The 864,829-nt window shown below is 44.1% G+C and overlaps 2 protein-coding genes, 1 long non-coding RNA gene and 1 pseudogene across 15 annotated transcripts; 2 read left to right on the forward strand and 2 right to left on the reverse strand.

Moving 5' to 3' along the window:
* Positions 1–59,630: 59,630 nt before the first annotated feature.
* LOC128401929 (uncharacterized) lies at positions 59,631–87,010 on the forward strand (annotated as a pseudogene).
* Positions 87,011–287,211: 200,201 nt separating this feature from the next.
* On the reverse strand, positions 287,212–794,672 carry THSD4 (thrombospondin type 1 domain containing 4). Of its 5 annotated transcripts, none has more exons than XM_053364384.1 (18): positions 794,591–794,672; positions 723,075–723,169; positions 717,291–717,360; positions 684,294–684,733; positions 656,229–656,676; positions 609,241–609,340; positions 525,496–525,632; positions 375,267–375,471; positions 317,983–318,158; positions 316,901–316,997; positions 315,837–316,079; positions 309,735–309,864; positions 308,468–308,672; positions 305,323–305,496; positions 299,714–299,887; positions 292,519–292,698; positions 290,240–290,384; positions 287,212–288,000 (listed from the first exon to the last, which is right to left on the reverse strand). In XM_053364384.1, the coding sequence occupies exons 2-18, from the start codon at positions 723,101–723,103 to the stop codon at positions 287,858–287,860; spliced, it is 3,096 nt and encodes a 1,031-aa protein (XP_053220359.1). In that variant the 5' UTR covers positions 723,104–723,169; positions 794,591–794,672; the 3' UTR covers positions 287,212–287,857. The 5 variants fall into 5 exon arrangements, with proteins under 5 accessions (XP_053220359.1, XP_053220360.1, XP_053220358.1 ...); XM_053364385.1 differs by lacking the exon at positions 794,591–794,672 and adding an exon at positions 738,902–738,920; XM_053364383.1 differs by lacking the exon at positions 794,591–794,672 and adding an exon at positions 737,121–737,467.
* LOC128401405 (uncharacterized) lies at positions 362,058–389,859 on the forward strand. The gene is made up of 3 exons (XR_008327468.1): positions 362,058–362,352; positions 379,777–379,858; positions 388,694–389,859. It is a non-coding gene; the product is annotated as an uncharacterized LOC128401405 (long non-coding RNA).
* On the reverse strand, positions 782,558–862,012 carry LRRC49 (leucine rich repeat containing 49). Of its 9 annotated transcripts, none has more exons than XM_053364391.1 (17): positions 861,839–862,011; positions 856,959–857,021; positions 852,581–852,668; positions 851,524–851,664; positions 849,652–849,742; positions 848,578–848,781; positions 842,657–842,723; positions 840,178–840,321; positions 837,593–837,654; positions 832,820–832,967; positions 815,177–815,260; positions 814,040–814,194; positions 803,344–803,581; positions 800,964–801,149; positions 797,904–798,013; positions 794,591–794,744; positions 782,558–783,648 (listed from the first exon to the last, which is right to left on the reverse strand). In XM_053364391.1, exons 1-17 carry the CDS (start codon positions 861,896–861,898, stop codon positions 783,442–783,444), a joined length of 2,202 nt encoding a protein of 733 aa, XP_053220366.1. In that variant the 5' UTR covers positions 861,899–862,011; the 3' UTR covers positions 782,558–783,441. The 9 variants fall into 9 exon arrangements, with proteins under 9 accessions (XP_053220366.1, XP_053220365.1, XP_053220364.1 ...); XM_053364390.1 differs by having other exon boundaries at positions 849,652–849,706; positions 851,524–851,718; XM_053364389.1 differs by having other exon boundaries at positions 851,524–851,718.
* Positions 862,013–864,829: the final 2,817 nt, after the last annotated feature.

Below are 864,829 nucleotides of genomic sequence, written 5' to 3' on the forward strand. Positions count from 1 at the left end.
TTCAGATGATGATGATGATTTTACTGATTACAGTGGTACTGAGAGTGACAGTGATAGCTCAAAGAGCTCAGTTGACACAGTCATTGAGAGGAAATCTCACACAATGGCTAGACCTTCACAGGTGAAGGATGAACCACTGTTTACTATTGGAACTGGTTCTCCAAAAAGTCCTGAGACTGAACCAGTGAGCAGAGAGGATCAGCACCTCATACGCAGGTCCGAGAGAGTTACAAAGGGTGTACCACCCAAGAGGTATTCAAAAGAGTTTGCTAACTCAGCAGTAGCATGTGTTACTATTGTTGACAACTCAAGACAGGTTGAAGCTGTGTCTAAGTCAGAGACAAAGACACAACAGGGAGTTTCTAAATGTAACACTACATTCCCTAGCCAAGGTAATGCAGATGCACTCATTCCTTGGAAGTCAGACAACCAGAGAGGTACACTGGGGAAACCAGTGGCGGGTAGTTCCAAGGGTGGAACTGAAACAACAGGGGAGTGTTATATGTATAACAACTGTTTGTTTTCTTCTCTGGATCAAGCTATGTTCGCAGCGCACATTGATTCATATGGGGGAGTATGTTACAATATGGATACAATGCTGCTGCAAAGTGCTAGCTTGAAAACAAAACATGATGCGAATGTTGGGACTGTCCGTGGGAAACAGAGGGACAGTCATTTCACAGTGCGAAGCACCAGAATTAGCTCAGAGTGTAATATGAGCTGTACAGGAAGTACAGGAAGTGTTTGTCACTAGACTGCTGGAGCTTGAAGAGAGCAGTCATGTTTTTTGTAATGCTGCAAAGACAGAAATAAAGGCATGTAAATACGTTTCTGTCTATCTTTCCCCTGCCGGGGGGGGCAGGAAAGAGGGTGTGTGTTCTTCCCATGTTTGAGAAGAATCGCCTATCGAGACCTAGCCTGGATCTTGCTGGGGAATGCAGCCAGGGAGGTCAACAGGGAATCAAGCCGGGTGCCTGGGAGAGTTGCCAGTTTCTCCTGATAAAGGCTTGATTTCTGACATCCCACACGTCCTGAAGGTGCTGCTGTGCAATGCCAGGTCAATGATCCATAAAACCACTGTGATCCATGACTTGATTGTGGATGGAGGATTTGACCTGGCATGTGTAACAGAGACTTGGTTGGATGAAGCAGATGGGCCTGTCCTTGCCGCTGCTTGTCCACCGGGTTTCTCTTACGCACAGCAACCCAGGCCTTGTGGGCGGGGAGGGGGGGTTGCAGTGATTTTTAGGAAGTCATTAGTCTGCACCAGGAGTCCTATTGGCAAAACCCAGTTTTCTGAGTGCATGTTCTGGAAGTTGGGCAATAGAGGCAGTACAGGATTCCTTTTGGTGTACTGACCTCCCCGCTGCACCAAGGATTCCCTGCCCAAGCTGCTTCAGGTTGTGGCGGATGTTCTCCTGGAGACACCTAGTTTGGTTGTCCTAGGGGATTTTAACATCCATGCCGACACAACCTTACAAGGGGCTGCTTGGGACTTCGTGGAAAGCATGGCCTCCATGGGGCTGTCCCTGAATAAGTCTGGCCCAACCCATAGCCACGGACATGCCTTGGACCTGGTGTTTACCTCTATGGATGTTGGTGATCTGACACTAAGTAAAAGCGAAACGAAAGAAGTGCCATGGTCAGATCACTTCCTGGTGCAACTGGACTTCTCTGTGACCCTTCCCCTCTGCAGGGAGGTGGGACCGATTCAGATGGTCCGCCCCCACAACTTAATGGATCCAAATGGATTCCAGAGAGTGGTAGGGGATGTTTTATCCCATGTTGATGGCCTTTCAGCTGATTCCCTGGTGGCCCGCTGGAATGTGGAGTTAACCAGGGCTATTGACTGTTTGGCTCCGAAGTGCCCTCTCTGATTGCATGGAGCCCGGACAGCCCCGTGTTTTTCCATGGATCTGAGGGCAATGAAACAATCATTGAGACGGCTAGAGCGCCGGTGGCGGATAACCCATTCTGAATCTGACCGGACACGGGTTAGAGCTCAATGTCGAGCCTACCATGTGGCGATAGCGACGGCGAAGAAGACTTTCTTCACCGCCTCTATTGCATCTGTGGAAAACAGCAGCAGGAGACTCTTTCAGGTTCGCAATTTAGCGGAACCACCTGCTCCATCAGGGCCCAATATAGGCCACATGATCTCCTGCAATGATTTTGCAAAGTTTTTTGCAGATAAAGTCGCTCAGATTCAAGAAGAGGTAGACTCCACCGTGGGAGCAGGGCCGGGGCGGGAGAGTGCTAGAGTCCTGTCTAGTCAAGTTGTGTGGGATCAATTCCAATCTGTTACCCCCGAGGATGTGGACAGGCTGCTTGGACGAGTGAAACCAACCACCTGTCTCCTTGATCCTTGCCCATCCTGGCTTATAAAAGCTAGCCAGGAAGGACTGGGTGATGGGCTTCGTGGGGTGGTGAATGCTTCCCTCCGTGAGGGAGCCTTCCCAGACCTGCTGAAAGAGGCGGTTATTAAACCGCTTCTTAAAAAACCAACTTTAGATGCGGCCACGATGGCCAACTATCGCCCAGTCTCAAATCTTCCATTCTTGGGCAAGGTGATTGAGCTGAACAACTCCAGGCACGCCTGGAAGAAGCGGACCATTTGGATCCCTTCCAGTTGGGATTCAGGCCTCATCATGGGACTGAAACTGCCTTGGTCGCACTGATTGATGATCTCCGGTGGGCTAGGGACAAAGGTGAGAGCTGTTTCCTAGTTCTGCTGGATCTCTCAGCAGCGTTTGATACCATCGACCATAACATCCTTCTGGACCGTCTTGAGGGGCTGGGAGCTGGGGGCACTGTCATACAGTGGTTCCGCTCCTTTCTCCTGGGCTGTGTTCAGAAAGTGGTGGTGGGGGATGAGTGTTCAGACCCTATGGCTCTCAATTGTGGGGTGTCTCAGGGTTCCGTGCTCTCCCCCGTGCTTTTCAACATCTATATGCAGCCGCTGGGAGAGATCATCAGAGGGTTTGGGCTGGGTGTTCATCAGTATGCGGATGATACCCAGCTCTACCCCTCTTTTCAAATCAGAACCAGTGAAGGCGGTGAAGGTCCTGTGTGAGTGTCTGGAGGCGGTTGGAGGTTGGATGGCGGCTAACAGATTGAGGTTGAATCCTGACAAGACAGAAGTACTGTTCTTGGGGGACAGGAGGTGGGCAGGTGTGGAGGATTCCCTGGTCCTGAATGGGGCATCCTGAAGGACCAGGTGCGCAGCCTGGGAGTCATTTTGGACTCGCAGCTGTCCATGGAGGCACAGGTCAAATCTGTGTCCAGGGCAGCTGTTTACCAGCTCCATCTGGTACGCAGGCTGAGACCCTATCTGCCTGTGGACTGCCTCGCCAGAGTGGTGCATGCTCTGGTTATCTCCCGCTTGAACTACTGCAATGCGCTCTACGTGGGGCTACCTTTGAAGGTGACCCGGAAACTACAACTAATCCAGAATGCGGCAGCTAGACTGGTGACTGGGAGTGGCCGCCGGGACCACATAACACCGGTCTTGAAAGACCTACATTGGCTCCCAGTACGTTTCCGAGCACAATTCAAAGTATTGGTGCTGACCTTTAAAGCCCTAAACAGCCTTGGTCCTGTATACCTGAAGGAGCATCTCCACCCCCATCGTTCTACCCGGACACTGAGGTCCAGCTCCAAGGGCCTTCTGGCGGTTCCCTCACTGCGAGAAGCAAAGCTACAGGGAACCAGGCAGAGGGCCTTCTCGGTAGTGGCGCCCTCCCTATGGAATGCCCTCCCACCAGATGTCAAAGAGAACAACAACTACCAGACTTTTAGAAGACATCTGAAGGCAGCCCTGTTCAGGGAAGCTTTTAATGTTTGATGTATTAGAGTATTTTAATATTTTTTTTGGAAGCTGCCCAGCGTGGCTGGGGAAGCCCAGCTAGATGGGCGGGGTACAAATAATAAATTATTATTATTATTATTATTATTATTATTATTAGAATGTATAAGAAATAGAATAAAGGGGGAACAGTTGCAGGGAGAAAGTCAGGTAGGCCAAAGCCTAGAATGAGCTCAGGCTTGCAAGAGTGGTTAAAATAATTTTAAAAGGGGACTTCTGGTTGGCTGCAGGAGCCATTACGGACGTAGATTTAGCCTCTCTGGGAAAATCCAAGTTTAACAGGAGATTGGAGCTTCACAAAGGCGCTGTGAGCTCCGGAAAAACCCCCAAAAGGGAGTTTTGGGTGCTGGGGACCCAGCGGCACCCCTGGCTTATCTCTCCCAGGGCTAAAGATCCTGTAAAAAGGATCGGATGCCCAGGGGGATAGAGGCACGGGTGCATAGAGGGACTAATCGCTACTCCTGTTAAGCGAAGCCTCGAGTTCCGTTGGCAAAAGGCAGCTGATTTCCCAATATAAAAGGACAATCCAAAGCAAGCAGGAATAAATTTGGAATTATTTGGTGACAATCAGATTTGAAGACAGAGGAGATGTAAAAAGGGAGTCTGTCTCTCTGCTAGCGTGAGAATGGCGCAGTAAGCTTTCTACTACAAAAACGAAAATACGTGAGTTTTCCGCTGCAAACGGACAATAACTGATTTATTTACGAACACTCTCTAACCCGCTGGGGAGGGAAGGAAATAGCTGGTGAAAGAACTTTATGGACACAATATTTGCAGCAGAATAATAATCTTAAAATTGAATTGAGAAGTGGTTTGAGTGTGTTGTGAAAGGGGGAACACCGCCGGCTCAGCCGAAAGTAACTATTTAACTTTGATACGTCGCAACCTTGAAACGGAGGAAGAAAGATCAGAAAAACAGTATCTAGTCTCTCCAGTCCTGGCGATATTTCTGGGAGGGATTTTAAAGATCTCTCTAACTTGTAGAAGCTCAAGGAGACCCGGAAAACCTGGCGGCCTCCAGAGAATTTTGATGTGTCATTCCTTTGGCGACTCTGTGGATTTTATTTTTTATTTTGCCTTTTTTATTCTTTTGGGGGGCTTGAGATCTCTGTAGCTGTACGGTGGATTAGGTCGGGGAAGAGATCGAAGACTTTCGTGATTTGGATTAGGCTGAATTGGCAGCTGAAGAGAGAGCATCGCTCCACCCAGAAGGAGTTGACGCCATTATCCTTTGTTCTCCTCTTGCGTGGTCTCTCTGTGGATGCTTTATGGATAAAACCAAGTGGCCAAAAATATAATCACAACGGTTTGTTTTGTGACTGTATTGTACTGACCTGTGAAGCACCTAGTGGCAACTTATAACATTACAAGGAATACTAAAAGTGGAAATAAATAGATGCCACCAGATGGCCAGATAAGGAACTGCAGGGGGGAGGGAGAAAATCAGATAAATAAAATGAGTACGCAAGGGGAAAAGGGACTGGTAGCCACCCCAGCAGATAGAAGAAATTTGAAACAGGAGGAACTTAAATTAGATATTGCAGAGATCCTAGCAGAAATTGGAAAGATATAAAAGATATAAAAGATACAAAAAAATTAGATAACAAATTTGACAAAATGGAGGGAAAAAATGATAGATCGGTGGCAGAACTAGGAGGCCAATTAGGAGAGGCCAGGATAAAAACACAAGCCCTAGAAGAGACTGTAAAAAAAACACAGAAAGACGTTAGAGAAAATAAAAAAGAGGGGGGGAATAAAATAAGAGATTGCAGATCTAGCTAAAATGCATGAAGAAACCATGGATGCTCTTGCCTTTATGGAAATGAAACAGAAGGAATTAAATCTCCGCTTTAGAGGAGTAATAGAGCAGGAAAGAGAGAATATAGAGGAAAGATTGATAAAGAAAATTGCAAATTGGTTAGAATTAGAGGAAGACCAAGAAGGAAAAACAATAGATAAGGCTTTCAGGATTAAATACAAGACAGAAAGAGGTAAAAAATTGCCTGGTGACTGCCTTGTATTTTTGAATTTGAGAGAAATGAAAGACTTTATTTTAAGAACAAATCGAGAAAATAGGTTATGCATAGATGAAAAATTCATTATAACTTACAAGGAAACACCAAAAAGATTTCTGAAACGCTGAGAAGATTACAGAGACATTACCTTAACTTTAAGAAGAAATGAAATATGGTATAAGTGGGAATTCCCAGAGTGGATATCCTTTTTTTTACAAAGATAAGAAATTCAAAATCAAATCCCCCCAAGAGATGGGAAAATTTATGAAAAGGTACAGAAAAGAACTGGGGAAGAAAGAAGACGATATAAGACTGGAAGAAGAAGAAGAGGAGAAAGAAATTTAAATTATAACAACTTTGTATTTAATTTTCAACAACAATGGGGTTGAAAATAATATCATGGAATGTAAATGTTTTAAACAATAAAATTAAACGCAATAAAATTGAACACGTATTATCAAAACAGAATCTTGACGTAATTTGTATACAAGAAACACATGTGAAAAAACACAATAGAATTCTTAAAAATAAAAGACTGGGTAAAGAATATATATCAGCAGATGAAAGTAAGAAAAGGGAGGTAGTGTTCTATATAAAGGAAAAATATGAATAACGCCAAATATTTAAAGATGATAAAGGAAGAATTATTGCAGGTGAAATGACAATACAGGGTGAAAAATTGATTATGGTGGGTATCTACGCCCCAAATGATAATAAAGCGAACTTTTATAAAGAGTTAGAGGAAAAACTGTTTGACTATATGGACCAAAATTAGTATTAATGGGAGACCTCAATGGGGTGGTCTCCCTAGAAATGGATAGAACAGAAAAGAAAAGGGTAACAAATCAAGGGAAGCTGCCTAAAACATCTTTCAATTTAGTAGAAAATAATGATTTGATAGACATCTGGAGATTAAAGCATCCATTAGAAAAACAATTCAGTCACTTTTCTGAACCAAACCAGAGTGCTGGAAAAATAGACTACATTTGGACTTCTAGAGAATTGGCAACAAGAACAACAAAAATAGAAATCCTCCCCAAAACCATTTTGGATCATAACGCAATAAAAATGGAAATGAAAGGAAAAGACGAAACTACATTCAGGTGGAGGATGAATGATGGATTACTGGATAATCAAGTAATACTGGAAAAGGCACAAAAAACATTGAAAGACTATTTTGAGTTTAATATGAACAAAGGAGTGGACATCAATACTGTATGGGACGCATCAAAGGCATCAAATAAGAGGATTTTGGATACAGCAGAATGCAATTCAAAAAAGATCAAGAGAGAGCAAAAAGGAAGAGATATTGAAACAAATAATAAGTAATGAAAATAAATTGGCAAACAACCCTAAATATAATTATGCTAAAACTAATATAAAAATGTTACAAACACAATTTTCGATATTAATAAATCAAGAAATAGAATGGAAAATTAAATTTTTTAATCAAAGAAATTTTGAATCTGCGAATAAGGCAGGAAAACTGCTAGCCTGGCAATTAAGGAAGAGACAAAAACAGAATACGATAATGAAATTGATGCTTGAAGGGAAAACAGTTAAAAATCCAGATGAAATTAAGAAGAATTTTCAAAGATATTATAAACAATTATTCAGCAAAGGAAAGGAAGATGAAGGTAAAATAGAAGAATATTTAAAAGGTAAAGGTAAAGGTACCCCTGCCCGTACGGGCCAGTCTTGCCAGACTCTAGGCTTGTGCGCTCATCTCACTCTATAGGCCGGGAGCCAGCGCTGTCCGCAGACACTTCCGGGTCACGTGGCCAGCGTGACAAGCTGCACCTGGCGAGCCAGCGCAGCACACGGAACGCTGTTTACCTTCCTGCTGGTAAGCGGTCCCTATTTATCTACTTGCACCCGGAGGTGCTTTCGAACTGCTAGGTTGGCAGGCACTGGGACCGAACGACGGGAGTGTACCCCTCCACGGGGATTCGAACTGCCGACCATGCGATCGGCAAGTCCTAGGCGTTGAGGTTTTACCCACAGTGCCACCCGCGTCCCAGAAGAATATTTAGAACAGAATAAATTGAAGGAAACATCAAATGAGGAGAGAAATCAACTCAATACCAAGATAACAATAGAAGAAGTAAAAATGGCAATAAAACAAGCAGTAATTAGTAAAGCACCAGGCCCTGACGGATTGACAGCCAAATATTATAAGAAATTGTTTATCCATTAATTATGAAAAATCTAAAATTTTAGTTTTCGAAAGAAGTTTCTCCTGGTCTAAATGGGTGCTGGATGGCCATAACCTTGAACAAATAAAATACTTCAGTTATCTAGGGCTCACATTCCATCCTACAGGATCTTGGAAGCACCACTGACAAACCTCCCTTCAAAAGGCGGAGATCACAAAGCTAGCCATACCCAGATTCTTTTTCACAAAGGGCGGCAAATATGTTCCAGCAGCCTTAAGGGTTTTCAAGACAAAACCGGTTTCCCAACTCCTGTACGCTGCAAATGTCTGGCATAATGGGGACCTGCCAAAGCTAGATGGCTTTCAGGCAAAATTTCTACAATCTCTGCTGCAGGTACCCAACTGTGTCCCCAACTCCATACTTCTGTTAGAAGCTGGTGAATGCCCAATTTCAACTAAAGCATGGTGGGCTGCCCTAAAACATTGGCTCAGGATTTTAGTGTTTGATCTGGGGAAGGGTTTGTACCAACACCTGACCAATGAGGAATTTGTCAGCAAATGGCAGACAACCATGGCTAAAAAAGTCACCTCTATTGGTCTGTCACCCCCCCAACTGTATTACCTGGGTTATGAAGGCGCCTTAAAGATGTTAAAGCAAAGATTATGGGATAATGCACACAGTGACTTGCGATCTCGATCACATGCAGTCTGTAGTCTGCTGGCAGTAGGAGTACAATATGGGCATGTCTTTAAGTTAACATCTTACATTAAAAACCTGACAGTACCAAATTATCGAAGGCTTTTCACCAAAGCCAGACTAAACGTCTTTCCTTCTGCAGTGTTGGATGGCAGGTTGAGAGGAGTTCCCTACCAGGACAGACTTTGCTCGTGTGCTCAAGACATCGATTCCATAAAACATATTTTGTTGCACTGTGCAAAATATGAGCAAGCCAGGGCTGAACTGATATTACCCTTGCTGGTACCTTTCCCGGGAAAATCAGAGGCTCACTATGTCAGGTTCCTATTGGAAGACCGGACAAATGCTAGAACATTAGCAGTGGCCAAGTTTTTATCGGTGGTTGCAAGAACCAATATTCCTTATATTCTGAACGAAATGCTTGTTTAACCTGGAGGTAGGCTGTATGAATTGTGTATTGCCTTGTAACGATTTGTTGGGTCTCTGGATGGTAATAAAGGTTGATTGATAAAAAATGCTTGGAACAACTGTCTGCACCTTTGGTGGAAGTGATGAATAATATTCTAGAAGGAAATAAAATTCCAGAGACCTGGAGAGAAGCCCACATCACCCTGCTCCCTAAACCTGACATAGACCTGACTCAAGTTAAAAATTACAGACCAATCTCTCTCCTAAATAATGACTATAAATTATTTGCTAGTATTCTAGCTAATCGGTATAAACAAATATTAGGAGAGAGAATTGGGAAAAACCAAACTGGCTTTGTGACTGGTCGACAACTGAAAGATAATATTAGAAACATTATTGGTATAATTGAATTTTTGGATGCCAGAAGGGATAAACAAGCGGTGTTAATGTTCTTGGATGCCGAGAAGGCATTTGATAATGTGTCTTGGTATTTCATGAAAATAAATTTAGAAATTATGAACATGGGAACGAAATTTATAAATGTAATTAAATCTATTTACTCAGAACAATATGCCAGACTAATAATCAATAATACACTTACGGAAATAATTGAAATATCAAAAGGAATAAGACAGGGATGCCCGTTATCAATGTTATTATTTATAACAACATTAGAAATTCTGTTGAAAAAAATAGATGAAACAAAAGAAATAAAGGGCATTGGAATTGGCTATAGAAAGTACAAGTATAAAGCTTTTGCAGACGATGTAATGTTGACGCTGGAACAACCAACAAGCAGTGCAGTTGAAGCAGTGAAAAAAATAGAAGAATATGGTCATCTAGCAGGATTCAAACTTAATAAGAGCAAAACAAAATTATCAGCAAAAAATATGGACAATAAGAAAATAGAAGAGGCATAAATGAAAACAGAATTAATGACTGCAAAAAAGTAAAATATCTGGGCATATGGCTCACAACAAAAAACATCACCCTTTACAAAGACAACTATGAAAAGGTATGGAATGAGATAAAACAAGATCTTGAAATTTGGACTAGAATGAAATTATTGTTGATGGGCAGAATCGCAACTATTAAAATTAACGTGGTCCCAAAATTGTTATTTTTATTCCAGACCATCCCCATTATATGTGGAACAAAGCAATGTGATATTTGGCAAAAACGAATCTCTAAATTTATCTGGCTGGGGAAGAAGCCTAGGATTAAATACAAAATTTTGACAGATGTAAAAGAGAGAGGTGGCTTCTGCCAGCCAGATTAAAAAAATTATTGCGAGGCATCTTGCTTTAGTTGGTTGCGTGAATGGATGACATTGGATAATGAAGAAGTGTGCATCTGAAGAAGTGTGCATGCACACGAAAGCTCATACCAAGAACTAACTTAGTTGGTCTTTAAGGTGCTACTGGAAGGAAAAAAAAATTTTTTTGTATTGGATAATGAGGAGGCATTAGATTTAGAAGGATTCGATAACAGGTTTGGATGGCACGCTTATATGTGGTATGAAAAGGTAAAAGTGCAGAGAGGGTTTCTGCACCATATCATCAGAAAATATTTGTATAAGGTATGGAACGCAAAACCCCGTGGTGGATTTTACCACTGGAGGCATTTGCAGTAAAAAAGAAGAATATGGGGAAGGAATGGGTGACATATAGAGATTAATTGGTGGAAGTCGATGGTAAATTAAAATTAAAATCATTTGAGGAGTTGAGAGGGAAACTAACTGACTGGTTACAGTACCACCAATTGCAATATGTCTTTAGGAAAGATTATAAAAATAATGGATTTGGTAACACTAAATCAAAAATTGAGACAGAACTGTTGTGTAGTAAAAAGAAAATGGGGACTTCCGGGATGCCCCGGCCACGGGAAGGAGTGTGAGGCTGCCCTCCGGGGGGGTCTTGAACAACACGGAGGTCTAGAGGGGTCACGAAGGCTCCGTGAACCTCGAAACCTCAGGAGGATTATTCTGGGGGACAGAGTACCCAGCGACGCTGCTTGTGCTCGCCTGTGTTGTCGGCGTTTAACAGGGTTGGAGCTGCAGCATGAAGGGGAAGCAACAGACTCCGTGTTGTGAAGCCTCAGGCTCCGCGTGAAAAGCGGTGAACCTCCGACAACAGCCAAAAAAGCTGGGAAATAGCTAAAGCAACCAAGCTGATAACAGACAGAAAGTTTAATTAAAGAACCCAGCTGAAAAAGAACTGCGTGGGGTGAAGGAGAAGGAGTCCACTACCGGCGGTAAGAGTAAAATGGAGTATAGCGGAAGACTGCGAGAGAGAGAAAGTAAGAAAGTTGCCGCTAAGTGGGTGTAGAGGAGAGACCTCAGATACAAAGTACGAAGTACAAGGAGTCTGAGGCAAAGTAACATTGAAAGGAATTTTTCTGTTCTACCTGGTCGGAGAGTGTTGTGCCAGCGACCGGCTTGAGATATATCGGCGGGTTTTCTACACCCAATTCTATGCCTGGTGTATTTGAACGGGGACTGATCTAATCAGTACTTAAACAACAACTTCTATCCTTCTCATTTTTCACGTTTGAACAAAGGGGAGAGACTGGTATATACTTAGGTCAGTCAAACGATTGAAAATCAGACGGACAATAGGAGGAGGGGAGACGTGGAGAGGCAGCGCTCTTCCGGTGAGGTTTGGGAGAAAAAGTGAATGGCTTGGAGAAAGTAAAAACGAAAAAGTAAAAATACAGTGGGTTTTCGTACCGCCATTTTCTTCCCTGCCTCCTCCCGTTTTAAAGAGATATACTCTAACATTTAAGTAGGAGAAGATGGAGGCTGTGCTTTAGACTGAACCACTATTATAGCGGAAAGAGACTGGGAACCTTCGGAAAGAAAGGAAAATCAATAAGATAGTTTGCCAGGATTCTCCGCTATCTATGGAAGCCTTCTTCATTGTGGAGCGTCTCCCCATTCGGCCCCGCCTTGCTCTCCTGGGTTCGCTCTCGGACGAAGACTCACCTCATATTTCTTCCAGAGTTCCAGAGAATTACTACGTGACTTTATCTATCTGCCCCTGTAACTTTGGCGGTTACTTTCTCCCGGCCTCTCCATCCATTCTTTACTTCTCCCCAACTCTCTCTATTTCCCGTCCCCAGTGGATATATCTGTATGGTTTATTTTTTGAGACTGGTTTTTCTTATTTGCATCTTGGTGTTTTTTTTTTTTTTGGTTTTTCTTTTCTATTGGTTTTTTTTTCTTTGGCTTTTCTATGTGTTTTCTCTTTATTCTTTTTTGTTGCTTTTTTGGTTGCCTCTTTGTGTATTTCTGCGCATTTGGTTCCCCCCTAATCGTGTGATTATTAATATTGCACGAGATCAGCTGCTTGGCTCCGTGTGCAGGGAGACTTCCTGTTGAGGAGTCTTACCGAAGAGAAAAGAAATAAGACTTGGAAGGTTAATAAGGCACCACCGTGTGGGAACAAAGGAAACTGCATAGGAAGAAACCAACGGGAGGAACAGAGGAATCCAGCAGTTTATTACAGTGACTATCGGGGGGGGGGAGAGTCTTTAATAACTAGCTAATATAAGTTGACATACAAAAAGAAAAAAGGGGTGGTGAAATTTTGGAACAGGAAGGTGACAAGCTGAAATTGCAGAGTTATGAGAAACTCAAAGGGAAGGTGCGAGACTGGTTACATTATTTTCAAATAAGAGAGGTTTATAATCAAGATAAAAAAATTGGTTTCCAGGTGGAAAAATCAAAGCTGGAAACAGAATTGTTGGAACCCAATGCTAAGATATTGTCAAGAATGTATAATTTGCTGTTGAAATGGAGTACTGAGGAAGAAACGGTAAAATCTGCTATGATTAAATGGGCACAAGATATTGGTCATAATATTTTGTTTGCCGACTGGGAGCAGTTGTGGACCACTGGGATTAAATTTACGGCATGTAATGCCTTAAGAGAGAATATTATGAAAATGATGTATAGGTGGTACATGACCCCAGTCAAGCTCGCAAAAATATACCATTTGCCCGATAATAAATGTTGGAAATGTAAGGAGATCGAAGGTACATTCTTTCACCTTTGGTGGACGTGCCCGAGGATTAAGGCTTTCTGGGAGATGATTTATAATGAAATGAAAAAGGTATTTAAGTATACTTTCGTGAAGAAACCAGAGGCCTTTCTCCTGGGCATAGTTGGCCAATTGGTGCCAAAGAAGGATAGAACTTTTTTTATGTACGCTACAGCAGCAGCAAGAATACTCATTGCAAAGTATTGGAAGACACAAGAATTACCCACCTTGGAAGAATGGCAGATGCAAGTAATCGACTATATGGAAATGGCTGAGATGACTGGCAGAATCCGAGACCAGGGAGAAGAGTTGGTGGAAGAAGATTGGAGGAAATTTAAAATTTATTTACAGAAGTATTGTAAAATGTATGAATGCTGATGACATTGAATTAAAATGAAGGGGTTCTAGTAATAAGAGATAAAAATTTGAAACTTGGGAGGTAAAATATATAAGGATAAAGTAGTAGGATACGAATTTGCTGAACTAATTGTTAAAAAGGGATATAAAAAAGGGAGGCGTGAGGAAGTCAGGAAAATAAGTTAATTGAAGATGAATAATTAGAAAAGAGTGATGTGTGTTTTTCTTATTCTATTTTTTGTGTGTTGATTGTTCTTTTTTCCCCTCTTGTTAAATGTTTGTATTTTATGTATTGTGAAAGTTTGTATTGTTGTGTTTTATATTTTTTCTGTGTTTTTATTGTTCTATTTTTCTATTGTTAAACTTAATAAAATATTATTTAAAAAAAAAGGAAAAAGGAAAAAAGGGGTGGGAACGCCAGCAGAAAGGAGGCCATCTAGACAAGAAGATGGGAAGGAGGGGAAAGAAATCAAGGACTATGATAGTTTGATGGCTGAAATAAGGAAAGAATTTAAACATAATGAACAATATATTGAGAGAAAGCTATTGGAAGTGCAGGATACATTAGATAAGAGATTGGAGGGGGTGGTGGGAGAACTGACAGGAAAAGTTAAAGATTTATCGGTAAGAGCCAAAGTACTTGAGGATTCTATGAAAAGGGTGCAAAAGGATACGAAAGACAGTAAGAAGGATTTGGACAGGATTAAAATAGAAGTTAAGGAGATAGGTAAGGTACAGGAAGAATTGTTGGACAGCATGGCTATGACTCAGATGAGACAGAACCAATCAAACCTGAAATTTAGAGGGATCCCAGAGGATTAAAATGAGAATATAAGATCTAAAATGGTTAAAGAGTTGGCAATTTGGTTATATAGGAAGGAAGAAGAGATAAGTTGTTGTTGTTGTTGTTGTTGTTGTTGTTTAGTCGTTTAGTCGTGTCCGACTCTTCGTGACCCCATGGACCAGAGAACGCCAGGCACCTCTGTCCTCCACTGCCTCCCGCAGTTTGGTCAAACTCATGCTGGTAACCTCAAAAACACTATCCAACCATCTTGTCCTCTGTCACCCCCTTCTCCTTGTGCCCTCCATCTTTCCCAACATCAGGGTCTTCTCCAGGGAGTCTCCTCTTCTCATGAGGTGGCCAAAGTACTGGAGCCTCAGCTTCACAATCTGTCCTTCCAGTGAGCACTCAGGGCTGATTTCCTTCAGAATGGAGAGGTTTGATCTTCTTGCAGTCCATGGGACTCTCAAGAGTCTCCTCCAGCACCATAATTCAAAAGCATCAATTCTTCGGCGATCAGCCTTCTTTATGGTCCAGCTCTCACTTCCATACATCACTACTGGGAAAACCATAGCTTTAACTATACGAACCTTTGTTGGCAAGGTGATGTCTCTACTTCTCAAGATGCTGTCTAGGCCTGTCATTGCCCTTCTCCCAAGAAGCAGGCGTCTTTTAATTTCGTGACTGCTGTCACCATCTGCAGTGATCATGGAGCCCAAGAAAGTAAAATCTCTCACTGCCTCCATTTCTTCCCCTTCTATTTGCCAGGAGGTGATGGGACCAGTGGCCATGATCTTCATTTTTTTTATGTTGAGCTTCAGACCATATTTTGCGCTCTCCTCTTTCACCCTCATTAAAAGGTTCTTTAATTCCTCCTCACTTTCTAGCAAATATTTTTCGGATAAAAACAAAATCGGCTAAAGCTAAGGGGGAAAAATTGGCAGGAGATGTAATAGTCATGTTTAATTCGTTGGATATGAGGAATGAAGTACTGAAACAGAACTACAGCAAAATGTTATGTATTGAAGGAAACCCAATCATTATATTTAAAGAGATCCCTTCGAGATTTCTTCGAAGGAGGGGTGTGTATAAAAAATTAACCAACCAATTGAAGAAAAAGGGGATCCTATATAGATGGGAATTTCTGGAAGGAATTTCATTTTACTTTAAGGATAAAAGATTTAAACTCTCCAGCCCTTCAGAACTTGAAAAATTTGCAAGAAGATACGAGAAGGAACTTGGAAGGATGGCAGGGTGGGGAGAGGCGGGGGAGCGGCTGGGGGAGGGAGGTGGGGGTGGGGGGAGTGAAGAGGAAGAGAGGAAGAGAGAGAGACAAATTTAACAGAAGAGAGGGAAGGGGAAGAGAAAGAAGACAAAGAACAGTAGTCCTAACCTAGATTTGATAACTTACTAATTGTATATAATCGATGGCTTTAAAAATACTGTCTTGGAACGTTAACGGGCTTAACAATAAAAATAAAAGGAACCAGATTACACATATATAGTAATATATAATGAGGCAAAAGAAACAATTGAAGAATATTTCAAGTGGAACTTAGACAAAGAGACAGCTATAGAAACGGTTTGGGATGCAGGAAAAGCCGTTATGAGGAGCTTCCAAATCCAGAAAAAAGAACCTTGACCTAATCTGCTTACAAGAGACTCATGTAACAAGAAAACATAAGAGAATTCTGAGTAATAAGAAACTAGGGTTGGATTTTGTGGCATCGGATAAGGTTAAGAAAAGAGGTGTGGTACTATACATAAAGAAAAAATTCGACCCAAAATTACTGTATAAAGACGAACAAGGGAGAATGATAGTAGTACAGATCGTATTTCAAGGAGTAAAAATAATTGTCACCGGAATATACACACCTAACGATAAAAAATCGGCTTTCTTCTCCGAATTAGGTAATAAGTTATTAGAGTGGATCGATCAAAAAATGATATTGATGGGCGATTTTAATGGAGTGGTGTCACCAAACTTGGATAGATCAACAAAAAAGCAAGAGACAAAGGAAGGCAAGTTACCTCGAACATTTTTTGATTTGGTCGATAATATGGGACTAATTGACGCTTGGAGATTTAAAAACCCCACTATAAAACAATATACCTTTTTCTCAAATCCAAATAAGAGTTGGGGGAGAAACGATAATATTTGGATCTCGAAGGAGTTGATACAGAGTTTAACTAAATCTGAAATCCTCCCACAAACTATATCTGATCATAATCCGGTATTTATAGAGATAAAGGGTAAAGATGTTAGAGCATTTAGATGGAGAATGAATGAATGCATATTTAACAATCAAAAGATAGTAAGTGAGGCAAAAGAAACAATTGAAGAATATTTCAAGTGGATCTTAGACAAAGAGACAGCTATAGAAACGGTTTGGGATGCAGGAAAAGCCGTTATGAGGGGCTTCCTAATCCAGAAAAATAGCCATTTAAGAAAAGAAAAAGAGAAAAAGAAAGAGGAGATTCTAACACAGCTTATGGAGAACGAAAGACAGTTAGCTATTAAACCAGGTGAGGAGACAATACAGCAAAACTTAAAGATATTACAAGCCTAATTTTCTATGATAGTTAATCAGGAGATTGAGTGGAAAATCAAAATGATGAAGCAAAAGAACTTTGATTCAGCCAATAAAATAGGAAAATACTTGGCGTGGCAAATAAGAGAAAGGAAAAAACAAAATACGATCTGCAAGATAAGGGATGGAGAAAGGATAGTGGAAGAGCCAAAAGAGATAAAAAGGATATTTCAGAAGTACTATAAGGATTTATATAAAAGAGGAAAGGAAACAGACTACGAAATAGATCGCTACCTGGAAGAATATCATTTACAACAGATTGCCATTGAAGAAATAGAGTTATTAGACCAGATGATTACAGAAGATGAGATAAGGAAGGCAATAAAAAAGATGAAAATTGGGAAAGCGCCGGGGCCGGATGGCTTACCGGCCAAATATTATAAAACATTAAGTGATCAATTATGTCCAATTCTATGTGAAGTGATGAATAATACTTTAAAAGAGGGAAGGATTCCGAACACCTGGAAGGAAGCCTATATTACATTAATCCCTAAAAAAGATGTAGACGCCTTAGAGGTGAAGAACTATAGGCCGATTTCGTTATTAAATAACGACTATAAACTATTTGCGGATATAGAATCATAGAATCATAGAATCATAGAGTTGGAAGAGACCACAAGGGCCATCGAGTCCAACCCCCTGCCAAGCAGGAAACACAATCAGAGCACTCCTGACATATGGTTGTCAAGCCTTTGCTTAAAGACCTCCAAAGAAGGAGACTCCACCACACTCCTTGGCAGCAAATTCCACTGTCGAACAGCTCTTACTGTCAGGAAGTTCTTCCTAATGTTTAGGTGGAATCTTCTTTCTTGTAGTTTGGAACCATTGCTCCGTGTCCGCTTCTCTGGAGCAGCAGAAAACAACCTTTCTCCCTCCTCTACGTGACATCCTTTTATATATTTGAACATGGCTATCATATCACCCCTTAACCTCCTCTTCTCCAGGCTAAACATGCCCAGCTCCCTTAGCCGTTCCTCATAAGGCATCATTTCCAGGCCTTTGACCATTTTGGTTGCCCTCCTCTGGACACGTTCCAGTTTGTCAGTGTCCTTCTTGAACTGTGGTGCCCAGAACTGGACACAGTACTCCAGGTGAGGTCTGACCAGAGCAGAATACAGTGGCACTATTACTTCCCTTGATCTAGATGCTATACTCCTATTGATGCAGCCCAGAATTGCATTGGCTTTTTTAGCTGCCATGTCACACTGTTGGCTCATGTCAAGTTTGTGGTCAACCAAGACTCCTAGATCCTTTTCACATGTACTGCTCTCAAGCCAGGTGTCACCCATCTTGTATTTGTGCCTCTCACTTTTTTTGCCCAAGTGCAATACTTTACATTTCTCCCTGTTAAAATTCATCTTGTTTGTTTTGGCCCAGTTCTCTAATCTGTCAAGGTCGTTTTGAAGTGTGATCCTGTCCTCTGGGGTGTTAGCCACCCCTCCCAGTTTGGTGTCATCTGCAAATTTGATCAGGATGCCCTTGAGTCCATCATCCAAGTCGTTGATAAAGATGTTGAATAAGACCGGGCCCAAGACAGAACCCTGTGGCACCCCACTAGTCACTCTTCTCCAGGATGAAGAGGAACCATTGATGAGCACCCTTTGGGTTCGGTCAGTCAGCCAGTTACAAATCCACTGAGTGGTAGCATAGTCAAGACCACATTTTACCAGCTTCTTTACAAGAATATCATGGGGCACCTTGTCAAATGCCTTGCTGAAATCAAGGTAGGCTACATCCACTGCGTTCCCTTCATCTACCAGGCTTGTAATTCTGTCAAAAAACGAGATCAGGTTAGTCTGACATGACCTATTTTTCAGAAATCCATGCTGACTATTGGTGATCACAGCATTCCTTTCTAGGTGCTCACAGACTGTTTGCTTAATGATCTGCTCCAGAATCTTCCCTGGTATTGATGTCAGACTGACTGGGCGGTAATTATTTGGGTCCTCTCTTTTCCCCTTTTTGAAAATAGGGACAACATTTGCCCTCCTCCAGTCTGCCGGGACTTCGCCTGTTCTCCAGGAATTCTCAAAGATGACTGCCAGTGGTTCTGAAATCACATCTGCCAGTTCTTTTAATACTCTTGGATGCAGTTCATCTGGCCCTGGAGACTTGAATACATCTAGACTAGCCAGGTATTCTTGTACTATCTCCTTAGTTATTCTGGGCTGTGTTTCCTCTGCTGAATCCTTTGCTCCAAATTCTTCAGGTCGGGCATTGTTTTCTTTATCGGAGAAGACTGAGGCAAAGAAGGCATTGAAGAGTTCAGCCCTTTCTGTGTCCCCTGTTTGCATTTCACCATCTTCTCCTCTGAGTGACCCCACTGTTTCTTTGTTCTTCCTTTTGCTACGAACATACCCATAAAAGCCTTTTTTGTTGCTTTTAACCTCTCTAGGAAGCCTGAGTTCATTCTGTGCTTTAGCTTTTCTGACTTTGTGTCTACACGTGCTGGCTATTTGTTTGAATTCCTCTTTGGTGGTTTCCCCCCTTTTCCATTTTTTGTACACATCCTTTTTAAACTTAACTCAGTTAAAAGTTCTTTAGATAGCCACCCTGGCTTCTTTAGGCACCTTCCATGTTTCCGTCTCATTGGTATTGCCTGAAGTTGTGCTTTTACTATCTCCCTCTTAACAAACTCCCAGCCATCATGAACTCCCTTTCCTTTTAGTATTACTGTCCATGGGATCTCACCCAGCACTTCCCTAAGTTTTATGAAGTCGGCTTTCTTAAAAGTCAAGAAATTGAGTCCTAGTATGCTTGGCTGCTCCTTTCCGCTGTATAGTAAACTTCAGAAGAGCATGATCACTCGTGCCTAATGATCCTTCCACTTCTACCCCACTAACCAGGTCATCAACATTGGTTAGGACCAGATCTAAAATGGCTGTTCCTCTTGTTGCTTCTCCCACTTTCTGGACAATGAAGTTGTCTGCAAGGCCAGTGAGGAATCTGTTTGACCTTATGCTCTTGGCTGAGTTTGACATCCAACAAATATCCGAGTAATTGAAGTCCCCCATTACTACTATCTCCCTTCCTTTTGCATGCTTGGCCATCTGTCCCAGGAAGGCATCATCTATGTCCTCCGTTTGGCTTGGGGATCTATCGTAAACTCCCACAATGAGGTCACTGTTATTCTTCTCTCCCTTAATTTTGACCCAAATGCTCTCACTTTGGCTTTGAGGTTCTAACATTGGCTTTTGAGGATCTTGGATCTCTTCACAGGTATACACATCCCTGACATATAACGCCACTCCTCCTCCTTTCTTGTCTGGTCTGTTTCTCTGAAATAGATTGTATCCCTCCATTATTACATTCCAATCGTGGGACTTATCCCACCAGGTTTCAGTGATGCCTATTATGTCATATTTAGTTTGCTGTACCAAGAGCTCAAGCTCATCTTGTTTATTTCCCATGCTTTGCGCATTAGTGTACAGACATTGAAGTCCATTAATCATTTCCCCGTGTCTCTTATTTAAGGATTTTTTCCTCCCACCACTAGGTCTGCGTGCTGTTTGCTCCATTCGGTCTATGACATTTGGATGGTCATCTTCATCAATTGATAGACTCCTACCTTCAGGAGCACTGTCTCCCTCCCCCACATTAGTCAGTTTAAAGCCCTCCTGATGAGGTTTTTGAGATTTTTGGCAAAAACATTCCTCCCAACCATTGTGAGGTGCAGCCCATCGCTTGCCAGAAGTCCATCTTCAAGAAACTGCATTCCGTGATCTAAGAATCCAAACCGTTCCTGTTTACACCATTTGTGAAGCCAGTTGTTCACTTCCACTATTTTCCCCTCTCTCCCTGGGCCACGTCGTTCAACTGGGAGGACAGATGAGATGACAATTTGTGCATTTAATTGCTTCAATTTCCTGCCCAGAGCCTCGTAGTCTCTTTTGATCTTCTGGAGGCTATTGCTTGCAGTGTCATTGGTTCCCACATGAACCAAGAGGAAGGGGTATTTGTCAGTGGGTTTTATGATTCCTTGCAGTCGTTCAGTTACATCTTGGATCTTAGCCCCGGGGAGACAGCACACTTCCCGAGACATCTTGTCAGGCCCATAGATCACTGCTTCTGTTCCTCTCAGTAGGGAATCCCCTATCACCACTACTCGCCTCCTCTTAGGTCTGGTCGGGGTTCTTCCGTGAGCTGTCCATTCCAAGGTCGCCTGCACATTCCCTGAAGACTGCCTTTGCTGCTCGTCTTCATATACCTGATCGACTGTAATGAGGGAGAGATCCTCAAATGGAGTCTGCTCTTCGTCTTCCATGCTAGGGGAAAGGACCTCAAAGCGATTGCGTATTTCTAAACAATCAGAGCGAACCCTGGGCCTCCTACTTCTTTGAGTCACGTTTCTCCATATATCTGGCTCCTGTGTTGGTGAACTAGCCTTCTCAGGGGAGTCCCCTGTCTCCTCCTTGGTGGAGACGGTGTGCTTTGTTGCTACCAAGAAGAGCTCCAGCTCTCTAATTCTTTGGAGCGTAGCTACACGTTCCTCCAGTTGCTGGACTTTGTCTTTTAAGAGGGCAATCAACATGCAATTGCTGCAGGTAAAGCTGCCTGCAACCTTTGGCAAGATGGCAAACATTGCGCAGGAACCACAGGCGACTGCAGCTGTTCCCTCACCCTCCATCTTGAGAACGTGTCGTTGGGGGTGACTACAGCGGTCCTCCATCATAAAAGCGTGAAGACAGGACAAATAAATCCCCCCCAAAAAACCTAGGTCTCCCCCAACAAACGTTTGAGACTAGCTCCCCTAAATCTAAAAGATGGATCAAACTGCCATATAATGGCAGAAAGATTAAAAAGAGTATTAAACAACAGAATTCATAAAGATCAAATGGGCTTCCTACCAGGGAGACAAGTAAAGGATAATGTAAGAAATGTGATAGATATCATTGAATACTTGGAAACTAGGATAGATAAACAGGCGGCCTTGATATTTATCGATGCCGAGAAGGCATTCGATAATGTCTCTTGGTGCTTTCTGATGGAAAACTTGAAAAGGATGGGGATGGGAGAAAGATTTAGAAAAGGTATAGAGGCTATTTACCATGAGCAAAAGGCAAAACTTGTAATTAACAATACCACATCAGAATTTTTTGATATATCTAAAGGGACCAGACAAGGTTGTCCCTTGTCTCCTCTATTATTTATTTCAGTATTGGAAGTACTTACTAAGAGGCTGAGGGAAACAGCAGAGGTTAATGGAGTTAAGGTAGGAACTAAGGAACATAAAATTAAAGCTTTTGCAGATGACATTGTACTAACATTAGAAAATCCAAAGCATAGTTTAAAAGAAGCCCTACAAAAATTTGAAGAGTTTGGTGCTGTGTCAGGCCTTAAGGTTAATAAGAATAAGACTAAAATGCTGACCAAAAACGTAACTAAAGGAGATATTGCAGATTTAGAACAAAAGACGGGAATTATGACAGCAAAGAAGGTGAAGTACCTCGGAGTGTGGATTACGGCCAAAAATATTAACTTATATAAGGATAACTATGAGGTCACCTGGAAGAACATTAAGAAAGACTTAGAAATTTGGGAGAGAATGAGATTATCTTTTCTGGGGAGGATAGCGGTTATTAAAATGAATGTTCTGCCTAGAATGTTATTTTTATTTCAAACCATCCCGGTACTTAAAGGTCTAAAGCAGTGTAAAGAATGGCAAAGAGCCTTGGCGAGATACATCTGGCAGGGAAAAAGACCACAAATAAAAATGAAAAAATTGGTAGATAGAAAAGAAAGAGGGGGTTTCTCCCTACCGGACTTAAGCTTATACTATGAGGCGGCGTGTCTATTGTGGTTGAAAGATTGGATAAGGCTAGAAAATAGAGACATCTTGGATTTGGAAGGCTTCGATAACAGGTACGGGTGGCACTCGTACCTGTGGTATGAAAAGGTGAAAATACATAGAGGCTTTCTAAATCATATTTTTAGAGGACCAATATTCCAAGTATGGGAAAGAAATAAAAATTTATTGGAAAGGAAGACACCCTGGTGGATTTCACCAATAGAGGTGTTAACGGTAAAAAAAAACTAATATGGAAGGGAAGAATGCCACTTATGAAGAACTTACAAGGAAAACAGATTAAAAACTTATTTACTGGGTGGTTGCAATACCACCAGGTAAATGATTTGTTAAAAGAAGATAAAAAGAAATTAGGATTTGAAGATAAAAAAATCTAAATTCAATGTGGAAGTTGTTGAAGGTAAGAATAAAATACTGTCTAGAATATATGATATTTTATTGGAGTGGTACACAAAAGACGAGGAGGTGAAGGAGGCCATGACTAAATGGGCAATAGACATTGGTTATAACATTGATTTCGAGAGGTGGCTGGAATTATGGAATATCAACATGAAGTTCACGACATGTACGGCATTAAGGGAAAACATGTGGAAAATGATATATAGGTGGTACCACACGCCAGTGAAACTGGCTAAAATCTATAGGTTAAAGAATAAAAGATGTTGGAAATGTGGAGAGGTAGATGGTGATTTCTACCATATGTGGTGGTTATGCAGCAAAGTGAAAGGCTTTTGGGAATCGATCTACAACAAACTTTAAAAAAAATTTAAATACACTTTCCCCAAAAAACCCGAAGCTTTTCTGCTAGGAATGATGGGTAGAGAAATTAAAAAAGAAGATAAGGTACTATTCCTATATGCCACAACAGCCGCAAGAATCATGTTAGCACAAAATTGGAAAACGGAGGCTATACCTAATATAAGTGACTGGCAGGTTAAATTGACAAACTATGCCGAGCTCGCTAGAATAACAGGAAGAATAAGAGACCAAGATGAACAGAAATTTCACGACAATTGGGTTAAATACTGGATGTATATTGGAACCAAATTTTGAAAGACACTGGTGGGACTGGAATAACTCTAACAGTAAAGGGCTACTAAGTAAAAGAGATAAAATACGTGACTATAGAGTCTATTTGATACTTACCAAAGGAGTGGAAGGAAGTCCAAGGCTTGGCAGAGCCTAAAATAACTGTACTTATAATTTATGGAGTGGATATATTATGTGTAACCTATGTATTGGATTTTGTATATGTCTATATGTATAATATCAATAAAAATTTATCATGGTAAAAAGAAAATGGTGTCAAAAATGTACAAAGTATTGTTAGAGTGGAATACAAAAGATGAGGAGGTAAAGATCATGATGATAAGATGGGCACAGGATTTTAGGCACAACATTGATTTTGAGAGATGGGAATTAATATGGAATAAAACAATTATATTTACTGCATGTGTGGCTCTTCAGGAGAACTTAATGAAGATGATGTATCGTTGGTACATTACTCCGAGTAAGCTTGCCAAAATGTATAGCTGTCAGGATAAGTCATGTTGAAAATGCAGGGTGAAGGAAGGAAACTTCCTACATATGTGGTGGACCTGCACCAAAGTTAAGGCTTTTTGGGAGACAGTGCTACTGAAGGTAGGAGTCTATCAATTGATGAAGATGATCATCCAAATGTCATAAGCCAAATGGAGCAAACAGCACGCAGACCTAGTGGTGGGAGGAAAAAATCCTTAAATAAGAGACACGGGGGAATGATTAATGGACTTCAATGTCTGTACACTAATGCGCAAAGCATGGGAAATAAACAAGATGAGCTTGAGCTCTTGGTGCAGCAAACTAAATATGACATAATAGGCATCACTGAAACCTGGTGGGATAAGTCCCACGATTGGAATGTAATAATGGAGGGATACAATCTATTTCAGAGAAACAGACCAGACAAGAAAGGAGGAGGAGTGGCGTTATATGTCAGGGATGTGTATACCTGTGAAGAGATCCAAGATTTAGAACCTCAAAGCCAAAGTGAGAGCATTTGGGTCAAAATTAAGGGAGAGAAGAATAACAGTGACCTCATTGTGGGAGTTTACTATAGATCCCCAAGCCAAACAGAGGACATAGATGATGCCTTCCTGGAACAGATGGCCAAGCATGCAAAAGGAAGGGAGATAGTAGTAATGGGGGACTTCAATTACTCGGATATTTGTTGGATGTCAAACTCAGCCAAGAGCATAAGGTCAAACAGATTCCTCACTGGCCTTGCAGACAACTTCATTGTCCAGAAAGTGGGAGAAGCAACAAGAGGAACAGCCATTTTAGATCTGGTCCTAACCAATGTTGATGACCTGGTTAGTGGGGTAGAAGTGGAAGGATCATTAGGCACGAGTGATCATGCTCTTCTGAAGTTTACTATACAGCGGAAAGGAGCAGCCAAGCATACTAGGACTCAATTTCTTGACTTTTAAGAAAGCCGACTTCATAAAACTTAGGGAAGTGCTGGGTGAGATCCCATGGACAGTAATACTAAAAGGAAAGGGAGTTCATGATGGCTGGGAGTTTGTTAAGAGGGAGATAGTAAAAGCACAACTTCAGGCAATACCAATGAGATGGAAACATGGAAGATGCCTAAAGAAGCCAGGGTGGCTATCTAAAGAACTTTTAACTGAGTTAAGATTAAAAAAGGATGTGTACAAAAAATGGAAAAGGGGGGAAACCACCAAAGAGGAATTCAAACAAATAGCCAGCACGCGTAGACACAAAGTCAGAAAAGCTAAAGCACAGGCTTGCTAGAGAGGTTAAAAGCAACAAAAAAGGCTTCTATGGGTATGTTCGTAGCAAAAGGAAGAACAAGGAAACAGTGGGGTCACTCAGAGGAGAAGATAGTGAAATGCAAACAGGGGACACAGAAAGGACTGAACTCCTCAATGCCTTCTTTGCCTCAGTCTTCTCCGATAAAGAAAACAATGCCCGACCTGAAGAATTTGGAGCAAATGATTCAGCAGAGGAAACACAGCCCAGAATAACTAAGGAGATAGTACAAGAATACCGGTACTTGGCTAGTTTAGATGTATTCAAGTCTCCAGGGCCAGATGAACTGCATCCAAGAGTATTAAAAGAACTGGCAGATGTGATTTCAGAACCACTGGCAGTCATCTTTGAGAATTCCTGGAGAACAGGCGAAGTCCCGGCAGACTGGAGGAGGGCAAATGTTGTCCCTATTTTCAAAAAGGGGAAAAGAGAGGACCCAAATAATTACCACCCAGTCAGTCTGACATCAATACCAGGGAAGATTCTGGAGCAGACCATTAAGCAAACAGTCTGTGAGCACCTAGAAAGGAATGCTGTGATCACCAATAGTCAGCATGGATTTCTGAAAAATAAGTCATGTCAGACGAACCTGATCTCGTTTTTTGACAGAATTACAAGCCTGGTAGATGAAGGGAATGCAGTGGCTGTAGCCTACCTTGATTTCAGCAAGGCATTTGACAAGGTGCCCCATGATATTCTTGTAAAGAAGCTGGTAAAATGCGGTCTTGACTATGCTACCACTCAGTGGATTTGTAACTGGCTGACTGACCGAACCCAAAGGGTGCTCATCAATGGTTCCTCTTCATCCTGGAGAAGAGTGACTAGTGGGGTGCCACAGGGTTCTGTCTTGGGCCCGGTCTTATTCAACATCTTTATCAACGACTTGGATGATGGACTCAAGGGCATCCTGATCAAATTTGCAGATGACACCAAACTGGGAGGGGTGGCTAACACCCCAGAGGACAGGATCACATTTCAAAACGACCTTGACAGATTAGAGAAATGGGCCAAAACAAACAAGATGAATTTTAACAGGGAGAAATGTAAAGTGTTGCACTTGGGCAAAAAAAATGAGAGGCACAAATACAAGATGGGTGACACCTGGCTTGAGAGCAGTACATGTGAAAAGGATCTAGGAGTCTTGGTTGACCACAAACTTGACATGAGCCAACAGTGTGACGCGGCAGCTAAAAAAGCCAATGCAATTCTGGGCTGCATCAATAGGAGTATAGCATCTAGATCAAGGGAAGTAATAGTGCCACTGTATTCTGCTCTGGTCAGACCTCACCTGGAGTACTGTGTCCAGTTCTGGGCACCACAGTTCAAGAAGGACACTGACAAACTGGAACGTGTCCAGAGGAGGGCAACCAAAATGGTCAAAGGCCTGGAAATGATGCCTTATGAGGAACGGCTAAGGGAGCTGGGCATGTTTAGCCTGGAGAAGAGGAGGTTAAGGGGTGATATGATAGCCATGTTCAAATATATAAAAGGATGTCACATAGAGGAGGGAGAAAGGTTGTTTTCTGCTGCTCCAGAGAAGCGGACACGGAGCAATGGTTCCAAACTACAAGAAAGAAGATTCCACCTAAACATTAGGAAGAACTTCCTGACAGTAAGAGCTGTTCGACAGTGGAATTTGCTGCCAAGGAGTGTGGTGGAGTCTCCTTCTTTGGAGGTCTTTAAGCAGAGGCTTGACAACCATATGTCAGGAGTGCTCTGATGGTGTTTCCTGCTTGGCAGGGGGTTGGAATCGATGGCCCTTGTGGTCTCTTCCAACTCTATGATTCTATGATTATTTACAATGAATTAAGAAAGATACTAAAATATAATTTCAGTAAAAAAACCAGAGGCATTCTTACTGGGGCTAATTAGTGAAGAAATTCAATAAAAATATGTACATTTATTAATGTACACCACAACAGCAGCAACAATCCTCCTGTCCCAAAGATGGAAACAGCAAAAACTCCCCACACTTGAGGACTGGCAGGTAAAGATGGTAGAATTTGTGGAGTTGGCGAAGTTGACGGAAAAATCAGGAATCGACCCGATGAAAGATTTCAAAAGGACTGGAGCAAATTTATTTATTATTTGAAAGAAAACTGTACTTACTTGAAAACGTTTGTAGCTTTAACATGAAATGCTTAGTAATGTGAAATCAAGATGCTAATTTACAAATGAGAGAGTGTTTTTTTAAAAATGCTGATATAAGGTAAAGAAGTGATTATGGGAATGCGGTAGATACGTTAATGTTATAGGGAAGTCAGAAAGAGGGAGGGAAGGAGGTCAATGCTCCTTCTGAGCAAATAATATAAGTTGTGAATATGTGTATTGAATTGAAATGAAATATGGAAAACTCAATAAAAAATTATGATAAAATAAAATAATTTTAAAAGCTTTCTTCAGCTATGTTTGAAGCAAGAGGAAGAACATGGAGAAGACAGAAGAATGCTGTTGGGTAACAGAGTGAAGGTGGAACTGCTCAACACCTACTTTGCCTCTGTCTTCACCCAAAAGGAATGTGAGGAATGGGAAGTCTTAGATTATGGCAAAAAACCCAAGAATTATGGGTAAACACAAACTTCTAACAGATAAAAAACATAGAAGTGGACTGGCGCTACCTGACCTAAATTTATATTACAATGCTGTCTGTCTAAATTGGCTAAAAGAGTGGATTGTATTAAAAGATGGTGATTTGTTAGATCTAGAAGGGCTTATCATTATGGCTGGCATGCGTATTTAGCTTATGAAAAAGGGAAAGTACACAGGGGATTTATGAATCATGTCATAAGGAAATAATTATATAAAACATGGACAAAATATAAGGATCTCCTAGAACCGAAAACACCATGGTGGGCATCACCTCTAGAAACAATTACAATAAAAAAGAAAAATATGGAATTAGAAGCCACATATTAAAAATATGGAATTAGAAGCCACATATTAAGATCTGATTAAAGAAAAAGACAATTGGTAATTAAAGATCATGAGGAAATTAAACAACACCTTACGGGTTGGATCCAATACCATCAATTGCATGAAGTCTTCAGGGCAGATAAGAAAAATGGTTTCTCAAACGAACCTTCATTATTAGAAAAAGTGTTATTACAAAACCAAGGTAATATCAAAAATGTATTATACATTATTGGAGTGGGAGGTCAAAGACGAACAGGTCAAGGAGGTAATGATCAAGTGGGCTTTAGATATTAGGAAAACCATTAACTTAACAGCATGGGAAGAACTATGGAGAAAGAACTGGAAATTTACAGTATTGAGGGGAAACATAATCAATATGTTTTATACATGGTACTTAAGGTAAAGGTAAAGGGACCCCTGACCATTAGGTCCAGTCGTGGCTGACTCTGGGGTTGCGGTGCTCATCTTGCTTTATTGGCCAAGGGAGCCAGCGTACAGCTTCCGGGTCATGTGGCCAGCATGACCAAGCCGCTTCTGGCGAACCAGAGCAGCGCACGGAAACACCGTTTACCTTCCCGCCAGAGCGGGACCTATTTATCTACTTGCACTTCGTGCTTTCAAACTGCTAGGTTGGCAGGAGCAGGGATTTAGATGGTACTTAATACCTACCAAAATAGCTAAAATGCATAAGACAAAAACAAAACTGTGCTGGAGGTGTGGTAAAACGGAGGGGACACTTATACATGTTTGGTGGACCTGTGAAAAAATCAAAAGCTTCTGGAACATAGTGTATGACGAGCTTAAAAAAATGTTTAAGTATAACTTTATGAAAAATACAGAAGCTTTTCTACTAGGGATAACCGTAGGGATATCGCGGAGTGGGGAGTGGGGTCCGGAGGGAGCACACTTCCCCACCAGCAGGCAGCCACGTCTGCCTGCACGTGTGACCTTGGGTTCAGGGAAACGCCTCCCCCAGACAAGCCACAACTGTCTGTACATCGTTCCACCCATGTCTGACCTTTTGCGGTCTCAGAAGTCAGCAGTGTCCTGTCTGTAACCCTTTTCCATGAGACTTTTGTCTCCTACGTCATACACTGTGCAAGGGGAAAATGACGCTGTGGAACAGATGCCAAAATAGCTTTGTACCACCCCACAATCTCGAGACGGAAGATGTGTAAAGGTCACAGCCCAAAAATGTATTTGCCTAGCTTGCATGTTTGTCTCAATAAAAGGAGGCTCCACAGGAATGGTGGTAGCTTGCTCGCTCGCTCGCTTCAGACCACCTGTGCGCAGCTCACATAATGATCAACACTTGTCTCGTGCCTTCACTTCAGATAACGAATACAGGTATCACAAGAGAAGATCAGAAAATATTTCTCTATGCCACAGGAGCAGCAAGGATCCTAATTGCTAAAAACTGGAAAAAAGAAAATGTGCCAACAAAAAAGGAATGGCAAGACAAACTGTTAGAGTATATTGAACTGGCTAGATTAACAGAGGCAATTAGAGATCACACTAGACAAGAGTTTCAAAAAGCATGGGGGAAATGCAGAGAATACTTCACAAAACAGTGCCCTAAAATACATACCTGGACTTGTTTCGATTAATGCCTGCAGGAGACTTTGTGGATATTTAAGTTATAATTAGAAATTTTTAAATAATTATTCATAAAGGAAACAGTTTATAAGAAGTAAATAAGGAGGCCAGATACAGGACAAAGGAAGTCTTTTATTTGGTTGTTTGTATTGTTGTATGTTATGTTCACCGTATGTTATGTTCACGTTTAATGTGTATTGGGGGTGGGGGGTCTGTGCTATGTTGTAAATAAAATTCCAATAAAAATTAAAAAATAAAAGAAAGAAAGAAAAGAAAAGTGTTGCCCAACTTGGTGATAGCAGAATAAATGATGTGAGGATTATAGACAGAGCCTCTGTCTATAAGCTTTGAGAATTCTTGGAAAACAAGGGAGGTTCCTGCAAGCTGGAGACAGGCAAATGTCCCCCTCTTCAAAAAGTGAAGGTGGGGAAGAAGATCCAGGTAATTACCAACCAGTCAGCTTGGCCTCAGTACCAGGAAATGTCCTAGAACAGATAGCTGAACAGTCACTTTGTAAGCATTTAGAAAAGGATGCTGTGATTACTAAGACCCAGCATTGTTGTTGTTGCTGTTTAGTAGTTTAGTCGTGTCTGACTCTTCGTGAGCCCCTGGACCAGAGCACGCCAGGCACTCCTGTCTTCCATTGCCTCCCACAATTTGGTCAGACTCATGCTGGTAGCTTCGAGAACACTGTCCAACCATCTTGTCCTCTGTCGTCCCTTCTCCTTGTGCCCTCCATCTTTCCCAACATCAGGGTCTTTTCCAGGGAGTCTTCTCTTCTCATGAGGTGGCCAAAGTCTTGGAGCCTCAGCTTCAGGATCTGTCCTTCCAGTGAGCACTCAGGGTTGATTTCCTTCAGAATGGAGAGGTTTGATCTTCTTGCAGTCCATGGGACTCTCAAGAGTCTCCTCCAGCACCAGAATTCAAAGACCCAGCATGGGTTTCCCAAAAACAAGTACAGTTGTACCTCCATTCTGGAAGTCAGTTCAACTTCTGAAACATTCAGAGCAGCTTCCAATTGGTTTCCAATTGTGCAGGCATGCCGCAAACAATATCGGAAGGTGCGCTGGATGTTCGGCTTCCAAATTTTTTTTCAAAAACTGGAACACTCACTTCTGGTTTTCGATCGTCCGGGAGCTGGAACATTTGACTCCCAAGGCATTTGGGAGCTGAAGTATGACTGTAATGCAAAATGAATCTAATTTCCTTTTTTGATACAAGTGTCCTGAAAAGATAAATTGATACATGTAGTTCTTTCCTGACCTCCTTGAAAATGGGTGGGGTGATTAAGCTGATGGTCAAACCTGAAACTGAGAATATTATCCTGAGCATACATGCCAAATTATACCCCAATATCCTAGTGCTCAAGGGAGACACCTTGTTCTAAATCAGGGATGGGGAACCTGTGGCTCTTCAGATGTTGCCAGACTCCAACCCCCATCAGTCCCATCCAGTGTGACCAGTGGTCGGCATGATGAGAGCTGTAGTTCAGCAACATCTGGAGAACCACTGATTGCCCAAACCATTTTCTAAGCAAATAAAGAGAGAAAAGAGAATGTCAAAACATCAAGCTAAATGAACATGTTCGTGAATAATTTCTTCACCATTTTTACATTCACTTCATGTTGCTTCTTCAGTGCTGCTTAATGTAGTCATTAAAACCTGCTTCAGGTAATTTTCAGCAAGTTCCTAGAGGGAAATAAAGACAATAAGGAAAATACAATAATTCAGTGTAATGTTTTCCTGCATTTTGGAAAGGTTTCTTCTCTGCAGCTTCCAGTTTCTCTTCCAGCTCAGAATAAATTTATTATACATTCAGAATTCTTTAAACTGAGCAATAGACATTTTGTGTGGTGGGTTGAATGTTGACTTTAGTACACTCTTAAATTTGTAATTGCACCCTTTCCCCAACTTTCAGGCTCAAGAATGAGTACCAGTTGTGAAAAGAAGGCAAACATTACTGAATAAGCAGCCATTAAAGTCAACAGTACAAAACTTAACATGATGTAATTAGAAAGGAGCAATCACCCAGCACTTCCATATAAAGTTACAGCAAAGTGATTTGGAATGGAGTCCAATGTTTATTAGCATACTATCATATAAAATGATCCAATTGTCACACTCTTACTATATAAGGGCAACCAAAATGGTCAAAGGGATGGAGAGACTCTCCTATGAGGAAAGGTTGCAGTGCTCGGGACTTCTTAGAGAAAAGAGGGAACATGATATAAATGTATAACACTCTCGGCCGAGTTTTCATTCTACTGCTATGATTTCTGGTATTTAAACTGACTTGGTCAGACCACACTAGGAATACTCTGTCCAATTTTGGGCACCATAATTTAAGAAGGATGTTGACAAGCTGGAACATTTGCAGAGTAAGGTAACCAAGTTGATCAAGGGTCTGGAAACCAAGCCTTATGAGGAACGGTTGAGGGAGCTGGGTATGTTTAGCCTGGAAAAGAGGAGATTGGGAGGAGATATGATAGCCATCTTCAAATATCTCAAGGGCTGTCACATGGAAGATGGAGCATGCTTGTTTTCACTTGCTCTGGAGGATAAGATTCGAACCAATGGCTTCAAGTTACAAGAAAGGAGATTCCGATTAAACCTCAGGAAGAACTTTCTGATAGTAAGAGCTGTTTGGCAATGGAATGGTCTCCTTCAGGAGGTTGTGGACTCTCCTTCCTTGGAGGTTTTAAAGCAGAAGTTGGATGGCCATCTGTCAGGGATGCTTTAGCTGAGATTCCTGCATTGCTGGGGTTGGACTAGATGACCCTGGGGTCCCTTCCAACTCTACATTTCTGTGATGATTCTATGACTGCTTTGATGCTCTCTCTCCTTGATATTGTTTTAGGGAGCGATCCTAATCTCCTAGGAAGGGCAGCTAGGAGACAGTTGGATGCTGCAAACCTTCCTCTTTGTGGTTGAAAAGGGAGGTTCACATTCAGAGGGAGAGGTCTAGTTCTGAAGCCTTACTCATGAAGTGGTGCTGAGACAATGATCAGAACCTCGGGGAGAGGTCAAGGTTCAATGCCATGGATAGTAGTCCTGCAGCTGAGATCCCACCATCCCTACTGTCTCAGCAAGGAGATAACTGGCTAAGTTTTATAACAGGGCTACATAGTCATTGACTGGAGGCCCCACTGCTTGAGTGCCACTATTTCTGAACACTTAAAGGGCTGGTGCCTTCTTCTGTAATTTTTTTAAAAAAGAATTTTATTAGTATTTTCCACACAACAACAACACAAAAGATATCAAAAGATAACAATATACAACACACAAAGAACAACATTCGAAAACTAAAAAAGACAAAAACAAAAAACAAAACAAAACAAACAAATCTATATCTTACAAATTAATATTACAAACACTAAAACAACAACAACAAGACATTGACTTCCACCAATCCCACAGCACCTCCTTTATCTCTCATTCTGTCTTCCTGTTTTCCTGTTTTCTTTATCCTCTCTATCCTAACATCTAGATATAAATCCTTCTTTCATGTCCTTTCACTTCACAAGGTTATTCCAGACTCAGCCAGATTTCTGCCCTCGAACCTTGGCTTTTGAGGTATTCATTTAGGCACTCCCATTCTTTCTTTACTTCACTTTTTGGTTTTTGTCTTATTATATCTGTCAATTTGGCTAATTCTAAGTATTCTGAGAGCTTACATAGCCACTCTCCCCTAGTGGGTAACTGATTCCCTTTCCAGTAGTTAGCCACTAGGATTCTTGCTGCAGACGTTGCGTATAAGAAAAAATTAGTTTTGTCTTTTGGAATATCGTCATTTAAAATTCCTAAAAGGAATGCCTCTGGCCTTTTACTATATGATATTCTTAATATTTTCTTAATTTCATCGTGGATCATGCTCCAGAATTCTTCTGTAATTATTGGCTCCTGCAAAGTAGTGGGGGTACCAGTTCTAGAGTCTCTCCTCGGGGCTCTTTTGATCCCATAAAAAGTCAGTGGACCAGCTGTCAGAGTGTGGAAGCAATGTTGTCTCTTAAGGCACTGGTTACCACAAACTCACATGGGATGAACCAGGATGTGCAACTAACTTCTCATTGGAGCTTAGTTTCCAGAGAACTCTGCCTCCAAGGAGTCTGGGTCCAAACTTGTTGTGAGGTTTGTTCTTATAATATTTCCACAGCTTGATATATAGAAGACAATTATCATTAACCACAGTCTAGAAACCAAATTGGGGTGGGGGTGGGGGGCGTACTTTCCTACAAAGTCTATCACAGCTGCTTTGGCAAAACCTCCCTCCAACAGTTCAGATCATAAATCTTGTTGAAAGCTGGAAATCCTGACAGGTGCAAAGGAGAATTTGAGAGTCACAGAACAATTATCTTTTGACATCTGAGGCCTCCTCACAAACACTTGACCACACTAAATGTGGATGTACTGCTCTGACACAGAGCTATGATAATTGCATTTGTAGCAGACCTCTCCTCCAGGGGGCATTTTGATGGGCTACGTGTGTTGTCAGGGTAGAATACCCTCCTTGATAACATGTTAGGCTGCTTGAAAATGTTTGCTTAATTATATAAGAATTTTGCCAATGCTTATGTGGAAAGACAGGCAAATCTGCCAATTTCAGTTTCTCTCAGATTCTTATCCCTGTCACACACCCCATCTTAAATTTCATTCTCAACATTTCTGCATCAGTTGTGATTCCCCCTCCCCCCCTTTTTAAATATCAAAATTTTGGTACAAATTATATTTTCCCTAATGGAATACATGTTTGTATGTTACTTCCAATGTACACATGTTTGTTTTTTATACTTCCTCCTTATTGTATGCATTTTGCAAATAGTTAATCCAAAAGCTGCTATTCCCGCAACTGGTATACTCCTTTCTTCCCTGCCGCTGATTTATGGCCAATTGTCCTTATCTCAAACACATTCCTTTGTGGATAACAGAGGTTAGGGAGGACTTTGCTCCATATTTTCAAAGCGTAGTGTTCCCCTCCCCTCTCAGTTCCTTTCTCTCACACACGTAGTTCCAGTTTTGTTAAATTCCACATCATATTCCAATTTCTTCCTTTCTCATTTGTATTGATATTTCTTTTGAAAAAACTTGTATTCCAGGGAGGGTTGTTGTATCATAAATGCAGAGAAAATCTTTGATATAAGCAAACCGTAGGCTCCCCTCCTCCCATTGTCTCTTTCACCGAATGAAATCCTCTCTCAATCCAAACCTTTTAAATCCTTGTGGCTGGGTTCATTTTTGCAGTTTCTTATCTCACCATCTCTAGCACACACCTGTAGTTTACTCCAATTAAAAAAAAAACAATTATCAAAATAACCTGTGCTTCCATGAACGGGATTGAGGGGTCGCAGCAGCCAGAGTGTTCCATGCACCCAGTGCCTTTGCCTGCCCTCACATTCCATGGGGAAGCAAGTGCCAGGCAAACTACAGGTGAGAGCCGAGGATAATTTTCTGATTATCTCTGTCTGTCTGTCTCCGTGGTGTTGGGAGAGGCGTCCATCCCCTGGTGCAGAGGAAACAGGAAGCTTATAAGTCCTGAAAAGAGTGAGGACTAAGCAATACTACCAAACTTTCTCCAAAAATTATGGAAATATTTAGGGCATGTTTAGAACATGTTCAGAGCTTGTAGGGCAGCGGCTGAAGAAGGAACAAAAAGGGTTTTCTTTATTTATGTTGTATCATAAATGCAGAGAAAATCTTTGATATAAGCAAACCGTAGGCTCCCCTCCTCCCATTGTCTCTTTCACCGAATGAAATCCTCTCTCAATCCAAACCTTTTAAATCCTTGTGGCTGGGTTCATTTTTGCAGTTTCTTATCTCACCATCTCTAGCACACACCTGTAGTTTACTCCAATTAAAAAAAAAACAATTATCAAAATAACCTGTGCTTCCATGAACGGGATTGAGGGGTCGCAGCAGCCAGAGTGTTCCATGCACCCAGTGCCTTTGCCTGCCCTCACATTCCATGGGGAAGCAAGTGCCAGGCAAACTACAGGTGAGAGCTGAGGATAATTTTCTGATTATCTCTGTCTGTCTGTCTCCGTGGTGTTGGGAGAGGCGTCCATCCCCTGGTGCAGAGGAAACAGGAAGCTTATAAGTCCTGAAAAGAGTGAGGACTAAGCAATACTACCAAACTTTCTCCAAAAATTATGGAAATATTTAGGGCATGTTTAGAGCATGTTCAGAGCTTGTAGGGCAGCGGCTGAAGAAGGAACAAAAAGGGTTTTCTTGTGTGAGTTTCTTGTGGCTGATTAGCTGCTTTCTCTGTGCAAAGGTCAGAGGGGGCAGGGCTTCTGTTGAGGTAGGGGATTAGCTGTGGGAGGAGCTTGTCAGAGCTTGTAGGGCAGCGGCTGAAGAAGGAACAAAAAGAGTTTTCTTGTGTGAGTTTCTTGTGGCTGATTAGCTGCTTTCTCTGTGCAAAGGTCAGAGGGGGCAGGGCTTCTGTTGAGGTAGGGGATTAGCTGTGGGAGGAGCTTGTCAGAGCTTGTAGGGCAGCGGCTGAAGAAGGAACAAAAAGAGTTTTCTTGTGTGAGTTTCTTGTGGCTGATTAGCTGCTTTCTCTGTGCAAAGGTCAGAGGGGGCAGGGCTTCTGTTGAGGTAGGGGATTAGCTGTGGGAGGAGCTTGTCAGAGCTTGTAGGGCAGCGGCTGAAGAAGGAACAAAAAGGGTTTTCTTGTGTGAGTTTCTTGTGGCTGATTAGCTGCTTTCTCTGTGCAAAGGTCAGAGGGGGCAGGGCTTCTGTTGAGGTAGGGGATTAGCTGTGGGAGGAGCTTGTCAGAGCTTGTAGGGCAGCGGCTGAAGAAGGAACAAAAAGGGTTTTCTTGTGTGAGTTTCTTGTGGCTGATTAGCTGCTTTCTCTGTGCAAAGGTCAGAGGGGGCAGGGCTTCTGTTGAGGTAGGGGATTAGCTGTGGGAGGAGCTTGTCAGAGCTTGTAGGGCAGCGGCTGAAGAAGGAACAAAAAGAGTTTTCTTGTGTGAGTTTCTTGTGGCTGATTAGCTGCTTTCTCTGTGCAAAGGTCAGAGGGGGCAGGGCTTCTGTTGAGGTAGGGGATTAGCTGTGGGAGGAGCTTGTCAGAGCTTGTAGGGCAGCGGCTGAAGAAGGAACAAAAAGGGTTTTCTTGTGTGAGTTTCTTGTGGCTGATTAGCTGCTTTCTCTGTGCAAAGGTCAGAGGGGGCAGGGCTTCTGTTGAGGTAGGGGATTAGCTGTGGGAGGAGCTTGTCAGAGCTTGTAGGGCAGCGGCTGAAGAAGGAACAAAAAGGGTTTTCTTGTGTGAGTTTCTTGTGGCTGATTAGCTGCTTTCTCTGTGCAAAGGTCAGAGGGGGCAGGGCTTCTGTTGAGGTAGGGGATTAGCTGTGGGAGGAGCTTGTCAGAGCTTGTAGGGCAGCGGCTGAAGAAGGAACAAAAAGGGTTTTCTTGTGTGAGTTTCTTGTGGCTGATTAGCTGCTTTCTCTGTGCAAAGGTCAGAGGGGGCAGGGCTTCTGTTGAGGTAGGGGATTAGCTGTGGGAGGAGCTTGTCAGAGCTTGTAGGGCAGCGGCTGAAGAAGGAACAAAAAGAGTTTTCTTGTGTGAGTTTCTTGTGGCTGATTAGCTGCTTTCTCTGTGCAAAGGTCAGAGGGGGCAGGGCTTCTGTTGAGGTAGGGGATTAGCTGTGGGAGGAGCTTGTCAGAGCTTGTAGGGCAGCGGCTGAAGAAGGAACAAAAAGGGTTTTCTTGTGTGAGTTTCTTGTGGCTGATTAGCTGCTTTCTCTGTGCAAAGGTCAGAGGGGGCAGGGCTTCTGTTGAGGTAGGGGATTAGCTGTGGGAGGAGCTTGTCAGAGCTTGTAGGGCAGCGGCTGAAGAAGGAACAAAAAGGGTTTTCTTGTGTGAGTTTCTTGTGGCTGATTAGCTGCTTTCTCTGTGCAAAGGTCAGAGGGGGCAGGGCTTCTGTTGAGGTAGGGGATTAGCTGTGGGAGGAGCTTGTCAGAGCTTGTAGGGCAGCGGCTGAAGAAGGAACAAAAAGGGTTTTCTTGTGTGAGTTTCTTGTGGCTGATTAGCTGCTTTCTCTGTGCAAAGGTCAGAGGGGGCAGGGCTTCTGTTGAGGTAGGGGATTAGCTGTGGGAGGAGCTTGTCAGAGCTTGTAGGGCAGCGGCTGAAGAAGGAACAAAAAGAGTTTTCTTGTGTGAGTTTCTTGTGGCTGATTAGCTGCTTTCTCTGTGCAAAGGTCAGAGGGGGCAGGGCTTCTGTTGAGGTAGGGGATTAGCTGTGGGAGGAGCTTGTCAGAGCTTGTAGGGCAGCGGCTGAAGAAGGAACAAAAAGGGTTTTCTTGTGTGAGTTTCTTGTGGCTGATTAGCTGCTTTCTCTGTGCAAAGGTCAGAGGGGGCAGGGCTTCTGTTGAGGTAGGGGATTAGCTGTGGGAGGAGCTTGTCAGAGCTTGTAGGGCAGCGGCTGAAGAAGGAACAAAAAGAGTTTTCTTGTGTGAGTTTCTTGTGGCTGATTAGCTGCTTTCTCTGTGCAAAGGTCAGAGGGGGCAGGGCTTCTGTTGAGGTAGGGGATTAGCTGTGGGAGGAGCTTGTCAGAGCTTGTAGGGCAGCGGCTGAAGAAGGAACAAAAAGAGTTTTCTTGTGTGAGTTTCTTGTGGCTGATTAGCTGCTTTCTCTGTGCAAAGGTCAGAGGGGGCAGGGCTTCTGTTGAGGTAGGGGATTAGCTGTGGGAGGAGCTTGTCAGAGCTTGTAGGGCAGCGGCTGAAGAAGGAACAAAAAGAGTTTTCTTGTGTGAGTTTCTTGTGGCTGATTAGCTGCTTTCTCTGTGCAAAGGTCAGAGGGGGCAGGGCTTCTGTTGAGGTAGGGGATTAGCTGTGGGAGGAGCTTGTCAGAGCTTGTAGGGCAGCGGCTGAAGAAGGAACAAAAAGGGTTTTCTTGTGTGAGTTTCTTGTGGCTGATTAGCTGCTTTCTCTGTGCAAAGGTCAGAGGGGGCAGGGCTTCTGTTGAGGTAGGGGATTAGCTGTGGGAGGAGCTTGTCAGAGCTTGTAGGGCAGCGGCTGAAGAAGGAACAAAAAGGGTTTTCTTGTGTGAGTTTCTTGTGGCTGATTAGCTGCTTTCTCTGTGCAAAGGTCAGAGGGGGCAGGGCTTCTGTTGAGGTAGGGGATTAGCTGTGGGAGGAGCTTGTCAGAGCTTGTAGGGCAGCGGCTGAAGAAGGAACAAAAAGAGTTTTCTTGTGTGAGTTTCTTGTGGCTGATTAGCTGCTTTCTCTGTGCAAAGGTCAGAGGGGGCAGGGCTTCTGTTGAGGTAGGGGATTAGCTGTGGGAGGAGCTTGTCAGAGCTTGTAGGGCAGCGGCTGAAGAAGGAACAAAAAGAGTTTTCTTGTGTGAGTTTCTTGTGGCTGATTAGCTGCTTTCTCTGTGCAAAGGTCAGAGGGGGCAGGGCTTCTGTTGAGGTAGGGGATTAGCTGTGGGAGGAGCTTGTCAGAGCTTGTAGGGCAGCGGCTGAAGAAGGAACAAAAAGGGTTTTCTTGTGTGAGTTTCTTGTGGCTGATTAGCTGCTTTCTCTGTGCAAAGGTCAGAGGGGGCAGGGCTTCTGTTGAGGTAGGGGATTAGCTGTGGGAGGAGCTTGTCAGAGCTTGTAGGGCAGCGGCTGAAGAAGGAACAAAAAGAGTTTTCTTGTGTGAGTTTCTTGTGGCTGATTAGCTGCTTTCTCTGTGCAAAGGTCAGAGGGGGCAGGGCTTCTGTTGAGGTAGGGGATTAGCTGTGGGAGGAGCTTGTCAGAGCTTGTAGGGCAGCGGCTGAAGAAGGAACAAAAAGGGTTTTCTTGTGTGAGTTTCTTGTGGCTGATTAGCTGCTTTCTCTGTGCAAAGGTCAGAGGGGGCAGGGCTTCTGTTGAGGTAGGGGATTAGCTGTGGGAGGAGCTTGTCAGAGCTTGTAGGGCAGCGGCTGAAGAAGGAACAAAAAGAGTTTTCTTGTGTGAGTTTCTTGTGGCTGATTAGCTGCTTTCTCTGTGCAAAGGTCAGAGGGGGCAGGGCTTCTGTTGAGGTAGGGGATTAGCTGTGGGAGGAGCTTGTCAGAGCTTGTAGGGCAGCGGCTGAAGAAGGAACAAAAAGGGTTTTCTTGTGTGAGTTTCTTGTGGCTGATTAGCTGCTTTCTCTGTGCAAAGGTCAGAGGGGGCAGGGCTTCTGTTGAGGTAGGGGATTAGCTGTGGGAGGAGCTTGTCAGAGCTTGTAGGGCAGCGGCTGAAGAAGGAACAAAAAGAGTTTTCTTGTGTGAGTTTCTTGTGGCTGATTAGCTGCTTTCTCTGTGCAAAGGTCAGAGGGGGCAGGGCTTCTGTTGAGGTAGGGGATTAGCTGTGGGAGGAGCTTGTCAGAGCTTGTAGGGCAGCGGCTGAAGAAGGAACAAAAAGAGTTTTCTTGTGTGAGTTTCTTGTGGCTGATTAGCTGCTTTCTCTGTGCAAAGGTCAGAGGGGGCAGGGCTTCTGTTGAGGTAGGGGATTAGCTGTGGGAGGAGCTTGTCAGAGCTTGTAGGGCAGCGGCTGAAGAAGGAACAAAAAGAGTTTTCTTGTGTGAGTTTCTTGTGGCTGATTAGCTGCTTTCTCTGTGCAAAGGTCAGAGGGGGCAGGGCTTCTGTTGAGGTAGGGGATTAGCTGTGGGAGGAGCTTGTCAGAGCTTGTAGGGCAGCGGCTGAAGAAGGAACAAAAAGGGTTTTCTTGTGTGAGTTTCTTGTGGCTGATTAGCTGCTTTCTCTGTGCAAAGGTCAGAGGGGGCAGGGCTTCTGTTGAGGTAGGGGATTAGCTGTGGGAGGAGCTTGTCAGAGCTTGTAGGGCAGCGGCTGAAGAAGGAACAAAAAGGGTTTTCTTGTGTGAGTTTCTTGTGGCTGATTAGCTGCTTTCTCTGTGCAAAGGTCAGAGGGGGCAGGGCTTCTGTTGAGGTAGGGGATTAGCTGTGGGAGGAGCTTGTCAGAGCTTGTAGGGCAGCGGCTGAAGAAGGAACAAAAAGAGTTTTCTTGTGTGAGTTTCTTGTGGCTGATTAGCTGCTTTCTCTGTGCAAAGGTCAGAGGGGGCAGGGCTTCTGTTGAGGTAGGGGATTAGCTGTGGGAGGAGCTTGTCAGAGCTTGTAGGGCAGCGGCTGAAGAAGGAACAAAAAGAGTTTTCTTGTGTGAGTTTCTTGTGGCTGATTAGCTGCTTTCTCTGTGCAAAGGTCAGAGGGGGCAGGGCTTCTGTTGAGGTAGGGGATTAGCTGTGGGAGGAGCTTGTCAGAGCTTGTAGGGCAGCGGCTGAAGAAGGAACAAAAAGGGTTTTCTTGTGTGAGTTTCTTGTGGCTGATTAGCTGCTTTCTCTGTGCAAAGGTCAGAGGGGGCAGGGCTTCTGTTGAGGTAGGGGATTAGCTGTGGGAGGAGCTTGTCAGAGCTTGTAGGGCAGCGGCTGAAGAAGGAACAAAAAGAGTTTTCTTGTGTGAGTTTCTTGTGGCTGATTAGCTGCTTTCTCTGTGCAAAGGTCAGAGGGGGCAGGGCTTCTGTTGAGGTAGGGGATTAGCTGTGGGAGGAGCTTGTCAGAGCTTGTAGGGCAGCGGCTGAAGAAGGAACAAAAAGGGTTTTCTTGTGTGAGTTTCTTGTGGCTGATTAGCTGCTTTCTCTGTGCAAAGGTCAGAGGGGGCAGGGCTTCTGTTGAGGTAGGGGATTAGCTGTGGGAGGAGCTTGTCAGAGCTTGTAGGGCAGCGGCTGAAGAAGGAACAAAAAGGGTTTTCTTGTGTGAGTTTCTTGTGGCTGATTAGCTGCTTTCTCTGTGCAAAGGTCAGAGGGGGCAGGGCTTCTGTTGAGGTAGGGGATTAGCTGTGGGAGGAGCTTGTCAGAGCTTGTAGGGCAGCGGCTGAAGAAGGAACAAAAAGGGTTTTCTTGTGTGAGTTTCTTGTGGCTGATTAGCTGCTTTCTCTGTGCAAAGGTCAGAGGGGGCAGGGCTTCTGTTGAGGTAGGGGATTAGCTGTGGGAGGAGCTTGTCAGAGCTTGTAGGGCAGCGGCTGAAGAAGGAACAAAAAGAGTTTTCTTGTGTGAGTTTCTTGTGGCTGATTAGCTGCTTTCTCTGTGCAAAGGTCAGAGGGGGCAGGGTTTCTGTTGAGGTAGGTGATTAGCTGTGGGAGGAGCTTATCAGAGCTTGCAGGGCAGCAGCTGAAGAAGGAACAAAAAGGGTTTTCTTGTGTGTGTGTTTCTTGTGGCTGATTAGCTGCAGTTTGATCCATCTTTTAGATTTAGGGGAGCTAGTCTCAAACGTTTGTTGGGGGAGATATAGGTTTATTTGGGGGGATTTATTTGTCCTGTCTTCACGCTTTTTATGATGGAGGACCGCTGTAGTCACCCCCAACGACACCTTCTCAAGATGGAGGGTGAGGGAACAGCTGCAGTCGCCTGTGGTTCCTGCGCAATGTTTGCCATCTTGCCAAAGGTTGCAGGCAGCTTTACCTGCAGCAATTGCATGTTGATTGCCCTCTTAAAAGACAAAGTCCAGCAACTGGAGGAACGTGTAGCTACGCTCCAAAGAATTAGAGAGCTGGAGCTCTTCTTGGAAGCAACAGAGCACACCGTCTCCACCAAGGAGGAGACAGGGGACTCCCCTGAGAAGGAGGCTAGTTCACCAACACAGGAGCCAGATATATGGAGAAACGTGACTCAAAGAAGTAGGAGGCCCAGGGTTCGCTCTGATTGTTTAGAAATACGCAATCGCTTTGAGGTCCTTTCCCCTAGCATGGAAGACGAAGAGCAGACTCCATTTGAGGATCTCTCCCTCATTACAGTCGATCAGGTATATGAAGACGAGCAGCAAAGGCAGTCTTCAGGGAATGTGCAGGCGACCTTGGAACGGACAGCTCACGGAAGAACCCCGACCAGACCTAAGAGGAGGCGTGTAGTGGTGATAGGGGATTCCCTACTGAGGGGAACAGAAGCAGTGATCTGTGGGCCTGACAAGATGTCTCGGGAAGTGTGCTGTCTCCCCGGGGCTAAGATCCAAGATGTAACTGAACGACTGCAAGGAATCATAAAACCCACTGACAAATACCCCTTCCTCTTGGTTCATGTGGGAACCAATGACACTGCAAGCAATAGCCTCCAGAAGATCAAAAGAGATTACGAGGCTCTGGGCAGGAAATTGAAGCAATTAAATGCACAAATTGTCATCTCATCTGTCCTCCCAGTTGAACGACGTGGCCCAGGGAGAGAGGGAAAAATAGTGGAAGTGAACAACTGGCTTCGCAAATGGTGTAAACAGGAACGGTTTGGATTCTTAGATCACGGAATGCAGTTTCTTGAAGATGGACTTCTGGCAAGCGATGGGCTGCACCTCACAACGGTTGGTAGGAATGTTTTTGCAAAAAATCTCAGAAACCTCATCAGGAGGGCTTTAAACTGACTAATGTGGGGGAGGGAGACAGTGCTCCTGAAGGTAGGAGTCTATCAATTGATGAAGATGATCATCCAAATGTCATAGACCGAATGGAGCAAACAGCACGCAAACCTAGTGGTGGGAGGAAAAAATCCTTAAATAAGAGACACGGGGGAATGATTAATGGACTTCAATGTCTGTACACTAATGCGCAAAGTATGGGAAATAAACAAGATGAGCTTGAGCTCTTGGTACAGCAAACTAAATATGACATAATAGGCATCACTGAAACCTGGTGGGATAAGTCCCACGATTGGAATGTAATAATGGAGGGATACAATCTATTTCAGAGAAACAGACCAGACAAGAAAGGAGGAGGAGTGGCGTTATATGTCAGGGATGTGTATACCTGTGAAGAGATCCAAGATTTAGAACCTCAAAGCCAAAGTGAGAGCATTTGGGTCAAAATTAAGGGAGAGAAGAATAACAGTGACCTCATTGTGGGAGTTTACTATAGATCCCCAAGCCAAACGGAGGACATAGATGATGCCTTCCTGGAACAGATGGCCAAGCATGCAAAAGGAAGGGAGATAGTAGTAATGGGGGACTTCAATTACCCGGATATTTGTTGGATGTCAAACTCAGCCAAGAGCATAAGGTCAAACAGATTCCTCACTGGCCTTGCAGACAACTTCATTGTCCAGAAAGTGGGAGAAGCTACAAGAGGAACAGCCATTTTAGATCTGGTCCTAACCAATGTTGATGACCTGGTTAGTGGGGTAGAAGTGGAAGGATCATTAGGCGCGAGTGATCATGCTCTTCTGAAGTTTACTATACAGCGGAAAGGAGCAGCCAAGCATACTAGGACTCAATTTCTCGACTTTAAGAAAGCCGACTTCATAAAACTTAGGGAAGTGCTGGGTGAGATCCCATGGACAGTAATACTAAAAGGAAAGGGAGTTCATGATGGCTGGGAGTTTGTTAAGAGGGAGATAGTAAAAGCACAACTTCAGGCAATACCAATGAGACGGAAACATGGAAGGTGCCTAAAGAAGCCAGGGTGGCTATCTAAAGAACTTTTAACTGAGTTAAGATTAAAAAAGGATGTGTACAAAAAATGGAAAAGGGGGGAAACCACCAAAGAGGAATTCAAACAAATAGCCAGCACGTGTAGACACAAAGTCAGAAAAGCTAAAGCACAGAATGAACTCAGGCTTGCTAGAGAGGTTAAAAGCAACAAAAAAGGCTTTTATGGGTATGTTCGTAGCAAAAGGAAGAACAAAGAAACAGTGGGGTCACTCAGAGGAGAAGATGGTGAAATGCAAACAGGGGACACAGAAAGGGCTGAACTCCTCAATGCCTTCTTTGCCTCAGTCTTCTCCGATAAAGAAAACAATGCCCGACCTGAAGAATTTGGAGCAAAGGATTCAGCAGAGGAAACACAGCCCAGAATAACTAAGGAGATAGTACAAGAATACTTGGCTAGTCTAGATGTATTCAAGTCTCCAGGGCCAGATGAACTGCATCCAAGAGTATTAAAAGAACTGGCAGATGTGATTTCAGAACCACTGGCAGTCATCTTTGAGAATTCCTGGAGAACAGGCGAAGTCCCGGCAGACTGGAGGAGGGCAAATGTTGTCCCTATTTTCAAAAAGGGGAAAAGAGAGGACCCAAATAATTACCGCCCAGTCAGTCTGACATCAATACCAGGGAAGATTCTGGAGCAGATCATTAAGCAAACAGTCTGTGAGCACCTGGAAAGGAATGCTGTGATCACCAATAGTCAGCATGGATTTCTGAAAAATAAGTCATGTCAGACTAACCTGATCTCGTTTTTTGACAGAATTACAAGCCTGGTAGATGAAGGGAACGCAGTGGATGTAGCCTACCTTGATTTCAGCAAGGCATTTGACAAGGTGCCCCATGATATTCTTGTAAAGAAGCTGGTAAAATGCGGTCTTGACTATGCTACCACTCAGTGGATTTGTAACTGGCTGACTGACCGAACCCAAAGGGTGCTCATCAATGGTTCCTCTTCATCCTGGAGAAGAGTGACTAGTGGGGTGCCACAGGGTTCTGTCTTGGGCCCGGTCTTATTCAACATCTTTATCAACGACTTGGATGATGGACTCAAGGGCATCCTGATCAAATTTGCAGATGACACCAAACTGGGAGGGGTGGCTAACACCCCAGAGGACAGGAACACACTTCAAAACGACCTTGACAGATTAGAGAACTGGGCCAAAACAAACAAGATGAATTTTAACAGGGAGAAATGTAAAGTGTTGCACTTGGGCAAAAAAAATGAGAGGCACAAATACAAGATGGGTGACACCTGGCTTGAGAGCAGTACATGTGAAAAGGATCTAGGAGTCTTGGTTGACCACAAACTTGACATGAGCCAACAGTGTGACGCGGCAGCTAAAAAAGCCAATGCAATTCTGGGCTGCATCAATAGGAGTATAGCATCTAGATCAAGGGAAGTAATAGTGCCACTGTATTCTGCTCTGGTCAGACCTCACCTGGAGTACTGTGTCCAGTTCTGGGCACCACAGTTCAAGAAGGACATTGACAAACTGGAACGTGTCCAGAGGAGGGCAACCAAAATGGTCAAAGGCCTGGAAACGATGCCTTATGAGGAACGGCTAAGGGAGCTGGGCATGTTTAGCCTGGAGAAGAGGAGGTTAAGGGGTGATATGATAGCCATGTTCAAATATATAAAAGGATGTCACATAGAGGAGGGAGAAAGGTTGTTTTCTGCTGCTCCAGAGAAGCGGACACGGAGCAATGGATCCAAACTACAAGAAAGAAGATTCCACCTAAACATTAGGAAGAACTTCCTGACAGTAAGAGCTGTTCGACAGTGGAATTTGCTGCCAAGGAGTGTGGTGGAGTCTCCTTCTTTGGAGGTCTTTAAGCAGAGGCTTGACAACCATATGTCAGGAGTGCTCTGATGGTGTTTCCTGCTTGGCAGGGGGTTGGACTCGATGGCCCTTGTGGTCTCTTCCAACTCTATGATTCTATGATTCTATGATTCTATGATTCTAGAAAAAAAATGAACTCATTATGAGTTGTGGTAAGGGGAAAGCTCAACCTGTCACTAGTTCCCACTCACCCATCAGTTGCATTCAGTGGACAACAAAGAAGCATGAAATGCACTGTCAGATTGTATTGGTCCATCTAGCCCAGTATTGTCCACATTGACTGGCAACAGCTCTCCAAGATTTCAGACCCTTGCCTGGAGTTGCTGGGGACTGAACATGTGACTTCCTGGATGTAAAGCAGGTGCTTTCAGCACCTGAGATGTGTGTTGTCAGGACCCACACTATTCCTGGGTATATAATATGCTTTCACTGTTTTAATTCTCAATTCTATATGGTTGTAACCCTCCGTGTGAACTTCTCCTTCACCTTGCAAACTGCATTAAGCCACGTTGAAATATGTGGAGGTGAGGGCACTTGCCTCTATATAGCATAAAATAATATCCCAGTGAGTATAAAACTAATGGCTAAAGTTTTACAGATGACATTTTATCCTATTGCTAAAGCAGTGCTCATATACTCTGTGGAACTGCTGAATGAGTTACACTGACGACATCTTGGGGAAAGAGTTTTGCACCCTCTCTTTCTGACAGCAGTGCTTCATTGCTAGAATCCACGGTTGTTTTACATAGTCATCAGGATGTCTTAGAGGGTATTAAGGTCAGATTAAAGTGTTATATAGCATATTGAGCTAAAATTCAAGTGTTGAATAATAGTCCTGAAATTGCTACATATATATTTTTCACTTTGAGTTTATATTTTAATAGCGGAAGCCAGAATACTTTGACATCAACAGGATTAGGAAAATGGCTGAACAGAAAAGCTGGATGGGTTTGAAGAAGTGAGGCGCTCAGCACTTTTCTTAATCCTGCACAAAGCCATTTTGACAGATAGAAAAACAAGAATATTAAGTGGGCAGGGGTGTCTCTAACTATTAAGAAGCTATTTTATTATTATATTAAAAGATTATAAATCAGGCCTCTGGGGGAAAAGATTATGGTTGCAGTTCTAAAGAAACTTCCTTGTGCCATCAGCTGATGAGCAGGAGGGCAGCATTTGATTCTCCTTTGCCTTCAGCCAATGAAGTTTAACACCCCCCATCACCTGTCAAGGAGGCATTAAATCCCACTCAGTTTGTGCTCCTTTTTCCAGAGAGGGAACAGGTATGTGCAAGCCAAATAAAGGCTTTTGTCTTGTGCTTCCCAAAGCTGAGGGCAAGAGGAGAGAGAAGTGCTTTTCCCTACGATTGGCGCATCCCCAGGCTAGCAATGTCTCTTCTGCTGCACTTCACAAGTGCTCACCAGCTTGCAGGCTGCTGGGTGCGTGGGAACCTTGCACAAGGGCTTTTGACTGGTCAGCAGGACAGCTCCCCTGTCAATCATGCAATGTCATGTGAGGGACAATGCCAGCCAGATTTGCATCACCAAAGGCTGATCCTGCAGAACCACCAAGTTTCCCCATCCCTGATCTCAGCAACAATCAGGAAGCGGCTTAACAACTGGAGAACACATGCTGTGAGGGGGGAGAAACTCATCTGGCCACCAGGCAATGGCTTTCCCCTCCTGCCTTCCCCAGATCCCAGCCCCAGGAGCCTTTCCCAGACTATGACTTTGAGAAGAGTAGAAGCAGCTGGGAAGAGAGAGCTAAGCCTTATAAATCTGTTTCCTCCTATGTAAGTGAATGTTCCCTTAAAGTTCTGCACAGACAGCATCATAACCTGTATCCGACAATATCACCATCAACACAGGATTGCTTGTAGGGCTGTGGTCTCTGAGGAACATACCTCCATCTTTAGTAAAGATGCCCTCAGGCTTCATTCTTCTGGTTGCAAGTATACTGAGAACTACCTAAAAAAATTAAATCACTTGTTCACCCCCCCCCCGTCATTACAGAATACTCATGGTTATGATGTTTGCCAATTCCATAATTAGATGGAGGTCAAAGAAACAAGGATTTGTTGTGACCTCATCCTGTGAGGCAGAATATGGGAGCCTGTCGCTAGCATGCAATGAAATCATGTGGTTTATACAGATACTAAAAGAACTAGATTGTAAAGTAGATTTGCCTATTCAAGTATATGAAGATAGTCAATCGTGCATTGCATTAGCGGGCTCGGAAATAATGAAATCCGCATCAAAACATATTGCTATTCGCCATGTAAATGTTAGAGATTGTGTACAGAATGGGGTAATCAAACTGGAGTATTGTCAATCACAAGGTAATATTGCTGATTTGTTTACCAAGCCTTTGCCAACAACATGTCATAATGAATTGATGACAAAACTGGGTTTATGTTTATAGTGTATGTATGTTTTGTTTTCTGTTGGGGCTTTTTGCATTTAAGAAACAGAAGGGGTGTCACAGCTAAAAATTGGCCGCTGTTTCTTTAATGCTAAAAGAACTAAGTCAGCATGAGCCAGTGGCCTACAATGACTCATGCAACCTTTCACCAAATTGTACCTGTATATATAGAGTGGTCAATGTAAGTGTTGGGTGTGGGTTGGTTGGATGGTAGAAAGCTGGTTGCGTTTGGTGTGTGTAAAAGCTGTCGGTTGTGGTTGGAGAAGAAGACTTTTTAAGGATAAAATAAGCAATACTCTGCAAGAATACTCTTTCTCAAAGACTCTTTTGTGCCAACTAAGGTCTGAGGACTAGGCAAAGGACCAAAAAGGAGGTCAGAACCTTTTCTTTTTCAAATACTGACAGCATTGTGGGTTTCCACATACCATCACCACTTGGGTGGTGAGGACAACTGTCAAGAGGCAAGCATGGAAGATGCCCAAAATGGGCCTCATCCCCACAAAGCATGTTAGGAAGAAAATGAAATGATTCAGCTCAGCCCTGCTTTCAATTCTTGGCAAGCCTCTCTGCATGACTATTCCGTTGTCAAATATGACCATATCCCAGAGGCGTTTTGCTTGCCATAAATTCTACATTAAACCAAATACCACTATCCCCTAGCGTAGTCCTTGCTTTCATGTAGAAAAGGTCAGGCCAGCTAGCAGACAGTATATTAACCAAAGCAATAAGTATTGTCATTTATTTTTAGACTAAAGTTGCAACTAACTAACCTGGGGCACTTTAGTTCCTAGAAAAGAGGTTTCTTTATTCTTTCTTCATTGCATTAAGTGTGGATTGAAGCTGGGAAGCAGAGCTCTAAGCCCGAATAACTATCCATTGGTAAGGTTTCGGTTGCACTTTGAAGAGAGCAGCTAATTTGGCACTGTGCTGATGAATTCTCTCTTTTGACCATTTGCCATCAGGTGATGAGAAAATAAATCGCATTTTGAAATTGGAAAGGGAAGACAAAATTTCAGTGAAATTTTCATAGGTGGGTGCACTTACCTTACATTCACCAGTGGTCTGCACTATGTAATCTCCATGTCTTCCCGTGCTTGAATAAAAGTCCAGGGGAAGACGTTGGGTTGTTGCTGTGCAGACAAATCTATCCTCCAGTGTTAGAGGACAGAACTGCATGTGCCCCATGGCCTGGCCTGGCCTCTCGACTGGCTCATGCCATCTCATGCTACCGGGGGGGGGGGCTGCTGTCCTGTTGCCACCACTGAAGTAAGAGCCAGGTAGTTTCTGCACATGCAGCTGGGCTGACTGGCTGGATAGAATCCTGTCTTGTTCTTCACCTTCAGGCACCAAAATGTCCTAGGTCAGCCTTGACTAGAATGCAGGATATTCTAATTAAATTGAATTAATTCCTGGCGAATGGGAAAAGTTGAGAGAATAAGTCAACTCTTTAGAAACATAAAATGCACAGGTGCCAGGAAATGAGAGTTTAGGCTAGAACTCCATGAAAGCTCTTGAATTGGATTTCTTTTAGCACACAGGACTGTTTTTTTGCTTCATCACGCCACAGCTTTCCATACTATGAGATTGACCTTTTCTATGCCTGATTGCACCATTGAGCCAAACCCATCCATTAGTTTCCTGAATTACTTCTAGATGCCTAAGCAAAAGTGTAACTATTTCATACATCCTATTTATCTTGCCCCAATTTTGTGCTTTTTAACAATCACTCCAAAAAGTCACATTTATTTCACATTTACCTTTTAAAAAATCTAGGAAAAGGCTACCTAGGAATAAAAAGGGATGCTTAAAATTCACAAAGGCCACATGAGGAGAACTGTTATAGAACACATTCTCAGATCTTAAGGGTGGTTGAGCAAAGATTCCCCCCAAATTTGCTGCCCCAATTGCAGGTGGCACATTGGGGGGGGGGTTCATTCTCAGCTATTTTGTATGATGTGTATTAATTTCTTAATGGCTTCATGGGATTTCTCCCTTTTTAAAAAAAGTTTAACCGGGGCGGCCGCATCCTGTTTCACCGCATGAGGCGAGACAGCAAGTGCTGCTTTGCCCTTTTTTCGTTGCTGCTCCTGCCACCATTGCCTGCTCTGCCACCACCACACCTGCTGCCCCATCTGCCCCTGGCAGCACTGGTGCCACCAGCACTGGTGCCAGTTTTGGGCAAGATCACACTAATTTTGGGTGAGATCTCAATCAAGATCTTGTGGTAGGACTAGGACTGACTTCACATGCCCAGTTCCTGCAGCCTCACACACAAAGAGGTGGCAGCAGTCATTTGATGAGAACTCTCTCTTAGAAATTCGGTGTTAGGGTGAAAGATGGGATGAACCACTGCTTCGTATTATTATTATTACTATTATTATTATTATTATTATTAAATTTGTATACTACCCTATACCCGTAGGTCTCAGGGCAATTCACAACACAAAGTTACAATATACAAAACACAAAATATATAATAAAAAGAATCGAAATATAATAGAAAGAATCAACAATACTAATGTATACACACTACTAAACAATACACTCCCCAACAAAGGCCCCTAATCCATATTCCAGCCTATAAATACAAGAATCCAAATTAACATATAACATTTAACAACAATTTAAAACAACCCCACCCTCCAAATAAGACAGCACTCACCCAAGTTAAAACTCCATCCCCATTAAAACAATTAAAAGCAGCCACCCCCACGTGACAACTTGGAAGTTGGAGCTCTCAGACTAGGGGTTGCTGAAAAAGTTTGAAACAGGGATGCAGAAAAGGGAGGCATGGGGAAGTCGTTGAAATTGGGTTTAAGAAAGAAAAAGGTTATGAAATTATACATGTTTATATGTTTGTTTGTCTTTGTATTGTAAGTTGTAATGTGTTATAATTTATGTTGGAAAATCAATAAAAAATTTTTTTTTTAAAAAAAATGGAATTTGGAGCTTTCACAATTCCACCTCCCCGTCTCTCTGCCTCATTCACCTGCCACCAGCAGAGCAGCCACACAGGTCCCATTGGGAAGGGAAGGAAATGCAGCTTTTTTGTATTTTCAAGGATGCTTTTGGATTCTAAGCTTCCATGGTGGCCTCTTATAGGAGGAGGGAGGAAAAAGAGGAAGTCAGAAGAGAAGTAGTGGATGTTCCTGGGTTTTGGTGGAAAACACATTCTTGTTTTCCCACCACATGCTCTGGAAGTTGAATCAACCTCTGGAAGGTCTGGCCACTACTTGGCTGGTGCCAAGAGGGTGGTTGTTCATCTGATACGATGAAGGAGATGCAGGACAGGAAGTGGGGCATGTTAGAATTCCTGCTCCATGATTGGTCATGGGATTTTTGTCTATCACATGACGGTGTGTGTTTTGACTCCACAAAGTGGGAAGTGACGGAGACAGGATGTTTGTGTTTCTGTGTTCCGTGAAGTGGGACTGTTTTTTCTCTTTGCTGTCTGATGCTAGAGAGATGGAGCCATGTTGCAGTGCTCCGCGTGTGTTTATATGTAAATAAAGTAGATTAGCCAAAATGCTGAGTTGCTGAGGTCTGTTATGCAAACTTCAAAGACTCTGCAGATCCCTAAGTATGCCGATGTCTGTTGGCATAGGTCGCTGTGATGTTCAGGCTGAAGAAAGCTTTTGAAGCTCCCGAACGAACGATGAGGAGGGAGAGAACATGCCGGTCGGGCATGTGTCTCTGCCAGGGTCCTACTCAAGAGTAGGACGAGCTCCTGACAGGGCAGACCCCCATAGGCCTGTTGATCTGATGCTGATGCTGCTTTGATAAGCCTCACCGCCCCCAAACCCCACTGCATATGTAACCCCACCATATTTCATGAAATGGGGGTTACTAAATTTCAGGGGATGAAGTCTTTAAAATGACTGGGCACAGCTCTTTGCTGATATTCAAAACCAGAGATGGATCCCCAAAGCATTCATGCAAATCAAAATGCACAGAGTTAGCACAAGCCTAATACGACTTGACTAAGCTAATAAATTATAGCTCCCTTTCCTTTGCCTATTGCTTTCCATAATGAGAATATATCATGGTAATCACCCGGCCTTGCGGAGGGGTCAGTCACATTTGTCCCCCTGCCAGCTAATTAACTCCTTGCTGCTGTAAGCATCACTTGAGCAATGAATCTGACAGATGATGGAGGGTTCTTGTTACCAATGATGACAGCAATTTTGCTTTGCTGATTTAAAGCTTCATATGGCTATTGACAGGCATGTGTGTGTGTGGCTGGAGATCTATGAGTAATGAGGTTAAGCCAAAAAAGAAGTGGCACATATAATGAACTGCTGAGGGTGGCTTTGCATATACCAACTAGCGCTGTGCCAGTGATTTAGGCTTAGGGCTTTTGGGGGGTCATTTGCAGTGAGGTGCTGCTGGAGGGTGGAATGAGAGCAGAGGGCAAAAATAAATTGCAGTTGAAAATTGGGAAAGGGGGAGGACAGACCTTTTGGGACTTGAGTAACAAGCTCAGTTGGCAGAGCATGAGGCTCTTCATCTCAGGATCGTGGGGTCAAGCCCCGAGTTGGGCAAAAGATTCCTGCCCTGCAGGGGGTTGGACTAGATGACCATTGTGGTCCCTTCCAACTCTACAATTCTATGATTATAAGGAGCTGATCTCCTATATTTCAACAGTGGCCCAAAACACAATTACCAAATAGTGGAAAACATTTGATCTCAATAATTTGGACTGTTGACATTCCGAGACGTGCCAAACCTCCCTTCCTGAAAATATCACATGGAAGCTAAAGGTGTCCAGGGGCCAAAATTCTCAAGGCCACTTTTCTGCCATTGGGGCTGATTTTATTTTATGTACAAACACAGCAGTGCAGGAACATCAGGTCCTACAGTGTCTGGACTGAGTACTGTTCAAGGTTATTATTATTTTTAAATCTTCTTTTTTCAAATAAAAAAGATTGCAATTCTTTTGATTTTGACCACAGACCCCTTCAGAATTCTAGACAACATATCCTTCTCCTCTTGGTCTGTTGTACTATGGACTGAGTAAATCACAAAGTTGGCTCCTACATTCCTTTATTGGCAATTGTGCCAATTTACTCTTTTTAAAAATGCTCATTTTTCTTTCATTTCTTTCCCCCCTGTTATTATTATTATTTCCCTGTTGTTATTAAAATTCAGTTAAAAATATTTTGGGGAAAGGAAACTATGTGAAATCTGGGGGGCTTTGTGCTTACTTTAATAATGGTATGAAGTAGCTGAGGGAATGGTGGTGATATTTTACAGCCCCTCCAGCAGTGTTTGTTTCCTGCCACTGATATCATGAGGTTCTCCCAGGAATTTGGGCAGTTGGTGAGACTGCCTGTGAGTGCCTACTTTCCTTCCTTCCTTCTTTCCTTCCTTCCTTCCTTCCTTCCTTCCTTCCTTCCTTCCTTCCTTCCCCTGCAGTCTTTTATCACAGTGTTCCATCACACAGCTTCTGGCACATGCAGTAGCCTTGTCTGATACAATTTGAGGTGGGCAGAAGCAACACTCTGGTGAATGGCAGGCCACATGATATTTATTTAATAAATAATCAAATCCATTTTTAAAAAGGAACAATAACAGTCTATTAAAAATGCACAGCAACAAACTGCTGAATGACAATTACTAATAGCAGCAGCAGCAACCAGGTCTCTCCTCTTCCAAGTGTCCTCCAAAAAGGTGTGTGTGCCTGGAGCTATAAAGAGAGGAGGCTGACACAACCTCAGTCGGGAGAGAATTCCACATACAAGGAGTCATCGTGGAATGAGCCCTTTCTCTGGCTCTCTCACATATGTAGCAACCACCATGAGGTCTTCAACCACTGATCTTTGAGCATTTGCAGGCTGGCATGGGCAGCATCAGATTTAGGGCGATGTGGGTGGTTCCTTCACACAGAGCACTGAGCTGAGGGGGTGCAAAATTGAGAAGCTCCATACCTGAGAAGATCCCTTTGGGGGCACCAGATTTTGGTCTCACTCAACGTGTTATATTCCCAAAGACTATCCAAGCCTGCTCCTGGATGTGGGAGCAGTCATTAACAGTCATCCCCTCCCTAGTTTCTGAGTGTGGGGAAGTGAGAGAGAAATTGTCTAGGTGGGAATGTGAAAATGTTTGGGACAAACCATGAAAGGAAATAGGTGAAGGCAGGAACTGGTATCTGAATGATGCAGCAAGACTTTGTAAAGTTTTGGCCCCTAGCAGGGAGATGGTGTCTCAGGCACCAGACAGCAAAATGTCTTGGTTCGGCAATGGCTCCTTGAGAAGAAAATCCCACAGCTGTGGAGCCCTTGCTGAGACATGTTAATGTTTGCTTGCTTGCCCCTCTTCAAGTTCCTCGGACATTTTATTCAAGCAGGTACCAAATAGGTGGAACTGGATAGCTTCTGGGAAGGAGCAAGTAATAAAGCAAAGTTAAATTTCCGTATAACACATGAGGTTATAATGCTAATGGCTGCAGGTTCATGCACTGCAATTCACTAACACAAATGAGATTAGGGCATTTGCAAATTCTGTTGACTCATCCAAAATGGCAAGTTATTAGATTAGCAAAAACCTCACTCAGCCGCTGGGTACACAAACCTTCCTTCGGTCATTCTGAAAGACTGATACAGAATGTATCTATCCTTTTATTCCAGCATAATGAAATTACTGGCTTTCTGAAAAAGTAACCAGGCTCGCTGTGGTGCACTGAGGCATTTGAGTTCAATGCAGTTTGATGCTGTGATCTTCAGCTGAGCCAGTGAGGAGGTCATAAATGTGGTCAGGGTGGTAGGGGGAGTAAGAGCAGGGAGCAGAGAGCAGAGAGAGAAGACTAAGCAGGGCTTTTCCATGAAGAGAAATGTAACCCCAAATGAAATATGATGTGTATTTGAAGGTTCCTCTTTCAGATAAAACTTCCGGGTGTCAGGAGGCTCCAGCTCTGTGAGCAGGCTACCCCAGTGGGGTGAGACACATGAACAGTAGTTTGGAGCATCCTCCTGTGCAGAAAAGGGCTGGGCTCTTAGACAAGCTTGTGAGGTGGTCCATCTAGTCCAGTACTGTCTCACTGACTGGCAGTGGCTTTCCAGGGTTTGAGCCAGAGGTCTCTCCCAGTCCTATCTAGAGATACCACGGACTGAACCTGGGACTTTTTGCATGCAGAGCAGATAATAATAATAATAATAATTATTATTATTATTATTTATACACCGCCCTCCCCAGCCAAGGCTGGGCTCAGGGCGGCTAACAAGCAATAATAAAAACAAGTTGAATGAATACAACTTAAAAACAAAATTAAAATACAAAATTAAAATATTGAAACATTAAAATATTTAAATGTAGCCTCATCGCAGGAAGAGAAAGGAAAAGAAATAAGAAGGGGGGGGGGAATCAAATTGGCTCCAAGCCAAAGGCCAGGAGAAACAACTCTGTCTTACAGGCCTTGCGGAAAGAAATCAGATCCTGCAGGGCCCTGGTCTCATGAGGCAGAGCGTTCCACCAAGCCGGAGCCAGAGTTGAAAAGGCCCTGGCTCTGGTTGAAGCTAATCTAACTTCCTTAGGGCCCGGGACCACCAGGGTGTTGCTATTTATGGACCTTGAGGCTCTCCGTGGGGCATACCGGGAGAGGCGGTCCCGTAGGTACGAGGGTTCTAGGCCATGAAGGGCTTTAAAGGTCAAAACCAGCACCTTAAATCTGACCCTGTACTCCACCGGGAGCCAGTGCAGCTGGAAAAGCACTGGGTGAATATGCTCCTATGGCAGGGACCCCGTGAGGAGCCTCGCTGCAGCATTCTGCACCTGCTGGGGTTTCTGGGACAGCTTCAAGGGCAGCCCCGCGTAGAGCGAATTGCAGTAGTCAAGCCTGGAGGTGACCATCGCATGGATCACTGTGGCCAGGTCGGGGTGGGAAAGGTAAATGACCAACTGCTTGATGCGGCGAAGGTGGAAAAATGTTGCCTTGGCTGTTACTGTAACCTGTGCCTCCGTGGAAAGGGAGGCGTCAAGGATTACACCCAAACTCTTAACGGAAGGCAATGGCACTAATTGGGCCCCCGCAAGAGAAGGGAGTTGGTCCCTCATCCCCATGCCATCCCGACCCAGCCATAGGACCTCTGTCTTCGAAGGATTTAGTTTCAATAGGCTCCCACAAAACCATCCAGCCACAGCTTCCAAGCATCTGGTCAGTGTGTTCGGGGCTGAGTTGGTGTGGCCATCCATCAGCAGATAGAGCTGAGTGTCATCAGCATATTGGTGACAGCCCAGCCCAAAGCTCCGGATAATCTGGGCAAGGGGGCGCATAAAGATGTTAAAAAGCATCGGGGAGAGGATCGCATCCTGCGGCACTCCACACACAAAGGAGTGGCGCAACGACATCTCCCTCCCTAGCGCCACCCTCTGTCCCCGACCAGAGATAAAAGAGCACAGCCATTTACAGGCTATGCCCTGTATTCCCAGGTCGGCGAGGTGGTGGTCCAGAAGATCATGATCGACCATGTCAAAGGCTGCTAAAAAATCTAAAAGAATCAGCATTCCTGACCCGCCTTGATCCAGTTGTCTACGGAGATCATCTGTTAGGGCAACCAGAGCCGTCTCGGTCCTGAAACCAGGACGGAAACCGGACCGAAATGGATCTAAAGCTGATGTTTCCTCCAGAAACCTACCAGATGCTCTGCCCCTGAACTTGACACATACCTATGGCTCATAGGGAAGGGAAAGTCACCTCCTGAGATATGTTGGACCCAGGTTGTATAAGGCTTTAAAGGTTTAAAGCCAAAAGGTTTCTATTTGACCCTTTAACTGGAGATGGACCCTGAGAACTATGGCAGATCAGATGTGTGCTGTTCCACTGACCTTTGCCCCCCGCCCCCTGCACACACAAGGTCTTGATGAGGGAGGTTCAAGTGATAGATGACAACTTGTCCAAGGACATCCAATGAGCTTCATTGTGGGGGTGGGTCAACATCCTAATTCCGTGGTAGTAGTAGCCTAAATGGTGCCTTCTGATGTTTTAGGTGACAACTCCTGCCATCCATTACCAGAGGCTGCTCTGCCAGGGGTGATAGGTGCTGTGGTCCAAAACATCTGGAAGGCATCACATTGGCTACCCCAGCTTTAACCATTATACCACAGGAGACAAAGGACTTGTCCTTATCTTACTTTGTATACAACTGATAGGCAAAATTGTGATGGTTTGGTTATGCATGCAGTAGGTGGAGCTGCTTAAATACCCAGTGAGGGGGAACAAGTTTTTTGAGAAATCTGTGCATCCAAAGTAAAGCACAGTATCAACAAATTTTGAGGGTTCAAGAGTGTTGAGTCCTCCAGATGTCAGCAATTTGACGCACTATTGCAAAGTACTTCACCTTTGCTCAGACATCTTCACATTGTAATGAGGCAATATACTAAAATGTCATATTTGCATTACATTGGCATACAACAATTGAAAGCATGCTGCTTAAAAATGCCAACCTTTTATCTACCCAGCATGGCACAATCTCAAGTGACAGCAAGTTAAAGCTTCAAAGAAGAGTGAGAAGCAGCCTAACAATGAAGATCTGAGTGCATTGTGATTTCAAAGGACGCATCATCCATGCAAAATGGAGTGGTTGCTGGTATTCAAGGTTTAGGTGATATTCCAAGTGCATCTCCTTCTCTCTATGTCTCTCTTTCCTCTATATATACATCAGAGATTGTTAAGCAGCTTATTGTGTAGGACTAATAAATACTGTAAGGGAAGCGGGTGGCACTGTGGGTTAAACCACAGAGCCTAGGACTTGCCGATCAGAAGGTTGGCGGTTTGAATCCCCGCGACGGGGTGAGCTCCCATTGCTCGGTCCCTGCTCCTGCCAAGCTAGCAGTTCGAAAGCACAAAGTGCAAGTAGATAAATAGGTACCGCTCCAGCGGGAAGGTAAATAGCATTTCCGTGTGCTGCTCTGGTTTGCCAGAAGTGGCTTAGTCATGCTGGCCACATGACCCGGAAGCTGTACGCTGGCTCCCTCGGCCAATAAGGTGAGCTGAGCGCCGTAACCCCAGAGTCGGTCATGACTGGACCTAATGGTCAGGGGTCCCCTTACCTTAAGAAATACTGTCCACAGGGGAAAAGCAGCTGTTGTGTCTAAGCAGGTCTGCTGATATTTATATCTTGTTATGTACTGAGCTGAATCGTAGAACAATAGGACTCCGAGTATATTTCACTGGTGACGAGGATATGATCCCGCTGAGCTAACCGCCACGCACAGCACCGCAGCACCACCGATTGCATCACACCGTGCATCCAGGCTTCAGCTCCGGGACACAAGAAACTCAGAATGGCAATTGACAGCAGCTTCTCGCCGTTCAACCCAGCATCTGGAGACTGGGAAGCGTACGCCTCCCGTTTCACCTTCCTCCTAGAAGCCAAAGGGGTCACCGACGAAGAAGATGCCAAGAAGAGGGCGATATTCTTCAGCGTCTGTGGAGAGGAGACATTTGAAATCACCCGGGCTCTCCTTGTGCCTGAAGGCGTCGCTACCATTTCTTACAAAACAATAATGGAACAGCTGAAGGAGCACTTCTCGCTGCAGCCTTCTGTGGTAGCTTGCCAAAATGCCTTCTACGCAAAGTGGCAAGCCCCCGGGGAAATCATAACTGGGTTTGTGACCTCCCTCCGCCAAGCCGCCCAGTTCTGCAACTTCTCAGAGTTAGAGAATATGCTTTGTGACAGCCAGATCGCTCTGGAGGAGGCCCTTGCAACTGAAGCAGCCGAGAGGTCGGCGCATGAGGCACGGCCGAGCCTGCTGTCCCAAGCTAGGGTCCACTACGAAGACCTCACCGATGAGTCAGAATCCGACAGGGAGGAGGTGCACTGAGTGCAGCGGTACACTTGAGGAAAGCACACACCACAGCTGCCTCAACCAGAAGAAGGGAACTGCGCAAGCTGCGGGGAGAGCCACAAGAGGAGGACCTGCTGTTTCCGCAATGCAGAGTGCAGGCAGTGCAGAAAATCGGGACACATTGCCTGGGTGTGTCGGGCTTGGCCCACTCGACGCCAGGCATCAGATGACCGACCCAAGAGCCCCAGGGCCAAATGCACCAAGGCAACTTGGCGGAGATCACGGACTGCCAGGTATACCAGTTGCCCCATTCCAACACAGAGAAAATTTACGTAGAGGTACAGATAGGGGGGGCCCTGTGCCGCATGGAGCTTGACACGGGTTCAACTCTATCCATAATCTCAGCACGGACCTTAAGGAAACTGTGCCCTAGTGGGGGTCCCAAACTCAGGCCGGCCCCATTCACCCCCCGGGACGTCCAGAAACGTAAAGTCCCCACAACGGGGGTGGGGACCTTCAGGGCGAGATATCAAGGGTGGAAGCGGCAATTGGACTTGCTTATAGGATTGGCATGGTTTGGACCACTGGGGCTAGCCGTCACTGGGGTGAACAGCACTAGCTTACAAGTGGACGTGGATGCCATATGCAAAGAGTTTCTGGGGGTTTTCGCCCTGAAACTCCACTTAGACGAGGAATTGGACTGGCTCATGGAGCAAGGAGTGCTGGATCTGGTGCCTAATGCCCCCTGGGAAACCCCAATCGTCACACCCGTCAAGCCTAATGGTTCGGTCTGCATTTGCACAGACTACAAATGTACCATAAACAAGGCCCTCACGGCCCACGCATACCCAGTGCCAGTGGTCAGCCATGTCCTCGCTACCCTGGCTGGGTAAAAAAAAATTGGCAAGCTGGACGTGGCCCAAGCCTATCAGCAGTTGCCGGTGGACAAGGCCACAGCAAAGGCACAGACAATTGTGATGCACAGAGGAGTGTTCAGGGTAAAGCAGCTGCAATTCGGCATCAGCATGGCACCAGGCATATTCCAGAATCTAATCTCTGCTTAAAGGGATTCCTGGCGTCACCCCCTTCTTCGATGATGTGTTGATTACTAGGCCCATGCCAGAGGAGTTCAAGGACCGCCTCCGCACCATCCTGCACCGTTTCCAGATGGCGGGTCTCAAGGTGAAGTGGGAAAAGTGTCTACTAGGAGTGCCTCAGGTGGACTTTCTGGGATTTATAGTAGATGCAGAAGGGGTCCACCCAACTGTGGACAAGGTACAGGCCATTTGTGGTGCCCCAGCACCCAAGGGCAAAACTGAACTTCAGGCCTTCTTGGGACTATTGAACATTTACCATGCCTTCCTCCCCCATAAGGTGGTGGTAGCAGAGCCCCTACACAGACTCCTGGACCACCGGGCCCCTTGGGTGTGGGGCCAGCACCAGGAGGCCGCATTCCAGGCAGTCAAGGACTTGCTCATCTCGGACTCGGTCTTGGCACACTTCGACGAGAGGCTGCTGGTGGTGCTAGCATGCGACGCCTTGCCCTACGGCATCAGCGCTGTGTTGGGACACCAACTCCCAGACAGAAGAGAGGTGCCTGTGGCATACTTTCCCCAGACGCTCACCGCAGCTGAGTGGAACTAATCACAGATCGACAAGGAGGGTCTGGCAATCGTGAAGGGAGTAAAAAAATTAGAATCATAGAATCATAGAATCATAGAGTTGAAAGAGACCACAAGGGCCATCGAGTCCAACCCCCTGCCAAGCATGAAACACCATCAGGGCACTCCTGACATATGGTTGTCAAGCCTCTGCTTAAAGACCTCCAAAGAAGGAGACTCCACCACACTCCTTGGCAGTAAATTCCACTGTCGAACAGCTCTTACTGTCAGGAAGTTCTTCCTAATGTTTAGGTGGAATCTTCTTTCTTGTAGTTTGGATCCATTGCTCCATGTCCGCTTCTCTGGAGCAGCAGAAAACAACCTTTCTCCACTCTTGTGGCTGCCCTTGCTGGCTGCTAATTCCCAATACATACTTATTATCTGTAGGTGATCTACCAATCTACCTTCCACCTACCTAGCAATGTTTAATTGTTTTTTAAGGATTGCTTTTCTCCATGTTTTGAGCTCTCCCTATTTTTTCCCAGTAAGTCACCTGGTGAGGTATAAATAAACATATGATAATATTAACCTGCTGGTCACAGCAAGCTTTATCCTGCTGCACTTTGCTTGCATTTTGTAAATTGCTCAGGTGCGTGACATTTCTGACACACCCTCCACCTCGAGCCCTGAAGGGCAGGTTGCCACGGAGTCCCCATCTGACTGAAAAGAAGCAAAGCAGCTCAATTCAAGCCAAGCCAGGCCAAGATTGTGTCCCCACAAAGTCTCTTCATGGTTGGAGGATGGATGGCAGCTAATGGATTGAGGTTGAATCCTGACAAGACAGAAGTACTGTTCTTGGGGGACAGAGAGTGGGCAGGCGTGGAGGACTCCCTGGTCCTGAATGGGGCAACTGTGTCCCTGAAGGACCAGGTGTGCAGCCTGGGAGTCATTTTGGACTCACAACTGTCCATGGAGGTGCAGGTCCATTCTGTATCCAGGGTAGCTGTCCACCAGCTCCACCAATTCCATGATCTCTTGTACGGGCGGCCCTTTACCGTGGTGATTAACCACAAGCCGTTGCTCGGCCTGTTTGCCCCTGAGAAGCAGACCCCCCCTGACCCAGAGCCCACGCAAGAGTTTATGAGCCTGGAGCTGCTTCCTGACCGCCCCGTTCAGGCACAAGAAGTTGCGCACCATTCCACGAAAGATAGGGTCATCTCCCAGGTCCTGGACTGGGTGTGGAGGGGATGGCCCAGCAGCAGCCCCGGGCCAGAATTTGCTGGCTACACAACCCGCAAACATGTCAGCCCACAAGGGGTGCCTGTTATGGGGAAGCAGGGTCATCGTTCCCCAGCCCCTCTGCAAAAGGGTCCTCATAGCCCTACACGAGACACACCCAGGGGTAGTGAGAATGAAGGCCCTTGCCAGGAGTTATGTGTGGTGGCCGGGGATCGACCGAGAGATAGAGGCCTGGGTCAAACATTGCCAGGCCTGCCAAGAATCCCACCCAGATCCCCCAAGGGGTGAGGATATTTCACCCCTCCCATTGCAAGAATCTGCTGATGTTTCAGAAAGGAGGGGGCGGATTTTGCTCATTACTTATTCCGCTCCAGCCTGACTTCAAGGGGAGTCTGAGTGTTATCTGTGTATAGATAAGGTCACTGCTCATGCAGCTGTAACACTCAGTGCAGTCCAGCGTCTCCATTTAGTCTGTAGTTAGTTTGTATAGTAGCTGTAGAGAATAAAATAAGTTATTCTACAGAAGCTGTCGTCCATGTGGTTCATGCTCTGCTGTGCTCCGCTGACTACTGAAAGTGAGTTTGGTGCTCACAGTTTTGAGTTGTGAGTCCACAGTACTTAGACCTGCTTCCTGTGTGGAAAGTCTCTGGAAGTGCTTTCCAACTCGCCTGGCCCAGTCAGGGCTGAAGAGGTTGAGCCCAGTCTGTGGCACTGGCTCAAAGGCGAAGCTGACAAGGGGCCCAGTCCAGTCCCGGGAGTCCGCCCATAGGCTCCCTGATACCCTCATCTCGGACAACAGAACTGCATTTATGTCAGAAGAATTCCAGACCTTCACAGTGCAGAACACCATCCGCCACATCCGCTCAGCACCATTCCACTCTGCAACCAATGGCCAAGCAGAGTACATGGTGTGGACAACCGAGGACACCCTCCGCTGTATGACACAAGGGGACTGGGAGTACTGCCTCGCTGCATTCCTTCTAGCACAGCACAGCACCCCCAGCACAACGACTGGCCAGAGCCCAGCTGAACTACTAATGGACCAGTGCCTCACAATTAGAGCTCAGGATGAGGAAATGGCGGGGAATGGCAGAAACCCCCGGACCTTCGTGGCCCAGGACCCAGTGTCTGCAAAGAATTTTGAGGCAGGCCCGACATGGGTACCTGCCACAGTCACCAGGGTGACTGGTCCCGTGTCGTACAAGGTGCTGAGGGGGGGCAATGCTGGCGCCGCCACTGCGACCAGATATGACGATTCCCAGGAGAAAACCAGGAGGACGGTGGGACAGAGGGGTCCCAAGGGGACCGCTGGGCAGTGAGGCCATAGAGCAGGAGGGGTGGGCAGGGGAGGCAGAATCAGTAAGTACAGAGGGGACCCCTAAGGCCGAAAGGACACTGGAACCAGAGCTGTGACTGAGCGGGCCAGTTGCGCCAGACCAAACAGCCCCGTCACAGCCAGCAGCCTTGGAACACAAGCCAGAACTAGAACCCCTGACCAAGGAACACCCCAGGCCGCAACGCATACGTAGGCGCTGGCGTACCTTGAGGACTACAAATGAATGCAACCTCCCAGCAGGACTGGAACTTAGAGTGGAGGGGTGTTATGTACTGAGCTGAATCCTAGAACAATAGGATCCAGAAGGCAGCAGTCTGATTGGTCCGCAGGAGCCACCCAATCCAGCTCCAGGTGGAAGTGAATCAGTGACCTGATTGGCCTACAGAAGCAGCCCGGAATTAGCCAATCACGCAGGGCCCATTGTGTAAATAATGTATATATAGCTAGAAGTTTCAGGAAAAGCTTCATTCATTGCTACTATGAGCTGAATAAAGAGCATGAAATTCACACTTGACATATCTCTAGTAGTGCTGCTGTCAAATTCAACTATAGTGAAAAATATATGGTTAGTTTTAAGCCCCTGTGGGTTGACAGAGTGTCTGTCTGCCTGTGTGCAAAAACCAGGAGGGGGTGGGTCTGCTTCTCCTTTATAAGTGGCAGAAAATGCTGAGGGAGACAGAAGGGGGAACAACTGGAGGGAGCTATTGGGAGCCTTGTCCTCTGTGAGCTTGTCTGTTCCTCTTTTAAAGGAGGAGGCCCCTCGACTGTCTTCTGGTCCAGTGTTGGACCATTTCGACTGGATTCTCCCTGCTGATGTGGATAGATTCCTTTGAGCTGGTAGGCCCACCACCTTCCTCCTTGATCCGTGCCCGTCTTGGCTGATTAGGGTGTGCCCAGACGTTGCGCAGATCCCCCTGGTTGAAATTATCAATTTGTCCCTTGGCATAGGGACATTCCCAGGGGAGCTGAAGGAAGCAGTGGTGTGTCCGCTCTTAAAGAAAACTTCATTAGATCCTTTAGATCTATCCAATTACTGCTCAGTTTCAAATCTTCCATATCTGGGTAAAATAATTGAGAGAGCGGTTGCTGAACAGCTTGGCACATTTCTGGAGATAACATCAGCTTTAGATCCGTTTCTGTCCTGGTTTCGGGACCGAGACGGCTCTGGTCACCCTAACAGATGATGTCCGTAGACAACTTTGACCTTTGTGGCTTAGGACCCTCGTATTTATGGTACCGCCTCTCCTGGTATGCCCTGCAGAGGATATTAAGTTCCATGAATAACCATAGTTTAGAGGTCCCGGCCCCTAAGGAAGTCAGACTATCCTCCACCAAGGCCAGGGCCTTTTCAGTGATGGCTCCAACCTGGTGGAATGCTCTGTCCCATGAGACTAGGGCCCTTCAGGATTTAACCTTCTTCCAATAGCCCTGTATGACAGAGCTATTCCACCTGGCCTTTAATTTGAATTCAGCCTGATCTGTTATTTCCCTTCTCTTCCCTCCCCCTCCCCTTTTATGAAGATTTCCTGCTCTGGGACCTCACAGCTAATTCTCCCCTGGCCTCCTCGCTGGCCCAAGTAGGACTAATTCAGTCAGCTAGCCCTGGTGACTATCTAATGTTTATTGGATGGATTTTCCCCGAATTGATTTGAACTTTGAATTTTATGGTCATTCATGCTTTTATACTGTATTTTATGCTGCTTCTATGTTGTATTACAATTAAGTGTTTTAAATTTGTTGTTAGCCACCCTGAGCCCGGTTTTTTGAACCGGGAAGGGTGGGGTATAAATAAAAATTTATTATTTATTTATTTATTTATTTATTTATTTATTTATTTCCTCTTTTAAAGCTATTCAAACAAGGTAAATAGGAATGTTTTAAAATTCCTCCTAGAAGTCAGCAATGAGAGAAATAGATGCACCTCACCTAGGAGGACATTCCCCAGAAGGAGAACCATCACTGAGAAGGTCCTGATGGGTCAACACGAACCAGTCAGCCCTTAGTGGTCTGTTTCATGTAGCCTAGTATTTGCCTAGTCTGTCTGTCTGGATCATAGAAAAAAATACCTCCCCAACAATCTACAACAATCTACAACCTGGCTTTTTTAGCTGGAGGTGCTGTAGATTTAACCTGGGAATTCCTGAATGTGAAGCATTGCTCTGCTATTAAACTCCCAGTCCCAGCCCACCCTCCATTTCAAAGATTTTTTTTTTTTATTTCCCCTCCTTGCTACAAGAACCTTGGGCATGTGAACCTGGCAAGCACACCATTCCCCTCCCCCAACCATCGTATAGTCAATCAAAAGATGTGGCACACTCACACCATTTGAATGGCAATGCCCATCAACTGGGGGGGGAGCTCGGCCCCCTCAAATATTCTGGGGGGGGAGGGACCTCAGGCCCTAGGAGTTGGCTCCTATGATGGCCCCACCGCTATGTACCTGCTGAGCCTGAAGGGCACCCCAAAGGACCCCACTCCAAGGCAGCATAAGGTAGCAAAGAGTGCCCTTAACCCAATAATTGTTCAGGTGTTTACCTCACCAGATCTTAACTTGTCTTTTCAGACTGAAAGCCAATTAAACAAAACAAAAACACCACCCAAGTCCCAAGGCCAATCCAGGGCTCCCCCTCAAATTCCTACTCAGTCCCCCAACTAGGAAAGACCCTCCTGCACAGAGCAGGTGCTGCAAAGAGAAGAGCAGGCTGCTTGGGCAGCGCCAGCTTATAAAACCTGCCTTCTTCCCCATCCTGATTGGCCTGACGGCCCCCCTGACCCTTCCCTTCCCCTCCTCCTCCACAGGACAAAACCACAGTGCGTCTTCTTCCCAGGGGGTTGGAGTGAGGCAAATTCACCCCCAATGAAGAGTGGAAGCAGCATTGCACATTGTACAATGTTCAGCGAATGTATGCAAATGCTCAGCGAATACATGAGGCTGCTAAGGTTCTGCCTTCCTTTACTTACAAACTACTGAGCAGTTCTAGCGGGTTGCTGGGGAAAACCTCAAGGAACACTACCTCTGATTGCAAGACTATTGTGTTCACATTGCTTCTTAATTAATATTCATTTGCCTAAAATGTGATTCTCAGAATATATATATATATATATATGGTCTCCTGTAGGTGTGAAAAGCTGATAAGCATTTGCTGGGAGATGGAATAGACCACACAGCTGAAGCCAATCAAATTGTTCCCAACACGGGTATCAAAAGGTAGTTTGTTTATGCCTTTTTCTGCAGATGATGCCTGACTGCAGGAGAAAAATAACTGGCATGCAATAAAAAACAAAAACAACCCATTTGCAGGGTTGAAAATTACCCCAAATGAGAGAGAGAAATTACCAGCCTGCAGATATGAGAATGCTTGAAACGGAGGGAAAATTATCCAGACACAACAGTAGTTCCTCTTCTGAAAGGCAGGGCTCTGCCCCCCAATCTGTCCTCTTTGATAAGTAATTTTTATCAAGAGTTTTCTGGCAGTGAAGGCATTTCTGCCAGCACAGAAAGGTCTCTCTTAATTGTGGGACAGGGGCTATATTTTGTCCCATGGACCACTTGGAAATTGCTGGAGCTCTTGGCAAACCACTTAATGATTTTTCTGCATGTTGTAGCAATTGTATTTTTACAGACACAGACAGATGACTTGAACAATGCTCATAGTTTGGGAACCCCTGGGGTAGACAAGATTGGACCAATGATCCATATGAAAGAAAGCTTCATATGTGTGTCTGATGCACAAAACCATTTGTGTGCATTTGACTTTAGAGCTATGTTGAAAATATTGCTTGGACTTTTGAGAAGTTTATGAAAATAACCATAACACATTGTCTTAAAATGTACTGGGTTTTCTTTTTGCAATTAAAACTTCAGTAAATCTAAGAACAGACCCTTTTTGAACCTTGTCTTCAGCTTCCTCTTCCCCACCTTGCAAAAACCCTTTTGCTTCAATCATTAGGGTCAGAATTTAGTCAGTAATTAGGCTAGACTGGGCAGATTTATATGGGGTGAGAACATCCTTGCTATAATACCAATTCTGCAGCCATAAAGCATTAAAGAGAAGATTGAACTTAAAAGGTGAATCGAAAAGTGAGGAGGCTGGTCACAAACACTTGTAAAAACACTTGTAAAAACACAGTTTTTACAGCATCAAAGGGCAAATTTATATATATATTACACACACACACACACACACACACACACACACACACACACACACTATAAAGATAAAAGCAGCAGCGTTGTGAGGGGGAAAAGAGATAAAACCAAAGTTATGAGCTTGAAGATTGAAAGTGGCAACAAGACTGAAAACAAAGGAAAAATTATTATCTTTATCATTTTATTGTTATTGTAGTGGTTAAGAGCGGTGGACTCGTAATCTGGTGAACCTGGTTCGCTTCCCCGCTCCTCCACCTGCAGCTGCTGGGTGACCTTGGGCCAGTCACACTTCTCTGAAGTCTCTCAGCCCCACTCACCTCACAGAGTGTTTGTTGTGGGGGAGGAAGGGAAAGGAGATCGTTAGCCGCTTTGGGACTCCTTCGGGTAGTGATAAAGCGGGATATCAAATCCAAACTCCTCCTCCTCCTCCTCTTCTTCCTCCTCCTCCTCCTCCTCCTCCTCCTCCTCCTCTTCTTCTTCTTCTTCTTCTTCTTCTTCTTCATTTCATATTAAACATCTCAAAGAGGTATCACAACACAATAAAAACATCTTTCCTATATAAAAAAATTAATCATATCCAAAGTTAGTCCTGGTCAGAGTAAACCTATGGAGCTTAATAGACATAAGCAACTTGGGTCCACTGATTTCATTGGATCCACTTTGAGTAGAACTTAGTAGGATGCCAGTCAATTAAAATCATTGTACAGTGGGGACTTCCGGTCAGCGCCAGCGATTAATGGCGGGTTCCCTCTGAGCTCCGGAGGGAACCGGCTCCATGAAGCGTGGGTCTGGCCGCTGCGGCGAAGCGGAGACCCGAAGAAATCACAGGCGGTGAAGCCTGCGAACTCGGAGACTCGGCGGGCTCCATTTGCGCCCCCTCCCCGACTGCAAGGGAGCCTTTTAAAAGGCTTCTGAACGGAGCGGGGGGTGAGCGGCGCGGAGCTGAGAGTCATCTACCATCTTTTACCATCTTCACAGGGCGAAGCCGCAAGCCATTGTCGGAGAGCGCTGATTCCTTTCTGGAAATTTGGACTGAAAGCAACTACCCGTGAGTAGGGGTAAGAAGCAAAGTTTCTATCAAAAAATTTAAGTGAATTTGGCACCGAAATGGGAGAAGTATAAACAGGAAGTCTGCTTCTCCCGACTTGTAGACAGAACAAAGCAGAGACTGTAAAGCAGTAACTTTGGAGGTCGTTCTTTAAAAATCCTAAATCCACCACTGAAAAAGAAGGATCCCCCTCCTCTTAGCAGGGGTGGAGGGGTAATTTTAGAGGTCTATTTTCCTGCAAAGACAGCGAGAAATATAGCTTTATCTGCTGCCTCTAAAACCTGGAACGGACTGCATTTGACATCTGTCAAAGCGCTAGAGTTAAAGAATACTGATACTCTGCGAAAAGATACAATTGTTTTTAAATGGACTTGGATATAAAATGTAACTTTTGATTGAAAGTGTGTATAGTTAAAGAACAAAGGGGAGCTACTAGGACTATATTTGTTGCAACTGAAACTGGAACTGTGTCCCCCTAGAGGAGACTTGTTGTAGCAAACACCAAGCTACAAAATAACTGAGCCTGGAAAATTCCCTTTCAAAACAAAGTGACTAGGCGTGAGACTGACCTTGGATTGTGTATGGGAGTGCTATGGCAGATGAGAAGGGCAAGATAGAACAGACGGAAGAAAAGACGCTCAGGTCTGGGAAACAATACAAAATAGATACTGCTCAGCAGAGAAGGGCCTCAACATCTGGAGCAGTTGGCACGTCAGGAGTTACGGTTTCACAACAAAGGCTAAAGGCGATGTCATCTCAAGATCCACTTGCTCAGGCACTTAACAAAATTAATGCATCACTGGAAAATCTAGCTAAACAGGTTGCGGAGACAAATAAGCAAGTAGCTGAGGCCTCAGCTAAAATTGATTTGAATACTACAAGCATAAATTTGAACACTACAAGCATAAATGAATTGGGAAAGAAGGTGAACTCTAATACACAGTCTATTGAGAAGCTATTAGAAGAATTGGCTACGACCAGGAAATTAGCTGAAGAAGCAAAGGAGATTGCAACTGCTGTTTAGGAAAGGATACCACCGGTATATAAGAAACTAGAGGACCATGATTTGACTTTGTCTATGCTGGAACTTCAAGGGAAAGAGAGGAACTTAAGACTCCGGGCAGTGCCAGAAAAGGAGCAGGACAATTTGGTGGAATATCTTACAAAGGAACTTACAGAATTTTGGCAAAAAGACCTGGGGAAGGAAGAAATTAGGATAGTGAGTGCCTTTAGGATTGGCAGGAAACAAAGAAAGAACAGAGCAAGGGATTGCCTGATTACTTTAAGAACAAAAGAAGAAAGACATAAAATTTTGAATCTACAGTACCAAAGAACTCTGGAAATTGAGAACTCTTTTGTGGAAATCTTCAGGGATATACCTAAACTTATATTGGATGTCAGGGCCCACTACAGAGATCTGGTGGACCTATTGAAAAGAAACAGAATCCCCTTCAGATGGGAATTTCCCCAAGGTTTATCTTTCAAATTTAAAGGAAGGAAAATAAGAATAAGAACTGTGGAGGATAAAGACAAATTTTTGAATGATCACGAGGAGAATCTACAGAAGGGAGTGATTGGAGAGGAACTAATCGTTTCAGAAGAAATTCGAGACATAGCAAACTTATCATTTGGACTTGCTGAGCCGGGGAAAGGCACACTACCGACAGAGGAAGAACAACAACTGGGTGCAGTTGGTGGGAGTAAGTAATTCACTATGGCTCTGCAACTTCTAAGCTGGAATTGTAATGGCCTCAATTCCCCCCGAAAGAGGAAAAGTGTATTTCATATATTAAGAAAAGAACAATTGGATTTGATTTGTCTACAGGAAACACATATAAATAGGTTCCACAGGAGGTTGCTCATAAATAAGAGATTGGGACAAGAATTTATTTCATCTGACAAGGTTAAAAAAAGAGGAGTTGTGTTATATGCAAAGGAGAAACTCACACCGAAACAAATTTTTAAGGATGAGCAAGGAAGATATTTGGCTATTGAAATCCAACTACAAGGAGAGAAATTTCTGATTGTAGGGGTCTATGCACCGAACGAGGGGAAATCTGAATTTTTTAAGAAGTTGCATGAAGTTCTTGTGGACTATATGGACTATAATATAATCTTAATGGGAGACATGAATGGAGTGGTTTCTATAAATATGGACAAGGCACAAAGACAGGTAGTTACCAAAGATGGTAGACTACCAAAGACTTTTTTTGAACTGACTGACAATATGGACCTGATTGACATCTGGAGAACTAAGAACCCCTTAGGGAGAGAGGGAACTTTCTTCTCTGAAGCTAAAATGACCTGGACTAGAATTGACCAAATTTGGATTACTAGAGGAATGGCACCAAAGATAAAAAAAAGTGGAAATCTGCCCTAAAACTTGCTCAGACCATAATGCAGTAAAGATGGAGATGAAGCAATTGACACCTGGCTCCTTTAGATAGAGGATGAATGACACCCTATTTAGAGATGAAGAAGTATACAAAAAGGCCCAAAAAACTTTGAGAGACTATTTTGAAATAAACTTGACTACTAATGTTGAAAAAAGAGTAATTTGGGATGCCAGTAAAGCCGTGATGAGAGGGTTTCTGATTCAGCAGAATGCAATAAAGAAGAGAAGTAGAAATGAGAAAAAGGATAAAATTCTGGAGAAAATAAAAGAAGGAGAGAAAAAACTGAGAGTTAAGCCAAAGTCACAGGAGATCCTGAAAGAAATAAAGTTGCTTCAGGTACAATATATGGAATTGATGAACCAGGAAATAGAATGGAAAATTAAACAAATGAGTCAGAAGACATTTGAATCAGCAAACAAATGTGGGAAATTACTAGCATGGCAGCTGAAAAAAAGACAAAAATTAAATACAATTACAAATCTGGAAGTGGAAGGAAAAGATATACATAACCCAATTGAGATTAGAAACTGCTTCCAGAAATACTTTAAATAACTATATGCACAAGGGCCACAGAACGAAATGGACATAGATCGATTCTTGAAGATAAATGGATTACAAAAAATTTCACAAGAAAGTAAACTTATGTTGAACTGTAAAATATCTGACCAGGAGATAGAAGGTGCCATTCAAAATATGCAAGTAGGCAAATCTCCAGGACCGGATGGGTTGTCTTCCTGCTACTATAGACTTTTGAAAGAGTGGTTATTGCAACCTTTGAAGGAAGTGTGCAATGAAATTTTGGAGGGGAAAAGGGCACCAGAATCGTGGAAAGAGGCCTACATTACACTAATACCAAAAACAGAGACTGAAAAGACTCAACTTAGGAACTACCGTCCCATATCCTTATTAAATGTGGATTACAAAATCTTTGCTGACATTTTAGCTAAGAGATTGAAAAAAGTACTGATTGAGGAGATTCATAAGGACCAGGCGGGCTTTCTTCCGGGTAGACATCTTTCGGATAATCTAAGGAATATAATTGACATTTTGGAAAAGTTGGAAGTGAACATAAACACTAAGGCTGTTTTGATATTTGTGGACGCAGAGAAAGCCTTTGACAACATTTCTTGGAGCTTTATGAAAAAGAACCTACAGGGTATGTGGGTAGGCAATGGTTTTGAGAATGGTATTGGTGCAATATATTCAGAACAAACGGCTAAACTAATTGTAAATAATGTGGTTACAGAACAGTTTAAGATAGAAAAAGGGACACGACAGGGATGCCCAATCTCCCCTCTGCTTTTTATCTCGGTCCTGGAGGTTTTGCTGAACATGATTAGAAGGGACCGGATGGTTAAAGGTATACAGGTCGGAGCCAAACAGTTTAAATTAAGAGCGTTTGCAGATGATCTAGTCTTGACACTACAGGAGCCAGAATCTAGTACTAAAAGAGTTTTAGAACTAATTCAAGAATTTGGTCAGGTGGCAGGATTTAAATTGAACAAGTTAAAAACCAAAGTTCTTGAGAAAAATTTAACACCGATAGAGAGAGAAAAGTTCCAAAATGAAACAGGCCTGACTGTGGTTAAGAAAGTGAAATATTTGGGGATTAATATGACAGCTAAAAATGGGAATTTGTTCAAAGACAATTATGAAAAATGTTGGGCTGAAGTGAAAAAAGATTTAGAAATTTGGTCAAATTTGAAGCTTTCCTTGTTGGGTCGAATTGCAGCTATAAAGATGAGTGTATTGCCTAAAATGTTGTTTTTGTTTCAAACTTTGCAAATTTTGGACAAAATGGACTGTTTCAAGAAGTGGCAGAAAGATATTTCTAAATTTGTCTGGCAGGGCAAGAAGCCTAGAATAAAATTTAAGATATTAACTGATGCAAAGGAAAGAGGTGGATTTGCCCTGCCAGACCTGATACTTTACTATGAATCAGCAGCATTTTGCTGGTTGAAAGACTGGCTGCTTCTTGAGAACACAGACATTTTGGATCTTGAAGGTTTTAACAATGTTTTTGGGTGGCATGCATATTTGTGGTACGACAAGGTGAAAGCACACAAAGCTTTTAAAAATCATATTGTCAGGAGAGCACTGTTCAATGTTTGGACTAGATATAAAGATCTATTGGAAAATAAAACTCCAAGGTGGTTGTCACCAATGGAGGCTAAAGCTCAGAGGAAACTTAACATGGAGGCTAAATGGCCAAAATATTGGGAAATTTTGGAACTAGAAGGGGACAGATGGAAACTGCAGAGTTTTGAGAAATTGAAAGATAAAGTGCGAGATTGGCTTCATTATTACCAAATAAGGGAGGTTTATAATTTGGACAAGAAAGTTGGTTTCCAGGTGGAAAAATCAAAATTGGAAACAGAATTGCTAGAATCCAAAACTAAGACCTTGTCAAAAATGTATAACTTGCTGCTGAAATGGAATACTCAGGATGAGACGGTTAAATCTGTAATGATTGAATGGGCACAAGACGTTGGACATAATATTATGTTTGCTGACTGGGAACAGTTGTGTACCACCGGGATTAAATTCACGGCATGCAATGCCTTAAGAGAGAATATTATGAAAATGATATACAGGTGGTACATGACCCCAGTCAAGCTTGCAAAAATCTATCATTTGCCCGATAATAAATGTTGGAAATGTAAAGAGACTGAAGGTACATTCTTTCACCTCTGGTGGACGTGCCCAAAGATTAAGGCTTTCTGGGAAATGATATATAATGAATTGAAAAAGGTATTTAAATATACCTTCTTGAAGAAACCAGAGGCCTTTCTCTTGGGTATGGTCGGCCAAGTGGTGCCAAAGAAGGACAGAACTTTTTTTATGTATGCCACAACAGCAGCAAGGATACTTATTGCAAAGTATTGGAAGACGCAAGACCTACCCACTCTGAAAGAATGGCAGATGAAAATGATCGACTGTATGGGACTGGCAGAATTGACGAGCAGAATCCGTGACAAGGGAGAAGAGTCGTCTGAAGAAGATTGGAAAAAATTTAAGGACTATTTACAGAAATATTGCAAAATTTCAGAAAGTTAGATGGTGTTGGATTGAAATTGAGAGGTTTCTAGTTGCAATGATATATAAGAACATAGATGGGGGGAAAAAGGGCTTGAAAAATAAGGTAATGTTATAAGCTGTAATGCTTTAAATGAAGGATTTGCTGAACAAATAATCTTAATTGGGATACAAGAAGGAGAAGTACGAGGAGGTCTGAGAAATGTGTTATTTAAAAGTACGGTTTATGAAATTTATGTCTTTGTTTAACGTTTTTGTTTGTTTTGTTTGTTTGTTTGTTTGTTTAAAAAATTGGAAAACTGAATAAATATTTTTTTAAAAAAAATAAATAAATACGGACCTCTGGAACGAATTAAGTACTTAACCCGAGGTACGACTGTATATCTCAAAAACATCAAATCTCATACAGATGTGGACTGGGATAGCAGAAGAAGCATAAAAACAAAAATCTTAAAGCTGAAAATGTAAAATCTGACAGAACATTTGCACTGTCTCCTCAGCATAGAAATGGCATCAGAGGCCAAAAGAATGAATAATGGAGTGGGGGGGGGGATATAGATGAAATAAAGAGTGATTGCTTCATCCATGTTTTATGGCCATCAAGCTGCCTTTCATCATATTGATGTGCCTAACAGGTTGAAAGTGGTCTGAAATTGCTCATCACCTCCTGGACATCAAAACTGAAAGGAAGATGGGGGTGGGGGCAGTACTGATCCATTTTTTATGCTCTTCTCTGCTCCTCCCACAGATGGGTGTCAAGGTGGGAGCTGGGAGCAGGTCAGCAATAACTCACAAGGTGTGAATGAAATTGACACTATATTCAAAGAAATAAAACAGCTCAGGCTTTGTGAGCACAGAAATTCTTCTCAGTAGGTCTTGCCCACAAGGAGGCAGTTGTTGCCTTCTTCCCACCACTAAGTCTCCTCCTCTCCTAGGTTCCAAAGCAACCTGAGACTTTTTCACCTTGTCTATCTTTGCTCCGCCCTCTTCATACCCCTATGGGTTCTAGGAGACCAGGGGGAAGGGGAGTTGGTCACTGCAGGAGGGAGAGACTCCCTGACTTCTTCAGCAACTTGCCCCATCTCTATCTTTTTGGCCTCCACTTCTGCCTCCGCTTCTGGACTGCTCTCTGCCTCAGCTTCTTCCTGCTCACGAAACCCTTTACCTCTTCAGCTTCTGACACCTTCTCCTCCCAGTCTGCTCCCTCTTCTCCCTCTGACCACTCATCGTCATCCCACCACCAATCCCCTGGCTCTGAGCTTTCTTCCTTAGGGGTTCCCCAGCTGGTACGTCCCACCATTCCTCAGCATTCAGCCAGTCCATGACAGTGGGACATGGGACAAGGCCTCCAAGTAGTAACAGGTCAAGGATGTTTGAGTAGGAGAAGGTGGTGCTTGAGAAATTCAATTCCCAGCTTGTTTAAAGCCTTGAAGCAAGTGGGCTGCCAATAATTTGGAATTTTGCAAAAGTGCTGTCAAGTATCCAATCTGCCACCAAAAAGAACGTTTAATTAAGAATTATGGGGGTGAAGGAGACAAGCTGGGGGGGGGAGGTCTTGAATCACTGCAATCTTTTGTTGCATTCCCCCCTTCCTGATTTGCTGGTATTAGGTGAATGGCTTTGTACTTGAGTGATTAAGTCTGCTCACCCTCCTGGGGCTTACCTGGGAGTAAATCCAATTAAGCCCAGAGGGAGCGCCTTCCAAGGAAATATTCATAGGATTGAACATTAAGTAGGGATGGATGAATCTGTCAGTTTTGGGTTCTCTCACTGCCTCATTTTCCCAGTCTTAAATTCAATTTCCCACATTTCTCCAGCAATTCATGATTTTTGTTTTTAAACTTCATGAAAATTAATCATTATTTCAGTGCACATTCTCCTAATACATCTATTTCTATAAGCAATTTTGCCTGATATACACATTTTTGCAAGTCATTTCCCCTAATTTGGGGCATTTGCATATCTCACTAACATATGACGCGCAGCGTAAATTAATAATTCAGAGTTTTAAAGAATAAGAGCTTTACTGAGTTAAAATAAACTTCTTCATAAACAACATGGTTCCAAACAGTTTGACTGAGATTACATACTGCTCTGCTCACAGCTGAAGCAGACAGACTCAGCTGAAAAACTTACAGAGAGCACAAAAGAGAAACTGGCTGCTAAGTCACATGACAGAGTGACTCCCCAGTTAGAAGTTAGGCCTGAATAACTTTAGGAGGCCCAAATGATTGTGCAGTCCCAGCACTTCCCAGCCTGCTTTGCTGCTCCTGCTCTCATGTGTCTTTGTCACATGACAACATATGCATATTGATTTGCACTTTACCCTTCCATGCACACTATTTGGTTGGAGATCTGCATTTGGGGAAATGCGGGTTTTGAGAGAGAGCTGTGCTTTTGTTCTCATATTGTCTTGGAAAGTGCAATATTTAATCCCAAACAAAACATTTTCTACTCCATCCAGTTAATGGGCAATAAGTCCCATTGGATTCAGCAAGGCTTTCTTCTGCAGAGGTGTGCACAGTATAAAGTAATGTGCATTGTAAACCAGTTTCTGTATTTCATTAACACACTTGATTAACCAAATTACACCCTACTTTTCCTCCCAAAGGAACAGGATTGAAAATTCACCAACCATGCTCTCTGAAATTTCTCCCTGAAATTTAGGATCCATCTCACAGCTGCCATGCATCTATGTGGCTAGCTATTTGGTTATTTATTTAGAGAATCTTCAGCATGCTCCTCAGCCCAAAAGGCTCCCAGAATGGCTCCATATGATCAAATCAAGGCAGTGCCTACACTGCCTTTTACAATCTAAAAAAATAAATAATCCATGACCCACAAGGGGAAAGAGACAGGGAGGTAAGATGAAAGTCAAAAGCCAAATTCAGGCACTAGTTTTTAAGCCGTTTTCTCTCTAAGGAGCAGCTGGGCCTCCAGCAAAGATGGCCAAATGAGCCCTGCTCATGAGGCAATCAGATGTAACGGCTGCCTCCAGGTGACCCTGTTTATTTGTCCTGACTGGTGCCATAGGCTTGCGTCAACCTCCCTCAATAAAGCTGGGAGCTAGGGAACATGATGGTTCTGAAGGTCTGAGATTCTCTGCATTTGGTAGTGTTTCCTAATATCCAGTAGCATGTGGGATAACCAGCCTCATATATCCAACATGCTTAAATCTAATTAATGTAAGCAGTAAGCTTTCCTGCCAGGCTTACCTCACCTTGGGAGAAACTATTTTGTTCCCCACCTGAAAAGCTCAGCATGTAAAGAGGTCTAAGGTGGTTGCTCCATGCTCGGACTGTATGGCTTTTACAATCCATTATTATGTTTCTAGTTCTATAAGATATTTATTAAAATTTTTAGAGGTACAAAAAGAAAAAAGAAAAAACATCATTTTAAACAAAAAAAGATAAAATACAAAAGAGAAAAAATAAAAATAAAAAAGAAAGAGCAGATAATTAAAATCCATTAAGCAAAAAGAAAAATCAAGGAAAAAATACAGCAAATCTTCCCATTACTTATCTTTCATTAGCTTATTTCCCTGACCTCCTCACACCTCCCTTTTTTGTATTCTAGGTCAATTATCCATTTCAGCAAATCCTTTCCCTCTTTTCAAATTTTTGTCCTGTAAATTTATCTTGATATTGATATAACTTTACTTTCCCTCCTTTCACCAATTAACAGTCTGTTTTTTCCTAAATCTTTGTAGCATTTCTGCTAAAATCACATAAATTCATTCCAACATCATTCTAACATTCATTAATTTTGCAATGTTTCTGTAAATAGTCTTTAAATTTCTTCCAATCTTCCTCCACCGACTCTTCTCCTTGGTCTCGGATTCTGCCAGTCATTTCCGCCAGTTCCATGTAGTCCATCACCTTCATCTGCCATTCTTCCAGGGTGGGTAGATCTTGTGTCTTCCAATACTTTGCAATAAGTATTCTTGCTGCTGTTGTAGCATACATAAAGAAAGTTCTATCCTTCTTTGGCACCAATTGGCCGACCATGCCCAGGAGAAAGGCCTCTGGTTTCTTCAGAAAGGTATATTTAAATACCTTTTTCATTTCATTATAGATCATCTCCCAGAAAGCCTTAATCCTTGGGCATGTCCACCAAAGGTGAAAGAATGTACCTTCATTCTCTTTACATTTCCAACATTTATTATTGGGCAAATGATAAATTTTTGCAAGCTTGACTGGTGTCATGTACCACCTGTATATCATTTTCATTATATTCTCTCTTAAGGCATTGCATGCCGTGAACTTCATACCTGTGGTCCATAACTGTTCCCAGTCAGCCATCATAATATTATATCCGACATCTTGTGCCCATTTAATCATAGCAGATTTCACCGTTTCATCCTGAGTAATCCATTTCAACAGCAAGTTATACATTCTTGACAAATTCTTAGTTTTGGAATCTAACAGTTCTGTTTCCAATTTTGATTTTTCCACCTGGAAGCCAATTTTTTTATCCAAATTATATGCCTCCATTATCTGATAATAGTGAAGCCAATCTCGCACTCTATTTTTTAATTTTTCAAAACTCTGCAGTTTTAATCTGTCTCCCTCTTGTTCCAAAATTTCCCAATATTTCGGCCATTTGGCCTCCATATTGAGCTTTTTCTGAGCCTTCACTTCCATTGGTGACAGCCACCTTGGGGTTTTATTTTCAAGCAGATCCTTATATCTTGTCCAAATAAACAGTGCTTTTCTGACAATATGGTTTTTAAACGCTTTATGTGCTTTAACCTTATCATACCACAAATATGCATGCCACCCAAAAATGTTGTTTAAACCTTCTAAATCCAACACATCAGTGTTCTCAAGAAGCATCCATTCTCTCAGCCAGCAAAAAGCGGCTGATTCATAATAAAGTTTTAAGTCTGGCAGGGCAAATCCACCTCTTTCCTTAGCGTCAGTTAATATCTTAAATTTTATTCGAGGCTTCTTGCCCTGCCAGACAAATCTAGAAATATCTCTCTGCCACTTCTTGAAACACTCCATTTTATCCAAAATTTGCAATGTTTGAAACAAAAACAACATCCTTGGCAATACATTCATCTTTATCGCAGCAATTCGGCCTAACAATGATAACTTCAGGTTTGACCATATTTCTAAATCCTTTTTCACTTCCCTCCAACATTTTTCATAATTATCCTTAAACAGATTCACATTCTTGGCAGTCATGTTAACCCCTAGGTATTTCACTTTCTTAACCAGTGTTAGTCCTGTCTCCTTCTGAAACCTTTCTCTCTCCATCACTGTTAAATTTTTCTCTAAGACTTTAGTTTTCATCTTATTCAACTTAAAACCCGCCACCTGACCAAATTCTTGAATCAGTTCCAATACTCTTTTAGTACTAGATTCTGGCTCCTGTAATGTCAATACCAAATCATTGGCAAATGCTTTCAGTTTATACTGTTTGGCTCCAACTTGTATACCTTTAACTGTTTGGTCCCTTCTAATCATGTTTAAAAGAACCTCCAGGACTGATATAAATAACAATGGAGAGATTGGGCAACCTTGTCGTGTTCCTTTCTCTATCTTAAATTCTTCCGTCACTACATTGTTCACAATTAATTTTGCCTTTTGTTCTGAGTAAATTGCACCTATACCGTTTTCAAAACTTTGGCCAACCCCCATCCCCTGTAAATTTTTCTTCATAAAGCTCCAAGAAATATTGTCAAAGGCTTTCTCTGCATCCACAAATATCAAGACTGCTTTAGTATTGATATTCACTTGTAACTTTTCTAAAATGTTAATTATGTTCCTCGTGTTATCAGACAAGTGTCTGCCCGGGAGAAAACCAGCTTGGTCTTTATGAATTTCTTCTACTAATACCTTTTTTAATCTTTTAGCCAAAATGTCTGCAAAAATTTTATAATCCACATTAAGCAAAGATATGGGGTGGTAATTCTTAAGCTGTGTCTTCTCAGACTCTGTTTTTGGTATAAGTGTGATATAAGCTTCCTTCCACGACTCTGGTGCCTTTTTCCCTTCCAATATTCCATTACACACTTCCTTTAAAGGCTGTATTATCCATTCTTTCAAAAATCTGTAGTATCTTGAAGTCAAGCCATCCGGTCCTGGGGATTTACCCAATTGCATATTCTGGATGGCCCCTTCTATCTCTTGCTCCATTATTTTATAGTTCAACATTAGCTTATTTTCTTGAGAGATTTTTTGTAATCCATTTGTTTTCAAAAAACAATCAATGTCCATTTGTTTCTGGGTTTCCTGTGTATATAGTTGTTTAAAATACCTCTGAAAACACTTTCTAATCTCCACTGGATTCTGTATATTTTTCCCTTCTACTTCCAAATTTGTAATAGTGTTGAGTTTCTGTCTTTTTTTCATTTGCCAAGCCAGCAGTTTTCCACATTTGTTTGCCGATTCAAATGTCTTTTGTCTCATCTGTTTAATTTTCCATTCTATTTCCTGGTTTATCATTTTCATATATTGTACTTGATGTAACTTTATCTCTTTCAGAATCTCCTGCGACTTTGGTTTCGCTCTCAGTTTCTTCTCTCCTTCCTTTATTTTCTCCAAAATCTTATCTTTTTTCTCATTTTGAACTCTCTTTTGAATCGCATTCTGTTGTATCAAAAATCCTCTCATAACCGCTTTACTTGCGTCCCAAATTACTCTTTTTTCTACAGTGGTATTCATATTTATCTCAAAATAGTCTCTCAGAGTTTTTTGGGCCTTCTTAGTCACTTCATCATTCCTAAACAATGTGTCATTCATCCTGCATCTGAAGGAACCAGTTGGTGTTAGTTTCAATTCCATCTTTACAGCATTATGGTTGGAGCACATTTTAGGGCATATTTCCACCTTTCTAGTCTTTGGAGCCAGTCCTCTAGTTACCCAAATTTGGTCAATTCTTGTCCATGTCATTTTGGCCTTAGAGAAGAAGGTTCCCTCTCTTCCCAAAGGGTTTTTAATTCTCCAAATATCAACTAAGTCCATATTGTCAGTCATATCAAAGAAAGTCTTTGGCAATCTACCATCCTTAGTAACTACCTGTCTCTGTGCTTTATCCATATTTGTAGACACCACTCCATTCATACCCCCCATCAAAATCATATTATAGTCCATATAGTCCATCAGAGTCTCATGTAACTTTTTAAAAAATTCCGATTTTCCCTCATTTGGTGCATAAATGCCTAATATCAAAAATTTCTCTCCTTGCGATTGGATTTCAATTGCTACAAATCTTCCTTGGTCATCTTTAAAAAGAAATTTCGGTGATAGGCTCTCCTTTGCGTAAAGTACTACTCCTCTTTTTTTAACTTTGATGAAATAAATTCATGCCCCAATCTTTTATTTACCAATATTTTCCTGTGTAGCCTTATCACATGTGTTTCTTGTAAACAAATCAAGTCCAATTGTTCTTTTTTTAATACATGAAAGACTCTTCGTCTTTTCTCAGGGGAGTTCATCCCATTAACATTCCAGCTTAATATTTGCAGTGCCATGATGTAGTTACTTTAAGTCTCCTCCAACTGCGCCCAGTGCTTGCTCTTGCTCTGTCGGTGGTGTTGGTATCCCTTTCGCTGGGCAGTCCAATCCAAAAGGTAGCTTTGCTATGTCCAATATAGGTGATCTTCTGTCCAGTACTCTTTGCTCTAAACCTCTGTCTGGTGATCTTCTGTCCAATGCTCCTGGTTCTTTTCCAAGTACCTTCTGTAAATCCTCTTCGTGAATGCTCAGAAATTTTTCTTTATCTTCAACTGATCTTATTTTTATTTTCCTTCCTTTAAAGCTGAAGGATAGGCCTTGGGGAAATTCCCACCTGAAGATGATTCTGTTCCTTCTCAGCAGAGCAACCAAGTCTCCATAATTGGACCTAAGGTCCAAAAGATATTTCGGGATATCTTTGAATATTTCCACTCTTGTCTGCAATATTTCCAAAGTCTTCTGAAAGTGCCAACCCAAAATTTTGACTCTCTCTTCTTTAGATCAGAGGGTAATCAAACAGTCTCTTACTCTATTCTTCTTCCCTCCTCTTCCAAGCCTAAAAGCACTCACGATTTTCACTCCTTCTTGTTCCAAATCCAAATTCCAAAACTCTGCAAATTCCTGTGTAAGAAATTCTATCAGACTATCTTTCTCCAATTCAGGTACAGCTCTAATCCTCAAGTTCGTCTGTTTTTCCTTGAGCTCAATCATAGAGAGAATGAGCTTATGGTCCTCAACTTGTCTCTGTATATCTGGGACTCTCTTTGTTTCCAATTAAGTTACTTTAACTTCCACAGCATCCACTTTTTCCTTAGCTTCCTCTGCAATTTGACGGGTCGAAGCAGACTCCTGTATCAATTTCTGTATGGCTTCTATGTTGGTATTCACCTTTTGTCCGAGACTATTTATACTTTCTGTATTTATATCAATTTTGGTATTTGCAGCATCCACCTTCGCATTTGACGCATTGACTTTTACATTTGTCTCATCTACTTTCCTGCTGAGTTTTTCCAAAGATTCATTTATCTTACCTAGCACAGTCGCTAAAGCCTCTTCTGATGACATTCCTCTTGGTTTAAGTTGTGTTGGTACAGCTGCGGGTGAGGCAGAAGGACCAGATGCTGACGCTCTTCGCTGCCAAGACTTCCCAGATCTCATTGTTTTTTCTGGGAGTGACAAATCTACTTTTTCTTTCCCATCTGCCATAACACTCAGAAAGTCCAAGGTCAATCCCACAGTCAGGCAGTTTTATCTTTCTAATGGAAAATTCCCCTGGTCCAGCTCTTATGACAGTTTCCACAGCTACCTCTAGGGGGAAACAGTTACAATCTGTACTTGTATTGATCCAAAATAACTCCTTTTAAAACATAACTCAAGCAGGAAATTTAGTTTCAATTTTCAGTTACTTTCCCCCCCTTTAAAGTCAGAGGGGGACAGTTAGAAACAGTTAAAAACAATGTATCTCTCTTTGACAGCTAACAGTCAGAGCGCGTTCCAGATATGGCAGCCTTATTGTCTAATTTGCAGCCCATTCCCAGGTTCTGAGCAGTGGAATTTTAACTTCCTTCCCTCTCTCTCGCAGGTATAAATAGTCCAAAACTTCTCCCCCCTCTTCTCCTGCTTCCAGGGGTTTTTTTTTCTATTTTTAGAAGTTGAAATTTAATCCTTTCCAATCGGCTCTCCAAGACTCTAGCTTGCAGCCTCTTTGCTTTGTTCTATCTACAAAAGCAGAAGGCGGACTTCCTGTTTATGCCTCCCCGCTACAATTCTGAATTAAATCTTTCTTCTTTTAAAAGTTTCCAATTTGTTCTACTCACAGGTAGTGTCTTTAAAATCCAATTGTTCTACTCACGGGTAGTGTCTTTTTAAATCCAATTGTTCACAGGAAAAAGTCAGCGCTCTCCGGCAACGGCTGTGCGGCTTCACTCCATGGAAAAAGCAATCGATTCACAGCACCGCGCTGCTCACCCCACTTCGCTCCGGAGCCCCGCGAACGGGTTTCCCCGCAAGTAGGGGAGGCGCCGAGGGTGCCCGCCGAATCCCACGTTCACAGGCTTCACCCGCCTGTGATTTCTGAAGGGTCTCCGCCTTCGCCGTGACGGCCAGACCCGATTTTCACGGAGCAAATTCCTCTTAGTCAGAGGAATTTGGCCATTACCGATGGCGCCAACCCGGAAGTCCCCCATTATTGTGTTTCTATACCAATAATTTAGGAATTTTCATGACTCTAACTAAGCCAAGCTTTACTGCCTATGTTTTCTGACTGGTGTGTGGAAAAGCACATGAATCTGACCTTTGGAGAGTTTATAACAATTTTGAACTTACCAAACACATGGTCTTTTTCTATGCTGTAAGAAGAGGGGAACTTTGGAAGGAACTTAGAAGGGCATAGTTTTCAAGATCTAATAGCCTGTATTCCCACACTTCGTTGCATAATTTGTATTTTTAAATCTCAACACAGCAAGGGCTCTTATAACATAAAGGGAAAACTTGAGACCACTTGTCCCTCAATCAGAGGAGCAAAGGAAGGATGAGGCATGTTGAGAACAAAACTGGAATCTTTTTCTTTTCTTTTTTTTAATAAATATTTATTAAAATTTTCCGTTTTATACAAACAAAAAGAAGAAGAAGAAAGCACAAAGAAAAAGGACAATATTAAAAACACATAATTTTCAAAACCTGATTTCCAAACCATCGTCCCTTGACTTCCTCATACCTCCCCTTCTTGTTTTCTAGTTCAAATTATTTATCCAGCAAATCCTAATCTCCTAACTTCGCAATTAATTAACACCTTATTTTCTATTCAGCTTCTTAAATTATTATAACTTAAACCTTATTGAAACAAGAGAAAAAAGAAAAACATTTCTTCCATATTCTTTTACCATAGCAGCTAGAAACCATTAGTTTCAATCCAACTCCCTTCAAGATTCAGTAATGTTACAGTATTTCTTTAAATAGTCCTTAAATTTCTTCCAATCTTCTTCTGCTGACTCTTCTCCCTGGTCGCGGATTCTGCCAGTCATTTCTGCCAATCCCATACAGTCAATCAGCTTCGTCTGCCATTCTTCCAGAGTGGGTAGGTCTTGCGTCTTCCAGTGCTTTGCTATAAGTATTCTTGCTGCTGTTGTTGCATACATAAAAAAAGTTCTATCCTTCTTTGGCACCAATTGGCCGACTATGCCCAAGAGGAAGACTTCCTGTCAGCGCCGACTTCCGGTCAGCACCGACTTCCGGTCAGCACCAGTGACCGAAATGGCGGATTGCCTCTGAGCTCCGGAGGCAATCGGCTTCTGGCGAAGCGGGGACCCGAAAAAGTCACAGGCGGGGAAGCCTGTGAACCGGAGGCTCGGCGGGCTCCTTTTGCGCCCCCCCCTCACTGCGAAGGAGTCTTTTTAAAGGCTCCTGAACAGGTTGGGGGAGAGAGGTGCGGGGCTGAGAGCTGCAACCGTCTCCGCGAAGCGAAGCTGCACAGCCAGGGTCGGAGAGTGCTGATTTCTTCACTGGAAAATTGGACATTAAAAAAGAACTACCCGTGAGTAGGATTTGAGAGCTAATTTGGAATAAATTTACCAAGAATTTGGCACCGAAACGGGAAAGGTAAAAACAGGAAGTCGGCCTTCCCGGACTGTTAAAAGAGCAAAGCAAAGAGACTTCAAAGCTTTAACCGAGAAAGACGTTTCTGAAAGGGTTAAAATTCAACACCTAAAAGGAAATTCCCCCCTCTGTTTGCAGGGACAGGAGGGAGTGATTTAAGAGACATTTGCCCTGCAAAAAAAAAAAAGGGATTAAAAGTATATTTGCTGACTTTAAAACCTGGAAACGGACTGCCTCTGACAGGGAAGTCGATCAGTGGGAAGAACTGTCAAACTGCAAGGGTAAAAGTAAAAAAGTTTTGATTCAACTCTGTAAAGGATACTTTGTTTAGAATCATATTGAAAGTAACTTTTTAAGACTTGGAAAAATTGGACTTTTGTTATTGGGGACCTATTAGGACTTTAGTTGTTTTAAAGTTGCAATATGAAGCTGGAATGTGTCCCCTAGAGGTATTATGTTGCAATAACATCTGAGTCAAGTAACCAAGCAGTGGAAAATTCCTTCTTAAAACAAACTTCCTTGGCGTGGGACTGACCTTGGGTTTTGAATGAGAGTGTTATGGCAGATGGAAAAGGGAAGATAGAGCTGCCACAGGAAAAAACCACCAGGTCTGGTAGACAATACAAGACTGATACTACACATCAGAGAAGGGCCTCAACAGCTGGTGTAGTGGGTACAGCAGGAGTTGCTGCCTCACAGGCAAAAACAAAAGCTATGTCATCTGAAGAGTTATTGGCGCAAGCACTGGGCAAGATAGATGCATCTTTGGAGAAATTAGCCAACCAGGTTGCAGAGACAAACAGACAAGTGGCTGAGGCCTCAGCAAAAATTGACTTGAACACTTCAAGTATCAATGAATTGGGAAAAAAGGTGAATTCTAATACACAGTCTATTGATAAATTATTGGAGGAATCAGCCTCAACTAGAAAGTTAGCCGAGGAAGCTAAAAACATTGCAACTGAGACCCAAGAGAAGATACCACCGGTATATAAGAAATTAGAAGAGCACGACCTGACATTGTCTATGATAGAGTTACAAAGGAAGGAGAGGAATTTAAGACTAAGGGGCGTACCAGAAAGTGAGAAAGATAATTTGGCAGACTTTCTCACAAAGGAACTGTTACAATTTTGGCAGCAAGGCCTGGGTGAAGAAGAATTCAAGGTAGTGAGTGCATTTAGACTTGGTAGAAGACAAGGAAAGAATAAAGCAAGAGACTGTTTGATTACCTTAAGAACAAAGGACGAAAGGGATAAAATTTTGAACCTGCATTACCAAAGGACCTTAGAAATTGAAGACGCTTTTGTGGAAATTTTCAAGGACATACCTAAACATATTTTGGACGTAAGGGCCTACTACAGAGATTTGGTTGGCTTGTTGAGGAGAAATAAAATACTTTTCAGGTGGGAATTTCCCCAGGGTCTGTCTTTTAAGTTCAGAGGGGAAAAAATAAGAATAAGGACAGTAAATGACAAGGACAAATTTCTGAAAGACTACGAAGAGGATCTACAGAAGGAAGTGGAATCTGGAGAGGACACATCAGCGTTAGGAAAAGGAATTTTGGACATAGCAAACTTATCATTTGGATTCCCTGGTTCAGGGAAAGACAAGCCACCGACAGAAGAAGAACAACAACTTGGTGCTGTGGGAGGGAAACCTAAATAACCAATCATGTCTCTGCAACTCTTAAGCTGGAATTGTAATGGACTGAATTCCCCTAGAAAGAGAAAAGCTGTCATTCACATATTGAAAAAAGAACAATTGGATTTGATTTGCTTACAGGAAACACATGTAATGAGGCTACACAGGAAAATTCTTATTAATAAAAGATTAGGACAAGAGTTTATTTCGTCTGACAAAGTTAAAAAGAGAGGAGTGGTGATATACGCTAAGGAGAAACTTTTACCGAAATTTATTTTTAAAGACGAGCAAGGAAGATATTTGGCAATTGAAATTCAGTTTCAAGGAGAAAAATTTTTGATAGTAGGGGTGTATGCACCGAATGAGGGGAAATCGGAATTTTTTAAGAAGTTGCATGAGACTCTTATGGACTTTATGGATTACAATATAATTTTGATGGGAGACATGAATGGAGTTGTATCTACCTTTATGGACAAGGCGCAAAAACAGGTAGTCACTAAAGATGGTAGACTACCACAAACTTTTTTTGAAATGACTGACAACATGGATTTGACTGATATTTGGAGAATTAAGAACCCCCTGGGGAGAGAGGGAACTTTTTTCTCTGAAGCCAAGATGACATGGACCAGAATTGACCAAATTTGGATTACTAGAGGAATGGCACCGAAGATAAAAAAAGTGGAGATCTGCCCTAAAACCTGCTCTGACCATAATGCTGTAAAGATGGAGATGAAACAAACAACAACCAGCACCTTTAGATGGAGGATGAATGACACCTTATTTAGAGATGAAGAAGTGTACAATAAGGCCCAAAAGACCTTAAGAGACTATTTTGAAATAAACTTGGCAACAAATGTGGAAAAAAGAGTAATCTGGGACGCAAGTAAAGCCGTGATGAGAGGGTTCTTGATACAACAGAATGCATTAAAAAAGAGAAGGCAAAATGAGAAAAAAGATAAAATTTTGGAGAAAATAAAAGAAGGTGAGAAAAAATTGAGAGCCAAGCCAAAGTCACAGGAGATTTTAAGAGAAATAAAGGTCCACCAAATTCAATATATGGAACTTATGAACCAGGAAATAGAATGGAAAATTAAACAGATGAGACAGAAGACATTTGAATCAGCGGATAAATGTGGGAAATTACTGGCTTGGCAACTGAAGAAAAGACAAAAACTAAACACCATTACAAATTTGGAAGTAGAAGGAAAAGATATACATAATCCAAATGAGATCAGAAACTGTTTCCAGAAGTACTTTAAACAATTATATGCACAAGGGCCACAGAATGAGAGGGATATCGAAGAATTTTTAAAAACAAATGGATTACAAAAAATTTCACAAGAAAGTAAAGTATTGTTGAACTGTAAAATTTCTGACCAAGAGATAGAAGGGGCCATTCTAAATATGCAGCTGGGCAAATCTCTGGGGCCAGATGGGCTGACTTCCAGATATTACAGATCTTTGAAGGACTGGTTAATTCAACCTTTGAAGGAGGTCTGCAATGAGATTTTGGAAGGGAAAAGGGCACCAGAAACGTGGAAAGAGGCTTACCGTATTTTTCGCACTATAGGACGCACTTTTCCCCCTCCAAAAATGAAGGGGAAATGTGTGTGCGTCCTATGGTGCGAATGCAGGCTTTCGCTGAAGCCTGGAGAGCGAGAGGGGTCGGTGCGCACCGACCCCTCTAGCTCTCCAGGCTTCAGGAGAGCCCCACCGCCAGCCCCACAAGCTCGGGGGACAGCGGGGAGGCGGAACGCCGCCATCCCGCTGTCCCCCGACTTGGCTAGAAGGCTGGCGGGGGGGGGGAGAAGCCTGCTCCTCCCCGTCGCCAGCCCCGCAAACTCGGGAGATAGCGGGAGAGGCGCAGCGCGCCCTTCCTGCTGTCCCCCGACTTGGCTAGAAGGCTGGCGACGGGGAGAAGCCTGCTCCTCCCCGTCGCCAGCCCCGCAAACTTGGGAGATAGCGGGAGAGGCGCAGCGCGCCATCCCGCTGTCCCCCGACTTGGCTAGAAGGCTGGCGGGGGGGAGAAGCCTGCTCCTCCCCGTCGCCAGCCCCGCAAACTCGGGAGACAGCGGGAGAGGCGCAGCGCACCATCCCGCTGTCCCCCGACTTGGCTTGAAGGCTGGCGGGGGGGAGAAGCCTGCTCCTCCCCGTCGCCAGCCCCGCAAACTCGGGAGATAGCGGGAGAGGCGCAGCGCGCCCTTCCTGCTGTCCCCCGACTTGGCTAGAAGGCTGGCGACGGGGAGAAGCCTGCTCCTCCCCGTCGCCAGCCCCGCAAACTCGGGAGACAGCGGGAGAGGCGCAGCGCGCCCTTCCCGCTGTCCCCCGACTTGGCTAGATGGCTGGCGGGGGGGAGAAGCCTGCTCCTCCCCTTCACCAGCCCCGCAAACTCGGGGGACAGCGGGAGAGGCGCAGCGCGCCATCCCGCTGTCTCCCAACATGGTTTGGAGGCTGGCGGAGGGCTTCCTCCTCCCCCAGCCCCGCAAGCTCCCAGAGCGATGCCAAAGCTGCGCACAGCTTCGGCATGGCTCTGGGTCCCGTTCTGGGGGAGGGGGAAGCTCGGGCTTCCCCCGCCCCAGCCCCGCGCCTGGCGGGGGGGGGGAATAAATTTTTTCCCCTTTATTCCCCCCCCCCCAAATCTAGGTGCGTCCTATGGACCGGTGCGTCCTATCGTGCGAAAAATACGGTATATTACACTTATACCGAAAACAGAGACTGAAAAGACTCAACTTAAGAACTACTGCCCCATATCCTTATTAAATGTGGATTACAAAATTTTTGCTGAAATTTTGGCTAAGAGACTGAAAAGAGTATTGATTGAAGAGATTCATAAGGACCAAGCGGGCTTTCTGCCGGGAAGACACCTATCTGACAATCTGAGGAATGTAATTGACATTCTGGAAAAGTTAGAAGTGAACATAAACACTAAAGCTGTTCTGATATTTGTGGACGCGGAGAAAGCCTTTGACAACATTTCTTGGAGTTTTTTGAAAAAGAATCTACAGGGTATGGGGGTAGGCCAAGGTTTTGAAAATGGTATAGGTGCAATATATTCTGAACAAAAGGCTAAATTAATTGTAAATAATATGGTTACGGAGCAATTTAAGATAGAAAAAGGGACACGACAGGGTGCCCAATTTCCCCTTTACTTTTTATATCGGTCCTGGAGGTTTTGCTGAACATGATTAGAAAGGACCGGTTGGTTAAAGGTATACAGGTCGGAGCCAAACAGTATAAATTGAGAGCATTTGCAGATGACTTAGTTTTGACATTACAGGAGCCAGAATCTAGTACTAAAAGAGTTTTAGAATTAATTCAAGAATTTGGTCAAGTGGCAGGATTTAAACTGAATAAGTCAAAAACTAAGGTTTTAGAGAAAAACTTAACATTGTTTGAAAGAGAGAAGTTTCAGAATGAAACAGGCTTAACTGTTGTGAAGAAAGTGAAATACCTGGGGATCAATATGACATCTAAAAATGGGAATTTGTTTAGGGATAACTGTGAAAAATGTTGGAAGTGAAAAAGGATTTAGAAATTTGGTCTAATCTGAAGCTTTCCTTGTTGGGTCGAATTGCAGCTATAAAGATGAATGTATTGCCTAGAATGTTGTTTTTGTTTCAAACATTGCAAATTGTGGACAAGATGGACTGTTTCAAGAAGTGGCAGAAAGATATTTCTAAATTTGTCTGGCAGGGCAAGAAACCTAGGATAAAATTTAAGATTTTAACTGATGCAAAAGAAAGGGGTGGATTTGCCCTGCCAGACTTTAAACTTTATTACGAGTCAGCAGCGTTTTGCTGGCTGAAAGAGTTGTTGCTTCTTGAGAATACATTTTGGACTTAGAAGGTTTTAATAATGTTTTTGGGTGGCATGCATATTTGTGGTATGACAAGGTTAAAGCACACAAAGCGTTTAAAAATCATATTGTTAGGAGATCTCTGTTTAATGTCTGGATTAGATATAAGGATTTATTGGAAAACAAAACCCCAAGGTGGTTGTCGCCAATGGAAGCGAAAGCTCAGAAAAAGCTCAATATGGAGGCCAATTGGCCGAAATATTGGGAAATTTTAGAACAAGGAGACAGGTTGAAACTACAGAGTTTTGAGAAGCTAAAAAATAAAGTGCAGGACTGGCTACATTATTATCAGATAATGGAGGTGTACAATCTAGACAAGAAAATTGGCTTCCAGGTGGAAAAATCTAAATTAGAAACAGAAGTGCTAGAACCTAAAACTAAGATTTTGTCAAAAATGTATAACTTGCTGTTGCAGTGGAATACGCAGGATGAAACAGTTAAATCTGCAATGATTAAATGGGCACAGGACATTGGTCATAACATTATGTTTGCTGACTGGGAACAGTTGTGGACCACCGGTAGGAAATTCACAGCATGTAATGCCTTAAGAGAGAATATTATGAAAATGGTATACAGGTGGTACATGACACCAGTCAAGCTTGCTAAAATTTATCATTTGCCCGATAATAAATGTTGGAAATGTAAAGAAAAGGAAGGTACATTCTTTCACCTTTGGTGGACGTGCGCAAAGATTAAGGCTTTCTGGGAGATGATTTATAATGAAATGAAAAAGGTATTTAAATATACCTTCCTGAAGAAACCAAAACTGGAATCTTTTTCGCCCCCACAAGTAATTTTTTATTGTTTTCCTTACATATTCTTTTCCAACAAATTGTATCAACACCATACATTCCCTTTGACTCTGCCGAGTCGCGACCCCCCTCCCTCCCCACAACCGGTATATTTAACCCCTTTCCATCGCGCACATCATTCTCATATTAGTACTATTATACATTGGAGGTATTATGTCAATCCTGCTAATGTTTTGACCTCTTTACAGTTCTTCTTTAAATATTCAATAAATTTACTCCAGTTATTTTGGTATCTTTGATCTTCCTGGTCCCGGATCCTCCCTGACAGTTTGGCAAGCTCTGCATATTCTGTCAACTTCACCTCCCACTCCTGGATAGTTGGTATATCTTGTACTTTCCATCTTTGGGACAGAAGGGTTCTCGCGGCAGCTGTAGCATACATGAACAAATTTTGATCTCCCATTTTAATTTGTTCCTATTAAATCTAATAGACACACTTCCGGTCTTTTGGGGAAAGTATATCTAAATATTTTTTTGAGTTCGTTAGAAATTGATTCCCAAAATTTTTTTACCTTATCGCAGGTCCACCACATATGGAAATAGTCCCCACCTGCGTTTTTACATTTCCAACACTTTCTTTCTTTTTTTCTATACATTTTAGCTAATTTTACTGGCGTCAAATGCCATCTATACATCATTTTTAGCAAGTTTTCCTTTAAAGCCATGCATCCTGTGAATCTCGAACCCTCCTGCCATAATCTTTTCCATGCATCCAATTCAATGTTATGCCTAATATCAGTTGCCCATTTTATCATTGATTCCTTTACTTCTTCGTCTTTTGTATACCATTCTAGCAATAAACTGTACATTCTTGATAAAAAAATTTCTTTACAATCTGTTAACTCGATTTGGAATTTCGATTTTTTATCTTCAAACCCATTTCTCTTTTTATCTTCCGCGGGTGGCGCTGTGGGTAAAAGCCTCAGCGCCTAGGGCTTGCCGATCGAAAGGTCGGCGGTTCGAATCCCCGCGGCGGGGTGCGCTCCCGTTGCTCGGTCCCAGCGCCTGCCAACCTAGCAGTTCGAAAGCACCTCCGGGTGCAAGTAGATAAATAGGGACCGCTTTATAGCGGGAAGGTAAACGGCGTTTCCGTGTGCGGCTCTGGCTCACCAGAGCAGCGATGTCACGCTGGCCACGTGACCCGGAAGTGTCTCTGGACAGCGCTGGCCCCCGGCCTATAGAGTGAGATGGGCGCACAACCCCAGAGTCTGGCAAGACTGGCCCGTACGGGCAGGGGTACCTTTACCTTTACCTTAATCTGATGGTATTGCAGCCACCCTGTTAACATCTTTTCAATTTGGTCATATGGTTTGAGCTTTATCCCTTGGTCTGTTTTCCTAGTAATATCCTCATATGTTACTCTTTCCCCCTCCATGTTTACTTTTTTTGTTGTCAGCACCTCAATTGGTGATATCCACCACGGTGTCTTTCTTTCTAGGAGGTTTTTATTCCGATCCCATACTTCATATAAAGATTTCCTAATCACATGGTTTAGAAAACCTTTATGTACCTTTACTTTGTTATACCATAGGTACGAATGCCAACCATATCTATTGTCGTGGCCCTCTAAATCTAATGTCAGTGTTTTCTAAAGTCAGCCAATCTTTTAACCATACCAAGCATGAAGCTTCATAATATAAAGTCAAGTCTGGTAAATCAAAACCTCCTCTCTCTTTCTTATCTACTAGTATCTTCATTTTTATCCTTGGCCTTTTCCCCTGCCAGACAAATTTTGCTAAATTTTTTTGCCAATCCTTAAATTGTCTTATCCCTTTTACCACTGGTATTGCTTGAAATAGAAATAGCAATCTGGGTAGTATATTCATTTTTATCACAGAGATTCTGCCTAATAGTGACAATTTTAGTCTGCTCCATATATCCATATCTTTCTTAATTTCTTTCCATAAAGGTAAAGGTAAAGGTACCCCTGCCCGTACGGGCCAGTCTTGACAGACTCTGGGGTTGTGCGCCCATCTCACTTAAGAGGCCGGGGGCCAGCGCTGTCCAGAGACACTTCCGGGTCATGTGGCCAGCGTGACAAAGCTGCATCTGGCGAGCCAGAGCCGCACACGGAAACGCCGTTTACCTTCCCGCCAGTAAGTAGTCCCTATTTATCTACTTGCACCTGGGGGTGCTTTCGAACTGCTAGGTTGGCAGGCGCTGGGACCGAGCAACGGGAGCGCACCCCGCCACGGGGATTCGAACCGCCGACCTTTCGATCGGCAAGCCCTAGGCGCTGAGGCTTTTACCCATACAGCCTCATAATTGTCCTTGTACAAGTTTATATTTTTGTTGTCATCCAAATTCCTAAATATTTTATTTTTTTAGCTATTGCAATCCCTGAGTCTGCTTGTAATTCTTCCATCTCTTCTTTCTTCAATTTTTTTGCTAGCATTTTCGTCTTGTTTTTGTTGAGTTTAAACCCTGATACCTTCCCAAACTCTTCCATTCTTTTTATTGCCTCTTTTACACTTTGTCTTGGTTCTTCCAACGTTAATAGGTCATTAATGCCTCTGCTTTCTGATGATTCTCTTAGCTTCTTGTTCAAGACCTCTAGGACTGTAATAAATAACAAGGGAGACAAAGGACATCCCTGCCTAGTACCTTTAGTTATCTCAAAATTATCTGATATGTTGTTATTAATTATTAACTTTGCTTTTTGGTCCGAATAGATCATGTCAATACCTCTCAAAAAATTTTCACCAATTCCTAATTCTTTTAAGTTTTCTTTCATGAAATGCCAAGAAACATTATCGAACGCTTTTTCCGCATCTATAAACATTAGTACTGCCTGTTTCTCATTTCTGACTTCAAGATATTCAATTATATCTATCAAGTTTCTTACATTGTCGCTTACTTGCCTCCCCGGCAAAAAGCCTGTTTGGTCTTTGTGTATCACCTTATTTAACACCATTTTTAGTCTATTCGCTAGTATATCCGCAAATAACTTATAGTCGTTATTCAATAACGAAATTGGTCTAAAAATTTTTACATCTAGTATATCCACTTCTTTCTTCGGGATCAATGTAATATAGGCTTCTTTCCAGGTATTTGGCATCCTTCCTTCTCTTAAGACTTTATTCATTACTTCACTTAAAACAGGTGTCAGGTATTGCGATAGTGTTTTATAATACTTTGCTGAGATACCGTCCAGTCCTGGGGCCTTCCCTATTTTCATTCTTTTTATTGCCTTCATGACCTCTTGTTCTATTATCTCCTGGTTAAGCATTCTTTTTTCTTCTTTTGAGATTTGATGTAATTTATTGTCTTGGATATACTTTTCTATTCTCTTATTATCTTCTTTATCTTTCCTATAAAGATCTCTATAGAATCTCTGAAATACTTTTCTAATTTCTTTCGGGTCCTCAATCATTTTATCCCCATCTTTTATTTTACAAATGGTGTTCTGTTTTTGTCTTGCTTTTATTTGCCACGCCAAGAATATCCCAACTTTGTTGGCCGATTCAAATTTTTTTTGTCTCATGGCTTTTATTTTCCATTCGATCTCCTGTCCCACTACCATGGAGAACTGAGACTGCAACATTTTTATATTTTGTTTTATTATTTCATCTTTAGGATTTGTTATTAGCTGTTTTTCGTTCTCCATGAACTGGGACAGGATCTCTTCTTTCTTCTTCTCTCTCCCTCTTTTCTGGAAGCTGTTTTTTTGTATCAGGAAGCCCCTCATGACCGCTTTACTCGCTTCCCAGACTGTTTCAACTGGTGTTTCTTTATTTAAATTCCATTTAAAGTAATCTGCTATTGTCTCTTTTGCAGTTTCTACTACTCTCTGATCATTAAATAAACTCTCATTCATTCTCCATCTATGTGTAGAAGGGTCTTTTCCTTTTAATTCCATATATAACGGATTATGATCTGACAGAGTTCTTGGGAGGATTCTAATTCTGGTAACTCTCGGTGTTAAGATCTTAGAAACCCAGATCTGATCTATTCTGCTGAAGCTTTGGTTTGGTTCAGATTGGAATGAGAATTGTCTTACTGTTGGATTCCTTAATTTCCAAATGTCCATTATTCCCAATGTATTGGCCATATCAAAGAAGGCCTTCGGCAGTTTACCTTCATAAGTATCTCGCCTCTTTGTTAGTCTGTCTAAGTCCGGTACCACCACTCCATTAAAATCGCCCAGTAATATCAGTTTCTGATCTAAATACTCTAACATTAATTCATTGAACTTTGTATAAAATTCAGCTTTCTTATTGTTTGGTGCATAAATCCCCACAATCAGCCATTTTTCCCCTTGAAACCCAATTTGTACAATCAATATTCTTCCCTCACCTTCCTTAAAAATTAATTTTGGATCATGCTTCTCTTTTACATATATTACCACACCTCTTTTTTTGTTCAAGTCTGACGCAACAAACTCTTGGCCCAGTTTTTTATTACTTAAAATTCTTTTATGTTTTTTTGCTACATGTGTTTCTTGCAGGCATATGATATCCAGGTTTCGCTCAATCAAAACATGACTATTTTTTCCTCTCTTATTTCTATTGTTCATCCCATTAACATTCCAAGAAAATACTTTCAGTTTCATTATTTCTTTTATCTAAGAGTTCTCACTCAGTTGAGCTAAGTTTACTGTTCTCTGTTGTTGTCTTCTTCTTCTGATTCTTCTTTCTCTTCCTCTTGTTCCTCCTCTTCTTCCTGTTGTTGTTCTTCTTCTTTCTTTTCCTTTCCTTTTTTTTAAAAATATATTTATTGAAATTTTCAAAAAATAAAAAAGAAAGACAAAAAAGAAAAAAGAGAGAAGAAAGAAAAAGAAAAAGCAACAATTGAAAAAGTTTACATTACTTGCTTTCCATATCCAAATTCCTTGACTTCCCCACACCTGCCCTTCTTGTATTCCAATTCCAATTTTTAGCTCAGCAAATTTTTGTCCCCACACTTTACCTTATTTCCTCTGATTCATTTTAATTAACCAATTTTAACTTATAAACCTCAATCTTTATATTTCAAAACTTATTCTTAAAATACTTTTCCTAAATTCACCCCATCAATTTAATTAACCCAATTTAACTTAAAAACCTCAATCTTTATACATCAACACTTATTCTTAACAATCTTTTTCTAAGGTCGGCCCCAGATCCCTTCCCCAAAATCCCCATTTTTATGTTAGTGGCAAAACCAATTTAATTAAAACAAAATATATTTGTACACCCTTTGGATTCCCGAAGCCCTACCACCCCCTTTCCCGGTTTCGAACCCCAACCAAAGTCCATCAGTCCATCTGCAATCAGCCTGGCAACCTCACGTCCGAGGCACTTAACTCTCTCTCAATTTCTCTCTGCCGGTTTTTTTGATAGTCCTTTATTTTAAATTCCGAATCTCGAAGAGGCTCTGTTCCAATAAGGTCCATATTTCTTCCAGCCAGACCTCCATATTTAACAATGGAGCCAAGATCTTGTTTCTTACTTCTCGTAAGTCCAAATGTCCCAAAGGCTCCAAATTCCACATTAGCCAAATTTGTATTCCATATGTCTTCAGATCTCCATATGAGGAGATCTCTCCAATTTCCATTCTTCACTTCAAACCAAATTTTCATCATCCTGTTCTTATTTTCCTTTGTGTCCAACTTAACAGGCCTCTGGCTCTCCTTGATCATCTGCGACATCACAGCACCTCCATCTTTTTCCTTCAGATCCTCATGTTCCTCTTTAAACACATCCTCAGATGACTCAAATTCCTTTTCTTGTTTGGCTGTAAGGATTTTTAGATCAATAACAACACTTCCCTGTTCATCTGCAGGAACTTGAATCATATCTCTTCCAGGCTCAGCAACTTTATTTACTGTTCCCTTCATTATTGTAACATTCACAGTCAAAACATCCATCTGTTCCTGCAGTTTTCCCAGGAGTGAGAAGGTCTTTTCCAGTTCAGCCAGTATTTTTCCACTTACAGCCATTTTTGTAATGTCCTGAACCCCCTCTAGAGGGATTCTAGTTACTTAATGTCTTCCAATTCCCACCCAAAAGCCAAGTTAACCTTTCCTTCTTTATTTTAACAATTTGTTGCCAAATTGTAGCGAATATAACCAGCAAAGTCAGCAAAAACAGAGTTTCCCTTTTCTTCCAACTTTGACAGCTAGTTTGACAGCTGTCAAAGTCTTTTTGCCAGAAGTGGCTTAGTCAATGCTGGCCACATGACCCAGAAGCTGTACGCCGGCTCCCTCGGCCAATAAAGCAAGATGAGTGCCGCAACCCCAGAGTCAGCCACGACTGGACCTAATGGTCAGGGGTCCCTTTACCTTTACCTAATGCTGACAGTTAAAGTGAAAAGCAACTCCAGATAAGGTGCAAGAAGGGCTCTGAAAATGGGTTGAGTGAAGTTGCATTTCAAGGGCTATCGTTTTGTGAGAGATGGTGAGATGCTGGTTTGGCAGAAGGTGGTTCACTCGAGGATTAAACAGCCAAGATGATGTATATTCCCTATAGAGGGTGTGTGTTCTTGCAGTCTCTCTTGGAATCTGTCCAGTATTGCATTAATGAATAAAGTCTGACTAATTGGGAGTTTGGTGTGAGCCTCCTTAGCGAACCTCCAAAAGGAATTTTCTCCCACGCTTCACTTCACACCAGTTGCTCCTGGACCCTGTGGTCCCCCCCCCCATCCTCCCAAAATTTGGCTTACCTTGAGGTCCATTCAGATGCCCTCAGATGCTCTCAGAATGAAAACAGAGTGGGACGTGTTCTCAGACCCCCCCCACCTCTATTCCATCCAGGTCGCTCAACCCTACTGCCTCCACAAGTTGGAGGGTGAAGATGTGTGGCAAGAGGCTTGTTCTGAATGGCCAGGGACTCCACACATGATTTAGAACTCTCACGGAGCAGGATTCTTAATTCCGAGAGGAGCTCACATGCAGAGGGAGCGCTCCATCCTTCAGATCTCCTGTGCCCGCAACTCAGGGACAGCAGGAGCTGAGATGCCAGACAGGGTAGGACCAGCAACCACCCTTGAGTTTTTCATTGTGAGAAATGTAGGTGGCTGGCTCATGGGAAAAAGAGTATTTCTCCTTTCAAAATCTATACAGAGATATTAAGGATGGATGAATTATTATGATTAATAATAATATTATTTTATTATGAATTTAATGAATTCAAATTCATTCTCATAAAGTGGACCTGCTGTGAGATTATCTTGGTTCCAGCGCTATCTTAGGACCCAAGTATATTTTACCTGCAAATGCATATAATGAAACTGTTACTGTTTTTTAAAATGAAAAATAGTCTTGGGAGGTTTCAGTCTTGGTTCAAAGGGGAGAAGGCTGTTTATCAGCTCTCCTTTTAAGCCTTGATTCCAAGTTCTGTTATAAAGCTCTGGTTACAAATGCTCCACTTTACTGTCAGTGTCAATCCTTATGTGTTGCAAAATGTTAGAAACACAGCTACCAGCGTTTTCGTTTTTTAATATTTTCCCCCAAAGTAATAACCACTGATATTATAGAACAAAACACATTTACACTTCCTTGCTGAGCCGCAATTATTCCTCTAAATATATACGCCACAGGTTCCCCTATTACTTAATTTGTTGGTCAATTTGTTTTTGAGTCCAAAATAATAAAGCAAGCAAGGCGCAATACTGAAAAGGTCTTGATTGTAAATAAATAGCCTCCATCCATCTGCGCTTGTAACACAACTGTTTTGCAATATCACAGCAACCTGCTGATAACCTTAGAGGCTGCAGAGTTGAGGATGTGTTCTCATCTTCAGTTTTGCTACAAATTAGGTCATTTGTCTTCAAAGTTGCAAACAGTTTGGGTGGAATGGAAAACAGAAAGGTGCTGTAATCACTAACGAAGTCTGAGAGAAAGATTGAGATTTGAAGGAAGGGGGGATATCCTAGAACACCAGAGTTGGAAGGAACCTCAAAGCTCATCTATTCCAGTGTTCTTCAACCTTGGATCACCAGATGTGGGTGGACTACAAAGCCCATTGTCCTTGACCACTGGGCTAAGCTGGAAACTGTATAATGAAGGTCTTGTTTTGAGAGGTGTGAATTGCATAGTTTCTCATTAAATCAGAAATAAAAGTCAAATTTCTCCCCTGTTATTCATCAGCAGGGAAGATGGTCTGGATGATCTTTTAAGTACCTCCCAACTCCATGATTCCACTCCCAGCCCTCCTTCATCTCCATTTGAGTCAAACTTTTTCATTGCTAGCACTGAAACCTTTCAAACATCATTATAGTGCGTTTGAGAGAAAAGTAGCTTCCTGAAATGGTGATAAAGCTATCGCTTGGTCTGCAAAGTGGTAGTTTTAGAGACTAAAATTACCATTAACTATAATTCTCTGATAAAATGAAATCTATTTTCAGGCATGGCATTTGAAACAGGGAGGATCGTTTATGCTCCCCACCCCCCTCCAGCCCAATTCAATCCAGAAGAGACTGAACTGTAGCACATTCTCCCCAAACGGAGTAGCATTTTATTAGCTTTCCCACTTCCTTTGACATTTCTAATTGTCTCATTCCAATGCCACCGATTATCTTCATCTCAATGATTGTATCTATTTGGAATAGGAAGGCCTTTTAAAATGAATGAGTGAATGAATAAATTGTTTAAGCTTCCATCTCTAGTGGGATTTCAGAAAATGCTGCTTAACTATCAGCCTGAGAATGATTTGGCAACAGAATAATCCACAGCTAAGGTAAGCCAAAAGACCAGCCGGCTTTAATGGCTCAGAAGCATGAAAGAAAGCACTTGCTCTCAACTAGGAAGGTGCACATTTCAAAAACTTATCTTAGACAAATTAGATTACACAGAAACTCTTTTCATTTCTAGCAGTAAAGCTGGCCCTGGAGGCTTTGCTGCCTGAGGCAAAACAGGAAATGACGTACCTGCCTACTCCTCCTCAGCTGCCCACTGCCAGGAGTCCACCTGCCATATGGGCGGTGGGTGAGCAGGCACACAGAGGGTGCACAGTGGAGGAGGAGGAGGAGGCCAAGGGGCACAGGAAGTGGAGAAAAGCAGGCTCATTGGAGGCTGAATCTGCCACACCTCCCACTTCCTCTCTTCCTAGTTTAGAAAACACATGGAAATAAATAAGGCTATGTTTTGTTTTTCCAGTGTTAACTTTTGGGATAAAAACCCCTGTTTCAAAGTGGGTGAATTTTTCCACAAATTGCTACCTATCCTTTAACAACAACAACTATTTTTCATGAAAAAATCGTTCTTTTTCATATCCAGGGTGTTCAGTTTTATAATAAAGTTTCCATTGTCCTTCAGGTTTTTCAGAGTTATATTTTGTGTTATTAAGAGAGTACACTCTACAAATGCATAAGAACAAGAACAGAAGAAGAGCCTGTTGGATCGGGCCAAAGGGGGCCCATCTAGTCAGCAGTGGAGCATAGGCTCGCACTGCCCAGGGCGGGTGCACTCCCAAGGGGGGCGTGGCGTGGAGGGTGCCCTCCCAGGCGCGTTATAGCCTCTCAGGTGCCCAGAGCGCTGTGCGCACCCTGCAGCCAGGAGTGGAGTGAGCCACCCATGGTGGACATTTGAAACGCTGTCCGCCCGCAACTCCCAAGCCTCCACTAATTTGTCAAAACAAAGGGGCAAGAGGGGAATCCTGCCAGCAAAGCAGCACAGCTCCCCCCCTTTACCCCAACGGCTTGGGGCAGGCTTGGGAGTTACGGGCAGATGGTGCGCCAAATGTCACCCCCCTCAGTGAGGGCACCCAGGGCGGTCCACCCCACCGCCCCCTTCCTACGCCCCCGCATCTAGTCCAGCAACCTGCTCCCTTCGGTGGCCAACCAGGTGCCCCTTGTGGGGAACCAGCAGGCGGGATAGGAGCACAAGAGTGACACTTTCCCCTTCTGTGGCTTCTAGCAACTGGGAGTCACAAGCATTACTGCCTCAAACTGTGGAGACCGAGCCGAGCCACTGTGGCTGGGAGCCACTGGAACCCTTCTCCATGAATTTGTCTAATCCTCTTTTAGAGCCACCCAAACTGGCGGCCATTGCTGCCTCCTGTGGAAGGGAGTTCCACTGTTTAATTATGCATTCCATTTAAAATTGTGCAATAGAGCTAAGATGAGTTTTCATAGCTGAATGGGGGTCTCTTGAGAGGGGGGGACCCTGGACTTTTAGTAATCCTATTCTGTCTTCTCAAAGAAACCTCAAAGACACAAATGGTCTTAGCACACATTTTTTTAAAGGGTTTTTCATTCTCTCAGCAGGGGAAACCAAGCCAGCTTCTGTCTCCAAGTCAGGCCTGAAACCCAAATGGAAGGGATACAGATTATCAGTTTCATCCAAGAGTGACCAGAGTTGTCCAAATGCCCCTCTATCACTTTGCCCAGGAGCAACGTGTGAACCGCTGGCCTGAGGATGCTAACGTCATCCGTTTCCTGCCTCATTGAGAACAAAGACCCAAGAAATGCAACTTTATTGCCGAACGCTGACCTTCCCAAGCTGTATAACATTTTAGCTGTTCATATCTTCCTTGACATTTACCAGGACATTCACTAGGTGGCTTTCCCTTCCTCCACCAATGGCAGGCTATGCCAGTGACCTTTTCAGCTGACTGTACACAGGAACAAAATGTTTGGGGGGGGGGAGCTGGAGGGACAGTTTGGCAATTTAGGTATATATTTGCATGCTTATTTACTGATTTAGATGTAGGTGTAGATTTTGCCTCATTAAATAATTAAAAGATCATCAGAGTTCCATTAAATAAAATCCCACCACACCACTTTTGAGCTAAGATCACCTGGAAAGCTTTAAGATGATGCAAGGATTTTCACCCAAGGCTACTACTCTAACCACTTTCAATAGCACAGAACTGATATTTTGAGGGCTACTCTAACACTTTTGGAGAATTTAGAAGAAGGAAACAGTAGTTCAGTTGTGCTATAACAACATTTCCCTCTTCCTAGGAAACTGAGTACTATAGGGGAACAGGGGTCTCCTAACAACTCTCAGCCTCCTTCACAAACCAAAGTTCCCAGGATTCTGTGGGGGAAGCCAGGATAGCTTAAAGTGGTATCAAACCGCTATTCCTGTAAGGTGTGAAGGTGGCTTTGGTGACTCACTACCATTTTATTCCATCAGAAGCCCACTTAGACAACACTCCATAATCCTGTAAAGGGGTTTGTGGGTGCCAGGTACTGTTTTAAGGCATTTATTGCCTCCCACTTCCCACTTTACAGAATTATTCTGAGGAAGAGAATCTGAAGCCCAAGAACCATATGTGTCCCTCAGCTGAGTTTCAACATCACAGACTCCACCCACTTTTGACTCTGACCCTTCCCATTCCTTACACACCCACACCCAACAGAAACCCCACGGGGAAGGTGGTCCCTATGCCTGTTCTAGGGCTGAATCAGTGCCCCCTACTTACCTGAGGACCCAGTTATGCGGGGGGGGGGGGGGGGAAGGCTGATGGGAGTTATAGGTAAAAACAGTCTAATGGCACCAGGTGACAAAAGGCTGCACTTAACTTGCAAGTAAGACCCATTGAGCTCAAAGGGATTATGCTGTTAATTGGTTTATTTCTTTTTTCCTGCTTCCTCTGCTCATTAAAGTTCATTTTTATGTGGTTGTAACCGGCTGTTGCTATTGGATTGCCATAACTGTGCTCCTTGGATTGCTAGATTGTGTTTTAAAAAGGATTCCCCATTCATTTTATCCCTAGCCCCCTTGGCCACTTATTTACACAGGGAACGACAAGATCTAATTTAAGAAATAAATTCCATCACACCCGTCCATCCCCTGCTGAGGATGTCTGTACTTGGGGAGGATTCCCACCTCAACAGCAAGCAGCCACTTTCCGCAAGCAGCTCTTTCTGACTTCAGAGCTTTATCTGAAAGACTGAAGGTGAATTGACGCAAACCTGCAGCTTTGTCCCTGGGTTCAGCCTCCCAAACCGGCAAGCAGGGCCTTGGCTTTTGAATATCATGCTAACAAGAGCTTGTGCTCCCATCGTATTGATCTGAACGGGCTTTTCAAAGCAGAAGCTGCACCATAAATCCCACTAGGATCAATCTAACCTTTCTCTTTCCAACATTCAGAGAGCATTCTGTCTCCTGGCCCAGAAGGATTTTGCTGCCACTGTGATGGCCACAACCTTGGCATTTTTAACTGATCTCCACACGTCCTTCTGTTCTGTTTGGATTCACCAGAAAGTAAAACACATTGTGAAGTCTCTTCAGCAGAAAGTCTTCACTACACTGCTTCCTTCAAAGTTACCATCCACAGCAGGGATGGCTAACATTTCAGCAGCGTATTAGCATTACATTTAGTATTAATATTGATCAGGGCTTTTTTCCAGCCAGAAAACTACTCAGTTCCAGCTCACCTCAGGTGGGCACCATTGCAGAGAAGCAGGGAGGTGTTCAAGGGGAGTTCTGGCACCTCTTTCTCTAGAAAAATAGCTCAGCTGGTATTGATTTGACCTATTACTCGCCCTTTACCATTAAGTACCAGAGAAGATCTCAACAATTTATAATACAATAGTGTATTAGTATTATCTGCATAGAATCACTGTAATAAATGGAGCGGTTTTTGGAGGTCCACTACTAATTCTCCTCATTTGTGCAACTATTAAAGATTCAGAACCCCTGTTGATGAAAAATGGACTACTCATAGTTACTTCTGTTCATTCTAACTAGATGAGAGAGGCTAGAAATTTGCATTAGGTAAGGAGTCCTGTGCAAAGTAGTTGTCAAAGTACTTGATATCCATATTAGGGAATCAGAGGCTCTGGGAAGCTACTTTCCCCAATATCTCTATGATCCTCAACAGCAAGTGGCACAATGGATATGTGTGTCTGGCTGGTGGTTGGTGGTTCAAGCCCACCCAGGGACAACTGTGGGCAGAATTCTTGCATTGCAAGGGGTTGGACTGTAGCCTTATTGCAGTTCACCGACTGGGTCTGCGTTGCTCCGTGACAGGAGGAAGGAAGTCAAAATGACACCGAGTTGGTTCAAAGAAAGAGTTTATTCTGCTCTCCGGATAGCAGAAGGCACTTGCGTGGTGAGTCCACAGCAAGTCCAAAGAAATGACAGGTTTCATGCAGTTTATATATCCTCCAGGCACCCTCTCACTCCTCCCCTAGGAGCCCAACCACGTCGGCGTACGTACACAGGTTGACATCACATATGTTCCTGCTCTGGTACTCTCAACCATAAAAGGATCTTCCTTCCTGTACTTCTGACCATAAAAGGATATTCCTGTTCCTACTCCTATCTTGGAGCAAGAGGTCACTACTTCCGAGAACATGCTCTGGCGTTAGTCCCAGACTTGGGTCTCTGCGTCATTTGTGGTCAGGACATAAGATATGTCTGTGTCTGTTCTACTGGTAAAGTCAAGGCCAGTCTTGCCGTCAAACTGATAAGGGAGAGAGCTGTGTTCTTGTTTTGCATTTGCTCAACGGCTAAAAAGTTTATGCATTTTAGCTAAGGAGAAATGGGGATTTTAGTGCAGTTTAAAAACTGCCTGCACAGTCAGTTTTGGGGTTTGGGAAACCCATTCCTTCATTCCCTCCTCTTCTTTTGGACAGCCTTTGGACACCAGGCACTGGCTGGTATTCTCATGTGAGTGCTATAATCTGGGGCCGAATCATTCGTGACATCATTTTATGCATCATATTCTGCAAGCATTGCCTTAAGCAGGGTATACAGGAGCAGAAAAGAAGAAAGATTAGCAAGGGGCCTATCAACATCATAAAAAGTCCTCTAAGCCACCCAAGGTTCAGAAGCCACTCAGTCAACCAAGACACGTCCCATCCGTTCCAGGTTGGGACAGGAACATGGGCTACTTTCTCTCTTTCTGTTGCCAGGTGTCGAATAGCTACACCATGGTCAGAGATGTTAAAGCAACAGGCTCCTCCTGTCAAATTTAACGCAGCCCAAAATCCGGCGGAACCCATAATTGGGGCCGTAACTGAGGACTCATTCCAAGGCCACAGAGTGCGAGAGGTCCCGGGTGCAGACCATGCAATTGGTTTGGTTTTGCAGAATAGGCTTCCATTTCTGCGTGTTGCGGGCACCCATTTCTCTCATTAGCCGCTGGGTTACCTTAAGTGGTGTGGGTGCGGCAATGGCCAGAAATCAGAAGACTACCATCCCGGCTAAAACCATGCCCCCCACAGTGCTACCTGCATCATTTGGGCACAGGGATATATCTATTTCCTAATACCTTCTTCTTCTAATAAGGAGGGTACCTCCCACAAAGCTATATACAAAGCTACATATTCAAAGGGAAAGAAAAGAAAATGTCCTCTTTTAGTCCACGCTGGATTCTTCTCTTGCCGTGCGTAGAGATGCCAGCTTCCAGGGGTGGCACCAGCAGGGCGGTTGTCTGGTGGGTGGGGCCAAGCTGATGTGGTGAGGAGAAGCGTGAGGCGGCGTCTGTAGGGCACCGAGAGATGGTGAGTCGAAGGGGTTGGTGTAGATCAATCGTAGCAGTACAATCTGATGCTGCCTGGGGTTTGTTTCATCCTTCAAATGCTGGAATATATGCAGTCAGGTGTTGGAGGCCCATCCTCTCCCATAGGTGGTGGCGTAACCGGGTTAAGAAGTCTCTCTGGAGGTGTGGGTTAAGAACCTCAGTAACTCGAAGCTGCAACTGCAGGTGCATGAGCAGTGCTTGGCAAAGGGGGATAGAAAAATAAGTTCCTTTCATGTCCAACAATGCTGGCACAGCATGAGGAGTGACGCACGTGGTTTCCTGTCCAAAGGTGAACTTGTCAGCTTTTGTAATCAGAGTGGCAGCAGTCACTGCTGTTCGCATGCAGGGAGGCAAAACTTGTTCTGTAGTGGGTAATTTTTCAGACAAATAGGCCATGGGTTGGTCATCATCAGGGTATAACAATTACCTTGGTAAAATTACCTTGATAAAAACATATTTCGCCATGTGCAAATGGCTTTGGATACCTACTAGGTCCACAAATCACCATATAGCATATATTCAACACACACACAAAAATGACAATTTGATCCCAACAAAGGACTGCTGGACATCCAAAGGGCCCCATTAGCCCATTAATGCCTTCTGTTTCTTCAGCCAATTCCCATCCCTGTACTCTGCTGCCCTCAGGACCAAAGGCGCTACACCCACTTTATCGCTATATGATCTTATATCCTGAAGCTCCCTTTTGTACTGTCCTTTTGTCCACTTCACCTCCTTTTCTTAAGTTCTTTCTAAATTATTCAATCCCAACATCATTATTATTATTTTTCCCCTTTTCATCCTCTCTCTCTCTCTCTCTCTTTGTGTGTGTGTGACACTGACATAAAGATGAAGTACATTAACAAGGTAACACAGGTGATGATCTGGCATCTGAAATCATTCACACAAACAGAAAGCTTAAAAACACAAAAAAGTGTACCAGATGCTGGCTCTCTTCTCCAGGGTTAAATGTGATTGTAGCATATACACACAAATTCCAAGCAGAAATTAAATCACAAAAGAATGAGATCCTCTTGGAAGGTAGCATATTACCGTGATTACCCTTCCTTTGCCTTTTAAGATATGCTTCTGTTTTAAATTCTTTCTGCAGAATATTTACTGCGAAAGGGTGTTCTGTTGGGCTGCATTTGAAAGTTGATTGAACTTTTGAATAAACTGTAGGACAGTCCTTCCCAGTTTTCCCTATTATTATCTATTATTTATCTGCAAATAATTTAATCCTTGATATACATATTCATGTACTTAATTGACTTGGGACAGTGGTTCAGTTAAATTAGGGTACAGCAATAGGTTAAGTTCCACCTGCTGTATGGCTCAATTTTCTTATAAAAACATCTGATAACAGTTTGACAGGGTGCAACTCAACTTTTAACACCAATTTTTTTTGCTTCATTTCTATTCAATTCAATCCTATATATATATATATATATATATATATATATATATATATATATCAGATGGGGGGGTCGGGGGGGTTGAGAGAGCAGGTACCAAGACACTGTTCAGGGGAAAGGTTCCTGCTTGTTCCTTTTCATAATGTGAAACTAAATATCTGACCTAGAGCACTAGGAACATTTTAGAGAACACCACGTAGAAGGCTATGACAGCATACAAGCAGCCCTGGTAAGAAGTGCCTGATAACTTCCATATTTGAAACCACAAAGAAAGGCACAAACCACAAACGAACGAATACAGGCAGTGGGGCCTCTTGCTTGGTGTTATTTGCTTTATGAATTAAGGTCCCAGTTTCTCAATACACACACTTGCTATTCACCCCAACACTCTTCCTACATGGATTCACACACAGAGAATTCTTATCAAGTATTTACAGGAATATTAAACTGGAGTGTGCCTGAATTTGCGTCAGTGTAACCATGTTTGGCAATAATAAAATTCTGCACATTTATGTAATTCAGACATACAAATTATAATGCACTTTTGCATTCAGTTGGGCCAGTGTTCACAACATTCTATTTTACTTAGCATTTTGGTTTGAAAACCCAAGTTCCACCTTCTCTGCACTTGCTGCAAGATTGTATATTATTAAACAATAAAAGGCACAATTTTCCAAGAGAACATATGTCTTGGAGTTGCATATAATCCCCACCAGGCATCAGAAACTGGCAGATATTACTCGGAAATTTCAAAATTAATGCCCAGATAATTCATATCTTTTTCCCCTGGGTGGTCGCAAATATAAACTTGAAAGTCTTTTGATACATTCATATAAAAGTTCATTTACACCTTACATACTTCAGATAGAAATGGTTCTGGAAAAGTGCAGTTACAATCAGAACACAAAATTCTTCCTCTTCCAATTATTCACCATGGTTCAGTAGCATACCAGTGATTAGTTCATTGTACATACTTTCTCCATTTACTTTAATACATCAGTTTGCATGCAAACATTAAAAATCACTTTTCCTTCAAAGGAACCATACATAATATTGCCTTTCACCCAAGGGAAACCTAGGAGGAATCACCTACTGGGTAACTGTATCAATAAGCATCGAGGTATTTGTCTATCAACATCTTAATTCTGCTGTCACTAATGCATTTGACAACTTTTGATTCTGGCAACTACCCTGAGTATATGTGTGTCTCAGAACAGGAAAATTTCAAAGCATTGGACACTTTCCACAGCCTAATGTGAACAGGGAAATAAAAGTTATTTTGCCTAAGACCTCTTCTGGCATGTACACTTAGAAATCAAAAAGGCCCATCTCAATCTTCAATTAATAGATATCCAAGGAGTATCTTTCATGGGAGGGACATACTAAAAAGAGCACAAGCAATATTCCAGGTCCCTACTCTTGCTGTTAATTTATGGATGGTTAGCTGTCCAGCCAGCCAAAAAGAGGGCTGTTCCATAATATATTATATTCTTAGTTCTTAATTCACAATTCTTTAAAAGTTGGTTTTTACTCATGAAAACCTCAACCAATAATCTGAGTGCATTTTAACAGCACATGCAAGACTTTGACTAAGTGTGTCGCTGGTCACACACCACCTTTATGCAATTCAGCTTTTACTATATTTAGTAAACTCTCAATAATAGCATCTTAATATATTACTTTCATTAATACTCATCAGCATAAACACTCAACCGTCTTTACAGCCCATTACCCAACTTTCCTTCTGTTCCAACATTCTCACTTCTCTACCCTCTACCTCTCACCTTCTTTTCTACTTCCCTCTACCTTCTCCAGCTCTTACTACTTCAACACCTTCCCCATAACATTTGGGACACAATTGTTCATCCCTTTTACAAATAAAAATTATACGCATTTCAAAAATATATCAGAAGAAAGGTAGTGCAAAAATCAATTTTGGTATCAAATAGCTCTGGGGGGCTGGCATGCCATGCAATATTTGGTAATTTGTCATTTTCCTGAGTGTTCTCTGGCCCCATTTTAACCTGGTTTCCAGACTCCACCAAGGGCTGCATAGCATCTTTGTTTCTGTGTTAAACACAGACACTGCAAGGGGGATGATTTACTGCTTTGTCCCCCGTAACCCTCTCACTTTTCTTCTCATCTGTCTGAACATGGGATGGGGGGGGGTTAAAACCCCATCCCTTTTGACAACACTACCTTTTTCCATACATTTGTACATTTTTACTTTTGATCAATATTTAACAAGTGGTTTCTAAATCACCCAGGGTACCTTATGCAACAGAGTCAATAAGAAACAAACTTATTAACAAAAACATTAAGATACCAGGTAGCTCAAAGCACAGTGAACTGATGACATTCAAATTCTGAAACCAGTACATGATTACATGATCGTATTAGTAATTGAAACCTTCCCAACTTTAACATGAAAATATAAAATTTGACCTCATGAGCAACTCATGTCGCTTTTAATATTAAAGACCAAATAATCCCCCCCTTTTTTAAATACTTGTACTCTGCAAGATTCTAGGTGTTTTAAGGTCTGTTTCCCAACCCCCTAAGATGCAGCACAGTAGATGTGGCAGAATCGGGAACCCCTTCATGCAGGGTTCTATTCCTGGTGCCTCTGCGCATCGGCAGAGCCCATATTTTTTTTCCCCAGACCCCACATGTTGGCAATACAATACAAGCCAACTGGACGCACCTATGCTAGTCACTGCCAGAATACAAAAAGGAGCTTACAAGGGTTTTCAACAGTAGCTTGACATTTCCAATTGTCCCCAAAATAAAACACTGTGTGGGTTGGTTTCCTTTTTTTTTTTCTTCTTCCTTAAACCCTAACGTCGTTTCTCACTCACCACCTAACGTTGTTTCTCACTCAGTCACCTTTCTCCGCGTCCTGTTAGTGGCCTAGACGGACTCGCGTCGCTAGGAACCGCACCTTACAAGGACCACACTTCGCTTCGTCAGCGGCTCTGAGCCTCGACGTCTCATCCACTCAAAGCATTCACTGGAGTGTCCACATACATACAAACCCCATACACATACGAACCCCATGCACCTCCCCAATCCCCTTTACCCACAAACTTCCCAAAGCCGGTGGCACTTTTACTGCTCTTCTACCGGCAAACCAGCGGCACACTACTGCTCTCTACTGGCTAAACCCAGCGGCACTTTACTGCTCCTACTGGGCGGGGCTGATCAAACCCCTGACTCCCACAAAACAAACTGTGGAGCCTACCTTTCCCCTGGGTACCCTTCTCCCGTGCAGCTGCTGTCTTTCTTCCGTCTCTGCTGCGTCTTCACTCAGGTACGGGGTGGGGGGCTCCCCCTAGAAAATGTAGGGTGTGTGCTTGGAGCCACCAACGCCGACCGAGCTGTTCACTGAGCAGTAACGCCCCGGTCCTTCGTCCTTGTCCTCAGAGAACGCGGATTCCCAGCCAACGCACCAAGAAATGTAGCCTTATTGGAGTTCACCGATTGGGTCTGCGTTGCTCCGTGACAGGAGGAAGGAAGTCAAAATGACACCGAGTTGGTTCAAAGAAAGAGTTTATTCTGCTCTCCGGATAGCAGAAGGCACTTGCGTGGTGAGTCCACAGCAAGTCCAAAGAAATGACAGGTTTCATGCAGTTTATATATCCTCCAGGCACCCTCTCACTCCTCCCCTAGGAGCCCAACCACGTCGGCGTACGTACACAGGTTGACATCACATATGTTCCTGCTCTGGTACTCTCAACCATAAAAGGATCTTCCTTCCTGTACTTCTGACCATAAAAGGATATTCCTGTTCCTACTCCTATCTTGGAGCAAGAGGTCACTACTTCCGAGAACATACTCTGGCGTTAGTCCCAGACTTGGGTCTCTGCGTCATTTGTGGTCAGGACATAAGATATGTCTGTGTCTGTTCTACTGGTAAAGTCAAGGCCAGTCTTGCCGTCAAACTGATAAGGGAGAGAGCTGTGTTCTTGTTTTGCATTTGCTCAACGGCTAAAGTTTATGCATTTTAGCTAAGGAGAAATGGGGATTTTGGTGCAGTTTAAAAACTGCCTGCACAGTCAGTTTTGGGGTTTGGGAAACCCATTCCTTCAGGACTAGATGATCCTCAGGGTGCCATCCAACAATTCTAGGATTCATAATGTGCCACTGATGTCTCTTTGGCACCACTATGCTCATATCAGAATGGAAGTAAGAATAAAACAAAAAGCAGAGAGTAGGAATAAATAGAAATTCTCCCAGTGGAGGGATGTAAAAAGTGGAGTTCCCCAAGGAACAGTATTGGGAGCTGTGTTTTTTTAAAGTTGTTAGGGATTGTGAGAAATTCCAAGGGGACCTCTCCAAACCGAGTGAATGGGCAGTAAGATGGCAAATGCAATTCTGTGCATATCAATGTAAAGTGATGCTTATGGGAGCCAAAGATCTTAATTTCACATATATGTCTGAACTGGCAGTGACTGACCTGGAAGCAGACCTTGAGGTCATAACAGATCGCTGGATGAAGATGGCACTTGTGAAAATGGCAAATTCCATGACGGGCATTAATTTTGAAAGGAATTGGAAATAAACCTGCTAAAGACTCTCCTCCCTGGAAGAGAGGGGAGTGGTTGTGGGCGGGAGCCCGAGCTCCGCCCCTGGCCGGGGGCCTTAGCCCCCGCCCCTCCTCACCTGGCTGGTGCCCACGCCCACCGGAGGCAGCCAACCAGGTGTCTCCGGGGGGCGTGTTTAGCAGCTTAATGCTGCGGCTCCAGCTCCGCCTCCTCCTCAGTCGTCGTCGTCCTGCAGCGAGTCATCAGCTAGGAGAGTCATCACAGAGAAGAGCCATGAGGTTTGGAGTCGGGGGGGGGTCTGGTTCCTTGCATGCCTTTTAACTTTAAGAGGCTTGTGTGCGCTCATTGCTTTACTGCTTTGAAAAACCCAGGCATCCAGGTTTGCCTTGCTGTGTTCTCTTTTCCGTGTAAAAACCTACATTTAACCTTCTATTCCCCCCCACTCCTGGTGCTTGATTTGTTTGTGCCCAGCACGTGCCCCCAGCGAGGTCTGAGTGTGAGTGTGGCTCCATCTTTCTTTCTCCCTCGTCTCCTCGCTTTCCTTCCATTTTGGCCAGGATGCTTGTATGTTTTCCCCTCTATTGCCCTTGCCTGTCCAATTGCATGGCTGGTCTGGGTGACTGAGTGGGTTTGCCTTACATTTAATTTGTTGGCCAGGGTGCTTATGTGTTTTCCCCCCTCCATTGTCCTTGAGAGCCTGTATGGGACAGCTAAATATTTCTGCATTGCTTGGGTTGGACTAAATGATCCTCAGGGCTCCTCTCCAATTTTAAGTCATGTGTGTGTGTTTGCAGCATGTGTTTGTGCCTGCCGTTTATTGATTATTACTCTTCTAGCGTGGGTTTAATTTACCCTGCCATCCCTTCCATTGGTACCACTTAAATCGGGAGCCCACTGTAAAATTTAAAGGCCGCTGGGGCTTGGAATACATTGTGCACTTAAACCTCACCCCTCTTGGTTTCTCTAAGCCACCCCCCCCTTCGCTTGATGTTTGGGGGAAGAAATAAGGCAGGGCTTGGGGTGGACAATTCAGGGTTTATGATCAGGGAACCATTCCTCAGCACTGCATGTTTATACGTTTAGAACCTTTGAAGGTGTGCCTTTGCCTGGTTCTTGTCATTGGCTGCATTTGCCAGTACAGGCTCCCTAAAGAAAACTGCTTTTAAACAACAACAACAAAAAGGTTTTGGCTTATAGTACCTTACTAAAAAGTCCAGGTTAACTCACGGTTTATATTTCCACTTCATTTTGGCTCACTGTAAAGGACAGCTATTTTCCTTTTGTTCAAACTTTTTCCTTGCCCCGCATCCTCATTTTACTCCCTCCACCCCTCCTCCCTCCAAACTCCCCCCCACGCTTTCCTTCTCCTCCCTCCACCCCTCCTCCCTCCCTACACCCCCCACCCTTTCAGGAAAGAGATACATCACATTAACCTTAATAAATAAATAAATAAATAAATAAATAAATAAATAAATAAGGCATCTTTGGATTTCCCTTTGCTTCTTGCCTGAGTCATCACGGTTACCAGACAGGTTTTTTCAAATGCTGGGCAGGCTTGATTGTTCTTTGAGTGACTGGCAGATTGTGAGGCATTGTCTTTAAGCACCGGGCAGTTCAGCAGCTCTAGTTGCATTGTCAGTTTAACTAACCAGCAGTTTGACCAATTACAGTCTTTTGTCTATTTAAGCACCTTTATTCCCATCAACTGGTCTTAAGCTGACCTTGTGGGCAAAAAATTTACTTTCTTTGTTTGGCAAAGTTTCTTTTGTTTGGTGTAAGTTTCCCCTTAAGAGCAACCTCACCCCTCCTTTTCAGAGGGCCGCTGGTGTGGGCCTGGAATCTTATTGATTTCCTTTTCTCTTAATTTGGCTGCAGCTTCTGAGCATCACCTTGTAAGCAGTTATTTTCAATTCTGTTTGATTACTTGGCAATGCTTTGCACCTAGATTTGCCTATCATTTAAAAGTGGCAACTTTTTATTGTAGGCAATTATCTTCTAATTCTGTTTGACTGCAGTTGGGGTCACTTTGTGTATGGGATTGTTCCTTGGAGCCAGGTGCTAATATGTAGCTGAGCGCTGCTGCTTGAACTCTTGCTGGGTTGTGATTTAATAAATATAAATAAATACAAGCGGTGCAGTTAAGTGACGTATAACTTGTTCATTTTGTCAGCAGTTACGTGGAGCAATTGATAATAGTAATTTCTACTCATAGCTATAAATACATTGGCTATTAATTGAGATACTATCGATTAATAATTAATTCATCAACCGTGCTTTGAACTTTATTGATGCACAATAATTGTATACCGACATTTAATTACAGTCAAGCTATTAATTGATTGGTGATATTAATACTAATTAAAAATAACCACAACAATAATAAAATAAAATAAAATAAAATAAATTTGAAAAATAAATAATAATAATAAGTAATTATAATTATAAAAAATAAAAATTATAATAATTAATATTAAAAATATAGATAAATAAATAAATAAATGAAAATTAAATTTAAAATAAAATAAAATAATTAGTGACGAAATAAATAGTAGGCGCATTTTACTAGTGCACAGAGCAGCTCATGGCGCCCAAGAGGAAGCGCACGGGTGCAGTACCAGCACACATTGCAGATGGCAACCGTCGTAATAATAAACCCAAACCCATTTCGCAGTTCCTCAATGCCTTCAGATCATTCAATTTATTGTATTAAGTAAGCTTCTGAGCACATCTGCCTCAGTGGCAATTTATATACAGTATAAATAAAGGAGGGAGGAAGCAAATACAATTTATTATATTTTAAATAGCTTCAACAGTGCAGTTCACTGACATTCAGCTTAATCATTTGCCTCCAGTGGCGGCGAGCTATTGATAACAGTAATATTAAAACTAAGTTATAGATACAATTTCATTGGGGGTTACTTGAGGAACTAATAACAATTGTTTAATATTGAATTCATCTACCTTGCTGTGGATGCTATTGGTTGTACAGTAATTACATATTAACATTACAATCATGTGATGAATTGATTGCTGGTAATAATATTGATCATTTTAACGATAGTAATAATAAAATAAATAAATAATAGAACAAATAATAATAACAAAAGTAATAAATAAATATTAATAATGATAAATAACAATAATAAGTAATAAATATTAATGAATAATAATAAAATAAATAATAAAATAACAAAAAAGTAAAATAAATAAATAAATATTAAATAACAACCCAACTCGTTAAATAACAACTACACTTTATCACAGCACAACACAGCTCATGGTGCCCTAAAGAAAGCACGCATCAGAAACAGCACGTAATGCGACTGGAAATGCGACGGGAAATCCATCACGGGGGGCTACGTGGAAGGAATTATAACCAAAAGCCCATTTCCCATTTTCTCAAGGCATTTAGGTCAATTATGGATGATTATGAGCAACGTTTTCCCGATCAAAAGCCCAGCCCACCCCCATCCGCTGATGCCATTCCTGATACAATCCAGAGAGTGGAGCCTATTCTCAGGTTGTTCCAGAGAGCCCTCCTCCTTCTCAGTGGGATGACCTTCCCGGCACCTCGGTTGCACTCTCTGGTGACTCTCAACCAACAAGGGCGGGTGTAAGCACCAGGGCAGAGCCAGTCCAGACTAGGTCCCAGTTACTTTTCGCAGCATCCACTCCTCGGTTTGTTACTTTGCGGCAAGATTTATATAGTGCTTCGGAAACCAAGTGGCTGCTCATACATCTATCATTTCATAGTAGCCAACTGACGTTCCATACAGCTTATTTAAGTTTTCGGGTATATTAGTAAAAGGCGGCGTGCCCCTTTATAGTAACCTCGTGACCAGTGGGAGGGGGATTGTATATTTGAACTAGGAACCTTGTCTTCGTGAGTTTTCACAGCTTTTCTGTACTTTTTGGCTTTATTGCACTGAAGTTACACTGGTCTGGGTACAGCTGAGCACAGCACAAGTGTTGCTTGGTGCATTATTTCATTGCAATTCAAAGCAATCACTAGCCAAAGCTAATCTAATACATTCATTAATTGATGTTGGTACGGTCATTTTAATTAGCTTGTTTTCTACAATTTATTTCCGAAGTTGGGCGTAGTCATTAGGGGCAAGTCTATTGAACCGAACGCAGTTGACTGCACACCAAAAACAAACAAACAAACAAACAAACAAACAAACAAATAATAAATAAATAAATAAATAAATAGAATAGAATAAATTGAATTCATTAATAATAATAATAATAATAATAATAATAATTTAATTATTTCATTGCAATTTTGTTGCCTTACGCCCAGCACAGTTTACTTGAATACATTAATTCATGGTAAGTGATTTGGGTTATTTGTTCATAAAGGCCGGTGTTTGTTTAGTATCTTTCACGTCCTTTTTGGGGGGGGGAAAGGTAATACAACTCTGTCCATTACTGAGTTGTTATAGATTTGAAGCAGCTGGGTTAACTCAGTTAGTAGAGCATCAGGCTCTTAATCTCACAGTTGTGGGTTCGAGCCCCACATTGGGGAAAAGATTCCTGCCTTGTAGGGGGCTGGACTAGAGGACCCCTTTTAAAATACATAAATAATAAACAATTGATCCCAGTTTCATTTGCCATTAGGGATTAGTGGTTTGAATCTGATTTCTTTCCAAGTGTGGTCGGTTTAATCAATACGGAACTAGGCCGGCTGGGCTAAAGTGTCCTCTGGTAATAAAGGCTTAAGTTAAAAGGCTGGCGGTTCTAAACAGTGCCTGGCCTGCTTGACCAATTTGCTCAATTGAAGTGATATAGAATCGGCTTTTCGCCTTGTGCCAGTGCACCCCAAGGACTTTTGGCTGCTGGGTTTCAAATTCCAAGAGAAGTATTACATTGACAAGGCTATGCCAATGGGCTGCTCAGTAGCTTGCTCGGCATTTGAATCATTTAGCACCTTCTTGGATTGGGCCCTACGATTCCGAACTAACGCCAATGGGGTCACACACTTCTTTTCGTGGGGAAACCAAACACTGGGGAATGCGCCTCTCTGCTTGGGGCCTTTTCAGGACCAGGGTGTTCCCCTAGCAGCCGGAAAAAATGGAAGGTCCGACTACGTGCCTCACGTATTTGGGTATTGAGCGGGATACAGTTGCCCAATCATTCCGCTTACCGGAAGAGAAGATTGACACCCTTAAGGAATTAATTCATGCTACCCTCACACTTAGGAAAGATACAATCCCTGTTAGGCCATTTCAGACAGATACAATCAGACAGATACAACCCCTGTTAGGCCGTTTCAATTTTGCTTGTAGAGGGGTTTCCCCTGGACGCCCTTTCTGTGCCCGCCTAGCCAGGCTCTCGGTGGGTCTCAAGCACCCACACCACAGAGTCCGTCTTTCAAAGACAGTTAAGGCCGACCTGGAGGTTTGGGCGACATTTTTGGGAACACTATAATGGAGTGTCCCTATGGCAGGATGTCCTTAACTTGTCCTCAGATTTTCAGGTCCAATTGGATGCAGCAGGCTCTCTGGGATTTGGCTTGTATTTCAAGGGTCGATGATGCGCCCAACATTGGCCAACGGGGTGGCAGGGCAAGGGCATCACGCGGGATCTCACTTTTCTCGAGTTTTTTCCAATAGTAGTGGCCGTGCATATCTGGACGGAGGAGTTCCAAAATCGCAGAGTGTGCTTCAGAACCAACAACCTGGCAGTGGTGAACATTCTAGCGAGGCAGTCATCCTGGTCTGAGAGGGTCTCCTCCCTCCTGCGATGTCTCGCTTCCGGTCGCTGGCACCTCGAGCACAGCTGTTGCCCGAACCCTTTCCGGAGCACCTGTGGAACGTTGGAGACGCAAAGTGATTAAGGGAGTATTAGCGTCTGTCGCACCCTCCACCCTCAGGTTTTACAAGAAGGCCTGGTGCGATTTCTTGGGCTTCAGGTCTGGGACATCTGGGCTTTTGCCTAACGTGTCGCCCACCACTGACTACGTTCTGCAATACCTTTCACACCTCGATGACTTAGGACGTGCGCCTAAAACCTTAAAAATACATGTAGCTGCCATTAGCTTCTTCGCTAAGGCCACGTTCTCCTCCGATCCATGCAGAGCTATCGAAGGCTGGGGCAGGTTACAACCGGCCGAGGGCCGTAAGCCAATTTCTTACGGGTTGCTCTCTCAAATACACAAAAACAAAACAAAACAAAACTTAGGTCAATCTGTTGGTCCCGGTTTGAGGCCCGCCTCTTTTCCTCGGCATATGCCATCGCTTTTTTGCCGCCCTAAGAGTGGGCGAGGTTGTAGTTGAAGGTGGCGCAAATGGTCTAATGCGTGGCCTCCTTATGGAAGACGTGCAGCTGTCCGAGACGAGCATGATGGTACGGAAATGTCAATCCAAAACTGATCAGGCCGGTAGGGATGTCCTTCTTAAACTCACAGCGTCTGGGGGAGCAGGGCCCATGCCCGGTAAAGGACACTAGGCGGTATCTTTGCCTCAGACTGCCTGGCCAAGGTCCGCTTTTGATTCACGAAGACGGGTCCCCCTTATTGAGACACCAATTCACAAGGGTACTCCGCAAAGCTATTGATGCTTGCGGTTTAGCTTCCCGGGGTTGTGCTGCCCACTCCTTTAGGACGGCGCTGCCTCAACTGCTGCGCGCTTGGGCTCGCCTGCGGACAAGTTTAAAGAAATGGGCCGATGGAAATCCAATGCTTATAAAGGGTATATCCGCTAGTATATCCTCCGCTATGTTGAATCTACTTACCCGTTTCCCCCTTTTCCTTTCGTCCTCAGCTGTTCCCAGGTGAAGTGTGTGGATTTTTGGCCACGGTATAGTCCATTGGGCCCGCGTTTGGGCGGTCAGCTGCGGCCTTACCCATCATTTTGGTTTGCCACCTGGGATGCGAGTTTCCTGGTTTGCGAGACGCGGCATGCGTTGAGAAGAGCTTATACCATTGTGGATTGACAGAGTAGCCACGTTTGGCCCTCCTGACATCCTTATCATTCACTTGTGAGAGAATGACCTTGCTAATAGGAGAAGCGTGGACTTGTTGTGGAATATAAAGAGAGACTTGGAGGCGATCGCGGCCTGGTGCCCCAGAACAATGGTGTTCTGGTCCTCCTTCTTGGCGCGGTGCGCAGAGCTGTATGGCCATTGAAAAAACCAGGAAACTCTTGAACCGGGCGGTAGCCCGTTGTGTACGCTTTATGTATGGCCAAGTCATTTATCATGACCGTATCCGGATCGGCGAACAAGCCATGTACCGGAATGACTGAGTTCATCTAACAGACATTGGGAATGACATCTGGTTGGACAGCGTCATTAGTAGCATTAGGGATTGGTTGCAGCTGTGAGGGTATTGGCGGCGAGCCCCTTTGCGGCTCGGGTGGCGGTTAGGCATTGGATTCATGTGTGTCAAGGGCTAGGTGTGGCCATCGCCTATGCTATCTACCGTGGGTTATTCCGTTAAAGGAATCTGGCGGTCGTGTATTCCGTCCGATGCCTGCTTGGCGGGAGGCCATGGCACGACCCTCGGTGACATCAGGGGGTGAGCCTATAGTTGGATTAGCATCAACAGGCTCCACCTACTGTTGAATAAACCCACCTCCTATAGTCATCCAATGCCTAAGCCAATACCTTTTCACTGCTGTAATCAATAAAGTTGTGGCCTTTTCTTGCCCATTAACCTTATATCACGTGTCCTTGTGTGTTTATTTCACATAGCGGGGGTCGGGCCCTCGATCCATAAAGACTCTCCTCCCTGGAAGAGAGGGGAGTGGTTGTGGGCGGGAGCCCGAGCTCCGCCCCTGGCCGGGGGCCTTAGCCCCCGCCCCTCCTCACCTGGCTGGTGCCCACGCCCACCGGAGGCAGCCAACCAGGTGTCTCCGGGGGGCGTGTTTAGCAGCTTAATGCTGCGGCTCCAGCTCCGCCTCCTCCTCAGTCGTCGTCCTGCAGCGAGTCACCCACCCTCCACTCCCATTTAGCTCAGGGTCTAGGTTTTTTGGCCTTGCTATGGACCTTAGGTTGGTCGCCCCGGTTGTCTGGGGGGCCTGGTAGGAATTTTTCCATTTGGCATTAGGCTTTTTGGTTTTTTCGCCTACCTCGTAGCAATCGTCACAACTTTTGTGGTATTGGTGGGTAGGTTAGGCATTGGATTCATGTGTGTCAAGGGCTAGGTGTGGCCATCGCCTATGCTATCTACCGTGGGTTATTCCGTTAAAGGAATCTGGCGGTCGTGTATTCCGTCCGATGCCTGCTTGGCGGGAGGCCATGGCACGACCCTCGGTGACATCAGGGGTGAGCCTATAGTTGGATTAGCATCAACAGGCTCCACCTACTGTTGAATAAACCACCTCCTATAGTCATCCAATGCCTAAGCCAATACCTTTTCACTGCTGTAATCAATAAAGTTGTGGCCTTTTCTTGCCCATTAACCTTATATCACGTGTCCTTGTGTGTTTATTTCACATAGCGGGGGTTGGGCCCTCGATCCACAATATGAATTTTTTGTTACATATATAACTCTATGGTGCAACCTCAGGTTGCCATGTTTCAAAAAGTAAAAATCCGGCCAATGTTGTGGAGCCTGGAAGCCATTTTCAGCAGATTAATCCCGGCTATGTCTGGGAAATACAACTGCATTTGGAGTTCTGGTTGCCTTGCCTCAAAAAGGATATTGAAGAGTTGGAAGAGGTTCAGAAAAGGGCCACCAAAATGTCCCAGGGGGTGGAGCTAATCCCCTATGTCAGGAATGTCCAAAGTCTGTTTCGGGGGCCCAATCTGGCCCGCTGGTTGATTTAATCCAGTCCCCGTGGCAGTATATGTTCTGGGGTAAAATCCTTTAAAAAGCTCAGCAACTTCAATCCTAAATATAGCTCAACAACTTTGGTCAGCATGTTCACCTCATCAAATCTGGCCCTCTTTGAAAAAAGTTTGGGCCCCCCTGCCCTATGTCAAAAGATTAAATGCTTGGGACTTTTTAGTTTAAGAAAAAGCAAGCAAGAGGAGACATGATAGAGGTGTAGAGAAAGTGGCTAGAGAAAAGTTTTTCTCCATCTCATAACCCTGAGAAATTGTGGGGATCCAATGAAGTCGAATGTTGGAAATCTCAGGACAAAGAAAAGCATTTCTTCACACAGCACATAAACTATGGCATTTGCTCCCCCAAGAGGCAGTGATGGCTGCCAACTTGGACCACTGTAAAAGAGGTTGAGGCAAATTCCTGGAGGCCAGGCCTGTCAATGGCTGCTAGCCACAATGGCTCTGCTCTGCCTTCCCATGGTTGAAGGCAGCAATGCATCTGAGTTCCAGTTGCTCTTGTGCTCGAATCCTACTTGTGCGTTTCCCACAGGTTTCTGGTTGGCCCTTGTGAGGACAGGAGGCTGGACTAGATGAGCCACTGGCTGGATCCAGCAGGCTCTGATTAGGTTCTTATGAGTTGTTCCAGAGGGGCCAAAACACTACATGGGGAAAGGATACCAATGGATGGAAGAAAACACACACACCTTATTTTCCCCTACCCATGTGGCACCAGGGCCTTTCTGTGACACCTCCAGTCTTCCCTCTATTCATTATATGTATTTACAAAACTACAGGACTCTGTCAACATGCCCTGAGGTTGTCTGGAAGTGCTGCACAAGAGAAAATGCTGACTCTACATAAACATTACACATCTCAAACCTAGAGCAGCAAAGTCATTGTGTGCCGTAGGCTATTCTGCACTGTGTCATTTGGTACCACAGCTTTGTCGTGAAAAAGCGCCTTGTGCACAGAACTCTAGGTTAACACACTCATACCCACACCCTGATCTGAACTGCACCTTAAACGTCTCCTTTCAAAATAAGCAGCATTAACACTTTGGTGACCACAACATTGGCAATCAAAAGTAAGCTTTCCAAGAGAAGGGGCAGGGATTGCACATCTGGCTGCTAACAAGTTCTTGTAGTTTTTTGGAATATGACAGCAATAAATTAAATCAAATGCAGTTGTTATGGCACATACAATGGGGAACACACACACAAACAATCTATTTATTAAGGTAATAAGCAGCAGTTGGCAGGAGTTGGCAGGGCAGCAGCTGAAGAAGGAGCAAAAAGGGTTTTCTCGTGTGTGTGTGTTTCTTTGTGGCTGATTAGCTGCTCTCCCTGTGCAAAGTTCAGAGGGGGCAGGGTTTCTGTTGAGGCAGGTGATTAGCTGTGGGAGGAGCTTATCAGAGCTTGCAGGGGCAGAGGCCTGCCCTATTGGTGCGCAGTTTGATTCATCTTTTAGATTTAGGGGAGCTAGTCTCAAACATTTGTTGGGGGAGACCTAGCTTTTTTTGGGGGGGAGTTATTTGTCCTGTCTTCACGCTTCTTATGATGGAGGACCGCTGTAGCCACCCTCAACGACACGTTCTCAAGATGGAGGGTGAGGGAACAGCTGCAGTCACCTACGGTTCCTGCGCAATGTTTGCCATCTTGCCAAAGGTTGCAGGCAGCTTTACCTGCAGCAATTGCATGTTGATTGTCCTCTTAGAAGACAAAGTCCAGCAACTGGAGGAACGTGTAGCTACGCTCCAAAGAATTAGAGAGCTGGAGCTCTTCTTGGAAGCAACAGAGCACACCGTCTCCACCAAGGAGGAGAAAGGAGACTCCCCTGAGAAGGAGGCTAGTTCACCAACACAGGAGCCAGATATATGGAGAAACGTGACTCAAAGAAGTAGGAGGCCCAGGGTTCGCTCTGATTGTTTAGAAATACACAATTGCTTTGAGGTCCTCTCCCCTAGCATGGAAGACGAAGAGCAGACTCCATTTGAGAATCTCTCCCTCATTACAGTCGATCAGGTATATGAAGACGAGCAGCAAAATCAGTCCTCAGGGAATGTGCAGGCGACCTTGGAACGGACAGCTCACGGAAGAACCCCGACCAAACCTAAGAGGAGGCGTGTAGTGGTGATAGGGGATTCCCTACTGAGGGGAACAGAAGCAGTGATCTGTGGGCCTGACAAGATGTCTCGGGAAGTGTGCTGTCTCCCCGGGGCTAAGATCCAAGATGTAACTGAACGACTCCAAGGAATCATAAAACCCACTGACAAATACCCCTTCCTCTTGGTTCATGTGGGAACCAATGACACTGCAAGCAATAGCCTCCATAAGATCAAAAGAGACTACGAGGCTCTGGGCAGGAAATTGAAGCAATTAAATGCACAAATTGTCATCTCATCTGTCCTCCCAGTTGAACGACGTGGCCCAGGGAGAGAGGGAAAAATAGTGGAAGTGAACAGCTGGCTTCGCAAATGGTGTAAACAGGAATGGTTTGGATTCTTAGATCACGGACTGCAGTTTCTTGAAGATGGACTTCTGGCAAGCGATGGGCTGCACCTCACAATGGTTGGGAGGAATGTTTTTGCCAAAAATCTCAAAAACCTCATCAGGAGGGCTTTAAACTGACTAATGTGGGGGAGGGAGACAGTGCTCCTGAAGGTAGGAGTCTATCAATTGATGAAGATGATCATCCAAATGTCATAGACCGAATGGAGCAAACAGCACGCAGACCTAGTGGTGGGAGGAAAAAATCCTTAAATAAGTGTCACGGGGGAATGATTAATGGACTTCAATGTCTGTACACTAATGCGCAAAGCATGGGAAATAAACAAGATGAGCTTGAGCTCTTGGTACAGCAAACTAAATATGACATGATAGGCATCACTGAAACCTGGTGGGATAAGTCCCACGATTGGAATGTAATAATGGAGGGATACAATCTATTTCAGAGAAACAGACCAGACAAGAAAGGAGAAGGAGTGGCGTTATATGTCAGAGATGTGTATACCTGTGAAGAGATCCAAGATTTAGAACCTCAAAGCCAAAGTGAGAGCATTTGGGTCAAAAATTAAGGGAGAGAAGAATAACAGTGACCTCATTGTGGGAGTTTACTATAGATCCCCAAGCCAAACAGAGGACACAGATGATGCCTTCCTGGAACAGATGGCCAAGCATGCAAAAGGAAGGGAGATAGTAGTAATGGGGGACTTCAATTACCCGGATATTTGTTGGATGTCAAACTCAGCCAAGAGCATAAGGTCAAACAGATTCCTCACTGGCCTTGCAGACAACTTCATTGTCCAGAAAGTGGGAGAAACAACAAGAGGAACAGCCATTTTAGATCTGGTCCTAACCAATGTTGATGACCTGGTTAGTGGGGTAGAAGTGGAAGGATCATTAGGCGCGAGTGATCATGCTCTTCTGAAGTTTACTATACAGTGGAAAGGAGCAGCCAAGCATACTAGGACTCAATTTCTTGACTTTAAGAAAGCCGACTTCATAAAACTTAGGGAAGTGCTGGGTGAGATCCCATGGACAGTAATACTAAAAGGAAAGGGAGTTCATGATGGCTGGGAGTTTGTTAAGAAGGAGATAGTAAAAGCACAACTTCAGGCAATACCAATGAGACGGAAACATGGAAGATGCCTAAAGAAGCCAGGGTGGCTATCTAAAGAACTTTTAACTGAGTTAAGATTAAAGAAGGATGTGTACAAAAAATGGAAAAGCGGGGAAACCACCAAAGTGGAATTCAAACAAATAGCCAGCACGTGTAGACACAAAGTCAGAAAAGCTAAAGCACAGAATGAACTCAGGCTTGCTAGAGAGGTTAAAAGCAACAAAAAAGGCTTCTATGGGTATGTTCGTAGCAAAAGGAAGAACAAAGAAACAGTGGGGTCACTCAGAGGAGAAGATGGTGAAATGCAAACAGGGGACACAGAAAGGGCTGAACTCCTCAATGCCTTCTTTGCCTCAGTCTTCTCCGATAAAGAAAACAATGCCCGACCTGAAGAATTTGGAGCAAATGATTCAGCAGAGGAAACACAGCCCAGAATAACTAAGGAGATAGTACAAGAATACTTGGCTAGTCTAGATGTATTCAAGTCTCCAGGGCCAGATGAACTGCATCCAAGAGTATTAAAAGAACTGGCAGATGTGATCTCAGAACCACTGGCAGTCATCTTTGAGAATTCCTGGAGAACAGGCGAAGTCCCGGCAGACTGGAGGAAGGCAAATGTTGTCCCTATTTTCAAAAAGGGGAAAAGACAGGACCCAAATAATTACCACCCAGTCAGTCTGACATCAATACCAGGGAAGATTCTGGAGCAGATCATTAAGCAAACAGTCTGTGAGCACCTAGAAAGGAATGCTGTGATCACCAATAGTCAGCATGGATTTCTGAAAAATAAGTCATGTCAGACGAACCTGATCTCGTTTTTTGACAGAATTACAAGCCTGGTAGATGAAGGGAACGCAGTGGATGTAGCCTACCTTGATTTCAGCAAGGCATTTGACAAGGTGTCCCATGATATTCTTGTAAAGAAGCTGGTAAAATGCGGTCTTAACTATGCTACCACTCAGTGGATTTGTAACTGGCTGACTGACCGAACCCAAAGGGTGCTCATCAATGGTTCCTCTTCATCCTGGAGAAGAGTGACTAGTGGGGTGCCACAGGGTTCTGTCTTGGGCCTGGTCTTATTCAACATCTTTATCAACGACTTGGATGATGGACTCAAGGGCATCCTGATCAAATGTGCAGATGACACCAAACTGGGAGGGGTGGCTAACACCCCAGAGGACAGGATCACACTTCAAAACGACCTTGACAGATTGGAGAACTGGGCCAAAACAAACAAGATGAATTTTAACAGGGAAAAATGTAAAGTATTGCACTTGGGCAAAAAAAATGAGAGGCACAAATACAAGATGGGTGACACCTGGCTTGAGAGCACTACATGTGAAAAGGATCTAGGAGTCTTGGTTGACCACAAACTTGACATGAGCCAACAGTGTGACGCGGCAGCTAAAAAAGCCAATGCAATTCTGGGCTGCATCAATAGGAGTACAGCATCTAGATCAAGGGAAGTAATAGTGCCACTGTATTCTGCTCTGGTCAGACCTCACCTGGAGTACTGTGTCCAGTTCTGGGCGCCACAGTTCAAGAAGGACACTGACAAACTGGAACGTGTCCAAAGGAGGGCAACCAAAATGGTCAAAGGCCTGGAAATGATGCCTTATGAGGAACGGCTAAGGGAGCTGGGCATGTTTAGCCTGGAGAAGAGGAGGTTAAGGGGTGATATGATAGCTATGTTCAAATATATAAAAGGATGTCACATAGAGGAGGGAGAAAGGTTGTTTTCTGCTGCTCCAGAGAAGCGGACACGGAGCAATGGATCCAAACTACAAGAAAGAAGATTCCACCTAAACATTAGGAAGAACTTCCTGACAGTAAGAGCTGTTCGACAGTGGAATTTGCTGCCAAGGAGTGTGGTGGAGTCTCCTTCTTTGGAGGTCTTTAAGCAGAGGCTTGACAACCATATGTCAGGAGTGCTCTGATGGTGTTTCCTGCTTGGTAGGGGGTTGGACTCAATGGCCCTTATGGTCTCTTCCAACTCTATGATTCTATGATTCTAGGAGGCCAGAAAAGGCACAACAATAACTGTGGGAAAACTATTAAACAAAAACAGAAGAAATTACAGTGATGTGTGCTATGCATTTACGTACCTGGTAAATGATACGTGATTTTAAGTATCATTTACAACAATGATTCCTTGGGCTTTGTGTTATCTATGGAATGGAAAAGGGTAAAGGTAAAGGGACCCCTGACCATTAGGTCCAGTCACAGACAACTCTGGGGTTGCGGCGCTCATCTCGCCTTATTGGCCGAGGGAGCCGGCGTACAGCTTCCGGGTCATGTGGCCAACATGACTAAGCCACTTTTGGCGAACCAGAGCAGCACACAGAAATGCCGTTTATCTTCCTGCTGGAGCAGTACCTATTTATCTACTTGCAATTTGTGCTTTCAAACTGCTAGGCTGGCCGGAGCAAGGACCAAGCAATGGGATTTGAACTGCCGACCTTCTGATCAGCAAGCCCTAGGCTCTGCGGTTTAACCCACAGTGCCACCCACGTCCCATCTATGGAATGGAACTTTTATTCAAATAAACAGAATAAACAATTGGTGTGATGAATTCAACTCATAGCTTTTATTCTTTTTTTAAGTATAGGAGGTTCAGAGACTATGTGTTCACAGTAACCCTGGAACATGGGCAAGGAACCCCCCTCCCCATTTTGTCTGGGGTCAGTAAGTGCTGAAAATGAGACAGTTGTGGAAGTGAGATTTCAGATCTTCGTCTCTGCACCACATTCGTATTGCAGTGGAGGTGGGGGGCAGGCAGACCTTAGCTCAGAGGCAGAGCACCTGCTTTCCATGCAGAAGGTTCCAGGTTCAATTCTGGACATTAGCAGTTAAAAGGATAAAGTAAGAGGCAATGGTAAAGACAGGTCTTCCCAAAAACTTGGATGCACCTGCACACTCCTTGGAAACTAATGAAAAATACTCACTGCATAGAAGATGAATGTTCTTATATATATCACAGAGCAATATCAGGGGTCTGGCTCTGTGTCCCCCTCACCATCCAAAGTTGGGCAGGTGGGTACAAGAGACAGGTCCCTTTTAATGGTGGCACCATTGTTATGTAATGTCCTTCCTAGGTAAAAATGGTAAAGGCCCCCTGGACAGTTAAGTCCAGTCAAAGGCGACTATGGGGTTGTGGCGCTCATCTTGCTTTCAGACTGAGGGAGCCAGCGTCTGTCCACAGACAGCTTTCCGGGTCATGTGGCCAACATGACTAAACTGCTTCTGGTGCAACGGGACACCGTGACAGAAACCAGAGAGCATGGAAATGCCATTTATCTTCCTGCTGCAGTGGTACCTATTTATCTGCTTATACTGGCGTGCTTTCAAACTGCTAAGTTGGCAGAAGCTGAGACAGAGCAACGGGAGCTCACCCCTTTGTGCAGATTTGAACCGCCGACCTTCCGATCAGCAAGCCCAAGAGCCTCAGTGGTTTAGACCACAGTTCCACCTGCGTCCTAGGAAAGCCTACTTGCCCCCATCTCTGGTTACCTGCCACCTTTTCAGAGGGCTTTCAGTGATCCACAGCTGGTATTTAAGGATCCAGTCCTAGCTGCACTTGCCTGGGAGTAAGTCTCATTGAACCCAGGGTTTCTTAACTCTTAAAGCTTAAAGCTGATGTTCTATCATCATACAGTGGATGCTTGGGTTGCGGCACGTCTGTGCACGTGTGGGTTGTGATTCGGTGTGTCTGCGTATGTGCAAAGCACGATTTAGCACTTCTGAGCATGCGTGACCGCCGAAACCCAGAAGTAACCCGTTCCAGTACTTCTGGGTTTCGGCGGTCCGCAACCTGAAAAAATGCAACCTGAAGCGTCTGTAACCCGAGGTATGACTGTATTTTAATTGACTCACGACATGCTAATTCTTTTATTGTTATGTTTGCTTTCAGTTTATTTCCTATGGTCTGGCTTCACCCGCCCTTTTGTCTAGAAATCAAACTGTAGATAGAATCAGAAAGAGCTGTACAGTAAAATTATTTTAACCATCTGCATTTATGATCCCACTCAGGCCAGCCGTTTAGCAATCTCATGCCTGGTTTTCTCCAACTCTGTAAGGTTAACTGCTCTTTTAATAGAGGTAAATGGAGGTTATCAGCTTGGAATAGCACTAAATCAGCATCTCCATTAAAAATAAAAAGAACATTAGTTATTGCCAGCTAATGAAATACTTACTCATGCTAGTTATTGAATCCTTAGGTGCCCATTATGATTTATTTAGATTTTCTTTTGCTGGTAAAATAAATAGCTGTGCTTTCCTTGCAAAGATGCCCCTGGCACGTGCCCACAATCACAGCCCAAGAAAAGGTTTGCCACCCTTAATTGCCAGGCGCCTGCACTGCCTCCTAATCTCCACAAGGCACTTTAAAATGTCACTTAAGCTCAAATACAGGTTTCAAATTTCAGCAGCACCCTGTGCAAGCCCAACATTCCTCTACCGGGTGTCCTCCTGCATCGCTGACCATTGACCATGCTGGCTGGGGCTTATGTGAGCTGCAGTCAAGCAACTTCTGGGGGGCACCTGGTTGGGAAAGGCTGACTTTAGTACTATAAGCCTGTGTGTGTTTATCCACTGTCATCCCTTTGGAACACAATAACCCTAAACCTGCTTTATTAGCCAACCTGACAGTTCAGTATCCAAGTCAGCCTAAGTGCTTGTCAACAAAGATAAGGAGATGTTAAATGTTCAAACAATATAGAATATGTAGAATTTGGTGACTTTTGCTTCGAGAGTAGAAAAAATCTAATAGAAATTGTTGGACAGCTTAGAAACTTGATTTTCAATGACCAAACTGGGAAGAAGTGAATAGTTTTACATTCCATTTGTCTGCACCTTTACAGCATAGCATTGATAAAAGAAAAGTCTGGAAGAATGAATGCACCTGGGTCACCTGTCAAGGCAACTGATAGGATTGTCAGAGGCTTGCTAGGGGTGAAACAATCAGCTGATGTATTTAGGCTCACCTGTGGTACAAAAGTGAAGTTGCTAGTTAGTATTGAGGCTTCCTGTCTCCTTCCTGGGTTTGTGAAGTGGGAAGTAGGTGTGCTAAGCGGAAAGTACTGGTTGCATCAGACTCATCATTACAAGACAGGCTTTTCCCACATGATGTTGCAGAAAACTTCCTAGAAAGAAATTCTCTCAAAAGCGAGATCGGCCTAAAATTTTTAACCTGATTTAGATCAGAGTCTTGCTTGGGTATCAAAGTGATGTACGCTTCTTTCCATGTTTCTGGTATTTCTCTGTTTAATAAAATGTTGTTCATAACTTCTTTTAATGGGACAAGTAGGATGTCCTTCAATTCTTTATAATATCTTGCACTTAGTCAGTCGGGTCCCGGTGTCTTCCCACTTTTTAATTCTTTTATTGCATTTCTAATCTCCTCTAATTCTATCTTTTCATTTAATTTTCCTCTTTCTTTTGTCGAAATTTTCTGCACCCCCTTTTCTATTAAGTATTCCTCTATTTTTTTAATATTGACTTTTCTTTTCTCTTGTATAATTGTCTGTAAAAGTCCACAAATCCTTTTCTTATCCCTTTCGGATCTTCAATCTTATTATCTTCGACAATTATTCTATCAATAGTATTTTGCTCTTTCCTTTTTTTTATCCGCCAAGCAAGCAGTTTTCCTGACTTGTTTGCAAATTCAAAGTTCCTTTGTCTCATTCTTTTAATATTCCATTCTACTTCTCTGTTTATTATCATTGCAAATTGTGCTTGTAACGCTTTAATATTCATTTTCATTTTTTTATCTTTGGGACTAGTAACCAATCTCTTCTCATTCTCCATTATTTGTTTTAAAATTTCTTTTTTCCCATTTTCTCTTAATTTATTCTTAATTGAATTCTGTTGAATAAAAAGTCCTCTCATTACAGCTTTACTAGCTTCCCAAACTGTGGTTATTTTTGTTCCTTGATTCATATTATTTAAAAAATAGTCCTTCAAGCACTTTTGTGCCTCCTCTACAACTTTTTGATCATCAAAGAGTCTCGTTTAGTCTCCATTGGAAAGATTTTTCTTCATATCCTTTCAAGATACACTTTATTGGATTATGATCCGATAGTACCTTAGGTTGAATTTTTATCTTTAAAATTCTTGTTGTAGGCTCATTAGTTATCCACATCTGATCGATTCTTGACATTGATTGATTTGCTTCTGACTGATACGTGAATGGTTTTTCTAATGGGTGTTTCAGTCTCCAAATATCTATTAAATTGCAGTTCTCTACCATTGAAAAGAATGTCTTTGGTAATTTCCCTTCTTTGGATTTACCTGTAGCTCTTAGTCTGTCCATGTCCAATGAAACAACTGTGTTTATGTCACTCTCGCTTTTGAACAATGATTATAAATTATTTGCAAACATACTAACAAACAGGTTTAAAAAAGTATTGAAGGAATTAATACATAAAGATCAGGCGGGTTTCCTGCCAGGTAGACAAATGAAAGACAATATTAGAAATATAATTAATATTTTGGAATACCTGAAGGCTAAGAATGACAAACAAGCGATGTTAATATTTGTGGATGCAGAGAAGGCCTTTGATAATATTTCTTGGGAATTTATGTTAAAGAATTTTGAAATGATGGAGGTGGGACATTCGTTTTTAAATGGTATTAAGGCTATATATATGGATCAAAGAGCTAAATTAATAGTTAATAATGTGACGACGGAAAATATAAAGATAACTAAGGGAACAAGACAAGGATGTCCTTTATCACCTCTGTTATTTATCACGGTCCTGGAAGTGTTTTTAAGGGCAATTAGAAGTAATGATCAGATAAAAGGGGTAACGGTGGGTAGAAAAGAATTTAAGGTTAAAGCCTTTGCGGATGACTTAGTATTAACTTTGGAAGATCCCATGAACACGGTAACAGAAGTGTTGAAAGAAATGGAGCAGTTTGGTCAGTTGGCAGGATTCATTCTGAATAAGAAAAAAACGAAAGCAATTACTAAAAATGTAGATTCGGAGAATGTAAACAGATTACAGCAGCAAACTGAAATAGAAGTGGTAAAGAAAGTTAAATATTTAGGAGTTTGGTTAACCCCCAGTAGTATTGACTTGTTTCAGAATAATTATATTCCAACATGGAATAAGATCAAAAGAGACTTAGAGGTGTGGGGAAGAATGAAATTGTCATTTTGGGGAAGAATTGCAACGATAAAAATGAATGTTAAGATTAAGTTAAGATTAAAAAAGGATGTGTACAAAAAATGGAAAAGGGGGGAAACCACCAAAGAGGAATTCAAACAAATAGCCAGCACGTGTAGACACAAAGTCAGAAAAGCTAAAGCACAGAATGAACTCAGGCTTGCTAGAGAGGTTAAAATCAACAAAAAAGGCTTTTATGGGTATGTTCGTAGCAAAAGGAAGAACAAAGAAACAGTGGGGTCACTCAGAGGAGAAGATGGTGAAATGCAAACAGGGGACACAGAAAGGGCTGAACTCCTCAATGCCTTCTTTGCCTCAGTCTTCTCCGATAAAGAAAACAATGCCCGACCTGAAGAATTTGGAGCAAATGATTCAGCAGAGGAAACACAGCCCAGAATAACTAAGGAGATAGTACAAGAATACTTGGCTAGTCTAGATGTATTCAAGTCTCCAGGGCCAGATGAACTGCATCCAAGAGTATTAAAAGAACTGGCAGATGTGATCTCAGAACCACTGGCAGTCATCTTTGAGAATTCCTGGAGAACAGGCGAAGTCCCGGCAGACTGGAGGAGGGCAAATGTTGTCCCTATTTTCAAAAAGGGGAAAAGAGAGGACCCAAATAATTACCGCCCAGTCAGTCTGACATCAATACCAGGGAAGATTCTGGAGCAGATCATTAAGCAAACAGTCTGTGAGCACCTAGAAAGGAATGCTGTGATCACCAATAGTCAGCATGGATTTCTGAAAAATAAGTCATGTCAGACGAACCTGATCTCGTTTTTTGACAGAATTACAAGCCTGGTAGATGAAGGGAACGCAGTGGATGTAGCCTACCTTGACTTCAGCAAGGCATTTGACAAGGTGCCCCATGATATTCTTGTAAAGAAGCTGGTAAAATGTGGTCTTGACTATGCTACCACTCAGTGGATTTGTAACTGGCTGACTGACCGAACCCAAAGGGTGCTCATCAATGGTTCCTCTTCATCCTGGAGAAGAGTGACTAGTGGGGTGCCACAGGGTTCTGTCTTGGGCCCGGTCTTATTCAACATCTTTATCAACGACTTGGATGATGGACTCAAGGGCATCCTGATCAAATGTGCAGATGACACCAAACTGGGAGGGGTGGCTAACACCCCAGAGGACAGGATCACACTTCAAAACGACCTTGACAGATTGGAGAACTGGGCCAAAACAAACAAGATGAATTTTAACAGGGAAAAATGTAAAGTATTGCACTTGGGCAAAAAAAATGAGAGGCACAAATACAAGATGGGTGACACCTGGCTTGAGAGCACTACATGTGAAAAGGATCTAGGAGTCTTGGTTGACCACAAACTTGACATGAGCCAACAGTGTGACGCGGCAGCTAAAAAAGCCAATGCAATTCTGGGCTGCATCAATAGGAGTACAGCATCTAGATCAAGGGAAGTAATAGTGCCACTGTATTCTGCTCTGGTCAGACCTCACCTGGAGTACTGTGTCCAGTTCTGGGCGCCACAGTTCAAGAAGGACACTGACAAACTGGAACGTGTCCAAAGGAGGGCAACCAAAATGGTCAAAGGCCTGGAAATGATGCCTTATGAGGAACGGCTAAGGGAGCTGGGCATGTTTAGCCTGGAGAAGAGGAGGTTAAGGGGTGATATGATAGCTATGTTCAAATATATAAAAGGATGTCACATAGAGGAGGGAGAAAGGTTGTTTTCTGCTGCTCCAGAGAAGCGGACACGGAGCAATGGATCCAAACTACAAGAAAGAAGATTCCACCTAAACATTAGGAAGAACTTCCTGACAGTAAGAGCTGTTCGACAGTGGAATTTGCTGCCAAGGAGTGTGGTGGAGTCTCCTTCTTTGGAGGTCTTTAAGCAGAGGCTTGACAACCATATGTCAGGAGTGCTCTGATGGTGTTTCCTGCTTGGTAGGGGGTTGGACTCGATGGCCCTTGTGGTCTCTTCCAACTCTATGATTCTATGATTCTATGATTCTAATGTGCTACCTAAGATGTTATTCTTGTTTCAAACAGTTCCAGTAATCAAAGGGGCAGCGATTTTTAAAAATTGGCAACGAGAAATTTCAAGGTATATCTGGCAGGGTAAGAAGCCGAGGATAAAATTTAAGATATTGATGGACGCAGAAGAAAGAGCAGGCTTCGCCCTGCCAGACTTGAAATTGTATTACGAAGCATCTTGCCTCTGCTGGTTGAAGGAATGGATGAAATTAGAAGACACGGATGTGTTAGATCTTGAAGGTTTTGATAATAGATTTGGGTGGCACGCGTATTTGTGGTATGACAAGAGACGAGTACATAAAGGTTTTGAAAATCACATTATAAGAAGGTCTTTGATTGAAGTGTGGGAAAGATATAAAAACTTGTTGCAACAAAAAACTCCATATTGGTTGTCACCGTTGGAGGCAATAAGTGTGAAGAAAGTCAATATGACAGGGGGTTGGGTGACATATGAGAAGTTAATGTGTAAAAGTGTAGGAAAATGGAAAATGAGATCATTTGAAGAAGTTAAGGACTATGTGAATGACTGGCTGCATTATTTTCAAATAATGAGATGTTTAAAAAAGATTTAAATCAGAGGGGTTTTGCTGACAAAGAATCAAAATTTCAGACAGAAATATTGAACAATGATTATAAGAATTTAGCAAAAATGTATAAGATATTACTGGAATGGTGTACGAAGGATGAGGAGGTAGAATCCGTTATGATCGACTGGGCCAAAGATATAGGGCATAATATTCAAATGGAGGATTGGGAAAGACTTTGGAAAGATGGTCTAAGATTCACTGCATGCACAGTTATAAAAGAAAATGTTATGAAAATGATGTACCGATGGTATGTAACACCTGTGAAGTTAGCAAAAATGTATAAGATAAGTAACAAATGTTGGAAATGTAAAGAAAAAGAAGGTACCCTTTTCATATGTGGTGGGAATGTAAGAAGGTAAAATGCTTTTGGGAAATGATTTATAATGAATTGAAGAAAATGTTGAAATATACATTTGTTAAGAAACCAGAAGCATTTTTACTAGGCATTACTGGTAATGAGATAAATAAGAAAGAAAAGAAGTTATTTTTATATGCAGTGACAGCAGCAAGAATATTGATGGCCCAGAAATGGAAACAGGAGGAATTACCTACGATAGAAGAATGGAGAACTAAAATGATGGATTATGCAGAACTGGACAGAATGATAGGAAGGATCCGGAATCAACGAGATCAAAGATTTACAGAAGATTGGGAAAAAGTTTATCCAATATATGCAAAAACTGAGTGATAATAAAATTACGTTTGTAAGCTTTAAGGAAGCTCTGTGAGGGGAAAGGGTTAAAAGGGCAGAAATGTGTAAAAAGTAACAATAGGAAGTAATGGCAGACAAATTGAGGGAAGTCAAAAAAAGAGAAGTAAGATGTAATTAAGATGTATGGAATGTATAAATTTGTTTTTGTATTTGAAAACTAATAAAAATATAATATAAAAAAATAGAAAGAAATTCTCTCAATAAATTTATGTAATATTATCCTCCACCTTTATTCCCCACCCCCTTATGAGACTTTTGTGGTAGACTATCTCCTGCCAACTAGTCATTTTGTGATGAAGAAGCCAAGCAGAACAGGTAAGGAAGTTGATCAGCACAAAATGACTGTTGGCCCTGCTGGTTAGGGCAGATGAGAGTTGGAGTGCAGAATGTGTGGATGACACCAGGCTGAAGAAAGCTGCCACAACAGGACCAGAAACGGAGAACCAGCCAGGACAACTAGAAGCCCCATGGAGGCATTTAGGAATCCCCAGGAATGCACCGACTGAATGGGTCCCCTGCCCATCACACAAAACACTTGGTTGTCTTTGCACAACAAACTAACATCACTTTCCAAAGTGTTCCTTTCTTGGTATTCAAAGTGCTGCTGCTGATATATATTTTTAGAAAAGTAAGTTTGTTAAGTTCCTGCAATGATATCTTAGCCAATTTATTCTCTTCCATTGGCAAACCATTCAGGTTAATGATGTTTATTCTTTCCTTGCTTCTAGATAAGCCAAACTAACTGACTAAACACCCTTTATTAGGTGAAGTAACAGAACTCTTCTTTGAGGTAAAATATCTATTGATTTCAAAATTAAGTGCAAAAGAAAGGTGATCCCACAAAAGCAAATTAATATAAAAGTTGCTAATTTTATATTGACATCTGACATAATTTTATACTGACATCTGAGAAGTTGCACGATCCCTGACCCCCAGAAAAGGCAATGAGCAAACTCCCTCCCACATTTGGGCAAATGAGAAGGGGCTGTGCACCAGACTAATGGAGCCTCTGTGGAGGGTCAGGCTGAGACAGCCCCCACTTGCTAGGGTGAAGAATGAGGGCCCAAGGCCATCTGCAGCTGTCACAGGATGAAGCATCAAGCAGGAAGGAGAGGCAGGCATGACTGAAGATAAAAAAACCATGAAAAGGAAAGCCCTGCCCAACGGTTGCATCTTCACAGAACGTAAGGAAGGTGTATTTCCTTCCTCTTTCTTCCTGCTTGATGGAGAGACCTGGAGGGCTGCATTCAGACCCTGGACCTGAGAGTCTTCAGCCTTGCACTAGGAGATAATAGGGGGAAGCATTGCTTTTTGAAAGAGGAACCTTGCTAAAAAGAGTGAGAGAAATATTGAAAGAGTGAATACTAGTAAACCAAATCACAATGATTATATGCTTGGAGGTGCTGAGGCAGCTCCCTTTAAGTGCAGGCTGTGGTGGAAAATGCATCACCTGTGGAAAACATCAGAAAATAGTCATCTGAAAACTCCCAACATGCTGCAAAAGGTAAGCCAACTAACTTGAAAGGTAATGAGCAGGAAGAGTCCCTTACAGCTGCAGTTTTTTCTGGCTAATCAGATGGTGGTGGCGACAAAAAGATGTGCCCTTACTGGCTCTGGGTGGTGTACGTGTCTCATCAAATGTGAGCAGGAGGACTTACACAGGCTCTTTTCAACCTAGCTAGCAAGGAGAAATGAGGCCTGCGAGCATTTGGTGCCGGAGGGGAGGGGCAAATGCCGCTTTCCAAGTCTCTCTGACTGGCCCTTCCCCAGGCACCCCACACTTTCCAGCCCCCCCCCCGCACTTTCCCCAAGTTCTTTTGCCTGGCAACATTGCTCACAAAATGGTACAAAATGCATATCTTAGGGGGAAGTCTGCATAAAAATCCAAATGGTAGTGGAAGTAACATGCAAAAACGTGTATATTAGGTATACAGTGCAGGGATGTCAGAGAATGCTGACAAAAACAGATATGGAAATTGCTGGTGTTTGCTTATTCATCCTGTGCCCATAATGGAAATCAATCCAGCAAATATGATTGGTTTTTGCTTGTTGCTCCTTTCTATTTACTTACCCCCCCCCCCCACATTTCAGGAGGGCCAAGCAGGACACACCGACACCCGCACCATCCCAAGCTCCATGCTGCTTCACACCCCACCCCCACTGGATTTTGGGCTCCTTTTCCCTCCCCCTCCCACCACTCCACACTCCTTAAGCACCCGGCAACAGTGAGTTTCAACCGAAAGAGAAACTGAGAGAAGATGGAATTGACAGACCCCTCCATTAAGGGGTATCTTAAGTGTATCCTAATCTTACATCCCAGTGTTCTGACCAATTGATATTGTGGTGGACTAGGACCTGGGAGACCAAGGATTGAATCCCTACTTCTCCATGAACCTCACTGGGTGACCTTGGGCCAGTCATTGCCTGTCAGCACAACCTACTTCACAGGGGTGTTGTGGGGATTTAATGAGGAGGCGGAGAACCATGAGCTCTTGGTGGAGGGGGATAAAGGTGGCATATAGATGCAATAAAGAAATAAAAATAAACAAGACCTGCAACATCCCCCCTTGCACACACATTCTGACCTGAGAGGTCAGGAGCAGCTTCTTAAGAGGGGTCTCTGTGTGAGAACCCAATTCATAGCCAAAGGCTGTGGCGGATGCAGTTGAACAAAGACTTCATCTGGTGACTTAAAACTATTTCCAGAGCTGGCATTGACAAAACCTCCTTCATTTGAAGAAAAGCCTTCCAGGCATTGATTTGCCTCAAGCTTAAATTCAAATCGTTACTGATGAATAACTTGCCCTAATTAAAGCCATTCTGTCTGGAACTTGTTTCTTGTGCTCCCTCCCAAAGTGCTGCTTCAAAACAAACTATCTGGTGGGGGGGGCTTGATTTTGTTACAATGTGGTAAAAATACACCACCTGAGAGTCACTGAGCATCTCTTCAGCACCAGCAGATACTTCCGTGTTGAGTTTCAGTTTGAAATGGCAGCATCAAATCTCCTTCCTGCTTTGAAGCATCACCAAAGCTCGAGCTCGTCTTGCATGGAAATACAGTGCCATCTCAGAGGACTCACTGCTGACATCCATAAAAGGGAAGGGGGTCATTTTCAATAACTATCCACTTTCCAATATACTGAGAAAACTCTACTTGAGTCTTCTTTTAATTCTGTTGAAGCAGCTTAAGGAGCTTACTCTGTATGTCCCAAGCTGATCATCTGGGGGAGCCCTATTGGTGCCCCCATAAACCATAAGTATGACTCATTTCAATATGGAGCCAGTGTGCCCAACGCTATGGAACTCCTTGCAGCTAGAAATCTGGCAGGCACTTTCCCTGATCACCGGCATCTGCTTTGAGACATATAGCAGGACCTTGGGGTGAAGGGTGGGCTGGGAAGAAGGAGGAGGAGATGCATCTCTTAAATAAATCCACTCATGCAGACACTGACCCCACTTCTCTCATCCCTGGCAGCTCCACTGTCAGCCTTCCTGCCTCTAGGGGAAAGGTCTTAAGGGAGATTCCTTTCCCATTCTGCTGAACTGGCTTAGAATCCCCCACTATATGGAGCACCAGTAGCACAGTGTTCCTGATAACGGGGAGCAGTCTATGTAGGTCTGGGGCTGATGTAATGCAGAAGGCAGCCTGCTGAGAGCAGGGCAGGGATATGGGCCAGAAGCTGTTCTTTCTGCAGCCGGCAGGGATGAGGTGGCTGGCTTGACAGCAGCTCTGAGTAGAGCTCCCAGCCTACATGCCTGCATGCACTAGAGATGTCATCTGAATAAGAGCCAGTGTGGTGTAGTGGTTAGAACACTGGACTAGGATTTGGATGGTCAGGGTTCAAATTCCCACTTACTTGGGCCAGTCATTGTCTCAGTCTAATCCCCTGTTGGGGAATATTCTAGAAGAAACTTGAAAATGGCTGTGAACAAGTTGCTAGGCAATGGAAAATTTCCCCAGCAACAGGTGTCTTTATCAGGGCATGCAATCAACTCAGTCTGGGTCTGTGTTGATGACTATGTGAATGAGTCAGCACTAGGTCTCTGGCCGGATGACTAAAAAGAGGGGGGGAAATGTTTCTTTGTTTTTTTCTTGATTAATGAACAGTGTGAAGTTTTGTAAATAATAAAGACTCTGAGAAACAGAACCAAATGGTGTTTATTCCTGTAATGGGAATTTCACTAAGAGAGAGCTGGAATGCTGCTGCTGTAAGGAAGTAGAAGATGCAGGAAAACTCTTCTGTAAAAGGAACTCTGCTGCAGAAAGAAAAGAAAACCCAGAGTTGATGCTCCCCTTCATAGGGTGTTGTGAGGATAAAATATATGATTTATAAATACATATGATTTCTGTCAGTCAGTCAAGTTTATTGCTTATAACCAAAGGCTGCTGCAATGTATACAATGTCATTCAGTAAAATATATACTAGTTTGATACAAAAACTTAAAACATTTACATTGTCAAAACATGACCTAATCTGCACAAAACTATAGAAACTCCTTAATATACAAATTGAAACATTAGACAATAAAATTTATAAGCTAAAATCACCGCGGGGCCACTAATATATTAAAGGTAATATTAAATAATACAATAGACAATTATGTACAAAGTTTAGTGAGAAAGATACAGCTTGGTATAGATGGGGTAAAATAAATTCATCTCCTTTACAGTTGATGGCTATCTCTCTTTTTTTTAAATGATATTTATTAAGATTTTCCATTATCCAAACAAAATAAAAAAATAACACAAAAACACAAATAGAAAAGCAAAACAAAAAGAAAAAATTTAAAACACATAAAATTCAAAGCCCTCACTTTCAATGACATATTTTCTTGACTTCCCCCCACCTCCCCCTCTTGTATTCCAGTTCAAATTGTTGGCTCAACAAGTTCTTGTCCCCAATTCTTAACCTTTTTACATTTCAGTCATTTTAGAAAAACCAATTTTAACTTTTAAACTTTTAACTTATAAATTTATAATTTATAACTTATAAACATCAATAATTGCATATCTGTTCTCATACTTAAAGCCTTTTTTTCTAAAGTCGACCTAAATTCCCTTCCACTATTTCCCCAGTTCTCATACATATAACAAAACAAAATAAAAACAAAACAAATTATAATTATACCCCCTTTGGATTCCCAAACTCCACCCCCCCTTTCCCGGTTTCAATCCCCAACAAGTGTCCATCAGTCTTAGTCTGCTCTCAGCCTGGGGACCTCACGTCCGAGGCTCTCAATTCTCTCTCAGTTCCTCTCTGCCGGCTTTTTGGATAATCCTTAGTATTAAACACCAAATCTCGGAGAAGCTCTAGTCCAATAAAGTCCATATTTCTTCCAGCCAACCTCCACACTCAAAATTGGAGCCTAAGTCTTGTTTCTTTCTCTTTTTAAATCCAAATGTCCCAAAAGCTCCAACTTCCATTTTAATCAGATTTGTAATCCATAGGTCTTCAGATCTCCACATAAGAAGATCTCTCCATTCTTCAGTCTCCAATTCAAACCAAATTTTCACCATCAAGCTCTTATCTTCCTTTACAGCCATCATGCCAGGCCTCTGGCTCTCCTTTGCCCTCTGTACAGCTCCTCCTTCCTCTTTCTCAGGAACACCATATATCTCTTTCTTCCCACTCTCAAAACTCTCCAGTTTCTCTTCTTGTTCAGCTGCATGAACTTCCTGTGTCGATTCCTTGTCAGATTCAATGAGTTTGTTTACTGTTAAGTCCAGAGTTGTAACATTTGTAGCCAAAACATCAATTTGGCCTTGTAACTTTCCCAAGAGAACAAAGACTCTGTCCCGTTCAGCTTGAATTTTCCCTCCTTCAGCCATTCTTGTAATGTCCAGAACCCCCTCTAGAGGGATTTTGGTTACTTAGTGTTCTTTCCAGTTCAAACCCAAAAATCAGATTAGTTTGTATCGGTTCTTCCTTGTTTTCAACAAAATATAGTCAAATTGTAACAAATATAGCAAGCAGAAGCAACAGAAACAAAGTTCTCTCTTTCTGTGTGACAGCTAATTTGACAGCTGTCAAACTCTTACAGTACCTTCAGCAGGCTCTCTCGCGGATCACTCCCGGGTCCGGGAGGGTGGCACTTCAACTCCCAAAATTAGCTCTTATCCTCCAGTAAGATTTCTTCTAGTTCCAAATCGTGAAATTAATATCTTTTATCAAATGATGAAAAAGAAATTCTCTCGACCTTAGTTAGCAGGTCCTTGCTTTAGGTCGTTTACAGGAGGAGGAGGCTGACCTCCCCCGATCGTACCTAATTCTTCAAAGAATTTTCTTTAAAAATCCAATTTCCGTACTACTCACGGGTTATTATTTTGGAGTCCAAATCACAAGAAGAAGTCAGCGCTCTCCGGCCATGGCACACGGCTTCACTCCACAGGAGGAGCAGACGACTCACAGCACGGCGCCGCTCACCCCGTCCCCCGTTCCGGAGCCTTTAAAAAGGCTCCTTCGCGGGTCGGGGGGTGCAAATGGTGCCCGCCGAGTCACCAGGTTCACAGGCTTCAGCGCCTGTGATTTTTAAGGGTCTCCGCGTCGCCGCAGCGGTACGACCCTAATCCTGTAGAGCCGATTCCCTCCGGAGCTCGGAGGGAATCCGCCATTAGCCGTTGGCACTAACCCGGAAGATGGCTATCTCGGCTATATAATTTTTTCTAATTTTCCTGGCGTCAGTTGCAAAAAGCGCTACACGCCAGGTCACATACTTATCTAAGTCTGCGAGGAGATATAGAATCATGTCATAAGGATTCTGGGCAGGAGACCTTATCATTATAGGTGTCAAAAACCATTCTCTTGCTTCAATATATAAGGGGCAGTGCAAGATATAATGCATGAGGTCCTCTAATTAAGGGCATCCCCTAATACAAACACGATCAATTACTGGTATGCCTCTATGTCTCCCATATCTATAAGCAGAGTTTATTGTCTGGCATAAATCAGTTGGCATCAGTTGTGTGGGCCCCCAGCCAACCCCAGTTCCCATTCCTACCACCCCAACAGAGCAATATTGAACATGATGAGTCCTGCTGGGTCCCCAGAATTTGACCCTGGATGGCATGTTCTGGTCCTAAAAGGTAGAGGTACCCCTGACTGTTAGGTTCAGTCGCAAATGACTCTGGGGTTGCGGCGCTCATCTCGCTTTACTGGCCGAGGGGGCCGGCGTACAGCTTCCAGGTCACGTGGCCAGCATGACCAAGCCGCTTCTGGCAAACCAGAGCAGCGCACAGAAACGCTGTTTACCTTCCCACCTATTTATCTAAAATAAAATGAAAATGAAACAGATTTCAAGAAGTTGAGTCCCAATATTGCACACAATTGTCAAATTGTTTTTTAAATAAACAAATGTGGTGGTGGTGGCTGCAATTTTAATTTCTGATGGCATATATTGTGTGCTGTACCCTGCAAATTCATGTTTCATTAGAATATCTTATTTCTCCCATCTCCATCATCCCAGACATCATACAAATATATAAATCCTGTTTGAGCCTTGGTTTAAAATCAGCTCTTTTCCCTTTGTTCACCTTGTTGCACTCTGCAGTATTGGATTCCTTCTTAATCAATGAGTGATGCAGCAACAAGCCTTTCATCATTAATGAGAGGCTTTTTTGTTTTGTTTTTTGTTTTGCTTTTTGCTTTTTACTCTGTCTCTGTAGGTCAGCCTAGAAAAAAAGATGTTAAGGTTAGCCATCTTTGGCTCTGCTTGCCAAGGGGAAGGACTGTACCTCCCTGGTAGAGAGAGGGTCCGCCTTGCATATGGCAAATCCTGGGTGAGACCCCTGGAGAATTGCTCTAGTCAGTGTGGACAATACAGAGCCAGATGGACCAAGGACCTGCCTCATATAGGGCAGCTTTCTATGTTCCTGCTCTCTGAGATGTCTTCTTCTGTCCTCCTAGTGGTACAGCGCTAAAACTGCTAGCACATTGGCAAAGCTAAGCAGGGTCTGGTCTGGTTTCAATTGGCTGGGGGGGCATGTGTTGACCTTCCTGCATGGCAGGGGGTTGGGCTAGATGACCCTTGGGTACCTTCCAACTCTACAATTCTATGATGCTGTAAAATATAACAGACACTCTGTCAGATAACTAATTGGTGGAGTTTAGGTTTAGGTTTATGGGAGAGGGGGAAATAGTGTGGTCCTTTCGGACACAGGTGGTGCAGAGCCTAGGACCTGCCGATCAGAAGGTTGGTGGTTTGAATCCCTGTGATGGGGTGAGCTCCCGTTGCTTGGTCCCTGCTCCTGCCAACCTAGCAGTTCGAAAGCATGTCAAAGTGCAAGTAGATAAATAAGTACCACTCCAGTGGGAAGGTAAACGGTGTTTCCGTGCGCTACTCTGATTTGCCAGAAGCAGCTTAGTCATGCTGGCCACAGGACCCGGAAGCTGTACGCCGGCTCTCTCGGCCAATAAAGCGAGATGAGCGCCGCAACCCCAGAGTTGGCCACGACTGGACCTAATGGTCAGGGGTCCCTTTACCTTTACCTTTACCTTTTTTTCATTTCATTGAGTTGTATTCAATGGATTGCATCCAATGTTAATCCTACTGGGAACAGACCCATTGGAAAAGAATGTACCGTTCATGACTAACAACTACTTCTTCCTCTTCTTCTTCTTCTTCTTCTTCTTCTTCTTCTTCTTCTTCTTCTTCTTCTGTACCCTGCCCATCTGACTGTGTTGCCCCAGCCACTCTGGGCAGCTACCAATGGAATATAACAAACCACAGTGAAACATCAGACATTAAAAACTTCCCAATACCTTCAGATGCCTTCAGACATCTATGGAAAATCATATAATTGTTTATCTCCTAGGCCCATTAATATCAGTGTTTCTACTATAAATTACTTGGGATACAACCCAAGTTGGCCCTACCCTGAGTAGATGCATTGTCATTAATGGGCATGACTAACTTGGGCTTATTTTTCTCAATGGGTTTGCTTGAACTTAGTTTGATACAAACCATTGTCTCCAGTGAGAGTTACTCGCTGGTTTCACTCATACAAAGGTTGGGCAGATCAACCTACTTCCATTCTGGGTTACTTCTGCATGTGCTCAGTTGTAGGTCCAATTAATTTAAATAGATTTATTGGTGTGAATATTATTGTTGTTATGGTTGTTTTAATTTTTTCATCCATTTTATTTGTTTCTTTTATGGTTCGGAACTTGAAGGCAAGTGGTGAGCTTGTGGGTGATGGGCATGGATGTAAGCTGGGTAAGGGTGGGGGACCTAGGGAGGAAGAAACCAGCATCCAGAGTGCTCTGGAGTATTCAAGGCTGAGGATAGTGAACTCAGTTGCAACCTTTTGAGCATCAGATGTTTTAGAGGTCCTGTTGTTAATGGTAACACTTCAAAAAAACAACAACACAAACAATAAAAGTTTAAATTTAGAGTAAAAATAATGCAAAATATTCACCTAGATTGCACATATAAATATAGTATGTATTCTACTCCTAAAATATGCGTTCTTGTATGCTTTTCAAGTCCTTCTGTATGCAGAAATATATTTTTACATGCATTACAAAATTCAGAAAAATTGTGCAATCCAGTCGGTAGCTGTGTTCCAATTTGCATTTAAGTCAGGGACTGGCAGATTATGTTAGTTCCCTTCAATGTGCAGACTGAAGAGGTTTCTCCTACGCCCCTAGTTCATCCGTACATATACAACAGCATGGGTGTAGCCAGGGGGGCAGCTGCCCCCCAAATCAAATAAATCAATAAAAATAACTAATTGAGGTTCTCCCCCCCCCAGCATGAAGCTTGCCCCCCGCAACATAAATCCTGGCTATGCCCATGTACAACAGCCTTTCCGAACCTTGTACCCTCCAGGTACCACAACTCCCATCTTCCCTGAGCATTGGCCTATCGGTTGGGTCTAATGGGACCTGCAGTCCAACAGCATCTGGAGAGAACCAGGTTGGGGAGGCTCCTATAGAGCATCATTTCAGTACTTAGTGACTCTCAGCTGAATACATGAGTTCATTATTGAAAACACATGATGTTTCATCTATGGTGCTTCATGTACAATGGTGGATTCAAACATGCAAGCAAACCACTGGCTTAATGCAAATGTCATCAAACAACAATGTATGAATCAATCTGAAACCTAACTGTTCTGAAGCCCAATAATATGAAGTTCTTTACACAAGCACGCACACACACCCCACCCCAGAAGAACTGAATTTGCCTGCATAAAATCCAGATCTCACCATAGGTCCCATGACAAGTCAGAAGACCACTCACCATCTTAAAATGGTTTTTAGAATCCATTCTGTGATAAAATCAGTATCACAGAAAGGTAAAGCATTCAGACAGCCATTCTTCTGAGACTGTTAAACCTGCAAGTTATGGGGAAACATCCCATTTTAATCAGACTTGCATGATTTTGCAGACCATGAAATAAGCTTATAAGTATCAAACTTCTTTATGGTGGAAATCAATTTGACATAGTCCCAGATGCAAAGACCTGTATTTGTTAAAAATACAGAAAAACCTTTATCATTCAAAAGCAGGACTAATCTATGCATATTTAGCTCACATATCAGAAAGCAGTTTCTCTTAATGCTAATAAAATGTCAACCATTCCCTCTCCCCCCCACCCCCATTTAGAACATTATCAAAACCAGTTATTGGTGGTTCCATCACACACATTAATAGCAGAAGTCAATAGTAACCTATTGCAGAAGGAAGACTTAGCACCCTGTTTGCCTCTGTGCATATCTCAAGACTTCCTAGCACATTATTACCCTGAGCTGCTGTAAATTCTTAATAACCCTCAGAGGGCCCTCCGAGACATGCTGTCACATGCTGGAATAATGAAACTATATTGACAATCATTTAAAGATGCCTGCATTCACCTTCCAGAGATGTGTGAATTTTTAGAAGTTCCATCAGAATGATGCTATCTGTTTTAGGGTGTCTGGGAATGACAGAATATAAATGGCAGTAGGTGTGATCCCCATCATCAGGCTGCAACATCAACCCATATTAAGAGTTTGGCATAATAATAATAATAATAATAATAATAATAATAATAATAATTATACTCTGTCATCCCAGGCCAGGGCCAGGCTCAGGGCGGCTAACACCAAATATGAATTACAATAAAACGTAATGGGGGGGGGGGAAACCAACAACAAACAAACAATTAAAATACAGCTTAAAATGCAGCCTCATTTTAATAGTAGCCCATAAATCAAGACCATAAAGGGAGGAAACATCAGATATTCACCCTAGCCAGCTATTGATGCTGGTCCTACATGGGCCAGCCAAAAAGCCAAGGGAAATTTTATATACCAAATCCCATATAAGGGGTCAGAGCGAGTCTAAGCCGAAGGCCAGGTGGAACAGCTCCATCTTGCAGGCCCTGTGGAAAGATGTCAAATCCCACAGGGCCCTGATCTCTTGTGACAGAGTGTTCCACCACGTCGGGGCCAGTGCTGAAAAGGCCCTGGCCCTAGTTGAGACCAATCTAACCTCCTTGAGGCTCGGGACCTCCGAAGTGTTGTTATTTGCAAACCGTAAGGTCCTCTGTGGGGCATACTAGGAGAGGCGGTCCCATAGGTACGAGGGTCCTAGGCTGCGTACGGCATTAAAGGCCGAAACCAGCACCTTAAACCTGACCCTGTACTCCACTATGAGCCAGTGCAGCTGGTAAAGCACTGGATGAATGTGATCCCATGGCAAGAACCCCGTAAGGAGCCTCGCCGCGGCATTCTGCACCCGCTGGAGTTTCTGGGTCAGCTTCAAGGGCAGCCCCGCGTAGAGCAAGTTACAAGAATTAAGTTTCTGGATTGACCAGGCCTGATGGAAATGCTAAGTCCTTGGCTTCTAACTCTTTTCTCTTCTGTCCTGAATATTCAGCTTCCCTGGATGTCCGCCTGTTCCTGTGTTATAAGACATAATAGGCTCTGAGAATAAAGCATGAAACATCTGAATTACCCTATTTTTCTGTGTATAAGACTAGGTTTCCCCCCTAAAAAATAATGTCAAAGGTGGCATCTTATACACGGATACATGTTCCCCCATTTTCTTTAATCTGAGTCCCCAAAAATAGGAGGCGTCTTATAGACAGAAAAGTATGGTAAGTTGTCAAGACATTCAACTCCATCCCTGTGGCCTGAATAGCAATTTTATCCCACTAGTGGATGTTGGTGTTACCATCAACATTGCTTTGTGGATGAAGAAGAGCCATACTGAATCAGGCCCATCTAGTGCTGAATTCTGTTCGGATTGTGGCCACCATCTTTCAACAGCTTTAGATGGGATCAAACTATGCCGTTCCAACTTGGCATCAATACTTTCAAGTTAGAAGACTTTTGACAAAGCTGTTGGGGCCCAGTTTGATGTTAAGGCAGGAGAGGGGCTGTGAAAAATCTGTAAAAGAATTATAAGATGTTGATGGATGTGAATAGGGTTGCCACCTTTGTTTGGGCAAAATACAGGGCAGGGCAGGCTGGGTGGGTGCTTTCCTTTTACCTTTCTGTAGTTTGATGTGTATGTGTTGTCCTGAAAGGAGTGTGAGAATCTGACTTAAATTTAATTATTGTGGATGAAGATTGTAGTAGCGAATGCCATAGTTTATGCCCTGTGTATAGAAGGACTTGCTTTTCTCTGCCCTGTATTTTCCCACATTCAGTTAGTCTCCTGGCACGTGATCAGTCTTCAGCAGCAGCTGGCTGGAACTGTATTTAGTAAAATGAAATACTTAGCAAGATGGGTAATCATGCCCGTTAGGTCAGGCTGATCTGGGCTGTGGACCAATATGAAATGCATTGAGGATTTGTTCGCAAAGAGCTTCCTTCACATATTAGCACATGAAAGTAACCTTAATCTGAGTCTGATAAAAAGGAGGGGGGAGAGATGGGGGGGGAGCTGTTCTTAAAAGGATGTTAGCAAATCAGATTAAAACCAGCCTACCTTAGTTGGATTATGGGACGTGGGTGGCGCTGTGGGTAAAAGCCTCAGCGCCTAGGGCTTGCCGATCGAAAGGTCGGTGGTTCGAATCTCCGCGGCGGGGTGCGCTCCCGTCGTCTGGTCCCAGCGCCTGCCAACCTAGCAGTTCGAAAGCACCCTTACCAGCGGGAAGGTAAACGGCGTTCCGTGTGCTGCGCTGGCTCGCCAGATGCAGCTTGTCACGCTGGCCACGTGACCCGGAAGTGTCTGCGGACAGCGCTGGCCCCCGGCCTATAGAGTGAGATGGGCGCACAACCCCAGAGTCTGTCAAGACTGGCCCGTACGGGCAGGGGTACCTTTACCTTTACCTTTTACCTTAGTTGGAAGTAATGAAGGGGAAATCATCAGGGAAATACACCGCATTGGGAAGAGCTTGTCAAATAATTATTGCAAGATGGTAGGTGCCAAAAGCTCCTTTCATCATGCTTCAGCTTGCTGTGCACAAAGATTTGGGATTTAATTGGGGGGAAGCAAAAATGGGGTAGAGGAGGATTTCTAGAAGTATATGGGGGTCAGGCAACAGCAGCTCAGAGCACTTTCTTTGCCTGCAGAAGGTCCCTGGTTCAATCCCTGGCATCTTCAGGTAGAGCTGGGATTCCTGGGATTGCCCCCTGCCTGGAACCCTGCAGAGCTGCTGCCAGTCTGTGTTGACGATGCTGAACAAGATGATCTGACTCAGTTAGAAGCAGGTTCCTATGTTCCTACATTAAGAAACCCACAATTCATATTCTGATCTTTTACAAAGAGCTACATATTCTGCTTCAGCAGGATGCCATTCCTTCCTCTTCTACAGGGGCAGTGTGCAAGTTTGCCACACCTTGCAGGCAGCCACATGCAGCTAAAAGGAAGGTCCCTGCTGGTGCCACCCTCTTGCTCCAGTCCAGTGGCTCCTTATGAGGCATTCTGGCCAGTGTCCCCAACTCTGGAAACTTCCCATTCCATTTGCAGGAGAGGCTGAACAGGGAGCATCTGGTATCAGTGTTGAAAGAAATATGTGTGCAGACCTTTTGCATGTTAAGAAGGAGCAGTTGGGAAGCAGCATTTGAGCACCAGCAGGGCTATTCCCAAGGTGGTTGTTGCAGATGGCTTGAAGAATCCAAAAAGCTAAAAGCCATGGCCCTCCCTCCCCATCACCATCCGGCCGTCTTGCAGCTGCTCCTGCCGCCTCTGCGTGCAGAAGCCAAGCCAGGCAGTTTAAAACTACAAGCATTTCCCTGGCAGCTGTAGAACGAAGATTGGGTTTTCTGGTCGTTCTGTGAAGTCCAAGGTGGTAGGCAGTCAAAGCCGGTGTGTGTGTGTGTGTGTGTGTGTAAAGCATCCCTGGCAGAAGGCCATCCAACCTCTGCCTTGAAACCCCCAAGGAAGGAGAGTCCCCTGCCTCCTGGGGAAGGCCTTCCACTGTGGGCTCCTGACAAAGTGCTTGGTCCTCTTGAAGGCCATGTCCACATCCAGCCTCCTGCCTGAGTGGCATCTGCAGGCCACATCTTCAGCCACGGGATAGGCCGCTTCTGGATCCCAGTGGCATCCCACTTCCTGAGGCAGGTGCCTCAGGCTGCCTCAATGTAAGGGCAGGCCTGCCATTGAAGTATGGGAGTCCAATGGGGGGAAAGGTAGCATTAAGCACAATCCTTTCCAGGTGATTTGGGCCTCCTAAATCCAGAAAGAAATTCAGTTCAAAAGAAGATTGCGGGTGTCTTTATTCCAGCATTATGGATGTCTCCCATTTCCACAGGGTCCATAAGCAATGCTGAAGTGGATGTAGCTGTCTTAGAACATTGAAACTCTTTGATGCCTGTGTCTTCCCACAAAGCAGATCCCACTCTTCATTCTTCCTGGCACCACACTTGAATATTCATGCACACCTGTGGAAAAAGGCAAGTAAATTTTTACCACTGTGCTGGAGTGGAGAGAACTGCACAGCATTTGAATCACCTCCTTCCCACAAACACGAATGAATAAACAATGAGCGAGCCTGTGGGAAATCAACCCCATTCTTTTCAGCAGAGAATCTGTGGGATAAAGTAAGTACAGTTGTGCAATATGTTTGGCCAGGGAATCGTTATGTGACAAATAAGTCATGCAGAGTGCTTTGCTCAGCATCAGCCCAAGGCCAAGTACCATCTGCGCATGAAGGGAGATGCACAGCTTTAGTAAGGAGGCCACAACTCCAGCAACCAGGAATTCTGAAACTATAAGAGAGCATTTGTAGTGGGGCTGCAGCATTTCATGACAGAGATGTCATGATTCAAGTAAAATGGACATCTTCAGTGAAATTGTCAGGTACTTGGTAATGGGAAAGACTTTTCCCTGCTCGAGACCTCGGCACCCTCCAGATGTTGCTGGACTACAACTCCCATAAGGCCATTGGCCATGGTGGCTGGAATTGGAGTCCAAAGTCATATGGAGGGTGCCAAGTTTCTTGTCTCTGTCACAGTTTTAGTCATCAAATCTGGAGAAAGCAGTGGAAAAAATTATGGCTCAGTCAAGTGAAACAAATAAACCTTTTCTTTTTTAAAAAGTCTGGAGGGAGAGAAATTGTATATAATATCCTGCATCTCTCCATTTCTAATTAATGGCTTAACCACTCACTCAATCAAAGCCTCAAAGACTGAAATGATGATGTTAAAGGGTTTAAAGCCATCAAAGTGACCTGCAGTAGTTGGAGGAAATCTGCAATTTTGTCAGCAACTTTTTAATTTAAAGCTTCACCTGCTCTACCATGTTAAGAAAAAATGACGGGAGAATTGATGACTAGGTAGTAACAAGGGGGGAAACCCTAAAGGAATCATGAGGGAAGGGCAGAGAAAGATGCAGGTGCAAAAGGTAAGTTTGTGCAACAATAACAAACCCTCTACTTTACAGATTATTGGTGCCATGGGATATCAGCAATCTGGAACATGTCCAGAGGAGGGCAACTAAGGTGATGAGGAGTCTGGAGACCCAAGTCCTGTGGGGAACATATGAAGGAGTTGGGGATCTTTAGCTTGGAGAAGGGACAATTAAGAGTTGATAGAATAGCCATCTTCAACTGCTTTCATGTTGTTGTTGTTGTTGTTGTTGTTGTTGTTGTTGATGATGATGATGATATATATTTATTTATTTATACCTTGCCTTGTCCCCTGACATGCAGCAAATTTGCTTTCTGTTGTTCCAGAGGGTAGGGCCTAGGCCAAAGTGTTCACATTACAAGAAAGCGGATTTAGACTAAACATTGAGAAGAACATCCGCAGTGTGAGTGGATTGACAGTGGAACAGAGTGCCAAGGAAGGCAATGGGCTCAACTTTGTTAAAGTTTTTTAAGCGAAGGTCAGACAGCTATTCTTTTTCCCCCTGTACCTTTTTTAACTTAGTTTTTTAGTTTCTAAAAATACATATAACAAACCATCCCCAATCAGTGGAAGGAAACTGGTTTTCTAGATCCATTCCAATCGGGGTTTAGGCCTGGTTTTGGCACCAAAACTGCCTTGGTCACCCTGCATGGTGATCTTGTTGGGAGAGAGACAGGGGAAATTCTCCTCAACCTCTCAGCAGCTTTTGGTACCATCGACCTTGGTATCCTTTGGAGGGGCTGTCTGAGTTAGTGGTTGGCAGCACTGCTTTGCAGTAGTTCTGGTCCTGCTTGGATAGTCATTTCCAGAGGGTGATGCTTGGGGAGTGCTTTTCAGCCCTGTGGAGCCCTCAATGTGGGTTCCTCAGGGCTAAATTCTACCCCCTCTGCTATTTAACATCTATTTATTTAACATTTATTTATTTGGCACGTATGTATATCCTTGTGCATGCTTCTCCATGTTGAATTTAGGGAGGGATCTGTAAAGTACAGTTCTTTTCGTTTCTCATTTTTTCAATCGCAAGTTCAATTTTTCATGTTTCTGCAGCGATTTGTGAGGTCGCCCCCCCCCCCCCGTGTATGTTATGTTCATTTTTGTAAACAATGTTTGGTTGGAGAGCCATGAAAGTTGCAGAATGGTCCATATTACAGCATGGTGGTGTTTAAATGCAAACTGAATTGAATTTCTCCCCCCGCATCGGTACCCCGATACATGACACATATTTTCCGCCCAAGCTTTAGACACACCTTCCCCTTACCAAATAATTCTCTGAGAATGCTCAAGCCCATGAAATTCATTGTGTGGAAAGCTGGGGGGGGAGCTCACCATTTAAAAGAGGGGGTGCAGTTTAAAAGAGGGGTGATTTTGACAGTTTGTAAGTAAAACTATCACTCATGGGATTTGCAGAGCTCCTGAGAAAGCAACTGATTTGCGTGTATATCCTGTTTATCAGAGAGACTATTGCCTTTGATTCCATGGAAACTATCACTTTGGCAGCAAGGAAATTTGTCGGTTTCATGATGAGTACTGGAGGTGGAGGACTGGATGATTTCCTGAGCCCCCGCAGGGTGTGAGAGCTCAAAGCTAGCAGAGAGTGACAATGTGTTGCATACTCCACAGCGTTCACTCAGCTTGTCAGTCCCAAGAATCCAAGAATAGCATCCATTCTATGGAAAGAATGAAGGAATAATATGACTGTGTTTTTCATGGGACAGAGAATATTAACTCTGCTACATAGCTCTCTTGCCCTGGCTCTTAAATTCACATTTGGGGGAACCACCATTTGAAAACAGGAAAATGGTTTCTAAAAAAGTAGAACTCATTTAAGGCTAGGAACAGATGCATCTGTTGATTTCAGTTTCTTATTTCTCTGTTGTTTTACCTAAGGTATACACACACAATTATTGCCTAATATTTTGGAAACAATGAATTATGTAGATTCACATAGAAATGCAAATCAGGAAAAAGACCCAACACAGGGCTAAAAAACCCCCTCCCTCTACTAAAGATGCTTTCCTTGGTAATGTCTCTACTTTATCCTGAACAGAATGCTACAATGGCAACACTGTTCCCAGGGGCCTTGGTGGGGGTGTGCAGGGCCAGCCTAGGACTTTTTGCCACTTCAGACGAAACAGAAAATGCTACCCCGCCTCTGTCTCCTTCTCTGCACCCGCCTAGGTGAAGGAGGCTGGAGAGGAGCTGGTGGTGGAAGGCAGGCAGGGAGGAGATGGACGGGCCAGCAGGAAGCTCCTCAGAGGCAAGATCTGGTGCGGGGGGGGGCATAGGTCACCACGGGGTTCTGTACTGTGGCACAGTAGCTGCTGTGCATCGGGGGTTGCGATTCTGGGCAGCAGGGGAGCTTGAGGGTGCTAGGCACTTGGGTGCTGCTCAACAACTTTGATTTCCCAAAAAAAGCTCAAGAGTGTTGGGCGTGGGATTTCTGCCACTGTTAGCTATTGTTTTTCTCCCCAAGTTGCACAGAATCTAAATGTATGTTGATGAAATTACCGGTATGCTGCAAATTTCTCCTGCTTTTTTTGAAAAATCCCGTTCTCCATCAATTAATGAGAAAAAGAAAATGCACTAAAAAATTACCAAAGAAAACTTTGCTGAACTTAAAACAAAAATTTTTTTTCCTTCCAGTAGCACCTTAAAGACCAACTAAGTTAGTAAAAGGCGAAGGATTTATACGATCTGAAGAGAAACCAGAGTACTTTTAGCAAAGTACTGGAAGACACAAGAACTACCCACACTGGAAGAATGGCAGACGAAGGTGATTGACTACATGGGATTGGCTGAGATGACCGGCAGAATCCGCGACCAAGGGAAAGAGACGGTGGAAGAAGATTGGAAGAAATTTAAAGTTTATCTTAAGAACTGTTGTAAAATTAATGAGTGTTAAAATGTTTTGAGTAATGTAAAATAGAATTGCAGCGATAAACAACTGGACATGAGAAAAAGGATTTAAAGGAAGTGTTATAAGTAATTAAAATCAGGGGTTGCTGGAAAGATTTAAAACAGGGATGCAGAAAAAGGAGGTATGGGGAAGTCGCTGAAAGAAGGCTTAAGGAAAAGAAGGTTAAGAAATTATACGTGTTTATATGTTTGTTTGTTTATGTATTGTTTTGTATTGTCTTTTAATATGTGTTGAAAAATTAATAAAAAATTTATTAAAAAAAAAAAAAGACCAACTAAGTTAGTTCTTGGTATGAGCTTTCGTGTGCATGCACACTGTATCTGAAGAAGTGTGCATGCACACGAAAGCTCATACCAAGAACTAACTTAGTTGGTCTTTAAGGTGCTACTGGAAGGGAAAAAATTTTTTGTTTTGACTATGGCATACCAACACGGCTACCCATCTGTAATTTGAGGAACTTATTATGGATGGGCACATTAGAAGCACAGCTTGCCTTTGGAGAGTGAATTTGAAATATGAACCTACCCATTCAGAGTCAAATCCTGGCAGGCCTGGTCTGAAATGGGGCTCACCCCTGCCCTCTGCCTTGCCTTCCTTGCCAACAATCCTCACTGCATTCCCCCAATGAAAAGCTTGCCTTGGATAAGGTAAAGGGGATAACAGGAGGTTGAGAACCGGCAAGGCCTCTCCTGGGCCATAAACAGTGTAGGGAGAACCATTTCCCGCAATGGATCCTGAGTCCCACAGTTAGAAAACTACAAGTCCCATGATCCCAGTCAGGAAATGTTGCTTCACTGCAGCCTGCCCTGGGTGAAAGGGGTCATCTCTGCCGCCCCTTACCCTTAACCCTTTTACCCAAGATAGGGATGGACAAATTCCATTCTTTTTTAAAAAAAAACCTCTGCAGCGAAATTCCAAGGTATTTTGTATGTATTTCTTCTAATATATGTAGTTTTGTACATTATTTCCACAAATGTTCATATTTTTGTATGCACATTTTGCATTTTTGTACTCATTTTGTTGTTGCTGGAAAACTGCGTTGCAAAATTCAGGAAAGTTTTAATTTGTCACAAACCTGAGCTCATTCTGAGCTTTAGCCAGCCTGACCTTCCCCCTGCAACTGTTGGCTACTCCTGTATCCTCCTCCTTTGTGATGTCTCCTTTCTTATATTTCTTACGAATACCCTTCTTAACTCTCAGCCCATCTGTGAGCTCCTTATGCAGCCACACCGGTTTTCTTAGATGCCTCCCACTTTGCTTTCTTGTTGTAATGGTCTGCATTTGGGCCTTCAGTATTTCTTCTTCAAGAGACTCCCTTCCATCTTGGACTTCACTTTGAGTATTTCCAACCATGGCATCACATCCAGTAGCTCCTTCAGTTTTTTGAAATTGACCTTCATAAACAGGTGCTTTTTGCAATCTGCTGAATAATTAGGTATGGGCAGATTGATAGCCTTATTCTCCATGAAGTTGTCCAAACCTCATTTCAATCCAACTAAGCTCTTGCAGCAAGCAGCAGAGGTTGGCCCATTCAAGCAAGTAGGGCACTGCCTCAGTCTGCCCTTGGCCAGCCAGCCACCTGGCCACCTTCTTACTCACAACTGGTGTAAGGGGGAGCGCTGGCTGTAAGCTTCCTCCTTTTCAGTGCTACCCTTGCAGAAATCAGGAGAGGAGGATGGGAACCAAACTAGAATTAGTTGCCTCCTCCTCTCATTGGCTTTGGTGCCACCTACAGGTGGTCTCCCTGCCTTCCATCCTACCAGGTCTAACAAGCACCAGCCAACTACATAATTTCACTTTCCTGGGATGGGCAGTGTTGAGCCTGACTTTAAAAAAATAAAAAATAAAAATTTGTGGTGTGGCATTTCTATTTAAAATGGGGTTGAGAGAGATCCTCATAAGGAATATATTGCCATGCTGTAGAACACCACATAAGCTGTTAGAAGCTTGGTAGATCAGGGGAATGCTATGGACATAGTGTATCTTGATTTCAGCAATGCTTTTGGCAAAGTCCCCCATGATATTGTTGTGGGAAAACTGGTAAAATGTGGGTTGAATGAGGAAACTGTTATGTGGATTTGTAGCTAGTTGACTGACTAAACCCAGAGTACTCATTGATGGTTCCTCATCATCCTGGGAAAAAGTGACAAGTGGGGTACCACATCATTCTGTCCTGGGCCTGCTGTTGTTCAACGTCTTTATAAATGGCTTGGATGAAGGAACTGAGGGGATGATCATCTAATTTGTAGATGACACAAAACTGGGAGGAGTAGCTAATGCCACAGAGGACAGAATCACAATTCAAAATGACCATAAAATGAATTTCAGCATGGACAAATGCAGGAAGAACCAGATGCAGAATAAGATGGGGGGACACCTGGCTTACTAGCAGTACCTGTGGAAAGAAATTAGGGGCCTTGGTGGAACACAAGCTTAGCATTAACAGTATGGTGCAGCAGCAAAAAAGCTAATGCTATTCTAGGCTGCATCAACAGAAGTATAGCATCCCAGATTAAGGGAAGTAATAGTCCCAATCTATTTTGCCTTGATCAGGTAAAGCTAACGGTAAAGGACCCCTGGATGGTTAAGTCCAGCCAAAGGCACCTATGGGATTGTGGCACTCATCTCGCTTTCAGGCCAAGGGAACCAGCGTTTGTCCACAGACAGCTTTCCGGGTCACGTGGTCAGCATGACTAAACTGCTTCTGGCGCAACAGGACACTGTGATGAAAGCCAGAGTGCACAGAAACGGCATTTATCTTCCAGCCACAGCAGTACCTATTTATCTACTTGCACTGGCATGTTTTCAAACTGCTAGGTTGGCAGGAGCTGGGACAGAGCAATGGGAGGTCAACCCATTGTGGGGATTTGAACCACTGACCTGATTGGCAAGCCCAAGAGGCTCAGTGGTTTAGACTACAGTGCCACCTGTGTCCCTACCTTGGTCAGACCACACCTAGAAGACTGTGTCTAATTCTGGGCACCACAATTTACAGAGGATGTTGACAAGCTGGAACATGTGTAGAGGAGACCAACCAAGATGATCAAGGGTCTGGAAACTAAGCCTTATGAGGAGCACTTGAAGGAGCTGGGTATGTTTAGCCTGGGGAAAAAGGAGACTGAGAGGAGATATGATTGTCATCTTCAAATATCTCAAGGGCTGTCACATGGAAGATGGAACAAGCTTGTTTTCTCTGCTCTGTAGGACAGGACTCAAACCAACGGCTTCAAGTTACAAGAAAGGAGATTCCAACTATACATACGGAAAAACTTTCTGACTGTAAGAGCTGTTCAGTCTCCCCCAGGAGGTTGCGGACTCTCCTTCCTTGGAGGTTTTTAAGCAGAGGTTGGATGGCCATCTGTCATGGGTGAGATTCCTGCATTGCATGGGGTTGGACTAGATGCCCCTTGGAGTCTATTCCAACTCTACAATTCTATGATTTGATGGTTCAAATACAGAAAACAATCCATTTGCAATTATGAACTGCTGAAATACTACCCACGAAACCTGAAAAGCAGGTAGTATTAAATACATTACAGAGACAGATTACCAGAGACTGAACTTCTGCCCTATGGATTTGAAATGTACAGTAAAAGCACTTACTCCCACAGTAGGTGTGACTCTGCTCCCACCTTGAATTGCCATAAATGGGGTGGGGAGTCTCTTCAGCCATTGATTTGGTTGTGATTTATGCATCACATCACTGTTTTCCATGGTAGTACAATTTATTTAGAATCATAGGCAGGGGTGTGGGGTAATAAATAACAGATAGATAACAGATAGGATAATTGATCCGTCCCTCTGTTGCCAATGCTCATTCTGTGAGTACAGATCTGACAAAATGGTGCTACTCAGTAAAAACTCACTCGCTAGATCAACACCTTGTTGTGGTGAGTGAGCTTGCACATTCCTATGACCCTTGTGAGTGAAGCCACTGGGAATCTCGCACTCCCAGCAGGGTCACCCAAGGTGGTAAGGTCAAAGGGAAGAAGCTGGACAAAGAATGATCCAAAAAGTCATCAACGGCAGAACAGGCGGAAGATAACAAGCAGTATGTTAAAATGGCTGAGAAGGCAGATGAAGGCTGCAGCAGATAGGAATCTATGGTCAATGTGATTGCTTATGCCATTGGAACAGAGCCCTAGTGCGAAGACTGTGCTTTGGTCAGCGTGCACTGATCTACATACATAAAAAAAATTCATGCACAGGCATCTTCCAAAAACCCATCCCAAACCCCCAAAGTCCCATGGCAATCAGCAAATGGTAACAGGGGCAGGACCGTGAAATCTGGAAGCCCCTAGTAATGGGCAGTAGATACAGATTCAGTTACTCTGACCCAAGGAATGAAGCCTCCCTTTCCCCCTGACTGGATTACCATGCCCAGTGGGGTCACAACCCAGCGATCGTAAAAGACTATTGAACTTTGAAACATGGAATATACAGACTTTGTTGGATAACACAGATAATGAGCATCTCAAATGCAGAACTGCCGTCATTGCAAGAGAGCTGTGACATTTTAAGATCGATATTGCAGCGCTTCAAGAAACTTGAAGAGCAGGTGAGGGACAACTGAAGGAAGAAAAGGGAGGCTACACATTCTTCTGGAAAAGGTGTACCTGAACAAGAATGTCGAATACATGGAGTAGGCTTTGCAATCAAAACGATCTTGTGAAGCTCTTGTACTACCAACCTTATAGACCACTTATAAACGCTATGTCCAACTCCTCAAAAGATTCCATCAGTGGTGTCTCTGGAAATTTTTACACATCACCTGGGAAGGCAGGCGAACTAATGCCAGTGTAGTGGAAGAAGCAAAGATCACCAGTGTTGAAGCAATGATTCCTCAGCTTCAACTTTGTTGGACTGGTCATGTAGATGCCTGATTATCATCTTCCAAAGCAACTACTCTGTTCCCAACTTAAGAATGGAAAGTGAAATACTGGTGGTCAACAAAAGAGGTTCAAAGACTCTCTCAAGGCAAATCTAAAAAAATGTAGTATAAAAACCGACAAGTGGGAAACATTGGCCTGTAAGCTAGACCAGCCTTTGCCAACCTGGTGCCCTCGAGATGTTGGACTACAGCTCCCACAGCTCCAGACATAAAATCTGGAGGGCACCATGAGGCAGTGGCCTTAGGGCGGCAGGCTCCACACAGCTGCGAGGAGCAACAGTTCCACCTCCTGCACTTGTTTGCTGCCTCCTCAGCTGCACACCCTTCCCCTTGTTTTCTGGCTTTCCTCTTTTTCCCTCCTCACCCCCATTTTCCTTTCCAAAGGTGTCGTGGGTTTTGAAGACATTCAAACTCAGGATGAAAGGGAGAAACGCACTAAGAGGAAGGCAAGCTTGGGAAATCCACACCATGATCAACTCCCACCCAGAAACCAATGTCCCCACTGTGGAAGGACGTGTGGATCCAGAATTGGCCTCCACAGTCACTTACAGATTCACTTTTAAAACTGTGTTTATAGAAAATAATCCTACTCGGCTACAAGGGATTGCCAAAGAAGAAGAAAGACTCAGTAAAAAGAGGAAGGAACCCCAAGTTTTCCATATGTACAACTAATCTTCACAGGGAAGGAAGCTTCCAAGTTGGAGGGGATAGTACCGCAAAACAGCCCAATGAGAACGGCAATTTTTCCTTTGCGGTTGAACAATAAAAGCCCCCAGCAATTCATACTGTTAACTGCAGTTAAATTAATATTCCAGTTGTTTTGCTGCAGGTTCATCTAACCTTTCATCTAGCATTTCCCAGCCTCATCACTCTTGCTCAGAGATTTGTTTGCCCTCTGTGACATCATCATGAAGCCAAATCTGATTGGCCGCATGAGGATATCATTGCTACAAAAAAGAAGGAAGGAACAAAATGGTGCTTGTGCTACAGCAAGCCAGTAAAAAGGCTACCTTTGGGGGGATACTCTAGGAAATATTTCACACATGAACAACTGTTGATGCACCAAAAATGAACAGTCGTCTCCCTGCTAATATAGAAAAGGTCTAGGAGTACATTTGTTCTTCAGATACATCCCAAGCTAGCAATCAAGACATGTCACTGAATAGATGGTGCAATAGGCCCTTCTCATTGCTTCTAAATTTATCCAAATGCCCCAAAGCCATCAGGATTTTCACTCATGTACAACGGCACAGCTAGCCACTTGGGTACCAGGTGCAGCATGCGTGTCCTGCAATTGGAGGTGGGGCACACTGGATGGAGCCTCTCCACCATGTCCCCCTCAGCTGTAGGGAGGCTGAGGGAGAGGCGGAGGGCAGACACAAGTCCTATGCTGCTGTTTCAGGCAGCGCAGAGCCGGCAGGCACCCAACCCACCACATCACTCCCAGGAGAGATGTGTGGCTTGGGCATGCTGCAGGCCCCGCGGTAAGTGCCGGCCCATGTGGTGTGGCACCCAGTGCCAGCCGTGTTTCGTTACATTTGATGACTGAACAAAAAAATTATGTGAGCCCAATTTTTTATTTATTTCTTTATTTCTTTATTTTTATTATTAAAAACTCATTTTTTGTTATTTGGTCACCCCCCTCAGTGATGACACCCGGGGCAGACAGCACCCCCCCCCGCACCTCCTTCCTCCACCACTGCTCATGTATTGCTCTGTTCCAAGCCTAATGATCCAGTGCTTCCTACTGCTTGCTAGGATCAAGTGACCTTTCAATTCATTGGGTTATAAATAACGCAAGTGCTGATACTATTGGCCTCCACAAAAACACGAATAGAACATGTCATCCAAATTAGCACTTTAATTGGGAAGATATGGATGGCTTTGTCATCAGCTTTCTGCAAACCCCTTTCTGATCAAGCTCTGTGCATTTAATTATTCACAGTTTAACCTCAGAGATAATGTCTGTGTCTCTTGCAAGACTCCCAAATGCCGGGATGAGTCCAAAATCCATGAACTCAGGAGCAACTCTCTAATTTGAGAGTAACCATCTTTAAATTAAAAATGAACCCAGTCTTTGTTCTGCATCTGTCTGTCTGTCTATCTGTATCTCACTGTAAAGTCAAACTCTGGAAAACATCAGTGATGCCATCTGGGATCTAATCTCCAACCTGGAAGCTACTCATCTTTTAGGACACTGATTTTTATGAGTGTGGCTTCTCTATGGTTTGGTTCCATGTCACACTAGTAATGATTGGATAAGAACATGAACATAGCAGCATAAGAAGAGCCTGCCAGAACAGCCAGTGGCTCATCTGGTCCAGCATCCTGACAGGAGTCAAGCAGATGCCTGTGAGAAACCCACAAGCCAGACCCAAGCACAAGAGCCCTCTCCTGTCCAGTGGTTTCAACATCTGGAGGCAGAGCATTGACATTGTGGCTAATAGCCATGGATAGCCCTCTGCTTCATGAATCTATCCAATCCTCTTTTAAAACCATCTAAGTTGGCGGCCATCACTGCCTCCTGTGGGAGCAAGTTTCCTAGTTAACTGTGCACTATGGACTCACATGGGTTGGGGCAAGGGCTTAGATCCTTCCCACAAAAACACTGGCTGACACCAAGAGAGAAGGGTAGTGCTGGCATGGGAAAAGAACCTACATGGGGCATGTGGGAACTCTGCTCATCCCTGTGGTTGTTCATCCAGAGGTTTCTCGGATGTCACTGGACCTCATTGTGGGAGATCAGCTCCTATGCTCACAGTGAATGAACATATTCTCTCCTAAGTAGGGTTATGGCCTTGTGGCAGAGCACATATTTTTCCACCCAGGAACTTCCAGGCACAATAGCTGGCATTGCTAGGATTTTGTGTAGCAGGGTTAGACAAAATCTTGTCCCTTAGACCTTCTAGAACTGCTGGCAGTGAGAGAAGTGAATATGTTCCAAACTCCATTATCATGGGTGGGGAACCTCTGGCCCTCTAGAGGTTGTTGGACCACGTCTCACCCTTCATGATGATGGCTGTGCAGGCTGGGGTTGGTGAAGGCTGGAGTCTGATAAGATCTGGAGGCTTCTTCATCCCCACAGCACAAGGGAGGTGGGCCGTATGTCCTGCTTTACAGAGGACAGCCCTCTCTCCGAAGGAGTCTTGTCATGTCCAAGCCAGGCTTAAAGATTTCAAAGAATGAGAAGTGAAAGCAGAAGACCCTTGCAGTTGCCCATCAAGAACTGGTGACTGAGCGGCAGACCAAGGAAGTGTCATCTTGTCCACTAGGTTGACACATAGCACATTTCTATTTAAATTTTTGTTTTAAGTATCCAACTTTATATAAAAATCAGCATGTTTTTCTCCACTATTTATTTATTTATTATGTCATAAAATTTACATGAAGCTTGATTGCAAAAAGGACTTTCAAAGCATTTTATAAAAATAACAAAACAATGCATGTATCTATACAAACTGTTAAAAACAGCAATTTTAAAAATTCAAAAAGATAAAATCAGCAATAAACTAAAAACAAATCAAAACACATATCAACATTCTAGATCTATGAGTAGGCTTGTCAAAACAAAAAATGTTTTGAGCCGGCACCCAAAAGTGTACCGTGAAGGAGCCTGCGTGAAAGCAATGAGCAGGGAGTTCCACAGGGTGAGGTGCCAGCCAAAGTGTAAGACACTTTCATGCTTCCTCACCAGATTCCTCACCTATCTCATTTGTGTCTGGTGCTCACATTCCAAGTCCCCCACCATCACCACCACCACCACCACAACAACAAAAACACCCCTCACCAAATCAATTATTTCAATAACTGCAGGTTCCTATAGGTTACATGCCAGCTGTCAGGAGAGGCACAATAGCAACAAAACTCAGGCCTGTGGGGACTTTTAAAGTGTGGGTTATTTGAAAAAGAATGACTCCATATGGCAAATTTTAAAGGCAAATCGAGGATGATATGCTTGGTGGTTTCTGGAGTTCTTTATTTCCACTCTGGTGCCTCACTTAATCCAGATGACAAATGCGTTGAGCAATCCAAATAATAAAAGACCATCATCTCCTGTCCAGGGCAAAGAGAACCAGCTCCTCACACCAGAGCAAAAGAAACATTTCTGCGGCATGCTTCCCTGCAGCCTCCTCCACTGCTAGCCCAAGGGAGGATGTCTTCTCCTGGACTTTGATTGGCTACCTGGGAAAGTGGCAGAGTGCAGACCCCTGGTAAGATGATTGCAGAATGAAAGAAAGCAAGGAAACTCACAAACACCCACTTGGAAAGTAAGTCAAGCACACCAAAAAGTCTGCACTGTGGTAGCTCCATGTGTTTGTGGCACAAACACAGCTGAGTGCCTGGCAACATTCAAGTACAGCAGGTGCCACTGGCCTGACCTTGGATGTCTCCAGGAAACACAGTGTTTTGCTTTGGTAGAGAAGTACATGTTCATGATGCAGAGGCTGCGATACAAGCCAGCTCAAGCAGCCTTTGTCCTTTCTCATTCATGCTGCTGATACCAAAGTGGGCTATGCAGATGTCCCACGTGTGATGATTTCCCTCAATTCTAGCATTGAAATCTCCCAACAGGAATAGGTGTTTGCAATCTGGGACCCTCCTGACAGCCTGGTCTAGTTCCTCGTAGAACTGGTCCTTGCTTTATAGGCCAGAGTGCATAGTTGGAATGTAGATGCTCAAGATGTTAACTGGACAGGAGGTGGTTGAGAAGCAGAGGGAAAGCGACTTCCAGTACTTCCTGCCTTAAATGGATGCAATTCCCACGCTAGCGGAGATCATTTGCGGAGGAAAACAAGGATGATTTGGGAGTAATTGTCCATGCAAGCTCCCCCCCAGGGCCGGGGGGGGGGGAGTGAGCATCACTCACAGATCATCTTGATAACCGGTTCTCACTCCAGCATGGAATCTGAGAGACAGGAGACACTGAGTGGAAAAGCGTTCCACATATCAGTAACACCAGTAATGCAGCCGTTAAGAGCAGAGGTTCTTCTGTATATTTGCATGAAATTGGCTCCAGTTTACAGATGTGTGCAGGATGAAGGGGATAAGATTACAAACTGCCAAGAGAATCAGCTACTGGGTTGCAACGTTTCAAACTGGAATGAAGATCTCCTTCGTTGAAGAATATGGTATGTGGTATGGTATGGTATGGGGAGGGGAGCCTTTACCCTTTTTTATTAATACAATATTTGCTATATAAATGATTTGGCAAACCTCCCCCTAAACAATAACAACTGATAAAGAGCAAAAAGAGAAAAAGACAACAGAATTATATTTATGGATTAAAATGAAAATAGAACTGTGTGAGAACATTGGAATGATTTAAAGCATCTAACTTCCATCTGACGGTAATTTGGACTGTGGTCTTTGATCTGCAGTAGCTCTGGTGAGACTCCAGATCATTAGAGATAAGAATCTGAGGAGAAGGAGAACTGGAATCTTGCCCGGATGGCAGGATGCCAGATTACTCCCATACTCAGATATAAACACCAAAGATGGAGTAATGACGCAGCTTGAATTTCAACAGAAGAAGAGAGACTGGAAAAGCGGAACCAAACCAAACCAAAAATGTTTATTCGGCTTTACGCCCATCATGAAACACAACACAACAAAACAAATCAAATAAAACAGCGGACTCATACAAACCACAAGTAGTATAACACAGTTCACAACTCACAAGGACAGATATTAGCCTTTCATTAAAAAAGTTTAAGATTAAGATTAAAAAATTTCGGCACTACACTAAAATCAATATCTGATGTCATTATAAAAAAATTCTTATAACTATCAATAATCAGCTAACATTCCATTCCGTCTCTTGTACGAGAGGACGGCTGTTAGGAATTTAGCAACCTGTTGGGTAATATAAGGATCCACATCTTGAAGAACCCAGGCAAGCTGTAGGTCTACTGGTTTGTCAGCCATAGGCTGGATTATGGAGCTTAGTATACTAGCACGGGCTGAACTGTACAAAGGGCAGATAAACATAACATGATGTAGAGATTCAGATGTTTTCATTTCACAAGCACACATTGAAGGGACTTGGCCCTTAGTAAATCTATGTCTCAGCACGTTTGTTGGAAAGACATTGAACCTAGCTCTAATGAAGGCATATCGGTGAGACGCGGCCATAAGCGAAGTTAAGTAGGACGGAGCACGGTAGATAGGGGTTATGCCTAAATTTAACGGCGAGCAGGCTCCACCACCAGCTATGAAATTTTGGTATAGCTCCACATCATCCAGCCTTTGATTTATACACCTTTTAGCCACATTTAGATCCAGTTTGAGCAATTCAGTGGGCGAGATCTCATAGGACAGCAATTTGGCATGGATTTTTCCTGACCACAAATTTGTGAAGTCATCTCGCCACATGCATTGAATGAGATAGTGGTTCGGGAGTTTATGCCATAGGGATATCCAATAAATCAAAACTCTCCTCCATATAACTAGCTCCACTGAGGGGATCTTCATTTCTAAACGAATAGCCGCATTACTTACGCATGTTGGTAATTTTAGAAGTCGGCGTAAGAATTGGCTTTGAAGTGACTCTAAAGGTGAGAGGTTTGCAAAGGCAGCCCATAAAGGTGCAGCATAGGCCATTGTGGCCATCACTTTGATGCTATACACTTTCAAGGCCGCAGGGATGAATAAGGCCCCCTCAGAGTAGAAAAAACGGAGGAGGGAGTGTGATAGGGCTTTTGTCTTATTTTGAAGATATTCAACGTGTGCTTTCCACCCTAAATTATATTGAAAATAAATTCCTAAATATTTAAATTTATGTACTTGTTCGATTTTCGTGCCCTCCAGTTTCCATGAATAAAGTTTTCGACTCCTTGAAAATATCAGTACTTTGGACTTGGTGTGGTTGATAGACAGATGATTAGAATGGCAATATGTCGCGAAAATCTTTAGTGCCCTCCTTAAACCCACTCTGGAGTAAGAGAGTAGTACCGCATCATCTGCGTAGAGAAGTAGAGGACAACGGTAATCTGCTATACGAGGGGTGTGGATAAATTTTTGTGAGGCGGCTAATGGGTTCCTCATATCACTGATAAATAAGTTAAAAAGAAGAGGCGCTAAAATACAACCCTGGCGTACACCCTTATTTACTGGCACTGGGTTGGTCAGGTCTCCAGCAGGGGATAATCTCACCCTGGCCACGGACCCAGCATGAAGTTGGGAGATAAGCCACAGGAGCCTTCTATCTATTCCCCAACAGGCAAGTTTATCCCATAGTAATTTCCTCGGAATACTATCAAACGCAGCTTTCAAATCTATGAAAGCTGCGCAAAGTTGGCCCCGTCGAGGTGTCGAGTATTTCCGGGCTAAGTGATAAAGAATAATTGCCTGGTCTGTTGTGGATCGATTTAATCTAAATCCAGCTTGCTCATGTCCAATCAGGTCAGCCTCAACTGACCACTTCATCAACCTTGCCAGCAAGAAACGGGCATATATTTTCCCAATGGACGATAGCAGACTGATATTCCGATAGCTCCCTGGGTCACCGGGAGGGCCTTTTTTGTAGATAGGAATTATAATGGCCTCCTTCCACGTTCCTGGTATTAAGCCCGTGGCATTTATTGCATCGAACGTTTTAGCTAAAATCCCTGCCCACCATGCAGAATGAAGCTTTATAGCCTCAACAGGGACCAAATCTGGCCCAGGGGCCTTACCAGTTTTCAGCTCAGCTATCAATTCTAGGATTTCAGCAGGGTCGGTTTTGGGCCAGACGGGAAGGGGATTAGAAGGTCTCCAATGAGTGGCCGGAGCTTCTGCCACTGAGAAATATTTTCTCAGGAACTGCTCCCATGTAGGGGCCGGGATCACCGTTAAGGGATATTTCGTGTTTCTTCCCTTTATTAAGGACCAAAATTTCCGGGAGTTATGAGATTTTGAGGCAGAAATTATAGTCTGCCAGCGATTTAAATGCCACTCCCGTTTGGCCAATTTCTGGGCCTGTTTGTATGCTTTTTTAGCCAGGGAATAAGATGGAGGTAAGGCCGGAGCGCCGGAAAGTTTATAGTCATTATATATTGTATGTAGATGGAGTCTGGCTAGTTTGCAAGCAGAGTTGAACCAAGGGGCGCCAAATTTAAAATAATCGTTTTTAACTCCATAGGTTGGAGAAGTAAAAAAGCGAGTTAAAACTTCTATCAGGCAAGAAAAAAAATTCATACAGGTAATAGGATCACTCGGGACTATTCCTACGTCCGGCTGATCACCAGAAAACTTTTCTCGGATAAAATCCGTATATCTATGAGCGAGGGCAGGAGACCATCTAGTCCCCTTTATTTTAGTGGACGACTCCACAATCACCGGGATTGGGTGGGAGCGGTCGAGCAACTGCCAGTCAACACATAACTTGGTTATCAGGGGAAGATGGTCACTAAATTGGGCATTATCAATTTTAAAAGAGGTGACATTCAAAAATAGATCCTGGGAAACCAATACATAGTCGAGAACACTGTTTGATTTTAACCCCAGGTGGGTGAACTCCCCTGGTATGTCTGGAGGACACCTGCCATTTAGTATAATTAAATTAAGGCGTAGAGTCATCTGATAAAGCATCACTCCCGCCTTATTGACTTTTACATCCTTTGATATTCTAGTGGGGGTGTATACTAGATCGTAAGTTTGAGCGCCGGGGTCAACCCACCATTTAGACTTTTTAAGAGCCTCCCGATTTGAGGCTATCCGAGCGTTAAAATCGCCTCCAGTGATGGAGGGGACATTGGGATATTTAAGATAACAAGAAAGTAAAAAATCCTCTAGGGATTCCCATCTAGCAGTAAGATCAGCTGCTAACCCTCCTGGAGGGAAATAGACATTTGTAACCAATAAAGAGAAGTTTCCACCAGAGATCAGTCCGGTAATAGCATAAGGCGGAAATGCATGCACTAGTGAAAGTTTAGCCCGTAGTTTGAGGGAGATACCAATTGTAAGGCCACCTTTAGGGCGGCCACCATTCGTTGACGGGCTAGCAGGCAGACATATAAACTCAAAGCCATTTAACTCAATTTCCTCCTCCACCCAAGTTTCTTGTAATAGTATGATAAGAAAGGAATTAATATATTTTTGGAATTCTGGATCTAATTTTTTACTTTTCCATCCAGCAATGTTCCAACTTAATATTGAAGGCTGGGGTTTCCCCGTTCCTCCAATTGACTGTCATTCGGAAAATTGGCTCAACTTTAAAACGGGAAGAGGGGAGCCACTAAAGAAATCAGTTATCTTCCTCTGATGAAAAACCTCTCGTAAAGGCTGAGTGGGATTTACAAGGTCATCTGGCTGTTGAGCTTGGCCACTCGATCTACTAGGAGTAGGACTTTGAACAGGGGCGGACCCCTTTTCCAAAAGAGATTGGTGGGCCACCCGGGGTGGACCAGCTATCTCGTCAGAAGTTTGGACTCTCTGTAGCCTGCTATTGGTCTTTTGGGCTACTTGATTTATGTGGCCTGTTGGATCTTCAATCAGTTCCGTCACTGGTCTTGCTGCTGAATCCATAATACTCCGCGAAGAGGGATAAGGCTGGGCGAGAGGGCTATTTGGAAAGGTTGGCAAAGGCACCTCTTCTCTTGATTGGTCAGTGCTATAAGAAGGTTCCAGGTCTGGCATCGATGAATGTGTAGAAGGGGATTTATCTTGTTGTGTGTTGCTTTCTTCAGGTATGTTTTTCAATGGACGGTCAAGTAAATCTATTAAAAGCACAGAGGATTGTTCTGCTTGGAGGGAAGGACTGGTAGTTGCTTCTTGGGGTTGTATCTTATCCTCCATTGCCAACATACATTTAGCATTAGATATTGAGAGATCCATATGATCTGGTTCTTCTGGGGAGTCATGTTCGCTGTACGTGAGTATTCTGGTGCTGAGCTTCCTAATAAGTTGGGTTTTAAGCGATTCCAGTCTATTAATAATTTCTTTTTGTTCCACCACTGGTAAATCTGCAAAGGAAGCAATGAGTTCGATCTCTTCTGGTGGTGTCATGCCACTTTCCGGATGGTCATTGTTCTTTGCTCGGGGAGTGGAGGCCACATAACTCTTCTCCTGGGATTGAACGCCCACTCCGGTGTCCACTGTTGGATCGGGTTTAGCAGATTTTGAGCCCTCTTTGGTTATTGCCTCCAACAGTAGGGGTTTAGGAGTAGGGTCTATAAAGGCTCTCGTTGGTGCTATCCCACAGCGAAACAAAAATGCTTTCTTTCGTAATATGATAGTGGGAATTTTTGTGGATTGGAACGCAAGCAGGACTCTCTGGGATTTATGATGATGGACAAGGGGGAGGACTGCACAGAGGTCAATTTGTGTTGCTTCCATATTTAAAAGCACCTTTAGGAGTTCCTTGGCACCACCCAGAGTTCTCCATCTTGGGTCCCCATTTTGTATGGTTAGGCTCACTTTCCTTGGTGTTAAGATCAGGGATTGATGACCTAATTGAAGGTTAAGGTTGTATTTAAATTTGTCAGTACGTTTGTTATATAAGGACAAACTCCTCGTCCCCTTCCTCTCTTCAAGGGACTTAACACCGGCTGGCGCTGGGGAAGTAGTAACTAGCTTTTGCTGGAGGCTGTGCAGCTGGGACGAAAGATCATCTAGTCTTTTGAATATACAGTGCAGGGTTTTGATTATTAAATGGGACTGTTCAAATGTCATATGATTGGCCGTGCCAAGGACCAGTTCCTCCTTCTGAGGAGAGACTACACTCTTACTGTTGGCCACATCGCTTGTTATTTGTGGAATTATTCGCTCTTCATCTTTAAGTGCTGATGCGCAATCAATCAGTGGGTTGAAACGGTTCTGAGTTTCTACCATGTAGGAACAATCCAGCAGAGTACTCCCTTCTTTAAAGTGACATGGTTCAACCCTTGTTTGCTTCGATCTCGGAAAGGGAACGGGGACCTTCTCCTCGGAGTCTCTAAGACGTTTCCCATATCCCATAATTCAGATATCGAGGAGAGGGGAGGGGGGACAGCACTTCAAAGTCGGCGTCTTCACCTCTACCTTTACAGGCCGGCAATTTAGGTCTACAAGGAGACTACCGGTAAGCAATACAGACCATTCCTTTGAAGACCTACTCCCACCAGGACTAAGACTAATATATAAATCTCCTTCAAAGCTTATCGCAGGGCCCACCGCGGTTCGGTCCCAGATGAAAGGGAAACTCCCAAAGGCCTCACCTCAAACAGGGGAGTTTCTCTTCGTGCAGCTCAAAGATTTTTCTCCGCTCAGCTGCAGTAAAAGTTCACAGCAGGTTTCCTTCAGCTATTAATCTTCCTTATCCTGTTGTTGTTTTAGCATGTTTGTTCGAGGCCCTTCTCCGCTTTGTAAATATATTAGTTAAGAAGCAGCTGCCAAATGTTGTAGATAAAATAATGAGGCTTTAAAAGCTGAATAAAAACTGATAAAACTAATAAAAACTAATAAAAACCGCACAACTGCTGCGGAGCTCAAGTCAATGCTTCCACTAACGACGCCATCTTGACTCTCTGCGGAAGCAGAGATGCCGTGTAAGACATTAGAACAACAAATAAACAAATGAGAAAATAAACATCTCACATAGGAAACAGAACTCTTTCTATGGAAAAACTTTTGTTATTAAATATCTCAACACAAATGGAAGTCAAGAAATCAGTAGCTTTTGATAAGGGACTAAGATCGGGACTGAATGCAATTGGATTAACTAAGATCTCAGAAGCAGGAAGAAATAAGAACTTTGCACCCCGACACCCAGCACATGGGAAGTCACTCAAAATGTATAATTGGCTGTATAATTGATTTATATTTGGATGGGAATTGTAATTTGATATTGATAAAATGTGGTTGTCATTGGATTTTAATAATTGAAATTTAATAAAAGTTATGTGCAAAAAAAAAAAAAGACAAGCAGAGGGAAAGCAAGCATTCTAAGCATTGCAGACAGAAGGGAGTTCCTCACTGCAAAGCCTATGCTATGAGTACATGGTTTTTCTGTATGCCCTACTTGCCAGAAAAAGGTGTAGTTCTTTTCTTGGAAGCAGCCACTTGAAGTGAGTGTGGTCTCCTGGAGAGTGGCAACATCAGTGTCGAGTGTTTTCAATTATGTCCGTCTTCTGTGAGTCACTGGCACATGCATACATGGTCCTGATGTTTCAGCTTGATAGGTGCAAGAGGGTTTGTTTTGTTTCTTTTTTGCCTGGTGCAGAAGTTCAGTCCACTTGTTGAGTGATACTCTGAGCTCCAAGCACCCATTAAAGCAGGCAGACTGCGGTGGGTCAGCACTTTATTGACTTGGGGCAGCCCAGCTTAAGGGAGGCAGTAGCTGACCAGTGAAATACAATTATCTCTCCCACTGAGGAAGGCAATTTGTAGCCCTTGTACCTTATGCCAATCAGATTATAACTTGTAACTGATGCCTCCTAGAATCATAGAATCTTAGAGTTGGAAGGTACACCAAGGGTCATCTAGTCCAACCCCCTGAAATTCAGGAATCTCAGCTAAAGCATCCATGACAGATGGCCATCCAACCTCTGCTTAAAAACCTCCAAGGAAGGAAAGTCTACTACCTCTCATGGGAGTCTGTTCCACCTCAAACAGCTCTTTCTGTCAGAAAGTTCTTCCTGATGTTTAGTTGGAATCTCCATTCTGGTAACTTGAAGCCATTGGTTCAAATACTACCCTTCAGAGCAGGGAAAACAAGCTTGCTCTATCCTACATGTGTCAGCCCTTGAGATATTTGAAAATGGCTATCATATCGCCTCTCAGTCTCCTTTTTTCCAGGCTAAACATACCCAGCTCCTTCAAGTGCTCCTCATAAGGCTTAGTTTCCAGACCCTTGATCATCTTGGTTGCTCTCCTCTACACACATTCCAGCTTGGTCTCCTCTTTTCCAGACTAAACATACCCAGCTCCCTCAACCATTCCTCCTAAGGCTTTCCAGACCCTTCATTATCTTGGTTACCTTGCTCTTCACACGTTCCAGCTTGTCAACATCCTCCGTAAATTGTGGTGCCCAGAATTGGACACAGTATTCAAGGCATGGTCTGACCAAGGCAGAAGTGTTGTGTTGGCAGCACCAAAGTGACCTCTTTAGGGTGCAAGCCTAGGCAGAGCGTCTTGAAGTCCTGGGCTGCACAGACAACAAGATCCCCCTCTCCATCTCACAGACATGGTCCAAAGGAAAGGAAAGCAATACATTTGGCACCAGCTTGGCTGCAGGAGCTGCTGGAAGGAGGCACACAGAGTGCCATCCAACAGTATTAGGGACTCCACTCTGGATTTTGTTGAGTTTACTCCTTAGCTTTTTCTTCTCCCAAAGATGTCCTGCAAGGCAGCAGGTACTGATTTTTCCTTGGGTTTTACTCCCGAGGCCTTTTTCATAAATGAGTGTAGCTGCAAGGCAGCAGAGGTTTAGAACCAGAGTTTTCCTTCTCCTTGATGGGCTCCCTTCCAGGTTGATGAGCCCCATCTACCCCTCGTTTCCCTCTGCATTCTGTGCAGAAACTGCCTTCTTGACCACTGGACTCACTGTTGGTCTCATCCGCTGAGTCCGCTGGAGGCTGTCTCTGCGTGCAGGGCATGAGAGACAGCCAATAAATAGACTGCTCCATCCACCCATTACTACTCGTGTCAGCTGGAGGAGAGACAGAAATAATTTAGGGTTATGGTAAAAATGTACAGAACTTAGTGAAGTTAGGTAAAAGTTAGAGAAGCATCTCTAGGTAAAAGTTGGATAGGACCGAGACTTCCGGTCGGCGCCAGCGATTAATGGCGGGTTCCCTCTGAGCTCCGGAGGGAACCGGCTCCGTGAAGCGTGGGTCTGGCCGCTGCGGCGAAGCGGAGACCCGAAGAAATCGCAGGCGGTGAAGCCTGCGAACTCAGAGACTCGGCGGGCTCCATTTGCGGGCCCCCCCGACTGCAAGGGAGCCTTTTTAAAGGCTTCTGAATGGAGCGGGGGTGAGCGGCGCGGAGCTGAGAGTCGTCTACCCTCTTCGCGGGGTGAAGCCGCAAGCCATTGTCGGAGAGCGCCGATTCCTTTCTGGAAATTTGGAACTGAAAGCAACTACCCGTGAGTAGGGGTAAGAAGCAAAAAATTTTTACAAAAAAAATCCAATTAAATTTGGCACCGAAACGGGAGAAGTATAAACAGGAAGTCTGCTTCTCCCGACTTGTAGACAGAACAAAGCAAAGAGATTGTAAAGCAGTAACTTTGGAAGACGTTCTTTAAAAATCTTAAATCCACCACTGAAAAAGAAGGATCCCCCTCCTCTTAGCAGGGGTGGAGGGGTGAATTTAGAGCATTAACTTCCTGCAAAGACAGCGAGAAGTATAGTTTTATCTGCTGCCTCTAAAACCTGGAACGGACTGCGTTTGACAGCTGTCAAAGTACTAAGGGTAAAGAATACTGATACTCTGTGAAAAGATACAATTGCTTTTAAAATGGACTTGGATATAAAAGTAACTTTTGATTGAAATTGTGTATAGCTAAAGAACAAAGGGGAGTTACTAGGACTATATTTGTTGCAACTGAAATTGGAAGTGTGTCCCCCTAGAGGAGACTATGTTGTAGCAAGTACCAAGTTACTAAACAACTGAGCCCGGAAAATTCCTTTCTAAAACAAAGTGACTAGGCATGAGACTGACCTTGGACTGTGTATGGGAGTGCTATGGCAGATGAGAAGGGCAAGATAGAACAGACGGAAGAAAAGACGCTCAGGTCTGGGAAACAATACAAAATAGATATTGCTCAGCAGAGAAGGGCCTCAACATCTGGAGCAGTTAGTTCAGCAGGAGCTACGGTTTCACAAGAAAGGCTAAAGGCTATGTCATCACAAGATCCACTTGCTCAGGCACTTAGCAAAATTAATGCATCACTGGAAAATCTAGCTAAACAGGTTGCGGAGACAAATAAGCAAGTAGCTGAGGCCTCAGCAAAAATTGATTTGAATACGACAAGTATAAATTTGAATACTACAAGTATAAATGAATTGGGAAAGAAGGTGAATTCTAACACACATTCTATTGAGAAGCTATTAGAGGAATCAGCTTCGACTAGGAAATTAGCTGAGGAAGCAAAGGAGATTGCAACTGCTGTTCAGGAGAAGATACCACCGGTATACAAGAAACTTGAGGACCATGATTTGACCTTGTCTATGCTTGAACTCCAAGGGAAAGAGAGGAACTTAAGACTCAGGGCAGTACCAGAAAAAGAGCAGGACAATTTGGTGGACTATCTTACAAAGGAACTTACAGAATTTTGGCAAAAAGACCTGGGGAAGGAAGAATTCAAGATAGTGAGTGCATTTAGGATTGGCAGAAAACAAAGAAAGAATAGAGCAAGGGATTGTCTGATTACTTTAAGAACAAAAGAAGAAAGAGATAAAATTTTGAATCTACAGTACCAAAGAACTCTGGAAATTGAAGATTATTTTGTGGAAATTTTCAGGGATATACCTAAACTTATACTGGATGTCAGGGCCCACTACAGAGATCTGGTGGACCTATTGAAAAGAAATAGAATTCCCTTCAGATGGGAATTTCCCCAAGGCCTATCTTTCAAATTTAAAGGAAGGAAAATAAGAATAAGGACTGTGGATGACAAAGACAAATTTTTGAATGAACACGAGGAGAATCTACAGAAGGGAGTGGTTGGAGAGGAGCCAACCGTTTCAGAAGAAATTCGAGACATAGCAAACTTATCATTTGGACTCTCTGAACTGGGGAAAGATACACTACCGACAGAGGAAGAACAACAACTGGGTGCAGTCGGCGGGAGGAGTAAGTAATTCACTATGGCTCTGCAACTTCTAAGTTGGAATTGTAATGGTCTCAATTCCCCTCGAAAGAGGAAAAGTGTATTTCATATATTAAGAAAAGAACAATTGGATTTGATTTGTCTACAGGAAACACATGTAATGAGGCTCCACAGGAAGTTGCTCATTAATAAGAGATTGGGACAAGAATTTATTTCATCTGACAAGGTTAAAAAAAGAGGAGTTGTGATATATGCAAAGGAGAAACTCACACCGAAACAAATTTTTAAGGATGAACAAGGAAGATATTTGGCTATTGAAATTCAACTACAAGGAGAGAAATTTCTGATTGTAGGGGTCTATGCACCGAATGAGGGGAAATCTGAATTTTTTAAGAAGTTGCATGAAGTTCTTCTGGACTATATGGACTATAATATAATCTTAATGGAGATATGAATGGAGTTGTCTCTACAAATATGGACAAGGCACAAAGACAGGTAATCACCAAAGATGGTAGATTACCAAAGACTTTTTTTGAATTGACTGACAATATGGACTTGATTGACATTTGGAGAACTAAGAACCCCCTGGGGAGAGAGGGAACTTTCTTCTCTGAAGCTAAAATGACCTGGACTAGAATTGACCAAATTTGGATTACTAGAGGAATGGCACCAAAGATAAAGAAAGTGGAAATCTGCCCTAAAACTTGCTCAGACCATAATGCTGTAAAGATGGAGATGAAGCAAACAACACCCGGCTCCTTTAGATGGAGGATGAATGACACCCTACTCAGATATGAAGAAGTATACAAAAAGGCCCAAAAAACTTTGAGAGATTATTTTGAAATAAATTTGACCACTAATGTTGAAAAAAGAGTAATTTGGGATGCCAGTAAAGCCGTGATGAGAGGGTTTCTGATTCAACAGAATGCAATAAAGAAGAAAAGTCGAAATGAGAAAAAGGATAAAATTCTGGAGAAAATAAAAGAAGGAGAGAAAAAACTGAGAGTAAAGCCAAAGTCACAGGAGATCCTGAAAGAAATAAAGTTACTTCAGGTACAATATATGGAACTGATGAACCAGGAAATAGAATGGAAAATTAAACAAATGAGACAGAAGACATTTGAATCAGCAAACAAATGTGGGAAATTACTAGCATGGCAGCTGAAAAAAAGACAAAAATTAAATACAATTACAAATCTGGAAGTGGAAGGAAAAGATATACATAACCCAATTGAGATTAGAAACTGCTTCCAGAAGTATTTTAAACAACTATATGCACAAGGGCCACAGAACGAAATGGACATTGATCGATTCTTGAAGATAAATGGATTACAAAAAATCTCACAAGAAAGTAAACTTATGTTGAACTGTAAAATATCTGACCAGGAGATAGAAGGTGCCATTCAGAATATGCAAGTAGGCAAGTCTCCAGGACCGGATGGGTTGTCTTCCTGCTACTATAGACTTTTGAAAGAGTGGCTATTGCAACCATTGAAGGAAGTTTGTAATGAAATTCTGGAGGGGAAAAGGGCACCAGAATTGTGGAAAGAGGCCTACATTACACTAATACCAAAAACAGAGACTGAAACGACTCAACTTAGGAACTATCGTCCCATATCCCTATTAAATGTGGATTACAAAATCTTTGCTGACATTTTAGCCAAGAGACTGAAAAAAGTACTGATTGAGGAGATTCATAAGGACCAAGCGGGCTTTCTTCCGGGTAGACATCTTTCTGATAACCTAAGGAACATAATTGACATTTTGGAAAAGCTAGAAGTGAACATAAATACTAAGGCAGTTTTGATATTTGTGGACGCGGAGAAAGCCTTTGACAACATTTCTTGGAGCTTTATGAAAAAGAACCTACAGGGTATGGGGGTAGGCCATGGTTTTGAGAATGGTATTGGTGCAATATATTCAGAACAAACGGCCAAACTAATTGTAAATAATGTGGTTACAGAACAGTTCAAGATAGAAAAAGGGACACGACAGGGATGCCCAATTTCCCCTCTGCTCTTTATATCGCTCCTGGAGGTTTTGCTGAATATGATTAGAAGGGACCGGATGGTTAAAGGGATACAGGTCGGAGCCAAACAGTTCAAATTAAGAGCATTTGCAGATGATCTAGTTTTGACACTACAGGAGCCAGAATCTAGTACTAAAAGAGTTTTAGAATTAATTCAAGAATTTGGTCAGGTTGCAGGATTTAAATTGAATAAGTTAAAAACCAAGGTTCTTGAGAAAAACTTAACACCGATTGAGAGAGAAAAGTTTCAGAATGAAACAGGTCTGACTGTGGTTAAGAAAGCGAAATATTTGGGGATTAATATGACAGCTAAAAATGGGAATTTGTTTAAAGATAATTATGAAAAATGTTGGGCTGAAGTGAAAAAAGATTTAGAGATTTGGTCAAATTTGAAGCTTTCCTTGTTGGGTCGAATTGCAGCTATAAAGATGAATGTATTGCCTAGGATGTTGTTTTTGTTTCAAACTCTGCAAATTTTGGACAAAATGGACTGTTTCAAGAAGTGGCAAAGAGACATTTCTAAATTTGTCTGGCAGGGCAAGAAGCCTAGAATAAAATTTAAGATATTAACTGATGTAAAGGAAAGAGGTGGATTTGCCCTGCCAGACTTCAAACTTTATTATGAATCAGCAGCATTCTGCTGGTTGAAAGATTGGCTGCTTCTTGAGAATACAGACATTCTGGATCTTGAAGGTTTTAACAATGTATTTGGGTGGCATGCATATTTGTGGTACAACAAGGTTAAAGCACACAAAGCTTTCAAAAACCATATTGTCAGGAGAGCACTGTTTAATGTTTGGATTAGATATAAGGATTTATTGGAAAATAAAACTCCAAGGTGGTTGTCACCAATGGAGGCTAAGGCTCAGAGAAAACTTAACATGGAGGCCAAATGGCCAAAATACTGGGAAATTTTGGAACAAGAAGGGGACAGACTGAGATTGCAGAGTTTTGAGAAATTGAAAGATAAAGTACGAGATTGGCTTCATTATTATCAGATAATGGAGGTTTACAATATAGACAAGAAAGTTGGTTTCCAGGTGGAAAAATCTAAATTGGAAACAGAATTGTTAGAATCCAAAACTAAGACTTTGTCAAAAATGTATAACTTGCTGTTGAAATGGAATACTCAGGATGAAACGGTTAAATCTGTAATGATTAAATGGGCACAATACGTTGGACACAATATTATGTTTGCTGACTGGGAACAGTTGTGGACCACCGGGATTAAATTTACGGCATGTAATGCCTTAAGAGAGAATATTATGAAAATGATATACAGGTGGTACATGACCCCAGTCAAGCTTGCAAAAATCTATCATTTGCCCGATAATAAGTGTTGGAAATGTAAGGAAAATGAAGGTACATTCTTTCACCTTTGGTGGACGTGCCCCAGGATTAAGGCTTTCTGGGAAATGATATATAATGAATTGAAAAAGGTATTTAAATATACCTTCTTGAAGAAACCAGAGGCCTTTCTCTTGGGTATGTCCGGCCAAGTGGTGCCAAAGAAGGACAGAACTTTTTTCATGTATGCTACAACAGCAGCAAGAATACTCATCGCAAAGTATTGGAAGACGCAAGATCTACCCACTCTGGAAGAATGGCAGATGAAACTGATTGACTGTATAGGATTGGCAGAAATGACGAGCAGAATCCGTGACCAGGGAGAAGAGTCGGCAGAAGAAGATTGGAAAAAAATTAAGGACTATTTACAGAAATATTGCAAAATTAAGGAAAGTTAAATGGTGTTGGATTGAAATTGAGTGGTTTCTAGCTGTAATTATATAAAGGAACATAGATGGGGGAAAAGGGTTTGGAAAATAAGGTAATATTATAAGCTGTAATGCTTCAAGTGAAGGATTTGCTGAACAAATAATTTTAATTGGAATACAAGGAGGAGAAGTATGAGGAGGTCTGAGAAATTTGTTATTGAAAAGTATGATTTATGAACTATATGTCTTTTTAAATCTTTTTGTTTGTTTAAAAAAATTGGAAAATTTAATAAATATCTGTCAGGGAACTGCCATCTGAGACGCAGGAGGTGAAAGGGCTCACGGAGGGTGAGAGAGACCATTCAGCTGAGGAGGGGACCAGCAGGGGGAGAAGTGGAGTTCCAAGGGAAAGTGAGTCGGAGGGAGGGCTCAGAGACACTTCAAGCGAGAACAGTGGGGAGGTTTCAGGACCTCCTGTAGGGACACCCACTCCTCGCCGGAAACTGTCACGCCGAGAGTCCAGAAGACGCGTTTCCGTTAAGGAGCTTTTATGCTGGAAGAAGTTCCGTAAACGCCCACTGTCCGATTCAACGAGCGACTGATGGAGCCATGCTTAAGGAGCTCCGTCACAGACAGAGGTTTGTGGACTTAGCCAAACTCTGAGGGACTAGGATTTTACGCACAAGCAGCTCACCATCCCATCACAGCAATCGGACAGTCCCTGAAAGCAGCTTGTGCAGAGAGGCATCATGAGCAACCCAGCCGGAGCCGGGGGAGCAGGAGGAGCTGGAGAGGGTCCAAGCCTGGAAGAAAGGTACAGGGTGTTGGAAGTCCAGCTAGCACTGCAAACGGCGAGGCTAGAAGAAAGGAGGGCGCAGGATGCAGAAAAGGCAAAAGGCGCTACACTAGCAAGAAAGATGCCAGGATTGGTGCAGAAGTTTGGGGGGGCCCCCAGGAACTACCAAGCCTTTAGGACAGAGATGCAGTATGCTCTCGAACTGCAGTTTAACGACTTTCCCGACGAGGCATCGCGAGTGGCGTTTGTGATTGGCCATCTCGAAGGGGGGGCGAGAGACTGGGTTAGACCCCTGATGGCAGGGAATAGTGAAATGCTGAAGGACACGAGGAAGTTTTTTCGCGCCATGGATTTGATGTTTTCCAGCGAGATTGAACAGGGACTGGTGCGCAGACAATTGATGGCTTGCAAACAGGGGAGCCGATCGGTTCGTGAGTACTGGACTGAGTTTACAATGTTGATACATAAATTGGGATGGGACCTATCGGCGGAACCCATTCAAATGCTCTTTGAAGAGGGGCTTTCTTCGGCGGTGAAAGACGAACTTTCCCGGGCGCCCAGGGCGGAGTCTATGGACCAGCTGACCAAATCAGCGCTGACCATTGGAGCGCGCCAGGAGGCAAGAGCCTTGGAGAAGCGGGAGGGGAAAGGAGAGCGTTGGAGGGATTTCCGCATTCCAGAGATTCCAGAGCCAAGTTTCCCGCCAGGAGAGCCGATGGAAGTTGGAACAGCGCGCGCGCGCGCAGTTTCAAATCCCAGTGAAGGGAGGAAGAAGGAGGGAAAGAGCACCAAGAAATGTTATCTCTGCCAGCAGCCAGGTCACTTTGCCAGAGTCTGCCCGCAAAGAAAGGAATGGCAAGGGATGGCGGGAGCTGTTGGGGGGAAGGAGGAGGGAGTCCAGGAGCCAGTAAAAGCCAACGCCTGGCTGCCACCGTCAGGGCACTGCAGCCAGGCCAAGGAGCAGTAAAAGTGCCCACTCCGGAACCTCCAAGACCAGCCCTAGTAATAGAGGTGTTGCTAGAGCTGGCAAACGGATACCCACTAAAGACAAAGGCGCTGTTGGACTCAGGCAGCTCCTGTAATTTTATGAGTAAGGAGTTTGCAGCTGAACACCAGATACAGACACTCCCTTTAAGCAACCCCCTGCAGGTGACCACGATCGATGGGAGGGAGCTGTTGGGAGGAGAAGTTAGCCTACAGACCGTCCCAATGGTTATGAGGGTGGCCAGGCACACCGAAAGGATAGCGTTCAATGTGGCCACCCTGGGAGGGGCTCCCGTCATTTTGGGAATGAGCTGGCTAGCGTTGCATGACCCGCTAGTGGGCTGGCATCAGAGAGTGGTCTCCTTTGGGTCAGCACATTGCCTGGAACACTGCAGAGAGGGAAAGGTGCCAGAAGGGGCAAAAGCCTTTCTAGCAGGGACGGAAGTGGCGGACAAAGGGAAGGTGCCCAAACAATACGCTGACCTGAGCAAGGTCTTCAGCGAAAGGGAAGCAGATAAACTACCACCGCATAGAGACTTTGACTGCCAAATTAACCTGGTCCCTGGGGCCCAGCTCCCCGTGGGCAAGCTGTACGCCATGTCAGACAGGGAAATGCAGGAGTTAAGGGAGTTTATTGATAAAAACCTGAAGAGGGGCTTCATCAGAGAGTCCAGAGCGGTGGGGGGGAGCCCAGTGTTTTTTGTGGACAAAAAAAACACGGATAAACCCAGGCTTGTAGTGGACTACCGGCGGCTAAATGCCGTGTCAGAACCAGTGACTTTCCCCATGCCCAGGATTGATGACATTTTGACCAGGGTGAGGAAGGGAAAGATATTCACGAAACTGGACCTGAGAGGGGCATACAACCTGATACGAATAAGGAAAGGGGATGAATGGAAAACCACTATGTTCACCCCTTTGGGGACTTTTGAATATTTAGTTATGCCATTCGGATTGCAATCAGGCTCCGCCTGTTTTCAATCGCTCATGAACCATGTCCTGGGACCGTTGCTCTACAAGAATTGCGTGGCCTTCCTCGATGACGTGCTGATATATTCAGAGAATGAGGAGCAGCATGTAAAGGATGTCAGGGAAGTGCTGAGCCAGCTGCAAGCAAACCAGCTGTGGGTGAAATTGGAGAAGTGTCAGTTTCACACCAAGGAGGTGGAATTCCTGGGGTACCGCTTATCAGACAAGGGATTAGCCATGGATCCAGGCAAGGTCCAGGCGGTGCTGGAATGGAAGACACCGAAAACGAAAAAGGATGTGCAAAGGTTCTTAGGGTTTGGGAACTTTTACCGTAAATTCATCAAGAACTTTGCCCACTTAACGGCTCCCATCACGGACTGTCTAAGCAGCAAGAAGAAATTCGTTTGGACGGCGGAGGCGGAGCAAGCATTTGAGGAATTGAAAAGGGCATTCGCTTCGGAAGAACAGCTCCTGCATGTGGATTTACAAAAACCCATGAGAGTGGAAACTGATGCCTCAGACCGGGCGGTGGGGGCGGTGCTGCTTCAGCCAGGGAGCAATAAGTCGGAATGGAGACCGTGTGCCTTCTTTTCGCGTAAGCTGAACAAATCCGAGAGGAACTACACCGTATATGACCGAGAACTACTCGCCATTCACGAAGCGTTCCGGAGATGGAGACACTTACTAATTGGCGCACAGCATAAGGTGCAAGTGTGTACGGACCACAAGAATTTGGAGTATTGGAGAACGGCACGAGTGCTCAACCAACGACAAGTGAGATGGGCCCAGGAGTTCTCCAAATTCCATTTTGAAATCTGCTATGTGCCAGGTCCAGAAAACATCAGAGCGGAGGCTCTCTCTGAATATTTGGAGGGGGAGGGAGCGCCTGAAGAGAGACATATTATCCCAGAGGACCACTGGGTGTGTGGGGCGGCCTGGGTGGGGCAAAGAGAACTGGTAGAGGGAACGGTAAATGATGAATACGCCCAGGATAAGCTCAGAGGTTTAAGGAGAGAGGGAGAAGACCCCGGAGGTTTTGAAGAAAGAAACGGGGCACTGTATTACAAAGGGGCACTATACATACCCGAAGGGGAATTGAGGGGGAGAGTACTCAAACAGCTGCACGACAATCCCACAGCGGGGCATTTTGGGCAACACAAGACCATGTGGTTGGTGACCAGGGAGTTTTGGTGGCCCAAGGTGAGGGAGGATGTACGGGAGTATGTGAGAAGGTGTGACCAATGCCAGAGAGCCAAAGGAGAAAGGCGGGCACCAGCGGGGTTATTAGAACCGTTACCCACACCAGAACGACCGTGGGAGGCGGTATCGATAGATTTTATGACTGATCTGCCTAAATCCCAGGGGAAAACCGCCATACTAGTCGTGGTAGACCTGTTAACTAAGATGGGTCACTTTGTAGCTTGCTCACATGCAGTCACGGCGGAAGAGACAGCGAAATTGTTTGTAGAACATATTTTTAGGCTGCATGGCGCCCCCTTGAGGGTGGTCTCCGACAGAGGGAAACAGTTCACGTCCAGATTCTGGAGGAAACTTATGAGCTTGTTGCACGTAGAGGTCAACTTTTCGACTGCCAGGCACCCTGAGACCAATGGGCAGGCGGAGAGGGCAAACGGTATCCTCCAACAATACCTGAGGTGTTATGTCAATGACAGAGAGAACGATTGGGTCAAAAAGTTGGCGCTAGCGGAATTTGCTTACAATAATGCAGAGAATGTGTCCACCGGGATGAGCCCCTTTTTGGCTAATTATGGGTGCCACCCCAGGGCGTTTCCAGGGGGAGGAGGGGAGAGATGGAGTGTCCCGGCCGCTGAACATTTTGTAGAAGAAATGGAAGCGATCCATCGTCAACTCCAACTCAACTTAGAAAGGGCCAAAGAAGAATATAAGAGGCAAGCAGACAAGAGCAGAAGGGAAGGTGAAACCATTAGGGTGGGGAGTCAGGTCTGGCTATCAACCCAAGGGTTGCCGTTCAAGGGGGGTTGCAAGAAATTGAGACCCAAAAGATTGGGACCATTTGAGGTCATCCAACAGGTCAACCCAGTGGCTTTCAGACTCCGGTTACCGAACCACATGAAACTGCACCCAGTATTCCACAGGTCATTACTGTCACCATATAGGGGGGAAGGTGAAGGGGTATCCACACGGGGGCCAGCTATAGAAGAAAGGGAAAGCAGCAACCATGTGGCGGAAATCATCAACTCCAGGTGGAAGGGTAATCAGGTGGAGTATTTGGTCGCGTGGGAAGGGGAACCGGAGTCGGAAAACACCTGGGTGACGGCAGAGGAGGTCCGTGACGAGATCTTGATCGAAACGTTCCACCAAAGGTTCCCCAGGAAACCTCAGCCAGTAGCGAGGTTCCGGAGGGAGTACTTTGGCACCACCGACGATGAGGAGGAACTGGAAGGATTCAGGGAATCGGAGTTGGAAGGAGGAACAGACTCCGATGAGGAGGAGTACTTGGAAACCGGAAACAGCAAGAGGTGGAGGGAAGTGTTCGAAACTTCGGAAGATGAGGGAGGTTCCTTCAGGGGTTTTGCTCCTTCGCCTCCCACAGAGGAGGGGAGGGAAGGGGGTGAAGGGGGCCCTGGAGGGGAGGTGGATGTCAGGGAACTGCCATCTGAGACGCAGGAGGTGAAAGGGCTCACGGAGGGTGAGAGAGACCATTCAGCTGAGGAGGGGACCAGCAGGGGGAGAAGTGGAGTTCCAAGGGAAAGTGAGTCGGAGGGAGGGCTCAGAGACACTTCAAGCGAGAACAGTGGGGAGGTTTCAGGACCTCCTGTAGGGACACCCACTCCTCGCCGGAAACTGTCACGCCGAGAGTCCAGAAGACGCGTTTCCGTTAAGGAGCTTTTATGCTGGAAGAAGTTCCGTAAACGCCCACTGTCCGATTCAACGAGCGACTGATGGAGCCATGCTTAAGGAGCTCCGTCACAGACAGAGGTTTGTGGACTTAGCCAAACTCTGAGGGACTAGCACAAGCAGCTCACCATCTCATCACAATATCTTTAAAAAAAAAATTCGCCTCCAGCGTTATTTAGCCCATAAAATCTGTCCTCAGCCTTGTGCATTTCACTGCATTCCACTGAGATTACTTCATTGGCAGCAGAACCAGCATCTGCTGAACAACTAGCCAGATTAGGGAGAATTAAGGCACAAAGAAATAAAAAAGAAACAAAAGAGCAATGCTAGCCAAAAAGCACAGTGGGAGAAGAGATGAATACTTCAGGATCTGCAAAATTACAGCTACAGAGAAATCCAGTGCCATTCCACAAAGCCTCATAGGGTTCAACAAATTGTTCCAGGAGAATCGAATCCAAAAGAAAAAAGAAAGAAGTTTTCTGCTAACCGTACATTAGACCTTGTTCCACTGTAGATAAATGCTAGTTTATTCACACTGAATAGCCCCAGTTCCCTTCTTTTGGCAGAATCTGTACCCAGGCAATTCTCAACATCCTCTCCTTTCTTGACATACTCTTACATACTTATCATGGACGTGATTCGGTTGTGTGTAGGATACAGCTATGAACTGTGAACAAATCCTGAAACTGGATGATTCCTCCATACAAACACAAAAAATGCCACACTGGAGAAATCTACATGAAGCAAACCTTATCATAGTGATACCCAGAAGTATGGTACATAGCATTTATGGAGAAATTAACATACAAACTTTGAGTCTTAAACTTCTTAAGGTTTGGTTTAGCTTTGTTGCATATATTTACATTAAGCAAAGCTTAATGGAATAGGAAAGGGGGAGGGGTTAAAATGAGGATTTGTGGCTATTGAAGCTCATTTGGAGACTTGTGTTTGTTGAGCATAAGAACATAAAAAGAGCTCAGCGGGATCAGGCCAATGGTCCATCTAGTTCAACATCCTGTTCTCACAGTAGCCAACCAATGTGGGAAACCTGCAAATAGCCTTTGAGTGCAAAAGCCTCTCTCCTCCTCCTCTGGCTGCCAGCAAATGATATTCAGAAGCATTGCTACCCCCAACCGTGAAGAGCCATCTTGGCTAGTAGCCACTGACTGTCCTCTCCTTCATGGATTTGTCTAATCCTCTTTTAAAGCCTTCTTGGTTGGTGGCAATCGCTGCCTCCAAATAGAAAAAGATCATTAAAAGGAGATTCAACATGCAGTTCCCACAGCCCATTGCAGAAAGCCATAATCATTGATATAAAAGTTGTAGGTTGTATAGATGCACAATTTGTGGGCAACATCCAGACACAAGGAAATTGCCTGGGGGAGGAGACAAAAAAGTAGCACTATCCTGCCAGTGGGCCTAGTAGTACAAATGCTCCTCTTGTGTGACTTGGAAAGTTTGGGTGTGTGTGGATCTCTTCTGTTACCAGCCCTGGTTTAATTCAGTGCTATAACCTCTTTTGTTAAACAGGTTACAGAGCTCCAGAGAGATTTAAGGTTCAGGAAGATGAATTGCTCCAAGGACGAAGGTTAATTCAATCCATGAATAGAATAATTGCTGGAGTCTTCAAGGGAGATTATGACGGGGATATTTGTCATGGTATTTCAGAGATCAGATCCCTGCTGAGGAAAAGATATTGCCATTAGAAGAACAATAAAAAGGTACTTTCAAAAGCAAAGCAATTGCTACTTGTCATACAAGCTGCAGGACAGGGCATTCTGCCAAGGGAAATGAGAGCTCTTTTTTCAATAGCTATGTTATTAGAAGAATTTTGAAAGCTTATTTTTTTAAAAAATAGAGGACTAGTATAGGGTGTATTTTGTAAAGGATTGGTGAGTGGATGGAACTGAATGACCTTGAGGTTCCTTGGCTACCAAGAAGCTGATTTCACCTTGAACCCTGCATTTGCCCTAGAACTGTGTGTCTACATTGCCTTTGCTCTGTGCAATGAACAGCGTGCAATTGCAAATGAAGTTTGCACCAGGTGATTGCCGTGGTTGCAGATGCGCCTGTCACAAGCAGGAATAACAGCATTTGGATGTCAGGCTTCTCAGTCTCTGGAACCTTTGCCACATCTAATGCAAATATCTGGTCTTCCATGTGTTCTGCAGGCTTCCTCCAGCAAGCAGCTTCCATCCTTAAAAGACCTGCTGCCTTCCCCCACATGGGCATGGTTGGCACTAGAAAGCACATTGTGGTTGGCTCAGGAAACCCTTTTGACCATCCTGCTACTCTGTGGTTGGAAACTGGCAAGGCCTGCTGACAGCTCACTACCTGTGTTCTTTGACATGTTCTCTGGCCCTTCTGTCCAGCCCATTTCTTGTAGCTTCAGCTTTCTGGATACACCAGGACAGTCCCTGCCTAATCTGGAATGTGAAACCGAAATTATTCCGACCACAATGTCTGCTTCTGATTCTGCTGGGCACTAGAGCTAGGATGATGGACAGGTACGAACAAACAAATCTTTCTAGCCTGCTTTCTCCTTGTTTCTCGTATCTTAAGGTTGTTGTTTTTTTTAAATTTCTGCAACATTTTGCTATTATTATTACTATTATTGTTAGTCCTCTGAAAATTTGCCAGCATCCTGGTGCAAATTTTGAAGGATATCTGTGTTTCAGCTTGTGCATGATCTCAGAAAATGTGAATTAGTTTGTGTTTAAAACCTCCATCCCTATAACTTCCCAGCAACCACTGTGGGGGGGGGGAATCACACCATCACTTAAAAGTGTACAATTTAAGGCAGCACCCTCAAATTTCAGGTGGGTTTCCTAAAGTTCACTGATATTAGTGGACATAGTTTAAAAATGCAGTAACAGAGCAAAAGTATTACCTTGTTTTGAATAGCTGTTTGCTCATTTTCAATTTTCTGTTGAGCAAATCAACATTTAGAAACCAATAAACAACACATCCCAGTTTGAAAGGGGAGAGGGGGACACGCAAAGCAAGATAAATGAGAAACAGAAATGTTTTATTTGATAGTTAATAACATAATTCAGAAGTTTGCACCACACTTTATCATGCTTCTGTTCCACACACACCCATAGAAAATTTGAAACAGACTGCATTTCATTTTTAAAAGAAAAAGAAATATATTGCTGTAGTAAGTTTGCAAAACAATTGATCAGCAAATTTTAAATATGAGATTCTACCTCATTTTCCTCAGAATAGATACAACTATATACAACTTTTAAAAGTTTTTATTGATAAACCAGCCTTCTCCAAATTGTTACCCTCTAGACGTTGCTGTCCTAAAACTCCCAGCCTGCCTGGCCAGTAGTCAGGAATGATGGGGACTGTGGTCCAGTGCCAGACTGTGGAAGGCTGAGATAAATTAACAGCAGTGAGAAAAGCTCATCCCAACAAATCTATATTACACACCCTCCCTGTGCTTCACAGCTGAAAATAAACGTCATCACAAACCAAATACAAAAGCAAACACAAAGCATCCCCTTTCATGGGTTTCTTGGCAGTACTTCCTGCTCACCACATGGGGGTGCCCTGGGGCATGGCTTGCAGGTGGTACACCCCATCAACAGTGGAGCTCTTCTGATGGCAGAGGCTGGTGCAGCCAGTCAGGCCTTGCATCAAAACCCACTTCAGCACAGTGGCGCAGGGGCTTTGATTGCTCTGCCACCTCACTTCCTGCCGGCACCATTTCCTCCTCCTTTCTGCTATTTTCTCCACTTGGAGCCTATATTTTTTGGGAGGAAGTGGTGTCTCCTTGTCCTTTGAGACTCTCTGGCCTATTCCTGTACAACGGCTTGAGCATTTTTTCCTTACAGTCATGTAGTAGAGATAGATGGCTATATCAGGGTTGTTTTTGCAAATGGTTATTGTTGCTGCACTATGGCGAGATGTGCAATCTTTTCACACTTCAACTCCCTGCATTCAGTTTCCACAGCTAACTTTCCTGACATCTCTGTCCTTCATCCAGAAGACTGGGGCTGATTCAAGATAAATTGTTGCTCACTGTTAATTAACAATACTTGGAGGTGCATGGTTGAGGCAGAATGGATGACAAATATCAAACCATTTGTCAATGAGGAGCAAAATATTGGAAGGGCCCAGCCAGGCTGTGCATTGCAGGTTGGCCTTTGGTCTAATCCATCAGAGCTCTTCTTATGTTCTTTCTGAAATAGCTTCATAGGAGCCAGGCTGGGTCAGACCGAGTCCAACTAGTTCAGCATCCTCTTTCCAAAGTGACCATTCAGATGCCCCTGGGGAGCCCACAGGCAGCTTCTAAGCTCAACAACACTCTTCCCATTTGTGATTCCCGGAAACTGATGTTCACAACCACCTCTGGCCCTGGCTAATAGCCACTGGTCATCAAATCTTCTTTTACAGCTGTCTCAGTTGATGGCCATCACCATGTCTGGTGGCAGCAAACGCTATGGTTTTGCCACATGCGGTGCAAGTAAGTCCTTCCTTTTGTCTGTTCTGACCCTTCCAATGTTCAGCTTCATTGGATGGTCCCAGGTTCTAGCATTATGTAAACTTCTTTTACAATATATTTTTATTGGTTTTTAAATAGTAAACATCAAGAAGACAGAGTTTACCTCTCCCTAGGGCTGCCACCTTTTTTCTGGCAAAATGCAAGACAGGACAGCGGGTGGCAGGTGGCAGGAGGGTACACGACCCCCCATCCCCAGTGCTGAAATGACTTCAGAGCAATCCATTACAATCCATTGAAGCCTAACCGGATGTACCTTCTGGAATTGGTTACACACACACGCCTGCACATGAATTTGATAATTTGTCTGTGCTTTGCTACTCAGAGCTGAAATGCATGACCTTTCACACACATTTGGTACTGTACAACGATACAGGCAAGCTGGGGCAAAAAATAAATATATGGGGGGCATATTCTGATGAGAGGATGAGCTTTGTTCCACGTTACATTTCTGAAAGAGAGAGGTAATATTAGGGAGCTACTTCTCCCCCACCCTCCTCTCTCAAATATCATACAGATATACCGGGCTACGTTGACACAAAGCCGCTTGTTTCTAGAGCATCCTGTATACCTGATGGAGCATCTTCGCCCCATCATTCAGCATGGACACTGAGATCCAGCGCTGAGGGCCTTCTGGCAGTTCCCTCATTGCGAGAACTGAGGTTACAGGGAACCAGGCAGAAAGCCTTCTCAGTAGTAGCGCCCGCCCTGTGGAATGCCCTCCTGTCAGATGTCAAGGAAATAAACAACTATCTGACTTTTAGAAGACATCTGAAGGCAGCCCTGTTTAGGGAAGCTTTTAATGTTTAATAGGTTATTGTATTTTACTGTTTTGTTGGAAGTCACCCAGAGTGGCTGGGGAAACCCAGCCAGATGGGCAGGGTATGTATGTATGTATGTATGTATGTATGTATGTATAAATAAATAAATAAATAAATAAATAAAATTATTATTATTATTATTATTATTATTATTATTATTAACCTGTTGGTCTCTGAGGGATGGGGCCTGGGGCTCCCAGGCTGCAGCTCTGAGGATGGGCCAGCGGAAGCTGCAGGGAGCTGGAAGGGACAGCACAAAAGCCTTGCCCTGGTTTGCTCCTTCTTGGGGGCAGGATGAGGAGAGGGACTGAGGAGAAAAACGGAATGGAAAGAAGCAGGAGGTGGGCAGGGGAGAGAAAGAAAGTCCAGCAGCAGAGCAGAAATAAGGGAAATACTGGACAAACTGTGTCCTATATTGAATCAATACAGGAAATAGCATTTTACATTGAAATAAGGGACAACCCTGTATTATACAGAATGGGTGGCACGCCCCTGCCCCTCCCATCTTTACAGAACTTGAAAATAACTACCGGTAATTGATGCAGATGCACTCAAAAGAGATCAAGGTCACTTTTAAGATACCTGAAGGGGGGAACCTTTATTCCATAAATTCCTATTAATTTTTGGCAGTTTATAAGCGTGTCAATTTTGTGAAGCATAAGCAATAAAATTAAACCAGGTATTGTGGAAATTACTGAGTTTCTTGTGTTGCCTTTTTTCACAGGCTTCATTGGTCAATTTCTCCATCAAAGTCAGGTCCCAAACATAAGCAAACCAAACTTTGAAAAGATTCAAAACCGAAGAACTCCGGTATCTAGCCACAGCATTATAAACGATACGATACGATACGATACGATACAATATGATAATCTTTATTGTCATTGTCCCATACAGAACAGCAAAATTGAAAAATCTACATAAGACATTAAAAAACCAACAAGCCTGCTGTCCCAGCTATCCCAACCTGGTTAGCCCCCTAAAAACTCTGATATCCCATTTTTAAATACAATATACTCCCATAGAGACTCCTTATACTGCGTTTAAAACCAAACTCACATTTGGGTAGAAACTGTTTCTCAGGCGGTTAGTCCTAGTCTTTATAACCCTGGAGCTTCTTCCTGAATGCAGAAGCTGAAAGAGATCATTTCCGGGATGCACACTATCCTGCACTATCTCTGCAGCTTTCTTATGGCACCTGGAAACGTAGATTTGATCCAAGGTGGGAAAAGTGCACCCAGTTATTCTCTCCGCAGTCTTTACAACCCTGGACAGCATTGTTTTTCCCCTGACCGTGCAGCTCCCAAACCACACACACAGACCATAAGTTAATACACTCTCCACAGTACAATGGTAAAATGCCACCAACAGGTCCTTTGAGAGATTGTTTTTCCAGAGGATTCTCAGAAAATATAACCTGCTGTGCTCTCTTCATCAGGTCTTTGCTGTTTTCTCCCCAGGTTAGGTCATCTCTGAACTCCATTCCCAGAAATTGAAACACTGAGACCTGTTTCACGCGCTTCCCCTCAATAATAAGTGGCTGAATATTCAATTTACATTTCCTAAAGTCCACAATAATATTTTTTGTTTTCTTTAAGTTAAGGAGTAAGTTGTTTTTCCTGCACCACTCCCCCAACTGCTCAACTTCCTTCCTATAGGCCGCCTCCCCCTCTCCAGCCGTGATTAAACTAACCACCGTTGTATCATCAGGAATAGTTTGCCTCAGTCTGAGCTCTTTTGGACCTTTTGGACTCTTTTGGACTCTTTTGCTTTATGCTTTTTGGATGCTGTGGGTTCACTTTCCCTACAGCCTATTGGTCTCAACTTGAATGTCACAATTATTTTCTATGCCCCCCCCGCACCCCATTCCTGAGTTAGCATGTGGTACTCAAGAGCACCACTTATTTGAATTCTGATCCTGAGGTGAAACTGGCTCAAAATTCAGCTACTTCAATTTGACTTGGTTATGGATTAAGCTACAAAAGTGCTGGTGGCTAGATTAGGGCAACTTGGCTATTAATGGTTCCATGGATTTTATAAACCATGAAGTAAAAAATCTGTAACAGTTGACAGTTTCATTCCTGGTGTCTCCACATGATAAGTGCTTGGCCTATGAGGTGACGTTTCCTCCACTACCACTTCTACTTAGAAGTCTTGAGCCAGAAGAGAGCCTGCAGTGAGGTCATGGGGGATTTTTGAATCCATACACCAGCCTTCTTCAGCCTGATGCCCTCCAGGTTTTGTTGGCCTCCAGCTCCCATCAACCCCACCCAGAATGGCCAGTGATCAAGGATGTTGTGAGTTGTAGTCCAAAACAAGTGAACGACTACAAGCTCCCCATCACTGCGTTTGATTCTCTACTGAGGGCTTATTATATAATCAACCATTTTAATTGGTTACACGTTCCTTAGATTTTACTACTTCAGGCTGCTGGGGAGGCATGTTTGAATGGTCCTCGGATCTTTGAAATCTCCTGACTGTTAGGTCTTCAAATGGTTTCTTCTTCTTCCTTTTGTCCAGTGCGGCACCAGATCTGCTGAAGATGCTGTGCAGCCCAGCTTCATGCATATTCATTGAACCATGTGTGTGTGTGTGTGTGTGTGTGTGAGAGAGAGAGAGAGAGAGAGAGAGAGAGAGTGTTTGTGGGGTCTGTCTGCATGATCCCCTGAATCCCTTCCCATTTGTGGGGTCCTGTACCTAGTAAGGGTTAAAAGTGGGTGGAAGATTCCCTTGCTAACTTCGTAACTTTGCTAACCTTGTAAGTTAATGGCCATAGCTCAAAGGCATGAACTTGCACCCCACATTTTTTGGGGGGGCGCATCACGTGACACATCACGTCCACCCCAGTGGGAGGTGCAGCAGAGAGAAGGAGGCAGAGCGCAGAGCCAGTGGCGCATTCCGCCTCCTCCTCCCTGCCAGATGTTGCACGGGCAGGAGGAGACTAAGTGGCAGAGCATGGCGCTGGGCTCTGCCACTCCGCCTCCTTCTCCCCATGGCATGCACCAGGGAGGGCAGGATGCATGGAGGGCAATCTTGCCCTTGCTCTTCCCAGCCCCCTCCCGGCTCCTGGGTGGAGCCTCTCGGCCCTATACCTGACCTTGGTGCCAACCTAAGCTCCATTATGGTCTAGGTCTAGGCAATGACTATTGGCCCAGGCTGATCAGCATCCAAAAAGAATGAGCCAGATTGCAAGGGCTACAACTAAATGATGATGGTAAAATATAGCTATTTAGAGTGCAATTTAATTTCTTAAAAAGAAAAAGTTCCCAACAAGAAAAGCGTGAGTATTCACACTACAAAAGGGACACCAAGAAATATTGATGCTACACTGGAATTGCTGTTTGCAGCCCAGTATCAAAACAATTGATATTCAGAACAATGCAAATTAAGAATGAATAACACAACTCACGACATTCTCTGATGAGATCCATGGCATAATCTATGCAGGACACAGGGGAATACATATATTTTATTTACATTTGCAGCCACATGAGCTGATATCCAATAGAAAACCAATTCCCCAATAAGCAGATTGCCACAAACCTGTTATTACACCATCCGTCATCAAAGAATTTCATATTTAAAATTTGTCAGAGACCTAAATCTGTTCTGCTCCGTTTCAGTTACACAAATGAGCTTTCAAATGAACATGCCATCAACAATGGGAAAGAATAAAAGAAAATGAAGCAAAACACTTTTATTTTAAAATCAGCTTTTTTAAACTCTAACATATAACTCTATATAAATTATATGAAGGATACCTATTAGAGGGAATTGGATTCATTTGTGTGGCTCTCAGCAAATAGCAACTACCAAATGGGAGTCAGGGGGCACAAATCAAAATAAAATATTTAGTAGCAAATCTCCTGACCATTTCCCTTCTGAGCTGGGGTTGCTAATGTCTAATTCCAATGCTTACATTGAGGAGAAGCCTTGCTTTTTATTTTTTAATTGCATTTATATTCCACCCTTTTCTCCAAGGATCTCAAGGTGACTGTACATGGTTCTCCCCCTCCCTCACTTAATCCCCACAACAACCCTGTCAGGTAGGTTAGGCCGTGAGACAGCCAATGTCTGGCTGAATGGGGACCCTGGTCTCCCAGGTCCTAGTCCAGTACAGTGGTACCTCGGGTTAAGTACTTAATTTGTTCTGGAGGTCTGTTCTTAACCTGAAACTGTTCTTAACCTGAAGCACCACTTTAGCTAATGGGGCATGCCGCTGCTGCCACGCCGCCGGAGCATGATTTCAAGATTACCTGACAGTGTGGCACTTATAGAATTTACTTTATGTTGTCATTAAAAAGTCAGTATTAAAATTCATATTAAGAAGTAAACTACAACCATCAAATACAGTAAGGCTAAAATGGCCCCCTCCCCCAGCCTTCCTCATAGCAAAATCACCCAAAACTTCATCAAAACTTGTTTGTCTAAGTTTGTCACCTTCAATGTACAGAATGCTCAGTGTGGACATTGTGGCCCTTAATTCATTTTTAATTCTTTTGAGTCTTGAAAAACTCTTCTCTCCTGAACAGTTAGTGACCATAAGGCTAAGATATAGCTGCAAGATTGCTTCCACATTAGGAAAGGCCATCTGATTTTCCCCCTTGTACAGTCATATCTTGGGTTAAATACGCTTCAGGTTGAGCGTTTTCAGGTTGCATTCCGCGGTGGCGAACTCTTTGTCATCTTTTCCAAAGACCTTGCTTGTTTTTCTTAAAAGGCATATGTGATCTCCAGTTTTGATAAATATATAATATTGTTACAATAAACCTACTTAATATAAGCCAGTGGAACTAAAACATTCAGCCACTCCAAAACTCTAGCTGAGATTTCTGCATTGCAGGGTGTTGGATTAGATGACCCTTGGCATCCCTTCTAACTCTGCAATTCTATGATTCTATGAATCACACTAAATGATGTTTTCAGATAGTTTTCAAATGAAGTTCCACTACAGACAACATCTTCAACCTTGGGGTCCCAGAGGTTGTTGGAATAACCACTGGCTAAGCTGACTGGGGCTGATGGAACAGGACTGATTAGTCACCTAATCTTGAGGACATCAGGGCACATGTGACCAAAGCAAGATGTTGCAAGACTTGCCCAATTGTGAAGCAGCAATATATTCAGATTGCCTCTTTGGATTGATCCAATACTTGAAATAAACTTGTTTAGTTTAATGAAGTTCACTGAAATAGTTCCAAAATCCCATAAATTCCTATAATTTCTGGATGAACCAAACATGAATTAAGTTGGTTTTGGAAGAATGTTGAACTGATTCATCTTCAATTTCATTCTCTCTCTCTCTATTTTAAAAAAACATTTTATACTTTTTGGGGCCTTGAAGCATAAATATAATAACTGCTGAAGAGAATAAATTAAACAATGCACATTCCACAGTGTGTGTTTTGAAGGTTCCTTAGCCTTCTTAAGTCTATTTATACTTCAGCACAGCAGCTTCTAACATTATAAAGGCTGACATTTCTTTTGTCAATGATCATTTGAAGGAACTTGAACCATGAACTGAACTAGATCATTTTGCAATGGGACAAAAGTGAACTGGGATTTGTTCATTTGCTGACATGTTGAATTTGAATCAGTTCCTTTTCAAAAGGAACATTCCAAGTTCTGGGTTAGTCCAAAGTAGCCCCGTTCTGATATTACTTTTGTCTTTCTCCCTTTTTAGGAAGGTGTGCATGGGGTTAAAATACGCAGGGAATTGCGAAGCAGCAGTGAGGAAAATGTCCTGACAAGGTGGATGTATTGGGCTGTGCAATGCTCTCCCAAGAGAAACAGACAAAAATAATGTTGCTTGTAGCATTTTTAAAAGGCCAATGGAATAAGGCAATCCTGTAGAGCCAGGAAAAGCAGAGCAAATGTATGTTAATGCTTTCATGGTGTTTAGCATTATTTTAAAAATCTGAGTAACATGCTGTCAGAGCTGCCCGAGGTCCCAGCTCACAAAGGACCAACGCTGCTTCGTTGTTAAGTATAAAAGTCTTTATTGAAGTTCAGTTTCACTTCCACAGCCGCAGCGCGCAGCCCTACATCTCAAACTCTAGACCGCCGAAGCTCCATCTGAATCTCCTCCCCCCAGACACCAGTTTAAGACTCTAGCCTTGCTCCACCTCTTCCTCTGCTCTTTCCTCCTCTGGGTCCGCCTGTCAGTCGGGGTCTCGCCCTTCCTAGACTCTTCTGACGCTGAGTCCCCTGAGCTTTCCCCCTCCCTCCGGCGGGCTTTAGGACCTGGTTCCCAATCCTGGTCTCCTGCTGTCCCCCGCGCTTGTACATTTGAACTTGGCGCGCGCGCCCAACCTGCAACCTTCCTCCTGACCGTTGCACTGCTGCTGTCACTGCTCCCCCCTTCGGGGAGGCTAGCTGGAACTGACCTCCCCTCCGTTCCCCCACTTTCCGATGGAGGCGTGGTCAGCCCTGACTCATCTTTTCTCCCCACTGGAGGAGACGCTGGTCCTGACACATGTGACTCTTCCTCCCCACTACGCTCTGGTGGGGAAGCTGGTCCTGATCCCCCGCTGCTGCTTTGGGAGTCCCCGCTGGCCCCTTGTTTCTGGTGCGTCCCCCCTGGGACCCCCCTTGCCCTGACCATCGGCGCCCCCTTCTGGGAATCTTCTGATTCGCTGGAGAAGCTCATGGAATCTCTCGGGTCACTGTCATATTCCCCTACGCTGCCCTCGGATTCCTCCCTTTCGCTCTCCATTTCCTCTCTCCCCTGTGCTTCTGCTCCTGAGCCCCTGACACATGCACACCATTTACAACATTGTGTCAAGCAGAGTAACATCTAAATAAGCTTAGCTCAATGTAATGCCCATGAGCAGGCTTTCAAATTGTACATTTCTGTTTCTGCTTAAAAGTGTACTAAAGGTTCTTATATGGTAGGCAAGGAAATCAGGTATTGTAATACACAAATCACTGTCTTCGATGATAGCTTCCGCCTGAACCCTACGGAGCCTTTTATTCTCTAGCCACAATGTTCAGGGCTGTATATTTTTAGCAGAGCTCTCTTTAGCAGACAGGGAAGTTGGAAAGGCATTAGTCATATATTTGGAGAGGAAAATGTTTTATCTGGTAAGCTGCTTTGGGAAGGCCTTAGTCCTTAAAGGCAGTGTAAAAATATTTTAAACAAATACACAGCATTCACTCTGAGATCCAGCAAACTTGGATTTCCATATCCAGGTTACATTCAGTTTCAAGATGCCAGAAGCTACAGAAATTCCTTCCTCATCCCAATGTTCAGTGTTTCCACCAAAGAGACCTACTTTCTCCCACAGGAGACAACCTGAAGAAAAGATCAGCAGGAAAATTCACTTGCAAGTTGTGAATACGGTACTTGCAGTCAGCAAACTTGCAAGCTGGAAAATCACAGACCGTGTACATTTAAATTTAGGAGCTCACATACTTTCTCAGCCCCCAGGAAGATAAATTACTTGAGCTGGTAATCCAATCTGAAAACATTTTTCTCTGGATATAAATTGAACCATGGAGAGGTTTTTGTTTACAAGATCCATTCTGAAAATGACAGGTCATTTCATTTAGCATGCAAGGCCTCGGCTATGGTTCACAGCAAATTATAACTAATATTTGAGAGATTGAGAAAGAGCAAAGTATCAAAAGGACACCTCCAGGCAGTAAGGAATTCAAACTCCAGAAAAGAATAGAGGAGATCTCATCCTTTTGTGCATCTGTTTGACTTCTCATAGATCAAGCAGCTTTGTCTGAATTCTACACTTCCAGCATATCATCATTTTTACCAGGGGCGGAACTAAGCCTTATTTCACCAGGTTACAGGCTGGGAGCCTCAATGGCACAATCCGATGGAGGTTTCCCCCAGGGCAAAAAAACAACAACAACCTGTATAGCGCCCCCGCCTCCAGTACCTATGGCTCTGTTTTTGTTTTTTACAGTTTGGCTGTCAAACAGCAAAAACTTGATGGTGCTGGAGAATATGATACCCTCATCCTGAATCCACTCCCATCTCTCATTAGGCTTGAAAAGTGTTATTGGAAATATTCCCTTACTCTCTCCACTTTTCTGACATCGAAAGTTACCCTGAGCAGGAACCAATGGGAAAATAACAGCTTTGTATGTCTTCTGAAATAATAACAGGAAGGTGCCTTGCCTAACCTCCACCAGGAGCTCATCTCTCAACTGATGGCTCAAGCTGGAGCAAAAAATGTATTTGCATAGGGATTTCATGTGGTCTGATTATTGACTTAGGTATGATTGCCCCATGATGTGGGTCATCTCCTCTCCATGAAAGCATTTTGTGCATGCCCTGTGGTGTTTAATTAATGAACACAAGAACATAAGAGGAGCCTGCTGGATCAGGCCAATGGCCCATCTAGCCCAGCATCTCATTCTCACAGTGGCCAAGCAGATCCTTCTAGAAAACACATAAGCAGGACCCAAGCGCAAGAGCACTCCCCCAACGTATGCTTTCCAGCAACTTAGCATTGCTGCCTTTGACTAAATGGACAGAACTGACGTGCCTGCTATGAGCAGGCCAAGGGGGTGAACAACCAGGGTGTGAATGCTGAATGCAAATGACCAAGGGGTGTCCACATGGCAAATTCGTGCCATGCCTGTGCTTGTGGGCAACAACCAAGGTTTAATTGACTCCGGACTACACTCATGACTTCTATCCCATCCAGATTTTGAGCTGCAATCTGGCAGATGCATTATCACGCCATCCACTGGCACATCTGTGTAGTAGATCAATATTTGACATTTTTTGGTAGCAGTCAGGAACTAATTAGAAGAGTTCATTGCCAAAGCAATGCTGTGATTCTTCAAAGCCTCTACAACATGCCATGCTATGCACAGGAAATAATTAATAACAAGCACTGTGGTTTCAATGTACCTTAGACAAGCCCACAAGCAGGACCTGGAGGTAACAGTGTTCTTCTGTTCATGATCCCCAGCAACTTGCAGTTCAGAAGCATACTGCCTCTGGAGCAGAGATGCTAACTAGCTTCCCAGCAGGTAAGTCACTGTTGCTTACTGGGAACAAGAAAGGGAGGGGTGAGGTGAGGCAGTGAGGTCAGCACAGTGCAAACAGATAGGCAGAGCCAATCTGGTGATTCCCCCCACTCCTTGTAACTTTCCACTCAGTCAGCTGACTGAGATGGAAATGAGGAAGAGTAAAAAAAAGTATTGAGGAGCTCAGCTGATGTAAAGGTAAAGGTAAAGGTACCCCTGCCCGTACGGGCCAGTCGTGTCCGACTCTGGGGTTGCGCGCCCATCTCGCTTAAGAGGCCGGGGGCCAGCGCTGTCTGAAGACACTTCCGGGTCACGTGGCCAGCGTGACAAGCTGCATCTGGTGAGCCAGCGCAGCACACAGAAACGCCGTTTACCTTCCCGCTAGGAAGCGGTCCCTATTTATCTACTTGCACCCGGGGGCGCTTTCGAACTGCTAGGTTGGCAGGCGCTGGGACCGAGCAACGGGAGCGCACCCCGCCGCGGGGATTCGAACCGCTGACCTGACGATCGGCAAGTCCTAGGCACTGAGGTTTTACCCACAGCGCCAACCGCGTCCCTTCAGCTGATGTACTTTCCTGCAATTGCTCCCTCCCTGCCTAGATCTCCTTTGGGGCCTGGATCCTTTAATTAGTTAATTATGTTTCTTTCACTTATTATTTTCTAGCGGTTAGCTATTTGTTGAGCAGACACAGTCTGGCAACCCATTTCCCATTGCTTATACTTAGGAGGACTTTCAAGGCCAGTGGCCACCTGCCTTATCTAATGCCTCAGATTAGCCTCAGTCATGGAAGTGCTCGTGGCTGCCTGGGAAAGATCTGAGAGCTACTTCTATTGCCCAGTGACCAGGCAGCTCTTGGCAGAACTCTTGGGTCAGCCACCTCTTGGAGGAGCAGCCTGTCCAGGCACATCATCTCTGGGGAAACATATGTTTACTCAGAATCACATGCAGCATCAATGTGTTATCTTTTCTCCCCTTTTGGTCTGGTTATTGCTCACAGACACAGTAAAAGACTGACCCACCTGCCAGTAAGCTCCATTGCACCTAGTGAGTTTCTTCAGCCTCCTTGCTCACTGTAAAGGTGCAGTCCAGGTAAAGAGGCTATGACTGCCAAAATACAACATAATGTTGACAATGCAGTTGCAATGTAAGAAGAAGAAAGGCAGTGAGAAGAGGTGATTTTAACACTTCATCATTTCTTCCTCCCTGCCCCTGTGCCCCCCAGCACACTAACTGGAGAGAGACCCTTGGGTGAGATTCTAGCGCTGGACTGAAAGCTAGAGCTGTCAGTGAGTAAGGTCCCCTGCCTCTCCCCACCCTGGCTTTCTCCTTATACGGTGATGTTTCACATTTTTGCAGTACTTTGGCAAAAGGCTGTCTGGGTTTCTTAGAGAGCTTTCAGTTCTGAGTCAGTGCAAATCAGTGCAGATTGATTCAAGCTGTTTCAGACTGATTTGGAGCTACCTCAGCCTGCTTTGGACCAGGTCCAAACCAGCCCAATTTGGTTTAGAATTCAGGATTCATCTAAAGGGGTTATACAACTGTATTAACTCCCATCTTGGCTACAGAGTTCTTTGATTCACACTAGGGCAGCTGAAAAAGGTGAAAACTGAATCATTTTGACTTCAGACCTTGATGAAAGGTATGGGGTAGGAGAACTAAAGGCAGATGAACTGCTCTTACTTATGTCTTGATGGGCTTGCTCCAAAAGGATACAAGAAAGGGACACAGATACTTTCTGCCCTGCATCTCACGGTCCCTTCCAATAGAAAAGAAATTGCATCTGCTCAAAGCCAGCATAGTCCCCTTGGCTTTCAGAGGGGGTGTCTCAGGGAAATGGGAAACTTTGAATCCTGTGGCTGCACAGAATCTCCCAGTATGCCCCAACATGCCCACCTCAGAATACCTCTTTTTTGCCTTCTCTGATGTCAGAAGGGCACGGGCTGTGGACCTTTCTGCAGCACCACAAAGGAGCCCGACAAAGTCAGCTTTCCAAGGCTGGAGCTCTCAGATTAACACCATACATTTAAAGCAAATGCAATACACATTTAAAGCACAAAAACATATGCAAAGAATCATGGGAACTGTAGTTTCCCACTCAAAGAGCTACGATTTCCAGCAGCTACATTTCCCTGGGGACATGTGCATTGAACGAACTTCCTGGCACTGCTCTACCTCTCCATCTTTGGTGAGGGATATCCAAAGCCTCCTATGGCCTCTGGAACATAGGCTGCCAGTGATCAAAGGACTGCAGTCAAAATATCCCTGTTACGTCAGTCACTGTAAAAAGGGGGGGGGGTTGGCACAATATCTTTCTGCCTCCCTATCTCAGATTTATCTATTGCTCTATCACCATACTCCCAAAGCAGTTAACCATAAAACCATAAAATAACACTATAAAGCTATCATAACATGGCACTTATAACTAAGGGAAGATTTAAAATGACAATTTTCCAGTTAAAGAAAAACAAAATGCGGCAGCAATTTCTTAAGACCAATTAGGTTTCAGCAAGGCAAGAGCTGTGTCTTTCAGGCCCCTGGAGGCAGAGAGGGAGCTGGAAAGGCAGGCCTTTCTGTGAATGGAATCCAGCAAGTGAGCCTTTCCAGGGACTCTGTTCCCATCCATGCTACCCATATAAAGGCATGAGGCTTCTTTTAACAGCCATGGCTTCTCACCAAAGAATCCTGGGAACTGCAATTTGCCAAGGATGCCGAGTGCTGTCAGAAGCGCCTTAACAAGCGCTACAGTTCCCAATGTTCCTTGGAGGAAGCCACGACTGTCAAAGTGATAGATGAGTGCGTTGAATGCATAATGTGGAAAGTGATGGGAACACTGATCAGCCATGCCCCCTTCCAAAATACTCTATTCCAGGCATGTCCAACTCCCAAGAGACTGCGATCTACTCCCACTACAGTGGTACCTCCGGTTGCGAACAGGATCCGTTCTGGAGGTCCGGCCGGATCCTGAGGTTTTCGCAACCTGAGGAACACTGTTATACGCATGCGCGCACAGTGGTGAAACACTTCCAGGTTTGCCACTTTCACAACCTGAAGTTTACATTACCCAAGGGTAACGTAACCCAAGGTCCTACTGTACAAAAAAAAATTGGCAGTGGTGTATGATGTATTTTTGATAAAGTGTTATGTTGAAATGCCTTATAAAAAAACTTTTTTAAAAAACTGGCAGTGATCTACCCATTGGATTGACCAAAGTTGCTCAGATTTTTTGGGGGGAGGTTTCAGCAAAGTTGTATTGCTTTTTTAAAAAAAATGTTTTGTTTTTTTTTATTTGGGGAGGCGATCAATCAGGATCACACAATCAACCAGGATCAACCAGGGATGACCTGCGATCGACCGGTCAGTCGTGGTCAACTGGTCCGACATGCCTGCTCTATTCCTTTCCTTCTCCCACCTTGCTTTCCATACCCCCCCCACACCCCAGTCAGTCACATTCTGTGGTCACAGAGCATGCACCGAGCATGAACATCATAAATAGGAAGAGTGGGCACCGCGCAGACCATTATTTGGCTGGTCTCCACAGAATCTTCTAAAGGTGTCTTCTAAAGGTGCAAAAATAAGAGCTGATGGATTTTATTTCCCCCAAGGAATACATTTGTTAGTTTTTAAGGGCCACAAAACCTTTAGAATCATAGAATTGTAGAATTGGAAGTGACGCCAAGGATCATCTAGCCCAACCCCCTGCAATGCTATGAGCCCTGAAAAATCTACCCAATTAGAGCACACCTTCTTCCCCTGCACACATAGCACACTTGCACCATCACTTTTATTCCCTTCATTGGATTTTAGCTAACACGGAAAATTAAGCTTGCAATCAGTGTTTTTCAGCTAGGAAAGAGCTGAAAAATGTCCTAGCATTCATTACTCTCATATCACTGCACTCATCATCAGGAAGCAAAGTACAAAAACAGGCAAACACACCTCTATTGTTATCTGTAAAAATCATGTTTCTGTTGTTGCTGTGCTAGAAAAGTCATTTTTGAATTAAACGGAAAAGTCATTTCCAGACCATCTGTTGATCCATTTTCCTCTTTTGTGCCCAAACAATGCTACCTAACTATGTCAGTTATTATTTCGTGCAGATTATCCCTCTTTTTTTTTTTTTTTATTCTCCCAGGAAACTTTTCAGAGGAGGAAGAAAATTCCAAACAGCCATGAGTCAATGTCAAAACATGTTTGGCGCCCACTGTGTTGTAAACACGGGTTTTTAGTATATCCTGCAATGAACCAAGACATAAAGGTTAACCGTATTATCAAAAGTAAACACACAAAGGTGAGGAAACCCATCATTCAGTGGTGTCATCCTCCCCCCACCCAAAATCCAAACAATGTGTGCTGATGGGGGTCAAGACTGTGAGTCATTCAGTTTCTGAGATGGGGCTAAATTCCTGAGAAGCACTGGAGCTAAACACTTCTATCTGTGTGTATCACCACTTTGTAAAAAAGCTGAATTTTTTTGCCTGTGCAGCTTTCTGAAGCACATGAATCTGACCTTTGGGGGCGTTGTAAGTAAACAATTTTAACTTGCCAAACATGTGGTCTTTTCCTATACGGGGGAAAGAGGAAAACTTTGGAAAGAAACTTTTTAAGGAGACATTTTAGAACTCGCTTGGAAGGGTACATTTTAAAGGTTTTACCGTCTATATTTCCATGCTTTGCTTTGCTTTGCTTTGGTGCTAGGGTTGCCATATTTCAAAAAGTGAAAATCTGGACACAAAAGTTTTCAGCTAAATCTTTTGTCAACTACAAAAACTGCATGACCTTTTTAACCTATGAAAACTGAGATTCTTTTGTTGTTTTAAAAGGCTACTCTTTTTAAAGCTAAACTAGCTGTCGCACTAGCTGCCCATGATAGCAAAGGTGAATCCAGCCATGACCATCCAGATTAAGGCAGGCTAATGTTAATTAATGAGGAAAGAAACAAGTGGAGAAGATTAAGGAAACTGACTGACAGGTATCAGTGTGATAAGAAGGGAAAGTTGTCCTGAGTTGTTCTGACAATGATGAAAAGATGAAGGAAGATACTGCACTGATTCCTTATATGTTCCATGCCTTCAGGACTCCCTGGTCCTGAATGGGGTAAGTGTGCCCCTGAAGGACCAAGTGCACAGCCTGGGAGTCATTTTCGACTCACAACTGTCCATGGAGGCGCAGGTCAATTCTGTGTCCAGGGCAGCTCCATCTGGTACGTAGGCTGAGACCCTACTTGCCCACAGAATGTCTTGCCAGAGTGGTGCATGCTCTAGTTATCTCTCGCTTGGACTACTGCAATGCGCTCCACGTGGGGCTACCTTTGAAGGTGACCCGGAAACTACAACTAATCCAGAATGTGGCAGCTAGGCTGTTGACTGGGAGCAGTCGCCGAGACCACATAACACCAGTCTTGAAAGACCTACCTTGGCTCCCAGCACGTTTCCGAACACAAGTCAAAGTGTTGGTGTTGACTTTGAAAGCCCTAAACAGCCTCGGTCCAGTATACCTGAAGGAGCATCTCCACCCCCATTGTTCTGCCCGGACACTGAGGTCCAGCGTCGAGGGCTTTCTGGCAGTTCCCTCCCTGCGAGAAGCCTAGTTACAGGGAACCAGGCAGAGGGCCTTCTTGGCATTGGCGCCCGCCCTGTGGAATGCCCTCCCACCAGATGTCAAAGAGAAAAACAACTACCAGACTTTTAGAAGACATCTGAAGGCAGCCCTCTTTAGGGAAGCTTTTAATGTTTAATAGACTATTGTATTTTAATATTCTGTTGGAAGCTGCCTAGAGTAGCTGGGGAAACCCAGCCAGATGGGCGGGGTATAAATAATAAATTATTATTATTATTCATGTCAATCCCTTGAGTCAGTTTGCCACTCAAGAAATGTGCCATTTAGTTAGTCAACTTCAATCTCTAATTTGGAATACCAAGTGGCAAAATGTGTGTAGTTTCAATCTCTAACGCGCCTTAGATCAGGAGTTTTGCCTTTGGCATATATATATATATATATATATATATATATATATATATATATGCCTGTACAGACAATCTTGGATCAGTACATGGTCCAGAAGGCAAATAAGATTCCCATGCATTTGACTGCACTCTTCCCAATGTAAAGTTACAAGAGAACTCTCACATGATGCACTGCTATCCCCCTGTTATCAAAATGAACATGAGGATGCCTGAGACTAAATGAGAACTCTTTGGGAAGCAATGCAAATTAATCCAATAATGCAAAACCAGTTTGGTGTATATGCAAATAAATTGGCTATTCTGTTGGAAATTGGTTTCTCAGGATTGAGCTGCAGCAAACTCTCCATATCAAATCAGGTTTTAATTAGCAGCTTTCAAGGTTAAGAGATTACTGACAGCTGGTTTCTTGTGCCCGTCCTAGAAAGATTCCACCCCACCACCACCACCACCACCGAAAGGACTTTCATAGCTGCTTCCCATAACACTTTCTAAGTTTGTTCTGGATTTTAATTTAAATATGAGGAGGGAAACTCTTAAAGATCTTCCCTGTTGCTTTGCCAATTCCAAAGTCTTTCAGTAATGAGGCATTAGGCGTGTGATCCTTCATTAGTGGGCCTCTAATTAACGAGGAGGCCAAGTGTGTCAGAAAGATAGCATTTAGTCCTATCTCTGCTCATGAGAAAGTGTGATTTGATTAAAGCAGAGGCAGAGAAGTGGTGGCCATCTGGACATTGGTGGACTCCTACTCCCATCATCCCTGACCATTAACCATACTGGCTGGGGCTGATGGGAGCTGGAGGGCAGGCTCCACAATCCTGGGTTAAGGCATAAGTCGATTACAATTTTTCTAAATTGCACTTCTTTAAGCTCTCACTGCTGCAAACTTAATCCAAGGAGGTCACAGGAGAATCTTTGTGTCTCAGACTTTAATACTATGCACTATGCAGTTCTCACTACAAGCTCAGCACTGCCAAATGGCAAAGTTGAGTAAATTCCAGTGTCAGGGCTGGGTTCAGATGCCAGTCAGCACAAAGAAGTAGAGACAATTAACTTTTATTCAAGGCAACAACATACATGCAGCAACACTTGGGTCTTGCCCTATGGAGCAGTTGCCAGGACTGACAGTCCCCACCTTCTGCCCCCTCCACAGTGTGGGATGTAATCCACTGGTGCAGTCAAATGCAACATTCCTTATTTCCCTAGAGTGGGCACAGGCAGGGGGCCATCCAGTCAGGGTAACTTCCTGTTCCTCTGGACTGGAGCATCCTCCCTCTGCATGTGACCTGGGAGATGGGCATGGCTCTGGCTGACTCCACAAAAGAGCTGAGTCACGCAGCTGTTGTCTTGCTTCTCTCTTTTGCTGCCATGCTGGTCTCCTGCAGCCATTTTGTTCTCTTAATGTAATTTTGCTGTCTGCTTGCTCTCAGCCAGCAGCACATGAGTTCAGTCTCCATATGAGATGAACTCACACTTTCTTTGTGTAACTATTAAGAAAAGTCTGCCTTTCAGGGATCAAATCGTGAACTAAAATGGGACTAAACTTTTTGTTACTTTACTGAGAAAGACTCCTGTGTCAGGGGGGCCGCTAGGGGCGCATTGGAAGATGGCCGACAATACCATCTCTCTGTCTCACACGAGGTAATTAAGAGGCTGATATGGGAGTATGCAGCCTCCCTTGTTACCCCAAGGGAATGGGGAACACTGCCTTGCCTGCGGTTGCCATAAATCACCCCCTGATTCGAAAGAAGGGGGTGAGGGCACTAGGCGCACAGCCCTTGTGTGGGATGGCTCTCCCTGACGCTGTCTCTGATTGTGCGGCCTGGTTGCAGGAGCTCAAATTAAACAATTAGAGAGAAGCAAATGCACATATTTCAAGTGAAGATCGGGAGATAAGACTGCTAATTGAAGTGATCTCTGTGAAGTGGAGCGAAGGGCTGGATTCAACAATAAATCAAGAAGAAGATATATCAAAGGACCGGTATGTCGGAACGGGACTGAAAAGAGGGGGGGGGACTTTTCTTTTTTTATCTTATGTGAGTACCTAACAATCCTTCCCCCAAGAAGAATCGTTGCAATTACTAATTACAAGCAGGATGATTAAGAACTGTGTGGAAATAAATTACTAATCAAAGACATGGCTTGTGGGAATATCTGGGAAGGAACGAAAAGTCTCTGTGACGCAGTTATAAAAAGAGACTTGTTACGGCAGGCCTGGCTACAGGATGATTGAGGGGGACCATGGCTTGTTATTATATCGGACTGTGTGTTTGACCTGGCAGGGCCCCCTGAGATGATTGAGGAGAGACTGGCAGGCCTGTGGGAATTAATGGACAGACTTTGGGAATGTTTTGTACGGAGGTGCAGAAATGGCGTCTGTCTGTCTTGATATGGGCTCTTGGAGGAGTGCAAAATCCACACAGGATAAAATAACGTTTGTTTTCAACCCGCTTGTGGAGACTACCAGAGGTCACAAAGAAAGGAATATATGACAACAATAAGAAGATGAGGAAAATAACAAAGAAGATTGAACAGAACTGTGAATACCATTTGGACAGAACTGTGAACATCAAAGCAGCAGCAAGAGAGATGTTTGGATCCCTTTTTGAGCTCGAAGCATGGGTACCCCCAACAAAAATTTAAAAATTTGGCTGTGTAATTTGGAATTAATGTGATGTGATTTGATTGGCTTCTTAATAAAAATTATATTAAAAAAAGAGAAAGACTTATGTGTTTTTATTTATTTAAGAGGGATAAAAGAGGACACCAGGAATAATCTATCTGGGCAAGCCAGATTGGATTACTTAACTAAAGAGATTCAAATGAATCTGCAAACTAGCTTCCTGCTATACTGAGGGGAATCTGCTCTGCTACATCACTCACTAGTGAAGGAAGGATAATACTTTTTCAATATATCCTTTCCTACTATCCTTAACATTCCCACATACAGCTCCTCCTCTGCTGGATGTTTCCCAAGTAGTCTCAAACTGCACTTGCACACCACTGTTCTGCTATTTCATTGCTCTACGTGCCCTTGGAGACAAGCGGGGAAGGGAGCGTGTTGCAGTAGAAGAGGCAGACCCCCTGTATTCTTCTGCAGCCTCTGCCCCCTCTCCTCTGCTTCAGCCTCAGAGTCTGAACTGCTCCCTGTCACAGGCTCTCCCTGCTCACTAAAGCCTGTTGCCCCTTCAGCCTCCAACCACTCCTCTCCCTCTGACCTCTCCTCAGTGTCCCACCACCAATCCCCAGGCTCTGAGCCTTCCTCCTCTGGGGTTTCCCTGGCTGGTGCCTCCCAGCACTCCTTGTCATCCAGCCAGTCCCTGATAGCTGGAAACCCCTAAGCACCCACAGTTGCAGCCACCACTTTTATTTTACTGAAATGCAAAGCACCAGCCCATGGCTGGGGATGTGATGGGTGCCACACAGCTTCAGCCCCACAGTGACACATCACAGTGGCCCAGGGAAGAATGGGTTCAGGATGGCACCTTTGCAAGTCCCCAAATCCTCTGAATCTGTCACTGCTTACCATAACTGATGTTTCAATGACTGCTGTCCTCAGTGTTAGATCTCTGCCTGTGTTTGACAGGACTTCTTCCCTCTTTGCACACATACGTTGCCTCCTACAAAACCTAATCATTACAAAACTTAGCCTCTGAGAGTGCCACCTGCCACTCCTCAAGACGCAGGCCTACCTAGGTGGCCCTCCGAGGCTGCTGCCGGAAGTTCTATGGCTCACCTGCCCTCTTGCTTGGCTTCTCACTAGACCCCTCTAACAGGGTAGTCTACAATCGCACCTGTTTGGGTTAGGGGTGATGCACCACTTCTCCCTGGTGAAGGAGCTAGTGGGCTCTCCCACCCTCCTATGTGGCCTGCTGGGGGGATTCCCTAAATGCTGGCGACACTTTAGGAAGGACTTTTGCTCTGTGGAGCGGAGGGCTGGCCATGACGGGCCACAACTGCCACCCACCCAGAGACTGGGTAAGTGGCCATTCTTCTCTGGATAGGACAATTGACACCCATCTTTGTGTGGGCTCCAAGTATTTATGCATTGTGGGCTCAAGGCCCCAGTGCACACACCGCCAAAATTTTTGCTGTGTGCCTATGGGTCTAAACCAGACCAAATCTTGGTACTCCACATTATTTTCAAACTGGATATCTCTACTCAGATGTAGGGACATCACCCAGTACACCAGCAGCTTCCAGAACATATTTCCATAGACTCAATGGCGGCAGACATACCAATAGTACACATGTATTCTGCAGGTATTGTCTGGAGAGTATGTGTTGGTCTTTGCTCTACATCCATATTTTCTCCAAAACAGATTGATATAGACTCGTGGTTCAATTTTACAAGTGCAAAGAAGCAAAAACGATGCCAGATAATGTGTCCATTTTACAGGTAACGTGAGAGCTTTCTTGACTTCTGCTGCCTTGGTTGAAATCATATCGAGGTCACTTTCCTCATGCAGCATTTGTAGAAAAGTTGATTTCTGAGTGACATGCAGGCAGTGCAATATAAAACTGCATCAATTCAGACAAAGCATGAAATAATAATGCTTCCCATCTGTGAGCGCTGAACTTAAGTAGGTAAGTGCACCCACCAGAGACTAAGAAGCTGTTCATTAATTTGGTTTAATGTGTTCTTTCATTCTTTGCAAGAGAGAGTCTAGATTGTGCTGGGACTTGGCTGGCTTGTCATTTATCACTGCTTTTCCCCACAGTTTGGGCAACGTTCCAGGGAAGACAGGAGTCTTTTGTTGTTGTTCAGACAATTTCATAAGACCTACGCAGGGGTGATAAAATCTCACAATTCTCTGAATTTTACATCCAATTGGGTATTCCTTTTATCCAAAAATAACTTCTATTAATTTGTCTCCTTGATGTTCTGAGGAATGCACCTGTGTTTTGATCAGGTCTGGGGATATCATCACCGAGTTATGATAAACTAGACATCAGCCATGTGCCAATGGGGTCTGATCAGGGCCTGGGAGATTTGTATCTTCACTTAGCCATGAAGCTCACTGGGTGGCCTTGGACCAGTCACTGCCTGTCAGGGTTGTTGTGGGGATGAGAAGAATTATGTATGCCCCTGGAGTGCCGAGGAGGAAAAGGTGGTATATAAATGTAATAAATGAATGACAAACCCCGACCTAGTATTAAGGATGGGTGAATCTGTTGGTTTTGGTTTCTCTCCACTTCTCATTATTCCAACTTTAAGGAATAGTTGGAATACGCAGGGAGAAGCAGCTCCTGGGTGGGAGATGCAAAGTAGGCTTGCATGAAAAGTTATCAAGACACCTTAAAGGTAAAGGGACCCCTGACCATTAGGTCCAATCGTGACCGACTCTGGGGTTGTGGCATTTATCTCACTTTACTGGCCAAGGGAGCCAGCGTACAGCTTCCGGGTCATGTGGCCAGCATGACTAAGCTACTTCTGGCAAACCAGAGCAGCGCATGGAAACGCCTTAAAGGGGTGTTAAATGTAAAGGGACCCCTGACCATTAGGTCCAGTCGTGACCGACTCTGGGATTGTGGCACTCATCTCGCTTTATTGGCTGAGGGAGCCGGTGTACAGCTTCCGGGTCATGTGGCCAGCATGACTAAACTGCTTCTGGCAAACCAGAGCAGCACATGGAACCGCCGTTTACCTTCCCACTGGAGCGGCACCTATTTATCTACTTGCACTTTGACGTGCTTTCGAACGACTAGGTTGGCAGGAGCAGGGACCGAGCAATGGGAGCTCACCCCGTTGCAGGGATTCGAACCACTGACCTTCTGATCGGCAAGTCCTAGGCTCTGTGGTTTAACCCACAGTGCCACCCGTGTCCCAAAGTGGTGTTAAGATACATCTTAATCTGATATTTGAAACATATTAGTGTTGTTGCTTGTAACATGTATAATAAGGCTTTGTTGTTGGTTTTAATAGTTTTATTATGTTCTTTTTATCGTTTCTGATATGTTGTTTGCTACCATGCTGTTTTGCAGAAGAGCAGCAGAAATAAATCTGGTGACTGAATTAATTTCTTCCATATCAGTTACAGCACAAGGCGAAAAATATTTGTTACTAGGAATCTATGCACCTAATGGTGGTAAAGCGGATTGCTTTAAGAACTTGGAAACAAGTCTTTTGGAATATATGGATTACAAATTAATATTGATGGGGGACTTGAATGGAGTTGCATCTACTTTGATGGATAGGACTCAGAGATTAAAGGTATTGAATTCTGGCAGACTACCTAAGACTTTATTTGACCTAACTGATAAACTTTGATTTGTCAGATATATGGAGAATTAGAAATCCAATGGAAAAAGACTTCACTTTTCTTTCAGATGCAAACCAAGTATTTTCGAGAATAGACTACTTATGGATATCCAGAGACTTGGTTCCTAAAGTATAAAAAACGGAAATTTGCCCTAAAACTTGCTCTGATCATAATGCAGTTTTTATGGACCTGAAAATGTTTGTACAGGGTTCCTTCAGGTGGAGAATGAATGATGATTTGCTGAGAAGTACATCAATTGTCAATAAAGCCCAAAAATACCCTAAAGGATTATTTTGAACTTAACATGAACCAGGGAATGGAAACAAGGGTTATTTGGGATGCCAGCAAGGCAGTAATGAGTTTCTTATTCAGCAAAATTCAATTAGGAGAAAGTCCCAGAATGAGAGAAAAGATAAAATTATGGATGAATAAAAAGATAAAGAGAAGAAGCTCAGACGAAACCCAAAGAATTTGCAGATACAAAAAGAAATTAAGGCCTTACAGGTTCAATATTGACAGTTAGTAAATCAAGAAATAGAATGGAATTAGGAAGGATGAGACAAAGAAATTTTGAATCTGCAAATAAATGAGGGAAACTACTGGCCTGGCAACTAAAGAAGAGACAAAAGCAAAGCACTATCACAAATATTCTAACAGAAGGAAACTCTTTAGAGAACCCTGCAGACATAAGAAAATGTTTTTATAAATATTATAAACAACTGTATAAAAAAGGGTAGGGAGGACTTGGCAAAAACTGAGCAATTTATTAAGATTAATGGCTTGCAGAAGATTTCAGAAGATAAAAAGATCCTACTAATCACAAAACAGGAAGTGGAACAGGCAATAAACTCAATGCAACTTGGCAAGGCCAATGCAACTTGGCAAGGCCGGGACCAGATGATCTATCATTGAAATATTATAAGATATTGAAAGACTGGCTTATCCAACCTGTAGCATTCGTGCGCACTCCCCCACCTCCCCCACCTGCTTTCCAAGTCCGGCAAGACCCGGCTGAGAGAGAGAGGGGTGCACAGAAGCTTTTTTCAGAACAGAAAACAAACAGAAACAGCAGTTGCTGCCACCACTTCCTTATCTTAGAACAGCCCAGAAAAGTAACCTAAGGAAGGAGATTACTCTTCAGCATTACTGGGCTGCCCCACCCTGTGACACTTTACCGTGGCACAGACAGAAATCCAACCAGACTGGTAGGCGACTAAGTGGTCAGGTGCTGGACTAGCATCCCCGGCAGAAGGCACAAAAGACAGAAACATTAAAAAGTCCTTTTTCCAGAATTTATTAAAAAAACAAGATTATTTAAACATAAAAGTTGGCACATCTCTTACAAGTTTCAAACAGAAAATAAAAACATTGTATAGTATCTCTTGCTACAAAACATACTCACAACGAGAATGAAAGGAAGAATTAGAACAATTCAAAACGCTCTCGGATGATTCTGCACCTCTGGGCATCAGGGCAGGCCCTCTCTACATAACAAAGGTTTTGCATAGTAACAATAGTAAGAATAGGGGAAGCGGGTGGCTGCGAATTGCAAATCGGTTCTCTAAGGTTTTATCCCCTGGGAACCCACGTGTATCCCAACTAAAAAACCAATCAGTTCTTTAGGTTAATTAAGAAATTGCCAATGAATACACAGAAGGGCGATAACTCAGCTTGTTAGAGAAATTGGCAGCTGAATCCTGTTTATCCCAAGACCTTGAAGATGAAAGGGCATCCTCCCTTATTCTCAGACACACACCAGATCCCCCTTCTTGTTGTAATAAGGCTTGATGACTCTGTTCACACAGAAACGGTATCTTACATAGCCAGGTGTCAAAACTACAAATCATCTAAGGTCCTCCTTCCTACAGATGGAGGAGATAACTTATTCACACTTTCAGAGACAAGAAGTCTACATTTAAAGAAACAGATACACATTCCCCATAATTCTCTAGTGTTTGGTTCTCCCACAATGCCCTTCTTTAACTTGAACCAAAGTTTTCCTTGCTAAGATTTCCCAACATCACTACACAACTTTTGGTAGAAGTATGTAATCTGATTCTACGAGGGGGCAAACCACCTGAAACCTGGAAGGAAGCTGATATTACTCTGATTCTCAAACAGGGTCAAGATAGATCCAACGTCAAGAACTACAGACCAATCTCCCTACTCAATGTGGATTACAAAATTTTTGCAAATATATTGGCCAGCAGGCTAAAGAAAATTTTATCTAAGCATTTCCACAAGGACCAGCCAGGATTCTTACCTGGAAGGCATATGAAAGATAGTATTAGAAATGTTGTGGATATTTTGGAAAAGTTGGAAGCAAGAAAGAGCTGCAAAGCAATGTGAATGTTTATAGATGCAGAGAAGGCCTTTGACAATGTATCCTGGAGTTTTATGCTACATAACTTTGAAAGCATGGGGGCTGGTCAAGATTTTCTAAATGGTATTAAAGCAATCTATCAAGAACAAAAAGCTAAAATTATTGTAAATAATGTGGTATTGGAGGAAATTAGAATAGAGAAGGGAACCAGGCAAGGGTGCCCACTTTCCCCTCTGCTGTTTATTTCAGTCCTAGAGGTCTTGCTAAGTATGATCAGAAAAGATAAACAAATTAAAGGTATTACAGTAGGATCCAAACAATATAAATTAAAATCCTTTGCTGATTTAGTATTGACATTACAAGACCCAGACTCCAGTGCAGTAAAAGCACTGGAGCTGATATAGGAATTTGGACAGGTAGCGGGATTTAAGTTAAACAAGAGGAAAACCAAAGTATTAGAGAAAAATCTGGACAATGTTGAAAGAAAACTTCTACAAGAAAAGACGGGCCTAGATTTTGTGAAAAAAGTTAAATATGAACTTGTACAAAGATAATTATGAGAAATTATGGAATGAAATTAAAAGAGATTTGGAGATATGGTCAAACTTAAAATTGTCATTAATGGATTTCAGTGGTTAAGTTGAATGTGTTGCCAAAGATGCTTTTTTTGTTTCAAGCCTTCCCAATTATAGACAATGTGAAATGTTTTAAAGAATGGCAGAAAGCTTTATCTAGATTTATCTGGCGGGGGGGGGGGAACCCAGAATTAAATATAAATTACTTACAGATTCCAAAGAAAGAGGGGGGTTTTCCCTGCCAGATTTGAAAATCTATTTTGAAGCAGCAGCGCTTTGCTGGATTAAAGAGTGGATACAACTAGAAGATACCGATGCTTTAGACCTGGAGGGATTCGACAATGTATTTGGATGGCATGCATATTTATGGTATGATAAGGTAAAGGCCCATATTGCATTTAAAAATCATGTAATTAGGAAATTGTTGTGCAATGTTTGGATAAAATACAAAGATCTTTTAGAAAGGAAGACGCCCAGATGGCTTTCACTAATGGAGGCGAAGGCCCAGAAAAAGTTAAACATGGAAATCAAATGGTTGAGATATTCAGATTTATTATTGGAGGATAATGAAGGATACAAACTAAAATCATTTGACGAAGTTAAAGATAAGTTAAATTGGCTACACTACCACCAGATTAATGAATTGTATAAACTAGATAAGAAAAATGGTTTTGCTTCTGAAAAATCCAAGTTGGAGACGGAGTTGTTGGATTCTAAAGTTAAAAATCTGCCTAAAATGTTTAAGTTACTGTTGGAGTGGCATACAAAGGATGAACAAGTTAAATCAGTAATGGTAGATTGGGCAAGAGATGTAGGACATAACATAATGTTTGAGGATTGGGAAAGATTGTGGAAGAAAGGGGTTAAGTTCACTGCATGTACAATGTTAAAGGAGAATATAATGAAAATGATGTATAGATGGTATTTGACCCCTGTCAAATTAGCAAAGATTTATCATAACTGTGATAACCTATGTTGGAAATGTAAAGAAAAAGAAGGAACTTTTTATCACATGTGGTGGACCTGCCCCAAGGTGAAAGACTTCTGGGAAAAGATTTATAACGAATTGAAAAAAATGTAGAAATATACATTAATAAAGAAACCAGAGGCCTTTCTTCTTGGAATAACAGGTTTGGAATTGCCCAAGAAAGATGTTAAATTATTTTTGTATGCCACAACTGCTCCTCGAATATTACTAGCTAAGAAGTGGAAAACGCAGGAACTACCAACTGTGGAAGAATGGCAGATGAAGATGATGGACTTTTCGGAGCTAGCCGACTTGACCGGAAGTGTCCGCGATCAGAATGAGGAGGAGTATCAGGAAGAATGGGAGAAATTTAATGACTATTTAGCTAAATAAATCAAGTTAAATTGATTGGAAAAAGATTGCAATTACCAGCTAGGCCTAGGATTTAAATAAGTAATGTGAGGAATTCTTATGTTTAATACTTAATTGGGAAGAATGACTGATGTTAAGTGATTAAATTAAGATTTTAAGTACTTTGATTTGGAAAACCGTTAAAATGATATTCATTGAAATTCTACTAGGCGGATACGAGGAAGTCACTTAACAATGTTAAGAAGATTAGTTTTAATAAGGATATGATTTATGTTGTCAGGAAAGCATTGTTTAATGTTTGGATTAGATATAAGGATCTATTGGAAAATAAAACCCCAAGGTGGTTGTCACCAATGGAGGCTAAGGCTCAGAAAAAACTCAATATGGAGGCCAAATGGCCAAAATATTGGGAAATTTTGGAGCAAGAAGGGGACAGACTGAAATTGCAGAGTTTTCAGAAGCTAAAAGATAAAGTGCGAGATTGGCTTCATTATTATCAGATAATGGAGGCTTACAATTTGGATAAGAAAGTTGGTTTCCAAGTGGAAAAATCTAAATTGGAAACAGAATTGTTAGAACCCAAAACTAAGACTTTGTCAAAAATGTATAACTTGCTGTTGAAATGGAATACTCAGGATGAGACGGTTAAATCTGTAATGATTAAATGGGCACAAGACGTTGGACATAATATTATGTTTGCTGACTGGGAACAGTTGTCGACCACTGGGATTAAATTTACGGCATGTAATGCCTTAAGAGAGAATATTATGAAAATGATGCATAGGTGGTACATGACTCCAGTCAAGCTTGCAAAAATCTATCATTTGCCCGATAACAAATGTTGGAAATGTAAAGAAAATGAAGGTACATTCTTTCACCTTTGGTGGACGTGCCCTAGGATTAAGGCTTTCTGGGAAATGATATACAATGAGTTGAAAAAGGTATTTAAATATACCTTCTTGAAGAAACCAGAGGCCTTTCTCCTGGGCATGGTCGGCCAATTGGTGTCAAAGAAGGATAGAACGTTTTTTATGTATGCCACAACAGCAGCAAGAATACTCATCGCAAAGTATTGGAAGACGCAAGATTTACCCACTCTGGAAGAATGGCAGATGAAACTGATTGACTGTATGGGATTGGCAGAAATGACTGGCAGAATCCGTGACCAGGGAGAAGAGTCGGCAGAAGAAGACTGGAAAAAATTTAAGGACTACTTACAGAAATATTGTAAAATTAAGGAATGTTGAATGATGCTGGATTGAAATTGAGTGGTTTCTAGCTGTAATGGTATAAAGGAACATGAAAAAATGGTTGGATAGAAAATAAGGTGTTTTTATAAGCTGCAATGCTTTGAGTTAAGGATTTGCTGAACAAATAATGTGAAATGGAATACAAGAAGGGGAGGTATGAGGAGGTCAGAGAAATATGTTATTGAAAACTACGTATTATAAACTATATGTTTTTTTAATCTTTTTGTTTGTTTTTTTGTTTGCATAAAAAATTGAAAATTTTAATAAATATTTTTTTAAAAAAGGATATGATTGATGTTTGTTTTTTGTTTTTTAATTTTGTGAAAACCAATAAAAAATTTTGGAAAAAAAATTCTTCCATATCAGGTTGCTGCTCTTAGTTACATGCATGCTTCCCTTGGGGTGGGGGACAACTGTCATTTAAGAGCCCAGATTAGCTCATGGTCTTCACTGCAGCACCTTCTAGAAAAATCTATTATGTTCTCTGTGGCTAGTCAGTTTGCAGGGCAGGTGAGATGGTTTGCAAAGACTCCATGGGAGAATGAATGAGAAACCCATAGATTTCAAATATATGTTGTGACAAGCCAAGCAAGGAGTCCATTTTTGGAAGCTTCTTGAGGGCTGAACACACATTTTTCATTAAACGCCCAAGCTTTTATACCTTTGGGGACTACCGTATTTTTCGCCCTATAAGATGCACTTTTTCCCCTCCAAAAATGAAGGGGAAATGTGTGTGCGCCCTATGGGGCGAATGCAGGCTTTCGCTGAAGCCTGGAGAGCGAGAGGCGTCGGTGCACACCGACACCTCTCGCTCTCCAGGCTAGAGGAAGCTATCCGCAAGCCTTGCACACCCGGAGGGAGTTCCCCCGGGCACGCAAGGCTTGCAGGTGGCAGCCTGCAGCGTGGAGCACAGGGCGCCCTCCGGAGGATCCTTGTGCTTCGCGCAGGTGTCGGCAAGCTTTGCGCACCCGGGGGATCTCCCCCCGGGAGTGCAAGGCTTGCGGGCGGCAGCCTGCAGCGCGGAGCATGGGGCGCCCTTCGGAGGACGCCCTGTGCTTCGCGCAGATGTCCGCAAGCCTTGCGCGCCCAGGGGAACTACCCCCCGGGTGCACACGGCTTGTGGGCGGCAGCCTACAGCGCGGAGCACGGGGCGCCCTTTGGAGGACGCCCCGTGCTTCGCGCAGGTGTCGGCAAGCCTTGCGCACCGGGGGGAATTCCTGCAGGTGGGTGGCAGCCTGCAGCGCGGAGCACGGGGCGCCCTCCAGAGGACGCCCCGTGCTTTGCGCAGGTGTCCACAAGCCTTGCGCGCCCGGGGGAACTCCCCCCGGGCGCGCAAGGCTTGCGGATGGCAGCCTGCAGCGCGGAGCAGGGGGCGCCCTCCGGAGGACGCCCCGTGCTTCGCGCAGGTGTCTGCAGCCTGCCGCCCGGCGCGTGGGACGCCCTGAAGCAGAGCGCCCCTCGCGCCGGGCAGACATCTGCAGCGTGAGGAGCCCTGCGGGAGTTCCCGCAGAGCTCCCCACACTGCGGATAGCAGCCTGCCGCTCAACGCGCGGGGTGCCCTGAAGCAGAGCGCCCCTCGTGCCAGGCAGACATTGGCCAGCCCCACAAGCTCGGGGGACAGTGGGGAGGCACAGCTCCGCCATTCCACTGTTCCCCGGCCTGGTTTTGGGGGGGAAATAAAGGGAAAAAAATTTCCTTTATTTCCCCCCCCAAAAAAGTAGGTGCGTCCTATGGGACGGAGCGTCCTATGGGACGAAAAATACGGTACTTGTGTTTACGTCTGCAACTATGTATTGAAATCTGGGGAATTTTAATCTGGTCCATTAGTAACATTAGAAACCTGGTCAAACTCAATAAGAAGGCTTTGCTAGACATTATTAAAACTTATCCAAACAAATGGGTTTCGCTCCCCTTAAATCCATGGGGAGAAATAATTTCCATCAAAATGAATCTAATTCTGTGCCTTATTTAAGTCCCCGCATACAAATAACAAAGGTACTTCAGTACATTCTGGAAATTTCTCTGAGGATCAGAAGGGTGATCCCATTGCAAGGGGAAAACTGGTAATACAGTGGTACCTCGGGTTACATACTTAATTCGTTCCGGAGGTCCATTCTTAACCTGAAACTGTTCTTAACCTCAAGCACCACTTTAGTTAATGGGGCCTCCCGCTGCCGCTGCATGATTTCTGTTCTCATCCTGAACCAAAGTTCTTAACCCAAGGTACTAATTCTGGGTTAGTGGAGTCTGTAACCTGAAGCGTATGTAACCCGAGGTACCACTGTAGACTGTTTCTCTTTACCTTGATGGTTGTTGTCATCTGTATGTTGTCATATGTATGTCATCTGTATGGAGTGCACCTCCAGGGGTGAAGTCAAACCACTGTTTTAGAGTGGATCTAGGCAGATATATCTAGGGGATTTATTGCAAGGTACATTTAAAGACTGTTTTTTTGTTTTGTTTTGTTTAAAAAAAACAGGAACAAAGGAAAAGTCTATTTCATCTGCTGCCAGGATTGGATTCAATTTGCAGGCATGGTCACCCCTTCTGAGGGAATGAAACTGTGAGGTTTGGTGTTTACAGGGTTAACACTCTGTGTGTCCTGCATCTGGGGAGGAGCTTCCTACATCTGGGAAGCTGAGTTCTTTGTCTGTTACTTTCACTTCTCAGCGGAGAGAAGCAGAGCCACACTCATGGCTTATTGACTTGCCGAGGGGTCTGGACCATTTTGCAGTGGGTCCACCAAAGAACCACGGCTGATGCCAAGATTCATGTGATACGCTCTCTTTTTGAGAAGAGGCTGTCTCCAGGAGAATTGGTACGTGATCACATCACACAGATACTGTCTATTTTTACTAAACTGAGGCTGAATGTACCTTTCCCTGATGAGCTCAAGGCTGTTGAGCTCAAGAGGGTATAAGCCTTGAGCTATTTGGACAGGAGGTATGAGAACTTAGTTCTGACAATGGAAACCATGCAGACGGACCAGCTTACTCTTGAGTATATTACCGGGAGACTGATTGATGAATAGAAGAAGAGACAGAGAGCTGGGGGGGGGCGAGTAGATGCCGGCAGTTCCTCTAGAAGCTGTGCACTGAGGAGTGGGGGTGCAGGGAAAAGCAATGAGGAATCTGTGAAAGCTTATGTTTTGAGACGCTGCTCCAGATGTGGGTCCCCCTCCCATCTCCTGAAAGACTGCCCAGTAGAGCCTCAGGAATGCAAGGTCAAACAGATAAGCTCGCAGCAAAGACGTGGGAAAATGCACAAGAGTTCCAAAGGAACTGAAAGCAAGGACAAGTCTTCACAGTATCATCTGGCAGCTTCCATGGCAAGCGTCAAGAGCTGTAAACAGGATGCTGTGCTGACCTTCATAGTGGACTCTGGAGCAACACATAATCTGGTGCCATCTGATGGACATCTGCGGGATTGCAAGGCTGTTAAAAGTGGAAGAACTGTCACGATGGCAGATGGAAGTCGTCATGCTCTATGTCTGGCTCCCTCTACTGTCCTTTCTTGCAGCACGAGATTCAAGCCTTTGTGGTTCCAGAAATGTCCTGCTGTCTTTTATCCGTCGCTGCCCTCGTCGCCGATGGTTTCAGCATTTGTTTTGAGAATAACATGTGTTCTTTTTCCAGGGGTGGATATCAACTGTTCAGTGTTGAATGCAAAAATAGTCTGTTTGTGGTAGAAATGCCTATTGCAGGTAACAGTTCCACTGAGTCAACACAGGTGCAGTGTGCCAATTTTCCAACACATGAAGGCTGCCAGCATCTGTGGCACAGACGTATGGCACATGTGAATTGGGGTTACGTTAAGAAGGCCCCGAGGTGCACTGAGGGGTGCAAAATGAAGGCATGTGATAAACTTTTAGATTACAGAGCTTGTAAGCAATCCAAGGTAAAAACGTGCCCATACCCCAGATCTAGCAGGGTAACAATCAGGCCTTTTGAGCTGGAGCATGCAGACTTGTGCGGCCCTATGCCAGTAGCCAGTCTGGATGGGGCAAAACACGTGCTATTGCTTTTGGATGATTTTTCGAGGAATTCTTGGGTCTTCCCACTTAAACACAAAGGGGAAGCGGCAGCATTGGTGAAAGACTGGATCTCTGCTGTAGAATTGCAATTCTCTGCAAAGGTCCAAAACTTTCAATCTGATTGGGGTGCAGAGTTCACCAGGTCTGCGCTGCAGAATTTCTTTCACCAGAAGAGAATACGTCACAGGTTGACAGTCCCACAGTCCCCAAGAAAATGGCGTTACCAAATGCAAGAACAGAACACTACAAGAGGCCATTGCGGCTATGCTCTTTGATTCTGGGCTCCCACAATGCTTTTGGGCAGAAGCCTGGCGGTGTGCTTCGTTTTCTCAGAATCACTCTTTTTGTTCTGTTGTAGGGGACATACCCTATTTGCTGCTGCACGGCAAGAATCCCAAGGTGCATTTCTTCCGTGTTTTTGGTTGTGAGGCTTGGGTTCTTATACCAAAGGCCAAACGCAGAAAGGGTGGACTAAGGTCCAGAAAGATGATCTTCTGTGGGTATGAACCAGGGACCAAGGGGTGGAGATTTGCCTGTCCAGAAGGCAATCAGTCCAGACTGCTAGTCAGCAGATGTGCTGAGTTCTGTGAGCAAAGTGGGTGGACACGCATACATGGTAACCCAGATGTGCTTTCAGAGAGTTTTCTTGACTCAGCTGATGAGGAAGAGGTGGAGACTGATCCTGCTGCTGAGGAACAGAGTCCAGAGCAGGAGCAGCTGAGAACCTCTCCTAAAGCTGTCAAGTCAGAGCCAAAAAGTGAACTGTCCTCGCCCACAGGTCCAGTTAAAAGGTTCAAAAGGTGCAGCAAGTCAGAGGGGGAGCTCTCTGACACTGGGGATGGTCTAGCTGGCCCTAGTAGGTCAGAGGGGGTACCTGAGCTAAGACAGTCAACCCGGGCCATGAAGGGTAAACCACCTGACAGGTTTGAGGCACAAGTGTATGGGTTGGGGTGGCTCAGTGTGAACCTGAAAGTTTTGAGGATGTTCAGAAACTGCCTCAGGAAGAAGCCAGCAAATGGCAAGAGGTGATGCAGAAGGAGATGAGCTCAATGGAGTCTCTAGGTGTGTTCTCCCTCACAACGTTGCTGGCTGGCAAACAGGCTGTGAGCAGCAGGTGGGTTTATCGCCTTAAACCCACAGAAACTGGAGAACTGCAGTACAAGGCTAGGCTAGTAGCCAGAGGGTTCACGCAGCGGAAGGGGCTGCATTACACTGAGGTATATGCTCCTCCTTCCAGAAGTGAAACTCTGCACATTGGTGCACAAAGAGGTTTGCAGGTGCATCATTTTGATGTGGATGTAGCCTACCTGAACTCAGACCTCCATGCGGAGCTGTACATGCTTCCTCCTCCAGGGTTTGACATGAAGGGGCAAGGCATTTTGTGAAGATTGCACAAATCGATTTATGGTTTAAAACAATCAGCCAGGATTTGGAATTTGTGTCTGAATGAAGCCTTAGAGAAGCTAGGTTTCAAGAGAAGTCTTGCTGATAGCTGCCTGTACCTTAAAGGGTCAGGAGAGTCACAGGAAATTATTTTAGTCTTCAATGATGATATAGCCCATGTCTCAAAGACACATAGACAGGTGGAGAAGTTTGCCAAAGAGCTTGGTAAATGGTTCAAGCTCAAGAACCTGGGTGCAGTAAAGATCTACCTGGGCGTGGAGATTTTTAGAACTGAAGATGGAAATTTCATGCTCAGTCAGAGAGGAAAGATTGAGCAGTTGCTTGAGAGGTTCAGGATGTCTGAATGTGCAGGGGTCAGGACACCCATGGAGACAAGCTACGTGAAAGACAGTCAGCAAGTTGAACGCACTGAGTTTGAGAATGCCGAGCTCTTTCAGTCAGCCCTGGGTAGTCTGTTGTATCTGTCCCAGTGGAGCAGACCTGACATAGCTTTCGCTATCAATCTGCTCAGCCGGGAAGCTACAAACCCAAGTGTACAAGCCTGGAATGGTGTCAAGTGGGTGCTGCGTTACCTGCAAGATACCAAAGACTTCTGTCTCAAGCTGTCAGCCAAGGGCAACATCAAGTTGGCGTGCTGGGCAGACAGCGATTGGGCGAATCTGGAAGACAGGAAGTCTGTTTCTGGTATGGTGGTGAAGTTTGGGGACTCTTTGGTTGGGTGGAAGTCCCGAAAGCAAAGTCTCATAGCGCTCTCATCTACTGAGGCTGAGTTCAGTGTGCTGTCTGAGATTTGCAGGGAATTGGAGTTCTATGTGTGCTTGGTTCAAGAGATCCGCAGAGAGTGTTGTTTGCCCGTCACGGTTTGGGAGGACAATCAACCCTGTCTGAAGTTGGCAGAGTCTGGGCAGTTTAAGGCCAGAACCAAACACCTAGACATCTGTTTCCAGAATGTGTGTCAGAGTGTTCAGTTGGGATTATTGGAACTGAAATATTGTCCCAGTTCGAAGAACCTGGCAGATGGGTTCACGAAACCACTGACCTTCCAGGGTCATGGGGAGTTCTGTGAAGGTCTGTGTTTGGGGTAAGTGGTCACACTTACATTCCCCCAGTGCAGGACAAGAGGGGGTGTGAGGTTTGGTGTTTACAGGGTTAACACTCTATGTGTCCTGCATCTGGGGAGGAGCTTCCTACATCCGGGAAGCTGAGTTCTTTGTCTGTGAGTTACTTTCACTTCTCAGCGGAGAGAAGCAGAGACGCACCATGTCTGCTGTTTCTGACGGAGTGTTTGTTGTTTTATCTGTCTGATGTAAATAAAGCTGTCTAGTTTAGGAAGAACTACAGCGTGTGCACTCTCTCTTCACTCACATGTCGAGCACTCGCTGCACTGCTCTGCTACAAGTTCGGGAATTCTGTTGCTGTGGAAACGTACCGGAGTGCTCAAGTTATGGCGATTTGGCAGCCACGTATGTGCTGAGTGTGAGGAGGAGAAGAAATGAAGACCAGCTCTGAGATCCTGTCTGCTGCTGTGAAGGGGCAGAGGCAGTTGTGAGCTCGCTGGTGAAAGCAGGAGCCTGCTGGAGGAGGCAGCTTTGAAGCAACCAGTTGGCAGAAAGTGTGAGTAAGCTTATAGCCCTGGGAAAATGTCTCAGGCTCAGGAGACTTTCACCGTCCCTTTTGAGAGATTGAATGGGCGCAATTGGGAAGACTGGTCAAGGAGAATTAAGTACTGGCTTTTGGGCAAGCAGCTCTGGGAGTGCACCCAAAATGAACCACCAGTGGCAGCTGCTGGGGCAAATGCTGCAGAGATCGAAAGAGTCATGGCTGCAGTCAAAAAAGACCAGAAAGCAATGTCCCATATTGTACTTGCCCTAGAGGTGTCTCAATTGCCCCACATTGATGGCTTATTGACTTGGGGAGGGGTCTGGACCATTTTGCAGAGGGTCCACCAAAGAACCATGGCTGGTGCCAAGATTCCGGAATGCTCAGAAACATGTAAAAGTTTCAGGATGGTAGTTGGTCTTTTACAAGTTAAACCTGTTATCCCAAGGGTCATTGCCCTTCCCTGGATTTTTTTCTGAGGGATACATCATCTTTTCCCTGGGAGAAAGAGAAGGAGAGAGCGTTTTCCCATATCTCCCATTGGCTTGCATAGGGAAAGCTGGGGTGGAGAAATGGCATAAATCTCTAGGAAAGACTGGGAGAGGGGAGATACGCTCAGCAAGAATTCTCTTACCCCAAGAGCCATTGGTGGGGGTGGGATTCTGCTCCCCCATTGATTTTTTTGTGTACAAGGGAGCTCTCCCCATTTGCTTACACAGGGAAAACAAGTTTTAAATCCCTCCCCGAATTCACTGTGATTGGAGTGCCTTGGGGAAAATAATTAACTGTGATGAAAGGTTAGACCTGCCTGTCAAAATGTCCTTTCCTCTCTTCTCCATCTCTGGGTGTTTCACCTGTCTGTTTTGTTTTGTTCCAGAGTGTGTGTGCATTTTACAGAAATCTGAAGCTACAGAGCCACTCGGGTGCTTAGGAAACCCTTGAAGGACCTTGAAGGACCTTGTTAACAGCACGATCTGATTCAGAAACCTGAGAACCTCACCCCAGAACACCTGGATTGACCTCATAATTTGGGTTACATCAGAGCTGATGCACCACACATATATATGTTGCTTTGTGGGTTAAAAGGGACGCGGGTGGCGCTGTGGGTTAAACCAATGAGCCAAGGACTTGCTGATCAGAAGGTCAGTGATTCGAATCCCTGCGATGGGGTGAGCTCCCGTTGCTTGGTCCCTGCTCCTGCCAACCTAGCAGTTCGAAAGCACGTCAAAGTGCAAGTAGATAAATAGGTACCGCTCCAGTGGGAAGGCATTTCCGTGCGCTTCTCTGGTTCACCAGAAGCGGCTTAGTCATGCTGGCCACATGACCCGGAAGCTGTACGCCGGCTCCCTTGACCAATAAAGCGAGATGAGCACCGCAATCCCAGAGTCGGCCACGACTGGACCTAATGGTCAGGGGTCCCTTTAAGCATTCAAAAAATATAACTCTCCCTTCACAAATCCTTTTCAGGCATCCAAAATGGAAAGTTTTTAATGTGCCAGTGTGAATTATTGAAATGGATAGCCTATTAAAAGTTAATACTTAGCCAAAGACAAGTTGCAAATTGAGGTGCCTAGACTACAGCAGCATCCCTGTCCTCAACAATTAGGAGGAGGGGCATATAACGGAACCTTGTATTATGCCCCAATATTATTATTTTTTTAAAAAAAGATATTTGTATTTCTCCAAAACTTTACACAGTGCTAATTACACAGTGCTAATTCAGTAATAAGTTCATTAGTGCAGACTAATTTGTATGAGAGATGGGTTCTTCCCCCTCACCCGTTCCTTGCAAATAGCCTTCATATTCCTGACAGTAATTACACTGAGTATTGCAATAGTTAAAAGAATTTCAGGACACTTGTTACAGGCAAATGAAGGATAATGCGTTTTCATTAACTGCCTTCTCTGTTTCACACCGCCAACTAATTAAAACCTAATTGGAGTAACAATAAGAGAAACACTTCATTCTAGGTTTAAATACTGTGCTTTTCTCTTTTTGATTACAATAGCGCCTCCCCCTTTTGGGCTTCAAATGAGTAAACTGTGGATCATAAAACAGCTACATTTTATTAAACAGGAACAGTCTTCTCTGAAATAAAAAATGTGTTCACCCCATGCACTAATTTTAAGCATCTCCAGGTTGATTTCCTCCCCCCCCTCACTATGACAATGGGAATGAGATACACCAAAGAATGAAGAAGGATCAAATGTAAACTCAAAAGAAGAAACAAGATGCCTTTCAGGGAGAGGTCATACCCTGCTTTTCAGTTTTGTTATCCATTGGTAAACACTTCCCATATTAAGCAGGTGCTGCAGAACTCCTCCACACAGACCCAGAACACTGCAAAGCATTGGAAGCTGTGCTCTCCAGGACAAGAGTGGGGACCTGTGGAAATCCATAACCCCTAACATCCCTGATGCCTGGGGAAAAGCTGTGGCTCTGTGGCACAGCATATGTTTTGCATGCAGAAGATCCCAGGTTCCACGTCCGGTCTCTCCAGGTAGGGTTGGGGGAGAGCCCTGTCTGATAGCATGGAGAGCAGCTGCCAGTCAGAGTAGAATATGTAAAGCTAGATGGGCCAATGAACCGACTTGTATAAGACAGCTTCCTGTGTTTCTATATTCCTAGATGATCCATCTTAATTGGATGGATCTGTCAAGACCACTGTGGCGCAATGGGTCTATTTTAGTGGTTCAAGCCCACCCTGCATTGCAAGGGATTGGACTAGATGACACCCCCCCGAGTCCCTTCCAACTCTATAATTCTATGGTTCTATGAATTTCAGTTTCTCTCCATTTCTCATTTTTCCAATCTTAAATTCAGTTCTTCAAATTTCCGTATCAGTTTGCTTTTTAAAAATAAAAAAAACCTTGATAAATTTGAGTCTCAATATCTGCTAATATGCACCTTTTTATATGCAGTTTCTCCTAATATACACATTTTTTCAAGCAATTTTCCTTTATACAATGCATTTTTCTACAAATTGGTTTGGCATCACAAATTTAGAAAAGTGCAAATTTTAAGGGATAATTGTGTTTCAGTTCGCTTATTGTTTCAAGAAGTCTAAATCAGGCAGTTTTTTCATTCTGATGCAACCAGAATTGAATTTAGCCCCCATTGCTCCTCTTGCCCCACCTACATTTTGCCCCTCCCCCCATCTCTAGTCTATGGCCCTCAAAAGGTTTCTAAGAAGGGATTGTGGATTAAAAAACATTTCCCACTTCTGTGATAAGGAAGACAGAATTATCCCTCCCCACACAGGATCTGTGCCTACTGCAAATTATCATCCTCATTATTGTTGCTAAAATAAGAAAAACAGTTTTATGTGTTGGGCCAACTTCTGTTTGCAACCAAATTAGAGTTAATACAACATTATCTCCCTCCTGAAACATCTGGTCTAACTCCTTGAGCATACATGCTCCCATGTCATCTATGAGCTGGGAATTAAGAATGTCAGAACATCAGAAAAGCCTGCTGGATCAGGCCATGCCTTTAAGGTACATGGCATACACTTCCGAAGATCTCTCTGGAAGTGCCTTGAGGAGGAAGAGGCAAGATGGTGCCCTCCAAATCTTGCTGAACTCCAGCTCCCATCACAGCTGCTCATGGGACATTCTGTCTGGAGCTGATGGTCGTTGTAATAATAAATAATAATATTTTTTTATTATTTATACCCCACCCTTCCTGATTCAGTAAAATGGGCCCAGGGCAGCTAACAACTATTTTAAAACACTTAATTGTAATACAACATAGAAGCAGCATAAAATACAGTATAAAAGCATGAATAACAATAAAATTCAAAGTTCAAAAATCAATTTGGGGGAAATCCACCCAATTAGATAGTCACCAGGGCTAGCTGGCTGAATTAGTCCTACTTGGGCCAGCGAGGAGGCCAACAACCTGTGGAGAGCCGCATACCAGCTGGGGGCTGGGACATGCTCCACAACTAGGCAACGTATCATTTGAGACCTTTTGCATGCAAATTGTGCATCCTCCCACTGAGCTATTTTATCGTGTTTTGAATATTTTTATCGTGTTTTGAATATTCTGTTGGGAGCCACCCAGAGTGGCTGGGGAAACCCAGACAGATGGGCAGGGTATAAATAATAAATAAATTAGTAGTAGTAGCATGAGAGGAAACATAACTTAAGGGAAGAATACGTGTGTCACAGGCAAAAGGTCTCTGGTTTAATCCATGGCATCTCCAATTAGAAAAGGGCTAACAAAGTCAGACTATAAGGTGGCGTCACATGCAGTTTTATTGTTATTGAGAAGCAAGTGGTTGTACATGAGACTTGTCCCTGAGGTCTATCAGTCCCTGACTTCAGTCATTGTCGCTGTAAAAATGAGGTCTGAAATTTATAGACAAGTATTTTTCTTGGGCTGAATCACTTACCACCAGTGCATACCCCTGGATAGCATTGGTCCTATGTGCTAATAAATATGCATACTTTTCCAGGTTCCTTCACAAGGGATTAGAGACTCAGGCTTCGGGCTTTTCTGGACACATGGTTAAGGAAAGAGGGATTATTTAAGAACAGTAACAGCTCCCTTGCATGTTACACTGACTGATTCCAAACCAGATCATTAAAAAAAAAAAAAATCCCTGGACTTCCAACCCCCTCCCTGCCTCTTCTGACTTCTTTCCCTTTGACAGAAATAGAACATTACCCACTTTCATCTTACAAACTAAATAAGACGGGGCTGACAATTGCAGTGGACGACATGATGCGTAAAAGCCTCAGATTGCTTAGTCTATATAGCCTGTGGTAAAGGGGAGCTGGCAAGATTGAAGAGAGAAAGAAATGCACGTTGTAATCACCCCTTGAGGAAGGCTGAGCCAGAACTGCATTTGTATCTTGAATCAGTGGCTTGTTACACCATCTCCTTATGGAGGTTGGGTGATGAAGACCTGGATGGCTTGGGCCCATTCTGAACTAGAGCTCTGCCAACTATCAGTTTGAGTTTTCACCAGGAACAATCCTACCATGAGGTAAAGAAAGCCTACTCTACTTTCAGAAATAATAATACAGTACAGAGCAAATTCTATCTGTCTCCAAAGTCAGTTTGGGGTCGCGTGTGTGTGTGTGTGTGTGTGTGTGTGTGTGAAAGAGAGAGAGAGAGAGAGAGAGAGAGAGAGAGAGAGAGAGAAGAAAGAACACATGAGTTCCTTCCCGTGGTAAACTTTGCCACTTCTGCCTTTCTCTGGCAAAGCTTGCAAACAAATGCTTTCAGGGCTTTTTCTTTACCCTAGAGAGAGCAACATACATCTGGCTCCTGAGAAAGAAGGAAAGAAAAAATCCCCTCTAGGTTTCTCTCTCTTCAATGCTTCCATAAGTAATGCGCTCATTAAGACTTCATGAAACGGTGATTTTAGCATTCAAGACATTTGCCTTCAATTTAAACACCTATTGAATTTTGCCGAGCACCACAGGAAGAAAAAGAAAATTCAAGTAGTTATCCTAAAAGTAATCATGCAGTTTGGCATTTAAGAGGCATGGAGTGTGGACCAGGATTAATATCCATATTGCTTTATTAAATATCAAGGATAGCAGAAGCGAGAAGGATTGGTATAAGACTCAGATTCAATGATTCAGCAAAATTAGCTGTTACAGAAAGACAGCTCTTTTAACAAGATTAAATTTCAGGGGCAGCCCCCCATAAGTTGTTGAATGCCAAATTCCCATCAGCTCCTGTTGGCATGGTCAAGAGAGTCAGGGATGACGGGTGCTGTAGTCCAATGGCATCTGAGGGCCACAGGTTTTGCACTCCTGCATTACAGCAGCCCATGGGGAAACTGTCTCCCATGGCATTCCCTCAAAGTGTCCCAATTTTCCAGGGACAGTCCTGGAATTATGAAAGACATCCCAGCTTCTGATTTAATCCCAGAAGGTCCCTATTTTCCTTGCCAGTGCTACTGCCACCCAGCTCAGGGAGGAGGATGAGCCAGCGCTTGTCCCGAGTGATGGAGGTGGTGGCAGTGGGGGCTGCTGTGAGGGAATGGCTTCTCCGTGGCCACTGCTGCCACCCTCCTCCCTTGGGCAGCTCATAGCGGCTTCTGGAGAAGAGGCAAGGAGGAAGAGAGGCTGCCACCACTGTGGCCCAGCCCTGTGTGATGTGCCAGCTCTGAGTTTGCATCCAAGCCTAGCTTGGAAGAGCTTCACCAGCATTGTGAGGTAAAAATGGTGATCTTTGATTGAATATTAGATATTAGATGTGTTTTTTTTATAAATGTTCCAATATTAATTGCACTTAACCTTTGGATAGAATGTAGCCAGTGTAGCACCTTCCAGATGTTTGCGACTGTTATCCAGATAATATGAACTATATAACTCCAAAGAATCCCTGCCATGGTGTCCAATGGTCAGGGAAGAAGAGGGTTGTAAGACCAGCCACATCTGGAGGGTGTCATGTTGATTATATTAAATGGATGCAGAGTAATGTTGCTTTCATCCATCCTTGGCACAGTTTAATGTCAGCCATTTTTCTAGAAAGGAACCTTGAACTGCATCACAGCAGCCTTGCAAAACTCCGTTCCGAGGATTTCAACTTTTTCCTTTTGGTTCCCTTTTTCTTTTTAAGTAACAATGACAGTCAGAGTTCAGTTTGGTTATTGGCTGCTGCCTCCCCTCATAAATCCAAAATGAGCACATATTTTACCTGCGATCTGCTAAGTAGCCTTCATGTTGACAGGACAAGGCAGAAGCATAAAACACAGGCAATCGTGTTTTTAGCCAAAGTGAGACAACAGATCAATAAAACAATTTTCTGTGATTAGAATGGGGAGCTGGAAAATAGCTCTTAGTGGACATTTTCTGCAGTTTAGAGAAAATCCAGCCCTTTCACTGAAAGACTGTCATCTGTTAAAGTGGTAACCTGTCCTTTCAGAATCTACCAATTAGGAAAATGTAGCACTTCTTTTCTTGGCCTGAGTGCTGTTGAATCACAATGACCAGGAATGTCTTGTGGATAGTAAAAGACTCTTGACCACATATCCATACCCATGCTGTTCCAAATGCTGATAAAGAAACCTTTGACAAGTAGTACATAGAAGCAACTCTGGTAAGAATTTACTTACAACACTTGTTCTTACCCAGGTGAGTGAACACCTTTAATTAACAGAAAGGTAGCCGTGTTGGTCTGCCATAGTCAAAACAAAATTTTTTTTTCCTTCCAGTAGCACCTTAAAGACCAACTAAGTTAGTTCTTGGTATGAGCTTTCGTGTGCATGCACACTTCTTCAGATACACTGAAACAGAAGTTGCCAGATCCTTCTATATAGTGAGAAGGTGGGGAGGGATATTACTCAGAAGGGTGGTGGGAATGGGTGATTGGCAGATAGCTGTGATGAGCCTGTTGACGACTCTTAACGACTGCAATAGGTCTTACAGGAAAAAGCAGGGGTGAGAAGGTGAAAAATGGTTTTGTCATGTATAATGAGATAAGAATCCAATGTCTTTGTTCAGACAGCAGAGGTGGAGGCCCCAGCCCAGTCACCACTGCAGCACTGGTGGGCGGAGGCCGAGCAGTGCATGTGCACATGTGCGACATGACGTGACATCATGACATGTTGTGTGCACTGCTGGGCACCCACAGTCTGGGGCTCAAGTCAGTGCCTCTGAAGCCCAGCATATCCTGTAGGGAACCAGTTTATTAAAGTTATTACCATAGGACAGCCTTGATAACCAGATGTTTAGCAGAACTGCTAGTTAGAAAAGACTGCCATGAGGCACATCAGGAAAAGAAGCCTATATAGCAGCTTCAAACACTGCACACAAAGAGTCATAAAACATCTTTCTACATACATCAAGAAAGGTTACATGTTATGGGGTGTAAACATGCATGGCTCCATTCTGATATCATTTCCTGTATTTATCTGGTGTACTCCTGGTCCATTTGGTCTCAACTTACAACTTATTGAACAGTTGTCTTGGCAACCAGATCTTCAGTGGGAAGGGAAGAGGGTAATAAATTCGTCTCCCAACTCCTTTTTCTGGGCCTCAGATGGCTTCAAGGAGAAATAATAGTTCTTGTTAGGAGAGGCTCAGAACTTACAGGGTTAAGAGTTCTGAGTGATGACGCCTCACATTCTGAGGGCGGGCTTAGAACACTGAAGGGAGTGGTTTCTCTGTATTCTTTCAGTGTGCGTGTTTGCTCCAAGGAGAGAGCAAGCGAGATGTCCGCTCTGTCTCCAGGCAGGAGATTTATAGCTGTTGTGTTTTGCTAAGGAATAAAGACTTTAAGATAAGGAGACTGCTGCGTTTCAGCCTGAGTTATTACCACACGACAGAACGTTCCTGCTTCTGCTTCCGCTGTGTTTTACGCTCTGCTGAGTCAAAGGTCCCAGGGGGGAAGAGCAGAGCTGCGCAAGAGAAGTGTGCCGGACCCCTGGACGACATTGACCACAACAGGTTATGGAGGTCAGCAATAAAGATAAGCAACGTTCGTGCGTGTGAGGAGGCTGCAGCCAGAGGCCAGCCGATGAGACGCTGGGAAGTGAAACTGCAGGCAAAGAGGCTGAGGAGCAGCCAAAGGCCAGCTAAGGAGTAGCTGGAGCCAGCTAGAGCGAACGGAGCTCGCTGGGAAGGATCTGCCGGACCGGGAGGTGCTACTGTATCGTGAGTAGGCCGGGCCCCGGGGGAGAGATGGCAGACAGCCAGAAGTTGTCATTCCCTTTTGATAAGGTGGACGGGAGCAAGCCCTGGGCCGAGAGAAGGCAGGCACTGGAGAATGCAGTGGGAGCCAGGCGAGAGGGGGCTGAGAATTGCTCTGAGGAAGCACCAAGAAGTCCAAGAGGGGCTGAGGAATGCCCAGAAGGCCCAGAGGGGGCTGGGACTGTGTTGGAGGGCTGCCGGAATGCCCCAATACGTGAGCTGCGTGCTGGAGAACAGCTGAGAGAAGAGAGGAGCTTTGCACCTGAGAGTGGAGATGCAGGCCATTCCAAGGGTCTTGAGAGTGCCCAGGCTGTTTGGCAGGAGCTGGAGGGGGTTTGCAGAGAAACCACAGCAGAAGCCAAAAGCCATTTTCCCAACAGCAGAAAAGCCTCGAGGAGGAGTGCTGCTGGAAAGGTTGGGGGGGCAGAGAAGACCAAAGGCAAGTTTGCAAAGTTTTCCACTAGGTGATGTTTTGTTTGTGCCTCGGCTGAACACCTGCGTCGCAACTGCCCACAAAGAGCAAGGGAGCCAGGGCAGGATATGTTCAAGGTCGCTTCCCATGGGAACCAGCCGGGTTTCCATGGCAACAGAGGGAGCAGGCGTGGGAAGGCTTGTCAGCTGACTGCTTCGATGGCTGTTTTGGAGAACACCTGCAACGAGAACCCCAAGGTCGGGGGCAGCAGGAAGTCAGTTGCTAAGGCAACAAAGAAGGACAACTCCGGAGGGAGGAGAGTCCTACGTTGGGTTGTGGACTCGGCTGCGAATGCCCATTTGGTCACAGCGCCACCTGATGGACAAATGTGGAACTGCAAGGCAGTTTCAACTGAGAAAACAGTTCAATTTGCTACAGGTTCACAGGGACGTGTAACCCATGTTTCTAACATGTTTGTCTCTTTCTTACAGGCTGAATTGAAGGTTTATGTTCTCCCTGAGATAAAACATTGCCTGCTATCTGTACCGTGTCTTTTACAGGAGGGATATTCTGTGAGTTTTGAAAAAAATGTTTGCACAATTTCCAGAGGTGGAAAGCAACTGGTACATGTTGAGAAAAATCAGAACAACCTCTTTGTTCTGGAAACTCCACTGGAAGAAAAGGGAGGGGGGAACACTCATGTTTCATGTGCATGCGTGTGGCACAAGAGGATGTCACATGGGTCCTGTGAGGACGTCCAGATGTTATCAGAGTGCACCAAAGGTTGCAAGGTAAAAGAATGTGGTAAACCTTTGAATTGCAAGGCTTGCAGAAAAGCCAGGAACAAGGGATTTAATGATCACAGGGTGGAGAGAGTAACCACAAAGCCTTTTGAGCTTGTGCACGCAGACCTGTTTGGGCCTATGCCTCAGCCAAGTCTGGGCAAAGCCAGGCATCTGCTGATTTTGATCGATGATTTTACTAGGAACTCCTGGGCTTTTTCTCTGACAACGCAGGAGGAAGCAGCGCAACTGATCAAAGATTGGGTTGCAGAGGTGGAACTGAGGTTTTCCACCAAGGTGCAAGGTTTCCAGTGTGACCGTAGTTCTGAGGTCACTGGGTCTGCTCTAAAGGGTTTCTTTCGCCAGAGGGGGATACGTCACAAGGTGACTTCGCCTCAGGAGAATGGCGTGGCAGAGCTGAGGAGTAAAGCTCTGGTTCGAGCATCCGAGATTCTACTGGATGACTCTGGTTTGCCTCACAGTTTCTGGGGGGAGGCAGTAAAAACGGCCAATTTCACGATGAACAGGTGCTACAATGCAGTGGTAGGTGACACCCCGTATTTCCTGCTTCATCGGCAGAAGCCGCTTGTGCATTTCTTTCGCACTTTTGGTAGCAGAGCCATGGTGCCTGTACCAAAGTTTCTGCAGCAGGAGGGTGGCCCAAGGTACCAGGAAATGATCTTCTGTGGATATGAGCCTGCGACAAAAGGGTGGAGATTCGCATATCCAGAAGGTGATCAGACCAAGCTTCTGGTCAGTAAACAGGCTGAGTTCTTTGAGCAGGATGGTTGGGCAAGGCGCAAAGTGTGCTCTGACGCTCACTCAGATTGTCTGTCTGACTCTGAGGAGGAAAGAGAGCCAGAGCCTGAACCTGCTGGTGGAGACCAGGTCCCTGAACAGAGTAGGGCGTCTCCACAGGTTGTTAAGGGAGTGTCCAAGAGTGAGCCCTCATCTCCTGTGCGCATAATGGAGAAAGCTCACAGACGTGTCAAGTCAGAGGGGGAGTCTTCTGATGAGGAAGACGCACACGCTGGCCCCAGTGGGTCAAAAGGAGCACCCCAGTTTGTGCCCAGGCAGTCATCGCGGGCTACAAAGGGAATTCCACCTGAGAGGTTTCAGGTCACAAATGCGTGGGTTGGTTTCGCACAGTGCGAACCTGAGGTTTGTGAGGTTCAACAGGTGCCTAACAACGATGCCAGGAAGGGGCGGAAGGTAATGGGGAAGGTGTTGAACACTCAGAGGTCCTCTCAGAACGTGATTCGAGAGGGGGTGTTAGGAGAGGCTCAGAACTTACAGGGTTAAGAGTTCTGAGTGATGACGCCTCACATTCTGAGGGCGGGCTTAGAACACTGAAGGGAGTGGTTTCTCTGTATTCTTTCAGTGTGCGTGTTTGCTCCAAGGAGAGAGCAAGCGAGATGTCCGCTCTGTCTCCAGGCAGGAGATTTATAGCTGTTGTGTTTTGCTAAGGAATAAAGACTTTAAGATAAGGAGACTGCTGCGTTTCAGCCTGAGTTATTACCACACGACAGAACGTTCCTGCTTCTGCTTCCGCTGTGTTTTACGCTCTGCTGAGTCAAAGGTCCCAGGGGGGAAGAGCAGAGCTGCGCAAGAGAAGTGTGCTGGACCCCTGGACGACATTGACCACAACAGTTCTCACCCAAATGCTAACTCAACATTTACCTCTTTAGCAAAACATCCTTTGTCCTTTAGATAGAATGCATCAGTGAATTATGCCTGTGTGCCTACATTGCTTTCTTTCTATGCTGCATAAGCATTGCCGAGGTGCCTGGCCTTATCTGACCCTAGGAGGACAGCATAGATTTAGAACAGTGGTTTGGGGAATCAGATCCCTCCCACGGTGGCAGCCCAGAATCAGAGAAAAGATAAAGGTTCTTACCAAGGAATGCAGCCTTCCCTAATAATGGTTTTGCTCCAAGTAAAGTCCCACCTCCTATGTCTCCCATGTTCGACGTCACTCCTGCATTGGTTAATTTGAGTTTTCTGCCTCTGAGCTCTCTGTTCTAATACCCTCCATGCCCGCCCGGTTCGGGGGGGGGGGGGTCAGGAATGCTTTCCAAGGACACTGAGTCTGTCAGCTGTCTCTCCTCTGGAGCTGCTAATTCTTCCTGCTGTCCCTCTTCCAATATTTCTTAGCTTCTGCCCTCTGTAGCCTCTGAAGTATGCCCTTCTGCAAACCCCCAATGAAATCTTGAGTGAATCCAACGCTGCATATTTATTGTATAGATTTTTGGACTGCATTTTTATGCCAAAAAAAATCCCAAAGCAGTTTACAATGATACATATTCCCCAAAACTCAAATTGAAACCATGAAGCATTGAAAACATACATCTGGAAATGATGCCTTATGAGGAACGGCTAAGGGTGCTGGGCATGTTTAGCCTGGAGAAGAGGAGGTTAAGGGGTGATATGATAGCCATGTTCAAATATATAAAAGGATGTCACATAGAGGAGGGAGAAAGGTTGTTTTCTGCTGCTCCAGAGAAGCGGACACGGAGCAATGGATCCAAACTGCAGGAAAGAAGATTCCACCTAAACATTAGGAAGAACTTCCTGACAGTAAGAGCTGTTTGACAGTGGAATTTGCTGCCAAGGAGTGTGGTGGAGTCTCCTTCTTTGGAGGTCTTTAAGCAGAGGCTTGACAACCATATGTCAGGAGTGCTCTGATGGTGTTTCCTGCTTGGCAGGGGGTTGGACTCGATGGCCCTTGTGGTCTCTTCCAACTCTATGATTCTATGATACCATTCCAGAATTATGTGAATAAGTGCAATGTATAAGAAAGAGAATTATCTCAACCAGCTCAGAAAGAAACCAAACCAAAAAAACCCCAGCACATCCAGTTTTCAGATCCAAATTAGTCTCCAGTGGCCATGGTTTTAAAAAGCAAGTCTTTAAGCTCCATTTGAAATTAACAAGGGATGACTCTTGCCTCATATTACTTGCAATTGAGTTCCATAATTGTGGGGCCTCTCACCAACAGGCAAAAAGTTTTTTCACCACACATATAGGCACTGAAAGATAAAATGGTGCTCCTTTGTGAATAGCAGGTAAGACTCACTGTTACAAATGGGGAGAATTTCAATTTGGTTCACATTTAAAGGTGAACTTTCCTATCCATAACAACATGTGAACTGAAACACAACCTTCAAAATTCACACATCTTCACATTTTGCAATGCAGTGCAATTCTCCAGCCAAGTAACATGCACCAAAATCCATCCCCTGAGGTAAAGTGCACTTTAAAATGCATGTATTACTGAAAACAAGATGCAAACATGCATTACATCAGAGAGAACAGTGTTGCAAATAATGTGCATATTATCCAAAATTGCATGCAAAAATTTGAATATTGGTAGGAATTCCTAAAAAATGCTGGTGCATTTTCATTAGGAGTTTTGTTTTTAATGCTCAATCTGATGTGGACAATTGGAACAAATGAGAAACTGAGAGAAACTTGACAATGAGGGGAAATGAGGGTCAAGGGTTTCTGGAAACCAGGATGGCTGCCCTCAGCTCCAGTCCTTGGGCCTCCTGGTAATTTTGTTTCACAAATGCTTCTCTAAATTAAAACAACAACATTTATTCCATGAGTCATCTAATGCTTTCTCTGCACGCATAATATAAGAGAGATGTAATGTTTCAGCTAATTACATTCAGTAAGCAAAAGACTCCTAGCAGGCTACATAAATCAATGTATCTCTCTGTTCATCATAGTGGAAGAAGCTTTCTAAGTAGGTAAGTTAGAGACAGAAAAAATCCTATATACACACAAACTACATTAAATCTTCGAGAACACAAGAAATTGGATTTGATTGATCAAGCCCAGGAAAGACACACTTGCCTGTGGCTCTCAGAATAAAGTCAGCATTAGATTTAGCCTTCAGAAATCTAATTTCAAACTTCCAGGGGTGTGTGTGTGTGTGTGTGTGTATTTAGTTGTCAGTGCATAGACTGTCTTTCTTTCTTTCTTTCTTTCTTTCTTTCTTTCTTTCTTTCTTTTTCTTGGAAGTGCATGAGGCATTCAAAAAGTCTGAACATACACATGTGAAGCGCCCTCCCCACCAAAATTATTCAATTTCCCTCATTCCAGAAACTTCCCAATGGAAATTTTACAACTGCTATGAAAAACAGAATGGAATTAAATCACACGGGGTCTGATTACTTTCCATATTAGCTTTATTCACTACAGTGCTGCCTCAGTATATATTTCTGCCTGGTGCAAAGGACAAGAGGGAGCCCTCCCCTGAGGCACAGAGAGAAGCCAGCAGGACTGGGAGTGGAATATTATTCCAGTCCTGGGAAAGGGCAGTGTCTTCCACTGAAGTGGAGGGCAGCAAGTGATCACAGGGGAGACTTTGGCCACCTGAGGCAGCTGCCTCACCCTGCCTTATCGTAGGGATGTCCCTGATGCTTTGTAAATGCCTGGCTGGATGAAAACACAAATGTGGTACAGTAAATAACACTCTATGCATCTATGCATTTCAAAAAGGAGGTTTTGATATCTTAGGACTGCATAGTAAACGTTGCAATTGCATTGGCAGAGCTAGGATGCTTGGAGTGTTGGATTCCGCCACCTTAGGCTTCTGAATTACAGTTGCTGGAAAACACAGGAAGGGAGGGGGCTTGGGGGCTCAGATCCTGCCTGTGGGCTTCCCATGGGGGTATCTGGTTGAGCACTGTAACAGGAGACTGGTCTTGTTGTGGGTTCAAAGCAATATAAATTAAAAGCCTTTGCTGATGATTTGGTTCTAACTTTACAAGATCCAGCGACCAGTGCAGTAAAAGCACTGGAGATGATACAGGAGTACGGGCATCTGGCTGGTTTTAAATTAAATAAGAGCAAAACCAAAGTAATCGATAAAAATTTAGATAAAGACGAAAGAAAAACCCTTATACAAAAAACAGGCCTAACATTTACGAAGAAGGTTAAATATTTGAGTGTGAATCTAACAGCTAAGAACTTGAATTTGTATAAAGATAATTATGAGAAAGTATGGAATAAAATAAAAAGAGATTTAGAGATTTGGTCAAATTTAAAATTTTCACTTATGGGTCGAATATTGGTGGTTAAGATGAATGTATTGCCGAAAATGTTGTTTTTATTTCAAACTTTACCTATTATTGGTAATGTCAAATGTTTTAAAGAATGGCAAAAGGCCCTGCCAAAGGTTGCAGGCAGCTTTACCTGCAGCAATTGCATGTTGATTGCCCTCTTAAAAGCAAAGTCCAGCAACTGGAGGAACGTGTAGCTACGCTCCAAAGAATTAGAGAGCTGAAGCTCTTCTTGGAAGCAACAGAGCACACCGTCTCCACCAAGGAGGAGACAGGGGACTCCCCTGAGAAGGAGGCTAGTTCACCAACACAGGAGCCAGATATATGGAGAAACGTGACTCAAAGAAGTAGGAGGCCCAGGGTTCGCTCTGATTGTTTAGAAATACACAATCGCTTTGAGGTCCTCTCCCCTAGCATGGAAGACGAAGAGCAGACTCCATTTGAGGATCTCTCCCTCATTACAGTCGATCAGGTTTATGAAGACGAGCAGCAAAGTCAACCCTCAGGGAATGTGCAGGCGACCTTGGAACGGACAGCTCACGGAAGAACCCCGACCAGACCTAAGAGGAGGCGTGTAGTGGTGATAGGGGATTCCCTACTGAGGGGAACAGAAGCAGTGATCTGTGGGCCTGACAAGATGTCTCGGGAAGTGTGCTGTCTCCCTGGGGCTAAGATCCAAGATGTAACTGAACGACTGCAAGGAATCATAAAACCCACTGACAAATACCCCTTCCTCTTGGTTCATGTGGGAACCAATGACACTGCAAGCAATAACCTCCAGAAGATCAAAAGAGATTAAGAGGCTCTGGGCAGGAAATTGAAGCAATTAAATGCACAAATTGTCATCTCATCTGTCCTCCCAGTTGAATGACGTGGCCCAGGGAGAGAGGGAAAAATAGTGGAAGTGAACAACTGGCTTCGCAAATGGTGTAAACAGGAACGGTTTGGATTCTTAGATCACGGAATGCAGTTTCTTGAAGATGGACTTCTGATAAGCGATGGGCTGCACCTCACAACGGTTGGGAGGAATGTTTTTGCCAAAAATCTCAGAAACCTCATCAGGAGGGCTTTAAACTGACTAATGTGGGGGAGGGAGACAGTGCTCCTGAAGGTAGGAGTCTATCAATTGATGAAGATGATCATCCAAATGTCATAGACCGAATGGAGCAAACAGCACGCAGACCTAGTGGTGGGAGGAAAAAATCCTTAAATAAGAGACACAGGGGAATGATTAATGGACTTCAATGTCTGCACACTAATGCGCAAAGCGTGGGAAATAAACAAGATGAGCTTGAGCTCTTGGTACAGCAAACTAAATATGACATAATAGGTATCACTGAAACCTGGTGGGATAAGTCCCACGATTGGAATGTAATAATGGAGGGATACAATCTATTTCAGAGAAACAGACCAGACAAGAAAGAAGGAGGAGTGGCGTTATAGGTCAGGGATGTGTATACCTGTGAAGAGATCCAAGATTTAGAACCTCAAAGCCAAAGTGAGAGCATTTGGGTCAAAATTAAGGGAGAGAAGAATAACAGTGACCTCATTGTGGGAGTTTACTATAGATCCCCAAGCCAAACGGAGGACATAGATGATGCCTTCCTGGAACAGATGGCCAAGCATGCAAAAGGAAGGGAGATAGTAGTAATGGGGGACTTCAATTACTCAGATTATTTGTTGGATGTCAAACTCAGCCAAGAGCATAAGGTCAAACAGATTCCTCACTGGCCTTGCAGACAACTTCATTGTCCAGAAAGTGGGAGAAGCAACAAGAGGAACAGCCATTTTAGATCTGGTCCTAACCAATGTTGATGACCTGGTTAGTGGGGATAGAAGTGGAAGGATCATTAGGCGCGAGTGATCATGCTCTTCTGAAGTTTACTATACAGCGGAAAGGAGCAGCCAAGCATACTAGGACTCAATTTCTCGACTTTAAGAAAGCCGACTTCATAAAACTTAGGGAAGTGCTGGGTGAGATCCCATGGACAGTAATACTAAAAGGAAAGGGAGTTCATGATGGCTGGGAGTTTGTTAAGAGGGAGATAGTAAAAGCACAACTTCAGGCAATACCAATGAGACGGAAACATGGAAGGTGCCTAAAGAAGCCAGGGTGGCTATCTAAAGAACTTTTAACTGAGTTAAGATTAAAAAAGGATGTGTATAAAAAATGGAAAAGGGGGGAAACCACCAAAGAGGAATTCAAACAAATAGCCAGCACGTGTAGACACAAAGTCAGAAAAGCTAAAGCACAGAATGAACTCAGGCTTGCTAGAGAGGTTAAAAGCAACAAAAAAGGCTTTTATGGGTATGTTCGTAGCAAAAGGAAGAACAAAGAAACAGTGGGGTCACTCAGAGGAGAAGATGGTGAAATGCAAACAGGGGACACAGAAAGGGCTGAACTCCTCAATGCCTTCTTTGCCTCAGTCTTCTCCGATAAAGAAAACAATGCCCGACCTGAAGAATTTGGAGCAAATGATTCAGCAGAGGAAACACAGCCCAGAATAACTAAGGAGATAGTACAAGAATACTTGGCTAGTCTAGATGTATTCAAGTCTCCAGGGCCAGATGAACTGCATCCAAGAGTATTAAAAGAACTGGCAGGTGTGATTTCAGAACCACTGGCAGTCATCTTTGAGAATTCCTGGAGAACAGGCGAAGTCCCGGCAGACTGGAGGAGGGCAAATGTTGTCCCTATTTTCAAAAAGGGGGAAAGAGAGGACCCAAATAATTACCGCCCAGTCAGTCTGACATCAATACCAGGGAAGATTCTGGAGCAGATCATTAAGCAAACAGTCTGTGAGCACCTAGAAAGGAATGCTGTGATCACCAATAGTCAGCATGGATTTCTGAAAAATAAGTCATGTCAGACGAACCTGATCTCGTTTTTTGACAGAATTACAAGCCTGGTAGATGAAGGGAACGCAGTGGATGTAGCCTACCTTGACTTCAGCAAGGCATTTGACAAGGTGCCCCATGATATTCTTGTAAAGAAGCTGGTAAAATGTGGTCTTGACTATGCTACCACTCAGTGGATTTGTAACTGGCTGACTGACCGAACCCAAAGGGTGCTCATCAATGGTTCCTCTTCATCCTGGAGAAGAGTGACTAGTGGGGTGCCACAGGGTTCTGTCTTGGGCCCGGTCTTATTCAACATCTTTATCAACGACTTGGATGATGGACTCAAGGGCATCCTGATCAAATTTGCAGATGACACCAAACTGGGAGGGGTGGCTAACACCCCAGAGGACAGGATCACACTTCAAAACGACCTTGACAGATTAAAGAACTGGGCCAAAACAAACAAGATGAATTTTAACAGGGAGAAATGTAAAGTATTGCACTTGGGCAAAAAAAATGAGAGGCACAAATACAAGATGGGTGACACCTGGCTTGAGAGCAGTACATGTGAAAAGGATCTAGGAGTCTTGGTTGACCACAAACTTGACATGAGCCAACAGTGTGACGCGGCAGCTAAAAAAGCCAATGCAATCCTGGGCTGCATCAATAGGAGTATAGCATCTAGATCAAGGTGCCACTGTATTCTGCTCTGGTCAGACCTCACCTGGAGTACTGTGTCCAGTTCTGGGCACCACAGTTCAAGAAGGACACTGACAAACTGGAACGTGTCCAGAGGAGGGCAACCAAAATGGTCAAAGGCCTGGAAACGATGCCTTATGAGGAACGGCTAAGGGAGCTGGGCATGTTTAGCCTGGAGAAGAGGAGGTTAAGGGGTGATATGATAGCCATGTTCAAATATATAAAAGGATGTCACATAGAGGAGGGAGAAAGGTTGTTTTCTGCTGCTCCAGAGAAGCGGACATGGAGCAATGGATCCAAACTGCAGGAAAGAAGATTCCACCTAAACATTAGGAAGAACTTCCTGACAGTAAGAGCTGTTCGACAGTGGAATTTGCTGCCAAGGAGTGTGGTGGAGTCTCCTTCTTTGGAGGTCTTTAAGCAGAGGCTTGACAACCATATGTCAGGAGTGCTCTGATGGTGTTTCCTGCTTGGCAGGGGGTTGGACTCGATGGCCCTTGTGGTCTCTTCCAACTCTATGATACTATGATTCTATGAAATTTATCTGTGAAGGGGAAAAACCGAGAATCAAGTATAAACTACTTACAGATTCAAAACAAAGAGGAGGCTTTTCCCTGCCCAATTTAAAGATATATTTTGAGGCTGCAGCCTTCTGCTGGATTAAAGACTGGATCAATTTAGAAAATGAAGATATTTTGGACCTAGAAGGATTGGACAATAGGTTTGGCTGGCATGCATATCTTTGGTATGATAAAATAAAGGCCCATAGTGGTTTTGAAAATCATATAATTAGGAAGGCACTTTTTAATGTCTGGATTAGATATCAGGATCTTTTGGTAAGAAAAACACCCAAATGGATCTCACCAATAGAAGCGCAGGCACAAAAAAAGCTCAATATGGAAAATAAGTGGTTGAGATACTCAGACTTATTGGTTGAGGACGGGGAGGGATTCAAGTTAAAATCATTTTAATTAATCAAAGATAAAGTAAATTGGCTCCAATATTACCAAATTAATGAACTATTTAAGATTGACAAGAAAAAGGGTTTTGCAACTGAAAAAAACAAACTGGAAACAGAGTTGTTAGATACTAATGTTAAAAATATGTCTAAGATGTATACTTTGTTATTGGAATGGCATACAAAAGATGAGCAAGTAAAATCGGTTATGATCAATTGAGCACAAGATGTGGGACATAACATAATGCTAGAGGATTGGGGAAGACTTTGGAAGAAAGGGGTTAAGTTTACTGCATGTACAATGTTAAAAGAGAATGTTATGAAAATGATGTGTAGATGGTACTTGACCCCTTTAAAACTAGCAAAGATTTATCACAATAGTGATAACCTTTATTGGCAATGTGCAAGGCTCTTCATGCTCTCAGTGTTAGCGGAGGAGGAGAGCTAGTGGAAGAGGGGCTGGGCAGCTGCTGGGCAACAGAAGCAGCGTTTGGCTCCTCTCTGTCAGAGTCTGTGCTCACACTGCCACCCTCAACACTCAGCCCTCTCCTGGAATGGCTTTCTCCTCCCAACTCCCCATGTTCACTCAAACCTGCTCCTATCACCTCCCAGCTTGTCCCTTCCGCAGACCAGTCTTCAGTGTCCCACCACCACTGTCCTGGGTCTAAGTCTTCTTCCTGTGTGTTATCCTCGAGGGGTTGGGCTGGTGTCTCCCACCACTTTTTGACATCCAGCCAATCCTTGACACCCAGGTCACACAATTTGTCCATTTAGCCAGGTACTGCCTACCCTAACTGACAGCCGCCCGCTAGGTTCCGCAGTATGGGGACCTGCTTTTCGACTGCAGATGCCAGGAATTGGATGTGGGACCTTCTGCACACAAAGCACTCTGGTTCCTCCCCTAAACTGAAGTGGCTGAAGGCTGAGTGGACTTCATCCCCAATCCAAGGCCTCTCTTTGTTGAACATGGTGAAATATGCTTTAGGGCCATGGCTTTTTATGGTGTTGTTTGGAAATGCCTTTCTGCAGCAAGAGAAGACTTAAGAGATTTGTTTTTGCAGGAAATACAATTACATCCCCTTGCCTTGAAATTCATGTTCTTCTCTTTGTTGGAGTGGCATACAAAGGATGAACAAGTTAAATCGGTTATGACTGATTGGGCAAGAGATGGGGACACAATATAATGATGGAGGATTGGGAGAGGCTATGGAGGAAAGGGGTTAGGTTCACTGCATGTACGATGTTGAAGGAAAATATTATGAAGATGATGTGTAGATGGTACTTGACCCCTTTAAAACTAGCAAAGGTTTATCACAATAGTGATAACCTTTGTTGGAAATGTAAAGAAAAAGAAGGTACTTTTTCCCATATGTGGTGGACTTGTCCCAAGGTGAAAGACTTCTGGGAGAAGATTTATAATGAACTGAAAAAAATGTTGAAATATACATTTATTAAGAAACCGGAGGCCTTTCTTCTTGGAATAAAAGGTTTGGAATTGCCCAAGAAAGATGTTAAATTATTTTTGTATGCCACAATGGCCACCCAAATATTACTTGCTAAAAATTGGAAAACACAAGAACTACCAACAGTGGAAGAATGGCAGATGAAGATGATGGACTTTTCAAAGCTAGCTGACCTGACTGGAAGAATCCGCAACCAGAAAGAAGAGGAGTTTCAAGAGGACTGGAGGAAATTTAAGGACTATTTGAATAAATATTGTAATATAAAAAATTAGAAATTACTTGAAAGAAACAAATAAGCCTAGGATTAAACTAAGTTATAATTAAATAAATGGGATTTAGAATGTTAAGAAAAGTGAATAAGATGGACTATAATTGGAAATTGTTTTAGTTTAATAATGATATTGGAAAGCTGTTACTTTTAATTACAAGAAACTCAGAAGGGAGGGATTTGAGGAAGTCAACCAAGATATTTAAAAGGTTGGATTTGTGAAGAATTAAGTTTGTTGTTATTGTTTGTCTGTTTATTCTTTCTTTCTTTTTCTTTTTCTGTTTTTGTGTATCATTTTGCTTTGTGGTTTGTGTTATCATTGTGGAAAATCTAATGAAAATTTTATTTTAAAAAGGAAAAACAATAAAAAATGAAATTCATGTTCTTAAATAGGATTTAGGAATGGCTGCAAAAGGAACATTTTAAGACAAGGATCACAGTTGGGGGAGGGAAGATGATGACTCTTTGGTTCCCCTTACAATGACCCTTTTCCAACCATTCTAAAAGCTTTTATGGGAATGGGGATAAGAAATGTAATGCAAAGAGATGGAGTCACATCTTACTCCCCACCACCACCAAATGAGGCTCTCAGTGCTTTGCCTATTGAAGATAGGCATTTGTAAACAAACAGAGGAGCTGTTTCTTGATTTAACATGTAACTAAATAAAATAATTAGAGAATCCAACAAAGGGGCACCTCTGGCTCCAGATGGACTAATTACTGCTGTCGTCTTCCTGGAAGGGGGACTTAAGAGTAATTAGTATGTCATATTTTCCCCAGGCTGGTTTATTATCCTTCCATTCAAATTACAATTCAAGATGCATCATGGACAACAGTAACTCTCATTAGGAAATGAAAACAGAGGGTGTGTGTGCAATACAATTAATCAAAGAAGCTCAAAAATCCCCAGAAATCTAGAGAGGCAGAGGTAAACACAGAGGCACCTTGTTAAGACTGCATAATTGCTCTGCTATTGGAACAGCTGTGTTTCAGATCGAGATGGGTGCTCTTGTCATATTTCAGAGCTGAACTGAAATGCCCTTCCCCAACATTATCATTTCATTCTCATGGTCCCAGGACATGATGGGCACAGGACATGATGCTAAGCTGTTCTGGGTCTGGTCAGTGCCTGGATGTTTGACAGTCAGGGAATCACATGTACACAGTCTAAGATTCCATGACAGAAGAAATGCATGAGGTAAGTGTTGTTTGTCCCAGGCAAGGGCTTCTGTCTCATGGGGACTGGGGACCGTCCCGCTTGGGCTTGCCCCCTAAAAGCATGCCTAGAGTGAAAGAATAAGTTTCCAGGATCCTCCTTTGTGGGATTTTTGTGGGAAAGTGTGAGTTTGACCTGGGCACTGGATGGATGGGGTCAGCTATTGGAGAGAGCCACAAGGCGAGAGGTGAGCTGTGTCAGAAGTAGTAGCAGTGGATATTGATTCATACCCTTCAACATTTCTCCCACGAAAAAAGGACATCCTCTTCTACATCAGGAAGCTTCCTCTGCATTTGATCTCACCACACACATGGACACCATATGCACGTCTACATCTGTTGCATTGAGCCAATTACAACCCCTTCACCAAACCTACCTCGCAGGATTGTTGTAAAGAAAAAATGTACGAGGGATTTATCCAGAGATAAACGGAACAAAATAAAAATTTAACTGTAAGCTGCCATGAGTCCTTGCCAGGGAAGAAGGCAGGATATAATAATAATAATAATAATAATAATAATAATAATAATAATAATAATAATAATATAGAAACTGTGAGAATGATCAGTAACATGCCAGAGAGTAAATCCTATTGAATTCAGTGGGACTTAGTTTTGAGTAAGAATGCTTAGGACTGCAGTCTTTACCCAGTTACCTGAGAGTTAGCTCCATTGAATACAGTGGGGCTTCCTTCTGAGTAGACGGTGTAAGGCTCCAATTACAATAAAGGAATAAACACTTCCCATGTTTCCTAAGAAATGGCTGGCTGCTGAAGCATTGCAATTAAAGAATTTAAAGTGGATTGGTGACCTTTTCCTTCAAAATTATAAGAAGGGCTTCATGTGCCAATATCACCATTTGCTTCCTTTGGCGCAGAAATGTTATTTTCAGTATAAACAGAACTCTCTTTTTGCACCTAGACACATAAAAACACTCAAACCACTTTTAATTGTTCTCTGAGGTGTGGAGAAAAAAGGGAAACTGGGACATTCCAGGATCCAAGCAGAAATTGGGATGCTTCTTCAGTTCTGGGACTGTCTCTGGACCTGCCCTTCATTGCAATGTGATACCAGGGCAGTGTACTAGATGCAGAGGAACTGGAGTCAATTCTATAACATTAACCAATAATATTAATAACAATCCCTCTAACATATCAACTAATCCTCAAACTAGTCCTTTAAGTTGCCGGTCTAGGCCTTAAGACATTACTGAAGAGATTGTCCAATTTAGATTATTCTCAAGTGGAGTTAGATAATTCAGTGCATATGCAGCAATAAAACTTCTAGCACATTTGCAAAGCTAAGCTGGTTCCGGCATGGTTTCAAATTGGATGTGGGACAACATGTTGAGGTTCCTGCATTGCAGGGGTTGGACTAGATGATCCTCAGGATGCCAACTCTACAAGTCTATGAATCGTTATTTCAAGATTTCTTCTTTGAATTCTATTTTCCTATAGAAAATAAGCCACCTTCCTACTGTCCCCTGGAAAGGAAGCCAGAAAGAACTTGAGGGGTTTTTTTCTGATTAAAACAAAACACACTCTTCCTCCTTGCCCTCACCTCTTTGCAACGTAAACATCACTTTGTTGCTTCTCAAAGAAAGCTCACAAGACCAACAGGGCTCAAGTGATGTGTCAACAGCCAGCAAAACTGAGACTAAGCCTCTAACAAGACTGCCGCTTCTTCTGAGCAGCCCCTGCTTTTAAAGAGTTGTGGGCTCTGGCAACAGGCTGCAGCTGATGGGAAATGTAGTTCAAAGCACCTGAGGAGCACCAAGTTAATGAAGACTACAGATAAGAACTGGAATGCCTTAGGAGAACTGTGTGTTTGCTTGTGTAAAATTCAATAGATTTTATTGCATTAGCCATGTGGCCATAGCATGATATACATAGAAATAACAACATAAAATGGGGGTGGGGAGGTAAAGGTAGATATCGTCCTGGGCAAATACTTACAGGGGGGAAAAAAGAGATAACAGAAGCGACAAGGGATTTAAAACATCGAGTGACCGATAATACAAAAACAAAAAGACAAAAAAACTGCTGAGGGTGGAGGAGGATCGTTAAAGGGGTCCTTCAGCTCCTCGGATTTGTCCCAGCTCCATTGACCTTGTACAATAAAGCTACTTGGAACTTCGTTCGATTGTGCAGCGTATCGACTGCAGCTGTGGTGTTAAAAAAGAAGTTAGTGCCGCTTTCCTCTTCATCACACTGAGCAAGAAGTTAGCTGTCATCTCGGTAATCCAACAATCAGAATCCTGCAAAAAAAGGGACACTATCCAGGGCTGGATTGGGAGATGAAGCTTGTTCATGAGAGGAATTAAAAACCGAGATCTTTCATCTGTCCAGTTGGGACAGAAGAGTATTACATGTTCCATGGTCTCCAGAGCCGTGTCATTACAGGTGCATGTTCTGTTTGCAATGGGGACTCTGGAATAACGACCCGACAGAACTGCTGTAGGAAAACAGTTGAGACGGGCACAGGTAAAGGCCCTTCGCTTGGCCTCCGAAGAAATTGTGAAGCAGTATAGAGGGATCCCTTCAGGGGGAGGAATAGCTAGGGCTAGGCCTGAACACGGCCCTCTTGCATCGGCAGCTGTATTAGAGAAGTCAAGTTGCTGTAGCTTCTTTTTAATTGAAGGTAGGACCGCCGGACTGATACACTCTAATTTAAGAACAGTTTTGCAATTCAGATTGAAAAGAGAGCGGAGTTTGAGGTTAATTGTAGTTTTCCAAGGGGAATTATGAATATCTCTTAGGATCAGATTGGAAAAACCACCTCTAATTCGAGCATCCGATACTAGTAGATGGGAGCTATAGGAAATGGCTCGACTCCATGCTCGTTTTACAATTGAGGGCTGGGCGAACTCAAGTCGTAGGGCTGCACCTGAGACGCATCTCGGGACACCGGAAAGAGATCTCAGAAACATATGAAGTGGGCGGTCCAAGTTACCTGATATTGCTGTAGTCCATACTTCACAGCCATATAGTAATTTAGGAACAGCTTTGGCATTGAATATTTGAATTGCTGCTGGAAGGTGTTTGCCGCCCTTCTGGTGGTAAAATCGGACAATGGCATTGGAGGTCGTGGTTGCGGCGAGAAGGGCAGATTGTAGATGGGTGGTCCAGGAGAGATTATAAGTGAATATTAAGCCTAGATATTTAAAGGCTTTTACCTTTTCTAAGTAGCCACCTGTGATCTTAAGCGGCTCCAGCTTAAGTTTGCGGGAACGAGTGAAGTGAAGAACTTTCGATTTTTTATAATTAATATTAAGAGCTTCTGCCTTACAATAGGCGATAAATGCATTAACTGCATTTGCCAGGTCCGCAGCTGTTCTGGATAAGATGACGCTTGTGTAAAATTATAACTGAGATGTTTTTAAAACACCTAACTTGAATCTCTGCCCAACCCTGCTAGCAACACTGAAGAGTTAGATTCTTCAGATTGGAGCTCTGCAAAAGGCCTGTCAATCTACTCAGGTGCAGTCCGTTGTGCTGGCCGAGAAATTGACCTTCTGGGGCAGGGCACCCAGAGGCAGGATGAGTCCTTTTTACTCTTCTTCAGCTCCTCACATCCATGAGCTTGCAGGACAGCAGCTGAAGAAGGAGCAAAAAGGGTTTTCTTGTGTGTGTGTTTCTTGTGGCTGATTAGCTGCTCTCCCTGTGCAAAGGTCAGAGGGGGCAGGGTTTCTGTTGAGGCAGGTGATTAGCTGTGGGAGGAGCTTATCAGAGCTTGCAGGGCAGAGGCCTGTCCTATTGGCGCGCAGTTTGATCCATCTTTTAGATTTAGGGGAGCTAGTCTCAAACATTTGTTGGGGGAGACCTAGCTTTTTGGGGGGGGGGTTATTTGTCCTGTCTTCACGCTTCTTATGATGGAGGACCGCTGTAGCCACCCCCAATGACACGTTCTCAAGATGGAGGGTGAGGGAACAGCTGCAGTCACCTACGGTTCCTGCGCAATGTTTGCCATCTTGCCAAAGGTTGCAGGCAGCTTTACCTGCAGCAATTGCATGTTGATTGTCCTCTTAGAAGACAAAGTCCAGCAACTGGAGGAACGTGTAGCTACGCTCCAAAGAATTAGAGAGCTGGAGCTCTTCTTGGAAGCAACAGAGCACACCGTCTCCACCAAGGAGGAGACAGGAGACTCCCCTGAGAAGGAGGTTAGTTCACCAACACAGGAGCCAGATATATGGAGAAACGTGACTCAAAGAAGTAGGAGGCCCAGGGTTCACTCTGATTGTTTAGAAATACACAATCGCTTTGAGGTCCTCTCCCCTAGCATGGAAGACAAAGAGCAGACTCCATTTGAGGATCTCTCCCTCATTACAGTTGATCAGGTATATGAAGACGAGCAGCAAAGTCAGTCCTCAGGGAATGTGCAGGCGACCTTGGAACGGACAGCTTACGGAAGAACCCCGACCAGACCTAAGAGGAGGCGTGTAGTGGTGATAGGGGATTCCCTACTGAGGGGAACAGAAGCAGTGATCTGTGGGCCTGACAAGATGTCTCGGGAAGTGTGCTGTCTCCCCGGGGCTAAGATCCAAGATGTAACTGAACGACTGCAAGGAATCATAAAACCCACTGACAAATACCCCTTCCTCTTGGTTCATGTGGGAACCAATGATACTGCAAGCAATAACCTCCAGAAGATCAAAAGAGATTAAGAGGCTCTGGGCAGGAAATTGAAGCAATTAAATGCACAAATTGTCATCTCATCTGTCCTCCCAGTTGAACGACGTGGCCCAGGGAGAGAGGGAAAAATAGTGGAAGTGAACAGCTGGCTTCGCAAATGGTGTAAACAGGAACGGTTTGGATTCTTAGATCACGGACTGCAGTTTCTTGAAGATGGACTTCTGGCAAGCGATGGGCTGCACCTCACAACAGTTGGGAGGAATGTTTTTGCCAAAAATCTCAGAAACCTCATCAGGAGGGCTTTAAACTGACTAATGTGGGGGAGGGAGACAGTGCTCCTGAAGGTAGGAGTCTATCAATTGATGAAGAAGATCATCCAAATGTCATAGACCAAATGGAGCAAACAGCACGCAGACCTACTGGTGGGAGGAAAACATCCTTAAATAAGAGACACAGGGGAATGATTAATGGACTTCAATGTCTGTACACTAATGCACAAAGCATGGGAAATAAACAAGATGAGCTTGAGCTCTTGGTACAGCAAACTAAATATGACATAATAGGTATCACTGAAACCCGGTGGGATAAGTCCCACGATTGGAATGTAATAATGGAGGGATACAATCTATTTCAGGGAAACAGACCAGACAAGAAAGGAGGAGGAGTGGCATTATATGTCAGGGATGTGTATACCTGTGAAGAGATCCAAGATTTAGAACCTCAAAGCCAAAGTGAGAGCATTTGGGTCAAAATTAAGGGAGAGAAGAATAACAGTGACCTCATTGTGGGAGTTTACTATAGATCCCCAAGCCAAACGGAGGACATAGATGATGCCTTCCTGGAACAGATGGCCAAGCATGCAAAAGGAAGGGAGATAGTAGTAATGGGGGACTTCAATTACCCGGATATTTGTTGGATGTCAAACTCAGCCAAGAGCATAAGGTCAAATAGATTCCTCACTGGCCTTGCAGACAACTTCATTGTCCAGAAAGTGGGAGAAGCAACAAGAGGAACAGCCATTTTAGATCTGGTCCTAACCAATGTTGATGACCTGGTTGGTGGGGTAGAAGTGGAAGGATCATTAGGCGCGAGTGATCATGCTCTTCTGAAGTTTACTATACAGCGGAAAGGAGCAGCCAAGCATACTAGGACTCAATTTCTCGACTTTAAGAAAGCCGACTTCATAAAACTTAGGGAAGTGCTGGGTGAGATCCCATGGACAGTAATACTAAAAGGAAAGGGAGTTCATGATGGCTGGGAGTTTGTTAAGAGGGAGATAGTAAAAGTACAACTTCAGGCAATACCAATGAGACGGAAACATGGAAGGTGCCTAAAGAAGCCAGGGTGGCTATCTAAAGAACTTTTAACTGAGTTAAGATTAAAAAAGGATGTGTACAAAAAATGGAAAGGGGGGAAACCCAACCTTCCAAGTTTTATTACGGCAAAAGCCAGTGACACTAAACACCACAAGATCAAACAAAAAGAAATCAACAACAACATCAGAAAAGAAAAGGAAAAAAAAGGATTACACAAGGGAACTTCGCAGTGTGCCATTCAACAGAGGAGATTTACGCTTCCTGATTACTAAAGTGCAAAATTTGGCCACCTCATATGATATTGAGCTTGAGGAATCTTCCAGAAGGTATTTTCGTAGAATTTCGGGGGAGGATTCCAAATAATGTTGTAGGGGTATAAATTTTGATAAAAGCAGCAAAATAAGTTGAACTCGCTCTTCACTATAAAATTCGCAAAATAGAAGGATGTGTGTGACAGATTCTACCTTATTAGACATACAGGGGCAGAGACGCGCATGCATTGGTACCCGCGTGAATTTGCCGTACAGCACTGCTGAGGGCATTGTCTCAAAGCGGGCTCTAGAGAAAGCCCATCTATAAGCTTCGTTAGTGATGTTAGTTAAGTAAGGGGCAGCTGCAAAATTAGGCCAAGCTTTTAAACATCTATACGTCTCCGGGAGTAGGGCGTCTTCTTGTTGTAATTCGACATCGTAAAGTCTCTGAGTGATAATTGCTTTTTCCTTGTTCAGAGTTCCAATAAAAAGGTTTTCTTTTTTAAAAAAAGAATATTTATTAAGTTTTCCAATTTTTTAAACAAACAAACAAACAAAACAAACAGAAACATTAAACAAAGGCATAAAATTCATAAACCATACTGTCAGCGCTGCCCAAGGTCCCAGCTCACACAAGACCAACGCTGCTTCTTCCTCAAGTAAAAAAGTCTTTATTGAAGTTCAGTTTCATTTCCAGACGCGCAGCGCGCAACGCTACGTCTATGCCTTAGACCGTAGAAGTCCCATCTGAATCTCCTCCCCCCTGACACCAGCTTAAGATTCTAGCCTTACTCCACCTCTTCCTCTGTTCCTTCTTTCTCTGGGTCCTCCTGCTAGTCGGAGTTTCAGCCCTCCTAGATTCTTCTGACGCTGAGTCCCCTGACTCTTCTCCCCCCCCTCCTTCGGGCTTTAGGACCTGGCTCCCAATCCGGGTTTTCTGCTGTCCCGCGCTCCTCCACATTTGAACTTGGCACGCGCGCGCAGCCTCCCACTTTCCTTCTGACCGTTACACTTGTGTCACTGCTCCCTCTTTCGGGGAGGCTAGCTGGACCTGGCCTTCCCTCCGTTTCCCCACTCCCCGATGGGGGCGTGGTTACCCCTGACTCATCTTCTCTCCCCGCTGGAGGAGAAGCTGGTCCTGACTCATGTGACTCTTCCCCCCCACTGTGCTCTGGTGGGGGAACTGGTCCTGATCCTCCGCTACTCCCTTGGGAGTCCCCTCTGGTTCCTTGTTTATGGAGCGTCCCCCCTGGGACTCCCCTCGCCCTTACCATAGGCGCCCCCTCCTGGGAATCTTCTGATTCGCTGGAGAAGCTCATGGAATCTCTCGGGCCACTGTCATATTCCCCTACGCTCCCCTCTGATTCCTCTCCTCCGCTCTCTATTTGCTCTCTCCCCTGCTCTTCTGCTCCTGAGCCTCTGACACATACTTTTAAATAACAAATTTCTCAGACCTCCTCGTACTTTTCCTTCTTGTATCCCAATTAAGATTATTTGTTCAGCAAATCCTTCATTTAAAGCATTACAGCTTATAACATTACCTTATTTATCAAACCCTTTTTCCCCCATCTATGTTCTTATATATCATTGCAGCTAGAAACCTCTCAATTTCAATCCAACACCATCTAACTTTCTTAAATTTTACAATATTTCTGTAAATAGTCCTTGAATTTTTTCCAATCTTCTTCAGCCGACTCTTCTCTCTGGTCACGGATTCTGCTCGTCAATTCTGCCAGTCCCAAACAGTCGATCAATTTCATCTGCCATTCTTCCAGAGTGGGTAGATCTTGCGTCTTCCAATACTTTGCGATGAGTATCCTTGCTGCTGTTGTAGCATACATAAAAAAAGTTCTGTCCTTCTTCGGCACCACTTGGCCGACCATGCCCAAGAGAAAGGCCTCTGGTTTCTTCAAGAAGGTATATTTAAATACCTTTTTCAATTCATTATATATCATTTCCCAGAACGCCTTAATCCTGGGGCACATCCACCAAAGGTGAAAGAATGTACCTTCATTTTCCTTACATTTCCAACATTTATTGTCGGGCAAATGATAGATTTTTGCAAGCTTGACTGGGGTCATGTACCACCTGTATATCATTTTCATAATATTCTCTCTTAAGGCATTGCATGCCGTGAATTTAATCCCGGTGGTCCACAACTGTTCCCAGTCAGCAAACATAATATTATGTCCAACGTCTTGTGCCCATTTAATCATTACAGATTTAACCGTCTCATCCTGAGTATTCCATTTCAGCAGCAAGTTATACATTTTTGACAAGGTCTTAGTTTTGGATTCTAGCAATTCTGTTTCCAATTTTGATTTTTCCACCTGGAAACCAACTTTCTTGTCCAAATTATAAATCTCCATTATTTGGTAATAATGAAGCCAATCTCGCACTTTATCTTTCAATTTCTCAAAACTCTGCAGTTTCAATCTGTCCCCTTCTAGTTCCAAGATTTCCCAATATTTTGGCCATTTAGCCTCCATGTTAAGTTTTCTCTGAGCCTTAGCCTCCACTGGTGACAACCACCTTGGAGTTTTATTTTCCAGTAGATCTTTATATCTAGTCCAAACATTAAACAGTGCTCTCCTGACAATATGATTTTTAAAAGCTTTGTGTGCTTTCACCTGGTCGTACCACAAATATGCATGCCACCCAAAAACATTGTTAAAACCTTCAAGATCCAAAATGTCTGTGTTTTCAAGAAGCAGCCAATCTTTCAACCAGCAAAATGCTGCTGATTCATAATAAAGTTTCAGGTCTGGCAGGGCAAATCCACCTCTTTCCTTTGCATCAGTTAATATCTTAAATTTTATTCTAGGCTTCTTGCCCTGCCAGACAAATTTAGAAATGTCTTTCTGCCACTTCTTGAAACAATCCACTTTGTCCAAAATTTGCAAAGTTTGAAACAAAAACAACATTTTAGGCAATACATTCATCTTTATAGCTGCAATTCGACCCAACAAGGAAAGCTTCAAATTTGACCAAATTTCTAAATCTTTTTTCACTTCAGCCCAACATTTTTCATAATTGTCTTTGAACAAATTCCCATTTTTAGCTGTCATATTAATCCCCAAATATTTCACTTTCTTAACCACAGTCAGGCCTGTTTCATTTTGGAATTTTTCTCTCTCTATCGGTGTTAAATTTTTCTCAAGAACTTTGGTTTTTAACTTATTCAATTTAAATCCTGCCACCTGACCAAATTCTTGAATTAGTTCTAAAACTCTTTTAGTACTAGATTCTGGCTCCTGTAATGTCAAAACTAGATCATCTGCAAACGCTCTTAATTTAAACTGTTTGGCTTCGACCTGTATACCTTTAACCATCCGGTCCCTTCTAATCATGTTCAGCAAAACCTCCAGGACCGAGATAAAAAGCAGAGGGGAGATTGGGCATCCCTGTCGTGTCCCTTTTTCTATCTTAAACTGTTCTGTAACCACATTATTTACAATTAGTTTAGCCGTTTGTTCTGAATATATTGCACCAATACCATTCTCAAAACCATGGCCTACCCCCATGCCCTGTAGGTTCTTTTTCATAAAGTTCCAAGAAATGTTGTCAAAGGCTTTCTCCGCGTCCACAAATATCAAAACAGCCTTAGTGTTTATATTCACTTCTAACTTCTCCAAAATGTCAATTATATTCCTTAGATTATCCAAAAGATGTCTACCCGGAAGAAAGCCCGCCTGGTCCTTATGAATCTCCTCAATCAGTACTTTTTTCAATCTCTTAGCTAAAATGTCAGCAAAGATTTTGTAATCCACATTTAATAGGGATATGGGACGGTAGTTCCTAAGTTGAGTCTTTTCAGTCTCTGTTTTTGGTATTAGTGTAATGTAGGCCTCTTTCCACGATTCTGGTGCCCTTTTCCCCTCCAAAATTTCATTACAAACTTCCTTCAATGGTTGCAATAGCCACTCTTTCAACAATCTGTAGTAGCAGGAAGACAACCCATCCGGTCCTGGAGACTTGCCCACTTGCATATTTAGAATGGCACCTTCTATCTCCTGGTCGGTTATCTTACAGTTCAGCATGAGTTTACTTTCTTGTGAAATTTCTTGTAATCCATTTGTCTTCAAAAATCGGTCTATATCCATTTCGTTCTGTGGCCCTTGTGCATAAAGTTGTTTAAAATATTTCTGGAAGCAATTTCTAATCTCATTTGGGTTATGTATGTCTTTTCCTTCCACTTCCAGATTTGTAATTGTATTTAGTTTTTGTCTTTTTTTCAGTTGCCATGCTAGTAGTTTCCCACATTTGTTTGCTGATTCAAATGTCTTCTGTCTCATTTGTTTAATTTTCCATTCTATTTCCTGGTTCATCAATTCCATATATTGTACCTGAAGTAGCTTTATTTCTTTCAAAATCTCCTGTGACTTTGGCTTTGCTCTCAGTTTTTTCTCTCCTTCTTTTATTTTCTCCAGAATTTTATCCTTTTTCTCATTTCGACTTTTCTTCTTTATTGCATTCTGTTGAATCAGAAACCCTCTCATCACGGCTTTACTAGCATCCCATATTACTCTTTTTTCAACATTAGTGGCCAAATTCACTAGTTTTTTGGGCCTTTTTGTATACTTCTTCATCTCTAAATAAGGTGTCATTCATCCTCCATCTAAAGGAGCCGGGTGTCATTTGTTTCATCTCCATCTTTACTGCATTATGGTCGGAGCAAGTTTTGGGGCAGATTTCTACCTTTTTTATCTTCGGTGCCATTCCTCTAGTAATCCAAATTTGGTCAATTCTAGTCCAGGTCATTTTTGCTTCAGAGAAAAAAGTTCCCTCTCTCTCTAGAGGGTTCTTAGTTCTCCAAATGTCAATCAGGTCCATATTGTCAGTCAGTTCAAAAAAGGTCTTTGGTTATCTCCCATCTTTGGTGATTACTTGTCTTTGTGCCTTATCCATATTTGTAGAGACAACTCCATTCATATCTCCCATTAAGATTATATTATAATCCATATAGTCCAAAAGAACCTCATGCAACTTCTTAAAAAATTCAGATTTCCCCTCATTCGGTGCATACACCCCTACAATCAGGAATTTTTCTCCTTGAAGTTGAATTTCAATAGCCAGATATCTTCCTTGTTCGTCTTTAAAAATTTGTTTCGGTAAAAGTTTCTCCTTTGCATATATCACAACTCCTCTTTTTTTAACCTTGTCCAATGAAATAAATTCTTGTCCCAATCTCTTATTGATGAGCAGCTTCCTGTGTGACCTCATTACATGTGTTTCCTGTAGACAAATCAAATCCAATTGTTCTTTCCTTAATATATGGAAAACACTTTTCCTCTTTCAAGGGGAATTGATCCCATTACAATTCCAGCTTAGAAGTTGCAGAGCCATGGTAAATTATTTGTTCTTCCCTCCTACTGCCCCGAGTTGCTCTTCTTCCTCAGTCGGTGGTGTGTCTTTCCCTGGTTCAGCAAGTCCATATGATAAATTTGCTACATCCAAAGTTCCTTGTGAGTCAGTTGGGTCCTCTCCAATCACTCCCTTCTGCAGGTTCTCGCCTTGTTCATTAAGAAATTTGTCTTTATCCTCCACAGTCCTTATTCTTATTTTCCTTCCTTTAAGTTTAAAGGATAGGCCTTGAGGAAATTCCCATCTAAAAGGAATTCTATTTCCTTTCAATAAGTCCACCAGATCTCTGTAATGGGCCCTGACATCCAAAATGAGTTTAGGGATATCCCTAAAAATTTCCACGAAAGAGTCTCCAATTTCCAAACGTCTTTGATACTGTAAATTGAGAATTTTATCTCTTTCTTCTTTTGATCTTAACGAGATCAGGCAGTCCCTTACTTTGTTCTTTCTTTGTTTCCTACCAATCCTAAAAGCACTCACTATCTTGATTTCTTCCTTTCCCAAGTCCTTTTGCCAAAATTCAGTAAATTCTTTCATAAGAAAGTCCACCAAGTTGTCTTGCTCCTCTTCTGGTACCGCCCGAAGTCTCAAATTCTTCTCTTTCCCTTGAAGTTCCCACATGGACAGGGTCAGGTCATGGTCCTCAAGTTTCTTATATACCGGTGGAAACCTCTCCTGGGTAGCAGTTGCAATTTCTTTTGCTTCTTCAGCTAATTTCCTGGTGGAGGCCGATTCCTCTATAAGCTTCTCAATAGATTGTGTATTAGAATTCACCTTCTTCCCCAATTCATTTATGCTTGTAGTATTCAAGTCAATTTTTGCTGAGGCCTCCGCTACTTGCTTATTTGTCTCTGCAACTTGTTTAGCTAAGAATTCCAGTGATGTATTAATTTTACTTAATGCCTGGGCGATTGGATCTTGAGATGACATAACTTTTGGTCTTTGCTGTAGAGCTGTAACTCCTGATGAGCCCGCTGGACCACATGTTGAGGCCCTTCTCTGCTGTGCAATGTCGGTTTTATATTGTTTCCCAGATCTAAGCTTTTTTTCTTCCGTTTGTTCTATTTTTCCCTTCTCATCTGCCATATCACTCCCATACAACAATCCAAGGTCAGTCTCACGCTTGGTTACTTTGTTTTGAAAGGGAATTTTCCAGGCTCTGTTATTTTGTAGCACAAAGCTTATTGCAACAAATCTCCTCTAGGGGGACACAGTTTCAATTTCAATTTCAGTAGTAACAAATATAGTCCTAGTAGCTCCCCTTTGTTCTTTAACCAAGCACACTTTCCACCAAAAATAGCTTTTTCTGTCCAAAATCTCTTTATAAGCAATTATTCCCTTCACAGAGTATCAACGTTCTTAACACTTAGCACTATGACAGCTGTCAAAAGCAGTCCGTTCCAGGTTTTAGAGGCAGCCGATGGAAATGCCTCTCGCTGTCTTTGCAGGAGGAATAATAGTCAAATTTCTCCCCTCCGCCCCTGCTAAGCGGAGGAGGATCCTTTTTCTTTAGTGTTGAATTAGAGTCTTTCAATACGTCTTTCAAAGTTTCTACTTTATATTCTCTTTGCTTTGTCCTGTCTACAAATCGGGAGAAGCAGACTTCCTGTTGGTACTTCCCCTTTTCAGTGCCAAATTGCCAAAAATTTGTATAAATTTCTCTTCTTACCCCTACTCACGGGTAGTTGTTTTCAGTCCGAATTTCCAGAAAGGAATCGACGCTCTCCGACAATGGCTTGTGGCTTCGCCCCGTGAAGACGGTACGATGGTGCGCGACTCTCAGCTCCGCGCCACTCACCCCCGCTCCGTTCAGAAGCCTTTAAAAAGGCTCCCTTGCAGTCGGGGGGGTGCAAATGGAGCCCACCGAGCCTCCACGTTCGCAGGCTTCACCGCCTGCGATTTCTTCGGGTCTCCGCTTCGCCGCAGCGGCCAGACCCACGCTCCACGGGGCCGGTTCCCTCCGGAGCTCAGAGGGAACCCGCCATTAATCGCTGGCGTCGACCGGAAGTCCCCCAATAAAAAGGTTTTCAGGGTTTAGGCCAATTTGTTTGATCTTATTAGTTATTTGCATAAGCCAAGGAGGATAGGGAACTGCGGCCAGGAAGCAAGGTAACAGTCCCTTAGGATTGTAATGGATTTTCAGCCAGAGGGATATTGCTTGCTCCCAGACTTTTAATTCCACTTTGGGCAGTCCTGCCTCTTGCCTTAAGACTGCATTAGGTGTACACTTTGGGGTAGCAAATAATGATCTTAAGAATTTTGATTGTACTGTTTCAAGGGTCTTAAGGTTGGCAGAGGGGCTAATTTGAGAGCCATACAGGAGTTGGGCTAAAGATTTTGCCTGAAAAACTTTTAGGGCCATCGGGAGGAAGCCAGCTCCTTTCCTTCTAAATAATCTAAGGATGGCATTTGCACTTCTTCCTGCTGATATAGCTGATGTGGTCAGGTGTGTTCACAATTTGGCATTGTAAGAGAAAGTAATGCCTAAGTATTGGAAGGTCTTAGTCTGTTCAATGGCGTTTCCCTTTACGCTCCAATTATCTTTCCTGTAGGAGCGGTTAAAATGTACAATTTTGGTTTTGGCAAAATTAATTGTTAACAGTTCAGTGTTACATTGGTCACTAAACTTTCCTAAGGCACGTTTCAGAGCCACTTTGGTTTGAGAGAGAAGAACAGCGTCATCCGCATACATTAAAACTGGTACTTTTCTGCCGTTAGAGAACACGGGGGGGTGGGTTTCGATTTCACGGCAACATGTGACCAGGGAGTTAACATAGATGTTAAATAAAAATGGGGCTAATAGGCATCCTTGTCTAACTCCTCTTTGGACTGGGATTTCTCTAGAGAGTCTGCCGTCCTGTGCGAGTCTTATCTGGAGGGTATTGTTCTCATGAAGCTTAATCATCAGAAGTAATAACCTTCTGTTAATACCCATATTGGCCAATTTGGCCCAGAGGCTACCCCTGGATACAGAATCAAATGCTGCCTTTAGGTCCACAAAGGCCGCATACAATGACTTTTTCCAATGTTTCACACACTTATAGACAAAATAATCTAACACTAAGCAGTGATCTATGGTGGAACGTCCAGATGTAAACCCTGCTTGTTCAATTTCTAGCAAGTCATTATGATCTAACCATTCACATAATTTTAGGCATAGATGTTTTGTATAAAGTTTGCAGATCACATTCAGAAGACTGATTGGTCTATAATTAGATGGGTCAGAGGGGTTGCCCTTTTTAAATATAGGAACAATTATAGCCAGTCCCCAATCTTTAGGGATTTCAGTTGTCTTATCTATATATGAAAATAGATTTGCAAGAACAGTTTATTTGCGCTTTCAGAAGTTCAGCAACAATGAAATCACATCCTGGGGCTTTGCCAGATTTCGTTTGTAGAATTAACGAAGTGATTTCAGTTTCAGATGTTGGGGGCCATGGTGTATCATTAACTAAGGGGATGTTAAACAGCGCAGAAGGACGATGTTCCCTAAACAGCACTTTATAGTGCTCTTCCCATAAATTTGCAGGGATTATTGTGCCCTCGTTAGGAGCTTTAGTTTGACTGGAGATAATTTTCCAGAAGTTGGTATTGTCTTTTTCTATTGACGCTTTTATGAGGGCCTGCCAGATGAGAGAGTCTGCGGTTCTGGAAGGCCTGGAAACAATGCCTTATGAGGAACGGCTAAGGGAGCTGGGCATGTTTAGCCTAGAGAAGAGGAGGTTAAGGGGTGATATGATAGCCATGTTCAAATATATAAAAGGATGTCACACAGAGGAGGGAGAAAGGTTGTTTTCTGCTGCTCCAGAGAAGCGCACACGGAGCAATGGATCCAAACTACAAGAAAGAAGATTCCACCTAAACATTAGGAAGAACTTCCTGACAGTAAGAGCTGTTCGACAGTGGAATTTGCTGCCAAGGAGTGTGGTGGAGTCTCCTTCTTTGGAGGTCTTTAAGCAGAGGCTTGACAACCATATGTCAGGAGTGCTCTGATAGTGTTTCCTGCTTGGCAGGGGGTTGGACTCGATGGCCCTTGTGGTCTCTTCCAATTCTATGATTCTATGATTCTGTTCTATGATTCTATGATTCATTGCAGACCCTCCAAGGGTCCCTATTTTCCAGGGATGTCCCTGATTTAGAGAAGCAGTCCCGGTTTCTGATTTGATCCTGGAATGTCCACTTTTCCTTAGGATGTCCCTATTTTCAGTGGAGAAATGTTGGAGGGTATGGAGTTATCTGACCACCAAGCCGTCTGAAGGCAATCCTGTATAGGGAAGTTTTTTTTAATGTTTAATGTTTTGTTATGTTTTAAAATATGTTGGAAGCTGCCCAGAATGGCTGGAGCAACCCAGTAAGATGTGTGGGGTATAAATAGTAAAATTATGGAATGGGACTTCCCTATTTTCATCAGAGAAATGTTGGAGAGTATGCCATTCATCTCCCGTATGAGACACAATCAATTGAGACAACCTCCCCAGACCCACAGAAACATCTGGAGAGATCTATTGAATTTGAATCTCAAATGTGTATTTGAACTGGTTTAAACACAGTAGCTCCACTTCAAGCTGCCTTTTCCCAAGAAATGACAGTCAATATGCTCTTGTTGTTTACTGTATTTTAAATTATGTTTAGTACATGTGAAAAAGCAATAAACTACTTTTAAAAATGAAGAAGGGGAAGAAGAAAATTCTTTGTTTCAAAAGTGTAAGAAGTTATTATCTAGGTCTAAGTCATAAAATGAAAACAGCTGCCTTTGATGCCTTGCGGGCAGGGAGCAAGAATCTTAAAATGGCTGAGTCAGGTTCTACTAGTGTTTTCAAAAGTTACACCTAACCATAGAATTAAAATTGTATGGAAGGCCTACATAATCCAACAGAGACAGGGCATTTTCTCATGAACGTGACATGATGCTTCGGAAGTCAGAACTGATGCCAACACATGCCACACAGTTAACACAGGGAGGAGCAAACCCTTTGTGCCTGTTCTGTGATAGTTATCTGCTGAAATAAGAATGATAGGAGAAGGGCCTATCTGAGGCCTGCTGGGTAGTAGGCAACCTAAAATGGTGGCAGGTGACCAGGAGAAGCAGCTGTGGGTTTCACACATGCTGCCCTAACAACAGCTGGAAATGCCTACTCCAACTTTTGCATGATTATGGGTTGTAATTAATGCTAGTCCAAGTCACAGTGGACCCACTGAAATCAACAAACCTTAGTTCATCATGTTCATTAGCATTAATGGGTCTAGTCAGAATCAATTTAACATTGGATCCAACTCCATGTCTTGAATGCACTGGGCATAATACCTCGGTCTTTTGTTGCCAATAGGAAAGACCAAGAGTCATGGGAATCAGGTTGTTAGAGCTGATAATTTTGGGGTGATCTGATCTACTCATGAAGCTGGCATCTGAAACTACCAGTGCATGGACTACAGCGGTCAGACTATTTAGAATAAGGAGGAGGAACTGATAGGCAGTGCTACTTCCTGGGCTAGTTGTTAGTGTGAAGGCAGATGGGTGGGTGCTGACCGGGGGCAGAATGAGGTTGGTAAGGCAGATCCCCATTCACCTGAGTGGACCACCCTGTTCTAGACGGAGGGACATTCACAATTTTGGCACCAAATCTCCTGAAAGCTCCCTTGTTTCATCTTCTACGTGTGCAGAAATTTTCAGGCAAGGAAAGGCAAAGCTGAGTTGTAAAAAGTGTGTCTCTGCAATGCCCCTGCGATACCCACCTCTCCAGCTTCCTGCCCTCCCAACAAGCTGTTATTTTGTTGATCTCCTGGGTTATTTGCTTTTTAAATAAGTTATGAGGAAGTGGGATCATTTTGCCATATCAGCCACCAAGGAATTGCTGTGCTAATTCTCGAACAACAGCTGCCTGCTCCCTGACAAGTCACTCTCTTTGATCCTCTTGTCTATGGCAGGCTGTGCAGACTGCATGTGCTGTGAATTTGATGGCTGGCTTGCAGACTCAGCTGTAGGAAACTGGCAGCAGCTACTTCAGCTTTGCTTGGATAGTAGTTACAATGAGGGGCTCTGATAAATATTTTGATTTGTTGGGGCAGTGCAGCATGGGAACCAGCAATTTTGAGTGTGACAGAAATCATGTCTGATGCTTTCTTAATCACCATTTCACCACCACTCTCCCCACCAGAGAGACTGAGCAACAAGAGCTACAAGTGAGCCACAGGACCAAGTATCACCTGGCAGTGAGGTACACAAGTGAAGGGCCTTTCTCTGCATAAAACCATAATCCGAACCTGAGATATACTTTGCCTCCTCTGAACAAACCATAACCTGTAAAAACAAAGACTCTCCTCCCTGGAAGAGAGGGGAATGGTTGTGGGCGGGAGCCCGAGCTCCGCCCCTGGCCGGGGGCCTTAGCCCCCGCCCCTCCTCACCTGGCTGGCGCCCACGCCCACCGGAGGCAGCCAACCAGGTGTCTCCAGGGGGCATGTTTAGCAGCTTAATGCTGCGGCTCCAGCTCCGCCTCCTCCTCAGTCGTCGTCGTCCCGCAGCGAGCCATTTTACTAGTGCACAGAGCAGCTCATGGCGCCCAAGAGGAAGCGCACGGGTGCAGTACCAGCACACACTGCAGATGGCAACCGTCGTAATAATAAACCCAAACCCATTTCGCAGTTCCTCAATGCCTTCAGATCATTCATTGTTGACTATGAACAGCACTTTCTCCTAGCTATTCTTTAGTTCTATTTGCCTTGTGTTTCTTACTTCCTTGTTTCACAAACCAGTGGCCAGCCTTTAAACTACCAGGTGCAGGCCCAAGCCCTCAGACAGGAATGGCGGCTGTGCAAACTAGGTCTCAGGCTTGCTCGGCGACTTTCAGAAACGCATCGGGGCGCCTGCGTGGAGGCTGCCGGCCCGTATCAATAGCCTGGTTGCTTCCAGTTCTTCTAGTTCTTTGCAGAATAGGCAGCCCAGGGTCCAGCTTCCAGAATCAGGCACCTCATCAGCCGGTGATGATGAGTTAGAATGGCTTACGCCCTTTCTGGGGAGGCCGCCGCTCTTAGCATCTGGCAGTTAGCCCGTATGTCGGGAAGAAGCCATCAGAGGTGTATCACACTGGAAAGCTGGACCTTAGAAAGGATTTAAAACGTAAGGTGTGCTGGTAATTCAATAAAGGGCAATGCCAAAGGCAGTCTTGTAAGTACCCGCACGAGTGTGAGAGATGTGCAGGGGCTCACCCAGCCACGGCGTGTTACTAAGGGAAGCGGCCCTTTCAGGGAGGTCAGGGCTTCCACCACTCTAGTTCCAGATGAGCCCCCACAGCAGGGAACCATCGTTAAAGTCCTTCTGGGTCTAGCATTTTCTCCAATTCAGCTTTCTCCTCTCCTCAACCTCTTGTCTATCCATCCGGACAGAAGTGCAGCATCCTATCTTTGGAAGGGTTTCTCAGAGGGTTTCAGAATCCCGGTAGTGGCTCCTTAACCACGAAGGACTCTCCTAATCAGAAGTCAGTAAGGGAAAGGACGCTCGCCTCACCTCACGGGTAGCTAGCCCCACCCCTGGGTGCACACCACGTGTGCCACTCCAGGTGCCAGAGCAGCTAGCTCCGCCTCTGGAGTCACACTATGGCATACAGCTAATTGGGATGAACCCAACAGGGCCGCCACTTAGCCCCTGCTTGGTCTCTAGGACAGAGGCACCCCTTCCCAGACCCACCCCCCTTTTGTGATAATTAGGCAACCAAATGTATCATTCCATAACACCTCATACAGGAATTATTTTTTCCTGGGGAACCTGCCTTTTCCGCCCAGATCAACTACAAGAGCAAGACCACAGCTTTAACAAAATGACAGCCCAAGCAGGAAGACACATGGGAGCAATGGTACTGCTTTGAAGTGTTCCAGATCCATTTCCTGTTCTCCCAATGAGCAGGGCAGCTGTGGACAAAATTGCAAAGAAGTACAATAATGATTTAGTCCTTAGTCCTAGAATCTAGTAAGCCTTTAAGCCCAACAGTCGGAATCGCATAATTTCAATGCTTTAACCATATTAGGGAACATGTATAGTTAGTAAACAAATTGCTAGTTTTGTGAGAAATAACACTTCACTGAAGTGGATAATGCTTTGGCCAAGAGCTCACCTTTGGGAATCTTCTAGAACATGTTGCATATGTAGCAGTTCTGTCTAGCTAGAGTGAAACTGAAACCTGACATTTACAGTATCAGAATTGTTCTGGAATGTCCTGGCTGTGTCTGTTGTACAACAGTTTTGGAAATCTGTAGGAGAGTATCCCACCAATCTCTTGTCATACTAACAATCTTGTTATCAACTAACAATCAAAAATGCTAAAATTTTAGCTACATTGGCAACAGGATGTTGGCTAGAAGCAACTGGTTTTCTGAAGCTAAAACGTACAATTTTGTTCTAGGAGTTACTTGATCACAATATAGAACTATTTGTTTATTCCTTATGAGTTTTACACATGATGAAAACGTATACTCAAGCAGATATTCTTATAATCACTGTACTATACTATGATACAGTGCATAATGAACATCCACATTCAGTTAGTCTGTGTGCCTCACGTACTTGGGCATAGAGCTGGACACAGTTGCCCAATCATCCCGCTTACCTAAGGAGAAGATTGACACCCTTAAGGAAATAATTCATACTACCCTTGCACTAACAAAAATCACCCTCAGACAGATACAATCCCTGTTAGGTCATTTCAATTTTGTTTGTAGAGTGGTTTCCCCCGCCTAGCCAGGCTTTCAGTGGGTCTCAAGCACCCACACCACAGGGTCCGTCTTCCAAAGACAGTTGAGGCCGACCTAGAGGTTTGGGTGACATTTTTGGAACACTACAATGGAGTATCCCTATGGCAGGATGTTCTCCTCAGATTTTCAGGTCCATTCAGATGCGGCACGGTCCCTGGGCTTTGGCTTGTATTTCAGGGGCCAATGGGGCGCGCAACGTTGGCCAACGGGGTGGCAGGGCAAGGGCATCACACGGGATCTCACTTTTCTCGAGTTTTTTCCAATAGTAGTGGCCGTGCATATCTGGATGGAGGAGTTTCGAAATCGCCGGGTGTGCTTCAGAACCGACAACCTGGCAGTGGTGAACATACTGGCGAGACAGTCATCCTGATCTGCAAGGGTCTCCTCCCTTCTGCGGTCGTTTGTTCTCTGGTGCCTTGAGTACAATATAGTTTTTTCAGCCAAATTCATACCGGGGGTCAATAATGATATAGCCGATGCCTTGTCTCGCTTTCAGATGTCTCGCTTCTGGTCGCTGGCACCTGGAGCACAGCTGTTGCCCAAACCCTTTCCGGAGCACCTGTGGAACGTTGGAAACGCAAAGTGATTAAGGGAGTATTAGCGTCTGTTGCACCCTCCACTCTCAGGTCTTACAAGAGGCCCTGGTGCGATTTCTTGGGCTTCAGGTCTGGGACACCTGGGCTTTCACCTAACGTGCCACCCACCACTGACTACATTCTGCAATACCTTTCACACCTCAATGACTTAGGACGTGCGCCTAAAACCTTAAAATACATGCCATTAGCTGGTTGGATAGCATCATTAGTAGCATTAGGGATTGGTTGCAGCTGTGAGGGTATTGGCAGCGAGCCCCTTTGCGGCTCGGGTGGCGGTTAGGCATTGGATTCATGTGTGTCAAGGGCTAGGTGTGGCCATCGCCTATGCTATCTACCGTGGGTTATTCCGTTAAAGGAATCTGGCGGTCGTGTATTCCGTCCGATGCCTGCTTGGCGGGAGGCCATGGCACGACCCTCGGTGACATCAGGGGTGAGCCTATAGTTGGATTAGCATCAACAGGCTCCACCTACTGTTGAATAAACCCACCTCCTATAGTCATCCAATGCCTAAGCCAATACCTTTTCACTGCTGTAATCAATAAAGTTGTGGCCTTTTCTTGCCCATTAACCTTATATCACGTGTCCTTGTATGTTTATTTCACATAGCGGGGGTCGGGCCCTCGATCCACAAAGACTCTCCTCCCTGGAAGAGAGGGAAGTGGTTGTGGGCGGGAGCCCGAGCTCCGCCCCTGGCCGGGGGCCTTAGCCCCCGCCCCTCCTCACCTGGCTGGCGCCCACGCCCACCGGAGGCAGCCAACCAGGTGTCTCCGGGGGGCGTGTTTAGCAGCTTAATGCTGCGGCTCCAGCTCCGCCTCCTCCTCAGTCGTCGTCGTCCCGCAGCGAGTCACCCACCCTCCACTCCCATTTAGCTCAGGGTCTAGGTTTTTTGGCCTTGCTATGGACCTTAGGTTGGTCGCCCCGGTTGTCTGGGGGGCCTGGTAGGAATTTTTCCATTTGGCATTAGGCTTTTTGGTTTTTTCGCCTACCTCGTAGCAATCGTCACAACTTTTGTGGTATTGGTGGGTAGGTTAGGCATTGGATTCATGTGTGTCAAGGGCTAGGTGTGGCCATCGCCTATGCTATCTACCGTGGGTTATTCCGTTAAAGGAATCTGGCGGTCGTATATTCCGTCCAATGCCTGCTTGGCGGGAGGCCATGGCACGACCCTCGGTGACATCAGGGGTGAGCCTATAGTTGGATTAGCATCAACAGGCTCCACCTACTGTTGAATAAACCCACCTCCTATAGTCATCCAATGCCTAAGCCAATACCTTTTCACTGCTGTAATCAATAAAGTTGTGGCCTTTTCTTGCCCATTAACCTTATATCACGTGTCCTTGTGTGTTTATTTCACATAGCGGGGGTCGGGCCCTCGATCCACAAGAAAAAGCTACAGCTTCTGTTTTTTCTTGTTGTTTAGTTGTCTAGCCGTATCATAGAATCATAGAGTTGGAAGAGACCACAAGGGCCATCGAGTCCAACCCCCTGCCAAGCAGGAAACACCATCAGAGCACTCCTGACATATGGTTGTCAAGCCTCTGCTTAAAGACCTCCAAAGAAGGAGACTCCACCACGCTCCTTGGCAGCAAATTCCACTGTCGAACAGCTCTTACTGTCAGGAAGTTCTTCCTAATGTTTAGGTGGAATCTTCTTTCTTGTAGTTTGGATCCATTGCTCCGTGTGCGCTTCTCTGGAGCAGCAGAAAACAACCTTTCTCCCTCCTCTATGTGACATCCTTTTATATATTTGAACATGGCTATCATATCACCCCTTAACCTCCTCTTCTCCAGGCTAAACATGCCCAGCTCCCTTAGCCGTTCCTCATAAGGCATCGTTTCCAGGCCTTTGACCATTTTGGTTGCCCTCCTCTGGACACGTTCCAGTTTGTGTCCCATCCGTGTCCAACTCTTCGTGACCCCATGGACCAGAGCACACTAGGCACTCCTGTCTTCCACTGCATAACCAATCTTTTGGGTCTCAATTTCTTGCAACCCCCCTTGAACGGCAACCCTTGGGTTGACAGCCAGACCTGACTCCCTACCCTGATGGTTTCACCTTCCCTTCTGCTCTTGTCTGCCTGCCTCTTATATTCTTCTTTGGCCCTTTCTAAGTTGAGTTGGAGTTGACGATGGATCGCTTCCATTTCTTCTACAAAATGTTCGGCGGCCGGGACACTCCATCTCTCCCCTCCTCCCCCTGGAAACGCCCTGGGGTGGCACCCATAATTAGCCAAAAAGGGGCTCATCCCGGTGGACACATTCTCCGCATTATTGTAGGCAAATTCCGCTAGCGCCAACTTTTCGACCCAATCGTTCTCTCTGTCATTGACATAACACCTCAGGTATTGTTGGAGGATACCGTTTGCTCTCTCCGCCTGCCCATTGGTCTCAGGGTGCCTGGCAGTCGAAAAGTTGACCTCTACGTGCAGCAAGCTCATAAGTTTCCTCCAGAACCTGGACGTGAACTGTTTCCCTCTGTCGGAGACCACCCTCAAGGGGGCGCCATGCAGCCTAAAAATATGTTCTACAAACAATTTCGCTGTCTCTTCCGCCGTGACTGCATGTGAGCAAGCTACAAAGTGACCCATCTTAGTTAACAGGTCTACTACGACTAGTATGGCGGTTTTCCCCTGGGATTTAGGCAGATCAGTCATAAAATCTATCGATACCGCCTCCCACGGTCATTCTGGTGTGGGTAACGGTTCTAATAACCCCGCTGGTGCCCGCCTTTCTCCTTTGGCTCTCTGGCATTGGTCACACCCTCTTACATACTCCCGTACATCCTCCCTCACCTTGGGCCACCAAAACTCCCTGGTCACCAACCACATGGTCTTGTGTTGCCCAAAATGCCCCGCTGTGGGGTTGTCGTGCAGCTGTTTGAGTACTCTCCCCTTCAATTCCCCTTCAGGTATATATAGTGCCCCTTTGTAATACAATGCCCCGTTTCTTTCTTCAAAACCTCCGGGGTCTTCTCCCTCTCTCCTTAAACCTCTGAGCTTATTCTGGGCGTATTCATCATTTACCGTTCCCTCTACCAGTTCCCTTTGCCCCACCCAGGCCGCCCCACACACCCAGCGGTCCTCTGGGATGATATGTCTCTCTTCAGGCGCTCCCTCCCCCTCCAAATATTCAGGTTTGCGTGAGAGAGCGTCCGCTCTGATGTTTTCTGGACCTGGCACATAGCAAATTTCAAAATGGAATTTGGAGAACTCCTGGGCCCACCTCACTTGTCGTTGGTTGAGCACTCGTGCCGTTCTCCAATACTCCAAATTCTTGTGGTCCGTACACACTTGCACCTTATGCTGTGCGCCAATTAGTAAATGTCTCCATCTCCGGAACGCTTCGTGAATGGCGAGTAGTTCTCGGTCATATACGGTGTAGTTCCTCTCGGATTTGTTCAGCTTACGCGAAAAGAAGGCACACGGTCTCCACTCCGACTTATTCCTCCCCGGCTGAAGCAGCACCGCCCCCACCGCCCGGTCTGAGGCATCAGTTTCCACTCTCATGGGTTTTTGTAAATCCACATGCAGGAGCTGTTCTTCCGAAGCGAATGCCCTTTTCAATTCCTCAAATGCTTGCTCCGCCTCCTCTGTCCAAACGAATTTCTTCTTGCTGCTGAGACAGTCCGTGATGGGAGCCGTTAAGTGGGCAAAGTTCTTGATGAATTTACGGTAAAAGTTCCCAAACCCTAAGAACCTTTGCACATCCTTTTTCGTTTTCGGTGTCTTCCATTCCAGCACCGCCTGGACCTTGCCTGGATCCATGGCTAATCCCTTGTCTGATAAGCGGTACCCCAGGAATTCCACCTCCTTGGTGTGAAACTGACACTTCTCCACTTTCACCCACAGCTGGTTTGCTTGCAGTTGGCTCAGCACTTCCCTGACATCCTTTACATGCTGCTCCTCATTCTCTGAATATATCAACACGTCATCGAGGAAGGCCACGCAATTCTTGTAGAGCAGAGGTCCCAGGACGTGGTTCATGAACGATTGAAAACATGCTGAGCCTGATTGCAATCCGAAGGGCATAACTAAATATTCAAAAGCCCCCAAAGGGGTGAACATGGTGGTTTTCCATTCATCCCCTTTCCTTATTCGTATCAGGTTGTATGCCCCTCTCAGGTCCAGTTTCGTGAATATCTTTCCCTTCCTCACCCTGGTCAAAATGTCATCAATTCTGGGCATGGGGAAAGTCACTGGTTCTGACACTGCATTTAGGGCCTGGTAGTCCACTACAAGCCTGGGTTTATCCGTGTGTTTTTTGTCCACAAAAAACACTGGGCTCCCCCCCACCGCTCTGGACTCTCTGATGAAGCCCCTCTTCAGGTTTTTATCAATAAACTCCCTTAACTCCTGCATTTCCCTGTCTGACATGGCGTACAGCTTGCCCACGGGGAGCTGGGCTCCAGGGACCAGGTTAATTTGGCAGTCAAAGGCTCTATGCGGTGGTAGTTTATCTGCTTCCCTTTCGCTGAAGACCTTGCTCAGGTCAGCGTATTGTTTGGGCACCTTCCCTTTGTCCGCCACTTCCGTCCCTGCTAGAAAGGCTTTTGCCTCTTCCGGCACCTTTCCCTCTCTGCAGTGTTCCAGGCAATGTGCTGACCCAAAGGAGACCACTCTCTGATGCCAGCCCACTAGCGGATCATGCAACGCTAGCCAGCTCATTCCCAAAATAACAGGAGCCCCTCCCAGGGTGGCCACATTGAACGCTATCCTTTCGGTGTGCCTGGCCACCCTCATAACCTTTGGGACGGTCTGTAGGCTAACTTCTCCTCCCAACAGCTCCCTCCCATCGATCGTGGTCACCTGCAGGGGGTTACTTAAAGGGAGTATCTGTATCTGGTGTTCAGCTGCAAACTCCTTACTCATAAAATTACAGGAGCTGCCTGAGTCCAACAGCGCCTTTGTCTTTAGTGGGTATCCGTTTGCCAGCTCTAGCAACACCTCTATTACTAGGGCTGGTCTTGGAGGTTCCGGTGTGGGCACTTTTACTGCTCCTTGGCCTGGCTGCTGTGCCCTGACGGTGGCAGCCAGGCGTTGGCTTTTACTGGCTCCTGGACTCCCTCCTCCTTCCCCCCAACAGCTCCCGCCATCCCTTGCCATTCCTTTCTTTGCGGGCAGACTCTGGCAAAGTGACCTGGCTGCTGGCAGAGATAACATTTCTTGGTGCTCTTCCCCTCCTTCTTCCGCCCTTCACTGGGATTTGAAACTGCGCGCGCGCGCGCTGTTCCAATCTCCATCGGCTCTCCTGGCGGGGAATTTGGCTCCGGAATCTCTGGAATGCGGAAATCCCTCCAACGCTCTCCTTTCCCTTCCCGCCTTTCCAAGGCTCTCGCCTCCTGGCGCGCTCCAATGGTCAGCGCTGATTTGGTCAGCTGGTCCATAGACTCCGCCCTGGGCGCCCGGGAAAGTTCGTCTTTCACCGCCGAAGAAAGCCCCTCTTCAAAAAGCATTTGAATGGGTTCCGCCGATAGGTCCCACCCCAATTTATGTATCAGCATTGTAAACTCAGTCCAGTACTCACGAACCGATCGGCTCCCCTGTTTACAAGCCATCAACTGTCTGCGCACCAGTCCCTGTTCAATCTCGCTGGAAAACATCAAATCCATGGCGTGAAAAAACTTCCTCGTGTCCTTCAGCATTTCACTATTCCCTGCCATCAGGGGTCTAACCCAGTCTCTCGCCCCCCCTTCGAGATGGCCAACCACAAACGCCACTCGCGATGCCTCGTCGGGAAAGTCGTCAAACTGCAGCTCGAGAGCATACTGCATCTCTGTCCTAAAGGCTTCATAGTTCCTGGGGTCCCCCCCAAACTTCTGCACCAATCCTGGCATCTTTCTTGCTAGTGTAGCGCCTTTTGCCTTTTCTGCATCCTGCGCCCTCCTTTCCTCTAGCCTCGCCGTTTGCAGCGCTAGCTGGACTTCCAACACCCTGTACCTTTCTTCCAGGCTTGGACCCTCTCCAGCTCCTCCTGCTCCCCCGGCTCCGGCTGGGTTGCTCATGATGCCTCTCTGCACAAGCTGCTTTCAGGGACTGTCCGATTGCTGTGATGGGATGGTGAGCTGCTTGTGCGTAAAATCCTAGTCCCTCAGAGTTTGGCTAAGTCCACAAACCTCTGTCTGTGACGGAGCTCCTTAAGCATGGCTCCATCAGTCGCTCGTAGAATCGGACAGTGGGCGTTTACGGAACTTCTTCCAGCATAAAAGTTCCTTAACGGAAACGCGTCTTCTGGACTCTCGGCGTGACAGTTTCCGGCGAGGAGTAGGTGTCCCTATGGGAGGTCCTGAAACCTCCCCACTATTTTCGCTGGAAGTGTCTCTGAGCCCTCCCTCCGACTCACTTTCCCTTGGAACTGCTCCACCTCTCCCCCTGCTGGTTCCCTCCCCAGCTGAATAGTCTCTCTCAGCCTCTGTGAGCCCTTTCACCTCCTGCTTCTCTGATGGCAGTTCCCTGACACTGGAATTACATGGGAGGGGGGATATAGAGTTTACAGGACTCGGGGGAAATTTCAGCAGAGTCATCAAGATCAGAGAACAAAACTGATTTTAAATAACAAAATAACAGAAGAATTCAGGATAAGTAAGGGGATCAAGCAAGGCTGCCCTCTGTCACCTCTACTGTTTATTATGGTGCTAGAATCTCTAACGATCACAATAAGGAAAGAGCCAGGAATAAAAGGAATAATAGTAGGAAGGAAATCACATGATAATAACTACTGAACACCCGGAAGAAAGTGTTCAAAAAATATTAGAAAGAATTCTTGAATTTGGAAAAGTGGCAGGATTTAAATTAAACAAAAATAAAACTAGCATGTTAGCAAAAAATATGTCTACACAAGAAAAAGAATTACAAACAACTTCAGGATTAACGGTAGTAAATAAGGCCAAATACTTGGGAATTTGGTTAACGAATAAAAATAGTAATTTATTTAATGATAATTATTTAAAAACTTGGAAAGAAATTAAAAAGGACTTGGAAATTTGGAGTAGGCTGAAACTATCATTCTGTAGTAGAATATCTGCAGTAAAAATGAACGTGCTTCCCAAAATGATGTTCCTCTTCCAAATGATACCAGTGATTGGAGGGACGGGATGCTTCAAATTATGGCAAAAATACATTTCAAGATTCATTTGGCAGTACAAAAACCTAGAATTAATATAAATTATTACTAGATAGTAAAAATAGAGGTGGAATGGCACTTCCAGACCTGAATTTATACTATGATTCGGCCTGTCTAAACTGGGTAAAGGAGTGGATGACATTACAGAATGTAGATTTACTGGACTTAGAAGGGTTTCACAATCACTACAGGTGGCATGAATGCTTAGGATATGAAAAGGTGAAAGTCCACAGAGGATTCCTCAATCATATCATAAGAAAGCCTTTATATAGAGTATGGGAGAAATACAAAGAATTACTAGAACCCAAAACCCCTTGGTGGTTTTCCCCTCTGGAGGTTACAGCAGTCAAAAGGAAGAGCATGGAAATGCTATGGGCCACATATAAGGATCTCTTAAGAGGAAGAATGTAATAAACTGAAACTGAAAAAATAAAATGTCACCTGACAGGATGGATTCAATACCATCAGTTGAATGAGGTGTTTAGAATAGATAATAAAAAAGATTTTGCAAGAGAAGGGTCAACACTAGACAAAGAATTAATACAAAACAAGAAAAAAGCAATTTCTAGAATGTATGGAATTCTTTTAGAATGGGAGGTTAAAGATGCCCATGATTACATGGGCAGTGGACCTAGGCAAAAATATTCAATTATCGGCATGGGAAAAATTATGAAATGAGATTCATGGCTTGTGACTCAATAAAGGAAAATTTTCTCAAGATGTTTATAGGTGGTATATAACACCTACCAAAATATCCAAAGTGTATAAAACAAAATCTAAAATGTGCTGGAGGTGTAATCAATCAGAGGGGACGCTACTTCATATGTAGTGGACCTGCAACAAAATTAAGAGCTTCTGGGACACAGTATATGAGGAGTTTAAAAAATATTTAAACAAACTTTTGTAAAAAAACACAAACAAAACAAAACAAAAGCATTGGGCATAGAAGGTTCAGACATCGCAAATGAAAATAAAAGAATATTCCTTTACACATCTGCAGCAAGAATACTAACTGCAAAAAAACTGGAAAAGTGAAACAGTACCAACAAAAAAAAAGTGGCAACAGAGATTATTTGATTACCTTGAGTTGGCAAAATTGATGGACAGTCTAAACAAAATTAGGGGACAGTCTAAACAAAAATTTCAAAAAGAGTGGGGAAAGTACAGAGATTATTTTTTTAAAAACAAACAAACAGTGCCCTCAAATTAAAACCTGGACTTGCTTCGAATAATTTTTGCAAAACAAAATATGGTTTACAAATACAACATATGGAGAAGGGTAGAAAAGACAAAATGAGAAAGAAACAACTTTCAAGTTTAAAATCAGACCTGCATTGAGGAGGAATGAAGTCTACTAGAATAGAATAAGAATTAATGATTGGCTAACATAAGTCTGCATGCAGATACAGTACTTGCAGATATATGGGTATATGTTTTTCATTTATTTTGTGTTTTCTTTTGTAGTTTGTTTCCAAGTGTCATGCGTGTATGTGCTGTAATAATGTTAATAAAAAGCATTTACCAAAAAAAGGGGGGTGGAGAAGACCATGTATGCCATCTTGAATTCCTTAGAAGAAAGGTGGGATACAAATGTAATGATAAATGAAGTAATACTAAGACATGGAGACCCAGCCAGGTGTCTGCCTTATGATGCAGCTATGGGAGAAGGGGGCATTTGCAGGAGAGAATCAGCAGGCAGGATGGAGTATGCATCATTCTTCCTTGCACACCATTTCTGGAACACACTGTTTGTAAATTCTTTCCCCCAAGCAGACATAGAAGACCAAACCCAGCAAGGGTATATTTTCAGGAGAGACTGAGTAAGGGAGAAATGGATGAAGCACCCCGCCCCACCCATAGCTCCCAATTCTCGCAACAAATTTCCACAGCTCCCATTAACTTGGCAGATGTCAGCCTTGGAATTGACTTGGAATTCCGCCTTAATTTGAACATTTTGATTGTATTTAGTTAAATGTATATGCCCCATCTTTTGCACTGATAAATCTCCAAAGGATCCAGCTTCAACCCGATAATAAAAACTGAGGCAAATGAGAACTTTCACTGTTACTCTTCAAACTTGTCTCTGCTGGAACAAAAACCCTGGAGTTGAGTTTTGCAGCCTTAATGAGGATTTCACCCTCCCTTTCGGAACTGGCTTTTGACAGCAAGTACATTCCTGGGAGCAGAAAATAGCTGGGCCTTGTGTTGATATGCAACAGTGACACCATATGGCAGAAAAGTAAATATAGGATGGAATTAGTTTACTGAGCATCAGTACTGTGTAGACCTTGGCTATAAAAGAAGGTGAACAAAAATGCAGTGAACTTTCCTTTCTGGAGAGAGAGAGAGAGAGAGAAGGGTAAAATACTTGAGCAAACTGGAATTTTATATAGAAAGGGAATTGTTTCTCACAGGCTTATCTGAAAGGGGAAGGAGGAAGGTTGCAAAAGAGAATATCAGAAAAATATTTCCCATTATTATCAGTCTTCCTTCATGCTATATGACAGCAAAAAGCTCAAATGATTCTTTATCTCTTCCCATTATATATAAACCAAATATCTTCAAACAAACAAAGATCCATCCTACAGTCCCTTAAACACAAATTTGTAGTGAAGTAAGCATTACATACTAGCCTCCAGGACTTTTTATATAGGTTTTGCTGCAGCAATCTAACCAATTTAACTCAATGGAACTGAGTTTCTGAGTAGAAGTGTATAGGAAGAGAAGGCCTTACTGAGTTAAAGGGACCAGCTCAGTCTAAGCAGCTTCCTTTGTGCCTAACATTGCTGTAACTCAGCAGTGAGCATAGAAGCAAACTCCTAAGCGCCAAGGTCCCTTCGCTCCCCCCTAAAATATTTCAGGGGGCTGCCCCCCCCCCCGTTGATGGAAATTGTCATTCAAATGGTGTGCATACACTGCACCTTGTGATTGATTATGCGGGGCAGGACTTACCTGGACTTACTCCTCCAGGTATTCAAGTTGGCACACCTGGCAGTAAGGCAGAACAATAACCAGTCAAGGTAAAGCAAGTGAAAAGAAACAGGTTGGTTTTTAACCCTTTCCTAAAGACCCATAAAATTGGGATCAGTCAGGGCATCGTTCCAAAGTCATGGAGTTCCAAAGTTGTGGAGCTACTATGGCAAATGGGTCTGATGATGATATGGGAAGAAAAAACAGCAAGTTATAATCAGATTCATTATCTACACCGCAAAGGAAAGAAATTGTTTAGAGAAGTCTAGAGCTTTTGGCATAAAATACTTTGGAGAAGAGTGGAACTTCCAGTGGTTTTTGGAAAAGGAAAGCCAATTGTTTGCTTGCAATTCAACATACAGGTGTGTCAAACTGCAGTCTCATTAACTGTGTTAGGAGTGTGTGTAAGTTTTTGCAGGGAGGGCCCTGCAATATACCTGGTTTTTTTATTTTTTCAAACTGCTGCTAGTTGGAAGGTAAAGATTACTACTTTAAACTATGCCTCTTCCAATTGAACAGATAATTAAAAGTAAATAAGTCGCAATGCCACAATCTGATGATACTTTAATTCACAGTAGTCAGGGAACTAAAGCTGCACTTCCTGTTCAATGACATGTTGTGCCTTAACAGTCAGAACAAAGCCATCTACATTCTGATAGGAGATGGGGGAGCAACCACCATGTCTTCCAAAAGAAAGTCATGGACTATGCTTTTTAAAAAGGGGGGGGGGCTTTCCCTCTTATATTTGCAATCATGTGCACATTGACTTGAAAGTAAACCTTACTGAGCTCCATGGGACTTAGTTTTGAAATAAATTCAAAGGGTGACTTTTTTTTAGTCCTGTCAAAGAACTGATGTAGTAAGGGGTGGTGCAGGGTTGGACTAGACAGAGGAAGACCCAGGTGCGGCTCCCCACTCAGCCACCCTGAGTTTCTCTCCCAGACTTGCCAGAGGGTGTTTTCCTTTTCGGAGGGTGGCCCTGAAAACAAAAGGCCTATGAGGAATTGTTGAAGGAGTTTGGTATGTCCAACCTGAAGAAGAGAAGACTGAGAGGAGATATGATGGCCAGCTTCAACTATTTGACATGGAAGATGGAGCAAGCTTGTTTTCTGCTGCTCCAGAGGGGACAACCCAAACCAATGGATTCAAATGACAAGAAGGAAATTCCAACTAACAGTAGGATAACTTCCTGCTGGTAGCAGCTGTTCAACCCTGGGAGGGTGGTAGGCTCTCCTTCATTGGAGGTTTCCAAGCAGAGGTCTGGCAGCCATCTTTCAGGGATGCTTTGGTTGAGATTCTTGCATTACAGGGGTTTGGACTAGGTGACCCTCAGAGTCCCTCCCAACTCTACAAGTTACTCTCATTCTATGAATCTTCAGGTAAGGCTAAGAGAATCTCCCTGTCTGGAACCACTGAGGGTCAGTGTAGACAATGCAGTGCTAGATGGAGCCAAGGACTACTCTGCATAAGTCAGCTTCCCGTTTTCCCACTTTCACCAGGCTTATGCTGTTAGGGAGTTCATGGCAGAGAAGAGACTGAAACCAGGAACTTTGTCACTCACAGCTTGTTCTCAAAACTCCCTGCTACAGGAAACACCAAGAGAATACATCTCCCCAAACAACAAATATTTGGATCACAGCATTTTAATACAGAAGAGACTAGATTGTTTCTTATAGGGAGAAAAGGACTGGCGCTTTATTTCATGGACAAAGACACACTCAGAAAACTGCAATGGCCCAAAGCATTAATGAACAGCAATTAGTTTGTGGTTGAGAGCATGGAAGCCAAAGAAAGACTCTTACCTTAATTTTCTCGGGAGCACAATCACAAATCATGGTTGGAGACAATCTTGCTTCTCAGACCTAATTGGCTGATGGTTTAATTCATCAGGCCAGAAAGTTGACAATTCCACACATGATAATTTATGAAAGCAAACCAAGTGGGGTTGAGGGGGCAGGAAGCCTGCAATGCAACTTGAAGATATCTTGGAAGTTTAACCTCTGGGAAACCAAGAAGTATTAAGTTAAGCAAGAGGAAGGAAGCCTGCTGCTCTCCATATATTGCTGCACTGCAGCTCCCATAATCCCTAACCACTGACCATGCTGGCCAGAGGAGGAGACTGGAAATGGGAGACCAGCTACATCTGGAGGGCCAAATGTTATTCTCCACACTTGCATTACACAGTATTCTGTTACTAAATTCTACACAAAATAGATAATTTCCCCTTCTACAAAACCATCTAGTTTCCCAGGAATATTGGTGTATTTCTGAGCATTGTGCTTTCATTGCTCAGACTTTCTTTCCCTCAGTTATAACAAACTCAATGATGATGTGTCAGCTGCTTTATACAAAAGGGGGGGGTCCAAAGCAACTTGATAAGATAAAATACAAGAAATAAAAGCAAATTAAAACCAGAAAAACTTAGAACAATGAATAATACAAAATACATAAAATACCCACTCCGTGAGAAGATGAGCACCACCAAAGACCTGAGTAAACAAAAATGTCTTAGGCTGGCACCTAAAGACTGACAAATACCTATGGAACTATGTATTAACAGACACATTTAAATAGTGATGTGTCTACTCAGAAGTAGGCCCCACTGCACAGTTAGAAATTTATATTTAAATACTATTTAAATGTATGTTTTGTGCAGATCTTTTCAAAACTGCAGGTTCACACAGAAATGGGACAGAACTGATTTATGGGTGGAAGCCAGCAAATGTGGTGTGGAGGGTCACAGATAGATTCATTTGCCCACCCTTAATTCCAGGGCCTTGTTCAGTTGCAGTCTTCAAGGGCAATCCCATATAATGCACAGTGGTACCTCGGGTTACAAACACTTTGGGTTACAGACTCTGCTAATCCAGAAGTAGTACCTCGGGTTAAGAACTTTACCTCAGGATGAGAACAGAAATCGCACATAGGCGGCGGGGCGGCGGCGGGAGGCCCCATTAGCTAAAGTGGTACCTCAGGTTAAGAACGATTTCAGGTTAAGAACGGAGCTCCAGATCAAATTAAGTTATTAACCAGAGGTACCACTGTACTTTGCAGTAGTCCAATCCAGAAGCCACAGATGGCCGTTGCTTAGTCTGCACCCTCACATTGTGATCTGTGTATCTGAATACAAATGGGCAGGTATGGTATGGAGCCAACCCACTTTCGACAAGGCAAATGAAAGGGCTTATGAGTAAATAACATGTCAGCCCCTAAAGAGAGTGAGAATTCACTCTTGGTTATGTTTTATGAGACAGTGACAGATCACCAGTCACATTTCACAACTGACTCTTTCCATTTTTCATGCCTGCTGGTTTCAGATTCAATTTGGTTGTCATGCTGGGATATGAATCAAAAGTACCCTGATCGCTACATCGTAAGCACATTTGGTGATGTGAAGGGAGGAGCTGGCCTTCATAGTATCTGGAAGGAAGGAAGGAAGGAAGGAAGGAAGGAAGGAAGGAAGGACCCAAAACCCACACTTCCAACTCTACAATTCTATGATTTGTGATTCCTCCAGGAAAATGCAAAGATCAGCTCCAGGAGGTGATGCTTGTGGGCTTGTTTAGTGGCTTGTGGGACTTGTTGAATCCTCTCACAGTCCCAGATGGCTACAGCTCTGCTTGGTCCTTGCTGAACAGCCTTGCAGTGCTGTGCTTTACAGCAGTCCTGGCACCTGGCGCTAGTTGGAACAGTTAAGGTCACGCCTTGTTAAACATGCAAATTGCAAACAAAATTAAAAAGGATCTCTCGCACTCTCTCCTTCAGCCTTTCACAAAACTGCTCATGTCCTCTGGCTCAGGGCCATTGTCAGCCTAAGTAGTTGTTTAATAATAGATGGTTTTTGAAGCCTGCCGTCGTTCCTGCAAGTGGACATGAGAAAGAGAGGTGGAGGGGAGAGAAAGAGTGACTATCACAGCTTCATCTGTCATACAGAAGCCCATAGGGAATCCATTCTGAATTTCTATATGCCTTGTCTGAATTAGGCTACACAAGTGACATGTAGACGTAGAAGCCCAGCCAACCCCAAGCCCACCCCTACCCAACTGACTGAAGGCTGGGCTGGGGCGGACGGGGGCTCTGGGCTGGGGATTAGCCACCCCTGGTTTAAGACATGCCTTACCTTGAAGTGTCAATTATTACCACAAAAGTAGATGTGAGAAGCTGCTGCTGGCAGAATTTTTCTTTTGATGGGCCAGTCCTACCATGAGGCAAAATGAGGCAGTCACCTCCACGAAGGAGGATATCCCATCCCCAGAGTCCAAGTGGGATTCAACTGTCAGTCTGGTTGGCTTTTATAGTTGGAATGGAGGGAGGTGCCATCTTCTTGTCTTCCCCAAGCAGCAACATGTCTTAGGCTGCCTCCACTCTCTGCTCACGGATCCTCTTATTATAACCTTTGTCTGCTGGCCCTCCAAAGTGCACCAGCTCACAGCCTTCCCACTCCAGCTATTCCTATTGCACCAGCATTGGACTCATTCTTTATTATTATCCTGTAAAGGAACTCAGAGTGGTGTTCATGGGGGTTTTGCCTCATAAGGACCCTGTGAGGCGGGTTCAGCTGAGAAATGCTGGCCCAAGGCCAATTTGGGGCCTTTAGGGGGAGAGATGTTTGAACCGGAGATATTCCATTTAGTATTCTTCACTGCCTCTCCATGTATGATTTCTGAGGACAAGAAAGGAATCGGAGGTTTCCAGTCCTAAGGAACAGGATCCACTGAAAAGCTAGACTTCCTTCTGAGTAAAATGTATTAAACGGTGCTGTAAAGCACAAGTCATTGTGTCAGGCATTTTAGTCCAGCAAATATATCCAGACAGAAAACTTCTTTCATTCCAAGGGCCACATTTCCTCATGGACAACTCTCTGGAGGCCACATGCCAGTGTAGGGTTGGGCCAAAGGTATAAAAATAACGATTAAAAAAAATATTATTTATACCCCACCCATCTGGCTGGGTTTTCCCAGCCACTCTGGGTGGCTTACAGCGTATGTAAAAACATAATAAAAACACCAAGTGTTAAGAACCTCCCACTACAGGACTGCCTTCAGATGTCTTCTAAAAGTTGTATAATTCTTTATTTCCTTGACATCTGAGAGTTCCACAGGGAGGGAGCCACTACCGAGAAGGCCCTCTGCATGGTTCCCTGTAACTTTGCTTCTCACATTGAGGGAAACATCATTGGAGGAGGACCTCAGTGTCCAGGCAGGACGATGGAGGTGGAAAAGCTCCTTCAGGCATACAAGGCTGGGGCCACTGGCTTTCAAGGTCAGCACCAACACTTTGAATTGTGCTCGGGAATGTCCTGGACCCAGTGTAAATCCTTTAGGACCAGTGTTATATGGTCCCAGTCACCAGTCTAGCTGCCGCATTCTGGGTTAGTTGTAGTTTCTTTGGATCAGTTTCAAAGGTAGCCCCACACAGAGCACATTGCAGTAGACCAAGCAGGAGATAACCAGAGCATGCACCACTCTGGTGAGACACTCCGTGGGCAGGTAGGGTCTCAGTCTGTGTACCAGGTGGAGCTGGTAGACAGCTGCCCTGGACACAGAATTGACCTCCATGGACAGCTGTGAGTCCAAAATGACTCCCAGGCTGTGCACCTGGTCCTTCAGGGGCACACTTACCCCATTCAGGACCAGGGAGTCCCCCACACACCCCTGCCTCCCTGTGCCCCAGAAACAATACTTCTGTCTTGTCGGAAGGAGGGCAATAGATGTGACTTCTACACACACACACCACCCTCTGTCCAAATAACCAAAAGGCATTTTCACAGTTCAAGAGCAGACACTAGGAGTGTCTTAATCAGGGTCAGGGAGGGGGTGATCCAGGGAGAGTCATGAGAGCCAGAGAGTCTTGAGGCCGCACGTCTGACCTATGCAGTTGAAAAATAAAAACAGTGAAACCCAAGGCACATATTCATAACTCAAAAATATTGTTTTTGGATTATATTTGTGTGAGAACCACACAACAGAAACGTTTTCACTCAGATTCTAAAATGTCCATAAATGTTTCCATATAAAGATTTTCTAAAGGAATGAGAATTTTTACCCAGTCATCTGGAAGGGTATGTTTAAAGTCTACGAGCCAAGTATAGTTCCCTTTTTATCCTTTATTTTTTTATTCTTGATGTAAATCTTCAACTCTCTCAGTTGGTTACTGTGAAAAAAGCAAGAAATTGAATCCAAAAACTGACAGCTAAGTCCAACACAATTCTGCTGGTGGAGGCAGGAGAATACTGCAACCATTTTAAAAGATGCATCTTGTACCAAATTTAAGAACATCTAGGGCAGATCTGAAACCAAACTAATAACTTTGCAACATGATTCACAGGCTGCAAAATCTCTCTCTCTCTCTCTCTCTCTCTCTCTCTCACACACACACACACACACACACACACACACACAGTGGCCGAGTTTGTTAATGCTTTAGGTGGCGGGTGACAAAGAAGGAGTCCCTCTAGGATCAGTATTGGGAGCTGTGCTTTTTAACTTGTTTGTGAGCAATCTGGAGTCTGGGTGAGAAGTCAGGTGGTCAGGTTTGTTGATGATACTAAATGGTTCAGGGTTGTTAAAACAAAAAGGATTCTGCTCAGCTCCAAAAGGACTTCTCTAAACTAACTGAATGGGAGGCAAAATGGCAGATGCAATTCAGCATAAGTGATGGATGTGGGGGCAAAAAACCCAATACTTTCACATATATGCTCAGGGTGTGTAAACTTTCTGTTATGACTTTGGGGTCATAGCAGAAAGCTCAATGAAGGTGTTGACCCACTTTGCGGCAGTTCTGAAAACAGCAAATTCCATGCTAGGAATCATTAGAAAAGGAATTGAACATAAAATTGCCACTGTCAGAATGGGATTATACAACTCTATAGTGAGACCACACTTGGAACATGATGTACAGAATATGATAGAGTTGGAAAAGGTTCAGAAAAGGGCAACCAAAATGTTTAAAGAGAGAAGATGGCAGCACCCTGGAGGAAAGCAGGACATGACCCCATTAGGAAACTACTAAATTTGATAGAACACAGCAAAACAACCAAATCTCCACTGACAGTCATCCTTTGATTGTATGGAATGGAAATACTTAATAGAAGTATTAACCAGCATGAAATTCGGCCCTAACTTCCTAGATATCCTTAAACAAATTTACTCTATGGCTTCAGCAAAAATCAGAATCAATAATCAACTATGCAATAGAATGAAAGATCATTCTCCCCACTCTCTCCTCTCTTTCCCCCAACCGCATAATGCATATGATAACGGTATCTTATACTGAATGAAAAACTTTTTCAGACTCTGAATTGAAAGTGGAGACTCTATATGTAGTTTTCTTTGTTTGATTGTTACATGAGAAAATCTTTAAGAAAAACTAATTTTTAAACGCCAAAATGTTTAAAGAGTTAGTGCAACCTCCCTTTGAGGTTGCAACATTTCGGGCTTCTTGATTTAGGGAAAAGTTGCTTAAGGGAAGACATGATAGAGGTGAGTTTATGCATGGTGTGGAGGAAGGAAATAGGGACCCCCCTCCCTCTCTCATAACACTGGAATCCATTGCCATCCAGGGAAGATGAATGTTGAAAGACTTCGGAGAGACTAACTGGAGTTGTTATTCACACAGTGCACTGTTGGAACTATGTGAAGAAGTACCTTCTCTCATCTGTACTGAATCTTCCAATGGGGGTGCAAAAATTCTGCTGCTCCCCAGCATCTGCCACCCAGGGCTGCTACTTCACCCTGCCCAACCGTAGGACTGGCCCTTCTCATGACTTCATGGAAGAGGCAGGATTCGAACTGTGCTGACATTATTAACTACAAAAGACAACTCACAGGATGGGATGTTTGTTCAATTTATTCCCCCCCCCCAATAATAAAAAATAAATTAGTCAAACTTTTTCCCCATTGGAGAAAATGTATACAAATATGAAAAAGATGCTGTACAGAACTGGTTCAGGTGCATTGCTGGTGATATATTCCTGAACTAGTACTTAAGTATTTTTAAACTTATACATCTCCCACTTTTTCTTTAAAAAAATCCATTTGTAGAAGTGGATTATTAATCATGAATTAAAGAAAACATTAACTATTGATTTACAGTACAATACTTTTATATATGTCAGTGTGGTATAAAACTCTAGGCCAGAGACTGGTTAGTATTGCCAAAAGAGCTGGACAGAAATGTCAATGGCATACAGTATTTAAATAAATCCACTTTTAGTCCCTTTTTGTAAAACAATTGAACAAACAAATTCATATTCTAAATAATAGAACTATTTTGATGCAGTGGCTTATTCCATATAGACACAGCTTAGAATACATTTTTTCCTATAAACATCTTGTATTTACAAATATAAAAAATAAGTTATAACAAAGTATATCCTTCCTTGTTTCAGACAGGCTGGGTTAATTTCAGGTGTGTGGTGATCTGGCCAATTCTCCACTGCGTGGGCAGACCTGGCCGTGTTATGTATGTGCCTGTTGACTGAAGATGAGCCAACGCTCCGTCCTGCCTGGGCTCAGACTGGCCCAGAAAGAGCAGATCTTTTTTCTCCCCAAAGTCGGAAATGGCTCTGCTGGTCCCTGAGGCAACCTGAACTGATTTAGGATCTGGGTAGGCAGGATGGAGATGGGAGAGGGTGGGATTCTTCTTCCCCTCTGATTGAATCATAGCTGAACAAGAACTTGGGTTCATAACATTCTCCTTCTTTTTGAGGTGAGCATTGCAAGCCCCACAAGGCTAATATTTCCAGGCTAAGAAATACAAGTCTTGGTGCCATCTCTACCACCGACAACTTATTTTGGCGTCTACACCAAAAGAGCAAAGCAGCTGTTAGGTTGCATCAGGGGTAATCAACATGGTGCCTCCAGATGTTGCTGGAGAACAATTCCCTTTGTCCCTCACTGTTGGCCAGGGTGGCTGAGGCTGATAGATGCTGAATTTCAACAGTCATCTGGTGGACACCACATTGACCTACAGCACACTGATTCTGTCATGGGCATGTCTGAACATTGAATACAGACCTCTAAACACTCTTTCCCATCACTGCTAATAGGAAGAAATGAGTATTACTGAACAGCAGCAAAAGGAAGAGGGGTACGTCATGCACTTGAGCCGGGGTAGTCCACAAGGGGTGCCCTCCAGATGTTTTAGACTACAACTCCTATCAGCCACAGCCAATGCATGGCCAATGGACAGGGATAATGGGAGTTGGAGGCCACCATGTTGTTTACCCTTTTACTAGTATTACACATGAAATATGTAGGTGGCTCTAGCTGTGATGGCTTACAGTGGCCACATCACCAAAGAAAGGAATATAGATCAGAAAAAAGAATGCTTAAAATACATGCTTATTTACTACAGATCAGCTGGGGTACTCATGTGGGGAACATTCTTCAGTACTGTTGGGGTCTGGGTCCTTACGATACAACCTTCCCCTGCTCTTCAGTCCTAATGGTGTTTGTCTTTTAAGACGGCTAAGATAAAATGAATGATGAGTCAAATGTTGGGTGGGTGGCCAGCTAAATGAATCTTGAATCACTAGGAAGGAAGGACGATACAACTTCCAGTCAAGTCAGATTTTGCGCACAGAGTGGAGAATGCACTATCTTGTCCTTTGCCTCAGGCAACAAAATGGATTAGAACATTCTTGAGAAGCAATGACAAAATGGCTGCCATGTGTGGATAGGGGTGGAATAACACAGAATTCCTGGCACTTCCAAAAGAGCAGAAAATGAGTTGGGGCCACAACATGGCCCCTGATCAGTGAGAAAAAGGCACCTGCTTCACTGTTCTCACATGCAAAGAGAAGTTCTTAGTGATTCTCCTGGGTGGAGAATGGATTGGAAGAGGATGGGTGTCCATTGCTAGCATCCAATGAAATGTGGGTATGGTTGGGGGGGTTGGGGGGGCAGGCTCAATGCAGGACAGGCTGAGTCAATGCAAACAGGTACTGACTATGAAGAATGAACATTTTCTCATGCAATGTGGATTTTTGAGAGGATATATACTGAGATCTTTTGCAGGCACCATAGGAGGTATTGGCCAGCACACTGCTGCCTGTGGGCACTGTGTTGGTGACCCCTGACTCAGAAGGAGGCCACCTGAGGTGCAGAGCATTAAAAGTAAATGCACAGGTTGAATGTCATCAAATGTAATAGATGAGACAAATTTGTATAATAACTTTATATGCTGATTTATCTGTATGTATAGATGCAGATTTAGAAACAATTACTATAATTTAAATAGAAACACAATACATCCCATCATACTAGGGACAGTGACCAGGGGGCCTGTGTGTTTGCTTAGTCACCTGACTGGGTGTCGATGGGCAACTTGGATGCCCCATGTGCTCTCCCTTCTGATGGCCATCGTTAAACCGGATTTCAAACAGAGGCTGGTCCTCTGGAAAGCAGAGAATGTGGCCACCTTAGCTGCCGGCCAGAGAAGGCAATGGATGTGCTGGGTGGAGAAAGAGTCTGACCAGGTATAAGGCGGCTTTCTGAGTTTATTTTTAAGTGATCACAGGACAGATTAATTGTAGTGGAGGGAGACCGTCTAGTAATCGCTGCCATCATGAAATTGGTCGGGTGCATCCTTTTTGACTTTGCCACACATCAAGATAGCCAGTATTCAACAACTATTGGCACTACTGGCATTTGCCAACACCATGGGGCAGGGCACCCTGAACAAGGACAGCAACATAATCACCATTATTGGGACCAACAGTGTGTATGTGTCACAAACAATGAGCTAGCCAAATTTCAGAGCTTTCCTCAGTAATGATGTAAACTACTAAAAAGAAAGGAGAAGTGGTTGAAGAGAGAGAAATATGTATGTTGCGCTTATAGCATTGTGGGCTGGATCCTTTGAGGGAATTGGGGCAGCACTGCCCGTCTGCCCTTTATGCAATGCTGTGGTTTTGGGGATGTTTTAATTTTTTTTTTTTATTACAAAAAAGGCCTGACTGATTATATGTAATTTTATATGCAAAATTATGTGCAAAATTTTAAAATACATGTATTATACATATAAAAGTGTCAAGCCCCAATGTGGCACTTTATTACTGCAGCATAATTTTATAAGCACTAATACAAAAGTATTTCTGTATAGTTATATGCATTCTTGTATGTATCTGTTTGAGAGCTGGTTGTTTTGGGAAACCTGGAGCGTATATGTATAGAAAATCATACATATAATAATGCATATAATTTATTAGAATAATGAACATATGCATATAATAATGCATATAATCATTTATTAGAATAATGAACATGATGTGTGAGCATAGCTCATTTTTTAAGCAGAACTGGGGTTTTTTTAAGAAAATGCCATCCCTGGTTTCATCCTGGTGGGAATCATTTATTATGTCCAAGCAGGAACAAGAAGCTCTGCCTTGATACTAGCAAAGTTTCCAACATTTTTATTAGGTGTCATAGAAGTATTATGTAAAGGAAAATGGTCCTGAGGAAGAGTTTTATGCCAGTCAAGCTCAATGTTCTGGGATTTTCTCAGTACAGTCCTATGCATTAGAAGTAAGTTCTGCTGAGGGCTTCCTTCCAGGCACAGGACTGCTGCTTTCATTGACCCCTACTATCCCTGCATGGATTATTAGTTGACTCTGCCTGAGACATTTCCTTACATCTCCCAAGATGGGCTTTTGCTTGGCTGTGCTTAATGATGTTTGGAAAAACCCAGTTTTACAGTGTACATTTCCAAAAGGGTTCCTATACAGTGTGCTAGCGATATCACAGAAGCATGCACACCCTCAAGGGGTGCGCCAGTATGGGAAACCTCTCTTTTTAAAAGGTAGACTCTGTTTCAGTCCAAGCAGCCACAAATGACTGGGCAGAAGTCCAGCGATGCCAGCGATGGAGCCGTGGTTATCTGCGCCCCAGAAACCCAGACTGCCTGTTGGCCACTCTCAAGCATGAAGCGCAACACGCTGTTTTGTAATATGTGTAGACACACAGCCGGGCTTGCACGACAACGTTGCAGTTGTAATATTTGTCTTTGCAGTTTTCATCTGGAAAGGACAAAATAATTCCTTAAACAGGCAATGGCTAAGGGGTTAGCTTGTGCCACAGGAACTTGTGCACTGACTGAGACCAGCAGGGAAGTCTCTGCTCCAGGTCCTGCATCATCCCCATGATGGCATGAGCTCCTTTCAATAATAGCACCTCAATCAGTCTTCACTAACCCAGTGCCTTTCAGATGCTTTGGACTTCACAGTGGCCATGAAGTTTAGTATGAAATTCTCACAGTAATTTTCTATATGCAGTTTTGATTAATTTTAGAAAGCAATTGTCCTTGACATAATGCATTTTTGTATGGTTTTTGCATCAATCGACCACTTCAATTGGCAGAACTGGCACTACTGCAGGGCCCACATAATGCCCATTCTGCACTGGTAAGAACTCGGTTGTTTAGTGTGGCAGCACCTGCCCTTTGGGACTCCCTGTCTAGGAAGAGCAAGCAGGAGCCTCCACTATCTTCTTTTGTGCACCTGGAGAAAACAAGCATTCTTTTTTAGGCAACCCTTCCCAGGTACTTAGAAATGCCAGTGTGAATTCTAATCTGTTTTAGCATTTTAAGTTTTCCTCTAGGCCTGGGTAGCTCAGTTGACTAGAGTCTGGTGCTGATAATGACAAGGTTGCAGGTTCAGTCCCCATGAGGGACAGCTGCCTATTGCTGCACTGCAGGAGGTTGGACCAGATGATCCTGGGGTCCCGTCTACCTTGACAATTCTATGATTCTGTATGTTTGGCTCCAATTTTTTCTTGATTTTCTTATTTTTACCTTTTTGTTAGCTGCTTTGAGGGTCTTTTAAAAAAATATTGAAGCAGTGTATAAATTTTATGAAATAAATAAATAAATAAATGATGAATCTGTTTATTTTATATTATTTTATAAAATTTATATACTGCCTGCTTGTAAGAAGAAATTCCAGCCCATCAGGGTCTCCTGCTTATGAGAGAACAAAATTAGTGTCTAAGTGTCTATCTGCGCCTTGTTAAGTTGACCCTAGAAAAGTTGTTTCATTTTATTCTTGAAAGCAGAGCAGATCTGCTTCCAAGTTTTGGATTATGTTTGACATTCAATGGGGTGCAAGTTTCTTCCTGCAAAGCTGCAGTTTAAGCTGATCTCTAGGATTAAGGCTTTTTTTTTTTAACCGTAGATGTTAAAATCAAATTTTGTTTCTAAAACTCTTCAGGGAAAGTAGAAGTCTAGATGAGCATTTAACATTCACGGTGCTGCTTGGTGGTTTGTGTATGTTGGAGTTTTTTCTTCTTCCTGCACCTAGCTTTGCTTAAATAATACATTTCCCCAAACCACACGGCTTAAATAATACATACACCCAATCACTTTTGTTCAGAGTCAAGTACAAATCAATTTCATTTTCATGATACCTAAACACAAGGTAGCAGGCCGTTGTGTTTGACTAGCAGGCACTGTAGCGAAGCGTTAATTACTCAGCAAAACCCAGCTGTTTGAAGTGGAAGAGAAATTGCAAAAACAGTGGCAATTATTATTCATACAAATCCTACACTGTTGCAGATGCAAATCTTGAATTTGAGCCATAGTCCTGGAATGTTGTACATGGGGAACCTCTTTAGTGACTTCAGCTTTGAAAAGCTGACAGAAGAATGGGGGAATTCAAATTCCTATTTGACAATTATTTTTCTCCCATTTTCTGAGGAGTTGGATCAGAAGTGGGGAGAATGAGAGGGAGGACTCTGGGAGGGAGGAGGTTCCAAGAACGAAATCAAAGGAGAATGAGAAGGTTCATCATCTGTGCTCTTCCAGATATTTTAGGACTCCAGTTCCCATCATTCTCTTTGTCTACATCAAGGGTAGCCAATGTGGTATCATCCAGATGCTGCAGAACACACATCCCACCGTCTCTGATCATGGTGGTCAATGGGAGTTGAATACCACAACATCTGAAAAGCACATTACCTCCCCCCCCCCCCCCATGTAACAGCATACAGGTTGCTGGTGGAATCTTTTAGAGACTTCCTGGGCACTCAAAAGTTGTGTGTGCCAATAAAAAGACTAAATCCCAAATGAAAAACCAATATAGCTTTCAAAAGAAACTTGCTTATTTTGGTCTTGTTAAAAAGAAAAACATACACACACCCAAACTATTACATTTTGTTAAAATCTGACCTTATTGGCTTGCCTCAGTAGGCACAGTGGGTCAGTTTCATTTTTCCTCCACTAGATGGAGTTCCACAATTAGAATAATGGCAACATTACCCTACCTATTTCGGGTATGCAGTCTTGAGTGTTGCATTGCTCCTTCTCTTCAGGTTTAAGCTGGGAGTCACATCTGCTGCTGGGCGTCATTTCATCAGAGAGACATCGCACCTCTCGGACACGGAAGCCGCCTTCGCAGGACTTTGAGCACTGCAACGCATTTAAAATAAATAAATAAACGCTCTGGCAAAGTATGAAATTAAGAAAGCAAGCCACACTCACAGTGCAGCCCTGTGTATGTTTATTCAGAAGTAACCCTCACTGCAATCCACCACACTGTGACCAGTACCAACATTACTCAGTCATTTTGGGAATTTCCACAGATCAGGAGTGGCATGCCAGGTGTTGGCCCAGGATCAGCCCCAAATCAAAAGATCAACAGAACATCAACTGTGTCATTTTGCAGCTTCTAGTTTATTGCTTTCTCAGAATGCTGTTCTCTTCCCTTAAAACAAGAGTGGTAAGAGTAATTTGCCCTTCTGTGTTGTCATGAAAATCTATCCAGGAAGCAAAGCACTCAAAGTAGGAGAGTGGGCAGAGCTGGGACAGCCAAAGCAATTTCCTCACTTAGCAGTCTGAAGCAATTTGGGATCATATTGTTTTCAAGGACTCTGGGAGGGAGGAGGTTCCAAGAACGAAATCAAAGGAGATTGAGAAGGTTCATCACACACACACAGCCCTCTGAAGACACCCAAGTAAGAAGGAGCTCTTCACAAACCACTTGATGTCCACTAGACCTATTTTTATCTCAGTTGAAGGAGATACAGGAATGTTTTGAGTTGTGCAGAAGAGACAGGTTTTCCTGTCAGCAGGGTGACTGTCAAGAACCTTTGTATGCTTCTTTCCTTGTAACATTTACAGCCCACCTTTCTTCCAAGGAACCAAAGGTGGCAGGTGTGGCTCCTGTTCCTCCCTTTTGTATCCCCACAGCCACCTAACCCAAAGATACCCAGTGACTGAGCAGGGTTTGCAGTCCTGGTGCCCCAGGTGTCCAACACTCTAACTTGGGGGGGGGGGCGACCTCCAGTCATGCAGTCAATTGTGGTCCTCCAAGCTTCTCCATCTGACTCTCCTCAGGTCACGCACACTACCAAGTCACACCATCTCTCCCCGAGGCCACACCTCTCAGCAGCTTTACTCCGTATCCTCCTTAAGTGTTTTTGCTAAGTTGGGATTTGCCCTTGCTTGCCTGGATGGAGGATAGAGCTCGCTCTCTCTCTCTCTCTCTCTCTCTCTCTCTCTCTCTCTCTGTGTGTGTTTTCTTTCTAGAAACTAGCCTACATGTCAAAGGTAAAATTCATATTAATTGTTCTTCTCACTTTTGCCTCTGGCCCCACCCACCACCACCAAATGGCCCCTGGGATGCTCTCCAGAAGAGAATGCGGCCCTCAATTTGAAAAGGGTTCCCTCCTTCTGCTCTAAACCAAGGGTATTCAAGCTCCCCAGCTAAGATAGCTGATGTTCTGGGAGTGCTGGCAAGGGCATGAGGTCTAGAAACTTATTAGTGGGAAATGGCGGCTGCATGCAGCTACCTAGGCGAACTGGATGCTGATGACCAGCCAGTTGGGTTCCTTGCTGAAGATGCTTTCATCAGCGCCTTGGAAGCAGACTAAACAGACAATTCCTTACTTGCATTCCTGCAGTGTTAAATGTCACTGCACGGATTATTTCTTTAAGTCAAGTCCTCAAAAGGAAAAACTTGGAAGGTGTCAGGTCTGGTAGCCTGGAGGCAGGCAGATGGTTCAGCAGAGAGGAGAGGGAAGCAGTTCAACAAGGAATCAAGCGGGAAGGCAGACGATGAGCAACTCTGCATGACACAGCTGAGTGACAGAGCACCTGCCTTGCATGCAGAAGGTCCCAGCTTCAATCTCCAGCACCTCCAGGTAGGGCTGCAAAAAGCCCCTTGTTTGAAACACTAGTCACTGCCAGTCAGTGCTGACATTAGTGAGCTAGATAGAGATTCCTCTGTTCAGTTTGACCAGCCACTTTCAAGGTCTGTGTGGGAGCTCCTTGGAGGACTAGAAGCTGCACCTCCACCAGCTATCATGTCACCTCTCCCTGGCTCCAAACCCTGCATCCTTTCCTCACGGGGGAGCCCCTCCACTCCCCGCAGCTAGTTGTGGGCTTCCCACACACCTCTGGTTGGCCACTAGGAGAAGAGGAGGCTGGACTAGGAGGGCCTTTGGCTCTGCTTAACCTCTCCAGGGCTGGCCATAGGAACAGACTTCAGCTGAGCATTTGTGTTTTGGGCAGAGGAATCAACCAAACACAGCCGAGTACTTACCGTGCTCCATTCGGTGCTAAACCATTTAGCGCCGCAAGGCTTGAGGTAGCAGGTCTGCTGGTTGGGAGGTGTCTCCAGAAATGAGCACTCCTCAGGGCTCAGCATGTCAAAGCTGCTTTCCGTTTTTCGGATACAAATCACTTCTCTCTGCTGAGTTCCACGGCCACATTCAATGGAGCACTATACATAAGCAAACAGAAAACAGAGGTGGAGATACATACTCATATGTTTACTTCATAAACTTTAGACTGTCTTTTTTGTTGATTGCTTAATTATAATTTTTTTATAAATAGTCACATTTTTCTATTCTGCTTGGAAACCACTCTGAGGTTTCCTGCAACCAAGTGGTTTATAAGTTTTATGAAGCATAGAGGAGGTTTACAGACAGAATAAAATAATAAGGTTATCAGTAAAAGCAGATAAAAACAAATCTTTAACAAGTTCAAAAGGTAAATTCAGCAATAAACTAAAAACAGATTAGACGATACATCAACACTCTACATGTCTGGAGGGGCTCGTCTACACAAAACTGTCTTCAGCAGGCGCTGGAAAGAGTGCAGTGAAGGCCCTGCCTGGCGTGAAGAGGCTCCGTGTCCCAGAGTGCAGGTGCTGCCAAACGTCAAAGATCCATTTCTTACAGATGTTGAACAGGTATTATGGGGCACCTGGAACAGGGCCAGTGCCATTGATCAAAGTGGTTGAGTGGGCATATATGGCATAAGAGGTATTCTTGCAGGAAAACTGGTCCCAAGTTGTTAATGACTTTATATATATATAACAGGCAACCAGTGAAGATCTCTGAGCACAGGTGTTATATATGCCAGCAATCGTGTTGCAGTATTCTGCACTAACCACAGATTCAGGATAGGTGCAAGGGAAGCCCCACAAAGAGTGTATTGCAGTAAATGTAATGGAGGTAGCTTATATAAAAGGTCCCACCCCCACCCCACCCCGTCTCAGTTGGTTGCTTACCGTTTTAAATACGCAAATTTTATGAATTAAAATATTTCACCGAATCTCCATAAGTGAACTAGCTTTTCTCCCCCCCCCCTCAATAAAGAGAGCACAAAATATAACCCTTTTCACCATCAATATTTTTGCAGCCGTTAGCAAATTCTAAACAGAACTCAGAACTTTTAGAAGATATCTGAAGGCAGCCCTGTATCAGGAAGTGTTTTATGTTGGACATTGCATTATGTTTCTATATGTGTTGGAAGCTGCCCAGAGTGGCAGATGGGTGGGGTATTATTATTATTTATTATAGTGGTTGCTGATGGATATTGCCAGAACTTGTCTGTATTTTTTTGTTTGTTCCTGTGTGTTGTGTGTGTGTGTGTGTGTGTGTGTGTGTGTGTGTGTGTGTGTGAGAGAGAGAGAGAGAGAGAGAGAGAGAGAGAGAGAGAGAGGAACAGCTGGCCTTTGGTATTTACACTTGGCCTGTTATATTTGTCACATCTTTGTTCCCAGAGACAGATAATGCTGCAATCATTTGACTTGAATCAGAAAGATTAATTGGTTTTGCCCAGCAAGCAAAACAGACAGGAGGCTCCACTTTTCAGGTTTAATAACTGTTCCATTTAGCAAAGCAGCTATATCAGTTCATGAGATTAAGGCAAATAGGGCAGGACTCTTCTTGCACCACAGAAATGTCTCGTTCCACTTTAAGATGATGGGGATACATGAAGGGACAAACTACACATTTGCAGTCAATTGCATGATACTTTGTTTGTTTGTTTGTTTACTTAAGCAATGAATCCCCAAGCAGTTGTCTAAAGCTGCAGTCAGTGAGGACTGATTATGTTTCTTTTTCCCATGGGCACATTCCTTATCAAAATATTACCTCCCAACAACTTTTTTTGCCCTGTAATAGACTTTGCTCTCTCAACCTGTCTCCTGATTTAATGGGATTATATTAATTGCATTTTTAATAGTATGGTTGGTTATATTTCAATGCTTGTATAATTTGTGAATTCACTTCAGTATTACTGAGAAGTCAATTTGGGCTTTAAGCAGTTTACATTATTTTTATTTTTATTATTATTAGTTCTTTGCTGGCAGAGCTCTGAGGAAAGCCCTGAAATGGGGCATTCTGAGTGTGGGTGGGGGCTGAGGCAGCCAGGGATCCACTGGATCCCAAGCTGGGCTCACTGCCATCAGGCAATGGCATTGGGCCTTCTCCAGGCCTGACTGCTGTGCCAGCCTTGAATTTCCCTGCCACCCTCACCTTTCGCTGTGGCCACTGTGAGCTCTGCCCCTCGGCAAAGTCCCACCGGCAGTGGTTGGGGCAGCTGGATTGCAGTCTAACTAAATTAGGCCTGGGGGGGGAGGGGGTGTCCCGGGAGTCTCCTCAATGGTGCACTGTTCTCCTGAGAAAGTGGTGCATTTATCGGAGGTGAGGAATGGTGAAACGGACACTGTTGGGCTTAACTTTTTTGCTCTGCCCCCAGCATTTGAGGTGAGAATTCAGCTTGGCTTGCTCCCGCCCCCCTTTGCCATTCTGTTTGATGTGGGGGAAGTTAGATGCCACCAGGGTTTCCTTTTCATCTCCATAGCCTGCTCCTGAGGGAGGGGGCTTGGGCCCAGTTCAGAAACAACTTTTGGCCCAGGTAGCCCTTGACTGAATCTTTAAAGGTTAAATACACAATACAGTACCTGGCACTTTTTGGAAAAGGTCTTCAGGAGAGAAATCCAGTACTATATTGGTTTCCATGTCACTTGAAAAAGGCTTTAAAAATACCAAAACACACTTAGCACAATTTACTTAAGAAGAAGAAGAAGAAAAAGAAGGGGGAGCCTTGTTTTTACTTCTGGTAGATATTAAAAGCACAGGATGCTTAACCAGCCCCAAGTAATCACTTTTAAATTGGCCCAGGGACACTTCAAATGCCTGGAAGCCCCTCAAACAGAAGAGAGCAAAAACTTGACGCTGCTTCCCAAGAGGGGAGGACTATATGGCGAAGAGGCATGTCTTCACCCAGGCCTTTGATACCTGAGATGTGTGTTTGCAGGAACCACCATGTTCCTGTGAATGTCAAGACTTCTGAACTGTTTTTTACTTCAATTCTTTCCTGCCAGGCCTTTGGCTTTGAATTATCTATGGCCTCCTTTGGTGGGTGGGATGCTCTAATCCTCCTCCCCCTCCCCCTCCCCCCTCCTATTACTACTACTATTATATGCTACCTCCCCTTCACCCTAACGTGCCAGGGCAAGTTATAACATGTGAAACAACATTAAAGTATTGTCTTAAATTAACATGAAAACTTAAGATCTTTCTTGGATCAGATGAATGGTCCATGTAGTCCCACATCTTGTCCTCACAGTGGTTGACTAGGTAAAGCCCACAAGCGATACATGAGCGCAATTGCTCTTTCCTACTTGAGATCCCCAACAGGCATTCAAATACATGCTGCCCTTGATCACTTTACCCCCCTCCATTCATTTGTCTAATCCCCCTTTAAAGCCTCCCAGACTGGTGGTCTCCACCCCCCCTCCCATCCTTTAACTATGGTGCAAAACAGGGTTTCCTTTTGTCTGTCTGGAATCTCCCAGAATTCAGAGGTTGCCCAAATTTCCTTGAAACATCATTTTCAATAGAAATTTGGGTGGCCGCTCTAGATGGCAGATATGAAGCATAGAAATGATGGAATAACTTTTTAGCAAGCATGTTTGGAAACTGCCAGAGGTTCATAATGAAACCGATTTGGAAGAGACACTGATAATCTGCTCTAAACATGACTACAAATCAGACGGTCTGAATGGTGCAACCACCATTTTCATCACAAATCAATCTTCAACACATATTTATTTTTTTACACTATATTATATATTGTAGCTGACCAGTGGAGAATTAAAATATTATGGGTTTTAAAATGTCCGTGGCTGCATATTCCTGAAGAATTTATTACTTTAGAGAAATAAATTAGAAGCCTGAAGCAATATGGTAGATTTATGGATAAACTCTCTGTGGGTGCTCCGGAGTTCAAGACATAATTCCTGTTAACAGCATTGTAAATTGCTGGTCCCAGAGGCAATTAACTCTTGGGATGCCAGTTAACATAACAGAACCTTGGAACTGGTCCACCATTCAAAGGTCTATGCTGGGATGGGGGAAGATGTCTATGCAAGAAGAACAAGGATTGGGTGCTTTTCCAGGACTATTAAGCAGATGCACTCTAACAGTGCCCCAATATGAAACAAAGCTGTAAGATGCTGATTGTAAATGTTTGAGAGGGGCTTTCAATATGCATCAGCTTTTGTCCTGAGAGAGAGAGAGAGTCAGTGTGTTGAGCGAATGCTGCATTTCATTATGATTCCATAGCTTGGAATTCTGTGAAATTCTCGGCTGGCATTTTTATTACTTTAAGTTGCTTTTGTTTACATAGCTCACCACTAATCTAATTTAGATCTTTTTCCGACAATAAGAGAGGGGGCAGAGGGCATGGAGGATTAAAAAGGGGGCCAGTTCTATTGCAGAAAGCCTTGAAGTCCTAAAAGCTTTATCGTGCATTTTGTGAGACTAAGCAGTTTATTGGCACGATCAGCCATATCAGGGAGTCAATTATGAAAAAACGATAGAATTCTGATCATCAAAGTCAGAGATATAGGCCAGCGGTCAGCAAACTTTTTCAGCAGGGGGCTGGTCCACTGTCCCTCAGACATTGTGGGGGGGGGCAGGACTATATTTTTTGGGAGGGGGGAATGAACGAATTCCTATGCCCCACAAATAACCCAGAGTTGCATTTTAAATAAAAGGACACGTTCTACTCATGTAAAAAACATGCTGATTCCTGGACCGTCCACAGGCCAGATTTAGAAGATGATTGGGCCAGATCCGACCCCCGGGCCTTAGTTTGCCTACCCATGATATAGGCCTTTCCAGTGCTGAGGCTAAACCAAACTCCACTGAGAGTAATGGCTTGCCCACACCAGAGTTTGCATTCCCATTTAATTTGTGTAGTTGTAAAGATGGTGTCTCCCCTTCGCATTAACACCCCGGCACAGTCGGCTTGATATTTACAGTCTTTATTACATATGTACAAGAAACAGCTACAGTTCAGGATTATGCATCCGAACCCATTGAGTCAGATTCGGGGAGTGGCTTCCTTCAATTCCCGCACCAACAAAGTAGGTGTGGGAATTGCGTGAGACATCTTTGATCCTTAGTTTATTTCCCTCCTTGTCTGTGCTGATTTGAAAGCCCCCTCCCTTCCAGAGTCTGAGCTCCCTTCCGGAGCCTCTGGGTGCTTGAAGTGCTCTGCAGCATCCCCGAGCCCCTGCTCCGCCTCTTCTGTCACTTGCTCCTCCAAATTCTCCCTGACAGTAGTCCACATGATGTGACCCTCAAACCACATCAATCTCAAATCTTTCCCCTTGTAAATTTGGTTTCAAAACTGTGCTTTCCTTGGGGGTTGCAGACTATTTGTTTTAGCGTTTTGGGGTGGGTGGATCCACTGTCACTTTCTGCTATTTCTCTTCCCTTGCCCACTAACTCATTACCTGAATTTCTTTATCACTTTTGCTTGTAACTATTTCTGGTGTGCTTCAGGAATTCCCTGGTTCTTTCATCCTTTTGATTTGCACAAAACCAGAAAACTGCCCAAGCAATCACCATTAGACATTTCTACAGTAGATATATTGAGCAGCAATCTGAAAAATGTGTGCTGAGAATTTAGTTGCTTTCATTTTCTTTTCCAGTGTGCTAGTAAGGGTGAGTCAGGAGCTTAGCCACACACATATATCCTTTTGACCTCTCAGATTTGCACAAAACCATAAAACTGCACAAACAGATTTACGATTATTTGACACTGTGTTTTGCACAGTTCTTTGGCGGGTTTTTAAACCACCAACAAGGCATGCCCTATCAGTATTTAACTGCCATAATAGAATCAACAAATTAGAATGCAGGGACATACACAAAAGCCTAGTCCTTTGCACAGGAAACACCAACCTTGCTCCTCATATACTAATTCAAAAGCATGTTGTGACCCACCCTGGGACATTAGCATGAAGGGTGGGTAATAAATCAAGGGCTGGATTCAACTAAACAGTGACTGCATTGGGAGCCATCTGGAGCCAGCACAAGTCCTGCTAGCACAATGGGCTTCCCCCACTCCTCCCTGGAGAACTCCCAGAACAGCACACATTCTGGGAGTCGGAGACACATAGGGCACAGTTTTTCAACATTTTTGAACCCATTGCTCCCTTGACCAACTACAATCTTTCTGCGGCACCCCTGTAGAGCTCAGGAGCCCAGTTATGTCACCCCTTGCCTGCAGCTCCTCACCACCTTTTCAAGCACCCTCCCTTGTGGAGTGTTCCCTCAACCTCCCTCCTCTCCCCTCTCCTTGGGAATCCTCTGGGCAGCCACTGCTGCCCCCTGGTCTCTGAGTTGCCCCCCCCGCCGCCGCCCCAAAGAGAGGTGCCTCCTCACACTGCCCCACAGGGGCCTGGAAAGAGGATTCCCCCCAGCTTTAACAGGTGAATGTGAGGCCAGAACCTTACCTTGGGAGGCAACAGTGGGTGCTGCCAGGCCTGCATGGCATAATGGCTCCCCTTCAGCACTGGACACTCATCTCCCAGGCACTGGCAGAGGAAGAGGGGTGCAGGGACCCACCACAGGTCCTAACACATTCCCAGTGATGTCAGAATCCAATTTGGTCTGAGTGATCTCTTCTGGTTTTCGTTTGGGGTTTGGTGTCTTGGGGGATTAGCTTAGTTTGTCAAGTCCAGGTATGGATCAGCCAAGGAGTGTTGGACTCAGCTCTTCCATCGCTAGCTAACCGTTATGAAGAAATGGCCAAATAATTAGGGAGAACGACAGATCCCTAATTGATCCGTCAGCACCTGTTTCTCTCCAGTTTAACTGGTTGAGGGAAAGTGGCCAGAAGGAATACAACCATAGGAGCAGAGAGAGAAAGAAACACCATTCAGATCTCTTAATGGAATTGTGTAGGGTAAAAAGACATTGAGAACATATGGAGCCAACAAAGGATAATTCTTCAGGAATAATAATGATAATAATAATAAACCCAAACATTCTGGAATGTGATGATTGCTAAAAGTATTTCCCCCAAAAAAACCAATAAATATAATAAAGTAAATTAATAAAAAAGAGCCACATAATTAACTCGCCTGAACTCCGTTTTTCTTAATTTTTGCTGGATCTTCCCCCAAACATTTTGAAGATGAACAGTACCTGGCTCCAGCTTCCAGCAAACCATTCCACTTTCCCCAAACATGGCCCATTGTCACAGGGTGTGGTCTCTGCTGGTCTGTTGTGTCCGCAGCCCTCCAGTGGTAAACTGCTGATGTGGTTGGTCATGCATATGACGGAGCGTGTCCGGACACCAGAGCCACATTCGGCTGAGCACTGTCATCGTGGGAGACAACGAAGACATCCGTTAGCCCAACTGCTGCTTTAGTGAAAGCAGTTGTGAAATGCTTGGAAGGTGACTCAAGGGCTCTCTGGCACAAGAAGGTACACAAATCCAGATCAGGTTCTGACAGCAGGAAATCCACATTCTGCAATCAGAATGTATATTCAAAGAGGAATCTTGCTTTGGAAGAGGGGAAAGGGCAAAATGGAAAGAGAGAGAGAAGACAGGGAGACGTTTCCAAGGTGTCATCTGTCTCCTGCCACTTATTCATGAAGCTTAGAAATCTGCTCTAGATAATGATGACGAAGATAAGTAAAAATTGACAGGGTGCTAAATTCTATGCAGGATAGCATAATATGGTGATGCGTGACCTTCTGGGTAACTGAATTGAGGTTTCCATCAAAAATACTTGATAGTAATACCCTAGACAGTGTTATAGTACTCATGCAGCCTATTCTGTTGGAAAGAGATATGCAAACTTTTGGGACTGAGGACCACAATCCCTTTGGTGAATTGGTGGTGCTGTGAACAGCCAAAGCAGAAAGTCTCTGTCTGTCTATCTCTCTCTTTCACACCCACACCCACACACCCACACACACAGGCCTGATCCAGCAGGCTCTTCTTATATTCAATGAGCCTTTCATCCAGTATAAATCCTAATTTGCTGGCAGAGTGTCTATACATCTTTCTGCTAATCATTCACTTATTGTGCACACAAAGTGTGTTCCTTTAAAAAAAAACCAAAAAACCCATTGATTTGTTATGCTAGGGGGTGACAGAGCATTTTAATCCACTTTAATTTAAATTTCTTGGTATTTGTTTGAATTCCTCCCACAAAACACTCACAGCCTGGTGGTACCATTTTGGGTCATTAACATTCCACGTCCACAAAGTATTTCAATTGGCTTCTGGTGCTTTCAGCACACTCAGCTAGCAATATTACTTGTTGAGGTTCTCCAGAAACTGAGTTCTGTTCTAAGTAAGCTGAACAAACGGACCACATTTCAAATTAGATGCCAACTAAGAAGATACTCACTTGCCCCACTCTGTGCTGTGAGATTTCAGCGCAGATTAACTGCTTGCAAAGAATATTAAAGGGCTTCAGCAGCAGACTTGGAGCCAGGATATTGTTGGGCTCTTGAGCTTTATTTCCATCTTTTAAAATTAAAACAAAGACATTTCTCTGCAAAAACCAGACACCCAACAGCATGCTTAAGCTTCTTGAAAACATCTGGGTGACATCATAAAAGCAGCAGAGGAGCCTTGCTGGCTCAAACCAAAGAGGCTTGTGTAGGCCAGCCATGGGTTCAGCCATGGGTTCAGACTCAAGAGCCTCTGGCTGCAGACTTTCCTGCTGTGGACGGCCAGGGCAGGTGTCACGCTCTGAGCTTGTTGCTGGAGATCATGAAACAATGGAGCCTGAGGAACATGAGCCCCCTAAGAAGAACCTCCTGGATGCTCATGGGTGTCTTCACAGAGGGTCCACTGCAAAGGGTCACCATACATCTGGTATTCAGTATTTGGCTCAACAACTTTGCCCAAAAAGCTCAAGAACTTTTGTGTCCGGATTTTCACTTTTTGAAATATGGCAACCCTACCACTGCAGGAGCCAGCCAGCTCAGGGAGTACACCATGGAAGAGGCTGGAGAGCAGAGTGGGAGCTTTCAGGCCAGAGGGCTGGCTCTTTAAGAACGCCCTAAGTCACAAGGGGCGGAGCCAGAGAGAAGTCAGTTGCATACACACCACACACTTAAAACACGCTTCTGCCTCCAAAGAACCCTAGGAGCTATAATTTGTTAAGGGTGCTGGGAATCTTAGCTCTGTGAGGGGTAAACTACAGTTCTCAGGATTCTTTGAATGGGGGGGTGTCTCAAATTTGTTTAAATGCATGGTGTATATGCATAATTTTTCTGACACTTTTGCCCCCTCTTTTCTTTCAAAGAGTTCAGGGCAGCATGGGTGGTTCCCCTGCTCCTGCCCTTGAGGGAATCCAGGGCACAGAGCATCCAGTGGGTGCACTCATCATTACTCCATGTGAGCAGCAAGTGTGCAGTCTGGGTTTTAGCAACTGCTGTGCTAAAAGGCTTGAAATGGTGGGAGCAGCACCACTTGTAGTTGTACAGCAACAGGGAACTCTCTTACAGTGGGGGTAGGGTGGGATTTAGTTCAGTTCACATCTCGTAGAATCATAGAGTTGGAAGGGACCCTGAGGATCATCCAGTCCAACCCCCGGCAATGCAGGAATAGGGATCGAACCTGCAACCTTGGTGCTGCCACTCTAACCACTGGGCCATCTGAGCTAATGAATCATAGAATCATAGAATAGAATCATAGAATCATAGAGTTGGAAGAGACCACAAGGGCCATCGAGTCCAACCCCCTGCCAAGCAGGAAACACCATCAGAGCACTCCTGACATATGGTTGTCAAGCCTCTGCTTAAAGACCTCCAAAGAAGGAGACTCCACCACACTCCTTGGCAGCAAATTCCACTGTCAAACAGCTCTTACTGTCAGGAAGTTCTTCCTAATGCTTAGGTGGAATCTTCTTTCTTGTAGTTTGGATCCATTGCTCCGTGTCCGCTTCTCTGGAGCAGCAGAAAACAACCTTTCTCCCTCCTCTATGTGACATCCTTTTATATATTTGAACATGGCTATCATATCACCCCTTAACCTCCTCTTCTCCAGACTAAACATGCCCAGCTCCCTTAGCCGTTCCTCATAAGGCATCGTTTCCGGGCCTTTGACCATTTTGGTTGCCCTCCTCTGGACACGTTCCAGTTTGTCAGTGTCCTTCTTGAACTGTGGTGCCCAGAACTGGACACAGTACTCCAGGTGAGGTCTGACCAGAGCAGAATACAGTGGCATTATTACTTCCCTTGATCTAGATGCTATACTCCTATTGATGCAGCCCAGAATGATGTGCACCTACCTACTTTGTACTTCCCAAAGCAAGGCACAAATCAGAGCCATCCCTAAAACACACAGACAAGTTGTGCAACAAAAAATTTGTACAAGAAAGAAGATGTATATATTAGGGGAGAGCGTGCGTAAGAAGAAAATACAATGACTATTTGGAAAAGGGCTTGCAAAAATATATATAGTAGGAGAAATTGTGCAGTCAAATAAAGACTTAAAAATAATCACAAAGTGATGTGCAAATGGGAAGAACTGCCAGGGTGTGGGGGTGGGGGGGGTGAGAAACTGAGAAGAACCAAAATTGACAATTGTGTCCATACCGAGTTTTTAACAGTGGCTACTGGCTGCCATTACTTTCCCACAACCACCAGCAGCCTGAAAGCCACACTGAAATGGTGCTCTGTGAAGATGCCAGTGGTATGTTTGTGCACAATCCATAATGTCACCTACCTTTCTACCTTCTGAGACTCACAGCAGGTTTATTGGGTGATTTCAAATAAGGAAACAGCACAAAGGGGTGAACGTCTTTCTTCTCAAGTACTGAGGCCCTGATCCAAATCTCTCTCTCTCTCTCTCTCTCTCTCTCTCTCTCCCTCTCTCTCTCTCTCTCTCTCTCTCTCTCTCTCTCTCTCTCTCACACACACACACACACACACACACACACAGAGAGCAAACACACAGCTGCTTTTAAAGGAGTTTTGATCATGGATCTCCCATGGGACCTTGACTGTAAGGCACTCATATTTCTGTGGGTACGTGTGTTTGAAAGAAGTCACCTTAAAATCCAAACTCCAAAGGTAATAATGAGAGAACAGCTGGTGAATTGTGCCCAACACAGTAGCAAACATTTGGAAATGGTTAATATGAAGAATGCACCCAGTGTTTCTCTTGCTGTACATAAAAGCATGCATTGCATAAAAACAGATCTCACCCCACTGCCATACACACATAAAGGCACCTAGTTCTTCCATTTCTTTGCTGCAACATAAATTAATGCAATAATTCTTTCTTTAAAAAACTATACAAAATTCACAACCTATCCTTTGGGCATTCAGCAAAAAATGTTCTAAAAGCATTCTCCAGCATAAAAATAAATAAATGAAGACATATTTTTAAACTTGTGTGGGAACAAATAGTACATTCAGTGGGAGGGGAGAAAGGAAAATGAACTCGTAGCTGATCTGTATGTTCAACCGGGTGGATTTGCACCAATCCTGGATCTAATCCAGAACGCTTTAGTCAGTTTATTTATATTTCGCTGTCTTGGAGAATAATTCTTTTTCTTTTATGCACATGAGATATCGCTCCAATAAATTTCTAAAGAGACGTTCATCTCTGTGTAAAAGAAAATAAGCAAACACACTCAAAAATACTTTGTGATTATAAATTAAAAACGAGTCTCTATTACAAGAAGATCCTTTGAGCCTTTGCCCTGACAAACAAGCTTTGAGGAGCAGGGAGATTCTGGCAGGCTCCACAACTGCCGGGAAAGAGGTAAGAATCATCATAAAAGGATTGGATTGGAAGACTTTAAAAAAAGAGAAAAGACCCAGTTCCTTCCCTTCTCCCCCACAGACAGGAGCACCTACTCATCAGATCCCCATGTGCAACCTGGTGCAATCACAGTGTAATCCCCACCCCCAGAGCTGGTGCACTGCAGAGGCCTGTTGGTGCCTAGGAGGAAGCCATCTTATTCCAGGTCCAGCTAGCCTGTGCCAGGACAGACTCACCTGTGGCTATACAGCAGAACAGATGCCAACTCCTGCCAGCCGCAGACAGAATGGCCAATGGACAAGGGTGACGCCAGAAACATCCAGAGGCCATTCCTGGCCTACACTGGCTGGAGTCAGTTCTCTAGGGCCTGTGGCTGAGGTGTTCCCCTCACCTGCTGCCTGCTTTTCTTTCTAAACTGGGGGTGTCAAGGTTCGAACCCGGGTGTCATGAGTCCCAAAGAGATGTGTCTTGAAGAGACATAGTGGAGGGGCTGGTCGGACCCAGACACAGGGTGGGGGAGCTGCCCACTGCCGACTGTGGAGAGGGGACCCAGAAGGTTGGGAGAGGGTGTGCTGGGGCCTTGAGGGAGAGAGCAGTCCCCCCAGGAGGGAGTGACAGACAAGGAGCCAGATTCCAGGGGATTACACCTCACATCTGGCTCCATGCCAGCCTTGCCTCGGATCCCAGTGCCCCCTCTAGCACTGCCAGAGCCCACTCCTGGCCCATCGTCTCAGAACAAGTTCGGTGCTCACTTTTGCCTCCCCCCCTTTTCCATGCTCAAATTCTGCCTCTCCTGTTACCACACAATGGGACCCAAGGGGGAGGCGCACAGTCTGTTGGAACAACATCCTCACTTGCTTAGCATCTGTTCGGTCTCTGAACCCCATTTTGCTGAGGTGATGTACTGATTTGAGCATTAAAGCATTAGGACAGAAAAAATACTCCAGTGAAATGATGCATGCAAAATATTTGCCTTGCCACTAAGCTTGAGCTGGAAGATGACCATTACAAGCCTTACCCGGTCGCTCCATTCTGTAAGAAACCAGCTCTTTGCGCAAGGCCCCATGTCACAGTTCTCGATATCGTTTGGGCGCAGCTTCATGTTACATTCTTCATCGTCAACGACATCTCCAAGATTGCTGACACACTTCACATCTCGTGTCTTCTGACCCACTCCACATGGCACGGAGCACTAAAACAAGAAAGATCTCTGGGTCGGGCAGGCACACAGGGATTGCATGCATTTATTCATTTTGATTGCGTTTCACTTCCTTTGTACCCTGCCCTTCCTCCAAAAGTGTCCAGGGCAGCAAGAAGTACAATTCAATGAAAAATGACCAAAAATAAAACAGAGTTTTCCTGAGGTTTTGATAAAAATCAGTTTGTTATTCATACATTCTTCTTATGCTGGTCTGTGATCGTAATAAAGTTGTGTGTGTGTGTGTGTGCACGCACACGCTTGCAGGGCTCTTTTACTGCATTGCAATGAAATAAGGAATTGATGGCTGTGGCAGTGATTGTATAAACCTGCCCTGCCAGGCAAATAAATATCCAGAACTAAAATACTATTTTCTATTATGTCATTGTTGCAAATTGGATGGAATACAGATTATGTTTTACAGTTGAAGCATATTTTAAATTGTGAACACTAATATAACATTTGGAGCTATCCAACAAATGGCCTGAGATTTAGAATCATAGAATCATAGAGTTGGAAGAGACCACAAGGGCCATCGAGTCCAACCCCCTGCCAAGCAGGAAACACCATCAGAGCACTCCTGACATATGGTTGTCAAGCCTCTGCTTAAAGACCTCCAAAGAAGGAGACTCCACCACACTCCTTGGCAGCAAATTCCACTGTCGAACAGCTCTTACTGTCAGGAAGTTCTTCCTAATGTTTAGGTGGAATCTTCTTTCTTGTAGTTTGGATCCATTGCTCCGTGTCCGCTTCTCTGGAGCAGCAGAAAACAACCTTTCTCCCTCCTCTATGTGACATCCTTTTATATATTTGAACATGGCTATCATATCACCCCTTAACCTCCTCTTCTCCAGGCTAAACATGCCCAGCTCCCTTAGCCGTTCCTCATAAGGCATCGTTTCCAGGCCTTTGACCATTTTGGTTGCCCTCCTCTGGACACGTTCCAGTTTGTCAATGTCCTTCTTGAACTGTGGTGCCCAGAACTGGACACAGTACTCCAGGTGAGGTCTGACCAGAGCAGAATACAGTGGCACTATTACTTCCCTTGATCTAGATGCTATACTCCTATTGATGCAGCCCAGAATTGCATTGGCTTTTTTAGCTGCCGCGTCACACTGTTGGCTCATGTCAAGTTTGTGGTCAACCAAGACTCCTAGATCCTTTTCACATGTAGTGCTCTCAAGCCAGGTGTCACCCATCTTGTATTTGTGCCTCTCATTTTTTTTGCCCAAGTGCAATACTTTACATTTCTCCCTGTTAAAATTCATCTTGTTTGTTTTGGCCCAGTTCTCTAATCTGTCAAGGTCGTTTTGAAGTGTGATCCTGTCCTCTGGGGTGTTAGCCACCCCTCCCAGTTTGGTGTCATCGGCAAATTTGATCAGGATGCCCTTGAGTCCATCATCCAAGTCGTTGATAAAGATGTTGAATAAGACCGGGCCCAAGACAGAACCCTGTGGCACCCCACTAGTCACTCTTCTCCAGGATGAAGAGGAACCATTGATGAGCACCCTTTGGGTTCGGTCAGTCAGCCAGTTACAAATCCACTGAGTGGTAGCATAGTCAAGACCGCATTTTACCAGCTTCTTTACAAGAATATCATGGGGCACCTTATCAAATGCCTTGCTGAAATCAAGGTAGGCTACATCCACTGCGTTCCCTTCATCTACCAGGCTTGTAATTCTGTCAAAAAACGAGATCAGGTTAGTCTGACATGACTTATTTTTCAGAAATCCATGCTGACTATTGGTGATCACAGCATTCCTTTCTAGGTGCTCACAGACTGTTTGCTTAATGATCCGCTCCAGAATCTTCCCTGGTATTGATGTCAGACTGACTGGGCGGTAATTATTTGGGTCCTCTCTTTTCCCCTTTTTGAAAATAGGGACAACATTTGCCCTCCTCCAGTCTGCCGGGACTTCGCCTGTTCTCCAGGAATTCTCAAAGATGACTGCCAGTGGTTCTGAAATCACATCTGCCAGTTCTTTTAATACTCTTGGATGCAGTTCATCTGGCCCTGGAGACTTGAATACATCTAGACTAGCCAAATTCTCTACTCCATCGCACGTAGGTGCATGGAAGATGAGGAAGTTTAGAGGGCCACAGTACATGGTCCCGAACCTCACCATCAGCATTTCCAATGGTCTCAGCAAGAAGGAGCAGGTGCTGATGAGAACATAAGAAAAGCCCTGATGGACCAGGCTGAAGGCAGGGATGGGGAACCTTTCTATTTAACCCTCAAGACTTCCCTGGCCCTGCTTTGCCGCTTCCAGGAGGGTTTCTGCCAGGCTCCAATATGTCCTTGAACTCTCTTAATGCTTCTTGTTTTCCTGCATGGAGGGCAGAGAAGGGTGTGCAATGTGGCCCTCAGGTTGAGAAAAAGCTATCCACTGCTTTCAGTTATACAGTGGTACCTCGCAAGACGAAATTAATTCGTTTTGCGAGTTTTTTCGTCTTGCGAAGCACGGATTCCCTGGGTATTAACGGTTTTAAGAAAAAGGAAACAAACTCGCAAGACGTTTTCGTCTTGCGAAGCAAGCCCATAGGGAAATTCGTCTTGCAAAGCAACTCCAAAAACGAAAAACTCTTTCGTCTTGCGAGTTTTTCGTCTTACGAGGCATTCGTCTTGCGAGGTACCACTGTATACTTTTCCCCTTAAAGGCCATTCACGTTCCCCAAGCTCACAGGAGCAGCTTTCCTGCTAGCCTCTTCTACCTGCCCTTTCGTAAAACATTCGGACAACTTCCATGTTATGGGTGACATCCAGTGTTTTGGTTCCATGAATGGAAGGACGTTCTGGTTGAGGAAGGAGAGTTGTGAAAGGAGCCCTTCCACAAACGGAGTGAGAACACTGGAAGTTCCCCAGTGTTGCAGGATCAGGGCTGGTGCAATGTCAGCTGCAGCCACTGCTCCTGAAAGGTAAGCCTGTTGGGGGGCATGTTCTGTGCTCTGAATCATTCCTGTTTACCGATGTCCATTCTGTCCGAATTTGCCATTCGCTGCAGATCTTCAGCTGGCACGTACTTGTGGTCTCTGGTTTCTCCAGATGGTGGCAGCGGTGTGGCTGGACTGTCAGGGTGCGGTTGGCATAGATCTGCCGGCACAGGACTTGGCGGTGCTGCATCCCGAGGCCGCAGGTCTTGCTGCATTCCGACCACTCCCCGATATCCCAGCTAAGAAATGCAGGAAGGAAGAAGAGATGGGAGTCATTCTATATCTGTTTCGGGGTGGGGAGCCTCAAGCCTGGTGGCGTTGGTAGGGAAATGTGGCCCTCAATACCTCTCTGTCTGGCCCTTGCGACTCTCCCCAGGCCATGCCTTCCCCAGCTCCACCCTCCACTGGCCTTGCTTCACACCCTCCCTGGGATATGAGGGGTGCTCGAGTGTGGGTAGAAAGTAGCCCACGGTACGAAGACAATATTTGCCTTCATTGCCCCACCCACTTTTGCCTCTGGCCCCACCCACCACTAGGATGTGGCCCCCAGAAGGGAATGTGGCCCTCATGCTGGAAGAAAAAGTTTAGCACCCCATCTATCTACGTGCTGGACAGAAAAAGTTTTTGAGCTCAGCCACTGTCCTAGCCCAGGGGTTCGCCAACATTTTTCTCTGGGCCACACTTTCCGAATAAAAATTTGCTTGTGCCACACTGTGTTTGAAATGTATGTGCGGATGTGGCACAAATCAATGTGCAGGGAGTAAAGCAGCATATATTATATTTGATTGGTGAAATGGGCACTGTTACAGGCGTTACATTTGTAAGAACTGCATCTTTAAGTGGGGCAACGCCTACGCTTTGGAATGCCCTGCCTCTTGATCTCAAGCAGGCGCCTTCACAATACTCTCTTCAGAGCCTGCTAAAAACAATTTTGATTAGACAAACCTGCTCAGATGTTAAGAAAGTCTTAACATGGACTTAAATTATTCTTGTTGATTTTCTAAGTGATAATGTTATTGTCCTATCTTTTTTGTAAAATGATTTAAAATCAAGTGCTGCATAAATTTTATGAAATAAATAAATAATATTATTGATTGTTTCATTGTCTTGAGAGTTAACAGAGCACACCACAGGGGGTGAAGTCAAATGACCTCCTGGGGCGAGAGCCTGGGCAGTGGGTACGGAGGTCCTGGACTGCCCAGACAAGACTAGTCTCTCAGCCTCGCTGATGTGGTCCAAAGGAAAGCAGAGTAATACAAACCCTGATTTAACCATACAAGTAATAAGCATCATTCTCTTACAAGGCTGGGCATGGGAAGGTGTTGCAGGCTTCCTCTTCCGGGGTGGGCTTGGTGCTGGTGTCACAGTAGCTCTCAGACACCTCCTCGTGGCTATTTCGGTTGACGCAGAGGAAGATGGGATACTGTGAGCCTGGGGTGAAAAGCAAGGAAGGAAAAGTAAGAAGCAGTGGGGGGAAATCTCAGGGTCATATGTTGGGTGAAAGATTCCTGTATTGCCCTGGACTAGATGAGATGACACTTCTGTTCCCATTCAACTCTACAATTTTACAATTTATTTACTAATAGACTGACATAGTTGAGCCTTTGGCCTAATTTACCTGCTTCTTCTTATGTTCTTAAAGGTGGCAAAAAAACAAGGGTAGCAGTCAGTTCTTCCCTACACATCTAACAGCAGCTTTTTTTGTTTTTAAATCAGGTTTCATTGGCCAATTAAAATAAACAAAAAGGAAAGGTAAATGGCCTTCGCACTGGGCAAAGCATACTTGATCTTTGCTCTTGACTATCAGCTCAATCACTATGCCAATCTTTATTTTGCTTACGAAGTTTGTTGTCCTGAACTGTGCTGCAGCTTTGTTATGGCCTGTGGCTAAAACAAAATGCATATGGAATTGAATTGCAGAACAAAGGGGGATTAGCTTCCTCCGCCTTGGAAATGTTTCCTAAACCCTTAGGATTGGGCTGCCCATTATATCATGTCGAAGAGCTGATCATGGTCGTCATCGTCGTCGCCCCCCGCCCCCCCGCCAAAGCTCAGGAGGGGATTTTTGCAATTTCGCTTTGTGAGCCCTGGAATAAATCCCTTTCTGAATTCAAACCAGAGAGGCACCTCTGTCTTGCCAATTTCTCCAGGGCTAAAACTTGGACCAAGTTGGATAATCTTCCTAGTCAAAATATGACACACGGGTGGACTTGCGCCAACTCTGAAGTGTATTTTGATAACCAGACCGCAGCTCTCTTGAGGCAAGAAGGAATCTGCAGCAGAGCGGTCCCATTAACAGGCCAGCCTGCTCGGCAAAGAGCTAAGTCAGTCAGGCTTCTGTGGGGTGCAGGCTGCTGGGCTGCAGCACTTCCCACAGGTTTGGGGGAACAAAATGGAAAAGGTATAGCAGCGCCCCATGGCATCCTAAGGGAGGTCCTGGGACATCAGCAGGTGCCTGTTTCCCAAGGCCATGAAGGCTCCAGCTTGGAAGTGGACTGCTCTTCAGCATGGACTGGAAAACTGTTTAGACGCTGGAGTCTCCACCCATTCCTGACTCCAAGTCTGGCCCTGAACATTAAGAACTTAAGAAGAGCCTTTAGCTGGATCAGGCCAATGGCCCATTTAGTCCAGCCTCCTGTTCTCACAGTGGCTGCCCAGATGCTTGGGGAAACTGGCAAGCGAGAGCTGAGCACTACAGCCCTCTCCTCTCTGTGGTTTTCAGCCACTGTAGCTCAGGGGTAGAGCATCTGCCTCACAAAAAGAAGGTCCCAGTGATAGACTATATGGAATTGGCGGAAATGACTGGCAGAATCCGAGACCAGGGAGAAGAGTCGGTGGAAGAAGATTGGAAGAAATTTAAAGATTATTTACAGAAACATTGCAAAATTAATGAATGTTAAAATGATGTCGGAATGAAATTAAGTGGTTTTAGTAGCAATGTTAAAAAGGAGTATGTAAAAATGGATTGTTAACAGGTGAAAATGTAAAGTTATAATATATTAAGATAAAGAATTAAGATAAAAACAAAGGGGGAAAGGATTTGCTGAAGTAACCATTTGAACTGGAATACAAAAAAGGGAGGTGTGAGGAGGTCAGGGAAATAAGTGAATGAAAGGCAAGATAGAAGAGAAGAGTTTGGATTTGATATCCCGCCTTTCACTCCCCTTCAGGAGTCTCAAAGCGGCTAACAATCTCCTTTCCCTTCCTCCCCCACAACAAACACTCTGTGAGGTGAGTGGGGCTGAGAGACTTCAGAGAAGTGTGACTGGCCCAAGGTCACCCAGCAGCTGCATGTGGAGGAGCGGAGACGCGAACCCGGTTCACCAGATTACGTGACTACCACTCTTAACCACTACACCACACTGGCGTAGTATGGAAAGATGGATTTACTTTTAATTGTTTTTATTTTTTTGTATTTTGTATTTTTTGTTTCTTTTTTCTATTTCTATTTCTTTTTTACTTTTGTAACTCTTTTTGAAACTCTAATAAATATCATTTTAAAAAACAAAACAAAAAGAAGGTCCCAGGTTCAATCCCCAGCATCTCCAGGTGGGATTGGGAGAGACTCCTGCCTTAAATCCAGGAATGCCACTGCCAGTCAGTGTAGACCATATGGAGCTAGATGGACCAATGTTCTGACTCAGTATAAGGCACCTGCTAATGTTCCTAACCATGGCCAGTAGCCATTGAAACCATGGATTTGTTCTCTGTGTCCTTCGGCTGTTCTCACACATTACAATTTTTCACTTGGTTGTGTTATTTATTTTTTCAGCTCGCTCTTAATTTCCATATGTTAAGGTATCATGTTGCACATCTTGTTTTAGACATGCTTTAAATATTCCTAACAACCCATTTTATATGTTAGAATATTTTACTTCTATCTTGTTTGGGTCCATGACCACATAATGAAGAGATGTGATTTGACAAAGCAGCACACCCAGAAGGCACTTTGTTTTAATTAATCTTGGACTTAAATGCTGCAGAGTTCATCATGGCCGGGGGGTGGGCAGGGGGGAATAAAACACCTTGGCTGTCCTGATTACCACTAATGGCTGCTTGGCAGCTGGAAAGAGGGGAAAGAGGCAGGTTTTCTCATAAAAGACATGAAAATGAAAGTTTCTGCCAAAATGGAATGTATTCAGTGGTGTGTTCAACGGGGAAAGCTTTCAGCATCACATATGCTAATTTACAGTAATTTCACTTCCAGAGGCATTTTTCTTCTTGCAGGATTTGCAGGATAGGTGTAACTTTTGGTACAGGGTGGAGTTTGCTCCTCCCCCCACAAATGGGCCCATGAACATGAGAGACATAATTAAAAGCATTCAAAATGCACAAAGTTCACCTGGATGACTCACATGTCAGGGGCAGGCTGCAGCTCAGGGCAAGAGCAAATGCTTTGCCTGCAGAAGGTCCCAGGTTCCATCTCCAGCCCCTCCAAGGCAGGGCTGGGAAATGCTGCTGCCTGAAACGCAGGAGGGCCATTGCCAGTCACTGCAAAAGCCTATATTGCATTAATATAATTTTCAGGCAGCAGATGTTTAGCACTTAACGTTGAGGGTCCCTACCAAAGAGTGATCAGAAGGAGTCCCACAGGGTCAGTATTTCCACACTAAATGCCCTATTCCTGTAATGGATGTCATTTTCCCCACGGAGAAAATAACCTGAAATAATGCTCCTTCTAGGGCATTGGGGAGGGACCATGGTGGCTACCAGGTGGCAGCTGCTAGGAGGAGATGCCCCTCACTGTTGTTAACATTAAAAGAAAGAGGGGGGAAATCTCTGCTGCCCTGCTGTCATCCTACTGCCAGGCTCAGCCAGCCCCCACAGATCATTTATACCCTTGAAAAGGACCAAAATGTGCTCCCACTTGGCTTCCGGTTCCTCTCTGCCTTAATGGAGGCAGACCCCCATGACAGCAGGAGATCATTGGCAAAGGAAAAACAAGAATGCTTGAGGGTAATTATCCTTGCAAGTTCCCCCAGGGATGGGGTGGGTGGGCTTCACTCGCAGTTCATCTTGGTACCTGTCTCTCGCTCCAGCATAGGAAGCAGGGAGGCGCTGAATACGAAGGCAGGTTCTCCTGTTAATTAGAGTTTAATTGGACTAAAGTAGAGGTGCATGCTAGAAGAGATGAGATCACAAACTGCGGAACAAAAACAACTGCAAGATCTTTAAGGTTTGAACTTGAAGACTTCATTGGGTGCAAAAGATGCTGTAGGGGGAGGGGAGCCTACGGCTTCTTTATATAAAGTTTTCTTCTCTGCATTTATGTTTCGGCAACCCTCCCTTGAATGTTAGTTCAAATTATATTTGTACAAGCAAGGGCGGAAGAAATTGGATTATAGATATGGAATATAACATTAAACGGAACTGTATGTGTTAAAAAAAGGGGAAAGGGAGGGAAGCTCTATTTTGCAAAAAGGTTTACGATGGAAACTTAGAGCTGACTCTTCCCCATCCTTTATTATTTACAGAGTGAAGTGAATAACGCTAACAGGACTTGAAATTAAATTTAATTGGAAGTACAAATGCTCATTTATCTTCAGTCGGATGGAAGGATGAAAGAAGTCTGCGAACTTGCCGAGGAACTGATAAGGTTCATTACTGAGTCATCTGCAGTTCGACCAGTGGCGTAGCATGGGGGGTGCAGGGGGGGCCCGCCGCACTGGGCGCAACATCTGGGGGTTAGGGTTAGGGGGCGCAAATCCACGGGTTAGGGGATGCAAATCCACGGGTTAGGGGGCGCAAATTACTTGCCTTGCCCCGGGTGCTGACAACCCACCCTACGCCACTGAGTTCGACAGACTGCTCTTCTTCCCAGGCTGAGAGGGAAAATGGTGAAAACAGGTTATTTATTGGGACAGAGTGACTTTTGCAGTTGTTGTTAAAGTTGCAAAACAACCAAGCACGGGATGGAGCAATGGAGAAATTTCTGGAACAACAATGGGATATCAGCTCCGCCCAAGGCATGATGGAGAACAGCAGCAACAGGAGGAAAGAAAGACATAACATCTTACAAGGAAAGGAAGAAACACCATGGACAGAATAATTGCCACACACAGGAAGAACAAGGATATTGTTTGAGTTCCTCACTTAACGTGTCAACACGAATAGAAGTTATTAATATTGCAGTTGTTGTATAAGGGATTATTACGACCGGAATGTAATGGAAATTAATACGATTTTGGAATGCAGAAATAAAGCAAATAATCAAGCCATCAATTCTAGCATGTGGGGGGCCCACCTTATCTAAATTATATAATTTGGTATTTAAACAATTGGTATTATTAATTGTATTATAAATTGGTATTATTATAATGAGGCTATTATTGGATTGTAATTGAAAACTAATAAAAATTATTATTAAAAGCAAAAAACAGAATGTGCTCCCACTTCACCCCACATGTAGATGGGCTGGCACATTTTGGGGGTGGGGTGTACATTTTTGTTCTGCACTAGTATAAACCTGTGTGGCTCCCTGTGGTTCTTTTGCAGGCACTTCCCATTTTAATTGGAGATGCCATGTTGAATCAGAGACCTTCTGTACAAAGCATGCACCCTGCAACAGAGCTGTTGTTTCCCCCTTTAGCAGGTAGGCATCAGGGCGGATCGTAACAGGGATGTGGAACCTGTGCCCCACGTTGGGCTCCAACGCCCATCAGTCCCAGCCAATATGGTCAGGGCTCAGTACGATGGGAGCTACAGTCCAACAACACCTGGAAGGCACCAGCTTCCCCTTCCCTGGATTTTAACTTGCTTCTCTCCTGGACTATGCAGAATTGGACAAAATGACAGGAAGGATTCGAAACCTGCGGGACCAGAGTTTTACAGAAGATTGGCAGAAGTATATGAATTATTTGAAGAGCAACTGTAATCAACAAATTACGCTAGTAGGACTACAAGAAGTTTTGTAAGGAGAAATATACAAAGTGTTACAAAGTAGAAAAAGATAGAAATATTGGTTATGAGTTTGAAATGTAATAGGGAAGATAAGAAATGCATACTGAGAGATTAGATTGGAAAATTTTCAGACAGGATTGATGGAAGTCAAAAATTTGAATAAGATGTAAAAGTATGTTTAATTTCTGTTGAAAATGATATGTTAAAAAAAACCAATAAAAAATTACATTTTTTTTAAAAAAAATTGCTTCTCTCCATTGCTCCTGCAAGTGACATTTCCTCCTTCTATGAATGCATCCTGTCTTTGCCTTGAGTTGATGTGTGCACCATGCTTTATAGCTCTTTACAAGCAGACACTGGCTATGTTTGCTTTTCCCTTGGTTAGAGACAAAGACAACACAGTTACTAAGTTCTTCCTGTACTCCATATTTTGCCTTTGGCAGACCAGGATCCCCCAGGGTAGAATATATGTGTCAACTGTCCACACACTCCAGACCGCCTACCTTTCCCACACGTGGCGGAGCATTCGGTCGTTCCAACTTGCTTCCAGTTGTGCTCTCGGCTGCGTCTTGCTGGCTGACCAGCAGGCACCTGGTTGTCTGGCTGATGAGAGGGAAACCTTCCTGGCTGGATCACCGGAAAGGTCCCCACAGGCTGCCCCATGTGAGTGCCTGTCTCCCCATGCAAATCCTCCTCCTCATAATTCACTGTCTCTGTCACATCCAACTGGCCATTGAATGGCTCCCCTGGGGGAATAGAGACAATAACTGCTTGAAATAATGGTCGTTCCTCTCAACCACGAGCCATTCCAAATGCAGTAAGGCAAAATCCCCATGACAAGCTGGGATGTTTATGCAAGTCCAGAAGCAAGTTTTAACAGGAAAACACAACATTTGTTCATATATACAAAGGCTGTATGGTTCTTTTGGAACAAGGCACCTCATTTGTCACAAATCAGAAAACTGATGAGCTCTCTTACTGGTATCATGATTCCTGCACAGAGCATTAATTAGAAGATCATTGCATTGGGGGGAAAGAAATATAAAGGCTATTTACCAATGGGGATCTCTCTGCTCATGCATTTGGAGATTTGAGGGGTGTTCCAATGAAGTCCTGAATAATGGGTTGTACCCAATGGAGTCATATGCAGAATGAACCCATTGAAATCAATGGACTTCAGCAACTATTTTTGCAACAAAACAGCATGATCTTAACTAGATATATCTAAACTTACAAAGTTCCATAGAATCATAGAGAGTCAGAAGAGACCCCAAGGCCCATCTTGTCCAACTCCCTATTATATAGTTTGGTTCAGAGCTGCTGACTTGTGCCTCAAATTGCGGGGGACCAGTTGTGTGTGCGCACAACGTGACATCATGATGTCACGGGTGCCATCACATGCATGAGGTGCCAAATGCACATCTTTGGGAGGAGGCCCCCTCAACATGGTGGGAAGGGGCTTGGCCCCCTGCCTACAAATATTGTTTGACCCCATAAAGATGGTGCCTATGGTTTGGTTGAATAAGAGATGGCAGGTAACTCTTTCAGAATAAAACAGTCATCTTACCTGGCCGTCGATGAAGAGGCACCTGAGGGCTGATGACATTGGGCCCTGGAATGATGTACTCATAATGTATACCTGGATTGGGCTGCTGATGAATCATCTAAGGCAGAAACAAATCAAATGAGTGCCTGGGCAGATAGGGGGCTTAAGCTTCTCCACAGCAAACATATCAATCTAGAGACATTGCTCAGACCCCAGATTCAGAGATAGGAGACTTGGGGGCTTGTAGTTCTTGCCTCAAATAAAAAGTGAGCATTGGGACCCCTGAATTCTTCTGCAGCTGAGATGGAAATGAAAGCCAACCTTCTTTTCAATTTTTAAACCACCCTTCATCACAATAGATACTTAAGCCATTTACAAACCATCATATGAAAGAGAACACAATATGCAATAATAAAAATATTGTTCAATTATTAATACAACAATAACAGAGAAACATTTTGATGAACATAGCAGCAGTCTGTCATAACGACAGTACTAAAACCTTGACTAAGACAATTGATTTCTACCCCACACCAGGCTGAACAAATATGTCAAAGGAAACCCAGGCATCTACAGTTCCAAGGGGATGGAGTTCCACAGCTGGGGAGCTGCTACAAAGGTCCAGCCTTGTGTCACTGCATGGCAAGCGCCATTCACTGGTGGAATGGTCAGAAGGTTCCCCCTGGCGATCTCGGGGGGGAGGCGAGGAGAAACATCTCAGCAAAATAGCTAGGTAGGCTAAATGGAAGTGATAAGCCCCACCATTCTCTTCTGGGTACAGCTATGAGGCTTAGCAGGTGGTCTCCTTTCAGTCACCATTCCTAAGCCTCACAGGATTGTGGCAAGGATCAAATGGGATAACTGCCACCCTGAGCTCCTTCAAGGGCAGGAATTTGATCAACAGTAACCCTACTCAAATTCAGTGGTACTTCTGAGTGCACATGCAAGTCGAATAAGACTGCAAAGCAGTGTCCCCCCCCAAATTCAGTGGTTTGCATACTACTAACTATCAAGGGTGGTTCTTCTAGGTTATAGAGAAAGAGAACAAAATGGTCTTGTAGTTAACTGAAGTGGTATTATTATGCCTAATATTTGCAGCTTACATAGACATCCAAGATTTCATTTGTTGGGCCATCTGCTAGAAAGGATTCCCCTGCAGTACTTGAGATTTCATTGGGGCGTTTGTAGGTGAACATTGTTCCTCCTCCCTCATATCGCCCAGGTCGATCAATTGCCCAGTTCCCATTGATAATAGACCGCCCTGATCGACTCCGCAGTGCTGTAAGAAACAAGGGGGGAGATGGCATGTGTTAAGTTATACAAATATGTATTTATGATATATAAATGTTCATATTGACACAGCAATGTCTACATCAATAAAACCTGAGCACAAATTCCGTAACTGTTTGGTGGCAGAACATGTGCTGTATCTGCAAAGTGTCACGGGTTCCATCCTTGGTATCTCCAGACTGAGAATGATTCCTGCATGAAATCCTGGAGAGCTATTGCCAGTCAATGTCAACAATACTGAGCTAGACAGACCAAGGGTTGGGCAGTACTTGGTATATGGCAGCTTCCTGTGTTCCTGAGTGTCTAGAACACATCTCTAGGCGAGTCCAGGATGCAGTAACAGGAGAAAATAAGTCATTCTGAAAATCTCACCAAAAAAGAAGAGGAAGAATTGCTTCCAGTGACTTTGTATCACTCACCATGAGCTCTTGGAACTGTTTCCTTTATGGCAGGAATGGGGAACCTGTGGTCTCCCAGATGTTTTGAACTACAACTTCCATCACCCCCAACCACTGATCATATTGGCAGGGGCTGATAGGAATTAAAGTTCAACAACATCTGGAGGGCCACAGGCTACCCATCCCTACTTTAGGAAATCCTCAGGTACCAACCGCTCCTTTCCAGAATGCCCTGCATCACTCAGCATCCTGCCTTCATTGCCAACACCACACCCAGAAGTGGCAACAGAATACCCACTGCCAGAGGGATAACACTGAGGCCATTCTAATGTAGGAAAAAAGTGAATGGGAACATGAGCTTGCAGGTCAGCAGCTGAAGAAGGAGCAAAAAGGGTTTTCTTGTGTGTGTGTTCTTTGTGGCTGATTAGCTGCTCTCCCTGTGCAAAGGTCAGAGGGGGCAGGGTTTCTGTTGAGCAGGTGATTAGCTGTGGGAGGAGCTTATCAGAGCTTGCAGGGCAGAAGCCTGCCCTATTGGCGCGCAGTTTGATCCATCTTTTAGATTTAGGGGAGCTAGTCTCAAACGTTTGTTGGGGGAGACCTAGGTTTTTTTTGTTTTTTAAAAAAATAATATTTATTCAAAGTTTCAAAAATACGTAAGTATGAAAAAAAAGAACAGAAAAATACAACAGAAAAATATATTTTAAAAAGTATAAAAAGAAAAAACAAAAGAAAGGAATACAAATCCCATATTGCATCTTTTCATTTGCTTGTTTCTTGGACCTCCTCACACCTCCCTTTTTGTATTCTAGCTTAATTCGTTGTTTCAGCAAATTCTTCCCATATTTCTCAATTTTTGTTTAAATAATTTATCTTAACAGTCTATCTTATTTATTAACTCAACATATCCTTTCCATCTTTTGCTATATTCTATTATTCAATTTACATCAATTTCTTTAACCTTATCTTACCTTAAAAACCTTAAAATTCAAATTTTAAGCCATATTTCTACATAACTCCTTAAATCCTTTTTACTAAAGCCAATTGGTTCCATTCCAGCATAATCCCTGATATTTCATTAGTGTTACACTAATTCCAAAAATAGAAAGAATTTTTTCTTTTTATAGACTTTTTCTTTTTCTCTAGTTTTTATCCAACGTCCCTTCTTCCTGGTCTCGGGTTATGTCAGTCCTTTCTGACCATTGCATCCAGTCCATCAATCTGGTGATCTTATGTCCGAGGCCCTTAAGTCTCTTCTATGCCCCTTCTGCAGATTTTCTTGTTCTTGTTTGTGCTTACGCTCTTCTTTGTCTTTTCTTGGTTTCTTTCGTAGTTTCTTTCCTTTCTCCTTGAGGAGTGGGTCTCCGGGGAATTCCAACCGGTAATAATCTCCATTTTCCTTCATCAAGCTAGCCCATTCCCCGCAGTCCCACTCCCCGTCATCGTCATTTTCATAGTCCCACCAGAATTAAGAGCTTCCTTGACTCCAGACACTTCCAGACACACTCCAAGTTCAATCTTCCAAAGCAGCGGCTTTTGCTCCTGCAGGACTTTGGGTCTCACCATTTGTGTTGCTTGGGGTGCAGTCGCAACCTCTTCTGTCTTCATCTGCCCTTGGACTTGCCCTGTCAAACCAGTTTCCTGAATTGGTCTCTGTATAGTTTCTTTATCCTTGTTTCCTGTTAAATCATATTCACTGGCTACAGCAGTCATCAAGTCCAACTTTTCATTCATCAAGTTCATCTTCTCATGCAACTGCTCCAGCAATGCATTTGTCCTGCCAAGGGCAGACACCAAAACTTCCTCCCAACACATTTCTGTTCAAGGTCGAACAACTGGTCCCACGATCTCAATCTCGCAGCTGTGAAGTCTCCGAGTAAACTGCAACAGCAAACTGACAGGCTCCCTCTAGGGGACACAATTTCTATTTATATCCATCTTTAAAAACGTATCCAACAAAGGAAAATTACTTTCGATTTTCAAATACTTTGTTTCTTTAAAATGCAGAAATGCAGAAAGCAGCTGTGATGGGATGGTGAGCTGCTTGTGCGTAAAATCCTAGTCCCTCAGAGTTTGGCTAAGTCCACAAACCTCTGTCTGTGACAGAGCTCCTTAAGCATGGCTCCATCAGTCGCTCGTTGAATCGGACAGTGGGCGTTTACGGAACTTCTTCCAGCATAAAAGCTCCTTAACGGAAACGCGTCTTCTGGACTCTCGGCGTGACAGTTTCCGGCGAGGAGTGGGTGTCCCTATAGGAGGTCCTGAAACCTCCCCACTGTTCTCGCTTGAAGTGTCTCTGAGCCCTCCCTCCGACTCACTTTCCCTTGGAAATCCACTTCTCCCCCTGCTGGTTCCCTCCTCAGCTGAATGGTCTCTCTCACCCTCCGTGAGCCCTTTCACCTCCTGCGCCTCAGATGGCAGTTCCCTGACATCCACCTCCCCTCCAGGGCCCCCTTCACCCCCTTCCCTCCCCTCCTCTGCGGGAGGCGAGGGAGCAAAACCCCTGAAAGAACCTCCCTCATCTTCCGAAGTTTCGAACACTTCCCTCCACCTGTTGCTGTTTCCGGTTTCCAAGTACTCCTCCGCATCGGAGTCTGTTCCTACTTCCAACTCCGATTCCCTGAATCCTTCCAGTTCCTCCTCATCATCGGTGGTGCCAAAGTACTCCCTCCTGAACCTCGCTACTGGCTGAGGTTTCCTGGGGAACCTTCGGTGGAACGTTTCGATCAAGATCTCATCACTGACCTCCTCTGCCGTCACCCAGGTGTTTTCCGACTCCGGTTCCCCTTCCCACGCGACCAAATACTCCACCTGATTACCCTTCCACCTGGAGTCGATGATTTCCGCCACATGGTTGCTGCTTTCCCTTTCTTCTAAGACTGGCCCCCGTGTGGATACCCCTGCACCTTCCCCCCTATATGGTGACAGTAATGACCTGTGAAATACTGGTGCAGTTTCATGTGGTTCGGTAACCGGAGTCTGAAAGCCACTGGGTTGACCTGTTGGATGACCTCAAATGGTCCCAATCTTTTGGGTCTCAATTTTTTGCAACCCCCCTTGAACGGCAACCCTTGGGTTGATAGCCAGACCTGACTCCCCACCCTAATGGTTTCACCTTCCCTTTCTAAGTTGAGTTGGAGTTGACGATGGATCGCTTCCATTTCTTCTACAAAATGTTCAGCGGCTGGGACACTCCATCTCTCCCCTCCTCCCCCTGGAAACGCCCTGGGGTGGCACCCATAATTAGCCAAAAAGGGGCTCATCCCGGTGGACACATTCTCCGCATTATTGTAAGCAAATTCTGCTAGCGCCAACTTTTCGACCCAATCGTTCTCTCTGTCATTGACATAACACCTCAGGTATTGTTGGAGGATACCGTTTGCCCTCTCCGCCTGCCCATTGGTCTCAGGGTGCCTGGCAGTCGAAAAGTTGACCTCTACGTGCAACAAGCTCATAAGTTTCCTCCAGAATCTGGACGTGAACTGTTTCCCTCTGTCGGAGACCACCCTCAAGGGGGCGCCATGCAGCCTAAAAATATGTTCTACAAACAATTTTGCTGTCTCTTCCGCCGTGACTGCATGTGAGCAAGCTACAAAGTGACCCATCTTAGTTAACAAGTCTACTACGACTAGTATGGCGGTTTTCCCCTGGGATTTAGGCAGATCAGTCATAAAATCTATCGATACCGCCTCCCACGGTCGTTCTGGTGTGGGTAACGGTTCTAATAACCCCGCTGGCGCCCGCCTTTCTCCCTTCGCTCTCTGGCATTGGTCACACCCTCTCACATACTCCCGTACATCCTCCCTCACCTTGGGCCACCAAAATTCCCTGGTCACCAACCACATGGTCTTGTGTTGCCCAAAATGCCCCGCTGTGGGGTTGTCGTGCAGCTGTTTGAGTACTCTCCCCCTCAATTCCCCTTCGGGTATATATAGTGCCCCTTTGTAATACAATGCCCCGTTTCTTTCTTCAAAACCTCCGGGGTCTTCTCCCTCTCCCCTTAAACCTCTGAGCTTATTCTGGGCATATTCATCATTTACCGTTCCCTCTACCAGTTCCCTTTGCCCCACCCAGGCTGCCCCACACACCCAGTGGTCCTCTGGGATAATATGTCTCTCTTCAGGCGCTCCCTCCCCCTCCAAATATTCAGGTTTGTGCGAGAGAGCGTCCGCTCTGATGTTTTCTGGACCTGGCACATAGCAAATTTCAAAATGGAATTTGGAGAACTCCTGGGCCCACCTCGCTTGTCGTTGGTTGAGCACTCGTGCCATTCTCCAATACTCCAGATTCTTGTGGTCCGTACACACTTGCACCTTATGCTGTGCGCCAATTAGTAAATGTCTCCATCTCCGGAACGCTTCGTGAATGGCGAGTAGTTCTCGATCATATACGGTGTAGTTCCTCTCGGATTTGTTCAGCTTACGCGAAAAGAAGGCACACGGTCTCCATTCCGACTTATTACTCCCTGGCTGAAGCAGCACCGCCCCCACCGCCCGGTCTGAGGCATCAGTTTCCACTCTCATGGGTTTTTGTAAATCCACATGCAGGAGCTGTTCTTCCGAAGCGAATGCCCTTTTCAATTCCTCAAATGCTTGCTCCGCCTCCGCCGTCCAAACGAATTTCTTCTTGCTGCTTAGACAGTCCGTGATGGGAGCCGTTAAGTGGGCAAAGTTCTTGATGAATTTACGGTAAAAGTTCCCAAACCCTAAGAACCTTTGCACATCCTTTTTCGTTTTCGGTGGCTTCCATTCCAGCACCGCCTGGACCTTGCCTGGATCCATAGCTAATCCCTTGTCCGATAAGCGGTACCCCAGGAATTCCACCTCCTTGGTGTGAAACTGACACTTCTCCAATTTCACCCATAGCTGGTTTGCTTGCAGTTGGCTCAGCACTTCCCTGACATCCTTTACATGCTGCTCCTCATTCTCTGAATATATCAGCACGTCATCGAGGAAGGCCACGCAATTCTTGTAGAGCAGAGGTCCCAGGACATGGTTCATGAGCGATTGAAAACATGCTGAGCCTGATTGCAATCCGAATGGCATAACGAGATATTCAAAAGCCCCCAAAGGGGTGAACATGGTGGTTTTCCATTCATCCCCTTTCCTCATTCGTATCAGGTTGTATGCCCCTCTCAGGTCCAATTTCGTGAATATCTTTCCCTTCCTCACCCTGGTCAAAATGTCATCAATCCTGGGCATGGGGAAAGTCACTGGTTCTGACACGGCATTTAGCCTCCGGTAGTCCACTACAAGCCTGGGTTTATCCGTGTGTTTTTTGTCCACAAAAAACACTGGGCTCCCCCCCACCGCTCTGGACTCTCTGATGAAGCCCCTCTTCAGGTTTTTATCAATAAACTCCCTTAACTCCTGCATTTCCCTGTCTGACATGGCGTACAGCTTGCCCACGGGGAGCTGGGCCCCAGGGACCAGGTTAATTTGGCAGTCAAAGGCTCTATGCGGTGGTAGTTTATCTGCTTCCCTTTCGCTGAAGACTTTGCTCAGGTCAGCGTATTGTTTGGGCACCTTCCCTTTGTCCGCCACTTCCGTCCCTGCTAGAAAGGCTTTTGCCCCTTCTGGGACCTTTCCCTCCCTGCAGTGTTCCAGGCAATGTGCTGACCCAAAGGAAACCACTCTCTGATGCCAGCCCACTAGCGGATCATGCAACGCTAGCCAGCTCATTCCCAAAATGACGGGAGCCCCTCCCAGGGTGGCCACATTGAACGCTATCCTTTCTGTGTGCCTGGCCACCCTCATAACCATTGGGACGGTCTGTAGGCTAACTTCTCCTCCCAACAGCTCCCTCCCATCGATCGTGGTCACCTGCAGGGGGTTGCTTAAAGGGAGTATCTGTATCTGGTGTTCAGCTGCAAACTCCTTACTCATAAAATTACAGGAGCTGCCTGAGTCCAACAGCGCCTTTGTCTTTAGTGGGTATCCGTTTGCCAGCTCTAGCAACACCTCTATTACGAGGGCTGGCCTTGGAGGTTCCGGAGTGGGCACTTTTACTGCTCCTTGGCCTGGCTGCAGTGCCCTGACGGTGGCAGCCAGGCGTTGGCTTTTACTGGCTCCTGGACTCCCTCCTCCTTCCCCCCAACAGCTCCTGCCATCCCTTGCCATTCCTTTCTTTGCGGGCAGACTCTGGCAAAGTGACCTGGCTGCTGGCAGAGATAACATTTCTTGGCGCTCTTTCCCTCCTTCTTCCTCCCTTCACTGAGATTTGAAACTGCGCGCGCGCGCGCTGTTCCAACTTCCATCGGCTCTCCTGGCGGGAGATTTGGCTCCGGAATCTCTGGAATGCGGAAATCCCTCCAACGCTCTCCTTTCCCCTCCCGCTTCTCCAAGGCTCTTGCCTCCTGGCGCGCTCCAATGGTCAGCGCTGATTTGGTCAGCTGGTCCATAGACTCCGCCCTGGGCGCCCGGGAAAGTTCGTCTTTCACCGCCGAAGAAAGCCCCTCTTCAAAGAGCATTTGAATGGGTTCCGCCGATAGGTCCCAGCCCAATTTATGTATCAACATTGTAAACTCAGTCCAGTACTCACGAACCGATCGGCTACCCTGTTTACAAGCCATCAATTGTCTGCGCACCAGTCCTTGTTCAATCTCGTTGGAAAACATCAAATCCATGGCGCGAAAAAACTTCCTCGTGTCCTTCAGCATTTCACTATTCCCTGCCATCAGGGGTCTGACCCAGTCTCTCGCCCCCCCTTCAAGATGGCCAATCACAAACGCCACTCGCGATGCCTCGTCGGGAAAGTCATTAAACTGCAGCTCGAGAGCATACTGCATCTCTGTCCTAAAGGCTTGGTAGTTCCTGGGGTCCCCCCCAAACTTCTGCACCAATCCTGGCATCTTTCTTGCTAGTGTAGCGCCTTTTGCCTTTTCTGCATCCTGCGCCCTCCTTTCCTCTAGCCTCGCCGTTTGCAGTGCTAGCTGGACTTCCAACACCCTGTACCTTTCTTCCAGGCTTGGACCCTCTCCAGCTCCTCCTGCTCCCCCGGCTCCGGCTGGGTTGCTCATGATGCCTCTCTGCACAAGCTGCTTTCAGGGACTGTTCGATTGCTGTGATGGGATGGTGAGCTGCTTGTGCGTAAAATCCTAGTCCCTCAGAGTTTGGCTAAGTCCACAAACCTCTGTCTGTGACGGAGCTCCTTAAGCATGGCTCCATCAGTCGCTCGTTGAATCGGACAGTGGGCGTTTACGGAACTTCTTCCAGCATAAAAGCTCCTTAACGGAAACGCGTCTTCTGGACTCTCGGCGTGACAGTTTCCGGCGAGGAGTGGGTGTCCCTATAGGAGGTCCTGAAACCTCCCCACTGTTCTCGCTTGAAGTGTCTCTGAGCCCTCCCTCCGACTCACTTTCCCTTGGAAATCCACTTCTCCCCCTGCTGGTTCCCTCCTCAGCTGAATGGTCTCTCTCACCCTCCGTGAGCCCTTTCACCTCCTGCGCCTCAGATGGCAGTTCCCTGACAGCAGCGTTGAAGTTAATTTGTTTCTCTTTTTTTGACTATCTGTCAAAGTGCTCCACTTTTAATCAATGGACGTCTCCAACGATTTCTGTCCTGACACCCCGTTCCCAGGTTTGGGACGATGGAAACTTATATTCCTTTACTCTCTCTCCTGCAGGCTTAAACAGTCAAATTCCCCCCCCCCCTTTTCTCCTGCTTCCAAGGGGGTTTTATTGGTTGTAGATGCAGGAAATTTCAATCTTTAAGACAACTTTCCAGGCTATTAGATTGCAAGGTTTTTGCTTCAGTCTGTTTACAAAAAGCGGAAGGCAGACTTCCTGTTTAAACTTTCCCGCTTCAGTGCCTAATTCACAAATTTCTTAATCCAATTTTCCGTTTTTACTCATGGGTACTTTGTTTAGAGTCCAATTGTCATCAGGAAAAAGTCAGCGCTCTCCGGTGATGGCTGTGCGGCTTCCCTCCGTGAAAGTAGCAATCGGTTCGCTGCACCGCGCTGCTCACCCCACTTCGCTCCGGAGCCCCAAAAAGGGGGTTTCCCTGCGAGTAGGGGAGGCACTCTTGGTGCTCTGCCAAACCCCACGTTCCCAGGCTCCTCCGCCTGGGATTTCTAGCGGGTCCCTGCCTTCGCCACGGCGGGAAGACCCAATTTCCACGGAGCTCGTTCATCCGGTAGGAGAAACTCCGCCATTCGCCGATGGCGCTAACCCGGAAGTCCGGGGGAGACCTAGGGTTTTTTTTGGGGGGGTTATTTCTCCTGTCTTCACGCTTTTTATGATGGAGGACCACTGTAGCCACCCCCAACGACACATTCTCAAGATGGAGGGTGAGGGAACAGCTGCAGTCGCCTGCAGTTCCTGCGCAATGTTTGCCATCTTGCCAAAGGTTGCAGGCAGCTTTACCTGCAGCAATTGCATGTTGATTGCCCTCTTAAAAGACAAAGTCCAGCAACTGGACGAACGTGTAGCTACGCTCCAAAGAATTAGAGAGCTGGAGCTCTTCTTGGAAGCAACAGAGCACACCGTCTCCACCAAGGAGGAGACAGGGGACTCCCCTGAGAAGGAGGCTAGTTCACCAACACAGGAGCCAGATATATGGAGAAACGTGACTCAAAGAAGTAGGAGGCCCAGGGTTCGCTCTGATTGTTTAGAAATACACAATCGCTTTGAGGTCCTCTCCCCTAGCATGGAAGATGAAGAGCAGACTCCATTTGAGGATCTCTCCCTCATTACAGTCGATCAGGTATATGAAGATGAGCAGCAAAGTCAGTCCTCAGGGAATGTGCAGGCGACCTTGGAACGGAGAGCTCACAGAAGAACCCCGACCAGACCTAAGAGGAGGCGTGTAGTGGTGATAGGGGATTCCCTACTGAGGGGAACAGAAACAGTGATCTGTGGGCTTGACAAGATGTCTCGGGAAGTGTGCTGTCTCCCCGGGGCTAAGATCCAAGATGTAACTGAACGACTGCAAGGAATCATAAAACCCACTGACAAATACCCCTTCCTCTTGGTTCATGTGGGAACCAATGGCACTGCAAGCAATAACCTCCAGAAGATCAAAAGAGACTACGAGGCTCTGGGCAGGAAATTGAAGCAATTGTCATCTCATCTGTCCTCCCAGTTGAACGACGTGGCCCAGGGAGAGAGGGAAAAATAGTGGAAGTGAACAACTGGCTTCGCAAATGGTGTAAACAGGAACGGTTTGGATTCTTAGATCACGGACTGCAGTTTCTTGAAGATGGACTTCTGGCAAGCGATGGGCTGCACCTCACAACGGTTGGGAGGAATGTTTTTGCCAAAAATCTCAGAAACCTCATCAGGAGGGCTTTAAACTGACTAATGTGGGGGAGGGAGACAGTGCTCCTGAAGGTAGGAGTGTATCAATTGACGAAGATGATCATCCAAATGTCATAGACCAAATGGAGTAAACAGCACGCAGACCTAGTGGTGGGAGGAAGGGGGAACGATTAATGGCCTTCAATGTCTGTACGCTAATGCGCAAAGCATGGGAAATAAACAAGATGAGCTTGAGCTCTTGGTACAGCAAACTAAATATGACATAATAGGCATCACTGAAACCTGGTGGGATAAGTCCCACTATTGGAATGTAATAATGGAGGGAGAGAAACAGACCAGACAAGAAAGGAGGAGGAGTGGCATTATATGTCAGGGATGTGTATACCTGTGAAGAGATCCAAGATTTAGAACCTCAAAGCCAAAGTGAGAGCATTTGGGTCAAAATTAAGGGAGAGAAGAATAACAGTAACCTCATTGTGGGAGTTTACTATAGATCCCCAAGCCAAACGGAGGACATAGATGATGCCTTCCTGGAACAGATGGCCAAGCATGCAAAAGGAAGGGAGATAGTAGTAATGGGGGACTTCAATTACCCGAATATTTGTTGGATGTCAAACTCAGCGAAGAGCATAAGGTCAAACAGATTCCTCACTGGCCTTGCAGACAACTTCATTGTCCAGAAAGTGGGAGAAGCAACAAGAGGAACAGCCATTTTAGATCTGGTCCTAACCAATGTTGATGACGTGGTTAGTGGGGTAAAAGTGGAAGGATCATTAGGCGCGAGTGATCATGCTCTTCTGAAGTTTACTATACAGCGGAAAGGAGCAGCCAAGCATACTAGGACTCAATTTCTTGACTTTAAGAAAGCCGACTTCATAAAACTTAGGGAAGTGCTGGGTGAGATCCCATGGACAGTAATACTAAAAGGAAAGGGAGTTCATGATGGCTGGGAGTTTGTTAAGAGGGAGATAGTAAAAGTACAACTTCAGGCAATACCAATGAGACGGAAACATGGAAGGTGCCTAAAGAAGCCAGGGTGGCTATCTAAAGAACTTTTAACTGAGTTAAGATTAAAAAAGGATGTGTACAAAAAATGGAAAAGGGGGGAAACCACCAAAGAGGAATTCAAACAAATAGCCAGCACGTGTAGACACAAAGTCAGAAAAGCTAAAGCACAGAATGAACTCAGGCTTGCTAGAGAGGTTAAAAGCAACAAAAAAGGCTTTTATGGGTATGTTCGTAGCAAAAGGAAGAACAAAGAAATCGTGGGGTCACTCAGAGGAGAAGATGGTGAAATGCAAACAGGGGACACAGAAAGGGCTGAACTCCTCAATGCCTTCTTTGCCTCAGTCTTCTCCGATAAAGAAAACAATGCCTGACCTGAAGAATTTGGAGCAAATGATTCAGCAGAGGAAACACAGCCCAGAATAACTAAGGAGATAGTACAAGAATACTTGGCTAGTCTAGATGTATTCAAGTCTCCAGGGCCAGATGAACTGCATCCAAGAGTATTAAATGAACTGGCAGATGTGATTTCAGAACCACTGGCAGTCATCTTTGAGAATTCCTGGAGAACAGGCGAAGTCCCGGCAGACTGGAGGAGGGCAAATGTTGTCCCTATTTTCAAAAAGGGGAAAAGAGAGGACCCAAATAATTACCGCCCAGTCAGTCTGACATCAATACCAGGGAAGATTCTGGAGCAGATCATTAAGCAAACAGTCTGTGAGCACCTAGAAAGGAATGCTGTGATCACCAATAGTCAGCATGGATTTCTGAAAAATAAGTCATGTCAGACTAACCTGATCTCGTTTTTTGACAGAATTACAAGCCTGGTAGATGAAGGGAACGCAGTGGATGTAGCCTACCTTGATTTCAGCAAGGCATTTGACAAGGTGCCCCATGATATTCTTGTAAAGAAGCTGGTAAAATGCGGTCTTGACTATGCTACCACTCAGTGGATTTGTAACTGGCTGACTGACTGAACCCAAAGGGTGCTCATCAATGGTTCCTCTTCATCCTGGAGAAGAGTGACTAGTGGGGTGCCACAGGGTTCTTTCTTGGGCCCGGTCTTATTCAACATCTTTATCAATGACTTGGATGATGGACTCAAGGGCATCCTGATCAAATTTGCAGATGACACCAAACTGGGAGGGGTGGCTAACACCCCAGAGGACAGGATCACACTTCAAAACGACCTTGACAGATTAGAGAACTGGGCCAAAACAAACAAGATGAATTTTAACAGGGAGAAATGTAAAGTGTTGCACTTGGGCAAAAAAAATGAGAGGCACAAATACAAGATGGGTGACACCTGGCTTGAGAGCACTACATGTGAAAAGGATCTAGGAGTCTTGGTTGACCACAAACTAGACATGAGCCAACAGTGTGACGCGGCAGCTAAAAAAGCCAATGCAATTCTGGGCTGCATCAATAGGAGTATAGCATCTAGATCAAGGGAAGTAATAGTTCCACTGTATTCTGCTCTGGTCAGACCTCACCTGGAGTACTGTGTCCAGTTCTGGGCACCACAGTTCAAGAAGGACACTGACAAACTGGAACGTGTCCAGAGGAGGGCAACCAAAATGGTCAAAGGCCTGGAAACGATGCCTTATGAGGAACGGCTAAGGGAGCTGGGCATGTTTAGCCTGGAGAAGAGGAGGTTAAGGGGTGATATGATAGCCATGTTCAAATATATAAAAGGATGTCACATAGAGGAGGGAGAAAGGTTGTTTTCTGCTGCTCCAGAGAAGCGGACACGGAGCAATGGTTCCAAACTACAAGAAAGAAGATTCCACCTAAACATTAGGAAGAACTTCCTGACAGTAAGAGCTGTTCGACAGTGGAATTTGCTGCCAAGGAGTGTGGTGGAGTCTCCTTCTTTGGAGGTCTTTAAGCAAAGGCTTGACAACCATATGTCAGGAGTGCTCTGATGGGTGTTTCCTGCTTGGCAGGGGGTTGGACTCGATGGCCCTTGTGGTCTCTTCCAACTCTATGATTCTATGATTCTATAATCAGAACAAATTATTTAAATGTATGGAAATTTCCTGCCCTTTCATGACATCTGAAACTTGCTGCTTCAGGTAGCCATAGCTCACCATATATCAAGCCAGGCTTCTCCCTGGTTATAATAATAGAATCGTAGAGGTAGAAGAGACCCTGAGGGTCATCTAGTCCAACCCCCTGCAATGCTGGAATCACAGCTAATGCATCCTTGACAGATGGTCATCGAACCTCTCTTTAAAAACCTCAAATGAAAGAGAGTCCAAACTTTCTGAGGTAGTCTATCTTGAGGCCGAACAGCTCTTACCACCATAAAGTTTTTGCTAATGTTTAATGTTTGTACTCCAAGAGTATTAAAAGAACTGGCAGATGTGATCTCAGAACCACTGGCAGTCATCTTTGAGAATTCCTGGAGAACAGGCGAAGTTCCGGCAGACTGGAGGAGGGCAAATGTTGTCCCTATTTTCAAAAAGGGGAAAAGACAGGACCCAAATAATTACCACCCAGTCAGTCTGACATCAATACCAGGGAAGATTCTGGAGCAGATCATTAAGCAAACAGTCTGTGAGCACCTAGAAAGGAATGCTGTGATCACCAATAGTCAGCATGGATTTCTGAAAAATAAGTCATGTCAGACGAACCTGATCTCGTTTTTTGACAGAATTACAAGCCTGGTAGATGAAGGGAACGCAGTGGATGTAGCCTACCTTGATTTCAGCAAGGCATTTGACAAGGTGTCCCATGATATTCTTGTAAAGAAGCTGGTAAAATGCGGTCTTAACTATGCTACCACTCAGTGGATTTGTAACTGGCTGACTGACCGAACCCAAAGGGTGCTCATCAATGGTTCCTCTTCATCCTGGAGAAGAGTGACTAGTGGGGTGCCACAGGGTTCTGTCTTGGGCCTGGTCTTATTCAACATCTTTATCAACGACTTGGATGATGGACTCAAGGGCATCCTGACCAAATTTGCAGATGACACCAAACTGGGAGGGGTGGCTAACACCCCAGAGGACAGGATCACACTTCAAAACCACCCTAACAGATTAGAGAACTGGGCCGAAACAAACAAGATGAATTTTAACAGGGAGAAATGTAAAGTATTGCACTTGGGCAAAAAAATTGAGAGGCACAAATACAAGATGGGTGACACCTGGCTTGAGAGCAGTACATGTGGGAGACTCCCGGTGGAGCGCGATCTCACCGCAAGCGGGGATTTTACCGTGAGGGAAATCCCGGGCTATTTCGGAGGAATAGGGGTGCTACAGGGCGCGGTGGCCCCCTAAAAATACCTCTGGTGGGTGTCCAGAAGGTCAGGTTCCCGGCAGTACCAGAAGCAGGTAGCTTCCAAAAGAAGCGAAGAGAACGGCGGAGCGGATCAGCAGGTCGAGGGAAGCCATTATCTACCTCCGAATAGCGAAGCCCCAAGCTTGCAGAGGAAGCGCTTCGCTCTCAAATTAAAGCAATCTGGAGCCTAATTAATTATAAATTGAAGTTTGGGAATAAGGAGACTCTGGAGAGTGAAAGGAATTTCGTGGAGTTCAGTTCAGCTGACAGCCGAAATCAGCTCAGACGCAAGGCTGCATGCAGAGCGGAAAAAAGGAAAGTGAGTTGCCCTAGCGGCTATTGTTTCTTTTCCCCTACTAACTCCTTTAAAAAGTAACTTTTTAAGAAGATACACTATATTAAGGGCAATTCTAAAGTAGAAGGGGAAACAGAAAAGCAACTTTTTGTTTAAAAATTGAAGTCTTTGATGTAACGGAGGGGCAAATAGAAGAAGGAAGTACTTCTCCACTTTCACTTTTAAAGAACAAAGGACAGTGAAACAGAAGAGAAGGCTTCGACGCCACTGAGAATGTTTAAGCATAGTAAAACAGACAGAAGACGTATTAAAGAACAAGCACATTTTGGTATGGTTTGACTGGTTGCTTTAATCTATTTTCATTTTTTGTCTTTTTGAATCTTTGATATAAAGAATACATAAGAGACTTTAACTAATTGAGACATCTTCACAACTTTTACTACTTTTGTAACTACGCCACACTAATACGGATTCAGGACCTCTAGTGGTTGGAATGAGATGCTACAACTTGTTTTTCTTCCTTTTATGATTTGTTCTTTACTTCTTCATTGATGGATATTGAAAGCTGGATATAAAATTGGACATAAATTTGATATCGAGGATATTAAGGATCTATAATTACGGTGTCTTCTGCTACCTGTGGAAGTGGAATTTGGATTATTTTCTTTTTTTTCTATATTTGCACTATATATACTTCTCCCGAACTTGGAGGCAAAAAGCTGGAAACAAAAGTGGATATAAAATTGGATATTAATTTGATAATAAGGATTTAAATATTTTGTCTTCTTCATCTTTGGGACGGTTTGCTTTTTTTTACTGTTATTTCTTTGGCCTTATCATCAACGTTCTCTGGTTTTGAAAGAAGATGGATTTAAGTCAAATTAGGTAATCTGAAGCTAAAGACACAATCTATAGAGAAATAAGTCATAGAGAGGATTAGCCTGAGTGGAGGCAAGAAGACGACACTGCGTTGACCCTGCATTGACATTTGGTGATATATACAATTTAACAACTGTTAATTAATTGAAAAGTTATAAATTAGAAAACTGAGTAATTGTAAAATTGATAAATTTTGAGGTATACAAAAGATTGTTTCATTTGATAAATATAGAAGAATATTGGAAGGGTATATGGGATTGTGAGGAGGTGTCAACTTTTTTTTTCTATAAGGGATTGGTGGACGTAAAAGGTTTCTTTTGTGTTTGTTGGTTTAATTAGAGTAAAATGTCGAATCCACCAAAGAGAGGGACTGATGGGGGGACACCAACAGAAAGGAAAGGGTCCAAACAAGAAACAGACTTTAAAGCAGATATTCTAAGAATGTTTGCTGAAATTAAGCAGAGTGAAAAAAATCTAGAGTCAAAATTAGAGCAGGTGGACAACAAGATTGGAAAAATGGATTTAAAAATTGATGAAACAGTTAATGAATTGAAAGGGCAAATAAAAGAGGTGTCTAGGAGAACGCAATCTGTAGAAGAGGGATTGAAGAAGACGAGATTGGAAATGAAAGATGTTAAACGGGAGGAGGAAAAGATTAAAGTAGAGATGATGGAATTGAGCAAAGCGCAAGAAGAAATGAAGGATGTAATAGCCATGAATGAACTGCGGCAGAAGGAGGTGAATCTGAGGCTTAGAGCGGTGCCAGAGACACAAGGAGAAAATATTAAAGAGAAATTGATAGCAGAATTAGCACAGTGGATGGAACTACCAGTAGAAGAAATGGCAAAAACAGTGCAAAATGCATTTAGAATGCGAGTAAGAACAACAAAAGCAAAAAGATTTGTAGGAGACTGCTTGATCACATTTAAAGATAGAGAAATGAGAAATACGATTCTACAAAAGAATAGAGAAAAGAGATTGGGTATTGATGGGAACTTCATAATCATCTTTAAAGATATACCAATTAGACTACTCAAACAAAGAGACCCATATAAACCATTGGTACAGGCGCTGAAGAAAAACAACATTGAATTTAGATGGGAGTTCCCGGAAGGAATTTCATTTGCATATAGGAGTAAGAGACACAGGCTGACAAGCCCAGAGGAGACTGGGAAATTTTTGAGAAAATACAAGGAATTGAGATCAGAAAGGGAGGAAACCAAAGGAGCAGATGGAGGAGCAACAGGATGATCAGACTCAGAGGAAGAAAAGGGAAAGAATGGAAAGATATCGGATGAGGAAGAAGAAGAGGAAGAAGAAGAAACAGCTAAATTATAGAAATATAAATAAATTTATTTAAAATCAGGACATCATGGCGTTAAAAATTTGGAATTGGAATATTAATGGGATAAATGAGGAAAAAAAGAGGAACAAAATTGAACAAATTTTTAAAAAGGAAAATTTAGACATTATTTGTTTACAAGAGACACATGTGGCAAGAAGACACACAAAAAATTGATTAACAAAAGATTAGGAAACGAATTTATATCTTCAGACAAGGAGAAAAAAAAGAGGAGTGGTCATATACATAAAAAACAAAATTGAAGCTCAACAAATTTTCAAAGATGAAGAAGGACACGGAGCAATGGATCCAAACTACAAGAAAGAAGATTCCACCTAAACATTAGGAAGAACTTCCTGACAGTAAGAGCTGTTCGACAGTGGAATTTGCTGCCAAGGAGTGTGGTGGAGTCTCCTTCTTTGGAGGTCTTTAAGCAGAGGCTTGACAACCATATGTCAGGAGTGCTCTGATGGTGTTTCCTGCTTGGCAGGGGGTTGGACTCGATGGCCCTTGTGGTCTCTTCCAACTCTATGATTCTATGATTCTATGATTCTATAAGGAAGGATAATTGCGGTTCGAATCAAATGGCAAGGAGAAAATTTGATCATAGTCGGGATCTATGCACCTATGGTAATAAGACTGAGTTCTATAAAACATTGGAAGAAAAATTATTTGAATATATGGATCAGAAAATTATAATAATGGGTGATATGAATGGAGTGGTCTCATTGGAAATGGATAGACTTAGAGAGGGAACAAGCAAGGAAAGGAAACTACCCAAATCCTTTTTCTCAATGATTAAAAATTGTAATTTGATAGATATTTGGCGACTTAGACACCCATTGGACAAACAGTTTACTTACTATTCCGAACCGAACCAGTCAATGTCAAGGATTGATCAGATTTGGATCTCGAGTGAACTGACTCCAAGAACCCAACGGATAGAAATACAACCGAAAGTGATTTCCGACCATAGTCCAATAAAATTTGAACTAAAAGGTTTTAAGGAGAGAACTTTCAGATGGAGAATGAAAGATTATCTCTTAGACGACCAGAAAATCATTGAAAAAGCACAAAAGAGGTTAACTGAATATTTTGTTGACAACTGTAACAAGGGTACAAAGATAAAAGTGGTTTGGGATGCAAGCAAGGCAGTGATGAGAGGATTTTTCATCCAGCAGAATTCAATCAAGAATAAAAACAGAGAAAAAGGTAAAAAAGAAATTTTGAAGCAGATAATGGACAATGAACAAAAATTAATCAAGAAACCAAACAATTGAAAAATAAAAGAAAATATCAAAGCTCTACAAACTCAGTTTGCAATGATAATAAATAGAGAAGTGGAATGGAATATTAAAAAACTGAGACAAAGAAACTTTGAGTTCGCGAATAAATCAGGAAAATGGCTTGCATGGCAAATCAAAAAAAGAAAGGAACAGAATACAATAAACAAAATTATAGAGGAGGGAGAAGAGATAATCAATCCAAAGGAAATTAGAAAGGGATTCTTGGACTACTACAGAAGACTATATAAAAATAGAAAACAATTTGAGGAAAATAGAGAGATTTTTGAAGGAGAAAAAGGTGCAGAAGATCCCGACAGATAAAAAAGAGCAGTTGAATACCCCAATAGAAATAGAAGAGATAAAAGAAGCAATAAAAGATTTAAAAAGGGGAAAGGCTCCAGGTCCAGATGGATTCACGGCAAGTTATTACAAAGAAATGAAATCTACTTTGATGATGCCACTGAAAGAAGTAATGAACAACATTTTAAGAGAAAGAGACATCCCGGAAACATGGAAAGAAGCATACATTACATTTATTCCAAAACAGGATTCAGTCCTAACTCAAGTTAAAAATTACAGGCCGATTTCATTGCTAAACACAGACTATAAAATATTTGCAGGAATCCTTGTGAAAAGATTGAAAAATATACTATTAGAAATCATTCATAAGGATCAAGCGTGTTTCCTTCCAGGCAGGCAGATGAAAGATAATATAAGAAATATAATCAATATTATGGAATATCTGTCTGCCAGGAATGAGAAACAAGCCATAATGATGTTTGTGGATGCAGAGAAGGCCTTTGACAATATAGCATAGGACTTTATGCTGAGAAACTTGGAATATATGGAGGTTGGTAAAGAATTCTTTAATGGAATAAAGGCAATTTATACAGAACAAAAAGCCAAATTGATTATAAACAATGTAGTCACAGAAGAAATAAAGATATTAAAAGGAACAAGACAGGGATGCCCACTTTCGCCACTATTATTTATAACGGTGCTAGAAGTCCTTTTAAACTCGATTAGACAAAATAGGAAAATAAAAGGAGTGACAATTGGCCAAAATGAACATAAGATCAAAGCGTTTGCAGACGATTTGGTAATAACGATAGAAGAACCAACAAGTACAGCAAAAGAAGTATTGGAGGAAATCGAACAGTTTGGAGGAGTGGCAGGTTTTAGACTAAACAAGAAGAAAACGAAAATGATTGCGAAGAACATGGATCAAAGTGTAATTGAAATAATGCAACAGCAAACAGAGATAGAAGTGATTAAAAAGGTGAAATATTTAGGAATATGGGTAACTCCCAAAAATATAGATTTATACAAGAATAACTATGAACCAGTATGGAATGGAATAAGAAAGGACTTGGAGGTGTGGGGAAGAATGAAACTGTCATTTTGGGGCAGGATATCTACAATTAAGATGAATGTGCTTCCAAAGATGTTATTTCTATTCCAGACTATCCCCATAATTAAAGGGAATAGGATTTTTAAAGAGTGGCAAAGAGCGATTTCAAGATATATTTGGCAGGGCAAAAAGCCGAGAATTCAATTTAAGTTATTAACAGATACGAGAGAAAGAGGAGGCTTTGCCCTGCCTGATTTGAAATTATATTATGAGGCATCATGCCTTTGCTGGTTGAAAGATTGGATAAAACTAGAAAATAAGGAATTGCTAGACCTAGAGGGGTTTGACAACAGATTTGGATGGCATGCATATTTATGGTATGAGAAAAAGAAAATCCATAAAGGTTTTGAGAACCACATCTTCCGAGGTCCTCTAATTGAAGTATGGGATAGGTATAAAAAACCTATTAGAACCTAGAGTACCACACTGGTTATCTCCTTTAGAAGTTATGAGTATAAAGAAAATTAATATGAGAGGCAATTGGATCACATATGGTCAATTGTTATTTAAAGAAGGAGGAAAATGGAAAATGAAATCATATGAACAGGTTAAAGAACATGTATATGATTGGTTGCATTATTTTCAAATAAATGAAATATTTAGGAAAGATATTAAAGAATGTGGTTATGCTGACAAGGATTCTAAATTTCAGATTGAAATAATAAATAATGATTTTAAAATTTTATCCAAAATGTATAAGTTGTTGCTAGAATGGAATTTGAAGGATGAGGAAGCTAAGTCGGTTATGATACTTTGGGCCAGAGACTTTGGCTATAACACAATTTGAGGATTGGGAAAAACTATGGAAAGAAAATTTAAAATTTACAGCATGTATGACGTTAAAAGGAAATGTTATGAAAATGTTTTATAGATGGTATATAACACCGGTAAAATTAGCGAAAATGTATAAGACTTGTAACAAGTGTTGGAAATGTAAAGATAAAGAAGGCTCTTTTTACCATATGTGGTGGGAATGTAAGAAAGTGAAAGGCTTCTGGGAAAGGATATATAATGAATTGAAGAAGATTCTAAAATATACATTTATAAAGAAACTAGAGGTCTTTCTGTTAGGAATATTAGGAAATGAGATAAAGAGAAAGGATTGTAAATTTTTCCAATATGCAGTGACAGCGGCAAAAGTGTTAATGGCCCAGAAATGGAAACAACAGGAAATACTGACGGTGGAAGAATGGAGAATGAAGCTGTTAGACTATGCTGAGTTGGATAAATTGACTGGGAAGATTAGATATTTAAGAGACCAAAAGTTCATTGAGGACTGAGGGAAATTTGTGGAATATCTGGAAAGTATAAGTGAGGGACAGATAACGCTAGAGGGATTTAAAGAAGCACTGTGAAAAATTGAGAAGTATTGTTTAAAGGGAATAGAAAAGAAAGATATAAATAATGACAATATAAACCTAAGGAATGCGTAACTTAAATAATGACTATGGATGATTTATGGAAAAGCTGAAGGAAGTCCAGAAAAGAAATAATTTGTGAAAAATTGGATGTGAAATTAGTATGTGTTTTTGTTTTTGTTGTAAACTAATAAAAATTATTTCAAAAAAAGAGAGAGCATTACATGTGAAAAGGATCTAGGAGTCTTGGTTGACCACAAACTTGACATGAGCCAATGCAATTCTGGGCTGCATCAATAGGAGTATAGCATCTAGATCAAGGGAAGTAATAGTGCCACTGTATTCTGCTCTGGTCAGACCTCACCTGGAGTACTGTGTCCAGTTCTGGGCACCACAGTTCAAGAAGGACACTGACAAACTGGAACGTGTCCAGAGGAGGGCAACCAAAATGGTCAAAGGCCTGGAAACGATGCCTTATGAGGAACGGCTAAGGGAGCTGGGCATATTTAGCCTGGAGAAGAGGAGGTTAAGGGGTGATATGATAGCCATGTTCAAATATATAAAAGGATGTCACATAGAGGAGGGAGAAAGGTTGTTTTCTGCTGCTCCAGAGAAGCGGACACGGAGCAATGGATCCAAACTACAAGAAAGACGATTCCACCTAAACATTAGGAAGAACTTCCTGACAGTAAGAGCTGTTCGAAAGTGGAATTTGCTGCCAAGGAGTGTGGTGGAGTCTCCTTCTTTGGAGGTCTTTAAGCAGAGGCTTGACAACCATATGTCAGGAGTGCTCTGATGGTGTTTCCTGCTTGGCAGGGGGTTGGACTCGATGGCCCTTGTGGTCTCTTCCAACTCTATGATTCTATGATTCTATGATTCTATGATTCTATTCTATGATATGGGTCTATGAGGTTGTATACGGTGTGGAGGAAGTGGATTGAGAGAGGTTTTATCCCTCTCTCATACTACTAGAACCCAATGAAGGTGAAGGTGAACTTTAATAGATGGGGGGGTCAATGATTCCTTCACACTGTGCATAGTTAAATTTCTTGGCTTATGGACAATAAGGCTATCAATGGCTACTGGTAAAGATTTGTTTATTTTACTTATTTATGTGCTTAAATTAACCAGAATACTGGGGGGGGGGGGACTCACCTAAATAATGAAAACTGAAAAAAATGCAAGTTGGTCACATATTCTCACCAAGATGAGAGGCAGCATGCTTGGGAGTGCTGCTTCACTTAGGTGCTTCTGGTGGACTTCCCCAAGGCATCGTTGGCCATTGTGAGACCAGGATGCTGGACTAGATAGACCTTTGGTCTGATCCAGCAAGGCTCTTCTTCTGTTCACTCCAATTGTAAGCTGGAGTTTAAGCCGCAACCTTTTCAGACTTAGCAAGTGCTTGTCCACAGCAGGATCATTCCTCCTTAGATAGATCTGCTTAGTGACTTTAGCAATGCATCCATTTCCCCTGTGATCTGTCCATGGTCCTGACACCTTGCCAGTCACTTTCCATTGGAACTGGGTGTTCTTTGGATGTACTTCCTTCTTGCTGACACTTAATTCGACCTACCTCCTGGGCTGAAGGTTCTTTCCAAAGTTATGTTCCATTACTGGGAAGCAGCTCTTCCACAGGGGTGAGCCTTGAATAGGCACCTGGCACAAATGAGGAACATCTACCCGTTGATTTAGCAGTGGAGTGCCTGGGTGCGCGTGCGCACGCACACACTGATATTGTTGGACTCAAACTCCCCATCAGCCCCTCTACTTGGGGATTATTCCTTTGAAATATTATTTTATTTGATGGTGTTCACAAATGGTCAAGCCCTTTTCCTCTTCTTTCCTTTGCCACCATGCAGAATGGAAATGTTTCCTTGCCATCTGTGGGTCCCGCTGGCATGAGAAAGTGCTCTATGCATATGCTGATGTATGCACATAAAGTCCATCCGTATGAAGAGGGTGTTAGGATATTTCCGTTCCACCTTAAAAGGGAGCAGGATGTTTGTATAACAGCCTGCGTAAGTTCCTGTCTCACAGGATGTTTATGTTGTAAGTTCGTTTCGTTTTTGGCTGGTTTTGCCTGAGCAATCGGAGCAGACGGTCATGATTTCTTTGTTCTGACCAACGCCTAATAAACTGTAAATATGCATGTTCTGCTCTCATGCTGTGCAACTTCTGTTGTGTGAATTCTGCTGATAGAGTGTGCACAAGTCCAAGAATGTGGCTATCTTTTCTTGAGGCTTCGTGTCGCTATAATTGCTAGATACTGCGTGACTAAGGGAGGTCGATGGATCGTCCGGCACCGAGCTTGGGGGCTCAGATGGACTTTATCTCCCTGGCAGTATCCCAACAACAGGTTTCGGGCCCAGATTCACAGCACTTGCAGAAGAGTAAGACAGCGACAGACTGCTGAAAGGTATGTGCTGGAAAAGCGAAAGCAGAGGCTTTTCTGAATGCCGGCAAGAGCCTTTGATGTCCGGCAAAACTAATTGGCCTGGGAGCCGAGCCAGAGGCATCGTGATTTATGAGCTGCCGAGATAAGAAGTCTTAGAAGGCAATAAAGGCTCACGGCTAAAGCAAAAAGCTGGAATGGAGATTTTCCAAGCTTCTGAGGCCTCTGAGTGCCCTAAGTTAAATCGGCACAATTATCAGAGCTGGGCAAAATGGTGTGAGAGTTTGCTGCGTCAGTTTGGAGTCTGGCATACTGTCTCCCAAGCCACTCCAGTTCCTCGGACAGAGAAATGGCAGGGCCAGAATTTGAAGGCCGTGGATATAATAGTTTTATCCGTCTCTCTGGAGGAAATAAAGACGCTTGCTGGAAATCTCACGGCACGTGACATGTGGGATGCTTTGAAAAAGGCCCACCAGCCAATAATCCCAGCCCAGTGTTTGAATGCATCGGAGGTCCTGGCTGTTTCCCAGAATGCTAGTGAATGCAGGGATGCTGAGAGCACCGGTTGCAAGCTGCAGGGGGAGAAGACTGCCACGTCATCCCAGGCAGCATTCCAGCCTCCAGGGGGAGCCAAGGAGTCGGCAGCTGAGAGCTCTGTTTCTCGTGAGAACCAAGGTCAGAGCCTTTGCAGAGGCCGGAAGACCAGATGTAAACAGAGCAAGATGCTTGCAGGTGGCCAGGAGCGGGGGGGCAAGTTGCAACAGCCCACGCCAGTGGAAAACAAGGCTATGTTTGCTGGCACAGCTCCACCAAAGGCTAAAGGCACGTCTGATGGCCAGGAGCAGGGGGGCAAGTTGCAAAAGCCCTCGCCAGTGGAAAACACGGCTATGTTTGCTGGCACAGCTTCACCAAAGGCTAAAGGCAAGCTGCAAAAGCCCACGCTGGTGGAAAACAAGGTTTTGTTTGCCAGCAAATCTGCTTCGAAGGGGAAGGCCAGGTTTATTGTGGACTCTGGGGCGACGCGCCATCTCAGCAAAGACCGCCATCTGTTTATCTCCTTCACACCTCAAGATGGAGAGGTCCAGCTGGCTGATGGAAGGACTTTGCAAGCTACAGGAGTTGGAACTGTGAAACTTGAAAGTTTGAATACTACCATCAAAGATGTACTTTTTGTTCCAGGAGCTGCGGACAATTTGATTAGTGTACCACAGCTGACTGGGCGTGGTTTTGAGGTTTCCTTCAAGAGGACTGTCTGTGTCATCAGAAAAGGCAAAGAGGACATTTTGCATGCAAAGTTGATGGATGGTTTGTTCAGTCTAACTTATGATGATGTTGCTGTGTCTAATGCTGATACTTGTTGTGTTGCACAAACTAACAAGGTTCTTCATGCAGGATGCATTCACGATGCACATCGCAGATTTTGTCACCTCTCTTGGCAAGCGCTAGCCAAGATGCCTGAGTTGGTTGAAGGTTTGGACATCAAACCTTGCAAATTTCACATGAAATGTGTATCTTGTGCAGAGAACAAGGTGAAGGTTGCTCCAAAAGGCAAGGAGTCTAGCAGGCAGGCTTCCAAACCCTACCAGCTAGTTCATGCAGACCTGGTAGGTCCTCTAGCGCCCTCTTTGGGTAGAGCAAGGTACTTCATGGTTCTAATTGATTCTTTTTCCAGGTACATTCATGTGTTTATGCTCGAGCAGAAATCGCAAGCATTTCCTAAGTTCAAGGCATTCTGTGCTTGGTTGGAGAATGCTCACAGTAAACGTATTGGTTGTCTGTTTACTGATCGAGGCGGGGAATTCACTTCTCAGCAGTTTGAAGCTTTCCTGACTGAGAAGGGAATCCAGCATGATTTGTCAACGCCTAGATCGCCATGGATGAACGGGCTTGCGGAGAGAGCAAATCAAACGTTGCTGCAAGGCATAAAAACCTTGTTGCATGATGCCAATCTCCCTGAGAAGTTTTGGGGGGAGGCTTTGGCGAATTTTGTTTACACTTTTAACAGGAGACTGTCATCACCTATTGGCTGCACTCCCTATGAGAAAATGTTTGGTAAGCAACCTAATGTCAAACACATGAGAATCTTTGGTTCTGACATGTGGGTGCACACCCCACAAAGCAACAAGCTTGGGAAGCGTGGGGCACATGGTTTGTTCATGGGGTACGAAAAAGGTGCATACAGGGTATGGATGACTAACTCTAAATCCATAAAGTTCACAAGGAGTGTTGAGTACAATCCTAAGTGGGGGGAAAATGTGGGAATTTTCCAGAGTTACCCAGAGGAAGATGTAGGTGATGTGAAGAAAGCAGATCATGCTGAGAAAGCTGAGGAAACTGAGGATGATGATGATGATGATGATGATGATGATCAGAGTTCGGATTCCAGTTCAGTGGGCGGCGCTGCTGCTGCTGTCAGTGACAGTGATGACACAGCAGACTACAAGAGCGCAAAGGCCTCAGTCAGACCATCTGATGAGTCTGACAATGAACTGGAAGAACCACTGTTCACCATTGGTCACTATTCTCCTAAGAAGGAGGAGATGAGTCCAGAAGACTTGCGTCTGGTTCGCAGGTCTGAAAGGGCGACCAAAGGCAAACCTCCAAAGAGATTTGCTGATGAGTTTGCTAAGATGGCAACTGCTGTTCTTAGTAGCTCGGAGAAGGTGTGGGAACCTTCAAGCTTCAAAGAGGTCCAGGAGTTAACCTCTAAAGATGCTGAGCCTTGGCTTAATGCCATGAAGGCTGAAGTTGATTCCTTAAACAGGAACCAGACTTGGGAACTGGTACCGGTAGTCCCAGGAATGAGACTGGTTGGCAGCAAATGGGTCTTCAAGGCCAAGACAGACCAGAATGGCAAGGTTGTCAGACACAAAGCCAGATTGGTTGCCAGAGGTTTTTCACAGGTACCAGGGCAGGATTACCACGAGACCTACTCACCCACGGTCAAATATGAGAGCATTCGGCTGATGCTCAAGATCGCTGCGGAGGAGAAACTGCATGTTTCCCATCATGACATTAATACAGCTTTTTTGTACGGGATTTTGGGGGAGGAGCTGTATATGCTTCCACCTGACGGGATGCAGATACAGAAGGGAATGGTCTGTAAACTGCGGAAATCCTTGTATGGTCTCAAGCAGAGTGCCAGGTGTTGGAACACAAAACTCACTGAAACGTTGCTTTCTCTAGGTTTTCACCAGGGCAAAGCTGATCCGTGTGTGTTTGTCAAGGAGGAGGGGCAAAACAAACTGTATTGTTTATGTTTTGTTGATGATCTTCTGATGTTTTGGAAGAATCAGGCTTTTTACCAAAGCACCCTAGCTCAGCTGAAGGAGCACTTTGACATGAAGGATCTTGGTGAGGTATCCAACTATCTTTCTCTGCAGGTGGAGAGGGACCAAGCAGGTAATTTTCTGGTACACCAAACACAGAAAATTACTGATGTATTAACCAGGTTGAATTTGGTTGATGCAAACCCAGCAGACACACCGATGGTGACAGGTTACCAGGTAGACAGTACTGCTGAAGCGTTTTCTGACACAACGCTGTACAGATGCATTCTAGGCAAGTTGAATTTCATTGCTAGATGTTCAAGACCTGACATTGCTGTAAGCACTAACCTGCTTAGCAGACATGCTAACAATCCTACTGTTCAGGATTGGAAAGCTCTGAAGCGCATAGCCCGGTATTTGAAAGGGACTATGCACTACAGGCTGAGGTTCACCAGTCAGAAGACTGGAGGTCTTGAAATCTTTGCAGATGCAAGTTTTGGAAGTGACACCACGGATGGTACAAGCACTTCTGGAGTATGCTACATGTACAACCACTGCCTGTTTGACTGGTTGTGCAAAAAGCAGACAACAGTTAGCCTAAGTTCCTGTGAAGCAGAACTCAATGCTCTGTCATTTTCACTCATGGATTGTGAATGGTTGATGCAACTGTTTAAGGACATTGGGGTTTCTGTGAAATGTCCTATACAAATGTATCAAGACAATAGATCTTGTTTGGCTTTGCTGAACTCGGAGAGTTGCAAGCAAAGGACCAAGTACTTGCAGATTAAGCTACATCGTGCAAGAGAGTGTATTCAGAAAGGACTCATTCAGGTGTCCTACATGCCAGGAAATGAAATTCCTGCTGATCTGTTGTCTAAGGTTGTTAACAGAGAACAACTGAAGGTTTACGCACAAAGGTTGCAATTGGGTTGAACCACAGGTACTACAGGTTACACGGAAAGGGGGAGGATGTTAGGATATTTCCGTTCCACCTTAAAAGGGAGCAGGATGTTTGTATAACAGCCTGCGTAAGTTCCTGTCTCACAGGATGTTTATGTTGTAAGTTCGTTTCGTTTTTGGCTGGTTTTGCCTGAGCAGTCGGAGCAGACGGTCATGATTTCTTTGTTCTGACCAACGCCTAATAAACTGTAAATATGCATGTTCTGCTCTCATGCTGTGCAACTTCTGTTGTGTGAATTCTGCTGATAGAGTGTGCACAAGTCCAAGAATGTGGCTATCTTTTCTTGAGGCTTTGTGTCGCTATAATTGCTAGATACTGCGTGACTAAGGGAGGTCGATGGATCGTCCGGCACCGAGCTTGGGGGCTCAGATGGACTTTATCTCCCTGGCAGTATCCCAACAGAGGGACCCTTCATATTGAGCCAGAATCCCTCCTTGTATAGAGCTCTTCCCTGCACTAGCTAAATGTGCAGATGGCAGGGAAGAGATTTTGTTGCATAGAGCTAGCACAGGGATATGTTCCCAGTGCAAAGTGCTATGGTCAATCTGCATGGCTCCACATCCCCCCTCACATGTTCTGTCAACATGTAGGAGATATGTGAACCTCCCTCCTGACATGGGGAGAAGTGTGCATGATTAACATGGAAGGATTCCACCACTTGCATTCCTTGCTTTTCTGGATTCAAGGTCTACCTCTTGTTAAAAGGACAGGGTGGAAACTTTCAACTGTCTGCGACAATAACTGACAGTCAGCAAGATGCAGCCAGTGCAATTTAATTAGAACACCTGTGCTACAGAGACCTTTGGCAAGCTTTTTCTTGGCCTAGACTTAAACTATTTTTTAATATGGAATACTTCTATTAAAAGTATAAATGTAGTTTTATTTGATAATTCCTAATGTAGTTCTCTGGTTCTTTTCTTAAATCAAAAGCATAGAAATAAATAGGAAAAATGCTGGCAAAGACCGAGTGGTTTATAATGACATTGCACAAAGATTGGATTGGTGCTTGGAAGCCAGCTGGTCTTTTCAAACTCCAGCTTGATATTCATCATAGATGATCAACTTAAATTAGGGTCGCCAATGCTATACTGTGATTAAAGCACCACCAAATGTGCTGTCAAAATGTTGAGAGACAATATGGAAATGAAGTTCTCCTGAGCAAAACTCGGGAATGAACTTTTAGGGGTTATTTTGCAGTAGCAAATTTCTTCACTGACTTAGATTAAAAGAAGTCCTGGATCCCCAACAACCCATTGCTGCCAGCCTTTTCTATTCCCCCAAACTGTCAGGAACCTAAGGCCCATGGGCCACAAGCGGCCCATGGGAGTCATTTAACCAGCCTACAGCCACCCCCAAAATGAGTTGCCTGCTTGGCGAGTCCCCACGTGCTGTGCTAAACCACCACAGCACAGCACAGGAACTCGCTTCTGCGGCTCTGAAAATCGCATCTGTGCAGATGCAGATGCCGGAAATCACAGGCGTGTGCGCGATCCGGCCCACGGAGGGATCTCCGCTGGAGTGAACTGGCCCAGGCGAGGTAAACCTTGCCGACCCCTGCTCTACACTCTTCCAACTAGGCCTCGGGTGAATGTGGTGCCTGGAAGGCACACCTTAATAAGCCTCACTGTCTGAGGGACTGCAACACAACAGCACTAGCTCCCTGATTACTAAAGAAGAATAGAAAAAGAGACCTTCTGGACCAAACCAAAAGCCCCTCCAGTCCATCATCCAATCTATTAAGCCTTCAAAAGAGCTATTAACCTGGACAGCATCTGGTAAGTCACCCTAAATTGTCAATAGTAAGCATGTCAAATTGATGTCTTAGGAAATGTTATTCCCTATGTTGAAAGCACTTTTAGAATTCAATATTTGTATAGTTTGGAGTCAGACTGTGGGATGTGAAGGGCATTGCACCCTCTTTATACATACAAAGAACTTTGCACCTTTTTCGGGTGTCAATCACAGTCCAGCATGTTTCTGAAACATTAAACAGGAATGCTACAAAGTGAAGGAAATAGCATTTCAGACTCTTAAAAATTAAAACCTTGACAAACTTTACATCCTGGAGAAGTTAAATTACATATTAGCTTTCCCCATTACAATAATATAAGTATATTGTAAAAACCCGGCTAAATTTTAAAACAGTAAACCAGATCCAGAATTAGAAAAGAAGGCAGGCTGAATGCTCAAGAAGGCCACATTCCTAAAGAGGGTTTGATGGAGAAGATTTTCCCCAAAGCTCTCCTGGTTGCTTGTGGTATTCACTCTGTTCCTCCTGAATTCAAGCTTAACTGAGAATTCCTAAAATTATTTCTAAAACTAGAGAATGAACAACTTGCTGACCTTCCAGTTTCTATAAATTCAGTCCCCCCTCCCCCGCTCCCAATGCACATATGGGCCTGATTGCAAATCTTGATGATGATGATGATGATGATGATGGTTAAATCTGTTTACCACGCCTAGACTCACAGGTCTCAGGAGGGTTCACAGGATAAAATCAGAACATTAAACCACGAAAGACATAATAAAAACAAAACAGCCCGGTAGCCCCTCCCCCAAACACATTTTAAAAGGGCGTCAGATGTCACTCAACCCAAGACCTGGTTAAAGAGGAGCATTTCTGCCTGGCACCTCGAGGTGTATAATGAATTGGTTTGAGTCCTACCCTCAAAAAAACAAGCTTGTTTCATCTTCCATGTGAAAGCCCTTCAGATATTTGAATGTGGCTATGATATCTCTCCTCTTTTCCAGGCTAAACATAACCAGCTCCCTCAACCATTCCTCATAAGGCTTGGTTTCCAGACCCTTGACCATCTTGGTTGAGGAAGATGTGTCCATTATCACTTGCTTCTGAACCTCCTTGTAGCATCCTTAGCCATTGCTAGTGCTGATCTAGATAGACCATTACTTGCCATTGGGTTAAAATGGGCAACAGCTCAGTGGTAGAATATTGTCAGGTTTAGCGCTTCTCCCACACAAGACACAGAACGCTGGCAGTTTAAGTAGCTGAGGTTTATTTCTCAATAACAGGCCTACAGCAGTCCCAGCTTCCACAACTCATCCTTCAGCATCGGAGTCTGTTGACTCAACTGGCTTCTGACCCGTCCCAAGGCCAGATATACGCCACGTCCTCCCCCGCCTCCTGCTGGCCCACCTCTGCTCTAATCACTTGCTCCGCCTCCTTGGCGACTCAGGTGCAGCCAATTCCTCTTTCCTCTGGAGATTCCTTTCTGCTGGGTGTGTTGCTGACAAACATGTGCTTTGCATTCAATCTTTAAGTGAATGTCCCCTGTCTGAAATCCTGGGAAAACACTGCCAGTGTGGACCACATTGAGATAGATGTATCAGAAGTCAGCCTTAGTACAAGGCAGGTTACTCTGTTCCTATGGCAGAATTGGAGTCCAAATGTTTTAGGCACAGGCTCTTGGATTTTCCACATTTTGCAATGAGCTAAGGTGGATAGGAAGATGGTTCCCAAGTTGTCATGACGTGGAAGGCAGCATGGGCTAGGAGCTATGGTTTGGCACACCAGTACTTGAATTGAAAATAGACCTGCAACAGAGAGGCTACATGGGAACCTGTGTTTTGCAAATTTATGATGTATGTAGACAGAGCTTACAAATGAGTTTTTACTGTCATTGAATCTCCTGCTAGAGAACAAAACCAGCCTAATCTTCAGTGTTGCAGATAAATGGTACTGGATTTTTTTTTAAGGGTGAGTTGCTTGGTGTGGATTAGAGAGGCTCAAAGAGCCTAATTTAGTGTGCATCAAACTGGCTGCTAGATTAACAGCTCATAGGTTGGCTGTGGTTCACACCCAAAGTGATGCTGGTAACTTCTAATGCTGGTGACTTAATAACTTCTGTGGAATGTAAAATTTACTATAAAATGGAAGAACACTTAAAAAAAACAACCAACCAAAACCTAGAAGTGGAGCATTTTCCTGTCCTACAAAGATGCATAGCCAGAATTGAAGTTGTTGCAGAGTTTTACCAAAAGTGAAATTTCAAGGGGGAAAACAGAGGTTCCTGTTTAGGCAAAATCATTAGAAGAATTTAACAGGAAGGAAATGAGTTTTTATAATGCTGGGAGCTATCAGCCATAACTGTTCAGCTCTGCTTCTGGACTGGAAAGAAGGAAACTCCTGCCACTGAATCTTTGACGAACATGAGAGAAGTTCATCCAATGGGCCAGAGAAAGGGCGAATGCCCTGGGTTACCTATGCCAAGGTAGCTAGCCTGGTGCCCTCAAGATGTTGTGGTCTCCACCTCCTGCCCAGCCAGATCCATTCATGATAAGGGACGATGGGAGCTGTAGCTCAGCATCAACATCTTGAGGCCATTGGTTGCCCACCCTGCTGTAGGCTAGCCAGAGTGCACTGCTACAAATGAAGTATTGTCCCTATGCTGTGAAATAAGGAGGTATCAGGAACGGTTGGAAGACATTGCTAGCATAGTAAATATTTGTTGATTCCCCTCCCCACAAAAAAGTTTGTTATTTTTTTAGAACCTTTTTCAGGGAGGCATTGAATTGTAAAGTGAGAAATACTTGCCTGGGATGTCTGTGTCATTTTTCATGTTTATGAAGTGAGCCTGCTAACCTGGGCCAGAAATGGCTCTGATCTTGCAGGATAATGAGGGAAGATGGCTAGAAGCAAGCCTGTCTTTGTTATTAGGCATGTCTTTGGCAGTCACTATCATTATGGGATATGATTACTGATTTCCTTGGCTTGAGAAATGGGTTTTCAGTGTGAGGTGTGTCTCCCTAAAGATGTCACTAAGAAGACAGGCAACAGGTCTACATAAGGATATGACATCATAAATCACACACACACACACACTGCTTTGGAGAGATGGGACCCAGCAAATAGTATGACATTGCTCCAAGCCTGCCTTAAGACTTTATCCTGCAAATGTCAGGGCCCACTTGCTTAAGTAACTGGGAAGGGACAAGACATAAGATTCACAGGCAGGTTTTAAACTGAACAAAAAGCAAACTAAGATAATAGTTAAAAATATGAAACAGGACCTGGTGAAAGTGCTACAGCAACAAATAGGTATAGAAGTTGTTAAAAGAGTTAAGTATTTGGGAATTTGGTTAACCTCTAAAAATATTGATCTATTTCAAAATAATTACATGACGGTGTGGAATGGTATTAAAAGAGATCTAGAAATATGGGGAAGGATGAAGTTATCATTTTGGGGAAGGATTTCAGCTATTAAGATGAATGTGCTACCAAAGATGTTATTTTTGTTTCAGACAATTCCAATAATCAAAGGGGCAGCAATTTTTAAAGATTGGCAAAAAACGATTTCAAGGTATATCTGGCAGGGAAAGAAGCCGAGAATACAGTTTAAGTTGTTAACAGATGCTAAAGAAAGAGGAGGCTTCGCCCTGCAAGATTTGAAATTGTATTATGAAGCATCCTGCCTCTGTTGGTTAAAGGAATGGATGTTATTAGAAAATTCGGAACTGTTAGATTTGGAAGGTTATGATAATAGATTTGGATGGCATGCATACTTATGGTATAATAAGACAAAAATCCATAAAGGATTTGGAAGGCATATATTTCGAAGATCTTTAATTGAAATATGGGATAGGTATAAAAACCTATTGGAACGTAAAACACTGCATTGGTTATCTCCATTAGAAGCAGTGAGTGTGAAAAAGGTAAATATGAATTGGATAGCTTATGGGAAATTAATACAAAAGGAAGGAAGTAAATGGAAAATGAAACCATATGAAGAAATTAAAGAATATGTGTATGATTGGTTGCACTACCGTCAGGTCAATGAAATGTTTAAACAGGATTTTAAAGAAAAAGGATTTGATGAAAGTAAGTCAAAGTTTGAATTAGAGATATTAAGTAATGATTGTAAAATTTTGTCTAAAATGTATAAATTGCTACTTGAATGGCATCGGAAGGATGAGGAGGTAAAGTCGGTTATGATTCATTGGGCTAAAGATTTTGGGTATAATATACAGCTGAGTGATTGGGTAAAATTATGGAAAGAAGGTTTAAAATTTACTGCATGCAATGCCCTAAAAGAAAATGTGATGAAAATGATGTACAGATGGTATAGTACACCTGTCAAGTTAGCTAAAATGTATAAAGTTAACAATAATTGTTGGAAATGTAAAGAAAAAGAAGGAACATTTTATCACATGTGGTGGGAATGTAAAAAGGTGAAAAGCTTCTGGGAGATGATATATAATGAGATGAAAAAAATGTTGAAATATACATTTATAAAGAAACCAGAAGCATTTTTACTGGGCATTGTAGGAAGTAATATACCGCATTTTTCGCCCAATAGGACGCACTTTTCCCCCTCCAAAAATGAAGGGGAAATGTGTGTGCGTCCTATGGGGCGAATGCAGGCTTTTGCTGAAGCCTGGAGAGCGAGAGGGGTCAGTGCGCACTGACCCCTCTCGCTCTCCAGGCTTCGCGCAGCTCTCCGCAAGCTGTGGGAGCCCGCGCCGGGCTCCCACGGCTTGCGGAGAGTTGCCTGTTCTGGGGGCTGGGGTCGGGGGAAGCTCGGGCTTCCCCCGCCCCAGCCCCACGCCTGGGGGGGAAATAATTCCCCCCCCCTTTATTTCCCCCCAAAAAACTAGGTGCGCCTTATGGGGCGGTGCGTCCTATAGGGCGAAAAATACAGTAAATAGAAAGGAATGTAAGTTGTTTTTATACACAACAACGGCAGCAAGAATGTTATTGGCCCAAAAATGGAAGCAAGAAGAACTACCAGTTATGCCAGTAAAGAAAATGAAACTCTACCAACACTCTAAGGTCTGACAAATTCCTCCTTTGCCTCACTGACAATTTCATTTTCCAGGTAGAAAAGCAACAAGGGGGTCATCTTTCTTGGACCTGGTCCTCACCAACAGGGAACAACTGATCAACAAAGTGGAAGTACTTGGAAACTTGGGAGGAAGTGATTATATCCTTCTGGGTTTCATGATACAGAGGCAAGGAAAGCTGAGTGTAGCCAGACCGGCACCCTGGACTTTAAGAAGACCAATTTCAAAAATCTTAAGGAGCTACTGGGTCAGAAATCATCATAGAGAAGGGAGTCCAAGAAGGATGGGAGTTTCTAAAAGGAGAAATATTGAAGGCTGAAATGCAGACAATTCCAACAAGAAACAAAAGTGGGAGGCATCTAAAGAAACCAGTGTGGCTGCATAAGGAGCTAACAGATGAGCTGAGATATAAGAAGGGCATGTCTAAGAAATGGAAGAAAGGGGAAATCACGAAGAAAGCATATATACGATAAACCAACAGCTGCAAGGAAAAGGCAGGCAGGCCAAAGCTCAGAATGAGCTCAGACTTGCAACAGAGTTTAAAAACAATTTTAAAAGGTTTATTTGGCTATGTTTGAAGCAAGAGGAAGAACAAGCAAGTGGTAGGTCCTCTGCATGCAGTAGATGGAGCAATGCTATTGGGTAACAGAGAGAAAGCGGAACTGCTGAACACCGACTTTGCCTCTGTCTTCACCCAAAAGGAAAGCGATACCCAACCTGGTGATAACAGAAAGAATGGTGTAAGGAAAGAGCTGCAGCCCAAAATAGAAAAAGAGGTAGTAAGGGACCACCTAGATACTTTAAATGAATTCAAATCCCCAGGGCCTAATGAGCTGAATCCAAGGCCATAAGCGTTGAGAATTCTTGGATCCATTGGGCTAGGGATGTGGGGAATAACATAGAATAGAATCACGGGGAAAGTTGTGGAAATATGGGTTGAAATTCACAGCATGCTATACTTGCTATACCTTGAGCGAGACTTTTATGAAAATGATATATACTGTAGATGGTACTTTACAACAAATAAATTACCAAAAATGTATAAATCAATGTCAATTCTTTGTTGGAAATATAAAGAAGTAGAAGGTTCATTTTACTATATGTGATGGAGGTGCAGAGTAGCTAAGTACTTTGGGGGGAAGATTTATACAGTCGTTGTTTAGTCATTTAGTTGTGTCCAACTCTTTGTGACCCCATGGACCAGAGAACGCCAGGCACTTCTGTCTTCCACTGCCTCCCGCAGTTTGGTCAAACTCATGCTGGTAGCTTCGAAGACACTATCCAACCATCTTGTCCTCTGTTGTCCCCCTCTCCTTGTGCCCTCCATCTTTCCCAACATCAGGGTCTTTTCCAGGGAGTCTTCTCTTCTCATAAGGTGGCCAAAGTACTGGAGTCTCAGCTTCACGATCTGTCCTTCCAGTGAGCACTCAGGGCTGATTTCCTTCAGAATGGATAGGTTTTATCTTCTTGCATTCCATGGGACTCTCAAGAGTCTCCTCCAGCACCATAATTCAAAAGCATCAATTCTTCGGCGATCAGCCTTCTTTATGGTCCAGCTCTCACTTCCATACATCACTACTGGGAAAACCATAGCTTGAACTATAAGGACCTTTGTTGGCAAGGTGATGTCTCTACTTTTTAAGATGCTGTCTAGGTTTGTCATTGCTTTCCTCCCAAGAAGCAGGCGTCTCTTAATTTCGTGGCTGCTGTCACCATCTGCAGTGATCATGGATCCCAAGAAAGTAAAATCTCTCACTGCCTCCATTTCTTCCCCTTCTATTTGCCAGGAGGTAATGGGACCAGTGGCCATGATCTTCGTTTTTTTGGTGTTGAGCTTCAGACCATATTTTGCGCTCTCCTCTTTCACCCTCAATAAAAGGTTCTTTAATTCCTCCTCACTTTCTGGCATCAAGGTTGTGTCATCTGCATATCTGAGATTGTTGATATTTCTTCCAGCAATCTTGATTCCAGCTAGGGATTCATCCAGCCCAGCCTTTCGCATGATGAATTCTGTATATAAGTTAAATAAGCAGGGGGACAATATACATCCTTGTTGTCCTCCTTTCCCAATTTTGAACCAATCAGTTGTTCCATATCCAGCTCTAACTGTAGCTTCTTGTCCCACATAGAGATTTCTCAGGAGACAGACGAGGTGATCAGGCACTCCCATTTCTTTAAGAACTTGCCATAGTTTGCTGTGGTCGACACAGTCAAAGGCTTTTGCATAGTCAATGAAGCAGAAGTAGATGTCTTTCTGGAACTCTCTAGCTTTCTCCATAATCCAGCGCATGTTTGCAATTTGGTCTCTGGTTCCTTTGCCTCTTCTAAATCCAGCTTGCACTTCTGGGAGTTCTCGGTCCACATACTGCTTGAGCCTTCCTTGTAGAATTTCAAGCATAACCTTGCTAGAGTGTGAAATGAGTGCAATTATGCGGTAGTTGGAGCATGCTTTGGCACTGCCCTTCTTTGGGATTGGGCACTGCCCTTCTTTGGGATACAGTCATACCTCGGGTTAAATGGGCTTCAGCTTGAGCATTTTCAGGTTACGCTCCGCTGCGACGCGGAAGTAACGGAGCGCGCTACTTCTGGGTTTCGCCGCTCACGCATGTGCAGACGCTCAAAATGATGTCGCGGGCAATCGCGGAAGGGGTGAATCACGACCTGCGCACACACAGACGCGCAGACACAGGTTGTGTTCGCTTTAGGATGTGAATGGGGCTCCGGAACGGATCCCGTTCGCATCCAGAGGTACTACTGTAATGTGCTGAAAAATATATTTACGGTAGCTCTCCCCAAAATACCAGAAGCTTTCTTACTGGGGATAACTGCAGCAGATATCCCCCCCAAAAAACAGATAACTCTATTTCTTTACGCAACAATGGCAGCACCAATATTATACACACAAAAATGGCACGATGAGGTGGTACCTACCAAAGAAGAATGGCAGCTGAAATTGATAGAATATGTAGAATTGGCAAGTTTGGCATGTAAAATTAGAGATCAGAAAGAGACTGATTTTAAAGAAGATTGGAAAATGTTTTCAGAATACTTAAAAATTCAGTGTAAATGTGTTAAAATGCAAATAGGATTGGAGTAAGAACAGCAATGGGGGTAAACTTTTCATTTTTCTTTTGTGGTCAGGTGAAGGTATAGAGAAACTATAGTATGCAGCATAAATTAAAATTTTGGGGGAACCGTGAAGGGAGAGATGGGAAGTCAAAGGTGGAATGATTGATTGCTAAATTTAAAATATTGTTGAATTTTTTTATTTTTTTATTTTTTAAAAAAGAGAATTATTGGAGAAGAGGTGAGAATGGATGTGGGCAAATATTGTTCCTCTCTTCAAAAAGGGGAGGAAAGAAGACCCAGGTAACTACCCAACCAGTGAGGTTGACACCAATACCAGGAAAGGTTCTAGAACAGACAATAAAACAGTCGCTCTGTGAGCACTTATATTTATATGTACCTGTTTAAAGCAAAATAAAAGTTAAAAAAAAAGAAAAGAAAAGGATGCTGTGACCACTAAGACCCAACATGGGTTTCTCAAAAACAAGTCATGGTAGATGAATCTCATTCCTTTTTTTGATGGAGTTACAAGCTTGGTGGATCAAGGGAACAGATTGGAAAACTGGGCCAAAACTAGCAAAATGAATTTCAGTAGGGCCAAAGGTAAGGTTTGACACTTAGGTAGGAAGAACCAGCTGCATAAATATAAGATGGGAGACACCTGGCTTGGAAGCAGAACATGTGGATCTAGGGGTATTAGTCAACCACAAAGTTGATAGTTGATATGAGTCAACAGTGTGATGCAGCAGCAAAAAAAAAAAAGCCAATGCTATTCTAGGTGGCATCAACAGAAGTCTAGTGTCCAGATCAAGGGAAGTAATAATTCTGCTCTATTGTGCCTTGATCAGACCACACCTGGAGTACTGTGTCCAGTTCTGGGCTCCACAATTTAAGAAGGATATTGACAAGCTGGAGCATGTGCAGAAGAGTGCAACTAAGATTATCAAAGTTCTGGAAACGAAGCCTAATGATGAATGGTTGAGGGAATTTGGTATGTTTAGCCTGGAAAAGAGGAGACTGAGAGGAGATATGATAGCCATCTTCAAATATCTCAAGGGCTGTCACAGGGAAGAGGGAACAAGCTTGTTTTCTCCTGCTCTGGAGGCTAGGAACTGAACCAATGGCTTCAAGTTACAAGAAAAGAGATTCTGACTAAACATCAGGAAAAACTTTCTGACAGTAAGAGCTGTTGAACAGTGGAGGAAAAGTCTCCATGAAAGACAAGGAAATTTTCTTTGTACTGCCAGCCTGAAGGAGACAGTTACACAGGAAGTTTAGTTCCTGTTAGCATCAAGGAAATGTGCAGACCTTGACTCACTCATCTGGAGGGGATCCCAAGAAAATGACCCAGACAGAACAGAGATGAGTCAAGACCAAAGAGCAGCACCAGTCGGGAGAAGCTAAATGGCCAAATCCAATTAAACACAGCTCTATTTTTAATCTTTAATCAGGCCATTACATTAAGTAACAAAGGGATTTATTTAATTGAAGCCTTCATCCATAACATGCAATATTACTTTAGCCTTTAGTGTCGTTGTTTTCCTTTTAATTCCCTTGATCTGAAATCAGTCTTTGTGCCTTATTACACAATTCAGGTGAAGAGCTTAACAAAACTCAAAAGGAAGATTAAGACATTTCTCTGGTGAAGGGAAAGCTTCACATAGTGGGCACGCTCAAAAAGGGGGTTTCACAAATGAATTCACAGGCAAGCACTGCCACACCTATCTCACTTTTAAATCAGGAAGGAAGAGCCCAGGGGAGTCCATCTCCCTTATTTCTTCATTACAACAAACGATTTATTGTCCCTGGTGTGCGTAGGAATGGAGTAGAAGTTTCAGACCAAGACATTCTGCTGCCAAAGAGCCTTTTTGCTCTAGATCACTTGCGAGTCATGGCCTAATCCAAGGTGTATCACAACAGGTACACTGCCACCCTGCAAATATATGGTCAAAGATAAAGAAATGGGTCCCCACATGCATATTTGGGCCTGAAAAGGTTGGTGGCACCTGCTCTAGACTTGAGATGGGGGGTCACTTTTGTCTAGTGGTCCAGATAAAAAAGTGGCCACCTCTCTACAGACATTTGATAGGTGGGCAGGTCCACCCATCTGTCAATCATCTGACATCATATGTGCTCCAGCCAGAGTTTATGAACTATACAGGGGTGGCAACTTGAATAAAAAAATTGGGGGGGGGGGACAGGTAAGCCTTGCCCCACATCACAAGACGATCACAAGACACAGGATGCACACACCACTTGAACGGCAATGCTCATCAACTTTTTGGGAGGGCAGCCTCCTCAAATATTTTATTGTGGGGACTGAAGGGACCTCAGCCCCTAGGAGTTGGCTCCTACAGACCTATATCATAGTTTCATTTAATATACTGACAAGAGAAGTGACTTTTCTCTCTCATCCTTTTCCTGCTTATGTTACAAGGATGTAAAATCCAGACTGTGTTGTTTTGCTGGTACGGTACATGATAAATTAGCAGCCCCCAACTTACAGATAATGTATGCATTCAAAGTCAGTATTTTTAGAAATGCACAATTAATTACACAGAGACCCAAATGAGATGGCTATCTCAGAGCTTCATGTGTCTGAATCCTGTATGAAAAAGGAGGAGGAGGTGAAGGAGAGAAAAAGGAAAATCCATATTTCACAGTTTCATACTGAACAGTTTCATTCTTAGCTTGTTCTCAGTTTGGATCAAGGCTGACATAACATACATAAATCTAGGCCTAATAAACTTAAATTTATTTAGGATCTTCCCCAGTGTTTGACTGCCAAGAATGTGCATAGTACATCTTCTAGAGAAGGGTGTTTCTGTTTAAAAACTTTACTGGTAGTGGAGGACTTGGAAGCACAGGGCCAATTTCCTCACACTGAGTTTTAATGAGGTACAAGCATGGCAATATATCCCAGCCCTTGCCTGTAGATTCAATATTGTCCCACACTGAGTAGCCTCCATCAGCACAGGCATGTGGGAGAAGCAATGAATGAGCTGCGTAGGAGCTCCACATTGACAGATTCCTTCCTTCCTTCCTTCCTTCCTTCCTTCCTTCCTTCCTTCCTTCCTTCCTTCCTTCCTTCTTTCCTAGTCAAGAGCACTGGACAGGTTTTCCAGTCAATCAATTGCAGGAACGACTAAGGCCACAGGCCACAGGTGGGCTCACAGCACTCTCGGGTTTCTATCAAGCCATTCATCATAACAAGTGCCATGCCAAGGCTAGGAGCTCATTGTGACTTGCATGAGATCATAAGGGTTTGTAATGCCATGATGGTGCCAGTCCCAGAGACCACAGGATTAGGACCCTAGGTAGCTGCTTTATACTGCATCAAATCATGGATCCATCTAGTTCTGTGCTGTTAACACCAGGAGTGCGGAATCTTTGATTTGAGGACCAAACGTGGCCCTCCAGATCTCTCTCTCTGATTCTTGAAACACTCCCAGGTGACACACACACAGGGAGAGTGTGTCTGCTCAATGGTTTTTGCCTGGCTGGACAGTGTCCTTGATCTCTGATAATGCCTTTTGCTTGCCTGGAGGGAGGGCAGAGCTGGGTAGGTGAGTGTTTGCAGAAACTAGCCTACTGTGCAGAGGTAAAATTCACATTTGTTGCTCTGTCTCCTTCTTGCCTCTGGCCCTGATCACCATGGATGTGTCAGAAGATTGCCCAGAAGGCAATGTGACTGAGGAGGTTCCCCACCCCTAATGTACACTGGTTGTAAACCTTTCCAGGGTTTCCTGGTGGTTCCTGGAGATGCTGAGGACTTCTGCATGCAAAGCAGATGGTTCACCATGGAGATGTGGTCCTTTAACTCCCTTCAGTTACTGAAGGACCATGGAGTCTCTGAACTGGACCACAACTTCAGCACCCATATCACTGTACCAAACAAATGTATATGAGTAATGAACACCGTCTGCTTCTAGTTTAGTGACATTATGCTCATACCATTATTTGTTCATAAATATAATGACGAATTAGCTATAGACTGAGCTTCTTTAAATCAAAACAAATATGAGGCAATCTTTTGCTAGAGCCTGAATAAATGTTAGATGTACGGCTCAGATTTCACTTGGAGGGTTTTGTACATTATCATCTTCCATTTGTAGACAATGCTGAAACACAATCACGTAGATGGACTAAGTTTCTCCATGTGCAAGATGTAACACCAGTCGTATGTTTTTGTTAGGTTCTCCTCCCCTTGGTGGTAATAAAGCATGGAATTCTCAGATGGGGGTAATAAAACTGCTACTTTCTATGCTAGAAACAGATGCTCAGGCAGTGGCAGGTTTTAGAACTAATAACAAATAGCCTAGCATTATTAAATGTCACAGGAGAAATGAAGGGAGTTGCAGAAATCTCATCTTTTAAAAACCAGCTTGGATGGAATATAAATAGCATCAGGAACTTCGTCAGGAACTGGTGAGGGGTGTCACCTACAAGTGACAGGCAAATCTGTCTATTTTGGTTTCTCTTAAATTCTCATTTTTTTTCAACCTTCATTTCTCCACATTTTTTCTATCAGTTTTTTTAAAAAATCCTCATGAAAATTCATCACTGAACACACAATTTTGTAAAAACATTTTCCCTAATTTAATGCATTTTAAATGCTATTTTCACATTAATGTAAGCATTTTCAGGCACATTTCCCCCTAGTATATGCATTTTTGTACACATTATTTGGCTTGAGAACTGAATTGCAGAATACGGCGAAGTTCAGGTTTAAAGGTGGGTGTGTTTTCGTTCATGCATATTTTCAGAAAGTATGAATTAGGTTGATACTCTGTTAAATGTGAACTAAATCAAATTTCTCACCCTTCTGTACTGACTACATACAAACAATGCTATTTTCAGGGGGTACTCAAGGGTATGCAATACCGACACTTCTTCTTTTTTGTTATTAAAAAGTGTGGCACTTACTGTAACAACTTCATGGTGAGTTTCAGCACCTTTTTTTTAATAGAAAAAATGCACTGCATACAAGTGGTTATGATTTTGAGTTGTATCCAAGGCTGGGCCCACTCAGAGCAGACCCACTGAAATTGATGACATGACTAACTTAGATGCCTATTGATCCCCAATATACAGTAAGTGTTGGAGACGTGGTCTCTGTTGAGTGATCTGTAAGGATGTGTTTCTCAGTCAGCTGTTTTGTGCCCCCATTTCCCTAAACACTCCTGCTTTTCTTTTCTCCATTTTATGCTGGCAAGCACCCCCAAAAGCTGCAGGAAAATTTCCAACCCAATGCATCCAAAGAAACCAACACCAGCTGATACAACAACAGTCCCTTTTACGTGCTGGCCAATGAAATCATAGCACACATCTGCAATGAAAGCCTCTCCTGCTCTTACAAAAAAGCGGGGGGGGGGGGAGCCAAGGGCTGATACATCACAGAGCTGCAATGTAAATAATGAGTTGGCTGCACAAAAATGCATAATGGCTGTGAGTAACAGATTAGATGCTGCCAAGAATCAGCGAAAGATCTCTGACACTCACTCAGGTTTTCCAGCTAATCAGTTAAGTGAAGGTTCTCCTCTCATCAGGGAGAAGCGCAAGACTTTGCTTCAACACACCCTCTCTGCACTTGCTGGCTTCTTTTCACTCTTCAAAGTGACTGACTGAGAAGTTTCATCCAACAGGCATTTAAAAGAAGCAGCTTGCGTCTATGTCAAATGGAACATTTCAAGGAGATAAAGCCTGAGACTCTTAATCTCAGAGTCATGGGTTCAAGCCCCACATTGAGCAAAAGATTCCTGCATTGCAGGGGGCTGGACTAGATGACCCTCATGGTCTCTTCCAGCTCTACAATACTATGATTCTGATTGTAAATGGATGTTCAAGTGAAATTGTTTACCATAGTGATCCACAAACTGTCATAACAGCAGGAGACAAAGTTTCAAACATTTCCTAAGAAATTCTTGACACAGCACAGTTAGCGTTAGCTCACATATTAATCATTCCTAAGACCTTCCCCACGATTGCTTTTGAGTATCATGCCTTCTCCTTAGTATGTGTTGAGAAAATGTTTCATTAGGATTCTGAATTTACTGCAGATCTAATCAGAGCTAATCCAAAAATATTAACATATTTGCACAATTTAAATTACCGTATTTTTCGCCCCATAGGACGCACTTTTTCCCCTACAAAAATGAAGGGGAAATGTGTGTGCATCCTATGGGGAGAATGCAGGCTTTCGCTGAAGCCTGGAGAGCGAGAGGCATCAGTGCGCACCGACCCCTCTCGCTCTCCAGGCTTCAGGAAGCTATCCACAAGCCTTGCAAGTCCGGCGGGAGTTCCCGCAGGCTCACAAGGCTTGCGGGCAGCAGCCTGCAGCCCCGCCGAGTGTCCGCAAGCCTTGCGTGCCCGGCGGGAGGTCCCGTCGGGTGCGCGAGGCTTGGGGCAGCAGCCTGTCGCCCGAAGCACAGGGAGCCCTCTGGAGGGCTCCCCGTGCTTTGGGCGAGTGTCCGCAAGGCTTGGGGTGGCAGCCGCGGCTGGGGGGGAAATAATTTTTTTTTATTCATTTCCCCCCCCAAAAAAAAACCGAGGTGCGTCCTATGGGCCGGTGCGCCCTATAGGATGAAAAATACGGTAATTTAACAGGATTCACAGGGATGGTAGTATAACCTTAACTTATACCTTGTAACAACTATGCAAATCTGAGCTTCTCCTTCTTGAAAACAGGCCAGTCAATGTCTTGCATTAGCTGCTTCTTAGGGGGTGATGCACCAGTGGTTTTTTTCAGGGGGATGCAGCACCAGCACCTCCTTTTGGTTGTTGTTAAGAAGTGGGCACTTACTGTAACAACTTCATGGTGAGGACCGGCACCTATTTTCCTGGGGGGGAAGCACTGAGATGCACCAAGCTTTGTAACAGCAGCAGTAAGATTACACAAGGGGAACTGTAAGGCCAGACTGACCCTGAAGTCTTATGCCAATATTTCTGTCACATCAAAGCACATAAATCAGCCATTCTCTCTATTCCTAGTCCTTATCTTGCATTCTTCAAATGCCACTTGATGGCCTGGCTGGCTCTATCAAAGCTGATGCTGTTGAAAACAAATGCATGGTTGGCAAGCTGAAGGACACAGCGGGAGATTGTCTGCCAGAACTGAATCCAGTTCATAAAGGAATATCTCCTCTGCCAAAATGGGTCAAGGACTCCCCAACTGACGCTTCACAGGTAAGATTCACCTTCTGTTGTGTGTGCAGGGTGGTCCCTCCCCCTACCTGGCCGATCCCCTGGCAATGCCTCCCCAGGCGGGATTGGGCAATTGGCTGAGGTAGGCAGAGACCTCCAGGTATCCAGCCTGGGGAGGATGAAGCCCGCCCAAACTACCAGGAGCCGCACTGGGATCCGGGGGGCTGCACGCGACCATGCAAAAGGCGCCCCCCATTTGATGTGGGGAGTGGTCACTTCCCTCTAGACTACATAGTCACTGTGGGATAATTCCACATCCACAATGAGGTCCAAAACAATTCAAAGCAAGGCCCAAATGGTTAGGTTCAGGTCCAGGCAGATTGGAAAGTCTTCAGGGAAATCACATCACTAGTTGACAGCTGTAAAGTCTTCCAACAGGTTACTGAATCCTGATTTCATTGTGGAATGTACAATTCCTTCTTAATGTGTGTTTGTTTTCCTGATCTCTATATGTTTCCATTTTTCTCTACTTTGCTTCCTAAGCCATCACAGAAGGTAGGAGTTTGTTTGCACTGTACTTTTTGCCAAATTCATGGAAGGCATAGCCATACTCTGTTTGTGGCATGAGGCAGCCTAATTCTGTTTTGGCTGCAGTAGGGTGCTGGTAGTAGAAGTGGTAACTAGGGATATTGGAGAATTCAAATGAAATGAGAGTGGAATTACTTATTTGTCCCACGTTTAGAAATCAATACAACAAATACAATTAATATTCACTGTTGTTGCTGGTTTCAATACGTAATTGATTATGCTGTTTTCCCCTCTCTATTTGTATTGCATTCCCTTTGCTCTGAAATTAATGTGGGTGGAATAATCCATTGGTAATGTAACTTACGTAACTTAGTCATTGATGTAAATTATGCAAGTTATATAACTTGCTATATACACAGTGAGACAGTGTAATTTTTGGCAGGAGACAATCTGTAGTGCCGCATGTGATGAATACAGAGCTCTTTAGCACTAAAACGGAACCAATGGCAATTCACACAAAACCCCATTGCCATTTGTTCCAATTCCATGCTAAGCCATGAGTTTTCCTAAGGGGAAGCAACAGGGCAAACGGAAGTGTGGGTGGAGCCTGAATCATGATAACGTATACTCATTGAAAACAATGGGACTTCAGCCTAACTGATTTCAGTGAGTCTGCTCTAAGGGTTCAATTCTCAATCCACTTATGTGGGACTCAGCCCCACTGAATTCAATAGAGCTCACTTTTGAGTGGTTAGGATTACATCCAATGAGGTCTCCTATGACAGTAAGATTTCTGTTCTCAGAATGGAGAGGTAAGCAATTTGCAGCAATTCTCCCTCCCTCCTGCAGCCCGCTCCCCAACGCTGCTCTGAAGGATCCCCCAACCCTCTGGGTCACATTTAGCAGGATGTGACTGATCTAGGGGAGAGGGAAGTACTGAGCATTGCTTTCCTCCTTGTTTTGCTGACAGATTCTACCTTGCCATTATCTAAGTGATGCTATTAGATGCAACCCAGCAACTTGATCCTACCCATAATATGCAACACTGTTGTGTACATAACATGATGCAACATAAACAACAAACTATTGTGCAAAAAACATATTGAAAACCATTCTTTCCTGTAACAGAATTCAGAACACTACTTTAAAGTGATGAGCCAAAATCTCAATTCCAGCTCTGGAAAATACACTTTGATTTTAAATAACTATCATTTGGCCTGAATGGATTAAACATTGGGGAAAATACATTCCTGTATGTTAATTTTATGGCCCATTTACAACAAATGAAGCATTAATTGAATGGACTCCATGGTGTTGTCCCAGGCGTCTAATCAACCATCGCTGCTAGAGACAGAGAACCACATGCAAAATATGTTAGACATGTTGCTGTGGGGAGAGGGAAAATACTGTTGAGATTTTAAACAAACAAAAATAATAATCCAGCTCCACCCTTCAGGCAGGTTAGGATTTTTCAAACACTTAACCTAACTAACAAAATAGTCTACAAATGCATAATCCACTAAATCCCAATCAGATTAAGGTTTCCTAAACAGAGGAGGGGAGGGAAAGACACTGAAACCAAGGGTAGCATTTCATTTGGCACAACAAAAACAGCCAAATACAATGATTAAAAACTGCTTGCCTGGTTAAGATCAAGGTTAAGGTCCATGTTAGTTCAAGATCCACAAAGCTAGGGAATTGAAAGTTCAGACAGATTTCTTCAAAGTGATGCTCCATGATCAGCAGCAATGCTATGCAATGTCAGAAACTGTGCTTGCTCACAACTTAAGCTCAATACAGCCATAGTTTTCCTTGTTTTTTCCTCAGGACCCAAACCATTTGGAGAGGATGAAGTACCTGATACTATCAGAGTACTACACCGTCCCTGCTCCTGGGTTGCCTCATGAAGCATCTTGGCCTCCCTGTATTATTAGAGGAATCCTCCCTGGAGTTGAGCCAGGCCTGTTTGCCGCTCATATCAGCTGTTGCTTGGGGTGCACCTCTGCCACGGTGTGGTGAATGCACACCCATGGCAAATGGCCAGGAACTATGGGCCCTGGAGTCCCAACCAACATCTGGAGGGTCACAGGTTGCCCGCCACTGTAGGCTTGTGAGGGAATGAGCAGTCTAGTAAGGTTTGCTTGGCCCATCTTTTCTAATGGGATCATAGCAAAGCATTCTTCTGTAAATATGGTAGATGGATGAATATATACCGTATTTTTCGTTCTATAAGACACACCCGACCATAAGACGCACCTAGTTTTTAGAAGATGAAAACATGAAGAAGAAAAAATCCGAATCAAATGTTGTTGAAGGGGCTTTGCGTGGCTATTCCTGAAGCCAGAACAGCAAGAGGGATTGCTGCGCAGCAATCCCTCTTGCTGTTCTGGCTTAGCTGCACAGCCTGCATTCGCTCCATAAGACGCACACACATTTCCCCTTACTTTTTAGGAGGGAAAAAGTGCGTCTTATAGAATGAAAAATATGGTAATTTTAAAAGGTTTGGCAGAAAAATTGACAGATGCAAGTAAAATGAGCAGAGGTTTGCAGGGAGAAATATATGTATTTTAGTGCTTGATACCCACTTGGTATATACAATGGTTCATGTGGGAGTAATTTAGCCTCCTGACTCTCAGAAATTGTTCTGGTATGATTTGTCACCGAAACAGTTATGATTGATTCCTTCTTACTGCAAATATCCAGCTATTATTTGTTTGTTTCCTCCACCCCTTTATGTACTGTTGATAAAAGATACTCTCTGATAACTTACTGAAATGTTTTTCACTCTTTTATATACTAGAGTGTATTGCAATGATGATGTGTTGATTTATTATTTTCCCTGTTGTTTGACCCACATGACCTTAAGGTACTGCTGTGCAATGCATGCCACTTGATCGTGGATGGAGGACTTAACCTGGCATATGTAACAGAGACTTGGCTGGATGAAGCAGATAGTTTCTGTTACGCACAGCAACCCAGGTCATATAGGTGGGGAGAGGGTGCAGTGATTTTTAGGAAGTCATTAGCTTTCACCAGGCATCCTATTGGGAAGACTCAGTTTTCTTTTTCTTTTTTCAAATAATTTTTATTAAAAGGCCAATCAAATCACATTAATTCCAAATCACATTAGTTCCAAATTATACAGCCAGATTTTAAAATTTTTATTGGGGGTACCCATACTTCGAGCTCCGAAAGGGATCCAAACATCACTCTTGTTGCTGCTTTAATTACACAGTTCTGTCCAGTTCTGTCCAGATAGTCTCTTTGTTATTTTTCTCATCTTCTTCTTGTTATCATATATTCCTTTCTTTGTGATCTCTGATAATCTTCCCAAGCGGGTTGAAAACAAACATATCCTGTGTGGATTTTACACTCTCCAAGAGCCATATCACATAAAGGACAGACGCCATTTCCACACCTCCACAAAGAACATTCCCACAGTCTGTCCGTTGATTTTCACAGGCCTGCAAAACTGTATCTCAGGGCATGCATATTTGTGGTATGATAAGGTCAAAACACATAAAGCGTTTAAAAACCATATTGTCAGAAAAGCACTGTTTAATGTCTGGATAAGATATAAGGACATGCTTGAAAACAAAACCCCAAGGTGGTTGTCACCAATGGAAGCGAAGGCTCAGAAAAAGCTCAATATGGAGGCCGAATGGCCGAAATATTGGGAAATTTTGGAACAAGAGGGAGATAGATTAAAACTGCAGAGTTTTGAAAAACTAAAAAATAGAGTGCGAGACTGGCTCCATTATTACCAAATAATGGAGGCGTATAATTTGGACAAAAAAATTGGCTTCCAGGTGGAAAAATCAAAATTGGAAACAGAACTGTTAGATCCCAAAACTAAGAACTTGTCAAGAATGTATAACTTGCTGTTGAAATGGAACACTCAGGATGAAACGGTGAAATCAACTATGATTAAATGGGCACAAGATGTTGGACATAATATTATGATGGCTGACTGGGAACAGTTATGGACCACAGGTATGAAGTTCACAGCATGTAATGCCTTAAGAGAGAATATAATGAAAATGATTTACAGGTGGTACATGACACCAGTCAAGCTTGCAAAAATTTATCACTTGCCTGATAATAAATGTTGGAAATGTAAAGAAACTGAAGGTACATTTTTTCACCTTTGGTGGACGTGCCCAAGGATTAAGACATTCTGGGAGATGATTTATAATGAAATGAAAAAGGTATTTAAATATACCTTCCTGAAGAAACCAGAGGCCTTTCTCCTGGGCATGGTTGGCCAATTGGTGCCAAAGAAGGATAGAACTTTCTTTATGTATGCCACAACAGCAGCAAGAATACTTATTGCAAAGTACTGGAAGACACAAGATTTACCCACCCGGGAAGAATGGCAGATGAAGGTGATGGACTACATGGAACTGGCGGAAATGACTGGCAGAATCCGAGACCAGGGAGAAGAGTCGGTGGAAGAAAATTGGAAGAAATTTAAAGTTTATTTACAGAAACATTGTAAAATTAAGGAATGTTAGAAGGATGTTGGAATGAAGTTATGTGGTTTTAGCAGAAATGTTATAAAGGATTAAGAAAAAATAGACTTAATTGGTGAAAGGAGGGAAAGTAAAGTTACATTATATTAAGATAAATTATAGGACAAAAACTGGAAAAGATGGAAAGGATTTGCTGAAATAGCTAACTGAACTAGAATACAAAAAAGGGAGGTGTGAGGAGGTCAAGGAAACAAGCAAATGAAAGATAAGTTATGGGAAGGTTCGTTGTGTTTTTTAATTGTTTTTATTTTTCTGTTTTTTTTCTTTCTTTTTCTCCCCCCTCTTTTTCCTTATTGTGATGTGTTGTCTTGTTTTTGTTTAATATGGTGTTTTCTATTTTTTCTTTTTGTAACCTTTAAAACTTTAATAAATATTATTTTTTTTAAAAAAAGCAAAACTGTATCTCAGGGGGCCCTGCCAGGTCATATCCACATTCCGATAACCATACATTCACATTCCGATGACCATGGTCCCGCTCCCCCTCGTCCTCCTGTGAGCAGGATTCCTTCCTTCCTTCCTTCCTTCCTTCCTTCCTTCCTTCCTTCCTTCCTTGTTAAGCAGGCCTGTCTTAACAAATCTCCATTTGAAACTGCGTCACAAAGCTTTCTTTCCATCAGACGTTCCCACCAGTCCTTATTTCCACACAGTTCTTAATCTCCTGTTTGTGATTAGTAATTTGCAACGATTCTTTCTCTCTGGGAGGGAGGATTATTGGGTACTCATATAAGACAAAAAAAAGAAAAGGTTTTCCTCCCCCCCCCTTTCTGTTTCGCTCTGACATACCAATCTTTTAATGATGAGTCGCTCCACTCACAGAGATCCCATTAATCAGCAGTCTTTACTCCTGATCTTCACTTGAAGTATGTGCATTTGCTTCTGTTTCCAATTATATATTTTGAGCTGATGCAACCAGTGCGCGATCAGAGACAGCATCCAGGAGAGCCAGACCCACCTGAGGGCTTCATGCCTAGTGCCCTCACCCCATTCTTTCGAATCTGGGGGTGAATTATGGGCACAGCAGGCAAGGCAGTCCCCCCATTCCCTTGGGGGGGCAAGGGAGGCTGCATACTCCCATAACAGCCTCTTAATTACCTCGTGTGGGTCGGAGAGATGTTATTGTCGGCCATCATCCAATGCGCCCCCTGGTGACCCAGTTTTCTCAGTGCATGTTCTGGAAGTTGGGCAATAGGGGCAGTACTGGATTTCTTTGGGTGTACCGACCTCCCTGCTGAACCCATGGATTCCCTGCCCGAGCTACTTCAGGTCGTGGCAGATATTCTCCTGGAAACACCTAGTTTGGTTGTCCTAGGGGATTTTAACATCCATGCTGACACAACCTTACAAGGGGCCGCTCAGGACTTCATGGAAAGCATGGCCTCCATGGGGCTGTCCGTGAATATGTTTGGCCCAACTCATAGCCACAGACATGCCTTAGACCTGGTGTTCACCTCTATGGATGTGGGTGATCTGACACTAAGTAAAAGTGAAACAAAATAAGTGTCATGGTTGGATCACTTCCTGTTGCAACTGGACTTCTCTGCGACCCTTCCCCTCTGCAGGGAGGTGGGACCGATTCGGATGGTCCACCCCCGCCACTTAATGGATCCAAATGCTTTCCAGAGAGTGGTAAAGGTAAAGGTACCCCTGCCCATGCGGGCCAGTCTTGCCAGACTCTAGGGTTGTGCGCCCATCTCACTCAAGAGGCCGGGGGCCAGCGCTGTCCGGAGACACTTCCGGGTCACGTGGCCAGCGTGACAAGCTGCATCTGGCGAGCCAGCGCAGCACACAGAACGCCGTTTACCTTCCCGCTGGTAAGCGGTCCCTATTTATCTACTTGCACCCGAGGGTGCTTTCGAACTGCTAGGTTGGCAGGCGCTGGGACCGAACGACGGGAGCGCACCCCGCTGCGGGGATTCGAACCGCCGACCTTTCGATCGGCAAGTCCTAGGCGCTGAGGCTTTAACCCACAGCGCCACCCGAGTCCCTCCCAGAGAGTGGTAGGGGATGCTTTATCCCATGTTGATGGCCTTTCAGCTGATTCCCTGGTGGTCTGCTGGAATGCAGAGTTAACCAGGGCTATCTACTATCTGGCTCCAAAGTGCCCTCTCCGATTACATGGAGCCCAGACAGCCCCGCAGTTTTCTCCAGGGCTGAGGGCAATGAAACAATCACTGAGACAGCTAGAGCGCCGGTGGTGGAAAACTCATTCTGAATCGCACTGGACACAGGTTAGAACTCAACATCAAGACTACCAAGTGTTGATAGCGATGGCAAAGAGGACCTTCTTCACCACCTTTATTGCATATGCAGAAAACAGCAACAGAAGACTCTTTCAGGTGGTTTGCAATTTAATGGAACCACCTTCACCATCAGGGCCTGGTAAGGACTCCAAGATCTCCTGCAATGATTTTGCAAAGTTTTTTGCAGATAAAGTCACTCAGATTCAGAAAGAGGTAGACTCCACCATGGGCACAGGGCCAGGGCAGGAGAGTGCTAGAGTTCTGTCTAGACGAGTTGCGTGGGATCAATTCCAATCTGTTACCTCCGAGGATGTGGACAGGCTGCTTGGATGAGTGAAACCAACCACCTGTCTCTTTGATCCTCCCCCATCCTGGCTCATAAAAGCGAGCAGGGAAGGTCTGAGCGATGGACTGTGGGGTGGTGAATGCTTCCCTCTGTGAGGGAGCCTTCCCAGGCCCACTGAAAGAGGCAGTCATTAAAAAAACATCTTTGGACCTAGCCAATATGGCCAACTATCACCCAGTCTCAAATCTTCCATTCTAGGGCAAGGTGATTGAGTGGGTGATTGCTGAACAAGTCCAGGTCTGGAGGATGCGGACCATTTGGATCCCTTCCAATCGAGTTCATCATGGGACTGAAACTGCCTTGGTCACACTGGTCAATGATCTCAGGCGGGCTAGGGACAAGGGTGAAAGCTGTTTCCTAGTTCTGCTGGATCTCTCAGCAGCCTTTGATACCATCAACCATAACATCCTTCTGGACCGTCTAGAGCATGGGTCAGCAAACTTTTTCAGCAGGGGGGCGGTCCACTATCCCTCAGACCTTGTGGGGGGCCAAACTATATTTTGAAAAAAAATAATGAATGAATTCCTATGCCCCACAAATAACCCAGAGATGCATTTTAAATAACAGCACACATTCTACTCATGTAAAAAACATGCTGATTCCCAGACCACCAGTGGGCTGGATTTAGAAGGCGATCGGACCAGATCCAGGCCCCGGGCCTTAGTTTGTCTACCCATGGTCTAGAGGAGCTGGGAGCTGGGGACACTGTTATACAGTGGTTCCACTCCTTCCTCCTGGGCCGTGTCCAGAAATTGGGGGGGGGATGAGTGTTCAGACCCCTGGGCTCTCACTTGTGGGGTGCCTCAGGATTCTGTCCTCTCCCCCGTGCTTTTCAACATCTACATGCAGCCGCTGGGAGAGATCATCAGGGGGTTTGGGCTGGGTGTTCATCAGTATGCAGATGATACCCAGCTCTACCTCTCTTTTAAATCAGAACCAGTGAAGGTGGTGAAGGTCCTGTGTGTCTGGAGACGGTTGGAGGATGGATGGCGGCTAACAGATTGAGGTTGAATCTTGACAAGACAGAAGTCCTGTTCTTGGGGGACAGGGTTGGGCAGGTGTGGGGGACTCCCTGGTCCTGAATGGGGTAACTGCCACTGAAGGACCAGGTGCGCAGCCTTGGAGTCATTTTGGACTCACAGCTGTCCATGGAGGCACAGGTCAATTCTGTGTCCAGGGCAGCTGTCTACCAGCTCCATCTGGTACACTGGCTGAGACCCTACCTGCCCGCAGACTGTCTTGCCAGAGTGGTGCATGCTCTAGTTATCTCCCGCTTCGACTACTGCAATGCACTCTACGTGGGGCTACCTCTGAAGGTGACCCAGTAACTACAACTAACCCAGAATGCGGCAGCTAGGCTAGTGACTGGGAGTGGCTGCCGAGACCATATAACACTGGTCCTAAAGGATTTACATTGGTTCCCAGTACGTTTCCAAGCACAGTTCAAAGTGTTGGTGCTGACCTTTAAAGCCCTAAATAGCCTCAGTCCAGTATACCTCAAGGAGCGTCTCCACCCCATCATTCAGCCCAGACAGTGAGGTCCAGCTCCGAGGGCCTTCTGGCAGTTTCCTCACTGTGAGAAGTGAAGCTACAGGGAACCAGGCAGAAAGCCTTCTCGGTAGTGGCGCCTGTCCTGTGGAATGCCCTCCTGTCAGATGTCAAGGAAATAAACAACTACCAGACTTTTAGAAAACATCTGAAGGCAGCCCTGTTTTGGGAAGTTTTTAACGGTTGATGTTTTATCATGTTTTTAATATTCTATTGGGAGCTGCCCATTATTATTTTCTGTTGATCCACGTTTACTTGTGGCTATACCCAGTGCTTTAAAAAATGTTTAGGCGTGCTCTCATTTTCCAACTCATATTGAAATAGTGCCCCTCAATGAGGGCAAACTTAGATTTACAAAATGTTTAGGGGAATGCGTACCCCTGCGTCTCCCCAGAAAAAAAGCACTGGCTATACCTTTGTAATACCTTTGTAATTGGGTTGTATATACACTTGTGGATATATTATAACATTCAATAAAAAGTTAATGCTTTTTTTAAAGAAGAAGGGAAGAAGACCCTGGCTGCCAGATTAGGCAAAGGCCCGTCTCATCCAGCTTCCTGTCTATGCAGTGGCAAACCTGGTGCCCACACCCTCCAACATTTCTCAGATGAAAATAGAGATATCCTTTTCTACACCAGGAAGCTTCTCCTGTGTTTTATCTCCTGCACACATAGATGCCATATACACATCTACATTGGTCACCTTGAGCCAATGGCACCCTCTCTGCCAAACCTACAGTACCTCACAGGATTGTTGTAAAGAAAAAATGTGTGAGTGAAGGGATTGTGTACAACATGTTCCACAGATAAATGGAATAAAATTTTAGCTGTAAGCTGCCTTGAGTCCCTGTCAGGGAAAAAGAGGAGGAGGAGGAGGAGGAGAGAAACTGTGAGAATGATCAGGAACATAAATGTTGAGTAAATGCTATTGAATTCAGTGGGACTTACTTCTGAGTAAAAATGCTTAGGATTGCAATGTAAGGTTGGCCAATCTTGACCCAGTTACCTAGGAATAAGCTCCATTGAATACAGTGGGACTTACTTCTGAGTAGACAGTGTAAGGCTCCATTTACAATAAAGGAATAAGCACTCTGAGCATTTCCTAAGAAATGGCTGACTGCTGAAGCATTGCAATTATCTAATTTAAAGTGGATTGGTGACCTTTTCCTTCAAAGTTATAGGAAGGGCTTCATATGCCAGCACCAGGAGTACAGATGCAAGGGGAAAGGGCATTTTTGTCCCATCTGTTCACTGGAGGAGCAAGAGGCATCAATTTCCATTCAAGCCAGAACACCACGAAAGGAAGATCAGCCTGGTCCAAACAGGTCATAAATGCCCAGTTATAAGCTTCCTCCTCCTCCTCCTCCTTCAGCAAGCTTTTGGGAAAATGTGTAGGGAGCCAGCAATCCACAGAAGTGCATCAGACACCCTCATTATGTAGCTTCCAGAGGATGCTAAAGATATACCTCTTGACTGTGGCTCTGGATGCTTGAGGTGTATATTTTTAGGACCTACCTTATTTTTAGGATTGCTAATTGTTTTAAACTGTGTTTAATATTCTGTTTTAACATTGTAACCTGCCGCGGGACCTTAAGGCAAAAGGCAGCTAATAAACAAACAACTCAGGAAACGATGGCTTATGAGGAACGGCTAAGGGAGCTGGGCATGTTTAGCCTGGAGAAGAGGAGGTTAAGGGGTGATATGATAGCCATGTTCAAATATATAAAAGGATGTCACATAGAGGAGGGAGAAAGGTTGTTTTCTGCTGCTCCAGAGAAGCGGACACGGAGCAATGGATCCAAACTACAAGAAAGAAGATTCCACCTAAACATTAGGAAGAACTTCCTGACAGTAAGAGCTGTTCGACAGTGGAATTTGCTGCCAAGGAGTGTGGTGGAGTCTCCTTCTTTGGAGGTCTTTAAGCAGAGGCTTGACAACCATATGTCAGGAGTGCTCTGATGGTGTTTCCTGCTTGGCTGGGGGTTGGACTCGATGACCCTTGTGGTCTCTTCCAGCTCTATGATTCTATGATTCTATGATTCTATGATTCTAGGAGTAGTCCACATGATATCCTCCAAGTGTCATTTGACTACAACTCCCATCAGCCCCAAGCAGCATGGCCAATGGACAGGCATGATGGAAGTGACAGTCCAACAAAATCTGGAGAGCACCACACTGGCTACCCCCAAGAAAATGATGAAATCAGAAACCAGGTTCAATTCTGGCAGAAAGGTGGAAACTTGGGCCTAAAAGGTTTGAGGACGGAGCTGTGATGGCATAGATAAAGGCTCGCTGGCCCATGAGGAAAGAGCCCTTCCATAGCATGAAAAGAGATGGCTGCTAGCTCTGAGGGGACAGAATGGAAAACCAACTGAAGAAAAACCAAGTTCGTGCAGAGCTTATAGTGGCAGCAGTAAGTGGAAGGAAATGGAAAACTCAGGATTCCAGACAAGTGCATTGGGGAAAAGGCTACTGAATATAAGAGAGAACAAATAGTTAAAGAAAGGGGTGGGAGGAAGACTGCTTTAAAAAGAGAAAAACATTAAAACCGATGTGACCACTCAGCGGCATTTCACAGAAAGAGCACTGGCATAAAATTGCAACATTTCTGCTCTAAAAAGGAATCAGGGTGATTGGCGAGTATGGGAACAGAACCAGCCCCTGGTTTCTCAGGCCTCATACAGTCCCTAGAGTCCCTGTGGCTTTGCCTGTGCCAACCCCAAGGTGGATGCTTTTAAAAACCTGTCACACATAACCACATAAAACCACTTTAAAGCAGAGGGTCTGGCTGTCAGGCCTCTTGGTGCAGTAAATCAATCTTTCCCCCTCCCAAGAAGGAAGGTTCCCATGACTGCCCTTCCACCCAGCGCTACCAGACACTTTGCATACACCATAAAGGCAAATGTCTTTCCTGTTTTCACAAGTTGCAACCAGCTGATGAGAGACCCTGAGAGGCCACATCTGCATTTCAGATGCAAAGCAGATAAGATAAAATCAAAGCCAGGGCATCACACAGGGCTGCAGGAGATGGATACAGAGAACCCAGGCTTCTGTTTTCAGCCCTACTTTCACTAAGTAAGATGCAAAATACAAGCATGTTGTCAGGGAACTGCCATCGGAAGAACAGGAGGTGAAAGGGCTCACAGAGGTTGGGAGAGACTTATCAGCTGAGGAGGGAACCAGCAGGGGGAGAGAAGGAGCTCCAAGGGAAAGTGAGTCGGAGGGATGGCTCAGAGACACTTCCAGCGAAAACAGTGGGGAGGTTTCAGGACCTCCTATAGGGACACCCACTCCTCGCCGGAAACTGTCACGCCGAGAGTCCAGAAGGCGCGTTTCCGTTAAGGAGTTTTTATGCTGGAAGAAATTCCGTAAACGCCCACTGTTGGATTCTACCAGCGACTGACGGAGCCATGTCTAAGGAGCTCCGTTACAGACAGAGGTTTGTGGACTTAGCCAAACTCTGAGGGACTAGGAATTTCACGCACAAGCAGCTCATCATCCCATCACACATGTGGATACATGTATTTGTGTGTACAAATTGTATGCAATTTAAATGGGCTTTGTATATAATTTAAATCAGTAGGCAATGGGTCAGTATGTATTTATCTCACAACATTTATAGACCACTTGAGTGTAAAAGAAAATGGACTTAAAGACTGAGTGCATTTGAAACTATGGAACAAAGCCAGGCTGGTCGATCCCAATCTATCCCTCTTCTGACCTCCTAACATCAAGTTTTTAGTTTAAATGAAACATGACTTACCTAAGTAATTGTTGCTCTTGGACATTTCTGTAATGTTGATTTTTGTGGCCCCCTCTGGGATTTCTATTATCTTGTGGTAGCCAAGGTTGGTCAGGGTGTGCTTGAAGACCCCTGAGACCACTTGACAAGCTGTGTTGTCCCCTCCGCATATCCCACATTTGTCGACCACTTTGTCTGAGCCCAGATAGTCATCACAGCCAATGCTCTGTCAAGAAGAGACAAAAAGTGTAGATCAGTTACAAGGATAACTGAAAAGCTTCTATGAAATGCCTTGGCATTTGGTTTTAAAAAAAAATCAGCAAAACTAATAGGGAGTTCTCACAGATCACTGGAAGAACACATGCTTGGCTTGCAGAATTTCCAGGATCTCCACTCATGCAAAGCAGGTAGTGGAACTGGAGCAGGAAAACCACACCTGAGGAACAACAATAGGCAGCACAGGGCTAGATAGTGCAAGGGTCTGGATGAGGACAAGGCAGCTTCATATGCCCCTTCTTATGCCTCCTTATCGAAAGGGCCACATGGGTTTGAGTGGGGGTGGGCATCCTTTTTTCTGTGGAGGGCTGTACTCTCTTGAGAGCAATATGTTGAGGGCCACGCATTGGTGGTGGGAAGAACCAGAGATTATTATGGATGGAGCCAGAGACAAAAGTGTTTTGGATTAATTAATCTGGGATGAAGATCACCTTGCTCCAGGTTTTCACCATAGTTACCTTGAATTAGAATTTCCAATCTTACACATATGTACTCGGAAGCAAACCCCACTGTGTTTGATGGGGTTACTCTGAAATAGGAAGGAGGAGGAGGATTTTAGTACAACAGACCAATTCAGATATTAGAAACTAACCCGTTTTAGTCTCTCTCTCTCTCTCTCTCTCTTCTCTCTCTCTCTCTCTCTCTCTCTCTCTCTCACACACACACACACACACACACACAAAGTCTACTAATTTGTTTTCAGATGCCTTGAGGCTGGGGTGGCTTATTCTCTCAAGCCATATGATTACAAATAAAAAGTTTTGAAAAATAAATTTAACTTTTTCAAAACATTTCCTCTTTTGTTTGTTGTGAAACTACCTAAAATCAAGAGGAAACACTTTTAAAATCAATGAAACACAAGGAGGGAATGAACAGGAAGAAAAGAACTCTGATGGGATGGGAGGATACTCCAGTTTCAGGTGAGGGGCTACATAAAACAAGGGCTGCAGGTATATGGGTTGGTTTCTTGAGGGTTAGAAGATCCAGTCTGTGGCCCCTGAGTCTGAGCTGTGTAGGCCTCTTGTTAGTTTCAAGAGAATCAAGGTGGGAGAGGGCAGCAACTAACTAGCATAGTGCTACCATGAGTAGAGGCAGCTATGCATACCGAATGCTATACAATTGGACTTTTTAATGGCACTACATGAGTGAGGCTTCTCAGGTCCGGGCAATAAATGGCATGAGGAAATCATCTGCTTTCTCACCTGTGATGGGTTTAGACCATCTTCGCCCAACCACCTTGATTTGTGGAACCAACACTTGTCAATAGATATTACTTATCACAGCAGACATGACTGTGAATTAATGCAGGACAAATAAAAAAATGTAGCAGGTAGACCAAAGCTGTCTGCAGTCAAGAACCAAAAAGTGGAGGGAGTGGGAATTCTTTAGAGAGAAGCATGGGAAGATGTTTGCCACCAATGGTCTATCTGACTGGAAGTGCTCTCCATGGTTTTAGGCGGGGCTCTCCTCCAGTCTGGAGATGCCAACGACTGAACATGGGAACTTCTGCATGCAAAGTAGGTGCTCCCCCCGAGCCACAGTCCTTCCATTCTCATTGCACTGGATTAAGGGAATGACTAGGACAGCGGGTTGTTCCCAATATTAGCCCCATTCAGAGAAGGCACACTGACATCACTGGGAATTAAATTCATTCATTTCAATGGATTTACTTTGAGCAGAACTAGCATTGGCTAAAACCTACATTCCCTCAAAACATAATCAAGAGGAAACCCCAAGAAAGATTTCAACCTCTTGTCATTTTAGAAACAGCTGAGTTCTTGTTTGGAGCAACTGGCTTTAAATATTTTTAATGTACATACAGCTGGAGAAAGAGAGAATACTATGGCAATATAGAAACTATGTATGCATGAGAAAAGGGACGCTGTGGCGCTGTGGGTAAAACCTCAGTGCCTAGGACTTGCTGATCGTAAGGTCGGCGGTTTGAATCCCTGCAGCGGGGTGAGCTCCCGTCGTTCGGTCCCAGCTCCTGCCCACCTAGTAGTTCGAAAGCACCCCTAAGTGCAAGTAGATAAATAGGTACCGCTTTATAGCGGGAAGGTAAACAGCGTTTCCGTGTGCGGCGCTGGTGCTGGCTCACCAGTGCAGCTTCGTCACGCTGGCCACGTGACCCGGAAGTGTCTTCGGACGGCGCCGGCTCCCGGCCTCTTGAGTGAGATGAGCGCACAACCCTAGAGTCGATCACGACTGGCCCGTACGGGCAGGGGTACCTTTACCTTTACCTTATGCATGAGAAAAATAATATTCTTATAATAATTTATTGCATCTTGATATTTATGTAGCTTATTCTGGGCACAATGTAAGGTGTTGGCACTGACTTAGAAAACTCAGTGTAATTATTGCCCTAGTCTTCCAAGAAGGCTTCCCTCATTGTGATGTGTGTCCCAGCACAACCTCTGTCATTAGCCAATAGTTACCTCCGAACTGTGCTATGAGTCAAATCTATTCAATGAAGGCAAACAGGGAGACCCTACTGTTGTTCACCATCCCTCTCCCTGCCTCACTCTCAGAATGGCCAAGGGGTCTTTCCTCCAAGTAGAGCACTCTGAGCCTGGTGGAAAGTGCCTACACCGTGCATTGATAAAGTGGTACAAAATGCTCTTTAAACATGGGGGGAAATTAAAGAACCAGGTAATGGTAAATGTTTTCTCTAAGTTTAAAGAGCTTTTCTAGTCATGGCTTCAAACTGCAATGGCACCAAATAAGAACATAAGAACAGCCTTCTGGATCAGGCCAATGGCCCATCTAGACCAGCATCCTGTGCTCACAGCAGCTAGTCAGATGCCCTGTTGGAAACCCCCAAGCAGCACTCAAGCACAAGAGCCCTCTCCCCTCCCGCAGTTTCCAGCAAATGGTATTTAAAAGCATCGTTGTCTCTGCTTGACACCCTGCCTAGTAGCCACTGAAAGCCTTCTCCTCTTTTAATTTGTCTAACCCTCTTTTAAAGCCATCCAAGGCAGCCTTAATCGAGTGCTATAGTTAACTCTGCTCTGGTCCATGGGGTCACGAAGAGTCGGACACAACTAAACAACAACAACAATAGTTAACTATGTACTACATGAAACAGTCCTTTCTTTACCTTCATCTATTTCACTCAGCTTCATTGGACATCCATGAATTCCAGAGTTATGAGCAGGAAAGAAAAAACTTTCTCTACTTTCTCCTTGCCATGCATAATTTTAACAACTTCTATGATGTCGCCTCTTAGATGCTCTCTCAGCTACCTCACATAAAATACCTCATTCTGAGGAGTGACCCCTTGATCTTTGGACTCTGGGCTGAAAGGAATCATAGAATCACAGAACTGTAGAATTGGAAAGGACCCCAAGGGCCCAACCCCCTGCAATGCAGGAATCACAACTAAAAAATCTCTGAAAGATGGCCATCCAACCTCTGATTAAAAATCTCCAAGGAAGGAGAGGCCACCATCTTCCTAGCATAGCCGGCATCTATGCAGGCTGTGGGGTCCCAGGCACCCACACATTTTCAGTGAAAGGCACCCCTGATATTCTATTTGGCCATGCATGCATGGCGCACAGCATGCACACATTACATTGGCATGGCCATACGATGTGTCCTCAGTATGCCCTGGGCACCCACTGTTGCTGGGGCAAGGTGCCCCTGAATGCAAAGAGAAGAATCTGTGGTTTATCAACCACCACAACAACCTGGGCCCCAAAACCTGGGGACAAAACAAGGCTGCAAACCCCACATATACTAAGGACCCTCTTGCTTCAAGGATCTTCAGTGGAGACTGTGTTTCACCGGCTTTCAGGGATGTAGCACATTGATATACCCTTTATGCAACCCAATGGAATTATGATTGGAGGAAATGGCTCAACTAATTTACAAACTGATTTGACCCAAGCCTTGAGTTGCTCACCCATTTTAACTCAGCATAATTTACCAGAGTTGCCATCATATTCTTTAACAGTAGCTTCTGAATTCAACTATCATTTTGGGGGTGGGGTGGGGGTGGGGGAGAATCAGGCGTGCTCTGCCAGACATTGGCATACAGAGAACTTCTGTATTCTGTTGGATTACCAGGAGTCTCCCCCTTCCAATAGCAGGAAGCAGATATTTATAACACTGATGAGTTATGGCATATTGGACCAGACACCAGTAATTGGTCCAAAACTTAATATTACTGGTCTTGGGCCAAACTAATTTTAGGGGTGAAGAAAAAAGCAATTTTTCTGGCAGGTTATTTCCCCCCCAGTTTCTGTTTGTTTTAAAGGCAGCTGCTCAGTGGTGATCATAGCTTTGGAATGTTTAGCAAGGATGGAGAAAATTTTCAGTCTTGCAGCTCAACAGGAAAGGTGAGTTATTAATGGGAGATGGAGCAATGCTGGCAACCTGTTTTGTTCCATCCTTCATCAGGATAAATTGTGACCAGATGATTAGAAGAAGAAAGAAGAAAAACAAAACAACAGGAAGAGGTAAAGAACGCAAGCTGAGACAATATAAGGAGGACATCACTTTCCATAGAGTGCTGGGAAAGGTTCAAATAACATCCTAAGACATGGGGTGGTATTCAATTAAATTTTGCTCAGAGTAGACCTATTGAAATTAATGGCTCCCACTTAGTCATGTTCATTAATTTCAAGGGATCTTGAATGCCATCCATTCCCTCACAGGTTGGGCCTACAACTTGCATAGCTCAAAGTGGTGCCTGTTGGAGCTATGGGTGAGGGGTGTCATTTTCAATGCTTCCCTGTGCACAAAAGTTTCAGGCAAAGAGTGGGACATCAATGAGAAAATATCTAAGTAAGCCTTTTCTGTTTGGATAGAGTTTTTCTTTTTCTTAATATTTTTTTTAGCCCCACAACCTCCCCATTTGCAATCTAAAATGGTACAATCCATTACTACGGAATGGTATGATAAAATATGAGGAGTGCTGCAGGTTCAGGCCAAAAGCCTATCTAGTTCTCTGCTCTCATGGTGGCTAAATCCCCCTGAGAAGCCCACAAGCAGGTCTTCCCCCACCTCCAGCCCCGAAGGCAGGACAGAGCCCTTGTGGTTGTTGTTGTTTAGTCATTTAGTCGTGTCCGACTCTTCGTGACCCCATGGACCAGAGCACGCCAGGCACTCCTGTCTTCCACTGCCTCCCGCAGTTTGGTCAGACTCATGTTTGTAGCTTCGAGAACACCATCCAACCATCTTGTCCTCTGTCGTCCCCTTCTCCTTGTGCCCTCAAACTTTCCCAACATCAGGGTCTTTTCCAGGGAGTCTTCTCTTCTCCTGAGGTGGCCAAAGTCTTGGAGCCTCAGCTTCAGGATCTGTCCTTCCAGTGAGCACTCAGGGCTGATTTCCTTAAGAATGGATATGTTTGATCTTCTTGCAGTCCATGGGACTCTCAAGAGTCTCCTCCAGCACCATAATTCAAAAGCATCAATTCCCTTGTGGTCAGCAGCCACTAGCCTGATCCTCCATGAATTTTTCCAGTCGTCTTTTAAAGCCATCCAGTTTGGTGGCCTTCATTGACTCCCACAGGAGCAAGTTCCGTGGTTTAACTATGAACTGCATGAAAAAACACTTCATCTGTCCTGAATCTTCCAACATTCAGCTTCATTGGATATTTCTAAATTCTAGTATTATGAGAAAATCCCCTTTCTCAAATCCATGCATAATTTTTATACATGTCTATTTGATTCCCCCATGAGCCTCTTCTCTAAACGAAAACATCCCTAATGTAGAGAAGTTGCTCCAGCTCCTTCCTGTCCCATTTGAGGTGAGGCCACCAGAAATGTGCACAGTATTCCAAGTGCAGTTGCACCATTGATTTGTACCTTGGTACTCAAACGGCTTAGCACCCGAACAAATCGGCTCCCAAATGCCACAAACGTGGAAGTAAGTGTTCCAGTCTGCGAACGTTTTTCAGAAGCTGAACGTCCAACATGGCTTCTGCAGCTTCCAATTGAAGGAAGCTCCAGCAGCCAATCAAAAGCTGCACCTTGGTTTTTTAATGGTTTGGGGAGTCGAATAGACTCCCAGAACGGATTAAGTTTGAGAACCAAGGTACCACTGTAATGGCATTATGATATTGACAGTTTTATTATCAGTCCTTCTAATAATGATCCCTAGCACCATCATCAAAGGTGTAAGGCGGCACTGTTTCCATTCTGCCCATACTCCTTGCACGCAGCACCTTTTCCAATTCACTGCAGTCCACCTCCCCCCAAAAACACAGGATTCGTCTTTCTGTCCATGTGGAGAAATTATGTAACACAAGTTACACATTAGTTATGTAATTGTGTTATTCTACCCTATTCATTTTTTTAAAAAAAAATGCTTTTATTAAATCTATTAAATTTTTCATTGGTTATTCATACACATATTCCAATACTGTTTTCACATATAGTGTATATATAAACCAGACAATATCAATATTTCTTCACAAGTGACTTCACATCACCTCATTGCAGCTTTTTCTATCTTCTTTCTCTTTTCGACTATGTTGTTTGTCTTTATTACATTTCTATTACATAATATAACTTATCTATCTGTTCTTAACTTTGCAAAATTTATTCGAAACACATCAAGGATTTTATTTGAGAGCAATGTTTTCCTAAATAGTCTTTTACACATTCCTACTCTTTTTTAAATTTTTGTTTTGGTTGGTTCCTAATTGCCTCTGTCATTTTTGCCAATTCCAAATACTCACATAATTTGATTCGCCATTCTTCCTTTGTTGGTGTCTTACCCCCCCTTCCAATTCCTAGCAATTAACATTGCTGCTGCAGTTGTAGCATATAGAAACACTTTTTTTTTTTGTCATTGGGTATATCAATTGTCATAATGCCAATAAGAAAGGCTTCAGGTTTCTTCTCGAATATTTGTCAAAACATTTTTTTTTATTTGTCATAGACAGTGTTCCAGAATTTTTTTATTTTATCACAACCCCACCACGTGCGGTACATCGTTCCTTCCCCTTGATTACACCTCCAGCATACATGTGATTTTGATTTATATATTTTAGCCAATTTGCTGGGGATCATGTACCACCTATATAGCATTTTCATAAAGTTTTCTTTTATTGTATAGCAGGCCATAAATTTTAAATCTTTTTGCCACAATCTTTCCCAATCCTACATCTGGATAGAGTGCCCAATTCTTTTGCCCATTTGATCATCACGTCTTTGATCTCTTCGTCCTTTACCTCCCACTCCAGCAGGAGTCTGTATGTTTTTGATAATGTTTTCTTTTTGTTTTGTAATAATTCTTTTTCTAGTTTTGATATCTCTTTCTCAAATCCGATTTTCTTATCTATTTTAAACACATCGTTTAATTGGTGGTATTGTAACTTGTCCATACAATAATGTCTAATTTCTTCATACTTTTAAAATTTGAGTTGCTTAGGCTCTTCCTTTAGAATTTCTTTGTACATTGTCCAATTTTATTCCATATTCTTTCCCTTTACTGAGAAAGCCTCCATAGGTGAGAGCCACCAAGGTTTATTTGGTTCTAACAAGTTTTTATATGTATCCCACGCTGTATATAGAGATTTTTGAATTATATGGTTTAAAAACTCCCTGTGTACTTTCACTTTATCATAACCTAAGTATGCGTGTCATCCATATCTGTTGTCCCATCCTTCTATATCCAGTATACCTGTATTTTTCAGAGCCATCCATTCTTTTAGCCAACACAAACATGAGGCCTCATAATAAAGCTTTAGATCTGGCGAGGCGAAACCCCCTCTTTCCTTTATATCTGTTAGTAATTTATATTTAATTCAGGGTTTCTCACCTTGCCAGATAAATTTGGATAACTCCTTCTGCCAATTCTGGAAACATCTGATCCCCCCTATGATTTGGATCATCTGAAATAGGAACAACATTTTGGGCAGCACATTCATTTTAATAGTTGAGATTCTCCCCCATAGGGACAGGTTTAACCTATTCCAAATTTCCATATGTTTCTTAATTTCTTTCCATATCTTATTGTAATTATCATTGAATAGATTGATTTTTTTTGTTGTTATCCAAACTCCCAGATATTTAATTTTTTTTCATTATCATCAGACCAGATGGAATTCAAGTTTTTCTTGGTCACCCATATTTTTTACCATCAACTTCATTTTGTTTTTATTCAATTTGAATCCTGATACCTGATCAAATTCATGCATTCTTTCCAAAGTTTTTGAAAAACTTTCCTTTGTATATATATTTTTTATTAGTTTTCAACATATCATTTTCAACAATAATTGAACTTATTTTAACATCTTATACAATTTTTTGACTTCCATCAATCTCATCTGAAAATTTTCCAATCTAATCACTAAATATACATTTCTCACTTCCACTATTACCTTAACTCATAACTGATATCACTATTCTTTCTCTAATTTGCAATGCTTCATACGTTTCTCCTTATAAAACTTACTGTAGTCCTACTAGCGTAATCTGTTGATTACAGTTGCTTTTCAAATAGTTCACATATTTACCCCAGTCTTCTGAGAATCTCTGATCCCGCCAGTTTCAAATCCTTCCTGTCATCTTATCCAGTTCAGCATAGTCCATTAATTTTGTTCTGCTAGGCCCGTAAAACACAATGTCATCTTTCGTTGGTGCATTTCCAGTGTAGTAATTGCATCCCAAGTTTCTTCCTGTATTTTTTCCAGATCTGTAATTTCTTCCTTGACTTTTCCTTGGCTTCTCTTTATATCCTTATGATCACTTTGGATCTTCTTGACCACCTCTTCTTGTTTAGAGGTTTTACTTTTAAGCTCCTGCACTGACATATCCAGCTCTTTATTTTTGACAGTCAAGTCTTTAATCTGACCTGAGAGATCTATTATCAGTTTGGAGTTTTGTTCTATTTTACAGTGGTACCTCGGGTTAAGAACTTAATTCGTTCTAGAGGTCCGTTCTTAACGTGAAACTGTTCTTAACCTGAAGCACCACTTTAGCTAATGGAGCCTCCTGCTGCCGCTGCGCCGCCGGAGCCCGATTTCTAATCTTATCCTGAAGCAAAGTTCTTAACCTGAAGCACTATTTCTGGGTTAGCGGAGTGTGTAACCTGAAGCGTATGTAACCTGAAGCGTATGTAACCCAAGGTACCACTGTATTCCCCATTTCATCTAGTTTTTTGTCCAGAGCTTTAATGTTATCGCTTAGGTCTCTTACATTCCTAAGATCAGCTCCTTTATGTCAGCATTAGGGTCTACCTCTACTATTGATTGTCTTCTAATTTGTGTTCCAGAGGCAGACGTCAGTCCTATCATGGCTTGTATTTTTTCAAAAAAAATTTGTAGTCATTTTGGATTCCTTATATATCTGTGCCACGTATATTCAAGCTTTCCAAAAACTTCTTTTTATGTCTTCCTCTTGCATTTATTCTATTTTCTAAAATTTTACTTCAATTGGTTATTCCCTGCGGGTAATTGATTTTTTAATTTTTCATATTAATTTTTATTGTGCCCCGCCTCTTTCCTCTCTCAATTCAATTAATATACTTTTCTTATTTTCCCAAACTCGCTAATTCATTCTCTATCCTCTTCTTATTTTATTTTACTTTTTCCCTAATTTCTTTGCTTCAATTATTACCCCTTATACCAAATTTTTGATTTGCAAACCTCAATTATATACAATTTATTACCCACAGTTATCTCTATCACAAATTATTATTGCTTGTCTATACACACAGTCAATTCATTAAGGATTTATCAATATATAATAGAAGAGTTCTTAAAAAATAAGGGTAGCAGAGAAAGATCTAATTGAGGACTTCCGGGTTAGCGCCATCGCCTAATGGCGGATTCCCTCCGAGCTCCGGAGGGAATCGGCTCAGCAGGGGTCGGGTCCTGCCGCGGCGACGACGCGGGGACCCTCAGAAACCACAGGCGCTGAAGTCTGTGGACCTGGTGACTCGGCGGGCACCATTTGCGCCCCCGACCCGCAAAGGAGCCTTTTTAAAGGCTCTGGAACGGGGGACGGAGAGCGGTGCGGTGCTGTGAGTCGACTGCTTCCCCTGCTGAGTGAAGCCGCATGCCATGGACGGAGAGCGCTGACTTCTTTCTCTGAACATTTGGATTAAAAGCAACAACCCGTGAGTAACACGGAAATTGGACTTAAAAGGGAAATTTTCTTTAGGAATTAGGCACGACCGGGTAAGGTGTAAAGAGGAAGTCCGCCTACCCGCCTTGTAAACATCGTAAAGCAAGGATTTTATTACTAAGGTTGTGAGAATACCTTTCTTCTTTGTGGAGAAAAGCAATTAACTTTACGTTGGGGCAATTTAAGTGATTGTGCTGGAGGATAAGAGCTAACATTGAGAATGGAATTCACCCCTCCCCCAAGACCCGGGAGCGATCGGTGAGAGAGCCTGCGGAAGAGACATAAAGACTTTGACAGCTGTCAAACTAGCTGTCAAAGTTGGGAAAAAAGGAGAACTTTGTTTCTGCTGTCTTTGCTGGTTATATTCATTACAATTTGGTAACAAATTGTTAAAAATAAAGAAGAAAAGGCTAACTTGACTTTTGGGTTGGAACTGGAAGATATTAAGAAACTAGAATCCCTCTAGAGGGGGTTTAGGACATTACAAAAATGGCTGTAAGTGGAAAAATACTGGCTGAACTGGAGAAGACTTTTTTTCTCTTAGGAAAGTTGCAGGAACAGAGTGATGTTTTGGCAAGAAATGTGACAATACTGAATGGAACAGTAAATAAAGTTGCTGAGCCTGGGAGGGACTTGACTCAAGTTTTTGCAGTTGAACAGGAAAGTTTTGCAGTTGACTTAAAATTTTTGCAGCTGAATATGAAAAGAAATTTGAGAAATCTGAGAATGTGATGAAAGAGGAACATGATGATTCGAAGGAAAAAGAAGGAGGAGCTATAATGCCACAGATGATTGAGGAGAGCCAGAGGCCGGTTAGAATCATAGAATCATAGAATCATAGAATCATAGAGTTGGAAGAGACCACAAGGGCCATCGAGTCCAACCCCCTGCCAAGCAGGAAACACCATCAGAGCACTCCTGACATATGGTTGTCAAGCCTCTGCTTAAAGACCTCCAAAGAAGGAGACTCCACCACACTCCTTGGCAGCAAATTCCACTGTCGAACAGCTCTTACTGTCAGGAAGTTCTTCCTAATGTTTAGGTGGAATCTTCTTTCTTGTAGTTTGGATCCATTGCTCCGTGTCCTCTTCTCTGGAGCAGCAGAAAACAACCTTTCTCCCTCCTCTATGTGACTTCCTTTTATATATTTGAACATGGCTATCATATCACCCCTTAACCTCCTCTTCTCCAGGCTAAACATGCCCAGCTCCCTTAGCCGTTCCTCATAAGGCATAAGGTTAAGATGGATATAAAGGAAAATAAGATCAGGATGATGAAAATTTGGTTTGAATTGAAGAATGGAGAATGGAGAGATCTCCCTATGTGGAGATCTGAAGACCTATGGAATACAAACTTGGCTAAAGTGGAAACTGGAGCTTTTGGGACATTTGGACTTAAGAGAAGTAGGAAACAAGATTTTGGCTCCATTTTTAAATACGGAGGCCTGGCTGGAAGAAACATGGACCTTATTGGGACAGAGCTCCTTCGAGATTCGGAGTTTAATATAAAGGACTATCAAAAAAACCGGCAGAGAGGAATTGAGAGAGAATTGAGAGCCTCGGACGTGAGGTCGCCAGGCTGACTGCAGATGGACTGATGGACTTTTTGTTGGGGTTCGAAACCGGGAAAGGGGGTGGTGGGGCTTTGGGAATCCAAAGGGTGTATAACTATATTCTGTTTTAATTAATTTGGTTTTGCCACTAACATAAAAATGGGGATTTCGGGGAAGGGAATTGGGGCCGACCTTAGAAAAAGACTTTTAAGAATAAGTATTGACGTATAAAGATTGAGGTTTATAAGTTAGAATTGGTTAATTAAATTGATGGGGTGAACCTAGAAAAAGATTTTGAAGAATAAGTATTGATGTATAAAGATTGAGGTTTATAAGTTAAAATTGGTTAACTAAAATGAATTAGAGAAAATAAGGTAAAGTTTGGGGACAAGAATTTGCTGAGCTAAAAATTGGAACTGGAATACAAGAAGGGGAGGTGTGGGGAAGTCAAAGAAATTGGTCATTGACATTAAGAAATGTAAATTGTATGTGTGTTTAATTGTTTTTTTTTCTTTATGTTTTGTTTTTATTTTTTTGAAAATTTCAATAAATATCTTTTTTTTAAAAAAGAGAAAGATCTAATTGTGTGCGGTTTTGCTTATCTCCCTGAGATGGCTCTCGGTGTGGTTGTTCCCTTTTCTCGGTAGTTTCAGTCTTCACCTGTTCAGTTCCAACTCAGCTCTCTTTGGCTCCTCTTCCATCCACTTCCGCTATTAATATCAATAAAGAAGCTGACTCATGCCCTGTAGATCTCCATTTTGTCTGTCCTTTCTGTCCTCTTCTCCTTCTCTTTTCGGTTCCCAAGCTGTCCCCTTACCCCGCTCTCCATCCCGATGCTGTCCCACGTCATCCCTCACCTCACTCTCCGTCCCCCCTGGGCCCTCCTCCGCTGCTGGGGGTCCCACCAACAAACCCGCTCCAAGCGGCAAAGTCAGCCACCCATCTTCTCCTCTCCTTGGTCCCCTTGTCTGCTCCAATCCGGCCCCTTCTTTTTCTGGGGTAAATGCTCCTCGTCCCCTTCTTTTCTTGCCCAGCTGCTGTCTCTGACAAGGGTCGGGCTCCACATAAGGCTGTTTTCCCTCTCAAAAATGCTTTTAGGCTAGCCAAATTTTATACTTGTTTTTAATATGTAATAAATTTTCGCTTTTGAGTTTCTCTTTCACAAAGTTCTTTTCCACAGTTATTAAAACTGTGCTGAGGTGGACCTCCTTTTCTCCTTCACTTGCACTTTAATTTTTAGTTCCAAATTATTGCTTTTCATTTCACGTACCTCCGTTATGCATAACTTGTTCTTTGTTGTTGAAAAGCAGTAGTTGTAGTTTTAATTCCAATTTATGGAGAAGTGAGGTGTCTCACAGCCAGAAATGCCCTGTTCTGAGCGCTAAGGTTCTCCCTTCCTCCATCACTTTTAATTAGTGCTGGAGTGATCAGGAAGCCCCTTTCCTGCACCGCTTGGTACTTCTGGGGCTTGAGATCCCCTCTCAAGGCTTTTCAGAGGTCAACGTTGCCTTCGTTTCACCCCTAATTCTCATTTCTGTCATCAGGTACGCCTCAGTGTCTCAGAGAGCGGACCTGTGACCCGACACCCAATTCTGGATACAGGGCGAAGATGTGAACATTTCCATTTTCTTTTTGATTTTGTAATACTTTGTTTAAATCATTAAAACAGCAAAATCTTAGATTCTAACAAACAAGCCACAATAAAGTAAATAAAGACAGCTGTTTACAAATACTAATAGGATTACAACAAATTGAAGGTGGCCTAAGGCTGAGCATCATCATGAAACTTGTTATTCCAATGCAGTGAAAGAATGTACATTTTTCCTTCAACTTCTTAGGTTGATTTATGTGTCCTCTGTTTTATTAACTTAATTAACATTTCTGTTTTTATCAGAATTCTCTGATACCTCTAATCTTCATTAAGCTATCCACTGTTGCCCTAAAGTGAAACTGTTGGAAGGTTACACCGCCTGCCATGGCCTTAGAGACTGATAAGGGAGATACATGTACTGCTGCATCTGGGGCAGATGAAGGCATCCCGTTGTCCTGCTGCAGATGCACCAAGGCATTTCTTCTCTCTGCACTCCTCCCAGCAGTCATTCCTCCTCTGGTCACTGTTATGAATGCACAACCTGTCTCCAGGCATTACAATAATCTGCAAGGGATTCCCACATGGCAGGGTTGATGATGTCAGCCTCCATGTCACATTTACAGACATCTTTGTTGTGCAGAGTTGGTCTGCAAGCAGGCCTGGTGCCCGAAGCCTTTTCCCTGTTGAGCACATCCTTGGGGATCCTGCCATCTTCCATTCTGTGGATATGACCAAGCCAGAGTAGATGTTGCTGAGACAAGAGTGCAAACATGCTGGGATTATGTGCTTGGGAGAACACAAATTTGTCTGACACTCTGTCCTGCCATTTGATGCCCAAATCTTCCTAATGCAGCGAATGTGGAAGGCACTGAGGCGTCACACCCGGCGCTTGTAAGTTGCCACAACTCACTTCCATCAAGCAGCATGCTCAATACACAAGACTGGTAGATCTTCATCTTGGTATTGGACATTAGCATCACATTCTCCCATATCCTTTTGGGAAGCATCATTTGCATATTGCATAACTTTGCACTTTGCAATTTGCATAACTCACATATTAACTTAGGTGAGTTAAGGCCACAAGGTAGCTTCTTAGAGAAGGCCACTGAGGCACTGGAAAGTGGATGCTAAACCTGGAGTTGTTGCAAATGAATATTAATACGAAAGCTGTGTTAGTCTTTATTGATGCGGAGAAAGCCTTTGATAATATTTCTTGGAGTTTTATGAAGAAAAATTTGAAAGGGATGGGAGTGGGACAGGGGTTTGAAAATGGTATAGGAGCAATTTATTCAGAACAAAAAGCAAAATTGATCGTAAACAATGTGGTGACTGAAGATTTTATGATAGAAAAAGGAACACGTCAGGGTTGCCCTATCTCTCCATTATTATTTATCTCGGTCCTGGAGGTGCTGCTGAACATGATTAGAGGGGACCGGTCTATTAAAGGAATACAGGTCGGAGCCAAACAATATAAATTGAAAGCTTTTGCAGATGATTTGGTTCTAACTTTACAGGAGCCGGAATCTAGTATGAAAAGAGCTTTGGAATTGATTAAAGAATTTGGTCATGTGGCTGGATTTAGATTAAACAAGGTAAAAACTAAAGTATTAGAGAAGAATTTAACTCCAATGGAAAAGGACAGGTTTCAGAATGAAACAGGTTTAACTGTGGTTAAGAAAGTGAAATACCTAGGGATTAATATGACTGCGAAAAATTTGAACTTATTTAAAGAGAACTATGAGAAATGTTGGTCAGAAGTTAAAAAAGATTTAGAAATTTGGTCTAATTTGAAGCTTTCCTTGTTGGGTCGAATTGCAGCTATAAAAATGAATGTATTGCCAAAAATGTTATTTTTGTTTCAATCTTTGCAAATTTTGGACAAGATGGACTGTTTCAAGAAGTGGCAGAGAGATATTTCTAGATTTGTCTGGCAGGGCAAGAAACCTAGAATAAAGTTTAAAATTTTAACTGATGTAAAAGAAAGAGGTGGATTTGCCCTGCCAGACCTTAAATTGTATTATGAATCAGCAGCATTCTGCTGGTTAAAAGACTGGCTGCTTCTTGAGAACACGGACATTTTGGATTTAGAAGGTTTCAACAATGTTTTTGGGTGGCATGCATATCTGTGGTACGACAAGGTTAAAGCTCATAAGGCATTTAAAAACCATATTGTCAGGAAATCTCTGTTTAACGTCTGGATAAGATATAAAGATTTGCTGGAAAGCAAAACCCCAAGGTGGTTGTCACCTACGGAAGCTAAGGCTCAGAAAAAGCTCAATATGGAGGCCAAATGGCCAAAATATTGGGAAATTTTGGAACAAGAAGGTGACAGATTGAAACTACAGAGTTTTGAAAAATTAAAAGACAAAGTGCGAGATTGGCTCCATTATTATCAAATAAGAGAGGCCTATAATTTGGACAAAAAAATTGGCTTCCAGGTGGAGAAATCAAAATTGGAAACAGAACTGTTAGAACCAAAAACTAAGATTTTGTCAAAGATGTATAACTTGCTGTTGAAATGGAACATGCAGGATGAAACGGTTAAATCAGCAATGATTAAATGGGTGCAGGATTTAGGTCATAACATTATGTTTGCTGACTGGGAGCAGTTGTGGACCACCGGTATGAAGTTTACGGCATGCATTGCCTTAAAGGAAAATATTATGAAAATGATTTACAGGTGGTACATGACCCCAGTCAAGCTTGCAAAAATTTATCACCTGCCTGACAACAAGTGTCCACCTTTGGTGGACATGCCCAAGGGTCAAGGCTTACTGGGAAATGATATATAATGAACTCAAGAAGGTATTTAAAAGTACCTTTCCTAAGAAACCAGAGGCCTTTCTTTTGGGCATAGTTGGCCAATGGGTGTCAAAGAAAGATAGAACATTTTTTATGTATGCAACAACAGCAGCAAGAATACTTCTTGCCAAGTACTGGAAGACACAAGATTTACCCACCGTGGAGGAATGGCAGACGCAAGTGATCGACTACATGGAGATGGCTGAAATGACTGGCAGAATCCGTGATCAGGGAGAAGATTTGATTGAACAGGACTGGAAAAAGTTTAAGGACTATTTACAGAAATATTGTAAAATCTTTGAGTGTTAATATGATGTGGGAAGTGAAGGTAACAGGGTTTGTGTGACCTGGTTAAATGTGAATTAAAAGAAGAATGTTAAAAAGGATAAGGGGCTATGAACAGAACATTATTATGTCAGAGTATATAAGATGAGATATGGATTAAAATAATGGAAAATTGGGACATAATAATTAGAAGAATGTAAAACTAAGCATGGTTTAAATAAGGTTTTGAATTTGCTGAATTGGATTGGAATAAAGAGGAACACAAAAAAGGGGGATGTGAGGAGGTCAAGACAGAGGGGTATGGAACTTTATAAATTTAAGAAAAAGGGTTTTTCATTTTTCATTTCTTTTCTCTATCTTTCTTTTTTTGTTATATATTTTTGTTTTTCTGTTGTATTTATTTTTTATATGAACTTTATGTATGGAAACGATGCATTTTGAAATGAAGAACTTTTTGTTTTGTAAAATCTGAATAAATATTTATTAAAAAAAAGAAAGAAAGTGGATGCTAAACCTTCTTGCTTTTCAAGAGAGAGCAACTATTTGAAAATTTTCAGCCTCCCGTTTTCAGTTCACCTCTAGCATCAAACATTGCATCAAAATCACAGTCATGTGAAGTGAGAAGCTGAGAAGTGAAAGGGAAAGTGAGTAAGCAAGCTAGAAACTGCAACCAGATCAAACTGATGTTAAACACACACACACACACACACACACACACACACACACACACACACGAGGAGTAAGACTCTGAGCTCGGTACTTTGGGGGGGTTGTCCTACATGAGTTATGTTTTGAGGACTGTTCTTTTTCCAAGGCACATAAACAGAGGATACAATGTTCTGCGTGGGGCTACCTTTGAAGATGACTCAGAAACTACAGACAACTAATCCAGAATGCTAGACTGGTGACTGGGTGTGGTTGCCAGGACCATATAACACTGGTCCTGAAAGCTTTTCATTGGTTCCCAGGATGTTTCCGAACACAATTCAAAGTGTTGGTGCTGACCTTTAAAGCCCTAAAGGGCTTCAGACCTGAAGGAGCGACTCTGCCCCCATCGTTCAGCCCGGACACTGAGGTCCAGCGCCGAGGGCCTTCTGGCGGCTCCCTCACTTCGAGAAGTGAGGTTACAGGGAACCAGGCAGAGGGCCTTCTCGGTAGTGGCACCTGCCCTGTGGAACGCCCTCCCATCAGATGTCAAGGAAATAAACAACTATCTGACTTTTAGAGGACACCAGAAGGCAGCAAGTAGCTCTGTATACAGAAGTTTTTATACATTTATTATTATTACTGTTTTAGTTTAGAAAAGAAGCATGGTACAAGAGGACAAGATAGAGGCATAAAAAGATAAGTGAAGTGTGAAGAAAGTTGCTTGAGATTTTTCTCTCCCCTATGATACTTGAATCCCTCTAGGATCATCCAGAAAAAACTGATTAGTAATGAGTGCAGACCAAAGAAAGTGCTCTGTCCTGCTTCTTGGTTCACTACAGAAATCTGGTTGGCCAATGTGAGAGCAGGATGCTGGACTAGAGGGGTCACTGGCCGGATCCAGCAGGGGCTTCTGATTTTCTTATTCTTAGGAGTGCACCAAGGTTTGCAGAAGTAATGGATGGGATGGATGAGCTGCTGCCCACTAAATCCGGGTCAGCTTTTTAGTCAGTTAAAGAAGCTCTGATCAATCATTGAAACTCTGCAGCTCTAAATTTAATTCTTATGTTCTGCATAGTCTGGACTTCACAGAATACTAAATCAGAGCCCCATGAACATCTGTCCTCCTAAAATATATTTTGTAACAATATGATTTACACTAAAGATTTAACTCCACTCTTTAAAAAAAGCCATGCTACATGCCAAACATCTTTCAGATTCACAAATATATCCAGCAACACATTTCCAAAACCTTTATAAGTTGCAGATTCCTGCTACAGAAACTGTTCAAGACTTACGCCCAATTGTGTGCCAAATTTAATTTCGATGAAAACCCTGGAGAAAAACAAGGGGCAATCTGGATGAAACATTCAGTGGTGGACTTCACGGGGATTTAAGGCAGTGTACACAATGGGAAGGGCTACTTGCCAGCCATTCACAGAGATGAAGTGCTGATTCTCCAAATGGAAAACAGATGTTAACATTTCATTGCTAAGTGAATGTATTTAAATAGGTGCAGCAACAGCCATGTACATAATGGAAAGTGACAATCATTTGTTTTCGCTGATCTAGTGGCACCAATCGTGAATGATAACAAGAATTATGCGTTGATGATGGACTCCAATTCTGAAGCATTAGGACTGACATGGTGGCAGCTGGTGATTAGCTGAAAAAAATGATCCAACAGCAGCTCACCCAGAGTGGTACATGCTAGGGATGAAAGAACGGAAAAGCAAAGAGCCAGTCTAGTGTTGTGGCTACACAGCCAAGCTTAGCCTGTGGAGAGCTGAATTCAGGTCTTAGCCACAGAGTTCGGTGGGTGAACTTGAGTTCAGGGATGTGGGGGGGGGGGAATAATGAGGTCCACTTTACACAGCTGACCAAACCAAAGCACACCTCAGATGGCTTATGTATGAGGATGCCAACCCCAGTCATAGAAAGCGGCCTTATACCAAGTCAGACACTTTTGGTCCACCTAGCTCAATATTTTCTGGATGGGTTTATGGGTTCTCTCCTAGCCTTCGCTGGGGGTGTCTAGGGATTACATCTGGAACCTTCTCCTGCTGTGTACCTGGGTCTTTCCCATGAGTGTCTGCTTTGCATTTAGGTTTTTTTTTTAATGTATTGGCTGGTTTGTGTGTGTACTTAATTTTTTTATTTTTTATAGTACCTTGAGATGATTGTGCAGAAGGTCATTAATAAATTGATGATGCTGATGATGTGATAACAATGGCACTCCTCTGCACCAAGAGTAACCAACATGACACCCTCCAGATGTGGTTGGCTCCAGTTTCCATCAACGTCACCCCACATGCACAATGGTCAGGGATGACAGGAGATTTAGCCAAGCAACACCCGGAGGGCACTACATAGGTTGTCTCTGCTCTGAGCACACCATCATATAATCCCAAGACTAATATTGATTTGGAGTCTACACTTCAAGCCAAATCCAAAGCAGGATAGTTCTTTCATTCAAGCATAATCCACAGTGCAAATTCTTCACCCAATTATTTCTGATCTGCTGCACCAGATTTCATTTTACCAGAATTCTGGGCATCATGCCAGTGTATCAGCTTTGATTAATCTACTGTTTGTTTTTTCTTAGCAAGACAGATAGGATTTGTGTCAACATTTCCATTGGTGGCACTTTGGAAGTTTAATTCAGCATTTCCCTTTCCGGATCTTCTCACAGCATCCCATCCACAATCCCATCATCCACCTCGCTCCTCTCTTTCCAATTTTGCTACCAAAAACGTTTTTCTTCATCTCATACTAGCCCTTTCCAGACATACTGAAAGCGCACAGAACATACAGAATCTGTGACCCGACAGTTGCTGTTGGAGGCCATCTGCCCCAGCCAGCAAGGCCTATTATCAGAGATGATGGGAATTGTAGTCCAATGACTTCCAGAGGGCCATAGGTTCCCCACCTCTGATGCAAAATCAACATGTGAAGGAAGGGAACAGGATTGTGTCTGCTGCTTCTGCCCCCAGCCCCACACCTGCACAAGGGAGAAACCAGGTAACTGTGGTGAATGGGAAGACTGTGATGGAGTGACTCTCCTATGAAGAAAGGTTGTAGCATCTGAATACCCTCCAACTTGTTGAGGGCTAAAACTGGGATGTGCGTCTTCCTGGCCATGCCTCCGTGTGAGTCTCACGACCTGCATGAGACCACTGAGCCCAAATATGTGTGTTTTGGGGCTCCGTGATCTCATGCAAGATTGTGATCTCACGCACCCAAGAATGGGATGTCCTGGTTTCATTGGGGGCAGTTGAGGAGTATGCGTTTGGGCCCTTTTAGTTCAGAGAAAGGGTAAGAGGTGACATGACAAAAGTGTATAAAATATATACTTTACAAGGAGAAACTGGGTAGAGAAAAGTTTTTCTCCCTCTCTCATAACACGAGGACCCATTGTTTTTGTAATCATTGAATCACAGAATTGTAGAGCTAGAAGGGACCCAAAGGATTGTCTAGTCCAACCTCCTGCAATGTGGAATGTAGAAAAATGTGTTTGTGTGTGTCAGAGCTGCCCGAGGTCCCAGCTCACAAAGGACCAACGCCGCTTCGTTGTTAAGTATAAAAGTCTTTATTGAAGTTCAGTTTCACTTTCACAGCCACAGCGTGCAACCCTACGTCTCAAACTTTAGACCGCTGAAGCTCCGTCTGAATCTCCTCCCCCCTGACACCAGTTTAAGACTCTAGCCTTGCTCCACCTCTTCCTTTGTTCTTTCCTCCTCTGGGTCCGCCTGTCCGTCGGGGTCTCGCCCTTCCTAGACTCTTCTGACGCTGAGCCCCCTGAATCTTCCCCCTCCCTCCGGCGGGCTTTAGGACCTGGTTCCCAATCCGGGTTTCCTGCTGTCCCGCGCGCCTGTACATTTGAACTTGGCGCGCGCGCCCAGCCTGCCACTTTCCTTCTGACCGTTACACTGCTGCTGTCACTGCTCCCCCCTTCGTGGAGGCTAGCTGGAACTGACCTCCCCTCCGTTTCCCCACTTTCCGATGGAGGCGTGGTCAGCCCTGCCTCATCTTCTCTCCCCGCTGGAGGAGACGCTGGTCCTGACACATGTGACTCTTCCCCCCCACTACGCTCTGGTGGGGAAGCTGGTCCTGATCCCCCGCTGCTGCTTTGGGAGTCCCCGCTGGCCCCTTGCTTCTGGTGCGTCCCCCCTGGGACCCCCCCTTGCCCTGACCATCGGCGCCCCCTTCTGGGAATCTTTTGATTCGCTAGAGAAGCTCATGGAATCTCTCGGGTCACTGTCATACTCCCCTACGCTGCCCTCGGATTCCTCCCCTTCGCTCTCCATTTCCTCTCTCCCCTGTGCTTCTGCTCCTGAGCCCCTGACATCCATCCCCCCCTCGAAGCCCCCCCTTCCCCCTCCCCCTCTTCGGGTGTGGGTTCTGGGTGCTCCAGTGCTGTGGGTGTGAGTGCGGGATACCGTTCTCTCCCCCTGGTGTGCAGCCGGCCGGCGTCGATTTCCTCTGCTTCCATCTCTCTGCTGTCGTGCTCGAATCCAGGATCCTCCCCCAACACGTCCATGTCCTCTCCTCCCCCTGGTACCTCGGGTGAGGCTGCGTGTAAGGGCCCCCTCAGCAGTTCCCTGCTCCACCCCACCTCCGGTTGAGTGTCCCACCAATAGGAGCGGTCTGTGACAAACCCCGAGAGTGACCCCTCCGTGGAGCTTGTTTCTGGCGTCAGCTCCTCAGCTGATGAGAAACCCTGGAACGTACTGGCTGAAAGTGTGGGTGTGAAAAGCCAGTCGTCGAAATACTCCGCCGGCATGGGTCTGTGTGGGAAGATTGCATGGAACTCGTCTTTGAGGTAGTGCTCCTCCACGGCATAGCACGGTACCCATTTGTTGGCGCTGGCCGGGGTACCTTCCCTGGCGAGGAGATATTCAACTCCCTCTTCCCCCCATCTCGAGTCCCAAATCTCCGTGACCTCGTTGAGAGGCGCCGCCCTCGGTGACCCCTCCCCTGTTGGGGTTTTGCCAATTGGGCGTGTCGCGTTCCCTGGCGCCTGAAACCTGTGGGGTGCCTTGTAGGGTGTGAGCACTGACCTGTGAAAGACTGGGTGCATTCTGGAGCCCTCCGGGAGTGTCAACCGAAAGGCCACTGGATTGATTTGTGCCGCGACCTGGTAAGGCCCCAGCTGCTTGTGCCTGAGCTTCTTCTTAGCTAACGTTCTGGTCGGCACTGCCTGGGCTGCTAACCAGACCCAGTCCCCCACCTGGATGTCTTCCCCGACCCTCCTGTGCCTGTCTGCCTGCATCTTGTAGGCGTGTTTCGCTAGCTCCAAGTGCCTTCGGAGTTGCTCATGGACCTCCTGTAACTCTGCTGCTAAGTGCTCTGCCCCCCGTGGCTCCCCCTCCCCCTTCGTCTCTAACCCCGGAAAGGTTCTGGGATGCCGCCCATTGTTGGCGAAGAACGGTGTCACCCCTGTAGACCCGTGCTTCGTGTTGTTGTAGGCAAACTCGGCCAGCGGTAGGTAGTCCACCCAGGTCGAGGGCTGTTGATTCGCGTAGCATCGCAGGTACTGCTGCATGATGGCATTGACCCTCTCCGCTTGTCCGTTGGTCTGCGGGTGTCGTGCCGACGCTAAGTTGATCTTGACGTTCAGGATGCCCAGCAGCTTCTGCCAGAAGCTCGAGATGAATTGGCGACCCTGGTCGGACAGGATGGCAAGCCGTGAGCTTTGAACACGTGGTCTATGAACAGCTTGGCGGTCTGTTCCGCTGTGGCCACCTTCGCGCAAGGAATGAAGTGCGCCATCTTGGTGAACAGGTCTACGACCACGAGTACCGCTGTTTTGCCTCGCGAACTGGGCAGATCTGTGACAAAGTCCAGGGCCACTTTCTCCCACGGTTCGAGCGGCGTCTGCAGCGGTTCCAGCAGACCCGCCGGCTTCCTGTGTACTGGTTTGGCCCTTTGGCAGGTGTCACACCTGGAGACGTAATCCGCGACTTCTCCCCTCACCTTGGGCCACCAAAAGTCCCTGGTGACTAATTCCGCCGTCTTGTCCTTGCCAAAGTGCCCAGCGCTGGGCGCGCCGTGTAACTGCTGCAGGACTTTCGCGCGGAGGTTGTCTCCCGGTACGTAGAGAGCCCCTTTGCGGATGAGCAGTCCGTCGCGTATCTGGAACTCGTCGTCCTTCGCTGTGCCGCTTCGCACCTCCTCCATCTTGGATTGTGCAAACGAATCCGTCTGCAGCGCGCGACGCACCGCGTCCAGGTCCACGGCGGCTGAAGCGCACGCCCATGCTTTCGGTGCGAAAATGTGTTTGGCCGCCACCGGTGCCGCTTCCTCGAGATACTGCGGCTTCCTGGATAGTGCATCCGCCATGACGTTGTTGTCTCCCGGGATGTATTCTATCCGGAAATCGAAATCCGCAAAGAACTCCGCCCAGCGGATGTGTCTCTGGTTCAGGAACCTCGCCGTGCGCCAGTACTCCAGGTTCTTATGGTCCGTGCGGACCTGCACTGTGTGTCTGGCTCCGACGAGGAAGTGCCGCCACGCCTTGAAGGCTGCATGAATGGCCAGCAACTCCCTGTCCCAGATGGTGTAGTTCTGCTCCGACTTGCTGAGCTTCCTGGAGTAGAATGCGCATGGCCTCCAGTCCCCTTGCGGATCTTGCTGCAACAGGACCGCCCCCACCGCTCTGTCCGAGGCGTCCGTTTCAACCCTCATCGGTTTGCTGGGGTTTACGTGTAGCAGCTGTTCTTCGGACGCGAAGAGACGCTTGAGCCTCCGAAAGGACTGCTCCGCCTGGTCCGTCCAGGTGAACTTCTTCTTCTTGGAGCTGAGGGTGTCCGTGATGGCCGCCGTCTCCTTCGCGAACCCCTTGATGAACTTGCGATAAAAGTTGGCGAAGCCGACGAACTTCTGGACCTCCTTCCTATTGTGCGGGCTCTTCCAGTCCAACACCGAGCGGACCTTGGCGCTGTCCATGGCGAGTCCCTTGTCGGACAGCTTGTAGCCCAGGAAATCCACCTCCGTCATGTCGAATTGGCACTTCTCCAGTTTGGCGTAAAGTCTGTGCTCCCGTAGTCTCTGTAGGAGCTCCTTGACGTCCTCCTCGTGAGCCTCCTGCGATTCCGAGAAGATCAGGATGTCGTCTAAGAAGCAGACGCACTTCTTGTAGAGGAGTCCCGCTAACACGTGGTGCATGAAGGCTTGGAAACAATGGGAGCCATTTTGCAGACCAAATGGCATGACTCGATATTCATAGGTGCCTAAAGGCGTAAACATGGCTGTCTTCCACTCATCGCCCTCCCGCATGCGTATAAGGTTGTACGCCCCTCGTAGATCCAACTTGGTGAAGATCCGTCCCTTCCTCACCGTCGCGAGCAGGTCGTCGATCGTGGGCATGGGGAATGCTGTGGGCTTTGTCCTGGAATTGATGATTCTATAATCCACTACGAGCCTCCGTTCGGGCGTGTCCTTCTTCTTCACGAAAAACACGGGACTGCCCCCCACTGCTTTGGATTCCTGGATGAATCCCCACTTCAAATTGTGATCTATGAACTCCCTGAGTTCTTGCATTTCGTCTTCAGACATGGAATACAGTTTTCCAGTCGGCAGCGTCGCCCCCGGCAGGAGGTCAATCTTGCAGTCGTAGGGCCTGTGGGGAGGCAGCTTGTCCGCTTCCTTCTCGCAGAAGACCTCCAAAAAGGCCTTGTACTTGTTGGGTACCGCCTGCACCATGCCTAGGTGTAGCTGCGGTTCATCCCCTTGCCCCTCTTCTTCCTGGCGGGTCCGGACGCAGTGTTCTGCGCAGTAGGAAGAGCAGAAGGTCAATTGCCGCTGGTACCATGCTAATGCCGGGCTGTGCCTATCCAGCCAACTCATGCCCAACACTATGGGCGTGTCCGACAGGTGGGTGACGTTGAAGCTGATGACCTCGCGATGGTTTCCAATTTGCATCACCATAGGCGGTGTTTGCTGTACCACCTCTCCTCCCAGTATCTTCCTGCCATCGACCGTGACGACGTTCAGGGGCATCGTGGCTGGTAGGAGTGCTATGCGATGCTGCTTGATGAAGTCCACTCCTACAAAGTCTGCATTGCTACCAGAGTCAATGGTAATAGGGACTTCCAGGATGAGCCCATCGGGCAGCTGGAGCGATGCGGTGAGTTGCACCACTGGTTTGGGTGGGAGGGGGTCTGTGGGCTGTAAAATCTCTGGGGACTGCTTCACTGACTCGCCTGGTTGAGCCACAGTGCTTCTGCTTCCAACCAGGCTTCGTCGTTTCCCTGCAGCTGTTCCCCTTGCTGAAGTGCTCCTTTTACTGTTGCTGAGGCTGCAATGTGCTTCTGGATCCTCTGGGGACACTCTTTGGCCATGTGCTGTGCACTGTCGCAGATGTAACACTTCCTGCTCCCTCTAGGAGCCTTCGCCTTGACTGCTCCTGGTGTTTGGGCTCTGCTTGCTGTCTGAGCCCTGGCACCACCTATCTCCATCGGCTCTTCTCCCCTCCCCAGTGGAGGCGTGGATTGGGCGCGCTCTGTCTCTCTGGGTAGGAAGGGAGTTGTTCTGGCTGGTGTGTTTGCCCTACGTCCCTCCTCCCTACTCCAAGGGCGGTCTTCCAGGCGCACCCCTATCGCCAGTGCCCTCTGGACCACTTCTGTGGTGCTTTTAGGTCTTTCTCCCCTTGCCAGCTCGTCTTTCACGGCCCCATTGAGCCCCTCCCAGAACAGATCCCTGACGGCAGCGGAGTCCTTCTGCCAGCCCAGCACGTTTACTAACGCAAAAAAGCGGGAGTGATATTGTCGCACCGTGGCTTTGCCTTGCCTCAGCCCATGCATTTCCCTCCTGGCCACATCCACATCTACCGTTGATTTAAAACAAGCGTCCATAGCTTCGATAAATGCGTTTGAATCTTGGAGGGCGGGATCATTTTCGCGCCATAAAGTGCGCAGCCACGATTTAGCTTCCCCATGCAGATGAGTTATTATGAAGCCTACTTTCTCCTCCTCATCTCTAAAGTCTTTCCGAAGCAAATTGAGCGCGAAAACTATGTCTGCTCTGAAGTTAGGATACTGCTGCAGGTTCCCGTCGAAGTGGGCTACTATGCTGCCCCCCCTCTTCCCGAGGCCAACTCCCTCCGGCTTGGGTCCTGGCAGCCCCTCCTTGCCCCAACGGTCCCACCTGGTCTGCAGATCCCGGCAGCGCGCTGCTGTTTCTTCTTCTCTTTTCCTGGATGCTTCTACTTCTGCGTAAAGCGTCGAGACTGCATTTTGCAGTTCTGCCACCTTCTCCTCTGTAGTCATCTTTGCCTATCTTCGTGAGCTTGCAAAACACCAAGTTTTGCCCCTCGCTGCGCCAACTCACGCTGCGAGGGTTGAATACTTTAGAGACGGAGCTTACTGTCAGAGCTGCCCGAGGTCCCAGCTCACAAAGGACCAACGCCGCTTCGTTGTTAAGTATAAAAGTCTTTATTGAAGTTCAGTTTCACTTTCACAGCCACAGCGTGCAACCCTACGTCTCAAACTTTAGACCGCTGAAGCTCCGTCTGAATCTCCTCCCCCCTGACACCAGTTTAAGACTCTAGCCTTGCTCCACCTCTTCCTTTGTTCTTTCCTCCTCTGGGTCCGCCTGTCCGTCGGGGTCTCGCCCTTCCTAGACTCTTCTGACGCTGAGTCCCCTGAATCTTCCCCCTCCCTCCGGCGGGCTTTAGGACCTGGTTCCCAATCCGGGTTTCCTGCTGTCCCGCGCGCCTGTACATTTGAACTTGGCGCGCGCGCCCAGCCTGCCACTTTCCTTCTGACCGTTACACTGCTGCTGTCACTGCTCCCCCCTTCGTGGAGGCTAGCTGGAACTGACCTCCCCTCCGTTTCCCCACTTTCCGATGGAGGCGTGGTCAGCCCTGCCTCATCTTCTCTCCCCGCTGGAGGAGACGCTGGTCCTGACACATGTGACTCTTCCCCCCCACTACGCTCTGGTGGGGAAGCTGGTCCTGATCCCCCGCTGCTGCTTTGGGAGTCCCCACTGGCCCCTTGCTTCTGGTGCGTCCCCCCTGGGACCCCCCTTGCCCTGACCATCGGCGCCCCCTTCTGGGAATCTTTTGATTCGCTAGAGAAGCTCATGGAATCTCTCGGGTCACTGTCATACTCCCCTACGCTGCCCTCGGATTCCTCCCCTTCGCTCTCCATTTCCTCTCTCCCCTGTGCTTCTGCTCCTGAGCCCCTGACAGTGTGAATTCCGAATCATCCTTAAACTTTGCTTTGGGGTCAAGCTGGTTTGCCACCTGGTTGAACATGGCCTACAGGCTATGCAGTGGTGGCTCATCAAAGGCTTAAGGAACTTCCCAGTTTTCTGCTTGCGAAAACAAAGCTCCCTTAGGTTTAGAAAAGTTTTCCTGACCAATTCACCACACCATCTCAGCCATTATCTTTGAAAAACAGGAAGTAAGAAAAACATTTCACATCTCTGTGCTATTTCTAAACACACCAAGTAGTGAGCCGCAGAAGGACAGTCGGATGGATTCCTCCCACCCCCTAAAGTAATACCAAACTAGTTATCAAATGTTTCCAATCAGATATCTTGGGGAAAAGAATCTGTGTTTCATCTCTTAGAATGTTTTCCATTTGTCTCCATGGATGTACCAACAATGGATTTTCTCATCATCACCATTTTTATCCCCTCCGTGTCAGCTTTATGAGGTGAAAGCAGTTTAGAGCAGGTAGTAAACTTGATTAAAACTGGCTAAAGCTATAAGGGCAGCTTTACGTCTCCAAAAGTGAAGGTATCTGGAGTCCCTTCATTCTGCACCCATGCTGGAAACCATAAACCGTTTAAACCAAAACAAATGTGCACATGTGGCAATTTCCTTCAGGTTCACCTTCTTAGTGATTTTCTAAGGCAAACAAACGGACGCACACACACACCTTTTCAATGCCAAAACCTGCTTCATGTGGATTTTAAAAGAAAAGAAACATTTACATTGATGGTGGGAACTTGATTTCATTAAAACTTAAGAGGTTCAGCACTTAAAATTATACCAGAAACTTACAGGGAAGAAATAAAGTATGACTGTGAAGAAAGGTTTGATAAGTTGAGTATGTTTAAATGGGAGAAGCAATGATTAAAAGAAAACATGACACCAATCTTTAAATATTTGAAGAGTTGTCACATAATGATGGGACATAGATGATGGGACAAATTTGTTTCCTATTTTCCAGAGGGTAGGACCCAAACCAATGGGGTTAAAAGAATGACAAGAAAGAGGAGTTAGACTAGGAAGTCTTCCCAATGAAAGGAGCTGTTTGAAAATGGGACAGAGTGTTTTGGAACTCCTTTGTTGGAGGTTTTTAAATGGAGCCTGGATGGTTGCCTCTAAGTTCTTCTGTGTCAGCAGGGATTTAGACCAGATGACCTTTCAGGTACCTTACAATTCCATGATTCTATGATCACAGTTCAGTGGTGGAGCCTGCGCCTTGCTTGCAGAAGTCCCTTGGTTCAATCCTGCACATCATAGGCTAAAACAGCCTTCTAAAAGAAACCCTGGTTCTACAGATGTTGTTGGAGTACAGCTATCTTTGGCTCTAGCCAGCACGGCAAATGGTCAAAGATGGCAGGGGCTGCAGCCAAACAGCATCTGGGGATATGAAGCTGGGAAAGGCTGAGTTTAAAAGACCAACCAGCAGATTCAAACACAGAACTTCATGGTTGGGACCTAACATTGTAAGCTAACTGCAGATTATGTGTATTTTGACCTCAGAGCTCTCTTCAAATAAAGAAGGTGAAAGCCTTGTTACAACGTTGGCTTGCACTATAAACCCATTAGGTTCTCTGAATTGTGGGGATGGAACATGGCAATCCTAGAATGTACACACCTCCTTAATGTCTTAAAAAAGCAAATCCAGCAAATCTAGTCCAACCTGCTGCAATGCAGAAATAGCAGCTAAAGAATCCCTGACAGATGGCCATCCAACCTCTGTTTGGAAACCTCCAGTAAAGGAAAGTCCACCACCTTCTGAAGCAGTCCAACAGCTCTTATCATCAGTTCTTCTAACTGTTGAGCCAGAATCTCCTTTCTTGTCATTTGAATCTGTTAGTTTGGATCCTGCCCTTGAGCAGCAAAAGACAAGCTTGCTCCATCTTCCATGTGATAGCTATTATATCACCTCTTTTCCAGGGTAAACAAACTCAGCTTCCTCAACCATTCTTCATAAGGCTTGGCATCCATCTTGGTCACTCTCTTCTGCACACATACAGAATATCCAGCATTACTTTTTACATAACAAAGAAAGCACCTACCTGGGCAGGAATAACGGCTATAAGGAATCGAGAACAGACCCATTCATAACATGGGTTCATTTAGATCTTGTGACTGAATCCATTAAGTAGTGGTTGGTAGACTCTGATTATGTAAATGCATTGCTAATTTATTCTCAAAGAACATGTGGTGAACAAATGGATTCATTATGACAACAGAGATCCTTGAACTTCCAAATGAGCTACAGATTGCTGTGCATGCTTAAATAAGTATGACTTGACCTCTTTTAAATAAAAATACACTGTCAAGTTTACATAATATTTTGAAAGAAGGGCTTCAGGAGGTTAAAATGAAAATGGTCTGATGTTGAAGCTTACCATTAAACTGAGAAAACAACAACAATACAGCATGATATTGTCTAAATCTGAGGGGTGGGGTGCTTTATATTTTATATTGCTCATTCAACCAGTTTCAGAAAAGCCTGGATGAAGAGGAGTGGTGGGAGCCACCAGCCAGGGAATCCGAAAGGGAAAACCCACAGGAGGAAGGCTCAGAGCCATGGCAATGGTAGTGGGACAAAGAGGAAGAGTCAGAGGTAGAAGATTGGTGGGAGGAGGTGTGGAAGTTAAGGAGAAACAGGGTTTAGTAGCAGGAAGAACCTGTGACAGGGAGCAATTCAGGCTCTGAGGCTGAAGCAGAGGAGAGCATGTCAAGAGATCTCCCCCCATTCCCTTTTAAATTTCCAGTCATGTATTGATCATTAATCTTTGCTCAATAGTTGATTACAGATTAAATCCCACTGACACGATGCATCCTATGCTGAGTTAAACCTTTTCCTCCTCATCATCAGCATATGTGACCAGTGGCATCAGCTGGTGGGTAGGTGGGCATGGTTTGGGGAAAACACCCTGGTGTGACAAATTCAACCCCCTAGTGGGCCAAGATTGCCCCATGGGTAGGAAGTTCCCGCCTGCTGCTGTACAGGATGGGATAATGGCCAGTCTGAGTAGGTAGATACACTTCTGTCTGAGCTACTGGAAGGGGTCTCAGACACTGTTTCGGAGAACCCAAGGACTTTAGTCTTGGAGAAATTCCATGTCCAAATTGGGATTGCTGTGTCACGTCTGGCTCAGGAATTCACAACCATCATTAAAACCATGGGGTTGCCTCACTACACCTTGGATCTAACCCACAGAGTGAGCCACGTCCTTGATCTGGTTTTTGCTAGTGATCATCTAAAGGTTGGGGGCACCCAAAAGTTATTGGACTGCAACACCCATCATCCCTGACCATGCTTGGCTGGGCTTGATGGGATCTGTGGCCCAACAATATTTAGAAGGCCATATGTCCTCTATGCCTGCACTAGGCAGTCAATTAGCGAGGCCATAATCTATTTCCACAGCTACATCTCTGGTTATTGTGAAGGGTAAAAAAGAATCAGAACAAGTATTTTAAAGACATGCTGCCTTCTTACAAAATACCCAGGAGCATTCCTTTGAGCCCTCCTGTGAATCTTATCCTCTCCCTCTCCCATGCATTAAAGCTTAAATTGGCCAGCCCTGGCTTTCACAGTCCAAGAGATCATAGTACCTAGCCATAAATCAGCTTAAACCCAAGTACTGGGGCTTGACGGGGTTGCTAACTGGGCACTCAGCCTGCTAAATACAAACAGCTAAGTTTTTAGAAGGTTCTCGCACACCAATCTCCCGCTGATTTCCAGTCCTCTTGCTTAGAATTACCACTTTGTATATTGTGCCATTCACTGCCTAGGGGGAAAACAGCAGCAACAACAACATGTCTCTTGTAATACAAGCAGATCCACAGGCACAAATCTCACGCTGTGCACTGTAAATGTGCATTGAAGAACCCTTCCAAATCTGGTCCACATTTCTTAGTAAGGTACATTTCAGCCATAAAACTTCAAGGACATTAAACATCTCTGCAGAAAGCTCTTCGTCTACTCCATTCCCACACTGTAACACAACAACAGCTTAGCAAAACCTTAGCGTTCTTCTCCCTTTTTAATAGCCATAGCAAACCCATATCAGCTAGGTGGCAGATGTTCACCATTTGCAAATATACATGTGTGAATACACAGCAAAAAAATAAAGAGGGGTCATTTCTCACATTAACAAATAAACACATGTGGTCTTATAACCAGAAAAAGTCACCTTCCTTTTCTGTGAGTGTGCAGATCTCCTACATCTAAAGGCACGGCACGGTTTGTTTTATTTTGCCGGAACAACTTGAAACAACCTTTTGATTTGGCCACCTATTCAATAAGAAATAGGGGAGGCAGTGGCCAATGGGGGTCACCCATCAAGAATGCTTAACTGAATCTGCTACTCTTTTAACTATTGAAAACCTATCGCAAATCAGAGTGCATCCATTGCTTTCCTTTTCAAAAGATCTTGATCCCCTTTCAGCATCAATGACAATAGCAACACAAAAGGTGTTTCTCATTAGAGACCCCATTTCCCAAAGATGCACCAATATTACTAGCCACTAAGGCCATTCTTCCTCCAGTTTTCGCATTCTGCCCTCTGCCATCCCCCCGAAAGGCAGGTGGGCCTCCAATGAGCTTCAAATGAGCTCACACGCCTCACAGGCACACAATGGCGGCTAAATCTTCATTGGCTTAAAATTCTTTCCTCCCCAGAAACATACAATAGTGTTGCAGTGGGACTTTACAGAGTTATTGATGCAGGCAGAGATCCGGTTGCATTTCAAGTGTGTCTAAGGGCAAAAGAGGCTGCACTGCTAGGTGTTCTGATGTGTCTGGTGGAAATGCAATGTAGATGAAGGGCACTCCACGTTCCCCGTGTCGCCACATCTTTTCAGTCTCGCCCATTGCTTTAAAATGGCCTGTGCTTAAGCTCATTACACATGTGCATAAACCCTCTAACACATTTTGATAGTCTTATTGTTTTCTTGAAATCCCTCCAACTATTTACCCAAGCAGGACTCTCCATATTTGCTTAAAACATGCAGCAGCCTGAGCTCCTCAAAAGAAGAGCCAGATAACAGATCCAATGTCTTCTCCTCTGCTTATGAACTACAGAGTAATGTGCTTCAAAGCTCTGAATGGCTGGCATGGGAGTTAGATGATTATTCTCTTCTCATTTCAGAAGTAGACTTTAGCTTAAATCAGAGATGGAGAATCTGGTGGCTTCCAGGCGCTACTATAGAACATACCCTGCCGGATCAGGCCAAGGGGGTTGGACCAGATGACCCTGGGAGTCCCTTCCAACTTTATAATTCTATGATTTTAGACCTGCCTCCTGTTCTCACAGTGGCCAGTCAGGTGCCTGCAAGACCAGAAAACAAGAGCCCTCCCCCTCCTGTGACTCCCAGAAACTGGTATTCAGAAAGATTGTAAAAGCAGGGCAGAGCCACCCTGGCTGGCAGCACTGATGGCCTCCTCCTCCTCCTCCATGAATTTGCACAATCCTCTTTGAAAGCCATCCAGGTTGGTGGCTGCCACTGCCTCCTGTGGTAGTGAATAAATACTTTATTTTATCTATCCTGATGATGCTGGACTCCAACATAATATATAAAATATTAGAAATTAAAATAAAACCAGCCAACCTACCCCCTGGACATGTTCAGGCCCACTTAATCTAGGTTTCTTAGGGGGAGTGGTTTGGAAGGAAGGTTGGGCAGACATGCTCAAGCCCAGCTATGGGGAAAAAATGATTATCCATTGATATTTCTGAGTCACTTTCATCTCCGGGGACATTTAATTAGGGGTGCATAATGTTGTTGTTGTTGTTATTGTTGTTAGATGTTGTTATATGTTAGAGGAGGAAAGAGAGAACAGGAGAGGGTGGAGGGACCATTAATGATCCATTAATTTAAACACAGAGAGTGTTATTTATGAATCCAGCCTGACTCAGCAGACGTCCCTTATGTTCCTATGTTGTTATGAATATATATATATAGAGAGAGAGAGAGGAATATTTTTGTAGTTTGTAAATTATTGCCAAAATATATACAAAGACATTAGCTGTATTTTTTTGTATTTTGTTATATCTTAATTCATCAACTAAATAAAAATATTTCACACATAAACATAGTGACAGTGGAGTGCATCCTTCATCGCACTTAGAGCAGGCCCATCAGAATTAACTTAATTCCCACAGATTTCAAAGAATCTGCTATAAGCATGCCTAAATCAGGATCCATCCCAGTGATTTGCCAGGGCCAAGTAGCAGAATATAACGGCCACTGGAGCCTGTCTAACACAACACTGAAAATAAAGTCTGGTTTATCTTTTGTTTTGTTCTTCCACGCTGTCATCTGGAAAGGACTGCTCCCATGGGGTTTAAATGGCTAAATTCAGGGGTTAGAAAAATCCAGTCACCGTGCATACCAAGCTTTTACTGCCAGCTTTGACATTTTTGTAAGTAGGTTAAAATATGCCATTAAGTCAAGGAATTCGCCTTATGACATATTAATACGCCTTATGCAGCTGATGACTGAACTAGTGGCAGTGATTTTTAATAGATATGTATCTTCAGTGTGCATTAATCTAGAGGAAAACGAATGATATCTGCTGGTGGTTAAATATTTCTGAGAATCCGCAATCAGTAACAATGCCTTGCCTTAGAACAGAGGCGCCAGCTTGCGAAGGCGGCGGGGGAGGAGCTAACGTTGCATGCATGATGTCAGGGTGTTGGGAGGAGTCGGGGCGGAGCCAAACACGGCAGCCAGCAGCTCCTCCTCCTCCTCTTGGTGCAGGAGGAGGAAGGAGGAGCCAGATGTTGGAGGCATGCTGCGCTCAGCTCAGTTCTTCGGCTCTCTACTTTTGAGACATAGGGGGCCCCAGCCCCACCCAAAAGGGCTCAGCCCCTAGGAGCCCCTGCCTTAGAACATATGAACTGAGAACCTCTAAGCACCTGTCTTTGTACACCTGGAATTCAAGGCCTGTTGGTAACCTTGAGATCCACCCTCCCTCCTCAACTACATATTAAACACTAATAGCACAATCCTAGCCACACCTACCCAGTCCTGTTGAATTCAATAGGGCTTATTCTCAGGACTGCTGCCTAAAATTGCAATTTAGTATTAATATGTCATGATAAAATGTCCCCCCCCAAAAAAATATTACTCAGCTAATAGATCTCCTGTACTAGGAATATTTTATTTTATATGATTTCTTCATCTTTATTCAGCATAGCAGGGATAAAGAAACAAACACAATTTTCCTTGACTGCATGTGTTTGGGCACTAGTGTGGTCCAATGGAGCAAATTTGTGTGTTAGTTGCCTTTTCACCAGGGCAGGCATATTGAAATTTAATGTTCTGAAATTGGATGTAAGATATCTGGGTTCTGATTAAGAATGTTGCCAAAGTTCCCAGTGCAAGTGAACCTCAGTGACTCTTCATGCTCACCTTAAATGCAAGGCATATCATCATCATCATCATCATCATCATCATCATCGTCCCACCTTTTCACCAGATTGGGACTCAAAGTGACTTACCTAATTTACCTCAAAGCTAAAAACATAATGGTTAAAAAGCAATTAACAGAATTAAAAGAATATTTAAAATGTACATGCTGATAATAAAAGCAACACAGCACTACAAGAACAACTGTTGCTCCCCAGAAACTGCCCTTCAGAGACATCCTTTGTGTGTCTGATCCCAGAGTTTGCATCGCCATGGTGACAGGCTGCCATTGATAGCCTGGCCTTCCACGAAGCCTCAAATCCACTTTTAACACCATATAGGTTTGTAGCCATCACGTTCTTAAAGTATCATCATCATTATTATTAATTAAATTTATTAGTCACCTTTTTGTCACACATACAAACATTAAAATCAACATTAAAAAAAAATCTAAAAGACCATTCTACTATTAAAAACTAGATTAAAACATTCCACCCACACAAAAATACCATAAATATTTTAATGTATTTTTCATCTTTGTTGGAAGCTGCCCAGAGTGGCTGGGGAAACCCAGCCAGATGAGCAGGGTACAAATAATAAATTATTATTATTATTATTATTATTATTATTATTATTATTATTATTATTACAATAAGTAATTAAAAGGCAAAGGCAAAATGAAGACTAAATACTTTTGTCTGGCTCAAAAATCATATGTAATGATGGCACTAGGCAAGTCTCCCTGGGGAGAGCATTCGACAAGTAGGGAGCCACCACTGAGAGGACTCATTCTCCTGTTGCTGCCCTCCAGACCTTCCACGGAGGAAGCACACAAAGAAGGGCCTCAGACGATGATCACGGGGTCCAGGCTGATTCCTATGAAGAGGTATTAGGGTCCTGTGCCTCATAAGGCTTCATAGGTCAAAACCAGCACTTTGAATTGGGCCCAGAAGCTCATTGGCAGCCAATGCAGCTGAGCAGGATGATGAATTCTACAGTTCAACAAATGCTCTGAAATATTTAAAAATTGTGTGCCACCCCCACCCCTGCCACCCCTAAGTAAAAAAATAATCTGTCAAGAGTTGGCATCAGTGATACCAACTGAAGTACCAACAGTATCAGTGGGGAAGAAGAGAGTCCCCGAGACTCTCCCAGGCCTCTTCATGGTTCCTGTACTGGGAATATTGTAATGCAGAGCATGGCTTGTTTAGACAGTAGACCTTATCATTGGTCAGGGATGATGGAAGTTGTAGTCCAACAACATCTGGTGCGCCATTGGTTCCCCATCCTTGTTTGAAGTCCTCTTTGGAATGCTTCAGAGGGGCTACAGTCTTCAAGAGAACCTGCCAAGCCTCTTGTTTATTCTCTATGCAATTACTTAAGTGTGCTTTAAAGAAGGATCAGGGCCCACCATCTTTTCCAGAAGTGCATCTCCTCAGGAAAACTTTTTTTAAAAAACAGCTAAAGACCATGAAGAAAACAGTCTTTTAAAATTACCCCAGAAACATAAGCGACCAGCATTTTGTTATACTGTTTATTGTCAAGGATCAGGAGGAAAGGAGGAAAGGAGGAGATAGACTTAGGAGGTGTTGAGTGCTTGGCCTTCTCTCCAACCCCCGTTCCCCAGCCCCATCCATGGTTGGTTGCTCTTTCTAAACTAGGCAGGGAAGCAAATCCAACAAGAAAAATGACAGGCCCACATTTGGAGAGCAGATGTCAGGCAACAATAAAAAATAAATAAATAAAAAGGCTGAGAAGGCTTAAGACTAAAGGGGGAAAAGCCTTGTTGTCATTCCAGTACAATCCCACAGATGGATGTTTAAAGTATTAGGCCTCTGCTGTTTTCCTGGCTGAACTATTTAGATTAACATGATGTAAAATCAGAAAGCAACATCAAAGAATAGTTGCTATATTTTCCGGTTCCTTAATCCCCCATTTCTCATCTCTCTCTGTCTCTGTGTTTAATTGTTACTGCTGTGTTAGAAACCTGATGGTTTTTAACACAGCACTAACAATTAAACACAGAGACAGATAGAGAACTTTCGTAACTAAAGCGGAAACAAAATTTGCCACTCTGGTCATGTGTGGTGAAAATATGTGTGTGTGTGTGTGCCATTTTTCACAGGGGGTGGACTTTGGTGAGAGTCTTATCTTTGGTGTCTATGACAGCTGTTTCTCCCTCATTTACTTCCTTCTGCTGTCATCACAGGAATCAGTTAGGTACACCGGTTTGTCACAAGCCACCCCCTTGGAGCAATGCATACCAGTGTGGTACCCTTCAGAGGTTTTGGAGTACCATTCTCATCAGCCCCAACCAGCATGGCCAATGGTCAGGGATGATGTATGGCTATTGTCAGGGAACTGCCATCTGAGACGCAGGAGGTGAAAGGGCTCACGGAGGGTGAGAGAGACCATTCAGCTGAGGAGGGAACCAGCAGGGGGAGAAGTGGAGTTCCAAGGGAAAGTGAGTCGGAGGGAGGGCTCAGAGACACTTCAAGCGAGAACAGTGGGGAGGTTTCAGGACCTCCTATAGGGACACCCACTCCTCGCCGGAAACTGTCACGCCGAGAGTCCAGAAGACGCGTTTCTGTTAAGGAGCTTTTATGCTGGAAGAAGTTCCGTAAACGCCCACTGTCCGATTCAACGAGCGACTGATGGAGCCATGCTTAAGGAGCTCCGTCACAGACAGAGGTTTGTGGACTTAGCCAAACTCTGAGGGACTAGGATTTTACGCACAAGCAGCTCACCATCCCATCACAGCTATAGTCCAACAGCATCTGGAGGGCATCAGGCTGCGGAAGGCTGTTGGGGTGCCTTTGTTGGGGCATTCAGGGAGAGCAGGTTATCATGGCTGTCTGCAAGAGCATCACTCTAGGCAGTAGCCAAACTAACATTCTTGGGGGTTTTTAAGGGAGAGGCTACCATTCATTTCAACATGGTTCAAAATGAAGCCAAGTTGCTCTTTTTGTTCTAAATGTAGAGAAACCTAGCAAGTCATCAAGATTTATTTTGGTGCCTTTGAACTTAGCCTTTCCACTTTTTTTCTGTGCAAAACTCTCACCTAATTTTGAGGGAATCCAGAAGACTCAGTAAGCAGAATTTATCTGGGGTACTAGATTCACCTCCACTCTGGCTTTGGAAGGCTGTCTGCTGTCCTGGGCAACTTGTGTGGAAAAGAACAGCATCAATAAATGATGATTTGTTTAATGAAAGTTCAGGGTCCACATTGCCCAAATGCTTCCATAATGAAGACAGCAACCTTGTAGCCAAGGCCTATGGATGGGCAAATCTGCCAATGCTGGTTTCTCATTTTCCCAACCTTATGTTCAGTTCAGTTCTTGACATTTCCACATGAGTTTGCAATGATTCTTATTTAGCTCACCAGGATTTTAGTGTGAATGTCTCATAATGTACACATTCATCTGTTTGTTTGTGTGTTTTTTTGGCCATTATAAACTTTTTTTGCAAAGCAATTTCCCCTAAAACAATGCACTACCCACATGCATTTTTGCACACATTACTTGGCTAGAGAGCTGTGATGCAAATTTCAAAGGACAGCTGTGTTTTGGTTTGCACATTGTGTCAGGCAGTGCGAATTGGGGAGGTTCGCCTTTAAATGTGAATTGAATTTCTTTCCCAACTCTAAGCTAATCCTGGTTTGGGGTTTCAAGAGCCTTCTCGTTCATTTGTTATCCAAGTGGAGACACCTCGTCCAGAGCCAGCCTCCCTTGTGTTCCTTAATTCCACCCCCATCCCTTTGGTCATACTCCGCTTGGTCATTTTTCAGTCCACACCTGTGTTTGCTCCTGCCTCCAGCTATGTAAACACAGTTGTTTCATTTAAAAAATATCTGAACACAATAACAGGTTGTTTTAGGTTTGGAAACTCAACATCTGGCTTCTTCTGCCAGTGATGGCAAATGGTGAATATATTAGCTAATTAATTTTGCTTTCCTGGCACATATCAATCAGAAATGTAAAACCTGATGCCAACTCATAATGCCATGCAAGACAGCTTCCAAGGCATGATTATTTTGATACACATGCCCCCAATGCCCCTTCATATGCACAAGCTCAAAAAGATCAAGGGGAACAAAACCCTCCATAGCACTAATACGGATTAAGGAAGGAACTCAAAGCCTGTACCTGCTTGTTTGGAAAGGCTCTATTTTTCCCCAAAGGGAGAAAAATTAGGAATTAAATCAAATCCCACCCACGATGCACCGCATTGCCAGTGCATTAATGGAACATTGCACAAGAAACAACTGCGGGGCATTCCTGATGTACTTGTCAAAAATTAAGTGAAGTTAAAGAACTGTATTATCAACTCCTATTTCAAGACCCCATACATTTCAGAAGCAAGGAACTTCTTAAAATCATGTTCGTTTTGTTAACTCCTCTTTTCTTACTTTCCCCAGGCTTCTGTTACACAAAAAACATCCTGGGGAAAAACAGGAATGAATTCCCCTGGTCCCTTCCTACCCGTCTCATACACAAGCCTACGAAGTGTGAGGTTCTGTGTGAGCCACACAATTCCTACTGTGTGGTAGTGAAGTTTACCATGGTAGTTAGCTTTTAAATGTGCATTTACAGTCTTCCAAATGCAAACATAATCTACTTTTTATTGCTTTTATTTCATAAATAGCTCAGCCATTTCCTTTGACCAATAGCTCTATAGGAAGAATTTGTGGGTAAGAGGTGAGAGGATGGAAAGAATGGGGAAAGGGGGTTGGTGTCTTCCCCACCTGCTTCCCAATGGGCCTAAACTGCCCTTCACATTTCACAGGCCTTTCCATGGTTTGTGACAATACTGGCTAGCTCTGGTTGTGCCAGTATCAGGCTGCACTTTCATGAATCACAAGAGTCTTTCAAGAGTTGGTAGCTGGATCTTCTTTGAAACCTGAACTTGATACCGAAAACAAAAGCAGGGGATTTAAAATTATACTGGATTATGCAGTGCACTAAAGAATCTTAAAGTAGCTGTAATCTCATAATTATGGCATGTCTCTAATCTTTTAATTTGTATTGCATTTAGATTCCTGTTTACAGTAAACATTAGCAGTGCTTAACAGTGACTGCTTAAAATGAAGGGATAATTGTAATTCATGTTTGCTGGTCCCCTCAGTCTTAACCGGGTAATATATCAAGCTTAGTACTATGAAAGCAAAAAAAAGAAAAGAAAAATTATTTCTTCTGATACATGTAGAACAGGGATGGGTGACCAACTTCTTTTTAAAAAATCATCTTCTAAGCTCAAAACAGTTTATAATATACTGTATAACCATAGGTACATACAAAAGCTAAGGAATGCTACAAGATAAGAAGTTAAACAGCCTGCAAGAGTCAAGAAACACCTGATAGTAAAGGTATTGCTAACTTGTGATTCTGATGCTACATTCACACCATGCAGTTCTCCCACCTCCTAGGGTCTTGAATTCTGATTCAGTCTTCTGAATCAGTGGTAAAATGCGGTCTTGACTATGCTACCACTCAGTGGATTTGTAACTGGTTGACTGACCGAACCCAAAGGGTGCTCATCAATGGTTCCTGTTCATCCTGGAGAAGAGTGACTAGTGGGGTGCCACAGGGTTCTGTCTTGGGCCCGGTCTTATTCAACATCTTTATCAACGACTTGGATGATGGACTCAAGGGCATCCTGATCAAATTTGCAGATGACACCAAACTGGGAGGGGTGGCTAACACCCCAGAGGACAGGATCACACTTCAAAACGACCTTGACAGATTAAAGAACTGGGCCAAAACAAACAAGATGAATTTTAACAGGGAGAAATGTAAAGTATTGCACTTGGGCAAAAAAAATGAGAGGCACAAATACAAGATGGGTGACATCTGGCTTGAGAGCAGTACATGTGAAAAGGATCTAGGAGTCTTGGTTGACCACAAACTTGACATGAGCCAACAGTGTGACGCGGCAGCTAAAAAAGCCAATGCAATCCTGGGCTGCATCAATAGGAGTATAGCATCTAGATCAAGGGAAGTCATAGTGCCACTGTATTCTGCTCTGGTCAGACCTCACCTGGAGTATTGTGTCCAGTTCTGGGCACCACAGTTCAAGAAGGACACTGACAAACTGGAACGTGTCCAGAGGAGGGCAACCAAAATGGTCAAAGGCCTGCGATGCCTTATGAGGAACGGCTAAGGGAGCTGGGCATGTTTAGCCTGGAGAAGAGGAGGTTAAGGGGTGATATGATAGCCATGTTCAAATATATAAAAGGATGTCACACAGAGGAGGGAGAAAGGTTGTTTTCTGCTGCTCCAGAGAAGCGGACACGGAGCAATGGTTCCAAACTACAAGAAAGAAGATTCCACCTAAACATTAGGAAGAACTTCCTGACAGTAAGAGCTGTTCGACAGTGGAATTTGCTGCCAAGGAGTGTGGTGGAGTCTCCTTCTTTGGAGGTCTTTAAGCAGAGGCTTGACAACCATATATCAGGAGTGCTCTGATGGTGTTTCCTGCTTGGCAGGGGGTTGGACTCGATGGCCCTTGTGGTCTCTTCCAACTCTATGATTCTATGATTCTATGATTCTATGATTCTGCAGCATTAGCTACCCCTCCCAGTTTGGTGCCATCTGCAAATTCCCTCAATTCCTTCATTTATAAAGTCGTTGAACAACAATGGGTCCAGCACAGAACCCTACGGCACCCTACTTTTTTGGTTCAGCCAGCCAACCGGTCAATAAAATCCACCTAATGGTTATCTTGTCCAGTCCACATTTTAGTATCTTCTATCACATTTTAGCACATTTAAAGCACTATGATACCACTTTAAACAGCCATGGTTTCCCCCCGAGGATTATCTGGGAGCTGTAGTTTGTTAAGGGTGCTGGGAGTTGTCATGAGACCCTTATTCCCCTCACAGAGGTACAATTACCAGAAAGGTTTAACAGTCAATCCCTTTTCATGGGGAACATTTTGAATTCTAGCTCTGTGAGGGGACTAGAGGTCTCCTGACAACTCTCAGCATCTTTGACAAACTCTTTGTTGGCTCGAGAGGCAGTGGAAGTGTGTTCCTTTGGGGTAATGCCAAACTGTGGGAGAGGTGCGGCACCTGCTGTGGCTCTAGAAACCTTAACAAACTTTGAATCTCAGAATTCTTTGGGGGAAGCCATTGCTCTTTAAAGTGCTATCACAGTACTTTAAATGTATCGTGTGAATGTGGCCAGAGTCTGCAGTACAGGTGAACTAATCAATCTATTCACTGTCTGAGTCACTTTTGAATGTGTTCACTCCAAAGTCTGTTCCATTTCCGCATTAATCTATTTTTTTAAAAAAGTGTCTTTCTATAGCAATATTTGCATGAAAATATGTATTTATGACGCGGGTGGCGCTGTGGGTTAAAGCCTCAGCGCCTAGGACTTGCCGATCGAAAGGTAGGCGGTTCGAATCCCCGCGGCGGGGTGCGCTCCCATCATTTGGTCCCAGCGCCTGCCAACCTAGCAGTTCGAAAGCACCCTCGGGTGCAAGTAGATAAATAGGGACCGCTTACCAGCGGGAAGGTAAACGGCGTTCCGTGTGCTGCGCTGGCTCACCAGATGCAGCTTGTCACGCTGGCCACGTGACCCGGAAGTGTCTCCGGACAGCGCTGGCCCACGGCCTCTTGAGTGAGATGGGCGCACAACCCTAGAGTCTGGCAAGACTGGCCCGCACGGGCAGGGGTACCTTTACCTTTACCTTTATGTATTTATGAGCGTATTTTCTCACGAAATACACATTCCTAGATGTATTGTCTTCCAAAATGTACATTTTTAAAAAATGCATTTCTTTGCCAAGAAGTGTCCTGGAACACTCAGGAAGCATGAATCCAGTGCAGAATGCAGTTCTGATCTGTACATGAGTCCAGGTGGGTGTGGGTCACTTCAGTTCACAGCAGAATTTGCAAAGATCACAATTCTCAAGCATCCCTTTTTTGAAAATCTTATCAGATGATGTAAGAGGTGTCCTTGGTGGATCAGACCAGTCCTCCTTGTCTAGCATGCTTTGCAGGAATCTAGCAAGCAGGGATGGAAGGACAAATCTGTCAGGTTTTGATACCTTCTGCTATCTAGCCTTAAGTTTAGTTCACCACATTGGTTTGTGATTTATTTATTTTTTACAAGTTGCCATGGAAATCTGCTGACATTTTAGTGTGCATTTCTTCTAATATACTAGGAATGTTCACTGGCTCTGTACGGGGACCAAATAGTGAAGAGAATTGGGGTGGTCACCTCCCAAGTAGAAGTCCGGTGTCAGTAACCCCACAGGTCAGACTGTGGCCCACAGAAAGCTTCTCCCTGACTCGAACAAAGCAACACATGCAAAACTGAAGAAGAATCCCTCAAGACACATCTTCTGCATTTGTGGCTTTGAAGCACAGAATGTTTGTGATTCCCAACAAATTTTGACTAGAATCAAAGGTGATAACATTATCAGCAGAGCATGCTTTGCATGTTTGGGTGTCATTTCCAATGCTGAGTTTTCAGCAGAAGTTTGGGAGAAATAAACTGGGCAGTTTAAATGTGTCCCCATGATTCCCACCCACCTCCAGTACAAGATAGGTGGGAAATCTTACCATTGCCAATAAACTAGCTCCAACCTGATTTACATTAGAGTTCTGTTGATTCAAGTGTTCTCTTTTAGGAAGAAAATGCTTGGCTGCCTTTCAAGGCAAATGGAGGGGGAGGACCTCCTTCAAGCAGTAAAACATTTTAAAGGACAGATGTCGAATCTTGTAATGGCAGATAACATTACAAGAATATATCTGTGTAATAAACACTATATGTATTGTGGAGTTCTGAAACAGCTACTATTACTCTCTGCAGTAAATGTTCAGGTGGCAAAAAGTAAAGAATGGCTCATTAGATGGGAAATCTACAGGCTGTTACACCCTAGGGGATGGGGATTTGTGGTCTTCCAGATGTTGTAGGTCTCTAAAATTTTGCCTAGCCAGCATGGTCATTGTTCAGGGAAGATGGGAGTTGTAGAGCTTGTAGGGTCATGGGCTCCCTATCCATGCTATACCTACTTTATCCCAAACATCTCTGTTCTCTACTACAAATCCTTCAGACCCACCCAAACCCCTTTGAGATTCCACAAGACGGTTGCAAAGGCATGAAAGAGGTGAGGGGAAATATGTCCTGGTAAGTCTAAAACCATCCACTAAAACCACACTGTGGCTGCATTGCTGTGTGAACAGAATCTAAGAAATTTCACAACCACTTTTCAAAATCCTCATTGTATATTAACTCAGATATAACCTCCTTGGGGTTCATAATGCTAACCTCTTCTTCGCAGGGACTGGAATATTACCGTCCACATAAAATCTGAGCTAGGGAAGAATTCCTGGTTTACTCCCACCCCTTCCTTTTAAGTCCTTTTACTCAAGTGAGTTAGTGGCAACTGCACTCTGGCTATGGGGAGAGGGAACCCGTGAAACAGAGCCCAAGGCTCCATTGGCCCTTGGAAAACATAGTTCTTCAACAGCAACTGACACAGCAATAGTACTGCAGGCACTATGAGGGAAGGAATAGAGTCAGGGTTTCATGGGCATGAGGGTAACAAGGCACAGGGCCTGGCACAGAAATAAGTCAAAACACACTTGTGGGATAAGTGGGGAGAGATGTTTAGGGGCTTTACGCATCCCAATTTCCACACACATCATTTTTTATTTCATTAGAGATAGTAATAGGTGAACTTGGTGAAAAGATTAGGAAATAATTCATGGAAAAATCCCCATTGTTTCAATTTACTATAAGCTGGTATTGTATAACCTGCAATTGCTTTGAAATACAAGTTGCAGTGGATTTTATGCCCTTATAATGTGACCCCAAATGCCACTCAGAAAATGAATGATCCATATTCTCTGGGCACTTATGAAAACCGCTGTCTCATGCAGCAATATGCTGCCTTTGCTCTGAGTGCAGGACGTCACAGCTTAAAAGCTTGGAATCCAATCAGACCTATCCATCTTCCTATCAAGAGTGAAACCACAATATTCTGGGAACTTGAGCCTGTAGAAGACCCCACAGCATACTTTATAGCAAAGGCTCCTAATCCATTTCTGTTCTGCTGGCTAATGTTTCCTCCACCTTTCATGTCAAAGCTTCCTTCAAACATAACCTGAAAGATAAATAATATTTCCATGAGTCAAATGAGGGCAAGGATGAGAGAGTCTGGACAAGTGGGAAGGATGAGAGCAAAAGAACAAGGGTTCATGGAGAAGGAGATGGATGGTCAGCCAAAGTGGGTCAATAGTGAAGAGCAACAGCAGTTTGTATAAGACCAGCTGTGCCAAAGAAGGCCTTGATTCCTTTGAGTTGTAGTAAGGCAGCTTCCAGGTGGAAGGTGGTCTTTAGCAGTGGAACACTGCACATGGCTAGGATAATGTCTCACTAAGAAGATACCATAAGAGCATAAGAGTTTTGATGGATCAGGCCAAAGACCCATCTAATCCATCATCTTGAGTCTCTAGAGTCTCTAGGACCATCTTGATAGGAAGATGGATAGGTCTGATTGGATTCCAAGCTTTTAAGCTGTGACGTCCTGCACTCAGAGCAAAGGCAGCATATTGCTGCATGAGACAGCGGTTTTCATAAGTGCCCAGAGAATATGGATCATTCATTTTCTGAGTGGCATTTGGGGTCACATTATAATCTAAAAAAGGGATAAGAAACTTGTGACCCTCCAAATGTTGCTAGATGACAAGTCCCACCATCCTTGGATGCAATGGGATCCAAGACCCATTGACCATGCTGGGGCAGGCCTGATGGGTGTGCGAGTCCAAAACACAGGTTCCCTATCCCCCAAGATGCAAAGAAGCAAACCATTAGTGCACAGTACCAGAGTCAACAATTGATTGGAACACAGAAATATCACCGTCCTGGTTGCTTTCTTTCTTACCTCCCGGTATATCAAAGCCCCTAGATCTCTTTTACATCTACTGCTGTCAAGCCAGGCATCAGCTATCCTATATTTCTGCACCTGATCCTCCCTGCCTAAATGTAGAACTAGACATTTATCTGCATTGAATCTGATTTTGGCCCAGTTCCTCCTGCAGTTACTGTAAGATCATCTTGAAGCCTGATTCTGTCTTCTAAGTGTTTGGTTCCCCTGTAATAAGTATCAACAACACTTTGAAAGGTTTTAACAAACAGTTTGACGGGGCCCTTCTGGAGATGTTTCAAGTGTACAACTGCTGGCCATGGGATGCATCAATGGAGGAGATAACCCCATTCTTGTACTTTTTCAGGTCCATCTCATTAGGTCATGATTGCTTGCCAGATGAAATGATTTGCTCAACTGGAATCTATCTGCATGGCCTCTTGCCTTTGCATTTCATAACCACTTAATAAATAACTCATGTAAAAGGAGTCTGAAGGTCCAAGTTCTGCCCACACTAATGCATACAAGCACGGGGGGGGGGGATCCTGAGTCATTTCCTCTTTTCAGCTCTGCCAGGTGCCTGTAATAACTTAGCAAAACAAAAAGCAGCAAATTAAGGTCTATTTTCTCTTGCATAGTGCTGGACAAAACCAGCAACCACAACAGAGTTTTCAATTTATAGCAGGGGGGCTATACATTTATCTAGGCATGGCAAGGGATCACCCCCCCTTCTTCCTCACTTAAGAAAAACAGCCAAAGGATGTAAGAAAACAGCCAGAGAAATATATTCATGACTGACATGGGAAAATCTGGACTATGTTTTATATATAAGAATAACTATTAATCTCCCACCTTGAGGACCAAGAAGGGAAAAAAACAGGGAGAGTTTCTTTCTGGAGTAATTTAATAAGTTTGTACCAAGTGTTCAGTTCTTGGCAAGGGGTGTGTTCGTGTGTGTGTGTGTGTGTGTGTGTGTGTATGCGCGTGACAGAGGCCCTGGCACATGCCTCCAAACCAAACATAGAAATACAGGTTGTTGTTGTTGTTGTTTAGTCGTTTAGTCGTGTCCGACTCTTCGTGACCCCATGGACCAGAGCACGCCAGGCACCTCTGTCCTCCACTACCTCCCGCAGTTTGGTCAGACTCATGTTTGTGGCTTCGAGAACACTATCCAACCATCTCATCCTCTGTCGCCCCCTTCTCCTTGTGCCCTCCATCTTTCCCAGCATCAGTGTCTTCTCCAGGTACAGAGGTGTAAATTTACATCCTTCAACTGACTTAGAATCAGAGTTAGAAGGGACCCCAAGGGTTATCTGGTCCAACCCCCTGCAATGCAGGAACCTCAACCAGATCATCCATGACAGACGGCTATCTAATCTCTGCTTAGAAAGCTCCAAGGAAGGACTTGCTTTATATTTTTATTTATATAGCATCGCCAGTGCACATGGCACTTGATGGAGTTACATACATAGGCAAACATATATCAGGTCCCTGGACAGGAGAACCTGCAGTCTGAATTATGAGGGTGAAACGCATGGAGGGAAGAGCAGAAATAGAAAGAAGCCTACTATGTGTTCCAGTTGCCCATATTGACCAGTGCTTTTAAAGCAATCACTGCCCCTAAGTTGCCTTTTAGGGAGATTCAATGAAATTCTTTTGCAAAATTTTGCACCTGTGTTGACATGTGCACAAGACCAGATGAATACTTTCCTTCTCACAAATCATTGACAAGATGGATTGTTTCGAGAGGTGTCAAAGAGATATCTCTAGATTTGTCTGGCAGGGCAAAAAGCCCAGAATAAAATTTAAGATACTTACTGATACTAAAGACAGAGGGGGGTTTGCCCTGCCGGACTTAAAACTTTATTATGAATCAGCAGCTTTTTGCTGGTTGAAGGAATGGCTACTTCTTGAGAACACTGAAATCTTAGATCTTGAAGGTTATGATAATGTATTCGGGTGGCATGCATATCTGTGGTATGGCAAGGTTAAAGCGCATAAAGCATTCAAAAACCATATTGTCAGGAAAGCACTATTTAATGTCTGGACAAGATATAAAGATTTTTGGGAGAACAAAACCCCAAGGTGGTTATCACCTATGGAAGCGAAAGCTATGAAAAAACTTAACATGGAGGCAAAATGGCCAAAGTATTGTGAAATTTTGGAACAGGAAGGTGACAAGCTGAAATTGCAGAGTTATGAGAAGCTCAAAGGGAAGGTGCGAGACTGGTTACATTATTTTCAAATAAGAGAGGTTTATAATCAAGATAAAAAAAATGGTTTCCAGGTGGAAAAATCAAAGCTGGAAACAGAATTGTTGGAACCCAATGCTAAGATATTGTCAAGAATGTATAATTTGCTGTTGAAATGGAGTACTGAGGAAGAAATGGTAAAATCTGCTATGATTAAATGGGCACAAGATATTGGTCATAATATTTTGTTTGCCGACTGGGAGCAGTTGTGGACCACTGGGATTAAATTTACGGCATCTAATGCCTTAAGAGAGAATATTATGAAAATGATGTATAGGTGGTACATGACCCCAGTCAAGCTCGCAAAAATATACCATTTGCCCGATAATAAATGTTGGAAATGTAAGGAGATTGAAGGTACATTCTTTCACCTTTGGTGGACGTGCCCGAGGATTAAGGCTTTCTGGGAGATGATTTATAATGAAATGAAAAAGGTATTTTAAGTATACTTTCGTGAAGAAACCAGAGGCCTTTCTCCTGGGCATAGTCGGCCAATTGGTGCCAAAGAAGGATAGAACTTTTTTTATGTACGCTACAGCAGCAGCAAGAATACTCATTGCAAAGTATTGGAAGACACAAGACTTACCCACCTTGGAAGAATGGCAGATGCAAGTAATCGACTATATGGAAATGGCTGAGATGACTGGCAGAATCCGAGACCAGGGAGAAGAGTTGGTGGAAGAAGATTGGAGGAAATTTAAAACTTATTTACAGAAGTATTGTAAAATGTATGAATGCTGATGACATTGAATTAAAATGAAGGGGTTCTAGTAATAAGAGATAAAAAATTGAAATTTGGGAGGTAAAATAAATAAGGATAAAGTAGTAAGATACGAATTTGCTGAACTAATTGTTAAAAAGGGATATAAAAAAGGGAGGCGTGAGGAAGTCAGGAAAATAAGTTAATTGAAGATGAATAATTGGAAAAGAGTGATTTGTGTTTTTCTTATTCTACTTTTTGAGTGTTGATTGTCATTTTTTGTATTCTTGTTAAATGTTTGTATTTTATGTATCGTGAAAGTTTGTATTGTTGTGTTTTATATTTTCTTTGTGTTTTTATTGTTCTACTTTTCTATTGTTAAACTTAATAAAATATTATTTTTTTAAAAAAAGAATACTTTCCTTCTCTTGCATCTCTTCCCACCCCAATAACTGTCTTTCTAGATAGCAAGTGTCCTTCAGTCCATTTGAGTTTCAGGCCATAGCGCTGTGGTGGACCATCTCATTTGCATGCAGAAGGTCCCAGGTTCAATTCTTGGTGTTTCCAGGTAAGATAGGAAAACAGTTGCTGCCAGTCAGTGTAGGCAGTACAGAGTTAGATGGACCACTGGGTCTAAGTCAATAGAAGGCAGCTTCCTATGTTCTTTTGTTGGCAGTGCCTACTAGTAACCCCTTTCTTTCCTCCTTCTGCCCACCTCTGGCATAAACATTATCCTCCCTTAGAGATGCTGGAAAACAGACACCCCCAGCACTGGGTTGCTATGGAACATCATATGGGGGGGGGGCTGACCCTGACCTCTGAAATATTATGGATAAAAACCTTCCTCTAGAGAAGAAGGTCCTGCGGCCACAAACATCCACTTGCCTGAAATACTCTAACACCACAGCAGGGGGGAAAGTCCTCATATAGTCATCATTTCTCACCACTAAAGTCTCACAAAGTGAGGAATGATCTACACTAAATACTTTTGTGGTGAGCAGGGAGAGAAGAGTTATGTTCTCCACTGACAATTTGGGCTGCCTGTCCCAACACCGGCTGTTGACCTTGCTCAGAGCCCCAGAAGGGGCATCAGGAAGAGAAGGTCCCCACCCAGCAAGAAGCAGTGAGGCTGCAATCCTGCCTAGGCTGCCCCGTGAGCATCTGGACTCTGTGGGGCTGACCTCTCAGCAGACAAGCAGACGGTTGTGCCATGAGAGATGTCATATTTAACCTGACCTTTGGACAGTTATTTTGTTTTGTAGAGCCCATCTTCTTTTAGTTGAATTTATATTTTTATGTTCTATTTGGAATGTTGTGGTTGTTTCTTTTTATGTGCTTTACAACTTCAATGGTTTTGTTTTTAGAGTGGTATATTCTGTTGTTGTAACCCTGGGACCTTATGGGGAAGGGAGGCTAAGAAATCAGATCAATAAATATTTCTCTTTTGTTTCCCCACATCCCGGTGTGGGTAGGAGAGAGTGAAGTAACTTGAGGCTGAAATATTTTGTGCACACGTTTTTCAGCCTAGGCAGCCCTGGCTGGGGGGCATGTTTACTATCAGCTCCTGACAGGACCGCCATTGGCCTGAGAGAGATGTTGGGGCAGCTCCTCCCCAACCTTCCTCTGGGGCTGCTGGAGACCCGTGTTCCTGAAAGGGATCGCAGGCCAGGAGGAGCACACAGACTATCCTCTCCTATTGGAAGGTAAGAACACAAGACGAGCTCGCTGGGTCAGGCCAAAGGGGGCCCATCTAATCCAGCATCCTTTTCTCACAGTGGCTACCCAGATGCCCCAATGGGAAACCCAGAAGCCGAACCCAAGCATAAAAGCGCTCTCCATTCCTGTGGTTCCAGCAACTGGAATTCAGAAGCATTACTTCTGAACTGTGGAGGCAGAGCACAGCCATTGTGGTTAATAGCCAGTGGTAGCCCTCTCCTCCTCCATGAATTTGTCTATTCCTCTTCTAAAGCCACCTAGGGGTGAGACAGTGGGGAGGTTGGCATGATGCAAACTCTCCTCACTCTCTCCTCCCCTCCTTTCTCCTCCAGCATAGCTAGTAATAATGTTGGTCAGGAGAACACCAGAATGTTTCACACATCTATAGCCCAATTTGTTCATACCTGGGCCAACCCAAATGACACCCATCTCAACCAGCATGGAGACTGAGGTAAGGCAGGAAGTGACCAGATAGAAAGTCTTCTCAGTGGTGGCACCTCATTTGTGGAATTCTCTACACAGGGGCAGGCAAAGGCATTTTTTTTAATCATTCCAAGAGTTTAATATATATTTAAGATATATCTTATTTAAGATAATGTAACAAAATGCTTTCAGGATCTTCAGGCAGCCCTGTATAAGGAAGCTTTTTAAGGGTTAAGGTTTTGCTGTATTTTTATATATGCTGGAAGCCACACAGAGTGGTTGGGGCAACCCAGTCAGATGGGCAGGGTCCTATTTATTTATTTATTTATTTATTTATTTATGATATTTTTATTTGTGCATTTAACCTTGTTTCTGTAAACTGCCCTGAAATCTCCTCTGAAAAGTGGAATATGAAACATTTGGGTAAATTTATTTACCTGAACACAAATAATTGTGCAACCCCCCTGTTGCAAATCTGTGCAATACAGAAGAGCAACCACACTAATTCTCCAGCACATGAGTGAAAAGATATGTGAATGGACTCCAGTTGATTTGTGGTAATTCATGAGATGGTAAAAAGAATCTGACGAGCTTCCTGTTTCCAGCAGTGGGAAATGGCTGACTACCACATGACTGGACCCCAGACGTGCCAGTAATTCAGGGCTGATATGGGGATAATTAGCCCTGAGAACCTCCCCAGGGTGGGGGAGGACTGTCTCGCAGACCCGCGGATTGTCCGAGATTGCTGACCTGCATCAAGGTGCAGGTGGCAGGACACTGGGTCAAAGAGCACGGGATGGCTGGCACTCTCCGATGCCATTCTCATAGCCAGTAACATCTGCTTGGGAAAATGAATAGATTTGGACAATAAACAGACATGGACTGGATCGAAGAAGCTTGAGAAAAAACCTGCAGAAGTGTACAGTCCCTAGGGGTTGAGCTCGGACTTCATGGAATTTGGATAATGGAGGTGTTTGGCATGTTCCCCCCCCCCTTAATATCTACAATCAGGACCCAGATCTGGGTCACGATAAAATAAAAGCACATAGAGGATTCACTAATCATTTGGTGAGAAAGGCCCTATTCGAAGTCTGGGAAAGAAATAAAACAATAGTAACAGCCAAAACTCCCGGGTGGCTATCACCTATAGAGTCATCAGCCTTGCATAGAAGCAATATGAAAGATAGCTGGCTAACATATAGGGAACTCGTAGAAGAGATAAAAGATTGCCCAACAGTAAAGAAATTTGAAGAATTAAAAGAGAGGGGGGTGAATTGGTTAGAATATTTTCAATTAAAAACAATATTTGAGAAGGATAGTAAGCTTAAGGGGTTTGATAAAAAAAATCTCGGCATGGGAAAAAGAAATTTTATATAACAACCAACAGTCTCTCTCAAAAATATATAAACTGTTACAAAATGGGAAAGTAGAAAAGGAGGAAAAAGGAGACGCTATTAAAAAATGGGAACAAGATCTGGGCCAACCAATTGAATATAATGAATGGGAAAGACTATGGACAAAAAATATAAATTTTACAGCATGTTACCTAATAAGAGAGAACTATATAAAAATGTATCACAGGTGGCACCTGGCACCAGAAAGGCTTGCAAAAATGAATAAAACATATAATAATAAGTGCTGGAAATGCAAGATACAAAAAGGAACCTTCTACCATATGTGGTGGACATGCCCCGAAATTGGGAAATTTTGGCACATGATCCACGAAGAAATTAAGAAAATATTAAGAATATCATATAGTAAAAGGCCAGAGGCATTCCTGTTAGGAATTTTAAATGACGATATTCCAAAAGACAAAACTAATTTTTTCTTATACGCAACGTCTGCAGCAAGAATCCTGGTGGCTAAGTACTGGAAAGGGAATCAGTTACCCACTAGGGGAGAGTGGCTATGTAAGCTCTCAGAATACTTAGAATTAGCCAAATTGACAGATATAATAAGACAAAAACCAAAAAGTGAAGTAAAAAAAAGAATGGGAGTGCCTAAATGAATACCTCAAAAGCCAAGGTTCGAGGGCAGAAATCTGGCTGAGTCTGGAATAACCTTGTGAAGTGAAAGGACATGAAAGAAGGATTTATATCTAGATGTTAGGATAGAGAGGATAAAGAAAACAGGAAAACAGGAAGACAGAATGAGAGATAAAGGAGGTGCTGTGGGATTGGTGGAAGTCAATGTCTTGTTGTTTTAGTGTTTATAATATTAACTTGTAAGATATGGATTTGTGTTTTTTTGTTTTTGTTTTTGCCTTTTTTAGTTTTCGAATGTTGATTTTTGTGTGTTGTGTATTGTTATCTTTTGATATCTTTCATGTTGTTGTTGTTGTGTGGAAATACTAATAAAATTCATTAAAAAAAATTTAAAATCTACAATCGGTTTTCAATGCCAAGCATCATTAAAACTTAAATAATAATAATAATAATAATAATAATAATAATAATAATAATAAAGAGTACAGATGGGCTTCTATTTATAAATAGGCATTTAATCACACAGCTTTACTTAAGACTTGAAAGATTTGATAAAGATGGGACAGGAGGCAAGATGACGCTCACTAATGACGCAGCAAGGAAAAATATATTCCTCCCTTTCTTTGAGAGCAGCAGGCGTTATGTGTTGGCTGATTTTGCAATGATAACAACTTGGAACAATATACAGTGCAGCTGTTTGCAGAAGTTTTTATATTAATTATGAGTGCGAGAGAAGGCTAAGTGGTGTCTAGCAGCCTCCCCTCTAGGGCCCGGAGGGAGGGGGTGCGGTCTCCAAAAGCCGATCGATCGCCAAATGACTGATATTTGTGGAACACAGTTTAATATTGCAAACAGTTTTGCCTAACAATTTCATTTGGAAGTTACTGGTTCAATAAAGCTCAAAAGGAAGGTTTGGACAATTAATGAGCTGCTGAGCCATTAAACTGCAGATAACAGACTTTGACAACACCCCGGATTGGAACAGAGTCAGAGGAAGAGCTGATAAAAAGACAGTTGGAAAAATGTATATTAACAAAGCTGTATTTGACGGATGTATATGATGTTTGACATGACTGAGAATCGTTGACTCAGGGACAAAGAATTATGAAGCATCAAAATCGAGATGTGGAAAATATGGAAACAACGAGGAGAAGCAGGACTAAGATGTGGAGATATGCTTCAGAGATCCAGACCATGGGGAGCTCCGAAAAATTAATAATTATAATTTGGACCATAATTTGGTCTTTTTTATTTTAGTTTATTTTTTATTTTTTAATTGGAGTATTATGATTGGATATATTAATTGGAAAATCAATAAAAATGATTAATAAAAAAAAGAAGAAGAAGAAGAATCTGACTGCTGGATCCAGCCAAAGGGAGCCCCTCTAGTCCAGCAACCTTTGACCAGAGCAGCCAACCAAATGCTTATGGGAAACCTAGAAACAAGGGCATGAACAAAATATCACCTCTCTCACTTATGATGCTCACCAACTGCTTTTCTGAGGAATATTTCTTCTGATACTCCAGGAGGTAAACAGATATATTGACTAGTTGTCCTAGACTCCTTCATACATGCAGGTGAAGCCCTGACGCTGTGGTTGTTCAGCATATGGCTACCTAATCACTCCCTGATAAATGCAAAGCACTTCATTTTAAGAGTATATCTCTGCTCTCCCCATCTCATTAAGGAGAATTTGACACTCTCTATGATAATCTCCATTGAGCCATGAGCCATAAATAGTTCTAAGGGCTCGATCCAAACCCACTGAAGTTTGCTGAAGACTTGCCAATGGGCTTTGGAAAAGGCCCATAGCCAGTGCTGCTTTTCATGTGTTTCATATTATCCTAAAGTTTCAAGGCTTTCAAAATACCAAAAGAGAGTCAGTACTATTCCACCAAAGAAATACAGGAAAAAACCCTGTTTCAAGAGAGAAAGAGAGAAACTTGAGTTACTCATTTTAACTCCTTCCTGTGTTCTCTCCCTCTCTCCGCTCCCCCCCTCCTGTCATGAAGAATGGATCAAGGATTTTCAATTCTGCTTGGGATCATGTGTCAAGATTTAACACAGAGGGGGAAGCACAATTCTTCTTCAAACTGAAATGCTGGGATTCAGGGCTGAAAGGAATCACAGAATCATAGCACTGTAGAGTTGGAAGGGAACCCAAGGGTCATCTAGTCCAACCCCCTGCAATGTAGGATTCACAAATAAAGCATCCCTGGCAGATGGACACCCAACCTCTGCTTTAAAACCTCCAAGGAAAGAGAGTCCACAACCTCCTGAGGGAGTCTGTTCCCCTGTAGAACAATGTTTACTGTCAGAAAGTTCTTCCTGGTGTTTAGTCAGAATGTCCTTTCTTGTAACTTGAAGCCTACTCTCTGGAGCAGGAGAAAACCAGTTTGCTCCATCTTCCATACAGCAGCTTTTGAGATATTTGAAGATGGCTAGCATGTCTCCTCTCAGATGAAGATGCCCCCAGAGACCTCCCAAGTCACTGAAAACTTAATGCAGAACTGTTCTGTTTCGGTAAACTAATACAAAGCATGTAAGACAACATCCGGATTTTCAGAAGAGCACTAAAAGCCTGATTCCATGAGCAGTTAGATGTAGCAAAGCCTGTTGAAATTGAAATCCAATGGCTTTGAGGAGAAGCCTAGCTCAGCTGGAAGAAACCCTGCTGCTACGGAAGCCCCTGCTCTGAAGTTGGTCAGTCTGAAAGTGATCTCATGAGTGCCCAGCAGAGGGTCTTGTTTAGCTGTGACAAAGGCTACAGGATGAGGACTCCAGTTTACAAGGGGGGGGGGGTCCCTGCAAAGTGCAGGAAAAGAATGACGTGGGCAAGCCTTGGCATCAACATCCCCTCTTGCAGTCCTGAGAGGGCAGCCTTTCATTTCACCTCCTTTAAACTATGCTGCACTTATTATTTTTATTGCCCATGTGGTTCCATCTATATTGTGTTACAACAGAGTTCTATGTTTTAATTCTGCAAGCTCTTCAGATATAAACCAGAATCAACTAGGAACTCTGGTGATTTGGGGTTTTGCTTGCTCATGCTATGGACTTAGACTGCTTCATTGTTTTATAGCCTCATGCTGCTTTATTTTGAATCTCTAAAACTGCTTTATTTTGAATCTCTAAAAGCTGCCTCTCTTGTCTTTTGGGCACCTATTGAAGACCTTCATTTTTCATTCAATTTGAAACTTTAAGTATGCCATTGATTCTAATTTTTAAAAATCACATTATTGCTGCTTTTGATCGTTAAATTGCTTTGAGATGTTTTAAAGGAAGCACTTTATAAATGAAAGGGAAATAAAATAACTAAAAACAGTGTTGTCTGTTAATCACTTTGAGCACTTTCTGCTGTTACTCTTAAATTGCAACATACAAATACTGGGAAAGTGGTGGAATTTATTAAAGGAAGGGAGCAAATTAATAAAGAAGTGGGGAAGTAAGAAAAGCAAAGAAGAAATGAGGTCAAGCAGAGGAGAATTGGAAGAAGATGCCTACAGCTATGAGGGCAAAGGCAACCAGGCAAAGGAATGAGAGTCTATGTAGGGAGCAGGCAGGCTCACCCCATAGCATACAACAGTAGAGGCTGCATTCCTTACTCCCTTTGTCATTGGGGCAACTCTCAGGCACAGTGAGTTACTGGCCGTTGCTATTCAGTGCACAGTTAAAACTATGGAACTTGCTCCCACAAGATATAGTGGGTCCCTCTGAAAGGGGATTAGAAAAATTCATGGAGAGCAAAGTGAACAATGGCTGCAGCTATGATGGAGATGGAGCCACTAACTACACTGTCAGAGGCAGTATGCTGGGAATCATGAGCGAAGAGAGTGCAGTCACACTCACATTCTGTTCACAGGCTTCCCATAAGTATTGGGTTGGCCCCTGTGAGAACAGGATGCTGTACTTGATGGGCCTCAGGTGTGGTCCAGCAGGTTCTTCTTATGGTCTCATTCTGCAGTGCCATCCAGATTATGGCCACAGAGGGGTCAACTGGATGAACCAATTTGCGGAGTGGGAGCCAAGGGTCTGCCTGGCCTTCTATAATTGCTGCCTGAGTCTGGATTCCTCAGTCTGAGGAACTTTCTAGATGGGGTAGATGCTTTGGAGACTTCTGTGCCTCACCTTGCCTGTGCTACTACCTTTTGAAATGTGACTATCTGCCTGACTTTGACTACAACTCACAATGACGATATTACTGTGTTCCAAAGTAGCATGTGCATTAACTCTTGGTCAACCTTTCTTTCCCTTTGCCCCCATCTGCAGTTGCCTTTAGGGAAAATTCCCAAACAGTTTAAAAGGTCTTCATTTCACCAGCCAGTTCTAAGATAATTGACATGACACAGCTCAAAATCATCTCACAAATGATGTCACAACTTGTGAGTCTGAAATTTAGGATTGAAAACAAAACTGGACATTTCATTGATGTGCCTTGTCATAAGTAATTTATCAAATGGTAAGACTACACCGCAGAATACATGACAAGAGACAGCATTGATAGGATAATATCAGGGCTGGCCTGGGGGAGCAACTGGACCCAAATCCAGACTAGATTCTCGACACCCAGGGTCCCTAAGGTCAGCTACTGGAGGCTGAAGACTTGGGTTGCAGCCTGAATTAGAGCATGCTGAAGCTGCTAGTTTCGGGGGCAAATTCGGACACGTAGGTCATCACGACAGTTCCCATACCACATTGGTGAGCAGCAGACATTGCCATGCCCCCAAGGAGAGTCAAAAAAATGTGATGCAATCACACAGCAGCACATAGCATAACTGCATTTTATTAAGATCAGCTCACAGTCACAAAAGAAGACCCAGGTAACTACCAACCGGTGAGCTTGATATTGATACCAGGAAAGTCATAGAACAGATAATTCAACAGTCGGTCTTTGAACACTTAGAAAAGGATGCTGTGATTACTGATGTCCAGCATGGGTTTCTCAAAAGCAAGTCATGCCAGACAAATCTCATTTCTTTTTTTCTTTTTTTTTAAGGCAGCCCTGTTTAGGGAAGCTTTTAATGTTTGATGGATTACTGTATTTTAGTATTTTGTTGGAAGCTGCCCAGAGCGGCTTGGGAAGCCCAGCCCGATTGGCGGGGTATAAATAATAAATTATTATTATTATTATTATTATTATTATTATTATTATTATTATTAAATTACAAGCTTGGTGGATCAGGGGAATGCTGTGGACATAGTGTATTTTGACTTCAGTAAGCCTTTTGACAAAGCCCCCCATGATATTCTTGTGGAGAAGCTTTATAAATAACTTGGCTGAAGGAACTGAGGGGATGCTCATCCAATCTGCAGATGACTTCAAACTGTAGAAGGCAGAATTAGAACTCAAAATGACTTCAACAGATTGGAGAACTGGACCCAAGCTAACGAAATGAATTTCAATGGGAACAATGGGAACTTAGGCAGGAAGAACCAGCTGCAAAAATATAAGCTGTAATGATCTCTGGCAGGCAAGCAAGCCCCGATAAGAAGCAACGACTCTCCGGCAGTTTTATGTACATTTATTTACAACAAAACACATCCAGAGCATGGCTTCTCACCTGCTCGCATTGACGATAGTTGGCCAGTCTGAAATTTCGCTCCTCCCACAGCAGGAAGGACACCAAACTCCCACCTTTCCCCTCTTGCCCTTCTGTTGCCCTCTGATCTTATCCAGTCTCCTAGAATGGGGACTGAAAGGCTGGCCTTCCCCCTCCCCCCTTCAACTTGACACAGTCTCAGACTGCCTAGCAACGCTCTAGCTGACTTCCAACTCTTCCTCTTCTTGAGAGCTAACAGTGTCTTCCTCTGGAAGGGGGGTAGAACTGCCCATCTTGAGTTTGTCAGTCAGCTCTCATCTGCAGAGTCAGTCCCTCTTTCACTTAGTTCAGTTTCTGAATCTGACTCTTTCCTTGCGCTCTGGTGAGCCACATTCCTAACATAAGATGGGGGACACCTGGCTTACTAGTAGTACATGTGAAAAGGATCTAGGGATCTTGGTAGACCACAGGCTTAACATGAGTCAGCAGTGTGATGTAGCAGCAGAAAAAGCTATGGATATTAGAAGGCTGCATCAGCAGAAGTCTAGTGTCCAGATCAAAGGAAGTAATAGTACCACTCTATTCTGCTTTGGTCAGACCACACCTGGAATCCTGTGTCCAGTTCTGGGCACCACAATTTAAGGAGGATGTTGACAAGCTGGAAAGTGCACAGAGCAAGGCGACCAAGAAGGCAACAACACTGCCAAAAATTTTGCAGAGCTGCTGCTAATGAAATCAAGAGTTGACAATCCTGGCCTAGATAGTCCGACTCAGCGTAAGGCAGCTGCCGACATTTCAGTCATTAGCCATAGTGTGTGAGTGGTGATGCAGCAATTTGCCTGTGTCATTCCTGACCATATCCAGTGATTAATGGTGAGGCTATAAGCAACAGGGGAAATTTGTGCTTGTGAAGTGCCATCCAAAGCAGAAGTCTTCAAAGCAAGAGCAGAAATCCCCTCAAATCTCTGTGGTCCTGTTATTCTTTGACATAAATCTCTCAGCAGCTTTTAATCATGTGTCATCTGCAACCACATCCAGCTGTTTCATAACCAAATAACCCACAGCAACCAGACTTAAAACTCTCTTTTAAACAAACAGTTTCACTAAATTTCCCAGCTATGGTTGTGACCCCCCCCCCAAAAAGGGACAGAGCGCTTGTGTGTGGTGGCAGCACAAGGGCAGGAGGGGGGAATTGCAGAAGCTTCATAGCTTCATGTATCCATTTCATATAGGCAGGTTCCAAAACAACCAGACAAATATCAAGTTGCAGTTACCATAAGGGCATTTCTTCTACAATTTTCAATAATGATGAGGCAGGTGGGTTTCATATGCATCACAGTGGTGACTAACGGTAGTTATAACCATAGAGGTGCATTGCATGGATAAGATGGCATACCACCAGTGGTAAGGCAAAACCACACAAGACATTGAACCACTTGCCACTGGCTGCCTATCTATCTCATGTGAGTGTTTCTATACAGCTGGAAGGTTTGATTTGCATCACTGGAAAGTGGGTGTACCAGATTAGCCCTATCCACTCACAATTTTAGTTGTATGTAAGAAGTCTGCAAGTAACAGGCACACATAGGAAGATGAAAACCTTTGATAAATTATGTCTCCTTTGTTAGAATGTACAGATGTTATTCTTACTTGTCTTTTGTACTAAATCAATCTTCATTGGTAGGGTGCTGGAACGAACAAGTGGGCTGCAAGCCATTACTTAATTAAAGTTTTGAACTACTGTAGATATATTATAAGCTGTTCAAAATAATGCAAATAGACACTGAAAAAAGATTGCTGCAGAGAGACAGAAACAAAATATATTAATGCTGATGTATTACTTCCAGAATCCCTGCAACAGGGTGAGCTCCCATTGCTCGGTCCCTGCACCTGCCAACCTAGCAGTTCAAAAGCACGTCAAAGTGCAAGTAGATAAATAGGTTCCTCTAGCAGGAAGGTAAACGGTGTTTCCGTGCACTGCTCTGGTTCACCAGAAACGTCTTAGTCATGCTGGCCACATGACCCAGAAGCTGTCTGCAGACAAACGCCGGCTCCCTCAGCCAGTAAAATGAGATGAGCACCGCAACCTCAGAGTCATTTGTGACTTAACAGTCGGGGTCCCTTTACCTATCACTTCCAGATATGTGGTAATAGGAGTCACAATGAATGTCTGTAATTATTACTCATTGTACACTTGATGATGATAATGATAGTACCCCACCCATCTGACTGGGTCTCCCCAGCCACTCTGGGCGGTTTACAGCATATACAGAAACATAACAAAACAACAAACATTAAAAACTTCACCAAACAGGGCTGCCTTCAGATGTCTTCTAAAGGTTTTATAGTTACTTATCTCCTTGACATCTGATGGGAGGGCGTTCTACAGGGCGGGTGCCACCACTGAAAAGGCCCTCTGCTTGGTTCCCTATAACCTCACTTCTCACAGTGAGGGAGCCACCAGAAGACACTTGGAGCTGGACATCAGTGTCCGGGCTGAATGATGAGGGTGAAGACACTCCTTCAGGCATATTGGGCCCAGGCAGTTTAGAATGCAGCACACAGATCTACAGTGTAGCCCTCTGCATTATCTCTCCAACAGTAAGGGAAGGAAGTCCTGGGGATGGGGAAGAAATGCAATTCAGTTTGCAATTATACCTAATTCATCCTTTCCTAAACAATACGTGAAGCAAAACACAGCCATCTTTTGACATTTGCACTTCTCCAAACTTCACAATGAAGTCATCTGGTCAAGTAATATGTCCAAAAATGAATATACTGTACATTAAAACACAAAATTGAGTGAAAATAATGTATGCAATATACTATACAGTGGTACCTTGGGTTACATACGCTTCAGGTTACAGACTCCGTGAACCCAGAAATAATACCTCGGGTTAAGAACTTTGCTTCAGGATGAGAACAGAAATCATGCTCCGGCGGCGCGGCAGCAGCAGGAGGCCCCGTTAGCTAAAGTGGTGCTTCAGGTTAAGAACAGTTTCAGGTTAAGAACGGACCTCCGGAATGAATTAAGTACTTAACCACTGTATAAGGGGAAATTGTTTTGCCAAAAAATGCGTATTCAGCAAAATTGCATACAGCAGTCTGCATAACAGAAGAAACTCACATTTGGAGGCTGATGAATTTTCATGAGGACATTGCAAACAGATATGGAAATGCAGACACTCAGACTGAAAATTTAGAAAGTGAGAAACTGAAACTGAAATTGACAGAGTTGACCATCCCTAGTTCCAACACTGGCAGAAATTACTTGGTCATCTTAAAAATAACTTAACTGTGAAAGAAAGAAAGAAAGAGAGAGAGAGAGAGAGAGAGAAAGAAAGAAAGAAAGAAAGCCCACCCATGAGAATTTCACTAAATTATTTCCCTCCCCTTTAATAATTTTCAAATGTAGTTTCTTTTTTCATGAATTGATGGGGAGTGGTAAAAATATAGAAGAAAATTTCAGCACAGCACTGCTTTGTTCATGTTATGCTGGATTTTCCTACCAGTTTACTTTTTACAAGCGCTTCTTATTATCATGCTAATTAAGAGAGAGGGAGAGGTGGCTAACAATGCTAATGAGTAAAAAAAGAACAGCCCTCGCTATGAGAGCAGAACAAGAAATTGGAACCCAGGATCCAACACTGGCAAAACGGTGACTTTGATCCATTGATGGGATTGCAGAAGAGCATTCTGAATTTTCAAACAGGTTCAGCACCCTGTGTATAAACAGAGTTGCTCTCAGAGTTTCTGTACTAAGTTATCCTTTTTCACTTGCTAGGATTCTATCATTTTAGTTTCCAAAAGAAAAGCACAATCATTGTATATGCATAGAATTATTCAAAGGGATCCAAAGGGTCATCAAGTCCAATCCCCCATTATGCAGGAATCACAACTATGAATCCCTGGCAGATGGCCATCCAACCTCTGCTTAAAAACTTCCAAGGAAGAAGAGTCCACCACATTCTGTTTTTTTTTAAAAAAATATTTTTATTAAACAATTTTTATAACCACACAAACAATCAATACATAACAACGACAAGTACATAAACAGACAATAACAAAAAAAAACAAAAAAAAACAAGTACCATTTCATATCCTAATTTCTTAAACCTTTCTTCCTCGACTTCCTCATGCCTCCCTTTTCTGTATTCCAAATTCTAATCAATTACTCAGCAAATCTTCCCTTACTTTACTTTAAATTTAAGCTAATCTTCCTTATTCTCCTTGTCTTAACCATTGCTAATAGTAACCATTTACTTTCCAGTCCAACATCATTCTAACTTTCATTAATTTTGTAGTATTTCTTTAAATAGTCCTTAAACTTTTTCCATTCTTCTTCCGCTGCTTCTCTTCCCTGATTTCGGATTCTGCTCGTCATTTCTGCCAAGCCCATGTAGTCCATCACCTTCATCTGCCATTCTTCCAGTGTGGGTAGATCCTGTGTCTTCCAGTACTTTGCAATGAGTATTCTAGCTGCTGTTGTAGCATACATAAAGAAAGTTATATCCGTCTTTAACACCCCTTGGCCGACAATGCCCAAGAGAAAAGCCTCTGGTTTCTTAGTGAAGGTATATTTAAATACCTTTTTAAGTTCATTATAGATCATTTCCCAGAATGCCTTAATCTTCGGGCACGTCCACCAAAGGTGAAAAAATGTACCTTCCTTTTCTTTACATTTCCAACATTTATTATCAGGCAAATGGTAAATCTTTGCAAGCTTGACTGGGGTTATGTACCACCTATAAATCATTTTCATAATATTTTCTCTTAAGGCATTACATGCCGTAAATTTCATCCCGGTGGTCCACAACTTTTCCCAGTCAGCAAACAAAATATTATGACCAATGTCCTGAGCCCATTTAATCATAGTTGATTTAACCGTTTCATCTTGTGTATTCCATTTCAGCAGCAAATTGTACATTTTTGACAAATTCTTAGTACTGGATTCTAACAATTCAGTCTCCAATTTTGATTTTTCCACCTGGAAACCAATTTTACTGTCCAATTTAAACACTTCATTTATTTGGTGATAGTGCAACCAATCTCTCACCTTCCCTTTTAATTTCTCAAAACTCTGCAATCTCAGTTTGTCCCCTTCCTTTTCCAGAATTTCCCAATATCTTGGCCACTTCGACTCCATATTTAACTTTTTAACTGCCTTCGCTTCCATTGGCGACAGCCACCTTGGGGTTTTGTTTTCCAGCAAATCTTTATATCTGACCCAGACATTTAGTAGTGCTTTTCTGACAATATGGTTTTTAAAACTTTTATGTGCTTTAACCTTGTCATACCACAAATATGCATGCCACCCAAAAATATTGTTAAAACCTTCCAAATCCAAAATGTCTGTGTTTTCAAGAAGCAGCCAATCTTTTAGCCAGCAGAAAGCTGCCGCTTCATAGTACAGTTTAAAGTCTGGCAGGGCAAACCCCCCTCTTTCCTTTGAATCCGTTAATATCTTAAATTTAATTCTGGGCTTCTTGCCCTGCCAGACAAATTTAGATATGTCTTTCTGCCACTTCTTGAAACAGTCCATTTTATCCATTATTTGTAATGCTTGAAACAAGAACAACATTCTTGGCAGTACATTCATTTTTATAACTGCAATTCGACCTAACAAGGAAAGCTCACCACATTCTGAAGTAGTCTGTTCCATTGTCGAACACCTCTTCGAATCAGAAAGTTCTTCTTTGTCATTTGAATTCATTGGTTTGGGGCTTACTCAATCTTCCATGTGACAACCCTTCAGGTACTTGAATATAGCTCTCCGACCACCTCCCTATCTCCTCTTCTCCATACCCAGCTCTCTCAGCCGTCCCTTCTAAGGCTTGGTTTCCAGACCTTTTATCACCTTGATCACACACAAGTATCACCGCCAAGTGTTTGAGTTTCTTTGGGAATGAGTTAGCATAATTCATCCTGAAGGGTAGTAATTAAATTACATACACCGGGGAAGAAGAAGAAAAACTTTATTCAACTGAATCTGCCAAAAAAGAATGAAGTTTACACATGGAATTGCATAAAATATTCTACAGTTTCAATTTTTATGATTTTTTTATTTTATTTCTACACTGCCCGTCCTCTCTTTGGCACCTAGGACAGTGTACAGGTAAGCAAAAAATTCAAACAAAAATAAAATATTAAAAACATTGTACGATATAATAGCACTATGCATTGACTCTTATCTGAATAATGAGGTGGATTGGAGTACTACCAACTCAGATTGCACCACTAACAAGGCATGTCAAGGTGGATCAGAGATTCACCCATCTTCTAACTAGCTCAGTTTTTCCATAAAGCTAAATGCATGACCAGCATCCTCACCTTTCTCTTTATTTCTCTGAGAACCAGAACCAGAACCAGACTGACTGAACAAACACTCAGCGTTCAAGGGGGAAGAAGGCAGTGCGGCGAAGGGAGACGGTGGAGAGACAGGAGGTCATCTTTCATTTTGACAGACAGGTCTAACCTTTAATTACAGCAAATTATTTCCCCTATACACACCAATCAGTGATTTGGGAAGAGAAAGGAGAGATGTTGAAGGAAACACATGGATCATCCTTAACCTCTGAGTTTTGGCTGTGACAGAAGGGCATTAGCAAAGGAGTTGGACAAACAGGGCCCCCAGAACGCTCTGTCAGAGCAACACTATATCTCTAGGCAGCCTTGCTCAGCCAAAGGGATCTGGGCTGGGTGAGTTTCGTCCCCTCCAAATTTACTGTGGTTCAGGGGCAGCTCTACCATGAGGCAGTATGAGCCAGCTGCCTCTGGTGACAAATCCTGAAGGACAGAAAGGGGCTAGAAAGGCATGCCTTGTGGTGTGTCCTGCAACCCTGAGGCCAGCTTCCCGCCCCAGCATGGCCAGTGCACCAGTGAGAAGGTGTGAGGTAACCCGCCTTAGGCAGCATGCGCCACATGGGACAAGAGATCTTGATCCGGATTCAGCTTCAGGTAAACCAAAGACATAGATGAAAGCCAAAGCCAGGGAGAGCCGTGGCAACACCTGACAGAACGCCCCCTTTTCACCAAGACTCTCTGTGGAAGAGGGGCCCTCCCACAGAGAGGCTGCATTGCCACTGGCCTTCATGGGCCCGGATCTGGGGAAGGCATGGGTGGCAAAGGTGGCTGGGCCAGCAACAATCCATCCCACACATTTTGAAGAGTTAACTCTTCCAGTTTGTGTTTCTGTTTGAACAGAGCTCATGGTCAAGATAAAAAATATGCCTGGATTTAGGCTAGGCCTGAAGTTGAGCTCACAACCTCACCAAAGACTGACCTTCCTTGGGAATCTGCACTTTGTGTATCCTAGGCCTCCTGTCTTTAACCCAGGCAAAGAAACAAATTCTGCATTTGTTTGTTTGTTGCGTTTATATCCCACCTCCTTTTCCAAGGTGTCACACATGGTTCTCACCCCTCTTCATTTAATCCCCACAACAACCCTGTGAGGTAGGTTAGGCTAAGAAATGGTGACTGGCTCAGGGAGCTTCATGGCTGAGTGGAGGCTAGAACCCCAGACTCCCAGGTCCGAGTCTCTAACCACCACAGCATGCTATCACTGTTGAATTCAGTGATTCAAAAGAGCATTGTCCCACAACCCAGGAAACAGCCACACCAATTCTAGGGGGTGGAAGCGTTGTCAGCCCCTTCAATATTAGCAGGGGGCTCCAACCCCCCCTCCAATATTATTGGGGCAGAGGAGGCCAAACTGCTGAGCTGAGTGCAGTGCAGAATCAGAGGCAGGCTCCTCCTGAGCGCTAGAGAGAAGCCATTACCATTGAAGCTACATGGTACTGGGCAAAGCAACCTCCCGATGCCGCGCCTCCCCCGACGTCACACGCACAATGCACTGCCTCTGCCCCCCTCCCCAATCTTTGGCACAATGCACTGCCTCTGCCAGGAAGCATAGCCCGTAATCCAGCTACAGCAGAGAACCCGAAAGGAAGGGTGGGTGTCCTGATGCTAACAGCCAAAAGGTCACACAGTTACTCAGCAAATAATGAGCCAGGTCCATTTCCTGATGGCTTTCTGGTGGAGATGCAGAATAATTCCACTGGCACACTTGTCTCTCCCAGACAGAGCTGCACACACTCAGAAGAACAACTTGCCAAAAGAGTTCTCCACATAGCAATGAGCCAAAATCATTCTACAGCCAACGTGCTGGGGGGGTGAGGTTTTTTAATAGAAATGGTAGACCAGAGTTTCACAAGAACATCTAATTAACATGTATTATGAGGCTTGAAAGCCATTTGTGTGTCTCATTATGTCCCATGGTATCTGAGAGCTTCATGGCAAAAAAAGCACTTCCAGGTTGATAGAGGGGGGAATCACAAACACCATCTTTTTAAAGCTGTTTGAATAAGATGCATATCGTTTCCACAATGGGGGAAAGAGTTGGTCAATTATTTTGGCATTTTCGCAAAAATGTGCCTTGCTTTCAGCAGGGCTTGGGGAAAATATTTTAAATTCCTGGGGGTTGGTATAAAATTTCAAGGTGTCATTTGTGCACAGGGATAGACACCTGTTTCAGATTCTAGGGAAATCATTTGCCTGCGTACCTGGGCACCTCAGCACCTGAAACTCCACAGCCTTCCTTTTAATATTATAAGACTCTAGGAAAGGAGGGAAATTTCATTTGATCTAAAGTGAGCTGTCTTGAAGGTGTGTTAGGGATGATATTTCTAAAAATATACAGTAAAGTACTGCCACAGAACATATGTAACTAATGCAGCTTGTATGATGTTGACTTAATAGAAAATACTAATAACAACAGTTTGGGTTCTTGTAAAAAACAACAACACACACCACAGCCTTAAACATTGCTCTATTTTAGGACATCATAACATGCAAGTACCGTATTTTTCGCCCTATAGGACGCACTTTTCCCCCTCCAAAAATGAAGGGGAAATGTGTGTGCGTCCTATGGGGCGAATGCAGGCTTTTGCTGAGGCCTGGAGAACGAGAGGCGTCGGTGCGCACCGACCCCTCTCGCTCTCCAGGCTTCAGGAAGCTATCCGCAAGCCTTGCGAGCCCGGCGGGAGGTCCCGCAGGCTTGCAAGGCTTGAGGGCAGCAGCCTGCAGCCCACAAGCTCGGGGGACAGCGGGGAGGCGCAGCGCCACCACCCTGCTATTCCCCGACCTGGTCTGGAGGCTGGCGGGGGGGGGGAGAAGCAAGTTTGCTTCTCCCCATCGGCAGCCCCACAAGCTTGGGGGATAGTGGGGAGGCGGAGCGCCACCACCCCGCTATTCCCGGACCTGATCTGGAGGCTGGCGGGGGGGGGGGAGAAGCAAGCTTGCTTCTCCCCATCGCCAGCCCCACAAGCTCAGGGGACAGCGGGGCAAGCCGCTGCCCCACGGAGGCTAGAGAGGCTGTCCCTGAAGGCAGAAGAGGGAGATGGAGCGCTCCGTCTCCCTCTTCTAGCTTGGGGATGGCTGCGCAAACCTGGGGGGGAAATAAAAGTTTTTTCCTTGATTTCCCCCCAAAAAACCTAGGTGCGTCCTATGGGCCGGTGCGTCCTATAGGGCGAAAAATACAGTAGATATTTCACAGTTATTGAGATTTCACAAGTTTTTATGGCATTTGATTTAGCTTGTAAAATTTGGCACTGAGAAGATCTGGAGATCAAAGCCAACAACTTCCTCACCTTCTGCTTTGCACATTTTTCACACCTGTTCACAACCATTGTTCTCTTTTGCTGCTGCTTAGGTGCCATTGGCATGATCACCTGACAGCGCCCTCTAGCCAATCAGATCTGACTATGTGAGAACATCACTCAGAGTGAAGAGTTTAGAATAAGGTGAATTGAAGGACCACCATCCCATGTGGACTTGCCTACACACTGCGTGCATCAGCAGATGCCTTGCTCCACATCCGGCTGTCTTCAGAAGCCCAGCTAGCAATGACAAAAGAACCAGGACTTCTCAAGTTTGACACCCAGGCTGTGGAATTCCCTGCCCCAACAGGGATGTTTCTGTGATGTTTTCTCAGGAAATTGCAGTGCAGTGATTTTTTTAAACTCTGTGAAGTTTTTATTTACTTTTTATTTATGTTTTCTGCTGGCTCTGGTTTGTGTGTATGTACATATTTTGATGTGTTTTGCATACACTCTCAATTTGTGTAGCTTTTTCTTCTCCCAAAGATATCCCACAAGCACCCCAAAGTTGATGGGCATTGCTATTCAGATGGTGTATTGCACTGCATCTTGTGACTGATTATGTGGAGCAGAGGTTACCTGCCCCCCTCCCCCATATTTTTTCAAGTTGGCACCCATGCCTGCAAATCAGCAGAGGTTTAGAACCAGGGTTTTCCTTCTTCTAGATGGGCTACATTCCCAGGTTGACGAGCCCCATCTTCCCCTCACTTCCCTCCATAGCACGGGCAGAAACAGCCTTCTTGACTGTCTGACCCATTATTGGTCTTACCTGCTCCATCCGCTGGAGCCTGTCTTTGCAAGCAGGGGAAGACCGTAACTCACTAAGGGTTTGAGACCCATCAGCCACCCTACCCTCACCTCACCTACTGTAGCTGGTCAGTGGAAGCCATTTCCTGGGGTGTGGCTGCTGTCACATGATGACAGCTCCTAGGAGCCACAGGTGAGAGCTAAATGCAGGGTGGGAACCAAAGGTGGGGAAATGACCCTAGATAGAGCACATGTCCCCACCAGAGGTACTACCCTTCCCCTAACACCCCATACACAGCATTCATATACATTCAAAGCTGGAAAATAAAAAGTTCAAGCAAATATGGAAAACTTCCCATTGTCCTGAGTGCTGGTACAGAGGGAAAGAGGGAACCACATCTCTGATGCTCAGGTGGCACCACCAGGAAAGGACTTTGGGGCAGAGGTCCAGAGCTGCACTCAGCAAAATGAGCAGCAGGGTCCCCAAATGCAGCAGGGATCGTTTGCCCCATTTTGAAATCAATTAAAGAGGAAGGCATAATCATATTTGAAGTAAACAAAGTTAAACACATTAGCACTTAAATCCCTGCCCCTCTGTGACCATTAAAAGCATTAAATGCAGAGTCTTAAGTGATCCCTGCACATTGCTGGTGGGTGTCTTTCCATGTTGTGGCAGCTCCACAGCCTGCTGCCACCAGGCACCAAGATTTTCCCCCTAACTCTGCTCCAGCTGGCTAGTTGTGTGTGACTGGCTGACTGGGTTGGTGTGAAAGATCCAGTTTCACCGAGTGCAGATTGGCTGGGTGGCCTCGACAACGAGGATGTGCTCCCTCTTGTCCTCATCAACCCTCAGACACACACACAACTTGCAAAGACTGCTAACCTAGGGCAGAGGTGACCACCTACTTGGATGGCTTTAAAAGAGGATTGGGCAAATTCAAGGAGGAGGAGGAGGTAGCTACTGATGCTTATGAGACATGATAGTTATGCTATAGCAGATATAGTCATGGTTGGCCACTGTGAGAACAGGATGCTGGACTAGATGGGTTTGATCCAGCAGGCTCTTCTTATGTTCTCATTTCCACATCCATTCACTAAAGGGTACCAACAATATCTGCTCTGCTGTGAAGGGACAGCTCCCCCAGGCCTCCTCTTCCTCCCCTGTCCCCTGGGGGCAGCCATTTCATCGGAGTGCCTCAGTGGGAGATATGGCAAGAAGGGTTCACGCCACCAGCTTTGCTGAAAGACCAGCTGCATCAGGCATCACCTATCTCTGAACTGTGCCAGCTGCTCATTATAAGAAGAACTGAGGTGTCCCCCTCCCTCTTCTCTGCCTGTCCCTTTCCCCTTGTGTGTTGGGGGGGTGTTTTATTGGACTGTAAGCCTGCAGGCAGGGACTGTCTTGCTATAGTTGGTTGTATGAAAGCTGCTCTGAGATCCCTTTGGGCTGAAGAGCGGGATAGAAACGCTCTAAATAAATAACATCAATAAATTGAATCCCCAACAGGAGAGGCATGTTTTGTGGGTAGGATGGGAGACACAAATGTTCACAAAATGCACTCTCGCCTTCCATTCAAGCAATGCCTTAGCTCTTCTGCAACTTTTATCATAGGTATGTTTACTTTCTTTTCTTTTTTAAAGCAAAGCAGATTCTGCTCCCCCCTCCCGCCCCCGCCCCTATTTCAGAGACAATAAAGCAGAGCCTGTTTTCACATTCTGCATGCTCTGGGGCCAGAGAGCTAAATGGACTGGGGAAAGTCTAAAGCATGTGGCAGCCGGTTTCCAGTGTGAAAACATTCCATGTTGCACCTCCTCCTCTGGCAATTCATTTCCAGGTAAGAGCACAGCCCTCGCTTTAACGGATAATAAGGGGAACTGGCAGCCCAACTCTGCTCTGCCGTTCTGGATTTGAGCTTTATATGGTTTTCTCAAGACCACATGTGTGCTCTGCGGTGACAGAAATACTTTCCATATGAGCAGCCACAGTCTCTCTCTAGCCAGGGCAAGGTAAGTCGGGGGGGGGGGCTCCAGCTAAGTCATAGAGCACATGCTTCTCATGCAAAACCCCCGGTATCTCCAGGGTGAGGGCTGAGAAAGACACACACACCCTGGAACCCTGGAAAGATGCTGCAGTCAGTGTATGCAATAATGAGGCACCTGGATCAATGACCTGACACTGATAAAGGCTGCTTCCCATGTTCTTATGTCAGTCATATATCACTGTTTGTCACCCATGGCTGTTACGGTATAAATCACATAGTGATCTTGTGTGATAAAGCCACAGCTCAGTGGTAGAGCATCTGCTTTGCATGCAGAAGGTTCCAGATTCATTCCTCAGTATTTCTGGGAGAGACCCCATGTGAAATCCTGGAGAGCCACTTTTGATCAATGTGGACTATAATGAGGTAGACAAGAGAGCCACTTGATTCAGCATCAGGCAGCTTCCTTTGTTCCAAGTCCATCTACAAATTCAGTAAGAAAAAAACCAGTGCAATAAGTTTAAAGCTCTTTAAGAGCAATCCTGGGGCAATGGGTAACCTCCTGGCATCATGAACTTCTATGTACTCGAAATTAGTTCAGACTCTGCTCCCAGGCGATTTATATTTAATTACTGGTACATCAGCCAAGGCAATTGCCAACCCAGAAGGACTTCCAAATAAAGCTCTGGTTTCAGAAATTGCTGGACTGATTCATCCTGCATCTCCTCCACAGGCACACAGTATATGGCTAGGAGTGAAAGTGATCTTCAGCCTCAAGCCAGCTGCCGGAGGCACAGATGTAAGCTCAGCTCACTCCAGCAGCAGTGAAAGTAGCTGAGAGGAGCCTATAAAGCTGCTGGAAATGTCTGACAAGACTAACAAAAGGCAGAGCTTGAAAATAGAGTCTCTGTTCCTCCCAAGACTGACACTTTTTCACTAGTTTTTCTGCACACAAGACGACTTCTGTCCACTGGTCATTATAAGCAGACATAAATGTGTACTTTAATTGGACAACTACAACCAGCATTTTCATGGTAGTACTTAGAATAATCGAACCATTTTTTGTGGCGTGTGGTTTTCCAAATCCATGTACTAGATCTCTGAGATTTTTCATTTAAGTACGAGAACATTTGACATGGAAAGCTTGGATATTAAACACAAAGAAGGACGCCCCAATGATTTCAAATCATGTTGTCTTAAATTAAATAAATCACAGCATGTCTACTCAAAAGTAAGTCCTGCTGAGTACAAGAGAACTTACTTCCAGGTATGTAGGATTACAACTTCCATAAGAAACCGTAACAATCAGCAACAGTAACAGTAACTGTCAAAAGTAACAAGAATTCAACTTCAGATATTCATTTCAATATGAATGTAACCAAACACAGTCTATATAAAACCACAAACATGCATTCCAAAACACAGGCAGCTTTCACAATTCCTTTGCTAGTGAATCCAAGACTTCTCAAAACATGTGGCAAGGACATGCTCATAACTAGAAGGGTTGGGATATTTCCCCAAAACAAGCTAACAAAAAGTAGTCATCAGCAACTTCCATCACACACCCTTCTTCCTACAGAACCCTCTAAGTGCACAACTTTCACAGAGTGTTGCAAACTGTCCAGCATTTAAAGTTATTCCTACTGTTCTGCAAAGCAGAAAACACAACACACCTCTTCCTCAAACAAAGCAAGGTGAACTAACTTTTTGGCAGCTGGCCCTGTCCCTTCCTTTGCACTGATGGCATGTAGCACAGCCACCATGCAAAGCAACCTGCTGTCTTTTTGACAGGACAAGGTGGGACAGAAGAAGGACCCTGACCAGAGATAATTTCTAACAAAGTGTTACACTCAGCTTACCTCTTCTTCAGGTCTCGCTAGCCTCACAGCTTGAAAGTGAAGCAATGTCAATAGCAGGTAGCTGGAAAACATGATAACTGAACCTGACAAGTCTCACAGGGTTGGGATCCCTTTTCATCAAGCACTAACAGCTAACAGATGGACTGGTCTCTCCAAAGTTTATCCTGGTCCTGCGCTGTTGCTCAGTGCATGTCTCTCTCTGCTGCCTCACTCACTCTGCTAACTACCGGGAGCTTCTGAGCTCAGCCACTCTGCTCTGAAGACAAGTGGTAAGCTGATCTTTTCATGTAATGACTTCTCTCTGCTTGGGGAGGGGGCTCATAGCGGCAGTGAGCTAAGGAAAGGGGTTGGGTTGTGGGTGTGTGTGTGAGTGAGTGAGTGAGTGAGTGTGCGTCCGTGCGTGTCTGCGTGTGTGTGTGTGTGTGTGCGCACACACACACACACACACACACACACACTTAGTATTAAGAAGGGGAGGCACCAGGAAATGGGCAACAACAAGTCTGGCATCTGCTCCAATTTATAAAACTTTTAAGAAGCTACAGTAACTCCCCCACCCCTGCAAAAGGAATCTCACCAGTGCCTTATTAAGTTAGGCAGGCATGACTGGAGGATCGGAGGCTGAAGGTACCTCTGGACAATTAAACAGTGAAAGCTTTTCAAGCAGCTGCCACTGCTCCAATTCCTTGCTATCTCCCCTCCCCAACATTTCTAGGAAATAATCAAGTATAACTTATTGAGAGGAAATGCAGAAAACCCCAGTTTACAGATACCCTGAAAACCTAACATTTCTCTACAGTAATACTAAATGCTGCAAGATATATGCCTGCGTCAATGGTTATGCATCCCAAGCAGACAGCTTAGGAGAGTCATCAGTTAGCAGCTCTTGTGCAATATCTTGCCCAGCTTCCACTTGTCCCAACTGCCATAATAAAAAGACAGGTGTGGAATTGGAACTTGGCAGTAATGAACTTGGGCAGGGTGGGGAACAGGCTGAGGCCTACCACATCCACTCCCTTCTTGAACTGGCCCAAGCCAGCCACTGACCAAGGCTATAACCACATGATGGAGAGCAGTTCTGCAACAGCCCCATAAGCCCCATATTCCCAGTTGCTTGTTGGTAACATTAGCACATACTCTACACAGGGGCTAAGAAAGCCAGTAGGGTCAATGTCAGCACCTATAAGTTGTGGGGATCTCAGCATCTGATGGGGCCACCAACCCCAAGTGCCCAGCTCCCTTTTATTTATTTTGATATGGATTTCTCTCCACTCTTCACCATGCACTCTCAAGGTTGGTAACATACGGCTTAAAACAGCAAGCGAGCTACATAACACAGCACAATGCTGAATAACCAATTAGACTATACCAAGCAACAAGCAAAAGCAGCAGCAACGCTGGATTTGTACCCTGGTCTCCCAGGTCTACCCACTGTGCTGCACAGGCTGACTATTGTCTGATGTGTATTCATACCATTGCTGATTTGTTCAATTGTGTTATAAAATTTCAATAATAATAGAAAAAGAACAGCCAGTTCCTCATCTTCCCCAGGGCCAATGGAACAGAAAAGACAACAAACTCCCTTGCTACCACCCTTCTTCAGCTAGCTGTATGTGAGGTACCTCACGAGGAGGGGGCGCTCAGACAGTGACCTTTAAAGCACAGAGCTGTGCTTGGAAAGAGTACAGCAAAATGACAACAAGGTGTGGCTTCCCTAGGGAGGGAGTTCCAAAGTCTGGGAGCATCCACCAAGAAGGCCCTCTCCCACATCCCCACCAAGCGTACCAAGGGTAGAGGGCCTCCCCTGAAGAACTCAAACCCTGGCAGGTTCATAGGAAGGAACACGTCTTTCCAATAGCTTAGATCTAAGCCATGCACTTTGATTTGTGCCTGGAAACAGACTGGTAGCCCATGGAGCTGTTGTACCAAGGGAGTTGTCTTCTCCCTATAACCAGCCCTGGTTAACAACCTCACTGCAGCTCTTTGAGACAGCTGAAATTTCTGACCCCTTTTCAAAGGCAGCCCCATGTAGAGCATGCTACAGTAATCCAAATGGGATGTAACTAAAATGGGATGTTTTAATGTGCTTCATTTTTAGTATATGTGCTGCCAAAGCGAGCACTCACATGCTTCATTTTTGACCCACCAGAATTATTTCCTTTTATTGTCTGCAGTACATTAGAGTGAACCTCTGAGGGCAGATGCCCAACCTTTGGTCTCTTGAGGTCTGTGGACACAGCATTACACTATATGCACCTATAAGTGGTTCAATATGCTTATAGATTCTGATGTGTGAGAAAGTCTTGCCATACTAGCATTGGAAGAGGCAGGGTAAGATGGGGACCCATGCCTTCACTGCAAAAGCTAAATGACCATATTGCTGCATTTATTGATTCAATTTTCATTTAAAGGCAAACCTACCTAATTCCAAAACAATACACAAACTGAAACACAACCATTCTTTAACATCTGCACTTCTCCAACTGTTGCAAGGCAGTTCTCCAGCCAAGGAATGTGTACAAACCCCCCATACACTATGAACTTATAAATGCATGTATTATTAAGAACAGCAAGCAAAAATGTGCTACATAAGGGGGAACTGTTTTGCCAAAATGCATTTATTAGGTGAAATTGCATACAATAATCTGCATATTATGAGAAACTCGCACTAAAATGCTGATTAATTTTCTTGAGGGCTTTAAAAAAATCACAAGCCAATGTGGTACTGTGAAGAACTGAACTTAAAATGGGGGGGGGGGGACTGAAAGAAATCAAAATTGACAAATTCACCCACCTCTTCTTAAGATCATAATAAAAGCCTCCTAGATCAAGCCAATGGCCCATCTACCTGTTCTTATGATGGCTGACCAGATGCCTGTGGGAAACCAGTGATTTGCAGCAGCTGGAACATAGAATCCTAGAATTGTAGAGTTGGAAGATACCTTTGAGGGTCATCTAGTCCAACCCCCTGCAATGCAGGAATCAACAGCTAAAGCATTCCTGACAGATGTGCATCCAACCTCTGCTTAAAAACCTCCAAGGAAGGAGAGTCCACAACCTCCCAAGGACTTCTTTTTACCATTAGAACATCATCTTTATATGCAAGCAACAGGCCATTCTAACATTTTATAGCAACCGACAATTACCAAAAGTACACATTGATACAACAGTAAAACACAGATTTATAATACTAGACCATATATCTATCTACTGGAAACCGAGCTTTATGAGGAATGGCTGAGGGAGTTGAGTATGCTTTGCTTGGCGAAGAGGAGACTGAGAGGGGATATGGCAGCCATCTTCAAACACCTGAAGGGCTGCCACATGGATGATGAGCAAGCTTGTTTTCTCCTGCTTCAGAGGAAAGGACCCAAACCAATGGTTTCAAGTTGCAAGAAAGGAGATTCCGACTAAATATTAGGAAGCACCTTCTGAAGATAAGAGCTGTGTGATAGTGGAATAGGCTACTTGGGAAAGGGGGGGGGCACCTGCCAGGGATTCATGCGCTGCAGGGCACTGAACTAGCTCACCCTCGGGGTCCCCTTCAAACGCTATGAATCTAACAGGATTGTGGAAGGGGAGGAAGTGGACAGCATGGCACCATGTGGTGCAAAACACAGCTCTTGATGGGAAGAATGGGGGGGGGAGAGTTGGCAGCAGGCATGACGTGTAGCCCGGCCTGGAGGAAGTGATGCAGATGGAACTGAAAACCACAATATTTTATGAGGTCACCGAAAGACACTAATAGACCCCGAGGAACCCAGCATAATAGAATGAGGTCACGATCCATATTGGTGTGATATACCATATTTTTCTGTGTATAAGACGCCCCCATGTATAAGACTATTTTAGGGCACTCCAATTTAAGAAAATGAGGGGAGATTGCACAGAGTTCTTTAGCTTTGGTGGGGGGGGGTGCCAAAAATCACTCACCAGACTGACAAAAGCTGACAATTGCACGCATCAATAAAGCCACAAAGCGTCTGCCCGATTGCCACCAGCAGCCGGCAAGCACACGCATAATTGCCGCAGTGGAAGCCAATCCACAGCAGCCCTTGCCACAGCCACCAATCACCCACCAAAATCGCTGCTGACAACTTCCTGCTCGCAACTGCAATCAATCGCCCGCACCCTCTTATATCCATGTATAAGACAATCCCTGATTTTGAACATTATTTTTAGAGTAAAAAAATCTCATACAGAGAAAAAGTACGGGGTGTTGGTGTGGGTGGGTGTGACTTGTGCACTTATTAGTACAGTTTAAACAAGCCACACTGCGGTTCAATAGTTAAACGTCTTTAACCTGCATTGCGTGGTCTCCATTTGTATTTCATTAACACCCCCCCCCTTTGGCAAAACAGCCAGGTGTGGACAACCGTGTGCAACAGTCCCAATAATGCACAGGGCTGAGGAGGGAGCCACATGGGCTTTCCTTGTCTCAACCCAATCAGGTTTCAGTTTACTTCAGGAAATCCAAGGGTGAGTAGCTTAGCAAATGGATTACTCATGCTCTTAAAAAAAAGAAAAAGAACGAAAGAAAGAAAGAAAGAAAGAAAGGGATGCATATGTTTAAGTGCTTTCCTGGATCTGGGGCTAGTTGAAGACCTGAGACTCTTTCCTTCAAGATAAATTCCCAGGGACTGCCCATGCCCAGAGCCTCGCAGTCTATAATACGGACCGCATGGTTATTTCACTAGCCTGTTCCAGACTAATTTTCTTCACCTCCCCACTCTGCAGATTGTCGTAGTCCTTCCAATTTGCAAAACACACAACCTGTGGCTACGGCCGTTTACTGGAACTTGGGTCCCTTCTATGTTATTCAGCAGCACCAAGATATATGGCATGGAAGCCTGAGTAGATCAACTTGCTTATTTAAAGTTCTCCACCAATGGCTCCAGTAGCCTCCTCATCCTTCACAGTAGCAACCTTTGCCTTGCTCCAGTACTGGCCAAAGACTCCGTGTGCCTGTATCACCTCTCTCCCTCTCCCCGTCCTGACTCTGGTGCCATGGGCCAGCCACTGTCGAGCCAGCATGCTGGCGCATGGCACAGAGCAGCAGAGGAGGTGGCCAATCTGGATTCCAATGTGCATGCTGCAGCTGCCGCTGCTACCACCACAGCCGCAGCAGGAGATGCATTCATTGGAGGCCAGATCCTGTGGATTCTGCTGCCCAAGGCACCTCACGTCGGGTCACCTCACGTCGCCTCATGGGTGACCCAGCCCTGCTTCAGACTCCGTGTCATGATCATTGCTGGATTCTGGGATCATGACAGGTTTGGAGTGAAAGGGCGGGGAAACTGCCTTCTCCCCTTCTCATTTTGGGCAGGGCCCTTTCATTTTGGGGGTGGCGCTGAGACTCACCAGAGTTCTCTTATAGCACTTTATCAGCAGGCACACACCCTTTTCACCACCAACACCCCAAAATATATACTCAGTTCCAACAGATTCTGGGAGGAAATAGCAGCTGCCCCATTTTCTCCCAATATGCCTCCCAGAACTGTGAATTTTTGAGGGAGAGGGAAAGTGGATGTCAACCAGTCAGACCTCTGAGACTCAAATCCCCCAAATGATGTGGTTTGAAAATAGGTATACAAAGCAGGAGGGCCTTAGGTAAAGGTAAAGAGACCCCTGACCATTAGGTCCAGTCGTGACCGACTCTGGGGTTGCGGCGCTCATCTTGCTTTATTGGCTGAGGGAGCCAGCGTACAGCTTCCGGGTCATGTGGCCAGCAGGAATAAGCCGCTTCTGGTGAACCAGAGCAGCACACAGAAACGCCGTTTACCTTCCCGCCAGTATTTATCTACTTGCACTTTGACATGCTTTCAAACTGCTAGGTTGGCAGGAGCTGGGATTGAGCAACGGGAGCTCACCCCGTCGTGGGGATTCGAACTGCCAACCTTCTGATCGGCAAGCCCTAGGCTCTGTGGTTACCCACGTCCCCTAGGAGGGCCTTAGATTTGCTCAAATTCTTCCAAAATGTCACAAAGTATTTATGACTTCATTGGCTTTTCATTGTGCTAAAATCATTATCTTCTTTCCTTGCCCGGAAATACGGTTTAGATGCTTAGGGAAAAAGCAAGCAAGCAAGAGGTCCTCAGTTGCCACCTGCCTAGACTTGAGCTCAAGCATTTATTTTGTCTGGCCTGACTTCAATCTTCTGTGTTCTGATGACAGATTCCTGGTCTCCATTCCAGGTTCCCCCATTCAAAAAGAAAAAAACCTCCAACCTTCTCTCTCATTCCTGACAGCAGTGAGGCAGTGTATGAAGAACAAAAGCCCATTTATAAGACACTGCTATCCCTCCCAACCCTCCAATTTGACTACAAACAAGGGACAACCTCATGCTGAATTTACTTTTCATATGATTAAAAACCTGCCTTGTGCAGACCAATGTATTGTCATCATGGAATGGTCTCTTTTGAACCCATCTCTTCTCAAAGCAAACCAGGAAGAACTTTAGCAAGCTCTTCTAGCCTTTAGAAGCATTCTATGCAAGTTCCTCACTTTGCTTATTCTGATCTGAATGCTGCAGCTCTGACCAGGACTGGCTCCAGGCTTTCATGGGAAGTGGGTGGGGCATGCTCCACAGTTTCAATTTCTAATGCTGGTCTACAACAATATTCTAGCAAAGGGCTCTTCATTATAAGAGAGCATACTCTGGTTTCAGAGAAGGTGAGATGCCGCGTGCGCAGAGGAAGAAACCCGCACATCCTGGCATGTTCTCCTGACAGGTTATTATAGCAGAGTGCTCCTGCACTCTCTCACTCTCTTCACAGAAAAATCACAACAGAGAAAAAGTCACAAAGCCATTCACATTGCCAAGAGGTATCTATACCTTCCCTCTTAAAGGTTTATGTCCACTGTCATGCTAGACTGCACCCTCTGCAGGACAGGAGGGTGTATCACAACAGAAATCCAGTGTGAACACGATAAAATATGCCTTTGGCATATACCATTGAAGAGTTTACTCTCCTAACATAAGAAGTGACAGGCTGTATTTTGTGTATCATATCAGCAATGAGTAAACATGAAAAAGAGATACACAACTCTGTGATGCCACCAGCAACATTTATTCCTCTAGAGATGCCCATACTTCAACAACATCCAGAATCCAAAATCATGTATGCATAGAACATGCTACAGATAATAAAGTTTTATCTCCAGATACATTTTAATATCAATTTGTTGATATATCAATTTGTTTAATATCAATTTGTTGGAGAAATGCCAGGTTTCAGACCCCTGTACTTGCTGAGAGGAACTACAGAACTGCAAACCAATCACCAAATGAGCCCTTTGGCTGAAATCATGAGCCTTAATTGAAAGCAAGATCAAAACACACTGGATTAAACTTTGCACAGCTGGTGTAAAAGAACACCAATGCCCCTTCATCCCAAAAGGAAACATTAAAAAACAAGAACCAACAACAAAGCAAATTCCTAAGGCATTCTCCACACTGCAAGGAACCCAAAGAGAGCAGTCCAAGGAGAACTAATCCTGTTCTTATATTACAAATACATCAGGCAGCGCCTCAGGGGGTTCGTGGTCCTTTCCTACAAAGTTCTGGAATCACTGAAAGAGCCACAACTATTTCATAAGGTGTCCATTTTCTGTCCTTCCCTGGATGTATACAGACTCTTGAAATCTGCGTGATTCATGCATGGTTAACTTTGTTTCTTGCATAGCAGAAGTGGCCGTAATGCTGGCCAAGGTGTCAGGAGGTGTTGGGACTACCAACCAGGACACAATAGTTGGCATAGGCTGCTGCTGCTGCTGTTTTTGTGTCATTCCTTCCAGGCTGTAGGTCACAGTGTTACCTGGCTGGTCAACTGCTCCCAAGTTCCAGAGTGACCTCACTAAAGCCAACAGTTAGGAACCTCTGGTCAGGCAGGGACTGGGTAACAACTGCCTTCACTGCATCAGACCTATTCTTATTTCTTTTCTTACATTTACAGCATATCCCACATTTCTTCCATCATGTAGCCTGGCAGTGTGCACGTGGTTTGTGGCCAATTAGGGGGATGCGGGTGGCGCTGTGGGTAAAACCTCAGCGCCTAGGACTTGCCGATCGCATGGTTGGCGGTTCGAATCCCCGCGACGGGGTGCGCTCCCGTCATTCGGTCCAGCGCCTGCCAACCTAGCAGTTTGAAAGCACCCCCTGGTGCAAGTAGATAAATAGGGGCCGCTTACCAGCGGGAAGGTAAACGGCGTTCCGTGTGCTGCGCTGGCTCGCCAGATGCAGTTTGTCACGCTGGCCACGTGACCCGGAAGTGTCTGCGGACAGCGCTGGCTCCCGGCCTATAGAGTGAGATGAGCGCACAACCCTAGAGTCTGTCAAGACTGGCCCGTACGGGCAGGGGTACCTTTACCTTTACCTTTACCTTTACCTTTACCTTTACCCATCCAATAACTGAACAGACTGTCATAAATCCCAAAGAGACACTGCGGAGGGGCTGGTTGGATCAGGATAGGGGATGGGAGGAGTTGCCCATTGATGACCCTAGGGCATAGCTGTCAACTTTTCACTTTTCTTGCAAGGAATCCTATTCAGAATAAGGGAATTTCCCTTTTAAAAATGGATGCCCTAGGGGGTGTCCCAGTGGGTTTGAACAGGATGCATTAGGGCTTTGAGAGGCAGAGGAATCACCCCAGGAGGGAATTACAGTTTAGGAGTCAGATCCCAGGGAGGGTCCCAATGGCATAGTCCCCCTCCAGAGCTCTGCTTTGTCCCCTCTTCTGTCACCCAGATAGCCTGTGCCTACTTCAACCCCCGGCTCCCATGCCAGTCTCTCCTCCAATCCCAACACCCTCTGGCACTGCTGGATCCTGCCCCTAGCCTATCCTCTCAGGAGAGGTCGGCCACTCTGTCTGATTTGGAGCTGCTGCAGCCACTTCCCCCATCGCCTGAGCAAAGGAGACACCAGCACAGGACTGAACAGATGCCTCAGCCCTCCAGAAGTAGTTCCTGTTTGACTGCCCATTCCAAAGGACAGCAGCGCTTGCCACCCTGTGGCACCCCATTTCCTAAGGGTGTGTGTTGTTTGTTGGATCAACCACATCTGGAATACTGTGTCCAATTCTGGGCACCTGTCAGGGAGCCGACAAGGAGAACAGGTCGTTTTCAGATCAGAGAAAGAGAGTGGAACACCTGGCTAACTTACAGTTAGTTTCTTTATTAAGGAAGCAAAATAAAGAACACCCAGCGACTTCTAAAGGTTGCTCCTGTCTTGATGAAGCAGTTGTTTGGACTGGCTTGTAGCTCCCCCTTCACTCCCTAGCCCTCTGTGTCAGGCCCCTCTGTCTGCCTATGGCCAGCTCCAAGGGACCCTCTCTGTCTGCCTGGATCTTTGCTTGGCAACATGCAATGAATGTCTTGCTCGGGGAGCTTGCAAGCTGTCAGCAGTGAAGCTATCAGATTGGCTCTGTGAGAGAAGTGCCAAGTCTGACTCCTGTCCCTGCCCTGTGCTGGAGCACTTGCCTGTTTCTCTTCTTCACTATCTCTCAAGCTCCCTGCCTCCAGTGCTTCCCAGGCCATCCCCTCCTCTAGGGTGTGGCCGGTTTTCCACCACCAGGAGCCAGCATCCAAGTCCTCTCCCTCTGTGCTTTCCCTGGGGGACTCTTGGTCAGGTCAGGCTTCCATCACTCCTCCTCATCAAGCCAATCCCTGAAAGCACCACAATTTTAGAAGGATGTTGACAAGCTGAAAGGTGTGCAGAGCAAGGAAATGAAGATGATGAAGGGTCTGAAAACCAAGCCTTATGAGGAACGGTTGAGGGAGCTGGGTATATTTAGCCTGGAAAAGAGGAGACTGAGAGGAGATATGCTAACCATTTTCAATATCTCAAAGGCTGTCACATGGAAGATGGACCAAGCTTGTTTTCTCCTGCTCTGTAGAGTAGGACTCCAGAATGGCTTCAAGTTTCCAGAAAGGAGATTCTGACTAAACATCAGGAAGAACTTTCCGGTGGTAAGAGCTATTTGATAGTGGAATTCTCTCCCTTGGGAGGTTGTGGACTCTCCTTCCTTAGAGGTTTTTAAGCAGAGGCTGGATGGCCATCTGTCATGGATGCTTTAGTTGAGATTCCTGCATTGCAGGGGGTTGGACTGGATGATCCTTGGGGTCCTTTCCAACTTTACAATTCTAATATGCTATGATTCTTAGCTTGTTGGATCAAACTCTTAGCTTTCTTAGCCATGTATAAACCCTGTTGTGCATTTGAACCCCATTTTGACTATGTACCGTCCTGACTTCAGCATTCAAATTTTGTACTCTGAATTTGAGTTCTTCATCCTCCATCCTTTCAGCAAAGTGATGGCCTCATGTGTCTTCAGGCCATAGCCGTAGGTGGCTCTGGCTCCCAGCTCATGGCACCTGGCTCTCTCTTAAGTAGTTCCTAAGCTCAGCACAGACACAGAGAGACCTGCTCAACCATGAGCCTTCAGTCTTGGGCAGTAACCCAGTGGGAGGGAGATGATTTGGCTGCCATTTTGTTGTAGTTGTGTTCTCATGCTTCTTTAAAGAAATTTTAAAATAACTTCCAAAAGCACAAAAGCTGATGAGTACATATTGCTTCTTGCTGAAGTACAAGCTAGCCCAGAAGCAGCAGTGTATTAATAGTAAGCTACCTCTTGTCACATATTTAAGAAACAAAGCACAATTAAGTTGAGTCAAATACAGATACAATGAACCCTGACAGCCAGAACTAGGGTCAGGGTGGGGAGTGTGGCCAAACAGCAGATCTGTTACATGCCTGGTACAAATTATAATTCTGACTCAAATGCCAGAACAAATGCCCAGAATGACCCTTGTTTTAATTAACAAAGGAAACAAAGATGGGATTTGGATTGCAACGATAAAGATGAATGTGCTACCGAAAATGTTATTTTTATTTCAAACAATACCAATAATAAAAGGAGTGACAATATTTAAAGAATGGCAAAGAATATTATCAAGATATATTTGGCAGGGCAAGAAACCAAGAATTAAATTTAAGATATTAACTGACGCAAGAGAAAGAGGAGGTTTTGCCCTGCCAGACTTGAGGTTATATTATGAAGCGTCATGTCTTTGTTGGTTGAAAGAATGGATGAAGTTAGAAAATAATGAATTATTGGATTTAGAAGGTTATGATAATAGATTCGGTTGGCACACGTATTTATGGTATGATAAAAAAAGAATACATAAAGTGTTTGAGAACCACATCTTTAGAGGATCTTTGATTGGAGTTTGGAATAGGTATAAAAATGTATTAGAACCAAAGATTCCACATTGGTTATCACCATTAGAGGTTATGAGTATTAAAAAGATAAATATGAGCGGGAGATGGATAACATATGAGAAACTATTAAAAAAGGAAGGAAATAAGTGGAAATTGAAACCATATGAAGAAGTAAAAGAATATGTTAAGGATTGGCTGCATTATTTTCAGTTAAATGAAAGGTTTAAAAAAGAGGTTTTAGGGAGGGGATATTCTGAAAAAGAATCTAGATTTCAACAAGAAATCTTAAACAATGAAGTGAAATTTTTATCCAAAATGTATAAAATATTGTTGGAATGGAATACTGTGGACGAAGAGGTTAAATCTGTTATGATTAGTTGGGCTAGAGATTTCGGATATAATATTGAATTTGAGAAATGGACTAAATTATGGAAGGATGGGTTAAAGTTTACAGCTTGTACAACGATTAAGGAAAATGTTATGAAGATGTTATATAGATGGTATATAACACCAGTAAAACTGGGTAAAATGTATAAAGAGTGTAATAAATGTTGGAAGTGTAAGGAGACAGAAGGAACATTTTACCATATGTGGTGGGAATGTAAGAAGGTAAAAAGCTTCTGGGAGATGATCTATAATGAGTTAAAGAAAATGCTGAAATATACTTTTGTTAAAAAACCAGAAGCTCTCTTGTTGGGAATACTGGATAATGAAATTAGTAAAAAAGATGTGAAATTAGTTTTGTATGCAGTAACAGCAGCCAGAATTTTGCTGGCACAGAAATGGAAACAGGAAGAGATGCCCACGAAAGAAGAATAGAGGATGAAACTGATGGAATACGCAGAAATGGACAGATTGACGGGGAGAATTAGGAACCAACGTGACCAGAGATTTTCCGAAGACTGGAAGAAATTTACAGAGTATATCAAAAATTTCTGTGATGAGCAAATAACGTTCGTTGGCTTTCAAGAATCTCTGTGAAATTACTGTTAGAAATATTGTTTAAAAATATGATGTGATTAAGAGTATTTGAGTGCAATATAATATTGGGAAATGTGAGACGAGGATAAAAAATAAATGGAAAATTATCAGACAAGCTGAAAAAAGGGTTTAAGTTAAAAATGGATGTATAATTTTGTAAAAATGTTTTTTTTAATGGAAAATCTAATAAAAAATATTTATTAAAAAAAAGGAAAAAGTAATTTGGAAACCACTCCATCACATCTTTGTTTGGTGGGGGGGGATTTATTGTGATTATGTATTCCAACACAGTATTTGTCTTCTGTTTGCCTCTGTTTTGTTTTGTTCTGTTTATTTTATTTTATTTTTTTGCTTGGACAAACATTATATTGACCCCTGTGTGCATAATGCTCCACTGAGGACCTCTCCCTCTCTGAGCCCTCTGGTCTTCTAAGTTGCACTGGGAAAGCCCTGCTGAGACTCTCCATTCATGAGGTGAACTCAGCGCTCACTGGGGCCTTCCTAATGGTCTCTCTGATACAACTCTCTCTTCGATTAAAAGGTCTGTCTAAGTCCTACTCCGTAAGATGCCATAAAGCAATGCAAAGCTTTTGGAAGGCATTTCTGGAGCTGAAATCAGCAAAATGCAATTCTAGTTACAATCCTATGCATCCACTCCAGAACCTCCCACATCTTGCACCTAGCAATTAAAATTAAGAACCCTGGAAATGATTTCTGGAGATTGCTGGGGAGAGCCAGTGTGGCAGAGTGATTAGAGTGTACAGCTAGGACCTCAGAGATCAGGGTTCAAATCCCCACTCATCCATGAAGCTCATTGGGTGACTTTCAGCCAGCCAGTCTCTCTCAATCTAACCTACCTCACAGGGTTGCTGGGAGAATAAAATAAGACACACACCAGCGGTGTCACTTGACACACCCTTGAAGGAAATGTGAGATATAAATGTGTGTGTGTGTGTGTGTGTGTGTGTGTATCTGTAGCATATCCAATTGTCTACCCAGTGAAAGAGAAAAATAAAAAGATGCTCCCAGTAAGAAAGAAAATGGACCAAAAGGCAAATGGAATGGAATGTAACAGGAAAAGTATTTCAAATTGATACTGTACAACTTTAGCAGACCTTGCCAGAAGTCTTCTGTGAGTGTAGTATGGGGGGGGGGGAATTGCTGGAAGTTTAAATTGACACAACTTTTACTCAACACAGCAGATCTTTTACAAAACATCTGTATTATATGCCCCAGGAATGAAGGTATATTGAATTTACAGCTTTGTGAGTATACAAAAGCCAGATTGGCCTTCTTAAATTGGACTCCCCCCGCCAGGTCGCCCACACAAGTTGCTTTTGAAATGGGCTGAAGATGCAGATTTACAAGGCTAGACAGGGCTTCTATACAATGTCTTAAACATCTGTTAGATGTCTACACTGAGTCAAATATGCAGACATACTCAGCTTTCACAGGAGGCTGCGCATTCCCCCACTCACTCAACCTGTTCCTAACAAAATCCCTTATTTCTTCGTCACAGTGATATTATTATCTAAATGACAATCTGCTCCCAAGCAAACCTGCTAAGGCTTTAAGAACTTCCCTGCAGGTCCTTCTCCAGGTAGCCCTGCTCCCCAGAGGATGGCCATTTCAGCGGTGGTGAGGAAGGGGTGAATTTATTTCCATTTTAGTTTCTCTTATTTTCTCATTTTCCCAGTGTGTGATGGGGGGTTTTCAAGTCCTTACGAAAATTCATCAGCATTTTGGTGCCAATCTCTCCTACTTCACACATTGTTGTATGCAATTTCGCCTAATATACACATTTCTGCCTGCTCTTACTGGTAATAACTTCCCATGTTTTCAAACGGGGGTCTTTCCTAGCGCTTCCTGGAGACTGAACCTGGGGCCTTCTGAATGCAGGCATGTGATCTACTCCTGAGCCCTATTCCAAAAGAAAAGTGGGGGCACAGCAGCCTGCCTGACTTCTAGTCATACTGTTTCCCCGACTAATCCAGTACTGGTACAGCTCCACAGGGACTTGGGCAGAGAAGTGTCTTTTCTGTCACCAGCTACCCAAAACATTTTCTAGCAGGAGATGCTGGCTTGGGGGTTGAACTTGGAACCTTTTGTGGGCAACTCATGCACAGCACCACTGATCTAGCATGCCTACATTTGTGAGACAAGAGAGAGGAGCTCCCCACTTCCAATAGGCACAGAATATCACACATAAGGCGGGTGCTCCATGGGGAGGATTTTAAGTGCAGGTCTGGCTCTACCTGTAGGCAGAGTGAAGGGGCTGCCTCAGTCAGCAGATACCGGGGAGCAGGAGCAGGGGCAAGGTGTTGGAGGACAGAGCTGTGTGCCCCAGGGGTGGCTTGCTCTGCAGCCCCCTGACCAAGTCTTCTGCTCTCTGAAGACCATCCTGTTGCCAGTGCTGAAATAAGATTCAGCTACCAGCCTTATTGGCCTTTGTGCATGGCATTTGGGAGGTGGTGCTATCTTGTACTATGGCTGAATGCATATTATTTTCTCCCTCAAGTGTGCAGGAACTGTATAAACCAGGTCTGAGTCCCATTAGGGAAAAGGGGAAAGTTTAGCTCTGCCACCTACCTTCTCTAGGTAGTTATCTCCTTGTCAGGGAACTGCCATCGAAACTAGCGGAGGAGGCGAGGCTCCACAGTAATGCTGGAGAGGGGCCAAGCAGGGAGAGAGGCAGGTCTCCGGCTGGGGAAGAAAATCAGCGCAACACCAGGGATAGAGGGGGGCCGATGGGGAGAGCAGAGAGGGGGCTCCAGGACTCTTCGCAGGAGACCAGCGAGGAGAGCACAGGTCCTCCGCTGCCCACACCCACCCTGCACAGAAGACTTCCGCGCAGGGAAAGTAGGCGGCGACTTGGCGTCAAAGAACTTCTTTGCTGGAAGAGGTTTAAGAAACGCCCACTGACGGATTCTGCCAGCGACTGAACAGCCACGGAGTGGATGGCTGTCCAGCGAGAAATGGTTTAACCAGCCAACTTAGCCCAGAGCGGCGGCAACTTACGCACAAGCAACCCCTAAAGCCATTACACTCCTGGTTCATAAAGCCACAATAGTGAATGACTTTAGGCCTGGGCAGAATTCCCTTGTGAAATGTTGGTAGTCATACTGAAACCTCCACCTACTCATCCGGCAAATGAGGCTAGGCTATTTACTCTGACATCATGCTTTTTCTGGATTAAAGTCAAAGCTGAAGCTGGTAAGAGAAAAGGATTCTTTTTTAACTGTCTGAACCAATATTTGGAACCAGTTTACCTTTTTAAGTACACACTTTTTCTGAGTAAATATTAGCTAAAAACCAAAGTACAATTTGCCATACATGCTACATTTTTCAATTATTCTCTAGTTAGGAACAGCAGGTGAATTCTGAATCTGTTCCAAGACAGGTGCTTTGTTATCTCTGTAAACGTAGTTGAGCTTGGAGAAAACCACAAGATCCCTTATTGGGTCACCCATAATGTTTGCATAGCTACTGTGCTCGGGGTGGTAGGTTTGACCTTAAATGTAGTAATAATTTAAAAGCAGGTGAGAGGGAGAATATATCCTTCTGCTAGTGCCATGGGTGCAATCTAAATCTCACGCATCCTCAATTCAGTCTTGGGGAAACAGGGGCCATAGGTGAGCCAGGAGGATACAGATGCACCAAGTAGTCTGTGGCAGAGAAAGGGGACAGGGAGAGTTCAATCCTGGGCAGTCAAAGGGAGGTTTTAAGGACCCTGGACAGAGACCAGAGAGCAGCTAAGTTGCTCTGATAGGATTCAGTCTCAATGGTGCTTTCTTATACTTCTGAATAAGCCTCTCAGGGTCTGCCTCCATGCTGTAGAGTACAGATATATAAAAGGGCAGCTCTTGTAAAGGGGCAGCTCCTGGAGTCTACCATTCCAATGTCAATAAATGTTTTCTTGTCAGGTGCATTTCCTGATTACAAAAAAAAATAAAAATTACCCCCCCCCCACAAGCCTAGGCTTGGCGGCAGCCTCGGTCCATAGAACTTTTGGTGTTATATGTTCCACTCTCCCTGCTTCAGTTAATATCCTGGCAATCCCATTTTGAACCAGTTCATTAACTTTATTCTATGGCTACTAATATCCATTTGCTTATCTCCTTCTCCCATTTAATGCCCCAAATTAATAATCCAAAAGTTAAAAATTGTCAGGGCAAGGTGGAATGACAAGTCATTATGTGCAAATCTGCATCACTTATGGTACACAAAGAAACGGGATGCTTTTTGCTTATAAAATGGCAGGTTGTACAGCCAGAATACCCATGGTCCTGGATATCCTTTGCAAGTCCAAAATTATCTTTAGCTTTTAGCAAATCTTCAGGAATTTGTGTGTGTGTAATAAATCTCTATCTGGAATTAATTACATTTAATTACATCAACACCTTAGGGCCGTTTAAAACTCGGCTTATCCTCACATTTCAGCTAGTTTTTGGCTGATCTTTCCCAAAGGGTGTTTGGCAGTCCATTTGGACTCCTTGAAATATGTGAGATTCTCACTGACACTGGAACCATTGAAGTGCTGGACACAGATGCAGGAATCTGGTAAAGTGAGACAAGGGCAAGTTTTCCTTGTCAAATAAACACAAACTAATTTTCTTTCTATAGTATCTGCACTGGGCAATTGTTCACATGACCGAGTGTTCTCTCCCAGTTTTCATGCAGCCGTTTTGTCAAATACAACTTTTTTGTAGCAAGCCAAGATTCCCTCTCCTATACAAGTTGGAAAATGCCTTCTTAAAGGTATGGGAAAGGGGCTGAAGGTCAGGGATAGAGCAATTGTTTTGCATGCAGAAAGTCCCAGGTTCCAACTGCATAAGGTAGGCAAGAGCTCTCTACCAGAAACCTTGGAGAGCGATATCAGTCAACATTATAAATAATAGGCATGAAATGTGGTGGGTGGGGTCTCCCCCACCTCCTTGTGCCATAACAAAGTCACTAAATCTCCTCCGTGAGTCAGATGGGGGCCCCACAAAGCCCCATGTCATTTTGCATTTGAACTTTTTGGTAAAGTATAGCTTGATGTTGTCTGATATCTCAAAATTTGCCTGGGCTCATGGGTTTTGCAAGATATGAGGCTGTCCAAAATTCTGCTTGTGCAGCACTGAAGAACTCTGTCTTTTGTTGTTGTTAAAGGGCAGCAGTGAGTGATTTTTTAATGGTAAGAAGATTCATTTAAGTTTGTAACATACAAACAAACATGTTGCTCTGATTTAAAAAAACAAACAAACAAAATAAAACAGAGCTATTCAAAACTCTGCAAGCTGCTGAACAGAATCATATTGTAAGTCCTATACGAGGATACAAACCAGCACAGGAAACTAAACCAGCATGAGACTGCAAAGTTTGTTTTTTAAAAAACACCACAGAAACAAGAATACACACCACTAAGCCACCTCTTAGGGAAGCGGGTGGAGCTGTGGTCTAAACCACTAAGCCTAGGGCTTGCCAATTGGAAGGTCGGCGGTTCGAATCCCCACGACGGGGTGAGCTCCCATTGCTCAGTCCCAGCTCCTGCCAACCTAGCAGTTCGAAAGCATGTCAAAGTGCAAGTAGATAAATAGGTACCGCCCCGGCAGGAAGGTAAACAGCATTTCCGCGCGCTGCTCTGGTTCGCCAGAAGTGGCTTAGTCATGCTGGTCACATGACCCAGAAAAACTGTCTGTGGACAAACGGCGGCTGCCTCAGCCAGTAAAGCGAGATGAGCGCCGCAACCCCACATTCGTCCACAACTAGACCTATGGTCAGGGGCCCCTTTACCTTTACTTTTAAGCCACCTCTTAATTATTTTAATTTGGGGTTCTTAGTTGACCTAATAAAGGTATTGTGCTAATATGGAACATGGAGAAAATTAAATCCCTTTTATCACAAAGCTCCATGACCTATTTGTCTGCAATTTGACAGGGTTAATCTACTCTGGGAGTTTTCTTGTACCTACAAATTTCATCCACACTGATCAAAAGGGAGAAAAGTTTTTAGATTCCCCATTACAGTAAATGAGGAACATAAGAACGCAAATTTTATACTGCAGTGGAGAGAGCACACAGCGATTCAGCCTGGTGCTTTCAGGACCAGAGACACGTGGCCCCATTGGGCTGCCCCACTTGACAGCCACATTCTGCAGTGATACTGATTTATATATATTAGTAGCTTTGTAGTAATGCAACTTTTTATATTTAACTGTGTATTTTTGTGCTTGTTTAAGCTATCTGTTGTTGCTTCAGTTTTTTGTACATCATTTAGATATATTTTTAATATATTAAGCAGAATAGAAATTAAATCTTCATTATCATCATCTGGGCTGTTTTCAAGGGCAGCCCCACATACAGTGCATTACAGTAATCTAGATGGAAGGTCATCAGAGCATGGACGCCTACTTTGTCCTGTTTATGTAAGGCAGCTTCCTGAGAGTCTATCAGTGTTACAGTACATGCTTTGCATGTGGAAGTTCAGTCCCTAGCGCAGTGGTGGCGAACCTATGGCACGCGTCCCAGAGGGGGCACTCAGAGCCCTCTCTCTTGGTACGCCAGCACAGAGCCAGAAGAAGGTGAGGGCAGCACATCGAGTCCTCAGCTCAACTTGTGTCCAAGTAGAAGTGCCTCAGATGGGGCGTTGGGGTGTGTGTGCCTGTGCAAAATGGAGCCACCACCTCCAGGTTGTGCATTTTCCCTTGGGGAGCCTCCGCTGTGGGTGGGGAGGGCACAGCGCTGTGCATGCGCTCAGAAGCGCGCTGCTGCCTTGGTGGACCACTGAGAGTTCCGAGCAGCCGCCTTCCTCCTGCTGCTGCTGTGAGGTTGAGGCTTTACACACCGGCCGGGTCCAATGGGAGCAGAGTCAGAAGTGGAATGGAGGCTTCAAGCAGGAGCAGGGTGGGATCTCTCAGCTGGGAAGCACAAAGCCTCCACTTCTGAGAGATCCCCCCCAGCTCTTGCTTGCTCGCAAGTAGGAGTGGGATCGGGCAGCTCAGCTGGGCAGCACAAAGCCTCCACTCCACTTCTAAGAGATCCCTGCTTCCACTCCTGCTTGCACGCAAGTAGGAGCGGGATCACGCAGCTCAGCTGAGGAGCGCTTGGCTGCCTTCAGGTGGTGCAGGGGCTCTCAGATGCAGCTTCCGGGCTGCCTCCACCTTCCCCAACCCCAGCAACTATTCAGCCTGGCTGCCTTCATGGGGTTGCAGGGGATCTGATGCAGAGGTGGGGGCTCCTTTAAACTTCTCCCTTGAGGGGGAGCCGTGAACCCCTCAATGGAAAGTGTGACAGAGCCTGCACCTCCCCAGCTGAGCAGTCCCGATCCAGCTCAAGCAGGAGCAGGCTGGGGGGGGTGGCGGCAGCATCCCTTGCCTGCTTGCCTGCCGCCCCAGCCCAGCCTTCCCTCACTCAGCACCTCCAGAGATGGAGGAGGGGGTGGTTGTTGTGGCGGCAGCGGCAGAGGGACCCAGCACTGGAGGGCGGCAGGTGCCTGCTCACTTGCCACCCAGCCCGCCTTCCCTCACTCTGAAAACGGAAGTGTGGCAACCAAAATCAAAGTTAGAACAGAGCACGTTCCACTTCTGAAAAAAGTTTGAAAACCAGAGCACTCATTTCCGGGTTTGAAGTGTTTGGGTTCCAAGTAGTTCGAGAACTAAGCTGTTCAAAAACTGAGGTACCACTGTATTTGCTCCACTCTCTCTCTACATGCATGTGCCAACCTTCCCTTCTAAACTAAAACCTTAGTATTCAGGTTAAATTTCCGTGTTGGCACTTTGCGATAAATAAGTGGTTTTTTGGGTTGCAGTTTGGGCACTCGGTCTCTAAAAGGTTTGCCATCACTGCCTTAGCGTCTCCAGGCACCAGGCAAGGAGGAAGACCTTCACCTGAAACTCCAGAGAAGTGCTACTATTCAGAGAAAGCAAAACTGAACTAGATGGTCAAATAGCCTGACCAGTTAGTTATTAAGGAAGCTTCCTTGCTGGGGCCTGTTATCCCTTGCATCCAGTCACCCTGTTCAAAAGCAAAATGGGATTCATGCAGCCCATCAGAACCACCCAATTTAACCACTTAGCAAAACAGAGGAATCAAAACAATGGGTCACACTTTCAGAATAAAAATTTGCTCATACTACACCGTATTTTGTTTATAAGAAATATCGGTACATTGGAAAACAAAAAGAAACAACTCCCAACAGTGCTTGATTTACAACACAGAACACAACTACTTTAGAATATTATCACAGGACATCCAGAAATGCAGTCCCTTACATATGTATCTTAAGTATGTATGCAGACTCAAAGTGAGGCGGGAGTTTGCAGCAGGGGTGCCAACTTGAATAAGAGATTGTGGAGGCCAGGTAAACTCCACCCCACAAAATTGATCACATTATGCAGTGCATACACACCGTTTGAATGGGGATGCCAATCAACTTCGTGAGGTCCTGGCCCCCTCAAATATTTTATTGGGGGGCCAAAGCCCCCATAGCCCCTAGGAGTTGGCTCCTATGGTTTGCAGTGTCACTTGGTGCTCTCCTCATTTTAGAAAGGTATCTCACCATATTCTGCAAATAATATTGTTTTGATACTATATTATACTACACTGAAATGTTTAAAGGTTTCTTTGATTGCCCTTGAATCTTCCTGCCACACTTGCCATCCTCCCCTGCCACACTCTTTGAGAACCACTGTTTTAAGATTAAAATAAGTTTCTACATGTGTTTTGAAAGCACGTTGAAAGTACCTACCTACTATATATTCCAGTGTAAACAGGATGAAACTTTTCTGCAGCACATTTATTCATTCCTACAACATATTTTTTGCAATTTAATAGGCAATGTCAATGATCAAATGATACAATCAGTCAAGACATTGACATCACAGTCTCAGATTTTACATTCCTCATTTAAACTGTTCCAATACATAATAAATGACTTCCAGATGTAGGGCTTTTCCACCCGTCTTTCTCTTCTCCTGGATGCTTCTCATGTGCTAGTTCATCCTCTTTAAGTATTATTTTATTTTAAGATTTTTATCCCATCATATACCTACATTTCAAGGTGGCTTATCAAAACAACAACAACACAAAACAACAACAGAAAAACAGGGCAGGAGACAAAACACATAAAGTCACCCCATTTCCCTTCCTTTATTCATCTACCTGTGGAAAATGGGCTAAAGTCAGGAGGCAGGAAAATCACACCAAAAGCTTATTGCAGCCTTCCGCTAACCCAGGGCCCCTCCAGTTGTTGCCGGACTCATGTGACAGAGACTTGGTTAGATGAAGCAGATGGGCCTGTTCTTGCCACTGCTTGTCCACCAGGTTTATCTTCTGCATAGCAACCCAGGTCCTGTGGGTGGGGAGGGGGGGTTGCAGTGATCTTTAGGAAGTCATTAGCTTGCACCAGGTGTCCTGTTGGGAAGATCCAGTTTTCTGAGTGAATGTTTTGGAAGCTGGGCAATAGAGGCAGTACAGGATTCCTTTTGGTGTGCCAACCTCCTTGCTGCACCAAGGATTCCCTGCCCAAGCCACTTCAGGTTGTGACGAATGTTCTCCTGGAGACAGCTACTTGGGTTGTCCTAGGGAATTTTAACATCCATGCTGACACAACCTTACAAATGCTGCTCGGGACTTCATGGAAAGCATGGCCTCCATGGGGCTGTCCCTGAGTAAGTTTGGCCCAACCCATAGCCGCGGACATGCCTTAGACCTGGTGTTCACCTCTACGGATGTTGGTGATCTGACACTAAGTAAAAGCGAAACAAAAGAAGTGCCATGGTCAGATCACTTCCTGCTGCAACTGGACTTCTCTGCGACCCTTCCCCTCTGCAAGGAGGTGGGACCGATTCGGATGGTCCGCCCCGTCACTTAATGAATCCATTAAGATTGCAGAATGCAATGTGATTGAGTGTTGGGGGGGGGGAGGCTCATTTAATTTCATTGTACACAGGTTGTACATTGACAATACAGTGGTACTTCGGGTTACATACGCTTCAGGTTACAGATTCCGCTAACCCAGAAATATTACCTCGGGTTAAGAATTTTGCTTCAGGATGAGAAGAGAAATCATGCTCCGGCGGTGTGGTGGCAGCAGGAGGCCCCATTAGCTAAAGTGGTGCTTCAGGTTAAGAACAGTTACAGGTTAAGAACGGACCTCCGGAACAAATTAAGTACTTAACCCAAGGTACCACTGTAAAGGTATTATTATCAAATGGTTTCCAGAGAGTGGTAGGGGATGTTTTATCCCATGTTGATGGCCTTTCTGCTGATGCCCTGCAGAAAACAGCAGCAGATTCTTTCAGGTGGGGGCCCCCTGGTCCTGAATGGGGTAACTGTGCTGCTGAAGGACCAGGTGCGCAGCCTGGGAGTCATTTTGGACTCTCAGCTGTCCATGGAGGCACATGTCAATTCTGTGTCCAGGGCAGCTGTCTACCAGCTCCATCTGGTACGCAGGCTGAGACCCTACCTGCCCGCAGACTGTCTCGCCAGAGTGGTGCATCTCCTGCTTGGACTACTGCAATGCACTCTACATGGGGCTACCTTTGAAGGTGACCTGGAAACTACAACTAATCCAGAATGCGGCAGCTAGACTGGTGACTGGGAGTGGCTGCCGAGACCACATAACACCGGTCCTGAAAGGCCTACATTGACTCCCAGTATGTTTCTGAGCACAGTTCAAAGTGTTGGTGCTGACCTTGAAAGCCCTAGACGGCCTCAGCCCAGTATACCTGAAGGAGTGTCTCCACCTCCATTGTCCAGCCTGGACACTGAGGTCCAGCTCCGAGGGCCTTCTGGCTGTTCCCTCCCTGCGAGAAATGAGGTTACAGAGAACCTGGCAAAGGGCCTTTTCAGTAGTGGTGCCCTCCCTATGGCATGCCCTCCCATCAGATGTCAAGGAAATAAACAACTAACTGACTTTTAGAAGACATCTGAAGGCAGCCCTGTATCAGGAAGTGCACTTGGAACTGAGCACTGGCACCGCACACACACACCCATTCAGGCCAGTAGTGCCAGGAGGCAGGCTGCACCTGCAAATAAGCCTTGAATTTTAAAGCTGTTGTTTATTTGCGGGTGCATCTTATATTCGGGCCAATACGGTACTCCCTCCAAAAATTGACTCAAACTAGGCCTAGTCAATTGCATTATGTAAAGAAATATTTATGGCCAGTTTGGACAACCTAATTTAAGGGAGAACAGAAGGGAGAGAGAGAGATTGTGGAAACAATTTGAAACCTCCCTTAAATTATGCTGTAGATGGAAAGAAAGGAATATTTGCTTTGCTGCTGGAGTAGTGAAAGGTGATTAGGTTGCACCTAATTAAAATGCTAAATTTTGATTAGCTTGTGGCCAATTCAGGCTACCAATAACATTCCCACTGTTTAAAGAGTTCCATTAAAAATATTTGGGAATGTTTTGCATTTTTGCACTCCATCTGTGCTTACAGGAGAAGCAATAACATCAGATGTGGGGTCTGAATCCATTTATCAAATTATTTTTTTTCAGGTTTGCCTCTACCCGCACCACTTTTTCTGCCTGGCCTCTGTTCCCGTGGTACTGACGTTTTAATTAAACCACAGCCAACACTATAAAACTATATCACTATGCGCTGAACTGGGCTAGAAGCTGCATTTCATCGGCACCAGTGTGTACAGCACTGAAGCACTGTTTGGTGGGGGAGGGGTACTTGGAGGAGAGGCAAAAATAAAAGTAACCTGAAAACTGGGCAATTAATGCAGCTAAGTGAAGATTCTGTGGCATTTAAATGCTACACATCAAATTTATGCATGAATCCATAGCAGTTGACCCTCCATCATTTCAGCAAGCTGCTAAGTAATTAAAACAAGCTTGATTAAAATAAGAAATAAAATTTGCTGAGTATTCTCAGCTCAGCGCAACAAAGAAGGCAGAAGTTATGCAGCCTCTGAAGTACGCCAGCCTTCCCCAACCTGATGTCCACCAGATTATATTTCCGACCTGGAGCAGGCAAAGGACAAGATGGGAAGATGGGAAGTGAGGAGAGAGTGACAGTGAGCATTGTAGATGCAGTAGCAGGGAACCTTGTGGCAGCGAGGAGCAAATAAAGAAAGATCGAAAAATTCCTATCCGGGCTGCTCAATTTCCCCACTGCTCTTTATTTCGGTCCTGGAGGTCTTGCTAAATATGATAAGAAGGGACCAGCGGATTCATGGTGTCCAGGTCGGAGCAAAACAATATAAACTTAAAGCCTTTGCAGATGATCTTGTATTGACATTACAAGAGCCAGTACCTAGTACCAAAAGGGCTTTAGAATTAATCCAGGAGTTTGGTCATGTGGCAGGTTTTAAGTTAAACAAGTTAAAAACTAAGGTTTTGGAGAAAAACTTGACACCAATGGAGAGAGAGAGGTTTCAGAAAGAGACAGATTTGACATTAGTAAAGAAGGTAAAATACTTGGGGGTGAATATGACTGCCAAGAATGCAAATTTATTTAAAGATAATTATGAGAAATGCTGGTCAGAAGTGAAGAAGGATTTAGAGATTTGGTCGAATTTGAAGCTTTCCTTGCTGGGTCGGATTGCTGTCATTAAGATGAATGTATTGCCGAGAATGTTGTTTTTGTTTCAATCACTACAAATCATTGACAAGATGGACTGTTTCAAGAGGTGGCAAAGAGATATCTCTAGATTTGTCTGGCAGGGCAAAAAGCCCAGAATAAAATTTAAGATACTTACTGATGCTAAAGACAGAGGGGGGTTTGCCCTGCCGGACTTTAAACTTTATTATGAATCAACAGCTTTTTGCTGGTTGAAGGAATGGCTACTTCTTGAGAACACTGACATCTTAGATCTTGAATGTTATGATAATGTATTCGGGTGGCATGCATATTTGTGGTATGGCAAGGTTAAAGCGCATAAAGCATTCAAAAACCATATTGTCAGGAAAGCACTATTTAATGTTTGGACAAGATATAAAGATTTTTGGGAGAACAAAACCCCAAGGTGGTTATCACCTATGGAAGCGAAAGCTATGAAAAAACTTAATATGGAGGCAAAATGGCCAAAGTACTGTGAAATTTTGGAACAGGAAGGTGACAAGCTGAAATTGCAGAGTTATGAGAAGCTTAAAGGGAAGGTGCGAGACTGGTTACATTATTTTCAAATAAGAGAGGTTTACAATCAAGATAAAAAAAATTGGTTTTCAGGTGGAAAAATCAAAGTTGGAAACAGAATTGTTAGAACCCAATGCTAAGGTATTATCAAGAATGTATAATTTGCTGTTGAAATGGAGTACTGAGGAAGAAATGGTAAAATCTGCTATGATTAAATGGGCACAAGATATTGGTCATAATATTTTGTTTGCCGACTGGGAGCAGTTGTGGACCACTGGGATTAAATTTACGGCATGTAATGCCCTAAGAGAGAATATTATGAAAATGATGTATAGGTGGTACATGACCCCAGTCAAGCTTGCAAAAATATACCATTTGCCCGATAATAAATGTTGGAAATGTAAAGAAATTGAAGGTACATTCTTTCACCTTTGGTGGACGTGCCTGAGGATTAAGGCTTTCTGGGAGATGATTTATAATGAAATGAAAAAGGTATTTAAGTATACTTTCGTGAAGAAACCAGAGGCCTTTCTCCTGGGCATAGTCGGCCAATTGGTGCCAAAGAAGGATAGAACTTTTTTTATGTACGCTACAGCAGCAGCAAGAATACTCATTGCAAAGTATTGGAAGACACAAGAATTACCCACTTTGGAAGAATGGCAGATGCAAGTAATCGACTATATGGAAATGGCTGAGATGACTGGCAGAATCCGAGACCAGGGAGAAGAGTTGGTGGAAGAAGATTGGAGGAAATTTAAAATTTATTTACAGAAGTATTGTAAAATGTATGAATGCTGATGACATTGAAATAAAATGAAGGGGTTCTAGTAATAAGAGATAAAAATTTGAAATTTGGGAGGTAAAATATATAAGGATAAAGTAATAGGATACGAATTTGCTGAACTAATTGTTAAAAAGGGATATAAAAAAGGGAGGCGTGAGGAAGTCAGGAAAATAAGTTAATTGAAGATGAATAATTAGAAAAGAGTGATTTGTGTTTTTCTTATTTTACTGTTTGTGTGTTGATTGTTTTTTTCCCTCTTGTTAAACGTTTGTATTTTATGTAGTGTGAAAGTTTGTATTGTTGTGTTTTATATTTTTTGTGTTCTTATTGTCCTATTTTTCTATTGTTAAACTGAATAAAATATTATTTTTTTAAAAAAGAAGAAAAATTCCTATCCGCTCCATTAACAGGGCTTTGAAAAATAAGAAAATAGCTCGAGGTCTTTCTTTGTCTTTTTTGCTGCTCCTTACTCCAAATGTTGCTTTTGAATTATGGTGCTGGAGAAGACTCTTGAGAGTCCCATGGACTGCAAGAAGATCAAACGCATCCATTCTTAAGGAAATCAGCCCTGAGTGCTCACTGGAAGGACAGATCGTGAAGCTGAGGCTCCAGTACTTTGGCCACCTCATGAGAAGAGAAGACTCCCTGGAGAAGACCCTGATGTTGGGAAAGATGGAGGGCACAAGGAGAAGGGGGCGACAGAGGACGAGATGGTTGGATAGTGTTTTCGAGGTTACCAGCATGAGTTTGACCAAACTGCGGGAGGTAGTGGAGGACAGAGGTGCCTGGCGTGCTCTGGTCCATGGGGTCACGAAGAGTCGGACACGACTAAACGACTAAACAACAACACTCCAAATGTAAGAACTCTAGCAGGCTGCTGATTACCTCTTGGTTGGATTACAGTATTGGACTCTGCATGGGGTGGCCCTCGAATGGGAGTAATGAGGAGCAAATAAATGGGGAGAGAAGCTCAATCAAAATGATCAAAGGGATGGAGCAACCCTCCTATGAGGAAAGGTTGCAAATTGCTGGGACTTTTTAGTTTATAGAAAAGGCAAGGAAGAGGTGACATGATAAAAGTTTATAAAACTTTGCATGGTGTGAAGAAAGTGGATAGAGAAAAGTTTTCCTCCCCGTCTCATAACATTAGAACTCATGGACCTCCAATGAAGCCGAATGTTGGAAGATTCAGGACAGAGAAAAGTCCTTCATCATGCAGAGCATAGCTAAACTATGGAACTCCCTTCCACAGGAGGCAGGGATGGGCAGCAAGTTGTAGTGCAAGGAGGCATCCTCTCAAGCAGTGGGGCTTTTCCTTCCCCCTGCAACCCCCCAGTGCTCACTAATGGTTCCTCATCATCCTGGAAAGAAGTGGCAAAGTGGGGGGGCCACAGGGCTCTATTCCCGGGCCATTGTTGTTCAACATCTTTATAAATGACTTGGATAAAGGATTGAGAGGCTGCTCATCCAATTTGCGGATGAAACCAACCTGAGAGGGGTAGCTAATGCCTCAAAAGACAGAATCGGGATTCAAAATGACCTTAACAGATTGGAGAACTGAGCCCAAGCTAACAAAATGAATTTCAGTAGGGGCAAATGTAAAGTTCTGCACTTAGGCAGGAAGAACCAGATGCACAAATATAAGATGGAGGACACCTGGCTTACTAGAAGTACGTATGAAAAGGATCTAGGGGTCTTAGTGGACCACAAGCTTAGCATGGGTCAATAGTGTGATGCCGCAGCAAAAAAAAACCTAAGACTGCATCCACAGAAATTTAGTGTCCAGGTCAAAGGAAGTAATAGTCCCACTCTCTTCTGCCTTGGTCAGACCACACCTGGAATACTGTGTCCATTTCTGGGCTCCACAATTTAAGAAGGATGCTGACAAGCTGGAACATGTGCAGAGGAGGGAGACCAAGAGGATCAAGGGTCTGGAAACCAAGCCATACGAGGAGCGGTTGAAGGAACTGGGTATGTTTAGCCTGAAAAAGAGGAGACTGAGAGGAGATAGGATAGCTATCTTCCAATATCTCAAGGGCTGTCACATGGAAGTGGGAACAAGCTTGTTTTCTGCTGCTCCGGAGGACTTGAACCAATGGCTTCAAGTTACAAGAAAGGAGATTCCGACTCAACAAAAGGAAAAAACTTTCTGACAGAAAGAGCTGTTTGATAGTGGAACAGTCTCCTTTGGGAGGATGTGGACTCTCCTTCCTTGGAGGTTTTTAAGCAGAGGTTGGATGGCCATCTGTCATGGGTGAAATTCCTGCTTTGCATGGGGTTGGACTAGATGACCCTTGGGGTTACTTGCAACTCTACAATTCTATGAGTCTATGATTCTTGCACAAGCAAGCAGACATCATTGAATGTTGTCCATCTAAAATAGTTGTTTGGTTCCGAGTATGAATTAATGCATGGAAGCCTGTGGAGAGCCAATCCCCCTCCCACATAGGGTTTTGCTGTTATTGCCAATGGTTAATTACAGAACCTTCCCAGAATCTCTAAGCACTTCCAAACCTTAATTAAGCTTCTAATCACCTTTCTTTTTTTTTAAAAAAAGGGAGCTCTGTGGCCCGGTGGGGGTGGAGGGTAGAGAGGTTTTGACATTCATGGTCATGGATGCTTTAGCTGAGATTCCTGCATTGCAGGGGGTTGGACAAATGACCTTTGTGGTCCCTTCCAACTCTACAAGTCTATGATTCTATGAAATATCTTGACCTGACCTGAGTTCATTAATGACAAATCACAGAACTGTGCAGTTGAAAGGAACCCCAGGGATCATCTAGTCCAATCTTGCAATGGAATGAATGGAGAGGGGAGAGGAGGTTCTCCCCCTGCTAACTAATGTACTAACCTAGTAAAGACATGCTGTTCTTTCCCCCCAAAAAATCAAATTACAGAATAAAACGTACTGTATATTAAGTACTTGAAAAACTAACCACTTATTTTTTTAATGCAGTGGGATATCAATCAATCTAGCTATCTATTTGCTGAAATTAAGGCCTCCTCCCTTGTCCCACCTCTAATACAGAGCAAAAAGGTATACATCATTCAGCAGCTTTATTTTGGGTTGGAAACATTATAATTAAAGCCTTAAATGAAATGAAAACAGATCAAAATGGAGGTCATCCTGTGAGAATTGGAATTGCAGAGAAAGCTCCCAGTTTTTGGTTACCCCTTATGTTCATGAAAAGACCACCCAAGGAACATTTCTTCTAAGAAATTGCCTAGATAAATAAATTGGGGGGGGGGTGAGTTTTACATGCAGCATTTAAAATAAAACACACCACTTGGATGGCCACAGCGAGGGTGACATTTCTCAGCATCAATCATCAAAACACAAATCCAAAGTAGGAATGGGACAAAATCCTTAATCAGGTCAGAATTACACCAGGGAAACCAAATTATTTCCTACAAAACATGAGAAATGGTTCTGTTTATTCTGAGCTGAATAATCCATAATATTATCAGCAGCAGCTTCACCTAATTTACACTTTTTTGTAAAGAATTTCCCTAACACACTTTGGTATGTTATTTTCACTAACTTGTGCACATCTCACCCTCCAGTATACACAACTTTGTGCACATTACTCTGCTGGAGAACTCCTTTGCAAAATTCAGCAAAGTGTGAATTTCAAAGGAATCCCCTTCCTCTCTTCCACCTGCTTAGCTGGTTTCTTCTTCCTGCTGTGGTACCAATCAGTTCTCTCCCCCAAGGTACCAGTGCCTGCCGTATATTGCTCAACCCTACAGCGGAGCAAGCCCCCATACCGCTTCGGTTCAAGCAAGCGGGCTTCCTCAGAGGCACATGCACGCAGGCAGAGAGAGCCTGAGAAGGTGCTTGCCCCTCTCAGGCTCCATGCAATTGCCTTCGCATCTGCTTTTGCCTGAGTGGGTTGGCTGCCTCTTTCCTCTTTCCTCCAGGAGTGACCAAACAGGAGGAAGAGGCAGCCTGCCTGCCCAAGTGAAGGTGAAGACAAAGACAGGCAGGTGAATGGAGCCTGATGGTTCCGGGCAAGCACCTTCTTGGGCTCCGTCTGCCTGCCTGCCCTTTTGCCATCTGCAAGCAATTTAAGAGGGCAATACATCTCAGTTCCCTGGCCACTGCCAGCATAGCGCAGGCAGGCAGGCAGGAGTGAGGTGCATTACGCTGGCGGTGGCTGGGGAACTGAGATATATTGCCAACTCAAAACGTCTGAAACTGGTCACACGATCTGAATGACATACTGGTTTCAGATAATTTATCAAAGTATTGCCCAGCTCTAGTGTTTGAAGTGGGAGTCAGGACAGGTTGGAAGAAAAATCCTTCCTTGGGAGGAAGAGAATATTTCAATCCAACCCATTGCACATTAGTGGTACCTCTGGTTAAGAACTTACCGTATTTTTCGCTTTTTGCCCTCCAAAAATTAAGGGGAAATGTGTGTGCGTCCTATGGAGCGAATGCAGGCTCCTTGGCTTCAGCGATAGCAACACGAAGCCTCCGAAGCGCAGAGGGAGTGCTCCCTCTGTGCTCTGGAGGCTTCGGGTTGCTTTCCCTGAAGCCTGGAGAGCGAGAGGGGTCGGTGCACACCGACCCCTCTCGCTCTCCAGGCTTCAGGGATAGCCTCCTGAAGCCTTTGGAGCGCAGCACGAGTTCCCGCTGCGCTCCGGAGGCTTCGGGTTGCTTTCTCTGAAGCCTGGAGAGCGAGAGGCGTCGGTGCACACCGACCCCTCTCGCTCTCCAGGCTTCAGGGATAGCCTCCTGAAGCCTTTGGGGCGCAGCATGAGTTCCCGCTGCGCTCCGGAGGCTTTGGGTTGCTTTCTCTGAAGCCTGGAGAGCGAGAGGCGTCAGTGTGCACCGACCCCTCTCGCTCTCCAGGCTTCAGGGATAGCCTCCTGAAGCCTTTGGGACGCAGCATGAGTTCCCGTTGCACTCCGCAGGCTTCGGGTTCCTTTCGCTGAAGCCGGGAGAGCAAGACTCTCCTGGCTTCAGCAGAGAGGGAGAGCTGTGCGGCGCCCCTTCAGCCAAGCGGGAGGAGAAATGGAAGGGGCTCCGTTTCTCCTGCCGCTTCGCTGAAGGGGCGCTGAGCGGGGGGGGGAGAGATTTTTTTTCTTCTTGTTCTCCCCCTCTAAAACAAGGGGGGGTGTCCTATAGAACAAAATTACAGTAATTCATTGTAGAGGTCTGTTCTTAACCTGAAACGGTTATTACCCTGAAGTACCACTTTAGCTAATGGGGCCTCCCACTGCCGCTGCGCTGCTAGCACACGATTTCCGTTCTTATCCTGGGGCAAAGTTCTTAACCAGGAGCAACCACTTCCTGGTTAGCAGAGTTTGTAACCCGAAGCATCTGTAACCCGAGGTACCACTGTAATGGGCAATTGAAGAAACCAAGCATTGCAATTACAATAAGTAACCAATACTTAGAAGACTGAAAATAAATCTAAGACATTTCTTAATAGCATCTTCTATGCCTGCTTATTTTTTAAAAAAGAAAAAGGGATTAATTAATCTCAAAATTGTTAACCGGCCCTCTGCTGTCAATTCTAACCAAGTTAGCCAGTTTATAACATACGGAACCTATGAAGGTTTCCAGATAATCAGTATTATTGTTGATGCCTCCAGTCCTACCATCTCACTGTAATTCCATCCCCACCTCAACTTGTATTTAACATTAACTCTATAGATCTCCCCCTTTGATTTTCCCCTTCATTAGGATAAGGCTTCCCAAATGCCAAAAACAAAACTATAATTATTAATTTTATTTTTCTTTCAAGAGCAGTTGCAACTGCCCTATGCTAAGTCACTGACCCAGCAGACTGTTGTCCCAGGGGAGACACTTTGAATAACGAGGTCCAATGCCCTTGTCATTTCATGGGATCATTCTGATTTATGGCCCATTAAAACCTAAATGGTAGTTCATTAGCAAGTGTATTACATTAATGAATGGAAATGGTGTCCCTCAAAGCAGAGCTGCAATCTACGGGTGAGCTTTTAAGACCTTGGGATGGAAAATGGGCATGCAAAGGGTCCGTTTCCTTCCCCACCAGGTGTTCTGCTTTGGATATTGCTAGCTGGAAATCACTCATTTCATGGGGCCATTAGTTTCACATTAAATGGTCAGGGACTTTGGGGAGACTTTTGTTTTGTCTTTTGTTTTGTTTTTGATAGCGAGTAAGGAAGATGTTTTTATTATGGAAGATAAGAGACTCATATTCAACATCGGTTAATGAGTCACAGCATCCGTAATTACGCTCAGGCTAGTTAGGTAAGGTGAAACCAGCAGTCCAAGTTTAAGGAGTCTAAGATCAAGGTGGGGGGGTCAAGGCAGGGGGGTCAGAACTGCATGGTAGGAACAGAGCTGTCCCAATGGGTTGGCATGCCCACCCACTAAGCTTTTGGAGGGTTGGGAGAAATTCACATATTGGGATGAATGGTTTTCCATGATAAGATATGAGGTGGCAGAGGGTTGAAGTCTTTTTTTTATTATTTTACTATTCTGTACATCTAAAAGCACAATATTGTTAAATGTTGATCTGACATCAAAGATGGCTTTCCCCAGTGCAATATGATGGATTTATGCATGTGTGCTTTTATAGAAGAAAATCCTTAATAATGTGCCAGGTGTGCTGTGTGATACTGCCAAGACCATGTGCAAGACCTCACTTTTAATTATGTAGAAGTTAAATCTCTGCAATGGCTACCCCCCAAATTGCTGCACCATATAAATGATGGGACACAATGGTGCTTCTAACAAATGATGGCCCTCAGTAAAGGTGAGCTTCATTATAGACTACAGTGAGCAGGCTGCTGAGGCTGAAATTGCCTCCATGTGGGTATGCCATAAGTTATTTTCAGAGAAATAGAGCCCGAAATGTTTGAATGGATGGCACTGTTCAATCCTGTGAACAGCCAGAGCCGATTTACATTGCTCATGCTTCTTGGCAAACACAACAGCTTCGGCCTTGCTGTAATGAATTAACAGGACTTCCTGCTTCCAATAAATTCCAAATTTAGTAAGTAAATGCCTATTTGAGTTGATGATAGTTTAAAAGCTTTGCTGCCACTTAAAGTGAAGACAGTGCAACAGTAGGGAAGCCCAGCGGCATTCCTCATTGAGAATGACCCTGTGGGAATGATGCTATGTCATGACTGGTCATTTGGGGCAGCCATTCATTTTTACCAAGAATATCATATGGAGTGATGCTATGTTGTAGGTTTCCACGGGGCTAGAGCAGCCTTTCTCAAACTTGGGTCTCCAAATGTTATTGGATTACAACTCCCATTATCTCTGACCATTGGTCCTGGTAGCTAGGGATGATGGGCATTGTAGTCCAACAACATCTGGGGACCCAAGTTTGAAATAGCGTGGGCTAGAGGAAACACCCACCCACTGAAGGCCATTCTCCCGGTCTCTAAGCTGAGGTAGCCAATGTGGTACCTACCAGATAGTTGTTGGATTACAGCTCCCATCATTCCTGGCCATTGGTCATGCTGGCTAGGGCTGTTGGAGCTCAGCAATTCTGGGAGTGCAACATGTTAGCTATCTGTCCTCTGTGCACACCACAGGAACATAGGGAGTTATAGTGAGTCAGACCAGCTATCCATCTAGGTCAACATCATCAACACAGACTGATGAGTCTTTTCCAGCTCCACTTGGAGATTAAACCTGGGAGCTTTTGCATGCAAAGCATGTGCTCTACCACTAAGCTACTATCACACCAAGAAAGAAAACAATACTGAAGACTTACAGAGTTGCAAGTGCCATTTCTCTGAACAGAAATCCATTCTTTTTAGCCAAATGGAGTCACAGGCCACCTGTTGCATACAGACAAAGCCCTCCATTCCACCCAAGAACTCTCTGCATGCACTGTACAACAGCAGCACAATGTTCCCACATGCCATCAAGACAGCAAACCTCCCCAGCATAAGGTGCTCAACCATAACCCATCCTGCATAATGAAACCTCAAATTATTCTATCCATTAATGAACATAGTCAGGATAATCAGTTACTTTTCATCCTGAACAATTGTGGTGAAAGCTCACTGAATGGAAGTGTCTTCTGGCAAAGAAAAGCCTTCTTTGGTCTCACAAGTCTGATTTCAGCCTGCCTGAGAGCTCTGGCTACACCACCTATTTCTCAAGGCTGGCTTTTCAGTTTAATAGAAGTACAAACTCCTTGACCTTAACTGGTTTCCGCAAAGACAAACCAAAGTTGATTGGCGCACTGTGTTCTTCCGCCGACATCTTTCATGAAAAGACTTGTTCTTCTCCAGGGAGACATCTCAATGAATTTCAGCAGCTGCTATCAAATTCATTGGAGAAGCATGCTAATCTGAGAATAATTAAGCCATGTTTGTTTTCCCACACACACTTATAAAGGCAGACAATCGTCTTAAGGCCTCCTGTAACAAGCTGAGATTTGCAATCTCCCCAGCTGGGTCTGACTCTTTCCACGAGGGTATTGTTGTTCCGGGCTCTGCATTCACTCGCTGTGTGCAGCAAATCATATCTTCAAACAGGTCGGAGAGGCGAGGATTTCCGACAGCCAATGAGAGCCAATAATTCTCCTCCCCTGAAAATCATTCTTTTCAAAGCCAAGACAATTAAAAAAGGTGCGTCTTGTCCTTCAAACTTTGGAATGGATGAGAAGGCCTTTCAACATACAATGTTAACAGAAAACCAAATACCAGATTCCTTTGTCATTTCATAAATTAAAGAGTGACACTGTCTTGTTGCTTAGCAAAACAACACATACATCTTTGGTGTTCTTTGTTATTTTCTTTAAGACCATTTATATCTTTTTGGGAGATTATGCTGCAAGATTTTAATGCAATTGAAACCCACCTTCTAGCACTTGCACTGCTAAAATGTAAATGTAGCTTTGTATGGATGACAGACGGGGACACAGGAATACGGGGAACTACCTTTTACTGAGTCAGACCATTGGTTGATCTAGCTCTGTGTTGTCTACACTGACAGGCAGAGACTCTCCAGGATTTCGGAGAGGGGTCTCTCCCAGCCGTACCGGGAGATGTTGGCAATGGAACCTGGGATCTTATGGATGCAAAGCAGATGCTCCACCATGCAGCCACGACCTTCAGTCATGGCTTCATTTTGTCCCATTTTGTGCAAATTTGTTTGGACAGAATGCACAAAAAGTTCCCATTTAAATTGTACACATTCATTAAGTAAAATGTACACTTTTCAATGCATCACAGATAAACATTTTGCATCCACCCTTCATGCAACGTATCTATTTTTGTGTGTACTTTTTGCACAAAAAAGCAGTGTCACAAATTGCAGAGGAGTTGTCAGGGACTGGGCAGAGGAGGAGGAGGAATGGTAGAGACCGCCTCCCCATCCTGACCCTTCCAGGGAGGAGGAAGAGGAAGGCAGTATAGATTTACAACAGGGGTTTGAGGAAGGTCACAGCTCAGAGGCAGATGAGGGGAAAAGTTGGGAAATCATGGGCGAGCCAGAGCAACACCCGGCTGACATGTTGTCATTAGAAAGTATTCCAGACCCTCCATCTCCCAGAACCCAGCAAGCCTTAAAGGTAGGAAAGCAAAGAGCTTGAGGACAGAGGGCACGTAGCAGCACCCGTAGAGGAGATGATGAGAATGACAAATGAGGAAGTGGGAGAGAGGGGGGTGGAGATTCACTTCGGACAATGCCATTATCCAAGAGGCTGGGTTCTATAGCCTCTCTCTGTAAAGACTGAAATAAAAAAAGGATGGTAAGAAACTTTTCCTTGTCTTTATACTTTCCTGGACAACCAAATGGGAGCCGCTGACAGCATCCTGACAGGAGTGCATAATCAAACTGGAAGGTGGGTTCTGAACTACAAGAAAATCTGGGACTATAGGAGCGGGTTGATCTTCTGGAAAAGTAGATCAAACACATTCCTCTGCCAGCCCTTCTCCTCTAAGTGGTGGAGGGGCTTACTCAGCCTGCACCAGACGGAGTAGGGAACAGTGTTCATAGAGTCATTGAAGTGCAGCATTGGAAGGGACCCCAAAGATCATTTAGTCCAACCCCCTGCATATGCAGCTGCCCCATACAGGGACTGAACCTGCAACCTTGGCATGGCAGCTAACAGATTGAGGTTGAATCCCAACAAGACAGAAGTCCTGTAGTTGGGGGACAGGGGGTGGGCAGGTGTGGGGGACTCCCTGGTCCTGAATGGGGTAACTGTGCTACTGAAAGACCAGGTGCGCAGCCTAGGAGTCATTTTGGACTCTCAGCTGTCCATGGAGGCACAGGTCAATTCTGTGTCCAGGGCAGCTGTTTATCAGCTCCATCTAGTAAGCAGGCTGAGATCCTACCTGCCCATGGACTGTCTCACCAGAGTGGTGCATGCTCTAGTTATCTCCCGCTTGGACTACTGCAATGCACTCTACGTAGAGCTACCTTTGAAGGTGACCCAGAAACTACAACTAATCCAGAATGCGGCAGCTAGACTGGTGACTGGGAGTGGCCACCAAGACCATGTAACACCGGTCCTGAAAAGCCTACATTGGCTCCCAGTATGTTTCCGAGCACAATTCAAAGTGTTGGTGCTGACCTTGAAAGCCCTCAATGACCTCAAAGGCCCAGTAGACCTGAAGGAGCATTTCCACCCCCATCGTGGAGGGAACCAGGCAGAGGGCCTTCTTGGCATCGGCACCCGCCCTGTGGAACGCCCTCCTATCAGTTGTCAAGGAAATAAACAACTATCTCACTTTTAGAAGACATCTGAAGGCAGCCCTATTTAGGGAAGTTTTTAATATTTGGTGTTTTATACTGTTTTTAATCTGTTGGGAGCTGCCCAAAGTGATAACAACTTCTTCTTCTTCTTCTTCTTCTTCTTCTTCTTCTTCTTCTTCTTCTTCTTCTTCTTCTCCTCCTCCTCCTCCTCCTCCTCCTCCTCCTCCTCCTCCCTACACTCTTGTCCAAACTCATTCAATCTGAATGAAATAAAAATCTGTTAGGCAGCTCTTCATCCCAGCATCCTCTACTCCTCTGCTCTCTGTGGAAGTTCACATCCACACCCACACACTTTCCCAAGGGGAAAAATACTTACTGTGTGGAAGGGAAAGGTGTATCAGATTGTGCCAGCTGAGTCTAATGGGAATTGAAGGGCACTAGGCTTCAAAAGCTGCTCTGATCCTTCAAGAAGGGCTGTTATCATTTCCCAAAGGGAGGGGAACACTTTGAACACTCACCCCATCACTCTGTGCAGACTTACAGCTAATTCTGACCTAATTCCATGTGTATGATTTGGGGCAAGCTCTCATGTTCACAAGTTGGATCACACCATTAGCAAGGTGTGTTGGGGTAAATCACAGAGTTCACAGCCTTCCAAGTAGCTCTGTTGCATTGTTGTTGTTTTTTCTAAAGACCTTCTTTTCTTTAAACAAAACCAATCTGAACAGGGAAATGCTCAGAGTTCAAGAGGGCAGCAGTGGAGAGGGGAGATAGGAGAAACTTTCATTTTAAGGGACAGGTCTAGCGTTGAATTCCAATAAATTATTTTCCCAGGGCACTCCAATCACAGTGATTTGAGGGAGGAATAAACAGGGTCATTCTTCATGTGGGTCATTATTCTACTCCACATTTTGGCTAAGAGAGCTGGGCATAAGAAGCAGAGTTATATTATTGGGAGGGTCTGCTTTTTTCCCAGTCTTTCCCCTAAGAAACAATTAAGAAACATAGCTCACTTTCTTTTTTCCTTCATGGAGGGCACTTCCAGGATGGGGGTTGCAAGGAAAAAAATGTGAGTTTTCTGGTGCAATGGTTAGAACTGGGACCTGGGAGACCAGAGTTCAAATCCCTACTTAGCCATGAATGAAGCTCCCTGGGTGACCTTGGGCCAGTCACTGCCTCTCAGCTTAACCAACCTCACAGGGTTGTTGTGAAGAGTAAATGGGGGAAGAACCTTGTAAACCACATTGGGCTCCTTGGAGATAGAAAAGGTGGAATATAAATGCATTATTATTATTTTTTTAAAAGGGTCAGAACTTTGGCAGGTTCTTTACCCAGGGGTGCCTTCCTCATGTCTCCAGTTTCCCATCTGGTTATTTCACCTCCCTCCCCCCTCAAAAAAAAACCAAAAAAGCTTGGCAAGTGAACATTATTTCAAATTTTCTACCTCTGGACTTGCATGAGAACCACTGCATCCATGTTTTTGAAATGTGGCCAGTTTCATCCTTTCAGATGGGGCATCCATGCCTGCAATATGCATCCAATTCTGGCAGAGGGGAAGAATGCTGACTTGAAAGGTTCCCTTCACAAAACCCTGGATGGCTGTACTTGAACTTTGACAAACGCAATTAATTGCCTGCAAATTTTGTCCACTTATGTGACAAGGGGGCGGGGGGAGTTACAGCCATTTTTATATTTCCCATTGTAGTAAATAAAAACAAAACAGAGGTTTGGATTTCAAATCCAAATCTGCAGTGCCCCCAAAACATATTGAATCAGATTGACACGCAGGAGATCTGAAATAGATGGGTTGCTATAGGTAGAGATGCAAAGTGGATCTTGTGGTCCTTGTACACTCCAGCTATGTAGCCTAATCCTGAATCTTGCTTCACAGAGAGCTCTCCATGGTCCTGACCCTCTACTATCTGGCCTGCACTTTGACACACTTCATCTAAATGTCACCCACCCAAGTCCTATCCTGGAACAGGAGAGACGGGGGGGCAAACACTATTTCAGTTGACCAAAGTTCTCTTCCTCAGTCACACCTTGGTGATTCTTATCAGTTGTATTAATACTACTGACTTTTTGCAAAAAATTATAAATGCAACTGTAGATGCACACTGGGAAAATCAAAGGATTGCGGAACTGTCGTTTTGCCAGCATAGCTCAACAGGTTGGCTGGTGTTTACCTTTATTTTGAAATCTTTTCATCTCTCCAGAAGGAAGAGTGGGTGGGCAACCAGTAGACTCTGTCAGGAAATCCTTTATTTACATATGGTATGATAGGGAAAAATATTTCTAAAAATAAAACTTGCTTTTTTTTCTTGACCAGCAGCCCTGAAATTTGATCCACCAGCACTGTCCATAAATTCTTCATTTGAGCCTCGTTTCAAACATTTTGGTGAACAAGGCAGGGCAACTGATGAGTGCAAAGCAGCCCACAATTAGCAAACAGGCTTGTGGAACATGCCACAACAATTCAAAAGCAGCCTCAGTCAACAACTATGCCTCTTGTTGAATACAAAGTGCTTTATGGTAACTGCAGTGCAGATTTCCAGGCACCTACAAGCATCATTGTTTCCAATGCAGTACATCTGAATGTGCTTAATGCAGAAAATCAGTCTTTTCCTGGAGTTACATGGTAGGTTCGGATTGGTTGACATCCAACTCCAGAGTAAACTATATCCTTTTAGGACAGCTGAAGCAGCAGCAGCAAAGTTTGCAGACAAACGCTACATTGAAAGACTGTTAATGCAGCAGCATAAGCTTTCAAAGGACTATTTTTACTTAGGAATGAGCCTTCAGTTTCTCCTCACAATGGCATGTCAATAGGAGCAGGATTTAAATATACTGTGCTGTATTCTCTGTGCTTGTGAAATCTCACCCCTGTGGCTTGTTTTCTTAACTTCTAATTACTGAAGCCAAAACCAGGCACATGTGTTTGCCATTATTCCGGGGGGGGGGGTTATTAGAGGAAAGGCAAATGAGTGGGGATCAAACACAAAGTTGTGGCTTTGGATGCAGAATCTTCCTCGGAATTACAGCTTTCATTTTAAATGGAATGTAAGTTCCTAGCCCTCAGAGCTGTGCTTCAAGTGCTTCGCAGATGCCTGGTGAGACCTCACAAGCCAGAGATGTCACTGCATAGTAATTCCAGTGACAGGCAGGGCCTCCAGTAATGTTCATGGCCCATTTCTCCTCCTTATGATTAGCAAAGCCAGATTGAATTAGGCAAACCAAATGGCATGGTGCAAATTTGCTCGCTTTGCTTAATTTACATGGTTATCGGAATAAAAAGTTTTCAACAAAGAATCTGGAATCCCTGAGCACTGAATAATTAGTTTAATACCCATGAACAATTCTTTATTAAGAGGTGATGTAAGGGGTCAAAATAAGTAAAAAATAAATAAATCTCAAACCACTTGTGAAAATCCCCTCTGCTTCTATACCATATCCCCATCTGTCCTGATGGATTACTGATGTAAAGGCAAATGAGCCCCAAGGCTTCATTGGCAATGAGCAGTTAGTGGTTCACTTCTTTGAATTTGGTTCTTCATAACCCAGCCCCCCCCCCGGGAGGGGAGCATAGCACAAATGGTGGGGGGGGCCCGACATTTTTGTACCCAAAGCAAAATCCAATTCATCTTTGGGTTTTTAACTGTCCCAGAGAAATGCAATGTGTGTTGTACTAGAAGAAGGGGCTTAAGTTTGCTTTCCTGGATCTGGTTGTTTTTTGTTTCAAAAAGCCAGGGGCTACATTTATATATTTTTATCCCAGTATGCTAACATCATCTGGGGCAAAAGAAGAGATTTCATGTTTTGTATGACTGTTTTGTTTTGTTTTGTTTTGTTTTGTTTTGTCCAAGGCTCTTTTTGCAGCAATAGATCAATCTGTGGCAATAGATCTATTTTGATTGGACTATCTTTTTTTATCTTAACAAGTCAGTGTTGGCCAGGACAAAAAATGGGGGAGGGGGATACTTCATGTGCCAAATTCAGCTGGCTTCCTTGGGATATCTGCTTTTGTCCTGGGCACTTCTTTATTTTTATTCACAGAGTTCTGTAGAAATTTTGCAATGAAAAGTGCACTGGGGTGTAATTTTGCCACCAGAGGTCTAAGTTTTTTATTTCAGGTCACTGCTTTCAGGACTTCTTTTTTCATCTCACACAACATGGTTAACCAAGAAACAAAATAATCTATCAGGTCACATTCATGCAGCCTAGAACATACTAGAGATTTGCCTGTTGTGCAGCAAGATTGGGGGGCGGAGAGAGATACTGAGAGAAAAAGAGAGTGTTGCATGGCCTCAAAATGTAGGATCAATTTCCAGCTGATTTAGAGACAATGTGACTTCCTTTTGGAGTACACACATCAGGAGTACAGGAATTGTCTTCCCCATCCCCAGATTAGCAACAGCCGACTGTATTTGGCAGCCTCTCCCATCTTAGGAACCCAAACATGATCCGAGTGGACCAATGGATTAGAGATGGCCAAGGATTAGCAGAATCTCCTGGCCTAGTTCAAATGGTGATGGCTCAGAATGAATGGACCAATGAACATTGGGAAATTTCCCAAAATGCCGTGAAACAGCTTCACTTGTTATCAAGCCAAGCCCAAATGATTTCCAGCCAGCTAGCCCCCAAATCTTCCCCCTCCCACCCAGAAGCCAGTCCTCAAAGCAATGCCAGTAGCCCTTGGGGAAATGGCCGGGACAGGGAAGGCCTGATGGCTAGTCAAAGTCTGCTTCATCCACACAAACAGGCCCTTAAGCTTGGCTTGAGGTGCTAGCCAAAAGGCGCTGGGCCTGAGGCTTTCAGCCATGGCCCAGAAGCCATTGTGTAAACCATTAAACACTGGGGAGAACTGGGTGCTCACCGAGGTGGTATTACTCCTGTATACCAGCACAATAAGGAAATCTAGAAGACAAGGAATTTGGGAAATGATTGTGATTTGGTATTGCCAAGTATAACACAGACTGAACAGGACCTCAACTTGCCCCAAGAGCTGCAGCCAGACTAGACGGCTGACTGACTCTAGTCCCTTTTTGCAACAGCTCCACAGGCTACCAGTCTGTTTCTGGGCACAATTCAAAATGCTGGTTATGGCCTATAAAGCCCCACATGGCTTAGGCCCAGATCACCTAAAGGCTATCCCATAAACGAAGCTGCCCAACTCTGAGGTCTTCTGGGGAGGCCTTTTGCTCAGTCCTGCCACTTTCACCGGCGTGTTTGGTGGGGAGCAGGAGAGGGCCTTCTTGGTGGCTGCTCCCAGACTTTGGAAATCCCTTCCTAGAGAGGCTAGACTGGCTCCCTCCATGTTGCCTTTCACCAGCTGGTGAAGACCATTTTATTCTGGCAGGCTTTGGGGAACTGACTGGAAAAGGCTCTGCTGTTCTTCCTATCTGCATTTCACATTGCCTTAATTATAGTTTAATTACTTTTTAATTATATGTTTTATCCCTTAAAAATTATTTGTGTGCCTCCTTGAGTCCAGTTTTCGGGGTGGAGAAGTAGGGTATTAATAAATAAAATAAAGCAAATGATAATAATAATAACAACCATACAGCAGGAGCACCAGGTGTTGCTGGACCCCGACTCCCACCAGCCTTTGCCCGCGTGGCAAATGCCTGTCTGCCATTGGCTCCCTAATTTGGGTAGGTGCACGTGGCTCTGGGTCACACGCAACAATGTATCTCTGAGCTAACACAAGCAAAATTAAGTGAATGCTAATTTATATGCAGTGAAAATGAATTCATTCTCTCCTGATCTTTATTTTATTTAACTTTTAAAAAATGCTGGCATTCAGCTACACGCTGTCTGTTTTCTGGGTTGGTTTGTTTTTAAAATGCAACCCTGCTTGATGTGTGCCATGAGAAATCCAGACGTTCATTTGGCCTCAGAGCAAAACTGAATAAAATTACTTTCTTGTCACAGAGCAGCCAAGCGCAACTCTTGCAGTGTCCCAGAAGGGTCTAAGCTCCAGCTTGCCTGTTTTGAGTTTGGAACTTTCTATTTCTATGAACTACTTTGGGCTTTTTTTAAGTTCTCAGCAGCAGCCTCCTTTAAACAAAGTTCATGGGCCAAGCAATATTCTCTTGTAGATTTCCCTCCCTCTCTCCCACCCCTCCCTACTCTATACACACATACGACTACTACCACCAGAACTGTCGGACATGGGCCAATATGGATCCCTTCCATGTGGAACACAAATTCCTCCAAGGTTTTATTTTAAAAAGCAGGGATCTCGCTCATTCATTCTGTACAGAAGACTTAATTATATTGGGTTGGATCCAGGCTAAGACCACACCTGCATGGTACATTCAAAGCAGTACTGTACCACTTTAAGCCATCATGGCTTCCCCCAAAGAATCTGTAGGGAGACTCCTATACCCCTCACAGAGCTACAAACTACAGAGTGATTTAGCAGTCTACCCCTCATCAAAGCATAACCCCTTCAAGGGTGGAGGTAAAACACAACCGTTGTGGCTAGATGCCATCAATAGCGCTGTCCTCCAAGAATTTGTCTTTTAAAGCCCATCCACATTGGTGGCCATCACTGCCTCCCCTGGGAGTGTGTTCCATAGTTCAACTGTCTGTTGTATGAAGAAGAACTTTCATTTATCTGTCTTGAGCCGTCCTACACTGAGCTTCATTGGATGTCCAGTAGTTCTAGTGCAACGGGAGAGGGGGGACAGTGTAAAACACATAATCTGCCAAAACACAGACACCCTGCTCTGGGGAATTTTGTGTGCAGAAGGTCCCAGGTTTAACCCCCAGCATCTCCAGGTAGGACTGAGAAAGGACACTCAAATCCTGGAGAGCAGCTACAACAGTACTGTTTTGGGGGGGGACAGAGGGCGGGCAGGTGTGGAAGACTCCCTGGTCCTGAATGTGGCAACTGTGCCCCTGAAAGACCAGGTGCACAGCCTGGGAGTAATTTTGGACTCACAGCTGTCCATGGAGGTGCAGGTCAATTTTGTGTCCAGGGCAGCTGTCTACCAGCTCCATCTGGTATGCAGGCTGAGACCCTACCTGCCTGTGCACTGTCTTGCCAGAGTGGTGAATGTTCTGGTTATCTCCTGCTTGGACTACTGCAATGCGCTCTACAGGGGGCTACCTTTGAAGGTGACCTGGAAACTACAACTAATCCAGAATGCGGCAGCTAGACTAGTGACTGGGGTCAGCTGCCGAGACCATATAACACTGGTCCTGAAAGACTTACATTGGCTCCCAGTATGTTTCCGAGCACAATTTAAAGGGTTGGTGCTTACTTTTAAAGCTCTAAATGGCCTTAGCCCTGTTTACCTGAAGGAGCGTCTCCACCCCCATGAGGTCCAGCTCCGAGGGCCTTCTGGTGGTTCCCTCACTGCGAGAAGTGAGGTTACACGGAACCAGGCAGAGGACCTTCTCAATAGTGGCACCCTTCCTGCTGCATGCCCTCCTATTAGATGTAAAGGAGACAAGTAACTATACAACCTTTAGAAGACACCTGAAGGAAAGTTTTTAATGGGTCAGCTCTGAATAGAACTAACACTGGATAAAACGCCTCCAGTGCCAATGGCTGGGAATCACAAGTGGAGGGAGGGCTGTTGTGTTTGACTCCTGCTTTTAAGCTTCCCATGGCCATCTGGTTGGCCACTGTAAGAACAGGAAGCTGGAATAGATGAGACTGTGGCCTGATCCAGAAGGCTCTTCTTATGTTCTTAAGGGTACCTCTAATTTTAATCAGGAAGGTTGATTCTGTATCCTGTGTATCAACGTTCTAGGGCAGATGAGTGCAGAGATGATGATGATGATGATGATGATTGTTTCTGCATATCTAAATTAAGGGCAGGAAAATGTTCAAGAAGAACACAGCAGGATGTGCTTTGGCTAACATGGTCAGCCAGATGCTACATGGCTTGTTTTTTAAAAAAATGCCTCATGGTTTGCTATAAAACAGAGACCGCCATTTTATGAGGTATAAATTTTAATTCTCCCAAAATTATGCTGAGAGTTTGGATAGATGTGAGAAAATTGGCTTAGCAACATGAAAAAAAGAATGCACTAACCATGTTAGGTTATTAATATTCGTCTCCAAGATGTATTTACAGCTAATTAGAAGACCCTTGTGGTTATGGTTCAATGAGCCATGTCATGTGGAAAACATTCATTTGTTTTTCATTTAAACGATATAGTCCTAAAAATGTGGCTATTTTTATCATACAGAAACAGATGAGCTGCCCTGTCACTACTGTAGGGATGCCAGCTAAGTATTGTTACCAATTGATTGCCCCATCAGTCTGCATAATATTTTTAGAGGTTAGAAGAAGGCAGGTCCCTGTGGTGAGGACCTTGAACTAATTACACCTCCGAAAGCAGAGGGAATATGCCTGAAACCCTGGAGAGCTGGCTGGTAGTCATTGCCAACAGTACTGAGGTAGGTGGACCAAGGATCGGACTGTGTAAGACAGTTTCCTATGAGATTGCTCTATCCAAGCACTGAATCTAGACAGCCAAACCTATTATTGCCATTTTTATTTTCCTTAATTCTGAGGAATTCCCCCATTGTTCTGTTCAGAGAGTCTCCTGGCAGCCATAAGAGATGAAATCAATCTCAACTCAATTAAATATCAACCATGACATATTGGCTCTCAGCAAAGACAAATGACACATCCCAGGTTATCATTGGTCAAAACAGGAAATCTGATTACAGCAAGCCTGGTGGCATGTTTGTGCAAATTGAACACATTTGGTGGAAGCATCACTTACGAGACAAAATGCAACTGGCTGTTTGGTTTTAATGATTCTTAACCAGCACTACACAGGACAACGAGACAGCACATCATTCTCAAGTATGAGCGGTGGCCGAACATGACATCAAAGTTGAAGTTTTGCATATCTTTCTTCATAACAGCATAACATAGAAAATATAATTATGTGAACCACATAAGAATATGTTGATTGTCTCGGAAAAGAAAGCAGTGTGGGTGAGATCAAAACCCCACTAGCTGCAAAATTAAATCTAGTAGTAATGGACACTCTACAACCCCCCAAAAATATCCCAGTTCATATCTTTGTGGTTTTACTTCTGGCCATGCCTCATTTCCCCTTGAGAACGCCTTCTCTTCTATTGCAGTAAGATGAGGAAGGGTGATGAAAACCCATGATCTTTCACAATCCCACCATCCTCCTTGACAACTGCTCATAAGGCTCATGAGAGTTGGAATCCAGCAACATCTAGGGGTTCATAGGTTCCCCAACACTGCAGAACTATGGGATTGTATCAAAGGCTTCATGGAAAAGGTAGACTTTGATTCAGGAAGATGGTGTCACACAGGCATACTGGAAGGCAGTTTTGAACATAGGGGGGGCAGCAAGGGAGAAGGGGCTAAGTCATCTGAGAGGTGCAGGGGTGGTGGAGATCAAGAGTCAAATGTCATGGGCAAGTCTGCATTAGAATCCAAGCAACAACAAAAGCCTGGCTGTTTATCATGTTCTGTTAAGGACTCTCCTTAATCCCCAGGCTCCAAAAGGCAAGGAAATTAAAGCTTCCATGCCCTTATTAGGCATGTTACTTAGGCAATGCTGATTTGGTATTTTATCCTGTGGTTAGTTCAAGCTTCACATCAGCCAGAGACAAGTAAACCAACACCTTACAAAAGGCAGGTTATGTGTATTATTGACAGGATCATGTACAGTTTGGCTTATTTGCACTTTTAAAACCATCCCATCTTTTCTCCTTATAGATGAGCGAAGACTCATTGGCCTGCATTCTCCCTGCCCAGACCCCCATGTCATCATCATCAACCTTTTATTCGACCGTCAGTCAGAAAAGGTACATTTGTCAATACACAGTTAAAACATCCAGGAAGATTTTAGAACTTAGCCAACACTAAAATGGGCTAAACAGATAGCCCCATATCAATACATGTCAAAGCTGATGCCAAAACCTTGTTTGTCTAGACTCTGCTATGTATAGCTGCACATGTTTTACATACATGCTGTGAATGGAACTTAGATATCTTATTTTATGCTACACATGTTCTCTATTTCTCATTTGGCACCAGAACCAAAATACTGTATGCATTGCCTAGAAGCCAAACTTCACATAAGGTATCTATTAAAAAAATGGACAAACTGAGGAAATGTGTCTCACAGCAACATGACAAAAATTAAATGTTCCACAAGACCTCTTTTCCCACCCTCAGTCCAGGATGGTTTTATTTTGCACTTAGCAGGTCTGTATAGACAGCCAGAAGAGGAATTCAGCTTTCTCTCCCTGCCGCCACACCTCAAAAAAAAAAAAAAAAAGATGGGGAGGGGGGAACCTCTTAAGGCTACATCAAGTATCTCTATTGGAGTTAAATCCATTCCCTGCTGTCCAGCTGGAGTGGAGAAGCTGCGCTAAATATTTAAGGAACAAATGGCAGTTCCAACTTGGCTACCTTCTCCACGAAGAGATTTACTGATGGTCTCATGCAGATGGAGCTGAAGACTGTGATAATGCGAACAGGACATATGGCAGCCTGAATGAAACCACCCTCCTCCAGCTCACCTTCTGGGCTCCTAGTGCATGCTCCGCAGCCCTAATGAGGATGGAAATCCTTGGAATCCCACTGGGTGGTGGAAACCATTTCCCAGCTCCATCCTTGAATTCCCTATAAAAGTGAAGGCAGGAAGCATATGCCCCTACTTTGCTTTCAGGAGGACAATGCCCTCTCATCTCACCATGAAGCCTTCTCATGAAGCCAGTGCTGAGTGAGGGCAATGCTCCCTGACCTCACTCTGGAGACCTTGGGGGGGGGGCGTCACTTGTCTGCATTGGGACTCTTGGAATTGCTACCACTGCCAGCGGTATGTCATACACACACACACACCAAAATATCACCACACCCAAACTTCTCAGTGTGAGAAGAAAGTAGTGGAGTTCATGAAGGTATTTCATTGTCTGACTCTTCTTCAACATTTAGGGCCTGAAGGAAGCAGTGTCAACACAGAAGACTCACACATACCCCTTATCTCTCAGTCAGGGCAGAATGTTTTTTTCCAAGATGATATTAGCAGCCACTTGCTAGGGCCTTGTGAAGATTCGCAAATATATCACAGCAGGATTCTTTTCAAACACTCATTTTTTTCCTGCGAAATGGGGATGTCTCTTCAAAAATGGTTGACTACAATTTTGGGTTCTTTTAAATGAATAAAATGATTTAAATCAGTTAACTTAATTGGTTATTTGACCAAGGCTGCACTCCAATGAGCACTTACTCAAGAGTAAGTCCCATTGAACACAATGGGGCTTAGGAAGTTATCTTAAACTAGATCAGAGTTTTTGCCCAGCCAACTCAATATTGTCTACTCTGACTGGCAGCCACTCTACAAGGTCTCAAGATCTTCCACCTCAACCTGGTATTTTCAACGGGATATGCTAAAGTTTGAACTTGGACCCTTCAGAATAGTCTACTACATGCTCTAGAATTTTTTATATTTTATATACATATATAATTCTATCAATATTTGTTTAATTATTGCTTTCTTGATGTTTTAGCAGTTCTTATTTTTATCTGTAAGCTGCATTACAGGGTATAAAATTTTTATTACTACTACTACTACTACTACTACTACTACTACTACTACTACTACTATTAAGCTATGGCAGCTCCCCTCAACTTATATATAATTGGATTAGGCTGCAAAAATGAATCAACTGGCCTTCCTAGGTCTTCTCCAGTTGCCCACAAATGTGAAGGTGCTCAGTATTGCACTCTGCATCAACTTTCACATGTTGAAAGCATGTATAATATGCACAGCTCCCCCCCCCAAAAAAAAACCACAGTGCCCTCCAGCTCCCCGAAATCAACCTGTATTCTTCTCCAAGAAGAATACCAAAGCCACTTCTTCCAGGCTTCTGGATCCCATGCAGGAGTGTTTCAAACTGACGTGCTCATCGTTCCAGTTCACAGTAGTGATGCTCAGCTTGTGTTTGGCCTCTTGCAAGATAATTCTCAAAAACCAAAAGGGAAAAATAATAGGATGTATTTGTTACACTGTTCATGCCCTCAGTTGATGCTTTAAGATTCCAGTGCAATTTTGGTTTCAAAGAATGCTGTACATTCCTTTGAAATGTGGAAGATGTTATCCAAACATACTTTATCAGAGGAATTTTAACTCTGTCATCACGATTTCCCACAAACAGCTTTCAACAAAGTGTACAAAAGTGAATAGTCAATCTGTTTTCCTAAAATGACTCCCCACTAAGACACAAACATAGGGGATCATAGTAATCACCACAAGGAAGGGTATAAATCCCAGAATAATTGTGCAAGCCCCAAAATAGTGTTCCAGTTTACAAATTCAAAATTTAAAGGAGGACATTTATTCCCAGATAATATAGAGCAAACACACACACACACACACACACACACACCAATGGATATTCAAGAATTCTCTTGCCCACTGATCCAAGCTGAAATTCTGCTGGGGTCTTACTGGTCTCTGGGTGAAGTTAACAGGAGACCAGAATGGCTGAGTAGCTACTGGAATTTAAGAGATGTTAACAATGGACATAGGAACAATGTTGCAGGTGAAACAGGAGGACCATATTTATTCAGAACATAGAGACACCACCAAACACAATGCCCTTTTGCTGAGTTCTTCTGTCTTGGTCACTGAAGGCTCATGAGATAGATTACGAGATGGAAGTGGAGGCTAACAGGTGAACCGGGAAGACAAACCAGTAGAGAGCTGATTGCAGAACAAAGCAAGATGGCAGGAAAAAGATTGGCCAAACACAGTATGCAGGACCTTCGACAGCTCCAAGGTACCTTCCTCCAGCTGCCAGGGCTGAACTGAGTGTTTATGCCAACCCTGATGTCTTTTTTTAAAAAGCCCCACCTCCTTGATGAGGTGCAACATCGTAAAGAGCTCATGAACTACCTTGAAGACTCAATTTCTTTCAAATCCTCCAATATCTTGGCCAGGCTTTATATTCCAGGATAAGGAAAGTTGAAGGAGTGACTTCCTACGGGGCTTTGGATACTTGCGTCAGTCAACTGGGCCTAGGTTTGCATCTAGCAGTGCCATTCTGTTCATCGTTTGCTGCTCTGGAGATTTGGCATGTGAGTTGTCAGTGCTATATTGGTCCTCTAAAGCTGTACTTTCTAGGTTGGTTCCAGAGATGTAATACACTTGTATATATTACAATTGATAAAACACTTCTCTACCCCAAAAAAGAGATCTAAAAGATATTAAAGATATACATTCACATAAAAATCAAAGACCCACAGTTGGTCAGCACCTTTATTAGGATCAACCAAATGTTCTCAGAATAGTGAACAAACAAAAGTCAAAGTAATATCAAGAAAAACCTGAACCTAAGCAACAAAGCCACCAGAAACATCAAAACAACACAGTTTAAGGGGAAGCAACCAGTGCTGAATGCCTATCAAAATACGACAGTCTTCACCAGATATCCAATTATTAAAAAGGAAATAAGTAGGTGAACTTTTGAGGGAAGGTCTGGGGGCTGCAACTGAAAAGGGCCTGAAGGTGATAGAGAGCAAAACAGGGTCTCCCTCCCCCCCCCCCGCAATCCACAGAGACCCTCAGATTCCCTCCTAATACTTCAACGGTGTCTCTGGAAATTGTTTCCATACAAACTATGGTATGTATGCATATTTGCTCAAAGTTGCACCAAAGTTTGGAGTCCTCAAGAGATTCACTCCTTAGTGGACCTTGAACGCAAAGGCATGGTAGTGAAAGAGTAGACACAACTGCACATACTTTAGCAGAAAAGGATTTCCAAGAACATACTGCGAAATTACAGATTCCATGAAAATGTAAAATGTGTGATGCTGCAACAGGAATTGTAACAGGCACCTTCTGCTGTAGCTTTTAAATGCCTGCTGAAAACTTTTCTGTTCTGTCTTGATTATTTTGCAGGGGACTGAAACTACATCTTTCCACAATGGAAACCTTTAAATAAGCTTTTTACTGTATGGTTTTTGTATTTTTGTTGTAAACCGCTTTGATATCTTTTAATTAAATAGTGGTCTATAAATATTCCATAGAACAAAAGTTTTTAGGGTGAAGGTACACTAGATGCAGGGGGTACACTAGATGACTCTTGGAGCCCCTTCAAACTTCTATGACTGAAGGCAGTCAAGGGAAAAGAGGAAATAATGGTACCCACATGCTACAAAATAGATTTCCCCCCATAATGCAACAATTATTTCTTTTCAACCCATGCCTTAACATGAGTAACCAAGAGAGAGTTGCCAAATTTGGATTTCATTCTCCAAATAACAATTGTCTATAAAATTATTCATTTGTAATCCTAACCGATAAAAGAGTTTTGTTTCCTTCTAATAAATTGCCAAAGCTATTTTGGAATTGCTACAGAAGCTTCATGAAATGCACACTCTTGCTTGCTTTCCCTTTTCTCAGTATGTGTAGAATCCCAAAATATAACTACCTACACATGTTCTGAACCCAGTCTGCCATTGGATGAATAAGAAAACATATTAAATAACGGGAAAGTATACATCACTGATGCACAAGGCTTGAAAGAAAATTCTTCCCAGATCATGGCATCCAGGGATTCCAAAGCTTTGGCCATAAGATCTACCTTACCCTCGGGGCTTCTAACACACAATGTTTTAACACACTGAAGTACATAGTTATGTTTTCAATTGTATGAAAATGCTACAAGGAAAGTGTGTGTGTTACACAAACACACACAAATATTCATGGTTTTCTAACTTTACGTGAATTTTCTATTTGAAATCAATCTGTGTTTAGGTCAGCCTTCCCCAACCAGTTATTTTGGAAAACAACTCCCATTATCCCTGGGCATTGGGAATGCTAGCTGAGGTTGATGGAAGTTGTTGACCAGACTGGGGAAGGTTGGTACAGATCTGTGGAAGGGCTCATTCTTGAGTTGGCATTGTCACCATCAGCAGGGCCCTCAGTGAACCTGCAGCACCTCGTATCCCCTCCCACTGGAGGAAAGACCCTACAGCCTAGACTGTATCGTCAGCATCCACGAAGCGGAAGACTCTGCAGTTCAGTGGTGGTGCTCCTGCAAGATGCCGCCTGGACCATCTGTCTGGACCACCTGCTGCTCTTTCTAGAGAGAAGGATGCGCCAGTAATTTGGGACCATGACTGCCAAGGTTATTTATCTATTCTCTTTAATATCTATTCTCTTTTGTACCTATCACTTCATTGCAAGAGAACCTCTACTACATTTGCAAAAATAGAAAACCTTAAAATTATCAATTTAAAAAACAGTTTGAAACAGGCATTTCAAAACATTCAAAATATGATTAAAATTAACTGTAGCTAAAAGAGACAGAATACAAGTAACAGCGCGCTCAGTGTCGGGTCAGAGTTTGAGCTCTGAGCTGCTCAAGGCAGACTCAGCACCTGGAGAGGCGAAGCAGGAGCAACAGGAGGCATAAGTTGCCCCTACTCGGGTGGATTTCCCAGGAGCAGAGGCTCAGCGGTGCAAAAAAGGTGTTTCCCCACACTAGAACTGGACTTTAAGACACTTTAAAAAGAAGAAATTTAGGGGGGAACCTCAGCGCAAAGGAGACCGCCCTCCGGTGCCTTTGCCTCCAGACCCCATGAGCTAGCGCTGGACTCTCCAGTAAGATATTGACACAAATTCAAAGAGCGTTTCCCCCCCCCCCAATATATACAGTGAGAAAGGGGCTATTTAAGCCCCAACAATACATCAGAAACAAAAAAGGGGGAGAACTAACAAACAGATAAAATTAAGAAGTTGCGAGTGGAATGCTAAAAGGGGGTCATCCCTCACAACAGAAATTAACGCTGCAGAATCGGCAGTGCAGTAGAGATCTTGAGGGGCATCTCTGCGCTCCCAAAATAACACAGTCGACCCAAGAAGTGTCACTGGAGTTTGGAGCGGGGGAACAGTTTAGACCAGCTAAACAGACAACAGAAATAAGGAGAGCTCTTTACCAGAGACTTGCAGAGATCTGGAGAGGTGAAGAGAAGGCTGGAGAAGTGAGTCAACAGATTGAGTGAGGTGGGTGGCGGCCATTACTGAAAGACTACACTGGAAAAGACTTCAAAGAGCCGCTTTAACACCAGAGAAAGATAGAGTGAGGAACAGCAGGAAGAGCAACACAGCAGCCACTAGTGGAAGAAGAAGACATAACAGCCAAGAGACATAATACTCAAGAATAGTAGGGAAAGCTACACAGCGGCCACTAGTGGAAGGAAAAGATATAACAGCCAAGAGGAAAAGTATATAGCCATACCCGCAACACCAATACTTGCTTAGAGGAACTGTAAAGCATAAACATCAGATATAAATAAAGGGGAAAATTAAAATTCCAAATATATCCAGCATTAAGATAAAATTAATTACCCATGAAAATTAGATCCAATTAAACTTCCCACAGGGGAATTCCCAATAGTTTTAATCTTTGGAGACCATATAGAATCTGAGTTGGAGAAGCGGAATCGAAAGACAATTGAAGTCAATCACAAAATAACCAGCCATCCAAAAATATCCATATACCCAAATGGGTTCAAAGAGAACGCAATCAACAATTGGCCAAACTTTAATTGCCAGCCAAGCAAGGAGAACTTCGGTGGCAAAAGGTGAAGCAAGTATGGATGTAAAGGATTTGATTATTGCCATGCAGAAAGACTTAGGGGACAGAATAATCTCAGTAGATGGAAACATAAAATCACTGGAAGAGAAAGTAGTAAACTATGGGCAATAAAATTGAAAAAAAAATCAGCTCTTATAATGGACCTCACACATCAAATGAACCAATTGACAATGAAGAATAAAGAAATTGATAAGACAGTGAAAGAAGTGAAGGCAAAGACATTGAAGCAAGAGGAAATAACCAAAAAGATGGGGGCTGAGCAAAAAGAACTGGAAAACAAATCCAAGATAAAAACAAGGGGGAAATAGAGGACCTAAGGAAGATGCAGGAAGAGATTTGGGATGAATTGGCGGTCCTTGAGTTGAAACAAAAAGAAATGATTCTCCGCCTGAGAGGAATACCAGAGAGCCAGGATGAAGACATTTTGACAAAATTATTAAAAGTCCTGGCGGACTGGTTGGGGGTCCAGGAGGAGGACTTATCACTAGATATTGATAAAATTTTCAGGATAAAACTGCACAAATCTAAAACCAAAAAAGGACCAGGAGACTGCCTGGTCTTCTTGAACTCAAGACTTCTCAAAGAAAAAATATTATTGAAAAGTAGAAGTAATGCGTTATGTATAGATGACAAAGTCATAGAAATAATGTAAGAGGTCCCAACTCGCCTCCTGAAGAAAAGGGGAAACTACAAACCCCTGACAACTGCTCTAAAGAAAAACAAAATTTTATTTAGATGGGAATTCCCCAAAGGGTTAACTTTTACCTATAAAGGAAGACGCAAGACCTTCAAATCGGCAAAAGAAGCAGACCCTTTTCGTAAAAAAAACTGGAAGGACTTGGGGGGGAGAAACCACAAGAAGCTGAAGAAGCAAGATTGTAACAGCACTGGAAAATAGGACTTTATTTTTAAACTTTAATTTTCAAAAGGTGACGTATGAATATTAAGACTTTATGGCACTAAAGTGCATTTCTTGGAAAGTAAATTGGTTAAACAGTACACTTAAAAGGAATAAAATAAATCACGTATTAAAGAGGGGGGAAATGGGATATCATATGCCTACAAGAGACCCATATCTCCAAAAGTCATACAAGGGTCTTACAGAATAGAAACCTGGGTCTAGAGTTTATTTCATCAGGAACAGAGAGAAAGAGGGGTGTTGTGATTTATGTTAAAACAAGCCTAGACTCCCAATTGCTTTTTGTAGATGAAGAAGGCAGAACTGTAGGAGTGCGGATTACTATAGAAGGGGGGGAAATAATCATAGTGGGCATATATGCCCCGAACAATAATAAATCAGAGGTTTTTTAAGGAGCCGGGAAAGAAGTTATGGAACTATATTGGGGAGAATACTGTTCTTATGGGAGATTGGAATGGAGTGGTCTCGGTTGAATGGGATAGAACTTTTAGAGGGAAACTTACCAATGAGGGTAAACTACCGCTCTCCTTTTTCCAGATGGTGGACAATTTTGACCTCTATGACTCATGGAGAATTAAACACCCTAATGGGAAAGATATTACACACTTCTCGGAAGCTTAAAAATCCGGGGGGAAGTTAGATGCTATTTGGATTTCTAAAGGGCTGACCCTCTTCTTAGAAAAAGCAGAAATTCTGGGAAGGACTATATCAGATCATAATCCAGTAACAATACAAAGGGAAGGTGGAGGATGAATGATGAGATATGGAGAGACGAACAATGGGTGGCACAAGCAAAAAACAAGTTAGCGAAATTTTTTGAGATAAATGGGAACAAAATACAGATATAAATGTAGTTTGGGACGCAAGTAAAGCATACATGAGGGGTCCTGGAATACAACAAATGGCTAGGCTGAAGAAGAAAAAAGACAATAACATCCAAGAGCTAACTAAACAGATAAGAATTAATGAAAAAGAATTGACCAAAAATCCAAAAAGACATGAAATATTACAGGAAATAAAGATATTACAATCCCATATCTCTAGTATATTAAATAAGGAAGTAGAAAATAAAACTAAATGGGCAAAAGAAAGGTATTTTGAGTCCGCCAATAAGCCTGGTAAGTTGTTAGCATGGATGATAAAGGAAAAGCAAACAAACAAAAATATAAATAAAATTCTGGACCAAGGGGAGGAAATAACCAACCCAGTATAAATAAAAATAAAAATTTCAAACTTTTATAAAGATTTGTATAAACAAGAACAATTAGATGTTAACAAAATGGAAGAGTATAAATATATTACCAAGAATTGAAAAAGAAGAAGTTGAGCCCTAAACTCCAATATAGAATTAAATGAAATAGCGCAAGTAATAAAGAAAATGAAGAGTGGCAAATCGCCAGGTCTTGACGGAATCACATTAATGTACTATAAGAACCTGGAAGAAGTAATCCTCCCTATATTACTTAGAATAATGAATAATATATTGGGAGGGAAAGATATACCACAATCATGGAAAGAAGCATGAGCTTTCCTGCTTTGGCTCATCTTCCTTTTTTATTTTTATTTTTTTCTTTTTCCTTTTCTTTTTCCTTTTCCATAGTGGCTTATGTTTTATGCCATGTACTTTGATATTTTTTGTAGTTTTTGTAGTTTTTTTCATTATTATTATTTTTAAGAAATTTTCTCTTGTAATTTTGGTTGTCTATATTTATATGTATTTGTTTAAAGCAAAATAAAAGTATTAAAAAATAAAAATAAAAATAAAAAAGAATACAAGTAACAGCTACATGTCTGCTTTTATTTTCAAGAAAGGCTGCTGTAAACACCTCTCCGTGTCCCACAAGGACTCATACTATACTTTTTGTGGAGTCCAACCCCCTGCCATGCAGGAATCTCAATTTAGAACATGTGATCCAATGAAAATTCAGCAGGGAATTTCTCCTAATATACAGATACTTGTGAAGCAATTTCCCCATACATAATGTATTGTTAGTTACAGGTAGGTAGCCGCATTGGTCTGCTGTAGTCGAAACAAAATAAAAAAATTGCTTCCAATAGCACCTTAGAGACCAACTCCGGGTTCCAGGCACCATGCATATGTGCGGTTACATGCAAATAGTGTGTGTGTGTGTGTGTAAATTGGGAGTTGCCTGTATTTGTGCACACTTTCCTTAGTATGTGCATTTTTGTACACATTGCTTTGGCTGAAAAATTTGGAGATATGTTAATTTCAAAAGATGGAAGTGTTTTTGGTTCTCATATTGTTTCAGAAAGTGCACATTATGTAGATTTTCCTTTAAAGGCAACTTGAATCTAATACCTCCCTCATCCCTCGGTTAAACACAATAATCACCACTTGATGCAGCAGAAATCAAATGTGTGGCCATTGTTTCTTTTAAATGTGAAGCTTCTCACTACTCAAAAAACCTTCCCACCTTAGAAAAGGCAACAAAAATACTGTATGTGGGGTCACACAAAACTCCATGAATACGTACTACACAGAGTGTGTTGTTATAAAACACCTGGTTATTAAAAGAATGGCTTGTGTTTCATCCACTTGATCCATTATTTATTCTGCACTAGACCTACGGCACGAAAGATACTGTTGGATTTAAAATATGGGAAGAAATCTGAAACTTTTTAGTTTAGAGAAAAGGCAAGTAAGAGGTGACAGGATAGGAGTTTATAAAATTATGCATGGCAGGGAGAAAGTGGGTAGAGAAAAGCTTTTCTTCCTCTCTTGTAGCCCTTGAACTCTGGACATCCAGTGAAGCTGAACGTTGGAAGATTCAGGACAGATAAAATAAATAACTGATTCATGCAGTGCAGAGTTAAACTATGGAACTCACTCCCACAGGAGGCAGGGATGGCCACCAACTGCCTCCACCATCAGCAGCAGTAAATGCCTCTGCACCCCAGTTGCAGGAAACCATGGGAGTAGAAGAGTGCTCCTCTGCTCTGCTCCTGCTTGCCAGATCCCCACAGGCATCTGGTGCAAACAGGATGCTAGACTAGATGGTCCAGTGGCCTCATCCATCAGGTGGTCCTTATGTTCAGATGTGGCCAAACCAACAACTCTTAGGGTTCAGAAAATTAGGGGGTGGAATTTATGGGCCTCCTCTATGCCTCCCAAGCCTCAGCCTTATTCAGCACATTCAGAATCTTCAACGCTCACAAGCATCCTGCAGAAAAAGCAAGGAAATGAGCAGAAAATAAAATTCATAATTAATCATTACGCTGAAAAGGCAAACGAAGAAAATGTCATACATTTTTCCTCCTTTTTTTGAAAGAAACTCTTAGGAGGCACATTAAATCCTTTCATTTCCTCTGCATGCCAGTCTTGCAGTGCTCCTAATTAACTCCAAGTTGGAGGTCAACTTACAAACTGGAGCTGAATTAAGGCAGGAGAAATGGATTCATAATTCAGAAGGAATTAACCTGTGCCCTGTAATTCTGCAATGCCAATGTTGTGTTACATAAAAAACTAAGAGACATACAAAACCACTTTTCAGTTAGGTGAACTGAATTTCTACAGTTGAATTTTAGTGATTAAAGAAATTAGATGACATTTCTTTTTAGTTCAGAACAGGTGGGGATCTTATCAAGAAATTGTTTCACCCTTTTGCTCACACATTTCTCCAAGATAAATCCTCCAAAACTATTTCCTTCATAGTTACCCATAAGTGTTTGGTGTGTGTGTAAAGATTAGGAAAATAACGGAGAAGTGTTGATTCCTCCCAAAGTTCTACTCCCCCATCTGTTCTCTCATTTTCTGCAGCAGGAGTAGCCAATATGGTGCCCCTCATATTAACTACAGCTCCCATCTACCCCAGGCAGCCTGGCCAATGCACAGGCAAGGTGGGAGTTGTACTTTTTGTCTCATTTGGCCAACTAATTCATGTTGTACATGGAAAGGCAAACATAAATCAAATGATTTTACAAGTTAATGGTAACAGAGTTCATCCCATCACCTGCAACTGTTTGCAGCTCATACCTGTCATTGCTTGGGAATTCTAAAAAACAAATAAACAAAAATCAGTGCAATTTTGAAAGGTTCAATCCATCATTTTCATTCATTGGAACCAACATAGATGAAAACCTGCTCCTTTATTTCAAGAACCATGCAAAAGTTGGTCGTCAAAATGCAAAATGTACAGAGAAAAATAACAGATAAATAACTCATCGTTTATTAATATTATCTCTAGCAGGAAGTGCCCACTGCTACCTGGGAATTCAATGGGGGGGGGGGGGGAATAGTGTAGTTGGAGCTAGTATCTGTCATGAGAAAAATTGGGTGAAGCCAAGCCAAAGTCATTCTTTGGTCCACCATCTTGATTCAAAATGGTACCTGGCACTCAAACACTGATGAAGATTGCTGCCCCTTCCTCAAGAACCCTCATGCAGAGTTTAGTGATGATATCTCGAGAGGGGGCCAAACCCATGGCCCCCGAAAACATGGGCAAAGTCATGCCAATGTGACATTTTGGTCTGCCATCTTGATTCAAAATACTATCTGGCATCCAAATGTCAACAAAGGCTACCACCTCCAACTTGGAAACCCTGGTGCCGAGTTTGGTCAATGGTAGGTCACGAAGAGTCGGACACAACAACAACAATAATAATTTATTATTTGTACCCCGCCCATCTGGCTGGGTTTCCCCAGCCACTCTAGGTGGCTCCCAACAAAGACCAAAAATACACTAAAATATTACACATTAAAAACTTCCCTGAACAGGGCTGCCTTCAGATGTCTTCTGAATGTCAGGTAGTTGTTTATCTCTTTGACATCTGATGGGAGGCGCCACTACCAAGAAGGCCCTCTGCCTGGTTCCCTGTAGCTTTGCTTCTCGCAATGAGGGAACTGCCAGAAGGCCCTCAGAGCTGAACCTCAGCGTCCGGGCAGAACGATGGGGGGTGGAGACGCTCCTTCAGGTATAATAGGCCGAGGCCATTTAGGGCTTTAAAGGTCAACACCAACACTTTGAATTGTGCTCGGAAACGTACTGGGAGCCAATGTAAACGACTAAACAACAACAACAAAACTTGAGAGGTGGCCAAATGCATAGAGAATAGATAGACTGACAGACAAACCACCTTCCAAAATATATAGTAGATTATGATTACTATGGTTGTTGTTGTTAGTAGCAGTAACGATTGAACAGGTTTATATAAAACACCCTGGCAGGGCTCTTAGCACACTGCTGCAGCACGGATTTTCGCAGCCCCAGGGGAAAGAGTGATCTGGTTGCTGTACTGTGCTTAGCAAGACAGGGCACCATTGACCAAGAGCATCACCCCACGCCCAGGGCAGGCTGTTTTCCAAAGGGTTGTACTGGGGCAGCACAGGAAACATCCTAGTAGCTTTAGCAAACAACCTGCTAGATACCTAATGAAATAAAGGCCACAAAAAAATCAGTTTCTGTAGCTGGGGAGGTTGGGAAAGAATGAAGTCCTCTTAATGACACAGTATCAAAATATCAGAGGAACCTCTGATTTAAACTTCAAACATTTCAAGCTAAAGCAGCATGCTAAAAACTCATAACGGAGTAGGTTTTTTAAGAGCAAAGCTTACCGTATGAATTCCCCTGTAGAAATTCCAGTGAACAGTGAAAGTTATTTATTTTAAAGCTCAGTTTTAATTGGAAACATATGTTTGGAACAAATGAACAAAATTTCAGTAAGTGTCAGGGATGTGGCTCAACCGCACGCAGGGGAAGAGTCAGGTTCAGAAATTGACCCAAGTGAGAGAGAAGCTGGCTCTGTAGATGAAAGCTGGCTGACAGAGCCGGGAAGGGGGAGTTTGACCCCCCTTCACAAAGAAGTCACAGTCAGATAGCTCTCAAGAAGGGGAAGAGTTAGGAGGCAGTCAGAGGGTTGCTAGGCAACCAGCAGAGAGGCAAAGGATGAAGAGTGTATGTAGTGTGTCTAGTGTCATTTTAATGTCTGTCTGCAAGTAACTCCCCCCCCATACATACATGCATATTGTTAAGCATCACTGCGCCCAACATCAGCACCAGGAATTTTCCATTTTAACTTCTCAGAATGTTACGAAGTGACAAGGAGAAGTACCTAAAAATGGATCCTGAAAAAGCATCAAAAGTGGGCTCTGCTGAGGTCCTATCAGCTCCGCCAGGACACTGCATGGCGGCACCAAGTTTGGTCTCTTTAAGCCACACAGTCCCATCCTTTCCCCCAGGGATTATAGGGGTCATAGTCCAGCAACATCTGGAGGGATGCAGCATTCCCCTCCTCATCTTAGACTCTCTGGCTCTCTTTTTCTCTTTGCTCATGGGATAGAATCAGTCTTCAAAATTAGCCTCCAAAACAGCAACTTTCCCTGTGGGAAGCCCACCTGCTCAAGCATTTATGCATAACTCGAATGTAGACTAAACGGAACTGATGAATGAAAGAAAGAAAGAAAGACAGACAGGCAACCTTTTTAGCCTATAAAGAACAGGCCTGTATTGTTGAGGGAATCGTTTTTGTGTGACCAAAAAATATTTTTCCCCCATCTCTAATTTCTATTATTCCAAAAGTCTGCCAACCTGCAGCTATCATTCCTAATACTGGCACATTCTTGTTGAGGGAGAGAGAGATGCCTGGGCAAACATTTTCCATTCGGGATATAACAGAAAGCAGATCCTGAGCCCAAGCTCTGTCCTCTGCTTGCTATGAGCGATATATATGTGGCTAACGTATGTTTCCAATTTATACCACACAGGAGTCTGTAAAAACTACAGACAAGCCTAATTAAAATAAAATACTGCCAGGGAGCAATTGCAACTGCCTGGCCGTAGGCATAACATGATTTCCAACACACAGGCCAATTTTCTTGTGCTATGAAGTTGCGGGGGGGGGGTGTCCATAAAGCCCCCAAAACTACAAGGTAGAGACGTCATTAAAAGAATGAAAAGGGTGTCCTGGTTGTTGAAGAAGGCTGGGTTGATATCTGGTAGTGTGTGTGTCTAAAACTAGTTTTGAGGAGAGGGGTTTCAGGAGAACAAGTTTTGACTTCTTTAAAAGTAAGAGCAGACAAAACTCTTTCATAAGGCAGGTCAATGGCTTCACTGCATGGCTGGGCAGTATAAGAAATTCCCTTCTGCCATGCCCTCCACTTTGTGCCAAGGCAACAATGCAACCCTATATACGTGGTCATTATTTATGTCTATTCAAAATAAATTCTCATTTGAGATCAATGAGACTTACCCCGGGGTCATGAGTTTGCTTGTATTCCTCATCCCTCACCATCCACTTGTTCCTTTGGTGTTGTGTCTCTTTGAATCAAAGAGTTGGAAGGGACCACGAGAGTCATCTAGTCCAACCCCCTGCAATGCAGGAATCTCTTGCTCAAACCCACAACCCTGAGATTAAGAGTCTCACGCTCTAGGGGCAGAGGTGGCCTTGTTGTTGACCTGCTGCTCTTATCAGTTAAAAAACAAAATAAAGACCACACAGAATGAAATAAAGCATAAATAAATGAAGCACGGTAAGCATAATAAAATGCACACATTAGCAAATCAAATAAAGCTGCCAACTCACATTAGATGCAGAAACTAATAAATGGCTGTGACAGCAGGTATCTTTAAGTTAAATATGTAGCCTCTGCCCACCCAGATGTTGTTAGACTCTAGTTCCCATCAGTCTTGGCCAACAGGACCAAAGGTCAAGGATGATGGGAAATGGAGTCCAGCAACATCTGCAGCATCTGGGAAAGGCTGGCTTAGGAGCATCAATATTCATTACCAGTGAATATTACTGCCTTATAAAGGTGTGATTTTTTTCTGTTAGACTTTTTATCAGGTCTAAAGTTTCATTTAAACCCGACCCTCACAAATCATTACATGGTTTCAAGTTTCCTTTTGGGAGGCCAGCTGAGATGCCTAGTGGTGACTTGACATAATTCTGCCCAGGGCCACAATCTAGGCTGCATTCCTTTACACTACAGCTAAAATTTATTTGAACACCAGGCATGTGAGATTTGAAAATGATGGAAGATCTGCTTGGACCCCAGTGGACCAAATCAAGCTCCCAAGAGACACTTGAGACTTAAAAGGGAAAAGGCTACGTTCTGGATTCTCTTAAACATACAAATCTTGGTTGTTCCAGAGTTGAGGCAGTCGAGAGTCTTGCAGATTGCACAGAAATGAGTTGGTCAGACTCTCCCAACCTGCTGATCTCAACCAGAATGGCTACAGCCACTGGCAGCCTTCCCACTATGAATTTCCTTAATCCTTTTCAAATACACCCTGAGCCTCTGGTCATAGCCAGGTCTGTGCACTGTGTGAAGTTAATCCTCCATTTGCTGCTCCTGAATCTGTTGCCCATCTATTTGACTGAGCAGCCACCAAGTTCTAAAATAAGTGGGGTGGGGGGGACTTTGTCCTGTTGACATGACATCATGTAGCGGGGCTCACGTTTTCAAAATCCTTTCTCAAAAATGAGGAATAGAAGCTTGCTGGGAGAAAAGTGAACCAGGAAACTAAGTAGTTTATAATCAGATGTCGAGAAATTGGTCGTATGCTTTGATAGCCTTTCCCTTTTCAAAATGTAACTTAAAGTACATTCGGTTTTTTCTGCAATTCTGCTTCTGCCAGCTGGCAAGTGTCCTAATTTATGTCTGGGATGTAGAGGGCAGATCTGTCCACTTGCTGCTGGGTTTTGGAGCACCTTCACACAAGACTCTGTGTGTACGGTTGAGTGAGTCTCCTTCTCCATAAAGGCCTGTTTGGAGATCAGTGTTGGATATACATTTTCCTTGGCATGCGGGTTTTGGGTGGGGATTTATTTTATTTAACTTTTATGCAGCAGGGGAACAAAATGCTATAAACTACATTCTCACTGAAAGTTCATTCATTAGGGAAAATCAAATTATAAGCTGGGAAACAAGACAGCTCAGTTGCACGCTGCTTTGGAAACGACACTCAGGCAAACTCAGGTTGCATTAACAGGTGCATAGTGTCTAGATCGTGAGAAGTAAAAAGTCCTATGCAGGCTGTCTCCTCCTTGGTGCGTTTATAATCAAATGAGAAGAGAGAGGGACACAGCAGCCACCTCTGCCTTTTGCATTGTGCCTCCGTCACCTGGCCACTCCCCATGGAAGAAAGGCAGCAGTCAGCAGGAGGCCCGTGAGTCTGGATCAAGTGGGTAGCCTATTCTGGCACCAGCAGTCTTTAATTTTTCCCTGTTTACCCTCCAACTCATGCAGAGTGATGAGGATGTAACTTGTTTGTTTAAATATTTATAATCCACAGTTTCATAAAGTTTCATAAAGTATATCAAGGCAGCTAACCAAATGTAACAACACCAGTCCATAAATATCCATAAAACATAATTTTAAAAATCAATAAATTTTGGGTGTGGTCAAAGATGGCTGGGATGTCTTCACTATGGGGGAGTGGTGAACCCTGAAGAAGAGAAGGATAAGGGCAGACATGATAGCAGTCTTCAAACAGAAGATATCAACTTTAAAGTGGAGATTTCTGCTATTGCTCTTTTTCTATTTGCAGAATACTGCAGTATATTGTAGTGACTATATAATGAGCATTCAAAGGTGATTATTCAAATGAGCATTCAAAGGTGATTATCAAAGTGGAAGACAGAAGTGCCTGGCGTGCTCTGGTCCATGGGGTCACGAAGAGTCGGACACGACTAAACGACTAAACAACAACAACAACTATATGTAAAATTCAGTTTATTTGGTCCACAGATGATAAGCATCAAATACAGTATGTGGTCCTTAAGACAACTACAGCAGAGAAAAAGCACAAGACACATGAAAACAAATTGAGCCTTTTAAAATAAAAGTATAACAATATCCATTATCAGATATATTCACTCCTTCATGCCACAGGCACCAAAATGTCTTAGACTGTTTTAAACTGCTATCCAAAATAACCACCAGGAACCAGCCAGATCTGATTGTTCCTTCTGGAGTTTTACACACAATGTATATTTCATTCTTTAGAGTGGAGCACCACTGTGTGGCCTTTGTGAAATGAAAATGAATTCTGTATAACTTGAAGGCATGCCCACATTTCCATTCTCTACTGCACAGGTTCCCCATCCATCTGCCACACTCTCGGTCCTTCTGGGAATGGGGTGGGGGGGGGAGTTATGCTTGCAGGTGTCCTGGGACCCATCCTTCAACTTTAAATTTTTTAAGTTGAAAGTTTTACAGTGAATTGAGGGAAATAAGAAAAGAAACAAAAGGAGAAGAAACAAAAGAAAACAGGATAACAACACAAGCACCAAGGAGGAGTTAAGAGACAGGAGGAAATGGGCTAACCGAAAAACCATTATATGGGCAAATGCACACTCCCAGGCAAATCACCATGTAATTGGTTCTGAAACCTTACCACATTACTGCTGGTGAGTGAAAAGTCAGATTTAGCCATGCAAAAACTGGCATCACATCTAGTCAGTGTAAGCATCATATGCTTCATCCGGGGGGGGGGGATGAGGGAGGAAGTGAAAAACGAGGCAGTGGGTGTCCTTTTGGGGCCCCTTCCACAAATGCTTTCACCACTCCGAGTTAAGGAAGGAGAGGGCAACGTGTTTGGGGGTTGGAAAGGAGTTATGGGCTGACAACATCTTTCTGAGCCCTCAAATTGCCTTAGGAATTATTTTCCCAATTTTCCTGTCTTCCTATCAGCTTCTCTGTGTGAACCAGCTGCAGTCTCCCAGGTGACATAGACGCTGTTAGGCAGTTGAATGTGCATGCGTACTCCATCCATTTCCTTCCCTCCCACTCACCCCTTCCGCGTGGCCCTGGGCACTGGCAGTCCCTGCTACGCCACTGGTTTAACTATACACTGTGTGAAGAAGGCCTACCTTTTGTTTTTCCTGCAACTTCATTCACCTTCATTTGATGACCCCACTGGGTTCCACCATCTCCCCAAGGAACTCCGTCTGGCATCAACCTTGCCACCTTTTAGGTGCCAGGCAAAGATGTTTCTGTTCTCCCAGGGTTTGGGATCTTAAGGTGGAAGTGACCTTTGACCAGTTTTGCTGTTTATCTTTAAGGGTGGTGCAGCATGGAATCTCCCATGTTATTATTGGATAAACACTATGTTTTATAGTTCTATCTATTTTATGATATGTTTATATTTTAGAAAGTTACTTTGCATTGTATGTATTTTTGTAAGTTGCTTTGAGATTGATTTAATCGATGAACAGATTTAGAAAAATAATAATAGCAGCAGTATTTCCAGGGGGAAGAATATTCTCTATCCACATTTTCAGAGGTCATTACAATGTATTCCTTTCTTTATCGAGTGCAATGGAATAGCAGATTGTCCACCAGGTGGCACCAAAGGTCAATTTAGCTCACTGTGATCTGTGGCCTGGGACAATTGGGGAAGAAGGAATTGGCAACAGCAACCAGAACCGAATCTTACTTTTGATGATACGTGCAGCACACAACCTTGTTATTACCAACACACTCTTTTGAGAGAAAAATAAATTTAAAACTTCATGGAGGCATCCTCGGTCAAACGACTGGCACCTCTTAGACTATGTAATTGTCCGTGCTAAAGATTGCCGTGATGTGCTCCTTACCAGAGCTATGACAACCACCGACAACTGCTGGACAGATCACCAACTAATACGCTCCACGATGGCTATCAAGATTATACCTCAATGCAGGCTTCAAGGAAGGAAACAAAGGCGCAAAAACCAAGGCTTCAAGGACCAAAAACCAAAGCGCAAAATGAGCACTCAAGCCCTTCAAGATCCCATTAAACGGGACTGCTTCCAAACAACTCTTAAGGACCATCTGTTTCAGAATTCCCTGGTAACATCTAGGAACACTGGACTAAGCTAAAAATATCCATTATTGCAGCCTGTGAACAAATTATTGGATACCAAACCAAGAAACACCAGGACTGGTTTGATGAGAATGACAGTGAGATTGAACGCATGATTGACAAGGAAAGGAAGACCTTTCAGATCTGGCAAAGAGGTAGAAACTGCGCCACTAAGAAAAAAACCTATGCCAACGCTAAGGCTGAGGTTCAAAGAAGAACCAGAGAACTAAAAAATACCTGGTGGATAAAAAAAGCTCAAGAGATCTAGCACTTAGCTGACACTCATGATGCACAGAGTTTCTTTAAAGCCACAAAGACCATCTATGGGCCAATAAATCATGACATATGCCCCCTACGCTCAGCAGACGGTACCACACTTCTAAAAGATAAAAAAGCTATTGCACTGCACTGGAAAGAACATTACCAACATCTCCTCAACCGCAACTCCCCTGTAGCTGCTGAGGTCCTCTCTCAAATTCCACAAAACCAAGTTAGAGATCAGCTTGCCGTATCTCCAAATCTGGGAGAGCTGTGTACAGCTACTATCCAAATGAAAAACAACAAAGCCAGCGGACCTGATGGGATACCTGCCGAAATCTTCAAAGTGGGTGGAATCGAAAAAATCCCGGAGAGAGAATAGATCCCAGCAGACTTTAGAGATGCCAAAATCATCAATCTCTTTAAAAAAGGTGACAGAACTGATTGCAGAAACTATCAAGGCATCTCTCTATTAGCTGCGGCCGGCAAAATTCTTGCAAGGATCTTAGCAAACCGTCTTGTAACAATATCCGAGGTGACCCTTCCTGAATCCCAAAATGGTTTTTGACCTTCTAGGGGACAGTGGACATGATTTTCACTGCTTGACAGCTTCAAGAAAAATGCAGAGAGCAAAACCAACCCCTGTATATGGCGTTTATTGACCTAAGGCTTTCGACACCGTAAATCGTAATGCCCTGTGGACTGTCCTTCTGAAAATTGGCTGCCCAGATAAATTTGTAAACATAATTCGGCTCCTCCATGATAATATGACAGCAACAATCACAGATAACAATGGCTCTCAAATGGAACCATTCGCAGTGGGATCAGGTGCTAAACAGGGTTGTGTTATTGCCCCACCTCTATTCATTACTTTCATTGCCATGATCCTACACTTTGTCGAAGGGAAACTCCCCACCGGAGTAGAAATCATATATCAAACAGATGGAAAGCTCTTCAATCTGAGCAGGCTGAAAGCAAAGAGTAAGGTTACCGTAACTTCCGTCATAGAGCTTCAGTATGCTGATGACAATGTAGTGTGCGCACGCTCAGAGGATGACCTCCAAACCATCCTAAATATCTTTGCAGAAGCTTACGAAAAGCTTGACCTATCACTCAACATCCAAAAAACCAAAGTTGGCTGCACCAACAAGTACAAAATAACCCCTCTGCAGTGCCACAAATCCAACTCAATGGTGTAATGCTGGAAAATGTTAATCACTTCTCCTACCTAGGCCATTATCTTTCCACAAGGGTCAACATTGATGCCGAAATCCAGCATCACCTGAGCTCTGCGAGTGCGGCTTTCTCCCAATTGAAGTGCAGAGTGTTTGAGGACTGGAACATTCACAGGGAAACCAAAATGCTTGTTTCCAAAGCTACCAACCTTACTGTATGCTTGTGAAACATGGACCACTTATCGATGCCATCTCCAACTCCTCGAAAGATTCCATCAACGGTGTCTCAGAAAATTTGTACACATCTTTTTTTTTTAAATATGTTTATTAAAATTTTCAAAAAAATATAAAAGAAAAACAGAGAAGAAAAAAAAGAAAGAAGAAAGAAAAGAAAAGAAAAAAAACAACAGTTGAAAAAGTTTACCTTAATTACATTCCGTGCCCAATTTCCTTGACTTCCCCACACCTGCCCTTCTTGTATTCCAATTCCAATTTTTAGCTCAGCAATTTTTGTCCCCCCACTTTAGCTTGTTTCCTCTAATTCAATTTACTTAATCGATTTTAACTTCTAAACCTCAATCTTTATATTTCAAAACTTATTCTTAAAATACTTTTCCTAAATTCCCCCCATCAATTTAATTAACCTATTTTAACTTAAAAATCTCAGTCTTTATACACCAACATTTATTCTTAACAATCTTTTGCTAAGGTCGGCCCCAAATCCCTCCCCAAAATCCCCATTTTTATGTTAGTGGCAAAACCAACTTAATTAAAACAGAATATATTTATACACCCTTTGGATTCCCGAAGCCCTACCACCCCCTTTCCCGGTTTCGATCCCCAACCAAAGTCCATCAGTCCATCCGAAATCAGCCTGGCGATCTCACATCCGAGGCACTTAACCCTCTCTCAATTTCTCTCTGCCGGTTTTCTTGATAGTCCTTTATTTTAAATTCCGAATCTCGAAGAGGCTCTGTTCCAATAAGGTCCATATTTCTTCCAGCCAGACCTCCATATTTAACAATGGAGCCAAAATCTTGTTTCTTACTTCTCATAAGTCCAAATGTCCCAAAGACTCCAAATTCTGCATTGGCCATATTTATATTCCATATGTCTTCAGATCCCCATAAAAGGAGATCTCTCCAATTTCCATTCTTCACTTCCAACCAGATTTTCACAGGCCTCTGGCTCTCTTTAGTCACCTGCAGCATCACAGGGCCTCCTTCTTTCTCATGTTCCTCTTTAAACGCCTCCTCAAATGACTCAGATTCCTTCTCCTGTTTGGCTGTAAGGATTTTTGGATCAGCAACAACACTTCCCTGTTCATCTGCAGGAGCTTGAATCATATCCTTTCCAGGCTCAGCAACTTTATTTACTGTTCCCTTCATTGTTATTACATTCACAGTCAAAACATTTGTCTGCTCCTGTAGTTTTCCCAAGAGAAGGAAGGTCTTTTCCAATTCAGCCAGTATTTTTCCACTTACAGCCATTTTTGTAATGTCCTGAACCCCCTCTAGAGGGATACTTAATGTCTTCCAATTGCCACCCAAAAGACAAGTTAACCTTTTCTTCTTTATTTTTAACAATTTGTTACCAAATTGTATCAAATGTAACCAGCAAAGACAGCAGAGACAAAGTTCTCCCTTTCCCCCCCCCAACTTTGACAGCTAATTTGACAGCTGTCAAAATCTATAAACCTCTTCCGCAGGCTCTCTCCCCGATCGCTCCCGGGTTTTGGGGGAGGGGTGAATTCCGTTCTCAATGTTAGCTCTTATCCTCCAGCGCAGTCACTTAAATTGGCCCAATATAAAGTTAATTGCTTTTTTCCACAAAAAGAAAGGTATTCTCACAACCTTAGTAATAAAATCCTTGCTTTACGATATTTACAAGGCGGGTAGGCTGACTTCCTTTTAAGCAACTTGCCCGATCGTGCCGAATTCCCAGAAATAAATTTCCCTTTTAAGTCCAATTACCGTGTTACTCACGGGTCGTTACTTTTGATCCAAATGTTCAAAGGAAGAAGTTAGCGCTCTCCATCCATGGCATGCGGCTTCACTCAGCAGGGGAAGCAGTCGAACTCTCAGCACCACGCCGCTCTCCGTCCCCCGTTCCAGAGCCTTTAAAAAGGCTCCTTTGCGGGTCGGGGGGGCGCAAATGGTGCCCGCCGAGTCACCAGGTCCACAGGCTTCAGCGCCTGTGGTTTCTAAGGGTCCCCGCGTCGCCGCCGCGGCAGAACCCGACCCCTGTTGAGCAGATTCCCTCCGGAGCTCAGAGGGAATCCGCCATTAGACGATGGCGCCAACCCGGAAGTCGAAAATTTGTACACATCACTTGGGAAGACAGGCAAACCAATACCAGTGTACTGGAAGAAGCAAAGATCACCAGTGTTGAAGCAATGATTCTTCAACATCAACTTCGTTGGACTGGTCATGTTGTGCGGATGCCTGATGATCGTCTTCCAAAGCAACTACTCTATTCTGAACTACTCTATTCTGGAAAGCGTAATGCTGGAGGTCAACAAAAGAGGTTTAACGACTTTCTCAAGGCAAATCTTTAAAAATGTAGTATAAACACCAACAATTGGGAAACACTTGCCTGCGAGCGCTCCAATTGGAGAACAGCCTTTACAAGAAATACAAGACAAATTACGGGCCTTTACCAAAGGTGTCATGGGCTTTGAAGACGCTCAAGCTCAGGACGCAAGGGAGAAACATGCTAGGAGGAAGGCATGCTTGGCAAAGCCACACCGTGATCAACTCCCACCCGGAAACCAATGTCCCCACTGTGGAAGGACGTGTGAATCCAGAATTGGCCTCCTGAGTCACTTACGGACTCGTTGTTAAAACCGTGTTTATGGAAGACAATCTTACTCAGCTACGAGGGATCACCAAAGAAGAAGACTTTTCTGTAAAATGAATAAAGCCAAGAAAGGTTCACATCCTTCTTTAAAAACATACTGAGCTGGATGCAAGAAGATACTTGCACAAACAAACAACATTTTTGATAGTGCGTGACTTACAATTATGCCCCCTCTATATGCAGACCCCCTGCCCTGATCTTACCACACCATTTATTCCCAATGATAACTCAGAGGAGAACAGGAGGCTGCAAGAGGGAGGGCAGAGCAAGGGAGTAAAATGCTGCTCACACTTATTAGCATCCAGCCCATGACCTATAGGACTGGCCACAGGCCATCAGGCACTTTTCACAAAGGGGCTTGTCAATATTAATTGACTGCCCCTTTCTCCTCAGCAGTTAAAAGGTTGTGATGTGAACATTTTGGCTCCAATCCTACATACATTTAGGGTGACATTCTACATTGTGTATGGCACAGGGATAGCACCCAAAAGTGCAGGTTCTATTATCACATATTCAGTATGATGCCATATTACTCTGTACAGCCAGGCTCCCCATCGCCACGTGCCTTTGGGTTAGACTGTGGAAGGAGAGAGAGGTGAGGAAAAGAAGACTGTGATACAAAAAACCAGAGGATGGAGTACCCTATGCAGTTTGAGGGTGAGCTTGACACTTTTGACGACACCCCCATATTCTCAACAAGACAGGTGCCACCATGGAACCCAGTGCAAGTCTGGCTGAGACCACAAGATGTCAGATTAACACTAGATGTCACTATACCCTAATTTTACAACTACTACTATTTGCACACACTGTATCTTTTTGGGTCACTTTGCATGATATAGCAGTAAAGACACCCAGCTGCAGAATTCACACATACTGCAGCAGGTGGGAAAGGTTTATATTAATACATAATACTTGGGATCGTTCTCCTTCAAAATACTGACATTAGATGGCCTGATCCTCTCCCCAGCTGCTGTTTGTACACATTTTAAAGGAGCAAGCTGAATTGCATTTGTCCTTTTCCGCCAGCATCTCTTGCTTTCCTGGATGAACATGAGAACATAAGGATGTAAAAAGAGCCCACTGGATCCAGCCCATCTAGTCCAGCATCCTGGTCTCCCGGCGGCCAGCCAGGTGCCTACGGGAAACCAGTGAGCAAGATTCGAGCCCAAGAGCATTTTGTGGTTTCCAGCAACTGGTATTCAGAAGCATCACTGCTTCTCACTGTGGAGGCAGAGAAGAGCCAATAAGGTTAGCAGCCATCAATAGCCCTCTCCTGCATGAATTTGTCTACTATTTTAAAGTCATCCAAGGAAGTGGCCATCACTGCTTCCTGTGGGAACGAGTTCTCTAGTTCTACTATGTGCTGAATGAATCTCACTGCTTGGTCTTTATACTCTCCAGGTTCCCCCATTATGTCATGTAGTCAATGTGAGCACCCTGTGCCATTCCATCCTGGCACTGGGGAGTCCTGGGGCCCAAGGAAACACTTGGGACAGCCCAGGGCTGGCCAACCTATAAGACAAGGTGAGGCAACCATCTCAGGCAGCAGGATCCATCTGGCGCTCCTCAGCAGCCACCCCCTGCCCAAATGCCTCCTCCACAGCAGTCTCTTAGCAGATAGGAGCCAAAGCTGGTCTCCTCCTACCCTTGTTCCCGATGTGAATCTTTATCCCCTTGTTCCTGGTGTGGATCTTCACTTACCCCTTCCTCCCTTGGTTTGCCTCAGGTGCAACAATTTATTGGGCCAGCCCTTGCACATGGCTTAGCAGCAGAGATATCTTGACAGCTGCGTCTTGCAGCTTTCAACCCCGTTCTGAAGCTGCTTCCTGCACAGCCGAACAGCTTTTGTTCCAACAGAGAAACTTTAATCTCTCTGCTGAAAATGTCCAGGCCCTCAGGGGTGGCAGCTCTTGCTCAATCACACCTGCACGGTGCCTCCAACAGGTAAACCGAAAGCTGGTCTACTTACCACCCATTCTGCCACTACCCTATAAAAAGAAGCATTTGCTTAGCTCATTCCTTTTTAAATTATTTTGCATTTCCACAGTGTATCTGGCACCCTCACAAATGCTATTTTGATAAGGACAGGGTAGAATCCAAACCAATGGATTCAAATGGCAAGAAAGAAGATTCCAGCTAAAGTTTAGGAAGAATCTTCTGGTGATGAGAGGGGAATGGACTCCCTCGGAAGGTGGTGGACTCTTCTTCCTTGGAGGTTTTTAAGCAGAGGTTGGATGGTTATCTGCCAGGGATGCTTTAGTTGTGATTACTGCATTTCAGGGGGTTGGGCTAGATGACCCTCGGGATCCCTGCCCATAAACATTAGGGGAAATTGTGCATGAAAATTCATATATTTGGTGAAAATAACACCTAACAGTACATATTTTTGTGAAAGTAACCTATAAGAATGCATTGTACTCCTAACATGAATGTTAGGAGAAACATTCTGAGCAGTAACTGGGAGACCAAGAGGTTGGCACATTCGCCCTTTCCTAGGCACAAGGTTCAAGGCTGTTGCCTGAATCATCCGCCTCCCTTCTGTTAGCATTAAGAGGCTTTGCTAACAGGTTTGGAATGGGAAAGAAAGTCTGAATGATTATGTCAAGAAAGGAATGGCATTGCCAGCTGTAAAAGAAGAACAAAGAGAGGCTTGTCATGGCACCATCCCACAATCCAACTGAGCTTTCTAAAAGGATTATGGTGCAGGACATTGTACAAGGCATGAGACACAATTATCCATGAGCCACAGTGAAAGCGCAATAAAAAAAGGAGATCCTGCAGAACTCGATAGGAAGGGCTGGCTGCTGTAAGTGGCACTGGACAACTCTAAATACACATGGCTCCTTTGATAGCCTAATTGTGCAATGGACATTCTCACCTTACCTCTTTGAATTGCTGAAAGCAGGGGGAGGGGTTGAATAATTCATCATCACCACCCTGTTTGCAAGTGAAGATACAAGAAAAAGGAGATGGACTAGCACTATGTTTAAAAAAAAAAAAGATATAGAGAAGAAGAATTTTAGCAGAAAGAGTAACCCAAGACACAGTTCCCACAGAGGCAGAACTAGGCTTTATTTCACCCGGCTCAAAGACCCAGTTTGGCACACACACACCCCGTGCATTTGTGTACACACACACACAGGCTGGGAGCCTCAGTGGCGCCCCTCTGGAGGCTTCTTCCAGGGCAAAATACTAGGCTAGCCCTCACCCCCTATAGCTACCGTTCTAGTTCCCATTCCTTCCGTTTTTGCAGCAATTCAAGCTAAGTGAGATTATGATGCTGGGTGCAAATGTTTCCACCATTGTGCTTATTTCCTTCCTACTTTTAATCCTTTTAATTGGAGTGATCAGGGATTGAATCCGGGACCTTCTGGAGTCAATGCAGGTGTTCTCCTACCAAGACCCATCACAAAGCAGTAATGTGCATTAAAACGTCAATGAAAGATTAAAGCGTATTATGCATCAGTGCATCACTTGATATTGTAATGCTTTGTAAATAAAAAAAAGGGATCCTAGATGTGAAAGCACTAAGCAAAAGAAACAGCTAAAACAAGAAAGAGGGTGCTTCTTTCTCCTTTTTTTGAAACTGGCTCTTTCTCTCTGGTGAATCTGAGGCTGGAGGAGGAATTCAATGCAAACCTACCAATCCACTTTCTGAAACAATATGTGAACTGAAGCACAGCCGCACTTCTCCTGTATTTTACAATAACGTTCTCCTGCTAAGGAAAGTGTAACCAACAACTGATTGATTGTTTTGGCAGGCATAAAATGCAAGAACATATCAGCTGGCAAATAACAGCCGCTACGCGTCATCTGTGAAATGCTGTTGGATACAAAATATAGTCAAATATTAAATACCATGCTGTCAGATCCATTGCATTCCAGCTATCAAAACCTTGACAAATAATATCAAATATTGACATCAGGATTTCTCAAAATGTCAAGTAACTGAAGAATATCCAGCGAAATATTCAAAGGATTACTGACATCAGCGTTCAAAGGAGAGTGCAGGGAGGCAAATTAATTTAGTTGCTATGAAGTTCTAAACACTCTGGAATACAGATTAGTTACATGCCAATTTTGCTTCTGAGGTTTATTGAACATTAGGTCATTTGAATGGAAGTACAAGTTCGGCTAATCAACTAGCAGTAATCTGTACATTCTTACATGACAGCTCCTTTAATTTTTAATCTCATCACTCTCCTGTTTTGATCAGAACCTGCCTAAAAGAGATTCCCACTGTCATGCGCAGAGAGAGAGAGCATTAGCTGATGAACAAGCAGAACACAGGAAGCTGCCAGATACCAGGCCAGAAAACTGGTCCATACAGTCTAGCATTGTCCGCTCTGATGGGCAACAGCTCTCCAGGATCTCAGGCAGGGAAAGAGGCTTCCCCTCACTGCTCCTAGATCCCGTTTCAAATGAATATGCTGCCAGGGGCCTCCTGCAGAGGCTGTACCGCTGAGCCATGGTCCCTCCTGGCCATTCATTCCTTCAAAGCATTTGTTGCCCTCCTTTCCTCAGCAGGGCTCAAGGTAGCTCAGGACAATGACATTAAAACAATATAATGACAAGTAAGTAGCAGGAAGAAAAAGTGTCTTAAGACCAATGTCATAAAGACAGCTTCCAGCAGGTGAAAAGCAAGTCCTCTTCATCCTGGAGAAGAGTGACTAGCGGGGTGCCACAGGGTTCTGTCTTGGGCCTGGTCTTATTCAACATCTTTAGCAACGACTTGGATGATGGACTCAAGGGCATCCTGATCAAATTTGCAGATGACACCAAACTGGGAGGGGTGGCTAACACCCCAGAGGACAGGATCACACTTCAAAATGACCTTGACAGATTAGAGAACTGGGCCAAAACAAACAAGATGAATTTTAACAGGGAGAAATGTAAAGTATTGCACTTGGGCAAAAAAAAAATGAGAGGCACAAATACAAGATGGGTGACACCTGGCTTGAGAGCACTACATGTGAAAAGGATCTAGGAGTCTTGGTTGACCACAAACTTGACATGAGCCAACAGTGTGACGCGGCAGCTAAAAAAGCCAATGCAATTCTGGGCTGCATCAATAGGAGTATAGCATCTAGATCAAGGGAAGTAATAGTGCCACTGTATTCTGCTCTGGTCAGACCTCACCTGGAGTACTGTGTCCAGTTCTGGGCGCCACAGTTCAAGAAGGACACTGACAAACTGGAACGTGCCCAGAGGAGGGCAACCAAAATGGTCAAAGGCCTGGAAACGATGCCTTATGAGGAACGGCTAAGGGAGCTGGGCATGTTTAGCCTGGAGAAGAGGAGGTTAAGGGGTGATATGATAGCCATGTTCAAATATATAAAAGGATGTCACATAGAGGAGGGAGAAAGGTTGTTTTCTGCTGCTCCAGAGAAGCAGACACGGAGCAATGGATCCAAACTACAAGAAAGAAGATTCCACCTAAACATTAGGAAGAACTTCCTGACAGTAAGAGCTGTTTGACAGTGGAATTTGCTGCCAAGGAGTGTGGTGGAGTCTCCTTCTTTGGAGGTCTTTAAGCAGAGGCTTGACAACCATATGTCAGGAGTGCTCTGATGGTGTTTCCTGCTTGGCAGGGGGTTGGACTCGATGGCCCTTGTGGTCTCTTCCAACTCTATGATTCTATGATTCTATAAGTCATCCAAACTACTTATGGCACATAAGTCAGGCAAAACCTGACTTTCTGCAGGCAAATAGCATGAATAATATTAAGCTGCCACAAGATACATAAATATTGTTCTAGCTATTATAGTATGGCGGCACTAAGAACGTTGTTGATGGAGAGATGTGGCTGAGGGGGGCGGCGGGTGGGATCTCCATGGATGAGGTTCCTGTAAGAGAGAGATGTCTGAAGCAGCTCTTCCCCATCCTCCTTGGTCTCCCAGTGGAGTCCTATGCATCATGGATGACGACCCTGTGACCTTCAAGACTCCCAACCCCCATCAGCCATAGGCAGCACAGCCATGGCCAAAGAGGATGGGAGTTGTAGTCCAGCCATATCTGTAGGGCCATAAGTTTGTCTTCCCCACTATTTGTTCATTCATTCATTTCAGTTGTTATAAACTGATTTAAGATTCGTGGTCAAAAACAGAATATAAAGCATAATACAAATAAATAAATAAATAAATAAATAAATAAATAAAAATAGAATGTTGACTTTTGTTTTAATGAGTTTCAGCTTATAGTTGATTTTAATTATTTTTTGAAAGTTTCACATAGTTATCCATATTTTTATGGATAATTTCACCGTTTTATTCTTTTGAGGGCTTCTGTTAGCTTTTTTAACAATCAAGGGGCATATCATTTTTATTAAATAATTTAAATTAAAACAAAAAATAAAATAAAATAATTCAGGACGGCTTGGGAAAAAGGAAACCTTTCAACAAATGTCAAGAACATAATCATACTGGGACTTGCTTCACTTGTAAGAGAGGAGATTTCCAAGAACCTGTCTCATAATGTGGCAAGCACATGCCTGAGAGCGCCTGGCTGCAGGGGCACATGCGGCACCATCCAGAGATCTTCATCCACTGATCTCAATGGCCGGTGTGGATGCTGGAGGGGAGGCAGGTTTTTCACACGTTTGCATTACAATCCTATGATTGTCCACTTGGAAGGATGCTCCATGGACGTCAATGGTGCTTACTCTCAGATTATCAAGTGTGAGATGACTGCCATACTGTCCTCTGCATTTGTGTCCCCATCTCCCTTCTCCAAAAAAACCACCCAGAGAGTGGCAAAGCAGCTACATTGTGAAGATCCCAGTTGAGCTTCAGGCACTCAGGATCAGAAGAGCCTTTGGCTTTAGATCAAGAGATCGCTTGGTGAATAATCTGACCTTAAAAACACACCTGCCATCCACAATAAGGTTACCAGATTTCCCCCCCCAATGAATCCGGGGACACTTTTCAACTTCCTACTAAATAGATGGATTTTGTCAGGGGACTGATATGTAAATCCGTGGACTGTCCCTGGGAAATGGGGACGTCTGGTAACCTTAATCTACAAGAAAATGCAACACTTCCAACTATGCTACAAACAAAGCCCAAGAAGATGCGCAAGGTTGTTTGACTATGGACAAACATGGAGAGAGAGGAGAAAGATAAAGAGGAAGGGTTGTCTTTGTCTGTCTCTGTGACAAGTCCCCTGGCATGGCAAACAATATATTTTAAAACAAAACATTCATCCTCCCCATGCACATACTTTGCTGGTGGGCTTTTTAGTTTAGTTTTGATTTTGAGAAATCAGCACGTAGAAATGGTGCATAAAGACAAAAGAAACCCTCTCCAGGTGGGCATCATCCCTACCTTGCACTGCCCAGACACGCAGACGGAGGTTGCATTTTGGTCACACGGCGTCCCGTCAATGACCTTCTCCGCTTGTCTCACGTAGAACCGATAACCTACTGCTCGACAATTAAGTTCGCATTTCTGACTGCCCTTAACTGAAAGAAAGAGAGAGCGAGAAGGCCATGAGTATGGATAGGGCTGGGTTATACCACCACAGCACAAACAGAAAGCTTGAGTGGAAAGAAGCTAATGGCAGGCTGGAGCTCCCCAACCCAGCCTTCACTACTTCTGCCTCGGGGACACCGTTGGCCCTGGGTTCTATAGGCAAGAAGGCCGCAGTGGCCCCTCTCCCCGCATGGGCTTCCCGCCTAGGGATGGAGGAGAAAATTCATGGGGTCACATTTTAATGCAGGCTCACCAGATTTTCACTTCCCAAACAATACAGCCTTGTGATGCTTCAGAGCATGTTGGGCTCCATCAACTGCCCTCAGCCCCAGCCAGCAAGGCCAATTGTCAGGGGTGATGGGGGCCATCATAGAGCAATGTCTGGATGGCCAGAGATTCCCCACTCTTGCAGTGCATGAAGCATTACAAAGCTCTTCTTTGAAACTCACCCTTCTTTGAATTTTGCAATACAGTTATCAAGCCAAAGAATTGAAAATATCCTGGAAGAAGTGGGAGGAGAGAGTGAGAAGGGCAGGCAAAGCCCACGTCCACCATCACTGGACCACCCACTACCAACTGCCCAGAGGGAAGGATTCCAAGGGAAAGGGAGGCAATCAAAGTTGGCCCAGACCTCTGCTCTTGCTCTAGCTGGGCTCATGATGTTTTGTTTCCTTGTGTTTTCACATATTCTTTAATGCACATGTGTATTTTGCAAGTTTGAGGGTGCCAGTCAAAAGGCAGGATAGGAAGAGCTTTTGACATGGATGTTAGCTGCAGGGAGGATTTCAATGACCCTGCAATGGAAAAGCTTGTAAAATGTGTATCTGATTGTATGGTATAAGACAGGGCTGTCCAACTTCCAAGAGACTGTGATCTACAACCACCACACAAAAAAACTGGCAGTGATCTACCCACTCGATTGACCAGAGTTGTTGAGCCTTTAGGGAAGCCAAAGTTGTTGTGGAGGATCCAGCGACTGACCACAATTGACCAGGGGCATCCCGCAATCGACTGGTAAATCATGATCGACCTGTTGGACAGCCCTGGTATAAGACTTACAGACTTTAGCTATGATGGCAGGAGACACACACACACACACACACACACACACACACACACTGCATGTTTCAAAGGTGATGAGAGGATCCAGAACATGTTTATTGTTGGGATACTGCCAGGGAGACGGAGGCATCAGGCAGGCCTCCAAGTTGCCTCCAGACGATCACCGGTCTCCCGTAGAACAGCATCAGGCAATTAGCGACACGAGCCTCAAAGACATTTCAAGACTCGTGCACACCCTTTTCAAGTCTCCACAACGGAAGATTCAGACAGGAGAGCATATTTACAGCTTTATTCAACGTAGATCAGAACAAAGGAAAAACATGACAAAGGAAAAACATGTTTTCCATATAAACAGCCAGAAACAAAAGCTATATACAAAACAGAAGTTCCCAGCGAGAACAGTGCTGGGAGTAAATAGGCATGTGACACACAACAATCATGCCTGACTCTTTTAAGGTGGAACGGAACTATATCCTAACATCCTCCCCCTTTCTGTGTAACCTGTAGTACCTGTGGTTCAACCCAATTGCAACCTCTGTACATAAACCTTAAGTTGTTCTCTGTTAAGAACCTTAGACAAAAGATCAGCAGGAATTTCATTTCCTGGCATGTAGGACACTTGAATGAATCCTTTCTGAATACACTCTCTTGCATGATGTAACTTAATCTGCAAGTATTTGGTTCTTTGCTTGCGACTCTCTGAGTTCAGCAAAACCAAACAGGATCTATTGTCTTGATACACCTGTATAGGACATTTCACAGAAACTCTGATGTCCTGAAACAGTTGCATCAACCACTCACAATCCGTGAGTGAAAATGACAGAGCACTGAGTTCTGCTTCACAGGAACTTAGGCTTACTGTCGTTTGCTTTTTGCACAGCCAGTCAAACAGACAGTGGTTGTACATGTAGCATACTCCAGAAGTGCTTGTACCATCCGTGGTGTCACTTCCAAAACTAGCATCTGCAAAGATTTCAAGACCTCCAGTCTTCTGACTGGTGAACCTCAGCCTGTAGTGCAAAGTCCCTTTCAAATAGCGGGCTATGCGCTTCAGAGCTTTCCAATCCTGAACAGTAGGATTGTTGGCATGTCTGCTAAGCAGGTTAGTGCTTACAGCTATGTCAGGTCTTGAACATCTAGCAATGAAATTCAACTTGCCTAGAATGCATCTGTACAGTGTGGTGTCAGAAAATGCTTCAGCAGTACTATCTACCTGGTAACCTGTCACCATCGGTGTGACTGCTGGGTTTGCATCAACCAAATTCAGCCTTGTTAATACATCAGCAATTTTCTGTGTTTGGTGTACCAGAAAATTACCTGCCTGGTCCTTCTCCACCTGCAGAGAAAGATAGTTGGAAACCTCACCAAGATTCTTCATGTCAAAGTGCTCCTTCAGCTGAGCTAGGGTGCTTTGGTACAAAGCCTGATTCTTCCAAAACAGAAGAAGATCATCAACAAAACATAAACAATACAGTTTGTTTTGCCCCTCCTCCTTGACAAACACACATGGATCAGCTTTGCCTTGGTGAAAACCTAGAGAAAGCAATGTCTCAGTGAGTTTCGTGTTCCAACACCTGGCACTCTGCTTGAGACCATATAAGGATTTCTGTAGTTTACAGACCATTCCCTTCTGTATCTGCACTCCATCAGGTGGAAGCATATACAGCTCCTCCCCCAAAACCCTGTACAAAAAAGCTGTGTTCACGTAGTGATGAGAAACGTGCAGTTTCTCCTCTGCAGCTATCTTGAGCATTAGCCTAATGCTCTCATACTTGATGGTGGGTGAGTAGGTCTCGTGGTAATCCTGTCCTGGTACCTGTGAAAAACCTCTGGCGACCAATCTGGCTTTGTGCCTGACAACCTTGCCAGTCTGGTCTGTCTTGGCCTTGAAGACCCATTTGCTGCCAACCAGTCTCATTCCTGGGACTACTGGGACTAGCTCCCAAGTTTGGGTCCTATCCAAGGAATCAACTTCAGCCTTCATGGCATTTAGCGATGGCTCAGCATCTTTAGAGGTTAACTCCTGAACCTCTTTGAAGCTTGAAGGTTCCCACACCTTCTCTAAGCTACTAAGAATAGCAGTTGCTGTCTTAGCAAACTCATAAGCAAATCTCTTTGGAGGTTTGCCTTTTGTGGCCCTTTCAGATCTGTGTATTAGACGCAAGTCTTCTGCACTCATCTTTTCTTAGGAGAACAGTGGCCAATGGTGAACAGTGGTTTTTCCAGTTCAGTGTCAGACGCATCAGATGGTCTGATTGAGGCCTTTGCACTCTTGTAGTCTGCTGTGTCATCACTGTTGCTGACAACAGCAACAGCTCTGCCCACTGAGCTGGAACCCGAACTCTGATCATCATCCTCAGCTTCCTCTTCTACCTCATCATCATCTGCTTCTTTCACATCATCTTCATCCTCCTCTGAGTGACTCTGGAAAATTCCCACATTTTCCCCCCACTTAGGACTGTACTCAACACTCCTTGTGAACCTATTGGACTTAGAGTCAGTCATGAATACTCTGTATTCTTTTTCATACCCCATGAACAAACCATGTGCCCCAAGCTTCCCAAGCCTGCTGCACTGTGGGGTGTGTAGCCACATGTCAGAACCAAAGATTCTCATGTGCTTGACGTAAGGTTTATTACCAAACATCTTCTCATAGGGAGTACAACCAATAGGTGATGACAGTCTCCTGTTATAGGAATAAACAAAAGTATTCAAAGACTGGGACACAGGTGGCGCTGTGGGTTAAACCACAGAGCCTAGGACTTGCTGATCAGAAGGTTGGCATTTCGAATCCCCACGACGGAGTGAGATCCCGTTCCTTGGTCCCTGCTCCTGCCAACCTAGCAGTTCGAAAGCACATCAAAGTGCAAGTAGATAAATAGGTACCGCTCCGGCGGGAAGGTAAACAGTGTTTCTGTGCGCTGCTCTGGTTCGCCAGAAGTGGCTTAGTCCTGCTGGCCACATGACCCGGAAGCTGTACGCTGGCTCCCTCGGCCAATAAAACAAGATGAGCGCCGCAACAAGATGAGTCGGCCACAACTGAACCTAATGGTCAGGGGTCCCTTTACCTTTACCTTTATTCAAAGACTCCGCCCAATATTTTTCAGGGAGATTGGCATCATGCAACAAGGTTTTTAGGCCTTGCAGCAAAGTTTGGTTTGCTTGCTCACAAAGTCCATTCATCCATGGAGATCTAGGAGTTGAGAGGCTATGCTGGATTCCCTTCTCAGTCAGGAAAGCTTCAAACTGCTGCGAAGTGAATTCACCGCCTCGATCAGTAAACAAACAGCCAATGCGTTTACTGTGAGCATTCTCCAACCAAGCACAGAACGCCTTGAACTTAGGAAACGCTTCTGTTGGAGCATAAACACATGAATGTACCTGGAAAAAGAATCAATTAAAACCATGAAGTACCTTGCTCCACCCAAAGAGGGCGCAAGTGGACCAACCAGGTCTGCGTGGACTAGCTGGTAGGGTTTGGAAGCCTGTCTGCTAGACACCTTGCCTTTTGGAGCAACCTTCACCTTGTTCTCTGCACAAGATACACATTTCATGTGAAACTTACAGGGCTTAATGTTCAAACCCTGAACCGGCCAGTGCCTGCCAAGACATGTGACCAAATTTTCGGTGCGCCTCATGAATACACCCTGCATGAAGAACTTTGTTAGTTTGTGCAACACAACGGGATTCAACATTAGACACATCTACAGCAATGTCATCATAAGTTATCAAGAACAAGCCATCTATAAACTTCACATGCAAAATGTCCTCTTTGCCTTTCCTGATGACACAGACGCTCTTCTTGAAGGAAATCTCAAAGCCTCGCCCAGTCAGCTGTGGGACACTGAGCAAACTGTCTGCAGAATCTGAAACAAAAAGTACTTCACTGATGGTTGTATGCAGACTTGCCAGTTTCACTGTCCTGACTCCTGCAACTCTCAACGTCTTACCATCAGCCTGTTGGATCTCTCCATCTTGAGGCGTGAAGGAAATAAACAAGTGCCAATCCTTCGTAATGTGCCTTGTCACTCCAGAATCAACAACAAACCTGCCTTTGGCCTTTGGAGAAGCAGTGCCAGCAAACAAAGCCTTGTTTTTCACTGGCCTGGGCTTCCCACCCACCTTCTGCTTCTGGCCATCTGCAGGCTTCTTCTTCTGTTTAGTTCCAGCCTTCGGGCAAAATCTCTGAAGATGACCTTGGTTCCCACAGTTCCAGCACTTCACAGCTGCCAACGCCTTGGCTCCCCCTGGAGGCTGGAATGCTGTCCCACACTGCTCCCCCTGAAGCACACAAGCTGACTCAGCTGCATTCCTCCTATCATATTCGTTTTGCAAGGTCGCCAAAACTTTTGTAGCAGTGAGGTCCTGCGCAGGAAGAGTCGCCAGCTGGCTTGCCACAGCATGATAGCTCTCATGCAGGGACTCCAGGTTAAGGATTGCAAACAGAGACTCAGGCATATTAAAACCTCTATGAGTCAATTCCTGTCTGAGATGCTGCAAATGCAAAACGTGGGCTCTAAGGTCTTCCCCTGGCTCCAAACGCTTCCTGTGTAGCTTTCTGAAGTAAAGCAACACAGACCCAGCCTCTTGTCGGAGATGACAGGCCTGAAGCCCTTCCCACATCTCACGGGAGCTGGCCTTGCCAGCCAGGGTGATTAACTCTTCAGGAGCTACTGAGAGCAAAATTATTCCCATGGCTCTTGAATCCTGTTCCACCTATTCATCTGTCAGAGGCGCTGGGGGCTCCTCAGAAACAGTATGCCACACACCAAGCCTTCTCATCTGGCCCTTGCAGTACCTTGCCCAGGTCTGATAGTTGTGGCCATTAAGCTTTGGGCACGGAGCCCCAACTGAGGCTTGTAAAAGATCCATTTCAGCTCTTAACTTCAGCCATGAGCTGGTTTCCCTTTTACAATCAGCCTTATCTTTAGCAGCTCGTAAATCAATGAGGCCTGCTTGCTCTTCTCTGCCAGGCTAATTAGTTAGCTCGGACTTCAAAGTCTCTGCCATGGCATCAGAAAAGCCTCCCTTTTCCACATACCTCTTGCAGTCTTCAGCAGTCTTAGTCTCCTGTAAGTGCCATGGGCCTGAAACCTGTTGTTCGGATACTGCCAGGGAGACGGAGGCATTAGGCAGGCCTCCAAGTTGCCTCCAGACAATCACCGGTCTCCCATAGAACAGCATCAGGCAATTAGCGACACGAGCCTCAGAGACATTTCAAGACTCGTGCACACCCTTTTCAGCAGTCTCCACAATGGAAGATTCAGACAGGAGAGCATATTTACAGCTTTATTCAACATAGATCAGAACAAAGGAAAAACATGACAAAGGAAAAACATGTTTTCCACATCCAGGAAAACAGCCAGAAACAAAAGCTATATACAAAACAGAAGTTCCCAGCGAGAATAGTGCTGGGAGTAAACAGGCATGTGACACACAACAATCATGCCTGACTCTTTTAAGGTGGAACGGAACTATATTCTGACATCTATGTCATCTGGTGGGACATTATTTCCTATGCTTCAGACTTTAGATGCTCAACGTTCACCACCCATGCCAGCCTGGGAAATATTGATGCCTTTATTCATATTGGTGTGTCACCATGTTTTCCTCTTATTTATTTGTTTGCTTTGTATATGCTTTGATGTAACACCCTGCTACCCCACTTTAGGGCTGCTAATAATGTTGATAAAGGTACCCCACAAAAAGCAGTGTTTAATCTAATCAACCAACCATGCTTATTTCTGTGCAATGAAATACTATGCCTACTAATTTCTGCAGATAACAGTGCTATTCAAAATGCACTGGAACAGGCCAAGTCTTCCCTCTTCCCTCCCCCCACCAGAAAATTGGCATCTCCAGGTACAGATGCATCCCATCCTCCTTTGCTCCTGGCCACCCAGTGACTTTGTATCAGGATCTGGCAACACTTAAGAGATAAATGCTCACTCAGGTGCCTCTCCACCTGTACTGTTTGAGGTGGGCAAGCACAGGACAGGGGCAGATTATCCTGATCTACATACAAGCAGCTGCAAAGTCTGAACTGGGGGGGGGGGTCCAGTCCCCTTTCTCCCACTCCCCATCTCCTGCAACACACACTTGAAAAGAAAAAGTAGTAGATTCATGTTTTCCCAGGATCACTTCCTGCAGCACCAGTAATCCCTCTCGGCATTGGATGGGGCCATTACTGATTGCTAGCTCAGGAGATCACAGAACTAACAGGGAAAGCAGAGAAATCTGGTCCTCCTCAGAGCTTGCTCAGAAGCAGCTGGGTTACATTTTGTCCAAATCCCCTTCACAGTTCTGTATGGTGGCCAAAGTCTTAACGATGCGAGAAAATAAATGGGAGGTGAGTAGGAGAGGTGATGCAATTATTATTAAATTGCAACTTTAAAAAAGTGTTTCCACATCACCACCAGAAAATATCTGCAGCCTGTTCTTTTTCACATAATGTTGCTATTAACAGTTTTGGTGAGTTTTAACAGGAGACTGATCAAAGTATTGCAATGCAATTTGGAACAAATAGCAAAGCAGTATTTTGTGCACATGAATACACTTTTTCCCATGCTTTTCAATGTGTTCATTAGCAAAAGACACATTTTACATGCATCTTTTATGTAAAATACATATTTTTCTATGTCCATTTTGATGGAAGTTTGGGTGCAATTCAGCTTGCTGAGTGGGGTTGCATGGGTTAAGACAGATGGAGTGGGGGGTTCTCTGACTGTCCCTATAAATTTATCTTTGTGCTGACTACCTCTTCAATGTTTAGAGTAATAAATCCTAGGATGCATGCTGTTTACCACTTCCTACTCCTCAGACACTTTCTCTGGACCCCGAGGTGAGAGGACATGTTAAGTCTATCTTCTGAAAGCAAAGGAACAAGTATGGCCTCTTTGTTCCTCCAACTAGATAGTTAGCTGGGACTATGGAAACTTTCATATCAGGTATCTACTTCATTTATTATTTATTATTTTTACACCAAGTGTCAAACTGAATACTTTTCAACTAAAGGTGTGGTCCAAGCAAGGATTTAGTTCACTAAAGTTAACTTCTGCTGCAGCATGGAAACTCTCTATACTAATACTTTTTGTGGACCAAAAATGCATTTGAAAATCTGGAAAAGTGCACAATCGAACTGAATGGCTTCGATTCAATGTGCACGCAAGTCTGGGGTGTGTTGAATTGGGTTGGTCCCCAGTGAACCACCAAGGTAAACCACAAAATCTGGAACACAGGCTTCCATAAGGATTAAGTAATTCACTTATTGCTCCATCTGCACAAGCCTCCATGAAGGAAGGAAGGAAGGAAGGAAGGAAGGAAGGAAAGCTTTAAATTTCATTTTTCTAACAACTGAATCCTCCTTGAAAGGGCCGACTTAGCATTTGCAATGTGCGGAAATCAGTTCACTATTTACTGTATTTTGTGACACTCCTGCTGATCTGGTACAGGAGCTTTTCTGAATTAGTGGAATCATTGAGAAAGTTGCAGGAAAGGCACTTCCAGGAAAGTTAATGGAGTTTTGAATCAAAATGGCTTTAATTTGATTAAAAGCAGCATTAAAATAATTTTCTTCTTAGGATTTCACAAAAGAATTGTAAGGGGGAGGTCATGGAAAAACAGTTACAAAGCTTCAGCTTTCATTGTTATTATTTGTAAATATGGGAGGAAAAAGTTCAGGTGATATTAACAAAAATATGTCTTCCACCCTGACTTGAACATATATAGGCAGTCCCTATATCCAAACAGATATCTAAACAAGACTGATGATTGTCACTGTGTTTAAAGGGCTTAAAGTGCTTAAATGGTGCACTTTTGTTGTCCATCTGACCCATAATGCACACAAATATGAGCTGCTGTGGTTCATTTCTGAGCCGAGGAACAAATAATAAGCAGCTTCTTGAAATCCCCTCTTCCAATGTCATTAATAAAAATGGAAGCTCTGGCAGATGTCTCCTCCGAGGCCCTTCAGCTGACACACAGGGGAGAGATCAGCTGCAGTGAATGAGGGGAGAACTCTAGGTATGCCTCAGTTCACAGGGAGAAGGACAAGCTGAAAAGCCTCTCTCAAAAATGAGAATAAGCCACTGAGCAAAGCCAGCATTGGTAGACTGCCAGTGCTTGCTCAGTTCTAAGCACAGCAAAAACTGGTTGACGGCCAAGCTGCAAAGCACTGATAGCCGTGTTATCAAGCCTGCTTGCGCCCTGATCCAATTGTCAACTTGCAAAATAATTTGTTTTGCTTGGATTACAAACATTATTATTTTTTGCCTTTTCTTAGCCAAGCAGCTTGTAACATAGTAGCTATTGTGGGTAATTAGAAACTTCCTTCTCCTTTGGCTCAGGGCTTTCTTTGCTTCCTGCTGGGCTGGAAATGAAAGCCTTATGATGGCAGGGCTAAACAAGGAGGGGGAGCTGGGATGGATGCCCTCCCACCCCCCACCCACAGAAACACTTTGTCCTGAAAGGGACAGCTCTTCAGCGAAAGCGCCAGACTCGCTCAGCAGGGGCCTTGTCAAAACAGCACTGATGTCATTTCCATGGAGTCATAGCTGTTGAGGACCCAACCTTCTCCCTTGAGCCCCGCCTCCCTTCCCCCGGCCACCTTCCTCTCTTGACCATTTTTATGGACTGTAACCTCCTTCAGGCAGGGACCCATTCTCTCAATCCTTATAAAGTGCCATGGACATGGATGACACAATCTAAACAAAAAATAAAAACAAACAACAGATAAAAGGATAAAACATATTTCTTTATTTTTAATTAAATTTGTATACCACCATCCGTTGATCTCAGTGCAGTTTACAGTAAAAATGTGAGATAAAAACAAATAAAACATAACAAAAACAAGAACAAAAAACCCCACAAACCAATATCCCCTCCACCCCCTCACACAAAGACATTTCAAAGGGTACAGGATGTTAATCAGCCAAAGGCCTGGGAGAAGAGGAACGTTTTTGCCTGGCACCTAAAAACATACAATGAAGGTGCCAGCCAAACCTCCCTGGGGAGAGCATTCCACAAGCGGGGAACCAATGCAGAAAAGGCCTGCTCTCATGTTGCCACCCTCCAGACAATATAATAGTTAAAAGGTAATTGAACTATAACAGGATTAAAATTATGTCAAAACTAATCTGTTAAAATGCAGAAACATCACAGCACTATTAAAAACACTTTTGTTAAAAAAACATCCAGTTCCCAAAGACCTCTTGGAATAGAACAGTCTTCACCTGCTGGCAGATGGACAGCAAGGAGGGAGCCAGTCGAGTCTCTCTAGGGAGGGCGTTCCAGAGTCTGGGAGCAACCACCAAGAAAGCCCTTTCCCACATCCCAACTTTCTCCCAATAAATGTGTTTTGTATTTCTCAAGCATTTTCTCCTCATCTGATGCATTTTTGTACATTATTCTCACTAGTATATTCATTTTGATGCACATTTCCCACTAATATATGCATTTTTGTAAACATTGCTGGGAGAACATCATTACAAAATTTGGATGTGTGAATTTGAAGAATCTGAAGAAGTGTGCATGCACACAAAAGCTCATACCAATAACAAACTTAGTTGGTCTCTAAGGAAGGATTTTTTTTGTTTCGACTACGGCAGACCAACATGGCTACCTACCTGAATTTTGAAGGATGGCCATGTTTCTCTTCATCTTGTTTTAGAAAGCACAAATTTGTGAACTGAATTGAATTTCTCCCCCTTCCCAACCCAGAGCAACCTTCTATGAGATCCCTAAGGCATAAGTGGGGGAATCCAGCAATGTGCAAACTCAGGAGCAGAATCAAACACAATCCCCACCTGGATCAGGACAGGACAGATGGGGCGATTTGCTCTCCATGCCATCCCTAGTATATAAATGCTGTAATGATCTCAGGCAGGCGAGCAACCCCCGATTAAGAAGTAATGACTCTCTGGCAGTTTTATGTATGTTTATTTACCAAAAAAACCCCCCAAAAAAACAGAATAACACACATCCAGAGCATGGCTTCTCACCTGCTCGCATTGACAATAGTTGGTGAGTCTGAAGCTTCACTCCTCCCACAGCAGGAAGGACACCAAATTCCCGCCGTTCCCCTCTTGCCCTTTCATTGTCCTTTGATCTAGAACGGCCACCCTCCTCACTTTCACTTAACTCAGTCTCAGTCCTCTGCTTATCTGCTGATTGCCTAGCAATGCTCTGGCTGCCTCCTAAGTCTCCCGCTTCTTGAGAGCTAACAGGGAAGGGGAGGTCAAACTGCTCCTTCTTGGCTCTGTTAGTCAGCTCTCATCTACAGAGTCTCTCTCTCTCTCTCTCTCTCTCTCTCTCTCTCTCTTAGCTCAATTTCTGAGTCTAACTCTTCCCTGCGCTCTGGTGAGCTTCGTTCCTGACAAATGCCTTTAAAAGATAAATAACCTCAATCAATTTTATATAAATGTGGCAGTTCACCAGCTGCGGGCAGCCACACAATCCTGACTCATACCACCTCGGGAATCTTAATTAAGCAGATAGAGAGATAATTTTTCCCCATATTTCTTTAAAGATTGTTTTTGCCACACATTAAGCACAACAGTCTGCTCCCAGGACCTCATTTTTGACCTGAGAGATTCTTCAGCCATTTTCTACAGTGGAGGAAAGAAACAGGAATCCAGACAAAACACATGGCAGGGTTCCAACCATCCTCTCCGAAAGTTGCCTTAGTGCAATGGGGTTATGGTGTGGTGGAAATCACCAATGAGAAAGAACAACTTAGTTCTTTGTGGTAGAGCAGGAGACCGAGAAAGATGACTGTATCAAGGAAGGCTCACAACCAACCATTACAGTGCCAAGTGCTTCTCAGGGTTCCAGCCAGCCATGCCCTTTCCCACTGCTCTCCATTGTACCACTTCACCCCATGTTTTCTACCCCTCCTTCAACCGCCAGCCAGCATTCCATGCCTACTGAGCATGCTCCGTCCCCAATGGCCTCTTTGGGCCTTCCCTGCCCTTAGGGTTCTTTCCCTGAAACTATTCCCTCAAGCCAGCTGATTCCCCCCCCCATCTTGTGTTTGGTTCTTGATAAAGATGAGGAAGAGAGAGTTTATAAGTAGGTGCCAAAAAGTCAGGAGGCCTGATAGTGGGGGGCTCTGAAGGACAGACAAAGAGAGCTGTGAGAAAGTACACAGAATGATTTCTCTCCCAGTCTTGTCTAGACTCTTAGAGCTGGAAGGGACCCCAAGGGTCATCTAGTCCAATCCTCTGCCTAGTCCTGGGCACCACATTTTAAGACAGAGATTATTATTAATTATTACAATTATTACTATTATTATATTTGTATACTGCCCTATACCTGCAGGTCTCGGGTTGGATCACAGGATATTGGCACACTGGAGCATATTGAGAAGGGGGAAACTAGGAAGACTAGGATGGTAAAGGGTCTGAAAACCAAATCCGTGAGGGAGCTCTCAGAAGAGCTGGATATGCTTAGCCCAGACAAGATTAACGGGTGACATAGTAGATGAAAAGACCAGCATTCCCATTAGCTTGCATTTTTTCAGCTTCATTATCGGGTTTATACTTAACAGCATTTACAAACAACACGATAAAATACAATGTAATGAAAACCAACTAGTTAAAAACCAATAATTAAACGAGCAATTAAAATACAGTTTGCCCTGGCAGCAGACCAGCCTCGCCTGCACCTTAGTTTCCAAAAGCCTGTCTGAAGAGGAAGATCTTCGCTTCCTGGCACAAGGACAGCAAGGAAGAAGCTGGTCTGGCTCTCCCACAGGTCAGCACCAGCTCTGCTTCTGATGTTGAGGGAACCAAGAGAAGGCCTTTACCCGAGGATCTTCGCTGCACAGCCAGGAGGGTGCATATGGGGAGAGAGGATTTTTCAGGTACCATGGGCCCAAGCCATGTCATAACCCGCACTTTGAATAGTGCCCAGAAACGGACTGGTAACCAGTGAAGTTGTTTTAACAAGGGAGTTACATGCTCCCTGTAACTGACCCCAGTCAGCAGTCTGGCCACAACATTTTGGGTCAGCAGAAGCTTCCACACACTTTTTAAAGGCAGCCCCACATAGAGCGTGTTACAGTAGCCCAGCTGGAATGTAATCAAGGCATGTGTCACCATGGCCAGATGTGACATTTCAAGCAAGGGGTGAAGCTGGGAGGTGGGCAAGTGTGGTGCTTTTCTTTCTATAAACATTTCTCCAGCCCTCTGCCACCTCCTTGACTTCCTGACCTGAAGAAGCCTCATGGAAGGAGGCTTAAGCAGGCAGTGTGCCCGTTACTGGCGAGATGTTTCACAAAATGAAAGATTTACACACACACACACCTTGAAAGTAAGTGCATCAAAAACCCTGCAACCTACCCACAAAAATGTATTTTCTCTTCCCACTGCAGGAGAGCAAGGTCTTTGGTAATTTCCATCAATATCTGAAGAGTCCATACTTGTAAGCTGTTTAGAAAATAACTGGAAGTTCCCAGCTGGACCACCATTTAAAAGAACCATCTTTGAGAAAGCAAAGGCATCACCCTCGTGGTTCATCCTATCTATGCAGCAAGGGGTTACAGTTTACATTTGCTTTAAAATAAAACAAGCAAACAAGCAAACAAACACATTCTTTCTTTTCTCTTATGCAATCTGTTTGCATGTCTTAAGAAAAATGTGTTCACCCAAGGGAAGAGAAAAGAGGTAAAAAGTTGCTTAGAATTTGGAAGGGCAGCAATGAACTGATTATACTCTGGGCACCTTCACCAAATCAATCAGCATCTAAGTCACAAAGAAAAGGCAATCCAATAGGCAGACTTGAAAAGTGGAACTGCAACTTGTAAAGTCCCTCTTTAAAAATGGGGAGAGGAGAGGATTTTTATTTCACAGGCTCTATGAAGAACCCTATGAGATCACCTCTATTGTGAGAGTCAGGATATGTTGCTGGTTCCCAGAAACCAGAGCCAAACAGCACTTGATGGCTCTTGCCTTCCTAAAACAAATGTCCACAGCAAGTAAGTTGCGAGTTACTGAACGAGGTTCGTTTTTCATCTTCCCAACCCAATTTTTGAAGCTACGTCTCTGTTTAGTTCTGCAGGCCTGCTTTGCACCCATTTGCACATTTACCCTCATGTCCATACCTCCCCTCCCTCTCCTTTTGTGCAACCCCCCCCTTGCACAGAGACCACCCCCATGGAAACTGCCTACATCTTCCTCCTCCCCCACATTGCAACTACTAAGGACCCTTTTCGCCTTCTGCCTCCTAGTCTCCAGACTCCTTTCAAGCCCCTGCTTTCATATTCAGAACCATTCCCATGCTGCCTCCTTCTCCCTCTTTGCAACCCCCCTTTGCACCCTTCACTTCCTTGTCTCCTCCACTCTCCTGCTTACTTTCATCCTCTCTCCCTTGCACACAGACCAACCCCATCTCCATGCCTCTCTCCTATTCCACATCCTTCTTCATGGACACCCCTCATGTCACTGGATCTGTAAGGTGCCCAGAATCTTAACAGCATGTCTGTCCGCTTGTTCAGTCTGAGAAAGTTTAGTTCAGCTGCTGGTGGTTGTAAATGTATGGCTGTTTGCTTCTCCTAAATTACTACACCAAATTGGGAACTTCATGTTGAAGACAGCACATGGTATCAAGAGTGAAATACATTGTAGGAAGGTGCTGTGGAATATTTGGGGTCTCTGCATCCTATATCTTTTTCATGTGAAGCAACTGAGAAATGGAACAGGGAGAAGTTTAAAAGTCAGGGCTCACCCACCCACCCACTTTTAGTGTCCATCCTTTATTGCTATACTAAAACAATGTCAGAAGATTGAGTAAAGTGTTTTGTTAGCTTTATGATGTTAGCATCTTGGTTGTACCCATCTGTTATTTCTCCTTGTTGAAACTGGTTTGTTTGTTTGTTTGTTTGTTTGTTTGTTTGTTTTGGAAAAACCCTGTGTTCCATTCTTGCTTGGTTCCATTCTGGGCAACTGAATGGCATCACTCCATCATTCAACCATCACTTCTTCCATTAACATACCAATTCTTGAGAATCGTATTTCTCCACTGGGTAACCCTATTAAAAGTTTGTGGGAATGACCCTGATGGAATGCCATTTGTTTACTCCAAGAAACTGTTCTGCTTCAAGAGTGTTCCACTAATAAAATGTACACATTAACCTCTCCGCCCCCCAAAAAAAACCCTAGATGTTCAAACCAGTCACATAACTAAGCTTGAATATTTCACTGGAATAACTTGTTTAACTCTATTTTTATTACATTGTGTTGAGATATTTTCTCCTTATTAGGCCTCAAGATGAATCTTATCTGCTTAGAGAACAACATTTGTAATGAGTGGTTCTGCTCCTTGGTTTCATTTCATTTTTCTTCTGGCAACCGTTTCTCCCTGTTCATATGGTTTTCCTTGCATTAAGTGGTTGCTAAGTGTTCATATGTCAAACGTCCATAATAAACTGTTTAAAGCCTTGACATAATCAGAAGATAAGCACTGGCTATTTAGAAGGTAGCTTACTGATCAAGTAGAACCCTTATCATTTTCCATTGTCTAAAATCTGTTTTCCTCTACAGTCAACTTCTGTAAAACAGTGGCATTCAGCCCTGTTCTGTGAGAGTAATAAAGTACACAGTTCTCTCTCTCTCTCTCTCTCTCTCTCTCTCTCTCTCTCGCTCTCTCTCTCTCATTCTCTCTCATTCTCTCTCTCTCTCTATATATATAAAAAGTGAAAATTCTAGAGACACAGTAAATAAAATCTCTTTTTCCATGCCATGATAATAGCTCAAAAGATTTCACACATAGGAGTATGTCCCCATAGAGCACTCTTTGGCCACATTCGCATCATATACCGTATTTTTCGCTCTATAAGATGTACCCGACCATAAGATGCACCTAGTTTTTAGAGGAGGAAAACAAGAAAAAAAAATATTCTGAATCAAATGTTGTTGTAGCGGCTATCCCTGAAGCCAGAACAGCAACCCCTGTGCAGCAACCCCTCTTGCTGTTCTGGAAAGCAATCATGCTTTCCCCCCAAAATTATGGGCAGTGTAATTTACGAAGGGTGCTGAGAGTTGTTAGGAGACTGCTCCCCCCCCCCCCGAGCCTGAATTCTCAGTGTGTTTTAACAATCCATCTCTTTCCATAGGCAACTCTGGCAACCGAGGACTCCAGCAACCCTCTACCACGAGTGCAAGTGCCCTTGCAACTCTGCAGAGGTGATTTAACAATCAGCCCCTCTTCCCAGCTCTGAAAGGGGAATGGGGGCCTCCTAGCAACTCTCAGCACCCTTCACAAACTATAGCTTTCACAAAACTGCTTAAAGAGATATCATAGTGTTTTGAATATACAGCACAAATGTGGCCTAAGAGAGGCAGGTTAGGTAAAGGAAAAGGAGCAGGACCTCTAGCACAAAACCTTAGCAAGAACAGATTTTGCTTTGAGAGGAAGCATCCACAAGGTGCCTCCACTGCTCCACACTGAGGCAATGACAAGGCAGATACAAATTCCCTAAGTTTCCTTGTAATTTTCTATATTTGCATAACTTTCTTTGCCCAATAGTTTACGGAAAGGAAAAGCTTCTGTATGGAACTAACCATCTTGTTGTTGTTGTCGTTTATAAGCCACCCATCTGACTGGGTTGCCCCAGCCATTCTGGGCAGCTCCCAACAGAATCTTAAAAACACAACAAAACATCAAACATTAAAAACTTCCCTGAACAGAGCTGCCTTCAGATATCTTCTAAAAGTCAGTTGTTTATTTCCTTGACATCTGATGGGACGGTGTTGCACAGGGTGGGCACCACTACTCTGCCTGGTTCTCTATAACCTCTCTTCTCACAGTGAGGGAACTGCCAGAAGGCCCTCAGAGGAGGTCCTCAGTGTCCGGGCTGGACAATGGAGGTGGAGACGCTCCTTCAGGTCCGAAGCCATTCAGGGCTTTAAAGGTCAACACCAAAACTGATTTGTGTCTGGAAATGTACTGGGAGCCAGTGGACATCCTTTAGGACCAGTGATATAGGTCCCAACAGCAGCTCCCAGTCACCAGTCTAGCTGCCGCATGTATGTTTCTCAAGATACTAGCTCCTCATGGTGCATATATTGAACAACTAGCTCTGATGAAGAGTCCAGGCCAGAGCACCTGCCATTTAATTAGAAAGCATCCACATCTATTGAGGAAAAACACATTTTGCCCATGTTGTCCATAATGAGAGCAATAAAACTATAGCTCAAACACATCTTAGACAAAATACGACATAAATGCCTTAGACCAGCAGTCCCTTCACAAATTGCTACTTAATGGATCATCAGTCTCTCTGTGTATTATTTATTAAAGTATTTTTGGATCCTGCCTTTTAAAAACAGTTGCAACAAGAAGTGAGCCAGTCACTTATGGAACAGTTGTCTATCTGAAGAAATTGTTCTATCATCTGTCTGTCTGTCTGTCTGTCTGTCTGTCTATCTATCTATCTATCTATCTATCTATCTATATCATCTATCTATCATCTATCTATCTATCTATCTATCTATCATCTACCTACCTACCTACCTACCTACCTATCTATCTATCTATCATCTATCTATCTATCATCATCTATTTATTTAACTTGCTGTGCTGATTTTATCCTTTTTAGAACTTGTGTTTGTATACTTGCTTCTGTTTTTATCTTGTATGACACTCTGATGACTTGAAGGCTATGAAACAATCTTTGTTTGTTAAACCAAACCAAGCCCTCTCAGAAATTTAAAACAGATTAACTGCAATTAAAAAACAACTTTTAAACAACAGAATACACATTAATAAACCAAACAAAAAAACTTAAGTCATCAGCAAAGATTACAAGGCATTATCAAAATGTCATTAAAAGGGAGGAATGAATTAAACTGTTTTTTCCTGACATCTAAAACTTGTAAAAGTGGATAAATGACAAACATCCTGAGAGCTCTGCTCTCTGAAGATTTCTCGTCAAGTTGCATTTTGGTCCTCCTGCCAGACACTTTAACTAACACCTGGGAAACCCATGCCGTCCAACCGTCCCTAGTTTCTGGTCCCTGGTCAATCCTTTGTTAAAATGTTGTTACTGTGAGCTGCTAATCATTCATCAGTGTTCAGCTACCTCCTCCTCCCCAGTCTCTCTAGATGTTACATATCTGAGAGATGAGGAATAAATTTTGCCTCAAATGCACAGTTATGAACACCAAAAAGCACCATAGTTTGATGTCCCATGCAGTGCAGAGGCTCAAGTATGTACTGAGCTCATGATAACAGATTGTAATCCGATTATTGGGGCGGGGGCTGCCAAGCATATCTTCAGCTGAAATCATCCTTCTGGCTTTCAAATCAATGGAAGAAAAGCTATTGCAGAATAAATGAGTACACCATAAACCAGGTGGCAGAGAGTCTTCAGGAATGCATATGGGGGGGGGGGTCCTTCAGGGTTTTACAAGCATGTAAAGTGACCACCTCCCCTTCTTTACAGAGGAGAGTCTTGTTGAAGGGCAGTTGGCATTCTTTCCTTTGAAGGAGCCCTCTGTTTGAACTTGGCTGTCTGGTCTAAGTCTTTTTGGTGGGGGGTGCAAGAAGGAAGAGCAGAGGCCTTGACACGGACTTTCAACTGTTTGCACCTGGGGAGAAGACTGAGAAGCACACCTGTTTGCATCAGGGGTTGCCAACGTGGAGCCCTGTGGATGCTGTGGAGTAGAGCTCCCATCAGCCCAAGGCAGTGTGGCAAGAGGCAGGAATTATGGGAGTTGAAGTCCACAACATCTGGAGAGCACCTTGTTGGCAACCCCTGAATTAGATTATAGTAATTCTTTCAACAGTAGCTTCTTCTGACCTCTTTTTCAACGTGTCAGTGAGCATTTTTACAAGCTTCCCCTGTGCCCATGTGTGACATCTTGAGAAGGATACGGAAACATGTAATTGCAATAAGAAAAGACCCAGAAACAAAAGGAGTTGTAGTAGGAAGTAAATCATATAAAATAAAGGCCTTTGAGGATAATTTGATAAAAACTACTGAAAATCCGGCAAAAAGCATACCAAAAATATTAGAAAGAATTTCTGAATACAGGAAGGTGGCAGGATTTAAAATAAATTTAAATAAAACTATACTGTTGGCAAAAAATATGTATGCATACACAAGAGAAAGAAGAACTGCAAATAATTTCAGGTCTGATAATAGTTAATGAGGTCAAATACTTGGGAATCTGTTTTGCACTTGGGCAAAAAAAATGAGAGGCACAAATACAAGATGGGTGACACCTGGCTTGAGAGCACTACATGTGAAAAGGATCTAGGAGTCTTGGTGGACCACAAACTTGACATGAGCCAACAGTGTGACGCGGCAGCTAAAAAAGCCAATGCAATTCTGGGCTGCATCAATAGGAGTATAGCATCTAGATCAAGGGAAGTAATAGTGCCACTGTATTCTGCTCTGGTCAGACCTCACCTGGAGTACTGTGTCCAGTTCTGGGCACCACAGTTCAAGAAGGACACTGACAAACTGGAACGTGCCCAGAGGAGGGCAACCAAAATGGTCAAAGGCCTGGAAACGATGCCTTATGAGGAACGGCTAAGGGAGCTGGGCATGTTTAGCCTGGAGAAGAGGAGGTTAAGGGGTGATATGATAGCCATGTTCAAATATATAAAAGGATGTCACATAGAGGAGGGAGAAAGGTTGTTTTCTGCTGCTCCAGAGAAGTGGACACGGAGCAATGGATCCAAACTACAAGAAAGAAGATTCCACCTAAACATTAGGAAGAACTTCCTGACAGTAAGAGCTGTTTGACAGTGGAATTTGCTGCCAAGGAGTGTGGTGGAGTCTCCTTCTTTGGAGGTCTTTAAGCAGAGGCTTGACAACCATATGTCAGGAGTGCTCTGATGGTGTTTCCTGCTTGGCAGGGGGTTGCACTCGATGGCCCTTGTGGTCTCTTCCAACTCTATGATTCTATGATTCTATGATTCTATGATTCTATGAAATAAAAACAGCAATCCTTTTAATGCTAATTATATAAAGATGTGTAAAGAAATCAAAAAGGATTTAAAAATATGGAACTGGCTGAACCTGTCGCTCTGGGGGAGAGTATCCGCAGTAAAAATGAGTGTGCTCCCTAAGATGATGTTTACATTTCAGTAACTGGGGGGACAGGATGTTTCAAGCCTTGGCAGAAAGACTTATCAAGGTTTCTTTGGCAGTATAAAAAACCTAGAATAAAACACAAATTATTAATAGACAGCAAGAACAGAGGGGGACTCACACTGCCAGACCTGAAACTTTACTACACATTGGCTTGCTTATGTTGGGTAAAGGATTGGATGACACTGCAGAACTCAGATTTACTAGATTTGGAAAGTTTTGATAGCCATTTTGGGTGGCATGCATACCTGGGATATGAGAAAGTTAAAATTCATAGAGGCTTCCTGAACCATGTTATAAGGAAACCACTATATAAGGTATGGGAAAAATATAAAGATATATTGGAACCCAAAACTCCCTGGTGGCTATCCCCTTTGGAGGCCATAGCAGTGAAAAGAATAAATATGGGGGGGGGGGGACTGGGCCACTATTAGAAGAAGAAAATAACAAATTGAAAGTGTGGGGGGGGGAGATTGAGGAAATAAAACATCACCTAACAGGCTAGCTACAATATTATCAACTAAACAAGGTGTTTAAGATAGACAAGAAAAATGGTTTTGCAATGGAAAAAGAAAAAGTAGACAAAGAATTACTACTGTGCAAGTAGATTAATAGGTACCGCTCCGGCGGGAAGGTAAACAGCATTTCCGTGCGCTGCTCTGGTTCGCCAGAAGCGGCTTAGTCATGCTGGCCACATGACCCAGAAAAACTGTCTGTGGGGTGGACAAACGCCAGCTCCCTCGGCCTGTAAAACGAGATGAGCGCCACAACCCCAGAGTCATTCTTGACTGGACTTAACTGTCAGGGGTCCCTTTACCTTTACCTTTAAGAAAAGAGTAATATCTAGAATGTATAGGCTTCCTCTAGAATGGGAGGTGAAAGATGAAGAGGTTAAAGAAGTAATGATTGAGTGGATGAAAGATTTCGATAAAAATATCCAACTATCGGCATGGGAAAGATTATGGAATAAAGAATGGCAATTTACGCCCTGTTATACACTAAAGGAAAATCTTTTGAAGATGTTTTACAGGTTGTATATAACTCCCAGCAAACTATCCAAAATGTATAAAATGAGATCTAATACGTGCTGGAAGTGTAAACAGGCAGAAGGGACACTGTTTCATATATGGTGGGATTGCAAAAATATTAAGAATTTTTTTGGATATTACCGTATATATGGGTGTCAGGGAACTGCCATCGGAGCCAAGAGTGGAGGTAAGGCTCCCCAACGGTGCAGGAGAAGGGACCAGCAGGGAGAGAGAGAGAACACTTCCTTTGGGGAAAGAAATCGGCGTGACACCAGGAAGAAAGGGGAGCAGGGAAGGACTTCGGAGAGATGGCTCCAAGACTCTTCCACAGAGACCAGCGGGGAGAGCCCAGGACCTCCGCTGGCCACGCCCACTCTGCGCAGAAGACTTCCGCGCAGGGAGGCTAGGCGGAGACTTGGCGTCAAAGAGCTTTTATGTTGGAAGAAGTTCAGGAAACGCCCACTGACGGATTCTGCCAGTGACTGACACAGCCACGGAGAAAGGGCTGTCCAGCCAGGGAAAGGTTTAGCCAGACAACGTTGCCTAGAGCAGCAGCCCCCTTACGCACGAGCAACCCCCAATTCCCTTTACAATGGGGAATTGAAAAATATGTTTAAGCAAACTTTCATAAAGAAACCAGAAGCCTTCCTCTTAGGCATTTTAGATTAAGATATTCCAAATGAAAAAAGAGAATATTCTTATGCTACAACAGCAGCAAGAATAATTGCCAGAAATTGGAAAGGAGAGTTAGTGCCAACAAAAGAGGAATGGCAGGATAAATTATTTGAATATCTCGAACTGGCAAAAATGACGGAGACAATTAGGAAACAGCCAAACCAAAAGTTCAAAAAAGAGTGGGAAATATATAAAGAATATTTTAAACAGCAGTGCCCTCAAGTTAAAACCCATGCTTTGATTAATTTTCACAAACCACAATTTGGATTATAAGAATAGTATTCAGATAACAAAAGAAATGGCAAAATGATTAAAGAAGCAGTTTAGCAAATAGATAAGACAGACCCACTTTGAGGAAGACGGAAGTCTATTGGGGAAGATAAGATATTGGGAATTAAGAACATGGTGACATAAGTTCTTTTGTAGGAACGTATTGATTTATGGGTGGGTGGATGTTTTTGTTTTTGATCATTTTTGTTAATTTCTTGTGTGTGTTTGTTAAGTAAGAAAACTAATAAAAAACATTTTTTTAAAAAAAGGAAACATGTTTTTCAACCCTACCTCTGTTGTGGTGTCATGGTATGGCTTTTGGAGAGGGTCTGCCACTCATGTTTGTCCACAGAAGATTCCAGATTCAAGCCCTGGCATCTCTGGATCAAAGCCTCTCTGGTAGCATCTATAGCCTTCCTCTAATGTTGCTCCCTAACACCTTGGATTCAGTGTTCAAAACTCTCATTGTTCTAGGCGCATTGTTTTGGGACAGGGAATTTCATTAGTGCAAGCTCTGGGCACAGTACTGAACCTAAGATTTCAGATTAAAACTGCAGAGTGGAAGGAAAGGAGGACCTTTTTCTGCCTCCCCACTTCCAGCTACTCTCTGGAGAAGAGACCCTCAAAGAGGGCCAGATCTGATGAAGTGGACATGTGTGAGGGCTGACCAAAGTTGTTGAGCTTTTTTTAGGACTGAAGTTGATTGAACTTACATTTACACTTAGGTGTTGAGGAAACAGAAAAAACAGTGACTGCGGTAAAACTTCAAAGAAACAAGCTTCTCATTTGCTGGGCTGCTTCAATGCTTCAACTCCCGAGACTCCGCAGCAGCCTTTGTCAACCTGGTGCCCCAGATGATGCAGCAGCAGCAGCAACAGCTGCAAGCAGTGCAAATGTAGGCTTTCAGAAATCCATGGGACTTCATGTTCAGGAAGATGGAGCTCTGAAACAAAGACTGTTATCCCAGCATTATCCATCCACCCATCTTTCCATTTTTGTCCCACCTGTCTCCAAGGAGTTCCAGGCAATCTACGTGGTTCTTCTCCCCTGCCCTCACTTTAACTCTCACAACAGCCCTGTGAGGTGGGTTAGGCTGAGGAAAAGTGACTTCTGGCCACAGCAGTGACTTTTGAGGAAGAGTGGCAATTTGAAGCAGGTTCTCCCCCAGGCCTCTAACCACTACATCACAGTGGCTTTCAAACTTCTGAAAGGAAGGAAGATATGAGTAGGTGTGTGTTATGTGTGTGAACATTTGAATACTATAAATATGCACAGATTGGTCAACCCAAGGAGTGACGCAAGGGAGAGCTCCGTGAGGAGCCCGCAACACCATTTCCCTGGTGAAGAGAAATGGCTTTGGTGGAGTGTTGGCTCCTGGGCAGAGCAAGGTCCAAACTCACAAATTGCACTGTTTGAAAATTGAAATATTTTTTGGTTTCTACAAATTCCTGGGCAACACCAGGCACTCCCCACTAGTAACAAAATAAATGTAATGAACAAACAGTAATTCCCCATTGGAGAAAAGAGTCACGAGTGTCAAAATGTCATCATTACTTAATGGTGTTTTCATCTTCCATAGGGTTGTAAAATGCTCCTGATCCATCAGGGCATTCACTCTGCAAAAGATGAGGATTCAAGGTTTCAGACTCGCTCCATTAAACTTCTGCCGCCACCTGGCAGAAATCATCTGGGTAGCATGATACCAAAACTTTAATCTATATCTGGAATTTGGCACTCCACTCCTTGCCTAGTGAATGACATGGGTAGCAGGCAATAGGAAGAGACAAAAGACGATGGAGAATTGCATGGAAACTCTTCCCTAGGTACATGGTGCCAAGGGGGCCTCAATTTACTTTCCATTGCAATTTTTAATCTTCCCTGAAAGATCAGCAGATTATGAGCATTTTCTTTTCTCAGCACAATCACTTAGAGCACAGCTTCACAATGACACTGTGTGCCACATCACAAAAAAACAAGAAGGGGGGAGGTGAGGAAGAAGAAAGGAACATCAAGTTTCAGTTCGTACAACTCAAAGCAACATTCCAAGCAATGATTCAAGAAGAATATACAGTGTATGTTCACAAAGTCAAGTGAACATATACAAGTTTCAATTCAGCCGAAACTGGATGGGGAGGTGGGAATGACTCTGCAAGGCAACAGCACAGAAAGCAATCTTTGTCATTAGCATAAAAAACTGAATAATATGTTAAAATATCAATGAATTCATAAAATGCCTTCAAAGCAGATGGCTATAAAGCATAGGCACAAGGCCACCTTTTGTATACCTCTTTTGTGCTACTCAGTTGTGCTACCCAGATTATTCATGAGGCTAGCCATTAAATGACATAATGGATGCTTTTTAAAAAGTAAAGAAATATCCAACTTTTTAAATTCTTGCTAGGCTCCAATTTGGTACAGTTATATTGTGCTGGGTGCAATATGCCTGTGAGACAATGGCATTTTCACAGGCCCTGAGCACTATTAACAGGTGGAATTATTGTTAACATGAGATGGAGGATCTAAAAAACTACAGACTATGAAAACCAAACCAAAAAAGCATGCCCTGTCCCAGTGAGCTTAAAATATAATTAACTCAAAAGCTAAAAAGGAAGTACAGGAAGATGCCTTATAGTGGCTCAGACCAGTTGCCCATCTAGGCTTTAACTGTCTTCTCAATTAATGGCTCCCATGAAGAGGCCTGAGTCCCTGACCCATCAAGAAGGAGATGCGATGCCTAGGGCTCAGTTTGGGTATTTCTGCAGCAAAGGAGAAGAAAGTGTTAAAAAACAATAATAACATCAACCAGGCAGAATAAAAGGCATTTTAAAAGAGATGGAAAGGATCAAATGGGTATCAACAAGTGAAGAATCCCACCTATAACCATTGATAAGAGGAAAGCAGGAAGTCACGAAACAGGAAGTGTAAGAAGGGGTTTAGAAAGCAACAAAGACCAGAAAAATGCAAAGTGGGAAGATGTAGAGAAATGAGAGATGAAAGATAAGCAGGAGCAAAGGATTGACTGCACAGAAGGATTGACTGAACAGAAGCCTTGCTGTGCTGCTCATGTCTTGGGAAGGGGGATACACTTACCCCTTACACCCCTCCTCAAGGCTTTACCTTGCTGATATAGCACAGCAGGGGACAGCTTTGGGGCTGGGTGCCAGTTCTGAACCTGAGCATTGCATAGCTATAGAGTGTGGGGGGGTGTGCTCTGGCAATGGGGCAAACGGGGAAGGATATCCTTCTTCCTTCCCACCCTCCTGACCCCCCCCCCCCCCGCCAAGCCATAGAGCACAAAGTCACCCAGTGCATATCGTGGCTGAGTGGGGATTTGAACAAGGCTTTCACAACCTGCATTTAAAGTGCTAGGAATGCGCAGTCATGGCTTCCCCAAAGAATTCTAGGAACTATGGTTTGTTAAGGATGATGAGAGTTGTTAGGAGACCCCTCTTCCCCTCAAGAGCTACAGTTCCCAGAGTTTCCTAGGAAAATTGATTGATTGTTAAACCTTTATGGGAAATGTGCCTCTGGGAAGGGAATAAGGGTCTGACCCTAACAACTCCCAGCACCCTTAGCAAACTACAGTGTCCAGGATCTGTGTGTGTGGCATGACTGTTAAAAGTGGTCTCGCATGTTTAAAATGTATGTGGTGTGAGGGTGGCCTAGGTCTTAGTCCATCACTCTCATCATCACACCCCACTGGATTGTCAAAAGCATGTGTTGTGAGCTGCCTTGAGGGTCAAAATATTCTAAACAAATAATCCGCCAGAGGGATAATTTGATGATAAATGGCATGTCTAATGACAGCTCTTAAGTGTGGCCAGCTGCATCTTTTGCAGTCCGTCTTCATGCAACAATTTAACATGTAGCACTTAAAACTATCTTTACCGCACCACACAAGGCAATAGGTAGGCAACCAAGTTGCTGAAAGGTCATTAATAAAAGTTAAATTGCCTGACTATAATTGCCAACTCTCCACTTGAACGTTCCCCTCAGGCACCGCTGTGGCATATTAATCTTATAATGGAGTTGTTACAAGGTTTTGGCATTTTCCAGCTCACTGTTCCCAAACAATTAACAGGGTGTGTGTTTTTCTCTGTGTGTGCTGGCTTGGGTGATTTTAAAAATTATTTTAATCAGTCTGACCTTTGAGGCCCATAAGAAAATGCCCCTTTGTTTATAATGAGATAACCAAAACCAGGGTTTTTTAAAAAGGCACAGGCCTGCTGCTGTGCCAAGGAAAAGCTAATTCTTCAAAAGTTTTGTTTCTGCTGCCACAGGAAGCTTACTGATCTTGGGCAATCATGGATCACATATATTTTCATATGGAGGAGGCGGGGTACTCTTTGGGAGCTAGAGGAAAGAGGGCAGCGAGATAGCAGAATTCTTTTCAAATTGGGACTGAGGGCTGTGGAAGCCAGTCTGGAGACAAAGTTATTGTTGCTTCGAAGATTTATTGGTAGCTTTTCTGTGAGGTTGGGAAGAAGAGAGACTTTGACACTACTGGGTTGGTGCGCCAACGAAGAGGCTGTAGCCACAGAGGCTGGTCTGTCAGGGTGACTGGAACACTGTTCTGCCAGCCTCTGCCAGCCTCACCTGCCTGCCTTCCAACTCACAGCTCAACCAGGGGGTGGAACTACCTGCCAGCTATCTGCACCTTAGTCTCCGGGTTGCTTTTGTAGAACACTGCTGCAAGGAGGAGGAAAAGGACAGGGACAAAACCAGAACTGGTTGGTTCCATCTGGCACCGCCTCCAGTTGGCCTCCCTTTCTTCTGCCCTGCACACCAGCCACCACAAGGCCCAAGGTAACTTCAGGAAGAATATAGGGCTATTAAGTATCCACAGATGACAGATTCCAAAGCAGACTCACCTGATTTGATCTGGGTGGGAAATGACCCACATTGGATCATGAGACCGCTACAGAATCTGAGGTCCTGCAAGTCCCTTTAGCAAGGCATCCAAAGGTCACAGAGCTGCCTCTTTCTGGTCACATTTTTTATTCCATTTTAAGAACCCTTGGACATTCAGTTGCCTACAGCCTAGAGCTACTACGGAGGACTCCTTGCTGCCACTAGAGGAAACCCGCACCCCTACCGCGAGCATAGATAGATTATAGTTTATTTACATTTATTTATTTATTTTCCAACCTTTCATAATAATATCTCAGAGTAGTTCACACAATAACAACCAGATGTTCCATTGCTCACAGTGGGAATTCAATGGAAAAAAACTGGGATGGACATAACTTAAATGGGCCTGCCCACCCCTCTTGGAAGTGCCATCCTCACAACTGTTACCAAAGGCAGGAGTAGTCATCAATAGTATTAGGAAGAGCTAATACTCAGTGTTAGGTGTAGGCACTGACATGGTACTATCCTCTTAATCACTACCTAGGATACATCGTTTTATAGATATAGTGTGTGTGTGTGTGTGTGTGTGTGTGTGTGTGTGTGTTGCAGGAGGAGCCTGAGTCAAGAAATAAAGGTTCTGGGGCCATCTTCTGGGAACCCTGATTCAAGAAACCCTGGTGTTTTACGCGCCAGATCTTCCAGCCAGTCCAGAAAGGCTACCTGGGTGCTCTCATGGATGTTACAACCCCCACAACTCTTGAAGGTCAATTCTATATATGTGGAAAAGTGGAGGGAGAATGGTGCCTTTACCGGTTGCCAAAATTCCAAGAGGAGAAAGAGAAAGAAGCAGGGGGAGATCTTTGGAGAACTCCTATTGCGAAAAAAATAATGCACTCCAAGCTGTAAGCTATAAATTGTTCCTTTTTTCACCAAAGAGCAGCTTTCACAAAAGCTGCTGTTATCCATTATGCACTCTCCATTGTAACCATTCCTCATTGGCTCAGGCCCTCGAAAACACACACACACACACACACACACACACAGAGAGAGAGAGAGAGAGAGAGAGAGAGAGAGAGAGAGAGAGAGAGAGAGAGCTCCCTCCAGCCATCTCTCCTGAATTACCAACTATTATTTTGCACACGCACACAAAAAAGAGTCAGACAGTAAATGCACTTAAAAGTCACTTGCTGAACTTGATGCCCTGAATATTTAAGGATGTGAAGAGTACCAGACCTAAAAAGCAAGTTAGGAAGAGGTGTTTTCTTAGAGACCATTCAATGTGTCCAGGCAGGAGAAAAAGCATTAAATACTAAGGATCAAATTAATATCTGTGGGTTTCAAGTCCCAACGAGAAAAACAAACATGCACAGCTACAAATAAATGTCCTGAATAAAGCAACAGGTTTCTGAACTGTTATATTGCAGATCCATAATAAAAATAAAACCTAGCAACCTTTTGTGCTGGATGTTGTACAATCAGTTACAGCATCCTGTGTGTGTTTACATGGAAATAATTCCTCTGTGTCCAGGTAATATTTGTTTTATGACATATTGATCCTGCCTATTCTCCAAGCACCTCAAAGGAACAAATATACAGTGTGTCTCCCCATTTTACCCTCAGAGGGAGGTCAGGCTGAGAGAGAGAGACTTGCACAAGGTCTCTCAACGAGCTGCATGACCAGGTAGGGATTTAAAACCTGAGTTTCTTCAGTCCTCATCCTGCTCTCCCACACACGCCTAGACTGCAATCCTATACTTACCCAGAATTTAGTGGGGTTTACTTCCAAAGAGGCATGCCAAGAATAAGCACTAAGTTATGGAGCTAGTTGGTTGCACTGTTAAACTACAGTTGAGCTGAAGTCCACTCACCCCTCTTGGTGTGATGGCGTTGCAGGATGGTAGAGGCTTCACTGGGGCCCTGACAAGAGAACTGGAACAGTGGTGCCCTTCCTGGTAGGCAGTGGGCGATTAAGCCCCCTCCGCCTATCAGGAACTGGCTGTGCCAGGGGGCGGAGCCGACAGAGCAGGTAGGCTTCCCTTGGATCCGCCCCTTGCCCATTTAAGCAGCCTGCACCTGTTTGTTCCTTCGCTGGGTTTTTTCCCTGCCCACCCACCCTCGGTTTAAGCTGATAGTCAATGACTTTGCTGTGGCTATGGTGGTCGCCGTTCTTTAAGGGATCGGGTAGGAATTTGCCCTCTGGGCTAATTGGCACCAAACCGATGGTTTTGCCTACCTCATAGCAATCGTCACAACTGGTTGGGCATTAGGGCAATCCTTCGTTTTGGATGGAGGGGAGGTTGTAGTCTCCGCCTGCCCCTCCAAATACTGGGGTATCGCATTAAAGGGATCTGGGGGGAGTGGCCATGTCTGTGTGCCCGGGCGGGGCCAGGGCCAAAGGCACTCCCCCATACAGCAGTCCCTGCAGGTGTCACCCTATTTGATGTAAGTCTTAGGAACCCACACCTGGATTGACCACATATCAATTGCCCCATGCCCAAGCCAAATCTCGTTCATCTGTATTCAATAAAGTTGTGGCCTGTTATGACCCAAAAAACCCAGCCTCAATGGTCTCTTATTTGCATGGGTTGGGGTATAGGGAACCCGATGCCTGGTCCTGCAACTCTAGAAACTCACAAACAAATGAAAGAACATTGTTTATTCATCATTCTAGCTAAAGTCCAAACTGGGCATGAATGCAGTGAACATCTACATGGGGGGGGGGCGCTAATCTCAGCCACGCAGGTCCCTCATAATAAACATAAAAATATTAAACATAATAAAATATTAAACTTTTTTATTTAAAAAAACAACTTCCCTATACAGTGCTGCCTTCAGACGACTTCTAAAGACGGTATAGTTTCTTATCTCCTTCGCTCAGGGGTCAGATAACTCCGTAACTGCAATATGGATGGAGTGCAACTGTTTGCTCTTCCAAGCAATAGCCTAGCACCAGTTGAAATAGGAAGCAAGTGAGCATTTATGCATTCATTAGATTTTATATTAGATTTCCATGCTGCTCTGCCCCCTTCCACACACAGAGAGAGGAACAACAAACCATCTAGCCAGGTGGCCCACACTTTGGTGAGGCGGAATAATCAGCAGCAGCCCAGCACTGCGCATGGCAGGCCCCTCGCCCTGGAAGGTGGGGGGTGCAGTTTCTGTGGGGAAGCAAATCAGATATAAACCAAGATGTCCTAAGTGAAATCTTGCAATGAAAAGCAGAGCACAATGACTAACAGTGATTGTGCTTGAATACTGAATTAAAGCCATAGTCCTGCCCTGATCCAGAAACCACAGTGATGTTTTAAAAATGAGAATAGCATCAAATCAAATCCACCAGATTTTCTTTTTTTTTACAGTTTGGAGAACATAGATTACTATGATGATCCCAAACATCATTTAATATTTATGATTAAGGTTATCCAAATTTACCAATAAATATCCTAAATATTAGATTATTCTGAAAGAACATTCACACACAATCATAAAGTTGTTGACTATACTCAGAAATATGTCCTGCTTAGTTCAATAAGTCTTAGACTGCCATTCTGTACCCAGTTATGTGGAAGTAATGAACTCAGTAGGTTTTTCATCAAAGTAGACATGCACAGAATTGAGCTGTTTGAGTTCAATATTAAATATATTTATTTAGAAGTGCCACTGAACTCTATGATGCTTAGTCACACATAAGCACTGGACTTTGAGTTTCATTGTATCCAAGAAATAAGATTGCATGCCGCTTTACTCATTCAATCCAATCATGTGTGATTTACCCTCATGTATCTGTGCATAGGACTGCAATCCTATGCCTAAATCTCACTGACCTCATTATTGCTTACTTCTGAGTAGACAATGATAGGATCGCACCAGTCAAACTGCATTTAGGCAGACTTGAACTCACAACGGTGCAAACATAAATTAATAGCGCTATTCATCCAGGTAGCACTCCCAAACGTAAAAGTCATATTCATTATATGGAGCAATTAAGAAACCAATTAAAGCAAAGGTTCCCAAATTCATTTGACCTACCACCAGTGCTGTTTTTGTAGAAAGAGAGGTGCCGGAACTCACCATGAACACCCCCCTTGTTCTCTCAGAATGGCAAAGGTGCCCACCTGAGAGGTGCTGGAATTGAGTTCCGGTGAGTTACAGCTGAAAAAAAGCCCTGCCTACCACCCCCTTTTCAGAAAAAATATATTCAGTGCCTCCCCCCAGAAATCTACCTTCTTTAAGTGAACAGTGGTTGGTTTGGCACCGCAACACGCCTGCCATTGGCCAAATAGGCACACAAGCTGCAATTCACTTCCCAAACCTGGGTGAAGCCGAAAAGGGTCCACCAAAGCCCAGGAAAACCCCTTGCCTCCAACACGGATACAGGGAAGGCATTGTTGATGTCCTGCAATGGCACCCAGCCTGGCAGGAAGCGTCATTACACAACAGATGAAACATGCACAAACAGTTTTTCAAAATTCTCTTCTTTCTTTATGCTTTCACCACCCCCTTATTTTTATTCAATGCCCCCAACTGCACTGCACCCAAGGCTACAGCTGCCCCCCTGGATCATTCCAGTGCTGCCGCCCACCCCCCAGGGTGGTATCGGCCATATTGGGAAACTCTGAATTAAAGCATCAGCTCCTCAGTGCTGTCTTAAAAGGACCTCTCTGCACACAAAAAGTTGCCAGCGTCGTTTCCTTTCTGTAAGGCAGAAATCCCATCAGTCAGTTCTTCCTGCAGCTGTTCAGGCAGAGAGAAAAAGCAAGCCTGAAGTTTCAAGCATTATCAGTGTGCAATCTGACCTTCCTTCAAATTGGAGTTTATCCAGTGTTCCTAACAACGCCCCAAGGGCAACTAAACCAGGAATGACTTTTTAAGCAATCATCCAACAATAGATTCAACATGTTTCAAATATCTTCTCTTATTTCCCAAACATTAATAGACAGTATTTTCATTCTGATAAGCATCTAGGCAAGTCACAAGAAAAACAAAGAAACAAACAACAACAACAACCAGGAATCATACCACTAGCATTTTGCTAGTCCTTGTCCTTTGCATGACAGTTACAAAAAGTATGAGAAATAATTAAGATAGCTTCAAAGACTGGGGTACACCAGCCTCTTCCCTCTCCTGAAAATGGAGGGACTTAAAGGATTTAGAGGGGAGCTGCTCTCTTTTTAGTTTGGCAACAGCAGATGACCTCTTGGTGTTAGCCAGCTACTGACCACCACTGTTTCCCGAGAATATCCCAGATATAGTGTTGTTTTGGAGCATTTAGGTGGGGAAATGGTGCCCTCGTGAAATAAGTGTATCCAAGCTGTCCTTGATATCAGACTTTCTAGCATTGCGATGCATCCTTGGGACTCTGCAAGGAGGCTTTGCACCTCGACAGAGCCCTCCCCCATGCCTACCCTGGACCCCCCCCCCCCAGCACTCTGCACCAGGCAGTGAAGCACCTGCCATTTAAATTGTTCGCAAAGCCCTGAGCCACGCTCTGGAGCTAATCCGAGGAACCCTGCTACAATGTTAGCTCACCCAGGGGCACTGTGCTGCGCCCCTCCCCTCAAGTCTGGAATCGACTCTGCTTGAAATATTTCTATGCATCAATTTCCTCACATTCTTCTCTTATCCCCCACTTTGGAGCTGAGAAACCATCTCTATATATCCTTTCCTTGCACTGCTAAAGAGAAGAATTGGGAGGGGGGATGACACGTCTGAAGTGGCTGTTTAGTTGCCAGAACACTTAATCTAGCCACCACCCTAAATTTTAAAGGGGGCCCCTGGATAATGCCTTGAGGACTTCCCATTAAACTGTCTGTAACCAGCTGGAAACCACTACAGATTCCTGCTTCCTATGACAATTCTTGCCAATGATGGGTTCAAGATATGTGCAACAGTTCCACAGTGTGTGTGTGTGTGTGTGTGTGCGCGCGCACGCACGCATAAACATTATTAAAAAGAAATAAAACTGCATGTCATCAATTCTTCCCAAGGAAAGCCTCAGTCTGCAAAAGAATTTGATCATTCCCATTTCAGCAACAGGGAATTTCAGCATTTCAGAACTATCACCCTGGAATTTCCCTCAACTTTCACTGAAAGAAGGTCTACACTGATACTGGTTTCAAAATTGCCAGGGACTCCAAGACCTACAACATCATTACTCTCTACCATAATCCAAAATATTAAATTTCAACAACTTGTTGCTGTTTTCTTTTTTAAAAAAATAACAGCAGCAACAACAACTTTGAGCATCTGTTTATATTTAGGACAGTCATTTTACTGTATTCAAAGGCAGCAAAAAGAAAGGGTTGGAACTAATGTTTCTCTGCTCTCTCTCCCACTGAAGAAAAATTAAGGAATGAGCAGGAAAATGTATGCTTAATGTAAGGAATCAAAGAGCAATTTACAGTGCAAAAATCACATCATCTGCATCAAAATATTAGGGATGGTAAGAGGAAGATGTTTGCTGTATGAAATTCAGAATACTCTTTATCTAGTTTATCAGTGCTCAAATGTATTATGAACTGAGACATTTACACCACAAGTAAATGAAGGATCCTCAGCATACATCCAAAAGTCCTTTAATTTAGGTCAATTGACTTTGCCTATACTATGGGAACTTTGGGTTGGGAACTTGCCCAGATCTTGTTCAGAAAAGCTTAGGGACTGCCCAGTTCCTGCCCCCCCCCCCAGCTTGGGAGCATCCCTGGGTTTGCCCAGTAGTCTTTCCCTGGAGGTGTAGATTAAGGCTTTGGGGAGATTTCCTTAGATCTGTTTGAGCTCACATTGGTATCCAGAAAGGACACACACACAGAGGCTAAATTTTAAAGCAAACCAATGAAATGCAAATAACAAATAAATAATGCAAAGTTTTATGGGTATACAACTTTCAGGAGAGAAATGCAGTCTTCTGCATCCGCATGTATATTCCAAAGATGCTCCTGTTCTACTGTCCCAATACTTCTGTGTGTGCAAAGTGTTTTATATCCTTATAACAACCCTGAATGTGTAGACTACTATTTTTATTCCCATATTGCCTGGGGGGTGGGGACTGAGGCTGAGAGGAAGTGGCTTCCCCCAGGCTATCAAAGGAGGTCACAGTTCAGTGATGGAGCACGTGGTTGACATATGCTCCCCAGTTCAATTCCCAGTACCTCCAGTATGAAGGATCATCTAGCATGGTGGGAAAGGCCTCTGCCTGAGAGGCTGTAGGACCAGAGTTCCTCGATTTTGACGACTTCAATCTGACTCTGTATATTGAATGGTAAAGGCAAGATTCTGGACAGAGAAGTTGATCTGGCAAGCTTGTGCGTAAGATGCTTGGAAGACGCTTCAGGAGTTGGAGGCAACCTCTACTTCCTCCAGACAGATACAGAAGAAACACAGAAGGCTCCCCTGGGTGCATCCATCAGGCTAACAGTGTGTGTGTGTGTGTGTGTGTGTGTGTGTGTGTGTGTGTGTGTGTTAATAAGAGTTAATAACACGCTAATAAGCAGTTCCTTGATATACTTGCTGTGAACATTTGGACAAGGGCACTTGCATATAAGGGAGCACCCCACTGAAATTCCTGTGCACACGCTTGGTTCACTATCCAGAACCACATGTGCAAGATCCCATGCTGAAATCCAGCTTTTACATCCACATTTAACTTTGATCCTCTGCATCAGACCTCCTCAGCCTGATGCCCTCCAGATGTTTAGGACTACAGCTCCCATCAGTCCCAGACAGCATGTCTAATGGTCAGGGACAGTGAGGATTGTGGTCCACTATGCCTGCTCCAGATTGGGAAAGGTTGCGATTCACTGAAACCCAAGAAAGTCAGAGTTTGCAATATGCATGCAGAGAGAACAAACCATTTAACTGCTACTTTATTTGTAGTCCTGCCCATTAGAAGTCCATGATTCCTAATATAGTCAAGAGTTTTTTTCTGTTTAATTTGCATCTCCTGCTTATACTCACATGTAAAATATAGAATTCAATGGACCTTTTAAGAGATTAAGTAATGATTTTAACATGTTCTTCAAAACTTTAAAGTTCTTTGTTGGAAACTGCATGTTTGCTATTCAAACATAGAAGGCTAATAAAGTTCTTCATGAAATTACTTTAACAGGTAACTACTTGTTCAATTTGCAGTAGGAAAGGTTTATTTAATTAATTTCTATCTGAATGTTCTGGTATTCGAAGGACGATACCCAATGGATTGGGCTAAGAAAACAGAGGATACTGCCCATTGTTTAAAACCAGCTGGGAACAAACAGCATGGATGGTGGGGCTGTGGCTGTACAAAGAGAAAAAAGTTTAATCTTTGTTTAGTTTAAATGTTTTTTAAAAAGCTGATGATGAAGGACCCTGGAATGGGTTTTTAATTGCTATTGCTCTTTTATCTGCATGGGATTTATGCCGGCCTGTGTTAACAGCATTGTTAAAACTGCCAATGTCATAATGCCATTATACAAATGCAACTGCATTTGGAAGACTGTGTGCAGTTCTGGTCTCCTCACATCCAATGGGACATTGCAGAGCTGGGAAATGTTCAGAAAAGAGCAATCAAAATGATGAAGGGGACGGAGGAAGCCTCCCCTAGGAGAAGAGCTTGCAGCATTCAGGACTTTTTTGTTCAGAGAAAAGGACAGGAAGAGGTGACAGGATAAAAGTTTATACATTTATACATGGCATGGATAAAGTGGATAGAGAAAAGCCCTCCCCCCCCCTCTCATAATTCCATATCCTCCAAGTGTCCTGATTTTCCAGGGACAGTCCCGCAATTTGATCCTGGAATTTCCCTATTTCTTCCTCTAGTGCTTGAAATCCTCTGAACTGTTATTTTGGAATACTATAGATTGAATCCAGCAGATTTAATGGGAATCCAGAAGATTAGAAATTAATCACATCCATTAGAAATTAATCATCATTAGCAAGGTAGGGTTTAAAAACCTGGGAAATTTGCTTTAGTTTCTTTTTCCCATTCTAGGAAGGAACATATAAAACGGCCTTAATCCAAGTTAGACCATGATTAGTTCATCTAGCTCAGTACTGCCCTCTGGTAACAGCTAGCACTGCAGACAGGATAACCTTGGGTTTGTTAAAGACTGCAAAAGCACCATCCTCTGTAGATTCACTCTGAGGCAAGTCCCCTTCTGTTCAACGCAGCTGATTCTCAGGTAATTGCACATCGGATTGTGCTGTAATACCTGGGAGTAAGCTTCAGTGAACTTAATCGGACTTACTTCTGAGTAAGCATAAGATTGGTCTGTAGGAGTATTATTAAAAAATAATTTCTTTCTATAGTAACAAAACTGCCGTGTGCATTCCATGGTATAAACAGAATCCCTTTCCCTGAAGCCACAGTCTATTTTGACAATTAATATTATATATGTTTATACATTCAGTGTTCTCCAAAAGCTTGATCAGCTGTTCCTTAAGTGTAAGCATAATTGCAGATTTCCAGTATCAAATCAAGGCTATATAAGCAGCTAATAAGGGATTTAAAATAAGTACTCTATAGCAGTGTTTATAACGTATCACCTGTATCATTAGGTAGCAAGGACTATGGTTCCAATGTAGTACTGACACCCATAATTTGAGAGGACTTCCCCTTCAGAAAACCAGAGGCCAATAGGGCTGGACATGATTACACTCTTGCCAAAATTTCAACAAATGAGCATGAACTGCTGAGCTTTTTAATCTAATTAAACTGGCTGGTAGTGCTACTGATATATCAAAAAATGTGCTGACAGCAATCTCAATGACTGACTGGAGGAGGGCCGGGGTGAACAACGACAGGGTAGGAGGAGGACGAGACTGGAGTATCCTGGAAAAAGTCTTGGTTGGCTAGAACCCTGAAGAGTCGGAGCATTCCAGATTGCAACATTTTCTTGCATATTATATTGTAATAGATCGTTGGTGTTAGTTTTTTTAGGTTTAGTAAATATTAGCTTTTGATAAGAACTTGTATGTTATTACTGGACTATGTTATAAGACAGTCTCAATGTCAGTCTAAGGTGGCTTACAGATAAAAATAAGATCTAAAAAGGGGAAATCATTAACAAGCAATTAAACACTGATAGAATTAAAACCACACACACAATTTCTTAAACCTATACAAATAATTACAATAAAAACAGAACAGCTGTTTTCATATTTGAAACAGCCCTTTCAAATATGGCTTTTTGTGCACTATCAGCATATCTTCCTATGACTGGGGGTGAGTGCTGGTGGGTGGGTATAAATGTGCTGAAATACACTTGTGTTCATCGTATTTATGCAATAACTGCACCTTTGCATTCCACGTCAATTGCAACTACCCAGCAGGTTGCCTTGGTGTCAGAATGCGCAGAGACGAAAAGTCCCAGATGTTAGATGGGCTAGACCCACAGAGCTCACACTAATCTGTAACAAATTTGAGGCACATCTGAATTGCTTGCATTCAGGCTTCTCTCACTTCTATGGAATTTACTTCCCTCACAGGGCTTTTGATACCAAAATAGATTTGCCGGCAGTTGTCTGGGCTGTGGCAAGGTTATCAGGGGAGCCCCGACTTTTCAAAGCAGCTTATTTATGTGGTTGTAAGCTGTTTTAAACTGTTTTTAATGTCGTGTTTTAATGTTGTAACCTGCCCTGAGTCCTTAGGGTGAAGGGTGAGTAATAAAATAGGAGGGGGGAGAGAGAGACGCTGGCGCGACATCTCAAACAGAAAGCTGCATCATTAAGCATATGCTTGGGAGGCAGAACTGTGGCCTTGCATCAGCAGACCCAATACAAGTTTTGCTTTAGCTCTTCCCTCAAAAAAATAGTTTGTACAAGCTTGTGCTATCAATGGGATACCATGGCAAAGTAGTTCCCTGGGCAGCAAGTGTGAGCTTGAAGGGCCCCCTCCCCCAGGTGGTGTTGGGGATGTGCCAGGGGGAAGACTTCAGCCTAGATTTCTGCCTGGCTCTGTATTTCTCTGTGTATAGTCCAGAATGAGGGGTGGGAGCAGTTGCCCCTTCCCAAGTGTGGGGAGAGGCCAACCACCTGGGCCGTGCCAGGGCCTCAGGAGACAGAGGGAGTCCCAGGTGAGGAGTCAGATCCCAGGGAGGTTCCAGTGGTGTAGCCCCCCAACGCCTCCCTGCACATCACCCAGATGCTTGGCTCCCGCATCACCTGTCCCTGCCTCTCATCCTCACACTGCTGGAGGCAGCCCATAACCCATCCTCCCAGAAAGAGCCTGCTGCTCAGTCTGATTCAGAGCTGCCACTGCCACCACCTCCATTATTTAGGTCATGAAGATGCCAGAGCAACCCAAAAAACAGTCCCACTTGCCACACTGAAGTTGTGCCCACCCCTTTCCCATATAAGGGACCCAAGCGGGGTGTCACTTGTTGGCTCAACCTGCTGAGCCTCTGAACCCCTGCATGAAAGACAGAATCATTCAATGACAGAATGGAAGAGACTCTGGGGGACATCAAGTCCAACCCCCTGCTATACAAGAATCCCAACTAAATCATACATACCAAATGGCCATCTCTGCTTATGAACCTCTAAGGAAAGAGAAAACACTGCCTCACATGCATCTAGAATCATAGAATCATAGTATCATAGAGTTGGAAGAGACCACAAGGGCCATCGAGTCCAACCCCCTGCCAAGCAGGAAACACCATCAGAGCACTCCTGACATATGGTTGTCAAGCCTCTGCTTAAAGACCTCCAAAGAAGGAGACTCCACCACACTCCTTGGCAGCAAATTCCACCGTCAAACAGCTCTTACTGTCAGGAAGTTCTTCCCAATGTTTAGGTGGAATCTTCTTTCTTGTGGTTTGGATCCATTGCTCCGTGTCCGCTTCTCTGGAGCAGCAGAAAACAACCTTTCTCCCTCCTCTATGTGACATCCTTTTATATATTTGAACATGGCTATCATATCACCCCTTAACCTCCTCTTCTCCAGGCTAAACATGCCCAGCTCCTTTAGCCGTTCCTCATAAGGCATCGTTTCCAGGCCTTTGACCATTTTGGTTGCCCTCCTCTGGACATGTTCCAGTTTGTCAGTGTCCTTCTTGAACTGTGGTGCCCAGAACTGGACACAGTACTCCAGGTGAGGTCTGACCAGAGCAGAATACAGTGGCACTATTACTTCCCTTGATCTAGATGCTATACTCCTATTGATGCAGCCCAGAATTGCATTGTTTTTTTTAGCTGCCGCGTCACACTGTTGGCTCATGTCAAGTTTGTGGTCCACCAAGACTCCTAGATCCTTTTCACATGTAGTGCTCTCAAGCCAGGTGTCACCCATCTTGTATTTGTGCCTCTCATTTTTTTTGCCCAAGTGCAATACTTTACATTTCTCCCTGTTAAAATTCATCTTGTTTGTTTTGGCCCAGTTCTTTAATCTGTCAAGGTCGTTTTGAAGTGTGATCCTGTCCTCTGGGGTGTTAGCCACCCCTCCCAGTTTGGTGTCATCTGCAAATTTGATCAGGATGCCCTTGAGTCCATCATCCAAGTCATTGATAAAGATGTTGAATAAGACCGGGCCCAAGACAGAACCCTGTGGCACCCCACTAGTCACTCTTCTCCAGGATGAAGAGGAACCATTGATGAGCACCCTTTGGGTTCGGTCAGTCAGCCAGTTACAAATCCACTGAGTGGTAGCATAGTCAAGACCGCATTTTACCAGCTTTTTTACAAGAATATCATGGGGCACCTTGTCAAATGCCTTGCTGAAATCAAGGTAGGCTACATCCACTGCGTTCCCTTCATCTACCAGGCTTGTAATTCTGTCAAAAAATGAGATCAGGTTAGTCTGACATGACTTATTTTTCAGAAATCCATGCTGACTAGCTCCCCTAAATCTAAAAGTTTGAGACTAGCTCCCCTAAATCTAAAAGATGGATCAAACTGCGCGCGCCACTAGGCGCGCGCTACTGCCCTGCAAGCTCTGATAAGCTCCTCCCACAGCTAATCACCTGCTCAACAGAAACCCTGCCCCCTCTGACCTTTGCACAGGGAGAGCAGCTAATCAGCCACAAAGAAACACACACACGAGAAAACCCTTTTTGCTCCTTCTTCAGCTGCTGCCCTGCAACCTGTTCCACTGTTGAACAGATCTTACTGTCAGAAAGTTCTTTCTGATGTTTAATTGGAATCTCCTTTTTTGAAGCCATTGGTACAGGTCTTAGCCTCCAGAGCAGGAGAAAACAAGCTTGCAGGGAGCAAGAGCTTCCATGGGACAACTCTTTAAATATTTCAAGATGGCTCTCATATCTCCTCTCAATCCCCTCTTTTCCAGGTTAGACATACCCAGCTCCTTCAACCGTTCCTCATCGGGCTTGGTTTCCAGACCCTCTATTATCTCAGTTGCCCTCCTCTGCACACATTCCAGCTTGTCAACATCCTACTTAATTTGTGGCATCCAGAACTGGACACAGGATTCCAGGTGTGGTCTGACCAAGGGAAAATAGAGCGGTACAATAACTTTCCTTGATCTGGACACTAGACTTCTGTTGAAGTAGTCTAGAACAGAATTAGCTTTTTTTTTTTGCTGCTGCATCACACTGTAGACTCATGCTAAGCTTGAAGTCTTCTAAGATCCTAGATCCTTTTCACATGTACTACTGTCAAGCCAGGTGCCCCCCATCTTAAATTTGTGCAGCTGATTCTCCCTGCCTACGTAAGTGTAGAACTTGACATTTGCCCCTATTGAAATTCATTTTGTTAGTTTGGGCCCCGTTCTCCAACCTGTTAAGGTCATCTTGAATCCAATAAAGCTTGCAGTAGAAAGAGATCCAAGTCTGAGTCCTCCCTCTAGCGGGAGCCAGGACACCATTCCCAGTCACCTGCCAGTCCAGTTGCCTTCTGTACATGGAATTTGAGGGTGCAGGCTCCTTCTTGGCCTTCACCTACAACAGAAACATGTCTAGGGCCGGCCTCGTTGATACTGATGTCTAGAGTGCAAACCCCTTGGGACAGGGACCAGCCAAACCTGTCACTTGTTAAGTGCTAGATACAGAAATGCAATAGTGATGGTGGTAGTATTAGGAGAAGCCTAAAAACAGAAGCACATAGAGAGTAGCCAAAGATGTGCATCTGTAAGATCAACCACAGAATAAAAAAAGGCTGCATCATAGCCAAGATTCACACATCTGGCAATCATGTTTGGCCCTTTGTACATCCCAAAAGAGGCCCATCTCCAACAATTTCCTGGCCATTTCTCTCCAACGGGTTCCTTAAAAGCACAAGGAGTAAAATGTAACCCTAGAAGAGGCCTTGAGAAGAATGTGGCTTTAAGTAAACACTTGCAGAGTCAGAGAGACCACAAATAAGAGCAAATATTGACACGGAAATAAAAAAAAGAGATGAATAACTGGAAGAATTGTATTTGTAGCCAAGAAAGCAGAGAGGGAGGAACCATCTAGAGTTTGCACTGCAGAGACACCATAAACTTTGCCCTGCCAGCACTACTATCTACATGACAAGCATCAACACATAACCTGAATTTTTTGCATTCTTCTTCCACCCTGAAACACACACACACACACCCCAGCAGATTTCCAAGCCATGACCTTATACAAGCAAAACAGTACTTCGGTTTCTAATGTACTACAGAGGCAGAGGGAAGTAGCAACCATTTCTCTGGGTATCTAGTTTCTATAGTTTCAAACTTATTATTCAGACTTATTACGGTACTTGTCCTAAGGACCAAGCTGCTAGATCTGTGCTTAGAATTCCTGCACTTTTTAAAAGATGAGACGCAGTGGGGAGACCAGATCAGACAATGGTTGCAGCATTGGCAGGGCCAGAATCAGAGGTCAGGATCACTGGCCATTTGCTGAGGGTTGCACCCCAAAAGGGGGCTCACTGCAAAGCCCTGGGAACCTTCTGGCTGGGTGAGGATGGGGGCAGAAATTAGATGCAGTTCAAATGGGAATGCAAACCTACCTAATCTGCACTTCCCAAAAACACAACCCGAACAAAAGGCATCCTTCACACTCTTCTGAATTTTGCTGAGAACGATATGTACAAAAATGACTATATGACGGGAAAGTATACATAACAGTGCATATATATACTTGTGAAAATAACATACAGGAATGCATTCAGCTAGGAGAAATTGCTTGCAAAAATATGTCTGTGAGGCAAACATGCATACAAAAGTTTTTACACAAGAATATTGGGAAAAAATGAATGAGGACCTTGCAAAAAATATTGAAAACTGATCTGGACACGTGAAAAACTGAATGCAGGATTGGAAAAGTGGAGAACTGAAATGGCCAGGTCCACCCATTCCTAGCTGCTTCTCTTCCTTTCTTTTGGTGCCTGTTCACCTGGCACCTCCACACATCCCGCCCCCCCAACCCGCCGTCACCACCGCCTTCTCTCTCTCAGTAGTGATGCTGATTGGGCACAAAGGAATAAGGCAACTGAGTGGGCATGAGCAAAAGTGGGCAAGGAGCAAATGCACGGCTCACTATGAACATTTTTTGTTTTCTAATAGTTGAAATGCTGAAACAGTGAAGATCATGCATAGCCTAAATTTTGGCCAAAGTATTGGTGCATAAATGCAAAGTGAGTTTGTCCCCTTTCAGTGCACCCTTTGGAAAGCCCCTTGCAACAGTATTTGAAATGTTCTCTCCACTTCTGCATGTGGATCTTCCAATTCCAGTCTCCAGGGCTGCATTTTGCAATGTATTTATTTTTAACCTAACTATCCACCACCCAGTATCATGTCTAGTTTGGTCCCAGCACTGAAATTTCAGAGAGAGCCTCGTTTGCCTCAGCTGTGCTTTCAGATGAGACAGCCCCAGTAACAATAACACCAGTAAAACGTTAATTTAAACAAGTGAAATACAAAAGAATAAATAAGGAAAGACGTTTATCCAATGGGTAGGTTTGTTTATCTCCCATGACAGCCCACCCACAACGCAGTGGAGTGACAAAATGCATCTTGGTGATTAAAAGAATGAAATAAAATTGAACTTAAAATAGCTAAACCCAAAATGTCAGTAACTGGAAGGAAGTTTATTTCTGCAGCTTGACACACTGAACTATTCCAAAATGTTTTTCTGCATTCCAGAGCAATGCTTCCACTTACCATTTTTAACTCCCTGGTTCTGCTCCTGGATTTACTGCCTCTGTGTTGAATACTTCAGTTCAGCAGCATCCACAAATATCACTGTTCAGACCTTATGACTAGAATGCACAGAGTGGGATTTTACCTGATGGCCCTACTTCCTGCTATCTGTATATTCAGCATAATTTCACCATACAGGCTGTTAAAAGAAGGGGAATCCTGTAATAACAGGGACTCCATGATGCGTCTAAAGCCTTCGCAACAGCAGTGAGGAACCTCAGACCAAATGAGCCATAGGCCAAATACAACACTCCAGGCCAAATGAGCTTCCGACCAAATGCACCACCCCAAGCCTTACAATGCAGTTCATCAGATCCTTCCTAGCTTCCACCCCCTCTCCCTAGAACAGACCCCTCACCAGGACTGGCACCAACGATTTTAATGTCAACTTGCTCTTAATATTTGATTTTATAGGTACTTTAATGAATATTTTATATAGCTTTGTGTAAACTGCTTAGATGGTGGCGTGGGGGGGGGGAGGTTGGTTGGCTAAGTTATATATAGTAAAGATACCCCTGCCCGTACGGGCCAGTCTTGACAGACTCTAGGGTTGTGTGCTCATCTCACTCTAGAGGCCGGGAGCCAGCGCTGTTCACAGACACTTCCGGGTCACGTGGCCAGCATGACGAAGCTGCTCTGGAGAACTGGCACGAGAGCAGCACACGGAAACGCCGTTTACCTTCCCGCTATAAAGCGGTACCTATTTATCTACTTGCACTTAAGGCTGCTTTCGAACTGCTAGGTGGGCAGAGCTGGAACCGAACGACAGGAGCTCACCCCGCCGCGGGGATTCGAACCGCTGACCATGCGATCGGCAAGTCCTAGGTGCTGAGGTTTTACCCACAGCGCCACCCGCGTCCCACCCAAGTTATATATAAATCTCGTTAAATATATAAATCATAAATTTAGAGCTTAGGAGGATGCCTTATACCAACTTGGGCTGACTGTCTTGCTCAATACACTGACTGGAAGTGGTCCTCCGGAAGTCTGCTTCAGAGAGCGACATCTCAAAGATGCCAGGGGAGGGACACAGAACCACCAGTGTGCAAACAGGGGCTCTATTGCTGAGCTACAGCCTCTCCAGGCAGACAAAAGCAGCATCCCTCTCACATAGGAAACATTTGGGGTGAACACAAATGGTGAACACAAATGGAATTATAGACTTCTACTCCCTGGTGCCAGTAAATCAACTAGAGAAAGATAGGGGAGAAGAAAATTATGCCAAGCAATACAATGAATTACTGTGTGTGCTTTAATGAGTGCTTTGGAAGGTGGCAGCTATTAAAAAGTAATCTCCACTGATCTTTTATTCAAAAGAACTGAACACAAACTTAACACTTTCTTTTTTCCTTTTGAGATGGTGGTTTAATCAGCTTGGATTCTAGCTCCCATTCTTCTGTAATTATTGCCAGGTTACATAAAGAAACTGCTGGAAACATCTGAGCCCAATATCATATTATTTACAATATTGTCAGTAGCCCCAGTGCTGAGGAGTCTGCTAAGTCCTAAAGCTGCTACATCCTTCTGCCCAACATCTCAGCTTTCTTCTCCCACACCCACCTTGGCTCAATCCACGACGTTGTCGTTTATGTGATTAACATGAATACTTTTAGCGGCTTTTGCAAATAAGGCTGCTTTATATGTGACAAGCAGGTCACAGTCAGATAATAAGTAGGAGAGTCAATGAGCACAAGAATATAAGAAGAGCCAAAGGCCCATCTAGTCCAGCATTCTGGACTCTACCCTGTGTTCTCTGTGCACTAGTGCAAGAACCCTTGTGCTAGCAGATGGCAGAATTCAAAGGTTGTGCAACAAAGGAATCCAACAAAGCAGTTGTGCTAGTGGAAGCTTGTTGCACAACAGCTGGTTTTTGATGTCCATCGTGTTGTACAACAGTCTTTGTTAATGTTTGCCTATGCAACCATATTCCATCAGTACAAGTATACCGCTAAATGACTAACAGGGTTGTGGTGGACACAGCCCCCTTTTCTTACCGTGGCCAACCAGATGCCCATGGGAAGCCCAAAGGCAAGCCCTGAGCATAACAACAACAACAACAACAACAACAACAACAACAACAACAATAATAATTTATTATTTGTACCCCGCCCATCTGGCTGGGTTTCCCCAACCACTCTGGGCGGCTTCCAACAAAGATTAAAAATACATTATAATGTCACACATTAAAGACTTCCCTAAACAGGGCTGCCTTCAGATGTCTTCTAAATGTCAGGTAGTTGTACTCCCCGCTTGTGATTCTCAGCAACTGGATTCAGAGGCATACTGTATCCGATGGTGGAAGCAGAACATAGCCATCCTGGCCAATAGTCATTGATAGCCTTATCCTCCACAAATTTGTTAGTCTTTCAAAGCATAACGTTCAGAACATGAGAAGTAACAGCTCTACTATTTTCTGTTCTGTTCAGGTCACCTCTGGAAGCAAGGACATTGGGACTTGTCCAGAGGAGGACACTTAGGATGGTGAGGGTATCTGGAAACCAAGTCCTAGGAGAAATGACTGGAAAAAAGCTTGGTATGTTTTGCCTGGAGACATGACAGCTGTTTTCAAATATCCGAAAAGCTGTCAGATCAAAGATGGAGTAGGATGGCATTCTGTTGCCCCAGAGAGCACGACTAGAATCAGTGGGTGGAAATTGCAAGGAAGCAGATTTCATCTGAATATCGGAAGAAACTTCTAATTGTAAGAGCCATTTAACAGTAGAACTTTCTGCCTCGGGATGCTGTGGGCTCATTTCATTGGAGGTATTTAAGCAGAAGCTGAAGGTCCACCTGTCAGGGGTGATGAAGCTGCATCCGGCATTAGAGGGCCCACACTGAGCAAGGAGTTGGGCTAGATGATGCCCAAGGTCACAGCACACTCACATGAAAGGCAATGTGTCTGTTTGCTTTTGGATGTGCTCTTATTTCTCAAGCAGCAGTGACTGCTCCTACCAGCAGCGGCAAGTTGTGCCCAACATCGTAAGGGCCCGTCGTGTGTGCATGATGTCCCACGCAGAACGCCCTCTCCCCCTCTGCCTGTGATCCTGATGGAAATCACCCTGCCCTGCAACTAGAAATAGGAGAAATGCTGCTCTTGACAGTATGGGGGATCCCACCCCCACCCCCACCCCCGGCATGCTAATTGTCAAGATCATGGCCAAAGAGGGAAGTATTAATCCTTCTTTTCCCATGTACTACAATGTGGGTGGAAAAATTGGGCCCCCATGCCTAAGATTTTAAAAAAATTAATCCCCCAAAGTGAGGAGGAGCCAAAGCTTTAGCCCCATAGAATCAGACAGATTATGGGAGAATGAACAAAGGCAAGCAGGTGTTCTCTGGCCAACAGCGTAATGGCTTGGTTTGGAAGGCAGTGGAGCAGTAGAAGACAAGTCAAGTTTGCACAGCAAATTAGATTTCTCGTGTCATCATTTGAATCCAACATAACTGCAACCACCCACTACCAGGAACTCAACAAAGCCTTCCCATATCTGCCATCAAAAGAGGCAGTTTCGTTATTTCTTTCCCTCACTGAAAAACATGGGCTGGTGCCCCTACCCATAAGAACACAGGAAGCTGCCCTGTACTAAGCCAGACCCACTGGTCCCCACTGGTTCATACAGCTCAGCACTGTCTTCCCAGACAGGCAGCAACTCTGCAGGGTTTCAGACACCAAGTCTCTCCAATCCCTAACCTGGAGGTGCTGGGGACTGAGCCTGCGGCCTTCTGCATGCAAGGCAGATGCAGCCCTTCCCCAGTCAATCTACTGGGCTCTCCAACCCACCAGCATTTCAATGCCGCAGGGTGGGCTGCTGGCCAGTGAGCCATTTAGCAACCTTGGGTTAAACACTTGGAATTCCTCCACAGATGCTTCATGGACTAGCCTTGTTTAGCTGGAGAGCATCTTAGCGCATTTGCAGTATTGCAATTTATATGCACAGAGCTGCCTCCTTATCAGCAATAACGACCCAAAGAAATACAGAGGGCGAAGGGAAACATTCTATATAAAATTTCCAACTCCAATGATGTCACCAGCTTAAAAAAAAAGAAATCCTGGCCCAGTGAAAATTGCAGGCCCCATTCTTTGAGGTCTGTTTTTATACTTGATACCTAAAGAGGCGGCCCAAGCATAGCCAAACAGTTTCTTGTGATCCTTTTCCAGAGCTGTCACATTATTGTTTCACCAGCAATTACACTACAAAAAGATTCTCATAACTTTCCCCTGCTTCTCAAACCCTTTGCATCCTCCTGTCCCACGCAAAAAATGGGCAAAAAAGTGTATGTATGTCCCACAAAGGGCCAGGATAGGCATTTCCATTATTTGCCCCTGGATCTAATCTGGAAAGCAGATTACACAATTAATAAAGCAACAAGCCATTGCAAATGTAGGATTCATAAGACTCTTGGCTCACTTATTTTATTCATTTTTAAACGTTCTTAGCAGGAGTGGCTTAATAACCTTTCCTAGTATTCAGACTCAGTCTCGAATATTATTTATCATATCCTGAGATGAATCGCATCACAATCCTAAACTGAAGATATGATGGCTGAGGATTTGGCAGAATGCAACACAGGTAGAGCGAGAAGATATGCCAGTGGGACTCCTCAGAGATGCCAGCAGAACAAGGTGAAATGAGTTGGATGTGAGCAGCACAGAGACACGGAGCTGTCACAAATCTATCTCTGAGACAAAGAGCATCTATCACATTGATGTCAATGGGAGAAGAGAATTTAAAACAGCTGCCCCTTCAGTTTCAGGGGGGAGTGGATGGATACTAGCATGGAATTAAGAGACAGTGTATTTTCAAGAGGGTTTTTTGAAAGGAAATGGAGACTGGCCCCCATCCCCACCCCATCTCAGAATGAAACAACACGTTGCCATGGTGTGTTTCCAGAGGCTTTTGGGGGAATCAAAATGGTGTCAAAATTACCAACAAGGGGGTGATGAATAAAGATTCTATCCATGTTTCAGCTGCCGCCCCTTTGACCACTAATATCCCCCCCACAAACTGAGCAAACAGCTCAAAACCACAAACCTTCAGTCCTAAGCAAAACCTTTTCATTGCATTGGTGCAAATCTGCCAGAGTGTTGCACATCAGAAGCATGCTAGTTCATAAATTATTTTTATTAGATATTTGTTTGTTTTGCTTTTCTTTTTACAGCTTCTCGGCTTTGGGAAGGACGCAGCAGGGCTCCAGCATCCTGCTAGAGTCCTGGCGCCTCCTTCTCAAAGCCCAGGAAACTTCTGCCTGGCTTAGGAAGGGAGGAGCATTACTTGTGTGTACAACATCAGAACATGGCAACGTCATGTGTGCAACATGCCCCCCCATCACCCTTGCAAGCTGGCGCCTCTGGCCCTAACTGTTCCCCTACGAAAAATTTCGTCGCACACCACTGCCCACCTCTCCTCCAATCGAAAGCACAGGGCTGCTTCACTTAAAACATTAAAGTGTCATTAAAACAGCTATCTAAAATAAACATAACCTTAAAATCACTACATTGCACTAGAAGTACAGCTGCCCAATCTACCCCCCCCCCACCAGGCACAGATCTTGGACCTTCTCTTCACCTCACAGAGTTACAGGTCCCAGAGTTCCCAGTGAAGAGAGATTCACAGCTAAACCACTTTGGAAACTGCAACTCTGTGAGGACTAGAGGTTCCCTGGCAAGTCTCAGCACCCTTAAACTACAGCTCCCATAATTCTCTTCATGCTTTAAATGTATGGCAAGAATGTGGCCCTATGGTTGACCACAGCCCTAAATTCCCCTCTTTGCATTAGCGCACTCGTGCATCAGGTCTGTATACACAGCACTATCATTTAATAGATCCCAGTTCTTAAAGCATCCCTAAGTAGAATTTGCTCAACCAATGTATCATACATTTATGCATATTCAATCACTCCAGTCGAGATAGCTTTATAAGATGCACATTTCTCTAACCAGTTTCTTCATTTCAACAAGAAATTGCACAAAGTGCTCCCACCCATCACAGGAAAACCAAGCCATGATCCACAGAAAGTTTAAATAACTTCAGCTTATAGTTTCAGAGGGAAATACACACCTGGCTTTTCCTTTTTAAAAAAACAATTTCTCCAGAACAAAATGGCAGAAAGCTCAAAAGATTCACAATACATGGCTGGTTTCTGCACAGATCAGTGAAAACATCTGGAAAATAGAGGAGAGAGGGGACCTAAGCACTCTAGTTGTTTTACCATATGCTAGCATTAACATTTGAGAATTCCTAACAAACAAGGAAGCGATTAAGCCAAAGATGATCTACATGTGTTCTATTCTCACTGTTGAATCCATGGAATCCATTTCAATAAAATTATCCTCTATACAGCAAAAATGTTCACAAAAGTCACATTACACAGCAGTGCCTTGCTCTAAATGAGCTCTGTTTACCAGTAGTGAGAGCACCCCATTGCCAAATCTGGGTGCATGATGATATCATTGTTCCAAAGAAGTAGAACTCCTCTGAACAAAGAAAGATGGGGCTGGAGCAAGGAGGAAAATGAGAAGCTGCCTTACTCCAGGCCAAAAGATTTCTCCAAAGGACTACTATGATTTATTTCAAACTGGCAGTGAGTGTCATTTTAGTCTCTGGCAGAAGTCACCGACCCACCACCTGCTACCTGACTTTTTTTTAAGGAAGAGAAAACAAAAATTGAACTTGAAACCTTTTACATGCAGCACTGGCACACCACAGGGATGTGTGCTAAGTCCCTACCTGTGTTCATTGTATACATACGATTGTGTATCATCTGACCCGTCTACTACAGTTATTAAGTTTGCAGATGACACCACCATAATGGGTTTAATAACAGGTGGAGATGAATCAGTGTATAGAGGGGAGGTTCAAAAAATATCTACATGGTGCCTAGGGAACAACTTGCACCTTAATATCAGCAAGACAAAGGAGATGGTGTTGGACTTTTGGAGGAAGAGAGGAGAACTAGCTCTGCTGTACATTGGGGAGGGCTGTGTGTCTCTTCCTTTAAATTCCTAGGAGTTTATATCAGTGAACACCTTACTTGGAAAATCAATACAACCCAGATGGTTAAAAAAGCCCAAGAGAGACTCCATCTCCTCAAAGTATTGCAAAAGAACGATGTCAATCAACATTTGATGATCTCCTTCAACCGGTCCACAATAGAAAGTGTCCTTTCATACTGCATCATGGTGTGGTGCCTACAGAGGGTGGTGAATGCAGCACAATATATTATGGGCTGTCCTGTGAACCCGCTGGTTGACATCGCGGAAGAATGTTGAATCAGGAGAGTGAGGAAAATTCTCAGGGATGATTCACACCCTGGCCGGCACTTTCTTGATCTCCTGCCCTCAGGCAGAAGATACAGAAGCTTGATTAGTCGCACCAACAGGGTAAAAAACAGCTTCTATCCGTGGGCTGTTAGGCTGCTGAATGAAAAGATAACAACAGGGCAACTGACTTTTGGGTTTGGTGGGCGTGCGTCAGTAAACGAGGGGAATTAAGGCTAAGAGAGCTGAGTTGGGGGTGCTCGTGTAATCTCACTGTATACAAGTTGTACAAGTGGCAATAAAGTATTTCAATTTCAATGTGCTCTGCCTCTTACCTGTGGCCTCTTCCTTACCAGATTCTGGGGCCATTCAGTGAAAATTAAGGACAGACCAAAGAAGGTACACACAGCACAGAGCTAAACTATGAAATTCACTTCCATGAGGTGTAATAATGGCTACCAACTTGGATGGCTTTAAAAGGGGATTAAACAAACCCATGGCTGATAAGGCTATCTGTGGCTGCATATCCATTTTCACATATTGTCAGCCACCTTGAAGGCCTGTTATCAGGCAGGTAGGCAGGATATAAATGTTATCTTTATACCAGCAAATAAATAAGTACGGTAAATGAAAGCCTCTGCTCCAATTTCAGATACGGAAAGTGAAGACGTTTCTTGAACATATTGGGTGGGGCCATCACCTCTCCACAGCCACAAAAACCCACACTCACACAAACCATCAGAAAGGAGTCCCTTCAGAGCATCACTTGAAAGGGAGGCCACACTTCATCGGGGGATGGGAGAGAGAAAGTCTTCACGGCATGAGCCCTCCCTGTTTTGACTCAGCCCTCATGACCTGCACCCTTGATCCTTCATCATCAAACTTATCACTGTTTGTCCACTGTCAATGTTTCTTCTGTAAGACATTCACTCACTTGCAATAATTGCCTAGTTGTTTTGTGATATGCGACTGTCTGTCAGGCAGTGACTTGGCCTCAAGAGGCTTTTGCCTCTACTAGGCTTTTAAAGCAGAGAACTTGGCTTCTAATGCCCAGGGGCAGCAAAGGGCAGAGGATCTGCATTACAGATTTTTGTTGGGTTCTTAAGTATGAGGCTCTGAAAAAGCTGGTTCCAAGAGCTCAATGGAACAGGTTGTTAAGGCTTAAAAACCAGTCTATTGTTTCTATTTTTATAAAGTGATTCGATAGTGTGAAGAGGTGTGCCAGTAAATCTTGGCAGCAGAATAGAGGCAGAGTTAAATTACTTCAAAGAAATAGGGACTGACTCTCTCCTCCTCCTCTCACCTCACTGTGTCCCGACAAATCCGCTCACAGCACAAAATTAATGGATACGTCATTCACATGTTGATGTGCTTCAGGAAAATAGATTGTTTTCCTCCATTTGCCTTGATCTTATCCTTGAAACAAGACCCGTCTCTTATTTTATGTTTCCAACAACTGTTTAGCCAACAGCCTCACACACGCAGAATCTCCCAGTCCCTTTCTGCTCTCTCTATGGCATCCATTTTGAGATGCCTCTAAGGCAGGGATGGGAAGCCGGCGGCTCTCTGACCACATATGGTGGAAAGGGGGGGGGTATTTAGAATTAGGAGCTTTAGACTCTGGTGCCATCAATCTTTGGCTCTGTCCCATACATCATTGGCCTTCAACTGGCAGGTTGGAGCACTGCAGCCCATCCTAAATTAAGGGAATTGAGTCTGTTTAACCTGGAGAAGAGAAAACTGAGAGGTGTTAGAATAGCCGTCTTTAAATATCTGATAAGCTGTCACATGGAAGATGGAGCAAGCTTGTTTTCTGCAGCTACATTAACTCATTGTGGTTACATAAATGATGGAGATATTTAAAATATTGTGTTTCCTTCAACTTATGAAATGCATGAAGTATGGGGGTTATTTAGAAGGATTTAGATTGGATGCAAAGCTGGTACAATCCAGCACAAGTTAAGCACTTTCAAGCCCCATTGATTCCAGTGGGAAAGATTCAAGCATGTGCCTCAAGCTCTTGTTTAAATTAATGAAACATAAGAGTAACTGACTTTGGTTGAACTGTGACCTGTGTGGTTCTGATTAAAGCAGAATCAAAATCTTGAGGAGGCGCCTGAATGCGAAAACAGAGGAAGAGATGGTTGGGTGCCCAGCAGAAGATCATCCCAGCGATAGAGATCCAGAAGGGAAAAGGGGCACAGGTGGGCAACAGGAAAAAGTAAAAATAAAGTGTACTAATTGGCATTCGTATAGAGAAAGGTCTGAGAAGGATCATACAGAACATAGCTGGGGAATCAGCGGCCCTCCAGAGGTTCTAACTCCCACCAGCACCAGCCAACTAATTACAGAATCAACAGAGTAAAGGATGTGATGGTAAAATTTCTGTGTTTTGGAGTAAGACATAGTTGAAACCCTAATATAGGACAAGCAAAGATTCAAGCCTTTGCAGGTTATTTTTACTGAGTATAAAGTGAGAGGCATCTAAAGAAACTGGTTTGGCTGCCTAAGAAGCTTACAGATGGGCTGAGATTTAAAAGCAGAAATGGAAGAAGGGGCAAATCATGAAAGAAGAGTATAAACAAGTAGCCAATACTTGCAGAGCTGAGGCTTGCAAGAAAGAGTAAATATAACAATAATAAAAATTGGCTATCCTTGAAGCAAGAGGAAGAAGGAGGAAGCAGTATCTCTGTGTGGAGAAAACTGATAAATGCTATTGGGTGGAACTTCTCAACACCTGCTTCACTCAAAAGGAAAACAGTGCCCAATCTGGTGGTCACAGAATAAAAGGAGGTAGCTGCAACCCAACATAGGAAAAGAGGGAGCAAGGGAACTATTTTAAATGAATGGGGCCTAAAGAACTGCATCCAACTTGCAGATGTAATCTCAGAGCCTCTGTCTATCATCTTTTAGAATTCTTAGAGAACAGAGGAGGTCCCTGAAGATTGGAGGTAACACAATGACCCTGCCAATTCTACGATTCTATGATTATTATTGTCAAATATGTAATCTATTGTTTGAGATTTTTAAACAATCTAACAGTATATAAATTTAATAAAAAAGGTAGATAGATAAATAAATACTTGAAATAACAAATACCATTTTTTAAAATAACATTTAAAGTGAAGAAGAGAAGAGAAACCAGTAAGGATATTACAAATATGTGATATTATAAAAATATTGATCTACCGTAGGTTCATTGCGATGATGCATGTGAATTGCTAACAATTTAAATACTGCTTGCAATTATCCATACATCTGTAAAGGTGGTCATGCCAAAGTCCTGATTTTATGGATGAAACTTATTTCAAGATGAACAATACACTCAGAGCACGACTGCTGATATTTCAGTTTATACACACAGATACAATGGCTGCACAAAGCAGTGGAGAATTTAAACAGGACTGACGAATCAAATATACTCTGAGTCGAGAGTGGATTTCATGCTCTTTATTCAGCTCATAGTGGTGAGGAGGAATGGAAGTTCCCACCAAATGTCTGCCTTATATACATTATTTACACAATGGGCCCCATGTGATTGGCTAATTCCAGGAGTCTCCTGTGGGCCAACCAGGTTGCGGATTCCCTTCCACCTGGAGCTGGATTGGGTGGCTCCTGTGGACCAATCAGACTGCTGCATTCTGAATCCTATTGTTCTAGGACCAATCAGACTGCTGCATTCTGAATCCTATTGTTCTAGGACCAATCAGACTGCTGCCTTTTGGATCCTATTCAACACAGTACATAACAAAGCAATATTTTTTTCTCATGTAAAATAGGAACAGCTTGTAACCCTCACTAATGGGCTTGCTACAGTTCACTAGCATACTGGGGGTAGGGGCAGAAAACCCTGGGCGGCACTTTTTTGGGGGTGGCACTGGAGCCCTGCTCACCTACCAGCAGCTGAGAGGGAAGGGGAGTGCACATCCGCCAGCTGGCCACAGTTCCAATCCCAGGAGCAGAAGCAGCGGAGAAGCCGCGGCAGCATTGCTGCCCCTCTCTGACGCTGGGATAATGATGATTATAACAGCAGCAACAAGAATTTATTATTTATACCCTTCCATCTGGCTGGGTTTCCCCAGCCATGCTGGGCAGCTCCCAACAAATTAGAAACAGAATAAAACATCAAACATTAAAAACTTCCCTAAACAGGGCTGCCTTCAGATGTCTTCTAAAAGTCAGATAGTGATTTATTTCCTTGACATCTGATGGGAGGGCGTTCCACAGGGCGGGCGTCACTACCAAGAAGGCCGTCTGCCTGGTTCCCTGTAACATCACTTCTCGCAGGGAGGGAATCACCAGAAGGTCCTCGGAGCTGGACCTCAGTGTCGGGGCTGAACAATGAGGATGGAGACGCTCCTTCAGGTATACTGGGCCAATGTTCGGAAACGTACTGGAACCTAATGTAGGTCTTTCAGGATTGGTGTTACATTGTCTTAGCAGCCACTCCCAGTCACCAGTTTAGCTGCCACATTCTGGATTAGTTGTAGTTTCCGAGTTACCTTCAAAGGTAGCCCCACGTAGAGTGTGTTGCAGTAGTCCAAGCGGGAGATAACCAGTGCATGCACCATTCTGGCGAGACAGTCTGCGGGCAGGTAGGGGGAGCTGGTAGACAGCTGCCCTGGACACAGAATTGACCTGCACCTCCATGGACAGCTGTGAATCCAAAATGACTCCCAGGCTGCGCACCTGGTCCTTCAGGGGCACACTTACCCCATTCAGGACCAGGGAGTCCTCCATACCTGCCTACCCCCTGTCCCTCAAGAACAGTACTTCTGTCTTGTCAGGATTCAACCTCAATCCTGCGGAGGCAGTTTCCTCTCATGGAACCACAATGCTTCAAGTCGGCCACAGCACAGAAGTGGTGACCTCCCGTGCACCACCCAGCAGTGCCCCCAGCCCTAAGCAGCGACCACAGACACTACGCCTCTGCTGCAGTTCAAAAGCTGGCTGCACCCACAACATTATCACTGCTCAACATGCCTCAGCGTGGAAAAGTGAAAGCACTTTGGGACTGCTAAAAATTGCTTTAGACTTGGATTTCAGTTTGAACTTTTGGTTGCCTTCACTGGAGAATTCTGATCAGACAGAGCACTTAGTTACACATTAAATACAAGACCTGCAGCCCCATTCTCAGGGAGGCATTTTCCCCACATTGGGGGATTGGCTGGAGAATTTCTTAGTTAGCAACTTAGTTTTAGCAGTGGAACTGTAGCAGTCTGAGGCTTCTCCTTTTTAAATGTTCAACTGTTCAGATCTTATGTAAACATATTTCTTCCCACAACTTTTCAAAGTACCATTCTTGATCCCTAAGTTTTCAAACTGGACCAACCCTACTGTTAGGTAAAGCGAAGTGATTGCCTAAGGGGGCAGGTGCAGGTGGGTGGCAACACCAGCATCCATCACTGCCCTGCTTCCCAATCAGGATAGGACGAGGCTTCAAAAGGAATTCCTTATGGGCAAAAGCAACAAAATGTGGAACACAGCATATACTTTACCTCATAGTAAATATTTATCCCTTGCCCCACAGTAGTTCTTTGTGTTGTGGGGACCTACACGCATCTCTTGCCCTATGGGAAGTGCAGGTAGGTAGAAGAAGCATAGCCTATTTGATTCTTTTATCTACTAATCAGAAGTAACACATTCCTTTAAAGCCAATTCTGTTCAGAGATACTAAACCCTCTGAGACTTGGTGGGTTGGGGAGAGACGCTATTCACTGCTCCACCTTAGGTAGCAAAATGTCTTAGGCCAATCCAGCTTTCAGATCATAAGTGCTTCTAAATATCAGCTCTCAATCAGAAGCTGTTGTTTGCGTCTCCACTTGCTTACAAGTCTCATGTATCACACAACACAATGATATAACTGACAGCATCTGGATCCGTTCAGCTAAGTCCTCATTTTCAACCGGCATGAAGTCAGACCTCCAGTATTTCATGGCTGGTTAGCGAAACTTTAAAACTTTATCCCTCCCTTTACATAAACCTACAAATCCCTTACGGAGATTAATGATAATTGGCTGTGCTAATGCATGCCTACACTGCTCTATTGGCGAAAGGCGCTCATTCAGAGCTGGCAAAGTTTGTTTCAAAAGAATTTCAAAAGAGGAAGAAAGTGAAGGCATTGTATGGGAAGAGGCAGGGATAGTGTTGACAGGTGGCTGAACTCTTGGATCACAAGTGCCTGAAGTACTTTACGGTGACATTTCTCAGGACCTTCTCCATTAGCTCTGGAATATCGCAAAGAGGTTTTTGTTGCTGCCATTGGTGCCATTATCCTAAGTGTTGACAGAGGAAGCTTACTGTATACAGGGAAAGAATGAACAAAGCAGGAGGACAGGCATTATGGCAGGATTTCTTAACTGGAGCTGCAGAAGGGCTGTGTTCCCTAGGTTTGCACACCTGGTGTGCACACAAGAGGAACCAAGTTTAGTCGCTGGCACCTCCATGCAGTGAAGACTAATCTGAAACCATGAAGAACCACTGCCAGTCCATGTAGACATTACATCACTAGATGGATGGACTCAGCATAAAGTAGCATCTTGTGTTCCTCTCTTTTTCTTGTGGGATAGGACTCCGGTTCAGTGGCAGAGCACATAGTTCAATCCCTAGCATTTCTAGGTACGAATGAGGAAAAACTGTAATCCTGGAGAACCACCACCACTCACATAACTGAGCTTCGCAGACTTGTATTCCTAAATGTAGACCACCCATTTGAGACTAACAAATCAATCACGGAAGTTTGTGGTTTATCAGTCTCTCAGAACTAGCCATTCCTCCAAGAGAAGAGGTAGAAGAGCTTGACATTGGGTCCCTGGCATCATCCATGTCCTGTTCTTGTCATCTCCCACATAACTTTTCCATTGTTATTTATATATCTGTTCAATTTGTATGCCACCCTTCATCTGTAGAAGTCAGGGCAGTTCACAGCATAAACATTACTTGCCCAATGCTATGGCATAAAAAGATTCCTGATAGATCAAACCAACAGTTCCAGTGAGGCAGTGGTCATAACTAACTTTATCTGGATCACAGCCACAGAAGGTAGGACAACCAATAGGCCATAGCAGCTCAATGGAATCTACATGTTCAAATACAGTATACAGCAGGGTATACACAAACAACAAGGTATCTGAAGAAGTGTGCATGCACACGAAAGCTCATACCAAGAACTAACTTAGTTGGTCTTTAAGGTGCTACTGGAAGGAAAAAAAATTTTTTTGTTTTGACAAACAACAAGGGACAGTTATCAGCTTCATGACGTGCTTGGGGGGGGGGTCTTTCCAGAAACATCTACTGCCCCACTTTTGGAGTCAGAATGCTACACTCCAGAAAGTCAGTCTTGTATTATTACTCACAGCCAGCTCTTATCTGCAAGGCTCAAGTATCTTGCTTTGCTGTATGGAAGAATCAAAGCCAGTAAGCCTGTTAATTTTAATTGGTTTCATTTGGTTGCTTCAGCTTTGCAGATGATATCCCGAGCCACATACTCAAGAATCCCAGATGACAGAAATTGTCTAGGCCACATTTTACTTGAGTGCCTTTGACATCCCATATGTGACATATTTTCCAGAATTATGGAATTAGGAGGAAGTCTGATGTGGCTTAGCATCTTTGCAATGGGAATATATACAAATGCCTTCACTAGTCACATTTTCCCTTTCACATTCTCTTTTTTTTTTTAAATATTTTTATTCAGAAATTTTTCCATATAAACATAACATACATAAACATACAAAAACAAAAACAAAACAAAAAAACATGTACCATTTCATATCCTAATTTTTTATACCTTCCTTCCCCGACTTCCTCATGCCTCCCTTTTCTGTATTCCAAATTCTTATCAATTACTCAGCAAATCTTCCCTTATTTTAATTTAACTTTAAGCTAACCTCCCTTATTCTCCTTGTCTTAACCATTGCTAATAGTAACCATTTACTTTCAATCCATCATCATTCTAACTTTCATTAACTTTGTGGTATTTCTTTAAATAGTCCTTAAATTTTTTCCATTCTTCTTGCGCCGTTTCTCTTCCCTGGTTTCGGATTCTGCTCGTCATTTCTGCCAAACCCATGTAGTCTATCACCTTCATCTGCCATTCTTCCAGTGTGGGTAGATCTTGCGTCTTCCAGTACTTTGCAATGAGTATTCTAGCTGCTGTTGTAGCATACATAAAGAAAGTTGTATCTGTCTTTGACACCCCTTGGCCGACAATACCCAAGAGAAAGGCCTCTGGTTTCTTGGTGAAAGTATATTTAAATACCTTTTTAAGTTCATTATAGATCATTTCCCAGAATGCCTTAATCTTCGGGCACGTCCACCAAAGGTGAAAGAATGTACCTTCCTTTTCTTTACATTTCCAACATTTATTGTCAGGCAAATGGTAAATCTTTGCAAGCTTGACTGGGGTTATGTACCACCTATAGATCATTTTCATAATATTTTCTCTTAAGGCATTACATGCCGTAAATTTCATCCCGGTGGTCCACAACTTTTCCCAGTCAGCAAACATAATGTTATGACCAATGTCCTGAGCCCATTTAATCATACTTGACTTAACCGTTTCATCCTGTGTATTCCATTTCAGCAGCAAATTATACATTTTTGACAAATTTCTAGTACTGGGTTCTAACAGTTCTGTCTCCAATTTTGATTTTTCCACCTGGAAGCCAATTTTGCTGTCCATTTTAAACACTTCATTTATTTGATGATAATGCAACCAATCTCTCACCTTCCCTTTTAATTTCTCAAAATTCTGCAATCTCCATTTGTCCCCTTCCTTTTCCAAGATTTCCCAGTATCTTGGCCACTTTGACTCCATATTAGACTTTTTAACAGCCTTTGCTTCCATTGGCGATAGCCACCTTGGAGTTTTGTTTTCCAGCAAATCTTTATATCTGACCCAGACATTTAATAGTGCTTTTCTGACAATATGGTTTTTAAAACTTTTATGTGCTTTAACCTTGTCATACCACAGATATGCATGCCACCCAAAAATATTGTTAAAACCTTCCAAATCCAAAATGTCTGTGTTTTCAAGAAGCAGCCATTCTTTCAGCCAGCAGAAAGCTGCCGCTTCATAGTACAGTTTGAAGTCTGGCAGGGCAAACCCCCCTCTTTCCTTTGAGTCCGTTAATATCTTAAATTTAATTCTGGGCTTTTTGCCCTGCCAGACAAATTTAGATATATCTTTTTGCCACTTCTTGAAACAGTCCATTTTATCCATTATTTGCAATGCTTGAAACAAAAACAACATTCTTGGCAATACATTCATCTTTATGACTGCAATTCGACCTAACAAGGAAAGCTTTAAATTTGACCAAATCTCCAAGTCTTTTTTCACTTCTGTCCAAGTTTTTTCATAATTATCTTTAAATAAATTCACATTCTTAGCTGTCATGTTTATACCCAAGTATTTCACTTTTTTAACCACAGTCAACCCTGTCTCATTCTGAAACCTTTCTTTTTCAACCTGTGTTAGATTTTTCTCCAATACCTTTGTTTTTGACTTATTCAATTTAAATCCTGCCAATTGACCAAACTCTTGAATTATTTCCAAAACTCTTTTCGTACTAGCTTCTGGCTCTTGCAATGTAAGTACTAGGTCATCTGCAAATGCTCTCAGTTTGTATTGTTTAGCTCCGACCTGAATCCCTTTAACCAACTGGTCCCTCCTAATCATATTAAGCAAAACCTCCAGGACCGATATAAAAAGTAGTGGGGAGATAGGGCACCCCTGTCGTGTCCCTTTTTCAATCTTGAACTCTTCTGTAACCACATTATTTACAATTAATTTTGCTTTCTGTTCAGAATAAATTGCACCTATACCATTCTCAAACCCTTGGCCTACCCCCATCCCCCGGAGGTTCTTCAACATAAAGCTCCAAGAAATGTTGTCAAAGGCTTTCTCGGCGTCCACAAATATCAAAACAGCCTTAGTATTTATGTTCACTTCCAACTTCTCCAAAATGTCAATTATATTCCTTACATTGTCCGACAAATGCCTTTTCGGGAGAAAGCCCGCTTGGTCCCCATGAATCTCCTCCATCAAAACTCTTTTCAGTCTCTTTGCTAAAACATCAGCAAAGATTTTGTAATCCACATTTAGTAACGAGATGGGTCGGTAGTTCTTAAGTTGGGTCTTTTCAGTCTCTGTCTTTGGTATAAGTGTAATGTAGGCCTCTCTCCACGTATCGGGTGCCTTCCTCCCCTCCATAATCTCGTTGCAGACTTCCTTCAAAGGTTGTATAAGCCCTTCCTTCAAAACTTTGTAATATTTGGAAGTCAGTCCATCCGGTCCAGGTGATTTGCCCAACGTCATGTTTTGAATGGCATCTTCTATTTCCTGTGCTGATATCTCCTGGTTCAAAATTGTCTTACTTTCCTGCGAGATCTTTTTCAGCCCATTTTTCTCGAGGAATTGTTGTATATCTGTTTCTTTTTGCGGCCCTTGTGTATAAAGTTTTCTAAAGTAGTTCTGAAAGCAATTCCTGATTTCAGCTGGGTTACTTATATTCTTTCCTTCCACTTCTATATTTGTTACCGTGTTGAGTTTTTGTCTCTTCTTTATTTGCCAAGCCAATAGCTTGCCACATTTGTCAGCAGATTCAAAAGTCTTTTGTCTCATTTGCTTAATTTTCCACTCTAATTCTTGATTCGTCAGTTCCATATATTGTGTTTGATAAAATTTGATTTCTCTTAAAATCTCTTGTGATTTTGGCTTCAATCTTAGTTTCTTTTCCCCTTCTTTTATCTTTTCCAGAATTTTTTCCTTCCTCTCATTTTGTTTTCTTTTCTTTAATGTATTTTGTTGTATCAGAAACCCTCTCATCACGGCTTTGCTTGCGTCCCATACTATTCTTTTTTCTACTTTAGTCCTTAGATTAATTTCAAAATAGTCTTTCAAAGTTTTTTGGGCCTTCTTACAAATCTCCTCATCTCTAAATAAGGTGTCATTCATTCTCCATCTGAAGGAGCCAGTTGTTGTTTGCCTCATCACCATCTTTACTGCATTATGGTCGGAGAAAGTTTTTGGGCAGATTTCCACTCTCTTTATGTTCTGCGCCATACTGCTAGTCACCCAAATTTGGTCGATCCTTGTCCATGTCATTTTGGCTTCAGAAAAGAAGGTTCCCTCTCTTTCTAGTGGGTGTTTTGTTCTCCAAATATCTATCAAATCCATATTGTCAGTCATTTCAAAAAAGGTCTTTGGTAGTCTTCCATCTTTTGTTACTACCTGTCTTTGTGCTTTGTCCATATTTGTTGAAACCACTCCATTCATGTCTCCCATCATAATTAGATTATAATCCATGTAGTCCATTAAAGTCTCATGCAACTTCTTGAAGAATTCAGCTTTCCCTTCATTTGGCGCATAAACTCCCACTATCAGATACTTTTCTCCTTGAAATTGAATTTCAATTGCCAAATATCTTCCTTGGTCGTCTTTGAAGATTTGTTTTGGTTGCAGCTTTTCCTTTGCATAAATCACTACTCCTCTCTTTTTTACTGTGTCTGAAGATATAAATTCTTGTCCCAGTCTCTTATTTATTAATAATTTCCTATGTGCTCTTGTCACATGGGTCTCTTGTAAGCAAATCAAGTCCAATTGGTCTTTCTTTAGAGCATGAAATATATTTTTCCTTTTTCTGGGAATGTTCAAACCGTTACAATTCCAGGTTAGAAGTTGCAGAGCCATGATGGGGTTATTTGCTCTTTCCTCCTACAGCTCCCAATTTTTGTTCCTCGTTTGTCGGTGGTTCCGTGTCCGTGTCTAGTGAAGGATGCCCTTGCCCTGGAAACGTCTCCTTCTGTAGGTCTTCTTCGTGTTCTCCCAAGAACTTGTCTTTGTCACTCACTGTCTTTATTCTTCTTTTCTTCCCCTTGTATTTAAAAGACAAGCCTTGGGGAAACTCCCACCTGAATTGAATGTAGTTCCTTTTCAGCAGTATCACCAGGTCCTTGTAGTGTCCTCTTGCATCCAAAATGCTTTTGGGAATATCTTTAAAGATCTCAATGTGAAAATCTTCAATTCGAAGGGTTGTTTGATAATGCAGGTTCAGTATTTTGTCCCGTTCCTCCTTTGATCTCAAAGTTATTAAACAGTCTCTGGGTCTGTTCTTCCTCTGCCTTGCTCCCAGTCTAAATGCACTTTCTATCTTAAATTCTTCTTTGTTCAGCTCCTGCTTCCAAAAGTCAGAAAATTCTTTTGTCAAATAGTCCACCAGGTTGTCTTCTTCCTTTTCCGGCACAAGTCTGATCCTTAAATTCCTCTCCTTGCGTTGCATATCCTGCATAGAAAGTGCCAGTTCATATTCATCTAGTTTCTTAAACACCGGTGGAAACTTTCCCTCAGCAGCAGTTGCAATTTCTTTAGCTTCCTCAGCTATCTTTCTTGTTGTAGATGATTCTTCCAATAATTTCCCAATTGCTTCTGCATTTGAGTTCACTTTGTTCCCAAGGTCAGTTATACTTTTTGTATTTGAATCAATTTTTCCAGAGATTTCTTCAATTTTCTTATTTGTTTCAGCAACTTGTGCTTTAGTTTCAGCAACTTGTACTTTAGTTTCTGCACCTTGCTTTTTTAGTTCCTCCAAAGAGTCATTTATCTTCTCCAGTACCTTGGCAAATGATTCTTCTGTAGACATTGTTTTGACTCTTGCCTTTGGGGCAGCTGTAGTTCCAGAGGCTCCTGATATGGAAGCCCTTCTCTGCATGAAAGAGTCAATTTTGTATTATCTGCCAGATCTCAAAGTTGTTTCTTGAGAATCCCCTTTCTCTTTACCATCTGCCATAACAAAGTCTTTAAGTCAAGGTCATTCCCACACTCTTAAGCTGTCAAAACAGAAGTTCTCAGATTTTACCCTTCACTTGTTGCTGTAACAATTTGTAAGTCCTCTAGAGGGCGCAAAGTCAATTTTTTTTACTCCTCCAAATAGTCCCGCACTCTCCTAATAGTAAACAAAGGTTTTCCTAGTCCCTTCCAATTGTTCTTTTTTCTTTCTAAGGGATCCAAGTCAATAATAGATAGATAGATAGATTCTTTATTGTCATTACACACGTGCAACCTTGCACAAGTGCAACGAAATTGGATGCCATCCCTTAAAAACAACAAAAGCAAAACAACAACAACAACCAACAAACCACATTCCAGCCACACCCACACCCATCAATCTCCCAGGTCACACTATCGAGTTACAGCATTCAAAAGGGCCACAGCTCTCGGGTAAAAACTGTTTTTCAGTCTATTTGTCCTTGACTTGATGTTTCTATATCTCCTGCCAGAAGGCAGTAGTGCAAACAGACTGTATCCCGGGTGAGATGAATCCTGCAGGATGTTGTTTGCTTTCCTAAGACAACGGAAACCGTACAATTCTTCCAAAGATGGGAGAGGTTGACCAATAATCCTTTGTGCTGTGGTTATGACCTTCTGGAGCACCTTCCTCTCCCTAGCTGTACAACTGGAGAACCAAGCACAAATACAGTATGTAAGAATGCTCTCTATGGAGCCTCGGTAGAAGGACACCAGCAGTCTCTCACTCAGATTGTTCTTCTTTAAAAGTCTGAGGAAATAAATTCTCTGCTGGGCCTTCTTCACCAGAGCAGTGGTATTTGCGCTCCAAGTCATGCCCTGATCGATAGTTACTCCCAAAAACCTGAATTCCGCCACCCTCTCCACCCGTTCCCCATTGATATGCAAGGGCTGAATGTCCGCCTTTTTTTTCCTGTAATCCACCACTAATTCCTTGGTCTTAGCCGTATTAAGAGCCAGATTGTTCTCTCCACACCAAACACAGAGCCGCTCCACCTCGTCCCGATAGGCGGACTCATCCCCTCCTGAAATGAGCCCTACCACCGTAGTGTCATCAGCAAACTTGATGATTTTGTTGCTGGAATAGGTGGCTGTACAGTCATACGTATAGAGAGCATAGAGCAGGGGACTCAACACACAACCCTGTGGTGAGCCGGTGTTAAGGCTAAGGGCTGTGGACATATGTGACCCTACTCTAACCCTCTGAGAACGTTCTGACAAAAAATCCAAAACCCAGAGACAGGTGGAGTTGGAGAGTCCAATCGCCTCTAGCTTGGACACCAGTCTATGGGGGAGGATAGTGTTAAAAGCTGAGCTAAAGTCCACAAACAGCAGCCTCACATAACTCCCCGGCTGCTCCAGATGGGACAGAGCAGCATGGAGAGTGGTGGTGATAGCGTCCTCTGTGGATCTATTTGCCCTGTATGCAAACTGGTAGTTGTCAAAAGTTGATGGAAGACAGGAAATAATATGACGGCGCATCAGTTTCTCAAAACACTTCATGATGATTGGAGTCAGTGCAACTGGTCTGTAGTCGTTCAAACTACTGATTGTGGATTTTTTAGGCAGAGGGACAATAGTTGACGACTTCAGGCAGGGTGGGACAATAGACTGGTGTAAGGACTTGTTGAAGATCTTAGTAAAGACCCTCGCCAGCTGTATGTAAGTATGTAATGTCCTGTAAGTAACTTTACAATGCAACAAAATAAGTATTTCAAATTGAGAGTAACCAAAGTCAATTAAAGATACTTTTTAATCTTCTTATAGCAACAGTCCTTAGCCGGTTCCTTTTCTCCGGCAGTCCGATCCCAGGTATAAGAACAGCGATATTTAACTCAGTTCTTTACAATTGGCAGAGAAACACTTTAAAATCTTCTTTCCCCCCCTTCTGCCTTCGGGGAGGGAGTTCTTTGCTTTGGTGGTGGGTTTCTTAATTCCCGCAAATTTCCTCTCAAACAGTTACAGCTAGAATGTCTTTCGCTTTGATCTTGCTACAGAACGGAAAGCAGACTTCCTTTTTAGTGCTTATCCGTCTCGGTGCCCAATTTCTTTACTTTTAGTGTCCAATTGTAATTTAGCGGTCGATCCTACTCACGGTTAGTTATTCTTTTAATCCAATTTCGCCGGAAGAAATCAGCGCTCTCCGCTAATGGCGACGCGGCTTCGCTTCGCAGGCTGGGTGAAGACGACTCTCAGCACCGCTCCTCACACCCTCCGCTGATCCGCAGCCTTTAAAAAGGCTATTTCACAGCGTCGGGGGGGCGCAAAGGTGCCCGCCGAGTCTCCGGTTCACAGGCAACACGCCTGTGATTTTTAAGGGTCCCCGCTCCGCCGTGGCTGACAGGACCCGAACCTACGAAGCAGACCTCTCCCGGAGCTCCGGGTGAGATCCGCCATTAAGCGCTGGCGCTAACCGGAAGTCCCCCCTTTCACATTCTCAAATTGATCTGCACCTCTGCTTTCCTGTGGCAATGTTCCTGATGACAAAGATAAACTTTAACAAAATGCAAAAGCAAAACAACAAAACAAAGAACAGCACAATGGTGATGCAAAGTGAAGTGACAATCTTTTCTCCAAGGTTGTTTTTTTTTAAACTTAGCTAAAAATTAAAGATGCTGCTTTAATGTGTACTCATTGCTAGTAGATTCTTGTGTAATCGTCTTGATGACTGGGAGCAGAAAACACCCCACCTGCTTACCGTATATAGAGACTGGAACGGGTGTACATTGGTGGAGAGGGATGGTTTAATAACTGGCTTTTCACCAACAAGGTATTGCAGATTGCCAATAAAGAGGAGCCCTTTCTATCATGCCTCAAATTAGTGCATTAAATAGTGCATTCCATTCACTTTAATGTTCCCCCTCAGCTATTTTGGAAGGAAGATTTAATGGCATTCCACAAGTGAATCAGTTGCAAAGTTTGTATTTCATGCTACAAAGATTTATATGGTTCTGAAGGGGGTCAAGGCATTCTCTTATCTGGCTCCGCTATCTTTTCTTAATAGAAAATGTAAGTTCAGATTTTATAAGGAATACTGCAATCCAGGCAAAGTTCAGAACATTACAATTCCATTTAATTAAATGACAGAGTTGATTCAGAAACTGCCAGACTGAAAATACACACTTCTCAAAATGGTAGGATCCAGTTCTGGTTATTTAGAAGCTTCCCAAAGGGGACACTGCATATTTCACTAACAACACTGTATTTACAGGTGTTATTTACCATTTCCAAGACAAATGCAGGCACAGCAGATGGCCAGGAAACAGAGGAATTGATTAAGCACCAGGTTCAGGAATTGCCTCATATTTTAAAAGGAGTCTCCCCCACCATGCAAAAAGTTGCAAACTCCCATCTGTTTTCCCTGATGCATCATTCACAAACCAAGAATTAATGCAGCTAAAAGGAGAGGCATGGTTTTCAATAAATAATCATTTGCTTCTTTTGCAGTTGACTAGATTTTGCTTTTGCTGCATTATTTATTACAGCATTGGAAACAATATTATTACTAGCCCATAGCTCTAGATTTAGGCAGTGAAGCTATAATAGCTATATAGTGCCTACAGTCTTTACACAATGAACTTATTGTACCCATTTAGCCAATGCAGCTTCTCCTTAAAATTCCTGGGAAATGCAGTTTGACAGTGCTAAGAATTTCCTACTGGACATTTCTAAGAACATAAGGAGAGCCCTACGGGATCAGACAAAAGGCAATAATCCTCTCTACTGTTGTTCTCCAGCAAGTGGTATTCAGAACCACAGGCTGCATTTGATCCTGGTGGCAATATAGTCATCATGACTAGCAGCCCCAGCGTTTCTGACTTTGTGTAATTTATTTTTAAAACCACCCAAACTAGTGGCCAACACTATGACTTAAAAACAAACAAACACTAAATTCCTTTACTTACAATGGGAAGAGATTATTAGTTTGGAACATGGGGTAGATGAGGCACCACAGGAAAAACATGGAACACTCAGGAGGTGATGGCGATCCAAGATGGAAAGAGACTAACCTTGAGAGTTGCCTTCCTCTACATCTCACTTCACCGGGCAATCACCACTGGGCTTGTTATTTGGACCAGTGGACGCATTTTCAATTTTTCTTATGACAAGCAGCCCATCAGCTATTTTACCAAAGACTACTTGCTTCCCAGCCATCCAGCCACACTTGGAGCAGGTGATGAAGAATTGGCAGCCATTAGTGCGGAGGCCACTATTTGCCATGGACAGCAGGCAAATAGTGTTTCAGCTTGAAGTTTTCATCTGTGAAGGGACCCCGGTAGATGCTCGCCACTCCGGTGCCATCTCCATTTACAAAATCACCTCCATGAAGTCCTTTATGACCCTGTGAAAAGTGCTGCCTTTGCAGCCAATAGGAAAACCATCTTTCCTGAATTCACCTGTGCAAAACTGCCTTGATATCAGGAGTTCCCCCACCAAAGAAAGAAAGAAAGAAAGAAAGAAAGAAAGAAAGAAAGAAAGCTATCAGCCATGTGGGTCCAGAACAGCTTCCCACACACATATGGGCCAAGAGGCATCGCTCTAGGCCTGCAACTCAGTTGTGACCCACTGCCATCATCTGCCAACACTATGACTTGTGGCAGCGAACTCAGCATGTTAGCAATGAGCTCTGTGAAGAAGTACATCCTTTTTCTGTCCTGAATCTCTCAGGCGTTCTGCATGCAACTCCTGTGCCCTACCACCAAGTTCTGTTGCTTCTCCACTAACACATATTCCCTGGTGGAATTCTACACAGCAGGAGAGTGGATGGCATCCTGATTCATACCCAGACCTCAGCATGGAGAGCCCCTCCCAACATCCATCGCTCCCAGCAGCTGCCTGGTTTCTGAACACTGAGGAATTACGATATCTCCTGTTGGAACTTAAAACTTTCTCAACCACCCAACTCCTTTTGGTTTTAGTTTTCCCGCTGCCTTCTCTGAGTTTTCAACAGTAGTTCATGCAAAAATGAGAACAACAAAACTGGTTTATGTCATCCTTCTGTAACTGGAAACAATTAAAATGGAAGCTTAAAAAACAGATAATCCCTTCCCTACAAAATGAAACAGGAATAACAAAACTAGCAGGTGGAGTCAGAAAGTGAAGGGGATCTATCGCCATGAGAAAGAGAGCCATAAAGCAGCTGGTACAGTGGAAGTAATAATTTACAGCTGGAAGAAAAGCAGAACAGCTGGATTACTTCTTGAGATAAGCATGCAGATTGTCAAAACATCTGCCAGGCAACCAATTCAAATTAGTTTACTCAAGGTAAATTGCAACTAACGAGATCATTCTTGACTTTGGCTGCAACAGTAAGTAACTGGGATGGTGACATTTTTGCGTAAGTCAGAAGATTAGTATTGATTGCTCCCAAAATGAACATTTGTGGAAGGCATGATCTGGAAGGCCAAGACAACATCGGTTTTTGCTTCAGAGATGGCCCCATCCGAGCCAAGAATTTACAGGCCCATGGGAAGCATCCATCATGGATTACCTTACTGTGTCTTCTCTGCAGATGTGAAGACTTAAACATGCAACAAAGCCAACGCACTAGGCCATCCGCAAACATGTCTGCTGCTTCCCGTTCTGAAGGATGAGTGTCTGCGGGTTCAACTGACATCATTTATTCAAATCTGGGCAAAACTTTAAAAGGCATATTTTGCCCTGGGCCTCAGGAAATAACATCGCTCACCCCACATTCCTCCAATGCAACCTTTCCATCCTACAGTGTCCCACAGTATTCACAATTCATTTGGGGAGAACCCCCTAAATCCTAGAAATTAAGAAATGGTAGGATTTTGATAATTCGGGATGTGAATGGAGAAGTAGAATGTTATTGGGCTCCAACTACCAACCCTGGATGAGATCTTCACGTCTCGCACTTTGAAGAAGTCACACAATATCCTGAGAGATCCCACCCATCCTGCTCACAACTTCTTTGAACTGTTGCCTTCGGGCAGAAGATATAGGACAATGAAAACACGAACCACACGCCTTCTGAATAGTTTCTATCCAAGAGCTCTGATTGCACTAAATAATGATCTTAGGGCCAGTTGCAAGAAATAGCAAGCAGGAAGTAGGAAGGAATGAGATAGGTTTTAGGTTATGTTATGCCTTTAAATAGGTTATGTTATATTCTGGATTATGTTATGTTTTATAGATTATGTCTGAATAGGATGAGAATGTTGGAGATACGTGCAAATGTGTATGTGAACCCGGTCTTTGGGTGGGTGTTTGATTTTCGTTGTTGTGTATACTGTGTATATATGGACAATGACAATAAATTATCTTATCTTATCTTATCTTAGAAGAATTCCTGAGCTAACCTATGCAGAACAGCCAGGCCAAGCTAGAGTCATTCAGAAACAATACAGGGTCCTTGAGGCCATTGGCAATGCAAGAAAACAGTCCTTGCCCACCCCTCCTGCCCTGAGGTATGAACAGGGACTGGGGGTTTGGAAGGTTGCCAGGGTAACTGGGTGTGAGGTGACAGGAAAAGAGAGTCTTTAGCAAGGTGTGCTGGGAAGAAGAAAGGGAGAAGAAAGACTGAGGTCCATCTTGGGCAGGCAGGCTGAAGGCTGGCCAGGAGAGATGCTTCTTTGCATAAGATTTGCATATGTTGATTTATATGTATAGATATAAATTTAGAAACAATTTCTATGATTTAAACAGAAATACATCTCACCATAATGACAAAGGCTGTAACCAACTGAGTTCTGTGTCAGCTCAGTTTGCTATCCAGTGCTGTTGATGGGCAGGGGCGGAGCTACCATAAAGCATCCATAAAGCAGGACATATGGCCACACAATGCACAATGGTATCGTGGAAGGAAAGACCCTGTTATATCAATTCTCTCTCATGTCAAAAAATCCCCAACCATCAATAAAAAAACACACAGAAAACTAGAGGTTCTATCCAATGTTAGCTCTACTCAGAGTGAACTCCTTGAAATTAATGGACATAATTAACTTAGGTCCATGAATTTCAGCAGATGTACTCGGAGCGGACGTACGCCCCATTCACACCATTTTAAGCATTGTGATACTACTTCAAGAAGGCTTGACTTCCCCCAAAGAATTCTGGGAGTTACAGTTTATCAAGAGTTGTTAGGAAACCATTCCCGTCTTGGAGCTACAGTTCCCAGACAGGCTTAACAGTCAATCCCACTTCACAAGGAACTCTGTGATATGCAGGTTGCTTTTCTCTCTGCAGGGAGGAAGATGCAGACAACTATAGCATTCCCCCCCCCCCCAGGGAAGGTAGTAATTTTGGTTTGGGCAGGGGGAACAGCCAGAGGGCATGGCATTAGCCTGCACCTCTCTGCACCCCACCACCCGACACAACACACTGTTCCACCGTTTAAACTCTGTGCAAGAGAGAGAGAGAGAGACATACAGATACAGATCCTGGTTTGAATACAACTACTGTATAAAGAAATCAAATAACATGGGGAAAGTTTGTGTTTGAGAATGCAGCACTTTTTAAGATGCAACTCCATATTGTAACTGTACTTACCCGTGATGTACAATGTAAGGTTGCACTGCTGTTTTTTTTTCCTTTTTAAATTGTTTAAAAAACACACTTTAAAATCAATAAAATATTATACCTCAAAAGTGTGTGCATGTTTTTTTTACGTCTAGTTTAGTCGTGTCTGGTTTCAGCCTTTTGTCAGGGCTCCAAAGCAGAATGGTGCTTTCTGGGTAATGGCAATGCTTCTGGCACTCCCTTGAGCCTGTTATCTGCAGCAAGGTCTGGGAATCCCAGTATTAGAGCTAGGAATCCTTTCTCAGGGTGATGTCATTGACCATATAGTTGCTGAGCTAAGGGAAGGGATCCAAGTGTTAGGGAAGGGCTGTAGCTCAATGGTAGAGTATCTGCTTTGCATGCAGAAGGTCCCTGGTTCAGTCCGTAACACCTGCAGGTAGGGAAGACTACAGCCTGAAACCCTGCAGAGCTGCTGCCAGTCAGTGTCAAAGATACTAAGCCAGACAGGCCAATGATCTGACACATGATAAGGCAGCTTCCAATGTGTGCCAAGTCAGTGCCCTTGAGAAAGCTGTGAGGCAGTGATGGCCACCAACTTAGATGGCTTTAAAAGAGGACTGAAAAAGTTCATGGAGGAGAAGGCTATCAAGGGCTGCTAGTCATGATGGCAATGCACTGCCTCCATGCTCAGAGGCAGCAAACGCTTAGGAATAGCAGTTGCTGGAAAGCACAGGAAGGAAGAGCACTGTTGCCGTGGGATCCTGCTTGTAGGCTTCTCACAGGAATCTGGCTGGCCACTGCGGAACAGGATGCTGGACTAGGTGGGCCACTGGCCTGATCCAGGAGCTTCTTTTTATGTTCTTAAAGCTCCTTGACGTCATGAAGAGGCAATCAGCCCAGCCCACTTTGTGCATGCATTGCTCTGCTTGATCCCAGCACCATTGCTACTCTACTGCAGCATTTTTGTTGTGGGACCGATACCAGGCAGAGCAGTGAGCAAGGAGTGGTCAAGTGTGGTTACCATGTAATGAGCCCACCCAACACCTCCTAAGCTAACCTACTGCTCTCCCGTATGGCAGAAGACTCAGTCCATCCAGCTTCTGGGGAGGTTACATCTTGTCCTTCACCTTGGGCAGGAAAAGGTCTTGCACTGGCCAGGCAATGGAACTCATGCAGCCAAATGTCCTGGGAAGGAAGCGGGGAGCAACTATGCCCCAAAGCTTCAATACATCTTTAATTAAGGGGCACAAAGAAAATCATCTCATAATATAATTTTCATTGTTATCAACTTGTACAAGGTGGCAGAGTCAGCCAGCCCCACAGAACTGCCGCCTAAGGCAAAGATCAAGATAATGCCATCCCACATTCCACCAACAGAATCCCACTGGACTGGTACCAGTGCCTTCTCGGTAGTGGCCCCTGCCCTGTGGAATGCCCTCCCATCAGATGTCAAGGCAATAAGCAACTATCTTACTTTTAAAAGACATCTGAAGGCAGCCCTGTTTAGGGAAGTTTTTAATGTTTAATGCTGTTTTGTGTTTTTAATATTTTAATATTTTAAAAGTTGGTTGGAAACCCAGCCAGATGGGAGGGGTATAAATAATAAATTATTATTATAATTACCATAATCGTTCTTCTGTGCTTGCAAGCTAAGTTAGGGAACAGTGAGGGGCCTGCTACCACCCCGGCATCTGCTTCACCCCGTCTAACAGTAGGGCTGGCGCTGTTAAAACATCTGCGCTAACTGCCCATCTACTACCAAGACAGGTTCAAGGTCCTTGAATTAATTTCGAAAGCCCTGAACAACTTAGGTCCAGGGTGCCTCAGGGATTGTCTGAACCTTTCTATCATAGCTCGATCACTCATTCTGCTTCAGTCTCTTCAGCCATATTATTCTCCTCTCTCATTAGCAAAGTGTGAGGTTCCACTATGCCAGCATCCTTCACTGTAGATTCTAAATTGATAGGGTTCTTCATTCCTGAAATATGGCCCCTTTTAATAAATACAAAAGTTTGTATTGGAGCAATAGCAGATAAAACATGGTTTAAAACTGTAGCTGCACCACAGCAAATGAGGGAGAATAAAACTGCATGCCTTACATGGTCACACAGAGATACTTTAGAGGTGGGGAAGGTGGTAAAATTATTTTGAACTCCATTGTTAGGGCTTGGCTGTAAATTGGGTGAGGTTCCCTTCCAAGAGTTCCAATTCAAACAAGAGGTGTAAAATCCAACCCTTCCTATAAAGGATTGTGTTGTTCAGGAGAGTGAAACAGAAATGGTAGAAGCTATACATTGAAGCCTGCAAGCTTTCTTTCCTGGCACCATAGAGAATGAGTAATGGCTGGTGAATTGTGGGAAGGAGGAGGTCCCCAAAGTAGCACACACAGTGTTATTGCTTCAAGGAGCAGCAGCAGACTCTGCCCACAGTATGGAACCAATTACCATCTCTGTGCAATTACAACATGGCCTAGACGAGCGTTCCCTGGAGCTATCTTGCTCAGCAAAGAAGTTGGCATGCTCACTCACTGTTCCCATGTGCGTACACACAGGCCGTTGAAATACACAGTTGTGAAAATGACTACTTCCCTTAGGCTGCAATCCTAAACCCACTTAAGTTGGGGAGTAAATCCCATTGATCTCAGTGGAATTTACTTCCAAGGAGACATGTATAGGATTACCCTGCAAGACTGCTATGTCCCCTTCTATAACACGTGTGACAGAATTTTGATAATCCCACCAAGAGGAACTGTTAAAGCTAATTTTTAATAATCTTGTAGCATTATCATCATATGCTGTCATTATGACAGCTTTGTGGCCTACTCAGTCCTGATAGTTTGGGGCAGGGCTCACCAGAACTAGGGTTGCCAAGATTGTTGAAAACTCCAAAGAAATGTAATTTTTTGATTGACTTGCCTAAAATTCAGGACAAAGCGCCACCTTTTGGAAATTCCTCCCAGACATCAATTCCACCTCTGAAATCCCAGTAATGTCAGGCAAAATCAGGACATATGGCAGCCCTACCAGAACTCAGCTCTGGCCCCTCTCAGGTAGGTGCCATTGCCATTCTAAGAGAACAGGGAGGCAAGTTCACTGGTCAGTTCCGCCACCTCTTTTTTTTTTTTAGAAAAATAGCAATGGTTTGGGGGAAGGTTTGGGAAATAACAGCCAAGTTTCTGCAACATGCACTGAGGATTTGTGAATGTTACACAACATTAACTTGAGTGTTAGATGCAGATTTTGCTGAGTGACTTTTTTGTACTGATCCTTAATGGAATATATGGCAATAACAGTTTGAGAACTGATTGCATGAACAACACAGCAAAATTATCAGTTGTGACACGAAGGCCAGGATAAAAAGAAAGGTTCCCACATTGCTTGAATGTGGCCAGTGTGGAGGCCAACCAAACTTTATTCAGGAGGGAGCTCCATAATCTGGGGGACACCACCAAGAATGCCCCGCTCTGCTTCACCAGCCAACTAGCAGTAACTACTGTTGGGACAAACAGGACATTCCTGGCTGATCTTAACAGTCAGTTGGGGCAATACCCGAGAATGCTCTCCTTAATGTCTTTGAATCCCAAGTTGTTCAGGGCACTTTACACAAAAATTAGCACCTTGAATTGGACCTCTCAGCTCACTGGCAGCCAGTGTGGAGATTGAAGATCAGGGTAATATGATCCCCACCCCTCGCCATCTGTGAATAACTGAGAAGCGGCATTCTGCACCAGCTGCAGATTCCAGGCTGTCTTCAAGGCTACCCCCACATGGAGTGCAACTGTAGTAGTCTATACAGGAGGCAATTAGTGCCTTTGATCTGAACCAGTAGAATTCTTCTTGCGACAGTATGTAAAGACAGGAGGTGTCTCCCATGCGCATGTAGGCTCTCTCTTCAGACATTCAAACCAATATGTATACGTCAAGGGTAGAACATGCTGCCAGCATGCTGCTCCCCACCCCAAAGATGTGCTAGTTTTACACAGGTCAAAGTTCCACACAGATCACAGGTGTGACCCACAATGTCCTCCATGTCCTTAAAAGCCCTGACTTGGCACTTGGGTGATTTATGAAAGAGGTCCAGCGGACTGAGAGAACGTGATGGGATGCATTGTTTTCCTCCCTGCCTGAGGTTGACAGATCACAATGGGCCATGCTGTTTTTCTTAAACACATTTCAGCTGCGTTTATAAGAGGATAGGAAGAGAGGCCTTAACAATATGGAAGCATCCTTACATTCAGAAGGGCAATATGTATATATTAATCAGGGTTAGGAGTAAATATTTGACAAAAATCCATAGCTGATCTGTTCTCTCTCTATGTGTGTTCTCTGAAAGCAGAGAGGAAGGGGGCCTCTCCTGATCTGGTCTGCTGGTAGGAGGAAAAGTACCATAACTTCCTGCCAATAATAAGAGAGGTAGTTGATTTGTATTGCTTGTCAGCAGGTATCTAATATTAACCTGCAAGTGTTTTTACACATCCTTGGAGGAAACTCTGTAAGAATATATTACTGCAGGGGCTTCAGAAATGTACACTCAAGCCCTGCCAATGCTTTGCAAAGAGAAAATAATCAACATCTATATCGTACCTTTTAATTAAATCTGTTTCTAAGCAAATAGGTCAGCCATGAGGCTTTAAAAGCAATCCGAGTCTCAAACACACTGACTTCCAACATTTATTCCTCAAACAGACTGTATTGCATAGCACAGTTTGATTGCACTTTTTGTACAGCGCCTTAAAAAATTGATTTTATAAGGCATTAAACAAACAAACAAACAAACAAACTGATTGTAAAAATGCAGGGACAATATACCTAGCACCAGTTTCACAACTGAGAGTAGTCAATCAGCCAAACCATTGCACACTAGGTTACCAGTATTTGTATCAAAAGAATCATGGAGTTGGGAGGGATCTTATAGGTCATCTTGTCAAAGGTCCCATTTGCACCATACATTTAAAGCACCATGATACCACTTAAAAAAGTTGTGGCTTACCCCAAAGAATCCTGGGAGCTGTAGTTTGTTAAGAGTGCTGGAAGCTGTTTGGAGACCCCTGTTCCCAGGGCCAGCCCATGCATGAGCAGAAGGAGGCAGCTGCCACAGGCAGAAGTATTCAGAGGCTGCCTCTGCCAGAGTGATCCCCCACCACTGCTGGAGAAGTAGCCGTGGCAGCTTCCAGGTTCCAGTGAGATCCTGCAAGTGCCCACAAGATCGCACAGAGGCCTCACGAGATCTTGCCAGAAGCTGCAGCCGCCTGACCCTGGTAAGCAAGGCTTGGTCAGGGGTGGCAAGGGGGCAGGCAGCACGCACCCAGGGTGGCTCGTTCCCATTTCACCTCACATGGCGAAACAGGATGCCCCCCCCACTTGTTTCCCTAGCAGAGCTACACTTCTTAGAATGGTTCAACCCCCCCCTTCCCAGAGCAATCTGGAAACTGTAACTCTGTGATGGGAATGGAGAACTCCTAAAAAGCTCTCAGCTCCCTGAACAAACTACTGCTCCCTGTATTCTTTGGGAGTGCTAAAGTGGTATGAAATGGATGGTTGGGCTTTGGCTCCACTCCCTGCTTCATGCAGGAAGCCCAGAGCTGGCGTATCCATATCAGATGGTTGCCCAGCTTCTGCTTGAAGGTCTCCAAGAAAGAGAGCCCACCATGACCCCTCCAGGATCCCACTGCCAAAGTGATTGTACTGTTGAGACATTTCTCCTGACATTCAGCTGAAATCTCTCCTCCAATTACTTAAGCCCATCAGATCCACACTATTGTCATTGGGCAACAGAGAATACGTCTCTTGGCTCTTTCATGAAATAGCCCCTCAATATATTTGAATAGTGATGGGGTGAACACCCTGCATTTGGGCTCAGAAAGCCAAAGAGGTCCTATTTTAAGGAGTGACCTCTAAAATACCACACCCATGTTAATCCACTGCACTAAAAAATACCCCAAATGAAGAGTCCTGTTAATCTTGAAGATTAACACATTTGGTGTGGCAGAAGGGGAGACTTCCGGGGTCGGCGCCATCGGTAATGGCGGATTCCCTCTAACTTTGAGGGATTCAGCTCTGCGGAAAACGGGTCTTGCCGCTACGGCGAAGCGGGGACCCTTCAAAAAACCACAGGCGGGTGAAGCCTGTGATCGTGGGACTCGGCGGGCACCTTCAGCGCCCCCCCAATTTGCAAAGGAACCCGGCTCCGGGCTCCGGAGCGAAACGGGGTGAGCGGTGCGGTGCTGAGAGTCAATTGCTTCTTCCGTGGAGTGAAGCCGCACAGCTGTTGCCGGAGAGCGCTGACTTTTTTCCTGTGACAATTCGGCTATCAAAACAACTACCCGTGAGTAGGTTAAAGCTAAAGATTTGAAAATAAGGGAAGAAAAAGTTCTAATTTGGTACCGAAGCGGGAAGGCTTAAACAGGAAGTCCGCCTTCCGTTTCTTGTAAACAGATTAAAGCAAAGAACTCCTAAGCTAAGACTTGGAAAATTGTTTGAAAAGGACTTAATCCTAACATCAATACAAGAGATCTCCCTCCCTGAGCTGCAGGAGAGGGGAGGGAAAAGGGAGAAGTATTTTTTCCTGCAAAAAGAGAGGAAAGGAAACAAAGACCACCGCTTAATGCCTGGGAACGGGCTGTCAATGGGCAATAAGATTGCCGCATTGTGAATTGCGCTGTTTATGGACAATGTAACTTTTTGACAGCTAACTCTGCAAGAGAGATACTTTGTTTTTGACTGGTTTCTCCGGACTCTAAGGTAACTGTAAATTAACTGAAATTGAAACTGTTGCTTATTTTGTTAAATGGGGGACTTGGAAGAGTTATTTTAATGCAACAAGTATTGACTGTTACTGTGTCCCCCTAGAGGAACTTTGAAATTGTTACAACTGGCCAGGGAATTTTCCACTTTAAACTGGCCAGGGGAATTTTCCATTTCAAAACAAACTCCGGCTGTGGGATCGACCTTGAGCTTCAGATAAAGTGTTATGGCAGACTCGCTTCAAGAAAAAACAACAAGGTCTGGTAAATCGTGGCAGCAGCGAAGAGTATCAGCATCTGGCCCTTCTGTACCACCAGGGGCAGCATCTGTTCAAGCTAAGTCAAAAGGAATGGCATCTGAAGATGTTTTAGCTTTGGCATTAGGTAAAATCAATGAATCTTTGGAAAAACTAAGTAAACAAGTAGCTGAAGCAACAACTAAAATTGACCAAAATACTACAAGCATCAATAACCTGGGACAGAAGGTGAACTCTAACACAGAATCTATTGAGAAATTGCTACAGGAATCTACTTTGACCCGAAAGACAGCTGAAGAAGCAAAGGAAAAAGCAGTGGATGTAGAGGAGAAGATACCACCGATATGTAGGCAACTTGAGGACCACAGGTCGATGTTGTCTATGATTGAATTGAAGGAAAAACAAACAAATTTAAGGATCAGGGCCGTACCTGAACTTGAGAAAGACAAATTAAGTGACTTTCTTATGCAGGAATTTGCAGACTTTTGGAACCTAGATTTAGAGAATCAAGATTTCAAGATAGTAAGTGCTTTTAGGCTTGGAAGGGGGGGGGAGAACAGGGTGAGAGACTGTTTGATTACCCTCCGAACAAAAGAGGAGAGAGATAAAATATTGAGTCTGCATTTTCAGAAGACCTTGGAAATACATCAATCAAGAGTGGAGATATTTAAAGACATTCCGAAATACCTTCTGGATCTTAGATCTAACTACGGAGATCTGGTTGCCCTGCTGAGAAGCAATAGAATTGTTTTCAGGTGGGAATTCCCCCAAGGCCTATCTTTTAGTTTCAAAGGAAGAAAGATAAAAATAAGATCAGTGGATGATAAAGAAAGATTTTTGAAAGAACACGGAGAAGACCGGCAGAAAGAATCTGGAGAAGAGCCAAGAGCACTAAAACCAGGAATACTAGACATAGCATCACTACCCTTTGAATTGGACAACTCAGAGAAAGTGATACCACCGACAGAACAAGAACAATTACTGGGTGCAGTTGGAGGAAAAGTAAAGTAACTACGCCATGGCTCTGCAACTATTAAGTTGGAACATTAATGGTTTTAACTCCCCGCAGAAAAGGAAAAAAGTCTTTCATTTATTGAAAAAGGAACAATTGGACTTGATTTGTTTACAGGAAACACATGTGATAAGGCTACATAGAAAAGTATTGATCAATAAAAGATTGGGCCAAGAGTTTATTTCATCGGATAAGGTTAAAAAAAGAGGAGTAGTGATTTATGCAAAAGAGAGCCTATCACCGAAATTTATTTTTAAAGATGATCAAGGAAGATTTGTGGCAATTGAAATTCAAACACAAGGAGAGAAATTTTTGATAGTAGGAGTTTATGCACCAAATGAGGGGAAATCTGAATTTTTTAAAAAGTTGCATGAGACATTGCTGGACTATTTGGACTACAACATCATCATGATGGGAGATATGAATGGAGTGGTATCTACCAATATGGACAAGGCACAGAGACAGGTAGTCACTAAGGACGGCAAAAACCTTTTTTGAGATGACTAACAATATGGACTTAATTGACATTTGGAGAACAAAGAATCCCTTGGGTAGAGAGGGAACTTTCTTCTCTGAAGCCAAAATGACATGGACAAGAATTGACCAAATTTGGATAACTAGAGGACTGGCTCCTAAGACTAGAAAAGTGGAAATTTGCCCTAAAACTTGCTCCGACCATAATGCTGTGAAAATGGACATGAAACTAACACCAATTGGCTCCTTCAGATGGAGGATGAATGACACCTTGTTTAGAGACGAAGAGGTTACCAAGAAGGCCCAAAAAACTTTGAGAGACTACTTTGAGATAAATATGAATACTACCATTGAAAAAAGAGTAATCTGGGACGCAAGCAAAGCGGTTATGAGGGGGTTTCTGATTCAACAGAATGCAATAAAGAAGAGAACTCAAAATGAGAAAAAAGATAAAATTCTGGAGAAAATAAAAGAGGGTGAGAAGAAATTGAGAGCGAAACCAAAGTCACAAGAGATTCTGAGAGAAATAAAGTTATATCAAGTCCAATATATGAAAATGATGAATCAGGAAATAGAATGGAAAATTAAACAGATGAGACAAAGGACATTTGAATCGGCTAATAAATGTGGGAAATTGTTAGCCTGGCAAATGAAAAAAAGACAAAAACTGAACACCATTACAAATTTGGAAGTGGAAGGAAAGAATATACAGAATCCAGTGGAAATTAGAAAATGTTTCCAGAGGTACTTTAAACAGTTATATACACAAGGGCCACAGAAAGAGATTGATATAGATCAATTTTAAAAAACAAATGGATTACAAAAAATCTCTCAAGAAAACAAGTTAATGTTGAACTATAAAATAACAGAAAAGGAGGTAGAAGGTGCCATCCAGAATATGCAGCTGGGCAAATCTCCAGGGCCGGATGGGTTAACTTCAAAATACTATAGATCTTTGAAAGATTGGATAATTAAACCACTAAAGGAAGTTTGTAATGAAATTTTGGAGGGGGAAAAAGCACCAGAGTCGTGGAAGGAAGCTTACATTACACTTATACCGAAAACTGAGTCTGAAAAGACACAACTTAAGAACTACCGCCCCATATCCCTGCTTAACGTGGATTACAAAATTTTTGCAGATATTTTGGCTAAAAGATTAAAAAAAGTATTAGTGGAAGAGATACATAAAGACCAAGCTGGCTTTCTCCCGGGTAGACATCTGTCTGACAACACAAGAAATATAATTAACATTTTGGAAAAACTGCGAGTGAACATTAATACTAAAGCAGTTTTAATATTCGTAGACGCGGAGAAAGCTTTTGACAATATTTCTTGGAGTTTTATGAAGAAAAATCTTCAGGGGATGGGGGTTGGTCAAGGTTTTGAAAATGGTATAGGTGCAATTTATTCAGAACAAAAGGCTAAACTAATTGTTAACAACGTGGTGACAGAGGAATTTAAGATAGAGAAAGGGACATGACAAGGTTGCCCAATTTCCCCACTGCTTTTTATTTCGGTCCTGGAGGTTTTGCTAAATATGATCAGAAGGGACCAACTGGTTAAAGGTATACAGGTCGGAGCCAAACAGTACAAATTGAAAGCTTTTGCAGATGATTTAGTACTGACATTACAGGAGCCAGAATCTAGTACTAAAAGAGTATTGGAACTGATTCAAGAATTTGGTCAAGTGGCAGGATTTAAGTTGAACAAGTTAAAAACTAAGGTTCTCGAGAAAAATCTAGCACCGATTGAGAAAGAGAGGTTTCAGAAGGAGACAGGCTTAACAGTGGTTAAGAAAGTAAAATACCTGGGGGTTAACATGACCGCTAAGAACTTAAATTTATTTAAAGATAATTATGAAAAATGTTGGTCAGAAGTGAAAAAGGATCTAGAAATATGGTCAAATTTGAAGCTTTCCTTGCTAGGCCGTATTGCTGCTATAAAGATGAATGTATTGCCAAGAATGTTGTTTTTGTTTCAATCATTGCAAATTTTGGACAAAATGGACTGTTTCAAGAAGTGGCAGAGAGATATTTCTAGATTTGTCTGGCAGGGCAAGAAGCCCAGAATAAAATTTAAAATATTAACCGATGCAAAGGAAAGAGGTGGATTTGCCCTGCCAGACCTTAAACTTTATTATGAATCAGCAGCATTTTGCTGGCTGAAAGAATGGCTGCTTCTTGAGAACACAGACATTTTGGATTTAGAAGGTTTCAATAACGTTTTTGGGTGGCATGCATATCTGTGGTATGAGAAGGTTAAAGCCCATAAAGCATTTAAAAACCATATTGTCAGGAAAGCATTGTTTAATGTCTGGATAAGATATAAAGATTTACTTGAAAATAAAACCCCAAGGTGGCTATCACCGATGGAAGCGAAGGCTCAGAAAAAGCTCAATATGGAGGCCAAATGGCCGAAATATTGGGAGATTTTGGAACAAGAAGGAGAAAAACTGAAATTGCAGAGTTTTGAGAACCTTAAAGTGCGAGATTGGCTTCATTATTATCAAATAAGGGAGGCTTACAATCGGGACAAGAAAATTGGCTTCCAGGTGGAAAAATCAAAATTGAAAAAAGAACTGTTAGATCCCAAAACTAAGATTTTATCAAGAATGTATAACTTGCTGTTGAAATGGAACACTCAGGATGAAACGGTGAAATCTGCTATGATTAAATGGGCACAAGATGTTGGACATAACATAATGTTGGCTGACTGGGAACAGTTGTGGACCACAGGTATGAAATTTACAGCATGTAATGCCTTAAGAGAGAATATTATGAAAATGATATATAGGTGGTACATGACACCAGTCAAGCTTGCAGAAATCTATAATTTGCCCGACAATAAATGTTGGAAATGTAAAGAAAATGAAGGTACATTCTTTCACCTCTGGTGGACGTGCCCAAGGATTAAGGCTTTCTGGGAGATGATTTATAATGAAATGAAAAGGGTATTTAAATATACCTTCCTGAAGAAACCAGAGGCCTTTCTCCTGGGCATGGTCGGCCAATTGGTGTTAAAGAAGGATAGAACTTTCTTTATGTATGCTACAACAGCAGCAAGAATACTCATTGCAAAGTATTGGAAGACACAAGATCTACCCACCCTGGAAGAATGGCAGACGAAGGTGATAAACTATATGGAATTGGCGGAAATGACTGGCAGAATCCGAGACCAGGGAGAAGAGTCGGTGGAAGAAGACTGGAAGAAATTCAAAGACTATTTACAGAAACATTGCAAAATTAATGAATGTTAAAATGATGTCGGAATGAATTTAAGTGGTTTTAGCAGCAATGATAAAAAGGAGTATGTAAAAGTGGATTGTTAATAGGTGAAAATGTAAAGCTATAATATATTAAGATAAAGAATTAAGATAAAAACAAAGAGGGAAAGGATTTGCTGAAGTAACCATTTGAACTGGAATACAAAAAAGGGAGGTGTGAGGAGGTCAGGGAAATAAGTGAATGAAAGGCAAGATATGGAAAGATGGATTTACTTTTAACTGTTTTTATTTTTTCTGTATTTTGTACTTTTTGTTTCTTTTTTTATTTCTATTTCTTTTTTACTTTTGTAACTCTTTTTGAAACTTTAATAAATATCATTTTAAAAAATAATAATAATCCACTGCACTAAAAAATACCCCAAATGAAGAGTCCTGTTAATCTTGAAGATTAACACATTTGGTGTGGCAGAAGGTTTCATGGGCCTATAAATCAATAAGGACCATGTCAGAATATGTATTTAGGAAGTACAAGAGCTGGTGTTCAACTAAGTTCTGATCCATTCATTAGTCCAGGTCAGTTTGCATCCAGTTCCTTAGGTAGCCCTATTCAGCAGCTTCAGCCCTTGAAGGTGTCTTGTTGCAGGATGGTGACAGGGATGGGGAACCTCAGGTCTAGGGACCAAATTCAAGCCTCCAGGCTCCTCTATCCAACCCTCACGACTCCCCCCAGACCACACCTGCTTTCCTCAGGACACACCAATTGCCAGCCTGCTTTGTGCTCTCCTCCCAGTGTGCTTCTGGATGGGATGTGTCCTTAAAGTGTTTAGATACCTCTCCCTTTCCTTGATGGAGAAATTTATATGGTGGAAGGGATGTAAAGCAAGACGCCACAGACTTTTGAGGTGGTGGTATGGCAGCCTGCTGGTATTCAAGACAAGAATGGCATCCCTTGTTCCACCTGCTTTTGCCTCTGCTTCCACACCCCCCCCAGCAGGCCCTTTGGTTCCTCCCCCTCGCTTTAAAGTCTGCTGCAGGATATGCTGGGGGAGTGAAATGTTCCCCACTGGTTTCCACTGTTTTGTTTGAACTATTTATTCTGCTTTTATCTTGTGTTTTTATCTTGAGAACCTCCCTGAGAGGTTTTGGTGAAGGGTGGTATATAAATATTATAACAACAACAACACCAAAAAAACCACATCAGTTGAATATTGTGTGGCGGGACAGTGAAAGCCACACTATGTTGCCCAAAGGTAGAAACTTCCCTTACCTTCCGCAAAAGGTTCCCACTCATAGAATCTTCCCATAAAAGGCTTGTTGTTGTAGGAGGAGCACTGCAACTCTCTGATGTTTCTGTTCTCAGGACACGCCTGTCAAATAAGGAAGAATTAGATCAGAAACATGTGCAATTGACATGACTGCTGACATTCTCTCATGCATTAATGATAGATCACATTATAGACAACTGTATAGGAATAAAGAAAAGAACAGCATGAGGAAAATAGAAAGATATTTAAAAGAGAAAGAGGTGCAAAAGATCCCGACAGAAGCAACAGAAAGGCTGAACACCCCGATTGATATCGAGGAGATTAAGGAGGTAATAACAGAATTGAAAAATGGGAAATCCCCAGGACCAGATGGGTTTACAGCAAGGTATTATAAAGAGTTGAGAACAGCTCTGACGACACCATTAAAAGAAGTAATGAATAACATCTTAAAAGAGAGAGAGATTCCTGAGACATGGAAAGATGCATTTATAACTTTTATTCCAAAAGAGGATGCGGACCAAACACAAGTAAAGAATTACAGACCGATTTCCCTATTAAATACGGACTACAAAATCTTTGCAGGAATAATGGCAAAGAGATTAAAAAAGGTTTTACAAGTAATCATTCATGAGGATCAAGCGGGTTTCCTTCCTGGCAGACAGATGAGAGATAATGTGAGGAATATAATAAATATTTTGGAATATCTGACAGCCAGGAACGAGAGACGAGCAATGTTAATGTTTGTAGATGCCGAAAAGGCATTTGACAACGTGTCATGGGACTTTATGTTGAAAAATATTGAATATATGGAAATGGGGAATGATTTCTTTAATGGAATTAAGGCAATATATACTGAACAAAAGGCGAAATTGATAGTAAATAACGTGATAACAGAAGAAATTAAAATATCAAAAGGCACTAGACAGGGCTGTCCGCTCTCACCTTTGCTGTTTATAATGGTCCTGGAGGTCTTTCTAAGTTTAATCAGGAAAAATGAAAGGATAAAGGGGGTGACAGTAGGCCAAAACGAATATAAAGTTAAAGCCTTTGCCGATGATTTGGTTATAATGGTGGAAGACCCGATGAACAGCGCAACTGAAGTGTTAGAGGAGATTGAAAAGTTTGGTGATGTGGCAGGCTTTAAGTTAAATAGGAAAAAAACTAAAATTATAATCAAAAATATGGATCAAACAAAGATTGAAGTGCTGCAACAACAAATGGGTATTGAAATTGTTAAAAAGGTTAAATATTTGGGAATATGGTTAACTCCAAAAAATATTGACTTGTTTCAAAATAATTATGTTCCGGTGTGGAATGGAATTAAGAAAGATCTGGAGGGATGGGGAAGGTTAAAGCTATCCTTTTGGGGTAGAATTTCAATGGTCAAGATGAACGTGCTCCCAAAGATGTTATTTTTATTTCAGATGATCCCAATATTAAAAGGAGTAATGATTTTTAAGGAATGGCAAAGAATGATTTCAAGATATATCTGGCAGGGCAAAAAGCCGAGAATTAAATATAAATTACTAACAGATGCAAAAGAAAGAGGAGGCTTTGCCCTGCCAGATTTAAAGTTATACTATGAGGCATCATGTCTTTGCTGGATAAAAGAATGGATAAAACTTAAAAATACTAAATTACTGGATTTAGAGGGTTTCGATATCAGATTTGGGTGGCATGCGTACTTATGGCAAGAGAAGAAAAAGGGTTATAAATCGTTTGAAAACCACATCTTCCGGAAATCGTTAATGGAAGTGTGGGACAGATATAAGAATATACTAGAAATGGGGGTCCCACACTGGTTATCCCCATTAGAGGTTATGGGAGTCAAGAAAATTAATAAGAGGAGTAATTGGATTACTTATGGAGACTTGGTGGTAAAAGAAGATGGGAAATGGAGATTGAAACCATATGAGCAAGTAAAAGAACATGTATTTGATTGGCTGCACTACTATCAGATAAGTGATATGTTTAAAAAGGATGTGAAAGAAAGAGGGTATAAAGAAAAAGACTCGAAATTTCAAACAGAAATTGTCAACAATGATTGTAAGATAATTTCAAAAATGTATAAAATTTTATTGGAATGGCACACGATGGATGAGGAAGTTAAAGCAGTAATGATCCACCGGGCCAGAGATTTAGGGTATAGTATAGATTTGGAAGATTGGCAAAAAATATGGAATGAAAACTTGAAGTTTACAGCATGTACTACGTTGAAAGAGAACGTCATGAAGATGGTATACAGATGGTATATGACGCCAGCTAAATTAGCAAAAATGTACAAAATTTGTAACAAATGTTGGAAATGTGGGGAGAAGGAGGGTACATTTATCCATATGTGGTGGGAGTGCAAGAAAGTGAAGGGATTCTGGGAAATGGTATACAATGAGTTAAAGAAAATGCTGAACTATAGCTTTGTAAAGAAACCAGAGACCTTCCTATTGGGAATAACTAAAAACGATATAAATAAGAGGGACTGTAAACACTTTCAGTACGCAATAATAGCAGCGAGAATATTGATGGCCCAAAGGTGGAAGCAGGAAGAGCTACCAACTCTGGAAGAATGGAGAGCAAAACTAACAGACTTTGCAGAACTTGACAAATTAACTGGAAAAATCAGATTTCAAAGAGACCATAAGTTTTTAGAGGACTGGGGAAAATTCAGAGATTATTTGAAAACTGCATGTGAGGAAAATACAACGCTAGTGTGTTTCAAAGAAGCTTTGTGAAAAAATAAGGAATATCGCAAAAATGTAAAAGAGGATAGAAAAATGTATTAAAAGGCGATACTATAATTAAGGAATGTGAAGATAGGAATTTAATTATGGATGATTGTCAGAGGAGTTGAGGGAGGTTCAATAAGTTAAAATATGTGATGTTAAAATTGTATGATTGGAGATATTATGGAAAAACTTAATAAAAAATTTAAAAAAAAAAAGGAAGTGTGATCTCAATTATTTGTGAGATATCAATTTTGGTGCATCAGAGCCAGGGCTTCTTATACATATGGAAATTACAAACAGGCTACGCTAGTATTATGGGAAGGTTTGCTTATTTATTGGCTTTCAAAAACGTTCTCAGTGTTATTATTGTTATGTGTTTTTATTTATATGGAAAAATCAGTAAAAACATTTTTTAAAATATGTTGGATTTCAAACGTACATATTCAGGAAAAAACATAATATCTCTTATATGTTTGCATGCAACTCAGTAAAGACAAAGGCAAGTCAAAGAAAATGCATAGTAAGATATCCTCTGTGACATAGAAACAACAATATGCCACAATATATTTAAGTTATGTACAGATTATGGGGCAATTTATTACAGGTCTTGGTGGCTACTGTGGATTTCTGTGTCTCCCCCCCACCCACAGTTTCTTACTGTCTTGGAAAGCTGTAATCAGAGGCAAAGGGGAGGTTGGAAGTGGGGTGCTGCTTAACCTTTTCTACTCCTGCTATTTGTTTGTTAAGCCCGCCCACCAGCAGCAGCCATTTCCCCACTTGTAGGTGAAAAGTATTTGACCCTCAGCACATCTCTCAGTCTACCGCTTCTCTTCAAAGTAATTTACTAAAATGCATTTTGAAAACTACCCCTGCAGACCTGTCCATTGTTTGGAGCTTTTTGGCCAAGTGCCCTGAAAATGCCACCACTCTCCCAGACACTTGTGAGTTCAGACTGGTTGGATACCTGCAAATGAGCACAGCTGTTCCAGACCTGTGCTGAGATGACACGTTTGGAAAAGGAGCCACGTGGGTCACTTTCTAGCCAAAACAACCTCAAAAAGCAATTAGAGCCCTAAGTCCTTGCACGGTCTAGCTTGCATGGCCCTCTAGAATCTGGCAAAAAACGCTCCCCCACCCCCAGCCACTCTAGCTTTCCTGGATTTCCCCAGGTCAGGCATGGGTTTGCCGGCTTAACACTCATTAGGATTTCTGGAAACTAAATGCAAGGAGTGAAAGGGAGGAAAAAACCAGCTGATGTATCACTCGAGAAAAGTCCATCCTTCTGTGGAAATTATAAATTGGGTGAGGGGGAGGTCTTAGTCTTACTCTTATATTTCCCCCAATAATTTTGCTCAGCTACAACCTGCAGCTGACCAGCTGCATCCTGGCTCATGGAGGACCCCAGTATAAACTAGGAATGGGGGAGGGATTTGATTTGTTTGTACTTTAATAGGAAACTACCCAATTTGTACTTCTTGAACCAGTATGCAAACTGAAACACATCTACCCTTTCATTGCACTTTGCTGAAATTTGCAGTGCAGTTCCCCCAACCAAACTATGCGGACACAAATGCATATATTCATGAAAACAGCAGGCACAAATGTATTATATTGGGAGGGGGGAGGCCATCTCGGTCAGCTCAGTCAGGGGAGCTGCTGGGCAACAGAGTGGTCGATAGACCAGCAGCATCCCCAAACTGTCCTTGTAGCCTAACACGAGGTGCAGACCTTTGAGGCCCTTCCCAAGTGTTATGTACTGAGTTGAATGGGATCAAGAATGCAGCAGTCTGGTCCTAGAACAATAGGATTCAGAATGCAGCAGTCTGATTGGTCCACAGGAGCCACCCAATCCAGCTCCAGGTAGAAGAGAATCCGCAACCTGATTGGCCAACAGGAAAATCCTGGAGCTAGCCAATCACATGGGGCCCATTGTGTAAATAATGTATATAAGGCAGACATTCGGTGGGAACTTCCATTCCTCCTCACCACTATGAGCTGAATAAAGAGCATGAAATCCACTCTCGACTCTAAGTGTGCTGGTCTAGGGGGGAGGTTACCGTGGGGCGAGGTCCAGGACCTGAGTTGAGGGTCGGCAGACAGTCCTCCTTGGGCGAAGCGGGGTCCACAGCGAGAAGCCGGGCAAGGACAGGAACTCTGGGGGAACAGGACTGGATGCTGGCCGAAACAGCTCTTTAACGACGTTGCTCCCGCAACCTGGTACCGGGCTGACTGGCCTTTATCTTCTCTGAGGCCAGGGGCGGTCCCGGCTCCCAGGAGACCCGCCTCTCCTGGCCTTAAGGCGAGCACTCCTCCTGGGAGAAACCAGTTCCCTTCGCCTCTCTGCCCTGAGCCTCTGCAGTTCAGGAGAGGCTGAAGGGTTACTGGACCCAGGGGGAGACTCACCTGTAGGCACTGAGTCCTCAACCACCTCTGGAGCCAGAGTGGATTCACCTGGTGCCTGCTCCTGAGGATCTGGCACAGGTGCAGGCGCTTCAGAATCAAGGCCCTGCTCCAGTTCAGCCGGCCCTGGAGGCGGGGACTCCTGTGCAGGCTGGGATTCCTCCAGTTCAGCCTCTGAATCGGATTCCCAGGCCATCACACCATCCCCCCTCAATCGAGGGTCTGGACCCGGCTTGCTGGGGTACGCCGCATGGAAATCTCGGAGGCAGGCAGGCGCATGGACGTTGACTGCTGGTTCCCAGGAACGGTCCTCCGGTCCATACCCCTTCCAGTCTATGAGATACTGCAGCTTTCCCCTGCGGTATCGGGAGCCCAGAATGCGTTCCACCTCGTACTCAGGCTCCCCCTGAACCAAAACTGGCTGCGGTCAGGGACGGTTCGGGTGGAACTCGTCGGGTGGGGCCACCGGACTCAGAAGGGACCTGTGGAATACCGGGTGAGCCTTCAGGGTTGCGGGCAACCGGAGACGGAATGCCACAGGCGAGACCTGGTCCACGATAGGAAACAGGCCGGTGAAACGGGCGTCCAGCTTCCACGAAGGTCGAGAGGGGTGGAGGTGGCGAGTGGAGAGCCATACCAGGTCACCGATGTGGAGTTCCGGCCCCACCTGGCGGTGGTGGTCGGCCTGGGCCTTGTACGCCTCCTTGGCCTGGCGCAGTTGCTCCATCAATAGCTGTTGCTGGGACTGTAGCTCCTGAAGCCACTCCGTCACTGCAGGGACCGCGGATGCCGGCAGCACATCCGGAAACAGCCGTGGATGATAACCGTAACTGGCCTGGAACGGGGTCTGCTGGGTGGACGCATTCACCGCGTTGTTGTAGGCGAACTCCGCCAATGCCAGGTGGTCGACCCAGTCATCCTGCTGGTAGCTGCAGTAACACTGGAGGTACTGCTCCAGCACCGCGTTCGCCCGTTCCGTCTGGCCATCGGTCTGTGGGTGGTAGGCTGATGAGAGACAGACCTCTGTCCCGAGGGTCTGGTGCAATGCTCGCCAGAACCGGGATGTGAAATGAACGCCCCGGTCGGACACCAGGTAGGCCATGCAGGCGGAAGACATGCTGAAGGTACAGCTGAGCAGTTTCCTTAGCTGTGGGTATGGATGGGCAGGGGGCACAGTGCACCCTCTTAGTGAAATGGTCAGAGAAAACTAGAAGGCAGGTACAGCCACGAGATGGGGGTAAGTCCACTACAAAGTCCAGCGAAACCGTGTGCCAAGAACGTGGTGGGACTGGCAACGGCTGAAGTAGGCCGGGGGGTCGCCCGGTAGGGCCCTTGGCCCGCCAGCAGACATCACAACCAGCGACGTAGCGAGCCACGTCAGCCTTCAGGCGGGGCCACCAAAACTCACGGCTTACCAGATGGGTGGTCCGATACCGCCCAAAGTGTCCCGCTGCTGGGGCATCATGGGGCATCCAGAGAACCTCAGCCCACAGTGGCCCTGGCGGGATGTACAGGTGATCGTGGTGCAGCAGAAGGCCCTGATGCAAGACCAGCCCCGGATACTGAGGGCATGACCCTTCGGCCAGTTCCCGGAGTCGTTCCTGGGCCCAAGCGTCGACCCGCTGCTGTTCCTGCACCCGAGCCTGCAGTGGCTCAGCCTCCTGGGTGGCCAGGAATGCAGCCGGTGGTAGGATCGTGGTGGGTACTGCTTGCTGTACCGTGTCTGCGTTGTCTTCAGGTTTCCGGGACAGGGCATCCGCCTTCTGGTTTTGGGAGCTAGGGATGTAGCGGATCCGGAAATGGAACCGGGAAAAGAACAACGCCCACCGGATCTGCCTTTGGTTCAGCTTGCGGGTGGTCTGGAGGTGCTCCAGGTTCCGGTGGTCGGTTCTCACCTCCACCAGGTGTCGTGCCCCCTCAAGATGGTGGCGCCAGACCTCAAAGGCCACCTTGATGGCCAGTAGTTCCCGCTCCCACACGGTATAGTTACGCTCCGCTGGAAGGAGCTGGCGGGAATAGAAGGCGCAGAGTAAGAGTGGCGCATCAGGTCCGTACTGCTGAGACAAGACGGCACCGAGAGCCGTACTGGAGGCGTCGGTCTCTACCACAAAGGGTCGAGAGGGATCAGGATGTTGCAAGATCGGTGCTCTCTGGAAACAGGCCTTCAACCCCTGAAACACCTCCTCTGCCTCGTCCCAGGAAAACGGCGTCTTGGGGTGCACTAGCCGGGTCAACGGGGTGCTGCGATGAGCATAATCTGCAATGAAGGTCCGGTAATAGTTGGCAAACCCCAGGAATCGCTGTAGGTGCTTGCGGTTCCGAGGTGCCACCCATTCCCAAACCACTGCCACCTTCCCAGGATCCATCTGCACCCCATCTGGAGAGAGTCGGTGACCAAGGAAGTCCACTGACCGCTGATGGAACTCGCACTTGCTGAGCTTCGCATACAGGCGGTGCTCCCGCAAGCGCTGCAGCACGGTCCGGACATGACCCTCGTGGCGAGCCGGGTCACGGGAGAAAATCAGAATGTCATCCAAGTACACCACCACGTACTTGTCTAGCAAGTCCTGGAACACGTGGTTGATGTACCGTTGGAACACAGCGGGCGCGTTGCACAATCCGAAGGGCATAACCAGGTATTCGAACTGCCCGTACCGGGTCCCGAATGCTGTCTTCCACTCATCCCTGGCTCGGATCCGAATTAAATTGTAGGCCCCCCGGAGGTCTAGCTTGGTGAACACCTGCACCCCTTGCACCCACTCCAGCAACTCCGAAATAAGGGGCAAGGGGTACCGGTCTGGGATGGTAATTTTGTTCAGGGCCCGATAATCATGGCAAAGGCGAAGCTCCCCACATTTCTTCTTAACAAAGAACACTGGCACAGCGGTGGGCGAGGTAGAAGGCCTAATGAAACCACACTCCAGGTTCTTGCGCAGGAAGTCCTGCAAAGCTTCGCGCTCTGGCTCTGTTAGAGAATATAAGCGACTCACCGGCAGGGGCGCTCCGGGCTGGAGGTCTATGCCGCAGTCAAAAGACCGATGCGGCGGCAGCTGGTCTGCCCCCCGTTCCTCGAACACTTCTTGGTAGTCCTGGTACTCGGCGGGGAGCGTGGATGCAGCCTCCTCAGTGGGTGCGGCTGCTAGCATCTCGGACCAAGCATGGGGACATGGGTCTGGGAAGTGCACAGTTCGATTGACCCAGTCAATCTGAACATTGTGAGCCTCCAGCCAGTCCATCCCGAGCACCAGGGGGAACTGGGGCATGGAGGCAATGTCCAAAGTTCGCACTTCCCGGTGCTGCTGGAGACACAGAACCAAGGGCTGGGTCTCCCGAGTGACGGCACCCGAACGCAGGAGCCGTCCGTCAATTGCCTCCACCTGCACCGGTTCTGGCTTGTTCTGAAGTGGCACCTAATGATGAGTGGCAAAGGCAGCGTCCATATAGGAGCGGGTTGCCCCCGAATCTACCAGAGCGTGGGTAACAATCCAGGGCCCACCTGGAGGGTAGAGACGCACCGGAACCATGAGATGTCGCAATTCCACTGGTGAGGGCCCCTCTTGCATGGTTTGGGACCCCAGGTTGCTAGGGCCTTCGGCTACCGAGGTTGGTGGTTTTCCTGCGACTGGCATCTTCTCGGGACAGGATCACGCGTAATGTCCACTCCCACCGCAGTAAAGACACAGGTTCCCCTCCCTACGCCACGTCTTCTCTGAGGGGGAGAGGCGAGGTCGCGCAGCCCCAAGCTGCGTTGGCTCGTCCGGCAATTCGGCTGTGGGCGTGGACCTGCTGGGAAGGACTGGAGCCAGGAGCCGGGGGTGCTGGCGGTCCCAGGCCTGGCGACGGTCCTCCAACCGATCGTCTATCTGCAGGCTCCGCTGAATAAGGGCGTCCAGCGTGGTGGGACGATCCATCATGGCCAACTGGTCCAGTATCTCGTCCGACAGTCCCTCAAGATACTGGTCCCGAAGTGCAGAGTCATTCCAAGACAAGTCTTGTGCCAACAGCCGAAATTCCATGGTGTAGGGTGCCGCAGTGGACTTGCCCAGTTTCAAACACCTAATTGCCCAGTTGGCTTGACTCTCCTTCTGGGGGTTGCCGAATGCGGCCTCCAAATGGTTGCAAAACCCCATATAGTCTGTCAGCAAGGGGGAGTCTTGCCTGAGCAGCGGCAATGCCCACTTGGCCACCTGGTCCTTTAACAAACTGATCAAAAAGTGCACCTTGGTGCGGTCGTCAGGGAAGTTCCGGGCTCGCCCCTGAATATACAACTTGGCCTGGGCGAGGAACATGGGGAAGCTGGCCGGGGCCCCATCCAATTTCTCTGGCAAGGCCACTGGCTACTTGCCTGGAGCTGGGGCATCGACCACAGGAGCCAGTAGGGCGTCCAACTGCTGCTGAAGTGCCGTAACCGCATCGCTGAGCTGCTGCACGGTGTGAGTCAAGGCCTGGTTCTCCTGGGCCAATGCCACCAGCGCAGCTGCCTGGTCGGCCATGGCTTCTGGCTTTTCCCGAACGCACCCCAACAAAGGGGGAGTGCGGGTGTGGCGGGAGCAAACTGTGCTGGTCTAGGGGGGAGGTTACCGTGGGGCGAGGTCCAGGACCTGAGTTGAGGGTCGGCAGACAGTCCTCCTTGGGCGAAGCGGGGTCCACAGCGAGAAGCCGGGCAAGGACAGGAACTCTGGGGGAACAGGACTGGATGCTGGCCAAAACAGCTCTTCAACGATGTTGCTCCCGCAACCTGGGACCAGGCTGACTGGCCTTTATCTTCTCTGAGGCCAGGGGCGGTCCCGGCCCCCAGGAGACCCGCCTCTCCTGGCCTTAAGGCGAGCACTCCTCCTGGGAGAAACCTGCAGTTCAGGAGAGGCTGAAGGGTTACTGGACCCAGGGGGAGACTCCCCTGTAGGCCCTGAGTCCTCAACCACCTCCGGAGCCAGAGTGGATTCACCTGGTGCCTGCTCCTGAGGATCCGGCACAGGTGCAGGCGCTTCAGAATCAAGGCCCTGCCCCAGTTCAGCCGGCCCTGGAGGCGGAGACTCCAGTTCAGCCGCTGAATCGGATTCCCAGGCCATCACACCAAGTATATTTCACCAAGGTAAGAGGTTTTCTGGCAAAGGAAATGGTGCTTTGTGGGCAATAGCACACTGCCAGCACCTGTCAAACCCCAGCCTAGCCTGGTGCTTTACAGAGTAGCCAGGTGGGCACAGCTGTTCAGCAACTCGGACAAATAAATTGTCCATTTCAAAAGCCTCCCTTTTTGCAAGGTTTTGACACAGCCTCTTTCTCTCAAGGCATCTGCTACCTTTCTATGCTCATAAGATATATTGAGAGATTGTCATTTCCTTCACTGCTTCTTCAAAAACGGAGAAAGAAAAACCCTTGGGTCAACCTCACCCAGCCTTGCTGATTGGTATGTGTTAAAAGTTTTCCCAGGTAACTACCTCCAGCCATTACTTTGCTGTTAACCTCCTAGGGTCACCCTCCCCACCACGGCTATCACCTGTGAGTTACCGTACATTAAGTTACCAGAATTTCTCTGAGCTAAAACACACTGGACAGAACTGGACTGCTGGCTGTGCTGCAACAATGCAGTTAATGCCTAGGAACAAAAGATGGACCTTCGATTCACCAACCAGTCAGGAAGGATTGCTGCACACCTGAATTCACCCGTCCCATGTGACTTGGATCACTTGAATGAGGCTTTCCACAGGTGCTTGTAGCAGCTGGTAGCTGCTATGCTCATCTAAGCATTGTTGGGATGAATCCATGGGACACAGAACCCCAAATCTCTTCCTAAATGCCCCAAGTGTTTCAAGTAATAAATTTTGAGGCAGGGGGATTCTGATCCTCAAGAGGACCTTGATAAGATGGTGTTGTTTCACTTCCGGTCAGCGCCAGCGCTTAATGGCGGATTTCTCCCGGAGCTCCCGGAGAGATCTGCTTCGTAGGTTCGGGTCCACCAGCCACGGCGGAGCGGGGACCCTCAAAAAATCACAGGCGCGTAGCCTGTGAACTGGAGACTCGGCGGGCACCTTTGCGCCCCCCCGACGTTGTGAAATAGCCTTTTTAAAGGCTACGGAACAGCGGAGGGTGTGTGGAGCGGTGCTGAGAGTCGCTTTCACCCAGCCTGCGAAGTGAAGCCGCGTCGCCATTAGCGGAGAGCGCTGATTTCTTCCGGTGAATTTGGACTAAAAAGAACAACTTTCCGTGAGTAGGATTGAACTTTAAGATATAATTGGACGTTAAATTTAATGAAATTGGGCACCGAGACGGACAAGCACTAAAAAGGAAGTCTGCTTTCCGTTCTGTAGCAAGATCAAAGCGAAAGGCATTCAAGCTGTAACTTTTTGAAAGGAGAGTTGTGGGAATTAAGAAATCCATCACCAAGCAAAGAACTCCCTCCCCGAAGGCAGGAGGGGGGGGAAGAAGATTTTAGAGTGTTTTCCTGCCTGTTTAAAAGAAATTGAACTGTTTACCGCTGCTCTTAAACCTGGGGATCGGACTGCCGGAGAAAAGGAACCGGCTAAGGACTGTCGTTACAAGAAGGTTTAAAAAGTAACTGTAATATTGACTTTGGCTACTCTCAACTTAGAAATACTTTACTTTGTTGCACAGCAAAGTTATATGCAGGACACTATTGATCTGGATCTTTTAAAAAGAAAAAAGAATAATTGAAAGGGACTTGGAGGGCTTTTGTTTGTTTTTTGTGGAAAGTGTGGGACTAACTTGAAGGCAAAGAATTGGTTTTACGCCCTCTAGAGGACTTGCGAATAGTTTCAGCAACAAGTGGAATTTAAAACCTGAGAACTTTTGTCTGACAGCTTAAGAGTGTGGGAATGACCTTGAGTGAAAGATTTTGTTATGGCAGATGGTAAAGAGAAAGAGGACTCACAAGAAACAACCTTGAGATCTGGCAGACAATACAAAGTTGATCTTTCTATGCAAAGAAGGGCTTCTGTATCAGGAGCCTCTGGAACTGCAGCTGTCTCAAAGGCAAAAGTGAAAATAATGTCTTCAGAAGAAGCATTTGCTAAGGTATTGGGGAAAATAAATGACTCTTTGGAGGAACTAAAAAAGCAAGGCGCAGAAACTAGAGTACAAGTTGCTGAAACAAATAAGAAAATTGAAGAAATCTCTGGGAAAATTGATTTAAATACAAAAAGCATAACTGACCTTGGGAACAAAGTGAACTCTAACGCAGAAGCAATTGGGAAATTATTGGAAGATTCATCTACAACACGAAAGATAGCTGAGGAAGCTAAAGAAATTGCAACTGCTGCCGAGGAAAAGTTTCCACCGGTGTACAGGAAACTAGATGAGTATGAGCTGGCACTCTCTATGCAGGATATGCAACGCAAGGAGAGGAACCTAAGGATCAGACTTGTGCCGGAAAAGGAAGGAGACAACCTGGTGGATTACCTGACAAAAGAATTTTCTGATTTTTGGAAGCAGGAGCTGGATAAAGAAGAATTTAAGATAGAGAGTGCATTTAGACTGGGAACAAGGCAGAGGAAGAACAGACCCAGAGATTGCTTAATAACTTTAAGATCAAAGGAGGAGAGAGACAAAATACTGAACCTGCATTACCAAACAACCCTTCAAATTGAAGATTTTCATATTGAGATCTTTAAAGATATTCCCAAAAGTATTTTGGATGCAAGAGGTTTTTACAAGGACTTGGTGACACTGCTGAAAAGGAACTACATACCATTCAGGTGGGAGTTTCCCCAAGGCTTGTCTTTTAAATACAAGGGGAAGAAAAGAAGAATAAAGACAGTGAGTGATAAAGACAAGTTTTTGGGAGAACACGAAGAAGACCTACAGAAAGAGACGTTTCCAGGACAAGGGCATCCTTCAAGCAAGGGACCATTAGACACGGATACGGAATCACCGACAAAAGAGGAACAACAATTGGGAGCTGTAGGAGGAGAGAGTAAATAGCCCCATCATGGCTCTGCAACTCTTAACCTGGAATTGTAACGGTTTAAATATTCCCAGAAAAAGAAAAAATATATTTCATGCTTTAAAGAAAGACCAATTGGACTTGATTTGCTTACAAGAGACCCATGTGACAAGAGCACATAGAAAATTATTAATTATTAATAAATAAAATTATTTATTAAAATTATTAATAAATAAAAGATTGGGACAAGAATTTATATCTTCAGATAGAGTAAAAAAGAGAGGAGACAATTTTGAACCAGGAGATATCAGCACAAGAAATAGAAGGTGCCATTCAAAACATGACGTTGGGCAAATCTCCAGGACCGGACGGATTGACTTCCAAATATTACAAAGTCTTGAAGGAAGGGTTGATACAACCCTTGAAGGAAGTCTGTAATGAGATTATGCAGGGGAGAAGGGCACCCGACACGTGGAGGGAGGCCTACATCACACTTATACCAAAGACAGAGACTGAAAAGACCCAACTTAAGAACTACCGACCCATCTCGCTACTAAATGTGGATTACAAAATCTTTGCTGATATTTTAGCAAAGAGACTGAAAAGAGTTTTGATGGAGGAGATTCACGGAGACCAAGCGGGCTTTCTCCCGAAAAGGAATTTGGCAAATGAAAAAAAGACAAAAACTAAATACTATTACAAATTTAGAAGTGGAAGGAAAGAACATACATAACCCAATTGAGATTAGAAATTGTTTCCAGAGGTATTTTAAACAATTATATTCACAAGGGCCACAGAAAGAAATGGACCGTTTTTTGAAAATAAATGGATTACAAAAAATCTCCCAAGAAAGTAAACTAATGTTGAACTATAAAATATCTGAACAGGAAGTAGAAGGTGCCATTCAAAATATGCAATTGGGCAAATCTCCAGGACTGGATGGACTGACTTCTAGATACTATAGATCCTTGAAAGAGTGGTTATTACAACCTTTGAAGGAAGTCTGCAATGAAATCCTGGAAGGGAAGAGGGCACCAGAGTCGTGGAAAGAGGCGTATATTACACTTATACCGAAAACAGAGACTGAAAAGACTCAGCTTAAGAACTACCGCCCTATATCGTTACTTAATGTGGATTACAAAATTTTTGCTGACATTTTGGCCAAGAGATTGAAAAAAGTATTGATGGAAGAGATTCATAAGGACCAAGTGGGCTTTCTCCCGGGAAGACATTTGTCTGATAATTTGAGGAACATAATTGACATTCTGGAAAAATTAGAAGTAAATATAAACACTAAAGCAGTTCTGATATTTGTGGACGCGGAGAAAGCCTTTGACAATATCTCTTGGAGTTTTATGAAAAAGAACCTACAGGGGATGGGGGTAGGCCAAGGTTTTGAAAATGGTATAGGTGCAATATATTCTGAACAAAAGGCAAAATTAATTGTAAATAATGTGGTGACGGAAGAATTTAAGATTGAAAAAGGGACACGTCAGGGGTGCCCTATCTCCCCACTACTTTTTATATCGGTCCTGGAGGTTTTGCTTAATATGATTAGGAGGGACCAGTTGGTTAAAGGGATTCAGGTCGGAGCAAAACAATATAAACTGAGAGCATTTGCAGATGACCTAGTACTTACATTACAAGAGCCAGAAGCTAGCACGAAAAGAGTTTTGGAAATAATTCAAGAGTTTGGTCAAATGGCAGGATTTAAATTGAATAAGTTAAAGACTAAGGTATTGGAGAAAAATTTAACACAGGTTGAAAAAGAAAGGTTTCAGAATGAGACAGGGTTGACTGTGGTTAAAAAAGTGAAATATTTGGGTATAAATATGACAGCTAAGAATGTGAATCTATTTAAAGATAATTATGAAAAAACTTGGACAGAAGTGAAAAAAGATTTGGAGATTTGGTCAAACTTGAAGCTTTCCTTGTTAGGTCGAATAGCAGTTATAAAAATGAATGTATTGCCAAGAATGTTGTTTTTGTTCCAAGCATTACAAATAATGGATAAAATGGATTGTTTCAAGAAGTGGCAAAAAGATATATCTAAATTTGTCTGGCAGGGCAAGAAGCCCAGAATTAAGTTTAAGATATTAACGGATTCAAAGGAAAGAGGGGGATTTGCCCTGCCAGACTTTAAACTGTATTATGAAGCGGCAGCTTTCTGCTGGCTAAGAGATTGGCTGCTTCTTGAAAATACTGACATTTTGGATTTGGAAGGTTTTAACAATATTTTTGGGTGGCATGCATATTTGTGGTATGACAAGGTTAAAGCACATAAAAGTTTTAAAAACCATATTGTCAGAAAAGCATTATTAAATGTCTGGATCAGATATAAAGATTTGCTGGAAAATAAAACTCCAAGGTGGCTGTCGCCAATGGAAGCTAAGGCAGTTAAAAAGTTAAATATGGAGTCGAAGTGGCCAAGATATTGGGAAATTTTGGAAAAGGAAGGGGACAAACTGAGATTGCAGAGTTTTGAGAAATTAAAAGGGAAGGTGAGAGATTGGTTGCACTATCACCAAATAAATGAAGTGTTTAAATTGGACAGTAAAATTGGCTTCCAGGTGGAAAAATCAAAATTGGAGACTGAATTGTTAGAATCCAGTACTAAGAATTTGTCAAAAATGTACAATTTGCTGTTGAAATGGAATACACAAGATGAAACGGTTAAATCAAGTATGATTAAATGGGCTCAGGACATTGGTCATAACATTTTGTTTGCGGATTGGGAAAAGTTGTGGACCACCGGGATGAAATTTACGGCATGTAATGCCTTAAGAGAAAATATTATGAAAATGATCTATAGGTGGTACATAACCCCAGTCAAGCTTGCAAAGATTTACCATTTGCCTGATAATAAATGTTGGAAATGTAAGGAAAAGGAAGGTTCATTCTTTCACCTCTGGTGGACGTGCCCGAAGATCAAGGCATTCTGGGAAATGATCTATAATGAACTGAAAAAGGTATTTAAATATACCTTCCCTAAGAAACCAGAGGCCTTTCTCTTGGGTATTGTCGGCCAAGGGGTGTTAAAGAAGGATATAACCTTTTTTATGTATGCTACAACAGCAGCAAGAATACTCATCGCAAAGTACTGGAAGACACAAGATCTACCCACTCTGGAAGAATGGCAGATGAAGGTGATTGACTACATGGGCTTGGCAGAGATGACGAGCAGAATCCGAAACCAGGGAAGAGAAGCAGCGGAAGAAGAATGGAAAAAGTTCAAGGACTATTTAAAGAAATATTACAAAATTAATGAAAGTTAGAATGATGTTGGACTGGAAAGTAAATGGTTACTATTAGCAATGGTTAAGACAAGGAGAATAAGGAAGATTAGCTTAAACTTAATTTAAAATAAGGGAAGATTTGCTGAGTAATTGATTAGAATCTGGAATACAGAAAAGGGAGGCATGAGGAAGTCGGGGAAGAAAGGTATAAGAAATTAAGATATGAAATGGTACTTGTTTTTTGTTTTGTTTTTGTTTTTGTTTGTTTATGTATTTGTTGTGTTTATGCTAGGTTATGTTTTTATGTGGTCATAAAAACTTCTTAATAAAAAATATTTTTTTAAAAAAAGATAAGATGGTGTTGTTTAATAAATATAGATATATCTACACACACACTTTTTCTTTCTGTTTTTTTTATATCTTGAAATACATTTTTTATATCTTGAAATACATAGCCTGAGGAATGGAAAAGGATGAGGGGCTAAATTGCTGGCCCTTGGAAGAATGGAAGAAAACCAGTTGGCAGGGGTAAGATGGAGAGAGTCCTCTGCTCCCTTCTCAGATGCTCTGGGCATAGAGATTAATCTGGAGTTTGTATCACTGCCAGGAAGTCTGGGAAATAGAATTCTTAATGTGCCCTGAATCATTTCATTCACTCCATTTTCCAGGCTCTCTGGGAGCTACGACTTCACACAAATGTATAGGACTTCCTTCATTCCAGTTCTCCCTCCTACCAACCTTACCCCAACTTAAGAATGGTGCATTTTAGGAAAAACAGGGGACACTGGAGCCAGGTTGACCCCACTCCCAAGCCAGGAGGCTTTTGGTTCCTTGTTTTTCAAACAGTCTATGCCACATGATGTCACAATAGTGAAATGATAGAGAAGCAACCATGACTAGCAACCCAAAAAGGATGCTTGGGAAAGGCTTAAATGAAGCTTGATGGAAATCACCTCCATGTGGTAAGTCCTACATCAGGGATGGGGAACCTGCACCCAAACTCTTGACGGAAGGCGCTGGCACTAATTGCGCCCCCACAAGGGATGGGAGTTGGCCCCCCCAATCCCATATCGTCCCGACCCAAAGGACCTCTGTCTTTGAAGGATTTAACTTCAACCGGCTCCCATGTAGCCATCCAGCCACAGCTTCCAGACATCTGATTAGTGTGTCTGGGGCCGAGCCGGGATGACTGTCCATCAACAGATAGAGTTGGGTGTCATCAGCATACTGATGGCAACCCAAACCAAAATTCCAGACAAGCTGGGCGAGGGAGCGCATAAAGATGTTGAAAAGCATCAGGGAGAGAATTGCGCCCTGCGGTACTCCACACACCAAGGAGTAGCGTGATGACAGCTCCCACCCCCATCCCCAGCGCCACCCTCTGTCCCCGATCAGAAAGGAACGAGCGAAGCCATTGAAGGACTGTGCCCCAAATCCCCACGTCAGCGAGGCGGTGGTCTAAAAGTTCGTGATCGACCATGTCAAAGGCTGCTGACATATCTAAGAGAATCAACAGCCCCAACCCGCCTCGATCCAGCTGCCTACGGAAATCGTCTGCTAGGGCGACCAGAGCTATCTCGGTCCCATGACCAGAGTGTAAGCTGGACTGGAATGGATCTGGAGCCGGTGTATCATCCAGAAATCCACCCACCAGTTCAGCAACCGCTCTCTCAGTCACCTTACCCAGGATCGGAAGATTCGAAACTGGGCATTAATTGGATAGATCTAAAAAAAAAGCAATGACAAACCTAGACAGCATCTTAAAAAGTAGAGACATCACCTTGCCAACAAAGGTCCGTATAGTTAAAGCTATGGTTTTCCCAGTAGTGATGTATGGAAGTGAGAGCTGGACCATAAAGAAGGCTGATCGCCGAAGAATTGATGCTTTTGAATTATGGTGCTGGAGGAGACTCTTGAGAGTCCCATGGACTGCAAGAAGATCAAACGTATCCATTCTTAAGGAAATCAGCCCTGAGTGCTCACTGGAAGGACAGATCGTGAAGCTGAGACTCCAATACTTTGGCCACCTCATGAGAAGAGAAGACTCCCTGGAAAAGACCCTGATGTTGGGGAAGATGGAGGGCACAAGGAGAAGGGGACGACAGAGGATGAGATGGTTGGATGGTGTTCTTGAAGCTACCAGCATGAGTTTGATCAAACTGCGGGAGGCAGTGGAGGACAGAAGTGCCTGGCGTGCTCTGGTCCATGGGGTCACGAAGAGTCGGACACGACTAAACGACTAAACAACAACAACAACAAAGGATCTAATGATGTTTTCTTTAAGAGCGGACGCACTACTGCCTCCTTCAGTTCCCCTGGGAATGTCCCGGTGCCAAGGGACAAATTGATGATCTCACTGATGGGGGCCCGCACCTCATCTGATCATGCTCTAATCAGCCAGGATGGGCACGGGTCGAGAGGACAGGTGGTGGGCTTTCCGACATGGAGGAGTCTGTCCACATCGGCTGAGAGTATCCTGTCAAAGTGGTCCAGTAGTGGACCTAAGGACAGTCAAGGGGCCTCCAGTTCCATTACTGTATCCAAATTAGCAGGGATGTCACGGCGGAGCATCAGGACCTTCTCTGCAAAAAAAGCTCACAAATGCCTCACAGCTATGTGCCTGGTTCATATTTAAATTTGGCTGTCCCTCTAGGGACATTAGAGAGCTCATTATACTAAAAAGTTGCGCTGGGAGAGAGGTAGCGGGTGCAATGGAGGCTGAGAAGTAGGATTTCTTAGCAGCCTTCATGGCCATCTCATAGATTTTCATAAACACCCTATAAGATGTTCTTGAGGCTCTGTCGCAGGCATCCTGCCATACTCGTTCTAGCCGTCTGAGGTCCCACTTCATTTTCCAGAGCTCCTCGGTAAACCAGGGGGCCCAGTTTCTGCAGGGTCACAGAGGGTGCCTAGGTGCGATCTCATCGATGGCCGCCAAGAGCCGGGTATTCCAACCCTCAACAAGCTCAGTCAATGAGTCACCAGGGGGAGCAGGATCCCGCAAGGCCTGATGGAATCTATCAGGATCCATCAGCCTCCGCGGGTGAGCCCAAATAGGCTTGTCACCTAAGCAGGGTAGGGGCAGGAAGCCAATCCTGGCTTTCAGAACATAGTGATCAGACCATGGAACCTCCATAGTGGGGGACATGATCACATCTATGCCTGCGCCGAAGATCAGGTCCAGCGTGTGGCCTGCTGGATGTGTAGGGCCCAAAACAAACTGGGAGAGCCCTAGTGTCGCCATGGAAGACACCAGATCCAGAACCTGCAAGGAGGGGGAGGCTTCAGCATGGGCATTGAAGTCCCCCAATACCAGTAGAGTGGGGAACTCCAAGGCCCAGCCGGTCACCACCTCCAGCAGGTCTGACAAGGTGGCTGCTGGTGCGCTAGGTGGCCAGTACACCAGCCAGACAGCCAAGCTCTCCTCGGAACCCCACACCAGGCCAACACATTCAATGCCGGGGATTGATGGCAATGGCAGAGCCCTGAAAGAACAATCTTCCCAGATTAACAATGACACCCCTCCCCCCCTGCCCTTAGTATGCGACTGGTGGAGGACAGAGAAACCCAGAGGCGCCATCTCTCATAAGGTAACTATTTCCCCTTTGCGCACCCAGGTCTCCGTCACACAAGCCAGGTCAACCCCCTGCGAGGTAAAGAAATCTTGCAGGGTGGCGGTTTTGTTGCCTATAGAGCTGGCATTGCACAACACCAGTGAGGGAGGTGGGTAGTCCTTGCTCACCCTACCTTTGTCCCTCAGGATGGGGCGCAGACTGGAAGGGGATGAGCATATCCATATCTCATACCCCTTTGCCTATAAGATCTGCCCCCACCGCCATACCTCCCTTGCCCTTCCATGGTAGTAATTCCAAGCTCCATGCTTGCCTCCTTTGATAGCATTGGTGTTATTATTAGAGCCTTGTAAGCTGTGGTGGTGAGTATAGGGCCTACCCCCAGGTCCAAGATGGGAAATGGGCTTCAAGGGGGAGCAGTCCTCCCTAATACTCACAGGCAGATCAGCAGCAGCAATGCCCTGAGGCCTTTTTTACACACATACACACACGCAAAAGAGAACTCCACATATATATGGAATTCTCTTTTGCTGCATCTGTATCTCTTTTGCAGAAGCAGTGACTATTTCCAGAAAAGAGGCAGCCTCAGATGGCCCATTTAACATCACAATTCAGATTCAGGACTATGAAATAAATCAGAGGAGAAGGGTCATGCAGATTCACACCCAGGCTGACCCCCTTCTTAAGTATTCTCCCCAACTAAAATTGCTATGCACATGTCAAGCACAGGCAGCTGAACTTGGCCAGTCTTCCCAGATCCTCGAAGGCCAATAGCAGAAAGCAAATCAGAGGGAATAAATTTGGAAAACAGGAAAAAATGTTCCTGTCGTCGTTTTTCCAAGTTTCTGTTGGAGCTCAGTTCACAGTGAGATGCAGAAGCAATGACGTCTTTGTCTTGACTATCCCGTGGATCTTCTCTGAATGATCCCAGTCAGGCATCAACTTGAGGCCACTGCTATTTCGAGCAAATCCTCTAACTACTATTACAAACCCGTCCAAATATCCCTTGCCTAGAAAGTCATATTTATAGAAAATGTGTGTAATGCAAGAGGCACTTGGTTAAAGGGAATGAAAAGTTATTTCCATTTGACAAAAACTGGCTGATGGTTTGCAGGCTGTCCAAGCTCTAATCACCGTCTGGCTCCTTCATTGGCTGCACCAGGCAAAGGTGCTTAAAAATCAGCATTCCCTAACCAAGTGCCCTACAGATGTTTCTGAACTACCAGTTCCATCATCGCTGACCATTGGCCATGTTGTCTCGGGCTGATACGAGCTGAAGCCCATCAACATCCAGAGGGCAACAAATTTAAACAGGCTGGTGTAGTGCCATTCTATTTATTCTGGGAAAATAAATATGGTGGCCCCCAAACAAGAGTGTGCCCTAGCAGTCCCCCCCCCAAAATGGGCAACATACCACCACAAAATCTGAAAGAGGAGGCCATTTCACCTCCTGTCATTTCACCTCCTCCAGTCCAGGTGTGGATTGGTTTTGCAGCTGACCTGAGAAAATTGAGTGGCATTGTGGAATAATGATCATGTTCCAAGAAACCATTTTGGACTTCAGTAGGGTAGAGGATCAGAGCTTTGGGGGAGCAACAGCAATATTTTAAGCAAGGTTTAAACTCCTGTATAATCTTATTTCATTAACAAAATTTGTATGCCACACCATTGTAACAAAACCTCTAAGCACTCAACAATATTGAAATTATTAATTTTTTAAAAAGTAAAAAATATTAAACAGCATTTTAAAAAATTAAATTACTAAAAAGAATTGAATTAGGAATACTTACTCATGATTGTGGTTCCACCCTCAAAAATGCAACCCAAGCCTGCCCAGAGTTTTCTCTGGGTGGTAACAAGAAGTGCTTATCTTGAGAAAAATTATAATATAAACAAAGGAGGCAAGTGACTTGAGAAGAGGAGGAGGATTACACATTCCTTGGCTGAGAAGCTTCAGAGACTCCAAAGCCAGGGACACAGGCAGTTGGCAAGAAGGATCTTGTTGACTTCTTCCTTTTTTTTTTTAATAAAATATTTATTAAGATTTTTTAGAGTATTACAAAGAAGTAAAAAAAGAAGAAAAAACAGATAAATAACAAAAATACGAAATAAAAATAATTAAAAACACATAAATTTTCAATTGCTTATTTTCCTTTAACTTGTTTCCCGGACCTCCTCGTACCTCCCTTTTTTGTATTCCAACACAAACTGTTAGTTCAGCAAATCCTTACCATTATATTATTACCTATTTATAATCCTTTTTTTCATATTCTCTTAAAGCATTACAGCTGGAAACCACTTAATTTCAATCCAACATCATTCTAATTCATTAATTTTACAATATTTCTGTAGATAGTCTTTAAACTTCTTCCAGTCTTCTTCCACTGACTCTTCTCCCTGGTCTCGGATTCTGCCAGTCATTTCTGCCAATCCCATATAGTCCATCACCTTCATCTGCCATTCTTCCAAAGTGGGTAGATCTTGTGTCTTCCAATACTTTGCAATAAGTATTCTTGCTGCTGTTGTGGTGTACATAAAAAAAGTTCTGTCCTTCTTTGGCACCAATTGGCCGACAATGCCCAGAAGAAAGGCCTCTGGTTTCTTCAGGAAGGTATATTTAAATACCTTTTTCATTTCATTATAGATCATCTCCCAGAAAGCCTTAATTCTTGGGCACGTCCACCGAAGGTGAAAGAATGTACCTTCGGTTTCTTTGCATTTCCAACATTTATTATCGGGCAAATGATATATTTTTGCAAGCTTGACTGGGGTCATGTACCACCTGTATATCATTTTCATAATATTCTCTCTTAAGGCATTGCATGCCGTGAATTTCATACCTGTGGTCCACAACTGTTCCCAGTCAGCAAGCATAATGTTATGTCCAACGTCTTGTGCCCATTTAATCATAGCAGATTTCACCGTTTCATCCTGAGTATTCCATTTCAACAGCAAGTTATACATCTTTGACAAAATCTTAGTTTTGGGATCTAACAGTTCTGTTTCTAATTTTGATTTTTCCACCTGGAAGCCAATTTTCGTGTCCAAATTATATGCCTCCATTATCTGATAATAATGAAGCCAATCTCGCACTTTATTTTTTAGTTTCTCAAAGCTCTGCAGTTTTAGTCTATCTCCCTCTTGTTCCAAAATTTCCCAATATTTCGGCCATTTGGCCTCCATATTGAGCTTTTTCTGGGCTTTTGCTTCCATTGTTGACAGCCACCTTGGGGTTTTTATTTTCCAGTAAATCCTTATATCTTATCCAAACATTGAACAAAGCTTTCCTGACAATATGGTTCTTAAATGCTTTATGTGCTTTAACCTTGTCGTACCACAAATATGCATGCCACCCGAAAACATTGTTAAAACCTTCTAAATCCAAAATGTCTGTGTTCTCAAGAAGCAGCCAGTCTTTCAACCAGCAGAATGCTGCTGATTCATAGTAAAGCTTAAAGTCTGGCAGGGCAAATCCACCCCTTTCCTTTGCATCAGTTAATATCTTAAATTTTATTCTGGGCTTCTTGCCCTGCCAGACAAATCTAGAGATATCTTTCTGCCACTTCTTGAAACAATCCATCTTGTCCACAATTTGCAGTGTTTGAAACAAAAACAGCATTCTAGGCAAAACATTCATCTTTATAGCTGCAATTCGGCCCAACAAGGAAAGCTTCAAATTTGACCAAATTTCTAGATCCTTTTTCACTTCTGACCAACATTTTTCATACTTATCTTTAAATAAGTTCCCATTTTTTGCTGTCATGTTAATCCCCAAATATTTCACTTTCTTGACCACAGTCAACCCTGTCTCATTCTGAAACCTCTCTCTTTCAATCGGTGTTAAATTTTTCTCTAAAACCTTAGTTTTTGACTTGTTCAGTTTGAATCCTGCCACTTGACCAAATTCTTGAATTAGTTCTAAAACCCTTTTCGTACTAGATTCTGGCTCCTGTAACGTCAATACTAAGTCATCTGCAAATGCTCTCAATTTGTACTGTTTGGCTCCGACCTGTATACCTTTAACCAACCGGTCCCTTCTAATCATATTCAGCAAAACCTCCAGGACCGATATAAAAAGCAATGGGGAGATTGGGCACCCCTGTCGTGTCCCTTTTTCTATCTTAAATTCTTCCGTCACCACATTATTTACAATTAATTTTGCCTTTTGTTCAGAATATATTGCACCTATACCATTTTCAAAACCTTGGCCTACCCCCATCCCCTGTAGGTTCTTTTTCATAAAACTCCAAGAGATATTGTCAAAGGCTTTCTCCGCGTCCACAAATATCAGAACTGCTTTAGTGTTTATATTTACTTCTAATTTTTCCAGAATGTCAATTATGTTCCTCAAATTATCAGACAAATGTCTTCCCGGGAGAAAGCCCACTTGGTCCTTATGAATCTCTTCCATCAATACTTTTTTCAATCTCTTGGCCAAAATGTCAGCAAAAATTTTGTAATCCACATTAAGTAACGATATAGGGCGGTAGTTCTTAAGCTGAGTCTTTTCAGTCTCTGTTTTCGGTATAAGTGTAATATACGCCTCTTTCCACGACTCTGGTGCCCTCTTCCCTTCCAGGATTTCATTGCAGACTTCCTTCAAAGGTTGTAATAACCACTCTTTCAAGGATCTATAGTATCTAGAAGTCAGTCCATCCAGTCCTGGAGATTTGCCCAATTGCATATTTTGAATGGCACCTTCTACTTCCTGTTCAGATATTTTATAGTTCAACATTAGTTTACTTTCTTGGGAGATTTTTTGTAATCCATTTATTTTCAAAAAACGGTCCATTTCTTTCTGTGGCCCTTGTGAATATAATTGTTTAAAATACCTCTGGAAACAATTTCTAATCTCAATTGGGTTATGTATGTTCTTTCCTTCCACTTCTAAATTTGTAATAGTATTTAGTTTTTGTCTTTTTTTCATTTGCCAAGCCAACAATTTTCCACATTTATTGGCTGATTCAAATGTCTTTTGTCTCATTTGTTTAATTTTCCATTCTATTTCCTGATTCATCATTTCCATATATTGGACTTGATATAGTTTTATTTCTCTCAAAATTTCCTGAGACTTTGGTTTTACCCTCAATTTCTTCTCACTTTCTTTTATTTTCTCCAAAATTTTATCTTTCTTCTCATTTTGACTTCTCTTCTTTATTGTATTCTGTTGTATCAGAAACCCTCTCATGACAGCTTTGCTTGCGTCCCAGATTACTCTTTTTTCTACATTAGTGTTCATATTTATTTCAAAATAGTCTCTCAAAGTTTTTTGGGCCTTTTTATACACTTCTTCATCTCCAAATAAGGTGTCATTCATCCTCCATCTGAAGGAGCCAGTTGATATTTGCTTCATCTCCATCCTTAAAGCGTTATGGTCGGAGCAAGTTTTTGGGCAGATTTCCACTTTCTTTATCTTTGGTGCCATTCCTCTAGTTACCCATATTTGGTCAATTCTAGTCCATGTCATCTTAGCTTCAGAAAAGAAGTTTCCCTCTCTTCTTCTTGACTTCTTCCTACCTGCAGATAAATCAAGGTCTGGCTTGTTTGGTGACGACGAGAACTACTGTTCCCTCAGCAAGGTCATCAACCTGCAACATGAATGCTACAGAAATGTAAGGAATTTGCAGCTCACTCTCCTGTCATGAGGAGGATAGGCCTGAAAAGTAGAATCATATGAAGGGACCCCATGGTTCATCTAGTCCAACCCTGTGCAATGCAGGAATCTTGGCTAAAGCATACATGACAGAAGGTCATCCAGCCTCTCCTTTAAAACCTCTAAGGAAGGAGAGCCCACAACCTCCTGAGGGAGACCGTTCCACTGTTGAACAGCTCTTACTGTCAGAAAGTTCTTCCTGGTGTTTATTTGGAATCTCCTTTTTGTAACTTGAAGCCATGGATTCAAGTCCTGCCCTCCGGAGCAGGAGAAAACAAGCTTGTTCCTTCTTCCATGTGACAGCCCTTCAGATATTGGAAGATGGCTCCCATATCTCCTCTCAGTCTCCTCTTTTCCAGGCTAAACATACCCAGTTCCTTCAACAATTCCTCATAGAAGCCATTGGACTACAACTTCCACCACCTCTGACCATTAGCCACATAGGCTAGGATGGATGGGAGTTGCAGTCTGGCAACATACAATGAGCCAGGTGGCTGTTGAGGGGAAACACCTCTACCTGAGGGCTGGAGAAAGAGAGCTGCCACCAGTCAGCAAAGACCGTACTTTTGCAAAGCACTCTCTATAGGGTCCAGTCCAGTCCAGGAGCTACAGCTAGTGCAGAAGGCTCCAGCTAAACCGCCGGTGGGGGCAGATCATAGAATCATAGAATCATAGAGTTGGAAGAGACCACAAGGGCCATCGAGTCCAACCCCCTGCCAAGCAGGAAACACCATCAGAGCACTCCTGGCATATGGTTGTCAAGCCTCTGCTTAAAGACCTCCAAAGAAGGAGACTCCACCACGCTCCTTGGCAGCAAATTCCACTGTCGAACAGCTCTTACTGTAAGGATGTTCTTCCTAATGTTTAGGTGGAATCTTCTTTCTTGTAGTTTGGATCCATTGCTCCGTGTGCTCTTCTCTGGAGCAGCAGAAAACAACCTTTCTCCCTCCTCTATGTGACATCCTTTTATATATTTGAACATGGCTATCATATCACCCCTTAACCTCCTCTTCTCCAGGCTAAACATGCCCAGCTCCCTTAGCCGTTCCTCATAAGGCATCGTTTCCAGGCCTTTGACCATTTTGGTTGCCCTCCTCTGGACACGTTCCAGTTTGTCAGTGTCCTTCTTGAACTGTGGTGCCCAGAACTGGACACAGTACTCCAGGTGAGGTCTGACCAGAGCAGAATACAGTGGCACTATTACTTCCCTTGATCTAGATGCTATACTCCTTATTGATGCAGCCCAGAATTGCATTGGCTTTTTTAGCTGCCGCGTCACACTGTTGGCTCATGTCAAGTTTGTGGTCCACCAAGACTCCTAGATCCTTTTCACATGTAGTGCTCTCAAGCCAGGTGTCACCCATCTTGTATTTGTGCCTCTCATTTTTTTTGCCCAAGTGCAATACTTTACATTTCTCCCTGTTAAAATTCATTTTGTTTGTTTGGGCCCAGTTCTCTAATCTGTCAAGGTCGTTTTGAAGTGTGATCCTGTCCTCTGGGGTGTTAGCCACCCCTCCCAGTTTGGTGTCATCTGCAAATTTGATCAGGGTGCCCTTGAGTCCATCATCCAAGTCGTTGATAAAGATGTTGAATAAGACCGGGCCCAAGACAGAACCCTGTGGCACCCCACTAGTCACTCTTCTCCAGGATGAAGAGGAACCATTGATGAGCACCCTTTGGGTTCGGTCAGTCAGCCAGTTACAAATCCACTGAGTGGTAGCATAGTCAAGACCGCATTTTACCAGCTTCTTTACAAGAATATCATGGGGCACCTTGTCAAATGCCTTGCTGAAATCAAGGTAGGCTACATCCACTGCGTTCCCTTCATCTACCAGGCTTGTAATTCTGTCAAAAAATGAGATCAGGTTAGTCTGACATGACTTATTTTTCAGAAATCCATGCTGACTATTGGTGATCACAGCATTCCCTTCTAGGTGCTCACAGACTGTTTGCTTAATGATCTGCTTCAGAATCTTCCCTGGTATTGATGTCAGACTGACTGGGCGGTAATTATTTGGGTCCTCTCTTTCCCCCTTTTTGAAAATAGGGACAACATTTGCCCTCTTCCAGTCTGCCGGGACTTCGCCTGTTCTCCAGGAATTCTCAAAGATGACTGCCAGTGGTTCTGAGATCACATCTGCCAGTTCATTTAATACTCTTGGATGCAGTTCATCTGGCCCTGGAGGCTTGAATATATCTAGACTAGCCAAGTATTCTTGTACTATCTCCTTAGTTATTCTGGGCTGTGTTTCCTCTGCTGAATCATTTGCTCCAAATTCTTCAGGTCGGGCATTGTTTTCTTTATCGGAAAAGACTGAGGCAAAGAAGGCATTGAGGAGTTCAGCCCTTTCTGTGTCCCCTGTTTGCATTTCACCATCTTCTCCTCTGAGTGACCCCACTGTTTCTTTGTTCTTCCTTTTGCTACGAACATACCCATAAAAGCCTTTTTTGTTGCTTTTAACCTCTCTAGCAAGCCTGAGTTCATTCTGTGCTTTAGCTTTTCTGACTTTGTGTCTACACGTGCTGGCTATTGGTTTGAATTCCTCTTTGGTGGTTTGCCCCCTTTTCCATTTTTTGTACACATCCTTTTTTAATCTTAACTCAGTTAAAAGTTCTTTAGATAGTGTGATGGGATGGTGAGCTGCTTGTGCGTAAAATCCTAGTCCCTCAGAGTTTGGCTAAGTCCACAAACCTCTGTCTGTGACGGAGCTCCTTAAGCATGGCTCCATCAGTCGCTCGTAGAATCGGACAGTGGGCGTTTACGGAACTTCTTCCAGCATAAAAGTTCCTTAACGGAAACGCGTCTTCTGGACTCTCGGCGTGACAGTTTCCGGCGAGGAGTGGGTGTCCCTATGGGAGGTCCTGAAACCTCCCCACTATTTTCGCTGGAAGTGTCTCTGAGCCCTCCCTCCGACTCACTTTCCCTTGGAGCTCTTCCTCTCCCCCTGCTGGTACCTTCCCCAGCTGATAAGTCTCTCTCAGCCTCTGTGAGTCCTTTCACCTCCTGCTTCTCCGATGGCAGTTCCCTGACATCCACCTCCCCTCCAGGGCCCCCTTCACCACCTCCCCTTCCCTCCTCTGCGGGAGGCGAGGGAGCAAAACCCCTGAAAGAACCTCCCTCATCTTCCGAAGTTTCGAACACTTCCCTCCACCTGTTGCTGTTTCCGGTTTCCAAGTACTCCTCCTCATCGGAGTCTGTTCCTACTTCCAACTCCAATTCCCTGAATCCTTCCAGTTCCTCCTCATCATCGGTGGTGCCAAAGTACTCCCTCCTGAACCTCGCTACTGGCTGAGGTTTCCTGGGGAACCTTTGGTGGAACGTTTCGATCAAGATCTCGTCACTGACCTCCTCTGCCGTCACCCAGGTGTTTTCCGACTCCGGTTCCCCTTCCCACGCGACCAAATACTCCACCTGATTACCCTTCCACCTGGAGTCGATGATCTCCGCCACATGGTTGCTGCTTTCCCTTTCTTCTAAGACTGGCCCCCATGTGGATACCCCTTCACCTTCCCCCCTATATGGTGACAGTAATGACCTGTGGAATACTGGGTGCAGTTTCATGTGGTTCGGTAACCGGAGTCTGAAAGCCACTGGGTTGACCTGTTGGATGACCTCAAATGGTCCCAATCTTTTGGGTCTCAATTTCTTGCAACCCCCCTTGAACGGCAACCCTTGGGTTGACAGCCAGACCTGACTCCCTACCCTGATGGTTTCACCTTCCCTTCTGCTCTTGTCTGCCTGCCTCTTATATTCTTCTTTGGCCCTTTCTAAGTTGAGTTGGAGTTGACGATGGATCGCTTCCATTTCTTCTACAAAATGTTCGGCGGCCGGGACACTCCATCTCTCCCCTCCTCCCCCTGGAAACGCCCTGGGGTGGCACCCATAATTAGCCAAAAAGGGGCTCATCCCGGTGGACACATTCTCCGCATTATTGTAGGCAAATTCCGCTAGCGCCAACTTTTCGACCCAATCGTTCTCTCTGTCATTGACATAACACCTCAGGTATTGTTGGAGGATACCGTTTGCTCTCTCCGCCTGCCCATTGGTCTCAGGGTGCCTGGCAGTCGAAAAGTTGACCTCTACGTGCAACAAGCTCATAAGTTTCCTCCAGAACCTGGACATGAACTGTTTCCCTCTGTCGGAGACCACCCTCAAGGGGGCGCCATGCAGCCTAAAAGTATGTTCTACAAACAATTTCGCTGTCTCTTCCGCCGTGACTGCATGTGAGCAAGCTACAAAGTGACCCATCTTAGTTAACAGGTCTACTACGACTAGTATGGCGGTTTTCCCCTGGGATTTGGGCAGATCAGTCATAAAATCTATCGATACCGCCTCCCACGGTCGTTCTGGTGTGGGTAACGGTTCTAATAACCCCGCTGGCGCCCGCCTTTCTTCCTTGGCTCTCTGGCATTGGTCACACCCTCTCACATACTCCCGTACATCCTCCCTCACCTTGGGCCACCAAAACTCCCTGGTCACCAACCACATGGTCTTGTGTTGCCCAAAATGCCCCGCTGTGGGGTTGTCGTGCAGCTGTTTGAGTACTCTCCCCCTCAATTCCCCTTCGGGTATATATAGTGCCCCTTTGTAATACAATGCCCCGTTTCTTTCTTCAAAACCTCCGGGGTCTTCTCCCTCTCTCCTTAAACCTCTGAGCTTATTCTGGGCGTATTCATCATTTACCGTTCCCTCTACCAGTTCCCTTTGCCCCACCCAGGCCGCCCCACACACCCAGCGGTCCTCTGGGATGATATGTCTCTCTTCAGGCGCTCCCTCCCCCTCCAAATATTCAGGTTTGCGTGAGAGAGCGTCCGCTCTGATGTTTTCTGGACCTGGCACATAGCAAATTTCAAAATGGAATTTGGAGAACTCCTGGGCCCACCTCACTTGTCGTTGGTTGAGCACTCGTGCCGTTCTCCAATACTCCAAATTCTTGTGGTCCGTACACACTTGCACCTTATGCTGTGCGCCAATTAGTAAATGTCTCCATCTCCGGAACGCTTCGTGAATGGCGAGTAGTTCTCGGTCATATACGGTGTAGTTCCTCTCGGATTTGTTCAGCTTACGCGAAAAGAAGGCACACGGTCTCCATTCCGGCTTATTCCTCCCTGGCTGAAGCAGCACCGCCCCCACCGCCCGGTCTGAGGCATCAGTTTCCACTCTCATGGGTTTTTGTAAATCCACATGCAGGAGCTGGTCTTCCGAAGCAAATGCCCTTTTCAATTCCTCAAATGCTTGCTCCGCCTCCCCCGTCCAAACGAATTTCTTCTTGCTGCTGAGACAGTCCGTGATGGGAGCCGTTAAGTGGGCAAAGTTCTTGATGAATTTACGGTAAAAGTTCCCAAACCCTAAGAACCTTTGCACATCCTTTTTCGTTTTCAGTGTCTTCCATTCCAGCACCGCCTGGACCTTGCCTGGATCCATGGCTAATCCCGTGTCTGATAAGCGGTACCCCAGGAATTCCACCTCCTTGGTGTGAAACTGACACTTCTCCACTTTCACCCACAGCTGGTTTGCTTGCAGTTGGCTCAGCACTTCCCTGACATCCTTTACATGCTGCTCCTCATTCTCTGAATATATCAACACGTCATCGAGGAAGGCCACGCAATTCTTGTAGAGCAGAGGTCCCAGGACGTGGTTCATTAACGATTGAAAACATGCTGAGCCTGATTGCAATCCGAAGGGCATAACTAAATATTCAAAAGCCCCCAAAGGGGTGAACATGGTGGTTTTCCATTCATCCCCTTTCCTTATTCGTATCAGGTTGTATGCCCCTCTCAGGTCCAGTTTCGTGAATATCTTTCCCTTCCTCACCCTGGTCAAAATGTCATCAATTCTGGGCATGGGGAAAGTCACTGGTTCTGACACTGCATTTAGGGCCCGGTAGTCCACTACAAGCCTGGGTTTATCCGTGTTTTTTTTGTCCACAAAAAACACTGGGCTCCCCCCCACCGCTCTGGACTCTCTGATGAAGCCCCTCTTCAGGTTTTTATCAATAAACTCCCTTAACTCCTGCATTTCCCTGTCTGACATGGCATACAGCTTGCCCACGGGGAGCTGGGCTCCAGGGACCAGGTTAATTTGGCAGTCAAAGGCTCTATGCGGTGGTAGTTTATCTGCTTCCCTTTCGCTGAAGACCTTGCTCAGGTCAGCGTATTGTTTGGGCACCTTCCCTTTGTCCGCCACTTCCGTCCCTGCTAGAAAGGCTTTTGCCCCTTCCGGCACCTTTCCCTCTCTACAGTGTTCCAGGCAATGTGCTGACCCAAAGGAGACCACTCTCTGATGCCAGCCCACTAGCGGATCATGCAACGCTAGCCAGCTCATTCCCAAAATAACGGGAGCCCCTCCCAGGGTGGCCACATTGAACGCTATCCTTTCGGTGTGCCTGGCCACCCTCATAACCATTGGGACGGTCTGTAGGCTAACTTCTCCTCCCAACAGCTCCCTCCCATCGATCGTGGTCACCTGCAGGGGGTTACTTAAAGGGAGTATCTGTATCTGGTGTTCAGCTGCAAACTCCTTACTCATAAAATTACAGGAGCTGCCTGAGTCCAACAGCGCCTTTGTCTTTAGTGGGTATCCGTTTGCCAGCTCTAGCAACACCTCTATTACTAGGGCTGGTCTTGGAGGTTCCGGAGTGGGCACTTTTATTGCTCCTTGGCCTGGCTGCTGTGCCCTGATGGTGGCAGCCAGGCGTTGGCTTTTACTGGCTCCTGGACTCCCTCCTCCTTCCCTCCAACAGCTCCCGCCATCCCTTGCCATTCCTTTCTTTGCGGGCAGACTCTGGCAAAGTGACCTGGCTGCTGGCAGAGATAACATTTCTTGGTGCTCTTCCCCTCCTTCCTCCTCCCTTCACTGGGATTTGAAACTGCGCGCGCGCGCGCGCTGTTCCAATTTCCATCGGCTCTCCTGGCGGGAAATTTGGCTCCGGAATCTCTGGAATGCGGAAATCCCTCCAACGCTCTCCTTTCCCTTCCCGCTTCTCCAAGGCTCTCGCCTCCTGGCGCGCTCCAATGGTCAGCGCTGATTTGGTCAGCTGGTCCATAGACTCCGCCCTGGGCGCCCGGGAAAGTTCGTCTTTCACCTCCGAAGAAAGCCCCTCTTCAAAAAGCATTTGAATGGGTTCCGCCGATAGGTCCCACCCCAATTTATGTATCAGCATTGTAAACTCAGTCCAGTACTCACGAACCGATCGGCTCCCCTGTTTACAAGCCATCAACTGTCTGCGCACCAGTCCCTGTTCAATCTCGCTGGAAAACATCAAATCCATGGCGCGAAAAAACTTCCTCGTGTCCTTCAGCATTTCACTATTCCCTGCCATCAGGGGTCTAACCCAGTCTCTCGCCCCCCCTTCGAGATGGCCAACCACAAACGCCACTCGCGATGCCTCGTCGGGAAAGTCGTCAAACTGCAGCTCGAGAGCATACTGCATCTCTGTCCTAAAGGCTTGATAGTTCCTGGGGTCCCCCCCAAACTTCTGCACCAATCCTGGCATCTTTCTTGCTAGGGTAGCGCCTTTTGCCTTTTCTGCATCCTGCGCCCTCCTTTCCTCTCGCCTCGCCGTTTGCAGCGCTAGCTGGACTTCCAACACCCTGTACCTTTCTTCCAGGCTTGGACCCTCTCCAGCTCCTCCTGCTCCCCCGGCTCCGGCTGGGTTGCTCATGATGCCTCTCTGCACAAGCTGCTTTCAGGGACTGTCCGATTGCTGTGATGGGATGGTGAGCTGCTTGTGCGTAAAATCCTAGTCCCTCAGAGTTTGGCTAAGTCCACAAACCTCTGTCTGTGACGGAGCTCCTTAAGCATGGCTCCATCAGTCGCTCGTAGAATCGGACAGTGGGCGTTTACGGAACTTCTTCCAGCATAAAAGTTCCTTAACGGAAACGCGTCTTCTGGACTCTCGGCGTGACAGTTTCCGGCGAGGAGTGGGTGTCCCTATGGGAGGTCCTGAAACCTCCCCACTATTTTCGCTGGAAGTGTCTCTGAGCCCTCCCTCCGACTCACTTTCCCTTGGAGCTCTTCCTCTCCCCCTGCTGGTACCTTCCCCAGCTGATAAGTCTCTCTCAGCCTCTGTGAGCCCTTTCACCTCCTGCTTCTCCGATGGCAGTTCCCTGACAGATAGCCACCCTGGCTTCTTTAGGCACCTTCCATGTTTCCGTCTCATTGGTATTGCGTGAAGTTGTGCTTTTACTATCTCCCTCTTAACAAACTCCCAGCCATCATGAACTCCCTTTCCTTTTAGTATTACTGTCCATGGGACCTCACCCAGCACTTCCCTAAGTTTTATGAAGTCGGCTTTCTTAAAGTCAAGAAATTGAGTCCTAGTATGCTTGGCTGCTCCTTTCCGCTGTATAGTAAACTTCAGAAGAGCATGATCACTCGTGCCTAATGATCCTTCCACTTCTACCCCACTAACCAGGTCATCAACATTGGTTAGGACCAGATCTAAAATGGCTGTTCCTCTTGTTGCTTCTCCCACTTTCTGGACAATGAACTTGTCTGCAAGGCCAGTGAGGAATCTGTTTGACCTTATGCTCTTGGCTGAGTTTGACATCCAACAAATATCCGGGTAATTGAAGTCCCCCATTACTACTATCTCCCTTCCTTTTGCATGCTTGGCCAGGAAGGCATCATCTATGTCCTCCGTTTGGCTTGGGGATCTATAGTAAACTCCCACAATGAGGTCACTGTTATTCTTCTCTCCCTTAATTTTGACCCAAATGCTCTCACTTTGGCTTTGAGGTTCTAAATCTTGGATCTCTTCACAGGTATACACATCCCTGACATATAACGCCACTCCTCCTCCTTTCTTGTCTGGTCTGTTTCTCTGAAATAGATTGTATCCCTCCATTATTACATTCCAATCGTGGGACTTATCCCACCAGGTTTCAGTGATGCCTATTATGTCATATTTAGTTTGCTGTACCAAGAGCTCAAGCTCATCTTGTTTGTTTCCCATGCTTCGTGCATTAGTGTACAGACATTGAAGTCCATTAATCATTCCCCCGTGTCTCTTATTTAAGGATTTTTTCCTCCCACCACTAGGTCTGCGTGCTGTTTGCTCCATTCGGTCTATGACATTTGGATGATCATCTTCATCAATTGATAGACTCCTACCTTCAGGAGCACTGTCTCCCTCCCCCACATTAGTCAGTTTATAGCCCTCCTGATGAGGTTTCTGAGATTTTTGGCAAAAACATTCCTCCCAACCGTTGTGAGGTGCAGCCCATCGCTTGCCAGAAGTCCATCTTCAAGAAACTGCAGTCCGTGATCTAAGAATCCAAACCGTTCCTGTTTACACCATTTGCGAAGCCAGTTGTTCACTTCCACTATTTTTCCCTCTCTCCCTGGGCCATGTCGTTCAACTGGGAGGACAGATGAGATGACAATTTGTGCATTTAATTGCTTCAATTTCCTGCCCAGAGCCTCGCAATCTCTTTTGATCTTCTGGAGGCTATTGCTTGCAGTGTCATTGGTTCCCACATGAACCAAGAGGAAGGGGTATTTGTCAGTGGGTTTTATGATTCCTTGCAGTCGTTCAGTTACATCTTGGATCTTAGCCCCGGGGAGACAGCACACTTCCCAAGACATCTTGTCAGGCCCACAGATCACTGCTTCTGTTCCCCTCAGTAGGGAATCCCCTATCACCACTACACGCCTCCTCTTAGGTCTGGTCGGGGTTCTTCCGTGAGCTGTCCGTTCCAAGGTCGCCTGCACATTCCCTGAGGACTGACTTTGCTGCTCGTCTTCATATACCTGATCGGCTGTAATGAGGGAGAGATCCTCAAATGGAGTCTGCTCTTCGTCTTCCATGCTAGGGGAAAGGACCTCAAAGCGATTGTGTATTTCTAAACAATCAGAGCGAACCCTGGGCCTCCTACTTCTTTGAGTCACGTTTCTCCATATATCTGGCTCCTGTGTTGGTGAACTAGCCTCCTTCTCAGGGGAGTCCCCTGTCTCCTCCTTGGTGGAGACAGTGTGCTCTGTTGCTTCCAAGAAGAGCTCCAGCTCTCTAATTCTTTGGCGCGTAGCTACACGTTCCTCCAGTTGCTGGACTTTGTCTTTTAAGAGGGCAATCAACATGCAATTGCTGCAGGTAAAGCTGCCTGCAACCTTTGGCAAGATGGCAAACATTGCACAGGAACCACAGGCGACTGCAGCTATTCCCTCACCCTCCATCTTGAGAACGTGTCGTTGGGGGTGACTACAGCGGTCCTCCATCATAAAAAGCGTGAAGACAGGACAAATAAATCCCCCCAAAAAAACCTAGGTCTCCCCCAACAAACGTTTGAGACTAGCTCCCCTAAATCTAAAAGATGGATCAAACTGCGCGCGTGCTAGGCGTGCGCCGCTGCCCTACAAGCTCTGATAAGCTCCTCCCACAGCTAATCACCTACCTCAACAGAAGCCCTGCCCCCTCTGACCTTTGCACAGAGAGAGCAGCTAATCAGCCACAAGAAACTCACACAAGAAAACCCTTTTTGTTCCTTCTTCAGCTGCTGCCCTACAAGCATCTTGCCCTACAAGATGACTGATGGCATGGGAGTCCCATGGGACACCTTTGCTAAAATATCTGCACTGGCAGCTCATATGCTACTGGGCAAGGCTCAAGGCTCTTATGTTATGTTAACATACAACACCCTGAATAACTCAGGTCTGGGGTGCCTTAAGAATCATCTGTCTTAGCCTGATCACTGAGATCATGCAAAGGAGCATTGCTATTTGTCCCCCATGTTACAGAAGCAGGGAAAGCAGTTATCTGGAAAACATTCACTATTTGCATTCTGGACGAGTAGAAAGAGTAGCTTTGACTCTTAAAAATTCCTACAAGGACAGTAATGGGGGGGCGGAGGGGGGGCATCCTGCCAGTAGAAATTTGGTCTGTCCTTCTGTCTGACACACTCTTTTTCTATGTTCAAAAAGCCTCCTCCCACCATAGGAGGAGCATTCAAATAGGCCGTCCCCTGCCTGACACCTGAAATTGTCCAGACTTGTCCCACTTAGTTCTCCTGCAGAGGTGGGGAACTGCCATCCCTCCAGATGCTGTTTGACTCCATCTCCCATCAGCTCCAACCTGAACAGCCAACAGCCAAAATGGTGGGAGCTGCAGACCAGCAACATCTGGGCGGCCACAGGTCCTCACCACCACCGTTCTGCTGTTTCTATTAAAAGCCTCTCAGAAAAACTTTTCCTTAAAGATCAGCATTTTGGCATGAGAGATACGCAGTCCTGCTGACTGATATTTCTAATCATAGGTTCCTCTAATGACCCTTCCCCCCCCCTTCTGAAAGCAGCATACTGAATATTAATTTGGCACAGACACATCACGTTCAATGAATATATACCCCATTTAAACTTCATTGTCCATTGCATGCCAGCCATGCAGGACCTAGGGGCTTGTATTCACTGACCACCAGGCAAGGGTTCAGAAAAGACATTTTTCCCCTTCCATGAAAGGGAAAGTAGCATCTTCCAAGGACAAATACTAGCAACACAATAATTGTTGTTGTCCCTCAAGCAAAATCACACTTCCTCCCCAAGCCTGTGTGGCCCAGGGCCCATTCAGCCTTGACTCCCGGCCTGTGCTGAAGGCAGAGCCACCCTGACCAAGGAGGGAAAGCCTGCCTTGCTATCAGGATTCTTTCAAAGCCACAACTGGGAAGGAAGCATTGGGCAGGGATAAAGAACTGTAACAGGAGGAAAAAGTCCTTGGAAAGGAAGCCACTGGATTCAAACTCCGCTTCTGAGCCACTTAACTACTTTCTTAACTACCACTTAACTGAACCACTTTACTACTTTCCACCCATGTATATTATTGAAACTCATCTTACAGTATTCATTACTACCTATTTCTGTTCTGATTGATTCAGAATGCTAGATGCCACTGTTATGTACTCTGTGAAACCAAAGGACACTGCAGCCTCAGGCGAGGGCTGGGCTTGTTTTTATGCCCAGAAAGCAGACCTGAGTAAAGCCTTTGGCAGAAGTCTGCATCAGCCCTCTCCCCAGCGCAGCCATGCCCCCAAGCAGACTAGTGATTGCCCAAACTGTCGACAGCCATGGGACCCCAAAACCAGGAGCCAGGAAGCAGCAGGTGGTGGCTGGGCCACAAACACTGTGCCACCCCCAAAGAAGTGTTGAACAGTCATTCCCCATGATGGCAGTTATGGGATTGTTGTCTATCACAATGGTGTATGTTTTGACTCAACCGAGTGGGAAGTGACGGAGACAAGATGTTTGTGTTCCTGTGTTCCGTGAAGTGGGACTATTGTCCTTTGTTCTTTCTCTTTGCTGTCTGATGCTAGAGAGAGAGGGAGCCATGTTGCAGTGCTCCGTGTGTGCTTATATGTAAATACAGTAGATTAGCCCAAATGCTGAGTTGCTGAGTTCTGTTACGCAAGCTGCGAAGACACTGCGGATCCCTAAGTGTGCCGATGTCTGTTGGCATCGGCCCCTATGATGTTTGGGCAGAAGAAAGCTTTTGAAGCTCCCGAACGAACGACCAGGAGGGAGAGAACATGCTAGTCAGGCATGTGTCTCTGCCAGGGTCCTACTCGAGAGTAGGACAAGCTCCTGACAAGAAGATGGCCAGATATTGCCCCAGTCAAGGTGCCTTTTTTGTTATTTTTAATATGTTCTTACCCACTCTGAGCACAGTTTCTGCAATGGAAGGGTGGGGAGGTAAATATTCTTTGTAATATTCTCAGTGCTCACCACTGAAAACATCTTCTCTTGAAAGCAGTCCACATGCAACTTTAATGCCCCTACAACAGGCACTGGTCTCAGTGCGTGGAGCACTTGCACACTGCTGCTATGCAACTATAAAGAAACTGCAAAGCACATTCTTCATGCGTTTGGCATACCACACATGGAGCTTGGCCAACAAAGTTGGCTAAGACATTTACCATTGATCCAGTGCACTATTTCTAAGCCACAAATCTGTGTCCAATCGTTCATTTTCCTTGCAAAATCAAATCCCACAGTCTCAGCCAGCCTGCCTAAGCAGTTTTACAGAAATCACTCACAAGCTAGCAGCAACACTCAAATCTATTTTTTTAGGCTTACAGCAGGAGTGTGAAGCTTCCAAGTCGTGGAAGCTGAAGTTTGGTTTTCCAACAACCAGGATCAGCTCATGTCCTCTTCCATCTGTGCTAATTTAATGGGAAGAGCACCTGTTTCCTCACGAGTGTTGCCAGACGCTAGTGTGAACCAGATCAGGGCCGACCAAGTGTACCCAAGACACAATATTGCAGGGCAAGATACACATTACCAGAGCCGTAGCTAAGTGATCTTGCGCCCCTGGCAGAACCGTCCAGATTGCGCCCTCTAGCCATGAACATATTAGCTGTTCTTTCCACCTCTCCTCCAACCCCCCCCCATTCAATTCCTCACACACTTCAGCTTGTAATGAATTATTTCACAGAAAATCCAATATTAAATTTATAATTTCTTAATAAAAGGTTTCAGCAAAGAAAATGACATTGTGATGTGAGTTGACAGGTTTTTAAAATGTAATTCAGTTGTAAAACAATACACAGATAGGCCTAAATGAAACAAACAAACAATATCATAGTGATTTGGTCCACAATGATAACTTTACATTATACTATATGATGTAAAATGGCATTACTTTCACAATATATGTGTTATTTGGTTGATATAGAGTAAGAAAACTTATTATTATTCACAAGTCACAAGTTACAAGTTCTTATTCACAAGAGTTGTCATTTTTTTAAAAAAAAAGTCAAGTTAGGCCAACTCTGGCTTTAAGTAGCAATCTCCTCAATGAAGTCTGATGTGGTTAGAACTTTATTTTTTTCACATTAACCAAAGAAAACTTGTTTTGGCAATGATCCACTCAGGTCACAGCAGGATTCAGCTACTGATGCTATGTACTGGAGCTGAGAGGAGGACATTTGTCAGTGTGCTATGTGATTGCTATCAAGTTGGTTGGGTTTTTTGTCTTCTTCCATTTAGTGAGCTTGTAAAATGTAATAAAATTAAAGAAATGGCACAAAGAGTTGACTGGTCACCCAGAAAGCCATGTAAAATAGTACTATTAAGTAAACAAGGCTACAGTTATGAAGAAATCAGAAGAAAAATTGGTGGAAACTTAACCAAAGGTGGCATTTCTAATTTTTTGAAGAGGTATCAGGAGACTCAGCCACTACAAAATCAGGAAGGCAGGAAAAGGTGCACAGCAGCAAGTGATGATAGAAGAAATGAGAGACTGTGCCTATGTGACAGAAGAAAATCATCTGGGTGTATACAAGATGACATGGTGCAAGGTAATGTGAAGTTGAGTGCAAGGACTCAACACAGACTGCAGGAATATTGTCTAAATGCTAGAATTCCAAGGAAAAGGTCATTGTTATCTCTCAAACAAAGATTCAGAAAATGAAACTGGGCATGTTAACTGGACAGCGGAACAATGGGAAAGTGTTATTTGGAGTGATGAGACCCAAATCACCTTGCTTGGTAGTGATGGCATGAAATACATGAGGAGAAGAATTGGAGAAGAGTTACATCCTACTTGCATTACATCTACCGTGAAACACTCAGCGTTATGATCTGGGGTTGTAGGACAGCAAAAGGTGTGGGCAGAATTTGCGTCATTAATGAGAATGTAAATTACATTATGTTGCAAGCCATCCTGTAAGGGCTTTGTTCTAAAAAGCAAGATGCAAATATTTTAAAACAAAGAAACAGGTAAACCTGGAAATACATCAGTGGTGGTGGTCATGAGCAAAAGTCATTTACATTTTTAAAAAGGGATAACCTTTCGCACACACAAGAACATCAATAAAGCTTTCTGCTCCCTGCTGCACAACATTTCATTACCACATAGATCATCCAACAGCATGCACATTTTTTGCTTTTGAGCAAGGGGTGGGGGGTTTTATGGCATTTGCTTGACTCCAATAATAGACCATTCCCCCAGCAAAAAAGGGGGGTCATCCTAAAACCTGCATGCAATTAAAGCAACACAGAGGTTTTCTAACTGAAGTTTCTGCAAATGGAGAGTATTCAAGCAACACATCTTATATGAACTGACAAAAGAACCGAAGACGGCTTGGAATGCGTTATCACACTTTCTAAGTGTACATTTCTGCAGTCAGAAAAATGGCTGGTGCTCAGATCTGCAGGGAATTATTAAAGACACATTAAAATATATAAGGAATGCAGCAATCTGGCTTCAGATAAGATATGAGCAGATCCACATGCTCGCTCTCAACCCCACATGGAAGACACATTGGATTGGGGACAATCAATACAAACTAGAATTTGCCACAAGAAGAAAATGGCTCCTGCAAAAAAAGCTCAGCAGTAGAGCATCTGCTGTGCCTGCAGAAGGGGACCCAGGTTCAAGCCCTGGCACAGCTGGAGAGACTCGGACTGAAACTTCTGGAGATCCACCAGGTGGATGTGCAGAATAGCTAAGGACTTTGGGGAGGTGATTTACTATGTGTTGGAAAATATATTTAAGGTAACTCTCCCCCAAATACCAGAAGCTTTCTTACTGTGGATAACTGGAGCAGATACCCCCCCCCAAAGAAACAGAGAACTCTGTTTCTTTACACAACAATTGCAGCACCAATATTAAACACACAAAAATGGCAAAATGAGGTGGTACCTACCAAAGAAGAATGGCAGCTGAAATTGATAGAATATGTAGAATTGGCAATTTTGACGTGTAAAATTAGAGATCAGAAAGAGACTGATTTTAAAGAAGATTGGAAAATGTTTACAGAATACTTAAAAACTCAGTTAAATTGCAAATAGGATTGCAGTAAGAACAGCAGCGGGGGTGAACTTTTTGCTTTTCTTTCGTGATAAGGTGAAGGTATATAATATGCAGCATAAATTGAACCATGGAGGGAGGGAGGGGAAATCAAAGGTGGAATAATTGATTGCTAAATTTGGAATGTTGTTGAATTGTTATTATTATTATTGTTGTTGTTGAATAAAATTATATAAAAAGGGCAATACTGAACTAGATGGACCAATGGTGTAAGTCAGGCTTCCTCAACCTCAGCCCTCCAGATGTTTTTGGCCTACAACTCCCATGATCCCTAGCTAGCAGGACCAGGTCAGGGATGATGGGAATTGTAGTCTCAAACCGTCTAGAGGGCCGAGGTTGAGGAAGCCTGGTGTAAGTCATAGAAGGCAGCTAAGCTCCTAAAAGAGCACTGAACATAGAAGGCTGGCTCAGACCACGTCAGACCACTGGTCCATCCAGGGCTCCCCACACCAGGGTAGCCAACATCCAAATGCTGCTGGACTATAACTCCCATCATCCCGCATCCAATAATCTATAATAATATGCAGAGGGTTACCTACACTGTCTGGCAGCATTTTCCAAAGTTTCAGGAAGGGCTCTTTCGCTAACTGATCCCTTAGCTGGAGATGTAAGAGCCTGAGCCTGGGGCCTTCTGCATACAAGCAAGGTGTCCTACTAGAGGTACGGCCCTTAAGTTCCAATTAGAGGCCCAGGAGTTTTATCTCACTTCTAAACCAGACCTTTCAGCCTTCTCTTCACATCTTCCCTACTCCCTTCCTCTGCTCTTCCATATCCCTGGGCAAGAGCTTGAGGCGGAAGGGAACTGTGTACACCACCTTGAACTCCTTTGAAGAAAAGTGGATTATTAGATAGATAGATAGATAGATAGATAGATAGATAGATAGATGACTGACAATGATGATGGAGGAGAATCTCGTCCATTTACTACAGAGATATACGTCCACTGCATCAGCATGTAATTCAAATGCAAGCAAAAGGTAAGGCAAACATCTCCACTCTACAAAATAAAACTGCCATCTGACCCCTCTCTCTCTTTTTCTGTGGCAGCTTGGAAGAGAGTTCCACTCCACCACTTTATTCCCTACAATCACAAAGCTCACTAGGGAAAAAATCTTAGAACTCTCCCACGAAAGATCCCAGATGCAATGTGTGCAAATAGCCTCTTATACGCAACATGGATTAGAGCCATTTAGAGGGAATGATTTGTAATTGAAAACCCCTGCCTTTGCAAAAGGGCTAGAGAAAGAGGAAGAGGAGGAATGCCAGAATGCTGACCTGGCCATGAAACTGAAGTTCCTTCACCATATAAGCAGAGGCAGGATTGCGTAAATGTTATGTGCATTGAGTTTAAATGACTTTAATCAAGGATGCTGGAGAAATATTTTTGGGCACACCAAATATGAATGCCAAGTGCGTCCATACAGTTTGCAAAAGAGAGAGAAAATCTTAAAGACATGAAGCAATTTAGAGAAAATCCACAGGCGGGGAGGCTGTCAGGCCTGGCAACAAATGGTTCAAAAAGCTAAATGTGTCTGCATTAGCTGAGTGGTAGGCGAGGAAGATGTGGACTAGGCTATAGGTATGAATACCAAGAAAGGGTGAGATGTTACGGATGGAGGAGGGAATTATACCTAGGAGAAATGAGAATAATGAAGTGAAAAACTGAGACACACACAAAAAGAGAGAGAAACTTGGGGTGAAAACTAGGAAAAATGTCTGGGATTTCAATGGAGTTGGTTGGGGAATTCTGAAAAGGGGAGGGGGAAGGATGGAATTTGATCTAGTCACACTTCATTGAGTTTTTAAAAGAACAGACTCTTTGGAGTGCCGTTAGTTTTTAATTTTCATTTCAGGGCAAAGAGAGTGGGGAGGGACACCAGCTGTTAGAGGCAGACATTTGCCACGTTTCAATAGAAACACCTCCCTTTCGGCTAAGGGGGAAACTAAAGGGAAACTTACAACTGGTCATATTTTGAGAACCTGATAGGGACACACTGCACACTTTTGTTTTTTAGGCATAAGGGTTGAACCTGCAATGTCTATACAAATCAATACACTCTACATTATTTCAGATGGCGTGGCATTTTATTTTATCCTTGTGAAATTTTGTTTTTATGTGAAATTCTGAGAATGCCTTTTTGGTGTTGTTGATTAAGCAAGCAGCTTCTCAGGTGCAAGGCTGGAAAGGAAGGAGGCGGCATGATGGTGTTCTGGTTCTTCACAGACTATGGGGAATAGGAAGGGAAGCCTTATCAGTACACTATTATTCCTCATAGAGTCTTACTCTTTATTATTTAGAGCACAGTAGTACTTCCGTTCTGGAAGTCTGTTCGACTTCTGAAACATTTGACTTCCAAAGCGTGGCTTCTGATTGGCTGCAGGAAGCTCCTGCAGCCAGTCGGAAGCTGCGGAAGCCCTGTCGGACGTTCGGCTTCTGAAAGAATGTTCGAAAACCAGAACACTCACTTCTGGTTTTCGATCGTTCGGGAGCCGGAACATTCGAGAGCTCCTGAGGCGTTCGGGAGCCGAGGTAGGACTGTATTTTAAATAAAATAAATAAAAACTATTCCATTTTGCCAAACCTCTGATCCATGTGTTGAATTCACAGCATATTGATCTCTCACTCACTCTCCGAAAGAGATTGTAGTGCATACATTAGTGCAGAGATTCAGGCTCTGGCCTCAGTCCCAACCAAAGTTGTTGGATCTAACTGCCATTAAAATGAATGGAACTTAGGTTGCCCACAAAGTAACTTATCCCATTTATTTCAGTGGCACTTGGACATAACCAGATTTCTGAGCACTGGGACCACTATATCCACATTGAAGCCCCATGTTTTCTGGGAAACACTAGAGCAGGGGTCGGCAACGTGCAGCCCGTGGTCCGGATGCGGCCCACAAAGACCGTTTTACTGGCCCATGAGCCAAACCAAGCCGCCCGCTCGGCGAGTCCCCAACATGCTGTGCTAAACTGGCGCAGCACGGCGCGGGGACTTGCCGAGCTGTGCTGCAAATCGTGTCTACGCATGCGCAGATACCAGAAATCGCAACTGCGCATGTCCAGATGCCGGAAATCGCTTCTGCGCAGGTGCAATTTTCGGCATCTGGGCATGCGCAGAAGCGATTTTCGGCGCTGCAGACATGAGCAGACACGATTTCCAGGATCGCACTGTGCCAGTCCAGCGCACAGACAATCTCTGTGGGAGTGATCCAGCCCATGGCCGGTAAACCTTGGGATCACTAAATGAAATAGATAGATCAACATCTTATCTCATACTTAGCTATGCAATTCACTCATTCTGCCTTTATCCCTTGCCTTGCCTTGCTTTGCCTATGGATCACTCAGATCTATTTATTATTATAATATAATATTGTTATTAATGATAATAATACTGATTTTTAAACATATGAATTGCATTTATATCCCACCTTTCCCTCCAAGGACCTCAAGGTCATATACATGGCTCTACCCCTCCTCACTTAATACCACAACAACCCTGTGGGGTAGGTTGGGCTGAGAGGCAGCAACTGACCCTAGGCCCCCCAGTGAGTGGGGATTTAAATGCTGGTCTCCCAGGTCCTAGTGCAACTACTCTAACCACTACATCACATAGGTTCTCATGGCAGCATTCTGTGCATTAAAGAGTCTGGCAGGAACAGGAACCTGAGTTCAAGTTCTTCATCTGGCAGTGAGTTCCAGGACGCTTCACTCCCATGAACATATTCCAAGCTGTATATCTGACTGCTGGCCACACAGTGAACCCAAGGCTCCCATTTCTTTCCCCAGCACAGATGACGGCTTATGTTAGCTGAGATGGCTTTAAAAGGGAACCAGGCAAATTAGGAGGACAGACCTTGCAGAGGAGGCTGTTCCATTAGGGCAAATGCAGCCCTGTTCCACCCACTGCAGCCTACCTTCTGTCCTGGGCCTTCACTGGATGCCCCTGCGTTTCAGTATTATGAGAGATCCACTTTGTCCACATCAGGCATAGTTTTATATAGCTCTGCAACTCCCACAGAATCATAGAATAATAGAGCTGGAAGGGACCCTGAGAGTCATCTAGTCCAACCCCCTGCAATGCAGGAATCACAACACTGATGACTGGCCATGCTGGCTGGGTCCAGCAGAGCCCCAGGTTCTCCATCTCTGCTCTAGATGTCTTCACATTCTGCTTCTAGGCCTTCCAGAAGCATCCGACTAGCCACAGTTGTATAAACAGGAGAGTGGATTAAGTGGACCCAGCAGGGCTCTTCCCACACAAGCCTGAGAAAGCCCCGCACGACTCTTGGGTGCTGCGCAAGTGCACTTACACTGCTCATTACAGAGAAGGAAATGCTTCCCCTCTTGAGACCCATCTTTACCTCTGGCAAGCCTCAACACTTTCCCTCTAAGTTAGCGACTTTTTTATATATAAAAAAGTTTTGTTTGTTTTAATTATCCTTTTCCCTTCTCGTTTCAAATCCTATCGTGTCATGTTTGTAGGTTCTAAGCAATCAGCAAGGACTTACTTGCCCTGGTTTTTCTTTGTAACTTGTACAACACCTAGCACAACTTCAAGCACTTGATCAAAAACACTACAAAATAAGACTTTTTTAACCAACCACCAGTCTCTATTTATTATTAATCACACAAGCTGAAAAATGTAAGCTCAAACTTCACATGCACCAAAGTGTCAGTCACAAGAAAGCAAGTTCTGCCTTAAATGAAAAAACAATAAAAATGTAACGACGAGGAAATGACCTAATGGACCAAAGCAGATTGACTTAATTTGTTATTAATTAACTGCCCCAAGCAGAATCCATAGGGGGAAACGACCCAACACTAGGATTCCAAATAACAGTTCTTTCCCCTTGATAAATTATATTAACCTCATGGAATGTTCCAAATAAAAGAAAAAACTCAGTGTTCTCTGGATGCCAGCGGGGGGCCTCAAAACATTACAGCTAATAAATTAAATTACTGCCCAATTGTATGAACTGGGAGGTCATGTACTATATGGAGAAACACTATAGATTTCCCAGCATCAAAAGCTTGCTCATTTTCCTAGCTTTCTGATTTGGCTTTTGGGAAGTTCCTCTAGGGCCGGCTTCACCATCCTGATGCCCTCCAAAAGTTCTGAACTACAGCTCCCATCAGCCACAGGGAGCAGAGCCAAGCTGCCTAGGGCTGATGGGAGTTGTGGTCCAAAACATCTGGAGTGTGTCAGGCTGGCAAAGTCTGATCAATTGTATTGGTGGGGCAGAAACCAGAAGAATCTAGGAAGAGCCCTGCTGGATGAGGCCAATGGCCCATCGAGTCCAGCATCCCACTCTCACTCTCAAGAAGGATCTTGACTGGCTGGGAGAGATGCCTTGGACTCCAGGGCTGCCCTGCTGTGCGGAACAAGCCCTTCTTGAGATGACCATGTTGTAAGATCCGGACTCTCTCCATCCAAATTCAGGTGAATAAATCATATTTCCTAAAGCTTCAACAGCCCCCGCCGTGTCTTGATTCTCAAAGGCACACAGCCCCTGGGTGAGTGCCTGGACCCCCCTGGAATCTTGCTGCAGCTCAGCAGAGAGCGGGGGTGGCACCCAACTTTTGTAATGAAATTATGTGGGTGGTTCTCACCCAGCCAAGCAATTACTACATTCTTTCAGTAGCTCTTAACAGTCCAATGAATCCCGCAAAGATCCTAAAAGCAAAAGCAAAGGGAGCACCACTTACATTTGTGTTGCAGAGTTTGTGCTGCTTATAGGCTCCAGTGCACACGATGGCCGAGGTCCTCTGAGTGGGAGTCTGGCTTTGAACTGCCCTGTGAGCAACAGGAACATGAGAGACCAGCTCTGTGCCATGGAACAAACTCTGAGATGCTGGAAAGGCTTGCAAGTGGGGCCCAGCCTGGGGGTAAACAGAGTCACTTGAAACCTGAGTCCTGGGTGGGGCCCTGGAGTCCTCTTGGTATAAGTTTCCATGGCGAGGCGAAGGGTTAAAAGGGTGAGCAAAAGGGCTCTGAACCGCTGCGGCCCATTGCTGGCTGGCTGCATTCCGGGTTGACTGCCGCTGCCTGCGTGGCTTGTTGGGCTCCTGCCCCGTGTCAGTCTGCAGAGGTAGGATATAGGGCACTTTTCCGTAGCCATACTTCCCAGGTCCAATGGGGCTTTTATTTCTGCCTCTGAAGACAAGAGGGGCAGGGTGTGAACATGAACAGGTTAGCTCAGCAACAAATGAAAACAAGCATGAATTTATGGATACTTTCAAGGAGAAGTCCAGGTTAGGGGGATGTCCTAGCAGGATGTCCTGAGGTTGCCAGCACTGCTCACTCCCCCAGGTCATTGGCTCAACTCAAAGTGGTGCACCACAGAGGTTTCTGGAAGTCCCGTCATCCCCAACTGCTGCGCATGTGGGCTGTGTCCGATGGAAACTGTAGTCTGGCAACATCTGGAGGGTACCATTTTGGCTGCCCCCAGCTTACCTGGTGGAAGCAGCTGCTTATGGGAAGCCATCCACCATCTGGCCTTGTTCAAGGTGCTTGTGAGTAACTCTGTGTTGGGTATTCCAGGGTACTGTGGGGATCAAAATGGCTGGTAGCTTCCCACTGCAATAAATCAGGTAGGTGGCCAGAAGATTTGCAGAAGAAGGGGGTTTTAGCCTAGGCTCTTGGGTCCAGCACCTGCCCCAGGAGAGCAAATGTTGCCGTCTCTCCAGTGCACTTTGAAACCTTTTAACAGCCTAGATGTCCAAGAAAGGACCAGTGCCCCAAACCCTTCCTGCCTCCACCACTGTTACATATCCCTGAAGACTTTGCTTCAACCATGGGACATTGTATTGCTTTAGGTTGCAATAAATTTCCTCCGTGTTAACGGCGCCAGCCAACATGGAGACCTCCAGATGTTGCTCCAGTTTCCAGCATGGTGTGGAGGACACCATGTGAGCTACTCCTGATTTAGAAGTCAAGAGGCTTTCGTTCTGCATGAAGATATATTTGGAGGGAAAACACTGTTGTACTACCATAAAATAAATAAACAGCAAATCCTACACACTGCTTGATTGCAGCAAAACCTCTAAGTGGTTTACATGAAATATTAAAATTATCAGCAAAAACAGATTTTAAAAAGCAATTAAAAACATTTAAAATTCAATTTATAAAAACTTAAAAGCAGCCTGCTGCATCAGGCCAGTGGCCCCTCTAGTCCAGCATCCTGTTCTCACAATGGCCAACAGATGCCTGTGGGAAACCAGCAAGCGGGATTCAAACTCAAGGGCACTCACTTGTCATTCAGCTGGTTTTCAGAATCATTGTTACCTCTGGTTCCCTCCAACTTCCAGTTCTTCAGACTGGAGCAACAAAGAACAAGCAGAGGCTCCATGTTCACAGAAGGGATTATGCAAAGGTTGTGTATGTGATTGTAACACATAGCTCAGGGGTAGAGCATTTGCCTTGCAAGCAGAAGGTCCCAAGTTCAGTCCCCAGCATCTCCAGGTGGGGCTGGGACAAACGCCTACCTGAGTCCCTGGAGAGCTGCTGCCAGTCAGTGTATGCAGTACTGAGCAAGATGGACCAATGGTCTGGCTCGGTATAAGGGAGCTTCCTATGTTCCTCTTTCACCAGGACTTACTTGACAAATTCTGCTCACTCAGCATACAAAAGGGGTTCAATGGGTAATTAACCCAGCTACTTCCCAAAACCAGCAATTTAAATCCAGCCTTGAAATTGAATGGGAGCCAGAGGAGCTGTCATAGCACAGGTGAAACAAGCACAAACTTCCTATCCCACAATGCAGCAGAGCTCTTTTTATGCCCTGGGAGGAAACATGCACTTGGAGATGATGCCACCATGGAGCCAAACATGCCTTCTCTCCTGATGCAAGCAGGGTCTCAAGGACTTGAGAGTGCCTCAGCTAGGGTCTCCTTTGTTCAGAGCCAGCCCCCAACCCCAACTCCCTAAAGCAACACCTTCTTCAGCTAAAACAAAAGCATGGGACAAACATTTCTGATATGCATTTTCAGTAGGAAAGGCAAGCTCCAAGCCTCAGTTCAGAGGCTCTTCCCAAATTCCTTGTCCCGGGAGTGTTTGTTTTCTTACTCACCCTCTCCCATTGCCAGTCAGGGTGCTTGTTACACTGACGTCTTTGAGATCATTTACATAACCTTCCAGCATTTGGGGTTTATGATCCATTTCGACCCTTTAAGCATGTATGAACCAGAGTGTTGGTCACCAACCCTAAGAGAAACTGTCACTCAGGACTTGTTCACATGGCTTCGTTTGTTCTTTTGAACAAACTGCAGCAGAGGTACCTTTTTCAATTTTCTGTCATGACATATGGAACTGCCCTGGGCTTGAAAGAGAGGGAGTTAAAATGACAAGGCAAAAATGGGGAATGATGAAAGAAAGAAAATGGCAACCTATGTGGATCAATGGTTCCCAAACCTTGGGGAGGGGGCCCTGCCTATAAAGTCATCCCCAGCGCCCCTCCCCCAATAAAAAGCATAATTCAGAATAGTGGTTTGCATGACCCTCTAAGGAAGATAATAACACAATAAAGTTCAAAAGAGTAACAATGAATTGCCCATTTATTCAAAAACCAGTTAAAACTATTTAGTTTAATTCATTCAACAAAATGTATGAACTTAATCTAGTGATACCATCTTTTTAAGTCTGGTAGTCAACTGCACAAACCTGCCACCTGCTTGGCCCTTCCTGGTACCCCCCCGGGGGGGCAGTACTGTCCAGTTGGGCTGCTCAGATAGCACACAACCCTTTCACTGGCTGCAAATGAGCGAATTCTTTCGGCAGCTGGATACTTGTGAGTCAAGGCCCCACTCCCTGCTTTGTGATGAAATAAGACACATGGGCACAAGTTAATGGGCTAAAAAAGGCCACAACTTTATTGGTTACAGAATGTGAGTGGTATTGGCTTAGGCATTGGATCCGAACCAACTATACTTGACTCCTGCCCGCTCTGCAGGGAGTCACACGAGGGTTAACAGCCTGTAGGGGGAGCTTGTTGGTGCAAATCAACTGGAAGCTTTCCCCTAGAGTCACCAGAGGGTCGTGCCATGGCCCTAGCCACCACCTGGGCATCAGACAAGAACCACAACCACCGGATTCCTTTAACGGAACACCCTTCAAAGGAAGGGGTAGGTGATGGCCACAACCTCGCCTCCAACACAACACATTTTTCAATGCCTAACCACCAAACCTTACAAAGTTGTGACGATTTGCTACCAGGTAGGCAAAAAACCAAATGGCTGGTGCCAATCTGCCAAGTGGGGAAAAAAATCCTACCAGGCCCCTTGAACAGGAGACCAACCGAGGTCCATAGCAAGGTTAGGTGCAGAAGCGAAACCTAGAGGGAGGGAGGGCAGGTGATTCGAGGAACCCGGAAGAAAACAAGGATGAGCTTGTGGGCCCGTGGCCGTTTAAATGCAGCTAAACCACGCCCCCCCAGCCAGCCAGATTGCTGAGTGATGCAGGGGGGCCCCGGCCACACACCCCTGCGAGTGTGGGAAGCAATTTCCGCTCACAACCCCTCCCCCTCTGGGAAGAGGAGAGGCTTTCCTGGAAGTTCTCAGACTTCCATTTGGTTTGCAGCCAGCCACCATTTTGTTTTGCCCAGAAATAACAACAAATTCAACTGAGCTGAAATCTTAACTCCAGGGAGGGGGGACTGGATGCCCTCTAGATGCCACTGGACTGTTATGAGAGGTTTCTGTATCCAACCAAGTGCCATCCAGAAGAAAATCAGAGAAAACAAAATGGAGCAAATTAGGAAAGAGATAAGTACAAATGAGAAAGAACTGTCAAAAAAACCCCATAAACGAGATCACAAAACAAAGTATCAAAATGTTGCAAACCAAATTCTCCATATTTTTAAACCATGAAATTGAACATAAATTAAAATGGTTAAAACAAAAGAGTTTCCAATTTGCTAACAAACTGGGTAGAATGCTGGCTTGGCAGTTAAAGAAGAAACAAAAAGAAAAGACGATAGGAAAACTCATAAAAGGAAGGAAAACAATTGATGAACCTGAGGAAATAAGCAAAAGTTTTACAAAATATTTTAAAGATCTCTACCAAGCAAGAAAGGAAGATGATGAGAAAATAGAAAAATACTTCAGTTAAAGTAAATTTCCAAAAATCACAAATGATAAAATTGAATATTTAAACTCTCCCATAAAAATGATGGAAATTCACCAAGCAATTACAAAGGCAAATCTAGAAAATCTCCCAGAACGGACAGACTCTTGGCAATTTACTAAAAGAAGTTGGAAAATGTGCTTTCATCACCACTTAAGACATAAGATACTAAAGGAGGGGCTGATACCAGAGTCATGGCAAGAAGCATTCATAACGTTGATCCCAAACAAGGGAACGGATTTGACATCAATCAAAAACTATAGACCTATATCACTCTTGTACAATGATTATAAACACTTTGCAGATGTGGTGGCAAACAGGTTAAAGAAAATATTGAAAGACCAATAAATGAAGACCAAGCCAGGTCTCTACTGGGTAAACAAATGAGCAACAACATGAGAATGGTGATCGATATTCTAGACTATTTAGAGATGAGACCCGGCAAGCAAGCAGCATTGATGTTTTTAGATGCTGAAAAAGCATTTGACAATGTTTTATGGAAATTTATGGAAAGAACTATAGAATCAATGGGGTTAGGGGAAATATTCAGAAGGGGAATAAGGCAATTTATAAGAACCAAAAAGCTAAATTGATTATAAATAATGAATTATCAGAGAGCTTCAAAATAAGGAAAAGAACCAGACAAGGTTGCCCACTCTTTCCATTATTGTTTACCATGGTTCTGGAATCACTGGTGACAATAAGAATGGACTCAGAAATAAAAGGAATTATACTAGGAAATAAATCCTTTAAGTTAAAAGCCTTTGTGAACGTTCTTATTATAACAACAGAAAATCCATTAGAAAGCGTACCAAAAACTCTGGAAAGAATGTATGAATTCAGTCAGATGTCAGGATTTAAATTGAACAAAAGCAAAATGAAATTGTTGGTAAAAAAATATGTGGGACCAAGAAAAGCAGGAATTACAAACAAAGTCTGGTTTGATGCTAACGGAAAAAACAGAATACCTAGGAATTTGGGTTTCAGCAAAAACATCAATTTATTTAATGATAACTATAATAAGATATGGAAAGAGATAAAAAAGATTTGGAAGTTTGGAACAGATTAAACCTGTCACTTTGGGGGAGAATCTCAACAATTAAGATGAATGTGCTTCCAAAAATGTTGTTTACATTTCAGATGATTCCAAATTGGGGAGGGGGGACGACTGGGTGCTTTAGGAATTGGCAGAAGCAGTTAGGAACAGAACAATTGGCTGGAACAGATTAAACCTGTCACTTTGGGGGAGAATCTCAACAAAACCCACTAAGTTTTGTTGCAGAAATAGGTGAAAGCCACATTTCCTTCGTCAGAAAAGCATCTGAAAACAAAGACGCATCTTTAATTCTCTAAAGGAGCACAAATCCTAGCCTGGAACCCCCTGGAATCTTGCTACTTCTTGGCTGAGAGTGGCGCCTGGCTTTCGTAATAGTATGCTACAGGATGAACAAAGCATATTTATTTTTAAATACCTGGCAAACATTTATTTTATATATTAATGATGATAGCAATTTCCAATTGCCTCCTGTGAAATATGCTATGAGTCATTTATCAGCTTTAAGTGAGTTGATCATAACGCCTTGAGGACAATATCCTGATAATTATATATAAAACAATTTTTTAAAATGTTAACTACATCATAACACTAATAGTAATATTTTTTTTCAGAGAATGTGGCTGAAACAACCCACTTTATATTTCGTGTGTGTGTTTTCATTTTCATTCAGTTCATTCTCTTAGCTTTTTCTTGTTCCTTTGTGTTATTTTATGTGCATCTTCTTGCTTAAATGAATAAAAAGATTTTTTAAAAAAGTTTTTAAAAACAGTACATCAACTCAGGCAAATTTTAAAGTGGGGCATTAGCTTTGAAGCAATCATTAGAAGGCAAGCTTCTGTTTAACATATCACATGTTTAAAGAGGAGAATGTCATGACATTCAACATCTCCTGAGGCTTTCAGGTTTACTGGACTTATCTGAAGTAGAGGACTATCTCACTGATAAAATGCAAGGCTGCTGATATCTTTTCTCTAAGAACCACTTTTGTCCTGCAGTTTAGTTTATTTATTTTCCAATGCTTGATCTCTCAGAGGAGGTGTAACCAGCTGGAAGCAATGAGAACCACCATGATCACCAGAAACCAGATTAAGGCCACGTTCACACCATACATTTAAAGCACCAGGATACATTTTTTTAAAACTGTCAAAGCTTCCCTCAAAGAATTCCGGGACCTGTAGTTTGTTAAGGGTGCTGTGAGTTTTTAGGAGACACCTCCCTCTCCCATTCCCTCAAAGAGCCACAAGGCCAAGAATCATAAAATCACAGCTGCAGAGTTGGGAAGACCCAACTAGCCCAACCCGTGACGAGGATCTGATTGACCACTCTGGAACCACTCTGGAAATAGGGGCAATGAATGGGGGTCACTTTTGGCAATGGGATGTTTCCCATTAGACACCTCCCCTAGCTCAGATTCCAAACTTTCATTTCTCTTTTTTAAAAGTCTCTATATAAAGCAACAATTATGGTGCTGGAGGAGACTCTTGAGGGTCCCATGGACTGCAAGAAGATCAAACCGATCCATTCTTAAGGAAATCAGCCCTGAGTGCTCACTGGAATGACAGATCCTGAAGCTGAGGCTCCAATACTTTGGCCACCTCATGAGAAGAGAAGACTTCCTGGAAAAGACCCTGATGTTGGGAAAGATGGAGGGCACAAGGAGAAGGGGACGACAGAGGACGAGATGGTTGGACAGTGTTCTCGAAGCTACCAGCATGAGCTTGACCAAACTGCGGGAGGCAGTGGAAAACAGAAGTGCCTGGCGTGCTCTGGTCCAGGGGGTCACGAAGAGTCGGACACGACTGAACGACTAAACAGCAACAACAAATATAAAGCAACCCAAGACATTTTCCTGTCTAAGATGAAAGAATAGATCCCTAGCCACCTGAAAGGGACCAAGCAGGCAACTGCATCTTTCTTCAACACCGGTGACAGAGCCACATCTTTTACAGCACCAGAGGGCAGCTCTGTCCTCCAGCTCCACATACACCCAGTCTTTGCTTCCTCATTCAGCCTCTTCTCCAACCTGCTGCCCGCCAGAAGTTTTGAATTACAGCTCCCATCAGCCCTAGTCAGAACAGCCCATTACAGTAAGGACAGAAGCTCATGCTCTTTCTTTTTAACTCAGACCTTATTTCATGTTGGGAAAGATTCTAAGTGGGTTGTTTTAGTTTTTAAAATATTTGCACATTTCCCTGCCTGTCCTCATGCAAATGCAGCCCGTTATCTCCTTATTGCTGGTGGGATTGCAATCCATCACCACCCCTAGTAAATTAGGTTCACAGGTGGGAGATACTTGTTGGTCCAGATCTGTCACTTCCCCCAGCCAACAGAGATGGCCTAGCAAAACAACATGCAAAGACCACGACTGGATGTCCCAGGAGCATGCTAACCTGTGCTCTGAAGGCTTGGGGATAGCTTCCTGAAGCCTTCCGAGCACAGCGCAAGTTCCTGCTGCACTCCAGAGGCTTCAGGTTCCTTTTGCTGAAGCCGGGAGAGTCTTGCTCCGAAGGCTTCAGGCGGCTATCCCTGAAGCCTGGAGAGCGAGAGGGGTCGGTGCGCACCAACCCCTCTCGCTCTCCAGGCTTCAGCGATAGCAACGCAAAGTCTCCGGAGCGCGGAGGGAGCACTCCCTCTGCGCTTTGGAGGCTTTGCGTTGCTGTTGCTGAAGCCAAGGAGCCTGCATTCGCTCCATAGGATGCACACACATTTCCCCTTAATTTTTGGAGGGGAAAAAATGTGTCCTATAGAGCGAAAAATACGATAATGGCGATCCAGGAACACCAGAGGTTGACACCTGCCCTGCATCCTGCTTCCTGAACCTGCAGGCCCAAATGACTACTGGCCACTACTTTCAGTCCAATGAAATTACTTTCAGTTCAGAACCAATGTGGTGTAGTGGTCAGAGTGTCAGCCTAGGACCTGCATTCAAATCACCACTTGGCCATGAAGCTCACTGGGTGACCTTGGCCAGTCACTGGCTCTCAACTAACCTACTTCACAGGGTTGTTGTGAGGATTAAATGAGGTTGGGAAGAACCTTGAGATCCTTGGAGGGAAAGTGGGATATAGATGCAAAAAATAAACAAAAAAACCTGATACATAGTTCAGTAGCAGAAAGGAGTCCTTGATGATGTGAAATGTGGAAGAAGCAAATACCTCAGTGGAAGAAAAGGCTCAGCAGCCATCTATATAACTCAGGTGAGCATCACTGCCTCCCTGTCAGTGAAAAAGTTAGTAAGTAAGTAAGTAAGTAAGTAAGGGCATATCCTGTTCAAAGTAATGGTAATTATGTAAAGGTTTGGAAATAAATCAAAAAAGATTTGCAAATTTGAAGTAGAATGCAATTGTCATTGTTGGGTAAAATTTCAGTTGTAAAAATAAATATACTCCCAAAGAAAGCCTACTTTGCTGCCTCCATTGCATCCTCATTATGTCATCTGGCAGAGCTTTTCCAGGCCTTTTACAGGCTGGCCCAAAGGAGGTGGGAGAACCAAGAGTAGCTCGCTGTGACTCATTTGCAAGGCATTTTGAGGATAAGATCACTTGCATCCACCAAGACCTTGTCTCTGCTGTTATAGCAGATGAATCTCATGGGGTGTCCAGAGCACAGTCTAGTCCTGTTGTGCTGGATGAGTTTCAGTTGGTAAGGCTCAAGGATGTGGCCAAGGTGCTCAGATCAGTCAGAGCGACCACTTGCACTCTAGACCCTTGCCCCTCTTGGCTGATAAAAACCAGCAGGGATGGAACAGCTCGCTGGGTCAGGGAGGTGATCAGTGCCTCTTTACAAGACGGGGTGGTCCCCACCTGTTTGAAGGAGGCAGTGGTAAAACCACTCCTTAAGAAACCTTGCCTGGATTCAGAAAAACTAACTACTGGCCAGTTGCTAATCTCCCTTTCCTGGGCAAGGTTCTGGAGCGAGTGGTTGCAGACCAGATCCACACACTTTTGGAAGAAACTGATTTTCTGAATCCATTTCAATCGGGGTTTAGGCCCAGTTTTGGCACAGAAACTGCTTTGGTTGCCCTGTATGATGACCTCTGTCAAGAGAGAGACAAGGGAAACATGTCCCTGTTAATTCTTCTCGACCTCTCAGCGGCTTTTGATACCATCGACCATGGCATCCTTCTGGAGCGACTCTCCAAACTAGGGATGGGTGGCACCGCTTTGCAGTGGTTCCAGTCCTACTTGGATGGTTGTTCCTAGAGGGTGTTACTTGGGGAATGCTTTTCAGCCCCATGGAACCTTCAAGGTGGGGTTCTGCAGGGCTCAATCCTATCCCCCACGATGTTTAATATCTACATGAAACCACTGGGTGGGGTTATCTGGAGGTTTGGACTATGTTGTCAGCAGTATGCTGATGACACTCAGCTCTATTTCTCCTTTACATCTGCAGGTGAGGCAGTAGAAGTGCTGGACCAATCTTGGTAGTGGACTGGATGAGAGCCAAGAAACTGAAGTCCAATCCAGATAAGATTGAGGCTCTGTTGGTGGGGGGTTCCCTAGACCAGATAGGTGGGAGGTTGCCTGCTCTTGATGGGGTTATGTTTCCTCTGAAGGAGTTTGTAGCTTGGATCCTTTGCTGTCACTCAAGGCTCAGGTGGCCTCAGTGGCCCAGAGTGCCTTCCATCAGCTTCAGCCGGTGGCCCATCTACATCCCTATCTGGACAGGGAGAGCTAACTACTGTTGTCTATGCTCTGATAACCTCAAGGTTAGATTACTGCAGTGTGTTGTACGTAGGGCTGCCTCTGAAGACAGTTCAGAAACTTCAGCTACTGCAGAATTCAGCGGCCAGGTTGCTCACCGGAGCAAGACGGTTTGAGCATATTACATCGATCCTGGTCCGACTGTACTGGCTACCGATTAGTTTCCGGGTGTCATGGACATGACTGACTACAACCAAGAGGAGCAGGCTTAAGTGGGGGGCAGCCAAGCAGAAGTGGAAGAGGGAGACATGCCTTTTTCTCAGTTGAAAGCCGTGGGCTAAAAAACCCCTTCTCAGAAAGGAATGCGCCTTATCAAGGTAGTGAGAGCGGGCTGGAAGAAAGCCAACTCTCTGCTTGGAGAGGGGGATTCTTTCTCAGAGGAAGGGGAGGCAGCTAACCCTGTGAGCCCAAGGTCTTGACGAATGGCAAGGGTCAGAGACATGTGTCGACCCCAGAAGCGGAAGGGCAGGAGATTCCGTGTTTCCTGCTGGGGGAGGGACTCAAGTTCAGACGTTTCAATGGAACTATGATATACAGTCGCTAGAGAACGCAGCTCTGAGAATAATTGGCTGTAGACAATAAATCTTCTTGTAATTACTACCACTGCTTGCTGTTTCTCTATGCCGGCAGCCTGCCTACTCCTGATACCAGGCCCAATTCAAAATGATGGTTTTGACCTATAAAGTCTTAAACGGCTCAGGACCACAATACCTCAAGGACCGCTTCTTTACATATGAACCTACCCAGACTCTGAGATCATCTTCTGAGGCCTTTCTTTGTGTGCCTCAGAGACTATGGGAACAATTATGGAAGGTAAATATAGGGTTTACAGCATGCTACACGCTAAGAGTAGGGACACGGGTGGCGCTGTGTGTTAAACCACAGAGCCTAGGACTTGCCGATCAGAAGGTCGGCGGTTCGAATCCTCGTGATGGGGTGAGCTCCCGTTGCTCAGTCCCTGCTCCTGCCAACCTAGCAGTTCGAAAGCACGTCAAACTGCAAGTAGATAAATAGGTGGGAAGGTAAATGGTGTTTCCGTGCGCTGCTCTGGTTCACCAGAAGTGGCTTAGTCATGCTGGCCACATGACCCAGAAGCTGTACGCCCTTGGCCAATAAAGCGAGATGAGCGCCGCAACCCCAGAGTTGGCCACGACTGGACCTAATGGTCAGGGGTCACTTTACCTTTACCTTTACCCGCTAAGAGTAAGCTTCACGAAGATGATGCACAGGTGGTATTTGATGCCCAATACTAGCAAAAATGTCAAAATCAACAAAGGGCAACTGTTGGAAATGCAAGGTAGCAGAGGGAACTTTTTACCACAAGTGGTGGTCATGCAGCATAATTAAAATTTATTAGGAAATTATCCATAATAAACTTCTTCTCTTTTTTTGAAGAAAAAAAATCCTTTTCTAAAAATCCAGAAGCATTTTTGCTGGGGTTAATAACAACAGAAGTTACTAAAAAAGGACTCTGTTCCTATATGCAACAACTGCCGTACATGTGTCATTAGCACAAAAATGGAAAAGAGGTAAGTTACCAAGAAAGGAAGAATGGCATATTAAACTATTAGAATATGCAGAGCTAGCAGGGATGACCACTAGCATAAGAAATCAAAATGATAAAAGATATAAGGAGGTCTGGATATTTTGCACTGAATATATGAAGAAGTTTTATAAGCAGAGTGGGAAGCCTGCCAGCAGGACCCAAGACAAGAGCAGCTCTCTCCCCTCCGGGGGTTTCCAGCATCCGGCCTTCGCAAGCAGGGCTGCCTCCGACGTGGAGGCAAAGCCTGGGCACTGAAAGCTGCCTCCTCCTCCACGATCCTGTCCCTTTCTCTGTTAAGGCCACCCAGCTTGGTGTCTGCCACGGCCTCCTGTGGAAGCCAGTTCCATCACTGAACTATGCCCAGCATGACCAAGTTCTTTCTTTTTTCTGTCCCTGAGTGTGAGAGTTACGAGGGAGAGAAAAACTTCTCCCCACCCACCTTCTCCAAGCACTGCATGATTTAATTCACTTTGGTCTTAGGGCTATAAAGGGAGGAGGATTAAAAACTGCGGGAAGTTCAGAGATACTTTTAAAGGTAAGGAGTTAAGGTTTGTTTATTGTCTCATTTATTTCCAGTCTTTTCTCCAAGGAGCTCAAGGCAGCATACCTGGCCCCCTCTCCTCTTATTTTAACCTCACAACTTCACCGCCTCTATTGCATCTGCGGAAAACAGCAGCAGGAGACTTTTTCAGTTGGTTCACAATTTAGCGGAAGCAACTGCTACATCGGGGCCCAGTATGGGCCACATGATCTCCTGCAAGGATTTTGCAAAGTTTTTTTGCAGATAAAGTCGCTCAGATTCAGAAGGAGGTAGACTCCACCGTGGGAGCAGGGCTGGGGCGGGAGAGTGCTAGAGTCCTGTCTAGTCAAGTTGCGAGGGATCAGTTCCAATCTGTTACCCTCAAGGATGTGGACCGGCTGCTTGGACGAGTGAAACCAACCACTTGTCTCCTTGATCCTTGCCCATCCTGGCTTATAAAAGCTAGCCGGGAAGGGCTGGGCGATGGGCTGTGAAATACAATTAAATACAAAACAAAAAACAAAAACACACATCAGTCAATAAGAATTATTATTGTTAATATTAGACTTATTAGGAGGGGGAGCCAGCAATAGAAGGATTCTGACTGGAAGACGCTATTGATCTAGAAGATCCTGCCTTATGGCAAAATATGGCAGTAGACCACCAATTAATCCCTTTTCAACTAAGTGGGCATTTGTAGCACTACAAACCAAATTTAAAATGGCTTAGAATAAAACACTACATTTGAGATCAGACAGTTAAAATGACAACACATTCTTCCTTCCTAGAACAGAAACATTTCCAGGGCAAGACAAGACTGTCTTAGTTAAGCACGAAGGATGAGGGGCAGTAGCAGACCTGGTGGCTGGTGGTGTTACACATATAGCATTTCTATACCAGTTTTACTATCTTGGCATCCCACAAAGAAGCCAGGCAAGTACCGGCTGTTTACAAACACATCATCAAAATAAGAGTATCCATTGATTTTTATCACGCCAGGTAATCCCAGCGTTCTTTCACAATCAAAGTATAAATGGTAGAGATACATATGAAACAAATTGGATGGTACTCAATCAGTCTGCACTCAACCCTCCCATCTTATTTCAAGATCTTTTAAAATAAGAAAACAACATGTTAGTGCCTCAAAAAACAATTTTTAAAGCTGCTCCAAGGATGGAGTGAGGCGTTTTCCTGATCACACTGGCATTATGCAATCAGTGCTATGTACAACAGGAATCTTGGCAATCCAGTTCTCTTCTGACTTAAATCTGGGTGAGAAACTTACCACTTACACAGAGTGGAGGGTCCCAAGCTAACCAGAATTCTGTTAAGAAATCCCTTGTCTAACATTTTTGAGAGACTGAGTTTTGAAATAACAAAACAAAAAAAAATCCATCCAGTAGCACCTTAAAGACCAACTAAGTTAGTTCTTGGTATGAGCTTTCGTGTGCATGCACACTTCTTCAGATGAGTTTTGAAATGTAAGGCAATTTTTCCTCTGCCAGAAGATTTTAATATTCCAATAAAGAATTGATTTGCTTAGTATACTTTCCCTTTTTTATGAGCGGTAGCCTCCTCAAATTTTAGTAGTTCTTTCCCTCTACAGTAGAAACTCCTAAAGGTCAAAAGAAAAGAAAAGTTCAATCACATGGTTTGTGCCCAGCTTCCTTGATTCGAGGTTTGTTGAAAAAACTCCCATGTGTGCATGTCCCAACCCTTGGATCCACTGCTATGTGGTAGTTGTGGTAGCACCACAACTGTGAGACTCCCTTCCCATGGAAGCTTGGCTGGTCCAATCTTGTTTAACTTTTCTGAGACATGTCAGGGTCTTGGTATCACACCCAGCTGATTCTCTGAGGCTTTATGCTGCTGCACTTATGTTTGAGATGTCTTTCCGGGCTTTTAATATAGCTAAATTTTAAAAAACATGGTTACTTTAGTGCCTCATCCCTGCATACCTGAAGGAGCATCTCCACCCCCATTGTTCAGCTCCGGGGTCCAGCTCCGAGGGCCTTCTGGCGGTTCCCTCCCTGCAAGAAGTGAGGTTACAGGGAACCAGGTTACAGGGAACCAGGGCTTTCTCGGTAGTGGCGCCCTCCCTGTGGAACTCCCTCCTGTCAGATGTCAAGGAAATAAACAACTATCTGACTTTTAGAAGACATCTGAAGGCAGCCCTGTATGAGGAAGTTTTTAATGTTTCATGTTTTATTATGTTTTTAATATTCTGTTGTGAGCCACCTAGAGTGGCCAGGGCAATCCAGTCAGATAGGTGGCATCTAAATATGAGGATGTTTTCATCAAACAAGCCATCTTAGTGAGGGGTCCAAGCTCACAATTAAGAATGAAAAACAGAGAAAATTGTTCTCAAAAGGTGCCAGCTAAGAATATTTATCACAGCTCAATGTGTCATGGTCCCTTTTCATGAGGAATCCCAACCTTTTAAATTCCAGAGAATAGCTGAAGCCAGCTTGCACAAATACTGCTTTGTGTTTCACACCAAGAGGTCTCACACTTTCATGGTCCCAGATGGGGAGCAGCATTTGCGAAAGCTGCTTCAGCAATTCTTCAGAACCTGAATTTGGGCTCAACCACCACTTTTGCTTGACCCATATTTTGATGGTTAGTATGTACCAGTATGCTGGTCCAAGAGCTTTTCTTGTTGTTCTGGGACTATGCAATCTTATCCCCTGAATCAGAGAGAGAGATTCAATTGCAATAATTCAATAAAAGCCACATTGTCACAATACCAAATTACAAATATACAATTTAAAAAGCCGATTATTCAAATACCAAATTAAACCATTTTAGGTGACTTCCCATGTGCTGGATTTCAGGGTGCTAAATTCTTATTTCTTCCTGCTTCCATAATCTTGATTCATCCAATTACAACAGTTCTGATCTTGCTTCTTTGTTTAACAGCCACTGATTTCTTGACTTCCGTTCATGAGTGCATATTTAATTAATTTTATTTCTCCAAGAGGAGTTTGTATCCTATAAATTTCCTGTGTGATGTTTTGTTTCTTCATTCTTTGTGTTGTAATCCAGTCAAACACAGCATCTCTGCTTCTTCTTTTTCGCTTTCTCTCTGCTCTGCTCTCAAGGGCTATAATTTCAGCTGCATCATTCGCCATCTTTGTTTGTCAAAGACCACGAGGAAGACTGGCATCCTGCCATAGCCCCAGGCAGGTCTTCAACTTATCTTTCTCTTCCAACACTCAGTCGCTAATGATCTGGCGTCCCGCCAGAGCTATGGTAGATCTTCAAAGACCATAGTCCTAACTGCGATTCAGTGGAAGATCGGTGCTTTAAATCATATCAACATTCTCACACAGTTCTGTTTTCGTAAAAATCCATAATTATTATCTTGTTCTTGTTAATTTCCTCTTGCCTTTTGTCAATCCATTAGCACTTGAGGTGGTTGCCGAACCGTTAAAGCAGCAAACATGGTATATATAAAGAAAGGGTAAAGGCTCTCCCCCCCCCCAACATACCACACTTTGTTATGAAGAAAATCTTCTCTCCAGTTCAAAATGTTGCTGCTCAGTGGCTGATTTATCATTTATCAGTTTATCTTGTTCCATTAGTCCAGCACACACCTGTTAATTAGATCCAATTCATCCTGATAAACAAAAGAACCTCTGCCCATAATGGCTACGTTGGAGGGGTACTGATAAGCAAAGTGCTTTGCACTCAGTGCCTCCTGCCTCTTGGAGAGAGAGCCGGGTATCAGGGCTGGCGGGAGGGAGCTTGCAAGGACCATTACACTCAAATCATCCTTGTTTATGCTCCACAAACGATCTCTGCTAATGTGGGAGCTGCCTCCATTATGGCAGAAAGCATCAGAAGCCATCCCCTGAATCAGATCTAATCAGATCTTAACAGATGTGCAGAAAATCCAAAGAGAGATTTAGCTCAGCCAAGCTTCAATTCAGCAGGTAAGAAACTGCCCCCTCAAAAACTATTAGAGCCCTGGTGGGAAGCTGGTTAACAACCAGATGAGTGAATAATAGCAAACAAACAGACAACCCACTCAGCAATCTTTGGAAAAGGCCCTGCTTATTTCTTCTTATTTTAGTTATTAATGCATTTTCTTCCTGGTTTAGAAGCAATGATAAAAGTTCCAATCCAGCTGCTGAAAGCTTGGCTAGCAGGGCCAGCTGAAACATTTCTGCAGTGTGGTACTCTGGAGCCTCCTGCGTCTCCCCATCATAGCCACTGATGGCTTCTAAAGGATCCTAGAACAATTGGAGATCTCAGTAAATTTAATCCCCACATTCCCCTTCCCTCATCCATCTCCACTGCCTCCAGCAGACTCAAACAAAACACCTTTTATTGCCTTGATCAGTGTCTCTCCCTCCCAGATTTCCAGCAGAGTTCAAGCGTCTCATACTTTACTGCTTATCATTCTTTTTTTACAAGATGCTGCCTTCTGTAATTTCAGACGTTTCCTTCTTTTAAAACCTCGAATCACAATTCAAAACATGCATCACAATGAATAAAACTCCAGGACACTGCAGATTAGTTTTTGTTTTTTGTATTTTTAAGACTCTTGGTTGGAGTTGAGTTTAAGGTTCTCCATTACCTCAACCCAAGGGACGAATTTAGACTTTGCATTTCAAGTAGCATTTAAAATGGTTCACTGTGTGTGTGTGTGTGTGTGTGTGAACAACACGGGCACTGGGCTTATGTTCACTAGTTTGATGCACATCATATGAACCTATTGACACTATCAAGATCAACTGCACAATCAGATTCTCAGGTCCCATGGGCCTTAAAAGGTTAAAAGGAGCACCTTGAATTGAGCCCAAACGTAGAGCTCATTAAAAAAAAAAGTCCCATTTTAAAAATTTTGTCCCATTTTGAACTGAACAGGGTTCAGTTCAAAAAACAAGTAAATGCTTCAGTAAAACAAGAGGATGCACATCTGCATAATGTCTTCTGTCACGGTGTCCCGTTGTGCCAGAAGCGGTTTAGTCGTGCTGGCCACATGACCCGGAAAGCTGTCTGTGGACAAACGCCGGCTCCCTCAGCCTGAAAGCAGAGGTGAGTGCCACATTCCATAGTCAAATTCAATTGGACTTAACCATCAAGGGGTCCTTTACCTTCACCTTCACCTTTACCTGTGCTAAATGATACGCAAAGGTGCAAATACAAATTTAGGTGAGGCTTTCTCATATACTCAAGTTGGCCAGTGAAACCAGGGTTCAATCCCCACTCAGCCATGAAGCTGAACGGGTGGCCCTGGGCCAGTCACTGCCTTTCTGCCTAACCTACCTCACAGGGTAGTTGTGGGGATTGAATGAGGAGGGGGAGAACCATGTAAGCCACCTTGAGTTCCTTGGAGTAAGAAAGGTGGGATATAAATGCAAAGAAGAAAGAGAGGAGGAGGAGGAGGAGGAGGAGGAGGAAGAGGAGGAGGAGGAGGAGGAGGAGGAGGAGAAGAAGAAGAAGAAGAAGAAGAAGAAGAAGAAGAAGAAGAAGAAGAAGAAGAAGAAGAAGAAGAAGAACTGTAGGGGCAACAGGACACTTTTACACATATGGTGGGACTGTGATGTGGTAAAGTGGTTGCGGTCTTGGGTATCTAATATATCAGATATCATTTCCCAGCAACTATTACCTGATTCCTTGGTAGTGCTGTCACTTACTGAAACCACCCCCCTCCATGCACCATAAACATTTGGAGGTTGCTCAGAGCTGGGGAACCACAGAGGTGACCCTCTAAATAACACTGGTGGTCAAGGGTGTGGCAAGTTGCCCTTTCTGAACATCCAACATGCCACTACAGAATCATAACAGGCACAGCCAAACTGGATAAATTTGTCAAAATTTGGTTTCCCCTTGTAAGCTTTATTAATAAGGTCCAATGCAAATTATGGTTGTCTCCAGCAAAACACACCTCCAAATGGAGTGCCTACTTCATGGAAGGGCTGAAAAAGTCCAGTTCTTACTGTATTATAGCTGGCATTGTTTCTTTTTACAATCTTTGTTTGCAATCACAGATCCTGTGTTTCTTGTTATACCATTTTTGTTTCTGGTTTTTTTAAAAAGAAGTTTTGTTTTTTTAAAAAAAGAGAGAGAAATGAGTTCTATAAATTAAATAGAAACAGATCTTAAGCAGAAACAGAATTAAATAGAGATGCAGGTAATCTGGTAGCCTCTCTGCCTGCTTAGTCTGCTGTTCAGGTGCTGAGCAGAGATAAGCCACTTCAAGGCCCCTCCTGATTTCTCTTCTTAGGGTCCTTTATCTTTCAGCTGGACGCAACCCACCTAGCCGGCAAACAGAGGAACATCCTCTGTGAAGAAGGGCCACATGGTCATCCAACCCGGCCCTGGGCGAGTGTGAGGTGGCAGCTGCTGGAGAGAGCAGCCCCAGGCGCCACAAGACGCCCACCCCAAGCCAGCCTGCTGCCTCGGGTGCAGGGTCCCATCTCCAGTTTCTAAATTGCTTCATTTTATTGAAATCAAGCCTAAAACAAAATCATCAAATAAAGCAGCTATGAAATATTGAAGCAGACACAAAGAGGTCAGAAACATCAGTAATACATTCCAGACGTTCGGTATAATAGAAACTATAACTATAAAAATAAAAACTTATTAATAAATAGAAACTTATTTTCTAGGGGGGATGAGCTGCATTTCCAACAAACCTTAGTTTGTGAAGCCCTACAAATATTCCTATTTTATTGTATTGTATTGTATTGGGGGGGTGATCTGTTATGTTCCACATTATTAACGTAAACAATAAAATCAAACCAAACAGAAAGAAACTTGTCCCTACTTTTTTGACCTCTAGAGATTCTCAGTTTACATGTCTATTTTCCTAGTAAGGCTGCTTCCCATATCTTTGCGTAACAGTAGGGAATATCCATAGCTGTCAACTTTTCCCTTTTCTTGCGAGGAATCCTATTCAGAATAAGGGAATTTCCGTTTAAAAAAGGAAAACATTGACAGCTATGGGGAATATCTGCTCCAGCTAGATCCCTCCAAAATCTGGCTATCATGACTCTGACCACAATGTACATATCGATAATCAACTCCTTAAAGCCTTATCATTTATCATTCTCATCAAACACTCTGTTCCAGTGCTGAAGCAACTACAAATTTCTCCTGTCCTCTTTTAAAGCCACCCAAGTTGGTGACCATCCCTGCCTGCTGTGTGAGGGAGTTTCATAGCTGAAGTATGCGCTGTGCCAAGAAGTCCTTTCTTTTATCTGCCCTGAAGACTCATTTTCTGTATGTGGAAAGGGAAGGTGCCATCTTGTTCCTCTGGCAGCAAAATGTCCTGGGCCAGCCCTGCCATGACTCAACCCCCGAGTTGGCTGGTATCCTTCTCCACTTTTTGTTTTTTTCTCAGCATTCTCTAAAAATAAATCCACTGTCCGTTGCTCGGCCATTGCTCTAGTCTAGTTGATACTTGGAGGGTTACTTTAATCGGGGGCGGGTTTGGGGCTGTCCAAGTGCTGTGCACCCACTGTGTGCTGAGCTGAGGGGGTGCCATCTCAAAGCCCTGTAGGCAAGTTGCCGGGCTTTGGGAAGGTGGCATGTGGCTCTGACAGGATTCCAGCGTCCTCCTTCGCTTTCCCAGCTTTGAGAAGGAGGGGGAAGGCTCCACGACCCTGCCAGAGCCTTCACGTCTCCTTCCCAAAGCCAGGTGCCTCCTCCCCCATCTTTGGGAAGTCAACTTGAGGGTTGGGGGGGGACCCAAATTTTGGCCTCACACAGGGCGCCACAGCACCCAAGTCCACCCCTGTTTTAATTAAATCTGGCAAACAGCTGGTGCTTGAAGGGTGATGCTGGAAGAGTGCAAAGCCATCTTCTCACACAGGGAAAAAAGAGCGTGATCTGAACAGCCAGGTGAATTTATTGCCTCATCTGAAACAAAGCTGGCCATATATCACCTTTCGGTAGCATATCACTGCCACCAGGTGTACAGATTAACATTCCAAGAGTTCCCATTTCATTGTGATGCTTTTAAAGCAAATGAAGTGTTTAAGGTTCAAATGCAACCCATTCTAAACAGACAGCCAACAAGGGGAACACCTCTGGCAAACTGAAAGGAAGAATTTTAAAAACATGTATTTAACATTGCACTGCTACAATTTCATTGCTTATTTTGCTATCTAAATGCCCATGCATAATGTCTTACCTGAAGCTCAATCCAAATGAGACTGAGGCACTGTTAGTGGGAGGTGGCCCACTCTTGATGTGGTGGCACCCTCTGAAGGAGCAGGTATGCAGCATGGGGGTAATTTTGGATTAATCTTTCTCTTTTTTAAAATAGTGCTTTTATTGAGTTTTGTGACAACACATAAACTCTCAAAACGTAAACAAAAACAAAAGAAAAACAAACTAAAAAGAAAACACACACAAAAAGAAATTACAAACATATAACCATAAATCCAAAAGTTCTTACAAACGAACTTATGTTGTCTTCTTTTCTACTCCCAATTCTTATTCTGTTCTTATAGACTTCCTTCCTTCTCAATGCAGTTCTGATTTTCCTTTCTTGGTAAACTGCTTCCTTCTCTTTTCATCATTGCTATCTTTTTCTATATAATATGCCTGTAACCCTTATTTTGTTTTGCAAAAATTACTCAAAGCAAGTCCAGGTTTTTATTTGAGGACACTGTTTTTTAAGATACGCTTTATACATTCCCCACTCTTTTTGGGATTTTAACTTGGACTGTCCCCTAACTGTGTCATTTTCACCAGTTCGAGATAATTGAATAATTTATCCTGCCACTCTTTTTTAGTTGGTATTATATCACTTTTCCAAATTTTGGCAATTAACATTTTTTGCTACCATGGTTGCATATAAGAATATTTTCTTATTTTCATTTATGATATCTGATTCTAGTATGCCCAATAAAAAGGCTTCTGGTCTCTTTACAAAATTTTGTTTAAATATTGGATTCATCTGTCTCTTGAGGCTCAGGGAGTCTTGGTGGTGCAGAGCACCTGGTGTGGGCAGAAACAACCTTTTGTTGTCTACACTCCCCACTGAATTTGGCAAAATGTCCCTCCCTCATTTGGCTGCCTGCAAACAGGATGCAGAATTTCACAGCAACATGTTTACTCGGCACTACCTGCTTGTTTTCACTAAATTGGAATTTGGGTTTTAGTTGCCTAGAAACACATTTTCATGCCCTCACAACAGACAGAGAGAGAGAGAGAGAGAGAGAGAGAGAGAGAGAGCGCAATGCCTGGCCTCTGTTACAAGCTGCAACCAGGAGAAATTTCTTGAGATGTTATGGCATGGAGAAAGTAGATAAAGAAAAGTTCTTCTTTCTCTCCCATAATGCTAGAATTCATGGACATCCAGTGAAGCTGAATGTTGGAAGACTTGGGACAAATAAAAGAAAGTCCCTTATATCCATTGATGCCATCAAAGCAAATAAAGATTGGTGGATCCCACTTTTAGCAGCACTTTACACGCATATAAACAAAACAGCAAAATTTCCCTCAAGCTGAAGCTCTGCGTTGATTGTATTAATACATAAGAAAGGCCCACGTACAGAGCCGAGCAACTTTAGGCCAATCAGCTTGCTAAATGTCATTGGGAAGATTTACTCAGGGTACCTGCTAAACAAACTATCGAAATGGATGGAGGACGACAATATCATTGCCGATGAACAGGCGGGTTTTCGCCCTGGAAGATCTACCACAGACCAAATATTAACCTTGAATCACCTGGCGGAAAAGTATGCCGGCAAAGCCCCAAAGGTTCTTCATGTGGCTTTTATTGACCTTAAGCAGGCATTTGATCGAATCTCTAGAAAGCAGCTATGGACAAAACTGTCTGCTACAAAGATCGATCGTCGTCTCCTTCACCTGATTATCAGCCTCCATACAAACACCTTTCTGAGAATCAGGCTAGACAATAAAGGCCTAGTCTCCAACCCTGTTACCACCACTAGAGGGGTAAGACAGGGTTGTCTATTGGCCCCAGCATTGTTTAGCTTTTACATTAACTCACTGGTGACTCACATGGCCAATGATGCTTTCCACCCCCCCAAATTAGCAGGCCGATCTCTGAATGTTCTTCTGTATGCGGATGATGCCGCACTTCTTGCCAGATCCCCTATTGGACTGAGGAGAATGCTGCAAGCACTACATGAATACTGTGATCAGCATGAGCTCCAACCCAACTATGCTAAGACCAAGATCATGGTCTTCTCTGCCCGACCGAGACTCCATCGATGGTCGATGAACGGGATCCCCCTAGAGCAGGTTAACTGCTTTAAATATCTGGGACAAGTAATACGGTCAAATAGGTCTTTTCTGGCCCATAGAGACTATATAACAACTAATGCATCTAAAGCAGCCATCCAGATTAGATCTCTATATGCTAAGAATCAGGCTCAATCAGTGAAGATAGCTTTGAGACTCTTTCAAATGAAAGTCCTCCCCCTTCTTTTGGTGGGCATCTCTTTAGGCTCCCGTAGGGATTTTTTGAAACTGGATTCTATCCAAACGCGATTCCTTAGAGCCATCCTTAGGATTCCCCCCTCGGTAGCGGGTGCGGTTATGAGATTAGAGGTCGGCTGGCAAGCTCTACGGTACGTGGCCTTGAAGACGAAGCTCTGGCTATGGCTCAAGCTTTGTTTTAAACCAGTGGGTATTGCCCCCTTGATATTGAGGGACGATTTCCAATCATCGTGGGAAAGGGAGGTCATTAATGAGGTTCAATCCTGCGGATTGTCTCACCTTTACTTTGAGTCTATGACGTACAATCAAGCTAGAGCTGTGATCTCCTGGAGACTGAGTGACATTGTCAGACAAGAGGACATAGCCCTGGTAAAACCAGGGATGTTCCTAGGGGACCAGATTTATCGGACCATACCAGCCCCCTACCTTGCAGAAATCCACTATGTTGAATACCGCAGACTTCTTACAGAGGCTAGATTAAATGTCCTTGACTCTGCAATATTGTGGGGAAGGTACAGGGGAGTACCATACGCCCAGAGAACCTGTCATTGTGCCATGGGTGTGGTTGAGTCCACCGAACACATTCTCTTGACTTGCCCTTCTTATGCAGAGCTTAGACAAAATTTTATAGACCCACTCCTATGTCAATTTAGCTTCCTACCCGGAGAAAACCAGGTTTTACACTTGCTGAATAATGTCACTAGAGCTATACCTTCCTTGATGGCCAAATATCTTTTTTTAGCTTTTAAGCGTCGCAAGACTATAATTGACTGTATTGATATGGGGCTATCTGTTTAGCCCATTTTAGTGTTGGCTAAGTTCTAAAATCTTCCTGGATGTTTTAACTGTGTATTGACAAATGTACTTTTTTCTGACTGATGGTCGAATAAAAGGTTGATGATGATGAAATAAAAGAAAGTCCTTCTTCATGCAGCGCATAGTTAAACAATGGCCCACCCTCCCCCAGGAGGCAGCGATGGCCACCAACCTGGATGGCTTTAAATACGACTGGACAGATTCATGGAGGAAAGGGCTATCAATGGCTCTTCACCATAAGGGCTCTGCTCTGCCTCCAGAGCCAGGGCAGCCCTGCTTCTGAATGCCAGGTCCTGGAAACCACAGGAGGGGAGAGGGCTCTTGTGCTTGGGTCCTCCTTACGGACTTCCAGGCATCTATTTGGTTGGCCACTGTGAGGACAGGGTGCTGCTCTAGATGGGTCACTGGCCTGATCCAGAAGGCTTTTCTTGCCTTCTCGTGGATAAAGCAGCTAAAGACAGTTTTTTCCTCCTCTACTGGCACCAAGAGATGGGAAACTTCACTGTAGCAATGTGAGAGGTTGATGGTTTCTTTGTACAAATGCTTCCTCTGACCATTTCCTCCCCTTTCCACATATAAAAATAGCTTTGAGAAACTATCACACCTGCTGCTGCCCCATTAATATTTTGACAAAATTGCGGGCAAGGTCAGTGTTTTTGATTACTGGGGGGGGGAGACATAATTCCTTTCAACTCACACTGTTTGTTTAAGGCTAGGCTACCCACCCACCTCTTTACCCTCTCATAAATCTAATTGACAATTACATTTTCCCCCTCAGCAAAAGAAAGCGTATAAAGGGTTTGATTCAGACCAGAGCCCACACCAACCTCCATCAGTGGAAAAAAAGACTTGGAGTTCTCATAATTAACCAAAAGCCAATGTACGAGCATCAATGGTTTCTTGCTAAGCAAAGGCCAACAGGAGGTGAAGCTTTTCTTGATGATACCCATTCCAATTCAGGATCTTCCCAAAAATTGCATTTCCAGACTCAGAGATACAATTCGTGGTGGGCTCAGCTCAAGTCCTCAAGTCAATATGACTGCGAGACAAGCATTACAACTCCAGAAGTTCTTCATTAGCTCAGATTTTAATCTAACCCAGAAAGGAATTTGTGGGGAGGCCTCCCACACTGCCAACCTGCCTCGAAATCCCCTTTTAGAAACACGCTCCTCTTTCTTGATGCTCTGTCAGTGGTGAAAATGTGGGAGGGTTCTCTTCCTCCATCCCTTGCTATGAGCCATGAAGCTCACTGGGTGACTTTGGGTCAGTTCTCAGTTTAAGCTACCTCACAGGGCTGTTACGACAATTGCATGGGAGGGGGGAACCACATCAACCTTGCGTCCCCTGAAACACTCAGACTGAAAATTTCCCTGATCAAGCCGAGGAGAAACAGGCAAAATCTGTATGGCTTAACAAATTTTCCTCTCAGAATAAGCACTTATAAATGAATTTTGATACCTTCTTTGAACGAAGAATGGCTTTAGCTCATCAACATCCAGAGAGGACCCTGTCAGCTACCCCTGGTATAGATGAATATCAACAGCCACACAATTTCAACTGGCACTGAAATTACACCAAAGCAAGCACAAAGAAAACTTCCCTGGGCAGAATATTCCACAGAATGTGAGGTACCACCAAGAAGGCCTATGTTCACAGGAGTCACCCACTGTACTTTTGAAGATGGAGGCACTTGAAAAACCACCCTCTTAATCTACAGACAGACATGTGTGGACTGTGGAGATCATCTTTATCTACAAATAGAGACAGTGGAGGTTTGTGGGGTTGTCAATGGGACCAATAAGGCAAAAGGCAGAGAGCCCAACAGCAGGTGGAGCCAGAGCAAACAACTCTAATCCATTATAAAGCAGAGCCAGCTAATCGTGTCTTTCCATGCTCAGTTCTACAAAGGTAGCACAGAAGGCCGCATTATACCGACCGTGGGCCCATCTAGCTCAGTCTTGTCTATATGGCTTGGCAGCAACTCTCCAGGTTTTTAGGCAGGTCTCTCTCCCGACCCCACCTGGAGGTGCTGGAGCTTGAACCTGGGACCTTCTGCCTGCAAGGCTGATGTTCTAACCCTGAGCCATGGCCCTTCCAACATGGCCCCCTCAGCCCCACTGGACCAGCCCCTCCCTCGTGCCAAGTGGTGAAGGGCTTTGGAAATCAGAAGCAGCACTCACAGAGCTCCTGGCCTGAGAATCCCTCAGAGCCCATCACTCGATTGCATTTCATAGAATCATAGAATCATAGAGTTGGAAGAGACCACAAGGGCCATCGAGTCCAACCCCCTGCCAAGCAGGAAACACCATCAGAGCACTCCTGACATATGGTTGTCAAGCCTCTGCTTAAAGACCTCCAAAGAAGGAGACTCCACCACACTCCTTGGCAGCAAATTCCACCGTCAAACAGCTCTTACTGTCAGGAAGTTCTTCCTAATGTTTACGTGGAATCTTCTTTCTTGTGGTTTGGATCCATTGCTCCGTGTCCACTTCTCTGGAGCAGCAGAAAACAACCTTTCTCCCTCCTCTATGTGACATCCTTTTATATATTTGAACATGGCTATCATATCACCCCTTAACCTCCTCTTCTCCAGGCTAAACATGCCCAGCTCCCTTAGCCGTTCCTCATAAGGCATCGTTTCCAGGCCTTTGACCATTTTGGTTGCCCTCCTCTGGACACGTTCCAGTTTGTCAGTGTCCTTCTTGAACTGTGGTGCCCAGAACTGGACACAGTACTCCAGGTGAGGTCTGACCAGAGCAGAATACAGTGGCACTATTACTTCCCTTGATCTAGATGCTATACTCCTATTGATGCAGCCCAGAATTGCATTGAATTTTTTAGCTGCCGCGTCACACTGTTGGCTCATGTCTAGTTTGTGGTCAACCAAGACTCCTAGATCCTTTTCACATGTACTGCTCTCAAGCCAGGTGTCACCCATCTTGTATTTGTGCCTCTCATATTTTTTTTGCCCAAGTGCAATACTTTACATTTCTCCCTGTTAAAATTCATCTTGTTTGTTTTGGCCCAGTTCTCTAATCTGTCAAGGTCATTTTGAAGTGTGATCCTGTCCTCTGGGGTGTTAGCCACCCCTCCCAGTTTGGTGTCATCTGCAAATTTGATCAGGATGCCCTTGAGTCCATCATCCAAGTCCTTGATAAAGATGTTGAATAAGACCGGGCCCAAGACAGAACCCTGTGGCACCCCACTAGTCACTCTTCTCTAGGATGAAGAGGAACCATTGATGAGCACCCTTTGGGTTCGGTCAGTCAGCCAGTTACAAATCCACTGAGTGGTAGCATAGTCAAGACCGCATTTTACCAGCTTCTTTACAAGAATATCATGGGGCACCTTGTCAAATGCCTTGCTGAAATCAAGGTAGGCTACATCCACTGCGTTCCCTTCATCTACCAGGCTTGTAATTCTGTCAAAAAACGAGATCAGGTTAGCCTGACATGACTTATTTTTCAGAAATCCATGCTGACTATTGGTGATCACAACATTCCTTTCTAGGTGCTCACAGACTGTTTGCTTAATGATCTGCTCCAGAATCTTCCCTGGTATTGATGTCAGACTGACTGGGCGGTAATTATTTGGGTCCTCTCTTTTCCCCTTTTTGAAAATAGGGACAACATTTGTTAGTCTGTTTCCTGGTGAACTGCCTAGCAGCAGCTTGAAGACATTTCCACTTGTCTCCAAGTGGTACAAATGTTTTATTTTGCATCTTTGAAGGATTTCCACAGCTCTCCAAGGTTGTTTGGTTTGGAGTCTGTCCCATTTCATCTTGAACTATGTTCTCCAGAATGAGTTAATCTCAGTCACAAATCTTTATCCCAACCTTACTGTTTCATAGATGTCTGACATTAGTCGGCGAGGGGGTGGGTATCCCAAAAGCTTTCCATCAGTACAAAGCATTATTGTATTGGAATCACTTCAGATCTTTAAGCATTCCCCATTGCCAACTCATTCTGCAGGCTTTGCCATTCGTCTTTCTATCCAGCTACAGACGATGCCCCTTCCCTTGCATTCTACATTTGACCTCTGGAGCCCATGCAAAAATTTAGAAAACAGATTAGGCTTATCACACTCAGCCACTTCATTAAAAATTTTATCTTCCATTCCCCCATAGATCTGCATATTGATGTATATTTAAAGCCACGAATTATCAGCAAATGTCAGGAAGATGTGTCCATTTTGCGTGGACACACCTTTTCCTAGACTGTCAGACTCATAGTGTTGTAACCTGCTGAAGAGCAGGTAATAAGTTTATCAGTAAAGTAAATCATCATCAACGACAACAACAACAACTAGTACAGTGGTACCTCAGGTTAAGAACTTAATTCGTTCTGGAGGTCCGTTCTTAATCTGAAACTGTTCTTAACCTGAAGGGGTTAACCTAATGTTCTTAACCTAATGGGACCTCCCGCTGCTGCGACACCACCGAGGTACTATTTCTGGGTTAGCGGAGTCTGAAACCTGAAGCGTCTGTAACCCGAGGTACACTGTAGTAGTACCAGTTATCATTATGATAAAGGTATTATTGTTTTTATGTGCAGCCTCCTCCCCCCCCCCCCGCCGTCCTACCTTCTTTCGGCTTTGGGGCTGCGCCTCTGGGACTGTGAGGGCCGGCGGCCTCTCAAGGCTCCCCTGCTCAAGTGGCTGACATTGCGCCCATCGGAGGAGGCTCTGGCCTGGAGTCCTGCTCGCAGCCCACCTTCGTTCCGGTGAAGAGGCACCGACGTACGGATGGCAGAGATGATGTGGCCAGAGAAGGGACTGAGCAAGTCTTCGTGTCGGTGCGGAGGCTGGTGGGCAAGAGTCCTCTCAGAGGTCGGGAACTGCCCAGGCCTGCGGTGGCTCCTCTCGTAATAGTATCCTGGGAGGCAGGGCCTCGTCTGCTCCATCACGCCGCCACTGCAGCTTCGGGAGCAGGCCGACCAGGGCCCCCAGCTGCCCCATGCCCCCGGGGCTCCTGCGCTGTCGTCTTCCGTGGCAGCACTTTGCTCTCCTATCCTCTGTGGAACCTAAGGACACCAGAGCAAACCAATTAGCAAGAAAGAAACCCCCGGGTGGCCGGTACATCTTTGGAGACCAGCCGCTTCACTCCACCATCTCTGAAAGCCGTGCTGCATGTCCTGGGCAAAGCAGAAGGCGGTCCTTGCGTTTGAGCACAAACTGCCCTTTGCGCTTCAGGATCCGAGGCCACCATGACTGAAGGCAACATCTGCAGCACTTTCAAGGCAGTGCTATACCTCTTCAGTCAGGCTTCCCCCAAAGAGTCCTGGGAGCTGTTGTTTTTGTTAAGGGTGCTGAAAGTTGCTAGTAGGCCTAATTCCCCTCGCTAGAGCTACAGTTTCAGAGTGGTTTAACCATCAGTCCCTCTTCCCAGGGAACTCTGGGAATTGTAGTTCTGTGAGGGGACTTACATTCCCAACAACAAACAACAGTTCCCAGGGTGCTTGCAGGGGGGAGCCATGAGTGCTACCTTTTTGTAAGAGTGTTTGACATGTATGGTGTGGTCTTTGTATTCAAGTGACTTCTACGTCTGCCCAGCGCAGTGTCTGGAAACCTGTCAGCCAGGCTCTGACCACGGTGTCAGTCTCCACACCTGCTGACTGGGCCTGAGGAGAATAGGGTGGAGTTCTTTTCCTCCTTCACCCCTGAAATTATTTTTACAAAATAACACACATATCTATGTGTATATTTAGTTCTCCCCAAAGTAAGTGTACATTGTACATTGTGTGAGAGTCCCTGTGTGTTTGTGGGATTACAACGGCCCCAGACCCTCTTTTCCCTGAAATTTACTTACATTTCTTTTCTTGAAATAACTAGCTATATTATATCCATTACACATTTAATCTCCATTCCCTTGGTTCTATCTCCCCCACCCCCACATAAAAGATCCTTATATGTGGGCTTCATTTTACAGTGGAAAGGAGGGTCTTCTGAGGAAGATAGGACTTGGATTGTATCCTGCAGGGCTGTTAGTATGTCCCAAAAAGAAAAGGAAAAGTACTTGCAGTAGTACTGAATCCATTGTGTCCTGGAAACCCCAGATCCTACCTGCAACCCACCCCTCCCTCGACCAGGTTGAGAAGGCTGGAGCAATCAATTGTTGGGGTTTAACTGCAGAAAGACGCAGCAAGACGTAGCAGACCTTTCCACCTGTGACCCTCAGCAACAGGTACACAGAGGCATTCTTTAAGCAAGCAATCCATCCCCTCAATTCTACACCACCTCTTCTTCATTGGTAATGTAGGCAGAATTATTTTTATGAAATATACACCAAAGTATTATGAAATATTCCCAAGGCGAAGCACTCAGGAATGAATGAGCTTCAAAATTATGGGAAAGAAGCATTGGCAAAGCAGAATGGGCTCAATAATTTGCAGAAAAATTAAGAAAGCAAGGTGGCATCTCAAACTACGTCCCTAAATGGGAATTTGTCCAAAGTGTCTGGCAGTGCCCTATACACAACATCACATCCATGTATCTCCATTCCTATGGATGCATAGGAAGGAATAAGTCACAATGATCTTAGTGAGCCTAACTTCAGAGTAAATGAACATAGGATTCACCTAAAAGAACAGCATCAAATATCCGAGAGACTGCTCGTACAACATTGAGTCCTGTTCTACTCTTCCATGTACAAATATGGGGCTTATTTTATGCCTAAATGGCTCAAGGCACATACAGAGATTACCCTTTTACTCATGCACAATCATTGCAGGTAACTTTCTTTACCTCACAAGGGCAAAGGAAGTGCAGAGCCTTCTGCTCCTCACAACCCAACACTGTTAAGCTTTAGAGCTAAATGCAGTGCCTGGAATCGGAGGTTATAACCCAACTCCAAAGCAACCCAGCCAGTCAGAATGCATCGCTGAACAGCCAACGGCAAGGAAATCAGAGCCTTTGGTGGAATACAGCTTGCAAAGCATGCCTTTTGAGAGAAGTTGATGGCAACACATAAACTCTATCCAAGCTAGGCTTTGGGGTGGGCTACATACAGCCCACTCTTCAAGGTGCCCCTCATTGTTTCATCTCTAGCCCCCTGTGGTACTGTCCGGGGAGGTCTATGGGGCAGAAGTCCAGGGCCCCACTCAGCAGAATGAACAGAGAGGCTCCCCAGATGTAAGGGGGGGTGCTTACTAGGAACATAAAAGATACCATAAGACACACTTTTTTCCTCCTAAAAGGTAAGGGGAATGTCTGTGCGTCTTATGGAGAGAATGCCTACGGATGGTGGGGGGATCCTGCTGCAGTCGCAAGCAGAGGATCCATGGTCCCCTTCCTTCCCTCCTCCGTGGCTCGCTTTGAAGCAGCAAAGCGGGAGAGGAGCGGCTTACATGGGTGTAAGCGGCTCCTGTCCAGTTGGCTGCTTCAAAGCGAGAGTACTCTCTTTCCCTCCCTCCTCCCCACTCAGCTCGCTGAAAAGCAGCAAAGCTTTTCAGCGAGCTGAGCCGGGGAGGTGGGAGAGAAGGAGAGCCCACTCGCTTTAAAGGAGCAAAGCGGGAGAGGAGCTGCTTACACAGGTGTAAGTGGCTCCTGTCCGGTTGGCTCCTTTAAAACAACCATGCTCTTTCCCTCCCTCCTCCCCGCTCAGCTCGCTGAAAAGCTCCTTCTCCACACACCCCCACACGTGCTCCTTGTCCCTTCAGTGTTTTTCCTTCCCTCCCCACTTAAAACGTGGTTACAAAGCACCGATCCACATGGATCCTCAGGATTTTTGCACTGGGCTACTCCAAACTCACTGTCAAATCACATGTCTGTGGCCACAGCACGAACCACAAAAATTATACATCCACTGTTTCGTTCAGAATATTTTTTTTCTTGTTTTCCTCCTCTAAAAACTAGATGCATCTTATGATGCAAAAAAACCGTACTTTATACCTAAGCCAGCTCACTGGTCCATGCCCTCCAACATTTCTCCTATGAAAAGAGGGACGCCCTAAGGGAAAGCGGGACATTCTGGAATCAAATCAGAACCTGGGATGGCTTCTGTAAATCCAGGATTGTCCCTGGAAAATAGGGAGACTTGGAGGGTCTGGTCAACTTAATTTAGTATTGTCTATGCTGACTGGCAGCAGTTCTCCAGTGGCCCTCAAGGTCCCTTCCAACTCTACAATTCTATGACACTATGATTCTCATCCCTACCTGAAGATGCCACTGCATGCAATGCAGATGCTGAGATATTCCCCTTCCCCTGCACAACATTTTGAAATAAATGGAGTTATACACCTTGCCATCTAAACAGCATGAACGGTGGAGAAATTTGGTTTGCTTCATATTTGGTTTTGCTTCACATTTTAACTTGTGCCTCCCTAATACACACTTATTAAAGCAATACACAAACCAAGTCTAGTGTCCAGATCAAGGGAAGGAACAGTCCCACTATTCTGGCTTGTTCAAACCACAACCTGAATTACTGTGTCCAGTTCTGGGCACCACAATTCAGGAAGCATGTTGACAAGCTGGAACATGTGCAGAGGAAGGCAACCAAGAGTCTGGAAACCAAGCCTTATGTGGAACGGTTGAGTGAGTTTAGTATGTTTAGGGATAGGTTTAGCCTGGATAACAGGAGAGTGAGAGGAGATATGATAGCCATCTTCAGATATCTAAAAGACTGTCACATGGAAGATGGAATAATGTTGTTTTCTCTTGCTCCAGAGGCCAGGACTCGAACCTATGAAATGGAATCAAGTTACAAGAAATGAGATTCCAACTAAACATCGGGAAGCTGGTAAAATGCGGTCTTGACTATGCTACCACTCAGTGGATTTGTAACTGGCTGACTGACCGAACCCAAAGGGTGCTCATCAATGGTTCCTCTTCATCCTGGAGAAGAGTGACTAGTGGGGTGCCACAGGGTTCTGTCTTGGGCCCGGTCTTATTCAACATCTTTATCAACGACTTGGATGATGGACTCAAGGGCATCCTGATCAAATTTGCAGATGACACCAAACTGGGAGGGGTGGCTAACACCCCAGAGGACAGGAACACACTTCAAAACGACCTTGACAGATTAGAGAACTGGGCCAAAACAAACAAGATGAATTTTAACAGGGAGAAATGTAAAGTATTGCACTTGGGCAAAAAAAATGAGAGGCACAAATACAAGATGGGTGACACCTGGCTTGAGAGCACTACATGTGAAAAGGATCTAGGAGTCTTGGTTGACCACAAACTTGACATGAGCCAACAGTGTGACGCGGCAGCTAAAAAAGCCAATGCAATTCTGGGCTGCATCAATAGGAGTATAGCATCTAGATCAAGGGAAGTAATAGTGCCACTGTATTCTGCTCTGGTCAGACCTCACCTGGAGTACTGTGTCCAGTTCTGGGCACCACAGTTCAAGAAGGACATTGACAAACTGGAACGTGTCCAGAGGAGGGCAACCAAAATGGTCAAAGGCCTGGAAACGATGCCTTATGAGGAACGGCTAAGGGAGCTGGGCATGTTTAGCCTGGAGAAGAGGAGGTTAAGGGGTGATATGATAGCCATGTTCAAATATATAAAAGGATGTCACATAGAGGAGGGAGAAAGGTTGTTTTCTGCTGCTCCAGAGAAGCGGACACGGAGCAATGGATCCAAACTACAAGAAAGAAGATTCCACCTAAACATTAGGAAGAACTTCCTGACAGTAAGAGCTGTTCGACAGTGGAATTTGCTGCCAAGGAGTGTGGTGGAGTCTCCTTCTTTGGAGGTCTTTAAGCAGAGGCTTGACAACCATATGTCAGGAGTGCTCTGATGGTGTTTCCTGCTTGGCAGGGGGTTGGACTCGATGGCCCTTGTGGTCTCTTCCAACTCTATGATTCTATGATTCTATGATTCTATGAAAGACTTTCTGACAGTAAGAGCTGTTCAACAGTGGAACAGATTCCCTCAGAAGGTGATAGACTCTCCTTCCTTGGAGGTTTTTAAGAGGTTGGATGGTCATTGTCATGGATGCTCTAGTTGAGATTCCTGCATTGCAGGGGGTTGGACTAGATGGCCTTCAGGGTTCTCTCCAACTCTACAATTCTATGATTCTACGAAAACACAGCTACCCCTTGAAATCTACAGTGTTCCAGAGTTCGCAATGCAGTTCTCCAACAACGCCTTTTTCTTTAAAGAACGGTCTGCAAAACAGTGCAAGGACATTTGCAAAAGTACTTGTAAAAATTGCGCCTGTTAGGAGAAACACTGCCACCCATGAGGACTTGGGGAGGCAGGAATCACAAACCTACTGCAGCAAACTGAACTGGAGCCTGGAAAAGTGAGAAACTGAGAAAAACCAAAATGGACAGGTTCATCCATCGCTACTTCAAGGAGAGGGGGTCCCACAAGACAGCTTGAAGGAAGGGAAGGAAGGCAGCTTTTCAGATAGTTTTACCTGCTCTGCAAATTGCCATGCTGGCTTTTTCAGTTTCTTGGTTCTCACCCCATCAGAGTTCAAGGCAGCTGCTCCTTCCTTTGTTCAGGAAAACAAGCAGCACTCCCTTCTGTGTCTGCCCCATCAGGCCAGAGAAGCTTGTTGAAACAAAATGCCTCCAATTGTTTTCCAGAAAGTGCAAATCATGGTCACCTGCAGTCACAAACATGCGCTTCCCCCTGCTCAGCAGGCTGAGAAGTCCATTTTTATCAGAGCCAGCTTGAATTTCAGTCTGTGGGTCTGCTCTGCCCACATTTTATAGCCTCAACAGCACCTTTTGCAAAACCAGAAGACATTCATCAGGTTGCCAGCGCCTAAAAACCACCACTTAAAATTATTCAGTTATCCAGGGCGGGGGGGGGGGAGGAAACCTGATAAGTGACAAGTGCTGGCCTGCAGCAGAGGCAAAGGAGGTGGGGGCAGGCCCCCCGCAGCTGCTACAGCCTGAAGTCGTCAGGAGCAGGTTTGAGATAAAAAGGATATGCTGGAAGAGCTCCAGGCAAGTCAGAAAAGGTACAGTTTCACACATGTTAATCCCGGAGCTCAAGATTTGCTGGCAAATGACAGCAAGCAGAATCCTAGGTACTGAAATCTAAAGCAGAACATGAGTCGGTCAGGAGGGGGGGGGTTCATTTGTAATGCAGAAAGGCTCAATGCAAGAATATAGATGCATCCAGGGATGGAGAACCTGTGGCTCTCCAGATCTCTCTCTCTCTCTCTCTCTCTCTCTCTCTCTCACACACACACACACACACACACACACTGCAAACCATACTCTTAATAATGGCACATGCCCACTTTTTCTCTTGCGAGGCTTACATGCACCATCCAGGAACAAATGAAGTACGTTTCTCACTTTGGGACTATTTTGCATGATTTAATTGATTTGTGCCCTTTAAATGGATAAGTTGAGTAAAACCTCTGTGGCTAATTGGCAGAGATTTCAAGTGATGGTCCTGATTTCTACCACGCATGGCCAAAACAGCAGAGGCCCTTCGGTGGCTGACTGCAACCCAGCTGTTCCCTGGCCATGCTGGTTGGGCCTGCTGGGTGCAGAATTGTAACTACCTCCACAGCCCTGCTATAAATCTGCAAGGTCTCCATATAAGCACAATCTGGATGGGAGCACAAGTAGTTTTATTTCATTTCCTCAGTGTTTTCCTAACTGTTGATTTCTGCATTATACTTTAGCTTTTACATGATGTAAAAAAACTTATGAAAAATTAATGGAATCTAGCACAAGTTCGGCTTCCAACTCACTTCCATGTTGTTTGATTCCAGAAAATCCATTTGTAGCCCCTCGACCCGAAAAACTACAGGAGTCCAATGATGAAATTTCAAGCAGTATACTGGCATGCAGTCCTTTCCTACTGTTTTCATGCGGAAACAAGTACACAAATGTGGAAAAGGTTTGGGAAGCAGCAACGCTATCCATTGAAACTTGCTGTTGTGCCACACTGTGACCCCTGGTGTAGGGTTACCAGGCGTCCGCGGTTCCCGGGGACAGTCCCCGGATTAGCAAATCTGTCTCAGGACAAATTCCGTCCCCGGAATGTCCCCAGATTTGCAAAGCTGTCCCCAGGAAACGTGGCGGCAGCAGCCTCAGCAGCCCAGAGCCAGCCTGGTAGTGCAGTTGGCTCTGGCTGGCTTCAGGAGCTGCTCACTGCTCGCTGCCATGGCGCCTGCCATTTTTCCTGTGCCACGGCAGCAAGCAGCTGCTGCCACTGCAGAAGGGGAACCGGGGACATCCGGCAGTACAGATCAAAGGGGAAAGGGGGCAGGAGATTGGGGAAGGCTCAGGAGTCACGGGCGGGCAGCGCGCACTTGCCCAGGAGTGGCACAAGGCGCACGGTTACTCTGTCGGGCAAGGTGCAAAGCCCTTCTTTTGCACCCTGTGAAACATAAATGCACAGAGTTTTTAAAAAACTGGGCAATGGCTGCCCACCTGCGACTCCCGAGCCTCCCCCAATCTCCTCCCCCCCCCTTGTTTTGACTGATTGGGGAAGGCTTGGGACTTGCAGGCAGGCAGCCGTTGCCCAGGTTTTTTAAAAAAAAATCAGAGCATTTATGTTTCACAGGGTGCGAAAGAAGGGCTTTGAATCTTGCCTGGCAGAGAAACCGTGCGCCTTGCGCCCCTCCTGGGCAACGGCCGCCTGCCCACGACTCCCGAGGTTCCCCCGATCTGTCAAAACAAAGGGGGAAGGGGGCAGGAGATTGGGGAAGGCTTGGGAGTCATGGGCAGGCGGTGCGCCATTGCACAGTTTTTTTAAAAAACTCAGAGCATTTATGTTTCACAGGATGCAAAAGAAGGGCTTTGCACCATTATGCAATATGCATGTGTGCTTGGGCCCAGGGCCTTTTGCCTCACCATCCCCACTACTGACTCCCTGTTGCTACTCAGCTTCAAAAAAAAAAAAAAAAGTGTCCCCGGATTCATTGAAAAAATCTGGTAACCATACGACTGGTGCAAACAGAATTTAGCATGACTGTCAGTATCGCCCTTGAGCCAGTGCCACTAACTGGACTCATCCACTCAGCCCCGACTGGGCTAGGCGAGCTGGGTAGCACTTCCAGAGACCACCTTCTGCACAGGAACAGGTCAAAGTGCTGTGGACTCACAGCTTAGAGTTGTGAGCACCGGATTCACTTCCACAAGAAGACAGTCGTCACACAGCAGAGTATAGCAGAGCATAAACGACTCGGAGAGCAGCTCTGTAGAATATCTTCTTTATTCTATCTACAGCTATTATACAACTATATACAGAGCTTAATGAGGTCTAAGCATAAATGAATGCTAAACTGCACTGAGTGTCTGCAGCTGCTCTTAGCAGCAACCTTATCTCTACACACGATCTGTAACACTCAGTCTCTCTCTCTCCGACACACTGACTGACTGACTCTTTGATGTGGTGCTGGAGCAGAATAAGTAGAGAGCAGAGCACGCCTCCTTCTCTCTGGAGAATCACCAGACTCATCAGGAGATTCTTGGATATGGGAGGGGTGAAATCTCCTCATCCTCCCCCATTTCATCCGACCATTTCAAGAATCTTTAATATAACTGCAATTTACACACACATTCAAAAAGTTGTTCTCTGCTTACAACCTTTGTTGTATCTCTCTTCCCCTTATCTAAGACACTTTAACAATACCATTAAACAGTCATTACAATCACTCTGTGTCCATTAGGAAAGAGTTAAAACATAAACCTCAATCTGTAACCCACACAAAATACACACTGTGAATAACAATTGAATAAGCAGCTTCTAGAAAAATCTTCATACATGTTTCTCTCTCTCAGATGCAAACTGACATTGCTAATTAGGCAGATTTGAACAAACCACTTTCAGTACTCAAACACACGCTTGCTCCTTCAATCCTGATCCTTTTAACATATTATCCATGAGCCACTCTAGGTCAGGTAAGGAAATAAATAAAGTGTTTTGTGCTATTACTGTCAGCACACTTTATGCTTGGTTTAAGAATCCCACCAGAGTTGCTCGTGACCGCGGCCTTAGCGAACTCTTCAGAAAACCTTTTCGGTGGTACACCCTTGGTTGTTCTCTCGGATCTGCGCAAAACTCTTTGATCCTCTTGTTCTGGTGCTTCCTCCTCTTTGGGAGAATGGGGAGCTAAAGTATATGAAGCTGCTAAGTCTGAGTCAGCGTCAGACTCTTCTGAGGCTTTTGGGCTCTGATAATCTGTGCCACTATCCAGAACTACATTGGCATCAGGATTATCAATCACATCAGAACTTGCCTCCCTCTTCACTGTCTTTGCCCCTTTTGCACCATCATCACAAATGGGATGGCACTGAAAAACGCCAACTCTGTCCCATTGTGGATTGTCATCTATACTCCTGGTCAGCCTGATGGTTTTCGTGTCTGTGATCAGGACACGATAAGACCCTTTCTCGTACCCTAGGAAAACACCATGTTTTCCACACTTGCTCAGTTTGTCACCTTGCGAGGTGTGCACCCAAACCTCTGACCCAAAAATTTTAAAATGCTTTACACATGGCTTTCTTTTGTGAAGCATCTCGTATGGGGTGCAATTTACAGCAGACTGGTACCTCCTGTTATACACGTGACAGAAAAACGAAAGAGCTTCGGCCCAATAGGGATTGGGCAGCCCCGAATCATGTAACAGTGTTCTGATTCCTTGCTGCAGGGTCTGGTTTATTCTCTCACATAAACCATTCTGCCAGGGTGATCTGGGCGTGGCCGTCCTATGCTCAATGCCCTGTTCAGAAAGAAAACTCTCAAACTCCTCTGAACAAAACTCACCACCCTGTCTGTGAAAATACAACGTACATTCTCATTATGTACATTTCTGAGCCATTTACAAAACTGGCGAAATTTGGTAAAGGCTTCAGACTTTTTCTGCAGCATATAGACCCATACATATCTAGCATAGGCATCTATCAAAACCATGAAAAACCTTGAATTGCCTCTAGAGAGCGCTAGAGGCCCCACTAGGTCTGCATGAATGACTTCGTAAGGTTTCTTGGCTTCTCTCCCAGACTCTGTACCTTTGAGAGCTTGCCTTGCCTTACTCTCAGCACAAGAAACACATTTCATGTGGTAGGGACATTCCTTCAACTTCATTCCCTCAACCATATCAGGCATTTTTGCCACAGCCTGGAAATTCAAATGACCATAAACACGGTGGTAATAATGAATACATTGGTCATGCAACTTCTCATTCTTATCAACAGACAAATTGCAACACTCTTTCTCAGTTGCTTCTGCAGTACCTGTAACAAAAGGCAATTGGTACAAACCATTAACACATTTTGCATACAGAATGAGCTTGCCACCTCGACGAATTTCACAGCAAGATTTAGCAAACACCACCTTAAACCCTTGACGATCAAGCTGGGAAACACTCAACAAATTGTCCTGAATATCAGGTGCATACAGGACATTCTTAATTGTTGCATTCAGGCTCTTTAAGAACACAGTTCCCTTAGCCAAACTAGTGAGAACAGTCCCATCTGCTTGATTAATTGCTTTCTCTTGCTTCTCAAGCTGAACAAAGAGATCCTTATCATTGGTCATGTGATTGCTACAGCCAGAGTCGATCACGAAGAAACTCCACCCACGTTGATTGGAACAGCGAGAAATCAAAGCCTTTGAAGTAGCAGGTGCTTGGGGATTTCGTCCTCCTCCCCTCTGCCTCTGAAGTTTCCCTTCTTCTTTGAAGATTTCTTGCAGTGGAAACTCAAATGGCCTTGTGCTCCACACGAAAAACACCGCCTCAACTTTAGTGCTTTAACAGCAGCAGTTTCACTTTCACTTCCCCCTGCTGAAGACTCAGGCACATTTTCAAGCACATTTTTAACAGCACCATTGTCCCGGCTTTCTCTAACAGCCTGTCTGCGATCCCACTCATTCAAGAGCACGCTAGACACATAATCTTCTGTTAGCCGGTCAGAAGGCATTGTAGAAATCTGGGCAGCTACTCCATCGTAAGAATCGTCTAGGCTATTTATCATCAGCATTGCAAACACAGCCTCTGAAATAGCCAAGTCTTGCTGAACAAGGTCCTGTCTGAGACGCTTTAACTGAGATAGATGGCTAGGCAAATCACCACCTTTCTCCAACTGCAGCCTGCACAGCTTCTTGAAGAAAATCACACTGGAACCAGCATTCTCCCTCAAATGCGTATCTCTCAGCTTATGCCAAACAGCTCGTGCAGTCTCTTGACCCTCTAAGTTTACCAGCAAGTGGTCTGAAACACTCAAAACAATTGTCCCTTGGGCTCTCATGTCTGCAGCATGCCACTCAGCCCAATCTTCTGCATCCTCATCGGGAGGGTCATCTTCTATAGTGAAGAATAGCTTTTCCCTCTGTAAAAGCGCTTTCATCTTGACCTGCCAAACTGCATAGGTCTCAGGTGTGAGGAGAGGAAAGGACAGCGCCATCTGGCCAGGCATTCTGCTATTACTGAAAGCAAGACACTTCCCTCGTGGAACACAGATAAAGCTTTGACTCCTTCAGCCACTCTCTCTCCCACTCAGAGCGCAATTAACAGGCAAACAGGGATGCTATCTTCTTCCCTTGGCAGTCAGCAACATACCTCCATAAATCAAGCAGCAGCAACAGCAACAGCGGCAGCTTGAACACTCTGCTCCAAAACAGCTCTGCTTCTGGGCACCGCAAATCAGTCCAGCACGCAGCGTCCGTTCCGCCGTCCAGCAATCAGCAACAGAAACCTCTGGCGACTGGGACGACTGGGACGACTGGAACGACGACTGGGCCCATAACCGATGTCAGCATCGCCCTTGAGCCAGTGCCACTAACTGGACTCATACACTTCAGCCCCGACTGGGCTAGGCGAGCTGGGTAGCACCTCCAGAGACCACCTTCTGCACAGGAACAGGTCAAAGTGCTGTGGACTCACAGCTTAGAGTTGTGAGCACCGGATTCACTTCCACAAGTAGACAGTCGTCACACAGCAGAGTATAGCAGAGTATAGCAGAGTATAAACAACTCGGAGAGCAGCTCTGTAGAATATCTTCTTTATTCTATCTACAGCTATTATACAACTATATACAGAGCTTAATGAGGTCTAAGCATAAATGAATGCTAAACTGCACTGAGTGTCTGCAGCTGCTCTTAGCAGCAACCTTATCTCTACACACGATCTGTAACACTCAGTCTCTCTCTCTCTGACACACTGACTGACTGACTCTTTGATGTGGTGCTGGAGTAGAATAAATAGAGAGCAGAACACTGCTCCTCCTCTCTGGAGAATCAGCAGAGATCATCAGGAGATTCTTGGATATGGGAGGGGTGAAATCTCCTCATCGACATGCTGATAAATTGATCATAATAAGGCACAGTTCCATAACTCAACAGGTACTGCAGTGTAAAAGGGATATTAGAAATATTCAAAGAAAAGGGAGTTCAAGATGCATGGGAGTTTCTTAACGGTGAAATATTGAAGGATCAAAGGCAGAAAAATTCAACAAGAAAGAAAAGTGGGAGGCACCTGAAGAAACCAGTGTGGCTGCATAAGGAACTTACAAATGAGATGAAATTTAAGAAGGGCATGTATAAGAAATGAAAGAAAGGAAAAATGAAGAAGGGTGTACACAAGTAGGCAAGAGTTGCAGGGACAAGGTCAGAATGAACTCAGGCTTAAAGGTTTCTTCAGCTATATTTGAAGCAAGAGGAAGAACAAGAAAGTATTGTGTGCCCAACCTTGCATCCTAAGAAAGGAAAAGAGGTGGTCAGGGAACACCAGGATACTTTAAATGAATTCAGATCTCCAGGGCCTGATGGGCTGCACCCAAGGGTACTAAAGGAGCTTGCAGATGTAATCAGAGCCTCTCGGAACCTATAATCTTTGATAATTTTTGGATAACAAGTGAGGTCCCTGCAGGCCGGAGGCAGGCAAATATTATCTCCATCTTCAAAAGGGCAGGGGGGAGAAGATCCAGGTAACTATTGACTGATGAGCTTAATATCGACTCCAGGAAAGCTCCTAGAACAGATAATTCAACAGCTGGTCTGTTAGCACTTAGAAAAGGATGCTGCGATTACCAAGACCCAGCATGGGTTTCTCAAATCAAGTCATGCCAGAAAAATCTCATTTCTTTTTTTGATGCAGTTAGAAGCTTGGTAGATCAGGGGAATGCTGTGGATGTATCTTGATTTCAGTAAGGCTTTTGACAAAATCCCCCATGATATTCTTGCTTAGAAGTTGGTAAAATGTATGGTGAATGAGGTAACTATTTGGTAAATTTGTAGCTTATTGACTGACTGATCCCAAAAAATGCTTATTAATGGTTCCTTGTCATCCTGGAAAAAAGTGACAAGTGGGGTGCCACAGGGCTTGTTCATTGTTCTGGGCCCATTGTTGTTCATTGTCTTTATGCATGACTCGGATGAAGGAAATGAGGGGGTGCTCATCAAATTTGCAGATGGCACCAAGCTGGGAGGGGTAGCTAATGTCACAGAAGACAGAATTGGAATTCAATATGATCTTAATAGATTGGAGAACTGGGCCAAAACTCACAAAATGAATTTCAATAGGGACAAATGTAAGATTCTACACTTAGGCAGGAAGAACTAGATGCATAAATTTAAGATGGGGGACTCCTGGATTGGCAGTAGTATATGTGAAAAAGATCTAGGGGTCTTGGTGGACCACAAGCTAGATTCTTGGCAAATCTGTCTGTCTCATAGGGCCAGGTCATGCATGATTGGCAATCCCTTGTGAGATTTCCTTGGGAGGTGTCAAGTTGTGTGAATTGGTGGCTCTACAGTGAGGAACCTTAGTATGTGTTTGAATATCTTATGTTGCGATTAAGATGGGACTTTTTCAAGTCACTGCCGATCGGAGGTCAAATGGTTGTCTTCTGCTTTTCATATTTTGGCATCCTTGCCTCCAAAGTTACTAATTCTCTTGACTTCTGAGTCTCTTCCAGCTTTGGCAGTGGAGCTTGCAAATTCCTTTAACTTGTACAGCTGAGTAACTGACGGTGCATTTAAGAAGTCATTGCATACAAAGCTGAGAGATTAAATTACCAACAGTCTTAAAATCGTCCCCAAATGCTTGTATCTATATAAAGCTTCAATCTTATCGTCTGCTGGCCAGAATGTTGTGCATATCATGTTCCCCTTTGAGGGGCTATGGCAATGATATTATCTAATACTCTCAAAGTGATTAACATATTGCCCACTATTACTATTATACTATTTGCATACCACCTTTCATCTGCGGTTCACAGCAAAAAAATACTATATAAAAACATCACATGCATAATAAAAACAAGAACAAGAACAAACCAAACCAATAACCTCCTCCCCACCCCCCATTCCCCCAAACACATTTAGAAGGATTTAAGATGATAGGCAGCCAAAGGCCTGGCTGAAGAGCAGGTTTTCACCAGGTTCCTGGTTCAGTTACAGGAAACTCCCCCCCTTTTATTTAATACTTCGGCTACAGCTACTTATTTATTTATCTATCTATCTATCTATCTATCTATCATCTATCTTATATGTCACCTTTTCCTCTAAGGAGCTCCAGATGTCATACATGGTTCTCCGCCTCCTTATATAACCCACACAACCACCCTGCGAGGTAGGTTACACTGAGAAACAGTGACTGGCCCAAGGTCACCCAGTAAGCTTCATGGCAGAGGGGGGATTTCAACTCTGGTCTTCCATATCCCAGTCCAGTACTCTGACCACTACAACACACTGGCTCCCTGAACATCTTGTAGGTTGGCAAGGAACAAAATAAGTATTAAATGAGAATTAATGAGTGCCAATATCCAAGTCTGGGCACATTCTCTCTTTGGTGAGAGAACCCCAGCAGAGATTTTAAATAACAAAATATGTACCAAACTAAAGCATGGAAATATAGGCTGTTAGACCTTTAGATTGTGCCCTTGTGTTCCTCTTCCCCCAGCCTAGAAAAAGACGACACACTTGGTAAATTAAAAATGCACTCCAATCTATTTTACTGAAGAGAGTGTGAATGATTGGAAATCTGCAATAACTTGGTTGCTAAGGTGTGGCTCACTTCCTGATCCACCTCCTTTATTCTTGCTCTCTGATTTGAGACATATAAGCTATCTAGATTATTTGGTTCTCCACAGTAGTGTTATAAGTAGAGGATCCTGCCCTGCCCAGTGACTAAAAGGCAACAATGGCTGCTTCACAACCTGAGTGTTTTGGAGGGAGCTGCGAAGTCATCTAAGTGTTTCTTTGCTTTTTGTCAAACCCAAATGGGAAATAACAATTTTTCCTTCCCTCATTGGAGAGGCACAGATGAAACAAAATTAAATGCTTAGGCAAGTTGGACTACTCGTTTAAGAATTGGGTGCAGGCTGGGAGGAACCCATATAGACTCTTAAGAGCATGGATGAAAATACTAACATTTGAAGTTGAGGACATGACGTGGTGGAATGCCGCAGCAGGATTTGCCAGCAGGAGTTTGGGATGGGTACATAAGTTATCACTGAGCACTGCAAATTACCATAACTCAATGCTAAATAAAACCTATCCTAATGCTACAGTCTGCTGACCGGGCCCTTCCTGCAGCAACAATGATAACCCCTTGTCCAACCATAACAATAGATTCTGCTGCTTGTCTTCTCTGGCTACAGGCTGGAGAGTGCTGGAAAATTGAGGGGATGGAGTGATGCCCCAAGTGGCGAAAGGTTGCAGCACTTTGGACTTTTCAGCTTAGAAAAAAGGCAAGTAAGGGGTGAGTGCACCCTAAGTCCATAAAATGATGCATGACATGGAGCAGGTGAATGTCAAGCAAGACTAGTTTTCCTCCTTTCTCATAACACTAGAAGATTCAGGATAGATCAAAGAAAGGACTTATTCACACAGCGCTTACTGAAACGATGGAACTCACTTCCCCAACAAGCAGCAATGCTCACTTAGGGTGGCTAAAGGAGGATAAGACAAATTCTCAGGGACACAGGTGGCGCTGTGGTCTAAACCACTGAGCCTTGGGCTTGCCGATCGGAAGGTCGGCAGTTCGAATCCCCGTGACGGGTTGAGCTCCCGTTGCTCGGTCCCTGCTCCTGCCAACCTAGCAGTTCGAAAGCACGTCAAAGTGCAAGTAGATCAATAGGTACCGCTCCAGTGGGAAGGTAAACGGCGTTTCCATGCGCTGCTCTGGTTTCACCAGAAGCAGCTTAGTCATGCTGGCCACATGACCCAGAAAAACTGTCTGTGGACAAACGCCGGCCTGTAGAGCGAGATGAGCGTGCAACCCCAGAGTCGTCCGGGACTGGACTTAACTGTCAGGAGTCCTTTACCTAGACAAATTCAGGGAGGACAATAAGGCTCTCCATGGCTCCTAGTCATGATAACTGTGCCCTGACTCCATGGTCAGAGGCAGTACTGCTTCTGAATCCGTAGCTGGAGACCCAGGAGGGGGCAGTTCTTGTGCTCAGCTCCGGCTTGTGAGTTCCCCACTGGGGCATTCGGTTGGCCCCTGTGAGAATAGGATGCTGGACTAGACGGGCCATTGGCCTGATCCAGCAGGCTCTTCTTTTCTGTTAGTTCCTATTGTGGTCTTTGCAATGCATCTTACAATATGTTTTGTTCTGAGATTCTTGTGTACTTTATGGTTTTTATTTCTAGTCTATTGACTGAAATAAACTGATGAATAAAGAGGATATAGTCTTTCTCTCTCTCTCTCTCTCTCTCTCACTCTCACTCTCTCTCTCACACACACACACACACACAGAGAGAGAGAGAGCTCCAGACTTGGATTGGGGCCATAAGTAATCTGGATCTAGAGTAGCCATTGCTCAACAGCTGCTTCCCTTAACTGTTCTTATATTTTCCAGACATCTGAGGTTTTGCGTGCTCTTGTTGGGGTGGAGTAAGGAAATGGAGGTTAAATGTTAAGCAGACCTATGAAATTTGCATTCCTTTTTGGATTTTGGAAAAGGCCACCATTAACTCAACCTTGCCTCCTCATTTGCCAAAATTGTGTGTTACTACTATTAGATGAAAAATCTCTTAATGACAAAAGATTATGTTGATTATCACTCAGAAGTAGCATTCATGGCCTTCCTTTGTACATTTCAGAATTATGCCTGTGGTAGATTGACTTAAGATGTTTGCTAAACAGGGAAGAATAGAGCAATAATTTCTCGAGACACGCACCGATTTCTCCAAACACACACCTTGGCTCTGGAATCCATTCAAATATTTCCACTAAGCACAGCAGTTCATAAGCTATTTAAACTGCTGTTTTAAATTGTAACAGCACTTCCATCTAGACATAGAGGAAACGGGAGCTATGTCTTGGGACTTGGTCTACTGTTGTTGAAACTTCACTATGCAAGAACACACCTGAGGAGGAAATATCGCTGGAATTAGAAGCCACAATTATTCCAAAACTAACTGGTTCTACAAGAAACGGAATATACCGTATTTTTCGCTCTATAACACGCACCAGACCATAACACGCACATAGTTTTTAGAGGAGGAAAACAAGAAAAAAAATATTCTAAACGAAACAGTGGATGTATGATTTTTGTGGTTCATGCTGTGGCCACAGACATGTGATCTGATAGTGAGTTTGGAGTAGCCCAGTGCAAAAATCCTGAGGATCCATGTGGATCTATGCTTTGTAAGCACGTTTTTGCACCACTGCGGCCCCAGGCAACAGTGGGTGCGTGATTTTTTGGTGCAAGCTGTAGCCATGGACATGCTATGTGATCTGATGGTGAATTTGGGGTGACCCAGTGCAAAAATCCTGAGGATCCATGTGGACCCGTGCTTTGTAACCACGTTTTAAGTGGGGAGGGAAGGAAAAGCACTCAAGGGACAAGGAGCACGCGTGGGGTGTGTGGAGAAGGATGCTGCTAATAATGCAGAAGAGGGGTATAAGAGAAGAAGGCTCCTCTCCTCTCCCACTTTGCTCCTTTAAAGCAAGCAGGCTCTTCTTTTCTCCCTCCTCCCCGCTCATCCCCGGCTTAGCGAGCTGAAAAACTTTGCTGCTATGTAGCGAGCTGAGTGGGGAGGAAAGAGGGACAGAGAGCCTGCTTGCTGTAAAGGAACCAACCGGGCAGGAGCCGCTTACACTCGTGTAAGCAGCTCCTCTCCTCTCCCGCTTTGCTCCTTTAAAGAAGCAGGCTCTCTGTCCCTCTCTCCTCCCCACTCAGCGGCTCTTCTCCCGCTTTGCTGTTTCAAAGCGAGCCACGGAGGAGGGAAGGAAGGGGAACCATGGATCCTCTGCTCACGACTGCAGCAGATCCCCCCGCCATCCGTAGGCATTCGCTCCATAGCACGCACAGACATTTCCCCTTACTTTCTAGGAGGAAAAAAGTGAGTGTTATGGTGCAAAAAATACAGTATACCAAGGGTTCAGAAATTCTAATTTTCTAACATGGTGCAAGACTTCAGCAAGGAACAGGGACTAGCACATGAATATGTTCACCCAAAGGTTTTGATGCACATTAGCAGTGTTTGGACACCACTAACTCTACTGAGGGTGTCGTCATCATTTGGATTGTGATCTAGAGAATATGTGAAGATATATAATACCAGATTTCCACAAGCACTCGTTTTAACACAGTCTACAGTAAAGAAACGGTTTAAGGGACTTCCGGTGGAGCGCGAGCCCGGCACAAGCGAGGGATTTCTCCGGGAGGGAAACCCTAGCTATTTCAGCCAAAAAGGGGGGGGTTTTGGGCGTAACCCCCCCCCGCCAAACCTCTGGAGGGTGTCCAGAGATCCAGGTTCCCGGCGGTGCCTGAAAGCTGCTCGCCCGGCCGTCAGGTAGCCTCCGAAAAGGAGGTGAAGAGTACGGCGGTTTGAGACAGCTGGCTATCGGGAAGCCATTGCTGCGGCTGAATAGCGAAGCCCTGAGCTTGAAGGGAACAGCGCTCCGCTCTCAAATTAAAGAAATTCGGACTTGCAATATATAAATTGGACTATCGGCTTGGAAATATAAGGGAAGTCCTGAATTAATAAGAGAAGATTCCGAGTTCAGCGTTCGTTTGGAATCAGTAAAGACGCACGACGGTAAGCAGAGCCAGAAAGCGAAAGTGAACTGCCGCTAGTGGCTATTGTTTCCGTTTCTCCCTAACAATAAGAAACTGTTGCAAACAAAGTTAAAGAAAGTAACTTTGTATAAACGCTAAGGGGGACAAAAGAGGACTGTGAGATTAAATGAAGGTCCCAGATGTATCTGAGGCTCTGAGACTTTGATCTAATTTCCCGTTTATATTTCTATGAATAAACTGTTACGCTAAAGAAGATCTATCGGCGCCATATTAACCAGCTACGCAGAGTACTTTTGCAGAGAAAAAAAAGCGATTAAAGTGTCTTTTTTGGTGGATGTTGGGTTATATACATATACTGTCTTTTTTGCCTCCTTTGTTTAAGGACTTAAAACTGAGAAATTAAAAAGAAGACAAGGGATTTTGAAGTATAATTTTGAAGCAAAATTAAGAAGAAGGTCTGACTCCCCCAGTGGATGTTCTGTGACAGTACAACTTGTTTTTCTTTGGGAATCTTCCGCTGTGGAGGCTATAGGAGAAATAATTGCTTTCTGTGAGATTTCCCTCCCCTGGATATGTTTTGAATTCCCCTATTTTTAAGGGACGGTCGCTGGAGCCCCCTATAGACAATTGGATTATAAAATTGGACTATAATCTGGGACTTTAAATCAAGCTTTTGTATTATTTCCCGCATCATTTTCTGGATTACAAGTGGGTCCTCAAGCTGGATTATAACAAAACTTTTTCTTTGGTCTGCTAAGGATTAGCCCGAATGGGGGCAAGAAGATAAATTTATAGAATTGGTCATTTTCAACTTCACATTTGTTGTGGAAGCGTCTCCAATTAGAAAGTGGGCTTGATATTAATCTCCTAATATTGCCTCAAAACTTTGGATTAATATTTTGGACATTTGGACATTTGGAAATTGTATTTTGGTGTTTTTATGTATTTTGTTAATCGGTTTGTATAGATAATATTGGGTATTTGGAATTGGGATTGGAGAAGATGTCACATGTGCCAAAAAAAGGGGCGGAGGGGGGGACACCAACAGATAGGAGAGCTTCAAAACAGGAAACAGAGTTTAGAACGGAAATATTGAAAATGTTTGCAGAAATAAAACAAAGTGAGAAGAACTTGGAGACAAAACTAGAACAGGTGGATAATAAAATTGGGGAAATGGATAAAAAAATTGATGAGACAGTTAATGAATTGAAAGGACAGATCAAAGAGGTTTCGAAAAGAGTGGATGAGGGGCTAAAGAGGACAAAGCAAGAAATGAAAGAAATGAAGCGGGAGGAGGAAAAGATGAAGAATGAGATGGTGGATTTAAACAAAGCACAAGAGGAAATAAAGGATTCCATTGCTATGAATGAATTGAGACAGAGGGAGGTAAATTTGAGATTGAGGCAAGTTCCAGAGGCGCAGAACGAAAATATAAGAGAGAAATTAATAAAGGAAATTGCACAGTGGTTGGAATTACCAGAGGAAGAAGTTGCAAAAACAGTACAAAATGCATTCAGAATGAAAATAAGGACAACTAAAACAAAGAAATTTCCGGGAGACTGTTTGATTACATTTAAGGACAGAGAGATGAGAAATTTGATTTTACAAAGAAATAGAGAGAAAAGGCTCTATATAGACGGGAACTACATAATCATTTTTAAAGATATACCAGTTAGACTGTTGAAACGAAGAGAAGCGTACAAACCACTTGTACAAATCCTTAAGAAGAATAAGATTGACTTTAGATGGGAGTTCCCGGAAGGAGTCTCGTTCTTTTATAAAGGTATGAGAAGAAGACTGACAAGCCCTGAAGAAATAGGGAAATTCATGAGAAGATATAAAGAACTACACGTGGGAGAGGAAGAGGTTAAGGGAGCGGAAGGAGGAGTAAGACCGTTAGGAGAAGAAGAGGAACAGAATGGGGAAAAATCGGAAGAGGAAGAGGTTGAAGAGGAAGAAGAAGAGGTAGATAGATTGTAAGAAAATAATTTAAATTTATTTAATTTGAAGGAAGAATGGCGCTAAAATTTTGGAATTGGAACATTAATGGGATGAACGATAAGAAGAAACGCAATAAAATTGAACAATATTTAAAAAAGAAAAATTTGGACATTATATGTTTACAAGAAACTCACGTGGCAAAAAGACACAGGAAAATTTTGATTAACAAAAGATTAGGGAATGAATTTATCTCTTCTGGCAAAGACAAAAAAAGGGGAGTGGTCCTCTACATCAAAAATAAAATTGAATCTCACCAACTGTTTAAAGATGAAGAAGGGAGAATCATAGCTGTTCAAATCAATTGGCAAGGCGAAAAGTTGATAATTGTCGGGATCTACGCACCAAATGGAAACAAGACTGATTTTTATAGATCATTGGAAGAAAAACTATCTGAATATGTGGACCAAAAAATTATAATAATGGGAGACATGAATGGTGTGGTATCATTGGAAATGGATAGGCAAAGAGAAGTAAAGAACAACGAAGGGAAATTGCCTAAGACATTTTTCACAATGACGAAAAACTGTAATCTGATTGACATTTGGAGACTCAAACACCCATTGGAGAAGCAATTTACATATTATTCAGAACCGAATCAGTCACTATCAAGAATAGATCAAATTTGGGTTTCGAATGATCTGACTCCAAGAATCCAAAAAATTGAAATTCAGGCCAAAGTTATTTCGGATCACAACCCTATAGAATTGGTGTTAAAAGGTTTTGAAGAAAGAACCTTTAGGTGGAGATTGAACGATAATTTATGGGACGATCAGAAGATGGTGGAAAAATCACAAAAGAAACTTTCGGAATATTTTATGGACAACATCGATAAAGGTACGAAAATGAGTATTGTATGGGACGCAAGTAAGGCAGTAATGAGAGGATTTTTTATTCAGCAAAACTCATTGAGGAAAAATAATAAAGAAAAAAGGACAAAAGAGATTTTAAGACAGATCATGGAAAATGAGCAAAAATTGATCAAAAAACCTAACAACTTGAAAATAAAGCAGGAAATAAGGACTCTACAAACTCAATTTGCAATGATAATAAACAAAGAAGTTGAATGGAACATTAAAAGGTTAAGACAAAAAAACTTTGAGTTTGCAAACAAATCAGGAAAATGGCTTGCGTGGCAACTGAAAAAGAGAAAGGAGCAGAGCACAATTAACAAAATTAAGATAAATGGAGAAGAGACAGCTGATCCGAAAGAAATAAGGAGAGGTTTCTTGGAATTTTACAAACAGTTATATAAAAATAAAGAAAGGAACAATAAGAAGAAAATAGAATGATATCTAAAAGAGAAAATGGTGCGGAAGATCCCGACAGACCAAAAAGACCAGCTGAATGCCCCAATAGGAAAAGAAGAAGTGAAGGAAGTGATAAAGGAGTTGAAGAGAGGGAAAGCTCCGGGTCCGGACGGGTTTACATCGAGTTATTATAAAGAAATGAAAGATGTGTTGGTGACCCCGTTGACTGAAGTTTTGAACAACATTTTAAAAGAAAGAGACATTCCAGAAACGTGGAAAGAAGCGTTTATTACATTAATTCCAAAACAAGATTCGGATTTAACTCAAGTTAAGAACTATAGGCCTATCTCATTATTAAATACAGACTATAAGATCTTTGCAGGAATTCTTGCGAAGAGATTGAAAAAGATATTGATAAAACTCATACATAAAGATCAAGCAGGCTTCCTACCAGGCAGACAAATGAGAGATAATGTAAGAAACATAATTAATGTCATAGAATATCTGTCTGATAGGAGCGATAAACAAGCAATTTTAATGTTTGTAGATGCAGAAAAGGCCTTTGACAACGTGATTTGGGAATTTATGTTGAAAAACTTAGAATATATGGAAGTGGGACAAGAGTTTTATAATGGTATAAAGGCAATCTATACGGAGCAGAGAGCAAAATTGATTGTGAACAATGTTATTACAGAAGATATTCAAATATCCAAAGGAACAAGACAAGGTTGCCCACTATCACCACTGTTATTTATAACGGTTCTGGAAGTCTTTTTAAATGCAATTAGACAAAACAAGCAAATAAAAGGGGTAACAGTAGGTCTAAATGAGTACAAAGTTAAAGCCTTTGCCGATGATTTGGTACTGACTATGGAAGAACCATTAGAAAGTGTGAAGGAGGTGTTAGACGAAATGGAACAATTTGGAAGGGTGGCAGGATTCAGATTGAATAAGAGAAAGACCAAAATTATTGTAAAAAATATGGAACAAAGTACGATTGATTTGTTGCAGCAACGAACTGAGATAGAGGCGGTGAAAAAGGTTAAATATTTGGGAATTTGGTTATCACCTAAGAACATTGATTTGTATCAAAATAATTATATCCCGGTTTGGAAAGGAATTAAGAAAGATCTGGAGGTGTGGGCCAGAATGAAATTATCATTCTGGGGAAGAATATCTACGATAAAGATGACGGTGCTACCGAAAATGCTGTTCTTATTTCAGACTATACCCATATTAAAGGGTACAGGAACCTTCAGAGAATGGCAAAGAGTGATTTTAAGGTATATCTGGCAGGGGAAGAAGCCGAGAATAAAATTTAAGTTATTGACGGATGTAAAAGAAAGAGGAGGCTTCGCCCTGCCAGATATGAGACTGTACTATGAAGCAGCATGTATATGCTGGATAAAGGAATGGATAAAGCTAGAAAACAATGAGTTACTAGATCTTGAGGGTTTCGACAACAGATTTGGGTGGCATGCGTATCTATGGTGTGATAAAAAAAGGGTTCACAAAGGATTTGGAAACCATATCTTCAGAGGTCCATTAATAGAGGTCTGGGAAAGATATAAAAATATATTAGAACCAAAAGTACCACATTGGTTATCTCCGCTAGAGGTACTGAGTGTTAAGAAGATTAATATGAAAGAAAAATGGGGTACATATGGCGAATTGGTAACCAGTGAAGGAGGAAAATGGAAATTGAAGCCATATGAACAAGTTAAAGAGTATATGAATGATTGGCTGCACTATTTCCAAGTAAATGAAACATTCAAAAAAGACTTGAAGGATAAAGGATATGTTGAAAAAGAATCAATTTTCCAAAAAGACATAATAAATAATGAGTATAAAATTCTGTCAAAAATGTATAAGATATTGTTGGAATGGTATACTAAGGATGAAGAGGTTAAATCGGTAATGATACAGTGGGCAAGGGATGTGGGGCACAACATTCAATTCAAAGAATGGGAAAAATTGTGGAAAGAGAACATAAGATTCACGGCTTGTACGTTACTGAAAGAGAATGTGATGAAAATGTTTTATAGATGGTATATGACACCTGTAAAATTAGCAAAGATGTATAAGGTTGATAACAAATGTTGGAAATGCAAAGAAAAAGAAGGGACGTTCTTTCATCAATGGTGGGAATGTAAGAAAGTGAGAAGCTTTTGGGAATTGATATATAATGAGTTGAAAAAAATGTTAAGATATACTTTTGTGAAAAAACCTGAAGCTTTTCTTTTAGGGATAGTAGGAAAGGACATAAGAAGGAAGGACTGCAAGCTTTTCCAATACGCAGTAACGGCAGCCAGAATTGTGTTGGCCCAGAAGTGGAAACAAGAAGAGATACCGACAGTAGAAGAATGGAGACTAAAATTGACAGATTATGCAGAACTGGATAAACTAACTGGGAAAATTAGATATAGTAAAGATCAAAAGTTTATTGAGGACTGGGAAAAATTTGTGGACTATCTGAAAAATACATGTGGTATTAACACAACGCTAGCAGGATTTCAAGAGGCACTGTAAAAAACAAATAAGTATTGTTTATTAGAAATATTAGGAATAAGGAGGAACATTGGCAATACGAAAAAAGGGAATGTGTATTAAAGGTATAAATATGGATGATTGTCAGAGACGCTGAAGGAAGTCCAAAACAGCTATGATTTGTTATATTCGGGATGAAATGTACAATTTGATGAATACCAATAAAATTTATCAAAAAAAAAGAAAGAAAAAAAAGAAACGGTTTAAAAAACGGAAAAGGAAGGTCCTCAGCTCAGTGGCAGAGCACCTGCTTTGCATTTAGGTGGTCTCAGATTCAATCCCCAGCATGACCAGATGGGGCTGAGAGAGGCCCTTGCCTGAAACCCTGGAGAGCGGCTGCCAGTCAGTGTGGACCCCCCCTTTCCCGGTTTCAATCCCCAACAAATGTCCATCAGTCTTGATCTACTATCAGCCTGGAGATCTCACGTCCGAGGCTCTTAATTCTCTCTCAATTCCTCTCTGCCGGTTTTTTTTATAGTCCTTAATATTAAACACCAGATCTCGGAGAAGCTCTAGCCAAATGGGATCCATATTTCTTCCAGCCAGACCTCCATACTTAAAAGTGGAGCCCGAATCTTGTTTCTTACTCCTTTCAAGTCCAAATGTCCCCAAAGCTCCAACTTCCACCTTAATCAGATTTGTAATCCTTGGATCTTCAGATCTCCACATAAGGAGATCTCTCCATTCTTCAATCTCCAATTCAAACCAGATTTTCAACATCAAGTTCTTATTTTCCTTTGTAACCATCATGTCAGGCCTCTGGCTCTCCTTTGTCATCTGCAGCATTACAGCCCCTCCTTCCTTTTCCTCAGGAACAACATATATCTCTTTCTCCACACTCTCAAAGTTCTCAAGTTTCTCTTCTTGTCCAGCTGCATAAACTTCCTGAGTCAAGTCCTTATCAAATTCAATGAATTTATTTACTGTTAAGTCCAGAGTTGCAACATTTGTAGCCAAAACATCAATTTGGCCTTGTAACTTTCCCAAGAGAACAAAAACTCTGTCCAATTTAGCTTGTATTTTCCCTCCTTCAGCCATTCTTGTAATGTCCCAAAACCCCCTCTAGAGGGATTTTGGTTACTTAATATTCCTTCCAGTTCAAATCCAAAAGTCAAATTAGTTTGTATCAGTTCTTCCTTATTTTCAACAAATTATAACCAAATTGTAACAAATATAACCAGCAGAGACAACAGAAACAAAGTTCTCTTTTTCAGCTTTGACAGCTAATTTGACAGCTGTCAAACTCTTCAATACCTCTTCAACAGGCTCTCTCGCGGATCACTCCCAGGTCCGGGTGGGGTGGCACTTCAGCTCCCAAAATTAGCTCTTATCCTCCAGTAAAATTACTTATACTGCCAAATCGTGAAATTAATGTCTTTTATCCAATAAACAAGAAAAAATTCTCTCGACCTTAGTTAGCTGATCCTTGCTTAAGATTATTTACAAGACAGGGAGACGGACTTCCTGTTTGCGCCTTCCCCGATCGTGCCTAATTCAAAAAAAAATTTTTTTCTTTGTAAATCCAATTTCCGTACTACTCACGGGTTGTTACTTTTAAAGTCCAATTGTTCACAAGAAGAAGTCAGCGCTCTCCGACCATGGCATGCGGCTTCACTCCGCAGGAGAAGCAGTCGACTCTCAGCACCGCGCCGCTCACCCCGTCCCCCGTTCCGAAGCCTTTAAAAAGGCTCCTTCGCGGGTCGGGGGGGCGCAAATGGTGCCCGCCGAGTCACCAAGTTCACAGGCTTCACCGCCTGTGATTTCTGAGGGTCCCCGCGTCGCCGCCGCGGCAGGACCCAACTCCTGCGGAGCCGATTCCCTCCGGAGCTCAGAGGGAATCCGCCATTAGCCGATGGCGCTAACCCGGAAGTCCCGTTTCCGGGTCCAATTCAAGGCACTCACATTTGTGTTGGAAGTTCAACATGATGCAGGCTTCACCTGCCCTTCCCTACAGACCCTCTCAGGTGCTGAGGTCAGCAAAGGGGTCCCTCTTGATAGTTCCTCTGCCCTCAGAGCCTTGGGGGGCAGCAGCCTGGGAGAGAGCATTATCTGGGGTGGCCTCCACTTGTGATACTCTGCATGCACAGAGGTGTATCTGACACCTTCACCATACAGCTTTTGGGTGATGCTGAAAACGCCCCTCTTTATCCTAGCTTTTGATACTTGAGGTAGATATTTTAGGACCCACCTTAGTATTTGTGATTGTAAATTGTTCTAAACAATGGCTGTACCCCACCCTGGAACCTTAGGGTAAATAGTGGGTATTAAATGATGGTGATGAATAAGAAGACAGGCAGGTGACGGCTGGGTGAGGGCAGATTGAGGTCAGTGGGGCAGAGCCCCATTCCCCTTAATGGACTACTCTTCCCAATCTTGCATTTTGCAGAGATTTTATTAAAATGCATTACTGCTAGTTGCCATCCTTCAGGTTTCCGCTCCTTCCCCAGGCTCTCCAGAAGTTCAGCCCTTAAAGCTGGGAGGAAATAATACATCTTGATTAGTAGTCGGGACTCGTCTGCCCATGAGCCGCACTGACAGAGTGGGGCTCTTTGCAAAAGGGCTTTCATGCAGCTCCACACTGTGCTTTAAAGTCCCGATAGTCGGGCCGATGACGCCTGGTGATGTCATCCCTCCAGGATGGGGAGATAAGGATGTGACCTACCAGCAACAAAATGTTCCTCGCTCCTGCTCTAAACTCTGCAGTAGTGTGAAGACTTTCTTGTTCAGGAAGGCCTTTGGTTGCTTGTGAACTTTGATTGATTAGTTTTCACTTCTATTATAGCTTTAGCTTCCTGGGTCTTTTTTCTTTTCCATTTATGTAAATGATGGCAGTGGTGCACCTACTCTCACTCAGCTGTCATTCCTGCATTTCGAGAAGCTTGGGCTAGGTGACCCGTGGGGTCCTTTTCAGCCCTACACCTCTCTTATTCTGTGATCCATTCATTTCTGGTTACTTGCACAATTTTGGATGGGAGTTTTATAGTAAGAACAACAAGAGCTAGGAGTTTCTTTTCTGTCATTGCACCTGCACTCAGGAATACCCTTTTTCTACCATATGTGAAGTGCTGCCTATAAGTTGCTTCCCCCTGACCCATAATGCTGTGCTCTTCTGCTACTGAATTTGTTTTTCATTATGCTCTTTTATCTTTTTTTATGTTGTATTCCTGCATGCCACTTAGGCTCGTCTAAATATTAAGCTGTTTTAAAATGTTATTTAAATAGAATAAGTAGAATTATTTAAAAGGTGCTGCCAAGAGACGCAGAATATCAGAGTTCCTAACCAGACTTCCATTTCGTTCCCTCAGAGCGGCTTTAGAGAAGGGAGGGCCCAGCACTTGGCCCTGGACTCTTCTGCTCTTCAGGGTTCATTTTACCTGCTGATCTCTTTTGGTTGTTCATAGTAATTACACATAATGCAGAGATACTATCACTACTAATTAATTCTAATATTTACTAATGCTGCTTTGGGTGAGCATAAAACTGAAAAGACAGGACAGAAATGGTTTTAAAATGTAAATAAAATTAAAACACACCCACAATTAAATTCTCCGTAAAGAAGGCTCATAGCTGCATTATAGGTGCCTGGGGAAACAGAACTGGCAAGTCAGTTGATTCCTGTCCAATACGCTGCAGATTTTCTTGTTGTCACTTCATTTTCCAATGATCTTTGCCATAAAGAAATATCGAACTATTTACAAATATCTTAATGGAAAATTCCCTCAACGATCCAAGCCTCGAAGCCTGATTATATTTCCTGTGCTTACCTTCCAGAGCAAAACCAGATGTGTAAGGTGCACGCAGAGGGATCCTAGCATTTCCTTCACCAAAAACTGAACTCTCTGATCCTTCAGAACTTACATACATGCCTTGCTTTAGGCTTAAGGGAAAGCACATGTGCTTGGCGGGGGGGGGGGGCAGGCAGTGTGAGAAAGTGAGGCTGGTTTAACTCAAATTCATTCTGCCAAAGCAGCACTGAAGGCTCCGTGGGTCAAGGCTGGTCATCGTTCAGCTTTAAAATACACCTTTAAAAAAATGATCAGTTTGTCAGTTTAAAATTGTTTCAGTGCTATGATTGCAAGGAATCCCACTGTTGAGGCAGAAGATATTCATTCTGTAGATTGATTTATGTACAAAGCTCTCCCTGTAGCCGGTGGATAGAATTACTGGGGAGGAATGCCAACACTGATCAACTTAAGCCTAGGGAACCTAACCTTGATCTAGCACTGGTTGGAAGAGCGCATGCTAACCAAAAGTTGATTCCTTCTGCTTCTTAGGGATGGAGGCAAAATTCATTAGGACACATTTTTAAGTGAGCTGACCGAATTTGCTTCAGTTGGGAGGGTGGGATGGAAATTGTATTTTTTCAGGGCTGGGGGGGATGCATACAGAAATATGTATTTTATGAAATGCATTGAAAAGTGCAGATTTTCTGGGGAAATGCATACAAAACAGCATGTTTTAGGAGAAAATGCATTGAAAAGAATGCAGAAATATGTATTTTAAAGAAAGAATGTATACATCATAGGTATTTTAGGGGAAAGTGCATCATTTTAAAAGCTATTTAGGTTTCTCTCTTTTTTTAGCTGCTGTGAGTTCCACCATGGACTTAGCCATGGGGGGCAGGGGGGCAATTGCCCCCCCAATCAAGTAAATAAATTAAAATACTTAACTTAAAAGCAGAAATTGTAGAAATATTTTGACAGATTGTTCTGACCACTTGGGGTCAAAAGAAAGTAATTTCAAACAACTGTTATTGAGACATTTCATTCCAAATCTGTTAGACAGAGCCAGACAGAGGATGATGACAGGTGGGTGTCTTCCCCCCCCCCAAACATAAATCCTGGCTATGCCCATGAGTGCCACAGAATTTGGGTGGGGAAACTTTCAATTATGTGATATCATGATGCAAGATAAGATGCACTTAAAGCATTAAGCAGAAGAAGAAGACAGTGGCTCATCAGAAGAGAATTCCAGGGCTCTACAACATCAGGATAAAAGGAGGGCACCCCACATTTTAAAACAAAATATGCTGCCATTTTGGGGAGAGAAGTTACATATGCTAATCATATTAATACATGCGCTCTTCTTTGTCTTTGTTTTGTTGTCACTACAAGCATGTTGATGCAAAGCTTCTATTTTTAATGCCGTGTGCAGACCATCAAGCCTGCCTTGTGCTGGCACCTTTTGAGAAACAGAACACTTTAAACTACCATAGTATCCCATCAACACTCAGCTGCTGTCCTCTCCAGCAAACACACCCAGGACTCAGAAATCCACTGCTAACATCACAAGACATTTTGCTGCCCAGAGACACTGCCCCCTCACCCCTACTATGGTCAACACCATAGTACACAACAACAACAATTTATTTGTACCCCGCCCATCTGGCCGGGTTTCCCCAGCCCCTCTGGGTGGCTCCCAATGGAATATATAAAAAAGCGACTATTTGGGCTATCTCTATAGATCCAGCCAGTTCAATTCGGATTTTAATGCTAACCTGCCTAATTTACACTTTCTGAAACAATACATCAAGAGAAACACAGCTATATTTTGAAATTCACCCTTCACTTGTGATGCAGTTCTCCAACCAGGAGAAGCATGCAAAAATGCATGCATTAGGGGAAAGTGCACATAAAATGCATATGTGAAAAGAACGCATGAAATGCACTATATTGTGGGGAATTGCTTGCAAAACTCGGTGCATCGTCCCAAATTACACACAAAAAGACATGTTTTAAAAGAAATACGCAATAAACTTGCAAACTGATTCTGAAGTGCCGAGAACTGGCAGAATGAGAAACAGACAAACCCAAACGGTCAGATTCCTCCGCCAGAAGGCGACAGCACGGAGCAGTCACTCAGAAAGAACTTGCACTTCATGCAAAAAGGGGTCTGCCTTGCCCTTGGGGAGAAGAAGCCACAGCTTTCTTGCCCAGCAGCTGACTGGGGTCCCACAAAGTTTAGCAAGCGTGTGCCTCCTGCCTGAACGCTTAGAACCAGCTTCTATCACATGAATCCCCAGAGAGGCTCTCCAGACTCTCAGAATCTCCCTTGTTCCCAGCAAAATGGGCTGCTTCAAGATGGCTGGCAGCAGCGCTCATGAGCACCTGAAAAAAGGTCCCCTAATGCCAGGCATTTTAAGAGAATTCAGAAGGAGTCTCCGAACTTGCAATTTATTTTGTTTACTACTCCAACATACCCAAAGAAACCATTTACGGTTTTATCACACCACTCTGCAGCTTAGAATGAACTGGCAGGGCGGGGGGGGGGGGGAGTTGCTCTTAGTCTGAGCACTTTCCCCCCTTTTTTCTTAAATGTCTTAATTATGCTATTCTCACCAATGCTGGCATTGTGGAAGGGCAGGATAAATAACAGACCCAGTAATGACCAGAGAGGCCTGCCCATCTCAGTCCAAACAATGCAATCATTTCAAGAGCAACATGCTCTGAGGGGCCCTGACTAACCAGCTCAACACAAAAGGAAGCAAGTCAGGACCATACACGTTTTGAAAATATAAGCTGTTAAAAGTTGCTAGTAACCCTGTTTAACCTGTGCAAAGAACCTGAGTACTTTAGCATGACAACCACATTCTTTAGGAACAATGGAAATGTCAATCCCAATGTGTGTTGGGGGGGCGGGCATTGCTACCCAAAGGAAATACTACATTTCTCAGAAGTCAGCATATGGTTATTACTAGGCTGTAGGGAGAGGGGGGTTCCTCCTTCAGCAGAGATTAAAGTTGTTGTGGACCTCACCGTGCCTTCAGGACAAAAATGCCACTCACTTACCCACAATGGGTGAATTCTTAAGGATGAAAAACATACATTCATCTAGGGGGATTAACAACCAGATCAGGGTGTTATTGCAGGGTTGAGCTCAGAGATCAAACTGAAATGGAATTTCTGCTGGGACAGCTTTGCAAGTTGAGCAGTGAGCACCACTTCATTTGAAAGCCAGCATGAATATAGCGTTCTGGGACAGCTGGGTGCAACCTCCCCTTTGTCATAGGCTTGTGGTAGGTCAAATGCTCCTCCTCTGCCCCAGTTCCCCATCTGTGAAATGCAAAGCTTACTGGGCCACCCACTGCCATGCTCAGAAAGCACACTTTGGGGTCTGCCTTTGGTGCCTGGAAATCCATGATTAGGAACTTTTGTGCTTTTTTGCTCTGCTAAATTAGCAGCCCTATAAGAAAAAGCTCTACAAATACTGTTGTGGGTTGTGGGGGTCAGTCTGGATGATGCTCCGAGTCCCTTCCCATTTTTTGGGTCCTTTGGGAGGATTAGATCTAAATAGAGGATTCCATCGCTGAAGGAGTCAAGTTTCTTTGTAAGACAAGGACCTTAGCAGGTCGCTTAAGTGTCTTCATCCACATCCCAAAAGAATAAGCTAGCCTGCAAGAGCTGCAACTAAGGGAGGCTGTCCTTTAGGCTAGCGGGTGGACCTTTCCTCAACGCCCCCCCCCACCTGCCTCCTAGGTAGAAGAACAACAGCCAGAATGTAGGTGAGAGAGCGGAAGTGGAAGCCGGCTGGACACTGGAGATGCCAAGAGCTGCTTGTTCTGTGCTGGATACAAACTAATGGAGAAGAAATATCTGTCGGGGTGCTAATGCGGTAAACCCCTCCATCTTATGTTCACATTGTGCATAGGTGTAAATAAAACCACATATTCTAAAGACACCCCAGACTCCCCTGACCTTCATCCCAAAAGGGTAAGTGTGCCTTGAACCCCTGAAATCTCTCCCCACTTGGACATTGGGGTGGTATGTAACAATATATGAAGGAACCTAACATGACACGGGGCAGCTGTTTTGCAGCAACAGCCTCACAATTATCAGGAGATAAAGTGTAATAGATTGTCCTGAAGTGCTGTGTGGGTCACTTACCTTTCTGTGTTCAATGGAGGGCTGTGGAATGACAAGCTGAAATCCAAGGACCACAATGGAGCTCAGAAGCCTGCAGGACAAAATAGTTTCTGCTGAGTTCCAGGAGTCAAGGAAAACCACAAGCAACAGTTATTGTTTCTTTTGCTTCCACTCAGCTCCCCCACCCCCCACAACGGCACCCCTAAGCAGCCACAGACCACACGAGGGGGGTTCCAGGTCAGAGGAAACAACACCTGTGAAAGGTTGAACCATGACATTTTCCTATTTAGAAATTAACCACTGCCCCCCCCCCCAATTCCTCCCAGGTAAATTAAAGGTAAAGGTAAAGGTACCCCTGCCCGTACGGGCCAGTCTTGACAGACTCTGGGGTTGTGCGCCCATCTCACTCAAGAGGCCGGGGGCCAGCGCTGTCCGGAGACACTTCCGGGTCACGTGGCCAGCGTGACATCGCTGCTCTGGCGAGCCAGCACAGCACGCGGAAACGGCGTTTACCTTCCCGCTTGTAAGCGGTCCCTATTTATCTACTTGCACCCGGGGGTGCTTTCGAACTGCTAGGTTGGCAGGCGCTGGGACCGAGCAGCGGGAGCGCACCCCGCAGCGGGGATTCGAACCGCCGACCTTTCGATCGGCAAGCCCTAGGCGCTGAGGCTTTCACCCACAGCGCCACCCAGGTAAATTACACCACCGCAATTCAGATCCTTCTGGAATCATCTCAAAGGGGTGTGAATGTCTAAGAGAGAATATACTGTATTAATAAAGAAATATTTATTTGGGGGGGGGGGAGAAACCAACACAAACTACCAGTATATGGTTTTGCTTTTCCCTCCCTCTTCCAGATGCTGCCCTTCATTCCACTGTTATTGTTGTTATTGTACTTATTTATATCCACCTTTTTCCCAGACTGGGATTCAAGGCGGCTTACACAAATTAAAACAGGCATCTTTAAAATCCAAAAAGCTAAAAAAAAAATATTATGAAAGACATCAAAAAGCAATTAAACTCAAATTGAAATAAAATATAAAAAACCCAAATCTGTTAAAATGCAGCACAGTGCTATTTAAGCATTTGCTTAAGAAAAGCCAGTCCGTTCCCAAAGGCCTATCAGAATAAAATAGCCTTCTCCTGCTGACAGATTCTGTTTGTTCCGCATTGCAGCCCTCCCTCTGCTGAGAAGTCCAGCCGAGCTGCGCTGCGAATTGGGGGGGGGGGAGTTTCTGCAGCCCCTGCATGCTGCTGGTAGGCGAGGCAGAGGCAGCAGTGGGTCTTAGCTTTGTATAGATACTCAAAAGCCAGAGATTTCGGCACATGCATACTCCATCCTATGTTGCCACTTTGAACAGCCAGGGCTTCCCGGCTTGTGCTAGCAGATGGAGAATGTTGGATACAACCCAGAGAGTAGCTGAAGGGGAAATTTGAGACATTTTCCTGGAAGAGATTAATCTTAGTATTGTTAGATATAGATAGGTAAATTCGCACACTGAATAGACTACAGTGGGCTCCACAATGCCTCCGTTTCCTTGTCACATGTTTGGCTCACACACACTCCCTGCTGGGCATTTTAACCCTGAGCAATGGCCCAGAAGCAGGGCACAGCTAGACATGCCTTAAATCATTTGTGGGGAGCCAACATCCTACTTGGGCTACAGGTTCACCCCTGGTGGGAAGTGAGACTTGGCATGAACATGTAGGGATGTTATAGCATTTATTTATTTATTCATTCATTCATTCATTCATTCATTTATTATTTACTAACACTCCTACAATTGCTTGATCGTAAAAAAAAAAAAAATCGAGGCAATTTACAAGAAAGATAAAACAACAGAATTATCTATAAAGGTTAACAACTATAATTTAAACCATTCAAAAAGTTTAAAGTTAACAACAAACGAAAAATGGATAAAAACACACATCAGCTGTCTAAGCATTTGAATAGACTTGTCTAAACAAAAATGGTTTTAGGCACCGGAAAAAGTATAGTGAAGGTGCCTGGCTAAGATCACTAGGCAGGGAGTTCCAAAGTGTAGGCACTGCTGTACTAAGAGACTGATTTATTCCAAATGCAGAATGGGTCCTCTTTGGCACATGGCACAGGGTCAGTTCTGCAGATTGAAGCGGTCAATTGGGCATACATGGCGTCAGACAATCTCACTGGTAAACTGGTCCTAAGCTGTTAAGGGCTTTACATACTAATAGTAACATCTTGAACTCGGTCAGGCAGCAAATCAGTGCAGAGTTCTGAGCAGCAGTATTATATCCTGGCAAGGCTTCACTCCTGTCAGCAATCGTGCTGCAGCATTCTGCACTAACTGCAGCTTCCCATGGAGCTCATTGCAACAATCCAGTCTTGAAGTGACCAATGCATGAACTACTACTGTGGTCAGGCTGTCCTGGTCCCAGAATGGCCGTAGATGTTGAACCAACTACATGTGTCCCTTTTGTCCTCTGTGAAGTGTTCCAGTGCATAGAAGGATAGCCCAGTTGGGAGAGCAGGAGACTCTTAATCTCAGGGTTGTGGGTTTGAGCCCCACATTGGGCAAAAGATTCCTGCATTGTGGGGGCTGGACTAGATGACCCCATGGTCCCTTCCAATGCTATGATTCTACGAATTGAAGGCGGTGTTCTGCAAATTCGGGGATTAAGCAACTCCACCCCCCGCACCAATGAGCAGTTGCTTTTAACTTCTCTGTGCCCTCTTGCGTTCTCTCTCTCTCACACACACACACCATTCATTCATAGAAAGCTCAACACTGGTAGGAGGAAAATCGTTCCACAGCTTGCAGTTCAAAGAGAGAAAAAGGCTCAGCAGTTCCTAATCTGCATGTGGAGATGTGCATCTCCATGAATACATTCTGCAAAAAATCCCACATGAGGGGGGCAACCATTTGGGAGTGAGCAGAGCCCTTAATCTTCAAAGCAAATTACTTAATGGATTAAGAGTTCTTTCTCCAGAGCTAAAAGTCCTCAGGATTGGGGTGATTATTCTGTGCCAAGCTTATCCCAATCATTTTTCCAAAGAGAACATTATAATCAGGGCCTGTTGGTGGATGGGAATGGAAACCCAATTGGACAATGGAGCTACTTTCTAGCAAGCCCTGGGTGTGCAGTCTGGTAGACTCAAGTTGCAAAGCTGTTATCAACTTTCGGCTTCATGCGCATAGGAAATTTGGCAGGGATCTTCATTTTGATTCAGTGTGTTGTGATTTTTAAAAATATATTGGTATATTTCATGTTCCATCAAATGACGGTTTGCTTTGGCTGTATTAACTGCCTCTTAAATGCTTTGCCATGCTCTATTTTAAAAAGGAAGGAGGCTTCTTTCTTAAAAACAACAACGAAGTCTTCCTAATCCAGAAGGTTTGCTACACACTGGCAGTCTTGAAATGCAAGAATGCCATAAAACAGAGCTAAATAAAACTTTGAGGGGGGGGGAATCCATCCTTGCAGCCCTTTGGAATGGGATCATAGATGTGTCTCACAGCCAAGGAGAAAGATGCTTCCACAAATCACACCAAAAATGCTCTGGGTGTGTCGCTTGTAAATGTTGTTGATACAGGGCAGAAAGCAGGAAAAGACATTCCAAAGGAGACAGCAGTTTCACTTTTAGCCAAAGGGGCCGGCTGCATTCAGTTAACAAAACTGGAAAGTACAAAAACATATACACTGAAGATGCAGTCCTAAAAAATACTTGCCAGGGTGTGAGCCCCCACCGAACACAGTAGCACTGACTTCTGAGTCAACATGGGATTGCACTCCAAGGGCATCTTGTGAACAGGGTTACCAATTGGCCATTGTACAGTGGTACCTCAGGTTTCGCCCTATAGGACACACTTTTTCCCCTCCAAAAATGAAGGGGAAATGTGTGTGCGTCCTATGGGGCGAATGCAGGCTTTCGCTGAAGCCTGGAGAGCGAGTGGGGTCAGTGTGCACCGACCCCTCTCGGTCTCCAGGCTTCAGGAAGCTATCCGCAAGCCTTGCGAGCCTGGCAGGAGGTCCCGCGGGCTCTCCAGGCTTGCGGATAGCAGCCTGTTCTGGGGGCTGGGGCCGGGGGAAGCTCGGGCTTCCCCTGCCCCAGCCCTGTGGCTGGGGGGGGGGAATAATTTTTTTTAATTCATTCCCCCCCCCCAAAAAAAAAAAACCCTGAGGTGCGTCCTATGGGCCAGTGCACCCTATAGGGCGAAAAATACGGTAATTCATTCCGGAGGTATGTTCTTAACCTGAAACTGTTCTTAACCTGAAGTACCACTTTAGCTAATGGGGCCTCCTGCTGCTGCTGCCACGCAATTTCTGTTCTCATCCTGAAGCAAAGTTCTTAACCCGAGGTACTATTTCTGGGTTAGCGGAGTCTGTAACCTGAAGCATATGTAACCCGAGGTACCACTGTATTACTAATCTGACTAGGAATCCGCATTCTGGAGAGAAACTGCCAGGTTCACCATCCTTGGATCCATTGGCAAAGCCCCTCAGGGACCTCCTGAACCTTCTCGCCAGCTCAGTCACTGAGATCACCTGCAGAAGCATCACTGGTGGGTTGGTGCTTTGGAGGTTTTGTGAAATAGTGGTATATAAATGTGTGTTTTTAAATAAAGAAAAGAAAAGAAAAAACCTGCACAGCTTAGTCCTCCACACTCCATGCTAACATCCCACCCTATAGTGGCAAAGGGGGCCCTGCAGGTCTCTCTGCTTGGCTTTCTGAGCTCTACCCAAGCTACACCCCCTGCTCAGGCCACCCCCTTCCTTGTAGGCACACCCCCTCACTGGCCATTCTCTGTGTCCCCAACCTCTTGCTTGCCTGGATGGAGGATGTGGGGGGGGGGTAATGGCTGGATGCATGTAAAGCACCAACTTTTGCTGATGGTTCAAAAGTAAGGGTCCTATCTGTTGCTCCGCCCCTTTTGCCACCCACCCCTGGCATAAGGCTGGGCTAAGATGGAAAGCAGCCCTTGACTCGCCTCATGCCTGCCTCCCTGGGGAATATTGGAAGCAGGGGCTCTGGCCTGGCTGGGCAGGTGCCTGGGCTCCACTGGCCAGAAGGGGCCACCACTGTCCCTGCCACCATTGGCACCCTCTTCACCCCGTCCTCCCCATAGACATGTTTTACCCGGGGATGGGGCTTGTAATGGATGATGAGCCAGGAGCTGTCTGGGAGCCCCCAAAGCCGGGACAAACCAGGCACCAGAAACTCAAAAAGCCCTTCTTTTGCACTCCACCAGTAACTTCCTCCACAGCCATTGGGGGCAGGTTTGCTCTGCTCGCCTCCTCCTCCTCCTCCCCCTCCCCCTCCCCTGCCAGTCCATCTGCCTCCCTCCCTCCCGTTTTCCTCTTCCTGCAACTTCTGCCTGTTCTCTCAGTCTTTCTTCCCCAGTTCCTCTCACACTTCTAATCGTGCCACCGGCTGACTGGAGAGAAGGTCCCAGAGGGCTGCTGCAATGGCCCATCCCAGTGGCTGGATTCCTCCTCCCAGAGGAGCCTGCGCACCTCGCCCAGCGCTCAGAGCGTGCACAGACAGGCAGGCAGACTCCTGGCCCTCCAAGCCAGAGTACAGAGGTGCCACTTTTGCACCCACCCAGTCTGGACCTGGGCCATCAGCAGGCCAGCCTGGCCAGCCCCAAGGAATGCCCTCCATCAAGTCCAAACCCTGCAATGCCGGAAACACAGCAAACCAATTGTGCCAAATTGTCTTCCAAACTGGCTCTGTTCCCCACTGGGCAACCTCCATGTGAGATTCCCCGAGGTACAATGTTCAATGTAAGGCACATGAAGAGGGGAGGGGGTACCAATACTTACCTTAAAGAGCCTTTAAAATTGTCTGCCATGGTTAGTGACTCTTAATGTGATGCGTCCAGTGTGATAAAAAATTCAGGGTGGGTTACAGCAAAATCCTAGGGAAACAAAAAAAACAAGATAGATTACTGTAATGGTTCTAGGGGTTGCTCGTGCGTAAGCCGGTGCCAACACCTGGCTGGGTTGCCTGAGTGAACCTTTTCTGTCCGGACAGCCACTCACCCGTGGCTGTCTCAATCGCTGGCAGAATCCGTCAGTGGGCGTTTCTTGAACTTCTTCCAGCAAAGAAGCTCTTTGACGCCTAGTCTCCTCCTACTCTCCCTGCGCGGAAGCCTTCTGCGCAAGGAGGGCGTAGGCAGCGGAGGACCCTTACTCTCCCCGCTGGTCCCCGGCAAGGAGTCATGGGACCGCCTCGCCAATTCCCCCATCTGCCCCCCTTCTCCACTGGTGCTACACTGATTCTCTTCCCCAGAAGCTGGGCTGCCTCTCCCCCTCCCGGGACGCTCTCTGGAATCCCTCTGGAGCTTGCTCTCTCCCTTCAGCACTGATGGCAGTTCCCTGACAATTACTTTTCAGCATTTCATGACAGAAAGCCCACTACCCCTCTAGGTAAGCGGTCCAATTTGGGGGCTGCTCCTACCATCAGCAAAGCATGGTCTTGGTGGGGGTGCCACCACCAGGAGCTGCCCGGTTGGTACAGACCCGTGACAGGGCCTTTTCAGTGGTGGTTCACTGATGGTGAAATGTCTCCCTCATTATTAACTGTCAGGAGGCACTGGGAAAAAGTCCTGTTTACTCAGGCATTTGGTGGTTAAAGACCATTCCAGGTAACCCTAAGATTATTGGATGGAAGAATGTTTTTATAACTGTGTTCAATTGCTTTTAGAATGCTTTCTTGTATTTAAAAAAAATGTAAGTGATTTTTGGTGCTTTTAATTGTAATGGTTTTTAGAATGTTTTAATCTGTTCTAAAATGTTCGTTTTGGTTTCAAATAGTGCATCTGTTTGTTGCCACAGACTCCTTGGGGTGGAAGAGCTGGAAATAAATTAAATCAATCAATCAATAAGACACTTTTCCTAATGTTTCACCCTATGTTGAAAGGGTTCAAAGAGGGACAGATCAGTGTTTCCCCAGCCAACATCAATTTTGCATTCATTCATAAATCTGTTCTGTCCTGTTCCCACATTAAACTGCATAAAAAAAAATCCATACAATCATCACCATCATCATTATTAATTACTACTTATACCCCACCCATCTGACTGGGTTATCCCAGCCATATATTTAAATATGTACTTAAATGTTTAGTTAATATTTTACACTTTATGCTTGCCTGTCTTGTTATCATTATGTGTTATTAAAACTTCAATAAAAATATAATTAAAAAACAAGGCATGTATTAAAAATATATTTTATCCCAATGTACACATTTCTAGATGTATTTTATCCCAAGCACCTCTTTCTTTCTTTTTTTTACACATTTTGAGACAACATCCATATGGCAAAATTGAAAGAAATGCAAAAGCTGATGGATAATTGCATTGTATTAATCCAGGAGGTGCAAATTAGATCAGGTCACTTAAAAATGCAGACCAAACAAAATTCTCCTCTGTCACTGGAAAAGTCTAGGCAAACCTTTTTCTACTGTTGTTGCTGTCTCTCTCTGCTGAATAAGGTTTAGACAGGCTCTGCTTCTTCTACAGAGCTGGGTTTTGGTGCCTTTTGCTGCTCACAACTAGCACAGTGTTTGAACAGAGCGTAGGGCCATGAAGTGAAACATTACAGCATCATTCCTTGTAGATAAGATGTTATCCATTTCTGTCAACCAATCAGATAACCGCAAGGTGGCCAAAGGAAGCCTGGGTTTATCTTACAAACCGGCCATGTGCACAGCTCAGTACAAAGCTTACAACCAGTTTATTGTACAAACTTTGACATTATCAGCCAGATAACATTGGCTTTAATTATCTGCCCAAGACAATCATGGCTTGTAATTTTGCAAATAAAAAAAAAAGCAAAGCAACTTTTGAAGCCTCTCTTAACTCAAGGGGGCAGCCAGGCCTGTGCCAGTTCAAAGAAGTCCAAGATCCATGCCAAGGAAATTGTAAATCTGAACTCTGAATAAGTTGAAACGTATTCCGTTTAATTCAGAGCCAGCATCAGCGAGTTCAAATGGAATTCTCTTCCTAGTAAGCATGCATAAATTACACAAGATCTTGCTTGACCCTGAGGTTTTTAAGTGTGCTTGAATATGTAGAATGGGAGTCATTGCACATGGAACTTTAGAGGGACATCCACATCCTTAAACAAAACACAGATAGTAAAAACAAAGAGGTAAAAAAACCCTACACTTTTCTGGTGCGTTTCTATTGGAATATACTACACGTTAAATATCTGGTTTTGTACATGATTTGCACATTCAAGGCTAAATCACCAGTCAATGGGTTTTCTTTTCACTGAACACTAAACATTATAAATCAATATCTAAGACTAATTCAAAAGTTTGTGCATGCCCCAATACGTCATACAGACCTGAGCTCTGAAGGCAACACTGCACCAAACCAGGATCCCTCCTTGTAAACAACGTGGTTGTTTCATTTAGAGAAAAGGCTAGTAAGAAGCCTTTTCTTACGTGGTTGTTTCATTTAGAGAAAAGGCTAGTAAGAAGCGACAGGATAGAAAATTATAAAATTATTCATGGCCTGGAGAAAGTAGACAAAATTCATAACTCTTGAACTAGTGGACATCCCATGAAGCTGAATGTTGGAAGATTTGGGACAGAAAAAAATAAAGGACTTCTTCACACAGCACATAGAGAGCCTCCGTGTGATGGAAACTGTTTAGTAGTAGCATTACCAGAGGAGGAGGAGGAAGAAGAAGAATTACTATTTATACTTTCAGTTCAAGAAGAAGAAGAAGAAATGCTAAATAATGAAGAGGCCAGATGTGCAGCCCCAGGTAAGGTATTCCATAGCCCAGGTGCCACAACCAAGAAGGTCCTGCCTCTTGAACTCCAAATGGCAAGGGAATACAGAGCAATATCTCTGAAACTGATCTGTGTGTGGAATGGCCATCTGTCCATTTACGTTCTTTGGTTGGATGGATTTGCCACCATGATAGCAGCAAACCTACATGCATCATAGAGGGGGAATACAATGGGCTGAATCCAAAATATGCCCTCCTGCTTAGGAAAGGAATCCTTGCACCCATAGAAGTGCAACATTGATGGAAGACTCTGACCTACAGAAGGGCATTTCTGTATCCAACCCAGTAAGATTTGAATTCCAAAAAACTGAAAACTTTGAGGGTCAGCAATGGAGACAAGACACCACCGTTAATTACTCACAACAGCACAATCCTGCCCATGGATGCCTCTGCAGGCATCTGCTTCATTGAGCTCCATGGGGCTACAGCCTTAAACAAGGTCCTGTAAAGTATAATGCAAAAGGTAAGAGAAGGAAAATACCAACTTCCTAATTGGTAATTTTGATTTCCTCGAGGCAGCTCCTGTGGGATTATATGACTTGACCCTTTGTTTATTGAAAGCAGACAATTTCACTTTTTCAAACTCCCAAGAGGCGACAGTCACACATGAAAACTCTTCCTGTATCACTGGATGCTCTTTAAACTGCCACCCCTCAACCTCCCCAGCCTCTCTTCTAATCTCTCTACATGCAAACATGGATCAAAAGAGTTCAGCTAAGAGCTGTTCACCTGCAGCAATTGTGCTTCTACTCAGTCAGGTGCACGATAGGTCTGTGCTATGTAATCTATTTTGTCTTGTTGACTTAAATGTCTGCCATGCCAAGCCAAATTTCCCTTGGTATTTATCTTTCTGCTTAGTGTGTGTGCCTTCCCAGCTGCTACTAACAATTTTAGTGGAAGTAGCAAAGAAACTTCAGGACTTGCTTGCTTTTTCTTTCTTTCAAAGGACTATTTCCCTTTGATTTATTACCCTGTTCCTTTTGTTTAAATTCAACGGCCAACCAGGCCAAGCAAATAGCTTTTCAGGGAACAGAAAATAAGTACCATCCCTTTCAACAAGTGTGTGTATGTGCATTGCAGTAAACACTCAAAATTTTGTGAATGCTGATGTGCATTGTGCAATATAGGAACAAATCAATAGTTAGAGTACTGGACTTGGGTCTGGCAGATCTAGGTTCAAATCCCCACTAGGCCTAACCTACCTCACAGGGTTGTTGCAAGTATAAAAAAATGAAATATGGATGTGGAAAGTGGAAAGTGGAGGAAAAGTGGGGTGTGGATGTAGTAATGCAGTGTAAAAAAATGTATTCCTCGTCTCTGCTCCAGAGGAATCTATCAAAGCAACTAATAAAGTATGTAAATAGACATATATAACAAAATATTCTATATTATGTGTATATCTATTATGTCTATAATATGTTTATGTCTATACAAAAAGAGGAGATTAGATTGATTAATTTATTAAATAAATTAAGCAGCAGCAAGAAAACCAAAGCTTTCTTTTAAAAGAATCATCTCAAATGCCAACTGAACACAGATAGAGAGGAAGATCTTCTCAGCTCTTGTAGGAAGGGCTGAAGAGTTCCCGAGGGACCTCCAGATGTTCCTTCCTTCCTAAATTTCATTCAGAATTGTATTTCTATGCTCCTCTTCCACAAAACAAATCCTGCCCAAAGCTGTTTACTACAAGGAAAGCAGACTACATGGCAAATCAAACACCACAGGAACAAGTTCATGGTATTATAATCAAACAGCAACATAATAGCAAATATAACAGCACATTTTAGTACTATAAATATAATGAGATTAAGTTGACAACTTTATACCTCCTGGCAACAGCAAAAATAACAAGGGAGCTTGGCTGTTTCTCCCTGGCCCTAGAAACTACAGTACAGTGGTACCTCGGGTTAAGTACTTAATTTGTTCCGGAGGTCCGTTCTTAACCTGAAACTGTTCTTAACCTGAAGCACCACTTAAGCTAATGGGCCTCCTGCTGCTGCCGCACCGCTGGAGCACGATTTCTGTTCTCATCCTGAAGCAAAGTTCTTAACCCGAGGTAATATTTCTGGGTTAGCGGTGTGTGTAACCTGAAGCGCCTGTAACCTGAAGCGTATGTAACCCGAGGTACCACTGTACTGGGTCTTGGCATCTTGCATGCCTCCAGTCACTAGAGGGCAGCACTGAGACTGAGAGTCAACAAAATACACGGTGTGGTCTCTGGTCTCCTGCCAAACTGCCAAGTTTCTCTTTCTCCCTCCCCCTCCCCTTTCCCCATGTAGGCTTAGAATCCAAACCCATCCTTATAATGGATGCCAACTTGAATAAAATATGGGGGGGGGAGGTAAGCCCCGCCCTGCATAATTGATCACATGACATGGCACACGCACACCATTTAAATGGAAATACTCACTGACTTTGGGGGCTTGACCTCCTTGAATACTTTATGGAGGGGCTGAAGGGATCTCGGCCCCTAGGAGTTGGCTCCTATGCTTGTAAATAGAGCTCCTATCCATTGTAAACTAGACCACCAAGCCTCAGACCAACCAGATGCCCCAAAATGATACCGCTGTTGACTGTATCAAAAGCTGCTGAGAAATGTCGAATAATAAGTAGGGGCTTATTGTAAGTGGTCATCCACCAGGGCAACAAAGCTACTTTGGGTCCCACATAACAACCAGATTGATACAGGTTAGCACTGTCCAAGACTCGCTCCATTTCAGAAGCAGCTACAAGGGTCTGCAAGGTAACTTTTAGATTCAGCTTGAATCATGGACAGGTACCAGCATGGCAGCAGAAACACTGTTCTTGTTTAGTCGTTTAGTCGTGTCCGACTCTTCATGACCCCCTGGACCAGAGAACGCCAGGCACTCCTGTCTTCCACTGCCTCCCTCAGTTTGGTCAAACTCATGCTGGTAGCTTCGAGAACACTGTCCCACCATCTCGTCCTCTGTCGTCCCCTTCTCCTTGGGCCCTCCATCTTTCCCAACATCAGGGTCTTTTCCAGGGAGTCTTCTCTTCTCATGAGGTGGCCAAAGTCTTGGAGCCTCAGCTTCAGGATCCGCCCTTCCAGTGAGCACTCAGGGCTCATTTCCTGAAGAAATGATAGGTTTGATCTTCTTGCAGTCCATGGGACTCTCAAGAGTCTCCTCCAGCACCATAATTCAAAAGCACCCATTCTTCAGTGATCAGCCTTCTTTGTGGTCCAGCTCTCGCTTCCATACATCACTACTGGGAAAACCATAGCTTTAACTGTATGGACCTTTGCCGGCAAGGTGATACAGAAACACTATAAAGCCAATAAGTTGTCATTTTCCAACTACAATTTCAGACATTGGCTAAATGTTGGTATATGCATGACAAGATTGCTGGGACAATTATTAAATCCTTGGGAAATAAATCTTTGCACATCTGTTCAGTAATCTGTTCAGTTTGGGAGTATGCTGACATCCATCCTCAAAATATTGTGAAGAAAAGCAAATAGCCAACTTCCTGTAAAAAGATAGTTTGAGCACCCAGACTTGCCTATGAAAAGGCCACGTTGAAACTACATTTCAAGAGTGTCCTGCACATTTGAAAAAAAATCTGAAAATTTCAAACTACCCTAGGGGTGACCAAGGGTCATCTCGCAACTCCCAGGCTACACACATCTGTACTTTGGGGCAGTCCCATTTTATCTTCACAGCAGTCCTGAAAGGTAGGATAGGTTCTACGGGGTGGAGAAAGCCAGTAGGGCAGACATGTCCAAACTCCGTTTCGGGGGACTAATCCGGCCCCTGTGGCAGTTTATTTTCTGGGGTAACAGAAGCCTAAAAGAAGCTCAACAACTTTGGGGTAAAATCATAAAAAGCTCAACAACTTCAATCCTAAAAAAAAGGCCAACAACTTTGGTTGGCCCTTCGGTCAGCCCTCATGGCATCAAATCTGGCCCTCTTTGGAAAAAGTTTGGACTCCACTGCGGTCGGGGAAAGGTTTTCTCTCTCTCTTGTAACAGTAGAGCTCAGGGACATCCCATGAAGCAAACGTTGGGAAATTCACGACAGAACTTTTTTGCACCTGCCTGGCTCACCCAAGGAACCTTCACAAATGAATCACTTTAAGGGGTATTTTTATCTGATCTATTAGCAAACTGTAGGCATGGCTAAATGGGTAATTGTTGGTTTTTTAGTGTTGTGGTGCACTGATATTATAAGTCTTCTTAAGTATTGGTTTTTTTATTAAGTCCTACAAAGTTTCCCTTTAAAATTAATAAAGATGAAAACAGATAAAAGTATTCTTCACCAGTGAGTTCCATCATTATTGAGAAGAAAAGTTCTATAGAATCTTAGATGAGCCAGATATTGGCATATACTGGTGGCACTCTATATTCGTATAAGAAATAAAACCATGCCATCTAGCTAAAAAAGATCCTTTGAGCTCTGTCCTTTGCATACTTTTAGTTCTTATGTATTGTCACTGTAATTCAGCACTGAGACTTTGATTTTTCTGTGAACTGCTTTGAGCACAAATTTACTGTGGAAAATGCATTATGCAAACTACCAGTGACAATGAGCTCATTTGTGCTCTCACCACAACCCAACTGTCCCAGCCATGGACTCCTCCCTGCAAGCAAGGGCAGCTGTGGCCAAGCTCTTACAGGTGCCCCCAAGGTGGGGCTGGCTGGCTCAGCCTTCTGGCTCTCTAGGTGCAGGTGCAGCAAGGAAGGTCCAGGGAGGCTACATAGCCAGCAATAGCCTTAAGACTGCTACCTGCCCACCTCCGGTTCCAGTTCTCATGGGGGAGCAGTCTGGCAAGAGAGAGGGTCGGATTCTGGGGCCTCCCCAACAATCAAATCCATCTTGGTTTCAAGGCTGAAAATCCTTTGGGGCGCTCGCCCCAAGAATGCCTCATTTCAGGGCCCACTGCCATGCTAGCTCCATGCTCAAATGCAAGCAGGGGAGGAGACTCTGGAGTGGACAGACACCTCCACCATCAAAGCTCTTCTCCACCACCGGAAATGCTCCTCCACTCCTCCCTTCCCCTTCCAGCCAGCAAATCTGGGGCTTAGAGTTGCACTGCTAATTCTCAAAGTTTGCTACCAATCAACCAGCCAAAGCTTGAGTCCAATTATCTACCAATTAAAACCAATCAAAGCTTGCAAACTTGAAATATGCCCAAATGCACTAATCTGTAACTACTTCCAAAGATTGCATAGAGACATGTAGAGAAAAAGAAACGCAGCCCTTCCTCCTGTTCTGCTTGCTTGGAACGTCTGAAGCTGAGCGATCCCACCCTTCACCACCGTGAACTTTTCAGGAACTAGAGAGTGCCAACAGCAACATGATGGTATCCCAAAGCAAATTGCTATTCTCAGAGGATTTGTGGTTCAGCTGCAGTATTAATATTCTAGATGGAACCAAAGCCTAGCTTGCTAGCTTCTCTTAAAAGTTTATGATCCATCTTATTAGCAAGACCTTAGGAAACAATAAATACTTCCACGCGGCTAATTGCAAGCATGTGTACACAGAGATTAAAGTGCAGTGCATGTCAGGGTGATGTAGGGCCAACCCAAAACCCAGTGAAAAATTATGTTGCCGTGGTCAAAGGTACTTCCGTAAAGTACTGTGGAAAAAAGTGTGGCAGGAAACATTATTCCACAACCTCACCCTGTTAATGACAACCACTGTCTGAGATGGGACGAGGAGCTACCTTTTTCTGTTTCTAAAGCAAATGTTTTGCATCTATGAGGCTATATTAAAGCTTCCACTCCCTTTCCTGAAACGGGAAAACCCAGCTCTCTAAGCAGAATACCATAAACATTTTTAGTGGCACCTTCAGTCTGACAAAGGGGAAGACTGACTCCTGGGTTGCAGCCCTTCAAGCACGGCCTTGTTTGGCATGGGTTGAATGTTGCTATCAAGTGACAAAAGTGAAGCATCTAACTTCCAAGGTGGTCTTCCTCTGGTTTAAGAACACAAGAGGAGTTTGCTGGATCCGGCCAGTGGCCCATCTAGTCCAGCATCCTGTTCTCACAAGGGCCAACCAGATGCCTGCAGGGAACCTGCAAGCAGGAACTGAGCACAAAGCAATCTCTCCTCCTGCGGTTTCCACACACTGGTAGGGAAGCAGTGCTGTCTTTGACCATAGAGATGACCTACATGCAAAAGGTACGGGTCTGCTGGAACTGTACCACTTCAACATGCAAGTGCAGGAATCATAGGATTAAATGCTCTCAAACATCAAGAATCCCCTGGTTGTGGAAAGAAAGCATGTCAGGGACCAGGGCACAGGTTATTATTACATGTGCATCCGTTTATCACATATCCATTTGTGTTGCTCTATAATATTGTTGCCACGTTATATTCCTGCCACTCAGTTTTTTTGTTTTTAAAATAAAGGGTGAGGGAATCCCAGGTTTTGCTGAGGTTTTACTGTCTACTTTTCTGCACCTGGCACCTTCACTATATAGCAATTCTTTGCCCTGTCTCTTGACAGTTGAGGGGTGCATTTTTGGGTGTGACTGTAAGCTGCTTTAAGATGTATTTAATATTGTGTTTTTACGTTGTAATCCACCCTGGGGCCTTAGGGTGAAGGGGAAGGTAAATAATAACCCTGATTTTTGGACTACAGTTCCCATCAGCCCTGGTCAATGCGAGTTGTAGTCCCAAAGACAGGGAGGGCACCAGAGTGGTGAAGGCTGGTCTCTGAATTGTAACTCCTCACCCTTGGTAAAATGGCTCACCCCATACATTAAGCTGCGTCAGGTCAACCACACCAGTGAATGCAACATATATTGTGTTCCTTTTTGAAGAGCTTATATGACCTTATTAAAACATCTGGTCACACACACAATGGAAGCCAGCTCTTAACTGCTAGCAGATTTACTGGCATGGTGAAAAGGCTGGGTGGGTCATTTTCAAGCAGAGAATCGTTTTGATTCATTTGTGGCTACATATCTCACAAAAGGCATCCCCGCTCTTGATGCGCTTCCAAGCTCTTCTTCAGGGAAGGCAGGAAGGATGGAAGAGATTATGGCGATTCCCAGAAACAAAACCTCAATCAGGTTGACCTGGTGCTTCATACCCTCCAAGTGTCCCAATTCTCCAGGGACCGTCTCAGAATTACAAAAGCCACCCTGGCTTCTAATCTGATCCTGGAATGTCCCTAATTCTCCCACCAGTGCTGCCGCCGCCAAGCTCAAAGACAGGGCTGCCATACGTCCAGATTTTCCCAGACATTACCAGGATTTGACATCCGAGGAGAATCCCCCCCCCAACCCACCTTGCAGGGTTGCTGTGAAGATAAAAGGTTAGGGGAGAATCTGCATGCAGTGCCTCAAAGTCCTTGCTATGAATGGGCCCCATTCCCTTGACTTTCAGTGGGGCTTTCTTTGAAGGTGACTCGGAAACTACAACTAATCCAGAATGCGGCAGCTAGACTGGTGACTGGGAGCAGCCGCCAAGACCACATAACACCAGTCTTGAAAGACCTACATTGGCTCCCAGGACGTTTCCGAGCACAATTCAAAGTGACCTTTAAAGCCCTAAACGGCCTCGGCCCAGTATACCTGAAGGAGCGTCTCCACCCCCATCATTCAGCCGAGGGCCTTCTGGCGGTTCCCTCACTGCAAGAAGTGAAGCTACAGGGAACCAGGCAGAGGGCCTTCTCGGTGGTGGCGCCCGCCCTGTGGAACGCCCTCCCATCAGATGTCAAGGAGATAAAGAACTATACAACTTTTAGAAGCCCTGTATTGGGAGGTTTTTAACACTTGATATTTTATGTTTTTAGATATGCTGTAAGCTGCCCGGAGTGGCAGCATATATTATTATTATCCCTGCATCTAATTTTAGACTCCTTGGGCCAGGCACCTGCCTTAACTGCACACTCCAAGGCAGGAGTAGCCAGTGTGGTGCCCCCCCTCGATGTTGCTGGACTACAATTATTACCAGTGCCTTTTTTCTAGAAAAAGAAGTGGGGTGCTCAGCAGTTGTGGACGATCTCCCTTCAACCTCAGCTGCATCTCCAGTGTACAATACCAGCAGTGGACTGCACCGCAGGGTTGTCGTTAAGCCATTAGTTCTTAGCTACTGCTCCCTGATCTGCAGCATGGGTGTGATAACTGTATTATATATTCATTAGCATAACCATTTTTAATCCTTAAAATGGTGTTGCTTAAAACAAATACATTTTACAAAACCAGACCTGAGTTAGAAACAACATGAACAACTCCTCAGGCATCTGTTCCAATCTCACCTACACTGTTTCCCAATCACAACTACACTGAAATCCTGGATTCCCCTCTCCAGCAGAAGAGTCTGGGTGGAAGTGTGGAATTGCCCTCAAAAGAATCCAGGAAGCTCTGTCTCTAAACCATGCAATCATCACTCTATTTTTTAAAAATATAACATCTATGCTGGTGTGTGCTTTCCTCACCTGCCTGCCTGCCTTGGGCCTGCTGAGCAATGCTCTAGGCTTTGTCCATTTGCTCCCTGGTGGGCTGCCCCCTTGCCCACTCACAATTGACCGAACGGACAGATCAGTTTTCCAGGCAGCAAGCTCAGCCCAGGGAATTGCTTTGCTCCCTGAGAAACCATCCCCAGGGCTTCCCCAGGCAAAAAAGAGCTAAACCCCACCACCACCAGACACTACTTCTTCTTCTCATTATTATTATTAACCAATACAATTCCCATCATTTCTGCCCATTTATTGTGCTGGATAGAGCAGATAGGAATTGTAGTCCAACATATCCGGAGAGCACCGTGTTGCCCAGTGCTTTTCTAGGGCAGCATGTGCCCTGGTGGCGCTGGTCATTCAGTAGTATGCTCTTCACATTCAGAAGCAAAGCTCTAAGAATGATGCCACATGCAGGATTTATTACTCACTTTCAAGTTGCTAGGGACGCGGGTGGCACTGTGGGTTAAACCACAGAGCCTAGGACTTGCCGATCAGAAGGCCGGCGGTTTGAATCCCCACAACAGGGTGAGCTCCCGTTGCTCAGTCCCTGCTTCTGCCAACCTAGCAGTTCGAAAGCACGTCAAAGTGCAAGTAGATAAATAGGTACCACTCCGGCGGGAAGGTAAACGGCGTTTCCGTGCGCTGCTCTGGTTCGCCAGAAGCGGCTTAGTCATGCTGGCCACATGACCCGGAAGCTGTACGCCAGCTCCCTTGGCCAATAAAGCGAGATGAGCGCCGCAACCCCAGAGTCGGCCACGACTGGACTTAACTGTCAGGGGTCCCTTTACCTTTACCTTCAAGTCGCTACTAATTAGATGTCTCTGAGACCAGAGGAACCCAAAGGTTCTCACTTTGCTCAGAAACCAAATCACAGAGAGAGAGAACCCAGGGAACTGTACAAAGCAATGGAGCAAAAGCCAACAGAAACATCCAACTCAATGCAGACGTGCCAGCGTTGATGACATCCCTCATTCAACATGCGCTGCAGGCAGGCAGTAAATCCTACAACCCAAAATTGTGCTTCTAAGCGCTAACCTGACAAAGACTGGCTCTCTCCTCTGCACATGGCCCAGGTGGAAGGGAAGGTGTATAAAAATGCAAAAAGGAATCTGTCAAGGGACAGTTTTATTCACACATGTGTGTTCAGGAATCATTATTTGCTCCATTATAGGGAGCTGCTTTATACCAAGTCAGACCAGTGGTCCACATATTGCTAACCCTGCCTGGGCCTCCCCTGCTTCAAGAACAGCTGGTCAGACTTTGAGGCCTGTGCACAGCATCCATGCCTTTCAGGGATTTCCCCGCTTCCCCTAATCCAAAGCCACCAAGCTGCAAGTCTTCAAGTGTTGTTTATCAGCAACTAGTGCAGAGTGCCCAGTGCTGCCCAGGAATTTGTAGAAACCCCAAAATACTGTGTTTTTAACTGCACTGTGCTATTTGTGAGTTTGCATCCATCGTGCCAAAAAAGCAGGCGACCAAAAGTCACATTTGGGTCCACCATCTTGCTTCAGAATGGCACCCAGAACCCAAACATAAATAGCAACTGCTGCCCCCACCTCGGGAACCCTTGTGCCACGTATGGCGACAACACCTTGAAAGGTAGCCAAACCTATAGAGAACAGGTGGTCAAAACCACATTCCGAAACATATAGTAGACAGTGGTACCCTGCATCGGTTTCCAAACTGGATGGGTGTTTAGAAACCATAACCATTCGCATAAAGTTACACGCAAGTACTTGCCTGCAATAAATTAAATTAAATAATTCCTGCAGCAGAGTGGGGGGCAGGATCCTGGTTGGCTGACATTTCTCGGCTGTCATTAGATTTGGCCTATCAGCTGAAACCCCCAGGGAGGGCAAGACAATTGCCTGGGTTGCCTTCACAAAAATAAAGACAGAGATTAGATAAATATTCGAGGAAACTGCTTTCTAAATGGTCGCTATGTCATATTTTAGCCGTTTGCTTAATGATAGAACAATGCGAGGTTTTTCACCAATGCTGGAATAGTATTTGTAACATGCATACACGCATACACTTTATGATGTTTAAACAGGGTTCTGGTCAGTGGAGGCTGGTCCATGAGGGTAAATGGGAAGCTGCTCTGCCAACTTCAGCCTGTCCTGAGCCAGCCAGCCCCCAGCCCCACCCGCTTGCTTTATTCCTACCAGTTCAGGCTCCTGCCTCTTCCTTAGTCCTGCTGTTGCCCCACACAGAACCCAGCAGGCAGGGATGGGAACTTGAATATAATATTGGGGGGCAGGTAAGCCCTGACCCACATAATCGATGACAAGATGCAGCGCATGCACGGCATATGAATAGCAATGCCCGACAACTTTGGGGGACCCAGCCCACTCTTATATCTTATTGGGGGACAAGGGACCTCAGCCCCTAGCAGTTGGCTCCTATGCCAGCAGGGAAGGGGGGGCAAACTAGAATTAGTTGCCTGGTCCTGCCATTGGCTCTGGTGCCGCCTGCTGTGGGACTCTCTGCCTTCCACGCACAATCCCAAGGGAGCAGCCTCTACTAGCGCTGGTTCCGCAGGGAGGGGTTACAGCCAAATTACCTGCTCTTCAAAATCCGGTTCCCCAAGCACTTCAGAACAGTTTGTTGAAAATCTGTAGCTATTGCATTACCCAATCAAACTACTGGTTTGCGTAGTCCAGGAATCCTTCCTATGGTCCAACTCCCTTCTCCCTGACCATTGGCCACAGTGGGCTTCTTGGAGTTCAGAAGCTGGCAAGGCTTTGAGGGCCACAAGTTCCCATCCCTGGTCTATGCTGGCTAGCAGTAGCTCCCCAGAATCTCAGGCAGAGAGACGTCTTTCAGCACCTGAAACGGAAGATAGCAAGAACCAAAGAATTTGAGAGGTCCTGAAAACTTGGAGGGGGCTATAGCTCCATAGTAGGGCACACATTTTGCCTTGAGAAAGCCCCAAGTTTGATATACTTTGATCCTCCATGAATTTGCCCAATCCTCTTTGAAAGCCATCCAAGGTGGGGGCCATCACTGCCTCCTGTGGCAGTGAGTTCCATAGCTTAACTGTGCTGTGTGAAGTAAGGTAAAGGTAAAGGTAAAGGACCCCTGACAGTTAAGTCCAGTCGCTGCTGCTGCTGCTGCTAAATATTTGAATGAGGAAGCTACATCAGGTGAAGGGGCTGTTTCTTTGTTTGTTGCTGCATGAAAAATCCATACCTGGATTTTAGTCTTCAGAAGAGGACAATTAAAAATAATAATCTTTGTTTGGCAAAGGGATGCTTCTTGGAAAGGAATAAAAAGCCCACTTTGGGCAAAGATTAATTTCCTGAAGTAGCAATGACTTCCAGGAACATTTCTTATGGTTACCAAATTATACTCCATAACATGGTACAATCACAGGTAAAACCATTTAAAAGAAAAAAGAAAAACAAATGGATCTGAGCTGCTGGCATTCACACCTAATATGTAGCTCCATTTAATCACTGATAATGGGGAAGGTGGAGATACAAGCTGCCCTCAGAAATAGGGGATCTGAAACACAGCAGGGAGCAGATGCCTTCATTGGAGGGGGGTCTTTCTTACAGAGCACACCTTTCCCAAAGCTATCTGCAATGCAATCCAGCATCCTGCTTCCTTGAGAGGATCAAGAGAAGTGGCTGCATGCTGTCCTGAATGCTGCCTTCACGCAACAGCAAGATTAAAATGCAATTAAACAAAACTAAGTAAACCGGCAAAACATGCACACAGAGTTGTATTCCATTCATTCTGGTGCAATCTGTGGAGGAAGGCGACAAGTCCTGCCAAATCTGTCCCTGTGCATCTTTCAAGGCAGCCACACATTTTCACTGGAGACACATTCCTTGGCCCCACGGCTCGTATCTTGCCAGAGTGCAAAAAACCTGGAGTAATTAATGGTGTGCGCTCTTTTTAAAAAGCAGACATTTTGCTTTCATGCTGTCTGGAACCAGCTTCCTCATTATCTCCTTCCATCATGAGAAACTTCAAACTTCAGCTATGGAGCAAAGCCAAGGGGAAGGCATGTTCACGCCCCCCCACCCATCCCCAGTCATTTTAGACACACATATTTATCCCTTGCTGTGACTAGGATACCTCCAATGGCTGGAGCCTGGGGGCAAAGGGGGGAAGTGATTCTGAAATAATCACTTGCAACAGGAGAAGGTGGGGGATGCAGCCATAATTTGGGAGTGTGCAGATAAAACAGGAAGCCTTTGAAGCAACAGCATGGAATCATATATACAGGGTGAGTCCTTTAAAAGAGGCCCTGTGGATACCGAGTACACATGTTCCACGGAGCCTCTTTTAAAAGACTCACCCTGTATATCGCTTTTCTGAGGGTCAGGGAGCTACACAACAGGTGTGCCACGCCAGATCAATTCCTCCGGCCAAATGAGGACCTGATCCAACTGAAATTGCACACCTTAAGGCTGCAATTCTCCAAGTAAATGCACACCTATGAAGGGAAAATGCAATGGGATTTCTGCATAAGGCTCCTTAGGCTGCAAATCACCTGGATTTCACGGGGAGAGTTGGGAATATGTTTGAAATCAAGAGAGTTCTGGGGCTGCGAGCCGGATCATGACCCATTTACACACAGACAACCTCCACGCTCCCCTTGGCTCTGCTCATGGGCGCTCAAGCGGCCGCCTGCCGTTCTCCCTAAATCCAACTCCCCCCACAAAAAAGGTTGAGCGGAATTAGTACTGCAAGCCCCGGTCAGAGGGAGCCCCGCCGCCCCGCTTCCCCGCGAGAAAGAGGCGCGGGAGGCGGGCAGGAGCGCGTCCCCTTCCCTTCCTTACCAGTCTCTCGGGGCTCCCCGGGAGATGTCCCGGCTGAAGGCGCAGGGATGCGGAGTCAGTCCCGGAGCCAGGCGGGAGAAGCCGGGGGAGCCGCAGGCGCCTCTCCTCCCGCGCTCGCCAGGGAAGAAGCCCGTCTCCTCGGCCGCGCGCGCCGACTCTCTCGCGCCCGGATCCTGCCGCTCAGCCGCCCCCGCCCCCTGGTGGCCGCCGCCAGGAAGAGCGCCTTCGCGGGGCCTCCGGGCAGGTAAACAGACAGGTGAGGCCTTCGAGCCGCCCAATACTGTTTTGTTTGCTCGCTTGTTTGCTGTTTGGGGTATTTTCACACCGACCGTCGTGCTTTTCATTTCATCTTCAAGCTCAGGGAATAAGTGCATAAACACACACAGGTAAGATGGAACGCTGGCCCACAGCCCAAGTCTGTAAATAGGTCTGCTCCTGTCTTCACCTATAAACTGACTCAGTAAATTCACTTCTTAAAGAAATAAAAATAAGCACTTTCCTTTTGTCACCCCCTCACAACACACATTCCAAGGCAGTTTCTATCAAGCCTTGCCCCATTTTCAGCTAATGGTGTGAAACAGGAAGGAGGAGCCTTTTCCGCCCCAAGAGCCACATTCCCTCCCAAGGAAGCTTCCAGGGGCCACATGCCAGTGACTGGGGGTGCCAAAGGCCAAAGTGGACCAAGCAACAGACATTCCAGCCGTGCCAAAAGGTCAGAGAGGTTTTGATCTGCCTCCATCTCGCCCAGGTGAGCAGCCCAGCCAGAGCACTGGGGAGGGGGAGGAGGGGGGAGGCCTCCGGAGAGGCTTGAGAGCCACATTTCATCCTCAGGCCTCTCAGTCCCCACAGTAGAACATTCAAACTTGCATCCTTAAAGGACAATCACGGTAACAGAAGTGAGGCAGACAGAATATGACAGGTAAAAACCCAGTGGAAAGACAGTTTGGGTTTTTAAAGATGCATTCACTGAGTTTTCAAAAGCAATATGCAATAAAAGCAATACAAAACAAAGAACAAGGACAGAGGAGAGCACATCACTGCAGCTGGAACTGAACATAAGGTTCAGAACACTGTTGCAGACACAGAGTCATAAAACAGATTCCAAGAAGGGGGACATTTTGGAAGGAAGAGTCAAATTGTACGATAAGGGAGCTTCACCACCTGGCGCAACATAGGAACCAGCTCCTAGGGCCACGGGGTCTTCAGCCCTCCAATAAAATATTTGAGGGGGCCAACCCTGCCCCCAAAGTTTAAGGGCATTGTCATTCAAATGGTGTGTGTGTGTGTGTGTGCACCGCATCATGTGATCAATTATGTGGATTGGGGCATACCTGCTCTGCCCCCAGTATTTTATTCAAGTTGACATTCAGTGGGATGCTGTTTCTCTTTATGAAGCATGTCAGAAGCCAGGCAACATAAAAATGGTCTCATTTTGCATCCTCTCTTAGAACCATCCTGCAGTGGGTTAAACACTTAGACAAGGTAATGCCCTACCAGGGCAGGTGTGTGCACATGTGCCCCCACCCCAGGGGAGGACAGAAAACGCTAACCCCTCGCTGCTGCTGCTGCTGCTGCCAGGCGAGGACCAGACGAGCGGGGGCAGGGCGTGGAGGGTGAAGAGCCTTCTTCACTCTTTCCTTGTCAGGCACAGGCAGCCCCCTCCCCCAGCTGATGGGTGGTGGCTCCCACGCTGAGCAGGGGCGGGGCGTGGGGGGAGCCCCATCAGCTGGGAGCCAAGTGGGCTAGCGCGTGTGGGGGTGCGTGGTTCACCCCCCATGCTACATCACTGTGCCCCACAGGCTCTCAAACTATCCACCCCTAGAGCAACCCGATGCAGACTTCCAGTGTTTGATTATTTTGAGTCCGGTTGCAACCAGCAACAGAGCTAGGAGCTTCTTGTGAACAAGGGTGGAGTTTAAATCACCTCCAATGGCCAGGAGGGCTAATACTGAGTCTGGAGTTAGAGAGTGGCTCATTGTTGCAGAAAGGCCTGTGAATATAGACATAGAGGTTTCAAAAAAGCTAAAGGGGGAATTTTTGTGCAGAGAATTCCATAGTCTGCATTGTTCAAATATTATGTATTTTTTAACTTTGTTGTAACAATTGGGGTGGAGTGGGTGGTAAATCTAGCCTTGTAATTAAGTCCATTATAGTTCTAGGCTGAAAATAAGAAAATAAGCAAAACAAAACCAAAGTAGCTTGTGGTAAGAACATGAGAAGAGCCCTGTAGAATCAGGCCCATGACCCATCTAGGCCAATGCCTTCTGTTCTGCTCAATTCACTACGTCACCATTGCAACACCCCGCACTGCTCCTAGGCTTGGTATCTAGGGTGGTGGAATCAGTCTCACTGCCCTGAATCGGCCTCTGTCTCCAGCAAATGGCATTATAGCCATTGTAGCTGGTAGCCACTGGTAGGGCGCTCCTGTCCATGGCATCAGGTGACTGGCATGCAGCTGGCCCTGCCCACCTGCCCAAAGTGGTCTGCAGCATGTTCCATTGGCTGCCCCCTGCCCTGCTATAACTAAAGCCAAGTATGTGCAATGGAAATCCGTTCCCAGGAGAGAAACCTACAACAAAATGTTGCAGCATGGAGTGCCTCCAGTCCAGTTTGGGGCTGAAGTCAGCTAGTCAGCCATGCCCCTTTTGCACAGTACTCCATTTGATTCCCTCTCCACCATTTTTCTATCCTTCCCAGCAGAACTGAAACTGAGGCGAGGGGAGGCGAACCCTTGGGCCTCTCATAATCAGTCCAGGTAAGCAAATCACTCATCACCGTCCTTTTGCACAACCTGTTTACTGACAGGGAAAAGCATGCTTAATGCCAGCACAGATTTGTACCCTCCAAGATTCTTTCCCTTGTGAGTGGGCAGAGATGGAATGTGGATTGTACTCACTCCAGTTATATCACTGTTGAAGCTTAGGTATTTCTATTCATTTACCTGGATTAACCTTGCTGAATGACAGAAGGAGTTGTGTAAACTCGCCTGGGTGATCTCATTAGACTAGGCAGAGGTAGGTTGAATGGTGAGGGTGGCAGAAGAGACAGATTTGACCCTTAAATCCCAAAACAACAATGTCCTCGGGGAACACATGTGAAAACGGGAAGCAGTTTGCCCACAGTGTTTTCCCAACAGACGTTTCTGAGGCACCCAAAGGAAATATAATGTCAAAAAGTCACCTCTTGCGGCGAGTTCTCCTTTCTCATGTTTACCCTGAAAGACTAACAAATTTATCATGCCCTAAGATTTCATGGACTACGGTCTACTTCGCCAGATGCAGTTGTGGCTGTGGCTGCAGTTCACACAAGTGTAGCTAGAGCTACCCATTCCTGGTTCATGTCTCAGAAATCTATAATTCCACACTCTTATGTAGCAACTGCCGAAGGCTCTAATGTTAATGGTCCATTAAGTCATCTAATCCTTAAAATAAAAAAACTGCTATCAAAAGTGGCTAGGGCCTCATCCTGTGGGTAATGATTTCCATAAGTTAATTTGGAACACATGAGCAATCCCAACAGAAATCAAAGTTCATAGAATCATAGAATCATAGAGTTGGAAGAGACCACAAGGGCCATCGAGTCCAACCCCCTGCCAAGCAGGAAACACCATCAGAGCACTCCTGACATATGGTTGTCAAGCCTCTGCTTAAAGACCTCCAAAGAAGGAGACTCCACCACACTCCTTGGCAGCAAATTCCACCGTCAAACAGCTCTTACTGTCAGGAAGTTCTTCCTAATGTTTAGGTGGAATCTTCTTTCCTGCAGTTTGGATCCATTGCTCCGTGTCCGCTTCTCTGGAGCAGCAGAAAACAACCTTTCTCCCTCCTCTATGTGACATCCTTTTATATATTTGAACATGGCTATCATATCACCCCTTAACCTCCTCTTCTCCAGGCTAAACATGCCCAGCTCCCTTAGCCGTTCCTCATAAGGCATCGTTTCCAGGCCTTTGACCATTTTGGTTGCCCTCCTCTGGACACGTTCCAGTTTGTCAGTGTCCTTCTTGAACTGTGGTGCCCAGAACTGGACACAGTACTCCAGGTGAGGTCTGACCAGAGCAGAATACAGTGGCACTATTACTTCCCTTGATCTAGATGCTATACTCCTATTGATGCAGCCCAGAATTGCATTGGCTTTTTTAGCTGCTGCGTCACACTGTTGGCTCATGTCAAGTTTGTGGTCCACCAAGACTCCTAGATCCTTTTCACATGTACTGCTCTCAAGCCAGGTGTCACCCATCTTGTATTTGTGCCTCTCATTTTTTGCCCAAGTGCAGTACTTTACATTTCTCCCTGTTAAAATTAATCTTGTTTGTTTTGGCCCAGTTCTCTAATCTGTCAAGGTCGTTTTGAAGTGTGATCCTGTCCTCTGGGGTGTTAGCCACCCCTCCCAGTTTGGTGTCATCTGCAAATTTGATCAGGATGCCCTTGAGTCCATCATCCAAGTCCTTGATAAAGATGTTGAATAAGACCGGGCCCAAGACAGAACCCTGTGGCACCCCACTAGTCACTCTTCTCCAGGATGAAGAGGAACCATTGATGAGCACCCTTTGGGTTCGGTCAGTCAGCCAGTTACAAATCCACTGAGTGGTAGCATAGTCAAGACCGCATTTTACCAGCTTCTTTACAAGAATATCATGGGGCACCTTGTCAAATGCCTTGCTGAAATCAAGGTAGGCTACATCCACTGCGTTCCCTTCATCTACCAGGCTTGTAATTCTGTCAAAAAACGAGATCAGGTTAGCCTGACATGACTTATTTTTCAGAAATCCATGCTGACTATTGGTGATCACAGCATTCCTTTCTAGGTGCTCACAGACTGTTTGCTTAATGATCTGCTCCAGAATCTTCCCTGGTATTGATGTCAGACTGACTGGGCGGTAATTATTTGGGTCCTCTCTTTCCCCCTTTTTGAAAATACGGACAACATTTGCCCTCTTCCAGTCTGTCGGGACTTCGCCTGTTCTCCAGGAATTCTCAAAGATGACTGCCAGTGGTTCTGAAATCACATCTGCCAGTTCTTTTAATACTCTTGGATGCAGTTCATCTGGCCCTGGAGACTTGAATACATCTAAACTAGCCAAGTATTCTTGTACTATCTCCTTAGTTATTCTGGGCTGTGTTTCCTCTGCTGAATCCTTTGCTCCAAATTCTTCAGGTCGGGCATTGTTTTCTTTATCGGAGAAGACTGAGGCAAAGAAGGCATTGAGGAGTTCAGCCCTTTCTGTGCCTCCTGTTTGCATTTCACCATCTTCTCCTCTGAGTGACCCCACTGTTTCTTTGTTCTTCCTTTTGCTACGAACATACCCATAAAAGCCCTTTTTGTTGCTTTTAACCTCTCTAGCAAGCCTGAGTTCATTCTGTGCTTTAGCTTTTCTGACTTTGTGTCTACACGTGCTGGCTATTGGTTTGAATTCCTCTTTGGCGGTTTCCCCCCTTTTCCATTTTTTGTACACATCCTTTTTTAATCTTAACTCAGTTAAAAGTTCTTTAGATAGCCACCCTGGCTTCTTTAGGCACCTTCCATGTTTCCGTCTCATTGGTATTGCCTGAAGTTGTGCTTTTACTATCTCCCTCTTAACAAACTCCCAGCCATCATGAACTCCCTTTCCTTTTAGTATTACTGTCCATGGGATCTCACCCAGCACTTCCCTAAGTTTTATGAAGTCGGCTTTCTTAAAGTCAAGAAATTGAGTCCTAGTATGCTTGGCTGCTCCTTTCCGCTGTATAGTAAACTTCAGAAGAGCATGATCACTCGCGCCTAATGATCCTTCCACTTCTACCCCACTAACCAGGTCATCAACATTGGTTAGGACCAGATCTAAAATGGCTGTTCCTCTTGTTGCTTCTCCCACTTTCTGGACAATGAAGTTGTCTGCAAGGCCAGTGAGGAATCTGTTTGACCTTATGCTCTTGGCTGAGTTTGACATCCAACAAATATCCGAGTAATTGAAGTCCCCCATTACTACTATCTCCCTTCCTTTTGCATGCTTGGCCATCTGTTCCAGGAAGGCATCATCTATGTCCTCCGTTTGGCTTGGGGATCTATAGTAAACTCCCACAATGAGGTCACTGTTATTCTTCTCTCCCTTAATTTTGACCCAAATGCTCTCACTTTGGCTTTGAGGTTCTAAATCTTGGATCTCTTCACAGGTATACACATCCCTGACATATAACGCCACTCCTCCTCCTTTCTTGTCTGGTCTGTTTCTCTGAAATAGATTGTATCCCTCCATTATTACATTCCAATCGTGGGACTTATCCCACCAGGTTTCAGTGATGCCTATTATGTCATATTTAGTTTGCTGTACCAAGAGCTCAAGCTCATCTTGTTTATTTCCCATGCTTTGTGCATTAGTGTACAGACATTGAAGTCCATTAATCATTCCCCCGTGTCTCTTATTTAAGGATTTTTTCCTCCCACCACTAGGTCTGCGTGCTGTTTGCTCCATTTGGTCTATGACATTTGGATGGTCATCTTCATCAATTGATAGACTCCTACCTTCAGGAGCACTGTCTGAGGTTTCTGAGATTTTTGGCAAAAACATTCCTCCCAACCATTGTGAGGTGCAGCCCATCGTTTGCCAGAAGTCCATCTTCAAGAAACTGCAGTCCGTGATCTAAGAATCCAAACCGTTCCTGTTTACACCATTTGCGAAGCCAGTTTTTCACTTCCACTATTTTTCCCTCTCTCCCTGGGCCACGTCGTTCAACTGGGAGGACAGATGAGATGACAATTTGTGCATTTAATTGCTTCAATTTCCTGCCCAGAGCCTCGCAATCTCTTTTGATCTTCTGGAGGCTATTGCTTGCAGTGTCATTGGTTCCCACATGAACCAAGAGGAAGGGGTATTTGTCAGTGGGTTTTATGATTCCTTGCAGTCGTTCAGTTACATCTTGGATCTTAGCCCCGGGAAGACAGCACACTTCCCGAGACATCTTGTCAGGCCCACAGATCACTGCTTCTGTTCCCCTCAGTAGGGAATCCCCTATCACCACTACACGCCTCCTCTTAGGTCTGGTCGGGGTTCTTCCGTGAACTGTCCGTTCCAAGGTCGCCTGCACATTCCCTGAGGACTGACTTTGCTGCTCGTCTTCATATACCTGATCGACTGTAATGAGGGAGAGATCCTCAAATGGAGTCTGCTCTTCGTCTTCCATGCTAGGGGAGAGGACCTCAAAGCGATTGTGTATTTCTAAACAATCAGAGCGAACCCTGGGCCTCCTACTTCTTTGAGTCACGTTTCTCCATATATCTGGCTCCTGTGTTGGTGAACTAGCCTCCTTCTCAGGGGAGTCCCCTGTCTCCTCCTTGGTGGAGACGGTGTGCTCTGTTGCTTCCAAGAAGAGCTCCAGCTCTCTAATTCTTTGGAGCGTAGCTACACGTTCCTCCAGTTGCTGGACTTTGTCTTTTAAGAGGGCAATCAACATGCAATTGCTGCAGGTAAAGCTGCCTGCAACCTTTGGCAAGATGGCAAACATTGTGCAGGAACCGCAGGCGACTGCAGCTGTTCCCTCACCCTCCATCTTGAGAACGTGTCGTTGGGGGTGACTACAGCGGTCCTCCATCATAAAAAGCGTGAAGACAGGACAAATACCCCCCCCCCAAATCTAGGTCTCCCCCAACAAAAAAGTTCTTCCTCTGTCAATTTATGAGCAATTAAGACGTCTCTTTTACCATCATGGCTGAAAAAAATGCTGAAGTTTTTATCTGATGCTTTCCAATATTTTGTCAAAAAATACCTATCCTCTTGCGGCTGGCGATTTGGGATAGACAGTCCTTAGCCTTCCCTATCTGTGTTCTGTGCACTTCTCACCCTCAAAAAAGGGGGGGGATATCCATTATTTGCTTATTTCTTCTTATTTTACTAGTGGCGATCGCCCTGTGCTGCTTGGGAATTTGTAGAGACCATCAAATATTGTGTATTTTAAACGGATAGTGCAATTTGTGAGTTTGGATCTGTCATGCCAAAAATCAGGCAAAGTCATGCCAAAGTCACATTTTGGTCCACCCTCTTGATTCAAAATGGTGCAGGGCATCCAAACATCCATGAATATGGACACTCCCACCTCAGGAGCCCTCATGCTGAGTTTGGCAGCAGTATCTCAAGAGGCAGGCAAAACTATGTCAAAACATGGGTGAAGTCATGCCAATGGCCTGTTTCAGTCTGCTATCTTGAATCAAAATGGTGCCCGGCATCCGAGTGTCAATGAGGATTGCCACCCCCATGTTGGGAACCCTCTTGCCGATTTTGGTGATGGTATCTTGAGAGGTGGCCGAACCTGTGGAGAACAAATGGCAGATAGGCGGAAAAATCACTTTCCAAAATATGTAATATATCTTTTAGGTAAAGGTAAAGAGACCCCTGACAATTTGGTCCAGTCTCAGATGACTCTGGGGTTGCAGCACTCATCTCGCTTTACAGGCCGAGGGAGCCAGCATACAGCTTCCGGGTCATGTGGCCAGCAGGACTAAGCCGCTTCTGGCGAACCAGAGCAGCTCACGGAAACGCCGTTTACCTTCCCACCGGAGCGGCACTTATTTATCTACTTGCACTTTGACATGCTTTCAAACTGCTAGGTTGGCAGGAGCAGGGACCAAGCAACGGGAGCTCACCCCATCACAGGGATTCTGATTGGCAAGTTCTAGGCTCTGTGGTTTAACCCACAATGCCACTCGCGTCCCAATATATCTTTTAAGACATAGCTATTTCCCAAGTTGGTGAGGAATATATATTAATAAACATTCAACACCTCCCTTCCTTCATGATGCAGCAGGCCAGTGTGATGTCAAGCAGACAGCTGAACTGCTGCTGAACCGTCACTCTTCTCATGCAGAGGGGCAGGATAGGAATCCTGTCATGGTGTCATTACAAATATAAAATAGATTTTAATTACATGTGGCATCTTACAAAAAGCGTAGAGAGCCAGCAACCTTGGGACATGACTTGCCTGCTGTAGGCCTCTGGTTTCGCTGCAGATTAAGACAGACAAGTGAGACAGATGTTCCTGTGACTTAGCCAAAGGAAGATCTGCATTTGTTTTAAAAAAATCCTGATATGTTCGTTATGCAAGAGCTTGCAGAGCATGTTATGTAAAGAAATTTGGGGGGTGCCAAGTCACAGGATGCATGCAGAGGAGGGCGACCAAGATGATAAAGGGCATGAAGGCAAGCCTTGTGAGGAACAGTTGAAGGTGTTAGGTAGGTTAAGTCTGGAGAAGGGAAGGCTAATAGGTGATACCACAGCCATCTTCAAATGGCTGCCTCTTGAGATACTGAAGGACTGATTGTCACATGGAAGATGGAGCAAGATTTTTTCCCCTGGGTTCCACTAAAGTACAAATTCTCACACATTATTATACACATTATTGTGTGCCCTGATTATAAGCTATATTATATGAGTAATATATTATACATGTAATTTATGTGCATCTACACTCCAAGGTTTCCTAAAATAACCACCACACAAAAATGTGAAAAGGCACAGGACCATAACAACAATGCATCGATGGCGAGAAGATAAGAGAGAAAACATCATTACAGTTACAAAGTGTATATTTCAGTGATGCTTACAAAGAACCATGTAGCACAAAAGAATTACTAGTGTACTGCAGAATGCTGTAAGCAGCTGAGAAGAGATAGGCTTCCACATCATGTCCTGTTTCAGATATCTTCCTCTGAAAGCAACACCACTAGGAGGACACCAGAAATATTTACAGTATCTCTCCAAAGAAGTTACTTGATTCCAAGAGGACAAGGCCTCTGCAAGGTCCACATTACAAACCTGAAGTCTTGAAGTCCTCCCAATCGTGAAAAGACTTTATTTGCAGAGTGAGCAAAGGTTGGAGAAATAGCTGTTTCCTCTGGTTAGGGCTGCTTCTTAGGATCTTCTGGCTGTTTCACATTTACTACAGTGCTTCAGTGTGTGAGGTGAAAGTTGGCCTATTTCCAGTTGTGGAACCAACGACAGAACCAGTGAAAACTTTTCAGGAAATGGCTATGGCACTGAACGCCCCTCCCCTCTCTTTGGGAGCCTGCCCATTTACCCCCGTCTCCAAAGGATTAAACGAAGGACTAATTACTTCATTAGCTGTTCTGACAGAGAAATGTGTCAAAAGTTTCAGGAGGTGGTGAAAATGTAGTTTTATTCGTTTGTCTAACATTTCTCAATGTTGCAGTCTCCCCGATGTGCCCACAGCTGCCAGGCTCAAGGAGGAACTGGCTCATGGCTTTGATCAATGGTGCTTGTAGAGCCTCCAGAAAGGAAGTCCTAACCCCTGGCCTTTGAGGGAAGCGCTGAGGGTTCGTTCCAAAATTCCTCCTCCCACAGATTACAGTTCTTTCGGTGTGGTTAATTAAAGCCCTGTTACAAAACCAAGCAGGCAAAGGGGGCAGAGGAGGGGACATTTGACGCCATGAACATTTACCTCATTAAGCAACATGTGCCAAGCAGACACACATGCACATCTTCAGAGAGGTTGTGCTTCAGCCAAAAGCTACCTATTAAAATGCAAACTACACTAATGAAGTCTTCTTGGCAGTGGGGTTATATTTACAGTTAGGCATGGCAAGAGGGGTTTTACAATGACCGTTTAAAAAACCAACAACCCACCGGCAGTTCTAAAATGTTTGCCAAACTTAGTAGTGCAAGATTTCTCAAGGTCGCTCATGGAAATGAGGACTTGCTTCCATTTCATGGTTAGAGGGCGTGCCTCTGCGACACCTGAGTAACAGATTGCCCAGGCATCTAACTAAAACAATTTAGCCATGCTTCCAAAATTTTCCTCATTTGGATTTCTCACTGGATGTTTAAAGTTTCAAAATGTCTGGTCTCTTCCCATCCTGCAAAACAGCAGGACTAATGAATGTGAATTCTCCATTGTTCTAATACCTGATCTAATAGCTAGTTCAGGTGGGAAGTGCCAACAGAAATGGGTCCAAAGTGAGGCTACTGAGAAAGGAATTATCAGAAGTGCATATGGAACTCTCTCCCACAGGGGCAGAGACGGCCCCTAACTTGGATGGCTTTAAAAAAGGATTAGATAAATTCATGGAGGAATACTAGCCATGATGGCAGTGCTCTGCCCTCATGATCAGAGGCAGCCATGCTTCTGATTCTAGGGACTGGAAGCGGGGGAGAGGGCTGCTCTTGTGCTCAAATCCTGCTTTCAAGTTTCCCAATGGTATCTGGATGGCCAATGTCAGAACAGGGTGCTGCACTAGGTGGGTCTGATCCAGAAGGCTCTTTTTATGCTCAGAGGAATGCTAACATTTGCAGAAATACTGCATTGGAGGAAAAAATGAGGGACAACCCTCTTCGCCTCCCCTCCCCCTAAAAAAACCCTCAGACAAGGACTAAACATACTCAGTAGCAATGAAGGTTGAGAATCAATTGGAAAAGAAAATTGAAATCTGGGAGGTGGGAGGGAAGACTGTAATGACCTGCTGGAGGAGGGTGCAGCTACTGGGCTAGAACTATGGAAAGAGGGAAGGAGAAGAAGGTGAGGATGTGCTGCAATACTTTGCTGCAGTTCCCACTTGACCTTTTTCTATGTCTGAATTTTGCACACTGGACTTGCACAACATGTACCACCCGTTTGAAGGCCTGCATCTTTCTCCCTTCCACTTGCATTGCCCATGTGGATAGCCTTTAATCCCTTGATAGTCCTCATTAGCACACACAGGACATAGCAGGGCTGCCTTCTCAGGACTGATTAGCTCACTCATGGGACTCGTCTTAAAACTTGGGGTGTCTAGGGTGGCATCCCCATAACACATTTTTATCTGTTGCACCTAAATGCTAAAAGTTAGACTCTGTTTTGATGGATAGGACCTTAAACACCAAATCTTTCTCTTGAGCAGAGAAATGTAAACGGTGAAAAGAATTTGAGGGTTCTTGATAGTACTAGGTAAAACCAAGCACTAAAGCTTCTGAACATTCAGTCTTTAGATTTTTGACAATTTTATGACCAGTGGTCTCCGGTAGGAAAAGCAAGGGAAATTTGTTCCCTAGAAATACTTCTTCATATACAAGTTAGTAGTGATAGGTTTAGAGCCGGCCCACAGATGAGGCAGCGTGAATGAGCCAACTCAGGCAGTGAAAACCTAAGAGGAGGTGCATTGCCCACCCTCCCACCCCCACCACCACAGCTCTGCTTTGCCAATGATCTCCCCAATCGGGGGGGGGCAGAGAGAGGGACCAGCAGCAAAGCTCTGCAGGATTCCTCCCTTCGCCAAGTCAGGGAGAGGAGAGGTGCTCTGCCACCCAGCATTGCCACCAGGAGAGGAGGGAGGGGAAAGCCCTTGCAAAGCCTCACAATTTTGCCTCGGGCTAACAACGTCTCAAAATCTAAAAATCATGCTAAAACCATCCCAATGAAAAGGAAATGCAAGAAAGCAAAGTGGCTGTCCAACAAGGCCTTACAAATAGCGGGGGAGAGAAGGCAAGCAAAATGCGAGGGAGATAGTGAAAGATACAGGAAATTGAATGCAGATTTCCAAAGAATAGCAAGGAGAGACAAGAAGGCCTTCTTAAACGAGCAATGCAAAAAAATAGAGGAAAACAACAGAATGGGAAAAACCAGAGATCTGTTCAAGAAAATTGGAGATATGAAAGGAACATTTCATACAAGATTACCATAATAAAAGACAAAAGTGGAAAGGACCTAAAAGAAGCAGAGATATGAAAGGAACATTTCATACAAGATTACCATAATAAAAGACAAAAGTGGAAAGGACCTAAAAGAAGCAGAAGACATCAAGAAGAGGTGGCAAGAATACACAGAGGAATTATACCAGAAAGATATGGATGTCTCGTACACCCCAGGTAGTGTGGTTGCTGACCTTGAGCCAGACATCCTGGAGAGTGAAGTCAAATGGGCCTTAGAAAGCACTGCTAATAACAAGGCCAGTGGAAGTGATGGTATTCCAGCTGAACTATTTAAAATTTTAAACGATGATGCTGTCAAGGTGCTACACTCAATATGCCAGCAAATTTGGAAAACTCAGCAGTGGCCAGAGGAATGGAGAAGATCAGTCTACATTCCAATCCCAAAGAAGGGCAGTGCCAAAGAATGCGCCGACCACCGCACAATTGCACTCATTTCACACGCTAGCAAGGTTATGCTTAAAATTCTACAAGGCAGGCTTAAGCAGTATGTGGACCGAGAACTCCCAGAAGTGCAAGCTGGATTTCAAAGGGGCAGAGGAACCAGAGACCAAATTGCAAACATGCGCTGGATTATGGAGAAAGCTAGAGAGTTCCAGAAAGACATCTACTTCTGCTTCATTGACTACGCAAAAGCCTTTGACTGTGTCAACCACAGCAAACTATGGCAAGTTCTTAAAGAAATGGGAGTGCCTGATCACCTCATCTGTCTCCTGAGACATCTCTATGTGGGACAAGAAGCTACAGTTAGAACTGGATATGGAACAACTGATTGGTTCAAAATTGGGAAAGGAGTACGGCAAGGCTGTATATTGTCTCCCTGCTTATTTAACTTACATGCAGAATTCATCATGCGAAAGGCTGGGCTGGATGAATCCCAAGCCGGAATTAAGATCACCGGAAGAAATATCAACAACCTCAGATATGCAGATGACACAACCTTGATGGCAGAAAGTGAGGAGGAATTAAAGAACCTTTTAATGAGGGTGAAAGAGGAGAGCGCAAAATATGGTCTGAAGCTCAACATCAAAAAAGCGAAGATCATGGCCACTGGTCCCATCACCTCCTGGCAAATAGAAGGGGAAGAAATGGAGGCAGTGAGAGATTTTACTTTCTTGGGCTTCATGATCACTGGAGATGGTGACAGCAGTCACGAAATTAAAAGACGCCTGCTCCTTGGGAGAAAGGCAATGGCAAACCTAGACAGCATCTTAAAAAGCAGAGACATCACCTTGCCAACAAAGGTCCGTATAGTTAAAGCCATGGTTTTCCCAGTAGTGATGTATGGAAGTGAGAGCTGGACCATCAAGAAGGCTGATCGCCGAAGAATTGATGCTTTTGAATTATGGTGCTGGAGGAGACTCTTGAGAGTCCCATGGACTGCAAGAAGATCAAACGTATCCTTTCTTAAGGAAATCAGCCCTGAGTGCTCACTGGAAGGACAGATCGTGAAGTTGAGGCTCCAATACTTTGACCACCTCATGAGAAGAGAAGACTCCCTGGAAAAGACCCTGATGTTGGGAAAGATGGAGGGCACAAGGAGAAGGGGACGACAGAGGATGAGATGGTTGGATAGTGTTTGCGAAGCTACAAACATGAGCCTGACCAAACTGCGGGAGGCAGTGGAAGACAGGAGTGCCTGGCGTGCTCTGGTCCATGTGGTCACGAAGAGTCGGACACAACTAAACGACTAAACAACAACAACAACGTCTCAAGCTGCCCCGGACATCTGTAGAAATGATTCCCTTATCAGAGGATATTAAGACTTTACAATGCAAGGGCCCTGCTGGATTTAAGAGCGTAAGAAGAGCCTGTGGGATCAGGCCAACGGCCCATCTCACCCAGGATCCAGTTCTCATCCTGGCCAACCAGATGCCTCTATTGAGAAGCCAGCAAGCAGGATTCAAGCCACACACTCCTCTCCTGTGTCTCCAGCAACTGGTATTCAGATGTTACAACTTGCTTCCCAATGCGGCCAGACAGATGCTTAATAGAAAAACATAGCCCTGCTGGATGAAATGAGGGTCCACCACATCAGGCCTCCCATTTCCCCCAACAGGGTGCCTCTAGGAAGCCCACAAGCAGGGCCTTTCCTGCAGCTGCCCCTCATTGGTTCACTGCCTTTGCACAGTCAATGTTTTATTTATGGGCCACAACATACATTTAAAGCACGACGATGACGCATTAAACAGTCAGGAATTCTGGGAGCTGTAGTTTGTTAAGGGTGCCAGGAGATGTTAGGAGGCCCCTTATCCCCTCACAGAGCTACAATTCCCAGAGTTCCCTGGGAAGAGGGATTGATTTGTCAACCACTCTGAGAACTGTACCTCTGGGAACCTTCCTTTCTTTAAGCCACCTGCTCTTCAGCTCAAAAACTAAGGAGGAATGTGTCTTTTGAACCCTGATCATGTTCTAAAGATTGATTAAAGAATACAAACAGCTTTGCAGGCTGCTGTTGTCTCTGCTCAAGCCCCTGAGCTTGTACCTGGCTACACCAGGCGTGCACAAAAGGGAATCTTGGAGCAGCCCTCAGGCCCCTCCCCCTGCCGAGGCAGCCAAGCCAGAGACGGTGTTTGTTAAGCTTCTTGCTCATGTCAAACCTTTGGCTTCTGTTTCAGCTTTGGCAAGATGGAGCACGTAGAATTGCCACGCTAATAAATTACAAAAATGAAACACACACAGAGAGGAAGACTAAATTTAGAAGCTGATTCTGTAAAAGAAAAATGTGAAAATTCTTGACCAATGGGAAAGCAAAGTTATTTCAAGACCAGGCAATTTCTGGGCAATCATGAGTTTGGGAGGAGATTAATGTGGGGAGATTTGTTTACAACATTTGCGTCCTCTAAGGAGCTCAAGGTGGAAACATGGTCCTCACTTCCATTGTTTATCCTCACACCAACCCTGTGAGGCAGGTTGGAGTAAGAGCAAGGGATGACAGAGGTGTGAACACACATCCCCCAGGACACATCAGAAATACAGCTCTTCTTTGCCTGAGGACACATCTCCCACATTTTGTTCAAGGATTTTCCTTCAAGACATTCTGTGACATTATGGAAATTCAGCCAATGTTCCACCACGTCCCAGCCACCTCTGCCTCATAAAGCCACCCTAAGAGAGCCACCATTAAACACATTAAAACAAATGTCAAGACAAACAGCAGCAGCAGCAGCAGCAGCAGCAATATACCCTTTTGTCAGCAGAAACAGTAAACAGATTTGGACCTGCATATATCCCTGGGGAAGGAATGCCACAGAGTGGGTTCTACAATAAAGAACATTTGATTCAATGTCCTGGCAGATTTTGCTTATGGAAATGAAAATATGAGGAGCAAGACCTCTCCAGCTGATCTAACAAAATAGGGAAATATATTCAGGTGGGCCCTAATCTATTCAAGATTTTGAACATTTTGAACATTTTAAAAGTGTGTGCCTAGTGCTTGCTGATCATCCCTGTACCTTCACTAGGCAGAAGATTAGAAGATGCAAAGCAATTTGATTCTTAGAAGTTTATTTTGTGTGCTTGCTAGATCATTTGCTTATTTGTTTTCATTTTTGGACTGTGTGTCTTCCCATAAGATCCCATAGCAGTTCATAACATAATCAGATGAAACACAACATCACAAAACAATATTTAAAACAATAAAAACCTTCTGATGCGAACACATTACAAGCATAAGCACTTCCTGTATGGCAGCAGGCTAAAGAATCGCTGCTGGGCTCCACAGAAGTTTTATCTCTTAAAAGCCTGAAGCAAAAGGTACATTGTCATTTGACAGGGCTGGCCCAAGGAGAAATGATGCCCAAGACAGAACAGCAAATGATCCCTGATCCTCTTGTAGGAATGGGAGAAAAAAATCAGTTTGGTATCATTTAGTAAGAATTCACACTTCCCAAAACAATATACAATATAATATCCTTTGAAATTCACGCTTCTCCAGATTTCGTGATGCAGTTCTCCAGACAAAGAGCAGGCACAAAGATACGTATATTAAAAGAAAATGTGCATTAAAATGCATGCATGTGATGGCCTGGGATTCGGACTCGAAGGCTGAACCTGAGGAATCCCAGCCTGCACAGGAGTCCCTGCCTCCAGAACCAGCTGAGCCGGGGCTGGGGCCTGAGCCTGAAGGGTCCTCACCTGTGCTGGATCCTCAGGTGCAGGCACCAGCTGAGTCTGCTCTGGCTCCTGAGGTGATGGAGGACCCATTGCCTGCAGGTGCTCCACTCTCAGCCCCTTCAGAGGAAGCTGAGGTTGCCTCTGGGTCCAGGAACCCTCCAGCCTCTCCTGAGCTGCAGACGCTCAGGGCAGAGAGGCGGAGGGAACTAAGTTCTTGCAAGAGGAGTGCTTGCCTCCAGGCCAGGAGAGGCAAGTCACCTGTGGACCAGGGCCGCCCTATGCCTCGGGGCAGATAAAAGCCAGCCAGCCCCAGTCCCAGGTTGCGGGAGCAACATTGTTGGTAGCCTGTACCTGCCTGCACCCTGTCCTGCTCTTCTGCCAGAGTTCCTGACCTCACCCGACTCCCTGCCTTGGAATCTGCTTCAGCTTTGACGGACAGCCTCCATACCGTACCCTTGACCTTGGACTGGAATCTGACCTCGCTGCACGGTTAGCCCTCGGGACCAGCACAATGTATATGTGAAAACAACATGCAGAAATGAATTTTATTAAGGAAATCTGCTTGCAAAAATGTTTATGCTCAGCAAAATTGCATTCAGGAACATGTACATTAGGAGGAACATATGCTAAAATGCTGGTAAATTTTCATGAGGACTTTCTAAAATAAAAAATTAAACATCGGAACCAATGCAGGAATGTGGAGAAATGAACTCAATATCACCTTATTTGTCCAATCTTGAGTTGCTGTTGTTGTTGTTAGGAAAATTCCTAAGCAGATAAAGCTGGGAATGTTCACAAAAGCAATGCACGATCTATTGAGCCCATAGCACCTCCTTTGAAAGTTACTGGCCTTCTGAGTCAGGCCGATGTGCTGGAATAATGTGAAGGTGATGGCTCCGTCCTTGAGTCCTTGATTAACTATGCTTTCCATCAAAGCGTTGCTTGTCAATGGCCAACACAATAGCTAATTAGGGAGGCCATTGGGGTTAGCTAAATGGCAATAATGCCTCTCTCTATGTGTCCCACCACCTTTTTTATTTTGCAAATAGCAAGTCAGCCTCAGAAAACTTGAAACCTGCATTCAAGTACAGGTATGAGATGCAGATCAAAGGAACTGTTCCATTTGCTGCAACATGGTTTACAGAGGTGGGCCTTATGGCCACAGCCAATCTTTATGGAGAAAGAGAAAGGAGAAGGGGCAGGCAAGAGTGGACAAAAGTCTTTGTCAATTCTTCAAGTAACTCATGGAGAGGAGTTCTAGTAGAGATGTTTCAATTGCACAAAAGCCGAATTCAATTCTGTATGAAGTAGGACACTGGTGAGAGCCAACTCAAGACATTTGGGTGTCTCCTGCAATCCCTGCCAGGGAAGAAGGGGTGAGTGAAGATCAGTATCAGGAGCAAGTGAATGATAAAGATCTACATTGGGATCTGCCTCCTGAGGCTGTCACCTCGTCTTGCCTCCTGGTTGAGCCAGCCCTGGCATTGATCCAATAGAAAACTTAGTTGATTAATTGCATGCATTGCAGTTTATTAACCAAAGGTTTGATTTGGGTAAAAATGATTTTGCTGAAATACATAGCATACTTTAAGACAATGCATGCATTTCTCATAGAACACAGAGCAAATATTGTGTTGTTTTGTATAATTATGCTTCCGACTTAAGAAAATTTGTTCACCCTAACTACAAGGTTTGACTGGAAAGTTCAGTGAAAGGTCACAGAAATGAGACAGCAAGAAATATTCAAACATACAATCGGCATCAGAAACCCACAAAATGCTCACAATTGTGTACAGAGATGAGGCTGTAACTCGAAAGATAGTGTGAGTGGTTTAAGCATTACTGTGAAGGGCTGCAAACCATCAAAGATGACCCTTGTTCTGGCAGACCGTCAACAAGCAGAACAGTTGCAAATGTCGACAGAGTTCGTGAGTTATTGATGCAGGATCGGCCGAATGACGGCAAAAGACTTGCATATTCTGCGTGAAATCATTACTGAGGTTACTGAGTTGTTCCACCCTCCATATTCTCCCAATCTAGCCCCACCGAATTTATTTATTTTCCCCCCAGAAATGAAATCTGCATTGAAAGGGCACAGATTTTCCAACATTTCACACGTCCAAGCTGCTGTGACGAGGGAACTGAAAGCAGTATGAAAAGAGGACTTCTCCAGAAGTTTCCAACAGCTCTGCGAACGTTGTCAATGGTGAATCGTATCAGAGGCAGCCTACTTTGAAGGCCTATAAGGCATGTATGTTCAAATATTTCTCACTGTCCGATTTCTGTGACCATTTACTGAACTTTCTGGTCACACCTTGCAAGTTTTATTCCCACCCCAAGCTCCACAAGCAAGGAGTTAGTCACTATTCCTCATTTCCACTGGTGGCTCTTTTAACAGTCCTCCAAAGAAACACCATGGGAGTTACAATGGGCAATTGGAGTTTAGAGAAACTTCTGAGTGGTTGCTCCATTTCTAAGATGGGGAAAAGGCAACTGAGGCTGGGCTGGAGAAGCAAAGAGTTTAGTGGGTAAATGCTTGTTTAGGGATTGAATGCTTCAAGGGGGAAGGGTGGAGAGTGAAGATGGAAACATCTTACTATGCATTTCAGAGGTTATCCTCTGCTTCAAGAGGAGCATGTAGACATTCCTGGGTCTCCTGGTTAACCAGTGCAAAAAGTCTTTGGACAAAACCTCTGTGCTCTGGGCCAGACCACACAGAGCAACCCTGCAAGGAGCTGCTGGTGGGAAAGCTGAAATATCAGTGCAAATAAAGGGCTGCATCTGGAGAAAAATATCTGAACTCAGGCAAGCCACTGGCTGCATCTCCCTTCCTGCCAGTGAAATTAGTTTTTTAGCAAAGGTCTGAAGGATAATTGATACTTCACAAAATAAACCGCCCTGTTTGAATAGGCATCTGAATCACGTTGATGACTTATAATGCAATTCTGTTCACATTTGCTTGGAAATTGTTTACCTGAGACTTGAATGCTTTTTCAAAAAAAAATGTATTGACATTTTACATCCCTGGTCTGCAGCTCAGTGGCAGAGTGTTATTTTAATTATTGGTATTATTTGGTTTCTTTTGCAACAAGAGATACAGAGAAAACTAAACCTGAAATCAAGGCAATTCACAAATATTAGAGCATCTGCTTTGCGTGCAGGAAGTCCCTGGTTCATTCACCAGCATCTCCAGGTCCTGCCTGAAACCCTGAAGGGCTGCTGCCAGTCAGTGTAAACAATACTGAGCTACATGGACCAAATGGCCCAATTCAGTAAAAGGCAGCAGTGCTCCTGTGTTCATAGCCACAACCTTGAGAGACCTTCTTAAAGCTCAAAAGTGGTGTGGGATAGTTTTATAATTTAAAAAACTGAATGTCTCCTTAAGTTCAGTAGGGCTTTCCTCCTGCTAAAACAATCTGGATGGGATGGATGCTGCAGCCCTAGTGGAGCATGACCTCCCTGATTTCTGTTTGCAATTGTGGGAGATGTACTCTTAAAAATTCAAAAAGGCAGAGTAGATTATTTATTATTATTACTATTATTATTAATCACTTCATCTTGTCCAAGGTAACCCAAAGTTACTTACAACCAAATGGGTAAGTGGCTCTGTAAGGAAAACAGACTCTGCATGAGGTGAGCGGGGGGGGGGTGCATTCCACAACCCAGGAGGCTCTCACCTGCCTCACCTGATAGAGAGGTAGGGATCCAAGAGAAGGAAGGGTCTCCGAGGAGATCCAGATTCATGAGAGGAAAGGTGGCTTATTTTGGTTGCGCTGTAAACTTTGCTTGCCCTTTCTGTGCTCACAAAGGCAGTCTACAGTCAGGGGATTTCTTTCTGGCAATTGAGAGGTTCTTTTTTGGTCAAGGTAAGCCAGATGTTCCAACTTTGCTAGCTCTGTCCTCCCCTGATTTATAGTCCCTGCCACCAAACAATCCTAGGAGTAAAAAGCGGCTCCACATTCCATGTCTGCTTGGCCTAGGAAGAAAAGCACAGGCTAGCGGGGGGGGGGGATGAGTTTGCCCCTGGGGTTCCATGTAACGGAGTCGTTCTGAAGCCAAGGTGCAGCCTTGAGATAGTTGCAGACCTATACAGAAGGCTATGGAAAACAAGGACAAAGTAGAGTTCAGCCCCTAATGAGGTATGAAGATGCTGCCAGATTTCTGCTGGAAATTGTTTTTAATTGAGCTGAAGTTGATTTTCCGCTAAACCGCTTAACAAACTGTTCAGGGCCATTAGAACAAAATGCAAAGAGCTCCAAAAAGGATATCTCCAAATGGAAGGAATGGGCAGTAAAGCGGCAAATACAAATCTATATAAACAAGCATTAACTGAAGCACAGGGTTGGTTTTTTCTTTCTTTCTTCATTTCACATAGGAACTAGTAGTGACTGACCAGGAGTGAGACCTTGGGGTCATATTTAATTTTTACTTGTTTCATTGCATTTACATTCCCCCTTTTCTCCAAGAAGCTCCAGGTGGTGTACATGGTGTTCTCTCTCCTCATTTGATCCCCACAACAACCCTGTGAGGTAGGTTAGGCCAAGAAGCAGTGACTGGCCCAATGGGCTTCATGGCCAAGATTTGGACCCTGGTCTCCCAGGCCCCAGTCCAACACCCAAACCATTGTTGCACACTGGCTCTCAATGAAGATGCTGACTGAGTGTGAGTCAGCTGTAGAAAAAGCAAATTCCATGCTAGGGGTCATGAGGAAGGAAATGAAAATAAAGCTGCCAATATCAATAAAGGTGACAACCTTCTCAGGGGTCCAGATCAACAGAGCAGACCCTCTGCCACCCTCAGAAGCTCAGGTGGTGGTGGTGGTGCATTCTCTGCATCAGCCCCAACAAAGGGGTGTTTGGCAACTTCATTATACAGGGTTTTTTGGCAAATACTTTGGCAAATAGTTTGGAAAAATTGAAGAGAGATTTTGCTCAATTCAGCTGGTAAGATCAGTTTTTCACAAGGCACAGCCATGGAATACCGAGAAAAGCTCTCATACCTGGAGGGAATTGATCGGTACACAATCTGGTCAAAATACAGGTCTAGTAAAAGTGCAGATGAGCTCTGCAGTAAATCCTTTCTTTCACAGTACTCAGCAACACAAACTCATACTGAATTCTAATTTGTGTGAGCGATGTCACCATTACATACGTGGCAATGCTTAGCATTCTTGGCCTAAGTCTGGATAAGTCTGTCAATAGCGCATGATGGAAATAAAGAACCTCCCTGTACAGATGCAGTCTGAATCCCAGTCGTTGTGGTCAAACAACCAGGGAGGGCTGTTGCCTTCACAGCTTGCACATGGGATTATCATTGGCCTGATCCAGCAGAGCTTTTCTTATGCGAAGTTTTCAGGGCAATTGTTCTACAGCCAGACCACTAAACCAACTTGCACCCACCCACCCCACCCCACAGGATGATAGGCTGGCAACAGACATTTAGTCAAAGTTATGGTCAGCATGAAAAGTTTACTGCATCCTGTTGACACACACTCAAAATTAACAGAACATGGTGAGTTGCCTTCTGGTTTCTTGGCTGGTTTTATCACAGATAAATATGATGAGCCATTAAGTCTAGAGGGCATACAGATGCCTGCTATGGGGCCACGAAGGCACAAGGGCGAGTGCCGGACACAGCAACACACACACACAAGATAATACATGGCTTGAAAGCCAAGCCTTTCTCAAAACGCTGGCATGACTTGTTTCACCAAATGTAAATTACGTTAATGCCATTAAAGTCTCTCGTATACCCAAATAAGATGTCTAGACGATGGGAGTGTATATAAAGTAATGCAAACACAACATTTCATAGGCCCAGTTTCTTCACCACTGTATTTTGAATTAACTTTACAATCATTTGTCTAACAGTATATTTCAAGCCGATGGAAACCAGATGTGATTCTGGGCGATCCTCCCTTGCACTTAAGTGTTAAAGGCACGAATGGAGACATGCAAGGGGGGGTTCTTCCCCCCTTTCTTATCCTGATTCTTGCATGGGTACAGAATACGCAGTTTCTTGGGAGGTGAAATCTAGCACCTTCTGTGCATGGTCCCCACTTTAAGCAGAAGGGGGTTTCGCTTCAGCATCCAGATTAAGCCCCCCAACATGTGAGGTGGAATATGAGGTGGAATACATCTTGCTAATGTATGGAGGGGGGTCATCAATCAAGCTAACTAAAAAGGGGACTATTTGGCCTGAACTGAAATAGTATCACTTCCATGGGCATGGCTGCTGAGCGAGCGCCAACAGGACCGATCTGAGCACATTACTCTTTGAAGAGGCTTGGAAGGCAAGCTGACAGGGGGCTCAGAGCTACAATATTCAGAGTGGAAAGGCAACACAGTTTCTTCGTTTTTTGGTTTTTAAATACTATCAATAATGGTGGCTGTGGTTCAAACTGCAACATTGCAGGACCACCACCATCAAAATTCCAATCGGTATATCCCACCTAGGGTTATAAAACCCCATGGGTGTCACCAGAGGGGGCGGGGGGCTCCCTCCCCACTTTCTCCCCTGCCACATAGATAAACTTCTATCATGAACATGCACTGTTATTTTTCCTTCAAATACCTTAAAATGTAAGATGCAAGTCACCCACCTAGAAAAGCAGAAGCTTACGAAAAGCATGGCCTATTGCTCAACATCCATTAAAAAAGTGCTGCACCAACAGGCACAAAGCAACCCCTCTGCAGTGCCACAAATCCAACTTAACAGTGTTATGTTGGAAAGTGTTGATCACTTCTCCTACCTGGGCAGCTGTCTTCCCACAATGGCCGACATTGATGCCAAAATCCAACATCACCCAAGCTCTGGGAGTGCAGCTTTTTCCCAGTTGAAGGGCCTGGTTTGAGGACCAGGACATTTGCAGGGAAACCATGATGCTTGTTTACAAAGCTGTTTACTCCCAACTTTACTGTACACTTGTGAAACATGGACCACTTATAAACACCATCTCCCACACCTTGAAAGATTCCATCAATGGTGTCTCCGAAAAATTCTACATATCACTTGGGAAGACAGGCGAATTAATGCCAGTGTACTGGAAGAAGCAAATATCACCAGTGTTGAAGCAATGATTCTTCAACATCAACTTCGTTGGACTGGTCATGTTGTACAGATGCCTGATTATCATCTACCAAAGCAATTACTCTATTCCAAACTTAAAAATGGAAAGCGTAATGCTGGTGGTCAACAAAAGAGGTTTAAAGACTCTCTCAAGACAAATCTAAAACAATGTAGGATAAACACCGACAACTGGGAAACACTGGCCTGCAGGCGCTCCAGTTGGAGAACAGCCTTTATCAAAGATGTCATGCACTTTGAAGACACTCGAACTCAGGACGAAAGGGAGAAATGTGCAAAGAGGAAGGCACGCTTGGCAAACCTTCACCATGATCAACTCCCACCCGGAAACCTATGATCCCACCGTGGAAGGACATGTGGATCCAGAATTGGCCTCCAACAGTCACTTATGGACTCACTGTTAAGGCCGTGTACATGGAAGACAATCTTACTCGGCTACAAGGGATTGCATTATTATTATTATTATTATTATTATTATTATTATTATTATTATTATTAATACCCCGCCCATCTGGCTGGGTTTCCGCAGCCACTCCCAACAAAATATTAATGATAATAATAATAATAATAAAGTGATAAAACATCAAACATTAAAAACTTCCCTAAACAGGGCTGCCTTCAGATGTCTTCTAAAAGTCAGATAGTTGTTTATTTCCTTGACATCTGGTGGGAGGGCATTCCACAGGGTGGGCACCACTACCAAGAAGGCCCTCTGCCTGGTTCCCTGTAGCTTCACTTCTCGCAGCGAGGGAACCGCCAGAAGGCCCTCGGCGCTGGATCTCAGTGTCCGGGCTGAACGATGGGGGTGGAGACGCTCCTGCCATAATCTTTTTTCTGGTCCACCACCACTGTATATTGGTTTCTGGGTCCAATTCCAGGTGCACCTGAAACTCATTGCTCTATCACTCTCACAGAACTTTGGAAGTGATGGAGCGAGGCAGGAGGAATATGGCTTTCCTAGACATGGCATATCGGGGATGGACAGGGCTGGTGTGCCACGAGGCATGCTGAGGCAACCACCTTGAGTGGCAGAAGCCCACAGGCGCCCCACCACCACCAGTGAAGCAGCGTTGACTGTCCCAGCGGTCCCAGAGAGATCGTGCCAAAATCTCAAGGCAAGGTTGGCTTTGGTGGGGACGGGGGCAGGAGAGCACCTTCCAGTTTTGCCTCAGGCACACCCTCCCTATTTATTTTTTGTTACAGTTTATGTTCTGTCATGATGGAACCAAAGGTCCTGGTGACCTTCAGCAAGGGAGATGCATCCTGTGAATCCAGAACCAGGAGAGCAGAGTTGTCCTTTCCATGGAAAAGCAACCCCTGGATCTCTTGGGGCTGGGAAAGAGCCCTCGCAGAAGCCCCGGAGAGTTGCAAAAGTCAGTGCAGACAATACTGACCTCAGCAACCCATAGGTCTGAATTCTAAGGAGGCTTCCTAAGTTTCTGCCACTATAATGGCTGCTGCTATAGAACTGCCATGTGTTTTAGTGCAGCTATACTATGAAATAGTCATATTATTATAATTTGCTGTTTTTATATTTTTTGGTAAGCCACTGGAGAAGGGGAGCTGTCCTAGGGATCAAAGATACTGGGTACTGCATGTAGTAAGCTTAATGAAATAAAATATTTGCAAAGGTATAGGCTAACTGGGTAGGTTATATTCACACAACCTCTCAGGGGGGCTGCAGTGAGGGAAAACTGAGATAACCCCCTGTAAGCTACATAGAGCTCCTTGGAGAAAGGGTGGGATCCTGAGAAACATTGCTAAAAGCTTGCTTTCTCATGCTTAAACTATGAAACTCCCAACCTAGGAGGCAATGTTGGCCACCAGTGTAGGTGGCACTGAAGGAGGACTGGACAAATTCATGGAAGAGGAGAGAGCTATTGATGAGCCACTAGCCACAAGGGCTCTGCTCTGCCTCCAGGCTCAAAGGCGGCAGGGCTTCTAAATACCAATTGCTTTGCAGGTTTCCCACAGGCATCTGGTTGGCCACTGTGGGAACAGGAGGCTAGACTAGATGGGCAGGCAAATACCTGAAAGCAAATGATATGCACTAGAAATCATATAAAAATAGTACAAGCCTTGTTCCACAGGCTGACAATCCTTTTTGGGTGCGGGACACAAAAGTGGAGGTGAGGTAAGGGAAAGGAGAAACTTAAACAACAAGGGGAGAAAAAAAGAAGGGGACTCATAGAATCATAAATTCTAGATTTGGAAGGGACCCCAAAGGTCATCTAGCCCAACTCCCTGCAATGCAGGAATCTTAGCTAAAGCATCCATGACAGATCCAACCTCTGCTTAAAAACTTCCGAGGAAGGAGAGTCCATCACCTCCCGAGGAAGACCGTCCCACTGCTGAACAGCTCTTACTGAGTAATTCTGGGTAGGTAATGAATTTAGGGGAAATCAAATCAGAGGGTAGATGATCTGGTTACCAATTAGGGTGTTCATTTGGGAAAATATATTCATATAAATTTAATATTTTCTCTAGATATTATTTTGGGGGTGATGGGTTTAATTGAATGGAATTAAATTTATCTGGAGTAGGTTATGCTGGAGATCAATTGAGGGAAATGAACTGAAGAGGAACTTGTTTATGGTAAGTCACAAGTTAACTGAAGAATTTCTATGGGATTATCTGGCTGGGAAATCAGTTGGCTCACTTTCTGTGGCATTTAAAGCCTTAATTTGCATATACACATAGGCATTAGCACTGACACATTTTTTTGCAAATGTAGGCCTAAGGGCCCATGCCCTGCATCTCTGAAGCACTGGAACCCTTGAAGGTTAATATGGTTAGTATTCCAGGAATGGTGGGAAATGGAGAAAAAGCCACAAAGACAGACAAGTATCGACAAGAGGATGAAAAGACTTCAAAGTCTGAACTTACTTGCATGAGACCTTGATGGACTATTTGGACTACAATGTGATTTTGATGGGGGATATGAATGGAGTGGTATCTACAAATATGGACAAGGCACAAAGACAGGTAGTCACCAAGGATGGTAGACTACCGAAAACCTTCTTTGAGATGACTGACAATTTGGATTTGGTTGATATTTGGAGAACAAAGAACCCCTTGGGTAGAGAGGGAACCTTCTTCTCTGAAGCCAAAATGACATGGACAAGAATTGACCAAATTTGGATAACTAGAGGACTGGCCCCAAAGACTAGAAAAGTGGAGGTTTGTCCTAAAACCTGCTCCGACCATAATGCTGTGAAAATGGAGATGAAACTAACACCAATTGGCTCCTTCAGATGGAGGATGAATGACACCTTGTTTAGAGACGAAGAAGTGACTAAGAAGGCCCAAAAAACTTTGAGAGACTATTTTGAGATAAATATGAATACTAGTGTTGAAAAAAGAATAATCTGGGACGCAAGCAAAGCGGTTATGAGAGGGTTTCTGATACAACAGAATGCAATAAAGAAGAGAACTCAAAATGAGAAAAAAGATAAAATTTTGGAGAAAATAGAAGAAGGTGAGAAGAAATTGAGAGCGAAACCAAAGTCGCAAGAGATTCTGAGAGAAATAAAGCTACATCAAGTACAATAAATGAAAATGATGAACCAGGAAATAGAGTGGAAAATCAAACAGATGAGACAAAAGTCATTTGAATCGGCTAATAAATGTGGGAAATTGTTAGCTTGGCAAATGAAAAAAAGACAAAAACTTAACACTATTACAAATTTGGAAGTGGAAGGAAAGAATATACAGAATCCAGTGGAGATTAGAAAATGTTTCCAGAGGTATTTCAAACAACTTTATACACAAGGGCCACAGAAAGAAATTGACATAGATCAATTCTTGAAAATAAATGGACTACAAAAAAATCTCTCAAGAAAATAAGTTAATGCTGAACTATAAAATAACTGAACAGGAGGTAGAAGGTGCCATTCAGAATATGCAATTGGGTAAATCTCCAGGACCGGACGGCCTAACTTCAAGATATTATAGATCCTTGAAAGATTGGATAATACAACCATTAAAGGAAGTTTGTAATGGAATTTTGGAAGGGAAAAAAGCACCAGAGTCGTGGAAGGAAGCTTACATTACACTTATACCGAAAACTGAGTCTGAGAAGACACAACTTAAGAATTACCACCCCATATCTCTGCTTAATGTGGATTACAAAATTTTTGCAGATATTCTGGCTAAAAGATTAAAAAAAGTGCTAGTGGAGGAGATACATAAAGACCAAGCAGGCTTTCTCCCGGGCAGACATTTGTCTGACAATACGAAAAATATAATTAATATTTTAGAAAAACTACAAGTGAACATCAATACTAAAGCAGTTTTGATATTTGTAGACGCGGAGAAAGCCTTTGACAACATTTCTTGGAGTTCTATGAAGAAGAATCTTCAGGGGATGGGGGTTGGTCAAGGTTTTGGAAATGGTATAGGTGCAATTTATTCAGAACAAAAGGCCAAACTAATTGTTAATAATGTGGTGACGGAGGAATTTAAGATAGAGAAAGGGACACGACAAGGTTGCCCAATTTCCCCATTGCTCTTTATTTCGGTCCTGGAGGTTCTCTTAAATATGATCAGAAGGGACCAATTGGTTAAAGGTATACAAGTCGGAGCCAAACAGTACAAATTGAAAGCATTTGCAGATGATTTAGTACTGACATTACAGGAGCCAGAATCTAGTACTAAAAGAGTATTGGAATTGATTCAAGAATTTGGTCAAGTTGCAGGATTCAAGTTGAACAAGTTAAAAACTAAGGTTCTAGAGAAAAATCTAACACCGATTGAGAAAGAGAGGTTTCAGAAGGAGACAGGTTTAACACTAGTCAAGAAAGTAAAATACCTGGGGGTTAATATGACTGCTAAGAACCTGAATTTATTTAAAGATAACTACGAAAAATGTTGGTCAGAAGTGAAAAAGGATTTAGAAATATGGTCAAATTTGAAGCTTTCCTTGCTAGGCCGTATTGCTGCTATAAAAATGAATGTATTGCCAAGAATGCTGTTTTTGTTTCAATCATTGCAAATTTTGGACAAAATGGACTGTTTCAAGAAGTGGCAGAGAGATATTTCTAGATTTGTCTGGCAGGGCAAGAAGCCCAGAATAAAATTTAAAATATTAACCGATGCAAAAGAAAAAGGAGGATTTGCCCTGCCGGACCTTAAACTTTATTATGAATCAGCTGCATTTTGCTGGCTGAAAGAATGGCTGCTTCTTGAGAACACAGACATTTTGGATTTAGAAGGTTTTAATAATGTATTTGGGTGGCATGCATATTTGTGGTATGATAAGGTCAAAGCACATAAAACATTCAAAAACCATATTGTCAGGAAAGCATTGTTCAATGTCTGGATAAGATATAAAGATTTACTTGAAAATAAAACCCCAAGGTGGCTATCACCGATGGAAGCGAAGGCTCAGAAAAAGCTCAATATGGAGGCCAAATGGCCGAGATACTGGGAGATCTTGGAACAAGAAGGAGATAAATTGAAATTGCAGAGTTTTGAGAAACTAAAAGACAAAGTGCGAGATTGGCTTCATTACTATCAAATAAGGGAGGCTTACAATTTGGACAAGAAAATTGGTTTCCGGCTGGAAAAATCAAAATTGGAAACAGAACTGTTAGATCCCAAAACTAAGATATTATCAAGAATGTATAACTTGCTGTTGAAATGGAATACTCAGGATGAAACGGTGAAATCTGCTATGATAAAATGGGCACAAGATGTCGGACATAACATTATGTTGGCTGACTGGGAACAGTTATGGACCACAGGTAGGAAATTTACGGCATGTAATGCCTTAAGAGAGAATATTATGAAAATGATATACAGGTGGTACATGACACCAGTCAAGCTTGCAAAAATCTATCATTTGCCCGATAATAAATGTTGGAAATGTAAAGAAAATGAAGGTACATTCTTCCACCTTTGGTGGACGTGCCCTAGGATTAAGGCTTTCTGGGAGATGATCTATAATGAAATGAAAAAGGTATTTAAATATACCTTCCTGAAGAAACCAGAGGCCTTTCTCCTGGGCATGGTCGGCCAATTGGTGCTAAAGAAGGATAGAACTTTCTTTATGTCTGCTACAACAGCAGCAAAAATACTCATTGCAAAGTATTGGAAGACACAAGATCTACCCACCCTGGAAGAATGGCAGATGAAGGTGATAGACTATATGGAACTGGCGGAAATGACTGGCAGAATCCGAGACCAGGGAGCAGAGTCGGTGGAAGAAGATTGGAAGAAATTTAAAGACTACTTACAGAAATACTGTAAAATTAATGAATGTTAAAATGATGTCGGAATAGAGTTAAGTGGTTTTAGCAGAAATGTTACAAAGGAGTATGTAAAAAATGGATTGTTAACAGGTGAGAATGTAAAGTTATAATATATTAAGATAAAGGATTAAGATAAAAATAAAGAGGGAAAGGATTTGCTGAATTAACTAACTGAATTGGAATACAAAAAAGGGAGGTGTGAGGAGGTCAGGGAAACAAGTAAATGAAAGACAAGACATGGAAAGATTGATTTATTTTTAATTGTTCTTATTTTTCTGTATTTTGTATTTTTTGCTTCTTTTTTCTTTCTCTTTCTTATTTTTGGTAACCTTTTCTGAAACTTTAATAAATATCATTTTAAAAAAAAACAAAGTCTGAACTTACTAGAAAACAATAGAGGAAGCTACTAAGAACTTCCAGGGGTCTAAGTTGCGCCAAACCCGTTTGTTGCCACAAATTACAACAGCAAAGCGAACCTATGGCTAAAATTAGCAAGATCCACCCACTGACTTCTTTTCAAATGGAGAGGCAGGAGGGGGGGTGAAATGTACTTTTGTTTGTAAGGAATGAGATACTCAGGGCAAGTATGCATTTGAGACAGGCTGAGCTTCAGGATAGTTTCAATTTGTACTTTCAAAGGCTTGTAATTATTAAGATGATGAAAAGGGGAGATGGCTTATACAAACTTGTGCCAAGGTGGCTCAGAGTTTGATCACAAGATTGGAGAAGCTCTTTGGAGATACAGATCTTTATTGGCAAACAAGGCAACTTATCTAACATGGGTTGCATGTGAATGAAAAACCTCCAGTCCACCCCCCACCCCTTTAGTTCTTTTCCCAATGTTGGCAAAGGCACATCATGTTGAATTGCTGCTCCTTTCATGCTACAGAGACTCTCCAGATAAACAAAAGAGCACACACTCACTTTTTCCCTTTAAGATCCTCTTTCCAAAGCAGGAAACGAGATACAGCCTTAGTCATCAAGATCTGGATTTCTACTCTGAACAAGAATGCATAACAAATGGGAAAACATGTCCAACCCGCGAAAGGCTTCAGGACTTGGTACACACCCTTACTGTGCAAGCAGATGCTAACAGAGGGCAGAGGGACAACCATTTCCATGGGGAGAAGGAGCTGTACATACTCCAGGGATAGATGGATCAGTCTATTTATGGCCTGCACTGTCTTATCTCTGCATCCATATAAAAATATGCATCTTATTCAAATATGTATCTTATCTCTATGTTACTTGAGCCAAGAGATGCACAACAAAATTAGGAGAAGTGAGAAACCCAAAGGATAATTATGTTCCTAGCTGTGCATTAGTTCAGGGATGATGCTGGGTGATCACTCAGCTAAGAAACCTAATCTGAAAGAGCAGGTAACCAGGACACCAAGTTCCCCTTGCTGCAAGAATTCTTCCCATGCAAATGAACAGATTCACCCCCACATCGGAGCATCACACTCACCTGGATGCAATTGCCTGATACCTCCGAACAAAAATTGAGATCAACAAGGAAGGCATCCTAAGAAAAATCTGACAACAGCTATTAGTTAGTTTGATTCGTAATTGACCTTCCTCCTGCACAAACCTGCCAGAGCCTTGAGGTCATTCTCAGAAGCCTTTCCCTATGCCCTCTTTTCCCCACCTTCAGAAGTGAGATGCATGGTTAACACAGGAAGCTGCCTTACACTGAGTCAGTCCACTGGTCCATCTTGCTCAGTATGTTTACACTGAAGGGCAGCAGCTCTCCAAAGTCCTCCCTGGAGATGCCACAGAAGGAACTTGGGAGCCTCTGTGTGCAAGGCAGATACTCTGCCACTGAACTATGGCGATGCAGCCATTTCACTGAGGTTGCCCAGCTTTACTACAATAGCACCAAAAGAATTCTTTTTAGACAAAAACACTTTTTTAATGGCCAGACCTTTTAGATCCATAACTTGTAGATTTTTGATGAACATGCCTAACTTTGGTACATTCATTTCAGTGAGTCTGCTCTGAGTAAACCTTGGCTGCATAGAGCCTTTAGGGTTTTTCTGTAGGGAATGCCAACACTTTCTGCCTGGCTCTATTTTGTAATGCTCTTGTTTCATTTGAGCTTTGCATTTTAACGTTTTTAGATGTCTACCTGTCACCCTGCAGTCTTTTTTAAGATCAGGGATGGAGCACCTGGAGCCTTCCAGATGCTTGGTTGTGCTTGTTGTAGCTGGTTCAAGTGTTTATATTGTTTTAGTAAGCTGCTATGAGTCACTTTTGTTTAGTTATAAACAACAGTCTCCACCAGAGACCAGCCTATTTGCTGCTTCTGAGAAATAGAGGAGGCAGTGACGCCCCCTACATCAGCTTAGCAGGGACTGTCCTTTGGCTCCTCTCCCAGAACTGCCTCTATCAGCTGCTTCACAGGAAGAAGAGGAACAGTGAGGCCCCTTCCATTGGCCTCGCTGGGACCAACAGTTGTTTAGCTGCTCCTTTTCCAGGACTGCCTCCTGTACTGACCACTCCACCAGGAATCCAAACCATTGCCTGGATAATTTTAAATGCAGATTATGTAACAATGTGAAAGAGCTGGTGGCCTACAGATGCTTATTGCTCCCTTCCCTTCCCTTCCCATTCTTTTCCTTTTCTATCATAATAGTTCAATACACACACACACAAAACCCCACCCTGATCGCTTTGAAAGAATATAAAAAGAATGCACCCAAACATTTAGCTTGTAGGACTGTATTGTATGTTCTCATTTAACTTGGAGCCACTTCATACATTATCCGAAGGCAAACATGCATTTGCTATCAAGTGTATGCTCAAACGGAACTTGACACTAATCCCTGATGAGTGTATTTGTACAAAATGTGAGTTGGATTTGCACATTACACTTAAAACCTCTTTTGGTGTGTGAAGGAGCCCTCAGGCTGACCAATTCCAATTGTTTCTTAATGTTTTAACCGGAAAATTTAAAATAACTAAGGGGACAAGACAAGGCTGTCCCCTGTTACTGTTACTGCTTATATTGGTTTTACAGGTTCTGACTAAAAGAATTAGATCTGGTAATGAAATCAAAGGGATAACAGTGGGGCAGAGAGCATATAAGCTCTTATATCAGCATTTGCAGGTGATGCAATGATATCCGTAGAGGAACCTATGGTCAGTGTAACAAGGGTTTTAGAACAAATTCGGAGGGGTAGCAGGTTTCAAACGTAACAAAAACAAAACCCAAATTATGGTGAAAAACATGAATGACCTAATTAAAAATGATCTACAATCATTAACAGGAATAATGATTGAAAAGAAAATTAAATATTTTGGAGTGTGGTTAACACTGAGGAATATAAATATTTTTAAAGATAATTATGTCAGAGCTTGGAGAGAGGTTAAAAAGAGTCTAGAAATTTGTGGAAGGGTGAACTTGTCACTTATGAGAAGAATATCTGTGATAAAAATGAATGTGCTACCAAAAATGTTATTTTTGTTTCAAACAGTACCAGAGATCAACAATATAAGATGCTTTAAAGAATGCAGGGGAAGAAACCAAGAATAAAGTATAAAGTATTGACTGATGCTAAAGGGAGAGGCGGATTCTCCTTACCAATTTGAAATTTTATTTTGAGACGTCTTGTATTTGCTGGCTAAAGGAATGGATATCATTGGGAAATGGTTCCATATTAGATCTTGAAGGGCATGATAACAGATTTGGTTGGCATGCTTATTTGTGGTATAACAAGGTTAAAGTTCATAAAGCTTTTCTGAACCATGTTATACGGATAAATGTAAAAATTTATTGGAACAAAAAGCACCATGTGGCTCTCTTCACTAGAAGTAATATCAGTGAAAAAATAGAGTATGAGAAATGATTGGGCAACCTATAAAGAATTATGAAATGATGTAGATCAGGGTTTAAAACTAAAGAGGTTTGAAGATATAAGGGAATTAGTAACAGATTGGTTGCAATATTACCAATTTAATGAAATGTTTAAGTTGGATAAAAAGAAGGGTTTTTCAAATAAAACCTCCCAGTTTGAAAGGGAACTGTTAGGAAATAAAATTATGTTCATTTCCAAAATGTATAACCTTCTATTAGAGTGGCAAACAAAAGATGAACAGGTCAAATCGGTTATGATCCACTGGGCCAAGCATTTTGAGCAGCGTGGGAGAGACTATGGACAAGAGGATTAAAATTTACAGTGTGTTACACTCTGTTGCATCTACCATGATGGATAGGACTCAGAGATCAAAGGTATCGAACTCTGGCAGACTACCTAAGGCTTTCTTCGATTGACAAATTAACTGACAAATTTGATTTGTCAGACATATGGAGAATAAGAATCCAATGGAAAAAGACTTTACTTTTTTCTCAGATGCTAACCAAGTATTTTCGAGAATAGACTACCTATAGATATCCAGAGACTTGTTTCCTAAAGTAATAAAAACGGAAATTTGCCCTAAAACTTGCTCTGATCATAATGCAGTTTCTATGGACTTGAAAATGTTTATACAGGGTTCCTTCGGATGGAGAATGAATGATGATTTGTTGAGAAGTACTTCAATTGTGAATAAAGCCCAAAAAACCCTAAAGGACTATTTGGAACTTAATATGAATCAGGGAACGGAAACAAGGGTTATTTGGGATGCCAGCAAAGCAGTAATGAGAGGGTTTCTGATACAACAAAACTCTATTAGGAGAAAGTCACAGAATGAGAGAAAAGATAAAATTATGGAACAATTAAAAGATAAAGAGAAGAAGCTTAGAGGAAACCCAAAGAATTTGCAGATACAAAAAGAAATTAAGGTCCTACAGATTCAATATTCACAGTTAGTTAACCAAGAAATAGAATGGAAGATAAGAAGGATGAGACAAAGAAATTTTGAAACTGCAAATAAATGTGGGAAATTATTAGCCTGGCAGTTAACGAAGAGACAAAAGGAAAAAGAGGATTTGGCAAAAATTGAGCAATTTATTAAGATTAATGGTTTGCAGCAGATTCCAGATGATAAAAAGATCCTACTAAAAGGGTTAATTACAAGACAGGAAGTTGAACAGGCAATAAATTCAATGCAGCTTAGCATTGTATGGATTAAATATAAATATCTTTTAGAAAGAAAGACGCCCAGGTGGCTTTCACCAATGGAGGCAAAGGCCCAGAAAAAGTTAAATATGGATACCAAATGGTTGAGATATTCTGATTTAATATTGGAAGATCAAGAAGGATATAAATTAAAACCATTTAATCAAGTTAAAGATAAGTTAAACTGGCTACATTACTACCAGATTAATGAATTGTACAAACTGGATTTTAAAAAAACAGTTTTGCTTCTGAAAAATCTAAGTTGGAGACGGAGTTGTTGGACACTAAAGGTAAAAATTTGTCTAAAATGTATAAGTTATTGTTGGAGTGGCATACAAAAGATGAATAAGTTAAATCTGTGATGATAGATTGGGCAAGAGACGTTGGACATCACATAATGCTTGATGATTGGGAAAGACTGTGAAAGGGGTTAAGTTCACCGCATGTACTGTGTTAAAGGAAAATATAATGAAAATGATGTATAGATGGTATTTGACCCCTGTTAAATTAGCTAAGACTTATCATAACTGTGATAATTTATGTTGGAAATGTAAGGAAAAAGAAGGAACTTTTTATCACATGTGGTGGACCTGCCCCAAGGTGAAATACTTCTGGGAAAAGATTTATAATGAATTGAAAAAAATGTTGAAATATATATTTATAAAGAAACCCGAGGCCTTTCTTCTTGGAATAATTGGTCGGGAATTGCCCAAGAAACATGTTAAATTATTTTTGTATGCCACAACTGCTGCTAGATTATTACTAGCTAAAAAGTGGAAAACCCAAGAATTACCAACTGTGGAAGAATGGCAGATGAAGATGATGGATTTTTCGGAGCTAGCCAACCTAACCGGAAGAGTCCGCGACCAGAAGGAGGAGGAGTATCGGGAAGAATGGACAAAATTTAATAATTATTTAGCTAAATTTGTTAAGTTAAATTAATTGGAAACAGCTTGCGGGTATTAGATTGGCTTAGGATTTTTTATAAGTTAAGTGTTGAATTAATATGTTTAATTTCAAATTGAAAAGATATAAGGATGTTAAACGATTAAGTTAAGTTTATAAGAATTCTGATTTGGAAAACCGTTAAAAGGATATACACTGAAATTTAACCAAGGGGAAGCGAGGAAGTCGTTTAACAATGTTAATAAGTATAACTTTAATAAGGTTATTGTCAGGGCACTGACATCGGAGCTAGAGGCGGAGGGAAGGCTCCAGAGGGATGCCGGAGAGGGTCCCAGTAGGGAGAGAGGCAGCCCATCTGCTGGGGAAGGAAATCAGCGTAACACCAGTGGAGAAGGGGGGCAGATGGGGGAATCGGAGAGGAGGCTCCAGGACTCTTCACCGGAGACCAGCAGGGAGAGCACGGGTACGCCGCTGCCCACGCCCTCCCTGCGCAGAAGACTTCCGCGCAGGGAGAGTAGGAGGAGACTTGGCGTCAAAGAACTTCTTTGCTGGAAGAGGTTCAAGAAACGCCCACTGACAGATTCTGCCAGCGACTGAGACAGTCACAAAGTGAAGGGCTGTCTAGACAGAAAGGGTTCAACCAGGTAACCTAGCCAGGAGTGGCGGCAACTTACGCACGAGCAACCCCTAGAACCATTACAGCAATCCGTCAGTCACTGACGTTGCTTGTGCGCAGCTCCAGAGAGGCAGCACGATGAGCCAAACCAGAGAAGCCGGAGAGACGGAGCAAGCAGCTGGAGTGCAAAATCTGGTGGAGAGGAACCGAGATTTGGAACAGCATGTGGCTCTCCTGACGGCGCGGCTGGACGGAAGATGGACTCAGGATGCACAGGTCAGACCCACCCCCATCGCAAGGAAGGTACCGGGGCTGGTACACAAGTTTGGGGGGAAACCCCAGGACTACAATGCGTTCCGAACGGAAATAGAGTACGCTTTGGAACTGCAGCATAATGACTTTGCTGATGATGGGGAAAGGGTAGCCTACATTGTGGGGCATCTGGAGGATGGGGCACGGGAATGGATCAGGCCCCTAATGGTGACGCAAAATGCTGCCTTGAAGGACCTTAGGAAATTTTTCCAGGCAATGAATGCGATGTATTCCAGTGAAGTGGAGCAAAGTGTGACTCGGCGGGAACTGATGGGGTGCAAGCAGGGGAGCCAGTCAGTTAGAGACTACTGGTCGCGCTTTGCGATGTTGATCCACAGGCTCGGGTGGGATCTGGACTCTGAACCTATTCAAATGTTGTTTGAGGAGGGGTTGTCCCCAACTGTGAAGGACGAGCTGTCCCGCGCCCCCCGCCTACAGTCGATGGATCAGCTGACCAAGGCTGTGCTTGTGATTGGAGTGCGGCAGGAAGCGCGGGCTCAGGAGAAACACGAAGTGAGAGGGGAATGTTGCCATGACTACCGCATTCTTGAAATACCGAGACAGCTTTCCCAGGCGGCTGTGCCAATGGAAATAGATGGCGCAAGAGAGAGAGAGGTTTCAAACTCCAGTGAAGGTCGCAAGAGGGAGGGGAAGGATTGGAAAACCACCAAGAAGTGTTTCCTCTGCCAACGGCCAGGACATTTTGCCAGGGTCTGCCCTCAAAGAAAGGCCTGGCAAGGGACGGTGGGAGCTGCTGGCTGAGAGGAGAAGGGGGAGGAAGGGCAGGCGCAGGGAAATGCCAACGCCTGGCTGCCAACCAGCGGGGGCAGCAGCCAGGCCAGCAACCAATAGAAGTGCCCCAGCCTGACCCTCCCAGGGCAGCTATAGCCATAGAAGTGGTGCTAGAACTGCCGAATGGGCACCCAGTCAAAGTGGAGGGGCTGCTGGATTCATGCAGCTCCTGCAATTTCTTCAACAGGGACTTCGCTCTGGAGCACCAACTCCACCTGCTGCCCCTGGATTTTCCCTTGCAAGTGACCACCATCGATGGCAGGGAACTTCTGGGGGGGGGGAGTGACACACCAGACCCCGCCAATGTGAATGAGGGTTTCCAGGCATACGGAGACCATTGCCTTTCACGTGGCCACACTGGCAGGACCCCCAATAATACTGGAGATGAGCTGGCTGGCACTGCATGATCCAGTAGTGTCATGGCATCAGCGATCAGTCACCTTTGGGTCAGCTTACTGCTTGGAACACTGTCTGGGAGGGGAGAACCCAAGGATGACAGTGGCCAGGGTGGCTGGGCTGGCTGTGGAACCAAAAGGGGAGGTGCCACCACAATATGCTGACCTGAAGGAAGTCTTCAGCGAGAGGGAGGCGGATAGACTACCCCCCCATAGGCCCTTTGACTGCCAAATCAACTTACTCCTAGGGGCTCAGCTGCCGGTGGGTAAGCTGTTTGCCATGTCTGACCGGGAGATGCAGGAGTTGCGGCAATTTATTGACAAGAACTTGAAGAGGGGGTTCATAAGAGAATCAAAGGCGGTGGGGGGCAGTCCGGTGTTCTTTGTGGACAAAAAAGAGACTAATCAGCCCAGAGTAGTCGTGGATTACCGGGCCGTCAACATGGTGTCAGAACCCATGACCTTCCCAATGCCCAGGATTGACGACATTTTAACACGGGTGAGGCAGGGGAAAATTTTTACCAAGCTGGACCTCAGGGGAGCGTACAATTTGATTAGGATAAGGGAGGGGGACGAATGGAAAACCACCATGTTCACCCCCCTGGGGGCTTTTGAGTACTTAGTCATGCCATTTGGATTACAATCGGGCTCTGCCTGTTTTCAAGCATTCATGCACCACGTGTTGGGGCCCCTGCTGTACAAGAACTGCGTAGCCTTTTTGGACAACGTCTTAAATCTATTCGGACAATGAGAAGCAACATGTCAGAGACGTCAGGGAAGTGCTAAAGAGACTGCAGAAGCACCAGTTGTGGGTCAAGCTGGGAAAATGCCAATTTCACGCCAGAGAAGTCGAGTTTCTGGGGTACAAGTTGTCAGACAAGGGCCTAGCTAAGGACCCAAGCAAGGTGCAGGCAGTGCTGGAATGGAAGGCCCCCAAAACCCGGAAGGATGTGCAGAGGTTCCTAGGGTTCAGCAACTTCTACAGGAAGTTCATCAAGAACTTCGCCCACTTGACAGCGCCCATCACAGATTGTCTCAGTAGCAAAAAGAAGTTCGCCTGGACAGAAAGTGCACAGCAATCTTTTGAAAAACTGAAGAAGGCGTTCGCTTCGGAAGAGCAGCTCCTGCACGTTGATCTGGAGAAACCCATGAGGCTGGAGACCGACGCGTCCGACCGAGCCATTGGAGCGGTACTTTTACAGCCAGGGGCTAAGCAGGGCTGGAGGCCGTGTGCCTTTATCTCGAGGAAGCTGAGCAAGTCGGAGCAAAACTATACGGTGTATGACCGCGAACTGCTTGCAATCTATGCGGCGTTTCGCCGATGGAGACATCTGTTAACAGGGGCGCAGCACAAGATCCAGGTTTGTACGGATCACAAGAACTTGGAATACTGGAGGACCGTGCGAGTCCTCAACCAGAGACAGATTCGATGGGCACAGGAGTTCTCCAAGTTTTCCTTCGAGATCCGATACGTGCCGGGAGAGGAAAACGTAAGAGCAGATGATCTCTCCCGGAAGCCGGAGTACATGGAAGGAGAGGGACCGCCGGAGGTCCGACACGTGTTCCCCGAGGACCGATGGGTGGGGGGGGGAGCGTTGGTTGGGAAACGAGAACTGGCCGGGCTTACTAGAAACGACGTGTTCGCTCAAACTAAAATCAGGGAACTCCGGGACGGAAGGGAAAACCATGGATGGTTTGAGGAAAAGGAAGGGCTACTGTATTATAAGGGGGCGCTGTATGTACCGGGGGAGACCTTGAGGGGAAAGGTACTCAAACAACTCCACAACAACCCAACAGCTGGGCACTTTGGACAGCACAAAACCATGCTGCTTGTCACCAGGCAGTTCTGGTGGCCAAGGGTGAGGGAAGATGTACGGGAATATGTACGGGGGTGCGACTGCTGCTAGAGGGCAAAGGGGGAGAGGGCTGCCCCCGCAGGGTTACTGGAACCCTTACCCACGCTGGGAAGACCCTGGGAGGTGGTGTCCATTGATTTTATGACAGATTTGCCCAAGTCAAGGGGGAAGACAGCAGTCATGGTAGTAGTTGATCTACTGACGAAGATGTGCCATTTCATAGCTTGCTCACATGCGGTGATGGCAGAGGAGACAGCCAGGTTGTTTGTGGATCACATCTTCAGGCTGCATGGGGCTCCCTTGAGGGTCATCTCAGACCGCGGGAAACAGTTTACTTCCCGGTTCTGGAGGAAGCTCATGAGCTTGCTGCAGGTCGAGGTGGGCTTCTCGACAGCGAGACACCCGGAAACCAACGGGCAAGCAGAAAGAGCGAACAGTATACTCCAGCAATACCTACGCTGCTACATCAGTGAGAGACAGAACGATTGGGTAGAGAAACTAGCGCTGGCTGAATTTGCGTACAATAACGCTGAACATGTGTCCATGGGAATGAGCCCGTTCATGGCCAATTATGGGTGTCACCCCAGGGCCTTCCCGGGGAGGGGGGAGGAAGGATGGAGTGTACCTGCGGCAGAGCAGTTTGTGGAAGAAATGGAGGCCTTGCACCAGCAACTCAAGATGAACTTGGAGCGGGCCAAGGAAGTTTACAAGAGGCAGGCAGACAAGCGCCGTCGGGAGGGGGAGGCTATACGGGTGGGAGACCGAGTGTGGTTATCAACCCAAGGGTTACCCCTAAAGGGAGGGTGCAAGAAGTTGCAGCCAAGGCGGCTGGGACCTTTTGAGGTAACACAGCAGATGAACCCTGTGGCATTCAAGCTCAAGTTGCCTGACAGCATGAAGATACATCCGGTGTTCCATAGGTCCTTACTCTCACCGTACAGAGAGGGGCGGGAATTTCCGGGGCGGGAGGGAGGAGTCACCACCCACCCGCGGGTAGAGGAGAGGGAACACCACAACCAAGCCACTGAAATACTCGATTCAAGGTGGCGAGGGCGCCAGGTGGAGTACTTGGTAGCTTGGGAGAGCCCAGGTCAGAAAACACGTGGGTCCCCGCTGAGGTGATCAATGACGGGTATCTGGTGGAAGAGTTCCACAGCCTGTTCCCAGATAAACCCAAACCACTAGCGAGATTCTGGGAGGAAGAATTTGGAACCACAGACGACGAAGAGGACTTTGTGGGTTTTCCTGCCTCCGAAGAGGAGGGAGGGGAGGTGTCAGAGGGAGAAGAATCAGACTGGGAGGCCCACCCCGCGGGAAGAAATCGGAGCGGGTGGGAAGTGGGTTTTGAATCCTCAGAGGAGGGCGACAGCTCCTTCAGGGGATTCCCCGCATCGTCGGCCGAGGAAAGGGATGAGGTTGGATCAGAAGGTCGGGCCGGGGGTGGAGGGGGTCCTGGGGGGGAGGTGGATGTCAGGGAACTGCCATCGGAGCTAGAGGCGGAGGGAAGGCTCCAGAGGGATGCCGGAGAGGGTCCCAGTAGGGAGAGAGGCAGCCCATCTGCTGGGGAAGGAAATCAGCGTAACACCAGTGGAGAAGGGGGGCAGATGGGGGAATCGGAGAGGAGGCTCCAGGACTCTTCACCGGAGACCAGCAGGGAGAGCACGGGTACGCCGCTGCCCACGCCCTCCCTGCGCAGAAGACTTCCGCGCAGGGAGAGTAGGAGGAGACTTGGCGTCAAAGAACTTCTTTGCTGGAAGAGGTTCAAGAAACGCCCACTGACAGATTCTGCCAGCGACTGAGACAGTCACAAAGTGAAGGGCTGTCTAGACAGAAAGGGTTCAACCAGGTAACCTAGCCAGGAGTGGCGGCAACTTACGCACGAGCAACCCCTAGAACCATTACAGTTATGATTTATGTTTGTTTATAATTTTGTGAAAATTAATAACAAAAAATGGGGGGGGGGATATACAGTGTGTTACACTCTGAAGGAGAATTATATGAAATTGATGTTATCGCTGGTATTTAACTTCCAGCAAATTAGCTATGATGTACAAAAAAGAGTCTAAAACGTGCTGGAAATGTAAAGAAAAAGAGGGTACTTTTTATCATGTGTGGTGGTCATGTAAGATGATAAAAGATGATAAATGATATATAATGAACTGGAAAAAATGTTGAAGATAACTTTTCCTAATAAACCAGAAGTTTTTCTTTTAGGCATTATAGGACCAGAGATCAAACAAACAAGATGAATTTTAACAGGGAGAAATGTAAAGTATTGCACTTGGGCAAAAAAAATGAGAGGCACAAATACAAGATGGGTGACACCTGGCTTGAGAGCACTACATGTGAAAAGGATCTAGGAGTCTTGGTTGACCACAACCTTGGCATGAGCCAACAGTGTGACGCGGCAGCTAAAAAAGCCAATGCAATTCTGGGCTGCATCAATAGGAGTATAGCATCTAGATCAAGGGAAGTAATAGTGCCACTGTATTCTGCTCTGGTCAGACCTCACCTGGAGTACTGTGTCCAGTTCTGGGCACCACAGTTCAAGAAGGACATTGACAAACTGGAACGTGTCCAGAGGAGGGCAACCAAAATGGTCAAAGGCCTGGAAACGATGCCTTATGAGGAACGGCTAAGGGAGCTGGGCATGTTTAGCCTGGAGAAGAGGAGGTTAAGGGGTGATATGATAGCCATGTTCAAATATATAAAAGGAAGTCACATAGAGGAGGGAGAAAGGTTGTTTTCTGCTGCTCCAGAGAAGAGGACACGGAGCAATGGATCCAAACTACAAGAAAGAAGATTCCACCTAAACATTAGGAAGAACTTCCTGACAGTAAGAGCTGTTTGACAGTGGAATTTGCTGCCAAGGAGTGTGGTGGAGTCTCCTTCTTTGGAGGTCTTTAAGCAGAGGCTTGACAACCATATGTCAGGAGTGCTCTGATGGTGTTTCCTGCTTGGCAGGGGGTTGGACTCGATGGCCCTTGTGGTCTCTTCCAACTCTATGATTCTATGATTCTATGATTCTATGATCCCGAAGGACCAGACAAAACTATTTATGTACGTGCCCACGGCCAGGCGGACTCTGTTAGCCCAGCAACGGAAAGAGGGTACAACTCTGACCAAGGAAGAGTGGCAGTTAAAATTGGTGAACTACGCCGAGATGGCAAAACTTAGAGGAATAATTAGAAACCAGGAAGAGGAGGTCTTTAATAAAGAATGGGGAAAGTTTATAGTTTATTTGAAAAGCTATTGTAAACAATTACATACATTTGTAGGATTGACAGAAAACTTGTAGTAAAAATTTGAACTATGGATTGACAAAGGATTTATAAAAAATTGAGTTATGAAAGAGATGCAGAGGGGGAAATCATTACATTAAAATCCACAATGGGGGGGGGGGAGAGAAGTCAAAAGTGATTATATGTTTACATATTTAATTCATTTGTTTATGCAAAATAGAAAATGCAAAAATAAAATCTATTTAAAAAAAATCCCTGATTTTTTTTAGTATTTGCAGGATCTATTAGTACCTTTTGCTACTGAATCCTTAAGGTTAGCATTGCAGGGTGCCATTGTAACCAAATGAAAGCAATTCTCTAAAGATCAAATTTGGGGTTTACAAAAAGAATAATTTATTGATTTTTCAATCCCCCCAATCCAGTATTTCCATCCGAGAAGTTCTGCCCCAACTCAAACAACAATAGTGCCAAATCAGGAAAACGTCTGAAAGGATGAGGATAAGAGAGAGTGGGACTTTTTACCTGTTAATTTGAGCGCTCTAGCAAAAAAGAACAGCAGCATCAGCAACAAAAAACAGCCAGTAAACCACAGCACAGATACCAAGTTACCTGCATATTGCTGCTTTAAGCTGGTGTATAGACACACGGGTGTATATTTGAACAAGGAAAAAGAACTCCATCTGAAAATGCAAAAGAGGGAACATTTTACGGTGAAAATGAGGCTTCTTCAATGGAATATATATATATACACACACATACACACACACATACACACTGTCCTAGAATGATGGTAATTTTTACACTATTTTAGGCCTTTGTGGAAAATGTAGGGTGGCCCTGAAGGGCAGAGGAAGCCATGTCCCTACGATTTCTGACTGGCAATCCGTTGCAGGCAGAGCTTCATGTAGGAATCCTTATTGCGAATCTCAATCACTGCGTCTCTGACGAGTTCAATGAACATCTGAGGCCAGAGCTTCTGCAAGGACTCATTCTTCATATTGATGTCAGCCGCTTCCTTCACCAAGTCTTGGATGTAGGAATGGCAGAAGTCCTTCCTGTCCTTCGCTTCCTATGCAAAAGAGCCATTTTCAAGGGTGAAGGTCAGGAAACAAATTCATCAAGAGCAGCTAAGCTTAATTTAAAAAATGCCAGAGACATAAGAGTGAAGCAGGCTGAAATGTTGGTCCTCAGTGAACAACAAGGAACACCAAAGGATCTGTTTTGAGAGCAGGTTCTGCTGGGGTCAGAGAACACAAGTGTTTGAGCATTGCCAAGCTCCCTTGGGCAGAAGAGAAAGGAAGCTATTTTTCAACTTATAAAGCAAGCCAAGGTAGGCTAAAAACAAAAATATTCTAGTCACTTCAGACAGCAGCCTGCTGTCAAAGTATTTTCCACTTCAAATAATAATAATAATAATAATAATAATAATAATAATAATAATAATAATAATTTTTTATTTATACCCCGCCCTCCCCAGCCAAGGCCGGGCTCAGAGCGGCTTACAAGCAATAATAAAAACAAGATGAATGATTACAACTTAAAAACAAAAATAAAATACAACATTAAAATAATGGAACATTAAAATATTAAAATGTAGCCTCGTCGCAGGAGGAGAAGGAAAAGAAAAAAGAGAGGGAGGGAGGGAATCAAATTGGCTCCAAGCCAAAGGCCAGGCGGAACAACTCTGTCTTACAGGCCCTGCGGAAAGAAATCAGATCCTGCAGGGCCCTGGTCTCATGAGGCAGAGCGTTCCACCAGGCCGGAGCCAGTGTTCAGAAGGCCCTGGCTCTGGTTGAGGCCAATCTAACTTCCTTAGGGCCTGGGACCACTAGGGTGTTGTTATTTATGGACCTTGAGGCTCTCCGTGAGGCATACCAGGAGAGGCGGTCCCGTAGGTACGAGGGTCCTAGGCCGTGAAGGGCTTTAAAGGTCAAAAGCAGCACCTTAAATCTGACCCTGTACTCTACCGGGAGCCAGTGCAGCTTGAAAAGCACTGGGTGAATATGCTCCCATGGCAGAGACCCCGTGAGGAGCCTCGCTGCAGCATTCTGTACCCGCTGGAGTTTCTGAGACAGCTTCAAGGGCAGCCCCGCGTAGAGCGAATTACAGTAGTCAAGCCTGGAGATGACCGTCGCATGGATCACTGTGGCCAGGTCGGGGCGGGAAAGGTAAGGGACCAACTGCTTGATGCGGCGAAGGTGGAAAAATGTCGCCTTGGCTGTTGCTGTAACTTGCGCCTCCATGGAAAGGGAGGCGTCAAGGATTACACCCAAACTCTTAATGGAAGGCAATGGCACTAATTGGGCCCCCGCAAGAGAAGGGAGTTGGTCCCTCATCCCCATGCCATCCCGACCTAGCCATAGGACCTCTGTCTTTGAAGGATTTAGTTTCAATCGGCTCCCACGAAACCATCCAGCCACAGCTTCCAAGCATCTGGTCAGTGTGTTCGGGGCCGAGTCGGTGTGGCCATCCATCAGCAGATAGAGCTGAGTGTCATCAGCATATTGGTGACAGCCCAGCCCGAAGCTCTGGATTATCTGGGCAAGGGGGCGCATAAAGATGTTAAAAAGCATTGGGGAGAGAATTGCGCCCTGCAGCACTCCACACACCAAGGAGTGGCGCGACGACATTTCCCTCCCTAGTGCCACCCTCTGTCCCCGACCAGAAATAAAAGAGCACAGCCAGTTACGGGCTATGCCCTGTATCCCCACGTCTGCGAGGTGGTGGTCCAGAAGATCATGATCGACCATGTCAAAGGCTGCTGACAAATCTAAAAGGATCAGCAGTCCTAACCCACCTCGATCCAGTTGTCTACGGAGGTCATCTGTTAGGGCAACCAGAGCCGTCTCCGTCCCAAAACCAGGACGGAAACCGGACTGAAATGGATCTAATGCCGATGTTTCCTCCAGAAACCTACCAAGCTGTTCAGCAACCGCTCTCTCAATTACCTTACCCAGGTATGGAAGATTTGAAACTGGGCGGTAATTGGATAGGTCTAAGGGATCTAATGAAGTTTTCTTTAAGAGTGGACACACCACTGCTTCCTTCAGTTCCCCTGGGAATGTCCCCGTGTCAAGGGACAAATTGATAATTTCAACCAGGGCGGTCCGCGCAACATCTGGACACTCCCTAATCAGCCAAGACGGGCACGGATCAAGGAGGCAGGTGGTGGGTCTACCAACTTGGAGGAATCTATCCACATCAGTAGGGAGTATCCGATCGAAATGGTCCAACACTGGACCTGAAGTCAGTCGAGGGGCCTCCAGTTCAGTCACTGTATCTAAATTGGCAGGGAGGTCACGGCGGAGCAACAGGACTTTCTCCGCAAAAAAGCTCGCGAATGCCTCACAGCTGTGGGTCGAATTTGTACTTAAATTTGGTTGTCCTCCTAAGGACGTTATTGACCTAATTATTCTAAAAAGTTGTGCCGGGCGAGAGCTAGCGGATGCAATGGAAGCTGCAAAGTAAGATTTCTTAGCAGCTTTCATAGCCATCTCATAGGCTTTCATAAGCGTCCTATAAGATGCTCTTGAGGCTCCGTCACGAGTCCGTCGCCATACTCGCTCTAGCAGTCTGAGATCCCGCTTCATTTTCCGGAGCTCCTCAGTAAACCAAGGTGCCCGGTTTCGACGGGTCGCAGAGGGCGCTTAGGCGCGATCTCATCAATGGCTGCCAAGAGCCGGTTATTCCAGTCCTCAACAAGGTCATCTAATGAGTCGCCAGGAGGAGCAGGGTTCCGCAAGGCTTGTCGGAATCTATCAGGATCCATCAGTTTTCACGGACGAGCCCAAATAGGTTCGCCACCCGAGCCGGGGAGGAGCGGGAAGTCAATCTTGGCTTTCAGAGCGTAGTGATCAGACCAATGCACTTCCACAGCGGGGAGCATGATCACATCTATGCCAGCCCCAAAGATCAGATTCAGCGTGTGGCCTGCTTGATGAGTGGGGCCCAAAACAAACTGGGAGAGCCCTAGTGTTGCCATGGAAGTCACTAGGTCCAGAGCCTGTGAGGAGGGAGCGGCATCGGCATGGACGTTGAAGTCTCCCAAAACCAGTAGGTTTGGGAACTCCAAGGCCCAGCCCGCCACCACCTCCAGCAGGTCTGACAGGGTGGCTGCAGGTGTGCTGGGTGGTCGGTACACCAGCCAGACAGCCAGGCTCTCCTTGGTGCCCCACACGAGACCAACACATTCAATGCCGGAGATCGCCGGTGATGGCAGAGCTCTGAAAGAGCAATCCTCCCGGAATAACAACGCTACTCCTCCCCCCCGACCCACAGTCTGCGATTGATGGAGGACAGAGAAACCTGGGGGTGTTATCTCATGTAGGGAGACTACTTCGCCTTCCTGTACCCAGGTCTCCGTCACGCAAGCCAGGTCAATCCCCTGCGAGACAAAAAAGTCACGCATGGTGGCGGTTTTGTTGCCTATGGACCTGGCATTGCACAGCACCAATGACGGAGGTGTGTAATCCTTGCTCTCCCTACCCTCATCCCTTGGGATGGGGCATAGATTGGAAGGGGTTCGAGGATCACTGCATCTCGAAACCCTTCGCCGATAGAGATATCTAGCCCCACCGCCATTCCTCTCTAGCCCTTCAATTGTGGAAATCCCAGATCCCATACTAGCCTGCCCAATAGATGGGTAACATCCCCTCAATAACAAGTCATCCTTGGGCCAGGACTCCTGGGTCAAAATGGTATGGGAAAGAGGTGGAGGTCTGATAGGGTAAGTATCCCTAGAAGATAAAACCCAACCAACCGCACCCCAAGCAGGGGAGACAGTCCCATGGTGTTTCATTAACTGTCAATCCCCCTCTCCCTCCTGGGTTAATTGGAGGATTGTTGGTTCTATCTGTGGCTGTGGAAGTATTAATGAGGTATGTGTTATAAAATGTGGATCACTGGCCAACAAAGAGCCAGATTCGAATTCGAAAGATCTGTCCATCCTGTCTCGCCAGGAGTACAAATGAATATACAAAATGTTAGCCCAGTTCAAATGTCAATATCAAAGCAAGGTGTGGCCATTAGTGCCATGTGCTCTCCCTTGCTTGACAACTGTTTGTTTGTTTATTGTTTGGAATATTTATAAAGCACTAAACACTGCAAAATACCACAGCAGTGTACAATAAACAACATTTCTTTGTACAAAAATACAAACAAATCTATCATCAATTTACTGTTTTCTCTTTTTACTTTTCCACAAATAATAATAATAATAATAATAATAATTATTATTATTATTATTATTATTATTATTATTATTATTATTCACTGCTCATCTGGTTGGGGGTGGCACTGGAAACAGTGAAAAATAATTGCAACAGGAGAAAAAGAATCAAACACCAAAATGCATTTTCAAAATCTGTAGCCGGGGGATTGTGAGGCATGTACATATCAAGCTTGCGTATGCCTTTCCAGACCTTATACCAACATCTCCCTCAGTCCCAATTTCCTTTTCTCTCCATGGTTTTAAGACACAAATAGTCAAAAGCAAACTTCCCCAACAGACCTAATGTTAATATCTGGCAAAAATCAATGTGAGCAAAAGGAAATATGGAGCGCCTCTTGTATTTCATTTTGCTTAAACAATAGCAGCGAAGTCCAAAACACATGTACTCTGAAGTAAGTCCTATTGAATTCAGTGAGGCTTTCTCACAGGTTAAGTAGGGTAATAATAATTTAAATATTTGTACCCCACTCATCTGACTGGCTTGCCCTAGCCACTCTGGGTTGCTTCCAACACATATAAAAACATAATTCACGCAAAAGCTATAGCTGGGTATTTGGTGGGAAACCCATCCAGCAGGTATTCAAATTCAGCTACCTGGGAATTACATTCCATCATAGGCTTCTATGGTCCTTGCACCGTGCAACAGTGGTGAATGCCTGTAAGATGTCTATGCAGGCCACAATGAGTTTCTTTATAACAAGAGGTAATTCACATATCCCCTCTGCCCTCAAGGTAGAGGGCAGAGGGGATATGAAACCTGGTGGGATAAGTCCCACGATTGGAATGTAATAATGGAGGGATACAATCTATTTCAGAGAAACAGACCAGACAAGAAAGGAGGAGGAGTGGCGTTATATGTCAGGGATGTGTATACCTGTGAAGAGATCCAAGATTTAGAACCTCAAAGCCAAAGTGAGAGCATTTGGGTCAAAATTAAGGGAGAGAAGAATAACAGTGACCTCATTGTGGGAGTTTACTATAGATCCCCAAGCCAAACGGAGGACATAGATGATGCCTTCCTGGAACAGATGGCCAAGCATGCAAAAGGAAGGGAGATAGTAGTAATGGGGGACTTCAATTACCCGGATATTTGTTGGATGTCAAACTCAGCCAAGAGCATAAGGTCAAACAGATTCCTCACTGGCCTTGCAGACAACTTCATTGTCCAGAGAGTGGGAGAAGCAACAAGAGGAACAGCCATTTTAGATCTGGTCCTAACCAATGTTGATGACCTGGTTAGTGGGGTAGAAGTGGAAGGATCATTAGGCGCGAGTGATCATGCTCTTCTGAAGTTTACTATACAGCGGAAAGGAGCAGCCAAGCATACTAGGACTCAATTTCTTGACTTTAAGAAAGCCGACTTCATAAAACTTAGGGAAGTGCTGGGTGAGATCCCATGGACAGTAATACTAAAAGGAAAGGGAGTTCATGATGGCTGGGAGTTTGTTAAGAGGGAGATAGTAAAACCACAACTTCAGGCAATACCGATGAGGCGGAAACATGGAAGGTGCCTAAAGAAGCCAGGGTGGCTATCTAAAGAACTTTTAACTCAGTTAAGATTAAAAAAGGATGTGTACAAAAAATGGAAAAGGGGGGAAACCACCAAAGAGGAATTCAAACCAATAGCCAGCACGTGTAGACACAAAGTCAGAAAAGCTAAAGCACAGAATGAACAGGCTTGCTAGAGAGGTTAAAAGCAACAAAAAAAGGCTTTTATGGGTATGTTCGTAGCAAAAGAAAGAACAAAGAAACAGTGGGGTCACTCAGAGGAGAAGATGGTGAAATGCAAACAGGGGACACAGAAAGGGCTGAACTCCTCAATGCCTTCTTTGCCTCAGTCTTCTCCGATAAAGAAAACAATGCCCGACCTGAAGAATTTGGAGCAAATGATTCAGCAGAGGAAACACACCCCAGAATAACTAAGGAGATAGTACAAGAATACTTGGCTAGTTTAGATGTATTCAAGTCTCCAGGGCCAGATGAACTGCATCCAAGAGTATTAAAAGAACTGGCAGATGTGATCTCAGAACCACTGGCAGTCATCTTTGAGAATTCCTGGAGAACAGGCGAAGTCCCGACAGACTGGAGGAGGGCAAATGTTGTCCCTATTTTCAAAAAGGGGAAAAGAGAGGACCCAAATAATTACCGCCCAGTCAGTCTGACATCAATACCAGGGAAGATTCTGGAGCAGATCATTAAGCAAACAGTCTGTGAGCACCTAGAAAGGAATGCTGTGATCACCAATAGTCAGCATGGATTTCTGAAAAATAAGTCATGTCAGACTAACCTGATCTCGTTTTTTGACAGAATTACAAGCCTGGTAGATGAAGGGAACGCAGTGGATGTAGCCTACCTTGATTTCAGCAAGGCATTTGACAAGGTGCCCCATGATATTCTTGTAAAGAAGCTGGTAAAATGCGGTCTTGACTATGCTACCACTCAGTGGATTTGTAACTGGCTGACTGACCGAACCCAAAGGGTGCTCATCAATGGTTCCTCTTCATCCTGGAGAAGAGAGACTAGTGGGGTGCCACAGGGTTCTGTCTTGGGCCCGGTCTTATTCAACATCTTTATCAAGGACTTGGATGATGGACTCAAGGGCATCCTGATCAAATTTGCAGATGACACCAAACTGGGAGGGGTGGCTAACACCCTAGAGGACAGGATCACACTTCAAAACGACCTTGACAGATTAGAGAACTGGGCCAAAACAAACAAGATGAATTTTAACAGGGAGAAATGTAAAGTATTGCACTTGGGCAAAAAAAATATGAGAGGCACAAATACAAGATGGGCGACACCTGGCTTGAGAGCACTACATGTGAAAAGGATCTAGGAGTCTTGGTGGACCACAAACTTGACATGAGCCAACAGTGTGACGCGGCAGCTAAAAAAGCCAATGCAATTCTGGGCTGCATCAATAGGAGTATAGCATCTAGATCAAGGGAAGTAATAGTGCCACTGTATTCTGCTCTGGTCAGACCTCACCTGGAGTACTGTGTCCAGTTCTGGGCACCACAGTTCAAGAAGGACACTGACAAACTGGAACGTGTCCAGAGGAGGGCAACCAAAATGGTCAAAGGCCTGGAAACGATGCCTTATGAGGAACGGCTAAGGGAGCTGGGCATGTTTAGCCTGGAGAAGAGGAGGTTAAGGGGTGATATGATAGCCATGTTCAAATATATAAAAGGATGTCACATAGAGGAGGGAGAAAGGTTGTTTTCTGCTGCTCCAGAGAAGTGGACACGGAGCAATGGATCCAAACTACAAGAAAGAAGATTCCACCTAAACATTAGGAAGAACTTCCTGACAGTAAGAGCTGTTTGACAGTGGAATTTGCTGCCAAGGAGTGTGGTGGAGTCTCCTTCTTTGGAGGTCTTTAAGCAGAGGCTTGACAACCATATGTCAGGAGTGCTCTCATGGTGTTTCCTGCTTGGCAGGGGGTTGGACTCGATGGCCCTTGTGGTCTCTTCCAACTCTATGATTCTATGATTCTATGATTCTAGGTCTTCAATGCCAAAGTTATAGCTCAGTTGCTCTACGGAATTCCAGTCTGGCTGCCAGGGTTTACCTAGCTGGTAGAACAAGTGCAGGCAGCTTTCCATTTTAAGATTTTCGCTGTCCCACGTTGTGTACCCTATGCAGCCTTGTGTCTAGAGGGAGGTCAACACAAGGTAGAGACCATAGCCTGGGCGAGATTTCTCACATGCTGGTTAAACATCTGCCTCACAACAGATAAGAGATCCTCTCCCTAGTGAAGTTTTGCTAGATCCCTTTCTTTCCCCAGGGCTACAACGGTTTAACATAAAGGTACAGCAACTTGGGCTGTCAGTGGAATCTTTGCGATCAATGTCCCCACCATCTGCCAAGGCTACAATAAAAACTTAGGTTGTGGGACATTGAACGCCAGGAACTAACAGCAGCAGCAGAGAAAACATGTTCCCCTCTTAACTTTCAACTTTCTTGGGCACATGAAATTAACCACAATTATCTTGAATTTTTGCTTAATCCTCAAGAAAGAAGGGCATTTTAATTCAGATCCTTCAAACCTCCTATGGAGAAGGTTCTCGGGAATGGTAGAAGGAGAAGAATTTGCCCATGTGAAGACCATCAGGTGGAAACTCTTACACATATGGTTCTTAAATGTAAACTATATGTTGATCTCTGCCCGCAGTTCCAAATGGAAACCAGAGTTAGAGTTACATTTTCTATTATTGGGGAATAATCAGGAGCTCACCAAGTTAGTGGCTAAATATCTTTATCTGGTTTTTTGTCGTCGAAACACATTGCAGACGTCTGATCTCCCTGGAGACCTAGAGATGTAATGTTAGACTGCCTTGCCTCTTTCATTTGACAAATGTTTTGTGTCACTGAGAAGGCGGTAATTCTGTACTGATTTGTATGCATGTTTGTATGCGATGCCAATAAAAGGTTTGATGATGATGATATAAAAACATAATAAAACATCAAACATTAAAAACTTCCCAATACGGGACTGCCGTCAGATGTCTTCTAAAGGTTATATAATTATATCGCAAGGATTGCAGGCTTTAAAAAGCAACGATGTGTGTTTCTTTTAGTGCCACAGTTGGCAGGAATGTATTTGGATGTAACTATTAACAACACTGGTGTGCATTTCTTGAAGCTGGCAGTCATTAATGATTTGGATGCAGCAACTTCTACTGTCAATACTGTTGGAAGTCTATTGTTATGAAAAAGTTTGTTAGGCAGTGTACTTTAATACTGTGCCATAGAGCACCATTTCCCATTATTATGTATTGAATTTGTATCTCTGAATTCTCTCTCTACACCCACCCACCAGTATTCCTTCTGTGTCGGGACACATTTTTTGATCAATGAGATCTAGAAAATCAAGCAATTTGGCCTCCACTGATGAGTGGGGAGGGGAGAATCTATTGTTGTGACACTGAGGCTTTCTTGTTCAATTATTCTAATCCCCTTCTATCAAGGCTTTCCACAAAGCCCTATGACAATTGGCTCTTTGGAAGCTGTCACAATGTTTAATCCAACTGATTTATAGCCCAGCTGAAAATGTGAGGTCATGACTTGCTCCTGCAAACCACATAGAACTGTTTTTAATGGGTAGTAGAAGAGAGGGAAAATCCCTTCCAGCTGCCTCGACCTGAAAATGTAACATTAACTTGCTGCCCTCAAGGGTGAGCTACCCGTCACATTTATGATGATAGTTTGCAGTTGATGACAAGCTGAACTGGCAGTTACTCTTCTTCTTACTTGTTCCCATAGGATGTTTGGTAAAATCCACAGCAGGAGTGGCCTATGTGGTGCCCTTCAGATGCTGGACTCCAACTCCCATCAGCCCTAGCAATGCAGCCAATGGTCAAGGATGATGGGAGTTGGAGTCCAACAACACCTAAAGGGCTCCATGTTGGATACCCCTGATCTACAGGCACATGTGGAACATTGCCTTTCCACACACATTGCCACACACACACACCCCGCAAAAAAACTGCAATTTACCCAGTTGCGAGATTCCTCAAAGGACCTTATTTTGCTACATAGTCTTTTCTTGAGACGTGATGGAATCATGAAGTGAAGCCTTGTTATTAGCTTGTCTTGCATACTATTTACTGCTTCAAATCCCTGTGTTACACAGCCTCACTTTTCTTGATCTTTATAAGAATTCTGTACACATGGCTCTGGGAGTGGGGAAGGGCCTCTGTTCATAATTGACCTTGGCCATAAAAAGCACTAACTGGCCTCAGCTTCAGGCCCACCTATTAATATACAAAAGGTGGTCTCATGTCCTGGCCACATGCAGGCTAGACTACTGCAGTATGTTATGAAGTGGGCTGCCTTTGAAGACTACTCAGATCCTACAAGTGGTGAAGAAAAAGGAATGTAGACTACCGTGCCCTCTTTTGGTGGTGGGTTGTTTTTTTAGAGGAGTTTTTACATAATGTTTTAATCTGTCCTCTATCTTCTACTACTTTTTTGCCTATATCCAGGCAATTCTAAACACAATTGCCTGGATATACGTGCTGTTGCACCCGATGGGATTTAGGACATGTGTAAGACCATACTGTTAGCCACTCAGAGGTCTTCCCTAAAGAACACACATTTCTCAATGGCAAACGAATTAACTGTTCCCCACCAAGGGCCCCTAAGTGCTGCAGTTGGAAAGCAGTTGGGAGTGTCTGGAGGGGCACTAAGCCTGCTGGAAATCTAGAAGGCTACCAAGGCACTTGGTGGAGATGGTAGTAGAAGATACCATACCTCTCTCATACACTTTGGCTGCCCCCCCCCCCAATCCCACAGCACCAACTGTTTGAACGGTGAATTTTAAACCTGGGAACTCTCTTTGCTGAAAGGTGGTCAATAAAAATAAATACATCTGTATTTGCTCATTCCCAACTGCACATCTGCACCAAATATATATCAGCAGCTTTCTGCCATTGAAACTCTAACCTGTTTATATTCATTTTACAGCAGAACAAAGAAGGAGAAAGAGAATGTCTTTGGGTATGTCCAGCCTGTGCTGAATATCTCCATTTACAACAAATGTGCATATGCCAGCTTTATGAATATTTTTAATAGTGCTACCGCTAGGTTGCAGAGCAGGAGGTATTGGTTATGTTCCAGTTAAATCTCGAAATAAACTGTTTCACTAGATAGAAGTCAACTGTGCTGTTCGAAGCAGAAGAAAATATATCATAAACCCATTAAAAAGTAAATGAGCTACTGTAACAAAAACAAACAGTTGGGAATTTTTTTAGTATCTGCTCCACCTGGAACTCCTTACCTCCAGCTTTTCTGTCTGGGAATCTCTCGTGGTGTAATTCAGCGCCAGCCGACTGGCATTCTCTCCTCCCAGCTTCCGGCGATCATTGCCATCCTCACTGGCAGTCCCCAATTTCTTCCCCTTTGCTTCCAAAAGATAACACAATTGTTTCTTCCTAAGGACAGGCAAGGCAGGAAGGAGAGAGATTTACAGAGCTAAATTACTGTAGCTTGGCCATTGCCTGAGTAACCTTTCATTTGTGCTTGTCCATTCAAATTCATGGGTTCCTGGTTACTGAATATCTTGCTGCCCGATTCATGCAAGGTATTCCTCTGTTATCTCAGAACTGCAGCCCCTTGATAGATGTGTTTGACAGATACAGTGGTACCTCTGGTTGTGAATGGGATCCGTTCCGGAGGCCCGTTCACAACATGAAAAGAGCGCATCCTGAAGCGCTGTATCTGCGCAGGTGCGCTGCATGATTTGGAGCTTGTGTGCATGCGCGAAGCGCGATTTAGTGCTTGTGCGCATGTGCGAGCAACGAAATCCAGAAGTAACGGGTACTTCCGGGTTGCCACGGGACACAACCTGACAGAACGTAACATGAAGTATGACTGTATTGTAAATGAGTCTCAGAGAGAGAGAGAAGTAGGGGTGGGGTTTGGGAAATCTAAACACATTGGCGATGGACCAAAATGAAAACTGAAAAAAGTAGTAGTGAAACTAAACATTTTCTTTATTTAATTTTATATGAATGTTTCTATCTTGCCCTTCTGGTTCCCATGCCATCACGCAGGGCAACCGACAACATTTTAAAATAAAAATACAATAACATATATATTAAAATACAAAGAATAAAAACAACACAAATATAAAAAACATAACAAATCCATTTAAAGAAACATCAGATATCAGCCAGCAAAAAATGTCCAGAAAGGAAGCCATCCATTTAACAGGGCAAGGTTTTCCACAATACTGATGCATCCACTATCAAGGCCCTCTCTCGAGTCATCATCAACCATGTCTCCACCCGAAGTGGGACCCAAAGAAAGATCCTTCCTAGTGATCTTAGGGAGTGGGAAGAATAGCAGGGGAGGAGGCCGTCTCTCAGGAACTTTGGGTTCCACCCATTATTGAAGACAACACACTGTAAACCCCCAGACCAACTATCTCAGTGGTTCCACCAAGACATGTGACCCTAATTGAAGTTATGAAGCTGCTTTATGTTAACATTAGGATAATAATGCTCTATGAGCACAGCTTTGGAACTTTTGTGTTAAGTGGTTTATTAAATCTTCTAAATAAATAAAGGGAGGGTGGCTGTTTTTAATTCTGCCTTTCTACAGGAGTCATCTGTCAGGGAAGAGTTAGAGTTAGAAGTTCCCAGTTTCCCAGACGGAGAAAGCTTTCCCCAAGGGGGGAGGAGAGCAGTGAAGCTAATAGAAGAGAGCAACAGGAACAACAGGGAGGGACAGGATGTTCCCAGGAAAAGCAAGGGCTCAGATTCGGAGGAGGGGAGATGCAAGCCAGCTCTAGCGGGAAAGCGCCATTTTGAGAGTGGCTGGTCACGGAATAAAATAAGTGAAATAAGTGACTCTGAGGAATAATACTTAAAGATAAGAACCTAAAAGCAGGAAAGTTGGGGAAAGAACAGTTTGTATTACCTGTGAAAAGGATAGGTAAAGGTAAAGGGACCCCTGACCGTTAGGTCCAGTCGCAGACGACTCTGGGGTTGCGGCGCTCATCTCGCTTTATTGGCGGAGTGAGCCGGCGTACAGCTTCCAGGTCATGTGGCCAACACGACTAAGCCGCTTCTGGCGAACCAGTGAAGCACGGAAACGCCGTTTACCTTCCCGCCAGAGCAGTACCTATTTGTCTACTTGCACTTTGACGTGCTTTCAAACTGCTAGGTTGGCAGGAGCAGGGACTGAGCAATGGGAGCTCACCCCATTGCAGGGATTCGAACCACCGACCTTCTGATCGGCAAGCCCTAGGCTCTGTGGTTTAACCCACAGCGCCACCCGCGTCCCAGGAACATAATCTGCCATCATTATGGGAAGATATTGCCACCTTGTGGTTGTAGGCAAAATCTGAAACTGAAGTCGCCAGGGAAAAGGAATGAAGAAGTCTCCACTGAAGCAGCACAATGATGGCAGACACATGCACACTAAATTTCCATGCAAAATTTAAAAAGAAGTGGAAATTGCTGGTTTGTGTATTTGTCTGTGATCAGGAATGAAAATCATTCAAGCAGATACGAGAGTTATTCATTTATGTTGTGGGCGGGGGCTTTAAGTCCACAAACAATACATAATTAATTAATTATGTTCACATTGTTTGACGTTTCCTTTACACTGTAATGAATGTAAGTTACATACATTAACTAGCATATTGTGAGAAAAATAAGGTAGTATTTGGCAGAAACCATCTGCAGCAGAATGGAAACAGCCGTTTGTGATGAATCTCTACTTGAAAGTCAACATACCAGAACAGCAGAGTTAAAGAAGGAGGAAGCACAACCTTACAGGTAGCACAATTCTGAACAATTGCACCAAAACAGGATGGTCTTCATGGCAGTCAAGGGGAGATGTACCTCTCTAAGGAGGACCTTCCGTTTTGTGGGTATCACAAAAGAAGGTGGTTCTCTGCCAGGGCCCTATTTGTTGTGCATCAGGGGACTTGAAGGGTGATCTCTAGGGTGGAATGGCGTTCTCATGCAGGCTCATGAGGGGGGAGGCAAACTAAACAAAATCAGTCCGCCTGTCCCACTACTGTACTGTCTATTCCAAATGTCTTCAGAGATGCTCTCGTAGCCCTCCTTCAGGCAGGGGTGAAGGAAGGCTAACCGACCCCCGGTGCTGGGTGTCAGGGGGTGGGGCAAACCGCCCGGCGACCATGCATGTGCGCCATACGTATGGCGCATGCACAGCGTCGCTACATGAGCCAACGGGCAGCGGCGGGATCCTCTGCCCGCGGCTGCAGCTCTGAGAGAGCTGGAGCTGCAAAGCCGCGCATAGCCAATGGCTAGCGGGTAGGCTTGTCTTTGCACGCCGCTTTGCAGCTCCCTTTCCCCAGCTCGCTGTAGGCTTGGGAGTCACGGGGGGGCAGAATGTCAGCCCCGTCAGGATGGCACCCAGAGTGCGCCGCACCCGCCTTGCTCCGCCTCTGCCTCCAGGGACATCCGCAGGAGGCTTCTTTTTGTGCATACAAAGAAGCTGCCCCTCTGTTAAATTGAATGGGGAAGCACAATCCCGGGGCAGCTCTACGTGTATGCAACTAATCACAGCCTTGGCATACAAAGTAAAATGACTCTCATGTGTGTATTTATATTTACCTGCAATCTCCGAGGAATGAAAGCAGGCGGCAGTAGGGTACATCTGAAGATGCTACATATGCTAAGACACCAAAGAGATTTTCGGCCATGACCATGTCATTCTGAGTAACCTGCAGAAGGGGAAAGATGGAGGGGTCAAAGTGGCACCATCTGGGCCATGGTAATACACAATGGGCCAAGGACCTCACTGCTCTGGTTGAATTCAAACATATTTTACACAGGCATCCATTTGGTGAGGATACCTATTTGGACAGCTGAAGGGCTTGTGTTAACTTACATGTTTAATTTAAGATTCATGTACTGATAGTCACTCTATCCACAATATGAACTGAATGAGGTCTACTCTTATTATTAGAAATCTCTGTTTATTGTTATTAATGTGTTTTTTCCTTCCTCTTCTTTTCATTTTAATTCATTTTTTTCTTTTCTTGTTAAATTTTCAAACAAAGCAATTAATAAAAAGACACCAAGTGATCCACTTCAAAGTGCTCTCCATTTCACCAGAAAGGTTTTGCACAAGTTTCCAAAAATGACTGGGTTTGGCAGTCATGGTTTCTGGTAGCCAATGAAGGTCAGCACCTCAGTATCCACATCTGCAAAGGCAAGCAAGCATGTCCCTTCTGTACCCAAAGCTGAGTGTGCAGTTTTGCAGGAGGGGAGCAGCTGGTCACCTCTGTGTGTGCCTGTTCCCCCACCTTCCCTCCAGCCAATAACAAGAGCCTAACATCCTGGTGCCATTTTGACAGAGGCCTCCTTGTATTGCTGGTGGCCTCTTCTCCTATAGTAGATTACGTTGGTTAGAGAATTTTACTGCAGAATTTTATTCCAAAATTAAAATGAAAGGTTGCCACTGGATACTGTATTTGTGGGCTCCCTGGTTTAATAACTCAGTAAAATGTCTCCCACTTGTATAGATGCATTGCAGGGGGTGGGGCTAGTTGACCCTATGGGCCCCTCCCAACTCCACAATTCTATGATTTGAAAACTGCTTTCTTTTGCATGGCCTGTGCCCATTCTTACTTAGCATTAACGAGTCTGTGCTGCAGCATGCACAAGTACTTTGCAAGCGTCCTCCTTTCACTTTCACAACCGCCATGGCATACAGGGCATAATTACCTCCATTTTACAGACAAAGAACTAAAACTGACTATCATTTTGCCTGATGCCGCACAGCAAGACTGCAACCAAACTGGCAATTATTGCAAATAATAATAGTGTTTCAAAGCATTTCACACAATCATTCTTACAACAACCGTAAGGTAGAGTAGAATTTTTATCACCTCCAGATAGAGTGGCTGGGACTTGGGCCTGATTCTATGAGCTCACTGCATTACTCATAGATCCACCTATGGAGCATCCTTCCCCAAAATAAATAAATATAATAATAATGATAATAATAATAAATTGTTGCTGTTGCTGTTGTTGTTAATTTATTTATACCCCGCCCCTCTGGCTAGGTTTCCCCAGCCACTCTGGGAGGCTTCCAACAAAGGATTAAAAATACATTAAAACATCAGTCATTAAAAACTTCCCTAAACAGGGCTGCCTTGAGATGTCCTCTAAACGTCAAGATAGTTGTTTATTGCCTTGGCATCTGATGGGAGGGCGTTCCACAGGGTGGGCACCACTACCGAGAAGGCCCTCTGCCTGGTTCCCTGTAACTTCACTTCTCACAGTGAGGGAACCGCCAGAAGGCCTGCAGAGCTGGACTTCAGGGTCTGGGTTGAACGATGGGGGTGGAGACGCTCCTTCATATGGTGCCATAGCCTTTATAATATCTTTCAAAAGCACATTACCTACACACTCTCTCTGCAGAGCCATTATTCTCCCCCCTCATATTGCAAACTTAGCTGCAGGGATCCTCCAGGTCACATATTTTCTTCTCCCTCCTCCAATATGGCTGCAAGGAAGAGAGTGGAAGCTTCCACTTCCATTTTAGATTCACTACAATTTAACCCAACTGCATTTATCCATTGCATGGTTAATCTTAAATCTGAATTGCTGAAACAAGCCAGCTCCATGAGCCAAGGCGTAACACTGGCTTGTTTCCACAGAACAGGGGTAGGGAACCTGGCTGGCTATCCGTATGCTGCTGGGCTACAAAGCAGCCCATCCTCTGGCCCTGCTGCTGACCAGGCTGGACAGTGTGAAGGGTAGATGGAGTCCAACAACTAAGACAGACTGAAAAGGGAGGCATTCATTTTGCTTGATAGTACAAGATGGCTCTACAATGTTCTCATAAATATGAGTTATGCTTAGCTAAGAAAAATGTCCAAACTGAGGTATTAGAAATTTTATGGCATGTTCTGCTTTATAAGGTCCTGAGTTACTATAGGGTAACTATTCCCTGGCTTTCTTTCTCCTCCCTCTGGGAGGTTTCAGTTGAGTTTAGTGATTCCCCCCCCCCCACTCCATGGTTAATGCATGCCAGAAAAGAATTGGAAAGTAAATCTTGCCATTTGTACTCCTAGGTATATATTTCATTAGTTATCTAATATAAGCCCAGTTTGTAACAAATTATAAACAATGGTTTCCAATTATCAGTTAATTTAAGGCTTTCCTGTATGACCAATATAACCAATTAAACATACTGAACTTAACAAAAGATAGAATAGTTTTGCAAAACAAAAACAACAAAAAAATTGCAGCACAGATCCTAATTTATTTATTTTTTGCTTCCTGACCTCCGGATTTCTTGCTTAGCTTCTACAATGACTTCATTTTTTTTCTTTTTTTGCTGTTGGAATGACAGCTGGCTCAACAGACAGATCTGTCGCCTTGTGGAACACCAGAAAAATGGCTCAGATAAACAACCAATTCATGTAAGAAATGCAAAAGAGGCAGGAAAAACTCTTGCACGTCCTCTGTAACTGGGGCTCCTTGGAGATGAGACAGCCCTGTTGTGGGACTCCTGCAATCATACTGAGATTGTTTTACACTGTGAGTAGACCTCTCATACAAGCAATTTCTCTTGCAGAAGTGAGTCAGTGATAAGACCAACTGAACCAGCTCTAAGGTGTCTGAATGCCCCCCCCCCTTGAAAATGCTGCCTATTCTTACCTCCATTCCATTTATTTTTTGCAGGTTGAAATGGCCCAGTCTAAACATCACGTAATACTTCCACAGGGTGAAGGTGACAACTGGATTTCCTTGAGCATCAACTGTTAGCTGCTCAAGGCGGCGAAGTTGGGCTAAGGCATTGAACTGTTTCAACACAGCAAGGTTGTTCTCCTTAAATTTCAGGTGCTGTAAAGAAACAAGCAAAACAAGAAGGCAGGCAGCATTAGACATTTAGTGGAAGATACAATGATTGCAAGGGGCTGGGTGGCCATTTTGAAAAATATCAGACAGCACCAGATTGGCTGTGCTAGTCAAAGGTCTCTACTCGCTTTGACATTAGGCCTTTGCACTGAGACCCAGCACAACGTACCAAATAGGGCAATAGCCAAGACCAGCCAACCATTAGCCAGATGCTGAGGGATGTGGAGCAGACATAGCCGGGTACCACACATCCTGACCTGTGCACCAGCCTGCTGCCGTCAAGTGCAACGGGGGATGCTCTCCCATTGCCAGTGGTGAAGATTTAACTGCCAGCCAAGGCAGCTTCTGTATAAGGAGTGGATATGTCATCTTATCCTTTGCCTCAGACAGCAAATCATCTTGAGCCGGACCTGGCAATAAACCAAGGTCCTGGGACTCTTGCAGTGAGTATTCATGAGCTGGACAGGACCTTTATTAGACCCTGGAATCACTCAGCACATGCTGACACCCACATCCAAGCAGGGAGCCCACTAAACGGCCTCGGCCCAGTATACCTGAAGGAGCATCTCCACCCCCATTGCTCAGCCCGGACACTGAGGTCCAGCTCCAAGGGCCTTCTGGCGGTTCCCTCACTGTAAGAAGTGAAGCTACAGGGAACCAGGCAGAGGACCTTCTCGGTAGTGGTGCCCACCCTGTAGAACGCCCTCCCATCAAGGAAAGAAACAACTATCTGACTTTTAGAAGACATCTCAAGGCAGCCCTGTTTAGGGAAGTTTTTAATGACTGATGTTTTGTTGCTTTATTATTATTATTATTATTATTATTATTATTATTATTATTATTTTGGGAGCTGCCCAGAGTGGCTGGGAAAACCCAGCCAGATGGACGGGGGAACAAATATATTATTATTATTATTATTATTATTATTATTATTATTATTACTACTACTACTACTACTACTACTACTACTACTGCTCACTACTACTACTACTACTACTACTACTACTACTGCTGCTGCTGCTCACCCCTGGACTTCCTCCTCTTCTTTGCTGTTCACCTGCTCTCTCCAAGCACACATGTACAAATACGAGCAAGGAGGTAGAGCTTCCTCTGCTCACCTTGTCTCTCTCTTCTAGGCATGCAAAAGGAGCAGTGGTGGTACAGACTAGATGGCTAGAAGGCTACAATGGCTTGTTTCTGGATATTTCCATGCTTGTTAGCCCAAGTTAGCGTGCAAACTTCTACTTAAACACACATGACTATGTGCTTGAGGGTGTGTGGGTGTAGTCTGGGTGCCAATTTATCTATGCAGTGATGTAATCTGCTCTTCACTTAATTATTTTCTATGGCTGAGAAGAGCAAACTTCAGTCATTCCATCATAGCAGTCATCAGCAATTGCCAAATTCTGCTTTTACAAGTTTGCCCAATCTTGAGCACAAATACTTGCCACATAATGTCTCAGGAGGCCACCTGAGAACATTCACACAATTTCTGCTACAATGTGAATGTCTGCCATCCATGGGTTGTATGGTAAATTATCTGCTGCATGTGGTATGCCACACAAATAAGAGAGACAGACAAGCTAAGTCAAATGACATCCACAAAAGGTAGAAGGTAAAACTGGTTGGCTGTGGGTTCAGGACAAGAAAAAGAAAAGTACTTCTTGCCTTGCCACAAGACGTGGCACCGGTCATAAATCAGAAAGTTTTAAAGGGGAATTATACTACTTCATGGAGAAGGAGATCTGTTCATCACTGTTAGCCATGATGGCTAAACAGAATTTATCTCTTTATCCCACCTCCAAGGAGCTCTAAGTAGTGTACAGGGTGCTCCCTCCTTCACAGCAAGCCTGTCAGGCTGAGAGAATGTGGCTGCCAAAGTCACCAAGTGAGCCTCATGGCCATGGGTCAAACTACTAAACCCTGGTTCCACATTCCACAATTAGAGGCAGATACTGGGGATTCTGAAGGGAGAGTGTTATTGCCCTCATGTTCTGTTTGTGGGCTTTTCCAGAGGAATCTTGATGTCCACTGTGGGAAACAGAAGGCTGAACTAAATGGAGCCTTAGCCTTTATCCAGAAGGGCATCTTGTAGGTTCTTTTCTTGAACCAAATTAGACATTTGGACATCCTGCCTCTTGTCCCAGATTGCTAAAAGATCAAGAACAAAACTTCTTACTAGAGAATTGGGAAATCTGATCCTCAGTTTTGGCAACACTGGAACAATTTCATCAAAGTCTATGAAATTAAAGGAGATTGTGGTGATGCTCCCAGCCGTCTGTACACTCCAGTTTCGATCAAGGGATTCCAGAGCTCCAGAGCCATATAGGTACACGGTGTCACCTTCTATCTCTACCAAGTGTGAATCGAGGACAGGCAGCCCTTGCGTGCCTTTGTTCAAAAGTGAATCAAGAGACCTGCAAGGAGAAATAAAAGTCTTTTAAAGGCAAGCCCTACCGATTGAGGCAGTGGAAGACAGGAGTGCCTGGCGTGCTCTGGTCCATGGGGTCACAAAGAGTCGGACACGACTAAATGACTAAACAACAATGATGTATATACAGAAAGAATGCATTGAAATGAACTCACTTGCAGGATTTGAGTAAAACACTTACTTTTTTCCCCAATAATTTTTATTAAGTTTCCATTTGCCAAATTAAACATATCATACCAATTAATCCAAATTATATCAATACACATCATAAAGTCCAAATGTTTTCCAATTTTTTTTTTTTTTTTTGTGGGGGGTACCCATGCTCCTCGATCGTCAGGAATCCAAAGATCCAAATTCGTGCTGCTTTCCTTACTGCAATGTTGTTTCCAGTCCCATCTTCTCATATTTGTCATTTATTCATTTTCCTTTTCTGTCACCTCCGAGTTTTCTCCACAAGTGGATTAAAAGGAACAGTCTTATTTTGTCTCTGTGTGGGTTTTAGAATGCTCTCTCATATGTCCACAAATCCAACCATCATGTTTTCGAGCAGACATTCTGTCCTGTCATTCCAGTGAAATACAGTCTAAATGTCCACTCGTTTATTTTCCAGACCCGCTGCCTCATAATTAGTCTTCCAGGAGGATAACAGCCCTTTCTGATTTACGATTCCAGCCTGATATCCAAGCAGCTCTTCCTCCCTAGACCATCCATCTTGCAGCCGAGATCTGCCTACGCATCGAAGCATTTCTTACTGCGTCACTGAGAGAGACTCACTTGTTTCCAAATCTTTCACAGACATATAATTATTTCCACACAGTTCATTTTCACTCCCACTTGTAAATTAGTCGTCAAGACGGTTTTTTGAGGGGGAGGGTTATCAGGTACTCACATAAAAATAAAATAAAAAAGTCTTCCCCCCCCCCTCGTACCATCCACATACCAAAATGTCGGCAGTTCTCTGGTGTTATCTCTGTTCCTTTCGTCCTTCGTCCTTCCGTCTCGATCTTCTTCACTCAGTGGTAAATTTATTAGCAGATAAAAGCATTCCTGATTTCTCTTGAAGCATGTGCGTTTATTGGTCCAATTCTTTTCTTCTTTTTAAACATCGCAGCCAGGCTTGCTCCTGAAAGAAGCTGGCAGGGAGCTCCAAGCTTGCCCGAGGGCTTTCCACCTAGTGCCTCTCACCCCCTCCTTCATCCAAACTCGGGGGTGATTTATGGCAACAGCAGGTGAGGCAGCGTCTTTTCCTTCCCTGAAAAGACGAAGGGAGGCTGATGTACTCCCCATATCAGCCTCTAATTACCTCTTGCAAGCTGGACAAGATGTTATTAGCAGCCATCTTTCAAGGCGCCCCTAGTGGGCCCCCTTGAGTAAAACACTTACAATGGACAAATATAAATAGAAAACACAAATATGAGGTAAAAATGTTAAGAATAGATTAAGAATACTATTTTAATTTTAGTATATAAGGTATATAAAATTATAAGCTGAACAAACAAATATGTTATAAACCATAAAGGGAAGCTGGGGAAAGTCTTGGGGGGGGGCAGGTATGAACTGAAATTGTAAAAAGCAATTTGAATTTTTGAATATGTTAAAACTTGTTGAAAAATCATAATAAAAATATTATTTTTAAAAAAATGGATTGGAATCCAGCCCCGAACCCAGTAGGGGGTGGTTTCAGGAAGATGGGAAAGGGGGAGTCATTCTTCATCCTCACCACCACTCCTGTGAACTCACCCCCAAACCGTGAACAGCAATCCAAGTGTCCTGTTCTAGGCTGGATGGAACCCTATGCAGAAACACTTCTGTTAATAGCTGGGGATGCACTTCAACACTTGGTTGTATGCATCTACTTGGAGGTATAATACGGATGGCTTTTGAGAGAATATATATGAAATACTTCCAACAGTAATATGCTTCACAGATGTTGTATTAGGAATAGTCTTATTAAGCTTGCTCACTACCCAGTTCTGAAGTTCTTGCTTATTTAACATAAAACATTTTTATCTAATTTTCCCTGTCAAATATTTGGGAGTATCGTAATGTACAATATGTCTAAGCACTTACTGGAAGAATCCAACCTTTGTGCCAACATTAAAAAAAAAATTGGCATCAACATCAATTGGGCATATTTATAGAAATCTAAAGGAATCTAGGCACTACTCAGAGAATGTTCATTGTGCATTAAGTTTACTTTCCTTGTACTGGCTCAGTTCCTCAAATTTATCACGTACAGACCTTTTTTTTAAAAAAGCACTTCCAGAGAACAGTAGAACAATGATATTGAAAATAAGTTTGGTTGTGTTGACTTTTATAATTAAAAAATCAAGCATCGCCTCTCTGAACTTGACCTATTATACCATGACACAGTCTTTGTCAACAGGGGGCCCTCCAGATGTTTTAGACTACGGTTTCTATCAGCCCCAAACAGCATGGAGGACACCCCGTTGGCAAAGGCTGCCAACATAAGTGTAGAGTTATGGTGGGGGAGTGACTGAAATTTTATTTTATGTTTCAGTTTGCTGTGCTACTTAGCATATTGGAGGAAAGTGTCGCATGGTCTTTCCTAATCTACGCATGATCCATGTCAACACCTGGGACCTTCTCAGTGTCTTCCCATGAACTACAGACCCTCCCGTGCATCTTGACTCCATTACACTAATGCTACTAAAAATCTGTCTGTTTCTGAATAAATATGAGATTAGACACATGCTTGCTGTATCAGATTCTAGTTGTTCGCCCCCTTGCCAAAACTCAAGGGATTATCTTTGTTCTTTGGAAAGAATATGGGTACCGAAACTCTCTCTTGGGCACAGCAGGGAGTGAGAATGGTGTCTGGAGGGAGCAGTTATCTCCTACCCCAGTTCCTCAGGGGGAGAGGTGCAAAGTGAAGGCAAGGGCAGATTATCTCGGGGCAGGGAGGGACTTTTATAGTGGACTCCTGTAGGTCCCTCCTTTGGCCAGCAAAAGGTGAGAATCTCTGCTTTTCTTCCCTTAGTCCCAGTTTCTGGGGGCCACAACAGGCTCAAATCCTGGCACTTACTTAAAGCAACAGCTTCTACCTGTATGTGCTCAGCAGTTTAATATAAAGGGGATGATCTGTTATTCTATTACCTACAGAATTCTGATTTATAGAAATTCTACAGAGATTAAGAAATGTGAGACAACGCCCTGACAAAGGCCTCAAGTTGTGGAGAGGAGATAAGCCCTGACAGCCCCCCCAAAGTTGGTTACTCTAACACAGGCTGCCTTTAATAGTCTTCCTTCAGAGTAAATGGTGCCATGAACTGCAGGCCCACTTACCAAAGAGAGGGAAACATTTAAAAACTCGCTGCCTGGAAAATGCCCAGGATCATTGTAAACTCTGCAAGACTGTAGCCCAGCAAATAGTTCAGGTTATTTTGTAAGTAGTATTTTTGCCACTTTATTTTGAGAGGGGAAAAGGCAGAGTGATTCTTCCAACATCTTCTCCTATAAAAGAAAATTACAGCTTCCAGAAAGAACGTGGAAACTTATTTTACATGTTACATTTTATTATAGACAGCTTGGCTAAAGAACCACAGCATTCACAATCAGGAAATTACTAAGAATAAACCAGCTTCACAGCCCATCCGAAAGTAAGTAAAAGAAAACTTTACACAAAGAACTTTGCTTTAACTGGATAGAGGGGGAAATCTCTTAATACTATACTAATGCAGAGTTCTTGGGGCAAGGAAAGGGGTGGAATTATTAACATTAATAGATGCTACTGTAGGATGCAATGTTTTTACAAAATAAAACTTCATACAGATGACAGATACTGAAAAAAGGCCACTATAAAATATATTCAGGATAATTTGTTCCATTTTGTTGCAAAGTCTAAAGAAACTTAATGTTAGAATTACCGTATTTTTCGCTCTATAACACGCACCTGACCATAACACGCTCATCGTTTTTAGAGGAGGAAAACAGGGGGGGGGATTCTGAATGAAACAGTGGATGTATCATTTTTGTGCCTCATGCTGTGGCCACAGACATGTGATCTGATGGTGAATTTGGGGTGACCCAATGCAAAGATCCTGAGGATCCATGTGGATCCATGCTTTGTAACCACGTTTTAAGTGGGGAGGGAAGGAAAAACACAGAAAGGACAAGGAGCACGAGAGGGGTGTGCAGAGAAGCAGCTGGCTAAGAATGCAGGAGAGGGGTTTAACGGGAGGGAGGAAAGGAAGGCAAAAGTTTCCCCCCACCCACCCACCCAAGCCAGCCCTTTCTCTCTCTCTCTCTCTCTCTCTCTCTCTCTCTCTCCCACCTGCATGTTTTCCGGCTGCCTGCGAGTCCCTAAAATGCTTCCCTGGACGCAGCAGCACCAGAGCACGGAGAGAATTAGAAGGAAGGACTCGATCCTTTCCTTTCCCCTCTGCTTGCCTGGAGGGGAGGGGATTTGCCTGCTCTTTGTTCCGTTTGAGCAAACAGCAACCGAAAGAGAAGAGGGTGGGCAGTAAGACCCTGAGGCAGAATGCAGGAAAGCAACAGCTTCCTCTCGCGCGCGATCGGATTTTTGCCTGATTTTTGCCCCTGCACTCCCACACATTCGCTCAATAACACGCACAGACATTTCCCCTTACGTTTTAGGAGAAAAAATCTGTGTGTTATAGAGAGAAAAGTACAGTAAATATGCATATGGGAGAGGGAGTCAAAGCAAGGCATGCTGGGATTTATTCACATTTCTGCCCTGCTCCAGTATAAAGTGGGGCTCTCTCACTTCCCCACCTGCCCTTCCTCCCTGAATTCCGCTGCTGGAGGCTTCCCCACTTGGGCCAGCTCACCTCCACTCTGACAGCTGAGCCTGGGGAAAGAGGGTTTGAATTTATCTGAATGCACAAAGTGCTTTTCTTTAAGATACTCATTTGAAACATTTCTAGAGCACCCTTCATCCAACAGATGTTAGGGCAGGGCATAATGGGGAGGATGAATAAAGCTATTCCAGACAGATACAAAAACAACCAAAGAGTAGAACATCAACTCTCATAATGCCATAGCAAAACGGCATTTTGCCATCTTTCAGAGGCAGGGTGCCATTGAATACCTGCTTGCAGATTTCCTGCCAACATAAAGCTGTGGACCCTTTCAAGTAAGCTGCTGGAAAAGATGCATTCGTGGTCTGATCTTGTGGACGCTTCTTATGTTCTTTTTTATTTATTTGCATTTCTAGCTCACCTTCTCCACCCATGAGCTCAAGGTGGCGTACATAGTTCTCCCCCTCCTTGTTTAATCCCCACAACAACCCTATGAAGTAGGTTAGGCTGAGAGGCAGGGACTGGCCAAGGTCACCCAGTGGGCTGCATGGCCAAGTGGGGATTTGAACCCCTGTCTCCAAAGTCCGAGTCCGACACTCTCACCACTACCCCGCCCTGCTTCTCTCATGTTCTGCAGCAAGGCAGGGCACATCATCAAGACGGGTCCTCCGTTTCTCAGCCAGGACTAAGAAACTAAGGACTAAGCATTTGAGCTGTCCCGCAAGGAGGAACTTGCCATTCCCATGTATGAACTTATGGAAAGGAGTTCAGACATTTCTGCCTCACCTTTTGTCAACAAGAATTCCAGTCTCACAAAGTTTCCATTTAAGAATCCTAAAAGAAGCACTGGTGCCATTAGTTCAAAGATTTTTTTGTCTCATGTTTTTTTCTTTTAAAAAAAGCTTAAATAAATTACAATTATTGGCTTTGGCAGGCATACTCAAAGCTATATGAGAAAAATAACCCAAAATAATTCCAGAAATTATCTTATGAATCATCAACAAAGTAACAGTTAAAGAACAGTTTCTGTTAAAATAACACAGGTGCAGGCGTCAACCAGGGAAGCAGACAGTTCAATTTGTGGAGAGCTGTTCAGAGGAGCCTGTGTTTATGAAGTCTATTCATGCACAAAGAATTAACAGCTTCATTCAGCTGATTTTGCATTATCCGTTTGTTTGTTTGATCTTATTAAACTCACTGTATATTTTGAAAACATGCTGCCAATGGGGAAGGGAGAGAGGGAAAAAATCTGGACTTAAATACCAATGAAAAAGCAGTATTTTGGAAGACTGGGGGATCATATACTCCTCTAACTATTACAGTGGTACCTCAGGTTAAGAACTTAATTCGTTCTGGAGGTCCGTTCTTAACCTGAAACTGTTCTTAACCTGAGGTACCACTTTAGCTAACGGGGCCTCCCGCTGCCGCCGCGCTGCCGGAGCACGATTTCTGTTCTTATCCTGAAGCAAAGTTCTTAACCCGAGGTACTATTTCAGGGTCAGAGGAGTCTGTAACCTGAAGCGTCTGTAACCTGAAGTGTCTGTAACCCGAGCTACCACTGTACTCCTTTTTAAATCCAAATACTAAAATCACAAATTTAAAATACAGCACACTTACACTCTCTTGCAGCTTCCCTCCAGATGTTGGTGGGCTCACCACCCCCATTGCCCCAGGAAGCAACGCCCATGGCCAGGGATGAAGGGAGCTGGAGTCCAGCAACATCCAGGTGGCTGCTGGATGAATCAAGGGAACACTTTCAGCAGAACTTCACTGGTATTTCTGAAGATGAATTTCTACCATCTATGAAAGTATAGAATCAAGGAACTGAAGAGCTGGAAGGGATCCCCAAGGGACATCTAGTCCAACCCCCTGCAATGCAGGAATTTCAGCTAAAGCATCCATGACAGATGGCCGTCCAACCTCTCCTTCAAAATCTCCAAGGAAGGAAAGTCCACAACCTCCCGAGGGAGACCGTTCCACTGTCAAACAGTCAGAAATCTCTTCCGAATGCTGAGTCAGAATCAATTGGTTAGGATCCTATCCTCCAGAGAAGGAAAAAACAAGCTTGTTCCCTCTTCTATGTGACAGCCCTTGAGATATTTGAAGATGGCTATCCTATCTCCTCTCAGTCCTCTCTTTTCCAGGCTAAACATACCCAGTTCCTTCAAGTGCTCCTCTTTAAGGCTTGGTTTACAGACCTTTGATCCTCTTGGTCTCCCTCCTCTGCACATGCTCCAGCTGGTCATCACCCTTCTTAAACTGCCATGCCCAGAACTGGTGCACCAGTATTCCAAGTGTGGTCTGACCAAGGCAGAGTGAAACCCACTGTAAATTTATTGTTTTTCTAAAGTAAATGTTTTACTGTGTATGTTCTACCTTTGTCCTTTCTCTTTAAGAAAATTTAAATTTAAAAAATGGAGATGTGATGGGGGTACAAACCGGATACAAAGAGATGAAGACCAATGGCCTACAAACATATTGCCTGTCACTTTAAAAATGAAACTTTCAAATGGAATGACCAACTCTCCATAACACACATTCATAGAATAAAAGGAGTAGATTGCACAATACATAAAAACACCACAAGAGATAACCTGAATAATAAAGATTGCCCAAATCAGATAGCTCATGCAGCAGAGCATAAGACTCTTAATCTCAGGGTTGTGGGTTCAAGACCCAGGTTGGGCAAAAAGATTCCTGCACTGCAGGGGCTGGACTAGATGACCCTCATGGTCCCTTCCGGCTAAACAATTCTATGATCAGTTGCACCTGGAGATGGAGGATGTAAACTGAACTCAATTACTGAATAAATAGCAAGCCTCTGTGGTCAGACTAGTTACTTGAGCTACCTAGATCCATGTATTCGCCTCAAAACTCTCTGTAATGCACTAGCGCTTTACTTAAAGCCAATGATATGTGATGGAAAATTGTCTGTTGCTTCATTCTTCACAGAAAAATTGCTTTTCATAACATTGAATGAATTCATTAACAATGAATGACTGTCATTTGTAAATAAATCCTGGCAGTTTCAATTTTTAAAATTTTATTACCATATCTAAAGATCTGGCACATAGAAGATGGAGCAAGCTCGTTTTCTCCTGCTCCGGAGGGTAGGACCAAAATCAATGGCTTCAAGTTATAAGAAAGGAGATTCCGACTTAACATCTGGAAGAGCTTTCTGACAGTAAGAGCTGTTTGACAGTGGAATTGTCACCTTCGGGAGGTGGTGGACTCTCATTCCTTTGAGGTTTTTAAGCAGAGGAGACTGCTCACCAGTGTTGTTGACGAGCAGCAGCCGCTCCATCGGCTGTCACCGCAGAGCTCCCAGGCGGCATGCACCACGCACTGAGGCCCATCGTCCGAGGCCAGGTCAGTGGGCAGGCTACGCATGCGGAGCGCCAGGCAGCAGCGCTGAGCTGGGCGCCAAGCTCTGGCTAAAGCCTCGCAAATCACCTGTCACAATGCCCATGGTGCGGCCCAGACCCGCTGCCCACCCGCCAGCCTCTCCGCCCATGGCCATGCCAGGTTTACCTCAGCGCATGGACAACAAGGAACTTCCTGCAGCCAATCTGAAACCGCACCAGCCTCACCTCCTGCCCAGAGGCGTCCATGGCTTTGGATTGGCTGCAGGAGCCAAACCGAAGCCATGCCAGTGTTGCGGAAGTCAGTCCACGCGCGGCGAGGCGCCTGCGGCTTATTTTCAAGGAAATGCCATGCCGGTTTAGCTCAGGGCAGGGACTGACCGAGCAGGCGGCAGGGTCTGGGGACTGGATTTACGAGCCTGGTGGGCCGCATCCAGCCCCCGGGCCGTAGTTTGTCGACCCCTACTCTATGGCACGCAAACTAAACATTTTCTGTTGTAAGTTAACTTTTCTGAAGTGAATTAACCTAATTTGCACAGAGAAATTGTCCAGTTCAACATTTTCTGGAAAACACAAATCACTGCTTATAGCAGACTGTGCTTTTGAATTGTGTGGATGAATTTGGGGAGAGACTGCAGGTGTGTGGAATGGTGGAAGGCTGTGGCAAGTTGGACAGTATAGCCTTCAGCTATTCTCTTAATCACAAGATCATTTTACTCAATTTTATCTTATAATTATAAGCTCCTTTTCCTAGCTGTCATTTGCTGTTCCTATTTTTAGGGTTTTATTGCAGATTTCTTTTGGGGTCTGTGTGTTTATTTTAGTGTAGTTTATAAAGAAGGAGGGGGGGAGAAAGTGAGCCGCCTTGAGGACTTCACACCAGAAGACAATATAACTTTCCCTAAATAAAGAAGAAGAAAATTCTTGATACATTACAATAGTGTAACCCTTTAATTCCTATTGCAAATGGAATTTTAAAATGCACAAACATAGAACAGCAAATGAAAAATACCCTAAAATTCCTGGTACTCTGAACACTTATAGAGAATTCTCTGGTTTACTTTAGCAAAAGACCAAAGATGTATACTTCTCATATTTTTTGTGGACCTCTGATTATTTAAATTCCGCCACTACCTTTATAAAAACAGGAAGACGGGGATGTCCAAAACAAGCTGAATCAAAGAGTCACAAAAAGCCTAAACTCCAATTCCAAAGGATCACTAATACTGGAGAATGCACAAAGACACACATTAATGTTGCCTAAACCTTTGAAAGATGTTTCAAACTGATGAAACAGCCCAAATTACACACACAGAACACCACTCTGTAATATACATCAGCGTAATGGAAACTTTCTGCTGGGGGGGCAAAGTCTTTGACAAAACTAGTGCTCCCACCCACTCTCCCCACAGCTAACAAATCTCCATTCATTTTAAGAGGAATTTGACCATCCAGTTGCATAATGCCTCAGGCATTATTTATCCCACATTCCATAATTACTGTTGAATGACAAAATTTAGAGGGAGTAATAGGGCATGTAATAATATTTAGAGAGAGAGAGATGGTTACCAAACTTCCTCCAGCCAGGAACCAGAAACCAAGGTTCCACATGTGGTTCTCTGAGGGCCTCTAGTGGCCAATGGCAGAATCACATCCCACTTCAGTAATCGAGAAAGACCATCTCCCATGGTAACATGAGGAGGGAAGCATGTGACTCTAGATTCCCTCTCTGCTCCATCTCCACATGGCAATCTGCAGGAGAGGGGGCAGGATTAAACTCTAAGCAAGATGCCCCAGGGTTTCACCTCCAATTTTGGGTTGTTTGTTGTCCCCTCTCCCCAGTACAAGATCCCATGCCTCATGACTGAGGCTGCTGTTGGGCTGTGGCCTTTCCCACTTCATTGTGGATTTTCTGGATTCCTCCCCCAAGAAGACATTGAAGTCCAGCTGACTGTTTGATTTTGGCTGCTAGAGCCGGAAAAAGGGGAGGAGGTAGCGGGGCAGCGGAAGCAAGAGAATTAAAGTGAAGGATTTTTATTTGTTGATTTCTTTTCTTTTCAGAAGGTGAATATAATAGCAGGGAAGAGAGCAATTCAGAAGCTATGAGTGAGACAAGGGAAAAAGCAGACCGTAAAGAGAATGAATAGCAAGCTGTCTGTTTGGGATGGCAGGAAATGAAATTAGGGAAACACAGAGAGGAAGAGGAGGAGGAACTTCCCAGCTGCTCATGGGGATTTCCTGCCTGGGCGGCTCTAAGAGGCTGCGCAGCCCTTGTTGGCCAGGAACACAAGGCCTCCATACCTGGTTTCCTCGGGAAATACATATGGAGTACTCCTGCTGTTCTGAGAAGATTCGTTGTCTTCGTTGTTTTCTTGGCTGGAAGGCAGGTGGGCAGAGCGGTTCTGTTGGCTCTCCCACTGATGGGCAATATTGCTAATGGTTAATCGTTTCTTTTCCTGAAATGAGATACAAATATACAGTTTGAGAAAAGAGTTTGCTAAAGTAAAACAAAACGGCATTCTGGAAACTAAGATCAAAGAAATGGAATTACAGCAATCAGAAAATTATGTTGATTTCAGTTGGCTATCTGTTTGCTCTCAACACCGATTATTCCATCGGTGGCTTTTAACTAAGATAGACCCCCTACAATCAGAGGCTCCTAGACCCTCAATGACAGTTGCTGGGTAGTTTGTGGGCTCCCCATAAGCCTGTGAGAAGTAGGATGCCATGGCCTGTTCCAGAGAGGCTCTTGTGTTCTTATGGGTAAGACAGTAGGAAGCATGGGCAGACTAGATCAAATACTCTATAGCAGGAGTTCCCAGTTGGCCAAGTTCTGTGGAACCCGTTTTTCAAAAGCCAAGCCATGGACCCCCTACATTTTCAAATGTTGATATCTCTGTGGTCATTTCTGTTATGTGACTGGTTCCGCCATACCCTCCAACATGTCCCAGAGCAAAGCCAGGCCGCGTCTTCCAGGCCATGCTCCCGCATGAGTCACACGACCTGCACAAGAGCATGGAACCCCAAAACAGGATGTCCCATGCCTTTGACGGGTATGTGCCTGGGTGGGTTATGCGGCCTTCCAAGAGGGAACATAGGAACACTTTATAGGAACATAGGAAGCTGCCTTATATGGAGTCAGATCACTGGTCCATCGAGCTCAGTGCTGGAAGTACCTCTCCAGGATTTCAGACAGGATTCTCTCCCAGCCCAACCTAGAGATGCAGTGGATTGAACCTGGGACCTTCTGCAAGAAGAGCAGGTGCTTTACCACTGATCATTCTTCCCCTGCGATGGAGGATGCCATGTGGTTTGTTTCCAGCAGGGAAGGAGCAGCCATAACAAGGAGACGCAGCTACCAGGGGGGTGGGATAAGTGAAGGGAGGGAAGGGCCCGGTTCTCTTCCATTTGCATCACACGAAGGCCACCGCTTGGTACCTTCAGTAAGGTCTGCTTGTGGCTTTCACGCCTCTTCTCTTCCTCTTTTCGTAAGGCAACAGATGCCATGCGCCTTTCTTCTTCCTGGGTTAAAATAAAACAGAACACTTTGCGGTGAGACTCACGACGGTACTAGTCAAACTTTGCAAGGAGTCAGTCCATAGCAGGGTAGGGGATCTAAAGGTAACAGGGAAGTCATACTGGATTTTGTAAAAACACTGAAGTCATGAACAAGCTTTCAAGTTCCACAGAACAGTGTGTCCAGCTGCTAAGCAAAAAACAAAGAAACAAACCCAAAGTATCCCTACTGGGTAGACTGTGTAATTCAATTAAAAGAAGTCCAAGCATTCCCATATTTTCCAAGTAACAAAGCAATGCTCACAATGAAATCAAATATTTTTAAAAAAATATTTATTAAGATTTTCCATTGTAATACATTAAAAAATCAAAAAAGAAAAAACAAAAAAGTTTAAAAACACATAGAATTCACAATCCTTATTTTCAATAACATATTTCCCTGACTTCCCCACACCTCCCCCTCTTGTATTCCAATTCAAATTGTTGGTTCAACAAGTTCTTATCCCTAATTTTTAACCTTTTTATATTTAGTTTATTTTTAAAAACCAATTTTGCCTTATAAACATCAATAATTATACATCAGTGCTTATTCTTAAAACCTTTTTCTAAAGTCGGCCTAAATTCCCTTCCACGATTTCCTCAATTCTCAAACAGATAACAAAAGTAAAAACAAAACAGATTATAATTATACACCCTTTGGATTCCCAAACTCCACCCCCCCCTTTCCCGGTTTCAATCCCCAACAGACGTCCATCAATCAATCTACTATCAGCCTGGAGATCTCACGTCCGAGGCTCTTAATTCTCTCTCAGTTCCTCTCTGCCGGTTTTTTTGATAGTCCTTGGTATTAAACACCAAATCTCGGAGAAGCACTAGTCCAATAGAGTCCATGTTTCTTCCAGCCAGACCTCCATACTTAAAAGTGGAGCCTGAATCTTGTTTCTTACTCCTTTCAAGTCCAAATGTCCCCAAAGCTCCAACTTCCACCTTAATCAAATTTGTAATCCTTGGGTCTTCCGATCTCCACATAAGGAGATCTCTCCATTCTTCAGTCTCCAATTCAGACCAAATTTTCACCATCAAGTTCTTATTTTCCTTTGTAACCATCATGTCAGGCCTCTGGCTCTCCTTTGTCATCTGCAACATTACATCTCCTCCTTCCTTTTCCTCAGAAACAACATATATCTCTTTCTTCACACTCTCAAAACTCTCAAGTTTCTCTTCTTGTCCAGCTGCATGGGCTTCCTGAGTCAAGTCCTTATCAAATTCAATGGATTTGTTTACTGTTAAGTCCAGAGTTGCAACATTTGTAGCCAAAACATCAATTTGGCCTTGTAGCTTTCTCAAGAGAAAAAACACTGTCCAATTCAGCCTGAATTTTCCCTCCTTCAGCCATTCTTGTAATGTCCCAAAATCCCCTCTAGAGGGATTTTGGTTACTTAGTATTCTTTCCAGTTCAAATCCAAAAGTCAAATTAGTTTGTATCAGTTCTTCCTTATTTTCAACGAAGTATAGTCAAATTGTAACGAATATAGCCAGCAGAAGCAGCAGAAACAAAGTTCTCTTTTTTCGTCTTGACAGCTAATTTGACAGCTGTCAAACTCTTCGATGTCTTTTCAACAGGCTCTCTCGCGGATCACTCCCGGGTCCGGGGGGGGGTGGCACTTCAGCTCCCAAAATTAGCTCTTATCCTCCAGTAAAATTTCTTCTAGTGCCAAATCGTGAAATTAATGTCTTTTACCCAATAATAAAAGAAAAAATTCTCTCGACCTTAGTTAGCAGGTCCTTGCTTTAGATTGTTTACAGGACGGGGAGACGGACTTCCTGTTTACGCCTTCCCCGATCGTGCCTAATTCACAAAAGAAAAATTTCCTTAGAAATCCAATTTCTGTAATACTCACGGGTTGTTATTTTAAAGTCCAAATCACAAGAAGAAGTCAGCACTCTCCGGCCATGGCAGCGCGGCTTCACTCCGCAGGAGAAGCAGTCGACTCTCAGCACCGCGCCGCTCACCCCGTCCCCCGTTCCGAAGCCTTTAAAAAGGCTCCTTCGCAGGTCGGGGGGGCGCAAATGGTGCCCGCCGAGTCACCAGGTTCACAGGCTTCAGCGCCTGTGATTTCTGAGGGTCCCCACGTCGCCGCAGCGGTAAGACCCTAATCCTGTGGAGCCGATTCCCTCCGGAGCTCGGAGGGAATCCGCCATTAGCCGATGGCGCTAACCCGGAAGTCCACAAGGAAATCAAATATTAAAAGGTTCTTAATAACAATAATAAAAATATGTATACCCTGCCCATCTGACTGGATTGCCCCAGCCACTCTGGGCAGCTTCCAGAATATATAAAAACATAATAAAACATTAAACATTAAAAACTTCCCTATACATGGCTGCCTTCAGATGCCTTCTAAAGGTTGTATAGTTACTTATCTCCTTGACAACTGATAGGAGGGCATTCCACTGGGAGGGTGCCACTATCTCACTACATAGTGAGGGAACCACCAGAAGGCCCTTGGAGCTGGGCCTCTGTGTCCAGACTGAGCGATGGGGGTGGAGAAGCTCTTTCAGGGATACTGGGCCAAGACAGTTTAGGGCTTTAAATGTCAGCACCAATGCTTTGAACGGTGCTAAGAAATGTATTGGGAGCCAGCAAAGATCCTTTAGGACCAGTGTTATATGGTCTAGGCAGCCAATCCCAGTCACCAGTCTAGCTGCTGCATTCTGGATTAGTTGTAGTTTCCAGGTCATCTTCAAAGGTAGCCCCACGCAGAGTGCATTGCAGTAGTCCAAGCAAGAGATAACTAGAGCATGCACCACTCTCGCAAGACAGTGCGCAGGCAGGTAGGGTCTTAGCCTGCGTACCAGATGGAGCTGCTAGACAGCTGCCCTGGATATAGAACTGACCTGTGCCTCCATGGACAGCTGTGAGTCCAAAATGACTCCCAGGCTGCACACCTGGTCCTTCAGTGGCACAGTTACCCCATGTCGGGCCTGGTCGTTGTCCTCTTCAGATCACCACACAAATGCTTCTTGTTCTTTTATAAAACTTTTTATTGCGTATTAACAAAACATTCTTATAAACGGTTCTTAAATATTATTCCTCAGAGTCACTTCTTTCAGATACCTTCTGAGCTCTGCTTCTCCATGACCAGCCACTCTCAAAATGGCGAAGGCGCCCTTCCCTTCGCTTTCCCGCTCTTTTTTCTAACCTCCTGGCTAGAGCTGGCCTGTATCTCCCCTCCTCCCAATCTGAGCTAGAACTGAACCCTTGCCTTTCCTGGGAACAGCCGGTCCCTCCCTGTTGTTCCTGTTGCTCTCTTCTCTTCAATTCACTGCTCTCCTCCCCCCCTTGGGGAATGCTTTCTCCCTCTGGGAAACTGGAATCTTCTAACTCTAACTCTTCCCTGACATCACCCCCTCCCCTAAGCCCCCCTTCCTCCTCCTCGCTCTCCTCTGTTTCTGAAGGACCGAGCCCTATGAACTCCTCTTGCTCGCTATCTGTCTCTTCAAAAATTTCTTGAAGATGCCAGTTATGGGGTTTTGGCTTGTGGGGATATTTTCTATGAAATTCTCTCTGCAATTCCGGAACGTTAATTTTTTCTGTTGGTTCCCATGAGTTCTCAGACTCATCTAACCCTTTCCATGCAACCAAATACTGTAATTTCCTCCTACTTATTCTCGAGTCTAATATCTCTTCCACTTCAGCCTCCTCTTCCCCCATCATGGTGGGGAAAGGAAGTGGTTCCCTTGAAATTTGATACTTATGCGCTGGTACAAACACTGACAATAAAGATCTATGAAATACAGGGTGTATTCTCATATTTTCAGGTAAATGAAGCTTGAAAGCAACTCGGTTAATTTGAGCCTTTACTTGGAAAGGTCCCAATCTCCTTGGTTCTAGCTTTTTACACCTCCCTCGTATTGGTAGTCCCTTGGTAGACAGCCATACCCAGCTCCCTACTTGGATTTCTTCCCCAACTCGCCGGTGCCTGTCTGCAGCTTTCTTGTAAGCCTCTTTAGCTTCTTCCAAATCCTCTTTCAGTATCTCATTAATGCACCTCAACTCCTCTATCATTTGTTCTGCTGCTGGTACTGCTAACTGTTCCTCTTGACCTGGGAATGCCCTTGGGTGCAAGCCATAGTTTGCCACAAATGGGGCTCTGCCCGTAGACACATGCAGTGCATTATTATACACAAACTCTGCTAGACTCAACTTCTCTAACCACCCGCTTTGCTGATAACCAGCATAACACCTCAGATATTGTTGTAGTGTTGCATTCGTTCTTTCAGCTTCCCCATTGGTTTGCGGGTGTCTCACCGACGTGAGGCTTAGCTCCACATCTAGTAACTGCATTAACCTTCTCCAAAATTGTGGTGTAAATTGGGCCCCTCTATCTGAAACCATTTGTGATGGCATACCATGCAACCTAAAAATATTATCTAAAAACATATTTGCAGTTTCCTGCGCGGTCGGAATTTTGGCACATGGTATGAAATGCGCCATCTTGGTTAGCATGTCAACCACCACAAAGATCACTGTTTGCCTATGCGATGATGGTAGATCCGTTATAAAATCCATAGACACCACATCCCAAGGCCTTCCCGGCGTGGGCATAGGTTGCAACAAACCTGCGGGAGCTGCTCTAGGTGCCTTATCTCGTTGACATACTTCACAAACTCTTACATATTGCGTTACCTCCTCCCTCAACTTTGGCCACCAGAACTGCCGTGTTATCTGATACAGGGTTTTTTCTCTACCAAAATGTCCTGCAGTCGGGTTATCATGATGTTGCCTCAACACTTTACCTCTTAATTCACCTGCAGGTACATACAGCATCCCTCTCCTGTACAACAATCCACCTTTTTCCTTGAAACCTTCCTCTTCCCCTCTACCTTTTCTCAGTTCCTCCATTTTCTTTTGTGCAAACTCATCTGTTACTGTCAACTGCTGGAATTCCCTGCCGTCCACTACTACGGCTGCACACCCCCACTGATCCGATCTCAGCATTTCTTGCAACTTGGGAGGTGCTTCCCCTGCCATATACTCAGGTTTGCGCGATAGCGCGTCTGCACGAACATTTTGATGCCCAGGTATGTACTCAATCCTAAAATTAAACCCAGCAAAAAACTCCGCTCACCTAATTTGCCTTTGGTGTAGCTGTCTAGCAGTTCTCCAATACTCTAAATTCTTATGATCTGTTTTTACCACCACCTGATGTGACACCCCTTCCAAAAAATGTCTCCACACTTTAAAGGCAGCATGCACAGCTAAAAGTTCCTTATCAAATATGGTGTAGTTTTGTTCTGATTGATTTAATTTTCTAGAGTAGAATGCACAGGGTCTCCAGTCCCCTTCCTTGTCCTGTTGCAGCAGAATGGCCCCAATAGCCCTATCAGAGGCATTAGTTTCTACCTTCATACGTTTACTTGGATCTAGGTGCATAAGATATTTTTCTGAAGCAAACACCGCCTTTAATTTATCAAAGGCCTTCTGTGCTTCCTCAGACCATCTGAATGGGCCCTTCCCTCTTAGACAATCAGTCAGTGGCGTTGTGATTTTGGAGTAATTACCTATGAATTTACGATAGAAATTAGCAAATCCTAAAAACCTCTGTAGATCTTTCTTAGTTTTAGGTGCCTCCCATTCCACCACTGCCTGAACTTTACTGGGGTCCATGTGCACCCCTTTGTGGGAAATGCAATATCCCAGGAACTCTACCTTTTGTGTGTGGAACTTACACTTCTCTAACTTCACATATAACCTGTTGGTCCTCAATCTCTCTAACACCTGCGTGACATGTTTTACGTGTTCCTCCATACTTTCACTATATATTAAGAGGTCATCTAAATAAGAGATACAGAACTGATCCAGTATACCTGCTAAGACGTGATTGATGAAGGTTTGAAATACCCCTGAGCCATTTTGTAAACCAAAAGGCATTACCAAGAATTCAAATGCACCATACTTAGTACAAAAACTGGTTTTCCACTCATCCCCTTCTCTGACCCTTATCAGATTATATGTTCCTCATAGATCAAGCTTGGTAAAGACTTTGGCTGACCTTACTCTTTCTAAGAGGTCATCTATACATGGCAATGGGCACACGCAAGGCTTCATTTGGCTGTTAAGGATTCTGAAGTCACATACTGATCTCGGTGCCCCTTCCTCCCCTTTCTTTTTGACAAAAAAGACAGGAGCACCCCCTGAGGCCGTGGACTCTCTAATAAAACCTCTCTGCAAATTCTTTTGCAGGAACTCCCTCAATGCTGCAGATTCTACTTCCGACATGGCATATATCTTGTTTGGTGGCAACTGTACCCCAGGGACCAGATCTATCTTGCAATCATAGGGCCTATGTGGCAGAAGTTTATCCGCTTCTTTTTCACAAAAAACATCCCGATAAGCAATATATTGTGACGGAATCTCACTTTCATTCCCCATCAACTTCCCTTCCACCTCTGTTCCCATTACTTCCACTGAGATTTTTCCCTTTTCCCCCAAACAATGTGTCATACAATAGATTGAACCAAAAACCAAAGACCTTTGATGCCAGGCAATCACCGGATTGTGATGATTGAGCCAACTCATGCCCAGCACCATTGGGTGCCCAGCTAGTTTGGTCACATGAAATGCCCTGGTCTCTGAGTGATGACCCATATCCATTCTCATTGGTGGAGTCTCGTAAGTCACTTCTCCTGACAGTAGCGGTCTGCCGTCGATTGTTTTCACTTGCAGTGGGAAATTCAAAGGTAACAAAGTGATTTTGTGTTCCTATACCAATTTCTGGTCTATGAAATCTGCTGACGCTCCTGAGTCTAACAGCGCCTCTACCTGGACTCTACTATGTCCATTGGGTAGTTGTAGTTGCACCTTCACCGTTAGTCCTGGGATAGGTGGTTCCGCGTGAGAGCCTTCTATTGCTTCTCCACCCGGCTGCAAGCTCCCATTTCCAGCCGGGGACATTCGTTTCCCTGATGCAGTTCCTTCAAGCAATTTTCTTCTCTCATGTCTGCTCCAGATAGAGACTCCCATCCTTTACGATTGCGACATTGTCGTGCTAGATGCCCTGGTTTTCCACAGACGAAGCAACGTCTTGTGTCTCTTCCTCTCCCTGCATTTCCTCTTACTATGGAAGTGGTAGTCACTGGGAGGGGTCTGGCTGCTCCTAATTCCATGGGCTCTGGCCACTCTCGTCCTGTCATGTTGCCCGCTCTGCTCTCTGTACTTTCAATAATATTGTTTTCCCGCCACCGTGCTCGCCATTGTTCCTTCTTTTCACTAGCCCTGCGTTCCACGCGTAGGCTCAATTGCAGGCACGTTCGGACCAGAGAGTCCAAGGAACTAGGTTCTGGCATTTGGGCCAATTGGTCTAAAATCTCATTATTCAGTCCTTCCCTAAAAAGGGCTGCAACTGTTGGGGAATTCAGATCCCATTTTAATTTCTGCACCAGCAAAGTAAAGTTGGACCAATAAACTCCCACAGTGTCCTTTCCTTGTCTCATTCTCAACAGCTGCCTAGCTGTGGTTGTTTCAACAACAACAACAAAACTTTATTAGCAAAGCCAACAGGCCACAGCTGTACAAGAGTTAAAAGTAAAAATAGAGATAAAAGGAGGAAAAGAACAGGCAAAAGATGGTCCGTCGGATGAACAAGTCTGTCACTCAGATGGTGGCCCTCAATTTCGCAGCTCTCTCGATGTACCTCGCGACCTTCTCTGTTATCTGACTTTCCGTATCAGATAATAGAAAATACAGTGTAATGTCTGATGAACGGCCGGGGTTGGAGAGAATGAGTGGAGTAATAATCTCATTCCTTAGGTCTTTGTAGAGGGGGCAAGAAAGAAGGACGTGAGACACTGTTTCTGTGTTACCATCTCCACATGGGCAGAGTCGTTTTTCAAATGGAGTCTTTTGGTAACGACCTTCGAGTACAGCAGAGGGAAGAACATCCCATCTAGCCAATGTAAAGGCACGTCTGTATTTCGGGATGGTTAGTTTAGACAAGTATGAAGCTGGAGAGTCAAAATGAGAAGGGGGAAAGTAGGTATACCATGGGCACAGTTTCTTTAAGATGGTCAGGTTGTTTTGTCGTTCGATGTCTTTCAGGCGCTGGCCTATTAGACTCTTTGCTTTGATGAGGCCCATTGATAATAGGGACTGTGAGTGCAGACCGCATGTAAGGAGTTTTTGATGCACGGTTTTGAACCACTTGCTTTTGTGAGAGTCTTGCATTACTAAAGGCAGTAGACCAGGTGGATTCAGATTAAGACGAAGCCAATAGTTGAATGTTCTCTGCCAAGTCCGAGTTTCCACAGATGGAAGGCAGGCCTCGAGTCTTAATGCTGCGTTGGGAACACAGGGGGGGACACCGAGAATCTGCCTTAGAAATTTAGACTGGACAGACTCAAGACTGGAGCAGTGGTTCCCCGTCCAGATTTGGGCCCCATACAGTAACTGCGCCAGAGGTTTTGCTTGATAAACTTCAAGGGCTGCTGGGATGTATCTGCCCCCCTTCGTGTAGAAGAAGCGGGACAGCATCTTGATACTTTGAGCTGCTTTTTCTTTGGCACATTTTTGATGGACATCCCAGGACCCAGTCGACTGGAAAACGATACCCAGATATTTGAAGGCTTTGACTTGTTCAATTGTCTGGTTATCCATCCTCCAGCTATACTGTCTGTGTTTCCTTGCAAAAACCATAGTTTTGGTTTTCTGATAGTTTATTGCAAGTTGCTCTCTCCTACAGTATGCTGAGAATTCACCTATGAGCCTATTTAAGCCTATTCTTGTTCGGGATAGGAGTATCGCATCGTCAGCGTACAAAAGCACTGATATTGCTTTGTCAGCCAGTTTGGGGGCGTGGAAGTCCGGAGATGACAAACAGTTAACCATATCGTTGATGTAGATGTTGAATAGAGCTGGGGCCAGGATGCAACCTTGCTTGACCCCCTTACTGACAGAAACTGGTCCTATAAGATGGCCGTTTAACGAAGTTCTTACATGCAGCACCGTGTCTTTATACAAACAGCTCATCAGAAATAATAGTCTTTTGTCTATACTTGATGTGCTCAATTTATCCCAGAGTCTTACACGTGGAATTGAATCGAAAGCAGCCTTTAGATCGATAAAGGCTGCATATAACACCCCACGGGATTTTTTGGCATATTTGTCAATTAGATAGGCTAAGATGAAGCAATGGTCTATGGTGGATCTGCCTTGCCTGAAACCCGCTTGCTCTTCCGCTAGAATGGCTTCAGTTTCCAGCCAGCTAGTTAGCTTGGTATAAAGATGTTTGGCATATAGTTTGCTCGGTATAGGCAGAAGGCTGATTGGTCTATAACTTGCCGGGTCTGTCATGGGTCCTTTTTTATAGATTGGGATAATTATTGCCTCAGACCAACCATCTGGGAGTAAACCCGTTGAGTCGATCCAAGAAAATAAAGACGCCAGCAGGGGGGCCCACCAGCCAATGTTGGACTTCAGAAGTTCAGCAGGGATGTAATCATTCCCTGGGGCCTTGTTGTTCTTTAGTTGTGCGATTAAATTCTCAACTTCCTTCGCAGTTACTGGTGGCCAATGAGGTAGGTCCTCCAATTGGATGCATAGTTTGTAATGTTGGGCTTCCTGGTCATAGAACAAAGATTGAAAATGGCGCAACCACTCCATTGGTTCCACTGTACAGATGGAATTAGTACGCTCCTGGTCCAGTAGACCAGATATGGTTCGCCAAAAACAAGTAGTATCTTTCTCGTGCGATGCCTTAACCAAACTGTGCCAAGCGGCTCTTTCAGCTTCCAATTTCTTTCTCCTTAGTAATTGTTTGTAAGACCGTCTCAGATAAATATAAGCGTTAAGTAGGGGGGCAGTCCCTGATTTCCTGTATCTCCAGTAGGCTGTTCTCGTTTGTCTCCTTGTTTGCCTGCACTCCAGGTCAAACCAGCTAGCTCCGTCCTTTGCCCTCTTTGTAGCGGAGCAATGTATCACTGTTGTTAAATGGGGTTTCAATCTTTCCAAAAGTAATTTAAAGCGTTCCATGATCGCAGCTACTGAATTGCCTGATACGATAGCGGAGCGAATACGCTTTAACTCCACTGACTGAAGAAGGAGGGTTAGATTTTCATTCAGTATTGGGGACCATTTAAGTCTTTTGGGGGCAGGTATAACCAAATTTGCAGAAGGTATATATTGTGGCTCGGCAATAGAATAGTCAAAAGGCCGACCTGCAAGCTCTAAAATTAGAGGCAGGTGATCACTCAGAATATTGTGGCCCACTTGGAACTTCCTTACAAAGCTGTGAGCAAATCTTGAGATTAAGATATAATCTATAACGCTTCCCCCAGCCTTGGAGAAATGGGTATATTCCCCGGGGCGGTCCCCCTCTATATTGCCGTTTAATATCAGCAGTTCCCTCCGTCTGGCAGCCTGCACCAAGCAGAGACCTGAGAAATTACTTCTGCTATCTTTGGACAGTCGTGTCGCGCCAATATCCGTCAGTTCTTCGGGGTCCATAAATTGGTTGAAATGAGTGTATAGACTGTTGTCATCTGTTCCTATGCGAGCGTTGAAGTCTCCGCACACAATGGTCAGGGCAGACGGGTAAGTAGATTCGAGAGGCTCTAAAAACGCCTCTAGCTCAGCCCATGTAGCCTTGACAACGGGGTTTTTTTGGCCTGGGGGAATATAGACATTGACCAGCAAGAGAGTAGTTCTCTTGAAGCTAAGTAGAGCGGCTGTTGCTACAGAATTGCAGCTAGGTAGGGCTGTTAGAGAATGCGCCAGCTCCGTGGAAATGAAGCAAGCTAAGCCACCACTAGATCTGCCGCCCCTCAGAGATGGAGAGGCAGGCAGGTAGTGGCAGTTATACCCATTAAGAAATATTGGGTCATTCTGCCATGTCTCCTGAAAGAAGATGATGTCAAATTGCTTAAGGTAACACAAAAATTGTTGGTTATTTTTCTTGGCGTGCCAACCCGCGATGTTCCAAGACAGCACTTTTAGGCCCCGGGCCCTTCGGGGAGCTGGATCTATGACACCACCATGTCCAGCAATTCTTTGGTGTCTAAAAAAACACACCCGTTGGCTCTTTTCGGGGCTGACTGCTTGGAGAGAGTGTAGTGGTCCTCTTTTCTTGGTGATTTGGGGCTAGTTTTTGGAGTTGAAGGGGAAGCTAATTCACTCGGAGACAATTTAAGATAGCTGTGCCAGGAGCTTTGAGGTTTCACACCTTGATTTGGTCTTACTTTATTGTACATCACAGGGGGCTCAGATTGTAATTCCACGTCTACACATTTAAAGGTGCCTCCCACTGTCTTCTTATCCACCAGACATTTGGGAGATATGGGTTGCACATAAGGGTCCTTCATTGTCTCACCTTGATCATCCTTTTTTTCTAGTCTGCTTCGAAGTAGATCAAGTCTTTTCAGGATCTCAGTTTGAGCTGGGGAATGCAGTGACCAAAATCGCTTTATCAGCGAAAGTTCTTCTTCCCAAGCGGAGTCCTCACTATCCCACGTGAGAGGCCCGACGCTAGTTGGATGAGAGGCTTCCTTTTTTTCATTTGGTGCTGTTTGGTGGGGATGATCCTGCTGGAGCTTATGCTTTCTATTTCGATGGTTTTGGTGGTTGGTTTTTTCCCCTTTGTGAACTTCCATTCCTATGCTCTTGGGCCCCATCAGAGAGGTTGCAGGTGCTCTATTTTCAAATATTCTTAATAGGACTATTCTTTCTTTTTTGAATAGGTTTTTAGCTCTAAAGATGAAACTGGCCAGATTATGATCTAAAAAAGTAATCAATGCTCGTACCGAGCAATCATCTTGATGTAGATACTCTATAGCGGCTATGTCAATTGCTTTTACTACCCCCGGTAGAATGCCACTTATGATGGACAAAAAGTGGTCTATACGGTCCAACCCTGCATAAAATCTATGCGGTTTAGGGTAGTTAGCAAAGACAAGCTTTTGTGGGATTAGGACTAAACTCCATTCTCTTTTGGGACACAACATCTGTCGAACTTGGGAGGAGTGGTTCCCCTCAATAGTTTGGGTCGCCTGCTCACCTCTGTCTGCAGATTCTGTGCTGGCCATAAGAGGACTCTGGGGCGGTATAACTGCAGATGGATTAGTTCCTTTGTCCCAGCTCGGTGTTGATTCTTCAAAGCTTGATTTGGATTCTTTTATGGGTGTATCTACTTTACGTGTCTCTTTGATGGCACTCGAGTTGGATTTGTTTGTTCCACTTGTGGAAAGAGATGGAAGAAGGTTAAAGAGCTTCTGCCAATATTTTTTACAGGTGCGGTGAGTTGTCTTAAGCCGCCTTGGGTTTTTCATGTTTTTGCTTTTCTTCATCTTAGGCTTGGCTTTTTTCCTCCGGGGTTTGCTGGGGAGAGGTGGATCCGGGCTGGCTAGGGGATTTGTATTCTGGTCTGAAGCGCTCACATGTTGTTTGAAATTATCCACTAGGGTCAGGAGCAGCCCGTTTGTTATCGCTAAGAAATTTTTAACGTTAAGGAGATCCTTAGAAATCTGGTATATCTGCTCCTGAGGATAATCACCCCACATTTTTGTTCCGCAGTCATTGGCTTTCAGCCAATGGGTTGAAAGATTACCTCCAAGTTCCAGCGGTGACAAATGAGGATTGGCATCAGGTGTGTTGGCTGTGTTAACCTTTGTAGCATTCTCTGCTATGGCAAGTTCTTGGGCCAGATTTGTTGGGTGGTTTGTCCTCTTGTTGTCTGTTTGCAAATCCTTTAGCTGTGTTGACCAATCCAACACTGTGAGTGGCAAAGGCATAGCAACATCTAGGATACTCTCATTCTGAGTTCTCTTGCTCGAGTCTTTTTGAGGAAAGTAGCTGGTAATTTTACTTTGTCTCCTTCGTCGCTCCATCGGGCTCTGCGGTGAATTAGGCAAAATTCCTTGGTCCTTGTATTTTTTCCTAGTGAGGACCATAGTGGGTATATGGGTATATATGGGTGTATGGTAGGGGGTGCTTGCTTAACGACGGCTTATCTCTTGTTCTAAGCTGGAGTAAACAGTAGCAGAAGTGCCGATTTGTGGAAGTTGCCTCCTAAACCTCTCCAACCTCTCCAACTTGTTAGTTTCTCCAGCAATTTACATCGGGGCTTGTGAGGTATCAGTCATTTAAAATGTTAGAAAATATTACTGGTCTTAAGCTTTCACACTGTGCCTTGTTTCGTTTAAAATTCAACTAGGTCTTTCTCCCTCATTCAACAGCCTCACGGCGTGACCAATAAAGTAGCTAGGCAGTATAACGAAGCAGAAGGTTGTTTCATGTGCTGGGTCTAAGAAAATCGTGTCTAGATACTGCAGAAAAATGTGTAGATTTCCTAGGGCGGCATCCCTCCTAGATATTAGGGGTATAACACAGTCCTTAGCCCTCCCTTCCAAGAAATTAATCACATAAGCAACCTTCTCTTGCTCAGATTTAAATTCTTTATCCTTTATCTCTATTATGTAAGAAATTTCTGTCTTGAAAGCCATGTATTCAGAGCTTTCTCCCTTGAAGCTACGCGGATGTACAGTAAATGTTTTACTCTATCTCCCCGCGTTGCTTGCAACATGGCTCTATGTTCTCCCAGTGCTGCTGATAGTACGTCGACTTGACTTTTCAACTGTAAGTTCTGTTGCCATAAGTCCTGTAATGTTAGCTGGAGCGCTGGGGTTTCTCCTTGCCCAACTGGCGCCACAGCTCCATCCATTTTGGCTTCTCCTTCTTTCCTTATAGTGAAGAGGCGCAGAGCAGAAGGTATTCTGTCAGGCCTGGTCGTTGTCCTCTTCAGATCACCACACAAACGCTTCTTGTTCTTTTATAAAACTTTTTATTGCGTATTAACAAAACATTCTTATAAACGGTTCTTAAATATTATTCCTCAGAGTCACTTCTTTCCGATACCTTCTGAGCTCTGCTTCTCCATGACCAGCCACTCTCAAAATGGCGAAGGCGCCTTTCCCTTCGTTTTCCCGCTCTTTTTTCTAACCTCCTGGCTAGAGCTGGCTTGTATCTCCCCTCCTCCCAATCTGAGCTAGAACTTAACCCTTGCCTTTCCCGGGAACAGCCAGTCACTCCCTGTTGTTCCTCTTGCTCTCTTCTCTTCAATTCACTGCTCTCCTCCCCCCCTTGGGGAATGCTTTCTCCCTCTGGGAAACTGGAATCTTCTAACTCTAACTCTTCCCTGACACCCCATTCAGGACCAGAGAGTCCCCCACACTTGCCTGCCCCATGTCCCCCAGAAACAGTACTTCTGTCTTGTCAGGATGCAACCTCAATTCACTGACTGCAACCCAACTTCCAACAGCCTCCAGACGCTCACACAGGATGTTTACTGCCTTAACAAGTTCCGATTTAAATGAAAGGTAGAATCATAGAATCATAGAGTTGGAAGAGACCACAAGGGCCATCGAGTCCAACCCCCTGCCAAGCAGGAAACACCATCAGAGCACTCCTGACATATGGTTGTCAAGCCTCTGCTTAAAGACCTCCAAAGAAGGAGACTCCACCACACTCCTTGGCAGCAAATTCCACTGTCAAACAGCTCTTACTGTCAGGAAGCTCTTCCTAATGTTTAGGTGGAATCTTCTTTCTTGTAGTTTGGATCCATTGCTCCGTGTCCGCTTCTCTGGAGCAGCAGAAAACAACCTTTCTCCCTCCTCTATGTGACATCCTTTTATATATTTGAACATGGCTATCATATCACCCCTTAACCTCCTCTTCTCCAGGCTAAACATGCCCAGCTCCCTTAGCCGTTCCTCATAAGGCATCGTTTCCAGGCCTTTGACCATTTTGGTTGCCCTCCTCTGGACACGTTCCAGTTTGTCAGTGTCCTTCTTGAACTGTGGTGCCCAGAACTGGACACAGTACTCCAGGTGAGGTCTGACCAGAGCAGAATACAGTGGCACTATGACTTCCCTTGATCTAGATGCTATACTCCTATTGATGCAGCCCAGAATTGCATTGGCTTTTTTAGCTGCCGCGTCACACTGTTGGCTCATGTCAAGTTTGTGGTCAACCAAGACTCCTAGATCCTTTTCACATGTACTGCTCTCAAGCCAGGTGTCACCCATCTTGTATTTGTGCCTCTCATTTTTTTTTGCCCAAGTGCAATACTTTACATTTCTCCCTGTTAAAATTCATCTTGTTTGTTTTGGCCCAGTTCTCTAATCTGTCAAGGTCGTTTTGAAGTGTGATCCTGTCCTCTGGGGTGTTAGCCACCCCTCCCAGTTTGGTGTCATCTGCAAATTTGATCAGGATGCCCTTGAGTCCATCATCCAAGTCGTTGATAAAGATGTTGAATAAGACCGGGCCCAAGACAGAACCCTGTGGCACCCCACTAGTCACTCTTCTCCAAGATGAAGAGGAACTATTGATGAGCACCCTTTGGGTTCGGTCAGTCAGCCAGTTACAAATCCACTGAGTGGTAGCATAGTCAAGACCGCATTTTACCAGCTTCTTTACAAGAATATCATGGGGCAGAGCTGGGTATCATCCGTATACAGATGAACACCCAGCCCAAACCCCCTGATGATCTCTCTCAGAGGCTTCATATAGATGTTAAAAAGCAGGGGGCGGCAGGAGTTCTGAGGCACCCCACGTAAGAGCCGAGGGGTCTGAAGACTCATCCCGCAACACCACTTTCTGGACACAGCCCAGGAGGAAGGAGCGGAACCACGGCATAACATTGCCCCCAGCTGGCTTCCCCAGAAGAATACCATGGTCAATGGTATCAAAAGCCACGGTATCAAAAGAACTGAGAGATCCAGCAGAACTAGGATACAGCTTTTCCCTCTGTTCCTCGTCTACCGAGATCATCGACCATCTTCCATTATTGGAAAAACTGGCACAAAAATTGGAAGTAGCAAGAGGCCAAAAGAAACCTGACAATTTTAATGCAGTCTGGTGTGACAGTAATGGTAGAACAGTACTAATAGTTTACAGCACAGTTGTGCATGCATGAAGGGCATATTTCAATTTTCCACCTTCCCCCTCCCTATAAATTTTTATAAATTCTAATTGTTATTGATACAAAATACCTTTTACTTACGGTCACCAATCTAAGCATTAGACAATACTATACATAATTTCATATCTGTAATAATTGTAAGTTTTGGTATATACACTTTGACACAACTTTGTTAATACATTCAGAAATATATATATCTCAATGCAACCATGAATGAATAAAAATTATGTTACCATAAAATATATTAAAAGGTTCTCCAATGCAAGTATCTTGTGACTCTTAATTTTAGATCTATTTTATTCATTTATAGACATCTTGGATGTTTAATAAAAAGCCTCAAAATATATTTTTATTAAGAGAAAGTTCTAGAAAGAAGAAAATCTGTATGGCCGGATAGACCCTGCATATTAAATGCAATGAGAGTATTCAGCAGGTGGTTTGTTTAAAAAAGAAAATCCTTGCTGTCAAATTTATTCAGGACATATCTATTCTGACATTTTCATTCTATTTATTTATTTGCAGAAGTTGTAAGGATGCCTGTTGAGAGATGGTAATTATAGTAATGTTGGCATTTCCAACATTTTTAACTAAGCTGTTAAATAGGCTGCTAAAAGAGCCATTGGTTCAAAGTAAAGCCTGTTTAGCTGCATCATACCTTTGGGATGGAGGAATTGCTTGGTGCAAGGTTCATACAAACATCTTTGGAGGGAATGTAAGACAGCTACTAAGTTTCAGAGTCATTTCTTTCACTGTAAAGTTGAACTGGACCTATTATTTCTCTTCTGGGGAGCAAATAAAGCCATCCTCTCCAAATGGTTAATGATCCATCTTCTCACAGCTGAGCAAATGGAGATAACCTTTCTCTGGAAAAGTGATCAACAATCTGCCCCTCCAAAGGTGGTATGACAGGAAGCTTTCTCTGTCAAACTTACCCAATGATGTAGCCTAACCCAAAGTGAAATAAGAAGTGATGGGTTCTAGGAAGACTAGTTCCTTCCTCTTATATTAATTCCAGTCCAGGAGAACAGGCTGTCTCTCTCTCTTAATGCCTTAATGGTGAGGTGTTTATATTCTTGACATGGGAGGGAGTTTTTCTTTCATTCGTTTGTCTCTTTCTGTGGGGGCTATTTGTATTCTTGTGTCTTTATGCAGTACAATAAGCTCACAATTTAAACAGGGATTAGGTTCAATGGCGGGTGGGATTGCCAACACCATTTCCCCCAGAACTCTCCAGCTCTACCTGCCTAAATTCTGAAAGAGCCAATACCCAGAGAAGAGCCTCAGAGAATGATCTTATGGAATGGGAAACTCATACTGACACAGACAGTCCTTCTGCTGTCTTATCCCAAACATAAATTCAATGAGTGTAGACCTCACTCCTTATGGGGTTGTCAATAAGACAAACCAGAGGAGATTGCTAAGCATTTTGTATATAGAAAATAGTAAAAATATTCTTAGTAACTGTAGTAAGTTTTTTAAAAATAATAAAAAACACAAAACCTGCTGGCACTGTGAATAGTCTGGTTAAATAAAACTCCTTGCTTATTTCAAGGTTTAACCCATGACAGAGTTTTCCCCACAGAGTTTCTCTTACTGTGATCTTCTTCATATCCAGCTGTCGGAGCTGCATCATATGGTGGAGAACAGTATGCTTGTAAAATGCCTCTTGCGCTATCGGGTTGCCATCTAGGGTGATGTCTGAAAGGGATGCAGAATCAGCAAGGCACAAGATGTCATCAAAACTAGGTGAAAAGAAAAAGGAATGGAACACAAGTCACGGATCTCAAACATACAATCATCAATTTCTATGACTATTAACCTTAAAATAACCATTATTGATATCATTCCACTAATTAAAAGTAAGCAGTAACAATACTATTCCCCCCATCAAATAGAGAAAGGTGAATTTTTGCAATAACTGATCAAGGTTTTTTTGACATATTTGGTTTTATGTGACTTTCAAACTTAATGGGATGTTTCAGTTAACTTTCACAATATTCACTGGTTTTCTGTTGTAAAGGTTTGAAATGTGTGAATTGGGTTATATCCAGATCTGCTCCTGAGGGATGTCATATCAGTTACATCTATCACTGTCATGGTTTCAATCACTCAAATGTTTATCATGGCTGAGTGACCAATAAACAAAGCACCAATGCAGTTGGGAATGAAATATGCTCAGGAGAGGGCTGGATGTTTCAGTTGCCCTTTTTTAAAAAAAGGAAATATATCAAAAAGTTTACATGTTTCCTCTGCACCTCTGCTTCTTTCTCCTGGACCCGCAAGCTTGTCTTTCCCATTCTCCCAATGTCAAATTTGCCCAACAACACCAATGCAGCGGCGGGAGGGGGGGCAGGGGGTAGCATAGGGCTCTCCCATGCAATAGGATCCTGAACTGAACAAAATACAAAGTCTCAACAGTGAACGAGCGCAAGTAAAGGCAGGGGCTCAGATAATGGCAGGAGGGTGCAATGGCCAAAGAGATACGTATGTGAGACCACTGGTTCAGAGGGGATTTAACTGCAAACCTTCTGGCCTGTTTGCTGGTCCCACTGTGGCAAGGGAGGGGGACACACCCTCAGGCATGCAGGAATGGCGGCTGTTGTTGATGATTTAAGCGGGAACCCAGAGGTCCCCCAGGTGCAGTGGCTCAGGGGATGAGGCCCAATGCCAAATGGTAAATTGGGGATGAAGTCCATTATTTACTGCTCCCGGGCATCAAATTCCAGTGCAAATCCTCTATCTAATTTCCCCAAACAGATGGCCAGCTGGCAGAGACAAAAATAAGGTATTTAAAATACACATCAGTTTTTAGTTATAGGTTTCTATCTGTTTTTAGTTTATTGTTGATTTTAATTTTCTTGAACTTTTAAAATTATTGTCAGTTCTTTTTACTGATGATTTTTGAAAACCGCTTTGAGGGTTGTTGTTTTTACAATCAGTGTATAAAATTTATGAAATATATAGAAGTAACAGTAGAAATGACCTTCAGTTACTTTTATCAATAATTTATATTAATTGTTGTTGTTGCTGAAATTTGTATGCTGCCCTTCATCTGCCGATCTCAGGGCGGTTCACAACATAAAAATACAATAGCTCTTTAGAAGAAGCAACTTTTCTGGATCTCTCTCAGCTACACAAAAATATAAATGCTTTTTTCTCCTCTGTTGTGCTAGATTAACTTTCGCAGAGAAATAAAATATTAATCTAATATAAATGAATACACTTGACCTTAAAAGCTGCTACATCTTCCCTGAGGGATCCTAGACCTTCCCGTGATTTCCCCCCATAGTGGAGAGAGGGCTGTGACCCCACTCTTGCCTCTGCCCCCCTTCCTCTTCATGCTGATGGGGGAGGAGCCCCCCAGCTCACTTTCTGTTCTTTTTCTGCTGCCTCAGTAGGGATTACCTCTTTCACCTGCACCTTCCTTTCCCCTTCTGACACTGTTCTAGCAGCAGCCTGGCTGGCCTCCCCCGGCTTCACCAGGAGAGCAGGAAGAGGCAGGGCTGCCCTCGCAAGGTACCCAAGGCTGGGGCAGAGGGCAGTCACCCCTGGTTGTGCCTTCCCTGGGGTTTCAACTTAAGCAGGTCTGCAACATATCTTTAAAAATGCTGCCATTCTTAGTGCATAATCCCTGCTTTAAAAATACTGCTTTATTCACAAAAACAATGGCATAAGTGACAGCAATTGTGCAGCCTGAGGTGGAACCTTCACTACTTCAGGTGCTCTCCTGTGGTACATAGGCTCACAAGTAGGAGGAGAAATAACGCATGAAAGCCTAGAGATACAGAGAGATAGAAACAAAGATAAATGGGGGAAATACCAACAGGGAATACTGAAGGAATACAAGAGAGGGCTAGTCACAGAAAAGGAAAGATGGGAGGACGACCTCTGTTGGAAAGAAGATTCCCTCTTTCTGATGTACACATTTACCTGGACAAACTAACCCAGAAGGAGCATGGCCAGAGGTACAACTCCTCTTCCCTCATACACACACCCTCAATTATTACATCTCTATTTGAAGTGTCAAGAACTTAAGCTTCTACTTTAAAGAAAAACATAATATTAATGAACCATCACTTTTTATTTAAGCACTAAGAGTGATAAACATCATGGCTATCTCAAAAATGATTCACCTAGAAAGTACCATATTTTTCGCTCTATAGGACGCACTTTTTCCCCTCCAAAAATTAAGGGGAAATATGTGTGCGTCCTATGGAGCGAATGCAGGCTCCTTGGCCTCAGCAATAGCAACGCGAAGCCTCTGAAGCACAGAGGGAGTGCTCCCTACGCGCTCCGGAGACTTTGCGTTGCTTTCGCTGAAGCCTGGAGAGCGAGAGGAGCGACCCCTCTCGCTCTCCAGGCTTCAGGGATAGCCGCCTGAAGCCTTTGGAGTGCAGCGCGAGTTCCCGCTGCGTTCTGGAGGCTTCGGGTTCCTTTCGCTGAAGCCGGGAGAGTCTTGCTCTCCTGGCTTCAGCAGAGAGGAAGAGCTGCACAGCGCCCCTTCAGCAAAGCAGGAGGAGAAATGGAAGGGGTTCCGTTTCTCCTGTTGCTTCGCTGAAGGGGGGCTGAGCAGAGAGGGGGAGAATTTTTTTCCCTTGTTCTCCCCCTCTAAAACAAGGTGCGTCCTATGGTCGGGTGCGTCCTATAGAGCGAAAAATACGGTAAGTTTTGCATGTAACAACAGAATGGCAAGCAAACAGCAAGAACATAACTTGGGTTACTTCCGTGAACAGAGCTGATGAAACAGTTTCCTGTGAGGTGACTGCATCCCTGCCTTAGAGCATTTGGAAGAGCTAAACCCTCCTGAGTCCAGCGTGACATCACAGGAGAATGACCCCTCCAACTTCACAGCACAAGAAACAGTTAGCAAACTCAGGAAAGGGCCATTTAAGTTCAGCCCCAGTCTAGACATTGCAGTTTTCTTTTTTCTAATTCACAGTCTCCCTTCCCCAAGTACAGAACTACCACCACCACAGCGGAACTTTGCTTGAGAGAAACTGGGACACTGGAAAAATGATGTTCAGTTACACTGAGCAGAAAGTAATTCTCACTGACTGCAGGGTTTACATCCTAAAGGCAGAGCAATATACCTCTGCAGTCTTTCAACTGCTGAGCCCAGCCAAACACTCCCCCCCCCTCCAAAAAAGTTAAATCAGGGTAGGATTTATGTATCATTCAAAGTGAAACAATCCAAACCATAAAGGAGGGCGGGGCAGATTAAGCTGGAGTGTTGGTAGATGGCTGTGTTCATGTCTAAATAATGCTGCCAAATCCAATCTATGGAAGGATATGCACTGAATGTGAAGTTTAGGTTCTCAGCACTGTTGCAATACATAAACTCCTAAGTACTGAAAACTCTACCCAGCAAGTGGCACATATCCTTCCACAGTTTAAACTGCAGCCAACAAGCAACACTTTCACAACAAAAGAGTTACCATTTTCACTTATTTCAATTAGTTCACTTCCCCATTCCACTTCTCCAGAACATAAGCACAATAAAACAAACAGCAGTAGTTCCACGTGGTTAAATTCCACTGAGAGCAATTAAAACCCCTTGCCTGCCTCCCCCACCCTCCCAATGTGTGAGTAATTGCTGCAATCCCAGGCTGAATATCCTGCAGTGAGGAATCGCTGCAACACGTAATTGCCTCTGAGAAAGGATGTTAGACATACTAAATTGTGATCAAGGGGGAAGTGCATCCAGGAAAGAATACATTCGCTAATTCTGAAAACAGGCTTAATTAAATGCTGCAGCCAAAATTATATAAAAACAGAATAAAGGAGGGGGTGGGGAGAATAAGATTCAGAAACTGCAGCTCTTATTTTTAAAAAAGGTGTTTTACTCCTGATTTCATAACTAGGTTGAAGCGTAGCATAGAAAGGAACAACCTGCATCTTAATAACTAAAAAAAGGATGCTGAATGACCTGCACAAATGGAAGCCTGTAACTTCAATTAAAGAGACATCAGTTTACATGACAGTCTGGAGCAAATATAACAGGCTGTATAATCTAAACCCAGTTAGGGCATTTTTAAAATAATGAGAATAATAGTGATTCACAAACTAATTCAGATTAACATTGACTCTGCAGTATCAATATCCGGGCTTTCTACTTAAGTATAGTAATGACATATTTTAAAACAGAAGAGAAACATTTCTTCTCTGTGCACTTAGAAAAAAAGATTAAATGTTTTGCTAAATTTTGGGTTCATAGTTGTTCTCTTTCTCCATATACTGTATCATTTGTCTACCAGTCAGACAAAAGTAACCACTGGCAAATATTTAATTTTAAATGGATAGTGGTAATAAGTGAGGCACTGAGAGAGCAAACGGATTCTCTCCCCGCCCACCAGCAGTTTCTGCTTACCGAGATATATTGTTAAAGCTGAGGAAGAGACGTTGGAGGCAGGGCAAAGTATCCACATCTTTCTAGAACGAGAGAGAGAGAGAAAACACCAAATTCAGCATCTGAAGGGCAGCATGCTCTACACGCTCTTGCTTCTCTGGAGGATGAAACATGCCTACTGCAATTTACTGTAACCTTGCTGCAGTGCCAACTGATGTCGAACACGCGGCTCCATCCCTCTGTGGTGCATAGGTCCTCTTGGAAAATAAGCTGGACTGCTTGCAACAGAAAGTGTTGAGCAAAAGAGAGGGGAGACGCAGCGGCAGTAGACGCTGGCCTCTTTTTGAGCAGGCTTCTCAAAAATGGAACTGAGGTGCTGACTCAGGGTTTCAGCTGCAGGGGAAAGCAGACCGCTATGAAACGGCAAGCAAAATAAAATCCAATTTTGTAGTCATGCTGTTGTCTAAAGCATCAAAGTGCTAACTCATGCATGCAGCTGTCCAACCAGCAGCAAGCAATACTGAAATGTGCTCTGCAGACATTTCCCTGCTTCCTCAAGTAGCTTAACGAGTTGGAGTCCCACCACAGACAACACAGAAATGCACTCCAGATCTCACAAAATGGTTATCAGTTTGTAATGCACAGCCTTTGTGGGAACACAGGGAAGGTATATATTATTATTATTATTATTACAGTGGTACCTCGGGTTACATACACTTCAGGTTACATACGCTTCAGGTTACAGACTCTGCTAACCCAGAAATATTACCTCGGGTTAAGAACTTTGCTTCAGGATGAGAACAGAAATCGTGCTCCAGCGGCGTGGCGGAAGCAGGAGGCCCCATTAGCTAAAGTGGTGCTTCAGGTCAAGAACAGTTTCAGGTTAAGAACAGACCTCCAGAATGAATTAAGTACTTAACCCAAGGTACCACTGTATTATTATTACTATTAACAACAACAACAACAACATCACTTTAACAATCCATCCAATTCTTCCATGAGTCAGAGATGTTTATTTTTGCCATTGCCACCACCAAACTGATTAGTTCAGTGGGTGAGGCAGCTCTCCAACTTGCAATGAGTGGATACAAATACACCAAGATAATGTTGATAATGATAACGATGATTTATTAAATTTCTATACCACCCTTCATCCAAGGATCACAGGGCAGTTTACAATATAAAAACACAAAAATGTATAACATAGTAACATACAAAAACAATAACCAAGGGGTCTCCTTGGCTTTCAGGAGCGGGACAAATATGTGGGTCATGATATGGGCCAGTCCATGGTGTTTCTCACCCACATCATGATAGGCAAGATTGTTGATTTTCTGGAACACACAAAAACCCCTTCCCTACACAATGTGAAAAGCAAGACTCATTTTGTCATGCAGATGTTTCATTCTCACCGCCACAAGATCTATGCTCAAGATAACAAGGATTAGTTGCTTCTTAAACAATTGTCCTGAGCGCACAGTCTAGATGGCTAATGTAGCAAAAGGTAGATTCTAACAGACAATGCAGCAATTTCAATCTATTTATACCCCCAACTCTCTAGCTGGATAAACTCCCAGAGTGTCTTACAAATAAAAAAAGTTCTTGCCCTCAGGCTTATAATCTAAAAAGCTGTGATATTAAAGGGAAAAGGGTCAAAGAGGGGAAGAAGAAAACGGGCAAACTCTAATACCAAATTCTTAATGTTATAAGATCCTCAGGACCAGCTTAGAACACTGTAGTGTAGAAGAAAAACAAACACTGCCAGCAAGGAGAAAACTATCACAACAATGAATGGCCTGGACAATTTTGTCCCTCTCTGATGTGCTGATTTTCTACTCAAATGGACTTCATGGACCACATCTCTCCATATGAACCAATCCAGACCCTGCAATCATCATCTGAGACCCTTCTTCATGTGCCTCCTCCGTGAGAGGTACAGAGGGTGGCAACACAAGAACAGGCCTTTTCTGTGGTGGCTCCCCACTTGTGGAATGCTCTCCCCAGGGAGGCTTGCCTGGAGCCTTTGCTACATATCTTTAGGCGCCAGGCGAAAACATTCCTCTTCTCCCAGGTCTTTGGCTAATTAAACAATTTTTTAACTATTGGGGGGGGGGTCTCTCTCTCTCGCCTTTCCCTGCTGTCCAACTCAGACCACCACCCCTTTTCTCTGAGCCATGCTCTTCTGCAATCCTCCTTTCCCAAAACCTCTTCCTTTCCTTGGTGTATGGATATCTAACCTCTGCTCCTCTTCCTTGCCTAGAACCTTCAGCTTTCCCTCTTCTTACTCAAGAACAATACAGTTCAGACAATGGCCGTCAGACACCTTCTATCTGCCCTGACTTTCCATGACCTTAAGATTCCAAGGCTTGCAGCAATTCAAACATCCCTTAGGTATATCACTTTACAGATCTCCTGCAAAATATGTATTCATAGGCTCTCTCTTCAACTGAAGACTATACATGACAATATACATTGATACCCCAAAAAAAATCCACCAAAAGAAACTGAATTTTTTTGAATCAAATTTGTTTTAAAATTCCAAAAGCAATATAGTTCATTCAAATTATAGCATTTTTTTCTAGAGCAAATGGATTCAGTTCACTTACCACAATTCTGATCTGATTATATCTAAGATTAAGCTCCGTCAGTGAATCTAGTCCGTTCAGGTTTTCAATGTATGTTAAGCAATTCCGGGCAAGATTCAGCACTCTGAGGTCACTTAAATGGTGGAGATTTTCTATGATAGCAATCTGTAAAAGAGAAGATGAGGAAGAATGAGGATTGTATCAGTTGAGCCCAACCCTTCTTTCCCCCCTCTAAGAATGACACCATTAAACAAGCAGCTTCTCTTCTAAGCCTGAACTGTGCCTCCGGATCTTATGGAGGTAAAAAAGTGAAATGTTTATGGTCACACCCCTATGCACACTTACATGGGAGTAAGCTGCACTAAGCACTGTGGGACTTACTTCCAAGCAACCATGCAAAGGATAAGTTAATTGTAGAGCACCAACTACTTAAGAAGCAAATAACTGAAATAATAGGGTTAGCAAGCAGTACAGCTGACATCACACAGAAATGGAGAACAGGAACAAGTGGCTAAGAATGAAGACTGGAACTCTCCAAAGATGGCTTCTTGCTAGGAGTCCCTGCAGTGCCTCCTTTCAAAAGAGCAGAAGCATTTGTCAGAACAGCAGAAATCGGGGATTCATGAAGAATTCATAGAGATGTTATTTATGAACTTCTTCTGTCAGTGTTAATGGAATTCCTTCCTATCACAGCTTTCCTTCTTTCCTTTTTAAAACACACACAAACTATCTATAGATCTACACACAGACACACACACATATATGGTATTATAAAATTATGTTAACTAAAGTAGGAACAAAGCATTAGATGAAACAGAGCTCAAATATTACAGTACGGTTTGAGCACACACAAGATTAAGCATGATTTTCTTAGCTTATCCTTCTCACTCATCCTTCCCCAACAACTAATACTCAGGATACTCCCCTCTGTACACATGAATTCCTTTTAGTAAAAAGCACCATGAATGTTAATCCCTTTTGAAGCTATCTAAGCCAGTGACCATCAATACAGTTTAAGACAGCAAATTCCATAAATTAATTATGTATTGTGTGAAGAGGGATCTTCTTCTCTCTACCCTGATCCTACTAGAAATCAACTTCTTTGGCCGGCCTTGTTGTATGATGACACAAGAGAAATCTAATCTTTCCCTATTGTTTTGAATAAATTGATGGGCAGTTTTGCATGTTTTGGTGGGCTGCCATTTCTGCCAGGCCCAGGGTTCACTGCTGCTCCCAATACTTCCTGGGGAGGGCTCTTGAGCAAGACACCTTCCATGCTTCGCCTTCACCCTGTCCCTCAGCAAGTGAGCCTGCTTGTTGCAACAGGTCCAGGAGGGAACTCTTCTCCATCAGCCTCCTATGGGCCCTTAGCAGGTGCTCAACTCTGCTGATCCTTGATACCAGCCCTGTACATGAACTGACTAACACTTTTTGGTAGTCAGGTGGGTTCTGTTGCAATTTTAATGGCAGACTCTAATCATAAGGTCACAGAAAATATAGCCATGTTCCTCACCATAGCCATCAAAACCAGGTTAGTTACTAAATGGAAAAAGTGGTCAATCAAAATTTTATGTATTTTAAACTATTTCTGACTGTTCACACATTTTATTATTTTAAAAGGCACAATTTGTGTGCACATATATGCATTTTCTCTCTGCTGTGGTTGTCTTGATAACATATGTTTGATGTTCAATGTCTGTAGACCAAACAACCAAAATGACTGATTTAACTGATTCATTTAGTGGATCACAACAATCTTGGCTAAAAAGCACAGAACTGTACCAATATAATGAATCACCATGATAACATTATTAATATGTCACCTACAGGAGAGATCAGTTATTTCATTTATTTGATTCCACTAAATAATCGTTTCTCAAAAAATAACTTGAAGTGATTCCATAGTGAAAATATCAATAAAGGTAATTACAAAAATTCCCTATGTCAAACCAATTTTATATGTCAGAACAGTTTCAAATCCAATACAGTTGCAGATTAGATAGATTTTCCCCTTACAAGGCTTGTTGAAAAGGGAGGGTCTTTGATAGGCACAGAAAACAGAGATGGCACCTGAAGAGTAATGGAAGGATACTTCGAGGAGAATGTGCCACCACACTAAAGGCCTAGATTCTACAAGGTCGGATGGACGTCCTAATAAGATGGTATCTGATTTTGTAAACATTAGGTGTGCTCCCCCAACCCACTGGATGTCTTTTTTGAAATAAAAAGCCCCCAAACACTTTAACTCTTTAATATAGTGAAGGAGCAGGTGGTTATCTAGTCATCTGACAGCCCTAACGAAATGAATGATACACTAGACTCCACAGGCTGATGGCATAATTAACTCAACGTAAGATTCTGAAAAACTATGCAAAGTTAAGTTCCTTCAATTTAGCAAGTCTCATGAAAACAAAGGGGAGATGCAAAGCAGCACTACACCTAAAAAGCCAGCAACAGGTACCCCATGGTACAAACTGAAAAAGCATTTATCACATTATACCTGATTTCCATGAAGGTCCAAGACATCAAGGCTTACAAGGTTATCCAGGTTTGATATTCTCCTTATTCTGAAACATTCAAGCATTCAAGAAGTATTTTTATTTCAAGGAGGGGAAATTTATTCCCATTTGACCCCTGCCCAGGCTTTAATCTGCTATGGGCTTCTGTCCAGCATAACCAACCACCTGAGGATCTAATCCCAAGCAGAATGCCAGTGCATCCCAGAAGCTCCAGCATACACAGGTCCCCAATGTGAAGGCAAGGACAGTGGGATTCAACCACAGATCTACCCCTGCTGCTAACGTAAATGGTAAAGCCAACATGCTGAACAGAGGCAGAAAAAAAGGGAAGACCTCCATACACCAGCTTGAAATTGTATGGATTCTGGAAGTGGAGTGCTTAGCAAGAAGGTGGATACAGGACAAGATGCAACAGCAAACTTGGGAAAACAGCAGCTTCTGAGACTTCTTGCAGTATTAAGCACTCCAATAAAGGAGAGTGAAATTATGAATCTCCTAGCAATCTGTTCCTGACTGGCACCAGGAACTCACCCTCCTCCAATCCAAGGGTGGTTAGAAGTAAATAAAGAAGAAAGCCCCACTTACCGTATTTTTCGCTCTATAACACGCACCCGACCATAACACGCACGTAGTTTTTAGAGGAGGAAAATCCGTAGGCATGCCACCCGTAGGCATTCCCTCCATAACACGCACAGACATTTCCCCTTACTTTTTAGGAGGAAAAAAGTGAGTGTTATGGTGCAAAAAATACGGTAATTCATAGTTACTTGTGGTTTGTCCCATATTCAGACTTGCATTAATAGCCGCAACTGAACAACCTCCCCTCCGAGTTTGAGGCATCTCGAGTGTGTGGAAGACGATCTTGCATTTCTCCTCCACTCTCACCCGGTTCCCGGTTGAGACCAGCAGGAGTGGTGAGTAAAGCTTGGAAAGATTCTCAGAGGAAAATGTTGGGATTTGCAGGAGCTGCTCACTCCTAGGGAGGTGGTGTGCCCTTCTGCAGTGCTGGGGGGAGGGAGCCTCACAGAAGGAGGACAATTTCCTCAGGCTCCCCTCACACAAGACAGGGAAAAGCTGGCAGGGCAAAGTTGGGACTCTTTCAAAGTTAGGACTCTTTCTGAGGTTAGCTCCTGCTCCTAGACCATCCCAGCCCCGATATTCTTAGATAGTACAGTCTTTATCATGTATAGTTTGGCTTGCTCTCTAGCATACTGCAAGCTGGTATAAGATACTCTGTTTTTCTACTTGTTCAATTTTTATGATGTTTTTATATACAGTGGTACCTCGGTTTAAGAACAGCTCTGTTTACGAACTATTCGGTATACGAATTCTGCAAAATCGGAAGTAGTGTTCTGGTTAGCAAACTTTATCTCGGTCTACGAACAGAAGCCGAATGGTAGAAGGGCACCAGCAGCAGGAGGCCTCATTAGGTAAAGCGCGCCTCAGTTTAAGAAGGGCTTTGGTTTAAGAACAGACTTCCAGAACGGATTACGTTTGTAAACCGAAGTACCACTGTATTCTATATGCCACCCAGAGGGATATTAATAGTAATAATCTTACTCTTATTATTTTTTATTATTCAAAGCCAATATGTACATTAATGCCATCAACTGAAAAAAAATTTGCAGAGCTTATTAGGGTCTTGAAATATGCATGCTGTCGATTTCACCATTTTTTTAAAAAACGTATTTTTTTATTAAAGATTTATTGGTTTACAAAAGTATGTGCAATATCTCTTTTTCCAAGTTACATTTTCTACAGATCAGTTTCATTTGTTGAGACATTAGTGTTACATTAGGAAGAAAAGGGGGAAAGAGGTGGGGGAACGGTAAGTGGGGTGGGGTCAGGTGGCGATGTTTCTGTTTTACTTAATGTATGTGCGGGGTTTTGTGTCAGCGTCGCTTGTGCAGGTTCTCTTTACTATTCACTTGTGTTCCTTTGGTGGTGAGAGGTTGGGGTTGGCCTAGGGTGTGGTTGTTTGTGGTTGGCTGTGGTGGTCGTTGTTTCCATGTGTGAGTGGGGTGGCTGGGTGTTTTTGGATCAGGTTAGCCATATTGATTCATATGCTATTGGTGGATTCTTGTCATTGTCTTGTTGGGCTGTATATGTGATAAAAGGGAGCCACACCGGGGTGAAGGCGTCTTCTTCTATTTGTCCCCGTGTCAGTTTCAGTTTATTGGGTAGTTTTTCTCGTAAGGCTGTTTCCCATATTATTTGGTACCATCCTGACAGGTTTCTCCAGTGTCTGGTTATGATGTTTCTGGCTGCTGAGAGTAGGTGGGTGATGAGTTCTTTGTGATGTGAGTGGGAATTATTGTCTTGGAAGATGTTTAGTAGGGCCAGTTCTGGGGTGATTTCTAATACTTGCTTGGTTATTTTACATATTTCTCGTATGGTTGTTGTCCAGAATAGTTGGATTTTGGGGCATTCCACCACATGTGGAGGTATGTGCCTGTGGAGGTTCACCCTCTCCAGCATTTTGATGAGGTTCCTGGGTGTATTAGCGCTAATTTCCTCGGTGTTAGGTACCACCTGTGAGTTTCAGAGTGAGTTCTTTCCTTTTCGTTGATATGGATTTAATGGGAGGTTTAGACCACATTCTGGTCCACTGAGTGGGGTTAATCTCATAGCCTATGTCGTCTTCCCATTGTTTTTTGATTACGTCTAGGGGGTTTGTGGGATTTTGGAGTTGTATTTTGTATACTGCGGATACCATCCCTTTGCCGTTTCCCTTTGTCGTTAGGAGGAGGTTTTCGAAGGTTGTCAGGGGCCTAGTTGCTGCTGATTTTACTACTGGATTGTTTACAAGGGCATGTAATTGGTGGTGTGTGAGCCAGGGCATTTGGGTGTCTTCTAGTTTGTCTTGCATTTCTTGTGTTGATAAGGGTTTGTTATTTTGATAGAAGTCTGTTAGGCGATATAAGCCTTTGGTTTGCCAGGTTTTTATCTGGAGGTTTTGCGCTGTGTGATGGAATAATGGGTGGTGTGCCAAGGGAATTAGTGGGGCTGGGGCTGGGGACAGTTTACCTTTCCATGCTTTAAGCATGGTCTGTGTGCACCTGTTTAGTGTTGTGGGAATTTTCCTCCGTTTGGGAGGAATGGGTATGCTGTGGTGCAGGTATTTTCAATTGTGTCCCTCTCCAGGTGTATTCATTGTTTTGTCTCATCTTCTAGTATATATCGGATTATGTGACGTACTTGGTTGGCATTATAACATGCTTCTATGTTGGGGATTTCCCATCGTCCTTCTGAGGAGGGGAGGTGCAGGTATTTGGGGCTTATTCTTGGTTTTTTGTGTGAGAAAATAAATATGTGTAGGTTTTTCTGCCATTTACGGAGTTGGGCTGGGGGAATCCAGGTTGGGAGGGTTTGGAATAGGTAGGTTAGTTTTGGGAGGGTGATCGTTTTGATCATGGCTATTTTGTCTGAGAGAGTGAAGTTCATGTTGTTCCATCTCTTTAGGTCTTTGCTAATTTGTCGCCACAAGGGGTTGTAGTTGTGGAGCTATAATTTATTGAGGTTTCTGGTTATTTGTACCCCTAGGTATCTGAACTTGGTGTGACAAAGTTTTACCTTGGTGACGTTAGCGCAGGCATGGGCCCTCCAGATGTTTTGGGACTACAACTCCCATCATCCCTGACCATGGGTCCTGTCAGCTAGGGATGATGGGATTATGTGACGTACTTGGTTGGCAATATAATATGCTTCTATGTTTGGGATTTCCCATCGTCCTTCTGAGGAGGGGAGGTGCAGGTATTTGGGGCCATTTATGGAGTTGGGCTGGGGGAATTCAGGTTGGGAGGGTTTGGAATAGGTAGGTTAGTTTTGGGAGGGTGATCGTTTTGTTCATGGCTATTTTGTCTGAGAGAGTGAAGTTCATGTTGTTCCATCTCTTTAGGTCTTTGTTAATTTGTCGCCACAAGAGGTTGTAGTTGTGGAGCTATAATTTATTGAGGTTTCTGGTTATTTGTACCCCTAGGTATCTGAACTTGGTGTGGCAAAGTTTTACCTTGGTGACGTTAGCACAGGCATAGGCAAACTCGGCCCTCCAGATGTTTTGGGACTAGAACTCCCATCATCCCTGGCCACAAGTCCTGTTAGCTAGGAATGATGGGAGTTGTAGTCCCAAAACACCTGGAAGGCCAAGTTTGACTATGCCTGCGTTAGCAAGTTCTTTTTGGATGTGAGGAGCGGTGCTGAAGCACATAGCTTCCAACTTTGCAAAATTCACCTGTTGGCCCGACACCATTGCAAATGTAATGAGTTCTCTGATTAGGGAGGTTGCTGTGTTTATGGGGTCTGCAAAGAGACCTACCGTATTTTTCACTCTATAGGACGCTCTTTTTCCACTCCAAAAATTAAGGGTAAGTGTGTTTGCGTCCTATGGAGCGAATGCGGGCTCCTTGGCTTCAGCGATAGCAACGCGAAGCCTCCGAAGCCTGCGCTCCGGAGGCTTCGTGTTGCTTTTGCTGAAGCCAGGAGAGTCTGGTCTTTGAGGCTGGCGGTGGGGGGAAGCAGCGCTTCCCCCCACCGCCAGCCCCACAAGCTCGGCGGGCAGCGGGAAGGCATGCGACGCCTTTGCTTGCTCCCTGACCTGGTTCTGAGGCTGGCGGTGGTGGAAAGCAGCACCCACAGGAATTCCCCCACCTCGTAGAAAAGCCCGCAGGAGCCACGCAGCCTTTGAAGAGGGCACCACTCTTGGGGGCTTTTCCCCAAGGAGGAAGAAGGGACTGACTGGCCGAGTCAGTCCCTTCTCCCTCCTGTGGGCTTTTGTGGGAGATGGCGGAATTCCCCCACCTCCTGCAAAAGCACGCAAAAGCCCCGCGCTCTTTAAAGGCTGCGCGGCTTCTGCAGGCTTTTCTACGAGGTGGGGGAATTCCCTCACCTCGTAGAAAAGCCTGCAGGAGCCGCGCAGCCTTTAAAGAGGGCACCGCTCTTGGGGGCTTTTCCCCAAGGAGGAAGAAGGGACTGATTGGCCGAGTCAGTCCCTTCACCCTCCTGTGGGCTTTTGCGGGAGATGGGGGAATTCCCCCACCTCCCGCAATAGCAGGGAGGAGGTCTGGGAGAAGGGCACAGGCTGCGTGCAGCCTGTCTGCTGCTCCCAGAGCTGGGGGGGGGGGGAGAATCATATTTTTTCCCTTGATTTTCCCCTCTGAGAACTAGGTGCACCCTATGGTCAGGTGCGCCCTATAGAGCAAAAAATACGATAATTTATAGGTTCAGTTTCACCCATGTTGTCAGTTTACACTTCACTGTACTGTAGAAGTAGCCAAGACTTTTGATAGCACAGGTCATGCACTGAATTTGGGCAAAGCATGCCTGTGTGCGTATAATTACATAATTTGGCCCAACATTCACGGTCTCTAATAGCCGACCAATTCTGTCTACTCCATTTGCTTCTACACTCCTTCCCACTGGCAGCCCATGTTCCCACTTGCCCTGGGCTTTGTATGCTTCTGAGAAGTTGGAAGGTTAATAAACATACCATAATATTTTAGCAGCTGAGGTAGTGACTTTTGAGGGTTCGTTTCAAGGTACACCTATGGAGATTTCAAAATCTACAGTCTGCATTCACCCCAGGTTGTGTTCTTGCTTGGGGAACAAATTGGCAAAACTGCTATTCTTTTTCTCATATCCACAAATTCTGTACCTTAGTTTGATACCACAGTCACCTCTGTATTGTCACATGTCCAAATTAGTCAGGGCTGGCTTTGACTTTGCAAGCAGACAGCTAGGTAAGTCGTGATTCCCAAGCAATAAGAAGTAGATTATGTTGCATTCCGTCTCTGCCAACCGTAGGGGGACTTATTTGACATTACAGTGAACACACCCTATGCAAGTTTCACAGAGAACACTAAAAAAGTGTTTTTTTAAGTATGTCAAGGTCCCCTCCCTTTTTTACCTGTTATTTCCTAACAAAAGGACACGGAGGGACCTTAGTGTAGTAAGGCCGCTGATTTCCTCTATCTGATTATCATACAGATCTAAGAAAACAAGATGCTGCAAATTAGAGATATTCTGGATCCGTGTTATGCAGTTATGCTGGAAGCTCAGCAGACGAAGGTGCTCTTCTCCATCAATAATTGGGCAAACAGTCAGCTTTTGTCTAGGAGGGGGAAAGTTTTAAGAAATGTTTAGTACAGGTGACAACAAACACAGGGAATCACTTCTAATAGCAAACTCAAGCAAAGTGTTGGCATGACTGAAGCAGTGAGAAAAAAGGTAGAGGTATCAGCATACTCAGGGGAAGTCCAAGGTTTTCAAAACCACAAAAATATCAGGAAGTCAAAAAGACTGCAATGAGGACAGAGCATGCACTGTAGCCATGAGTACCCATTAAAAGAGAAAACCAGAAAACCAGGGAGAAGTGGCAATGCAAAGGACCTGATTTCCCAAACAGGTAAACTGTTCTGAGGGAACATTTTGCCCTCAAATATTCCATAGTACTTTATTCAAACTTCCGCTGTTGTTTAAATCCATGATTTTTCTATCAGCTTTCTCCACCCCTGCTTTATTCAACCTTCTGCGGTTATTTTAACCACCACTTTTCCCCACCCCTCGATGTTTCTCCCTTCTCACTCCCATGCCGTGTCCACTGCTGTTGTGCAACCTTCCTTCTCTTTTGTTTCCCTCCACCACCCCGACTTCATGGAAATCCAGGATTGTGATATGGCACTAGAAATGCTCCTATGGGGGTTGTGCAGCCTTACCTTTTTATGTACATAGGAATAAAACCATTGAAGTTCTTAATACTAGCCACTGCTCATTATTTTCCCAGACAGACTAACAGTGCAATTCTATTCTAGTCAGAAATAAGTACCACTCAATTCAAATGGGGCTTACACCCAGGTAAATGGGATTATGACTGTGGCCTAAGGCTGCAATCCTATGAGTATGTGTGATATGATATCATAATACCTTCTATGTAAACATGTACATTACTGTGAAAAGCATCACCCACCAATTCTATTTTTACCTTTCAAGGGTCAGCCTGTCAGAATGCTGCATTTTCTCTTCTGCAGTTCGGTGCACTAGGGGAAAAGCAGTGTTCCCATAAGTGATATTATCTAATAGAAAAATAAACATTTAAAGGAATTTAACTTTAAAAAAACACACATATTACCATTTTACTGTCCAATGATGCACGTGCCTAACTAGCTCTAGCAACAAACACGAGAGACTTGATGCCAAGGTTGCAATGCCAGAGTTAAGGAAGGGGATGTGCTCCTTATGCGCCAGTCGGAAGCAGTTTTGTTGGGAAATGCTTGTAAGTGACATGGCAATATGGCACATGGAAGGCAAGTATGTATATTCTAATTTCATATCTATGCTTATAAGGTCCAAATTAGCCATGACTATACAGGAAAGAGAAGTCAGGGTTATTGTGGAAATATTATTCCTCTTGTTGGGCAGGGCAAACTATGCATCTAAGTGTATAGCTACAATCAGCAAGTAGGCCCTGTTGGTAGTTCTGCCTCTAACTGCTGCCCAGCTCACATGGACCCATGACAGGGCCTTCTTGGTGGTGGTTCCATCTGTGGAATACCCTCCCTAGTGAGGCGCATCTGTCTGTCTCACTCCCCAGGCATTTGAAGGCTTATAGGCACTGGCCAAAGCAACCATGAAATTAATAACTGTGAGGGTATGTATGTTACATTTATGATATGTGGGGTTGTGTTTCCAGTATAACATTAAATAAAAACATTGATGATAAAAATAATAATAATGTGAACCAGCATGGTATAACTCCATAGCCTTCCCCAACCTTAGGATGTTTTGCACTATAGTTTCCATTATCCCTGGTCACTGGTGACACTGGCTGGGGCTAATGCAAGCAGAGGCAAACTCAACCATCCAGATGTTTTGAGATTACAATTCCCACCATCCCTGACCACTGGTCCTGTTAGCTAGGGACAGTGGGAGTTGTAGTCCCAACACATCTGGAGGGCCAAGTTTGCCTATGCCTGGGCTAATGGGAGTTTGTGCCTTCTGTTTCAGACTACAAGTTAGGGAAGGCTGGATTAAGAGTGCCAGACTGGGGAGCTGCAGGTTCAAATCCCTGCTTGGTCATGAATCTTACTGGCCAATCACAATTTATCAGTCTAACCTGCATCATGGGATTGTTCTAAGGATAAAGCATGACTGGGGTGGGGAGATCCATGGAAGACTTGAATATATTACTTAACTATAATAATTAAATATAATACTGATGAATATAAATATTATATGAACTGGAATAAACAAGCATTGGAAGATATGAGAAAGGTGGAAAGGAAGATGCAGTGCCCGTTATGCGAAGAGGAGCAGAGGCACAGAACAGGGCTGAGATCTTTACACAGATGCCCAACGTTCAACCCAGCTTCATACCTAGCATGACACCTAGCAATAATAATTGTATTATCATTTGTTTGTTTGTTTATTCATTCATTCAATTTATCAGAAGATCCAAAGGTAGTGGGATACAACTAATAATTGTACTTATTAGTTACTGCCTCAGATAATGAAGGTAGTACACAGGTATCGTGGCTAGTTACCAATGACAGCCTTACCATCCATGTATTTGTCTAATCCCCCTTTAATGCCATCCAAATTGGTCACCCTCACAACGTCTTGCAATAGCAAAATTCCTTCTGTCCAGCCTACATTTACCACCATTCACTTTCACTGGATGCCCCTACTGGGTTCTAGTTCTACTGGGTTTTAGTTCTATGTAACAAAGAAACTTTTCTGTTTCTCCATATCAGCCACATCATGCTCACCTCTATCATGTCCTCCTTTACCTGTCTTTCAACAGACGCCAAATGTTTGGAGGCCTGCTTTATCCACCACATCAGTGCTCATCACTTACCTGAAATATTTGGACTAGCATTATGACAGCCCTGTTGAAGTCTGTATTTTGAAGGGTTAGGAAAGGAGGAATCTCCAAATGTTGCCAGAGAGCCTGCACCATATTTCACCTCCATGCCGGGAATATCTGCAAAATTTGGTGCTACAGGGACATACAACTTTTTACTGCGTGATAAAGGACTTAATCTTCCATCGGCTGGGGGGAAAATATATATATATAAGGGTTATGACAGTGCTGCTCATCAAAATACAGAACTACAGTTGCAGTCCTTTGCACTCCTTGGCACACTAACTTGGGATGAAGTCCCTTTGAAATCAGCAGGTATGCTATAATTTATCAGCTATACGTGAGAATTTCACAAAGTATCATACTTGCTATGACCACAGTCTCCCTCCATGTGTTGTAGACTCAACTTCTACATGCATAGGAGAGAGCCTACATGAGTAGAAAAGGCTCCACAGTATGGAAGTTACCCCTCCAACTCATGGAAAGAAACAGAGACTGCAGTCAGGGGCAGAGCTAGAATGATCATCTCCTATCCCCCTCATCAAGCAGATCATTATTATTATTACAGTTATTCACTGCTTACTACATCCAGTGACTCAAAGCGGCATACATATGTAAAAAGTATATACAAATACAAACGCTTAACACAACACCAAAATAATAAAACATCAGTATTTCCTAGAACATGCATGTCAAATGTAGATGACCTGTGACTTTGGAAGCCCCTGCAAAAGTTTTAAGAACCTGTTTGGACTGGGGCTCCCCAACACATCCCCACTGGGTGTGTCAGCCACCCTTTTATGTGTTTGCTGCAGGCAACATCAATGCAACAGCAGTAAATTCACAGTAACTGTATCTGTCGTGTGGATCTCAAAGTGGTCCTAAACTAGAAAAAAATCTATGGTTTGCCTGCAGACAGCTTTGCTACCTATTTCAAGAAACAGTGAGAAATTAAATTACAAATAATGAAAATATGCTACAGCTGTAAAAACATTTATTCTTTTCATGGTTGGCATGCAAACTTTAAGAGGAGTCAGTCTCACAATGTTACCTTGTTTTCCTGAATAGTTCTTTTCAAGATCATGCTGCAAGAATCTGTTATGAAGATACGGCTGCTCTTTGTGTAATCTGAACTCAAGCTGCAACAGAAATTATTACAACAAACCATTATACGTCAATGCAAACAAATGAGAAAGTAAGAAAAACGTGGATCTGCATGTATTGGGACTGCAATAAGGCTGCAATCATACACACATTTTTCTGGAAATAAGTTCCACTTAAGTCAGTAGGACTTACTTCTGAACATACAGGTATAGATAAGATTGCACTGTGACCTTGGTTTCAGATGTAGACTGGAAATTTCATATAACAGCCCAATGATATGTTGGTGTGGTTGGGAAGTTCAGTCCAGGCACAGGAAACTGGATACAGAGAACTACTTCCATATGTGGAAGGGCCATCACTCAGTGGTAGAGCTTTGCAGGCAAAATGCCCCAGGTTCAACCCAGGGAGGGGTGGAAAAGTCCCCTGCATGAGATCCTGGAGAGCCGCTGGTGGTGGTCTATGTAGACCAGGGGTGGCCAACTCCCAAGAGACTACAATCTACTCATAGAGTTAAAAACTGGCAGTGATCTACCCCCTTTTGGGGGGTTCAGGTCAAAGTTGTTGAACTTTTCTTAGGGAGGAGGAAAGCCCAGTTTTTTAGGGGTTCAGGTCAAGAATGCTGAGCTTTTTTCAGGGGACCCAAACTTGTTGAGCTTCTTTGGGGGGAGCCACTGATCTACCAGTGATCTACCACAGACGGCCAGTGATCTACCGGTAGATCACGATCTACCTGTTGGACGTGCCTGATGTAGACAATACACACAAAGACAATATAAATGGACCAATCTGTTCCAGTATAAGGCAGCTTCCTATTGTCATATCCATAGTTCCATTAAGTTGTACCCCTTCCCCTCACCACACATATAACCAACCATGTGTATGATGTAGAATACCAATGTACACTTCTATGTCAGTATCACATTTCATAATATTCACAACAGGGGGCAGTCAATGCCTCACTGTGCATGTGGGATTCCCTTACAGTTTGAGACAGAGAAGGAGATGTACAGTAAATCTGCAATTTGCACTCACTTTACATGCGCAATCGCAACATTATCTGGAGGGAATAAATAAGCAACAGAGAGCAGAGTCTCTTTGTTTATTTATTTCCACAGACACACATGTACACCCAGAGGATTTCCCTTGCTTACCATGCTTTGGGGAGATCATGGCAGGGCCCTGGGAAGCTCCCAGAACCCTTGCACCTCCTTCCCAGAGGCTGGGAAGCAAGGTGGCACCTCACCTACTGGGCTTTGGGAAGGAGACGCAAGGGTTCTGGGATGCTGCCAGTTCTGGGGGCAGTTCCTGGGTTTCCTGAATTTGTTTTTTTTTTAAATGATATTTATTCAGAATTTCATCAATACAACAACAAAAGAAAAACAGAAAAAATCAGAAAAATACAACAAAAAGTACAACAAAAAGAAAAAACCAAAAAAAGAAGACAGAAAAATACAAATCTCAAATTTACAACTTTCCATTTGCTTATTTCTTGAACCTCCTCACACCTCCCTTTTTGTATTCTAGTTTAATTCGTTATTTCAGCAAATTCTTCCCATGTTTCTCAATTTTAATTTAAATTATTAATCTTCACAATCTATCTTATCAATTAATTCAACATTGCCTTTCCATCTTTTAATATAATCTGTTATTCAATTTACCTAAATCTTTTTAAACCTTATCTTATCTTAAAAATCTTAAAATTTCAAAATTTACATCATATTCATTCATATCTCCTTAGATCTTTTCTGCTAAAGCCAATTTGGTTCCTTTCCAGCATGTTCCCTAATATTTCATTAATGTTACACTAATTCCAAAATTAACAAAAGAATTTCCCTTGATATCTCTAGTTTTTATCCAACGTCCCTTCTTCCTGGTATCGGGTCATGTCAGCCCTTTCTGTCCATTACATCGAGTCCATCAATCTGGTGTTCTTATGTCCGAGGCCCTTAAGTCTCTTCTTGGCCCCCTCTGCACATTTTCTTGTCCTTGTTTGTGCTTGCGCACTTCTTTGTCTATTGTTAGCTTCTTGGGGAGTGGGTCTCCGGAGGGTTCCGTCCAGTAATAATTTCCATTTTCCTTCATCAGGCAAGTCCCTTCCCCCCAGTCCCACTCCCTGTCATCATCTTTGTAATCCAAAAAGTATTTATCCAAAAGATAGTTGTTCGCCTGTTTCATAGTCCCACTAGAGTTAAGAACTTCCTTAACTTCAAACACTTCCCAACACATTCCAAGTTCAATCAGTAACTTTTGTTCCTGCCGGACTTTGGATCTCTCCATTCATGTTGTTTTCGGGGGAATCACTGCCTCTTCCTTCTTCATCTGCCCTTGGTCCTGCCTTATCAAACCAGATTCTTGAGTTGGTCACTGTATAACTTCTTTATCCTTGTTCCCTGTTAAATCATATTCACTAGCCACAGCGCTCATCAAATCCAATTTTTCATGCATCAAATTCATTTTTTCATGCAGCTGCTCCAGCAAGCCAAGGGCAGACACTAAACCTTCCTTCCAACACATTTCTGCTCAAAGTCAAATGGCAGGTCCCACGATCCAAATCTTGCAGCTGTGAGCTACAACAACAAACTGACAAGCTCCCTCTAGGGGACACAGTTTCTTTTTGTATCCATTTTTAAAATCTATCCAACAAAGGAAATTACTTTCGATTTCAAATCCTTTCGATTTTCAAATACTTTGTATCTTTAAAATACAGAAATGCAGAAGGTGGCGTTGAAGTTAATTTGTTTCTCTTCTTTTTTAATACTATCTGTCAAAGCACTCCACTTTCAATCGATGGACGTCTCAAAGAATTTCTGTCCCGACACCCCGTCCCCAGGTTTGGGACAATGGAAACTTAAATTCCTTTACTCTCCTCCTGCAGGATTAAACAGTCAAATCTCCCCCCCCCCTTTTCTCCTGCTTTCAAGGGGGGTTTTATTAGTTGTAGATGCAGGAAATTTCCAACTTTAAAGCAGTTTTCCAGGCTGTTAGTTTGCAAGGTCTTTGCTTCAGTCTATATACAAAAAGCAGAAGGCGGACTTCCTGTTTAAACCTTCCCGCTTGTGCCTAATTCATAAATTTTACAAGTTTCTTGATCCAATTCTCCGTTTTTACTCACGGGTACTTGATTTAGAGTCCAAATCTCATCAGGAAAAAGTCAGCGCTCTCCGGCGATGGCTGCGCGGCTTCCCTCCATGGAAATAGCAATCGGTTCGCAGCACCACGCTACTCACCCCACTTCACTCCAGAGCCCGAAAAGGGGTTTCCTCGTGAGTAGGGGAGGCGCTCTTGGTGCTCTGCCGAACCCCACGTTCCCAGGCTTCTCCGCCTGGGATTTCTAGCGGGCCCCCGCCTTCGCCGCGGCGGGAAGACCCAATTTCCACGGAGCCCGTTCCTCCGATCGGAGGAACTCCGCCATTCGTCGTTCGCGCTGACCCGGAAGCCCTCCCTGGATTTCCTGAATTTGAGCAATTTTGCAATTCAGCACAGACCCCTAGAATCGAACCCCCACATAAGATGTAGGCCCACTGTATATTAACCAGCTGCTTTAATGCTATGCCTCATGCTGCTCAGATAGACCATTAGTGCATTGCATTTGAATGCTTCTTTTTAAAGACATGCAGACAGGATATCTTTATAATATCTATTAAGCTGTTCCCAGATAGGAAACTGAAAGAAAGGAGTGATTTACTGGAGCACGCGTTTAATATGAGGCTGTGTACTCGTAAATACAGTATACATTTAAAAGACAACCAAGTGGTGCCAGTAAAGAAATTGAAAAAGGAGTTGGCAGCAATGTGCCCTGCCTGGATCACCTACCAAGGCAATAAAAATCAGTAGCCAAGTGAAGTGCTGCTGGCTATTCTCACCAGTGATGTAGCGTATATAGATACGTGTGTTTTCATGTCCTGGATCACTATTATTATTACTATTACTATTACTATTATTATATTTATATGCTGCCCATCTGACTGGACTGCCCCAGCCACTCAGGGTAACTCACAGGGTGACAACAAAATATATAAAATACAATAAAACATCAAACATTTGATCAGCCATTGTCAACCTGGAGCCCTCCAGATGTTTTGGACTACAATACTCATCAGCTCCAATCACTACTGCCAAACTTGCTGGGGCTAATGATTGTTGTAGTCCAAAACATCTGGAGGACACTAGATTGACAAAGGCTACATTAGATCATATGCACAGTTACAAATCATATGGGAAATTTCATTGAAAGCATTGTACGCTATCATTTGATGACACAAAACATCAAATACACTGGACAACTGTGTACAGCTGTATTTCAATAATAAAAAATCAGGTCTCACAGGCTTGGTTCTTTCTGCTGCTGATGTACTCTGGAGAACCAGCTGAAGCCCATAATTGTTGGCCTGGAAATTGAAGAGGTATTAATAACTTTCAGGAATATATAATTTAAATAACAGAAGGTGAAGAATGCTAGAAAATCAGAAACACTCTATAATCTAATAATCTGAAATAAGAGATGGAAGATCGCTAATGAATCTGCCACCACATCCAGTGACCAGTTTTTGACCACATGTCATATAACAAACATTCCAATGTATGCTAAAGAACGATTAAAACCTCATATAGATATATATGAATTTAAAAGCAATGGAAATAAAAATTGGAACATAAATAATGATCTGTATGTGGTCACTATATGAATTTTACTGTTTAATTGTTTTTAATGATTTTTTAAAAATACGTTTCTATTTTAGTTGTAAGCTGGCTTGAGTCCCTATTAGGAAAAAAGGTGGGATATACTAATAATAATAATACAGTAATAATAATAATAATAATAATAATAATAATAATAATAATAATAATAATAATAATAGTAATTACAGATGGAGGTGATAACATACACTAGTGGTCAAAATTGTGGAAACCTTTTGGAAAAAGTGTATTTCCAAGGTTTAATGGCTCATAACACCACATATTTTTGGAGTAATACCATAAAATTATATAATCAATGGAAAGATAATTTATTGAAGAATGTAATGCAACAAGGTTTGTTCAATTTTCTGTATTCTATCAAAAGTTATAGCCAAGTAACCAGAAAAAAGGAAGCACAACTTGCTTAGGTTGATATGCAGTAGCTTTCCTTCATTTGAATGTAGCTAATGAGCAGGAGTGTTTAGAGAGCCAATCAGGTATCATCTTGTTTTGGCAATGATTCAATCAATGTCAGAGTAGGATTCAGCTATTGATGCTATGTACTGGAGATGAATCATAGAATCATAGAGTTGGAAGAGACCACAAGGGCCATCGAGTCCAACCCCCTACCAAGCAGGAAACACCATCAGAGCACTCCTGACATATGGTTGTCAAGCCTCTGCTTAAAGACCTCCAAAGAAGGAGACTCCACCACACTCCTTGGCAGCAAATTCCACTGTCAAACAGCTCTTACTGTCAGGAAGTTCTTCCTAATGTTTAGGTGGAATCTTCTTTCTTGTAGTTTGGATCCATTGTTCCGTGTCCGCTTCTCTGGAGCAGCAGAAAACAACCTTTCTCCCTCCTCTATGTGACATCCTTTTATATATTTGAACATGGCTATCATATCACCCCTTAACCTCCTCTTCTCCAGGCTAAACATGCCCAGCTCCCTTAGCCGTTCCTCATAAGGTATCGTTTCCAGGCCTTTGACCATTTTGGTTGCCCTCCTCTGGACACGTTCCAGTTTGTCAGTGTCCTTCTTGAACTGTGGTGCCCAGAACTGGACACAGTACTCCAGGTGAGGTCTGACCAGAGCAGAATACAGTGGCTCTGGTATGAGATGAGAGGAGGACATTTTCAGTTGGTTGATTCTTTTGTGTTCTTTCATTTAGTGAGCTAGTAAAACGTAATAAAATTAAAGAAATGGCACAAAGAGTTGACTGATCACCCAGAAAGCGATGTGAAATAGTACTATTAAGTGAACAAGGCTACAGTTATGAAGAAATTAGAAGAAAAATTGGTGGAAACTTAACCAATGGTGGCATTTCTAATTTTTTGAAGAGGTATCAGGAGACTCAGCCACTACAAAATCAGACTGGTAAAGGCAGGAAAAGGTGCACAGCAGCAAGTGATGATAGAAGAAATGAGAGACTGTGCCTATGTGACAGAAGAAAATCATCTGGGTGTATACAAGATGACATGGTGCAAGGTAATGTGAAGTTGAGTGCAAGGACTGTTCAACACAGACTGCAGGAATATTGTCTAAATGCTAGAATTCCAAGGAAAAGGTCATTGTTATCTCTGAAACAAAGGTTCAAAAGAGGAAACTGGGCATGTTAACTGGACAGCGGAACAATGGGACAGTGTTATTTGGAATGATGAGACCCAAATCACCTTGCTTGGTAGTGATGGCATGAAATACATGAGGAGAAGAATTGGAGATTTACATCCTACTTGCATTCCATCTACCGTGAAACACTCAGTTAGCGTTATGATCTGGGGTTGTAGGACAGCAAAAGGTGTGGGCAGAATTTGCGTCATTAATGGGAATGTAAATGCCCAGAAATACATGGCCCAGACCTTAACCCAACTGAAAATCTATGGAGCCGACTAAATAAACTTGTTAGTCAGAACCAATCCAGCAATAAAACCCAATTAATACAGGCAATAATTCAATCTTGGTTTAACATTATTACAGCTGCAGAACTGAAAAAACTTGATTCACTGCATGGGAAGGCATTGTAAGGCCGTAATTAAAGCTAAAGGTTACCAAACTAAATATTAACTGACATGGTGAAAAATTTTGTATATCTCATTTTTTCTATGTGTTTCACATTTCTTTTTTATGACTGCTGTTGTAATAAATAATCCTTCATAAAAGTTATTGCATTACATTCTTCATTAAATTCAAACAAATAGCCAGCACATGTAGACACAAAGTCAGAAAAGCTAAAGCACAGAATGAACTCAGGCTTGCTAGAGAGGTTAAAAGCAACAAAAAGGGCTTTTATGGGTATGTTCGTAGCAAAAGGAAGAACAAAGAAACAGTGGGGTCACTCAGAGGAGAAGATGGTGAAATGCAAACAGGGGACACAGAAAGGGCTGAACTCCTCAATGCCTTCTTTGCCTCAGTCTTCTCCGATAAAGAAAACAATGCCCGACCTGAAGAATTTGGAGCAAATGATTCAGCAGAGGAAACACACCCCAGAATAACTAAAGAGATAGTACAAGAATACTTGGCTAGTCTAGATGTATTCAAGTCTCCAGGGCCAGATGAACTGCATCCAAGAGTATTAAAAGAACTGGCAGATGTGATCTCAGAACCACTGGCAGTCATCTTTGAGAATTCCTGGAAAACAGGCAAAGTCCCAGCAGACTGGAGGAGGGCAAATGTTGTCCCTATTTTCAAAAAGGGGAAAAGAGAGGACCCAAATAATTACCGCCCAGTCAGTCTGACATCAATACCAGGGAAGATTCTGGAGCAGATCATTAAGCAAACAGTCTGTGAGCACCTAGAAAGGAATGCTGTGATCACCAATAGTCAGCATAGATTTCTGAAAAATAAGTCATGTCAGACTAACCTGATCTCGTTTTTTGACAGAATTACAACCCTGGTAGATGAAGGGAACGCAGTGGATGTAGCCTACCTTGATTTCAGCAAGGCATTTGACAAGGTGCCCCATGATATTCTTGTAAAGAAGCTGGTAAAATGCGATCTTGACTATGCTACCACTCAGTGGATTTGTAACTGGCTGACTGACCGAACCCAAAGGGTGCTCATCAATGGTTCCTCTTCATCCTGGAGAAGAGTGACTAGTGGGGTGCCACAGGGTACTGTCTTGGGCCCGGTCTTATTCAACATCTTTATCAAGGACTTGGATGATGGACTCAAGGGCATCCTGATCAAATTTGCAGATGACACCAAACTGGGAGGGGTGGCTAACACCCCAGAGGACAGGATCACACTTCAAAACAACCTTGACAGATTAGAGAACTGGGCCAAAACAAACAAGATGAATTTTAACAGGGAGAAATGTAAAGTATTGCACTTGGGCAAAAAAAATGAGAGGCACAAATACAAGATGGGTGACACCTGGCTTGAGAGCACTACATGTGAAAAGGATCTAGGAGTCTTGGTTGACCACAAACTTGACACGAGCCAACAGTGTGACGCGGCAGCTAAAAAAGCCAATGCAATTCTGGGCTGCATCAATAGGAGTATAGCATCTAGATCAAGGGAAGTAATAGTGCCACTGTATTCTGTTCTGGTCAGACCTCACCTGGAGTACTGTGTCCAGTTCTGGGCACCACAGTTCAAGAAAGACACTGACAAACTGGAACGTGTCCAGAGGAGGGCAACCAAAATGGTCAAAGGCCTGGAAACGATGCCTTATGAGGAACGGCTAAGGGAGCTGGGCATGTTTAGCCTGGAGAAGAGGAGGTTAAGGGGTGATATGATAGCCATGTTCAAATATATAAAAGGATGTCACATAGAGGAGGGAGAAAGGTTGTTTTCTGCTGCTCCAGAGAAGCGGACACGGAGCAATGGATCCAAACTACAAGAAAGAAGATTCCACCTAAACATTAGGAAGAACTTCCTGACAGTAAGAGCTGTTCGATAGTGGAATTTGCTGCCAAGGAGTGTGGTGGAGTCTCCTTCTTTGGAGGTCTTTAAGCAGAGGCTTGACAACCATATGTCAGGAGTGCTCTGATGGTGTTTCCTGCTTGGCAGGGGGTTGGACTCGATGGCCCTTGTGGTCTCTTCCAACTCTATGATTCTATGATTCTATGAAATTATCTTTCCATTGATATATAATTTTATGGTATTACTCCAAAAATAAGTGGTGTTATATGCCATCAAACCTCAGAAATACACTTTTCCCAAATGGTTTGCACAATTTTGGCCACTAGTGCACACATAATAACAATAAATACAGATGTATGAGTATTTATTATTACATTCATTTGCAGCATTATTATCATTATTATTATTATTATTATTCTATTTATATCCTGCCTTTTTCCAGCACCTTACTTGTTTTTGCATCCATATAAATAAGGATGAGAAACGTTATACAGGTAGATGAATATTAAATATATGGATTCAAAAGCGTTAAATACACAAATGCAGGAGGGCCCGTGAGGCGAAACCCCCCCCCCCGCGCTGCAGGCGCGGCTCTGCCTCTCCCTTTGTGTCTCCTCAGAGCGGGCTCTGGAGAGGGAGGCGCCCCCCCCCCCCCCCGCTTACCGAGACGGCGTGTCCCGGTCGGGCCCCGGCGACGGCCGGCCGGCACTTGCTGGGCACCATGGCAACGGGCTCCTCCTGCTCCTCCTCCTCCCGCGGCGGCGGCGGCGGCGGCGCCCAAACCCCTCCGGGCGACGGACGCCTCCTCCCGCTCCCCTTCGGCCGGAAGCCACCCGGCAGTCGCCATAGCAACCGCGGCGCTTCCGGACAAGGCCCCGCCCTCCCGCTCCCTCCTTTCTCTCAAGGCTTCGAAGCGAACTTGCCGGGGCGGGACCTCTCGACTTTCCTGGACTCCAACTCCCATCAGCCCTCAGCACTGGCAGCGCTTGGCTGAGGCTGATGGGAGTTGGAGTCCATCAGCATCCTGGAGGGCTACGCGCCGACTTTAAAGACATCGGCCTTCACGGGGACGCTCTCAGTGGGAGCACAGGGCTTTCTTTCGGTTTTGTAAAGGCGCCTCGAGAATCATAGACTCGTAGAGTTGGAGGGGATCCCGAGGGTCATCTAGTCCAACCCCCTGCAATGCAGGAATACTGACACGTGCCAGTCTCCCATCTAATTCAAAAGCATGCTGCACCCTGCTTAGCTTGGAAAATATGCTAGCAGTTTTGTTGCCCGCTGCAAGAGAAAGAGGCCATTAAACTTAATAAATTGTTGTTGTTGGCATCCATCTGTCTCAGGAGATAAAGGAGGAGCGCACTTGGAAGGTTACAGCACCAGCTTTGACTGGAGAGACCGATACAGGAGAGACATGTTTTGTTGCAGCTGGGGCAGATGAAGGTATTCGCTTGTGCCGCTGCAGATGCACTAGGGAATTTCTTCTCTCTACACTCCTCTCAGTGGTCATTCCTCCTGTGGTCACTGCTGTGGATACACAACATGCTGTCTCCAGGTGCTGCCAGGGATTCCCACATGACAGGGTTAATGCTGCCTGCCCTCTTATCATGTTGGCAGACATCTTTGCCTGAAGCCATCTCCCCTCCCAGAACCGGTCCTTGAGGATCCTGCCATCTTCCATTCTGCGGACATGACCAACCCAGCATAGATGTCTCTGAGACAGAAGTGCAAGCATGCTGGTAACATGAGCTTGGAACAGCACATCTTTGTTTGTAGTTCTGTCCTGCCATGTGATGCCCAGAATCTTCCTGATGTAGCGCATGTGGAAGAGGTCGAGGCATTGCTCCTGTGGCCAAATGTCAGGTGCAACCAGCTAGGTCACAAAGGGAGTGAGGTGACACCTCCTGACTACCCTTTTAGCAACATTCACATGGAAGCTGGAGGTGTGGGTTGCATGAGGCACCTGCCTTGCTCCACCCCTATGGCGAGGGCTGGGGAACATGTGGCCCGCCAGATGTTGCCGGATTCCTATCAGGCCCTGGCCTCCGTGGCCAATACTCAGGGATGGGGGAGCTGGGCTTCAGCAGCATCTGGAGAATATGCCATTGCGTTATTTAAGGACATTGGAAGAATCTGCTGGATTTAGTTGAGATTCCTGCACTGCAGGAGGTTGAACTAGATGAGCTTTGGAGTCCCTTCCAACTCTACTATTCTATTATCTAGTCCAGCATCCTCTTCTCCCAGTAGCTGACCAGATGCCTGTGGGAAACAACAAGGAGGACCTGAGCACAAGAACTGCTTCCCCTCCTGTAGTTTCCAGCAAGGAGTACTCAGAAGCATTGCTTCCTTCAGTTCTGGAGGCAGAGCACAGCCATCACTGCTACCAACCATGGATAGACCTCTCCTCCATGAATTGGTCCAGGCCTTTCCAAGTTGGTGACCATCACTGCCTTTTCTGGGAGGGAGTTCCATAGTTTAAATATGCACTACATGAACAAGTACTATCTTTTATCAGTCCTGAATCTTTCAACATTCAACTTAATTGAAAGTCCACAAGTTGTAGGTAAAGGTAAAGGACCCCTGGACAGTTAAGTCTAGTCAAATTTGACTATGGGGTACAGCGCTCATCTCCGGTGTTCATCTGCAGACAGCTTTCCAAGTCATCAAAACCATCAAGCTTGATGATCCTAAGCTCAGCAATTCAAATCCACACAATGGGGTGAGCTCCTGTGGCTTTGTCCCAACTCCTGCCAGCCTAGCAGTTCAAAAGCATACCATCGCGAGTAGATAAGTAGGTACTGAAATTGTAGCGCTATGAGAGGCAGAAAAACTTTTCTCCACCCCTGTTCTTCCTGCCAGGCATAATTTTATAAACTTCTATCATGTCACCTCTTTCTTGTCTTTTCTCTGAACAAAAATGTCCCACTTGATCATTTTCACTGCCCTTTTCTGAACCAAGTTTGCCAGCTCTACAATATCCAAATGCGACTGTACAATCAACTTGTGTAATAGCATCAGCAGTTGCATTTTCCGTTCCTTTCCTATGATAGCATGGAATTTGCCTTTCTCACGGCTAGGTCAACATCTTCAGATGTCCACTATGACCCTAAGGGCTCATTCCTGTCAGTTGCTGCCAGTTCAGACCCTTGAGCATTCATATGAAGTTGAGGGGCTTTGCCCTGATATGTTATCACTTGACACTGGTTTAGATTGAATCACATCACCATTTTACTGCCTTTTCACTCCATTTGGATAGATCATTTTGGAGTTATTCACAATATCTTTTTGTTTCAACCTGAACATTTTAGTATTGAAGACTTGGCCACCTCACTGCTCACCCCAAAGCTCTCTCCATTCCAATATCTGACAAACTGTTCCTGCTTCCAGCTTCTTAACCAATTCCTGATCCCCAAGAGGACCTCTCCTCTTATTCCATGGTTACTGCTAATCTTACTCATCAGTGAAAGCTTATTGAAAGTCCAAGGACACTATGTCAACCAGATCACAGCTGTCTGTATGCTGGTTGATGCCCTCAAACACCTGGACTAGGTTCCTGAGACTTGCTTCAGATAGACCAGCTGACTATAAAGGAGACCGGTGGGGTTTGGAGGGGGGCTGAATTGTGGGGACCTGACCATCTGCCTGCCCCTAGAGCCA

The sequence above is a fragment of the Podarcis raffonei genome, chromosome 14 (genome assembly GCF_027172205.1).
Source record: "Podarcis raffonei isolate rPodRaf1 chromosome 14, rPodRaf1.pri, whole genome shotgun sequence".
Lineage (NCBI taxonomy): Eukaryota > Metazoa > Chordata > Lepidosauria > Squamata > Lacertidae > Podarcis > Podarcis raffonei.

Excerpts from the sequence above, each read along its gene's own strand:
- THSD4 (XM_053364384.1), bottom strand. The coding sequence starts at position 723,103 with ATGGCAGACAATTTTAAAGGCTCTTTAAG. Across the intron at positions 525,633-609,240 it reads GTGGGAACCTTTTGCGGAAG|TTAAGGGCAGTCAGAAATGC; the intron begins GTAAGGGAAGTT and ends TCTTTCTTTCAG. Across the intron at positions 290,385-292,518 it reads TTAGCACCGAATGGAGCACG|TGCTCAAAGTCCTGCGAAGG; the intron begins GTAAGTACTCGG and ends AATGCGTTGCAG.
- LRRC49 (XM_053364389.1), bottom strand. The coding sequence starts at position 861,898 with ATGGTGCCCAGCAAGTGCCGGCCGGCCGTCGCCGGGGCCCGACCGGGA. Across the intron at positions 837,655-840,177 it reads ATAATCAGATCAGAATTGTG|AAAGATGTGGATACTTTGCC; the intron begins GTAAGTGAACTG and ends CTCTCGTTCTAG. Across the intron at positions 832,968-837,592 it reads AGCTTTAACAATATATCTCG|TTTTGATGACATCTTGTGCC; the intron begins GTAAGCAGAAAC and ends CTTTTCACCTAG.